Source organism: Aotus nancymaae, unplaced genomic scaffold, assembly GCF_030222135.1.
Source record: "Aotus nancymaae isolate 86718 unplaced genomic scaffold, 86718_ANA_hifiasm-v0.15.2.pri h1tg000064l_0, whole genome shotgun sequence".
NCBI classification, from domain to species: domain Eukaryota; kingdom Metazoa; phylum Chordata; class Mammalia; order Primates; family Aotidae; genus Aotus; species Aotus nancymaae.
Window position 1 is genome coordinate 3036365 of NW_026988478.1, and position 1153433 is coordinate 4189797.

Consider the following 1153433-nt stretch of genomic DNA (forward strand, 5'->3'; position numbering starts at 1 on the left):
TCAAAAAAAAAACACACAAAAAAAAGCTGTATCGGCCAGGTGCGATGGCTCACGCCTGTAATCCCAGTACTTTGGGAGGCCGAGGTGGGTGGAACACGAGGTCAAGAGATCGAGACCATCCTAGTCAACATGGTGAAACCTCATGTCTACTAAAAATACAAAAATTAGCTAGGCGTGGTGGCGCGAGCCTGTAGTCCCAGCTACTTGGGAGGCTGAGGCAGGAGAATTGCTTGAACCCAGAAGGTGGAGGTTGTGGTGAGCCGAGATGGCGCCATTGCACTCCAGCCCGGGCAACAAGAGCGAAACTCCGTCTTAAAAAAAAAAGTAGCGTGGGATTTGGCATAATTGGTTATATCTGAACACTTACCAGAACAAGAGGCAGGAGGTACAAACAGCCCCAAGAACAAGTGCTCCAGAGTGTTCAGGGGAGACCCCACCCCTTGAACCTCCTCTCGCTCAACCTGCCTTCCAGACCTTCCCTCCTGGAGAAATGCCCTGTGGAAGCGCCAATGTGTCCGTGTGCCCCTGGAAGCCAGCCCTTCCCTGGAAGCACAGCTCTACTAGCTAACTACTCGTGTAAGACCCAAACTATGCTGATGTTGCGGGGGAAGGCCTGAATTCTTTCCAGCCTCATGGTGGAAATTTAAAGAAAATAGAGAGAGCCTCACGGATAAGTGCACATTCACCACCACAAATGGTGCCATCCCAGAGACAAATCTGTAACAGTTCAGAACTTGGGAAAATGGCTCAGGATCAAGCCACGCTAAGAATGGGAGCAATTTGGCTGATACATAGCTGCCCCGTGGTCCAGCAGGGGAGAAAAACAAAGGTTCTAATTACCCAGCGGCAATCCTGTATTTAGATGTAAAAGAGAGGAAATAGCTGAGCTCTGTTCTCGTCACATGCCAAACGGGTCAAGAGAAAAGCCTTCCGCCCAGACCACTGCTGAGCCCATGGCTGGCCTGGGCCCAGGCTGCCCAGCGGATGAGCCTCAGATGAACCGCCAGGAGGCCACAGCGGCCCCGCTTTATCCTCCGCCTATTTTGCCAGGACGTTGACATCAGACAATTTCCTCCTCAAAGTTTCTTCACTCTCTTTGGTGCTCTGTCTCATGCAAATCTGTTGGGGATGAGAGGAATTAGGGACAGGGAGAGCAAATGGCAATCCCTGCCTCCTCAGTGATGAAAATTTCGGAGCTCATCCATACGGCAGTGGCGTTTCTGACCTGGTCCGGCATTCCTCCCTCACCCTGAGCTGCCTGAAGCTCTCCTGCCTCTTCCAGATGTCACCTGCTGCCATGAGGTCAGCCTGGATCTCTGGTTCTACTAGGCGGCCAAAGTAGTAGAGACAAGCTTTAATCCTAAGATATTTAGGATCTGACAAATATCCCATCTCCAGAACGTACAGAAGCCTCAGCATGGACAGCCTGGACTGAAAGGATGTTACTTCCTAGGAAGGGCATTTCTGCTTGGGAAATGCTCAGCTGTGCCTCAGTTTCCCTTAGTCTTCCGCTGAGCTGCAGGTGCTTCAGACTCAGAGGCCTTCCACACCTCCCAGAAGGGACAGACTTGATGGTGCTTCCCATCTCCATGCACTACAGCGATTCGGACAGCGCTGATAGAAACGCCCACACCTGCTCGCAGCCGGGCTGGGCCTGGCTTTCCTAGTCAGTCATTTTACCTTCGGGGTGCAGAGGTAGGAGAATGAAACAAAGATTGCGCGGCCCTGGTGAGAAGAAAAGGAGCACTTCAGGAAGTAGGAATGAGGGATCCTGTTTCTCGTGGGTGGGTGTTCGCTTGCCTCGCAGCCACACTGACACTTGCTGTGCCATTGGTTTGACTTTTCTCCTGTCTTAACAATAACAAATCATTAAAAAAAATCAGTTTATCGGCTGGGCGTGGTGGCTCACGCCTGTCATCCCAGCACTTTGGGAGGCTGAGGTGGGTGGATCATGAGGTCAGGAGTTTGAGACCAGCCTGACCAACTTGGTGAAACCCCCATCTCTACTAAAAATACAAAAATTAGCCGGGCGTGGTGGCGTGCGCCTGTAATCCCAGCTACTCAGGAGGCTGAGGAAGGAGAATCACTTGAAACAGGGAGGCGGAGGTTGCAGTGAGTGGGGATCATGCCGCTGCACTCCAGCCTGGGCGACAGAGCAAGAGTCTATCTCAAAAAAACGAACAAAAAAAAATCAGTTCATCAAAAATACAAAAAGAAAAAAATGAAAACACATGTGCCTGTGATATCTTCCCCCTCCCACAGCCCAGCAAAGCAAATCCCTGCCCTTCCTTCCTTGGGAGCTCTGGGGGCTGCCATCTTGGTTCCCGAGCTGCTTCTCTTCTGACAAAACGTGATTCTGTCTTGAAGAGGCGAAACCACCACAAGAAGGCCAAGCTGATTTATTAAATACTAACGCATTTAGAAAGAGGCAGGAGAATTGTTTCTAGGGACAAAAAAAGAGGCCGAGAGTGGGAGTGACGGCCAGCCGGAGTTGGGTTCAGAGAGCATTTCTCTTGGGTTCTGAGGTGACATTGAGAGAGGAGAGGTACTTTAAGGTGGCTTTGGGATGTGACGGTTGTGAAGAGCCAAAGGCAACGGGCGACCTGGATGTGTGGGTTGTGAACCTCTCCTTCCACGATCTTTGATGGTTCTCAGTAAAGATGTGGAAAGAAAACTCAATCCCTGCCCAGCAGTGCTCAGCAGAAGCCACCTCCAGAAAAACCTTTAAAAGATTTCTTGGCAACCTCCCACGTCTCTGAATTCCCAGTAAGTTCCATCTCAGTCCCTAGAGTCCACTAATCTTCTCAAAAGTAACCCACGGCCTTGTGGCATTAGGCTGTGGCTGGGGTGAGCAAAGAAGACCTGTTCTCTGCATGCTCCACCAGCTCCTCACGGCCTGGGTAACACACCCAGGAGAGCTGAGCCTGGGTAACACTCCTCACAACCTGAGTAACACTCCTCACGGCCTGAGTAACACTCCTCACGGCTTGGGTAACACACCCGGGAGAGCTGAGTCTGGGTAACACTCCTCACGGCCTGGGTAACACAGCCGGGAGAGCTGAGCCTGGATAACACACCCAGGAGAGCTGAGCCTGGGTAACACTCCTCACGGCCTGGGTAACACACCCGGGAGAGCTGAGCCTGGGTAACACTCCTCATGGCCTGGGTAACACACCCAGGAGAGCTGAGCCTGGATAACACACCTGGGAGAGCTGAGCCTGGGTAACACACCCAGGAGAGCTGAGCCTGGGTAACACTCCTCACGGCCTGAGTAACACAGCCGGGAGAGCTGAGCCTGGATAACACACCCAGGAGAGCTGAGCCTGGGTAACACTCCTCACGGCCTGAGTAACACAGCCGGGAGAGCTGAGCCTGGATAACACACCCAGGAGAGCTGAGCCTGGGTAACACTCTTCACGGCCTGGGTAACACACCTGGGAGAGCTGAGCCTGGGTAACACTCCTCACGGCCTGAGTAACACAGCCGGGAGAGCTGAGCCTGGATAACACACCCAGGAGAGCTGAGCCTGGGTAACACTCTTCACGGCCTGGGTAACACACCTGGGAGAGCTGAGCCTGGGTAACACTCCTCATGGCCTGGGTAACACACCCAGGAGAGCTGAGCCTGGATAACACACCTGGGAGAGCTGAGCCTGGGTAACACACCCGGGAGAGCTGAGCCTGGGTAACACTCCTCACGGCCTGGGTAACACACCCGGGAGAGCTGAGCCTGGGTAACACTCCTCATGGCCTGGGTAACACACCCAGGAGAGCTGAGCCTGGATAACACACCTGGGAGAGCTGAGCCTGGGTAACACACCCGGGAGAGCTGAGCCTGGGTAACACTCCTCACGGCCTGGGTAACACACCCAGGAGAGCTGAGCCTGGATAACACACCTGGGAGAGCTGAGCCTGGGTAACACACCCGGGAGAGCTGAGCCTGGGTAACACTCCTCATGGCCTGGGTAACACACCCAGGAGAGCTGAGCCTGGATAACACACCTGGGAGAGCTGAGCCTGGGTAACACACCCGGGAGAGCTGAGCCTGGGTAACACTCCTCACGGCCTGGGTAACACACCCGGGAGAGCTGAGCCTGGGTAACACTCCTCATGGCCTGGGTAACACACCCAGGAGAGCTGAGCCTGGATAACACACCCAGGAGAGTTGAGCCTGGGTAACACTCCTCAAGGCCTGGGTAACACACCCGGGAGAGCTGAGCCTGGGTAACACTCCTCACGGCCTGGGTAACACACCCGGGAGAGCTGAGCCTGGGTAACACTCCTCACGGCCTGGATAACACACCCGGGAGAGCTGAGCCTGGGTAACACTCCTCACGGCCTGGGTAACACACCCGGGAGAGCTGAGCCTGGGTAACACTCCTCACGGCCTGGGTAACACACCCGGGAGAGCTGAGCCTCCAGGAGGCGTGTCCTCAGTGAGCTCTGGAACCACTGTTAGGCAGGTAAGGAATAATATCAACAACAGCAATACTAAATCATTACGATGTGCTGGGCATCGGGCTAAAGGCTTTACCCTCATGTCTGAGTCCTTACAAAAGCCTGGAGGCAGGAATATCGTCTGCTTTTTACAATGAGGACATCAGGGCTCAAAGAGGTAGGGTGAGTTGTCCAAGTTCACCCAGCTTGTAGACGGTGACATCAGGATTCAAACATGGAACTCTCTGCTCTAGGGTCCAATTCCTTATTCGTTTTGACATAGGAGCACACTTATCCCATATCCATTTCTTGGTGTGACAGATGAGGAGGCCCAGGCCCACGGTGATTAAATCACAGTCTCAAGGTTACACCACCAATGACTGGTGGAGCTGGGACTAGAATCCCTGCTTCTTGGCTTCCTATTTGCTCTTTTTTTTTTTTTTGAGATGGAGTTTTACTCTTGTTGCCCAAGCTGGAGTGCAATGGCGTGATCGCAGGTCACTGCAACCTCCGCCTCCCCTGTTCAAGTGATTCTCTTGCCTCGGCCTCCCGAGAATCTGGGATTACAGGTGCACACACCACACCTGGTTAATTTTTTGTATTTTTAGTAGAAACAGGTTTTCGCCATGTTGGCCAGGCTGGTCTCAAACTCCTGACCTCAGGTGATCCGCCTGCCTCGGCCTCCCAAAGTGCTGGGATTACAGGCGTGAGCCACAGCACCCGGCCTCCTATTTGCTCTTTTATCACAGCACCCTCCTCTTCCTATCCCCTGCCTGAGAGATTGGCCTGAGGCTTGAGAGCTCTGATAGGATGGGCAGGGAATTGGGGGGTGGACTGTGGAGCAGGATTTACCTGGGGGGATGAGCAGCCCAGACAATGTGGGCTCAGTGGCAGGGACGGACCAAGATGTGCCTAGATTGTCTTGGTTTCTCCCGGACTTTTCCAGTTTTAGCACTGAAAATACTGCTTTCCAGGAAACCTTTCAGTCCCAGGAAAACTGGAACTATTGTCCCTCTACTGAGCTGGCAGCTGCTTCCTGGTCTTCAGGACTGAGGTCAAGGCTTCTCATAACTGAGGGGTGGTTGGTGTCTCAAGACCTGACTTGGGACCAGCCAATGAGACACCAAAAGGCTGCCCAGCCTTGGCTAGAGGGGTCAGCCATCCCGGTCAGACTCCAGTGCCAGGGATCTTCAGGGCTGGTGGGCATTTTAAGCAGCATTTAGTTCAACCCATCATTTGACAGACGGGGACCCTGAAGTTCTAAAACCTCTCCTGAGATTCTGCAGCATGGGAGGTGTAAGAGCTGGACTAGGTCTCCCAGGAAGCCAAATCCTCTGCTTTGCTTAACATGTCACACGGCTTTTCTTAACTTCATCATATGTCTAGGATGGTGGTTCTAAAAGTGGGATCCCTGGACCAGCAGCATCAGCATCACCTGGGAGCTTATCAGAAATGCAAAGCCTCTGGCCCAGACCCACTGAATTGGAAGCTTTGAGAGTGGAGCCCAGAGCTCTGTGTTTTAATGAGTTCCACAGGTGATTCTGATGCAGAGTCAAATTTAAGAATTGCCACTCCTAAGGCATGGGTTTTCCGGAAGACTCACCTCCTCTGGAATGGTCTGGCCGTGTCCTCACCCACCTTGAATTGTAGCTCCCACAGTTTCCACGTGTTGTGAGAGGGATTCAGTGGGAGATAATTAAATCATGTAAGTGTTTTCCTATGGAGATCGCTCCACCAGCGTAGAGACCCCTCCGTGTCTCCGCCATGACGGAGTTAGAGCCCGGACATATTCTCCCCACGCTGAGGGCAGTCGAGCTGAGGAAAAAAGAAGGAAGTGATAGAGGCCTGAGTTTGCAGAAGCCTATTCTTGATCCACTGAGCTAATGGCATGTCTGGGTGAGGCCTGCGTGACTATCTATGAGACTATTGTCTCTTGAAGTTCCCATTCTGGGCTGGTTTTATGACTCTGTTTACCTGCATTCACTAAATCCCGTGATCGCTCACATGTTACTAGAAAAATGCTACCCCTCAAATTATTGCTCGCCTTGATGTTATTTACTGTAACTGTAGTCATTGATAAGAGGATAAGAATCTTAATAGGATTAGAATCTTTTGTTTGTTTTGGGTTTAGCGATCTTTAGACAAACCTGTATGCTACCCCCTCCCATGCTTACTTTGTAATTTTCTGTTCCCTCCTGATAAAACTTTTGTAATGGGACCTACGTCAGTCACTGTATGAAAAAACGTATATAAGCAACTGTGCACAAAGAATAAATCGCTGATCTGAGCATAGCTTTTATCAGACCTCCAGACCCATTTCTTTCTCTATCTCTCTTTTCTTCCGCGCACTCTCTCTTCCAGGTATTAGGACCCTCTTGCTGGTCAAGAGATCCCTGGCAGACGTGCCGATCTCACGGACCCCAACATCTTCCCCTTACTGTTCTTATGGTAGTGAATAAGTCTCACAAGATCTGATGGTTCTATCAGGGAAAACCTCGTTCACTTGGCTCTCCTCTCTTTGCCTGCCACCACGTAAGACGTGCCTTTCGCTTTCCACCATGATTGTGAGGCCTCCCCAACCACGTGGAACTGTGAGTCCATTAAACCGTTTTCTTTTCTTTTCTTTTTTTTGAGACGGTGTTTCACTCTTGTTGCCCAGGCTGGAGTGCAGTGGTGCAATCTCGGCTCACCGCAACCTTCATCTCCCGGGTTCCAGCAATTCTCCTGCCTTCGCCTCCCGAGTACTGGGACTACAGGTGCATGCCACCACGCCCAGCTAATTTTTGCACTTTTAGTAGAGACAGGGTTTTGCTATGTTGGCCAGGCTGGTCTTGAACTCCTGACCTCAGGTGATCCACCTGCCTTGGCCTCCCAAAGTGCTGGGATGACAGGTGTGAGCCACCGTGCCCAGCCAACCTTTTTCTTTATAAATTACCCAGTCTCAGGTATGTCTTTCTCAGCAGCATGAAAACAGACGAGTACATCCTCAGTGGCAGTATTGTAAGTTTTCATCCTTTTCCCCATGTCCAGCATGGACTGTGCTAGGGTCTGAATATTTGTGTCCCTACAAAGTTCATTTGTGGAAATACTAACCCTCAAGGTGATGATATGAGGAAGTGGGGGCTTCAGGAGGTGAGTAGTTCCTGAGAGTGGAGTGATCAGGAATGAGATTAGTGCCCTTATAAAGGAAGCCCCAGAAAGACCCTCGTCCCTTCTATCATGTGAACTTACAGTGAAATCATGGCCGTCTATAAGCCAGGAAGGGGACCGTCATCAGACGCCGAATCTACCAGTGCCTTGATGTTGGACTTCCCAGCCTCCAGAACTGTAAGAAATAACTTTTCATTGTTTACAAGCTACCCAGTCTATGGAATTTTTTATTGCAGCCTGAACAGACTAAGACAGACTCAGCAGTTGCAGGAAGAGGCTGCAGTCTGAGGGCCCCAGCACCCGAAGAGAGAGGCCTCCCTGAGGGGAGTGGAGGCAGGGACCATTCTCCAAAAGGGGCATCTGTTCATTGACTGCTCTTTATGGCAAAGTGGAGATTGTCAGGACAGCACCGAATAGAGGCTGGAGGAAGTGGAGGTACCCAGAGACAGAAGAGGAAGCAGGCAGAGGATGGAAGCTGTTCTAAGTGATCAGATCCCTCAGCCAGGCCTGGCCCTGACTGTTTCCCGCCCTGCTGTGAGAGCTCCTGACGCTGCTGTCCTCAGGAAGTGTCACCTGAACAAATTGACCACTAGGGAACATTACTGAAAGCAGCTTGCCCAAACAGATCAATATTTAATTTCTAATGAGCAATTTTCAATTAGATCCTTGATTTGACTGATGTCTGATCATTTGCCTGTAACCACTGCAGGTCTTTTGCTCCCCTCGGTGGCCAAAATGCAGCTGATATTACAGCCATGATAACCTGGGTGTTCCATCCCACAGTCTCAGCCAAATTGAAAGGCTTAGGGCCATGGTTCTCAGCGCGGGTGAGTTTGCCCTCAAGGGGATGTTCCACAGCATCTGCCGATATTTTAGTTTGGCACAGCCAAGGGGTGTTACTGGCACATAGTGAGCAGAGTTCAGGGATGCTGCCAAACGTCCTGCAATGCCCAGGACAGCGCCACAACAAAGAATTATCAGCCCGAAATGAGGTTGAGAGGCACCGCCTTAGGGCCTCCTCTGTCAATCACAGTTACCTCCCTGATCGGCTCGCTGATCATCTCCAGCCGCACTCTTAGAAGCATCCCGCTCAGGCCCCACCCACACTCACATGCTCACACGCACACACACCCCTTCATAGTATTCATTACCTACAATAACGCAGTTGGAACCCTGCCATTTTTTTTTTTTTTTTTTTTGAGACGGAGTCTCACTCTTGCCTAGGCTGGAGTGCAGTGGTGTGACCTTGGCTCACTGCAACCTCTACCTCCCAGGTTCAGCTATTCTCCTGGCTCAGGCTCCCAAGTAGCTGGGACTACAGGCATGTGCCACCTTGCCCAGCTACTTCTTTGTATTTTTAGTAGAGATGGGGTTTCACCATGTTGGCCAGGCTGGTCTCAAACTCCTGACATCAAGTGATCCACCCGCCTTGGCCTCCCAAAGTGCTGGGATTACAGGAGTGAGCCACTGCGCCTCCTGTGCCCACGGGCCTTTCCAACATTTCCCCACATTTCACTCCACTTTCTGAACTGCTGTCCCTACCCCAGTGACTCCCAAACCAGAGCATGCAACAGAACCACCAGGAGGACTTGTGAAAAATGCAGGTTGCTGGGCTCCATCCCCAGAGCTTTTGGTTCAGCAGGTCTGGACTGGGGCTGCACAATTTGCATTTCCTTAGACAATGCTGAGGCCACTGGTCTGGGGACCAGACTTTGAGAACCGCCATCCCACACCGACTTCCCCCTTCACCTCTGATCTCGGCCCCCGGCTGCTGCTCCTTCCCAGAGCACCCTTGTGCTCACATCTGAGTTCCACGCTTGGGGTCTGATCTAGTGCCACCGCCTCCACCAGGTTGTCTCTGATGCCCAAGTGGAATAAAAGTCTCTGCCGCTGCCCTCTCTCACCCCTCTCTGCTCATCCCTCTGTAGCCATTTTTTTCTTCTTTCATTGACAATTTTTTTTTTTTTTGGAGACAGAGTCTCACTCTGTCGCCCAGACTGGAGTGCAGTGGAGGGATCTCATCTCACTGCAACCTCTGCCTCCCAGGCTCAAGCGATTCTCCCACCTCAGCCTCCCAAGGAGCTGGTGTTACGGGCATGCGCCATCACGCCCGGCTAAGTTTTGTATTTTTAGTAAAGACAGGGTTTCAGCATGTTGGCCAGGCTGGTCTTGAAGTCCTGACCTGAGTGATCTGCCTGCCTTGGCCTCCCAAAGTGCTGGGATTACAGACGTGAGCCACAGCCCCCAGCCTCACTGACAATTATTTTAAATCATGCTTTACCAATCAGGCACACACAAGAGGAAGAGCTGAAGAGAGTTTAATGACAGGGACCATTTACAAAGGCATGGACAAGGTTAAGGGATATTAACAAGGACGGTGAAGTGCCCCAGAGCTAACTGTGAGAAGTCAAAGCTACCCTGAGGGCTAGAGATGAGAAGGAGCCGTCACTAGTACCAGGAGAGGATCACCTGACAGGAGCTGTGGCCTTGGGAATAGAAACACAGATGCTGCCAGATGACAGGCTTGCAGGTAGGGAGCTGGGGGAATACACACCCTGGCCTCTCTCTCCTCCTGCCCTCTGATATCCTGCGGGTGCCTCCCACTGGCTGAGCCCAAGAAAACAGAGGGCAGAGAAACCTCATGATGCTGCCCACACAGGCCTGGCTCCTGGGGCTCAGAGCGGGGGGAGAGGGCACAGAGGGATCTTGTGTGGCAAACAGGGGGTCTCCAGCACCCCACCTTCCTCCCTATTACCCAATCCTAGAGTACAGAACCCTTGTCAGAATTGCCCCTGGATCCATGACAAGCCCAGGACCTTGCATAATCTAACAGGTTATTAATAAATATTCAGGGGATGAATCATTTATCGTTAGCTGGTGTGCATGTCTGCTGATGAATTTTCAGACATTTTGTGGAATTTGGCCACTCAGAATATTCTAAGAATGTTCCCAGCACCACAGGAAAACCTGCCAGCCAAGGCCCCATGACATGGCTGGGAAAACCAGTCTGTCATATTTCCCAACTCCACCCACCAGTTCTCACTTATCAATTACTTTGTCGTTCAAAACAAAGAATAGAAAGTAAGGAGCAGCGATTTTCTCAGCTTTCGAGTAATCAAAGAAAACGCCAAGGAAAAGAATCAACAACAGGGTATCAATCTTTTATAAATGAAAGATGACCAAACTCGAATGAAAGGGAGAATCGTGACTGCAAGACATAGTTGCATTAGCAATGATAATGGGTTTACATCCACAGAATTCTTATAAACGTGCAAGGACACAGCCAGAGCTTAAGAGAGAAGTGGTCTTCTACTGGGCACTACTCACTACCATTTAGTGAGCATTTACTATATGCTGGGAACTGTCTAAATGTATTTTATCTCAAATCTCACTGCTAGTGTTTGAACTATAAACCATTATCATTTTCACTTTACAAATGTTGAAAATGAAGTACTGGGAAGTTAAGCAAATTGCTCAGCTTCTTCCAGAACTTAAATCCAGATCTGCTTAGTCAAACCCAATTCTCACTAGAAAATAGTCAAGAGTCAAAACACTGATCACCATACAAACTCAAACTCGATGACTGTACAAGTGCCATTTTAACCTACAAAATGAGCAAGGCACTTTTTAAAAAGTACTATGAGGAAGTTCCACCGCAGAGGAGGCACTGGTGAAAGGTGCACTCCCAGAGCTGGTGCCATGAGCGATGCTTTCGTATACATGACTCAGAAGGAGCTAGGAGAGGCTTCCTCCAGAGGACGGGGGTGAGGCGGGGCACCGCATCCACCAGCTGCCTGGGTTCATCAGAGACAGGATACAGTTCTACTAAACACTTGGGATTGTGTGGCTCAGGGTCTAGAGCCCAGACAGGGCACTGCTGCATTCAGACTGCTTCCTTTCCCAGAAGGCTCGATTCATCTGCTCCCAAGCCAGGCTTTCACTGACCTGGCCATGGCTGCTCCCAGAAGTGGCAGACATTGAGTAGGTGGAGTGAGGCGGCAGGGGTGGTGGAGCCACCTTGAGAGCATAACACCTCACCATAGGCTGGAGAAGCGCATGCTGTTCCCCGCCAGGAACGCCAGGCACTGCATGGGGCCTCTAACCTCCCCGATCTGGACTTCTGGAAGCAGCACAGGGACTGAGTACATTCGTTCCCTCTCTGTCATCTCTCTGCTTGATGCTGCGTCTTTTTTCTTTTTTTTTTTGAGACAGGGTCTGGCTCTGTCACCTAGGCTGGAACGCAGTGGTGTGATTTCAGTTCACTGCAAACTCCACCTCCCAGATTCAAGCAATTCTTGTGCCTCAGCTTCCTGAGTAGCTGAGACAACAGGCATGCACCATCATGCCCAGCTAATTTTGGTATTTTTTAGTAGACACGGGGTTTCGCCATGTTGGCCAGGCTGGTGTCGAACTCCCGAACTCAAGTGATCTTCCCACCCCAGCTTCAAAGTGCTGGGATGACAGGCCTGAGCCACCGCGCCGGCCTATGTCACCTCTTTACTCAGCAGGCTACAGTCCTGTGTGTGAATCCCACCTCTGACACTTTCACTCTATTTAGTGTCAGGCAGGACACTTAAACTCTCATCTCCCTTCTCTGCAAACACGAGTGCCTGCCTCACAGTTTTTGTGTTTTTTTTGAGACAGAGTCTGTTTCTGTCACCCAGGCTGGAGTACAGTGGTGTGATCTCAGTTCATTGCAATCACTGCCTCCCAGATTCAAGCAATTATCCTGCCTCAGCCTCCCAAGTAGCTGGGACTACAGGCGTGTGCCACCATGCCTGGCTAATTTTTGTATTTTTCAGTAGAGACCGGGTTACACCACGTTGGCTAGTCTGGCCTCAAACTGCTGACATCGGGTGATCTGCCTGCCTTGGCCTCCCAAAGTGCTGGGGTTACAGGTGTGAGCCCCCGAGCCCAGCCCTGCCTCATAGTTCTACCATGAAATAATATACATGAAGTGTTTAGCAAGGGTCTAACACATTACGGGGGCCTCATCAGCACCAGCTGCCTCCCCCACCCTGTCCTTACTTTTGTCCTGTCAACAAATTAGGGCAAAAGCGCCTCTGTAGGTCCTCATTTTCTATGATAAGGCTCACCTTTTGGGGGCTTTAGCCTCCCTTACATTTTTCTGATGGGGCCAAGTGGCTGTTGCTGGCAGCTGCTTCCAGCTCATCAAGTCAACGAGGAGCCAGGCAGGGCAGTACGGCAGGGCTCCACCAGAGGGAGGCAGAGAGCCAGGGCTGGGGCCAGGGTCGGGGGTGGGGCTGCACAGGTGAGCCAACGCAGCAGAAAGAAGGCGGACAGGGCACATGTGCTGGAGGAGACCCCTCTGGGCTCTGTCATTAGAGGCTGAAGGTTTGGGGGTTTAGACTGGTGTCACTCAGCTGAGGACCCCAGAGGCAAAGACTTACATGAGGGTGAGTCTTGAGTTAAAGAGGCAGTATTCCAGAGAGTCCAGAAGAAACCCTCTTTAGACCACGGAATGATGACAGTTGCTGCTATTGATTGAACATGTTCCTTTAGTAAGGCTGTGACCTTGGGGATCTTAGTATGTTTTTATCCAGGGTGATGGCTAGTGCCAAGCCCAGTAGACCCCAGCCCCAGAGTTCTTCTAGAATGTAGAGAAGATACCCCTAGCAGTCCGGGGGATTGCAGCCTAGGGAAGGGAAGGGCACTGAATCAGAGGAGATTCTTCCAGACAGGAAGGGGTAGTAGAAATCTGCTGTTTCCTCTTGATAGACAATGGAAGGGAGAGGGACAGAGGAGGAGAAGCAATGGCTGAGACACAGGCATCGTGGCTTCCCCAGCCAAAGTCCCAGGAGGTGGTGGGGTGGGGTGAGGATGTCTTGAGGTGACACCACCGTGGGGGGGCTTGTGCATGTCGTCTGGGCTGGGGCTTTGGGTGGAGACCCCTTGTGTGGTGCTGCCATGTTTACATGGAGCAGCCAGAATCAAATGGAGACCCAACTGGGTGGGGTGGAGAGGTCTGGGTTAGAGTTCCACAGCTTTCCCGTGGCATGGAAGGGCCAGAAGAGTCAGTGCAAGGGACCTGCCATGCTGAGGGACAAAGTGACCCCATGATGAAAGGCAAAGAGTGTTTAACTTGGTAGGGGCCAGGTGGAGGGTGCATCTGAGACTCAGAAGGCCTAGCAGAGCAGTGAAGAGCTGGGGAGGGGCAAGTCGGCGAGGGAAGAAGACAAACTTCAGGTTCATCTCCGTACTCCGGGAGAGAAAAGCGGGAAATAGCCCATGGACCAGGGATCCCCATCTCTACCTCCGTCTCCTTCTCCAGCTCCAGCTCCAGCTCCTTCCATTCCCCTTGGCTACAGCCACACCAGACTCCAGCTCCCAGTGCTGCCTTGCTGCCTTCAGCCGCAGGGCTCTGCACCTCCCTTCTCTCCTCCGGACGCACTCAGCTTCCCATATCTTCTTGGCTCGGTCATTTTCCTCTCTCTCATACTCTCTTTTATAATGCTAGTCATTTTATTTGCTCATAATTTCTGCCTTTATCTTTGTGGTTCTTTAACACCTGCTTCCTCCACCAGATTTTAAGCTCCACAGGGGCAGGGGCTATGCCTGTTTTATCATTGTGTGCCCAGCACCCAGCACAGACACTGGCAAATTATAGATCCTCAGTCAGTATTTGTTGAATGACTGGATAAGCGAGTAGTGGAATAAATGAACGGATGGATGTTCTCTGCAGGGCAACGAATTCTCCATTCATTTTCAGAGATGTGTCCAGCGCCAAAGCTCGGGGACGCCGGGGCAGTGACGGTGCGGGTTCCAGTCCTAATGGAAGACAGCTGGTCTTTCCTCCTGTCACACTCGCTCTGCCTTTACCTCAAAGTCAGGACAGCATCTACTGTTTCAGATAAAGAAACTGAGGAGTTCCAGGGTCTTTGGGTCTTGTTTTTACTTTTCGTTAGGAACATTTTTAGCAGACAGGAAGAGTAAGGAGGACAGTATAATATCCTTCGGAGAGGATGTATTTTAAAGTAAATTAACGGCTGCGCGCGGTGGCTCATGCCTGTAATCTCAGCACCTTGAGAGGCTGAGGTGGGCGGACTACTTGAGGTCAGGAGTTCGAGACCAGCCTGGCCAACCTGGTGAAGCCCCGTCTCTACAAAAATACAAAAAATTAGCCAGGCGCCGTGAAGCACGCCTGCAATCCCAGCTACTTGAGAGGCTGAGGCAGGAGAATTGCTTGAACCTGGGAGGCAGAGGCTGCAGTGAGCCAAGATTGCACCACCGCACTCCAGCCTGGGCAACAGAGCAGGACTCTGCCTCAAAATAAAGAAAGAAAGAAAGAAAGCAAATTATCATTATCATGACAATTTACCCCCAAGTACTTCAATTTGCACCTCTAAAAAATAAGTATACTTCCCTACTTCACTAAAATACTGTTATCACTCCTAACAAAATTAACCTGTTTTTTTTCTTTTTTTTTTAGATGGAGTCTCACTCTGTCACCCAGGATGGAGTGCAGTGTTGCGATCTCGGCTTACTGCAACCTCCGCCTCCTGGGTTTAAGCAATTCTCTTGTCTCAGCCCACTGAGAAGCCAGGGCTACAGGTGCGTGCCACCATGCCCGCCTTATTTTTTGTATTTTTAGTAGAGCCAGGGTTTCACCATGTTGGCCAGGCTCGCCTGGACCTCCTGACTTCAGGTGACTCGCCTGCCTCGGCCTCCCAAAGTTCTGGGATTACAGGCGTGAGCCACCGTGCCCGGTCAGTTTTCTTAATATCATCCATCTTGGTTTATTTGTGCTGCTGTAACAAAATACCTGAGACTGGGTAATTTATAAAGAACAAACATTTATTTCCTCATAGCTCTGGAGGCTGGGAAGTCCAAGATCAAAGTGCCAGCAGGTTTGTGTCTTGTGAGGGCTGCCTTGAACCGTGAGATCTCTGGAGGGGAGGAACGCGGCGTCCTCACATGGCAGAAGGCTGAAGGGCAAAAGGGATAAAGTCTCTCCATCAGGCCCTTTTACAGGGGCATCTACTCCCATTCACGACTCAGCCACCTCCTAAAGGCCACATCTCTTACTACCGTTGCATTGGGGATTATGTTTCCACATGAGCTTCGGGGGGACAAAAACATTTAAACCATAGCATCATCTAATACTCAGGCCCTATTCACATTTCCCCAGTGGTGTCTAAAATGTCCTCCGCAGTTGGTTTCCTGGATGCAGGATCCAATCAACATTCTCACCCAGAGCAGCGCATTTTACAAACCATCTCAAATGTCTTAATTCACATCATATGTTTCCCAACGTGGAACACAGAGAGAACCAGACGTTTGCCATTTACATTTCAGCAACCTCAGTCCTTTTTCAAAACTGCCTTGTGTGGTGTGGCAAGCAGGTCCAGGAGTGAACGGCCAGAAAGCCTAGATATGCAGTGACACAGACACTCCAGGCGCCCAAGGCAGCCACACGGAGCAGGCAGCATGCAAGCCTCACCGCAGAGGAGCAGATGAGCCACAAATGAAGTATTCTCTCTTTCCACGCTTCCGTCCTGGAGACCTTGCACTGCTCCAGATGGTGCTGCCCCAAGCAGGGCCCAAGAGGCAATGGTGTGAGTCCAACCCTTGGAAAGCCAAACACTTGAGGGACAAAGTCCCTTCTCATCCAGCTCTTGGCCCTCACACAGCTCTGCAGGCTCCGCACCGCCCAGCCTTCTTGCTAGAGGTCCGAGGTCAGGCAGAGAGAGCTGCAGACACAGGCAGGTGCCACCAAAATGTTCTGGTGTGGGGGTGCAGCTGTTCACATGACTTGCTGTGCCGGGAAAGGTTGTTTTTAACTTGATGGAAATGTGGTTTTCACATTGTCTTGGGACAAACAGGAGCTTGGTTTATAGTCCCTAAGTATGTATCTGCTGAATTGTCCCTTCGTTGCTTCTCTTGGGTTTCCAAGTTATGCCTCCTCCCCTTGGGCAGCTGCAGGAGCACAGCTTCTCCACTCACCCGCTTCGGTTCCCTTCCTCCACCGCTAGGGAACTCCACCGTAAGTACCCCAGCCTTCTCCCTGTGATGATGGGGTGTGCACAGACTGATGAGCCTAGGACTCTTCCTAGTCGCTCTCTGTGCTCCAGAAAAGCTGGAGGCAGACTGGAAACATATTAAATACCTGCAGGAGCCCCGCTCACCAGGTGGGGACAGAGGTGGCCATTCACAAGGCCACAATTCCACGTCTGCCCTGGGCCGCAGTTACCATTCGGCACAGCCCCCCAACACCTCCATGCCCATCAGGACAGAGCGCCAGGAAGCCTGTGGGAATCAAACAGTACAGGAAAGCCTCCCCGCCCCCTCCTCCCATGCCATTTAGATCCAGATACTTCCTGGTCGCAGGAGCCTGTGTTGTGCATTGCAGGATGCTTAGCAGCACCCCAGACACTACCCATGGGATGCCATGTATTTCCAGACATTGCCAAATGTCCCCTGGGGGACAAGATCATCACCAGTTGACAAAGGACCCATTTGTAAAGCCAGGAAAGTTCCAGGAGCACTCACCCCAGCTGAGTGGAGCAGTGTTGGGAGAACCTGAAGCCAGGCATTCTCAGCGTCCTGTTCTGTGGAAGGGAAGCGCAGAGCAGCTGCCAGGCCAGGTCTGTCTTAGCCCTCTGCTTCCCTCTATTCACATCAGGGAAGCAGGGGCCAGAGGGGAAGCTGCGCCAGAGCCCGGCTTATGATCTGGAGGAAACGATACTGTCGCTGAGATAGGATTGATGGGGCATTCTCCTCCTGGAAGTGCTGATCCATGAATCATCTCCAAGCAAACCACCCACGGCATCCCCCGCTCCCTCCTCTCTCCTCCTCCCTTTTCTCTTTTATCCCACCTCCCTCAGTCGACGTCTAGCCTAGCCCTTTAATTGTGTCCACCCCTGGGCTTGGCCCCACGCTGGACAGCTTCTCTGGCCACAGCTAGAATAGCCATGAATGTCACCCGTCGGCCCTCCACCACACTTACTGCTCTGTCACCTCTTTCTCATTTCCCCAGAGGGGCTGCAGTGGGATGAGAGCCCTGCATTAGAAAGGCCAAGAGCCTGGGTCTGAATCTGAGCTTTACCAATCACCAGGCAGAAAAATCAAGTCATGCACGTGAACCCCTTAGTGCAGTGCCCAGCACACGAAGCAGGTCTTATGTCAGAATGGATTTTCTCCCTCCTTCCCTCTTCACCTGTCTGGGACACTGAGGCAGTCCCTTCCTTAAGAGGCACAGGAAATACCCACAGGACTGTGAACCTTGTCATGTCTGCAAATGCCACCCCAAGGCCACGCTCCTCCTCTCCCCAACCACAGCGGGCAGCATTCAAGGTTCCAGATGCAGCCAAGGATGGAGAGCCTACTCAGGAGGAAGGAGTGGGAATAAAAGGAGGCGGGTCTGAGGGGACCAGGACAAAGACACAGGAAGTCAAGAGAAACCATGCTAGAGGGGAAAAAAAGATGGTGCTGCTGGCCTTGAGCATCAAGGGCTGAGACCCAGGCTTGGCAGGTGTGAGCACCTGCGGAGAAGCCCCTGGAATAGGGGGTTTCCTCCAAGCCTCCCCCATGGACTCCACATCAGGGGTTAGACTGGATGACTCCAATGGACCATTCTATACACTCTTCCCATCTTCTGTGGGTGCCTGAATGGCCTTGGAGGAAGCACTGTTGGGGCTTGGACCACATGCCCCACCTCTTCCATTGTGGTGTTGATGGGCAACACCCTGGGTACCACGAACGGGAAGCGATTGATTGTTATTTCCACTGAGAAGAAAGTGCAGGATCGCCCAGAGGAGGTCAACATTCTCCACCATTCTCCAAAGTTTAGCCCTCCTTCTCTGCCTTCTTCCTGCCTCTCCCAGTCCCTGCTGCCGCCAAACCTGCTTTCCACCTCACTGAGAACACCCGCCCTTCTTGTTCTCCGGCTTCGCAGGCCCCTCATGGCTTCATTCCTTCCTCCACTACCTGGGCCTCACCAAGCAGCCTAGACTCACTTGCCGCCTCCTGCCCCACACCCGGCCTCCATGACCACCCTGTCATCATCTCCGGCCTCACCCTCAGCTCCACCTGCCAAGTGCAGGGGCCTTGGGCAACTTATTTAACCTCTCTGTATCTAGTTTCCTCAGCTGTAAGGTGAGCACCCACTTCAGACAATTGTCATGAGGCACTAAAATGACTGGCATATAGTAAATTATTAATTATTTTGGAGTATTAATTGTTAAACGCTTGGTTCAGAGCCTAAGGGCTGAGTGCATGGCAGCTGCTATTATTGTACGAGTCCTCTGATTTGCCAAGAGCTACAGCAGTCAGGGCTTGTGGGGCCAGCCTGTTTTGTGGACGCACCAAAAAGATGACCACGGGGAAGACGCTCCTAAGATGACCTAAGAGAGAATTACAGACTTCTTGTGTTACAGCAAGTAATGTGTTTTCTGGTTCCTTCAACCCCTTGGCCTGGCTGTCTCAACCATGGGTGCAGCCAAAATCTGAGAAACCAAATTAAAAACAGAGTGAATTAAAGGAGGAATAATTACTTTCTACCTCAATTTTAAAAGTTCAACTTTATAAAGATAAGGAGAGAAAAACCAATAGTCAAATAATCAATAATGCTTCCCCTTCTGTGTCTGTGTGTTTTCCAGGTGAAAACAAGAATTTGTAATTATAGAAAGATTTGATCAAACATTTTCCTCTTTGGTGAAAGATGGCAGCCCTACCCATCATAACCTATGGGTAGGCAAATGAGGCCAGGCTGTGCATGGCTGGGGCCTCACCTGGACCACTCTGGACCCCAGCATGCATGCCACCTGCCATGGTTCATGACATCCATTTCCTGGAACATTGGGGAGTAGATTCCAATTGATCAGTGTTAGAATCGGGCAACTGAGAGGCTCACAAGGGCCCTCTTTGACACAAGAACATAAATGATGAGACGTCCCAGGTCCCTCTGATGCTAGCTGTGTGAACAAGCTTATTAACCAATCTGTGCTTTGGTTTTTCCCATCTATCAGAAGGGGTTATCTGGGAGTTATGGTGACATTTAACAGAGGCAATCCATGTACAAAATAAGTGCTTAAAAGGCTATGGAGTATACGGTAGGAGCTCAAAAAATAATATTTATTATCAATATTACTAGTCTTATCATAAAAGAGTGGATCACAATGTGGCAGAGCAAATACACTGTGTGTGAGACAGGCGCCCTCACAAAGACTCTCTGCCTGAAGGCCTGGCTGGCACTGTGCTGGCCTACCTCGGACATTCAACTGTTTGCCTGCCAGGCTTTCACGGCCTTCTTCCTCTTGATGCAGTTCCAACAATGTCGCTACCTACCACGGCCTATCTCACACGCAGAAGCCAGTGCACAGCCCCCCCGCCCCCCAGCAGCTGGATGGTAGAATCCGTAAGTCATGGCGCAGGACCACATTATTATTTTATCTTATACTGTCACGCACCGCATAACGACGTTTTGGTCAACAATGAATTGCACGTACAATGACGGTCCCATGAGATCATAACGGAGGTAAAAAATCCCTGTCACCTAGTGATGCCATAGCCATTATAACATTGCAGTGCAACGCATTACCTTGTCTATGTTTAGATTCACAAATACTTACCTTTGTGTGATAATTGCCCACAGTATCCCATACAGTAACATGCTGTACAGGTTTGTAGCCTAGGAGCAATGGGCCACACCATATGGCCTAGGTGTAGAGCAGGCTATACCATCAAGGTTTGTGTAAGTACGTGCTATGATGTTTGTACAACGATGAAATTGCCTAAGGATCCATTTCTCAGAATGGATCTTAACAATCCCCATTGTTAAGTGATGTATGACTATATTATTTTTTCTGATTGCCAAAGTAATACATGTTGGATGTGCAAAAGTAAAGCTGTATAGAGAAAAATAATGTAGGAAGAAAATGTGCTCCCTAATTAAACCCACAGTTGATAAATTCAACAGGTCTGTGAATATAGCTTCAGAGTTTTTCTAGGCATTTACTTACTTATTATTTTATAGAGATCGGGTTTCACTATGTTGCCCAGGCTAGAGTGCTGTGGCTATTCACAGGCGTGATCGTGACACACAACAGCGTTGAACTCCAGGCCTCGGGTGATCCTCCTACCGCAGTCTCATGAGTAGCTGGGACTGTAGGCGTGCACCACTGCACCCAGCTTCTAAGCATTTAACAATGTGTTCCTATGTTATAAATACACAATAAAAATCAATTCAGACAAAATACAGTTTGTAGCTTGGCGTTTTACATTTCAACATATCTTTAAGTTCTATATCAGTAAGTAGAGATCTTCCATCTTTCTAAAGGCTATTAGTAATCCACTGTTCAAATGTATCATAGTTTAAGTGATTCTCCACTGAGAGACATTGGAATTTTTCTATTTGGGGGCTACTATACACAGGCTTGGTTGGATATATCTGTGTTGTATACATAGTTTTGTAGAAGACATTGCTAAAAAGATGGCTGGGTTAAAGCGGATGACCATCTCACATCTTAACACATATTAACAAACTGGGCAGGGCCTCTTCTGTCAGTCAGAGCCCACAGTCGCTAGACAATGTCCAGCTCCTCTCTAGCCCCCTTGACATCATGTCCAGTTGTTAATCCTCATCCTGCTGCTAACTATGCATGGACTCAATGGACATTTAGCCAATGCTACCACCATATTGTTATAAAAAATGACAGTTGGGGGTCTCCTTAGAAGGAACTACAGATATAGCAAGGAGCCAGACTAAGCTGTTCAGAATTGATGCCAAAACGCCTATCTTATATTTGCTTTGGAAATTGAGACTCCTTTTTATAGCTAAAGTTGCAGGTCTGAACCCAGGAGGCGGAGGTTGCGGTGAGCCGAGATTGCACCATTGCACTCCAGCCTGGGTAACAAGAGCGAAACTCCGTCTCAAAAAAAAAAGAAAAGAAAAGAAAAAAAAAGTTGCAGGTCTGAAAATATTTTGATCATTAAAAGTGAACCAGACTAAACTTTTCGGGGCACTGCATAGAGCAAATATGAAACCAAGAACATGACCCCCAAATACACTTTCTACAAACTGCTGTTTTAAAATGTTAATTTGTCTCACTAAATCCTAGTAACTGCTTTTGAAGAGCCTGAACAGGGTCAGATTGAGCTGGCAACCGGGCTCAATGAAGCAGAGACTGCTGGTCAGCTAATAACCATGCTGCCCTTCTCCCCTCCAATGAACCCAAAAATGGACGTGTCTCCCAACCTACCTTGACCACCCTAACCTGGGCAGCTAATGGAATGTCAGTTAAAGTTGTTGTTGGGGCTTCTGGAAGACTTTGCAGAGGGTTGTCTCGGCGGAAGACAACTGTTTTGCCCTTCCTACCTAAAATATGGAAGTAAAGTCGAGGGCTCCAGGGGCCACCACAAATCACAAGCACACTTGAGGATGGAAGTCGTCTGTAGGGCAGTGTATCAGAAAGACAGAGATAACCTAGGTCCTTGATGGCTGTGTAGTCACCCTACCAGTTCTGAACAGCTTCCTCCAGATTTCTCTTATGTAAGAGGAACAAACATCTTGCTGAAGACTCTTACTTGGGTTGTTTTTTCTATGCAGTCAAGCAGAATTCTAATTGATATATTCCTCTAATTACTAGGTTGTGTGATCCTAGGAAAGGTAAGTCCATCTCTTTGAGCTTCAATTTCTGGAGATTGGGTAATAAACAGTGGCCACCTATGGGGTGGCTGTGACACATGAGAGGACATGTACTTAGGGTGGTGGTTCTCCAAGCTGGTCCCACATTAGAGTCACCCATGGAGTTCTTAATCTCCTGATGCCCAGGCCATACCCAAAAACTCATTAAATCAGAACTTCTGGCAGTAAAATCCAGGCATCAGTGATTTTTAAAGCTCCACAGGTCATTCAAATGTACAGCCGAATTTGAGCCGCCCGGGTTTAGGAGACCTCAAGTTGTTTATTGCCGAGGTGCAGGCTGGCTTGCACTTGCCTGATGGGTTGGTGAAACAGGACCTACATAAATCTATTTGTCGGAGTTCTGAGGAACCTTCTGGGAGAAACAGATACAATGAGAAGGTGGCAAACAACTGGCTAACAGAAGGGAGCAATCATTTGGAGTACAGCTGATGATGCTATTTGAATCTGTACCAAGTTGGGCTGTAGGGACACCTCTCTGGATTCTATAGAGAGCAGGTGCCAAGGAGCCAATTCACTCAAAACTCCATAAATCCTTGCAACACAGGACCCACTGCTTTAAGACTTCACCAATATAATGCAAAGGAGAAACAACCAAAAAAAGAAAAAATCCATTTCCACAGCTCTGGCAGCAGCATGGGATAGCAGCAGCTGGCAGAGGACTGGCGTGCAGGTGAGAAGAGTGAAGACACAGGTTGGTGAGGGGTAGGAGCTGTGCCCCCTTAGAACAGTGCCCAGAGAAAGCAGATTTGATCACGAGCCTGTGTGAGACACCTTCGGGAGCCCCCTGAAATATTTGGGAGTGGGAGGAAGGGGCTGGAGGGCCTACATGAACAGGGCCATTAGCCCAGTTACCTTGTCAGACTGCTACATTCAGGTTACATATGAGTAGGGTTCCTTGGACATTACTTAGGAAATCTTAACCTTTGCAGGAAAGAAATTAGCTCTCAAAGAGAGAAGCCCAGAGACCAGGAGGTCTCAGACTTGACAGTACTTCTGCCTTTTTCAGAGAAACAGTTGACCAGTGATCACCACTTTTTCTGTATCAGACTCCATTCCAAATGCTAAATCCTATTAATTTGGAAGAACTGGCAGTGGGGTTGGCAATTAAAAAAACAAAACACTTCGAAGCCTCTGAAAATGGCCAAATGAATTCACCTCTAATTGACATTCTCAAAAGTGAAGCTGTTTGAATAAAAGAAAATGCTCTTGAAAAAAACAGTATATTAAATCAAACGTGTATTTTCAATGATCTCTCATGAAACACGACAGAAAAATTCTCCCAGCACTGATTCTTCTAGATATTTTCTTAAAAAAAAAAAAAAAAAAAAAAAAAAAAGATAAAAGAAGGGAGTGGGGCATAAAAACTCACAACTAGACATCTCATAAGGTCACTTTTTTTTTTTTTTTGAATTAGGGCAAATAAAAAAGGAAACAGCTAAATCTGATGTTCAAACAACATTTTCTGTTTGATCCAATCCTTCCTCCTTTATAAGTGCCCCAGATCTCTGAGCTGGTGAAGACACTCCGTTCCTTCCCTTCTCGGTCCCTACTGGGTTTGAAAGGCAAACAGCTCCTTCCTCTGTCCGTCGACATTCTGCCCAGAATGAACACTAGATGGATGCTCTTTAAAAAATTAAATAGATTTGTCAGTTCTCTCACCTTTAGTTTGAGAATCCCATTCCTAAAATAACTGTGTGTATATTTTCAGAAAGACTTAAGAATTTCTGTATGTACTGTGAAGTGGAAGAAAATTAATTGCCCAAATGATGCCTTGCAAATTTTACTTAACGTGAGACTCAAGACGAATAGTGTGCATTTTAATCTGTAAATCACGAAGTAGTTAAACATTCCAAAAAGTGATATGTATTATTTTAAATGTCAGCTGGAATCTCAGCCATGGTTCTCAGACCGGAGCATGTTATCAGGGTTACTTGGAGGACTTGTTAAAACACCGCTTGCTGGGCCCACTCCCAGAATTTCATTTGGGAGGTCTGAGGTGAAGGCTGAGAATCTGCATGACTCACAAGCTCCCAGGTGATGCTGATGTTGCTGGCCAGGGATCACACTTTGAGAACCCTGCTTTATAACTTGTCCACACTACTAAGATTCCCTCAGTAAGTGTGACATACTGGGAGAAGCACTGGACTGGGAGCCAGGAGACCTGTGTTTCTGATGTAGTTTCACCTGACTACATGTATATTCGTAGCCTAGTCACTACACTCCTACTAGGATTTGCTGAGCATCTACTATGTGCAAGGCACAGAATGGTAGGAAAATCTTTACACTCGAGAGGCTCTCAAATAAATAGATGGGGTAAGATCGGTGCACAAATCACTACTACATTTGTCAGAACATGTTGGGCACCATAAAAGAGATAAAAATAATAATACGGGCTTCAGATAAAGATAAGCTCAAGTTTGGCTAGATGCTCTTTATCAAACTAGCTGACATCCTAATGAAGATGGCACTAGAGACAGACTTTGAAAGATGAAGAGGAGACAGGGCAATGGTATGGGGACAATGGGGAACCACCAGACATTTTTGGGCAGGAGGGTGGCATGATCAAAGGTGTTATATTGGTCAAGGCTCTTCATTACTTGTCATGGACACTCAACTCAAACTGATTTAAACAAAAGGGGAACTGACTGTCTCGTGAAGCTGAAAGTCCAGGTGTACGGTACAGAATGCAGATGCTCAAAACAATGCTATCAGAAATTGGTCCCTCCTCATCTCTCAGCTCAACTTTCCCATGCTAGCTTCCTTCGCTAGTAGGATCATGTCATGTGACAAAGATGGCTGCCAGCAGCCCAGGCGTTTTTACCGGGATAGCAGTTTCAATAAAAAACTGTGTGGCCGGGTGCAGTGGCTCACGCCTGCAATCCCGGCACTTTGGGAAGCCTAGGTGGGTAGATCATCTAGGTCAGGAGCTCGAGACCAGTCTGGCCAACATGGCAAAACCCCATCTCTGCTAAAAATACAAAAATGAGCCAGGTGTGGTAGTGGGCATCTGTAGTCCCAGGTACTTGGGAGGCTGAGGCAGGAGAATCGCTTGAACCCAGGAGGTGGAGCTTGCAGTGAGCGGAGATTGTGCCACTGCACTCCAGCCTGAGTAACAGAGCGAGACTCTGCCTCAAAAAAAAAAAAAAAAAAAAAAACCCACAAAAAAACCCAGAAACAAACAAACAAAAAACTGTGGTTCCCCTTTCCCAAAAGCCCTGAGGCAGACACTCACTGGACCATCTTGGCCTCAATGGAATGGACATATTCTTTTGCCAACAGACTTTGTATAACTTGGCATCAGTCCCTTGGAGTCTGGTCTAAGGCAGTTCCCTGGCCCTTGTCCCCCCGTTTACAGCCTCTCTTCTCTATAGCAGCAGACATTCTGCAGGGGGAACTGTTCAGCTTGGGGGTGGGATGGGCATGTGCAGAGGCGAGGTCCTCTAGACTAGGCTTTGAAAGTCATTTCTCATGTTATCTGAGGCCTCCAAATGTCGTATCAGGCCAGGGCAGGGTCCGTTTGTCCACTGTACAGATTTACCCCCTCAGCCTTGAAGCCCACTGCCACTGTCCACAAGGCTCTGGTCCCTCCCTGTCCCTGTGGGTGCTGCTCATCAGGTTTCTCCTGCTGGGCTCAAGTCACTGGGCACCAGGCTGCCTGTGCTGCCCCACATGGTGGGCTCCCTGGGGGCCGTTCCTGAGTGACCGTAGAACCCACACTGGCTGCCTCACTATGAACTGCTTCCTCTGTGGCTCCCTGGCCCTCCTGCTCTTTGAAAGGAGGGAGGGGCAACAGTGACAGAGGTATTGAAGAGGTGGCAGGGAGCTGACTGAGAGTAAACTTTGGCTCTGGCAATGAAGGCAACAGTGCCTCCAAGAAAGTAAGTGTAGGGGGTGGCTGTGGCTGGTGGCTGTGGCTGGCTGGGGAGGATGATGATCAGTGTGTTGGTGAGTCTTTGGACAGACTGGTATTGGGGTCCAGGCTGGAGAGCAAAGAAAATGAAGTCAAAAGGGGGTAAAAAAAGTGAGAGAAATGGTGGGCTGGCAGTTGTGGGAAGACAGGTGAGAATGGGCACAGTGGAGTTTAAACTTTCCAGGTCTGAAGCAAGGTCCAGAGTAGCCATGGGTGCCGCTTCCAAAGCAGAGGGGAAAGAAAGGGAGATGGGGGTGGGGTTGGTTCAGGAACTGGGAGTGCCAGGGAGGGCCATGCAAAGAAGACATTGTTTCTTGTTCAACACTTGCTGCGTGAAGCCTGCACAGTGCCGCTAAGCACTTGCCAGCAGCTCCTCTTCCAGCTGTTACCAGTGACTGCTGGGGATTCACAAGGAATGAATGAAGGGCAGCTGGCAGCCCTATGTGCATGGACTGGCAAGGGGTGGGCAGGCTTATTTGCCTTGAGTAGCAGGGCCACTGTCCAAAAGCCGACTGCCTTGGGGTCCTGTGGTAGCCAGACCCACCTGCTATGCCCTGGGGACAGACAGCTCCTAATCTGACAAGGGCACTGACTACGGTGTAAAATCTGACTTCTAGGAAATGCAATGAAAAGTGGAGAAACTAGAAAGCAACCACCCTGGAATAGAGTGGAGGGCCGTCCTCCTCCTCAGGTCTAGACTGTTCAAGGCCAGCTGGACAGGAGGGCATCATTAGAGAAGAAGAAAGTCAATACGTGGTTTGAACTTTTGCCACAGTAGATTAACTGATTCTTTAATTGGTCTGAATTCATATACCTTCTCAGTGCATGTGCACTGCCTAAAATTGTGATAAACACAGCAACAACAATCGCCTTTAATATATTGGGCACCATATACCAGGAACTGCGTCCTAACAGATTATTTCATTTACTTTTCCCCACAACCCCTTACATATGGGGAATTATCCCCCAGTTCACATATGAGGTACGTGAGGTTTAAAGAGACTGACTTGCCCCGCGTTGGCTAGAAGTGACAGAACCCAGGACTCTCTTGCTTCTCAACTCTTGTCTCCTTGTGCCTAACCCCACTGCTATGCAGTACAACATCAGGGCTTTATGGCTCAACTGCAATGTCTTCCTCAAAAAGACAACAGAAATAATTCTTTGGAAAAAATTACAAAATTTGAAAATAGAATTAGTAAATTAATAAATAAAAATTCAAGATCATTAATCTTGCAAAAGCTGCAGCTGAGGTAAAAAGGCATTTACAACTGCACATTAAAGGTTGAGTCTTTCGAAGAGATCACAGTGAAGTCTGGGACAGCAGAATTAGTTAGAGCTGTTACGCCTTTTGCCATGAACTGGAACCATCCAGAATAATCTTAGGCATAGGCAGATCCAAAGACCTGGCAGAGATGTGCAAAACCCACAGGCTAACTGTAATCCCCTAAGCCAAACAACCCCAGCCCTTGAGGGTGGTGAGGATGAGGTGGACCAAGGGAGGGCCTGTGGGGCCGAATCCAATGGTCTGGCTCTCTGGAATTTCCTCAGGGGAGGCCAGAAGGCCCAGAGGACCTGTGGGCTGGTAAGAAACCCCGTCCCCATTATTCATGATCAAGTCTCTGCACTCTCACCTCTGGCCCAGGGATGTCCAAGTTGGGAGGGCCGTGGCCCTTTCTGGGGAACCTTTATTTCTGTTCCTCCCCCTCAATCCTTCTCGCCCCACTTCTCTAGTAGGAGCTACCTTGGCTTGCTAAAGGCTACTGCAAATGGCTTTGCTTGTGACCTGCAAGGTTGATGTGCCATGGAGTGGAAAACCTTCCCACTCTTTATTCCTAAAACTAGAAGATGCACTCTGGGCTGCAGGCTCTGTATACATAAAGCAGGATCAAAAGAAGGTCTTAGTGCTTCCATGGACTGTTTTACGTGTTCAGGTTGACATTCAGAATCCTGTTTTTAGAACCGGATCTAAATTACTGTCTTTGCCCAGGTGCAGCGGCTCACACCTGTAATCCCAGCACTCTGTTGAGATGGGCAGATTACTTGAGCTCAGGAGTTTGAGACCAGCCTGGGCAACATGGTGAAACTGTCTCTACAAATAATGTAACAGTTAGCCAGGTATGGTAGTGTATGCCTATAGTCCCAGCTACTAGGGAGGCTGAGATAGGAGGATCACTTGAGCCTGGGAGGTCAAGGCTGCAGTAAGCTGTGATGGCACCTCTGCCCTCAAGCCTGGGTGACAGAGTGAGACTTTGTCTCAGTAAATAAATAAATTCTTGTCTTTACGATTTTTTTTCTAGCTCAGAAAGTGTATAATGCTCTTTGCCTTAATAAGAAAGGAAGAGTTTTACTACTTGACAATGGAAGATCTCCTAATTCCTGGATTTAATCTATTTACCTGAAGGGCTTTGACTCCTGGGACAAGCTGGCCATAGCTCTGAACCTTATTTGGCTGTTCTAAGGTAAGAGAAAAGAGATCTTTTACATCCAGATCCCTATTCTCAGCTCCAAGTACAAAGGTTAACTAATTTCTGAAATCCATTATTTTTCTAAATTTACTGGTCAATAAAACTGACTCAGTCCAGATAATGATTTTGAACCTTGCACACTGGTAGCTTTACCTAAGTTCAAGGCACAGAACAGAAATGAAGATGCCCCCAAGTCCTCCTCTACCATAGTGAATATTCAGCGACTACTGATGACTTCTCTGATCCTAACAGGTCTCAGGCAATAATCATGGGAAGCCTTGTGTGATACACTCAGAGCAGGGCTTACTAAGAGGTATAACTGAATGAAAAATGGGACCATGGGCTGTGAACTTAACTTTCACCAGGCTCTAATGAATCTCCTTACCTGTTTCATACAAGTGTGAAGATCAAATACGTACAAAAAGTCCCTGACGTGGCGTTCGAGACCAGCCTGGCCGGCATGGTGAAACCCCGTATCTACTAAAACGACAAAAAATTAGCTGGAGATGGTGATGCGTGCCTAAAATCCCAGTTACTCTGGAGGCTGAGGCAGGAGAATTGCCCTCTCCGTGCCAGGCACTCTTCACAAAAGTCCCAATAGAAGAGAATTTCCCTTCCATTCTATGGAAAATCTGGCACAGGAAACAGACTCCTCACAGCCTCCCAATCAGAGAGCAACAGTGATGGTCTCTGGGCTGCTTGTAGCTCATCCTCCAGTGGGGGCTGAAGCCCAGGCCCTTCCTAGCCTCCCCTGACCCACCTACTCCAGGGATGGCTGGGAAAAGGCATTATGTTGGCGTTGCCTGTCTGTCCACTGAGGAGGATAGCTGCCTCTGGACCTTAATGCAAAGAATTCTCCAGGAGTGAGAGTCCTGGTTTTGTGGCTTCCTCAACCCAGCCTTCCTCACTGTCTCTGAAGCCTATCTATAAATAATGAGTGTAAAAAGCCAGCCCCTCTCACTTCCACTTGTGGACTGACAACATTTTGGTTGGCTTCTACTGAATTCAACAAACAGAGGCTAGGGTTTGGTCATGGCATTGGGCACAGTAAAAACGTAGTCTTACTCCGTTGTCACAGAAGGGGACAGGGTTTCAATGACTGGGGTCTCATCATGAATTACACAATAAGGTAGATTATTTAGATGGCAGATCAGCTATATCCCTTGGTCTGCCTCTTTGTGGCCACTTCCCCGCTCATTATGATCTCCCTCAAACATGGAGAAGGAAGGGAGACAATCTGTCAACTCGGCATGTCACTTCCCCCACACCGGCACATCTGTCAGGGCCCAAGAGACTGCAGAAAGAGCAACTCTTTCTCCAACTTTTTCTGGGTTATGCCTCTTTTCTCCATTAAACGCACAAGTTGCTGATCTAAGTCTAAGAACACATTTTATAGCACATCTGGCAGTTTGAATGATGTTATTTACAAATGCTATAAATCAAAGTGCTAGTTTTTCCTATGTTATCAAAGTTTTCAAATAAACCAATAGATGGTATCTCTCCTAAATGAATTCAGTACTATTATCTGTTAAAATTAAACAGTGAATTATCCAGCCACATTTTCCCCAAAGTCTACGTCAATTAGATTTGACCAGCTATGCCAGGCCTCTGAAGATTTAACGATAAAACGTCTACGGCTAGTATTAAAAATGACCTAGTTTATTAAGAAAATCCATTCAAGTATTTCAAAAACAAAGTCCGGTCTGATAATTTTATGTTATGAAAAGGAATCCTTCTTTTATGTGGCTATAAAAATTATTATGCAACATCAAAAAATATAAAATCTATTTTCTTCTGAACTGCATTTGTTCCTTAAATAAAGATCATTCTCAAGGAGGCAACTGAGATTTATGAAAAATATTTACAATAAAGCCATAATGTCATGCATATTAGCTAAGTAAGGCTAAAAGGAACTAGCAAATAAAATTATAGAAATTTACCATTTTTTTAAAAAAAGAAGGCGGCATAGGGATAACTCCCATTAACACTGATTTAAATGGGAACAATAAAATTTATGAGTGAGTGTAAAAGCAGAAGATTCACAGGCTAACTATCGAACATGATACTGTTTTGCTAGACAACTCCGAAAGATGGATGAGCTGTAACAGTGACTTGGTTTAACTAAAAAAGCAGCTGCTCTCTCAAGTATGTGGTCTCTCCAAATGATGTTAAATGCCACGATTTACTGATTAAATATGAAATGTTTCCACTCCGAAATTCACACGTGATGTTTATGTGGAGGATGTACTCAGAATTATGACACTGCGATGACAGGCAGAGACAGTGTGAGCCCTGGAGTGGCTGCTCCATGCAGAGGAGACTGCCCGCTGTGGGTCTCTGCACATCACCTCCACAGCACCAAGTGGGTAGCCCAGACCACACGTCTTACTGCTGGGGGTCATACACAGGGCAGCAATAAATCACCACTGCAATATTTGTAACTTCTTGCCTTGAACCAGAACCAATTAAAAACACACTTGGAAAACATGTTTGCTAACATCCTCTTTAGAATATTTATATGTATCAACTTTATTGCAAGTGAATAAACAGAGATAATGTGGCAAAAAGAAATTTTCCCAATACTAAACCCTTGATGATACTTTTTAATTCACTAAAAGGAAAAGAATGCACCAGTAGTAGTAGCTACTTATTTTTGCTGAGTGTCCTCTGCTTTTCTGCATGCTCCACAATCTTTTCTTCCACATACAGACCCTTCCGCTTTCGAACTGCATTCATGTACTTCCGGGCCTGGTTCTCAGAGTCAGCCTTTTCCCCAAAGTGCAGGTACTCCTCCTCCGTGGTTGGCACCCAGAAGGGGTCGCTGGGAATGATCTTGTAAAAGAAGATGACAGAATGTGCAAGGTTAGGCATTTTTCATTTCAAACCTTATTCACTGAGTTCCTCCATTCATATACTCTTAGTGAATGAAAAAAAGTTAGGCAATGAACAGCTAAGCTTGCCAGGAATGGTAATAAGTATAAGAATCAGCCGGGTGTGGTGGCTCATGCCTGTAGGCCAAGGTGGGCGGACTGCCTGAGCTCAGAAGTTCAAGACCAGCCTGGGCAACACAGTGAAACCCCATCTCTACTAAAATACAAAACAAAAAAAATTAGCAGGGCGTGGCAGCATGCACCTGTTGTCCCAGATACGTGGGAGGCTGAGGCAGAAGAATTGCTTGAACCTGGGAGGCGGAGTTTGCAGTGAGCAGAGATTGCATCACTGTACTCCAGCCTGGGCGACAGAGCGAGACTCTCTATCAAAAAAAAAAAAAAAAAAAATTCATTGGAGGTGTGAACAAATGGAAGTAGATTCGACAAAACTTGTAACATACATTATCATTCTTTGCTCATAGTGCCAGTTCATGACACTAAGGAAGAAAGAAACTATTAATTTTTAATAATATGATTTTAAAAAGCTTTCCTTTTTGCTAGGATATATCTGAATGTTAATGTCTTTTCCATCAATATTTTGCCTTTGTCCTCAACCTCAACAAAGACCAACACATGTAACTACATTTTATTATTAGTACATATATATATTTTTTAAGAGACAGAGTTCTGCTCTGTTGCCCAGGCTGGAGTGCAGTGGTGCAATCATAGCTCACTGTAGCCTCCATCTCCTGGGCTCAAGTGATCCTCCTCCCTTAGCCTCCCAAACAGCTAGGATTACAGGTATATGCCACCATGCCCAGCTAATTTTTAAATTTTTTTCTGGAGGTGGTGGATGTATGACATTGTGAATGGAAAAAAATGCAGCAAAATGTTTACTTTAAAATATTCAATTTTATGTTGTATGAATTCCACCCTCAGTACATTATTTTTAAAGACAGACTTAATGAAATTTCCCAGAATACAGAATACAGCACAGAGAGATGGAAATTAAAAAAAAAAAAGTATGAAAGGGAAGTCAAGAGTCATAAAGTATGTACAGGGTATATCTCACAGTAGTTCCAAAACCAGAAAACAGAGACCAGGACGAGAGTCTTCAGATAGAAACACCTCACTGAGTTTGGAGCAAGATAATAAAATAATCCACCTCTTGTGACAGTGCTGAAATGCTGGAAATTTGTGGGCACCTGTATCTCCCGAGGCTCAATTCTAACCCACCAGACATTATAGAATGGGAGGTGTGAGCCACAACTGTGCTCCTTGCTCTTGAACAAAGGCTGGAAATAAAGCAGCTGCCTGTGTCCTGGTGCTGAGGCAGATACAGAGAAAATCAGAGAGAAAAGCCAGATCATCTAGAGAAGAAGATTAATCAGACCAATGACAAGCTTCGCATCAAGCAACAGATGCTGGGACACAATGAAGTCCTCAGAGTGCTAAGGAGCCTCGGTGTGACCCCACACGTTTTTATCTAGTTAAATAAACCATTATCCAAAAGGAGCCTCTGTTGGACAGACTTTAAAACATACGATCTCTCATGGACACTCAACAAAAGAACTAAGAAATATCCTTCTAGGAAAGAGTCGCTGAAGGAAAGAGCAGGCAGTAAGAAGTGAGAGCAGCCAGGGAGGCACAGAGGCATTATCAGCCCTAGAGTAACAATTCTGGCAGATGACAGCAAGTCCACAGGAGGAATGTCTTGAAGTGGGAGTCCAGTTAGAGGTTGGGGGCAGAAAAGGAGACAAGGTCCAGCAACTGGGTGGGGGATGGGTAGGCAGAGTTGCAGACAAGGGCAAATGGATGGAATTTAGATGAGAAACTGCAGTGAGGAGGAGGAGGAGTGGGGAGGAAGCTCAGTCCTGTGGACTTGGCCATCTGAGGGGGTTCTTCTTGGTTACAGGGTGTGTGCTATGATTTTGTGGGCACATCAGTCCCAGAGACTCAATTCTGATTCACCAGCCACTGGGCCTAGGATAGCAAGGCTCATTCTAGACCATTCACCAGCAGACAATGTCACCATGATACCAGCCAGGCTGAGTCAGTCTGGGCTCACGGCATGGGCCTGAGCAGGAGGAAGGGAAGGAAGGTGGCTGTCACTCAAAACAGCCTGACAGGTCAAAAGCCACCCACCCAGGATAAGGACAGGTGTAGCTATGAAGAGGGAGCATGAGGGAGCCTTGTGCTGATGGAACAATTCTGTATCTTGATTACATAAAGCTACATATGTGATCAATTTTTTTTAGAACTAATGACATACAAACTCCCATGAATATACAGAGCAGAAGAAAGGGAGCCTGCATCTTTGATGGTGTCCCTGAGCCACGGTAATTGCTCAGGGACACCATCAGCCCTAATTGCTTAAATAATTACTATTCTGGCTTTATGGTTCTTGCAGCTGAGAACACTCATAATCCATCAATTGATACAGGGTTGTGAAGACTGAGGAAGATAATACATAAAAGTCAGACAGTAAAGCACCTGGCACATCCTAGATTTGTCTGGCTCCAAAGCCTACCTTTGCCATGTTTGCAGACTGCCATGAAGACTGAGTTTATCCAAACATAAATTGCACACTGGTACTAGCTAAGTCAAGTGCATATAACTGGTGAAATGTGAACAAGCTCTACTGGTGTATCAATGTCAATGTCCTGGTATGGTATTGTACTATAGATATGAGAGATGTTAACACTGGGGTCCGAGGAGGGGTGAAGGGCTCACAGGACCTCTCTGTACATATTTTTTGGTAACTTCCTATGGAAAAAAAATTTGTAGTTTTTTAAACAAAATTTTTAAAGACACCCAACCCCAAGTTATAATTCTCTTTTGTCTGGAGGTAAAATTCTTCACACTTGTGAGAAACACGAACTGCTTCCAGAATGGGTTACTCTGCTTTGCTGGTGGGAGGACAAGGTGAGAGGGGTGGTGTCTGTTTCTCATACACAAGGAAACAGGCAGAGAGAATGCAATGAGTGAGAACCAAGTGAGTCTGTGTGGAATCAAACCCAGAGAGTGAGGAGTAGCGGGTTGGCACGTCACCGAATCTAGGAACAGACACTGAGGCCAGAGTGAACATGGTGTGAGGGTTAACTGCACTGGCTATGGAGCCAGGCAGTCTCCCTTCAATGCCAGTTCCCTACCTGCTTAGCTGTGGGATCTTGGGCAACTTATTTCAAATGATCATATACCTGGGTTCTCCCATTTGTAAGGATGGAATGTTAAAAGTCTCAATATCGGGCCGGGCGTGGTTGCTCATGCCTGTAATCCCAGCTCTTTGGGAGGCCGAGGCAGGCGGATCACGAGGTCAAGAGATCGAGACTATCCTGGCTAACATGGTGAAACCCCATGTACAAAAAATACAAAAATTAGCTGGGCGTGGAGGCGCAAGCCTGTAGTCCCAGCTACTCAGAAGGCTAAGGCAGGAGAATCACTTGAACCCGGGAGATGGAAGTTGCAGTGAGCCAAGATTACGCCACTGCACTCCAGCCTGGCGACAGAGCGAGATCCGTCGCAAAAAAAAAAAAAAAGTCCCAATATCACGAAGACATCTTCACTCCTCCTGCACCTGTGTGGACAGCCTGAAGCCACTTGCCTCAACATGCCCAACAAACTGTGAGAACAGCGCAGATGGAGCAACACCCGAGTGCTGGAGGCTGGTTTTGAATTTCCTTAGTGGAGCAAAGACAAGCCTACCCTTTCAGGGTTGTCCAGCTTGTGCTCTACAGAAAGGCCCCTCCAGGCCACAGAGAGGGGCTTGTTATCACACTGAAGAAAAAGGGGCTTTTTTTTTTCTCACTGCCTCACCCAGAATACATCAGCCTAGAGTGAGAATGTATTTTTGCAACTCAATAGTCTGAAGGGGATGCCATTTTCTGATTCATAAGACGGTACCCAAGTGCAAACTGTTGCCCTAGGCATTAAGGGAAAAGAAAGCCTGGAAGGAAGAAGCTCTGGGTGCTCCATTTCAATTTTTTGCCCAGTTTTCACTACGATTACAGCTGGCAAGTGGAAAATACCATGTCCAAAATAAACTTGTTTGGTGCTATTGTAATCACTTCACCCGGTATGAACTTTAGCCCACCCCTCAGGGTAATCTCAGTAATAAGCGGCGAGTCTTGAGGTTATGCTGACATACATGTACAACGGCACTGGCTGGTAATATTTTTTCTTTCTGTGTCTGTTATTAGCTCCTTTTCTTTCTTTTTCATAGAAGGGTAAAACATAGGAAGAGAAATTATGAGATTGCTGACTTCAAAGGTTTCCTCATGGAAAAATGCCTGTAATTTTATTTTCTCTATTTTTTGAAGCACTTTCTCTCAAAAGCTCTTGATTGTAAATTATATGGTGTGGTAGAATACAAATGAAAAGAAGTGCCTTGGAGTGAGAAGCCATATCTCAACAACTGTGTTATTTCTAAACCTAACTACGGGGGAAAAACCAAGACAGCCAAAAAATATCAGATCAATGACATTTAATTATAATGTAGTTTTTAAGATTCCAAAGATTTGAAGCTTTTGGGAACAGGACCACGACAGGTGGCAAGGACGTGGCAGAAGGATAGTACAAAACTGGGGCAAAACTTTTCTTGAGAACATTTTTCTCTCAAGTTATTTAAGAGACATATTTTTAATAACAAGATGTAGCTAAGCCAGAAAGTAATATATATTTTTTAAATTATTAAATGTGTAAGATCAATTTTAAGATTTTTTAAATTTCTGAAGGATAAAGGAGATGGAAAACCATCAAGGCCTTCACGTACAAAAACTGCCTATTTGGTAAAATCTTGCTGTTTTTATACTAGTTGTCCCTAAATATCCCTAATAGATATTTCGGGTAGGCATATGGCCACCTAGATTCAGAAGGTTGAGGCATACTTTTTCTATAAAGAGCCAGATAGTAAACATCTTAGACTTTGCAGGCCATATATGATTTCTATCACAGCTACTTTACTCTGCTTAAAAGCTGTCATGGAAAATACGTACATCATTGGGTACAGGTGTATTCTAAAAAAATTTATTTACCAAAACAGACCACAGGCCATAGACCTAAAGACTACATTTCCCAGCCTCCTTCTTAGGTGGGGCCTTGTTAGATGTGCTCAGATGACTGGTTTTGGGCATTGGGATGAGGGTGAAGTGATGTGTGCAAGATCCAGCTTGTGTCCTTAAAGGGAAGGAGAACATCTTACTCTTCCTCACCCCCATTGTTATTGGCTGGAATGCAGATGTGATGGAGGGAGATGGAGCAGCCACTCTGGACAATCAGTGGGAGCCAAGTGTTGAGAAAGGCAGCAAGCCAGAATGGGCCTGGGATCCTACCACAGCGAGCCACAGGTCAGCTCTAGTCTGCCTCCCTAGACACAAAAGAGAAATAATCTCCGCCTTATTTGAGCCACTATATATTTTGGGATCCCTTTATTAGAGCAGTCTTACCTGCTTCGTAAATAATATATCTGACAACTAAGAAATGAAGGGAACTTTATACATTTTTTTAAAAAAAATATGCTTTATAAAATCACTTGGAAGGATAAGACTATGAAATGATGAGATTTTAAAACAAAAAATAGAATATAAGAATTCAAATGGATCATTCTTCCAATAATAATGCCATTACAACAGCTTTGAATGCCCATTATGGATCTGCATTTACAGACAATCCCAGTGATTACTTAACCTACATCCTCTTTGTTCTGATCAAACATACTATAATCCAGTTTTATGCGCAAGTGTTAATCAAGGACATCTTCATGAGATGGACGACTTGTCATCTCTAAGATATTCAGAAGCATGACTTGTGAATTCTGAAGGCAGTTTGTGGCAATGGTAATGCCATTGAAGAAAGCATTCTTCCTCTCAAGGTCATTGGGTTGAAGTGGGCTGAATCTCTCTGGTTCTAAATATCGTTTAGCTGTGTTGCTCTGTAATCATACATCAGGTAACTAAAACCTGTGGTAGAGGATGCTGTAATAATGTTTTCATTAGAACCATCAGTAATATATTTCACTACGTAGCTCCTATTTTTCAGCCACTGCCTTTTAAAATGCATCCCTTATGTTTTTTATTGTTTTGTGTTCTTACATAAAAGTTGAATGCCAAAAACCAAAACCAAAACTAAAAAGCTAGAACTCTGGATAAATGAGAAATTACTACCCACAAGCTCAGAAATTATAAAATTAATGTTTTGGGGCTACTGTTTTCTACATAATGAAATGCAGCAATAGCCCATCAGATACGATAAGCCAGCAAAACCATCAAAACACCATTAAGTTTTCAGAGAAAGATGTGAAAGAGAAGATTCACAGTAAATTACTGTTAAAACCTAGACTCTGTACTGACCAAACTCTATGATGTAACCTAAATCATAGTGTTAACCTTGGTTCTGTCAAGCATTACAGATGTGACTTTATTTTTTTTTTAAGGAAAAGCAGACACAATGGAGTGCTCTGGGATAGTTACTTCACTTGCAATCAATTTAGATGATATGAACTTAATGAATTAAAAGCAAATTTGCCCCGTCCAAAGTCAATTTTTCTAAAGTACCAACCTTCTTTTACTTCACTGATTTACTTGATTATAAATTTCGTTTTAAAAAGAAAGTTCTCCCTCAATTATTCACTTTCCATTCTCATCTAAATTTAAACTCTTCTTACAGTGTTCTGGAAAAAGGGACCCAACAGGCTAAAGAAAGTGAGAAAGATAACAGCTTAGCATTGAAGCTAAATCATGAGTTTTGTTGAAATAGAGTTTAAGAATAAAACCATGGATAATCTGTGTGAAGCCCCGTGCGATGCCACACTGCTGAGAGCAAGCCAAAAGGAATGTGGTATAGACTCAGAAAATGATCCATGAGGAAACGATCTTCGCATCAGCAAGGGCTGGTCAGCCACAATGCCAGGCACTAGGTTAGATATTTGACCAGAGGGTGAAGAAAACTCAGGGAGCGTCCGTGATTTGCCCAAATAAGTAGAAAAATTAGTATTTGAAACCAGGACTATCTGACTCCAAAGTCAATGCTTCTTCCATTACCTTACAAACCTCCATGGTAAAAGGGAATAATGTGAAGTTACTTCAATTCCCTGTAAACCACCACCACAAAAACTGTTCTTAAAACAATCTTTCTACTTACATCCTTGGGTTTAAAATTTTCTTCCTGGCCTTAGGCTTTTTCTTGAAAAGTAAATTGTTTTTTGCACATGCCTTGCAGTTTGCCTTTACCAACCTTTTCTCATGCGGCACCTTCTGATTGAATGTCCTTCTTGGCTGGCTCACGTCTCCTTTGCCTTTAAGGATCTGTTCAGGATGGCTGGTCTGACCTTACCTTTGCAGCTTGTTATTATTTTTTCTCTAACTTAACAATGTGTTCACCATCTTTCCTTCTCTCCCCAGCGATGTGGATCTGTTAAGTTTTCCTTTCTGACTACAGATAAGGTTTGCCTTTTTACCTACCTTTACCCACACTGACAATGAAGGGCTCTGAGTAGCCATTTCATTCCATTCTCATTCCACAACACTTGAAAGCCACAGAAACCTTGAATCTTCGTAACGGAGATGGAAGAATATACAATACATCATAATTTAAAGCTACCCCTTTGCAAGAAGTGTAACTGTTCCCTTCTAAATGCTGGAGATAATTTTTTTCCCTGGAAGAAAATATTCTTCAAATTTCACATTCAAAAGCTCCGTGATTTTCTATTAAAAATCTAAAATATATATTTGGATGAAAAAAGGATTATAATTTCAGTATCTTAAATTTTATATTGAATAAAAAGAACAAATGAGAGTGACTGTGTGTGTGTGTGTGTGTGTTTATTATAAGCCACAGATGATCTCAGGATCATTCAATCTGGCTAAAAAAGCCATTTGCTTTCACCTGTCCATTTGACTGAGTTGAGTCATACATAGAAAGGCCAGATGCCATGATCTGTGTTGTCTGCTATTCTTGGGCTCTTCTGTAGGGAATGTATCCACAGATGAGAAGGAAGGAATGGGAACTTGGATTTTTACCTCCCAATGGCTGAATACCAGTTGCGGGCTGGCCAGGCCACTTGTCCTCTTCCTGATTTCATCAGCAAAACCAAAGCTTTCAGCGACAGGCAGCACAGCCTTAATGATGAACATGTCTGTCCCTTCTTTCATTTCTTCTTGAAGTACCCGACCTTCTCTCTTTGACAAGACAGCATAGACTCGACCTGCAAAACCACATATCTTTTAAATTCATGGATCAGTCATATGGCTTGAGCCACACAAGGACATGATTGCCCATACACCCTATAACCATCCACTAATGATTCAATTTGTTCTCAATAATGTTGGTTTACAAAAGCATGGAACACTTTTTAAGTGTTTATTTAAAAAGCATGAGATTTACAGAAAAATTAGAAAAAAATAACAAAAAGTTAAATCACCCCAAACTGCACTGTTTAGTCAAACCCCATAATACAGCATGAGATGGAGGAGATTGGTAAAAGGATCTTTCAGTGCAATTTCACCTATGAGCCATCTTTGGGTCTGAAATCCAATAAGATGAGTATGACTGGGCTTTGTAAACATTAAGATGTTTTAATAATTATGAGACCTTATTGACATGACAATGATAATTATGATGACATAGGCTATTTGGGCATAGTAAGCAAGCAACTGGCATTTTTATACCAAAAATTAAAACCACACACATAAATATTTGCTCATATTTTTCTTAAACTGGTAATATTTAAGTGGCATGAGTATTAAGTGTTTTATTCCCCTGAAAACTGATAGGTTTGGAATCTTTAATGTCTGGTAACAATTTCTAGTGCCACAGCACAAGAATTCTACTAGCAAATTCTCTTGGATGACTCTTTTAATTCATCTTTAGGCACAGTTCTGCCTCACACTCAGGAGGGAAATATCTTCCCCTCTCACTGGTGTTCTGTATGAGTGCCTTTGGGTATGCGATGCATCCTTTCAACTAGTAGGGAGAATTGACCCTGCGAAGAATAGAGACACATTGAAAATCATAGACAATCACGAAGAACTTGCTGTAACCAGCAGATACTTTAAAGCCTCTTCTTTCACCTGCTGCATAAAAAATAATTTTAGTTACGTAAGTGATCTATGCATATATTATCCTTAAACATTTACAACATTGCTGCTAAGCAGAGCTAAAGTATCCTTTGACCACCATCGAGTCCTGGACCCTTCTCTCCTAACTGCCAAGGTGATGAGTCTGGAGTGTCTGCTACCCACTCACCTTATTTATTTATTTTTTAAACTAGAAACTGAGGACATAAAGCCAAAATGACTCCCAAACTTTTCTCTCTGATTCAGATTTCCCCCTAGTGGCAGTTATTAGGAAGGATAATAGGAAACAAACCGCAGAAAACCTATTGTGTCACAAGGCCTCAAGGTAAACTAAACTAAAACCTCTGATGAGCCTTCACCATGTTTAGGTTTAGCTTAAAAACAAACAAATTAAACATTCCATTTGTAATGAAAGGCACCCCCTTTCCTCTTGTCTGCTTCCCCAGCTAGCTACTACACCCTCTCCTTCCTTCCTTCCCCACATCTCTTCAACAGGCAGCTTCTCATTTCTACACCATGTGCTCTTTCTTTAATATCTAGGCTCTCCTGGTTGCTCCAGGAAACGGCTGCCTTGAAATTCCACAGTAATCTTCATATTCCTAACCTAAATGCTTTTTTTTCTCAATTTTAATTCTCTATGATTTCTCTGTGGTATTTGAAGCTACTGATTAATACCTTCTCTGCCAACTGTCTCCAATCTTAGTATTATCCTCCCCAAACTCCTGGCCTTTTGGCTATCATTCTCTTTATTTCAGTATCTCTTCAACTGCTTCTTATGGGTATTCTTTGAGGCTTCATACTCTTTGAACAAACTCTCTACTCAGCAAGCCAACTAATTTATCATTTGTGTGGTTTAAACTAACTAATTTTATGCCTGGGACTCCTAAGACCATCTCTAAGCCAGGACTCTCCTTGGACGGCCAATACCACTTTACAATGGATGCCAGAGCATCTCTATTGTGGAAGCCAACTTCCTTTTAAATTTAACATGTCTAAGAACATATTACCTACTTCAAAAGGCAACTCCATTCTCCCCATTCCAATGATTTCCCCCTATCATGCATACATAGAAACCTCATAGTTACAGAATCACACAGCAGTGGGGTAGAAGGAAACTTGAGGGTCAATGATTTCTGCCAAAGTAGCTGTTTAAGCTCTGCTTGTATCCTCTAAAACTCATTTCCTCCCAGGGAAGCCCATTCCATCTTTGGATAACCTTAACAGCTAGACCATTCTTGAGCCCCAAACGTGTTCCCTTGAAATTTCTGACTATCAGTCCTAGTTTTTATCACACGGGACAAGTTTAATCCATCTCCCTCAAATTACCCTACAAGCTACTCGAAGATACCTATCTTGTCTTCACTTTTCCAGGCCAATCTTGCTATGACAGACCTGTATTTCTTGTTTTATCCTGGCCATGTTCCTACTTGAACTACTATGATTTATTTACATCCCTCTTGGTATTTGGTACCCGGAAATGAAAACAATACTTCAAGTACAGTCTGAAAAGCTCCCAAAACAGTAGAACAACTATTATTTTCATTAGTGATCTCTTTTAGTTATATACTGTCTGAGATACATAGAAAAAAATCTTACCATAATATCTAGTATGTGTGAACTAGCAATTTTTACTCTCCTATCTCATTCAAAGAAACGTTTTAAGCGGTGGGAGTGGTGGCTCACGCCTGTCCCAGCACTCTGGGAGGCCAAGGCGGGTGGATCACCTGAGGTCAGGAGTTCGAGACCAGCCTGGCCAACGTGGTGAAACCTCATCTTCACTAAAAGTACAAAAATTAGTTGGGCATGGTGGTGTGCGCCTGTAATCCCAGCTACTCTGGAGGCCTAGGTAGGAGAATCGCTTGGAGGAGAACCCGGGAGGTAGAGTTGCAGTGAGCTGAGATTGTGCCACTGCACTCCAGCCTGGGCAATAGAGCGAGACTCCGCTATCTCAAAGAAAAAAGAAAAAAGAGAGAAATGCTTGAAGGTAGTCTATGGAATTAAATACAAAACAATAAAACAATAGGGGTAAAAAAGAATGAGAAAAGTGGGGCAAACAGACCATAACTAAGGGGCCAGTGGGGACAAGCTGCCTGACTGCTGCTGCATGGGTCATGCCAGCAGGCTTAGATCAATAATTGTAACTGAAACTGAATGTAATTAATCACATAAGTCTGATCCATTCCATTTAAATTCCATGAAAACTATATCTTAAAACTGCGGCATAGTGATGAACCACCAAGCACAGGAAAATGGTATTATAAAACCTTCCAAATACACTTGGCTCTTGTGATAGGTGTGTCCAAAGCTTGGATGCATTCAAAGACCCCTAAATATGCCATTGTTATCACTGAGAAATTAACACAGCCATATCAATAAGGATTTCTGATCATGTGGCCCTTGACTGTAAATACTTTCATACCTTTTCCATTGGATATCTGTTCCATCACGATCATTAGTTTGTTCAGTCACTTAAAGATCAGTTGGCTGAGCGCAGTGACTCATCACTGTAATGCTAGCACTTTGGGAGGTAGAGGCAGGAGGAATGCTTGACAACAGGAGTTTGAGACAAGCCTATGTAACAAAACAAGACCCTGTCTCTACAAAAAATTTAAAAATTAGCCACATGTAGTGGTGTGCATTTGTAGTCCTAGCTACTTGGGAGGCTGAGGCAGGAGGATCATCTGAGCCCAGGAATTGGAGGCTGCAGTGGGCTATGATCGTGTCACCGCACTACTGCCTGGCAACTGGGCAGGACTCTGCAGGAGGGAGGGATGGAGGCAGGGAGGAAGCGAGAGAAGGAGGGACCAGAGTACCTTCCTCTATGAAAGGAACCAGGGAAGAAGAATTCATCAGGGGAAAAAACAGCAACAAAAAGGTTAATCAACTGAAACAGTTCTGATCAGGGTTCAACTACTAATAACTACACTATAAATATCTCAGCCTGTATTCAAGGCAGTAATCCACCCTTTCAGCTTCTCTAACTGCCAGACCCTAGAGTATATAGGGCACAGCCCCTGTAATCTAAGCCAAGGTATACCACTCACTGTCCACAGTACACATTTGAGGTTTTACCAACTCTGAGCACACAGTTTCTTCAACCTAGACTACTCTCAGTCCAACTCTATATTCAAATCCTTTTTATAATTCAAGGCCCATTCAAAAATAACTTGTTCCATGAAGTCTTCTCTGATACCCAAGCTCAAAAAAAATCTCTTTACCATTTGGGTGAACATGATCTGTTCTTTTACAGCTTTATGGATTCTCATACATGTTCTTCTTTCATAATACTAAGATTAACCTGATTTTACAATCTTGAAAGCTGGAAGTTTGGCAATTAAAGGTGTGTTGTTTTTTCAGAATTTAGGAAAGGGAGCAGTTGTTTGCAGCAATGTTTTAACAGTAAACATTCAGGGAACAATGTAAATTTCCAATTTGGGAATGACAGTTAAGCAATTATATCATATCCAATTGATATGATATCAAGTAGAGGTTAAAATGAAAATTATGAATTCTAAGTAGCCAAATGAAAGCATGCCTATAAAATAAATAATCTAAAAAAGCAAAATATTAAATTACTTCTATCATAAGGTTACAGCTATGCAAAATGTACTATCATGGACAAGCACTGCAAAAGAAAATGGGAAATAAAGTTGAATTCCAAGGAGGAAGAGTTTTCTTTCACCTTGTGATTTGTTATTGTTGATAATGCTTGTGCAATAACTTTAATTAAAAACACACACACAAATAAATTGGTAGATACTTATTCTTATACACCAGGTCACACTAACCTCTTCCTTTTGTCATAGAGCTATAAGACTGCTGAATCAGGCCAATGTGGTTGACAGGATACAGATGGGCTTCAATCATATAGGAGATAAAGCATGCTGTAGGCACAACGGGGAATGTAGGCTGGCTACTACTATATAGATAGATCAGCTACAAGTTTATAGATAATTATGGCAACAGGTCGACCCCACTCTGGAAAGTGGTCCTTAGTGGGTCTGCTAGTAGCTCTATGTTCTTATCATTATAATCAGTGACTTAAAAAATGAGGCACAATGATCAAATCCAAAGTTGACATGAAGTTGGCAGGCAATAAATACTGTGACACAGTCAAGATAACTGGGCAAGGACTCCAATTTTTTTGTTTTTTATTTATATTTTTGAGACAGAGTCTCGTTCTGTGGCCGAACTGGAGTGCAATGGTGTGATCTTGGCTCACTGCAACTGCCAACTCCCTGGTTCAAGTGATACAAATAAAAAAATTAGCTGGGCATGATGGTGGGCACCTGTATTCCCAGCTACTTGGGAGGCTGAGGAAGAAACGCTTGAACCTGGGAGTCGGAGGTTGCAGTGAGCCAAGATCACACCACTGCACTCCAGCCTGGTCAACAAAGTGAGACTCTCAGAAAAAAAAAAGTTTTTAAAAAGTATACAGTGATGTATGTGTAAAAATAAAAGGTAGATTCAAAATATCTCATATACTCCATATACACATATACCTATGAAATACTCATAAAATTAGGATCACCTGAGGTCAGGAGTTCAAGACCAGGCTGATCAACATGGTGAAACCCCGTCTTTACTAAAAATACAAAAAATTAGCCAGGCATGGTGGCAGGCACCTGTAATCCCAGCTACTCTGGAGGCGAGGAACTAAAATCGCTTGAACTCGGGAGGCAGAGGTTGCAGTGAGCCAAGATCGTGACATTGCACTGCAGCCTGGACGACAAGAACAAAACTCCATCTCAAAAAAAAAATAACAATAAATAAATAAATATTTAATAAATAAAAGGAAGAACTATAATAATCATAGCTGTAATTAAAACTTTTAATTAATCTAGGCACAGTGGCTCACGCCTGTAATCCCAGCACTCTGGTGGGCTGAAGTGGTGGATCATCTGAGGTCAGGAGTTTGAGACCAGCCTGGCCAACATGGTGAAACCCCATCTCTACTAAACATACAAAAAATTAGACGGGCGTGGAGGCGGGCACCTGTAATCCCAGCTACTTGGAAGGCTGAGGCAGGAGAATCACTTGAACTCAGGGGGCAGAGGTTGCAGTGAGCCAAGATCGCACCATTGCACTCCAGCCTGGGCAACAAGAGTGAAACTCCATCTCAAACAAAACAAAACAAAACCTCTCAGCTAGTACTATCAAACAAAAAGAGGTATTTTTAAAATGTGAGGTTATTACCAAAGATTTTTTTTAAAATGAAGAGCAAAAATAAAAAAGATTAACAGATTAGAAGAAAAAAATACGAAAAGAAACAATTCAATGACAAGCAGGTAAAAGCTCAGCAATAATCAAGCTCATTACACGGAAATTTCGTGGGTAAAAAATGATAACAGGACCATATCTTTAGAAAAGTGGATTTTAAAAGTACAGAAGGGCATTTTCCTGAAATTATTTCCCCAGATAAAATGGTTTTGAGATGATTATTTTCCTACAAAATTTCCCATTTTGACCCCATGCAATTCTATCCATTTATAGAAAGATTTCTTGTTTTAACAATCTGTGTAGAAAAAACTGTTTTAAAAAAAGACTAAGGAAATTCATTTTGCTAAATAAAAAAGACCTGAAATCAACTTGTGCCGATTCTTGGAGAATTAAAACAGTCAGCAAAGTCTGAAGTCTTCTCAGAAGATCTCTAAATATCCAGACAGGAAGCAAAAGGCCTCAGGAACACAGAAGTTCTTTTCATTTCTTTCCAATGGAAGGTGTTGATTGAGAAAGTAAAAGAAAAACACAAGTGAACAGCTGACTGCATTGATAGACCTTAGACACTAGAAATTGGTTATCAATATAAAAGAGCCTCTCAAAAGCGAAGAGAAAACAGGCCTCAGAGGAGATTCTCCAGTCTAAGCAAGAGAACTTCAAATCAATTCGAGAAAAAAAAAAAATCCAGATTGACTCTAAATGTAACTTCTTTTAGGGCAGTGGATGTGACAGTCAGTTGGTCTCAGGGGCAAAGTATTAAGAAAGTTGACCAGTGACAATGGTACAGAGACTGCATACCAACCCACATACACACAGTTGCCACACAGAGGGTAAATAAATGGGGCTTCACAGAGGGCAGTGAGGCATAGTACAATGACATTTGTACCTGGGCAAGGCAAGTCAAAATGATCCTTTGTTCCAGAGAAAGAAGGTGACAAAGAACCCTGAGGGTTAAAATATATATCTCTTCCTGGAAAGTGGCAGAACTGAGTCTGATGGCCAGGTGGTGAGTGCTAGGATAAAAATATAAGGATAGGATGACAAATGATATTTTGAGGTATTATCCTAGGGTGGCCTGGTCACATGCAGTGTCCAGGTGGTGATTTCCCAATAGAAATGAGAAAATGAACATAGAGGGGTGACTCAACAGGGGTGACTCAACACTCTGCTAGGAATTTAGTCTGATAAACACCAACAGCTGATTCTGGCTTCACGTGTTGTGCTGAAAATTCATCTTCTCAGAAAACAAAGGACAAATGCCATTCCAAATAATAATGTAGAAGAGATGGCAATCTGGGGAGAAAACAGGTGTTCCCATTATTTTGGGAGGAAATACATGTTCTCATTATCTTGACAGAAAGGACAGGCATAGACCTATGTAGGCCCTGGACTTCAGAAAGCATCATTTTGGCCGGGTGTGGTGACTCATGCCAGTAATACCAGCACTTTGGGAGGCTGAGGCGGGTGGATCACTTGAGGCCAGGAGTTTGAGACCAGCCTGGCCAACACAGCAAAACCCATCTCTAACTAAAAATACAAAAAAATTTAGCTGGGCGTGGTGGCACATGGCTGTTATCCCAGCTACTTGGGACGCTGAGGCAGGAGAATTGCTTGAACCTGGAAGGAGGAGGCTGCAGTGAGCCAGGACAACAGAGGAAGAGAAAAAAAAAAAAAAAAGAAGGAACATTTCAAACACATAGAGGGACAGGAAAAAAAAAGACAACTAACACACATGATAGGTTCCAGGATAACAGACCCTAAAATAAAATTCCTTTGCAGAGTAACCAGAGAATCTAAAGGAAATCAATCATGAATGATCTCAATGACAGAAAAAGGAAGAAAGTCCCTCCCCAACCTCTATTTTAAGAGGATACGCATAGTAGAAGGAAGAGGATGCCAACTCAAGTGATCAGCAGCACGTCTAGGATACTCAAAATCAGAACAAGCAGAGTGTACCAAAGTAAAAGAGCTACAGACAGTGCAAAGGGCTTTTTCCAATACAGGTTGAACATCTCTTTTCCAAAATGAGTGGGACCAGACGTGTTTTAGATTTTTGATTTTTTTCAGATTTTGGCCTATTTGTATTACATACTGTTTGAGCATCTCAAATTAAAAAAGCCAAAATACTCCATTGAGCATTTCTTTTTCTTTTTCTTTTTTTTTTTGAGACAGAGTTTTGCTTGTTGCCCAGGCTGGAGTGCAGTGGCAATCTGGGCTCACTGCAGCCTCTGCCTCCCAAGTTCAGGCAATTCTCCCGCCTCAGCCTCCTGAGAAGCTGAGATTACAGGCATCCGCCACCATGCCCAGCTAATGTTTTGTATTTTTAGTAGAGATGGGGTTTCACCATGTTGGCAAGGCTGGTCTTGAACTCCTGGCCTCAAGTGATCCACCCACCTTGGCCTCCCAAAGTGCTGGGATTACAAGTGTGAGGTACCGCGCCCAGCCATCCAATGAGCATTTCTTTTGAGCATCATTTTGATGATCAAAAAGTTTCAAATTTTAGTAGATCAATTGAGATCTTGGATTTTCAGATTTGGGATACTCAACCTATACTTTCAAAATAAGGAGACATGTCTACAACTTATAGAAACTAATTTCATGTTATAGTGTATAGCAAGAAAATAGGGGTTCACAATACCTATGTTATCTATCATTCTCTTCAGTAAAGAGAATAGTGAACAAACTATGGCAAGTGGAACAAGGTGAAGTGAGAGAACGCTGAGGTTCAGGATAGCTCACAAGCTGATGTGATGACTGAGTACTTGGCCTTCTTAAATGGTCCTGGTTCAAGTCTTCAGGACCAGAATTATATCTCACGATGTTAAGTGAATCTGCCCTTTTGAGAAATTATGAATAGTAAGGTAGGCACCAGACTGTTTGAGCGTAAATGGTCATAAAAGGTAAACAATGACTAAATTTTTTCAGGAGATAAACACTGGGATCTGTAAAATTGCAGACTAGAAAGCCGTATGTTAATTTTCTATAGAATTTTAAAGAAACATTATAGACATTTGTACATGTCTATACAAATATGAAGTAAATCTCTGGAGACAACATGGACTTTCTAACACAAAATTATATTAACCTAAGCTTTTTTTTTCCTAACATGATTGGTAAGCTGATAATCAGGGGACTGCTATAGACGTAAAGGACCTTTAACTTCATCAAAACATTTGATTTTCTACCTGTTGAGTTTTATTTCTCATTGGACAACAAAAGGACATATGAAAAACATGATTAAGAAATCAATGTGTTAAGATGGTGGTGGTGTGACTGTTCTTGCCATTAAAATTTTTCTGTTTACTGTTGTAATATTAATTGTGTTATATAACTTAAGAAAAAAATTAGGTGTATAGACTCAGTACTCATATATAAATACAGGAGTTCATACAACTACATAATTTCTACAGTCTAGTCAATTACCAAAAATGTGGATTCTGCTTTTTGGGGAACAGAGTAGGAAAACATAACTTTTTTTTTTAAAAAAAGAAATGGGATTGATCTTGACTTCTCACATGAATTAATGAGAAGATGTAATTGCTAAACTGCATTAAAAGAAGAATGCTGTATTTCATGTAGGAGGTAATAGTGTAAACATAGACATGTTCTCTACTGGCTGGAGGGTATGTGAGGTGCTGTGTTCTAATATGGTTGCTTTAAGAGGGATGCTGACCAAATAAAGTATGTCCAAAAGACAGCAACTGGAATGGTGAAAGGATACAGAAATCATAATAGAAAAACAGGTGAAGGATTTGGAGAGTTTTTCTCTTGGATATAAAACTAGAAAACCAATGATTTCCTTCAAATACATAAAAGTGTTATTGCATGGAAGAGAGATGAATGGTGGTACAGATAACTGGAAACTAGCAGTTGACAGATATTTTGCTCAATATAGGAAAAAACATCAACTCACGAAGCTGGCTGTGAGCGCCCATCAACAGAGGTATTCAAACAGAGGTGGTATAAGCATCTTCTGGGGTAGGAGAGGCTGGAGAAAAGCTCTTAGGTCTTCTTCAAGGATTTGAGTGATTAAGATTTCTTGATTTTAACTCTTATTTCCGCCTTCTTAAATTAAGAAAGTTCTCAATGAAAATGAAATATACCATCTGAGAATAGTCTAGACTGGTGTTTCCCAAACGAATCTACAAATTCCATGGCTGTTAATAGGCATGCTGTATTCAAATAAGGTTTAGAAGCACTGTATATGACATGCCGTATTTGGAGATTTGATTCGCAGTGCACACTGGCCTTAATCCAGCTATTTTTCAAATGCTGCTACTGATGCTCAGTCTCACAGAAACCTTAATGTGATGCAAGTCTAAATTTCTTCTGGAAAAAAAAAAAGCTTAGATTTCTGCTTTCAGGAATTAATCAGCAAAAGAACCTTCCTTAAAAGAATGTAATTAACCACTTATTGACTCAAAGGGCCTCAGGGTTAGAGGAAACTTAATAATTTGGCTGACTCTCTCATCCAGGACTCAATCCTCCTTTATATTCTCTTCCCTACTGAAACAGTTCCATGATCTCGAGAGAATAAGACAACTACTGTGTGCCAGGTGCTGTTCTAGGCATTGTATTTAAAAAATTGTGTTATCTTAATCTTCACAATCTGTATGAATTATTATCCTCTTTATTGTAAGTAAAGAAAGTAAGTCTCAGTGAACTAATATTAGCCAAAACTCCAAAGAGGTACTAAGTGCCAGTGCGTCATGTGTCCTGAGATCTTAAAGTCTGCTTCTCCCAAAGAAAAATCAGAAATAGGATTTGATATAATGGTTAGCAGTGAATTAAAGCCCCAAATAATTTTCTTTTTCAGAAAGAACCCAGAATTCACAAAAGCCCTTTTGTGTTATAAGAATGCTGCCTTATTCTTTGATCATTTTCAGAACAACTCTGGTTACGCAGACTGATATGCTTATTTGCTTGATACACAATACTGCAAAGGTTTGGATGGTAACACATATGAGCAGTTTAAGCTTCAGTTAGCAGACATTTCATCACAGAAAGGATTCTGTTAGTTGCAAAGATCTTTAGTAGTCATGCTTTTCCCCTCTCAAGATTTTAATATTTAAGATATCTGGCTTTCAAAGATCTTAGTTTCTTAGTAAATCTGAAGATGGTATACCTTCTGCGAAACATACTAAAAAAGTTTAAGATTTTGGGTTTGTCGGGTGTGGTGGCTGATGCCTGTAATTCCAGCACTTTGGGAGGCCAAAGTGGGTGGATCACTTGAGCTCAGGAGTTCAAGACCAGCCTGGGCAACATGTTGTTTCACATGGTGAAAACAACATCCGTCTCTACAAAAAATACAGAAAAATTTAGCTGCATATGGTGGCATGTGCCTGCAGTCAACAACTAGTTGAGAGGCTGAGGTGAGAGGATCACATGAGCCTGGTAGGTGGAGGTTGCAGTGAGCTGAGACTGCACCACTGCACTCCAGCTGGGGTGACAGAATAAGACCTGTCTCCAGAAAAAAAGATTTGGGGTCTAGGAGACTTCACTGTTATTCAGGGCATTTCCACTATCTTTACCTTTTCTTCCTTACCGAGAACATCACCGGTGGCCATGATCTCACATGTGTACATAGCTGCCATCAGGCGCTGAGGTTTCACTTGCAGTGCATAGCGACATGCTTCTTTCATGGTGGCAATTAGCTGTCCTGAGAAAGGTCCATAGCAGTCAGTGAGTGGAGAGTCTCCTTTCTGGGATGTCCTCTTCTCCAAGGCCTCAGAGCAGCCATCTTGTAGCTCTTGGTTTTCATTTCCACCAGAACAGGTTCCACTTTCCCCCCGTCTCTCTTTGGCCAGATCACTTACACCTTGTTCCTCAAATTTACTTAGGTTCCATTTTTCCAGAACAAAACAGACACCCATGAGAGGCTCCTCACACATGGGGCCAGAGAGGGTTGCTAGTTGGAAGCCACTCACAATGCTATTGCCCAAATCTCGGTATCTACTGGCTTCTTTTGAAACTTTGTCAGCTGGACCTGTCCATACTGAGTTCTGAAAATCTTCACTTTTATTGACTAGTATGTTGGGCCCACATTTTCTTGGGCCAAATGACCAGATTTGGTCAACAATATTCCTCCATCTTCTCCCTGTTAGTTGTTGTTCCAGTTTTCCTTTGAATTCCAAAATTTTCTCTTGGGTCTTTTGATGAATCATCTGAGTATTTTCGCCCTCATTCAAAGAGGATGTCAACTGCTCCATAGAACGAATCAAATCACTATTTTCTTCCAGAATCTGAGTGACTTCTTCTGGAAGGGGCATGGCTCGAACACTGAGCATGGCAAGTTTATTGGGAGTTGTTATGGTGATCAGCCCATCAGAGTCAACTTGGATTCCTTCAGGGATTTTACTTTGATCTTCTTTCATTTGGTGTATGACTGCAACTTTTTGCTGTTTGCCTATTTCTTCATTGACCATGTCAACCTTTGGAGGTTTTGTGATTGTTTCTCTGAATGGAATAATGGGTTCAGATACACTGATATGAATCTTTGCAAACCTACAGACAAATTCACGATAAATAACAGAAGGTTAAAATCAAAATAGCGTCAAAGCTCCCATGTAGAAATATCACTCAGTAGAGATTCTGCAAAACATAGGAACATAAAAATTATCTTACTATAAAAGACCTGCAATTTACATTATATCACAATTCAAAAACTGCTTTCTTTCCGATTGAAAAGACTACTTCTAATGGGAATGTACCTCTGCTGTGGGTAGCAGCTACTCTTCTGGACACCACAGGTCTTGAGCCCCAGTCTGGCACCAAGTTCAGAAAGCCTCTTTTCCCACACAATTTCAAGTCTGATATTGTTGTATATGGCATATTCACAATCTTGTTGTATATTCGCAGGATATACGACAAAGATGGACCTGACATTGTATGTTTTTAAAACTACTTTGATATTCAAACTTGAGAAAGACAGTATACATACACAAAACTGTAGTTCAATCTTACCTAAGAATTCAGATATAAAATCTAAAATAAAATAACAAAAACTATGGATATGCATGTGTGTGCATTAAAAAAACAACTTATCATGTATGAGGCACTGTGTTAAGTGTCTTACATGTAGTATTTCTTTAGTAGGCACTAGTACTATCCTAATTTTGTAGAGAAAACCAGATAAGAAAGATTAAGTAACTTCTCCAAATAGCCTGTAAGTGGAGAAGCTAGGATTCAGATTTAGGTCTGACCAGAATCCACACTCTCAGTCATTATGCTATACTGAAAAACAGAGGTAAATAGTACATTAAAGGAATAGTCTACCATAACACTAGGAAGTTTTTATCATAGGTTATATGAAAATTAATTTGAATTAGGAGATCTGCTAAAATAATACCACATTAAAAAAAGGTCAAATAATCTATGTAGCCACCTTTAATTATGCTAAATTGCCATTCAATAAGATTCAATATCTATTCTTGATTTAAAAAAAAATACTTAGAAATCTTATGAATAGGAAAATATCTGTAAAATTATCATTGCATAGAGAAAAATATGCTCACATACTTAGAACACTTAAGAAAATCAACTGCAAAGCTACTGAAACTATGAGAGAGAACACATCTATGTTCTTATTTCTAAAACATAAAGTCAAAAGAGCTATAGAGCCACTTTAGTCCTCCTAATTCCTGAGGCTCCCAAGGATTCTCCTGTAGTAATCATTAATATGATTAATTAAAACCACTCCAAGCTGTGGAAGGAAGTGTGTGATGGCTGCCACACTTAAAAAGCACCTTAGGACAAAAGGTTCTCTAAGTCCTAGCAATGCAGAGCCTGTGATTACATTACAAAAGTGCAGTAGGCTTAGGCTACATCACAGCAATTTCCTGTGGCTTCCTGCTCTGATTATTACTACCTTGAGATCTAGATGCTAAGAATTCTGACAGTTTCTCTGGCCTGGGGACAACAGATAGTCTCCTTGTCTCCCATTCCTGGACAAAACCCGTTCCTGAAAATGTGCACAGAAGTTGAGAAAGTCAATTATATACTACTAAAAGGAAGGCTCTGTCCTAAAAAAAATCTGTTAACATTATATACATTCTTAATGTAAGTATAATCGTGAAATGTAATGGTCAAACAGAATAGTGCACAAAACAAAAATCTACTGAACTACGATCACTTACCTCAAAGTGAATACCCATGTAAACTACATGGTATACTCAAGAAACAGAACATTCCTAGCCCTCAGAGGGCTATCCTGATTTTTATTGTAATATCCTTTTTTTTTTTTAAATCACCTAAACATGTAACCGCTATACTCCACAGTTCAGTTTGGACTGCCTTTTTTTCTTTTCTTCTTTTTAAAAACAGGGCCTTGGTATGTCACCCAGGCTGGAGTACTATGGTGTGATTATAGTTCACTGCATCCTTGAACTCCTGTGCTTGAGCAATCCTCTTGCCTCAGCCTCCCGAGTAGCTGGTATTACAGGCATGCACCACCTGCTCAACTAATTTATTTTAATTTTTTTAGAGACACGGTCTTGCTATGTTACCCAGCCTGCTACACTATGTTTTGAACTTCATATAAATACAAACAAACAGTTTTTGGGGCAAACGACTTCTTTTGCTTAACATTATATTGTGAGAATCACCCATATTTTATATAGCTGTAGTTTTGTTCACTGAGATCATTCTATAGAATTCCATTGTATGAATACACTATCATTTATTTATATATCCATTAAATGTTTGAGTTGTTTCCAACTTTCGGCTATTAAAATTTTGTTACCATGAGGCCAGGTGCAGTGGCTAATGCCTATAATCCCAGCACTCTGGGAGGCTGAGGTGGGCGGATCACTTGAGGTCAGGAGTTCGAGACCAGCCTGGCCAAGATGGTGAAACCCTGTCTCTACTAAAAGTACAAAATACAAAAATTAGCTGGGCGTGGTGGCACATGCCTGTAGTCCCAGCTGCTCAGGAGGTTGAGGCAGGAGGATTGCTTGAGCCCAGGAAGTAGAGGTTGTAAGCTGAGAGTGCACCACTGTACTCCTGCCTAGGTGACAGAACGAAACTCGATCTCAAAAAGAAAAACATTTGGTTGCTATGAGTATTCTTGATGCACATTTGCCTAGCTTTGTGTTGCTTTGTACAGAGTACAAATGGGAGATTTGCCAAGCCAGAGAAGTGCCTATCTCCCATCTGAGCAGATCATACCAAATCATATTCCAAAATAGTTGTATCAATTGATATCCCCACTAGTTGCATAGGTAAATTCTTGCTGTTCTACATCTTTGCCACCACTTGATAATATCACTTAAAAAGTGTTAAACCACTCTAGTGGGTATGCAGAAGTATCTCACTTTGATTTTAATTTGCATTCCATCAATTAGTAGTAAGTTGAATAGTTTTTCATGTTTATTGGCCTTGGAAAGCCTCTGTTATAAAGTACCTCTATCAAGTCTTTGTACAATTTTTCTATTGGATTGCTGCTCTTCTCATTTATTTGTAGGAATTCCTTCTATATTGGGATATAAGTCTCTTGTCTGTTACATGATACAAAGGTCTTCCCTAACCATGTGGTCTGCCTTATCGTCTTAATAGTGTCTTTTGATGATCAAGCTCTTCCTTTGTCATTAGTATTCTTAATACACTATTAAGAAGCTTTTCACTACCCTGAGGTCTTGAAGATATTCTCTTATTCTATCTTCTAGACACTTTATGGTTTTATCTTTTACATTTTAACCTACAATCGACTTGAAGTAAATTTCTGAGTACATTATGAGGAAGGGGTCTAGTTTCTGGCATCTGGTAGATGCTTCTACAAAATCCCACATAGAAGCAGCAGCAGTTATTCTTATTCTTTTTCTTTTTTTGAGATGGAGTCTTGCTCTGTGCGATCTCCACTTCCAGGGTTCAGGTGATTCTCCTGCCTTAGCCTCCTGAGTAGCTGGGATTATAGGCACACAGCACCACACCCAGCCAATTTTTTATTTTTAGTAGAGACAGGGTTTCACCATCTTGGCCAGGCTGGTCTTGAACTCCTGACCTCGTGATCCATCCGCCTTGGCCTCCCAAAGTGCTGGGATTACAGGCATGAGCCACTGCGCCCGGCTAGCAGCAGTTACTCTTATTCTATTATTAGTAGCAGGTATTGCTGTACAGTTACTACTACCACCAATTTTACTGTGGTATAAATATTAAGATAAATAGTGTTTAACACAGTGACTGTTATATAATATTTAATTATATCAATCATTTATAATTATTTGTTAGGATTATTATTAAAGTCCCAGAAATTTTAAAAACAAAAGGAAGGAAGGCCATTGCAGGGCAATTTATAATTTTTCCCACTAGTAGGCACAGAAATGTATATTAACAGTGAACATCTTTTGTCTTTAAGATTAGTGAAATTTTAAAAAAATGATAAACTATGCAATGTTGGCAAAAGTTTGAGAAAAGAGGCACTTTCAAATATTTATTGCTATTATAATGTAAATTAGAACAGCCTTTCTTGAGGAAAATATGGATTATAGCCCTTAAAAATATGCACACTTTTTGAGCTAGCTATAATACTTCTAGAAATTTATCTTAACTAAATAAACAGAACTGTGTATACAGATATTTGTGTACATTTGAATATGCATAGGACAGTGTGGATTTATGAATCTGAATGTAATGGTGGTTATTTCTGCATGGTAATTGAATGATTTTTCTTCTGTATTTTCCTCATTTCTGCAATAAACATACATTATCTTTGGAACAAAGAGGAAAAATGTTTGCTACAAAAAGTAATTTGGGATGCCCATTTTATAATACATATCATCTTCATAGAAAAATGTAAAGGTTTCCAGAAGGTTTACATTGTAAAGGCCACATGTAGTTTTGTTCAATGAGATCATTCTATAGAATTCCATTGTATGAATACACTATCATTTATTTATATATCCAGAAGTCTATCCTAATTACATAGCCAACATTTAAAAAATAGTATTTTGCTTTGTTGTCCTGATATTTTGTGTGTTTTGTGTACACGCTTAAAGTAAAATACATATACAGAAAAACATTTTATGACTTAGCTAAAAATGCAAAAGCATTCAAGTGTAAGCAGTGAATGCCATTTTTCGGTTATTAAAAAGTAAGTCTACAATCAAATAACTGTTCATGTTTGAATTGAGGGCATTTCATTTTTCTCCAAAAATAAGTCATAGTCTAAGTTCAGCTGGTTTAGGAAATACTAAAACATCCCATTAATTGAGAGCTATGATTTCTCCATCTCCATCATTTTCACCTAACCTTTCTTTTAAGTCGTCCAGGCATCGCTGAAGGTGAACTTCTCCTGCTGTGACTAAAACGTGCTCTCCCGTTTCCTGAATTAAAATCTGGATACAGGGATCAGCCTGGTTTAACAGTTTCATTCCTTTTACGAGCTGAGGCATTTCACCTAGGTTAACAAAATGAAATAGATTAAATACCATATAAGAACTAACACAATTCAAAGACAATGGCTCTGGCTAGTGAAGGGAAAATTACATTGAAATAAACTCTTAAAATAACAATTTATTTTTCTTCCACATAGTGTAGCGATGTGAAGAAAACTACCTTCTAGTAATTTTTTTGTACAGAGAGCAAACATGACACATTTGCAAGCTTATAATCAAGACTCCCAAAGCTGATCTATATCACTTCTTCTAATACTCTGCAGATATAAGCTACCATCTTTCTACTTGTGAATTCACCTAAATCTTTTAACTAATGTACACATTCTGTACCTAGAAATGAAACAGGGTATTTCTTCAAACATCACCTATAAAATCAACAAATAAGCAAAAGAAACATTTAATATCATATTCAAGAAACTGTACCAGAGCCTCATATTAAAAATAATTATTTGTGAAACTGTTTGATAGAACTTGGGTTTTAGAATACCCCAACTAGCTACTTTATCCAGTAAGCTAAAGGCATCTTCTGCATTGTATTCTGTATGTGTTTTTCACACATAATTGTTTTTTCCCTACAGTTCCTAGGAGTTAAGAGTAGTGATGGGGACTGTGATGACCTACATCTTGGGCTTAGCTACTTTTTTCACCCTCTTTCCACATACTCAACTGCTACTGCTCCCTCAAGGCAGGTCCAAGGAAGTCTCCTGCAGCTGCCTTAGCAGAGACCTTGGTCTTGAAGGCATTTTTATGCAGTCTTGTTTCAATTCTACATATGAAGAAAATACTTAGTAATTCCTCAATGCTTGGTTTTCGGCATGCCAAACAAACAAAATCACAGGAACTTTCTGCAATGCAATGATTTTCAACATGCCTTACAAAAGTTGATTAATTGGGGCAGGAAGAGAATATTAGAACTTCTATACCTATTTATATTTGAAATAAAGTTCTAATAATAATAACATTTCATAGCACTAACAATGCGCCAGACAAGCACTTTATATACCCGAGCTCATTAACGATGAGGCAGTATGATTATTGTTCTCATTTTATAGATGAGGAAACAGATGTAGAGAAACTAAGAAATTTGTGTTCAAGGTCCCAGACTGACTAAGTGGCAGAATCTGGTTTAGAAGCTGGGCGGCCAGCCATGGAGCCCATGCCTATGGATGGATGTCAGCACCCTCAAGGTGATCATAAGCCACATATAGGATGCAAAGAATCCTGAAGGAAGACAGGAAGTGAGATTTCACCGTGTCCAGGGTTGACAAAGGCACCTTCATTTGTTCCTTTTCGGCATACTGTAGTTTTCTTTTGCCTAATTAAGTGGATTTACAGATATTATGTAATGTTAACTAAGCCTTCATAGAATTTTAAACCTGGCTTAAAAGGATTCCTGCAAAAATATCACTGATAATACTATAATACTAATAACACAAGCACACGGGAATAATAAAAAAAGAAATGGCAAAGCTTTTTGTCAGCTCTCCATCAACCAAATTATAAAATAAAAACAATGGCTATCACTAAGATAAGATCCCAACAAATATTTTAGAAAATATATATATATACTTAAATCTGTCTCTTCAAGGTAAAATAAAAGTAACAGTTTAACAATAAGAGAAGTTTGTTTGTTTGTTTGTTTGTTTTTAAAGAAATTTGAAACATGGAGACAACATTTTGAAATTAGGTATTTGAAAACGTTGCAACTGACAGTCATTTGGTTGCCAAAGATAACATAAATACTTCATGTATAATGTATAAAACCTCTTAACATTTGAAAAGTGATTTTCTTAACCTATTCTTAAAATCACCACATGGATAGTTCCATAAAGATATAAGAATTAACAAAGCTTCTAATTAGCGTAAGAAAAATAAACTGCCATAAGGAAAACTAGATAATCACTATCTATATTTTATCAAAACCCTTTAATAATTGGGGAAATGGGATTCTAAAATGGATACCGTGATTTAGTAAAGGAAGGCAATGAATTATTCTTCCATTTTGACTATGCAACTTTGTGAGGTGCCTTTTCCAGTGATAATTGTCATTAAAATCAAGTGTTTTAACAAATAGAACCTAGAAGCAGAACCTGGAATGGCTATATCACAAAGTGTTCAGGCAAGACCTTCACAAAGAAGGAAGCATTAGTGTGGCAGTCAGCCTCCAAGATGGTCCCAATCATCCTTGCCTCCTGCTAGTCACATTCCTGTGTAGTTCCCTCCAACAGTGAATCAAGGCTGGCCTGTGTGACCAACCGAACACTGTGGAAAGGATGATGTGTGATTCCCAAGGCTAGTTCACAAAAGGCATTACAGCTTCTGCCTTAGTGTTCTGAAATGCTGGCTGCAGCCAATCACCATGCTATGCTGTAGGACACTCAGTTATGTGGAGAGGAACTGAGGTCCCCAGCCAGCACCAACTTGTGAGCCCATGCAGCCAAGGTGATGTATGACTACAACTACTTGAGAGAGTGATGCTGAACCCTTCCAAATTCCAGACCAAGGGAACTGTGAAAAATAAGTGATTGTTGTTTCAAGCCACTAAATTTGGAAGTAATATGTCACATAGCATTGAATAACTAAAACAATTATAAGCCACAATCACAAATAAATACTATATATACTTAAAAGCACATAACGTATGTATCTTCGTCAAATACAAATAAAATTAGGTATTTTATTTTATCTCAATTTTTAAAAAATTTCTATTTTTGTGTTTCAAAATGTATATAAAACATCAGCACAAAAATTCATGTATCTATATAAGCATAGGTATCAAAACATTTTTTAAATATGGATAAAGGATAAAACAATTCCAGACACAAATTAATCTGATTTCAGATAAATAGGATTTCTTGAATTCCTGTACTACAAGTGAAGATCCAGCATTGTCTCCGAGGCAGAGATCTGAACCTGACTTCGGTGCTTCCTAACTGTATGACCTTGGGCAAATTAATTAACTTCTCTAAGCTTCAGTTTCCCTCATGTGAAGATGAGAATAAAAAGAGTATCCTAATAAACAGGGCTTTTAGGAGGATTAGATGAGATAATCAATGTAAAATCCTTAGGACAGTGTGCAGCATACAGTAAGGATCAATTATAATGAAGAAAATAATAATTGCTCTGGAACATTTGTAGTTCTCTGTGTTGAGTTTGCAGTTGACCTGTGGGCATGAAGTAGAGGGTGGCTGTCATGGCATTTTTGACTCCCACTTGGGAAATTAGAGAAAGAAAGTGGAAGAACAAATGCTCACGATCTGCTTCTCCCAGAAAGAAGAGAAGCAAATTATTGTCTTCTCGATTAGTTAATCTAGTTGTCATAATGAAAAGGAAGAGAGGACCTGGGGATATGTGGTCTACTCAAGAAAAACAATAGATGTGTCCAGTGCCTCTTAGAGGCAGTATTACTGGAGAGTCCTATAAGAGAATGAAATATACCAACAGTCATCACACATGTAACCTATGAATGAAGTGGTCACTGCCCCAAAGTAAGAATGAGCCTAAGTTACTAGGGCAAAGAGTAAACAGACAACAAATATCCTCTGAAAGCTCACAGGAACAAAGAAGGGAAGTTTCCCCAGATATTCTGAATGTAAAATAACATGTGGACAATGTAAAAACACCAAGAAGACAAAGTATAAAGTTCAGACAATGAAAAATCAAATGGGGTGCTTCAGTTAACACAGTCAATAAACGCATGGTAAATCCAGTAAAAACAATATACTTAATGGCAAAAAAATAGCAATACTCCTTTTAAAGTTATGAAGAAAATTATGTGCTCCTTCTAACTTTTAGTTTATTTTTTACAAAGTTCAGATAAATTTAACGAAAACACACATGAGGAAGTACACTTTGGTCTCCAAACGGATAATCCTGAATTATTCTATTTATTAGACTGTCTCATTTAAGGAAAGGAAAGGAAGTTAATCTTACTATGAGTCAGCTATAGGACAGGAAATACTCTAGTTACTAAAATCCCTCATCTCATGTAGCCAGTGTTTCAAAAGAGATGGTTCTTTAGGGTTGGGCTTTTACTTAGCTTGGAAAACAGAGACCACAGACTAGCACATAACCATAACAGAGCCTTTTAAAAATTATCAATTTCCATTATTAAAATATCACATCTTAGGCCAGGCACAGTGGCTCATATCCGTAATCCCAGCACCCTAAGAGGCTGAGGTGGGAGGACTGCTTAAGCTCAGAAGTTTAAGACCAGTCTGGGCAACATAGGGAGAACCCATCTACAAAGAATACAAAAAAATTAGCTTGGCATGGTGACATATATCTGTGATCCCAGCTGTGGTACCAGCTACTCGGGAGGCTGAGGCAGGAGGATCATGTGAGCCCAGGAGGTCAAAGCTGCAGTGAGTGCGATTGTGATTGAGCCACTGCACTACAGCTTGGGTGACAGCGAGACCCTGTCTCAAAATAAATGAATAAATAAACAAACAAACAAACAAAATAAATTATGGCTTATATTATTATTGTTTCTTATTTTTAAAATGTATGTGCAAAGAAATAGAGAAAAACCAAATAAGAAAGAAAATACAAATAAACAGAAGCATCTAAGAATAAGCCATGGTTGCCAGACTCAAATATCACAACTTAAATAAAACTGAGCTTTTTTGTATGTATTTCTTAGGAATGAACACAGTAGACAGTGGTTAGAGCCAGCCTAGTGAGTAGATTAAAAGAACAAAATCATGATAGGCCAGGACCTGGACAAGCCTAAAAGAGGAAGCATGTTTTATACAGAATGGGATAAATCCGTGCAGCAATCAAGGCACTGTGTCAGTCCACAGTGACAGCCCACAAAAAATTCCTCTCTGAGGCTGAAGGCAGATGGCTGTTTACTAGGGATGGCCCCAAAGGTCAGAGGTCCTGTCCTCCAAGTGTCTGCTCTGGGGATCCAGGGGTCCTTAATGGCTATAGATATGTCCTAGAACTTGAGAAGGGATGAGTTCAGAAGGTTCAGCTCCAGGGACAGGAGGGATACATATGTTCAGGAGCAATGAGGTCATTACACACCTCAACAGAAAACTATCATTTTACCATTTGTTCTTTGGTTTCCTTAAATCACAGTCTGGAGATACTTCACTGACAATCACTAGCACTGAAACAGCGAAGTCACAGCGATTCAGGATTAGCAATAGTCATGGGACATGAAATACAAAAGTTAAAAAGGATTGACTAGGCAAATACTCTAAGCCAAAGACTAAGGAGTTGTTATTATATGGTCAGGCATATGTGAGTTGTCAGGTGGCCAGCAGGAAAAGTGCAGAAAGTAGTTTCTAAACAGATGGGAAATTCTCAGTGTCCAGATAATCTGTCAAACCTAAAGGGAGAAGCAAATGATGGATTCTGAACCAAGGAGCTTGTGATAAGATTTCAACTAAGAAGTCACATAAAACATGAGCTTTGGCTGGGCGTGGTGGCTCATGCCTGTAATCCCAGCACTTTGGGAGCCTGAGGCTGGTGGATCACCTGAGGTTAGGAGTTCAAGACCAGCCTGGCCAAAATGGTGAAACCCTACCTCTACTAAAAATACAAAAATTAGCCAGGCATGGTGGTGAGCACCTGTAACCCTAGCTATTCAGGAGGCTGATGCAAGAGAATTGCTTGAACCCAGGAGGCAGAGGTTGCAGTGAGCTGAGACCTTGCTGGAGCACTCCAGCCTAGGCAACAGAGCAAGACTCTGCCTCAAAACAAAACAACCCCATGAGCTTTGCTGAGCTACAACCCTACGCCAGGATTGTGAGGGATGCAGAGATGACCCTGTCTCTGACATCAAGAAGATGCAGTCTCCCTGGACAGCAAAGGAACCTCTAACCATGGAATGTTCCTAAGAGAGAGGTTAGATGCCCTTTGAAGAGTTGCTTCTACCATATACTTCAATGAAACTTCGCTATATACTACTGAAACAAGTCACGAGGAATCAAATACTAAATACATGCATATACTTTAAAAGTATAATAAACATCATATGCATTTAAAAATAAGGTCATCTTACTTGGATGTTTTGGTTCAACAGCAACTCTCACAATAGGCGTGGCTTCAAAGTTGAGTGGTATAAATGGTGGGCAGGATGGCAGGCTACACAGTGTTGCAGATTTCAGCACAAAATCTTGAAGGCCTCCTATTCCTGTAGGGAAGAAAAGATCCATATGGTCAATAAAGGATGATAAACTCTGAATTTATGTTAGAAAAACAGCAGCATCAACCCAGTCTATGTGTCACAGAGCCAGAAGCTTCCAAAATGTTGCAAGAAATAAGGCAGACCTGTACTGTGTTTTTTTGTATACTGGATACCATTTGATTGCTGTCAAAATACAGAAATTCTGCTTTTTGTTTCCCAGATGTTCAAATGCTGTTATATCAGATTGGGCTAATGCATACCTACTTCAGCCACAGAAATGATCACTTCCAGATATATTTGTCTGAAAACACTGATTATTTCTAATATTTAGTTGTTTTTTAAAAATATATTAATTTGATAAAGATGGGTCTCTACTGAAATAATATCTTTGCCAAATCTATTTGTATATAAGCAAAGGGAATTTATAAACTTAAAATGTGATGTGTGTGAGAGAGAGAAACACACACACACGGGCCATTTTTGTGCTTTTTGGGTTGAGGAAAGGAAACAAAGAAACCACTTTGCTGCCTTCAGTTGACCAATAAAGGTACAGGGTGATGGGAAGCCACTCAATCACACATCCAGGCTGGTGGAGGGTAACTGAAGCAGAGGCTTCAGGGTACACAAACTTGGAGGACAACTGAGAGGTTTCTTGTCTGACCACACAGTGTGGAAAACCCCCTCTAACATCCACCTGAACATCCCCCCTCTGACAACCACTAGAATTTACCACCTCACTACATTAACAGATAGCTCCAATTTTCAGAAAATCTTCCTTGCATTATTCTAAAATCTGTTTCTTCCCATCTCCACACATCATTCTTAGTTCAATTCTCCAAAGGATCATAGAAAATGTGCTTCTTCCACTTTCACCAACTACCCTTTGGATTTTGAAAGCATTTGTCAGATCCTTTCAACTCCGTTCTGCCTCACACTAAATATCATTAGCTCCTTTATTCAGTGCAGGACATGATTTACAGAGCTTTTATGTACATGGGATCTTCTTCAAACTCAAGTTTCCAGGATGTTAAATTCCTCCTGTGCCTCCAGTGTACTTCTCTGGTCAAAGTCTAAATTTCTTATTATTGCAGTTCTCAGTTCAGCACACAGAGTGATACCCGGCTATAGCTTCTTGTGTACATCTCCCACTAGTTCTATGATGTAATAGATCTGGGTCTGCCCAAGTTTCCACCAAGTCTACTAGAAATAACATGTCCTGTGAGGCTAAGGGTTTAGGAAAACCCCATAGTAAATATTCCTTTTCAAACCTCATCCATCCTGCTTCTGACCTCTGACCAGCATGCATTTCCTTCCTGCACACACAGCACATGGTTTCAATGAAAAGATAAATGCTGGTCTTTCCTCTGTATCGCCAGGGATGCAGACTGCAGATGGTCAGTATATTTTAAACACTGTCTCTTTGAACTTCTGGTTTACATTTTGCTGTTCCAATTACTGAATCTACTCTTACTATTTAGATATGCCCAGATTTGTTAACATGATTACAATTCTCCCAAAAACAAAAAGTCAAGATCGCAATGTTCATTGTTAAGATTAGAATTTATGGAAAAAGCAATGCTCCAAAGATAGTAAAAACTTCACTACCTGTGCTACATGCCAACATTTTTACTTATTTTTAAATATAATTTTAAAACCTAGGAAAGAGACCATTAAGATTATCTAGATGAATCACTGTAAAGTGACTTTAAAATCCCTTCTGAGAATTTCTTGATTTGCTATCAGATAATTATCAAATGTACAACTTGTTCTTTACAAAAAATACAGTTTGAGGCTACATTTGCTTTTAAAAATAACACCAGCCAAGTACAATCTTGAAAAACAGACATTATACCCACAATCACTCCATTCTAATATTGCCACTATTTTCATTTTTATGTTTCTCTTTTTACTCTATCGTCACACATAATTTACACTATTGTAATGGCCAAAAATTTCTTATCCTTTTTTTAAACTAAATCATATGATTTTCACTTCAGTCACTTTAGTGAAAATTGTAACAATTAGGGACCAAAACTCCTTCATAGAAAGCACATTTGCTAAAGCATTTTTCAACTGGAATTGGGAGATTATTAGTATGTTCCCTCATGTGAAGGACCTCTTCAAGAAGAACTACAAACCACTGCTCAAGGAAATAAGAGAGGACACAAACAGATGGAAAAACATTCCATGCTCAAGCATAGGAAGAATCAATATCATGAAAATGGTCATACTGCCCAAAGTAATTTATAGATTCAATGCTATCCCCATCAAGCTACCAATGACCTTCTTCACAGAACTGGAAAAAAACACCTTAAACTTCATATGGAACCAAAAAAGAGCCTGCATAGCCAAGATAATCCTAAGCAAAAAGAACAAAACTAGAGGCATCATGCTACCTGACTTCAAACTATACTACAAAGCTATAGTAATCAAAGCAGCATGGTACTGGTACCAAAACAGATATATAGACCAATGAAACACAACAGAGGCCTTGGAAGTAATGCCACACATCTACCAACATCTGATGTTTGACAAACCTGACAAAAACAAGCAATGGAGAAAGGATTCCCTGTTTAATAAATGGTGTTGGGAAAATTGGCTAGCCATGGGCAGAAAGCTGAAACTGGACCCCTTCCTTACACCTGATACAAAAATTAACTTCAGATGGATTAAAGATTTAAACGTAAGACCTAACACCATAAAAACCCTAGAAGAAAACCTAGGCAATATCATTCAGGACATAGGCATAGGCAAGGACTTCACGACTAAAACACCAAAAGCATTGGCAACAAAAGCCAAAATAGACAAATGGGATCTAATTAAACTTAAGAGCTTCTGTACAGCAAAAAAACAATCATTAGAGTGAAACAGCAACCAACAGAATGGGAAAAAATTTTTGCAATCTATTCATCTGACAAAGGGCTAATATCCAGAATCTACAAAGAACTAAAACAAATTTACAAGAAAAAAAAAACCCATCAAAAAGTGGGTGAAGGATATGAAGACACTTTTCAAAAGAAGACAGTTATGCAGCCAACAAACATATGAAAAATGGTCATTAGAGAAATGCATATCAAAATCACATTGAGATACCATCTCACACCAGTTAGAATGGTGATCATTAAAAAATGTGGAGACAACAGATGCTAGAGAGGATGTGGAGAAATAGGAATGCTTTACACTGTCGGTGGCAGTGTAAATTAGTTCAACCATTGTGGAAGACAGTCTGGCCATTCCTCAAGGATCTAGAAATATAAATTCCATTTGACCCAGCAATCCCATTACTGGGTATATACCCAAAGGATTATAAATCATTCTATTATAAAGACACATGCACACATAAGTTCACTGCAGCACTGTTTATAATAGCAAAGATGTGGAACCAACCCAAATGCCCATCAATGATAGACTGGACAAAGAAAATGTGGCACATATACACCATGGAATACTATGCAGCCACAAAAAAGATGAGTTCATGTCCTTTGCAGGGACATGGATGAAACTGGAAACCATCATCCTCAGCAAACTGACACAAGAACAGAAAACCAAACACTGCATGCTGTCACTCATAAGTGGGTGTTGAACAATGAGAACACATGGACACAGGGAGGGAACACCACACACACTGGGGCCTGTTGGTGGGTGGGGGAGCTAGGGGAGGGATAGCAGGGGATGGGGGGTTGGGGTGGGATAACATTAGGAGAAATAGCTAATATGGGTGACAGGGGGATGGATGCAGCAAACCACCATGACATGTGTATACCTATGTTAACAAACCTGCATATTCTGCACATGTATCCCAGAATATAAAGTATAATAAAAAAAAAAAAACTAAAGGCTACATTTTACCAAAAAAAAAAAAAAAAAAAAGTATGTTCCCTCTAGGGACTCATTTCAGAATTTCCAGAGTAGGAAGAGTGATAGCTTGGGGGAATAAAATTAGTGTGCCATTGCTTTGTTTTTAGTCACTATATTTATTTTCATAATTCATGGATTAAAGAGGGTACCAGTATTTCTTTATGTTTATTCAAAAAGTACATGTGATTTACAAGAAATAAAAGAGAAAACAGGTTGAGGAACATGGAGGTAAAGCAATTTACGAGATGCCAAGAATTCTAATTTGATTTTACAGATATCTGACTGAAGATAAATGACCAAACCCAAGTCCTTTCCCATCTTGATTTTTCTCTATACAACAAACAAAATTAAATAAATTGGCACGTGAATGCTATGTTACAGACTGGAATGACAGATAACGTCCAAGTAAATGCTGAGTTCTTCAACTGGATACATAGGTCCTTGCTAGACTGTATACCATACCCTTCAAATTCCTCATAATAAAAAAACCCAGTATTTTGTAGACTGTTGGGTCAAATTTCTTTTTCCAGGCTGTCCCTAATGTTTCCCTTTAAAAAGAATTCCAGAAACAAATATTAAGGAGAGTATCTTTTATGATATGAGACTGAAAAAAATTATGTGGGGCTTGAGAGATGAATTTGCCTTCTGTTGAAAACTTTTTTTCTGTTCTTAACAACTCCCTGTTGCACAGGTTTGATCAATGTAGGCTGAGGTTATGCTGGCAGGCAGAAAGATGGTAAAAACATTAGTGAATACTAACACTGCTTTCTGGGGGCGAGCCTGTTAGCTGTCTGGATAGGGATAGCATTACCATCTTCAGGCAAATTTGGATTTGTAAAGTGCTCTTTCATTGCTGGTATGATAACATCAGAATTTTTAAAATTTGTGGGAAAAAATGTTAACATTCTAGTTAGAATATGGTCTATTAATCACTAAAGTTTTATTTCAAACTGACTAACGTTCTTCAACCAAGAACTATCAACCTGTTCCTGTTAACCTGCTTAGGCTGAATTAATGGATCTCTTAAAACCTTTGCAGTAAATGCAAGTCCTATGTCATGGACATCCATACAGCCTCATGCCTGTGAGAGAAGTGAACATCACTTTGGAAGAGAGATGAGGATTTTTTAAGTACAGGTAACCCAGGTAGTAGGAATCTAGAGAACTCTTAGTTTTAAAAGACCATCTTCTGCACTAGGCCATATGCGTTTGGATACCAAAGCAGCCCATATCCTCTGTTTCCAGTTTTATGCCTTTGTTCTGTATCTTTAATCAAAACTCAGATTCTGCACTGACTCAACTGCAAAGAATAATGGGGAATCCACATGTTTTATAACTCTTGTCACCCTTTTCCAAGCCTGGTTGGCCAGTATCTCCAAAGTGGATCAGTATTGCTTAGCTAAGGTTTTCACAAGATGGGTCAAGTCTGTCCATTATGCTAACCAAGTCCATCAAATCAACTGCCCTTTAACTTCTTTGTGTTATAGTAAGTCTTAGGGAAAAATCTTGCAACGACATCACTTTGTCTTAATTTTTTTTCTTCCCATAAGAGCAGATGGAGCTAATAATATTTCTTTTTTTTTTTTTTTGAGACAGAGTCTCACTTCGTTGCCCAGACTGGAGTGCAGTGGAGCAATCTCAGCTCACTGCAACCTCTGGCTGCGGGATTCCAACGATTCTCCAACCCTCAGCCTCATGAGTAGCTGGGATTACAGGCGCGCACCACCACGCCCAGCTAATTTTTTGTATTTTTAGTAGAGACGGGGTTTCATCATGTTGGCCAGGCTGGTCTCGAACTCCTGACTTAAGTGATCTGCCCGCCTCAGCCTCCCAAAGTGCTGGGACTACAGGAGTAATAATAGTTCTTAAGTATATTACTTCAAGATCTGTGGGCCCTTTTCTCAGGAGACTACATACACAGTAAAAGAAGAAAAAGTAACACCTAAAGAATCCAAACTCTTTTTTTTCCTGTAGATATGCTGGCTTGCTATCTTTGTATTTGAGAAGAGGTAGAAACTTGCCCCTCAATGTCCTGAACAAATTATTAAGAGTTTTATAACTGTCATTGTAAGGTCCCAATTTATGCTCCAAGAAAGGATTCTGAGAGAGCCAGACTACCACCATTCTATTAGGAACAGCCTGACCTAATGGAGTTTGGTTCTCACCAAGGGTTCTCAGAGTGGGGGTTTAGGATTAAATAGTGGAAGAAATTCCATCTGGGGCTTGGAAGCAGAGTAGAATGCCTGAGTGCTGCCTAGTATTTTATCATCTCTTGGTGTGTCCTAACAAGACAAAAAGTATCTACAGAAGATCTACCCACAAAAACGATCTACCCACACTCACAACTGTGTCATTTTCTTGGTGAGAATTAAGCTTCATTGGGTCAGTCTGTTCCTAATAGAATGGTGGTGGTCTGGCTTGATTATGATCCTTTCTTGGGCATAAATTGGGACCTTACAGAGGAATTAGAACTGAGGTAGAGATGCCAAGTCTTGGTGGTTTGTTAGGAGCTGGGACGAAGAGGCAAGAAGGAAACAAGAATAAAATCCAGATTCCTGGCATGGACAACTAGGCAGATAAATTACTAGTTCAAAGCAGCTGTCTATTCTCCTTTTAGGTTTATAATTTTTATCACCTACATTAGTTCTTTACATAATAAACATTTGAACTCTTTCACATTTTTTTTCCCTCCAGACTGTAGTTTCCCTTCTTATTTTGCTTCTATTTTTTTCCTCTAGAGTAACTTTTTGAGCTTTTTCCATTTGGCATCTAATTTTCAAAGCTCAGGAAGCTGTGCTTTCAAATAATCGATAAACAGTTATTCAACTTTCTGTTATTCTCTCAATGAGTTCAGTTTTAAGGGCAAGGACCAAAAGGGGCACTTCACAGATTCCTCAACGAATGAGCGAACATGAGCACAGTTGCTGTCTTCACAGAGTCTAAAATCTGGCGAGGGACAAAGGCAAATAAACAGGTAATTACAACACAATGTGACACATCTTATAACAGGAAAAGTATACTTTTTGTTCATGTGAAGACTGAAACTGAAAAAGTTATGGCCCTCCTGGAGAAAGTGGCATTCAGGAACATGGAAATAACCATGCAGAGGACGTGGTTAGGGAAGGAGTGATGAGGTGTGGAAATGGCACCACTGGATGTCCAAGTGAGAAACCAAGGTCATTATTGACAGCTGTAGGGTGGAGCATAAAGCACAAGTGAAAAGACTTTTCCATCCCATTCATTTTATTTTCTTTAGTCAACATGTTCAATGCAATCCAAGGAATCTGAATGTTATAAAGTTCTAACCTTATGTAATTAATGGAAGTAGTGGCAGTGGTGGTTATAACAGTCACAGTAGCAGTGGTTTTATTCATATTTGTTAATCGAATTTAAGAGTTCTTTTGGTGGATGATATAAACTGCATATTAATTTTTTGTCTTTATTGTTAACTATAAGGAAAGTTGTAATAACTTCTTTATGAGGCATAAATTCATATTCAGAATCAGATCCATTTATGAGTTTTGTATCCTGTCCCACTTACCTAAATTTATATTTTATATACTAACACATGGTCTGGAGTGATACTCCTTTAACATGTGCTGCATTCCAATTCAAGTGATTTAAATAAAGAAGGGAAACGCAAGAGTCAGCAAGTCAGAAGCATAAAATGCTTAGTATAGTTGAAAACTATGCTGGAAATTTGTTTTAAAACAAGAAGAAAGGGAGAAGAAGAGACATGGCTTTACATAACCAGGAAATCATAATGAATTCCTTCTACCTTTAAACCCTAAATATTTCCAATTAAAATCAGGAAACAGAGTCAGTTCTTGATGAAATGGCAACTTCAGCACAGCTTTACAAATGGTCCTGATTGAAATGATCAATGAAACCATAACTCTCTTTTTGAGCAGGTGGCACACCTTCAGGGGATAAAAATTAACAGGCAGCGTAGTGATGGTGATCTGTTAGACAACAGATCAATGGAAAAAAAGTAAGAGCCCAGAAAAAGATCAACACAGGTGGGGATGTGGAAATGATGAAGGGGCAGCAGTGGCAGACAGGTAGGCCTATTTGGTAAACACCATTGAAATAATTAGCCAATGAAATGAAAAAAATAATATAATTGCATCTGTATCATACACCATCTAGAAAAAGAAATTCCATCTAGATCTGAGACCTAAATGTGAAACATTAAACTTGAAAACAAAAATCATATGATACCATAAGACTGAAGATGTGTTAAGACTCACTATGTTATTTAAAAAACTTCAAAACAAAAGACACCATACGTAAATATGGGGACAACAGACACTGTGGACTGGAGGTTGGTTAAAAAACTATCAGGTACTATGCTCACTACCAGAGTGATGGAATCGATACTCCAAACCTCAGCATCACGCAATACTCCCATGTAATAAATCCGCACATGTACCTCCGGTATCTAAAATAAAAGTTGAAATTTTTATATACACACACACACACACACACACACACACCCAACGAAGATAAAAGCTACAAAGTAAGAGATGCTTTCAATGTCTAAAGGAGACAAAAAATTGTAACTATATATAAAGAACTAGTACAAATCAATGAAAAAAGGCAATCCAATAGAAATTTAGGCAAAAAATACAAACAGTTCCAAGAAAAGACATTAAAAGAAAGCCTCAGTCAAAAAACATTAAAAAAAAAGAATCTCATTGATAATAAGGTAAATGGAAATTAAAACAACATACTATTTCACACCAATACAACTGGTAAAAGTCTGAAGAAACCATGTGCTGGCAAGTATGCGCAGAAAAAGCAGGTCTTGTGCACTGCAGGTCCTGAACAAAAGTTGTTACAACTATGTGAAAGAATAAGCTGCAGTGTTCATTAAAGTATGACTAGACTGTGCAACTCACCAATGTGATTTCTAGTTGTACATCCCACAGCAGTGTTGGGAACAGGCACAACTGTGTACCAACAGCACACCACCCACAGCCATACAACCCCCCTCTAGGTGATTTAGTGAGGGACTGGTGGGGGTATTTCTGATTGGGGCCTACTACTGGCTGTTACTGAGCAGCAGCCAGTGCTTTGCATGGGTGAAAATGTCCTCCCATACAAAGAATTACCCTCTTTGTATAGCTTTTCAATGTTCTGTGGACAACCCTGTTCATAATAATCTGGGTTTAAATTTAATTCCATTTTAATAACAAAGAGTTTTTTGTAGTTTAATATACACCGAAATTTCAGAAATGGAATTACCACATAAGTCAAAGGAAGAATCAACTTGTTCTGAAAATGAGCTGTTCACCATTTTACCGACAGTCACTCATGGCATATGAGTCATCAATACCATACATTTGTATCAAGCTACATCTGTGACTGCCATAGAAACAGGGTGACTACAAATATCTGACTTAACTCATGTAGTCAAACTGGAATTTATACACTAAAATGCATTTTATTTTATTGTAAATCACTTCCCTTTTATTTATCCCTTATATTAAAGTATTATACTGATATTTTTGAAATTATATAGGCAGGCAGATTATTTTTTCTTTGAATTTCATTTCTGGGTAGTAAAAGTAATGTCACAATATTTGCTATGAAAGAAGGTGAGGTTAGGTTTGACAGGCTTAAGAAGTTTCCCCTAGAAAAACTCATCCATGTGCACAAGGAAAAAATGTTCAAGGGTATTCATTGTAACATGTTTGTCATAGCAAAAATTTGAAAGCACCCTTCAATATCTACCAACAAAAGACTGAAAAAATAAATTATGATAAATTCATACAATGGAATCAACAAAGGAAAAACATTTGGAAAACATAAAACAACACAATAAGAGCACGTTATACAAGGTCATGAACAATATGATACTATTATGCAAAGTTTAAAAATTAAAATATACATATATATTGCAGACAGACACCTACTGAAATTGCAAATAAGTTTTAAAGCACTGAAAGAGAAAATTACACAGCAAGTTTAAAGAAGTTGTTCTGTTGGGAAAATGGGAGTTCCTGAAGGGATAAGGAAAGGATATGAAGTGACTTAGATAGCTAGCATTTCACTAGGTATAAAGTTGTACAATTATGGAAAAACATTAAAATTAGTTGAGTCTGGACGGCAGGTACATGAATGTTCACTATATTATTTATTGTCCAAAATACTTCAAAATTTTAAAAGTTAGTGATTGTTACATTCAGATCCTGGTTTTTATCATTTTGGTTATTTCTGTAATTTGCAAATATTTTATAATTAACTTGTATTTGTAAAAAAGTATACCTTTCCTCTTTTAAAATGTGTGTAAAATTAAAACTTGAAATGCATACATAAAATATATAAGAAAAAATACATATATGCATAGAAAAAAAGAGCTGGAGGATATATTCCAAAATGTCAATAGTGGCTACATCTGGACAGTAACGAACATTTTCATTTTATTTTTTCTATATTTAAACAAATGGTCTTACCAAATATACTATTTTTATGATGATAAAAACAATTTTTTTCTTTCAAAAAATGCATTTACATCAGGAAGAGCATGAACACAGTTCCTCACTGTACACAAATTATGCAGTTGAGTTTCCCACATTTGAGGAAATTGGAGGGGTCAGCACACCTGGAGTGTAATGAATAAGCCTCGCCCTGGGAAACCACCTTTGTGATCTTGGTATCTCCCCTACCAAGTAAGTATCTATGATGATAAAAAATGTTTAAAAATAACCAGAAGTTAAAAAAAAAAAAAAAAATAGCCTTTTTGTTACTTCTGTGCCTTGAATGCTCACATTGTTTGAGTTGCCACAGGGCAATGAACCTGGGATTATACTGTAAATGGATTACATTTGCATTAATCAATTTAGACACTAGAAACTGAAACTGCGGTCTCACCTCTGGATTGCCAGACTTGGATTTCATGGTGCCTGGTGTCCACAGAGGGAGTCTTGGATTCCTATCTGATGGGGAGCTGGAATGTTTCTTGAGGTTAATCAAGGTCCTGAGAGTGAGGAGTCTCAGCCTTCAGTTTAAGAAGGCTTTGTTGAACCTTAGTCCCACTGACAAACCCTAATCTCCAGATCTGCTCACAGGCCACCCAGGAATTAGATATGGGCCTGCATCATCCGATGCCATCCCTGTGTCCTTTACCATTTGTAATGATACCTTTTCTAAAGGTTAATATTTTCTACAAAGTCAATTCAGGAATTATGGAATTTGGAGGGTCCTGTAGAATCTTATAGTCTAGTACACTGTGATTTCTTTGAGGGCAGGCTCTAAACAGTTGCTGAGAAAATATTTCATGTATTTTCTGTGCTTTGTAGATTTATTTCACTAAGTGTCTAGTAACCACTTATATTTATAAACTCATGCTGTGCACCACGGGGGAGACAGAGATGAAGACAGAGATCCCACATTCTATTTCTCACATTTTCTTATTGTAAGTACTGCTAAAGCATTCTTACAATGCAGTCATATTATTATTGAGTATTTATTCCAATCCCTGAGCCTTGAAGTTTGGGATTTTTGAGACTATTGCCATATGACTGCATCTTGATGTGGCACAGGTACTGACTGTGACACAGATACAGCTTACTTGAAGAAATTTAATTCCTAAAAGGCAAAAGTAACAGTATTAGAATGTTAACTAATTTTTAAGCAAATACAGATCATTTTGATTCAAGCCAATATCTTTTCCAGTGCACACATTACTTCCCGGTGAGAAGCAGCAACTTTCAAAGCAGTTCTGTTACTGTGGACTGAAAATAAACTTTAAAACAACCTTCACATTTTCTTTCTCACCTAGTAGATCAAGGTTGAATTTTTAGTATTAATGCCATTTTCAATATGAATGGGGTTTTATACTACAGTAGTTATAGGTTTTAATTTTATATTATTAAAGCACAGTATTGGCCTGGCGCAGTGGCTCATGCCTGTAATCCCAGCACTTTGGAAGTCAGGAGTTAGATACTGTCCTGGCCAACATGGTGAAACCCCATCTCTGCTAAAAATACAAAAATTAGCTGTGTGTGGTGGCGGGTATCTGTAATCCCAGCTACTCAGAGGCCGAGGTGGGAGAGTTGCTTGAACTGGGAGGTTCAAGACCAGCCTGGGCAACAGAGAGAGACTACATCTCAAAAAAAACAAACAAACAAGACAAAACAAAAAAACAAACAAAAAACCCCCACAGTATTGTCAAGCAACCAAAGCCCTATATAAAGAACAAAGAGATCTGTATGGAAGGGTTGCATTACTGAAGATGCAGTTAAATTAATACAGCCCCAAATTAATACAGCCATTCTTATTTCTTACCCTCTTATAAAGCAACAGACTCAATAAATTTCTACAAGGTAGGGATTTTTCATAACTAAATAGGAATATTCTAAATGACTAACAATGTGAGCCAGCTAATTAAGTATGATATACCAGTCAAAATACTATGCAGCCACTAATAAACTGAATTTTGAAGACTAATTAGAAATAAAGAATATATAATTCAATGTAAATAGGATTATATAAATAAACATAGAATAATAATAACTAAAATGCAAATTGTAGGAATGCCAGTATTGAGATTATAAATAATCTTTTAAAATAAAAAAATTATAATTATTAACAGGAAAAGTTAGACAGAAGCTACTATGACTTTTGAATTAAAGAACTCCCATTATTGAAGATGTAAACTACCCAAACTGATATATGGCAATGGCGACACTGCAGTACAGTGGGGATGTGATAATGGATTTAAGTCAACCAGATATCCGACTGAAAAAAATAATTGACATTGACTCCCACCTTACATCTGTAACAAAAACCAATGTCAGATGGATTGCAGATCTATATATGATAAGTAAAACCAAAAAAAGCTTATAGAAGAGTAACACAGAATATCTCCATGACTTTGGAATAAGCAGATTTCTTAAACAGGACACCAAAAGTATTAACTATAAAAGAAAAAGTTGAAAAATATTAAGACTATATTAAAACTAAGAACTTCTGCTTCTCAAGAGACATCATTAGAGAACAGAAAGGTAACTCACAGAGTAGGAGAAAATATTTGCAATATACCCAAACAGGAACTTTTACGCAGAATATATAAATAATGCCTATAAATCAATACAAAAAAGGCAGAGAATCTAAAAGTGGGTAAAGACTTAACAGGCATTCCACAAATCAGTAAACACCAATGGTCAATATATAAATGAAAAGGACCTTTCCCTTCTCTAGTTACCAGGAAAATCTACATAAGATACTACCAGATACACACAAATATGGCTCAAATGAAAGCAAAAACAAGTATGGACGAAGATACAGAGCAACTGGAACTTTCAGATACTCCTGGGAGATGTATAAAGTGGTAAATTAACTAAGCTTGAACATATGCCTACTCTATGACCCTGCAATTACTCTTCCAACAGAAAGTGTAGACATATTAACCAACAGACATGTATAAGAATATTCAAAGTGACAATATTCATTATAATCAAATACTGGAAATGACTTAAATATCCACCAACAGAGGAGTGGATAAACTGTGGTAGTCACACAATACAGTAACATGAATGAGCAAATCACAACCATGTGCCATGACATGGATGGACCTCATGAACAGAATGCTGAATGAAAAATGCCCAACACAAGAGTACATTCTATATATAAAGCTTAAAATCAGGTAAATCTCATTTATGATGTTGAAGCCAAGAGAATTTCTACCCTTAGGGTGAAGGGTAGCAGTAATGAGAAAGGAGCTTGGCTTTTGTGATGTTTGTAAGGTTCTGTTTCTAGATCTGGGTAGTAGTTACATTGGCATATGTTCAGTTTATGAAAATTGATCAAGCTGTGCATTTAAGATTTGCATACTTTTTAATATGCATATTATGCATCAGTAAGTTTACTTAAGATGTTTTTTGACACAAATTACATGGATATTTTAAGTGTTGCTGAGTCTTTTAGAGATGCTAATAACCGCAACTAATAAAAATAAACCATTTCAGAACCTTTAAAAAAGAACTGGCAGCAAAGGCGAGAGCACATGGTTTGTCTCCTTGTATCTTTTTTCTCCACATCCTCTAATGACTAATAAAATATGGCTTTCATTGCAAAGTCTTTACACTAATTCTCCTGGCCAGGTCTGTCCTCAACCAAATGATTTCCTTATTCAAGTGCGTGTAACCAGCCTCCTCATGGCTGCATACTTCTGTCTACCCTCTGGCTCCTGACATTGTGGTTCACATGAAATTTGGTCTTCTAAATACCCATTGGAAGATACTCAAAAGGCTTAGAAAACTGTTCTTTGATTTGGGTCTGCTTCATTTTTTGGGAAAGCAAAACAATCCCCAGCGACACATGCTTTTTCTCTACTGCTGCCTTTATTTATTTATTTAAAAACATCCATCACATTACTCAAAGAATTTCCAAGTGTCTCCTTCCACTTTTACTATCTACCACTGCCAAAATCTAACCACTAGCAGGGTAAAATAATCTCAGCTCACATCATGGGAAATATTTCTTTGGCTCTGAGAAAACCAGAGAGAAACTGCTGCAAAATGTAGGTTAGGAAAATAACATGAAAGTCATTTCAAGTTGATGATTTCCACAATACGGAACGTGATGGTCTTGTATTTGTGACTCTCTGAATAAAAACTCCAAAAATACTGTGAGTTAAGATTATCATTTTTAATTGACACCCCCCCTTTACTCTATCAGGGGCACTCAGGTGTGCTTTCTTAACACGCATTCTTTAGATTTATCAGCAAACCCTGTCCCTACTGAAATCTGTTGCAAACTAAAGAATTCCACTGTAATATAAAGCAAACATGCTGATAGAGCATCTCTGAAAAAGCTTTCATAAGACAGACTAATGCTAACCATTTTTCTAAGGCTTCCCAGCCTATGACTACCAGTGAAGTTAGATTAATAACCACCAAATCATATTGGGTATCTGTCCCACCGGTTCATATGGACCCTTATTTGGAATGTGTCCATCAACAAATCTGGGAATCCTAGTGGGCATTCCTCATGGGCCCAAGAGCTCACACTTGCCACAGATACTAAAACACAAAGGTTGTCAGGGTGCCCAAACCCTGCAGTGGTCTCTGGAGTAGTGAAAACGCTCCTTCCTTGTGCTTCACTCTTAGAGGGTAAAAGGCATACTGCTGTGTCTTAGAGAGGTCAGTTCTTCCAGGTTTTACTCTTCCCTTCCAGAAGTTATCATATATCCTCTCCTTTCCACAATCATTGAAATCTCCTTCACAGTGGCTCTCCCTTCACTGAAAGAAAAGTAAAAATGCCAAATCTGGCTGGTAGAGAAGGAGAAGGGAGGAGGATGGACTGGTGGTCACCAGAACACTGCCTCAAACAGGAAAAACAATGACCATGGCAACAGACTAATTATCCATTAAAAAGGGACTGGTTTTAGAAAATCATAACATTTATTTAGCCATGAGAAAGAAGATGGTCAATCTGAATGTGACAATGAATTCTATGATCCAGTAGCAAAAACCACCACTAAGATATATTTTGATTTGTATAAAAAGCAAAATAGAATAACAAAGAGGAACAAAGAGGTGGTGGGAACAAAGAGGAAGTGGGTCCATACAGTTTCTACACAGCTGGCTATGCACAGAAACAGGGTACGGGGGTGGGGCATCAAGGTGGAGAGGGTGAAGCAATAATTCCAAAGAGACCAGTGTCTAAACCCAGAATCAGAATCATATTTACAGAAGAGCAAAGGGTTGGTCAAATAAATACTAGGTCTCTTGTCTACAAATATCTCCCTATGGCTGAAACTGGTTTAAAATTAACATCAACTGGAACCCTGAAAGGAAAAATGAGGGACTAAGTACCTTGACAATCTAAATATAATCAGACATGGAAACTGTGAGAGAGTACTAACTCTATTCTATCCCAGCTTCCACACCTCTAATGACAACACTTAGGAAGACCTCAGGTGTTGCTTTAGCACTTCTGGCTATGCCATCTTCTTTTCTCTAATCCCCATCACCCTCCCCAACTCCTACTCACTATGGCCTTACTGTCTCTCTACTCAGATACTCACCAGAATTGCTATGCTTGGCATCCAGTAGATCTTCCATTGATATTTGTTAAATCAATGAGTGAACCCAATTTGTGTTACATATTGGTTAAAATGAAGCAGTAACTATGATTAAACTGGCAAAAAATTTAAAACAAGAAAACAAAACACCACGACAACAAAATACAGTGATGGTCACCAGAACACTGCCTCCAACAGGAAAAACAATGACCATGGCAACAGACTAATTATCCATTAAAAAGGGACTGGTTTTAGAAAATCATAACATTTATTTAGCCATGAGAAAGAAGATGGTCAATCTGAATGTGACAATGAATTCTATGATCCAGTAGCAAAAAACACCACTAAGATATATTTGATTTGTATAAAAAGCAAAATAGAATAACATTAATCATATGAGATCCTTCCCTCTCCCTTCTTTACATAAAAAGGTATACTTCTTGGTATACTTGGTAAGATGATATCCATGGTATATTAGTAATTTTTTTTTTTTTTTTAAGACAGGGTCTCCCTCTGTCACCCAGGCTGAAGTACAGTGGTGCAATCATGGCTTGCTGCAGCCTCTACCTTCCCGGGCTCAGGGGATCCTCTCACCTCAGCCTCCTCAGTAGCTGGCACTACAGGCTCAGGCTACCACGCCTGGATAATTTTCGTATTTTTTGTAAAGAAGGGATTTCACCATGTTGTCCAGGCTAGTCTCGAACTCCTGGGCTCAAGTGATCAGGCGGTCTGCCTTGGCCTCCTGAAGTGCTGAGATTACAGGTGTGAGCCACTACACCTGACCTAAATTTTTTAATTGACCAACTATCAAGAGTATCAGCTAGATTCTTAAAAAGTCTTTTGTAAAAAATATAGAATGGATAAAATGGTATCCCAATTTACTTTAAGCTCTAAATACCTAGGGCCTTATGATTCTATTAGCAAATTTGCCTTTCATTTATATATGGCACATTCTGTAACTCAATATTCAGTTTTTCCTTAATGTAACTGACTGTGGCAAAATGATCTCCAGATGACCAATAAGACTGAAGTTAATTTGTATTTCTCCATTTTGCATATCCAGGAAATAATTTTTAAAGCTTCTGAAAACCATTTCAGACAAACTTTGTGACTATACTTGAACATGAGATGGACAGAAAAATATCTGTTACCTGATATACATTTACTGCCCCCAGTGACAACAGAAAATATCTGTTACCTGATACAGATTTACTATCCTTAGTGACAACAGAGAAAAACACAACCACGTAAACACAGAGCTCTAGATGTGGAAGGAGCTTGACAGTTTATTTGCTTTAAAACAACCTGCCTGCAATGTGGAACCTCTTTCATAATATCCCCAAGAGAAGATGGTCACTCTTCATCAGGGAAGTATGGTAGTATACTTCCCTGATGAAGAGCATGAATTCTAATTTATCTGTATGTGTGCATATGTGTGTGTGTGTGTGTACGCATGTGTGTGTGTGTGTGTGTGTGTGTGTGTGTATACACATGAATTCACTTATTCGTTACGAACATCTGCATAACAAGTTCTCTGGTAGGCCAAAGAACATGACACTGCCTCTATCCCTCAGGCTCTCCCCAGTTTTCCTGTGGTATATTCAAATCATATTTTTTATTATAACATCATGGCTTCTAGTTTCACTTTCTAGAATAACACAAGTCTTTAAATTCTTGAAAGCTGGCTATCACATCTTCCCCAATACTTCTTTTTTCATAACCTCCCACCCCCTAAAAACTTCCAGTTCCCTCCATGCTCCATGTACAAAATTAACAAGTGTTGCACTTAGGTCAAAAAATCAGCTGTGGCTGGGAACGGTGGCTCACGCCGGTAATCCCAGCACTTTGGGAGGCCAAAGCAGGCAGATCACGAGGTCAGGAGTTCAAGACCAGCCTGGTCAATATAGTGAAACCCCATCTCTACTAAAAATACAAAAATTAGCCAGGTGTAGTGGCTAGTCCCAGATCTCAGGAGGCTGAGGCACGAGAACTACTTGAACCCAGGAGGCAGAGATTGTAGTGAGCTGACTCATCACTGCACTTTCCAGCCTGGGCGACAGAGTAAGAATCCGTTTCAAAGAACAAACAAAAAATCAGGTGTACAAACAGGTGTATTCCTAGGTAGCTATTTGTATGGGAAAAGGTCTTCAGTTTGTGGCTGACAATAGGTTTGGTGTGAGCTAACAGTCTGAAGTAGCTGCTAACTCAATCTTAGGTTTTCTTTCATGAAGTACAGGGACAGTTTTAAAGCAAAAGGTTCCTTTAATGGTCACCCATATCTGAAGTATTATTCTGTTAGGAAGGACAGGTTGGGCCAAAGAGGATGGCAAGATGCCTGTAAATCATATTTTACAGGTATGATGGACATGGAGCCAAAATGTGGCATGAAGTCAGATTTAATCACCAGGACAGTCAGCCATTGAAGGCACCAGCATACAAACAATCGGGAGGAAAACTGGGCATCCAACCTTACGCCAAGGTTGCATCTGCTCTGGTACTGGGGCATTTTTAGAGGGTATGGACTGGAAAGGCAACAAGTAAGTCTGCAGGTGAAAAAGCTCAGCAAGGAGGAAAGGGAACTTGGAGGTGACAATCTACCTGATACCAAGGTTTGCAGAGAAGGACATGGCAAAACCAGGGATTTGTCCAGAGAATTTTATCACAGAAGCCCCCTGGCTATATACTCAGCAGCAAAAAGTACCAACTTCTCAAATGTAGGAAGAAAGAAAATTTGATAATCATATTTTGTAATAATTTTGTCCTTAAACTTTGTGTTCTTGAGTAACTCAAAGCATTGCATATTTTCAGGGTACATCTGAATCTACAAACACATGAGATAAAAATAAACTTGGCAGCGAAGTTTGTTTTTTTAGCAGGCAGCTTTCTCACTCCCTCCTTTGGGATGTTAATCTCCTTATTTTGGGGGGAAATCCTTGCCTCCTGAGGATCTGGTTTCACACCATCACTTAGGGCACCTTTCAGGATTACTATTCACTGGCCCAACTGTCCTCGCTCTGTTCAATATGTCACACTACTGATCCACAGACAGACAGGGGCCAGCTGAGAACAGGTTTGGTGGTAACTTGCACCACCCTCCCTAAATCTGATGGAAGGAGCTGGAAGGAATGGAATAATAAAGTTTCTAAGGATGGTCTAGCAAAATGAATTCTGTAGCTCTGAGGCACTGAATATTTAGCCACTTTGAATATTATCACTGGATTTACAATAGGCCTTTGTATTCTCTGTTTGTGAACAGGGTCAGTTGGCAGCTAGTTAAGTTTCTTAGGGAGTTATTGAAGCTAGCATTAAATAAAACCAAGCACAGGATTCCCTAAAAACTGCAAAGCACTGGGAAATCTGCCCAGAACAATATCAGGTCATCTTACAAGTGCAAGAGCAGAATACTTGAGCAGTAAGTATTAGTAATAGAGGGCTCAGCTTTCAATGGTGGCTAGAACTGGTCATGCCTTCATGCTTGTGTCCATGGTTTTGGTTTACTTTCTATGGGGCTTCAGAACTCTGGGACTTCAGGGGTGGGTAAAGATGTGAAGCAGGCTAGATAGTGGCTAAGAAAAGTGACCTATTCTTACTATCACTATAATCAGTGGTTAGTAATTATTTTTAGTCAAAATATTTTATCATCTTTGCATCTGTTAGAAAAGTCATTTTAAATGTCTATCTTAGAAAGGTCCAACGGCTATATTACTGTGCAAAAGATCTGCAGTTGAGATACGTAAGATTCTGTACAGTAAACAATAGTCCTGGTACCCAAAGGAAACAGCAGAAGCAAGAGGTAAGTAAGAAAGTGAGTTCAAACCATGACTGGTGGCACACATTTACAGCACCTCAGAGAGTGATTTAGGAGCATTAATTACCTTCAAGAAACGTATTCTAACAATGGAAAAGACAAAACCCTGCAATCAAGTTGACTTGTGAACCATAAGCTCAGCTTCCTGGTGGAAGTAGGCGTTAATTACCATAGCGGTCCTCTCCCCGAGAAGGAACCTGTTCTTTCCACTACCCCATAAGTTACATTTCACATTAAAGCAGCCCCCACCTGTACCTTCCCAGCAGGACCGACCACAAAAGGAAACTAAGAGCATAGTCTAAAATGGTATGAAGAGCAAACTGCCCAAGTTAGCGTAGACATTTTTCAGTGCTCTCTCACGCTCTACCAAATGGTTTCTCCAGCATTTCATGTTTATGTTATTTTGGGAATTCTCCCCCACATTTGGAAAAAAAGTGGAAGCTAAGTAAACTGTAAGGAAGAAGATGAAACTTTCCAACTCCCAAATTCCTCTCAATTTGACAGATAAGGGATTACTGCACGAAATAAGGTGAAACAATCTACTATATGGTGAAACATGTGCAATCATAAAAACAAAGAAATGTAGAGTTCTATTATCTGAGGTTTTGGAGACACGAAAAACTTAAAGAGTAGAGTGAATAATAAGTCCATTGTTCAGCTAATAATAGGAGACCTTCATTTCCCCAGACTGTGCTAACATGAAGCAAATGCTTTAGTGAAGGAAAAGGAAAGAAATCTATTTTTATATCCCTTGCTACAATATATTTTATCTATTAGAGACGAAATCAAGTTTAAGTTCTGACTACACAAATGAACTGACAACATACATATTACCCTAACCCAGAAGACATGCAAATTCTTAGGAATGTTTCATGTGTGGTGTGTCTGTGCGTGTGTGTGTGTGTGCATGTGTGTGTGTGTGATCCTCAATTCATAGAGTTAGAACACTGGGTCACCTACTTTCAAAGCTAAAAAATTAAAGTCAAAATTGTATTTCTACTCCATACCATAAACCAAGATAAAAATCTAGATGGGGCTGGGCGCTGTAGCTCACACCTATAATCCCAGCACTTTGGGAGGCTGAGGCAGGTGGATTACCTGAGGTCAGGAGTTTGAGACCAGCCTGGCCAACATGGTGAAACTCCACTACTAAAAATACAAAAATCAGCCAGGGGTGGTGGGGTGCACCTGTAACCCCAGCTACCCAGGAGGATGAAGCAGGACAATCACTTGAACCCGGGGGGCTGAGGCTGCAGTGAGCTGAGATTGCACCACTGCACTCCAGCTTGAGCGACAGAGCAAGACTCTGTCTCAAAAAAAAAAAAATATATATATATATATATACACACACAGAGAGATGGATTAAAAAGTGACACATACATGTAACTATTAAATAAAATTAAAATGCATATCTTTCTAAATGAAAAAGAAAACGTAAAAAAGCCAAAAACAAAAAATCCAACTTCTAAATATTTTAAAGACATTTAGAAAATAAATTTTAAAAATTATATCTTTTCCCATAAATTTTTACCTTTCTATGGCACAAAATCAAATAAAGTTAAAAAGCAAGTCAGAAATTCAAAAGGACTATCAGAACAAAGATGAATAGCTTCATATAAAAAGCTTTTACCAATAAATCAGAAAATGAATACCACAATTAAAAAACACAGCCAAAGAACACAAACAATAAAAAAAAATGCAAGTGGCCAAGTTACATGTAAGGCAGGGTTCAGCCTCTTTAATAGCAAAAGCAAATTTAAACTAAAACCCAATACTTTTAGTTGCTGACATATTCAGGACTCTCTATTCTCGATTTTGTAACATTTTTTTCCTAGAAAATCAAGGGGCATATTTGCACATAGAAATTACTAAGCCTTGAAAGGCACACAGTGTTTTCTTACAATTTAAAATCTCTATGTATATTATATATTCCGTCATTCCCACTCATTCCTAACTTGTTTTCCCCTTTCCTCAGTGAGACATTTAACTATTGTACTTATCTTTTTAAATACACCTGCTATTTACTTATCAATTCTAGTGTATTTTGTTGTATAAAATTTAATTTTTACTTTTTTATTAGTATCTTCTTTTTTTTGTAAGGGGGGACTTTTCCTTCTTTCTTTGATTACCTCAGTGGAATGAGGAGTTGATTTTTTTTTCTTATTAAATAATAAAAGCAAAGGCTAGCTTTTTATAGAGTTACCGAATCACATCTGAAGGCTTTGATATGTTGAATTCTTAGTTTTGTCAGTTTTTAAATCCACATAGGCACGTTCCTTTCTATCTTTAATTAATGTCTATAACATGCAGGGGGTAAGGCCAAAAAGCAATTGCAGGGAAAGGCCATTAACATAACACAAACATAATCTAGCCTAAAGTACTAAATTGTCTGGCTCTTCAGTAAAGCCTAACCTAAAAAGCACATCTCTTAACTATATAAAAAGGCAAAAGAATGGATGCTATGGCAGTTAAAACACTCTCTCACAAACTAAATCATTTCCAAATATTAGGTGTTCCAGTTTCACTGTGTTTTGATATTGTCAGAAACATCAGCCACTTTTTTTTGCTCCATTTAAACATTTATTACCTCTATTTTTTAATATAATTAACTCGATTATAAATTTATATAATTCAATCTTTAACAATGGCCAAGCTTAACAACTGGTTAACAAATTTCCTGAGAATTTACTGATCTGTTCTTAGGAGCCAACATGTTGTCTTTTCCATTTCCACCCTTTTGAGAGGTTCTAGTCCCTCATGACTTGGTGTTGCTCTTGTTCCTGTGTCTGTTTCTAGTCTGCAACCTTCACAGTACTTGAGTCCTCTTTGATGATCGAGGCTTGGTTTGCTCTAAATTGCAGGACCCCTGGAACTGACATCTCATGTTGTGCAAATAATTCCAATAATTCAGGTCCTTGTTATGTAATCTTTTGAGCACTCCCTCACTGGAACCTCAGGCTGCAGTGATTTTAGACTAATTTCTAGAGGTATGTTGTGTTTCATTTCCTCGAACTCTGAGTAGAGATAGCCATGCCCTTTGGATATTTTATTATACCCTCTTATGTAAGCTATTTTTTTTTATCCATTTTTAAGAGTAATTGCAAAAATGTTCTTTCTTACACATCACCTTACAAAGGAAGTTAGCAAGGGATGATAAGTACTAGTGCCACTGCAGTATTTTTCTATAGGAGACACTTGTCAATGAGCAAAGAGGCCAACATTGTGACATATATCTGGAGCTTAAATTTCACTTCTTTCTAATAGTGAAAACAAATATTGTAAGATAGGCGTAATTCATCCTAAAGCTGTTTGGTTAAAATGAAATGCAAATGTTTTAAATCAAAGGATTGCTGTACTCTGCAACTGCAAATTTAATTTCTACTTTGCTCTAAGAGTGACTTAGGAGATTGTATTTTAATACCTAGCTGATTAGAATTATTTTGAAGAACTTTTTATTATTAACTTTAAGTTTATTTTGGTCAGAAGAAAATATAATAGCTTGTGCACATTATATTTTGGAGATTTGTTTAAAACTTTACTTGTGACCCAGTAAATTCAATTCCCCTCCCCTGCGAGATGGAGTCTCACTCTGTCACCCAGGCTGGAGTGCAATGGTGTGATCTCGGCTCACTGCAACCTCCGCCTCCTGGGTTCAAGCAATTCTCCTGCCTCAGCCTCTTGGGCTGGGATTACAGGTGCCTGCTCTCTGGGATTACAGGTGCCTGCTATCACATCCAGCTAATTTTTGTATTTTTAATAGAGATGAGGTTTCACCATGTTGGTCAGGCTGGTCTTGAACTCCTGACTTCGTGATCTGTCCGCCTCAGCCTCCCAAAGTGCTGGGATTACAGACATGAGCCACTGAGCCCGGCCATAAATTCAATTTTTAAATTCAATTTCTATCAACATTTTATATCTACCTATTACATCAAGCTTATTGTTTATATTACTTATTCTATTTCCATATTTATGAGCCACCTAATTTACATGTCAAATTCTGGAAGGCATGTTAAAGTCTCATAATGCAATTTCTATTCTGTAAATTCTTAATTTTTATTTTAATGTTTTGCTTTATATACACAGTGTCTAAAAAGTCTGGAGGAGAAAATACTTTTTATATTTTTATATTTTATTCTTTTTCATCTACTTAATCTACTTTGACTTAATCGCAGTCATATTTTCCTATGGTTATTTTTTGGATGCACCATATATCCAAAATATATACTGAGATTTGGTCCTATGTTTCAGAGTAATAATCATAATAATGAAATAAATAGCCCTGTGTTTCCAGACTTTTAGGGTACTCTCTATTTCAGTGCCACCTTACTTGACACATAAAGACTTACAACCATTATAATTTTAGTTCCAATTGTCTTTTTCCTAAATAAAATATAACTGTCCTGTTGAATGCTTTTCCTCTTGAATTTTCCTCTACCTAACACTAAATCTGTATCTTTACAAAATTGTTTATTAGGTCTTTATCTTTTTTAAATTTTCAACCTTTGAATTGCTGTTTTTCACAGGGTTCCTGCAAACAGCATGATTCTCTAGAGTTTTTTGGAGTGCCCATTCTAGGAGTCATTCTCTTTTAATTAAGTTGTTCGGTTCCTTCACATTTACTGTGGTAATATATTTGGTCTTGGTTCTAGCATATTTCCATTTTCTTATCTTTTTTCATCTTAGTTTTTTTGTTATGTTTTGTTTTACCAAATGAAGTTCTCCTCATTCCTTTTTAGAAATCTTCACTTAGTTGGAAATTACATATCCTATTTCTCAATAACAAGTGAGTGCCTTAAAGAAAATCTAAATCTGTTTTTACCTGTGTCAAGAACAACGCTATAACTGCCGCTTCCTCATTGGAAAAGAATTAAAAATTCAGTATGTTTTAAGTTAATTTTTCTTTTACCTTACAACCCTACTCTATTTACTTTCTAGGTTTTGTTAAAACAAAGATTCTACATTCAGATTTTTTAAAATAATGTGCATCTTCCCTTTCAACAATTATTTTTAAAAAGATTTAAGCTTGACAAACTACATAAACACTTAGTTGGTTTAAACTGTACATATTAATAGTTTTTTTGTTCTCTATTCTTTCCTCTATGTTTTTTTACATTATAATTCATTTCCAGGTTAGATGCAGTACTACCTTAAGTAGTTCTTTGTTAAAAGGAACAGTATATTGATGGTAAACTTTGTGAGATTTTGCATGTTAGAGAATGTGTTTATGTTTTTTTGTTTTTTGTTTTTGCTCGTGCATTCAATCATTCTACAGACACAGTCATGCATTGCTTAACAACAGGGATCCATTCTGAGAAATGTATCCTTAAGCAGTTCAATCACTCTTTGAACACAGAGTATACTTACACAAACCTAGATGGTACAGCCAACTACATACCTAGGCCAATATGGTGTATCATGCTCCTAGGCTACAAACCTGTACAGCATGTTACTGTACTGAGTACTATAAATAACTGTAACACAATGGTAAGTATTTCGGTATCTAAACATAGAAAAGGTACAGTAAAAATAGGGTATGATAATCTTATGGGACCACCATCATATATGTAGTCCTTCATTGAATGAAACATTGCTGTGTAACGCATGACTGTATTTACTGAATATGTATCATGTGCTAAACGTTTTTCTAAATACAAGAGGTACAGTAGGGGAAGAGTAGATAAAAATCCCTACCCACATGGAGCTTACATTCTAAGAGCCTAGAAGGTTAGACAATTCAGGAATCACATGTTTTTTTCCTCTCAAAATTCTGTGGATAAGAAGAGATGCTTGATGTTGACGTCATTTTCTTTTTTTTCTTTTAACTACTATTTTTTAAAGTCGGCATCCTGCTTCAAACCATCTGGATGTTCTGGAATACTTTCTTTAGTCTTCAAATTCATATTTTTCTCTGGATTATTTCAAGGTCTAGGTTAAGGGTCTTCTTTCTCCCAATGTCTCCCCTGTACTCTTGCCTGTTACCAATGGTGTTCTTTCAATGACAGCCCAAGTCCTTAAAAACTCTCTCATTATTCTTTCTGGTACAAACACATACATATATACATAATAGTATATATATATTCATTTATATTGAATTATCTGTATCTATTTTTCATGTTTCCAGTCTTTCCACTTAAATTTTCATGTTCTGGGCTGAGCATGGTGGCTCACGCCTGTAATCCCAAAACTTTGGGAGGGCAAGGTGCGTGGATTACCTAAGGTCAGGAGTTCAAGACCAGCCTGGCCAACATGGCGAAACCCTGTCTCTGCTAAAAATACAAAAATTAGCCGGGTGTGGTGGTGCGTGCCTGTAGTCCCAGTTACTCGGGTTGGGGCTGAGGTAGGAGAATCACTTGACCCTGGGAGGCAGAGGTTGCAGTCAGCCAAGATCGCGCCACGGCACTCCAACCTGGGCAACAGAGTGAGACTCTGCCTCAAAAACAGAATGAAACCAAACCAAACCAAACCAAACCAACCAAACAAAACATTTCATGTTCTTTTCCTTTGAGTTCTATCAGAATTTCTTTAGCTTTAGCTTTCTTCTTACTCAGTGATTCAAGTTTCTTCGGTATTGAATCTGCATCTCACTGCTTTGTTTTGAAATTCTGTAACCGTGTTTTTAATTTCCACTAGCTTTTTCTATTCTCAGTTCATTTGTTTTTCTTGACCATCTGCTCTGATTTTAATCGATGCAATGCCCTTCTAATTTTACTTTGAGTAATAACTTATTTTTCTAAGTTTTCTCCTGTTTCATACAAGAAGTCTATTTCAGACAGGCATATCACTTTTGTTGGTCAAACTAGTCTTTACTTTTGAAATGCTATATCTTTCTATATGTTTGTGGATTCTTCTGTGTTCATTCCAAGAGAGGGAAGTATCCATGTTTGTTTTGTGAGTGGTAAGGAGTTGTGCCAAATAGTATTTAAGTGTTCAAATATGTGGTCTCCATAAAAAAAGGAGGATAGATTTTAGTTTTATTGTAAATTTATTTGCCATCTTAGTGATGCAATAATTTGTACAAAATAAGGGGTTGGCAAGTAGACTCAGAGTAAGGGACTTTACTTTTATTCCAAATATATATTCCATGCCTTGAGTAATCTAAGTGAAAATGCTGATTAATAGGAGTATCTATTATACATGTGCTATGTACATGTATTATACATGTACATAGTATAGATATATAACGTATATATCTGGATTTATTATATGTGTATATATACAGATATATATGTATGTATGTAAATTATCTTTAATATCTATAGAACACTTAAAAAATGGATATTAGATCACAATTAAAACCTCAATAATGTCCCCAAAATATACATACTGTGTGGGTATTACTTTATTCTCTGATTTTTCCTGATTTTTTTCATCTTATTAGCATCCCCACTTGTAATCAAAAAAAGGGGAATTCTTTTTGTCAAGAAATTGCTTAAAATTCCTATCACCTCAACTATTTAAAGAAAATTCACGATTTTCTTTGTCCCATTTTTTCTCCTTGGCTACTTCCTTACTTTTCCCTACAAATATTATGCATTATTCACATTGCAGTAAGTTACACCCATTCAGTACAAAAAAGAACAATACAATACACCCTGAAATCTTTGGGGGTGCTAATTTCTAAAAAGATTACTTCAAGCCATGAAGTTTTCTTTTATAAAAAAGAAAGTTTAAAATTTCATCACTCAAATGTAGCCTATCTAAAACACCTGGAAATGATTTCAAAGTTTTCAAAGTCACTATTCTAATAGGTATTACTTCCAACCTAACCATTACTGGCCTTTGAAATATAGAAGCTGAAAGCAGACTGGACAGATCAAATACTATAGATAAAAGCATTTTGAAAAGCATACGGTACTATGAAAACATAAGGTGGCAGTATTAAAAATGGATTTGGACATGAAATCCCAAACTCATTCATTTCAGTGATTCATTAGTGCTTAGATGAGGGCAGAAAATAGTGAGGCTTTAATCCAGATCCAGTTCAGCATCTTACTGGGATCATTTCAGGTCAGTTAACTTTAATCAAATTACACTCCATCCATACATGATCAGAAAAAAACTGAGGTTTTGGTCAAGTGCCACAGTTTTCCACTCAAAACCATCATGCTCACTTTCTTGGAAGACACTTGGAAATTATGTGATCAAATATGAAAATAACTTTTCACGAGGTGTGTGTGGTCTTTCTGACAAAGAAGAACTTTATATTTGTGACTCAGTTAAAATCTCTGGCTGCAACTAATTAGTTGTTGATAAAATAACAATGAGCATGGAATACAAGCTAGAAGAAATCTTAGATTCTAAAACACATGTTAACTGAATGAAATTTATATCATCATGCTCGTCTATCAAATATAGCCAAGAATATGGAAGAAAAAAATTGCTAAAGATACACCTAGTAGGAATTTTTAAAAAACATCTGCTGAGACAAATAAGACTGAGCATACTGCATGTAAAAGTAAAAATACAGGCCGAGTGCAGTGGCTCATGCCTGTAATCCCAGCACTTTGGGAGGCAGAGGCGGGCAGATCATTTGAGGTCAGGAGTTTGAGACAAGCCTGGCCAACATGGAGAAACCCTACCTCTACTAAAAATACAAAAATTAGCTGGAGTGGTGGCAGGCGCTTATAATCCCAGCGACTCGGGAGGCTGAGGCAGGAGAATCGCTTGAACCCGGGAGGCAGAGGTTGTAGTGAGCCGAGATCATGCCGCTGCACTCCAGCCTGGGTGACAAGAGCGAGACTCTGTCTAACCAAAAAAAAAAAAAAGTAAAAATAGAGTACGTAAAATCAGGTGTTTTGAAAATGTATGGAACCTACTGAAATAATTAAAATATAAGCAGATGAAGCACATTTTCCTTTAGCAATGACAAAAATTAGAATTATTCATGGATAACCAATTATTAGTAACATACAGTCATATCTCACTGCTTTATGCTTAACTAAGTGCTTTAATAAATATTACATTATTTGGATTTCACAACACCATAAGGTGGAAAACTTGTGAACTTATAAAGAGATTAGCAACAGTAATGAATTTGAAATATGACAAAAGAGAATGTGAGAAATTGCCCAGGGACAGAGATTATACACACTCATAGTACAGCGTGAGTGTGGCTCACACTGTGGCTCTTGACACCGTGTAAGCAAGAGCTCAATACATGTCTGTTGAACTGCACCAAACTAATACTATATTCAATACCAGTAGGAAGGAAGGAAGGAAGGAAGGAAGAGGAAGGAAGGAAGGAAGGACAGGACAGAAGGAAACAAGGAAAGAAGGAAGGAAGGAAGGGGAAAAGAAAGAAAAAAGAAGCAAGAAAAAAGTGCACATGCATGTGTGTGAGGGGGCTCTATAGGAGAAACTATGCACGGCTATAAGGTGATTTGTGATCACTGGTTCTATCGGAGAAGTGGTGGCAAAGATGAGGAGACTGTTTTATTTTGACACGTCTTTATTGTCTGGATTTTCACTATAAGCATATATAACTTTTGAAATTCAAATGAGTGAAACCAAAACAAAAATGTATCAGCTAATTTTGTGAATGAAGAATGGGTATTGCTTGTAAAACAAAAAATTCAAATTAAGTACTTTTTAAAAATGAAAGATAAAATACCCTAGGATTATGCTATAGTTTGTGACTACTGGATCTTGAAAATAGAATAGTTAAATTAATGATCAAATATACTTGACAGAGATCTTGGTGGAGAAAGAAATTTAGATTCCATTAATACGTACTGAGTACCATCAGGTACTAGATACTATATTAAGCAGCTATGCAGTAACTTAGGTCTTAGAAAATACCTGTACTCAATTCATGCACAGCCTTCCTCATACATACCTAATTATATCCCCTTCCAGCTTTACAGATAAGCAACCCTTATACTTTGAACACAAAGTCAAAGGTAACTATTTTCTAGTTATCAAAGGCTTCTATTCATGAGAGTCCATGGCATTATTACACTTAAGAACAGTTAACTTGTCCGTATTTTGCCTAAACTTGGAGGCACTTAGATAGAGTAAAATTTGACAAAACAAAAAGATGACTCATTTTGTCAGGAACTGTAAACTGCCTATCAGAGTACAAGGCATATTTTGCAACTCGAATTCTGAAAAAGGTCATTCTTCCCTCCTCTGGCTCGTAAGTGACTGACTGTTACTGAATACACCTAGCTTTCTATTACTGTGTCTAAATTAAGAAGCTAAATCTACCATTTGGAAATACACATGGCTCAATCAACTGAATGTGCTCACAAAAATCTTCAATGTCTTTTAAGAACTCTTTACATGTCCTGCAAACTACTGTTCGATTTGAGCTCTCCCACCCAACTCGGGCCGTCAGTCTTCTCATTCTGGAATACAGTGCTGTCGCTGACACTGAGTAGCTACAGTGGCTGAACCAGGGTACTCTGTCTGTCTCCGCTTGGCACTGGAAAATCCCTTTGTCTTTATACTTAGCAGCAGGGTGATCTTAAAGAACTTCAATTGAGAAGAGTTTACTGAAAACTCACTTGGGAGTCACGAGGCGAGTTTAAAGTAGATCACTGAAAACTTTTCCATGGTTGGGTGTGGTCAGTAGGGCCACTGGGCTGACTGGATCTTTAGCCCAAGCGCAGCCCCAGTTCCTTTACGGTGAGGTGCCTATACCATTCCAGACTAGATCAAATTTTGCGCTTCATTTTGATAAAACGAATCTGATTCCTAAGATTAATTCCATAAATATTTCTTGAGGACTCTGTTCAAAGCAGATTACGAAATACTGTCAGGGACACAAAAATGAATTCGGTGCCATTCTCAAAGAATTTATAATGTCTAATTCTTAAACTGGTAGGACACAAAGGACAACATTTCAGTACTGACTTACATTTAAAGAATGATTTGAAAAACACAAAAAGCAGCTATTACTAGAAATAAAATAGGATATACCTTCCAAAACATTAGATAATTTAAAAATGCAGGAAAGTATAGTCAAAAATGCACTTACAGAAGTATTACAATCAAAGCATAACATAATCAAGCACAAAACATATCAGTGATAATAAGGGTAACCACAGAGAACTCATCATCCAAACTAGGATTTTAAACAGTGAAAGGAGACACTATTAATAACTTCTCCAAGACAATAGGCATAAATCAGGATGTCCTCAGCAACTGAAGTTGTGAGGTCTCCATAGTTAGGAAAGTAAATAGCTCCCTTTACTAAAAAGGAGAGTGGAATTAGTGGGTTCAAATGCTCAGCTTCTTCTCTACTTTTCCACAGTCCTGTTTTCAGAATCTAGTAATCAACGAGGCAAAAAAAAAAAAAAAAAGGATACATAAAAAAAATTCCATGATGAATACAAAGAACAAAACTATGGATCTACTACATTTTAAAATAAATTTAAACTTGGTAATGATTTGTGGCCTTAGGAAATACTGTATTTTTATATCATGTTGAGTTCAATATCAAAACATTCAAATTATCGTTATAATTATACTAGTAAAATGTCACTTTCTACCTGTTTGGGCTTTTCTTAAAGACAATTTGATATTTTAGCATAGGTTTAACAAACTTGGTTTCAGTTATAAACTTTCTAATCTCATAAGGGGAAATTTTTCAAATTCATTATCCAAAAAACTATGGATATATCTGAATTATGTAGAAATCAGACTTTAATGGTGGAAACTCAAATCCAGAAAACACTAAAAGTTAGTCTGTGGCGTGAAGATATTTTGAAAGATCTAAGCAAGACTAATTTATATTATCCACAAACTCTTACAGCTGTGTTTTCAGGCTGTGAACAGTGCTAGGGTATCTCATGTCTGGGCAGATTAATATACTGACAAATGAAAAACACACCCCCAACCTCCTAGACAACTCCAAGTGCTACACCTCTAAACTGATGTACGCAGGCCCTTGGAAGACATTAATTCTTGGTGAACACAGTGAACGTCAGAATCAACAAAGATGTAAACAAGCTGGTGGCCACATTCCAGATACTCAAGTTTCCTAATAAGCTAGACCGCCAGCCTCTCTTTGTGATTTACTGTTCCTCAGTTTTCCCATATGTAACCTAGAAGCTATATGCCAACAAACTAATGACTAACTGTAAGAATATCTCCTAGAACTTCCACAGACTCCATTTTCCTCCTGCTCAAAATTCTATTCCATTTTTGTGCTGAGAAGCAGCACCCGGGAGGGTAGAACACAGTCATTCATTTATTCATTCCTACCCACGCTTGAACATGCTTCCTAGTAAAGTGCACCCAGGCTCAGCATCACAGATATGCCTGAAGAATGATGACCCTTGCCCCAGGAGCTCCAAGACACTAACTGAAAACACAAATGATGTAAAGGAATAAATGTTCTAAGAGAGATCTATTAAAAGGAGCATAGAAACTCAAAGGAAGGAAGGAGCCAGATGTATCTGTCTGATGCAGTTGGGGAAGGCTTCTGAGAGGAGGTGATATTTGAGCTGGCAATAAAGGGAGAAAGAACACTTGAGAAGAGACAGCATGTGCTGAGACACAGAGGCATGAAAATCGTGATATATTCAGGAGTGCTGAGAACTGAAGCATAGGGAGGCAGGAAGAAGCAGACAGTGAAGGGTCTCTTTCCAAACCGAGTAAAACTGACAAATCCTCACTGTCAGCTTCTCTCTTCCTTTTGAGAATCCCAGCTATTTCTCTGCCTGTCCTTTCCAATGGTTTTGCCCCTTACGAAGGGAAAGACCTGGGTTCTAGATCAACTCTCCAACTATCAGCTGCCCAAGCTTGGAGGAAACCCAGCCTCTCTCTGAGTCTCAGATTCTTTATTTATAGAAGAAAGGGACTATAGGAGCTATGAAACTCAAGGGTTCTATATGCAGAATGTCAAAAATCATTACAGCATATTTTCATTTTTAATATCAAAGTAAGTGAGGAGAATCAGTATTTCAAATAATCTCAGCTACACAACTATACAGAAAACAAAATTATAGCTATAAGAAATGGCTGGGATAGTGTAATTTGTTGAACAAGTCAAAACCCTTTCAGTTCTTTAAATATGCAAAATGAAGAGAAATTTGCCACTAAAGTTTGTTTCAAGGCTTAAGTAAGAAAACAAACAAAACTGACTCAGTAAACACCTGGCATGCAATTAGTGCTAAATAAACATTGGTTAAATCTAATTTGATATACCTTTCAAGTGTATTATAATTGTGGCACTGGCTGGGCACGGTGGCTCATGCCTGTAATACCAGAACTTTGGGAGGCCGAGGCAGGCAGATCACGAGGTCAGGAGTTCGAGACCACCCTGGCCAACAAAGTGAAACCCCGTCTCTACCAAAAATACAAAAATTAGCTGGGTGTGGTGGTGGGCGCCTGTAATCCCAGCTACACGGGAGGCTGAGGCAGAGAGTCACTTGAACCCAGGAGGCAGAGGTTGCAGTGAGCTGAGATCATGCCATTGCACTCCAGCCTGGGCAACAGAGCGAGATTCAGTCTCAAAAAAAAAAAAAAAAACCGTGGCTAAATCATTACAGATACTAAATCTGTATACTAAATCTGATACTAAGTCACTGTTAGTATCAGTTAACAAAATATATGCAAATATAATGAAACTGATGATATAAACTGTTTAGGAAGTGAAAATTTACTATTGTCATTTTAGAAAAATCAAAGGCATGTGGTCTTGAAGAAAAACAACTATTATACAATAAATCTACTAATTGCTCCTTTTGTTTAGAGCTAAAAGAAAATGTTCCTCTTTCCTCCCACCCCATCCCCAGGGGACAGAAAATTTATCTTTGATTCCCAAAGCATATCTGATTTCTTCCAGCCACTACAGTCAAATAATAAGACAAATTTAGATACAACAGTGAAGGAGTAACAACTTTTACCTCAATTCTACACTTGAATCAACAGACTCAAATCCTTTGAAATATGACCATCAATGCACTGATGTGCTGAACTGCTAAATTAACAGTCATCTGGGAAACATAAAAGTAAACTAGTGACAACGTGCTTCTAATTGCATGGGGTTCAGGATACTAGTGATATTTTATACAATGTGCTTCTAATTGCATGGGGTTCAGGATACTAGTGATATTTTATACAATGTGCTTCTAATTGCATGGGGTTCAGGATACTAGTGATATTTTATACAATGTGCTTCTAATAGCATGGGGTTCAGGATACTAGTGATATTTTATACAATGTGCTTCTAATTGCATGGGGTTCAGGATACTAGTGATATTTTATACAATGTGCTTCTAATTGCATGGGGTTCAGGATACTAGTGATATTTTATACAACGTGCTTCTAATTGCATGGGGTTCAGGATACTAGTGATATTTTATACAACGTGCTTCTAACTGCATGGGGGTTCAGGATACTAGTGATATTTTATACAATGTGCTTCTAATTGCATGGGGGTTCAGGGAATTAGTGATATTTTATACAATGTGCTTCTAACTGCATGGGGGTTCAGGATACTAGTGATATTTTATACAATGTGCTTCTAACTGCATGGGGTTCAGGATACTAGTGATATTTTATACAATGTGCTTCTAACTGCATGGGGTTCAGGATACTAGTGATATTTTATACAACGTGCTTCTAAATTGCATGGGGGTTCAGGATACTAGTGATATTTTATACAATGTGCTTCTAATTGCATGGGGTTCAGGATACTAGTGATATTTTATACAACGTGCTTCTAAATTGCATGGGGTTTCAGGATACTAGTGATATTTTATACAACGTGCTTCTAATTGCATGGGGCTCAGGATACTAGTGATATTTTATACAATGTGCTTCTAATTGCATGGGGGTTCAGGGTATTAGTGATATTTTATACAATGTGCTTCTAATTGCATGGGGGTTCAGGATACTAGTGATATTTTATACAATGTGCTTCTAATTGCATGGGGGTTCAGGATACTAGTGATATTTTATACAATGTGCTTCTAATTGCATGGGGGTTCAGGATACTAGTGATATTTTATACAACGTGCTTCTAAATTGCATGGGGTTTCAGGATACTAGAGATATTTTATACAACGTGCTTCTAATTGCATGGGGCTCAGGATACTAGTGATATTTTATACAATGTGCTTCTAATTGCATGGGGGTTCAGGGTATTAGTGATATTTTATACAATGTGCTTCTAATTGCATGGGGGTTCAGGATACTAGTGATATTTTATACAATGTGCTTCTAATTGCATGGGGGTTCAGGATACTAGTGATATTTTATACAATGTGCTTCTAATTGCATGGGGTTCAGGATACTAGTGATATTTTATACAATGTGCTTCTAATTGCATGGAGGTTCAGGGTATTAGTGATATTTTATACAATGTGCTTCTAATTGCATAGGGGTTCAGGATACTAGTGATATTTTATACAATGTGCTTCTAATTGCATGGGGGTTCAGGATACTAGTGATATTTTATACAACGTGCTTCTAAATTGCATGGGGGTTCAGGATACTAGTGATATTTTATACAACGTGCTTCTAATTGCATGGGGCTCAGGATACTAGTGATATTTTATACAATGTGCTTCTAATTGCATGGAGGTTCAGGATACTAGTGATATTTTATACAATGTGCTTCTAATTGCATGGGGTTTAGGATACTAGTGATATTTTATACAATGTGCTTCTAATTGCATGGGGTTCAGGATACTAGTGATATTTTATACAATGTGCTTCTAATTGCATGGAGGTTCAGGGTATTAGTGATATTTTATACAATGTGCTTCAAATTGCATGGGGGTTCAGGATACTAGTGATATTTTATACAATGTACTTCTAATTGCATGGGGGTTCAGGATACTAGTGATATTTTATACAACGTGCTTCTAAATTGCATGGGGGTTCAGGATACTAGTGATATTTTATACAACGTGCTTCTAATTGCATGGGGCTCAGGATACTAGTGATATTTTATACAATGTGCTTCTAATTGCATGGGGGTTCAGGGTATTAGTGATATTTTATACAATGTGCTTCTAATTGCATGGGGGCTCAGGATACTAGTGATATTTTATACAATGTGCTTCTAATTGCATGGGGGTTCAGGGTATTAGTGATATTTTATACAATGTGCTTCTAATTGCATGGGGGTTCAGGATACTAGTGATATTTTATACAATGTGCTTCTAATTGCATGGGGGTTCAGGATACTAGTGATATTTTATACAATGTGCTTCTAATTGCATGAGGTTCAGGATACTAGTGATATTTTATACAATGTGCTTCTAATTGCATGGGGGTTCAGGGTATTAGTGATATTTTATACAACGTGCTTCTAATTGCATGGGGGCTCAGGATACTAGTGATATTTTATACAATGTTCTTCTAATTGCATGGAGGTTCAGGGTATTAGTGATATTTTATACAACGTGCTTCTAAATGCATGGGGTTCAGGATACTAGTGATATTTTATACAACGTGCTTCTAATTGCATGGGGGTTCAGGGTATTAGTGATATTTTATACAATGTGCTTCTAATTGCATGGGGGTTCAGGATACTAGTGATATTTTATACAATGTGCTTCTAATTGCATGGGGGTTCAGGATACTAGTGATATTTTATACAACGTGCTTCTAATTGCATGGGGTCCAGGATACTAGTGATATTTTATACAATGTGCTTCTAATTGCATGGGGTTCAGGATACTAGTGATATTTTATACGATGTGCTTCTAATTGCATGGGGGTTCAGGATACTAGTGATATTTTATACAATGTGCTTCTAATTGCACGGGGGTTCAGGATACTAGTGATATTTTATACAACGTGCTTCTAATTGCATGGGGGTTCAGGGTATTAGTGATATTTTATACAACGTGCTTCTAATTGCATGGGGTTTCAGGGTATTAGTGATATTTTATACAATGTGCTTCTAATTGCATGGGGGTTCAGGATACTAGTGATATTTTATATAATGTGCTTCTAATTGCATGGGGTTCAGGGTATTAGTGATATTTTATATTCTGCTTCATTGCCCACTAAACAGCATATATTTTCATAACGCTTTTTCCAACTAGAAACAACCAAAGGAGTCATAACTCAATTTACAAGATGAAGAGGAAACAAAAATAAAGGAAAATATATACAATTGAAACAATGCCCTTAGTAGTTGGAAGAGAAGTAGGAAGGCAGGAGAATGAAAAAAAAAAAAAAAGGGCCAAAATAAATTTAAATGACCGCTTTGAAATCATTCTTCAGGTTAAAACAGCAAGCAAAATGATTTCAACTCCTCTGTATTAACGATTCAGTCATCTGTAAGCCTCCATAAGAAAAGTGCCTGCCTGCCTGCCTGCCTGCCTGCCATGTGTAAGACTCTGGGCTAGGCAAGGGGATATAGTCTATAGTACCTACACCAAGGAAGCCTGGGTTGTGTTAATGAAACTTTAGCCCAGCAAAGCACAAAATCTACTCAGCATTCATATGCCCTTCACCCTACTGCTCTTTACAAACAGAATTAGAGGTTACAAATTTTACACACGGGCACTGGTGTGGACAGGCACAGGCTCACACACGTGCTCACATTGAAACTGCACTCTTTGTTCCTCTTCGATTTGACAGAAATCTGTGGGAAAGGCTGCCCCCTTGTGTTCATCTCAGTGCAGCTGTGACCCTGCTAGAGCTGGAACATCTGGCTGCAGATGCCTTTTACCATTCTCTGGTGGCTTCAGAGAGGGGACTTTAGCCTGCTCACCCTCTATCCAAAATCAAGGCCAGTGTAAACGAGAAAGTGCCAATGCTTCTGAGCTCGCTCAAGTCCAAGAAAGCTATTCTGGACCTCTCCTGAGGCACAGCCAAGTGAAGCTAGTCCACATGGATCCAATCATGATAACTGTTTTTTTTTGTTTTGTTTTGTTTAAAAAATAAAAAACTCCTGGTTATGAGAAAAGATCTTTGAAGGATGGAATTCTTTTATGTCAAATGCCCTCTGGACCTCTGGCTGTCTGAATGTCACTTAAAGCAATCCACAGATAAAGAAGAGGGCACAGACAGTACTGAAAACTGCAACGTAACTAAGAAATACAGGAAAACCCAAAACGTGGGCAGTGGAAAAGGTGAAGAATCCTGGAAAACCAGCTAGGAGAGAAAGAAAGGCCATAAGAGGTCATCTACCTCAACTTTCTTTTACACAGATACAGATTCGGTCTGAAAATTTCCACAAAGTGGCCAAATTGCCAGAGGTCCCACTGGTAAAACCCAGTGCTGCTTCTCCTATCAGTGGATGCCTTATTTACTAGTTTGGAATCAAAACTCTGAAGTATCTATAAATAATCTGGATGACTAAGCACACAGTGTGAGAAACCTAACCTAGTGATCAATACAGTACCAAACATACAGTAAGCACAAAATAAATGTGAATGAATGATTAGGATATAAAATTAAGCTAATAAAGGTTTCACTTTTCAGAGGAAAAAATAGTTCACTGCATATTTAAAAACGTTTTTTTCTTTTAAAAAAACTCTGGATTCTGAGAAAGGAAGGCATATAAAAGACACCTTATATTCCTTCCTCCCTCCCTCACATCCTTGCACTTCCAAATCCCAAGTCCCAAAACAGGTAAAAATTAGGAAAAGGTCTTACCCCAAAGTCAAAAACTTTGAAATATGGAACTAGATTAGAGGCCACCCAGGTATATTAGAATTAATTTATGCCACTAAGATAGCAGTTGGTCACTCCAGAAATTGAAAGAGAGAGAGAGAGAGGAAGAGAGAGAGATCCTGGGCTTCACAAATATCCTAAGCAAGAAGGCCAAGGCCAGAAGTCTTTGGAGAGAGAGAGATCCTGGGCTTCACAAATATCCTAAGCAAGAAGGCCAAGGGCCAAAGTCTGTCTCAGGGAAGACCCTCAGGCAAAAGTAGTTCTGGCTGCTGCCTGCTGGCTCAGTTTGAGACAGCTAGGACTGCAGCCCACAAAATAAGACCTTGTATGAAAATGGGAAGGGCTGCTCCCCAAAAGAGACTAGTACTGGGATAATTCTAACTGTTTAAAATCATTTATTTGGTAATAAAGAAACCAGAACAACATAATGCTGGGTTTAAGCTGCAGTCCCAGCTTTAGCTCCCTAGTGAACTTATTTAAATTCACACACACGAACTTCTCTCTTACTATAGCAACATTCACACGTATTATGTATGGATAGAAGTCTGGAAGAATACACTGATAACACTTATAGGAATCAGCCCTAGGAAGGCAACTTACTTAGCTTTTTCTATATAATCACCTTTATAGTAAAAGAGTGGTCATAATTTATTTCTGTAAATAAAATGTCTTAACATAGACATTTAATGTATTGCAAGAGATAAAATCATCTCAAGTTCATATAGAATAAATGTTTAAAGATAGCCTCCAATTATTAAAGCTAAAAGTGACAGAACCAGATTCAAAAATGAATTATTGATACCCTCAAAATCAAACAATACAGGCTGGCAAATACATCAGAATAGAAAATGGTATCCAGAAACAAATTACAGTATGTGTGAGAAACGTGGTAGTGAAACGGTGGGGAAGGAAGCAGGGGCAGGGTAAAGTTTATTCGATATACTGTGCTGGTACAACACCTATCCATCTGGAAAAAAAATAAACCTGAATACCTAGCTTATGGGTTACCTGGCTTATGCCCTAGAAGAGCTTAGCCAGGCACAAGAGAGTTATATAATGTCAAATACTCAAGGAGAAACACAAGGAAGCGTACAAATGCCAAAATAAATGGTAGAAAATAAGAGAATTAAAAAAAAAAAAGGAAATCATTAGTGGAGCTTAAGTCCCTATACAACACACCTGAGAATACTGTACAAAATAACATCTTCAGGCAGAGGCAAGTGAGTCTTGCCTTCTCTTGGGAGCAGCACCCTTGGCTCAGGAGACTGGAAACCAGCTCCAAGCAGCTTCTGGGGGCTAATCTTGGCTTTATAAAGCCTGGGACAATGCTCTCCCCTCCTGCTGACTGGACCACAGCACAGAGAAAATAACAGAAAGATACTCAGACTATTTCTGCTTCTCTAACATCAAACAGCTTTGCCTTTTTCCGTCCAGAACATACCTGGGAGCCTCCCAGAACAACAGAGACACACCAAGGGGAGGAAGAACCAATTAGTTTCAGTGTACTGTCTGAGCTAAACAAAAAATTCCCAGTGATAACATCACCTTGGCTCTGGGAGTTGGATAATCTTAACACATTAAAACATCACTAGCCTGATATTCTTTAACAAGAAATGTTCAGACCAAGAAAGTATTTTGCTTTCACCTACCAAATTCCAGTATGTTTATACTGAAAAGCCAGTGTGTTCACTTCTTTTTTTTTTTTTTGAGACGGAGTTTCGCTTGTTACCCAGGCTGGAGTGTAATGGCGCGATCTCGGCTCACCGTAACCTCCGCCTCCTGGGTTCAGGCAATTCTCCTGCCTCAGCCTCCTGTTCACTTCTAAAGAAATATTTCTATACTTTTTATCTCCCTTAGGTATTGAGAGAATTTTTGAGAGTTTTTTTTTTTTAAGACAGTGTCTCACTCAGGCCAGGATGCAGTGGCATGATCACAGCTCACTGTAGCTCCAACACCTTGGGCTGCAATCTTCCACCTGTGTAGCTGAGACTACATGCACATGCCATCATGCCTGTTTTTTAATTTTTCTATTGTTTGTAGAAACGGGGTCTCACTATGTTGCCCAGGATGCCTGAGAATATTTTAAACTTTGAAGAAATAAATGATGAACACTAAATGCCTTTCGGATGCTCATGTATTCCCTCGAGTAAGCTTATTAAGTGATTGAGTCACACATTCAACCAATATACACTGAACACTCAAGAGATCTTCACCAGGAATAATTAAGTGTGAAGACCTGGGAGGCACAGTCCTTAGGAAATTTGCAGTTAGTCCTCTCCAAATCAGCAGGTATGAGTGTTAGGAAGGTATAAGCTCTGTGCTCATTTACAAAGAGGAGAGGGACTTTCTTTCCTGGCAAAGATGAACTAACTGTCCTCACCCCATGTATAAAACTGGAGAAAGGCCAAGTGCTTTTTAAAAGACCGTAATACAGTTTGTTCCAGGGAAGAACCTATATGCTTTCAACCCCTACTGCTCTTAATTCTGGAGGTTCAGTTGAGGATTTCCTTAGTAAATGATATCTTAAATAAACAAATATATCCTTTTTTTTTTTTGAGACGGAGTTTCGCTCTTGACACCCAGGCTGGAGCGCAATGGCGCGATCTCGGCTCACCGCAATCTCCGCCTCCTGGGTTCAGGCAATTCTCCTGCCTCAGCCTCCTGAGTAGCTGGGATTACAGGCACGCGCCACCGTGCCCAGCTAATTTTTTGTATTAGTAGAGACGGAGTTTCACCATGTTGACCAGGATGGTCTCGATCTCTTGACCTCGTGATCCACCCGCCTCGGCCTCCCAAAGTGCTGGGATTACAGGCTTGAGCCACCACGCCCGGCCATATCCTTTTATTTTAATAAAACAAACTATACTGCAATTGTCTGGGCTGCTTTGTATTTGTGAACCATTATTTTGTCAGAATATCACCTTAGAAGAACATATGCCCATTTATGTAGTTAATAACTTCTTGCAAAAAAAAAAAAAAAAAAAAAAAAAAAGAACTCAAACTTTCACTCTGAATCTACCCTACACAGCTCATGACTTTGTTGATCACATATGTCCTGCCACAGAAGAATCTGAACGATATGGTTACTGCTATCTGTTTCCTTTTCCACTTTGTCTTTAAGCTTGTATTAATACATATGCTTCTCAGTGGAAAACTCTCTCCCTCCTCCTACTTTAAGTCACAGGTTCTGCCTCAGCCACTCCTCCTCTTCCTCCAAAACATCTACTTGTGGAGTGACACTCCAACCAAAATCTGGAGTGGGGCTCCAACATCAATGTTGACAATTCAGGAGTTTTAAGGATTCACCCCTTTTGCCTTGGTTCTCAAAAAAACTAATTCTATCATCTCTGTTATTTCAAACTTTGTCTCAAAAACTATCAAAAAGTTCTGAATCTTTGTAACACTGAGTAACTAGGAATGGGGAAGGAAAGTCAGAGTTTCAGCAACAGACAGTGACTCTGATTTCTTTTCTACATATATTGCTGGAAGACATCTTTCAGATCAACTTCACTAGAATAAAAGAGAACTTTTCCCCCAGAAAAGAATTCAAGTAGTAGCCTACTTGAATTCTTTGTATAAAAAGATTTTCATTTGAATAAATGATGTATTTTTTAAAAGTGGAAAGCGTTCTTTAATCTTCATAATTAAGTACTTCACTTATGATTTTCTTTATGTGTGACTTTGGAGGTCTATTTGTTAATGACAATATTTCTGAAAGAAAGAACCTGAAAGGGACAATAACAATTAACAACTAACCAAATATAGCTGGTTTCGTGGGTGCTAATAGCCAAAATTTTAGGGACCAGAAAATTCCTATGCCATTTAAACAGAAGACAGAACAATAAAAACCATCCCCTAATTTGTGATTTGTTTCATGTACCTAGTATAATGATGATATCAAAACTCCACAAATATATACACAATAAACTACAGATTAAACTTGCAAATATAAATATTTCACTAAACTACTAACAAACTGAGTTCATTGCTCAAGAACATACTTGAAATGTACTCACCTAATACTTTATTCCAGAAATAAAAACTGGGTTAACATTAGGAAATGTGTTAATATGATTCATGGCATAAGTAGATCCCCCCAAAAAAACCTCATATGTGTCACCTGAAATATGTAGAAAAGACCATTTGATAAATCTCAGTATCTACCCACATTTTAAAAATTAACCTAGTAAATAGAAAAAGGAGGATACTTTTTTTTCATTATAAAGACTAGACCAAATATCAGGGTAACATATCTATCTATCTATCTACACACACATATACATATACAACATATATGTATATAAATTCCTCTAACTTAACAAATGAAACAAAGATTCTTATTGCATTACTATTTGACACTCTTCTGAAAATTGCAGCAAATGCATTTAAACAAAGGTGGAGGAAAGCTATATTCAAAGAAGGGATTGTCTCCAAGAGAAAAATATACAGGTTAAAAAACAGTAAAGAAAGTATGATTTTTTAAATAAAAAAAAGCTACTGTATGCTTTTAAAAATTGTTAAGATGGTAAATTTTATGTTGTGTTTTCTTACCACAATTTAAAAAAATATGCACATATATGGACAGAAAACTGATGGTTACCCCTATGATAAGCAATAACTCTTATTTAGCTTATCTGCATTTTCAAAGGGACTAATATTATGGCTTGCACTATACTAAAAAGTTATCTTTTAAAAAGAACTTTAAAACGTTAACTATATATAAAACTATTATATTCAAATAAAAAGACAAATTTTATAATAAAGAAATTATACAAGAAAACACAAATATACAGAACTGAAAATGAAAAAGATAAAGTATACCAGATAGAAAGAATCAAAGATTTTCTGCATCTAGCCCAGTTAGTTTTACAAGTGAACTATTTCAAAACTTTCGAAGAAAAGGTAAGTCTTACATCATATACAAATTTCTCAAGAACAGCACTATACAATATGGTAACCACTAGCCACAGAGTTATTAAGCACTTGAAATATGGCTAGTGCAACTGAAGGGTAAACTTTTAATGCTATTTGATTTCAATCTATTTAAATTTAAGTAAGTGAATGTAGCTAGTGGCTACCAAATGGAGGGTGCAGCTTTAGAGGGTAGAAAAAATGAAAGCTTCCCATTTTGGTATTATGATACCAAGAAAATAATGGCCATTTTAACTTATAATACAAGAAAATTCTAGATAAAACGGTAGTACATTGAAACTAAAAGTGTTTGAAAATAATATGCAATGATCGAGTGCTTTTTTTTTTTTTTTTTTTTTTTTTACTTAGGAATGCAAGGACACCTTAATAATCAGGAAATTAAATATAATTCGTGACATCAATTACAGCAAGCAGAAAAACTCTGTAACTTTGTCTTCAGATGCAAAGAATGCATCAATAAAATTCAGTATCCATTCCTGATTAATAAAAAAAAAAGAAAAAAAAAAAAAACTTTCCCAGGACAATAAAGAAGACATATCATGAATGGACAGGTATTAGTAAACCTGAAACTAAAACACCAGGAGCATTCCCATTAAAATCCGGAAGGAACTAGACAAAATGACAACTATTATTATTTACCATATTCTTATAAGCAATATGAAAATAAAAAGAAATATGACACACTATTAGGCAAAAAGATAATAAAATCATTATTATCTGTAAAAGAAAAGCCATTAAAATCAGTTGAAACTCTTAAAACTAAAAAATGACTATTAGGTTTTCAATGATTAAAATAGATTATCTCCAAATGGAAATGCTGACAATAAAGTACATTTAAAAGAAATTCACTAGTAAGTGAATTAAAAACATCACAAAAGTATCACAAGGTCTTAAGAACAAATACTACTGAGCTTTCCCTTGAAATAAATTAAATCAAATTTGCTAGTAAAACCCTTCAAAGGTTTGTGACTCCTACGTTACCCCACATGACTAAGGATTCACACACACACACACACACACACACACACACACACAGAGAGAGATTATCAACACTGACTTCCTATTGACCCAGCAACCAACCATGGCAGAACTAAAACCAGTTTAGAAAAAGGTCAATTAATATTTATTTTCCTTATGCTGTGAAAAGAAGAGTATCATGTTTCCTCTCAGAATATGTCTCTGAATTTTTAAAGATTTAACCATATGGAAGAGATCTAAAGGAGTATATGAAAAGGCTAAAGATTTGGAATCCTAATTCAATATCCCCTCACATTTTAATAGGAGCCTGTAGCAAACATTTATTTTTAGAGATATTCTCAGTAGGGAACTGAACAAAAGGCTATTGTGTGCTAAGCATGGTGGGGTCTCTCTGGTCCCATCTATACCAATGTTATAAACATCAGGTTAGAATTAAATAACTTTAAACTTTAAATTAACTATTTCCAGACCACAAAATCTATTCTACACTTATCAGCACATATAAGTTCTCTAAGTGACTTACAGCTGAGTTCAAATGTGAAATCTGCATTTTTCAAGTGCCAATAAAAGAACTTTCCTTTGGACTTTGACTGAATAACGCTGAATTGTCCAAGAATGCCATATAATGTTTTCATTTCCTTTTCCAACAAAAATTTTCATCTGCACTTGATAAATTTACTGACTCTGTATCATTTATGATTAAAAGCATATGGGTATCAATCATAATGGTCTCCACTGTTTTCTTATTAAATAGGAATTACAACTTTTTCTCTAAGTTAACAAAAGTAAAAAAGATGAAGTTTACAGGCCTGCCCTGATCACTATGAACATCTCTATGTCTTAATTTATATGTGTCCTGTCATGAGTCTGTTAAAATGCAAAAGGAAACAAGAAATTATCTACGATTAGCAATGTGGTCATTTTAAAACATGTCCACAAATACTCTGACATGCCTCCCATCAAAAGGCAGAGTCAGTTCCCTCCCTTTGAACATGGGCCAGTTGCAGTGACTCACTTCTAATAAACAGAATGTGGCAGAAGTGGGGCTGAAGGCTTTGAAGGCTAGGTCATAAAAGGTGATCTACCTTCCTCCTGGCTCTCCCTGTTGGGTAGCTCACCCGTAAAACCTAGCCACCATCCTGTAAGGAAGCCAAGTAGCCATATGGAAAGGGCTTAGTTCCACTCCCAACCAAGGTTCCAGACAACAACCCGCATCAGCCTCCAGACATGTGCTTGAAAGAGCTTCCATATGACTTTAGCCCCCAGGCTTTGGACCATCTCAACAGAGACCACGTGGGGCTGAGCATGGCGACTCATGCCTGTAATCCCAGCACTTTGGGAGGCCTCGGCGGGCGAATCACCTGAGATCAGGAGTTTGAGAGCAGCCTGGCCAAGATGGTGAAACCCTGTCTCTACTAAAAGCACAAAAATTAGCTGGGGGTTGGGGTGGGTGCCTGTAATCCCAGCTACTTGGGAGGCTGAAGCTGGAGAATCACTTAAACCCAGGAGGTGGAGGTTGCAGTAAGCTCAGATTGCGCCATTGCACTCTTGCCTGGGTGACAAGAGGGAAAGTCCGTCTCAAAAAAAAAAAAAAAAAAAAGACACCACGTGGAAGAGACAAGCTATTCCCACCAAACCGTGCCTGAACGGCAGATGCTTGAAAAAATAAGAGCCATCTTTATTTTAAGCCAATAAGCTTTGAGTGTTTTATTATGCAACAACAGGTAACTGGAACACAGAGATTATTTCAGCCAAATGCAGCCATCTTATTCTTTCCATTTCCCTGAGAAGACAAATCTGTTTCAAAGAAAAAAAAAAATGTGCTGACATACCCTCAGTCAACTCACCCTAGAAAGCCAAAAGCTGAAATCCCAGCATTTATTACCTGTGGCTGCCAGCTAGCCTTCTCTCGGGAAGTTTTATTCTCGCCCCTTAATATACCAGACTCTCTTGCCTCTTCTGTCCTGTCTTAAACTTACTCCCAGCTTTGAAAAGTTGCTTTTATTAAACACCGTAGCTTATGAGACTGCGGCTACTGCTAACATATGCCACATATTTTTAAATCAAGGAACAAGTAAAAATTTGCCTAAAAAAGTAATTCTTTGACTTTGAGGCAGGTAACCAGTTCAAGATGTCTTAATAAAGCCATTAAAATGGGTTATCAACCAAACCAAGTAATCATATCAAAACATTTACTGTTCCTCCTAATAAACATGAGCGAGGGAAACATCCTAATTACTGAAATAAGGTTTTTCTTTAAGAAACACAGCCTAAATATTAAAAGCTAGAAGTGATCTTGAAGATAATCTAGTTTAGAACTTTTTTTAAGCCACTGAGAAACTGACAAAATCCAGGGAAGGTCGTTATGACATAAGCAAAACATGTTTCCCTCACTCCATCTCCACCTAGGATGTCAACCTGCCATAATATAAGGACAATTTAAAACTTTAATTTTGTAATTTACTAAAAAAGTACAAATACAATTTTGTTAGTATTTTATAGCTACAGCAATAAAATGTACTCGCTGCAATGTTATTTAATGCTTTGTCTTTAAAGTTTAGGATACATGACAAATCCTGGTTATGATAAATAAAAGTAGCCCTGGGAATCCATAGTCTTCTTGTAAAAAAATTAAAAGTGGCTGTTCTATTTCTATCATAAGCAATATTGGTAATCATTGCTCTAGTCCAAATCATTCGGAAAAACAAGCCCAGCAAGGTTACATAACTGGCCTGAGGCCATGTAACTAGTTAGTGGCAAAACTATGGCAAAAATTTTGGTATACTCATGCTTTCTAGTCATGAGGGGGACTCAAATAGATTTCAATTAATAAAAGAAAAACAATTACTATATCTTTCAATTCAAAAAGCCCTATCGAAGTGGCTGGCAGCATTGCAATTCCTTCAGTGTTACACTCACAATCCTTCCAGGGGACTATCCTGTTTCCTTAATATAAAGAAAACAGAACCTTACTGGAGGGACCTCAGGCATCACCAGGTGAATGGAAGGCAAATGCAGCTAAGAGTCTGGACTGGCCATTCAAAAGCCATTCACAACTCCAATATTTTCTGCCTTAACTACAGAGACTGAAAGAGAAAAACACCCAATCCCAGGCCTCCCTGGCAGGTAGGAGTGGGCATATGACAAAATTACAAAAATGAGAATATATACAGAAGTCAGTACAGAGGCATTTCTTTCCAAATAAAAACATAATCCTGTTAGGTCTTGGCTCCTGTGTGCTCTTCCTGTGAAGAATGTGGGTGTGATTCTCAGAGACACAAGGCCATCTTGCTTCTATGGGAACAAAAGCCACATGCTGAGCCACTGGCTCCCTGATGACACAGAAGAGTCAAGACAACAGCCCTGGACTGTCCACCCTTGGGCTTCCTACTAAATGAAGTTTAAGACTATGCAGTTGGTGTACTGGTTACTTGTAGCTAAATACAATCTTAACTCTTCTAGGAAATAAAGCTGGTTTTTCCTCTTCAATCCATTTTGTCCCAAAGTGGTTGTCGATCTGGCTTAGTCTTATATAAGTAAATTTGGTAAACAAGGATTTAGTCACCTTCATTCTTATCCCACGTTGTGCTACCATCTAACTTTTTTAAAAGGTCAATAAAAGAAGTCAAGGTATATCTTTTAACTAAGAATGAAAAATTTTAGCTTATAGTAGGTTGTCTCCCTGTACCATATGGCAGAGCTGAGGTTGCCTTGGGAAGCAAAAGAGAGAAATGGTTTCCCTACTGATATACCACTTAACCTCAGTCCTGGACAGCATCTAGAAATTGAGCAACAGAAAGAAAAAGAAAACCAGAAACTAATGCATGCCGCACTCTCATCCTCTACTAGGGAAAGAACACAAACACCAGGCCTTAATGAGAGAACATTGTATAAAAACCATTCACTCAACAAATACCTTTTCTTTCCCTTGAGCATCATGCTGGAGATCTTATACCTCACGTTCCATTTAATCTGAGCGATACAGTAATCTCAAGGAAGACTTATGAACAAAAGTAGGGTGTTTTCTATTCTTCCAATGTCCTTTCCGATGAAGTTAGCTGTGGTAGCTTATAAAGATATATCAATTGTTAAGGTTAAATAGCATTTTCCAAAGAGATGGAAGAAAATAGGTAACACTGATGAGAAGCTAAGAATTCCACAAATTTCATGCCAAAAAATTAAATAAAGAAAAGAATATATCTCCGTAGGGGAATGGAAACATGCTTTGGCAAATGTCTTGGATTCAAGTCCCGCAAAATCCAGACAAACCATTAGCTATTCTGGACTAAGAGACTAGATCTTTTTTAAAAAAGTTAAACCTTTGTCTAAAAAGTTGAGAATTCCCAAATCAAACGATCACTTAGTAAAATAGCTTTATAGCTGACAATGACCCTAAGGGTTCAGAGTCTAACAGTTCAATGGGATACAATATTCTGTAATATACTCTGGATCCAAGAGAAATTTCTTAATTTGAATCTTTAAGGTTGCACTAAGAGATGCACATGAGAAGCAGAAGTCAAACAAGTGATAACACTGAAGAGATGAAGAATAATATTCACAGATACCAACTGACAATCAACTAATCTTACCAAAGCAATACTCAAAGGATAAAAGCATTGGGAAAAAAGCAATGAGTTTAAATAGACCTTCATATCAGAATAGCTTCCAACAATTTAGAATCTAATAGGTAGAACTTTATCTCAGCAAGAATTTCCCCTTTCACGCTCAAATAAATGGAACTCCAGCTTAGGCTAGAGCATTTACAAATGACTTAAGCAATGCATTTTTAAAACAGAGCAGTATAATTCACAGCAAGTAACTGATCTACATGTTTGTTACTCCAATGCACTAAGTTACAGAAAACAGAAAAAAAAATTATCAAACTGAAGAGCAGATTAAAGTTATTCCCTTCAAAAATTTCACTAAATTTTCAGTGACATGTTAGATAACCTCCCAGAATAGAATATGGATATCATAAACAGCATTACTCTACCTAGCACATTTCCTGGAGGTACCTCCTCTAGATATTCCAGTTCTCTTCCCATCAGAAGATACAGGTTTTCCAGAGCACAGTATGCCATGTGGGGGACTGGGGGGAGGTCATCTGGTGGAGCTGAGAAGCCTAATGGTACCTGGGCAAAGAAAAATGATTGAAGACAAGTTAGGAGGCATTTGGAAGCATTAATTGGTATTCATAAAGTTATTTTTATTCATCGGTCAGATATGGTACAGCAACATTTCATGTAAACCTGAAATATGAATATTTGAAATGGTGTGAGAAAATATAAGTCTCACTTTAAGAATAAAATTTTAAATACTGAAACCTCTCAAATACTAAAAAATTGTTCAGATTCCCATTCAATCATAAGCTTTATGGGTAAGTAATATAAATTCTGTTGTGAGCTGGTATTGCCAATTTAGCTGATCCCCACAGCCCCTTGTTAAGTTATGTATGTGAACCACATCATACACCAGTTCTGGTGACTACTGCGCTATTATTTGAACACTCATTATTACTATTATCATTTAAAGTTGTTTTACTCTTATTATAATGTTCTTCAAGTATTCAACAAGGGCTGGTGTTAGTGCCAAGTAACACATAAAAATAACTTTGTAAAGGTAGTTAGATATGATAAAAATGCCAAAAACAAAACAAAACAAAAAAACCAAACTGCTATTATATGCTATATTGTTCATTTGGAGAGCATGCTATGAAACATTAGGAACACTAATGAGAGGACAGAGTACATTTACAGCAAAAATATACTACAAGTACAAGTATATTCGATTTATTAGCTCCCAGTATATCATATTTATTCTTATGAAATTCTGTCTTAAATGATTCAAGTTTTGCATTGTGTGAAGTCTTAAGAAATATATCTACTATATAAATGGAAGTACCCAGAAAGCATTTCAATCAAACAATCAACCTATCTTTGGTGCTCATAGGCCTCGGGTGCTGCCCTGATGCTATGAAAGAGAAAAAATGGCTAAGATACAACATATACAAAGATGATTAGCATCGCAAGCACAGAGTGACTAACAAAAAAGTAGTACAGGCAAGTCAATTTATAAAGGTTCAGAGGAAGGAGAGGTTCTTGTGCTAGGGTAGACTCTAGAAACTTCACGAAAATGATGACCTTTCAGGCACATATTACATCTAAATGTATGTGTTCTGAAACAGTGACAACTCAAAGTAGCTCTAAAGACAGGCTGCAGAGAAATAAAAATTATAAGAACCGAATAGAAAGAAATAGAATCATCTACTCAGTATGACTGTCCACTTAAAACAAGCTACAGATAAACTATAATTAGTAAGACAGCTTAGCAAGGTGGCAAAAATGCAAGATCGAAAGTTAATTATACTTCCATAATTAGGAATAGAAAATGCATAAATAGAATAAATAGCAAGAAATGGAAAATATGTATATTTAAAACAATGATTTTTGGATTAGCAACAAAATATAAGATAGCTGGTAATATATCTAACAAAAAGGATCAAACCTCTTTATAAATAAAACTGTAAAACTTTGCCTGTAATCCCAGCACTTTGGGAGGCCAAGGCAGGTGCATCACGAGGTCAAGAGATCGAGACCATCTGGTCAACATGGTGAAACTCCGTCTCTACTAAAAATACAAAAAATTAGCTGGGCATGGTGGCGCGTGCCTGTAATCCCAGCTACTCAGGAGGCTGAGGAAGGAGAATTGCCTGAACCCAGGAGGCGGAGGTTGCGGTGAGCCGAGATCGCGCCATTGCACTCCAGCCTGGGTAACAAGAGCGAAACTCTGTCCAAAAAAAAAAAAAAAAAAAAAAAAAAAAAACTGTAAAACTTTATGAAAAACATTTAAAATGACCTAAGTAGATAAATAAACCCAATACATTCATGGATGGAAAGATCTTGTATTATAAAATGTTGATTCAAGCTAAATAGGTGTATGGACATAAAGTAATTCCAATCAAAGCCTCAACAGGCTTTTCACAGAAGTTGACAAGCAGACTGTAAACCTGATACACAGGAGCAAAGAGTCGGGAACAAACAAGACACTAACAAAGAAAAACATGGTAAAGGGATTAGGCCTTTTTGATGTCAAAACATTTAGAAATGAAGAGCACTGAACAGAGACAGAGACAAACAGAAAAAATAAAATTAGTCCAGAAACAGATCTATGTATATAGGTAATAATCTGATTTATGACAGAGTGGACAAAGCAAATTAGTGAATGAAGATGGACTATTCAATGATGTTACAACAGTTGGACATTTATATGAGGAAAAAATGAACTTGGATCCCTTCTTCACAAAGATTGAATATTTAAACATGAAAGGTAAAATATTAAGCTTTTAAGAGAAAGTTTTGTGACTTCAATATAGACTTAATTTCAATTTGCTTAAGATACAAAAAGCAAAACCCATAAAATGATAATTGGACTACATTTAAATTAAGAACTTCTGCCTATTAAAAGGTACCAAACAGAAAGTCAAAACAAATTTTACACTGGAGAAGAAATTTGCAAAACTCAAACTGACAAGAAATTAGTATCCAGAATATACAAAAGACATCTAAAAAGCAGTATTTAAAACAATAAAGTAGCATAATAGAAAAACAGGAAAATGACTCCAAGAACTATTAATATCTTCACACGAGATCACAAAATTGATCGATAAACATGTTAAAGGAGTAACAAGGAAAGTGTAAACTAAAAGTGCGAAACACCATATCATACCCATCAGACTGGCAAAAATGAAAAGCCTAACAAAACCAAATTTTGGTGAGCATGTGGAATAACGGGAACTGTTAAACACTCCTATTGGGAGTATAAATCAAAACTGCTTTGGAAAACAAATTGGAAGTATCTTGCTAAGCAGAAGATTACCAAGGCAACTCCACTATAGGTATATTCCCTAGAATTTCTTGTAAATGTGCATAAGGAGATATTTACCAAAAAACAAGATAGTATTACTTAGATTTGCAAAATAAAACGAAAGCAGTAAATATACAGTGACCAAAAAAGTGTGTAAATAAAATGTACATTTAAATAAAGGAATCCGATGCCACAGTGAACAATAAACAAATTGTTAAGTTAAAAAAAGGCAAGTTGTAGAGCAACTACAGTAAAATTCCATTTATACAAAGTTTCAAAAGCATGCAAATGTGACAATATTCTTTAGAAATGCATACACAGGTTGTAAACTATCAAGAAAAGCAAAAGAAGGATGTGGCAGACGGACTAAAGGTGCCCTCCCATGATGCTTGCTTCCTGGTGTTCACACCTTTGTTTAGAAACCTCCTTCCCCTGAGTGTGAGTGGGACCTGTGACTTGCTTCTTCTAACAAACAGAATATGACAAAGGTGATGGGACGTCACACTGTGATTCTATACCATCATACAGGACTCTGTCTTACTAGATGTATTCTAGTCTCCTGTATGGTTTGATGAAGTAAGTCTCCAAGTTGGGAAGGTCCACATGACAAGAAACTGTAGGTGGCCTCTAGGAGCTGAGGGCAGCCAATGGCCAGAAAAAATGTGAGACTCTCAGTTCTACAGGTGCAAATATAGGAATTCTGTCAACAACCTTTAGCGAGCTTGGAAGCAGGTTCTTCATCAGTCAATCCTCCAGAGGAGAATGCAGCCTGGCCAACATTCTGACTGCAGCTTTGTGAGACTCTAAGAAGATGCAGCTAAGCCATGTCTGCTTTCCTAACCCACAGAAACTGAGATAATAAAATGTGTAATGTTTGAAGCTGCTAAATGTGTTGTAATCTGTAATATGCAGTAACAGAAAACTAACACAAAGGATAAACACAAATTCTGGGTAGGGGTGACTTTGGGAGTAGGTCTGAAATATTTCACCTTTTTTTTTTTTTTTTTTTGAGACAGAGTTTCGCTCTTTTTACCCAGGCTGGAGTGCAATGGCACGATATCGGCTCACCGCAACCTCCGCCTCCTGGGTTCAGGCAATTCTCCTGCCTCAGCCTCCTGAGTAGCTGGGATTATAGGCAGGTGCCACCGTGCCCAGCTAATTTTTTTGTATTTTAAGTAGAGACGGGGTTTCACCATGTTGACCAGATGGTCTCGATCTCTTGACCTCGTGATCCACCCGCCTCGGCCTCCCAAAGTGCTGGGATTACAGGCTTGAGCCACCGCGCCCCGCCACCGTTTTTTTTTTTTAAGCAGTTGGAATTAGGTTTTATGGTGCTCTGATTACTGAAATAAGAAGCCATTTGCACTGTCAATTTATTGTATCATTCCTGCTTAAGACATGAGACACATAAGCAACTGATTTCAACCTGCAGCAAAGACACACTATGCAGAGATAAATCGGGTTGTTCATGGAATTTGTAATGGCAAATAAACCAGTGTTTCACTAAATAACAATTTCTTACTCATTTACTTTCACAAAAAAATAAAAAAATTGACACTTTACCCTTACTGAGAAACAGCAAACTATCAATTATGTCTAAGCCAAGATAATCATAGATGAGTTTTTATACATATATCATATTCAGACTCCCAAAAAGTATAACCCTAGGCACACCAAGTGTTGTGCCCCTTCTTGCTATATTAGAACATGCCATAACTTAATAAAGACTGCTTAACTGCCACACAGCACTGTACTCTCCAAGGATTAAACTGCTAAAACTGATGGAAAAAGCATTGAAGGCAAAGAAAAACTGATGGCAGAGACTTTCTTCAATTGCTATCTCCTTTTCTCTCACTTGTAGCCAAGTACCACAGCTTCCCTGGTTTATCTACAGATAGGCTGCTTCCTGCACAGAAAGGAGCATGTGCTTTTCTGCTTGTGATGATGCTCCACAGTGCCAGCTGACAGTTTCCTAACTTACTGCTTTGTGCTGATCCAGACTGGCTACCTGGACCTCTGGCATCGTCTTCATCCCATGACCTCTATGATTTAATTACGATGTATATATCTTGCTTACTTCCAAAAATGTTTTGAGATATCTCTATCCTGTGATCTGTTTTGCCCCTTGGCTCAGGCATTTTTAGATGTTGCCTGCTCACCTGCTTACAGACTCTCCTGAACAGTCTCAGGGTCTGTGTGCCATGCAACTTCTGCCCATTACCTGCTCACTGCCCATACCTCTGGCTTGAGCCAACTAGTTTTTGGAACTTCCCATTTCTCAAAGATCAGCCATTGCCCTGACTCCAGCATGACATCTTCTCTTAGCAGTTCTTTTCTCCAACCACAGGTGATTCTTGCCTTGAAAAGAAAAGCCTTATAATTAAATAAGGCCTGAAACTTTGGTTCACATACTGAATTGATTTCCTAAATGCTACTAATTGAGACATACATGACAAATGTTATCAAAGCAACACCAAAGGAGATACAAAGAGTCACTCAAGTGTGCCTTGCCAGAGACAAAGTAAGTCTACCAATAAGATCATCACCAGTCCCAATCAAATGTGAAAAGATATCAGACCCTTGAGAAACAATATTCAAATGTTTTACTTTCAATTCTTACCCTTCGTAAAAACTCAAGAGGACTGTATTTGGGCCCCAGGACAAAAATTTTCTTTCCTCTTCGAGCCACACCACTGAACACTCGAGCAAATGCAATAAAAGACTCATGGTTGTTTTCCTCCTGGGGCACAGGTTTAGGGGTCATACTTTCCACCTGTTGCTCGTCACCTGCCAGAAACAAAAAGATAATTAGTGCCAAGAATGCCCTCTTTAATTCAAGAACTGCCTGGAAACACAAAAGGAAGAGTGAATATGATGTTTGGTCCAGTTTCAGAAAAAAAAAAACAAAACAAAACACCAAGAATGAAAAGAATATTGACAAAAACTATGATTAAAGCTTAAAAAACTCAAGAACTAAAGGATGAGTGTCCCAAGTTAAGCAAAAAGGCAAACACTTTGCAACAGAGCCTGCTTAGGAAAGCTATACCTCTTGGCTCATCTCCTTTTGGACATGTTTCAAGGGCACTCCCATCTTGGGTGGGCTCCAAGGGTGCCTGTCCCTGCGCTGCTGCAAGCTTCTCTGCATGCCTTTGTCTTGCACGCTCACGTCTCTGAGCAATTTCTTCTTGAGTGAGAGGCCTACAGGATATCACAAATATGTTATCATCTGGCAACATCAAGCATCTCTCAGTTTATTCATAAAGTAGGGAAATAGCAAGTATTGATATGGCTGGATAAGATGAAGATTGGTCCCAGCTCCATTCCAGGCAGTTTTCTACAAGTCCTCTCCCTATCTGTAGCAATACGAGAGGGCCTATCAGCCTCTAATAATGCTGTGTCCCAACTATTCTGAGCTTATGAACTGACGTGCAAGAGCCCAAGTCCCCAAATGGAGCAATGTACAATAGTATGGAACCTTTTTCAGATACCTATATTCCTTCTGGAATAGGCAAAGAACAGGAAGAAGGAAGGGAAACAGTGACAGATATCAGGGCATGGAACAGCCCTGGCAGGGAAACAGGCATAAGGCCTCAATAACTGGGGTTCAAGACGAAGGGTTCAGGATGAGTACTGGCAATTCATCAGGACTAGAAGGTCGAACTGAAATGATCAGCCACTGTGTTAGACCCAAGAAGTACCATCAAAGAAAGGGAGTATGTGGGTGTGTATGTGTGGTTTTCTCTGGGGGTGAGAATGAGAGGAGGTAAGCGAGGTAATTAAATTCTTTCTCCTAAAGAATTACCCTCATGTCTGTCAGGACACAGAGAAGGTATTTAGAGTTTTAATACTAAAAAGGTCTTGGCAAAAGGGGAGCACTAAGTCAAATACAAATGGGCATTCTGTTTCGGAGTTTGGGTTTGAAAGGTAGAAACTAGGCAGGTAGACTGCTTCCTAGGACTTGGATCCCTTCCCATGTAGAAGTCCTTATGAACCTACCTGCATGCTCAACCCCAACACATGAACAAGACCAATCCATGTCCTAAGGCTGGTAGAATAACAGCATCTTTAGCCCTATACTCCGGGACTGAGCATCAAAGCACTCAGGCTAATCCTCTGGTCCCAACTTTATGCTCCAGCTCTGGAAGCTGAACAACTCTTCCTTGTCCCAACACTTTGTGTCTCTCTCCCGTGACATTATGATTCCTGCTTTCTTCCCCAATCTCAGCCCTCACACCTAACTGATAACCTTCATCTCCACCTTGCCATGCCATATTCCCCTCCTCTCTCCCTAAGCACTAGAAGCCATGCAAGTAGTCATTCTGCATAGGCCTTCCAAATGGCCACATACCCTAGGGCTCCTGATGCAAAGTGGCCAACTCCTTCTACCTATTTCATGTAAGCTAACCTGGAAGGTGACTGCTTAAATCACTGACTGTCCACTGCTATACTCTTCAGATACCTGTCTGCTAGACAAGACTTCTCTAGTCCTAGTGTCCACTACACACTAGTTCTGCCTTCCTTAGCACCTGTCCCTCAAAATCGATGAGTTCAATTCCAAGAGTAGGCCCTTCTGCTCAGACCCACTCTGCTGCAGGTCACTGGGCTGTGCAATAGAATACAAAACCATGAGAAACAATCCTTGAGCCTGGCTTGGTCAGGTGTCTCATTAGGAAATCAAAACCGATGGCACTAGGAGGCCACACCACCACTGCAAGACACAAGCTCCTCATTACAGGAAGCTCTAAATGTCAGAACTTTCAAATAGAGAATGAACTCTGCTTCCTCACAATTTCTAGCCATGCTTGCAGTTGGTCCTCTGGAGCAACATCTTAACAAACCTGCTTCCCTCCCGTTTCCTTTGAATCACCTGCGTTCATGCCTTCCCCCATCCCTTCTTTTCCCTAGGCTGAGCACGCTAGCTGTTTCTTCAACCAATCCATAGACAACTTTTCTTGTTTCTAGACTTTTGCTAAAAACTCATAAGAATATCTGTCAAGTGTGAATTAAAATATAAATGCAGACACATTTTTATTGTTAGTGTAGGGAGGAAAAAATACCAAAGGTATCTGCTAGCATCTAAAGAGAAATGGTCTCTTCCAATGGGTTTATCACGACGATCCAGAGACTGTGTTAATCACTTCACATATATTATAGCACACAACTGATCACAAGAATTAAATAAAATAGATATCATATTCCTATTTTACATATAAGAAAAAGGAGACTTTGAAAACTTAAGTAATCTGACCCGAAGTCACACAGATATTAAATGGAGGAGCCATAATTCAACTCCAGATCTGTGTGGCTCTAAAGTCTATGTTCATTATCATCATGTTGTGTCTTGCCTTCAGAAAAAATTAAAGATGATAAAATCATCATCTGAAGTAAATGTGGTTTCATTTTAGTTTGAGTGAGAAAATAAGTGTATTTGTTCCCCTTGCAGATTAAATCCTCCTCTGCCTAAGTCATGAAGTGATCTGGAATAATCAGCATGTACAGTCATTAAGTAAGCATCAACTGTATAAATGCTTGCTGTCTATTTATGTATCTAACCATCCACCCAGTTAACAACTACTGTGCGCCATGCACTGTTGTGGGCACTAGGAATGACGTTAGAGAGGAACAAAGCAGATAGTAATCAGCAAGGATGTGTAAAAAGTACCCATTGTGTATCCAGTATTTGTTAAGAACAAGGAGAAATTTAATTAGAAGAAAATGGGGCCCTACTAGTAAGGAAACAGCTGTGAGAGGTAAGTTATTTATGTCAAGTTAAACTAACCATGGAGGTTACTTCCTGAAGGGACAATAGTCACTAATACTGAGATGAAGGAGACCAGAGGTGAGAATGTTGACTGAAGAGTCAAATGTCAGATTGGAAGGCGAATTTGAAGGGGCAAAGAAAAGAGGCAAAAACACAAGAACAGAGGTGAAAGTCCTGTAACATCCCACACTTCATTTACAACCAAAGCAGCACTGCTGAGCAGTGAGTAAAGGTCAGCATCTTTGTTAAGTCAGGGGAAAACTTTTTTAGGCTTTGTGGGTGCCTAATCCCGTTTCCTGCCTTACTTTTCTCCCTGGCACATATCACTAATACACTGTACTCTATACTAAAGGAAAATAATACTCTGCTATTCCTGGCTTGTATATCTAATACACTATAGATGAAAATGCTATCAAACCAATTTCCAATGGTACGTTTCCCCAAATTTTAAAAACAATAAAACCTAAATGAAAAAAAATCAGCTAGAAGATGGAAAAGAACAAAGTAATGATGATCTTCAGGAATACCTGAAAACACTATATTATTACATAACAACTGCTGAAACCGATATATTGGTTAAATAAAAAAATGACGGGAGAGAGATCCAAGATGGCTGATCAATAGCAGCTCGGGCTCCTAGCTCCCAGTGAAAGAGCAGAGAACGAGAGGACGCCACACTTTCAGACGAATATTAGTTGCTCACGGACCAGGAGATTCCCAGCAGAGGAGCCCCACGTGTCGCCAGGGCGACTCTTGTGGCCGGCGCGGTGGTTTTGCTGGTGCCTTAGCACGCCAGTTTTTGGTGCAGAGTCCGGAGACTCCCAGGCAGAAAAGCACCATCAATCTTAACACCGCTATTTTGGCCGGCGCAGTGGACTGCTCAGATTTCGGCGCTGGGAATCAACAAGTTGGACGTCTGCTCAGAGACCTAGTTAGAAAGTCGGTAATTACAAAGACAACAGAGGGATAAATATATAATGAAGGGAAGAAATCAGTGTAAAAAGGCAGAGAATACTCAAAATCAGAATGCCTCTCCCTCTACAGGGGATCGCAATTCCTCATCAGTAACGGAACAAGGCTTAATAGATTACGAGTGTGTTCCAATAACAGAAGCAGGCTTCAAAACGTGGGTGATAAGAAACTTCTGTGAATTAAAAGAACTTGTTCTAACCCAATGCAAAGAAACTAAGAACCCTGAAAAAAGGTTTGACGAAATGTTAACGAGAATGGACAATTTAGAGAGGAATATAAGTGAATTGATGGAGCTGAAAAACACAACACGAGAACTTCGCGAAGCATGCACAAGTTTAAACAGTCGAATTGATCAAGTAGAAGAAAGGACATCAGAAGTCGAGGACCAGCTCAGTGAAATGAAACGAGAAGATAAGATTGGAGAAAAAAGGATGAAAAGGAATGAGCAAAGTCTCCAGGAAATATGGGACTATGTGAAAAGAGCTAATTTACGTTTGATAGGTGTACCTGAATGTGACGAAGAGAATGAATCCAAGTTGGAAAATACTCTTCAGGATATCATTCAGGAAAACTTTCCCAACCTAGCAAGGCAGGGTAATATTCAACTCCAGGTAATACAGAGAACACCACAAAGATATTCTTCAAGAAGACCAACCCCAAGGCACATAATCACCAGATTTATTAGGGTTGAAATGAAGGAGAAAATACTAAGGGCAGCCAGAGAGAAAGGTCAGGTTACCCACAAAGGGAAACCTATCAGACTTACAGCAGATCTCTTAGCAGAAACCCTACAAGCCAGAAAAGAGTGGGGACCAATATTTAACATCCTTAAAGAAAAGAACTTTCAACCCAGAATTTCCTATCCAGCCAAACTAAGCTTTATAATCGAAGGAAAAATTAAATCCTTTGCGAACAAACAAGTACTTAGAGACTTCACCACCACCAGGCCTGCTTTACAAGAGCTTCTGAAAGAAGCACTATACATATAAAGGAACAACCAATATCAGCCTTTCCAAAAATATATCAAAAAGAAAAGAACATTAACACAACGAAAAATTTACACTAACTAATGGGCAAAACAGCCAGCTAGCATCAAATGCTAGTATTAAAGTTATATATATTCTAATTGGATAAAAAGCCAAAACCCATTGCTATGCTGCATCCAGACCCATCTCACATGCAACGATACACAAAGACTCAAAACAAAGAGAAGGAGGAAGATTTATCAACCAATCAGAGAGTAAAAATAAACAAATAAAAAGCAGGAGATGCAATTCTCGCCTCTGATAAAGTAGACTTTAAAGTAACAAAGATCAAAAGAGGCAAAGAAGGACATTACATAATGGCAAAAGGATCAATGTAACAAGAAAAGCTAACGATTTTATAGATCAACGAGACAGAAAATTAACAAGGACATCCAGGCCTTGAACTCAGACCCGGAACAAGTAAACTTAATAAACATTTATAGAACTCTCCACTTCAAATACATAAAACATACATTACCACCTCACACCTATTCCATAACTGACTACATAATTGGAAGTAAATCACTCCTCAGTAATCGCATAGCATTTCATAGGTTTAAATGAAATATTGGTTGGCTGCTCGTTTGTGATTTTCTTCCCTTATTCCTTCCTGTTTACATCAAGTATAATTAATGGTATAAAAGAGGTTTTCAATACCCATTACTAAACTGCATTCTAGCCTGGGCAAGAAAGCAATACTCCCATTCTCTCTCTCTCTTTCTCTTCCTTTTTCCTCCTCTTCTTTATTCTTTTTCAAAAAAAAAGACAAAAAAATCAGTAAACAACTTCATGGAATGGAATCAACTGCACTCCTAGAAATATACTAAAATCAGAAAAGCATATGATGAATTATTAAGAAAAATGTTCACAAAAAATGTAATTAAGAGTGGAGGCATAATAATACTATTATTCATCAGTAAGAAAATGAAGGATGTGAAGAGGCAGGAATTTTAAATGACATAAATACATATATTTGAAATCTTAACAGTAAATTTCCAATTCTCTGATATTTTCTGAAATGATTCTACTGGAATCTCTCAGATACTCCCAACAGCCAAAAACATTCAATCTCCTAAAACTGTTACTACAAGAAATTGTTACTACATGTAGCACTGAAATACTATCTAGGAGTAGCCTCAATACAAAATTAGACATTCATTCGTTCCATTATTCACTCATTTACTCACTCATCTAGCCACTCATTCACCCATTCACTGACCTGTTCATTCCCTCATTCGGATATTCATTCATTCACTCTTCATTTACTCATTCATCTATTCTTTATCTTCAGGGCAAAAATTATTGAATACTCCCATGTCCAAATCACTAGGGAATGTCCAAATCACTAAAAACAATACATAACCTTTCTCCTGAAGGACAAACAGAATTTTATCAGAAGAAAAGAAGGCTTCTTAGATGAAGGAACAGCACAAGCAAAGATATGACATTTGTTCAGACACTAGTGTATAAGAGAAACTAGTATATTAGAGAAACAGAAATAAAAATCTAGTCAAAACATGGTTTGGGGTCAGGTCACGCTGGGTCTGAAATGCCACTAAGACAGGTCAAGTTTCTTTTGCAGGCTGATGATCTGACCTTTAGTCACTCACATATCATTTTCATGACTTCTGCTATATCTGCATATTATTTAATACTTACATAAGTGGACATTTTACTCAATAAAACTTTAAAATCTCATTACTGTAAAAGCTTTATCACTTGACATACATAGGCGATACACATGAAAATAAATATGACAACTAATTAAATTAAAACTTGTTTCCCTAAGTACCACTGAAATCATCGCCAACACTTCACACTTGAATCAAAACTGCTCAAGGCAGTGAAAATCATTAAGGGATTTTCAGCAAGAAACTTACATCTTCATAGCTGAATCTTATAAAGATCACTCTCAAGGAAGAATGCCAAGTGAATCGGTGGAACTGGTGGAACTAAAGATGGGGCAGGAGAACCAGCTGGGAGGTTGCTGCAACAATATCCACAAGAGATGAACAGAATCTAACTAGTGGGGAAGGCAGCAGAGACAGAAGGAGGGCAACACACATGAAAAACAGAAAATGTAGAAGAGATAGACTCCCCAAGACTCTGCAACATAAGAAAGATTCCTCTCCCACACCCACCACACCATACACACATAATACACACAGGGAAGCAGAAATACTCATACAGTCATAATCTCTACTGAGGTAGACAGAATTAGATGCGACAAGGCAGGCTGAGATTAGAACTCACCTGACATGTTCAATAAAACTTAACTGTTGCTACTACTATTAACACTACTCTTCAAACTTACATCAGTTCAATTCAATGTCCCAGAGCTGATTTCAACAGCTTTCTCTTACAGAGATATCACAAAACGACACATTTCTGTACAAATTGTGTGCTACCCTGGGGATTGGCTTGATGTGAATTCTGGGTTGAGGAGGAAAAGCATTATCTGTGCCCCCTCACCCACACCCCAACTACATCCCACCAAACATACGCCATATTCCTAACCCAGCCCAACTTTCCCCTTTCCCTTACCTTGGCTTATTCTGAGGCAAGGCCTTAGCATCAACTGCAAACATTTTGGAAACAAATATAATAACTGGAGCAGTGTCCTCACTTCCACATTTCATAAAAGCTAAACAAATAGGAAGTAAAAATGTCACTATTTTTTTCCATTATTTAAAAAAACAGATTTTTCTGGAAAACAAAATGTTTAGATCATGGCATCATCTAAATACATAAGAAGTTCATAACTTTTTCCAACTATGATAAAGATTTTAATTAGAAAAGCATAAGATTGCTAGGAAAGAATAGCAGAGCAAGAGCAAACAGAGTTGGCAGAAATAAGGCAAGAAAAGCAGCAAATTTGACAAAGTGAGGGATCTTCTATGAAAGCTAAAGCTATGCAATGAGCTTAACCACCTACCATAAGCCCTAATACATTTTCACTGTATAAAGTACAGAAAAGATAGAATCAAGGAGTGTTACCAAAAGCCAAACAATCAACAAGGTAGCTTGTTAACAAAATACATAAAAATCAATAGCTTTTCTACTCCTCCACAATAACAAGTTAGAATATAAATGTATAAAAATACTGTATTATGATATTAACAAATGTTTAGAAATAAAGATTCAATACTATGAAGATACCAATTCTCCCTAAATACATTAAATTTTAACACAATTTCATATTAACATATGAACATTTTCTTTAACTTATATTGGAGGTATAAAACCATTGGTTAATGAATGTTTTTAAAACGACTCCATCACCTCATGTTAAAATAATTTGTATACAAAGAATTCAACAGGAAAACTTAAACAAGAAAAAAGAAAACCACAGGAAGTAAGAACCAAACACGTATCAGAAGTTTTGCCAGTGGAAGCTTTGACATGCCCTGACATATCTTAAGAGGATCACTCTGTCTGCAATATTGAGAAAACACTAACAGGAATCAAGATCAGAAGCAGGGATACTAGTTTTTTTTTCTTTTCTCCTTTTTTTTTTTTTTTTTTGGGAGATGGAGTCTCACTCATTCCAGTGCCAGGCTGGAATGCAGTGATGTGATCTCAGCTCACTGCAACCTCTGCCTCCTAGGTTCAAGTGATTCTCCTGCCTCAGCCTCCAGAGTAGCTGGGACTACAGGAGCGTGCCACCATGCCCAGCTAATTTTTGTATTTTTAGTAGAGATGGGGTTTCACCACGTTGGCCAGGATGGTCTTGATCTCTTGACCTTTTGATCCACCTGTCTTGGCCTCCTAAAGTGCTGGGATTATAGGCATGAGCCATCCTCCCTGGCCGGGATACTTGTTAAACGATTAAAATAACGAGGTGAGAGATGGTTGTTGCTTGACCCAGGGAGGCAGAAGTAAAAACATTGGGAAGTAGTTGAATTCTGTATTTCAAAGGAAGAATAGACGATTTGCTGATGGACTGGATGTAGGAGTGTGAGATAAATATAAGGGCCACAGACGACTCCAAGGTTTTTGGACTGGGTAAATGAAAAGATGGAGGTGCCCCTAACTGAGATGGGAATGACTTGGTGAGCAGGCTTGGGGATAAAATACCCAGTTTGGGACACGTTAAGTTGAGATGCTTCTTAGATAGCAGAGTGGAGAGGGAGTTCTGGAGTCCAGAAAACAGATATTCTCTGGAGATACAATTGTGTAAATTATGAGTATGTAGTTGTCATTTAAAGTCTTGAGATTGGATGAGATTATTAAAAGAGTGACTGCAGGTAAAATAGATAGAGGGTCAAAGACTTGAACCTTGCTTGGGGCACCTCAACATTAAAAAGCCACGGAGATGGGGAGGAATCACAAAAAGAGATTATTAAGGATAAGCAGCCAGGCAGACAGGAAGAAAAGCAGAAGCAAGGGAATGGAAGCAGTGGAAGCCTAGGAGTCAAGGGAAGAAAGTGCTTCAAGGAGGAGGAGTGATCGACTGCGTCAAATGCTAGCGACAGATCTAGTCGTGTGAAGACTGAAAACTGGCCATTAGATTTAACAAAGCGAAAGTCAACAGTGATGCCAAGAACAACAGTGTAATGGTTTGGGGGCAGAGTTACAAAAGCAATAGAACTGGAGGAAAAGAATTAGAGACAAGAAAATACATAGGGACAAATTTCACGGAGCCTACAAAGCCCCAGAATGGGAGTTTCTTTTCTCATGAGGAGCATGTGTACAGGAAGTTGCTGGTCTCTCACCCTACTGGCTGAACAAAATGGCTATGATAAGAAAACCTTTGGGTGGCGGGTGGGAAGCAAAACTGGTGAAATGATCATTTGTGAAATTGTTCATTTGTAGAAGTGGACATTTGGCAAACTGGCCATTTAGCAATCTGGCATTCCGCAAATTGGTCTAGAGCTGCCTGGATGGAGAACAGTCAACGACAAGGTATATTTCAACAGGTCCATCTTTCCTCACCTGCTTTCAGTGCTTGAGTTTCTGGTGGAAGAGAGTCAAATGTTTGTGATCCTGTGCACATCAGTCTCTCCACTCTCTCGGCTGTGATATCAAGGGGACTAGGAAGTTTCTGACACACCATAGCTGAAGTCTGTTGTTAAGGACTCAAAACCTTGAGCCAGTGCCTCCCACCAAGGCAAAGATTCACTCTATGCACTGAATATTGAGGTAACAAAGTCTGTCCATACAGAAAATGCCTGTGCTATAAGGCAACACTGCTTTATGCATCACATCTGAAAACATGCATACAGTTTCAGGGAGTTCACAAACTCCTTAAAGCTCAGAAATGATCCGCACGACAGATACTTACTGATGCGCATGGAACAAATGAGAACAGAGCTTAGCAGGTCGGCTACAGGTGATCTTGAAATGAAACAGTTATCTAACACAAACATCTAAATCATCTACCTATATTTAAATCTTAGTGCAAACATTTTTATTTTTACAGATTACTAAACAAACATAAAAAGAAGTGTCTAAGAGTTCACTATTAGTAATGTTAACACAAATTAGTATTAGTGTATTAATCATTAAAGTATTTAATATAGTTTCATGGTAGAAAACTAAGCACAGAAGACTTATTTTGGATTGAATGTTATTTCCAGAAAATTTCCTGGTTGCCATAACACATTGCTTTTTCTTGCTTTATCAAAACTACTTCACTAGAAACCATTAAAATAAAGGATACCAAGAACAGCATGGGAGATGGGTAGCCACTGACTGCAAATGGCATTGATCTGAACTTTAGGGTCTGAATGTCGTGCCTCCCGGGCTCCAATTTTCAATCCTAAAGAAGTCACTATTTTATCAATTTTTTCTTTGTCCCTATAGTAAACACAAGATTGGAGGGGAAAAAGTCATATGCAGATATAAACAGGCAGTGAGGAAAAGGAACCCAACATTATTTGGCATATTTTTACCCTAATGTGTTACTTTTTCAAAAAAAGCTAAAAATGATTGAAGGGAATCCTGCTACAGAAGAGGCCTCCTCAACCTCTACTCTTATATGTTCAAGTGAATTCTTCTTTAAGAATTCTCAGGAAGCACTTCTCCATAATCTCCTCAGGCAAGTGACACCAAGTGGTAAAGCAGTCTCAGAAATAAGTGCTAAAAAGTCATTATTCCATCTCAGGAATAACTTAGAAAGTAAATTTACTATAGCAAACTTGTATCAGATGAGTTATTTCCCAAGTTCCCCATTAATGATCCTAGTATCAAGCACCTTTTGTTCTTTAATAACCATTTTTTAAACCTGGGTTTGCATAAGCAAAGGCCCAATGTTTCTTTCCATCCTTTTCTCTCTTCACCTCAGCACTCTGTAAGATATTGCTGTCCTGTCCCTCCAACATCGCCCTTTAGTGGGGTTACATAGACTTCTTTAAATTACATTTCCAAGCCCTGCAATCAACTCATCTGTAGAAGCTCTGTTCACTTTCTCAGTCCATCTTAGCTTTCTGAAGTATGACTCATCAAACTGGAAAGTAAGCCAAATTATACTGCCTAAAGATGCCTAAAAGTAAACAATGTTGTAAGAGCCTTACTTTTTCAAGACAGCATCATACAAACTCCATATATTTTCCAGGATCAACTGTACAAATAAAGGTTTCTTTCCTTTGGCCTGTACAAAAGAATATATGGGCGTAAGTTCCTGAACATTTAATAGGCATTTATATATTCCTTCTTGACATGCTTTTATCATCAATATGTTTCATTTCTACTTGAAAATATTTATTCAAAAATAAAGTAGATGAAAGTAATTATAAGAATGTACTAAACAGTCAAAAATCCACAATCAATAACAATCCACTGTTCTTTCCTCTGGGAACCAGAGACTTTACAAGTGATATGACCATTTGTGGGTCATACTACCACTGCTGTCACCAAAGAAATACACAAGGCACCCAAGCCAAGAGCTAAAACTTCACTCTGCACTGCAGGCTCTTTCCATGGACTTCAGTCTAAAATTATGTTATAGGAAACAAAGTATTCTTAAACATATTTCTAAAAGTTCACAAGGATAGGAAAATTTTGAAAACCCAAAAAAACCCATCATTTCTCTTACCAAACTAGGCAAAAAGTTAATAGCAGGAGCACCTTGAGGTGTATACTCTTCCATATACATGAGATGGGATATATTAATAAATTGATATCTCCTGTCTGAAGAACTACTGGCAACAGTATTAAGAAATTAAAAGTCATCGGCTTAGAATGCTCAGTTTAAAAAAAAGTCATCATGAAGGCATAAAACTTATGCAGAAAGATGTCTATCATAACTCTACTTACCATATCAAAATATTTGAAAAAAAAGATGTCCAATCTTAAGAGAATGATTACATAAATGATAGTGCTCTTACAAAATAAAATAACAGGGTTCTTATTGAATTATTTCATATAATCATCATAACTATCCTATAAGTGCTATTATCTCAATTTTACAGATAAAATAACTGGGATAAAAGTCACAGAGCCAATACGTGGTGGAGCCAAGATTCAAACACAGAGTCACCTCTCAAGGCATGCTCTTTCCACTTAGCTATAGTCATTCCCTTTTAAATATATTGTTTATAAAAAAGGCTTTTAATGGCAAGGGAAGATGTTCATGATATGACTAAAGCAAAAAGGCAGCTCCATTGTATAAACAGCATAATCTCAACTGAGGGATGTATGTATCTATGTAAAAAGAATGAAAGAAATTACAGCCATCTACTAGCAGTGCTGGCTTCTGATTTTTTTGTTTGCTGTGGCTTTATACTTGTGAGTACTTTCTAAAAAGCAATGTATATGATTTTCAATGAGAATAAATTTATGAAACCTGGTTTTTACATTAAAAAAATAAAGCTCCAAGAAAAGTATCCTTAGAGGGCATATGACAGCATTCCTACACCATTTCTAAGTATAGAAGGGGTTTCAGGGAGCACCCACCTCTCCCCATCTACACTGTACAATGACCAGCATGTGGTGAGATAAGGCCTCAGCTGAGACTAGAAGTCCAGTGTGAACCATACAGGGATGTCTAGAAGAGACATCTCTTTATGGTGACAGAGACAAACAAGTGCATGGCACAAAATGTGTGTTTTCAGGTGCCCAAGATCAAAGATTTTTGGTCTTCTGGAAAAAAAAGAAAAGAAAAAGCAGCTCTTTGCCCACTATACTTAAAAGAGCTAAGAACTGTATATGAACAATACCTATATATAAGACTTGTAAGCCTTTCCCAATTATATACAGTAAAAAATCCCTCATGAACTCACCTGCATAAATTAAAGGTGAATCACATTTATTAAAGATATTACAGTATAGGTTTTCATAGGGTAAGAATAATCAAAAGGGACATACACCACATTACCTGATCACCCTTCATAATCTTTTTAGCCTTCATATTTATATAGTAATCTCCCCACAAGGTTTTCATAAGAACTTCCTTTTTGATGCCAATTTTTTGACTGTAGATTCTGGCAAAGTGCTCAATTCTGAAAGAAGACCAAATGTTCATGTTATTAATAACAACGATTAACATAGCTAACATTTGAACATTTCTGCAACAGGTACTGTTCAGACTTCTTTACACGTGTATGACTAAACTTAATCCACTATCCTACAAAGTTCCCCCATTTTACAGAAAAGGGTAACGAAGTACAGAGATATCACACAGGGAAGACGTGAGGTGGGGATTTAAATCCAAGCGGTCTGGCTCCAAAGCCTAGGCTCAGGTCTACACTAATGTGAATTGCAATATAGCTTTCTTTCTTAATTTTGCACATGTAAAACAAGATAAAACCAGGGCCAAGAAAATGCAAGCTCAAGCTGCCCATCACAACTATGCCAACAATACAACTTTATTTCAGCTACTCACTGACTGTTGCTCACAAAGGAAAGAAACCCTTGAGCCACAACCAGCCAAAACAAGTTTTTTATTATCCCAGATTAAAGGTAAACACACACACTGACTTAACTCCTATCAGCCCACAGAGAAACCAGTTACTACCATGGTCTCCAGGCACAGGAGGACAACTAAGGGTGCCATATATAGCATCTGCATTGTCTGGATAAAGGACCTAAGAAATACCTTTTCTTTAGAGAACAATATAGTTTAATTTAAGGTTTGAGATGAGAATTTTCAAAGAACCAGCATCTTAATAGATGACTACTCAGGGAAAAAAAAAAAAAAAGGATATCCCGTTTTTTCCCACACCATACTGAAAGCCCAACCTAATGCAATCAGAGAAGAAAAGGAAATAAAAAGTATCCTGATTAGAAAAGAAGAAATAAAACTATCTTTGTTCGCTGGTGACTCTTCAATCACTCCTCCACAAATGGACATCCACTGGTAGAATTCCTATGCCTCAAAAAGAAAGCAGGCTCTGCCTTGCTGCCTTCTCTGTGGATCCCTAAAAAGAGTCAGGCCTCCCTGGCTTCCTGTGCTTCAGCACACCCAGAACAGCCCACAGAGCCTTACTTCCAGATGTTAAGTCATGACACTCTTATCTCTGTGGCTTTTCATTTAACAGCACCCAGTTTTGCAAGGCAGGCTGCAACCCGCCATGCAGATTTGCGAATCCAATTCGGAACCTACAGGCGGGTCCAAGGATCTACACGTGGAAGGAGATAATAGAAGGCAACCACTGTGGACTGACATTATTGCTAGTGCTTTTACTGTCATTAATTAGTTACAATTTTAAACACTGACAATTTCTAGCACTTCTCTATTCTTGAATTCTATTTTAATTCATATCCTCTACAGAGTAACTGCAAACAAGATTCTAAGAGACCTGCAGAGAGATTTATAGTCCAATACTTCTGATCTATTTGTCGCCTATCTTCCTGAATGACAAATCAGTCAAGTATGAAACTACTAAGCCACACACCCCTTTACCCTCCAAGCTACCCAGTGGATTAATGTTAACTACAGAATTCTAAGACACAGTTACACAAAGACACATAAAACAAAGGGCTCTTCATTGTCTCTTCTCTCCTGTCCCTATTCTATAAGGCTGAAGATTCAGTTCTATGTATCTAAAACAAGAACTTAGATTCTTGCTGCTCCTCATCCAACTCAATGTGTTTCTGCTTTTCAGAGTAGACTCTCCCAGGTTAACATTAATTAACACGATAGATTTAGGCAGAAGACCTAGGTTCAGCCCCTAGTCACACTTCTTAATCCTTTCCCACTGCAGAGAGCTTATAGAACCATCTTTCAAATTCTGAAATGTGCTCATTTTCCACCTTTTGTGGCACATGCAGCTGTCAACTTTGCCTATTCACTGACATTTTAGAGGAAAATTGGAAGAAGAAAGTCTATGGCGCTTTCATTTCCACCACTACTTTTCCATAAATTAACATATCAACTTGTTGAGAACAACACTAGCCAATCTCTGAATCTGACCTTGTCTAATACAGAAGAACATTCATTTATTGGCTGATACTATCTAAAAATGTCAAAAGTAAGAGCTATATAAATTACCATTATTCTATCAATTCAACTTTCTCCCCATTCCTTTTTCTTTCACAATGAACTTCCCCCAGTTTGTGTGATTTACACTAAAATTAGCATAAAACATTAAATTACTTATGAAAATCACTGTAAGAAAAGGACAAGCCTCCCACCTTGTGGCTTACTAGCAGAATGATCACAAATCAGGAAATCAACAGGTTGACCCTATTACATGACTGAATGAATGAATCACTGTGAATGAACCTAAAGAAAGTCTTGAAATGATCTTAGCCCAATATTCTTTTTTCAGATAAGTAAACTGAGGCCTAGAAAGGTGATAATGACAAGCCATCAACCATATACGAAAAGTGCAAATTCTTAGCAGGTTCACAATTTCTATTTTTATCATATACGAATTACCTCAATTTATTTAAGTCTGGTATGACCTTTCAGGCATCAAAATGGACTAAGGTATCTATAATTTATTACAAACAGAAAATTATGGTATTATATTACACTGCCCAAGAGAAAATATAGTCAAAGGGAAATTGGAGAACAAGTTTATGTAAAAAGGAAAATACATTTTTAAAAAATGAAGCCAGAGATTTGTTAGGTTACTCCCAAGCCTTCCATTCTGGTCAACTCCTGATCCTTTCTTTCTTTCCATTTCTAAGTCATACTGATATATATTTCATGAAGAGATTCTGTTTTCTCGTAGTGCATCGTTTCTGGTTCTATGATCCCTGCAAATAACATGCAATATCAAGCCCACAACTAAAGTTATGTCATTATTATTTTTCCAGACCACAAGCATTTTCTCAAAGTAATAATCTTTTATCTACATTTGGGTTTTTTGATTCCACAAGTCAGAAACTGTTACAGTTAAAAAATGTGATCAATTACCTAGCCCATTCTGAAATCCAGTATCACTGTCATATGGCCTCAGCAATAAGAAGAAATAAGGATCTTCAGGGCCCACAGGGAAGACACCAGAGAAGTAGCATGTCAAGAAAACACAAGTTTCAGGGCCAGGCAGACTTTAATCTTAATATCAGCTCTACCTCTTAGTAGCTGAGTGATGTTGAACAAAAGTTACTCAATGTTCTTGAGACTTATATAATAAACAATAATATCTATTTCAAAGGAGTGTTGTTGGAATTTGGTGAAATAATTTAAATAAAGTGACTAACTCAATATCTAGCATATGTACATCCTCAATAAAGCTAGACTAACTTTTGCTACTGCTGGTATAAAAGTTGATATAAATATATTTGATCATCTATGTATAAATAATATCAAGAAATAAACAAAAAAATGACAGGAAATTAACTGAGCTAAGGAATAAAGTGGGATCCTTTTGTGGTATACATTTGAATTTACTAAAGAATAAAGTTAAAGTTAAAAATCAATTGTATATAAAATCTACAAAGAAATGCAAGACTGGTTCAATATTCAACAACATCAGTCAATGTAATATACCATATTAACAAGCTAAAGAAGAAAAATCAGACAAATAGATTTATCAATACAGAAAAGGCATGTGACAAAACTGGACACATTCATAATAATGACTTTGAGAAAAAAGAATATTAGGGGACTTCCTCAACTTGATAAAGGACATCTAAAAACAGCCTGCAGCCCTAACATTTCTAATGGTGAAAGACTTAATGCTTTCCTCCTAAGATCAAGAACAAGGAAGGACGTCCACTCTCATCACTGTCAGTCAAATAGTGCTAGAAATTCTAGCCAGTGCAATCAGCAAAGGAGAAAACAGCATGCAGATAGAAAAGGAAAAAAAAAACAAACAAACAATTCCTATTTGCAGACGTGACTGTCTTGTAGCAAATTCCAAAATATCTACTAAGAACTACAAGTGAGTTCAGCAAGGTGACAATATACAAGATCAACATACAAGAATCAATTGTATTTCTATATACTAGATGAATGTGTGAACACCAACATTAAAAATATCATTCATAATCATTCAGAAAAATTAAAAATTAAGTGTAAATCTAGCTCAACATGTACAGCACTTATATGCTGAAAACTATAAAATGCTCATAAAAGAATTAAAAGAAATTTTAAATTAAATGGAGAGGCATAGTGTTCATGGAATAGATTCAACATAGCAAAGACGTCAAAATTCTCCCCAAATTAATAGGTTTACCAAGCAATTTCCATCAAAATCCTAGCAAGATGTTTTTGTAGATATAGGTAAGATTACCATAAAATTTACACGGAAAGGCAGAGGCCTGGAACAGCAAAAATAATTTTGAAAAAAAATAATGTGGACAGAAATAGTCTACCTGATTTCAAGACTTATTATGTAGCTACACTAATCAAAATGATGTGGTATTTGTTGGAAAGACAGACACACAGATTAATGGAACAGAACAAAACACTCAGAAACAGATCCACAAAAGTATGCCCAATTGATTTTCACAAAGGCACAAAAGCTATTCAATGGAGAAGAGAGAACCTTTTCAAGGTTCTGGAGTAAATGGAAATCCATAGGCCCTCTCTATCCACAAAAGAAAACCTCAACCCAAGTCTCACACTTTATACAAAAATAACTCAAAGTGGGCCATGGACTTAAATGTAAAAAGTAAAACTAAAACGTTTAGAAAAAAATGAGAGACAATCTTTAGGATCTAGGACTAAAAAAAGAGTTCTTCAACTTGACTCTAAAATCAAGATCCATAAAAAGAAAAAATGATCAAGGGAACTTCAGCCAAATTAAAAACTTTGCTCACTTTTATGGCTGGGCACGGGGGCTCACACCTGTAATCCCAGCACTTTGGGAGGCTGAGGCGGGAGGATCACCTGAGGTCAGGAGTTCAAGAGCAGCCTGGCCAACATGGTGAAACCCCGTCTATACTGAAAAACAAAACAAAACAAAACAAAAAACAAAAAAACCCCACAAAAATTAGCCAGGTGTGGTGTGCATACCTGTAGACCCAGCTATTCAGGAGGCTGAGGCAGGAGAATTGCTTGAACCTGGGAGGCAGAGGTTGCAGTGAGCTAAGACTGCATCACTGCCCTCCAGCCTAGGCAACAGGCTGAGACTCTGTCTCCAAAAAAAAGCAACAAAAACAAACAAAAACTTTGCTCACTTTGAAAGACACTGTTAGAGCATATAAAGCCAAACTGTAGACTGGGAGAAAATACTTGCAAAGCACATATGAGACAAAGGACTAGTGTTTACAATAGAAAAAAACTCTCAAGAGCATTAAAAAAACAACATAATAAGAAAATGGGAAAGGATGTGAAAAGACATTTCACCCAAGAGGACTACAGATGACAAATCAACACATGGAAAGATGTTCAAAGTAAACAGTTGTTAGGAAAATGCAAATTAAAGCCTCAATACCATATTAGTACGCACCCAATAGAATTGCTAAAATGAAAATACTGACAACACCAAATGTGAAAATTTGGAGAAACTGGATCACTCATGCATGTGCTGCTGGTGAGAATATAAAATGATATAGTCCCTCTGGAAAATAGTTTGGTCTAGTTTCTTTAAAAACTAAACATACAACTACCATATGACCCAGCAACAGCACTCCTAGTAACCCAGAGAAATGAAAACTTATGTTCACACAAAAACCTACACATGAAAGTTCATAGCAGCTTTACTCATAATGGCCCAAAAATGGAAAAACAAAAACAAAAAAAACAGACGTCCTTTAATGGGTGAATGGTTAAAATGGGGTAAATCCACACCATGGAATACCACTAAGCAATAGAAAGGAACTAACTACAGTATTAATGCGTGTAATCACTTGGATAAGTCTCTAGAGAATCATGCTAAGTGGAAAAAAAATCCAAAAAATGCTACATATTTTTTGGTTCCATTTCTGTGTTTTGTTTTGATTCCATTTCTCTAACACCCTTCAAATGACAAATCTGGAGATAAAACAAATGGTTGTCAGGGGTTTAAAAAGGGTTTGAGGGTGGGAAGGAAGTAGCTGTGGCAATATAAGGGCAACGTGAGGGAGCCTTGTGGTGCTGGAAATGTTCTGCATATTGAAGGCAAATGGCAAAGTCCTGGTTGAGGTATTGTACTACAGTCTACAAGATGTTATCATGGATAGGCGGCAGATACTGGGTAAAGGGCACCAGAGTACTCTCTGTATTACCTCTTACAACTGTAGGTGAATCTATAATTATCTCAAAATAAAAAGTTTCACTAAAAAAAAATTAATTGTATATAAAATCCACCAAGAGATTTAATCAGATTCGAACAGACTTACCCAAAGCCCCACCCATCTATTGCACTGGTAAACACCACATTTCCCTGTTCTGGAGAGAAGTAAAGGTGAGAATCATCTGTGTCCTCCAAGCCAGTGCTCCAGTCATATACTTGCTCTCCTTGTTCAGAATTTGGATTCACTTGGGATTCAGTCTCTCTCTCTGCTCTTTCTTCTAGGACTTTAGAAGTAAAAAGAGTTCCTGTGAGTGCATTAATCTAGGAGAGATGGTGAAATGGCAGAGTGTCATTCAGATGCTTAGCACGCTCATGGCAGGAAAAACACTGTTTAACCTGTGTTAGGGCTAGAAACATCAGTCAGTCTGGGCTCATTAACCACACATGGATGGAGGTGACATTTACAATCAGTGAATACTTACATGTATCCATTCTTCCAAAACTCAGCATAACTAAATTATAAGGCTTTTGGAAGGTCATTTTGTGATTATTATTAATTTAATGTAAATATTAATGTGTCACACCCTTAATTTGTTTTTCAATACTGAGACCTAGTATCACAAAGTACTCATGATTTCCAACCCCCACAATCCTAGTTTGTAATCTCAGTCCACTGCCTTGCCCATTTCTCACATCGGTTGTCTGAAATGTTCACTACTGTCTTCAGGCCCTCTTCCCAAATCCTAATCCTCAACTACTTTCACTGCCCAATAGGAAGTCACCTTATGTCCTACCTCAGAAAGAAAATGGAACCTATTACTGAGATTTCCTTTGAGTACCCCACATTCCAATCTATAAGCTCATTTATGTCTGCAAATACCACTGACCTTTCTCCTGCCAATGCAGGGCAGAAGTTATTTTACCTCTTCCTATTTTTACAGGGAACAATACCCATCCATCGTTCTTTTTCACTGTTCTACTTTTATTGTTTCCTGCCTTTAGCAAATAAATATACTCTAGTTGCTCTCATCAATGGCCTTCCACTGTCTTGAGGAAGAAATTTCAAATTCCTATGCATGGCGTAAAAGGTTCACCACCATCTAAACCCTATATCCTTTTCCCCATCACTTGTCACTGTTTAACGTGATCTAATTCTTCACCTATAAAACAATTTGCAGTTCCTTAAATGAAACATTGTTTGTGCTTTTTCTTGCCTTTATGACTTTGCAGATCATATTTCTTCTCTTTTGAATGTCTTTTTCCTAACTGTCTACCTCGCAAACACCTACTTTCTTTCTACCTCAAGGCTTCCATTGTAAAACTTCTCTTGACCCAGACTGTGTTAGATGGCCCTCATCTATGCTGTCATATCACACCCAGGGCTTATGTCATTGTTCTCCAAATAGCTTTGTTTGTCTCCCCTACTATACTGTGAGCTCCTTGAAAACAGGGATTCTGACATGTCCATTTTATATTCACAATCCCTAGTGTACCACGGACATTTGATAATTCATTTATTCAACATATATCTATGAAATATTTGCTGAATGAATGCTTGGGTAAAATTTCCTTTAAAGACAGGTAATAAAGTCCTAATACTGCTTCACTTTGGAAACACGATACAAAGTTTTAAACGAGAGAGCCTATTGTCCAAGCTTTGTATGATGGGTGCTTCCAAGATATGGAAGGAAATACTGAGAACATGCTTATTCTGTTGCCTCTGTTGTAGAATAACATCAACATGTAAGAATCTGAAGTGGAAAAGTTAACTTTTCTGTACCAATGCCTCATACCTAGCTCAGTAACTTCCTTACAACTCTTCTTCGAGCCTAAATTTTTTTAATATTAAAAATTAAAATACCTGTTCTAAAATATTCTTGAGGTGAGAATAGGCCTCTTGTGGGGTGAATTTCAGTTCCACTATCAAGCGATCTATCTTATTAATCACTAAAACTGGACGGATGTTTTCAAGCCAAGCTTGTCGCAGAACTGCCTGTGTCTGATAAAAACAGAAAGAAACAGGTAAAACTCATGATTTGAAATAATTAAAGCATATCAGAAAATCTTGATTAACAACCAATCCATTACCATATTCCTTTATCACACTCTAGACTGTGCCAGACAAAGGTATTCACTAGGCATTCACAAAGTATGTATACAGCACAGTAGCAAAGAACAATAGATAAGAAATCATAACTGCCTTTATGCAATTGACAGTTTAAGAAGGATAAATAAGGCTGGGTGTGGTGGCTCACGCTTGTATCTCAGCACTCTGAGGCTGAAGCAGGCAGATCACTCAAGGCCAGGAGTTCAAGACTAGCCTGGCCAACATGGCAAAACTCCGTCTCTACTAAAAATACAAAAATCAGCCAGGTATGGTGGCACATGCTACTCTGGAGGTTGAGGCATGAGAATCACTGGAACCCAGGAGACGGAGGTTGCAATAAGCCACTGCACTCCAGCCTGGGCGACAGAGCAAGACTCTGTCTCAAAACAAACAAAATAAAACAAAACAAAAACAAAGTGTGTTAAGTTAAAGTCGTCATCTCTAAGATCCCTTCAGAACTCTGGCGATTTAACTCCATCACAGACTGGAACGTTACCAAATGTGAAATATAAAACCAATGTTCTTATCAGTGAAATACCTAAAGTCAGTCAGTTCCTCCTCTTTCCTCACCTTTAACATTTTAAATATTTCTCATCGCAATCCATTACCTGAGGACAGACTCCTTCCACGGCATCTACCACAATGATGCATCCATCACAAATGCGAACGGCGGTTGATACTTCTGAGGAAAAGTCCACATGTCCTGGAGAGTCTATCAGATTAATCAGGTACTCCTCATAACCTAAAATAAAATTTGTAAACGCATATTTTCAGTTGTGCAGGCATACAATGCTCTTCCTCAGGCACTCTAGAATAAGAAAGTAGAAAGCTTCTAAGATAAAACTGAACAAAGCTAAAGGAGTCAAAAGCTCAATCAAGATCTACCATTTCAATTTTTCCCACTGATGGGACTACTGATCCAAATAGCATCTGTATAAAACGTTAAAGGACTTCATTATTCTAATAGCTACCACTTAAGAGCTTAGTGGGAGCCAGTCACTGTGCTACTCACTTTTAATGTGCTTATCACATATTATTGAATCCTCGCAGTATCCCTATGAGACAAATATTACATATTACATATTTACAGAGTAGTAAAAGGAGAACAGTAATAAGTATCTCATAGGGGTATTGTAAGGATTCAATAATATGTGATAAGCACGTTAATCACTGAAAGAAATTAATCAATGCCCAAGGGCCTAACAGTAAAAGCTATTCAAAGGGCCAGCAAAGCAGTTGGCCAAGTTCTTTCCCACAATTTATCAAAGAGTAGTGTATGAATCTGACAAGATTTAGACTCAATTCCACAAAAACTTAAGGAGGTTACTATGTTGCAACCAGTGTGCTATGTGCTCTCCCATTAACATCTCCTCCTTCAATAGTCTCAACTAATGTATTCAACTTATAATAGGGTGATGACACATCCTGAGTTGTCTGGTTTTAGCACTGAAATTCCCAAATCTCATCAAAGCTGTTAGTCATAGGCAAACAAGGAAAAAAAAAAATCATCCTAGGTCATGGAGAGATATCATTAAACATTAACTTAGTATACCATGCAGAAAATTAATAATACTTCAGAATTCTATACTCATTCCCCCATTATTGACAAATTTGATATAATTCTCTTTTGGAGACAGAATAACTATTTGAATGCTCAAACATATACTTTACTTTTGCTCCTCCACTTAACTCAGTGTTTATCAACTTGAATGAGCTCAAGAATTACTATAAGGTTGAGTAACCTTTATCTGAAATCCAAAATGCTCCAAGGAGCATTTCCATTATGTGCCATGCTAGTATTTGAAGAATTTCAAATTGTGGAGCATCTCAGATTTTGGATTTTCAGATGTGGGATGTTCAACCTACAATTTATGGACCATTTAAAGAATTTTCCCCCAATATAATTTTAATGACTTTGCTTGTACCCTATGTGATACTGATAAACCACCACCACAATAACCACAAAAACATCTGTGGACTGCCTATTTACACCTGGCATTGTTTTAAGCATATTGCAGAAATTATCTAATGTTTACTAAGATCACGCAATTCAAAATGATAGAAGTTCAAACCCATTTAACTCCAAAGACCATACCTCTAACCACTACACTCAGATAGCAGTAACTTTCATCTCACATGCCAAGATTCCACCGCTAATGAATTCCTAAAACACTGGCTGAAGCACTCCCAAGTGTACTCTAGACTATGCCAGTCAGACAAAGGTCTTCACTAGGCATTCACAAAGTATGTATACAGCACAGTAGCAAAGAACTACAGACAAGAAATCATCATTGCCTTTATGCGATTGACAGTTTAAGAAGGATAAATAAGGCCGGGCTTGGCAGCTCACGCTTGTATCTTAGCACTCTGGGAGGCTGAGGCAGGTGGACCGCTTGAGGCCAGAAGTTCAAGACTAGCCTGGCCAGCATGGTGAAACCCCATCTCCACTAAAGATGGGGCTCAGTGGGAAAGACTGCCATCAGGTAGCAACAGATTGCCTTCTTCAGTACCATTCCTCCTGGTCTTTTCATACAAACTGCTTTATGATGAGCCATTGCTCTGGCTGAAACCACCAGGGAAGGCTCCAACCAGAGAAGATCATGGAGATCTCCAAAGAAACTCCAAGAAGTCAAATAACCAGAGCCCTGGAGCAATGGTCCACTATATCTCAATTGAGCCTTGCATTGTCAGATCTCACACCAGTTCTTCCAGCCAACATTTTCAATAAGTATCATGGTCTCAACCAAGTAAACCAGAGAAAAACAAGCATGTCTAGCGGTGGTCTAGGGTCCTGTTGTAAAACATTAAAGCTGTGAGATTCTTAAAATCACTCAGCATTTTCTTAGCCTAAGCCTTTATTTCATAGAAAAACATGCTAATGCCTTCAAAAGGCAGGAGACTGAACCAAGGTCCAAAAAGAAGTAAGCCAGAAATACGCCTAGAATCTTAAGTCACTTCTAGGGTCTTAGATTCCTTCATCCTTTGCAACTGGGGACTTGCCTGTTCATTTGGCTAAACTCCAAACTTTAGAGTGGGAAAACTTCCAGCACTTTCCCACCCTCTATGATACTACTTGGACCTGATACAGAAGTTTCAGACACTGGGTCTCCTGTCAAGTTCTTTACAGAGTCTAAAAATGCACTTGTACAGAAATTTCAGGCTTCCTATACAACAGTGCTCTTATCTTTTACTGGAGTTACAGATCTTTTAGGGAATACTCAGAAAAATGAATACCTACCTACCTATCTATGCTCCTCTAATTACACATCCATTTCCAGATTCTTGGAAATTCATTCAGGAAGGGTAGGTTCAGATCTAAAGAGGAACTGAAAGCTAGTGATACACCAAGTGTTTCCACCTGAAAATCTACATCCTAAAAAATAAGTGTCTGATCAAGTAATAGAGCTGAGAAATACAGCCGGCCTTGGAGCTCACATCACACGCACGTATTAAAGGTTCAGCGAAGCCCTGATAGAGAAGTCTGTCCAACTCTGTTTATCCTGGAGTTTCTCAAATGTATTTAATGGTGAGAAAGAGTTAATGCCATGATTAGTTACACAGCTGACTAAGTCTTGGCTCAGCTCTGAGCCAGGCCTCCCAATTCCTCTTTCAATGCCTTTTTCATCTTAACCCTTTCTAAACAACTTTAACCTAAATTTCAAAGGTTGGGTGAAGAAGTTCCATATCCATTAGAGAAAAAAAGTCCATAAGCACAGCTATTCTGCTGTGACTTCAGCCACATGATGTCTCTTTTAAAAATGCCATTTACCATTTTTGTGTGTGTGAGATCAAATTTAAAAATACATAAAGACAATTATAGGGTTTATCCTGCTAGATGTTTTACTATTGCTAGTGGAAATTATTTAAAAAGTAGAGAATGCATAACACTTTTCAGGAGACAAAATTTTTTAAGCATGCTAAATGATCTTTCCTTAACAAAGTCCTGAAACTATACATTGAACTAAACCCTGCAACAGCATTCAGGGACAGAAACTTCTGCTGCTTTACTTCCCAGGCATTCCAAACTAAACCACTTCATTTCAAGGCACAGATCTAATCAGTCAAGCAACAATCCAATCTTTTTATGTTCCAGGGAACTGAAAACAAAAGTTGGAAGACCTGAAGTTAATTATGGAGGATATCTTCCAGACAATTTCTGCTGCTAATAGGCAGTTATGGGAAAAGAATTGCTCCCTTGCCCATGGTTTTAAAGTGCCACAGATAATTGGTTCACAGAAGGTGCACATTTGTCACTAGTACCTGCCAAAACATCTTTGTATTCAGTAAAACTTCATGTAAGGAGATTAGTGTTCAACTTCTAAAACCTTGGAAATGCTTACTAAAGCATACATAGCAAGCTGATGAGAGAAAACTTTCTGTGAAATAAAAAAGAAAAACTGAAGTGATGGATGAAGATCTGAACCTCCTGCAAGTGTCTTTTATGTTTTAGTGTATTGGTAGAATATTTTGCCTGACAACAAAAATAACAGAAATACAGGCAGAACCTGAGTTATCTGAAGATATGTTTCTGACTAAATTCCTTATGTATGAACTGATAACAATTATATACATAAATTATACCCCAACTAAAAAGTAACACAAGTCTCCCTCCACAGGAATGCCATTTATTTATTTATTTATGAGACAGGGTCTCACTGTTGCATTCAGGCTGGATGCAATGGCACAATCATAGCTCCCTTCAGCCTCAAACATCTGGGCTCAAGCAATCTTCCTGCCTCAGCCTCCTGAGTAGCAGGGACTGCAGGCATACAAGGGTAATTTTTATTTTATGTTTTCTAGAGATGGTGTCTCGCTGTGTTGCCCCAGCAGGTCTCAAACTGCTGTCCTTAAGTGATCCTTCTACCGTGGTCTCCCAAAGTGCCAGGATTACAGATGTGAGCCACTGCACCTGATTTCCTTTTATATCTTAAATCACTACTATCCTTTTACATTTCAAATCAATGTGTAACATGTTATAAATCAACGAATATGGCTTATTAGTTGACAGAATTGTAAAGCACAATTGTAAAGCTGACATAGGTAACAGGGTAACTATCTTTATGAGAAGCCTGCCATAAGGAGAGGTGAAGGTGGTTGACTCTGATGGTAAGTGTCAAAACTAAGATTGGGTCAGGCACAGTGGCTCACACCTATAATCCCAGTGCTTTGAGAGGCCAAACAGGAGGATTACTTGAGCCAAGACCAGCCTGAACAACATAGTGAGACAATCATCTCCACAACAAATTAAAAAAATTAGCCAGGCATAGTGTCACATGCTACTCAGGAGGCTGAGGCAGGAGGACTGCTTGAGTCTACAAGTTCTGGGCTGCAGTGAGCTGTGATCAGCACTGCACTCTAGCCTGAGTGATAGAACAAAACTCTAATCTTTAAAAAAAAAAAAAAGTGACATGGGTTAGGAAAGAGAAAGGGAAAAATGATCTAAAAATAACTATGAATAGCAAACTGATTAAGTTTTCTTTTGTTGCACAAACCCAATCCAAAGGCCTCTCCAGACCTTCTGCCAATGTGAGACTAGACCACGTACAGACCACTTCTGATTACATTTCGCCTCATCCACTTTTGTTTTTTCTCAGTATGATGCCAGTCCACATCTGCCACTCAATACTGTGGCCACACCCTGAACTCTAACATCACTGAGAACTTCCCCACCTTTGAAGGCCTGCTGCATAGACAGTAAATCTAATAATTACACATCCACGTTGTCTTGATTCCTTTGATCACTGGCAGTTTTGCTTGAAAGGGTATAAGAACAAGAACCAGAATAAGAAATGCTGGAGTAAAAAAAAGGTTGATGTTTACTTCTTACTTTACTTGCACTCTAGGCTGAGTGATAATCTCTCTATGCCTAGCATCATCCTGGAGAGAGTCATAGATAAAGGACCAATTTCACACTGCTAATGTATGTCATTACTGTAAGATGCGGGTCCTATCATGAGATAAATTGAGAGAGTAATTGTATATTGACTAAGTATTAGTCAATACTAAATAGTAATTTGACTAAGAAGGGGGAGGGGGAACATGCAGAGGATTATGGGGCTGAAAGAAGGATTTATGTATTTTTTTAAGACAAGACATGACTTGAGCATGCTTAAAAGCTGACGGTTACAAGCCAGTACAGAGGGAGAGGTGGAAGATACAGAAGGTAAGTCCAGAGCACAGGTTTTTGCCAGTGACAGGAGGCAAGCAAAAAATGCCCATACCATTTCCTTTTGAGGTATAGTGGCAAGCAGTTGAGAATTCTTCCCTTTTCTGTGAAACAGAAGAATGCCTGCTGAGATTGTGGAGGAGGAGATGACAGGTAGGCTAAAAGAGATCATAAGGTTTAAAATAGTTGTTGGGCAGAATGAGCAAGACCTAAGAGAGAGAGATGGGAAGTCTGCCAGCAGTCTGGAGGACTATTTGAGAATCTAGCCCAGGTACAAGGACGAGGACATGTAGAAAATTAGCTTTATCCAGGATTAAAGTTTTGTTGGGAAAAATATGACAGAAGGTCAAGAACCAAAGAGACTGAAGACGCTGGCAAGGTTGTCAGTGAAAAGACAAATCTGGACTGTATGAGGCAGGAAGTGAATGAAGAAAGAGGCTGATGGGAGACAAAAAACTAGAGAACATTATGAAGTCAAAGAATGGGTACTTCATTAGTTAGGTGAAAGAAAGAGCTGAGAGAATCAAAGATCGTAGAGAAGGAAGCATTTAAGTTTGAAATGTCAAAGATGGATAGCTCAAGGTGATGCTAAAATCCAAAAGGTAGTCATGACAATGGATAGGTGAAGTGGAGAATCAATGCTGTTGGGAGGATAAGCGTTGAAGAAGTCATCCTCAGGGATGGTAAAAGCCACCTTAGAGGATTCAGGTGAAAAGAAAAATTATGAGGCCAGGTACCAAAGTCACTAATGAACAGGGACCATAACCAAGAGCTGGCAATGATTGGAAAGGTGAATAACAGGATGGTCTGAGTCTTGAAAGGAGAAGTTTGAAAATAAGGGTAGAAGAGTCAGCTTTTCTGATCAGATCTGGGAACAAAAAGAATGGCAATCCTATATCCTAACCTAGAGATATACAGAACATGAAAGAATGAGTAGCATTCACTTGAAAAAAAGTACAAGGCAGGCAATGTCATCAGAAGACAACCAGGCAGGAAAAAGGAGTAACAGCAATAAAAACAAAATTGAGGATGCAGGGATGTTTGTTGACCTTGGAATGTTTTCAGAGTAAGTTTTGGTAGGGAAAGGAATGATGGGAGATTGAAAGAGGGCATCAGAATCACAGAGAAACATGGGGAAGAGACTATAAGAGAGGCCAGATCATGTGGCTTACATCGTGGGCAGTGAATGAAGACCGCAGGGATGCAGGTAATGCTGGCCTCAAGACGTCCACAGCAATCCCTGGTGGAAAGGAAATACTGAAGCCTCTGGAGAAATTAGCTGTGGCCTGACTTCCAAGAGACTAAGGGTCTAAGTAAATAGGCTGGAAATGTTGGTTCTAGGACTACTATCAGGTTAGAAATTACTCTGTCCTTGGAAAAGTGTCTTAACCTCTCTGAACTCCATTTTTGCACATGTGTAAAATAAGAGTAATACCCGTCATAGAACTGCTGTGAAGATTAAACAAATTCATGCATATGAGACACACCTAACTCAGAAGTGAGTTATCGTGTACCTAGTTTCTTAAGCCTAACATCAACTGAATGCTTCACAAAATAAAGCATTCTTAACATACCATTTTTTCCCTATACAATGACATATATATGAAATACTTGTTTTAACAGCTGCACAGTATTTCATAGCTTGGATGTATCAGTTTATTTAACCATTCTCCTCAGGTTATTGCTATTTTTTTCACGAATACAAAGTTTTTAGTGAATATCAGTGACATGTATCTCACACAGTTACATGACTATTTCTGCCAGATAAATTCCTAGAAGTGTTACTATTAAAGTAGTATCCTCATTTGAGGATAGCAAGCTGGTACTTATCATGGCAGTCTACCTTAAGTAAATAAGACTCCAAATCTAATATGCAGGCCAGGCCAGGAGGCAGAATAGTAAGGCTGAACCAGCGAAAGTCCTAGGGCTCCTGACTTTCCTTGTGAAGAAATCCATACAATCACCTGGTGGAGGGGGCAGGTGGGAATTGCCAGTTCTTCTGCTCTCAAGTCAGTCAGAGGTTTCCATCTCCATCTAAGCCTGGACGGCCTGACGCTGACAACAGATCATGTCAAGAGGCCAGAATAAAATACGTGGAATATAAGCAAAGAAACTGAGGCATGCAATTAATTCAGAAAGAGAGAGGAGGACATGTAAAATGCAAAACTCTGTTTCTTTAAAACACAAATTGATTTACCTGTTGCATAATGTAGTGAAATGGCACTAGATTTCATAGTGATCCCTCGGACCTGTTCATCTTCTCTGCTGTCCATGTACCTTAACTGGAAAAATGCAACATATGCATCTTTACTTCCCAAAGAATTAAAATGTAACATTAAAATTTGCTGATTTAGATTTCTGTTTTAAATACTTAAATTTTATTTTTTATTTTTATTTATTTTGTAGAGATAGTGGTCTCACACCCGTCTCGAACTCCTAGCCTCAAGTGATCCTCCCACCTTGGCCTCCCAAAGTGCTGAAATTACAGGTGTGAACCACTACGCCCAGCTAATACTTAAATTGTAAACTATATAGAGCCTCTCTCTTTCTCCCTTTCTCTGTCTCACTCTCGCGTGCAAGTGTGCATGCGCTCTCTCTCTCTCTCTCTCGCTCTCTATCTATATATATTTGAGACAGAGTCTTATTCTGTTGCTCAGGCTAGAGTGCAGTGGCACCATCTTGGCTCACTCCAACCTCCGCTTCCCAGGTTTAACCGATTTTCCCCGTCTCAGCCTTCCAAGTAGCTGGGATTATAGGCATGTGCCACCAAGCCCAGCTAATTTTTATATTTTTAGTAGAGATGGGGTTTTGCCATATTGGCCAGGCTGGTCTTGAACTTCTGACCTCAGGTGATCCACCCACCTCGGCCTCCCAAAATGCTAGCATTACACTGTGCCTAGCCCTCTCTTTTTTTAAGATGATGGGGGCTGGAGAAGTGAAGCTGGTTTAGGGGAAGGGAACACGACAAATTAAAAAACATTACTATTAGGAATTCATAAATGTATTCAAACACTGCGTATCATCCCCTGAGTGTTGCTCATCCAAGTATCAGCCATGAATGATGGGGCAGTTCAAGAACAATTTACAGACAGTAGCATTTGGGGGAATTCTTTCTAAACACCAAGAACGTAGCCATTATTTTCCTATGTATAAGCTGTTTGACAAATTCCAAGCAGAGACTGAAACAGAGGTCTCTAAAGACAAGAGAAGTCTCTACTCCTTTCCCAAATGAACGGATTTTCAATATGCCTTTTTTTAAAAACAGAATACAGTAGAAAATATTTGTAATATGACCATTTAGCCCTCTTTCATATTACTGTACTGTCCACAAATGAGGGTCTCCATCTCATTCTCTAGGCCTTGCAGTACATGAGACTAAGAGTGGTTTCTCTTAAATGAAGATCCCATCCCTTTCCAACTCCTTAGCCCTAAGAACCAGACTAACCTCCTCCTCCTTTCTCCAAAATGATCTTTCCCTTACCCCACCTCCATTCTCTCTGCTGTCAAACTTTTGAAAAATTCTTAACCTTTCTATTTACTGATTTCTTTCATTCAAAAGCACTGAGAATAATCTGTTGACATGAACTGCCACATTTATTCAACCAATTAATTCTGTAATTTTCAGAAAGGCTTCCATTTCCACAGCTCTGGCAAAATCGAAGTCCTAAAAGCTATCAACGACCTCTTTGCAATCCTTATTTTTCTTGATTCCAGTGCAGCATTACATATAGTCACTCTTTGTGTACATGTGTGCTACACGCATATGTGAAATTCTTCGAAGACTCTGAAATCTCTTAATTTACCTCCCATCTCTCCTTAGACCCCACTGCTGGTTCCCTTCACCTCTCCAACCTCTCAGTCAGTCCCTCCTTCAAAAAGTCTCAGTCCCTCGTCAGTCTTCTATAACGAATGTTTTTAAGCACTGAGTTGGTATGAAACATGAATAATACATAACAACAGAACGAACCCCCGAGTATGCAGCATCCCATTTAAAAAGGAAAAAGTTTGTTACTTTTGAAGTACCCTGTGCCCCTGGCTTATAGGTAACCACAATCTTGAATTTTATCTTAATCATTTTCTTATTTTATAATTTTTAAAAACGAGTGTATCACTAAGCAATATATGATGTAGAGTGGCAAGTTTTAAGCCCTTATATCAAGAATCATACTTAACATATTATACTGTCACTTTTTCTCTGCTCAATATTGTTTTCCTGAGATCCACCTTTGTTGATGTAATTCATTCATTTTTATTAAACTGTAGGACTCTATGTCACAAAACTACCAGACCCATTCATCCACTGCATTACTGATGGACATGAAGATTGATTCCAGTTTTTTGTAACCATAACTGAGCTGATATGAATAGCTGTGGGTCTCTTGTACATTCCCTACTGGAACTTCTGAGTTATTAAATCTGCACATTTTCAACTTAACTAGATAGTTCCAAACTATTTTCCAAATAGCTGGACTGATCCACAGAGGAAGAGTGCTTTTTTGATTCATAAGCTCAACAGCTGGTATTGCTGGACTTTATTTTTTAAATAAGATGGGTGACACAATAGCATCTCATGGTTTTAATTTACATTTCTCTTATTTTTAATGGGACTAAGTATTCTTTAATAAGTTTCTTGTATTGGCCATTTAACATTCCTTTTCTGTGAATTGCCTATACAAGATTTTTGTTCACCTTTCTACTGGTTGTAATACAGATTTATTTTGTTTTGGATAGGAGTTATGTATAATCTCTGAATGTTAGTCCTTTGTCAATTATACATGTGTTAATATTTTTCCCAGTTACCAGGCTTGTTTTTTCAATTTCTTTCTGGCATCTTTCATAAATATGTTCTTAATTTTAAGTAGTTTAATTAATTAATCTTTTATAAAATTGTTTGCACATTTCTGTCTTAAGAAATCTTCCTTTAAGGTCATAAAAATATCATCCCATATTATTTTCTAAAAGCTTTATAGTTTTGCTTCTAAGTATAAACAACTTAATTGTGCAACTGATTTGTGTGTGGTGTTAAGTAGAGGCCCAATTTTTTTTTCCACATGGATAACCAACTGCCCAAGAACCACTTGAAAGGTCCATCTTTGTCCCAAAGATCCATATGCCAGCCTACATATCTGTGTCTGTCTCTAGGTGTACTATTGAGCCATCAGCCAATTTTATCATTTAATCGATTCTAGGCCACAGGTTACAAAACATCAATACATTCATAATAAGTCTTGCCAGTGGGTAAGATGTATTTCCATACCCTACTCTTCTTCAGTCGTGCCTCAGCTATTAATTGGTTTATTTGCTCTCCTGTATATATTTTAAAATCAGCATATTGAGTTCAAATTTTTAAAAATCTGTTGGAATTTTTACTGGAATTGCTAAATCTATAGATCAGTATTTTAAAAATATTTAAAAAATACTGAGTTGGCTAATAGGTGAACATGGTATATCCTTCAATTTAAGTTTTCTCCAATATCTCACGGGTTTTGTTGTTATTGTTGTTGTTTTTGTCGTTTTTTAAGAGATGGAGTCTTGTGCTATCCACCAGGCTGGACTGCAGTTGCTGTCACAGCTCACTGCAGCCTCAAACTCCTGGGTTCATGCAACTGTCCTGCCTCAGCTTCCTAAGTAGCTGGGATCAGAGGCATGAGCCACCATGCCCAGCACAGGTACATTTTTTTAATGCTATTTAAATGGTCTACGTTTTAAAATTGCTGTATATTATCTATTTATTGCTCATGTATACTTCAATGGTTTTCATATCCTGAAATCTGACAAAATGTTAGTAATATCTAGCAATTTATTTACATTTTTGTTTCCTTCCTTTCCAAAATTCACTTTTTTCTTTCCAGCTTTATCACTGCAACTAGAACCTCCAGTACAGTGTAAAGTAGAAGTCACAACACAGTGAGCAGAAGGGTGCAACAGCCATTCTTGCCTTATTCCTGGCTATAAACGGAAAAGTTTTAACATTTCATCATTAAGCTCTATCTTCATTGTAGGTTTTTAAAATAAATATCCCACACCAGATTACAGCAGTTCTCTTCTGTAACTATGTTGTGAAGAGGTTTTATCACAGATAGTGAATTTTACTACGTCTTCCATATCTGTTGAAATGATGATTCTCTTCCTTTAATCCGTTAATATAGTGAAATTACCTGTTAAACCAATCTTGAATTCCTTGGGATAAACTCAATTTGGCTATGAATAACCATCTTTTTATACTATGCTGAATTCTGTTAATGAGGATTATAATTTTTATATCCACAATCATAAGGTTGGTATGCAATTCTCCTATCTTGTATTATCCTTAACAGACTTTTGATATCAAAGTTATACTACCTTTATATGATTTGGAGAATACTCCCAATTGTTGGTTTTTTTTTTTTTTTTTTGCGCTATATTTTGAAATGGTTTAAGTAGGGCTGAAATTATTTGTTTCTTGAATGTTTGGCAGAACTAGAGAGTTAAACCATCTGCGTCTTTTCTTTATGGAAAGATTTTTGCCAGGCAATTCAATTTCTTAAATGATTACAGAATAATTCAAGTTTCCTATTCCTTTTTGACCCCATTTTAGTAAGTTATGTTTTTCAGACATTTTTCCATTTTAGTACTTTTAAGTTTATTGGCATATAGTTGCTCATTACATCCTATTATTATCTTATTAACTTCTGTAGCATTTTTCTTTCCTGTTATCACTTACTTCTGCCTCCTCTCTTTTCTTCTTGATCATCTCACTGGTATTTTATCAGTTGTATTACTCTTCTTTAAAGTCATTCATTCCAAAATATTTATTTACATATACCATGCTTTGCATATGTCCCAAGTACAGTGAGCTACATTAGAAACGTTAGCAGGTCAAAAGCATCAAATGTTTCTCAACAACGTCAATGAAAAAAGTTTTCTAGTCAAGATCATCAAAAATTGTCTATATTGCTAGTAATTTTTTAAATCAATAGACTTTATATTTTTAGAGCAACTTTAAGTTTACAGAAATATCAACTGAAGTTTCCCACATACTCTCTCCTCCCACTCACACAGTTTCCACTATTACATCTACCTTGTATTAGTATATGGTGTGATACATTTGTTACAACTGATGAACCAATACTGATGCATTATGATTAATATTTACATAGTCCACAGCTTACATTAGGGTTCACTCTTTGTATCTGTTAGTTGTATTAATCTTTTCCAAAAACAAACTTTTGGCTTCACTGATCCTTTCTATAAAATGTCTATTTACTATTTCATTAATTTATGCTTTACTATTTCCTTTCATCTACTTACTTTAGGATTATTGTACTTTCTCTAAATTCCCAAGTGGGGAAAATATAAGCATTTCATTATTTCACTCAACCTAGCGTTTTTCAGCCTCCTCTAGATAGTATCTTGGGCCAGCTTCCCTCTCAACCCACACATCAATTGCCCAAACTGACCTTCAAGTCTACTGGGTCTACTCTGTGGATTCAATTTTGCTTCCACATCTCCTCTTCTCTGCATTCTCTGTCACCTGATAAACCCTGTTCATCATATCCTAAATTCATTACAGAAACGAATATCTCTATTTTTTTTACTGCCAAGTAAATTATTCCAAGCCCTTTCAACTCATAGTTACAAATAAGAATCTCTTTAATTGTATTTCCTCAAACACTATTTTCAAGCTAGTGTGGTGGCTCACACCTGTAATTCCAGCACTTCCGGAAGTCAAGGCAAGAGGATTGCTTGAGCCCAGGAGTTCAAGATCAGCCTGAGCAACACGGCAAAACCCTGTCTCTACAAAAAATACAAAAAAAAAATAGCCAGGTGTGGTGGTATGCACCTGCAGTCCCAGGTACCCAAGAGGCTGAGAAGCACCTGAGCCCAAGAGGTCAAGGCTGCAGCGAGCCATTCATGATCACACCACTGCACTCTAGCCTGGGCAACAGAGTGAGATCCTGTCTCAAAAAACCCACTATTTTCATCACAATCCTCAGGTATAAGCAGCTTTCCTTTGATACTTAGGTTAACTTGCAAGGTCTTCTATAATCTTATACATTCTCTCTGCCACTGTATTTTCTCCCTCACTAGTTTGTGGGTAAACACTCCACTCAAAGCACAACACACAAATTAGACTTCATCCGTGTTATTCCCATCCCCTGATAGCTTTTCTGTCTTCTCAAACCACCCGACTTATTCACCTACAAAGAATCTCTTTCCATGTGAAATCTTCCACAATTGTGTATCATTTGCTTGTTGCAAAAACTCACTTTTGCACTTATAAAATATTAATATAAAGCAATACAAAGCAATATAGAAGTAACTTTTTCTCACCAGCAATTTTATCTTACAAAATGAACCGGCAGCTTTTAGATGCAAGAACTATGGTTTATACCCTTTTGGATCGCTAAAGAACATATAAAATTGTTCATTACATTATTGACAGCTAATATAGAAATGCAACAAGTATTTAAAAATAATAACATACCTTGCCTGCTAGACGGCTGGAGATGATTCCATTGCTAGATATAAGACAGTCAGCCAGGGTAGTTTTTCCTGTTAAAAAAAAGGCAACATCAATTCAAATCTACATCTTTTTAAAAAGGGGTCATGGGATGGATCACACCTACAGATTTAAAATCTGGTCATAAGAATTGGTTTAGTAAAGATTTCCTATTTACCTATGCTAGGTGACAAAAGACAAAAGAGTTTTATTAGACTTTTGAACAGAATATCATCTGGAAGGACACAGATGCTAGCACTCTAATAATGCTGTAATCTTATCTCCAACCCTGTGGGTCTAATCAACCTCATTTGAAAAGTTGTCAATCAACTTCTCTTAGAGAATGTTTCTTAAATTGAGGCAGACTTTATATAGAGAAAAACACACACTTTTATGTGACAAGGAAATCACAAAACCAATCAAAATATAGAATATCTAACAACTTTTACAGTTACTATAATTTGCCTCTAAGAATTTAATCAAGTTTATCACAATTACTACATCACTTATCCCATATCCAGAACCGTGGCCATGTGTATCAACTGAAGCCCCTGACAGCACAGAATGACAAAAAGACAGCAATAATTTTTGTCTCTGAAAGGCATACTGGGTAAAACATCATCAATAAAATACTGAACATACTCTTCTGCCATATCTCCCCAAGTATGGCGTCAGTTGGCATTTGCTAGTTAAACCGCCTTAAGAAAACACGTATTCATCAAAGAAATTCAGGAACTTCATATCTGTTTGCAATATAGCTGTACTGTTTGCAATATACTATACTGTAACAACCAGTGAAACCTAGTAGCCAAATCTAAACCTAGGAGTCTACTTTATAGGAAAAGGATCTTTGTATATATTTGTAGTACCTTTATTTAAAAGACTACCTATAACTAAAGCCTATGCAATTTTGTGTGGCATAAACAGGTGATTCTGTTTAAAGAATGTCATGGGTATGCAAAATTACTACGACTGTGTTGGAGTAACCAAAGGAGGGCTTTTTCCTTCAAGACAAGTCTTTATTGCACGTTAGGAACTTCAGCAAAGCTGTGGAATCGCTGTATAGTTCAAACCAGAGACCAATCAGTAGGAGAACTGAAGATATTTAACAGTGTGTTATCTGTCTGCCATGTAAGCATGTATTAGCATATAATCCTAGAGCATCACTTTTCTGCTACTCAATAAAGCTAAATTTATTCTAAGTACATCAAGTATATACCTCCCCAGGAAAAAATTATCAAGCAAGCAGGAACTGTGCTTTATTCATGGCGGTATCCCTAGGACCAGAACAAGGCTTGTTATATAATAGACTTTCAGAAAATACTTGCTGAATAAACGAATCGCAGGTTTTCTAAGATAGTACCAATTTAACATGATTTTAAAGAGTAAATTTGATTTGTTACACCCTACTGACTTTCCACTTGATTAAATTCATAAAGAATAAAACTCTTTTATCAGCCTTTATGTTCTCAAAATTCGAGCATTTAATTATAAAAACTCATGGAGGCAGGGTTACTCACTGGATTTGAACTAAAACTCATTCTCTGTTGGCTTCACTTGTAAAGTGATCCACTATCTTTCAGTTTCCATACTCACTTCACTTCAGCTCTTATATCAATGACAACAGCCACCTAACCTGGGACTTTGGATCCACCCTAAGTGGGTCTACCAGTCTAATCTTTCTAATGTTTTATTTGATTGCATCATCCCTGCTCTGTTTTCCCCCAAAGGCTCCCTACTGCCTAATAGTAGATGTTAATGATCGTTTTCATGGTGAAGGGTTTACCTTCCCTCTCATTATCACATTTAATCCTATTGCCTATAAAGTGGGTATAGTTCTCACCCTGTTTTACAGATGCCGTATATTGAAGCTCAAAAAGGCAAAGTACGTAACTTAAAAATGGAGATCTGAACTCAGGTTGTCTAACTCCAGAGCTGGAGCACTTAACTCTTAACTTAGTTCCCAGCCATGAGTAGCTCTATGAGATATGACTTGGTCTGCTTCTTCACCTCGCCGACTAGTCCTTCACCTTCAGGACGGGAAACAGGCTTTATTTCACATGCCCATCCCAATCACTTTGCTGTGGCTACCTAAACTACGAAGAGGTCTGAAATCAAGAGGCGGCTTAGTATGAAAGAGTGCTATGGAATTACAGCAGTATCTGTCAGAAGCATATACACCATGCATTAGCTATCTCTGCCTTTCCCATGTGCTGGGCTTTGACCACATATATTTCCTTCTCCCCTTGATGACACATTCCGACCTGTAATGTTTATCTCCATTTGTCATCTTGAGCCCCCTTCAAGTGTCATCTCTAATACTAATTATGTTGGAGGCGTTTTCTTAACCCCTCGCTTCCCAATCATCTAGTTCTCCTGATTTTAGAGTCTACTTTTTTCTCATGTTTGTCTCATTTTGCTCTGCCTCACCCTTAAAACGTCCTCTACAGCTAGGCTGGTGCCCTACTCATAAATCTCCACCTTCTGACCTACTTAGCAAAATATCTTGAACTTAACAGATGTTTGATAAATATCTAATGAATTAAATAGGATCACTTACCACAGACTCCAAGGACATTATGTCAAGACTACAGACGTTTTATATGTAAAGCCATTTCAAAAACAAACACTCAAGTGCTGGTTTAAAAAACAACATGACATGCTATATAGAAGAATGCTACTCACTAAGTAACCGTGTTCATTTCAAATGCTTTATAGCAAAGCAGGCTTTCCTAACGCCACAGAAAACTTTTAAAGGAAAGAAGACTTGCTTTTTAGCACCACCCTCAACTGCCCACAGCTTCACTCCACTGAGACATACAGAGACACACCTCCCTTATTTAACAAAATGAGCCATTTAAAAAGGATTCTTACCATGGTCAACGTGAGCCAAAACACAAATATTCCTGATGTTGGCAGTGTTTTTCTGGAGTTGAATCATCTTATCCAAGCTGTTAAGCACCATGGTTACTTATTTCCTGAGACTAAAAATAAAATATGTATTACAAATGGCCCAGAGGCTAAAGGTCGGGGCAAAAGAAAAAAATAATAATAAACGCTGGGAGGTGGCAAGGCTTCTCAAACCCCTGAAACCAAGACCCAGTGAATGTTTATTGATGAGATAGACCACCTAGGCCTAAGTCCAGTTGGAGCACTAAAGTCAATATCCTACCACGATTATACTTAAGGAGTTTGCTCATCCTTTCGGATCCGAAGGCTGCGATGAATCACGCAGCTCGTGGGGGCTGGGTGTACAGTGACACCAGTAACTCCGCCGGTGGAGGAGTACTCGCGTCAACTTCTCCAGGCCAATGACCACGTACTTCAGGAAGGGTGGCATGCAGGAGGGAGAGAAGATGCAGAAGAAAATACTCCCTTCCTCTCTTCAGTCTTCCCCCAAGGCCCTCATTCTGACACTCTCGCTCGTCCGCGTGCGAGGTCAAATACCCAGCTTTATTGCTGCCCAGGAAGCCCGAACAAAGTTTTGGGTCACGTGCTTATTATCCAAGCAGGTGCACTGCAGGTCATTTATTCCTTTCTAAATAAAAAAGAAAAACCTCTACGCTACATGCCCTTCATTTCTGCAGGATCTCGGATTCGTTCTCTTTGAGGCTCCGGGTCCACACAGACCGGCGACCGCCCTGGCCCCAGGCTGGAAGTGACACTCCGGGGACCGCAGCTTTCAGCCCGCGCTCGGCCTCAGCCCCCGTTCCCGCCACACGGCCGTAGCAAGCTGGGTCCTCCAATACCGCCCAGAGGCTGGCCGAGGAGGACGCCGGCCCCAGAGCGAGCCCGCACTCACCAGCTGCGGCAGCCCCAAAAGCTCTCCTCTCGGGTCCCAGCCACAGTAAGAGCTTCCGAAACGCCGAGAGCACTCGAGTCCGGAACGCCCGCGTGCCAGAGGGCGGGGCCGGCGGACGCTCGACCTTTCACCTGCGCGTCTCTGACGCCGCCGGAAGCCGGCGCCGCGTGCGTCACCGCGCGTCTCTCTGCTGCCTTGACTACAGCGGGCGCAGTAGGAGTGGAGAAGCTGCGAGTGCTTAGGCGCTGTGGAGGAAGCCGTGGGAGGCAAGAGCATGAGGAGCTGGTGCCTGTGTCAGATTTGTACTTGCGGGTAAGAAACGGCTGGTGTAGCGGGGGGCCGGGGCTTGGGAGCCGACCTAGGGCCTAGTGCACGGAGCCGGCTCCTCGGGAACCCTGAGAGTGGCCGTCCCCGGAGGTGAAGGACGAGGGCGCAGCGACATCCCCGCTTATCCCGCTCCACGAATACTGGCTCCGCACCCGCCGGCTACCTGAGGGTAAAACGTTTCTCCTAAGATTCCCAATCAAGTATGCCAAGTAAAATGCCACCCGGGCCAGGTAAATAATATATGTGAGGCAGCGACGGGATATAAGGCTGGTGAGTAGCGGGATGTGAGTCCCCGCTCCACCCTATCATCCCACACCACACAGATGAAAAAGAGCGGTGCTCAAGGCCCTGAGTCTGCAATCCATATCGCACTTTCTTTCATCTCCAGCTTTCTGTCTTCCCGGCCAGACCATATTCCCATTCCCGTCCAGGCAGCACTGAGATCCGCCTGACTGAAAAGGCAGTTCAGTAGCCCCGCCCCCGGCCCCAAACCTGGAATCCATCTGTGAGTCCTGCCTGACAACCTTCCGTCGCCTATAAACACGGCCTTCTCCTCCCTCAGCTTCACTGTTGACCCAGGAATTAGATCATTATTTGCTAAATGAATATGAATGTGTCAGTCCCTTCGTATTTGTAATCCCCTTCAAAGAAAACACCTGCGTGTTGATAGCAGTTTTTTTTTTTTTTATAGTCTCATAATAAACACAGTTCGTAATTAGATGTAGATTAAAATATCAACAAATTAACTGGGTGTATCAATCTGCAGACTTGCGTGCAGGAGAAAATTTTTACTTTTTCCTAATTTATATCCAACGTAAGTTCCTTTCTCATTCAACTGTTAGGAAATTCAGTCTTCATTATGTTGAGGGCTACCCTTGGAATGGTGTGATTTTACTTTTTGTTTGTTTGGAGTTTTTTTTTTTTTTTTTTTGGTTGTGGTTGTTTTGGTTTTTAAGAGTTTTATCTTTATTTTCTAATAATGCAGTAAATACACTAGGTGTCATATAAAAATCTAAGCAAAAATATCTGCCTTCATAATTCTATCTTCCACAGATAACAGATGTTCTTTAAGAGTTGTTTTACATATGCATTGATTTTTTTTTAACCAAAAAAGAGAATATTCTGAGCATACTATTCTACAGTCTGGTTTTTTACTATTTACAGTATCACCATCTTGCAATGACCATGCATAAAGACCACCCTCATTCTCTTAAATAACTGTATACTATTAGCTTAAATGATATATTGGTCGAGGTTCTTAGTTATGGATAACATAATCTCCTCTGGTTAGTTTAGGCAAAAAGGAATTTATAAGGAATATATATATATAGTTCACTCGGAAGAACTGAAGAAATCATTTTCAAAATAAGCTTCCAGGAGAAACCTTCAAAAATTTTACCACAGAACAGGACTGACAAGGGAGCCACTGCCTCTGCCACAATCAGAAAATTGCAACAGAGCTTTAGACTCCGGAATCACTCAACTCTTCAAAGGTCAAGAAGCTGCCAGGTTAGGAAACCACCTTGCAAATCAAGATGCCACCTAACAACTTCTAGCTCCAATCTTTTGTTGCCTCTATTATATTCCATGCAAGCAAAATAAACGTTGTGCCCTGACTCTCTCCTTATGTAGCTCTATTCTGAATCAAACTATCATGTGAATACATGGTAGGTGAAACCTAAATTGTATGTGGAACTTTCTACATGAGCATGGGAAACTCCCTATTAGATTTTCAGCTTCTATAGTGTTACAAGACACTAAATTGTTATGAAACAATTAATTGTTGTGCTTACATCACATAGGGATAGACCATTATTTGATTGTTTTTGTAAACCTCGTTACAGAGGAAACAGTTTTTTTTTTTTTTTTTTTTAGTAAAGCTCGAGAATTTACAAATTGTGAGTTTATTGGAGGTCTCTGATTAAAATGCAGTTAACAACACGAAATGTTTTTTAAGGTTAAATAATCTTTCAGTTTATTTTTTGCACAGGCGACATCATTGTCCACATGGAACCACAAGGATTTACGAAAATTCTGGGGTGTTTTGCCCTACTACTGAATATTTGGAAAAATATCCTATGTATGACAATGTTCTTCCACCTCAGAGTCTTAAACCCAAGCAAGAAATTCGAGCATGCTGTGGTAAAATGGAAGGAATAACTACATTTAAGTAAATATTCAGTAACTATTTGCTTTACTTATTTTTCTCTCAGCTCTTCTGGTGGTGGGCGGAGCAGATATGAACTACTGATTAGAACCTGTGGAGGAGAAGGTTGTTTACTGGAAGTGTAAGGAAGTTAAACTTTAAAATAGAGAATTAAAGAATAAGAGAGCTGAACGTACTGACATACTGAATCTTTGAAGAGAAACTTGGGGTTCACTATAGCAATCCTATGGGCCATTTTTCATTTCCTTGAAAGTGCCAGGTTTCCCTTGTCTCAGTCGTCCAAGATACTATTTTCCCCACCTGCAATTTTCCTTCCCTTTCCTAGCTAATGCTCCTTCAGTCTGTAGATCTCAACTAAACTATCACTTGAAAAAGCCTTCTCTGATAGTTCATCCAGTTTTCAGATTAGGTAAAATTCTCCTAAGTAAGTTCCCAAAGCACCTTCCTATTATTTAGCCTTAGATTAGTTTCAGTGTTCCATGAAAGCAGAAACCTAAGTCTATTGTTATCTCAGCATTCTATTTCTAGAAAACTAACACAATGCCTACTAGCACATAGTAGGTACCCAATATTTGTTCAGTGAGTGATGGACAAAAATCCTCTTAAGCCTATACTTTTCATTTGGACTTACCTTTTTTGATCTCTCTGTTTTTTTGAGGGTTAGGTGGCTTAAGTACTAGGTTTACTCATTATTTAAACTGTTAATTGTATACTATATTCAAGGTACAATCTTGGTGTTAAGTATAAAAATGTCAATAAGTTTGTGAACCCCAAATACCTGAGACAGGTCTCAGTTAATTTAGAAAGTTTATTTTGCCAGAGTTGAGGGCGCATGCCCGTGACACAGCCTCTGGAGGTCCCAATAATGTGTGCCCAAGGTGGTCAGAGCACACTTTGGTTTTGTATGTTTTAGGGAGACACACATCAGTCAACATATGTGTAAGATGAATATTGGTTAGTTCCAGAAAGGCAGGACAACTGGAGGCTAGGAGGGAGCTTGCAGGTCATAGGTAGGTAAGAGACAAATGGTTGCATTCTTTTGAGTTTCTAATTAGCCTCTCCAAAGGAGGCAAATAGATATGCGTTTATCTCAGTGAGCAGAGTGGTGACTCTGAGTAGAATTGGAGGCAGGTTGGCCCTAAGCGGTTCCCACTTGACTTTCCCCTTCGATTAGTGATTTTGAGGCCCTAAGATTTATTTTCCTTTCACAAGTTGAAGTTCCTGCTTTCAAGGAACTCAGACATCGTATTGCTATAATTTTGAGTTTTTAAAATGCTCTGTAACAGCTTTAGATTTTGGTGTTAGCTATTTTCATTTCATTTGAGATGGAGCTCATTCTGTTTATATAACAAAGGTGGAGACTTTTAAACTTTTAGTCTAATATTTCTATTTTTTAACATTTCAGCCATTTGTTGCAGTAATACTATTTTGGTGAATCTAGTTACTTCTGTAGGTGTATGGGCTCTTCCAAAGATGGAAGATTTTACTTAGTCCTCAGATTTTGGTGTGCATTAGTGCCATCTAGAAGTGTTAAAATGGCAGATTCCAGAGCTCCATCTAAAAGAGCCAGTGAGTCCCAGGAAATTGCATTTTTTTTTTTTTTTTTTGAGATGGAGTCTTGCTCTGTCACCCAGGCTGGAGTGCAGTGGCACAATCTCGGCTCACTGCAACCTCCACCTCCCCAGTTCTAGCAGTTCTCCTGCCCCAGCCTCCTGAGTAGCTGGGACTACAGGCACATACTGCTATGCCTGGCTAATTTTTTGTATATTAGTAGAGACGGGGTTTCACCGTGTTCCCCAGGCTGATCTTGAACTCCTGAGATCAGGCAATCCACCCTCCTTGGCCTCCCAAAGTGCTAGGATTATAGGCATGAACCACTGTGCCCAGCAGGAAACTGTATTTTTAACCAGCATTGCTGGTGATTCTGTTGCCACTGATTCAGTGCAGTAGGTCAGGAACTAGACTGCTCTCTTGAGGATGACATGGAACATAAAACAGAAGGTCTTTGCTTTACTGTAGTTTATAGTCTTGTGGGAAAGTTGAGAAATAAAAACATCAGATTAATAAGATAATTATAGATTATAATAAATGAGATGAAGAAATTAACTGGTTGAGATTGATTAAATGAGAATGGTTGTTATTTTTTCTTCACTTTATTAATATTACTTTCTTGATGCCTTAATGGTTCATATTAGAGATTTGAAATAAATTTTATAATATTTATATTTATTGAACAAAGATTTTGCTTTTAAGCAGTTCTAAATATCAAAACTGAGAAAATTAACCTGCCATGTCTTTCTTTTAAAAGGCAGTTGCTTTTCAATTCTGGATTTCCCCAGTTGACCTATTCAAGTAAGCCTTAGTTAAAAAAGTCCCAAAGATCCAAATATGCCAATAAAACTAAAAAATTGGTTTCTTAAATTGTCATCTCTCCACTTCGTAAGACATTGGATCTTTTCTTTGTGTTTTAACTGGGAAGGTGGAAGTATTTCTAAGAGTCATAATTTAGGAACTTGAAACTCTTGCTTGACTCCCTCATGTTGACTAGGCAGTAGAGCGTGGATTTATCTGCATAAACAAAGAAACTTTCTGTACCTTTCTATAGTACAGGAAGTGACTGTGTAAAGAGGTATCTGAACTTGTACAAGATTTGAGATCCTTTATATACAGTTCAGTTAGATGACTGCCAGAGTTGGCAGGAAGTCTGCCCTGAAGGAGTAGGATTCTAATCACATCAAATGTTTTAGGATATATCAGAGGAATAAGATTGCATTCACCCTCTACTACTCCATAGAAACCTGCTTTGGGTTTGGAGGTATACTTTCTAATACGTAACTAGTCTAACCAGAGAGACTGAGACTTCTAAGCTTTCTCTCCTCTTTTCTTTGCCTAATTCTCCCACTTCCTGACTGCATTTTAGCCTATTCCCCTCTAGCTCCTATTTGGGAAGAGCAGGGAACAACTCTGATGTCTTGAGAAGCAGAGGTATGTGATTTCTACTACTCTTCATCTATTAAATAAAAAATTATTAAGCATCAAGCACTATACCAGACGCCTGGGATACAGTGATGAGCAAAAGCAGTCATGATCTCCGTGCTGACAGATGTTACAATCTATTAGAGATGGCAATCAAAAATGTTACTCAAAATAGTCTAAAATTGCAACAGTGATGAAATCTATGAAGGATAGGCACAGGTACCTTGACAGCCAGAACAAGAGTGTGACTGCATCAGGGGAATAAGAAAAATGAGTCAAAACCTGAAGGATATTAAATTAACTGGATTGAGAGGGGGAAGGAAATGCATTTCAAGCAGAGAAAGAGAGTAGCATGTAGCGGGAAGGAGCATGGAAAGTAAGAAATTCTCAAAGGGCCAGCTGGAGCAGAGAAAGCAAGAGGAAGCAGCACAGTGAGAGCCGAGGCTAGTGAAGGAGGCCAGGCAGAGCCTTTAAGCCATGTTCAGTGTTGTCTATGTCCTTACAGTAATAAGCCATGAAGATTTCTTTTCTGTGTGGGGTTTTTTTTTTTTTTTTTTTTTTTTTTTTTTTGGTGCAGGGTGGAATGTGGGAGGTAGGGAGGTAAGGAAGAGACTAGGGAGATGAGGGCAAGAATGACCTGATCAGATTTACCTGGGAAACTATTACTTCAGGTGCTATGTGGAGAAGATTAGAGGGAGAACTACAGTGGATGTGGGTAAACAAGTTTAGGAAGCTATTAAAGTGACTCAAAAGAGCTATTTTAAAAACTTTGCATATTATGGTGGTAACAGACGTGGAGAAAAGTGATTAGATTTGGTATTTATGAGGCAAAATTGACAGTAGTTGATGATGGACTACATAAGGGAGAGAGGTGAGGTATAAAGGGTGAGAACTAGATTTCTGACTATGCATCTGAACGGATAAGGATAGCATTCATGTAAATACAGAACAAGCAAAAAGGACCATATTTATTGAGAGGAAATAGTGAATTGATTTGGGGCATATTAAGTTTTGAGTTGCCATTGAATATTCAAGAGACGATTGTAGATACTGATATGAAGCTCAACGAAGAGGTCTAAGCCGAGATGTAAATTTGAGAGTTATTTCGATCTAGGTAGTAATCAAAGCTGTAGGAGTAGAAGAGTTATCCTTAGGAGTGAACAGTGGATGAAAAGAATAATGTGTAGGTAGGTCCAAGTCTTGAGGAATGCTAACATTTATTTAAGGACCAAGTAGAGGTAGATGAAGCTCTATTGGAGACTGGAAAGAAATAATCAGGAAACCAAGAAGAGGAAGTTTCCTAGAAATAGTATGAAGAATAACTTCAATTACTGCTGGAGAGGTCAAGTAAGATGAGGACTAAAAATGTTTGATGAATCTAATCACATGGAAGACATCGTGAACCTTAGAGCTGTGTTAGGGAAGTGGCAGTGTTGGAAACCAGATTGAAATGGATTGGAGGGTGTGAGAAAACAGTTAAATCAGTCGATAAGAAGTTATGTTGTATATAGAAGAAGAATTCAGTGAGGGTTTTGGTTTATTTTAGGGAACTTAGACAGATGTATGCAACCAATATTGATTAATACAAGATAGTTTATTCATAAAATGAGTGATGTGCCAGCATAGTCCAGAAGAAAAAAGCAACCCATAAAGTCTTGGAGTAGTAATAGTAGTAGCTAGCATGTTGATTTTACTGTGTACCAAGCAGTCTTCAAAGCATGTGTGTATATCCTTAAAACAATTCTGTGAGATAGAAGGTATTACTGTCCCATTTTATATATAAAGAAACTGGGGCAATTTGGGAGGCCAAAGCAGGCAGATCGCAAGGTCAAGAGATCGAGACCATCCTGGCCAACATGGTGAAACCCCGTCTCTGCTAAGGGGGTATGCGCCTGTAGTCGCAGCTACTCGGGAGGCTGAGGCAGGAGGATCACTTGAACCAGGGAGTCGGAGGTTGCAGTGAGCCAAGATCACGCCACTGCACTCTAGCCTGGCGACAGAACTAGACTCCATCTGGAAAAGAAAAGAAACTGGGGCATAAATAGGTTAATGAAGTTATCCAAGGTCCTGCAGCTAGTAAATGACAGAGCCAGGATTTGATCAGCTTAAGTGTGATCAGATGTGGAGAAAAGTAGTTTGATTTGAGAGAGATTTATAAGGTAAAATTGACAGTCTTTTCCATTCATCAGTTTTTACCTCAGTGTCTGCAGTACAGCATGTATCACATAATGTTATATAGTGCCCAGGTTGGCTACATTACCATCTGGCATCCATCCATGACAAGGACCTCTGGGAGATCCAAAGATGAGGAACACTCACATCTATAATCTGAATGTGATTTATGTCTAAAGACCAGAATTACTAATCGTTTAACAATAAGTAGGAAAACAGAAAGAATTAAAAAAGAAGAAAGTATGCCAAAATAGGTTGCTGGAGTCTTTAAGGAGGATGAATAAGGACTTTGACAAAGTGGACTCAGGGGGAATATATTTTCTAAACTTTTCAGGTTTAGTAAATTTTGTCTGAAATTTCCTTCCAGGTTAGAAAAAAATCAATTACTTGAGGATAATATTTACTGAGGTCTATTGTAATGATGTTTTAAAAACTAGGATTTCTGATATATTTACTTTTCTCAAGATATTTAATCACTAGATAGGACCTTATAAGAAATTCAGTTACTTCTTTCAAGTAGTTGATCAACTATTACCATTTTAATTATCTTCTCAGACTCTTTAAGTAAAAAAAAAAGCCTTGACGTTTTCTATACTTCATTGAAATAATTAGAAATAAAAGAACTGGTGAGGCTATGATTAAAATTTATATATTTCAGGTCGGATTATCGTCCTTATGAAATAGTTAAACAGCCTCGCCATGTGCCAGAAGAGTATAAACCAAAAGAAGGGAAGATTGATCTTGGTACTACCTACAAACGGGATTTTAATTCATACAAAGTGCAGCCTGTGGCAATAGTCCAGCCTTTGGAGAGACAACAAGTTAAAAAAGGAAAGTTGGACACTGTCCCAACCTATAAAGGTAACTTGCCATTTCAAAAATGAAGGAGCCAAAAAACTGAAACTCACTTCGAGCTTTAACATCTAATGTCAAGTTATAATTTTGGTGTGCTGCCAAACTTAGCCTCCATGGCTTAGGACAGAACATTTCGCTTTGGCAAAATAGTATTGTATAGTAAAGAACAAAATAGACCATTTGATTGAGAGTTAAAAGACCCAGTTTCCGACCCCGTTTCCCATCCAAATTCGTCTACTTTACTAGTTTTCTCTGTCTTAAAACATGAAAAACAAAGGATGCCATTAAACAAGCATTATGTCACATTTGTTACTTCATGTCACATTTAGTTGGCATTGTTCTTTTCTTTTTTTTTTCTTTTTTTTTTTTTATATTTATTTATTGCATTTTAGGTTTTGGGGTACATGTGAAAAACATGCAAGGTTGTTGCATAGGTGCATACGTGGCAGTGTGATTTGCTGCCTTCCTCCCCTTCACCCATATCTGGCATTTCTCCCCATGCTATCCCTCCCCAATTCCCCACCCCCCCCGCTGTCCCCCCCACTCCCCCACAACAGACCCCCATGTATAGTGCTCCCCTCCCTGTGTCCATGTGTTCTCCTTGTTCAACACCCGCCTATGAGTGAGAACATGTGGTGTTTGATTTTGTGTTCTTGTGTCAGTTTGCTGAGAATGATGGTTTCCAGGTTCATCCATGTCCCTACAAAGGACGCGAACTCCTCGTTTTTAATGGCTGCATAATATTCCATGGTGTATATGTGCCACATTTTTCCTGTCCAGTCTATCATCGATGGGCATTTGGGTTGGTTCCAGGTCTTTGCTATTGTAAACTGTGCTGCTATGAACATTCGTGTGCATGTGTCCTTATAGTAGAACGATTTATAATCCTTTGGATATATGCCCAGTAATGGGATTGCTGGGTCAAATGGAATTTCTATTTCTAGGTCCTTGAGGAATCGCCACACTGTTTTCCACAATGGTTGAACTAGTTTACACTCCCACCAACAGTGTAAAAGTGTTCCTATTTCTCCACATCCTGTCCAGCATCTGTTGTCTCCAGATTTTTTAATGATTGCCATTCTAACTGGTGTGAGATGGTATCTCAGTGTAGTTTTGATTTGCATTTCTCTAATGGCCAGTGATGATGAGCATTTTTTCATATGCTTGTTGGCCTCATGTATGTCTTCTTTTGTAAAGTATCTGTTCATATCCTTCGCCCACTTTTGAATGGGCTTGTTTGTTTTTTTCTTGTAAATCTTTTTTAGCTCGTTGTAAATTCTGGATATCAGCCCTTTGTCAGATGGGTAGGCTGCAAAAATTTTTTCCCATTCTGTTGGTTGCCGATTCACTCTATTGACTGTTTCTTTTGCTGTGCAGAAGCTGTGGAGTTTGATTAGGTCCCATTTGTCTATTTTGGCTTTTGTTGCCAATGCTTTTGGTGTTTTGGTCATGAAGTCCTTGCCTACGCCTATGTCCTGAATGGTTTTGCCTAGGTTTCCTTCTAGTGATTTTATGGTGTTAGGTCTTATGTTTAAGTCTTTAATCCATCTGGAGTCAATTTTAGTGTAAGGTGTCAGGAAGGGGTCCAGTTTCTGCTTTCTGCATATGGCTAGCCAGTTTTCCCAACACCACTTATTGAACAGGGAATCCTTTCCCCATTGCTTGTTTTTATCAGGTTTGTCAAAGATCGGGTGGTTGTAGATATGTTGTGTTGCCTCCGACGCCTCTGTTCTGTTCCATTGGTCTATATCTCTGTTTTGGTACCAGTACCATGCTGTTTTGATTACTGTAGCCTTGTAGTAGAGTTTGATGTCTGGTAGTGTGATGCCTCCCGCTTTGTTCTTTTTGCTTAGAATTGACTTGGCTATGCGGGCTCTCTTTTGGTTCCGTATGAAGTTTAAGGTGGTTTTTTACAGTTCTGTGAAGAAGGTCATTGGTAGCTTGATGGGGATAGCGTTGAATCTGTATATTACTTTGGGCAGTATGGCCATTTTCACGATATTAATTCTTCCTAACCATGAACATGGAATGTTTCTCCATCTGTTTGTGTCCTCTCTTATTTCGTTGAGCAGTGATTTGTAGTTCTCCTTGAAGAGGTCCTTTACATTCCTTGTTAGTTGTATTCCTAGGTATTTTATTCTCTTTGTAGCAATTGTGAATGGCAGTTCGTTCTTGATTTGGCTCTCTTTAAGTCTGTTATTGGTGTATAGGAATGCTTGTGATTTTTGCACATTGATTTTGTATCCTGAGACTTTGCTGAAGTTGCTTATCAGTTTCAGGAGCTTTTGGGCTGAGATGAGGGGGTCTTCTAGATATACAATCATGTCGTCTGCAAATAGAGACAATTTGACTTCCTCCTTTCCTAATTGAATACCCTTTATTTCTTTTTCTTGCCTGATTGCTCTGGCTAGAACTTCCAGTACTATATTGAATAGGAGTGGTGAGAGAGGGCATCCTTGTCTAGTGCCAGATTTCAAAGGGAATGCTTCCAGTTTTTGCCCGTTCAGTATGATATTGGCTGTCGGTTTGTCGTAAATAGCTTTTATTATTTTGAGATACGTTCCATCGATACCTAGTTTATTGAGGGTTTTTAGCATAAAGGGCTGTTGAATTTTGTCGAAGGCCTTCTCTGCATCGATTGAGATAATCATGTGGTTTTTGTCTTTGGTTCTGTTTATGTGGTGAATTACATTTATAGACTTGCGTATATTGAACCAGCCTTGCATCCCCGGGATGAATCCTACTTGATCATGGTGGATAAGCTTTTTGATGTGCTGTTGTAATCGGCTTGCCATTATTTTATTGAAGATTTTTGCATCTATGTTCATCATGGATATTGGCCTGTAGTTTTCTTTTCTTGTTGAGTCTCTGCCAGGTTTTGGTATTAGGATGATGTTGGTCTCATAAAATGATTTGGGAAGGATTCCCTCTTTTTGGATTATTTGGAATAGTTTCAGTATGAATGGTATCAGTTCCTCTTTGTATGTCTGGTAGAATTCGGCTGTGAACCCATCTGGACCTGGGCTTTTTTTGGGTGGTAGGCTCTTAATTGCTGCCTCGACTTCAGACCTTGTTATTGGTCTATTCAGGGTTTCGACTTCTTCCTGGTTTAGGCTTGGGAGGAGGCAGCTGTCCAGGAATTTATCCATTTCCTCCAGGTTTTCTAATTTATGTGCATAGAGTTGTTTGTAATAATCTCTGATGATGGTTTGAATTTCTGTGGAATCTGTGGTGATATCCCCTTTGTCATTTTTTATTGCATCTATTTGATTATTCTCTCTTTTCTTTTTTATTAGTCTGGCTAGTGGTCTGTCTATTTTGTTGATCTTTTCAAAAAACCAGCTCCTGGATTTATTGATTTTTTGAAGGGTTTTTCGTGTCTCTATCTCCTTCAATTCTGCTTTGATCTTAGTTATTTCTTGTCTTCTGCTAGGTTTTGAGTTTTTTTGATCTTGCTCCTCTAGCTCTTTCAATTTTGACGATGGGGTGTCAATTTTAGATCTCTCCTTTCTTCTCATGTGGGCACTTATTGCTATATATTTTCCTCTAGAGACTGCTTTAAATGTGTCCCAGAGATTCTGGTATGTGGTGTCTTCATTCTCGTTGGTTTCGAAGAACGTCTTTATTTCTGCTTTCATTTCATTGTTTATCCAGTCAACATTCAGGAGAAAGTTGTTCATTTTCCATGAGGCTGTGCGGTTCTGGGTTGGTTTCTGAATTCTGAGTTCTAACTTGATTGCACTGTGGTCTGAGAGACTGTTTGTTATGGTTTCCGTTCTTTTGCATTTGCTGAGGAGTGATTTACTTCCAATTATGTGGTCAATTTTAGAGTAGGTGTGATGTGGTGCCGAGAAGAATGTATATTCTGTGGATTTGGGGTGGAGAGTTCTGTAAATGTCTATTAGGTTTGCTTGTTCCAGGTCTGAGTTCAAGTCCTGGATATCCTTGTTAATTTTCTGTCTCGTTGATCTGTCTAATATTGACAATGGTGTGTTGAAGTCTCCCACTATTATTGTGTGGGAGTCTAAGTCTCTTTGTAAGTCTTTAAGAACTTGCCTTATGTATCTGGGTGCTCCTGTATTAGGTGCATATATATTTAGGATCGTTAGCTCTTCTTGCTGCATTGATCCTTTTACCATTATGTAATGTCCTTCTTTGTCTCTTTTGATCTTTGTTGCTTTAAAGTCTATTTTATCAGAGATGAGAATTGCAACTCCTGCTTTTTTTTGCTCTCCATTTGCTTGGTAAATCTTCCTCCATCCCTTTATTTTGAGCCTTTGTGTATCCTTGCATGCGAGATGGGTTTCCTGGATACAGCACACTGATGGGTTTTGGCTTTTTATCCAATTTGCCAGTCTGTGTCTTTTGATTGGGGCATTTAGTCCGTTTACATTTAGGGTTAATATTGTTATGTGTGAATTCGATCCTGTCATTTTGGTGCTAGGTGGCTGTTTTGCCCTTTGGTTGATGCAGATTCTTCATTGTGTTGATGCTCTTTACCTTTTCGTGTGTTTTTGGAGTGGCTGGTACTGGTTGTTCTTTTCTATGTGTAGTGCCTCCTTCAGGAGCTCTTGTAAAGCTGGTCTGGTGGTGATGAACTCTCTGAGTTCTTGCTTGTTCACAAAGGATTTTATTTTTCCTTCACTTATGAAGCTTAGTTTGGCAGGATACGAAATTCTGGGTTGAAAGTTCTTTTCCTTAAGGATGTTGAATATCGGCCCCCACTCTCTTCTGGCCTGTAGGGTTTCTGCTGAGAGATCTGCAGTGAGTCTGATGGGCTTCCCTTTGTGGGTAACCCGACCTTTCTCTCTGGCTGCCCTTAGTATTTTCTCCTTCATTTCAACCCTGGTGAATCTGATGATTATGTGTCTTGGGGTTGCTCTTCTAGAGGAGTATCTTTGTGGTGTTCTCTGTATTTCCTGGACTTGAATATTGGCCTGCCTTGTTAGGTTGGGGAAGTTTTCCTGGATAATATCCTGAAGAGTATTTTCCAGCTTGGATGCATTCGCTTCGTCACATTCAGGTACACCTATCAAACGTAGATTAGGTCTTTTCACATAGTCCCATATTTCTTGTTGACTTTGTTCATTCCTTTTTACCCCGTTTTCTCTAATCTTGCCTTCTCGTTTTATTTCATTGAGTTGATCTTCGACCTCTGATATCCTTTCTTCTGCTTGGTCAATTCGGCTGTTGAAACTTGTGCATGCTTCACGAAGTTCTCGTGTTGTGTTTTTCAGCTCCATCAATTCGCTCATATTCCTCTCTAAGTTGTCCATTCTTGTTAGCATTTCGTCAAGTCTTTTTTCAAGGTTCTTAGTTTCTTTGCATTGGGTTAGAACATGTTCTTTTAGCTCACGGAAGTTTCTTATTATCCACTTTCTGAAAGCTGATTCTGTCATTTCATCACACTCATTCTCCATCCAGTCTTGTTCCCTTGCTGGTGAGGAGTTGTGATCCCTTGTAGGAGGAGAAGTGTTCTGGTTTTGGGTGTTTTCATCCTTTTTGCGCGGGTTTCTTCCCATCTTTGTGGATTTATCCACCTGTTGACTTTGTAGTTGTTGTCTTTCTGATTTTGGTAATTTTAAGTCTGCTGTGGCAGAACTCATAAACCCCCTGCTCTTCCCCCCAGGTGTTCTGTCCCAGGGAGTTACGGTTTTATGATGTTCCCCTGTGCGGTTGCTGTTTTCCCTGCCCACAAGGTGGCAGCCTAGTCACACTCAGGTTGCAGAGGCTTCGCTAAGCTGCTGTGGGCTCCACCCAGCTTCCGTGTGAACTTCTGGGTGTAGTTAGAACTGCTTCCGCGATGTTGGCCCGCCCCTGTAGTGATGGAGTCTCTGTAGTGGCGGATTGCCTTGTTAGATTGCCCTGGGAACAGCAGGGTGCCTATGGAGAACGCCCCTCCTCCACAGAGCTGAACCGTCCCGGTTTCAGTTGTGTTTCAGGTCTTCTTGCTGGGTAAGAGGGGACACCGTCTCATCTGATCTGCCTCTGGAGCCGCTGCGTTGGCTAAAGCCGCGGCTCTGAGATTCGTGGCGCTGGCCTGGCTCCCCGTTTCAGCTCCCCTTGCTGGCTTATAGGGGACTCAGACTCTCTCACTTTGTACAGTGAGCCGTTGCCTCAGGGTGCCGGCCCAGCGGCTGTGCCGTTCAAGCCAGCGGCGCCAGCAGCGCTGGCGACCCGTGTGGCTTCTCTGCGTGTGAATCTCCTGGTCTGTGGGCAGTAAAAATCAGTCTGGAAATACGGCGTCCACTCACCCTCTGTGCTTTCTCTCGGAGCTGCATTCCCGAGTTCCTCCTAAGCGGCCATCTTGGATCTCTCTTCGGCATTGTTCTTTTCTTCCCATCCTAGAAAGAGTTGAAACTCTACTGAGAGTATTGGGATCTTTGAGGTCAAATAAATAGCAATGCTTTTCTCCATTCAAGTCCTAAACTAGCCTATAAAGCAGAAGAGTTACCAGATGGAGAAGCAAAATATTAGTTTTACACTGATGAAGGACAGAATAGAAGATAAAGCTTTCATTTATAAGCAGGCAATTCCTATTCCTGATACTGAGCCTCAGAATTAGAAGGCTTATCTACCCCATGATAGACAGTGCTGGACTACCACATAGGGGTCCTGCTCCTCTAAGAATTCTGGCATGGTGGAAGGGTGTCACAGGCAGCTGACTTAGTGGGGTAGGAGTTGAGTCATGTATGTTTTTCTTTCCAGAAACCTGGTTTTTATTGTTTGTTTGTTTTTGTTTTTGTTTTTGTTTTTGTTTTTTGAGACAGTCTCATTCTGTCGCCCAGGCTGGAGTGAAATGGTGTGATCTTGGCTCACTGCAACCTCCGCCTCCTGGGTTAAAGCAATTCTCATATCTCAGCCTCCCAAGTAGCTAGGATTACAGGTGCATGCCACCAACCCCAGCTAATTTTTTGTATGTTTAGTAGAGGTGGGGTTTCACCGTGTTGGCCAGGCTGGTCATGAACTCCTGACCTCAAGTGATCTACCCACCTTGGCCTCCCAAAGTGCTTGGATCAAAGGCATGAGCCACTGCACCTGGTCCCAAAACCCAATTTAAAAATATTCTAGTATTTTTGAGTAATGGGGTCTTTGTTTTTTAAAAATAGGCTTTTTTGTTGTTGTTTTTTTTGAGTTGGGGTCTCTGTTGCACAGGCTGGAGTGCAGTGGCACAGTCTTGGCTCACTGCAACCTCTGTCTTCTGGATTCAAGCAATTCTCCTGCCTCAGCCTCCTGAATAGCTGGGATTACAGGCACCCACCACCATGCCTAGCAGATTTTTGTACTTTCAGTAGAGATAGGGTTTCACCATGTTGGCCAGGCTGTTCTCGAACTCCTGCCTTGGCCTCCCAAAGCACTGGGATTACAGTCTTGAGCCACCACACCTGGCCTAAAAATAGACTATGTTAGGCCTATTTTCATTTTGATTTATGTAGATATTCTTTTTATATCTTTTTATTAATAATGTAATTACATATATAGGATTACATTAATTCCACTGGTATGTAAAATAACTGAATGAATATGTCCTAATATAAAACACTTGTAAGAGTGATACCATCAATAATCAAAGTAATGATTCATACTTTATTTGGGTAATAGCTAAATGCATACTTTTTCTTTAAGTTTCATGCCTACCCATTCAATGGGTAAGTAAAGTGCAAGGATATCAATATACTTTCATCTATATTGGTCAAGAACAGTGTTCTTTCTGTTTTTTTAAATCTTTAGAACACATAACATGCTACACAAAGAACAAATTGGGAATATTATGTGGATAGTGAAGAAGTATATTATAATCAAATGTAGCATATAGTAATTGTTGATATATAGATTGATTGATATGCATAGGAGAAAATGTACTGTGTAAAGTTTGACATAAAAGATAGTTGATGAAAATGACTATATTTGGCCTTTTACACAACCATAGTAAGATTTTCTGTTTTTCTACAAGATCCATAAGAAACATATTAGTAATACTGATGTCCCCTGATGCTGGGAACATGTATACATAACACACACAGACACACACACACTCTTAAACCAACACTACTAGCTTTCCATGACCTGAGTTTCCTGTCGATTCCCATACTTCCATTCCTATAGTTATAGTTCAAGGGTAAGGAATTTTGAGTTCCTCTGGCATTCTCACTCCTGAACTTTCTTAGTCAGCAAAGGTGATATTTTGTATTTCAGGTTTTCAGGCATGAGACAACAAAAATATTAAGGGCCAAGGCTGTACTTCCACAGTCTGTATGATTGTACTGCAGGTTTTGTAGATAACCTGTTCAAGAACAATTTTGCAGCTGAAGAGAAGTCACAATGGGAAGATACTCTCACTGTCCTTTTAGAGTTAGACAGGAGGCAAGAAAGAAATGAGATATGAGAAAAAAAAGATCCTGCAAAATAGTAAACAGGACAATGTTTAGATTCTGGAGGTGTGGCTTTATGAAACTGGTGACTCCTCAACAAAAATGTTTTTCCCCCAGCAGCCTCAACTTAGAAATTTATATATATTAAAATGTAGATCATAAAATAGGTCAGTATTTGATTTTATAAACATGTTTTGGGATTACCCTGCTCTGTACTAGCCATTATAGGGAATACAGAGATCTGGATTGTAGCATGGTTATTGGCATTTAGAAACTTTACAATTGATAGCCAAGGATGTAAAAGATCTGTACATTAAAAACTATAAAAAACACTGATGAAAGACATTGAAGAAGACACAAGTAAATGGAAATACGTCCTGTGTTCATGGGTTGGAAGAGTTGATATTGTTGAAATGTTCATACCATCCAAAGCAATCAATAGAATTAATTAATGAAATCTCTATCAAAATTCCAACAGCATTTTTCACAGAAATACAAAAAATAATTCTGAAATTCATGTGGAGTCACAAAAGACTCCACATGATAGCCAAAGATAGCCAAAGCAATCTTGAGAAAGAAAAGCAAGTTTCAGGCATCACACTTTGTGATTTCAAATTAAATTACAAAGCTATAGTAATCAAAATAATACAGTACCAGCATAGGAATAGACATGTAGATCAATAAAACAGAATAGAAAACCCAGAATAAACCCAAATGTATTACAGCCAACTAATTTTTGACAAGGGTGCCAAGAATACACAATAGAGAAAGAATAGTCTTTTCAATAAGTGGTGTTGGCTTGCACACACATAGCCCACAGACCCTATAAAGCAACTATATGATCAAGACTACAAAACAACTAGCTAACAACACTGTGTATAACAGGAACAAAACCCCATGTGTCAATATTAAACTTGAATGTAAATGGCATAAATGTTCTTAAAAGACATAGAGTGGCAAATTGGGTTAAAAAAAAAACTACCCATTGTTTTGCTACCTTTGAGAGATCCATCTCACATGCAGTTACACCCATAGGCTCAAAATAGAAGATGGAGAAAGATCTGCTACACAAATAGAAAACAAAAAAAAGCAGGAGTTGCTATTTTTGTATCAGATAAAATACATAAAACAAAACACATAAACATAAAATTGACTTTAAACCAACAACAACAACCGAAAAGGGCAAAGAAGGGCATTAATTATATAATAATAAAGAGTGCAATTCAATGAGAACACATAACTATCCTAAATGTGTTATATATGCACAGATTTATAAAACAAATGTTTCTAGACCTAAGAAAAGGCTTTGACAATCACACAAAAATAGTGGGAGGCTTCAACTCACCACTGACAGCATTAGACAGATAATCAAAACAGAAAGCTAACAAATTCTGGACTTAAAATCAATGCTTGACCAATCGGACTTTATAGACATATGCAGACTACTGCAACTAACAACCACAGAATATACATTCTTCTCATCTGCATGTGGAACATACCCTAAGTTTGTCCACATTCTCAGTCATAAAGCAAGTCTCAATAAATTCAAAACATTGAAATAATACAAAGCATTTTCTCAGACCACAGAATAAAAATAGAAATCAGTACCAAGAGGAACTCTCAAAACCACACAAATTCATGGAAACTAAACAACTTGCTCCTGACTGACTTTTGGGTAAACAACGAAATTAAGGCATAAATTTAAAAAGTATTTGAAATAAATGAAAATAGACAACTTACCAAAACTCCTGGGATGTGGCAAAAGCAGGGTTAAAAGGAGAGTTTATAGAGCTAAATGCCTACATCAAAAAGATAGAAATATCTCAAATTTTAACAACCTAACCTTGCAACCAATAGTGTGAGCAAAATAAGAACAAACTAAATCCAAATCTAGCAGAATAACTGATTAAAATCGGAGCAGAACTGAATGAAATCAAGACTTCAAACGATCAATGAAGCAAAAAGTTCATTTTTTGAAAAGAGAACAAGGCGGATAGACCACTAGCTAGATTAACAAAAAAAGGACATCCACATAAGCACAATAAAAAATGACAAAAGTGACATCATGACAGATCCCGCAGAAATACAGAAGCTCCTCAGAGAATATTATGAACATCTCTATGTACACAAACTAGGAAGTCTAGAGGAAATGAATAGATTCCTGGACATACAAATTTCCAAGATTGAACCAGGAAGAAGCAGAAATCCTGAACAGATCAATAACAAATAAGGAAAAGGAATCAGTAGTAAGAACCCTGGACCAAATGGGTTCAGTTCACAGCTGAATTCTACCAGACATACAAAGAACAGCTGGCACCAATCCTACTGAAAGTATTCCAAAAAATTGAGGAAGAGGGACTCCTCCCTGACTCATTCTATGAAACTAGTATGATCCTGATACCAAAATCTGACAAAAACCCAAAAAAGAAAACTATAGACCATTGTCCATGAACACAGATGTAAAAATCCTCAAAAAATACTAGCACACAAATCCAACAGCACATCAAAAAGATAATTCACAGGCCAGGCGCAGTGGCTCACGCTTGTAATCCCAGCACTTTGGGAGGCCGAGGTGGGTGGATCACGAGGTCAAAGAGATCGAGACCATCCTGGTCAACATGGTGAAACCCTGTCTCTACTAAAAATACAAAAAATTAGCTGGGCATGGTGGCGCGTGCCTGTAATCCCAGCTACTCAGGAGGCTGAGGTAGGAGAATTGCCTGAACCCAGGAGGCGGAGGTTGCGGTGAGCCGAGATTGCGCCATTGCACTCCAGCCTGGGTAACAAGAGTGAAACTCTGTCTCAAAAAAAAAAAAAAAGTTAATTCACCACAGTCAAGTGGATAAGTGGATTTTATTCCTGGGATGCAGGGATGGTCCAACATATGCAAATCAATATATATGATTCACAACATAAACAGAATTAAAAACAAAAATCATGATCATCTCAATAGCAGAAAAAGCATTTGACAAAATTCAACATCCCTTCATGATAAAAAACTCTCAACAAACTAGGCATTGAAGGAACATACCTCAAAATAATAGCCATCTATGACAGACCCACAGCCAACATCATACTGAATGAACAAAAAACTAGAAGCATTCCCTTTGAGATCTGGAACAAGACAAAAATGCCCACTCTTATCACTCATATTCAACATAGTACTGGAAGTGCTAGCCAGAGCAATCAGGCAAGAGAAAGAAAAGACATCCAAATAGGAAACGAGGAAATCAAATTCTCTCTCTTTGCTGAAAATATAATTTATACATGGGAAACCCTAAAGATTCTGCCAAAAGACTCCTAAACCTAATAAACGACTTAAGCCAAGTCTCAGGATACAAAATCAATACACAAAAATCAGTAGCATTTCTATACACCAATAAGGTACAGGCTGAGAACTCAATCCCAATTACAATAACCACACACACTCACAGTACCTGGGCATCCATCTAACCAAGGAGGTCAAAGATCTCTACAAGGAGAAAGAAATCATAGACTACACAAATGGAAAAGCATTGTATGATCATGGATTGGAAGATTCAAATGTCATTAAAATGTCATACAACCCAAAGCAATCTACCAAATTACCAATATAATTTTTTTGCAGAATTGGAGAAAAACTATTCTAAAGTTTATATGGAACCCAAAAAGAGCCTGAATACCCAAGACAATCCTAAACAAAAAGAATAAAGCCAGAGGTAATACATCTCCATCTCCTAACTTCAAACTATACTACAAAGCTACAGTAACCAAAACAGCATGGTACTCATACAAAAATAGACACATAGACCAATGCAACAGAATGGAAACCCCGGAAATTAAGCCAGACACCTACAACCACCTGATTGTCAACAAATTGGTAAAAATAAACAATGGAGAAAGGACTCCCTATTCCATAAATGATGCTAGAGAAACTGCCTAACCACATGCAGAAGGATGAAACTGCACTCCTACATCTCATTATGTGCAAAAATTGACTCGAGATGGATTAAAGGCTTAAATGTAAGACCTCAAACTATAAAAATCCTAGTAAATACTCTTCTAGACATTGCCTTAGGCAAAGAATTTTATATCTTAAGTGCTCAAAAGCAAATGCAATAAAAATTGACAAATGAAGAGAACTTCTGCACAGGAAGAGACAGAGTAACAAGCTACATACTAGGAGAAAATATTCACAAACTATGCATCCAACAAGAGATTAATATCCAGAATCTATAAGGAAGTTGAATCAACAAGAAAAATAACATTAAAAGGTAGGCAAAGGACATGAAAAGACACTTCTCAAAAGAAAACATACAAGTGGCTTACAAACCCATGAAAACATTCTCAACATCACTAATAATCAGAGAGATGTAAATGAAAACCACAATGAGATACCATTTCATACCAGTCAGAATGGTAATTATTTAAAAAGTCAAAAAAAAAAAAAAGTAGATGCTGGTGAGGTTGCAGAGAAAAGGGACCACTTACATACTGTTGGTGGGAATGCAAATTAGTCCAGTCTTTGTGGAAAGCAGTTTGGAGATTACTCAAAGAATTAAAAGTAGAATTACCATTCAGCCAAGCATTCCCGTTACTGGGTTTATAGCCAAAGGATAATATATCATTCTCTCTGCACTTTTACATTCATTGTAGCACTTTTCACAATAGCAAAGACATGGAATTAACCCAGGTGCCTATCAATGGTGGATCAGATAAAGGAAATGGAGAATATATGCACGAATACTATGCAACCATAAAAAATTAAATCATGTTATTTGCAGCAACAAAGATACAACTGGAGGTCATTATTCTAAGTCATTTAACATAGAAACAGAAAACCAAATACTGCATGTTCACATTTATAAGTGGGAGTTAAACATTAGGTATTCATGGACACAAAGATGGAAACAATAAACACTGGAGATTCCAAAAGGAGAGAGGGAGAGCAGGGTGCAACGGCTGAACAACTACCAGTTGGGTACCGTGTTCACTAACTGGATGATGGAATAATTAGAAGCCTAAACAGCATCATGTAATATACCCAAGTAACACACCTTCACATATAATTCCTGAATCTGAAATTAAAATAAATGAAATAAATGGTATTGGGAAAACTGAATATCCACATGTGAAAGAATGAAATTGAAGCCTTTTCTTATTCCATACACAAAATAAATTTAAAGTGAACTGAAGACTTAAACACAACACCTGAAACCATAAAACTCCTAGAAGAAAACATGGGGAATTTCCTTGACTTTGGCCTTGCCAATGGTTCTTTGGATATGACTCCCAAAACATAGGAAACAAAAGCAAAAATAGACAAATAAATTACACCAAACTAAAAAGTGCTTGTACAGCAAGGAAAGTATCAAGAAAAGAAAATTGCAACCTATGAATTGGTAGAAAATAATGAGCAAACCATGTATCACATAAGGGGTTAATATTAAAAAAAAAAATAAGGCGCTTACACAACTTAATAGCGAAAAAAAAGCGGATTTAAAAAATGACCAAAGTACCTGAATAGACATTTTTCCAAAGAAGACATACAAATGGCCAATAGATATATATAGAAAGAGGAGGGATATTCTAAAAACTGGTATGAAATGAGAAAAAAAATTGATAGAACCAGAAAAATAAAAGTTATTCAGTAGACATGAGGACTAGGTTTCAGGGATGAGAGATTGGGGTGTAACTCTGTAAAGGTAGATTGAGATCAGTCTGGGAAGAACCTCGATTGCCAGGCCAAGGGGCTTGACAGAAGTACAGATTTTTTAAAATCTTTTAAGGGCGTCAGACCACTGTAGAAGCAAAAACTAAAATTTTGGAGAGATAGGAGCACTTCCTCAGTGAGTTGATATGGCCAACCATTTACTTCTCTGGGAACACTTATAAAGTCTAGGCCTACACTGAAGATTGAGCTTGGCATAAGCAGATAAACTCTGGTAGGGGAAAGAGAAAGCAGTGTAACACTGAATATAGGCTGATAGGACTAATTGAAATCTAGAAGAGCCCTAGATGAATGTTTGGTTTTCAATGTGAGACATCCACTGAGTGTTTGTAGGGGAGGGGATATGGTGTATTGGGAGACTGGGCCAGAAAAATCCCACAGGAATATCCCTCGGTGTTATTTGGGAGTAAATGCTTAGAAGACAGAGTTCCACTAGAATGAAGGCCCTACTACAAACAGACCTCAAGTCTTGTTCTTGAGACATTTGAAACTAGAGTAGGACTATGTCTAACTAAAAGTGCCATTGAACACTGATCTAGCTCAGATTCTGGTAAGAATGAGGTGATCTGCCCTGTATTCTAACATAGTAAAGAGCAAATTGTCTCCTGTTGAAAATAATACTGATTTTAGTTTTTATGATTCTCTTTTACACAACATCCAACATAATAGTAAAATGTTATGAGGTCGATGAAGAATCAGGAAATATTTGAAGAGATAATGATGAAGACTTTTCCAAAATTGATGAAAGAATCAGCCCATAAATTCAAGAAGTTCAGCAATTCCAAAAGAAACACATAGGAAACCACCCGAGAAAACTATTGTCAAACATCTGAAAACCAAGTAAAGATAAAGTCTTAAAAGTACCAAGTGAAAAACTAAACATTATCTACAAAAAGAAAAAATCATATCTGACTTTTAAACAGAATGATACCTGACTTTTCACAGAAACTGTAGAAGTTAAATGACAATGAAATGACATTTTTAAAGTTGTAAAGATGTGAGAAGCATTGAGAATTTTAAAGCCAGCACATCTGAGAATTGTGTATCTAGTAAAAATACCCTTTAAAAATTAAAGCAAAGTAAAAATGTTTTCAGACAAAAAAAAGCTGAGATCCATACTACAAAAAGTATTAAAGGAAATTCTTCAGTTGAAAGGAAACTTATTCTAGATATAAGCATGAAATGCAGGAAGGAATGAAGCACACAGAAAGGGTAAATATAAAAGAATATTGACAACTTAAAGTCACAATTACCATATTATGTTTTTACATAAATATAATTAAATTGTTTAAAGGTTCTTCCATTGTTGTAGAAGCAGTAAAAATATCCATTTAGGTTTGAGCCAGAAAAATCTCATAAGTCAAAAATTCATTTTTATTTTCAAAATGTAGAAAGTTAAAATTCTAATAGAGAAAGTGCAATAATAAAAATGCCATTAATACAAAAGAAGGCTGGAAATAAGGGGTATGGGAACAAAGAAGGGACATATCAAAAGCAAATAGCAATACAGTCAACTTAAGCTCAGCTAGATTGTTACATTAAATGTAAATGAACAAAATATGATTAAAACTCATTTATTTTTCACACAAAAAGATTTGTAAAAATATGCCAATAATTTACAACTTACATAAAATGAATAAATTTTTTGAAAAATACAATTTACCAAATGTAACTCAAGAAGAAATAAAAAGTCAAAATAGTCCTGTATCTGTAAAGGAAATTGAATTTGTAGAATTGAAGGTGTAATTTTAATTTCTCACCATAGAAAATCCAGAATTTTCAGCTTCTGTGTAGGATGCAGAGGCCAGAAAAATTATGTTCCCAACATAATAAGAAAAAGCCAGATAATCTACAAAATCATAAATGTTTATGGATCCTTTTGTTAACAGTAACAGAATACACATTCTTTTCAAGTACACATGAAATGTTCATCCAGACAAACCATATTCAGAGTCATAAAACAAACCTTAACAAATATAAAGAATTGAAATCATGTAATGCGTGTTTTTGATCATAACAGAATTAAACATCAATAATAGAAAAAAAATTTGGAATAAAACCCCAAATATTTGGAAACTAAACAGCAAATTTCTAAATTTCTAATGGTTTTAAGCAGAAGCAACGAAAGAAATTAGAAAATATTTTGAATTCAATGAAAATGAAAAGATAGTATATCAAAATCTGAAAGATGCATCTAAAGCAATGCTTTGAGGAAAATTTATAGCATTTAAGGTTCATATTAGAAAATAAAGTCTTAATAGCCTAAACCTTCATTGTATGAAACTAGAAAAATAAGAGCAAATTAAATCCAAAGCAAAGTTGAAGGAAATAAATGAGGATAACAGCAGCAATCAATAAATTTGAAAACAGAAAAACTATAGAGAAAAAAATAAATGAAACAAAAAATTGGTTCTATTAAAAGATAAAGTTAATAAACCAAAAGAGAGAAGACACTAATTACAAGTATCAAGAATGAAAGAAAATAGCACTACAGACTTTATAGACCTTTATTCTACATTGTGGCTTTTTTTTTTTCTTAATTTTGACAAATTTATCAGGTTGCCATTCATTCCATGTTTGCTTCAAGAAGAAAGAAATTAATATTTAGAAGGTAATATTGACAGTATTTGAAAACCACTTGAAAAGGAGAAAAGGAAATGAGGGAGAGGAAGTCAATTAGACGGAACCTTAGCCTGAGATGCCAAATTCATAATAGAAACTTTGTTGATATGTTATTTTCTGAGGAATGTGAGTCTGAGTGAGATAATGAATTCAACTGGGGCATACTAAATTTTCATTTATCTGAGGGACATTCAAATAAAGATGTCTAGTAGGCAGATAAATATGTGAGTTTGGTGTTTGAAGGGAGGTCTGAAGTAGAGATTCAAGTTTGGGAGTCATCAGCTTATAGGTAGTATTAAAACCATGGGAGTAGATTGGTGGTATGTAGATTGAAAAAGGTGAGGCCCAGGATGATGTTCCCTGACTTTGTAAAAGTAGTTTGCGATTCCTTGGTACCACAAGACACCACAGGGTGCAGTACCAGGAAGAAGAACTAGCATAAGCAACTCAAGACTTTTGTCCTAAAAGAAGAACCTAGAACAGCTCACTATATTAAAATGAGGTTGGGCCTGGTGCCTGGTGATGGAGTGAGACTCTGTCTCCAAAAAAAAAAAAAGAAGGTTGGAGCTGTATATACAAAGAGTGGGCAAGTGCATGCAGGCACTTCTTGGACTTAAAGCTGTTCAGAAGAGAATAAACTTTCTAACTAGATTTTAGTGGCTAGACATAAAAAGTGAGCTGAGGAAACATCTAACAAGGGCTGCCACATAACCAGACTGTATTGTTAGACGTGGACAGCATTATGTTTGTTTTCTTGTTCGTTTTTTCCATAAGTATCATAAAACACTAAAAACAGGTGATAAATATTATGATGTTTTAAAGGTATTGCTAGAATGTTGTTAATAAATATTCCAGAATGGGTAATACATATTCCAGGCATATGAGCATAGGCATATTTATACGGAGAAAATCAATCTTCTGCTGTTATCTAGAACTTATATTCATACTGTTGTATGCTATCACATCCATTTCTCAGTGTCCAAATTCTTGCTTCCATTTTGAAAGCCAAAGCTGGTTTGGTGAGGGAGAAATAGTCTCTTCTGTTTATTCTCTTGTAATGAAAATCTTTTTTCTCTTATTTGGCAGCAAGAATTCTACCTATATGATTGTGTGGAACTATAAACGTTCAATAACATCTGTGATACCTTTTAGTTAATGAAAAATAGTGTTATACTTTTATACTTTAGTTTGCAAAGAAGAGAGATTCCATCATGGTACCTCAAGAAAAAAGACTCTGGTAAAGCTTCATGTGAACTGCAGATGGAAAGCTATCAGGTGCCCAGGGATCTTGAAGGAAAAGCTTTTCCTTCATCTCTGCGATGAGCTACATTATTTCACTCACAGCATCTTTACTTCCCTTCATGCATCTGCTCTGATCACCACTTTACTAACTGGCCTCCTCTGCCTATATATCATTCCTGTTTCTTTACAGGTCTGTATTGAATATAACTTCAGCTTTCCATAGCTCTTCAGCTCTACCTCCTGGCATCCTTTCCAATTTTCCCATTTCTGTCTCACTCATTATTTTCAATTTTAGGTTTACAAGAATAAGAATGCTTGATTAGCTCATCTGTTCTGTCAGTTTGTCTTATAGGTTTCTGCTAGCCTAAAGGTTGCCTATTCTTGAGTCAGGTACACTCAACCAAACATCACTAGCTTAATCATTTAGTCCAAAACTTGGCCATTTTGGCAGAAATGGATAAGCAATTTTTCTATCTGAAAAAACTATCTACATAATAAGTTTTCAAGGTTTGACCTTTCCTGTGAACATTGCATAGACTTTCGTCCAGATTTTAGTACATCATCTTGTATGATAAATTTCTAATTTTTTTTGTATTTAGAAATACATATTTTGGGATGAAGTCAATTCTATGGTATTTCCTAGCTTACTAGCTTCCTCATCTACAAATAGAAAACACAAATAATCCTTAGTTGAAATATAAACATTTCAGTTTTAATGAAGTATACCATTACCAACTTGTAATGGTATTACAAGTCATCACTCCGTATACACCAGAGTGACCCCAAATGCTCCATAATCTAGGTAAACTGCCAGGAAGTAGGCAAAAGGTTATTTAACTTCCAAACCCCAAATCTTTGCTCTGATGGTCACTTCAAAATTCTACAATTTCAAACACCTTTGAAGGCATTCAGTTAAGGCCTCTGGCCTCTAGATGGCCCTCTATCTTTTGGGAATGCCTTAAGGTCCATTTCATGAGGGAAAGTTGAAGCCAGTGATCTTTATGGGATAGCACAGTTTACCCTGTATCTTTGCTCAAGGAGTTCTATAGGCTTCCTAGAGTATACCGGAATTAAAATTTTCTCTCTTTTGATGAGTCTCTCCAAAGCAAGGAGTAATACCTGTTTTACTGTTGCCCACATATGAGGGCACTTGATTTTATTCAAGCCCTGGATTTCAGACATACCTTAGAATTTTGTGAGTTATAGTTAAAATCCCAACCACTCTAGGAATAAAACCATAATCTCCTAAGCTCTGTCCTCACCTACAACACAGTCCTTTTGGCTTTCAAGAACTATCCACAATCAGGCTCAGATGTGCCATTCCTTTGTTATGTAATCAGATGAATCTGAAAGTGGAAAGTTATGTGTATTAAAGTGAGGAGAAAGGTAGAGAAAGGTGGAAATGAAGAAAAAGAACAAATCTGAAAGGAATCAGAGAAACTTTATTCTGGTACTATTGTTTAGATTTCTAAAGGAAATGGGAAGATGTTTGGCAATGAGAGAAGCCAGTGTGATTTTTAGAAGATGGTTGTTTTCTTCAGCATTTAAAATTGTTTTTGCTTTGTTTTGTTTCAATTTTCAAGATGATTATAGAGCTTGGGACATTCATAAAAGTAAACTTTATAAGCCAGAACAAACTTACCAGCCCCCTACTGCAAAATTTGGAAATTCAACGACGTTTCAGGATGACTTTGTTCCTCAAGAGATAAAGGCTAGGCAAAGCTTTAAACCTTCCTCTGTGGCCAAACGTTCTACAGCCCCTTTTAATGGTATTACAAGTCATCGCCTTGATTATATACCTCATCAGCTTGAACTCAAGTTTGAAAGGCCAAAAGAAGTTTACAAACCAACTGATCAACGCTTTGAGGATCTCACAACTCACCGGCGTGACTTTCAGGGCCTTGTTGGTGAAACTGCAAAAATCTGCAGACCTATACACACCAGAGTGACCCAAAATGCTCAGTTTGAAGGAAGCACTGAATTCCGTGAAAGTTTTCAACCATGGGAAATCCCACCGCCTGAGGTCAAGAAAGTACCAGAGTATGTGCCTCCTACAGGTAGCATGCTGTTAAATAGCACAAGCCATCTTGACTATGTTCCGTATCAGACCAACCGTGTTGTTCCCATCAGGCCAGTTTCTCATAGAAGAAATAACTCTTTTCCTTTCCAAGGAAAAAGCACCATGAAGGAAGATTTTCCAGCATGGGAAAGTTGTCGTCAAGGACTTACTAGGAAGCAGCAGCAGCAGATTCCCAATCCATCTGGAAAATTTGATGGTTTGAGCACTTTCAGATCTCACTATGTGCCACATGAATTGATTCCAACAGAGAGTTGCAAACCTTTAAATATTGCTTTTAAGAGTTGTGTTCCATTTGATGATGTAACTATGTACTCTGTAGAGTACACACCAAAAAAACAGGAAATTTGCCCAGCTAGCTATCCCTCTCCTCCAGGTTATATTTTTGAAAATACAAATTCCCAAGGTCATAAATTCTTCCGCAAGATTACTCCAGCAGCGAAGGCCTTCTAATAACCAAATTGTGCTTAAAAGGAAGCTACTAGCAAGTTGTTGCTTTTCCAGAGAAAACTCAATTTTATAGTGAAAAAAATTAATGATATAATAAATCATTTTTTATATTTTTAAACAAGAAAATGGGAAAATGTATTCTCAGAAATCAGAAACTTAAAACCATTTTGTATTGATATTTTGATATTTTAACCAAGATTCTTTTTTTTTTTTTTTTTTTTTTAAAGACAGAGTCTTACTCTGTTGCCAGGCACCAGGCTGGAGTGCAGTGGCACAATCTCGGCTCACTGCAACCTCCACCTCCTGGGTTCAAACAATTCTCCTGCCTCAGCCTCCTGAGTAGCTGGGACTACAGGCGCACGCCACCACGCCCAGCTAGTTTTTGTATTTTTAGTAGAGACGGGGTTTCACCATGTTGACCAGGATGGTCTCAATCTCTTGACCTCGTGATCCGCCTGCCTCAGCCTCCCAAAGTGCTGGGATTACAGGCTTGAGCCACCACGCCCGGCCTTCAAGATTGTTCTTTAATATGCATTTTGTAAGGTTGAATAATATGCATTCCCTATGAACTATTTTAATACTCAACATACTGCTTGGTAGCTTGTCCCCAGTCTATTATCATTTGTAATTCTGTTATAATTATGGCAATGTTTGGTTACTCACATACCAGCTGTCATTTATCAGGCATATCAGGATTATCTAGAACAACATTGAAAATGATACATTGATTCCTCTTCCAAGGCAATAGGAGTCATTTACTCAGACTTCAGGGTATCTCCATAGCATACACTGAGTCAAGTTTTGGTTGCTGTATGCAGACTGCTGCACTGCTCTTCACCATGTTCAAGTTAGCAAGAGACATTGTTGGTGTGGCAAGGAAAGGCTCTTTGTGCTGGGAATCAAAGGACTTGAGTTCAAGTTCTAACTAATTATTATTTTTAGAGACAGGGTCTCACTGTCAGCCATGCTGGAGTCCAGTGGCATGATCATGGCTTACTTAACCTCCTGAGCTCAAGTGATCCTCTTCCCTCAGCCTCCTGAGTAGTGAGATTACAGGTATGTGCCACCACACCCTAGTGGTGATTTTTTAGACACAGCACTAAAGTTACAATCCATAAATAAACTTGACTTCATTAATATTAAAAAATTCTACTCTGTGAAACACACAAAGAAGAATTTTTTATGTATCAAGAGAATAAGAAGACAAGTCACACACTGGGAGAAAATAGTTGCAAAGACATTATCTGATAAAGAAGTGTTACCCACAATCTACAAAGAGCTCTTAAGATTCAACAATAAGAAAACAACTGAATTAAAGAATGAGCCAGAGATCTTAATAGATACATCGCCAAAGAAGACATATGGCTGGCAAATAAGCATATGAAAAGATGTTCCACATATGTCATCAGGGAAATGCAAATTAAAACAATAACATACCACTACACACCTATTAGAATGGCCAAAATCCAGGCCATGTGTGTTGGCTCATGCCTGTAATCCCAGCACTTTGAAAGGCTGAGGTGGAAAGCTTGCTTGAGCCCAGGAGGTTGAGAACAGCCTGGGCAACACAGTAAGACCCCATCTCTATATAAAAAAGTCAACAAAATTAGCCAATGTGGTGGTGTGCACCTGTAGTCACATAGCTACTTGGGGGGCTTAGGTGGAAATATAACTTGGGTTTGGGAGGTCGAGGCTGCAGTGAGCTATGATTACACCATGGGTGACAGAGCGAGACCCTGTCTCAAAAAAAAAAAAAAAAAAGGCCCAAATCCAGAACTGAAAACAGCAATTGCTGGCAAGGATGTGAAGCAACGGGAATGCTGCACATTCATTGCTGATGGGAATACAAAATAAGGCTAAGTGCAGTGGCTCATGCTTGAAATCCCAGCACTTGGGGAGACTGAAGTGGGTGGATTGCTTGAGGCCAGGCGTTTGATACCATCCTGGCCAACATGGCAAAACCCCGTCTCTACTGAAAATACAAAAATTAGCCACATCTGGTGGCACAGGCCTATAGTCCCAGCTTCTTGGGAGGCTAAGGCAAGAGAATTGCTTGAACCCAGGAGATGGAGATTTCAGTGAGCCAAGATCACACCACTGCACTCCAGCCTGGGTGACACTCTGTCTCAGGAAAAAAAAAAAAAAAAAAAAGGAAATACAAAATGGTATGGCCCCACTATGGGAAACAGTTTGACAGTTTCTTACAAAACTAAACATACTCTTACCATATGATCCAGCAGTTATACTTACTTCATGGCATTTACCCAGAGGAGCTGAAAACTTACGTTCACAAAAACACTTGCACATAGATGATTATAGCGGCTTGATCCATACTTGCAAAATCTTGGAAGCAACCAAGATCATCTTCAGTAGGTAAGGACAAATAAACTGTGGCACATCCAGACAATGGAATATTATTCATTGATAAGAAAGTGATGAGCTATCAAAATATGAAGAGATATGTAGGAACCTTGAATGTTTAATACTAAGTGAAAGAAGCCAATTTAAAAGACTACATGCTGTATGATTCCAACTATATGAAATTCTGGAAAAGGCAAAACTATGGAGACAGTAAAAAGATCAGTGGTTGTCAGGGGTTTGGGAGGAGGAGAGGAATGAAAAGTCAGAGCAAGGAGGATTTTTAGGGCAGTGAATACTGATGGATACCTGTCATTTCATATTTGTCTGAACCCATATAATGTACAATACAGAGTAGACCAGAGTGGACACAAATGTCAACTATGAGCTTTGGGATATGATGATGTGTCAATGGAGGTTCATCCATTGTGACAAATGTACCATTCTGGTGGGGGATGCTGATAATGGGGGATGCTATATATGTATTGTGACATGACTTACATGTGGGAAATCTTTGTACCTTCTGATCAATTTTGTTGTGAAATTAAAACTGCTCTTAAAAAAGTCTTTAAAAAATTAAAAGGCTGTTAGTACCTCTTGTTCTTCCAACTACTGCTTACTTCAATACCGGTTTCAGGTTTTCTGTTTGGGACTTCTTTCTTCTGCTGCTCTTGAGATTCTTTTAAATATGATTCTCAATACTAATGAGTAGAATGAGGGCATTAGAGTGAACATCTGTGAGATCTGCTCTGAGTCTTGTAATCCACACTCCGAAGGCCAGTCCAGGGAATCAAACCTGTTGAGGTTGCTCTTAGACTACTAACAAGACCCAAGGCTACCATAAAGTAACACACAGAAGCTGCCTACATTCATAAGGATGCCACTGAATAATCAAAGTAAATTTATTTCTGAATTACATAAGGATCATGAAAGAGGACCATTAACTCTCATGTTATAAAAACAGTAGTAAAATACAGTACACAGGAACGCCATTTGAATGACAACAATGAAAGTACAATAGCAAGTGAAACATAGTAACTTTTAACTTTAAATACAAAGTGAAGCAATTTAATAAGAAATTTTGTTAATAAGAAAAATATATGTCCCATGTCTTTATTACATACTGTACAAAATAAAATATTGCACCTTTCATATAATAAATATATACAAAGAGTATGTTACAAATGAACTTTCTTTTAATTTAATAACTTTCAACATCAAATGTGATTGATGATTAACAACTCGTGGGCTGGTGTGTCCTCCTCACTTTCCCCCATCCATTCCCAGTCACCAAACCCTCCACATACAGTAGTGCTCATCCCAGTGTCAGTGAGGCTGAAGTTAGAACAAAAGAAACCACACGCTCAGGATATGGTAGAGAAACTCAACAAGTTTTTCCACAGACACATCCTAAGCCAAAATTCACTATTCAGTTATTACTGATCAGGGACTAGGCCCAGCACAACCTGCTGCCGGTAACTTTGTTGCCAAGAGGCTGCAGGTAGCAGGTGTACAGGCAGCTGAGACCCTCACAAAAGAAGTATGACCACTTATTTGGACTTGTGTGCCATCTAAAGTCATAACTGGTAGTGTACAGGGAAAAGACCCTATAACGAAATCAGCTTCAGAATTTACAATTTAATGCTAGCCTGAACCCACTTCAGCAACAACGCTTACTCCAAACCTAACCTCCATCCTGACACTATCACTAACGCCAGCACTGGCCCCAATTTAAACCCAGTCCAACCCTGACCTAACCTGGTCCTAACCCTTAAAGCCAACTGTAGCCTTAACCTTAACTTCCTTTCTCACCTAACCCAATTCTAGCTCTAATCCTAAAACCAAAACTACCCCTTACCCTTTTCCCCAAACCTTAAACCAAATCCTGACTCCAACCCCTAGTCCTTAGTATAACTTCTAGCCTAACCTAATTAACTTTGGATTTACTGGAAAATCAGCTCAAAACAATTATTTACTATAAAAATTATTTTCAACTATTGTGTTTCTTATTTATTTGGATTACTGTCTTATAAATTTTCCAAAATAAAATCCTCAGGAATACTACTTTATGCATAAATTAGGTCTAATAAGGCTTTGGTTTTCTGTTTGTGTGCAATAGAATGGTGCTTAGAAAAAGTTTCATTCACAGCTCTTAAAAGAAAGTTTTGAATATAATTCAAAATCAGTAGAAAAGGTTAACGTTCCCTCTTCTTTGACTTCCAAGATGCCTCATTTGGTCATAGACAGATTTCTGTAGTTGTACAAATGGTAGCAATATCTACTCTGTGTTTTCTTCTCTGGGTGTTCTAAAAGCAAGGACAAGATGCCATCCCTCTGTGAATCCCTGGGTCAGTCCGTGTGACAGCCTATCCAGAGAGATGTTCTCTTTTTCACAGACTAAACTTAAGGATCTTTGAAAATGCCGTTAATGTCAACATCTTAACAACTACCAGCCAGAGCTTCTAAAATGTGAATACTTTATAAACCTGCTGAAAACCTACAACTCGAGAGAAGAGGAAGTCATCAGTCGCTGTGTTGCCCAAGTTTTTAGAATGTACCGCTCTGTGCTAGTCTACAAATCACAGGAAACGGGTGGCACATGATGATGTGCTCATAATCTTGGCGATTTCTTGGTTTGACAGACATGATGAGCTCCCAAGCGCGATGGCATGCACACTATAGTATTTTTGTTCAACCTTGAATACATCATTTAAAAAAACTGGAATATAAAACTACCATGGGAAAATTTCACTTTACATCTTAACAGTGGTGTTTTTGCTTCAACCTCTGTTTGATCCATAGAATCTACTTTTAAGAAATACATGTTTTTGAATCGACATGGGGAAAAGAGCTTTTATATTCTACTTTTATCTTCACAGCAGCATCACGACCCCTCCAAAGGTTTATCCCTCTTGACATGACTGGCAGCACCTTTGTTTGTAGAGGTCTAGAGAACACAAATTAAGATGTTTTATAAACATACAGTAGTGGGTTGTGTCTGTGCAGTCTCCTGCAAAAAAGAAAAACAAATCTATTACATACAGCTTATTAAAGACCTACTAAAAATTATTTGATTTTATGAAAAGCCATAAATTGAGATAGCAGAGTGAGATGAAGAAACCAGTCTTGGGTTAGTGCCACTGTTTTGTACTAGGGTCAGAAGTGCATTGGACTCCCTTTCAGCTCAGTCAAGTGACTCTCGCTGCTCTCCGTGCCCTCCCAGCCCCTCTGGCCCATGCTGCTCCTTTTAGTGCTCAGAGCAGCAATAATGCAGGGTCATGGACTCTTTGAAAAACTTATGAAAGGTACACACCTGCTCCCTAGAAAAATAAACCTACAATTAATTTTTACATATAATTTCAGGACATTGGCATACCTACCCAAGCCCATCCATGCAATCTTTGTCTTAGCACGTAAGACTACCAGGCAGAAGAGAAGTGTGTGGAGAGACTGCCAGTGCCTTTCAGAACGGCAGTAACCAATGCTACTGGCATGCTACTGATCCAACTGTTTTTTTCTCTAGAGAACATGGAGCTGCACCCACATAAAGGAATTAATCTCCTAATGTCTCAAGCTACCAAATCCATTCTGAATAGCCCAACAGATGGGACACTGATGAAGTAATCACCAGCAGGGTCTAGTGCAGTGATGGTGTCATCAGGATCTGATGCCATCAAGGCCTTTGGGGCAGTGGAGATACCTGAGAGGTGTACGTACTATCACAGGAAGGCCCAAGACAGTGCTGCCAGGAAATTGGTTTCTTTTTCTGCACACAGTGTCTCTTGGCCACAGGTTTGCAACTCCTGGTGTGGATACAGTCGACTTTCCGAGACTGGAAACCCCTGCCACAGGCTGCTGTACAGGGCTTCCAAGGGCCTGCAAGCCAACACACATCACAGGCCCCTGATGTGCAGTTCCTTCTTAAGGTGGGTCTGAAATGAAAAACAAAACAGAAAAACAAAAAATAGGAGAGGCAGGGTGTCACTTTTTGCTGAGACCAAGCCTTTTACCTTACTGTATGTTCTATGTATTAAGGGTTGGATGGAGAGTCTAAGACCAAGACATCTCCCTGCTGTTATGCTATATAGCCTAGAATGACAGAGATAACAGTCTCCACCACCTGGGGCTAAGTGTGCCTGCTTAGTTGTGCTCTGATGAAGAAGGATGGCAAGTAAACCATGTGTTGCCACTGACTTCCAACCCCAAATCAAGGCTCACACATCCTGACTAGCTGGAACAGATCAATCTTGGCAAGGAAGAGAACTATTTACTATAATGATCTACAATAAGCCACCTCAAATGTGTTAACAAGACTTAAATTTTCTGTTTATAAGCGCTCAAAACATACTATGGTGTATGACTTTATATGTGAGCAATCTTGTCTGCTAAAAAAAGTACTCTTATTTATACTTAGGTCACACCAAGACTTGCAGTCAGAAACTACCAAAGACCATATGAGAAGAATCTACCTCTGGTTTCCTTGTCCTTTAAAACAGACAGGAAGTTAATACCCTCTAGTTTTTGAATAGCCATTTGCTAAAGAGGATAAAGCCAATGTAGTGGACCCACGTTGGGGTATCTGCCCTTGTTTCCTAAGGCAGGGCTCCTGGAAGACATATTTGCACTACACGAGAGTGTCATCCCAGTCCCAAAGATGACTAGAAGAGGGCCCTAACTTGAGCTGGTTGAATAACCGTATTTCTCTTAGGATTTGGAGGTTGCTGGAACCAGGCATGTAAACCTGAAACTTGGAGTAGTAGGTGGCTATATTCTGCCACATGGGCCACAGATAGAGAAAAAAAAAGTTTTAATAAAGAGCAAAGAATGAAGCAGAAACACACAGAACCGCAGAAATGAGAGAAAAAAACTGACTTCCCATTTCTTGGTTGTAGTCCTTCCTGAGGTCTGACTACATGCTGCCTGTTCCCCCTTTGGATTCTGATACATTTTTGTGATCGTATTAAAGGTTCCTTATCAGGGCACATAAATCCATAAGGATTGTTTTATGGGAAATGTAATAAAATGGAGAAAATTGGGATATCCAGAACTCTAAGGGAGAGTGTTGCAAGTAGTTGGACGCAATCCTTTAATTAGCCAGTAGGGGGAGACTCTATCAAAGGGTTTACTTAACATAGTACTGTCCCACCGAACTGTTCATAAGGTTTGTGGAAGAGGTGAGCGTCCTGTTAGCTGCTTCTGTTTTCCCCAGTGGGTATAAATCTTAGGGACCAAAAATTGAGTCACTTTGAAGAAAAGAGAAGAGACTGAGTACTCCTCAACCATCTCCCTACACAGAGACCAGCTTTCCACTGAAAAAAATTTGAACAAATATTCAAAGAATATATTTAAAAGAATACCAAGTTATTGTGCAGAAGTGTTGGATGGTCTTATTAATAAATCCCTCGCCCCCTTTGCATAAATCATTCCAAGTTGATTTTTGTTTCTAGCCCAAGGGATTGTAAAGCAGCCTCTTTGGCTTCGATGAAAGGTAGGGCCAGTGGGAAGTCAGAAAGGGCTATCTTTCTAAATATAAGGAATAAGAGGGGCATAGGGAGCCATGGACCAACGCAGAAGCTGAAGCCCAGGAAAGCTCAGAGGCTGGTCACTGAGGACACAGTAGAAAAAAATAAATAAATAAAAAGCAAGGTTTGTCCAGTAGAGGGCATCACTTCCTCCTGGCCAGGGACACCTGAGCCAGGTGAATACAGTCTGGGCACCCGCACTATGCACATAACTGGGGTTCATGTGTTTTTCTACATGAAGCATGAGTGTAGAAATGGCAGCAGAAATCATAAAGTAACCTGTTTCTACTAGCTTTTTTAAATTTCTCACTTCTATTCAGTCTGTCTCCACTTTTGCCTCAAATAACTCCTTTCACCACCAGCCAGATGGAACTGCTGATTCTGAGGGCAGCAGATCCCAAGCCTGGCTGGTTATGAGAAGCAGGCAGAAGCAAACAGCTTGAAAATGATGTAGATGGCCAAGCAATCTCATGAAGGTTCTGATTCACTGTCTAAGGTGAGGCCCAAGAATCTTTATTTTACAGAAATTTAGCAGGTAATTCTGACTTCAGAGGTTAGAAGTCACCACTTTGAGAAACCAGCTTTCTGTGTCTTCAGCATTCTGTAGGTCCCCATGTTGTCACCTTGCCATATATTTGAGCTAGCTCTGCCCTGACAACTCCCATTCCCTCTACAACTTTTCAATGGAAGCCACAGCTCCCAAAACTTTCCGAAGGCATATCGTAGACACTAGCAGACAGCCTGCCCACCACTGATCCTCCACGCACGCCACTAATGCTACTCCCTATACAACAGTCTCTAACATTTCCTGAGGCCCTACTATGGCAAATGGGGGGTCTCCATTGCTCTCTGCCCACCCACTCAAAAGTAAGTTCTAACACCTCCCTGCCTACAGTGAGCCCACAGTCATACACCAATCCAGCAGAAGTCTGTGGGGAGAAGGGCTAAAGCACTGCAAAAGAAACCCTCGACGGCTCCCTTACTAACCAACTTCATCTCTCATCCATAAACCACCACATATAACAGTATGAAAGAAAAGCAGCAGGTTATAAAAACAGAACAGCCAATCCTGGAGGAAACAGAAATAAAAGAGAAAATGAATGGCAACTTGACTCACCATCCTGACTCACTCCCAGCTCTAGGAATTTTTCTTCCATTATTAAAAAAAAGTTTACCTTTCATTTCACTTCCATATTTCTTGGTCTAAAACCCAGTTTAATCAGATTTTGAGCCTCTTGGTAGATCCTTCTACTCTCTATCTTCTCTATTCTATTTTCTGCCTCTTATTTTTTGCTGCCTTTGATTGGAAAGTATGTGACATATCTAAGGGACTGACAGAAGGAAACTGTGGCTCGAACATGAAGAGTGAGACAGCGTGAGATTGTGGATGAGGCTGTGAAGAAAAGCAGGACTTGAATGTATGTGGTTTTTTTTTTTTTTTTTGAGATGGAGTCTCACTCTGTTGCCCAGGGTAGAGTGCAGTGGCATGATCTTGGCTCACTGCAACCTCCACCTCCTGGGTTCAAGCAATTATCCTGCCTCAGCCTCCCAAGTAATTGGGACTACAGGTGTGTGCCACCACGCCCAGCTAATTTTGTATTTTTAGTAGAGACAGGGTTTCACAATATTGGCCAGGCTGATCTCAAACTCCTGATCTCAAGTGATCTGCCTGGCTCAGCCTCCCAAAGTGCTGGGATTACAAGTGTGAGCCACCATGCCTGGCCAAGCATGTGGTATTTTATAGGCCACACTGAGGATTTGGTCAGTCTTCCTAAGAGAAAGTAAAGCCTCTAAAGTAATTTTAATCTAGCAGGGAGATGGGTTGTGGTGTGGTAGGATCAGATTTGGATTTGAGAAAACTCACTCTGGCTGCAGTGTGAAGACTGGGTTGGAAAGGAGCATGGATGGATGAAGGGGACCAGCTGGACAGCTGTGATGGTAGACCAGGTGAGAGATGATGATGGTGTGGCCAAGGGTAATGGTGGCAGAAAAAAAAATGTAGATGAGTTCAAGAAGAAAAAATACAAGACATAAAAAATCATATAAAAAAAGTAATCAGGAAAGTACAAATTATAATGAGATATAAATTTTCATCTATCAGATTGGCAAAATTTTTAAAAGATTGCAAACCTATATCATGTTGACGAACAGGGGGCAACTCTCACGTATTGCTGGTGTAGAAATTTTGATGGAAATTTGATGGGATCAAAATGAGCATTCCTACTAATTCAATCCCATATGTAAAAATCTACCCTATAAAAAGATTACCCTTGTGCACAAAGATATATCTTCCAGGATATTTACTGCAGCTTTGTTTATAATAGCAAAAAATTTTAAACCATCCAATGTCCATTAGCAACAGAATATTAAGTACAAAATTTAGATAGAATATTGAGAATAGAATAGAATATTAAGTACAAAAATGAAAAAGAATAGTTAATTGCTACTTGATGGGAAGCATCTATAATACATTCATTCTCAGGTAGAGAAAGCAAGTGTCAGAAAAACATATGCAACCCATGTATGTATTTGTGTTGTAAATATATCTTTGTGAATGCAAAGTAAAACATCTGGGATGATGCATATCGATCTGTGTGTGGTCTCTATCGTCTCAGCAAAATAGGAAACTAGGTTTCTGTTGAGAATGAAAGCAGCCGTTCCAAACATTTTCCATTTGAGGAGAATGATTCAGGCTTGAAATCACTTTGTGGGGAATAGGAAATGCAACTGACTCTACATTGCCAAACCTTACTGAAGGCTTAAAATGGTAACCCAGCCAATTGTCAAGGTCATCTCATTTTCTCCAGCAAAACTCGGGACACAGAGGAGGAAGAAATAGCTAGATACAGGCCGCTTAGGTGCTTCACACTAAGTGAAATCATTAAAACTTTCTAAAACCGTAAGTTCACCTGGATGATAATATTCCACTTTGCAGATTCGGCGGCTGGGCAGTCCAAGGTCACACAACAGCCAGTGCTATAACAACTCCCAGGCCCCTGATTAGTGTGCCTTCTAGGCTCTCTCCCCACTTTCTGCTGGCTGGGGTGCTGTTCTCTGGAGTGGTTGAGCTGCCAGATGGAGGACGTCTGGATCTCTGGATGACCCCATGAACAAAACTCTTCTATCCATAAACCATCTACTAGCTCAGACTTTTATAAAAGGAGAAAAGCAAACTCTATTCTTATTTAAGCCCCTCAACAAGATTAAAGTTTGTTTTACTGTCTGCTAAACCACTGTGCCAATATCCTAATCAAAACATTTTCTAAACAGAGAAATAAAGCAGTTCATTAAAAGCATTAAGAAGATTTAATCTGTAAGCCTAAATGGAATATTATTAGGCTTGATTAACTTAGTATATAGAGGGAGAAGTATCTGTCTATTTTCAAGTTACCCTTTTTTCCCTTTTACCACACAGAGTGGTATCCCTTTATGTTTAAGATCCAAATAATCTGTAATTATAAATAGTGCACATTAACTAGTATTTCAGTATAATATATACTATTGAGGATGGCACTAAGTAAATCATCATAGAAAACTGCCAGTTATGAGAGTTGGTAGAAACTAGAAAGAATTCCATTTTCAGGCAGTTATAATCATTGTCCCGAGTCAGGAGAGAATGTGTGTTGCTCTAGGGTGGGGCCACTACCTCCTTCTGTCATCACAGTTGGAGTCAGAGCTGTTGTGTTGACAAGCTGTGTGACGCTGCTGCATCCTCACGGCACGGCCCATGCAATGTCCAGGACACTGGAATGAAAAAGTACAAGGCAGTGTAAACCCTGCAAGCTCATGCATGCTGTGTGGTACTAAGATCATGTACTAAGGCAGGATAGCTGAAGACCTATTACAAGGGTACTGTAACCAACTGTACTCATGGGGAGTTAAGAGAAGATTAGGGTACACCTGTGTGGACCAGACACCTCTTTTTCAGAGTCAGAAACTTACTTTCTAAGCTTCCTTTCTCCTCTGTATTAGTTCTTTTCACACTGGTATAAAGACATACCCGAGATTAGGTAATTTACAAAGGAAAAATTAAACCTCTTTCCTTTGTAAATTACTAGTATTTCAGTATAATATATACTATTGAAGATGGCACTAAATAAATCATCATAGAAAACTGCCAGTTATGAGAGTTGGTAGAAACTAGAAAGAATTCCATTTTAAGGAGTTATAATCAAGTTCAGCATGGCTGGGGAGGCCTCAGGAAGCTTATAATCATGTCAGAAGGTGAAGGGAAAGCAACACAGCTTATTCACAGGTGGCAAGAAGGAGAAGTGCCAAGTGAGGAGAGAAGAGCCCCTTTATAAAACAATCAGATCTCGTGAGAACTCACTCACTATCATGAGAACAGCATGGGGAAAACTGTCCCCATGAGCCAATTACCTCCACCTGGTCTCTCCCTTCACATGTGGGGATTATAGGGATTACAATTCAAGATGAGACTTGGGTGTGGACAAAAGCCTAACCATATCATTCTGCCCATGGCCTCTCCCAAATCTCACGTCCCTTTAACATTTCAAAACCAATCATGCCTTCCCAACAGTCCCTAAAAGCCTTAATTCATTCCAGCATTAACCCAAAAGTCCACGTCCAAAGTCTCATCTGAAACAAGGCAAATCCCTTCTGCCTATGAGTCTGTAACATCAAAGGTTGAGTTAGTTACTTCCTAGATACAATGGGAGTAAAGGCATTGGGTAAATATACCCATTCGAAAAGGAAACAGTTGGACAAAATGATGGGACTACAGTCTCCATGCAAGGCCAAAATCCAATGAGGCAGTCAAATCTTAAAGCTCCAAAAGATCACATTTGACCCCATGTCTCACAGCCAGGTCACGCTGATGCAAGAGGTGGGCTCCCATGGCCTTGGGCAGCTCTGCCTCTGTGGCTTTGCAGGATACAGCCCCCATTCCTGGCTGCTCTCACAGGCTTGTGTTAAGTGACTGTGGCTTTTCAGTCCCAGTGAGGACTCTGTGTGGAGGTTCCAACTCCATACTTCCCTTCTGCACAGCTCTAGCAGAGGTTCTTTATGAGGTCTCTACCCCTGCAGCAGACTTCTGTCTGAACATCAAGGCTTTTCCATACATCCTCAGAAATCTAGGCAGGGGTTACCAAACCTCAATTCTTGACTTCTGCAGGACCAACACCATTTGTAAGCTGCCAAGGGTTGGGGCTTGCACCCTCTGAAGTAATGATCTGAGCTGTATGTTGGCTCCTTTTAGCCATGGCTGAGACACAGGACACCAAGTTCTCAGACTGCATAAAGCAGCAAGGCCCTAGGCCCAGCCCAAGAAACCACTTTTTCCTCCTAGGCCTCAAAGTCTGTGATGGGAAGGGCTTCTGTGAAGACAACTGAAATGCCCTGGAGACATTTTCCCTGTTGTTTTGGCAATTAACATTTGGCTCCTCGTTCCTTATGCAAATTTCTGCAGACAGCTTCAGTTTCTACTCAGAAAATGGGTTTTTCTTTTCCATCACACCATCAGGCTGCCAATTTTCTGAACTTTTATGCTCTGCTTCCCTTTTAAACATAAGTTCCAATTCCAAATCATCTCTTTGTGAATGCATGAAACTGAATGCTTTTAAGAGCATCCAAGTCACCTCTTGAATGCTTTGTTGGTTAGAAATTTCTTCCACCAGGTACCCTAAAAATCATCTCTCTCAACTTCAAAGTTCCACAGATCTCTAGAACAGGGGCAAAATGCGTCCAGTCTCTTTGCTAAAGCATAGCAAGAGTCACCTTTGCTCTAGTTCCCAAGAAGTTACTCATCTCCATCTGAGACCACCCCAGCCTGGACTTCATTGTCCATATCATTATCAGTATTTTGGTCAAAACCCTTCAACAAGTCTCTAGGAACTCCAAACTTTCCCAAATCTTCCTTTCTTAGTCTGAGTCCTCCAAACTGTTCAAATCTCTGCCAGTTACCCAGTTCCAAAGTCACTTCCACAATATTGGATATCTTTATAGCAGCACCCCACTCTCTGCTGTATCAATGTACTGTATTAGTTCATTTTTACACTGCTATAAAGAAATAACTGAGACTGGGTAATTTACAAAAAAAAAAAAAAAAGGTTTAATTAACTCACATTTCTGCATGGCTCAGGAGGCCTCAGGAAACTTAGAATCATGATGGAAGGCAAAGGGGAAGCAGGGAACTTTCTTCACAAGACAGCAGGAAGGAGAAGTGCCAAAGGGGGAAGATCCACTTATAAAACCATTAAATCTTGTGAGAATTTATTACAAGAACAGCATGGGGGAAACTGCCGCCATGATTTAGTTACCTCCGCCTGGTCTCTCCCTTGACGTATGGGGATTTTGAAGGTTATGGGGATTATAATTCAAGAGGAGATCTGGTTGGGGACACAAAGCCTAATCATATCACCCTCCTGTCTTCCACGAAACTTAGATGACCTCTGGGGAGAAGGAAAAAAGGACATGGCAAATCTTGAATCAATTGGGCTTAAGTCCAGAAATGACTATGCTTAAAACTGTAAATGTCTGCCAAGTTTGGGTTTTTCTCCTGTGAACAAAAGGTGAGTTTAATTACAGGAAAAAAATTAAAATTTTGACATTCAGTTCTCAAAATTTTTACTTATTTATCATAATGCTTATTAGTTTGTTCTTATAACTTATTTTATGCTTAAAAAGGTCTTGCCTATCGTGATAGTTCTACTTGCATTTACTTACTTATACACTTAGTTCTTTAATCAAGTTAGAATTTATCTTGGTGTATGTTCTGAGTCTGTACTCTGATTTTACTTATTTTTCTTACATTAGCTAGCCAGTTTCTCTTATACTGCCTTTTTTTCTTATTTTGACTAACCACTTTATTGAGATATAATTTACAAACCATACAATTTACCATCAAATGTTAATGGATTTTAGAGCTGTGTAACCATAATCAATTTTAAAACATGATCATCATCCGCAAAAGAAACCCCGTACCTTTAGCAGACACTCCTACCTCCTCCCACCGCCTTTCCCCAGTCCTAGGCAAGCATTAGTCTACTTTTTCTCTCTATAGGTTTCCCTGTTCTGGACACTTTGTATAAATGGTATACTGAGTGCTCCTTTGCATCTGTCTTCCTTCAATTACTGTAATATTTTCAAGGTTTAGCCCTATTATAGCACTTATCAGTACTTCATTCCTTTTGATGGTCAAATATTCCTCTGTTCAAAGGTACTACAGCTTATCTGCTCATCAGTTGTTTCCTCTTTTTTGTTATTGTGGGGTAATATTTGGGTTGTTTCTACTTAATGACATTGTGGTTATTGTGAATAATTCTTCAATGAATATTCATGTACAAGTTTTTGTGTGGACATATGTTCCATTTCTTATTTGTATTTTTTGATTTTTATTTTTTTGCCCTAGAATATAGATCCTGAATGTTTCATTTCTTTTGGATACATACCTAGGAATGGAATTTCTGGGTCATATAGTAGATCTAATCTAACATTCTGAGGAACTGCCAGGCTGAAAGTAGTGTCTGTGCCATTTTGCATTCCCATCAGCAGCATGAAGGTTCTAATTTCTCCACATCCTCACCAACATTTGTCACTATCACTTTTTGACTAATGCCATCCCAGTGAGCCTAAAATTGTGTCTAATTGTGGTTTTGATTTGCATTTCTTTAATGACTAATGGAAAGCATCTCTTCATGTGCTTATTGGTCATTTGTATATCCTGTTGATACTTTATTTGTGTTTTTATTACTGAGTTATAAGTATTCTTTACATATTTTAGAGATAAGCTCCTTTTTGATATACAGTTTTTAAGCATTTTCTCCTGCTCTGTGGATTGTCTGTTTATTTTATTGATGGTGTCCTTTGCAGCATAAAAATTTTTGATTTTGGTGCAGTCGAATTTATCTATGTTTTTTGTTGCTTCTGCTTTTGTTATTATATCTAAGAAGCCATTTTCTAATCTAAGCCATGAAAATTTATGCCTGTATCTTCCAATAGTTTTATAGTTTGAGCTCTTTAAATACTCTGATTCATTTTAGGCTAACATTTTGTATGTGGTATAAAGGGTCCAACTCCCTTTTTTGCAAATGATTCCCAATTGTCCTGCATCACTGTTTAAAAGACTATTCTTCCCCCATTAAATGGTTTTTCAACCTTATAGAAAATCAACTGATATATACATATGTGTATGTATATGATATATGTGTATATATGTGTATATATATATACACTTATATACAGGTTTATATGAATGAAATTGAATTGAGTCCAGAGATAAACCCATGTATACATATGGGTTAATTATATATATATAAATTAACATAAATTATATATATATATAAAACATAAATTATATATATAAATTAACCCATATGTATATATGGGTTTAGCTCTGGACTCAATTCAATTTCATTGATCTATATGTCTATCCTATGTCAGTACCACACTACCTTGATTACTGTAGCTTTTTAGTAAGTTTTGAAATCAGGAAGTCTGAGTCCTGCAACTTTGTTCCTTTTCAAAATTGTTTTGGTTATTCTGGGTCTCTTCTATTTCCACATGAATTTTAGGATCAGCTTGTCAACTTCTGCAAAGAAATCAGATGAAATTTTGATAGGGATTGCATTGAATTTGTAGATAAATTTCAGGAGTATTGTGTTACTTTTAATAATAAGTCTTATAGCTTTCCATTTATTTAGATCTTCTTTAGTTTCTTTGAAAAATATTTTGTAGTTTTATAGCTTCTATTTTTAAAACAATGTTTTTTCTCCTATGATTAACTTTCTTTAAACTTTAAACTCAATCTGGTCTGTTTCTATGCTCTAATTATACACCATAACCTGTGTCTCTTGTGCACTAATGCTGTACTATTTTACTTATGACAGTTTTGCATCATGCTCTGACACAGGATGAGGAAAGCCTCTCCAATACTTTTTTTTTTTTTTCTGAGACAGAGTCTCGCTCTGTGGCCTAGGCTGGAGTACAATGGTATGATCTCAACTCACTGCAACCTCCACCTCCTGGGTTCAAGCAATTCTCCTGCATCAGCCTCCTAAGTAGCTGGGATTACAGGTGCACGCCGCCACGTCTGGCTAATTTTTTTTTTTTTTTTCATTTTAGTAGAGACAGGGTTTCACCGTGTTGCCCAGGTTGGTCTCGAACTCCTGAGCTCAGGCAATCCACCCACCTCAGCCTCCCAAAGTACTAGGATTATAGGCGTGAGCCACCGCACCTGGCCCAGTCCAATATTTTTTTAAAATAAAAATTTACTGTCTTTATTGTCATATTATCTCCCATGTGAATGTCAGAATGATCTTAAGTTCCATAAAAAAATTTCTACTGTGATGTTAATTGGAATTACATGCATTAATTCATTTAAGGAAATCGATACCTTTGTAGTACTGAGATTTTCCATTCAGGAGTATAATAGTTCTTTTATTTGTTCAACTTTTACGTGTTTCAATAATGTGTTATATTTTTATTTATGGATTCCTACACATTAAACTTTTTCCTAAGTATTTTATTACAACATTATTAAAGGTGGCATTTGGGATAAAGATTCTGAGGCTTTAGTGCAGATACCACTAATTTTGCCCTCCTCCTTTTCATGAAGGCTGCTTTTATTCTTACTTCCCTAAACTGGTCTACCTTGGAGCTTCTGTTATGGCATCACTGCATTCAAAGAACCCAAACTTGGTTCACTTTTGTACTGGAAGACAGAGAAATTATAATTTCTAAATATAAATCTTGAGGTCAAAGACATACATTCATTTCAGAGACTAATCAGATTCCTGCCCCTGCCCCAAAAGTAGTTTATTGAAAATAAGGTGATTATTACAGATAGTGCTGTCCACACACTAGATGTATTAGCTTTACCTGGCTCCCTGGTTCCCACTGAACACATGGATGACCAGAACATGGTTTTCTTCCCAGAGGCCGGTCTTTAGGGGCACACGCTCTTGGAGACACCACCTGCACAGTTCCATTGGCTTTTGTCTGCTTGCATGTCACCTGCCGACTGTGGTATCCTTCACCGCAAGACACAGAGCACTGTGACCACACACTTGTGAACCACCTAGGAACAAAAACTACAGGACTTTAGTAAGGACTGGCATGCCAGACCTTAGATGAGGAGTCTCGTCAAAGGAAAAAGCTAATCCCAACACCATGGCTGTCTTGGGCTGTAACATGTCTCTATGGGAATGGGTAGCAGCATAGATGATTCCCAGCCTTTTCTCAGACCTTCTTTAACTCAGGAGCAACAGTGTCATGTAGAGATGACTACTGTAGGAATGGGGTAGAGCTGTCTTCAGGTTCATGAAGAGCTGTTACTTGTGTGCCCCTTGAGGGTAAAGCTGGGGCAAATTTAGGAGGAAATTTCAAAAAGGTAGAGTTCAGTATGTGGTTTTCTTGGATAACTGTGGATATCAGGTTAGAAACTAAAAGGAAGAAAATATATTTCCAGCATGTAAGTGTTGTTCACTCTGCAAGATACTTACATGTTAGCTTGTATAATTCTCATGCTATTCCCATCCTTGTAGAAAAGAAACTGATGTCCATTGAATTGAATAACTTAGCTATGACCACATGACTAACCTGCCAGCAGAGCTGGGATTGGATTCTACATTTATCTGACTCTAAAGTTCATGCTTTAATGATTACAGGAGACTGAACTTGGAGCTGGACACCTTTGAGATATTGAGTGCTTCATCACCGAAGATGCTGTTGCTGGGAGACCACAGAGCAGAGGTTTCTAACCTGATGTCCACGGTTATCCAAGAAAACCACATACTTGGATGAAAAAGAATTTACATCTTCATTGTCACTAAGCTCTAACTGAAATTTAGTATTTTTCTTCAATTATAGAAACATAGGCCACAAGTACAGTAGCATTAATATCTGTGATTTTGTTACCAGTAGAAATCATAGATATTTGCACATCACAATTATGACAGGTATCTCAAAATATCATTTATATTCATCACTATATAAAATTAAAGTACAACTATATCTTGTTATTTTTTATGTTAATAGAGAAGCAAATCTATATGGGATCTTAAAAAAATTTCAGTAAATGAATTTCAATATAATTGGTTTCCTTTGTAATCAAATGTATTTCATTTTACTTATTTAAAAACCTTCTTCTGAGACGGTAGCCACAGTCCTCTCCAGACCACCAGAGGGAGCCGTGGCACAGAAATGTTGAATGTAGAGGGATCTGGGATTAGATGATCTCTATGGTCTCTTCTAGGTATGAAAGTGTCCGACTGTTTATTCTAGGAGTATGCAAAGGCTTTAGAATATTTGAGAAAAAAGACTGCTGATAAATTTCCCAATGTGGATTCTCTCCACATTTTAAAAATCAAGAAATGCCATAAAGCAGCTTTCTCAGTCAGGTTACTCCAAGTTATTGAAGCATGAGTTTGCTGCTTTCTGAGGGATGACCTTAGCATGAGATCTTCCTTTTGAGAATTACAAAGGGTACTGGAAGACATATCAGTTAGGGTGCCTGCAATATTGACAGCCCTTCTAAGAACATGTCTCAAGACACCTATTTTGCTTTACATTGTGGCCCTTCCTCCCACTTTCCTCCAAGGCACAGATGACTGGATCTAGTGTGGACATCTGCCCAAGGGCAGTGAGCTGTATAACATTAAACATTCCTCCAGTTTCTCATCAGTAAAACGAGGTGGATAACAGTATCTTCCTCATAGGTTTGTACTCAACAAATGCTATTTGGTCAAACATCTGCTAAGGTCTGTGTTGTAATATCATTCATTCATTGATTTCATAAATATTTATAGAGAGTGTATGATGGAGTAGACATTGTGCTAAGTGCTAGGAATAAATTGTCGAGCAAAACACCTGTGGATTTACTCCCCATAGAATTTACAGTCCAGTGGGAGAGCAAGACAGACAATTGTGGTAAGAACTATGAAGAACAATAAGGAAGTACAAAAATAATATAGCACAGAGGCCTGATTTACTTTGGAGGGCTAAGTTCAGGGACAGTTTCCCTGAATGTGTATTGAGGTATATATAGATGAATAGAAATGATTAGGTGAAAAGAGAGAGAAGAGTGTCCTAGGCAAAGAGAGAAGTATATGCAAAGGCTCTGAGTCAGGAAACAGAATAGCAGATCTAAGGGACAAAAAAAAAAACCAGCATAGAAGGAGATCAAATAATTAGGGTGGGAGAGACAAGCGATAAGACAGAGGGATAGCCCAAGGCCCAAATATAAAGGGACTTCAATTCCTCCACTCATTTACTCAGTCAGTAAATATTTACTGAGCATCTACTATTGCTAGGCACTATTTTAGATGAGATAAAAAGGTGTGCAAGATAGTCCTAAGAGACTGGGGTTGTGACTATCACAACCTATCTTTTAGGCCTTTGTCCTAAGAGAAATGTGAAGGGTTTTAAGAAGAGAACTATCATGATGAATTTGTTTTAAACATCTTTATTCTTAGAGAGTGGACAAAGTACTCTAGGGAGGGAGATGAGAACCAGGAGGCTCTTGGAGTGATCCATGTAAGAAACAATGATGGCTTGCACTTCAGTGGTCACAGTGGAAATGGACAAGATTGGATGGAGGTGAGAGAAAGAAGGGAGTCTAGGATGTAGTCATTAAGATCTGAAATACTGGGGATGGAGTAAGTTTGCTGGACACCATGAATTTGATTTTGAACATTTTAAAATTACTAATTTGTATCACCTATTGCTTAGAAAGCTTATTAATTGTTTATCTTCAGGGGTCAAGTCTAGAGAACTGTGTTTTTAACTAGTGCCTCTGGTGATTCTGGTCCGCTGAATTACATCCTAGGTAAACCCAAGAAATTAGCCTCACTAAAATCTTATGAAACTGATAGCACTGTGTGTGCAGGAAGCAGATTGGGGTGGTGATTAAATTAGCTATTGAATTATTATGTCCAAATTACTGCACCTTTCAAAACAAGCAAAAACTTGGTGTTGATGAGATACGAAGAATGACTCCACTTACCTTGCCGGGCAGTCCCTGATGTTACAGGGCTGAAACCCAGCCAGTGGCTTCTGGAGGTGATCACACAGGGCCTCACTCACTTCCTGCCTGTTGGCCATCACACACTGGGGTCTCTGAATGCGGGCTCCCAAATGACCACAGGTGGCAGAACAATGTGACCAGTTACCAGCCTCCCAAAAAGGCTCTGCAGAAAGAAAACAAAATATCATGGCAGCCCCGAAAGGGAAATAATGATGAGCTGGAGAGGACATGGCCAAAGACCACCATGAGACGTTTTTTGGTTAAGTCTGGTTCTTTAAGAGGCATATGGAGAGAAAGCCATCTTATAGTGCAAGGGAGTCCTCTCAATCTTATTTTCCCTCAACTAACTTACTGTAATAACTGGTGAGAATGGCAGCCAGAATGGGGTCCTTGGACCACAGCCTGGAGAGGGACTATCATAGGCCAGCTAGGTCTGCCAGAAAGATCCCAGAGAGAGAGGAGGCACTCTCAACAGTGGGCTGCCTCCTCAGCATTCTCTAAGCACAGCCAAAAGGACAAGAGAGGAGGGCCTCTCTAGGGGATGCCCTAACGGGTTCAATTTCTCAAAAGTGGATCAGGCAGAGAAATGAATGATGATTTAGCAGGAGGAACAGGGAGTAGGGATTAAGCAGTAAGGTTAAAGATGCATTTGAGTTCTATTTTTATTTTTCCATTAATTCTTAATCTAAACTTCAGATTGATCCAGTAACTGCATAAATAATTTGTCACAGAGACATCTGAAAAGATAAACATAGGAGTTTCCTTTACAAAAGTAGAAGCTGACCACTTCCAGTAATCCCAGCTTTTAAAAAATTTTAGTCTGTTTCCCTGCTGACACTCAGCAAAAGATGAGGTAGGACATGACGATGATGGATTTGTGTGTGATCACAGAAGGTGCCAGATTTTCCTGTAATAATCGCAAGTCATTGATAGCTACCAGCTGTGTCCACAGGCTCTCTCACATAGTACAGTGATTTCTTTCACTTGTTTTCCAGCTTTTCTTTCTAATTTTTGAAGTTCATCTTAAATTGCACATGGCATCATTTGCAAAGCAAAAGTGTAAAATATATTTTTAGTTGGACACTCAGGATTACAGTTTATTTAAAAATAATTTTTAAAAGTAGGTATGTTTACTGAGAAGCTCCCAGGTGACAGGTACTGAGTTAGACACTTTATAATCAATTTTTCATTTAATTTTCAAGATCTTATGAAGTTGACATTTTTATCTGCAGAGGCAGAAACTGAATGAAACGAAGTAACTTGCCCAAGTTCTGTCACCTGTCAGCTGGACCAGATCCCAAGCGTGTCTGACTCTATTGTGCCACATTTCACATAAATACCTTGGCAGTTTAAGGCAGGATATGTGCATTCCTTTTAAAATGTGTGTCTTTTTAATTAAGGTATAATTCATACACAATAAAATAATCAGATATCAGGTATGCAGTTTTACAGGGTTTCACAACTGTAAGCACTTACGTAACCATGATCCAAAGCAAGGTATGCAGTGTTTTCATCATCCGTCTCCTGCCTCTTTCCAGTCAATTGTCCTCCCCTCCCAGGCAGCCACTCGTTCATTTCTGTCAGCATACATTAGTTTTGCTTATTCTTGGACGCCTAGGCTGGAGTGCAGTGGCGTGATGTCAGCTCACGACAACCTCTGCCTCTCAGGTTCAAGCGATTCTCCTTCCTCAGCCTCCCTAATAGCTGGGATTACAGGCACGCATCACCACGCCCAGCTAATTTTTGCATTTTTAGTAGAGACTAAAAATACAAAAGGGAATTGTAGTAGGGTTTAATCATGTTGGCCAGGTGGGTCTCAAACTCCTGACCTCAGGTGATCCGCCCACCTAGGCATCACAAAGTGCTGGGATTAAAGGAATGAGCCACCATGCCTGGTCTTTGCTTAGCATAATGTTTCCGAGATTCACTCATATCATTGTGCATGTCAGTAGTTCATTTCATTTTCTTTTATTGCAGAATAATGTTCACATTGTGTAAATATACCATAGTTTCTAATCTATTCTCCTGTCAATGACTATTATCAATAAGTTGAACATTCTTGAACAAAGCTTTTTGTGAACCGTTTTTTCAGGTAAATACCTGTGAGTGAAACTGCTAGGTCAAGGGTAGGTGTATGCTTAACATTATTAGAAGCTGGTGAATAGTCTTCCGAAGTAGGTTAAACATTTAACACATGGAGCAACGCATGAGAGTTTCAGTTGCTTCACATTCTTGTCAAACTTGCCACTGTCAGTCTTTCTGTTTTTAGTTACTCACTGGTTATAAAATTGTATGTCACTGAGGTTTTAATTTCCATTTCCCTGATGCCATCTACATATCTTCTTTTGTGAAGTGTCTGTTTAAGTCTGTTGCCCACTGTGTGTGTGTGTGGGGGGGGGGGGATACTCATTGTTAACTTGTAGGAATTCTTTACATATTCTGCATATAAGTTCCTTATCAGACATATGTTCTGCCAATATTTTTCCCAGTCTATGACTTATCCATTATTCTTAATGGTGTCTTTGATGAGCAGATCTTTAAAATTTTGATGTGATCAGTCCAATTTGATAATTTTTTTTTCTATTTAGTGCTTTTTGACACAAATGCATTTGAAAAGCAGATCATGCCATATCACTCCCATATAAGACTCCTCAACGACCTCCCATGTTTTAGGAGTAAACTCTTGAGTCTTTACCTTGGACCTCAAAGCTCTGAGTAATCTGGTCCTCAGCCACTCTCCCACCTCATTTCATACCCCTCTTCTTTCTCCCTCAGTGTACCCTAGTCACATGAATCTCATTTCCATTACAAGGCCACACTGACCTTATTCCAATTTTATGGTCTTTGCTTCTTTCTCATTTTTCTGCACAGATGGTTTCACCTCATTCTTTAGGTCTGGGCTCAAGTACCACCTCTTAGAAGGCCCATCACGACTGTCTTGACTAAAGTGGCTTTCTCCATCACCGTGTATCTCACAGCCCTTACTGCCGAGAAGTGTCTTAAATATTTGTTTATTCACTGTTTTCTTGTCCATCTTTTCTACCGGAATGTCAAGACCATAAATACTGCCCTGTTCAACACTAGGACACGGTACGTTAAATATTAGCCTCAGCCATGCAACCAATATTTGCTGAATTAATAAAGGAGTCTCTTTGAAATGCTAAGCTAAGGATGCTTTGAAGGGCTGGTACATTCCACAATGTGTATATTTGTGGTTGTATATTTGGGCATGTGTTTGTGTGTGTGTGTGTAGGAGGTGGCAGAACAATGCAGGTAGTCCCAGTAAACCAAGAGTTTGACTATTCCAAAGGCTTCACCTTCATCAATAGCTTCAGCCTCACACATATCTTTTTTTTTCATTAACTGATTTGAGGCAGTTCTTTTGATCTTTATGTTTCATGCCACATGTAATGTCTCTTTGCCTTTGCACACCATGGTTTCTCTGACTGGAATTTCCTCCTTTCTCTTCCCAGAACAAACATCATGAGCTACATGAAAACTCAGTTGACTTCTCTAGAGAGAGGTAGGGCCCCTTCCTTGGTGCTACCATTGTACATTGGTCATCTTTTTATTATGGAACTTGTCACACTGTTTTACAGTATCTGTTTACATGACTGCCTCCCTCCTCAGACTGTGAGCTTCTCAAGGAGGAGGTCATCTCTGCATCCCCAGACCTGGGAGGAGTAAGCACTGGGCAAACATTTGTTGACTATCCAATGAATGGATGGATATTTGGGTATACAATAATGGATATAGTATTATGTCTAAAAGAAGAGAAGAAATATATCCTACAAATGCCCTAAGATAATGATGTCATAAGTAACATAATGGATTGCTGACTGGCAGCTCAACACTATTTCCCCCTTCTGTACTGTCTCTCACATCTCAGGAGGTGAAAGCCTAGAGACTATATTTCTTAGAATCCCTAAGTTTTATATATATATATCCCTGAGTTACGTTCTGCAAATGAGAGGCACTGCTCAAGATTTAAAAGGTAGAAATGACATGGCCATTGTTATTCCTGTATAACAGATGGAGTAAAACATGAGGTTTAAAAGCAGTTTCTTTGTGTCCTTCTGTTCTTTACCCATTTTTGAGCTACAAAGACCTGAGATGATCAGTAACGGCTTTCTGTGATTCTGGCATTTCTGATTTTCTTAACTCTACCTTGATCCCTTGGCCTTCTGCAGAATTTTACAAGCTTGAAACACTTAGATTAGGTTTTCCTGATCAAGCACTGATGCATAACAAAGTTGGTGTGTATGGAAAACTGTATCTTGAAAAAAGATCAATGAAAGAATCAATTCTAATACTCACAGCAAACTTCCATCTATTAATATTTACCACATTGGCAATAGTTTTGAAACTGGAAAATCAATATCTATAGTATCACAAATAACGGTGCACATTTGAGATATGAGCTCTGTGGGCTTCCTCCGGACTGGATTTTTCTAAAAAGTGTTTCAATATGGAAAGAATAAGTTGAACCACCGAAGACTGAGGGTCAAGAAAAAGCCTGGCCAAATGCCTAGAAATAATTTTACATATTACAAAGTGAAAAACACAGATGGTCTTTTAGCTAAATCCTTTTCCTTACACATGCCTCACACGTAGCGAATGTAAAAAGGTCAAAATCCCAGACCTCGAGGCAGGGGTTCTCCTGTTGGGTCACTGCTGTTGGTTCTAGTGCTGGTTGCCTGGAGGATGTACTTTTTATGTCCTTGGGGAAATACGATTTTACTCTCTGGCCATCTTCGTTCTGAGAAAAAAACAAAACAAAACAGTAGCACTTTCTATCAGTTAGACATTATCTAATTCTAGGCCCAGCTAGGGTTTTCTTAAAGACAGCTTCTAGGAAATGAGTCCTCTATACTACTGCTGTGCTCCTGGATACTCAGCTCATAATCACAGGTTTGGGAGATATGTGTGAGTACGGATGTGTGGGGTGTTTTAGGAGTTTAATTGGAGTTACTCACTGTCCTAGCATGTGGCATCTCTGCATGTTTCCAGGGTTTCTAGCCTAAACTGCAAGATGAAGGAAACATATTCAACATAATTCCAAAAGGGTCTGGAGGAAGCAGATTGGTTGATAGAGCTCTTCCTCTCAAGAGGAATGCTGGGAGCAGGAGAATGGGCAGTGTCCCCTAGGCTTGCATGGTGAGGAGTGCAGGCTTATAGAAGGTTGTGAAGCTTGCACATAAGAGCAGAGAATGGTGGAGGACTGCTGTGACTTGATCCCTCCATCAGGTTACCAAAGTCATGAGCTGCTTGGCTTCAGGGGATTCCTGAAAGAAAAGGTGTGTCAGGTAGGAGTGAGACAAGCATGCAGATTCATGAGTGGAGATGGGCAGATGAAAGAAACAGGCTGGGGCTTCTCAGGGAGCATGGAGAAGTCATTCAATAACCAGACAGGGTTAGCCTAGCCAATCTGTTGAAAATCTTCCATTCCAAGATTTTGGAAGATCACAGAGGCTTTTTGGAAAAAGCCACATGGTGGCACACTGCTGCCTTTCTGATCAGCACTAAGAGTCCATGAGGGGTAGCAGGAAGAGCACCAAAAGAGCAGACTGCATATTTGGGCACTAGTCCAAACTCTTTGTGAGCCCAGAGATCCTCATAAATATAACGAGATTAAAAACTATCACCCACAACACTGTGCTATCGTAAGTATCACAAGAATTAATGTACATCAAAACGTTTTGTGCATTAATTACAGCGATTCCAACCCCCTGCATTGGCACCCCCCTTCTCTTTATATCTCTGGGCTCCTCTAACTGCCCACAAAGAAAGTTATGGAGAAATCTCTTTCATGTTTTCTCCTCTTGGTTTAGCAATGGATTCTATACTCTCATACTAATTCTGCCAATGATTCAAATTCAAGTTCATTTCTTCATGAAACTCTTACTTAACACTAACATCTGGCCAGGCGCAGTGGCTCACGCCTGTAATCCCAGCACTTTGGGAGGCCGAGGTGGGCGGATCACGAGGTCAAGAGATGGAGACCATCCTGGCCAACATAGCGAAACCCCGTCTCTATTAAAAATACAAAAATTAGCTGGGCGTGGTGGCGTGCTTGTAGTTCCAGCTACTCAGGAGGCTGAAGCAAAAGAATCACTTGAACCCGAGAGGCAGAGGTTGCAGTGAGCCGAGATGGCGCCACTGCACTCCAGCCCGGTGCAGAGCAAGACTCCGTCTCAAACAAAACACAACACAACACAACACAACACAACACAACACAACACTACCAACATCTGTGTTAGGTGCTGGGGATTCCAGGTGGTAAGACAAGGTGTTAGAATTTAGTGCTCGTTTTTAAGCAGGCAGTGGTAGCAATGGTTAAAAACATCTGATGTCCATCTTGTTCACTTCTCAACTCCAAAATCAACAAAACTGGGGCGTACTTTGTGATTATAGGAGGCACTTAAGGAGCAATAAGAATTCGACACTTACCCAGCAAGTGGAGTACAGATGTTGCCACTGCCTTTCCAAGAGCATTGGTGGCTGTGCAGATGTAGGTTCCTTCATTTTCAAGGGAAATATTCTGCAACAATAGGGATCCATTGAAAAGCAAGGAAACATTGTCACTCAGAGATCCTCCTCTCTTCAACCAAGTTATATTAGGCTGAGGGACACCTTTGGAACAAAAACAAATATGACAAAGGCAATTCCTTTAAGAACAGGGCCACAGAACCACTCGACAGAACCACATTCACTGTTTTGGCCACAAGTCAGCATATGGGTTTAATCATATATGATAGGAAAAATGGCTATTTCTATTGCTATAGCTACTCTATGGCAGGTGGAGGAGTCTGTTAAAGCAAAGAGCTTTGGTCTACTGAACACGTGACTGGTTTACACATATAAGTTTTGGAGTAGAAGCCAAGGAGAGTGAGATTGCTCTGTATTGGGAAGGGAGAGAATTTTGAAGGTGGGTAGGGTAGCCAGAGAGTGGTTGGAAAGAAGGAGTTGGTAAAGCTGGGGGAATATGGAGGCAGAGCCAGAGTGAGAAATTCCCAGGGGAGGGTTGTCACAAGGAAGTCTTTGGAAAACATAAATATCTCCTACAGGTCTTTAAGTTTTTGCTGTGCATATGCAATGAAACATTCCTCCCTCAGGAAGAATATACAACATTCAGGGAAACAGAGTTCATTAATTCTTTGTAAAAGAGGATAACTTCAGGGAGAAAAGGAAGTGCTGAGTTTCAATTCTGGGTCAATGCAATGAGGTGCAGGGACTGTAAGCAACATTGCAGGAGCCTGGACACAGAGGGGAGCATAAGGAGCTGAAAGAATTTCTTTCCCCAAGTCTAGAGAAGTCTTAGCATTTTTCTGGGCTGTGGAATTTAAGATTCAGAGGAATCAAGAAATTTCATTTGGTTCTTCTTCTTTTTTTATTTTTGAGATGGAGTATCCCTCTGTAATGTAGGCTGGAATTCAGTGGCACAATCTTGACTTACTGCAACCTCTCTGGCTCAAGCGACTCTCCCTTCCTCAGTCTCCAAGTAGCTGGGACTACAGGTGCAAGCCACCACACAGAGCTAATTTTTGTATTTTTTGTAAAGACAGAGTTTCCGCATGTTCCCCAGGGAGGCCTTGAACTCCTGGGCCCAAGCAATTCCCCACCTCAGCCTCCTACTGCACCTCACCTCATTTGGTTCTTAAGAACTGGAATAGCTCGAGATGATGCCAATATTGCTCTAAGCAACCGTTTTTGAGGATGTTTTCTCCTTTTGCAGTACTCTGGCTAGTGAGAGTGGAGAAGACATGGCATAGCTTTCTGACTTAAAAAAGAAACAGACACCACCACTATTATCATGACATGTGCAACACACCTTACAGTAGGCAAAATGCATGCTCCACGAACATGGTGACACTTGAATTCTCATACTTAATCCTATTTCCTGGGAGGCAGTCATTGTTAGCTGTATCCCACAACTGAGGAACCTGGTAAGCCTTTTGACTTCAGGTTCAGTTCTGTCCATTACATCAAGCTGGTTATTCAAGTCTTTCAAGGAACTCATTGTGTGGCTTTAGCGGAAACTGTTGATCTAGAAATGCTTAAATTTACTTGAAGAAACCAAAGACTGATATTGGCACTGAAGTATTGCCTGAAAACTCAAGGTGAAAAAAGGACTAAATTTCTATTCAACGAAGAGGCGGAAATGCATAGGGGAAAGAGAACTATCTTGGCTGGGTTGGGGTGAGGCTTTGTTCTCATTCTCAATAATTATTAGTTCTGTAGCCTTGGGCAAGGCACTTGAGATTTCAACTGTCTCATCTGCGAAAGAAATCTGAAAGAAGAATGGGAACTTCGTTATGTTCAGATATACTATTTGAAGTTTTAAAAATCTGAGTCTGAGAGGGTTGCCCTTGGGGTTTTTTGTCCTTAATCCTGTGGCTTTTTATGATCCAAGTATGGTAGGCAGAATTCTAAACACATTGTCCCAAGATTCTCATCCTTTGATTACCCAATCAAAGTATCAATCTAGGCACTGGTGTGGAGGGAATTTGCAGATGTAATTAAAGTTACTACTCAGCTGGACTTAAAATGGGGCGATATCTGGGTGGGCCCATTGTAATTCTGTGAGTCCTTAAAACCAGGAGGACAGAAGCTATCAGGGACATGTGGAGAATGAGAAAGTAGGAGAGATGAAACAGAAGAGGAGTTCAGAGAGATTCAAAGTGTGAGAGGAACATGATCCACGATTGCTAATTTTGAAGCTAAAAGGGCCCTGAGCTGGGGAGTGCAGGTGGCCTCTAAAAGATGAGAGTGGCCTTCAGCTGACAGCTATCAAGAAAATGGGAACTTCAGTTCTAAAGTAATGAGGAATTCAGCCAATAACCTGAAGCAGCTTGGAAGCAGATTTATCCCCAGAGCCTCCAGAAAGGAATGCAGCCATGCCACCACCTTGATCTTGGCCTTAGATACTCTAAGTGGAACACTCAGTTCAGTGGCTCTGTGCCAAGATGACCTACACAACATAGGTGAGATAATATATGGGTATTGTTTTAAGTCTCTAAGTTTGTGTTAATTTGTTATAGCAGCAATAGAAAATGAATACACTGAGATTTGTTTTACGTTTTGTTATAAAAACTAAGCTGGCCCTAAATAGCCAAAGGGATGCTAATCACATGTGCATATATCTTTTTAGTATTTTCTTGTACATACATAGGCATACAGAAAGGTTAAGCTTTCTGAAAGGTCACAGCTATTAAACATTGAAGCTGAGATTTATACCAATGCAATTTGATTCAGAACGTCTCTTAACCACAACATAGGTAGATCTTACACATCTCTTAGTATGTTTATTACTATGCATGTTATAGCTTTTTGTTGTTGCAGTAAACAAGATTTTAAAAAATGTATTTGTAGTTGTTTACTGCCAACACTTAGGAGAGCTATAAGCATCTGCATCTGCATATTTATCTTGCTTCCAGTCACCTTACTGAACTTTATTATTTTGAATAGTTTTTCAAATTGATTTTCTTGTTTTTTTAAGGTAAATAATTATATCATTTGCACATGATGACAATTTTCTCTTCCTTTCCAATATACTTCTGATTTCTTTTTGTCTTACTGTATTAGTGTCTCTACAACAAAACTGAATAATAACCACTATAGCAGGTACTTTAGACTATTTGTGTCCCCTCCCCAAATCTTGATCTTGGACTTCCTTCAACATGAAAAGCTTAATCTTGGACTTTCCATCCTCCAGAACTGTGAGAAATAAAGTTTATAAGCCACTCAGTCTATAGCATTCTTTTATAGCAGCCCCAGTGGTCTAAGACAGCAGCATATTTGTCTTGCTTCCAACTTTAATGGGAATATTACTAATGTTTCTTTTTTTTTTTTTAGTATCTGACAGTTACCATGTCAAATAAATTTCCTTCTATTTCTAGCTTACAGGAAAATTTCTCAGTCTTTAAGTTTAACATTTAGTTTATTTGCTCATTTTAAAGCAAATCATTTAAAGTTATTAATTTTATTCTGAATACAGCTTTGGCTACATATCTTATGTTTTGAAATGCAATACAACTATTTCATTATTTCATTCACTTAGTAAAAAAATGTTTATGGAGTGCCTACTATATGTGAGACTCTGTGCTAATGCCAAGAACATAATGGTGAACTAAGTTCCTTGCAGACCTCAATCTAGGGTGGGCCACGCATCAAAAAAGCTAACTGCAATACAAAGAGATAAGAACATGCAATAAAGATAAACACTAGATGCCACTGAGGCACAGAAGCTGTGCTTCATGTAGACTAGAGAGATAGGGAAGATACCTGCAAGGAGGAACATGGAGAGCAGATGTCGGAAAGCATGGGAACGGGAGCAGGAGCCAGACTTTTCATGGTATCGTGCCTTGTTTTTTGACTGAATGTATTACCTGTATCACCTACCCCCAACTTTTAACAAGTTAATGACAGAGCCCAAAAACATTTCTGTGATTTAACTTCATGTTAAATTTTCTCTTGGGGTCCCTTTTAGCTCTAAAATATGTGTGTGATCAATTCATTCATTCATCCATCTTTTCTTTCATATATTATTTCATTCTTATTATTTGCCTTCTATGACCAGAATTATTTTATAGTATTATTACTATATTAATCTCAGGTCTCCTCAGTAGATCTTGAGTACAGGCCTAGCAAAGATTAGATGTGTGAATGTTTGCTGAATGCATAAATGAATAAACTAGGGAATGCATTTACTAAAAGAAAACCATATTCTATCCCAAAGATACATCAGCGTGACCTTTTTGGTTATTCATGCCAATGCTCTCTTCCAAGTAGCAAAGATAATAAAGTGCTGACTGTATGGTAAAATCCTCATAAACTCAGATACTATTATTTTGGAATCTATGGTAATTTGGAGAAGGGTTATATCAGCTAGGAAGAAAAAAAATCTCCTTAAATATTTGAGGGGAACAGTTCAAATCATTTCAGAATTCCCTTCAAATACTTCATTGGCCTCCACAACATAAACACAATTGTTATGTGAGTATAAATCAATATTTATAAATTAAAGTGGTTTCCTTTAAGATCCTAAGTAATTCTCGCTTAAATGACTGAACATTTTTAAAAGTAATTCATAGACTTGAAAACATTTTACAACTCAGGGATGTTTATTATTTCAGAACTGCCTCTTATAATTAGTCCAAATTAGTGAGGTTTTTCTCAAGACGTAAAGCCTCTTACAGTGAGAGACCCTAAACCATTTCAGATACGTTGGCTTATTCATTATTCTGCCACAGTAAGAAGCTTGTAAGCGGTGTTGTCAATTCTACATTGAAACAAGGTTTACAAAGGCCTTCAGCCAGGCTAAACGAGCTGTGTGGAGATCTCAGGGGAGAGCATTTCCGGCAGAGGAAACAGCATGTACCGTCGCCCTGAAGCAGAGTTCTTAACCTGGGGACCATAAGCCTCACGTGGATCATATCCCGCAGGTAGGATTCAGGGATCCGTGACCTTTTCACCAACTCTAGCTGAAATGCAGCACTTCTATCAATTATGAATGTAAGCCACAGACCAAGGTACCAGTATCTTTAACTCTCTCACCAATGGAAGTCATAGATATTTTCGTATCACATTACAAGTATGAACAGATCTCTCAACATATTCTTTATGCTAACACTGCTTCAAAACTATGGTAACTATTGGACCTAATGCTAGATTTGAATTTGATGAATTAGTAATGAAGTACATATATTATTTGATCACACATTTGGTTTATTAATATTTTGATACCTATATTTTGATTATAATTGGTTTTCTTTAAATGCACTATATTTTATTTAATATTTTGAAAATATTATTTCAGAAGTAGTACCACAGGCTTCATCAGACTGGTCCAGGACACATTCCTCCAATTTTGGAGAGAAATAAAAGAGCATGTGGCTGCAGGGATGTGAGCCACGGAGACAGCAGTAGGTGACAAGGTCAGAGAAGTGGCAGGTGGGACTCGGGTCATAGAGAGCCTGATAGGTCATTGTAAGGCTTTGGTTTCTATTCCAAAGATTTTGAAGAATGGCATGAGCTGACTTGTGTTTTTAAAGGACTGCTTTGACTGCTGTGTTGATTGCAAGGGGCAAGGGCAGAGGCAGGGAGACCAGTGAGGAACCTGTCAAAATAATGCAGCCTAGAGATGATGGTGACTTGGACCAGTGTGGTAGCAATGAAGGTGGTAAGAAATGGTCAGATTCTGGGCCTATTCTGAAGGTAGAGCAGACAGAATTTGATGCAGGTGGGGTAGTGTGAGAGAGGAAAGCAAGCCAAAAATGACTCCAGGATTTTTGGCTCAAGCAAATAAAATAATGGCATTGTCATTCACTGAGATGAGGGACACTATGAGAGAAGCAAGTCTGGGAGCAGAACTCAGGAGAGCAGTTTTGGACATGTTAGATTTGAATTAACTATTACATGTCCATGCGGAGATGCTGAGCAGGCATGTGGAAATGTTCATCTAGAGTTTAGGGGAAAGGTCTGTGCTGAGAATATGAATTTAACAGTTTCCGGCATATAGATGTCATATTTGAGTCCTGTGTATGTATGGGATCAACAGGAAGAGAGTATAGGTAGAGAAGAGAAAACGTCTGAGGACAGAGGCCTGGGGAAGTTCAACCTAGAGATCAGGGACAAGAGGTGGAACAAAAGGAGGCTACAAAGGAACAGATACTATGGTAGGTAGAAAACAGAGTGGTTTCCTAGAAGTGGAGAAGGAGGGAGTAATAATTGTCCAATGCTATTGTAGTCAAATGAGCAAGTAAGGTAAGGTCTAAGAACTCACCCCTGGGTAGGGTATGGTGGCTCACACCTGTAATCTCAGCACTTTGGGAGGCTGAGGCAGGCAGATCACCTGAGGTCAGGGGTTCAAGACCAGCCTCGGCAACATGGTAAAACCCCTTCTCTACTAAAAATTAAAATAATAATAATAATAAATTAGCCAGGCGTGGTGGTGTGTGCCTATAATCCCAGCTTCTCAGGAGGCTGAGGCAGGAGAATTGCTTCAACCTGGGAGGTGGAGGTTGCAGTGAGCCTGGGCAACAGAGCAAGAATCTGTCTCAGAAAACAAACAAACAAAAAACTGACCACTGAAGTTAGCAGTTCACACTTACATAGTATGCTGTTGGTAAACTTGACAACAGCTGTGAAGGTAATGGTATGGAGAATGTCTGGTTGGAGTGGATTCAAGAGAGAATGAAAAGAAATGAAACTGAAGACAGCAATTATAAACTACTCTTGAGACACTTTGCTGTAAATGGAACTCAAGACCCGAGGCAATAGCTGGAGAGGGAAATGGAGTTCAGGGCAGGGTGTTAGGGACGGCTTTGCTCACCTGGCATTCCTTTCTCATCTCCTGGTTTCCACCCTTGCCTTCCTGTTACTCTCTGATTTTTTTACAGTCTATTTTCAACACAGTAGCCATAGCGTTTCTTCTAGAAGGTAGCTCAGATCATGACATTCCTTTGTTTGGAATTCTCTAATGGCTTCCATCTCACTTAGAACAAAAAATAAACTGCTTATCATGTCTTATGATCTGCTAACATACATGGTCTTCCCTCAACCCCTGTACACTAACCACCTCAAAACACAGGAAAAAAAAAAAGAGCCAGAAAGAGAAGGATTTTTATTTTTTAAGTGATGGGGTCACACTGGGCTGGAGTACAGTGGCTATTCACAGGCATGATCATAGCATACTGAAGCCTCGAACTACTGGGCTCAAGGGATCCTTCCATCTCAGCCTCCTGAATAGTTGGAACTATAGGTGTGCACCATCGTGCCTGGCTGAGGAGTGGATTCTTGATTAAATCATTTAAGTTCCTGAATCCAGATGTGTCTAACATTCGCTACACTCCAGGACTTTTCAGTTTTATTAGTCAATAGTTTCTCCATTTTCTCTTAAGCCAGTTCGAGGTGGTTCTCTGTTCCTTGTAACCATGGGAGTCTAGACTAGAAACTAAGGTATGAAAACAACCAAGATGGCCGAGTGGCCATGCCAGCACAAGCTTCTCAGAACAGACTGACATAGTTACGTTCCAAAAGAAAATGTCAGAAAAAGTCTGAAATGAAGAACATGGGACCACACCAGAGTACAGGACCAAGTCCTTCCTTCTCACTACACACTGTCCTTGGGGCCATTTCATCTACTTGGAGGAATATAGTAATTCCTATGCTGAAAACTCCCACATCTACCTATCCAATCTTTTTTTTTTTTGAGACGGAGTTTCGCTGTTTCCCAGGCTGGAGTGCGATGGCGCGATCTCGGCTCACCGCAACCTCCGCCTCCTGGGTTCAGGCAATTCTCCTGCCTCAGCCTCCTGAGTAGCTGGGATTACAGGCACGAGCCACCATGCCCAGCTAATTTTTTGTATTTTTAGTAGAGACGGGGTTTCACCATGTTGACCAGGATGGTCTCGATCTCTTGACCTCATGATCCACCCGCGTCGGCCTCCCAAAGTGCTGGGATTACAGGCTGAGCCACCGCGCCCGGCCTACCTATCCAATCTTAATCTCTCCCTTGAATTCAACACTCCGGGACATCTCCCATTGGCAGAGGCACCTCAAACTCCCTAAGTCCCATAGTGAACTCCAGCTCCTACCCCACAGGCACCTAGAAGCATCGTTACACGTGTAAACATTTTCAAAGAACTGAACAGGCTGGAGGAAATTCAGACAGGCTTCTTTGTACCACTGCTCTTTATGGTCTTTCAAAGTAACACATTTACTCTGTTGAAACAGCTATAAAATGTCAGAAATGGTTTAAACTTATTTATCTAACCTTAAAGACAGGCTATTTCCCCCAAGACTTGCAGCTCTGAAATATTCAACATTGTGTTTCCACAATGCTGAAATTGTTTTGGAAGACAAATGTTGTGGAAAAAAGTTCAGAGCCGGAGGGGCTGTGAAACATGTGTTGCAAAAAGTTTGCACCTCTGGAGTGTCTTTAAACTAGTCAGCGTTTAAAAACAAATTTCCTTCATCCTTGAAAGGCCCATGAAATATTCCACACTATAAAATCCCTGGCCTATTCAGATGGCCCTGAAATGCTGGATCTTAATATAAATATATATTATACCTGCATGTTTTTGCTCATCTGTTTGTTTCTTCCAGCTACTCAAAACTCACTCAGAATTCTGCATTATTTTTCACATATGACAAATGAAGATTTAAGCTACCATTAGTTACCTCTGGGGAATCATGAAGAAATGATGTTGCCAACTTATAAGACAAAAGGCAAATCGAACACAGGATAGGCAAACCACAAAGGGAGTCATCACTAATAAAGGAAACAGATAAACAAGAGTTCAAGGGTTCAGTGTCAGAGAAAGTGTCTCAAAGCTACCGGAATAATGAACGTAAGCTTCTCAACTGCAGGACCAATCTGTGCAGCACAGTAAACTTTGCAAGGAACATTCCTCTTCCGAGTTAACTGCATACCCTTTTGTTCTTTTTGAAAAGTATGTTGTATATGCTTTTTGGATCCAATGGACTATCCATCAGTGATGCCATATCCAGAACTGTCTCCAAATATAGGGGTATGGCTTTTACTGTTTAAAGAATTCTCTTGAATAGCTGATTAAGTACTTTCTTTTCTCTAGTAAATTCATGTTTAGATTGGCATAATCCATTCCCCAATCAATTTGATTAGAAATTATGTGTGTCATAGTATCTATCCCCAACTCCATCATTAAAAGTCCTTTCCTAAAGGTTTTTGAACGCGTTTTGAACTGTGTTTCTTCTGACATGGAGAAGGGTGTTAACAAGTCCTCTTCCTGGTGTGGTTATCCTCATCTCTTATGTACCCTGGGCTTCTGCTTTGTGTGAGCCTAGGCAGCTCTTTAACTCCGCCAGACATATCTCATGAGCACTACACAGTTACTGCTGGATACTGTCCTCCAGGGTCTTATTTATAGGCTAGAAAGTGCCAGTAAAAATCATTATATGAAAACCAAAAGTCTTCAGTGGTTCCTTGAAGAATAAGAAAGTCAAGAGTTGGTGCATATCAAGCATAGTGATATATGCTGGAGCTCTACAAGTGGTATAAACTACTGATTCCAGTAAAGGGGAAGAGAACCATGGACATCCCTGAGGCCCTTCCTGATAATCAGCAATTCTGGTAATCTATCAATATAACATTGGGATATAGATGAACAAATAGCTATTAGCCAGTTAAAAATATTACTTATTTGGACATGATGCACCAAGATCTCCAAGTGGGTTCCACTGCTGTCACCAGCAAACCCCAGAGGACTATGTCCTGCTGGTGTCTTGGGGTGACATCTCAAGGCTGTGTTGACTTCCCATGACTCAGTTTCCTCTTTCCTCAAAGCACTGACTCTTGCCTTTGGTTCTTGTGAGCTGCACCATTCATCCTATTTCTGGGGTGTCTTTTCTCCTCAGGCAAGGTAGGGAGTAAGAGTCAGTTTTCCTAGCTCTATAGCTTTCCTCTCTTGGAGGAGAAAAGCACAAAAGCCTTTCCAATTTCTGGGTGTCACTGCTAAGAACAGCTGTCCTCCAGCCTGGGAACTGCACTCTTCTCCAAACACACCATACTGGCTGGAAGGTTATTTTCTCCATTGCAGATTATTTGCAGTTCCCTTTCACCACCTGGAAAATTTCTCCTCATTCTTAAAGACCCATCTCAAAATCACTTCCTTGATCCTCTTGGACATTGATTTCTGTGTGAACCTTTGAACACTGAAGCACCAATTGTTGGCATGCCCGATTCTACCTTCAGAATGAGCCCAGAGCATGGACCTGGGTTCTACCATTTAGCCCCCGCTTTTAGTTCACTCCTAGTCACCCACTCCTGGTTCACTTTTAGTTCTAATTTACTCCTGATTACTCCTGGTTAATTCTAGTTTACTCTTGATTACCCATTCCTGGTCCATTCCTAGTTTACTCCTAGTTCTAGTTCACCCCTGGTTACCCGCTAATTCCTGAGGAAGAGTCTCTCATTTTGAGAGGATACTTGAGATAATTCCAAGGGACCTCTTTGGCCCCATTTACTGGCTAAAGCAGTGGTTCTTAACCTTGGCTGCACATGAGAATCTTCTGGGGAAGCTATAAAAATCCTTGGTTCTTAGGACATACTGTTGATGAACTAAATCAGAATCTCTCAGGGCAGGGCTGGGGAAGTGTTGTGGTGTCCAGGCCTGAACTGACATTAACCATAATAATAAAATGACCTGATGTAGTATGCATCAGTCATCAAAATGAATAACTGGGTATTGAATTAATAACTAGGGAAAAGGAATGAAAAGAAAAAAAACAGGGTTATATAAGTTGGGATGTTGCTAGAGATGCCAAAATTCTATACAGGTCCTATGGGGTTACTCCCATAAAGGAGTGTTTTTCTTCCATTAACAAGGTCCTGCACGTTTTTCTCAGACTGTACTCAGAAGCTTGCATGCTTTCTTATTTCCGGGGTTTGAATTCCAACAAATTCCCTTTCCCTCAGTCCCCACCCTGCGTGGGTGCTGTGGTCCTCTCTGTCTTGCTGTGAAGGCATAGTTAGGTCAGAGCAGCCGGAATGAACTGTGGGGCATTCAGGGGCTTCTGACGTTTCCCTGTGTTTTATAATGGATGCTGTTCCATGCTGCACAGTTGTCCTGTGTTCTCTGCTGCTGCCTTGGAGCCCCAGCACACAGAGCCAAAAGCAGAGAGTCCTGGAGAGTGGAGAGCAAGCAAAAGCCTTTCTTACAGTATAAATAGATTTGAGTGGTATAAGGCATTCAAAACCCTTCACTTTTACTGCTTCGTAGGAAAAGCCTCCCAATTGCTATCAAATCTCATACAGGTTTGGGAAACTCCAGACTAGCCCCACTGGCTCCTGCTCTGACACCAATACAAGGAGCCAAGGGAACGCAGGCCAGCCAGGGGATGCCACTTGGAGACTCATGGAATTGAAGCAACTCATTTCTTTCTTTATTTTTTTGTTTTCCTTGAGACTGAGTCTCACTCTATCGCCAGGCTGGAGTGCAGTAGCATAATCCTGGCTCACTACAATTCCCATTTTCCGGTTTCAAGCAATTCTCCTGCTTCAGCCTCCCAAGTAGCTGGGACTCCAGGCACGTGCCACCACGCCCAGCTAATTTCTTTTGTATTTTTAGTAGAGATGGGGTTTCACCATGTTGCCCAAGATGGTCTTGATCTCTTGACCTTGTGATCCACCTGCCTTGGCCTCCCAAAGTGCTGGGATTACAGGTGTGAGCCACGGTGCCCAGCCAAAGCAACTCATTTCTTTAGAAGCCTGGACTTCAGAAGATCACTAAGGAAAGAGCTTCAGTCCAAGAGCAGAGGAGGATGCAAGCTCCCGCCTCGTGATTGTGCAGGTGTGTAGTGCACCATCTCACAGGCTCAACAGGACTGAGCTAGGGCCATTTTACTATTGTTAAAACTTAGGGGAGTTAAGTGAGTCTTAATATCAGAAATATGGTAACCAAGAAACAATGGGAGGCCAGCCACTGTGGCTCCCATCTGTAATCTCAGCACTTTGGGAGGCCGAGATGGGAGAGTTGCTTGAGGCCAGGTGTTCTAAACCAGCCTTGGTAGCACAGTGAGACCTTTGTCTCCGCAAGAAAAAAAAATTAGTCAGGTGTTGTTGGTGGTGCATTGCTGTAGCCTCACGGGGAGGACTGTTTGAGCCGGGAGGATTGCTTGAGCACAGGAGTTTGAGGCTGCAGTGAGCTGTGATCATGCCCCTGCACTGTAGCTTGGTCAAGAATGAAGCACTGTCTCTAAGCAAAAAAAGAAAAAGATAAATTATGGGAGTGAAATCTATTTGAAATCTGAAAAAAGATATCATTATGGAGAGTTCATATGTTCTTTTGGCAGTAGGAATCTGCCATGGTCACAGGACTCCATGACTTTTAAACATTATTAGTAGCAGAACAAGTTTTTAAAAAAATTCCGTTATAAGGAAGCCTAATTCATAAAATTGCAAAGCATAGAGGTGTTTTGGTTGAGCTCTACGTTGGGGGACGGGGAATAGGTAGGGTAGAAGGGGAAGGCTGGGTCTTTGACAAGGCTCCATGGAATCTATAGTTTGAAAACCATTGGTTTAGCCATTAGTCTAATGATGGTGCTTGGAAGAAAGGTGCATGGTTGTTTGCAGGATAGGGAATGGGTGGGCATACAACGTGGAATTACATGATGACAGTACATGGGGCCTATGAGTCAGTCTATTGTTACCATTGATATGGTGAACATTAACATGGAGGTGAGTGTCTGTGGAGTTTTCAGGACAGAAAAATGTACAGGTGGTACTGAAGATAGGGTGGGGTATAGATTTTTGGGGATGAAAGCACTTTTGTTACCAATAGGACTGTACCACAAAAGCCATATTCTGAATGCTTCAAGACATGGTGACACTCAATACGTGCAGACCCATAAGCCCATGCACAACTCGATAGGTGTTTGAATAGCCCCTCCTGTTTTGCATATCCAGCTACCTTATTCTAGATTTTTTCTACTTCTTGATTGTATACGGAGCCATGTTTTTGCCACACAAGAAACTGAGATTCATAAAAGATAAGAATATTTTTTCAAGAAGCACTCTTAAAATAGAGCTTCAGTAGATCTTTAAAGAGCAGAGAATTGCTTTACAAATGAGTCTTTTTAATCTGCTAAATCAATAATCCAAATACAAGTCCAAAGAGATTGGGGCAAGTATATTAACAGTGAGGTGAGGGAGTCCATAGTCACTACCAGACAGTGCACAATTTGCCGCGTTCTTTCCCACGGCTGCAGTGATGGTAGAAGGATGTGTCAAGGTGGTGAGGCTTCCATCAGCCTGGGGCCTGGCTGAGCACAACGGACCGACCTTCGGCCTGATACTGGCTGGCATCCTGTGAACCTGGCAAGAGGCCAGGCTCCCAGTGTACTCTCTCTGGGTCTCATACCATGGGGCAGTCCTCCAGGTGAGGTTGGGCCCTGGAGGTTGAGCATGTTGCCCACTCCTAAGCCTCTGACACCTGTCACCAGGCTGCAGCACTTCCTAGGGTCTGCCTCGCTTTGACAGTCTTCTCTCTGGTCAGACCTCCTATGTGGTTCCTATTCTGCTGTCTCAAACATAGAGTTTCATACTCTGTCTAGCTCCTTTGCAGTCACACAGAATTGGGTTTAAATCTCGGCATACACACTCAATAGGTATATAAACAAGGACAAATAACTGTGTGTATCTGAGTCTGCTTCCTTTTCTGCAAAACAGAGATAATATCCACTTCATAGGCTGTTGAAGCCAACACACATTAGGTGCTCAAGTTATTGTTATTTTTGATGATGAGCTTTGATGTTTTCCAACATGTTCTTTACTGACATGCCACCTATCGGCACATACTCCTCAGCTCTTTGCAATATGGCTGCCCTCCATGCGTGACTCCACCTGCCAACACCCTAGCCCTAGCCTTGGGACACCTGTGTCCCACACTCTCAATTAATGACACATCCATTGCTAAATGCCAGATATGATTGCTTACTCCTAGATAAATCGGACACAAAGAACGTTAGTTTAATATCTTGAGTGACTGGCAGACTTTAGGTCCAGCAATCCAGTCAATGACCACTGACACAATTTAGCTGAATTCAATTTATGGCTTTCTGCAGCTTCTTTCTCCTCTAAGTTTTCATCCATATTGAAATACAGACGGGTTCACACCATTACCCTGCTTAAAACCTTTCTTGTCTCCTCTCTGTCACTAAAATGAAGTCCATCGGTTTTACCATAATATTAAAGGCCTTCACATTCTGTTCCACACTTATACTTCCAAACCCACCTCTTCCCACTCCCCTTCACATCCTCTGCTTTAAGTCACACGGATCTGCTTGTGATGTTGCAAGTAAGCAAGGTGCTTTCACGTTTCTATGCTTTGGCATATACGCTGTCTTGATTAAAATGCTCTTCCTTTTTGTTACAAGTGGGCTGGTTGCAATTCATCTTTTTTATAAACCTTTTCTGACTCTTTAGTTAGAAGCCTTAATTAGTCTCTTCTTAAGGTGTTTGATACACTTTACAAACACTTCTATTTTTGCATGTATGATATCATAATTCCTTTGTCTATATAGCTGCAGAAACCAGATTGTATTCATCTCTGAATGCTAAGGAACTAGACTGGACTTAGTAGATGCTTAGTGAATGCTTGTTGAATGGACAAAAAGTTGGATGGAATTTCCAACCATCTATGATTGACTGAATATAGGATTAAGAGAGGAGGATAGTAGGAAGATTTCTGTATCATAGAGGTAGGAAAAAAAGGGTAGGGGGAGCCTTTTTGAGTAGGGAAAGACATTTTAAATATGCTTTGTAAAATGACAATTTTAGCTATTTCAAAGATTGCATAGAGTTTTAAAAAGAGATGAACAGTATAGAAGAGAGGATATATTTCAGAAACCACAGATCAGGGAAAATAAATTCACTTTGATTTAGAATATCATCAAAAGCACCAAAATGTACAGTTAATAAAACAAGAGCAAGCAGATAATCTTAGATTTATTTTTAAGTCTTCTGAAAAGTATAAGTAAAAATTTGTGGGTAAATATATTCTTCTGGAGAGATGGTTCTTTTTTTTTTTTTTGGCCAAAGGGATTTATGACTAAAGATATTTGAGAATCACTACCACTAAACTCTACCCTATATAATATAAACTAGCAGTTGATAGGTGAAAATAATTGTCAGAGCAATGAGACCATGTTTAGGAATTTAACCACATAATCCTGCTGCACCACAAATATTTTCTCAAGATCCTCCCCTGAAAGGGTAATTATTAAAACCCAGTAAAGAAAGTTAATAATTTGCCTAGACATCAATGAAATTCTTAGATACATTCTGCAGCATTTTATCCTTGAAAAAAATCCCCTGATTAAGAAAATCTGTTCACGTTTACGTGGTATGTTTCTTCTGAAACTGATCATCCTCCCATAGATATGAAAGGCTCTCCTTGCCTGCACATATCTCCTGGAGCACCAAGTGCCCTGCTTTGACCCAGTGAGATGCACACTTGCCATCATCTGTTTGTGCATGCACTGTGTGGGATTAATTAGGAAACTGTAACTTCTCCCTGCCTTTTCTCATTTTCTCCTATCAGTGAGTAGCAAAACAATGACAGAGGCAGGTAGGGTTTAAAACTACCCCCCTGGTAGGTTCAGACTTTCTAGCTGGCAATTTGGCAATAATGTATTTAGAGTTCTAGATATTTTAGTTGTAATGTCCTATGTAGTTACAAAAATGTTGAATGTCCTGTGACCTAAAAATTCTAATCCTGTTACTCTTTTCTTAAAAAAAAATCCAAATGACACAAAAAATTATATGCATAAGGTTTCTTACACTGCTGTATGTAACGGTAAAGAAGTACAAATAGCGTAAGTTTCCAAAAACAAGAAAATGGATTAATTATGCTACATCCACACAGTGATACACTGGGTGCAGCCATCAAATGGTATTTATGATTTTTTAATAACATGAGAAAATTCCATGACTTAGATATAGAGAAAGGGTTACAGGAATATAACAAAATAGAAATAATGGTGTGTCTTTGACAGAATTATGGGAATTTTTTTGCCTCATGATACTTTGCTATGCTTTCCAAATATTTTATAATGAGATGTGTTGCTTTTTATGAAACAAGAAAACACACAAAAGCAGTATTCAGAACAGAAAGGGCACCAGACTCAAGGAAATACCTGGGTTCAGAGCTCGGCCCTGCCATTGACTAGGCCTGTCACTTTGGTCAAGCCTCTTCTCTGGGGACCTTGGTGCAAAACAGGGCTGGACTCATGGATTCCTAAGGTCCTTCCATATTTAATTCTCAAATTTTTATTTCAGTAAGAGCTTACCTAGTTATCTCAGGGAAAATCTCTTTGCCTGTTTATTCTTCATCCCTTTTTAGAGGCAAGAAGGGGCCTGATCAAGGCTGGCAAACACAGGGCTTTGACTGGCATCCAGACGTCTAGAAAGAGCTGTGCGTTCTGAGGCCATGAGGACATGAACAAGACCTGAGGCTGTTCAAATCCCCTCAAAGTACCCTCTGTCCTTACTTTCTCCCAGTGAACTTGTTTTGCCTTAAACATTAGCTTTTACATAAGAGACTTTTTCAAATTTATCAAATTCTGGTTTCATTTTTATAGATTCTTACATTATTTGGTCCCTTTCTTTCTATTTTTCTTTTTTTTGAAATGAAGTCTTGTTCTGTTGCCCAGGCTGGAGTGCAGTGGCACCATCTTGGCTCACTGCAACCTCTGCCTCCCGGGTTAAAGCAATTCTTGTACCCCAGCCTCCCGAGTAGCTGGGATTATAGATGTATGCCAGCATGCCTGGCTAATTTTTGTATTTTTAGTGGAGACACAGTTTTGCCATATAGGCTAGGCTGGTCTCGAACCCCTGACCTCAAGTGATCTGCCTACGTTGGTCTTCCAAAGTGTTGGGATTACAGGCGTCAGCCACTGCACCCAGCCTATTTGGTTCCTTTCCTTTTACTACAACTATAGTTTTCAAGTCATCATATGGGTAACTGGGTTTTTCATGGGCTGCTATTGTAGCTCCAAGGAACTCCTTTGTGAAGGACCTTATGTGTACCTGTTTTGAAAGAGTTTTTTTTCCCCTAGATTCCCTCCCAGTATTAGGTGAGGACTCTTGGCACTCAGTCCTAAGTCCTGACTGGCCAGGTATCTTAGTTCCAGCACTCCTTCTACATTTACTTTTATTTTGTCCCAGATTCCTGCTCAGGACTGAAAACAGTCTTCCTGGTCATCCCATCACAATTCCTCATTCTATAACAGAAAACTAAGGAGCAAGGAAATTATGTGATAGGTCCAAGGTCTTACAGGAAACAAGGCTAGGAGGAAAACAACAACAAAAACAAACAAAAAAAACCAATATAACTGATAACCAAAAGTAAAAAACAGTCCATTCTCCAAAATTAATGGACATTAATAGTTGGTATATTTACTTCAGACTTTTTTTTTTTTTTTTAAGAAAGAGTCTTGCTCTTGCTGCCTAGGCTGGAGTGCAATGGTATGATTTCAGCTCACTGCAACCTCTGCCTCCCAGGTTCAGGTGATTCTGTCTCAGCCTCCTGAGTAGCTGGGACTACAGGTGTGTGCCAACATGCCCGGCTAATTTTTTGCATTTTTAGTAGAGACCGAGTTTCATCATGTCGGCCAGGCTGGTCTTGAACTCCTGACCTCAGGTGATCCACCTGCCTCGGCCTCCCAAAGTTCTGGGATTACAGGTGTGAGCCACTGCACCCAGCTGCTTCAGACCTTATTTAAGCAATAAAGCATTACAGCTAGAGCTAAAGTTCTATTCCCAAACTTTTCTTCTTTTCTCTCCCAGGAGTACCAACAATTCTGACATTGGTATGTATCCTTCTCTCTGTCTGCTATTACAAATAATGCTACAATGCACTCTTGAAACTGTCTCTGCAAAAAAAGGGCTACATCCACAAGTGAAATTTCTGGTTTTCAGCATCTTTGACTTGATCAGATTTTACAAAATTGTTCTCTAAATTGGCTCTTTAAATAAACACTGTGACCAGCAGTGCATGATGTCGTATTTCTCCATGTTCTTGCCAACCCTTAGTAGTGTCAAATTCTTTAAGTTTTGTCCATTTAATAGATATGAAATGGAATCTCACTTCAATTTTAATGTCCTTACCAGTGAGGACATTTTCCTTACCAGTGAGGAAATGAGAACATTTTCATATGCTTATTGGCTTCACATTAGGGTTTAACTTTCTGACAACTGCCTGTTCATATCTTTTGCTCATTTTTACATTGGGTGGTTTGTTATTTGTATTGATTCATAGAAGGTATTTCTATATTCTGGTACTGTATAACAAATATTTTATGCCAGAAATGTGGTTTGACTTTTAAATTTGTTGACAATGTCTTTCAGGGATCAGAGGTTTTATATCTTAACAGTAAAATGTTAATTTTTTTAACAGCTTATTGAAATACAATTCACATATCAAAAAATTCACCCTTTAAAAGTATAACTCTGTAGTTCTAATATATTCACAGTTGTGCAACCTCATCCTCACTATATAATAGTGATTTTGCTTTATGACTTGTACTTTTTGTATCTTTTCTATTCCAAAGTCACAAAGATAGCTCTTATATTTTATTATATTTTTTCATATTTTAGGCATTTAAGTCAGTTAGAATTTATTTTTGGTTGAGTTTTTTTTCATATTTATAACCAATTATCCTATAACAATTTACTTAATAGTCTGTCCTTTATTGGTTTTTAATTCTACTGCTATTAAATTATAGTTTCCATATACTGTATGCTTGAATCTGCTGTGGGCTCCATATTCCATTTATTTGTCTATCCCTCTTACATTGCTATAAGCCCTCAAGCTTTATGCTAACTCTTTATATTTGATAGAGCAAATCTCAACCACTTTGTTATTCTTAAAAAATGTCTGGGCTATTCTTAGCCATGAGCTCTTTCATATTAATTATAGGATCAATTTGTTAAGTTCTAGAAATACTACATGATTGCTTTTTTTAAAAATTGAAATTATCCTGAATGTAGCGATCCAAAACTTAGTATATTTTCTTCCCTTTTCAATAGGATAATTAAATTATCTATGAATAAGAAATGTTTCTACTTTTTTCTGGTTTATTTCTAGTTTTCTATAATTTTTCTGGTTATAAGTTATAACCAGAAAAATTTCTTTTTGTTTCTAATTTTCTAGTTCTAATTTTTCTAGTTATTTTATCTTACTGCACTGGCTAGTGCTAAAGGAGTGTTGAACAGACGTAGTGAAAAAGGGCACATATGTTTTTAATGGGACTGTTTGAGTCTCACCATTGAAGTGAGTATGATGGGACTGACTTTAATGGGACTGTTTGAGTCTCACCATTAAAGTGAGTATGAGCTTATAATAGGTTTTTGACAAGCAAATCAGGGTAGGGATGATCCCTTCTATTACTGGTTTTCCAAGAGATTTTCACATCATTTTTGTGTTAAAGTTTATCAGATGCTTTGTCTACATCTATTAAGATGATCCCAAATTTTATCTCCTTAAGTCTCTGTGGTAGAGATGGAGATGCTCCACCCAAATCAACCTTCAAGGAGGAACTCGGTGTCCCTGCTTCTGGCAGTCTCTGGTTGTTAGTCTCTTTACAATCTGTTTCTGCTCACCCAGGAACACATATGCCCCTTCCAGAAAGGCCCATAACAAGTGACTGCAGGAGGCAGGGCTTGAAGGCCTGGCCACTGTGGGTCACCCTGGGGCAACTCTGATGAGTCACATATGTTTCAAGGCTCCCCTGAGCTTGGCGAGGCTCTGTGGGCCTGCATCGCAGTTCTCCTTCTCCTGTGCCCTCTGTCTAATCCTGCTTGCTTTCTCCCTTCCACATATGTTGACAACTAATAAATATACTAACAAAAATGCCTTTCAGGGCTGGATGCCGTGGCTCACGCCTGTAATCCCAACACTTTGGGAGGCTGAGTTGGGTGGATCACTTGAGGTCAGGAATTAGAGACCAGCTTGGGCAACATGGTAAAACCCTGTTTCTACTAACAATACAAAAAATAATAATAATAATAATTAGCCAGGCTTGGTGGCTAGCACCTGTAATCTCAGCTATTCAGAGGCTGAGGTGGGAGAATAGCTTGAACCTGGGATGTAGAAATTGCAGTGAGCCAAGATCACACCACTACCCTCCAACCTGGGCAACAGAGAAAGATCCCATCTCAAAAACAAAAAGAAAAACAGAAACAAAAAACATAACTTCCAAAGAAGAGTCAACCTGTGAAGATCTGTTTAAAGTAGATATTTTAAGTGTTAAAAAAATTTGCATTCCTGGGAAAAACTCTCCTTAGTTATCCACATGAATGGATTTGTTTGGGAATGTCTTAAGCTTGATTTATTTGCTTCTGCATTTATTGTTAACGAGTCTTTCGTATAACCTACATATACCCAGCTGCCTGGTGGGATGTCAGGTACAGTTGTAGAATTTTTCCTCCTAAAGGAGATGAACACCAATGTCCCCTAATACTATCAAAAGATGTTTTTATTCTTTAGCTTAGCTTTAGTTTAGAAGCATCTCTAATCTTTCCAGGCAATTGAGTTTGCTCTAAGAAGCAGTTGTGCAGTGTACCTCGTGTTTAAGAAATTTTCTACACTTGGGGCTGGGCCATTGATGGCTTTGCCAGTACCCTTCCTTCAGGAATCACCATCTAGCTCAAACCCATTCCCATCTTCGGGCCAAGGGAGTTCCTTAGAGACTAAAGAGAAGCGTCACACACAACAAAACACTTTAGAATACGGACTCACATCAGCTGCATCTCTGATGAACTTAAGGAATAAGATAAACAACACATAACACACAACAGGAAATTACAGTATAAGTAATGTTCTTACTGTGCATTAATATGAGAAAAAATAAAACATGCAGCGATTGATATTTACTGGTCATTTTCCTCAGAGGAACTTTTCTTTCTTACCAGAAGGTGGCAAAAAAGGTACGCTTTAAATTACCCCCACCCGAACGGACAGAAAAAAAACCTTTTTTTTAAAGAGCAAGGCAAATAACTCTTGCAAGTTAGAAGTGTTAACCTTTAGAAATAGGCAAATATGCAGACTTTTAGGTTCTGTTAATTAATGGCATTATTAGAAATATATCTAAGAGTGACTAGAGATAATCTCTACTGACATCTGTACCACGTGGGTTGAGGAGAACATGTTTAGTTATAAGAAGGTGAACTTCTCTAGAAGCTATGAATACGTGTTATGGGGTCTTTTAAGTGAACTTAAAAATAAGTTCATTATAATTAATGGGAAATATTCTAAGGCAAATAAAAAATAAAAAAAATTATATATGCCACTGATATACAGAAATCCCAATTTGCAATATAAAAATGTAAGTTGTAAGGCAAAGTTCAATTTTGTAAATTATGTTTTAATGTACTCATCTATGAAATGAAAAACTAAATTGGATGATAACCACGGTCCCTCCTTCTATTAATATATTCCCTGTTTTAGAGATGAGGGAAGAAAGACACATGACTCACCTATGGTTATATACTAGCTAGTGACAAGACTGTCTGTAAAACTCGAGTTTTCTGACCCTTCATCAACTTCACCATCTGTCTTAAAAAAAATGAATTTTCTGCCCATAAGAAAACAATGTAAGTTCACTACAGGTTTCTTTAAAATGGCAAATAACTCAAAATGATTGTGGTGCATTTGGAGGCAGGTTTATTTTTAAAAGGAAAGAACTCATCAGGAGTTCTAGTGTCTGAGTCCACAGGGGAAGACTGCCAGGTAAAGAAAGGCCAACTGGGACAATTCCTAGTAAGAGCTGAAAGGTGAGGGAGGGAGGAGGGAGATGAGTACTCCCAGCACAGAGCTAGCTCCATCTAGGCAGCAGTGATGCAGACCCACGGCTTCACAGTACAGGGCAAGAAAGCAGTGGGGCTGGGGAGGGTCAGAGACAGCCCATGTCTCACTGGGCCTGGCTGAGAATAAAACAAGATGAGTTTAATGGTCTTTGCTGGAGGCTTTATTCACAAAGGCAGTTTCTACAGAATCCAGTCTCTGACTTCTGATAGCAAATAATGCACTCCAATCCTTTTAATGGCTCATCTCCCTGAAAGTCCGATTTTAAACTACTGTGGAAGTGAAATATTTAGAAGTCATGTTGAAATCTGAGGTTTCTCTTAATAGAAGTCAGATCTATTTTTCAGAATCCTCTGCAGGTGTAGGGCTGTAGAAACTTTAGACATTTGTGGCTTGGCATCTGCAGAGTTCCATTCTGCTTTTCTCCTTGCTATGGCCAGAGAATGCTGGCCCTCTCTGTAATGGTGGGTGTATTTTGCCAGAAAACTCACATATTTGTGGGTGGGGTCAGTTGGGAGCCTGGAGCAATTTTTCAAAAGTCTGCATAGGCCAAACACAGCAGGGATTTCCAAGGGGTGAAAAATAATATCTTGGGGTTAGCAAATTTCCACTGCTTATATAGCCAAAGGTGCAGCTTTGGAAACATGGCAAGTAACTGGTCATGACAGTAGAGGGAGCGCCTGAAAGCTGGATGAGTGTGTCCTAGAATCTCTTCATTACATGTTCCTTCACTGCATTTCTCAGAGCAGCAGCAAAAGCTCCTCTGTCACCCTAGGCAATCAGGGTCACAGCCTAGGCAAGACTCATCTTAAGTGGCTGCCACTATGATATCTAATTGGAACTTGGAAGCTAGGGAAATACAGTTGTCCAGAGAGTTAAGTCAATGCAGAGTAAATCACAAACATATACAACGTCACCTTAAAATAGTACGTCTTGTAGCCAGGCGCGGTGGCTCACACCTGTAATCCCAGCACTTTGGGAAGCCGAGATAGGTGGATCACCTGAGGTCAGGAGCTCGAGACCAGCCCGACCAACATGGAAGAAACCCCATCTCTACTAAAAAAAAAAATAATACAAAATTAGCTGGGCATCATTGCGGCCTCCTGTAATCCCAGCTACTCAGGAGGCTGAGGCAGGAGAATTGCTTGAACCCATCAGGCGGAGGTTGCGGGAGCTGAGATCACGCCATTGCACTCCAGCCTAGGCAACAAGAGCAAAACTCCTCCTCCTCCTCCTCAAAAAAATAGCATGTCTTAATTTGGTGGAGTTCATAAGTTTCTCTAAGGAAGCAATAAAAAGCTATTCACACAACCCCATCACTCCACCTCTCCTGGCCCCTGTAAAATGAACATGTGTGCAGCATATAATATTTACCTACAGTTCAGAGATGCATGGGCCCAGATTAAGATTTAAGAATCCAAGGCTTAATGAGACAGAATGGCCCTAGGTTAGGGCAAGGTCAGACTGAAAGTGTTAATTCTAGTAAAGAAAGAGTGTGAACGTTGGAAAGGAGGTTTGTCTGCAGTTGTACACACAGCAGAAAGAGTCACTGAGGCACAGGCTGCTGACGCCGAGCCAGGGACGACACAGAAAGAGCCTAGGCTAGGGGACGTGGACATTCTAGCTCCCCAGTCTAGCTTTGCCAAGTGTAGCTTTTGTCTATCTGGAGGACATGTCTTACAATTTCCAACAAATCCCCTCCTCTGACTTTGTATTTGCCAAGTAACCCTCTGACTAAACGTTGGCCTCTTCTATAGATACGCCCACAGGGACGGCGTATTCTGGTTTTGCCAATACGAACATTCCAGTGTGCATGGCAGTCACAGTCCACGCTGGAAACAAGTAACTTGGCATTCTGTTTCATACTTCGGTCTCATGAGCCGGTATGAGCTCACCCTTGAGAGTTAGATCACTGTCAGTGTGCTGGAAAATCTGATATTTAAGCCTATCAGGCTGAGGTTTGGAATGCCAAAATGCCAGCTGGTGTCTCCTGGCAACATTGAGATGGCCACACACCCTCCCCCTGGAAATGACCACACTTACCTTTTACAGGACATCGGATTGTCACGCTTGCTCCAATGGCTGCCTCCACGATGCCTCCAACCATGACAGACAGATGGCTGTGCTCCGGTTTGGTGATATTTCTTTCAGTAGACAAGATGACAGGTGCCTCTTAATTCAAAGGGAGCAGAAAACTATGTTAGGTTCAGGCCTTTGCTCTTCGGTAAAACATGTTGCATTTGGTAAGCTTTGTTGGGACCTTCGAGGGCAGGAGTGGAGTCCTGGTTCTCTCTGTATCCCTCAAGGTGCACCATGGGGACTTGCACTTACAGACCTGGAGGTGCTCAGTGGACATACGGACAGACGGATGAATAGATAGACGGTTGGATGAATTCAAAGGGCCACTGCAACAACAATATATAGACTATGAGGATATTTTGGTTTTATAACTAAAATTGAGGATAAATTCCTCTTTCATAATTTGGAAAAGAAGGAATTCAGAAGCTCAAAAAAAGCAAGAAAGACAAGCGGAGCAGGAATGATGTCTCTGCAGTGCAGCCTTGAATGAATTAATGCAGGGACAAAACACACGGGCTGGGGACCACCTGACTCCTTTTCTGGAAGGAGGGATGTGAGATACTGGGGGAGAGGGCTGATGAAGACAGGTTAGAAGGTCCTCAGCCATTCTGTTGTTCCTCACTGGGCTGTGTAGTAAGATACTTTTTACAACATAAACATTTACCAAGTGCCCACTCTGTGGTCTGCATCTGGTTACAAGGTGAGAAATACCTGGACACAAGATGAGAAGTATCTCCTCTTTTGATAAGCACAAAGTGTAATGGTGCAGAAGGAGATTTTCAACATAAATGTGGTACCTAATCCACAGGCATTTTCAACACAGATATGCACAAATACGTGCATAAAATTTGCATGCAAAGGCAAAATTGCATCCACAGGCATTTTCAACACAGAGAGAAATCCTTTTAAAGATTTTCTGAATATGGTGCCACAGCCAGGCTGACATGTGGTTGCCAGGATATAACCAGGGTTCAGAGCTCGTTCAAAGCTGTACTGGAGAAAGATGAGACAGGTAGGTGGCCATGATTCTTGTTGAGCCTCTTCTAACAAGCTGTATGTGTGCTTGGGCCAAATCTCCCCTCTCTGGGCTTCGGTTTGAATCCCACTGAAAAAATGATTGAGCTAGAAGATCTCTTCCAACTGCAGTTCTCTTACCCAATGTGTGGTTCAGAGAGGCCTTTTCTGATCCTACTTAAATAAACTCATTTCAATCTAAAATAGAAAAGCCATTACTATTTAAAGACTATTAACTGCAAAGAAGCCTACTTAAAACATTATTTACATCTCTACACTGCAGAAAGTCTCAAGAGAGAAAATGTCTGATGACCCACTTTATGTGACCATATGAGGTTATAAGTAGATCAGAACTGTCTGCAAGAAAAATTCAAAGTTAACATTTAATTAATATGAAGCAAATACATGCATAAAATTTGCATCCAAAAATAATACAAACAAGGTCACAAAGAAACATCCATTTTAAAATGGTTATTTTCTTTGGATTTCGATATTTAGTTATGAGATTAATTTATTCACTCACTCAGGAAGCGTACTTTGTCCCTGAGCTAAATAATGGCAGTACTAAGTTGGAAAACACTCTCTCTTTTCCTCAAGGAGCTCACAGACCTGTGGGAGACACCACTACTATGCAGGGCTGTGGGTATTAAGCTAAGGGTCTAGTTACCCAGTGGTCTCTCAATAGCATGTGAGGGTCAGGGAAGCAAATCCCAGAGAAGACATCTGATAGAGCATTCTCTTACCTTAGCACTGTGGCAAAGGTTGCTTTCCCTACTCCACCATTAGTACTTGCATTTGGTAAGCTTAGTACTATGAGAGCTCCTGAAGGGAGACACCATGCTCCCTGAACTAACTATGCATAGTTAGTACATGAAAGAACTGGTACAGGTAACCACATATTCTGGGGGAAGATAATCTAGGAAGGATCATGTTTGAGGGCCCAAATGTTCTCTTCTCTCCTGGAGTGGCTGGGGCAGTGGAAAGCTATCAAGAAATAAAAGGATAGGAACCCTTTGGCTGGGAGAGGACTTTGGTTGTCACAGCACATCCTTTGGCCCCTGAGGACCTCAAGGCAGCTCTACCAGGAATGTGGGTTGTTCTGGGATGGGCTTAAGGGGAGACTTGACAGTTGCAAGGGGGGCTCCCATTCCCCAACAGGAGTTCCAGAACCTTGAAACTAATGCTTTCTGGAAAGGAGCTAATGCTCACAGGACCGAAAAAGCCAGGAGGATCAAGGCACAGAAAACCAAGGCCTGAAGGCCCTGCCTTGGGAAGGCATCCAGGGAAGGGACTCAGAAAAATTTCAAGCCATACGGATCCAAGGACCATTTAAAATCAGCTAGTCCGGGCTGGGCACCGTGGCTCACACCTGTAATCCCAGCTACTCAGGAAGCTAAGGCAGGAGAATTGCTTGAGCCCAGGAGGTTGAAGTTGCAGTGAGCCAAGATTGCAATACTGCACTCCAGTCTTGGCAACAGAGTGAGACTCCATTTCAAAAAAAAAAAAAATCAACTAGTCCAGCCAAGTGCGGTGGCTTATGCCTGTAATTTGAGCACTTTGGGAGGCCGAGGTGGGTAGATCACCTGAGGTCAGGAGTTTGAGACCAGCCTGGCTAACATGGGAAAACCTCGTCTCTACTAAAAATACAAAAATTAGCCAGGCGTGGTTGCTCTCACCCATAGTCCTCCCAGCTACTCGGGAGGCTGAGGCAAAAGAATTGCTTGATCCTGGGAGGTAGAGGTTGCAATGAGCTGAGGTCATGCCACTGCACTCCAGCCTGGAGAACGCAGTGAGACTCTGTCTTAAAAAAAAAAAATCAACTAGTCCAACCGCCTCAATTTGTAGATGTGAAGTACCTGCCGCAAAGCTCAGTACTGATTAAATGCTGGGTTCTAATTCCTGAATTCCTGATATTGTCTCTCTCTACTCATGTTAGTCCATTTGAGCCACAGATATGAGAAACCACAGAGAAGGGAGGTAGAAGATGGCTCTCTTGTTTTATTTTTTTATTTTCTAATTTTAATTTTTTTTAGAGACAGGGTCTCACTCTGTTGCCCAGGCTTTAGTGTGGTGGAATGATCACAGCTCACTGTAGCCTTGACCTCCTGGGCTCAAGAGACCTTCCTGCCTCAGCCTCCTGAGTTAGCTGGGACTATAGGTGTGCACCACCACTTCAGGCTAATTAAAAAAAAAATTTGTAGAGACATGATCTTGCTTTGCTATCCAGCCTGGTTTCAAATTCCTGGCCTCAAGTGATCCTCCTGCCTCAGACTCCCAAAGTGCTGGGATTACAGGCAAGAACCACCCCACTTGGCCTCTTGTTTTATTTTTATCCCAGAACATGAGCTTGCCAAATGTAGCTTTGCCTGCAACTTTAGCACCTAAAAATGTTTCTTCATAATAAAAATATATTTTAATATTCAAACGACATCGTCCACCTCCCAGGAAGACACACTACTTTACAGTTACAACTTCCTGGAGGTGGTTTCTTGGGATTGGCAGGTTAGCCACTGGGAGGTATATGCAATCTCTAAAAGATAATTATTCTTTTCTGTTGGCTGCTAGAACTTTAAAAATGCAAAGTCCATTAATATCAACACTGCCAATTAAACCCCATGTCATTTCCCGGTTTTTAGGAAGTGAGTTCCCGAACAGCTGTTTTCAGTGTGGACGGTCCTCAGACCGGCAGCACTGGCATAATCTGGGCAAATGTTGAAAATGCGGATTTTCAGACTCCATCCCAAACCTACTGAGCCAGAACCTGTTGGGGTGGAGTCCAGCAATCTGTGTTTGAACAAGCACCCCAGGTGATTCTGACAGCTGCTAATGAGAACTGCTGCTCTAGAATTCAATGTTAAAAACAAATAAAGAACCAGGCACTCTAGGTTTCAATGGAGGGCATTACCTGCATACAGCACAGAAGAACTTTCCACATCTGAACCAAGGTGATTGGACACAGAACATTCATATACGCCTTGTTCTTTCCTTGTAGGATTCTGTATCTGTATCTTCCCAGTTCCATCCAAAATTATTCTGTAGAACAGTTAGAAAGAGGAAACATTGATATAACAATTTAACTGACCTAGGGCTACAGTAAGTTGCAGAGAAAGATTATAGGCTTTGGGCTGGCAAAGATCACAAGGATGATTTTGTCAAGAATCCTACCTATAAGCAGAAATCTACATAGACCAGGAGGGTGGAGTGCTTCCTCTTGACTTAGGTTAACAGCAATGTCAGAGATGAACAGTGCTTAGAGATCCAGTCTTCCCATCCCACTTTACACGAGAAAAGACTTCTGGGTGAACTCAATGCTTAATCTGCCACATTTTAAAAAAGACAACCTAGCAAACCTATTCATTTGCTAGATGTTAAACCCTCATTTTCTGCCCAAATCCCTCCTAACAAACTGCAGGTGTGGATTTTCAGTTTGGATTTTCACACTGGAAGTGACTGGGCTTTGGCTAAGGCTGCTTTGCAATGGATTATGGTCTCATTATTCCTGTACGAAGAACTTGATTGAGGTAATCATGCTAACGCTAAGTCTGTGGTATACACTGGATTCGGACCATACTGTTAAGAATTAGGGCTAACCTGCATGAGTTCATTATGGTTTCCCAAGTACTGATACTCCTGAAATCCTATGTGTAAATACCACTTTGAGAATGAAAGTTGGTCAGGTGTGTAGCCTAACCAATTAGATAATTACTCAGAGATTCAGAAAATATACCTAAAGGCAAGAAGAACCTTTGTTATGAGGGGAAGAGTGCTTGTTCTCCTTTTATTTTATTCTTAATAATTTGAATCTGCTTCTAAATCACCTGGCTCAGTCATTTATATACCATTTTCCCCCTGCCCCGTCTCACTTTATAGGTCTTAGCAAACAGACCATTCTGCCCTCTAAATACTGTATGTTTTGTCATGAGATGAACTGGGCCACTTCTTCATTTCCTGTCACTTCATGTCATTTGCTCTGTGCTTCAGTCATAATGAACTTTAACTGTTTCCAGAACATTCCATGATCTTTCATTACCATGAGCTTTTGCATATGTTGTTCACTTTATTTGAAATGCCCTTCCCCTTTCTGGCAAATTCAGACCTGCCCACTGAGTCCTGGATCAAAAGTAATTTCCCCTGTAAGGTTTTCCCCAATACTCCTAGAGTTATCTTCTGTCTCCTCTGGGCTCCTTCTTCTCTGGGTCATATATTTATTTGATGAAATATCTATTTCTTCCCACTAGACTGTGATCTTTTCAAGGGCAGGGACCAAATCTTATTCACAGCTGTGCATTCTCTCTGCATAGCACAGTGACTTTATATAGCAAGTTCTCAAAAATCTTTGATTACTAAATGTCTGAATGATTAGAATAGTACAAAATAATGACACAGAGCAATGGTATGAGGAGCATATAAACCCTGCAGCAACACACATGAGAAATACACAAAAGTGGGCAGAAGTCAAAACAGCAAAAGTGTCTCAGAGCAACAGAAGTATGGCAGACCTGGCTATTAGTAAGGCAAGATTTTCACTGTCAAATCCCGATGAAGGAGAAGTAGTTGGTTAAAAGCAAAAGTCTAACCAGTGACTACACATGAAAAATAAACACACTAAACCGTTTTCTTAAATTATTTTATATATGTTTGTACGATTTAGCAATTCTCAAATGCTTCCTTTGTTTTGTAGGTTTCAGTGTAACAGTCCAGTGAGAAATCATTGAGATCAGAAATAGATGAGTATGCGTGAACCTTACATGTCAGGCAGGGCCACTGGGTACCTAGCCTGGATCAGTCCCTGGGCTGGAGAACCAGCAGGTTGAATTCTTTAGCAGATCTGATCTTGGCTTCTGCTGCATAATCTTACCCTTAACTTGAAATAATAACAAAGTTGATCTTTCTATAAACACCATCTCTAATTGATCTACCCACAATCTTCTCTTCCTAGCTGAGATTTCTTACTCAACTGTCATCCAAACAGTACTCTGTGCCTACACAGTTTCTCTCATTGGATAGAGGCTTTCAGGAACATAAATCCATTTCTGAATTACTTCAATTGAAAAGATTTGTGAGATTCAGAAAATATATTTAAAAATGAGAACTTCTGTCATATAAAGGGAATTAAACATAAATTGAACAAATTAATTGGGTAAGTTTTGGAGGAAAAATAGAAATGAAAATGGATCTTATTGCCTTAAAAATTAAAAACAAAACCTTTTATTAGACATTTGAAATTGCTTCTCTTTTGAATGGTTGATCCTTAAATTATGCAGAAACATATCTGAGGAGGATGTACCATGTCAAAACATCTTCTTTATATAAGCTCCAGGAGTGCTGGCCTGATAAACTCATGTTAATTCCATTCCATCAAGTCAATCTATTCAAATGAACTCAATTCAACAAATATTTTTTTTAACTGATGAGGCTCCTCTGTATCACTGTAGTACTTATATGGCCATAGATCAACGGATCACTTCAACCTTCTCAGCCTCTATTTCCTTACAATTTATAAAATGGATTATTGAATTGAACTAAGTTAGCAGTCTTCAAAGGTTGGTCCATGGACCCCCAGAAGTCCATGAGGTCAAAGCTAGTTTTGTAATAATATGAAACCATTAATTTGCCTTTTTTAAAACTGTATTGACCTTTGCACTGAGAGTGCAAAAACAGTATTGATGAGACTGCTGTGAACCAAGGCAGTGGTACTGAAGTGTACCAGTAATCACTGTATTCTTGAGTACTATGTTTTACTTGCAGTAAAAACAAAAATGCCAGTTTCCCTTAAGAATGTCCTTAATGGCCAGGTGCGGCGGCTCATGCCTGTAATCTCAGCACCTCTGGAGGCTAAGGTGGGTGGATCACTTGAGGTCAGGAGTTCAAGACCAACCTGGCCAACATGGTGAAACCCTGTCTTTGCTAAAAATACAAAAAATTAGCTGGGTGTGGTGGTATGTGCCTGTAATCCCAGTTTCTTGGGAGGCTGAAGCATGGTGGTGTGTGCCTGTAATCCCAGTTGCTTGGGAGAATCACTTGAAACCAGGAGCTGGAGGTTGCAGTAAGCCGAGATCACACCACTGCCCTCCAGCCTGGGTGACAGAGCGAGACTCCATCTCAAAAAAGGAGAAGAAAAAAAAGAGTCTCCTTAATGAAGTAGTAAAAGGTATTAATCTTACTAAATCTCGACCCTTGGGAGATCTTGACCTTTGGGAGATTGAGTGAGATTGTTTTTAATATCCCATACGACACAATGGGAAGGACACACAAAGCACTCCCACTGAACACTGAAGCACCTGGGTGTGATTGTTTGAACTGCGAGTGAACTAGTGGCTTCTTTCATAGAATAAGATTTTTACTCGAAAGAATGACCAACAAACAATGACAAAAAAGTCCACACTGTGATTAGAAGTTGGGTATTTGGTACATATGTGTGTGTGTATGTGTGTGTGTATATGTGTGTGTGTGTGTGTGTGTGTTTTAAATGAGCTGACCAAGCAAGGACACAACTGATAGTATTTATGGCCAATGATGAAACGAGCTTTGACGTGAAAATTAGAATTTTGGAAAACTAGTATTCAACATTGTGAGCTTGATAACTTTCCAAAACTTAAAGAATTTTTCGATGAGATACATGGTGATTTTTTTAAAATGTGTAGTTTTTTACATTGCATAATGAAATGTATCAACATTTGGAAGGTCAGTAACACTCAGTGAGCCAATATTTTCCCAATGACCAATGTATGGTGTTACAAAATCTTGTATGGGTAAAAAAATCCATTCAAAATGCAAGAAAAAACAGTAGATTTCATTAAACAGAGCATCAACATTTCATCAATATAGTTTCAGATTGCACATTTCAACTAACCTTTGAGAAATTAACCTTTGTCTAGTTTTAGTGTGGAATTAAAGAGTATCCACAATTATCTGAAAGGATATTAAAATATTCCTTCTCCTCCAGCTAACACATTTGTATAACACACATTTCTTTTCCTCCATGTACTTTAACTAAAACAACATTTCACAACAGATGCAGAAATAAGAATCCAGCTGTCTTCTTTTATTATGTCAGATATTAAAGAAATCTGCAAAGATGGAGAGCAGTTCCACTATTATCAGTAATTTTGGTAGTGCAGGATGGTTTTCAAAAAATATGTTATTTGTGTGAAGATGTTATGGGCCCATTATTTTTTTTAAATAGATTAATGGAGATATTTTTAATGTTTCTCGGTTTTAATTTCTAGTGAGAGAAATAGCAATAGATGTAACTCACATTTACAATAGCTCTTTAAGCTCCTCAATCATTTTGAAATTTTAAAGCATCTAAAACCAAAAGCTCTGAGAACTGCTATGTTTTAAGGTTGATTCTACTTCTAAAATTTCATTGTACTCTTGCATTCAGAGTTCTAGCATTAAAAATTCAAAAATTAGATTTTTTTCTATCATTTTAATAATAGCCTAATGATTATTTTAGAAAACTGAATTTTACCTAAATTTCTTCTGCTGTTTCACATACTAGGCTCAATGCACAAAGGACATGATAAAGTAAAACTCGCATTTTGAAAATACCTTATGATATGCCTAACAGTTTCACATCTGCTTTGTTATTTGTGAGATGAGGTACAGCTCAAGCTCTTAAATGTGAATCAAAAGGAGGCACAATGTCTACAGTCCTTTGTATACAAACAGCAAGATTTGAAGACAATAAAGAATGCAAAAGTAAATTAGTATCTGTTATGTAAAATAAAGGAAATGTGACATTTTTACACTGGCATAGAGATCAGAATAATATATGACTTAATATTGTGTTTTGAACATCTCAAAACACTTTGATTCTTATCTTATTTTGGATTGTCCGACATTTAAAAATTGCATGATAATAGAAAATTACTCATACCCAAGCTTTCAACTAAGGCTACATATTTGGGTGATACTCAAATGCCACTGGTGGTATTCAAGAGATATGGCCCTTGGTTCTGATTGGCCATGAAGCAGTCATGGGATTCTGCTTCTCAATGATCTCATCAGAAAGGTTAACTTCTGCCCTGCCAACCTCATGGGGGTGATGTGAGCTCAAATGAGATACCACATCTCCTAGCTATGGAAGAGCTATGTAAGTTCTGATTTGCAGTTCCAACAAAATGTGGGATTATTATTAGTAAGCTTACTTTTAAAATGGACTTATATTGATTTTATTTTTAAATGCTAAGTGCTGGGTAAAGGGAGAGTGTATACATGCTTAAACTTATTCTTGCTGTATCCAGTCTTATATCATACCTCTATGATAGTGATTGGGATGATACAGTGGTTTAATTAAAAAATTCCAATGCATATGCAAAAAACACATCCTAACATTTTTGAGTTTTTTTCCTAAAGAATCCTGTTGGAAACACATGCTTAGGAGAGGAATTTGAAAATATTTTCAAGAAAACTGGAATAGCCATTAAGAAGGTAGTGCAAAAATGAATACTGCATTCTTATTTTACTTACTTTTCTGAGGGCTGTAACAATGTTCCATCCTTGGTCCATGTATATGTGGCCTCACTGGGGGTAATAAGGTCACACAGTATATTGATGACCTCTGTCCTTTTTGTAATGTATACTGTATTTCCAATCCTGGAATTTATTGTTTTATTAAATGAAATTGAGGGAGGTTGGCTTTGCCTCATGAGAACAGGTCCCTTTGGCTTGAATGTCAGCTTGCCTGAGTTTTTTGCATTTGAGCTTTGGGACACACTTCCTGTTTCCCCTCTGAGCTGAGCAGCAGGAGGCGTCTCTTCCTGGATGCCCTGCCACTGCATGTGTGTTGGCTGTGACTTGGCTAATTCGGCCACCAGCTGATAGATCAACTGGGATGCAAGATCATCGCTGATCTCTCCGGTTTCCATGAGCTGACTCATGTTTCTTATCAGCTCATCAAACTGGGCTGTATCCATGCTGTATGCTCCTTGTTTAACTGCTGCTTCAAACTGCTTATTCTTCAACTCCCAGGAGTTGCTGTTTCCTGCAGAATTTCTGCAGTGACCTAATAGAGCTCTCAAGAAAGGCTGGTTATTAATGTGGTCATCATCTGGATAAAGCTCATTTTTGTTATTCCAGATTTGTCTCATTTTATGCCATGTGACTCCCAAACTTTTGGCTTCATTGTGGTCCATCCCAGGATATTCCCTCATGGGCTCCCTGAGGGCTGGGCGTGCGATAAGCCGGTTGTCAGTACCGATGAGCTTGAGCACAACTGTTTCCTGTGCAGAGCCTGCAATGCACTGGTACACGCCGATGTCGGGGGCGGCAAGACTGTGGATTTTTAATGAGCCTGACTTGGTGATGCCAAGCCGTTTGGAGTTCTGCAGGCAACGGCCATCCTTCTCCCACTGGATCAGAGATTTCTGGAATCTTCGCACTGGGCACTTAATAATCACAGAGGTGTTGGGCAGCAAATAGGCTCTGCTACCAATGGTCAGGTTAATACGCTTCTCTTCCCTTGTCTGAATGTAGACTCTCTGGACACTGAGGATCTGAGGACCCTGCTCACCAAGTTTGGTCTTCATCTCTGATTTGATTTCTGAAAGAAAAGAAAATACAAACAAATAAAAACACAGACTTTTTGACAGTCATCTTTCAAGGCTGATATAGGCTAACAAATGTATCTTTTTTGCTATTTTAAAGCATTCAAGAATAAAACCATGAATAACATTATACATCCACAGATTGGGGTAAATTTCACAACCATCTCGTACTTTAGTGGCAAAGAATGCAAGTGTGAATGAGTTGCATAAGAACGTGTAAGTTATTTGAGGAAACCCTGGTTTGGGGAGGCATGAGGTTAAATGATTTGGTGAAATGTAGGGAATAGTTACTTCTAGACTTGAGGAATATTTATTCTAGGCCATACTCATATAACGGCTCCATGATTACCCAGCTTCTGGGTACATGTTTCCATCAATAAGGGTCTGATATGTCGGGTCTAAGAGGCCCTCTGGCTTGGAGCCACGGGTACCCCAAATCTGAGAGGGGAAGAAAGAATGGGAATGTGAGCGAATGTATTTGAAGGGTCTGAAAGGAGGCTAAGGTTGGCTAGCTGCAGAGTATAACCCAAATATGTCAATTAAACTAGCATGGGGGTCTGAGGGAGCAATGGGTAGCCGTGCTCAAAAAAGAACAGGTGGAACAGGCAGTTCGAAGCCAGACAAATCTGAGTTTGAATCTTAGCTCTGCCACTTGGACAAATCCTTTAATCTCTCTGAGCCTCAGTTTTCTCACCTGTGAAATGTGGATAATATTAGTGCTTTCACTGGGAAGGAAGTGAAAATTAAGTCAGATTGTTTATATCAGGTGCACAGCACAGTAGCAGGCACATAATGAGCTCTCATATATAACTGCTGTGACCACTGGCCTGGTGACAAGGGCAGGTGCAGCCAACACACAGCAGGGGAGACTGAGAGGGAATCAGAGATAGGGCTGGTTTTCACTTGTTCCTGAGCATCGACTCCTCTTAATGGGCTAGGCCCAAAGAAAATAATTCTCAGATCTTGCCCCCAAGAGAAGTATCTCTCTTCCTTGTTTCACCTGAGGGAAGGCTCAATGTGTTCTGGGTAGGCATGGGAGAAGGAGAATGGTGATATGGGTGGAAGACGGGTTCCTCTTTGATGATGTATTTAGGTTCCTGAGCAGATTGTGGCGTGTAGGCTGGAGGGCTTGGAGGCACCAGTGAGTGGCAGAAGAGATACTGGACTCATGTCAGGAGTATTGTTGATTTAGAAGATCATGCAATTGGGACCTCATTTACCGTGGGGAACCCCAGTTACAGGTCCTCCTTGTTGTAACACAGGCTGGGAGAAGAAACAGGTTGAGACTCCTCTTACATGGCCTTTTCAGGCCCTTGGCACTGGCTACAGCGTGTTTATTGGTACCCTGATAGCTACCTCTCCCCGCTCACCATCCTACTCCCGGAGCCGGCTGTTAAACATTCATAAATGCAGCACTCTCCCCGCCAATATAGTTCCCAACTCTCATCGGGCATCAGGAATTTAGATGGCACTTCTGAAACATCATTATAATTCATCCCCATTGCTTCTACTCTCGTGCTCTCTCACCAAGATACTGCCATATCCCCTTCACTAGACGCCTGGTCTGTAGTCTCATATTTACCCAATATATCTACATAGCTCTCAGAGTAAATGAACTAAAATCAAACCTGACCAAGTCACTTTCTTCTTGGATACAACTTAAACTCCTTGGCATGGAGTTCAAGAGTCTCTATAGCTAACTTTGCAAGCTCTTTCTTGAACCCACGTTCCAGTCCTATGGAATTTGTTGAAATTCCCTCAAACTTACCACTCCATTTGACAACTCCTACTTTTATCCACACTGCTCTCTTTCCCCACATTCTTCTGTATCCACACACGTGTGGGCCTGATGAACAGACATGTCATTCAGAAGTCTGCTCCAGGGTTCCTCCTCTGTGAAAGTCTTCCTGAACTCTGCCCACCCAGTGTCACTGGCCACTGCCTTCTGTTTGTTGAATGAATAAGCCAGTGAATGAGTAAAAGAAAAGGTAACACGTATGCCCTGGGATCCTGCAGGAAGTGCTGCCAGCCCAAGAGGGGTGCTGGTGAGGTGGGCCTGTGCCTGGCTGGGTTTCCGTGACTGTAGCTATGTCAGGTAGGAATGGGTGTTACTGGAAGCAGTCAGAACTAGCAAAGCTAGAGGAAGACTTAGAACAGGGGAGGCCATATTCTAATGGCAAAGTCCACGAGGTGTGTAGGAGGCTGAGAGAACTAAAGAGACAAGCTGCGTGCTGGTACAGGGAGGGAGACCACGGGTGGGAGAGGTGAGAGGAGATTTGAGATAGCCCTGGGAAGGGGCTGAGGCATATTTTTCTTGACGTTTCAATAAATGCCTGGGTTCCTCTTTCCTAATCCATCCTGATTTCAGTACTTTGGGGAAAAATAAAAATTCTTTTTTACCAAAGCTCAGGAACCCTAAAAGTCATAATGCAAAAAATCTAAAATCAAGCACTACATATTTCTGTTATCCTTCTTTTTTCAGATGCCTTATTGGAAACCAAGACAGGTAGATTTCTAACAGCACTTTGAGAATGAAGCACATCTGACATATTTAAAGAGAATGTCTATGAGTACAATTCTTGACCTCGTGATCCGCCTGCCTCAGCCTCCCAAAATGCTGGGATTATAGGTATGAGCCACCATGCTCATCCTGTGAATACAATTCATTCTGATAAACATGTTGGGGAATTATACAGAAAAGGACAAAACTGAACATCTGGAGGTGCTGTGTACCTACCCCATGAAAGCTCATACCCTAATAGGCCAGAAGATACAATACAACTTACTTAATACATTTTATCTTGTGTTAAACCTAGAATAGAAATTAGAGAAAAACACCTTAAAAGTAATCAATATTTTTGAGCTTTTAGTATGTGCCTGACATTGATTCTAAGCACTTTATAGGTATTAATTCAGGATTCTCAGAACAGTCCCATGAAATAAAGACTATTCTCATTTTACAGATGAGAAACCTGAGACCCACAGAGATTAAATAACTTGCTCAATGTCACAGGATGAAGTACTGGAAGAACTAGGATTTGAAATCAGGTGAGTTATTAACTACAATGTGATACTACCCTTCAGACATGAAGTACAAGTGAGAAAGCTTATTGGGGAAGGTAGGGTTTGTGTTGAGCCTTCAAGAGCAGGAGGAACTTCAGTCACTAGACATGGGGAAGGAAAGAATTTGAACAAGAGAACTGTCCAGGGATTGTTTGGGGAGAAGCAGGCGGTGGGTGGGTGCGTCCCTGGCCTCTAGGGGGAGCACAAGACATCTTTCCCACCTGATTTGGACCTGCTGCACACCAAAATAAAGCCAAGAAAAATCACCCCTCCAAAGAGGAGGGGTTTTACGTAAACCCAAGGCACCAATTAACACACATTTTCTAGAATTGAAACCTTGGAAGAAAATAAAGTTCCCCGCACTACTGGGCCTGATTTTCTTGTCTACGGACCCCCTTTCATAATGGATGGGGTAGATCATACGTTTCTAATATGAGGAGGAGAGGGGGTAGATTTGAGGTGAAACAGAGAGCAAAATCAGAAGGACATTATGTCACCATAGTCTTGATATTCCTAGAGGAATGAAAGAAAAGTTCATTGATAGAGAAATGGATCAGTGCAGTAGTTAGAAAATAGTTGCTATAGTGAATTTCTAGGGCATTCTTAGAAAATAGAGCACAAAGCCGCTATTTCACAGCAAATTCAGATAGCATAAATATGAAACATGCCAAATTAGCATGGTGATGTTATTTTATTTAGGAAATCCCAGTGGCTCAGGCTAAGGAACCAACCGACCAACGAATAAACAAATCACTTGAAAAGTAATACCAGGGCTGAAGCCAAGCAGTGGTAAGTGCAGGAGGTTAATGAAGGGCATAAAGATTTGGTGGTAGAGTTGGTTAAGTGGGAACCTAAGGAATGCCGGCTAAATTTTCTAGTGCAAGTGTAGAAAGTCTGGGGGTAATAGGGAGATACGGAAGAACCAGAGGTCATGGTGAGGCATTAAATAAATAAGCAGGAATGAGATGAGGATAAGGCAGAAAAGCAGGAAGCTAGTTCTGAGTGCCAAGTAGTGAGGAAGTCTAAGGGCTTACCATGCCAAGGTGATGGAGTCAGCGGAATTGGCGAGGTTGGGAAATTGGGATATCAGGTGTTAGAAAGGTCATCAACACAGATATTGGTTGTCTTGGATGTTAGAAAATGTTGGAGAGGAATCATGCACCTGGTGGTGGTGTGTCCTGAGACAGGTGACAAGTGTCTTGTAAGGTCTGCACACGGTGCCTTTGAAGGTATGAGGCGGGGCAATCTACATGCTAAGTATGTAATGACAGCAGGGAAATGGTGCAGAGACAGATGGGTAGGGAGGATAAGAGAGTGGCAACCTCATCTCTTGCTCTGTGATATGGTGGTGGAAAGAAAAGGATGCTACATGAGATTGTAGAAGAGGAACCTAAATTTCAACATGCAAGGGCCACTGATCAAAGATTATGGAATGAGGCCAGGCTAAAGCTGAAGTGGGGGCCCAGCTCAGGGTGTGCTGGCTGTGCTGGGAGCATGGATTCCTGTCTCTTGTCTACATTCATGACCTACATGTTTGGCAGGCAGGAGTGAGGTGGGGTAAAGAAATATTACTATCTTTTTTTTTCTTGTGTTTTTTCTTTCTCCCTAAAACTTGTAATTTTCTCTGCTCCTCAGCGCATGCCATAACAATTTATAATTTCATCTTGTACCACATTGCATGCCCTAATAACCACAATGTATTCCCACATGTTATTCTGTTATTATTCTAGAGGAAGCTGCCAGTATCACTTTAATTTCACTCTCCTCTAAAGCAGTTTTTACCGTCTAGCCACACTGCTATGCAACCATCCGCAATTAATAAAAATCAGATAGAGAAGCAGCATGAACGAAGCATGATAATGCACCATATTCTACGGGCACTCCTGAATTCCAGGAGACTTTACAACTTGGAATCTCAAGATTTTGGACTCTTAAGATTTTGGAAATGTGTTCTTCAAAAAAAATGTTAATGTTGTCCATGAATCAGCATAGAGAGGCAGCTAAAAATGTGGGCCAAAGAATCAGACAGACTTGTGGTCAAGGGGTTCAGATGGCAGCCAGGGAGACTTAGGCAAGTCTCACACCTTTCTATGTCTTGGATTTCTCATCTCTAATTGAAGATAGTATCTGCCTCACAATGCTGTTCAGGGGACTAAATGAGATAATGCATGCAAATAGCTCCACATAGTAATTGCTCAATAAATGTCACTACTTTAAAAAAAAAACAGGTTTTTTTTTTTTTATTTTGCTTTGTGAGTTTCTCCAAGAAAGTTGTTGGTAAATTGAAGTTTTATATATATATGCAGCATGAAAATAAGAATAGTTCATTTGTAATTTGTAATTTTTTCTCCTTACCGAAAGTTCAGAAGGGTACCTGAGATAATGAATGTGATTTTACATGTGAGTAATTAAAGACAGTGAAAAAGGGGTAACTGAACTCCAAAGCTGTTATTTCTACTCTGCCTGTTCCCTGCCTCCCTACCTCCCTTCCCAAACTTCTCACCACCACTGTTGCCTGCTTTTCAATGGATGTCATGACGGCCCTCAACTTATGTTTTAACATATAACTCTTATATGAAACATACATATTCATATGTAAACATATATTCTATCATGTACACTGAAAATACAGATGAATGCTGCATGCATATTAGCTTTGGCTATAAAGAAGCCATTAATATTAACTCTTTATAGTAAGCTCATTATTCATAATTAATTGAGGTGTACAAACTGCCATTTTTAAAATCGAAGTTATTTTATGTTTTTATCCTTGCCGATTTTAGATGATACACAAGAAAAAAAACTTGAATGCTTAAAAGTACATAGCTCTTCTACTTCTAATGAAGTCCAAATGCATTCCTAGCAAAGTAAACCAGGAGGTATTTGGCTTAACTTCTACAAGGAATACTCCTGAACTCTAAGCAGAAGGAATTATGGTAAAGTGGAGGACATAAATCCGAGTGAGAAAGCCTACAGGATGCATTTGTTAAGTGGGTGGACATTTCTTAAAACAGACTTTTTTTAGAACTATGTCTTGATCTTCCACATTCTACCGATCACTGCCGAAAACAACACTGAGTTCTGCCTGAGTTGCTTTACTCACAGATGAGAAATCTGTTGACATATGGAAAATAAAGACATCGGGACAAAATGAACAGAATCAGCATATTTTGGTGAAGCGCGGACGCTGCATACTTACTACTGCACTCAGGCATCTGGCAAGATCTTACAAGAGGGAGCCCTGGTAGATCCCTGCACATCATCTCACTCAGGGGGACGCGCCGGCCTTTGGCTGTCAGCCTTTGACACACCTGCTTTCTTCTCTGGATTCCAACACCACAACTGACAGAACACTGAAATGAGAGTTGTGCAGCAGAGTCAAATGAAGCGTGAGCAAGCAGACCCAGCCAACAACAGCAAAGTCCCCAAGGGTGAAACAAGAGGGAATTTTCAGTACGGATGTGCCAATAAGAAAGCCATTTCCTAGGCTTGAACGTCTTTTATGTCATGGAGAGTTTCTTCCTCTTCTCCTCCCCTTCCCTCCCCTCTTTTCTTTTCCTTTCTCTGTTTCTCTTTTTCCTTCAGTCATGTCCTTTCTGTCACCCTTCCTCTCCCTCCTAGTCCCTCCCTCTCACTCTTTCTTTCGGAGATAGTAAAGAATTTCCAGTAATATATTGTTGTAGGATTTTTTTGGCATTGCAATTAATATCTAGTTTATTTTGTAGCCATTAAATTTGATCTTTTTTAACAGTTTCATTGAGGCATAATTGATATATAAAGAATTGCACATGGCTAATCTGTGCAATGTGATGGGTTTGGGCTTAATGCAAACACCATGATACCATGACCACAATCAGAATAACAGACATATCCAACACTTTCCAAAGTTCTCTTTTTGCTTTTTGTTGCCTGTTTTGTTTTATGATTAGAACACTTAACATGAGATCTGCCTTCTTAATAAATTTTGAATTGCACACTACCTGTTGTTAACTATAGACACTAGGTTTTACTGCAGATCTCTGGAACTTATTCAGCTAGTTTAACTGAAACTTTATAACCATTAAACAACTCATTCTGGGGAAACCACTATTATTGTAGTCTCTGCTTCTATGAGTTTTACAATTTTAGATACCTTATGTAAGTGGACTCATGCAACATTTGTTTTTCTGTAACTGGCTTATTTCACTTAGTATAATGATGTCCTCTAGGTTCATCCATGTTGCCACAAATGGCAGGATTTCCTAGTTTTTTAAGGCTGTAAAATATTTCATTGTATGTATATACAGTACCACATTTTCTTTATCCATTCATCTGTCTATGAACATGTCCATATTTTTTTTTTTTTTTGAGACGGAGTCCTGCTCTGTTGCCCAGGCTAGAGTGCAGTGGCATGATCTCGGCTCACTGCAACCTTTGCCTCCCAGGTTCAAGCAATTCTCCTGCCTCAGCTTCCCAAGTAGCTGGGATTACAGGTACCTGCCACCTTGCCTGGCTAATTTTTGTATTTTTAGTAGAGACAGGGTTTCAACATCTTGGCCAGGCTGGTCTTGAACTCCTGATCTTGTGATCCACCCACCTAGGCCTCCCAAAGTGCTGGGATTACAGGTGTGAGCCACCGTGCCTGACCTTTTTTTTTTAAAAAAAAAAATTATTATTATATTTTAAGTTCTGGGATACATGTGCAGAATATGCAAGTTTGTTACATAGGTATACACGTGCCATGGTGGTTTTCTGCATCCATCAACCAGTCATCTACATTAGGTATTTCTCCTAATGCTATCCCTCCTCTATCCCCCAGCCCCCACAGGCCCTGGTGTGTGGTGTTACCCTCCCTGTGTCCATGTGTTCTCATTGTTCAACTCCCACTTGTGAGCAAGAACATGCGGTGTTTGGTTTTCTGTTCCTGTGTTAGTTTGCTGAGAATGATGGTTTTCAGCTTCATCCATGTCCCTGCAAAGGACATGAACTCATCTTTTTTTGTGGCTGCATAGTATTCCATAGTGTATATGTGCCACATTTTCTTTGTCCAGTCTATCACTGATGGGCATTTGGGTTGGTTCCAGGTCTTTGCTATTGCAAACAGTGCCACAATGAACATACATGTGCCTGCATCTTTATAATAGAACGATGTATAATCCTTTGGGTATATACTCAGTAATGGGATTGCTGGGTCAAATGGAATTTCTATTTCTAGGTCCTTGAGGAATTGCCACACTGTCTTCCACAATGGTTGAACTAATTTACACTTCCGCCAACACTGTAAACGTGTTTCTATTTCTCCACATCCTCTCCAGCATCTGTTGTCTCCAGATTTTTAAATGATTGTCATTCTAACTGGCGTGAGATGGTATCTCAATGTGGTTTTGATTTGCATTTCTCTAATGACCAGTGACGATGAGCACTTTTTCATATGTCTGTTGGCCTCATAGTCTGTTCATATCCTTTGCCATTTTTGAATGGGTTTATTTTTTTCTTGTAAATCTGCTTTAGTTCTTTGTAGATTCTGGATATTAACCCTTTGTCAGATGGTAGATTGCAAAAATTTTTTCCCATTCTGTTGGTTGCCAGTTCACTCTAATGATTGTTTCTTTTGCTGTGCAGAAGCTCTTAAGTTTAATTAGATCCCATTTGTCTATTTTGGCTTTTGTTGCCATTGCTTTTGATGCTTTAGTCATGAAGTCCTTGCCTATGCCTATCCTGAATGGTATTGCCTAGGTTTTCTTCTAGGTTTTTATGGTATTAGGTCTTTATAGTGTTGATGGTCTTTATGATTTGGTATGTTTTTGCAATGGCTGGTACTGGTTTTTCCTTTCCATATTTAGTGCTTCTTTCAGGAGCTCTTTTAATGTAGGCCTGGTGGTGACAAAATCTCTCAGCATTTGCTTGTCTATAAAGGATTTTATTTCTCCTTTGCTTATGAAGCTTAGTTTGGCTGGATATAAAATGCTGGGTTGAAAATTCTTTTCTTAAAGAATGCTGAATATTGGCCCCCAGTCTCTTCTGTCTTGTAGGGTTTCTTCAGAGAGATCCACTATTAGTCTGATGGGCTTCCTTTTGTGGGTAACCAGGCCTTTCTCTCTGGCTGCCCTTAACATTTTTTCCTTCATTTCAACCTTGGTGAATCTGATGGTTATTTCTTGGAGGCTTTGTTCATTCCTTTTCATTCTTTCTTCTCTAATCTTGTCTTCATGCTTTATTTCATTAAGTGGATCTTCAATCTCTGATATCCTTTCTTCTGCTTGATCGATTCAGCTATTGATACTTGTGTATGCTTCACAAAGTTCTCGTGCTGTGTTTTGCAACTCCATCAGGTCATATATGTTCTTCTCTAAACTGGTTATTCTAGTTAGCAATTCCTCTAATCTTTTATCAAGGTTCTTATCTTCCTTGCATTGGGTTGGAACATGCTCCTTTAGCTTGGAGGAGTTTGTTATTACCCACCTTCTGAAGCCTTCTTCTGTCAATTCATCAAACTCATTCTCTGTCCAGTTTTGTTCCCTTGCTGGCAAGGAGTTGTAATATTTTGGAGGCGAAGAGGCATTCTGGTTTTTGGACTTTTCAGCCATTTTGCACTGGGTTTTCCTCATCTTTGTGGATTTATTTACCTTTAGTCTTTGACATTGGTGACCTTCAGATGGGTTTCTGTGTGGACATACTTTTTGTTGATGTTGATGCCATTCCTTTCTGTTTGTTAGTTTTCTTTCTAACAGTCAGGCCCTTCTGCTGCAGGTCTGCTGGAGTTGGCTGGAGGTCCACTCTGGACCCTGTTTGCCTGTGTATCACCAGTGGAGGCTGCAGAACAGCAAAGATTTCTGCCTGTTGGAGTAGGCACCCGAGGGAATCTCCTGGTCTGTGGGTTGCAAAGATCATGGGAAAAGCATAGTATCTGGGCCAGAGTACACCATTCTTCATGGCACAGTCCCTCGTGGCTTCCCTTGGCTAGGGGGAGTTGCCCAACCCCTTGCATTTCCTGGGTGAGGTGATGCCCCATCCTTCTTTGGCTCACCCTCTATGGGCTGCATCTACTGTCTAACCAGTCTCAGTGAGATGAGATAGGTACCTCAGCTGGAAATGCAGAAATCACCTGCCTTCTGCGTTGCTCTTGCTGGGAGCTACAAACCGGAGCTGTTCCTATTCGGCCATCTTGCCAGCCACAGCTGATTTTGATTTTAAAATACTCATTACCAAATATCCAAGAAATAAAAATGTATAAAAGGGAAAGTTTAAAAAAACACCCCATCTGCCATATATAAAGTAACATGAATAGTTGATAATCATTGTGTGTACATGCAATTTCAACTTAAAAATTTAATGCGGCTGGGCATAGTGGCACATGCCTGTAATCCCAGCACTTTGGGAGGCTCAGGTGGGTGGCTCATGAGGTCAAGAGACCAAGACATCCTGGCCAACATGGTGAAATACCATCTCTACTAAAAATACAAAAATTAGCTGGGTGTGGTGGCACAAGCCTATGGTCCCAGCTGCTCAGGAGGCTGAGGCAGGAGAATCACTTGAACCTGGGAGGCAGAGGTTACAGTGAGCTGAAATCACACCACTGCCTGGAAACAGGGAAAGACTCCAGCCAGGCAACAGAGCAAGACTCTGTCTTAAATGAATGAATGAATCAAAATAAAAAAAGAAACTAAAGTAAGATTCGACTTTTGTTGAATGTTTGATTTTTTTAAACCATGATTAATTCCCAGAAGAACACTCTAAAGTTAAGAAAGAAGATTAATTAAACCAATAAGAGATTGTAGTAGTTATTTTTAATGACGTTTTGACTTAAGAAAGTATTTACTGACTTGCTCCTAAGAAGGATGAGGAAATAAGCATATTTACATTTCCTCTACTGTATTAGTCCAATCTCATGTGGCTAATAAAGACAAACCCAAGACTGGGTAAGTTATAAAGGAAAGAGGTTTAATGGACTCACAGTTCCACATGGCTGGGGAAGCCTCACAATCATGGCAGAAGATGAATGAAGGGCAAAGGAACGTCTTACATGGCAGCAGACAAGAGAGAATGACAGCCAAGCAAAAAGGGAAACCCCTTATAAAGTCATCAGATCTCGTGAGACTTATTTACCACCACGAGAACAGTATGGGGGAAACTGCCACTATGATTCAATTATCTCCCACTGAGTCCCTCCCACAACACATGGGAATTATGAGAGCTACAATTCAAGATGAGATTTGGGTGGGGACAGAGCTAAACCATATCATCTACCTCATCTCTCCAAATGTCAATTAGTTTTCATTCTATTATTTAGAAAATGTTAAGATTTCTGATATTTATGTTGTGTTATAGAATATAATTGTTAGTTGATTAGACTTAATCTACACATATGAATTCATTATTCATCTCCCACCTTTTATACCAGGGTCTATGGCATTCCCAGATTCTCTGTTTTGAGTGGTCTCTGTATCTCACCTTGGCCTTACAGCTTTTTCAAGAAGGGTTTATCAGATGATATTCTGTGACTGCCTCTCTGTTGTCTCTCTACATTGAGAATACAGGATGAAGAGGAAATCTTTAAGTCATACTTGCTTTCCCTTAGAATTGTGCAGATCCTGCTCCATTGTCCTCTTGCACTGAATGCTCCTATGAAGATGAGAATTTTTATTGTTCATTTGGTTGACTTTCTGTTCAAAGGAGGTTTTGCTTTATTCAGGAAGTTCAGCCTCTTACACAGGCTTAGTGGCACATGCTGTGCTATTATGACTTGCAGATAAAAGCTTTTATTAAAGGGAATTAATTTCCCTTATTCTGTCTCTGAATACTTTTCTGTTCCATGTGTTTTGTTCTTCTCAACAAATACCAATTATGCTTATGTTTGATCTCCTTTGTCTGTCTTCCATATCCATTACGGCCACTAAAAACCAATTTTACATCTTTGTTCTTTTCCATATAATTTTATATGACTTATTCCAGTCTGTATCCCATCTCTCTTTATTATCAGTCATTTCCTTTATTTTCTTAAGTTGTTGCATGTAATGTAAGTTTTGTGCCTGCTATTTTTGTATCTGCCATTTAAAATTTTTTTCTTTTTTTTCTTGATGGTTCCAGTAGTCTTTCCATCTCCTGTTGTCTTATATTCTCTTTTTTGACTCAAACCTCACTTTAAAGCCACTTTTTCCCTAGACATCATGACTATAACTTCCTTGGAAATACAGAACCTATCTGTCTGAACTTTTCTCTGGGGAAAATTTCTGTTATGTTATCCATGTGACTCTTGCTTTATGCTCCATTTCCCATCCCATGATTTCCTCCCTCCTTTTTGACATCCCCCCCTAGTTTTGGTGCACAGATTTTATGCTGGTGCTTTGAATACAGCTGCTGTTTGTGAGTAACATGGGAGGGAGAAATGAACTAGGGAATTTTACATCTGTCTGTTGTCTTCAACATTTTGTCACCAAATCTCTTATTTCCTCTAGCTACATTTCTCTTCAGGTTTTGAAATTTGAATAGTTGATGAGATGAATAAAAGATCCTTTTAAATAACTGGTTCACTTTGTAATAATCCGGCAATTGCTGCCTCCCCTTCCTTCACACCACTTCATCTCTGGCAGCATTCCTTGGCAAGGAGGCATAAAAATATGCCTTCTCCCTCACCTCCATCTCCTGTCACGATTCTGCAGGGACATCCTCAGTTTTCTTCTGAGGTACCTCATGGTCCAGGATCTAGTCTCTGTCATGAAAAAACTAGAATAGGCCTATCAGGACTGCCACATTTACTCCTAGGGAAATCTATATCCTGCTAGGTGCCTGAGGAAATATTTGTCCGCTCTCAGCCTTCCCTCTCATTCTGGTCCAGATTTTATAGTCTTTGGCAGGTGTGTTTCACAATTTATAGTTTGGGATTGTGGCCATTTCATTGTTCATTGAAGATACAGTGTTGTAGGTTTTTTGGTGGGTTTCAAAGGAGGAAAATAGAATTTTTAAAAATGGCTTTAGTGACATCTTTTAACAGAAAGCCCTAATTATTATTATTTTTCAGTATAGACAAAAACTTTTTGTAAGCTTTTGAATAAATATTTTTAAATTACCATTACCATATTATCACTTTTTTTAAACAAGTCAAATCATCATCTAGGAGTTTCTCACATAATAAAAACGAATGTCTGCTTTTTATTAAACTACTATGTGAGTTACTTTAGTTCATACAAAAGTGGTTAAATAACTGCCAATCGCTGCTCATAAGACATTTCTAATGATACATATTTGACTTTTTCTCCTCATCCTGAATGGCAGGATGGTTTGTAAACCCTTTTTTTTTTTGAGAGGGAGGTCTTCTGTGACTGTGTGTCTGCTAAGTTAAAGTAAGCATGCCATCAGAGAATGTCCAGAACTCACAGAGAGGGGAGATGTCATAATCAGTGCCATTAATTATCATTCACAAAGCAGCAACTGTATGCCAAAGCTTCTTGTGGTTTCTTCTTTAGACATCTGGTAGATTCCTCATGAATCACTCACGGGAACAATATACATTGGTTCTTGCATCTTCAAAACTATTTGTCTGTGGTCTTTAAACTTGAAGGTCAGTTTGGCAGGATATAAAATCTTTGGCTCACACTTTCTTTCCTTCAGTATCTTAAATAAGTTGCTCCATTGTTTTCTAGCATGAAGTGGTATTGTCAAGAAGTCTGATGCCAGTTTGATTTTCTTTCCCTAATAAGTGACTTGATTCTTTTGCATAGATGCAAAAATATATTTTTATCTTTTAGTAGAATATCTTTTTCTTTTGAGATGGAGTTTTGCTCTTTAGGCACAATCTCAGCTCATTGCAAACTCCGTCTCCTGGGTTCAAGCTATTCTCCCGGTCAGCCTCCCAAGTAGCTGAGATTAAAGGACTGTGCCACTACGCCTGGCTAATTTTTGTATTTTTTAGTAGAGACAGGGTTTCACCATGTTTGCCAGGCTGGTCTTGAACTCCTGGCCTCAAGTGATCCACCCCCTCAGCCTCCCAAAGTGTTGGGATTACAGGCGTGAGCCATCGTGCCCAGCTGAACATGTCTTGATATTGACCATTCTGGTCAGTTTTCCTAGGTATATAGAGTGCCCTTTCGACATGGCAATTTGAATCATTTATAGTTTTGTTCTGTTATGATTTTTGGTGGTTTTCTTTTCCTGGGACTCTATATTTGTTGGATTTATTTCCTTGTCTTTTATATATATTATTTGCACTTGAATCTTTTAATATTTCTCTTTGATTCTTGTCATTTCCCTCCTTTATTTTGCTTATTACACTTTCTCTGCCCAGTCATTTTTGAGTTTCTTCTAGTATTAAGTTTACATTCTGAGAAATTTACCCTTAGTTTTTAAATTCTTTTCTAAACTGTCAGCTGTCATTTTACATTCTCCTGTTATTCATCTCATTTATTGAGTTTTCTATTTCTAATTTATTTCTACAATTTTCTTTTTGTTTTCTCTTAGCTCATTTTGTAATACTGACTATACTTTCATCTGCTTGAAGGCCACATTTTCATTATGTTGGTATGCTATTGATACTTTACTTTTTTGGAGGGTTTGCTGACGCTCCTATTAAATGAATTAGATTGTTTTCTGTACTTTTAGAGAAGGAGAGTGTAAGCAGGTGGGAGTATTTCAGGATAGTTATCTTCCCTGTTAAGAGCTTCCTCCTCTGGTGTTAAAAAGAAGTATTATGTGCAACAATTTGGCCACAATTCTGGGATTTGTATCTCTGGACTCCCCAACTCCCAAGGAGCCAAACATCTCTTTCCTTTGCCCTTGTGTTCCTTCTCCACTTGGATTATAATTCTGACAACTTGGGCACTTCTTAAGCCCAGTACTCTCTGGTCTTCTTAAGGCCCAATAGTGGTTCTGCGTGATCTTTCTTGCATCCAATCACACTCTGGAACCTGGAGTCTTTCCTCAATTTGGCTGCTTGGTCTCAGATCTATTTGCTGAGGGTTCTCCTCAGAGTAGGATTATTTTCTTGTCATGCTATTTATTGCTGATGTCTGTGTTCCACAACTCTCGGCCCTGTCTCTTCTCTTTTTTATCGCTGCCTGGCTGCTATTTTGCCATTTCTGAACCGTGTCTGCACTGTGTGGTTTGGCCTCACCTACTTATATTACTTTTGTTAAAATTACCTCTGTTGTTTTTTCTTTCCTTTTGCATTCCTAATTTCTCTGCTTTTTCCTTTTTAATGAGGGATTTGGGAATAGTAACTATGCTACCATCATATTTTGCCTCACTGAAATCCTTCAAATAATTTTTAAAGAGACTACTGTCACTAATTTACTTTTAGATATCATGGTAGCCCTCTTCCATAGTTTCAACTACCACATATGTGCTGATGATTCATATAACTTTAATGCAGATGTTTTCTGAGCTATAATTCTTTATTGATACCTTTATGGCCTCTCAAACTACATGTATGTCTAAAATAAGCCATTTTTTTCTCTCTTTTTCAAGTCACTTTCTGAATATGCTGCTTCTAATTAATTTTAAAATTAACGTCATCTCATCCATTCGCTTTCCAGTATAGAAATATAAAACACTCCTCTTTTTTGCTCATGTCCTGTCAATTCAATTGCCAAATATGTCAGTTAAATCTCCTAAATATTGTTCAAAACCACTTACTATTCTCTATCCCAACTGCTGCTTCTCTCTCACTGGTTTTATTACAATTGCCATCTAACAAGGTTTTTCAAGCTCCAATTCCTTCTTCCTCTAATACATTAACCATACTTGCAGCCAGAATTATAAGTCTAAAACCTTACATTTTACTTCCTCATTCAAACACCTTCCATAGTGCTCTCAATGACTGTAGGGATAAACCCAATATCCCAAAGTCTTCACAATCTGGCTGTAACCTCTCCTTTCCATCTCACCTACCAGCACTTCCTCAGTGCATCCTGTTCTTAAGCCACACAAGACTAATAAGCTCCCACAAATCTGTGCCTTTATATACACTCTTGTCACTCCTAGAATACCCATCTGTCTCATTTCCACACAGCACTCATCTCTTATGATGCAACTCCAAAGCTGCATCTTCTGCACCACTTTCCAGGGACCCAGGCAGACTTAGATGTTTCCCCTCACTTTTCACATAGCTCTGTACATACAGTACCTTTATTGGGCTTTTTTTTTTTTTTACATGGTTTAAACATCATTCCTTCTGTCTGCCTTATTAAACTGTGAACTCACTGAAAACTATTCTTAGCTGTCTTTGATTTCTGGTGCCTAGGGTAATCAACATAGCAATGCTCAGTAAATGCTGATTAAATCACTGAGTTTCTAAGGCTATGGAACTAGGCCTATTCAGAGTACAAGAAACTTTTATAAATCTCTATACTTTAGTCAAAAAGTGTTTACCAAGCACCAAGTGGGATACAAACATGTGCAGAAATGGTTCTTCCCCTTTGGCGGTTACTTTTGGTCAGAAAAAACAAGTGTATTCAGGTTGTGCGTGTGTGTGTGTTGTGTGGGGTGTGTGTGTCTGTATGTGTGTGTGTGTATGTGAGAGATTTAAAATACATGGAACAGATGGAACTACATGAATTTGAATGCACTGGGCATATTATGGATGGGTCAAAATATAAGAGTAAACTGTCAGATTCAGTCTAAAAAGACTATTATTCCAGTAGAAGAATGCTTACCAGAGCAAGACGGCAGAATAGAAGTCTACACTGATCATCCCCCCGCTCCCACTACCACAGGAACACTAAATGTTAACAATTATCTGTGAATAAAAAAAGCACCTTCATGAGAACTAAAAATCAGGTGAGCCATCACAGTACCTCGTTCTAACTTCATATCACTGAAAGAAGCACTGAAGAAGGCAGAAAAGACAGTCTTAAATCACCAACACTACCCCTTCCCCATTCCCTGGCAATGGCTGCATGGTACGGAGAATCTGTGCACTTCAGGGAGGGAGAGCACAGCAACTGGGGGACTTTGCATTGAACTCAGTGCTGCCCTGTCATAGCAGGAACTGAAACCATTCGGAACTCAGCTGACTTCCATGGAGGGAGCATTTTGGGCCAGCCCTAACCAGAGGGGAAGTACCCATCCTGGTGGCCAGAGACTGAGTTTCAGCAAGCCTTGCCACCATGGGCTAAAGTGCTCTGGGGTCCTAAGTGAACTTGAAAGGCAGTCTATGACACAAGGACGCAAATTCTTAGGCAAGTCTGATGGTGTTCTGGGGCAGTGTGTGACCTATTGAGACATCAGATGGGGCAGCTGGGGAAGTACTTGCACTACGCCTCCCTCAACCCCGAGCAGCACCGCTTGCAGCAATGAAAGTGACTCCTTACTTCTGCTTGAGGAGAGGAGAGAGACCAGTCAAGAGGACTTTGTACTTCGTCTTACATCTTGGACACAAGGTCAGCCATAGATAGGGCACTGGGCAGAGTTGTGAAGCCCCCATCCCAGGTCCTAGCTCCTAGGTGACATTTCTAGACACACCCTGGGCCAGGAGGTAACCCACTGCCTTGAAGGAAAAGACCAAGTCCTGGCAGGATTAATTAACTCCTAACTGAAGAGCCTTTGAGTCCTGAATAACCAACAGTGATATCCAGGTAGTATGCCATCGACCTTGGGTGAGACTTTGAGATTGGCTGGCTTCAGGTAACAGCCGAGCCACAGTAAATAGAGTACCTACTGAGCTTCAGAGGTCCCTGAGTTCAGGCTTAGGCTCTTGGACAGCATTTCTGCACCTCCCCTGGGCCAGAGGTGGGAGCCTGCTAGCCTGAAGGGTGAGTCCCAGGTTTGGCAGCATTCACAAGCTGACTGAAGAGTCCCTGGGCATTATGTGATCAGCAATGGTAGCCTGGCAGAATGCTCTGTGGGGTACTGGTGATGGTGGCCATGGGGAGAGCTCCTCTGCCTGTGGAAAGGGGAGGGAAGAGGGGAAGGGTTTTGTTGCATGGTTTGAGTGGCAGCTTAGCCACAGTGGAATAGAATGCCAGGTAGATTTCTAAGGTTTTTGACTTAAATCCCTGGATCCCAGAAATATCTCTGGACATGTCCAGGGCCTGAAAGAACTTGCCTCCCTGAAGGGAAGGGAATAAGCCTTAAGGGAAGGACATAAGCCTGGATGGCTTCACCACCTGCTGACTGTAGCCCTAAGGCCTTGAGTGAACATAGGCAGTAACCAGATAGTGGTTGCAGTGGGTCTTGGGTGAAACCCAGTGCTATTCTGGCTTCAGGTCTGACCCAGGGCAGTTCCAGTGATGGTGGCCACAGGGGTGCTTGCATCACCCCACTCCCAGCACCAGGTGGCTCAGCACAGAGAGCAAAAGAGACAGAGAGAGATGGAGACAGAAAGATGCTGTTTGTTTGGGAGAAAGTAAGGGAAGAGTTCTCTTCCTGGTAATCCAGAGAATGCTTCCAGATCTTATTCAAGACCAAGGTGACATCTCTAAGTCTTCAAGAAGTACAGTATTACTGGGCCCATGAAACACCAGTTATGAAGATAAAGATAAAAAACGTCTTAAGGAAGCCCAGCCAAGTTTCTTAGACTTTGTATGGAAGAGCTCAGAGATGGGGACTTGAGGGCACGTTCATCCTAAGCACCAGGGATAAGCTGAAAGTGTTTCATAAGAGTGTGTGTGTGTGTGTGTGTGTGTGTGTGTGTATGTGTGTGTGTGTAAATAAGCTTTTGTGTACTTGTGTGCTGGTAAATGTTTCAAAACATGTTCTTGGAGGAAAGAGCCATGATTGTTTTGCCAGTTTCTGTGGTGTAAATACTCCCTTCATGGCTGATTTCCAGCTATCAACCCAATGTGATCGAGCACAAGTTGGGATGAGATCATAAGTGGTTCTCGCTGGCCAGTAAGAACTGACTTCAACACACTACTTCCCTCATGAGTTGTAATTAATAATTCTATGGAAAACTGGGGAATGCCATATTTTAAAATCTATGTATCTTGGACATATCTTGAGTTGACCTTTATAAATTTTCTGTTATAGAGTTATTTTCTTTATACTTAGTATATTAGATACATTAATAGTTCAAGAGTTGAAGAGTTGGCAGATATGAATAACAATACAGGAAGTGAAGAACTCAGAGATGATTATAAGTATTGGAAGACAGTGGTACATGGACAGAGACAGGAAGTAGGGAGAATCAGTTGGGAGAGAGTGAAGTGGTTGTCCCTTTGCTTTCCCACGATGAGGATATAAACTAGGTGGAGGGCTGAAGATATGGTTAGAAGGTTAGAGACTTCCTGGAGGTTGAGAATCACCAATGGAAGTTAAAGAATTCAGGACACAGAATCAACCACAGTGGAAAAGCGTAGCAATGGAAATCAAAGTATCAAATATTGAGCTTTTTGAGATTTGGAAGAAGAGAAGCCAACAGAAAAGACATATTCAGATAAGCAGGAAAAAAAAAAAAGCACCAAGAAACACAATGAAGGAAAAAGATGAAGATAAACAAAATAATCAAATGTTCTATCAAAGTACAGAAAACAAAGGCTATTTCAGCCAAAGGGTTGGGCACAAAACAGGCTACAAGGGGTATGTGGATCACAGAAATTCACCATTTGGGAAGATTGCCTGATATGAATCAATGCTCCTTTCTTATAACTTGAAAAGCAGTGTAAGAACTGAAGGCTCCTTTCTGCCTAAGGCTTGGTCCAGATCTAAGGAACCAAGGCAAACTCATAAGTAAATGAATGGACAAAGCTCAAACATGCCATGAATAGAGCTAGTGTCGGGGAAGAGGACGATTCTGGCTGCAGGCCAGGGGCCTGGCTCCATGAAGAATGGAAATTCTGGCATGGCTGCTCAGCCTTTCTGTGTCCAGGGTTAGTGGCCAGGTTCAAATGTGGAAGGACCTTATCCAGAACCACAAAATGGATAGCTGCCCCCAAGTGAGCCATCCCATGGCAGAGGGACTACTTTGGCAGGAAGCTTTAAGAAGGGTGGCAATTTGATGTCAGTCACTGCCAAAAAAAAAAAGCAACTCTGATGAGGGGAAATTTTAACTAACAGGAGAAAGCTCCACCCAGTAAGAAACTCAAATTTTTGTGCAACAGGTTGTGTGCCTGACTGCACTCAAGCCTCAACATCGGCTTTTAGGGTCACAGGCTAAGGCTGCCTCTGTCTTCTTGTGTGTGTGTGTATGGCTGCTCTTCCTCCCAGATAGTGGCTTCCTGGATGTGAGGTCTTGACTGGAAGCCAGACAGTGTCTTGATTGAGTTTGGGGTGACCTCTTGGAGCACAGGAGAGCTTGCTTTTGCCCTGACGAATGGTTGCCTATGAAACTAAACAGCCTCCAGTCCAAACCGGCTCACGTGGGTAGCCTCCTCTTTAGTTTCCTTCTCTTCTTTGTCTCAACAAAAACTCCTCCAATGAATCATCTGCCTCTCCTGTGTTAGCAGACCTGAGCTTTTCTGAAGATCACTGTCAACCCCACTTTGCGTTTTTCCTGACTTTTCCTGACTGCTGAGGAATAGTATTCACTTGCTCAGAGCTCTGGACAACCCAAGGATCTGTTAGCAATCTCATGGCCACTGGCTTCAAGGCCAACATAAACCAGGTGAGACAACCATGTGGATGCTCAGGAAATAGCTACCATTGAAAAACAATGAAAATTAGGGTCACTGTGATTTAAAAGTGGGAAATGCTGGATGATTTTAGGAAGTGGAAAACTTCACAGAAGAGGGAAGCTTACAGTTGAACCCAGGATTTGAAAGCCACAACAGCAAAGACACAGAAGCGATCCCACACAGACGTGCAGTGGTGTTACTTTAGTGATACGCAACTGGCAACTGTAAATTCAGTTATTCACTGAGAGAGTGGACAGAGAGGAAAGTGGTCATGTCACCGCTAGCCTCCACTCTATGACACCAATGACAACCGTTTGTTCCACAAGACAGGATAGAACTGTGAAGGCCTGTTTGTTCTTAGAGGAGAGAAGCAAGGACAGAAGCAGAGTGGGTATTTTAGAGCTTGTCTGTGGTTCTAGGTGCTCCCTCACTGCATCCAGAAACAAGCTGCCTGGTTTCTCCTTGACATCTGCTCCTTTGCTGTCTTCCCATTGTCTTGCCTCTTCCCTTTAGGTTAGGGCAGCACTTGCTCAAAGAAGTCAGTACCCAGAGCCAACCCTACCTCGGACACATGTAAGGGCTAACCCACCCAAATAAGAATGAGAGGCAAGTAAGGAAACACTTCCCACACTGCAAGCGTTCATTACAGCACCCAGGAATCTTGTTGAAATGCATACTCTGATTCCTTAGGTCTGGGTGGGTCTTGAGATTCCTCATTTCTTCTAAGTTCCCTGCTGATGTCAATTTGACTAGTCCTTGGGCCACACAAAGTGTAGCAAAGAGAATCAAGCATTCACAATGACAAGATTCTCTCCACAAAAGCATGGCCCTTCCTTCTGTCCCTAACTATGGAAACAGTAACTGGATCTTTCACCTCCCCTGACAATGGGGCAAGGTAAGACTTCACTGTTGGGGCTTAGCTGGGTGATGGCATAAATACTGCCTACCCACCAGCCTACCCAGGCTACCCACCTCTCTAACACCTTTGCCTAGTCCACCCTGCCTGACCTAGTCTCAAAGGAATTTCCAAAATAATGATTCTGAATTGGGCCGTCTATTGTTCCACATGCAAGTAGGAGGAAAATTAAGCAAACCACTTTTGCCCACAAAGCTCTCCAGAGAGAGGTCTACCTGTCCTTCCCACCCTCCCTTAGGGAGGTGGTCTCACCTGGATCAGCCTTTTCTCTTTATTTAGGACCTGAATGCAGGAAGAGACAGTTCTCCTGCCCCTTGAGTCACTGACCTACAGTATGGCAACTTTCCCAGGAGAGTTGTGGCCACTGGCACTGTCTCCAACTGTTTGTGAGTTAGACAGAGGGAGTGGGATTGGTGGCTGGATCCTAGGGCAATTCCTGCTCTGCAGACCCTGGAGAGATGGGTTCATCTCTTTCCTTGGGCTTCTTCTGAGGTTTTGGGCAAAGTTTATATAGACTTTCAGTGGCCTGGATTGAGGATAATGACTCGTAGGATTTCAATTAAGACAGTTTTAAAATACTAGCTCCTAACAGAACTAGATAGTTAAAACAGGAAAAATCCCAATCTGGAGAAGAATTCCAATCTGGATATAGATACAGAAATACTGTTAATCCAACCTACAGCCAGAAATGTAGACCTTCTCTCAAAGGGGATGGGAAGAGCCTACTCTATTAGACATTGCCATGTCCAATATCTTACGTTATCCTCACTAGAACCATTGCATTTAGCAAAAGTAAATGGGGGCTCAGAGAGATTAGGTATATTTAACAAGAACACCCAGATTTAGGCTTTAGAGCTGGCATTCCAGCATGGGTCTGTTAGGCTCAAAAGCCTTTTCTCTTGCATAAAAGACGGGAGTGGATGCCATGTATACTAGTTTTGGGTCATACGGATCTGGGTTTGAATCTATCTCTGTCCTTGGGCAAGTTACTTAATCTGAATTACCCTCTGTTTTCTCATGTATAAAAAGGGAGACAATATCTGCTTCTGGGGCTATTGCAGGATGAGATGAGAGGATCAGGTCATGACTGTGCCTGGCACTGAACCTAGGACTCAGAGCAGCTTGTGAATGTCACTCACTGTCCTTCCTTATTTCTTGAGGTTATTTCTGATGTCAGGGTTGGCTCTCTACTCCAAGAAGATACACACCAGGTGATAGTGACGAGATGTTACAAGATACCGATAACATAACTAATTATCTGTTTTAGAATCTGTGCTAAAATCTCAGCCTGGAGATGTTAAGGATGCAGCAAGACCGGAGTAAAGGGCTGGAAGAATAAGGACTGGAATAAGAGAGCCATGAGTGCAAGAAAGGCCCTACCAGCTACTCTGGGAAACGTATACAATAGTCCCTTCTTATCCATGGTTTTGCTTTCCACAGTTAACTGTGGTCCAAAAATATTAAATAGAACATTCCAGAAATAAACAATTTGTAAGTTGTAGGTTGCACGACCTTCTGAGTAGTGTGATGAAATCTCTCACCATCTCGCTCCATCTGCCTAGGACATGAATCATTCCATCCATGCTACCTGCCTATTAGTCACTTAAGTAGTCTTCTCAGTTATCAGATCAAAAAACCATAGGATATATAGGATTCAGTATTATCCACAGTTTCAGGCATCCACTGGGGTCTTGGACTGTGTCCCCTGTGAATAAACGGCAACTGCTGTACTTGATTTTGCAAGCAATTAGACTTATAGAAGATTCTGAACAAGCAGGAGCCTTGATGGACACCATGATGGGAACACTGTGGGATGCTAGCTAGTATGGAGATGGGAGAATAATACAGAAAGATCAAGTGGGCAGTGTAATATAACAGAAAGAACTCTTGGAATAAAGTCAAAATAAGTGAATTCTGCTACTTTTCCAGCTGTGGGGGCTTAGGCAGCTTACTTCAGCTATTGGGATTTAATTTCCCCCACCTGAAAAATAAGGCTTCATTAGTAGACTGGGTCAAGTCCTGCCAGCACTGAAACGATGTGCTGGAATTCTACTCCCTCCCTGCACTAATTCAAGCTTGCCATGATGAAGGGTAAAATTAGCAGCCTAAGTGACAGAACACAGAGGAAGTTATGCATGGAAGATGTTCAGAACGTTGGAATGACAGGGCTTAATGAATGATTCCATATGGGAGGACACAAGGAAGACAGGAACCAAACTGATTTTGAGTTTATCCTGGGATACTATGATCCTGGTAGTTCCAAAAGAAGGAGCTGGTTCAAGAGAAAGATGGTAAGAACACTTTGAATGATATCAAGTAAAAAGTGGAAATTAATCATTGTGTTTGGGCCTGGGCTATGGAACTTGCACAACCCCGAGGGTGAGTGAGCACCTCCTTAAATGTGTCATGTGGCCCCCTAGGATCCTTACTCATTTCACACTAGTTCCAGCCTGATCTTGTGGAGGAAATATTTGAAGGCTGAAACAAAGAAGGGGCAGAAAAGAAGGGACTTTAAAGTTGAGCCTGGCCCTTACCTTCGACCAGTCTGCCACAGCTAAATATGGAGGACAGTCTGTCCTGGCACAGGACTTGTGAGATGATGCCTTGGGTCCTTGGCACAATTCGTCTGAGAGATTCAAAAAGCTGCCATCCGTTAGCAGCTGCCGACAGGTGACTCTTCTGTTCTGAGTTCCCCCGCCACAAGTCTTGGAACACTAAGAAGACAAAAGGGGGTGAGGTGGCAGGCTTGGCCTACTCTATGTTAGTGCAGTGCAGGGCCCCCCACAATCATAATAACAGAGGGCCCTGGAGTGGCCAGTCTGCCCTACCTGCTGCCATTCTTCAATGTGCCAGCCAGGAGGGCAGTCAAACTGATTGCATGCTTGTAAAGCATGGGGCTTTTCATCTCGGCACTCCTCAGGAGGGGCAGGGGTCTCTCCAGGGTGCAGGCAGTACACATCTCGGGTCTGAATTCCAACTCCACAGGTAGCTGAGCAGGGCCCCCAAGAGCCCATGTGCCACCTAAAACAGAAGACAAGTAGGGAAAGTTGAACGATCCAATAAACCAATGTGCAACCATGAGAGCATGAACAACGTGAAGTTCTCCTCTGCACTTCCAGACTTCACACCTTGCATACAGATTTTACAGTCACAGCATCTCCATCAATATAAGCAATTAAAATACAGAAATGTAGTATTTAAAGGCAAGAAATGTCAGGAAAGTGTTCAAATATCTTAACCACTTGGGAAAGTCTAGAGTAAAAAGCAGCAGATTTGTTCCCATCCTGTCCTACCACCATATATCAAAAATAAAATCCTGGTTTTGTTTTGAATGGAGTCCCAAGGCAATGATGATTTATATAGGTATCAAAAGAAATTTTAAATGTTTAAAAGCATACTTCAGGAAATCTTCAGGGCACCTGGCTTCATTATTTGGAATATCCCTAAGAAAATTCTTTTATGTTAGGATTGGATTTACAACATATATATAATGTGATTCCTTTCCAATAAGATCTTGGAAAAATCAGGTTTTCTCATAAAACATCTGTAAAAATGAAAAACCAGGGCAGCTGCTTTCGATACATATTTCCAAGTTGCCTTCAAGGAAGATTCTCCCAATTTATACTCCCAACCAGAAGCATTTGAGAGCGCCTAGTTGCCTACGCCCATAACCACATTAGAGAATATCATTGAGAAAAGTCTCCGCCCATCTGATGGGTGAAAAGTTACACATTATGGTAATTTTAATTTGTGGATATTTAATTAGCAAGCATGAATTCTTCACTAGTTACTGTAGAGATACATCATTAGAAAACCATTTTTAAATGTTTAAAATGTTCATAAAAGGATGCCGGCTCTGGGGTACTTTGTAATAGCACACATACAAAAATTAAATTAAATTAAATTTTACAAAATGGAAGGAGATCATGTAAATGTTTAACAATAAAGCTGGAAATAAATAATTGTTCACTCATACAGCACAATGCTTGCAGCCATTAAAATAATAAAGTAGATATAATTATTAACACAGAAATGTAATCATGATGTATTTCCAATAAAAAAGAAAAGCAGGTCATAAAATAGCTTGCAGAGTATAATTCTATTTTTTTTGCATTTATAAATGCCTGCAGAAAAATGTCTGAATAATTATGCATTAAAATGTTACCAGTGATGGTATCTAACTATAGGATTTTTATTTTCTTTATTCTTACTGATTGGTTTCTCTGATTTTTATTATAATAAGCGCTCATATCAGAAAAATATTATTTCTCTGAAAAAATTAATTAGTATTTATTCTGAAAATAAATTTGTTTTTCTCATTTCTAATTTTCTATTATAAATGTCTCCTACTTGTGTAAATAAAAGAAAACAAAAAATAGTATTAACACAAATATAATAGGACAAAAGAATAAAAGTTTTATTTATGAAGGAAAAATTTCACAATGAAGATGTGATCATACAAGTATGGAGATTAAATATAAAACATAAACTTGTAAAAAGCAAGAGCTGTTAAATATAGGAAAAATGGACAGAAAATAACTTTAAAATTTAAAATCTTTAAACTATTTCTCTAAACCCTTGGCATATTAACAAGGCAGACATTAATAAGAATATAGATTTAATAATATACCTGAAAATATGGATAAAACAGATAACTTTCTAAGGAACTACAAAATTTCAATTCAAGAAAGGAACTGGCCCTCACTAGTTTTGTGGTCGAATCCTACAAATTTTCAAGAAATAGGTGAATTCCCATATTATCTTAAATGCTCCAAAATAAGATGAAAATATTTTATGTATATTATAAAGCTAGAAAAAATATGAGCACAAAAGCTGACAGATATATATATAAAGCAAACTTTTATATGTGGTTATATATCCTAAATCCTAAATGAAAGTATAAATCCTAAATAAAATAGAAGCAAATTATAAACAGATTAAAACAATACAGGGTCTGTGCTGTGGTCTGAAGGTTTGTGCCACCAACAAATTCAAATGTTGAATCCCTAAACCCCAACGTGATGGTATTTGGAGGTGGGACCTTTGAGAAGTAATTAGGGTTAGATAGGGACATAAGGGTGGGGCCCTCATGATGGGATTAGTGCCTTTATAAAAAGAGTCACCAGGGAGCTTGCTCTCTCTCCACCATGTGAGGACACAGCAAGATGTCAGCTGTCTGAAAGTCAGGAAGAGAGTCCTCACCAGAAACTGAACCCTGCTAGACTTTAGTCTTGGACTTTCCAGCCTCCAGACTATGAGAAAATAAAGTTTTGTCTTTAAAGCCACCCTGTCTGTAGTATTTTGTTATGGCAGTGTGAAGTGACTAACTCAGTATATTTTTTGACCATAGGGGAACTAAATTAGATAATCCCCAAATACTTAGAAATTATGCTGTAATCTTCTAAATTACCCACGGGTCAAAGAAGAAATCAAAGGGGACATTAGATAGTATTTTTAAGTGCACATTAATAGAAACATCAAATGTAAACATTTGTGGAATTCAGCTAAAGCCATGATTAGAAGAAAATCAAAAGCCTCAAATGACATACTAAAAAAGTTTGACAATAATAATCTAAGTAATCATTTCAAGAGGTTAAAGAAAGAATAGCAATTACACTCCCAAAAAGTAGAAGAAAGAAAATAATACACATGAGAATAAAAGGAATGAATTAGAAAACAAAACAAAAAGTTGGTCCTGGCAGGACATGGTGGTTCACGCCTGTAATCCCAGCACTTTGGGAGGCGGAGGTGGGCGGGTCACCTGACATCAGGAGTTTGAGACCAGCCTGGTCAACATGGTAAAACCCCAACTCCACTGAAAATACAAGAATTAGCCAGGTGTGGTGGTACCTGCTTGCAATCTCAGCTACTTGGTAGGTTGAGGTGGGAATCGCTTAAACCCGGGAGGTGGAGGTTGCAGTGAGCTGAGATCGGGCCTGGGTGACAGAGCAAGACTCTGTGTGAAAAAAAAAGAAAAATTGGTCCTTCAAAAGGCTAACAAAATAAATAAACTATTGATAAAATATGAAGAAAAATGAGAGAAAGCACACATTATAAAATCAGGAATTTAAGGGGAGACATTTTGGCATGAAAAATAATAAATTAAATTTATAATTTAAAGTATTTTAAAAATAAACTCCAGAGTCAGATGGCTTCCTTGGTGGAATTCTACTAAAAATTTAAGGCATAAATAATTTCAGCCTTACAGAAACTCTCTAAAAAAATAAGAAGATAGAAAACTTCCCAACTCATCTAAGCTAATGTCAGTAACAGATCTAAAAATCCTAAACAAAATATTAGCAATCAAGTGATAAAGTGAAAAATAATGTTACATGGTGACCAATCTGGGTTTATTCTAGAAGGCAAAATTGGTTCAACCTTGGAAAATCCATCAGTGTCTATGACATAGAAAACTATAGAAAAAAATTCATATGATCATTTCAATAGAGACAGAAAAACATTTGTAAATTTTAACAAATGTTCATGATACAAACATTTTTAATTTGAATGAGTGCATCCAAAAAAGCAAGGGCTTGGGGGTTGGAAAGTGAGAGAGGGCTGGAGAATAGAGCAAAATAGCTAATTCAGCACCCCTTTGTTACAAAAAATAGCAATACCGGTTACTAAAAGACATAAAGGTAAAGACATTCCCCCATACAAACGAAACATCTCAGTTGACCAGAAATCAATGTAAACACACAATGCTAAAGCACTAAGAAAGTTATGGAACAGAATATGTAATGTGTTCGAATGTACTGAGAGAATATTTAAACTCTGATAGAGATTTTGAGAATAAGTTAACGATGAGATCACTGAAATTAGGCAAACAAAAATTAAAGGAAATTGCCAACTTCAGAGAAAACAAAAACTTGAACCCAAAAGAAAAGTAACCATAATAAAATATTAAATGTCTTAGCTGTACAATGCTTTCTTTAAATGGCAGCATTATTGAGATACAGTTTACATAACATAAAATTTACCCTTTTAAAGGGCAGCGATGCTTCTCTTATAAAATAGCTCTAGCCTACTTCGAGGCATTTTTAGATACTAAACATCTGATCATGGTGGAACATGTGACCATGACCTATCAAATGACTATGTAACAAGCTGCTTATCATAAAGCAGGCATTATCTACCTACAAAGTCATATAGTTAGATGTGACCAGCAGTGGCATACCACTGAGTGGAAGTGGTAAATGGGACCAGGCATTAGTGGTGAGTGTATCATTGTAAAAAGTCTAGTGATGGTAATGGCCACAAGTGACCAGAAATACCTAACCAGATATGACTTTCGCATGACTGTAATTGTGTTTTCCTTGAACCTAATCTCCCTTGGCTCCTAACAAATTTATAACCTTAGTTCTCCAGCCTATTACTCTTGTGGATCACTTAATATCTTTCTAATAAGTTTATTATTAGCTCAAGTTAAGCAGAATTAGTTTACACTGCTTATACCTAGGAACCCTGATTAATATAAAGTGATACAAGTTTTAGATTACTTTTGAATTCTAGAAATTTTACAAATTTAATATGCAAAAAGACAAAACCAATATATAAGTTAGTATTTCTAGTCATTTAGCACCTATCCTTGAATTTTAACATACATAATTATAATTTTTAAACATTTTATTTTAGGTACATGTGCAGGTTTAAGTAGGTAAATTGCATGTCAGGGGGATTTGGTGTACAGATTATTTCATCACCCATGTAAATAGGCACAGTACCCGCCAGGTACATTTTAAATCCTCTCCCTTCTCCCACTTTCCACCCTCAAGTAGACTCTGGTGTCTGTTGTTCCCTTCTTTGTGTTCATGTGTTCTCAATATTTAGCTTCCACTTATAAATGAGAACATGTGGTATTTGGTTTTCTGTTCTTGCATTAATTCACTTAGGATAACGACCTCTAGCTCCATTCATGTTGCTGCAAAGGACATGGTCTCTTTCTTTTTCTATGGCTGCATAATATTCCATGGTATATATGTGCCACATTTTTTATCCAGTTATTTGATGGGCATTTAGGTTGATTTCACGTCTTGGCTATAGTGAATAGAGCTGTGATGAACATATATGTGTGCATGTGTCTTTATGGTAGAATGATTTATAATTCTTTGGATATATACCCAATAATGAACTTGCTGGGTCAAACGGTAAATTTTTTTTAAGTTCTTTGAGAAATTGTCACACTGCTTTCCACTATGGCTGAATTAATTTACATTCCCACCAGCAGTTTATAAATATTCTTTTCTCTGAAACCTCACCAGCATCTGTAATTTTTTGACTTTTTAATAATAGCCATCTGACTGGTGTGAGATGGTATCTCACTGTGGTTTTGATTTGCATTTCTCTAGTGATAAGTGATGTTGAGCATGTTTTCATATGCTTGTTGGCCACATGGATGTCTTCTTTTGAAAGTGTCTGTTCACATCATTTGCCCACTTTTTAATGGGATTGTTGGTTTTTGTTTAAGTTTCTTATAGATTCTAGATATTAAACTTTTACTGAATGCATAAGTTTGCAAATATTTTCTCTCATTCTGTAGGTTGTCTATTTACTCTGTTGATAGTTTCTTTTGCTCTACAGAAGCTCTTTAGTTTAATTAGGTCTCATTTGTCAATTCTTGTTTTTGTTGCAATTGCTTTTGGCATCTTTATCCTGAAATCTTTGCCAGGGCTTATGTCTAGAATGGTATTTCCTAGGTTACCTTCCAGGCTTTTATAGCATAACTGTAAATGTTTATAACAAAAGTCTAGAGTTGTTCAGTATGTCCATCCTTTTATTGATCAAGATGAAAGGATTTCTCAGCTATCCTGAACTACTTTCATCTGTTACTGTTGTTAAGAATTCTGTTTTTCCTGACTTTTCCATACTTCTCATTTTAATTATTTCCAGTGCTCTTGTATTGATTTTGCTTGTTGTACTTTTTATTCTATTTTCCCCTCTGTCATATTTTATTCTTAGGTTTACCCTTGGAATTTTAAAGGCCCTATTTAACAACCGTAGACTTAACCAAAATCATTTCCATCTTAACAAATGGTACAAGGGCCTAAAGCACTTTAATTAATCAACCTCTCTGAGTTTACAAGGCTTTATTGCATAATATTTCTTTTTTTCAAATCAATAAATCAGAAATTATTATTGATTTTCATAGTCAATAATTTTTCTTAGATTAAACATCTTTACAATATACTTTGGTCATCATTCGTTCTTGTATCTCAGACTTTCCTTCTAGGATCATTTTCCTGCTCAATAAATACATTCTTTAAAATTGTCTTTAGTGAAAATTTGCTGATAGTGCAGTTTCCTGGTTTTGTTCACCTAGAATACCTAGCGTAATATTAGTAAATATTTATTGATTACCTATGATGGGCCAAGCTCTTTTTAAAGTACTTTATTTGTATTAACTCATCTAATTGTCATACAACCTTACCATAAGACTGTACTTTGTTGATGCCTGCTGCATAGGTGATACTATTACAATCTGAAAATATCCCTATTTAATCTTTAAAAGATTGTTTTAATAAGTATACAATTCTAGGCTGATAGTGATATTTTATTTTTTGAGCCATTTGAAGACAATGCTTCATTATTTCACATGAGAAAAGACTGTCAGTTTTTGTTATTGTTCCTCTCCTGGATCTTTCTGTATTGACTTTGAGATTTTGTCTTTAGAGTTCTAAAGTTTAACAATAATGTATCTGAGTGTGTATTTTTTTTTCCCTGCTTGGAATTAGCTGTGACTCCCAATTCTTAGGTTTCACATTTTTTTCATTAATTCTGAAATATTCCTTACTACTATCTCTTTGATAACTCTTTTTTTTTCTTTTTAGAATCATGAAATCCTTTTATCATTTTCTCACAGTATAAGGGACTTATCTTTTTCTTTTAAGATCATTCTCTTTTTTCAACACAAAGGAATCACAAGTGAATGAATTAGTAATGATTCATCAGAATGATAGATGCTTATATACAAGAACATTTCCTGATTTCTTTCTAAACCTGTTGCCACTGGGGAATACCACTATTTGTTTACTTAAAAAGTGGGAGAATTTAATATGATTCTCTCTTCTTTTTAAAAATTGAATTTATAGAAATTTAAGGGGCACAAGTGCAGTTTTGTTACATGGATATACTGCAAAGTGATAAAGTCTGGACTTTTCCTGCAACCAACACCAGAATAGTGTACGTTGTACTCATCAGTAATTTCTCATCCCTTACCCTCCTCCCACCCTTGAGTCTCCAAATTCTATTCCACACTCTATGTTCAGGGGTACACATTATTTATCTCCCACTTGTAAGTGAGAACATGTGATATTTGACTTTCCACTTCTGAGTTATTTCTCTTAATTGCCTCCAGTTCCATTCATTTGCTGCAAAAGACATGGTTTCATTTCTTTTATGGCTGAATAGGTGATTCCCTCTTCTTAGCATATTTTGGGAGTATTTTTGAATGAATTCTTTTACTTATTAAGTTTTGGAGGAAGGAGATTTAATTTTCATTACTATATTCGATTATCTCCACCTGGTCTCTCCCTTGACATGTGGGGATTATGGGGATACAATTTAAGAGATTTGGGTGGAAACACAAAGCCTAACTATATAATTTCATCCCTCCTCGCAAATCTTATGTCTATTTCACATTTCAAAACCAGTCATGCCTTCCCAACAGTCCCCCAGAGTTTTAATTCGGTCTAGCATTGACCTAAAAGTTCAAGTCCAAAGTCTCATCTGAGACAAGGCAAGTCCATGCTGCCTATGAGCCTGTAAAATCAAAATCAAGTTACTTACTTCCTAGATACAATGAAGATACAGGCGTTGGGTAAATACACCCATTCCAAATGGGAGAAATTGGCCCAAACAAAGGGGCTACAGGCCCCACGCAAGTCCAAAATTTGGCTGGGCAGTAAAATCTGAAAGCTCTGAATTGATCTCCTTTTGACTCCGTGTCTTGCATACAGGTCACACTGGTGCAAGAGGTGAGCTCCCATGGTCTCAGACAGCTCTGCCCTTATGGCTTTGCAGGGTACAGCCCCCCCATCCAGCTGCTTTCATGGGCTGGCATTTTCTGCAGCCTTTCCAGGAACACAGAGCAAGCTATCAGTGGATCTACCATTATGGGGCCTGGAGGACAGTGGCCCTCTTCTTACAGCTCTACTAGGCAGTGTCCCAGTGGGGACTCTGTCTAGGGGTTCTGACCCCACATTTCCCTTCTGCATTGCCCTAGCAGAGGTTCTCCATGAGGGCTCTACCACCACAGCAAACTTCTTCCTGGACATCCTCTGAAATCTAGGCAGAGGTTCCCAAACCTCAATTCTTGACTTCTGTGCACCTGCAGGCCCAACACCATACGGAAGCCACCAAGGCTTGGGGTTTGCACCCTCTGAAGCAATGGCCTGAGCTGTATGTTGGCTCCTTTTAGCCATGACTAGGATGCAGGGCACCAAGTCCTGAGACTGCACAAAGCAGCAAAGCCCTGGGCCTGGCACACACAACCATTTTTTCCTCCTAGACTTCTGGTCCTGTGATGAGAGGAGCTGCCATGAAAACCTCTGACGTGCCCTGGAGACATTTATCCCATTGTCTTGGCAATTAACATTTGGCTCCTTGTTAGTTATGCAAATTTCTGCAGAAGGCTTGAATTTCTCCTCAGAAAATGGGTTTTTCTTTTCAATTGCATTGTCAGGCTGCAAATATTTTCTAAACTTTTATGCTTTGCTTCCCTTTTAAACATAAGTTCCAATTCCAAATCATCTCTTCGTGCATGCATGAAACTGAATGCTTTTAAGAGCATCCAAGTCACATCTTGAATGCTTTGGTTCTTAGAAATTTCTTCCACCACACACCCTAAATCATCTCTCTCAAGTTCAAAGTTCCACAAATCTCTAGGACAGGGAAAAATGACACTTCTTGTTTTCTTTTTGAAATTCCATTTTTATATGTGATAAATCTTTTCAATATTTCCACTGTATCTACCTTTTGTATGCATTTTATACATTTTATTTATTCTCTATGCTTTATTCTGGGTAATTTTTTCAGCTCTCTCTTCCATTTTATCTGTTTACTTCAACAAATAACTTTTAAATTTCTATCATTATATTTTTAACTTCTAGATATTCTATCAGCTGACTCATATAAAGTGCCAATATTTGACCATTTTTGACCAATCAAATAGGAAGTTTTAAATGGTTCAATGTGATAATTGGTTCTTCTAAACAATCTTCCAAGTAGTTTTGATAGTTTATTGTTCATATCATAGATTTTGTTTCTTGTTTTATATATGTAAATATTTTAAATAAACTTACATTATATTCTGTACCTGATAATTCCAATTTGTGATGCTCTGTGTATCTGATTCTCTTTTTATCCCCCACTGACTCTCACACGTTTATTCACGTGTTTGTTTGTTTTTTAATTTTTGATTATGAGCTTATGCTCATTATGTCTTTGTGGGAATTTTAAGGTCTGGGTAGAAGATACAATCCTCCACACAGGATTTACATCACCTCTATCAAGACTAGCATGAATTAATTTTTTGGATTACATAGAGTCAATATAAATCATATTCCTACATAAAGGGCTATTTGTGGCTCTTAGATTCTCGGGGGAGCCTTTCTGATTCCTTTCATACAGAGGCAGAGCTGAGACAGATAGTTCTCCTTGCAATCTCTCTTTACAGGATGGATTTCATTTTTTGAATTTGCCTTTTCACTGAGGTAGACCCTGGCTTTATATGGGAAATCTCCATTCTATTCCTTACCTTCTGAAGGTCCAAGGACTTGTCTGTTTGTCAGGCAAAAGATGTTAAAGCCAAAAGTGTAGGTTACTGAGACTGACAACTGTCCCCACTGAGGCAATGCTGCAGCTTGTTTTTGGCTTCTGAGGATATTGCTTACTTTATTATAAGCTTAGTTCTGCATTTCCAGTATTTTAGAGGTATTTAGCAAAAAGCCTTTCAGGATATCAAAGTCCATCACGTGGTTAGAAATTGATGTATACAATCACATACTTGAAATAATAGTTCAGCAAGTTTAGCTCTAGGTGATCATGATTTTCCCTCAGTATCCTGAAGATATTATTCCTTTGTCTTCTGGAAACTCCACTTGTTGATAAGTTGTTTGTAGTTAATCTGTTTTTCACGTGTGGTAGCTTTTCAGATTTTCTTACCATCTCTGATTTTCTGTAGTTTCACTATTATGCATCTATGTGGGGATTTATTTTTATTTGCTTCTCTTGATACGAGGAGTGGGTATTTTTTCTTAAGTTTTAGTAAAGAGTTTACTTCATCTCTTGCTTCTCTGACATTACTTCCAGGTTTCTTAATTTTCTTTCCTTTCCCCAAATCATCAACTATTTTTCTTCTATCTTAGAAATGGAACTGTCATTTTCCACGATTGCTTTGGGACCTCAAGCTCCAAATAATCACAGCTGCAGCTCCATTCACCACTTTATGCTTCCATTCCTTTCCTAGCCAGTTGTTTTCTTAATTGCATCTTTGGTATGCCTCCTTTTCTGCATCTACCATTGATCTGTATTTGGAGCAGAATGTGATGTTCCAACACCATCTTAACTGGAAGTCTATTAATTACTTATATCTAAATTCCAGAAGTTTTGAATGTGAGAGAAGTCACCAAAAGTAGATACATAGGTCATATTTGATGACAATTGGATTACATAGCTAAATCATTAGAAGGCTTCTGTTTCATGATTAAAACAATTCAGCTTAAATTTGTAAATTTATTGACGTGACTTCAGGATGATCATCTTTCAAGCGAGTGTATAGCTAGACAAATCAATTAGAGTCACAAGGAACTGGAGATTAAGCTGTTTTTATTTAAGAAATGAGTAACAATTTCTTATTCACAGACAATGAACTCAATAAAGACTTGTTTTTTATATTAAGAAATAGGTAACAAGTTGTTACAGAAACACATCATTCTTGCCTCTTGTTTTCCTCCTTTCCTCCCTAGCAGTGTTGAATCCTGTTAGAGAAGAAGGCTCTCCTCAGACTAGGAGGACCATTATGTAACCCAGCATGTTTCTACAAGCTGCTGGCTCTCTCCTGGAAAAAGCAAACTCCACAAATAGCAGACACCCAGCAGTTATAGGATAGATCGGGGGAGTAACCCCATAAAAGCAAATAAACATCCAACGCCCCACCTTGGAGAGTCCAGGCTAATACATCAAATACATTTGCCTTTGGGTAAATAAAGATCCACTGGCTGTCTAACCCGATCTCAGTGGTAAGTTTCACCCTGGGGTGATATTTTACTGCTATTGCCCTTGGAGTCAGTAAATATTTGTATGGAAAATATTATGCAATACCCTGTTCCTGTTATTCCTACACCACTAGTTTCTAGAACCTAAAACATTTTTGTAAACTTACCTTTATTTTGGCATCAAACCTTTGTCTCTGCTGGTTTTTTCCCAATATAACTCTCAACCTTTGAAAAGTTTATTAAATTTGCAACTTTGAAATGAGGAATAGTATTTCCTTTCACATAAAAACAGACTCTTAATTTTGCAAAGTGGCCAAGACATGTTGTCTGCTCTATTATTCCTAGCTTGGAAGCTCTGTGGGCAAGAGATTGCTGAGGAAGAGAATGTGTAAGAACTCTCGCTGAGGCACAGTGATGAGAGAAAGGGGATACTGTACACAGGCCGATGCATGAATAAACCAGCAAGCTTTCTTCAGTAAACTTAAGAAAGAGTTTCTAGATTTGTTGCTAAATCTTGTTCTGGGTTGGTGAGTAACGGAAGAGCATTGCACACTAAACTCAACCCTGTCTTGACCTCTTGGGCAGGTCAAACCAAGGCTGTGATTCTTAGAACTAAAACAAACCCCGAGCACTTCACACTACTCATGTGTAAGGATTCCTGCAAAAGGACTAGACATAATTTGAAGATGTGAGTGAAAAATGCAACCTGAAAGCACTACTGAAAATGAAAGACTGGAGCTTAGGGGACCTCAGTGATCATAAAGTCCAACACCTTTCTTCATTATTCATATTAAGAAACAGGGCCCAGAGAGCTAAGGAACTCGCCTGAAATTCCTTGAGAGACATGGAACTGGGGCTCTATCCTGTGTTTCTGATCCATTTCCAGTTTTCTTTCAACTTTTCAGAGTTCTTTGCTATCAAGTGTCTCAGGTTAGGATCCTATCTCACAGTGTGTTGAACTTCATTTTACCAGTGAGAAGTGAGCCAATGATTACTTTTATGGGAGAGAAGTAACTAATGTCATAGTAGAACAGGGCTCTAAGGTGCAGAGGGCATAGCATGTGCAAAGGTCCAAATGGTATGAATGATCAGGAGTGTGGGTCATATTGCATAATTTACTGTGACTGCTGAGCAAGTTCATTAGGGTGAACTTGAGTGTGTGAGTGTGTGTGTGTGTGTGTGTGTGTGTGTTAGAGGTGACAGGAGATATGGCTTAAGAGTTGGATTCAGGGTCACAAAGACATTTATTTATATGCTGTTATGGGTGGAATTGCCTCCCAACAAGAAATGTGGAAGTTATAATCCCCAGTACTTGTAACTGTGACCTTATTTGAAAACATATTCTTTGAAGATGATCAAGAGGAGGTCATTAGAGTAGGCCCTACTCCAAAAGGAGAAGTGTGAACACAAAGACACAGAGAAGAAAAACGGTATGAAATGATAGGGACGATGCCATTCCTAAGCCAAAGAATGCCAGAGGCTACCTGCCAGGAGAAAGCCATGGAACAGAGGGTCCCTCACAGCTCTAAGAAGGAATCGACCCTGCTGACACCTTAATTTTGGACTTCTGGTGTCCAGATCTGGGAAGAAATAAATTTCTGTTCTTTAAGCCACTCTGTTTGTGGTGCTTTGTTATGGCAGCCCCAGGAAACAAACACGTGCCAAAGTAGAGAATGTGGACTTTAATCCACAGATAAAGGAGTGTTGTTGAAGGGTGTCATGCAGAGGTGCACACAGTCATTTTGCAACTTAGAAAAATAAAGATCTTTCATAGTCATGCATGTGCACATAGATCAGTGCAGGAAACAAGAGAGGGAAGAGTTCATTTAGAAACTGTTGAAACAGTTCAGGTAAAACATATCTGAATTAAGGCAGTCGCAGTTACACACGATTAGGACAAATTCCTCAAGTATTGAAAAGTAAATTGTCAAGAATCTCAGGTTCATATTATCAGAGAACTAAAACCATAAAAGGCCACTTTATGTGATCCCACTCAAAAAAGAAACTCAGATTTCATGATAAAGTGGTGGGAAATGAGCTGGACTTCGTTTTGAAAATTTAAACTAAAATTATAAAATCAAGTTATCTTATCTTGAACATAATTGTGGTTATAATGCCAACTTTACATACTAATTCTTAGAATGACAGAGAATGAAATGTAACTTGTTTCACATTTTGGCTTTCTTTTCTGAAAAAAATTATATGATGACACATTATGGCTATCTTCACTTCCAGAGCAAGAGTGTAACAGTTATTTTTACAAAAGCAAAATTGAGAGTTTCATCAATGTTCTCAGGGCCTCTCTTTTCATCCTGTGATATGCAAATCATTCTCATTTGAAGTGCCTTGCATGTTGTTATTTTCATTTTCTCTGTTTTAGTTGTTACTTGGCTAGAAACAGAGGACAGAACTCTGGTGAAGACTAGCTTAATGTCAATTTGAAGTAAAATTTGAATCTAGAAATAAAATATACCCCAACACATTGGGCTGTATTTTCTTTTTACTCTTCTTCATTAATGGCTATAAATGTATCATATCTGGCTGGGTGTGGTGGCTCATGCCTATAATCCCAGAGACTTGGAAGGCTGAGATGAGAGGATGGCTTGAGCCCAGGAGGTCAAGGCTGTAGTGAGCTGTGACGGCACAACTGCACTCCAGCCTGGATTGCAGAGAAAAACCTCGTCTCTAAAACATTTAAAATTTTTAAAAAATTAGTGACACACATGGCTCATTCCTGTAATCTCAGCAACTTGGGAGGCTGAGGCAGGAGGATCACTTGAGCCCAGGAGTTCAAGGCTGCAGTGAGCTGTGATCACACCACTGCACTCCAGCCTGAGCAGCAAAGAGAGACCCTGTCTCAAAAAAAAAAAAAAAATCAAACTTAGCCAAATTTTAGTCACAATTTAAAGTCTGTGCAAATTCTAAACCATTTTTTTTATAGTCATCTTTCTAGAAAGAGAGTACTAGCTAGAATAGACAAAGGGGATGGTTAGTGGAGGGCTTGGAAATCAGGAGAGCAGCTCTACTGGTAGCATGACATGTGGGCTCCTACAGCTTCCATTTGGCCATCCAGAAAAGGCAGGGTTTGGACTAGATGACATCTCATGAGAAATACTCCATGTTTGGGCTTTATTTTGTAGTATGCAATTTATTCAGGGTATGCTCACGGACAACTAACCAATTACCTAAAAATGCTAAATTTCAGTTTTCATATATAGAAAATAAGAGCCTTTATTCATTATATATTTATTAGCACATTTCTGAAAGAATGTGAGGCTATTAATAATAATAGTACTAGCTACCTTTCACCAAAAAGAGACTACTTAGGGCAGTGATTTTCAAATTTTTGCACAGCAAAACACCTGATATAGTGCAGACATAAGTCATGAATAGGTTCATCCATTGTTTTAAATAAAACAGTACATAGTAAAGGATTTAGGGGCCAGGTGCAGTGGCTCATGCCTGTAGTCCCAGCACTTTGAGAGGTCAAGGCAGGCAGATCACTTGAGGTCAGTTTGAGACCAGCCTGGCCAACATGGCAAAATTCCATCTCTACTAAAAATACAAAAATTAGCTGTGCATGGTGGCATATGCCTGTAGTCCAAGCTACTCAGGAAGCTGAGGCAGAAGAATCACTTGAACCCAGGAGGCAGAGGTTGCAGTGGGCCAAGCCTGTGCCACTGCACTCCAGCCTGGGTGACAGAGCAAGACTCTATCTCAAAAAAAAAAAAAAAGAGAAGGGCTGGGCGCGGTGGCTCACACCTGTAATCCCAGCACTTTGGGAGGCCGTGGCGGGTGGATCATGAGGTCAAGAGATCAGACCATCCTGGACAACATGGTGAAACCCCGTCTCTACTAAAAATACAAAAAAAATTAGCTGGGCACGGTGGCACGTGCCTGTAATCCCAGCTACTCAGGAGGCTGAGGCAGGAGAACTGCCTGAACCCAGGAGGCGGAGGTTGCGGTGAGCCGAGATTGCGCCATTGCACTCCAGCCTGGGTAACAAGAGCGAAACTCTGTCTCAAAAAAAAAAAAAAGAGAAAAGGATTTACGGATTGCAGAACTCTTAAAACTGCTCTGCAAAACGCTGGAGCATGGGGCCACTGTTGGGAAAGCAGTATTTCTGAAGGATACACTGAGCATTTTTGAAAAAGACAGTAGAGATGCATTGATATTCATGGCTACAAATATAGAAAGGGATTCAACTATTTTGATGTAGAACGTTGTTGGTGGCTGGGCACAGTGGCTTATGCCTGTAATTCCAGCACTTTGGGATGCTGAGGATCACCTGAGGCAGGTAGATCACCTGAGGTCAGGAGGTGGAGACCAGCATGGCCAACATGGTGAAATCCCATCTCTACTGAAAATACAAAAAATTAGCTGGGCATGGTGATGGGCACCTGTAATCCCAGCTTCTAGGGAGGCTGAGGCAGAAGAATCGCTTGAACCTAGGGGGCAGAGCTTGCAGTGAGCCATAAGATTGCGCCACTGCACTCCAGCCTGAATAACAAGAGTGAAACTCCGTCTCAAAAAAAAAAAAAAATGTTGTTGGTGTCATATAAACAGTAAAAAGGAAATGATGCGATTTGCAGATTCACATGGAAGCAGGCTTTAAATGCAGGACACTCAGACGGAATTGTGGTGAGCTGAATCCCTAGTTTTAAGTAATTTTCTTAAAAAACATTTTAATTGGCTCAGTGTGGTGGCTCACACCTGTAATCCCAGCACTTTGGGAGGCCGAGGCAGGTGGATCACGGGGTCAGGAGTTTGAGACCAGCCTGACCAGCATGGTGAAACCCTATCTCTATTAAAACAAAACAAAACAAAAATCAGCCAGGCATGGTGGTGTGCACCTGTAATCCCAGCTACCCAGGAGACTGAGGCAGGAGAATCGCTTGAATCTGGGAGGTAGAGGTTGCGGTGAGCCAAGATTGGGCCACTGCACTCCAGCCTGGGAGACAGATCAAGACTCCGACTCAAAAAAAAAATGTATAATTTATATAATTGTATCCATCTTTGTTCTCCCATTTCAGGGTTTGAGTAATCTTTTTAAAAATGTAAATCTGATGTACTACTTCATTGCTCAAACCCTCCAATGGCTTCCCACTGACTCTCTGGATGAAGTCCAAGTGCTTACCGTGGCTCTTGCCCATGCCTGTCTCATCTCACGACACACTGATTTCCTTTCTCTCCAGTTCCTTGAGCACACTGAGCTCTTTCTTTCCTCAAGGCCTTTGCATATACTGTTCCGTCTGCCAGAACACTCATTCCTCTATACCCGTCCTGGCCTATTCCTGCTTGTGTTTTACGTCTTAAATAATTTCATCAGGAAGAACACTTCCCTGACCACCTGTACCAACCTCCTCCGCTTCCCTGGCCCACCAATGTATTTTAGGTCCCCATAGCATTCTTGCTCTTGAGACACTGTTTATTTAACATCTGCCTCGTGCCTCATTCCCAGATTAAGTTTAAGAAAACAGTTTACAAAATGATGTAGTACATGATTCCAATGTCATGGGGAAATACGTGGAGAAATGTAACTATGTTTTGACCCCTCCCTGTATTTCCCCCTGTGCCTTGCTCCTGTTCAGGAAGGCAGCCATCTGTTTCCATCTTCACTGCCTCAGGGGAGGGATGTGGCAGCGGAAAACAGAAACCCTGGCTTTTCCAAAAGTATCTAATTCAGTGGTTCCAATATTAGAATAGAAAAAACTGAGAAACATAGATAAATAATTCTGATTACTAAGTGCCATTACACAAGTGCCATTTCTCTAAAGATAAAAGGGTCATTTCAAGTGAATATATATTCAACACTGCTCTGATATATTTGCTATTCTTGGAAAAGTCTGGACGTACTTGACAAAGTAGATGTTTTGACTCCTAGTTGGATCAAACCTTCCTAAAATCCCTCCTTACTGTCTCTTCTGCAATCCGCATTCTAGTGTGGATTACTCTGGAATGCCATAAGCCTGGGGGTGGGAGTGGGAGGTGGCAGTGAAGCAGATGTCCCAGTGCTGTTTCTGGGCCTTGCTTTGCTCACCAAGGTAAGTCTACAGGCCACTACTGTATCACCTCAACCACACACAGCAACATGGCTCTAACACAAGCCAACAAGCTCCCAGTACTTCTATAGGCCTCACTGGAAGTGAGAAATATGGTAATAGATACAAAACACTGTGCCCATCACATGGCAGGTGTGGTTTCACCAAGGATGAGGCTCACAGAAGCTGGCCTCCTCCTGAGACTGTGCAGGCTGGAGAACAAGACTCTCAAGGACGGGGTGCCCATCTCCAGGATATGGAGGACTTCATTTCTAGGACTGCCTCATGTACTGATCCCCATCTTCACCAGCCTTATGCCATAAGGCAGGAAATACATCATAGCCAACAGATTGCATGAGATCAAAGTCAGAAGGGTCAAGAGAATTCCAGAAGCACAACTTATTTTCTGAATAAACATAAAATATACTTACCCTTAGACCGATACGGCAGGAGGACACAATAACCTTCCTCAATCACCGAGAGTCCTAAACATAGCAGAACTTGCTTTAGCAAATGAAAGGACCCCGTTAGTGGGGCAACATGATGACCAAGAGGTAGGAGAGAAGGGAGGTGACTGGGAATATGCTCAACATTTTTGGCAACTAATTCTTCTCGCAGAAGAGGGGTCACAAGATAATAAAGGTAAAAGAGAGAGGAAGGAAAAGACTGGGGGCTTTATTCAGAAAGGTCTTGTGTGAGAAGTCAGTGATGTTCAGTTATCGCCCTCTGTAGCTTGCAGCACCAGGGACACAGGAACATGACAACAACCTACTTCTCTTCTGATAAAATTCCTCAGGATCTTACCAGGACTTAAGCAACGAAGCAGATTAATTATTAAGGTAAACCTATCAGCCAAAGAGACCAAAGAAGGTCACCCTCACCTACTCATTGGGTTTATAACATTATACCCCACAATCTGAGATCCAAGGCAAGTCAGTGGGAAAGGTCATAACACATCAGTGTGAGTGCTAAGTATCAAATAGGAGATCACACAGTCACATAACAAATATGGATTAGGCACCTACTGTGTACTATTGTTAACTCTAATGCAAATCCTGTGCTTTCTGATGGGATATTAAGGGAAGAAGTGCCCTAGAGGAAACAGGGAGGAGAAAGAAAACAAATCTGCTGATCTCATGGTTTTGCGGGTAGCAGTTTATGTTCATTTGTGTTTGATGCAATAAAAGTCAGCCTCAAGAGCATTTCTGTTCAACATGGCTGTATCTGAGCACCTAGGCAAGAATCTGGCTGGAGCATAACTTGAGCAGAGAAGAGAGTTCTGAAGCAGGCTTAGAACATCTACCTTGGGTGAACCCACAAGTCTGCACTTAGGTGAGTTTCTCTGCAGGGAAGGGTATTACCCCCCGGATATGGTATATACAGGAGCACAAGACAACACATCAACACATACCTGGGGGGACAGGGCTCTGTGTTACAAGCCTGGCTCATGGCTGGAGGACGGTGGATCATATCACACAAGCTGTCATTGACCGTCTGCTGGGTTTGGATGTGTAAGCACACTGCTATGGCTTCTTGATGACCTGGAGGTTGGAAAGAGGAAAAAAATGCAAATAACATAGAATAATTCATGGTGGGAAAAAAAATAGAGTCTTAGGTGTTGTCATTCTTATCCTACTGCCCTTTTGACTATCATGGGGCTGCAGGCTACATTTCAGGGTACACCCGGGAGGAAACAACTTTGCATTATCCAAAGTCTCCCAGTCTATGATATTCTCTCATTCACCTTTTAAATTCAGTCCCTTTACTCCCTCTCTCCCAAATCCAGTCCCCTTGAAACATTCAAGAGCATCCTGACTCCCCGTCTACTCTTGGACTTATCTGCATTCCAAATGTACTCAAAGCTAGGAGTTCCCCCAAATAAGCCATCAAGGTGCTCCTTCCAAACAGTCACAATAGTTTCCGTAAGAGGAATTTTTGAATCAGCTGCTAAAGAATAACATTTTCTCTATATCATTGCATATGTGCTAAATCTGGCAGATACATAACTCCTCAAAATTTTACTTATGGTTTGAGTTCCTGTTCACTATTACTGTAATTTTCTATTGCTAGGAAAAACAATAATAATACATCCTATTTGAAAAGTGTACAAACTGCTTTCACAATAATCTGTGAGGTCGAAAGACAGTGTCATTACCTCCATTTTATTAATTTAATAATAAAGAAACTGAGGTCTAGAGAGAAATTAAGACAGCAAAAATGTGGTAGATTCAAGTCTAAAAATTAAATTCCCTGCCTCCTAATTCAGTGATCTTTCTTTTGTACATACTCTAGGGACTCTAAAATACAATACAGCCAAAAAGTACAAGACTACTCCTTGTGAAAATATGAACTTTCACAGGCATATTTTCTCTTTGAGGCCAGACAGGTCTGCCTGACCCCAAAGCCCATGTTCTCAACCAGCATTCTTTGTCTGTTGAGACAAAAAAAATATTGGGAAATCAGATGGAATAAGATGTAAATCAAACTTTTGATTAAACAATCACATACAAAGTGTAATAGCAACGATGTGATTTGAAATATGCAAATGCATTCATTTTCATGCAAGAATGTGCGTTCCATTATGTTACAAGGTTGTGGTTCTTTTTCCAAATGCCATGTTTCAATTCAACCATTTTACAGTATTTTACAGGATGTAGTATTGGCCAAAAATACTTATAAAATATATATTTGTGATGTTCAGTTCTTTCCAATAAATTTTCTCCTGCTGTCTTCAGTGGTAATTTTATGTTCCCTGCCATGGCAGGATGCAGTATTAAATCTGCATGTATCTTCTATGAACTTTTAAAATAAACATTGGCTAACCTGAGATATAAGAAGACATTGCTACAACTTAATAACTCTGGGTTTTATTTGCAAATATCAAAACTTACTTAGTTACCTTGTAGAGGTTAAAATGTTCATTTTCTAGTATGTTTCATTTTTTTAAAATCTGAGAAAAATCCAGTTATCTTTCAAATATGCTTTAACTTGTAATAAAAATTCTTTAGAAATTTTTAATTTGGAGACTATTCTGGAACATTTTCTGAATGAGTGGCTCTTAAAGCACCATTATAACCCATTCTGGATGTAATTGTACAATACTGATGACACACTTTTCTGTTTTAAAGCAAGTTTACTGAAAAGAATTTAGAAGTTTAGTAGATGATTTAGGATACTCATTGAGGTACAGTATATTTTCCAAAGATGGCCACAAAATATCTCCCATCCTATATATTGATCCTACACATTGATCCTACAATGTTACTTTGACACTTCTCACTGTAAAAGATTTGATTAAACATTTACCTTCAAAAATTAAAGTTACAAAAGTAAAAATTATAAAAATAAGTTCACCTCATTTTATAACAAAATATAGGTAATAATTACAACTATGAATTTAGAATGTAATACAGTAAGTGTTGAAATGTCAGCATCATTTTTTGGATAAATTCCTTTTGTAGCATGAGGCAACATCCCTTACTTCACATTTGACTTTTGCAGTATTATCATGAAAGAGCCTTTTTTTTTTTAAGAAAAATGAAAATATATGTAGCTTGTGGCAACATAGTGAGACCTTATCTCTACAAAAATATACCAAAAATAGCTGGGTGTAGTGGGCACGCCTATAATCTCAGCTACTCGGGAGGCTGGGTGAGAAGATCACTTTAGCCCAGGAGGTTGGGGCTGCAGCGAGCTATGATTGTACAACTGGAGTCCAGCCTGGGCAATCCAGAAAGACTCTGTCTCAAAATATATACATATGTTTTAGTCTTCATCAAGAAATAAATTAATATTTAAAAGGTAAAAACACAGTCTCCAAGAGAAGAAGCAGAGTCAATAAATAAGCTGACACATTCCTTTTGGTTGGTTGGGTTTCTGCCATTTGCAAACAACAGTCTTGACGACTTCAACATGTCAACATAACATAACACACACACATACACACAGAGTGTAACAAATACCAGGAGAGATTTTTAAAATCTGTAGACAGAGCCTTTTATGTGCCACTCAGCATTTAACACATCAGCTTGTAAAATAAAGAAAAAATAATTTGTGTAAGAAAATTATGTTGATTTAAAAATTAAGGAGCGTTGGACCCTAGAAATAGACATAACATGCTTTTTTTTTTTTTTTGAGACGGAGTTTCACTCTTGTTACCCAGGCTGGAGTGCAATGGCGCGATCTCGGCTCACCGCAACCTCCGCCTCCTGGGTTCAGGCAATTCTCCTGCCTCAGTCTCCTGAGCAGCTGGGATTACAGGCACGCACCACCATGCCCAGCTAATTTTTTGTATTTTTAGTAGAGATGGGGTTTCACCAACAACATGCTTTCTTGAAGCACCCATGGAACATTAACAAAAACTGATCCTCTATTAGTCTAGAAAACTGCAGTCAGTTCCAAAAGTCATAAATGATGCAGGTAACATTCTCTGACTATAATATAGTCCAACATAAGTGAATAATAAACAACTATACTCCCCAACTCCACTCATTAGAATTTCTATAAAGTCCTAGGCCAAACAGTAAATAGATCACAGATTATTTGTGGCAGGAAAAAGGAGAACAGGGAAGCTAACGGCCACTTCAGCCTTGATGAACAACTCTAGATAATAAATTTCAGTATCTTCATGAAATGGTTTTTGTCTCAAGTGAATCTAAATTATGTAATTTATTTAAAAATTATTCTAAGAACGGGGACTGAATATAACAATAAGTGGGGGGAAACTTGAAAACGATGTTGAACATGGAGCCATGATGTTCCCCCTCAATCCCAAAAACACGACAGGATTTAGACAGTTGCAGGAACTAGTGCTTCTAGACATTCTAAACAGATGATTTCTATGAGATAAACTATTTTAAAAAGGTATAAAAAATGACAGTTCATCTCACAAAACTACTAAAACCTGATACCTAAATCTACATGAGGAAAAAAATAGGTCTACTTCATACAGTGTTGGCTTGTATAATGCTATATTATATCTAACAATGCTCTTTGTTTCCAAAATACACACATACACACAGGCCTAGGATCATATTGGAAAGAACAGTTAACATTTTTCTCTTTCTGCTGATTAGCTAATTTGACTGAAGGGGTACTACTGCAAAGTCCTGAGTAATGAAAAAGAGTGAAGCATAATATGTTATGGACCCAAAGGTATCCTGTTTGGTGTTAGAATGCAAGTTTTGTAGCACTTCAAATAGGTGAGTTCTTTTTAGGAACTAGTTGAGGAGACAGCTGGTAAAGATTAAGGATTGTTGAAAGCCATTTGGCCTTAGGAAGGGCATCGTAAACCACTGGAGCCTGCGCGGAAGTGACCAATTATGTCAAGAGGAGCTGGAAGAAAGTACAGCTCGAGGCCTGTTATGGTTTGAAGGGATTCGGAGAAAACAAAACGGCAGTTGCTAATGTACCATGTCGGGAACACGTCTCTATTGGGAGTACACTCAAATAAGCCCATAGTGGGCCAATGCAATCTTTGCTCCCATTTTACCATTTGTAGAAAGGAATTCTTGTACTCCACTATCCAAAATAGAGTACATTTATATGCATCAGTGTCATTCATACATATATATATATATATACCCCAAATTAAATAATAGCATATTATAATCAGCAGTATAATACAATTACATCGTTACTTCAAACATCTGTCATTCACCTACCAATCACTTTCAGCAAATATTCATATGCACAAAAGCACAGAAACAACCAGATGGGAACTTCCTTTTATAAGCATACAAACCCACTCACTCTCATAGCCTCACTAGCCTTTTCCCTGCTTAGTAAAATTAGAAGCTGCCCTTCCAATGATTAAAGACCAATCTCCATGACTGTGCTTAAAGTTTCATCCCCTTCCATCTTCTGAGAGAACTGATTAATTACGTTGCCTTTCACTTTCATTCTGGAGCTTTCTTGTTGCCTTTTAAATGTGCCCAAGGCTGTGCGACATTAAATACCACCAACCCCCACCCACACCCACACAGATATCCTTAACCCACAAGACCATCTTAGTCAACTCCTCCTGTCTGTCTTCTTTAACATGGCCACATTTTGCTGCAATATATATATATATATATCCTCTATTCATCTCCACGCTGTCACTTACCATTCTTTGCTCAGCCCCTTCACATCTGGTTTCCATCTCTGCTCCACCACTGAAATGAGCTTTCCTTCGGTCCCCAGTGGCTTCACATTGCTGAACCCAGTGCCATTTCTGAACACTCGCCTCTCTGCCTCTGTATGGCACACAACACACCTGGCCTTGGTTCCCACCACACCACAGCCTTCCATTTTCACCAAATCTTGCTGATCTTCTCAGACCTTTGTGGCTCAGTGTCCTCCACCCAGCCACTGAATGTTGAATTTCCTCAAGACTTAGTCCTAGACCCTCTGCACTCCTCATAGGTATTCCCCTGAAAATTCTCATCCATTCTCCTGGCTTTTAATCCCTGGATACACAGATGATGCATAAATGTACAATTCCAGTTCAGACCGCTCCTCTTCACTTCAGACTCACACATCCAACTGACTACTTAGCATCTCCACTTGGAAGTTGGGAGGCACCTTAAAAGCATTATGTCCATAAATGAACTCATGAGTTCCCTCACCAACGTTTAGCACTCACCGTCTCAGAAAATAGTCCTAGGACTCAGACTTGCCATCACACTCCTGCTTACCCACTCCATTGACAGATTCTTTTATCTCCTCTCTCAAAGCCATCTGCCATACTCCATCTCTAACCACAGTCACCACTCCAGTTCAAGCTCTTGCCTGGAATAGGCAACAACTTCCTATGTGATCTCTTTCACACCATCCTTATCCTTTCTAATCCATTCTCTACAATACAGCTGGACTAACTTTTTTGAAATAAATAAAAATTTGGTCATGTAACCCCCACTTTAATTACTTGAATGGTTTCCCATTGATCTTGGGATAGACTTAAAAAAACATGGCCTGAAAGGCCGTAATTGTCCAGCCTCTGCCTTCCTGTCTAGCACCGTGCCACACTAAACCCTGTCTCATTCGCAGTATTCCAACTGTGCCTGGCTTCTTCCATTCCTAGAATGTACTGTGCACCCTTCTGCCGGCCTTTGCATATGCTCTTTCTGCTGGAAATTATCCCTTTAAACCCCCTTTTGCGTAGCTAATGCCTCATCTTTTATATTTAAATTCAAATGTAATCTATTTTAGGGAGGCTTTCCCTTACTTCTCTAATTAGGTCAAATGCCCCCTTTTCATGGCACCATACACTTCTTTTGCAATTGCTGTAACCAGTGGTAATTCTATATATGTGTGAGTATGATTATATGATGAATGCATTTTCCCTATTAGAGTTCAGTTCCAAAGCTAGGAACTACTGAGTCACTATCACCTAGGTCAGTGCCTGGCACATAGAAACATGCAATAAATATTTGCAGAACATTGTTTTAAAATGAAACAATAAAGAGATTCCTGCTACTGCCAGGACCAAGCCAAGATTGGCATTATCCACATTATTTACAACTGTTCTTAGAATTCTAGACAATGCAATAAAATGTAAAACTTAAATAACTATTGGAAAGGGAAAGATAAAATCATTAATAGCAGATGATCATTTACTTAGAAAATTCATAAAAATAAGCTGAAAAATGATTAGAAGTATTAAGGTGTTGAGCAATTTAGTCAGATTTTTAAAAAGAGAAATAATAGCATTCCAATATAAGAGGAATGCTCTATTATTATATTGTAAAATAGTCATCCCACCAACATTTATTACATACAGTATAGCACACACTGTGATTAAACACTCTTCAAATATCACCTTATTGAATAATCACATTTAATTATTTCACTAAGCCTAATGAGGTAGGTATGACTCCCATCATTATAGCAAAATAAACCACATCTCTACAAATTTAAACAAATGGCACAAAGACAGTTGCAGAGCTGGGGTTCATAATGGGGTTAGGTCTCAAATGTCCACATATATACTCCTAGCCTGTGTTGCTGGAAAATATAAAGGTGAAAAAATGAGGTTATAAAAACAACAAACAATATAAAATACAAAAGAACTTTGGTAAGGAATGTTTATGATGTAATAAATCATAAAACCTTACCAGAGGGTACTAAAAAGGTAGGCACATCTTCCAGGATGCACGTGTGTGTGTTTGCACACACATGTGCACACAGACACTGCTGCATACATACATACATAATAAACTTTGGAAGCTGGAGATTGGTGTCTGGATTCTTCATGCTTTTAGGAATTAAAAGAGAATTCTCTGTTGCTACTCCAATGTGAAAACAGACTTAGGCAAGGATCTTAAGTATCAGTAATTACAACAAATGGATTTATTCTTATTTCCTGTATGATGTGAAAATAGGTCAGAAAATACAGAATATCAGAATGTGACCAAATTTGATCTTTTCAGAAACTTGTAATTTGTGTATATTACTTTTCTAGCAGAAATAAGAATGTTGAAGAAATAAATATATGCCTGTGTAAATGTCATTTTATTGTGGTTGTCAGTCATTGCAGACTTATCCTCTCTGCTATCCAGGGTGAAGGCTAAAAGCCCACATTCATAACTCACACATTAGTGGACTTATGGAAGCTGAGCTTACTGAACCACATTGAAATAGATCACAGAGGCAAGTACCACTGATTATAAGCAGTGTGGTTGGGACACTCAAGCCAAAAGAACCAAAAGCTGTGCTCCATCAAGGCAAAGAGTATGTTCTATTTATTTTATATCCCTGAAGATTTAGTGTGGAACTTGGTGAAGAACCATGGATTCTAACACAGAGCAGGTACCCAATTCCCAGCCTTTATTTTATTTTATTTCTTTTTTTTTTTTTCCTAAAGACTGGGTCTTGCTATGTTGCCCAGGCTGATCTTGAACTCTTGGCTTCAAGAGATCCTCCTGCCTCAGCCTCCCAAAGTTCTGGGATTACAGGCATGAGTCACCTCACCCACAATTGTCATCCCAGCCTTTCTAAAGGATTTTGGTTTTATGACTTAGCTCTTCGGGATTTTTTGTTTTTGTTTTTGAGACACAGTTTCGGACTGTCACCCAGGCTGGAATGCAGTGGCACGGTCTTGGCTCACTGCAGCCTCTGCTTCTGGGTTCAAGCAATTCTCCTGCCTCAGCCTCCTGAGTAGCTGGGACTACAGGCGCATGCCACCATGCTGGCTAATTTTTGTATTTTTTCAGTAGAGACAGAGTTTCACCATGTTGGCCAGGATGGTCTCAATCTCCTGACCTCGTGATCCACCCACCTCGGCCTCCCAGAGTGTTGGGATTACAGGCGTGAGCCATTGCACCTGGCCAGTTTTTATAGAATTTAGTTATTTATTATAAGAACTTTAATCCTGAACCCAAGAAATTAAAAATGTCACTTTTTGTAAAGTTAGGAAGCTTATTATATGTATTTATAGTTCAACCAACCCTCTCTAATGAATGAGAATCAAGTTATTCATCTTTTATTTTTGACTTTATGATGGACTCTGAGTCTCAGCTTCCCCAGCTATAACATTTGGGTTAGTAGGTGTCCAAGGCTCATTTCAATATATTATTCCAGGATTAAATGATAAAATATACCCTTATAAGGCTAAATTGCTGCTTAACTGAGTGGTGAAAGGCTACCAACTTGAGCTCTTTTAAAATATGTATAATGTGCTTCAGATACATAAGAATATATCATAAAGCAAATGGGCACCTTAACATCACCCATCTGAATACTGCATTGCATTTCTGACAGATGCAAGGCAGTTTCTTTTCTCATAGCAGGTCAAAAGTTACATAGTGCCACTAAGGATAATCAAACTCAATTAGTCAAATGTCAAAAAACTTGCATGTTTTACATGGATTCAAAGGTAATTCTATCTACTCCAAGATATATAACCAAGAGATATAAGAACATATGTCCATACAAAATCACATACATGAATGTTCACAGCAGCACTATTCTCAATACGCCAAATATGCAAACAACTCAAATTTCTATCAACCGATGAATGGATAAAATGCTGTATAACCATATAATGGAATACTATTTGCCCATAAAAAGGAGTGAAGTACTGACACATGCTACAACATAGATGAACCTTGAAAACACTATGCTAAGTGAAAGATGGCAGCCAAAAAGAACCACGTTACATAATTTCATTATATACATTATATGGAAGAGTGGTGGTTTCCAGAGGTTAGAGTTTGAGGGAAAATGGGGTATGATTGCTTACAGATACAGTGCTTCTCTGGGAGGCAATTAAAGTTTCTGAAATTGATTGTATTAATAGCTGCACAACTTTGTAACTAGAAATCACTATTTGTATACCTTAAATGCATAAATTATATGGTGTGTGCAGTATATCTCAATAAAGCTGTTACTGAAAAAAAAAGAGAGAGAAAATTATCCTGTGGGTTCAGTCATCCTGGAGGTGGAATCTAGGGCCATCTCAGTGAGTACTGGGAACACAAGGCAGATTCTAGTATTTTAGCAAAAGACTCCAAAAATGAAGCCTAACAGCAGTCTCTCTCAGCTGAATTAGAATTTACCTGGTCATCTCTCTTTGGGCAACTCTGACTGGTCTGTTGAGTTCCCAGTACCCAACATGCTATGCTTTCCCAACTTGAGGGGATCTCACTAGTCAGGAGAAGAAGATGAAACAGGGATTCTACCCACAGCATTTAAAAGCTTGAGATTAAAAGGTAGATGTTGGGGTGCGCAAGCAACAGCTGGACTCATTTCTGCTCTCCTAATGAAAGACACAGCTCCAAGTCTCTAGTGCGACTGCAGCAATGTGGTAGCTCAGAAGCAGTGGAGACAGCTGCCATTTTGTAGTCATACAGTAGAAAGTTCCAGGCATGTATTATTGTGATGGAATAGGAGACCATCTTTGCATCTCAGTGGCTATCTCTAGAGGGTTCCCCCAAACTCATCAGGAGAAAGCACCAGTTTCCAAATTGCCAAGGGCATGTTAGAGTTAAGGTTTCTAAGACATTAAAAGAAAAAAGTGTCCAGGATTCTGAACTCTAGAGTGGGCAGGAGTTTGGAATGGGCAAGAACAGACACAAGGCAGTGTGGGGGGCAACTGAGACAATGTGCTGTAGAGGGAAGACATAATGCAGGTATATGAGGTCCAAGTCAACCAGAGTCTAAATTCCTGGCTAGATGGCATGGACTTCTAGCAACCAGACAGAAGCAAGTAAGAGGCAGAAAGAATCCAGAGGCAGCTAAGACATCTAAAGTCCACATGTGCAACTCTGTCTGCAAGGCAGTAGTTTAGGGGCAGTCTGAGGATAAGGCACATGCCACTTTAGCTGGGTTTATTGCCAGGCTGGCAATGTTATACAAAAAGTGGCAAGGAGAGGCAGGTATAGAAGTTGAATTAGACAGAAAAGAGAAAGACAGAATCAAGTCATAGAGACTGACACGGATTGAGAATTCAGGTTCAAGAGCCCAGGAAACAAAGAGTGAGGGGTTCAGGCACAATGAATGGGCCATGAGCTCCACAACCTGATAGGAAGTTTCAAGTAATGGGCTTAAGCCTGTTGGGAGGAGTAAAGCACGATCTTGAGCCAGCAGCTCCTTGTGCTTTTCCCGCAATTGGCTGGACTGAGAGCAGAGCACATTCAGGCACCAAGCTCTTCACATAACAGCTGGCTGGAAGGCAGTCAGGGGTCAAAGGACAGGGTAACAGGGGCTCTGGATTCCTGGTCAGACCCAGTCTCCTTCATATGAGTAACAGATACAGTTTTCTTATTTGTTATTTCTATGTTTTTACTTTCAACAGAGCCCTCAAGAGTGGCTATCTGGACTCCTGCTAACTGCTGCTCCACTTCCTTATGGATCCTAGATTGCACAAATCATCAGGGGGCCAACTTTTCACCCCATAGGGGTCACCTGGCTATACAACCACTTTCTAATCCTAACAGGGTTTCCTGGCTGTGTATGTCACCCTCTATGTACACAAACATCAATCAGGGTGATTAGTGTGTTCCCGTAGGTGCTGGCCCAATGTGCAGATATGAACCCAAATATTTTCTGAGAACAAACTCTGATCTAGAGTTGTGTCAGAAATGGCAATTCCAAGCTACTTCAATCTATAAGATTGATTTACGCACAAAATGGCCTTAACTTATCCATTCTGCATTTTTCTATTTATTCCATGTGAACCAGTGATTCCCACCCCCATCTCAGTTATGCAGATTGATTCTCAGGCAAAGAAACATAATTCTTTTGGTTAGGATATAGTCCCACACTCCTTTACCTTCTAAAATAATCATGAAAGAGAGAGAGAGAGAGAGAGAAAGGAAGGAAGGAAGAAAGGAAGGAATGAGGGAGGGAAGGAGGGAAGGAAGGAAGAAACAAGTATAGTTTTCAGTTTGAATGACTTCACCTCCTTTAGACTTCTGCTAATTTGCATATTTGACTTATATCATTTAGCAATTTCTCAATCCACTAGCAACACACAACATAACTGTCCCTTAAGCAAAGGTTCAAATACCTCCCAAACATGTTGCTGTGCAAGGGGTGAACCCAGCGTACTCCCAGTCGTAAGTCGTCTCACTGTCCTCAGGGAGAGGGATGTCCAGCTCCCGGGAGGCTGGGCTCTCATCACATGCTTCCAGGAGGCAGGGCCGTTCCGTGGGCAGCTTGGGGCCTTCACACTCTTCCTCGGGCAGCTCAGTCTCAGTCTGCGTGAACGTGAGGAGCACACGGCACTTCACCTCTCGGACCTGAACACCCGGCCCACACGTGGTACTGCAGGCTGACCAGGGTTCTGGAATGAACCTGGGGAAAACCAGGGAGCCACCAGAAAAGGACACTGAGGGTCATTAAATATAGGCCAGAAAAGGAGTGACATATTCAATGAAGACAAAAATAACCAGTTTCATTTGGGGGAATTCCATGCATTTGGAATTTAATACTTTTGTTGATGGTCAATAATGCAGCTAACAAACTTTCGAATCTTACTAGCAAGAGAAAGACTGATTCACTAAATATATGTTCTACTTTTACATCCATTTTATAATTCAAATCTGTACTATGGCCTTTGCAAAAATTACAAAGGTTTTAAGATTTAGTAATAAATAAAACCATCATGTGGAGATAATTTCTAAACTGATTTCATTTATAATATGGAGATCTTCACCAAAATTTACTCAGTAAATTAGTATTGAGCTTATCCTCTGTAATGGGCAGAGTAGTATTAAACTGTCTCAAGTTTAAGAGCTAAATTTTAGGGTATCTTAAATACTTTTTACAGAGTGGATGAAGCTTTAATATTCTTTTATGCTTCATATACAAATGCACTAAGCTTCTGGATCTTCTTTAAAACAAAAGAAATATCATACAATCTGGCTGAACAAAGCATTTAATTCTTATTCTGAATTATTATCCACTAAATCAAAGGTCATCAAACTATGACTAATGGGTGAAATCCGGCCCACCTATCTTTGGTACAGCCCACCAGCTGAGAATCATTTTTACATTTTTAAACCGTTGGGAGAAAAACAGATATTTTGTGACATGTGAAAATTATATAAAATTAAATTTTACTGTGCATAACTAAAGTTTTACTGGAATATAGCCACACTCATTTGTCCACCTATTGTCTGTGGCTTTTGTGCTACGTAACAGAAGTGAATATTTGCAATAGAAACCATTTGGTCTACAATGCCTAAAATATTTACTATCTGGCAAATATTCTGTCCTTTACTGGACCCCTGCACAGAATTTTGAAAACTGGATTCAGTAGGGACAGATATAGTTAAGATATATTTAAGATACTCTGAAGCAACACTTTGTATCATGAGATATTAAGTGATAAACTTTGGGCTCAATAATGTTCAACAGATTTATCCACTGCAAAACTTTTCCAAATATTATGATCTATAAATGCATACTACAAATGCTTAAGAGAGAAATATTACATGCATCATTTCATAAACTTAAGTGAATATAGACCCTTATCCATGGGATAATGTTCTACTAAATAACTTGAGAAAACACTGCTAAGATGTTTGTTTAAGACACGGTTCCAAAGCTTAATATTTCTAACCTCAGAAAGACAGAGTTGTAAGGTTCTCACAGAGTCATCCAACCTTCTTTCCCCAGGCAAGACTTAACTATAGTTGTCCAAAAAAGCACACCCCCAATCAGCAGAATGAAATACCATTGCTATATACAAGTCCCACAAAGAAATATCAATCAACATAAAACATGTTGTTCATTGTGTTGAAAATTGTTAGAGGGGAATTCTATTCTCTAATTCTCAGAATCCATGTGAGGGCTTCCTCAACTTCCCAGGATGGGGCAATTTTGGAGTTAATATTTGATGTTTCTTTTCTTTCTTTGCTACTCTGATGGTAGAACTGGAAAGAAGACTACTTAAAGATGAGGAATCCATACAGTGTAATAATATGTAGTCAATTAAAAAGATGGGGGTCTAGGTATGAATTGATAAAGAACAGTCTTTCTTGAAGATTGTTAAATGAAATAAATATATTATACATATATACTACATACATACTCTGTAGTCTATAACATATACTCTCTATATATACCTATATACTATTTTTTGATTTTAGACAAAATAGATCATAGTATATGAACTGCCCCATATGTAGCATGTATGTATGTATGCATGGGAAATAGATATTTTCATTCAAATTAGACTTCTATGTGTTGGTGACTGAGAACCTTTTTACCCAAGGTTCACCTCGAGTAAGAAAGTTCACCTTGGCCAGGCACAGTGGCTCACACCTGTAATCCTAGCACTTTGGGAGGCTGAGGTGGGTGAATCACCTGAGGTCAGGAGTTTGAGACCACCCTAGCCAACATGCTGAAACTCCATTTCTACCAAAAAAAAAAAAAAAAAAAATCCAGTCGTGGTGGCACACACCTATAATCCCAGCTACTCGGAAGGCTGAGGCAGGAGAATTGCCTGAACCCAGGAGGTGGAGGTTGCAGTGAGCCAAGATCATGCCACTGAGCTTCAGTCTGGGTGACAGAATGGGACTCCATCTCAAAAAAAAAAAAAAAAAAAAAAGAAAGAAAGAAGGTTCACCTCAATTCCCAGCAGGGAATGATGGTTATATTCATTGTCCTCTTAGGTTTTCTGTATATTTCAAGTTGGTTTTCAATGATCTTTTAAAAAGCCCTCTTAAAAAGTAGATGTTAGTTCCATCTAAAGTAACAACAAGTGACTTAGAGGTTTAAAATTAAAAAGCCATGGCAACTAAAAAATAATTACACATAATCCAGAATGACTTCCTACTAGGTATTATTTTTTATTCAAATTAAAGATATAGTGTTCACACAATTCTGAATCTTGTCTCTCCTCTCCAGTTATTATTTTTTCAAAAAAGAAAGAAAGGAATACATTCAAAGAGCCATGTCTGGGCAAAACACAACCAGAGGAACAGACTGTGTTCCCTTCATCTTTGCACAATGAAAGAACTTAAAAAGAATATCATGTCACTAATGTGAGAGCTTTGAGATGAGATGATAAAACAAGAGTAAAATGGAAAATGGCAGAGCTGAGGAAACCAACTGTGAAACATAACAATGTTATTGTCACAAATCTAACAAGTAATTCAGAACTAGGAAAAAAACAGAAGAAACATGGCTGAAGATCAAATTAATGACACAGAGGCCAGACTTGAAAGTGGATGCAGTGTTGAGAGAGAGAGAAAGAGAAGCTGCAAAGAAAACCTTTAGGGGGATGGAAATGTTCTGGATCTTGAGTGGGGCTAGAGTTTGAGGGGTATACACATCTGTCAAAACTCATCAGCCAGACACTGTGGCTCATGCCTGTAATCCCAGCACTTTGGGAGACCGAGGTGGGTGGATCACCTGAGGTCAGGCGTTCAAGACCAGGCTGGCCAACATGGTGAGACCCTATCGCTACTAAAAATACAAAAATTAGCTGGGCATGGTCATGCATGCCTGGAATCCCAGCTACTCAGGAGGCTGAGGCAGGAGAATTGCTTGAATTCAGAAGGCAGAAGTTGCAGTGAGCTGAGATCACACCACTGCACTCCAGCCTGAAGAACAGAGTGATACTCCACCTCAAAAAAAAAAAAAAAACCCACTCATCGATGGTACACTTTAAATAGACATAGTTTACTGTATGTAAACTACATTTTTATAAAATTGACTTTCTAAAGCACAATTTTAAGGGACTAAATTGAAGAGAATATAGGTAATCCAATATTGATGATAACTGGAGTCTTCATGTAGAGATTCCAATACATGAAACAGAAAAGGTGCTCAGAAATAAAATATGAAAAAATGACTGAAATACATTCCAAAAAGGTACACTGTCTTCCAGGAAGAAGTAATAAAAATGATTAACATAGAAACCTAGAGTTGTAGGCAGAATAATGGCTCCTCACCCCGGTAAATACTCCCATGCCCTAATCCCTAGTACTTGTGAATACATTACCATACACAGCAAAAGGGACTTCACAGGTGTGACCTCAAGATGAGGAGATAATCCCAGATTACTTTGGTGGGCTCAATATAATCACAGACATCCTTAAAAATAGAGACATCCCTCTGGCTGGAGTCAGAAACGTAAGCAAACTAATAAGCGAGAGGGATTTGAAGTGTAAGAGGAACTTACCCACGGTTGCTGACTCCAAGATGGAAGAGACCATGAGCCAAGGAATGCAGGTGGCCTCTAGAAATTGAGAACAACCTCCCAGCCCACTGCCAGCAGGGAAATGAAGATCTCAGTTCTACAACCACATGGAACTGAATTCTGCCAATTATTCAAATGAGCCTGGAAGTCGACTCTTGCCAAAGAAGGCTTCAGGCTGACAGACACCTTGATCCTGGCCTACTGGGAACTGGAACCGAGATGCCAGCTGAATCCAAGGGCTTCTGACCCACTGAACTGTGGGATAATACATTTGTGTTGTTTTACAGTACTAAGTTTGTGGTCTTGGCAGCTATGGAAAATGAATATACCTGGCTAACAAAACTCTGAGCATGAAGAAAGAATTGTCTAGGTGTCTAGGCACAAAAGAGCAAGTCTCCTCCAGAAAAAGCCAAGGGTACCTCAGATGCACACAACATTCAAAATCAGGAAAAGATGGAGTAAAAGTTTTGAGAGAGAGAGGATCTGAGTCCTAAGACTATTATGTCTAGTAAAATTATTATTCAAACACAAAGGTAATAATTTTTTGTAAAATAAGAACAATAATAGTACCTACCTAATGGGACTGGGTAAGGATTAAACATAATGCTGTCTGAGTTAAAAGCTCAATAAGTACAATAAAATAAAAATAGTAACATCAGACATTCATTGCATTGTTATTCCTGTGAGACACTGTCTTCAGTGCTTCAAACAAACTATCATTTTCTCATAACAAAAACCCTATCAGGAAATATTATTATGCCTACTTTACAGATTTGAAAACTGAGGTACACAGAAGTAACCAAAGGGTATACAACAGCTGCTAGCATTATTCTACATGGCCTCGCCTGTATCAGAGGATACAGAAGCACTTAAAGTTCACCCAGGATGACAGTAAATGAATCCAAAGACAATTTGACAATGCTCTTTTAGAGAATGTATTTTTCTATTTCCAGAATAAGAAAACAAAACACAAATATCCAACTGCTAAAATCATTCTTCAGCATTAGAGAAGAAGGCGGCATGTATTAGTGAAAGGAAAACATATCTTGGGACACTTAAACACTGTCAGTAGGCAGATAAATTAGAACAAACTCTATGGAGATTTCTTAATGACTTAAAAATAAAACCATCCTTTGATCCAGCACTTCCACTACTGGGTGTCTACTCAAAGGAAAATAAATCATTACATCAAAAATATATCTGCATTTGTATGTTTATCAAAGCACTATTCACAACAGTAAAGATATGAAGTTAACCTAAGTGTCCACCTGCAGATAAATGGTTAAAGAAAATATAGCCTATATACAAAATGGAATACTATTAAGCCATTAAAAAGAATGAAATCTGGCCGGGCATGGTGGCTCACACCTGTAATCCCAGCACTTTGAGAGGCCTAGGTGGGCAGATCACTTGAGGTCAGGAGTTCAAGACCAGCCTGGCCAATGTGGGGAAACCCTGTATCCACTACAAATATATATATATATATAAAAAAATTAGCCAGGCGTGGTGGTGCATGCCTGCAGTTCTAGCTACTAGGGAGGCTGAGGCAGGAGAATTGCTTGAACTTAGGAGGTGGAGTTGCAGAGAGCTAAGATCACGCCACTGCACTCCAGTCTGGGTGGCAAAGCGAGACTCTGTCTCAAAACAAAAAACAAACAACAACAACAACAACAAATGCCAATTTACTGATTTTAAACCTGGAGAAATCGGCAGAAATGACATCATTCTAGATGTTTATGTTAAAAGTCATATATGTTTGAGTTTGTTAAAAAATTAAATTATAGTAGATAAATCTGCTGCTATTACAGAAAACAAATCAAGTTCATATAGATCATGTAGGAAAACATCAGAAACAAAGAAAAATTTAAAATGGAGAACACAACTATCAGTAATAAAAATCTATTTAAATAAATTAAACTTTCCTATTAAAAACAGAGTCTCTCTCTCTCTCTCTCTCTCTCTCTCTTTCTCTCTCTCTCTCTCTCTCTTTTCAGAGACAGGGTCTTGCTTTGTCACCCAGGCTGCAGTGCAGTGGTGGGATCATGGCTCACTGCAACCTTGAACTCTGTGACTGAATCAAGTGAGCCTCTCACCTCAGCCTCCCAAGTAGCTGGGACTACAGGTGTCTGCCACTGCACCCAGCTGGTAATTTAAAAACCTGTAGACAATACAAATAACAGGAAATGACTTCAGACATGTCAAAAGTAAAATAATAAACAAAATGAGATAAGAAAAATATAAATGAAAATAAAGTGGAAGAGCAAAAAACAGGTATAAATATTAGGAAAGAATAAACACAATAGGCAAAATTACCATTATTTGAAAATGATACAGCTATGAAAAGTACTAAAATCCTGAAAAAGTTTGGAAAAAAACAAAACAGTTCAACAAAGTAGTCCACAACTCTGTGTGTGTGTGTGTGTGTGTGTGTGTGTTCCACTATATAAATATATTGATATATATACTAAAATTACCAGTTTTCCCAGAATTCAGCCACACTTGGTGTTAGCTGGCAGGCACTATACTAAGCATATTACATGAATTATTTAATACAAATCTCACCATGATCTTATGAACAAATATTCATTATTTTCCTGATTTTACAGATGAAGAAAACAGATATAAAAGACTAAAGGGATTCTAAGCCTAAAGACCTAAGTAAATGGAGAGGCCACATGCCCCTGAATGGGAAGACTCAGAATTATAGAGATGTTTATTCTTCCCTAATTAATTCAGAAAATAATGCAGTTCTGAGCCAAACTGCTGAAGCAACGTTTCTGGGGGGAGGGAGGGTTGGAAATAAACCATACAACTCTAAAGTTTTATGGAAGATTAGGTGAGCACAATCAAGAGCATTTTAAAAAGAGTAACAATTACAGAGTACTTGCACAGTTTAATAGATAAAAGTATTTAAAAGACACAGTAATTCAAACAATATGGTACTGGCACTGGAGTAGTGTTTGTACAATGATGTCATTTCAAAACCAAAGTGAGTAGTTTACTCAACAGATAGTGCTAGGGCAATTGGTTAATTGTTTGGAAAAAATTGTTAGACTGAGATTACGTATTACATGTTAAAGTAAATTTCCCATGGATCAAAATACAAAGCATGAACCATAAAAATACTAGGAATTAACATTTAAAAACAGGATCTCCTGATGTTGATGAAGGTATGGGGAAAGGCAAGCTGGAGCACTGCTGCTGGCAAGAGAAGCCAGCACTGAATGCTTTCTAAACGGAAATTTGACAATAGAAATTAAATGCCTGTCCCTGGCCCAGAAATTCCACTCCAGAAAATATGTCCAATGAGACAATTAGAGATGTGCAATTTGAAATTTGCTGCAGTTTTATTTATTATTGTGAATAACTGGAAACAAACTGCAGACCATCAGAGGGATCTTTCAAAAATGTAACTGAGATTATGTCACTTCCCTGGTTAAAATCCTTAAATGGCTCCCACTGTACCCTGATAAAGTCCAAGCTCCTTAATGAACCATGGACATCCCTCAAGACTTGCTGGCCTCTCCAGCTGCATCCTTGCTGCCATTATTGTTCCCCTGCTCATCCCCAGGCCCCTCTCCACCCTCAGACCACCTCAGCAACCTGCGTGGCCCACGTGGCCAGTGAGCCTGCACGCAAGCCTCTATTCCAAATACCTGTCATGCTGCTCTTCTGACACTGTAGGACATTCTACCATCTCAGTTCATGTACCTTCTATTTCTGGAAACCATCCCTGAACCCAAACAACACCATAATGTAATTAGAATACATCTCGACCTTACGATACCATCATGCAGTCACTCACTTCCCTGTCTACTCCATTAGAAAAACCCAAGGATGGGTGAGACTTGAATTCAGGACACCTGACATGAAACTGCAGCTCTTTCTAGAGTCACGTGCCAGAAAACTACTGTCCACCATTTAATATCTCCAAAACAATTCCTTTATGTTTCTGTGCCTCTGTTTCCTCAGCCTCAAAATTAAGATAAGAATAGCACCTCCTCATAGGGTTGTTGTGAGCATTAAACAACTTAATCCATGTAGAACACTCAGAACAAGGTCTGGCACAAAAGCACTCCTCATATTAGTTGTTAGACACTGTTGTTGTTAGAAAAACAGATTCCTGAAGTGTCACCTAATTTGACTTTAGCAAATATAGTTTCCACAAGTGGAGAAGTCAAGACAGCAGTGAAAGAAACATACAAGGTGTGCTAAGTCCATTCTATTTTCTTAGTTTTTGTATATGAAAAATGACAACGAGGGCAACAAGTTTGCTGAAGTGTTAAAAATCCCATAGAAACAAACGAAGAGGCTCCAGGGAGGAACTTTTAAAACAACGATGAACCAATGAACCATATCAACTGTCAACACATTCCACAGCTGAAAGCTAAGAAGGTCAGTACTGCAGTTCCCTTGGCTTAGCTTTATACAATATAATTTTTATTTTCCTAATTAAAAAAAAAGCAAAAAAGCCTTCTGAACATCCACTCCCTATGTAAATTCAGAGCTCGAGCCATGGTAAACCACAGAGGCAGAAATATTTATCTCCTCCAGGCTGGCTTGGCAGGCTCTACGGGAGGGATGTAAAATACAGCTGCGTTCATCTTCTCCTTCACTGTCAACAAGCAAGCATCCCCAAACCACAAAAGACAGTGGTAATAAAAGGATGCACTGGAAGCTGAGATATGTTGTGGTTTTGTTTGGAAATCAAGGGAATGAATAGAGTCAGAAGTGGTGGCAGGAAACTATAAACTTCACACTAGATGGCCAGGACCAGGCCAGAAACTGCCAGGCAGTGTGAATTATGCAGGAAAATTGCAGAGAGACCACAGAGGGAGAGATGGCGGAAGGTGGGAAGAGGCAGCTGCTTGGGCCAGGGAACAGGTGCTGTTGGCTCAGTCTTTCACACGGTGGAGGAAACAGTGGTGTCTTCAGGAGTAAAGAGCCTTTTGGCTTTGCTCTGTGAATAAGAGGAGGAACCCCGCCCCCAGCAAAGTCAGGTAGGGCTGACAGAAAAGGCAGGTTCCCCTTTTCTTTTCCTTTCATTTCTTTTTTCTTTCTTTCTTTTTTTTTTTTTTTTGAGGTTGAGTTTCGCTCTGTCATCCAGGATGGAGTTAAGTGGCAGGATCTCAGCTCACAGCAACCTCTCCACCTCCTGAGCTCAAGCATTCTCCTGCCTTAGCCTCCTGAGTATCTGGGACTACAGGCATGTGCCACCACAGCTGACTAATTTTTGTATTTTTAGTAGAGACAGGGTTTTACCATCTTGGCCAGGCTGGTCTCGAACTCCTGAGCTCAAGTGATCCACCCACCTCGGCCTCCCAAAGTGCTGGGATTACAGGGGTAGTCAACCTCGCCTGACTGACATCCCCCTTTTCTAATTCAATAAAGTAAACAGTATTTTCTGAACTTCAAAGGGACCTTAGGGACTATCTGATCCAGTGGTTCCCAAACTTGGATATGTCCACTCCCCTGCCATAGTTATCTGGGGTGTTTGTTGAAAACGCTAGTTAATGAAAGAGAGAAAGTAGAATAGAGGTTTCCAGAGTCTAGGGGGAGGGAGTAGGGAGTTATTGCTGAAGGTGAACAGAGCTTATATTGGGGTGATGAAAAAATTCTAGAGATGGGAGATGGTGATGGATGCACCACAGTGTGAATGTGCTTAAAGCCACTGAACTGCACACTGTAAAATGGTTAAAATGTTGGGAGGCCGAGGCGGGTGGATCACAGAGTCAAGAGATCGAGACCATTCTGGCCAAGATGGTGAAACCCCGCCTCTACTAAAAATATAAAAATTAGCTGGGTGTGGTGGTGAGCCTGTAATCCCAGCTACTTGGGAGCCGGAGGCAGGAGAATCGCTTAAAGCTGGGAGGTGGATGTTGCACTGAGCCGAGATCGCATCACTGCACTCCAGCCTGGGTGACAGAGTGAAGCTCCGTCTCAAGAAAAAAAAAAAGTTTTTTGTGTGTATCTCTTACCAGAAACTTAAAATGTTAGGTTTTGTGTGTGTATCTCTTACCAGAAACTTAAAATGGTAAGTTTTGTGTGTGTATCTCTTACCAGAAAAAAAAAAAAAATCTGGCAGAGCCGAAAGAAAAAGAAAATGTTGGTGATGGCGCCCCAGCCCTACAGTATCTGGCTCAGTGGGGCCTGGAAATCACCACATTTTTAAAAGCACCACAGGCGATTCTGATAGAAGTATTCAGGATAGCATTTCAAAAATGGTACTTTGGTTATTTTTTCAAAAGACTTCTTTTAGAGATACATACCGAAACAGTTATGAATGAAATGATGTGCTGTCTGTGTTTGCTTCAAAAATGATCAGGGCATAGTGGCAGTGGTGATGGTTTCGATGAAACAAGAGTGGCCCTGGATTGATAATTGTTGACATTGGGTTGTGAACACGACATGGTGGTTCATTACACTGTTTTATCCTTTTTTAAATAGGTTTGAAATTTTCTATGATTAAAAAGAAAGTTGCAAAACAAGACTTAACAGGTGGGGGTCATTCCCAACAAAGAGGGGAGTGTGATTAAAGGAAAGGAGGCAAGAGGCAGCTTGCTGTGGGCTAGAAACAGCCCGCAAGTCAGTGTGACTGAAGCATCCCACTCAAGGCAAAACAAGGAGGTGGCCAGACATGAGGCTGCGGACCCGGAAAACTAATACCCCGCCAAGTCCTGTTGGCCATATGAACCCACATAAATCTGGGTGATGGGGAGACATTTGGATATTCTGAACATTGCAAAGAAAGAGTTAGACTTGTGCCCTACCTAGATAGGGAAGCAACTGAGGAGCAAATTGGAAAGCTGTCGCAGGTGTCCTGGGAATTGATTTCAGGACCTGTACAAAGTTAGCAGCTTGGATGGAGAGGAGGAGATGGAACCAAGAAAGATTTTAGTACATGTAGCCGGCACCAGTCAGTGGCTAATTACACTTCAGAGAAGAACGGGAAGGAGCCAAGAAAGACTTCAGGCTCCTAGCTGGGGCAACTGGATGGACTGCAATCCTACTAACCAAGAGAGGACATATAGAAGGATTATCAACTGTCATCTAACTGTGTTCTGAAAACAAAAGATCTTGGTAGGACCCACCAATCTAGACAAAGGACTCCGTGACCTTCCTTTTGTGACAACTACACACTCTCTCTCAAGTGTCTCAAACCCTTTTCTTTCTATAGACTCCTTCCATTACAGGATTGTAGGCGATCAGAGATGGGAGAAGATTCCAGCAGCATTTAGCCTAATGCCTTCGTTGTATAGCTGGAAGGTCTACAGATATTAACCTACTTGTCCAAAATCCTTTCTTTTTAATCCATTTAAGACTGTCCTAACTTCAAAATGAAAAACAACCAACACATACATATACACTTTTCCATAAGCTTCACTAGCTGCCTTTACTCCTTCCTTTAGTACTCAAATATCCATTGCTCCATTTCCTTCTTTTTTGGAAATTTATTTCTGAAATCTCCACAATGTTTTATTCTCTACCATTTGAATAATATTACTCTAAAATTCACTGAAAAAGCCTTTCTTGTTAATAAAACAGCCTTTTCTCATTCCTCGTGGATTTTCCTTGTCTTTTTGTGAGATTTGAATCCTATTTGTGGCTTGCCTCCTTAAACTCCTTCCTCCTTTGGTCTCTGGAATAATAAGCTTTCCTGGGTCTTACTCCTCCCTCTCTTCACTACTTTACTCCCTCACCATCTTCCTCTTCTGATTCCCCCTTCCTCTAAATCCCCAAGCTTCTGTCAGGGGCCCAACACTCTTCTCTTTTTACTCAAATACTGTGAAGCCATTTGCCCTCACATGGTCCACGGTTTCTTCTGTGGTTCTAGCCAGCACTGACAGTGGTCCATGTGGAGAAGTCTGTGCCTGTCATGAGTGTGATGTGCCAGCTATGTTGGCCCACATCACTTTGCCACATGTGCTTTCTCAAAGAGAAGTAACCCACACTGCCCTGGGGCTCATCACTGGGTTGGACCACAGTTAAAAGGGAGATTGACAAATGAGAGTGGATTCTGAAAAGCACAGGAAGTTGGGAAGGCATCTAAAAACAACAGTGCATGAAGACTGCTGAAAAGGCTAAGAATGATGAGCTTGGGAAAGACAAAGCTCCTGGGATCCACGGCAGCTTCCTTCCTATTTGTGAAAACTTGTCACATGGGATGGGGCATAGATGTATTTTTTTTTCTGCTTCAGAGAACATGAATTAGGAAGTCTATTCTGTCTCAACAGAAGAAAAACATCTTGCAAATAATTGGGTTTTTTAATACAAGAATGAGGTGTCTCTTAATGCAGTGAACTCTGCTCATTGCTGAATGTGTTGAAGAAATGCCTGCTCCAAGAGGGAAAGTGGCCAGATTACTGCTAAGACCCCTTTTCCTCTGATGCTTGGGGAATTGCTCTCTTCATAGACAGCCTGTCAGCACCAAAGACTTCACGTGTTTGACATGGAATCAGCTGTTCTGTCCAATTACTTGAGTCTGTCATTGGTGCTGTTGGTCTTACAGATTCCTGGACTAGAAATCTCAGGGCACCTTTGATTTCTTGCTCTCTTTTTGTACCTATATAACTGCCTCCAGAATGCTTCTTTGATTTGCTCTTGATTCTTAATTTCCACTGGCACCATTATAATCCAGACTCAACAAATCACATATGATGGTAGTCACTGGATTTTTGAGTTGGAACGAACCCTGGAGAGATCAAGCCCAACCTGCTAATTTTATAGGTGAGGAGAATAAGATATAGAAAAGTTAGACTTGTCTCAGGTCATGTATTAGCAGGGGTGGTTCTAAGCTCCAATGCTCTTCGCACCTTGTTATTTCCATTTCCCTATGATCACTCAGGCCACTAATGCATTTCAACTTAAATAATTTTACAGAGATTGACTATGACTTACCCATGGAATGACTGGTTTATTTGTATGATGCTTTGATGGTTCTCAGTCAAATCACAGGTGTTAAAACCTAGAAATTATCCCCAATATCTTAAGCGTAACAGACCACTGGATCTGCTTTGAGTTAAATAACACTGCTCTTTTCTGTGCTGCTCAGAGATACTGCCAAAGGAGGACTGCTGAATTGTGAAATAAAGAAAAATTCTGGCCAGCTGAAGCTCTCCAGAGCCTGTAAATCCAGGTCATTTGGATATTAAATGTATTGTTGTACTCCAATAAGTACAAAAATTACATATATCATGTTAACTGGCTATGCTATGATTATTCCCATAAAAGGTCCTGGACTCACGTTGGTTCTTCTGTTGCTATTCTGGTCTCTTCTAGTTCTTGTGCTTGTTTCAGCCAAGGCAATTTTGCTTCCACTGGACTTTTTTCTAAGAAAAAGAGAACATAAACAATGAGCTTAATTACTATTAATCATTAAGGAGTTGGATATATGATTATATTGGCTGAAGATTTCATTTATAAAGAGGTCATGTTTTTCAAATGCAAGTTGAGTTCCTTAGCACAGTACATTAGGTGGCTTCTGGAATGAATTAAACATTTCTGCTGTATTTTAAAAAAATTAATACATTATTAAAATGCAACCAAAATGATTACACGATACAGTTGAATATGCTGTCAAAGTTAACATAAAAATGCCTTTTACAAATCAATACCAATTTCTGTTGTTCACACATTGAAGCTCTTACTTCAGCCATATCAGCCTGCTATCGTTGGTCACACTTTGTTTTTGCATATGGAATGCAAAAATTAACAGAGAATAGCAAATAACATGGAAGTTAAGAAAGTTGGGGCAGGATGAGAGAGTCTGTGTTATAGTTTACTCAAACTTTTACTGTTGTAGTTGTTGAGGGAGAAGATTACCAATGACATCTGGCATGGAGGAGCAAACTGTACCCCTTTCTGTCCTTTGAAGCCTCTTTGATGTGAAGAAAGAAATAATCTATCTATGAAGTGAGAAATAAAAATAACTTTGGGATGCTTCAAGGAAACTATAGACACTATGTAAGTGGCTATGAAAGTGTCATTAGTGCATAAGGAAGGAGAAAAGACTTCACTGATGGAGTTATATAGTCAATGTTTGTACCTGTCATGGCAACTAGTGATTTTTCTGCAAGATAGACATACTGAAAAAATATTTATTGAATGGCTAATTATGAGGCTATTAGTATAAATAATGAATCCAGAAATAACAAAACAGAATTTTACCATTCTCTCTCAAGTACTAAGGAGGAGTCCTTCTTACTAATAGTTGGGAATCATCTTTTTTTCCATTTCAAGATGTAAGATACTTTTCATGAGAATGGTTAACACTAAAGAAGATGGAAAAAACTAAGTACAGAGAAGACCATAAACCAGAGAGGTGATGCCAAATAATCCTATCCATGGATGCTACCCACTTCTGCTCTTTCATGTAGAACAAATATGAACTACTGGACAGATTATAAATGCATCCATAGATCTCCACTGGGAACTGGAAGTTTTCATTCATTCCATGCATTAGTACACATGATAAAGATGACATCATTCCTCCCTCAAAAATCTTACACTCTAGTGGAGCGGTAGGTACAAAGAAGAATGAGAATCTTGGGAAAAGTCAATAATTTCCTCCTCCTCCTCCTCTACTTCTTCCTCTTTTTCTTGCTCTTCTTTCTCGTCCGCCTTCTACTTTTCCTTCTCCTCTTTTTTTTAATCTTCCTCCCTCCATTATTCTTTTTCTTCAAGGGAAGGACTACATTTAATTTTCTTATGTCCACCAAGAAATGTTAGTATAAACCTAGATAGATAGGAGCTACTCTATCTGTACTGAATCAACAGGAGCTGTTTTCCCTCCAGATGAATAATTCACATATATCCAACTTTTTTATCTAGATGGGAAGGTCTATTGCAATAAAAGGTCTATTGTCAATAAAACAATTTTTATAAGAAAGTAGTAACTTGAAAGGGAAGTGCTACAATATTGGAATGAGAGCTGGAAAATACCGTTTGATTTGAATTTACAATGCACCACAGACTTACCTTTTGGTTTATAACACGGGATGGGAATGACACATTCTTCTTTGATGTGTAACTTCAGTTGTGGATTGCAGCCCCCAACGTGCTCTCCATGGTGGTTAATACACAGAACAACCCGGTACCGTAACCCTCGGCCGCAAGTCACTGTGCACTTCAAAGAAGAAAAAAGAAGCCAATGCATTTCTTTTAAGAGAACCACAAAGGCATTATTTTATCATATGCAAAGGAGAGTCACTGAACTACATAAATATTAAACATAAAAGACTTTTAGACAAATATTATGTAAGGAAGGGTGCAGAGGCTAATATTCTGTGATGCTTGTATTTCAGGGTCCCTCTTTTGTACAACCTTGTTCCACTTCTCAATTCAAAGGGTATTTAAGGTGAGATCATAGTTCAAGAAAATTAAAAATGCCCTGAAATCTTACTGCTCAAATATCAAAGAAATTCGTTACAAGTTCTCTCAAGTTTGATTAAAAGTTTAGGTGATCCTGCCTAAAATCATTTTTGAAGATGAATGAAACCTTTCTGAACTGTCAATAAAAATATAATAAAATTCTGACCAATGATGCCAGAGGATTATGTTTCTATTCTGTCTATAGAAGTCAGTCTTGCAAAACTGCTGTCATGTAAGAAGGCCATTGAAGAGTATTCCACCAAAGAGTGGAGAAAAAAATACTATAGATGTATCCTGATTCATCTATAACTACAACCACTTGCAGTTAAAATTAATAAAAACATCATGCTATTTTTTTCTGAATTTCTGTGAAGTTTGTGTTGTCAGCATTTTTTTCTTGGATTATTTGCTTATGATTTAAAAGTCACTCTCGTCTATGAGTGGAATGTTTTCATGTCATACAGAAACATAGAATATCTTTTCATTTATCTGTGATATGGTGTGGTTCTGTGTGCCCACCCAAATCTCGTCTTGAATTGTAATCCCCATAATTCCCATGGAGAGGGACCTGGTGGGGGTGATCAGTCATGGGGGCACTTTCCCCCATATTGGTCTCATGAGAGTGAGTGAGTTCTCACAAGATATACGGTTTTATAAAGGGCTCTTCCCTCTTCATGCTCTCTTCTGCTAACTTGTGGAGAAGGTACTTGCTTCTCCTTCGCCTTTCGCCATCATTGTAGGTTTCCTGAGGCCTCCCCAGATATGTGGAACTGTGAGTCAATTAAATCTCTTTCCTTTATAAATTAACCAGTCTCTGGTAGTATCTTTCTAGCAGTGTGAGAATGGACTAATACAATCTGCATGTTGGGGAGTATATATATGTATATATGTGTATGCATTTAAAAAATTAATAGACTATATTTTCTGAGGATCATTTTGGGTTTACAGAAATATTGAGCAGAGAGTACAGAGAGCCCCCATATTTCCTTTCACCCCTTTTCCCCCTATGACTTACCCTATTATTAACATCTCACCTTAGTGTGGTGCATTTGTTACGACTGATGAACCAATATTAATATATCATTAACATAACTAATATATCACTTAATATATCATTATGAAATATTATCATTATTAAGTCCAGAGTTCACATTGTGGTTGCTGTCAGCTTTTTAAAATTTGTAATTTCTTGTAATTTCCTTTCTTATCTAAATAAACATTTGCTTTGATATCTAATATTTATGTTTTATATTCTTTTTGTTTTTGAGGTGTCCCCTCCAATCTGTTCAAACTTCAGACCTCACCAATTCTGGATCCACTCCAGGGAGGGGCTGAGAGCTCTTGGTTGCCTTTGGTTACTTGCTATGAGACAGGAATCTTTTTTGTTTGTTATCTCATGAATCCTCCTGATCCCCTTGCAGATCAGTAGCTTCAGGCTCATTGAACAGATAAGCAAATAGCCCACCATCTAAGGACATTGCTCAAGGTCACACAGTTCCTAACAGGCAGAGTGGAATTCCCTCCCAGAGCTATCTATTGCCAAAGCCATGGCCAAGCCACTGCTTTAAAAAGCTTGTAAATTCTCTTCTGACCCTCAAAGCACTTTGTAGCTGGGTGCCCCTGGGGACAAGTTTCAAAGACATGTTTTGAGGATATGGAGGCTTTTCTCAGTGTACACACATCAGGCAGAATATTGGGAAACCTCTCTAGTTCATAATACCACTCTTGAAACCACTGAACAAATACTTTAATGAGTTCAGTGAAGTTTGATATTACCCTATTTTTGGAAAATTGACTCAACTACCCCAAAATTTATCAACTTAAGATATATAAGACATTGAGGGGCTGTTTTATATTGGCCATGAAAAAAAGAAAAAATCTACCCAAAGAGAAAGAAAAGAAAATAAGATATAACAATGCTACAACTGGTTAATCCAAAGCAGTATCCTCTCCTTTTAAACCACCCTTCTGGAAAGCTGGACACGTCCCCCAATGGCATTGTCAGTGTTTACAATGTTCCAGAACTCATCTGTGGAGCTGCATATGTCCTCAAAGATGAAAAATCCTCATCACTGAGAATATATTTGATTTTTTAAAAAGTGAAAAATATTAAGAATGAGATATGGTGAATGAGAAGAGCTAGTTAACATCCTCTATTCTGATAATATACAAAATGATAAAGTCATGATATTTATGGGGATGGAGGGTGACATAAAAGCTCTAAAGCCAACACAGAACATATGGCTTATGAGGGCTGAAAACAGGCTCTGCAGTTGTAGAAATAATGGTGATTGGAGGCTGAAAAAATGAAAGTCCCTAATGTCTTGATAACAAATACTTTTGCAGCCAAATAGAGGACTTAAGTTGCCAGCAGACAGATCCTTAAAAATAATTTTGATGAGAGACCATCACATGAATTTTGCCACATAACTCAAGAGTTCAAAGAAATAAATAACCTTGCTAAAATAAAATCCTCCCATCCAGGTCTATTTATTTATGTGAACAAGCTTTCCCAGTGTATACAGGCAAAGCAAAACAAAACAAAATAAAAAAAAATAGCAAAAATTAACAATAAAATCATTGCTGAACACGTCTCATTCTGGTGATTAATATATGAACTATTTTTTAAGCTCCACTTATCTTCTATAAAGATATATTAATACATGTACATGATGAACTGTGTATTTAAATGAAAATGTAATTTTTATGTGTTATTCTTACTTACCCAAGTTTCAAATATATGTGTTGTTTTGAGGGTATACTAAAATTAACTCAATTCAGAGGACTATTTTAAATACTTATGGCCTTATGGCCACAGAAAAGTAAAATAAATTAATATCAATGATCATATATATTTTCTCGGAGAGAAGTAGAATAGTGTAATAAAAAAACTTTAAAGCATAAAAATACATTATATTAAAGTTCTGTGGAAAGAGTAGATTGCAATTGTGAGTTCAAAGGGAAAAATATTCACAACATCCAAATTGTTAAAGAAGAGCTCACTTGTGTATTTTTTAATTGAAAGATGGCAAAGACATAATTATCATGGCATTTAAATTCCACTAGACAGATTTTTTAAAATGCTGCAACACTTTTATTTTAAAATGTTAACATTCACAACATGTTGAAATGATATTCTTTTTAATTATTTAAACTTGAGATAGGAAATTTTAGATGTCAACCTGCATATATGTGAAAAGGTATGTGATTCTCTAATCTTCTTTTTAGGGAATATGTGACCAAAAACTAATTGATAACTTCTTCCCTAGCAAGTTTGAATAAAGTTCCACAGGGTAATTATGTTTAGTCTAGGGATATCAGAAAAAGATTGATATGGTCTTCACCTGACACTCATCCTTAAAGTTCAAGTGCTAACTCCTTTCTGAAGCTTTCCTGACACCTTCAGGTGGAGTGAATCATTCCACCTTGTGCCTCTGAAGTACTTGGCACATGATACTACTCATGCACAACACTATACTGTATCACAACTTTGTTTGCATGCATGTCTGTGCAACCATATTCTAAGCTTTTGGGTGGTAGGAGCAAGTTGTATTTACTTCTTAGCACAGTAGCTGACACATTGAATAAACAGATGAGTAGATATATTAATACATGTACATGATGAGCTAAGTGTGTGGAGATCACTTAAGAGAGCTGCAGAAACTTGAGGCAACTACATCTCACTCTCCAGAAAATTAAAGAATTAACATTAAATTATTAAATACCAATGTTGGCATTTTTCATCTTTTTTTTAAATTGTACTTTAGGTTCTGGAGTACATGTGCAGATCATGCAGGATTGTCGCATAGGTACATACATGGCAAGGTGGTTTGCTGTCTTCATCCCCCCATCACCTATATCTGTTATTTCTCACCATGTTATCCCTCCCCACCCTCCCCACCCTTGCTGTCCCTCCCCTAGCCCCACCACCAACTAACCGCAGTGTGTGATGCTCCCCTCCTTGTGTCCACGTGTTCTAATTGTTCAACATCTGCCTATGAGTGATACCATGTGGTGTTTGGTTTTCTGTTCTTGTGTCAGTTTGCTGAGAATGATGGTTTCCAGATTCATCCATGTCCCTATGAAGGACACGAATTCATTGTTTTTTATGGCTGCGTAGTATTCCATGGTGTATATGTGCCACATTTTCTTTATCCAGTCTATCATTGATGGACATTTGGGTTGGTTCCAGGTCTTTGCTATTGTACACAGTGCCACAGTGAACATACGTATGCATGTGTCTTTATAAACGAACAATTTAGAATTCTTTGGGTATATACCTAGTAATGAGATTGCTGGGTCAAATGGTATTTCTATTTCTAGGTCCTTGAGGAATCGCCACACTGTCTTTCACAATGGTTGCACTAATTTGCACTCCCACCAACAGTGTAAAAGTGTTCCTATTTCTCCACATCCTCTCCAGCATCCGTTGTCTCCAGATTTTTTAATGATCACCATTCTAACTGGTGTGAGATGATATCTCAACGTGGTTTTGATTTGCATTTCTCTAATGACCAGTGATGATGAGCATTTTTTCATGTTTATTGGCCTCATAGATGTCTTCTTTTGTAAAGTGTCTGCTCATTTCTTTCACCCACTTTTGAATGGGTTTGTTTTTTTCTTGTAAATCTGTTTTAGTTCTCTGTAGATTCCGGATATTAGCCCTTTGTCAGATGGGTAGATTGCAAAAATTTTTTCCTGCATTTTATTTGTTCTGGAGGCTTATTCAGTCATCTCTTTATTAAGTGAAAACTACGATAGTTTTACATAAACCTTGTTATATCTCTGGGGTGTTTTCCTTCTTCTCTTTCTCTTTTTTTTTTTTTTTCATACAACTTGACCTCACGATGATTTCTAAATAGGCTACCCACCTCTGGTCTTTCCCAATGTTAGGCTGTCTTGCCTCAATTACTTAAAATATATTATTTTTTCACAAAAAAGTGAAGCTTCTTAGTAGCTACTAGATCAAGGACCCACTTCTCATGTCATGTCAGCATTTTCAACTTAATCTTCCAATTCTTAGTATCACGGGTCATCTCTTCAATCTTGATGGATCTGAGCCCCTTTCAACTTTGTCATTACTGCCTTTGCTCAGCCACCTCTGCTTGACCATCTCCCTAACACTAACCCTAACCCAGTGATGTTTCTCAGGTTCTTGCTTGTTTATAGTCTTCAAAGAATTTAAATTTTAATTCTTGCTTGTTTAAATTCTTCAAAGATGGGTTAAGCACCACAAGGGCAACAAAGACGTCCTAATTGACTCTGCTTCAACATCTGTTCTTTATAGATGTACTTAATATTAATTATGCTAATAATTGTATAGCTATATTATTATTAATGTCCTTAATATTAATTATTCTTACCTACCATGGTGCTTGTCTTTTTTACCTTGTCCTCCAGCTGTCTTCCTAAGCATTTTGGAGTAAGGACCATGCTCTTTTACAATTTGTTTTTTGACTCTGTGCTGTCTGGTACCATGGTGGGCATATAGAAAATATCCCTTAAAATATGAGAATTAATTAAAAGTGGCAGATTTTCAAATCTTACCTGAGACCACTCCATGGCAATCCACTTGGGGCAATCAAACAGATTACAAGTTTGCATAACCTTGGGTTTGGGTGCATACATGCACTTCCATTCTTCCACTTGCAATATCTCTCCGTGCATGGATTCCTCTACACACACAAAGCTCCGTCTCTGAATCCCTCCTCCACAGGAAACGGAACAGGAAGTCCAAGGATTATGTTCCCAGCTCAAAAGCAAACAAATAAAATCATATTATTTATATGTTGTTTGTTTATTTGTTTGTTTCAAGTTTGCAAGGATAGTGGCAAAAAGTGTGGCCTCAAGGTATCAGTTGTGGTTCAGCTGCATGAGCGTGGGACTGGGAGTCATAAGACTTTACTTTTTCTTTTTTTTTTGAGATGGAATCTCTATCTGCCACCCTGGCTGGAGTGCAATGGTGTGATCTCGGCTCACTGCAACCTCTGCCTCCCAGGTTCAAGCGATTCTTCTGCTTTAGCCTCGAGAGTAGCTGGGATTCCAGGTGCCTGCCACCATGACTGGCTAATTTTTGTACTTTTCAGTAGAAATGGGGTTTCGCCATGTTGGCCAGGGCTGGTCTTGAACTCCTGACCTCAAGTGATCTACCTGCCTCAGCCTCCCAAAATTCTGGGATTACAGGTGTGAGCCACCATGCCCAGCCAAGACTTTACTCTTAACTGCAACACACAATCTTTAGTCACAAGATACTTCGCTCCTCACATCTGGGGATTTTGTGAAATGGGAATCATATACCTTCCCTATTTACCATTCATAGGACCATTGTGAAAATTAAATCAATTAAAATATACAGTGTAACTGCATCTTCAAACTGCCTCTAAACTGTAAAATACTAATGGACAATATTATTAGAGAATCACAGAAACTCAGAGTCAGGAAGGACCATACTACTCATCTCGGAATAAAAGGGATTCAAATTTCTGATTAATTGTAACACTTGAGCTCCTGCTATAGTACTAAGTTGTCCAAGATATGCTTGACAGCTGCAGAGATGGGAAACATCACCTTTTGAGGCAGCCTATTCCATCTAATTCTTAGAAAGATTTTTCCTATTATTGAGTTGAAGTCTGTTTTCCCTTAGCTCTGTAAGTATCTAATATCTAACGCTCATACATTTTAGGCTATTGCTACAGATGCTACAGTTCCTTGCAAACTATTTAAACTGCAAAAGGGAAAAGGAAACATATAACTCACCGAGGAAGAGGTTGGAAGTGATCGTAGGGCATTATCTCTTTAAATCCATCACTACAAATGAAATCATCGTGAGAATGTCATTCCTATAATAAATCTATTAACACATTTATTAATTAACTAATATTTGACATCCCAAGAGACAGAGCTCTTTCAAATTGGAAACTAAAAATGTCAAGTGTTATCAACTATTCCCAAAAATTCAGCCGCCATTTCTTTAATTTTCAAGAATATCTACAACACAAATTCCCTAGTTCTATATGAAAATATGGAAAACTAAACTAGTGGTATATTAATCAAAGAAAATAAGCATCTTGCAATTTAGATAAATTTATTCCTTTTTATAATCATTACTCTCTAAATATAGTAGTGGATATTAACACACTGTCTTATTAGTAGGATCTTTGGAAAACCACTTTATTTCACAGAATTTGTCCTTTGAAAGGTCTCTATTAATAATTAAATTCAACCAGGATTACAGGAAATGGGCAGTTTAGTAACAGGAAATGAAATCCATTGAGAATGCTTCCTTTTCCACTTGCACACTTCTTCCTAAGCCAGCTGGCAGATATCTGGGGGATTCTGGGACTTGATATTGTGCTGTTATTTTAAGGTATTGTAGTAAGCCAGGAAACTTCCCAGGCAATCCAAGTCAGCAGGTACTAAATTATGCAATAGGATAGTTTACACATAGTTTTTTTTTGCTTTGGCATTAAAACTTTTTACTTCCTTGCACAACATTATTTATACCAAATTTAATGTGAACACTTCAAAAGCCAAAACGTGATAATGGGTGACCCAGTTTAAGAGCAAAAATGGTGAGTGAAAGATATTTATGATTGGCAGATGGACTAGACACTGTAATTGGATGAAGAGAGCAGGAGATGTTCAAAAAGCTTCCTTATAAAACAACTTCGGGACACATAGTTCACGGCAAGAGAAAGCTAGACTGAGTGATCAGATTAGCAAGTGTGTCCTCATTCCTATGGACCATGGTTACAAACGTGAATGCAGGCACCTGCTGCCAGTATACACTCAAAGTCAGGAAATGGAAATGTATTGCCCTGCAAAGATTGATCAGTCTCAGTTGAAGACTTTTTTTTTTTTTTTTCCGACGGAGTCTCGCTCTTGTTACCCAGGCTGGAGTGCAATGGCGCGATCTCGGCTCACCGCGACCTCCGCCTCCTGGGTTCAGGCAATTCTCCTGCCTCAGTCTCCTGAGTAGCTGGGATTATAGGCACGCACCACCGTGCCCAGCTAATTTTTTGTATTTTTAGTAGAGACGGGGTTTCACCATGTTGGTCAGGATGGTCTCGATCTCTTGACCTCGTGATCCACCCGCCTCGGCCTCCCAAAGTGCTGGGATTACAGGCTTGAGCTACCGCGCCCGGCCGATTTGTTTCTTCTTAAAGTAAAAAGCGTGTGGGTAATGGCACAAACCTTGATGGGCAAGGATCCATGCTGCATTCCTTCAGTTTTGGTTTTGGTTTTACATTTTCAGGGTAGTAGTGGCAATAATGGTCAGGAACTACCCTCTTCAAGCGGATATCCACACATTCAGCAGAATTGAGCTGATAACCTAAAATGGCAGAAAAGGAAAGTCTGAATATTGCACCCGTTTCATTTTTACTTGGCAGACTTATCACTTGCCACACACTTTTTTTTTTCCTCTTTAAGAAACTTAACTCAGTGGTTCTCAGCCCTGGCTCTATAACAGAACCACATGGGAGCTTTTAAAATACTCCAATGCCCAGGTTCCTTCACGGTCCAATTAAGTCAGAAGCCCTGTGACTGGGATCCAGGAAAACAGTACCTTTTAAAAAAGATTCTCAGGTTCTTCTCAGATGACTAAAATGTGTGGCCAAGATTGAGAATGACTCTTAGTACTGACTGTGGTACTCTTAGCACTTCTAACTAAAAAATTACAATAGTCTCCTTTCAAGAACTGTTGCAGCCCAAGTGCAGGTGAGTAATTCATTTTCTCAAGGCTCGTCTCTCGTTTCCATATAATCTCCCTTCTTCCTTTATTGACACTCCCATTCCAATCCCCACAACGTAACTATTTCAATTTGTTGTCGTTATGTCCTTAAATATGCAACTGTCCTATGTAATGTTGTTTTTGTGTATCTATTTTTAACTTAATAATGTGTTTTCAATCTTGTTCCATTTTCCACTTTTTGTATTCAACATTATGTTTCTGAGAACTATCCTTGCGCTGGGTGGTTGCTGGGTTGAATATTTCTTTCATAACATTTTATGATTTGTAAACACAGTACCACATTTTAGTCCTCTGCTCCCCTGGGATGCCACAGGCACATGCAATGCCAAAAGACTTTCCAAATGGGGAATTAAGCATTGTCTATACAAAAAGGAACAAAATCCATCCCCCATGTCACTCCCCAGCCCTCATCTCAAAAGCCTTCAAACAGAAGAAATGAAGACTTATTTCTGATTCTATTAAATCTAATCTGTAGAGTCTCTGAGGAAAGTGAACATTGCAAATAGATGTGTGCTATAAATTTAAAAAGCAACTAACAAAATGATGCTTCTATTTCCTGAAAGATCTGATTCCAAGTTTCCTGTCACTACATAAGTGTCCTTTTAAGTTAAACTTTTTTTTTTTTAAAGGTAATTTTTCAAAACTAGAATGAGCTCTTTAGGGAAGAAAAAAATGCCCAAAGCCAAGCGCTCTGCCTCTGCCAGTTGGTCTACAGGTCTAAAAATACATTTAAAGTCCTGATTGTTGAGAGGAATCTGATTTTATAAACCACTAGACAGCTTTCTACAAGGCACGGCTTGGATGTAAGCTGAGTGCAGAAGGACGGATTGGTATGCATTATGAAAAGCAAGGTCGAAACCACAAGAATGAAAATCCAAATGGAGTCAATAAAATGTTACTTGGGTGCCAATATCTGCCAGAAAGTCGACGATATCAGATGGCAATGGCAATCTCAGTACTTTCTCCAGATTGATCTCAAGTGTCCCACGTCGACCATTACAGATGAGACAAGGAAAGTCCATCCAAGTATCCCTGGTACCTTAGAGACCGGCGAACTAATTTCTTGATTATCCAAAAAACTCTGAAATTCCATTCACACACATCACACAGATTTGATTACTAATATAATTAAATTTTGGTAATGCTTTCCTTGTGGGTTTTATGTGTGTGTTTTATTTTCCCCAAAACAAGTACAAAATGAGATTACAGCTCCTTGAGTCGGAAAAAAAAAAAAAAAATCTTTCTTCTAAATAGAAATAGACTGCTAAATGAAAACAGGGTATATACAGGTGTTTACAATTTGGGGAGAGACAATTAATTTTCCTCTTTTGTTTTATCACAGTTTAGAGATAATAAAAAGCAAAAGAAATGAGACAGATTGCCTTTCTATATCATGAACAAATGTACTGAAATTCTGTCAGTGTACAGAAAATGGCAGGCACCCCAAAAGCAGCCTAAAATCTCCCTTCTGTTCTTACATCCACTGCTATCTTTGGAGACGATCTCACTGCTAAGTGCTCATGCACATTTATGGTTCCAGCAGGACTGACTATGTCTTTCCATGGGCACCCAAGTATGAGAAACACCTATTCCCTTCCCAAAAATTTAATCAACTGAACTAAGCTGAATCCCACTATAAAATGTCTCTTCTGGAGTAGAAAATATCTTCTATCTTACAGGTCCAAATGTGAATGTCTCTCTGAATAACTGTGTGTAAGAACAAAGGAATATATTTAAAAAAAAAAATAGATGTTTGAGCCAGGCATGGTGATGTATGCCTATACTCCCAGCTACTCTGGAGGCTGAGGTGGGAGGATGGCTTGGGCCCACCAGTTGGAGACCAGCCTGGGCAACATAGTGAGACCCCATCTCTACAAAATATTTTAAAAATTAGCCAGGCATGGTGGCATGTGCCTGTAATTCCAGCTACTTGGGAAGCTGAGGCTGGAGGATCACGTGAGCCAAGGAGTTTGAATCTAGCCTGGGTAACACAGTGAGACCTCCCTCTAAAACAAACAAACAAACAAACAAAAAAGACAGAGAGATGTTTGTTTTTTCTTCAGAGTAAGAATACCCAAAGAGTCATAAGTGACCCAAAGATACAAAGGAGGCTTTGCCTCATAAAAACGCTTATATCATTTAAAAAAATTCAGGAGGAATTGAAAATAAACTGAATGAATATCAGAGCTGGTAAAAACTTGAAAACTTACTCCACTGGTTTCATTGTATTTATTTTTGTGATTGTGCTCTATTTGTGACAACAGATAGAGTTCCACTTAAGGCAGTATGATTAAATTCTTTTTGTGAATATGTTTATTTAAGTTGAATAAATTTCATCTTAAAGAAAAATCCTTAAGTAAATAATAGTGCAGGAATAACACAGATATGGCAAAAATAGTGATGGCAAAATGGCTCCAGCTGCTATCCAAATGGCTCCAGCTGCTATCCAAAGACACTAGCTTAAAGAGGCAATGCCATCGATGATAGACTGGACAGGGAAAATGTGGCACATATACATCATGGAATATTATGCAGCCATCAAAAACGATGAATTCGCGTCCTTTGTAGGGACATGGATGAAGCTGGAAACCATCATTCTCAGCAAACTGACACAAGAACACAAAATCAAACACCGCATGTTCTCACTCATAGGCGGGTGTTGAACAATGAGAACACATGGACACAGGGAGGGGAGCACTACACACTGGGGTCTGCTGGGGGGAAATAGGGGAGGGACAGTGGGGGGTGGGGAGTTGGGGAGAGATGGCATGGGGAGAAATGCCAGATATAGGTGAAGGGGAGGAAGGCAGCAAATCACACTGCCACGTATGCAGCTGTGCAACACTCTTGCATGTTCTTCACATGTACCCCCAAACCTAAAATGCAATAAAAATAAAAATGAAAAATAAGATAAAAATAGGCAATGGTTCTCAAAGTGGAGTACCTGGAGGGCGTACTGAGCCATACCATGGGGTTTTGACTTAGTAGGTCAGGGTTGAGGCTGGAGAATCTGCATTTCTAGTTCCCAGGAGATGCTGATGCTGCAGGTCCAGAAAGCCCACTGTGAGAGCCACTGCTGTAGGATCATAATCAAGTAGTCTATTGCCTCAACCCTGGCCCTAGGAAGAACTAACTGGAAAACTGGGGAGATTCACTTTTTACTTTCTTTCTATGGCACTATTCAGTCTTCTCTTCCATTCCCAGGCACATAAACTTCTTCTTGGGCCTGGGTTGCCCAGTGCTTCCCATAAAAGTGCCTGCTCTCTGGTTTCGGGGGAGCCTAAATTTCAGAAGAGAGAGATCTGCCTGCATGTTCACAGCAACCTGGCACTGACTGAAGAGCCCTCCTTTACATATCTGTAGTTTAAAGGAGAAAGGCCAGTTTCTGACTCTAAGTAAGTTGATATTCTGTAGGTTTCAAAGAATGAAAAGATGTGGAGCTAGGCTGGGCTGAAGGAGGATTTATTCTAGCTCTTCAAAGAAGACCATACCTGAGCCTGTATACCCTGACCTGGTCCGAGGCGTCGGACGGTTTAGGGGAGGCACAAAGGCAAAGTCATTTAGAGCACGACTCTGGTATCAGGCAGACCTGGCACCAGAGCCTAGCTGCACTGTTTACTAGCTGAACAACACACTAGGTTATGCTCTTTACACGTTTTCTTTTTTTGAGATGGAGTCTTGCTTTGTCACCAGGCTGGAGTGCAGTGGAGCAATCTCAGCTCACTGCAACCTCCACCTCCAGGATTCAATTCTCCTGCCTCAGCCTCCCAAGTAGCTGGGATTACAGGTGTGCGCCACCACGCCCAGCTGCTCTTTACACTTTCTAAGTGTCAGTTTATTCTTGCATAAGACAGGAATAAAAGGGAACTTCCGTAGGGTTTTCTTGAAGAATAAATGTGATGATGAGCATTTAACACATGGCTTGACACATGGTAAAAACCTAGTACCACTGCTTGGTACTCTAAGGGGAAGCATCAACATAAACCCCCATTCTAGCAGGCCATGGTTCCTGGGTTGCATGCATTTATTCTTCGATTTAAAAGGTCAGTTCAGAAAAAGAGAATTATTTTGACAATAGCTCTGGTTGCCTCCTCATTTGCTCCAGGGAATTGCCAGTTCTCCATATAAACAGATTATTATCTTTCACCTGAGCATGAAAGATGCTTCTTTTGTAGCATGTGTGTGGAGCCCTATATTACACTTATCCCAAAACCTTTCTCAACTGACTATAGAAACCTTGAACTAGGCCAGGTACGGTGGCTCTCGCCTGTAATCCCATCACTTTGGGAGACCGAGGCAGGTGGATCACCTGAGGTTGGGAGTTCGAGACCAGCCTGGCCAACATGGTCTCTACTAAAAATACAAAAATTAGCTGGGCATGGTGGCGGGCACCTGTAATCGCAGCTACTCGGGAGGCTGAGGCACGATAATTGTTTGAACCCAGGAGGCAGAGGCTGCAGTGAGCCGAGTGCAACACTGCACTCCAGCCTGCGAGACTGTCTCAAAAAAAAAAAAGAAAAGAAAAGAAAAGAAAACCTTGAATTAAGCAGACAATAAGCAGGACTTTCCCCTTAACACTAAGGAGAGACTCTTTCTCTTTTTAATAAGCTTATACTCTTGCACCTAAGGAGAGGAAAGGTGTAAATCTAATGTTAGAACCAACACACCCACCAACTAAATCAGGCTGGGCAAGTCACTCCATCTCTCTGCTTCTCAGATTTTTCATAGAAAATTAAAAACAACACATGCTTTAAGGGCAATCAAGACAAGAAATGCAGTAACACACACAAATATGTTTGTTTACAGGTTTTTTATGGCTAAAAGTAAAAGGTGTTTTCTAAATCCAGTTTTGCACCTGTCTTCAAGAATAAAAGCAAATGTATCATTAACACCAATGAATTCAGGCTGCTGAGTAAGGTGCTGTGTGATCAGACTCTCTAATTACCACACCAATTTTCAGCTTTGAAAATGCAAATGTGTAATTTCCCTAACTCTGAGCTCTAAATATTTATGAACAAAGCCTGGGCCTCACCTCCTCCACATGTCACAGTGCAGGGAAAGAAGTCAGTTTGTCTCCACTGATGACTGATGGGCTGGTAAAAGAAGAACTGAACCATGCTGTCTTTGGCCGCAGTGTACCTGGTCTGGACAAAGAGAACTGTGAGAACACACATGCAAACAAGGAGCTAGTGCTTTCCACACCTTTCAGAACAAGATGAATATTCTTCACATATGTAGACAACCACCTATCCATTAGAAAAACTATGGTGCAAGAAGATTCCAATAAGTTTAAGATGTGAGAATGTATCATTAAGATTTGTCATAAATGGGGGCACAGGTGATCTTCTGCAAATCTCCCTGGAGTCATTTTTCCAGATAATTCTATGCCTCTGAATGGATTCACAAAAAATATAGGTAGACATTTTTGTTTCTTTGTTTTACATTGTTTTTCTTTATGAAACCTTTGATTTTAATTTTCATAGCAACAAAGATTGAGAGTTGATTTGGGTTTGCTTGCAATATAGCACACAGTGGAGAGTCCTACTTTTTAATAAAAATATCTTTAACCATATCCTTCTGAAAAAGTCTTCTAGAAGCACAACTACAAGAACTCGACTTAAGTATGCAAATACACGGTGTTTATTTATGAATAATCTAGCATCTAATTAAAAGGAAATGGTGGCCAGGCATGGTGGCTCACACCTGTAATCCCAGCACTTTCACTTGAGGCCAGAAATCTGAAATCAGTCTGGTCAACATAGCAAGATCCTATCTCTCCAAAAGAATTTTTAAAAAATTAGCCAGGTGTGGTGACATGCACCTGTAGTCCTAGCTACAGCTACTGGGGATTCTGAGGCAGCAGGATACCTCAAGCTCAGGAGTTCGAGGCTATAGTAAGCCATGATCATGCTACTGCACTCCAGTCTGGGCAACAAAGCAAGATGTCTCAAAAAAAAAAAAAAAAACCTGAAAAATAAAAAGAAAAATCTCTAAAAACTGCTACTGGAAAAAAAAAACAAGAAGTAAAATTAGGATAAAAAATTTTAACAATAAAAATAAATATGGTAGTTTCGGCATGGTGGCTCATGCCTATAATCCCAGCACCTTGGGAGGCTAAAGTGGGCAGATCACTTGAGGTCAGGAGTTTGAGACCAGCATGGCCAACATGGTGAAACCCTGGCTCCATTAAAATTATAAAAATTAGCTGGATGTTGTGGCACATGCCTGTAATCCTAGCTACTTGGGGAGCTGAGGCAGAATTGCTTGAACTCAGGAAGTGGAGGTTGCAGTGGGCTGAGATCACGTGACTGCACTCCAACCCAGGTGACAGAGCGAGACAGCATTTCATAAAATAAAATAAATGTGGTACTGTAAAATATATTTCATATGAGAAATGCTGTATTTAGTGGAAGAAATAGTTTACAAAAATAGTTTTTTAAAAGGGAATTTTAATAAAGATATCAATAAATCTGCTACAATATGTCTTTAAAAAGAGAGATAATAGATAAAAAGAATGATGAGGCAATATTTAATGATATAATTGCTCAAAATTTCCTAGACTTTAAGAAAGACAGAAGTCTCTGTTTCAAAATGCTCATTCACTTCTGGCCAGACCATTTAAAAAATAAAACAAAAAGCATAAAGAAAAATCCTAAAAGTTATCATAAAGAAAAATATGATTACCTACAAAAATGTGGAAAATCAGATTAACATTACATTTCTCACAAGTAATATTGGCTTCAAGAAAACAAAATCAAATCCTCAAAGTCATCGAGGGACAAGAATATTGGATCTAGAATTCTATAACCAAGTTATTAAGCAGTTATCAGTTATCCATCTATAATCAAATGATCAATCATTAATCAATGAAATAAAGATATTTTCAGACACAAAATGATTCTGAAACTTTACCACTCAGAGATATTCACTGGAAAAAAAGAAAAAAACTACTAAGGAATGTACCAACTAAGAACTAATATAAGTACAGAAGTAGTGAGATGCAAGAAGCAATAATGGCGAAATAAATCAGTAATCAAGCTTATGAGAGAATCTAAACAAGGATTGAAGGTAAAATAGTGGTTTTATGTATTTAACTACAAAATAGTATAAAAATTCCAGACGCGAGATGTGTGTGGAGGGAGGGAGGGGCAGGGTTATGGTAATGGAGCGGGGACAGCATAGGCATTACAGAGATAGGATACACTGCTAAGGAGCTTTGCTTCAGGCTGTGGCAGGACTGCCTGTTTCTGATGAATCCTCCCAGTGAGAATAAGTAAAAATGTTGTATAAAATTTTCTTTCTTTCTTTCTTCTTTTTTTTTTTTTGAGATAGAGTCTTGCTCTGTGACCCAGGCTAGAGAGCAGTGGTGCAATCTCAGCTCACAGCAACCTCTGCCTCCATGGTTTAAGGGGTTCTCCTGCCTCAGCCTCCCCAGTAGCTGGGATTACAAGGCACCCACCACCACATCTGGCTCATTTTTGTATTTTTAGTAGAGATGGGGTTTCACCACGTTGGTTAGGCTGATCTTAAACTCCTGATCTCAGGTAACCCACCTGTCTTGGCCTCCCAAAGTGCTGGGATTACAGGGGTGAGCCACTGTGCCTGGCCCATAAAACACTTTTAATGTATTTTAATGCATCAGAAAACTACCATGCTAGTGAGGATTTGCAGGGCTAAGATCACAGACACAAAAGAAACTCAGAAACGTGAGCAAATTTGGTGTGACATTTGGCTCTACCTTTCTGCTCAAGGCATTTTCTAGTTTGCAAGTGGTGGCTGAGCAGCTGAGAAACTGGACAGACCTGTCATCAGCCTCATGAAGTGGAAAGCAAGCACTGGAGCTCAAAGACTTCCAAGGTGCCAGGTGTTGGTAAACACCCCAGGTTCCCACCCCAGGACCCCAGAAGGCTCAATCATATGCATAAAGTAAACTGGAAACAGGACAGCCTTCAAAGGGAATAAAGCCCAGGTTCAAGTTATTTCAATTCCTTTTTGGATAAACATGACAGGCTGCTAACCTAGCTTTCTTCTAGTCAGGACAGCCAAAATAATCCAGTTGGAAGAGTGTTAGACTGAAGATCTATAAGCAAAAATAATCTGATAATAATTTTTAAAGGGAATTTTAACAGAGTATTAATAAATCTGCTACAATCTCAAATTATATCCACAACGTTTCTTCTATAATATATAGCACAAACTTTAAAAGTAACTAAGAATACAAAAAATAAAATTTAATGACAACCTAAAAAAGTAAAAAAAATAGACATTATAATACTAAGTAAATATAATACTAAGTATTAACTGATGAAAATATAAAAATTTAAGTACACAGTTACTACCTCCTGCAACCCTGACCTTGTCTTCAGTCTTGTTTCCCTGCAGGAGGGGCCTAGTAGCACCTTGTGCTAGTCCTATGATTGCAACATAACTGTTGGAACACTTTGCCTTGGGCTCTGTTTTTCAGAGAACTTGGAATAAGATTAAAATGTTCAAGAAATCAAATTATAAGATGGGGAATTTCACTGGAAACAAAGAAGCTATAACCAAAATGGAAATCTAGGAATAAAAGATGCAACATTTAAATCAGCATCTCAATGGATGAACTTAAGAGTGGATTAACATAGACTTTGGCAAGTATTTTATAAAGAGCTAGACAGTAAATGTATTAGGTTTTCAGGGTACATGGCCTCTGTTGCAACTATTCAACTCTGCTAGTATAGTGCAAAAGTAGCCTTTGACAATATGTAAACAGATAGGGGTGGCTGTTCTGATAAAACTTTATTTACAAAAACAATGATGGCCAGCTGTCCATAATCTGCTGATCCCTGAATTAGATACACCTGAGCAGAGGATCAGTATAATGACAGATAAGAAGAAAGTGGAAATCAGACACATTGGATACAGGTAAAGGTGTAATTATATTCCCAGAAATACAGAACAGATAGCTTGGGATATAAGTTAATCTGAAGAAATAATAAATGAGAATCTGTCAAAACCGATGGTGGATATCAAGCCACAGATTCATGAGACACCTGGATTTCAAGCTAAAGAAAGTCACTAGTTACAGCATAGCCCAACTAATGAAAACTCAAAACAAAGAGAACACACTTAAAAGCAGATGAAGATAAAGGATAAATTACCTTCTAAGGAACAACAAGAAGACTGACAGCTGACTTCTCAACAGAGTAAATTGAACTCAGAAGACAATGGGGAGATATCCTCAAAGTGCTAAAAGAAACTTTTTTTTTTTTAAAGAAAGAAAGAAAAAAAAAGAATGAAGAAGAGAAAGAAAAAGGAAGAGAAAGAGAGAGCGAGAATGGGAGTATTGCTTTCTTTCCCAGGCTAGAATGCAGTTTAGAAATGGGTATTGAAAACCTCTTTTATACCAATAATTATACTTAATGATGTAGACAGGAAGGAATAAGGGAAGAAAATAACAAACAAGCAGCCAACCAATATTTCATTTAAACCTATGAAATGCTATGTGATTACTGAGGAGTGATTTACTTCCAATTATGTAGTCACTTTTGGAATAGGTGTGAGGTGGTAATCTGTGTTTTGTGTATTTAAAGTGGAGAGTTCTATAAATGTTTACTAAGTTTACTTGTTCCAGGTCTGAGTTCAAGTTCTGGATGTCCTTGTATCTATAGAATCGTTAGCTCTTCTTGTTACATTGATCCTTTTGCCATTATGTAATGTCCTTCTTTGCCTCTTTTGATCTTTGTTGCTTTAAAGTCTATTTTATCAGAGGCGAGAATTGCATCTCCTACTTTTTATTTATTTGTTTATTTTTACTCTCTGTTTGTTGGTAAATCTTCCTCCATCCCTTTGTTTTGAGTCTTTGTGTATCGTTGCATGTGAGATGGGTCTGGATGCAGCATACCGATGGGTTTTGGCTTTTTGTCCAATTTGAATATATATGAGTTTAATACTGCCATTTGATGCTAGCTGGCTGTTTTGCCCATTAGTTGGTGTAAATTTTTCATGGTGTTGATGCTCTTTGCTTTTTGATATATTTTTGGAAAGGCTGATATTGGTTGTTCCTTTATATGTATAATGCTTCTTTCAGAAGCTCTTGTAAAGCAGGTCTGGTGGTGGTGAAATCTCTAAGTACTTGCTTGTTTGCAAAAGATTTAATTTTTTCTTCGCTTGTAAAGCTTAGTTTGGCTGGATATGAAATTCTGGGTTGAAAGTTCTTTTCTTTAAGGATGTTAAATATTGGTCCCCACTCTTTTCTGGCTTGTAGGGTTTCTGCTAAGAGATCTGCTGTAAGTCTGATAGGTTTCCCTTTGTGGGTAACCTGACCTTTCTCTCTGGCTGCCCTTAGTATTTTCTCCTTCATTTCAACCCTAATAAATCTGGTGATTATGTGCCTTGGGGTTGGTCTTCTTGAAGAATATCTTTGTGGTGTTCTCTGTATTACCTGGAGTTGAATATTACCCTGCCTTGCTAGGTTGGGAAAGTTTTCCTGAATGATATCCTGAAGAGTATTTTCCAACTTGGATTCATTCTCTTCATCACATTCAGGTACACCTATCAAACATAAATTAGCTCTTTTCACATAGTCCCATATTTCCTGGAGACTTTGCTCATTCCTTTTTACCCTTTTTTCTCCAATCTTGTCTTCTCGTTTCATTTCACTGAGCTGGTCCTCGACTTCTGATATCTTTTCTTCTGCTTGATCAATTTGACTGTTTAAACTTGTGCATACTTTGCGAAATTCTCGTGTTGTGTTTTTCAGCTCCATCAATTCACTTATATTCCTCTCTAAATTGTCCATTCTCGTTAGCATTTCGTCAAACCTTCTTTCAAGGTTCTTAGTTTCTTTGCATTGGGTTAGAACAAGTTCTTTTAATTCACAGAAGTTTCTTATCACCCACCTTTTGAAACCTGCTTCTGATAATGGAACACACTCGTTCTCCATTAAGCCTTGTTTCGTTGCTGATGAGGAACTGCGATCCCTATAAAGGGAGAGGCATTCTGATTTTGAGTATTCTCTGCCTTTTTAGGCTGGTTTCTTCCCTTCATTATATATTTATCCCTCTATCGTCTTTGTAATTACCGACTTTCTAACTAGGTCTCTGAGCGGACGTCCAACTTGTTGATTCCCAGAGCAGAAATCTGAGCAATCCACTGCGCCGGCCAAAACAGCGGTGTTAAGATTGATGGTGCTTTTCTGCCCGGGAATCTCCGGACTCTGCACCAAGAACTGCCACGCTGAGGTGCCAGCAAAACCGCCGTGCCGGCCACAAGAGTCACCCTGGCGACCCGTGGGGCTCCTCCGCTGAGAATCTCTTGGTCCGTGAGTAACAAAAATTCGTCTGAAAGTGTGGTGTCCTCTCGTTCTCTGCCCTTTCACTGGGAGCTACGATCCTGAGCTGCTAGTGATCAGCCATCTTGGATCTCTCTCCCAAGAAACGTTTTATAATAACAGAAGGGTCAATGCACTAGGAAGATGTGATGATTCTAAATGTGAACATACCTAACAACCTGTCCTCAAAATATATAAGGTACAATGTACAGTCACAGGGGTAGTTTTAGCACATATCTCATGATAGAATAAGCAGACAAAAAATCAGGGAGGAACCTGTGTAATTTTGAATAACAGAATGACTAAACATGACCTAACTGACATATGTTGAACATTGTATCCAACAACAGACGACTACACATTACATTCTCTAAAAGTTTGTTATATTCTGATCCACAAACTAAGGTTTGCAAATTTTGAAAACTGAAATAATATGGAGTATGTTTTTTGACCACAGAAGAATTAAGATATAAATGTAAATTTAAAAGATTACTGGAAAATTCCCTCATGCTTAGATGTTATACTTCTAAATAATCCACAAGTCAAAGAATATATAATTATGAAACTTACAAAGTAATTTAACTGAATGATGAAGGAAGACATTTCATATCAAAATTATGAAATTAAACATAAGGAATGCTTTGAGAGAAATTTATAGACTTAACTATATATCCTTTAGGGAGAAAAGATGAAAACTAATGATCTCATAATCCATCTCAAGAAGTTTAGGAAAATAACAGCCTATGGGATCTAAAGGAGTAAAACAGTGGACATAATAAAGACAGGAGCAGACATTAATGATATGGAAAGAAAACTAGAATAAAACAGTTATAAAGCCAAAAGTTGTTTCTGTGAAATGTCCAATAAAATTGATAATCCTGACGTGACTGAGCAAGGAGAAAGAGTAGGCACAAATAGTCAATATCAGAAATGAGAAAGAGAACATACTACAGGATGTTCAGAAAGTGAACAAATAATAAAAGGATGCTATGAAAAAAGTATGCCAATGACTTTTTAAAAGTTAGTTGAAGGCCGGGCACGGTGGCTCACGCCTGTAATCCCAGCACTTTGGGAGGCCAAGGCGGGTGGATCACGAGGTCAAGAGATCAAGACCATCCTGGTCAACATGGTGAAACCCCGTCTCTACTAAAAATATGAAAAATTAGCTGGGCACGGCGGTGCGTGCCTGTAATCCCAGCTACTCAGGAGGCTGAGGCAGGAGAATTGCCTGAACCCAGGAGGCGGAGGTTGCGGTGAGCCGAGATCGCGCCATTGCACTCCAGCCTGGGTAACAAGAGCGAAACTCCGTCTCAAAAAAAAAAAAAAAAAAAAGTTAGTTGAAATAAATTCATCAAAACAAAATGGACATAAGAAACTAAAGAGTCTGTATCTTTCAAAGACATTGAATGCATAATTCTAAATATTTCCTGGTGCACATTGCCAAATTATTTAAAGAAATGAAAAATGACATCAACTGTTTGTAAACTACTGCAGAGAATAAGAGGAAACAGTTCTAAACTTGTTTTATAAAAGCAGTATAAAATGCTAAGACCTGAAAAAGGTATTCCAAGAAAACAAACAAACAACCCCTTTCCTGCACATAGGTACCAAGATAACAGACACCTTAAGTAAAATAATTTAAAATCACATCCAGTAATATACAAAGGATATACCTTTTTACAAACAATAAAATAATAGATACTAACAATAAATTCTAATTGAAAAGAATAATGACCAAGTAGGTTTATCACAGGAAGATACAGTTGGCTTAACATTTGAAAAATCAATGTCATTTATTATATTAAAGAGGAAAAAGTAGAAAACCATGTGATCACCTCTAAAGATGCAGAACATGCATTTGATAAAGATCTATATTTGTACATAATGAAGCAAACTAGAATAAGAAAAAATTTCTTTTATCAGATAAAGTATCTATATGAAATTTTATAGTAAACATCATATATAATGGTGAATTATAGAGAGCTTTGTTCCTGAAGTGAGATACACAACAAGGACAGCTGCCATCTTCATTATTTGCAGATGTCACAATTGTGTATGTATACAGTCCAAAAGAATTCACAAACTATTAGTATTAATACATGAATATAGTAAGAATATAATGTCAGTACAGAAAAATAAATATTTCCACACTCCAGAAACAAATAGAAACTGAAAAAAATACCATTTATAATAACATCAAAATAACAAACTCCTGGAAATAAATTTGATAAAAGATATTAAAGACATAGAGTGACAATTATGAACATTATTGAGAGAAATTTTAAAAGAACTTTAAAAATGTATGAGTATGCCATATTTATGAATTGAGAGACTTAGTATTGGAAAGGCGTCAATTTTCCTTAAATTGACATATAAATTCAATGCAGTTCCAATCAAAATCCAGCAGATTTATAAAAACAGACAAGCTGATTTCAATGATCTAAAAATGAAGTGTCAAGAAAAGCAAATACAATATTCAAGAACAAAGCTGAAACTTATACTACCAGATATCAAGACTTATTTTAATGCTACAGTAGATATATCACAATGGTATTGGCACAAATAAACAGATAAATGAAACAAAGTAGGGTCCATAAATATATTATTGTTACCAGACTTCAGAGAAAGAGCCAATGGATGATTCTTCACCTAATGGCTTTAGGTCAATTAAACAGTCATATAGAAAAATATATTGATTCTATTGTACTCACTATATATACAAAATAATTTCCAGATGGATTACAGCCTTTGGTGTTAAATGAAAAATAATAAGGCTTCCTAAAGCAAACATAGAAGAATATCTTAGTGGCTGGGCATGATGGCTCACGCCTGAAATCCCAGGACTTTGGGAGACCAAGGCTTGAGTACAGGAGTTTGAGACCAGCTTGGGCAACACAGCTGGACCCTGCTACTACAAAATTACTTTTAGAAAATTTGGCCAGGTGCAGTTGCTCACACCCGTAATCCCAGCAGTTTGGGAGGCTGAAGTGGGTGGATCATTTGAGGTCAGGGGTTCAAGACTAGCCTGGCTAATAGGGTAAAACCCTGTCTTTACAAAATACAAAAATGTGAAAATACACAAATAAATATACAATAAATAAATGACACACAAATAATACAAAAAATTTTCCAGGTGTGTTGGCATGCAACTGTAATCGCAGTTACTTAGGAGGCTGAGGCAGGAGAATAGCTTGAACCCAGAAAGTGGAGGTTGCAGTGAGGTGAGATTGTGCCACTGCACTCCAGTCTGGGCGACAGAGTGACACTCAAAGAAAAATTAATAATAAATAAATAAATAGCCAGGCACAGTGGTGTGCACATGTAGTGTGAGCTACTTGGAAGGCTGAGGTGAGACAATCACTTGAGCCTAGGTCAAAGCTGCAGTGAGTCATGATTGTGCCACTGCACCCCAGCCTGGGCAACAGAGCAAGACCCCAACTCAAAAAACACACAAACAAACAGCAAGCAAAAGAAGAATATCTTCATGATTCTGGATGAGGCACATTTCTTAACCAGGATACAAACAGCACTAAGCATAAAGTTAAAGACTGATAAACTATATTACAGTAAAATTGAGAACTTCTATATAGGGAAACTGATAGCCCTAAATATATTTAATGGAGAAAAAAATGAAAACAGAATGAATTAAGAATTCACCTCTATAAGCTGAAAATACAACACCAAAATAAACCCATATAAAGAGAAATAAAGAAAAATAAAAATTTATATAAATGGAAACGTAAAAAGAACTCTGAGCTAATAAACAAAACAAAAATCTAGTTTTTACATGTCTCAGATACAATGTTCTGATGGTCTGAACCAAATAAAGATTACACAAGGAACCAAAAAATGAGTTTAGGAATGAAAAATACATAATTATAGATAAAGAGGAGATTGTTTTTAATGATAGGGAATACCATGATTGCTTTTGAAGAGCTAAGTTTGAAAAATGAGATGAATTGGATGCTTCTCTAGAAAAACGTAAATTTCAAAATTGGCTAAAAAGACAAGCCTAAGAGAAACATAAATGGTTTCTAAGTCTTCTCCATTCCCACCAAAAAGAAAAATAGGAAAAAAAAAAAAAAGAGAGAAAGAAAAGGCATTAAGCCAGATGTGTTACAGAAAGAGAAATGCTTAGCGTAGTAGACACATTTCATTGCCTACCAACATCCATTTCTCCTTTCCATTCTACAGAGACTCAATTCTGTTCATGTTCATTCCCCGCTCCTGTGTCTTACATACGTCCTGACTGTTCTAAATGAATCACCATGGTCACATTTGCCTTGCTAGTGGCAGGACCCATGAGAATGTTCCGCTCAGATACACAACTGCAAAGAGTGTCACTGGCCAACAGACCCAGTTCTGGGTCAAGCTTCCCATGGGATGCTCCTAGCCAGTGACCAAGCACAGCAGGGGTACTGAAGGCAGAGCCATTCCTGGGAGACACTGGAGTCCTATGATGAATGACATTGGCTCAGGGTCTCCTCTCTAGCTTTGCTGAATTCTCTTAGAACCCACTGCATTTAAGATGCTTGCATCCAACCTTCCTCCCTTCCCTCTCTCCTTCACTCGCGGTCAGATTTTCATTGCAGTCTGACAGCTCTCTCAGCATCACCCTGCTTTCTCCCCCACTTTTTTCTCACAGGCATTTCCTGAATAAATTTCTTGCACTTCTCAGCCCACCTTGGCATTTGATTCTTAGAGGACCCAGATGAACACAGTAGTGGATGGTACAGAGTGGGCACATGACCCAATTCTTGTCCATGAGAGGAGATGAGCTACTAACAATTAAGCTGGAGTAATAGCCACAAACTGGGCCTTTTCTGAACAAAATAGGACCCATGGTCTCTCGACCTACACCTCTCTGCTAAACGGTTATTTTGCTACCACCATGTCACCCCTGGCCAGCCAACAGTACATGAAATTTTCTAGATGTCTTCCATTACCACTCAGGAACTGAAGGAGACTCTGGGGAGCTAAACCCAGACTCAACCTGTGACTAAACATTTCATGACACTAATTCCACTTTCACTCTCATGTGGCTTCTGTGGGTTGTTGCTGATGGAGGTGGGAACCCTATGAGGTGCTTTCCTCCGGGAGATCTGCCTGAGAAGGGAGCAAAAGCTCCTTTTCTGCTTTTGGCTTTCCTTGAAAGCCTCCCTGCCCTGAAGAGCAACCATCATCATGAAACAAGTCTTGCTGTCTGGCTGCCTGCTTCCTTCATCCTGGCGCTAGGAGAGGGAGCAGGATTTTCACATCCTGGCTGGACATACCCTGTGGTGCAGGTCCTCCTGAGGACACCGAGCCAAGGCGCGGTCTTACTGGAGAAAGGAGCATCCTCTCCATGTTACAGACGATGTGCTATGGGTTAGGACCTCAGGCTTGGCCCTGGAAATGTTATGGGGACTAAATAAATTCAGAAAATCTTCATCTCTCTCCACTAATCCTGTCTTTCAAAACAAAAGATTAAGCTAAATAATAATAATTACCCTACTTGAATAATAAAAAGTTGAACATGAATGCTTTATCTTGCACTCCTGCTAACCACCCACATGCTGTACCACTGCTGTCAAGTCCCCAGGGTAAACAGCTCTGCTGACAAAGCAGGCGGTGAAATATAGAGAATGGCAAAAGAGAAATGCATATTAACATTTGCAAAATGTTTGATTAGGAAAATGAGTTTTATAATAATAGTATGTGGGCAGGCATGGTGGCTCACACCTCTAATCTCAGCTCTTCAGGAGGCTGAGGCAGGAGGATCACTTGAGCTCAGGAGTTCAAGACCAGCCTGGGTAACATAGTCAGATCCTGTCTCTACAAAAAATTAAAAATTAGCCAGGTGTCGGGATGTGTGCCTGTAGTCCCAGATACTTGGGAGTCTGAGGCCAGAAGATTATCTGCAGCCTGTACTTGGCCTGGGTGACAGAGCAAGACCCTATCTCAAAAACAAACAAACAGAAAAACCAATGGTATACAAATGAATTCAAATTCAAATACCTGACTTGGCCACTTCAAAAGAATTTCCAAAATTTATGGAATAGCTTTTTATATAAAACTATTCATAGTATGTCTACATCTATACATATATCTTAGCTGTGAATTCTGGTAACTACTAAAGCAGTATATGAATTGCTTTAACCAAGAAATTCCCCTCAACAGACCACATTACAGTAAAATATACAATATTCTAAAAGTTTCTGCCTTTGGAATGAATGACAAATGCTTAGGATGAGATAGAATTCCAATGATTGAGAGGCATGAGGAAATAGGTAAATGTTTTTTTCTGCTGGCATTGTTATGGGTTGAATCGTGTGCCCCAAAAATGACATGTTGAAAGCCTAGCCCACAGTATCTCAGAATACTATCTTATTTGGAAATACTGTCTTTGCCAATGTAGTTAAGGTAACTGGGGGGATCTAACCCAGTATGAGTGGTGTCCTTATAAAAAGGGAAAATTTGGACTGGCCAGGTGTGATGGCTCATGCCTATAATCCCAGCACTTTGGGAGGCTGAGGCAGGCGGATAGCTTGAGCCTTGGAGTTCAAGACCATCCTAGCCAACATGGTGAAATGCCATCTCTACTAAAAATACAAAAATTAGCCCACTGTGGTGGCATGTGCATGTAGTCCCAGCTACTCAGTAGGCTGAGGCAGGAGAATTACTTGAACTCAGGAGGCAGAGGTTGCAGTGAGCTGAGGGCAAGAGTGTGAGACTCTGTCTCAAAAAAAAAAAAAAAAAGAAGACAGGGCAGAATTCTGGACCCAGATGCAGACATGCACAGAGGGAAGATGATGCCTGAGCTCTAAGAATTGAGGCAAGAGGCATAAGACAGCTTCTCCCTCACAGCCCTCAGAAGAAACTGAACCTGCCAATACCCTGATTTTGGACTTTTGGGCTCCAGAACTGTGGGATAATAAATTCTGTTGTTAAGACCACTCAGTTGTGGTACACAGTTACAGCAGCTTCAGGAAACTAATACAGGCACTGACTCTAAAACTGTGTCTTGCTGAGGTGTGAAACACCTGTGAATGTACAAATTTAGCCTCTACCTGCACCGCATTGCAAGCCTGTAACATGCTCTTTGAGAGAATGAAGACAGTCAGTTTCAAATCCTCTTGTCCCTGGACAAGTTAAATATGCAATCATAACTCTCCAGAAAGAAAAGAGGCTCATGGGTTGACAGCATAAAAGATATCTAGAGCTGAGGAAACTGAAGACAGAGATTGTACATGAGGACTAGTAGAAAAGCAATCAGAAAACATTTTCCTGAAGAAACGCAAAAATCAGAGTGGAAAATAAAATTAATCCCTAAGAAGACAACTGGCTGAAAAAGGAAGATTTCAGACTCTGAAGAAGAGAAACTTGTTTTTCTCCCTGAAGTTATATATATATATATTTTAAAAGAGGAGAAAAGCTACCAACAGAAGTTAAAAATTAACTATGAAAAGAGATGTCTTTATCACAGTCATTTAAATTTTTTTTAGATATTCTCATGGGAATATACCTAAAACTGATATTCACAAACATCTACTCATCGATGCAAATATTCAGTAAATTCTAAATAGATAGTCTATCTTGCTGTCAATCAATGAAGCACAATGGCATCAACTACTGTCCTTAGCCAAGACTCACTACTGCTACCTGGTGGCAACATGCACATATTGAAGAAGCACAGCCCTAATGCAAAATACCCCTAATGCAGAAGTACTGTGACAAGGGTCATCCATGAAAAACAGGTCACTGAGGCCTGGGCATGGTGGTTCACACCTGTAATCCCAGCAATTTGGGAGGCTGAGGCAGGAGGATTGCTTGAGGCCATGAGTTCAAGACCAGACTGGGCAACATAGTGAGACCCTGTAGCTACATAAAAATAAAATGAAAAAAAGGAAACAGGTTATTCAGGAAAACAAGCATATATAATGAGAAATCCACGGGGAAGAAGGAAATTTTCAAGAATAGTCCAACCATGAAAATATAGCTTCTTAAAGTGTAGAAAAATGAAATTCTTTCCTCACTGGTGCAGTGAGATGCTAAGCTGCAAAATCTGAGCAACAGTACCTTTAAGACAACCTACCAGCCCATTGATGTCTACATATTTTACTCTCTATGTAAGAATATGATAGTGTTTCCACATATTCTGAGTTAAAGGCGGGTGCTGAACAATGAAAACACAGGGACACAGGGAGGGGAACATAACACACCGGGTATGTTGCGGGGTGCGGGGGTTGGGGAGGAACAGTGGGGTCAGAGAGGATGGGGAGGGATAACACTGGGAGAAATGGCTGATGTAGGTGATGGGGGGATGGAGACAGAAAACCACCATGGCATATGTGTACCTATGCAACAATTCTGCAAGATCTGCACATGTACCCCGGAACTTAAAGCACAATAAAAAAAGGAGGAGAAAATTTAAAAAAAATGGTAGTGTTCAACATTACAGTTATCAAACGCACATGAAATAAGGTCTACTACATGAATTGTAGTAAAGTGTGTGCCTCAACCTAGCTCAGCGCACCCATGGCTGTGCTAAATTAGCACTGAATATGTAGGACTGGTATTCACTGCCTCATCTTCTCTTGGGTTGAAGCCAGGTCTTCCATTTATAGACCAGCTTCTGTTGGTTGACTGGAATGGAAAGAGATACAGTGAAACACAGGGACACAGGGCTGACTGTCATCAGTGACCTCACAGGCACTTTTAACCTCCCACTCAAAGTACAACTTGATGGTGTGATAGGACAGAAAGAGATGAATGGAAGCAAAGAGTTCCTTATCTTAGCAATAATACAGGCTAGGAAATACTACAATGTTTGGAACAATAACAACAACAACAACAACAAAAACTGATGGAAAAAGATACTTCCTAGAAACCCACATTATTTGGACAAGTTCCCAAGTAGGGGAAAAAACAACATCAGAGCCATTCTTCATCATAAGTGTCTCCAATTTTGCCACATTCTCCCCCACTAAGCACGCCACATCCATGAGAGACAATGGCTGTATGTATGAAAATGAGGCTTAATTATGCATGAATCAGACAGTTGTGTGTAATACCCTCTTTGACACACATATTTTTCAAAAAACTCTTTCAGTCTAGAGAATCAGAACCTTTCCAGGAGTTGAAGTCAAAGTCCAGAACTGTTTCTTAAATCTGAAAGAGCCAGAACTCAGAGACAGGAACATAGATGACTGAATACTAATACAGACAGTGTACACTGAACATGCTGTTAAAATGTACTCTATTGGCCGGGCACAGTGGCTCATGTCTGTAATCTCAGCACCTTGGAAGACTGAGGGCAGGTGAATCATTTGAGATCAGGAGCTCGAGACCAGCCTGACCAACATGGTGAAATCCTGTCCCTACTAAAAATACAAAAAAAAAAAAATTAGCCAGGTGTGGTGGTGCATGCCTGTAATCCCAGCTTCTCAGAAGGAAGTTGCAGAGAGCCAAGATCATGCTACTGCACTCCATCCTGGGTGACAGAATGAGACTCCATCTCTTGCACATACATATACAAATTTTCTTAAATGTACTCTATTAAGAGGTAAGTACATAATTTGGGCAAGAAGGTATAAAATAATTTTTAATTATGCAAGTGATATGTGAATGTATTCTTCCTTTTATTATTTATTTATTTATTTTTGAGAGGGAGTCTTGCTCTGTTGCCCAGGCTGGAGTGTAGTGGCGTGATCTTGGCTCACTGCAACCTCTGCCTCCTGGGTTCAAGCTATTCTCCTGCCTCAGCCCCCTGAGCAGCAGGGATTACAGGTGTGCACCATCACACCAGGCAATTTTTGTATTTTAAGTAGAGACCGGGTTTCGTCATATTGGACAGGCTGGTCTCGAACCCCTGACCACAGGTGATCCACCTGCCTTGGCCTCCCTAAGTGTTGGGATTACAGGTGTGAGACAACACGACCGGCCACATTCTTCCTTTTAAACAATATTTTAAGAATTAGATATTACAAAATGTTATCCCCTCTGAAATAGTCACTGTTCTCAGTGTTTCCATTTGGGGATATATTCTTCCAAATTATTTAAAATATATATGCACACACATATATACATATATGTGGGTGTATATACAAACTCATAGAAATATGCAGTATATGTATATGTGTGTGTTTTTATAAATGGTATCAATAAACAATATATCATTAAGATCTACTGATGCCGATACTGTAACCAAACGATACCTTGAAATACTAGTCTTTGTGGGTACTTTCCTCATTTCATCATGTGTTAATGTCTCCTACTCAGTCAGGGACCTCCAAGTTGACTTGAGAAGAATACAGACTGAGTAGTAATTAAAAGAGAACAAAGACTGTGTGTGTGTGTGTGTGTGTGTGTGTGTGTGTGTGTGTGTGTGTGTGTGTCTGCATGTATATTTTCTACTTGAGAATCAGATAGGAAGACCCTAAGGAGAGCTAGGGAAGCACAGGATTTATGCCATAACAGACCAGAGAAGAACTTTAAAAAAAAGGCAATTATGGCTTCCCCAAAACCTTTCACAATATGACTGTCTAAGAAGAATACTGGGTCAATGCTTTAAGGATACAACACAGAAGTCAGAAACGTAAATGTCTGCAGAGGCTAGGCAGATGATATAAATGCCCAAATCGGGATGAATGTCAAGCAACCACTTATGCCTATAGTGTTAGGGACACAATAGGGAGTGGTGTGGACCACGGCAGACCCGAGAGTATGCCCTGACTAGAAGGCAGCTGTTCCCCAGTTGCAGTCAATTATTGCTATGCTAAAATGCAAGCTAGTTGTCAGCTCTTCCTATTTTTACAGAGAAGCAGAAAAAATATCTGATTTTTGATGTAAAAATCTCTTGATTTTTAAGTGTTGACCATTCAAAATCCAAAGTTTCAGAAACAAAAGAAAACACTGTGCAGGCCAGCACTTGGCTGGTCCCACCGCAGGCTGAATTTAGATCTCAGGGATTGGAATCAGTTAGCAACTCTCATCTACCTCCATGCATGTTCCTCTGCTGACACAATTGATGTCTCAGTGAAACATTCTGGGACAAATTAACATGTAGAACACAGACAGCTTTTTAAAGCTAATGGGTTTTTCATACAGAAAAATATAACTGGTAATTGGAGCTATTTTCTAGCTTCCATTTACATTTTGGAATGGGTTTCTGAAACAGGATAGGGCAAAACCACACATAATTTGGGCAAGAACTATCTTTTTCATTTCTTAGGCATTTTCAAATTTATCAGAAGAGTTTCAAACTGTGTCACCTTGCAAGTATACTTTATGTCCTCTGAATGAGGGAAGATGCCCCAGCATTATCTAGAAAGGGGACACAGGCCCATGGTTCTGGGGGAGAAGAGTTCTTTTGAAGGTATCTTATGACAAGTGTCCGTCATAGAACATCTGGGGAAGCAAATCCTGATCTTGAATCAGACTACCGCAAGACTGCATGTTCTAAGGGCTGAAGGCTGAAGTAAAGATCCCTTAAGGATAATTATCTTAAAGAAGGGTAAGGAATGAGCCTCTGTTGTCTCTGCTCTCCTTTGCAAGGAGAAGACATGCAGTGGCACTATACTGGTTTAGGATATGGTGCATTTACCATTGGCCGTTTTCACCAAACTCTATCTAAAACTGAACACAGCTACTCGGTAGGCAGAGGCAGAAAGATCACTTGGGCCCAGGAGTTCAAGGCTATTATTGAAGCTGTGAATAGCCATTACACCACCCTGAGCAACACAGGGAAATCCTGTTTCTTAAACAAACAAACAAACTGAACAAAGCAACCAGAGACTATAAATACAAAGTAAAAAAAAAATCCTTCCCCATAAAAGTGAAGTTTGTTTTTTAACTATCAGGGTTAGGAGCAGAAATTTAAGAGTGCTGAACTATTTTTAGGAATGGACTGCCAAGATGGAAATATTGATGACACATGCTCTGTATAAAAATAATCATTGATGACCTCTTGCTAAATAAACTTATTGTTTTAAAAATCAAGATATTCTGGGATTCAGATGCATGAAGCTGATGAAGAGGATCATCCTACCTTGAAGATGAAATCAGCCATCAGAGGTCCTGGAATCTTAAAGGTTTGCCTCTCGGAGCCCTTCTGAAATTCCACTGTTGTGTTTTCTATGACAAAGACTCCGGGGCTGTTAAAGCTGTGTTCTCCTTTGCTTCCTTGAAGTGTTTTTGATTCAATAACTGAAATTAAAATACATAATTCAAATATGAAACAATCTTAAAGGCATTTTATTATAAAAGACATCTTAGTAAGCACAATGTCAGTATATGATATCAAAACAATGTCAAAATAGCCACACCGGTTTACAAACATTAGATGTATCAGATTTTTAATTGCCCATAAAAAAGGAGCTAAGAAGGGTGGCAGGCCCAAATAGTTCTACTCAATTCTTTGGAGCTATTTCTAGCATAAGGGGAAAGAGAAAACTTTTCTTTCTTTATATGTTTTCATGATGTAGCTAATACTCGAAGTAAAGCTACGTTCACTCAATTTATTACTTGTTCAAAAGATCTTATGCCTACTCTTTTATTTAGACAAAAATCACAGCAAATTTCAAATTTGCTTTTTTTCAAACAAAACTTTTTATTTTGAAATAATTCTAGATTCACAGGAAGTTGCAAAAATACTATAGAGAGGTCCTTTGTAACCTTCATTCCCCCTTGTCTAATGATTACATGTTACAAAAGTATAGTAGAGTATCAGAACCAGGAAATTAACATTGGTACAATATGTGCATATAGTTCAATGCCATTTTATCACCCACCACCACAATCAAAATACAGAACCACTCCAATTGCCACAAAGACCTCCCTTGTGCATGAAACCCCTTTATTCGAACTTGCTTTCACATGAACAAAAGTGCTTTTAAGATTTCCTACAGAAAAAAATGTTTGCTTATCAGTTTAAACAAAAAAGCATTTCTACTTTATTTAAATTTCTGTCTTTCCTCCCTTTTTCTTTTCTTTTATTTTCTAAGTGTCACCATACTTAGTAGACCTGGTTTGATGTTGGGAGAGGCAGTACAAAAATATATACGGCTATGTTCTGATGCACCTGCATTTCTGGTCCAAGCTCTTTCTCTAACTTTCTGCCTTGGGTTTTCATTGCCTCATTTCTAAATTGAGGAGTCAGAGCAGACAATCTCCTAGGTCCAACTCTATTCTGAAATCCACACTTGATTTAATGGTACCGTACCACTTTTTAACAATCTCAAGTAAAGAACATAGAAGAACTAAAACTCTGTTGAGTATCAAAAATGGAAAGCTGATAAAATGCGACAAAATAGTCTGGCATTAGGAAGCTTCCACCCATATGCTGCTGGGCTTTGGTTATTTTCATTTGCTGGATTTTTTTTCTGTCACTGGAGCAGCTGCAGGAATTCAAGCGCCCTGGACAGACTGCATAACAGGCATTAGGAGACATCCCTGATTATCCCTGACAGGCAGGCTGGGAACTTTTCTGGGAAAATTCAAAGGCTGGACATGAGCTACTTGATCTGGAGGAGTCATTAGCGGTCGAAGAATAATGCTGGCTACTTTCAGGCACACAAACCCCAACCACTTTGGCCCTGATCTCCATGACCGCAATAGATTTTTGGAAAGTGTGAGGTTAAATTCATTTCCTAGTTCCAATGAAGATATAAAATTGAGTGTTATAAAGTGAGTTGTCAGTAAAAATGAAATGGGGAACTAGAGATAGTAAGTGGGCCCTACAGTGGATGTCTCTAAAGTCAACCAGAAAAAAATAGATGAGCATTAAGGCAATATCAAGATGCAAAATGAAGTTGGACATAATGCATCCTCACAGAAGGCATGCAAAATACAAGTTTCTAGACATTGATTTAGCCTGAAATGACTTGATTAAATTCAAGTAGTGTGCAATGGATTCCGCGGCTGTGTTGGGGTAGTAATTGCTTTACCATTGTGCTAAGCTTTTGGACCACAGCTTTCCAAGTTGCAGGTTGGGATGCAGAGTTGGGGCAGGGAGTGTAAGAATCTGGGAAGGTGATCTCGGAGCTTCCGAAGAGAGGACCAGTTGCTATGATATCCATCCCCTAAACCAAAGGCCAGCATTTTTGTTAACTTGGTTCTGATATTTTGCTTTTAATACAGAATCTATTCACTATTTTAACAGTATCTAAGAGTCTCAGTGACATGAATACAAAAACACAAGTACTGAAACCAATTTTCAAGTCCACGTAAATTACCCAAACCATTCTGCATCGCCACTAAATGGTACACTTATTGCAAAATATTTTTATTTTGAGCATTTCAAAAGGCTTCCAGTTCTCTAAAGCACAAACACTGGTTGCCTATCTAGAAGGCAGAAAGCAGGTGTTTTGACCTCAGTTGTGTAAATAGGTAAGCAGAGTCAGAGGCGGCTGAATAAAGACTAGTGAAGTAATTTGGTGAAGGTACAGTTTATGGACACAAACCATTTTGATAATTTGGATTAACAAAGCCATTGTGCCAAATCCACAGTGAGGTGGAGGCCAGTGCAGTTCTTTAAAAGTTGTCATTTTTATTGGTGGAAAACTTGCTTCTCCTTAGTGCTGGTGCCTCTTAAAAATAAATGACAAAAAAGGAGTTTGTGGTGTTTCAATCAACAATGCAGATAATGTATTGACTTATGGATACCTTTATTAAGTTTTTATTCATTTCTACCATTCCCCTATATTTGTAGTAGCCCCATGTTGTGACAATGTGTGATTCATGGCTAGTGAGAGCTGCACATGCAAGCCCTTCAGTCCTCAGAGGTTTCACTGACCCTCTGTGGTTTCTACAGCAAGGTGGTTAGTGCATGGGAGACCCCAGGAAGCCTATAAACAACCCCACCACTATTAAGGAAAGAGAGTGTAAGCCTTCTTTCCTGCTGCCTACGGTCCAACTTTTTTCTCCTCTCCAGGCTTAACAGTGAGGGGAGGGAGACAAATGTTGAGGAAGATATGATAGGTAGCCTCAAAAAGAGTAAAAATTAGAAATCAAGACTTACTTGTAACCCCAGGTCTTTACAACACAGGTCTCTAGTGATGCCTTTAAATGTTTTAATCTATTATTAGTTATTTTTAAAAGAAATTATGCCTAGAAAAATGATGACTGCTTCTACTTGCTTCTAGTTGAAGGGTTTGCATTGAGAACTATCAGTTCAGGCTTCTTTCAAAAAAGGCAGGGTCATGGTAACCATCCCCAAAATGTCTCCCTAAATTCTAAAGGCCATGAAAGTACTGTCAGGTAAATGTGGAATAAGTGTTTAGCACGGCTAACAGAGTTATAAATACATCCAACTTATATGTACAGTAGAGCTGTATTTGTATAGCATATGCTAATTTCATTCATGTCAATTTCCTTTGTTGGTCATTAGGTACAGAATCCATGTTTATATTTATATATCTCTATATATGGTCATCAGATAGGGCTTAAAGGGAAAATATTCTTCCAATTGAATCGGAGGTTTTTGGTTTATGGCCTCTTGGCTTCTCAAGTTTATTGCTAGTCAAACATATTTAATGCTGAAGTCTTGCTAAAATAAAATCTGTTTTGAAGGGATCTGCTATTGCTTCCATTTTTGAAGTGATGCACTACTGGAAAATTTGGGGCTGTGTGCTCCCCATAATGCTGTGGACAGGCTTGGGACAGGACTGGAAATTCAGGATCCAAACAAACACCTGTAGGCAGTACGTAAGATGGATATTCTGTAATTAAATTTTGTTCCTCAGCAAAGAGACTGACATTAATGTTACTGGGTATTTTTAGTTCTTAGTAATACAGACTTTTGGATAGTTACAGTTAATGTAGATGTTAAAAGAATGATTTATTACTGCAAAATAAGCTTCATTTCAGAAATATCTCTTTTACAAATAAAAATTAAGAAAAAGTTGCATAAATCCAGAAAATAAAACCACTTCTATATTTAGATATTCAGAAATGTTAACTAAGTCCTTCGTAAATGAAGCCAGTTCTATTCATCAGCAAAGAAGGATAAGATTCAGAAATACTTCTAGTGCCAATTGTGAGACTGTTCAGAAAGGGAAATAGTCCAAGCAACAGATTTGTCACTCTTGGAGAAATGGGGACATTTTTGAGCCCTGTTCTTGGAAGAGTGCCAGTCTTGAATATAGTTCTGTTGAATATGCCAGAACATATACACATAAATGAATTTTTGCCTCAAAGTGTTCACCTTTACTTATTCTGTTTACTGTTTACTTATTCTGTTTTTACAAGTTATAAAACTATTTTTGGAGCTGAATTTTGGGGAATTGCCTTTAATATCATGAGAATATCAAGACCATTCACTGTATTTTTGTGTTTTTTAAGCATCTTTTCCATATATAAAATTTGCATGCCATAAACTTTACCCTTTTAAAATGTAATTTAATTGTTTCAGTATATTCACAGAGTGAAGCCATCACTATCATCTATTTATTATTTTAAACTCGCAGTATTCTGAGAAACCAGTGTCTGCCTTCAGTGACCCCTAGACGGGAAGTTGTGATATGCTAGCAGCAAGGCTTGTTCTGGTCAGCCATATTCACTGATAACGTTTTGTATTTTAAATTTTGTTGTTTTGTTTCTGTCCCACTTTGCTGAAATCTCCAGAACATTCCCAAATATTACTTTACTCTCCATTCCCAAATATTACTTTGCTGAGTCTTGCTGTGTCACTCAAGCTAGAGTGGCAGATTGCAGTGGTGTAATCATAGCTCACTGCAACCTTGAACTCCTAGGCTCAAGGAGTACGTTGGACTACATGTCTGTAGTAGTGAAGCTACTCCTTGGACTACCTCAGCCACTTGAGTAGCCTGGACTACAGGTGTGTGCCACTATGCCTAGCTAATTTTTTTTAGTTTTTGTAAAGACAGGGTCTTCCTGTGCTGCCCAGGCTTGTCTCAAACTCCTAGGCTCAAGTGATCCTCCTGCCACAGCCTCCCAAAGAGCTGGCATTAGCGGCGTGAGCCACCACACCCAGCCACCTTATACAAAAATAGTTTATTTCACATATAATTTGGTTTTTCCCTCCCATGAGGGGATTATTCTTAAACAGGTAAATTTCCCATTGGGGTATTAGAACAGAAAAATTCAAGATACAATACAGATAACTTCCCTGGTTATACAGAGTATTTTGCTCACTACAGAGTAGTTGAGGGTACTCTACTGGGTACACCCAACAGGCGTGGGAGGTCATGCCCAATGGCCAGATCTAACATTCTTTCTGCTGACTCCAAGTCTTTAGACAAAACTTCTCTTTCTTAACCAATTGCAAATCAGAAAATATCTGAATCTAACTATGGCTTATAAGACCGGCTTCAAGATATTCCACCTTTTCAGGTCAAACAAATGCATAGCCTCCATGTATTAATTTGTGACTTTGCCTGTAACTTTAATCTCCCTGTCTTTAAAAATTCTTACATGTAAGACATCAGGGAGTTCAGGTCTTAAGCATGAGCTGTTTGATTCTCCTTGCTTGGTGCCCTGCAATAAATGCCTCACTGTCTCTGGCTGCAAATCCTAATGTCAGTGTTTAGCTTTGCTGTGCCAAACACGTAGATGCAAGTTTGGTAACATATCCATTAAATGTAGAGAAAATTTTTTTCTTGCTGGTTTGGTTTCTGGGTTTGTTTTGTTTTGTTTTGTTTTGTTTGCTAACTAAATTTTTGGGATATTAAATAATGTTAAGATTAAATTCTACTTACAGAGGTGAGCAGGTCCTTTCACTGTAATTCTCACACTTCGACTTCCCAAAGGAACAGCGATTACATTTTCTTCTCCTGGGAAAGAATAGAAGACTACAATAAAACCAGTATACTAAAGACCCATGAAAATGAGCAAGTCAATCAAAACTGGGACGTCTGCAAAGTACTCTTCACTATATTTAAGAAATCTTTGGAAATCACCAACTGTGTGTAAATAAGATGAATACATAATTTCATTTAAATACACCCTTAAATAACATTAAATAAACGTTTAAAGTAAAAGCACTGCCCACTACCTCAGTTGCCTTTACTCTCAGGTCCCAATCCATGTGCTTTGATGAGGGTCTGCAAACTGTGGCCCCTGGGCCAAATCTGGCCACACCTCTTCATTCATTCATTTAAGGCCGTTTTTGCTCTTCAAGGCAGAATTGAGTTGTAGTAATGAAGACCATGTGGCTCAATAAGGCTAAAATATTTACTGTACTATTTGGTGTTTCACAGAAAAATGTCATGATCCTTGGCCTAGGCAATTACCTACTGGAAATCCTGGTCCTTATAGATGTTTTTTCACACTGTTACATATTCTGATACTTTAATTTTTATGCTCATATAATAATCTAAGCTCATATATGATATTTTATCCCACTAGTCCCCTATCTGAACATTGTTTCTAAATGAAACTAGAACATTATCAATGAAATGAATTACTTCAAGTGGATGTTTTTTGTCTAACTTACACAGAACAATGTTTGTGGATACTCTCCAGAGTGACAGTGAAGCAAAGGATATCAATATATTGATTGACTAGTTTGCAAGTTTTATTAAATTGAAATACCTGTTTATTATTAAAAATTAGAAAATGCAGATAAACAAAAATATAAAATAAAGCTTTTTCTAATCCTATTGCCCAGAGATCATCACTTCTAACACTTCAATGAATGTCCATTCCAGATGTTTGTTTGTTTTTAATATGTATACCTGTAAAAGGAAAGAATGAACCATACCTAAATGTCCATCAGTATGGGAAAGATTACATAAACAAGTATATCCATTCTAAGGAATACTCTAAAACTGATAAAAGTAATGATTAGAAGCTGTATGACCTGATGTGGAAAGCCTGCCAAATACATTGGAGACTTTAAAAAGAAGATTAAAAAACAGGGCAGTAATATCTTAGATATGACACTAAAAGCACAGGAAACACATGAAAAAAAAGACTAAATGTGACCACATCAAAATAAAACCTTTGCAAATGAAAAAACACTATGAACAGAGTGTAGAGGCAACCCACAGAATGGGAGAAAACATCTGCAAATCACATCTTGAAAGGGATTACTATCTAGAATATATAAAGAATGCTTACAACTCAACTACAACAAAAAGCAACCCATTCAATAAAAAGGAATAAAAGACTCTGATTTCTCCAAAACAGCTACACAAATGGCCAATAAGCACATGACAATGCTCAATATCAATAACTGTTAGGGAAATGAAAATCAAAACCACAGTCAGGTACCACCTCACACCCATCAGGATGACAATTATACAAACAAAACAAAACAAGGAGAAAATAACAAATATTGGTGAGTACGTGGAGAAACTGGAACCCTTGTGAACTGATGGTGAAAATTTTAAATGGTACAACTACTACTGAAAATAGTATGGCAATTCCTCAAGATATTAAACATAGACCTAACATATGATCCAGCAATTCCACCTTTGGGAATATACCCAAAAGAATTGAAAGCAGGGACACAAACAGATATTGGTACATTCACGATCATGGCAGCATTATTCACAATAGGCAAAAGGAAGAAACAACCCAAGTATCTATCCATGGATGAATGGATAATGCTGTTTTTGCTCTACGAAAGCAGAACTGAGTCATGGTAATAAAGACCATACAGCTCAATAAGCCTAAAATATTTACTGTGCTATCTGTCCTTTCACAGAAAAGATTTTGTGATCCTTGGCCTAGACAATTACCTACTAGAAATCTTGGTCCTCACAGATGTTTTCTGGTATATACTTACAAGGGAATCTTAATTTATCTTTTTTTTAAAAAGGAGGGGGCCAGGCACAGTGGCTCACATCTGTAGTCTCAGCACTTTGAGAGGCCAAGGCAGGAGGATGGCTTGAGCCCAGGAGTTTGAGACTAGCCTGGGCAACATAGGGAAACCTCGTCACTACAAAAAATTTTATAAAATTAGGTGGGTATGGTGGCATGCACCTGTAGTCCCAGCTACTTGGGAGACTGGGGTGGGAGGATTGCTTGAGCCCAGGAGATTGAGGCTGCAGTGAGCCATGATTGACCCACTATACTCCAGCCTGGGTAACGCAGCAAGAGCTTGCCTAAAAAAAAAAAAAAAAAAAAGGAAAGGAAATGACACATACTACAGCATCAGTCATTTTAACGATGCTAGCAACCAGCTCATCGTTTTGAAAACTGGCAAATAAAGAAAAGATTAATGTATTCATCATGCTTTGTTGCTTTCATTTGTTTGTTTTGTTTTGTTTTTTGAGAGAATCTCATTTTGTTACCCAGCTAGAGTGCAGTGGTCTGATCTAGGCTCACTGCAACCTCCACCTCCTAGGCTCAAGTGATCCTCCCAACTCAGCTTCCTGAGTAGCTGGGGCTACGGGTGTGTGCCAGCATGCCTGGCTAATTTTTGAATTTTTTGTAGAGACTAATTTAAACAAAATATAATGGAGTAAAGACTTCTGAAAAATCCTCTCCTCCATAAAATCAATAAAAACACCAGCAAAAATGGTCAGAACCAACGTTTGTAAAACTCTTGAAATTAACCAAAGGCTTATAACAATCTGAGCAGTAATTATTCAAGGAAAGTGCTAAGAACAGTGAGCTTTGTGGCATGCTAAGCTGCCTATTCTCATCTCTCCATTCTCCACCTCCATGGTAACCTTGAAAACAACAGCCCATAATCACAGTGCAAACCAGCAGCCTGGCAGACTCTGAAGGGGTAAAATGGGTTTGGAGCTCCTTCAATGCCCAATTCCCAATTATTTGACCTGTGTAGTGGTTCCCTGGAAGACTTCGCTCACAAAGCTGTCTTTAGTTTACCTAACTGGGAGTTTGCCCAGTTTAAACAGCTTTTCCCCAGGAGGCATTTGTCCAAAACAATCAGAGATACTTGTTTAACATTGAGGCTGCATGAGGTTGTGGATAACAACTGGGGAAATCAATAAGCTAACCAAAAAGCTGGGAATGAGATGTCCACAGGTAGCTTTGAAAAGCTCCAACATATTCCTGAAAATCTAGAAGACCACAAGTCTATGTGGGGCTCTGCACATGCCAGAGTTTTGTGCATGCCCAGAAAAGACTTGAGAAGGTCCTAAGCTCTCATCTCTGGGTAACCTACAGCAGGAAGTAAAGTAAGTAAAGGCTAGAACAAAGTTGTCAACTACCTTGGCTGAGTGTTGAAGGTTTACCCCAACACAGACACATATGCGTGTACATGTGCACATGCGCGCGCGCGCGCACACACACACACACACACAGAGCCCACTAAAAATAACCAAGTCTCCATGAAAAACCAGGTAATTCCAGGTCTGAAGTAGGGAAAACTCAAGGTGGGCTTGGAATACCTGTTTCTCTAGAAACCAAGGCAGTGTCTAAAATTCAACAGAATTATGACAAAAGAAGTCAGTTTAAAGTGCTCCCACTGGCTACATTTGGACAATTTGAAACCTAAAAAGAATACTGTTGGTAATATTAAAAAATATTGAATAAATTTAAATCTCTGAATACAGAGTGAGAAATTAAAAAACAGAAACCTTTTTTTAAAAACAGAAGAATGAGTGTAGAAGGAATGATAGAATTAGAAAATTGCCATTTGCAACTCTCTGTGTTAAGTACTGTTTCAGGCAAGGATCATCAATGTACACTAAAGCCATGATGTGAAAGATTATTGCAAGAGAGAATATTTACGCCTTGTCAAGGTATCACTCTGCAGATTTCTTACAGGGAAACATGGATCTATACAACAGAGTATGTGTAGTTCACCACCTGTGCAAGTAATACTGGGTCAAGGTGACAACATGAGCTTCCTGATATGATGCAACATAATCATGCATCACTTTTGATGTGCTGCTGCCACAAATGTTCAATCCAATTCTAATCAAGACTCAGACTTTACTGATCAATTCATAGGAATTATGTGAGGGAGATCAACAAATTAAATGGAAAACGATCAGACAAATCCAGAATATGGGACATCCTACAATACAACTGGAATGAACTCTTTAAAAAGTCAAATACCATGAAAAAGTAAGTGCATTAAATAAAAGACACTAAAGACATAGGAAAGCTAAAAGCCATGAGTGAGCCTTGACCAGTTCAAGGGGAAAAACAATTATAAAAGGAGAAATTTTAATATGGATTGGAAATTAGATAATATTTAGAAATTACAATTTTTAGGTATACTAGTGAGATAATGTTATAAAGAAGATCCTAATTTTTTGGAGAGCCATGCTAAAGTATTAATATTTACAAGTAAGTGTTGTGATGTCTGTAAATTAACAAGGCTCAGCTAGCTAGTTGGATAGAGGAATAAGATAGATGGATAGATAGATAGATAGATAGATAGATAGATAGAGTGATAGAGTGATAGATAGGGATAATGATCCAATGTGGCAAAATATAAGTAATTATTGAATCTAGATGAAAAAATGTACAGCAGTTAATTGTGTTATTTTATCAACTTTTACGTATGCTTGAAAATTTTACAGTACAATTTTGGGAATAAAACCACATTTCAATGTCACTAACATCCATTTGATACCAAATTCCTAAATAAAATATTTGAAAAGAAAATTTAATAGTAAACTTGAATAATTATGCACTATATCCAAATGGAATTTACTCAAGAAATGCAAGTGTTGTTCTAAATTAGAAGACCTACTAATGTAATCTCCCATATTAATAGACAAAGTAGAAAAGTTTGATCACCTCAAGTAAGTTTCTAGCATTTAGTAAAATTCAGTCATTATTCCTGATAAAAATTCTGCATGTATAATAAAGTAAATGTTTGTAACATCATTTATAATGCAAGCATCATGATTAATATGCTTAATGCTTAAACATTAGAAACACTGCTGTTTAACTGGGGAAATGATGGGATACCAGTTACCACCGCACGACTTAAGAGTTTTTAAAAGATTGGCCAACAAAATCAGGGAAGAAAAAATAGTCTAAGCATTAGAAATCAAGAAGAAATTAATATTTAAAAAATTACATATTAGAAATACCAAGAATAATCATTTAGAAAAATAATGGAACAAAATGCCCCCATTTGCAATGGCTAGAAAACAGATGGAAGATGTTGGAATGAACTTTTATAAAACGGGCAAAACTGGCTGGGTGTGGTGGCTCATGCCTGTAATCCTAGCACTTTGGCAGGCTGAGGCAGGTGGATCACCTGAGGTCAGGAATTCAAGACCAGCCTGGCCAACATGGTAAAATCCCGTCTCTATTAAAAAATACAAAATTTAGCTGGGCATGGTGGCACGTGCCTGTGGTCCCAGCTACTCAGGAGGCTGAGGCTGGGGAATCACTTGAACCCAGGAGGCAGAGGTTGCAGTGAGCTGAGATTGCGCCACTGCACTTCAGCCTGGGCAACAGAGCAAGACTCCATCTCAGAAAAAAAAAGTCGGGGGCGGTGGTTACAGCTTACAAAAAGAACATTTAAATCTCTCTCTCAAAACATAAAAAAAGTCTTGAGAAAATCAAAGGAAAATATTAATTCATTTGCAATAAAAATTAAAGAAAATTAAATACCCAGGAAGAAAAAAATTATATTTATAGGCAAATACTCTTTTCTTAATATCCAGAGTGTTTACAAATCAATAAGAAAAAAACATAAATTAGCAGCAAAACTGTTCAAACACTTGAAAAACTAGTTCGCAGAAAAATCAAAATGTCAAGAAGACTATGAAAAGATAGAAGAGAAATTACAGTATCTTTGAGAACTAAAAGCACATAAAGATATGCTTGCACAAATTTGCAAAGATGTTGCAATACCGAGAAAAAATCTAAATGCTCACTGATATGGGTTTGGTTAAATAAATTATGTAACATCCTCTTACATTACCAGTTAAAAAACAAGCCAGCTGGGCACAGTGGGTCACGCCTGTAATCCCAGCGCTTTGTGAGGCTGAGGCGGGTGGATCACTTGAGGTCAGAAGTTTGAGACCAGCCTGGCCAATACAGTGAAACCCTGTCTCTACTAAAAAGTACAAAAATTAGCTGGGCATGGTGGCTGGCACCTGTAATCCAGGAGGCTGAGGCACAAGAATCGCGTGAACCCAGGAGCTGGAAGTTGCACTGAGCTGAGATCACACCACTAAATACCAGCCTGAGTGACAAAGCAAGACTCCGTCTCAAAAACAAAAAAACAAGACAACTTTTGAGAACTGATAGGCAAAAAACCTCAGTGAATAAAAGCAAATTGTAAAAAAATTTATACCTAATGATCAATTCTGTATATTTCTCAAAAGCATACATGCTTGTATGGAAAGTTGCACACATATACATCCATAGCAAATATCTTAATAGAAGCAACCATTCATACTGTTTAGACCTCTAAAAATGGAACTGGTGAGGAGTTTGTGGATGGTAGAGGGTGACTTTTACTTTCTATTTTATATCCTTCTGTACCATTGGAAGTTTTTACAAAAAGTATGTCTTATTTTACAATATAAATTATCAATATATATTATGCACTTCACCCTCACCCCAGGAAGGATACATACTAATATGATAACAGGTGTAATAGGTGTAATCTCTTGGCAATGTGATTGATTACATGACATGTTTGTCAATTTCCTTGCCTAGATATTCTGGATTTTTTACAATAAATATACAGAATATTATATATGTAATAAAAATTGTTTTGAAAATACATATAAATTAGAAAGCTTTACTGAACTGAAGAAAACCTATATGTGCAGATTGGCTGGGCTTCGCACTCTCTTGCAAAACCTTTGTGAATGTAAGCTATGATGTCTTGGGGAGTATATTCCAACCATTGCCCCATTGATAATTACATACTTTAGTGAAACCTTGCAAATGAAACCCCCTTGCAGTTGATTTTAGCCAAAAAGGCTCAAACTTGAGGAAAATGTTCTTCTGGGTGGAGCTGCCTACTATATTACTCTTGGAGAGAAAGCACACTGCAGCACACCTAGGCAAAGCTAGGAACAAGGAGCATCCTATAAGGATCTTCTCCTAAACTGGAATTTCCTTTCATTTCTGTAACCCTCCAGTAAAGTTTGATACATTTGTAGAAGTGTCTGTGATATGCTGATAGGGGAGTACCTCCCAAATGTTTTATCTAAATATGAATCATCTAGAAAACTTGTTAAAACACAGATGCCTGCCTACCCCACCGACAGAAATTCAGATCCAGTAGTTTAGGGTGGAGCCCAAGAATGTACCCGACCAGCAGCCTCCCAGGTGATGCTGATGCTGCTAGACTGTGAGCCACGTTTTGAGCAGCGTGGGTACAGGGCATAGAGATGGAAAACTCAAGGTCATAAAGGGCAGAAAGGGAGGACTGGTCCATAGTCACAAACTTCTCAGCATTTCTTCACTGTCCTGCAGGAGATGGCCCAGTTCTAGGTCTGACCAGAAATGAAATGAGAATCCTGTGAGGCAGACGATTTTAAAGAGGGAGGGGCCAGGAGTACTAATGCAGATAAGGGCTTAAAAGTGGCTGTTGGATGAGCAGTAAAGAGATTGTTAATGTCCTCTGTCAAAGCAGTTTTAATCAAGTAGCTGGCAGAGGAAGCTGTGATCTGAGGAATACATGATGATGCAAAATTAGAGCCAGCAAGTGTAAACAGTTTTTTCAAGACTTGGCAATAAAGAATAGGTTAAAGATTAGGGTGGTAGCTGGAGATGTGATTATGTTTAAAAGAGTGTTCTATACACATATAATTTTAAAATATTTTATATATAAATATTATACACCCATATACATACACATATATATTCATATATATATATACACACATATGTACAGACATAGACATTTTTAAAATTATACTTTTATTTAAGATGGGAGAGATCTGCTGGTCATATTAGCCCTGATAGGAAAGAAAGAGTGAAAGAAGATAAAGGAGAGAGGGGATGATGGGTGGAGTGAGTTCTCTGAGGACACAGAGGGAGCTGGAATGCAGAGCACAGATGGAGGGATTAATTAGTCTTGGAAAGGAAGACAGACACTTGTGCCTCTGTAGTGGGAGGAAGCAGGGAATGGATGGGTGCAGCTGCAGGGCGAGGTCTCTTCTGATGGTTTCTGTTTTACTGGGGTTCTTTTTTTTTTTTTCCCTAATCTTCCTTGGAGCCTTGCACAGAATCAGTTTTGGTAATAAATGGTGCATAAATGTTTTTGAAAGGAGGGTATATTCCCTCACCATGCAATGCTCTGTTACCTATTAAAGTAACATAAATAATTATATTGTGCAGATTCTATATGTAATTTTCACTCACTTCAATGTACTAAAGTCTCTCCGAAGTTCTACTGACTTCAATTTCTTCTTACATAACTATAGGGGATTTTCTTTACATATTTTGATGTAAGGGTATTTGGTTTACAAATTATTTAAACTATTTGTTTTTTGATTATCAACAAAGTATTCATTTGGTATTTTTGCTCGAAATTCTACTTGTACTGATACAAAGACTACTACCCATGCTTGCTTTATTTTGCCTTTTGGAATTGGCCATTGAAACATCGCAGACAAATGGCCTCCTGGTAAAGGCCCCTCTGAGTCTGGAGGTAGACCTGGGGCTGAAGACAATGATGGAGAGAGGAAGTAATTGTAAGTACAGTAAGAAAGAGCAGGCTGCTGCCTATGGTTCAGCACAAGCTCAGTACAGACTGCCTGAAACCTCCTATCAGAAGAATGTAGATGGCATTGCCAAGCAGATCTGATTCTAAGCCTCCGTTGAAATCCTATACTTTGTAATGGTGCAGAAGCCAATTATTGAAAAGATATCGGATGGTGGCTGGGCGTGGTGGCTCATGCCTATATAATCCCAGGACTTTGGGAGGCTAAGGCAGGAGATCACTTGAGGTTAGCAGTTTGAGGTCTACCTGGGCAACATAGTGAGAACTTGTCTCAAAAAAACTGAAAAATTAGCCAGGCGTGGTGATACATGCCTGCAGTCCCAGCTACCTAAGAGGCTGCGGCAGGAGGATCCCTTGAACCTAGGAGGTCGAGGCTGCAGTGAGCCATGATTATGCCATTGCATTTAGCCTAGACGATTGTGTCTAATTAAAAAAAGAAAACATATAAGATGCAGAGAAAAGGCTTCCTCTCTGTCCCATCCTATGGTGTCACCAACAGTAGGCTCATGTCTGGGACACCTAAATTTTTTATTGATAGTGGTAACTGGCTCCTGCTGATCACATTCATAGTTTGGAATTATTCCAAAACTGTCTCATTGAAATTTGGTGGTAAGAGATTCCTGATACTGTTACTCACTGTGCCATCCAGCAGAACTCCTTCTTGTTACTCTTTAAGTGCCATTTGCATTAGTTTTACTCTACAAACTACTGGGAGAGGCAATATGGTATAGTGGTTACAATCACAGATTCTGGAGCCAGACAACCTGGGTTGGAATACCAGCACTGCCACTTGCTGTGTGACCTTGAGCAAGTTACTTACTCTCTCTGTGCCTCAGTTACATCTGTAAAATGAGGATAATAGGAATACCTGTTCCAAGGGGTTGTTGTGAGTGTTTAATAAGGTAATATATGCAAAGGGCTTAGAAAAGAACCTGGTACCAATTAGGGGTTGGGTAAGTGTAAGTTATTATTAAAACCATGTTGAGCACTTACTACGCCCCCAGGCACCATGCTAAGGAACTTTCCATGAATTACCTCATTCATTCTAATGAAAACTCATTTCTACAATTAAGACAATTAAACTTTTACAAGGTTAAAGTGACTTGCCCAAGATCACAGAGTTCCCAAGCATTAGAACCAGGGGTAGAACCCAAAACTACACTTCAAACCCTTCTACTATGAGACCAAGTGATGCTGTATAAACTCAAACTCACCCATCACATAGAGTTTCATTTTATGGGTTTCACTTGTTTGATTTTGCAATCACTGGACTGACCTAAGATTCACTGACTTTCCCTCCCACACATAAATGCTCAAGTCCAGCTGTTCCATCATATTTTTTCTATGTCTCATTTCCTGTTGGATATCACAGCTTTGCTAAGTAGCAAGATATACAGGAAATAAATTGTCCACACAATATTAACTAATCAATAAACATCAGTTTCAGTCCAGAAGGACTGTAATTTATATCAGATCATTTATTTTCTCTATAAAGTTCAACCAGAACTACAACAACCTAAATATATACATTCCAAGGTAAACAAGGAAAAGGATGTCTTAGAGCCTCTCACTTTGACAACCTCATCCCACTTTTCTATTCTTGGATTTTGTTTTTGTTTTTGTTTTTTTTGGTGTGTGTTTTTTTAGTTGGTTGGGTATTTTTTTTTCCTGAACAAAATTTTCTGTCAAGTATTTTTCATGTTACTTTTCTAGAACCTGCATTTATTTTCTCCTTCTATGTAGATTTAAACACACCAGCATGCACACACAAACACACACACACCATTCCCAAAGTATAAAGTCGTTTTTTAAAAGAAGTATCTAAATACATGCTAATACTAATAATTTGAACCCTATAGAAAATGGCAAAAAAATAGGCTTTCTTTTTAAGGAATGCATTTCTTTAAAATGAGATAATGTTGTGAAAACATTTTTTAAACTGAAAAAAAAAAAGTGTTTGTTAATGCCCTCACACACCCATAACTATTTGGCATCACTTAGACCAAAAAGAGTTACCTAGGTAGGGTGCGGTGGCTCACTCCTGTAATCCCAGCACTTTGGGAGGCTGACACTAGTGGATCACCTGAGATCAGGAGTTCAAGACCAGCTGACCAACATGGTGAAACCCCATCTCTACTAAAAATACAAAATTAACTGGGCATGGTGGTGTGTGCCTGTAATCCCAGCTATTCAGGAGGCTGAGGCAGGAGAATTGCTTGAACCTGGGAGGTAGAGGTTGCAGCGAGCCGAGATTGCACCACTACACTCCAGCCTGGGCAACAAGAGCAAAACTTCACCTCAAAAAAAAAAAAAAAAAAAAAAAAGAGTTAGCCTAGTGTGGCATTGTGCATAACAGGGTCTGCACAACTTTTCAAAAGTAGGATAGCAAGGTTTGCTTCAAGCTCATCTGTCATTCTGTAGCAGCAGCAGGGGATTTTGGAAGGTGAGAAAAGGAAATGTCAATGGGTGGCAACACTGATTCTGCAGCTGGAAGACTGTCTATACACTACTTTGCAAATGGGACTGAGAAAAATGAAATATGTCAGTGAGCAAAAGCAGAAAAAGCAAACGTAGGAAATTAACAGCAAATTTTTTACAAAGTAAGGAAGCAACACAGCAGAGCTTTGCCTTGGTGAGAACAATCGGCTGAAAACTGACTCATGCTCTGAGTTGTTAGGGTACATTACTGAAGTCTCCAATTGCTGAATCTGCAAATGAGTATCTTCAGCCCTTAGGCCCTATGCAGAAACATCTGCTCCCAACCTGAGGGATGTTTATTTACTGGCCTAAATTGCCTTTACCTCAAAAGACCATAGTAACAGGCAGACTGCCTAATAACGTATGCTTCTGTGCTCATTGGCAGGGCTAGCTTTGGAACCGCAAGCAGGAGAGGGGACTATGTTCCTCAGCATCTAATAAATATCTGTCCAGATGTTCTTCAGCATCGTAGTGTAACTCTCATTTTCTGCCCTTTAAACTTCATCTAAGAAATCAGGAGGCTGGTGAGGATAAGATGGTCATCTGCCTTCTGACTCTGTAGTGGGGCATCAGACACTGAAAAGCAGAGATGTTGACCAAAGGCACATGCCAGGACCACCTGGAAAGTTTGGCGACCTACGATTGGCCAGATTTACTCCTCAAAATTGTAGGGTGGGGCCTGAGGATCAGAACATGGGACAAGTTCCACAGGTGCTCTTGATGTGCACGCTGGGTCAGGAACCATGGAGCTGAGCTCTGCCAAGGGGAAACAAGGGGTAGGTTGATTAAGGCAACATTTGCTCCCCTCTGGCCCCATTTTTATGCTACCTTTGTTCTCTCTCCTATCACTCTAGGCCTCGATACACCTCTCACCTCATACTCATCTAGCTGTTCTTGGAAGACAGTTTGGGAGGGTGGTTAAGAGCATGAACTCTAAGGTCAGAAGCATCTTGACCACTCACCAGTTGTGAGACCTTGACCAAGGTGCTTAATTTCACTGAGCCTATTTCTCCATTTGTTAAATGGGGAGTATATAGTAGTACTCAACTTGTAGGGTTAAGAATAAATAATGTCATATATGACAAATACACTGTAATACATCCAGTGTAAGCATACAAACTCTGGGGGCCACTATTATTATTATTATTGTCCCAATAAGTATTTTCCCTAATAGTCCTAGTGCTTTCATCTGGTCAGCAGATGCCAGGTCTTCTGAGTGACCCCAGGTGTTACAGTGCTTGCCTGCCAATAAGCTGCTTCTGATTTTAACTCACATTCCTCAGGGACTGCTGCCATAGGGATGCTGCTCTAAGTGGGCTCTTCAATTCTGCGTAGGTCAGGTCAACAGGCCTCTACTGAAAACATACTGGGTGCCAGGTACTGGGCCAGGTGCACAAGGTTCTTGAGGAGCTCACATACCAATGAGGGGGTCACAAACTAAAACTCTCTCTTGCAGGTTGTGACAATAGCATATTAAAAGGCAACCAAGTAGCAGTTCAAGAGCGATAAGAAGAAACTTCACACCGACTCACTCTGGTGGCGTATCTAAAATTTCCTGGACCCTATCAAACTAAAGACGAGCGATCACTGTCAAGTCTTTCATTAAAAGTTCAGAAAATGGCTTCATACAAGTTCCTGTGACTTGTTTCTCTAAACGCCATTCAATCCTAAGATCTATTTTCAAACAAGGAACAAATTACACATACACTTAATAGATTTTCCGAGCTAGAAGAGGTCTTAGAAATTGACCATGCTCACTGTGCAGATGAAAAAGTTGAGGTCCCAGTAAATGAAGCATCTTGCCTAAGAAGATAGATTGTTAGAGGCCAAACTGAGGTTATTACCCTAGTCTTTGGCTTCCAGTCCAGTTCTATTGCACAATATCGTTTAGTCCCACTGAAATCATTAACAGGAAGCAGAATCATCTCCAGCGAAGGGTATGCATTCATTTGTTCAACATTAACTGAGCTCCTATGATGTGTTCTGCACCAGCACCAGTAATAAAATGGTGAACACCATAGACGTGGCGCTGCTCTTGCAAAGCTTACTAGTGGGAGAGGCAAGGCGTACCAAGGAATGCCTTAGAAGAGGGTGTGTTTATTTTCATAATGTCAAAAGTTGAGTGAAATGCTGGTGTTCCCAGTTGGCCTTAGGTAACACTTGATCAATAGATTTGGCTGCCATGTAAAAATGGACAAAAAGTTTAGAATAGACAAGCTGAGTGTATCTTTTTGCCTCACACGTGTGTGCCCTGGTGTGGGCAAGACCAAAATAAGGAACAAACCTGGAACTACAACTGAGTTCCTAAATGCCAAGCCAAGACTCTCCAAATAGTTATGTTTGCTTCTTTGTTGTTGTTTTAAGAGCTTTCTCTCTTTAATACCTGAGTGGCCTCTAGTTCCCTTTTCCAATATCCAAAGCTGTTTATGTTGGTTGTCAGTTCCGTCTCTCTCCTCCTCCCTCTGAACAGGAAATTTGTGTGTTGTATCTGGATAAATTTCTGATTTTTCTCATAGCAAAGGTTTCGGCTCCAGGCTCTTACACCTTGTGTCTGCCTCACTGCATGATGGAAATGATATCCTGTGTGCAGCCTTGCACTTTCCCCAGTGCAGGGATGTGCCAACAGCATCTCATTGCCATGTCCTGACTCAGGGTGAGTCCCAGGGAAGATCGAAATGAATGCTTGGCAAGGTGTGGACGTAGGAGCTGCGTGGATTCTGCAGGCTCCAGTGATGCACACTCAGGGGGAGACATGGCTTCATTTCCCACATTTCTTTCACACAAAGCATGATTATAGGGAAATGCTTCCATATGGCCTAGGGAAAATCCCAGCCAAAAACAGCTTCAGCTGGTCAGTTTCAGAGCTCTAACAGACGTGAAGGGGCCATAATAAGAATCAAGATGATGAAGGACTATGTTTTCAGGCAGGCAGGAATCTTTGCTACCTATGCCTTACTTAGCTCAAGCACAGGTATACAGAACCCAATAAAATGCCAGCATTCTGTGGGATGCTCCTAGCTTACACCATGTCACTTATGCCCTGAACTGAGGATCTGTCTGTGCACTCCTGTTACACTTTCTATGTAGAATTTGATTTTAAAAAATTGAACATTTTAGGGGTACTTAACCTGGAATGTCCTAAACAGGCATCAGGGGTCTGAGAACCCCACAAAAAATCAGTATGGCAAATTTGGGGCTTATAAATACACATGTATTTTCCTGGAAAGAAAATGCATAACTTCAGAGTCTCAAAAGCATATGTAATCCAAAAGCTGAAAAGAGACAGACAGAACAATGAACTACCTTGCATTTCAGTACCTCTTCTGCACGCTTCTCCAAATAAGATTGCCCCTTGGCACAACTTCATTTGGCATCTACTCTGGTTCAATTAGAATTATCTCAAGTTCTAATCTTTCTTGGACCCTGACAAAACGAGGTATTTTCTGATGAGATTTCCAAACTTTCTAAGGCTAGGGCTAACTCTATGTACCTCCAATACACCCGGATCTGGCTATTGTCTATCTCCCTTAGTCCCGTCATCCACATGCCTTCCTGAATGAATATTTCTCAGTATAGCCTGTCTCTTCAAACTGTGTTCACTGATCTGAGTCCTAAAACTTTGGTTTCTCCTATAATTCACTCTTTTTTTCACACTTTCAAGGCTTTCCTCTATACCAAGCAGTAGTTCTCTTAAAATCAATCCCCAGATGGACTGATTATTGACTTTCAAATATGTTTACAAATACCTACACTTACACTTAAAGTATATAAGAGGTGTTGAAATGGGAAAAGTTCCCTTATCCCCCACGCAGGGCATGCAACGGGGGAGTAGTTTGCTTCTTCAGTGCCCCGCAGCTTAAACCCCTAGGAGGAACATCCAGATGGGCAGGTTATGGGGAATGTGGGGCTCCAACCCCATGGCAGCATCTAGAACTGAGTGTTTAAAGTTCCTGAAGTTCCAGCGGGTGTTAAGAGTGTGCTCTCTCAGCTCAGCTGTTCTCAGGTGGCTGTGTTAATCAGCTCAGTTAGACCCTCTGCCTTATCTCAAGGACAGAGGGCTTTCTGTATCCCAGGGTTCTTGCCCTAGTGTACTGGAAAAATCAGATCACACATGGGCTTGGAGAATGAGTACAAAGTTTTATTTAATGGAGGAGGTAGCTCTCAGCAGATGGATGGGGAGGAAGAAGGAGGATGGAGTGGGAAAGTCGTCTTCCCCTGGAGTCTGGGCTCTCCTCCACCCACCCTCTGCCAAATTTCCCTCTGGGTCTGTGTCGCTGCACTGCCAACGGCCTGTCAGTGTCTGTGTGTTCTTCGCTGGTGTGTTCCTCTGCACGTCCAGTAGCTTGTGCATGTGCCTGCTAGGGTCTTGGGGTTTTTATAAGCACAGGACGGGGGGCATGGCGGGCCACAGTGGTCTTAGAAAATGCAACATTTGGGTGTGAAAACAGGAGTCCCTGTCCTCACCTAGGCCCGTGCGCACAGGCCTGAGGGTGGAGCCCTAGCCGGGGACCCTGCCCTTCTCTACCCAACACTTTCCTGCTCCCCTCCCGTATCAGTGTGACATTCTTTGGTGCCCCAATGAGTAACATTTTTAATAAAAATGCAGCTAGCATTTACTGAGTACTCTCTAGTACTCCACTATTTGGAGTCCTCAACATGGGTTGATTTTTTAAATCCTGACAACAGCTCTACAAAGGCAGTACTGTTGTTATTCCCAGTTTAAAATTAGAAATCCAAGATACCCATGGAAGTTAAATAATTTAAATAACTCACACAGCTTGTAAGCAACAGACCCAGGACTTAACCCTGGAAGGCTGGCCCCAGACCCCAATTTCTTAATCACTTCCCAATATTTCCTTTCATAATTAATTATGGGAGATGTTTCTTTACTTTCTGGTCCTTAGTTTCCTCATCTGTAAAACAAGTAGGACATCATCCAAACTATAATGCAAGGATGCTGGTAGAATTAAATGATATGATATGTCTGAAGAGAACTTTGGGAATTATAAAGCATTTGATCAATATTAGTAATAACAAACAGATGGAATGTTAACTACTTGGTTTCCTGCCTCCTTGGAAGCCAGGGTGTTATATGCCACAGTTCTGGTCAATGAAGAAAAATTCCCTGGGGAGAATATCCACATCCCAGATAATAAGGAGGAACAGAGTGTGAAAAGCATTTTTTAAATACTATGTTCTTTATAATGACATAGGCAAAAGCCACCCTCCAAGGGTGTGAGAAGAGAGAAAGGTGCCTGGTTCCTGAAAGACACAGTGAAACAGCATCCCCAGCCTCAGCTGCCTACTCCAGGCTTCTTGTCAGAAAAGATTTATAAATTCCAATGTTTCCAAGTTGAGTTTTCTGTGATTTGAGTAGAATACATTCTTCATTGATATATCACCATTTAAAGCCACCTCTTTCATGAAGTCCGTAAATTGGAACCTTCATGAATTCATGGTTTCCAATCTCAGCTAGGCCCTCACAGCTATTCCTCTTTGTACTGTTGATGAATTCCTTCTTCTTTCCTTCATGGGAACAGGCTCAAGTCTCTGAGCCCTCACTCCTAGTGGCCAAGTCTATCTCCTAATAAAGAGCCAAATAAAGACAATAGCCTGGAACACCTCATGGTGTTCTCCAACCAGCCCTATAGAGTTATCCAGTTGTTGACAGGGTGTTGGTCTGTTCCCCTCTTCTTATCCTGAGCAAATCCTTCCCTTTATACATTCTCACCTTCTCTTCACCCACCAACCCACTGCAATCAAGCTTTGGTTTCAGCCTGCAGTTCATCAAAATCACTCTTGCTGACATCACAAATGACCTTCAAATTGCCAAAGACAAACTTTTGGGCCCTTATTCCAGTTTAATTCATAAGTGCATTTAACATTGTTGGCCACCTCCATCTCGTTTTTGAAACTACTTATTCCTTTGGGGTCCATGGTCCTGCTCTTGCTCAGTTCTGCATTTACCTACTTACACTATTCATTCCTTCTCTGTTGGATTCCCTTAAACGTCTTCTTTGGCTAAATGCTTTGACTTTAGCTTTTCCTCAAGATGCAATTATTGGCTTCCTTTTATATTCTACAAACTCTCTTTGGATAAACTCACCTACTTTTATTACGGAATGCCACCAACAAGGGGTTTTGCTATCAGCCATGATAAACTAGCATGTTTCAGATCAACCCTCCAACCACAAACAAAACACAATCAATATCTGCTTGCAGGCATCAGGAAGATACTGAGGTACTGGATACTTATGGGGTCAAAATTTTGGTAAGAATAAAATTCAGGTGAAACCAGGATGCGGAGGTTGCAGTGAGCTGAGGTCGTGCCACTGCACTCCAGCCTGGTGACAGAGCAAGACTGTCTCAAAAAAAAAAAAAAAAAAAAGAATAAAATTCAGGGAGCTGGACTCTCATCTTTGATATGTGTCTCCTCTTCATGAATTCCTTACTCAAATGAATAGCAAACATGTCCACCCAGCTGCGCAAGATGGAAAATTTGGGACATTCTAGCTGCTCCTTTTCTCTTATAGCCTTCATTGAAAGAATTACCAAGCTCTGTTCATTCTACATCTCAAAGATCTCTCCACCTGTTCCTTCCTCTAGGTTTCCTGCCATGCTACCCTAGATCACAGCTTCATTATTTTAAACACTCTTGAAAATTTTGAAAACCCTTCCTATTTGGACTTCCTGCTTCCAGGTTCATCTGACAGGTAGTTGAGACTATATGGCCAGCAAAGCCTGAAATATTTACTATCTATGCCTTTACAAAAAAAGTTTACTGATTCCCCAAACTAAAGGATTTTTTAAAAGACAGATATTAAAGTGAAAAGGTGGAAATTTCCAAATACATAAAACTTAGAAACTCTAAGTTTTGACTTTCAACAAAATTGAAAGTCAAATAACAAACTGGAACCACATTTGAAATAAGTATGACAGATAAAATGTTAGTATTTGTGATTTCTCAAAAGCTCTCAACAATGAAGAAAAGATCTACATCCAAACAGCAAAATTGATAAACAGCTTCAATAGTTAACCGAGAAATTAAAAAGTATAAATGGTCAATAGATACATGATAATATTTTCTACCTTGTTAGCCATCAAAGGAAGACAAATTATTATTTCACGATTTACCTAAAAAATTTGCAAATATATATATTTTAAATAGTAATACCCTGCATTGGCAAAGGTTCAAAGAAACAGGTCCTCTTTGAAGATACAATGGGATCAAAAGTTTGATACACACTTTTTGGAAGAAATTTCGCTTTTAGAAAATGGGTCAAAAGCTATTTTCAGCTAAAAAGGCTTAGCATTCAGAAAATGTTATTTAGCAATAGATGGTCTAAAATACATCTTGTATGATGGTAATACTGTATTGGGTTTAAAACCTACTTTTTTCAGGAGAAACCTGTGACTTCGATTGTCCCCGTACGAGCCTGCAGGTGGAGCCATCGCCAGCACAGACTCCACAGTTGTCCTCCTTGGCACTGCTTCCCAGTTGCCGATCGCAGCCCACTGCCTGCCAACAGAAGCATGGCGGTCAGTGGTGCCCAAAGCCAGGGGAGGGGGAGCTCCCTTCATTTCAGGAACCTTAGTTGTGATGTAATCCTTAAATTTACAGGTTGGCTCTCTTGTATGAGAACACAGTTTTATGAATGTGAATGATATAATATCTTACAGGATAGTATCATTTATATGATTCTAATGCAAGACCCCAAAATTAATAAAGATTTGAAGCTGTTCCTCCATGCCCCGTCTCTTTTCTATTTATATTTTATTCAGATTTCTTTCTTTTTTTTTTTTTTTTTTGAGACAAGATCTCACTCTGTTGCCCAGGCTGGAGTGCAATAGTGAGATCATGGCTCACTGCAGCCTCAACCTCCTGGGCTCAAGAGATCCTGCCACCTCCCTCAAGTAGCTGGGATCACTTGAGCCTGGGAGGTTGAGTGACAGGCCTGTGCCCCAACACCCAGCTTTTCAAAATCTGATGTGAAAACAGGGTCTCCCTATGTTGCCCAGACTGGTCTCAAATTCCTGGACTCAAGTGATCCTCCTGCCTTGGCCTCTCAAAGTGCTGGGATGACAGGCATGCACCAAAGCGCCCAGCCCAGATACTTTTATGTACATAAAATAAACAGAACATTACCGTTCTTTTCTCTCTCCCCTCTCTCCTCAGCCCTACACTTACTTGCCCTGTTTTCTCATTTCCTTGCCAAAACAACCACTGTCCTAAATTTGATGTATAACCTTCTGATTCATAGTTTTACTTTAAATATCTTTTTTTTCTGTTTTTACTTCTATCCCTACATACCTATATCCCTATATCCATATAGTAATATCTGCTTGTAGTCTTTATCTATATCTTTACATCTCCTTGTCTGTATCATTAGCTGTACGTATACCTGTGTATCCCCATCTCTGCCATTATATCTGTAATTTATAAACAATTTTTAAAATATAAGAAGGAATTAATAGGAGAGATGGTTCATATAAAATATGTTTATATAGTTATCTTTCTTTCTTTTGTCATTTTTCATGTGTACATATGTGTGCATATTTGCTAGATGATAAGCTTCCCTATATGAGAAAAAAGGGCCATGTCTTACACTTCTTTTTATCTCATAAGCATGTATTTTACATAATGCATAAAAGACAATAATATCAACTGATCTGATGGTTTACCTTTTCCTTCCCATATTCATCTAACTTTATTTATATTTATACACCTGGTGTTTAAGTGCAGGGACTTTGGAGGAAGAAAACACCCACTTACAAACCTGGACCCACCGACCACCCCTTTCAAGCTGCAGGATGTTGAAAAATTCAAACTCTCAGAGACTCCTTTCCCTCAACAGTAAAACAGAGATAATAATACCAATATATACTTCACATAGGGCCTAGTAAGGATTCAATGAGAAAATACACTTAAAACTCTTAGTATAATGATTCAAACATTATAAAGAATTCAATAAAAGAGGGCCAATTTTATTATTTCTCTCTGTTTTTTATCTTGTTTTGACTCTCAGGTATCCTCCATGCTTCAGCTTGGAGAGTTGTTGAGTCAGATCCCATACCCAAGCTGTTGAAGAGAAAATGAAACTAGAGGAAGTTGAGACAATATTCATACACTATCCTTTCCAAAATTTTGGGGTTGAAGGGAAGGAGAAAGATCAAGTGAAAATTTCAGGGAGAGGTAGTAAGTTCCAAGGAAGTTTAGGGAATAGCTTATGATTAGAGATATTTTCAAATTCACAAAGGGTTATCAGGAGGAAAGGGTCTACTTTTGATCTGTGTATTTCCGAATGGTAAAAGCTACAGGTTTAAGCATAATTTGGATCAATATGAGAAAGTTTGAAAAGTTAGAGTTATTTAATACTAAGTATTCAATCATGGTCTAGGAGACTTCTTGGTGGGAAAATTGTAGGGGGAATTAAATTATTAGATGAGTAGTTTAATCCAATGACGTTTGAAATCCTCTAATCCTGATTATATGATTTTATAAAGATAGTAATACAATATTAATAATTGCTGATTTTTATTGAATGCTTAGCATGTATCTGACATTATGCCATGAATATTGTACACATTGTTTCATTGAATCTTCAGAGCAATTTTATGATGTAGGTGATACCTTTTATCTCTATTTTATAAATAAGGAATCTAAACATTACTGAGTTAAATGATTTGCCAATATTAAACAGCCAGTATTATATATATAAACTATTACCAGTGTTGGTAATAGTTTTAAAATCCAGGTTATCTGACCCAGAATCTTAACACTACATTACAACTTCCTCTACCTTAAGTATCAACAGATAGACAACAACAACGAAAACCCAGTTACATAGGTCATTATATTAATATTTACAAGTACATATGGAACAACTTAAGAGTAATTGATTTTGGAAACACACTTGCATGGTCGAGATTCAATCAATGAGTAACTTGTGTTCATGCAACTTTCTCCAAGGGGAGTAATTTACTATTAAATTATAGAAACACTGATGCTGGGCCAAGCTCTGTCCTCACACATTCATGTCCCTGAGCACTCTGCATTTCATGAGAATGAGAATCACTCTCTATCTGGTCATCCAGGAAGGGTGTGGGTTTAGGAGCTAGGAGGGGCTTGTTATGAAGAGTGTTTAAGGCCTTGCAAGATCTCGGGCAACTGAATACCTCCCTGAGCACTTATATTTGCTTCATATATTTTTTTAAAGTTATAGTTCATCCAAATCTTACAGCCAAATAAAGCATGTGAAAACATCACAGAAAAATGATACTTGAAAAGAAGGTCTTGCCTTGTGATTCATAAGGAATAAGCCAGCAATGACCTTGAAATTGAGGGGCTACTGAATTTTGGCTTTCATATCCCATCATAATCAACAATAAACAACTTCTAAAACAATTGCCTGAAGTGTTTCCAACTTCTATGACATCGTCTGAAGTCATGATCTCTAATTATATTGATTTATTAGCTACTAATTGACAGATTTATCAATAAAATTTATTAACATCTATGAAATAACCATTTTCTATATTGCCAGACACTACAGAGTATAAATTAATAATGTAAGATTCTTACCTTACAGTGTAGTTAATGAGAAAAGTTACACAAGATAGTGGATGACATAAACAAATATTTAAAATATATGAGTAGTTCTTTTTGGAAGAAATATTCATCTATAAATCATCACTTCAGCTAAACATTATTTCACAGTTCGTGCATATGATTTCCTGATCAGCTAAAAGAAGATAGTACTTAAATAAGTGGCACTAATCCAAATGAAGCAAAATATAAATTTTTCAGAGAAGTCAAATTTAATCCTTCAAGAACAAAACAATTTTTTTAAAATCAACTTTTGTTTGAAATCTCTGCAAACTGAATTCTAACTTGGGGAAAAAAAATCTGACATTTTTGCCTTAAAAGTCAGAGTATATGAAGCTGTGGTAGTCACATTTTGCTTCTTTCACCCCACAGAAGGTATGTTCTTCACCCTCTTTGAAGTTAGGTGTGGTCATTAATTAACTTTGGCCAAGGAAATATGAGTCTAAGTGATTGATCTGTGTCAATTCTATAAGGAGATTTAAGGGTCAGTGTCTGAGTCCCATGTTCCCTTTGCACTATTGCAGTTACTACATTAAAAATGTGTCCAAATAAAGCCTTCTTCAGCCTGAGTCTCCGAGACGTTCTAAGAGCTGAGGGTCCTGTTGATCGCTGTTGGGCAAGGGGCATCAGCAAGAAGTAACCTTTAACGGTTTAAGACACTGAGCTTTGGGGGTTGTTGGTTACTGCAGGAAAACCCAACCTACATTCTACAGGACTATAATTTAACCATTAACGGATAAAGCAGGGTTCTTAACAGTAAGATGATATTTAAAAATGGAAGTTTCACATTAAAATCCAGTTTTCTGGCTTCTCTTGACAAACACAAAAACAAAACAAAACCTCTGACATGTTTATACATAGTTGTCCCCTTCAGAATGAGCATGTATCCTCCAGTTCCCCACCACAGTCGCCACCCCACATGACTACATTCGGACAGTTTCTCTCTGGGGCAGTGCGTAGACATTTGAGTTTTAATCCGTGTACTAAGCCATCTAAGCATGATTCATCTGTTGAACTGACTGTACTTTACCAAATTATACCTCGTCTTCAGTTACAAACTTCAGATATACTTGTACCAATATGAAAAGTATCATCGGTATAGCCCCAAAATTAAGAAATTAGATTCTGGAATTAGGTTGTCTGGGTTCAAATTCCAGCTCTACCACTTCCTAGCTGTGTGCAATAGACTGAATGTTTCTGTCTGCACCCAAAATTCATATGCAGGGACCTAACCCTCAAGGTGATGGTATTAGGAGGTGAAACGTTTGGGGGGTAATTAGGTCATGAGAGCAGAACCCTCATGAATAGGAGTAGTACCTTTATAAAAGACACCCTGGATACCTCCCTCCTCTTCTGCTATGTGAGGACATAGCCTCTATGAACCAGAAAGCAGGAACCAGGCCCTCACCAGACACTGAATCTGCCAGCACTTTGATTTTGGACTTCCCAGCCTCTAGAACTGTAAAAAATAAATTTCTGTTGTCAATATGCTACCCAATCTATGGTAGCTTGTGATAGCATCCCAAATTGACTAAGATACTGTGCAACTTGGGCAAATTACTTAATCTCTTCAATTTCCAGTTTCCTTATCAACAAAGTGGGGAATAAATACTGTACCTACTTGATAGCGTTATGATGAGCTAACAGTAAAGGGCTTAAACAATGCCTAATACCTGGGCTAAGCACCCAGTGTTAGTTGCTATTGTTTATATTTTTATTCCAAATTCTAAGTGGTTTCTTCATCTGCACAGCTACCAGGGAATTCAATAAACATGAATGACAAATCAGACTTGGTCTGCAGAGCTGGTACCAACCAGGCAATGCCTCTAATAAAAATCAGACCTCCAAAGCAGAAGCAAATTTCATTCAGTGAGGACCGCTGTCTCAGGCTATCAGCTGTGCTCAAGCTAATAGAAAGTTGCTCCCAAGAGCACCGTGGCATGTTCATTTAAATGAGAAAACTATACAGACATTTACAAGAATTATGTATAGCCTATGACAAGTAGTCATTATGGCTCACTTCAGTGATCCTGAGGCAAGTAGAAAGAATCACACCCTTCACTTTCTCTCACCCTAACTGATGCCCAGGGCCACGTGGCACAAGAAAAGAAATTTATGTGAACATTATTCTGTTGAAGGAAAGATACTGAATTCAACCAAGAAGTGTCTGAGTCATTTCTGAGGAAGTACTTACAATTCTTTTATTGAAATCACCTATCCAAAAGAGCATCCAGCTTTCAGCAACCAGGGTATCACTCCTCATCACCGAAAGAACGGGCTTACTCATTAGAATCTCAAAAATGTGATGAGATGCACTCACTGAAAATGGACTAATTCACACTGAAACCACCTTTATCCTACAAGCCCCTTTAAACCCTGGAAACTCCTAGAGACAACTATGCAACTAGACTTACACCATGAATAAGAGGAGGGGGTGGTGGGCAGTGAGCAGAAGAGGAAACGAGGGAAGGGGAGCTCATGTTAACTGAAGGCCTCTTGCATGTCAGCTATTGTGCTGGGCACTTGGAATGTTGGTTTGTGGAATAATGAATTTAAAACAGGACCTATAAGGAGGATAATATCTGCTTTTTACCTGATGGAAAGGCCAAGACTCAAAGATGGTAAGGGAGTTGCCAAATGGTCTTCAGTTAATTAGTTGCAGAAATAGACTCTGAATGCAGTTCTCTCTAACTCTGGAGTCTACACAGTCCTGATCACAGCTACTCACAGGAAGCTACCAAGCAGGTCCATGACGACCCAAAGCCAATGTGACCTTAGTTTCACACATCAACTGTGCCAAAGGCAATGATTTTCTACTTCTTCTAGTTACATAGGGCACTGTTCTCTAACCATATTTTGTCATCTACGTTATCCTCAGAGTATCTTCAAATTTCTCATTCCTCCTCAAAATTCTGCCCCCTTATTCTGATCTTTGTTTTATATTTCACTCGATCGAGGCCATCAAACAATATCTCACCCTCCTATCTGTTCTGATACAAACTGATCACTGGCCCATATTTCACCCTTCCTACCTGCCTCAAGGGAAGAGGTGTCACTCCTCCTTGTCCATAGGCAATCTGTCTCCACTCACCCACCTGCCTGGCAACACATATCCTTGCTCATTCGTGGATTTACCATGAAGTTAATGAAGCTTAAGTTTCAGGGTCAACCACTTTCTCCTTTTCCCTCTGTCTTGCCCACCTGCTGTTCCTAGTCTAGGCTCCCACAAATGCTGAGAGCTGCTGGGAATTGAAGTGTTTGAGGTGGGGAGGGGAAGCTGGGCTGCAACTGGGAAGGATTTCTATGTAAGAATCTGCTGTAAACTAGGCAGTGGTGGCATGCCTGTGGTCCCAGCTACTCAGGAGGTTGAGATGGGAGGATCACTTGAGCCCAGGAGGTTAGGCTGCAAGGAGCCATTATAGCACCATTGCACTCCAGCCTGGGTGACAGAGTGAGACCCTGTCTCAAAAATTAATAAAAAGGGCCCTTCTAATTATATATGCTTCAGGTAACCTAAAAACTATATCTGCTCCAGTGCTTTTCCGAGTATCTCTGATCTTGAAGACATTCTTCCTGGACCTGACATCCCCTTTAGCTGTAGTTGTAACCGTCCTTCTCTATTCTTCTGATTCACACTTTTTGAAAGATGGGTTTACACTCATCATCCCTACTCATTTACGCCGATGCATTCCTCACCATGTGTAGTGGGTTGAATTGTGCACCCCTCCAAAAAAAGACATGGCATCCAGAACCTATGAATGTGACCATATTTTGAAAAATATCTTTGCAAATGTAATCAAGTTAAGGATGTTGAGATGAAATCATATGAAGGTGTCCTTACAGAAGGAGAGGAAGACACAGAGACAGACAAGAGAAGGCAAGGTACAGATGAAGGCAGAGATAAGAGTGATGCTTCCACAAGCAAGGAACACCAAAAATCATTGGCACAAAAATCTGTCCCCTTTTTTCTGCTATCAACTCCTTTGATTCCTCCAAACTTTACTTCATTAGTTGTATATTTCTACCTCTACATCAATACTGCACCCACCCACTCACCTGGCAACATACAATCCTTGCTCATTTGTGGATTTACCATAGTTAATGAAGCTTAAAGTTTAGAGTCACCCACCCTCCCCTTTTCCCTCCATCCTGCCCACCTGCTGCTCCCAGACTGGGCTCCTGCAAATGGGCTCTTTCTAGACAAGCCCAAATTCCAGGACCAGAAGCTGGAAAAGAGGCAAGGAATGGATTCTCCCTCAGAGCCTCCAGCAAGAACCAACCCTGCTGATACCTTGATTGTAAACTTCCAGCCTCTAGAAGTGTGAGAGAATAAGCTTCTGTTGTTTTAATCAACCAAGTCTGTGGTCATTTGTTACAGCAGCCACAGGAAACTAATGCATCCGGCATCCTCCCCACCACCTAGTCCAACCCTGGCATTGAGGCTGTACCAGATGAGGTTGCCAGTGATCTTTGGTCAAAGTGAAGTGGGTGGATTTCAGTTCTTACTGTTCTTGACTACTCTGAAGTATGTGCCACTGCTAACCTGCCTTCTTAGAGGCTCACCCATCCTTATCTTCTGTTTTTTATGGTCTCTCTACTATATAGAAAGCTATTTGTTCAGTCCCCATCAGGGGCACCTCTCCCTGTGCTTGTTCCTTCAACCATGGGCACCAGGACTCTGTACAACCTGTCCTTCTTACTCAGTCCCCAAAGATAATAGATTATTAGATGTAACCATGTGACAGCCCCAGATCTATATTTCTAGTCTAGATCTCTCTCCTAAGATATTCACAGGTACATCAAGCTCATCACCTTTGCCCCATGCCCTGGTTCTCACTCAATATTTTGTCTTGATAAATGGTCTCACTATTTACTTAGTCACGATATCAGAAATCGAGATATCATTCTTTCACTCCCCACATCCAACCAAACATTCAGTCCTAAAAGATCGGTTTCCAGGGCTGGGCTCAGTGGCTCACATCTATAACCCCAGTGTTGTAGGGGGCCAAGGTAGGAGGGTTGCTTGAAGCCAGGAGCTCAATATCAGCCTGGGCAACATAGTGAGACTTGATCTCCACAAAAAATTTAAAAATAAAAATTATCCTAGCATAGAGGAACATTCCTATAGTCCCAGCTACTTGGGGGTGGTGTGGGGGCTAATTCAAGAGAATTACTTGAGCCCAGAAGCTCAAGGCTGCAGTGAGCTGTAGCCACATCTTTATACTCCAGCCTGGACAACAGAGCAAGACCCTTTCTCAAAAAAAAAAATACATCTTTAATCTTTAGAATTTGTCTACACTTCATTCATCCTATAACTTGCCTTATTTTAAGCTCTTGTTATCCCATACTTGACCTTCTATTGTTTGGCTAGATCCTGTCCTCTGCAAATAATCTGCCACATTGCCAATGAAATGACCTTTCTAAAGACAAGCCCAAATTCTCTATAAAATTATGAAATGGCTCTTCTCTCAGCTTTCAGAATAAGTTAATGATTAGTTTCCACCTCGACAGATAGCCTCATCTCCTGGCACTATTCCATGGGTTTTCTCACCTCAGTTCTACAGAATGCACTCCTGGACCCTTAAACACATCTGCACCTGCTGTTACATTCCTGTCCCTTCTGCTTGTCATTCTCTTCCTTACCTTGGTTTATCTAACATCTACTCAACTTTTCAAAACCTCAGTGTCCAAACATCACCTTATCCAGAATGCTCTCCTTGAGCCCAAACTAAATTGCTTTTCTTTATTTTTTTATTTTCATTTTTTTAGAAACAGGGTCCCACCCTATCACAGGCAAGAATACAGTGGTGTAATCACAGCTCAGTGCAGCCTCGACTACCTGGACTCAAGTGAGTCTCTTGCCTCAGGATCCAGAGTAACAAGTAGCTAGGACCATAGGCTCATACCACCCTACCCAGCTAATTTTTTAAAAAGTTTTCTGTAGAAACAAGGTTTCCTCATGTTGCTGAGGCTGGTCTCGAACTCTTAGGTTCAAGGAATCCTCCAGTCTTGGCCTCCCAGTGTTGTGATTACAGGCAGAACCAATGTGCCAACCTAAATTGCTTTTAATAACAATTCTTTTTAATTATAAAAGCAATACATGATCATTGTCAAAAATTTGGGAAACAGGGCCGGGCGCGGTGGCTCACGCCTGTAATCCCAGCATTTTGGGAGGCCGAGGCAGGTGGATCATGAGGTCAAGAGATCGAGACCATCCTGGTCAACATGATGAAACCCTGTCTCTACTAAAAATACAAAAAATTAGCTGGGCATGGTGGCGTGTGCCTGTAATCCCAGCTACTCAGGAGGCTGAGGCAGGCGAATTGCCTGAACCCAGGAGGCGGAGGTTGCGGTGAGCCGAGATCGCGCCATTGCACTCCAGCCTGGGTAACAAGAGCGAAACTCCGTCTTAAAACAACAACAACAAAAAAAAAAAAAAAAAAAAAAAAAAAAAAACTTGGGAAACAAAAGCATAATCCCACTGAGAAGCATTACTATTATCATTTGGTCAAAGAACCCAAAATTTAACTGGTGGCAATAAAGGGGAACAATAGAAGGTTTATAAAATGAAAGAATTACATGGTAAGCTTTGACTTTTTGCCAAGTCTACTTTTGGTTACCAAAAGTAAAAAGCAACCAAAGTGTCCTTCAGTAGGTGAGTGGATAAATAAACTGTGGTACATCCAAGACAATGGAATATTATTCAGTATTAAAAAGAAATGAGTGGCCAGGTGCAGTGGCTCATGCCTGTAATCCCAACACTTTGAAAGGCTGAGAAATGGGCGGATCAGGAGGCTAGGTGATCTAGACCATCCTGGCTAACACGGTGAAACCCTGTCTCTACTAAAAATACAAAAAATTAGCCAGGCATGGTGGTGGGCACCTGTAGTCCCAGCTACTAGGGAAGCTGAGGCAGCAGAATTGCTTGAACCCAGGAGGTGGAGGTTGCAGTGAGCTGAGATCACGCCACTGCACTCCAGCCTGGGTGACAGAGTGAGACTCTGTCTCAAAAAAAAAAAAAAAAAAAAAAAAAAAAAAAGCTATTGTGCTTGCTTCAGCAGCACATATACTAAAATTGGAATGATACAGAGAAGATTAGCATGGCCCCTGTGCCAGGCTGACATGCTAATTTGTGAAGCATTCGATTAATTTTTTTCTCTTAAATTTTTGAAATGAAAAAAAAAAAAAATGAATGAGCTATAAAGCCGTGAAAAGACACTGAGGAAACTTAAATGTATAATATATTACTACATGAAAGAAGACAATCCGAAAAGGCTACATACTATATGATTCCAACTCTATGGCATTCGGGAAAAGGCAAAACTATGAAGACAGTAAAAAGATCCATGGTTGCCAGGGGTTAGCGAGGAGAGAGGGATGGAAGAGCAAAGCATAGAGGATTTTTAGGTCAGTGAAACTACTCTGCATTACTTTAATAGTGGAAACATGTCATTATACATTTGTTCAAACTCAGAATTTACAACACCAAGAGTGAGCCCTAATATAAACTATGAATTTTGGGTGATTGTGATGTGTCAATGTAGGCTGATCAACTGTAATAACTGTACTACTATAGTGGGGAATGTTGATAGTGGGGAGGCTGTGCATATAAGGAACCATGCGGTCCTATGGGAAACTTCTACCTTCCACTAAATTTTGCTGTGAATCTAAAATTGCTCTAAAAAATTGAGTAAGGCCAGGTATGGCAGCTCATGCCTGTAATGCCAGTATTTTTGGAGGCTCAAGGCTAGCCTGAGCAACATAGCAAGACCCCATCTCTACAAAAATCAAACAAACAATTGGCTGAGCATGGTGACACATACCTGCAGTCCCAGCTATGTGGGAGGCTGAGGCAGGAGGATCGCTTGAGCCCAGGAGGATTAGTCTGCAATGAGCTATGATCATGTCACTGTATTCCAGCCTGGGTGACAGACTGAGACCCTGTCTCTTAAAAAAAATTGAGTTTATTTTAAAAGGGCAGGGAGGTGGATAGTACAGGAAAAGCCTAAAGAGACAGGCAAGAAACCTACATTTCATCATTAATGCAAGGACAAGCCATTGAGGGGCTTTGGGGGATGCAAGAATGACAAGCTCTGAATTACCTTTTAAAATAATCACTTTGGCTGCTCTTTAAAGAACAGACTGGAGGGAACCATGGTGGGAGCTGGGAGAACAGAACAGAAAGCTGCTAATGCAGTTTAGATCAGCTGATAGGGACTCAGGCTACAAGAAAAGTCAGTAAAGGTGGAAAGATGTGGTAAATTAAAAGTAATCTTTGGAGGGAAAATTGACAGGACCTGGCAATGGATCAAATGTGTGGGTTGAAAGAAAAGCAAGAATGATGCCAAAGTTTTGGGATGAGCAACTGGAAGCCATTTTCTAGATAACGGGATAAACAAAGTTGACGGTGGTTTGAAAAGCAGGATGAAGGTTCACCTCTGAGCACTTTAAGTCTGAGACTCCTGGCAGTGCCTAACAGTTAGTAGGTGGTCAGGTTGCTCGTCTGCTGTTGTTACTACTGTTTTGTTATGAGCATAATAGGGTAGGTGAAATACTAGACACATTCATTATTGTTTGGAAACATTTGCCAAAAATCAAAAGAATAGATGCAGAATCCTATCATTTCTCTGCCATTCCTGTCTCACAACCTGTCATAGTGTCTTTTTTTTTTTTTTTTGAGACGGAGTTTCGCTCTTGTTACCCAGGCTGGAGTGCAATGGCGTGATCCATAGTGTCTTTTTAATTTTTTTTTTCTTTTTGAGACAGAGTCTCACTCTACCACTTAGGCTGGAGTGCAGTGGCGTGACCTGGCTCACTGTAACCTCCACCTCCCGAGTTCAGGTGATTCTCCTGCCTCAGCCTCCCTAGTAGCTGGGATTACATGCATATACCATCACGCCCAGCTAATTGTTGTATTTTTAGTGGAGACAGGGTTTCACCATGTTGCTAGGCTGGTCTCAAACTCCTGACCTCAAGTGATCTGCCCACCTTGGCCTTCCAAAGTGCTGGGATTACAGGCGTGAGCCACCACACCCAGCCGAAAGTGTCGTGAATTCTTAAACTCATTACAAGCTACTGGGGTTTATGGTTCAGTCACACTTGTCACAGCTCTGCAGAGACCACTCTGAAAAATCTGCTGGAACACATTCATGTTAGTTTTTTGTAAATAAGTCATTGTTCCCAAAGACCCAAAATAATGAATTAATTTTAACAAGAAAGCTTAATTTAATAAGAGACTCTCCAGTATTACTCTTCCAAAACAGTGGTTCTCAACGTGTATTCCCCAGATCCACAGCTTCAGTATCTCCAGGAAACTTGTTAGAAATGCAAATCTTTGAGCCTCATCCCTAACCTACTGAATCAGAAACTCTGGGGGATGAGCCCAACACTCTTTTATCACAAGCTTGCCAGGTGACTGAGGCATGTTCAAGTTAGAGAATAGCTAATCTATGGCCTGGTGTGGTGGCTTATGCCTGTAATCCTAGCACTTTGAGAGGCTAAGGCAGGCAAATCACCTGAGGTCAGGAGTTTGAGACCAGTCTGGCCAACATGATGAAACTTAGTCTGTATTAAAAATACAAAAAATAGCTGGCCATGGTGGTGGGTGCCTGTAATCCGAGCTGCTTAGGAGGCTGAAGCAGAGAATCACTTGAACCTGGCAGGTGGAGACTGCAGTGAGCTGAGAATGCACCACTGTCCTCCAGGCTGGGTGACAGAATGAGACTCTCTGTCTCAAAAAAAGAAGAAGAATCACTAATCTAGAAGAATCACAAGAAGTTATATTACAATCTTTTGGATCTACATGGGCAAAATTTACATTATTTTAAACAAGTGAAACATGACTTAAAGGCTACTAACATTCTAGGAAGTATTTTTAATATTAAAAGGATCAATAGCAATATTTCCTTTTTATTTTATTTTTGAGACAGTCTCACTTTGTCACCCAGGCTGGCGTGCAGTGGTTTGATCTCAGCTTACTGCAACCTCCGCCTGCCAGGTTAAAGAGATTCTCTTGGCTCAGCCTCCCGAGTAGCTGGGACTACAGGCACCTGCCACCATGCCTGGCTCATTTTTGTATTTTTAGCAGAGATGGGATTTCACCATGTTGGTCAGGCTGGTCTAGAACTCCTAGTCTCAATGAGTGATCCTCCCACCTCTGCCTCCTAAAGTGCTGGGATTACAGGTGTGAGCCACCACAGCCAGCCAGTAGCAATACTTTCATCTGAATGAACAAAAGTACAGAAGAAAAGGGTTGTGCTTATTGATAGTAGGCATGACACATGCCTGAAGCAGGGCCTTGGGAGGCAGGTGTGCTTACCTGACAGATGCCACTGATACACATGTCCAAGGAATCCGTGTTGCAACGAGTTCCATCCAGTACCTTAGGTGCCAGCTCCACCACCAAATCTTGTCCTCGTGCATGACACTTGAGTGCGCAGGGGGCAGCAGGATCATTATATCGTGGAAGCCATTCATAATAATGCCCCTGATACTGGACATCACTGTAGGCTGAGCACTGCTGGGCTCTGAAATCTTCTGCATCTGGAGGGCAGTCCTGGGGGCAGAGGGAAAAGGCCACATGCACATCACCCAGTGAGAAGAGGCCACTAGAAGGGGAAATAAGTAAACCAGAATCCCATCAGACCACACCCCACTTGACTCTCTCTGGGAGTCACCTAAATCCCTTTTTTTAAAAAAAAAAATTCAAAGTTGAATGTATGCTATGAAATTCCAGAGAGATTTCTGCAATAATGATTTACACAGGAGATTATGTCATTATTTTGATCACTCACAGGTATTTTTTTTCCAGATAATTAGAGCTTACAAGACTTAGATGCCAAATTTTGCCCTATTTTAACTATCTTGAATATAAGTTTTCAAATGCATTATCTAATCTCTTTTCTTTTAAAACAAGGGAAATCAAATTTTTCCAGGTGATTCAAGGTCTTCACAAAAATTTAATTGTTATCCATGCCTTCAGGAGCCATTTCAATGTGAAGAATTATTAGCCTAAAACTGCTGTGCTCTGTGAGCACTTGTGGTTGTTTCTCTGTCATTGTTTTTTGTTTTTTTTTTTTTGATATGAAGTCTTGCTCTGTCACCAGGCTGGAGTGCAGTGGCTCGATCTCAGCTCACTGCAACCTCCGCCTCCCGGGTTCAAGCGATTCTCCTGCGTCGGCCTCCCAAGTAGCTGGTACTACAGCTGCATGCCACCATGCCCAGCTAATTTTTGTATTCTTAGTAGAGACGGGGTTCCATCATGTTGGCCAGGATCATGTCGATCTCCTGACCTGATGATCTGCCCACTTTGGCCTCCCACAGTGCTTGGATTACAGGCCTGAGCCACAGCGCCCGCCCTGTCATCGTTGTTTTTAATTCATCTGCCTTTCCTCCCCTGTCAGTCTCCCTCCCATATCTTCACTGGTACTGAGTACCTGCCTTCAACTGGCTGTAGGATGGATGGCAGAAAACTCAGCTTGTTCAAATTCTGTCTACAACAAAAGCAAATAAATTCTAAGTAAATGCCCTCAGGTGCTCTCACAGTAAAAAGTATTTGTACAAATACTGATGCCTTATTGGTCTTTTTACTAAATTACTGTTTCTTTCCACCAGACATTTCTGAAGCAAGATACTGGTTGAGAATAGTGTGACTTTACTCATCAAAAATCTAGTTTTGATATGCAAGCTTCATAATTAAAGAAAACAGATACAAAAAAGCAACATAGCAGCCCGGCATGGTGGCTCACGTCTGTAATCCCAGTACTTTGGGAGGCCGACAAAGGTGGATTACCTGGGGCCAGGAGTTTAAGACCAGCCTAGCCAAAATGGTGAAACCCTGTCTCCACGACAAACACAAAAATTAGCCAAGTGTGGTGGCACATGCCTATAGTCCCAGCTACTCACGAGACTGAGGCAGGAGAACTATTTGAACCTGGAAGGCGAAGGTTGCAGTTAGCCAAGATCATGCCACTGCACTTCAGTCTGAGCAACAGAGTGAGACTCTGTCTCAAAAACAACAACAACAACAAAAAAAACCATATATAATTTTATATTTTTTTGTATTATGAAAGTAATAGTCATTCTAAAAATGTTGGAAATAGTTTCTACTCAACAAAAGAATAAATAACATAGATCTTTGTATCTAAATCTTCACACAAATCTTCATTATTTACCAAGGACTTCTTTCTGGAAATAAAATTTCTGAGTCCAAAGTTATGCACATTTTATGGACTATTCAAAATATTGCAAAATTGCCCTCCATTATAATTTTCTAGTTTTTTTCCCAATCAGAAGTGCAAAATAGAACTTCATTGTTTCATTTGCATTTTCTTTTTGCACAGAGTCTTGCTTTGTCACTCAGGCTGGACGTCCCGGATTCAAGTGATTCTCCTGCCTTAGCCTCCCGAGTAGCTGGGATTGCAGGCACCTGTCACCACACTTGGCTAATTTTTTTTTTCTTTTTTTGTATTTTTAGTAGAGATTGGGTTTCACCATGTTGGCCAGGCTTATCTCAAACTCCTGAACTCAAGTGGTTCTTCCGCCTCAGCCTCCCAAAGTGCTGGAATTACAGGCATGAGCCACCTCACCCAGCCTGCATTTTCTTTTTATTGTTTAATATCTTTTCATATATATTTGCTTTTTGTATTAATTCTTCAAAAATGTCTTGTTTTATATCCTTTATTTATCCATTGGCATTTTTGTCTTTTTATTATTTTCAGCAGATAAAACTATTAAACTTCATAGTGAAATTATTAGTTCTTTGGAAATATTTTTTGGAAATATTTGGAAATATTTTTCCCATTTGATTTTGCTTTTGGTGCTTTGTAAAGTCAAAAAGTTTTACATTTTTATGTAGTCAGCTCTATGAATATGTCCCCTTAAGGTTTCTTTCTTTATTAATGGGCTTAGAAATGCTTTCCCACTCTGCCCTGAGAACAGATGAATACTTAAATGTATTTTCCTAGTTCCTTTATAGATTAGCAGTCATATTTTAAACTATTTGTTAAATTTGGGATTTATTTAGATGAATGGTTTAAGTTAGAAATCTAGCTTTTTTTTTTCTACAAATGTTATTGATAAATTATCAGACAGGATTTTTAAATAGAATTTCTTTCATTTCTCCTCTTTTTGCTATTTGACTTTTGTATTTTACTGTTTACACTTTTGGCCTTTATAAATTTCCTTAAATCATTTCCTGCCAGGTAGCTAGGACTACAGGCATGCACCACTATGCCCAGCTAATTTTTTCTAAAGACCGTGTCGCCATGTTGCCCATGCTGGTCCTGGCCTCCTGGGCCTAGGCAATCTCCCTGCCTCGGCCTCCCAAAGTGCTGGGATTACAGGCATGAAGCACTGTGCCAGGCCAGATGACTTTTCTCTGTTGAAATGAGGACTGTATCCTCCATCTGGCCATAGGAAGGATCATCAATTATAAAATTACATCACCTCCTCTTCCTCCAGCCATGGCTAATTTTCTCTGTATCTGACTCTTTGAAACCAACCAAAGAAAAGTGTCTAAGAGAGCAGGATGCATTCTCTAGGGACTGAATGTGCTGGCTAGCTAACTCTTGACTCCCTTAAATTCTATAAACCAATGAAGTTTCACAAAATTAACAAGTGTTAATTAGTAGAAGACACCTTAGGATGTCAGCCTAGACTTAGTCTTTGCCAAAAGTGTGGCCAGATTTGTACATGTGACCATCCCCCTTGGCGACAGCTGACTATCCAGAGGCAAACATCTGGTTCACACCAGGTCAATCTTTCCTAGGAATTTGGAATCGCAACAAAAGAGCTGGAGCTAAGAACTCATATCGATCTGGGGTTTGACTGGCCATTTCTTTTGTAAGATACATGTTGAAGCAAAGCAAGCCAATTCCCACAGCAAAGAAGAATGAATTCGGTAAGAAAGGAGAAGGACAGATCATAAACTATGCATTTAAATGGGAGTAAGTATCCTGTGTTCTTCATTTTCTGATTCCTGGCTCCAGGCCCTCAAGGCCTGCTTAGGTTTAAATTCCCTTAAATACCCACATGTCCATCCAGTGAATCCCCTTTGTCCTGAGCTAATCTAAGTGGGCTTCTGTTCTTAGCATATGATATCTGATTAAGGCAGCCTGGTAACTGGATCATGTTTTTTAGTTTCCCAGGAGTAATCACCAACACTCTCTTTTTACAACCACCCTTTGAACTAGGTAGGTCAGGATATTACCCTCACTCTATAAATGGAGAAAACTGTGACCTAGAAGGTTTTTTGTCACTAGTCCAAAGACACACACTAGGATATGACAGAGCCAAGACTGATTTTCAAAGTAACAAGCACTCTATTATAGAATACTGCTTTCTAGTAAATGTGGGGGACACTGACTGCTTACATTAAATGCTTTCATTCATTCCACATTCTTCCAATGTCAACACTAAGCTTCCTAATCTGGCTCAGCTAGGTCCCATGTCCCCGCTCAAGACAAGCTAGGGATTCTTGTGTCTTATACTGTCTATTTGACATTTAGGAAGTGAAATGACATTCTTCTGCTTTCCTTTTCCTGAGAAGCATTTTTTTTTCCTATCTGGTAAGTTTAAGACAACACTTATTTATTAAATATACTTTATGGGCTGCAATGTGAAAACATAAGCCTGAATTAGGGCTATGGCTAGCTTAAGGATTTGCCCTAGGTCACATGCTAGGGAGAACACACAAAAAAAATATAATCCACCACTGTCATTCAGTGAGCTTGTTATCGTATTGGAGATGTTGCTTCTATATGCATGAAACACATTGAACAAGTGTTATCATGGGTATTTGTAAACTTAAAGTAGGACTGCAATGAAGAACATAGAATTTTTATCCAAGAGTTAAATTGTAAAATTGATTAGAAGAAGTTAATAAGAATAGATTCCATATCAGCAAGACTTAACTCTAACCTGATAGAGGTAATAAATATATCTAAAAAGGAAGTGTTAGTAGGTAGCCAGCCTAGGAAGCTCAGAAAAGAAGAAAGAGGAGGAGTAAGGAGGAAGAGAGAAAAGGATGGAGAGAAGGATAAGGGAAGAGAGAGGAAGAGTAGGTGGCTGCCACAGCCAACAAATGACAGAAGGCATCCATTTCCCAAACCATCTTGAAAACAAAGATTCCTTCCCCTCCAAAATTCTATGGGGATATGTACAACATGGGGGCAACTTATGAGAGAAGCGAGGAAATGAAGATTTTCTAATAAACTGAGTATTTTTATACAAGAGAGACAGATCATTGCTTAAGAGATTATTTATATAATAGAACTGGACCAAGCTTTCATGTGAATCAGACATTTAGACAATACCCCTCCCCAATTCCTTCTCCTAATAACCAGCAAGTAGGGACTCAGGACAAATATATTGTTGCTACAAACAATTTTAAAATTTTATTTTATCTTCATATCCAAGTTGTACTATGAGTTAAATTTTGTGATTCTTTTATATAACAAATCACAACATTTCTAGCATGAAAATAAATTGTTTGTGGCCACTGTAAGCTAGAGTTGGCAAATAGGGAATTGTGAAAAAGTGAAATCTCAGATGGATTTAAAGGATGGTGTGATGTAAATAGGACAATATTTGGGAAACAACGTGAACAAAAGAGAAACAGAAGAAATAAATTCAGTATCTATAAGGAGCAGTGTGCAGCCTTGTCCGGAAAGGGTGAAAGTTGGGAGTTTAAATAAGAAATAAATCTTATCTGAAGATAAGAAGGTCCTTGAATGCAAGTGAGAAGATTTAAAAGCAATAAGGATCCACGAATATAAAAGGTGGCATTTTAGGAACAGTATAATTGTAAGACGGCCTGGAGTTCTGGAGATAGACATGAGAGGGGGTGATTTGCCCAGAGTAGGAGCGATGACAGGGAAAAGGAAAGAATACCTCCAAGAGAAATACTGAATGGAAAACTGTCAGATTCTAGCCATTAATAGGATCCATGGTATGAGGAATACCTCAAGGGTCATATCAAATGTCCCTACTGTAAAGTCGGGAAGGAGCTCTGGGAGCCCCCTCTGCAAGTACACCAGGCCTCCCTCTGTGCTCATATAAAAATGTGTTCATGCTACAAAAACGCCCTTACCAAATTATCATATACTTATTTTAAAAACTATTTCCCCTTTGCCTCTTCCAGCATTGCCTTTAATCCTATAAACTGTGGTATAAAAAAACCATGACTCATCAGTCAATTCAAGTATTAGAACTCCCTGCTGACATGCATGACTTCTCTTAGAAATTCCCCATTTGTTCCAAAATACTCCTGATAAGGATGATTCTTTATCTAGGACTCGGGTCCAGTCTCTGGCTATAAGGATATATGCTAAGTGCTGATCAGAGGGTTATGTCTGAAAACAGCAGTCACCCGGGAGCCATGGCACTGTATCCACGCATGTTCTGTTCCCTAACCTTTCAGGCCCAAAGCCCAAATCCCCATCTCCCCTGACAGAGTGAAGTCAAGGAGAGCTGCTGAACCAAAGTGAGGTCCTCATGGCCTGGGTATGCCTTCCACTCCTGCCATGTGAAGCATGGTCTCTTGCACACCAGGAGTGGAATTTCTTCATCTTCTTCATCTAGGTGCTGTGAATGCCTGTTACAATAGACTTCATCACAAAAGAACATTTGATCTTTTCTTGAGTGCCTGAATTTTTTTTCTTTATTGTCTTCTGCTGAGGTGGGCAGAATTCTGAAATGCAAGTGTCAGAGTCTGTCCTTGTTAAGCTGCACCCTTTCCTACGCTAGGGATCCACCCAGGCTGCTGGAGTAGTAGAAAACCAATGGGCGTGGAGGATTTCCTTTCTCTGACTCCCTTCAGTTGCGTCTCTTTCAGTTAATTCCCTGCTCTTCCCTGATCTCTGGCCCTTGCCAACTGAGATTATATAGAAGATCTGCCCCACTCTTCCAGAGTTAGATTTTCTACAATGGTATCTGGAAGTACAATGTCCCTCCAACACTACAGCAATTTTTGTGCTTGTGTGTTGTTAAAAGCTACCATGCTTTAGCTCCTGCTGTCTGCAGCATCATTTTATCATCTGACAAAGCTTACAGCCTTTCCATATTCTTCCAAGTAGAAGTATAGTATAGTAGAGTGGTTAGGAGTGTACTCTCCGAAACCTGACTGAGGTTAAATTCAGCTCTGGGACCTGGGACAGGCTATTAAATCTCCTCTGTAAATGTGGGAATAAAAATAGCACCTACTTTCCAGGGTCATTGTGAGGATTACATTAATGTATTCATAAAATGGCACTTAGAACAATGCCTAGCATTCAGGAAGTGCTTAATAAGTATGACCTATTATTATTATCATTTGGGTTAAGTGTGAGGAAGTTGACACATATGGACAATAGTCCATGGTCCTAAGGCTGAGAGCCTGAGCCTTCAGGCATTTCCATGGAGAAATAGGACTTTTAGCCATCTCTGGAATATGATCCAGTGACAGATCTCCAAGACTCACTGACAGAAACACCTCCTTCTCCACACAGCAGACTTCTCTGATAGAGACTGAGTTTGGCCATTGCTGATGACATCTCTTGGATAGGACTGAAAAGACCTTGCCGTCCCATAATACAGGGCTTTTACGGTCCTGGAAGTATAGGTGTAGGCATGTTTGAATCGGGGGCCAAGCCTCCCTCAAAATAGCTCCTCATCTTAGAATCACTAAAGGCAACTTCCTTTAAAAAAGTGAATGACCATCCCCATTTCCAGGTAAAATGAAAGTCACTAACCACTTAATGGGTGTGGCCAGTCTTCAGTAAGACATTGAATGGCAGTGAGAAGTAACAGCAGGGGTATGCTCATCAGAATTCAGTCCTCTCTCCACTGGAGGTGGGGTGGGTTGCAGACAGGGCCCAACTTCTGCTCTTTAGAGTGGATGATGGTGAGGTGGATATTCTGAATCCCCAGTTAATAAAGCAGGAAGCAGCTCAAATAATTATATGGAAAAAAAGATGTAACTATATTCATACTCCAAGTTCATTGTGGTTACATTCACTTATGGCGCTTGATATGTTTGCAATGTTTCTATAGTATATTCAGGAATATACTTGTATAATCTCTCCTGTATAGGAATGGACTTTTACAGATTATCAACACTGAAGCTGGGGCTGCATTTATGCGCCTCTGGTTTGCAATGCAGCCTGGCCATGCACAGCTGCAGATACTGTGGCACATGGAGACAAAGGGATGCTCTGGACACTTCCACTGCCACAACCTTCCCTTATTTCCCAAACAAGAAATTTTGTTGGAAATTCTGAGTTTGTAATGGCAAGCATAGCAACCAATGCTATATTCTTATGAAAACTCTCTTAGGACTCTGTAAGGATTCCAAGTCTGAGAACGAAAAAAGAACAGCATTTGCTTCTCCTCCTCCTTCCTACTCCACCCCCAGCATCTATTTCTTATCAGTCTAGAGGTGATAAAGATTTCTGCTGTGTTCTCCCAGAGGGGCCATAAATTAGAGACCACAGGTAACCCTAAGCCCAGAGAGCTTCAGGGACATCATATCTTCACTCAAGTACACCAAAGTCCTAACCATTGCACCTAATGTGCACCAATTTTAGTAGATTACATTCTATGTCTGTACTATGTGGCATAACACTCTAACACTTGTGTTGATAATAGGTTCATTTTTGGAATTAGCTAGAGCAGAGTGATACATACACAGAGAAACTCTAGAATGAAATTCCCAAATGTAACACCTTGATCTGGGGTTTAAAACGAATTTTCTTAAATAGTTTCACAAATTATTGCTGGAAATCACACTATTTTAAAATTTGTTCTTGAATGACTACAAGGAAATTGTCAGACCAAAGAAAACTTTAGCTATCCCATTGTATTGGGCAGAATAATGGACCACTTTGGCCCCCAAGATGTCCATGACCTAACCCCTAGAACCTGTGACTGTGTTACCTTACATGGCAAAAGGATCTTTGCACATATTACTAAAGTTAGAGACCTTGAGATGGGGAAATTATCTAGGATTATTCAGGTGGGAGAACAATGCCCAGCTGTGGTCACAGGAAGATATGACTACAGAAAAATGTTCAGGCCAGGCACAGTGGTTCATGCCTGTAATCCTAGCACTTTGGGAGCCCGAAGTGGGTGGATCACTTGAGGTCAGGAGTTCGAAACCAGTCTGGCCAACATGGTGAAAGCCCATCTCTACTAAAGATACAAAGATTAGCTGGGCATGGTGGTGCATGCCTGTAATCCCAGCTATAGGGAGACTGAGGCAGGACAATCGCTTGAAACTGGGAGGCACAGGTTGCAGTTGCAGTGAGCTGAGATCGTGCCACTGCACTTCAACTTGGGTGACAGAGTGAGACTGAGTCTCAAAAAAAAAAAAAAAGAAAAAGAAAAATGTTCAAACAGATGCAATGTTGCTGGCTTTGAAGACGGAAGAAGGAATCACAAGCCAAGGAACATGGGTGGACTCTAGAAGCTGGGGGAAAAAGGAAATTAATTTTCCCCTAGGCCTCTAGAATGATGTAGCCCTGCATTTTAGCCCAGTAAGACCTATAGACCTGTGTCAGACTTCTAACCTTCAGAACTGTAAGACAATACATTTGTCTTGTTTTAAGCCGCAAGTTTATAGTCATATGTTACAGCAGCAATAAAAACAACTAATGCATCCATGAAAAAGGTGCTAGATCTAAAAGCCTCATGGATAAAATTCTGAGGTCGTTAATGTACTAACATGCTTGTTTAAAAGAAAGGTTAGACTATGTCGGCACCGACATGCTTGGCTTTGTGTTCACGTCTCTCTCCCTCCTACGAACCCCGCCTAGATTTCCAGCTCAGTTAATTGAGCACTCACAAGCAGGTGTGTTGCTCAATATCAAGTGTGTTTCAATTCAAATCACCAGAGATGTGAAGCCATTTGCATAGTGCTCCAAAATCCCTCCAAGGACTCGGTTGATAAAAATCTGGTTATTTCTGGCTAAGTAATATTGGGCGTTTGAGTGCCCAGTAAATAAGCATCTATTTTTCCCATTCAAGTTTGGAACCAGTGGAGAGATACAGATAGAAATGTCAGCTTCATCGCTAATAGAAATGGACTGCAAATTATGGTTTGAGCTCTCAGTCAAAAGGTGTTGCTAAAGACTGCTGGCTTTCTACTCCCATAGAACTTGGGGGGGACTACCCATCAAGAAGAAGCTTGATCCATAGATTAGAAACCCTTACCCAGGACTGATGTCTCACACCAGCCTGGGTAAGAGAAGGAAGAAAGAGAGACAAGTCCCCAATAATTGATCTTTTAAAATAAATTAGTTACAGCCAATTGAGAAAAGTGGATAAAAATAAATAAGTAAATCTCATTTAAATGAGATCACCAGATTCTCAGAATTTCCTTTTAATTCCTGTCATTTTGATTTGGGTCTATACCACCAATGAGGCAAACCTGTTTTTAAAATTTTTAATAAACACATAAAATGTCATGGTTAGTGACTGCCTGGGGCCGACACATAGTCAAATAAAGGAATTTACCAAGACAGTGATGGGTCTGGAAAGGCAGATTTATTTAAAGAAAATAGGGGATACACTGCCAGGGAGCAACGGTCAATACAGCAGAGGGAAGGCTGTCTGCTGTCTGCAAAGAGGCAGAGACCGGAGGGGAGTTGTATAAGGTCGTGTTGCTTGGGCTGAATGTTTGCAGACAGGATGGTTGGTGCAGGTGGGCTGTGAGTTGGATGCTTGTAACAGGATGCTCGGGTGCTAGTGAGCCACTTGCAGTTGACCCTGTTTCTCAGAACATTTGTTCCTCTCTACCCCCTATTTTTGTTTCTGCCAGTTAAGCCCATTTTTCAGTTTTCTTTCAACTCTTTAGGGCTCCATAAATTGTAAATATTTATGGGGGACAAGGTGATGTTTCGATACATGTATACATTATGTAATGGTGATGTTTCGATACATGTATACATTATGTAATGATTAGCATGTTCATCACCTCAAAAATTTATCATTTCTTTGTGGTGGGAACATTCAAGAGCCTCTCTTCTGGCTAAATTATAGTGTCTTATTGTTGACTATAGTTACTCTACTGTGCAATAGGATACCAAAAATTATCCTTCCTTTCTCGTTGTAACTTTCTTGACTAACCTCTCCCAATCTCTACCTGCCCCCTGCCCTCCCCAGCCTCTGGTAACCACTGTTCTATTGCTTATTTTTATGATATCAAGTTTTTTTTATTCCATATATGAATGAGATCATGTTGTATTTGATTTTCTGTGTCTGAATTATTTCACTTAACATAGTATCCCTTACATTCATCCATGTCACACATGACAAGATTTCCTTCTTCTTATGGCTGCATAGTATTTCATTGTGTATATATACCACATTTTCTTTATCCCATCCAGCTATGCAGCTGTGGAAACTCCAGGCACCTCCCCCAAGCTGGGCTCAGGGCCTGTGAGGACTGCTGTGTTCTCCTGTAGCAAGAACTACATGTGTCTGTAGTGGTAATAGGGGTTGCTGGAGGCTCCCTGTTTACCTGACAGGGGAGATGGTGTAGTAGAGGCAGGGTACTTCACTCTCTTCTCTATGCTGCCATCCTGACTTACTGTGTGCCACAGGGATACTGCCATTCCTTTGCTATACTCTAGGGCTCTCCCTCAGGCATTGTAGTCTAACTGTAGTTGTTTATCTGTTATTTTGGTCTTTTTGTGTATAAGGAAGCAAGTGCTAGGTACCTCTAGTTAGCCTCTTACTGACAACCAGGAAATGTTTTCAGTGGAAAATAGAATGGGTTCTTTCTGGTGTTTATTTTTTATTTTCAATTTTTTTTTTTTTTTTTTGAGACAGAGTCTCACTCTGTTGCCCAGGCTGGAGTGCAGTGGCGCAATCTTGGCTCACTGCAACCTCTGTCTCCTGGGTTCAAGCAATTCTCCTGCCTCAGCCTCCCAGGTAGCTGGGAATACAGGCATGCACCACCAAATCCAGCTAAGTTTTGCATTTTTAGCAGAGATGGGGTTTCATCACGTTGGCCAGATTGGTCTTGAATTCCTAATCTCAAGTGATCCACCTGCCTTGGCCTCCCAAAGTGCTGGGCTTACAGGCATAAGCCACCACTCTCAGCCTTATTTTCAAATTTTTAAAGCAAGATATTTGAATTTTTATTTTTAGTGTTGACTGATAATAGAATAAGAGTAGGGTTTTGTATATTTCTGTGTGATTTGCTGATGAGTCACCTATAGTATTCCTTAACACTGAATGGTAGAAATAGCAACAGACCAGTTCAAGTCTACTCTTCCTATGTGACCTTTGAAAAATAATTTTACCTCCCTCGGCCTGTCCTCTCACTTGCGAAAGAGAAATAACTGCACCTCACCTGCTCAGGGACAGTGCGACAGTCAGGTAAGATACTGAACATAAAAGCATTCTGAACTTTGAAGGAGCTTGCAGATATTACATATTGTTTCTATGACTTCAGAAATTATTAAATACTTACCAAATTAGATCATGAATGTGATATGGCCTAAAAAGGTAGTATAAATGGAAGATATTTGATATACAAAATCTGTTATCAATTAAAGAGATATTTCAATTTTCCACAAAGGGTATCAAGAGACCATTAGTGTTAGAGTACACATTGGAATATTATAACTTAAAACAAGAACATACTGCAATGGATAAAATGTTTTTATTTTAGGACTTACATGATTGCTGCATGTCTTGTATCGAATGTTCTGCCCTTCACAATTCCTAAAGGAAAACAAAAAGAAGAAATAAGAAATAATGATTTCATAGAAAAGGCAAGCATTAAAAAAAAAGGCAAATACAAGGCATTGGTTTTACTAGCAAATACTAGTAAAAGTAAAACTTTTACTAGTGCACAATACCCCAAAGACTCAAAGTTTAATTCTAAGAAACTAATTTTTAAATCAGGGCCAAAACATCTTGTGGAAGTGTCACATTAAATAGAGAGTGAATTCTTTAGTTAATAGTAGTACTAACATGCAATTCCTACCCAAGGGTCCATATAACCACTACAAGTAATGTATAATATGTGTGTGTCTCATGTGTGAATATGTGTATTTCTTTTCTGTGAAGAAAAGGGAAAAGCTACATTCAAAAGCATTTGTGGAGCATGTCTCCACTAGGACATTTCTCTTCCCTTACTGAAGCGACTCAAGTTAACAGGGAACTTGCTACCTTCCTTTAATTACTACAACAGCCTCTTAGAAATCTGCTTGAAGTAATGCTTCTTTTTTTTTGAGACAGAGTCTTGCTCTGTCACCCAGGCTGGACTGCAATGGTGAGATGTTGGCTCACTGCAACTTCCCCCTCCCAGGTTCAAGTGATTCTCTAGCCTCAACCTCCAGAGTAGCTGGGATTATGGGCATGTGCCCCATGCCCAACTGATTTTTGTATTTTTAGTAGAGACAGGGTTACGCCATGTTGGCCAGGGTGGTTTCAAACTCCTGGCTTCAAGTGATCCACTCGCCTCAGCCTCCCAAAGTGCTGGGATTACAGCCATGAGTCCCGTGCCTGGCCTATTTTACTTCAACCACTAACCTTACCAAACAGGATTCTACAAAGTCATGTTGGAATAGCGTTTTTGGGAGGCTAATATTGGTAAGTTCGAGAATTTTCCATGGATGACCACCACATAACCTATCTTCCCCTAAAGCTACAAGCTCTGGGACCCTGCCACTCATTTTCCAGGCGGATTTTGCCTTTGGGAGATTGGAATTCCATCCAATAGGTACTTTACTCAGTCCAGTGCCTGTTTGTCTATATTTTACATAAACTCCTTAAAGATATCTGATCTATTCATGGCACTATTCCCACTTTTTCAATGGGGTTACATATTTTTCCCTTTATGTTTTCCTGGTCAATTTGATGGCAAATTTGGAACAAGGAAAGCTAAACTCAGGCTTAAATAATCATTTTGAATTAAAAGTCAATAGATACTATTTAAATTGTTACTAAAATATTTATTTCTATAGGAATAAAAATAATTTTAAAGTGGATAGGAGGTCTTTTTTTGCTAGAAGGATTAAAAATGAGCCTATATGAAATGATTGATAGAGTCAGCAATGTAAAACTCATTGCATGTATTTTCTAATGCTTCTATTTTTCTTGATTACAAAAGGAATAAGTGGAAACCAGTAATGTGCCAAGAAGTATAGAAATGGACAGTCACTCAAAAACCTATCACCAAGAACTTTATTATTTTGTAATTTAATCTTCCATGGTTTCTGCCATTTACAGGATTAAAAATCATACTGTTAATTCTTCCTAGTTTTTGTTTTAATCCAACATTATAAGCATTTTCTCATTTCACTGATAATTCTTTGGAAAAATTATTTTAATGATTAAATAATAGTCCATTATACAAATATTATTTTTGTAGCTTTAAATTTAAAATTTTTAAAATTGTGACAAAATACACATAACATAATATTTACCCTCTTAACCACTTTTCAGTGTGTGGTTCAGTGTTTAACTATGTTCACATTGCTATGCCAATATTACCTTTTGTGATTACATTGCTTCTCTTTTTCCCTACTTAAAAATTGACTTTGGGATGTATACAACTTTAAGAGTTTTGACAAACTCATACAGTTGTTTAACCACTACCACAAGCAATATTTGGAACAGTTCCTCACCCCCAGAAATACTCTCAGGTTGCCCCTGTATAGTCACCCTCTTCTGCTACCCTCAGCTCCTGGCAGCCACTGATTGGTTTTCTGTCCCTATAATTTGCCTTTTCCAAAATATCACATAAATGGAATCACACCATATGTAGCTTTTTGAGACTGACTCTTTTTAGCATAATATATTTGAAAATCATTCTTGTGGTTGCATGTATCTATAGTTTGTGCCTTTTAAATTGCTGAGTGGTATTCTATTGCATATACACACAACCATTTGTTTATTCATTCACCAGCTAGATATTTGAGTTGTTTTCAGTTTTGGGTAAGTATGAAAAAGTGCTATAAACATTCATATACAGGTTTTATGTTAACAAAGTTTTTCATTTCTCTTGGGTAAATACCTAGAAGTGGGATTTCTGAGTCCACTCTTTTTTATATAACATAAAAATTATTTGGTAAACATTTTTAGGTCTTCATTTTTGTCCATAGATACAATGCATATTTAGAAGTGTAAGACAAATCCCAGTCCTTTCATAATATGAATGTTTCATGTATGAGCTTTTAACTCTTGGCTGGCTAAATATTAATTATTGGTTGGATATATGGCTGGCATATGATTAAACCTTTGCCTTTCATACAGGAAAGGTAATGCTGCTTGATATGTTATTACTTCCTACATGATACTATTTCCTTAAAGCTGTAAACACACTTCATTGACCTCTGATATTTAGACTTGCAGAGGAGAAATCTGATTTTTATTATTTTTCTCATGTGTTTTATGTTTCTGCCTGAAAGCTTATAGTTCTTTTGTTTTGTTTTGTTAGTATTTGACATGAAAGCTAAGTTATAATCAGGATGTATCCAGTCCTGTGTTTCTTTTCATCAGTCTTTACAGAAAATGGTGAGCCTTTTTGAATGGCGTACTCAAGGTCTTTATTTACAATGCTGCTGATTATTCTCAGACTATGATTTTGATTATTACTCTTGTTTCATAAATGCTTATAATTCTGAGGTTGGAGCTCCCTCTCTCTGCATCTATTATCTCTTCATTGATCCATCTATGATTTTCTCTTATATATATTTCATTTCGTTGACCTTTTCTTGTGCTTATAAGAAATTTTCCACAGATATTCCTCCACACTACTAATTTTAATTTTCTGTAGTGGTTATTTTGTATTTTATTGTGTCTGGTACACTTTTAACTAACTTCCACTCTTTCCTTTGTAGTTTTCCCTCAAACTCTCCCTCCTCCATTTCCATTTCATCGTAAATGCTTAGGACAGCAGTTAACCATACAGTTGCTGCACTCTGTCCTAACATTAATGGATCAAAGAGGACATCACTGGCTTTCTGTTCCAGCTGCAACTTGTGTTCCTTGTCTCCTCATATCTTGTGTTTTTGAGGCGGTACAATCACTAATTAGATTTAGAAGGCTTTGGGAGAAGGACATTTTGGAGTGAAAAAAACAGCATTATAGCTGCCTCCAAAAGCATTACCTAACTTGTAGTTAAATGGTATCTAGGTAGATGTGTCTTCTTGATTTGTGGTTCAGAACATCTTCACAGATTATCACAATGGATTGACTGTGTCTTAATATTTTGTAACACTGCATATTTATGTTTTTAACTTTTTGTCATAGGTATTTTATTCTTAAATTTACTAAAATCTTGATAAGAGTACATCAAATTTTAAACATCCAAGCAGCACCAAATTGGGAGGCTGGTAGAAAAAATGTATTGGGGTGGATAAGTCTTTCTCTTGGTCAAGGGGAAATGACTCCATTCTACTGGTAAACAACAGCTATGCCTATGGAAAAGGTCATTCACTTACATGACTGACTTTGTTTTGCTTTTTATGTATGGACAAAACAAGAAAATAAATAATAGGAAAAGTGAAGAAGTAATTGAAATTACTCTGCTTAGTTTGGAAAGGCCCTAGTTGAGGAAAGTTGCTAATAGATAAGGGAAGTGATAATCAAAAAGCTTTTTGTACCATGCTGACTTGAAGCTCTAAAAAGCTTCTGATGCTAATTTCAAGGGAACAAGCAAATTAGAGAGACATAGGTTTAAAAAATTTGAATTGATGGGAATACTGGAATACAAAAATTGTTGAAACTTATAAAAATGGCATCTTCTTTAAAAAACTTCAGAAATAATTTTTCAGATGCATTTTTAGGAGTTGCTTAATTTTAGCTATTTATATTTTTAAAAAGTTCTTGTAAAAAGAAACTTAAAACTAAAAGGTAAGGAAATAACATATCAAAGGTATCTCATGGCTGTGTCTCAGGCCTTCAGTGTAGACCATGGGTATAGTAATGGTCTACACTCCATTGCCACCTGTTATACCCTAATTGTAAGTTGAGTTTCCAGGAGTCACTAACTTGCATCTTGAGTGTTGAGCCTGAAAATGTAAGCCTAAAAAGTATATACATCTCTACTACAAATCCCGCTACAATTGCAGCATGTTGATGTGAAAAAGAGAGCATTTTATGTCGTGAATTTTCAAAACCTAATGTACCACTTTGGACTCATTCTTCCTTCAACAATGTCTTATGGTGAGCCTACTATATACCAGGATATGGATATAAAGATTCAGGGAGATTACTTTTCAATTTCCTTTATAAGTCAGTAGCAAGGTTTTTCTTTTTAAACCCAACCACCTGGCTATTATTTTTAACATTCTATTTTACTTTGTCCAACCTAATACACAGTAAACCCAGTGACTGGCCTCTATTGATGTGGCTTGCTTTGGTTACAATTTAGTATGAAAATGAATGACTACTTTATGAAACAGGCATAAAATGAAATGCAAGTTATTTTAAAGTTAAGGACATTGGAATCCTAATTCCCCAAGCAGGAACCTGCCAGCTTATTCTGGAATAATTCCTTTGAGCCAAAGCAACATAGCTGCAGAAATATTACTTGCAAGTTTTTAATTTCATTGTAATTAGTATATGCAAGAGCTAATGGTTATCAGGAGTATTTGAAAATTCAAGCATCATTTCACAATTATGTATTTTCTATCCATTACAACATTCATAACACCCTGAAACTAAAGAGTTTTGAAGTCATAAATGTATGAATATATAAAAAACATATGTTGATTCCACATGAGGATATATTAAAAACATTAATAATATTTCCCTGGAGTTCATAGCACTATAATTTATTATATTCATTTGATGATATATTGACTCAAATACTGGTGTCATAAAGACTGAGAAGTATGTGTTTTGAAGAATAAAAATATATTAATTTTTAAAATAGTAGTTAACTTAAACCTGTGTTTCCCATGATTGGCACTTAACTAGAATATCAAATTACACCCTTCTGCAAGAGAAAGAGACATTCTGGCTGGCATATGGTTTTCAGTGCAAAAGAACTGACTGTTTAAAGTAATCAAATTCTGAAATAACTTTATCCAGAAGAAATATATGAGCAAAATAGCTACATTTGCTATTTTCCTAAATCACGAATGCCCTAAATCATGAATCTGAAGGAGTACACTGATAAAAGAGAAGGCACTGAAATGCTTTCTAAAGCTTTGGGATGGCTTTCAGTTTGGTTTTATATGTAATCACCTCCATATTCCTCTTCCAAGAAAAACTGACCACAAGTATTCAATATTTATGAAGACTTAATAAGTCTCTAAGGCAGTTCAAGGATAAAGAGACCTGATAAGCATTCCAAGGGAAGTAGGTTTCCTTCTTAAAAATCTCAGAGTACTTCCAAAACGACAATGAAAGTTCTTAACATGGGAATGGGTCAGAAATGATTCAGGTTTGCAGCTGCCTAAAATGTGGGGAGCAGGAATGAGTGAATTATTAAAGAACCTGCTACCATGCTTTCGAATTAATCTAATTTCATTATAGGCAAAAAGTGATGTTACTGTCCCTGTTTCTTAGACATGGAAAAAGTAGGTGTGCCACAGGCTTGACCCCATGCCAGGAACCAAGCTGGGAGAGCACATGTAATGCCTATACTTATCTCACGTCTGAACCCCCACAGAACATATTATTCTCTCAGTTTATGCACATATGTGCACAAATACATATATACACATTTGATTTAGGATATTTTCTACCCTCAGATAACTGTTTAAATTAGATAAGCTCCAGGAGCAGGCAAATTTGGAAATTCTCAGGCCTAAAAGCAAATTTCAGAATGTAGGCTAAGGTTTGTATAGAAACAGACTAAAGAATGATATATTAGTCCTAAGAAATAAAAAAGTTAAACAAATACCACATCAGAAATGGGAGCTACCGGTAACTGAGTAAATGGAAACATACTGTACAAAAAACCTTCTGCAGTTTGATTTCTTTTCTTTCTCTGAAAACTGTTTTTGAGAATGTCCATGTTAACAGATGTAATTCTGTAATTCTAATTCATTCACTTTTAGAGATCTGTAAGAATCTCAGTTATAAATATACCAAAATTTATTTATCAATTCTCTTTATTCTTCATTTATCAATTTTCCTAAATGTTGATGAAGATTTTGTTCCAAATCTTCATTTGGAAGTTGGTTTCAAATTTTAAACTGCACCCACAGTTCTGCAATGAGCAATCTTATACTGTCATGTTAGGCATATGTGCATGTTTCTCTGGGATATATACCTGAGTGGGGTTGTTCTGTTTGGGTGTTTACAGCATCACTATTTCCAGATATTGACAAATTGCTCTCTAACATGGACAAACCAATTTTCACCCTTGTTACCAGTACAGGAAGTTTCTTATTTTTATACACCTAAGTTAAGAGTTGACATTTTAAAATTTTTTAATTTTTTCCCAATATGAAGAATGTGAAATATCTCATTTCATATTCTTTTTCTTTTATTTTTGGGGGAGACAGATTTTTGCTCTGTCACCCAGGCTGGAGTGCAGTAGTACAATCTCAGCTCACTGCAACCTCCACCTCCTGTGCTCAAGTGACTCTTGTGGCTCAGCCTTCCAAGTAGCTGGGATTATAGGCATGTGCCAGCACTCCAGGGTAATTTTTGTATTTTTAGAAATGTGGTTTCATCATGCTGGTCTTCAACTCCCAACCTCAAGTGATCCTCGCACCGTAGCCTCCCAAAGTGCTGGGATTACAGGTGTGAGCCACCACACCCAGTCTCATTTCATACGCTTTTGCAGTTGTTAGTGAAATTATTTTCATTTGTTTTTTACTATGCAGATTCATCTTCTGTGAATTGCCTGTTCATATTCTTTGCCACTTTTCTACCAGGCTCTTTTTGCTTCTATTTTATTGGTAAGTAGAAGTTACTTAAAAATTTCAAATACTAGTGCTTTACTGGTTATATTCATTGTCAAGATTTTCTCCCACTCTATGGCTTGTATTTACTTTAGGTTTGTATTTTTGTGATACAGATGTATATTTTTATTGTGCTTGCATTTATCTATATTTTCCTTTGTAACTCAAACTTTTTGTATCTTAGGGAACATTTCACTATCTAGAAATCACAAAGATATTCTTCTATATTTCTTTCTAAATGTTTCCAAACATTGCTTTTTATAAATAGAGATTAATGCATTTGGAATTTATTCATTACATGAATTGATATATTCTGATATTTTCCTTTGACTATTGATAACCATATCTGAGCACCATGTAATGAATATCCCTCTTTCAGTACTGATTTACAGGGTCACTTTCAATATATACTAAACTTCCACACATGCATATTTGTTTCTGGGCTCTCAATTTTGCTGCATTTGCTATTCCTGCCTATGCTATTACTATAGTTAAATGAAACAATTGTCTGGGCAAGTCTATTATTTTGTTCTTTTTCAAAATTATTATTATTATTGTTTTGAGATGGAGTCTCCCTCTGTCACCCAGGCTGCAGTGCAGTGGCACAATCTTGGCTCACCGCGCCTCTCAGTTTCAACCGATTCTCTTGCCTCAGCCTCCTGAGTAGCTGGGATTACAGGTGTGCGCCACCATGCCGGGCTAATTTTTGTATTTTTAGTAGAGACGGAGTTTCACCATGTTGGTCAGGCTGGTCTCGTACTCCTGACCTCATGATCCACCCACCTTGGCCTCCCGAAGTCTGGGATTACAGCGGAGCCACCATACCTAGCCCCTTTTTCAAAATTATTTTCATTTTTTTGCACTTCTATATGATACTTAGAACTGAAATTATGCTAATAGATTAACAGAAAAAATTGGCATGTTTATGATGTCGAGATTTCTTATCTATGAACATATTTTTTCTTTTATTTAGGTAAGCTTCTAAATCTTCCATAGAAGTCTTACACTTACACATTTTTTATTGAATTTATTACAACATACCATATATTTTGTTAGTAGTACCTTTTGAAATTTTGCTTTCAAGTTTTTGCTATTGTGTAAGAGCAGTTATTTGTGCATTAATTTGTTTCCAGTAATCTTTAATGAATTATTTTATTAGTTTTATTATTTTATGTATAAGTACTCCTGAATTTTTCTATCTGCATAATTTAGTAGTCTCTGAATAGTGAGAGTTATTCTATTTTTTTCTAATCCTTCTATTTAATTTTTTTTCTAGCCTTACTACACTAACTAGGACCTCAAATACAATAATGAATATGAACAATGACAGTGGGCATTCTTATCTCACACATAATGTTAAGGAGAATATGGTAACATTTTCCCATAAAGATTATCTGGTGCTTATTCCTGCTAAGTATCTCCTTGTGTATTGTGTATTTTAGGATTGCAAGTTTGTCATAAGCAGAATTCTATTGATAGGAATCCTGTGCAGCTGGTTGGTGGCCTGACTCTCAGATCTTTCATTGCTGCTATAACCTCAAGGATATCACAGGCTACAAGATCACTTTCCATATTAATTTCCCACCTAAATGTTTCCATGATCATATAGGATATATGGGATTACAGGTGTGAGTCACCACGCCCAGTCTCATTTCACATATAATAAGTATAGGCCAATATATATACACTTCCAAATTTTGGGAGAACAGGTCCACTCTTCCAACATGGAATTTTTTTTTCATATGGAATTAAGACTAAGATATTTAAATTCCCTATTCCGGTGTGTGGACTTTTTCCCCCTAGTTCTGTTTATTAGGTGTCTGGATCTCAAGGGTCTTGTTTTTATCTTAGGGTTGCAGTTCTGCACAGAATCAGTTATGCACTTACTAGTTTGGCATTCAGTTTCTTCTTTGCTTTTTGGCCCCGTGGATTTCTCTTAATCTCTTGTAGATTCAACTTTAGTGTTTTTTGTTGTTGTTTTAATGTATGTCCTATTTTGCCTGGCATTTCTAGTTTTTTTTGTAATTAAACTAAATCTTCTATTTAAAATAATTGTAAATCAGCTGGGTGTGGTGGCTCACACCTGTAATCCCAGCACTTTGGGAGGAGAAGGCTGGTGGATCACTTGAGGTCAGGAGTTCAAGGCCAGCCTGGATGACTTGGTGAGACCCCATCTCTACTAAAAATACAAAAAATTAGCTGGGCATGGTGGTGTGTGCCTGTAATCTCAGCTACAGGAGGCTGAGGTGGGAGAATTGCTTGAACCCAGAAGGCAGAGGTTGTAGTGAGCCGAGATAATGCCACTGCACTCCAGCCTGGGCTACAGAGCAAGACTTGTCTCAAAAATACATATAATAAATAAATATAAAATAATTTAAAGTCACATGCATTTATAGGAAAATAATAAAAAGAGATTCCATGGATCCCTCAATGGTAACATCTTGCAAAACTCTAGCACAAGAATACAACTAGGAGATTGATATTAATACATGTACAGAACATTTCTATTATCACAAGGATCCTGCAACTTGCCTTTTTAGCTGCATCTCCTCCCCTCCCACTCTATCATCTTCCTAACACCTAGGAAATACTATTCTCCATTTTTATAATTTTTGTCATTTCAAGAATATTATATAAGTGAAATCATATAGTATGTAAGCTTTGGAGATTGGATTTTTTATAACTTCATTGTAATTCTCTGGTGATTCATCCAGATTGTTGTATTTATCAATGGTTCGTTTCCTTTTCTGCTGTGTAGCATTCCCTGGTATGGCTGTAACATCATTTGTTTAATTATTCACAAGTTAAAGGGCATTAGGGGGTTGTTTCCACCTTTTGGCCACTGTGAGTAAAGCTGGTATAAACATTCATGAATGGGTTTTATTGTGAACCTAAGTCTTCCTTTATCTGAGAAAAATGCCCAGGAATGCAATTGCTGAGTTGTATGGTAGTTGCATGTTTATTTTTTAAAAGAAACTGCCTATTTTCCAGAATGGCTATATCATTTTACATTCTCACAACCTATGTCTGAGTAACACTCTTCCTCTGCATCCTTGCCAGTATTTCATAAGTTGTGAACTTTTTTTTTTTTTTTTTGAAACGGAGTTTCGCTCTTGTTACCCAGGCTGGAGTGCAATGGCGTGATCTCGGCTCACCGCAACTTCCGCCTCCTGGGTTCAGGCAATTCTCCTGCCTCAGCCTCCCGAGTAGCTCGGATTACAGGCACCTGCCACCATGCCCAGCTAATTTTTTTTTTGTATTTTTAGTAGAGACGAGGTTTCACCATGTTGACCAGGATGGTCTCGATCTCTTGACCTCGTGATCCACCCGCCTCGGCCTCCCAAAGTGCTGGGATTACAGGCGTGAACCACTGCGCCTGGCCAGTTGTGAACTTTTTAAAAGTTATTCTGATAGGCAGGTAATGATATCTTACTGCAGTTTTAATTGGCATTTCCTTAATAGCCAGTAGTGTTGAACATATTTTTATGTGCTTATTTTCCATCTATGTATTCTCTTGGGTAAAACATCCATTTATGTCCTTTGTTCGTTTCCTAATTAGATTGTTTGATTTTTTATGGTTGACATTTAAGAGTTCTTAACAAAGATACTAGTTTGTTAGGTGATTTTCAAATATTTTCTCCTGTTAATCTCATTTGTTTATTCCTCTGCCAAGACCACTGTTCTCATTACTGCAGCCATATAATACGTCTTGATACTAAGTAAGCTGATTCCTCCCACTATATTCTTTTAAAATAGCTTTTAAAAATCAACAGATGCACACCCATAATCCCAGCACTTTGGGAGGCCAAGGCAGGCAGATCACTTGAGTTCAGCAGTTTTAAGACCAGCCTGTCCAACACGGTGAAACCCCGTCTCTACTAAAAATACAAAAATTAGCCAGGTGTGGTGGCCAGCACCTGTAATCCCAGCTACTTGGGAGGCAGAGGCAGGAGAATCACCTGAACCTGGGGGGTGCAGGTTGCAGTGAGCAGAGAGATTGCGCCACTGCACTCCAGCCTGGGCAACAAAGCGAGACTTCACCTCAAACAACAACAACAAAACACCAACAGATAATACATACGTATTTATCGTGTACAGCATGATGTTTTAAAGTATCTATACATTGCGGAATGACTAAATCAAACTAATTAACATAGCCATTATCTCACAGAGTTATCATTTTTGTGGTGATAATACTTAACATCCACTCTCAGCATTTTTCAATAATACAATATATTGTTATTAACTACAACAACACTGTTACACTATAGATTTGTTAACCTTAACCCTCTTACCTAACTGAAATTTTGTATCCTGCCACCAACATCTCCACAACTCCTCTCCTCAACCTCCCTAACCCCTGGCAACTGCCTTTCTACTCTCTTTTTCTATGAGGTCAACTTTTTTATTTTCTACATATGAGTGAGGTTATGTGGTATTTGCCTTCCTGTGCCTAACTTACATCACTTAAAATACTGTCTTCCACGTTCATCCAGGTTGTCACAAATAATAGGATTTCCTTCATTTTTCATGGCTGAATAGTATTATACTGTGTATATATACCATTTTCTTTGTCTGTTCGTTCACTGATGGATACTCAGTTGTTGCCATACCTTGGCTGTTGTGAATACACTGCAACAAACATGGAAGCATAAACATAGAAATTCTTTAACATCTTCATTTCATTTCCTTTGGATATATATCCATTAGTGAGACTGCTGGATCATATGTCTCTCCTGTTTTTGTTTTTTTTTTTTTGAGACAGTCTCACTCTGTTGCCCAGACTGGTATGCAGTAGAACAATCTTGGCTCACTGCAACCTCTGCCTCCCAGGTTCAATCGATTCTCCTGCCTCAGCCTCCTGAGTAGCTGGGATTACAGGCATGCACCACCACACCCAGCTAATTTTTGTATCTTTAGTAAAGATGGGGTTTTGCTGTGTTGGCCAGGCTGATCTTGAACTCCTGACCTCAGCTGATCCATCTGCCTCAGCCTCCCAAAGTGCTGGGATTACAGGCATGAGCCACTGTGCCCAGCTGTTACCTCTATTTTTAATAACTTAAGGAACCTCTATACCGTTTTTCATAGCAGTTGTAGCAGTTTACATTCTCGCCAACAGGGTGCAAAGGTTCCCTTTTCTCTACATCCTTGCCAATACTTGTTGTCTCTTACCTTTTTGATAATAGACATCCTAACAGGTGTGAAATGATGTCTCATTGTGGTTTAGGTTGTATTTCCCTGATAATTACTGATGTTGAGCATTTTTTCCTATATCTTTTGGCCACTGTATATCATTTAAGAAATGTCTATTTAGGTCCTAGGTCTATTTATAAATCAGGTTATTTTTTTCTTGCTATTGAGTTTAATTTGTCATATATTTTGGATATTAACCCCACGGCAGATGCATAGCTTGCAAATACTTTCTCCCATTCTGTAGGTTATCTCTTCACTCCGTTGTTTCCTTTGTTGTACAGAAGCATTTTGGTTTGATGTAATCCCATTTGTCCATATTTTTCTGTGCTTTTGGGGTCATGTGTGAAATAATCATTTCCCAGACAAATGTCATAGAGCTTTTCTCTTTTGTTTCTTCTAGATATTAAGTTTCTCACATTTTAATATTTAATCCATTTTTAGTTGATTTTCCTATATGGTATGAAATAGAGGTCTAATTTCATTCTTCTTCAGGTGGATATCTACTTTTCCCAACACCATTTATTGAAGAGACTGTCTTTTCCCCCTCTGTGTTCTTGACGCCTTTATAAAAAATAGCTCTCTATTTTGTTCCATTGGACAACTTGTCTCTTTTTATGCCATTACCATTCTGTTTTGCTTACTACAGCTTTGTAGCATACTTTGAAGTCAGGTAGCATAATGCCTTCAGATTTGTTCTTTTTGATCAAGACTGCTTAAGTTATTTGGGGTCTTCCATGGTTCCATACAAATTTTAGGATTTTTTTTTCTATTTCTGTGAAGAATGTCATTGGGATTTTGATAAAGATTACAATGAATCTCTAGATAACTTTAGGTAGCATCAACATTTTAATATTAATTTTTCCAATCTATGAATGTGGAATATTGTTCCATTTATTTGTGTCTTCTTTAATTTCTTTCATCTGTGTTTTACAGTTTTCATGGTAGAGCTCTTTCACCTCCTTTGCTAAATGTATTCCTAGGTATTTTATTAGGGCTTTTGTAGCTACTGTCAATAAGGTTGCTTTACTTTTCAGATAGTTTACTATTAGTGTATAGAAATGCTAGTGGTTTTTTATGTTGATTTTGTATCCTACAACTTTACTAAGTTTTTTAATAGTTCTAACAGCTTTTTAGTGGAGTCTTTAAGGTTTTCTATATACAAGATCATGTCATTTGCAAAGAGGGACAATTTAACTTTTTTCTTTCCAATTTGGATGTCTTTTATTTCTTTCTCTTGCCTAATCTCTTTTTTAAAAATTTGACTTAAAGTCTATTTTATCTGAAAAAAGTATGGCTACCTTTGCTCTCTTTTGGTTTCCATTTTCATGGAGTATCATTTTCCATCCCTTAACTTTCAGTCTAAGTGTGTGTCCTTCAGATGAAGTGAGTGTCCAATAGGAAGCATATAGCTGGGTCTTGTTTATTTTAATCTATTCAGCCACTCTATGTCTTTTGATTGGAGAACTTAATCTATTTAAGGTCATTGTTGATAGGTAAGGACTCACTATTGTCATTTTAAAAATTGTTTTCTAGTTGTTTTGTAGATCCTTTGTTCCTTTCTTCCATTCTTGCTGCCTTCTTCTGTGGTTAAGTAATTTTCTCTAGTGGTATATTTTGATTCCTTGCATTGTTATTTTTTGTGTTATCTCCTATAGGCTTTTGCTTTGTGTTTACAATGAGGCTTACATAAAATATCTTATCGTTATAACAGGTTACGTTAAGCTGATAACAACTTAATAGCAATGATCCCAGGCTTCAGTGCTGGGCTTCTTGAGGTTAGGGGGATATGACATGGATAATGTAAAACTCCCCTTCCTACTCATTCTTCAAAGCTTTTCTTTTCTTATTATTGTGCTGCAACCAGGTACGGTGAGTCTCACCTGGTTTCCTTAGCTCTTGCAAAGGTATTTTCATGTGTGGGAAACAGTTGTTCAAATTAATTTTCTCGGTGGTGGGGAATCACTGGAGAGTCTTATTTCATGATCTGCCTCTACCCCTTCCCCTTATTTTTTCCAACACTTTTTGGCTATTTTAGGGCCTATGGTTTTCCATATAAATTTTATAATAATTTATATTTACAAAAAAAATTGTTGAAATTTTTAAGAGAAATTGACTTAAACCTACCAACGAATTTGGGGATAATTGATATTTTGACCATGTTGAGTCTCCCAATTCATGAACACAGTATAGCTCTCCATTTACTTAAATCTTTAAAAAAAATTCTTTCATTAGCACTTTGCAGTATTAGGCATACAAGTCCTATACACGTTCTGTTAGATTTACATCTTAGTATTTAACTTTTTTGAGTGATTATAAATGGCATCGTATTTTTTTTTTTTTTTTTTTTTTGAGACAGAGTCTCGCTCTGTCACCAGGCACCAGGCTGGAGTGCAGTGGCGCAATCTCAGCTCACTGCAACCTCCACCTCCCAGGTTCAAGCAATTCTCCTGCCTCAGCCTCCCGAGTAGCTGGGACTACAGGAGCACGCCACCATGCCCAGCTAATTTTTGTATTTTTTAGTAGAGACGGGGTTTCACCATGTTGGCCTGGATGGTCTCAATCTCTTGACCTCGTGATCTGCCTGCCTCAGCCTCCCAAAGTGCTGGGATTACAGGTGTGAGCCACCGCCTGTAATTTTTGTAAATTTTTGTAAATTTTGTTATCCATGTGGTCATCACTAGTAAGAGAAATACAATTGATTTCTGTATTTTTATTTTGTATCCAGGACCTTGCCGAACTCACTTTTTAGTTTTACAACTTATCTTGTATATTCCTTGGGATTTTCTACATAGACAAAAATGTCATCTGCAAACAAAGACCATTTTTCCTTCTCCTATGAGTAAGAGTGGTGAGACAGACACCCTTGCCTTATTCTATACCTTAGGGGAAAAGCATTCAGTCTTTCACTGTCAATTATAATATACAATATTAGTTAAAGGTTTTTAAATTGTTTCTCAAGTTGGTATCTGTTTCTATTTTTCTGAGAGTTCTTCATCATGAATTGGTGACTCTGTCAAATATTTTTTCAGTTGATAAGCTCCTATACAGTTTTACTTCCTTAGTCTATTAATTGGCTAGATTATATTGATTGACTTTCAAATACTGAAACAACCTTACATCCCTGTAATAAACCCCATTTGGTTATGGTGTATAATTCCTCTTATATATTTCTTAATACTTTTGACAAGATTTTATCAATAATTTTTACTTCTATGTTCATGAGATATATTGGTTTGTTGTTTTCTTCTTTGTATAGTCTTTGTATGGTTTGGTATCAAAGTCACAGTAGATTCATAAAATGAACTGGGAAATATTCCTTCTCTTCTGTTTTCTGGAAGAAATTTTATGGAATTGGTGTAAATTCTCCTCTAAATGCTTGGTAGAATTTGCCAGTGAAACCATCTGGGCCTGAAGATTGAGGGGACAGAGTTTTTATATTATAAAATCAATTTCCATAATAATTATGGAGTTAAATTACTTATTTCATATAAGGATATCTTTTGATTTCTCAGATCAAAAAGAAAGGTAAACCCTAAGATGGCAGCAGGGAATTTCCAGAAGCAACTCAACTAGCTCTGAAGAACTCACAAAAGACTCCAGAAGTGGTAAATCAGATACTTTTGAAAGTGGGATGAAGTTGGGGTCAAAACAGTATAACTGATTGAAAGTCTGTTTAAAAAGAGGTTAAACTCCCAGCTGACCTCCCTTACTTTGGCATGACTGTGTGTTATAATCTAAAGAGGGTAAAACAGCAAGTTTCTGGACCAAGAGATAACTGGGTACAATTAAGGGCAAGAGTACTGTACTGAAAACACAGATTAAATACAAATGAATGTATTTAATGCTAAGATCCCAGCTTTCTGCTTCACTTAGTTCCTAACGTATTGGATTCAGAAGCGCCTTCTCTGGGAAATCAGAGCACTTGAAAATAGAACACCTACAGGCATCATGAGGTAATGAGACGTATCAGCCACATCTCCCTCCAGTAAAGCTCACATCTCCTTTCCTTAAACTTGAATAAACAAACAAGGATCACCAGGAATCCTAGAAAGATCTCTAACCTTAAATACAGTGACAAAAGAAATTAAAAGAAAACAGTAATTTGGGAGGAAATGAGACTATGCAAGGTAAAAAAAAATTTCCTCCCAAGTGTCTATTCATACTCTCAGAGATGAAACAGAAGATACTGCATCTGGGAATCAGGGACAGAATTCTATTCCTAAAAATTCAAGGAACAAAAAATAACTTAGGAAAAAATATATGTGTAAAAAGAGATAAAATACTTAGGAAGAGAGTTGAAAAACAAATTTAGATAAATCTCCTGTAAGGCAGGGCAAATGAACAAAGAGAAAACTGGAAGATCTAATATCTGATAATGGGAGTTTCAACATAATAAAATAGAGGAACACAGCTGGGCACGGTGGCTCATGCCTGTAATCCCAGCACTTTGGGAGGCTGAGGCAGGCAGATCACCTGAGGTCAGAAGTTCGAGACCAGCCTGGCCAACATGGTGAACAAAAATACAAAAATTTGTCTCTACCAAAACAAAACAAAACAAAACAAAAATTAGCCAGGCATGGTGGCAGGTGCCTGTAGTCCCAGCTACCCAGGAGGCTGAGGCAGAAGAGTTGCTTGAACCCAGGAGGCAGAGGCTGCAGTGAGCCAAGATCAAGCCACTGCACTCCAGCATGAATGACAAGAGCAAGACTCCATCTGAAAAAAAAGAAAAGAAAAGAAAATAGAGGAAAATGAATGGAAAAAATCATCAAGGAAGTAGTATTTCAGGATTGAAAGGAATGTTTTTAGAGTGAAGGACACTTAAGTGTCCAATATGATGAATGAAAATACACCCACACCAAGGCATAATGTTATGAAATTTCAGAACACTGGGGGGAAATGTATGCTTCTACATGCATCCAGAGAGGAGGAAAAAGGAGCAGGAAATTCAGATGCCTTCAGATTTCTCAGTAACATTACTTGATGTTAGAAGATGGTGAAGCAAAGCCTTCAAATTTCTGACGGAAAATCATTGCTACATAATTATATACATGGAAAAATCATCATTCAAGTTTGAGAAGAAAATAAAGATCTTTTGAGATAAGCAGGAAGCTTCTGGAGAATGTACCCATAAAAATGAGGAGGAAGAAGAAGATGAGGAAACAGGAGATCTAACACAGGAAAGAGGTAAATGGCCCTCCCCGGATGACAGAAAAATGAGATTCCAAGATGCCTCCTGAATTTCTTGTTAGACAGCAAGTAGCTCAGCTAAAGGCTGTTAAGAATTCTCCAGAAGAAGGATCTAAAAGAAGATGAAAATGAATGAAAATTAGAAAAGTGAATGAAATTAGTGAAGTGAAAATTAGAATTTTCACTTAGTGAGATTTCTACAAACAGTGAACACTTAGTGAATTAGTGATAAGCATGTAAAAGCTAAGAAAATAAGCAAACAAAAAAGCAAGGCAATTATTGACTCCAGTGGAAAAACTACTCAGGAAAGGAAAAATAATTGTAGTATATTATATGACATAGCTGTGAACAGTATAAAGGCATAATTTAATAATATATCTTTATAATAATAATGTCTTTATAATTTAATGAAGGAATATTAATAATAATATGCCTTTATAATAATTTAAACACTGCATACTGGCCCAGCCAAAGTTATATAAAACTCTGGGGAATGGGACTGAAAGACAGACTGATGGGAGAGGTTGAGAAAGGAGAAAGGGAAGGAGGAGGAGGAGAGAGAAAGGAAGAGAAAGGATCAGCAGTTGTGAAAGATGGTTAAATCTTCATCTTCTATAGTATCATTCTAATGAGTAATGCCTACAACTGAAACACCAAGAAGCAGCAGTCTAAATATGCTATTTAGAAGCTTGGATAAAATACCAAGAGAATCAGATAGAATCATTAACAGTAGTTGACCCTGTTGAGGAAGTGGGAGGAAGGGAATGGAGAGACTGTTGTTTTTCACCTCAAGCCTACATGAGTCATTTGCTCTTTAAACTATATACATGTACATTTTTGAAAAAAATGATGTTTTCAAATATTTGTTAAAAGTCCATATTCCCCAACATAGCTTTCATTATTCTTCACAGAATTACCCATCCTTATCTATCCCGCAGACCCATACTATATTCATGCAGTTTTTTTATCAACCACAAAATTCATTACTTCATTTTTCTATTAATTTATGGAATAAAATATATTCAACCTATACCATACATCAATAATAATGTTGGGCACATGATAAAGAGATGAATGACACCATCTATGCCACCTAAAATTTTGTCTCAATTGTAGAAACAGAAAAACAAAACAATACAGTGAAATAAACTCTCTCATAAAGGTATTCACAAGATCCTATGGGAACATTAGAAGAGTTGCCCCTATCCTAGTAAAGGGTGAGAATTGACAAGGAATGCAAAAGGAAGAATGAGGACTCAAGGGCATTGTTATGATCAATGATGTGTCAATCAGAAAAAGGAGAAAAGGATGATTTAGGCAGAAAGAAGAGCATTGGGAAAAGATGCAAGGTGATAGTGAGCACACACTCATTTATTTACTCCTTCAATAAATACTATTTGGGTCCTCATCACTTGTAAGAAACTATGTTAGATCTTGGGATGATGAAGTCATTCACTATTCTCTAAAAGAGGTCCTAATTTGCCAACAATTTTAGTACTATAATGGATGCAAGGAAGCACAGAACAGGAAGACCAATGTTTAAGGAGTCAAGATAGGTTTTCTAAAAGAGCATAACCTTGAAGAATTAAGTAAGAATTAGCCAGATAGCACATTAAAAAAACAAACCCACAGGATAAAATGCAGGTGGTTAAAACAATAGACACAATAAAAGTGGCAGGTTTCAAGTGAAGGAAGGAATGTTAGGTAATAAATAATGCCATATCAGTATTTAAAATGTCACTAGGTTGGATACAAAAATATAGTTCAATAGAATGAATAAGATCTAGTATTTGATAGCACAATAGGGTGATTACAGTCAACAGCCATTTATCATACATTGTAAAATAACTAAAAGAGTATAATTGAAATATATATAACACAAAGAAATGATAAATCCTTGAAGTGATGAATACCCCATTTACCCTGCTGTGATTATTATACATTGTATGACTGTATCAAAATATTTCATGTACCACATAAATACACACACCTATGTACCCATAAAATTAAAAAATAAAAATAAACAAAGTACTCCACTAGAAGTCAATAGATGAGAAAAAAGTTTAGGCCAGGTGCGGTGGCTCATGCTTATAATCCCAGAAGTTTGGGAGGCTGAGGCTTGTGGATCACTTGAGGTCAGAAGCTTTAGACCAGGCTGGCCAACATGGTGAAACCCCATCGCTACAAAAAATACAAAAATTAGCTGGGTGTGGTCATGCATGCCTGTAATCCCAGTACTCTGGGAGGCTGAGATTGGTGGATCACTTGAGGTCTGGAGTCTGAGACCAGCCTGGCCAACATGGTGAAACCCTATCTCTACTAAAAATATAAAAATTAGCCAGGCGTGGTGGTTCACGTTTATAACCCCAGCTACTTGGGAGGCTGAGGCAGGAGAATCACTTGAACCTGGGAGGAAGGGGTTGCAGTGAGCTGAGATCGCACCACTACACTCAAGTCGGGGTGACAGAGCAAGACTGTGTTTCCAAAAAAGAAAAAAATTTCAAGTGACAGAGAGCTTGAAAATCACCCCCACATACACAGGAAAAGAAAAAAAAAAGATTAAAGTAATTAAAGCGAACATGATAAATGTGGAAGACAGACAGAAGTTACTGATGTTCATGAAGAAAAAGTCAGAACAAATGGGTAAGAACCAACAGTGAATGATATAATAGAAGAAAAATCTTCCTACCATAAAGAAGAATCTAAATCTGTACCACAAAGTTGATCACCATGTGGTAGGGGAGAATAAATAATATGACACTGACAGCTAGACATGGCCTTGTAAAACTCTTGAACTTGAGGGAAAAAATAAAGAATCCTATGGGCAGACAGGTTATCTAAAAACTAGGTTATCTACAAAAAGAATCAGCTGGCCTGAGAGGTCTATAAGCAATACTGTATACCAAGCTTTATGGAAAAGGAACTACCAATTCTTAAAAGGAAAAGATTGTATCTTAGGAATTTTATACTCAAATAAGCCATTCACTGTTTATGTGTGAAAGCAAGAAAAAGGTATTTTCAGATATATAAGAATTCATAAAGTATAAGACCTACAACTTTTTCCTGAAATTAAAAAGTCTATAAAATTTTGCTGCTTGAAGTGTGGTCCATGGACAGGCTACACTGACATCACCTGGGAATCTGTTAGAAATGAAAGCTCTTGGGCCTCACTCCAGATCTACTGAATCAAAGTTTATATTTTAACAAGATCCCTAGGTGATTCGTATGCACATTAAAATTCCAGAAGCACAGCTCAAAATATATCTCTGCCAACTAACCTATCATTCAACATGAAGAACAGAATGCTCAAAGGAAGAAATGGGGACTCAAAGCAGCTTTATGAATCTGGGTGCTGCTGTCTTAAGTGCATATATATTTAGGACAGTTGAGCCCTTTACCATTATGTAATACACTTCTTCATTTTGAAAAATTTTTCTGATTTAAAGTCTGTTTTGCCTGAAACTAGGATTGCAACCTCTGCTTTTTTCTGTTTTCCATTTGTTCGGTAGATTTTTGTCCATCCCTTTATTTGAGCCTACATATGTCACTGCACGTAAGATATGTCTCTTGAAGACAAGCAAACTAATGGGTCTTGGTTCTTTATCCAGCTTGCTAGTCTGTGTCTTTTAATTGGGGCATTTAGCCCACTTACATTCAAGGATTTGATCCTGTCATTATGATGTTAGCTGGTTATTTTGCAGACTTGTTTATGTGGTTGCTTTATAGTGTCACTCGTCTGTGTGCTTCAGTATGTTTTTGTAGTGGCTGGTAATGGTCTTTCCTTCCATATTTAGTGCTTCCTTCAGGAGCTTTTATAAGGAGCTCTTATAAGCATTTGCTTGTCTGAAAAAGATTGTATTTATCATTCACTTATTAAGCTTAATTTGCAGATATAAAATTCTGGGTTGGAATTTCTTTTAAGAATGTTGAACATTGGCCCCAAATCTCTTCTCAGTTGTAGGGTTTCAGCTGAGAGGTCTGCTGTTAGTCAATGGATTTCCCTTTGTAGGTTACCTAACCTTTCTCTCTATCTGCCTCTAACATTTTTTTTCTCATTTCAACCTTGGAGGATCTGATGGCTATGTCTCTTGGGGATGATCTTCTTGTAAAGTATTTTACTGGGGTTATCTGCATTTCCTGAATCTGAATGTTGGTCTGTCTAGATAATTGGGTTCATCTATGACGTTCTCATGGATAATATCCTGAGATATGTTTTCCAAGTTGGTTCCATTATCCTCCTCTTTTTCAGGGACACCAATAAGTCATAGATTTGGTCTCTTTACATAATCCCATATTTCTCAGAGGTTTTGTTCATTCCTTTCATTCTTTTTTCTCTATTCCTGTCTGACTATCTTATTTCAGAAAGCTAGTCTTCAAGCTAATCTCAAAGCTGAGATTCTTTCCTCCACTTGGTCTATTCTGTTATTAATACTTGTGACTGTATTATAAAATTCTTGTAGTGTGTTTTTCAGCTCTCTCAGTTCAGTTATCTGCTGACTATTTTGTCTGCAAGTTCCAGTATTGTTTTATAATGATTTTTAGCTTCCTTGGACTGGGTTTCAACATACTGCTACAGTTCAAGGATCTTCATTTCTGTCCATATTCTGAACTCTGTTTCTGTCACTTCATCCATCTCAGCCTGGTTCAGAACTCTTGCTGGAGAGGCAAGGTGGTCATCTGTTGGAAAGAAGGCATTCTAGCTTTTTGAGTTGTCAGGGTTCTTGTGCTAATTCTTTCTCATCTTTGTGGGCTTATCTTCCTTTAATCCTTGAGGTTGCTGACTTTTTACATGATGTTTTTTCTTTTATCCTATTTTTTTGATGACCTTGAGGGTTTGCTTCTAGTATAAGGTGGATTCAGCCAACTGGCTTTCATTTCTGAAAGATCTTAGGGGGCCAATGCTTGGCTCCCAGCACCTGGATTGGATGTTCTAACTCTGGGAACTTGTATTGAGCCCCAACTTTGTTCAATGGCTCCTTGATGTTAGGAATTCACTGCACTGGGGGACCAAGGTGCTTTTGGACTGCTGGCCATTACACTCTGATGGCTGATGTCAGCCAAAGCATTTCATAACACGATGACAGCGGGATCCACCCTCATTTGCACATACCAGCAGCAGCAGTAGTAGCAGCTATGGCGGAGTGCTAGCAGGTACCTGGGGGCCTGCCTCCCTGTAGGCATTCACCACAGTGGTAGAGGCAATGTAGCTATGGGTGGGTGGGAGGCCCCTATTGGTGACTGTGTGTGCAGTCATGCTGGAGGTGGTGTTGGCTTGGGGGCAGGGTGGTGACAGGTGCAGGTCTGGGTGCTTTCTCTGTTCCCCAAAAGCAGGAGTGGTTGCTCAGGGTGGGGCAGGATCCACTGTTCTCTGCACAGTGCTGGTGCAGGATGGGATGCTGGCTGGCTCTGTGCCCACCAAGGGTCTGTCTGCAGGGGACTGCCCATTCTGCTCACTCTCATCTAACTGTTCTCCAGGCATAAAAGACTGTTTTCATTTCCTGCTCCAGGACATTTACATATGCTGTTCCTACTATCTGAATTTTTTTGGTCTCATAACTCTTCCCATCACATAATTAATTTCTTTTAGCAGTAAGGTCTCAGCATAAACATGCCCCAGCACAGAGGGCTTCCCTGACCATTTTTTGCATCTCCTTGACACAATTTTTAATTATAAATAATTTGATTGTTTACTTGTTTATTGTTTGTCTCCTTAGATGTAAGAACCTTGAAGGCAGGATATGTGTTAGTTCAGTTCACTGGAGTTAAACTCCTTACCCACATCAAGGGAATTAAAAGGATCTGGAGCCAGAGACTTATGGGAAGAACTTCTGAAGATTTCATTGAAAAAGGTGTGCTGTGAGCCTCCCTCTCATTCTACACCATCAAGGAGAAGGGATGAGGGCTTCAGTCTGCTAACCCCAAATCAAGAGGAAGAAATTTTGAAGACACCACTTGAAGCATTCAATATGTGTCACCTACAGTTGGTTGGTGTTTAATTCACACCTGAGAAATTTAAGGGCTGAGAGAACAGCTGTAGCAGCCCATGTAAGCAGAGTAGGTGTTGCAGCACTGGGTCCCTGAACTTCAAGAGTTTGTTTAGCAAACTTTGCATGAGGGTTTCCTGTGAACCAGATGTGGGCACATGCATGAGTGCCAGCATGTGGTTGTCTTAGGAACTTGCCAGGATGGCCACTGAGGGGTTAGCACATGTAAACAGGAAGAAGCTGGGGGTATGTCTAGCAGTCCCAGAGCTGAGGAAAGAGCAATATTACCAAGACAAAGTGTTGTGAATAGCACATTTCAAGGGAATTGGAGGCAAGAAATCCCAAGGAATTTGGGAGGGCAAAGGCAATTTCTCAGAAAATCCATCAAAGTGCTTACAACAGCCAGCTTAAGACACTTGCCAAACAGAGAGCATCAATACCTGCTCTCAACAATAAAGTCAACTAAGAACTCTCCCACCTCCCTTTCCTCTCCTCTTGCCCAAGTCTCCCCTTCTGAATAGGAGTGGAAAAGATGGAAGAGGTTCAGCAACTGCCCTGCCCTACCTGCAGCCTCTTCCATCAGCAGCAGGGCCCAGTTAGGAAAGAGAAGACAAAATCACAAGCATTCTGGAGACATATCACTCGGCAAAATTATGTTCCAAGCAAACTCAAAGAAATTTTTTAAATGAACCAAGTAATAAGTAAATATGTGAACATTCTAGTTGTAGGACAATAGGATAAAAGTGGTCATTCATGGTCCTTAATATATTCCTCTAAATTCTTTTTAACAAATGCAAGTACATATAAAAAAATGCAAATAAATCCCACTCTTTTCCCACTCTAACCCTACCACTAATTGCAAATTATTTATACTCTTCAGACTTGAAGGTTAGAAAGAGATGCCAACGTTCTCCCTTCCCCACTTGTTTCCAGGTTGGGAAGCCCCCACTGTGCTCCATGTGGCTGGTCAGCAGTGGGAAAGAACTTACCCTTGGGCCTGTATTCCCAGCAATCTGGGAGGCCAGTGGGTCATTTAGGTCAGGAGTTCGAGACCAGCCTGACCAACATGGTGAAATCCTGTCTCTACTAAAAATATAAAAATTAGCCAGGCATGGTGGCAGGCACCTGTAGTCCCAGCTACTTGGAAGGCTGAGGCAGGAGAATTGCTTGAACCTGGGAGGTGGAGGTTGCAGTGAGCCAAGATCGCACCACTGCACTCCAGCCTGGGCGACGGAGCAAGATTATATTAACAACAACAAAAAAGCCCTCTCCCCTTGCCCACAGGATATAGCTCCCTATTGCAGCCTCTTCGGCAGGATAAATATATCCCAATACAACATGATACCCCAATCATTCTTCCACACAGCATGACACAGAGTGCCAGGGCCTGTATCTCCTTACCAAGGTGAAAATATGGGGAAGCAGGCATACCACTTTGTCTTTGCAAGACTAATCCCTGGATTTAGTTCTACAATGCTTTACTGAAGCTTCCATGCTCTGAGTTAGAATTCACCCTGGGGAAATGCTACTATGGTGCCTCCAGCAGCCTTCTCATGCCTTTCTGGAGTAGACCAGTGAGTCTTTCTTCTCAAAGGCCACATGTACAATCTCTCATCTGCCCTGCTCTGCTTGCCTCAAGGAAACTGGAGGACGTATTTGGTCACTGTTTAATGTATCATAAAACAGTGACCTCAATAAAATCCAAACTTGAGCCAAACTATGCTCTCCCTGCATTTCTACTCTGTATCTTGAAGCTAATCAGCAAAGGTCAATTTACCCTTTTTCCTAACAATATCCTAAATCTGAAGATGGCTGCCATAATCTTGGAATTTTCTTTTGTACAAGACCAGCATGTCAGATTCCATCAATCTGGGGCTCTGTCTTACCTAAGAGCTGATGCAAACCGTCCCGTAAAGAATTACCTTAAATTGTCTCAAAAACAGTGATAAGCACAGACTTATTACAAATTTAGAGGTTTTAAAAAATAAGCTGATTTTATATTTTGGCAAATGTTATTTAACATAAACATATCTAAAATGTGAAAACAGAACTTGCACCATGTTCTTAATGGGTTCATCAGAGCAGATGAACAAGAACTGGATTAAGTTGCAGCAACCCAAGGGCAGAAATTAGAAGGCTTGACCTCTGCTCCAACTCTTGACAACTTTAAACCAGTGACTTAAGGTGCCAGGATTTCCTTTCCTCAAAGCCCAAAGTGTCTGGTGCTCCTGAGTCCTGTGGGCAACATGGCCACACCCATGAAAACAGGACCATTGCTGCTTAAATGTGTTAACCTGAGGTTGACTAACATTTAGAAAAAGCAAATGCTTCACCATCATCACAGTACATTCCAAAGCCAAATAAAGTTCTCTCTCCTCTCCACCCATCCAGAGGTACTGACACATTCCACATGCAGGAGCAAGTGAGGCCACCACTGACCTTCCAGTCAAACATCTCCGCAGAGAGTATGACGCTCCTCCCCCGCAGGTCCGGGAGCAGTCACTCCAGTCGCCCCAAGCATCCCAGTTGCCATCTTTGTCTTCATCTGAACGAGTGTTTCTTGAGGTCTAGATGTTAAAAAAAAAAAAAAAACAAAAAAAAACCACCACAATAAATGATAGACAAATGTGGTAGAAATATCCCAAAGCTTCCAGAGTCATCTTTGTTTTGTTTTGTTTTGTTTTGAGACAGAGTTTCCCTCTTATTGCCCAGGAGTGCAATGGCGTGATCTTGGCTCACTATGACCTCCACCTCCCAGGTTCAAGCAACTCTGCGTCAGCCTCCTGAGTAGGTGGGATTACAGGCGCCCATCACCACACCTGCCTAATTTTTGTATTTTTAGTCAAGATGGGGTTTTGCCATGTTGGCCAGGCTGGTGTTGAACTCCTGACCTCAGGTGATCCACTCACCTCCACCTCCCAAATCCAGTCATTTTCTAAGCTCTTCACAAAGACCAATGATACCCCAAAATTATTGGCTATGGAATAACTGCATTTTAAAAAAAGTGACAGGTTTAGAAGAAAATCAGTTGACACATGCATGCCTTTCTACCTTAAGAAGGTTTTGTTGAGATGGCTTTTCAGCTGTTTTATATCTGAAATTTTATCATTCCTAAATTTAAATAAATTGACTAAATATCAATTATATTATTCTGTTTTCTAACTTACATAGCAAGGACCCAGCTTGAGCCTAACTGTCTCTACTAAAAATACAAAAATTAGCCGGGCATGATGGCATGTGTCTGTAATCCCAGCTACTCAGGAGGCTAAGGCAGGAGAATCACTTGAACCCGGGAGGCGGAGGTTGTAGCTGAGATTGCGCCACTGCTCTCCAGCCTGGACAACAGAGCAAGACTCCGTCTCAAACAAAAAAAAAAAAAAGAAGAAGAAGAAGTGCTCATCAGTGAAATTCTGACCTGCTTGTATGTCAGGCAGACTGGTGGCAACTGCCAAGAAACTTTGCATAAGGATTTGTGGAACCTCCTGAGAGAGTCTCCATTCATAGAAAACAAAGTCATGTGAACAAGCTCGGCCAAGTTCTAAAGCTTTCAAATTCAAGAAAATAGGGAAGAGTCATTGTGAGTACAGTTTGGTTTAATTGGTCTCCTGGACTTTCCACCGTTGACTTAATTAAGAATACTATAAAGAAGAAGGGGCACTACAAGTAAAAAGTACACAGATGCAGGTATAGATGTGAAAAGAAATGAAGCTCATTAAAGTTACAAAACTTTACTAAGGGGCCTAAAGTAGACTTGAATAACTGAAGAAACAACCATATCCTGAATGAGTAGACTCAATACTGTAAAATGCTACTTCTCTCCAAGTTTAGCTATAAATTTATAGCAAGTCCCATCAAAATCCCCAAAGAAAATTTTTTTGAAACAACAAGTGATTCTAAAGTTCATTTAGTATCATAAATATCTATAAGAGCCAAGGGAGGCCAGGCACAGTGGCTCATGTCTATAATCCTAGCACTTTGGGAGGCCGAGGTAGGTAGATTTCCTGAGCTCAGGAGTTCAAGATCAGCCTGGGCAACATGGCGAAACCTCTCTACTAAAATACAAAAAAACTAGCTGGGCATGGTAGCACATGCCTGTAGTCCTAGGTACTCAGAAGGCTGTGGCACTAGTATTGCTTGAACCTGGGAGGCAGAGGTGGCAGTGAGCTGAGATCCTGCCACTGCACTCCAGGCTGGGTGACAGGGCAAGACTCTGTCACAGACAAACAAACAAACAAAACAAAAAAGCCAAGAGAAAAAAAAACTAAAATACTGTGAAGGAAGATAGAATTACTGTATGATCCAGCAATCCAACTTCTTGGTATTTATCCAAAATAATTGAAATCAGGGTTTTAAAGAGATATTTGCATACTCATTGTCTGCAATAACCAAGACATGGAAGCAACCCAAATGTCCATCAACATGAATGGGTAAACAACATGTGGTATACATACAATGGAATATTATGGAGCCATTAAAAAGAAGGAAAGCCTATCACATGCTACAATATGGATGAATCTTGAGGATATTGGGCTATGTGAAATAAGCCAGTCACAAAAGACAAACACTGCATGGTTCCATTTATCTGACGTATCTAACAAAGTCCAATTCCTTGAAGCAGAAGGTAGAGTGGTTGCCAGGGACAGGGGTGATGAGAAAATGAAGAGTTACTGTTCAATGGGCATAAAGTTCCAGCCATGTAAAATTATAAAGTTCTAGAGATTCGTTTTTCAATATTGTACTTACAATTAACAATATTGTACCATATGCTTCAAAATTTATTAAAAGGGTAGATCTCATGTTATGCATTTTTAAATGCAATTAAAAGAACTGTAAAAGAAGTAAAATGAGAGGGAAATTGTCTCAATTAATAGAGAATTGGCACAGCAATGAACAATCGGATCTATTAGATCAAAAAAAAAAAAGAGTCCAGAAACAGACCAAGTATAAGGACATGGTATAGTATCACAAATCAATGTGACAAATGTTTTGTGGGTTTTGTTTTTTGGTTTTTTTTTTTGAGATGGAGTCTCACTCTGTCACCCAGGCTGGAGTACAGTGGTGTGATCTCAGCTCACTGCAACCTCCACCTCCTGGGTTCAAGCAATTCTCCTGCCTCAGCCTCCCAAGTAGCTGGGACTACAGGTATGTGCCACCACACTCAGCTAATTTTTTTATATTTTTAATAGAGATAGGGTTTCACCATGTTAGCCAGGATGTTCTCAATCTCCTGACCTTGTGATCTACCTGCCTTGGTGTCCCAAAGTGCTGGGATTACAGGCGTGAGCCACCACGCCTGGCATGTTTTGTGTTTTTAAAAATTACAGATAACTTCTTCATAGAATATGCCAAAATAAATTCCAGATCTATTAGAAATTTATGTTAAAATACTGAAACCATAAAATATTAGCAATATTATAGATTAGTCATCACATTAATCTTGGTATATATCTATACCAATAGTTGTATAGGAAAGACTATCCTAGATATATCAACAAAAGTAGAAACTATAAAGGAAAAGACTGATAGGTTTAATACATTAAAACAAAAACACGTATATCATTGTCTATTCCTTTTCTACAGCTAAAGCTATAAGCATAAGAATATATATGCAAAATGTACTAGTAAAGGCGCACATATATGGGCTGGAGGTATACAGGCTAGAAACACACCAAGTTAGCTCTAATGGAGGAAGTAGGACTAGGAACCAATGTTGCTGGGAACAGACAGGAAATGAATGTCAACTGAATATTTTATTTTCCCTAGCCCCCCCAACCCAGAATATGATAAATTGTTAAATGCCAGTTTTATTACTATTTGAACTTTCAAATAGTAATGGTTTTTGAAATTTCTATTTTAAAAATATTGGGGTGGGGAAAAAGACAATCATTAGATGATCATATTAAACTTATATCATTTTTCATACATGTAAACTTTGTACACACATAGGGAGAGGAATGAGAGGTTAATTAAAACGTGACAGTCATTACCTCTATGTGTGAGGGATCTGGGTGACTTTAACAACTTTTTGTTGTTTCTCTGTATTTTGTAGTGTTTTCTTAATAAAACATATCATACCTTAATTAAAAACCAGGAAGCAAACAAACCAAAACCACATATTCTTGGTGTATAGAAAAGTTCAAGTCAGACAGAATTTAATAGGTAAGTTCTAAGCTGAAGAACAGCAAAGTTTATGAAAGAAACTGTGACTTATTAATAAACTGCAGCATGTGACTTAACTAGATATTGCACAGGTTTCCTTAAGCCCTTAGGCAAGTTACCTCATCTAACCAAAAAAAAAAAAATTAAATTAAATTAAATTAAAAGAGGGATCTGTGGAAAGGACCTTCAAAAGTGAAATGAAGAAATAATGACTGGAAGCAAAGAGGGGGTTTTCCAATAATTTTTACTCAAGTCTCACCGGTCAGCAGGCTTTATGGCTTCTTGCCAAGCTACCTATTTATAGCACAGTAAGCAGTCCTTCTAGAGGCAATATTTCAGTAACAGTCAAGTGAAAGGAAAGGATAAATATCTGGTGACGGATCAAATCTGTCATCAGGAATAGGGGCTAATTAAACCCATACTATTTACTGTTCTAATTAGACCACTGTTCAGTTCAATTTTCTATACTAAACGTCACCAAACATAACTGTGTCCTGTCTATGACATAATAAAAAAATAAAGTTTTAATTCACAAAAAATACAATAAGCAGTTTAATACTTTCATCTGGACTTTTAGGTTGAGTAAGTCCAAATCATTTAGGTAAATGTTTAAAATATACACAGCTGAAATTGATTTTTCATTTTGTCACTCGATATACCGAAAGGTTGAATGTGAAAAGTTGAAAAACATCATCATATATATTTTTAAATGAAAGTTGAGAGTTTTTGCAATACTGTTTTAATTTGTTTTTATTCCCACTATCCCATCTGTTCAGTTCATAGTTAGAATCAGGTTTCTTTCCATAACTTCTCTACCTTAACTTACAAAAAGAAAAAAGAATCTTGATTCTAAAATAACTAAAATAGGCATGTTATAAGTGCAAGCATTTGATTTCTCTGATTGGATAGGTAAGACATTTTCCCTGGAAGAAAGTAGAGTGCAAATGGCACCTCAAGAGGGGTCCTTGAGTTTTTCTCCTCTCCTCAGCCAGGAAGATGTTTGGATTTTGCTTTGAAACTCCAATGCCGTCTCCAGCAGCCAGGCCTTCTGCCTTTTTAATATCATTTCTCGAGAAATAGCAGTAATATCCCAGATTTCCACCCAGTTCTGCTCTCTTCCCTTTGATGCTAGCAGCATGATGATAACACAGACATTCAGAAATAACTCCACTGAAGCAGAATGAAGTACCACCTGGACCATTGCTGAAAATGTATGTTGCATCTTCTTCCTTGCAGTGAAACAGAACCTGCTTTCCTGGAGCTTTCATCCCTCTAGAGCAGTGGACAGAGTCTTGATCCTCTTCTACAGAGGAGTCCTTCTCAAGCTTTCTGAAAGCCTCCTAGTTCCTTCTATGTTCCCATACACTTTGCAACTAACTACATTCTTTCTCGGCACACATCAAAATTTGTACATTTTTAAGCTTAAAATGTAGTGTACAGAATACAACACTGAATCTAAAAAGATAGACTATACATTGCACCTATGATACAAGTTTCTTTAGACAAAAACTGTTTCCTTCTTCTCTCCCTCCCTCCATTCCTTCCTTTTTCACTCAGCCCATTTATTGGAATCTGCTCTGGAGACAGCATCGCATAATGGTTAAACTTTGACTCTGTTTGATTCTGAGTTTCTTAAACTTTCTAAAACTCTAAATGAAATGGAGATGATAATCTTTACCCAAACAGGATTTAAATAAAATAACACATACAAAGTACAGGCAGTATCTCATCGAATGCAGCTGGTGAATATCTCAATAAGGGTAAGCAATTCTTCTTCTTCTTCTTCAAAATAATGTCTTTTTGAAAACAATGATGGGAGAGCCAGCTCTCTCCCATTTGTACTTAATGCAAGACTTAACATTCATCACTACTGAATTTCCTCTTGTTGGTTTTGGCCCAGAATAGTAGCCTGTTGAGACCTGTTTGAACCCTGATCCTGTCACCCTATCTATCAGCCACTAGGCTCAGCTCTGCAGCTTCCGTGTCTACACCCAAGTCCCTGATAAACGTGCTGGACATAGCTCCCTAATCTTAACAGCATTCCATTAATGCATATTTCTGCTTTTTAAACTAGTAAGCTGACCATAATGCCAAGTAAGCAGCCAACTAATCAGACTTGGAATCTGTGAACACAGTTTAATGTTACAATAAAAATATGAAATAATACCAATTACCGTCATCAAATGTCAGGAGGCAGAAAGGTTTGTGGGGAGGGAAGAAAGCAGCCATCAGGAGGAACTGGATCCTCCAGGGTGGAACCTGTATTCTTGGGCTGCATGGTGGTGGTGAGCCTCCCGAGAAAAGAGATTTGTAGCAGCCCCGCATTGGTCAGCCCCTGCTCTGAAGGTTAATGACAATTAAATACAGCTGACTGATATCAGCTTGATCTTTGGCCTGATTGTAACCCAGGTGAATCTCTATGTTTGTTAGTTGAGTATCACTGCTCCCAATTCCCCCTGTTCAAACATCTCTCCAGGTTGTCTCAAGTAATCATTTAAATCTCATGTTGTTATAATTTTATATTTAAATTCCAAGTTGTCAACTGGACCCAATCCAAGTGTGCTTCAATGAATATCATGTCACTCTGTGACCCTGTCTGGGGCCAGAATCTGAGGCAGAGCATGGAAGAAGAAGACCTGAAGAACTTTGTCCTACATAAAGTAGCCACTGCTAATCATTATTAATTCACAGTGTGAGCACTGACTGCCAGTACTTTTCCTACCTTCTCTCTAACCTTCTGAACAAGTCCTTTAAGATAGATACCACCTTCCCCATTTTGCAGGTACACAACTGTGGCTTTCAGAACGATGTGTGTCCAAGGCTCATCTATAATTTCTTTTTTTTCTTTTTTTTTTTTGAGACGGAGTCTCTGTCACCCAGGCTGGAGTGCAGTGGCATGATCTTGGTTCACTGCAACCTCCGCCTCCCAGGATCAAGCAATTCTCCCGCCACAGCCTCTCAAGTAGCTGGGATTACAGGCATGTGTCACCATGCGCGGCCACTTTTTGTATTTTTAGTAAAGATGGCGTTTCACCATGTTGGCCATGCTGGTCTTGAACTCCTGACCTCAGGTGATCCACCCGCCTAGGCCTCCCAAAGTGCTGCGATTACAGGCATGAACCACCACACCCAGCCCTCATCTATAATTTCTAATGTCATACAATGAACGTGTATACTTTTACAATAAAACATCCAATAAAAGTTATTTTCTTCTTAAAAAAAGAAGGGCCCAGGCAGAAGCCCTTTCTGTCTTACCCCAGACAAAGCCTTCATTTTCCTTATGGACATCTGTGTGTTTTCCCCACTGATGCTCCACTTCCTTTCATGAGCAGAATCCAGTCAAATACAGCAGCCCAGCTATCATCACTCACAGTTAGCATTTCGCATCTTGGATCAAATACATCTGCTGCTGTGATCTGCTTGACCACAACATTCCTTCGATATCTCCATGAAGCCTTTTACTTTTTTTCCCCCTTATATTGCAAGCAGAGCTACACTTCTGCTTTTCGAAAGTATTTCATTTTATCTAGGTTCTTTATTGAGGAATTCACATTCCTGACTGATGTTCATGAATTCACATGCATTCGTTCATTCTCTCACATCAACTATTCCAAGAGCTTGCTAAGTTCGAGGCTCTGTGCTTGGTGCCCTGGGAGTACAAGTGTGGATCTGGCCCTCAAGTAGCTCACAAATCAATGAGCATCAGGTGACAGGGACAAGGGCTGTGGTGAGGCAATGGCAATCCTTGGTTGTCAAGAGCAACAGATACAAGGGGCCCAGAGCAAGGAGACCCTGAAACAGAAGCAATTTTTACCCTGGTTAAGAAAGCTGGGATAGACTTTCCGCTAAACATAGCAACCCTGCTGGAAGCACGGGCAACACCTCACACATCCCCATCACCTTCTTCTGTATGATAGGTTACACGTGAGTCCTTATTTTGAGCTCACCTCTATTTTCTAATTGTGATGGAATTACAAACACTTTTTACTTTCTTCTTTTATGTTCATCTATAATTTCTAATGTTATACGACAAACACATATAGATTGCACAATAAAACACCCAATAAAAGTTCTTTTTTTTTTTAAAGGGAAGAGAAAAACACTAAAGGGAAAGCTAAGAAAACACTTCCAAGAAGCAATATGCACTTTGTGTTGTTTGGTTCAAACTATCAGCCTTAAAGATCTCTTAGGAAATCATATTTTCCTAAGTAAAGCTCTAGCTAGGGAATATTTTGGATGAAAAAACAAAAAAGATATTGTTTACTCATTATATAATAGGGCTGGTAAAAGCCAAAAATATTGTAGGAATAAGTATGTTCACCATCTCATAAAGACGCAAGTACTGCTTGCCTTTCTTGGATCCCCAGGAATAAATCAAATCATAAAATATTTTCCTGACAAGTTCTTAAATCTGTGACTTATAATGAATAGTACAGTTCTACTAGTCTTGCTAAAACACTAGTAATTAAACACAGGTTTCACATATAAGGTCACTTATTGGAAATGCTATATTAACAGCTCCATATTAAAAACAACCCAAAATAAAATGAGTTCCACTGGGATATTACTTCCCAGACATCAAATAAATGTTCATTCCAATGTTACCACAAAGGTTATTTAAGGAGATCTCAAATGACCCAGATTTAGTTAACAGTAAATAAATTCTTTCAGGTTAATACTACCTTAAGGTCTTTAACAAATGAAATTTTAAAATATGAATTGGGTAAATGGCATAAAAACGTCACTCAAGCTGTCATACAGACACAACAATTCAGTTTGACCAGGATATATTAAGCACCCATATATCTAAAGCTGTGTGCCAGGTACTACTGAGAAATGCTCCGTACCCCTGTATCTCAACGTCTCCTTTCTCTAGTCCATTATACCCTCTACTGCTCCACAACTCATCCTCTAGGGTTTGGCTTACACTTTCCTAGTCAATGTGCTTCTAATTATTTTACCACCTTTAGAGCTCTTCACTACTTCCTCAGGACACACATTCTGCCCCTCTAGGCAGTTTGTGCCCTATCCTACCCTTTCTCCAGCTTCATCTCTGGTGGCTCCTGCTCACACCATATCCCATATGCTGAGCACACATTTCTCATTATTTCACCAACACTAACACGCTTGCCAAGCCTGCTTGGGAAGCATTTTTAAAACACGCTATTTACCAAGGTGGTGGACAGGGTACAGGGAAACCATGAGGGCTGGTGCAGCACCCTGGGGCTGGTACCAGGCAGATTCTGTGGATCTGACGATTCTAATGATCTGCCTTGGCCCTGCATGCTAGATGGAGCAAGGGCAGGCAGAGGCTGTGTATCTATGGCTGCCTGAGAGGAGCTACGGCCTTCAGTTGAAAATCAGAGCCCACAGCAACCCACAAAGAGAGAGCTGGGGAAATAAACAAACACACTTCTGTTCTCTCTCTCTCCAATCCCCCTGCAGAGCTTGTTATTGGCCAAACCCGACCAGGAGCCAGAGGGCAAGGGAGACCACTGATGCTGTCCATACGGGTCAGCTTTCCAGTGGGTGGAGCACAGGGCAGGGAAGGGTGGAGAGTGAATCTGGAGGGCAAAGAGAAGCTTTCCAGTACAGTAATTTATTGACTCACTGGAATATTTTTAAGCAGAGGAGAGACTTGGGCAGATTGTATTTTGGAAAAATTACTCTGGCAGGAGTTCGGGGAAGGATTGAGGGAGCAAAGCCTCACATCAGAGAGCATAGCTAGAAGGCCACTGACATGCAAGAAACAAGAGTCTAGACTAGATTTACCAGTGTCTGCAGGAGGAAAGCATAGATGCAAAGTTCAAGGGTGCTACAATCAATAGGAGCTGGCAGCTGACCAGACGCAGGAAGAAAGGAGTTGCTAGGGTGACTCCCTGGCTTCTGTATTAAATGATTTGTGGCAAATGTCAGTTTCATTCAGGCTTCCCAAGCATCCTCAAGCCCACCCTTGAGGTAGTATTCTCAGCACCTGTGTGTACAGAATGAGAGCAGTGTACCCAATAATGGTTAAGATAAAGGGAACAAGCTGTTGGTCTCTGGGAGGAATCTGACCTACAAGTCTGATTTATTTAACAATGATTGCATATTCTGCCAAATGAGCCCCTAAAAATAATTATTTGTTAAGATTTAAATATACAAAGATTTGACATAAAAATGTAGATTTCTGAGGCCTAGAGTGTCTCAGAAAAAAAATCTAAATTTCTGATTTTCAGGAAAATAAAAAAGGAAATTACAATAGAATTCACATCACAGCATAACAATAATTAAAACTAAATGTGACCATCCAATTTATAAGGGGCACGTGGCCTCTAACATGCCCAGTCCCCATTCACTGTGAGGATTCATATTATCTCCCTGGCCTCTGTAGACCACACCGGGAGCTTGTTGGTGACAAATGACTATCAGCTTGAAAGTAAATCAAGGCTGGGTGCAGTGACTTACACGTGTAATCCCAGCACTTCCGGAGGCCGAGGTGGGCGGATCACTTGAAGTCAGGAGTTTGAAACCAGCCTGGCCAACATGATGAAACCCTGTCTCTACTAAAAATTAGTCAAGTGTGGTGGTGCACACCTGTAGTCCCAGTTACTCAGGAGTCTGAGGCATAAGAATCGCTTGAACTCGGGAGACAGAGCCGCGATTGCATCACTGCACTTAAGCCTGGATGACAGAGTGAGACTCCATCAAAAAAAGTAAGTCAAAAGACATGTATATTTATAACTGATATAAGATTCTTCACAGTATTGCTATAGAATGCCATTATTTTCCAGAAGTAAGAAACATACATACAACATGTAGCTTAAAAATAAAACAAAAGGCACTTGGTTGTTGCTATGGTCTGAATGTATCCCTGGAAATTTATATGTTGCAAGTCGATCACTAATGTGAGAATATTAAGAGGTGGGGCTTTTAGGAGGTGATTAAGTCATGAGGGTGGACCCTTCAGGCCCCTTATAAAGAGCTTGAGAGAGTCAGTTCCCTCTCTTCTGCCCTCCCACCATGTGAGGACACAGAATTCATCACTCTAGAGGACATGGCAACAAGGCACCATCTTGGAAATAGAGAGAACAGCCCTCACCAGACACTAAACCTGCCCATGCCTTGAACTAAGACTTCCCAGCCTCCAGAACATGAAAGAATACATTTCTGTTCTTTACAAATTACCTAGTCTCAAGTATTTCATTATAGCAGCACAAATTGACTAAGAGTGTTGTCTTCAGTGCACACTAAGATCAGAGTGTGTCCGTCCACAGAAGCAGAATAAAAGAAGTCATTCCATGACACCCAGTGTCCAAACTCTACTGTCTTTCCACATGTGGACTTTGCAGCATTTCAGATATAAGATATTAATGTATTTAAGAATCATATTCTGGCTGGGCACAGTGGCTCATGCAATCCCAGCACTTTGGGAGGCTGAGGTGGGCGGATCACAAGGTCAAGAGATCAGGACCATCCTGGCCAACATAGTAAAATCCCCTTTCTCCTAAAAATACAAAAATTTGCTGGGCATTGTGGTATGTGCCTGTAGTCCCAGCTACTCGGGAGGCTGAGACAGGAGAATCACTTGAACCCGGGAGGCGGAGGTTGCAATCAGCCAAGATCACGCCACTGCAGTCCAGCCTGGCGACAGAGCAAGACTCTGTCTCAAAAAAAAAAAAAAGAATCATACTCTGGAATGTACCTATGCTAGCACTGACACACAAGATACCATGGGCCCTGAGGGAGACCATTTCAGGGACCACATGGGACATATCTCCAGTGACAACCCCTATACAAACCAATATCATGCCTGACAATATCTAGGTTTTCCCTACTAATGCATTCAGTGTTCACACCTAGTAAACAAGTAGCTTGTTCTTTTCTAAGAATCATAACCAGGTCTTCTCAGATTATAGCAACAGACATACAGTGTTCAAATATGATGAGTGCTTTGTTTCATATTGACTTTATTTTTGTTAAAAATAAATTATTAAACATAAAGATACTTTACACAAGAGAAGATTTAATAGGATATTATCTATGCTCTTGGATTAGTCATCATGAAGCATGTATAACACAACATCGGGTAAGACTGAAAAGAGGTAACTGTAAGTTGCCAAATTTAAAAATCTGATGGAGAGGAATCGTGGGCTAGATAATATAGATCAACCATGCCATTAAGGACAACTACAAAAACAAAAATGTCCGCCAGAAAATGAAAGTAAAATAAAGAGATTGTCAGACAAAAGAGAATTCATCTTCAGCAGACCAGTCTTAAAGGAAATATTAAAGGGTGTTTTTAAGATTAAAGGAAGCTTGGAGATGATGTAAGAAATGAAAAACAAAAATAAGAATAGTAAACATGTGGGTAAATCTAAATGAAGAGCAATTGTGTAAAAAAGCAATTATAATGAATTGTGGAATTTTAAATATTTATATGGAATTAACATACCTAACAATGACAGCCTATGAGTCAGAAGAGGGATAAATGGCATTAAAGTATCCTAAGGTCCTTTTATCATCCATGAAGAAGATAAAAGGACTAAGTAATATTCAACACTGATAAGTCAAGGATAGGTGTTTTAAGTTCTAGAGTTACCACTAGAAAAAAAAAAAAAAAAAACAGAAAAGAGTGTATGACTTCCAAATTAATGTATATGGGAAAAGATATAATAAGAAAACATATTCAATCAATCCAAAAAAAGGCAAAAATGGAGAGAAAAAGGAACATAGACAGATGGATAAATTGTAAAAGCTCATAGTAAAATGGAAGATTTAAATGCAAATATATCAATTACATTAAACCCAAATAGAATAAATGTACCAATTAAAAGACAGGTTGTCATGATAAAAATTTTAAAATTCAGTTATGTTTGTTTAAAAGAGACATTTCTTAAATATAATGACCAGAAAGATTAAAAATAAAATATTGAAAAAAATATATACCATAAGACTACTAACCAAAATAAATCTGGCTTAGTTACACTAATTAGACAAAGTAGACTTTAAGAAAGAGAGCTACTACATCATGTTGGAAGTCTGATTTCACTAGAAGGAACAAATTCTAAAAGTAGATGTACCTAATAACATAACTGCAAAATATATAAAGCAAAAACTGACAGAACTGTAAGAAAAAATAGAAAAATCCATAATGATGGTGGGAGGTTTTAACACAACTATCATCAACTTACTGAGCAGGAGAAAAAATCAGTAATGGTATAGAATATGGAAACAAATTACAAATTGAAACTATGTATAAAAAGCTACAACTAACCATCTCGGAATATATATTCTTTGTATTTATGAAATGTTTATAACCATTTATCATGATCTGGGCCATATAGAAAATCTCAAAAGTTCAAAGGATTGAAATCATACAAGTTTTTTTCTCTGCAACAAAGCAAAAAAGCTCAAGTTTTAAACTAGAAAATGTCCAAACACATTCCATAGGTTAAAAAATAAATCATAATGAAAATTAGAAAATAACTCTTAAGAATGAAGATGAATATATTACACACTAAAACTTGAGTAAAGCAGCAAAAGTTATGATTGGAAGGGGATCTGTAGTTTTAAATGCACATACTTGAAAAGAAGAAAGATGAAAAAATCAATGATCTCAAACTATTTCAAGACATAGGAAAATGACAACACATACAACCCAAAGAAAGCAGAAGAAAGAAAATAATAAGGATGAGAACAGCAATTATGAAATGGAAAACAAAAACATAGGCAAGAGGATCAACAAATAAAAAAAAAGACTGTTAGTAGTAAATATTTATTCTCTAGTATTGCCAAGAAGAATTACCACTCAGACAATAAGTTTTCTCAGCAAGTCAATTTTACTTTCTGCAGAAAGGGCAGTCAATCTTGCCATAGGAGTGCAATAAACAAAGGAAAGGCAGAAATACTTATTCTTTACATAGCAGGGTCCCTATTGCTATGTCCTGCACCCATTGGCTGGAGCTGAACCTCAAAGTCTAAACTAGACCTGAGTGGCTAATACCTTAAAACTTTCTTAAATAGGTAAGGAGCAATAAAGAACAAAGAAAAGAAGAAGTTACTTAGAAAAGACTTGACCTACCTAAATAAGGAAAGGTATGCATTACAAGTTAAGACCTGCCTGGGCCTGCCTGGGTATGTCTGCTAAGAAGCAAATAGAGTCTGGCTTCTTAATGCTAGAGAGCATAGAGGTAGGATATGCTTCATTTGAGGAAGACCTTTGCTATATCCTTCAAAGACTAATAAAATTAAATTCATTGGCGAGACTATAAAAGAATAAAAGAAAGAAAAGTTACTAAAAATCCATTTTAAGAATGAAAATGTGGAATATCACTGCAGATTCTGTAGGCCCTAAAATGATAAAAGGATGGAAAATAATATCTTTATGTTAATATATTTCAAACTTTAGATGTAGGTCCAGCTCCCTTGCCCTAAGGCAGAACAAACTCTTCTGAGTAATTTACCCTACAGAGCTGCCAATGGATAAGCAATGGCTGAGATTCACCTCAAATCTTATCTTTGCTGTGCTCCTTTCTGTCTTCTGCTTCCCTGTCTTGGTTCTCTCACGTCCTTTTTGGATTCCACTGGAATAAATCACTTGGATATGAATCTTCATCTCAGGTCTTCTTAGAACCCAATCCAAGAAACTTATAAAACTATGTGCATGTCAAAACATTGATTTAAAAAAAATACTGTCACTCAAAAATGATAAAATATTAACAAGAGTTACTTCTGGGGGTGGGTATACATGAGTTTGTTATACTAGTCTCTGAAATTTTATCTTTCTGTATTTTCTAAAAAAACAAAAAAGGGAAGATGTGGATCAGAAGAATTTCTGACAGGTTCAAGCAGTGAAAGCAAGTGACCTGCAAGGGGAAAGGTCTGCCTTCTCCACAGCAACATCTAATGCCAGAACACAAGGAAGCAGTGCCTACAAAATCCCACAAGAAAACAATCACCCAAGAATATTACACCTACCTAAGCGCTATTCAAGAATAAAAGTGTCTCATCATTATTAAAACCTTTGTGCATCAGAGGACATTATTAACAGAGTGAAAGGGTAATCCAGAGAATGGGAAACATATTTGAAAACAATATATCTGACAAGGGGTTAATATCCAGAATATACAATGAACTCTTAGAATTTAGCAACAACAACAAAAAGAAAAACACCAGTTAAAAATTGGGCAAAAGACATGAATAGATATTTCTCCAAAGAAGATACACAAATGGTCAATAAGCAGATTAAAAGGTGTTCAACATCACAAATCATTAGGGAAATGCAAATGAAATACCACTTCATACCCATTAGGGAAATGTAAATGAGATATCTCTTCATATCCATTAGGATGACTATTATAAAACAAACAAACAAACAGGAAAAACATTAACTGTTAGTGTGTGATATGGTTTGGCTGTGTCCCCACCCAAATCTTGAATTGTAGCTCCCATAATTCCCATGTGTTGTGGGAGGGAATTGGTGGGAGGTAATTTAATCATGAAGGCGGACCTTTCTTGGGCTGTTCTCATGATAGTGAATAAGTCTCACAACATCTGATGGTTTTATAAAGGGGAGTTTCCCTGCACAAATTCTCTCTTTGCCTGCTATCATGTAAGATGTCCTTTTGCCCTTCCTTCCTCTTCCACCATAATTGTAAGGCCTCCTCAGCCATGTGGAACTGTGAGTCAATTAAACTTTTTTCTTTATAAATTACCCAGTCTTGGGTATGTTTTTATCAGTAGCATGAAAACACACTAATTCAGTATATTGGTACTGGTGGAGTGGGGTGCTGCTGTAAAGATATCTGAAAATGTAGATGTGACTTTGGAACTGGGTAATAGGCTGAGGTTGGAAGAGTTTGGAGGGCTCAGAAGACAGGAAAATGCAGGAAAGTTTGGAACTTCCTAGAGACTTGTTGAATGGCTTTGACCAAAATGTTGATAATGACATGGACAATGAAATCCAGGCTGACATGATCTCAGATAGAGATGAGAAACTTGTTGGGAACTAGAGCAAAGATGACTCTTGCTATGCTTTAGCAAAGAGACTGGCAGCATTTTGCACCTGCCCTAAAGATTTGTGGAACTTTGAACTTGAGGGAGATTGTTTAGGGTATCTGGCAGAAGTTGTTTCTAAGCAACAAAGCATTCAAGAGGTTACTTGGATGCTGTTAAAAGCATTCAGTTTTAAAATGAAAACAGAGCATAAAAGTTCAGAAAATTTGCAGCCTGAGATGCGATAGAAAAGAAAAACCCCCATTTTCAGAGGAGAAATTCAAGCCAGCTGCAGAAATTTGCATAAGTAACAAGGAGCCAAATGTTAGTCACCAAGACAATGGAGAAAATGTCTTCAGGGCATGTCAGAGACCTTTGTAGCAGCCTCTCCCATCACAGGCCCAGAGGCCTAGAAGGAAAAAGTTGTTTCATGAGCCAGAGCCCCGGGCACCCTACTGCTATGTGCAGCCTAGGGACTTGGTGCCCTGCATCTCAGCCACTCTAGATATGACTAAAAGTGGCCAAGGTACAGCTCAGGCCATGGTTTCAGAGGGTGAAAGCCCAAAGCCTTGGTAGCTGCCACATAGTGTTGAGCCTGTGAGTACACAGGAGTCAAGAATTGAGCTTTGGGAACTTCCACCTAGATTTCAGAGGATGTATGGAAATGCCTGGATGTCCATGCAAACATTTGCTGCAGGGGCAGAGCCCTCATGAAGAACCTCTGCTAGGACAGTGCGGAAGGGGAAATTGGGGTGTGAGCCCCGACACAGTCATCACTGGGGTGCTGCCTAGTGGAGCTTTGAGAAGAGGGCCACCTTCCTCCAGACCCCAGAATGGTAGATCCACCAACAGCCTGCACCGTGCACCTGGAAGAGCTGCAAACACTCAATGACAGCTTGTGAAAGCAGCCAGGAAGGGAACTGTACCCTCAAAAGCCACAGGGACAGAGCTCCCTGAGGCCATGGGAGCCCACTTCTTGCAGCATGACCTGGATGTGAGAGATGCAGTCAAAGGAGATTATTTTGAAGCTTTAAGATTTGACCGCCTCACTGGATTTCTGAGTTTTATAGGGCCTGTAACCCCTTTGTTTGGTCAATTTCTCCCATTTGGAATGGTGTATTTACCCAATACCTGTACCTCCATTGTATCTAGGGAGTAACTAACTTGCTTTTGATTTTACAGGCTCATGGGCAGAAGGGACTTACCTTGTCTTAGATGAGACTTTGGACTGTGGACTTCTGAGTTAATGCTGAAATGAGTTAAGACTTGGGAGACTTCTGGGAAGGCATGCTTTGTTTTGAAATGTGAGGACATGAGATTTGGGAGGGGCCAGGGATGGAATGATATGGTTTGGCAGCATCCACACCCAAATCTCAAATTGCAGCTCCTGTAATTCCCACGTGTCATTGGAGGGACCCAGTGAGGGATAATTTAATCATGAGGGCAAGTCTTTCTTTTGCTGTTCTCATTATAGTGAATAAGTCTCACAACATCTGACAGTTTTATAAAGGGTAGTTCTACTGCACAAATAATCTCTTTGCTGGCCACCATGTAAGACATCTCTTTGCTTTTCCTTTGACTTCTGCCATGATTATGAGGCCTCCCCAGCCATGTGAGCCAATTAAACCTCTTTCCTTTATAAATTACTCAGTCTTGGGTATGAATTTTTCAGCAGTGTGAAAATGGACTAATACAGTGAGGATGTGAAGAAATTAGAATGTGTGTTCATTGCTGGTGGGAATGTAAAATGGTGCAATCACTGTAGAAAACATTATGGTAGTTCCTCAGAGTTTGATGTATTACCATATGATCCAGCAATTCCATTTCTGTGTATATACCAAAAAGAACTGAAAGCAGGGTGCCAGGCACAGTAGCTTATGCCTGTAATCCCAGCACTTTGGGAGGCCAAGGCAGGCAGATCACCTGAGGTCAGGAGTTCTAGAGCAGCATGGTCAACATGGCACAACCCTGTCTCTACTAAAAATACAAAAATTAGCTGGATGTGGTGGCGGGCACCCACAGTACTAGCTATTTAGGAGGCTGAGGCATGAGAATCACTTGAACCCGGAAGGCAGAGGTTGCAGTGAGCTGAGATCACGCCACTGCACTCCAGCCTGGGTAACAGATTAAGACTATCTCAACAACAACAACAAAAAAATGAAAGCAGGGACTCAAACAAATGTTTGTACCACTAAGTTGATAACAGCAATATTCATAAAATCCTACAGGAGCAGACAACCCAAATGTCCACTGGCAAATAAGTAGAGAAGCAAAATATAGTATATACATGTAATGGAATATTATTCAGCTTGAGAAAATAATGAAATTGTGGCACAGGCTACAACATGAATGAACTTAAAGACACTATGCTAAGTGAAATAAGTGACACAAAATGATATATATTGTATGATTCCACTTATGAAGTGCCTAGGGTAGTCAAATTCACAGAAACAGAAAGTAGAATGGTGGTTGCCAGGGACTAGGGGAGGAGAGCACAGGGGGTTATTATTTAATAGGTACAGTAGGTTCCGTTTTGGAAGAGGAAATAAAGTTCTAAGGATGGATGGTGGTGATGGTTGCACAACAATGTGAACGTACTTGATGCCACTAAACTGTACACTTAAAAATGCTTACAATGGTAACTGTTAAACAATGTATATTTTACCACAATAATTTTTAAAAAGAGTACAGGCAACATCAAGGTTTTCAAATGTAAAAACAAAAAAAAAACCTGAAAAACTCGGGAAATAGAGCCTTTCTTGAAAAAGTTGATGATGAAATCCAACTAGCTAGGAAATGAGTCAAAATTTTAAAAACAGGATTTTAGAAGTCATGTAAAAGGAATGGTGGCAAGCATTTAATACATTTAAACATTAAACTTTGAATAAACAACAGGAAAATTAGGGTTGTAGAATATATACTATATAAATTGGCATACATAATAACATAACTAATATAAAACTGGAAGGCAAATGGAAGAAAGTTGTAAGGAAATCAAGTACCATTGATTGAAATTTAAATATTAAATATTAAAACATAGTAATGGCAATCTCCTAATCTTTTGTGATATATTTAGAGATATCATTAAGGAAATAATTTATTCTGCTGTAATTAAACATTCATTTCAAGCTTAGCAAATCATTCAGTTTTACTTCATTTCCTTATCATCTATTAAATTCACATAAAATTAAATACTTTTAATTTAAAATGGCATGCATCATGTGATGGCATTTCTATAGCGCTATGCCTATTTATTTATCTTATCCAAAAACCCCATTTGTGTATGTGTATGAAAATGCTTAGAATGCTATTTACCACATATGAGCACTAGTTATTTCTAGAAAGTAGGATGTAGGGTGCTTTGTAGTTTTTTGTACCTTTTCCAAACTGCTGGATTTTTAAAACAGCGTCTAACATTTTGAAAATGTTAATTATTCTGACAAATAAATCAATCCAACCTGGGTGTAAAGAAGTCATCTCACTGTGCCTTCAAAACCCAATGCCCAAATCTGGGTCTCTCCGATGAATGCTTGCCAAGAAGCCTGTCTTAGTGGCTGGCATTCCTGTGAGCATATTTATGGAAACTGCCTCAGGGCATCCCAAGGCAGATTGAACAAGGCAGTCAGATGCTACAGAGTATTAACTTCCAGCCTCACATATTTCAACAAATGTTCTAGAATGGTGCTTTTCTGTCAGACAGTTCTGTCCCCCAGGGAACATTTTGAGATTCCTGGAGACATTTATGGTTGTTGTAGCCTAGGAGAGGGAGGTGCTACTGGCATTCAGTGGGTGGAGGCCAGACATGCAGTGCCCAAGACCGCCCCCACCACAAAGAATACCTGACCCAAAATGTCAACAGTGTTGAGGAGGAGAAACTTGTTCTAGAGTATGCGGGTCCACACAACCAAACCTGTTTACTCACATGATGACTTATGAAGACAAAAATCCTTTCTAAATCATTATGACAACCACATGTTGTTAAAATCCTCAACCTTCAGATAAAGTTAAAACAATGCAAACTGCTTCACTTTTGTTTATCACATTAGAACAAAATAGTACTCCACATGGATGTAACGTTTTTTCATCCCTTCCAAGCAGGTTCCTATGGATCACTTTATATATTTTCTGGCCCTCCATTTACAACCACAAAATAACCATAGAGAGCTCTTAATTTCAACATACCCTAAACCATAATCAAAGCATTTATAGTTGACAATCCACAGTGGGCTTCTCTTTCCAAGAAAAAAAAAGCATAGTTTTTCAAGTTTAACGATATCAAGTTTTTAAAAAAATTCTTTTTTGACTTTTCTTAGTGATTTACTTCCATCCATGGTTAGCCATTTCACATAGAAAAACACAGGTTTGTGCCAACGACTCATCAAGAATATTACCCAGACCACATTTTAGGGGCATAGGCTTTAAATAAACTCCCACAAGAAATATTATTTGACAGCTACTAAAGTAAGTAATGAAGGAAGCCAGTGCATTGTTTCTATCTCATGCTTCTCCTTCTGGGATTGGATGGCAGTCTGCATGCTCTGGGCCACCTGTGGGGGTTGTGTTGCCCCAGGTGAAAAGAGAAAACTGGGACACAGAATTCTGCACACCTGAGACCAGTGGCACAAAGAATGGAAAAGCTGACAGCAAAATCCAATTCCTTGACTAAAAATGTTAGGTGAGTCTTCCTGGTTGGGTAATAATGGCCTTATGTAGATGACTTCTGCATGGTTCAAACCCTAACCATTCAGACTATCAAGTCTTCAGAGAGGTAGCCAGGGTTTTGCAGGTTAAGCAAAGTTAGAAGTCACTTACCCACTCAACAGCATTCACCAAACCCCATTTAGTAGCTGCCCTCAAAAAGGTTAATCTCACTGGAAGATAAAGGAAAACTGATGACTGCAAGCCAGCAATAGGTGCCGAAGGAACAAGGAAGGAGAACTATTCCTCAGTCTGGAAGTCAGGGCATAGTTCTCAGGGAAGGTGTCATTTGAGCTGAATCTTCAGGGATGAGAGTTGAACAAACCTAAGGGTGAGCATGTGAGCAGTCACTATAATTTTGGCAGAGGAAAAGAGAGGAAATGTTTGTGTAAACTTCAGTGAGTTGTAAACAGAGTTATCAGAAATATAGTAACTTCTACAGAGCTGTGTCATCTAAGTCACATTCTAATCTACTTTCATAATATGATCTTAAACTTACACTAGCCACATTTGAAGCACTTGTTATGCACATGTTAATTATTCTGACAATCAATCCAACCTGGGTGTAAAGAAGTCATATACTATATGGTTACTGTAGATATTGCAAATATAGGAAATTTCCATAATTATGGAAAGTTATAATAGACATTAGAAGGAGGTAAATAATTTGGAAATATGGTCACAAAGTAGAAAGTTAAGCCACAGACTTTCTTGGGAAAAGAAAACACACACGCACATCCACTTTGCATATTGATGTAAAATAGAACTACACATTAAATTAATCATTTATTTGATTTGATCATATATTTCATAAACTTTAGTAATATCTAGTATGGGATTTTTTTAAAACAGAATTCAAACTTTCAAAGTCAGCATAGAGAATAAATGCAAGCAATTTTGGTCTATTATAGCAAAGTATCAAAAATAAAGAAAATGCTAAGGCTATACCAAAAAAATATGAACATGATAAAGGAATAAACTGAAAAGAACAGAAGAAGAAATATAAACCAAATAGGGCATCTTCTCTTCTTAGCACTTTTATTTGATTCAGTTTTCCACAAAGTCAATTTCATTCTCTTTTCTTCTGATTTTGTAGTTTTCAAAAAACTCAATATTTTTTTCAAATGCATCAGTAGCCAAAGCAAATGGTATTTAAAATGTATTGTTTCCCATAACAAATTGCCTTCTAAATATTTTCTCTTTACCTCTTTAGGGTATAGGTTGTTGTTACGATGCAGAATCTTTTCACATTTCTCATGCTACTATTGATGATTTTCACTCCTTGTCAAAGAGCAATCTATTTTAGACTAGTGTTTGCCCCCCAAAATATTGTTGGTGGATTCTCATCGGGTGGACAAATTTGTACCCCTTACTTGAACACTATGGGAAATTTCTTTACAGCTGGGGTCAGGGGATGAATGAAGAGTAGGTAGTGAATCAAGATGAAAGTAATTCCATAAAGAGGATGTCACCTCTGCAGTACCTCCTCTGCATTTATCAAAATCAAAGGGTTAGGTTTCTATATGCAGATTTCTGTTCATTCCAATCACCACATCTCCATACCATATACACCAAATTTCCTTGCACAGCTGCCTACCTTCTTGAAAAGGACACAAACACATTGGGAAAAAAATTACATCAGAAAAAAGCACCAACACCCAAAAGTTTATGTTTGGTGTTGCACCTCTTATGCTTGACTTACGTGGACCATGAACTTCCAAATATTGTTGACCCAGAGCAGCCAACAAGGCTCTAGGAAGAATTATGTCCATTTCTCTATGATTTGAGACTTAATTTCAAGGCCACTATTAATTTGGGCTCTGCTTCTAACCTAGAAAATGACCTCCAACACTTGGTTAAGTCAGTATATTGGTTTTCCTTTTTGTCCATAATAATATAAAATGCCAAAATTTTAATAATGTTGAAATTATATTCATCAATGACTCAAAGCTATAATTCATCCTCACCTTGTTAACTTAGTCCACTGAGTTTTCATTCTTCAATTTTCAGCTCAATTGTCATTTCCTCAAAGAAGCATTCCCTGGCTTCAGTAATTACAGAACAAACCATGCAACTGACTGATTAATGTCCATCTCATGAACTAGACTATAAGCTCCATAAAATCTGGGATTTGATCTTGTTTTACCTACTAGTGTGTCTCTAGCAATTAGCATTGTAACTGGCATACAAGAGGACTTAATAAAAAATTTACTAAATGAATACATGAATTAATAATTTCATTAATAAACGAATGCACAGAGTTAATACTTTCATTAATAAATGAAGGAAAGGTCATGTTTTCAGTCAATCCATCAAGGAATTAAAATGTCTCCCCCATGGAAAAATATGTCTGTGAACCATTCTGAAAAAGAAGGGGACCAGAGTTCTGATATTCTGATTAGTGAATTTACCTTTTTCATTTATTATCTTATTTTTGTTTTTCCCTAAATTATCTGCTGATTATGGGCATGACACCAAGCTATGACATAAAACTTACAAGAGAAAAAGAAATATATTTTACTTAAGCCCTCAACAAATATGGGCTCAAACTCGTTCATGTCTTTACTGCCAGTGTTAATCTTGTTTATTATTTAAGTAGAAGCTTAGGTGAAGACATTCCATCTCTGTGCAATAAGGAAAGCTAATTCTGTATTCTAGGTAGCTTTGCTGAGTTACCAGATATGCTGTAATTGATTAAGAAACAAAACCCTTAGGCTTGTAATAACTGATACATGACTGGTTCAGCTTGACTCCATAATCCATTGGCTTCAACTTTTGTGTGGAAATATGGAGATTTGCAAGGCGGTAAGAGTGGAGGAATCAGTTAATAAACAAATATCCAAAATAAAGTTTCCAGAAGTCTGATTTCACACTTCAACATCTTTCAATGAGCACACCATTGAAGGAACACAAATGAACAGATCACTTTAACGTAGAACCACAAAGCGTTACATCTGGAAAGGGACTCCTGGGCTTATTGTATTTACAGATGGCAAAACCAAGGTTTGAAAGGAAGAGCTACACAGTCAAGTCAGTGACAAAGAGCTTGGATGAGAACTCAGTTATTTCAGCTTGCAACCCAGGACTCTTCACTAACCACTCTATTAGCTTTCCTGAATTACTAGTCTACAACCATCTTCTTGCCTTGGACCTCCTGTCACTACTATTCATCCTCTACATCTAGGCCAGGGTATCCCTTTAAAACATAATTTCAACCTGTAATGCCTCGCCACTGCTCAGACCATTTAGTGTTTTCCTAATGTCCACAGGACAAAGTTCAGAGTCCTTAGAGGGACAGTCAAGACTCTCCACCTTCTGCCTCCTACCAACGTCACTTCCTGCTGCACTTCCACATGTAACAGCCACCGCAGTCCAATTGTCCATCACAGCTCATCAGAACTGTTCTGCATACATTTGCTTATGTCATTCTTCCTATGGCGACAGGTTGACAGCTGCCCAGAATCCCCATCAATGAAGCTCTTGTTGTCTTAGCTGCAAGAGTGTACTATCAAACCACCTTCAGTCATCAGTCTTCTCTGAGGTTGACCTAGTTGCAGGAAAGCATCTCTTTTAGGGTCATATCCCTGCCCAGGGGAAAACTTAAAAGTTAACCTTGGAGAATGCTCTTCAGCCAGAGTCACTTCTGCAACTGCCTTGCAATGGTGAGAGAGGTACAGCATCCAGTCCTTCTCTCACACCTGTGGACACATTCAATGACTCACCAAAGCAAAGGTCTAAAGGCCTGGTCAGCTCAGTCCAACTTGGGACAACTCTAAATGCCATTCTTGTTTCAGAGTTTCCTGTGGTGGGCCAAGGCTTTCTTTGGGTCTGCATTTCAGTTTGACACCTCTCACTGCTCATCCTGCTTCATTCTCTTCCTTCCATGAGTGTCAATCCCAAGGAACCTCCCAAGTGACCATCTTGCATGCTCAACTCCTCTCAGAGTCTGCTCCCTGGAAAACCCAGCATGCAACACTCCCGGCCCCAAAATGCCAGCTCCCACTATCTTTCAAGATCTTCTCCACAGGCCACTCCTCTTTAGAAGTCCTGTAGCACATATGAATCAGTTCACTTATTTTACATGAATATGAACCACCTCATACCAATAATTCTTTCTTAGGTGTGTGAAGTCACAAATGCATGCTGTGTTTATTTTATTCTTTCCTTCTTTCTTTCCTTGTGTGTGTGGTTTTTTGTTGTTGTTGTTGTTTTGTTTTGTTTCTTTTGAGACAGGGTCTTGCTCTGTCACCTAGGCTGTAGTGCAGTGGCACAATCTCAGCTCATTGCAGCCTTGACCTCCCAGAGTAAAGCAATTCTCCCACTTCAGCCTCCAACTAGCTGGAACTACAGGTGCACACCACCATGCCTGGCTATTTTTTGTGTATTTTTTTTGTAGAGACAGGGTTTCACCATGTTGTCCAGGCTCGTCTCAAACTCCTAAGCTCAAGTGATCCTCCCACCTCGGACTTCCAGAGTATAGGGATTACAGGTATGAGCCACCATGGCCAGCCTGCCCACTGTGTTTGTATCCCTACTAACTAGCACCATGCCATTGGTACACAGTGAGTGTGATCAATGAATGATGATAATGAGTGAGCAATGTTGATAATGAAGATGTAACCAATCTTGAATCAACAATCCATTTCAACTAATATGTCATTCTTCTTTCCCTGCTAGACTATAGGTCCCTAAGGGCGGAGTACTGCTATCCTCACAGGCTCCTTGTAAGTGGCATGGAAGAAAGGAGTAGTATACTTTTGATGTGCTACTCCCTTTAGAATGAATGTGAATAAGCTTTATTTGTATTCTCAAACATGGGATTGAAGGTGAAGACAGAAAAGAGAAGAAATATTTTCTTTAAGGGGAATGACATATGAGGAATGTTGTACAAGGTCTCTCTTCCATGCCAACAAGACTCCAGGAGACGCCAAGCAGACACTTGCTGAGAGCTGCCACTCTGGTGCCAGGGAGTCTGGACCTGCCAGATCTCATGGCTGCTCTGCCCTGAACTGCCCTCGTCCATCTAGGATGACCCATGTTCTGAAATAGGAGCCACTTCTCCATCCTTAAACAGTCAAGCAAAACTGTTCCTTTTGTTTCTTTCTCACAGAGAGCAATGGATGTTTGGGAGTCATCGATTTGTCTTAATTAAAACAAAACTGGATCAGTCACTCTTATGAAGTAGACAAAAAGTAAACAAGAACCTACGATGAACAGTTAGAGCCAACTTCTGAATTTCGTGACATGTGAACATGGTCTGAAAAGGAAAGAGAAATCCTCTCGTCCTCCAGGGGAACACTTAAAAGCTGACCTTAGAGAATGTCCTTCAGCCAGGGCACAGGGTCACTTCCACTACTGCTCTGAAATGGTAAGAGGAACAGTGTCCAAGCCTTCTCTCACACTTGTGGACAGATCTGGCTGTGGTACCTGAGAGGAAATCTAACAAATGTGAAATGGAAAAACTTACTGAAACCATTTCTCCTGCCAGAGCAGAAACTGGCCAAAGTGGGGACACTACTACTGCCTTGTGGTGCCAAATAATGAAAAGTTGTTTCAACACTCTTCCCAAGTGAGGAAAGAGAAAGTGAAAGACGAGTAGCAGAGGAAAGCAAAACAGGAATAGGATGCAAGTGTATGATCAGGGAGGCAGCAAACCTCAGGAATGGCCAGAACTGGCTCTCAGCTAACTAGGATTTTAGAGACTTGCAGCAAGAGGGCAGCCAAACACTTCCTTATCTAACCTAATTTCCAAATGATACCTACATCATATCATCTGGACAGCCTTCTTTTAAACTTTAACAAAATTATTAGCTGTCATCTTGATCCAAAGTCCGTTGTCTTAAATTCTTAAAAATGCCTAATATTTGATTTTGACATGAGGTCTCATTTTTAAATTATAATTATTTAATCACGGAATATGCTATACTCCATGGTACAGCCAATCATTGGAAAGGGCCTAAAGGCCAGGACTGATAGAAACATTCAGTGTAATCCCAAAAGGATTACTGAGGAATGGAAGAGCCACTTCCCCCTGCTTATGAACACTAGCTTATTACACAGGATGGTGTGTTGGATGAACCTGAGGAAAATTTGTACTTATGTTGCTAATTGGTATCTTGGCAATATTGAGTATATTAAGTTTAATCAGCTTCTTTTCTTTCCTCCTGTCCTTAGAATGGTTACTGCAGAGCAAATAGGATTATTTCTACTTGTTTTCACTGCAGGCTTATCTTTCCCAAATCCCTTCTGTCAGGTAATTAGGTTCAAGTAGGAAAGACTGGGGCATTTTCAATGTTTATTGGTAACCTCTTTCTAGCCAAAAACTCCTGAAATTTTTATTTTACATGTGTTAAACATGGGGCTTCTTCTCTTGTCACCAGCAGTTTATGGATACCCAAAGTCAGTTTAGTTTACTAAGTGTTCCATCTTGATGGTAACTGATTTGACAAAAATTACTCAGTAGCAAAAACAAACAAAAACCCAAACAAACAAGCAAAAATCCTTGTAGTGAAATTACCAAAACAAAAAAACCCACATGCTTTAGTTTATTAAAAATCACCCACTGATCTCCCAAAATGACCTTATAAATACTTAAAAAGAAACTCTTGATGGGAGAAGCTTCTGGAAAATAATTATTCAGGCTATGAATCTGGTAAGCAAGATTAAAGAGACCCCACATTGAAATAGTTCCTTTTCAAAGTCAAGTGCCGCATCTTTGTGGGCTAAGGTTACTTTCTTTCTCAAATCAGTAACTTTTTCCATGTTAAAATAAGGAACAGTTGTGTTGTTCCTGAGAAACACCATTAGTTTATTATCTTATAAATCTGTGACTTATGCAACTGACTGTGTTTCTCTCTCCCAGTTGGCTGCTAGAAAGCTCAGATCAAATCTGTGCCCCTGTAGTCAGTATGGAGAGCTCTATGGTGTGTATTTTTATTTTAGTCTTATTCCTGGCTTTAAATCAGATACCTTTATTCTTCTCTTTTCTTGTTACCTATTTCTGGTTTATTTTATTTCTGGTTAAATTTTCTTTCTTCTCATAAACTGCTTTGCTTAATATTAGCTATAATTTTTAAAAATAAACACTCTTATTCTATAAGATTTGCATAGTGAAGCTGCCTGAATTTTACTATCCATTAGATGAACTATTATAACTACAGGTGGCACTCAGACAATAGTATAATCATATCAGAAAACTAGTATTGGGGGTTCAGGTCCCCTACTTTCTGTCGGTGTTCAAAGAGAGGCTGGATGACCATATCGACATGCCAGTCAAACATGAGAACCCCAGCCCTCCCCACTAGCAGAGGAGAATCCAGAGAATATATGCTTCCACCAGCTGCAAAAATCATTCCCAAGTTGAGAGTGACCTCTGGGGGCAGTCCGGGCATAATATCCTCTGGGGTCTAAAAAGGAAATTCATTTTCCTTAGGCGCCACAATGGTTTATGGTTTGGAGATAAATGTTCTAATTCCTTTGTGCCTTGAAGACTATTTGCTGAGCATCACCCCTCCCAGAAATGGCTACACCCATACCTGAGCCAGCAGGTGTGAGTGATCAGGGCAGCTCATCATAAAGCAGGCACGAAAGGGCTGGGATGCTGAATGCTACAGCTATTTTGTCAAGGAACTCCTACATGAACATATGCAAACACAGGGAACCTGCACCTCCAACACTGGCTTTCCTAGCTGTGCTCTGGTAATGCCAACACCGACTTAGTGACAACTCAAGATGAAAATTTAAAACAAAAAGAGTTAACATGTTTTTGTTTTAAATCATGATTCTTGCCAGCATCATTGACTATGAAAATCATGTCTACAAATCCAGATTCACATAACAGGTAACTCAATAAAATCCTTACAACTTTTGTGTTCACTCTGATTCTGAAGACTCCAGAGAGGGATTTTTTTTAATTACAAATATTAAATGTTAAAGGCTTTTCCCCTTTTAAAAACCCACAAAAATACATCATAAATCGTTGCCATAAAAATTACTATCTGGATTTAATGTCATTATGAGTTGATAGTCTATATTTTATGGTTAAAATGTTTCAAGCTGCGACACATCATTATAAAAACACAAAAAATAACTTTTGCCTCAGAGACTCACTATTCCGTTTACGCTGAGAGACCCACCACACTTCCCTCCCTTCTGAATACCAATGTTTAATTAAATGTCCGCCTACATTGTCTATTCCTTATACGCCATTCCAGATGTCTATCTAGTGGGAAGGGGTCCCTGGACCATTTTGTGGTTGATGGCCAAGTCACTTCCATGCTTTTGCCAGGCAGTAAGCCAAATGAATTATCTAAAGCATTCAAAGTAGATGTCAAAATCATTATTTTCTTATCATATGAAATTCCGGATCATACACCCTATTTTATGAGACATGAGTGCTGTCATGTCAACAAACTAGAGGAGATTTTCAAATAGTCATTTCCCTGTAAATTTAATCAACACCATTTTCTTCAGAAAATGAGATAGCTTCCATCAGACGAAGATTAGCAAGTACAGTAAAATCATTTGAAAGATTTGCACTAAAATGTAGCATATTACAGAGCGAGTTGTTTTCCAAACCTCTAGACCCACAGACTTTCTCTGGTGAGTTAAAATGACATTAAATTCCACCCATGTAATGTGCGCAGCCCACAAAAATGCCAAAGGACAATTAACTTAGCAGCAGCCCTAGAATTCCAATCACATTTAGAAGCTGTGACTCACAGTCTCTACCCGACATGGTTAGTACCTAATTTGTAGACACCCATGACTAAGTCTCTCACCCCCAGGAAAAGAACCTTCCTCTCCACTTCTATAGTCTCTGTCAGCACCTCTATGATGGTATCACATTAGGATTAGTTGTGTCCATTCATTTCCTCTGCTGGGCTCTGGCCTAGTTGAAAACAGAAACTGTCTTGTTTCTTGCTTTATTGGAGAGTGTTGGTATATAGTAGGTGTTCAACTTGTCTTATTGAATGGATGATTCAGTTCATTTTTGTTTAGGAGGGTTTAAGGAGATATTTTACATTACATTTTCCACTTCACTCTTGTGATTACACCCAGACGGTAAAGTTAATGGAACGCAGAAAATGGAAATGATGTGGCAGGTTGTAATAAATACCAGCTCAGGAATTCCTTACAAGTGTGTTTCCCCAATACAATGCAGTATTGTGCTCTTTCCAACAGCCATAATTTACTCAGCCCATTTTGACAGATTCTAATGAACCAAATGTCATTTATGACAATATCCATGACCTGTGCTCACTATAGTCTGACAGGAATCACATTCAGAGTGACACCATATCCTAAGCTGGTGGTTTCTAAAGAAACATATCCCTTTAACACAAAAAAAGATAAACCGGTATGTGTGACTTTCTGATGAAAATTTGACCCTGTGTATGAGGTAGAAAGATAATCTAGCATAAATGAGGCAAATTCAATAAATTCTATTTCCATGAAATGTTAACAGAATAAAAAGCATGGTTTTATGGAATGTGATCAACTGGTTAAGACAAAGCTGAACATTGTTTATATAGCTTCTGATATAGTTCTAGAGTATTTCTCGTAATCTAAATTTGTTAATAAATGTTAAAGCAATAGCCCTGGTATATATTATTGCCCACCATTATTCGACCAGAATAGAATATTCTGGGAAAATCAAAATTTTAAGAAATACCATTAATTCCAAGCTGTTCCTTTACATCCCACTTTTACTCATCTATGTTTTGAACTGACAAAGGAAGCATCTGTTAGGCAGATAAAATATACAGTGTTGACTCACTTATTTGACAGAATTAGGACACTTAGTTATTTTTTAGGTAATAAAAGATGCCCTTTAGTGTATTATTTTTAGCTTAACTCTTTTTAAGTGGAAAACACACATTACAGTGTGGAAATAGGGACCTAGAAAATAATTTAACCACTTCTAAGTACTCAGAATAATTTTTGGGAACACCAATTACTATCAAAGGAATGAGTTTGTTGTGATTCTTTTTTAGTGAAACCTGTACATATGTAAGAAGTACAACATGTTTTGATATACACATACATAGTGAAATGATTACTATAGCCAAGCAAACTAACATATCCATCTCCTCACATGATTACTTTTGTGTATATGTGGTGAAATTTATCCTCATAGCAAATTTCCAGTATATAATACAGCATTATTAACTATAGTCATTTATCCTACATAACTGAAACTTGTACCTTTTGGCCAACATCTCCTCTCCCTTCCAGTCCCTGGTAACCATAGTTCTACTCTCTGTTGCTATATAATCTTTAGATTTCACATATAAGTGATATAATGCAGTATTTTTATTCCTGTGTCTGGCTCATTCTACTTAACATAATGTCCTCCAGGTCCATTCATGTTCTTGTAAATGGCAGGATTTCCTTCTTTTTTAAGGCTGAATAATATTCATAATGACTCATAAATAATAACATAGTCATATATATGTATGTATATCACATTTTCTTTATCCATTCATCTACCAATGAACACTTAAGTTATTGCCATATCTTGGCTATTGAGAATAACACTGCAATGAACATGGGAGTGCAGATATCTCTTTAAGACAACGATTTTATTTCTTTTGGATACATACCTAGAATCATGAGTGCTGGATTATATGGCAATTCTATTTTTAAACTTTTGAAGAACCTCCATACTGTTTTCTACAATAGTTGCACTAATTTACATTCCTATCAACAGAATACAAGAGTTTCTTTTCTTCACACTCTCACCAACACTTATTATCTCTTGTCTGTTTGATAACAGACATCCTAACAGATATGAGATGTTTGGTCATTGTGGTTTTTATTTGCATTTTCCTTGTGATTAGTGATTCTGAGCACCTTTTTATATACCTGTTGGCCATACGTATGTCTTCTTTTGAGAACTGTCATTTTCTCATTTTTTAATCCAGTTAGTTGGAAGCATCACACTTCCTACTATACTTCCTGATTTCAAATTGTATTACAAAGATATATAGTAATCAAAAGAGTATGGTACTGGCATAAAAGCAGACACATAGACCAATGAAACCAAAGAGTGAGTCCATAAATAAACCCACACATATATGATCAATTAATTTTCAACAAGGGGGCCAAGAATACACAATAGGGAAAGGATCGTCTCTTCGATAAATGGTGTTTGGGAAACTGAAAAGCCACACTTAAAACAATGAAATTAAACCCTTATCTTACACCATACACAAAAATCAACTCAAAATGCATTAAAGACTTAAATGTAAGACCTAAAACCACCATAAAGCTCTTAGAAGAAAACAGAGGGGAAAGCTTCTTGATGTTAGCCTTGACAAGAATTTTTCAAATATGACACCAAAACCTCAAGCAACAAAAGTGAAAATAAACAAGTGAGACTGCATTAAACTAAAACGCTTCTGCATGGCAAAGAAAACAATCAACAGAATGAAAAAGCAAACCACACATTAGGAGAAAATATTTGCAAAACATATATCTTAGAAGGGATAAATATCCAAAATATATAAGAAATTCACAGAGGATCCAAGATGGCCGAATAGGAACAGCTCCGGAGTGCAGTTCCCAGCAAGAACATGCAGAGGGTGAGTGCTCGCCGCATTTCCAAACAAATTTTCACTGCCTACAGACCAGGAGATTCCCAGGCCAAAAAGCACCATGAGTTTTCAGCATGGCTGGGGCCGCGAGGTGACGCACAGAAACTCACACAAATCTGGGCAGCTCTTTCAACTGGCACCTGGAACGCCTGGAAGACAGAGCTGCCCATTCAACTGAAAGGGAAGGGGCTGAAACAGGGAGCCAGGCGATCTGGCTCGACAGGTACCACCCCCACAAAGCAAGCAATCTGAAATGCTCTGGATTGAGAGTTTTGCAGCAAGCACAGCTGGACCCGGGACGGTCCAGCTTAGTGAGGGGAAGGGCGTCTGCCACCACCAAGGCAGTCTGCCAATACTGATGCAGTTCACACAGCAGCTGGGCAGAGCCTGTGGCAGCTCAGCAATGTCTCTGCTGGCAGACTGTGACTAGACTATGTGTGGGGCAGGGCATCTCTGAATAAAGGCAGCAGCACATCAGGAACTTATAAATAAAGCTGACCTTCCTAGGTCAGAGCACCTGGGAAAAGAGACGGTTATGAGTTCCACTGCAGCAGACTTAAAAGTACCTGCCCAGCACCTCTACACAGAACAACGGAGCTCCCAGCACAGCACTTGAGCTCCTATAAGGGACAGACTGTCTCCTCAAGCAGCTCCCCAACCCCCTTATACCCAAAGAGACACCTTATAAAGGAGAGCTCAGGCTGATATCTGGTGGGTATCCTTCTGGGATGAAGATAACAGAAGAAACGGGCAGCAACCCTTACTGTTCTGCAGCCCCTGTGGGTGATCCCCAGGCAAGCAGGGTCTGGAGTGGACCTCCAGCAGTCCTGCAGCAGAGGGGCCTGACTGTTAGAAGGAAAACTAAGAAACAGAAAGAAATAGCTTCAACATCAACAAAAAGGATGTCCACTCAGAGACTCCATCCGAAAGTCACCAACTACAAAGACCACAGGTAGATAAAGCCACTAAGATGGGAAGAAACAAGTGCAAAAAGGATGAAAACACCAAAAACCAGAATGTCTCTCCTCCTCCAACGGATCAAAACTCCTCACCAGCTAGGGATCAAAGATGAATGGAGAATGAATCTGATGAATTGACAGAAACAGGCTTAAGAAGGTGGGTAATAACAAACTTCTCAGAGCTAAAAGAACATGTGCTAACCCAGTGCAAAGAAACTAAGAAATAGAAAAAAAGTTAGATGAGAAGCTAATGAGGATAAACAGTTTAGAGAAGAATATAAACGACTTGATGGAGCTGAACAACACAGCATGAGAACTTCACGAAGCATACACAAATTTCAATAGCCAAATCAACCAAGCAGAAGAAAGGATATCAGAGACTGAAGATCAACTCAATGAAATAAAACAAGAAGGCAAGAATAAAGAAAAAAAAGAGTAAAAAGAAATGAACAAAGCCTCGAAGAAATATGGGATTATGTGAAAAGACTTAATCTACATTTGATAGGTGTACCTTAATGTGACAGAGAGAATGAATCCAAGTTGGAAAAAATACTTCAGGATATTATCCAGGAGAACTTCCCCAACCTAGCAAGGCAGGCCAATATCCAAGTCCAGGAAATATAAGGAACACCACAAAGATATTCCTCAGGAAGAGCAACCCCAAGGCACATAATCATCAGATTCACCAGGGTTGAAATGAAGGAAAAAATGCAAGGACAGTCAGAGAGAAAGGTTGGGTTACCCACAAAGGGAAGCCCATCAGACTCACAGAGGATCTCTCGGCAGAAACCCTACAAGCCAGAAGAGAGTGATGGCCAATATTCAACATCCTTAAAGAAAAGAACTTTCAACCTAGAATTTCATATCCAGCCAAACTAAGCTTCATAAGCGAAAGAGAAAGAAAATCCTTTATGGACAAGCAATTGCCGAGAGATTTTGTCACCACCAGGCCTGCCTTACAAGAGCTCCTAAAAGAAGCACTAAACAAGGAAAGGAACAACCAGTACCAGCCACTCCAAAAACATACCAAATGGTAAAGACCACTGACACAATGAAGAAAATGCATCAACTAATGGGCAAAACATCCAGCTAGCATCAAAATGGCAGGATCAAATTCACACATAACAATATAACCTTAAATGTAAATGAGCTAAATGCCCCAATCAAAAGACACAGACTGGCAAATTGGATAAAAAGTCAAGACCCATTGGTGTGCTGTATTCAGGAAACCCATCTCATGTGCAAGGACACATATAGGCTCAAAATAAAGGGATGGAGGAAGATATATCAAGCAAATGGAGAGCAAAAAAAAGCAGGAGTTGCAATCGTAGTCTCTGATAAAATGGACGTTAAACCAATGAAGATCAAAAGAGACAAAGAAGGGTATTACATAACGGTGAAAGGATCAATGCATCAAGAAGAGCTAACGATCCTAAATATATATGCACCTAATACAGGAGCACCAGGTACATAAAGCAAGTTCTTAACGACCTACAAAGAGACTTAGACTCCCACACAATAATAGTGGGAGACTTTAACACTCCACTGTGAATATTAGACAGATCAATAAGACAGAAAATTAACAAGGATATCCAGGACTTGAACTCAGATCTGGACCAAGCAGACATAATAGACATCTACAGAAATATCCACCCCAAATCCACAGAATATACATTCTTCTCAGCACCACATTGCACCTACTCTAAAATTGGAAGTAAATACATAATTAGAAGGAAATCACTCCTCAGCAATAAACACCAAAACAAAAAAGTGGAAAAGCTCTAAACAACCTAATGATGCATCTTAAAGAACTAGAAAACCAAGAGAAAACAAACCCAAAATTAGTAAAAGAAATGAAATAATAAAGATCAGAGCACAGATAAATGAAATTAAAACAAAAAAAGAAACAAAAAATTGATTTTTGAAAAAAATCAACAAACCCTTAGCCAGACTAAGAAGAAAAAGGATTCAAAATAAACAAAATCAGAGATGAAAAAGGAGACATTATAAAAGACACCAAATAAATCTGAAAGATAATTAATGGCTATTACGAGCAACTATATGCCAATATATTGAAAAAATCTAGGAAAAAAAATGATAAATTCCTAGACACATATAACCTACCAAGATAGAACCAGGAAGGAATTCAAAATCTGAACAGACCAATAACAAATACTCTGATTTAAGCCATAATAAAAAGTCTCCTAACAAAGAAAAGCCCAAGACCCAAAATTCACTACTGAATTCTACCAAACATTTAAGAGGCCAGTATCACCCTGATACTAAACATTTAAGAGGCCAGTATCACCCTGTGACTAAAATCAAAGGCACATCAAAAAAGAAAAAAGAAAACTATAGGCCTATATCCCTGATTAACATTGATGCAAAAATCCTCAACAAAATACTAGCAAACTAAATTCAACAATAAATTAGAAAGATAATTCATCACGACCCAGTGGGATTTATTCCAGGGATTCAAGAATGGTTTAATATATACAAATCAATGTGATACATCATATCTACAGAATGAAGGACAAAAACTATATGATCATTTCAATTGATGCTGAAAAAAGCATTTAATAAAATTCAACATCCCTTCATGATAAAAATAAAACTAAAAAAAACCTAGGTATAGAAGGGACATATATCAACATAATAAAAGCCATATATAACAGACCCACAGCTAGTATCATACTGCATGAGGAAAAATTGCAAGCTTTTCTTCTAAGATCTGCAAAAAGACAAGGATGCTCACTTTCACCACTGTTGTTCAACATAGTACTGGAATTCCTAGCTAGAGGAATCACACAGAGAAATAAATAAAGGGCATCCAAATTGAAAAGGAAGAAGTAAAATTATCCATGTTTCCAGATGATATGATCTTATATTTGGAAAAAACTAGATACCACAAAAAAAAACTATTAGAACTGACAATCAAATTCAGTAAAGTTGCAGGACACAAAGTCACCATATAAAAATCAGTAGCATTTCCATATGCCAATAGCAAACTATATGAAAAAGAAATCAAGAAAGCAATCCATTCACAATACCTACAAATAAAATAAAATACCTAGAAATAAACTTAACCAAAGAAATGAAAGATTTCTACAATGTAAACTACAAAACGTTGATGCAAGAAATTGAAGAGGACACAAAACAAAATGAAAAGATATTCCACATTCATGGGTTGGAAGAATCAATATTGTTAAAATGTTCATAATACCAAAAGTGATCTATAGATTAAATGCAATCCATATCAAAATATCAATGACATTCTTCACAGAAAGAGAAAAAATAATACTAAAATGTATGTGGAACCACAAAAGACCCAGAATAGCCAACGTTACCCTGACAAAAAAGAAGAAAACTGGAGGAATCACATTACCTAACTTCAAATTATACTACAGAGCTGTAGTAACCAAAACAGCATGGTACTGCCATTAAAAAACAGACATATAGACCAACGGAATAGAGAACCCAGATATAAATCCAGACATCTACAGTGAATTCATTTTCAACAAAGGTGCCAAGAACATACACCGAAGAAAAGAGAGTCTCTTCAATAAATGATGCTGGGAATACTGGATGTCGATATGTAGAAGAATAAAACTAGACTCCCATCTCTTGCCATATACAAAAATCAAATCAAAATGGATTGAATTCTTAAGTCTAAGACCTCAAACTATGAAACTACTTAAAGAAAACATTGGGGAAATTCTCCAGGACATTGGACTGGGCAAAGATTTCTTGAGTAATACCCCACAAGTGCAGGTGACCAAAGGAAAAGAAGATAAGTGGGATCACATCAAGTTTAAAACCCTGTAGTCCCACTTACTCAAGAGGCTGAGATGAGAGGATCCCTTGAGTTCAAACAGGCATATGAAAAAGTACTCAGCATTACTGATCTTCAGAGAAATGAAAATCAAAACTACAATGAGATATCATCTCACTCCAGTTAAAATGACTTTTATCTAAAGGACAAGCAATAATGAATGATGGCAAGAACGTGGAGAAAGGGGAACCCTCATACACTGCTGGTGGGAATATATGGTGGTGGGAATATATAATGACATGGATGCAACTGGAGGTCATCATGTTAAGTGAAATAAGCCAGGTACAGAAAGGCAAACTTTACATGTTCTCAGTTATTTGTGAAAGCTAAAAAAAATTAAAACAATTAAACTCATGGGGATACACAGTAGGTGGTTACTGGTGGCTAGGAAGGATAGCGGTGGTGGGGGAAATGGGGATGGCTAATGGGTACAAAAATATAGTTAGATAAAATGAAAGATCTAGTATTTGGTAACACAACAGGGTGACTACAGTCAACAATAACTTACTATTCATTTAAAAATAACCGAAAGTATAATTTGATTGAACACAGAGAAAGGATAAATGCTTGAGGAGATGGATACCCCATTTACCCTGTTTACCCTGATGCAATTATTGTGCATTACATGCCGGACTCAAAATATCTCACATACCCCATAAATATACATACTTATTAGGTACCCACAAATGTTAAAAATAAATGAATAAATAAAATTTAAAAATTAAAAAAAAAACAAGAAGGGAAATAAGAATCAGGAGTAAAAAAGAGGTGGACACTGTTAAACAAGTGTTGAGCCTTAGATGTCCATTCCCCAATCTTTTATTTGTATTAAAATTGCCGCCAACCTTCAAAATATCTTAGTATTGTTAATCCCTACCCAAGTGCTCCTTCATCACTGTTTAGAAAGAATATTTTAATCATATTTTAATGATCAAAGTATTATATGCTCATTTGTAGGAAGCCTGGAGAATACATTTAAAAGAAAATTTAAAACACTCCTAATTCCACAACCCAGCGATAACCACTGTTACCATTTTGGCTTTTTCATGAGGTTTGTCTTTCTGTTCACATATAAATAAAATTGTAGACTTGCTATAATTTTGTGACCTGATCTTTTAACTTAAGGATATCATATTAGCATTTTCTGTTATTTCAAAAGTATAAACATAATAAAAATTAGGAATATTCCATCTCAGAAATCCCATAATTTACTTAGCCATTCCTTTATGGCTTAACATTTAGATTGTTTCTAGTTGTCAAGTATTATAAACAATAATATCAATGTATTTTTGCAGGAAGCATTCTTTTTACTTAGAATATTCCCTTGGGAAATTCCCTGAAACAATATTTGCTGAGTCAAAAACTAAAGATATTTCTGAGATTCTTAATACATATTGCAAAACTGCTTATCGAAAGCACTGCACTTAGCAGTAATCAACAGCACAATATAAACTTGATCACTGCCCATCACAATCACTAGCACTGGGTTTGCAAACTTCTTTTTCTAAAAGTAATTGCTGGAGGTGGGGGAGTGCTATTTGGTCATTGCTTGGACTTATATTTTATTGATTAGAAATAAAGTTGAATCTTTCCATATGATTATTAACCAGTCACTCGCTTTTAGAACAATAAAGTATTTTCCTTTACCGATTCATTTACCATCTCTATTTTGTCCATTTGCAAAGTGTTTTACATAGTATTTTACAAAATTTGTATTACATGTTATTTTACTTTAACTTCTCATTCGAATGGTTTTTGACAAGTATTCATTTTAAGCCTTCTTTGTAGTTAAATCTACCAATACATTTTACTTTCCATTCATTTGAAGCTTCTCCATCAGAAATTAGAGAAGAATTTATTTTCATGGTATTTTTATGTTTTTATAGTTTAATTTTTATTTAACTCTTCAATCCATCTGGAATTTACTATTATATATGTTAATTTAAACTAACTTTTTCTAAATTAACCAATTGTTCTAATACTACTTACTGAATATATTAAATGTTTACATTTATTGAAAGAATGTGAGGTTTACCTCTCAATATAGATTGTAGTTACATAATAATTTCTGAAATAAATACCCTTGTTTTTGTTTTCTACATGATGTGTAATCATATTTTTTCATTTTCTCTTGCATGAATAATTTCTTCAGAAGAATGTTTTAAAATTTATAATGTTTATAGGTTTTGACTCAAACCTCTTAATGTTTATTTTAATTGCTTAGGCTCAGAGGATATAGCCTGTAACAATTTCTGTATTATAATATTTTCTGTTTCTACATTTCCTAAATTCTAAATTGTTGCTTCCTATCTTTTTTCATTTTTTGAAATTAAAATGCAATACATCTTATAACGGACACATATATATAATGATAGCTTTAAATTTTTTTCATGAAAGCTTTTAGTAAATCAAAAATGTCTTACAGCGTTTACTGAATTTCCTCTCTTCTGTTTGATCTCTTCTCTCTTTTATGAGTACTCACATTGGATATCTGAGATCTGTCTAACATAGCTACAGTCTTCTCAATTTTATTTCCTTGTCCTTATCCTCTGTAACTGAACTTTTTGAATTTGTTTTCACTAATCTGATTCTCTGCTGAATCCAGAATGCTTGACATCTCCTGCCTCCTGATTTCATTTGGAAACTATGCCTTTCATCTTTTTTTCGTCTTTGCTCATCTCAGCCTGTCCCACTACATGAGTTTAAGGCAGTTTCATTCGAGATCAGCCTTGCCAATATTGTGAAACCCTGTCTCTATTAAAAATACAAAAATTAGCTGGGCATGGTGGCATGCACCTGTAGTCCCAGCTACTTTGGATGCTGAAGCAAGAGAATCTCTTGAATCCGGTAGGCAGAGGTTGCATTGAGCCAAGATTGAGCCACTGCACTCCAGTTTGGGCGACAAAGCAGGACTCCATCTCAAAGGACACACAAATCTGCTAGTGTCTGGTGTTTCCTAGGTTTCTTGTTGTAAATCTACTTCAGTGAAAGGCAATATCTAAGTGTTTAGAGAATTGGAGGTCCCCTTCTCTCAAACTATGGAACATGTACTAGGTTCTGTGATATACTGTTCATACTTCCTTAAAGAAGTTAATCTATGTAGAATTGGATTATAACTGAGTAGGAGCTGAACAGGGGCTCTCAGAGACCCTTGGGGAAATATACTTTGTTCACCCAAATCCTTTACTAAGAAGCTTCTGAGTCTGAAGCGTCAGAGTTCTCCCGGTGTGCAGATGGGACAATGTGACTGTGAGGTCCAACACCACTCAATGCTCATGAATGGTAAGACATGCTAGGTGTTTAATGAGATCGCTGATGAACTCTGGTTGTTTAAAATAAGGTTTCCTGTGCCATGTGGCAAGAGTCGGGCCTAACAGACAGATATCAAGTCATGGCAAGATCACATCTGGCAGAGAAAATGGAACTTCGGGGTAACTTACTATAGTTCTGCCAAACTGTTCCAATCCCAGGTAGGGCCAATTTTGCTAAATTAAAAGGTATATATGCTGCTTCTAAATGAAATATAACAAAAAATAACAACATAAAAAATTGCTAACTAAGCTGCACAGAAAAAATATTTCCCATACTCATCATCTGAACCCTGGGAAGAACAAAATGTTTTGTGCATTTATTTTTTAGACTTCTTATTCAAGTATTTTACAATAAAATTTGGCAAGTTTAATGAAATATTTTTTAACGTAAAAACCATGAGTGAAATAATTTAAGGTTTAAAATTAAGAAAAAATATGATTTAAAACATTTTAAAAGTTTGACCCAAGTTCATGGCATTAAATCCATGTCTTAAAATGAGTTGAATTGGGGACATTTATTTTATATTATAAAAGCACTAACCTGTAATGGGGGCAGGAAATAAAGCTGCTTCAAGTTAGAACACAAAATAGACTCAACTTGTAAAATATGCTAATGGTAACACAGTTTCACCGCCAACGGTGGGGCGTACTTTCTGTCATTAAAATAGTTTAGTGCTTAACATGGCTATTCAGAGTGTAATGCCCACTGACACACTCTAACCTTTGTGTGTGCTGAAAATTCTAAAAACCTTTTGCTACCAACCTCTAAATCAATACTTCTCAAACATGTTCTGGTGTCAGAATGTGTGCAGCATCACGGGATGCTTTTACAAAGCCTCATGGAATATTCAGAAATTAAATTACTGCACACATAAGTTTGAACTTAATTGAATATGATTATATATCTTATTTTAAAGTGGCAATGAGGTCAGAGACCAAACATTTAAGAAATATCTATGGAAGAAATATTTAATTATAAAATGCTTTTCTGTTAATTGATTTTTTCCTGTGAATTTGATATTTTTGAATTTGCATTATTTATTAGGTAAATAATGCAATCTAGTATGCATTAGGTATGCAATCTAGTATGGCAAAAGAAAAGTGAACATGTTTTCTCTCTTTATTTTTTTCATGTGACAGAGTATCTCTCTGTCACCCAGGGTGGAGTGCAGTGGTGTGATCCCAGCTCACGGCAACCTCCATCTCCCAGGTTCAAGTGATTATCCTCCCTCAGCCTCCCAAGTAGCCTGCGCCACCCTGCCCAGCTAATTTTTGTATTTTTAGTAGAGATAGGGTTTTGCCATGTTGGCCATGGTGGCCTCCCAAAGTGCTGGGATTACGAGAATGACCCACCGCACCAGGCCAAACATGTTTTCTCTTGAGAAAGACCTAGGTATGAAATTGCTTTGTCATTGACTAATTGTGTGCTGGTGACACTGTTGGCTCCTCCAAGCCACAACTTTCTTATTAATAATATGGAATGACACTATCCAACTCACAGTGAAGCTGAGTTTCATTTTTGTTTTGGTGATGCCATTTTGTAGTTGTTACTTTCTTACCTTTCACTATGCAAGATTTCAAATATACATAAAGGTAGACAGAAAAATCTAATGAACCCCAAGTACTCATAGCCCAGCCCCATAATCAGCAACCCAAGTCCAATCTTATTCTACTACTCACCCACTCCCATTATTTTGAAGCAACTATAAAACATCATTTAATCAGTAAATATTTTCATGTGAATTCATAAAATATGCTTTTTAACATATTCACAATACTGTTTTCACACCTTAGAAATTAGGAGTTGACAATAAAATATTAATTTTGCAATTTCCTTATAAATGTCATAAACACTATTTACGACATTTATAAGAAACATCGTAGGTTTTTTTGTCTGTTTGTTTGTTCATTTAAATCAAGATCCAAATAAGGGCTAGGCATTGCAATTGGTGGATACATCTTTTAAGTCTCACTTAATCTTTTTGGTTCTCTATCTAGTTTTCTTTTTCCTTTGCAATTTATTTGTTGAAGAAGCTGAATTGTTTGTCCTGTAAAGTTTCCCACTGTCTGGAGTTTGGTGGTTACAAACCCATGATTTAGTTTAATACATTTCTTTGTACACGGCAATTCTCATAAATGGGTAGTTCGATCTAAGTCTCAGTTTTGGGGAGGGTGAGGAGCACCACAGAAGGCAAGAATCCTACATGGGTAGTACTGGGCTCTTCCATCAAAAGATGTATGCTATTTGTCTGTCTTTCTTTTTGTGACTTTATTGGCTGTTGATATTCAATTCATAGATCAGTTTACTAGGGTTGCAAAATAATAACATTCTCATTCTATCATCCCTTCTTTATTTATTAACGAGAATATTTCTGTAAAGACAAATTTTCCTCATTTACTGTTTGGTCACCCAGTGATAGCACTCATATAGAAAATGCAGTATAAATATTTGGGGTTTTTCCTTCTATTTGTTTTCAATGTAATGAGTTGATTCCTGAGCACCCACCAACATTGACTCATGCATTTTAGTATTATTATTAACTTAGGGATTTAAATACAGTTGTTGATATGCTTAAGTCCTTTGCAGCTTTTGCTTTCATTGATGCTAAAATTATCCCAGTTTCTTTTTCTTTTCTTTTTCTTTTCTTTTTTTTTTTTTTTTTTTTTTTGTCCAGGCTAGAATGCAGTGGTAGGATCTCAGCTCACTACAACCTCTGCATCCTGGGTTCAAGCAATTCTCCTGTAGCTCAGATTATATAGGCATGCATCACCATGCCCAGTTAATTTTTGTATTTTTAGTAGAGATGAGGTTTCACCATGTTGGCCAGACTGGTCTTGAACTTATGACCTGAAGTGATCCACCCGCTTCAGCATCTCAAAATTCTGGGATTGCAGGTGTGAGCCACCATGCCTGGCCTCAAACTGTCCCAATTTCTGCTTATAAAAGTGTTGACAAGTTGATTTCTGAGTCCTTTTGATGAGATTCTAGCAGTCTTGACAGGTTCCTTGCCACCTGTTAATTACATGGTGTTCCAGGCTAATTTTGCATATTTTTACCTCAGACCCAGAATAAGTAATTTTGCCATGGAATCCTGGTTCCTTTTAAGTGGGACATGGTGTTTAGAGACCATGACCTGGGCATTAGATCACTGCTATTAAGTTGGCCATTTGCTGATTGTTTTTATGCCTTTTCAGTGAAGGGATCTGGGAAATATGTCCTGGTTTTATTTTGTTTAAGAAAAAACACCTCAGGAGTTTTTATAGATACTTAAAATTCAATTTTAGGACTACAGAGTTTTCACCTAATTTCTTCTATCTTTTTTCTCTATTTCTTTATTCCTATATCAAGAATATGGGTTTTCAAGAACAACAGAATAAAAAATCAGATGATCACATTTGTATTGTTCATTTGCTTTGTCTCACATCACCCACACAGCAGTCTCATAACAGCAAGTCCAATGTTACCATCGAAAATAAGGTCACTGTAAAAAGTTTTAAATCTCATTTTTAGTTATTTTATCCTTGGATATGCTGACCTACAGTGAAATTCATGTGTGTTAAAGTCAATTAGAATAATTCTTCTTTATGCAGTTAACACCACCAATGGGAATCACAGATTTTTTTGCTTTTATTATTTTATTTTTTATTCTTATGGATTGTTCTTTTAAAATCTAATTTTATTTTACAAATATATGGAACATTCACATGATCCCAAAGCCAAATGTATAAGATAGGTATATACAGAAAAGCTTAGCTTCTATCATTTCTCCCACACCTTCTTTTCTCCCTTCCCTTACAACTGGCCTTTTTTTTTTTTAAACTCATCACAAATTTCATATCATCCTTGTATAGATATCACCCTTGTACAGAGGCCATGCTAATCTTCTCTGTATTGTTAATTTTAATATATGTGCTGCTGAAGCAAACACAGAGGAGCAGAAGAGTAAACTGTAATTATAAGGCACATGCCACATCTCATACAGTTCTTTACATGCAGGTTGCTTAATAAAGGGCAGCTGTAATCTTAGTCCTAAAAAAGAAAAAGCTCCTCTTCTCTAGTTTCAAGATTGAATTGCAGGAATTACTTTGGATACAATTCTATTTCACATCATAATACCACACACCCAGCATGATGCCAGACACATTACAGAGATTCAATCAACATTTGTTGAGGCTTGATGGAATGATTGGGAATCTCAACACTCTTGTGGTCAAGAAATCTGATGTGGAGGCAATCTTTTCTAAGCATGGCAAAATTGTGAGCTGCTTTGTTCATAAGGGTTTTGCCTTCATTTTTGGGTTTTGCCTTCATTCAATACGTGAATGAGGGAAATGCCTGGGCTGCTGTAGCAGGAGAGGATGGTAGAATGACTGCTGGCCAGGTTTTAGATATTAACCTGACTGCAGAGCTAAAAGTGAACCGAGGAAAAGCAGGTGTGAAGCCATCTGCAGCAGGGATGTTCGGGTCAGTAACAGAACACCCTTCTCCATCCCCTCTACTCAGCTCCTCCTTTGACTTGGACTATGACTTTCAACAGGATTATGATGACCTGATGTACAGTTACCCAGCACGTGTACCTCCTCCTCCTCCTACTGCTCAGGCTGTAGTGCCCTCAGCATGTATCAGAAAACACCTCATGAAGGGGTAAAAGTGGCTTCAATTCTAAGAGTGGACTGCAGGGATCTTCCAAGTCTGGAAAGCTGAAAGGAGATGACCTTCAGGCCATTAAGAAGGAGTTGAACCAGATAAAACAGAAAGTGTATTCTCTCCCGGAAAACCTGGGAAAAACTGAAAAGGAACAGAGCAAACGAGCAGCAGAGATGAATAAGTCAGAAGAAAAGCAGGAAATGAGACTAATGTGAAGATGGAGTCTGAGGGGGCTGTGGATGACTCTGCTGAGGAGGGGGCCTGCTGGATGATGATGATAATGAAGATCGTGGAGATGATCCGGGGGAGTTGATCAAGGATGGTGAAAAAGAGGCTGAAGAAGGAGAGGATGACAGAGACAGCGCCAATGGCGTGGATGACTCTTAAGCACATAGTGGGGTTTAGAAATCTTATCCCAATATTTCTTTACCTAGGCGCTTGTCTAAGATCAAATTTTTCACCAGATCCTCTCCCCTAGTATCTTCAGCACACGCTCACTGTTTTCCCATCCTTGTCCTCCCCGTGTTCATTAATTCATACTGCCCTGCGCCTGGTCCCATTTTCACTTCCTTTGACGCTCCTAGTAGTTTTGTTAAGTCTTACCCTATAATTTTTGTTTTTAGTTTTGATACCTATAACTTAACAATAAAAAGGATGTATGGTTTTCTTAAAAAAAAAAAAAGAAAGAAAGAAAGGTCTCCATTCAAGGTAGTATAATTTTTCATGAGAACTGTGTGTTCAGAATTAGGTTTTTAAATAGAGCATAGCTTTATTTAATGTATATTTACAGTATATCATAGCTCTATTTGATACATATATATATTAATATAGTATAAACCTAACGCAAAAGCAAAATTCTTAGTTAAAAATCTTGCCTTTTCCCAATTATAAGGGAAAATTTACTCAATCATTTTAAAGTGTAAATTTTTAAAAAACCTGTTAGCATTAAATCCCAGAGGGAAGGGTTTAAGAGAAGGATTCATCCAAATGGAGTAGGAATACTATTCCTTATTGGTGGTCTGCCACATGGAAAGAGTTGAGAATTGGAAGCAAGCAGCCAGGGTCTAAAACAAAGAACAGTCTGATTCTCCAAACAAGCCTTTGGACTAACAGTATTTGGAAGAGAGATTATTACTTCCTCATAGTTGTAAGAAGAAAGTGAAAAATAGAAATAAATACACACACACTACAGACACATACACACACACATACACACAAGGAAGAAATAAAGATAGGCTCTTTATTATGACAAAGAATAATTAACATTTTTCAAGAATTTTCTTTTTTTTTGAGACAGAGTTTCACTCTTGTTGCCCAGGCTAGAGTGCAATGGCATGCTCTCGGCTCACTGCAAACCTCCACCTCCCGGGTTTAAGCAATTCTCCTGCCTCAGCCTCCCGAGTAGCTGCAATTACAGGCGCCTGCCACCATGCCCAGCTAATTTTTTTTTTTTTTTTTTTTTGTATTTTTAGTAGAGACAGCGTTTCACCATATTGGCCAGGCTGGTCTCAAACTCCTGACCTCAGGTGATCCTTCTACCTCAGCCTCCCAAAGTGATGGGATTACAGGTATGAACCACTGCGCCCAGCATAAGAATTTATTTTATGTCTTAAAGCAAATTCAAAAATAAAAAATTAATTAGAATTTCTTCAAGTCTTTTCACTTCTGGAAGTAGATCTTCTAGCTATTCTATGCCCATGGGAATTGCAGAAAAGTCGTGCAGACTTGCTCTAGAATTGTTCTGACTCCAGCAGAAGAGATAAGACATCCACGTCAATAGTTACAAACCCAGATGAATCCTTAGGGCCATAAGCAAAGATGAGTGACTATTTCAAAGAGCAGGAAGAAACGCTGTTTGGCTGAGGACTTCACTGAAGGCTACCTGGAGGAGATGGTACTTAAGCTAGACATTGCAGAAAACACAGACATGCCACAAAGAGCTTTGACATCCATGGCACAGGCAAAGATCAGAAGGCAGAGGCATGTAGTCCAGTCTGGGCAGAGCACAGAGCACACAGAGAAACGAGGGATAAGGGAAGACAGGTAACCTGGGGCCAAGCTGTGCAAGGTCTTTAATACCGGTCAGCAGTTGGCCTATTTCAGAGGAGGAAACAAGGATCCATTTAAGGTTTTTGACAAGGGCTATAATCCTCAACAAACATATGCTCATTGTGCATTTACTATGTGCCAGGCTGCAGAGTACAGTCTGGAACTATAGTGATAAGAAGACATAGTCCCTGCCCCTAGGGGCTCAAAGCCTGGTGGAAGAGACAGAGGAGGAAGCGTGCAGTGCTGGGTGCACAGGAGAAGGAATTAATATGAGAACCTCAGACGGGATGAGAGACGACTTGGAGAAAGTACTCAGTTAGTTAAATCCAGCTCTGGGAAGGGAGGTGTATGTTATGTATGTTAATTTCCACCTAATCCAAATGTATTCATGTATGCAGCCATATATTATTAACTTTTAGAAACAGAAATCTGTCCAAAATAATCATTCATATGTGCATGTGCAGAATGACGAATGTAATTGAAATGGTTTCCTGGAAGAGGCAATATTAAGGGCCATCAGTCACTGTCTTGAGCTATCACTGCTGTCCCCAGGGACATGAGGCTTAATAGAAATTGCTCCAAACCTCACATCCCGCATTGTGTTTTCTTGAAACAGTTCATGATGCAGCATCCCCATGGGGTTTGTTGTTTGGATAAGTCACCCAGACTAGCATGAGAAATCCAAACTGAGTGCCTTGTTTCACCACACCCATCTTCTCCTACCTCCTCACTCCCTCCCACTGCAATACATGATGGTTACAGTGAGTTAGGAGGTCAAAATGCTATAAGAAAAAAAATCCCAGGATGCCGGAGGAAAGAAGGAAGGAGGGAAGGAAGGAAGGAAAGGAGGAAAGAAGGGAGGGAGGGAGGGAAAGCCAAAACTTAATGAAGAAAAAAAAGAAAAGAAAGGAAGAAAGAGAGAAAAAGGGAGAGAAAGAAAGAAAGAGGGAGGAAGGGAGGGAGGAAGGGAGGGAGGGAGAAAAGAGAATAAAGAGAAAGAATAAAAGAAAGGGAGAGAGAGAAAAAGAGAAAGAAAAAAGAAAATAAGAAAGAAGAAGGGAGGGAGGGAGAGAGAGAAAGAGAAGAAAGAAGGAGGAGGGAAGGAAGGAAGAAAGGGAGGAAGGAAGGGAGGGAGGGAGGGAAGGGAAGGGAAGGAGACCTAGGAAGCAAGCAAGCAGGTAGAACTAATCTCACCCAGGAGTGGAAGTGAAGGTGGGGATGGTAGCGGAGACATCTTTGAGGAAGTTAACAACCAAGCTGAAGGATATGCAAGGGTTAGATAGGGATGGTAGGGGGAGGACCAGTGTATACAAAGCAGAGGGGATGTTTCAAGCAAACAGGACAACTTATGCAAAGGCTGCAGTTGAAGAGCTGCATGAAGGGAAATGAAACATGCAAGCTTCATCAATATCACCTGGCCTAGAAATGTGCTGGACAGCAATGAAGACAGAGTGTCCCAGTGGGCATCCCTGACAGCTACACACCTGTGCCCACACTTGCCCTTGGGATGTCCCACCACGCACAACAGCTAGCAGAATCGTGACCTCAGGGCTACCAGTTTCATTGGAGAACTCCAGCCCAAGAGTGGACATTAAAGTCCAAGCTAGAAAGTAGAGTGGAAATTGGGACTGTCTCAGTGCCAGGAAACCCAGGACAGTTGGCCACCCTAAAAAGGTTTACATAAGAAGCAAATTAAGAGTATTACCAAAGGTAACTAAACACAGAGAATAACACAACAGATACTTTCAATATATTTCTCTACCTGGCCTCAAGGATCCATACGTCAGTAAAATTTTCCCAACCATCTGGAAGAGCCCTCAATGTGCCTCAGCTCCCCAAAGTTCAGAACCAAGAAACACACTCCAGAGTGTTAAAAACCCCAAGCATGAGCAGACAAAACTGTCCACTGAGAGACTCGAGCCCCGTGGAGCCTTTACCACCAGGAATCTCTTTGCAAACTGTGCCTACACTTTTTTTATGTAGGCTAGAATTGGCCAAAGAAAAGGAAACATTTCCAAATAAGCCAGTCACAACATAATGCCTCAAATACCTTGTGATAGGGAATACATTCCATTACTGCTTCTACATCTGGTCCTTCAAGATTCAGCTTGGAGAGAATCAGCGAATTATTTTCCTGCCTGACATGGCCCTTCTTTGCTGGCCAGCAAATCAACTCACCTTTGTTTTGTGGCTGTCATTGTTTTATGCTGTAATAAGAGAAAAAAAAAATAAGATGTTCCGATCCAGTCCTCCACCTGCCATTACTCCCTATCCTTACAGCGAAACTGCAAGTCCAGTTTCCTGCACTTTCTCAAGATCACAAACACTAATAAAATCCTTTTGCTATGCCTAAGGAGGACAGACCACAACAGAACAGAAACCTGGCACTCATTTAAGAAAAACATACATTCAGTAGCAGAGATATTTAGTAGAAGGGGGTTGATGAGTGTGGTCAAAATAAAGAATTAGAGATGATCAGAGGTGACATTAAGGGTTCCCCTACTACGTGAGGTTGTATTTCTTGGCTGATATCTTCTTTAACAGAGCTCAGAAGACCATCTGAGTGTAAGACAGGGAAAAACACCAAGTTGTAGAGAACCAGATAGAGAGTTCCACTAGGCTAGTGGCCCAGGAGAATCATGCATAGGAGGGGAGGGATGACACTGATAGGAGAGGCCACATGGGTAGGAAACCTAGAGATGCTGGAGAGTGGCTGATCACCTGCGAGAAGCAGAGAGATAAGATAATTAGATGTCTCTTAGAGATAAAAAGGAATGCATGTAGTAGGAACATGCACAGGAGGATGTAAAAAAGAGGGATCTGAAATTAGAGAGAGGCTGAAGGATTTAATATTTCTAAGGCAGAGTAGTTTGAAGAATTATATGGTCCAGTTTGGACACTTGGAATGGGTGGCTGAAGTGGAAGGTTTGTGAAGGTCACTGAAGCCAGAAAGATCCAGAAATGACAGGGTTAGATTGAAGCTTGCAGAATGACAAATGTAATTGAAACAGTTTCTTGGAACAGGCAATTTTAAGGGCTATCAGTCACTGCCCTGAGCTCTCACTCCTGATCCCAGGGACATGAGGCTCAATAGAAATTGCCCCAAGTGTTAATTCTTGAACACTCCCCAGATCATGGCAGGACCTTGAAAGGAAAGAAGTCATGATCAGGTCATAAAGGTTTTGGTGAATGCTCTGATCAGAGATTTAGACAGATGACATGAGCCTCCAAAAAGGAGGAACACTGAGATGAGAGAAGAGGACTGGCCAGGAAGTAGCAGTAGGGACTCAAAGAAGGTCAACCCCCAACCTTAGCCATGTGGTACCTGGGATGTGAGGCATGAACAGCCTCCACTGGTGAAGCCTGCAAGGGAGGTAGTGAGCCTGGCCAAGGCCAGTTTTCAATTGCAGCAGAAAGTTAGAAGTCAGGACATGGAGTCCTGTTGACCATGAGGGGGCAATGGAAAGCACTGGGCAGGGGGAGTCAATAAACAAAGGATAAAACGGGAGGAAGAATAGAAAAGCAAGGCATAAGTTGGGTGCGGTGGCTCACGCCTGTAATCCCAGCACTTTGGGAGGCCGAGGCGGGTGGATCATGAGGTCAAGAGATAGAGACCATCCGGTCAACACGGTGAAACCCCGTCTCTACTAAAAATACAAAAAAAAAAAATTAGCTGGGCACGGTGGCACGTGCCTGTAATCCCAGCTACTCTGGAGGCTGAGGCAGGAGAATGGCCCAAATCCAGGAGGCGGAGGTTGCGGTGAGCCGAGATCACGCCATTGCACTCTAGCCTGGGTAACAAGAGCGAAACTCCGTCTCAAAAAAAAAAAAAAAAAAAGGCAAGGCATAAAGGGCTGCTGAAGAGGAGACGGTGGAGAGGAGAGCCTACTTGCTTGCTTTCACCCAGGGATTGTGAGTAACAGAATTGAGTTGCTCAAAACAACCTCGTCTCAAAGCACTTGAAGACTTTGAGGATCTGTGAGTACTGATCTGATCGCAAAGAAAAAGGATGATCTGGGAGCAGACAGCAAGGGCGCTGTCAGAACAGAACCTGTCTCTCAGCGTTCTTGAGTATAGTGAGGGATTTTTAAGGGAAGATGCATTTGGGTCTGTCTTGAACATCCCCATTCTATACCCATCACTTAACCCATAGGGTGAAAGTGATAAAAATCACCCAGTACCCCAAATATGAGTCCAGGAAGACAACACTGTAAGAGGAAAACGCATACCTCAAAAGCTGGATATTGAATCTCTACTCACAGACACAGTTCTTTTATGCTTGTATGATTTGTGAAAAGCTCAGTGATAATGAAATTCAGAATTCATGTGTGTCACAGTCAATCAGAACAGCATGTACAGTTGCATGTGCAGTATTCATGCATTTGCTACATGCATGATCTAGGAACAGAGTACAAGTTATTCCAATTAATTTGTTCTTGTCTTCTCTTAACAGACCACGAACTTGCTTTCCTGTTAGATCACTAAATCTTGGAATATTTAAGCGGCATAACTACATTTGACCAAGATTACTCACTAACAAAAGAATGAGCTATTCAAACTCAAATGGCTTGCTGCTTAAAAATATTATACACACAGGCCAGAAACAACACGGAAACTCTCCTATGTGGAGAACATATAAGTTGCTCATTTTGATCAGTGAAGAAGATGAAAATACTCAGTAGACCCAAGGGCTATGTCCATCTTCTTTTACCAGAAGTTTCAGAAGTCAGTATATACTTTCCAACTAAAAACGATTACATAAATAACCTGGAAATATCAAGTGATATTTCTGAGGGCTGCCAATAGTTTAACCACATTGAAACTCCTGGCCAAGATATTTGTAAAAGTTCAGAAGAAGTTAGTTTGAGAAAGATGTACTTGCAGCAAATAGATTTCTTCTCTTTAAAAGAATGCATAAAGCAATAGTTAAATGAGGAAAAGGAAAATTGTTTGTCATAATAGTGTAAGAAAAAAGGACATTTAAGAGAAGTTTAGAAATAAGACTACACAAAGACTTCATTATTAATATATTACTGTTATTACTAGTATTAAAAATTCATTCAAACATTTCTCTCATACTTTTCCTGCCCACAGATTAGATGTAAGAATGTCTTAACTGAGCTTAAGGGCAAAGAACGGGCACTTGGCTGTGCTACTGCCTGGCTGTGTGATCTTGGACAAGACCCTGTTCCTCTCTAGGGCTCAGATTCCTCACCTGAAAAGCCAGAATCCTATACTTTCTTTCAACTCTGACATGCTATTAATACAATTCCAGATGCTACCAAGGCCACACATCCAGCCCTCTGCCTCCCTGGGGATGGAAATTGTAAAGAAAATACAATCTAGAGAGGCGTTCTGAAACAAGAAATCATACAAACAGGCAGCCAATAACATCCCAGGAAGGAAAGAGAAGAGTCAACTATGACTCCACCTATGATGTCATTAAGGCCTTAGGACTTCACAAACATGAAATTGTACCAACACAGACTTTTACAAATATAAGCTTATTCATACCAGAATATAGGTGTGACTTTAAGAAAGTTACTGAAAGTCTTAAAAAGGATGCCTGTTGAAGGTGGTAGGGGAAGAGGGGGCTGGAGGACATACAAGAAGTTAGATTTTAAAGGTTAAAAATGAGTAGCAGAAAGCAGCAAGAGACAGTGGGAATTTGAAAACCAAGTGGTCACTGAAAGCAATGGTAGATTAGAGTACAGGCAAAAGCATTTTTAAGTCTGGAAAAAAAATCTCAAATCTGCTTAAATGTGATCAGGAAGAGAAACAGCAAATGCTAAATTAGTCAAGGGCAGAGGAGTGGGAAGTTTATAGAGGAGAAGGGATGGCATGTATAAATAGGTACAAAAGGACCTCTCCAACATGAGATCAAGGTGGCCCTCCTCTAAATGGCTTCAAGCTTGCATTAGTAGGATTATCCTTGGTTAATTTTAGAAAAATCAGAACCCACCACTTGTCCTACATATTTGAAATTCAAGTTACTAACCTTTTTCCTGCCTTTTGGTGCCTACTAGCCTAAAAGTGGCAAGATCGACATTATTTTAATACCCTATATTAATACTAACAGGTACACACACAAAGAGTTCATAAAGAATAGGAAAGTGTGCATGAGACCCTAATTTCTTTTTTTTTTCTTTTTTTTTTTGAGACAGAGTCTCGCTCTGTCGCCAGGTGCCAGGCTGGAGTGCAGTGGCGCGATCTCGGCTCACTGCAATCTCCACCTCCTGGGTTCAAGCAATTCTCCTGCCTCAGCCTCCCGAGTAGCTGGGACTACAGGCGTGCGCCACCATGACCAGCTAATTTTTGTATTTTTTTAGTAGAGACGGGGTTTCACCATGTTGGCCAGGATGGTCTTGATCTCTTGACCTCGTGATCCGGCTGCCTCGGCCTTTCAAAGTGCTGGGATTACAGGCGTGAGGCACCGCGCCTGGCCGAGGCCCTAATTTCTAAGTCACTTTAGACTACTGCTAGTGCTTAATGTCCTTTATCCTACGGTAGCTGCCAGTGAGGAGGAAGCACATTACAGCAAATCCACCAAGACTGATAGAACACACCTTCCACATTCTCCCATGCCTAACAAACACTAAAAATAAAGAGAAATAAAAGAATATTTATGCAAAACACAACTTTTCCTAACATTAAAAAATAAATGATCTCTAACTGAAAAACACTGAGCCTGTCACAGGCTTTTTAAATCACTGTTCATAATGAAGCTCCAAGCTTAAGTCTTCAGTGAGTTGAAGCAAAGTAAGAATGCAAAATGACTACACCATCCCTCTTTCCCAGAAAGAGACCTAGGCAGAGAATGACAGAGCAGATCTCCAAAAACTACCTAACTCAATGATGAAAAGAAACATGTGCAGAATTTGAGACTCCACACCCTAGAACTGACCAATATCCAGCTGTTTGCCTATGAACAGGTCCTCTGTGGGACAAAACTCCAAAACCACTATGAGGAATGGCCAAAGAATCTACCCCAGAGACAGGCTGGCTAGTAACTCCAAAACCACAGCCTTCTTAGCCAGTCATCCCAAACCAATACATTCTAGCTACTTCATATACCTGATGCAACCAAGTGCTAGAACACCTTCATTCTAAGAATGCGCTCATCCAATGGAAAGTCAGTGCCATTTCAATTTCAGCTAATATGTTTCACCCAAGTTTTGAAAAAATTGTGGTTTCTATTCAAAACTGGAAAGTAATAAATATGCTTATAGATGCTATCGTCATAGCTAATTCCAAATTCCTGAAGGAGATGAGAATGAGCTGATAAGGCATCCATTAATCTTAAATCATTCTCTGGGGTCTAAGATCCCCAAATTCTACTGACTATAAACAGTGGAATGAGGATTTTTAGGATAGGAGATAACTTTCTAGGTGGTTCTTCTTCTTAGAGAAGGTCCTGGAAATATCCCAGAGCAGGAGAGCCTAGGGTTTGGAATATAATAGCCTTAGCTTTTCAAATAACCATGGGTGCCCTTGAGTAAGTCATTTGCACATTTGGCATCTCTGTTTTCTTGACTTGTAGAATGAGGCATTTGGGCCAAAGTCTCTACCAGCTGTAAAACTGTACAATTCTCTAAGTAATAGTTTACCACATTGCTGGCAAGATGGCCTCAATTATCAGAATGATCCAATTAACACTGCAATATGGAATCTTATATTTGTAGTTTCAAAAAATAGACTATTTCAGAGTGGAAAGAGTTCAGATCGTGAAATCCAGTCACTTTGTAAAAGAAATAAAGAATCTGAAGTCCAAAATGTTAAATAGTTCTGTTAAATTATAAGCTGATTAGTGGTAGAAGCAAGACCAGGCTGCCTGACTAGTCCTGTTTGCACTAAACCACATTGTTATTCAGTTGGCTTCAGACCACTTTCTTCACTAGAAGCTGCCTTGGGCCTCCGTATGATCCACAGTGTGGCTTTTATGCGTCCCATTAAATGCAGCCTATATCACAGCTGTGCTTTACTGGCCTCAGGGTTATTAGTTTTCCAGGCATCCAACCCAGGAGACATTAGAAGAATGACCTGAAGGTCTTCATGAAATGTGCCCAAGATAAAATACTTTAAAAAGTCCTGTGAGGATCGTCAAAGACAGCAAATATCTACATACCATCCATTTGCATCCCATTTTATCAAATGAGTACTTTACAGGTAGGAAGATCCCAGTGAAACTGCATCTGACCCAACAGCACTAGAAGAAACTAGGCTGCAGCCTCAATTGCATAAGCACTTTGTCACTCTGGCTTCAGGCCACTGTGACAGCAGGACAGTACCCCTGGCATATATATGGAGATTCCACATGTAGGTACCCATGCCACCTGACACAGGTTCTGCCCTGGTGGCCACTCACACAGACCCTGTACCTATTTCTGGCTGTGGAATGCTGGTGGCTGCTGGCATATAACAAAGGCTACACTGAAAAACTGTCCCCACCACTTCCCCAGGTATGAAATCTTTGGAGAGACTGCTCTGAAAACCTTTTAGGAACAACCTGGGAATTTCTGTGCAAGAGCAATGCTGCATGCCACCCAGTATGCTGCAATTTGTTCCAACATGAGACAATTTGTTCCAAAGAGTACAACTGGCTGCTAGACATTAAACCCTATATTATGTTGGATCCAGCAACTGGGTTGAATCTCTCAGACATAATGATGTGTGAAAGAAGCCAGACACAAACGTGTACGTGCCGTATGATTCCATTTATACAGAATCAAAAATAAAATTAAAAGCAGGCAAAATGAATCCATAATACTGATAAAAGTCTGAATGGTGGTTACTTTTTGAATGGGGAATATTGATTGGAAAGGGGTACAAGAGCCTCCTAGGGTGCTGGAAATGCTCATTTTCTTGATCTAGGTAGCAACTACACAGGCCCTGTGCAGGGAGACATATGAATTATCTGCTTCAAGTCCTTACAACACCTACATAAGGTAGATGCCATTCAAATCTCCATTTCACAGATGGGAAAATTGAGACACAGAGAAGTAAAGTAACTTGTCCAAGTAAAACAGCAAATCAAATGGCAGAACTGGCAAATCATATTTGAACCCAAAGCAGTCTCTGACTCCAGAGACTTTCTTCTTAATTGATCTCAATGTTTTGTCATATGCTGCAGGATCAGGGGATTTTTTTTTTAAGTTTGATAGTATTTGATTGGTTTTATCTTTACCCCAGTGCCTGAGAAGCACCTTCCGCATTAAGAAAAAAGAGAATTGGCCAGGGGCAGTGGCTCACACCTGTAATCCCAACACTTTGGAAGGCTAAAGACAGCAGATCACTTGAGCCCAGGAGTTTGAGACCAACCTGGGCAACATGGCAAAACCCCATTTCTACAAAATGCAGACCAAAAAAAATATCTGAAGGTGGTGGTGCATGCCTAATATCTATAGACCCAGCTAGTTGGGGTGGCGGGGGTGGGGCTGAGGCAGGAGGATCACTTGAGTGTGTGTGTTGCGGGGGCACTGAAGCTGCAGTGAGCTGTGATCTGCCACTGCACTCTAGCCTGGGTGACAGAACAAGACCCCATCTCAAAAAATAAAAAAGAAAAGGAAAAGAAAAAGAAAAAGGAGGAAAGAGAATCAGGATTTGGGTGGTGGGTTCACAGTCTCTAGCTGATCAAATTCCTGAGGTTCATTCAAGAGATACACCTAGTTTAGTCCAAAAGCCTATTTTCTGTGTCCTTAGTAGAGGAAAGTGGGTGCTATTACTGGCTTGTTATAATCTCAAATTATTCCTTTCTCTTAAAAGAAATACACAGTGGGGGCAACACAGAGTGTTTTCTTATGCTAGTCACTGGGGCTTTCTGGAACACCATGTCCTAGGATAAAATTTCCACAGCATGCCACACACTTTTCAGATCTGCTTTAGACCTTTTGAAAAGACTAAAGGGGCTTGTTTCCCCCTTTTTCCAGCTTTTATATTGTTATTATATTAAATATAAAGTATCTGTGGAACCTGGAGAAGGCATTAACCACTCTTTAATTATAAAATGCATAGCTTGGTATTTTCCAGACACCCGCTTTTATCCTTTATGGCCCTCTCAATTAGTTCCTCTGAAGTTCTCATATGAAAACCTGTTGGATTATTGATTTCTGGATTAAAAGGAGCTATAAATTATAGACCCTCTCAAAATCCATCAGGGGAAGGGGGAAAGGCAAAAAGTGACTTAACGATGTTTTAGGCCCTATTAGCAACCAGGCCTGAATGTTTGGGCTCCACAAGGCAAATATAGCATTATTCCCCAGCCCACCCCTGCTCCCCGCAATAACTAATAATGCATTCTGTCACTTTTAAAGTAACTTGAAAAAATGATTGAATGTTGACATTTTCAGTAGGAAATTGGTCTCATCCCACTCCTGTCCCAACGACCAGTGTGGCTCTCTGCCCACAGGAGTCTGCTGGGTCACAGCCCTGTCCTTTACCCCAGCCCCAGCTCCAAAACTAAGCCCATCAAGGATAGGTCACTGAGCAGCAGCCTCGAGAATGGAGAGTGTGCAGTGTCTCCTCCTGAGCTGGGAGAGAGAGGACTGAGCAACAGACTCCTCTACCTGCCCTCTATGCTCTGATCTCCAACCCGCATCTGCCACCGATGTTCTGCAAGACTTTAATCCTTCTCCCAGCCAACCTCCAGCACTCCGCCTAGCTCCAGCCAGCCCCAGAACTGAGTCCCATTCCCTGTGGTCACATCTTGGATCTACCCATGTCGGCAGACTGAATTTCTCAGAGCTGTTCCTTTTCAGTACTGTCTTTTGCACCCTAACTAGGCTTTACCTAAATCAAACCAGAACGCACTGGCCTTTGGCTATACAATTGAGGATAGCACAGCTGGCCTCAGTCACTGGGCCATCTCCCTCCACTCTATCATGTGCCACGAGAAGGTGATCTTGCCCCAGCTCCTCACCTTGACTTGGGCCCTATAGGTACCAAGGTCTGCCAGATCCACCAAGGCCTCGCGTCGTGTTAAAGTCCACCTTGGTTTGCTCAACCGCCCCATAAATTCAGGTTCTACCATCTTTGCATTAGGCAAAGTTGAAACTCTCTGTTTCACCCAGTTGTGAATGATTTCAAAGACGAATAATCTTAAATGCTGTTATGGTATCAAGGTGAACTGAGGATGAAAGGGAACCACAACTTCCAGTGCCCAGCTTACACATCTCAGCCAAGCAAGGCCTTGTTAAGTTAGCCTTCTTTAAATGATTTAAACATACATGCACACACACATACACACACACTCACAGACACATATGCACACAGACATATACACTGTGTTCCTTTCTGAAAAGTAATCTTGGGGAAAAAAAGCATGTAACATTGGTGCTGGTGAAAGAAATGAAGTAAACGCTGAGGGCAAAGAAGTAACATGTAAGCAGAAAACAGAACTTTTGGAAAATTTCAGAATTGAATCATCACTGTGGTGATAGCTAAGATGAACAAATCCATTATATATTTCTGATGAAAATAAGAAAAAGTGATTCTCATGCAAATGCAGAGAAAGAACTGCACATTGTACAGGAAATTCTATGCAAACACGGGCAATCCAGATGTTCTGCGATCCTTCAAGGGTGTCAAGGGTCTGTTGTACTAGTATTGCCAAGAGGAAAATATAATTACTTTGAAGGTCTTTTAGAGACACTGTTTCCTGACCACTGGCAAACAGCAAAGCCAAAGGTAGATCCTTGTCCAATGTTCTTACCTGGTCGTCATAGCGGTAAGTGAGGAACTGCTCCCCTGTTGTGTCTTCCAGAAAACTTCCCTGAGGAGAGAGTGCAAACTCAGGAAGGAAATAGGCTCCGGGAGATTTCTCAGCTGTGGTCTGAAAAACAAGATTATTGGGTCACAAATAAGACTCCAGTAAGGACCCCCTGCCAAGTAAAGTCCAAGAAGGCCATTCCAGGAGAATCTACCACTAAAAGCTCTATGAAGAAACAAAAAGGGAAGTGCCTTCTCTTGGCAAAACACCAAGGTGAGGAACACCAGGTATCTGTGTCAGGGCACTGTTAGGCTGAGATATCACAGTGGCCCGAATCAAATGGGCAGCCATGGTATTTATTCCCCAACACCTGCCTCTCTCCCTTCCCCACTCCCTCTGCTCCCCATCTTCCAGCAATTCAGCCACAGAGTAGTTAATTTTGTTTAGTTGTTGCAAATCTATTGTTTTTAGGATTTTCTTTTCTTCTTCCTTCCTTCTTTTTTTTCTTCTTTTTTTGGCGAAGGAGTGGGGAACAAAAATTTTCTCCCATACCACAACAAAAATGTACTTCATTGTAGAAACTTTAGAACATATAAATGAGCACAGAAGAAAATAAAAATCACCCATAATCTTTTCAACCTGTAATAACCACTTTTAATTGTTTTGGCATATATCCTTTGAGACTTTTTCCTCATAATTCTTTGTTTAAAAATCCAAGCTTAAATAAACATGGATATTGTAGACTCTGTTTAGTTCACGGAAAGCTCATAGCCTGGTCCGTTTTCATGCTGCTGACAAAGACACACCCGAGACTGGGAAGAAAAAGAGGTTTAACTGGACTTACAGTTCCACATGGCTAGGGAGGCCTCAGAATCATGGCAGAAGGCAAAAGGTACTTCTTACATGACAGCGGCAAGAGAAAATGAGAGGGATGCAAAAGCGGAAACCCCTGATAAAACCGTCAGATCTCATGAGACTTATTCACTACCACAAGAACAGTACAGGAGAAACTGCCCCCATGATTCAAATTATCCCCCGCAGGGTCCCTCCCACAACATGTGGAAATTATGGGAGTATAATTCAAGATGAGATTTGAATGGGGACACAGCCAAACCGTATCATTCCTCCCCTGGCCCCTCCAAATCTCATGTTCTCACATTTCAAAACCAGTCATGCCTTCCCAACAGTCCCCCAGAGTCTTAACTCATTTCAGCATTAACCAAAAAGTCCACAGTCCAAAGTCTCATTTGAGACAAGGCATGTCCCTTCTGCCTATGAGCCTGTGAAATCAAAAGCAACATAGTTACTTCCTAGATACAACGGTATTAGGTAAATACAGCTGTTCCAAATGGGAGAAACTGACCAAAACAAAGGGGTTACAGGGCTCATGCAAGTCCAAAATCCAGTGGGGCAATCAAACTTTAAAGCTCCAAAAATGATCTCCTTTGACTCCAGGTCTCACATCCAGGTCACGCTAATGTAAGAGGTAATTTCCCATGGTCTTGGGCAGCTCCGCCCCTGTGACTTTGTAGGGTACAGCATCTCTCCTAGCTGCTTTCACAGGCAGGCATATAGTGTCTGTGACTCTTCCAGGAATATAGTCCAAGCTGTCAGTGGATCTACCATTCTGGGGTCTGGAGGATGGTGGCCCTCTTCTCACAGCTCCACTAGGCCATGCCCCAGTAGGGACTCTGTGTAAGGGTTCTGACCCCACATGTCCCTTCCACACTACCCTAACAAAGGTTCTCCATGAGGGCTCCACCCCTGCAGCAAACTTCTGCCTAGGCATCCAGGCATTTCTATACAACCTCTGAAATCTGGGCAGAGGTTCCCAAATCTCAACTCTTGACTTTTGTTGCAGGCTCAACACCTTTGGAAGGTGCCAAGACTTGGGGCTTCCACCCTCTGAGGCCACAGTTCGGGCTCTACATTGGCCCCTTTCAGCCACAGCTGGAGCAGCTGGGACATGGGGCACCAGGTTGCTAGGCTGCACACAGCACAGGGATCCTGCGCCCAGCCCACGAAACCACTTTCTCCTCCTGGGCCTCCAGGCCTGTGATGGGAGGGGCTGTCATGAAGGTCTCTGACAAGGCCTGGAGACATTTCCCCCATAGTTTTGGGGATTAACATTAGGTTCCTTGCAACTTATGCAAATTTCTGCAGCTGGCTTGAATTTCTCCCCAGAAAATGGATTTTTCTTTTCTATCACATAGTCAGGCTGCACATTTTCTGAATTTTTATGCTCTGTTTTCCTTTTAAAAACGAACGCCTTTAACAGCACCCAAGTCACCTCTTGAATGCTTTGTTGCTTAGAATTGTCTTCCACCAGGCATCCTAAATCTTCTCTCTCAAGTTTAAATTTCCACAGATCTCTAGGGCAGGGGAAAAATGCCACCAGTCTCTTTGCCAAAACATAACAAGAGTCACCTTTGCTCCAGTTCCCAAGTTCCTCATCTCCATCTGAGACCACCTCAGCCTGGACCTTTTTGTTCATATCATTATCAGCATTTTGGTCAAAGCCATTCAACAAGTCTCTAAGGAGTTCCAAACTCTCCCATAGTTTCCTGTCTTCTTCCGAGCCCTCCAAACTGTTCCAACCTCTGCCTGTTACCTAGTTCCAAAGTCCCTTCCATATTTTTGGATATCTTTTCATCAGCATCTCATATTACTGGTACCAATTTACTGTATTAGTCTGTTTCATCCTGCTGATAAAGACATACTCGAGACTGAGAAGAAAGAAAGGTTTAATTGGACTTGCAGTTCCACATGACTGGGGAGGCCCCAGAATCATGGTGGGAAGCGAAGGTACTTCTTACATGGCAGTGGCAAGAGAAAATGAAAGGGATACAAAAGTGGAAACTGCTGATAAAATCATCAGATCTTGTGAGACTTATTCACTACCATGAGAACAGTATGAGGGAAACCACTCCCATGATTCAAATTATGTCCCACCAGGTCTCTTCCACAGCTTGTGGGAATTATGGGAGTACAATTCAAGATGAGATTTGGGTGACGACACAGGCCCAAACCATATAACCTAGCATCTGAATCACTGGACATAAGTCACAATGGTTGGAGTCTGAGGGGGTCAGAAAGGACATCCTCTTTGGGGGAATATGCCTTTGATATGATGACCGGATGGACTTGCTACCATCACACTATCGTCCATCTTCTGGGAGAGCCTGTCCAAGGGAAGATTGAGGAGGTAGAGGCCTTACCAGGCTGCCTTGATTGCTTCAAGGAAGAAAGTAATATAGGAGACAGAATCTGTAGTGCTTAGCCCCATCCAGTCAAAAATACATGGATCAGTGACTATACCCCTGACTGTATACCTCACTCCCCCTGCTTTGGAAGAAATGAGTCAGAAATAAAATAAGAGGCCACAGATGTTACTCTAAGGAAACTGCTCTCTGCAAACAGGAGGAGCAGGGAATAAATGTATTCCTCTGACACCTCTGCTACTCCAATGGACTCATTCTCAAACTGCAGCAGGAACTATGGTTTATGCCAAAACATCCCACTGAATACTGTGTTTTAGAAAGGGAAATCAACATGTGATCATTCTGTCAAGGAACACAGAAGAGATAACTTCATTAGACTAGATAGTCTATATAGCACTAGACTGTTAAAATAATTTGAAGATTTTGTTATTAAATTTCATTTATGTGAGAGATTTGGCACCACTATTTTTAATTGCTGTTATTGGCTTTAGAGTTCAAAGAATCATCATTTTATTTTTTTACTTTAATTTTTTTTTTAGACAGAGTCTCACTCTGTTGCCAAGACTAGAGTTGAGTGATGTGATTTCAGTTCACTGCAATCTCCGCCTCCCAGGTTCAAGCAATTCTCCTGCCTCAACCTCCCTAGTAGTTGGGATTACAGGTGCCCACCACCATGCCTGGCTAATTTTTAGTAGAGATGGGGTTTCACCATGTTGGCCAGGCTGGTCTCGAACACCTGACCTCAGGTGATCTGCCCACCTCAGCCTCCCAAAGTGCTGGGATAACAGGCATGAGCCACTGTGCCTAGCCAGAATCATCATTTTAAATACCTAGAGAGAGCTTAGAAGTCATCTAGGTCAAACTCCTTGTTTCAAAAATGAGTAAACTATAGCTCTGCGAGTTAGGAGACTTACCAATCACCAAATCTGAGAGTAACTACTCCCGCCACCCACAAAGAAAGAGCAAGTGCAAAAGCCCTAAAGTAGAGAGGAGGTCAGTGAGTTTGAGGAACAGAGCCAGCTTACAGCCAGGGCTAGAACCTATTAGCAGCCATGTGCAAATACTTGGACAGATTCATTTACCAGAGTGGGAGCAGTCAAAGATCACCACCTTAAAACAGCTTCCTGCATACAGTGGACCTTCCAACGTGATGCTTATATTTAGTTGACCATGCATTCAATGCATTCAACACATATTTTTTGAGCACCGAATATATGCCTGGCACAGTTCTCAGAGCTACAGACACAATGAAGAACAACAAAGATCAGGTTCCTATTTTCATGGAGGTTACATCCTGGCCGGGGAGGTGGGGGGGTTGGGGAGATACATAGTAAAATAAGTAAACAATTACATAAATAAGAAAATTAACATTCTAAGTTCTAAAGGAAATGAACAAGATGATGAGAATAATATTGGGAGAGGACCGTTCAATTTTAGATAAGATGGTCAAAAAAGGCATCCCTGAGAAGGTAAGATTTCAGATAATACCTCAAACAGGAGGAGCCAGTTATGGAAAAACCTAAGGATAAGCATTACTGGCAAAAGAAGAACAAGTACAAAAGCTCCAAAGTGGAAAGGATGTCAGTGAGTTGGAAGAACCAGAGGAGGTCAGTGTGGCTGGATTCAGTGTGGACAAGTAAGAGTGGCATGAAATGGATAAAGGAAGGGAAAAGCCACCCAAGACATTCAAAGCCTTATGGCAAGGAGAGGGAGAACCATAGAAGAGTATTTAAACAACACTGACTGCTTTGTGGAGATTGGGCTAGAAGGAGGCAAAGTGGAATCATAAAGATTAGTTGGAAGGTTGTTGGTACTAATCCAGGTCAGAAAGGATGGTTCCTCGGACTGAGATGATGGCAATGGAGAAGGAGAGAGGTGCATGGATTCGAAGCAGAACCAACAAAAGCTTGCTGATGAGGGAGGAAAAGTGAGGAATCAAGGATGACTTCTGGGTTTTTGGCTTGAGCAACGGATGTAAAGGAGTTGCAAAGGATGGATATAGCCCTGAGGCAGAAACAGATTTGCTGGGGAGGGTACAGTCAATAGTTTTGTTTGAGTCATGTTAAGTTGGAGATGTCCATGAAACATCCATGTGAAGAGCTTGAGTTTGTCATTCAATATGCAAGTTCAGAGCTCAGAAAGGAAGTCTAAGGCTGGGGATAGGGATGTGGAAGTCATCACTTGCGTTTTCATAATGTATGTATGTATATTTACATATATTTACAGCCATTATACCAGAAAAGCCACTCCCTAGAGAAAGAGTTTGGCAGGCAAGAGGGCTTTGCCTGATACCCTCAATTCTAATATTTGAAATTAAGTAGAAGAGGAGGAGCAAGAAGACACAAAAAATGAACATCAATTAGAGTAGAATAAGGGGGAAAAAACATATATTAGGTTATGGGGAGATTTAGCATCAAAGAGAATAGTCGAGTGTCTTGAATGCTGCTAAGAAACTGAGGAAGATGAGGCCAGAGAAGTATCCATTGGATCTAGCAACAGGGAAGTCAATGTTGACTTTGACAAGGGTAGTTATGGTACAGTTTTTTAGGAAAATTGGGCCTTCCCTTAGGAGAAACGACTGAGTTCACACATGGCTTCAGAAGGCAAACATCATACCAAACATACATTTGACATTTCCATACAGATGGAAGTTGACTTCCTAAATGTCAGGAAGACTCAATGGCATGCGGCCCCTCACAGGATAGGGTGACCAAAGAGGTCAGGGCCCTTAAGTAGCAAAAGTCGGAGGGAAGGCAGGAGGAACAAGCCTGGATCAGGAAGTGTGCGATCTTCCCAGGGCACTGAGCCAGGCCTAGGAGAGAAGCTGCCAAAATGCATCATCTCCATCAGCCACTGTCCACAGCTGCTGAGTCACCAGGGACAAGGTCAGGAGGAATCCAGACAGCACCTCCAGGGACTATGAATATGAGACTTGGGGATACAGCTGTGTCTCCACATCTCCCTCCAGCTGAAGGATTTGCCTTGAGCAGCAGGAAGAGTATATGGGATGGCTATTCAAGAACAAGAGTCGAGTGTTCTGGGCCTTGATCTACATACTGTAAAGGGTCAAAAATAACTATGAAAGCTAGGAGAAAGTTCTGCTTGATTGTGATATTATGATATAAAAGGAATGTGTATTTGGCCTCTGACCAATGTTCTTCACATAGAGCGCCTAAAATCCTCCTAATTTCATGAGCAATAGGAGCAGGAGGAGAATCTTTTGTTCTACTAGTTGGTCTTTGACTGCAGTTCCTGACACAGAGCTCCTAAGGCTTTGTGATTTCCTGAGTGACAGGAGCATCTGACACAGTTCCTAAATTCCTTGGAATTTCCTGGGTGCTATGAGCATCTTTAGTTCTAATGAGGTGACTCTTGGTGGGCCCCTGGATAGCCTCGAGATGGGGGCTGGTTGCCAGGGGAAGCAATCATGTGATTAGAGGGTTGGAACTTTCAGTTCTCACCCGCAACCTCTGGCAAAGTTCTATGGAGAACCATAGAAGAGTATTTAAACAACTCTGCCTGCTTTGTGGAGAATGGGCTAGAAGGAGGCAAAGTGGAATCACAAAGACATAGAGACCATTAGCCACTGGCTGATTGCAATGGCCAATGAGGTGATCAACCATGCCTAGGTAATGATGCCTCCATGAAAACTCAGAAGGATTGGGTTCAGGGAGTTTCTGGGTTGGTGAACATATCTGTGTGCCTGGAGGGTGGCACACCCCAACTCCTGCACTTGGGGCCCTTCCAGACCTCACTCTACATATCTCTTCATCTGGCCACCCATCTGTACCCTTTATTGTATCCCTTTATAAACTGGGAAATATAAGTAAGGTGTTTCATTTAGCTCTCCAAGCTGCTCTGGCAAATTAGTCAAAGCCAAGGAAGAGCTCAATTTATAGCCTGTTTGTCAGAAGTATAAGTGATAACCTAAACTCAACCTAATGCTTGAGATTGGCATCTGAAGCGGGGGGCAGTCTTGTGGGATTGAGCCCTTAACCTGTGTGGTCTGATGCTATCTCCAGGTAGACAGTGTCAGAATTGGATTGAATTAGAAGACACCCAGTGGTGTCCAGTGAAGAATTGCTTGGTGTGTACAGAAATACCCCCACACAAGTGCTGTGTTGAGTGGAGAGTAGAGAGTAAGAAAAAACACTTTAGTTTTTTTGTTTTATGGTTTCTTTTTCCTATTTCTCAGATTGATGTAACGAGAAGAGAGGGAAGCGGAGAGAAGTGGGTACTCCTACAGTCAAGAGTAGAATCCAGTATGCCTCAAAAGTTAAGGAGTCACCAGTTAAAACAAATGCAATGTGATTTCCATTGCAATTAAACAAGCCAGTCTGAACACTTCTAACCTGGTGTGAGTCCGAACAGGTAAGACGCCCATCTCTCTCCAGAGCGCAAACACAGCCAAATACCACACCACAAATGTCTACAGAACCACGGTCAGTGAAGGGCCCTAGCCGTTCTCCCACATGCTGTTGCTAAGCCATGTCACTGCACTCTGGATTGAGAGCCCAACTGCACACCTTTCTGCCATTCACTTTCTCTTTAGATTTGGACTGTCAAGACTGCTTTTGATCTGGGCTCCATTTATCAGGATATGCGGTGCTCTCCTCTTGCTCCACGTCAGCCCAAATTTGTAGGGCATGCCCACAATCTGCATCCTTGTCCCTGCTACAAACACTGAACAGGAAGAGGGCTGAGGCCTGGGCCCTCTACCTATCCAGGCTGATGGCAAATTGACCGAATTATAGTTCCTCATTTCCCATGTTATCATGTTGGCCACTAGGGATTCAAGAAATACACTGTCAGATGCTTCAAATCTACATTGACATATAACACAAGAAGGTAAGATGCTAGATGGAAGAACTAGGATTCCAACAGGTTTTAACAGGTTGGGAAAAGGCTAAATGCCAAGAAGGCAAAGCCCTGACCCATTCTGCTAGACTCTTCTCATGACACCAGCGCTTAGTCAGACACCATACAAGGTCACTGTCAGAAACATTAATGCATAGGTAGGCCTATCTCTATTAACAGCAACCAAAGCAGGGTGCGGTGACTCGTGCCTGTAATCCCAGCACTTTGGGAAGCTGAGGCAGGAGGATCACTTGAGTCCAGGAGGTCAAGGCTGCACTGCAGTGAGCCATGATCACGTCACCACACTCCAGCCCGGGTGACAAACCAAGATCGGCAAGGAAGAGTTTAGTATTTGAATGGGAAGTTAGGACCACTCCTACAAGTGAAAGATCCCTTTAAATGTTAATATTCCATGAGTCAGGAAGTGTGCATCCCCGGCAAATCAGGCAGAAACCCCAGGCTCAAAGCCAGCCTCTGTCTGCAAGGAATATATTCACTGTATTCCTCTGGGGGCCTCAGGGGACTGTTCTCCCTGGTCTGGATGGCACATGGGACTTTATAGTTTGTATCTTCCAAGGCCCATGAGGGAAAGTCAAGTTAACCAGCGGTACTTAAACTCAGTGCACCAAACACATTTTTCTTCAAAAAACGATGATGTGCATTTGGTTCCTTGAACCTGAAACAAAAGTTAAAAAAGAAACCTTCTGGATCATTCTGGTTTTTCAAGTAGAATGCCGTCATTCTGAAACTTTTCAGTCTTAGGTGTCCAAAACCTTACTGATGAAATATAAAATACATTTACTTTGGCAGGATTTGAAGGGTAGGTTAAAAGAAAAGGAGTTTTCGTGGTTTTTTTCTGAGATAAAAAGAATTTCTAGGGATTTAAGATTATTTTTCTCTGTTTACCATCAATTAATTATATGTTTCTTCTAAGATTGTTCATTTGAAAGACCTAACATTTGAATAATGGCTGGATACACCTCAGCCAAAATGCCCTGTAGTTTTGAACTTCGGCTTCACCCTGGATCATATTTTCAAAAGAAATATGAGCCCTAAGCCCTTCTCCACCCCTCCTAAGGCAGTGAGGTGGGCAGGGCCTTCACTGCCTCCCTTACTCAGTATGAGGTGTTTACATGGACAGGCTCCTTCCCTGAGTTTAAATCTATCATAGGAAGACTCTCTTTAGCAAACTGTAATTTTCATAGCACCATTGCTCCTTCTTCCACTAAACATGCATTCTCTTTGGAATTTTCTCTCCTTCTCTCTCCTTCCCTCCCCTTCTCAAAGACCCCCCCACCACACATACACACACATACACACACACACACAGTGCACACATACCACACACACATAGACACATACCATACACTACATAAATACACCACAAACATACCATACACACATACCACATGCCACACACACAAATACACACTACACATACATACACACACCACATACCACACATACACCAAACACAAGATGTACTCACACACCACACACTACACACGTGATACATACACACACTATACACACACAATACACACTACATACATACATACACAATACCAAACATACCCCACACACACCATCCATATACATCACATACCACACACACATATACCACACACTACACATATACACACACATCACAAACATATCACGCACAAACATCACATATTACATACACACACAAACATACCTACATCATAAATATCCCGCCCACACACACCACACACATGTACATATATGCACACATACCACACATATCCCCACAAACTACATACATGTACACACCACAAATACCCCAAACACATATACACCACATAGCACACACACATACACACACTGACACACATCCCTAATCAGCATTGGCAAGCAGGGGCCAGAGTAATCAGTGAAAAGATCTTACTGGAACACATTTCACCTTTCAGTTCCCTGAAAGGAGAAAACCTATACATGGAGTCACACGACTTCTCTACATCTCTGAACGTTCTTTAGGGCTCAGCACTGGGCTTCATACATGGAAGACCTTCAATAACTAACTTCTTTCCTAGGAAAGCCAGCCCAAGTTGGCCCTCTCCCCCAAGAGCCTGCATGCCTGCTGTCTGAATATTCTCTGCACCACAGAAGGCCCAAAGGCTCTGGCTGAGTAGCATGCTGGCATTTCACAAGGCGTTATTTAAAAACTTGACTATTCCTCCGAATGGGGAGCGGAAAGAAAGCCTTCCCCTGCCAATATACACAATGCAGATCCTCTTTCCCTGGAGCCCGTCCCCCAAAAATTTTACTTAAGAGTCCATTTTTCAAAACTTGAAGTAAGCTGACCTATTGGAAACAGCCTCAATTAGCAAAATGTCACATGGAAATAAGTCTGCTTCAAAGTTCCCCAGGAAAAAACTGAAAAGAGTATTCTATGAACAGGGCTCCACTGCTAAAGAAAAAAACGAAGTGTTTGTCTGAAATCTTGATAAATTGTAAACTCCCTACCCCACTCCCCCTATCCTCCCCCTCCTCCTGGTCTAGTCACTCGGTGAAGGTGAGAGGTGACACCATTCCCATCAAAGCACTCAGGAGAGAAGAGAATGCTGGTTATTTGGTGATTTGAGGGGCATGAGTCACTTGGTGAGAGGAAGCATTGTGTGTGAGAACCACCAGAAAAAATGCTGTGCAGAAGTGAGGTGTTTTCTGGCGGATCTTGGTCTTTCTCTCCCAAAAATCACTTCCACGTCCTGACAGGAATTCCGTGTTGAAGAAGAACACTCTCTCAGAGCCCCATCTAGGCAGTGGAATCTGCACTTTGATCCTCAAGTGAAGCAAGTATTTTCCCACAGCCTCTTCACCACTAACACTCATCATTATCTCTCTGGCAGAGAAAAGGCATCTTTGTCTTTTAAATTAGGTACAAATAAACATTTTACTTTACCAAAATGGTTGGGTGGGGGGCGAATCTCAAAAGCATGGAGTGTCAGGTAATTATTGGGGTTCACAGGGCCCATTCAATCACTCGGCATATGTTTATTAAGCACCTACTATGCGCCAAGTACTGTTTTTGATACCAAGAGTTCAACAGTCAATGAAACAGACAAGAATCGCTTTTCCCAAGGAGCTTATATTCTCACTTGGAGAAGCAGAAATAAACATAATAGAGAAGTAAATTGTATACTATGGCATATGGGAAAAAAGCTCTGAAGTGCTGGGGTTTGAGATATAAATTGCAGCTTTAAATAGAGTGTTCAGGGAAGAACAGAGTAGGTCTGGGTTCCTTAAAGAATCACTTTTTTGTTCTAATTTTCTAAACTGACACACTGGATCTTGCCATCTTCCTTGGAGATTTCAAAGTGTCTACACTCTCTAGGAATCCGGCTGGGACCTACAGGACTCTGGAATCTATCTACCCAAGGCAGTAGAGTGATCCTTTCCTCCCTGGCCCCAAGTATCTCTCTGCCTCCACAGTCCTCCAGCTCCAGCCTGGCCAGGCCTGAGTGTGTCTGCTCCCCCAGCACCTCCTGCCTCCTGGAACAGTGGGGGCCTCTGCCATCCTGCCGTCCCTGGCTGTTCTCCTGGCCATGCTTCTGCCCAGTGAGACACAGCCCAACAATGCTCACACCTTATAACGCCAGTGCAACTGACATATGCAGAAAACATCCACATGTCAACAACTGATTAATTATGCAGACACGATGTTCTTGTTGCCAACCTCAGAGACCATTACTGAGTATCAGGCAAATCTGTGAATATTTGCACACATGCATTTGTGTTAATTCAGTAGCAAAAAAGAAAGAAAGAAAGAAAGAAAAATAGCATTACTAGCTCTTCCCAATTTGGCAATGAGACACCACCCAACCTGACAAAGTCCAGAAACACAGCAGGGACATATTCATGTTTATTCAAGATCTTTCTCACCCCTACAGCTTTATTTCTTTCAGGAAACAGCTCGTCTGTGTGGCTGAAATCATGCAGGCTTTCAAAATGCAGCCTTCCAAGAGAAGGAAAAGACAGAAATGTGCTGTTTGCACATACTCCGAAAAACATTTATATTCATCATAAGCTGTTTTGTTTTTCTAAGCTTTTCCGGGCAGGAAGTGTTCAGTGTGAACACATCAGTGGAGCTGCCAGATTTGCTATTTGGATGCTCATGCCTTTCAAAATTCTTAAACAAGCAAGAAGATAGGAAGACAGAGATTTAGAGTCAGGGTATCTTTGTTCGATATGTATAAAATGGCATCACTCTCATTTCCATAAATGACAAAAAAAAATCCTTGGGGGTTAGCAGATCATATTAAGGACTTCTTAAGAAGAAAAGGTGATGCTTTTACAATATTAAGATGCTAAAATCAACCCCTGCAATACAATGGTAACAAAGCCATATTGGAGTCATAAATCAGCAGGGAAAAAAAACTGTTACAAACATACTATCTCTTGTTAAAAGAAAAAAAGAAGACTGCAAACTAATCCAAGCAGCGTGTTGGATGTGATACAGGTTTCTATTTTAAGTTGTCCTATTTTAAGGTATACTTTAAATTTCTTAACAATATATGGAATTACGAATACTTTTCTTTTGGGTGTTTAAAACATCATCATATCATTATATATTTATTTGACATGAAAATGTCAATTGGGGACTGGGCACGGTGGTTCATACCTGTAATCCCAGCACTTTGGGAGGCCAAGGTGGGTAGATCACTTGAGGTCAGGAGTTCGAGACCAGCATGACCAACATGGTGAAACCCCGTCTCTACTAAAAATACAAAAATTAGCTGGGCAGGGTCGTAGGCACCTGTAGTCCCAGTTACTCAGGAAGTTGAAGCAGGAGAATCACTTGAACCTGGGAGGTGGAGGTTCCAATGAGCTGAGATCGCGCCACTGCAGTCCAGCCTGGGCGACAACTAAACTCCATCTCAAAAAAAAAATATATGAAGAAAAGAAAATGTCACTTGGTTTTAGGCCTGAATAAACATTGGATCCATTGGTATCAGATACATGGAAAATCAGATTCATAAACTAGACAAATTTGGAGACACTGGACATTTGTTATAATATACTGGTGTTGGCTGCTCCAATTTAGACAGGCCAGACTTGCAGTTGGGAGCCCAAGTGTCCAACCCACCTCTGCAAGAAAGTGGCCGTGTGGCTCCTGACATGTCCTTGCAGGTCTCCAGGTCTTACTCTCCATACTGCTAAAGGCGGACATCATGTTAGATGAACTCCAAAATGCTCCACAGCTGGAGGAAAGTCAAGCAGGAGGATGAAGGTGCAGTTATTTGGTTTCTCCACTGTATTTTTTTAATTACCAAAGTAATACCATTGATATCAATTTAGAAAAAAAGTTCCCTGAGCAGAAAAGTACCCAGCAGTCAAAAAATAAAACTCTAGTATCCTTTGTCATGAGAATCATTGCATTTTCTTAAATCGAAAGGAGGCACAGAAGAGAAAAACTGCACAGTGCCCCTCTCACTGACTCAAGGAGCCCTCAGATAGAGCCACACTCAGCTCAGCAGTAAGAGAAAAATGTAGAATAACTTCAGGATAAAAGAATCAACATTGAACACTAGTTTATTTCTTCACCCCACTGCTACTGGTGAGAGGAGGCAGCTTGCATATTTTGACAAGGCGTACTTGTGCTCTCAAGGCTTCAGTTTCCTAAAATAATATATGATAGTGTTCTTTAAACTGTAAGAAGCTGTACAAATGTATGATATTATGATTGTTGTAATCACAAAGTTCTAAAGTCAAGTTTTTAATATAAGCCTTAATACTACTCTACAAGCATGCGTCGTGTTTGGTGCTAGCCATGAGAGACGGAACAAGACACTCCATGCTCCCAGAGAATTCACTGTCGGGGATTCAGTGTGGACTGAGAAACGGACAAGGAAATAGGCAATTATGAAGCTATGTGACAAGGACTATCCAAGACAGGGAAGAACAGAGTGCTAGGGGCACAGGAGTGTACGCATCACACATGGCATTACAGAGACAATGACCACAAAGCTGAGATGTAAAGAATAAGTAGGAATTAGCCAGAAAAATGGAGAGACACAGGAACAGGCCTTCTAGAACAACATGAGCATAATGAACAACATAGGCAAGGACAGGAGATGGGTGGCAACAGTTCAAGTTGCATGAACGGGGTGTGGCTCTGCCGAGCTGGATTGCAGAATGTGGGGGAAGCCAGGAGAGAAGTTGAAGTAGGCATGGGCTGGATCCTGTAGGGGGTCTGGAAGGCAGACCATGAAGTCCGTGTCATCCTGAGGAAGCACTGGAGAGATATTAAGTAGAGAAGTGAAATTGTTGTTATGAAGAATGGATGGGAGGGTAAGTGATACAGGAGGCAGGAAAACTAGTAAGGCCACTATAACGTTCCAGAAGATAAATGATGAGGCGATGAAGATTGAGAGGAAAATGAACCAGAACAAACTAACGTATTTCAGAACTCAAGAAAAAATTATCCTAATATATTTGAAATATTGGGACAAGTGGCAAAGTTTCAGACAAACTATGTAATTAACCAAAAGTGACTCCAAACAGAAGAGGAAAAATCTCAATAGTCCTTTAACCAATAAAGAAATGGAATCAGTTTTTTATATTCTTCCCATTAAAAAAATATAATATAACCACAAGGTTTTAGAGATGTGCCCTACAAAACATGTGTGCTCTACACAACATTCAAAGCATAAATAATTCTCATCTTTAAAAAGAAATAATGCTTTCAAAGAATAGTAAAAGAAAGGAACACCCAATAATTCATTTTATGAGTTCATTATGATCTTGAAAACAAAACCAAATAATAATAATAAAAGAAAAAATCACACATCACTCTCACTCTAAAATGAAGTCAAATTTTCTAAATAAAAGATATACAAAATAAATTGAACATTGTACAAAAAGAAATCATCAACAGTAGAATGAATCAATAAATCATGATATTTTTATACACTGGAATAGAATAGAGTAGTAAAAATGAGTGAACTCAGCTTCACAGGTAAACAGAGATGAAATTTTAAACTATAATACTGAGCAGAATAGACAAGGTATGATTTCATTTGTATAAAATCCAAAAAACTGATAGCAACAAATGATGCGTTATTTAGGAATACATTCTCAAATAGTAAACTATAAAGATAAGGAAGTATAAAAACAAAATTCACCTTTGCTGTGCTTACACCTGAGCAGAGAGGAGAGAGTAAGAAAAAGTCATACAAGAAGTTTCACAAGTGCTCCATATCCTAAGCTCCATGGTGGGTACCTACATGTTCATTATGTCGTTATGCCTGAGCCATCTTATGTATTATTGTGCAACTGGGAACTACACAAATTTATATGGCCATCCTCCTTTAAACATCATGTTATGTAAATTCTGTTGTATATACATTTATAATAAAATAAGTTTTAGGCCAGGCATGGTGTTTCACACCTGTAATCCCAACACTTTGGGAGGCCAAGGTGGGTGGATCACTTTAGCCCAGGAGTTCGAGACCAGCCTGGGCAACATGGTGAAACCTGTCTCTACAAAACAAAACAAACAAACAAAAAAATCAGCCTGGTGTGGTGGCACACACCTGTAGTCCCAGCTATCTGGGAGGCTGAGATGGGAGGATCACCTGAACCTGGGAGGTGGAAGCTGCAGTGAGCCAAGATCATGCAATTGCACTCCAGCCTGGGCGACAGAGCAAGACCTTGTCTCAAAAAATTAATCATGTAAGTTTTAAATCAGGCATATATCTAATATATATACACATATATTAGATAAATATAGTTTTTTGTATCAATGAGAAAGTGATGAATTATTTAATAAACTCTTCAGCACAATAAATAAGAAGGAAAATGGGCAAACACAGACCCTCCCTCAATCAATGCACCTAAAACAATTCCATATGAATAAAAGAATGTAAAGGTTAAAAATATATAAATATATATAATTTCACTATTTTCTAGAATTAAGAATTGCATAAGAAAAGTCTGTTATCAATCACATTGTTTTCCCATTATGAGTTACTTTTCTTTCATCTGGAGCTTTTGAACATATTTGTAACCGCTGATTTAAAGTATCTGTCTAATACATCCAACATCTGGCTTCCTGAAAGACAGTGTTTATTAACTGCTTTCTTTTCATGTTATGGGCCACACTTTGCTGTTTCATTGTATGCCTCCTAACGTTTTGCTGAAAACCGGACAGTTTAAATAATATAATGTGGCAACTCTAGAAGTATCTTCATCTTCCTCTTTAGAAGTTAGAAATTTTACTGATTATGTATATGTCTCAGTATGTCTTTTCTCGTCAGTCCTGACTGTAAGCCAGTGAGAGCACCCTTTGAGATACAAGTCTCCCTTCATTCGAAGAAACTTTCTAACAGTTGTTTCATTATTGCCTCATCTCCATCCATTCCTTTCCTCCTGCTGCTTCTACTATTTGAACATTCGGGCTTCTAGAACTGTTCTCCAAGTCTCTTAGCTTTTCCCTCAGGCTTTACACTTCGGGGTTTTCCACTGTGTTAGATGGTATTTCCTCCACTTGGCTTCCTTTCAACTCATCCACTGAATTTTTGCTTGGAAAATCTCATTTGATTTTTAGTTTAAGAAAGTGGTGTTGGGCTGTAGTAAAATCTCCTTACATCTCTCAGTTGGTGGCTGTTCCAGTTTTCCTCTGTCCCCTCCATCAGGATTGTTTCAATAAGAGCTGTCTGTTCTGGATATGCGGTCTGTTACTCCTCCTGCTGGCTGCTAGGCCCCCTAGGTGTGCTGCTTTCGTGTTCTTTCGCACACACAGTCTAAGAAGTGATACTGAAGGATATTTTGAAATCATAAGTAGCTTATCGGTATGTTAACAGGGAGGAGGATAGCTGTAGGCTATGTAAAGATTAAACTCTACATTGGTTATCTCCTTGCAAGGAAAAGAGGACAGAGGATGTCAGCCAGCTGCAGTCTGAGTGATGGAAGGAAGAAGATGGGGCAAGATATGCTGATCCTACCTCTTGCCAGGAAGTCCTAAGAGCTGCACTGTTCAATAGAGTAGCCAGTAGGCACACATGGCTATCGCACATTCTAAATGTGGCTAGTCTGAATTGATACGGGCTAAAGTGTAAAGTAAGTACTCGATTTCAAAAGACTCGGTAGGAAAAAAAGTAATGTAAAGTATCTCATTTAGAATTTTCACATTGATTACATGTTGAAATAATATTTGGATATAGCAAGTTAAATAAAATATGTTACTAAAATTAATTTTCACCTGTTTCTTTTATTTTATTTTAGAGACAGAGTTTCATACTGTGGCCCAGGCTGAAGTGCAGTGGTGCAATCATACCCCACTGCAACTTCAAACTCCTAGGCTCAAGGGACTCTCCCACCTCAGCCTCCTAAGTAGCCAGGACAACAGGAACTCCCACTATGCCAGCTAATTGTTTTATTTATTTATTTATTTTTTTTTTTGCAGAGACAGGGTCTTGCTGTGCTGCCCAGGCTCATCTCAAACACCTCAACTCAAGTGATCCTCCCAGCTTAGCCTCCAAAAGCACTGCAATTACAGGTGTGAGCCATTGAACCCACCCCTTTTAGCTTATTTTCATATAGCTACTAGAAAATGTACAGTTATATATGTGGCTTGTATTACATTTCTATTAAGCAACGCTGCTATATAGGATCCTGGAGCAGTTCTTACTTCCCTAAAAGTTCTGAGGGGAAGGGAAAGCACTGATTTAAGTCAGGCAAGTGTTTCCAATTCATTTTACTCACCAAGGTGCAGTCTTTGGTTCAAGACTAAGGAGATGATACCCAAAGGGGCTTCACAAAAGAATAATCAAGACCTCATGGCCTTGCAGACCCCATACCTAAGGAGGGGTCCCACCCACATATCAATTATTGGCTCTGCCACCAACCTCAAACCACTGTGAAAAGACCTAACTGCAAGAACACAACGTAGAAGAATCCCACAATGAAACTGAACAACTAAATCATTTGATTCCTAAGCAGGAAGCCATAAAAAAGCCCAAATGTTCTAACTGCAATGTTGTGTGTAACCTAAGACATGAAGCTTCTTCCATTTCTTCCATTTTAGCAGCTGCAACTCAAGCATAATTCAAACAGTGTGATTATATCTATTTCTCACACTTGGATGATATCTCACCGTTGCTACAAATCTGTTTGTCCCTTCCCATGACGAGTCGCTGCCCACAGTAAAACACTGACCAGTGCGATTGGTTGTGTTTAGGAGTAAGTGAAATGCACATGAATCACAAAGCTGCTTGTGAGAAAACCAGTCTATATCCTTCTTTAAAAACAGTTCTGTTTTGATGAAAAGCGTCTTTAAGTGTTCAGAAAGAAAAATGGTGTAGCTGCTTGCCTGCATCTACTCAGAGGTCTGTGACAGGTTGTAAAAGAGAGGCATCTGCTACTTGGCTTAGGGCAGAAACCCAGGCTGTGGAGAAGAGGCCAGACCACGAGGAAAAAGGAGGGAGGACATGCTAGCTGCCAGCAAGAGGCTGGAAAGAACCCGTCGCGGGGTTTCTCCATGTACCCAGGGAAGTCACAGGGAAAGGCAGTTTCATATTCCTGGGGCCTCACTTTCATTTCGTTGTCCTCAGGGAAGATAAAAGAGAAAGAAGAAACAGCTCCCTTATTAAATGACTGTGATGTGCCAGGCATCTGTTAGATGCTTGGCATAGTTTATCTAAATTAATCTCACATCAAACCTGAACAAGGAAGTTAATATCACCTCCTTTTGAGAAAGAGGGAAAGAAATGAGGTTCTGGAGGTAAAGAGAGCTGTCTAATATAACAGTTAGAATGTGGCAGAGCCTGTTGGAAAACTCATTCATTTCCTCTTCACAGAGCCATAAAGGACATAAAATAATTTTCCTTTGGGCAAAATGTAAACGAAGTTAAACATTTAGAAGAAAATATAAGAGGAAATCTTTGTGGCATCAAAGTAAGAAGGGATTTCTTTAAAAAGACACACGAAAAGGCAAACTATAAGAGACAAGATGAGTAATCATCCTTCCATTCATTGATTCAACAAACATTTTTGAACATCTGACACTTGTCACACACTGCCCCAGGCACCTAGGATACATCATTGGACAAAAGAGACCCAAAGCCCTGCTGTCCAAGAGCTTATATTTCTAGAGAGAAACTACAATAAATTCAAATAAACATTTTTGTTCACCATAAAAGATAAAAAAAATACAGGGGAGGCCGAGGCGGGTGGATCACGAGGTCAAGAGATCGAGACCATCCTGGTCAACATGGTGAAACCCCTGTCTCTACTAATACAAAAAATTAGCTGGGCACGGTGGCGCGTGCCTGTAATCCCAGCTACTCTGGAGGCTGAGGCAGAAGAATTGCCTGAACCCAGGAGGCGGAGGTTGCGGTGAGCCGAGATCGCGCCATTGCACTCCAGCCTGGGTAACAAGAGTGAAACTCCGTCTCAAAAAAAAAAAAAAAAAAAAAAAATACAGGCCAAAGACTGAGAAAAGATTTATAATCAACAAAGAATCTGTATCCAAAATATATAAATGATGTGTACAAATAAACTAAAAGAAAAAACAAAAACCCTTAAAGGCAAAAGAATAAGCAATTCACAGAAGTAGAAAGTCAACTGCCAGTAAACATGAAAAGATGGGTATTCCACTAGTAATCAGGGCAATATAAATTATAATATCAAAGAGATACGATTTTATAACTATGAAGCCTGACAACATCATGTACTGAAGATAATATGGTATAACAAGGATTCTTCATTGTTCATTTAAACTACACATTGTTGCCATACTTTGCATAATAATTTTTCTAATAGCTAATAAACCTGAAGATGGGCGTATCATTTCCCCTAGCAATTCTACTCCTAGGTATAGACCTTATAAAAATAAACATATATAAAGAAGATATATAGAATTGTTTGTAAAAAACAAAATTCAAAATAACTAAATGCCCAACAGGAGAATAAATGAAGTTTGATGTCTTCATACAGTGAAATACTACACAACAGTGAAAATAAGTGAATTAAAACTATATGTAACAGCATGGATAAATCTCACTAACACAATGCCAAGTAATTGAAGCAAGTTACAGAATACTCACAGTACAGTTTTACTAATATAAAGTGGGTTTTTTTTTTTGTTTTCCCAGAGATGGGGTCTTGCTATGTTACCCAGGCTGGATTGCAGTGGCTATTCACAGGCACAACCATAGCACGCTACAGCCTCAAACTCCTGGCCTCAAGTGATCCTCCTGCCTCAGCCTCCCAAGTAGTTGGAACTTCAGGTCCTAGCCATTTATATACAGTTTTAAAAGTATAAAACAATATTGCATATTCTGTTTAGAAATATGTAGCAAAAGTATAAAGAAAAGGAAAGGAATTATAAACTTAAAATTCAGAACGGTCATTTCCTCTGAAGACAAAAGGGAAAGAAAAAAGGAAAATGTGGCTAGGGCTTGGTGTTGACAAAGTTTTATTTTGTAAACTGGGAGGTGGTAAATGTGTGTGTACTGTATCATTATTTATTTAATCCACTTAATTATTAGCAAACTAAGCCAAAATCTCAAAAAAGTATAATATCTATAAGACATAAGCAAGGATGCTCAAAAGATAAGTTAACGTTATCCTTGATAGGTTGGAAACAACTAATCTTTGCTTCAGGTTTCAAATCTACTATGAAGCTCTAAGGTTGGAATGCCAACGTGAAGTTTTTAGTGGGAGACATATGTATGGCCTAAAATACTATTACATAAGGAAGAAAACATAAATGTTTTTACTAAAAGCAGAATGAGAAAACAAAAACAAAATGATTAAGTGTCAGGCTGTCAAAGGCTAAGTCAGACCTTTAAGACGTCTTAGGGAAAAACACAGCTGTGTGAGAAAACGACAGCAGCTCCTATATGAGCAGCTCAGGTTTTGAAAGTATGAGACAAGTATGGAAAGGGCCATGGAATGGGGCATTACTGACCTTACAGGATGCGGGTGTGAAAGAGGCACAGGGTACAGTACTAGATGGACAGGGAGTCCAGATGCAACAAGGCTGCCAGGAACTGTTCTCTGCTACTTAGGTCCTGTCACCTACTTATCTCCTCAACTCGATGTGGACTTCTTCCAGACAGAGAGCATGTCCTCAAATCAGTCCTCATTATAGGATCTGCTCTAGATTGTGTGAGGAGCCCAAAGGTAAAATAGATATAGACCTCAAGGAATGGGGAAGAAAAGTCAAATGAGAAGTCCAACGAGGGAGAAAAGATGTGTAGAAATAATTACAAGGTGAGATATAAAAACGGGGAGATGCATGTCAGTGGGAGGATTGGGAAACACTCTGTGGACGTCTTGAGTGTTGAAGGATAGCTAGGATTAACAACAGAGGGGAAGGGAGGAACGACTCAGAAGAGAGGAAAATAAGAAGAGGAAAACGTGCAGCAGTGCAAGTTCAGTTTGACTATAGCCTGAGTACACAACTGGCCACACTAGTTGGAGGAAACAGCAAGTCACATGCAAGCGCAAAGTAAAAACTCAGCAATACAGCAATACCTATCTTGATGGCTGCATACAGAAGGTGTGAGCAAGTATTGACCATCTTTCATTCTCCTCACTAATGGTAGTTTCATCTTGGCTCAAAGAAATGACCAGCTTTGTTGAGTCAATGCCTTAAATTGAATTTGTGGCCAGAGTCCAAATATTTCCAAGTGAATTTCCTTGTACTCTTAAACCTCTGAAAAACGTCGGGCAAGCTTTGATGGCCTGCCTGGGATGTCTTTCTCACCACTCGGCAGTTTGGTCCACCTGACGATAGGCTGGGTAATCATCCAGGGAGAGAAGTTGATGAGAAGCAAATCAGAATAGAGTCACATTTCTTTATGAGCTATAAACAACACATTTTTGTAACTGAAGAAATAAACATAGCTCACTTCTAAGAAAGCAGACATTTGTAGGAAAGTCATTAGATGACATCTGCTCTCTAATGGAAAATTTAAGGAAAACAGTGTGATTCAGGCCAAGCCAAGGGAAAGACCAATTAGTATTATTTAGACTACAGCACTATCATGCTTCCTTGTACAATAAACAAACACTGAATCTCCTTTACCCTTTAACACCAATGTTCTCCCATGAGATACCAACTTAGTTCCTCTTCCAATACACTAGTCCTCAATCTACTCAGTCATTTGTGCCAACAGCAAGGACGAGTGATATTGGTAGGCTCTTCTGGCAGACCTAACATATCTCAGAGAAAAAGGCATGTAATAGAAAAATGGGACGGTGAAAGAGTGACATAAGAAAGAGAAAGAACAAAGGTAAATGCATCTAAGGTAGTGTTGCGGGTAGAGTTCCCTACCTGCTACCTACTGGCCCAGATGCCACAGGTTTTTCAGAACAAGACATCTGGTGAGCTACAGGTGTACATCTGCTATTAGTTCGGACCCTCACTTGTTCTATGAACCGTGGGCAGGTCTGTCTTGGGCTTCATGATATCTGATGTTCTTTTTATCCCATCCCTGAGTCTCTAAATCAACTGGCCAACCATAAATTAGGCCAGAGAGAATACAGAGAAGCCTGCTACATACAGCCAAGAACCCTCTCTCAGGGTCATGGAGTCAAGATGCTAGCATTCAGGTAACTGAGATACCCAAGTGTCTAGCCAGAAACTGTACAAAATGACTGAAGAAAAACAGAACAAGAAAATATCAACAATAGTTTTGAAATTGGAAATGATCCCAACTATATGACACAAATTTTAAGGCATTTTTGCTAGATCAAGTACAGGTAGGATCAAATTAAAAAAAGAAGTCACTAAGGAAGGTTTTTAAATGTCCATTATTAGGAAAGAGGAACAGTGGTATAGGGAGGTAAACAAAATTCTAGAAGAATCCTTGATATGGAGGGTTGGCAGCTGAAGACCACGGCAGGGCACAGGGGAGACAGGAACACCTTCACTTGAGGTCTCCCTCTTACCATGCACCGACAGCAGTCGGGGAAGCTGGGAAAGCAAGTGGGCCACACCAAATGTGAGTCTGTAGATAGGGCTGTCCATGACCCTAACTTCCATAGCCAGTCCTTTTAGAGTGTTAAATGAATAATGCTGCAATAAAAAACTATGTAATCAAGAGTGATATTTAAAGTATTTAATGCACAGGCACTAACCAATCAGAGAAATGTCAGCCATAACTCTTGATATATCTAGGCTGGTAAATATTTGCTTAACATTAATCCCAAATACATTCTTGATCATTTTAAAGATGAATTTCTAGGGTACAGAAGAAAACAATGGGGGACATAGGGGACCTATGGTAGCCATTAGTGCTACTCACTAAATATTTTCAGTTCTCCTCCTGGGTCCATGATAAAAGTGCGTGACTCCACCCCTTTGAAGTTGAGTATGTCCACATGACCTATTTTAACTAACAAAATATAAATGACATGTGTCACCTCTATTCAGAAGCCTTTAAGATCAAGCACCCAATTCGCCACATTTTCTATTTTCCTCTGACATGGAAATCTGCAATGTTTCAGATGGCAATGGCATTGATAGGAAATTTGATAGATATGCAAATGAATGAGAAAAAAATCTTTTGTGTATTATGCCATTAAAATGTTTTGATTATTTGTTACTGAAGTATGATCTAGCCTTTTCTAGCTGATATCACATCCAAGGAAAAGTGGGCCTCCAAAGTTTGGTGAATACTGCAAATAGTGATACGGCTATTGCAAATGCTTATTCAAGAACATGTAAACAGGAATAAAACCAACTTGAAAACTATGAGAATCTGTAGCATTAAAATAATAATAACATAACCTGTAAGAGATAAGTTTTTTAAATTTTATTCTAGAAAATAAACTAAAGCATTAAAATAATAATAACATAACCTGTAAGAGATAAATTTTTTAAATTTTATTCTAGAAAATAAACTAAATTTTGGATATTTGCTTTGAACTCTTAAGGAAATTAAAGAAAACATGAATTTTGAAAAATAAGACATGAACAATATTTTATTGGTAAGATAATAAAATTTAAAAAAGAACTGGCATAAAAAATAATGTAAGGAAATAATGCCTTAAAGCACCAGAAAAAGTGCAGAGCAGAAATTATATTACAGAAAATTAAGAGTCAGTTAAGTAGCAGATCAGTGTGAGAGTTAGGAAAGGAAAACACAAAAATTATAAAAGATGATAAAGAGTACAATATCTACATTTGGATAATTGATGTTCTTAAAGAAGGGAACAGAAAAACTAGTAGAGAAGAAAAATATTTAAAGACATACTAGAAGAAAACATTCCTAAGTCACGAAAACTAAAGTGTGCCAATCAAAAATCAGAACCTAGTCATATCTTAGTAAAAGTATTGAAATTCTCAAAGATTATAAAGAAGAATGTTGGATTATGGACAAAATGGTGTACACTCATGTGCCCCTTGCCCATCACCCAAATACAACTGAACACCCTGGACATAGTCACATAAACAATCATAAGAATAGTCTCTGAAAAGTAAAAAGAAAAGAAAAGACTGACTAGAAACCTCAGAACTTGAGAAACAATATAGTAGTGGGTTCACTGGGTTTTCCTTTCACATTCCATATGTTCTGGACTGTGTGCTAGAGAACACCGGAACTCATAAATGCCAACAAGCAGAGACAAAAAGGAAAGAAAAGTCTGCTCTCTCCAGTCAAAGGACTAGGATACAGCCCAGCATAACAAACATCTTTTTGACAATAACCTCCTTACCTCAGCCAAACACCATGGATGCCTTCCCCAACTCCTGCCCAGCAAAGAGTTAAAAGTCTGAAACTATACTTTAGGATTTCATCACTCCTCTCTCAGCAATTGGTTGAATAACTAGATAGAAATCAGCAAGATTATAGAAGAACTAAACAGCACCATCAACCAACAAAATCTAATTGACATCTAAAGAACACTCCACCCAGAAATAGCAGAATATACATTTTTTTCAAGAGTGCCCATGTAACATTCACCAAAATAGACCATATTCTTGGACACAAAACAAACTTCAATAAATTTAATAGGATTAAAATCAGTCAGAGTCTATTCTTTGACTACAATGGAATAAAACTAGAAATCAGTAACAGAAAGGTAACAGGAAATTTTCCAAACACTGGGAAACTAAATAACATGTTTCTAAATAATCCACAAGTCAAAGAGATATTCTCAAGGTGTCTTTGTCCATTTGGGCTGCTTTAACAAAATATGACAAACTGGGTAGCTTGTAAAAAACAGAAATATATAAAAAACAGTTCTGGAGAGTAGGAGTTCCAAGATCAAGGTGCCAGCAAGACCAGTATCTGGCGAGGGCCTACTCTCTGGTTCATAGATGGTGTCTTTTCACTGTGTTTTCACATGGTAGAAGAGGCAAACAAGCTCCCTTTGGCCTATTTTATGAGGGCATTGATCTCATTCAGGAAGGTTCTGTCCTCATGAGTTGATCACCTCCCAAAGGCCCCATCTCCTGATACCAAAACCTTGGAGGGTAGGATTTTAACATGAATTTGGAGGTGGACAGACACAAGAACTTCAAATATCAGGAATGAAAAGGATATCACTACAGATCCTGCAACGATTAAAAGGATAACAAGGAAATGCAACAAACAATTCTACATAAAAAATTCAACAATTTGAAATGGACCCATTCCTTGAAAAACAAAAAATACCAAAACTCACCCAATATAAAATAGAGAGCCTGAATAGTACTATAACTATTACGGAAACTGAGTTCATAGTTTAAAACATGTTAAAAATGAAATCTCCAAGTTTTACTGGAGAATTATACCAAACATTTAAAGAACACCAATCTCTTCAGAAAACAGAAGAGAGAACATTCTCCAACTCATTTTATGAAGACAGTACTAAAACCAGACAATGACAGGACACACAAAAAAAGAAAACAGCACATAAATATCTCTTATGAATTTAGATGCAAAAATTCTCAACAAAATATAGTAAATAGAATTCAGCAATATATATATAAAAAGAATGATATGCCATGACCAAATGGAGTTTATTTCAGGGATGCAAGGCTGGTTCAATACATAAAAATCAATCAATGTGATATATCAACAGTATTAAAAAAAATATCTGTCGGCCGGGCGCGGTGGCTCAAGCCTGTAATCCCAGCACTTTGGGAGGCCGAGGCGGGTGGATCATGAGGTCAAGAGATCGAGACCATCCTGGTCAACATGGTGAAACCCCGTCTCTACTAAAAATACAAAAAATTAGCTGGGCATGGTGGCGCATGCCTGTAATCCCAGCTACCCAGGAGGCTGAGGCAGGAGAATTGCCTGAACCCAGGAGGTGGAGGTTGCGGTGAGCCGAGATCGTGCCATTGCGCTCCAGCCTGGGTAACGAGAGCGAAACTCCGTCTCAAAAAAAAAATATATATATATATATCTGTAATCTCAGCACTTTGGGAGGCTGAGGTGGGCGGATCATGAGGTCAAGAGATTGAGACCATCCTGGTCAACATGGCGAAACCCCGTCTCTACTAAAAATACAAAAAAATTAGCTGGGCGTGATGGCATGCACCTATAGTCCCAGCTACAAGGGAGACTGAGGCAGGAGAATTGCTTGAACCCAGGAGGCGGAGGTTGCAGTGAGCTGAGGTCGTGCCACTGCACTACAACCTGGCACCTGGTGATGGAGTGAGATTCTGGCTCAAAAAAAAAAAAAATATATATATATATATATATATATATCTGATATAAAACTGATACAGAAAAAAAGGATTTCACATAATTAAACACCTATTTATAATATTTTAAAATTCTTCCATGGACTTTATCCATGGGAATGGATTAGGGAGATAAACTTATCATTAAGTTATCATTAACTTATCATTAAGTTTCTCTGCCTAATAATCAAGGACTCCTACTTTCCCTACTCTCCCTAACAATCAAGGACTTCCTACTTTTACCAGATATCAAGGCAGCACATAGTACTAGTTGTTAATTTTAGGTCTTATATAAATAAGCTAAAAGTTCTCGGTATACACAAACAGAAAGCAGGGAAGAAGCCATGAATTCTAAATGCTGAACAAAGATGAGGACTCCACTTGCACTTCTACTGCCAACCCTAGTCTCATATTAGTTTCCTTAAGATTGCTTCCTTTCTTGACCTTATCAGGGATTGTTAGTCAATGGATTCATTAATTGCATCTCAGAATTATGTGCTAATCCTGTTACAAAACAGAGCTCTGAGGTCAGTGAGTACTTCCACATGACAGCTTAAAAAAAGATGCCTATGTCCTGTGTGCCATGTGTCTTTTGAAGGACAAGCTTCCCTTGGTTATTCCTAGAGTGGAAAAAAACTGTTAACATCTAGGACAGTACCCCAGGGCTAGCCAATGAAGCATCCTGGGAGCCAAGGCTTACTCAATGCACTCCGTGTCCTGGGAAGGGCATCAGAGAGGGTCAGCAGACAACACAGAAAAAAACCAGCAACGATGCCAACAAAGACAGAGACACTACCTTAGCCTGTCACACTCTAGGGACCCACCAATGCTTCACTGGGGAAAAACTGAGGATAGCATCAGAACATCATCTGTGTTGCTCTATGTCATACAAATATGAATGTGTGCCTATTTGTTTTGTCAATTAACACTATAATAAACAGTGGATAGTTCATTCCACAGTATAGGTTGGGTTTCTCTCCCTCTCTCCAAAAGCTTTGTTATCTTTTAAAGTGTCTGGTGCTAAGTACACTGCTAAGGACCCACCAAACATCAGCAGTCATCAGCCAGGTACCTAGAGGGCACCACCTAGGTAAATAGCCCTTTCACAAACGGCCTGAACAGAGCCTGCCAGAGCATGGCCGCCTGCCAGAGCATGGCCGCCTGCCACTCCATGCATTCCTTCTCTACTCCATGCACCAAAATGCTTTCCTGGCTCTGACAATGGAAGCTGCCAATGCATCCCAGAAAGTGTTTACAGAGCATGCAGCACAAGTGCTCCGCCTCTGGAGCTGTAAACAATGATGCTTGCCACGTGCTGGACCTCCCAGGGATGGGAAGGAGAGCTCCAAGGTCAGCTCAGAGTCACCAGGCTACCTCCAAGATGCAAGGTCACAAAGCCTGTCCTGAGAACTGAGGCTGCTGCTCAGGCCCCCAGCAAAGGCTTGACCGGCCTCTGGGAAGGTCTGTTTCCCTTGGAAAGTCATGGCAAAAGGGAGCATTCATTGCAAATGTCTCATTTATCCCTATTCCATGGAAAGGATGCTCTGCATTTTAAGTATGAAGTGTTTGCTCTGAAAGAAATTTGGTTTGAATAGTAAAGGGTGTTGGACTTGTTTCATCTGCTCATCCCACACCTCTTTTCTCTTCTCTCTCAACTGGAGGGAATAATAACTACAAATGATTGCCAACAAATAGGCGACTTTCCTCCAGAAGGGCAGGCATGCCCCTCTCATTCAGGCTGGCTCCTTTCGACTACTGTCTACAATCTGCACTCCCAGCAAATGGGCAGTCATCCCTCAGCTTCATGGAGAATACTCAAAACAGGCAGGAAGAGGCTGTTCACAAGCCCTGCCTTCACCTTAGCAAAAGATGCCAGCCGGGTGCGGTGGCTCACGCCTGTAATCCCAGCACTTTGGCAGGCCGTGGCAGGCGGATCATCTGAGGTCAGGAGTTCGAGACCAGCCTGACCAACACGATGAAACCCTGTCTCTACTAAAAAGACAAAAAATTAGCCAGGCATGGTGGTGCATGTCTATAATCCCAGCTACTCAGGAGGCTGAGACAGGAGAATCTCTTGAACCTGGGAGGCAGAAGTTGCAGTGAGCCAAGATCGTACCACTGTACTCCATCCTGGGAAACAAGAGTGAAATTCTGTCGCAAAAAAATTTTTTTATTCTTAAAAAAAAGATGCCAATAGTGCTTTCTCCTTTCCAAATGCACTTTGAATTCTATCTTCCAGACCCCCTGGAGTATTATGCATTTACACCCTTGCTTCATTGACACCTTATTTTTGCATTCTCACGTATATAGGTCACTCTTGTCATAAACTACAGGCTCACAGAGTATCCATTTTATAACATAGCCTAAAATGTACTCCTAAATGAACCATACCAACCCTCAGAATTCCCTACTCTGATTCCCAGGGTGGCCACTTCTATTTGGATTTAAGGGTGACAGAGTTTAAAATGCCTAGGCTTCTATAGAGTTAACATTTTATTAGTGATATCAAATGCTAGTGAGTATACGGTCAGCAAGACACTCACCCAGGTTACTAATGGTACAACTTAGTAATAAAGAGAAATATTTGTTATACAAAGGTGTTAAATATCCCTTCATTGATAAAATCGTAAAAACTGAAAAGCAACCCAGAGGCAAAATCAGCAAATGGGAAAGCAACATTTAATCTTACCCAACAGCTAGGCCCATTATTCCTCTTAAGGAGACAAGCATCTTTGCTTATAAAAAAAGCTAGACAAGCATTTGGTGGCAGAGCTCCTGAGGACACAGACCAATGGGAGTCAAGAAAGCAAAAGAGATAGATTGCTCCCCACTAGAGCTAAATGGGAATTAGTGTGGGAGTGAAAAAGCAGAGGGAAAGAAGTAGTAAAGAAAAGCTGGGGACAGCAGAACAATATTCTCCAACGCAGAGAATAGAATTTATGGTCAATGTCCAACTATCAAATGTCCTTGGGGCACACGTAAAATTGAGCACCTTACTACATTTCAAAAAATAAAACTAAATAAAAGCCACATTCTCTGAAGAGAGAATAAATCAGAATGTCATTGCAAAATAACTTGAAGATTTTTTGAAAAAGTAAAAAACATTTGCCTTTGCTGTCCTACCAGATTTTAACATTTCATGAAATAGAAGGCTTTCAGGAAAATACAAATTATCTTTTTGTATTTTACATTGATCAAAATGGATTAAGGAATCTGGAGAAATCCCATACACACCAACAACCATATAAAAAATAAAGAGGATGTCAAGGAAGTACTGCCCCCAAAAAGTTCTGTGCCCTCTTTATTTTATTGGCAAATTCTTTCCAACCTTTAAGGAAAGGTTATTTCTGTGTAATTTAAACAGACCCAGAAAAGGAAAACTTACGTAAAGTACCCCAATGCATTTTATGAGCTTAGCAAAAATCTTGATATAAAAACCTGAAAAATATAGTACAAACCAACATCTCTTTTGAATACAGATGTAGTAATTTTCAATAAAATATTTGCAAACCAAATCCAGCTGAATATTAAAATATATATATATACCATGGCCAAGTACAGTTAATGCCAAGTACACAAGGATGATTCAATATTCAGAAACCTATTAATATGATTCCTCATGTTACTAGGTCAAAGGAATGAAAGAATATGAACATCTAGATAGCTCTGAAGAGTGCTGATAACTAAGTATGCTGGGAATTATAGTTTTATCTGCACACCATTGGCAATAGTTGGTTTAGCCCAGGAGATACTATCCCAGGAGAGCAGAGTTGCAATAGACATCAGTTGACAGGAATCAGGGAGTTGTGCTAAGTGTCTCAGTTACTAGATACCAACCTCAAAACACACACAGGTAGACAGAGAATGGGGTCTATTAACACACACAGATAAAGAAAATCTCCATGGGAGGAGCACACTCCCCTGTCCAAGAACTTCAGACAAGGCCATATAACTTGCTCCGGCCTCTGGCCTCATAGCAGGTAAGGGTGCTTCCCTGTTCCCTGACTACGGCTTCAGCTGTATGAGTTGCTTTGGCCAGTGGGATGTTAGCAGAAATGACATAAGCAGAAGCTTAAAAGACCCATGTGTATTTGGGTTTTTTTGTATCTCTATCATTACCAAGAAAAAGAAATATGTTCTGGTTAGTTTCCTGGTCCAAGGAGAATGGGAGACCTACAGAGCGGACTCTATTAAGAAGAGAATACCCATCAGAACAGAATGTTCACAAGATTGATGCACACAAATTTTTAAAAATAGCAAGAAACAGAAGCAAAATGTAGTCAAACAACGTGTATTACTAAATAAATTACTCCAAAAAAAAAAACAGTCAAAAATACATTATGGACAACGTGATCTTTCTTTTTAAAAGCTCAGGTAGAAATAGGAGCTTAAAGGAAACATTGCAAGACCACAGAAAAGTGAGCTTAGGAAAAGAATGGCAAAAATAAAAATGAAAACATTACATATTTGATGACCACAGTTTTTTAAAGTTCCTGAAACACACACATACAAAGATAAAATATAATTTACATAAAAATTGTTTATATCATGTCCTAATATGACACTGAGAATAAGGAAGAAATCATGTAAGTATAGTGTCAGACAAAGTGAGAAAAAAACAGAGAAAATATCAGATTGACCATAGACTCTGCGGTCTCTTCATTAATACTCAATGCCAAAAAACAGAATCAATATTTACAAAGACCTGAAGAAAAAGAGTGAGAAAAGTTTTCTTTAATTATATTGTGGAATATTTTTCTGTTCTCATTTTCAAAAATATTAACTATACATATGTTAGGTCTCCTTTGTCATCATTTTCCTTTCACCATTTGTGTATTTTTGGTTTTTACATTTCATCTTGTTGGGTGCATATTTTGTCTAGCATGTTCCCAACTGTTTATTCCATGGCACTTATTTTTGTTGTTTCTAGTGGGGCCAGCTGTTTGCTGAAGAACAGCATAAAGAGGACATGGGGTATGAGACAGAAAATGAATAGAGTAGTCCCTAACTTTCATTCTGTTTTAGTGTTTACTGTTTGGTGCTTTAAGATCCATTAGTAATATCCATGCAACGGAGGAATACTGCCTACAGTTTCTAGTAGGCACTAAAATAAAACTAAATCGTCTAAAACTCTATTTCCTAGTGTTTTAGAAAATAACACTAAATATGTCATTTTCTTTTCTCTGGAGTCCTATCTTCCTCTCATTTTCAGCACTCAAAAGTCAGTGGAGATCTCAAGAGAGCCTCTAACCTACAGACTCTTTGTTACAGAAAGGGTTGCTCTATGACCCCACCGACCCCTTCATCTGACTTCACCTCCAGCAGTCTTCCTCTGTAGGAGACTATGTTGTACACTTAGACAATAACATTTTTGTCAATAAGGGTTCCCTTTCAATTCTATGTATCTTGCAATTTTTGGTGGCAAACTGGGCCTTTTTGGGGACAACACCTGCTTCTTCCGAGTCCCACTCAGGGCCACCAATTTCACTGTTCTTACAAAAGTTTATTACATAGGAACAATTATGACAGTCATCCTTACTGCTCAGAATCCAAGGAAACACATGTCAGCCTTCAGGATCCTCCCTCCCCTATAATTTGTGTTTGGAAGTTGGCACCATTTCCTTGCTTCATCAGAGATAAACTGTTTTGTTGTTGTTATTGTTTGTTTTACACAGTGTTAAGAGAAGAAACTTTTGTTACTCCTCTATTATGCCACATGCCATTTAAAACAACAGAATTTTTTGTTACTGGAATGTGATCAAAAATTTAAAGACCTAGACTGGTCAAAACTACAATTAAAAAAAGGGAGGTCTTGCCTTAGTGGATACCAACACATTACAACACATTACTATAACTTTAAAAGTATGAATCAGCACAGGAAAAGACCAAAAGATTAACTGACTAAATATATTCTAAAATAAAGTTTTAAATATTTAAAAAGAAATATAAGACTAGGTGACAATATAGATGTCTATACATTTTCTCCAAACATGAAGTTACTTCTGAGCATGACAAAGGTAGAAAGTTCAAAACTTAAAAGACTCCTAGAGTAGACTACTTACAGTTTTTAATGTCAATATATCAAAACATAAACAAAAATAAAATATAAATGACAAAATGGGAAAATTCTTTGCAATATAAAACAAAAATTAATACTCTGTACATAAAGAGTACTTACAAATTAGTAAGATTCTCATAGAAAAATGGGCATACATATAAAGATGAAAATTTATTTGTCTATTTCTTTTTTTTTTTTTTTTTTTTGAGACAGCATCTCACTCTGTCACCCAGGCTGGAGAGCAGTGGCACAATCAGAGCTCACTGCAGCCTCAGCCTCCCAAGTTCAAGTGATCCTCTTGCTTCAGCCTCCCAAGTAGCTGGGCCCAAGGGTGCATACTACCACACCCAGATAATTTATCTTTATCTTTTGTAGGGATGGGGGTCTCCCTATATTGCACAGACCAGTTTTGAACTCCTGGGCTCAAGCAATCCTTCTACCTCAGCCTCTTAAAGTGCTGGGATTACAGGTGTGACCATTGCACCTAGTCCTGTTATTCCATTTCCAATGCCTTAACAAGACAATACACAAAAAAAAACAGTACTACGAATGGCCCAAAAGTATTTTTAATAATCTCTTACTAATAAAATTTCCTTAATCTTATAGTGCCAATTATTGCAAGGTAAGCATAGACATTAATGGAATTTTCTAAAAGACAATTTGTAGTATATTAAAGGTCTTAAAATTTCACAAACTTTTTGACCCAAAATTATGCCTTAACAATCATTTCTTTGAATACATTTCAATGCTCAGTAGCGAAGAATTGGTTAATAAAACATGACACATCCAAACGATGTAACATCAGGAATACATTTAATATTATTATAGGAAAATATTTACTGACGTAAAAATATTCCTTACAATGTTAAATTTTTTTAAATAGTTCTCAAAATAGAGTATGGTCACTGTTTAAAAGATACATATATGTTAATATTCTAAGAATAATATTGGAAATATATACAACAAAATCCTAACAATTAGTAGAATTAAAGGTAATGCTAATTTTCATCATTGTCCCTTCCTGTGTTTTCTACATTTTTATAATGAAGAGGTGTTATGTTTCTAAATTTTTTTAAAAAGGTAATTTCAAAAGAGAGTGAAGAGAATTTAGAGCCCCTTAATACTGTAAATAAATGTTCTTTTATTAGTAAAATAGTTACTCTTCCTTGTTTTTAAATTATTTTCAAAATAAAATGCCATTTTATTTGTAGATGAAGGCTTGGAGAATAAAAGCATTTCTGAGTATTTGACCACAATAATTTATAGCATACGTTGGCTGGAGCTGTTCAGTGCTGACAAATTCCAGAAAGTAATTGCATGAAATACTTGGAGAGGAAACTGCTTTATGTTTCCATGCTATTTATGGAAATTAGCATCTTTGTAAAAATAAACTGAAAGCAATCAGAATCATAAACCTTGAAATGTGGTTTCCATAAGATTTTAGCCTTGATGCTTTAAGATCCATTAGTAATGCAATGGAAGAATACTGCCTACGTTTTTTCTGTTAGGAAACAATTACATGTAATTGGTTTTTTCCTCTTCTATCTTCAATCTCTTTCTTTCTCCTGGCTGCTTTCCTTTTGGAGCACAAATATACTGAAGTACACTCTGCTAAGGAAAACCTCTCTAATGACCCTGTTTCTTTCCCAAAGAGTAATATACACTTCCTTTATTCAGCACCTCACCTTCCCCCAAAGTGAGGACTCCATGTATTTCCCCCAAACTACTCTTTCAAATGCAACCAATTATTTCCCAAGATCAGGGTGAAGTTCCACCTTCATGTGTCCCTAACACTTGTTCGGAACCTGAAGGAATCTCTATCTCAATTCCATGTAATCACTTACCAAGTTCTACTTCTTCAGGTTCTAACATCATCCCCACGCTCATGTCCTCTTGTCTACAACTAACTCTCCACCCAGTTTGCTCTTGAAAACTGAGTTTAAGGTCTCATCATTGCCTGCCTGGAAGTGGGCTCCCAATTATCTTTTACTGATAAGTGTGTCCCCAGTGGTCCAATGGTGTCTTAATGGTGCCTTCACCACCTCCTGATCAGCAACCACAGGACTCCACGTTACCAACTGAGTAAAGTCCTTTACATGCTCTTCAAGGTCATCCCCAGGGTAGCCACGAATTGCCTGGGCTTAAGCAACCCTCCTACCTCAGCCTCCCGAGTAGCTGGGACTACAAGCACAGGTATCATACCTGGCTTTTAAATTTTTTGATAGGCATGAGGTCTTGCTATGTTTTCCAACCTGATCTCAAGCTCTGGCCTCAACTAATCTCCCTGCCTTGGTATCCCAAAGTGCTTGGATCATAGGTATGAGCCACTGTGCCCAGACACACACTATCTTTGTTCATCCTTATCTCATACTCCATGCTGCCATGTCCCTACTCTTCAAACACACAGCATCAATGGAAACTGAGAGGAGGAAACATTTAAAAGACATTTCTGAGACAGGACAAATGGGAGTTAGTTGCTGAATGGGTACAGGGCAGGGGAAATAAATAAGAAGCTATCTACAGCGATGCCAGGATCTGGCTCAAATGGCCGGCTGATGGAGAATCTAGGCACAGCAAGAGAGTGCAGTGAGAGATAAGGATTTTGGTTTGAGAAGCACTGTGCTTGACACCACCAAGGAACTGTCTGGTGCAAGGTAGCTCATGAATATATTGGTCTGCAACTCATTGAAGAGGCAAACAGAAACCTCTCTGAGGTGCTGAGCCTCTTCCATTTTGGAGGAGCCCTTGAGTTTAAAAAAAAGGAAGAAAGAAAGAAGAAAACCCAAAGCAGAGTTGTCAAGATTGTGTTTATTTTTAATGTTTACATTTAACAGTTAATGTAAAATAATGGACAACTTTTTATCTTTTCGGTATATATAATGCTATTTGAAGAAAACCTCAAAAGTTTACATTTGAGAGACTGCATCATCATGAGACCTGGGTCTCCACGTGGTAACCCCCAGGCAGGAGTCTCTGGAGAGATGGAGGCTGCCTGGGAGAGCATGTGGAGGGAGAGAGGGGAGGGCAAAGGCAGAGCTCTGGAATTGAGGAGCATTTTTAAAAAGTCATAGAGGAGCCAAAGAAGAGTGAGATTGAAAGGACAGAGAGGTAGAAAGAGAAAAAGGAGTGCAGGGATCACGGGTGAAACACAAGGAGAGTGCTCCCATTTATTCTCCGACTGGATTCTCACTGGATCTAGCAAATGATTCTGTCTTGCAGATTTTCAGGCTTCAGGGCAACTTGGTAATAAAATAGAGCCTGCATCCAGGACAACCCAAGATTTGCCTGCTCAGACTCCATCACCAGTATCAACACAGACTGGAATACTGATCCAAAATCACTGTGGAGGACAAGGTCACGGGAAGCACACTTATGACATAAAACCTAGAGTGCTGGAAAAGCTCTGCGCAGAACTGAAACAGGGTGAAGGGAGGAAGGCCACAGTGTGTATCAAGTGTGTAGCAAAGCACAGCACACTAAGAAAGGATTATTCAAAGGAACTACTCGAACAAGTGAGCAAAGATGTGAGCATAAGATGTTCATTTCAGGTGTCTGATGGTAAACACAAGTGAACAAAACATCCAGGAAGCAACCTAGACATTCAATAAAAAAAAATGTGTTTAAATAACACGTTATGCCATTTATGGCATTATGGTATATCTGTAAGAACAATGGAACACAGCCATTACAAATGAAAATGACAAAAAAGAGAAATACCCATAGAGATGGGGGGTACCTGCAAGGAGAGAATGGCTGTCCACTCCGCAGATGGACAACTGCTTAGGCCGTGGGCCTGCTGATCTCTCCCTGGGTCTGTCAGAGCAAGGAAAGGAGAACTGAAGGTTGTTGGCAGGACAAAGAGAGGAGGCAGCATTGAAGCATTCCATCTTCCCACTGTCTGGCACAGTAAGATGCATGCATTTCCTATGTGTCAGGTGGACTACACCAAAGGGAGCTGGGTTTGAGCTCTCCAGCCAACACTCTGTCCAGTAAGGCTGTCTGCTAGGTGAGAAGACTCCAGCAGCAAGTGGCAAGCTGGAGCTGGACTACCTGCTGCAGGAAGTGTCTCGTGGAGCCCTCTGAAGAACTCACATCTGCTACCCAGATGGCAGAGGGTTGAGAGAGAGCTGGAGCAGCAGTGACAACTACCAGAGAGAGGCATCCAGTTAAGTAAAGAGGTAACTGCCCTTCTCCCCTTCCCCTCTCCTTGTTTTCTACCCTTGGAAAGCTGGATCTAGAAGAAGTAAAAAGAAGAAGTATTTCAGAACCAGTCCCCACCACACCCTTACCATTCCATGGTAGGGGGAAAAGGGCCCTGTGCAACTTCAGGTACCTGAAGCCATTTGTCAAGCCCAGACTATGGGAAAGGGAGACAAGATTTAAATCAAGTTGAGAATCAAAACTTTAAATGAACTGAACGGTTAATAACCAAAATTGAATCTTCCTAGATTCCATTAAGGGATGGAAAAAGGCGATTTCACAAGGCATGGCTAGACCAATGATTGACTCCATATTTATACCTTACTGAAATGAGACTTCTCAATAAATCTGTCTTTCAGAGGCCCCAGTCTCCCAGATCAACCAATATGGGGCAACACTCAGACACAAAGCTATGACTTGTCGAGCGGCCAAACCCAGCCAAATCTAGGCTGACCTAAAAGGAATTATGCCCCACGTCAGAGTCAGGGCCACCTTGAGCTGATTTATCCACAGAGACAGTTCCCTGAACCCTGACCCAGGACTGCCTTCCTTAGGATCCCATCCTCCACTGTCCATGATTGACATGATCAAGGGTGATAGCAATAGCAGGGATAATCGGGGAACTTGGATGGTGAGATTGCTATGGAATGTGAGATTGTTGTAGAAGGTGAATAAGAGGCCTGAGCTAAGCCACCAACACTCAAATGGCACTTCTTTTGTCCTCATGTCAATTCTGTGACTTTGCCAGCCTCTCTCAGCACCTATGATTGTGCCAGGAGGTGAAGAAGGGATGCCTGTGTTAGCAGCAGCAAGGAGGTCAAGATTCAAAGCCCACCTCTGACATCCTGTGTTAGTTCCTCTTGGTGCTGTAACAAATTACCACAAATGTAGGTCTTAAGACAATACAAGTTTATTCTTTTACAGTTCCAGAGGTCAGAAATCTGAAATGCATTTTTATAGGACTAAAATCAAGGTGTCACTACAGCCAGTTACATCTGAAGACTTGAACAGAAAATCCATCCCTTACCTCTTCCAACTTCTAGAGATTGCTGCCATGCCTTAGCTCCTGGCTACATTCTTCCAGTCTCTGGCTTCCATGGTAGCATCTTCTATTTCCTCTGCCTCTAACTCTCCTGTGGCTCTCTCATAAGGACTGTTGTGATTGTATAATCCAGGATAGTCTCCCCATTTCAAGATTCTTAATCACATCTGCCAAGTCCTTTTTGCCATATAAGGGAATACTTACGAGTTCCAGGGATTAAGACACGGACATATCTGGGGGCTGTCATCCTATCACACATCCCAAGGATATCCACACTCTTAGCCTGGCAGCTCCACCAAATAACAAGGGGCAGTAATTCAGGGGACAGTCAACATAGGACTCATCTTCAAGGTGTTCAGGATAAAGTTTGAAAAGCTCTCAAATATTCCAGGCTGGAAGAGAGAGTAGGAACAGCAGCTGCTATCTTCTCTGGGAAAATCAGGTCCCTAAGGAGAAGGCTGGAGCAACAGGAAGCTTCCAGGGCCTGTGAGACAGGAAGAAGGGAGGCCGCTTCAGCTGCCTGGGTGAGAGAGACAGTGAGCAACTCCAGGAATGGTCAAGAATGAGTTAGAAAACAAGGAGCTGCCAGCTTCATACCTTATTCTGCAATCTATCACAAGTATTTGTGGGCAGTGAGTTTACATTTTAACTGATTCAGTAAAGAAAATATATTTGTGGTCGGGCGCAGTGGCTCACATCTGTAATCCCAGCACGTTGGGAGGCCGAGGTGGGCAGATCACTTGAGGTCAGGAGTTCGAGGCCAGTCTGGTCAACATGGCAAAACTTCATCTCTACTAGTAATACAAAAATTAGCTGGGTGTGGTGGTGTGTGCCTGTAGTCCCAGCTACTCAGAGACTGAGCACAAGAATCACTTGAACCTGGGAGGCAGAGGTTGCAGTGAGCCAAGATCGTGCCACTACACTCCAGTGTGGCAACAGAGTGAAACCGTGTCAAAAAGAAGAAGGAAGGAAGGGAGGGATGGAGGGAGGGAGGGAGGGAGGGGGGAGAGAGAGAGGGAGGGAGGGAAGGAAGGAAGGAAGGAAAAAAAAAGAAAGAAAATCTATTTGTTATTAGTGCCTCACAAATCTATTAGTTTTCTACCAACCACCTGGTGGCAGCACTTACGAAGCAAGGGTGGACCCTACAGAACACCTTAAGATCCACCCGAACACCAGCTTTGAGTCAGGCAGCTTTGAGTCAAATCCAGGCTGACTCTAGAAAAAAAAAAAAAGAGAGTGTCCAAGCCATGGACAGGGCCCCAGAGCTGACCTACTACGCTTCATCAGAACCTTCTCTCAGGGCCTATGGTGAGACTGCCCTAGCCACGCCCACCCACACCTCCCGGAGATCAGGCTCGCCACAGCTGATACCTCTTGAGTGCCCCCTACAGGCTCCACACCAGAAAACACAGGCACTGCACTTGCTTCAAGCTTCTAATGCTGACAAGCAGCACCAACAGCAGAATGCTGACATTTATTGTACACTTACTACGTGCCAGACGCTGTTTAGTTTGGTTTTTCACTTTCTTCCATTTCACAATGGATTAACTCCTCCAAACAATTCTGAGGTCTATACTAATATTATCAAGTCTGTAAAAATGAGAAAACTGAGATGCGATGCAGAGATGTTTGCGTGACACAGTGATGAAGCAGTAGAGCTGGGATTCGAACGGTGGGTGGCGTGAGCGATGAAGACCGCTGGTCTGAAATCTCCTTTTATGACCTTCTATGCACACTGCCTCGATACATGGAAACAGCACTGCCACAGGCATACAGATATGGAAAAATCCAAAAGAGGTCAGTGAGTGATTCAAGCTGGGCAAACACTGCCCTTGGCCAAAGGTCAACAGACTGCCTCAAAGCACATTTAAATTTTACAGGGTGAAAGAAGACAAAATGAAACACTGTGCCTTGAAGCCTTAGCCCCATTTGATCAGGAACAGATCTCTGAAGCTCTCAAAGCCTGTTTCAGATCTGCTGATGAGACAGAAACAAGTCTCTACCCTTTTAATTCAACAGTCATCTCACTGGCCAGAGAACATGAAAATCATTCTGATAAGACTTTCTAAAAAAAAGAGCTCTATTAATATGATTATGGAATAACATCAATAAAATGGGATAATGGCGAGAAGATGTACCTTGCTGACCAGTTCTTTGTACGTCACAGAATTCACAGGGCATTGGAGCCGAGAGAGGCCTTAGAGACGCTAAGTCCAAGAAAGTGAAACAAGAGGCAGAGAAATCTGATTCATTTATCCCAGGTATATATCTTCATTCATGCATGCATGCTTACTTAACAGACATTTAAGCCCTTAAATGACGAGTCCCTTGCTAGACCCTGAGTGTACGCAGGCCACCAAGCCATGTATCTGAGAAGTTATGTCTGCAGGAAGGGATTGTTCTAGTTCACACAAGACACTGTATGGGGCTAGCTGCAGCCCATGGGACACAATACTAAGATGTGCCCTGCCTTTAGATCCGGAGCTGCAAACAGCTTGGCTGAATCCAGGCTGCAAACATATTTATCTGCCTTTCAATGCTTTAAAAACTGGGAAATTTTGTAAGAAATTGAGATGATCCAGCTGTTTTGAAAAATAAGATCTGGCAATCCTGAGCTTGAGTCTCCACTTAGTAATGATCAGATGGAATTGAGTAGAGGCTGCTCTTAATAGATGGAGTAGGCGTTCTGCACTTTGCCACTGTCTCCATTACTCCCTGATGTCTCTTAGGCAATGCTAGCCTCACTCCTTTGTTTTAGTCTATCCCATAGACAAATAAAGATACAATGCATGAGCCAGGTCCTCCCAAGTTGGTTGGAAAAGACAGCAGAAGTCTAAAGAGAGGAGTGCGGGATAAAACAGTAGGATATGTGATGATAGACGTAAACTCAGAATATTTATTTAGTGGCTTAGCTGGGGCCAGAATCTGGCTCTGCCCATTAATCTGTCCCAGTCTCCAGCAACCCAGCCTCTACTGGGCACATGCAGACAGCCATTCTAGTCTGAAATGACAGGGTCCATCACAGCCCCAGGTCATCACTGGCATGGTATCCACAGTGCTAGTAAGGGCCTGTTCAAGATTCAGAAAGAACCCAAAGGCTCTGGATAATCTTTTGTAGCTAAACCAACCAGAAATACCATTGGCTGGAGGTAGGAAAGAAAGTTTGGTTCTCTGGTATAGGAATAACACTAATCATGCCACATCTTAGGTAGTCTAGAATAATGCTTCTAAGTAAGCAGAGGGATGTCCACCGTTTCCCTTCCCCTCCCTATTACCTTACCTGCAGGAGGGTACAGTGCATGAAGACCATCCCTATCAGCAGCCACCAGGGGCTCGTCCAGGAAGCCATGGGGTCTGGTCTCCTGTGGGTCTCAGTTGCAGCCTACAGAAGAGGAAACAGTTGATTACTAACCAACTCTGGCCCCCACTGCAGGAACCATGACTTAAGAGACACATTAGATGGAGGGACCCTGAAGCCCAGACACTGTTGTGGAAAGGGTTGTGTTGGCCAAGGATGGGGCTGCCCACTGCAGGGTGCGGGTAACTGGGTTCCCTTTAGGAGGTCCACATCAAGGTCAGGCGAGGGCTGGACCTGTCTCAGTGGGCAATTCATACCTCCAGCCCTTCAACAGCTGAGACATCCCTGTCCCAGCCACCTCCGTGCCCATCTGTCAGCAGCAGGGTGTGGCTATTGGCATTTGACTCAGGAAGCCAGCACAGAGCCAAGGTTTAGGCCAGCTTCTGGTACTCACGGCAAAAATGAGTCTAAGACAATGAAGCCAGCTCAGAGAGGGAAAGGACCTGTCTAAGGTCACACAGCAAGAGAGTGACATTTTAGGACTGGAACGCAGATCTTCTGATAGTTCAAGGCTTTCCTCGCTAGATGACACCGTGCGTGCGCCCTCGAGGTCCCGGACCCACAACCAGAGAGATGCCTGAGAGCTAGGTTCAGGGAGGTTTGGAGGACACAGCCCCCGGGCCAGCCTAACACAATCTCCCCAAAATTGGTGAGGGCTTGCCAGCAGAGGTCAGCTGAAACCAAGAGGGAAGCAAGGTCTTTTTCCCTCACTTTTCCTGTCAATTTACAGGGAAATCAGTATGAGTTGAGATTGGAAAAGCCGAGGTCACACTCGACTCTCGCTTCGCCTGGCGGGCGCCTTGGCGGAGCTGGTGTCCGGGGGCGGGTCGGTGGCTTCTCTCCATCTGGAGAAAGCATTAAGGGCCTGGCCTAATGCGATCCGCAAATGTGCTGCTGTTTCCGACCTGAGGCGGCGACTCCCGGCTGAAGGGAGGCGGCCAGTGCCGGGCCCCGGGACTGTACGCCCCCTCGCCCTCTCGCACCAGCCTTCCTAGCGCACACTGCCCCGACTACCCGCTGCCTCGAAGTCACCCCTCCAGCGCCCCCGCCGCCTCCCGGCCGCACCCACGCCCACTTTCCGCGAGCGCGCGTCGCCTCAACCCCCGGCGTCTGGGCGCTCGCTACCCAGCTGCCAACCGGCCGGACCTTCGGACGCGCGAGGTTTCTGCTATAAGTTCCCATCCTGAAAAGCTCCAACCCTGTGGAGTTCCCGCATAATCCAGAACGCCCCTCAGCCCGCGAAGTGCCCGGAAAACTCCAACCCTGTATAGTTCCCGCATAATCAAGAACGCCCCTCAGCCCGCGAAGTGCCCCCCGAAACACTCTCCCTGAACCTCCCAGCACGCCGTGGAGAGCGCCCGACCCGAGGTGCCCAGCAGTGAGGAGCATCCCAGTCCTGAGGCCCCCTGGGGCCCACGGAACACGCCCCGACTCTGCTTGGAGTCCCCCGACTCGCTTAGAGAGGCCGCTGCCCCGAGTCTTACTTCCCCTGGGGAGCGCCTTCCTCCGACCCCTGGCGGGGCCGCCCTGCGCCGAGCTAGGTGCACCTACCTTGCGCCGCAGAAGTATCTGGGACGTGCAGCCCTGAGGCCGCGCGGGCTCGGCGCGCGCTGAGGAGAGGCTGGCAGAAGCCGCCCGTCAACACCTCGTGTGGAATCCGGGACCAGGACCTTCCCCGACGCCGGCCTCCAGCCCGCGGCGCCGCACTCGCCGCCGCCGCAGCGAAGTTAAATGGGACTGGGACGGGGGCTGCCCCGCCTCTCCCGCCCCCTCCGGGCGCGCAGAGCGCTGCACTGGCCCCGGCCCAGTGGCGAAGGGCGCGCGCCGCCACCTGCACCGCCCGGCAAGTGCACGGCGCGCCCAGGCGCCCTTCCGCCTGCGCGCCGGCACCGCGCCCTCAGCTCGAGCCGGAAGCGCCGGGGGCGCGAAGAGACCGGGCGTGGGGCCGATCCCGGGCCGCTCCGAGCGCGCGGGGCCGCGGCGACGGCGAGACTCGGCTGGAACGCTCCTCCGCCCGCTTCCTGGAAGCCACTCCTCGCCCTGGGCCGGCCGCCAGGCCTTGTGCCAAGAGCCGGGATTGCCGCCGCCGCCGCCGACAGGCGCTCTGGAGAAAGGCGGCCGCTGAGCCGCGAGCCAGCCGGGCTGCCCCGCCTTAGCCGGAGCCGGGTAGGGATGCCGTCGCTCCCCCGAAGCCCACCCCCGGCCCCACCTCCCCTAGCCTCCACCCACCCCGCCCAGACCCGGGCGCCAGCTCTGCAAAGTCAGGCCCAGCAGCCACACGGAGGTTTGCCCGAACCGCCGCCTCGTGCCTAAGAGCTATAGGCGCTCCTGTCCAGGCAGGACCAAAGTCGGAGACCAGCGGCCCTCTCCTGGCCTGCGTCTCCTCCGCACAGCACAGACCCCACACAAGAGACCGTGGACTCTAGACCGCTCACCGCCCAGGGACCTGGGACCTTTGGCAGCCAGGGACCACGGGCGATCTTGCAGGAGCGCCTCTTAACTGGGAACCTGGCGCCCCCTCGTCTGAGCCGGGCTTGGGGAACCGAGAGCTCCACAGGTGCCAGGATCACACAGTATCCAGACCTGGGATTTGGGGTGGGGGTGGCAGTGTCACGGACAAGAGACTGGGGTGAGTTGCCTGTGTAATTCTGGAGGTGAAGTGAAGAGGAAATATTTGTCCCTGTCCTTGTCCTAGTCCCAGCGGGATAAGCCAAGGGCCAGGAGACATATCTTAAAGCCTGCATTATGCCCCCACCTAAGTTTTACTACAGTCATCATTTCCTTGGGTGTCTGTTGAGTACCAAGCTTTTTGTGTGTATCTGATCTTCACAGTGGCAGTAGTTTGTAGCATTATCCCATTTCACCTAGGATAAGTCTGAGGCTGGGAGGATAACTTGCACCATGAGTGAAGAGGCCAGGACTGGAACCCCTATCTGCTCCTCTCCCTATCTGTTCACCCCTAAAGTTGCTCTCCTGCCTTCTGTGTGGCTAGTGCATTCCAGTTACTGTTAGAGCTATGCCAAGAGCAGTTAGCCCTGCCTGCTTTCCTCACACATTCTTCCCTTCCTTACTCTGGTGACTTCCTCTGGCCAAGAAGAGGATCTTCAAGGCTGTCTCTCCATTCTATGTAAAATAACTAGACTTGTAGCAAGTGAACAGAGGAACAATTCAGCGTGGAGACAGGGGAGGGAAGGGTAGCTAGTGAAGGGTAGGGAGGGCTGGGCTAAACTAGAACTAACTCACCTGTGGACAATCGATCGTCTTTATTCACCATAGTTGTGGTCTGCAAAGTCACAGAACAATGAATTTGTGCATACGGAGCCGTTGTTCCTAGGAGAAATACAGAGTTGGGTTCCTGCGAGCTTCTGGTTACAACATTTTTGTCAATCAGTCAACACATTGCCTTATTTTATGCATGCTTCTGTTTAAAGACACCTTATTTAACATCTCTTATTGATTCCTGAACACTGAGCTCACAGCCCACAGTGCTGTAACTCATGCCTGAATGAAGCTTATCTAACACAAAAATTTTCTCTGCAGTGCACACCCCAGCCTTCTTCAGCACTAGACTGCTAGTACACTAGACTGCACTTCAGCACTGTGCCTGGGGGTGCTTTAAGCAGCAAAATCATCAACAAAAAAGACAAAAATGTGAAAACATGGCAATGAAGAGAACTTTCGGGCTACTCATTCACAGTGTGAAAGCTGCAGCAAGAAGACAGGGTTGACTGAGCCTCCATGTGCCTCAGGAGACTCAACATGTTCAGTACTGGTTTAATGACTTTGAAAATGCTGCAGCTATTGATTACAAGGTGTTAAAATAAAAACATTAGACAAATTTAACAGAAGTTAATTGAGCAAAGAACAATTTAAAATTGGGTAGCCCCCTCATACCACCCCAAAACAAAATGGGTTCAGAGCAACTCTGGGGCTTCCACATGGTCAAACAATATTATATGATGGACAGAAAATGGAAGTGAGTTACCAAAACAGCTGGATTGGTTACAGCTCGGCATTTGCCTTATTTAAACATGGTTTGAACAGTCGGCCGCCTGTGATTGGCCAAAACTCTGTGACTGCTTCAAGAGTAGGTTACAGTCTGTTTACACGTGGTTAGGTTACAGTTTACTGTACAGAGAGACCTTTAGATCAACCTTAAAATATGTAAGAAGGCAGCTTTAGGCTAAATTTAATTTAACAGGGATGACAAATAAATTTTAGCAAGTAGCTGAATTCACAATAGGCAATCTGTAAATAATGAGAACTGATTTTTCATGCTTCTCATATCACTGCATCAGTAAAGAAACACTAGGTAAAGGAACGGCCATATTAACATTTCAAAACACTTAGGATGCAGCAGGCACTGTTCCAGATATTTTGCTTATACCTAGTCATCACAATAGCCTATGGGGTAGATAGTACTTTTATTCCATTTTGCAAATGAGGAAACAAGTGGAAAGGTTTAAACAACACATGTTTTTAGCAACTAGATGATACCACTCCTCACATCATTCATATTCTAAAACCAGCCCTGCCATATCATAGAGTCAAATGCAAAAAAGTCACATGAATATGCAAGATGAAATGGAGAATTCAAAGAAATATTATGCTTGTGCAGTGGCGGCTGCATTAAGTGGAGCTCCCGGTGTCTGCAACTCAGGAAGGCACTGAGAATGCTTCAGGAGTTGGGGGACTTTGTTGGGAACATCTGAGATGCGCTGCTCTGCTTTAAGGTATTAATGGCTCAGCAGGACTTCCTGTCTCATTTCCCTTAGGCAATCTGATTCCTGAGCCAGCCTCCAAGGAGTGCCCCACACCAAGTACTAAGACCAGGACTGAGCCTTTCTCTCCCACAGGTTCCATCCAGCAGGGGGCCAGCCCCCTCAAAGAGCAGGTGTTCCAGGAGCGAAAAGCAGGAGAGAAAACATCACCAATAGCCTTATGGAACTTCTGCCTCCCAGTTAACCCTAGCAGGTCAAACAAACCTGTGTGAGTGGCCAAGGTGCCAAAGTACTGTGAGTTAGGACAACGAAGAGCTGCACAGGACACCCTCCACTGGGGGTGCTGGCTGGACCTCATGGATACTGTGCACAGAATCATGGCCTCACCACCTCTCAGTCACCTCTTCCCTCACCCTTCCCTCAGTCATTCACCCACACTTCCCTCCCATGTTTACCCCCTCACGTGAGGCTTGGCCCAAATGCTTAAATAAGACATTGCCAAAGGCATGGTGTGGTGGGAGATTAGGAAGTGGGAAGAACAGGAATGATTAAACCCCAAAGGAGCTAATCTGGCTGATTTGGTTCTTGAGTATGGCCACCTACCCAATCAACTATCTGGGGCGGTTCAAGCCCCTCCCTGCCTACCTCCTGGACTCCCTCCCTGTGAGAATACCACCACCTGGGACAATGGCAATGCATTTAGACTCTGAAGGGTCAAGGAGACCGAGTTCCACTTCCTCTCTTGGCTTCCTGGTTTTCACTGTCTTAGGACCTGCTTCTTCCTAGATGAATTTCAGAGATTCCTACCCACACTCCCAGCATTGCGTATTGACCCCAACCCAATAAGCACATGGTACAACATTCGCGTGAGAGATACACATTGAAGACCAGGAAAGGAATATTGATGATGGTGGTGTTGGGGTGTGTGTATGTTTTACCCTTAGAGAGAAGGAATATCATCAGTTCAGGGCATCAGCGTTAATTTGTTCTTGATACAGAAATGCTCTTTCTGGTTACAGAATTGTGAAGTGGGCCTGGGAAGCACACTCAAGAAGGCTGTGTCGGAGGCTTGGAGAAAAAGAGGACTTGGAGGCAAGTATGCCAGTAGAAGTTACCATTGACTGCAGCATGCAGCAAAGATACACTCTCAGCCAAGGCCACCAAGAGATAACACACCTGTAATCCCAACATTTTGGTAGGCCGAGGCAGGCGGATCACTTGAGGCCAGGAGTTTGAACGCAGCCTGGCCAACATGGTGAAACCCCGTCTCTACTAAAAAATACAAAAATTAGCCAGACATGGTGGCATGTGCATGTAGTCCCAGCTACTCAGGAGGCTGAGGCAGGAGAATCACTTGAACCTGGGAGATGGAGGTTGCAGTGAGCCAAGATCATGCCACTGCACTCCAGCCTGGGCAACAGAATGAGACTCTATCTAAAAAAAAAAAAAGAGAGAGAGAGAGATAAGACATCTGGATGTTAGGTGAACATGGTGCCTTACAGGCACAAAATTAGCTAGCAAGTGCTCTTCAGGAAAAACCTATAAAGGAGTGAGGGAAGCAGGATAGGTAGGGAGCAAGCCTGAAGCAAGCTGTGACTGAGGTCAAGTCTAACCTTCATGATATCCTCGGGGATCCTGGAACGGAAACTATACCATAGATTTGCCCTGACTTGAAGCACCAGGACCGACTGCTGACCCACGTGCCAGTCAGTCATTGCCTCTGCTGGAGCTGGGTGGTGGTATATATGGTGGTATAACCTCCAAGGCAGCTCCCAGTGGCCAAGGACAATGCTCCAGGAAGGTATCGGCTGTAAGCCTTTAGCTGCTGCACCAAATATATGCTGGGGATAGGTGTGCCTGCTGGTAAAGGAATCGGACAGGGAATCCTCTCCAGAGGCATCTACCATGCCTGGTTTTCAGAACATATCCCCAGTCCCGCACAGGAAATATGCTCAGCTAGCACTGATAGTTTTCTGACCAGAGTGGGTCCTTCGACTTTCTCCTTCATATTGTGAAAGTGTAAAAATTAGAAAGTTTCAACGGTTCTTTCCAGTGTCACTTGTGAAGTTGTTTTTATACTTTGCTTGTGTATTATAGCCATACCTCGCAAATCTAGAACTCAACCCTGGGGTTCTCTCCTAGTTTTACCATAAACCAGATCTGTAACAGAAAACACTTGTCAGCATCCAACCAACATGACGCAAGCATATTGCATATCGGCGAACACTTAGGTCTCACTCAAGACGACTGATTCTTACTTTGCACATAGTTTTAACAAGTTTCTTCATCTGATTTTCAAGAGTAAATCAGAAGCTATAAATTAGAAAGGGATAGAATGCCTACGAAGAGGCATAGTGACAGGATAAAGGTGCTGCAGAAAAACATAAAAGGCACCAAAAAAGTCACAATTTACCATTGTTTGGTGCAGCTCAGTTCGCCTCAGTGGAGCCTGAGGAGAACACTGTACGTCATGGCCAATACTGTGTTCATGCTCAGGAATCCAGGTTATGAACCCATTTGTCCAGTAGATTCTGTTTGAATGTGTGAATATATGTGTTATGTTTTAGAAAAATATTTGCACATGAAAGAGTTAAATTTAAGAAAAGGAAAACAAAAGCCAAGCAATACATAGTCCTGTAAATATTCACCTTGGTTTACTGAAAAACTCACATCTAGAACATCATCTCTGACCACTGTAGATCACCAAGATTTTATTCCAGAATTAATTTGAGCAAAAGGGCAGAGTGTAAAGTAACAAATCGTATTCCTCTAAAGGCTATACTGTTTATTGTTTAAAAATGTGATAGCGGTTTTCGGACAAATCGTCAAGGAGAGCTGTGCACGAGAGCATCTTCTTTGGTGCTGCTTGCATATCATTCCCTGTGCACCACAAAACGAGACTCGCCTGTTTAGTCTGCTTTCCTATGTGATCCTTACGCTCTCCGCTTGGCAATATTTGGGTTGGAAGCACCACAAAGGAATACTTAAAAAGTATTTTTTCAAATATAAGTTCAATAAAAACATTTCTATGTATTAAGTTTTGCAAAACACATTAACTTCGGGAGGGTTTTGATAGCCAATTAAGCATTTCTATCCCTTCCTTTCCCAGACTCGGGCAAAAATGTTCTACAGATGAGTGAGGAGCCAATTTTCTTCAGATCTCATCGTTTGCATCTGGTCAGCTTTAGACCTAAAGAACAACTCAGTTCAACACAGTATAATGCAGTATGTATTTATTGACAATCTACCTTGTGTCAGACATGTGCAAAGTCTTAAGAATACAATGATATGACAAGAGATAGCACCTGTCCTGCAGAAGTGAATGAGATACAGTGTGATAAAGGTTCTCAGAGGTTTAAGGGCAGGAGGCTGTAAATGCACTGGGTAAAACAGCAACTAATTCAGTTGTGAGGGTATTAGAAGTTTCTTAGGAAAATATTTCAATTGAGAACTAAAGTTTAATTACAAGCACAGGATTTTATCCTGTGGTTAAAATTTTAAAATTTTAATTAAAAATTTTATTCTCCTTCTGTGATTTTTCTCCAGTCAAAACAATCTACAATCCCAAATATGTGTTTTAAAATAATATAAATGGGCCAGGCTCAGTGGCTCACCCCTGTAATTCCAAAACTTTGGGAGGTCAAAGCTGGAGGGTCACTTGAGTTCAGGAGTTCAAGACCAGCCTGGGCAACATGGCAAAACCCTATCTCTACAAAAAAAAAAAAAAAAAAAAAAAAAATCAGCCAGGTGTGCTGGTACACATCTGTAGTCCCAAACTACTTGGGAGGCTGAGGCAGGAGAATTGCTTGAACCTGGGAGACAGAGGTTACAGTGAGCCAAGACTGCACCATTGCACTCCAGCTTGGGTGATGGGAGTGAAAAATCCTGTCTCAAAAAAATAAATAAAACAAATGGTTGGGAGGTGGGGTATATCTAGGGAAAAATAAATACATTTATCACATGTTCTAGAACAAATCCTATCTGCCCACTTTCATATTGTTCCCATATATGAGTTTGTGTGCACACATCTTCAGCCTAATAAGGAATTGAGGGAAGGTTGTAGGGTATCTGTGGTAAACAGATTCTAGCAGGACCCCAATGATTACCACCTCCTGGTATTCATACCATTGTGTTTTGTGTGGCAGAGGCAAAGCAAAGTGTTCACCAAATCTCTTTGGTATGGCTCCTTACTGGATGCTTTAGGAAGGTTACAATTCCCAGCTTTCTTGCAGTTAGGCAGAGCCATTGAGTCATTCTAGCCAATGAAATAAAAATGGAAGTGATGTGTATCACTTTCTGATTAAGGCAATGAAAAGCTCACTGTGGATTCTCCAGTCTCTCTCTTCCCCTTGGGCAGTTAACACAGAGGATGTGTGTTGGCATGCAAAGCCACAAGATCAAAGGATCCTGGCTCCCTGAACCACCCCATGAAGGACAGCTACCATGGGCAGTCAGCCAACCTATGCCAGATTTCACATGCATAAGAAATTAACTTTATCTGTTAAGTATCTGAAATTTGTATTGTTACTGTAGCATAAATCTAGTCTATGCTAACACATTTGAATCACAAAGTGAATATGGAATTGGCCAAAGGTAAGTAGACAGGCCAGGCACCGTGGCTCATGCCTGTAATCCCAGCATTTTGGGAGGCTGAGGCAGGCAGATCGCTTGAGTCTAGGAGTTTGATATCAGCCTGGGCAACATGGTGAAACCCTGTCTCTACAAAAATACAAAAATTAGCCAGGTATAGTGGTACGCACCTGTAGTCGCAGCTACTCAGGAGGCTGAGGCATGAGAATCGCTTGAGCTGGGGAGGCAGAGCCAAGATCACACCACTACACCCAGCCTGGGCAAGAGAAAAAGACTCTGTCTCAAGAAAAAAAAAGGGTAAGTAGACAGAGATAGGCAAGGGCCAAGTTTTGAAGGCCACATATACCCTGCTATGGGGTTGACCCGAAGAGCAATGGGTTGCTTACGATAACATTTGGTAGAAGAATGACATAGTAAGACTGGCCCTTGGTAATGATTACTCTGGCTGTGTTTCTAGTAAGATAAGCAAGAGCTCATGATAGCCTAACCTGACATGAGTGACAGTGGGAATACAAGAAAATAGATGGATTTGAGAGTTACTAGAAAGGTAGAATTGATAAGATGTGGTGAATGATTTAAAGAGTGGACACTAGGACAAGTTAAGGCTGACTTCTTGATTTCTGACATGTGGCATGGGCAGCTTGGTGTCATTCACTGATGCAGCGTACATAGAAGGAGGCGTGTGTTAGGTAGGAGGGGGCACACAGAGATGATGGCTTCATTTGGGACATTTTGAGTTGGAAATGCCTTTAGATCTAGAACCAGGAAGATGACTGGGCTGGAGATGTATATTGATGACTCGTCAGCACATATGGTTGATGCATGAAACCACAGAAGTTCATGGTTTAGGTAAAAATAGCTAGCTACCTTCATCTGTCATCTATCCATATGTCTTTTATCAAGAAAAGACTTTCTATATGTTCTATAATGTGCAAGTCATACAAGTATAATTCCCCCCAAATAGTGAAAACATCAACATTTATTTAAAACCAAAATCGAGATGCAATCATTATGAGTGACTTTTGATTTCAGCCTGGGTCTTCACCATTTGCTCATATGGCTCAGTGGCTCTGGCTTGAAGGAAGTTTACCCAGCTCTGTTCTTTTGTTCTTCCATTATGAACTTCAGTTTGAAAGATACATCCAGAAGCCCCTGATTCCTCCAAGGCAAGTTTGATATTCAATCCGAGCCTGGGTCTCTGGTTAACCATCAAAGCAAGAGTGGGACTTACTCGGAATTTCCCATGAAATTGGTAAATGCTATTTCATCAAATATGTTCCAGAGCAGTGTACTTTTTATTGTTGTTTTTAAAGACTAAGAAAGAAATCAAAAGACTTTATGAAAAAGTATCCCCAAATTTATATATGGGGCCAGGAAAATTGAGAACAAAATATCCAGTGTTCTGCAAAGCCTAAATATGGAAAATGGAAAAGAAATTTTTAAAAACTGATACTGACATGAAATTTCAGTCACGTGGAGACTTCTGATCCCAGAGGATGATTTGAGCATTAACATTTTACTCAAACCAGCCATTCCCCACTGAAATTGTCAAATTGATAAGAGTAAAAAATTCCATCAAACTTCAGCATTGATGGAATTGTACTCAGCCATAAAAAGAAGGAAATCCATGAACCTCACACCGTAGACAAAAATCAACTCAAAATAGATTAAAGAACTAAATGTAGGATCTAAAACCATGAAAGAAAACATAAGAAAAAGTTCCTTGACATTGGTCTTGGCAATAATTTTTGGGGTATGATACCAAAAGTACAGGTAACGAAAGCAAAAATACACAAGTGATATTACATCAAACTAAAAAGCATTTGCAGAGCAAAAAAATAACCAAATAAAAAACATATAGATTGAGAGAAAATACTTGCAAACCATATATTGGATAAGGGGTTAACATCTAAAATATATAAGGAACTCATCCAACTTAAAAGCAAAAAAATAAAATCTGATTTTTAAATGGGCAAAGGATATGAATAGACATTTTTCCAAAGAAGATATGCAAATGGCCAAAAGGTACAAGAAAAGGTGCTCAACAACACTAATCATCAGGAATGTAAATCAAAACCACAATGTGGTACCACCTCACACCTATTAGGATGGCTATGCAGTGACAGTACATTTAAAAAGTGACCATGTCACAGCTCCGTAAAAAAAAAAAAAAAAAGACATAACAAAAGTTGACAAGGATGTGGAGAAAGGGAACTCTTTTACACTGTTATTGGGAATGTAAATTAGTACAGTCACTATGGAAAACAGTATGGAAGTTCTCTCCAGAATTAAAACTAGAACTCACTCATATGATTCGGCGGTTCCATTTGATATGAAATCTGTATGTCAAAGGGATACCTGCACTCCCAGGTTCATCACAATTATTCACAATATCCAAGATATGGAAACAACCTAATTGTCCATCAACAGATGAACGGATAAGGACATTATGGTATATGGCATATACTGGAATATATGCCATATATACTTTGGAATAGTATTCAGCCATAAAAAGAAGGAAATCCATGAATAGATTGTTAACTTAATGTTCACTTAACATTATATTAAGTGAAATAAATCAGACACAAAAAGACAAATACTGTATGATCTCATTTATATGTAGAATCTAAAATAATCAAATTCATAAAAGCAGAGAGTAGAATGGTAATTGCCAGGGGCTTGTGGAAGGTGGAACTCGAAAGGTGATGGTTAAAGGGTGTGAACTTTTAGTTATGCAAGAGGAGTAGGTTCTGGAGATCTACTCTGTAGTGTAGTGCCTATAGTTAACAATACTGTGTTGAACACTTAAAATTGCTAAAAGAGTAGATCTTCCACTGTGTTCTTACCAAAGCAACAATGCTACTAATAATAAAGGGAATGGGAGGAAAAAATACATAGTGAAACAGAAAGAGTAAGGAATTATACCTAAATATATTTGAAAAATCAGTATGTATTAAAGGTGACATTTTAATTCAATGAAAAAAGTGGAAATTATTGTTTAGATATATAGTGGGAAATGTTACATATCAACTTCCTTCATTTCTATAAAATAAATTCCAGATGAGTTAAAGATTAATGTGCAATAAGAAAAAAAGTAGAAAATTCAGTGATTTTATAATATTAGAGTTGAGAAAGTTGAGAATAATGCTAGAAAATAGGAAGGAAAAGAATGATCGATTTGATTATATGCATTTTAAAAATATTGGCGTAACAGGCAGACAACACACACGTGTGCACACACACGTGCACACACACAAAGGGAACTGGCAAATGAGAATATATTTTAAACTCACATAATATATAAAGGATCAAAGATCGTAATAAACTCATTAATCAGAGGGAAATGCTAATAGAAAATTAGGCAATGAATATAGTAAGAACTAAAAATAGCTAATAACTATTTGAAAAGATCAACACCACTAGTAAGCCAAGAAATGCAAATTAAGCAATAGGGGTATATGTTTTTACCTGTCAGATGGACAAATGTCAATAATTATTTTTACCCAGAATAAGAATAAAAGCAAATGAATATCCACACACTGATATAAGAAATATAAACCAATGTAACCATCAGGAAGTTCAAGTATAATATGAAGGAAGCTAATTAATATACACATTTAAATATATCTAAGTTCAATGTTTGTCATTTTGACCCATTTTTTCTGTTTCTAGAAATGTATCATAAGGAAATAATTGAAGTTATCTATAGAGATGATTGTTACCTGTTTGTCTGTAATAGAAGAAAACTGGAAATGTATAACAATAGGTTAGTCAGATAAGTTATGACACAGACATATAATAAAACCCATCCAAAATGTGGCGGCAGCAGAAGCTTGAGTTGGGGTCTTTTATAAATAAACTTGAAAGTAGATAGAGGGGCTTTCCGTCCCCCAACTAGAAGGAGGATGAGTGTCATGTTTGAATCAGGAGGAAAGTGAAGGTTCCCATCAGGAGCCACTATCTAAACATCCGTGCTGTGACACTGTGGTCAGCCATGGGGCATGAGTTCGCAGCTGGAAGACTGTGCTTAAAATTCAACACTTCAGCATTAAAAATAACCAAGGCCTTCTGCCAACACAGTGTGTCATGTTTATTGGGCTATTCACAGGTAAGCTTAAAATACAAAGAAGAGAAAAGACCAGACATCATCAGGAATGTCGAGAAACAAAATATTTAGCATTTCTTAGTTTTGAATGTTACCATTTCATTGCAGTTGAGGAATATAGGCCATCTGTTGACATAACTGCAATGGGTGAGACTTACTTTTAGCAACAGGAAGCACATACATTTAACCAATGACTTTTAGGACAAGAAGCAAAAAAGAAAATATTTTCATGTAGCAAGGACAAGAAAATCATTTATACAAATTAAATTGATACAAAATACATTATAAAGAGAAAAAATGTCATTAAGTTGGTCAGCGAGCAAAGGATGTCACAGAACACCACTGAGAGCACATTGGTGTGAATTCATTTCAGTTACGAAAGTTATGTCCAGTTTGTGTTACACAATTACTGAGGTAAAGGCACGATCACTTCAACATAATTAATGGGGAAGAATCCGGATTCCCCGTGTATCATTCCTTCATACCAGTTTTCATCTATTTGATTGGTTAACGTAATGATGTCCCCTTCTTTAAATCCTAATTCTCCTTGGTTTTCTGGCTCAAAGTCATAGAGACCACGACAGCAAGGCTGGTCCATGAGAACGTTAGAACCTGTCCACGTGATATGGAGACAAAAAGTAGAGGTTAACATGACCAATTATCAATGGGAAACTGGAAATGTGGAAAAGCTTGGAGAGACCCTTAACAGCAGGCCCTGCTTTTTTCCCACAACAAGGCCAGCTCCACCCAGCTCATGGGGGCTGTGTGTGGTCTCTGGCCGTCTCAGCTCTCCCAGCTGCCTGCGCTGACCCCATGAGCCCAGTGTCTATCTTTTCAGTACTCCCAGGCAGAGAAGCCATGCTGAGCCCATCTCCCAACACCTTTCTGGGAGCTTACAGTTTCTATGTGGAGTCTGGAAAAGACACGAGAAACTTTTATTATTTATTTGTTTTTGAGACAGAGTCTTGCTCTGTTGCCCAGGCTGGAGTGCAGTGGTGCGATCCCGGCTCACAGCAACCTCTGCCTCCCAGGTTAAAGCGATTCTCGTGCCTCAGCCTCCCAAGCAGCTGGGACTACAGTTGTGTGCCACCACACCTGCTAATTTTTGTATTTTTAGTAGAAGTGGGGTTTCGCCATGTTAGCCAGGCTGGTCTCGAATTCCTGGCCTTAAGTGATTTGCCCACCTCGACCTCCCAAAGTGCTGGGATTACAAGCGTGATCCACAATGCCTGGCCGAGAAATGTTTAAAGAACAAATAAGAGGTGTGTATCACTCATGGTTCAGGAGCTCTGGGGAGAGGGAGGCAGGGAAGATCTTGGTGGTCAGCAAGATCTTCCTAGAGTACGGGCAGGACAAGGGCCAGGAGGAGAGAAACCAGGACAACAAAGACAAGAATATTTACAGACCAGCCTGACCTCTGTTCCCAGAATAACATCAAAAACAATTTTTTGGCCGGGCGCGGTGGCTCACGCCTGTAATCCCAGCACTTTGGGCGGCCGAGGCGGGTGGATCACGAGGTCAACAGATCGAGACCATCCTGGTCAACATGGTGAAACCCCGTCTCTACTAAAAATACAAAAAATTAGCTGGGCACAGTGGCGCATGCCTGTAATCCCAGCTACTCAGGAGGCTGAGGCAGGAGAATTGCCTGAACCCAGGAGGCGGGAGGTTGCTGCGAGCCGAGATCGCACCATTGCACTCCAGTGCGAAACTCCGTCTCAAAAAAAAAAAAAAAAAAAAAAAAACCACCATTTTTTTCAAAACCAAATCATGCTAATTGTAAACAAAAAATACATGTATGCAAAATGGAGAAAGAAAAGTCAGAGCTATAACTCATTACCCCAGAGATAACTGGGCTAGCTTTCAGATTCCAGACGTCTTCATGAATATATTTGTGCAGATATTTACATATAGTTGTTTTCATGAAAGATTATTCTGTGCACAATAGGGTGAACTTCTTCCAATTTTACTTTTAGTTACTGACTAGCTGTCAACTCTCACAATGTAACATGATTTCATCAACTAATCTCCTGTTGTTGGACATTTAAGGTTCTTCCTTCTCTTCATCTCTTCTTTTCCTTCCTTCCTTCTTTCCTTCCTTCCTCCCTCCTTTTCTCTATTTCTCTTCCTTTTTCTTAATTTCTTTCTGTTGTCTATTTTATTCCCTCTTGGCTTTCATAGACAATTCTTTGAAAAATAACTTATACATAAGTATCTACAAATGTGCACAATTAATTCCTGAGGATAAATTCCAAGAAAAGGATTTCATGGTTATAGAACATGAATTTTTTCTAAGACATCTGATATTTAGTGTCAATTTATTTTTCTATTAGGTTGATGCAAAAACAATCGTCACTTTTGCCATTATTTTCAATGGCAAAACTCGCAATTACTTTTGCACTAACCTAATGTCATTATTTTTCTTAAAATTTTTAGAGGTCCCTTTGTACTACACATATTTACCCTTTATCTGCCATTTCTGGTACTAATACTATTCCCAACTTATCATCTGTTCTTTTTTTGTTTTGTTTTTGAAGTCTGTGCTGGTGGTGGGGCAGGGAATGCGGTTTCTATTTTGTTTTGGCATGAATGCACAAATTTAAAAGAGTATAGGCAGTCAAACTAATCAGACTTTCTATTCATGGTTTATTCTCCACAGTCATTTATACTCAACTTCATTTTATTCCAGTATTTTTATTTGATTTTTTTCATGTTACAACTTTTACTTTTATGATACATTTGGATTTTGGCAAAAAGAGGTAAAGATCTATTATACTGAATAATGCTTATGCAGTTATACCAACATAATTAAATAATCCATGTTTTCTCCAGTAATTTCAACTATTGCCTTTATCTTTATCATATATTTAATTATCATGGAACTTAGATCTGTTTTTCGATTTTCTGTTTTGTCCCACTGACTCATTCTGATAACAGTATCACATAGTTTTAAATATTTTAATTTTATAATAAATGTTAATAGGCTGGATGCGGTGGCTCACACCTTTAATCATAGCACTTTGGGAGGCCAAGTTGGGCAGTTCATTTGAGGCCAGAAGTTTGAGATCAGCCTGGCCAACATGGTGAAACTCTGTCTCCAAAAATACAAAAATTAGCCGAGCATGGTAGCGCATGTCTGTAATCCCAGCTACTCAGGAGGCTGAGGAGGGAGGATCACTTGAACCTGGGAGGCAGAAATTTCAGTGAGCCAAGATACACCACTACACTCCAGCCTGGGTGACAGAGCGAGACTCCGTCTCAAAAATAAATAAAATAAATGTTAATAACTAGTAAAACTCTAGTTCACAGTCACTACTCTTCTATTTCAAAATTTCCTAGCTATTCTCTTGAAGTCATTTAAACTAGGTATATTTCAGTGTTAATGTGACATGTTTATCTCACAAAAATCTCACTTCAATTTTGACTGGTTCATACTTTTTTTGGGGTATTAATAAGAATAATTTTAGGAGTTTTTTTTTAAAATAAGTGACTTCTGGCATCCTATTTAATGCTTTCCATTTTTTCTATTATAAGACATTTTCCTTCCTCTAGACTTCAAGTGAGAACTGAAACAAGTTCTGCTAGAGATTATGTTCTTTCCCCACCAAGTCTTTTAGGTCCAAGTAAAGAGAGAAGGTAAATTTGAGTATTTCTGTGCCTGACCCACTGAAATGCCCCTTTGTCGTTGGGAGGGGTAGAGAGGTGACAGCATTGTGGGTGAAGGAAGGGAAGGATTGGGGAAGTGGAGTTTCCTGCTGGGAGAAGGATTTTATTATGTTTGTTTAGACAGCTTGAAATTCATGGAGTAGCGCCCGTTTCTCTGAGGAACAGGGCACTCTAAGGAGCCTTCAGCAGCGAAGATCCTTAGGTTGTAACTGAGGCGGCTTTCTGTTGCCTTGCTATGGTAGTGGGGGGTTCTCAACTTGGTGGCACAGTAAACAGCCCACTGTCCAGGTTGAACCCCAAACCAATGAAATCAGAAGCTCTGGCATCAGTACTTTTTGTTTCTCAGGTCCTGCCAATGTCCAGGTGAGGTTGAGAACCATCAGAGAAATGACCCTCCCCTCCCTTTCCCTCAAGGAAGTATTAAGATTAAAGAGACTCAGCTGGTGAGGAAAGGGAAGGGGGTAACAGCAGGGGAGCTCTTCGTCCTCTTTAGGAGTCAGCTCCTGTCCCGGGTGGTGACTTTGAAACTCTGGACCCACCTGCAATATAACCTCTATGATCTATGCCATGTTTCTGGCCTCTGGATGGCTCCTTCCATAACAGAGCCCACCCCTGCCTAAGTCTGTGTATTCTTCTTGTCATAATGATGAAAGCTGGGGGGTAGAAGGCTGTAGATATTGGGGCTTAGTTCACTATTTTCAATTTGAACAGAATATTCAATGATTTCAAACAAAGCATAGGGGAATATAGGGCTTACAATACAGAACTTTTCATTTTTCTTGGGTGATGGAGTGCAAATATGGGTAGGCAGGAGGGGGCTGAGCACTGAAATGAGGGCAACCTGAGCTGTGAGGCAAGGTCTACTTTATTAATGTATAACTGTTTTAATGTGGATTATTAAAATGATTCTTATTCTTTTAGCATTTCTCCCACTACTAATTTTTAACAGGGAAGGGGTCAGGTGCCAAACCACATGGCAGTCTCTGGAAGCATTTCCTTGAACCCAGAATGTTACTGCTAGAATTGAATTTGGCAGCCCTCCCTTTTCAAAGAGAAGTCATCAGTGCCTCTGAGAGGGCACCATGGCCTGGCCCCAGGGCTACCAGCTGAGCCAGAAACAGGAGGGCTCCAGACCCCAGGCCATCACCTACCTTGCTCCACGTCACCTCCTACATATCTATGACACTGCAAAGCGTTGCCAAGACATTTCATAAGCTGATACACTGACTACAGGGCTAATGACAGACAGACAGACAGATAGATACAGAGACAGATAGATAGAGGCAGACAGATAGATACATTTATATATTTCCCTCTCATTTACTCTATAAGCCACCTGCAATGACCAAGATACTTAGTGGCAGGCATACACTCGTCCAAGGCCACCACCTCCATGTGTAAACCTGTGTACTCGCTGCACACACAGAACACATCATGGAAAAGCCGCATTACTCACGTCTCGTCATTCATTCTTGGCAAGGAACCACTGCCACATTGCCCACTTTGATATTCTGAGAGCTGGAAAGAGACCAGCACTCATCTCACACTCCATCAGCACCTAAACCCAAGACAGGCGTCTCTCCAGAGACTACTGAGCACAAAGACCCTGTTCGAGAGCTCCCTGACTCAGGCACTGCATGTGCCCCTGGCCCTCCAGCCACCATGGGGCTGCCTACAACACTAGGAGCACTTGGTAAATCCACCCTGACCAGAGCTCAGACTGGCTGCCCTGAATTATACAGGCAGCTGGATGATATTCTGAAGTATCAATGCATTTTTCATTCTGGGTCATTTCTGTTGCCTGGGGCCCCCAACCCAAGGAGCTGGGGCCTGCCTCCCTTACTTGAGGGGGAGAGTGGAACCCAGACAGGAACAAAGCAGTCAATGTTTAGCTTTTAAGTTCCCAAATAATGCCATTTCAGTTGTGAAATGTTGTGAAAGCCAAGGCTTTTAGGCTTTCATGCTAGAGCTAGGTAGGTTTTTACAAGTTTTGAGAGAGAGAGAGAAAGAGAAACTCCTGGGTTCCAAGGAACTAGAGCTTGAAGAACTCAGAGCCTAGCATTTTGATTACAAGCTATGGAGAGGGAGGGGCTGTTTCCTGCCACCCAGAGAAGAGATACAAGCTCTTTCTGGAGGCAGGGAAGGGGCCTGGAGTGAGAAGAGGATGGGCAAGAAGATTGCAATGCTCCTTGGATGCCACCCTGGGGAAGAAGGTCTTAGATTCCACTTCCCACAGAAATTCTGGGAGAAGGCAGCTCTCAAAGTTCTCTGGACTGACATGGGGGCTGGAGCCCTGTGGAAACTGGGTGGGTGGGGTCACTAAGCGGAGGTGGGGCCTGAGGGCTGGTGGCTCCCTGTGAACTGTGAACAAATTCCCTCAAGTCCCCAGCAGGAAGTGCTGAGGGGTCACGGAGGCCAGAGGCAGCCTGGGGGTGGTGACACAGGGCTCCGAATGCAGACATTGAGCAACCAAGAGAGGGAGACCTGAGCCACAAATGCCAGCAGGTCATGGCCCAGGCCCCAGGCCTCCTGTGACAAGTCACCTCAGCTGTGGAAGAGCGCCTCCCTACCTGTTACCATGATGTTCTGTAAACTCCCCTCACATCCAAGCAACATCTCAGGACTGGACCAGGGGAAGAAGAGAACCTTCAAGAAAAACCAACAGCCCTGGTAGGGAATTCTACTCTGAATTGACTATGTTTAAATCCCGAATTGCCTAAGTCATAAATGGATAGTCTATGCTTTCTATTGGAAGAGATTGAGCTACCTTGAAATGGCAAGATTATGCTTTTTTCCACCATTAGAAGAAATGGAAAAAGTATTTTAAAACTTTTTTTTTTTTTGGTCAACAGCAGAAATGGAAAAAAGATTAAGCTGTTTCCGCCATTGGTCTACATAGAGGCTCGCAAGCAAGTTCAGTTCAGCTAAAGAGAAATTAAGCTGCTGCCCGCCTGAGTGACAGTGTGTGAATTTTCTCTGGACACAAAAGTCACCATGGATGGAGCCCCAAAGTCCAGGCAGAATGGGCTGGATTTCTTCACTGGAGGCTTCCAACTCTGTTAGATAGAGCCTCTCCAAGAGGCCTGAATGGCTGCTTTCCCACCATCAGAAGCCAGCACCTCAGCTGAACATGTCCCATAAGGAGACTGGTCCTACCTAGTGTCCCGTCTGTGTTGACAGCCCCCTCCTCTTTCCCCTGTGGTTCTGCAGCTGGCTGTCTCTCGTCCACCTCTACCTCCTTGCTCTCTCGCGTTCAGTAGCTGGCACCTGGAATCACTGGGCCTAGTTGCACAGGAGCTCCCAGCTGGCTGCTGTGGATCTGGGTGCCCTTGAACAGGCGGCAGAAACCCCTGACCCTGGGCTGTCTAGTGAGATAGCTTCAGCCAGCGCTGCCCTACCTGAGTGGCTTTCTGTTTATTTTCTCTTACTTCCAAGACCTGGCTTCAATGAAACATGAGAGCAGAGGTGGGAAAACACGGTCTTCCTTGTGAAAGTACTGAAACAAAGATTATTTTAACAGAGAAAAGGGAGTGTCCCTGGCTAAATATTTATTATTCAAGCTGTGTTCCACACCATTAGAAAAAAGAGAGAGAGAGAGAGAGTGAGAGAGACCCTACCACAAGAGCTTAAGATGGCTGGTCAGTAAGTACTATATCAGTAACACACAAGAGGAGGCAGGAAAACCACGTTCCCCCTGAAATAAACGGAACTTCCCTCTTGGCATTAATATGGTCCAGTCCCTCTTATTTTAACAGCAGGAAAATTATTTGCAGTGCCCCTCCCCCAACTCCACTTTATATATATATATACACACACACACGTATATATATTTGCTGAGTCTCCGCTGCTGCAAAGCGTTACTTGCATATGCAGAAATGCCGAGCACATTTTATTAAGGTAGAGGCGGTCCAATCCTACTATTCCTCAGCCCCACTCAGCTACAGGGATGAAATAATAACTCTCAGGTGTTAGTGTTTACCATGAGCCAGGACAATATTCTAAGTGCCTCAGAGATATTAGTGGATTTATGGATTTAATTCCCAGAGAAATCCTCTGAGTAGGTAGCACTGTTTCCCCCAATGTGAGAGATGGAGAAATTGAGGCATACAAATTGAACACAATCAAGCCACAGCACTGAGACTTGACCTTGGGCCAGGTCCACAGTCTGTGCTCTTGATCCTTATGCTATGTACCCCCTCCGAAAATTGTAGTTTGTAGTTTTATCCCCACTCTATCTTTTTTCTTTTCTTTTTTTTTTCTTTTTGAGTCTGCCCTCTGTTGCTCAAGCTACAGTACAGTGGCCTGCTCTTGGCCTGCAGCCTTGACCTCCTGGACTCAGGCAATCCTTCTGCCTTAGCCTCCGGAGTACCTGGGACTACAGGCACGCACCATAATGCCCGGCTAATTTTGGTATTTTCTGTAGAGGTGAGGTCTTACTGTGTTGTCCAGGCTGGTCTCAAACTCCAGGGCTTAAGTGATCCTCCTGCTTTGGCCTTCCAAAGTGCTAGGATTACAGGCATGAGCTACCATGCCCGGGCTTCTCCCACTCCATTTCTGAGCCAACCCCAGCCAATGGAATGGCCCATCACCTGGGCTTGGAATGAGCCTCTGGCTCCTCAGCTTGGCATACCTCAGACCTTGGAAGGTTCTCTAAGAGCATTCTCTATCTAAATCCTACCCAGATCCCCAGGAAGGTCTGTCCAGGTCCCACCTAGCCTTGCCTGTAGCACTCGAGGGATAACCTCCAAGCACTTATTCTCTGTCCTGCCTTCTTCAGCCTGAGTTCTGGCTTCAACGTGAGCAGCTCAGGCTTCAGTTAAAAACAGTGCCCGCTCCAGGTGGTAGATTAGATACCAGAGTAGAGATGGCATCAGAAGGGACTGGCATGTCTGCAGCCTGGCCTGCTCATTCTCTCTCTCTCTCTCCCATATGCCAGGATCTGGAAGCCTGTTCTCTAGGGCTCCATCTCTAACCCTGACCTTAAGGGAGGTGAAGGTGGAAGGAGTGGTTAGTAGTACAAGGGGCATCCTTCTCTCTGTTGCACTAAAAATCACAGCTCTTTTGTTGAACTTGGATTCTTTTCAGACCACCAAAGGAGCCCACTGTGCTCACTCCTCCTTTGCTGGCCTTGACTTTGGGGACTTCATGACCTGGAAGCATTTGGTCAGAGCATCCCCACTGAAAAGCAAACTGTGACCCCACACCCACACCTATTTTGAGGGGCAAAGAGGATGGAGAGAGATGTAATTCACACAATGGCTGTCAACGTAAGCCTTTGTTGGAGTAGAAGGTGTGGAGTCTCCCAGAAGCTACTGACCTGAGTAGGGCTCTTTGTCTTTTAGTAAATGCCCCAGACTGCTGTGTCTTTTGAGTGTTTTTGTTCCTGCTTTTTAAAGTTTTTCTCTTGCCTCCCTTGTAGTCTGGCTGCGACCTGTCACTTTTTCCTGCCGTCAATGGCCTTCCCGAAGCAGTCCCTTGGGCCTTCCTAATCTGCTGGTTCCAGTCTGCTGTAGGCTGGGAAATGAGATAACCAATTGTGTAACATTAACAGCGCTACATTGTGGGCTCTTACCCTGTACCGACTCCCTTGCCCAGCACCCCTAATTCACATGATCTAATTTAATCCTTAGAATAATCCTGTGTCACCCCTAATTCACATGATCTAATTTAATCCTTAGAATAATCCTGTGTGTCAGCAATGAGAATCCTCACTCATCAGATGATGAAATTGAGACCCAGAGGTATGAACTGAGCTGGGATTTGGGCTTCCCTCTGACTCCAAAGCCCACTTTGCAGTAAGGCAGGTAACACCCCTTTAGGTTGGGTGGGCTCATATTCTGCTCACTTCCTGGCCTGAAGTCAGGAAATCCACAGGTGTTACCTTATTACTTACACCACTTGTAGAGCAACTGAGGAAGAGAGAGAAAAGTACCCATTGATGGGGGGAGTCCACGGCCCAGTCAGGAATGGGACCCCAAGTCTCCTTCTGGGAGCTTTGGTTCCAGAACCCAGGTCACCTTGAGGTTTGACTGTACCTGCACCATCCAACTAGAGAGTTCATCTCCTACCATGGTGGCATAGAAACCTGATTTGGAACCTTCAGGTTTATTTCTGGTTCCAATTCATTTTCAAACTGTCACTGAGTGTTTGAAAGCTTGGAGTCAGGAGCATGGAGCCAGGTACCATGTTCAACCTGTGAGATACCATCTCCTCTGAGTTCACACAAGCATATCTGGTTCAAACTCCCTTCAAAAGTTTCTTTTTTCCTATCTATAATCTCAAATTCTTATAGCAGAATTCATTTGAAGAGCATACTTTCCCTCTATCTGACCCAGACACAACACTGGTGTCTAATGCTGATAGATCCACAGACACTTTCTGGTTCAGCATCTCTACCATATTGTTTTTGTCCACAGGTAAGAGCGCACTGGACAGAAGCTTCAGATCCCTGCATCTCTGCTGTGGATTAGGTCATCTTTGGGTTCTGATTTCCTCATCTGGAAATTTTAAGTGTTGGTCTATGTGGGTTAAGTTGCAAACTACCAAGTAAAATCTAGTAAAAGTATATGAACTATCTTTCTAGAAATAATGGACCTTTATTCATTCACAGGAGATGTGATTTATTGAAATTACTTGTCAATGGCACTCAAGCTAAATCATTAAAATCTGTAAAAATAAGCATGTGTGATTTATGTTAACCTTAATGCCAATCCTTCTCTATTTACTTGGGTTATATTAGATGGGTTTAACAAAGTTGTGCCCTCCCTCACCTTCTAAAACCATGACATGTCTACAGAGATGACTTTTGCAGATACCGCAAAACCTGTGGCCCATTTATTTATCAAAATAAACATTCTGGGAGGTGATTCCTCTATTGCAACCAGGTCCAATGTTTGAATGTGTGTGGGTTGGGTTTTTGTGTGTATGTGTGTGTGTGACTCAAAGTTCTGGAAAATATAAATGCAAACAGCAGCCTTAATTAGAGGTGGCTTTCTGGCCACTGGCATAGTGACCAGCTTGCAGATGATATCTTGTCTGGCCTGCTCCTTGCTTTTTCACAATGTGGATTAGTTGCCAATATCTAAAAGTCAGGAGATGTCACATAAACATAGGGTTTTTGGTTTCTCTTGAAAAATCAGAAAGGCTAGCTATGATGGGCTCACATTCTCAGGCAAGGGGCACTTGCCATAGACTGTCGGCCACCGCTTCAGAAAGAACAAGTGTTTTCTAGTTGTTTATGGACACACCTCTCTCATGCTCCTGACTTGGAAGCTTAGAGTCAGCCATTTATCACCAGCCTTGCACTATTTTCTTACACTTTTCCTATGTCTCTCATTCTTATAATCTGGCATTTGAGTCTGCACTTGCAGCCACATCCACTGGACAACTCTAGTGGGTGTCATTCATATGGACTCAGAGTCCCCAGATGGTGCAACATCACTGTTGCCTGGTTCGTAATCCCGGGAAACAACTGACTTCTACCGTATTTTTTAAAACAAGTACATAAATTAATATTTAGATGATGGTACTTTACATTTTAGCTTACAGATCAAATGTATCATTATAGAGCATATGTTAAGATTTTAAAACATGCAGCATTTGAGATCATTTCAGCTAAGTCAAAATTCCCACAACTACGTTAGAATTTACATCTTATGGCTTTTCAAAACTCTTTTTACAGACTATTTAGAATAATTACAGAAAACCATTCCCTGCAGTGGGAAAAACTTCCCTCTCTAAATCTTCCTTCAGATCGGAAAATAAGAGACTTCCCACTCACTGCACCAATGGCTACTGATTGACAATAATCATCATAGTTCACACTTTAAGTTTTAAAATATTTTTTAAAATGTAGAAAATATTAAATGTTCAACCTGTCCATGTTTCAAATTATTAAGAATGCTAAGTACTCACAAAAGATAAATACTGCAGCCACAGAATTTAGAGCTAGAAAGTACCTTGGAATGTACTAAGCCCAATGACTTCCTCTAGGAACAAGTTCAAATCAGTATAGAAGTGTTAAGAAACTCACCCCAACTCATACAACTAAGAAGTTCCAGAATCCGAACTACAACATGGGACTCCTGTTTCCTGATTTATTTCTCTCATCAATAACTCTGACTCTGAAGCACTACTGATAATATACTGAAATGGATCTGGGGGGAAGGCTATTGGTAGCAGAAGAGGAATAGAAGAAAAGAGGAGGAAGGAAAGAAGAGAAACGTGAGAAACGTAAGAAACAAACTGCTAACCAAACAATCACCATTGTCACTGCTCTGTAAGATTTTAATTTCCTCTTCAGAAATGTAGGTTAAAAAAATTGCATATATTTCTATTTGCAAAGTATTCGTCTTCTTTAATTTTCAAACTTCACATTTCACTTTTGAATAAATGTTTATTTTCTAATGTAATCCTAGACATTTTGCGCCTATGAGGGGACTGACTTAGGCTCTAGAAATTATTTCCAAAGCTGCCTTAGAAGTGTCAAGAAATTTATAAAAGTCTCTTTTATACCTAAAGAGAGAACGTCTTAATACAAGCCATTTGGGAGATTTATTTCACCTCACTCTGATGTGCCTGTGGCACACATTTGGAATGCATATTTGTTAACTAATTTCAGTCTCCTATGTGTTTAAAGGAGGTCCCAGTTTGGGGCATATTAACCCTTAGTTTTCATTACATCAAGTGGTACCCCTTTTAAGAGTTTCAGCAAAAAAAAAAAGTTCATAAAAAAATGAGTTGATAAAATATAAAATACACTTTGTCCTCTAGTCTTTAAATGTATACTTCAGGAGGTTGTATACTTCAACCTGGGGCCTGATAAAAATTCCCCATGAGTGGGGAAGATACATAAGTTCCTACACTATTTTCTTCAAAATCAGTAGTTTTCTGGGAGCTATGCAGGCACACGATTCAGCTCAAGGATGTTTCTTGGCCTCCTTTTCTCTTTGGGGACAGAGGGACAGCTTACACTGATGACGCAGCATGACCCCACACTCACGGGCTTGGACAGGCAGTCGTTTCTCCCAGCCAGGGCCTAGAGTTGGATTTTGTCTGCAATCCATCACTCCAAGATGTGATTCTCCCCTTTCTCCATTTTGGCTCACTTTATTTATTCTCTTAACTACCTAGCAATGATATTATCAAAGATTCCATCTGAGTCCCACGATGCATTCTGCTTAATTGACTTATGTTCTTTCATCTCTCTCTCTCTCTTTCCTTTAGAAAGAAGAAATGATGAAGAAAATGTTCTTGGAATTCATTTCTGGCAGAGTCTTGTGAGCTTTGCTTTCATTTGTTAGTGAAATGCTTGACATTTTCCCTTCGTTTTATAAACATTATATGCAAATCATTCAGAATCCTAATGGAAAGTAATTTCCCATTAATGCAGGCTATAAATGTCATTTTCTTTTGAAACTGTGCATCAGAAACAAACAGTACAGGACCCCCTTTACACTTGCAAATTCCACCCACAAATCAAGAAAGCCCAATGCTGGGTGTGTGAGATAGGAACTTAAAGCTACCGCCAAGGGAAACTTAGAAGAGGCAGCTTGGAACAGGCACAGGCAAAAGACACACAGGGGCACACACAGAGTTCACTGCAGTGGAGAATATGGGACACTGAGCCTTCTTAAAAGCCAACTTCTGCACATCTGTGATCTCTGTCTGAACATCGCCCTTCTAAGAACTTAATCTGTCTAGGGACCCAGCTACTGGCCAAGAAGGAAGGGACAAAGCACTGACATGCATGGCCTCAATGGGGAAGCGAAAGAACTCACTGTCCTGTTTTTCCCTTCCAAGTCAGATGCATTCAGCGGACTCCCTTTGCAACCACTTGCTGACCACAGATTCCATGTAATCATGAATCTTGGAAATAAAGCATTCCCAATGCTCTTGGCCATTTTGTAACATTCCCTAGTATTCCTTCTGAATGATATAACATGAAATATCTATCAGGTAAATTGCCCAGCTCTGCTATTTACTGGCTCTGTGATCTTGAGAAGATCTCACTTAACCTCTCTGAGCCTCTGCTTACTCATTTGTAAAATGGGGACTAAAAATAGTAGTAGACATGTATATAAAGTATTTACACAATATCTAACCCACAGTAAATAGTCAATAGTGTTGTTGCTATTATCATTATCTTATTATTTCTTACTATTTTTTTATTATCATTTCCTTGCAGTACTGTTAAGAGAATGAAATGAGTTATGCCTATAAAGCACCAAATAATAATTCCTGGCATACTGTTGGCACTCAAATGCTAGGTCCCTATGACCTTAAGGGATACTTTAATTCAGATACCTTTTCTATTTTTATAAGGCTTACCACTCTCCACACTGCCAGTCTGTGAGCTCAAATTAAAGGAAGGTTGAGTTCTCTCTGGTGGCAAATGACAGAATGTTGTCTTGGGAGCTTGACCTGAGGTCCTGTCTCTAAGAACTACTTGGGTGCAAGCTGGAAAGGTAGAGACAGTGGGGTAAGGACTGAGCCCTGGGGTCCTGGGTTCTCCCTTCCTCAAATATAATATACTGGCATTGAAGGAGGGAGGCTGAGGTTGAACTCACTGTCAAAATTTTTAGTTAATTTGCTTATACCTAGCTTCTTTCTAAACAGAAATTTTGAAGTGGCTTACAATAAATGCATATTCAGAATAAAGTTTTTTCAGGTCAAAGGTAGAAAGATAACACCTTAAGGAGTAGGAAAACAATATAATTTTCATCCAAATAACAGAACTTTTGAAATTAAAAGGGGGATGCTACTAAAAATCACACTGGAGCTGTCCCAAGAGAAGTCTAAGATGCTTGGCTGCCCTCATCAAAGGGTAGGAGGAACACATATTCTAACTGCAGTCATCTAAATGCTGCTGTGCTTAAACTTCACATTTGATACTGAGCTTCCTGGTTGCCAGGGCAAATACAGAGAATATAATGGGCTACATCATTTCTTTAAAGAAGGAAGTACACCTATTTTCAAGTACCATCCACTTTTCCCATTATTAAATACACTTTTTGGCATATTTAAATATTCTTATTAAAATGCAATTACAAGAATATCTTGAAAAAAGAAAAATATTGCCCATAATCCTACCATTTAGTCTGGTCTACATATGCAGATATATATTTACAAAGGTATAATCATACTTATGACTTTGTGTCTTCCTTTTCCACTTAATATCATACCATAAACATTTTTATGTTTCTATACAATTTTCATATTAATACATTTAAATAGCTGCAGAATATCCCATTTGATATACCATAATCATTATCCTACTATTGACAAATATATAAAAATAAATATTGATCATTAGGTTGTTCCCACATAACTTTTTGTTTCTCTAGATAGAGCTGTAACAGATACATGGATATGTTTTGCTCAAATTATTCCTTTAGAATACATTTTCAGGAATGAAGCCACTGAGTGTATAAATATTTTCATCCATTTTGATAGATATTTCTGTGTTGATTTCCCAGTGAGTCATGCCAGGGGTTGGCAAACTATGGCCTGTGAGCCAAATAATATTTTATTGAAACAGACTCATGCCCATTCATTTATATATTACCTATGGGTACTTTTATGTGCTATAACAACAGAATTGAGTAGCCAGTAGAGGCCATAAAGCCTAAAATATTTACTCCCTGGCCGTCTACAGAGAAGAGTTTGCCAGCCCCTAGGTTATGCTGCTTGTGGGAATGTAGTTGGTACCACATTCTAACAAAAATCGATTCTGTGGAACACTATAGAGACGGAAATCAGTGACAGGAGACATTTTCTTCCACAAAAAATATGTAGTAAACGTAGGTGGTAAAGACTTCGAGCTGGCCACCAAAACAAACTATTCCTTTCTTCCATAGAAACGTAATTACAGATAGGATGTGGTCTCCAGCTCACCTTGCCCAAACCTTTGTGGCTAGATGTGGTCACATGATTAAGCACTTGCCAGAGGGATGGGAATGAAAGTAATGTGAGCTACTTCTAGCTCATGTCCTTAAGAGGAAATCTCTGGGCCTGGACTTCCGTTTTTAATTTCTATCTTGCTTGAACTACTGCCTTCGTGAATCTCTCTGGAATGGCTACTATGACACTAACTAATACAGAAACTGGTACCAGAAGTAGGGTGTTGACATAATAAAACCTAAAATTAATGGCACTGAATCAGCAGGCAGGCAGCAATTAAGAGAAAACAAACATAACAAGAATGAAACCCAGTGACCTGTTAGATTATAACAAAACATTTGAAAAACTTTTTTGCCTATGATAACTCTGAAAGCAGACCACATACCAATAGCTCTAAAGAAAGAAGGTAAATAAAGCCAGAAGGTTGGTATATTAGCTAAACCTTCTTGTGTATAGCAAGTTATTATAAGAAAGACAAAAGTTTCCCAGTCTGCAAGCAAAGGTAAAAGAGAGAAAGATCAGAGGTTGGCTCCTAATGCATTAGAAAAGCAAACTGTTTGTGTACTCCAAAGAAAACAAGATAAACAGATTGCTCTTCCAAATCATTCTCAGAGGTCTCTCTAAACCAAAGGAACTCATCTGTGCAGCAAAGATGCAATGAAAGGTATTGCCTTCCTACTCAAGTCTGCTGTTTCAGATGGTCTCAAGGTAGCCTCTGTTAAGTTAAGAAAGGGAAGCATGGGTGAGACAAGGAAGGAAAGAAATAAAAGCCTTAAGAGCTATATCTAAGAAAAAACCTTGAATGTGTTTACAGGCACACGGAACTGCCTGGAAGCATATAGATCAGAAGTTCTTATGTTTCTTAAGAAATCAAGTTGTGGCCAGTGTGGTGACTCACCTGTTATCCCAGTACTTTGGGAGGCCAAGGCAGGTGGATCACTCAAGGTCAGGAGTTCAAGACCAGACTGGCCAACATGGTGAAGCCACATCTCTACTAAAAATACAAAAATTGACCAGGTGTGGTGGTACATGCCTGTAATTCCAGCTACTCAGGAGGCTGAGGCACAAGAATTGCTTGAACCCAGGAAGCGGAGTTTGCAGTGAGCTGAGATTCCACAACTGCACTCCAGACTGGGCAACAGAACAAGACTATCTCAAAAAAAAAAAAAAAAAAGAAAGAAAGAAAAGAAATCAAGTTGAGATAAGAAGTGTAAGCCCAACCTGAAGACATCTGTATCTACTGAACTGTAAGGAACCCACAAGGTCCTTGAGCAGCAGTAAGCACATATGTCAAAGACGGTAGCCCTTCAAAGCCCACTTACAATGTGGCCTTGGAAGACACATTTCTCAGAGAGAGCAAATCTATGATCCCACAGAATAAAAGACAAAAGAGTCTCCCTGATCCAGAATCCAGAGAGCAGAACCGGGGTCTAATCAAGACACTTCCTTCACTGCCAGGGTAGGGGGTCCTTGAAAGTTCTGTCCAGCAGGAGTCCATCATTGTTATGGACTGGTGCCTGTAGTGTATTTCCCATTAGCTATGGTCTGAATGTGTGTGTTCCCCCAAAATTCATCTGTTGAAACTTAATCTCCAAGTATTAAGAGCTGGGACCTTTAGGAGGTGATTAGGTCATGAGAATTACTGACTTACAAGGTGATTACGTCATGAGTACCTGAGGGAGCTTGTTTGCCCCTTCTTACATGTGAGGACACAGCTAGAAGGTGTCATGTATGAGGAATGGTCTCCACCAGGCACCAGTTCTGCTGGCACCTTGATTTTAGACGTCAGCATCCAGACTGTAAGTAATAAGCTACCCAGTCCTAGGTATTTTGTTACAGAAGCCCAAACAAACTAAGATGCCATTGCAACTGGGTAGCGGCTGCCTAGCTAGAGGTTGTACTTCCCAAGTTGCTTTGCCACTAGGTATGGCTGTTTGAACACTCATCCCTGGAATATGTGTGTCATTTCCACCTTGCAGGTATAAGAGGAAATATCTAGCCTAAATGTCTGTTCTTTCTCCCCTTCCTGCTGGCTAGAGTGGCAACAACTAGAAAGCCATATGATGAAGATGGCAGAGCTGCCATCAGCCTAGACCCCTGAGAGACTCTATGCATCAGAACCACCTATCTTCTTGGAATATTCTCCCTGGACTGTGGCAGGAGTGAGAAAATACTATTTTACTGCATTTCGGGTTTTGTTGTTTTTTTTAAAAAAACAACAACAAAAAAACAGAAACTAGTGTTAGCATAATACAATACAAAAAGTCTTCAGAGAAACCCTGAACAGACCAATAACAAGGAGCATGACTGAAGGAGTAATAAAAAATTACCAAAATAAAAGTCCAGGACCAGACAGATTCATAGCTGAATTCTATCAGACATTCAAAGAAGAATTGGCACCAATCCTATTGACACTATTCCACAAGCTAGAGAAAGGTAATCCTCCCTAAATCATTCTATGAAGTATCACCCTAATACCAAAACCAGGAAAGGACATAGCAAAAAAAGAAAACTATAGATCAATATCCCTGATAAACGTAGATGCAAAAATCCTAACTAAATCTAATAGAATATCAAAAAGATAATCCACCAGGACCAAGAAGATTTTATACCAGGGATGCAGGGCTGGTTTAACATATGCAAGTTAATAAATGTGACACACCACATAAACAGAATTAAAAACAAAAATCACATGATCATCTCAACAGACACAGAAAAAGCATTTGCAAAATCCAGCATCTCTTCATGATTAAAACCTTCAGCAGAATCACCATACAAGGGACATACCTCAATGTAATAAAAGCCATCTATGACAAACCCACAGCCCACATAATACTGAATGGTTAAAAGTTGAAAGCATTCCCTCTGGGAAATGGAACAAGACAAGGATGCCCACTCTCACCACTCCTCTTCAACATAGTACTGGAAGTCCTAGACAGAGCAATCAGACCAGAGAATGAAATAAAGGGCATCCAAATCGGTAAAGAGGAAGTCAAACTGTCACTCTTTACTGATGATATGATTGTATACCTAGAAAACCCTAGGATCCTAAAAATGCTTCTGAAAAGCTCCTAGAACTGATAAATGAATTCAGCAAAGTTTCAGGATACAAAATTAATGTGCATAAATCAGTAGCTCTGCTATGTACCAATAGAGACCAAGCTGAGAATCAAATCAAGAACTCAACCCCTTTTACAACCTTAGAAGCTGTCACAGCAAAAGGGGCCTAAGGAGACGTGATGACTAAATGCAATGTGCAATTCTGAATAGAATCCCAATAAATATATGTTCATTATTTACAGTAAACATACCACACTAATAAAATGTTAACATAGAAGAGTGGAGGAGTATATGGGAATGCCCTGTGCTATCGTCATAACTTTTCTGTAAGTCTAAAACTATTCTAAAATTTAAAATTAGTTAAAAAAAACTTTCCCACAAAGAGCTTATCCTAGGGATGCACGATTAACTTAACTATATAATTCACCATATTACAAACTAAAACTAAAATATAAATGATCATCTCAACAGATACCAACAAAAAGGCATCTGACAAAATTCAAAGACTGTTTTTCATTAAAACTCTCTGCAAACTATTTATGACTAGAAAGGAACTTCCTCAATCTGATTTTTAAAATCTATGAAGGCCAGGCCTAGTGGCTCCACACCTGTAATCCCAACACTTTGGAAGGCCAAGGCAGGTGGATCGCTTGAGCCCAGCAATTCATGACCAGCCTAGACAACAGGGAAAAACCCCATCTCTACAAAAAATACAAAAATTAGCCAGGCTTGGTGGTGTGTGCCTGTAGCCAGCTACTCAGGAGGCTAATGTGGGAGAATTTTTTGACCCCAACAGGTTGAGGCTGCAACAAGCCATGACTGCGCCACTGCACTCCAGCCTAGGTGACCGGGCAAGACACTGGCTCAAAAAAAAAACAAAACTATGAAAAACCTACAGCTAAGATCATCCTACAGCTAAGATCATCCTTAATTATGAAGTACTGAATGATTCTCCCCTAAAATCAGAGACAAAGCAAGGATGTCCACTCTAATCCTTTGTATTCAACATATTCTAGCAAGTGAAAAAAAAACAAGAAAAACAAAGGCATCCAGATATCCAGTAAAACTGTCTTCATTTATAGATGACATGAACATCTATGTAAAGAAACTAAGGAGTCTATTAAAAAACTACCAGAACTAAGATGTAAATTTAGCAACATGGCAGGATACACAATCAATATACAAAAATTAATGAAATATTATGAATGCTAGAAACAAAAATTTAGAAATGGAAATTTTATTAAAGTGCTGTTTATAACTGCATAAAGATAAAATACTTAGAGATTGATGAAAAAATTTTAAAAGATATTCTAAAAACAGTGAAACATTGCTGAGAGAAATTCAAGAAGTGTTCAAGATTGGAACACTCAATTTTGTTAAGCTATCAATTCCCCTTAAATTGATTTATAGATTTAACCCAATCCAAATAAAAATCTGAGCACAATTTTTTTTTAAACATTGAAAATTTTATCTCTAAAACTCACATGAAAATGCAAAGGAACTAGAATAGCCAAACAACTTTTAAAATGAAGACCAAAGTTAGAGGACTAACAGGACCTAACCTCAAAACGTATAAAGCTACAGTCATCAAGACAACAACTGTACAAGGATAGAAATGCAGCGACAGTACACTATGTGATAGTGCTGTGAATATTATTTCTGTGCTCATGATATTGTAAATAAGTGTTAGAGGATGTAAAAATGGAAGTTTTGGATGAGGCCCCAGACTGTTTTGTTTTGTTTTTTTTAACAGATGTGCAGAAAACAACTTATGCAGGATTTGGAAACAAATGAAAACAGAAGAGATGAGGGAAACTAGTTTTCTGAAACTAGTTTTAATCCCAGCCTACATCTATGACATAAATAGGTCAGAAGATGGAGATTAAAAAGGATTTTTAGAAAAATGTTTGGAGAGAGTGTGGAGGAGGCAGGATGTGTTGTGATCTTTCCATTTCATGCCAAATCAAGAGAGAAAGCCTTTTAAATGAGTCCTCAGCGAGCTTAAGATACATTCTCTGGGGACTTAAGAACAGAAAGGGTAGATGGGGAAAGAGAAAAAGCCAAATACAACCTCTTCCCTGACACCAATGTTCCCATTGCAAGAGGCCAGAGCTTGGGGAGGAGTGAAAGCCAAGCATTAAATCAAGATTATAGCTTAGACTATGACCTGGGTCTTAGCATTCTGACTACTGCACGAGCCTGCCCTTACACACTCAAGTGACTGGAGAACTATGTGACCCAAGAGTAGTCAGAAAAGTCATGGAGCCTGCTAATATTTTCATTCGTAAGTAGGCAATTTAAAATAACAGCAGGGAAAAAAGGGGAGGAGGGCATTTTAAGAGTGCCATATGGTGGAAGTGATGGTTACACAATGAATATTTAACAAAAATATTGATTATAAGTAAATTGGAAGGGTGAAGGCAGGGAGAAGTATATGGAAGACCAAGGGTTAGGAAGCTAAGCCCTTACTTTCCATATCAGGAAATCAATACATTTATCCAAAACTGAAAAATCAAGAAATAGTAAAAAATAAGCACCATGAAGTTAAGTACCAAATAAATATATAAAAGAGTTGAAAGTGTTTCCTCTGAGAGCAGAAAATAAGCACTGGGAGAGGAGCTGAAGGGGAAACTGCCATTTCTCACCAAAAAAAAGCTTGCACCATGTTCTTTTAAACTATATACACATATACTCTAATAATTCTTAGTTTTAATAATGAGAAAATTCATGGGTCCTGCCCATGTTTTCATACAGAGATAGAGGTAACTACGTTTGCCTTTTTAAAACCACATACACATATTACCATTTTCTTTTTAAACTACATACATATTACCCTGACAATTTTTGTTTTTAAATGAAAAAAAAAACCTTTAAGGATAGCAATAGGGTTGGAAGAAAATTTAGACTGTGCAGCTTATATGAGCAATGTGTGTTTGAAAGGGCAACTGGATCCATAGGCAAAATAAATTAATCTCAACTTAAGTCTCACATTTATACAAAAATTAACTCAAAGTGGATCATGAACTTAAGAAAAAACACAGGAGAGGCCAGGCATAGTAGCTCATGCCTGTAATCCCAGCACTTTGGGAGGCCGAGGCAGCCAGATTATTTGAGGTCAGGAGTTCGAGACCAGCCTGGCCAAAATGGAGAAACTATCTCTATTAAAAATATAAAAATTAGCTGGGTGTTGTGGTGTGTACCTATAGTCCCAGCTACTCGGGAGACTGAGGCAGGAGAATCGCTTGATCCCAGGAGGCGAAGGTTGCAGTGAGCCAAGATTGCACCACTCTACTCCAGCCTGGGCTATAGAAAGAGAGTCTGTCATAAGTGAATGAATGAATGAAAATCTTTAGGATTTAGGGCTAGGCAAAGAATTCCTAGACTTCACACAATCTATTAAAGTAAAAATGAATACATTGGACTTCATAAGAATTAAAAATTTTGATCTGTGAAAAACCTTCTTAAGAGGATAAAAAGATAAGCTACAGAGAGAATATATTTACAAATCACATATATGTGAAAGAACTTGTATTTACAATAAATCAAGAATTCTTAAGACTCAATGGTAAAACCCTAAACAATCCAATTAGAAAATGGACAAAAGACATGAAGAAACATTTCACCCAAGAGGAAACACAGATAGCAAATAAACACATGAAAAGATGTTCAACATCATTAGTCAGTAAGGAAATGCAAATTAAACCCACAGTAAGATTCGCTACACACCTATCAAAGTGGCTAAAATAAAAAATAGTGACACCACCAAATGCTGGCAGGGATTTGCAAAACCTGAATCACTAATACATGCTGGTGGGAATGTGAAACAGTAGCACGACTCTGAAAGATAGTTTGGGAGTTTCTTTCCATTTACAAAAATAAATCCTTATGATAAAGATCTAAATATTAAGAAAAGATTATTCAAAATAGTAGAAAACTGTAAAAGAATAACTTTGGGGACAGGGAGACTTTTCACAACAGGGCGCAAAATGTAAAAGTCGTAAGCAAAAGATAGATACATTTGACCACATCAAAATAAAAGCTTCTGTATACTCAAAGCAAAACTAAACAAAGCAAACAATAGCAAAAGCAACAAAGAAACAATGTACTCCATAAGCAAAGTTTAAAGATAAATGACAAACTAGGAAAAAAATTATTACTATTCTTATATGGAAAGAACTCCTAGAAAACAATGAGAAAAAGCAAACTACCCCCTAAAAAACACAAATAAATGACATAAATAGACAATTCTGACACAAGGAAATACAAATTAAAATACAGAAAAGAAAGTTCACCCTCACTAAGAATCATGGAAATGCAAATTAAGACTGGATACCATTTTTTCCCATGAGTGCTTGACAGAAATGGAAGTCTATTGGCATGGGTGTGGGCAAGCAGGTGTTCTTACTTTAATAGTAGTGTAGCCAGCACAGTGAAAAAGGACAGTCACTTAGCAACTAACTGGAAACAACCTTAATGTCCACCAATAGGGAAATGGTATAATGGAAAACTATGAAGCTATTAAAAATAGTGGGATAAATCTATATGCATGATATGGAAATAACTCCAAGAAATTGATACATTTTTAAAAAACAAGCTGCAAAACAATATGCCTAGTATGATCTTGCATTTTAAAAACAGAAAAAAGACTAGATACAGTGGCTTATGCCTGTAATCCCAGCACTTCAGAAGGCCGATGTAGAAGGACTGCTTGAGCCCAGGAGTTGCAGACCAGCCTGGGCAACAAAGTGACACCTTGTCTCTACAAATAATTAAAAAATTAGCCTGGCCTGGCCACATGCACCTGTGGTTCCAGCTACAGCGGAGGCTGAGGCAGGAGGACTGCTTGAGCCCAGGAAGTCAAGGCTGCACTGAGCCATGTTCGTGCCATTGCACTATAGCCTGGGTGACAGAGCAAGGCCTTGTCTCAAAAAAGAAAAAAAAGAAAAAGCAGAAAAAAATCTAAAATGCTGTGTTTATGAGTATATCTATGTACATTAATAGATATGATAATCGTTATGCCAAATTTTTTTTTTTTTTTTTTTTTTTTTGAGCAGGAGTTTTGCTCTTGTTGCCCAGGCTGGAGTGCAATGGCGCAATCTCGGCTCACCACAACCTCCACCTCCTGGGTTCAAGCAATTCTCCTGCCCCAGCCTCCCGAGTAGCTGGGACTACAGGCATGCGCCACCATGCCCAGCTAATTTTTGTATTTTTAGTAGAGACGGGGTTTCACCTTGTTGACCAGGATGGTCTCGATCTCTTGACCTCGTGATCCACCCGCCTCGGCCTCCCAAAGTGCTGGGATTACAGGCGTGAGCCACCGTGCCCGGCTATATGCCAAATTTTTAACAGTGGCTACATCTAGGAAGGGAACTGGATGGAGTGGGTGATCACAAGAGATTATAGAATGACTTACACCATTAATTTTTTTTATTTTACTAAAAAACATATTTGTGTCACTTGTTTAATAAAAAAAAATGATGCAGCACTTAAGACAGTATCTAGCATAAAGCAATTGCTCAAAAATGCTAATTTAAACTTAAAGAAAATATTTTCAAAGTTGAAAAATTAAATATAAAGGATGATGTAGCAATAATGCTTCTATGGCCTGGTTCTAAATGCCACATTATACAAGTGATAGAATTCTTCCCCAGGGAACAGAAAAAGGGGGTACTTTTAGGGGGAAAGGGGATTTACCAAACAACCAAAGAAAGATATCCAGGGTCTGTGTGTATTCACTGACCCAGGAACAAGCAGTAAATTAGTATTTCTAGAAGTGCTTTACTAAAGGCACACTTAGCAACTTACCTGTCGTCTTTGCTACAGAGGTGGTGGAAACACCATTGAGCTCACTAGAACTCCTTTTCACGGGCCTTGGCTTGTATTCTCGTCTGGGGACACTGGATGCAGCTGATATTCTGTAACACACATCGTAAGATAAGCCAGACATCTAATGTTGAAAGCTTTCCAAATACACCTTCTCTCTGCCTTGATGAGCATAGGAACTTAGGTTACAGCCAGTGGTCATGAAGGGGACAATTTTTACGCACTGACTCTTGAGTAGCCCAAAGTTATGGAGGTGTTATCACAAATATAGTTTGTCAACTCTCTATTTGAGCTTGTGAGTGAAATTCACCTTGAAGAAGACTAATTGGGCCAGGCATGGTGGCTCATTCCTGTAATCCCAGCACTCCAGGAAGCTAAGGTGGGCAGATCACCTGAGGTCAGGAGTTTGACACCAACCTGGCCAACATGGTGAAACATCATCTCTACTAAAAAATACAAAAATTAGCTGGGTATAGTGGCAGGCGCCTGTAATCCCAGCTACTTGGGAGGCTGAGGCAGGAGAATCACTTGAACCTGGGAGATGGAGGTTGCAGTGAGCCGAGATTGCACTACTGCACTCCAGCCTGGTCAACAGAGTGAGACTCCATCTTAAAAAAAAAAAAAAAGACTAATTGTCTTCATCAAGTCTCTGAGGCATCCGGCAAGTGCCTGGGACGTGGTTAGTAACCAGTGATGAGAGCTGCCTTTTCCCTCACTCTGCTCTTACAAATTACGATAGAATGATGAAAATACACTCCTGTGAGTAACAGGTGAACTATCTGCCTGCAGAAGTGGACGCTTCAGGATCTGAACACGCCTTTGTCTTCCCTATGTAACTGTATCATTGATTTAATTAAAAATTCCTCCAAATTTATGCATTACCATAATCATGTATAAAAACAATTTTCTGTTATCAAACCTGGTTAAAAAAAATAGGGTATTTTTAATCCAATATTTTAATAAATAGAGTTGCCATGCATACTATATATGATATTACTAATTTTCAGAAAAGTATAGACTACATCTATGATTAAAGTCACAAGGAACACAGAAATCTTTAATTGTTCAGAAGATACTTCTGACTCTTTCAATACCTGTCAATATTATGAACATAGCCTGAAATTCATATTGGTGAAGTGAAAATATATTTTTTAACAGATGTTTACATATTTTCCATGCATCATGTCACTTTTTTCCATAGCTCTAGATGTTTTCCATCCCTTTGTGAATGGGGAGCTAAACTCTCATCAAATTAGCAGTGAAGCCAGGATAGTTTTGGAGGGGTTGATGTCCAAGGTTGAGAAGCAACTTGGTTAGTTGCCCTAAACACAGGTTACAATAAAAGGTATTTAATGAAAATCAAAAAAGAGAAAACTGCCAGATCCCTCTTTCCAGTTCTATCCTATTGGCCAAAGTCAGTACTTACTATCTCAGTCCCATCCACACCCAACCATGAAAGTCAGTGAAAGAAAATTCAAAACAGAATGAGGCAGGGGAAGGGGGAGATGGAGAGATGGAGAGACAGACACACAGACAGAGAGACAGATGGATGGATTTCAGTAGATGTTACCTCCATAGCCCTTGGCTGGTAAGAAACATGGAGGCGCTTACCGCATCTGTAGCTTGCTCTGCAGCTCCTGCAGAATCTCTGTGGACTGTTTGTGATAGTCTAATGCTGCCTCTATGAACACGGCCAACTGGCTGACTTGTTCTACCTGCAGCAGAAGTGGAAAATTACTCCATGGAGGCCAGAGCCTGTATAATGTCCAGAGAGAGAGGAGACCAGCAACAAAGACCCAGCTTGGCAGGGAAGGCCAGCATCTGCCTCGGCTCTGGTCCATTTCATTTCATTTCATCTAGGAGCTCTGTATAGTAATCACACAGGTCATGGTATGGAGCTATACATGCTGGAAAAACATGTTCAAATTATTTGTGATTTTGAATTTGATTTAACTTAATAAAAATGCCTGTTTTTCCAATTAGATGATGACTTTTCTCAGGAGATTTTCTATGCTATAAAGTTCATGGATCTGAAAACAGAGATATAAAGTTCTTCCAGTTATAAATGAAGCCAACATTTAGCAAAGGAACTGCCTACTTAGTGAAGTGTCTCTACCTGCACTTTCTAGCTAAGCCAAATCAAGATATTAAGTAAATTAAACAGTTAAGAACAGTAAATTAAACAGATAAGAAAGGGGGCAGGGAGCAACATGTGCTCCTGGGCCAACACTTTCCTGTCCACTCAACATAATTTCTCTGAAACATAGAGCTAAAGGGAATGAACTATAAAGACACTGGCATCTCTGCTTCCCACAAATCATGACATTCATGAAATTAGTGACCAATTTACAACGAATTTTTTTAAGCTGTGTCTTATAAGAAAAACCTGTACGATATGGGACTGTATAATTTGAGGAAGAGCAAACCAAGGAAGGCCTGAGAGCTTTCCTGAGCCCCCACATAACCGAGGGGCTGCTACAGGAAAGAGATTAAGCTTATTTCTGGAAGCCCCAGAGGCAAGCCTCAGAAGGCTGAAGTGACGGGTCTCCCCCAGCATGAATCCAATCAACTCTAGAGCTGGACAGAGACACAAAATCAATCCTACCCTTCCCAGGCTTCCCCAACGGCTGTGCGTCATTTCCACACTTCATTTTTACTCAGCTTTAGAGCAAAGTGTGCTTGCTTATTCATTTATACAATCTCACCCTGCCTAACCAACCATGGACTTGTCAGCCTTCAAAGATCCAAGCTACTTTAATTTGTAGTTGCAAATCCTTAGTTGTCTGTACTTAAATTTTTCTTACCCACTTATACTTTTAAACACAGCTCAATATGCATGTAAGATATACATGGAATTCCATGTGTGCCAAGCTGTGATCAGCATCTGAACAATGAAATCCTGTCGGGTTTCATTTACTTTACCAAGCTCTGTGGCTGGAAAAGCAACAAGCCTAGCCTTAAATTTCCAAAAACCCAATAAACAAAACAAAGACAGCCTGGCCCCTACCAAATCCTAAGGACTTCTCAAATTTCACCTTTGGCTTTTACACGTGCTTTTAAGTAAGTTCAGTGCCATGGCCTAGCACAATCATAGTAGAATTTGCTATAGAAATAATTTTTCTTCCTTACAGTGCTAGAGTGGTGTGCTTGGTAAAATCTATGCCACGCCTCTCTGCCTTTAGTAAAATTTATTTGTCCTATCCTACAACCCACTTTTTAAAATGCCTATGTTTTAGAATTTTTAAAGAAATAGTGAAAGCTAAATGAATATTTCTTGAAACATATTCCAGATTGGGGAATGGGAAGGGGCTGAGGGGGATTACAAGCTATCCTCTCTGCTGTGGCTAAAACACAAGCCGATGTAATCTAGAGATGCATTTGTAACTGCTCATTGAGTGGCTGACTTTGCGAAGGAAATGAATCCTGAAAACCCTTAAACCTTGGGAGACAACGGCAGCACTGCCCAATGCCTGCACCTAGTAGGTGTTCAGGACAAGTCCTGAAGGGGTGGCTACTGGGTTGTAAGTCTGTCTTATTGACAGTGGAGACCTGGCCACGAGTAGACCATTTTCCTCTTGATTCCAGAAAATGTAAGCTTCCAGCTGTCCCCGAGGTCCTGAGCATTGAGCTGTGTGCTGGGGACCATGGGGACCAACACAGTTGGACTCAGCCTCCCAAACCACAACTAGAAATAAATACCTAGAAAGGCAGAACCAAGATAAAGCAACAAACTCAGGCCTAGCAAGAGCCAAAACCTCACCAGAAGGTAAACATTTCTTCCATTGTTGGAATTTTAACAGTCCATCTGTTGAATCAGAGAACGTCACCTGGGATAGAGAGAAAGGCTTAATTCCACTTCTGGGTTGAGACCTGGGCTGCCACTTTGCTGGTGCCATCTTGAGAGCAAAGTATGACCTCACCCATGAAAATGTTCATATGATATATACCAAGGAACTGGATTTCCAGAGAATCTACTCCCTTTTCTGAAAGTGAAGCACGCTAGCTACTACAATGGGCTCATACTCAGCTGATGCTTAAAGTGAGAAACCCATAATGCAAGCAGACTTCCACGTAGATTAGAGGTCAAGGAGGCACAGGCCTTGGTGGATGACAAATGCATGGAGTGAGGGCTGTGAAGCTACCTGGGAGAGTCAGGGAATCATAACCAGAGGGAGCCTGAGGTAGACAGAATCACGGAGCCTGCAAAGATGTCCAAGTCTTAATTCCCCAAACCTACAAATACATTATTTTACATAGCAAAAGGGACCTTGCAGTTATGATTAAGTATCTTAAAATGAGATTATTTTGGAATGTCTGAATGGCTCAACGTAATCACAAGGTCCTTTAAGAGGGAGACAGGAGTGCCAACATCAGAAAAGATGTGACAATGGAAACAGAGGTCAGAATATGTGAAGATGCTATGCCGCTGGCTGTGAAGAGGGAGAAAGCGAAGAATGAGCCAAGAAATGCAGGTGGCCTGTAGAAGCTGGAAAAGGCAAAGAAGCAGCTTCTTCCTCTGGAGCCTCCAGAACAAACGTGGCCCTGCCCATACCTTGATTTTAGGACTCTAGGCTGGAAGACAATAGATGTGTGTTGCTTTAAGCTACACTGTTTGTGGTCATTTGTTATGGCTCCAATAGGAAACTGATATAGAGCTGCTTTAGCCCATCCTCTAACTATGCAAAAACCTAGCAATGAGATTAGTGCTGGCCAGGGTCCCCCATTCATAGTGACGGGAGCTGTTGCCTGGAGACACATAGGAACCAAGCTCATGGGGCAATGGGCCCATGTGGCTGGGCCTGGGGACTTCATTGCTGACTTGGCTGTACCCCAGGGCCCCTCACTCTCTTCTGAGGGGTAACACCAAGGAATGAACTCAATTTCTCTCCCATGACAGACTGTGCACAATGCACAATCCACAAGTGACACACGTGTGTCACCTGTGGATGCATTTCATTCCAAACCTCTTTGGCTGAAAACTAACGGAGGATTAGCAGCATATGAGGCTACTGAGAGTACCTTGATCCTGTAGACGGAAATAGAGAATAGATGTCCCCAACTATAGTGGACTAAGGATACTAGAAGTTTCTAAGAGTTGTGGAAACCCTATGGACTCTTGCATAAGATCTGAGCCATTAGCCCGGCCTTGTGGGCCAACTGCAAAGGACTCAGGCTGTACCCAAAGGAAGAATGGCTCAAAGGACTCCGTATTGTAACAAAGACTGTCTTAGGTCAACTCTCCAAGAGGACTGTGGAAACTGGGGTAGCTAAGAAGCAGGGCTGGAAACCTTCCTCCTCTGACCCTTTAGCAATCACTTACCAGGGGACTTGGTGAGCAGCTGGGTGAGTAAGCAGAGAGTGGCACACCCTGAAGCCCATGGCGAGGCCAGGGAGAGAACTGGGATGTGAGCAGCTGACGCCTGTCCCGACCTGGGGCCTGCAAGTGTGTTTGGCATACATGAATAAAAAAACGTACATCTTTGAAAGATGGCAAGCCATTCTCTCACAACTGAAAAGGTGCATTTCCAATAGAGGTCATCTTCAATTTACATTGTGATAATACCAGTGATTTCTTGCTCTATCATATCAAAGACCTCTGCTCTTTTTGGATTCCTCAGAGAAGCTATGGAAAATTTCTCATGAATTTTACAGTCTGGTCATAAACAGATGCCTTTTCCAATGGGGCAAAAGCCTTTATTCAGAGTTTCTGAGAAAGTTTGTGTAAGGCAATTAAATTAATAACATGGATAATAATCCCTTATATTTTTACTCTCTACTTTATCCTTCTAAAGAATTTCTCAAATGCAGTTGCCAATTTGCCTGATACCAGTCAGGTGACATGATTTTCCCAGAGGCTTAGCAGAAGCAAGACCAGAAACAGAATTCAGGTATTTCACTCCGTGCTGGGTATGCTTTCCACGAGTTAGTATTTCCAAATGCGTCTTATTCCACATATTACAGTCCCTGAAACATTAGAAATAATATAATAATGTGATGGAATTCTGTGGTCAAAAACATTTGGTAAACTGCCAACTGTATTTTCTCTTAGGAACTGCTTAGAGATTAATCTTTCATACTATCAAATAAAGATTCTGAAAAGTCTTGTGATAAAGAAAACTCTGTTTCATTTTATTTAACCCAGGGTGTCCCAAACTTATTTGACCACAGAGACATTATTAATGCAAAACACACTAACATCCCATGGAATGGATTTTGGAAAATGCTACTCTAGACCAAGGGAAAGACCCCAGGAATCTGGAATATAGTAATTCCACTGGTCTTGGGAACCCATGGATGGGGGGAAGATCCCACAGCTGGGGAATGTATACCCAGAGGGCCAGTACTGCAGGTACCTGGGCTCACTGGGCTGAAATAGGCATCTTCTATGGAATATCTCTGATTTCTGCTAATGTCAAAGAACCTACATTTGCTAATGGTAAGTTGTGAGGAATAAACTGCAAAGACAGAAGAGGGGACAGTGTGTTAACAAGCCTATGGGTGATATACTGTTCCCGAGAAACGACAATGAAGGCTGGTAACCAGCCTGCTGACTTTCCCACGCTTTTCTCCAAGAGGAGGGCTGCCTTGGGTACCTCTCAGAACCCTGCCAGGCCCAGCCTGGCCTGGCAAGAAGTCAGTCACAGGGCTGCCCCTCTTGGATCCCTGGAAAGTAGGAGAACCAAAAGACCTCCTGGCTTGCATCACTGTCTATAGAATAACGACGCTGCTCAGCCTCAGACAAGATGTGAAGAAATGCTCAATGTCTCCATTCCAGCTCCTACTCACAAGACAACCAAAGGCTACAGTGTGGGGCCAAAGTAGACTCTTCTTCGTTCTCCCATTCCCAGTTCTGCCAAAAATAGATGAGAAAATAGATACAACTTCTACCCAGGAATGTTAGAGTGAGCACATCATGTCTCTCTACCTCCCCTTCCTATGGTGATCTATCTGATGAGATTGCGGGGCTGGCACCCACTTGGCCCCAATAACCAGGGTGTCTGGACACTGCTATGAAAGGCAGTAGGGACCTGGCTCTGGGCTCTGGATTTCTCAAGAAAGTGGGTTTGTGAAGTGGCCACAAGATGGTGTGTCATCTGGCTTCGTGGTCCTGCACCCACTCTCCCTGCAGGAGCTCAGGCCTTGTGGGCCAACTGCAAAGATCCAAGGTCTAGACTTGAGGCCAGGAATAGCTCATTGCACTTCTATCGTGGGCCCAGGCCCAGGCCCAAGCTGCCCCTTCCAACATGGCTTCCTAGAGAGCCCTGCTCTCTGGGCAAGGGGCTGGCGTGTGATCCTGTGTGGCTCCCCCGGTTTGTTTCTCTGCTGGGAGAATGCAGAGGTGAGGCTAGATGAATGATCACACCCTGGAAACCCCTGCAAATGGCCTGTTGGCCAGAAAACCCTGGGAACCATTGCGTCTGGAGATCCAGGAAAGACCAAGTCTGTGAATCCAGTCAGGGCTCTCCTCATATCAGTCAGAGCTTTGGCAAACAATTTCTTCTGAAGCATTCCCTAGTGAAGCTTTTATTGTGTCTTAGCCAGGACAACAAGACATGAGGGCTGGAGGAGGCACCAGCTCTTCCCCCAGAGTGAGATTTTGGTCTCTGAATTGTCAGTGCCAGACAGAAATGGGCAGGTAGCACCAGAGCACCAAGAACACCCATCACAGAGGGTTTCCCTTCATTCACCTTTCTCTGCTTCTTCGCTTTCTCTTTGGAGCGAATGCTTCTAGGTCCTCTCTCCAGCCCCTCCTCATTCTCCTCCCATAGATGAGGCTGGGGGTGCTCCCAAGTTAGTAGGATGGGTTGCTCTGCTGCAGTCACTGGCTCTGCAGGGTTGGGGCTGGCAAGGCTCCCCTTCATCCAGTTTCAGCATCTCAGGCTGTGTCTGGGTGCTGAGGCAGGCTGGCTCTCCACTAGAGCTGGCTGTCATCCACCAAGGGAGCAAGGAGGAGAAAGTGTCATCAGGACTTTAGGCCCAGGCCATGTCCTTCAGCACAGTGGACCAGAAGGTCTGTATTTTACAATTTTCAGGTGTTCTCATCAGTTAAGGAGCTGTCCCTTGATTCCAATATGGCTTTTGTGTCACTTCCTCCATTGGTCAGAACCCAAAGGGTGAATGGCTGTGACTGACATCCCCAAACTTCCAACCTCAGTAACATAAGCATGTCCCACTTGTGTCTGGAGGAAGCGTCAGGGCCTCCACTGCCTGCCATCAGACTTCCCTTGTAGCCACTCATTTGACAGTTTATGTACCTTGTCTCCAGTGGGTACCAGATCAGGTGGAAGCACCGTCCAATCCATCAGGCAGCAGCAGCCGAAGACCCACTGTGTTTGACATGGCAATTAGAACAGGTCCCAGCCATCTTTAGTTTCTGCCAGGAAATCCAGCCCTCCCCAGCTATCCTGAAGCACAGCTTGTCATGCAGGGCTTCCCCATCAGGAAAGGAAGAAACATGGCCACAAGAGGTTGAGTGACCAAGGTTGGACATGCAGGTGGTGACTCAGAGGGAGCAGGAACCAGAGTCCCATGGGCTGCAGAACCACCAGCTCTGGCCTGGTTGTTGAAGATGGACCAAACACAGGGCCAAGGGTTCAAGGTATGCCCCAACCACCATGTATTGGCATTTTTTCTTTCTCCAAACAAGTCACATTCTCTGTTTGTCCCCAAGCACCAGGCAGTATCAGCATTGGCATGTCAGGTCCAAGGAGTGACCCGGAGATTTTTCTCTACCTGGCCTGGTCAACAGGAGAGGACGTTCAGACCACCTGGCTATGGCACAGACACACTGACATGGAAAAGGATGAGGTGCTGCCCTCTGATCTAACTGCTATTGATCCCAAGCAGAGTGAAGATGGGCTTCTGAAGCCTACATAATTATTTGAGTCTCCTCAACTATTAACCTGGGTAGGAGAAAAGGTAAACACAAGTGCGCCATGATAGGGACCATTATCATGGGGCGGCAGTGAATGGTAGCTCTTGTCACTGCCATCATCACCACCGCTGTCTTTATCACCATCACCACCATTACTGCAAGAACCAGCAACCACAGCACACCTAGTAGCCACTGCAGCTACACACAGCAGGAGGTGGGGGAGGGAGGATGGGAAGAACCTAGTTCCCAGGCAGCCTGGGCAGCCCCCCTCTGTTTCATAACATTGGTCTCCTCCCACCTCAATAGCAGAAGTAGAAGCCAGAGAACCCCTCCCTGTGAAGGTGAAAACCCCAGGATCCAGGCTGAGGAAGCAGCCTCGACTCCTCAGAGCTGAACAGGGGAAACCTCCACTTGCCCACAGGCCAACTTCCCACGGGAAGCCTTGGAGGAAACACTGCAACCAGGTGGGGCAAGGCCAGCACCAGGGTCCCTGAGGAGCTTGGGCTAGGAACCAGCTCTTACTTCTGCCGGCACAGGGTGGGAGGGCTTAGCCCATTTATGACAGGCAGAATACATTTCACTGTCAAAACACAGACAAATGACTGAGCTGTTATAATGAAGGGATCCTTTTTGACTTTAGACTGATACTAAGGGGAAAGCTGAGGTCTCTTGGGTCAACTGCAAGGCTGGCATGGCTGACACAGGCTTCCCTCACGAGGACTTTGCAAAAACTCATCATCGTGGTTCCCACATGAAGGTAATGAATGGAACAAATCAGTCAGATGGCACATCTGACACACAAGACACAATCTCAGAGTTTAAACCACGAATGGGCCCAGAGCCAGCAGGGCAACATTCCCTGTGGCCCCACAAGGAGTATCTGATACATGTCACACTTCAAATACATTTTCTAAAGACTTCAAAACAATATGGCAATCTGAAACAAAACAAAATGGCTGTTGCTTAGGGACAATTTCAAGAGAAAATTTATATATTTAAAGAAAAACAGAGATACCAAACTGCCACACCTATTTCTCAAAAAAAAGTAAAAAAAAGAAAAAAAAATTAAAAGGAATAACATAGTAGAGTGTACTTTTCAGGCCTCAGTGGTTTAATGAGCATGGGAAATTTCAAATTGGCATTTCCAGTTGGGAAGGATGAATGTCTTGTCAGTATTGGACATAATCCCTTCACACATCCACACGTCACCACGGTAAATAAATGGTGGTCAATGCATTTTGTTTGACTTGACTCAAAAGATGTAAGACCTCAGTGTACCTTTGAATCAATTGTTATAAGTACAACATGGTCTTGAGGATAAATAAACCTCCTGACTTGTTCCCACAGGTTTAAAAGCTTAACAATTAGGACCCAAGCTAAAGCTGGGGCTGAGACGGCTCCTGGCATCGCTCAGCCCAGGCTGAGGCAGAGGCTAAGGAGGGAGGCAGGTGGCCGACACCTCTTTCACTCAGGCAGTCACAGTGCCAATGGCCCCTTCAACCCAAGGCCAAGCAGGGAGGCCACCCCCACCTGTGTGTTGCCTGGTCAAGAGTCACCAGGCCTCCTTAATTCCATTTCACTTGACTTTACTTAAACAAATCAAATCAAAGCAAGTGACAGGAACCACAATACAATAGAAGACTGGCATTTCTGAGGGATAAAACCTGAGATCTTCACAATTCCCAGGCCCACAAGCACCACTATGGAACAGCTGAAAAATTTAGGTCCTGCTTTTGTGTCTTGAACGTGCGCTATGACAGGTAAAGGCGTCAGAGAGCTGGGGATGACAGCTGCTCTCCCTTAAACATCTCCCTTGTCAACTGCTTTTCAGTCTTAGCAAAATGGCAAATTACCACATGATCTGGACTTTTCATTCTCCTGTGAAACCACAAATGCTATGGCCTCACATTCAAAAGGCAGTCTAATTTGCAATCTTCAGAGACAACCTCTGAAGCAATCCTGGGATAAATAGGACTCCTCAAGATTTAAGATATGAGTCAGGGGCTGGGTGTAGTGGCTCACGCCTATAATCCCAGCACTTTCGAGGCTGAGGCGGGTAGCTGGCTTGAACCCAAGAGTTCATGACCAGCTTGGGCAACAGGGTGAAACCCCCATCTTGACAAAAAATTATCCTGGTTTGGTGGCATGCATGTGGTCCCAGCTACTCAGGAGGCTGAGGTGGGAGGATCACTTGAGCCTGTGAGGTCAAGGCTGCAGTGAGTCACAATCATGCCACTGCACTCCAGCCTGGGCAACAGAGTGAGACTCCGCCTCCAAAAAAAGATGTCAGCAAGGCTTGTTGGATGTCTGAAACAATCTCTGGTAGGAGATAGGAGAAAATTCTGGAAACCTGCATAACAACCAAGGTTTTAGAGCAAGTTTGTCCAACCTGTGGCCCACAAGCCGCATGTGGCCAGGACGGCTTTGAATGTTGCCCAACACAAATTTGTAAACTTTCTTAAAAACAGTGAGAGTTTTTTGCAATTTATTTTAAGCTCATTAGCTATTGTTAGTGTATTTTATGTCTGGCCCAAGACAATTCTTCTTCCAGTATGGCCCAGGGAAACCAAAAGATTGGGCATCCCTGCTTTAGAGCTTTTCAACACGCGCAGATCATAGTCATATATTCAATGTTTTATTCATTTACATTAATGTCTTCTGTTTGATTTAAATACTTACATCATTTTCTAAAAAGTTAAACATGCTTCTTTCAGCCAACTCCTTTGACTCTTCAAATTTTTCTACCGCTTGTCTGACTTCTTCATCTGGTATCTTACCTACTCTTTTCTTTTTATAATCGTAATCCAGGCGGCGGCCTTCCAGCTTTTTCAGGTGGTGCTAAAGAAAGAGAAAGGAGTCCCTCAGAGGGCACTACGTTCAAAACCTGGCACAAAAAATTACTTCTATGAAAGTGGTCATTGCTTTCTCTCGGCCTAGATTCCAGAGGGCAGGAACCTACCTTACACTGCTGTTGGGAGCATCCCAGCACCTGATGGAGGCTCCCCTCACTTCAGGTGCTCAAAGAATATTTGTGGAATGAAGGAATGAATGGACAGATCAGTGATAGAATGAGTGTCTGTATGGCACATAAAGATGCTCAGATCCATGCTCAGATATTATTTTCCAATGTTCTTTATACGATCCCTCACTTCAGCCTTCTTAATGTCCAGGTAATTTCTAACCAGGTTAACCAAGCAAAACAAGTAGGAACATTTATTTTGGCACTATTGTCAACTCCTGACTAAGTAGTAAGTAGACTATAAAAACACAAATTTCTACTGATCCATTAATGTTCTAAGGGACTCCATAAAGTTCTCAAACAATCATAAGTTGCATAAAACGCTGTTAATGAATACAAAGGAGAGATATTACTCACAGACAACCTCTGAAGTGGTAAAATTTCTAAACAATATTATAACCCCTTTAACAAAATATAAAAGAACTGTCCACTCATGGAACAGGCTGCCTTGTGTAGCAGTAGGTTTCCCATCACAGTTTGTGTCCAAGCAGAGAGACCCCATGTCAGAAACAGTGTAGAGGGGTATAGCTATATAGGACAAGGGAGGGAGAGTCTATGGCTGTAATCCTCGGAAATCAGATACTTGAATCTAAAGTGTATGTGGAAACTGATCATCCCACTGAAGCACAGAGATAACTTGCACTATTCATTTTAGCAGGAAGCACTGATTGTAATTTCTGTGACTTGGTGAAAAGAGCACACGGGACCCAAAGAGTAAGAAGCATCTCTCTCCTATGCTCTGTGACTTTGGGCTGGTCCCTAATCCCTCTGTACCTCTACACAGACACCTGAAAGTCAGCCATGTGTCAAATAAACAGGCTCCTGATCCCTGATTTCTGAGGGACACAGAGCATAGCTAAGACTGTGAAAGGCTTCCTAAACCTTGGACTCTTCGCTTTCCATCATCCACATAATTTAAGTTTAGATGTACAGTTCTACATCAAACAGCAGCTGAGTAACAAGATGGCATTTAGAAAATTATTTTGTTGCATAGGGAACTGCAACATTTCAGAGTAAGTGTATTACACACATTTCACCCACTTACTACTCAGGACCACATATGTGTCTGTGGCTGGCTAGGTGAAGCAGTGCTGACTTTTCATATGACCTTCCTCCATGATGACAGCACAAGAAATGCAACTTGCTAGATTGTCAGCAAAGGAGGCATTTGGGGGAGATGTTTTGGCCTCCCCAGAACCCAGACTATCACTTCTTCTCTAGGATCAGCCATTCAAAAATAATTTATAAAAACATCTCCTATACCCCACCAACATATACACCTACTACATACCCACAAAAATTAAAATTAAAAAATTAAAATAATGTGTGAGCACAAACCACGTGGCAGGCTTGTGGTTACACCAAGGAACAAACCACGATGCCTCACCCCAAGGAGTGGGCCGCCCAACATGAGCAAAAAGTAAGCAAGAGTGCCCATGGCGCAGGGGGCACAGAAGGGGCACCCCATGGAGTCTAGCAAAAGAACAAACAGCTTCCCAAAGGAAAGCATATCTGGGCTGAGGAGTGAGGTGACTCGGCCAGGAGAAGGGGTGAAAGGACAAAGACTGCTCTTGACCCCTGGCATCACATCGCACTCCCTCCTGTCCATTCTCCAGCCTACAGCTAGGGCACCCTTCCTGATCTGCAAACTGTCCTGGCTGCCCACAGGCAGTGGAGTGAAGATGCAGCCCCTCAGCCCTTCACGGCCTGGCCCCTCCTTTCCTCTGTGGCCTTATTGCCACCCCTTCAGCACATGAGCTTCACCCAGCCTCACTGAGTTATTTCCACCTCCCTGGTGACGCTTTGCTTTGTGCTTTCTCCCTATTTGCACACCCCAGTCTCCCAGTCTCACTGAGTTATTTCCAGCTCCCTGGTGACGCTCTGCTTTGTGCTTTCTCCCTATTTGCACACCCCAGACTCCCAGTCTGGAAAGGATGGGCTGGAACAGTGGTTTTTGAACATTAGCATGGCTCCGAATCACCTGGAGGACTTTATAAAACATGAACTTGCTGGGCTTCACCCCCAAGATTTCTGATTCAGGAGGTAAGGGATGGGGCCCAAGAATTTGCATTTCTCACAAGTGATGCTGATGTTGCTGGTCCAGGGACCACATTTTGAGAATCAATAGGTCTGAAGAAGGGAAAACAGGATATGCCCAAGGCCCAAATGGCCTCCAAACTGGCCCAGGCTGCCCTCGGATCATGCTGGAGGGCACCTGGAGGAACATCTTCTGTGCATATCCATAAGAGAGTGCTTGTACCTCCAGAGTAGAAGTCCCTGGTGGTGCAGAAGTCTCGAGGCTGTTTTTGCACATCTACAAAAATGCCACCATGCAAGTGGTATGCAGTTACTTCCAGGTACCTGAAAGTTCCCATGCAAGCCATTTTTAACAGTTTTCCAAATGAAACATTCAATTTCTAGGTATTGATTTTCTTGAGAAGTAATGGAAAATAATGACCACCAGGGCAACACATCAAAACTTGCAACTATGGTATGATTTTGATAATAAAAAAATCAACTACAAAGTTATGCAATTACTTTACGTGATAAATGGTGCAGAACTATGGATTTTTAGGCTGGCTTTGAACTGGCTTCAACTAGATACAGAATTTCCAGCTGGAAGAATAGGGCTTACATCCCGTCCCATTATCCTGCCCTATCTCCAGGGTAGATAGGGCTAATGGATCCTGGCAACTCCTTCCCAGTGAACCCAGGAAAATAAAGCTGAGTTATTTTCACCCTACCTACAAGTATCATAAGATGATTCCCTCAGTGAGTCCCTGTTGAAACGTTCTAATGATTTTAAATATAAACATCACTTTGCAACAGATATATTTATATCCTGGAAGACTTACCCCAATCTCTTTTAAATCTTTATCTTGTAGTAACTGAAGTGGATCAATGAAAGTTTGCTTTACATTAATATCAAGAGAGTCTTTCACCTCAGCCATTAGCTTCATGGATTCACCAACTTCTATCAATGCATTGCCTTGAATAGAAAAGACAAATACAAAAGGTTCTTCGGGAGACTACTCCAGGTTAACAGTGCTATTTATTTCATTCTTTACCAAAAGTCTGGGATGATGGTGTAGCAAGGTCCTTGCTCCAGGGCCTCTGAATCCTGGATCAGAATGAAAAAGAAAAAGCAAGGCTTCCTATTTTCTGTGTTTTCCTCTCTATGTTCTGCACTTCACCACCATAGCAAATACAGCTGAGGCGGGCAGACCGAAGTACTTACCATTTGGGCCACTAGATGGGGATAAAGATCCTTTTTTAAAAACTGGTACTTTGGGAAACTGGCACGGAGGGTTCCTTGGAAGCTCGAGAATAAAATCTCTTTGTAAACAATGAAAGGATTCACTCACGGGACTAAGTGTTAACCAATAAAGATTACAATAGAAATAAACAAAAAACATCTCAGCTTCTAGCTGTGGGATCTTCTCAAGGCTACTCCCTGTATCCTTCTAGAAGGTTCTAAGGCTCCCTGCCCTCTCTTGATGTCAAAGAAAGCCTGCTGATGTCACATGGGACATCCTGTCAGCATGGTGGGGTGGGGGTCTGGTGGTGCACTGGGGCCCAGGCCAGTCCTTCTGGCTTGGGTAGTGACAGGCAGTTTTTCCTGGATTACAGCGTGGTATCTCAGTCCAGTCAATCTGCAGTAATTTGCAAGATTATTGCAAACCAGGTGCCCTCTAGTTCTCTGCACAATGAGGGTTGCAGGGTCTCTGGAAAACATGCCTGGCAAACGCTGTACTAGAATGAACTATTTTCCCTATATTTGGGGTTTTCTAAATTGATCTTGTAAAAAGATGGAGATTGAGGTTGCTCAATTTCCAGGCTTGAAGAAGATCTTAAAGTCCAGCCTACGTCTGACCTTTGAGTTGTTTCCCCCATCAGTTGAGGGCATAGATAATGTATTCCCCTGTAAAACAGAGATGGCAGCCGGACGCGGTGGCTCACATCTGTAATCCCAGCACTTTGGGAGGCTGAGGTGGGCAGGTCATGAAGTCAGGAGTTTGAGCTCAGCCTGACTAACATGCTGAAACACCATTTCTACTAAAAATACAGAACTTAGCCAGGTGTGGTGGTGTGCACCTGTAATCCCAGCTACCAGGGAGGCTGAGGCAGGAGAATCGCTTGATTCTGGGAGGCAGAGGTTGCAGTGAGCTGAGATCGCACCACTGCACTCTAGCCTGGGCGACGGAGCGACACTCAATAAAAAAACAAGATTAAATTAAAAAACCAGAAACATACTAGATAGATAGGACCTTGCAAAACAGAAGTAGGAACCCTGTTATTCTAAACTAAGGCTTCCCCAGGACTCCATTCAGACCCAGTGGTAGCTTCATTCCTCCTTGGAAGCTAAATTTCCTTAACTCAACTCTCCAAAGTGTGTTTCTAAATCATTCCTAAATGAAGACAAAATGTCCCTTCCTAGCCTATGGACTCTTTTCCTGCCCAAATGCTGAGAAATGGTATTGCCTGACCCCCCAACCCAGCCCCTCTGCCACCAGTGCCAGTGCCTCACAATGTTAATGACAGAAATATTTCCATATGTTGGAGACTCCAAAGATGACACTCTGAACAGGGGCCGCCACCTCCCTAAATCTGACATTCCCTTTCCTTGTCCGAGACCGGTGCTGTCAAATTCGACATGGGTCTGGGGCTCAGCTTCCACCCACTGAGGTTTCTGCACTGTAGGAGGTCCCAGTGTGTGGCCCCCCAAAAGAAAACATCCAAAGGCACAGTCTCTTCCTTGGAACAGCAGAAGTCCATCTGTTCCTGATGCCCTGCTGACATCAGTTCTCTTCCTTAACCCGAGTTCCTTTAGGTTGCTGGGCACCTGGGAAGCTACCAAATTGTCTGGCTGTCACCAAGGCCAGGTGCACAGCAGGAGTATCCTTGGATTTCAGGGTCTGCGTGGCAGTCTCACCTGTCCCCTTCACTGATGTGCCTTCAGAGTAAGAAATAGGCCATCTTGTCCCCATTGGCCCTTGAAATGAAAATAAAATTCACATTATACAGCTCTAAGGGTTAATGTTACCCTTTGTCACTAATTAATGTTTGGATGCTTGAATTTAAAAATTTTTTTCAAAGGATATTTTCTCCAATTTCCTAGAATGATTGCTGTGGCCAAATATTTGATTTCTCAACTTCCATCTCCTGCCTTGTTACTACTACATGAATAGCAAATATGCCAAATTCTTTTGGAATACCTAATACATTAAATCAAATTCATCCTCAATTTAATGTATTAATTTAAATGAATCTCAATCAAAATTTAATGACTTTTTTAAATAGTAGGGACTTAAGTTTCACCTGGAAAAATAAAACCAGTAAGTGTGTCTGTGAACTTTTTACAACAAAATACCTAAATTTTTAGTAAAATATATTAAAGTATGTTTTAAAACTTCAATGCTTAAAACAACATGACGCTGAATCAAAACAGGATATAGATCAAGAAACAAAAGAGAAAGACCATAAACAAGCTTAATGTATAAAAATTTAGTCTATAATAAAAGAAACATTTCAAAACATCAGGAGGAAGTTGGACTTTTCCATAAAGTACTGGAACAAGCTATTTATTTGTCAGAAAACAAAATTAGAACCTGATTGCACTATAGCTCCAATAAATGCAGGAGCTTGGAAATTTAAAGTTAAGAAAAGAAAATACAGGATTCAAAAATAAGCATAAATAAACATTTATATCCTTTGCCAGGGAGTGGAATGAAAAAGATTTTCTAAACATGATTCCTAAAAGCTAGAAACCATAAAGGAAGATTAAAGAGCTTCACTAAATAAAAAATAAAAATCTCTCTCCATTGAAATGACCTTGATAAACAAGGTCCAGAGGTAAATGCTTACCTTGGACAAAATTTCATCAACATACAAGACAGTCAATGAGCAAATATCCTGACCATTTAAAGACCTCATGAGACAGGAGGGAAAAAAATTGACCTACTAATGTAAAAGCAGGCTAAGGACACAAACACACAATTCACAAAACCAATGACAAACACACAAAAAAATTCTACCTCACAGGTGATCCAAAGGGGCAATGAGATATCATTTTTATACACCACATTATCAAATGATCAGTTATTTAAAAGTAAACTAGAAAGATAATCCCTGGGGTCAGGAACTGTGTTGAGAAACATACCCTCACTCACTCCTGGCAACAGTGTCAAATGGGTGGAACCCTTCTGAAGGGTGAGCTGCAAATATGCTTTCAAAACCTGAAAAATGAGCATACTCTTGACTCAGGAATTTTATACTAGGCATTTTGTCTAAATTATGTCAAAGAATATTAATTTTGGATATCCCCAAAGATTTACCTATGGAAATGGTTATTGTAAATGCTATGTAAAATGTTTTTACATAAAGAAAAATTTATTTAGTAAATGAGATTGACTGAACAAACTATGACACATGGAATATTATGTAGCCACTAAAAACAATATCATAGAAGATTTTATGATATGGATCATGATATAGTCAGTGTTACCAAAGAGTATATGTACTATGGCCTTATTGTCTTTTTTTTTTTTGGAGACAGAGTCCTGCTCTGTCACCAGATGCCAGGCTGGAGTGCAGTAGTGTGATCTCGGCTCACTGTAACCTCTGTCTCCTGGGTTCAAGCTATTCTCCTGCCCCAGCCTCCCAAGTAGCTGGGACTACAGTTACGTGCCACCATGCCCAGTTAATTTTTGTATTTGAGTAGAGATGGGGTTTCACCATGTTGGCCAAGATGGTCTCGATCTCTTGACCTCGTGATCCACCCGCCTCGGCCTCCCAAAGTGCTGGGATTACAGGTGTGAGCCACCACGCCCCACCTTATTGTCATTTTTAAAAGTACATATGAATACATATAATAAAAATAAACAAGGCATAAAAGATACACAACAGGCCGAGTGCTGTGGCTCACTCCTATAATCCCAGCACTTTGGGAGGCCAAGGTGGGCGATTACTTGAGGTCAGGAGTTCAAAACCAGCCTGGCCATCATGGCGAAACCCTGTCTCTATTAAAAATACAAAAAATTAGCCAGGCATGGTGGCTTGAGCCTGTAATCTCAGCTACTCAGAAGTCTGAGGCACAAGAACTGTTTGAGCCTGGGAGGCGGAGGTTGTAGTCAGCCAAGATCATGCCACTGTACTCCAGCGTGGCAAAAGACCCAGTCTCAAAAAAATAAGATACACAACAGAGTTTAATTAGGCCAATCAGTGGATATGGGATTACAGGTGATGTTAGCATTTTTCTTTATTTTACTTACCTATCTTTTCTAAACCTCCTGCCATTTAACATGTACTACTTTGGTAATGTGGAAAAATAACAAAGGTTGTTAAACTAAAGGGTTTGTGCATAACCTAAAAGCATACTGGAGGAGTTCTCAGCTCCCCCAGGTGATCTCTGAATAACTCACCAAAGGTGGAGTCTTCCCCGAGCTCCTTCCCATATTTCAGCATACAGTCCCCCAGCAAGCCTTCCGTCTGTGGGTATCCCGTGGTCTTCACCTGCCCTCGGATCTTCGACACAGTGTTCAGCATTCCTAGCTTAGCTCTGTATGCTTAAAAACATTGTCATTTGTAATTCTTTAAAGTTACAAGATGGAGTGACAGGTACATAGCATTTAACAAGCGCAGCTGCCAAAACTGAGATCACCTTAAACAAAATGCCAGCGACCCGAGGCCTGAAACGAACATGTGTGAACTATTTAATTTTCCCACGTAATTTTCTAGGTTCTTTACCAGGGTGGGTGCTAAGTGCCCTGTTCCACAGCCATCATGAACCACAGAAATGATGGTGCACATTGCTGACTTCAAATAATAGTGGCCCGGGCTTTTCTGAGCACCACCCCTCAAGTGAGACCCTTTGAAAAGCTTGCAATTGCTAACACGTGAAGTCAGACACTGACCCTGTGTGACACCAACATGCTTTTTCTTTAAATGTAAACAAAAACAGAATTGCCGAGGAGGATGTTTCAAACAACCAACTGATCACTCTCTCGCTCTCTCGCTCTTTCCAAGGACTGATTCAGCCTAATAGTATTCAGAATTATGGGAGGCAGGTGCTGTTGTTTAGGAGGCAGAACCATAGGAAGAGACAGAACCCCCCTACCCCTAGTGAACACTAGCCTTGTGTGGCTGGTCCCAGGTGCAGCTCAGCCCCTGCTCCCTAAGGAGGTGATGGGCATCACTGTCTTACCTTCCTTTACTTTCTCTGACTCAGGCAATGAGTATTTACTCATTGCTGCATTGGACCCTGTGCAACAACACACTTGCTTAGTACTGGGACTCCAGAGACAGCCTTTGCCCTCAAGGAGCTCACAGTCTACTTCCCACTGTCGGAGGGGGATGTGGGATGCAGCAGGAATGTAGGTGAGAGCTATTAAACTGGGTAAGAGGTTGCTAGGGCTGCCTCTTCTCTAGGAATAACTAGAGACCTCTGGCCAGTGGACACTTTTATTGTTGGCCAACACCTCCTTATCCCATCCAAGGGTCAGCTGGTTGAGGGTGGAGTATCTGTCTGACTTCATAGTGTATTCCAGCACCCCAAAAATCCTCTAGTGCAGAGAAAGCACTTATTAGAATATTTGACTGACTGACATATCAGGAAAAGAAATTGGCATGTCTCATTTCAATCACTGATGCAGCCAGGGCATGCTTATGGTTTTCAAAGCTATTATCATCAATGCAATTGTAATGAACCTGCCTGGATACATCTGATAAAATTTATATTCTTAAATTTTTACTTTCTCAATTTTCAAATGGTTAGGTTTGTGCTGATTCCTACAGCCAAGGGAATCACAGGAACTCCATGCAAATAATAAATTTCTAAAAAGGAAAGTCGGTTTCAGAAATCTACAGAACTCAAGGCTTAGGCGCCCTCTACTGGTTCCTATAATTTACAACTTGGGAAAACATCTAAGTCCCCAAGATGCTGTTTGGGGACCTAGAAACCCAGACCTTCTGTGGAGAAGCTAATGTAACACACTGGACGTACACCTCTTTCATAGTCACCACACCTTCTTTCTCCAGCATTTGAGCCATGAAGAGAAAGCCCTTTCGAATTAACATATACTTCTATGTATATGGTACACAAAAGCAGAATTAAAAAAAAAATCATAAAGAGGAAATAAGGGAGTAAGAAAATATTTGCCAAATATTTAGTGGCTTTCTGAAGTAACTCATAAAAAACCTTTGCCCAGCGCTGCCTCGTTGCTATGACCAGAACTCCATTCGGATGATGTCAACTGAAGTTCACAGAAATAGTTGTTCTGTTTCTCATCAGTAGGACTGAATGCAACTACCTTTGGTCACTGGAGACTCAGCTTTAAAAACTGAATTTCATTACTGAGACACAGAGGACATTGTTTCTAGATTATGTCAACTAAACACCAAGTAAACATGGGTTATTAGGGTCTGTAACAGCAAATAAATGAGAATATTTCAACTTTACCTGGATTTGGCTGAAGATATTCAGTGGTTTTTGAAAGAATTTCTGCAACGGCTTTATTGGTAACATCTACTTTCTTAAAAGCAAAATTTTTGAAACATTAGTAAATGACAAACTCAATAAATTCACAGAAGAACAAATGGAGTAATTTTCTTTAATTTAATTCTTATAACACCATTATGATGATTTTATCCAAATGAATGTTTTCAACATTTTTGGGAGAGGCAACATTTTTTCAGTTTTTGATTTTGGGACATCACCTCCTTCCAGTGATGCTGGAGAACATTAATTTACTTTTCCTTTTAACATTAAAATGAATATTAAGGTAATATTTAGAAAATCTACAAAAGTTATTATGCTCCATTAGATTATTAGATATACTTGGAAGTCTCTCAAAGCTAACACTAGACATGAATCAAACTCTCCTTATCTGACAGGTGAACTTGAATTCCTATACTTACATAAGGATGCCATAATAATGATTCATATTGGCAACTAGCTCAGTAATCAACAATAAAAGAATCATAATCATTAATATTATAATACAATAAACATATTCATTTGTGCTATGGTCAGAAGATGTTAACATCAAAGTTTTCCCCAAACTTTCCCTGAAAGTTAACCCTTTCTGGTTAAGACTGACTCTTTCCTTGTGCAAAACCATTCCTGGACTTTCTGGTTGTTAGTTAACCAGAGAGCTAATATGGGAATAGACAATAAAATTAAAATGCAAGTTGCAATAGCTTTATTTATACCATCAGTAGTCCAGGAGAAAATGTAAAGAAAAAGATCTTATTCATAAAAGCAATAAAATGCAATAACAAGGAGTAACTATTATGAGACATTCACAACACCTATTTGAAAAACCACATTCTTAGATGGGAAAACTCAATTTTGGAAAGATATGCATTCTCCCCAAATTAATATGCAAAATTCATTCAAATCCCATCATAATTTCAACTTTTTTATTTTTTGTTACAATTTGGCAAATTGATAGTAAAGTGATTTTTCATACTATATACATGACTAAAAATATCAATCTAAAAAAAAAAAAGACTATAAAATGACTAACATATAAAGAACAGTATTTTGAAATACTGGAGTGGGAAGAAACTTCTAACCAGGACCTGAAACTCAAATGTCTAAATAAAAAGACCAAAATTCTGACTCCATAAAAGCTTAAAAACTGAACAGGAAAAGACACAGTACGTGAAGTTTGACAAAAGTGGCCAACAAAAATATATAAAGACAAAGGGTTAGTATCTATAATATTCAAAATTCCCATTTAAACAAACAAGAAAGAAGGAAAAGGCCGGGCAAGGTGGCACACACCTTTAATCCCAGCACTTTGGGAGACTGAGGTGGGTGGGTCACCTGAGGTCAGAAGTTCAAGACCAGGTTGACCAACATAGTGAAACCTTGTCTCTACAAAAATACAAAAATTAGCCAGCCATGATGGTGGGTGACTGTAATCTCAGCTACTCGAGAGGCTGAGGTGTGAGAAATGCTTGAACCCAGGAGGCGGAGGTTGCAGTGAGCCGAGAATTGTGCCACTGCACTCCAGCCTAGGCAACAGAGCAAGAGGAAAAACACAAGCTGCCTACAAAGATTTGAAAAAATATTCACAACTGTAAATAAAAAGGAGATACTTCACACTCTCCATATTGTTAAAACATTTTTAAAATCAATTATACCCAATATCAGGTATTATATGGGTGTGGAGTAATGGGTCATTTCATACACAACAGGAATGCAAAAGGATACGTTTTTGGAGATCAAGGCAGAAGTTCTTATTAACAGGCATATTAATGAGCCAGCTATTATATTTCTAAGGATTTATCCTTTTAGAAACACATCAGCAAATTGCAGTGAAGGGAAAAACATGTTCGTTAGGCCATTTTATGAAATATGGAAAATGGAAATCAATAGGAGACTGATTGGATAAATTATGAAACATCCAAGTAAAGGAATACTCTTTAATCATAAGGAAAAAAATAAGGAAGATCGATATTCAAAGTACATTGCTAAGGAAGAAAGCAAGTTGCACGGCAATTTATAATACAGATATCATTTTTGTAATTTAGAAAACTATGATCTGGCCAGGGTCACAAGTTTGCAACAAAGCGATCTTGTCCACCCTGAAATGGTATTTGTTCCCCTTAGCTAAATACATTAATTTTGGCTAAATACATTAATTTGGAGCCCCAGGAAAGTTTTAAAAGACAGTACAGAAATGATAAAAAAAAAAAAGGAGTCAAACCTGTACTACTGATACTTGTGTGCTGTGTGTGCAAGTGGGCATGTGTGTGTGCGTTTGGCCTAGTAACAAGTTTTGTGACTTTGAGCTCTCTTTGGTGTGTTCAGCTGTTTGCCAAGATCTTTGAAATATTTAAGAGAATCCAATAACCTAAATGTTTATGTCTTAATTAGAGTTACAAGAAATATAAGGGCTTAGGAAAATGCTGTTATAGATTTGATGTGAAGTTGGAGGGAATCCTACACATTGCCTTTGTGATTATAGTCTGAAACGTCTAAGAGAATTCGCTTAATTATATAACTGGTGGTAAATATTTAAGGATTGAATCTGTTAAGCTTATGGGTTAATTAATGCAACCTCAAATGAAAATTAACTATAAGATTATCATCTTATAGCAAAAGTACTAAATTTGGAAATAAGATTCATAAGTTCAGCTTAAAGCTTAAGAAGAATGAGGATTTTAGATTTACAATGTAACATATTAGATATTAATTAAAACACAACTTAGAGTGTTCCCTTTGATATATACAAACCTTTTGGATACGAAAAGTCACCAGAAAGCTAAGGGTCACCTCGGAATGATGATGATGATGATGATGAGAGGAATTAGAGTGGGGGCATTTTCTACTTCAGATGTTTTTATAACTTTTGAAACAAAGAAGCCCAAGAAACAAATGACCAAAAACTTGCAAGTCCTCACAGGCCCTGGCATGATACAGTACTGGGGCTGCCACCCACTAGCCCAAGCATCAAAGCTAGAAACAAACCCTTTACAAATTGAAGAGTAAACATGTTGGCTAATGTGGACAGTCAAGATGAGCATCAAAAAACAACAACAACAAAACAAACAAAAACTCATGTAGCTTAACAAACAAAATCTCCCTCCTAGAATAACCAGGGACACTATTATGTGTGTGTGTGTGTGTGTGTGTGTGTGTGTTCAAGTCAACAAAATGCTATGCAACTATCTTGCCAAACCATTAAGAAAAACAGAAAAGCAGAGTGGTGAAAATTATTTTTGTGAAGTCAACCTGGTATGGAGGCATCCCAGTTAGTTGTCTGGAATTTCTGTTTAATGCTGGCACCCTGCCCATGAGGAGTCCAAAGCCTCTGCCACTGACTCCCTTAGGCCCAGCCCCTGAGTGAGAGAGCTGCTAGCACCTCTCATTTCTGATATTCTCTTTTAAAAAAAATGCTATCAGTGGGCATATCCTCTTTCTTCTTCCTTATGTAATTTGTGTTTTTCTTTTTTCTCCCTCTTGGTCAAACTTGGTAGAGGTTTGTTGTTTTTCAGGTTTTCAAAACCTGGTTTTATTGTTTCTATCTTTTTGTGGTCGTTTTCTATTTTATTAATCTGTCTTTAATTTAAATTGATTTCTGCCTTCTACCTAGAGTGATTTAATTTGCTATTATTTTCCTAGCTTCTTGGATTGCATGCTTTATTCATTTTCTCCCAACATTTATTTTCTTTAAATACATTTAAAATTTAGCCACATATCACAGGTTTTGACATACAGAATTGCCACTTGTGCCTAAATAATGTCATTTTACTTTCCATTTGCTCTTTAAACTAAGAGTTATTTTTGCATATTTTAAAATTTCCAAAGCTGTACCTTTCCTTGTAATTCTTGTGTTCTATGGTATCACTTTGGAAAATTTATCGAGTTTTTTTTTCTGTAACCTAGTACATAATTCATTACTTTATTTGTTCCAAAGGAATTTGAAAAAAAAATGCACAATATCCATTTGGGGGATGCAGATATTTATATTTATTTATAATCAAAGTTATTAATCATATTCAATGCAAATCCTCCATGAGCCTATTTTTGTCAGTTTAATCTATTTTATGACAGAGGTATGTGAAGTCTACTTCTATTTTTATCAACTATCCATGTATTTCTCACAGCTCCTACCTTACAAATTCAGATGCTATGTTATGTAGTGCAGAATGGTTCATAACTATTATAATTTCCTGATATACTACATTGACTGTATCTTTTTATAATTAAAAAGCTTTTTTCATTTAGTGTTTCTCTTGCATCAAATTTTATTTTGATTTTACTATTGTTCCTCTATTTTTATATGGTTAACATTTATTATAGAATATATTTTCCTATTACTTTCTCATTTCTGTACCATGTTTTAGGTGGGTCTAATACTATCTAATGCAACTCTTCTGGAAGGTTTTTAAAACTTCTCGTCATATATTATATGTTTCCATGCTTTTCAATGCTGTAATAAAACAGATAATAGACTTTATATTTTTGTCTGTAACTCACTGGGGTTTTTGGAGGGAAAAGGAGGTAAGCAAGAAGGATCTCAATCCATCAACTGACACTAAAACTCTTGAAAAAAAATGCTTTCAAATTTAACATTTCAACTGGATCATTTTGTTAGTAACAAAGCTACACATCACAACGTTGTATGTTGAGTTTTTTAAGTAATTTAAAGTATGTTAATGGTGTGAACATGTTTCTATGGATTTAAGATTCAGAAATTAAGTTTTTTTCAAAAGCAAAAACAAAATAAGCTTTTCCTCCTCAAGGCATTAACATTTCTAGACACTTAATAGCTCTCATCCAGAAAACAGAGAACTCCCTGGAAGATGAGCTGGCCAGAGCCAAGGTATCCTGATGAGATACCTTCCCAGGCTGTACACAGCCTGGGGCTGGACTTCCTTCCCCAGCACCTGCTGACATCTCTGCTACCTGCTGCATCTGCAGCCTTGATGTTGCACCTGAGGATGGAAGCCTTCCCTTGCTTCATTTCCTCCCTCTCTCCTCTGCGAGGGTCTAATTATTAAAACAAGGCTATGTTTAAAAGGCCCAGACAATGAGGAAAGAAACAGTATCTTGTTAATGCTGGTGGTTCTAGTTCTACCTCCACATAAGCAATTCCACACAGCTGACTGGGAAACATGTTAAGAGACAGAGATGATACCATTTTTCTTTGGAGCACATTACAATTATTTCTGATCCAAGCAAGTCACATTTTTTTCTAAGTTATTTCAAATACGTTAATGTCTGCATTATTCTCACAACATCCATGTGAGGCAAGCAGGGCACACTTATCATCCCTGTATCAGTTCAAAAAGATAAATTAACTTATCCAAGTTCACACTGCTAGTTCTAGTGGCAGAACCAGGAGAAAAGTTATTTATTATGCAGCTCCTGCAACACATAGGAACAGAGCCTGAGTCTTCCACATGGTGAATAAATCATTATGCATTTGAAAAATCTTGTTCCAGAAATACATTTTGATTATCCAAAACATGCACTACCAATTACTTTGGCCTTGCAATTACTGCCAAGATTGCCCATCTTTTGCACATTCTGACTTCTGGCCACTAGAGGGAACCAGTTAGCTACGTCGATCTCATTACTCCACTTGCCCAGGCTGGATGTGGCTACAGGGCGAGGATCTGATTTGGGCTGGGCTGTGGGAAAGCATTGCCTTGTGGATTGCATAATCCACACCTATATTTAAATATCCTAGATTTCCACTCGAATATTCTTTACAATAGCAGTATATCTCATATCACAATGAAAGTCAGTTTCTAATCAATTTATATATTAAAATACTCTTACCCTTTCCATGTCAAGAAATTCATCGTCTAGTTTAGTTCCTTCAGCACCACTTATTTTTTCACTAAACAGCTGCAGAAATAAACATAAATAATTGCATTGTATAATGATTTATCACAGTTTTTGACCTAAATTATTAAAAACAAAAACAGAAACAAAAAAACTTGGATTCAACTTGTTGGATTTTTTTGAACTAAGTCCTTTAAGAAAATTGTTGACCCCTGGGGTGACCATATCTAAAGGCATAGGAAGACATACATTTCTCATGCAGTCAACAGATGTTTATTATGTACCTACTATGTGTAAAACACATGGGAAGTGCTGTAAGACAAAGACAAGAGAGATACTTGTCATCAAGGAACACAGTTCAGCCAAAGAGTCAACACACAAACATTCAACTAAAAAACAAGGAAGGAACAACAAGAACCATGAAAAACTAATAGTACTAGATACAAATTATTGTAAATGCACTAAGTGGTAGGCATTTCAGTGATGCACAGAGTGAACTCTGAGAGCCCACAGCACTGGGAGTGGGTTCATGCACGATCTGTTTTCTAGAAGATGTGGCATTTGAGCCGGCTTTTTAAGGACAGGGAACATTTCATCAGGCAGCACTGAAGGCAAGGCCTTCTGGGATGAGACACCATGAACAAAAAGAGCCAGAGGCAGGAATGGATAGGTTTTCTCAGCCTCAGCTCTACTGATATTTATACCAGATAATTCTCTGTTGTGGGGGCTGTTCTGTGCACTGCAAGATGTTTAGCAGCACCTCCGGTCTCTACTTGCTAAAGGCTAGTACTGCATGCATGGACACACACACACACACACACACACACCCCACACACAGTTGTAACAACCAAAAATGTTGCCCAAGAGCTGAGGACAATTTGTATATGGCCAATGTGTTCAAAAGACAGCAATAAATTATGTTTAACTGTGAAAACTAGTGCAAGGGAGAATGGAGGAAAATAAAATCTGAAAGTTAGGCAATGCCCAGAGCACAGATTCTCAAATGCCAAGCTAAAGGGTATGAGTGAGAGATCCCTAAAGAGTCTTCATCAAACACAGTTAGAGAGACCCTTTAGAAACGCAAGTCTGGCACCAGTTCGGTCGGATTAAACAATGAGGAAGACAAACTGGAAGAAGAAATATGTTCAGTCATTTTCTTTAGCAAAATACATTAACATCTGTTTAGGCCTTTAAAAGAGTAATATGAATATGCAAATCCATAGTAAGGGAGGTGCCATCAATTAATGGTGAAAAGACTGCGGGTTGTTTTAAATCCAAGTGTAGTGACTACTACTATTACATATGCAGTATTACAATTTAATAGGAAGAATCTAAGTGGAGACAGTATTTAACTTAAATTTGAAGTGTGAGAAGGAATTTATTGAAGAGAACAGATATAGAAGACTATGAAATGGCCAGGGTTCTCCATCCTCCCTGTCCTGAGTCTCTGCAGTTCCTCCCAGCTAGAGCTGGAGTCTATCTCCCTACCTAGTGAATCTAGGCAGGGCTTGTGACTTGTTTTGACCCCACAGAAACAAGCCTTGCTAGGCAATAATAGATCTTGTATGCTTCCACACACTCTCTTGAAACACCGTTGCTACCCTGTGAATAAGCCCAGACTAATTTACTGAATGGAGAGAAACAAGTGGCCCACACACCCAGCAAGGAGACAACCAGTCCATCCGCAGAATCAGAGCCACCCAGCTGAGACCAGCCCCACCTGTTGAGGCATGGAAACAGGAGTCCAATAAACAGTGTTGCTTTAAACCACTGAATCTTGGGGTGGTTTGCCACATAACAGAAGTTATCTGGTACACTAGACAAGAATCCTTACTTTTCAGGCTGAGTACAAAAGTCAGAATTATCCTAATGCCTTGATACAAGGCATAACTTTCAATGGGAAAAATAAAAAATCTCATTTCCACACACCAAGCAGTGTTGTAACAGATGTGTCCATCAGCTAGCTCTACTAAACATTTTCATTGTTGTTCAGTAGTGAAATCATTGAACATATTGATTCTCAACTTTGAAGATAATAGTCTGAGAATCTAAGGAAAGTTACACAATCTCTCCTGGGTAGGGAGTGGGGCCTCCACATTTTGTTGCCATGGTAGATTGCCAAAGTGGCCACAGGTTTTGCAGCTCCTCCTATTAAGAAGTTAAATCTATTTTTACACCCTTCAACTTGCTTGGGCGGATAGAAGAGTGTAAACCGCATTGTATAGTTATAAAGTCCAAATCAGTACTTACCAAGAGGCTCTACAGATACTTCTGCTCACTCTCTGGGGTCCACTGTCACCACTTCCACCTGACTAAGTCTGGGCTGCCTTGTTGGAGAATGAAAGACCACGTGGATCAGAGATCAGCCATCCCACCTGAGCAACCTTGGACCATCAAGCCCTCAGCTCACCTGGCAGCTGACCGGCAACAGGTGAGCGAGCCCAGCAGAGATCAGCCACACCAGCCAATCCACTCAGTGCCCCCAGCCCAAATTGCTGACCCACAGGATCATAAACTAAATGAACATTTTTTGCCTTAAGTCGCTGTGTTTTGGGATGATGCGTTATATAGCAAAAGCTGACTGATACTGTGGCCTGCCATTTCCTGTAACTGCTGAAACCACAGAAGCCCACATGTAGATTCATATTTTAAAATAACCATTTGAAAATCCCTTTGGCTTGGAGAGTTGGACCTGAAATATCTTTAATTCGAACCAGTTCTCACTTGTCCAGGTTTTACTTGTTCTATTTTCAGAAAGCAAAATGTCTACTAGAAGGAGTAATGTTTCTACTTTCGAGAACAGAAACTAGTGACATGAATATATCTTGTTTGAAGAGACAACATGAGGGATCATTTTCAACAGGAGTCACAGGTAAGAGTCATGATCATTCCTTTCTGCTGTTCTTGAATTTCCCAGTGATGTTTAGCTGTTTGATACCATAAGTGTAAACACAGGTATAGCATTAGCTGTTTAAGCCACTCAATTATATTTCAGAGGTCAATGAACAAATATTGTTTGTTGAGCATCTACTATGTGCAGGGACATGACAGGTACTTTTAATAGAAAGATAAAAAAGACATGATTCCTACATGGCACCTGGCCTTATTCCAGTGTTACAGGGTTATTTAGGTGCTGGAAGCTAAATATAAATACTCAAGCTTCTATTTCTGGTGAAAATGACTATTTAAATTCAACTCTGATGCACTCTCCATGCTCTGAACACATAGCAAGGATAGATTAAATACCAAAGTATGCACTCCCTATGCTTTGAATACATAGCAAAAATACACTATCAAAAAAAGAAAACCAGAAAGATAAGCAATGCTCAAAAACAGAATAAACATTTTTGTGAACCTGAAAATGAATAGAAACACAATGTGATGAACAAGGTTGAAGCCTCGGGCCTGCTGGGCTTCTTGCTCACACATAGGCTGTAAGAGCTAGCAGTCTGGTTCCTGCTGAGTACAGAGGGATCTAAAAGTGCTCCATGAGACCAGAGTCTGTGTTCAAGTTCTGCTTACAGCTGGGGGTGGAAAAGCAAATGAGGCTGGAAAAACATATTCAGATGCAAACCCCTGTCTGATGCTACCAAGTGTGGTAATCTGCAGGCCCAAGGAGACTGAAGAACAAAGAATCAGTCAAATTATACCCCCTCCCCTGAGCCCCAGCTCTGTGGCTGGATCCAGATATCCCCAATATCACCATAGAACAAAAACCACGGTTCTGTACTGGGGCCTTGGGAAGCTAAGTGAAAGAAGCCACAATCACTAGACAGATGTGAGCACAAAAGAGGTTAAAAGAGAAGTTAAAAGTGACAAAAAGACACTCCCCACAAAATTAAACTTTATCCTAGATCTAAATTCTAAGGCACATGAATAAAATATAACACCAAGAAAGACAGTCAACAAAATTACATAATATGAATTCACTTCTAGTGAAAATAATTTTATGAAACAATATAATAAAGACTTTCTAATGTGTATTTATTTTTAAAATGATAAAGGAATAACTTCTATTAATGAAGAGCAAGCAATTATACAAAAGAACAAAAATGTTAAAGACATATAAAACATTAGAAACAAAAAATATTATATAGTCATAAAAATGAAAAACCCAATAGATGGGACAGACTCCAGCCTGGGCACAATCAGGAGAGAACTGGTAAGCTAGAAAATATTAAGGAACTTACTCAAAGAACATAAAGACAAATAGTTTTTTTAAATAAAATATCAGTTAATAAGAAGGATAAGTGAGAGATTCCAAGATATATCCAACAGGCACTCCAGAAAAAAGGACAGAATACAGGAGAATCAATATTTGAGAGTAAAATGGCTCTTTTCTCTCCTGTAATTGAAGGAAGATAGGAGTCTACAGTTTGGAAGTACACTCAAGTACCATGCAAGATGAGTATTAACCCACACCTAGATACAGCAAAATCTTAATAAACAACCCTAAAACTATCACAGGGGAAAAAAAACATTCAAAGTGATAATAAAATTGACAGCAGATTTCTCTTCTACAATAGAAGATGCCAGAGAACAACGAAGGAATGGCTTCAAAGTGCTAAGAAGAAATCGGCTGGGTGCGGTGGTTTATGCCTGTAATCCCAGCATTTTGGGAGGCCAAGGTGGGTGGATCACCTTGAGGTCAGGAGTTCGAGACCAGCCTGGCCAACGTGGCGAAACCCTGTCTCTACTAAAATACAAAAATTAGTCGTGTGTGGTGGCACAATGAAAACCTATAATTTTCTTGTCTCCTTAAACTGCCGTTTAAGAGCAATGCCAGATGTCAGGGCTTGAGCCTGTAATCCCAACAGTTTGGGAGGCTGAGGCAGGCGGATCACCTGAGGTCAGGAGTTTGAGCCAGCCTGGCCAACATGGAAAAACCCCATCTCTACTAAAAATACAAAATGAGCTGGGCATAGTGGTGCATGCCTGTAATCCCAGCTACTCAGGAGGATGAGGCAGGAGAATTGCTTGGACCTGGGAGGCGGAGGTTGCGGTGAGCCAAGATTGTGTCATTGCACTCCAGCCTGGGCAACAAGAGTGAAACTCCGTCTAAAAAAATAAAATCAGCCTAACATAGTGGCATGAGCCTGTAATCCCTGCCACTCGGAAGGCCAAGATGGGAGAATCGCTTGATCCAGGACACAGAGGTTGCAGTGAGCTAAGATCACACCACTGCACTCCAGCCTGGGTGACAAAGTGAGACTCCATTTCAAAAAAAAAAAAGAGACAGAGAGGAAAGAACAAAATAAAGACATATCCAGACTTCATAGACTCAAATAAGAGTGATGCTAAAGTACCACATCAAGGAAATAAAAACTGAACGAAGAGGGAAAGTATGGACAATAGGAAACAATGGTGAGAACAGAAATTGAGAAACTATGGCGGTAAATTTACTATTGAGTAAAGGCAAACAAACAAGCAAAAACCAATGTGTCTGAGTTTATACAAGGGTAAAATTAAAACCTTAAGCAATAATAAGACAAAAATGGGGAAGGGTGTTGAGTGGATACTTCAAGCATACTACTGAGGTTCATGTGTGTTCAGGAGGAGGTGAGAAACCGGCATAACTTTAGACATCATTAAAATAATGCACAGCAGGTATCTGTGTTATATAACTAATGGTAACTCCTAAAAACACAAAACTATGAAATGCATATAGTACTATGCATGTTGTAACGTAGTATTCATACTAGCACAGTGGTAGAAAACCAGTATTTTTCAACCCCAAAAAAAAAAAAGGGAAAATAAAAGGAGAGGGAGGAAGAAGGAATGGCAAATAGAAACCACAAAACAAGATGGTAATAAGTCTAAATAGATCAGTAATGATTATGTAATTGGATTAAATTCAACATACTAAATAATAATAGAGTGAATTTTAACAATCCAGCTATATACATCTTCTAAGAGTCACAGCTAAAACAACACGTAGAAAGATTGAAAAGACAAAATGTACATACTAGGAAAATGCTAATCAAAATAAGCCTGTAATAATAGTATCAGACAAGAAGTAACTTTTTTTTTTTGAGACAGGGTTTCACTTTGTTGCCCAGGCTGGAGTGCAGTGGTGTGATCTCAGGATTAGCTGGGACCACAGTTGCACACCAGCATGTCTGGCTAATTTTTATATTTTTGTAGAGATGGGGTTTTTCTATGTTGCCCAGGCTGGTCTTGAGCTCCCAGGCTCAAGAGATCCTCCCACCTCCACCTCCCAAAATGCTGGGATTTCAGCTGTGACCCCCTGTGCCCGACCTAAGAAATACCTTCCTATGGCAAAGCATTAATAGGAATAGAGACTCAATGTAATAATAAAAGGAGCAATCCATCAAAAATTTTATAATAATGATATTGTTTCCACTAATAGCATAACTTCCAAAAAATATGAAGCAAAACTGAAATAGTGAAACTAATAAACCAGCAATTGTAGCAGGAGCTTTAATACAACTCCATCAGAAAACTGACATATCAAATATGATAAAAATTGAAAGAGATATTATCAAAATGACCAAAACAACAACCTTGGTCAAATATTATGCACATATACATATATTCCCCAGCCAATCAATTTAAATATATATATATTCCTTGAAAGTACAGATAGAGAGGGAGGTTTTCAAGATGGCCGATTAGGAGGAAGTCGGGATTGCAGCTCCGAAAGAAGGCGCAGAGGGTGAGTGGACGCCGCATTTCCAGACAGATTTTTACTGACCACAGACCAGGGGATTAACAGGAGGAGGAGCCGCACGGGTCACCAGCGCCGCTGGTTTGAGCGGAGCGGCGCGCCGCTCGGCCTACGCCCTGAGGTGGGGGGTGGCGGATCCACGTACAGAGCGAGAGAGACTGAATCACCTCTGAGCCAGCAAGGGGAGCTGAAGCAGGGATTCAAGCCAGGACACTCCCGGGCAAGGGCACGCCACGAATCTCAGAGCCGCTGCTTTGGCTGATGCAGCGGCTCACAGGGCAGCGGATTTTCACTGCCCACAGACCAGGAGATTCACAGGTGGAGAAGCTCCACGGGTTGCCAGCGCCGCTGGTTGGACTGGCGCGGCTGCTCTGCCTGCACCCGAGGCAGGGAGCAGCGGCCCCTTGTGCAGAGTGAGCGAGACCGGATCCCCTCTGGGCCAGCAAGGGGAGCTGAGGCAGGGACTCAACCCAAGAGTTTCCTGGGCAAAGAGGACGCCTCCGGAAACACGGCTGAACACGGGACGGTCCAGCTCTGTGGAGGAGGGGCGTCACCCACCGGGAAACACCCTGCAGTTCCCAGGACAATTTGCCCACAGCAGCTCAACGAAGCCTCTGCAGGCTGAGTGTGACTAGGCTGCCACCTTGTGGGCAGGGAAAACGGTAGCAACAGCGGAAAATAATAACGCCCTAATTCCCTGGGACAGACCACCTAGGGGGAAGAAAAGGGGGTTTATGAGTTCAGCTACTACAGACTTAAAATTACCAAAATCAGAAAGACAGCAACTACAAAGTCGATAGGTGGATAAATCCACAAAGATGGGAAGAAACCAGCGCAAAAAGGATGAAAACACCCAAAACCAGAACACCTCTCCTCCTACAAGGGAGCACAACTCCTCACCAGCAAGGGAACAAGACTGGATGGAGAATGAGCGTGATAAAATGACAGAATCAGCTTTCAGAAAGTGGATAATAAGAAACTTCCGTGAGCTAAAAGAACATGTTCTAACCCAATGCAAAGAAACTAAGAACCTTGAAAAAAGACTTGACGAAATGTTAATGAGAATGGACAACTTAGAGAGGAATATGAGCGAATTGATGGAGCTGAAAAACACAACACGAGAACTTCGCAAAGCATGCACAAGTTTCAACAGCCGAATTGACCAAGCAGAAGAAAGGATATCAGAGGTCGAAGATCAACTCAATGAAATAAAACGAGAAGGCAAGATTAGAGAAAACAGGGTAAAAAGGAATGAACAGAGTCAACAAGAAATATGGGACTATGTGAAAAGACCTAATCTACGTTTGATAGGTGTACCTGAATGTGACGAAGAGAATGCATCCAAGCTGGAAAATACTCTTCAGGATATTATCCAGGAAAACTTCCCCAACCTAGCAAGGCAGGCCAATATTCAAGTCCAGGAAATACAGAGAACACCACAAAGATATTCCTCTAGAAGAGCAACCCCAAGGCACATAATCATCAGATTCGCCAGGGTTGAAATGAAGGAGAAAATACTAAGGGCAGCCAGAGAGAAAGGTCGGGTTACCCACAAAGGGAAGCCCATCAGACTTACAGCAGATCTCTCAGCAGAAACCCTACAGGCCAGAAGGGAGTGGGGGTCGATATTCAACATCCTTAAAGAAAAGAACTTTCAACCCAGAATTTCATATCCAGCCAAACTAAGCTTCATAAGTGAAGGAAAAATAAAATCCTTTGAGAACAAGCAAGCACTCAGAGATTTCATCACCACCAGACCAGCTTTACAAGAGCTCCTGAAGGAGGCACTACACATAGAAAAAAACAACCAGTACGAGCCACTCCAAAAATGCACAAAATGGTAAAGAGCATCAACACAATGAAGAATCTGCATCAACCAATGGGAAAAACAGCCAGCTAGCATCAAAATGACAGGATCAAATTCACACATGACAATATTAACCCTAAATGTAAACAGACTAAATGCCCCAATCAAAAGACACAGATTGGCAAATTGGATAAAAAGCCAAAACCCATCAGTGTGCTGTATCCAGGAAACCCACCTCACAAGCAAGGATACACAAAGGCTCAAAATAAAGGGATGGAGGAAGATTTACCAAGAAAATGGAGAACAAAAAAAAGCAGGAGTTGCAATTCTCATCTCTGATAAAATAGACTTTAAAGCAACAAAGATCAAAAGAGACAAAGAAGGACATTACATAATGGTAAAAGGATCAATGCAACAAGAAGAGATAACGATCCTAAATATATATGCACCTAATACAGGAGCACCTAGATACATAAGGCAAGTTCTTAAAGACTTACAAAGAGACCTAGACTCCCACACAATAATAGTGGGAGACTTCAACACCCCATTGTCAATATTAGACAGATCAACGAGACAGAAAATTAACAAGGATATCCAGGACTTGAACTCAGACCTGGACCAAGCAAACCTAATAGACATTTGCAGAACTCTCTACCCCAAATCCACAGAATATACATTCTTCTCAGCACCACATCACACCTACTCTAAAATTGACCACATAATTGGAAGTAAATCACTCTTCAGCAAATGCAAAAGAACGGAAACCATAACAAACAGTCTCTCAGACCACAGTGCAATCAAGTTAGAACTCAGAATTCAGAAGCCAACCCAGAACCACACAGCCTCATGGAAATTGAACAACTTTCTCCTGAATGTTGACTGGATAAACACTGAAATGAAGGCAGAAATAAAGATGTTCTTCGAAACCAACGAGAACGAAGACACCACATACCAGAATCTCTGGGACACATTTAAAGCAGTCTCTAGAGGAAAATATATAGCAATAGGTGCCCACATGAGAAGAAAGGAGAGATCTAAAATTGACACTCTATCGTCAAAATTGAAAGAGCTAGAGGAGCAAGATCAAAAAAACTCAAAACCTAGCAGAAGACAAGAAATAACTAAGATCAAAGCAGAATTGAAGGAGATAGAGACACGAAAAACCCTTCAAAAAATCAATAAATCCAGGAGCTGGTTTTTTGAAAAGATCAACAAAATAGACAGACCACTAGCCAGACTAATAAAAAAGAAAAGAGAGAATAACCAAATAGATGCAGTAAAAAATGATAAAGGGGATATCATCACAGATGCCAGAGAAATTCAAACCATCATCAGAGATTATTACAAACAACTCTATGCACATAAACTAGAAAACCTGGAAGAAATGGATAAATTCCTGGACAGTTGCCTCCTCCCAAGCCTAAACCAGGAAGAAGTCGAAACCCTGAATAGACCAATAACAAGGTCTGAAGTCGAGGCAGCAATTAAGAGCCTACCACCCAAAAAAAGCCCAGGTCCAGATGGGTTCACAGCAGAATTCTACCAGACATACAAAGAGGAACTGGTACCATTCCTACTGAAACTATTTCAAATAATCCAAAAAGAAGGAATCCTTCCCAAATCATTTTATGAGACCAACATCATCCTAATACCAAAACCTGGCAGAGACTCAACAAGAAAAGAAAATTACAGGCCAATATCCATGATGAACATAGATGCAAAAATCTTCAATAAAATACTGGCAAGCCGATTGCAACAGCACATCAAAAAGCTTATCCACCATGATCAAGTAGGATTCATCCTGGGGATGCAAGGCTGGTTCAATATACGCAAGTCTATAAATGTAATTCACCACATAAACAGAACCAAAGACAAAAACCACATGATTATCTCAATTGATGCAGAGAAGGCCTTCGACAAAATTCAACAGCCCTTTATGCTAAAAACTCTCAATAAACTAGGTATCGACGGAACGTACCTCAAAATAATAAAAGCTATTTATGACAAACCAACAGCCAATATCATACTGAATGGGCAAAAACTGGAAGCATTCCCTTTGAAATCGGGCACTAGACAAGGATGCCCTCTCTCACCACTCCTGTTCAATATAGTACTGGAAGTTCTAGCCAGAGCAATCAGACAAGAAAAAGAAATAAAGGGTATTCAATTAGGAAAGTAGGAAGTCAAATTGTCTCTATTTGCAGACGACATGATTGTATATCTAGAAGACCCTATCATCTCAGCCCAAAATCTCCTGAAACTGATAAGCAACTTCAGCAAAGTCTCAGGATATAAAATCAATGTGCAAAAATCACAAGCATTCCTATACACCAATAATAGACTTAAAGAGAGCCAAATCAAGAACGAACTGCCATTCACAATTGCTACAAAGAGAATAAAATACCTAGGAATACAACTAACAAGGAGCGTAGAGGACCTCTTCAAGGAGAACTACAAACCACTGCTCAACGAAATAAGAGAGGACACAAACAGATGGAGAAACATTCCATGTTCATGGTTAGGAAGAATTAATATCCTGAAAATGGCCATACTGCCCAAAGTAATTTACAGATTCAACGCTATCCCCATCAAGCTAACAATGACCTTCTTCACAGAACTGGAAAAAACCACCTTAAACTTCATATGGAACCAAAAGAGAGCCCGCATAGCCAAGTCAATTCTTAGCAAAAAGAACAAAGCAGGAGGCATCACACTACCGGACTTCAAACTCTACTACAAGGCTACGGTAATCAAAACAGCATGGTACTGGTACCAAAACAGAGATATAGACCAATGGAACAGAACAGAGGCGTCGGAGGCGACACAACATATCTACAACCACCCGATCTTTGACAAACCTGATAAAAACAAGCAATGGGGAAAGGATTCCCTGTTCAATAAGTGGTGTTGGGAAAACTGGCTAACCATATGCAGAAAGCAGAAACTCGACCCCTTCCTGACACCTTACACTAAAATTGACTCCAGATGGATTAAAGACTTAAACATAAGGCCTAACACCATAAAAACACTAGAAGGAAACCTAGGCAAAACCATTCAGGACATAGGCGTAGGCAAGGACTTTATGACCAAAACACCAAAAGCATTGGCAACAAAAGCCAAAATAGACAAATGGGACCTAATCAAACTCCACAGCTTCTGCACGGCAAAAGAAACAGTCAATAGAGTGAATCGGCAACCAACAGAATGGGAAAAAATTTTTGCAGCCTACCCGTCTGACAAAGGGCTGATATCCAGAATTTACAACGAGCTAAAAAAGATTTACAAGAAAAAAACAAATAAGCCCATTCAAAAATGGGCGAAGGATATGAACAGATACTTTACAAAAGAAGACATACAAGAGGCCAACAAACATATGAAAAAATGCTCATCATCACTGGTCATTAGAGAAATGCAAATCAAAACTACATTGAGATACCATCTCACGCCAGTTAGAATGGCGATCATTAAAAAATCTGGAGAAAATAGATGCTGGAGAGGATGTGGAGAAATAGGAACACTTTTACACTGTTGGTGGGAGTGTAAATTAGTTCAACCACTGTGGAAAACAGTGTGGCGATTCCTCAAGGACCTAGAAATAGAAATTCCATTTGACCCAGCAATCCCATTACTGGGCATATATCCAAAGGATTGTAAATCGTTCTACTATAAGGACACATGCACACGAATGTTCATTGCAGCACAGTTTACAATAGCAAAGACCTGGAACCAACCCAAATGCCCATCGATGATAGACTGGACAGGAAGAATGTGGCACATATACACCATGGAATATTATGCAGCCATTAAAAATGAGGAGTTCGCGTCCTTTGTAGGGACATGGATGAACCTGGAAACCATCATTCTCAGCAAACTGACACAAGAACACAAAACCAAACACCACATGTTCTCACTCATAGGAGGGTGCTGAACAAGGAGAACACATGGACACAGGGAGGGGAGCACTATACACGGGGGTCTGTTGCGGGGGAGTGGGGGGGACAGCGGGGGGGGAGTTGGGGAGGGATAGCATGGGGAGAAATGCCAGATATGGGTGAGGGGGAGGGAGGCAGCAAATCACACTGCCATGAATGCACCTATGCAACAACTTTGCATGTTTTTCACATGTACCCCAAAACCTAAAATGCAATAAAAAAAAAATAAATAAAAATAAAAATAAAAATAAAAAGAAAGAAAGTACAGATAGAACATTATAAAAAGTGACCATATATTATGTTGTTGCAAAATATTATATTAAAAGTAGTGGCAAAAACTGCAATTACTTTTGTACCAACACAATAGTAGGTCACAAAGTCAATCAATACCATATAAAGCATGTTTATTACATTTTAGGTTTTTTAAAATATAATGCAATTAAATTAGAAACCAAAAATAAAAATAAATATGTCAGCACAAAATTTTTAAATTCTGTCCTAAATAACAGATTAAAAAGAAGGTGAGGATCCAAGATGGCTGAAAAGGAACAGCTCTGGAGTGCAGTTCCCAGAAAGAACAACACAGAGGGTGAATGCCCACTGCATTTCCAAACAAATTTTCACTGTCCACAGACCAGGAGATTCCTGGGCCGAAAAGCACCATGAGTTTTCAGCATGGCAGTTTCAGCTGGTGCCAGGCTGGCACTTAGAAACTCACACAAATATGGGCGGCCATTTCAACTGGCGCCTGGAATGCCTGGAAGACAGAGCGAGCCGCCCATTAAACTGAAAGGGAGGGAACAGAGACAGGGAGCCAGGCAATCTAACTCAGCGGGTATTACCCCACAAAACAAGCAATCGAAACACTCTGGATTGAGAGTTTTGCAGCAAGCGCAGCTAGACCCAGGACCATCCAGCTCAGTCGGGGGAAGGCTACTACCACTACTGAGGCAGTTCACACAGCAGCTGGGCAGAGCCTGTGACAGCTCAGAAATGCCTCTGCTGGCAGACTGTGACTAGACTACTCCATGTGGGGCAGGGCATCTATGAAAAAAGGCAGCAGCACAACAGGAACTTATAAATAAAGCCGACCTTCCTAGGACAGAGCACCTGGGAAAAGAGGCGATTATGAGTTTTGCTGCAGCAGACTTAAAAGTACCTGCCCAGCAGCTCTGCATGGAAGAATGGAGCTCCCAGCACAGCACCTGAGCTCCTACAAGGGACAGACTGTCTCCTCAAGCAGCTCCCCGACCCCCATATACCCAAAGAGACACCTCATAAAGGAGAGCTTAGGCTGACATCTGGCAGGTACCCTTCTGGGACGAAGATAACAGAAGAAGAAACCAGCAGCAACCCTTACTGTTCTGCAGCCCCCACGGGTGATCCCCAGGCAAGCAGGGTCTGGAGTGGACCTCCAGCAGTTCTGCAGCAGAGGGGCCTGACTGTTAGAAGGAAAACTAAGAAACAGAAAGAAATAACTTCATCATCAACAAAAATAACATCCACTCAGAGACGCCATCCGAAAGTCACCAACTACAAAGACCATAGGTAGATAAAGCCACTGAGATGGGAAGAAACCAGCACAAAAAGGATGAAAACACCAAAAACCAGAATGTCTCTCCTCCTCCAATGGATCAAAACTCCTCACAAGTTAGGGATCAAAAGTGGATGGAGAATGAATCTGATGAATTGACAGAAACAGGCTTCAAAAGGTGGGTAATAACACACTTCTCAGAGCTAAAAGAACATGTGCTAACCCAATGCAAAGAAACTAAGAACCTAGAAAAAAGGTTAGATGAGATGCTAACTAGAATAAACAGCTTAGAGAAGAATATAAACAACTTGATGGAGCTGAAAAACACAGCATGAGAACTTCATGAAGCATACACAAGTTTCAATAGCCAAATCGACCAAGCAGAAGAAAGGATATCAGAGATTGAAGATCAACTCAATGAAATAAAACAAGAAGGCAAGAATAGAGAAAAAAGAGTGAAAAGAAATGAACAAAGGCTCCAAGAAATATAGGATTATGTAAAGAGACCTACTCTATGTTTGATAGATGTACCTGAATGTGACAGAGAGAATGAATCCAAGCTGGAAAACACCCTTCAGGGTATTATCTAGGAGAACTTCCCCAACCTAGCAAGGCAGGCCAACATTCAAGTCCAGGAAATACAGAGAACACCACAAAGATATTCCTCAAGAAGAGCAACCGCAAGGCAGATAATCATCAGATTCACCAGGGTTGAAACGAAGGAAAAAATGCTAAGGGCAGCAAGAGAGAAAGGTCGGGTTACCCACAAAGGGAAGCCCATCAGACTCACAGCGGATCTCTCAGCAGAAACCCTACAAGCCAGAAGAGAGTGGGGGCCAATATTCAACATCCTTAAAGAAAAGAACTTTCAACATAGAATTTCATATCCAGCCAAACTAAGCTTTATAAGCGAAGGAGAAAGAAAATCCTTTATGGACAAGCAATTGCTGAGAGATTTTGTCACCACCAGGCCTGCTTTACATGAGCTCCTGAAAGAAGCACTAAACAAGGAAAGAAACAACTAGTACCAGCCATTCCAAAAATGTACCAAATGGTAAAGAACATCGACACAATGAAGAAAATGCAAACTAATGGGCAATACATCTAACTAGCATCAAAATGGCAGGATCAAATTCACACATAGCAATATTAACCTTACATGTAAATGGGCTAAATGCCCCAATCAAAATACACAGTCTGGCAAACTGGATAAAAAGTCAAGACCCATCGGTGTGCTATATTCAGGAAACCCATCTCACGTGCAAGGACACACATAGGCTCAAAATAAAGGGATGGAGAACGATTTATCAAGCAAATGGAGAGCAAAAAAAAAGCTGGAGTTGCAATCCTAGTCTCTGATAAAATAGACTTTAAACCAACAAAGATCAAAAGAGACAAAGAAGGGCATTTACATAATGATAAAAATATCAATGCATCAAGAAGAACTAACAATCCTACATATATATGCACCCAATACAGGAGCACCCAGGTACATAAAGCAAGTTCTTAACGACCTACAAAGAGACTTAGACTCCCACACAACATCAGTGAGAAACTTTAACACTCCACTGTCAATATTAGACAGATTAACAAGACAGAAAATTAACAAGGATATCCAGGACTTGAACTCAGATCTGGACCAAGAGGACCTAATAGAAATCTACAGAACTCTCCACCCCAAATCCACAGAATATACATTCGTCTCAGCACCACATTGCACCTACTCTAATACTGACCACATAATTGGAAATAAATTACTCCTCAGCAAATGCAGAAGAACAGAAATCATAACAGTCTCTCAGACCACAGGGCAATCAAATTAGAACTCAGAATTAAGAAACTAACTCAGAACCACACAGCTTCATGGAAACTGAACAACCTGCTCCTGAATGTCGACTGGATAAACAATGAAATGAAGGCAGAAATAAAGATGTTCTTTGAAACCAACAAGAACAAAGACACAACATACCAGAATCTCTGGGACATATTTAAAACAATATCTAGAGGGAAATTTATAGCAATAAATTGCCCACCAGAGAAGCGAGGAGAGATCTAAAATTGACACTCTATCGTCAAAATTGAAAGAGCTAGAGGGGCAAGATCAAAAAAACTCAAAAGCTAGAAGAAGACAAGAAATAACTAAAATCAGAGCAGAACTGAAGGAGATAGAGACACAAAAAACCCTTCAAAAAAAAAAAAAAATCAATAAATCCAGGAGCTGTTTTTTTGAAAAGATCAACAAGATAGACTATAAGCCAGATTAATAAAAAAGAAAAGGGAGAAGAATCAAATAGATGTAATAAAAAGTGATAAAGGGGAAATCACCACCAATTCCACAGAAATATAAACTACAATCAGATATTACCACAAACAACTCTATGCAGAAAAACCAGTAAACCTGGAAGAAATGGATAAATTCCTGGACACTTGCACCCTCCCAAGCCTAAACCAGGAAGAAGTTGAAACCTTGAACAGACCAATAACAAGGGCTGAAGTTGAAGCAGCAATTAATAGCCTACCAACCAAAAAAAGTCCAGGTCCAGATGGGTTCACAGCCGAATTCTACCAGACATACAAAGAGGAGCTGGTACCATTCCTTCTGAAACTATTCCAAACAATCCAAAAAGAGGGAATCCTTCCCAAATCATTTTATGAGACCAACATCATCCTGATACCAAAACCCGGCAGAGACTCAACAAAAAAAAAAGAAAACATCAGGCCAATATCCATGATGAACACAGATGCAAAAATCTTCAATAAAATACTGGCAAACTGATTGCAACAGCACATCAAAAAGCTTATCTATCACGATCAAGTAGGCTTCATTCCAGGGATGCAAGGCTGGTTCAACATACGCCAAGTCTATAAATGTAATTCATCACATAAACAGAACCAAAGACAAAAACCACATGACTATCTCAATAGATGCAGAGAAGGCCTTCGACAAAATTCAACAGCCCTTTATGCTAAAAACTCTCAATAAACTAGGTATCAAAGGAACATATCTCAAAACAATAAAAGCTACTTACGACAAACCTACAGCTAGTATCATACTGAACGGGCAAAAACTGGAAGTATTCACTTTCAGAGGCCCATTGGAAAGCAGAAACACAAACAGCACATCCACTATGAGATCAATACTATTCTTTAATAGAGATGTAGAACTTGCCATTAAAACCCACATGGAAGGAAGCAATTATACAAATGAGAAGGCACCAAGAAAGTTCCAGAACAAAGCCTAGAAGGATATCTGGAGTTTACCAGGGAGATAAGAAGAAAAGTGGCATTTCTATCAGAAACAGCATAACTGAAGAAATGACTGATTAAAAAATAAAGAGTCCAAATAGATCAGTAATGATTATCTATATAATTGGACTACATTCAACAGATTAGATAATACTAGAGTGGATTTTTAAAATCCAGCTATATGCAGCTTCTAAGAGATGCACATAGCATAACAGGAAACAGCATAACAATGCAGCAAGGGTAATGAATATGAAAGACTCAGCTTAAATAGGAACACTTTTACACTGTTGGTGGGAGTGTAAATGAAAAGGAACAGATAGGCAGACATGCAGGGCCACACCATGGGGCTGAACGTAATTCTGGGGGCAATGGAGACTTTTAGGAAGGTGAGTGATAAGAACAGATGTGAGTTTTTGAAAGATTAGTCAAGTGGTCCATGAGGAATGAACTGGAGAGGAACCAGAAGGTGGACAGGCAGGTCGGTTAGGAGATGACAAGGGACACATAGTTTGAAGAGGTGGGCTAGGGAAAAATGCCAAAATTTCATTCTAAAACCCTCTTAATTACCTTCTTCAGCTTCAAACACAGGTTACCCTCACTCACCTATTCAGCTTCATCACAAATACTGCACCTGACCTTGGCTCACTAGACAGAAGCTGCAAATCAAAAATACAAAATGGGTGGCTAGTCAACATGGCTCGTGTGTTCTTCCCCCAGTGGAAAAGATTAATGCTGCAAATTAGACCTATCTCAGGTTGCCTTGGTACTACAGTCAGAGATAAAATCCTTGTTCACCATCTACTTCTTGGCAGCTTTAATTTTATCAGTAATAGGAAAATGAAAACTATTTTCAAAGACGACAAACGAGCAGTGACAAATCATAAAAGAAATTTATTTGGGAAACATGAAGCTTTTGCATTGGTGTTTCGTCTATATGTGTTGGGTTTTTAATCGTAAATGTTAACACAGCCTTGGCCGCCTTCTTGTGCAAATATCTGTTTTCAAAGAAACCTTGGCATCTCCATCTTCTTCCCTTTCGTGAAGCAAGAAATTAAATAGCAAGAAAGCCAGAACGTAGGAGAAAATTTAATCAAGCAAAATTTAATACTTAGGATTTTAGAAAATGCTCCCAAATAGTATTTTCCAGTATGTCTGCCACAAAACAGTAGCTCCATGGGATGTACTTAAGGGCCAGGCAAAGTAAAACAAACAAACAAACCAAAAACAGCTCTTGACTATATATATTTGGAAACACAGGGAAAACAAAATTAAGCAGATTTCTTTACTAAAACATTTTCACAGGTTTTAATATGGTAATGGAGGGCCGAGCACGGTGGCTCATGTCTGTAATCCCAGCACTTTGGAAGGCCGAACTGGGTGGATCACCTGAGGTTGGGGGTTTAAGGCTAGCCTGGCCAACATGGTGAAACCCCATCTCTAGTAAAAAATTAGCCAGTCACGGTGATACGCACCTGTAATCCCAGCTACTCAAAAGGCTGAGGCACGAGAATCGCCTGAACCTGCGAGGTGGAGGTTGATATGAGCTGAGATCATGCCACTGCACTCCAGCCTGGGTGACAGAGCAAGACTCCATCTCAAAAAAATAAACTTAAAAAAATGGTAATGGGCACTGTGGATTTCCAAAGGGGCAAAATGTGGTATTTCCCACAATTATTGGACTGTGAAAGATGTCTAATAGGAAAAATCTCCAAAGGCTGGTGTTCTAAGGAACACACTTTGAGAAGTCCTGTGCCAAAAATGTCACCCTTTTGAAAGGTTCCTTTTTCTCCTTCCAACCAGTTGGCAGTCACAGGCTGTTGTTACCAGCTTGGAGAATATGGTAATGCCATTTTAAGTATAAATAGTAAAGGTAATAACTAAGTTGTTAATATTAGGAAAAGACGAGTGAAGGGTATATGTGAACTCTCTGTACTAATTTTGCAACTTCCCTTTCTGTAAGTCTAAATTTTTTTCAAATTTCAAAGTTTAAAGAGATCTCTGAGGTCATCGGAGCAACCAAGGCAGCCAGGATCTGAGGGGCCAAAATCAGGAGGAAGAGAAATGCACTGAGGGAAGTGAGACAGCTACAGCTGACTGTTCTCTTTGGGAAACGTTCTGTCTTGCAACATAGGACATAAAGTCTGAGCAGAAAGCACCAGCCTGGAACTTGCAGCAGTCTCACTAGACTGTGTAAGAGAAAAATTGGAATGCACTGTAACCAAGGAAACCAGGATAAAAGAGGCCAAATTTCTGGGAAAAAGGAAAACAGAAAGCAGCAAAACTGACAAGCTACATTCAATTTCCTCTTGAGGTTTTTGACAATTCCTAAACTGAGTATACCCAAGGCAGAATGATAAGAAACCAGCACAAAGAGGCTGCTAGAAAGCTAAATACCTAAGCAGATATAACTGCAGTATCACAGTAATCAAGAAACAAAAATTGGAGTTCAGGACTGCCCAACAAGGAGAAACATCCTGGGATTTTAGTTCATCTCTTAACACCTAAACCCTAGTAGTAAAAGTAAGCAAAGAGACATACCCTCACAAAGCCTGATATGCAAACCTGAATGATTTCAATCCATTTGTAGCAAGGTTATCAGCCTTTACCCTCATTATCTGCCAGAATAAAACTAAATAATCTCTGAAGGAAGATACATTACTCATACCTGCTACAATTCTTCACACACCATATGGGCCATTCAAATAAAAATCATTTGGCATACCAGAATACTGAACCAAACAATTGAAAACTAAGAAAAGAATAGATAATCCAACAGGTAACCCCCATATTGACATCAGAGATGATTTTTAATGATTATGTTGCATAAAATGATATTGTAAAATTTTTATCGAAAATTGGAAAACATAAGAAGAAAGCAAATGAAAATTACAGATGAAGATTCAATAGTTAAAATTAAGAACCCAACAGAAGTGTTTAACAACAATTAGACACTGCATTTGAGAGAATCTGTGAACTGGAAGTTCAGTCAGTAGAAAGTACCTAAATTAAAACATAAAGGGAAAGAAGATGAAAAACACAAAAAAGAGTATTATAAGTACATCAGATATGGTTAAAATTCCTAACACAAGTGTATTTTAGAGTTCAGAAAAATAAGAAGCAATATTTGAAAAGGAGATGGACAATAACTATTCAAAATAGAAAAAAGACACCAAGCTACAGATTGAGACTTCTCTATGAATACCAAGCAGAATAAATATGAAGATAAACTTACCTAGGCACATCATAGTCAAACTGCTGAAGACCAAAGACAACAAGAAATTTTAAAGCAATCAAAGAGAAAGATACGCATTGCATTCAAAGAAGCAACAACAAGATTGTAAGCTGATGTTGCAAGAGAAATCAAGGAGCTACAAGACAGTGAAATCACATCTTTAAAATGCTGGCAGAAAATATCTTCCAATCTAAAGTTCTCTTCCCTGTCAATGAACATATCCCTCATAAACAGGCAAAATCAATGAAATCCTCAGAAAAAAGCATTGAGAGAATTCCTCACAACAGACATACACCAAAAGAAACACTAAAGGAAGTTCTTTAAAAAATTATATATGTGTGTGTCTGTGTATTATATACACACAAATATATGTAATATATATGTGGATTTATACATAAATGGAAACACACACATATATATAATTTTTTATATATACACATATATATGTAAGTGGAAACAGATGGAAATAAGAAAATAGGGAAAGAAATGAAGAGCTCTAGAAAGCTAAATCTAAATGAATATTCACAGCTTAAAACAAAAGTAATGTCTTATGAGATTTTAAATGTACATAGAATTTCAAAAACATAAAAATGATAGCACAAAAGCCACCACTAAGAGAGTAACTGAGACTGTTGTTGTAGGGTCTCTTCTATTGCTTGGAAGTGATAATTTTAAATAATTATAAAATAATATGTAACTAGCAAGTTATTAGAGCAATAAAATGGAATAATCCTTTAAAGTGGTTAATCCAAAAGAAGGCAAGAAAGGAGAAAGAAGCAAAGAATGAATGAGACAAATGGAAAACAAGTAACATAGCAGATTTAAATGTAAAAATATCCATAATTACATCAAATGTAAATAAACTAAATATTGCAATTAAAAGGCAAGAAGCTCCAGCCAAGATTATTAAAAACAAAAACAGCTACAATATATTCTGCCGATAAGAGATGCACGCTAAAGATAATAACGTGAAAGGAAAATAAACAGATGGGAAAAGATACATCAGAAAAATACTGACATTGATTTTTGGAGAAGGCAGAGCAAGATGGCTCAAAAGAACCCTCCAGCAATCGTCCCCCCTGCAGGAACACTAAATAGAACAGCTATCCACACAAGAAAGCACCTTCATGAGAACCAAAAATCAGGTGGGCAATCATAGTAGCATTGTATCAAAGAAAGAAGCACAGGAGAGGGTAGGAAAGACTATTTTGAATTGCCAAACTGGGGACACTACCTCCCCATCCCCCAGCATTGCAGTGTGGCATGGAGAGAGAATCTGTGCACTTGGGGGAGGAAGGGCAAAGTAATTGTGGGAATTTGCATTGGGAACTCTATGCTGTGCTATCACAGTGGAAAGTAACACAGGCCTTTCCCAGTGTTTCCCACTGGCTTTGGCTAGTGCCCATAGAGGGAGCACTTAGTCCAGCCCTAGCCAAAGGGCAGTCTTCCATCCCAGCAGTCAGAAACTGAGTTCTGGCTAGCCACAGCACTGTGGGAAAAAGTGTTCTGTGATCCTAAATAAACTTGAAAGACAGTCTAGGCCATAAGGACTGCAATTCCTGGACCAAGATTGGTGCCATGCTAGGCCTAGAGCCAGTGGAACTGGGTGCATGCAACCCAGGAAACTTTATTAATAGAGAACTTTCCAGAGAGACACCAGCTGGAGTGGCCAAGGGAGTGCTTGCATCACCCCTTCCCCAACTCCAGGCAATACAGCTCCAGTTCTGTGAGGAGAGGGAAGAGTAAAGAGGACTTTGTCTTGCAATTTGGATACCAGCTCAGTCACAGTAAAATAAAGCACCAAGCAAAGTCCTAAAGCCCCCATTTCAGGCCACAGCTTACAGACAACATTTCTAGACCCATCCTGGGCCAGAAAAGAACTCACTACCCTGAAGAGAAGGACCCAGTGTCACAGAATTCACTACTTGCTGACTAACAAGCCCCTGGGCCTTGAATAAACACCATCCATAGCCAGGGAGCAGTCATCATAGGCCTTGGCAAGACCCAGTACTGTGCTGGTTTCATCTGTGACCAAGCACATTCTCAGCTATAGAAACTACAGGGAAAGGCTCTTTTTGCTTGAAGAAAAAGGAAGTATAAAAAGGATTTTATCTTGTGACTTGGGTACCAGCAGAGCCACAGTAAAATAAGCACCAACAGTACTTCTCATTTCCTCAATTCCAGGCCTTAGCTCCTGGAGGGCATTTCTTAACCCACCCTGGGCCAGAAGGGAACCCACTGCATTGAAAGAAGAGACCCAGACCTGGCAGGACTCACCACCTGCTGAATAAAGACCCCTTGGTCTTTGAATAAACATCAGCAATAGTCAAGCTATAGTTGCCATGAGACTGGGGCAGGGATTGTCTGGGCAGAGACTCCTTCTGCTTGGGGAAAGGAGAGGGAAAAAGAGGATTTTGTCTTGCAACTTGGGTAGCAGCTCAACCACAGTAAAGTATAGCACCAAGCAGACTCCTACGGCCCCCAATTCCAGGCCCTACCTCCTGAACTGCATTTCTAGATGCATCCTGGGCCAGAAGGAAATCCACTGCCCTGAAGGGAAAGACCCACTTCTGGCAGGAATCAACATCTGCTGACTAAAGAGTCCTTGGCCCTTGAATAAACATCAGCAGAATTCAGGAAATAGTTGTAATAGAACTTGGGCAAGACCGAGTACTGTTCTGGCTTCAAGTGGGACTGCACAGTCTCACCAGTGATGGTCACAGGAGTGCTTGTATCACACCCTTCCCCTAACTCCAAGAAGCTCAGCATGGAAAGAGATTGTATTTGTTCGAGAAAAAATAAGAGAAGAGAACAAGAGATTCTGCCTGGTAATCCAAGAAATTATCCCAGATCTTACCCAAGACCACTGAGGCAGTACCTCTACAAGACTTCAAGATTCACAGAGCTACTGGGCTTAGGGCGCTCCCTAATGCACATATAGCTACAGTGACCAAAGACTTAGATCACAATGCTCAATTCCCTTTGAATACTTGGAAAGCCTTCTGAAGAAGGATAGGTATAAAAAAAAACCTAGATTGTAAAGATTGGAATGAATACCTAACTCTTCAATGCCCAGACATCAACGGCAATCCAAGAGTATCAAGAACATCCAGAAAAACAAGACCTCACCAAATGAACTAAACAAGGTACCAGTGACCAATTCTAGAGTGATGGAGATACATAACCTTTCAGACAAAGAATTCAAAATAGCTGTTTTGAAGAAGCTCAATGAAATCCAAGATAACAGAGAAGGAATTCAGACTCCTATCAGATAAATGTAACAAAGATATTAAAATAATTAAGAAGAATCAAGCATAAATTCTGGAGCTGAAAAATTCAACTGACAAACTGAATGCATCAGTCTCTCAACAGCAGAACTGATCAAGCAGAGGAATGAATTAGCCAGCCTATTTGAAAATACATGGTCAGCCAAAAGAATTATAAGTAGTTCTATTATAAAGACACATGCACATGTATGTTCATTGCAGCACTGTTTATAACAGCAAAGACTTGGAACCAACCCAAATGCCCATTAATGATAGACTGGATAAAGAAAATATGGCACATATACACCATGGAATACTACGCAGCCATAAAAAAGGATGAGTTCATGTCCTTTGTAGGGACACGGATAAATCTGGAAACCATCATTCTCAGCAAACTTATACAAGAACAGAAAACCAAACACCGCATGTTCTCACTCATAAGTGGGTGTTGAACAATAAGAATACATGGACACAGGGAAGGGAACATCACACTGGGGTCTGTTGTGGGGTGGGGGGCTAGGGGAGGGATAGGAGGGGGTGGGGAGACTGGGGAGGATTAACATTAGGAAAAATACCTAATGTCTATCTCCACAAATCCTTTGACAAAAAAAGAAAAAAGAAAATACACAGTTAGAGGAGACAAAAGGAAAAAGAATAAAAAAGAATAAAGCAAACCTAACAAGATCTAGAAAATAGCTTCAAAATGGCATATCTAAGAGTTATTGATCTTGAAGAGGAGTAGAGAGTGAGATCAGGATAGAAAGGTTATTCACAGAGATAATAATAGAGAACTTTCCAAACCTAGAGAAAGATGTCAATATTCAAGTACAAAAAGGGTATAGAACCCCAAGCAGATTTAACCAAATAAGACTATTCAAGACATTTAATAAACTCCCAAAGGTAAAGAATACAAAAAGGATCCCAAAAGCAGCAAGATAAAAGAAAAAAAAATAGCATACAAAAAAAATCTCCATTATGTCTGGCAGCAGATTTCTCAGTAGAAACCTTTCAGACTGGAAGAGAGTGGCATGATATATTTAAAGTGCTGAAGGAAAAAGATTTCATCCTGGAATATTATATCCTACAAAAATATCCTTCAAGCATGAAGGAGAAATGAAGACTTTACCAGACAAACAAAAGCTGAATTATTTCATCAACACCAGACCTATGCTAATGGAAATTTTTCACTCACTAACACTCAACATGCTAATGGGAGTTGTTTTAATCTGAAAGAAAAGAACATTAATGAACAATAAAAAATTACCTGATGTAACAAAATTCACTGATAACAGTAAGTACATAGACAAATATAGAATATTATAACACTGTAATTGTGGTGTGTAAACTACTCATTAGCATTTCAAATAAAGAAACATCAGTCCTAATCTTCACTATAGACCAAATGGACCTAATATTTACAGAACATTTCATCCAACAGCTGCAGAATGCACATTCTTCTCCTTAGCACGTCACTCTCAAGAATAAACCATATCAACTATTTTCTCTGACCACAATGGAATAAAACTAGAAATCAATATTATAAACTATAGAAACTATACAAACACATGAAAATTAAACAATATGCTATTGAAGGACAAGTGGGTCAATGAAGAAATTAGGAAGGAAATTTTAAATTCCTTGAAACAAATGAAAGTGGAAACACAACATACGAAAACCTATGAGATACAGCAAAAGCAGTACTAACAGGAAAATTTATAGTAATAAGCCCCTACATCAAAAAAGTAGAAAAACTTCACATAAATAACCTAATGATGGATCTAAAGAACTAGAAAAGCAAGAGCAAACCAAACCTAAAATTAGTAAAGAAAAAATAATAATAATTAGAGTAGAAATAAAATTGAAACAGCAAAGGCAATATAAAAAGGTCAGCAAAGGCAATATAAAAAGGTCAACAAAACGAAAAGTTGGTTTTTGAAAAGATGAACAAAATTGAGAAACCTTTAGCCAGACTAAGAAAAAGAGAGAACACTCAAATAAATAAAATCAGAGATGAAAAAGGAGACATTAAAACCAGAATCACAGAAATTCAAAGGATCATTAGAGACTACTGTGAGCAAAAATATGTCAATAAATTGGAAAACCTGGAAGAAATAAATTCCTAGACATATACAACCTACCAATATTGACCCATGAAAAATCCAAAGTCTGAATAGACCAGTGACAAGTAACAAGATCAAACATCTCATTTTATCTCATTTGAAATACAAAGTCTTCTGGCAAGACAATCTTGGGACATGACATAACCAATCCTACTCAAATTATACTAAAAAATAGAGGTGGAGGGAAGACTTCCAAACTCATTCTATGAGACCAGTTAATACCCTGATACCAAAAAGAGTCAAAGATACATCAAAAAACAAACAAACAAAACAACAACAACAAAACTACAGACCAATATCTCTGATGGGCATCAATGTAAAAACCCCCAACAAACTACTGGCAAACTGAATTTGACAATACATGAAAAAGATTATTCATCATGACCAAGTGGGATTCACCCCAGGAATGCAAGAATGGTTCAATATATGCAACTCAATTAATGTGATACATATCAACAGAATGAAGGACAAAAACCATATGATCATTTCAATTGATGCTGAAAAAGCACTTGATAAAATTCAATATCCCTTCATTACAAAAACCCTAAAAAAAACCTGGATATAGAAGGAACATACCTTCACAAATAAAAGGCATGTACAACAGACCCACAGCTGGTATCATACTGAATGAGGAAAAAATGCAAGCCTGTCCTGTAAGATAAGGACAAGACAAGGATGCCCACGTTCACCACTGTTATTCAATATAGTACTGGAAGTCCTAGCTAGAGTAATCATATGGAAAGAGAAAAAGGCATCTAAACTGGAAAGGAAAAAGTCGAATTATCCTTGTTTACAAATAACATGATCTTATATTTGGAAAAATCTAAAGACTCCACCAAAAAGCTATTAGAACCAATAAATTCAATAAAGTTGTAGGATACAAAATAAACATACAAAAATCAGTAGAATTTCTATAAGTCCACAGAAAACAATCTGAAAAAAGAAATCAGTAAAGTAATCCCATTTATAAGAGCTACAAATTAAATAAAATACCTAAGAATTAACCCAAGAAGTTAAATATCTCTGCAATGAAAACTGTAAAGCATTGATGCAAGAAATTGAAGAGGACACCAGAAATGAAAAGATAGTCCATGTTCATGGATTGGAAGAATCAATATTGTTAAAATTTCATACCTACCAAAAGCAACCTACAAACTCAATGCAACTTCTATCAAAATACCAATGACATTCTTCACAGAAATGGAGAAAACAATACTAAAACTTATATGGAATCACAAAAGACTCAGAATAGCCAAAGCCATTCTGAGTAAAAAGAGTAAAATTGGAGTAATGACATTATCTGACTTCAAATTATACCACAGAGCTGTAGTAACCAAACAGCATGGTACTGACATAAGAAACAGACACACAGACCTATGGAACAGAACAGAGAACCCAGGGATAAATCCATACAGCTACAGTGAACTCCTTTTCAACAAAGATGCCAAGAACATATATTGGGGAAAGGACAGTCTTTCCAATAAATTATGCTGGGAAAACTGGGTATCTATACGCAGAAGAGTGAAGCTAGATCCCTATCTCTCACCATATACAAAAACCAAATCAAAGTGGATTAAAGTCTTAAATCTAAGACCTCAAACTACAAAACTACTATAAGAAAGCATCGGGGGAATGCTCCAGGACACTGGTTTTGGCAAAGATTTCTTGAGTAATACCGTAAAAGCACAGGCAACCCAAACAAAAATGGACAGATGGGATCACATCAAGTTAAAAAGCTTCTGCAGAGCAAAGGCTTTTCAACATCAACAAAGTAAAGAGATAACCCACAGAATGGGAGAAAATATTTACAAACTTTCCATCTGACAAGGGATTAATAACCAGAATATAAGGAGGTCAAACAACTCTATAGGAAAAAGAATCTAATAACAAAATTTTTAAATGAGCAAAAGATCTGAATAGACATTTCTCAAAAGAAGACATAAAATGGCTAACGTGTATATGAAAAGATGCTCAACATCACTGACCACCAGAGAAATGCAAATCAAAATTACAATGAGATATCATTTTGTCCCACTTAACATGGCTTTTATCCAAAAGATAGGCAATAACAAATGCTGGCAAGGAGAAAGGGGAACCCTCATACACTCTTGGTAGGAATGTACAACCATGTTGGAGAACAGTTTGGAAGTTCCTCAAAAAAACAAAAATAGAATTACCATATGATTCAGCAATCCCACTGCTAGGAAAGAAGAAAGGAAATCAGTATATTGAAGAGATATCTGCATGCCAATATTTATTGCAGCACTATTCACAATAGCCAAGATTTGGAATCAATCTAAGTGTCCATCAACAAATGAATGGATAGAGAAAATGTGGTACACACTCGGCCATGAAAAAGAATGAGATCCTGTCATTTGCAACAACACAGATGGAACTGGAGGACATTATGTTAAGTGAAACAAGCCAGGCACAGAAAGACAAACATCACATGTGCTCACTCATTTGTGGAAACTAAAAATTTAAACAATTGAATTCATGGAGACAGAGAGTAGAAGGATGGTCACCAAAGGCTGAGAAGGGTAGTAGGGGAGAAGCATGAATGGGGATAGTTAATGGGTACAAAAATATAGTCAGATATAATCAATAAGATCTAGTATTTGATAGCACAACAGAGTGGCTACAGTCAGTAATAATTTGTTGTACATTTTAGAGTACCTGAGGAAGTACAATTAGAATGTTTGTAACACAAAGAAATAAGTGCTTGAGGTGATGAATACACCATTTACCCTGACAATCATTACACATTGTAATAATCCTTACTTATTGTATACCTGTATCAGAATATCTCATGTATGCCATACTTACATCTCTATGTACCCATAAAAATTTTAAATTTAAAAAAGAAAATACTAACAGCAACAATAAAAAATCTATACTAATATCCTACGAAATAGACTTTTATACAGAAAACATTATTACTAAAATTAAGAACATTTAAACAATTGTAAAAAGTCAATTTAAAAGAGACATAACAATCCTAAATCTTTAAGCACTTAATAACATACCCTCACAATGTATAAAGTGTAATCTTATAAAACTAAAACTAGAAACAATTTCAAATATATTTAAATTTTTTAACACATCTCTTTCAGCAACTTATGAAACAAGCAGTAGATTAACATGACTTGAGCCATCATATATAGAACACTACAGCAAATCACTACAAAATAAAGATCATCTTCAGGTAGACATGGAATATTTACCAAAATAGACCATATGCTAAATCATAAGCACATATCTAACAATCAAAAACCAAAATCATTCAGAGTTGGTTCTCTGACCATAAAAATATAAAAATCAATACCTACTTTATACCATACATCAAAAATAATTCCTCATTGACCTTAAAATAATGTTTAAGGTAAAAATTTAAAGATTCTAGAATCTTATGATATCTATAAAATAACATAACCCTGGAATAGGAGATAGTTCAACCAGACCCCAAAATACTAACTCTCAAGTAAAGGATTCATATGTTGTACTTCATTAAACCTAAGAGAAGACTGTGAGAGTGAAAAATCAAGCCAGAGTAGAAGATATTTTCCACACATCTATCTGACAAAGAATTACATTCAAATATTAAAAAGAACTCTGACGAGTCATGAAGAAAAAGGAAAATAGATTCAGTATTTTTTAAAACAGTCAAAAGAGCCTTGAATAGGCAATTTCACAAAAAGAAGATTTCTGCTATGTCTTAAATGTTTGTATCCCCTCAAAATTCATAAATTGAAATTCTAACTGCCCAATGATAGTATTAGGAAGTAGAGTCTTTGGAAGATGATAGGCCATGAAGGTATTATAGATCCCTTATTAATGGAATTAGTGACCATATAAAACACTTCAGAGAGCTCTCCTACTCTTCCACTATATAGGGACCAGTAAGAAGACTGCCATCTATGAACCAGGAAGGCCCTCATCAGATACCAAATCTGCCAGTACAGTGATCATGGACTTACCAGCCTCCAGAACTATGAGAAATATTTGTTATTTAAGCCATCCAGTCTACGGTATTTTTGTTGTGGCAGCCTGTAGGGACCAAGACAATAATCCAAATGGCCAATAAGCATATGCAAATGTTTTCACCTAATTGTAATCATGGAAATGCAAATTAACCACAATGAGATGCTATTATATTGCTCCCAGAATGGCCAAAATTACTTTAAAACAACACCACCACCACAAGTGTTTCCAATGATTAATGGTGCAATTGGAACACTCATACACTATTGGTAGGAGTATACACAGATGCAACTATTTTGTAAAACAGTTTGGCAGAATCTACTAAAGCTGAATATATAAATAACCATACCCTATGACTCGGCAATTCTGCTGGAATATACCCAGCAGAAATTCCTACATATGTGCACCAAAATCCATGTAAAAATAGCATTATTCATAATACAAAAAAACTAGACATAACACAAATGCTCGTATTAATTAATAATTAACTTGTGGCTATTTCTACGACACAACACTATATAGTATCATAATGAAAAAGAATTAACTGCTCCTATAATATGTAATAACATGGGAAAACTTCAGACCTAACATCAAATGAAAGACGCTCAAGATATGAGTCTCATGACATAAAGTTAAAAAATAAAAGAGAACATACTGCATTATTCCATTCATATAATATTCAAAAACAGGAAAAACTAATTTATGGTGATAGAAGCTGGTGTGGTAGTTACTTGTAAATTAAGTTTATAAGGGATCCTCTTGAGTGCCACTAATCTTCTATATCTTGAACTGATCACTTTCCTGCATGAACATTTTATTTCAATTTTTAAATATTAAACTACCCCTTCCATGAACTCTGCATTTAATGTTTTTAATACTTACATTCATTTTATTTATCCTGATTTATTTTTCAAGAAGGAAGTTTAACAAGCAATGCTAGACCACTTCGTCCCTCTCTGACTAGTAGAAATAATGTTCATGTCTGACAATCCACATCTGGAAATCTCTGTTCAGCAGAATCACAACAAAGCCATACAGAGTCTAATAAGTATACTTAAAAGAACAAAAATTCCAGGGGCTATTCCATGTGACTGTACTGTCTGTGTGCTAAATGCAACTTCAAAATTTAATCATTATAGCAGCACAATAAAAAGTTAATTAATCTCACTTCCAGGAAGTAAATAGATAAAACACATATAATAAATATTACAGAAATTGAATCACGATGGTGGACCAAATACATACATCATATATACAGAGAGAGGGTCGGGGGAGGAAGGGGCATATGACACATCCGTAACAGGGCTGAAAAACAAGAAAGGGTGCCAGCAACAGATCATAAATGGTGAGAAATTCCTAGAAGATAGAGAGCAGATGGGATTAGAGAGCTGAGGATAAAGCCAACCAATATATGCATGGTAGAAAACTGCTCCTAAGATAAAAGCTGATACAGAGAAATTCTAAGTCTAAACAATGTAAAAATAAAAAAAACAGAGTGAGCCTGGAGAATCATCAGGGGACTTAATAAAATAACTGTATGGTGGAAAGCAGTAAGAATCAACAGAACCCCTCTACCTCCATCCCCACACACCATTTCTATACCCAAAGGCAAAATCTTCAGTTACAGCATCTTGGTTCAAATCTCTGCTCCACTGCAATTGTGAACCTCTCTGTGCCTCCAATTCCTTATCTACAAAACATGGATTATAACAGTGTCTGCCTTGTAAGGATTACTCTATGGAAAGCATTTAGAAAAGTATCTGACACTGTTAAGTCACATTAATATTAGCCATTAATATTATCAGCTAAGCAACAGGCAGCTGGGGTGTTTGTCCTGACTGAAGTCTGCACCCACACTCTAAAGAGAGTGGACTATACTGATGGCCCCAAAGTGGATGTGAACATCTAAGAGAAGCTAGAGATCCTTCCAAACATTCCAACAGATAGAAGGGGCAACATGAAGAGGCAGCCCTGCCCAAGAGCAAAGCCCTGCATTCCAGGGTAAAACCCTTCTTTCCAGCCTTTCTGTCTGGGTCCCCCTTGGCCGCTGATCCTAGCATAAAACTGATCCTTACACTCACCCCTATACTTGGTCCTTCCAGTAAGAAGGGAAGACTGTTAGGTAAACAGACAAAAACCTACCCCAACTACCTACAGTGATGGGCCTAGTCCTTCATTCCGATACACTGACAATCAGAAACCACAGAAATTTTAGGAAAACAAGGAGCATGAGAGGAAATGTCAAGGAGGAAACTTTAGAAGGCTCCAAAGGAAATAGAAATAATCAAAGTATAGAGGGTAACTTTCTTAAAGTTTACATTAATACCTAATAGAAAAATTTGAGAAGATTTCACATGCATAAAACAACAAAAGGCTACTATGAAAAATGAAGGGAGGAAAATCAATGAAAAAGAGCACAGAATGGACAAAACTGAAATCAGAATTGCTTATTAAAAAGGCAGAGTCAAGGAAATGTCCCAGCACAAGAACATGAGACAGGAAATAGAAAAAGGTTTGGCCCTACCTACTCTTGGCTGAGTGTGCCCAGGACCCCCCATTTTCTGGATGCCCTGCCCACCATATCCAGAAAAAAGCCTGCTGTCCTCAGGCTCAGCTTTGGGCTTCCTGCAGGAGCTGATTCTAGGTGTGGACCCACTTTAGGGAAATGGGTTCCAACTAGAATAAATGTTCCCAATCCATACAGGGGCTGACCCCTCTCAGCTCTCACACCTAGAAATGAGTAGCTGTTCAGTAACAGCCTGGTCTGGTAGGATCTCCTTATACTAACTTTTTGCATATCCTATCGTTTTTTTCAGAAACAATGTCTACAATTTGGCCAATATGGCTTCCTACAGTTTGCTTCATACTGGGCAGAACTTCTCCAAGTTGGGCAATGCCTGTCTCTAGTTTCCAGTACTGATGCCAGTTTCTACACATTTATATTTTTCATTTTTAATTACGGTTGACAGATGAGATTGATATGTTCCCCATAAATCTCTTTATGTTTCTTAAAAAGCTTGTCAACATGTTCCCAATGATCATTAGTTGGAGGCCTCTATAAGTCTGATCTTTTAAAAAGTTTGATTCTAACTGGTATTTTGTGTTTGATTCATTTCATAGCAAAATGTGGTCTTTCAGAAGACTGTTTTTAGAACACCCTGAATGGTGAAGGCAGAGCCTTTGAAAGTGTAATTAATCAGGAAGGCTGTTTTCTTTCTGGGATCCTGTGCTCCCAGATCTCAATTGTGTCTGGGGGCCAGACCACAAACAGGTCCATGTAGGAATGCAAAGTTTCATGGGGGATTTGAAAGACGGTTTATCTTTTCCTTTCTTCCTTTGGGGAAACTTATTCTGTTATGTACTCTTTTCATTGACCTAGATCTGATAAGGACAATGTCAAGTAGCTCTTTAGATTAATTTAAAAGATCAGTTTGTATAATGGAATAACTGGATGGGTTTTAGCTACATGAAATAATTTGGCTAGAAAAATGTATGTCATTCTCCTCTAGCCATCCTGTCCAACCTAGGAAAATTTAATCACCTTCAGTAGGAGGTAGAAGAAGTTTGAAGCTGAGAATGTTTTATTCTTAAAGTTCACCAATAAATGTCAGTCTAAAGAAAGTTCTGGCACAAATAATATACCTGAGTTTTTTTAAAAATGAATATGCAAGAACAGCTTGTTTTAAATTTAAAAAATTGTATAATTAGGCTTTGACCTATAATATTTGCTTTTTAAAAATAGATGGTATTTTAAAAAAACTAAAAAGTACAAAATATAAAATATTGCCAAATGTTATTAAAACTTTGACTTAATTATTAGAATTAAGAGGCAAAGTTCCCTCCATTCCTGGGTTTAATCAGTCTAAGACAATCTTTCTACCTTTTTCCTAAATTTATATATACAAACATACGTTTGTCTTTTACAAAAGTACAATGAGCTCAACATACTTTTCTGCAACCACCAGAGAAAAGACCTTTGCATTCTGGTATTTGTTTAATAACAACAACAACAAAAATTAGTGCCTTCTATGCATCAAGCTAAGTATAATATTTGAGGGTCATTCTATTTCTTCCTCAATACTCTGGAAATATTGCAATTTCTGCTACTTTCTGGCATTTAATGTTACTGAGAACAAGTCTGAGGGAAAATTTTGTAGCTAACCCTTTTTCTGAATTTTTTTATTTTTAGGACCTGGAGTTAATTTTTATTTTCTTAAATTTTATTTATTTTTCTCATAAAATGCATTTTAAATTTCTTCTTTATAAAGTCAAGTGTTCCTTTCCCATTAAATGTGCTTGGTCTGTAGGGAGCCCCTAAGAATATCAGAATCAGTTCAATGGATCTGTGAATTTAAAAAAATACATACAAAGGTTTAGAAGGTTTTAACCTAAGCCAGTAAGAGGGACGGAGAGAGGGAAAGACAGAGAGAGACTGCTGTACTAGAAGTAACTCCGCTCCTCTTTTGAACCATTTTCTGCAGTAAGAGAATACCAGCAATTGGGTAATTTATAGAGAAAAGATATTTATTTGGCTCACAGTTTTGGAGGCCAGTAAGTCCAACGGCATGGCACCAGCATTTGGCAAAGGTAAATCCCATGGCAGAAAACAGAAGGTGGGAGGGAATGCATGAGATAGAGAGAAAATAGGGGCCAAACTCTCCATTCACGGGAGCAAGACCTCATGGCTTAATCACCTCCTAAAGGCCCCACCTTTTAATACTGTTACAATAGCAATTGAGTTTCCAACACAATCTTTGGGGACATATTGAAACACAACACCCCTAACATCAAAGCAGATCAAAGGCTGGTAAACCCTGGGGACCAGAAGTGGGTCCCAAGTTAAGGAGACATTACCCAAGAGGATCCTTAAAAAGGGTAGTGCTACCAGAAATAAAAAAGTACATTACATGAGTCAAGTAAATACTAACCAGAGGGAAGGCAAATTGGTCCAGCAAAGAAATGGGACACCTGCGAAGAAGTCAGCTCTGAACACCTGCCAGGGACCAGAGAGATCAAAGCCATATTGCAATCACCAAAGAAATAGAAACTTACCTGCCCCACTTTCTCCTTTCATCCTACACTCCAAACCCAGAGGGCAAGAAATTCCTGGTAGGAGACTCAAAGGGAGCACACACCCTCCCTGTGGCAATGCCCTACCTGAGGCCAAGCCTGGCTGGGGAAGGGGAGAAAATTCACTTCAAGTCAGCACTCAACTTGTGATTATCACATAGAACTGGAAATGCTAATGACTGAACAAACTGTTATATGATTTAAAGCAGTAGTCTTTAAACTGGAAACACATGAATACTAAACATGGATAGTTTTAAGTGAGTGAATTTCCAGATCCTCAACCTCTGTATATGCTCTTTCCTATTAACCGTTTTGTCTGCAGAAGCCCCTGTACGAACCCCTTCTGCCATTTTACATAAAAGCACAGCCCTTGCCCATCCCAAGTCTCTAGGTATTGTCCTGGGGTGTGAAAACTCCTATGCATCTTCGACCTTCCAACTCACTTACTCAAGCCTTTCATATTCTAGAATGTAACCTTCCATTATTTTGCCATATTCTACTCTGACTACCATCTTCTCTAGTCCATACTCTTTAGAACTGCCTCTTAAGGAGTCATAGACATGGACTGTCCCCATTTTCTCACTTCCTATTCATTTCTCAACCTATGTAAGTCCAACACTGTTAGCTGCCCACTCGATAAACACTCTTCTCTTCCTTACTAACAGAACCCAAATGTTTCTTACAGTGTCAATGTGCCCAACCCAGACAGTGGATCGCTATGCCAGAATATTCCCTGCTTTCCCAGCATTCCTTGTGACTACAGGTAGTCATATGTCTCATTATGACCAATGAGACCTAAGTAGTTAGCTGTAGGTGGGGATTTCTTGGAAGTTTCTGGTTTCCTGAAGATGCCATTCTTTCTCCCTTCTTCCTATCTTGAACATGAACATATCTGAGGCTGCATCAAGCAGCTTGAGATCATAAGGAAAAATCTTCAAGAATTGCAAGAAGACCCTGATGATCACTAAGTTCTTGAACAAACACTAGCAGCATCCCATCTCTGAACTTTATGCTAGATGAGAAAAATAAGCCTAGATCTGTTTGCCATTGTGTTTAGGTTTTCTTTAACTTGCAGCCAAACTCATTCCTAACTGATACACCTTATAGTCCGGCTCTGGCTCCATTAAAACTGCTCTCATCAATGACCATCCAATTCCTTCATAGCCAGGATAAGTTTAGGCTCCTAGCTTAGATGATCTGAGACATTCTAAATCTATTGTCCACTCCTTTCTTGAAATCACCCCTTCCCTTGACCTCTGTGCCCTAAATATCATCCCCTTCTTCCTAGACACTTCTCAATTACCTTAATTTCTTTTTCTCAACCAGTGTTACAACCTTGGCCTTCTATCACACTTGCCCGAAATAATCTCCCTGGGTGATTTTGTCTATTACCATGAATTTGTTAATTGCCTATTTGCTACTGACATAAAAATCCGTAACTCCAACCCAAACTTCATGAACTTCAGTTTTTTTCACGTTCAATTGCCTTCTGGAAATTTTCTTTGGATATTCCAAAGATCCCTCAAACACAAAATTACAAACTCATAATTCCACTTATTTGCCTATCTTCCCTTCTCTCAATTAGTGAAATCACCACCCATATAGTTGATAATGTCTAAAAACTAAAAGCTGCCCTAGACTTAAGAAAAATTTAAGGGACTCTCAGAAATATATCTACAGAATTTAGATGTTTTTAAAAACAGCCAATAAGTCAGCAACTTGTACGTGCTGAAGTTTTCAGGAAAGAAGATGGATTCAATCAATACCTTCCAAATAAAAATCTTCAGGGCCACAAATGCTGCACAGAGCTCCCCAGCATATGTCTTCCATCTCTCTCTCCTTGCCTCTCTCTTTCTGTCTCTGTCTCTGTCTCTCTCTCTCTCTCTCTCTCTCTCTCACACACACACACACACACACACACACACACACCCCACCCCAAGTGCTATCCATTCTACATGCCAAACGTCTCTTGATTCCATTTTATTTTCTCCACTTCCATGAACATATCCTCAGTCCAGGCTACCGTCATCACATCTCTGAACTACTCTTAACAGCCTCCTGAGTCCTCAAATTCTTCCTCCACACCACTGCCAATGAGTTATCCAAAACACCCACTGAATAATGCCATTCCCCAAAGTGATTCAGTGACTCCATCACCTTTGAAATAAAATCCCTACTCAACACAGTGTACCATGCCTATGCCTTCCCTGATCTGCCTGCCACTTACCTCTCTCCAGCCTCATTCATTGCCCTCCTCATAAACACCTCACACTTCTCTACTCCTAAACTCTTGGTCACTCAGAATCACCCTGTTCCTTTCTGCCTTTTTACATGCTGTTGCCATTGCCTGGAAGTTTTTCCATATAGCTCCTACACAGCCTTCAAAGGTCGTTAGGACTTCTGAGACCTAGTTGGGTGCCCCTTCTGGAGATCTCCTTAATACATTAAGGGCTTACACAGCACTTACCATTCTGCACTGAAGTTTACTGATGTGTTTCTCACAGTGGCCTATGAGATGCCTGGGGACAGGATCTTACTCATTATGAGTCTTACTCATTATGCTATCCTCAGCACTAGAATGCTGCACACCAAACAGTAGGTCCCCTGACCAGCTACTACCGCTCTAGAAAATGAACTGAAGGATCCTCGAAATAATCAGTGGGCATGTTAAGGATTCTGTTTAAATTTCTAGTACTGACACTTTTCTCCAGTAAAAGTCAAGGGAAATTGGGTCTTGTAGGATAGCAAACATGATAATAGTGTTTTGCTCGGGTATAGATGTGGGTGGGGTTTGCTACTATTTGCTGTCTTTGTGTTGGAAGGAAATAAGTATAATGTCTCTAACCATGTGATCTCCTGGCCCAGATGCCTTCAGTAAAGTTTAAAAGGTAAAAAAGAATTTCTCATCATACAATTGCTAGATGGCAAATTAATAAATAATGGAAAAGAGGAAGCAGGATGATTAACTGAAGAAAAGCCACCCTGTTGTTTTAGTAGCTTCAACACAAGAAAAAAGCATAAAATTAATGACTTAAAATTTTGTCTAGATTGCTTTATAAGAATTATATGGGACATAATCCCAGAAAATTAAAGAGAAAAAAATCCTCTTATTAAAAAAAAAAAAAAAATTGACCTGGGGAGGGATGGGGAGGTTCAAAATAACTGACTAGAGGTACCTGGCACTCGCCACCTCCCCAAAGAAGAACCAAAATAGGAAATAGAAAATCACATTTCAAATAGAACATCTAAGAGAAAACACTGGAATTTAGCAGAGAAGTGACAGGAAACACCTGAGGCACAGAAACTAAGGAAAAACAAGGCAGCCAGCTCAGCTGGCATCACTGGGAGCCTGGAGAGGCTCCCAGTGCAGAGAAAGGGTGAGAGATCCCAAGAAGTCCAGATTCCTACCATTGACTCCTGCGATCTTACCTATGGAAGAACCTCTCTATCCTCCCAGGCTCTGAGACTAGCATAGGGAGCTGCCTAGAGACTGTGCAAAGGCGTTTCTCCAGAAAGGGGACTAATGCTGTGTTCTACACACTCCCCTGAGACCTAAGCAACTGAAGAACAGCACCAATTTGAGTGCCTAACCCCAACCAGGGCATCCTGCCCTGAGGCCCCATAGCCCCTGCATCTTGACATCTCCAAAGCCCCACTGACAACCCCCTCCCTACACTGGAGGACTGCAGTAGCATGATGTGGCTGAACCCAGCAGCGCAGCAAGGTCCCTCATACTGTAGCCCACTCAAGAGTCCCACACCACAGGGAATGAGTAGTGCAGCACACCAGGGAAGCTGCTGCTGTGCTACTGAAACAAGGGGAGCCCATGTGCATGTTCCCCAAAGCCTGACAGCTGTTTGCCTACGTGGCCACTGTGCACTAGCATGCACTCTAAAGATAGGCTCCCTGCCCACTGTCATCACTGCTGTTACTGCTGCTGCTGCTGAGGACTGATGTGTGCACTCCCAAGAGCCTGAAAGCTGCCCAAGTGTCTAGGGTCACTGCCACTAACAACCACCGCCCACCCCCCACTCACCACCCACTGAGCAGCACGGATGCTGTGTACTTATCTGCACCATGGGGACAAGCTCTCCCCACCCATGCCACAGATTGCACCACAGCCTGCACTTGTGCATACCACCAGAAAGCTAAGGACAGGAGCACCTAGCCTGGCACAACCACCCCTTGCCCCAAGTGTCTGAGCACATCACCCAGGAGTCTGGGGATCACTCTACTCAGGCTACTACCACTGGTGTCTTTGTATTCCTGGGGACCTGAGGAGGCGCCACCCAGCCCATCATAGCCAATACTAACATTAGCAAGTGCTGCCTGAAAGCCTGAGGGTTGTCCTACCACTGGTACTACTATCTCCCATGCCACGCACACTGCCCAGGGGCCCCAGGACCTGCCCACTCATCCAGACCACTGCTGGAATCTGAGCAAGCCACCTGGAGGCCCAAGAAGCAGCCTGCCTGGACCTGCTAACACTGGTGCCCATGTGCACTGCCCAGCAGCCTAATAGGAGGCATAGTTGGCCTACCACTGCCACCACTGGGCACAAAGGACTGGCCCACCTGCTGGGGCCAGCAAAGGCATCCCCAGCAAACCATCACCACAGCCTCCACTAACAACCACAGCCAGGCCACCATGCCATGCTGTTCACAGTCAAAGAAATCATACAGAGACTACACCATTGCCTGTACCCAGAATATAAGCTAAAGCACTATACCTAGTCATCAATATAAACACATCCTCAGGAAAAAGTCTTCCCTCTCTAAAGCCAATCCAAAAAAATTGAAGAAGTGACTGTTACGTCAGATATGCAGGTATCAACATAAAAACACAAGAAACATAAAAGAGCAAGGAAATAAAGACACCTCCAAAGGAGCACAATAATTTTCTAGAAACAGATTCCAATGAAATAGACATTTTTTAAACACCAGAAAAAATTCAAAATAATGATATTAAGGAAGCTCAGTAAGATACAACAGCACACAGATAAACAATACAAAGAAATCAGAAAAACAATTCAGAATGTGAATGAGAAATTCACTAAAGAGAAGTATGTGAAAAAAACAAACAGAAATTCAGGAACTGAAGAATTCAACATATGAAATAAAAAATTCATTCAAGAAGTTCAACAATACACAAGATTAAGCATAAAAATTCCAGAACTTAAAGACAAATGTTTTGAAATAAGCCAATCAGACAAAAAAGAAAAAGGAAAAATAAATGAATAAGAATCAACAAAGCCTACAAGACATACGGGATGCCATAAAGTGACCAAATATTCTGACTGTGGATGTTCCAGAAAATGAAGAGAAAGACAAAGGCATGGAAAACGCATTTGACAAAATAACAGCTGAAAAATTCCCAAGTCTAGCAAGAGATTAAGGCATCTAGAGACAGGAATCTCAGAGATCCCCAAATAGATATGGATATAACCTAAAAAGGTCTTCTCTGTGGCATACTGTCAAAGGTCAAAGATAGAGAATTCTAAAAACAGTAAGAGAAAAGCATCTAGTCACATAAGGGAACTGCCCCCACATCAGACTAATAGATTTCTCAGCAGAAAGATTACAGTCAAGGAGAGAATGAGCTTGAGATTTAGGTTCAAAGTGCTGAAAGAGAAAAAAGCTGACAGCCAAAAATACTGTACCTAGCAAAGTTATCCTTCATAAAATAAGGAGAAATAAAGTCTTTCCCAGACAAGCAAAAACTGAGAGGATTCATCACCATCAGACCACCACTATAAGACATGCCTAAAGGAACCCTATACCTGGAAGTGACAGTATGATATCTACCATCATGAAAACACACAAAAGAATAAAACTCACAGGTAGAGCAAACATCCAAATGAGGGGGGAAAAAAAAAGAAATTCAAATGTTACCACTACAGAAGACCTGCAAATGGCAATAATAAACAGTAAGAGAGAAAGAAAGGAACAAAGAAACACAAAACCAGAAAACAGTTAACAAAACGGTAAGAATAAGTCCTTGTGTATCAATAACCTTGAAAGTAAACTGATTAATATTTCCACATAAGAAATATAGACTGGCTGAATGAATTAAAAAATATGACCCAATTATATGCCACCTATAAGAAACTCATTTCACCTGTAAAGACATTTATAAACTAAAAGTAAACGGATGTAAAAGGACATTCTGCACAAAAAGAAACCAAACATGAGCAGGAATAGCTACATGTATGTCAGATAAAACAGAATTTAAGTCAAAAACAGTAAAAGGAAACAAAGAACATCATAATATAATAAGGGAATCAATACAGAAAATGAAATAACAAATCTAAATGTACATGTACCCAAAACAGGAGCACCTGGGTATATAAAGCAAACATTATTATATCTAAAGGGAGTGTTAGACTCCAATATAATAACAATGGAAGAATTTACCCTACTATCAACATTAGACAGATCATCTAAGCAAAAAATTAACAAAGAAACATTGGATTTAAACTGCACTTTAGACCAAATGAACCTAATAGACATTTACAGAACATTTCATCCAATAGCTACATCCAAATTGGAAAGAGAAAGTCAAACTGTTCCTGTTTACAGATGACAAGACCTTATATTTAGAAAAACCTAAAGACTACACCAAAAACACTCTTATATCTGATAAATTTAGTACAGTTTCAGGCTACAAAAGCAAACTGCAAAAATCAGTAGCATTTCTTTACACCTATAATAAACTAGCTGAAAAAGAAATCAAGAAGGCAATCCCATTTACAATAGTTACCAAAGAAATACCTAGGAATAAATTTAACCAAGGAGGTGAAAGATCTCTACAAGGAAAATTACAAAACACTGATGAAAGAAATTGAAGAGGACACAAATAAACGGAAAGACATCCTATGATCATGAGTTAGAAGAATTAATACTGTTTGGGTTTTTTTTCTTTAAGTTCAGGGGTACATGTGCAGGTTTGTTCTAAGATAAACTCCTGTCATCAGGGGGTTTTTTGTACAGATTATTTCATCATCCAGGTATCAAACCTAGTACCCATTAGTTATTTTTCCTGATCCTCTCCTTCCTCCAACCCTCCACCCTCCGGAATGTCCAATGTCTGTTGTTCCCCTGTAAGAGTCCATGTGTTCTCATCATTTAGCTCCCACTCATAAGTGGGAACATACAGTATTTGGTTTTCTGTTCCTGTGTTACTTTGTTAACAACAATGGCCTCCAGCTCCATTCATATTCCTGCAAATGACATGGTCTTGTTCCTTTTTATGGCTGCATAATATTCCATGGTGTGTATGTACCACATTTTCTTTATTCAATCTAGCACTAATGGGCACTTAGGTAGATTCCATGTCTTTGCTATTGCAAATAGTGCTGCAGTGAACATACATGTGCATTTGTCTTTATGACAGAACCATTTATATTCCTCTGGGTATACACCAGTAATGGGATTGCTGGGTCGAATGGCAGTTCTGTTTTTAGCTGAGGAATCACCACACTGCTTTCCACAATGATTGAACTAATTCCACCAACAGTATATAAATGTTCCTTTTTCTCTACAACCTCACCAGCATCTGTGATTTTTTGACTTTTTAATAGCCAGGAAGAATTAATACTGCTAAAATCAACATACTACCTAAAGCAATCTACATATTCAGTGCAATCACTATTAAAATACCAATGATTTTTTTATAGAAATAGAAAAATCAGTCAAAAAATTCATATGGAACCAAAAAAGGGCCTAAATAGCCAACGCAATCCTGAGCAAAAAGAACAAAGCTAGAAGCATCACATTACCTGACATCAAAATACACTACAAAACTACAGTAACCCAAACATCATGGTATTGGCATATAAACAGGCACATAGATCAACGGAACAGAATAAAGAACCCAGAAATAAATCCACATATTTACAGCCAACTGATTTTTGACAGAGATGCCCAGAACATACATTGGGGAAAGATACCCTCTTCAATAAATAATACTGGTAAAACTGGATATCCATATGCAGAAGAGTGAAATTGGACCCCTATCTCTCACCATATCCCAAAATCAACTCAAAATAGCATTAAGACTTAAACATAAGACCCAAAACTATGAACTACCAAAAGAAAATTTACGGGAAACACTCTAGGACACTGTTCTAGGCAGAGATTTTATGGCTAAGACATCCGAAGCATGGGTAAGAAAAACAGAAGTAAACAAATGGAACTATATTGAAGTAAAAGGCTTTTGCACATCAAAGTAAATAACAGAGTGAAAAGGCAACCTTTGAATGGGAGAACATAATCATAATAAACTATTCATCTGACAAGAAACTCATATCCAGAATCTACAAGAAACTCAACAGCAAAACACACACACACACACACACACACACGCACAAAGAATCTCATTTAAAAGGACATACTGAATAGACATTTCTCAAAAGAAGATCTACAAGTGGCTAAAAGATATATGAAAAAATGCAGAACATCACTAATCATCAGGGAAATGCAAATCAAAAACACAACAGATATCTTATGAAATTAGAATGGCTATTATCAAAAAGACAAAAAATAACAGATGCTAAGTAGGATGCGAAAAAAAGACAACTCTCATACACTGCTGGTGGGAATGTAAATTAGCACAGCCATTATGGAAAACAGTATGGATATTTCTCGAAAAAACTAAAAACAGAACTACTATACAATCCAACAGTCTCACTACATGGTATTTATTCAAAGGAAAGGAAATCAGTATATCAAACAGATACATACACCCCCATGTTTACTGCAACACCATTCACAATGGCAAAGATACAGAATCATGTGTTCATTAACAAATAAATGGATAAAGAAAATATGGAATATATACACAACGGAATACTATTCAACCATAAAAAAAGAATAAAATCCTGTTATTTACAGCAACATGGATGGAAGTAGAGGTCATTATGTTAAGTAAAATAAGTCAGGCACAAAGAAAAATATCATGTATTCTCACTTATATTTGGGAGCTAAAAGAACTAATCTCATGGAGGCAGAGTAGAATGATAGTTACTAGATGCTGGGAAGGGTGTGTTGAGGGGTGAGGGGATGAAGAAACGTTAGCTAATGAGTACAAACATACAGTTAGATAGAGTAAGTTTTAATGTTCAGTAACAGAGTAGAGCAACTATAGTTAACAGCAACGTATTCTATGTTTCAAAATAGCTAGAAGAGAATGACCTGAAATGTTCCCAACACATGGAAATGATAAATACACAGGGTGATAGATATCCTAAATACTCTGACTTGACCATTACACTATGCATGTAGCAAAATATTACATGTACCCCATAAATATGTACAAATGTTATGGATCAATAAATATAATTTTAAGCAGTTGAACAGAAATTTACATGTGAAAGGCATGGATCCATTTGATTTCAAAAATGAGAAGATACATCCTTCATGACAAAACAACTAAGAATAGAGAATTTGGGTTAAAAGAAGAAAACAGCCAATAGGTCAGCAACTTGTATGTGCTGAAACTTTTAGGAGGAAAGGCTGATTCAACCAACACCTTGCAAATAAAAACCTTCAGGGCTGCAAGGCTCCACAGAGCTCCCTGTGTACAGTATCCACTGTCACCTACCTTCTCTCACACCAGCCATATTCATTTCCCAATACTGCAAGAAAAGACAGGAGATACAGATGGAGAAGAAATCATCTGTATAATATGACCAGTTTCTACTAACTTTCTTCACTTCCTCTGGGTTTTTGCTGTCTGGTTTATTTTTTTAAGATTGCTGAACACCAAATATGATCTTCCCCATTCACTCTGTTGGAAGGTTTCAGTGTTTGCAGGGGAAGTTGTTGCTTTTGCCAACAACACAATGTTTTCAGGGAGGAGAATCCTTGCTGATTTCACATTCATTTGTTTTTGGAGACCAGGCCACTGGGAAATGAGAGGAAGAAAAGAAAGAAAGAGAAAGAAGGAGGGAGGCAGGGAAGGAGGAGGACAGAGAGAGAGAAAGAGGGCAACAGTTTAGGCTATGTTTGATGGATAAATTAAGGTTGGATCTCCATCAAGAGATAAGGGCCAGACATTTCTATGATTTCATAAAAGCTCCCCAACCTCAGCCTCAGGAAGCCAAAAACTGCTAATGTGAACTAATTCCTAACTAAAAAGTTAAGGTTAGAAAGCCTCACTGCCATCTGGGAAGGCTTGGGGATTTCCCCACCTCTGCCTGGGGGTCTCATATAAGAAAAGTCAGTCTTGGATGGGTTCCTGGGAGATGGAATTCAGCACCTTCTTGATTTCTACTCCACGCTCACCTCCTGGGCAACCCACCCTGTACCACTTCCTAGGCAAACTCTCCCACAGAACTCTCTCCTTCCAAACCCTTCGGAGGGGCAGGTGTCTCTACAGTGCTCATTTGTTTCCACAGGGTCATCTTAGCTCAAGGTTAAAGGGCTAAAGTCAAATGAGAAGACATTTGTATTGCAGCAAATAAATAGTAACAATGGAGTATACTGTTGGTCTATTTTGAGACGCTGATAAGAAAAAAGAAAAGGTAGGAATAAATGTTATTCTTTTCCTTCTTGTGAAAACTTTGATGACCTTGCTCAACATTTTACATCTGTACTTCCTTTACAAGATGTGTCCTTGAAACATCACATGTAAATCTATTTTTTATAATTCAAAACATTTTAAATTTACTTTAGACACTTGCTTATTTAAAGGCATCATCAAAGACTCCTTTGGTAAAACGAAAGGGTGTTAAGGATCTATTTGTCATATACATTCAGATTTGGGTATATCAGCTTTTCTTAAAATGCTGAACATGTCTGTAATTTAGGATGAAAGGTAATTATTTAAGTGTTTTTAAAAACAGTTTTTCAGCTGTACTTGCTCTAGCCTACAGACTTTTTCCTACAGTCACAGTTTTAATAGGATATTTGGATCAGAAAAAGACCTTTCTGTGGTCTCAGAGCATGTTTTAAAGCCTGCATATATGTTGCCTCTTTGTCAAACTGAAATTAAAATTACTTAAGAAATTTAGTAATTTGCTTTTCGAAAAGCAGCTATAATGACAAAGGAAAAGAAATTCTGATCAGGGGTTTAAACTCAATTCTAGAGTTAAATTAAGGTAGCAACAGTATTGTGACAATGAGCATGGGAAATGCCCAAGAAAGAGTCAACAGACTTGCCAAAATGAGGTCAGCAAAGCCTGCCTCTTCCTTTACCAGCCCTGCAGAGAAGGGAGGTGAAGAGGTGCATATTGCCCACAACAACATTTATGAAAGACAGAGTTTCAGGGAGACTAGAAACAAACAATATTTTGGTATCTGGGCTTTAAACTCGCATTATGGTTGTTCATTCCGCTACAGTGCAAATAATACCCAAAACGGAAGTTTCAAGCAAATAATCTGCTTGAATGAAGAGCTCTCCATTAGGATGATCTTGCCCTGGCTGGCTCTAACTTTGAAAATGGTATCCTCCAAAGTTTTCAACCTTTCCCTTGTCTCTTCTCACTCTCCCACATTCTCTCCTCGGAAACTGCATACATTCTCAAAGGATGTGCTTAACATGAAGCACCCAAATTGTTATCTTTAGCCCCAAATCTCACCCCAGAGTTCCAGATGCACATCTCCAGCTGCTTCCCGGATGTCCCAACTCTGAATCCATTATTTCCCTCTCTTTTTCAGTGCCTGTTCCTCTCTGTATCCTCTCCCCAACACAGCAACAACTACTCAGGTGATAGGAAATGTGGCTAGAATGAAACCTCAGATATTATGACCTGTAGCCCTGACCTCGAAAATGCATATAAATCCAAAATTAATTCAACCTGACTTTGGAAATTAATCAGACATACAACATAGGCATACACTGCCCCAGAATCTCCTTTACTTGCCGTTAATTCCAAACTGACCCACGGGCCACAGTTCCTAGGAGCAGCAACGAAATGAGCATTCCAATTTTCACCTTGCTGTAGGAGGATCTGATCTCAACGGTTTGCTGCTTAGACTTTGTGCTAGTTATTTACCTATTGTCTCTCAGCCCCAACCCTACTCTTCTGCCACTACTCAGTAATTCTACTCTGCAATCTACATTTCTCAGGCTTCCTTGCTGCTGCCTCTGGTTATGCTGCGACAGTAGAAAGAAGAAGCTGGGAAGAAAGGACTCAGTTCCTGCTTTTAGCCTTGACGGTCCTCCTGCTAGCAGTGGAAACTGTACTAGCTAAAAGATTTTTGGCACTTCTAGCAGGAGCGCTAGCTCTCCCCTCCCTCTCATCAGCACCACCCTAGGTAGCTCCTCCTCTGAGCACCTAGGTTTTGTATCCCCACCTCTTCCCTTTCCTCACCCAGCACCTAGAGGTAGTTGTTGCTAATCTCTGGATGGCTTCAGCATCCACTTTTTATTTTTTCATCCTTCCAGACCCTGTATAGCCACATCCCTGTATGAAATCCCTTCCATGTGAAATACTCAGCATAGTTCTTGTATTACTGGACCTTGGTTAATGAAAGAAAATCTCCTTTGCTCTATGATTTGTTTCCTTTTGTTAAAAAGTTGAGGTTTTGGGCCGAGTGTGGTGGCTCACACCTGTAATCCCAGCACTTTGGGAGGCCAAGGTTGGCGGACCACGAGGTCAGGAGTTCAAGACCAGCCTGAACAACATGTGAAACCCCTTCTCTACTAAACATAGAAAAATCAGCTGGGCGCGGTGGCAGGCGCCTATAATCCCAGCTACTCGGGAGGCTGAGGTAGGAGAATTGCTTGAACCCTGGAGGCGGAAGTTGCAGTGAGCCAAGATTGCACCACTGCACTCCAGCCTGGGTGACAGAGCAAGACTCCACCTTGGGGTGGGAGGGGGGTGGCGGAAAAGGAAATACACCTCAGAAAGAGGCCAGCTGGACATACAGGAATTCTGGGTGCATGATCCACTTCAGATTCTAAATTCAACTTTATACTGAGTATTTAACAAGGTAAGAGAAATACAGACCTCTTTATTTTGGGCTTAATTTTTTATTGCATATGTTTAAGATATCACAACATGTTGTTTTAATATATATATAGTGAAGTAATTACTACACTTAAGCCAATTAATATATCTGTCATCTCACATAGTTATCTGTGTGTGGGGAGGTGAGAGGTAAGAGTATCCAAAATCTACCATCTTAGCAAATTTGCAGTATTCAATACAGTATAGGCCTATTTTAAATGTTTGTTTTTCCTCTCTATGGACACAATACATTTTAAGGTTCAACAAAGAAAACTCTTACTCCTAACACCTGTCCTTCCTTCAGCCCCTTCCTCAACAACCCCACAGCCCATGGAGCCCTGTCAATTCCATCTCTGAAGCATGTGGCTCAGTCCATACCCACTCCTCACCTCCAATGCAGCAACCTCAATCTAATTCACCAGCACCTGTCCCTTGCAAGACAGCTTTCTCCTACTTTTCCAAGTCATGATGCTGGGATAATGGAGTATCAGCACAGAAAATGATGAAACTTACCTCTCCACACACAAATTACTAACAGGTGAATTATACCTTAGGGGAGATAGCTTTCCCTAAATCTCTCATGTTTTTGCAAGTCTTGAAGGCAGAAGCTCTACTTTTTTTGTTCTTTGCTGTCTCTTCAAGGATATTGGTATGGCAAACAGTCTTAGAAGATATAGTGTCTCTCCCCAAGGAAAATGACAGACTTGTTTACTGTCCAGTATGTAAAGACAATTTCTCCCTCTGGGCAAAGCCTGGGCAACCTTACAGCCCATTATAAAAGATTCAGGTACCCTAGGCTCGGGGTTCCTCATTTCTACCACAGTTCACTCCAGATGTACAAGTCACCTGACCCTCTACACATTTGCTCTATGGGAATTTGGGCTCTGGGAACTGGCACAAGAAAATGCTGATACTCTGGCACTGCTGTCACTGTGAGTAATAGTCATTTGTCTCTGACCTTGGAGTCTCGTGTCTTTTGCCAACATTAGTGACACTGAGGCAGGCTAACTTGTTAGCTTGCAAGTAAGGCAAAATTTCAGACACTCCACTGTTCTTGACTTACAATACTAAATGTGAAAAACAAAATTATAAAGCTTTAGAAGATGAAAATAAAGAGTAGCTTCATAATCTGGAATTGAAAAAGATATCTAAAACAGATATGTATAAACACTATATATGGAAAAGAAGGATAAATTTGACTACACTAAAATTAAGAACTTCCACTGACCAACAGATACCACTAAGAGAGTAGAAGAGGAAGTCCTAGCCAGAGCAATTAGGCAAGAGAAAGAAATAAAAGGAATCCAAATAGGAAAAGAAGTGAAAGTATTTCTCTTTGCTGATGATATGATTCTATACCTAGAAAACCCTGAAGACTCCACCAAAAGGCTCCTAGAACAAATAAACAACTTCAGTAAAGTTGCAGAATACAAAATCGATGCACAAAAATCAGTAGCATTTCTATACTCCAAAAACATTCAAGGTGAGAGCCAAATCAAGAATGTAATCCTATTTACAACAGCCACACAAAAAATTATCTAAGAATGCATCTAACCAGGGAGGTGAAACATGTCTACAAAGAGAACTACAAAACACTGCTGGAAGAAATCATAGATGATACAAACAAATGGAAAAACATTTCATGCTCATGGATTGGAAGAATCAATATCATTCAAATGTCAAACTGCCCAAAACAATCTAAAGATTAAACACTATCCCTATCAAACTAGCAAATCATTTTTCACAGATCCAGAGAAAACTATTCCAAAATTCATACAGAACCCAAAAAGTGTCCAAATAGCCAAAGCAATCACAAGCAAAAAGAACAAAGCTCAAGGCATCATATTACCCTACTTCAAACTGTACTATAAGGATACAGTAACCAAAACATCATGGTGCTGGTACAAAAACAGATATGTAGACAATAGAACAGAATGGACAACTGAGAAATAAAGCTGCACACCTATAGCCATTTAAAATCTTTAACAAAGTTCACAAAAATAAGCAATGGAGAAAGTACTCTCTATTCAATAAATGGTACTGGGATAGCTGGCTAACCACATGCAGAAGAATGAAATCAGACCACTACCTTTCACCATACACAAAAATTAACTCAAGATAGATTAAGGATTTAAATACAAAACCTCAAACTATAAGAATTCTAGAAGAAAACCCAGCAAACACCATTCTGGACATTAGCATTAGGAAAGAATTTATGATTAAGTCCTCAAAAGCAATTGCAATGAAAACAAAAACTTGACCAGTGGGACCTAATTAAAGAGCTTCTGCACAGCAAAAGAAATTATCAACAGAGTAAACAGACATTCCACAGAATGGGAGAAAATATTTGCCAACTATGCATCCATCAAAGGTCTAATATCCAGAATCTATAAGGAACTTAAACAATTGAACGAGCAAAAAACAAACAACTTCATTGAAAAATGAGCAAAATACATGAATAGACACTTTTCAAAAGAAGACATACAAGCAACCAACAAACATGCAAAAATGCTCCATATTTCTTATCATCAGAGAAATGCAAATCAAAACCACAATGAGATACCATCTCACACCAGTCGGAAAGGCTATTATTAAAAAGTCAAAAAACAACAATAATGGTGAGGCTGTGGAGAAAAGAGAACACTTATATACTGTTAGTGAGAATGCAAATTAGTTTGGCTACTGTGGAAAGCAGTTTGAAGATATCTCAAAGAACTTAAAATAAAACTACCTTTCAACCCAGCAATCCCATTACTGGGCATATATCCAAAGGAAAATAAATCATTTCTACCAAAAGGACACATGCGCACGTATGTTCATCGCAGCACTATTCACAATAGCAAAGATAGATTCACATCGACAACGGACTGGATAAAGAAAATGTGGTATTACACACCATGGAATACTATGTGGCCATAAAAAGAATGAAATAATGTAATTTGCAGCAACACAAATGCAGCTAGAGGCCATTATCCTAAGCAAGTTAACACAGGAACAGAAAACCAAATACTGCATGTTCTCACTTGTAGGTGGGAGATAAACACTGGGTACTCATGGACACAAAGATGGCAACAACTGGGGACTACCAGAAAGGGGAGGGAGAATTGGGGGTGAGGGTTGAAAAACTAACTTTTGAGTAACATACTCAGTACCTGGGTGACAGGATTAACTGTACCCCAAACCTCAGTATCATGAAATATACACATATTTAAAAACCTGCACATGTACCCCCTGAATCTAAAATAAAGGTTAAAATTATTTTTAAAAGGAGAGAGAGAGAGAGAGAGAGATCTGCAAAATAAATAATTTTGACATACAACTGACAAGGGCTTATATCCAGAATGAATATATATCCTATAAATCAATAAGAAGACAGAAAACTAAAGAGAAAAATGAACAAAATAATTGGGCAGACCCCTCACAACAGGGGAAATCTAAATGACCAATAAATACATGAAAAGATTCTCAACCTCATTCAAAATCAGGGAAATACAAATTAAAATGAAACTGATGGCCAGGTGTGGTGGCTCACACTTGTAACCCCAGCACTTTGGGAGGGGGAGACAGGTGGATCACCTGAAGTCAGCAGTTCAAGACCAGCCTGGCCAACATGGTGAAACCCTGTCTCTACTAAAAATACAAAAATTAGCCAGGCATAGTGGCAGGCACCTGTAATCCCAGCTACTCGGGAGGCTGAGACAGCAGAATTGCTTGAACCTGGGAGACAGAGGTTGCAGTGAGCTGAGATCATGCCACTGTACTCCAGCCTGGGTGACAGAACCAGACCCTGTCTCAAAAAAAAAGAAAAGGAAGTCACATGGAAAACAAGGTGTCATCATGTAGCAATAAACACCAGATGACTCATCAATTCTATTTTTAGATATAAGTTCTCAAGGAGACAAGGATGAGTATGTTCATAGCAGCATTACTTGTAATAGCCAAAAGCTGAAAAGACCCCAGAATTCTACCCACAGAAGAATAGCTCAGTCAAGTATGGTATAGTTATACGATGGTATTCTATACCACCATAAAAATGAATTACAGTTATACAGAACAACACAGGTGAATCTTTTTTTTTTTTTTTTTTTTTGAGACGGAGTTTCGCTCTTGTTACCCAGGCTGGAGTGCAATGGCGCGATCTCGGCTCACCGCAACCTCCGCCTCCTGGGTTCAGGCAATTCTCCGGCCTCAGCCTCCTGAGTAGCTGGAATTACAGGCACACGCCACCATGCCCGGCTAATTTTTTGTATCTTTAGTAGAGACGGGGTTTCACCATGTTGACCAGGATGGTCTCAATCTCTTGACCTTGTGATCCACCCGCCTCAGCCTCCCAAAGCGCTGGGATTACAGGCGTGAGCCACCGCGCCCGGCCCCAGGTGAATCTTTAAAAACAAAATGTTGAGCGAAGAGTCAAACACAAAAGATACAACATGGCCCTGTTTTAAGATGTTCAAAAATAGGCAAAATACAATTTACAGTATTAGGAATGCCTCCTGCTACAGTTTGGATATTTGTCCCCACCCAAATCTCACATTAAATAGTAATCCCCAATGCTTCAAGTGGGGCCTGGTGGGAGGTAGTTGGATGATGGAGCAGACCCCTCATGGCTTGGTGCTATCTTGGTCATAGTAAGTTTTCGAGAGATCTGGTCATTTAAAAGTGTATGGCACCTTCCCCCCACCCTTGTTCTGCTTCTCCATGTGACGTGCCTGCTGCCCCTTCACCTTCTGCTGTGATTGTAATCTTCCTAATGCCTCCCTACCATGCTTCCTGTACAGCCTGCAGAATTGTGAGCCAATTAAATCTCTTTTCTTATAAATTACCCAGTCTCAGGTATTTCTTTATAGCAATGCAAAAATGGCCTAATACACCTTCTTAGGTTGTAAAACTACAGATAAAGGCAGTAAGTGATTGCCACAAAAGATACTATAGCTGTTTTTTGCTGGGGAAAGAGGATGTAACTATAAAAGGCTACAATGGGAACTTCTGGGATGCTAGCAATGTCCTAGTTCTTGCCCTTGATGGGTAACATCAGTGTTCACTTTATAATAATCCAACAGTCTGTACGCTTATGTTTTATGCCCTTAAAACTATCACAGAAAAAAAGAGACTCAAGAAATGCATGCTCATCACAAAATTGAGCCTTGCCAGTAATCCAGAAGCCCTGCCATGTATCCCTTTCTAACACAACTTCCTCCCTCCTCTGGTAGCCTATTCCTACACTGACTTTAATCCCCGAAGTATACATCACTAAACACTATGATTTATCTTGGTCTGTTTTTTATTTTTCCAGAGATGAAACCAATTGAATATTTGCATTAGAGTCTGAAAACTGTTCTTGGTAAATCAATTAATTACTATGATGTTTATGTTTCTTTCAACATAATGATAATTTTATAGTGAATTAAACATAGTTCAGCAGAAACAAAGAATGTGCCATAACTTCCCAAGTGTGTGTGAAAACACACTGAGAACACCAATTTAGAGTCAGCAAAACATTATCCATGACATTAACTCTGTGATGTTAATTTGAATTTTATCAGGTTTGTAATTTTATTTGCATTTAATTTGAAATGTTTGGAGTTTATAGTTGTCTTAAAGCTATAAGCATAAGTTAACACTTAGTTTTATGTTTATACATATTTAAGTATCAATATAATAAAACTAAATTTAAGTCAATACACCAAAAAAGTCCCTTATGGAAAGGGGTCCTTAATTCACACAGGTTTGAGAAACCTGCCTAGGCATCAGCTCCCATTCCCTTCCCCTCCCCCTCCCACCTGTGTAGGCTCCCTTTACGCCAGGACAAAATAGTATCTTGCTACCTAAATACAGGCACTGTCAAGCAAAGTACTTCCCCAAGCATCCGTCACATCTCTGTGAAGTGATGTCAAGCACCCGACCTGCTAGTTCTGGAATTCGTTCAGATTCCATTTGTCATACATGTGATCAAAGCTGGAGAACAAAATAAGGCACAGGCAATTAAGCAAAGTGTGAAAGCCTCCAATTTGAGCCAGAGGACAATTCTTTGAAATGCTAATGACAAGGATGCAGAGCTCATGCCTTGGCCTCACTCTCATTTACAAACTCAGGCATAGAATCCACTCACCCAGTAGATTTCTTTCTTCTGGCTGCTATAAGAAATTATCAAAAACTCAGTGGCAAAACAATCAGACTTATTTTCTTACAGCTCTAGAGGTGAGAAGTCTTAAACCAGTCTTCCAGGGCAAAAACCAAGGTGCTGGCAGAGCTGGTTCCTTCTGGAGGCTGACACTTGAGAGGATCTGTGTCCTCCCTTTTCTAGCTTCTAGAGGTCATGTGCATTCCTTGGACCCTGACGTCTCCTTCACATCACTCCAATCTCTTGCTGCCATCCTCACACTGTCTTCTAATATCACTCACAGGTCCTACGGATTAGGACATGGACATCTTGGGAGATGAGGGGTGAGGGGAATTTCCCAGCCTGACACATCCAACAAGCAGAAGTCTGACCTCTAACAGCTGCAAATAAAAGGAACCCACTTCTTTGCTTAAATGTCAAGGTATCAAAAGGTACTCACAAACACCTGCCTCAAATGCAGTTTCCATAGGAATGGATCCTAAACTGCAAAGCACCACCATTTACACCTATAGATAGAGAAATGCAACCTTTTTTGAATCATCTCATCATTTTAAACTGAGTAAGAATTCAAATAATTTGCTTTTGCTTTTGAAAAAACTTTTTAATTTTGAAATAATGTTTGGTTTACAGAGAAGTTGAAAGCATATAACAAAGAATTCCCCAATGCTACAAAGCATGCTCCGATAGACTTCACCAGATTCCCTCAATTTTATCTCATTTATCAATTTTCTGTCTTTCTTTTCTCCCTCCAACCCTCCCTTTCCACTCTTTCTCTCTTTCCATTAAATCATTTTGAGAACAAATTGCAGATATGATGCCTCCTTTACTCCTAAACATTTCATTGTGTATTTTCAGTGCAACTTAGCTTCTAAGCAGGTCTGGAAAACAGAGGGCTGAATTGCTGGTGAGAAAAGGTTTTCAAGGGAGATATTCTACCTTAGGTCTGGAAATCCAAAGGATTTGTTCTATAAAGTGAGGAGTTCTTGTTCTGGAAAGTAAGGAGTGTCACATCTCATTATATTGCAAAAATTATTTTTCACATAATATTATCCCAAACTCTAGGCAGAGATTTTTGTCCTTGAGCCTCTGATGAGCAGGTACTTACAATACGCGATCTCTACCCACCTGCTACAGGAAAGCTCAGTGAAGCTGGCTACTGAACAGTGCAGATGGAAGGAACAAAGCATGAAAAATAATCCTCATGGACTGGTTGTTTCTCCTTGTCTTTTCTATGTCCCAACTTAAGTGAATCGAAACTCCTTCTAGGATAAGAGCTATGTCATAGCTAGCCGTGTTCTGCAATTTGTGTGCATCCCAAAATCATTCATTTATGATGATTAGTCATTTACGATGATAATCTATTTACTATCCTTATTCATTTATGATTTTCTGCTCATTAAATCTCTTTTCTTACAAATTACCCAGTCTCAGGTATTTCTTTATAGAAAAGCAAAGCAACTTTATTCTTTTTTTTTTTTTTTTTTTGAGACGGAGTCTCGCTCTTGTTACCCAGGCTGGAGTGCAATGGCACGATCTCGGCTCACCGCAACCTCCGCCTCCTGGGTTCAGGCAATTCTCCTGCCTCAGCCTCCTGAGTAGCTGGGATTACAGGCACGCGCCACCGTGCCCAGCTAATTTTTTTGTATTAATAGAGACGGGGTTTCACAATGTTGACCAGGATGGTCTTGATCTCTCGACCTCGTGATCCACCCGCCTCGGCCTCCCAAAGTGCTGGGATTACAGGCTTGAGCCACCGCGCCCGGCCGCCCTAACTTTATTCTTAACAATCTCAAATTAAGTACCCCAGTCAAAACATTTAACTTCTCCAATATGCTAGGCTTTTACCCAACCACAATTCACTGTTTAAACTCCCATTCAAGTCTAATCACAAGCCAATATATTTCCAAAAGATTATTTTCAAATGGCTCTAAAGTTTAGAAGAAAAAAAAAGATATAAACTTTTTAAAATGTGGGAAGCAGGAACAATATCGCTGGCAGCTTATTCATCTAGTTAATGAGTACTGTAAGGGGTCCATGAAGAATAGCACCTCACCTGGAGGAACTGGTAGGGAAGAGGGAGGGAGGGGAGGGAGGTGGCAGGTAAGAAAACAGATCGCTGACTACATTGAGAGTGGTGGAGGAGCTGGAGTAGGGAGGCCAGGGAGACAGGGATGGGGAGAAAGGGAGAAGGAGGAAGGTGAAGGTCAGGGAGCAATGATGCTGCCCTACCACCACTCTGTCTGGTGCCTTTTGTTTGGCTCCTTTACACAGGCAGGAAGAGAGAGGACCTTTCCAATTCTACTCTGCAGGAAAGCCCAATCTGAGCAGCTACCATCAGAACAAGGAGTAGCTTTTCTGACACCAGGAGCAAGGAAAGCAGAGCGCTTCCAGGCTGTGACTGCCGCACAAAAGCAAATTCTTTGGGAACACAGGCACTTAGGAGACCTCTCACCCGAGGAGTAGTTTCGTAATGAAAACTGCCCAGACCCTGCAGCAGCCAAGAATTAGACTGATATTTAATAATTGTGGAGTTGTTAAGGCAAATGAAAAGAGTATTAAGCACATTTTTATCTTAATTGACTTAAACATCTTTATCTTACACTATCAAGGAGCTAATGGCAATGCATCTGGGTTACAGAAAAGAGATTTCACCCTCAGTCCCACCAAGACCTTGGCAGTAATAATTCCTACTGAGAGCCAGCTCGGCCGCAGAGACCCGGACCCAGGCAGCGCTGAAGGAAATGAAAAGCAGACACACCCAGATAGAAGAAGAAAGTGGGTCTATTCAGGGTTCCAGCAGCCTTCCAAACTGAGAGCCTCAGGAGCTGACAACATTCCAGGTTGAAGGCCCCAAGTAGACTCTGACTCATGCATTTATTCTCTCTGAACAGGTGATCACTGTTAACAAACAGGTGTTCGGTATTTTCTCAGAAAATACACAAAACACGCCAAGTAGGCAGCTGGTGCCACTTACCACTGATCACAAACAACCTAAAAAGTATTCTCCACAAGGGAGCCATGGGGGCAGGGTCAGATAGCTTATAGAATTGTTTTAACTGGTGTGTGATATTTATACATTGTCCTGCCACTTTGGAATGCCCCAAGTAGTTTTCTACTTGGGGTGGGGACACGGGGGAGCGCGCTGGTTTTCCTTGCCATCGTTCTTTCTAGCAAATAATATATTCTATCATACACTCAGCATTCACCAATATTCATAAACTTAACATTTCTCAATGAGTTCCAGAAAAATTAAAAAATCACCCATTAATGGATAGAAGCAGGGATGGGATCAAGTCCCCTTAAATAGTGGGTGGCATTTATCCCCCTTGAGAAGACCTGTCAAGGCTCCCCTTACCTTCTGAGGTGACCTAGGTCTAAAGACCCTTGTCCATGTGAAACTCCCACTGCAGTGAGTTTATAGTGCTGACATGGTGCAAAAACTCATGGGGAGTGACTGTCCACCCAAGGCCTGGCTCCTTTTAGGCTCAGTATTGTTCCAAGTGTCAAATTCCCCTCTTACCGTGGATCCTGAAAGCTTGTGTAACACAAAGGCCTGATGTCACACCAGTCCTGTCCAGAGTGGGGATGGTAGGAGAAAATGCCCAGGAAGCATGGCAAAGGTCAAGGGTGTGGCTTCCTGGGTTCCAAGGGGTGTTGGGTGAGGAACCAGCACCCTGGGAGAGAGAACACTGGAAACATTGGGATCCTGGAGACAAAGCAGCTGATAGAGATGCTCTGGAACCCAAAAGAAATAGTATGTCTAGACTTTTAGATTTTATAAGCAGTAAATACCCATAGTAGTAATAATAGTGATTATTATTATTACTATATACAAAGTGTTTCCAACTTTTTTCATTTTTCCAGGAAAGAACACAACCTTAAAAAAAAAAAAAAACCTATTGCTGCTGTTTTCATTTTAAAGAGGAACTTTTAATACTAAAAGAATAGGAAGAACATAATATCTGATATTGCATAAATTCAGATTTGAAGGAAATTTACTTTATTTGCTTATTTTTTCTTATTTTCTCTCATTTTGTTAAGAACCAGTGAACACTTTAAGAAAGCCAAAAGTTTACATCTGGAGCTGAAGGGTTCTGTGACTGGACACTGGGCACTCTGCCAGCCCTATTTCTGCCTGTAATTCTACAGGTCACTTGCCAGAGGTGGGACCTTCTATAAAGATAAAAGCCTAAGGCACTGTCCCGGGGTCCCAGGATCTACAGCATCCCCTTATTTAATCTGCTCTTCTGATTGGCCAGCTTTCTTTTGGGAAAGCTGGAATGCTGTACCCCTGCTTGGTGGTGGATCTGCTCTACGTAGTCCTTTGCAAACCCAGAGAAAGGATTAACTGATTGCCTTCCGTTTTTCACTTTGGCTGCCAGGAAGCTCAACAGCACATTTGAGGATCCACACAGCAACTTCATGGATGCTTTACATGTATATTTACACATAAATATACTTGCACATACCTCTACAAGCTTTGACTTTTCCATAAAATATTTATATTTTCCCGATCATGATTTATGACTCTTATTTACATTGTACTTTTAATTTTTTTGCAAGCTACTTCAAATCTTATGTGGGACAAGGGAATAAATAAGCAATTTTTAAAATTAGGACTATAAAATTTTACTAAAGCAATTCACTAATAGGCAATGGATGTGGCAAACACAATGTCTTTACATAATAACCAAACTCCAAAGCAAAAATAATTTAGGCCACTAGGTTAGACAGTAGATTCCAAACTTATATAAGCAAAGCTAATTTTTTTCCCCTGAAAGATATAATATAGTGGCCATCAGCTTAATTTAAAATTCACACAGCTTCCAAACAATAAGAGGCACTTTTCTCTTCCATGAACAAAGACGTTTTATTCATACATGAATAAAGCAAAGATTCTTTCTATTCTATCTACATGAAGCAATTCTGCATTTCTATACAAAATGAGGTATTTTGCACCAGGCAGAGCTATATTACAGAATTGCTATGCATTCTGGATGAAGTTGTCTGATGATGGCACATGCATAGAGTAACAAAAAGCACTTTGTTATCAGCAAAAAAGAAAAAAGAATCCTTAAGCCTTCCATGACACTCTCTTCTGTTTTTCCCTCAACACAAGGCATTGATGGGTGAACACATATATTAATATATTCACTTCGAATCTGGGCATGCTTCCTACAGGACGGCCAAAGTGTGTGGGCCCAAAGTGAAAGGACCAAATGAAAGAAATGAACTCTACACCAAACATATTCGTGCAGTGTTTTGGCTTAATTTTTCCAAGGGTATAATTTAAAATAGCTTTTGTGAAACTGGTTGGGGTGAGGGGAGAAATCTCTTCAAAGTGACTGTAAACTCCTTTAAGGCAGCAACTGATGATTTATACTTATTCTACAGTTAAATCCCTGAATTATTCATATTTATGAATAATTATTCATATTTATGAATAATTATTTATGGTAAAAAAATTATTCATATTTATGAATAATTAGGGAGGCATCATAAAAACAGCCTATTCTTTAAAGATCTTTGCCCTCTTCCTTTCTCCAGAAGTTTAAATCATGTTCTTAAAAGGGTAAATATGGTTCTTACATCAGGAACCAGCACTGGCCAACCTGTTAAATTTAACAGAAACCAGCATTTATCACAACTACAAAAATGGATTTGACATATGAAGTCTTAACTTGAAAACAAAGCCTGGACAACATAGTGAAACCGCCTCTCAACAAAATATATCTATTTTTTAGCCAGGCAAGATAGAGCATGCCTGCAGTCCTAGCTACTTGAGAGGTTGAGGTAGGAGGATCCCTTGAGCCCTAGAAGGTTGACACTAGAGTGAGCCATGATGGCACCACTGCACTCCAGCCTGGGTGATAGAGTGAGACTTTGTCGAAAAACAAAACAAAAACCTCAGGTCCATTCATTTATTCACATCCATCCATTCATTCATTCACACAGGCATATAAAGGGCACCTCCAAATGTGCACAGCCTCGTGCTCCAAAAGTCACAGATATAAGTAAGGCATTAAGTCCTAGTCCCGGGTAATGTGGAAGACACGTGCTGAATCCAGGAAGCATGCACACTTGGATGTGGAGGCCCCAGCCTCTCGTGTCTCCTACTGTGTGTGGGATGCCTTCACTCACCACTACAACAAACATGGCAGGGGTTACTCACTTGCCCTGGGGCACCCAAGGAAGGTGCTGCTGATTGTGATCACCAACTCTGCAAACCCTTAAGCTCTGGGATGCTGATCTGCTGTCCAGTTCCACACACTGATGAGGGGAATGCATCCCACCCAGGTGAAGGTCATTCCTAAAACGTCACTAGACCCTTGGGAAAAGGCTATAATTTTGACACAAAGTTGTCACTTGATCTAAAGGCATACCACATCTTCCAGCAACTTGAAATTATTGCTCAGATTAACAGCTTATATTACTCCTACAGTGAAGCTTACTTAGTCTTGGTTATATCCATCTGAAAGTGAAATAGTTGCAATTAACATTATTTATAAAACATCTATTTCTCCAATGGGTTATTAGGTTTCCTTCTTTTCCTACAAACTGTGCCTAAAAAGAAACCAGTAAGTCTTTTTTCTTTTTTGAGGGGAGCACTGAGACAGAGTCTCATTGTGTTGCCCAGGCTGGAGTCTCAGCTCACTGCAACCTCAGCTTTCCGGGTTCAAGCGATTCTCCTGCCACAGCCCCTGAGTAGCTGGGATTACAGGTATGAGCCACTACAACAGCTAATTTTTGTATTTTTAGTAGAGATGGGGTTTTACCATGTTGGCCAGGCTGGTCACGAACTCCTCACTTTAGGTTATCTGCCCGCCTTGGCCTCCCAAAGTGCTGGGATTACAGACATGAGCCACTGCACCCAGCCAGAGCCCTAATAAGTCTTCAATACAAAACAGGTTTTCTCATGTGTGAGATGAGTAACTAAGATCTTGCACCCAAATACAAAATTGAATAAATTGACCTTTCAATGTCTGTTCCTCTTGTGATACCAATAATCCCACTCTGAATTCCGCCTCTAACCTTCTCAAGAATATTAAAAAGGATCATGATTAGCAAAGTGAATTTTTTAAAAAAATATGTAAGTCAGGAAGAGAATAAACTGTTAGCACAGAAAGTACTTTTATGATGTATTAATGCTTTACAAATCTAAAATTAAAGTTCAGCTTATGTATGAAATATTGCATAACTTGAGTTGCTTAAGTTTCATAAAATGTAAAAACACAGTTTTTCCAGACAATAATTACAAATTTAATCCATTTACTTTTATTAATGTCATAAAGTTGTTAATTTTGCTAAAAACAGTGTTACAAACTGTTGCCCTTCAAAGAATTGCAGAGTTCTTGTTTATTTGATAAGCATACAACTTTGGAACACTAAAAAAGGTAAAAACATTTCAAAATGTAATATTTTCTGGTCTAAAGGTCATTAACAGCATAAGCCAATTCCAAAAAGTACTAAGTTTCAGGGATACACAGAGGACAAGGAAAAATATTCCAAAATCCATGAGTATAACTCTTTTCAAAGGGCCTTTCTTAGTCCCTGTCTTCTAGAAAGCAGAGCCCGAGACAAGGATTAAAGCGATGACAATGTATTGTGTGAGCTACTAGCCCAGGACGGTAAGAGTGAAGAAAGAGAGTGCAAGGCCAGGAAAGAGTGCAAGAATTGTGTGATAAAGGGTGTGACTGCACTAGTCACCTTCAAAACAAGCCAGGCCACTAGGCAAGTGTGTCCATCAGGACATGGGACTTTCTCAGAAAGAGCTGAAGAAACTGCACTTCACAGTAGTCCCTGGAAGGGAGAGAGGAAGGGAAATTGATCTGCCCAGTGCCATCCTATCCTCTCCCACTGGTTAAGGCTCACCATAGAAGCCAAAGACCGAACACTTCCGGATTTCAACCTCCAGTCCTTGGACAGCCACTCGAGAAGCCAGGTTCTAGGCCCCTGGTGTAGCATTTCATCCAAGACCAATAGTGGAGAGAGATGTGGTACTTGATAGGGCTCAGCACGTGGGGCCTGAAGGCCACGTTGGTCCTGGGTTTCATCTATGAACTCTAGCTTGCTCTGTAAACTCCAGCAAAAGTGTGATCAGGGAGGAAGCGCTCAAAAGGAGGCAGCAACAAAACACACACCTAAAAATGCCTGCAAAGCTTATTACTATCAATATATCCTTATTACTATCATTATATCCAATACAGAAGCATTGACACCCGGGACTTATTTCCTTATCTCACATTTCCAAGTAACTCGCCCAATCAAGGACAGCACCATGACACCTCAGACCAGTTGCGGTTACCCGACGAAATATTGGGAACCACAATAAAGTCAAGCTCCATGTTACTGACTGGAGATTATGGCCTGGACTCAGCCTGTGGGTGCACCTTCCAGAATGAGTCCATCTTAGCTGGCATGTGTTCAGCCCCTCATTAACATCAAGTAACTGCAACATCAGCAGTCCCTTTCAGATGATCTTCTCCAGTGTCATGTGTCCATTTTTCAGTAGACTGGTACCTTTCCCTGAAATAATGCAGCTTTTAAATATCAGGGAATTGCAAGGCTCTTGGGTTCTAGTGTCATTTTCAAAGATTTTATTCAGATCTCCTCATTCTGTGGCCAGGCCTTGCTATGTAATTGTTGTGTATTTGTTTGTTCTAAGATCCTGTGTACTGACAGGATTTTATATGCTTTTACTCAGGTTGCAGTGACACTAGTTAAAACACTAATAATCATTTACTAAGGTTTACAGTTGGCATGATTCTTGGTATTTACCATTTGGTAGTCATTTCATTGACTATTAATCACTGAGTCTCCAAGTCTGGAGCAGTTAGCACACATGTGAGGCACTCAGTAAACATTTATTTAGTGAATGACATTTGTTTCCTTGATTGGATTTGGATCTTTGTGAGAACTGGATGACTAATTGAACATATGATTGCATATATGACTATACTTTAAAATGTTAAAAGGAAATTAACAGAATTTATAAATATTAACTGAGGGATTTAATCGGTTAAATTTATAAATTAAACATTGTTCATAGATAAGTGTTTTTCATTTTAACATAAATATCAGATTTACCAATTAATTTATAAGATTCATAAGTTATTTTTTAAAGTTTAAGGTAGAATCAGGTTTTACATTTATGACTTTAATGAGTTAAGCAGCAAATAAAATACTGCTAACTGTAAATCTCCCTTTCTGGACCTTAGATATTAAAAAACCTAGGGATAAGAAAGATAGAGCCCCTGATCATGAGAGACAAGATATGTACAAAATGCTGTAAGAACATGGAGAGTGAAGCAACCAATCCCCCACCCTGAGCAGGTGGGGAAAAAGGAAGGAAACAGAGGTAAAAATTCCTAAAATTTCTAAAGCAGCAGGTGATGCTTCAACAGTATCTTAAAGGAGGAGAAAGCAAAATACCAGGAGGACAACAGAGGGAGGTGGAGGAGAAGCTTATTTCAGCAGAGGGAAGAACGTGGGCCTGGTCCAGAGGGATAACCCAACAGGGCATGATGTGGATACTGTCAAGCAGCTCCAGATGGCTAGAGCTAAGACAGCAGACACAGATGGACCATGGGAAGCAGTACAAGTTTATATTGAAGAGCCATTGAAGGATTTTCAGTAGGGGGTGACCATCCCTGTTTTAGGAAGATCTCTCTGGCCAGTGAGGAAGATGGCCTGGAGTGGGAGAGAAAATAGGTGGGAGAGGTGGCAATGTAGATATTAAGTAATATGGTCCCACCCTGAGGAGTGATGGTGGTGCAGAGAGAGAACTGACAGATCTTAGAGCACTTAGGAAGTAAAAATCTACAGAATGTAGAAAGATAAGGGTATGGAGTGAGTTCCTAACATAATGCCAAGTGAATCACTGAGGACACTCAGAAGTGTTGAATGAATGATGAATAGAATAATGACAACAATAACAAAACACAGCATTTGGTGGAGGTTACTGCATATTGAGTCCTTTGTCAAGAGCTTTGCTTTTATTATCTAATTTTATCTTCATATCCATCCTTTAAGAAAGATATGCTTAATTTCCAGAAACTAAAACACAGGGAAGTTGGATTACTTGCCCAAGCTCACCCAGCTACTCAAGAGAGGAGTTAGGATTGAAGCTGAGGTAATCAGCTCCAGAGTGCTATGCCCAAAGATGAAGGTTGGTTTTACAGTTTCTAGCAAATTGGAGTGATGAAAATGTTTGGATGGATTTAAAAAAAATTTTTTTTGAAAACTAATTTGAGGTGTGTGGAGGTGTCCAAGTAGAGCTGTCCAGATAGGCTGTCTAAAGCTCAAGAGAAATGTCAGGACAGGAATTATCAAGAGGTGATCACATGGGTTGTCATGAGTGTCATGGTATCATACATGAAACATGGACTGAGTGAAAAGACAAGATGACTAGAAGCAAACTCCTTGTGATCACTGATTTTAAAAAGGTGGACAGAGAAAGAGAGGCCAGAAAATACAATACAGTGAACAGAGAGTTAAGAGTTTAACCAGCAGTGGTGTGGTAGGAATCATAGTAGATGTTTTAAGAAGGAGGTGGTCAAAATGCACAACAGAGCAGAGTTGTCAAAAATAAAGACACAAATGCCTATTGGATTCATCTTTTAGGAAGACGTTGGTAACTTAACTATGTAGATCCACAGTGTGATGGAGGGGACAGTAGATTACATTGGTTGACAGTGATATGTGATCAGGAAGTGAAAGCAATAGGTAGAGATATAAAAGTCCAGCAGTGAAGAAAAGAGTGAGATAGGGGAGGCCTAAAGGGAGACAGAGTCAAGGGGAGGATTTAAACAAGAGGCCAACTTGCTTAATTAAGTGTCAGTAAAAGAGCATGAAGATGAGGGGCAAGAAGGTAGGACTAATACCATGGAGTCTCGGGGCTGTAATGGGTCTGCAAGAGCCATGACAAAGAGTGGAAGAAGAAGCCATTCCAGGACATAATAAAGGATTAGTCACTTATCTTAAAGCTGAAGCCATAAATATATAATATCAGCACAATTATAAGATTTTCTCCAGTAGTTCCTGGCAGCCCCTGGATAGAAGACAACTGTCAGAGGGGTTCAGGGCTGAGGTTGGCAGAAGACACACAGAAAAGACAGTGGAGGGGAGGGGTTTGCCAGAGTCTGTGAGAAAGGGAGCTGCACTGCATGGGATCTGGGCAGGCAGGAATGAAAGAGAAGTCCTAAGATAAACAGCTTGGAGAAAAGAGCTTCAGGAAAACAGCCAGGCCTGTCAACACTGCCGAGCTAGATGAGAAATAGCAAGTTGAGTGGAACTTTCCTCCTGACCTGGAATCATAGATAAGGTCCAAAGCTAATGACTGAAAGGTCACAATTGTCCACAGTCAGAGTCACCAAAAAGTTTCCAGCCATGATGCCAGCTACTATAGCACCACTTTCCAAAAGGTGTCAAAACTGGTCTCCTGCCCTTACCACTCCCCTGCCTCCCACTCAATCAATATAAAGAGAGGAAATCAATATAAAGAGAGGAAAAGAAGGGCCCTTCAGGGTGACAGGAGTGACATGTAACACCTAAGCCAAAAAGACAAGGTTCAAGTCCCAGATCTGCCAACTCATAAACTGTGTGATGTAGAGCATATACATCCACTCTGGTCCTCAGATTCCTCATTTATAAAATGAGGATAATGCCTACTCCAAATGGTTATCACAAGGATTAAATCAATTAAAATATTTAACATGCTTAGAACTGTACTATGTTAGTATTAGCTATTTTTCTTTTTATTTTTTTTCTTGAGATATAATCTTGCTCTGTTGCCCAGGCTGAGTGCAGTGGCACGATCTCAGCTCATTGCAACCTCCACTTCCCAGGTTCAAACAATTCTCCTGCCTCAGCCTCCTGAGTAGCTGGGACTACAGGCACACACCACTACCACGCCCAGCTAATTTTTGTATTTTTAGTAGAGACAGGGTTTTGTGATGTTGGCCAGACTGGTCTCCAACTCCTGGCCTCAAGTGGTCCATGCTCCCTGGCCTCCCAACGTGCTGGGATTATAGGTATGAGCTGCTGTGCCTGGCCAATGAGTTTTTTAATGACATTAAATTCAATTCAAGGCAAATGGAAGACACAAATCCATACTCATGTTTACCTCCTTTCTCCTCCCTCCTCTTTTTTTTTTCAAAGCTTTTCTCTAATGACTATGTATCATAGAAGCAAAGAAAACTGTAGCCCCCATACACACACACACATAAAAAAATTTGCACTCAGAATTGTTCAAATCCTTTGAAGCACAAATTTTACATCTCAGAATATAGTCTATCCTAAGGAAAGTCCATTCCTAAATATAGAAAGAACCTTAATTTGGAAAAAGATGTTTAATGCAACATTTTTTTTTCTGAGACCCAATCTCAGTCCGTCACCCAGGCTGGAGTGCAGTGGCACAATCTTGGCTCACTGCAACCTCCGCCTCCTGGGTTCAAGTGATTCTCCTGCCTCAGCCTCCCAAGTAGCTGGGACTACAGGTGCACACCACCACATCCAGCTAACTTCTTTGTATTTTTAGTAGAGATGGGGTTTTACTATTTTGGCCAGCCTGGTCTTGAACTCCTGACCTCAAGTGATCCACCCGCTTTGGCGTCCCAAAGTGCTGAGATTACAGGCGTGAGTTACTGTGCCCGGCCAATTAGCTACTGTTCTTATTTCCTCCCATTCTCATGGGAAACTGATGAGGATGCTTTCCCTTTCCCAAAGCCAATTCAGAGGACTCCAAGAAAACCACTTGCAAAAACTAGAGTTGCCTTCAGGGAAAGAATACCATTCTTCATGGCACTCAGAGGGTATGAAGGAAGACTCCAGTGGTTTCCCTGATTCAACAAGAAGGTGCAGGTTGAGAGAGCAGCAGGAGAGGAGCCATGGCCTGTTCAGCCAGCTTCACGGGTAAGGGAAACAGCACCAGGAAAAGAGGGTGGATTGTATACCACAGACGGGACCACAGGAAGACACAGGTGCCACACCAGCATCAGACAGAACTAGGGGGACCAGAGCAAGACCAGGAATCCCCACACACCCTCCACAAGTGGGAGACACATAGAACTCGCCTCCCCAGCTGTCCTTCCTGTGCTCAGCACCAAATGAAGGAGCATCTAGAAGAGGGAGAGGGAGGAGGTGTGCAGAGCCTGACCACAGTACCCTCTTCCTCTACCAGCAGCCAGGATCCCATCTCTGCAAATGCTGTTGAGGACAAACTGTCAATCAGAGTGGAAACTGATGTTTTAAAAACAAAAAGGGGCCAGGCGCAATGGCTCACATCTGTAATCCCAGCACTTTGGGAGGCTGAGGCAGTCGAATCACTTGAGGCCAGGAGTTCGAGACCAGCCTGGCCAACATGGCAAAACCCTGTCTCTACTAAAAGTAAAAAAATTAGCCGGACAAGGTGGTACGCGCCTGTAGTCCCAGCTACTTGGGAGGCTGAAGCAGAATAGCTTGAACCCAGGAGGCAGAGGTTGCAGTGAGTCAAGATGGTGCCTCCAGTCTGCGCAACAAAGCAAGACTCATCTCAAAAAAAAAAAAAAAAAAAAAGGACTAAGTCATACAGAAATAAAAAGGTTTTAAAACTTAAACATGGCAGGAAAGATATATGGCCCTGGTCAAAGGATCCTCAAGAGTCCTACTGCACAGAAGAAGAGAAGAATTTGCTTCAGCACAGTGGAAAGCAGTTATTAGCAAAAATAAAACCAATTCCTATGTATGCGCAAAGCTGAGACCTCTCAATAAATAAGCCAAATATAAAATATCTTCAACCTGCAGGTTGTCCATTGCCACCCTCACCCAACCTGTTCCAGTGACCGAGCCCATCAGAAACCAGCCCCAGGGGGCACAGGCCCATTCCCTCCAGTGGCTGAGCTCTGCCATTCCTCCTGCTACCCAAAGCCTAGAATACCTGTGGCAAGCCTTGGGCAGAAGACCCACCCAAACCTGACCCATGCAGGATTAGGCTTCTGCCTTAATTTCCTGATGATATCCCAGCTTCCCTCTGGAAAAGCCCTGGCCATTTGGCTAATGCCCTAACAACTCAAGCTCTCTCCAACCCTCTCTCCCCGAGAACTGAACTCTTCCCCTATTGGATCTCTCTGGACTGAAGTTTCTATTCTTCCTCTTAGAGCCATGGTGGCACTTCCTCTCCCAGAGGCCCCCCAGTTATAACACCCCTGGGGTGTTTGGCCAAGGCCAAAGTCACAACATCCTCTTGTATATCCCACTAGAATTGCTGAAGACTGTGCAGGAGAAGCCCCACAACCTGGACTGACCTCTGGTCTCCAGGCTCACCCTCCCCAGCAATTCTGGTACTTAACAGTCAAGACCACATGGATTATGATTGTATGAGGGGTTACAGATTGGAAAGTTGCTGCAACAGAACCAGAGGAATTGCTCAGGGCAGGAGCTCACAGGATGGAATTTAAGATCTCAGGGTAAAGCAGGTCTGGGTGATGCCAAAGGCTTCAGTCCGGCTATGGGATGGGTGGATGCAACAGAGGAAGTAAGGACTACTAGCATGGAGGAGGGCCATGAACTGAGACACTAAGGATTCACTTGCTGAGCCACTGGTACCCTAAGACAGACCTGGTGTGTCACAGTGACATAGCCAGGAAAAGATCATTTAATCTTGCCTGAGAGGAGGGAGACCAGAAAGGTATACATGTGATTTTTTTGTTTTCTTTAACATTTTACTATGAAAGATTTTAAATATACCACAAAACCTATGTAATGAACTGCCATGTCCCCAGCACCCAGCTTCAACAGTTATTAAAGTTTTGCCCACCTTATATCCCCTGGATCCCCCCACACCATGCCCCTCCACCACCACCACTGGATTATTTTAAAGCAAATCCCAGACATCTTATCATTTCATCGGTAAATACTGCAACGTGGCTCTCCAGCAGAGAAGCACTCTTAAAAAAAAAACAAAAAACAAAAAAACACAAACAAGAAACAACATCACACCTAAAGAAATTAAAGAATAACTGTAATCCCAGCACTTTTGGAGGCCAAGGCAGGTGGATCACCTACAGTTGGGAGTTCGAGACCAGCCTGACCAACAGGGAGAAACCCTATCTCTACTAAAAATACAAAGTATGCTGGATGTGGTGGCACATGCCTGAAATCTCAGCTACTCGGGAGGCTAAGGCAAGAGAATCACTTGAACCTAGGAGGTAGAGGTTGTGGTGAGCTGAAATCGTGCCATTGCACTCCAACCCTCTCTCCCTGAGAACTCTGTCTCAAAAAAAAAAAAAAGAAAGAAATTAAAGAATAATTCTTTAAAATCATCTATTATCCCATCTACCATCATGTTTCCACATTAGACTCATAAATGCCTTTTTACAGATGGTTTGTTTCAATAAGGTTCACATGTTGCACTGGATTGATTTGTCCCCATCCTACTTTGGTTTCCCCAGAAACAGACCCTGGGGCAATGATTTCAGTGCAAATGGTTTATTTGGGAGGTGACCCCAGAGAAACTGGTAGGGGAGTTGGAAAGTGAACCAGTTGGGGAGGAGCACCAACAAGGGTGTGTTGCTGTTGGGGGCAAAGGAAGCTCAGTCTCTCTAGGCAACTCCAGAAAACAGTGTAGGACACCCCTGAGAGTTTCCCCAACCCTGGGAGGTAGAGGAAAGGAAGCTGGGGTATTTGTACACCAGCTCTCCACCCATCTTTGGCTGAGGACTGCTTTGAGACATTAACTCTCTAAGTCATTAATTCTCTGGCACTCTGCTCTGCTTACCATGTGTAATCTTGGGGACAGAATAAATGCCCTTGGGCAAAGGGTCACAGGTGTCCCCAGCGCGCAGCCTCCAGCAAGCTGTAGATGTCAAAGTGGAGTGAATATGGGCAGAGCATCAAATGCATCTGTCACAGTCCCTTAGAAGTTTCATTAACATCACTTCCCCCCATCTTTTTCCTTTCCATGTATTTACTAAAGAAATGTGGTGTATTTTAGAATTTCCACATCCAGTGGATTACATTCCCATAATGTTATTTGATATGCCCCCCTATCTTCCATACCTTCTATAAATTAAATAGTTGAAAGATTGATCAGATCGCAATTCTACTTTCTGGCAAGAAACCTACAGGTAAGTCAGTGTCCTTCCTACACCACCACATAGGAAGTATGGGTTTCTAACAACTAAAGGTTTGCCCAGCTTGAAAGAAGCTTGAGCCCCCTCTCATTGGTTGGTTATGTTGCTTAATTCAGCATATTCCCAAGCAGACAAACTCCTTCCACATGCCGTGGAAGCTGGACAAACATGAAGTCAACAAGTCAGCTCTGTGTCACTCAAAGGCCTTGCTGGCATATTTCAAGCAGGGTTTGCTTGCGACTCAGAACAAACATCTGAAGATGGCATTGCTTCTTCCACTCCTTACAGCATCTTTCAAACACCAAGTCCCTTCTGAAACCAACTCACACACCAGAAAACGACAAGATCACATGAACTTTTGACTTTGAATGTCAGATGTGTGAATCTATTTACACTTTAGCTCCCATGAATCCCAAAGCAGAGAGGTGTTCAGATCCTCTAAATCTTATCTACATCACTTCACAAGAAAAGTTTCCTTACAGCACTGTAATGCGAAGACAGTGAAGGCAAAAAAAAAGAAAAAGAAAGAAAGAAAGTCAGTCAAGACTCTTGAAGGAAGGCTAGCATTAAATTCAGAGGACGATTGAGTCCAATGCAATGTTTTATACAAAACTGACAAGTTGAAGTTCTTTAGCCATCGGTATTTAGGAAAAAGCGTCACTGAATTTGGGTAATTTTCCAAGGTCCTTTTCACTTGCCTCCATCAAGCTTTCTCCAGAAAGGAGTCCACACTGTCCAATTCACTCATTCAAGAAACACTGGGCTGGAGCAGTGGCTCGCAGCTGTAATCCCAGCACTTCGGGAGGCTGAGGTGGGCAGATCACGAGGTCAGGAGATCAAGACCATCCTGGCTAACACAGTGAAACCCCATCTCTACTAAAAATACAAAAAATTAGCCTGGTGTGGTGGCACATGCCTGTAGTGCCAGCTACTTGCAAGGTTGAGGCAGGAAAATCACTTGAACCCAGGAGGTGGAAGTTGCAGTGAGCCAATATCGCACCACTGCACTCCAGCCTGGGTGACAGAGCATGACTCTGTCTGAAAAAAAAAAAAAAAAAAAGGAAAGGAGACAGAGAGAGAGAAAGAAAGAGAGACTTACTGACCGCGTGAGCTAAGGGACTCTGTCTCCAAAACATACAGGAGGACTTCTAATGTCTCACTTTCCTCTCTACCCACAGGATTCTCGGACTCTACCTAGCACACATTAGGTCCCTGTCAATCATCATTCCCTGTTAACATAGGACTTCCCACTTTTCACCATGAAGATCTGCAACTTCTTTCAGTGCTTCTGTGCTGAAGAGAATGGCTTTTCAAAGTTTATTGTTCTTCCCCAACACCTCCCCCTTAACATTTTCCCATTTCTTACCTGTTGGGAGATCCAGGTCAGGCACATATTACCTGGTTTGCATATTATCCCAGCAAAGATTCCATCCATTCATTCATCTTTTAAGAGAGTCCTCAATGTTTATGCCACTGCTCACTGGGAAAATGGTCATATTCACTTAAAAGCTCCTGACCAGTATGTAACTAAAAGTGAACAAATTCCAAAGGATGATATTGCCCTTGTGAGAGCTTGGTCTGTTTTCCCTGATGTGCAGGTGCTATCCTGCTCAGACAGAAACCCAGTGACCACTGTCATGTACTGTGCCAGGCTGAACTAGGTTGTAGGGGGGGCCTACTGTGACATCATAAAGGCAGAGCATCACTTCAGGGCCAAGGAAATGACCACCTGATTCCTGTTTGTCTTCAGGGCACCCTCTGCCCTTGGTGGATATTTCAAACTCACAAATAACATTTCCTACCCAGGACATTTACCAGAAAAAACAGATTGTAATCTGGCCACCTTGGCTTCCTCTCTGAGAGGAGGCTGAGCCCTCCTGATGAGTCCTCAGTGTCCCTCTGGCCTTTACCCACCAGTGACTGGCATATAAGTCGTCACTGGACAATGAAGTGTGTAAGAGCAAAACCTCTACTAATGAGGATCAGCGAAAAACAAAAAACAACAAAGGCAAAATCACTAAAGGGTCAGTGTTAGCACAATTCCACAGCGGAAGGAAGCCAGCTTAGACCCACAGAGAAAGGGGAGTCCAAACTCCAAGAGTGGAGTCCCCTAAGGGGCCCCAACATCATTCATTCCCCCGAGGTTGGTTCCCACACAAGGTCATCAACCTCCTCCCAACCTCTGAGCTGACCTCTGTGGGCCATACAACTCTGACCCCAATGATGCAATTTCCCCTGCCTGGCAATAATGCCCAGGACACAGAGACAGTATTTGGTTCCCTTTTATCTATCATCTATCTATCTATCTATCTATCTATCTATCTATCTATCTATATCTATCTGTCTATCTATCTCTCTGGCATCTAATCTATCAATCATCTGTCATCTATCATCTAATCTATCAATCATCTATCATCTAGCTGTCATTTACCTATCAATCATCTATCTATGTATCTATCTATCCTCTATCTATCAGCTTCTGACAATTCCTACTCGACTCTACCAACAAACAGGCACAAACCTGTCCCACAGGCTATTCTCTATTCCCTAAATAGGCCTAACTCCACCACTTGTTTTCACCTGGAAAGGGCATTTTGGTTCAGCCTCTTCATTTCAAATAGAGATAGAGGCCCAAAAGGATTAATGACTTTCCCAAGATCACACAGCAGAAGCAGACTGAAATTCAAAACCATTGTGCCCTAGGGACACTGGGCTATGTAATACTGAAGGATCTTCAGGTTTTCAGTTATAGAAGAAAAACATGGTTCGCAAATACATAAACTTGCCCTTGGGTTATCAAACGCTGGCTATGGATGGGGTAACAGTTCCTTCAGGAGATGGGGTGGTTAGGGAGATACCTCACCCCCATCAAAGGAAGCAGGAACGATCCTGGAAAAGGAAACTGGATGAGGGTGGAAACAGGAAATGGGAGCAGGATGGCTAAGTGGAGGTTCACAGCAGTTACTCCTGGATCATGGAAATTTGAGGTGGTTTTTACCTTCTTCCTTTAGCTCTACTGTGCAGCTTGAGTTTTCTTCACACATAGGTAGGTATTCATTGACATAATTAGGAAAAGCAGACCAACGAGCAGGATTCCCAGAGTAAAACCCAAGAACCAGCCTCATGATCCTGGAGTCACAAAAGATGTAACACCTGCCTACGAGAATGCAGTCAGAAGAAATGAAGCCTTCCATAAACTGAAAAGCAGACAGCTATCTATTACAAGGTACCCATTCTGCTACTCAAGCTGAGCTGCCACAAGCTGCTAGGACAAATAATGCTGGACTCTTAGGACCCCCATTCCACCCTGGTGCACAGCATCATAGCTTCAGAACTATCCAGGATCTTTGTCCAAAAGTCAACATGGTGTTCTGGATCAGAGAGGCAGATCAACAACAGTGCCTGGATGCTCACTTAAGTCCCCATGAAAACTAGTAAAAGCGGAGAGAAGGGGTAGCAACAGCTCTTAAAAATGAAGAGTTGATCATATGCCCAAATCAGAAGGATCTTCTATGATAAGAAGGAATTCAGATGCATAGTCAGTGGCTAGTGAACATCAGCCACAAAACCCAAAGTGGCTCCAGAGGTAGCCAAGCAGGGGGTGACAACTGTGCCACATGGAAGGGAGCACACCCCTCCTGCAGCAGACTTGTGTACTTATCATACACTTTTCCAGCAGGCAGCTGTCAAATCACCAACTCAGGATAAGAGAGTTTTCCCACGCATGGAAGTAAAGTGTGTTGAGGAAGAGGTGTCTTTTTCAAACTCATGCAAAGAACATCATATGGGCTAACAGTGACCCACGGACAACCTGACCCCATGGACTGCTCCTCCACAAAAGCCTCAAGGAATCCCATCCAAACCACATAAGCACTCCCAAGTCAAGTCTCTTGGTGTCCTTACTAACTTTAGTTCCACATACATCACAAATCTTCAGCTCCTTGGCAGGAACTCAGCCTGATGCACAGACTCCCAGGCAAACTGCATTCTGAGGCATGCAACCTCCGCACCTGGGAGCAGCACCTGCACGCAGGTGTGTGCATCCACAAAAGACTGTTCAGAGCCAGCCTCAGGTTCCACAAGACCCATATCCATTTTTTTTCCCCTTGTCAGAAATGGATAGTCAGAGAAGAGGCCAGGCATGGTGGCTCACGCCTGTTATCCCAGCACTTTGGGAGGCCAAGGAGGACAGATAACCTAAGGTCAGGAGTTCGAGATCAGCCTGACAAACATGGTGAAACCCCATCTCTACTAAAAATATAAAAATTAGCCAGGCGTGGTGGTACACACCTGTAATCCCAACTACTTGGGAGGCTGAGGCAGGAGAATCACTTGAACCCAGAAGGCAGAGGTTGCAGTGAGATTGCACCACTGCACTCCAACCTGAGTGACAGAGTAAGACTCTGTCTCAAAAAAAAAAAAAAAAAGAAAGAAATGGATAGTGATAGAAGAGAAAAACTACGTCAGCCAAAAAGAGTTTCCTGACATGGGCCACAGACCAGGAATGTCCCATTGGCGGTGCCACCAGCTCAGCCCCTGGCCTCAGATATGAGAAGGCATTGTGCCAGGGTCAGTGGTATACTGCAAATGGCCAGTGTATCATGTCTGTGTGCCAACACTAGGTCTATTCATGGATAAGGAAGGAGAAACACAACAGTCTGATGCCTATGACCAGAATTTGAAGCATAAGAGGACAAAAGTAGTTTCTCAAAAAAAAAAAAAAGAGGAAAAACATTCTTGCACATAGATTTATTGCAGCAAAGTACAGAAACTCCTTTGGGTTCCCAATAGAAAATGAGGGCACATTCCTCCCAAATAGTCCATATACCAAAAAGAAGAGGTAAATATGTCAAACAGTAAACTGAGGGGGAAAAAGAGACCTCAGAGAAAATAAAAACATGGTACCCAAATTATAAGACATGCAAGGCACAGAGGAACATACTGAAGAAGAACAAGAGGAACCTATCAGGCCAAGCAAAAAGATGAGATGACTTAACTAGTCGTGTTATTAAATTGATGTCATTGGGGGAAAAGAATAAGAAGGAAAAAGAAAGAAAAAAGAACAGGTAAACAGGTTAAAAATTCTTCAAGATTAAAATATTGACAAATAACCCAGTAATTCCACTCAGGGTATATACCCCAAATAATTGAAAATGGGATGCGAATACAATGAGTATTTTATGGACTGAATGTTTATGTCCTCCCAAATTCATTTGTGGAAGCCCTAACTCCCAATATGGTTCTATCTGGAAGCAGGGCTTTGGGGAGGTTATTAGGCTTAGAAGGGGAACAAGGGTAGGGACCCCATGATGGGACTGGTGTGCTTATAAAGAAGAGAAAGAGAGGCCAGAGTGCTCACTCTCCCTCTCTACACCATGTGAAGACACAGGGAGAAGGTAGCCATCTGTAAGCCAGGAAGAGGGCCCCTACCAAGAGCCAAATTTGCCAATGCCTTGATCTTGGACTTCCCAGCCTCCATAACTGAAAAATAAATATCTATTATTTAAGCCACCCAGTTTCTAGTATTTTGTTATAGCAGTCTGAGCTGACTAGGGTACATATTCATTGCAGCACTAATCCCAATAACCAAAAGGGATAAAAACCCAAATGTTCACAATGGATAAACGAATAGACAAATTATGGTATATTTCTACAATGGAATATTATTCAGCCATGAAAAGGAATAAAGTACTGATAACATGTTACAATATGGATGACTATCAAAAACATTGTGCTAAGTAAAAGAAGCAAAACACAAAAGGTCACATATTGTACAATTCCATTCAATAAGTAAATCCACAGAGGCAGAGGATAGATTAGTGATTGCCAGGAGCTGGGTGAAGGGGGAAATGGGGAGTAACCGCTTAAAGAGTATGAGATTTTACTTTGGGGTGATGAAAATGTTTTGAAACTAGATAGAGATGATAATTGTACAACACTGTGACTGTACTAAATGCCACTGAATTATTCATCTTAAAATGGCTAACTTTATGTTACATAAATTTCAATCTAAAAGAAAAAAGGCAGTTTAAGAACCATAACAACCGAATGCAATGTGTGACCTTTGGTTAGATCCAGATTCATACAGGCTGGACATAAAAGACATTTGGGCAAGATTAGGGAAATTTGAATATAGGCTGGGCATTAGAGGACATAAAGAATCATTGTTAGGTGTGATAATGGTAGCATGGTTGAGTAGAAAAAGGCCTTTATTTTTCAGATGTGCATACTGAAGTATTTGGGGATGAAATGTTATGCAGTCTGTTAAAATGCTTCAGAAAAAAGAAAACGAGATAAAGCAAAGATGGCAAAATGTTAACACCTGTGAATCTATGTGATGGGGTAGAGGTATTCATCATATTTTTCTCTTTAGTTTTCTGTATGTATAAAATTTCTCAAAATAGAAGGTAAAAAACAAATTCACAGAGTAGACAATAAACAGTAAACTTCAGGCCTGGCATGGTGGCTCACACCTGTAATCTCAGCACTTTGAGAGGACAAAGCAAGAGGATGGCTCGAGCCCAGGAGTTCAAGACCAGCCTGGACAACATAGGGAGACACTGACTTTACATAAAAAAAAAAATGCAAAAAGAAAAAAAAACCTAGTCAGGTGTGGTAGCACATACCTGTAGTTTCAGCTACTAGGGAGGCTGAGGCAGGAAGATCACTTGAGCCTAGAAGGTGGAGGCTACAGTGAGCCATGATTGTGCCACTGTACTTCAGCCTGGGCAACAGAGCAAGACCCCATCTCAAAAAATAAATAAATACATAGATAAACTTCATACACTTTACAATGCTAAAAAAATGCAATTAATAGAAAAAGAGGAGAAATACTTCAAAAATAGAACAAAAAAATTACCTAAAAACTAAAATCATCACAAATAAGACAATGCTTTGTTATTATTCTTCCCCAGATTAGTTAAGACAACTATATTAACAGATAAAGGAACAAAGAAGAAACATCCAACCCATGTATAACTATTTCCTTCCAAAATAAAACCCACACAAATAGTGTCCAAACAATAAATAAGCACTTACTAGGAAAAAAAAAAAAGTTTCCTCAGTTGAAAATGGATTTAATTAATGGAAAGAGATTCACTGTCAGACCTGTTCTGGTGACAGTTTTTAGTCTCAAGGACAAATAATGAGTCATCAGAATTCAAAGGTGAGAAAACAGGAGGTAGAGAGATTATCTGCAAGGGAATACAAATCAGGATGGCCTCAATATTTGCCCCTAACAGGAGGTTTTAGAAGATAATTCAGCAATATCTACATTTGAATATTTAAACACTTTTCACTTTAAAACTACTATATTAACACACATTGTTGTTCACAACAGAAGGCAACCAAAAAAAAAATGTTCCAAATATGCAAAGTCTCAGAAAACATATGGTGTACCCTTCTTGAAGAATTTATTTGAAAATGTGCTTCATGTCAGACAGAGTTTGGAAAACCTAAAACTCAAAATGGCAAAGTGAACATCAACTAAGTTTAATATAAATGCATGCATAATTTATAACAAGATTATGACGAGAAATACAAAAGACAATCACTGAGGTTATTTGTGACATGCTGACTTGAATAGTACTAGATTAGATTGCCAAAAGTCTCAGGAAATGGAAGAAAAGACAAGAGATACAGAAAAACAATCAAAACAAAAAAAATGTGGGATTGTCTATCAGGGAGAGTGAAAAAAACTTATTTTTTTACTCTTTAGGATTTAAAAAATCTTTAATCTTAATAGGATCCACTATTAGAATTAGAAATGGCATAACTATGATACAGACAAAAGTACAAGATAAAGTAAATGTAATGATAATGTAAAGACAGAACTAAAAGCAAAGAACAAGGAAAACAAAACGGCAGATGACCAGACATACCACTGTGTCAACAGTACGTATGGTTTAGATTTTCTCATTAAATAATAGGCAAAGACAATCAAAACTGGTTCAAACATAAATTACCTGTTCTTTAGAAACCCTTTAAAGTGCCGGGCACGGTGGCTCATGCCTATGATCCCAGCATGTTTGGAGGCCAAGGTGGGTGGATGACGAGTTCAGGAGTTTGAGAGGAGCCTGACCAACATGGTGAAACCCCATGTCTACTAAAAATACAAAAATTAGCCAGGCGTGGTCCTGGTGGTGCATGCCTATAATCCCAGCTACTCAGGAGGCTGAGGCAGGAGAATCGCTTGAACCCGGGAGGCAGAGGTTGCACTAAGCCAAGATCGTGCCACTACCCTCCAGCCTGGGCAACAGAGTAAGACTCTGTCTTAAAACAAAACAAAACAACAACAACAAAACCTTTAAAGTAACACCATAGTGTTACACTGAAAGATGAGGGCAAATGTGAGAAAAAAAATTAAATTCGGGAGCAATATTTATATCATTCTGAGTATAAGAAGAAGGCAGAAAATGGGATTAAAGGGAGTCATTTGAGAGCTGAAAGATACAAGCAGTAGTGGAGGCTTGTGAACACTGAAGCTTTTGCATCAGGATACAGTAAGCCATTAAAACAGAGAAACATTACAATAGGCTCTTGATTCAAAACACAGACCTCAGTTCTTTTCCCTGTAGCACCAACATTCTCCCTGCAATGACCATAGGACTATAAAACTGGGAAATATCTAGGGCAACTCCCAATTACCTGGCAGAAGCTTTGAGAAATTTCTGAAATACAGAAAGCAGGCAGGAATTCCTAAGGCAAGGATGGATTGATCTCACTGGTCAGACTGCACACATGGTGGGACATAAAAAGGGCCATAGGAGTGGAAATCCTACAGATGCCCCTACCAATAGCACTTGTGGTAGTTACTGATGAGGGTAGTGTGACTTCTCTAACTTTGGGCAGACCCACAAAAAGAAAAGGAACTCTTGGCACAGCAAGGAAAGAAGCCCTACCAGAGATTTCTTCTGGCTGCATTCATTAATTTTTATGAATATTGAGTGTCTACTGGGTGACAAGTACTGGGGCTGGGAACACAACGGCAAAGAAAACACACATGAAGCCTGCCCGCACGATGACCATGCTATCTAATACATAGCCACTAGCCACATGTGGTCGTTTAAATTTACACTTTAATTAACTAAAAGTAAATAAAAGTTTAAAAATCCATCTCACTTGCACTAACCACATTTCAAATGCTCAGTAGTCATGTGTGGTGAGTGGCTATCATACCAGGCAGCTCAGATCCAAGAACATTTCCATCAGCACAGAAAGTCTGCACTGGGCTGAATTGGTCTAGAGCAAGGCCCTCCCTTGCCAAACTATCAATCTGAAGCTCTCCCTTCTCACCCTGTCTGGGCTGACAACAGACTATATCTCACCTACTGAAACTAGACACGCTGAAGCTACCTTCTTTGAAGAGCATGGGAGAAAATAACCCAACATATGAAGAAACTCAGTCATTTAAAATAAGAGAACCAATCGGAGAAATCAAAGTATGACCATAAGAAACAAACTCACAGAAAGCAAGGGAAGGAAAAGTCAAAACAGTACACTGATTCCGATTTCCAGGTTGGATTCTTGATGACATTGTCCCCTGGAAGAAGTACAAACTGAGATCAAGATTTCTATTCCTAGAACAGAATTGTTCACATTAAAAATGGTATAGCATACATAGAAAAAGTAGCTTGCCTATCAAAGGAAACCAAATGAGAGACTTAAAAGACAAACTTGAGAAAATTCTCTCAAAACTTAAGAAGGCGCAATAGATTAATTGGTCTGTAGAAAGAAGAGAGATTTGGAAACCAACCCCTGCGGGATGCAGTATACATTAATAATATATAAAAAGTAAAGCCTACTTTATATCCAAAACAATTGATTTAATTTGTGATAAAAACTGCAAACTAGAAAACAATACACAAAAAAGCTTGCAACAACCACAAAGGATCAGTTAAATTAATCATTACAAGATATGTGATGATAGATTAATATATTTAATATATAAAGGTAAATTTGAAAATGATAATTTAAAAATGGAAAATATCAAAAGGCAATTCACGAAAGAAATGCAAATGATCAGAATATATGTAAAATCAATATATGCACATTTTAAAATAGATCACAAGAGCAAACATTTCAAAAGAATGACAAGACCCAGTGCTGGTAAGGAAATGACAAACAGGTACTCTGACAGAAACACTATGGATAAGAGGACAAATTGCTCATCTTTCTGTTAACTAATAAATTGGAAATGACTGCCCCTCTTTAGTGCCATCTTCTTTTAATAAGAAAATTTAAAATGACTCCTTCCCACAACAGATTTCAATGCCTCTCTAGTGGTTTTTTGTAATATTTATCTCTCAAGTAGAACTGTCTCCTGTAGAAAATATTAGATCCAAGAAGAAGACAGCTTCTTGGAGAGAGAAATAACAAGAGTAGCTTTCTTTCAATACAACCCAAATTACATAGTTTTCTGCACACGTCAAAAGAGGTGTTTTGTCAAAGAAAAAAACAAAAGATCAATCCTTTAGTCTCTAAAAACCTTTGTACAGGGTTGGGGGAATGAAGTTCTGCCATCATAATGCACCAGTGTGCTCTTTCAGACACATGATTAAAGATTGCGTTGTTTCCTTTTGCCAACCTGAAATTTCAGCTCTTAAGAAATATTGCCTGGTTTATTGTAACTCAAGTCAAATACCAATAAAATTAGCCATTTCTGAAGAGAACTAAACCAAACCAACAGGGAGAAGTAGCAGTTTAAATGCAGCTCCACTTCAATAAAACAAAACTGACAAATTACTAGAAATCCATTGCCCACCGAATGTCCTAGTGTCAAATCTCCTGATTCCCGAAGTCATCTGTTGAAAAACAATTTCAGCAAATAATTATTTCAGCATGTTTCCACTCCCTGTGATAGGAATTATTTCTCTCTCTCTCTCTCTCTCTCTCTCTCTCTCTCTCTCTGTCTGTCTCTGTCTCTCTGTCTCTCTCGAGACAGAATCTCTCTCTATCCCCCAGGCTGGAGTACAGTGGTGCAGTGGCAGGATCTCGGCTCACTGCAACCTCCACCTCCCGGGTTTAAGCAATTCTCCTGCCTCGGCCTCCCAAGTAGCTAGGATTACAGATGGCTGCCACCACACCCGGCTAATTTTTATATTTTCAGTAGAGACAGAGTTTCACCATGTTGGTCAGGCTGGTCTCGAACTCCTGACCTGAGGTGATCCACCTGCCTTGGCCTCCCAAACTGCTGGGATTACAGGCGTGAGCCACCACACCCAGCCAGGAATTATTTCTCTTACTCCACAAAGAACAAACAGGCACCAGGCAAAAAAGCACACACCAATAAATGCACAGCTGCCTCTTGGTATCCGTGAGGGATTGGTTCCAGGACTCCCATGGGATACCCAAATCCTTGAATGGGCAAGCCTCTGATATAAAATGGAGTCGTATTTGCATATAATCTATGCACATTTTTGCATATACAGCACTTTAAATCATTTCCAGATTACTTATAACACCTAATATAATGTAAATGCTATATAAATAGTTGCTATGCTATATTATTTAGGGAATGATGATGAGAAAAAGTCTGCACATGTTTAATTCAGATGTTTTGGTGTTTTTCTCAAATTTTTCTGACCTGCTTTTGGTAGACTCCACAAATGTGGAACCCATGGATACTGAGGGCTGGCTGTACTTCCAAGCTGCATTTCATCCCAGCCACCGTGAGAGCACAGAGCAGAGGCAAGGCCCGAGCCTTGCAATTCTCCCAGGCTCATGCTGGCCCTACAGGGTAACACTGTGTGATTTGAAAAGAGTTGCATAACTTCTGTGTGCCTCAGTTTTCTCATCTATAAAATGGGGGTGGCGGCATCTTCTTCATAAAGTGTGGGAACTTTATAAAACCTGTAAATTATGCTGGGTACAGGGTTGCTATTTTATTTTTAGAACAGTAATAAAAATGGAGTTTTGCCATTATTTATTATAACAGTGTAGAAATAGGAATTTATGTCAACAGACACCAAAAGAACAGAAAGATAAAAGTAATAATTAAAGGGTGACAGAATTAAAGCGGATTTTTTTTTACCTTAAAATAGACTGTATTTTTGTCATAATAGTTTTCAAATAAATAAAAATTGGGGAAATGATTTGATGCCGAAAGAAACAACTAATTAATTTCCATCCAAAGAATCTTCATCTTATATCACAACAAACATGGTGAATTTTATTGCACTGACAAAGAACCTGAAAAAAACTCAATGAATAATCACAAAATAATCAAAGCATTTATTTAGCAATTACAACATGGCAAGCATTCTGCCAAGTATCTTACACATATCAATTCAATTCACTCCCATCACAAGTCTGGGAGGAGTTATTATTATTGTCTTCATTTTACAGATGAGGAAACTAAGGCACAATAAGTAGTGTGCCCAAGATCACAGAGCTGATAGATGGCAGAGACAGCCTTCCACCTTAGACAGAAGGGCAGATGCTGTCAGTGCCCCACCAACGGCCCCCAGGACTCACTTCTACAAGATCAAAACAAATACCTGCAACTTTCAGTCTGGAGGCCTTTTTACCCCCTAACCAAAGGAACAAGATTAGCCCCTGTGACAGGTTAATTGGAAGTGCCAGAGAGTTAATGTCCCAGAAGCAGTCCTCATCCAATAATGGGCAGGGCGGCGCAGTTAGTGGGTAAATGCCCCAGCCTCCTGACTTTGCTGGGATAACTCTCAGGTGGCTTCTATGCTGTCTCTGAGCGTTTCCTAGCAAGAATGAGCTCCAGTTACCCTCAGCGGTAACTAACTTGATTAATAGTGCACCTTTATTGGCTTCCTTCTCCTCCCAGTCTCTCTCCCTACTCCCCTGCTAGTTTTCCTGGGATCGCTGTAAGAACAACATCAACACCTAACACACACACACACACATGCATGCACATAAGCACACACTCACACACACACACTATGAGGTCTGTTTACAGTGGAGTGCAAACCAAGAAAACAAACTACGCAGTCCAGTTATACTACCCCACACTCTAACCATCAGGCTATATCTACTGTACGAAGGAAACAACAGGAGATTTCCCCTTCAGAGTCAATCCCAAATAAATTCAGCCTTTGAAGGGTCCTGAAAATATGCACCTGGCCCTTACATCATAAATTAAGTGCAGACCTTAGTACATGCAGTATGGAAATGTGTGATATCATGGAAGGGTAGAGAGGATTTGAGGGACATAAGTCATCACTCCAGCATTCTGCTCCCCAGGGAGCAGAGAAGAGTAGAAAGAGGACATTTCTTTTTTTTTTTTTTTTTTTTTTTTTTTTTTTTTTTTTTTTATTGCATTTTAGGTTTTGGGGTACATGTGAAAAACATGCAAGGTTGTTGCTTAGGTGCATACGTGGCAGTGTGATTTGCTGCCTTCCTCCCCTTCACCCATATCTGGCATTTCTCCCCATGCTATCCCTCCCCAATTCCCCACCCCCCCACTGTCCCCCCCACTCCCCCACAACAGACCCCCATGTATAGTGCTCCCCTCCCTGTGTCCATGTGTTCTCCTTGTTCAACACCCGCCTATGAGTGAGAACATGTGGTGTTTGATTTTGTGTTCTTGTGTCAGTTTGCTGAGAATGATGGTTTCCAGGTTCATCCATGTCCCTACAAAGGACGCGAACTCCTCGTTTTTAATGGCTGCATAATATTCCATGGTGTATATGTGCCACATTTTTCCTGTCCAGTCTATCATCGATGGGCATTTGGGTTGGTTCCAGGTCTTTGCTATTGTAAACTGTGCTGCAATGAACATTCGTGTGCATGTGTCCTTATAGTAGAACGATTTATAATCCTTTGGATATATGCCCAGTAATGGGATTGCTGGGTCAAATGGAATTTCTATTTCTAGGTCCTTGAGGAATCGCCACACTGTTTTCCACAATGGTTGAACTAATTTACACTCCCACCAACAGTGTAAAAGTGTTCCTATTTCTCCACATCCTCTCCAGCATCTGTTGTCTCCAGATTTTTTAATGATTGCCATTCTAACTGGTGTGAGATGGTATCTCAATGTAGTTTTGATTTGCATTTCTCTAATGGCCAGTGATGATGAGCATTTTTTCATATGCTTGTTGGCCTCATGTATGTCTTCTTTTGTAAAGTATCTGTTCATGTCCTTCGCCCACTTTTGAATGGGCTTGTTTGTTTTTTTCTTGTAAATCTTTTTTAGTTCATTGTAAATTCTGGATATCAGCCCTTTGTCAGATGGGTAGGCTGCAAAAATTTTTTCCCATTCTGTTGGTTGCCGATTCACTCTATTGACTGTTTCTTTTGCTGTGCAGAAGCTGTGGAGTTTGATTAGGTCCCATTTGTCTATTTTGGCTTTTGTTGCCAGTGCTTTTGGTGTTTTGGTCATGAAGTCCTTGCCTACGCCTATGTCCTGAATGGTTTTGCCTAGGTTTCCTTCTAGTGTTTTTATGGTGTTAGGTCTTATGTTTAAGTCTTTAATCCATCTGGAGTCAATTTTAGTGTAAGGTGTCAGGAAGGGGTCCAGTTTCTGCTTTCTGCATATGGCTAGCCAGTTTTCCCAACACCACTTATTGAACAGGGAATCCTTTCCCCATTGCTTGTTTTTATCAGGTTTGTCAAAGATCAGGTGGTTGTAGATATGTTGTGTTGCCTCCGATGCCTCTGTTCTGTTCCATTGGTCTATATCTCTGTTTTGGTACCAGTACCATGCTGTTTTGATTACTGTAGCCTTGTAGTAGAGTTTGATGTCTGGTAGTGTGATGCCTCCTGCTTTGTTCTTTTTGCTTAGAATTGACTTGGCTATGCGGGCTCTCTTTTGGTTCCATATGAAGTTTAAGGTGGTTTTTTCCAGTTCTGTGAAGAAGGTCATTGGTAGCTTGATGGGGATAGCATTGAATCTGTATATTACTTTGGGCAGTATGGCCATTTTCACGATATTAATTCTTCCTAACCATGAACATGGAATGTTTCTCCATCTGTTTGTGTCCTCTCTTATTTCGTTGAGCAGTGATTTGTAGTTCTCCTTGAAGAGGTCCTTTACATTCCTTGTTAGTTGTATTCCTAGGTATTTTATTCTCTTTGTAGCGATTGTGAATGGCAGTTCGTTCTTGATTTGGCTCTCTTTAAGTCTGTTATTGGTGTATAGGAACGCTTGTGATTTTTGCACATTGATTTTGTATCCTGAGACTTTGCTGAAGTTGCTTATCAGTTTCAGGAGCTTTTGGGCTGAGATGAGGGGGTCTTCTAGATATACAATCATGTCGTCTGCAAATAGAGACAATTTGACTTCCTCCTTTCCTAATTGAATACCCTTTATTTCTTTTTCTTGCCTGATTGCTCTGGCTAGAACTTCCAGTACTATATTGAATAGGAGTGGTGAGAGAGGGCATCCTTGTCTAGTGCCAGATTTCAAAGGGAATGCTTCCAGTTTTTGCCCGTTCAGTATGATATTGGCTGTCGGTTTGTCATAAATAGCTTTTATTATTTTGAGATACGTTCCATCGATACCTAGTTTATTGAGGGTTTTTAGCATAAAGGGCTGTTGAATTTTGTCGAAGGCCTTCTCTGCATCAATTGAGATAATCATGTGGTTTTTGTCTTTGGTTCTGTTTATGTGGTGAATTACATTTATAGACTTGCGTATATTGAACCAGCCTTGCATCCCCGGGATGAATCCTACTTGATCATGGTGGATAAGCTTTTTGATGTGCTGTTGTAATCGGCTTGCCATTATTTTATTGAAGATTTTTGCATCTATGTTCATCATGGATATTGGCCTGTAGTTTTCTTTTCTTGTTGAGTCTCTGCCAGGTTTTGGTATTAGGATGATGTTGGTCTCATAAAATGATTTGGGAAGGATTCCCTCTTTTTGGATTATTTGGAATAGTTTCAGTAGGAATGGTATCAGTTCCTCTTTGTATGTCTGGTAGAATTCGGCTGTGAACCCATCTGGGCCTGGGCTTTTTTTGGGTGGTAGGCTCTTAATTGCTGCCTCGACTTCAGACCTTGTTATTGGTCTATTCAGGGTTTCGACTTCTTCCTGGTTTAGGCTTGGCAGGAGGCAGCTGTCCAGGAATTTATCCATTTCCTCCAGGTTTTCTAATTTATGTGCATAGAGTTGTTTGTAATAATCTCTGATGATGGTTTGAATTTCTGTGGAATCTGTGGTGATATCCCCTTTGTCATTTTTTATTGCATCTATTTGATTATTCTCTCTTTTCTTTTTTATTAGTCTGGCTAGTGGTCTGTCTATTTTGTTGATCTTTTCAAAAAACCAGCTCCTGGATTTATTGATTTTTTGAAGGGTTTTTCGTGTCTCTATCTCCTTCAATTCTGCTTTGATCTTAGTTATTTCTTGTCTTCTGCTAGGTTTTGAGTTTTTTTGATCTTGCTCCTCTAGCTCTTTCAATTTTGACGATAGGGTGTCAATTTTAGATCTCTCCTTTCTTCTCATGTGGGCACTTATTGCTATATATTTTCCTCTAGAGACTGCTTTAAATGTGTCCCAGAGATTCTGGTATGTGGTGTCTTCATTCTCGTTGGTTTCGAAGAACGTCTTTATTTCTGCCTTCATTTCATTGTTTATCCAGTCAACATTCAGGAGAAAGTTGTTCATTTTCCATGAGGCTGTGCGGTTCTGGGTTGGTTTCTGAATTCTGAGTTCTAACTTGATTGCACTGTGGTCTGAGAGACTGTTTGTTATGGTTTCCGTTCTTTTGCATTTGCTGAGGAGTGATTTACTTCCAATTATGTGGTCAATTTTAGAGTAGGTGTGATGTGGTGCTGAGAAGAATGTATATTCTGTGGATTTGGGGTGGAGAGTTCTGTAAATGTCTATTAGGTTTGCTTGTTCCAGGTCTGAGTTCAAGTCCTGGATATCCTTATTAATTTTCTGTCTCGTTGATCTGTCTAATATTGACAGTGGTGTGTTGAAGTCTCCCACTATTATTGTGTGGGAGTCTAAGTCTCTTTGTAAGTCTTTAAGAACTTGCCTTATGTATCTGGGTGCTCCTGTATTAGGTGCATATATATTTAGGATCGTTAGCTCTTCTTGCTGCATTGATCCTTTTACCATTATGTAATGTCCTTCTTTGTCTCTTTTGATCTTTGTTGCTTTAAAGTCTATTTTATCAGAGATGAGAATTGCAACTCCTGCTTTTTTTTGCTCTCCATTTGCTTGGTAAATCTTCCTCCATCCCTTTATTTTGAGCCTTTGTGTATCCTTGCATGCGAGATGGGTTTCCTGGATACAGCACACTGATGGGTTTTGGCTTTTTATCCAATTTGCCAGTCTGTGTCTTTTGATTGGGGCATTTAGTCCGTTTACATTTAGGGTTAATATTGTTATGTGTGAATTCAATCCTGTCATTTTGGTGCTAGGTGGCTGTTTTGCCCTTTGGTTGATGCAGATTCTTCATTGTGTTGATGCTCTTTACCTTTTCATGTGTTTTTGGAGTGGCTGGTACTGGTTGTTCTTTTCTATGTGTAGTGCCTCCTTCAGGAGCTCTTGTAGAGCTGGTCTGGTGGTGATGAACTCTCTGAGTTCTTGCTTGTTCACAAAGGATTTTATTTTTCCTTCACTTATGAAGCTTAGTTTGGCTGGATACGAAATTCTGGGTTGAAAGTTCTTTTCCTTAAGGATGTTGAATATCGGCCCCCACTCTCTTCTGGCCTGTAGGGTTTCTGCTGAGAGATCTGCAGTGAGTCTGATGGGCTTCCCTTTGTGGGTAACCCGACCTTTCTCTCTGGCTGCCCTTAGTATTTTCTCCTTCATTTCAACCCTGGTGAATCTGATGATTATGTGTCTTGGGGTTGCTCTTCTAGAGGAGTATCTTTGTGGTGTTCTCTGTATTTCCTGGACTTGAATCTCGGCCTGCCTTGTTAGGTTGGGGAAGTTTTCCTGGATAATATCCTGAAGAGTATTTTCCAGCTTGGATGCATTCTCTTCGTCACATTCAGGTACACCTATCAAACGTAGATTAGGTCTTTTCACATAGTCCCATATTTCTTGTTGACTTTGTTCATTCCTTTTTACCCTGTTTTCTCTAATCTTGCCTTCTCGTTTTATTTCATTGAGTTGATCTTCGACCTCTGATATCCTTTCTTCTGCTTGGTCAATTCGGCTGTTGAAACTTGTGCATGCTTCACGAAGTTCTCGTGTTGTGTTTTTCAGCTCCATCAATTCGCTCATGTTCCTCTCTAAGTTGTCCATTCTTGTTAGCATTTCGTCAAGTCTTTTTTCAAGGTTCTTAGTTTCTTTGCATTGGGTTAGAACATGTTCTTTTAGCTCACGGAAGTTTCTTATTATCCACTTTCTGAAAGCTGATTCTGTCATTTCATCACACTCATTCTCCGTCCAGTCTTGTTCCCTTGCTGGTGGGGAGTTGTGATCCCTTGTAGGAGGAGAAGTGTTCTGGTTTTGGGTGTTTTCATCCTTTTTGCGCTGGTTTCTTCCCATCTTTGTGGATTTTTCCACCTGCTGACTTTGTAGTTGTTGTCTTTCTGATTTTGGTAATTTTAAGTCTGCTGTGGCAGAACTCATAAACCCCCTGCTCTTCCCCCGAGGTGTTTTGTCCCAGGGAGTTACTGTTTTATGATGTTCCCCTGTGCGGTTGCTGTTTTCCCTGCCCACAAGGTGGCAGCCTAGTCACACTCAGGTTGTAGAGGCTTCGCTAAGCTGCTGTGGGCTCCACCCAGCTTCCGTGTGAACTTCTGGGTGTAGTTAGAACTGCTTCCGCTATGTTGGCCCGCCCCTGTAGTGACGGAGTCTCTGTAGTGGCGGATTGCCTTGGTACAGAACAGCAGGGTGCCTATGGAGAACGCCCCTCCTCCACAGAGCTGGACCGTCCCGGTTTCAGTTGTGTTTCAGGTCTTCTTGCTGGGTAAGAGGGGACACCGTCTCATCTGATCTGCCTCCGGAGCCGCTGCGTTGGCTAAAGCCGCGGCTCTGAGATTCGTGGCGCTGGCCTGGCTCCCCGTTTCAGCTCCCCTTGCTGGCTTATAGGGGATTCAGACTCTCTCACTTTGTACAGTGAGCCGTTGCCTCAGGGTGCCGGCCCAGTGGCTGCGCCGTTCAAGCCAGCGGCGCCAGCGGCGCTGGCGACCCGTGTGGCTTCTCTGCGTGTGAATCTCCTGGTCTGTGGGCAGTAAAAATCAGTCTGGAAATACGGCGTCCACTCACCCTCTGTGCTTTCTCTCGGAGCTGCATTCCCGAGTTCCTCCTAAGCGGCCATCTTGGATCTCTCTCCTATTTTTCTCGAAAGAGGACATTTCTAAAGGCAGTTGGTTTGTAAGGATGAAGCTTGGCAAAATTTAGTTTTAAGAAGCCGAATTTCATTTTCTGTTCCAGGCAGGGAGGTCAGTGGAGAAAGTTACCGGCTAGCATTTATTACAGGTTTATTATGTGCCAAGCCCTGTGCTAAGCACCTCACATGCATTAGCTCATTTAATCCCCAAAATTGAGTCCACCATGTTGGAGCTGCTCTTTACCCCACTATACAGAAGAGGAGAATGAGGCTTACATAGAATATGTGACTTGTTCACCATCACACAGCCACCAAAATGGCTGAGCTGGGACTCCAGCCAGATCGCTGATTCTAAACCCAAACTCTTAACCAATATGCTAAATGATTACTGTACCAAAACTTCCATTAATTAAACTGTATGTCATGTATAAAGTGCTTGAGACACATAAGTGCTTCTAAGCCTCACCACAATGTTACAAGTTAGAATTGAGCCAAATACTTTGTAAGCTGCACAAATCCATCAGCCCTTTGAGGTATTTACCCCAACTTGCAGGTAAGAAAACTGAAAGACATTTCCCCAAAGTCCCCCACAAGTGCCAGTGCAGACAGCCAACCAGACTCGGCTCTCCCCACCTGGCTGGGGCTCCCAGTTCCACTGTGCTCTTCATATTATCTGCAGAAAGATACTATCTCCTCTTCTGCAATCCTTGCTGAATCCCAAGTCTCTGTGCCCAGACTTAATTACGACTCATGTACACCTTCTCCCTGCTCAGAGGAAACCCAAGAGCTCCACTCCCATAGGTTCAGCCCCTTTCATGATCTTCAAGTTCCCCTAAAGTCTCGTCTTCTCAGAATGGCTTCAGCTTTCGGTTTAATGAATTGGACTTCGCTCTCTGTTCATTCCCTGGGACCCATGCCATCTCCTTCACCTACCTCACATCCACATACTCTCACTGCTGAAAGTGTCCCCAAAGAGGACTAAGTGAGCAAATCCATAATCCTATCAAAGTAAAAGTGTATCATGTATTATATCTTCTTTTACCTAAGTCTATGGGCCTTTCATTCTCAGAGAAGTAAATCAAATGAATCCAGTAATATCTGTTCCCGCAAAGTCAACACTGATCTTCTGATAGTACACTGCTTATTTTATTGATGACAAACTCCAAAGAATTTTTCAATTAGGACAATTTTGGCTGATTTATATCCCCAAAGAACCCCCTCTAAGTCTCCGAAGGAGAATAAATGCACCATATTTCTTTAAGTATGCATGTCTGGCAAATCAAAAGGGTACCATCTGGTTCACATAATTTCTGCATAGAATTTCTGAAAAGTCTATAGAACATATATGGTCCACACCTGCTCCAATAGATGCCAAAACATTCCATTGCTATTGTACAAACTGACTGAAGTTAACTGAGACTAAAACTGGCCACGGTCCTTTTAAAAGAATATGATGAGCAATTAGTTCCCTCAGAACACAGCGCACAAATTATAATATATGTACTTATTTGATTAAGTCATGCAAGAGAAGAAAGATAAACATGAAAATGACATCACCCCCCAGAATCCTTTTTGAGCCCTGGGAAAATAAAGTAGAGAATTGGCAAAAAAAAGCAAATTGGGACTCTTTCAAAATGAAGCAAAGGAGAAGGCAAGATGAAGTTGGAATTATTAAAACAAGAAAGGAAAGATGATAGAAATGAAGTAAACCCAGCCAGGAGAGCAAGCAGTGTTTCACCGGTGAGAAATTATAATGAAACGCACAGCAAGATCCCAAACAACCTGCAACCCAAAAATGCTTCTTGAGTTCTTCCATCCAAGTAAATGAGAGTCCCCATCCAAGCAAATGTATCACGGTCATTCCGTACCGTAATATCTGGATAGAAGAGTTTGGTGTGTGACAGCCAGGTGAGGCACTAGCAGAAGTGACTTTTTGGTACTTGTATCTCCTGAACTACAAAGTAAGAATGCATTCCAGAGTGAGACCCTTCTGAGGTCACCAGGATGAAAAAGAATTGTTAAGCTTTGGGGATCCTCCAAAAATGCACAATCAAACTGCATATTCAGACAAAACACTGCTAGTGTTCTATTCAGGGCTTCAGAAACATGCATGCCACCATACTTCAATTCCCCAGACTTAGAGTTTAGAACAACTGTTGGCAAACTTTTTCTGTAAAGGGCCACATAGTAATATTTCAGGCTTTGTGCTCCATGCTATCTTTTGCTACAACTACTCAACTCTGCCCTTGTAATCAAAAGCAGCCGCAGATAACACGTAGGTAAATGAGCATGGCTGTGTTCCAATAAAACTTTATGTATGAACACTAAAATTTGAATTTCATGTAATTATCATGTGTCTCAAAATATTTTTATTCTTTTGATTTTTTTCAAACATTAAAAGAAACTATAAAAACCATTCTTAGCTCACAAGCTGTACAATAAAAAAGGCAGTGGGTCATATTTGGCCCACAGACCAAATGGTTTGCCAACTCTTGTTTTAGAGTATTCTCTGTAATACAGAGTGTAAATAGATAACATCTGGCTCTAATGAATGACGAAAACAACTTAAATTTACACAAGGATTCAGAATCATAGGGAAGAGGCTAGAGAATAGCAACAGATTTATTTCATGCAATGGTGACAAATACAAACATAAATATTTATCTCACGTGATGGTAGCAAACACTGTACGGTACTTGCCTTGGAATCACACAAGCCTGCTCTCGAGTCCTGGAAAGCCCAGTATAGCTTTGAGCATATTTTACCGGACCTTGCCAAGCCTCAATTCCCTCTTTTGTAGAAGGAGGATAAAAATATTATATTTTTGATAGTTATTATGAGGATTAAATGAGACGCTTCCACTAAAATACTTTGTATAGCATCCACCACATCTGCAAAATAAAGCTAATTAGTATCATGATCAATACTCACGTAGTGGCTGGTTAACTGCAAAACATTTTTCCTGGATATGAAGATAAAATGTTTAGAAATCGTGACTCCTAATTATTTATTTATAAAAGACAAAGTAAGAGAATATGGTCTCTTTCCGGGTCCACAAGAGGGCGGAGGTTTAAGGGCAAGAACTTCCCAGCGTCATGCCCCGATCCCATCTCTCTTCATCCGGGAGATTTAACGGTTTCTGTTTTAAATTTCATGGGCGCGGGAAGAATCAAAAGTCAATCACTCCAGCGGAAGTTCCAAGGAACTCCTCTCATTGGCCAGAGGTCTTGGGGAAGGTGGGAGTTCCTCCCAGATTAAAAGTCCCCTTCTTCCACACCCCTTCGGACTCCATGTTTGGGTCACATTCCACAAACACTCCCTTCACGTAAGCAGTCTTTCTCTCTCCTGGATTCCCCATCTGGAGTCCCCTTCCACACTCTCGTAAAAGCCTGTCTTCCCCTCCTAAAATTCATATCTGTCTCTATTCCCTTCCACTCAGTGTGTAAGCTGCTTTCCTCTCCTGGATTCCATCTTTCCAGATTCTCTCACTCAGTGTGAGGGGAGTTTTCCTTCTCTGGTTTTCTCCCTCTGGGAACCCTTCTCACCCAGTGTGAGAGCAGCTTTTCTTTCTCTCTCCTTCCCCCTTTTCCCTCTCTACCTAAATAAATCACTTTCTACAAACACTTTTGAGTCTGGCATTTACTGCGCACTGCACTGGGAATGATAGACCAAGAACCTGGAGAAACATCCTCTCGGGAACTGAGGGCTCCCCTGAGCCCGTGAACCCCAACATTACAAAAGCTCCAAACAAAGTAGATGCCAGAGTTAAATACAAAAACTAATACAATAAAGAAAATTTTAATTTTGGCGCAACATCCCAATTCTTTTTTTTTTTTTTTTTTTTTTTTTGAGACGGAGTTTCGCTCTTGTTACCCAGGCTGGAGTGCAATGGCGCGATCTCGGCTCACCGCAACCTCCGCCTCCTGGGTTCAGGCAATTCTCCTGCCTCAGCCTCCTGAGTAGCTGGGATTACAGGCACGCGCCACCGTGCCCAGCTAATTTTTTGTATTAGTAGAGACGGGGTTTCACCATGTTGACCAGGATGGTCTCGATCTCTTGACCTCGTGATCCACCCGCCTCGGCCTCCCAAAGTGCTGGGATTACAGGCTTGAGCCACCGCGCCCGGCCAACATCCCAATTCTTTAGCAATCAGTAGTCTACAAACCTCAGACTTCTGTGCACTGTGAGTGTGACGTCATGAGAAAAGAGCGCAAATATTCATTCACTCAGCAAGCATTTCTCAAGACTTCTATATGCAATACCTGGTAGACAGGCACAATAAGTAAACAAAATAATTTCAGTACAACATGTGACAATTTGTTTTAGGCAATGACTGTCTTTTCTTGGAAAATGCACTTGGTTTAAGAGACCAATGTGAATAGCAGAGATCCAGGATGGGTAAAATTCAAGAATGCTGGTTAACTTTTTTCTTTTTATTTTGAGACAGAAGCTCTCTGTCGCCCAAGCTGGAGTGCAGTGGCGCAATCTCTGCTCACTGAAACCTGTCTCCCAGGTTGAAGCGATTTTCCTGCCTCAGCCTCCAGAGTAGCTGGGATTACAGGCCTATTACACCACGCCTGGTTAATTTTTGTATATTTAGTAAAGATGGGGTTTTGCCACATTGGCCCTGCTGATCTAGAACTCTTGGCCTCATGTGATCTGCCTGCCTCAGCCTCCCAAAGTGCTTGGATCACAGACATGAGCCACCGTGCCCAGCCTAGTTAACTTTTTTTAAAACAAATTTTTATATAAAATTATACATAAAATTATGGTTTTACATATGCCATTATAATTATATAAAATTTATTAAAATAGGTTTTAAGATGCATTACTTTTACACTGAGGTAAGGCTCAACGGGACCACCAAGGATGGGATTATATCTGCCTTATAACATTCTAGAGAACATCCATGCTTGTATCCTGTTCTGAAAAGATTCCTAAATAGGTCACTACAAGCAAAGCACTCCCTCCACCTCATTTCTTGCCAGCCTCTGCTTAGCCCACTTGTGAGGCTGCCCACTCATTTCAAAGCCTGCCTTCTGCTGCTCTGCCCACTCAGCATCATCAAATCTGTATCATGACTTGACAGCTCTCTGCCCTTATCCCCAATCATGCCACAGTTCTCACATTCTGCCAGCCAGGCTCCTTCAAGGGCCAAACACGACAGCACATGGGCAAGCGCTCAGTTCATTACTATCCAATCTGCCTTCCAATAAGGTTTCCAGGAACATCCTCAGACAAAAAGCCAGGAGTTGTCTCTGCAGAGACCACATGCAGCTCCTGAGCAAATACTGGCCATGCTATGGGTGAGCAGGTAACATCCTTCCACTATTCAAAACTGAGAAAAAGGCAACCTGCAGACGAACTATCCAAGCAATACACGCTTACCTAAGACCATGAGAAAAAAAGCTGCCAACCATTTGGCAGTGGATCATAATAATTAATCGCACATGTTTCTTTGGTCTGCACAGCTTTTTAAAAACTGAAATTAACTGCCAATATTTCAAAACTAGGATATTTCATATGAAATCTTGATTTTGAGCATTCCCCCCTCCAGAAAAAATCAAGAGGACCTAGGCAAACAACAGGCTGCAGGTCAACAGAAGCAGGACCTCCAGGCCCCAGTTCACCGTCATCACCACCTACTGAACGTCCATTCGACATTTAGCATGTAATTACTGCACAGCCACTATGTGCTAGGCAGTGCTTAAGGGACTCAGGATACCAAAGGGATAAACAGGACAAGAGATTATCAGACAGTAACAACTGCTAAGAAGGGATTTAAAACTGGGTAGCACAGAGGACTTCTGCTTCAGGGAAGATGGAGTAGATAGACTTTTCTCTATTCCTCAAACTAACTATACTGAAAAACCCTGGGCATTACATAGAACACAAACATAAGAAGACTCTGCAAGGTGGAGAGAAGAAGACACACCAGCTTGGGACCCTGGGACCCAAGAAAGGACATGGTCATGGGTTCCCTCAGTTTTCTTTTTCCCTCACATGTCCAAGATTTGGAGGTGAAGAAGCTGGCAACATGGAAATGCCATGGGTACAAGAAAAGCACCAACAAAGGTCTGCTCTCTACAGCCAAGGGACTGAGCAAGGGGCAGCCTAGCAAGACAGAAAACATTTGGACAATAACTGCTCTACTCCAGCCACACACCACAAAAAATACAAAATGTGGCCATACCCCTATCCCCACCAGCAAAGGATGAATGGGGGGCCTAGACTTCTACCCTTGCCTGACTGAAATGAGGTAACCAACAGCCCACCCCCCTCCTCACCCCTGGGTAGTGTCAGAGAAGGCCAAGTAGACCCCACAAGGCAGTAAGAATGCCCACCCACCCCCAACTTTGGTGGTTGTAGAGAGCATATAGGGAGGCTGAACTTTCACCTCCACCAGCAGTACTGAGGTACCCTTCCTCCTTCCCACTGGGGTGATGTCAGAGGATGCCTAGTGGAGAGTCAGAACTACCTAGTGGCACTGAGGCTGCCCCTCCCATGGTGTCAGTTGAGGCCAAGTGCAGAGCAGTAACAAGACTCTCCTACTCCTCCCAGCCAGAGAAGGGTAGGAGTGCCTTGTTATCAGTGGAGGCCTAATAGCCGAAACTCTCACTCCCCCTCAGCAACAATGAGCCACCTTGAGTGTCAGTCGAGTCGGAGAGGAGACTTCCCCCACCTGGAAGTAACAAGGCAGTGGCCCCCATGTCCCCTACCAGAGCAATGTCAAAGAAAACAAGCAAAACCAGACAATTTAAGTAAGATCCAGAGTCTCATAATATCAAAGCCCCAAATACCCAGATTTTAATTAAAAAATCATCATGTCAAGACCCAAGAAGATTTCCAGTTGAATGAGAAAAGATAAATCAGTAGATGCCAACACCAAGATCACAGAATCATTAAAATTATCTGACAAAGATTCTAAAGAAGCCAACAAGCAACTGTGAAGATGCTAGAAGCAGTGAAAAACAGAAAGTCTTAGCAAATAAGTGGAACATATGAAGAAGAGCTAAATGGACATTCTAGAACTGAAAGATATAGTAACTGAAATTTTTAAAATATAGCCTATATCTCACCCACAGAATGCAGAAACGGAGAAAAAAAAATGTGAACTGGAAGATAGAATAATAACAATTACCCAATCTGAACAACAGAGAGAAAACAAACTAGGGGAAAAAAAGAAGAAAAAGAACAGAGCTGCAGGGACATGAGGGACCATAACAAAAGATCTAACATTCATGTCATTAGGATTCCAAAAAGAGAAGGGGAAAAAAGGCAGGACTGGTAAAGCACTCAAAGAAACAGTGGCTAAAAATTTTCCAAATTTGACAAAAGACAGCCTACAAATTCAAATAACTAAGTAAATCCCAAACAGGATAAAGCAAAAGAAATCCACACCAAGACACCTCATAGTCAAACTTCTAAAATCTAAAGACAAACAAAAAAAATCTTGAAATCACTGAGAGAATAACACCTAACCTACAGAGAAAAACAATTTGAATTACAGCAGGCTTCTCATTGGAAATCACTGATAAACAAAACACTGTAGACAACTTTAATTGCGTTTATTTCAGCAAAGGGCAATTCATGAATCAGACAGCACTCAGAACCAGGAGAGGTTCAGAGACCTCTGCCCAGTAGTATGAGTAGTAAACTTTTATAGGCCAGACACAGAAGCAAAGTTGTGAAATCACCTGATTGGCTACAACTGGGCATCTGCTTTATTTGAGTGCGGTGTAATGAGGTATTTGCCTTATTTGAGCATAGTCTGATCAGCTAGCTGCCTGAGATTGGCTGAAACTTGGCTGTTTGTTATACTTCTAAGTTAGCTTTTAGTTTGTTTACATACTGTTAGGCTGTGGTTCATTAGGAATGAAAACAGTCTCAAGTTGATGGCCTCCTGCTTATTTAAAAATTTAACTTTACAAAAACCAGGAGAAAGTGGCACAATATTTTTCAATTGCTTAAAGAAAAGAACCATCAACCCAGAATCTTATATCCTAAGTAAATATCCTCAGAAATGAAGGAGAAATCAAGATATCCTCAGAAGAGGGAAAACTAAGAGAATTTGTTACCAGCAGACCCACCCTGAAAGAAGGGCTAAAGAAGGTTCTCTAAAATAAAGGAAACAATAAAAAACAGAATCACGGAACATCAGAAAAGAAGAACATGATAAGCAAAAGTATGGGTAAACGTAATAGACTCCTTTCCATAAGTATTCTAAATTATATTTGATGGTTAAAGCCCAATTATAATACTGTCTAATGTGTTTCTAAATGTATATAGAAGAAATATTTAATGAAATTATATTATAAATAGGGAAGGGCAATGGAAGACAAAGGGAGGTTAGTTTTCTACACTTCACTTGAACTGGTAAAATGATGACATCAGTAGACTTTGATAACATGTATGCCTATGTATACACACACACGTGAACAGCCACAACAAATGTAATACAAAGAGGTATACTCAAAAAACACTATGTAAAACAAAATGGAAGACTAAAAACTTTCACCTAACACACAGGAATACAGGGAGGAAAAGAAAAGAAATTAAAAACAGAGCCAACAAACAAACAAGCAAATAAATACCCACAAAATAAAATGGCAGCTTTTAGCCCTAACATATAAATAATTACATTAAATGTAAGTGGTCTGCATACACCAAGTAAAAGGAAGACTGGCACAGTAGATTAAAAAGCATAACCTAACTATAGGTTGTCTATAAAAAACAAACTTCAGGCCAGGCTCAGTGGCTCATGCTTGTGATCCCAGCACTTTGGAAGGCTGAGGTGGGCAGATCACTTGAGGTCAGGAGTTCAAGACCAACCTGGCCAATGTGGCAAAACCCCATCTCTACTAAAAATACAAAAATTAGCTGGGCTAATCCCAGCTACTTGGGAGGCTAAGGCAGGATAATCACTTGAACCCAGGAGGCGGAGGTTGCAGTGAGCTGAGATCGCACCACTGCGCTCCAGCCTGGGTGACAAAGTTCTCTGCCTCAAAAAAAAAAAAAAAAAGTCAAATATAGCAATATAGGCAGTTGAAAGTCGAAAAATATGTATGTTATGCAAACATTAATCCAAAGAAAGCAGGACAAAAGAAAAAAAAAGTAGGATTGCCTATGTTAATATCAAATAGACTTCAGAGGAAAAAAAATTATCAGAGACAGGGAGGAACATTATATGATAATAAAAGAGTGAGTGCACTAAGTAGACATAGCAATCCTAAACGTGTATGCAGCAAACAGCAGAGCTGCAAATTACATAAAGCAATACTGCAAATTATATAAAGCAATGAAAGAAGAGACAGATCCATAATTACAGCTAGAGACTTATCTCAACAATTAATAGAACTAGACAGAAAGTCAGTAAGGTTATAGAAGAACTCAGTAACACTATCACCCAACAAGAGCAAATCAATATTTAGATGATTTATTTGGGACACTCCACTCAACAACAGCAGATACACATTGTTTTAATGTACCCATAGAACATATACCAAGATATGTTTTTTGTTTTGCTTTTTTTTTTTTGAGAGAGAGTCTCACTCTGTTGCCCAGGCTGGAGTGTAGTGGCACAATCTTGGCTCACTGCAACCTCCACCTCCCAGATTCAAGCAATTCTCCTACGTCAGCCTCCCAAGTAGCTGGGATTACAGGTGTGCACTACCACGCCCCAATAATTTTTGTATGTTTAGTAGAGATGGGTTTTCACCATGTTGGTCAGGCTGGTCTCAAACTCCTGACCTCAGGTGATCCACCCGCCTCAGCCTCCCAAAGTGCTGAGATTACAGGTATGAGCCACCACGTCCGGCCTGAGGTACATTTTTAAAAAGAATATCCTGGCCATTATGGGCAAATAAATTGTAGCTGGTGAGGAAATTGGTTAGGAGGCTACTACGGTCATGGGGGCAAGAAATGATGGTCAGGACCAGGATGATAGTAGCAGAGATGGAGAAAAGCAAATGGTTGTATTTTGAAAGTAAAACCAAGAGGAAAGACTTGCAAATGAATTGGGAATAAGAGAAAGAAATGTCAAGGATGAGTGCTGGTTTTTGTTTTACTTTGCTTTGTTTTGTTTTACTTGAGTGATCACAAGCAGAAAAACAGGTTGGGGTAGAGATAATTAAGAGTTGGTATTTGAATATCTTAAATTTGAGATTTTTTAAAATACCCAAGGAGAGAGGTGATGCAGGCACTTAGATTTGTCAGCCTGTATCCAGGAGAAGCATCTGGGCTAGAAAATTTAGAGAGAAATCAATGTATAGATTGTATGTAAATCTGTGCAGCTAAGGAAGCTACCTTGGGAGCATGCAAAGTTAGAAAAGAGGAGGTACCCAAGTCAGGGCCTGGGGTATTCCTGGATTTAGAGGCAAGGGCATGAGAAGGAGTCATTAACAGACACCTGAAGGAATAGCCCCTGAGCCCAGAAATCTGAGCAAGTATAGAAGGTGGTGTAAGCAGAGACTAGTCCACTGGGTCAAATGCTGCTGAGAGCTCAAATGAAGTGACCATGAGATTTGACAATTTGGAGGTCACTCAAGACCTAGGCCAGCATGGTCTCCAAGCACAGAAAAAGAAAGCCAATTTGAATAGGTTGAGAAGACAATAGGTAAGAAAGCAGAGAGCTAGGAGTGGCTAATGCCTGTAATCCCAGCACTTTGGGAGGCCCAGGCAGGTGGATCGCCTGGCGTCAGGAGTTTGAGACCAGCCTGGCCGACATGGTGAAACCCCATCTCTACCAAAAATGCAAAAATTAGCTGGACACAGTACCACGTTCCTGTAGTCCCAGCTACTAGGGAGGCTGAGGCTGGAGAATCGCTTGAACCTGGGAGGCAGAGGTTGCAGTGAGCCAAGATTGTGCCACTGCACTCCAGCCTGGGCACCAGGGCAAGACTCAGTCTCAAAAAAAAAAAAAGAAAGAAAGAAAGAAAGAAAGCAGACATGGGACAACAAATAACTTTCTCAATTATTTTTCTGGGAAGGCGAGAAGGTAAATAGGACAGGGGTGAAGAGGGGCCTAAGGTCAAGGGAGGGTTTCCTCCTTTCTTTTTTCAAGACAGGAGATATTAGAGAGGATGTCTGCATGCTGATGGCATCAAGCTGAAAAAGACATCAGAGAAAATTATCTTCTAATTTAATGTATTTGTCCAAAAGTAGGTAAAAAAGAATTATAATCTGGGCACAGATTATAGTATATTATAATCTGCTCAGACTATAGTATATTGTAATCTGCTCAGACTATAATATAACCTTACTATAATGTAATCTTACTATAGCACAGTCATAGTAAGCCACAGATGTAAAGAGTAGATGGTAAGGGGAAGATTTTATTGGCAAAAAAGGTAAGTTCATATAAGCTGCTTGGAAAGAGTTCATTTTTTCCAGAAGCTCAAAGCCAGAGTTGGCATCAGTTCATTGGTGAAGATGCCATTACCAGGCAAGGGTTCTTTCAAGAGCATCTTACCTGAATGCTACAGTTCTAAAGAATGTCTAATAGTAAATCTGGTAATAGAAATGTTTGCATATGTGCAGAATGTTAAGTCATGAAAAGAATGAGATATGTGAAAGATGTGAAGGAATTTCTTGTGGAGTTATTTTAGAAAGTCCTTGAGATAGCCTTATCTGGGATATGCAAGCATGGGCCCTTCTCTTTCATGCTTCCCTGACTCAAATTTGTTTGAGTTTGACAAAATTTTATCTTCATATCTGCAACTTTCACATTTCCCTGTTTTGATCAAGATCTTTCTTTGGAGAAAGATCAATCAGTCTGTAGTCAGGTTTTGAATGTCCTGGGTGCTGGGATGGACTTGTCCTGGATAGATATTCTTAGACAACATCAGGGGGAGGTGATTATCAGCTGGAAGTTAGTATCAAGCCATTTTAGCCACATTTGAGTAACAAGAAGGCCATAAGGAGACACTCTCAGGTTTAGTCTGTCTGGATGTCATCAAGTTTGATTTCGTCTGTTCCACAGATCATTTTAAAACACTGGACAAACATCACTCTATTAGAAGTTGCATTTCTGCAGAGATTTGACGGACAATAGGTGCACATTTTGTTCCTTGAACACATGTTCGAGACCAGTTGTTTTACAAAGTAAAAACAACAGGAGTATGACAAATCTAGTTTATGCAATGGTTCTGCCAAGCCTAAGGGCAACAAACTAATCAAATCAAAAGACCATGGAGAACTGAGTAAGACTTGCCATAGCCATTGAGTAGTATTCCATGACTGGGTTAAATTAAAGCAGAGAGTGCTAACTCTGTAAAAGGGACCACTATGAACAAAAAGTAGTTAGGGATATTGCCAAAGCTACCCAGTAGGTGAACTAAAGGATTTCTTAGATCAGGTCTTGTTAAGTTGCCCGTAATTGTTACTGATTGTGAAATTTTTAATTATGGCATTATGCTGTCAAGTGAAAAAGGCAGGCATTACAAGGGGTGAGAATCTCGTTACGACGTCTTGTTCCAACGGTCTTGGGAAACACTGTCTACAGTGTGAAGTCAGCAATTTTGCAGTCTGAATGCCTCTGGCTATGGCATCGGGAGGTTTAGTGAACTTTCTGTGTGACCCACATATCAGGCATAAGACTTGTCCCTTGTAATTTACATTAAGTTGTTTAGTTTTAGCTTACAGAGATTTAGAAAAGAGCAGTTTCCATTGCTAGTAATTCTATTTTAAAATTCCATAGGAGAAAACTGGATTAGAGGAATCCAGAAGAATTTAAGTTCCAGTCCCTTCTACAAGTATGTAATAAAACTTGAAAAAACTCACAGAACTACAGTCTAATAACGGATATATCATTATCATACTAATTTTACCAAAGTACTCAGAACAAGACTAATTTGTATGTAAAATAAATTAGTTTTGTCAGATTTGTCCTGAGCATTTACATAAGTACAGTGAGAATAGCGATTGAATCTCAGATTGAACTTTTTTTTTTAACTTTTGAAGCAAGAAGGTTAAATCAAGATAGGCTTCAGATTTTATCCAAAGTACCTATAAGGATTTTTAAAAATGTCTAAGCCAAACCTTGTTAATATAATTAACAATTTACGTTGCGTATTGTTATACATTGTTATAAAATTTAAAATACTCATGAATAGTTTTCTTTTTAATTTTAACATATGTAAAAAAAAGCAAACTTTTTTTTTTTTGAGATGGAGTCTCGCTCTGTTGCCCAGGCTGGAGTGCAATGGTGCAATCTCGGCTCACTGCAACCTCCATCTCCTGGGCTCAGTACAACCTCCACCTCCTGGGTTCAATCAGTTCTCCTGTTAGTCAGGCCAGTCTCGAACTCCTGACCTCATGATCTGCCCACCTCAGCCTCCTAAAGTGCTGGGATTACAGACATGAGCCACTGCACCTGGACAAAAGCAAACATTTTAATATTATTCACATGAGTATATGTTACCAAATTGCTATAGGTACCTCAAGAAAAAGGTTTCCTTAAATCTGGAAAATAAAATATTAAATAAATTAGCAATATTTCAAATAAAAGTCATAAAAATCACGATCCATTATCAGTTTAGTCCCATGTAATTAATTGTTGCTCTGTTTGATCTTGGTTAGCAGTTTCACGAATATGTCAGTTATTTTAGAGTTTTGGAAATTTGTACTTTATCCATTGATTTTTAAGTTATCAGAAACATGTATTCAAGACTACTTATTAGAGTATTTTCCGTAAGTTTGACTGAAGATGACTTTATGAGAAGAATCAAAACTGTAGATGATAAAAATTTAGAATAGCCATGGTTAAAATTTGATGAGAATTTATTATAACAACAAGGAAATTTAGTTACTTCTATTGTGTACAGTATTTTAAGATAACAACCAGAATCATGACTAACAGCATCATACCAAGACCATGAGACCCTTATACGGTTTACATAATTTTTAGAATATTCATAACACATCCACACACATCATTTTTTAAAGATGAACATCACTTATTAGAGATAATGCAGTTTTTCTAAATAATCAAAAAGCTAATAAAGACAGCACAAAGCACAATAAACTCTTACTAAAACATGAAAGTTCTGTTGCCCAGGCCATTTACTGAAAAGGCAAAGGAAAACCTCCAGCAATATGAGTACTTCTTCCTTTGGGAATCCCATTTAGATAACCTGGAGGTCGAACCTGATGAAATGGTATTTGAATTCAATTAGACACTGGAAAAGTATGTGTCCAAGGTTATGAGTATATACCATATTATAGAAGAATAATGTAAACAAGGAAACCAGTACCTTGACCAGTGGAATGTATGGCTTTTAGAAAAATTAAAGAGCACGTGAAATTGCTTGGTTACATGGAACAATTTAGATACATCAAGAAAAGCCAAAGGCAGGCGTGGTGGCATGCGCCTTTAGTCCCAGCTACTTCCGACACTAAAGTGGGAGGATCATTTAAGCCCAGGAGGTCAAGGATGCAGTGAGCTATGAACACATGACTGTACTCCAGCCTGGGTGACAGAGCGAGACCCCATAAAAAAAAGAAAGAAAGAAAGAAAGAAAGAAAGAAGGAGGGGGAGGGGGAGGAGAGGGAGAAGGGAGGAGAGGGGAGAGGAAGGGAGGGGAGGGGGGTGAGAGGAGAGGGGATGGGAGGGGAGCCATAATAACAGAGTGACAGAGTGAGAACTGGGGGGAAACAGCCACAGGAACTGATGAAAAAGTTGAGAGAGTCATCACTCTAGTTAAACAAGAAGATATACCTTTTCAAGGAGAGAAGGAAGAAGAGCAGAAGGCAATGATGTATGACCTGCAAATTATATGTCGTGAGATGTAGTAAAAAGCCGAACTCAAGATATGACTCTGAAAATCTTTAAGAGCAAAACTCTACCTCAAGAAATGAAATTATCATTTTAAATGAAGAAGGCAGCATTTTCAATTTGAAATTAGGCAGAAACTGTAAAACATGAAAAAACTGTAGTTCAGAAGAAGGTTGAAAATGTAAAGAAATCAATTTCGGAATTAAAATCAAATCCTCTTGCAAGTTTTTACTAGGAGTAGATCAACATTCTGAGAAAATTCTGTTGCTCTGGTCCTGCATCAGTGCATCCCTGACACCAAGGCTAAATTCTTAAATTGCCTTCCAATCCCAGCCAACCTGATTATACACAAAACTCCCTTTACAAGACTCATCATTCATAAACTCTCCATGACTTTGCTTAGACCTGCTGGCATTTTCTTAAACCCCAGTGTGATGGCTAATACTGAGTGTCAACTTGATTGGATTGAAGGAGGCAAAATATTGTTCCTGGGTGTGTCCATGAGGGTGTTGCTAAAGGAGATTAACATTTGAGGCATTGGACTGGGAGAGGCAGACCCACCCTCAGTCTGGGTGGGCACCGTCTAATCAGCTGACAGAACAACTAGAATAAAGCAGGCAGAAGAATGTGGAAAGACTGGACTGGCTGAGTCTTCCGGCCTTCATCTTTCTCCCATGCTGATATTTCCTGCCCTTGAACTTTGGACTCCACGTTTGGACTCTTGGACTTACACCAGTGGTTTGCCAGTCTGTGGCTGAAGGCTGCACTGTTGGTTTCCCTAATTTTGAGGTTTGGGGACTCAGACTGGCTTCTTTGCTCCTCAGCTTGCAGACGGCCTATCGTGGGACCTCACCTTGTGATCATGTGAGTCAATACTCCTGAATCAACTGTCTTTCATATATACATCTATCCTATTAGTCCTATCTCTCTAGAGAACCCTGACTAATACACCCTTCTTTGTCTTACAGTGGAAATTATCCAGGAGAGAAGAAACAATAGGGCAGAGAAGCGACGTAACAAGAGCAAAGTCCCTGAGAAAATGAGAGGAGATGGGATTGGAAGCACAGTGCAGTGACTAGCCAGGTGTGTCTGCCACTGTTGCACTGGAGAAGCACTAAAGCAAAGCACTACACATGAGCTCACAAGACCCTCCAGAATTTTGATATGTGGCCCAGAAGGAAGAAAGGTGGGCAACGATGAGAAGATGTGACTCTGGTATCAGATTCACTAGGGAGAACTCAAGTCATCCAGCCTGAAATAGCAGCAGCCTCTACCACTGATGGATGATTTCAACAGGCAAAGTACTTAGTAGCATTATTGTTTGAGAAAGATGTAGCCAGGGATGGGGAAAAGACACCATTATCCACTGGATTCAGAAGTCAGAAGGAATAACACTTGGCTCAGGAAGGTCACTGGCTACTGGTGCTGTGTGTGGTAAAAACAGTGGGATGACCCTGAAAATTGGGAAGGAATTCCCATGGGGAAGACATTTCAAAGAAGTGGAATAGTTAGAACTAGAAACAACGCCTTCCTGATCTCATCCATAGTACTTCTCCCAGACTGTCCCCCCAGCTCAACACTTTCCCAGGTTTCTATTGAAAAGCAAAATCTAACTATCCACGTTTCACTGATATAGATTCTCCAGAATATATTCATTGTTTAGCCAGTGTGTCAGTTGTTTACTGACAGTTATCTTTTCTGGGTAAAGCATGCCAATAATAGCTTCCCCAAATACATATGAGATACCCCCACATACCCTTAACTTTGGGAAATTAATTTACATTCAATTTGTTAATAAAGCTGAAAAATTCAACTAAAGCAATAGGAAAAAACATCTCTGCCTTCAAATGCATTTTTAAATCAAATTCCAAGTGCTATCATGAGTCATATTTACTTTATAGAACAAAAAGTCACCAGTGGTAAGAAATGTTTGGATTACATTGTATCCTTAAGATATTTTTAAAAATCAAAATCAGTTATTCATTTTAAACATCTATCTTCACATCCTGACTTTAAAAGAAAGAGATTTACCAATTAATTTATCAATCTATTTGGAAAGGAGCAAGAATGTTTTAGCTTTAATATATTTTCTGATGCGTTTAAGAGAAAAAAATAAATCATTATGGATTTTGCAAAGTGCATTTTTATCTTTCTCTCTAATGAGATAGAGAAACAAGAGACATTCATTGCCTCCCTAGGGAATCTCATGATTTACAAAGAATATCCTTCTCTGAAGCATTTACCTATAAATGGCCAGCCTGTACAGCCAGTGATTACAGGAAATATATACAGGCCCCTCATGACCGCTTATCATTTTTCTGGCTAACGCATTAAAAGAGGAAGAGGGAAAACTTGCAAAAAAGCACTGTGTTAGAGGCTCCCCTTCTTTCTGGCCTACAAGGAGTCCCCTTTAACCTCTGGCATGTGTTGCTGGGTCATATGGCAGAGGTAAAAAGGCATAAAGAAGTAAATTTAACATGGAGTCCACAAGTGTCATCAGTAGTGGTAGGCTTGGGAGAGGAGGAGAGGAGAAGAGATGAAACTGGTCCCTGGAATTTTATGGGATGCAGAGCAAGGCCCCTGGAAGACGAGAAGGTCCAGAAATGGAAAGAACATGGCTATTAGTACTTTCCAGGTCAGAGGACACACAGGTATGGCCTGAACTTCCTTCTTCAACAATAAATGCTATCGAGAAAAATTACTGTGAAATAAGCATACAAATACACGTCAGTGAGTGGTAACACAAATGTAATTATCATAAGCTATATTTGTATTGGTTAGGCACCACGTTTTACAAGAAACCACAATGCGCTATCTATGCTATTTGTATTTACTTATAATAACTCAAGCTACATATCCACCAGAAGAGTAAACGGCTCTATCAAAAAATCTTGTCAAAAGAAAAAATATTTAACTATGCACTTGAAAAATTTGGGTTCTAGTCTCAAATGTTGAAGCTTAGAATTAATTAAATTTTGTTGTTAACTTATACTCTTCTCATTTTAGCATATTTCTTCCTCCTTCCTGTTGGTCTCCATGTGCTGCCAAAATGACGCATAATCCCCAGGGTTTACGGTTCTTCATTCTCTGTAAAGTAGGGTTTTTTCCCCCAGAGATAGGAAAGGTACCAGGAAAAAAGGAATAGTAGTTAATCAGGTTTCAGTTAATTTTACCTCACCTATCTTTCAGAAAAATAATCTCAGTTTGCCATGGTCCTGGATCCCTTACCTGTAAAAGGTCCATTTTGTCATCTTCGTCTTACTCTGAAATGCTTAAAGTAAATTTACTTAAGAATTTCAGCACTGAGGTGTATACACACACACACCCTCAGACACAGAGACATAGGCGTATCACTTTATGGAGATATATTTCACATACCATACAATTCTCTCAAAGTGTACAATCCTATGGTTTTAAGTATATTCACAGAGTTGTGCAACCATTGCTACAATTAATTTTATAACAGAGCTTCTAAATTCTCTCAGTCACCATACAGATAGAAACCAAGGTCCAGATGGGTTAAGTTATGTTCCCAAGATTACAGAGCTGCTCAGTGGCTGCGCCAGATCTAGATCCCTGGGAATTATTTTAGCCATTGACACCATCTGGGGCTCCCTTCTCCGGCCCCAGGAAAGTTCTAGTGAATTAAAACCTGCTGTTAAAATGTTGTCTGAGAAAAACATCTGGCATTTTTTATTATTGTGCCCCCTCATATTATATTAAACCGGTCTGATTTCTCCACCAAATTGTTGCACTGCAAGATTTCTTAGAAAGACTTCTAGAACCTATTAGAACATATCTACTGAGTACTTTCACCACAAAATACGGCTAGGAAGCCCAGAGAGAATCTATGATGCCTTTCCTTCCAGATAAAGTCATAAATTATTTAAGCTCAGGCAAAAAAAAAAAAAAGACTAAATTAGACCTTCTGCTCATTTCATTTTTAATGGACTGATTACAGGTAGTTAAACCAAACTACCCATCACCGGCAAAATATTTCTCCAATTCCAATAACTTCCAAGGATTTCAACCATTCATTCTGACTACTGGTCAGAAACCAGCTTAAATCACCCAAGGGTTTACGTTTTGGTTATCTCTGAGATTTGCTCCTATGAAGTCCATACCCAATAAAGGAAAAGTTTTCAAAAGAGGAGGCTCATTTCCTGCCAATGCTAAGGGACCCAGTGTAACAAGCACAGCCAGCGATTACTCTGGCACTGCCCTGCCCACAGCGGCACTCGGCCTCCTGGCTGTACCATCTGAGAGCACTCCACAATACCTAGCTAGCAGAAGCGCTTGCTGATTGCTCCTGCCTTTAAATGTCCTCCTTCCATGATGCTCTTCTCTCTCCTGTAATCTACGAGTTCTTTCTTTCCTGAGTTGTGCCACCCCAAAATTTCATCTATTCAATAAATATTTCTTGAGTGGTCACTGCTCATCCAGTACTGGGCTAAACATTGTCCCTAAATGTGGATGCTCTCTAGAGTCGGTCTTTAACTCACTGTGCATTTTCTCACTTTTGTCTACACATACATTTTTAAATCTGTTTAGGATGGAAATGACCAAAAATTTGTAGTTCCAGTACCGGCCTCACTCCCTGAGCTCCAGGTTAGGATATGCACCCCAACCCAGTGGACGTTGAATGAAATCTGTCTACCCTGGTTCTAGCAAAATTGGGGCTGGGGTTGGGGAGAGAGGTGGGAGAAGCAACAGATGCGGCGGTGCTGGTGGGGAGCAGGTTTTACAACGTGAGCTCTGCCACAGCTGGAAGAGCCTGCAATGTTGATGTTGAAAAACAAATTTGCGTGTCAACACACACACGCGCGCACGCACACACACACGCACACGCACATCAATTTCATGTCTCCCTGCCTGTTTTCCTGTTTCCTCTGCTCAGAACGCCCTTCCTCCTATCCTCCCTCACCCTCAACCATAATTCCTCCTCATACCTAATTCTCAAATGGTATGTCTCCTCCTCCGGGAAGCTCTCCCTGACGCCCGCACTGTGTTATTTGCCATCCTCGGTGCGTGGAGGTGTGTCTAGCACTGTTTGTTTACGTGTCTGTCTCCGTGTCTCCCCCAGCAGGCCGTCAGCTCTTTGAGAACAGAAACGTGATGCACAGCCCCAGGCCGACACCGGGAAGACGGCGGGAAGGGTAAAGACCGCGGTGGAGAGAGCCCCAGCCCGGGAGCCCGGCACAGTCCAGCCGGGGCCATTTCGAGGCGCGCGCGGGGAGCTCGGCGGGGCCCAGCCAAGCGCCAAGTACACAGCATCTCTGGAGGCGCCGGTGGCCGGTAGAGGATGGGCCCCCCACGAGGCGCTCCCAACCAAAAGGCTGGGGACTCGGGGGAGGCCCTGCCGGCATCGTACTCCCTGTGGGTCGTCCTCCCCACGCGCGTCGGGGCCTCCCCATGCCCACTCTGTCTCCGGCGCCCGAGTCCCCGCGGCCGCCACCTCAGCCCACCTCCGATTTACAGCGGCCCAGGGCAGAGCCAGGGGCTGGGGAATGCGAAGGAGGAGGCGCCAAGACGCCGAGGAGAGAGCAGGCGGCCCCTCACCCCACCCTCGCGCCTTCCTAGGCGGGAAGAAATTGAGCCCCGAGGGAGGCCCTTCAGGGAGCCCGAGTCCCAAAGGCCCGGGAGCCTCGGAGGGGCGCAGCCTCCTCGTCCCCCTCCCTCCTTCCCTCCTCTGCGCCGTCCCTACCTGGCTGGCTTTGTGGAACTGCTTCTTCAGCCCGGCCACCGACATCGCGACTGCGACCGGCCGGGGCCGGGTGGTCTCAGGGCTCTGCCGGGCCACGCGGCCGCGACGCGCTTGGAGAGCGGGAGCCCGGGCCGGTCCCCACGCGGCTGGGCTCCGCCGGGCCCGCCTCCCACGGCCACGGCCACGGCCACAGCCACAGCCGCTGTCACACTCGCACACACGCGCGCACGCCGATGGCAACACTGCGTTCCAGAGCCCCTGCGCAGCCCATTGGCCGAGCCGCGGCGATATGCAAATGAGGCCGCTGGGGCCGCCCACGCTGCATTGTTGCGTGGAGACCTGGGCGACTTGAGCCACGCAGAAGACCGGCCTGGGAAGCTGGGCATGGGGAGGCCCCGGGGTCGGGGAGCACAGGCGCACAGCGCTTCTTGCTCTGTGCGCGGGACGGTATAGATCTGGCCCTGAGATTGTCCTGGGTACCTGGAGAGAGATCAGTTCTCTCTGTTTCTGGGTCTTGGTGCGAAACCGGCTTTGGTTCACAGGCAACATCGCCTCCCCCTGGCGCATTTTCGGTAGGTGTAAGTTTAAGAAAAGAATGCTCTGAAATGCGCCTAGGAAGAGAGAAATGCAGCTGGATAGGGGACCTGTAGGAGGAGAAAGCGGTCTGTGGGTGGCGGGCTTTCTCCTCTCTCCACGCGGTGCTCTGGGTGCAATCTGCTCAAATGATTTTGGTCTTCTGGGAGCCCTAGAGTTATGGAGCAATTTAGTAATAAATACGGTGCTAGCCTACTTGGTGCTCTGAGCCCACTGTCAACTGCACTAAAAGCAACCATCTCCAAGGGGCCATAAACAGCTCGTTGCCTAGCCGGGGGAGTCCACCAGACCAGGGACCCAGCTCCCTCGGTAACCCCTACCAGCGGTGTCAGAGTATCCATTTGCACGGGGTCCAGAGTTCTACGCGCTCACAGCCAAGCCCAGCCAGGGACATAAAGCATTGTATTGACCTCGTGTCAGAGCTGTCCCCAAGAGGTACAGCATCTTCGCTGAATCTGGCTTCTGAAGGTCCTGAGGATTCCCAAGACCTAGAACAAACTTTTGGCAACGCTTCACATTGAAAACAAAAACATTTCCCAGCTTCAGTCTCTTTTTGGGCCCTTGCCAGGTTCCATCTGGAGTGAACAGCAGTCCCTGTCTACCCTGGACACTTCGGGTGTATGCCTGTGCCCTGGTGTCCACCTGCCATAACATTTCTCCAGGACAAAAGTCATGCAGTTCCTACTCTAGCCATTAGCTCCCAGTGCCCAGTCGGGGCTAGTTCTTACCCTGACTTCATCCTTTTGAGGACTGAGCAAGTAACTACACACCTCTCTGGGCCTTGGTTTCCTCACTTCCACTTAGATCATGCAGACTGGAAATAAGCAGTGTTCCTCCTCTGATACTGGGGGAAAACATGCTTGAACTTAGTGGGAATCCTGGGATAAGGGCAGCTAGTTGGAGGGTTAATGAGTATGATTTGGGTGAGCGCCGTGGGCTTGCCTGGCTGACACCAGCCACTGATAGATAACTAAAAGGGTGGTGACAGCTGGGTCAGAATGGCATAGCAAGATGACCTGTCCACTCAACAGTCCAAATGCCTCTCAATAGTAGGCTCCACCGCAGCCCAACCACTATGTAAGGCAAAGAGCCAGCTAGGGTCCAGGATTGGCAGGTCTCTCTTGTCCTGGGCTATTCAGGGCTGCTCAGCTGCCTCTTTCTCCATGCTCCAGAGGGGTTTAAATAGCACAGGTTCGGGCCAGGTGCGGTGGCTCACGCCTGTAATCCCAGCACTTTGGGAGGCCGAGGCTGGCAGATCATGAGGTCAAGAGATCGAGACCATCCTTACCATGATGAAACCCCGTCTCTACTAAAAATACAAAAATTAGCTGGGTGTGGTGGCACGCGCCTGTAGTCCCAGCTACTCGGGAGGCTGAGGTGGAAGAATCACTTGAACCCAGGAGGCGGAGGTTGCAGTGAGCCAAGATTGCGCCACTGCACTCCAGCCTGGCGACAGAGCAAGACTCCGTCTCTAAATAAATAAATAAATAAATAGCACAGGTTCTATGGTAACTCCCCCTAGACCAGTCTGTGGGAGGAGGGTGCTTTAAAAAAAAAAAAAAAAAAAAAAAAAACAGTTTATTGGCATTTCCTCCACAATAGTACATTCAAGTTTCCCACTTCAGTTAATGTTGATAATTTATCTCCTTCATTAATCAAGTATAGAACTGTAGATCATAATTTTTAAATTTCAGAATCTTTCATGTACATTTTATCCTCCATAAAAGTTTTTGTGACTTAATTTTTTCAGTGAATAGATTCATTGAAGGTTTGCTGATTTTATTGATCTTTAAAAATATTTTTGAATGTACTCATCATTGCTATAGATTTTTCTCTCATTGATTTTTCTTTCTTTATTCTTACACATTCCTTCCTTCAGTTTTATTAAGAAGACTAGTGAGAGTTTGAGGGTTTTTTTGTTTTGTTTTGTTTTAGACTAACTGTCGCCCAAGCTGGAGTACAGTGGCATGATCTCGGCTCACTGCAACCTCTGCCTCCTGGGTTCAAGCAATTCTCCTGCCTAAGCCTCCAGAGTAGCTGGGATTACAGGCACACGCCACCACACCCGGCTAATTTTTTGTATTTTTAGTAGATATAGGGTTTCACCATGGTGGCCAAGCTGGTCTCGAACTCCTGACCTTGTGATCCGCCCACCTCGGCCTCCCAAAGTGCTGGGATTATAGGCATGAGCCACTGCACCCGGCCTGAGGGTTTTAATAATAGAAATTGACTCTAGCTAATGTAAGCTGGAAAATAATGTATTGGAGAAGGATGTAAGGCAGCCCGGAGATTCACAAGAGGGGTGTAGGGAACTAGGTGGAGGGGATGAGCAGGAATTAGGAATCTGAGCGCTGAGATCCACAGGGTATCCAGGAACAGCCTGATTGGGATGTGCTGGCTCTGCCACTGAACACTGGCCGTGGCTACCAGAATAAAGCTGTCCTTTCAAGCAGTCACTCCAGCTGCAAAGTAGCAGGGGCAGCGTCTGATTGGTGGATTCACTCCCTGGCAGATTTCTCTTCTATAGGAAGAAGCTTCAGAGGTTAGGCAGTCAAATTTTATATGTGTATGTGTGTGTGTGTGTGTGTGTGTGTGTATCATATATACATTCTTCAATATGTTATATGTTAGAAAATATATAATATATATTTTAAAATGTATATAATGTAGATTATATATCAGCAACAACAAATGCCCACTAAAGTGTATTTGGGTCTCCTTAATCTCTTTAGTTGGATAAGTCTTTTATTTATTTTTATAAAACTGTGACTTTTCCTACTAAGTATGGCTTTGGCTTCATACCTTGTTTTCATGAATAATACGGATCTTCTATTTTCTAAGTAAAACTTGTCACTACAGTTTTGAGTTCCTCTTTGATCCAAATGTTATTCAGGACAATTTTTAAAAAGCTTTTCTAGGCTAGGCATGGTAGCTCACACCTGTAATCCCAGCACTTTAGGAAGCCAAGGCAGGTGGATCACCTGAGGTCAGGCGTTCGAGACATAGTTGAGCTATGTAGAATATACACTCTTGTTACAGATGAACTAGAAAACTGTACACTAGAAACAGAAAATGCACAGTATTTCAAAGCTCTATGATATGTGTATACAATTTAACATAATAGGCTATGTTTTTTTTAAAAAAAAAACTTTTCAAGACGTTATTTGACAATAGTACCACAAGTCTAGAATTTAATATAGATTAAATTTTAAAAAATCAAACCATCTAGAAAAGTTGTTTTGTTTTGTTTTGTTTCATTTTTTTCTGAGACAGAGTCTCACTCTGTTGCCCAGGCTGGAGTGTAGTGGCATGATTTCAGCTCACCAAAACCTCTGTCTCCTCGGTTCAAGTGATTCTCCTGCCTCAGCCTCCTGAACAGCTAGGATAACAGGTGCACGCCACCACGCCCGGCTAATTTTTGTATTTTTAGTAGAGACAGGGTTTCACCGTGTTGCCCAGGCTGGTCTCAAACTCCTGAACTCAGGCAATCTGCTCGCCTCAGCCTCCCAAAGTGCTAAGATTACAGGTGTAAGTTACCACGTCTGGCCTATGCTCTTTTTCTTGTGGCCTTTGACTCTCATATCCTTTCTCTTCTCTGGTCCACAGAGCTATGCTAGTATGCACTGATATTTATCTGTCTTATGCTTAGGCCAGCTTTTGAATCTAATGAGTATTTGCATTCCTTGTATGTGGCTCTGTAGTGAGTGACTCACATCTATCTGGGGGGCAGGGTCAGGGGGGTAGAAGAATTCTGGGTAAGGGTTAGAAGTGGAGGGAAGCATGCTTGTTAATGTTCAAAATATTATCCCATCATATATCTCACAAATCAAATCTGAGCACATTCAAATGCTATGTGTTCCAATATTTTTCGACTTAATTGGTCAAAGATAGAGAGGTACTGTATTCTTCTCTATGGTCTCTTGCTACAATTGCGATCATGTCTTTTGCATCTTATATTTGGGACTTTCGCTTTAAATATTTCAGTGCTATGGTGTTCTGCTTCTGGGTATTTATGATTATCATATCTTCCTTGTTTATTTTTTCTTTTATCTGTAGAAAATAACATAGTTTGTCCTACCTACAGCTTTTTGACTTCTATTTTACTTTGCCACAAACCCATATTTGTATCCTTACCATTTGTGTATATGTGCTTCTTATGTCTTCATTGGTGCTTTATTTTTGGCCCTTCATTTTGTTGTAGACATATACTCTTATAAACAGAATAAAATTTTATTTTGTTTCTGAAACAAAATATGTCTTTGCCTTTTCCTAGAAAGATTTAAGCATTTATATTTATTACAAAAAGAAAAATACTGTCATTGTATAGTATGTTATTATTTTTCTTCTACACAGTTCCTTCTTCTTTTTTTTTTTTTTTTTTTTTTTTTTTGAGACAGGGTCTTGCTCTGTCACCTAGGCTCTGGTGTGGAGTGCAATGGTACAATCATGGCTCACTGCAGCCTCAACCTGGGCTCACATGATCCTCCCGTCTCTCCCTCCCAAGTAGCTGGGACTACAGGCACATGCCACCACACCCAGCTAATTTTTTGTACAATGGGGTCTCACTATGTTGCTCAGGCTGGTCTCAAACTCCTGGGCTCAAGTAATACTCCTGCCTTGGCCTCCCAAAATGTTTGGGATTATAGGCATAAGCCATCATACCCAGCCATAGTTCTTTCTTCTATCATTATTATCTACCTATTACTCAGATTTTCTTTGCTTTTTCTTCCCCTTTGATTTTAGAAATTATTCACATAAGTTTTACTCAATGAGTGATTACCATTGACCTAAAATATATTTGAATTTATATTCTCTATCAGCATCAATAATTAAACACTTTGTGGAAGCCACGGCATGACTAGAATGAGCCATGGTCAGGGCACATACACTAGGGCCACCTCATCACCTCCTTCTACTCAGACTACCACCTGCTCCCTATGAGAACCCTCGGGCAGAGACCAGAATGGGCCCCGTTCCTTTTGTCTGAAACAGCAAATGAACCAGTTTGAAACTAGGGTGCAGGGTGTTGGTTTTAAGACATGGGGGCAAAGATAGAGTGAAGACAATTTAAAAAGAAGTTTTGAGATAAAAGAATTGTGAAATTGTTTTAAATTCAAAATATTTTCATAAGTATATATCTTGTATTATACACCAACATTTAAAGAAAATTTAGAAACTATCAAAAAAAAACTACCTTTGAAATCACATTTGAAATAATCACTCTTAATATTTTGCTATATTTTTCTTGTATTCTTTCTTTGAAAAATTTAAGCATAACAATGTCATGATTATGCATACTATATTTTCTTCTTTATTCTCTTAGTTAACTGAGCATTTTCTATATTGTTTGCTCTTCACACACAACATTTTCATGACAACTTAAACCAACGTAGATAATTATATTTGATCTTTTTCTATTAATACACATTTAAAAGTTCCCATCCCCCATATTTTTCATGATTTCAATAATGCTGCATTAAACATCTTTTTCCATTAAGGTTGTCTTTCTGTATTTAGGAATGGACTTTCCTTAGGATGGACTCCACTTTGAGATGTAAAACTACTGCATCAAAGGATTTGAACAATTCAAAATACAAATTATATATATATATAATGCAGTCTTCATTGCTCCCATGTTACACAGTCATTAGAGAAGCATCTTGTTAAAAAAAAGGGGTGGGGTGAGGAGGAGAAAGGAGGCAAAGAAACATGGATATGAGATTTGTCTCTTCCATTTGCCTTGAATTGAATTTAATGTCATTAAAAAACTTATTGGTCAGGCACAGAGACTCACGCCTGTAATCCCAGCATTTTGGGAAATCGATGCAGGAGGATCACTTGGGGCCAGGAGTTGGAGACCAGTCTGGGCAACATGGCAAAACCCTGTCTCTACCAAAAATACAAAAAAATTAGCTGAGAGTGGTGGTGCACACCTGTAGTCCCAGCTACTTGGAGGCTGAGGTGGGAGAATCACTTGGACCTGGGAGGCAGAGGATGCAGTGAGCCAAGATTTCACCACTGCACTCCAGCCTGGGCAACAGAGTGAGATCCTGTCTCAAACAAACAAACAAAACATCTTCCTGAAGCCTATTACAAGCTCCAGGTTGCAGCACTGGCAGCCCTTGCAGAGCCAAGTTCAAATACTGATGCCTTCGATTAACCCTAAAATGTCAGCTTAACCATGACCTCTCTACTTCTAGCTTTCTCTGTCTCTTTTTTTTTTCTGGAAAAAAAAAAGAATCCCAGACTTTCTTCTCAGGAGACCTCCTGGGTTACTTGTGCATTAAAGGGTGGGGCTTTGGCCCACTAATTACATAGCAACCGTGCAGTGTGCTAAGTATTTAGATAAACCAGATCTAGAAGCACTATTTCTCTGGATTGAATTCCCTCACATACCTGGCTACAGCAGAAACCTGAAAGCACAGATATTGTATTTGCTTTCCTTGTAACTTCATAGGTGTTTGGTCTTTTTTTTTTTTTCCCCCCACATCTGGGAAAGATGTGTGCCCACCGATGAGGTAACAGCAGACATGATGAATCCCAGATGTTGAACACGGCAATTTGCCTTGAACTCACAAGATCACAACTGGGAGCAAATGTATAGATTTTCTTTACTCATTATTTTACATGAATCTGAGGGAAAATCAATTGACTAATTAGGAAAAGGCCAGAAAGACTTTTCATTTTAAAATGTAGAGGAAATTTTTGAAGTATGTTTATTTGTTTAAAAATGGAGATGGGGCCAGGCACACTGGCTCACGCCTGTAATCTTAGCACTTTGGGAGGCCAAGGCGGGCCAAGCACTTGAGGCCAGGAGTTTGAGACCACCCTGGCCAACATAGCAAAACCCTGTCTCTACTAAAAATACAATTAGTTGGGCGTGGTGACACTTGCCTGTAATCCTAGCTTCTTGGGAGGCTGAGGCAGGAGAATCGCTTGAACCCGGGAGGCAGAGGCTGCAGTGAGCCGAGATCGCACCACTGCACTCCAGCCTGGGTGACAGAGTGAGACTCTGTCTCGAAAAAAAAAAAAAATGAAGTAAAGGGCAACATCTCGATAGCAAAGGCAAAAAGGAACTAATACATATCATACTTATCTACAATATTTGACTCTGCTATTCCATAGCCTAAAAAGGAATGGGCCATGCTGTAATTCCAATTAGGCTTTGTTAATTACATAGATTCCATTTTACATTTCCATATTTTACCCCAGAGGATTTATTTTTCACTTCTAATAAAGAGATGCATGGATGAGGAATTAGCCAAGTGACGCAGATGGCGTTCATAAACCCCTGCTGCCACCTTGTGGTGGTACCGAGAAGCGACAGAGGTAAGCCTTTCTGAACCATGAGCATATTAAGACAGTGGGTTAGTGTCGTATCATTTACTTCTAACTTTTAAAAAAGCACACTAGCATCTTGAGTCTTGACACAACAGCTCATTTTAAGATGTGGTGTGGCATGCAAAAATGTTGCCACAGAAATTTTCAGTTCTTACTGGAAGAATCTCAAGAAGGGCTGTCCCATCCCTATGGCATTAGCCGTATGGGTAGAAGGAACACATAGAGAACGGTGTCATGCTACCAGACGAGGAATTCCAAGAAAAAAGAAGTGACCACTAGAGTCAATGGTTACAATAGCAGCCCCTGGCTGGGCAAGGTGGCTCACACATGTAATCCCAGCACTTTGGGAGGCTAAGGCAGGAGGATCCCTTGAGCCCAGGAGTTCAAGGCAGCCATGAGCTATGATGGCACCATTGCACTCCAGCCTGGGCAACGGTGAGAGACTCTGTCTCTAAAAATCAACAAAAAGCACACAATGCCATCATTTTCTATCTAGCCCCTCTACTCACTTTATTCCCTTCCATAGCACTTTATCTACCGGATATTTTAGTACATATATAGATTGTCATTTATCTCCCACTACCAGAGTGAGTAAAAGTTCTAAGGAAGCGCTGCCCAAGAGAACTTTCTATGATGATGGAAATGTTCTCTATCTGTGCTGTCCAATACTGGCAACCACGACCCAACTGTGACTATCAATCACTGAAAAGTTAACAACGGAGGCTTTTCATTTTTAATTTAATTTTAATTAATTAAAATTTAAATAGCTACAACGCAGCTTTAGAAGGGCAAGAGAATTAATCTGCTGTATTTACTGCAGCCTTCCCAATACCAGAGAGTAGCTAGAGTCCTAGAGCTGCTCAATAAACATAAATATTCATTTAATGAATAAATAAATAGCCATGACTAGAGCAGATAAGGGCCTAAAGTAATGTATCAGATGTAACATGAAGTTGGGGGTGATGATTAAAGAGGAGTGGTGGTAAAAGTAGGTGGTGTTGAAGGGCCAAGTTAACGTGAGTGTCATTGCCATGTTGTGCATTCAGGGGGATATGAGCAGTGGCCCTGCTAGTACTGACCTCCATGGAACAGTGTGTTTGCTCTGCAGTCAGAGGTTGCAGTAATGGCTAGGAATCCAGCTGTGATGGTCAGGAGGGCACGGAGCACAGGAAATAGGGTTTTTTTGTGGGGTCATCTGGCCAGGTGTCCACAGCAGCTGTCACAGAACACAGGAAATTCCCATCATGTGGCCTTGTCCCTGATTTTATGGTAGCCCTGGCCCCTTAAGAGCATTATGAGGTTGATAGCAATGTCCTCACAGGTGTTGTAGGACCAAGGAAGCTCTGTTAAATGCACAAGACATTTAATTAGCAGCATTATTACATATGGCTTGATTCCTTTTCTGGTCACTGGTCAAGGTTGCATAGAAGTCTGTGGCTTTCATTGGCTTGGGAGATTCTTGCCCTAGATCCCATCAGTCCAAGCTTGCTTAAACTCCTCTACTTGTCTCTACTCCAGGCACCAACTGGGACTAAGGCTTTAACTGTGCCCATTGTCCCTATTCCGCTTTGAGAAAAAAATGTCAAATTCTTTTTTATAAAATATGCTAAATGAATGCATTGAAGACACCAATCATCACTGAGTCTATGAATCATAGAAAAAAATAAATCCCAGATTGACTTTATATTTCTCTTTTCAATTTCCCTTGTGGAAAGAAATTGTGGTTCCCTTTTAGTGTAAGATGCTGCTGCACTTGCAACAGCAGCACCAATGCACTTAGCATCCAGTATTTCAAGAATCTCCCACTTGTGTTATACGTGCCTCTAAATCATACAAGAAAAGTTTAGACAGTCTATCGCTGGGCTGATTTGTAGTTAGTTCATTGCTGTTAGGATTATGGTCTATAGGGGGCAGTGAGGGACCTGAGAGTGAAACAGCAGAGCTTTTAAAATGCACACTGCCCAGGGTGATTCCATCGCTCTCTAAAGCAGTGCTTTATCATCTTCAATGTGCACACAGATCCCCTGGGGCACTGGTTAGAATGCAGGTTCTGATTCCCTGGGTCTGCAGGAGGGCCCAAGGCCTGACAATACTGCTGGTCCGGAACCACCGTTAGTAGCAAGGCTGTACGGGACAAGCCCCCATCAGTGTCGCAGAGAGCCAGGATGCAGCTTTTCTACTTAACACACCTTCGTTATGTGAATAGTGAACATGCACAGCAAACAGCTCTTGAGTTTGAGACGTTGACTGGATGGAAAACAACTGAGTTCTAGATATGTCTTTACCTTGGCCGTGGGGATGGCGTTTTCTTTCTTCTGGCTTAGCATCTCTGCTGGTAAACTTTAGAGGCTAACATCATCATCACTCTGGCCCTGGTGAGTATAAAATTCTGAGCCTGATTTTGCCAGATTTTGCCCAAGGGTTAGAATATGTCCCAAGCCATGAAGCACGGAACTAGTGGCCTGCAGCCACCTTCCATGGCCCCAGCCATAGGAAGCCTGGCTATGGGAGGGGAAAGAATTCAGTGTGCACAGAACATACTAGGCCCACAGTGCACGCTCGTGGCCACTATTTGAGATGTGCATGAGCAAGTTATGGGCGAGGAGACAGAGATCAGAAAGATGAAGTATTCCACAGCAAAATGTGACTGACCCATCTCACAGGCTCTGGCGACAGAAGCCCACACATTGGCCTGGTGAGAACCAGGACCTGGGTGCACTTGACTACTCCTTGTCTAAAGCACACTGGGTTTCATTCACTGATTCATTTATTTGACACACATCTATTGAGCACCTAAAAGTGTCTGGCCTTCCCTTGGCACCCCCCCCCAACAGACCCCAGTGTGTGATGCTCCCCTCCCTGTGTCCATGTGTTCTCATGGTTCAACACCCACCTATGAGTGAGAACATGCGGTGTTTGATTTTCTGTTCTTGTGTCAGTTTGCTGAGAATGATGGTTTCCAGATTCATCCATGTCCCTACAAAGGACATGAACCCATCATTTTTAATGGCTGCATAGTATTCCATAGTGCATATGTGCCACATTTTCCTTGTCCAGTCTATCGTCGATGGGAATTTGGGTTGGTTCCAAGTCTTTGCTATTGTAAACAGTGCCGCTATGAACATATGTGTGCATATGTCTTTATAATAGAATGATTTATAATCCTTTGGGTATATTCCCAGAAATGGGATTGCTGGGTCAAATGGAATTTCTATTTTTAGGTCCTTGAGGAACACTGTGTTCCACAATGGTTGAACTAGTTTACACTCCCACCAACAGTGTAAAATTGTTCCTATTTCTCCACATTCTCTCCAGCATCTGTTGTCTCCAGATTTTTTAATGATCACCCATTCTAACTGGCGTGAGGGGACAGCAGGGGAGTGGAGAGGTCGGGGAGGGATAACATGAGGAGAAAAGCTAGATGTAGGTGACGGGGGGATGGAGGCAGCAAACCACATTGCCATGTGTGTTCCTATGCAACAATCCTGCATGATCTGCACGTGTACCCCAGAACCTAAAGTACAATACAAAAAAAATTTTTTTCAAAAAAATAAAAATAAAAGTGTCTGGACTTATGCTGGTGGCCTTGTGCTGGGGGCCAGTAGAGATGAAGGGTTTTATTCTATAGAAGCTCACATTTGGAACACATGGCAGGTCTCCATAAAGTGTCCCATGTGGTCTTAGGAAAAGCAGGAGTCTAGAGAAGTGGCTGGAGTCTAGTGAGTCCCTGCCTATGACTACTTCAGGTGCTTTTTCAACTGACCAGAGAAAAGCAAGACTATTCATTTGGTATTACATGGTGTGTGTTTGGAGACTGGATTACTTTGTGCCTTAATGTGATCTTCATTTCACCGTAGTGATGAGTGGCTTTATTCTCCTCCCTACCAGACCCTGAGCTGGAAAAATTGGTTTAGTAAGTCTATGTTAGACCCACTGGCACTGTCCCATCCTGTGACTTTGCCTGACTCCTGACCCACTCTCACTGGGGAAGGAGAGCCAGTGCAGCTGAAGTAGAGGACTTTCAGGGTGCCGACGCACACACCCCGCACCCAGCCTCCTCGTGTGCTGCCAGCTCGCTTTGATGAGCTGGAAGCTTCTGGAAGATGAAGTTTACCTTGCCCCCCTCTGTACACATCCCCCTCCCCAGCTAGTACAGAACCTGACAAACTCTGCCCACACACAAAACCATTTTTGAGAAGCCATTGAATGGCTTAAAAAGCTTACCCATGGGTTTGCAGAGCAGGAAGGGACTGACTTTGAAGTTCATTTAGTTTTAGGCAAAACTGATGAAAGCCGTTAGATGTTTACCGTTGGGAAAGGCAGGCATGACAAGAATGGGTCATGATGAAGCCGTGGGTGCCGCTAATATTTGAGTTCTCGGTCTGCATGCACACGAGGGTTAATTTTGTGAGAATCCATTGAGTCCTATTCTTAAAATATGTGCACTTTTCTATATGCAAAAGAAACTACATTAAGTTCATAACTTTTGACTACATCTAGCAGCAATTTTTAAAAGAGGAATTAAATCATAAAATCATAATGCTTCAATCAATGACAATGCACAAATATCCTGAATTTTCTCCTTTGTAGGTCCGTCACTTCTGTTTAAAAACAAAACAAATCAACAATCACCTAGTCCTGGCCAACCCCATGCAATACATTTAAGGCTCAAAACTTCAAAAACAACCTGTTCCATTCTGCTTTTGCCCTTCTCCCCACTGACACTTGTTGGATGACCTCACCTGATTTCTATATAGAAAATTGTGTCCATCTGGTGTTAGTTCCCTCCAGCCCCCTCATCTCCACTTGAATGTGATCCTGGGAATCCGAGTTTTCCTCTCATACTTCCTTCTGAGTGTGAGGAAAAGGACCCCCATCTCCTCTTCTCTCTGCAGCTAACTTCCAGGAGAGTTTCGCCCTCACACATTCCCCCAGGAGGGGAGCATGTCCACCCTGAGGCAGCAAATGCTGGAAGTTCCAGACCTGGCCCCAACTAATTTCCCAAGTTCTTCAATTTCAGGAAAATAATTTGAGCCTCTTCTCTACCTTTGGAGGACATTGGTAGGATTCTCTCCTGGGATCTGTGAATTCATCTTTTATACAATCTTGACCCTTGGATTTTTGTCTTACATTTTCTTGATTTCCCAATATGGAGTCTAATTTTAAGTGACTCTGGACATTTGGATGTTCAGGCTCTTGCAAATAATTTGATTGAATGGAGTGAAACCCTCGAGTTTCTCTGAATACCTAGAAACTTCCTAATTTTCTAAACTGGGTTATTTGGCTATGCAGTCTTAGAGTCTAAGGTTCAGTTCTTGTCTTTTTGTTCTTCACAAGACCCAGATAAAGTGCGTAGCAGAGAAGTACTAGGTGCCACCTGATCTGGGTCCCAACTTGCTGGAGGGCCCTGGAGAAGCCCAGTTTGCCTAAAAGCCAAAGCGTCAATTCCCTCAATGACACATTTTTGTAAAATTTACAGTTGCATGATCTATTCTAGTTTACATATGACATGAGATTCCCACAGGCACTTAACCTAGGAAGTGAAGTGTAAGTTTCCTTCCTTGAGTAGGCACCTTGTTCAGTGCACAACCTGTGAGACTGTTCATGGTACCCCTGTACACTCTTTTGGAGATTTTGGGTAACTTTTGATGTCTTTCTGATTCCTCTACTTTTGAATTATATCAATAACTATTTTTTAGCCAATCCTTCTAAGGGTACTTCAACTTTATTTCATGTCTCTAGTACATATTTAACAAATTCCTAGAATTTACATCCAATATATCATATTTATCTTTGAAGTGTCTTATTTACACTTTGCTGCCTAAAAATTGATTTTACAGAACTTGGTATACCATAGGGAACTATTAAGCAAACTGTGCCATACAGAGAGTTTATACCAAATTAATGAGGCCTGCCCTGATAGAATGAAAAGAGACAAGAACTATAATGTAAGTTCATTCAGCTCCCTTGCACTTTTATTTATTTGTGTAGCTTTAAAAACAAAGAATTCGGTATCACAAAATTCTAATTGATACATCCAACATTATTTGCTTAAATTTTAAAAATATTTTTTCTCTCCTCTACTTTCTTCCTAGAGCCCAGGCCCTTCAGGCTAAGCTAATTGAAAAAGATGCTCATAATATAACCCAAGTCTTGGAAGAAGACAGACACTCTTCAGGATAATAAAATGCAGGAGATATGCCAACAGCACAAGACACCTGATATATTTTAGGTAATCCACCTGGAGACCAGATGACCATAATGGCCTTTTTCCACCCCACCAGCAGGATCTGAGGCTCCCTCTACCCTGTATCCAGCAATGGGTCTGGGTAGAACAGGAAAACCCACTCCAAAGCGCTAATCCACAGATTGACAATGCACGGCCAGGGCCAGGGCCCAGGGAAAGATGAGGGGTAAAAGGACTGGGAGCAAGAGATGGCATGGGAGAGATCCAACGCCATCCCTTTCCGCTTCTGCACAGACAGAGTCATCACGGACTGCAGGCACATGTGGAAGAGATACTGAGAAGATAGAGAAACAGGATTGACTACAAAGGGTGCCCCCAAACTTGGAATAAGGCCTACTACTCAGAAATGGTACATGGGGATGAACTGAGTAGACTAATCCTTAACCACTCCTTTTACTCCAAATACAATCATGACAAAACAACATTTTGGTTAACAATAGACCACCTATGCAATGGTGGTCCCATAAGATTTTAATACTGTTTTGTTTCTTTGTTTGTTTGTTTCTAGAGGTAAGATCTCATGCTGATACGTAGCCTAGAATGCAGTGATGTGATCATAGCTCTCTGCAGCCTCCAACTCCTGGGCTCCAGCGACCTGCTCACCTTATCTTCCACGTAGCTAGGATTACAAGTATATGCCACCACACTCAGCTAATTTTTAAAAATATTTTTGCAGGCTGGGAGCAGTGGCTCATGCCTGTAATCCCAGCACTTTGGGAGGCTGAGGTGGGTGGATCACCTGAAGTCAGAGTTCGAGACCAGCCCGCCCAACATGGCGAAACCCCACCTCTACTAAAAATACAAACAAATTATCTGGGTATGGTTGCAGGTGCCTGTAATCCCAGCTACTCGAGAGGCTGAGGCAGGAGAATCGCTTGAACCCTGGAGGCTGAGGTTGCAGTGAGCAGAGATCAGATCACTGCACTCCAGCCTGGGTGACAAGAGCAAAACTCCATCTCAGAAAAATATATATATGTGTGTGTATATATATTCTCAAAATATATATATATACATATATATATATATTTTTTCTTTTGCAGAGATGGGGTTTTGTATGCTGCCCAGGCTGGTCTCAAACTCCCGGCCTCAAACAATCCTCCTGCCTTGGCCTCCCAAAGCACTGGGATTATAGGTCACTGCACCAGGCCTAATACTATATTTTTACTGTACCTTATCTATGTTTAGATATATGAGTCACTGTACCAGGCCTAATATTGTACTTTTACTGTACCTCATCTATGTTTAGATACATGAATACTTACCATTGTGTTATAGTTGTCTACAATATTCAGTACAGTGACACGCTGTACAGTTCTGTAGCCTAGGAACAATAGGCCACACTATATTGGCTAGGTGTATAGTAGATAGACCATTTAGGTTTGTGCACATACACCCTATGAATTTGCATGATGATGAAATCACCTAATGATGCATTTCTCAGAACCTATCCCCACTGTTAATTAAGCATGACTTTAGACCGATTCTATCACTTGAACAATGAAGTTAAAGAATTGATTGAAGGAGGTTTTCACTTAACCAAGGCAGATGGAACACACATGTTTAGCTCCACCTCTTCCCAAAACCTCACAGAAGGACGCTAAAGGAGTAAGAAGGAGAATGAGAGAAATGACAGACTAGATATGTCAATCAAACTTGGGAAAATAGAAAGCAGTTGTATGAATGATACTGACTCAGCTGTGAAAGCAGAAATCGGACTGCCTGTAGGGGAAGAGAAACCGGTAAAAAGAAACTGATCCCCAGCCCAGAAGCCTGGGAAGTTTCAGGAATTGAGACACAAGTACTTGCAAAGGGAGAGGACAGGACGGGTTAAGCAGTGCGAGTGAGTCCCTAAAAGCAGGACTCACTCCAGGAGGGCTGTCTGTAAGGGAAAACCAGGAAGCTCAGATGTTACTTGAGTGTGTTTGACAGCATCAGAAATGTGGAAGAGTTTTTTCAGGATGTTTGAGGCTGAATCAGTGATAATTAATGTCTACAAAACTAAGTAAATAAAAAGTAAGACAATTATTTAAAATGGTATAAGTTAAATAAAATCATAATACATGTTCTAGCTGTGCAGTATTTTCATAATCATAATGACAATACAAAATAATGACAATACAAAATCTTCACTTGACCAAAAAAAAAATGTGATATAGGCCAGGCATGGTGGCTCATGCCTGTAATCCCAGCCCTTTGGGAAGTCAAGGCAGGCGGATCACCTGAGGTCAGGAGTTCCAAACCAGACTGGCCAACACGGTGAAACCCCATCTCTACTAAAAATACAAAAAATTAGCCAGGCGTGGTGGTGGGCGCCCGTAGCCCCAGCTACTCAGGAGGTTGAGGCAGGAAAATCACTTGAACTCAGGAGGTGGAGGTTGCAGTGAGCCGAGATAGTGCCACTGCACTCCAGCCTGGGCAACAGAGTGAGACTCCATCTCTGAAAAAAAAATATGTGATATAACTACACTGGGAGGATGGGGAGAGGGAATGTGTGATGATTTCTAAAATTTCAAAAATCATAAGCAGTAGTATAAACATGTTGTATAGAAATATCAAGATTTTAGGCCAGGCGCGGTAGCTTACGCCTGTGATCCCAGCACTTTGGGAGGCCGAGGCGGGTGAATCACGAGGTCAAGAAATCGAGACCATCCTGGTCAACATGGTGAAACCACGTCTCTACTAAAAATACAAAAAATTAGCTGGGCATGGTGGCGCGTGCCTGTAATCCCAGCTACTCAAGAGGCTGAGGCAGGAGAATTGCCTGAACCCAGGAGGCGGAGATTGCGGTGAGCAGAGATCGCGCCATTGCACTCCAGCCTGGGTAACAAGAGCGAAACTCCGTCTCAAAAAAAAAAAAAAAAAAGAAATATCAAGATTTTAAAAAAAGAAAAGAAAAACTTAAAAGAATTTAAAGCATTTCTTCTGAGTGGTAAAGATGGGAAGCAGAAACTCAGGTTCCAGGAGACTAGAGTGGAGGACTGCCTACTTTTCTATGAGTAACGCAGTATCATTTGCCTTTTAAAATTATGCACATATATTGCTCTGGTCAGAATTAAATTACGTTTTAAAAGGGAATTTGTCAGACATTTTTTTGAATTGAGTGTGTGTGCACATGCGTATGTGTTTTTGGTTGAGAAAGAATTAGACTACCACTTTGCTGCTCTAATCATCAGCAGATGTATGGAGTTCTTCATGACATAAGATGGGGATTGGAAGAGACCACAGCATGTGACCAGCCTAGCAGCAGACCAGTAAGACTGATTTGGTCTGCCAGCTGCTCCATCCTGTCCTGTAACTTAAAGTGCATAGCTGCCTAGAATTCTAGAGCTGTGATGCAGGATCTAGCTATATTCGTTTGAATTCCATCGAACTGAGCCAAGAGGTACCTGTCTTGCAAGCTAAACAGATTGGTTCTCAGGGATGAAAATAGCCCCAGGACAGGTGGTAAGGTTGCATGGAGGGAGAAAAGATTATTTAGAGACAGCAGCGGTATCTGTGCTAGAGCTACTGAAAGGGCACTTGGTTTGAAAATGGATGTGTCAATTGAAGACTAGGATCACACCTTATGTTGCAACATAGAAGATACTTCCCACACAGGCCTTCCAGAACATATGCAAGAGAAAGTAGCCCAAAGAAACTAGTGGGTACATCTTCACTGTAGGGTGCAACTCTTTTTTAAAAGTTGAGTCAACTTCTAGAAGGATGGCAAATCTATAAACAAAATTGAGCTGGCCTTCCATATTTGCTGATGTAGTGACTTAGTGGGCTTCTTGGGTGGTTAATCAGTGTTTACATGGTATTTTGTTCATCCTTAATTTTAACCCATATATCTTTGTTTTAAAGTGAGTTTCTTATAGATAACATATAATTGGTTCTTCCTTTTTAAAATTCAATCTGACAGTATCTTTTAGTTGGAGTGCTAAGGCCATTTATATTTAATGTAATCATTAATATGGTTGGGTTTAAATCTACCATCTTTCCATTTGTTTTCTGTTTCTCCCATTTGTTTTCCATTCCCTTTTTCCTCTTTTTCTATGTTTAATTACTACTTTTTAGAATTCCATTTTATTTTAACAATTGGCTTATCAACTATAGCTTTTTGTTGTGTTTTGTTTTAGTAGCTGCTTTAGGTTTACAATATTCATCTTTAACAACATCACAGTCTACCTACGAATAATATTCTACCACTTCACATATTATGTATGAAACTTACAACAGTGTACTTCTATTTTTCCCTCCCATCCTTCATGTTATTATCTTAGTTTTTATGTCTCTATATATCATAACCCCATAATATACTTCATTGTATTTGCTTTAAAGTCAATTATATTCAAAATGAATTTTTAATACAAAAAATGTATCTTGCATTTACCCATGTTTACCATTTCCAGTGCTCTTTTTTCTTTTTCTTTTGTTCAAGTCTTAATTTCCATCTGGTGTCATTTTCCTTCTATCTAAAAAACTTCCTGTTATATCTTTTGTGGTGCAGGTCTACTGGCAATGAATTATCTCAGCTTTTTTTATGTGGGGAAAAAATTTTATTCCACACTTATTTTTGAAAGGTATCTTCAGTAGGTATAAAATTCTAGGTCAAAAGATTTCTTTCAGCACTTGAAACAAGCCATTCCATTTTCTTCTGGCTTGCATATTTTATAACCAGTAGTTTACAATCTTTCTTCTCCTAGCTTCATTCCCTTGTTTTTAGTGTTCCTTTAATTTCTGGCGGTCTTTTGAAATTTTTTAATCCCCCGTTTTCAGCAATTTTATTTTGATGTTCCTTACTATAGTTTTCTTTGTCCTGTTTGGGGTTTGCTGAGTGTATTAGCTCAACAATATACCATAGATTGATGGCTTAAACAAAAGACCTTTATTTCTCCCTGTTCTGGAGGCTGGGAAGTTCAAGACCAAGATGCTGGTAGATTTGGTTCCTGGTGAGAAACCTCTCCCTCGTTTGCAGATAGACAACTTGTTGCTGTGTTCTCACATTGAAGAGAGAAGAGAGACAGAGAGAGAGAATGAAAGAGAGACTACACATGAGAGAAAGCAAGCCCATTCTGGTCTCTCTCTTCTTATAAGGACACTAACCCCATCCTGAGGGCCCCACTCTCATGAACTCATCTAAACCTAATTAGCTCCCAAAGGTCTTCACCTCCAAATACCATCACATTAGGGGTTAGGGCTTCAGTATAGAAATTTGAGGGTAACACATTCAGCGCATAACACAGAACATCTTGACTGTATATGTTTATATTTTAAAATAAATTTGTAAAATTAGGGACATTATTTCTTCAAATATTTTTTATTGCCCTCTTCCTTTGTGAAACTCCTATTACACAATTCTCACAGGCTTTTTCTCAATGCAGTTCTGTCTGCCTAGGGTAGAGTGATTTTTTTCTTGGAATTGTTTACTGAGTTTTCTGCACTATTTTTTTTTCAATATTGTGGTGAGTTTTCCTTCCCCATTTTTTTTTCCAATTTTTTTTTTTTTTTTTTTTTTTTTTTGAGACAGAGTCCCACTCTGATGCCCAGGCTGGAGGGCAACTCCCAAAGTGCTGGGATTATAGGCATAAGCCACTGTGCCTGGCCTTTTCAAAATATTTTCATAAGAAGCCAGGAGAGGCTGCATTGGGAATTGCTGACCAGACATTAATTTTGAACCAGACGTTATCATCTTGCAGCCAGGCACAGTGGCTCATGCCTTTAGTAATCCCAGCACTTTGGGAGGCCGAGGCAGGTAGGTCACTTGAGGTCAAGAGTTTGAGACCAGTCTGGCCAACATGGCAAAACCCCATCTCTACAAAAAAAATACAAAAATTAGCTGGGCATGGTGGTACATGCCTGTAGTCCCAACTACTCCGAGGCTAAAGCAAAAGAATCACTTAAACCTGGAAGGCGGAGGTTGCAGTGAGCCGAGATTGTGCCACTGCACCTCAGCCTGGGTAACAGACTGAGACTCCTTCTCAAAAAAAAAAAAAAAAAGAAAGAAAGAAAGTAAAGAAAAAGTAAGTTACTACTTTGCATTTCTGATTAGTTTTCAAATTTATATATCCTACCCAATGATTATTTAATGCACGGACTTCTATAATTTACCTCTTCATTGCAATTACATCATTTACTTAGGTGAAATTATGTTCTTCATTCCATTAAATTTTTTTGCATTTAATGCCATTTTGTCTGATATTCACATTCCTGATTATTTATTTACACACACACACACATACATACACACACACACACACACACACATATATATATATATATATATAGAGAGAGAGAGAGAGAGAGAGAGAGAGAGAGACAGGATCTTGTTCTGTTGCCCAGGCTGGAGTGCAGTGATGCAATCACAGGTCACTGCAGCCTCAACCTCCCAAGCTCCAGCAATCCTCCCACCTCAGCCTCCCAAGTAGCTGGAAATCATAGGCCCTGATTCTTTTTTTTTTTTTAATGCCTAATATATTCCCCCATCCTTTTATTAACTGTTTCATAATACATTATACCTTACGTTGTCTCTTGTCATAGCACAAAATTGGATTTTATATATTGAATCAATATTTTGATAAAGGAGTTTAACATTTAGTTGTACATTTAAACTTACTGCAACTGGCATATCTGGGTCCAATTTTATAATCTTTTATTTTATTTTATTTATTTATTTATTTGAGATGGAGTCTTGCTCTGTTGTCCAGGCTGGAGTGCAATGGCACGATCTCTGCTCACTGCAATCTTCATCTCCTGGGTTCAATCAATTCTCCTGACTCAGCCTCTGAAGTAGCTGGGATTACAGGTGTCCACCATCTCGCCCAGCTAATTTTTGTATTTTTATTAGAGACAGCGTTTCACCATGTTGGCCAGGCTGGTCTCGAACTCCTGACCTCAAGTGATCAAACTGCCTCGGCCTCCCAAAGTGCTGGGATTACAGGTGTGAGCCACTGCACCCAGACTAATTTTATCATCTTGTTCTCTGCTTTTTACCTGCTAAGCTTCCTCATTGTTTCTTGAAGTGCTCATTTCTCTCAAGTTCCATGTTTTTCTTCCTTCTCTGCTTGCTCCTTCTTTGTCTCATTCACAAGCTCCTCTTTCTCTATCCATTCCTAAAATATTGGGATTTCTCAGGGTGCTTCCTTGGTTCTTTACACTCTATATTTTTATTATTTGGAAACATCTCGTCTATTTCTTGGACCTTAATTATTATTTATATACTGTTCACTCCAAAATCTATATGTCTGGTTGTAATAATGGGCAAGTTACTTAAATCCTTGTACTCAGTTTGTCTGTAAATTGGAGGTACTATCTCATGGGGACCTAGTAAGAATTAAGAGAATTAACAAAATATTTAAATCCATACCTAGCTCTTAATAAGTACTACATAGTGTTAGGCATGACTAACGTTGTTGTTGTTATCGTAGCTCTGAGTGATCTCCTGAGCTGTAATTTATGTGTGCGAGAATGCTGTATATCACTAATTGGATGTTTCAGAGGCACCTCAAACCTAACATGTCTGTTAATGACCTCATCATCTTCTCTCCCAAACTTGATTCTATTTCAGTAAATGTCACTGCCTGGCTGCCCAAATCAGAAACATGGTTTTCGCCATGACTGCCACAAATAAAAATCCATAACTACAGTGGGTCTGCCCTACTTTTTACACTTTTGTGTGTGTGCACACATACATATGCACACGTGTGTAAATGTGTATGAACAGTAGGAAGCTTTTCATACATATAAATTGGGTGAGGGGCCTCAGGTGGTGGAAATGATATTAGAAAGTTGGAAAGAGGCATGTTTAGGAAATGGGAAGTTTAGAGGGAGAGAGCTGAATTGAAAGTTCAGGATCAGGTTGACTGTGATGTCCCAAATGAAGAGTGTATGAAGGCCGGACACACTGGTTTAATGCTCCCGTTCAGATGTGTAACAGTTCTCAGTAGACTCAGAGAAAATGACGAGGACACAAAAATTTTTAGAATGAAATAGAAAAATCTGACACCTCGAAACATTAATTTTCTGAGTTGGCACTGTTCTTTCCCTACATTGTGTCCATTTTGTTGGCCATAGTGTGCTGCCTCTTTTTTTTTTTTTTTTTTTTTTTTTTGAGACTGAGTCTCACTCTATCTGTCACCAGGCTGGAGTGCAGTGGTGCAACCTCAGCTCCCTGCAACCTTCACCTCCCGGGTTCAAGCAATTCTTCCGCTTCAGCCTCCCGAGTAGCTGAGGCTACAGGCGTGCACCACCACACCCAGCCAATTTTTGTATTTTTAGTAGAGACAGAGTTTCACCATGTTGGCCAGGATGGTCTTGATCTCTTGACCTCATGATCTGCCCGGCTTAGCCTCCCAAAGTGCTGGGATTACAGGCATGAGCCATCATGCCCAGCCAGTGTGCTGCCTCTTCCTGAAGAAGGCAGCAATGTCCCAGCACAAACTCTAGTCCTCAAAGAGGGAAACTGACAGAAACTTTATTAGATAAACTTTGCCCAATATGAAGTCTCCTCCCAATGTCGTACATGTCCCAAATCCCTTAACAATGAACCAAATCCCATGAGCCAAACAAAGAACCAGGAGTGTTTGATTTGCCTAATTTTCTTCCTTAACGTTCCATGGCAGATGTACTGATCAGGCTTCCCTGAAACATTTTGCTCTACCTGCAACCCTACAACCTGATAGGGGCCTGATTAAGGCAGCTGGGATGAGGACAATTCAGATCAACCTGATTATTTGGGCAGAGAAAACCACTCTGTGAACAACAACCATTGGCTTCCAGAGGGAATACCAGATGTCTCTCAGGAGAGAGAGGACCATTTCAAATATTTACTCTCTCATTGTGGTACCCAATTAAGATTTGCTGCAATTCTGAGTAATCCTCCTTTAATCCTGCCCTTAAGATCCCCTGCACCAGGTGGATGGTGGTATTCTAGTTTTGTCTTCGTGGTTCACACATCCATGGGAAGCAGACTAGATGAGTGAGAATATTCATTTTTCCCATCAAGTATGCTGGCCCCTGCCTTCCAGCAGCGCTATGAAATGATCTGAAAGATGGAGACTGGAAAGCATTGCAGGCAGAAGTAGAGCATGTACAAAGGCCCTGTGGTGGGAAAGCACACAGGGCTGAGAGAAAATCAGTGTGCTGGGCAGCAAAGTCAGAGGAAGCATGATGTGAAATGAGGCTGGAGCAGTAGATGGAGCCAAACAGTGTGGGTCCTGGTAAAGATCTGGGTCTGGACGCAAAGTATAAAGAGAAATCATTGAAAAATTGTAAAGTAGTAAGCAGAGGAGTGGCCTGACCCTACTGGCAGCCTCTGTGGAGGAACTCCGGGATGGAGAACAGATTGGAGGGGTGCTGGTATGGAGGCAACGCTTCAGACATTAGAGGTGGGTGTGTTGAGCCAGGGCAGTCTGGGAGGCAGAGAGAAGTGGATGGATTCCAGAGACAATCTCAGGTGAAAGTGACAGGATTTGGTGATGGATTGACTGAAGGGAAAGGGGTGTCAGCCATGATGCCTCACCCCTGAGGCTGCCAAGAGCTTAGCTCAGCTTTTCTCCTTCTCAGCTGCCTTTTCTGGAACAGACAGATCCTCCAAAGGGAAAAGTAGCCCCAGATGCTAAGCTCATATTTCAGGCGTTCCTTTGCCTTCAAGACCTCGGCACTGTCATTTTTCACTGCTTTTTGGGGGGTCTCCGATGTCTCAAGAAAACTTTATACTTAGTCCAGTTTTTCTAGTTGTTCTCTGAGGGAGGCTTGGCCTAAGTAGCCTGGCCCATCCTTACCTGAATGATGCAGTCTAGGCAGTCTGTGTCCAGCTCAGAGACTTCTATCTCCCGGACTCCTTCTGCTCCCTCACAGAAATTACTGAGCTCTGGGAGTGAGGAGACACAAATTCTTGCCCAGACCCTACCACTCACCTTCCCCAACCTTCCCCATGATCCTGAGCATGTGCGTCCCCTCCTGGCTGTGAGCCTGTTTCCCCACGTGGTGACTCCTTCCAATGCCTCGTGTTGTGAGGTGGGATGCAAGTACACTGTGACGTTTGTTTGGGGTGATGTGACCTACAATCTGTCAGACCCCTGTGTGAGCCACATTCTGTAGTCTCTGCCACCGGCTCTGACCCCAGATACCAAAGCCGATCAGGCTCTGTGGAAACTCTGAGGCAGCCATTCCATACAGTCTGATGTTCCCAGAGCCCCTTCCAGCCTCACAGTGGCAGATCCAAGTTTCGTGGACCCAAAGCTTATATAACTTGAGAGACTCTCTTTAAGAAAAAGAATACTACCAAATAATTACAAAATCAGGTATAAAAGTGAATAGTTAGAAAGGAAAAAGAAATGTCAACAATTCAAATTTAAGAGCTCATACATATCTGGATTAATCTAGTTCAGACAGAAGGCACAATTCACAAAGGGATTTGGACAGGTAAAGTTTAATATAAAGAATGGTTACATGGTAACAGGGGATTAACTACTAAGGGGTAAAGAGAACGCTAAAGAATGCAAGGATTGTGGATAAAAGGCACAGCCATGACCTCCAGAGCTGAGAATACTCATGGAAAAAACAAATTTGGAAGAACCCCTCCAGAGCTAAGATTCAGACCTCAATAGAGAGGGCTGTGGGTATGGCCCAAGGATTGCTGATAAAGTGTGCTGAGGTGTCACAGGCCCAGTCTGGCAAGCAGTAAAACCACCTGCTAAAGTGTGGACTAGACTTGCTGGGAAGCCACCCATAGTGGGTACTGGGAGGCTGCCTATCAGGTACCAGAGTACCAACCCTCACAGACACACCTTGCATCCTTCAATCCAGTCATGGTGACCATATTGACTCAATATTAACCATCACAAGTCCACCCCTTGTAAACCCTGTCAGAATTCACTGAGCGCTACTACTGGGGTGTCCCTGAAACTTGCTGGGGTAAGCAGCATGGGGTATGGCCAAAAGTCCCAGAAATAAGAAAATGCACCAGAAACAGGAAGGGAAGCTCCTTTGTCCTCCACTGTCCCTCCAGCTTCCTTCTCTGGCAAAACTCCACATTATGCCAGCTGGTAAGGGAGCCATGTTTACAGGGTCTGATTCCAGCATCATAAGGCAGAACAAAGAAGGGTGAGTGACAGCTGAGAGGCAATAAACTGACAACTGAAACAAATGCAAACCCAAACCACAATGAGATAGCCTCAATCCTGTTTGGATGGCTACTATCAAAAAATCGAAAAATAAAGACAGCGTTGGTGAGGATGTGGAGAAAACGGAACCCTCGCACATTGTCAGTGGAAATGTAAACTAGTACAGCCATTATGGAAAACAGTATTAGGCTCCTCCAAAAATTAAAAACAGAGCTACCATATGACCCAGCAATCCCACTTTTAGGTATAAATCCAAAGGAAATAAAGTCATGATCTCGAAAGATACCTGCACTTCCCAGTCCATTGCAGCACTATGCACAATTCCCAAGATGTGGAATCAACCTATGTGTCCCTCAGTGGAGGAACAGATAAAGAAATTGGGAGGCCGAGGCAGTTGGGTACAAAAGCCCTATCTTTCCCAGATCACCAGCTTTTAGAAGTTTCTCGATTTCAAGATTTCATTTGTAACAAGTGCAGCCAACTTCATGTGGCCTGGTCATCCATTAGGATGGAGTTGTGGGAAGCAGACTAAGAATAGCCCTAAACCTAAATGGTGGTCAAGTCCCAGGAGAGCAACTAGGGCAAATGATGGTAAAGAGGGTGACAAAGTGGACAAGAGAGGAGGTCAAAGGAACCAGGGCTAAGAATGTGAGAAAATGAGGCTGGTATGGCAGGGACTCCCTTCTGCACCTGGCCCTGGCAAAAGTTGAGTGCCGATGGGATTTGGCAGTGCTTCTAAAAATGTCTCCGTGGATCCCCTGTTGGCTTCTCATTCTCCTGGTTGGCCTATTTAAAATATAGATTCCTGAGCTATCCTTCATCCAGAGCCACCTTCCCCAGCCAGACTCACTGAATCCAAATCTGTAGGGTCAGGGCTCAAGAAAAAGCATTGTCACAGCACCCCCACAATGATTTTTATGTATGTGAATTTTTAGAACTTTACTGAAGTAGAGGTTTGTACCTTCAGAGAAAGTAAATAGATGTACCTAGGTAGAGGCGTCATCTTGATATCAAAACAGCAATCGAGAGAAATACTTTTCCAACTTAGCAGAGCTGAGGAAAATCTTGCCCATGAACCCCTGTCTCATGCTCCAAACTTAGCCTTTCCAAGCTCCCCATTCCTGGTCTCCTGGTATCCCTACCCAGGGCTCAGCTTGACTTCTGCATTCCAGACATGAGGTGGAAAGTCCTCAGACCCTCCTCCCACAACTACATAGGGACTTAGAGCAAGGTCATTCCTCCTGGAAGACTGGCCCAGGATGAGGTATTCCCATGCCAATCCTTGGCTATTTTCTCCAGCTTGTTGAGTGAGTTATTTTTACTCCCATTCTGTGTGTATCTCTGCTGGTGCAGAGGAACTGAGGCCCTGGCCTTGATGGCTGCCTTTTGAAATTCTTTTCACCTGAACCATGTCTGGAGATCATTCTTTGCCTGGATGAATATTTGCTTGAGACTCCATCCAACCAGCCTCATCCTAAGCACCTATCAAGTGTCAAACCTAGTACTTAGTAGTTGTTCAATCAAAATGTGTGGGAAGGATGGGTGCAGGAATGGGTAGATGCATGGATAAATGGATGAATTGATGGATGTGTTGCCCTTTCCCTTCTAACTAGCCCCTTTGCCCACCAGGCGGAGAGATGGCATTGATCTAAGGTGAAGTCACAAGACCACAGCTCTGTCTTGGTTCTGCTGTCATTCTTGGGCAGCCTCTGGTAAAGCACTCCCACTAAGGCAACATGAACAGCTGTGTAACTTTAGACCACCAGCCTGTGACTCCAGATGATGGAGATAATGGCTGTCAACCCCCAGATCCAGGCGATTTTTTGGGGTGGTTTACAGGGCTCATATTCAATAACAAATTGGTCCCCTCTCTGCTTCACTTTGATACCTTGAAACATGGCCTTATTCTGAGGCTTATTATGTAGCCAAATTGAAACTTTAGATTTTCTACATGCAAAAAAAAAATCACTGCAGTTGCAAATATTAAGCATTTGAAGGAAACCAACCACACACTTACTCAATAGAACTAGGTCTTAGCTTCTCCATCTGTAAAACCAAGCCCAGTCCCCAGACTCCTCAGGATGAACCAGCAGCTCCCAATGCCAGGAAAGTGCTTCAACATCAGGTGAGCTGTACAAATGAGAGGTAATTTGACAAGTCAGCCAGCACGGAGCAGCCAGTCAAGTCAATGCAGAGTGCTCTAATGCACTTAAAAGCCCAGAAGCAAGCCCAGGCTGAGTAATAATGGCCTAAACACCACCAGGGATTTCCCAAGTCCAATTTCCAGCCCTGATGGCATGGTGTTCCATCTCCATTGGACTAATTAGGGCCCGGTGGAGACAGAATCTGACAGAGAGGCTCACCCTGGTCTTGGTCTAGATTTATGGGGAAGAGAAGTTGCCAAGAGGGTAAATCAGATACCAGTGGGGCTTCCCCCAGGATGACAAGGTCTCAGGGCCATTAAGATTGTGAGATTTAAAGTGATGATAGATCAATGCTATGCAGAGAGACTGGGAGGCATGGGGGTTAGAGTAAGGGCTTTCCCGGTTGCTAGCCATGTGGTCCTGGTCCATGTCACCATTCAAATCCTTAGTTTCTTCATCTGTAACATATAGCTGATGTTACCTAACTCAAAAGGTTGTTGTGAAAATGAAATATCTGTAAAATGGTAGTACTGGGTCTGGCACAGAATGACTACCCAATCAATGGGGGTTATTTTTAGATTATGTTGTTATTAATATGTTCTACTGTAGTGAAATATTCACACAATTGGCCAGCCCTGAGAAGTGAAGACATGTTTATCATTCAGACCCAAAGACTTGGCCTAGTCCTGAATGGGACATATGCTACTCTGGTGAAGACATGTTTATGTGAGACATATCTGTCTATGATGGCCACCTTTCTCATCAGCTTCCTGAAATAACCCACCTCTTCAGCCAGAACTTAGGCCATTGATCTCTCACCCAAGCATTCCATAATATTAGCTCTGGAGGCTTCTTTCCATTTCTAACCATCCCTTTCTCACCAGTGCAATGAGCTACATTGGACTAACAGCTAGGAGAGCCAGGTCTTGTGCTGCCTCCAAGTACAGAGGAGCCCACGCCTCTCTCCTCATCATCCTTATTGCCAACTTTTCCCAGAATCAGCTTAGATACATAATATCCCTGCTTCTGATCCTCTGCTGTTATCCAGCTGCTGGAGGTTGGAGTATTTTCAGTTCAATGAAAGTAGAGCAAAGAACTTTCTACTGACTAGAGCTGTCTACTGACTACAGCTGTCCAACATACAGAGATATACATATACATACATACATGTGTATATGCACTGCAAGAGAGAAAGTCAAAGCATCAAAGTCAGTCTGTAAGCTTGATGTAACTCAAGCTTACATAAAGTTTATACAATAGAAGACACATTAAGATTTTAATTCCTCCCCAAATTAATCTATAGATTAATACCTATCAAAATCCCAAAGGACATTTTTTGTGGAAACAGATGGGCTAATTATAAAATATATGTGGAAATGCAAAGATCTAGAGGAGTCAAACCAATCTTGAAAAAGAAGAACAAAGGTTTGAACCCAGGAGACAGAGGTTGCAGTGGGCCAAGATTACACCACTGCCCTCCAGTCTGGACAACACGAGACTCTGTCTAAAAAAAAAAGGAGAGAGATCCAAGATGGCTGATCACTAGCAGCTCGGGCATGTAGCTCCCAGTGAAAGCGCAGAGAACGAGAGGACGCCACACTTTCAGACGAATATTTGTTGCTCACGGACCAGGAGATTCCCAGCGGAGGAGCCCCATGGGTCGCCAGAGCGACTCCTGTGGCCAGCGCGGCGGTTCTGCTGGCGCCTTAGCACAGCAGTTCTAGGTGCAGAGTCCGGAGATTCCCGGGCAGAAAAGCACCATCAATCTTAACACTGCTGTTTTGGCCAGCGCAGTGGATTGCTCAGATTTCGGCGCTGGGAATCAAAAGTTGGACGTCCGCTCAGAGACCTAGTTAGAAAGTCGGTAATTACAAAGACGACAGAGGGATAAATATATAATGAAGAGAAGAAACCAGCCTAAAAAGGCAGAGAATACTCAAAATCAGAATGCCTCTCCCTCTACAGGGGATCACAATTCCTCATCAGTAACGGAACAAGGCTTAATGGAGAACGAGTGTGTTCCAATAACAGAAGCAGGCTTCAAAATGTGGGTGATTAGAAACTTCCGTGAATTAAAAGAACTTGTTCTAACCCAATGCAAAGAAACTAAGAACCTTGAAAAAAGGTTTGATGAAATGCTAACGAGAATGGACAATTTAGAGAGGAATATAAGTGAATTGATGGAGCTGAAAAACACAACACGAGAACTTCGCAAAGTATGCACAAGTTTAAACAGTCGAATTGATCAAGCAGAAGAAAGGATATCAGAAGTCGAGGACCAGCTCAGTGAAATGAAACGAGAAGACAAGATTGGAGAAAAAAGGATAAAAAGGAATGAGCAAAGTCTCCAGGAAATATGGGACTATGTGAAAAGACCTAATTTACGTTTGATAGGTGTACCTGAATGTGACGAAGAGAATGAATCCAAGTTGGAAAATACTCTTCAGGATATCATTCAGGAAAACTTTCCCAACCTAGCAAGGCAGGGTAATATTCAACTCCAGGTAATACAGAGAACACCACAAAGATATTCTTCAAGAAGACCAACCCCAAGGCACATAATTGCCAGATTTATTAGGGTTGAAATGAAGGAGAAAATACTAAGGGCAGCCAGAGAGAAAGGTCAGGTTACCCATAAAGGGAAACCTATCAGACTTACAGCAGATCTCTCAGCAGAAACCCTGCAAGCCAGAAAAGAGTGGGGACCAATATTTAATATCCTTAAAGAAAAGAACTTGCAACCCAGAATTTCATATCCAGCCAAACTAAGCTTTATGAGCGAAGGAAAAATTAAATCTTTTGCGAACAAACAAGTACTTAGAGACTTCACCACCACCAGACCTGCTTTACAAGAGCTTCTGAAAGAAGCACTATACATATAAAGGAACAACCAATATCAGCCTTTCCAAAAATATATCAAAAAGCAAAGAGCATTAATACAATGAAAAATGTACACCAACTAATGGGCAAAACAGCCAGCTAGCATCAAATGGCAGTATTAAACTTATATATATTCTAATTGGATAAAAAGCCAAAATCCATCAGTACGCTGCATCCAGACCCATCTCACATGCAACAATACACAAAGACTCAAAACAAAGAGAAGGAGGAAGATTTACCAACCAAACAGAGAGTAAAAATAAACAAATAAAAAGCAGGAGATGCAATTCTCGCCTCTGATAAAGTAGACTTTAAAGCAACAAAGATCAAAAGAGGCAAAGAAGGACATTACATAATGGCAAAAGGATCAATGTAACAAGAAGCGCTAACGATTCTATAGATCAACGAGACAGAAAATTAACAAGGACATCCAGGACTTGAACTCAGACCCGGAACAAGTAAACTTAATAAACATTTATAGAACTCTCCACTTCAAATACACAAAACACAGATTACCACCTCACACCTATTCCAAAAGTGAGTACATAATTGGAAGTAAATCACTCCTCAGTAATCGCATAGCATTTCATAGGTTTAAATGAAATATTGGTTGGCTGCTTGTTTGTTATTTTCTTCCCTTATTCCTTCCTGTCTACATCATTAAGTATAATTATTGGTATAAAAGTGGTTTTCAATACCCATTACTAAATTGCATTCTAGCCTGGGCAAGAAAGCAATACTCCCATTCTCTCTCTCTCTTTCTCTTCCTTTTTCTTCCTCTTCTTCATTCTTCTTTTTCTTTCTTAAAAAAAAAAAAAAAGAACAAAGCTTTAGGATATACACTATCTGATTTCAAATTTTACTATAAAGCTACAGGAGTCAAGATAATGTGGTAATTGTGTAATAACAGAGAAATAGGTTAATGGAAGAGAATAGAGTCCGTAAATAGGCCCACAAATATAAAGACAATTGATTTTCAACCAAGGCACCAAGGTAATTCAATGCGGGGGGACGGCAAAGAAAGTCTTTCAATAAATGGAGCTGAAATACTTGGATAAATGTACAGAAAAGAATATGAGCCTTGACTCCTATTGTATACCACACATAAAATTAAGTTGAGATTGATTATAGCTCTAAATATAAAAGCTAAGGCTACTAAGCTTTTAGGATTAAAAAAAATAGGTAAAGATTTTATAAGGACACAGAAAGCACTAAATATAAAAGGAAATTTTGGGCCCGGCATAGTGGCTCACACCTGTAATCCCAGCACTTTGGGAGGACGAAGCAGGTAGATCATCTGAGGTCAGGAGTTCGAAACCAGCCTGGCTAACATGGAGAAACCCTGTTTCTACTAAAAATACAAAAAATTAGCCAGCGTGGTAGCGCAGGCCTGTAATCCCAGCTACTCAGGAGGGTGAGGCAAGAGAATCGCTTGAACCTGGGAGGCAGAGATTGCAGAAGGAAATTTTAATAAACCAGACAGCATTGAAATCAAACTAATCTGCTTATCAAAAGACACCAATGATCAAGACCAGCCTCACCAACATGACGAAAACCCATCTTTACTAAAAACACAAAAGTTAGCCGGGCGTGGTGGTGGGCACCTGTAATCCCAGCTACTTGGAAGGCTGAGGCAGGAGGATTGCGTGAACTCATACTTAATTCTAATTAGTAGGCTGGCTTTTTCACAATGGGATATGTTAGCAATTCAGAAGCTACTTTCTGAATTCTAGGCTGGAGAAAATGAGTAAATGTATTGAGAAAAATGGAAGCCAAATTTCTCACTGCTGAAGAGAGTTACAAATATGGAAAGGGAAATCCTAGAACAAATCTTACAGTGTTGGACTGGAATAGAGGCATCAGTATGAATGATCTATACTACATGCCTTTTAATTTATAGATATAGAGCTAGAGATAGGTAGATAAAAGAGAGAGAGAGGGAGACAGAGAGAGAGACAGAGAGAGAGAGAGAATGGCTCCTTGGAGAAAGGGCTGATTCCAGGGATGGGGCGGGGAAAATGCAGTATGGACCTGAAACATCTTGCTGCACCAGAAAACACTGATATGTTCTAAATATGATGGGAACATGTCTAAGGGACACAGGAACCTGCCCGAAGAGGCTCCCCCTGGCCAAATCTTGAATCACTTGGGAATCAAACTAAGTAATTATGAGGGAACAATTTGAGCATCAAATTGGATGAATTATTGCCCACTGAATAAAATAAGAACCCACAAGTTCACTCTGATTTAAATAAATACAGACAGTGTTTCCTTACACATAGAGGAAATAATAAACCTGGAAGAAAGGACAGAGTTTTTAAATTATCAATGGATGCCGGAATTAGTGGGTGAAAGTCTGATAAGTAACAGGATATTAACATAATCTCGAACTATCTCCCCTAAGTTACTTATTAATCACAAAAGGAAAATAATAAATTTACAGGAAAAAAAAAGTTGGCAGACACCTTCTTAACAAAGGGGTCAAAGTTAACATCATGAATACTGGGACAAACTAACATTGTGTCTCTCCTACTATGACACACAGTAACACAGCATCACTACTGTGGCGTGTCTGCTGAAAATAAAAAACCTAGATCCAATCACGAGGAAACAGCAAACAAACTTCAATGCAGGAACATTCTGCAAAATAACTGACCTCTACCTTTCAAAAATGTCGAAGTCACAAAAGGCGGAAAAGACAGAGGAACTGTGACAGATTACAGAAACTGAAGACTCATGACAACTAAGTGCAAAGAATGATTCTGGATTAGATTCAGGACCAGAAAAGAATAGCTACAAAGGACATAGTTGGGACAATTGATGAAAGTGAAGGTGGACTGTGGATTGATAGATAATTTTGTTAAAATTATCTATCACTGTTAAACTTTCCTATTGTGATCATGATACTATGATCATGTAAGAAAATGTCCTGGTTCTTAGGAAATACACACTGAAGCATTTAGGAATAAAGAATCCAGTGTACCTGCTACTTACTCTCAAATGGTTCAAATAATAATAATAACGAGCATATATATAATACATATATGAGAGAGAATGATTAAGCAAATGGGTGCAATGTACAATTGGTGAAGCTAAAGTGCATACAGAAGTTCTTTGTACTATTTTTGCAACTTTTCTGAAAATTTGAAATTATATAAAAATGAAAAGTTATTTAAATTAGTTCTTTTGACTCTGGATTCTTCTACATATAGCAAGAATGAAAGAATTTTTTTACTCCATTCCCATCTCCAAACTCATAGGGGGAAAAAATAGAGAAAAGAGGTGATCTTTGATGAGTCCAATCTGTCCAACTCTGTGAAATCTAGATAGAGATAAGAGATCCTGCAGAGAGCCACCATGTATCTCAACACATGAGAATCTCCAGCTGGGTCTCCCAGGAAGCAGAATCTGAGACACGGCTGAAAATACAGGACCTGTACTGAGGAGTGTTTTATAGGAATTATCACCTGGGGAAGGGGAGAAAAGGGAGCAGGACGGGGCAGAGAAGGGAATTGAACTGTAATGCCTTCTTGACAAAGGACCTCAGTCCTTCCATAGCGATCTCTGGAGATGGGATGGCCCGTCAGAGATGTCCTGAGTTCAGGCAAGGGGGCTGGACTTTTTATTTGTTTGTTTATTTATTTAAGAGACAGGGTCTTTTTCTGTTGCCCAGGCTGGAGTGCAGTGGTGATCATAGCTCACTGCAGCCTCAAATTCCTGGGTTCAAGGGATCCTCCCACCTCAGCCTCCCCAGTAGCTGAGACTACAGGTGCATGCCACCACACTTGACCAATTTAGTTTTTTTAAATTATTTTTTGTAAAGCTGGGGGTTGGGGGTGCTTACCATATTGCTGAGACTGATCTTGAACTCCTGGCCTCAAGTGATCCTCCTGCCACGGCCTCCCAAAGTGCTGGGATTACAGGTGTAAGCCACTGTGCCCAGCTAGGGCTGGACTTTTATATCCCTGCATCAACCACTCATTGGATACAAGCTTCCCTAGGAAGAAGACATGACCCTGGACATCGCAACTCTCTCCAGACAAGGCAATTCCAAAGAAAGCTGACAGCTGAGGGCTGCTTGCCAGCAGCATTTCTAGCCACTGGACAAGTAAGTCCTTTAGTCCTGAGCAGGGATCTGGATGGCATGTCTATTACAATGTGTTTTTTAGAACCTCTGAATGAGCAGAGTATATAGTCTCCCAAAAGTAAGTGTCATCGTTGTAAAAAGGTTCTTTGGGATAGAGGTGGAGGTCCAGAGGGTCCTAGTTCAATGCCATGGACTATTTCTATATCCTAAGTTGATGACGTGGCCAACAGAAAGAGGAGGATAACAAAGGAAAGTAGGGTGAAGGGAGATGGGGGACAGTGACGGTCGGATCACAACAGAGGGAAACTGGGACTTAAAGGACTGTCTCTTAACAACCACAGACTCCTGAATGCTGATAGCTGAGGGGAGAATTGCCCCAAGGGCAATAAAGAATTAAATGAGAGAAAACTGGAGACCCTAAAGCTTTCTACTATATTTTTGTAGTTAGATAACCACATTCAAAGAAAAAGATGAAACATAAACAGGATCTTTGCATAAAAATGCAAAGTAAATCATAATAGAAATTATCTAAAGACATAGGAAAAGAGTTTCTACAAACAGTCTTCCAGTATCTCAATAAAAGTATGGAACAACACGATTTCTCCGAAAAGAAAGAAACTGAAGAAAAGAGATGCAACAGACAGAAGAGTTCAAGGTGGAGATGATAAGACAACCCAAGGAGATGAAAAATGAGCCACAGACCTTAGGAAATAAATGAAAAAAAATTACAGGGCCATGTAATTTTGGCTGAAATGTGGTTGAGTTCATGTGGATAAGTTTAAGGGAAGAAAATGATACAGAATGACTAATACCAAGACATACGCTGGTGAAGAGAATAAACTTGAATTATAAAGAAAGAATTTATGGGCATCCAGATGGCAAAAGCCAATCGTAAACATGGATTGGTATAGGAAATCAGGCTGCCCCTGTATTGATAATGTTAACTTTGATCACTTTGTTAAGAAGGAGTCTACCAACTTTTTTTCCTGTAAAGTTATTATTTTCCCAAGAAACACTTTTTGAGTGCTTACAAAAGTGTAGATAAAAGAAAATGGCTGGCGCTGTGGCTCACGCCTGTAATCCCAGTACTTTGGGAGGCTAAAGCAAGCAAATCACTTGAGGTCGGGAGTTTGAGACCAGCCTGACCAACATGGAGAAACCCCGTCTCTACTAAAATTAAGAAAAAACTAGCCGGGCGTGGTGGCACATGCCTGTAATCCCAACTACTTGGGAGGCTGAGGTAGGAGAATCGCTTGAACCCGGAGGCGGAGGTTGTGGTGAGCTGAGATCACGCCATTGCACTCCAACCTGGGCAACAGGAACGACACTCCATCTCAAAAAAAAAAAAAAGAAAAAAGAAAATGTTAGTAATGAAATTTATAACCAGCCAGAATGTCCTCTAAATAAAAAGTAACAGAGCAACATTCTCAAGCGTGCAAGTGAAAACTTAGGAATTATAATACCCAGGAGATGAGTCAAAAGAAGCAACCCAGAATAGAAAAATATGTTGAGAGGATTGATGTTGAACATTGAAATCATTTAAATAATAGTAACTAATTAATGTTTATTGACCACTGATGTGCTAAGCATTGTTTTGAGCTCTATGGATACTACATCATTTAGTCTTTACATTAACTCCGTAAGGTAGATCCAGTACCGCCATCTTGCACAACTCTAGTGGATACCCTTGATCCAGACAGAGGGAGCTGTTTGTCCTGTTTGATTTTAGGGTTGAGGTTTTAGGTTTGTTGGTAAACAGAAAAGAACAAGCCAAGGCAGGAGAAGGAACAAGAGAAGTTACAGAAAACAGAATCGTTGTTATAATAAATCCTCAAGAGAGACCCAACTCAGAAACAGGTGTGAGAATAGACTTAGGAAGATGCAGATACATTTCCAAGCTAAGCAGGAAAGTGAAGATAAAGAACTTTTAAATAGCAGGCAAGGAAATCAGAGAGTGGACTTATGGACATCTAAAAACTTTAAAATGTTTGAATTGAGACAAAATTCTCTGCCTTTCCAAATCCTAGTTCATTTTGTGACTTCTGAACATAGGTGAGTTTCTTTCACATGCTACAGAAGACACAGTAAGGAGCTAGACGCACCAGAGGTGGTGTGGAGTGAGGCCCTGACACTTGTTGGCGGAGAGTGGGCTTGTCACAAGTCCTGGCTGGGCTCCCAAACCCCATGCAGAGCAGTGAGCCTCTCCAACATCACAGCCCAGCAAGCAACTTGTCTTGGAATCAGGACAATGTAGTAGCTCAGCTCTTGTCACTTTCCAGTCTGCCTTTGAACCTGAATCCGAGGGATTGGCAGCAGCCCATTTAGACTGACAACCACATTCTTTATGTTTTATTAATACATTTTTGTCTATTACTTCATTGTACATTCAAGATTCTCAAAACTAATTGATTTTATCAGAGCCAGCTAGCAACAAAAAGTGGGGCTGAGGGTAACATAATTCAGCCTCAGGGACTGCCTTAGGGTTCCAGGGTTCCCGCTTCTCTTCCCGCTTGCTCTGGAAGGCAAGTTTTACAGCAGGAACACAGCTTTCCTCCCTCTTCTTTAACAGGGCCCTCCTTCATGCTGTGGGGTACACATCCTATTTCAAGGAGTTATGGATTTTGGTGCCTTTTTAAATCTTTCATATAGTTTTCTTCTTATGCCAGGGCTTCTTAATCCTGGCACTAATGACATCTTGGGCTGGATAATTTTTTGTTGTTGCTGGGAGTGAAAGAGGTTCTGTCCATCACAGGATTTTTAGCAGCATCCCTGGCTTGTACCCGCTAGATACCAGAAGCACCTCAAACCCCACCAGTTGTGACAACCAAAAATGTCTCTAGATAGTACCAGATATGCCCTCAGGGCAAAACTGGCTCTAGTTGAGAACCACCATCTGAAACTGAAATCTTACAAAACATTTTAAATATTTTGTAACTGTTACACACTCTATAGCCAGGCTATTTACTCCCAAGTCAAAGCTTTTGTAAAAACCTGGGGGTGAGGTGTAATCCCAGTGTTCAACCGGCTCCCTAGGCATCTACCCATCTCTCTGTATTTGCAAATTACAATGCTCATTGATCCTTCCTTTCATGGATTCCATTATCCATTCATATTTCAACTCTAAGAGATGTTTGCTCGAATCATGTCTGCTGTGTCTAATGGTCTCAGTAATTTAAAAGCTTCCTGCCAGCAGGCATTTCCCACTATTGACCATGGTGTTCTGGAAAACGTATGTTGCTTTTGCAAGAGTATGGTTGGGTCCCCTACTCCATTCCAAAGCTTCAGGTGTCATCTTTTCTACAAACAAAGTAATTGGGCATTGAGAGTTTATATTCACTTATTTGCAATTTTAGTCTCATGGAGATGCTGAGCAGATGGCTCCTCATACTGCAGCTCCAGGACAGAAACAGCAGCAGCAAGGTGATTTCTGGATTGAAGGTAACAGGAAAAAATTATTACCCTTTCTCTGCCTTCTCCTATCCATTCCAAACGGGTTTTGTTTTTTAGATTGTTAGGATCTGTCTTCATTTCAAATAGACTTTGTGATTCTAGCAGTGTTTGGAAATCTACATTGCATTTTACTACATTAGCAAAAAAATTTTTTGTTTTCTTGAAATAATTTTTGTAATCTGGAAATGCTGCCATATGATAGAAGTGAGTCCCCTCGGTTTTTCTTAGAGAGGAAAAAAGAATATATGCTTTGTGGCTGATTTGCCTATTATACTAAGTGGACTTTACAAAGGCTTCCCCTCTGAGCCAACTATTTCTCTGTCCATTTTTTCTACCAAAACTCTGTGATATGTACTGTGTGTTCCAGTCTTCACAACCAGGCCATAGCTGTGAGCATTATCCCTCTGTCTCTGGGAAATTTTTCAGCTCCTATGTCATTTTCTCTGTCATTCATTCAAGTAACTTAACCTAGTCTCCACACAGGAGCAAAGTGTGCCTTTCAAAATACAAACCAACCTCCATCAAATTGCCTACTTGAACCTCCTTCAGGACCTCCAATTGCTCTTTGGGGGAAGTCGAAGCTCTCTCCCGTGACCTGTGAAGCCTGACAGTCTCCCCTTGTCCTCCTCTCCAGCCTCATCTTGCATCAAGCGATCCCTCCTCTCCTGGCTCTCTCTGCCCCTATCCTCATCCCCCATGCCCAGTGTGCTCTTCACTGCCTGGTGCTCCTAATCAGAAAGGGCACCCCTTCCCACCTAAGCTCACTGCTTAATTAACTGCTAGTCATTCCTCATTCTCAGGCTTCAGCTCAAGCACAACCCTCCCAGGAAAGCATTCTACCACCTTCACTAGGATCTCTCTTCCCGTTAAACACTGATTGGACCAGATGCCAAGTACCATGGCAAGACCTTCATAACACTTGTTCCTGTTGCAACTTTATGTTTATTTTTGTGATCATTTTGTTAATCTCCACTTTATGTTTATTTTTGTGATCATTTTGTTAATCTCCATCTCCCCAAGAGGACGATAATGTCTGTAACAGCAGAGACTGTCAGTTTTTACTCATCTCTGTATCCCAAGTGCCTCACTCAGTATGGGAAGATTGCATCTTCTTAGCACTCAAATAGATCCACTTTTCCTTACACCACTGTCACTGCTTTATCTCAGACCAGAATCTTCTCTCACTTGTGCCAAAGAAGCCGCACTTTGGCTTGTTTGGATTATAATCAACTAGAGGAAGAGGGCAGTGGCTATGGAGAAGTTGGAGGAACTGGGATGTATTTTGAAAGTGGAACAGAGGCAGGAAGGGAAAAGGGGAGGAATTAAGACCTTTTATTTCCCCCTCCAGATCCTTCAGTCCAAACTCCTTATGTCAAACCCTGCATGGGCCTTCAGCCTCCAGCTCCTGATTGCCTAGAAAGCCTCATTTCTCACCTCTTCCCTTGCTCCCCTTCCACACGCACTACCCTAATCCAAGCTGCAGCCACAATGAACACTGTGCGGGTCCCTGGACTCTCCATGCTCTCTCTGTTCATTGCACCTCAACTTTGACCCAATTAACACTTACTGGTCCTTCATCCTCACCCGAAGCTGCCTCCTCAGGGAAGATGAGGCTGGACAGGTACCCCTCCTTTGTGCTGTGTCACCTATACCCTGCATTGGTATTTTCTGTTTATTTCAATCTCCCCCACTAGATTATAAGTTCCTTGGGGGCAGGGATGACATCTTCTTCACTGTCACATCCTTCAAGTCAACACAGTGTTTGACATGCTGTGAAAGCTCAATACACATTGCATAGATGCATAAAGAATGGGGCTAACCAAGAGGCTCGGAGAAACTGCCTGACCTGCTCCAAGTCACTGGACAGAAAGTGGCAGAACTAGGATTGAAATCTACATAAACAAAGACTGTCTGTTTTCCTACTCCATCTCCTAGAGGTGAAAATAATGGAAATAAGGCATGTATTTGCAGATAAAGGAGAGAAATTCTGGGAGACCTGTTCAATTGGTCTCTTCCTTCCCAGAACTGACACTGACAGCCAAAAGGGAAGAACTGGGAGGAAGCAGATGTTGCTTGCCAGGAAGGGTGGTCGGGTGAAGAGCCAGTACAGGGCAGGACGGGGGTCTACTGGGCACAGTCTTGGCAGGCAGCACCTGGGGTCCAGAGCAGGCAGGTCGTGCGGGAGGGCAGTGGCCCCAGGGAACCACATCCAGCATGGCCCCGTCCCAGCCACCTGCAGCACCTTGAGTCAGAGTGGAGGAGACAGCTGGATGTGTCAGACACAGACTCTCAGACATCTCAGGCTTACAAGATCTGTCCTAGATAATTAGTCCAACCTCTGGCTCAACACCTGCAGCTTATCCCAGCACTTCTTGAGCGTGTCCATCATTACAGGCCCTTTGTTGAGCACCTTTTCCCCCTTGGAAAGAAAACAGCCCTCCGGAATTGTGAAAAATAAAACATACACGAGAAGACTAACTTATTTTTACTCTGCTGTGAATGTACACCTGGCAATATAATTTTTTAAAATGAGTATGTATAGCCAAGTAGTATACTACCTTTATTCAAAGGCTGCTTTAAAACCAAGAGATAAGCTGGATGCAGTGGCTCACACCTGTAATCTCAGCACTTTGGGAGGCTGAGGAGGGCGGATCACGAGATCAGGAGTTTGAGACCAGCCTGGCCAATATGGTTAAACCCTGTCTCTACTAAAGATACAAAAGTTACCTGGGTACGGTGGCACATGCCTGTAGTCCCAGCTACTTGGGAGACTAGGCAGAAGAATCACTTGAACCCAGGAGGCAGAAGTTTCAGTGAGCCGAGATCATGCCACTGCACTCCAGCCAGCACTCCAGCCAGGGCGACAGAGAGACTCCTCAAAAAAAACAAAACAAAACAAAACAAAAGAGATCTGTATCTCCTTTGGTTTTTGAAAGTGGAAGTGTTTTCTTTCTTCTGTAGACATCTAAAAAAGTAAGACCCTCTGGCCCAAAAATTTCCACACATAATGCTATACTTCTAAGTGGATTTATGAAAAGCCTCAGAACTTTTGCTTTCTTGCTGTTGCTAAAAGCTGCTGGCTATGATGTCTCTGCCCCACAAAAAATGTGGGGTTTTATTTTAAAATTAGATCCTCTGGTTAATTTAAAGATTATGCCAAGTGTATGTTCCAAATCCCCTCATTCCATCTGACCTGCAGGAACACATCTGCTCCGTGTTCGCCCCACCCCAACTTCTGACGGTGGCATATGTCTGATTCCTTTGATTAAAGAGAAGGGTTTGTTAGGATGTCATGTACAGTATATCAAAGGAGATCAGGCACCCGTCTGCAAGTCAGATGACAAAAGGAGTGATCAGGACGGGTACGGCTAAGCAGACGCTGTGAAGAGCCAGCTCAGGGGAATGAGTCATAATTTGGAAAAGTGTTTATTAGCGATGGTTTTGGTAATAATCACGCACAAGTCCCAGGGTCTGCAGTGTTCAGTGGAGCAAAGTAATTTCCCAAACATCCATCTGGCCCAGGTACAGAAATCCAACCAAATTGTAGAACCAGCATGGCAAGGGAGATTCCATAACATTTGGCAATAATTTTCCAAACTGAGGTTTGTCCAGCTGTTCGGCGGATTGATCTAGATTAAGAAAGTGCCTTACCTTTAATCAAAGCATGATGAAAAGCTTTGTTTCTGAACAGCGAGCCTGCCCAAAAACATCATTTCTTTTGTATTCTAAAGAAAATATACATTTTCTAGATTTTTTAAAATTTCTAGAGTAATTGGCTTCCACACTCGCCCATCACTCTCACTTTCTGTATCTCATGGGATGTCGGCTGTCCACCTTGGTGTTGAGAAATGAGAACAGAAATAATGCTTCCTGGCTGGGCACAGTGGCTCACACGGGTAATCCCATCACTTTGAGAGGCCGAGGTGGGTGGATCACCTGAGGTCAGTTCTAGACCAGCGTGGCCAACAAAGTGAAACCCCGTCTCTACTGAAAATATAAAAATTAGCCAGGCATGGTGGTGGGCACCTGTAATCCCAGCTACTCAGGAGGTTGAGGCAGAATTGCTTGAACCCGGGAGGCGGAGGTTACAGTGAGCTGAGATCACACCACTGCACCACTCCAGCCTTGACTACAATAGCAAAACTCCGCCTAAAAAACAAAAAAGAGAAATAATGCTTCCTGCACAGAGCTACTTTTGGGACTGCTAAATTCTCTCTACTCAAAGTGTGAGGTTCTAAGTTTCCTGTGGCAACTTGTTAGAAATGCAGAATCTTGGGCCTCACCCTAGACCGACTGAATCAAAACCCACATTTTAACAAAGGGTCAGCTTTGTAGGTCCCAAGATTGGACCTTTTCAGACATTCTTTACTTTTCATGGCCTGATCTTTTTTATTAGATGAAGTGATTTTCTGCCATTTATTAAAAATACAAAGCAATTCTTTGGGAACTGTTTATGTGTGCCACTCTTTTTTCAAAACATGTTTAGTGAGTGACTAATGGCCAGGTGTGGTGACTCTCATCTGTAATCCCAGCACTTTGGGAGCCGGAGGCAGAAGGATCACTTGAGGCCAGGAGTTTAAGACCAGCCTGGGCAACATAGCAAGACCACATCTCAAAAAAAAAAAAAAAAAAAAAATAGCTGGTGTGGTGGCATACACCTGTAATTCTAGCTACTCAGGAGGCCAAGGTGGGAGGATCTCTTGAGCCCAGGTGGTCAAGGCTTCAGTGAGCCACGATGGCACTATTGCACCCCAACCTGGGTAACAGAGTGACATCCTATCTCTAAAAAACATAAAATAAATATAAATCAGGTATTTCGTGAACTGTTTTTGTGTAGCATTCTTTTTTCAAAACATATTTAGAAAATGACTAATATGTGTCAAACCCAGGACTAGAGGCTGGGATGAAACAATGACTGTAAAAGAATCTGCCCCTGGGAACTTCAATTCTACTATAATTGATGTATTTTAGAGAAAGCCTTTTTTTTCCCTCTGAGACTTCAGGGTCACATATCTCTCCTAATGCTTCTGTGTCCTCTCTGTTTCCTGGTGGGCCATCTTTTAACAAACAGTGCCACAGAGTGGAGAGTGGCTGGGGTGCATAGCTGTCTGTCCTTGGCCCATCGGGAGAGCCCCTTCATGCCCCATGGATGCTGGCTGTGGCAGCTCCCTTTCACACCTGAGGCTGAGGGCAAGTTTCCTGTTCTTTGTTCTCTGCAGACCCCCCTCAATTCTCCTGGCAACTCAAAGAGCCTCAACCCAGCATGGCTGGGGAGAAATGCTCCCTTGCAAGTATGAATATTGTTTCAAGATATAAGGGGAGAAAAAGGAGAAAGCTCTTCTGGGGTCGAAGACCTGCCTGTGCATAAAGCAGCAAGGAAGCTCAACAGGTAGATTTTAGGTGTCTCTTGTATCTTAGCCATGGCATCCTCTACTGAAGAGAACAGTCTTACCCTCCCACCTCCCCTTTCTTTGGCAGGGGCAGCCATTTATGTGCTGCGGGGAAGCCAGAGGCAAGAAGCCACTAGAAAACAAATGGTTAGTCTTGCTGGCAAAACAGTGAGCTAGGGGCCGTTGGTGGGGGACCAGCCAAGGCTGTTTCTCACTTAGGGTTTTTTTTTACACTAAAAGGCACAGAGGAATTCACTGTTAATCCAGCCCCATTGGAGTTGTATTCAGTACCAACTCCTCCCAGGTTCTGACACATGCTTAATTCTTATCCTGAGTTCCTGAAGCTGAGAGAGATTTTGTTCTATTTATAAACCTTCATGGATATTTAATAGAAATATGGGAGAGAGAGAGCCCAGGTGCTTTTACTTTACTCCATCCATTCTTACAAAATCAAGGAACTGCCTTTAAAGAAAAATAAATAAATAAATATTGATAGCACTTCTTTAACACTTTAAAGAGTGTCTACTTTAAAACAAAAGCCAACATTATGTTAAATGGTGAAAAAAAAAAAAAAAAGCTAGTAATAGTCCCTCTAGGCAAAGGAACAAACAGAGATTCTCAATTTCCTTTCTTCATTCTTTTCTTCCTCACTTCAACAGTTACTGAACATCTGCTAGCTCCCAGATGCTAAGTGCTGGGATACAAAATCATATAAAAATGTTGCCTGCTCCCAAGGAGTTTGCTGTCTACCAGTTATCATTGTCATCCATTTAGGAAGTTTCTTCTAATGCAATAAGCATTAAACCTGGGAGACCAGATTTAAGACAAAGCTTTCAGAGAGGGTGGAGTCAGAGTATAAGGATAGCAAGAAACACCGTCCTTCTTTTCTTCACCAAGCCACTGGATCAAACCAGCCCTGAAGTCCACCGCACTACTACTGCTCTTCAAGTTACAAAAGTCAAATAATCCCTTTATTGTTTGGGCTACGTTGAGTTGGGTTTTTTGTTTCTTGACCTTGAACAAAACTTATACACAGGGGATTCCTTTACTGGAAAAGAGACAGGGCTAATTGACCTGTGAGGGCACCTCCTACCGCCAAACATTTCACAGGCAAGGTAAATATCCCCATCAAAGATCACGCCTGAGCAAACAAATTACATATTTAACTCTAAATTCAAGAAGCTAAAATGGATACCCAGACCCTGTGGGCTTTCAGAGTGCTTTCTCCTCAAATAAATACATGTTGCATAAAGGACTAAGTGCAGTCTGGGGAGCAGACAGAAGGAAGAAGAGGCTTGGCTAAGGCCTCTGAGATTCGATGGTTAACAATACACTTAATTTGCCCAGTGTTTGACACTGTCATAGCAATGCCCCATTTGCTTATAAATTTTGTCTTGTTTGGCAGCAGCAGCCCTGCTGTTTCTCAAACACATCAGTATCCCGGCCATAAATGATGATTAAGGTCTCAGAAAGCCTAGGGTCTACCTTTCTTTAAATCTCTTAAGGTGACTTCCTAGTGTTGTAGGCAGTCTCCCCATCATGTGTATTTTGCACACAGGGTTCATGCCAGAGCCCTACAGCAGACTAAAAGAATGTAAGTTCTGGAACCAAAGATAACTATATTTTTCCTTTTTCCTTTTTTTTTTTTTTTTTTTTCCGAGATAGAGTCTTGCTCTGTCGTTAGGCTAGAGTGCAGTGACGTGATCTCGGCTTACTGCAATCTCCGCCTCCTGGGTTCAAGCAATTCCCCTGCCTCAGCCTCTCAAATAGCTAGGACTATAGGCGTGCACCACCATGCCCTGCTAATTTTTTGTATTTTTAGTGAGGCAGGGTTTCACCATGTTGGCCAGGATGGTCTCAATCTTCTGACCTCCTGATCACCTGCCTGCTGAGATTACAGATGTGAGCCACCATGCCCAGCCTATTTTTAAAATACATAAAGATAAGTGAAGATGTGACTGCCCACATGAATTTTTTCCCTCCATCTTGGTTCTTTTATCTAGTCTCACTAAGAGAGTGAGCTGAATCCTGAACCTGAATTTGAACATAAGTATGCTCATTACAGTTCCCAAAATGCGGGTACCAGGTCCTATTTCTTTCAGAGCATGGAGGTGGAGGGGAATTTTTCTCCCTCCCTCCCTCCCTCCCTTCCTTCCTCCCTCCCCTCCTTTCCCCTCCCTGCTCTTTTCTTTCTTTCTTCTTTCTTTCTTTTTCTTTCTTTCTTCCTTTCTTCTTTCTTTTTTCTTTCTCTCTCTCTCTCTCTTTCTTTCTTTCTTTTTTTTTTTGAGACAGGGTCTTGCTCTGTTGCCAGGCTGGAGTGCAGTGGCACAATCATGGCTCACTGCAGGCTTGACCTCCTGGGTTCAAGCAATCCTCCCTCCTCAAGCTCCTGAGTAGCTGGGACTACAGGTGTGCACCACCATGTCGGGCTTTTTTCTTCTTCTTCTTGCTCTTTCTTTCTTTCTTTTTTAGAGAGAGATGAGGTCTCACTATATTGTCCAGGCTGTCTTGAACTCCTGGCCTCAAGTGATCCTACTGCCTCAGCCTCCCGAAGTGCTAGGATTATAGGCATGAGCCACCACACCTGGACAAATTTTTTCTTACCAGAAAGAATTCAGGGGGTCCTGTGGGAATCCTGGGATTAACAGAAGGCTTCAGCAGAAACAGTAGGGAAGGTGTCAACACAACTTCAGCAAACTCCACACTTTCTAAATCCATACTTGTACACCGGAACCCAAGGAGAGGGTCCTTGAAGCCTCCAGAAGGTTCCTCTGAGATGGGAGTGCTTCTGTAGCAAGCCAAAAAAAAGAGCTGACAAGCCTGCTTTAACCACAGCCTGTAGGCCCCTTGGTTCTGTCTGGGAAGATGAAAGATGGAGAATCTCAGATCATCAAGAATGATGCAGCACAGGGCTGGCAGATTTCAAGAGAAGGCATTTACTGTCCCCTCTGTGGCCTCCAATCACACATCCCTGCCTGACAAGCCCCAGACCCCCTTTCTTCATATAGCCTCAGACTGTTGGGCATCTGAATATAGATACAGAATGGTGACAAGGTGGCAGAGGCTGGGATCATTCCTCTTGAAAATGCGTTTCAGCCAAACCTCAGCCTCACCCCCGTCTTCCTCCCCTGTTCTACAACCAAAGTTATCTGGAACCTAATGATGCTTCACATAATGCTTAGCACACTTTGAAGGGCTCAGAAATGCCAGCCACTATTGCTGTTGTGTATATGTCCTTGCCAGCTGTACCAACACAAAGCATTGAAGGTCACCAAGGATCTACTTCCACACTGATGGTTTTTCCCAAGCGTGCAGTCTTGATATATGTCAGTCACCTTTAACTCCCTTCACACTCACTACCATAGACAACAAATCCCAAAATGCAGACTTGCAAAAGGACCCAAAGATAATGATGTGAGCAAGCCCTTTCCAAGGTCTCTGACCACCCCTAGCCAGTAGGCCCCCCTGCCTTGAGCTGGTGACTCTGTTGGAAGAGAACTGCAGTATGTCCCTGCAGAGTCCGGGTCCTGTGCCTATTCATTCCCTTCTCAGAAGGCCTTTTTTCAGGGACCATGTCTTGTTCACCTCCCTGGCAGCTGCTATGCCAGGGAAGTAGCTGCCTCTAGTGCTAGCCACCACTCTGCTGCTGTAGGACTAGGGGGCTCTGCTGCCAAACGCTAAGGCAGGACGGGATGGGAATCTGCCTGTGGCCAGGGAAGAACCATTCTACACCTTCAGTCCCTCCAGAGAGCCACCATCTAATGCCTGTGGTCCACTGGGCAGAGAGGACACACTACAGAGCAGAGGCTGCATCCTCAGCCAAAACAAGTTTGGGAACTCAGAGACCAATGTGAATTCTGAAACATCTGCCATACATATCAACTCTCTTTTATCTGCACTGAGGGAGGGCTATAGAGGCACAGATGATCCAAAATCGTGGCTAACGGATAGAACTTCTGTGTGGTGATAATATATGTTTGCCCTATGTTGAAATTGTATGTGCCCTGGAAATTCACTTCAGATATAATGTTGGAGCGTGGAACCAAGGTCTCCATGTTTTCTATTCAGCCTCCCCATTGCATTCCAAGCAAATGGACAGAGAAAAGGGATGCGCATTGATCCTTGTGTTCTAAGATGTCTCCACCTGCACTCAAGTTAGAGAAGTTGATTTAGCATCTAAAGTCTTAAGTATGTGTCCTACAGGTTTTAGGGGGATCCATAAATCACCTGTCTTATATTTATCAGCTGTGAGAGGAAAATGGGCTCCTCTCATAGCTGAAACAGGTGGATAGAGATGTAACCCATCAGCTTTATTATTAACAGACGAATTGGAGAATGTGTCTTTAGATTCATGGCTGGAAGGGCTTAACAGCACTCCCCACATATACCCCATCCATGTGGCCCCTGGCCAGACTTTGGGACGACCCATGCAGGGAAAGTTCAGGTCAGGAACAGACACCTCATCCAGCATGGCAATCTAGTACCTGTCTTAGGTGAGAAGGAAGGAGACAGGTAACAAACTTTTGATAGATTAGTTCCGCCCCATTGAGAAATGTGGACCAATGAATGTCAGCCTCCAATCAGATAACTCACTGCACCCTCAAGGACAGAGTAGAGGGTGGGGCTAGAGGCTGAGAGTGTAACTCTAAGGCAAGTCCCTGCACCTGAAAACATGGGTCAGGGGAAAGGACGGCCCTCACCAAACACATGTGAAAGCCTTGTTTCCCTTATGAACTGACAGAGAATCATAATGATTCTTCCAACAAGAGCTGTTAATATTTAGAAACTCAGAGGAGTCTGTGGTCATATGCTGTTATTCTGCTATCATATATGGGCAGAACAGGTCATGGGGCAGAAGAGCTGAGTTACCCCTGGCACTACCGGATAGAAAGTTCACCTTTTCCCTTGCACACCATTCAGCTCCAAGGTCATTACTCAGCCAGGGCTGCTATGGCTGAGCCTAGGTGGGGAGCACAGAGAGGTCTTATCTCTATGAGCACCTGCCTAAGCACCCTCCCAACTCTTCACTAACTATGCTTGGACCCCTTAGGCAAGCACTGCCTTTGCCTAATAAACTCGTCCTCATCCTTTGGTCTGAGCTCATTAGCTCATTGGTTACTTTCTTAGGGAGGCTGTCTCCTGACACCCTTACCCCACCTTCTCAAGCCTTTGCTGTCCATCCATAGAACTATGATCCTCTCCTTTAGAACATTTATTTGGGATGTGGTTTTGTGTTTGCTGGTGTGATTCTTTGGTCAATTTCTGTCAGCCCCAGTAGGCTATCAGCTTTGGGAGGACACGGACCATGCTTGGTTTTACATTGTTTTATCCCTATCAGAGTTCTTGGCACATACAATAGGCTCAAATATTTGTGGAACAGTTGAAAGTGAAGAAGAGAATGATTTTACTACCATGCCAGAGCATAGAAATTAAAATCAGTCTGTTAAAACACTGCAAGACTGGAAAGAATGACACAGAAGAATGGTCAAGAGTATAGGCTCTCAAGGCGCTACTAGGATTCAAATCTGTTTTCAGCCATGATTAATAGTGGGAGCTTAGGGAAATTCCATAACATGGCCTCAGTTTCCTTTCCTGCTATCTGAGGATAATCACAGGGCTCACTTTATAGGGTTGTGGTGAGGGTGAGGGTTAAAACAGTGCCCTACACAGAGTAAACAGTAAACATTGGTGATTATTGTTCTTCAAGGAGGGAAGCATGATGGTGGGCAGGTGGAAGTTGAGAAATTTCCAATAGAACTTCTATTTTTATTCTCAAGAAGGTGAGGTTACCTGTGGGTGATGAGGGAGATGAAAGAGGTGGAGAAGGAGAATTGAAATGACTATCAGGAGATTGGGAGAGGGAGCTTCAGGGCCAAGTTGAAGGTCCAAGAGAGTGTGAAGACCATGAATTCGGAGCAGAACCAACCAGCAAAACTGAATTTCTCCAGCAGCTCTCAGAGCCAGACAGGAGAAGCAGAAAGAGGAAGGGCTAAATTGGTCCAGGAATGGGATTTCATGGGGTAGAAATCTCAGATTTAAAAACAGGGCAGAGACAGGACATTGGCAAGAAGCAGGATCTGGTACACATAAGAATTCAGTGTATAATAAAAGTGACATTTCAAATAAGAAAGTAAAAGATTATTCAATAAATAATAGTGAAGCCATTGGGTAACTCTTTTGGGAAAAGATAAAATTAGATTTTTGCCTAATATAGTACACCAAAATAAATTATGGATAAATTAGAGTTGAAAGTGGTAGGAAAGAAGGAAGAAAATGAAACAAAGTATCAGTGACAATTTATATGACCTTGGAATGGAGAAGGCCTTCCCAAGCACAATAGCTAATTCAGAAACCATAAATTAATACATTCATATGACTAAAGAAAATCAAAATCCTCTGTATGCCAAAAAGTTATGAAAATTACTTCTTAGAGGACAAACTGGGAAAAACATTTGAACATGAATGAGCAAAACTAGATTTGTAGCTTCAATATATAAAATGATATATTTCATCTCAATAAGAGATGAAAGCATCAATGGAAAAATAGACAAAGGACATGCATAGGCATACATTAGGAAGGAAACGAAAATGGTTAATAAACCAAAAAATCAAAGAAATATTAATCAAAACAATTATAAATCTGTGGAAAAAGGACTGAGTGCTCAACAAATAATGTTGAAAAATTCAGCCTAACTTTTAAAAAGCATTAAATTAAATCCTTATCTATGTCAGACATGGAAATAAATATGAGAAAAAATAAAAGTTCAGGCCAGGCGTGGTGGCTGGCTCATGCCTGTAATCCTAGCACTTTGGGAGGCCAAGGTGGGCAGATTACTTGAGCCCAAGAGTTCAAGACTAGCCTAGCCAACATGGTGAAACCTCATCTCTACCAGAAATACAAAAAATTAGCCGGGTGTGGTGGTGTGTGCCTGTAATCCCAGCTATTCAGGAGGTTGAGGCATGAGAATCACTTGAACCTGGGAGGCAAAGGTTGCAGTGAGCTGAGATTGTGCCACTGCACTCCAGCCTGGGCAACAGAGCAAGACTCAGGCTCAAAAAAAAAAAAAGAAAAGTTTAAATGTAAATGAGAAAATTATAAAACTGAGGGGGGAATATAAACCCTGAGGACATTATGCTAAGTGAAATAAGCCAGTCACACACACACAAAAAGACAAATACTATAGGGTTCCACTTCTGTGAGGTACATAGAGTAGTCAAAATCATAGAGACAAAAAGTAGAACAGTAGTTGCCAATAGCTAGGGTCAGGGAGGAAGGTCAGAGAGGAATGGGGAATTACTGTTTAATGGGTATAGAGTTTTGGTTCTACAAGATGAAAAGAATTATAAAGATGGTTGCACAACATTATGAATGAACCCAACATCACTGACTGTACAGTTAAAAATGATTAAGATGGTAGACTTGGCCAGGCGTGGTGGCTCACACCTATAATCCCAGCACTTTGGGAGGCCAAGGCGGGCAGATCACGAGGTCAAGAAATCGAGACCATCCTGGCCAACATGGTGAAACCCCGTCTCTACTAAAAAATACAAAAATTAGCTGGGTGTGGTAGCGTGCACCTGAGTCCCAGCTACTTGGGAGGCTGAGGCAGGAGAATTGCTTGAACCCGGGAAGGGTAGGTTGCAGTGAGCCAAGATCGCGCCACTGCATTCCAGCCTGGCGCCTGGTGACAGAACGAGACTCTGTCTCAAAAAAAAAAAGAGAAATGAAAATAGTGAAAAGATATTTTGCTTATACCCTTACTAATAACCAAATAAGTAGGAATTTAAACAATTAAACATTATCATTTTCTACTTTCAAATCGACAAAAAGTTAAAAAGATTTAGAATACCAAATTTGGGCGAGGGTGTGAAGAAATAGGCATTCTCATGATTTGTAGGTGAAGGTAAAGTTTGTTGTTTTTTTTTTTTTTGAGACGGAGTTTCGCTCTTGTTACCCAGGCTGGAGTGCAATGGCGCGATCTCGGCTCACCGCAACCTCCGCCTCCTGGGTTCAGGCAATTCTCCTGCCTCAGCCTCCTGAGTAGCTGGGATTACAGGCACGCGCCACCATGCCCAGCTAATTTTTTGTATTAGTAGAGACGGGGTTTCATCATGTTGACCAGGATGGTCTTGATCTCTTGACCTCGTGATCCACCCGCCTCAGCCTCCCAAAGTGCTGGGATTACAGGCTTGAGCCACCGCGCCCGGCCGAAGGTAGAGATTTAAACGATCTTCCCGGAGGGCAATTTGCCAACATATTTTAAAAACTTTGACTTGTGACCAGCAATTATCTTCCTAGGAACTTATCCTAGGAAATCATTATGTATGCATGTGTAGATTTGTTTATGGAAAACAGTTGCAAGCAAGCTTAATGTCCAATAGCAGGATTGATTAAATGATTTTTGGCAGGCCTACAGAAAGAAATACTAAACTACCACTAAAAAACAATGTAAAAGAAAATTTACTACCATGTGAGAAGATTCATGATATATTCTTATATGAATAAAGTAAATTATAAAACAATACGTGTAACATGTAATGTAAAAGAGTGATTACCTCTGGGGAGCCAGTCATTTTTACCTTCTTTTTGCATTTTCTTTACAATGTCCATTTTTTACTAAACAAACACTGATTTGTAATCAAAAGATACATAATAAATGCTCTTTTTTTTTTTTGAGATGGAGTCTTGCTCTGGCTAGAGTGCAATGGCACAATCTCAGCTCACTGCAAACTCCGCCTCCCAGGTTAAAGCAATTTTCCTGCTTCGGCCTCCCAAGTAGCTGGGATTACAGACGTATGCCACTGTGCCCAGCTAATTTTTGTATTTTCAGTAGAGATGTGGTTTCACCATGTTGGCCAGGCTGGTCATGAACTCCTGACCTCAGGTGATCCGCCCACCTCGGCCTCCCAAAGTGCTGGGATTATAGGTATGGGCCACTATTTTAAAAATTACGATTGTTTGGAGATATCAAATATTTTAGAAATAAAATATCATATTCTTAAATATTCCAGTTCTCTAAGATCTCTCCAACTTGTGGGTATAAATGGAGACACATTATCAGTCATCATTCCTGTTTCAGTGTCTCTGGACCTGTTTGCTGAGCTACTCTTCCTGGTTCCCTCAAAACCTCCTCATCGAGTTACTTCTGAGAGGAGAGTTAGGGTATCACAGGGACTCATGTTCTTGAGCTCCATCCCTCTCCAGGTCTGCTGCTATGAAGCCACTTGAGGGTGCTTCCCCACTGTGACTGTTGACACTGTGACCAAAGGGACCTGCCCAGATAGGATTTATGCCCGGGGACACTATCTCCCGGAGCTCCAAATAGCAAGCCAAGGGCACCTGGCGTCCTCACCTGCCAAGCCCCTGCCAGAAGTGACAAGATGTCCCCCTGTCCCATGCTAGTCACATTTTGACACTTGGACCCCATTATTCCCCAGAATCCCTACCGCCTCCCTAAACATTCCTCCCACTCCTGTCTTCAGCCCTTTTCTTGTGAACCTCACACAAGGGTGCTGAAGTCCAGCCCCATCAGAGCCTGCTGTTTCTGAGACCATCTTATCCTCCCTCTTGCCCACAAGCCCTACCTCCTACTACACTGGCTCAAGACCCCTCTCTCCTGTAGCCAGAAAAGACAGGGCACCAGCGCTAGAAAAAATCATGTGATGAGTGTCTCTCAGTTTAACCGTGGACAAAGGTTTATTGCACTCCTACTGTGTGCAGAGGACATTGGACATAAGATGAGCACACCCTGGGGAACTTCCACCCAGCTCACACCCCAGCAGGGAGGGGTTTGTGTCACGTTCATCGTCTGACTAGGGAGAGACAGAGTTTGTGGTGAATACCCACATTCTTAGCCTAAGATTCACTTGCTAATTGCATCTTCTAATGTTGTCCAAGTTTTGCTAGGTGGCACCTCCTCATTCCAAGGAAGCTATGCCCTCCTTAGGGTAGCCCTCAGGGCACCTTGTTGCCAACAGGCCTGTTTCCCTAGAGACCTCGGTTCCTACATTAACTCTGCCAAGCACTGGAAGGGTGGAACCAAGATGGGACATGGTGAGGCCAGTGCTCAGGAAAGCAGACTCCTCTGGGGCAGAGAATGCCCTCCGACCTAGGTTCCCTTTTGGCCACTGATGGGGAAGCCTGTCCCTTGTCGGCGGCAGCGATGAGGCCTGGAGGGTGGGGCCTGGTCCTGCCTGGCAATGAGCGTCCCAGGTATTTGGTGAATCCCCGGAGCCGGGAGCCTGAGGACTGGGCATAGGGTGGGGCCCTGTCTCCTGTCAGTGCTAAAGGGACAGGAAATTCCTATTGGCAGGATGACCTCATGCTGACGGTGCTAGGGCGCGCCCGACCGGGGTTAATCTCAGAGACTCAGTGCCTTGTCCCAGGACAGGGCCAAGGCCACCGCCCGCGGACTCCTCAGAGGAGGGTGCAAGGAGCATCTTTGGAAGCTTGGAAGCTTAAATTACCTGCAGACTCCAGAGCACGGATCCCGTTCAGTCGGGCCACCGCTCATTCAACCCCTTCTTCCAAGCCCTCGTGTTAGGTTTTTGGGCTCTCCTGCCGGTGTCTAGGGAAACTCGCATCCCGCACCCCACGTGGCTGTGTAACTAGCTCCTTCCCGTGGAGCCCAAGCGCAGGGCTTGGAGGCAGGGTAGGCTCCCCCTGCTGGGAGAGCCGGAGGGAGGGACAGGCGTCTGGATGGTGACACCCTGGGGACTCTAGGCACGTGTCGGTACCGTGGGCACTCGCTGTGCTCGCCTTGGACCAGGCAGTTCCCTGTAACTCAGGAGTCCGCGATCAGGACTTGCTCAGCGCGGGAACGTCCCCTGCAAGACTGGGGGCCGCGGCCTGGACACTTGGGCCAGAGTCAAGGGCGGGGTTGTGCGGTCTCCACGCCTGGTTTGGCCTGGGCCGCGCAGTCCGTGGCGTTGCCAGGTACTCCTGTAATCGCCTCGGAGTGGTAAGCGAGGGGGTGGGGGTGGGGACGACATGGGGTCGGGGAGCCTCCTGGAAGAGGCGGTCGCATCTCAGGCTCGCTCCCCAACACCCCCACCCCACCACTCCCAGGTGCAGGTGGTGTGTGTTGTGTGCCTCTGTGCATACGAGCCCAGACCTGTCCAGGAAAGCATCTCCCTCCTCCCCACCCCCACCCAGTTCCCCAGTCCTTCTTCCTCCCTTCCCAGGGAGATGAGAGAAGCCACTGGGCACTAAGCATCAGAGGTGCGTTGCGGGGCAGGGCGCAAAACAAGAGCCTTCCTTTCTCAAGTTGGACTTAGAGGGCGCTACAGTCGGTGTGGGCTTCTATTCCGTGTTTGTAATCTCTACTTGTGTGTGGCATGAATGCAACAATAGACAGATGGGTGGAAGGATGGACAGATAGACTATGACCTGACTGTCCTCACTGCCTCCAGTCCAGGTCTGGGGAGGTTGTGAAGCAGCCTCCTCATCTCTTCAAGTCCTGGAAGGGTGGAGGAGCCAGGAGCAAATTCTGACTCCCGCAGCAGCACGTAGAAGGGGCGGAGGTGAAGTCAGAGGTGACCTGACCTGGCAGAGAGAGTGAGAGCACTCTTGCTCTCACAGGAAGGCAGCTCAGAACTTAAACAGTCACGGAAAAATGGGAAATGGAGCATGGAGTGTCTCAGACTAGAGAAGGAACTCTGGGGAGGTTGATGCTTGGGCAGAGGCGTTAGAGGGAGGTGACTTTTAAGCCTTCAGACTTTGTTTCGTACTTGCTTTTATTTATGGTTCTTCAGATGCTTAACCTGAGTGATGTGTGTAAAAGCATTGAGGAAAAATAGGGAAGGAAACAGTGATTGGGATCTGAGCAAAGCGCCTGGAGAAAGCAAACAGGCCCAGCACTTGGCCTGCAGCTTCCTGAGGCTTTGTTCACCGCTGCATCTTCAGCAACTAGAATCGTGCCTGGCACATAAGACCCCCCCAATAGCTATTTGTTGAATGAATGAATGAATGAATGAATCAGGGAGGGAGGAGAACCTCCAGATCCACCTGTTTCCATCTCTCAGCAGAGTCACCATCTTTCTGTGAGCCAGTCCTTGTCTCAACCCGGTTCTCTGCCAGGTGTCACTCCTTCTCATCCCCTTGGCCATTAATAGGAGGTTTCAGTGAACACCACTGCACTCCAGCCTGGGCAACAGAGCAAGACTCCATCTCAAAAATAAATAAATAAATAAATAAATAAATATAAATAAAACTCCACTGATGGCTGCCATGCAGCAGGAATGGCAGGTAGTGGGGCAGATACTGTCAGACAGAATCTCTGCCCTCTGGGAACTCCCAGTCCAGTGGGGAAAATGGACAAGAGACAGATGTCATCAGTGGGGTGAATTGTGTGGGGAGAGGATGTGCATGCATGCACAGGGAGATGAACACAAGTGACAGGGGCTGTGTGAGCCCAAGGAAACCTCACCCAGTGGTTAGGAACAGGACTTTGTGAGTTCTGGGCAGATCCAGGCTTGAATGCCAGCTCCACCCTGGTATAACATCAGGCAACTTACTTAAGCTACACTTCATTTCTTGTCTACCAAATGGACCTGATGCCCTCTTCATAATCTGGTGTGAGATGAAATAGATATAATTCATGTTAAATGCTCAGCCAGGGCCTGATACTGAATATTGGTGATGGCATTCTTGTTAAGGTATTAAGGAGAAGGTGACACAGCTTGAAGGAGGACAAGGGGCAAAAAAGAGAGTAACTTGGTGACTCTAAGTGAAGTTATGGTAACTAAGCATGCCTGTCAAAGGAGAAAAGCTAAGAGAACTGCATTCATGGCCTCTGTTTGCCCTAGGTGGGAAACAGAGTATGTCTGATGAGAAGAGTAGGCTGGAGTTTCATGGGGTGAGATGGAGAGGAACCTAGCAGGGAAAGAGAATTAATGGGATCTGTCCAGAGCCCAGTTATTGAGCTGAAAATCTAATATTTTAATGAGCCACTCAACAATGTTCTAGTTAGGAGTGAGAGCTAAGAAGGCAAATAATGAGGCTAGTCTGAAAGTGGAGGTGATCAGGAGGTGCTGGAAGAGGAGACAGGCCTAAGAGAAAGAGTCTTCAGTGTGTTATTAAAGAGATTGACCACCAATTCAAGGACTTGGCACAAAGCCTCACATGTAGTAGTGATCCCATAAATATTTATTGATGCAATGCATGAAGGAATACAGGAGACAACACTATCCTCTAGCTTGGTATAGAAAACCATCGAAGATAGATGTAGGGGACTCTGATCATTGTCTACTTAACCTGTTTGAGTAGAAGAACCCCAGTACCTCGACCTCAGGACAAGCATCATGGTTGGCTTAAACCATTTAGAGTAATGCTGTTCTCCTTTGTTCTGGTTTCAATGAGACATAAAGGAATTCCGGAGCCCAGCCCTTCAGTCAAAAGACATAGGGGTGTGTGTGTGTGTGTGTGTGTGTGTGTCTGCTCTCTCCTTCCACCTTGGTCCATTAGGGTCAAAATATGATATCCAAAGCTGCAGCAGCCTTGTTGCAGCCCCAGAGAGACAAGCAATGGACAAAAACCCAATGTGCTGGGGATGGGAAAGTATAGAAACAGAAAGAGCTAGGGCCCTCGATGACATGTCTGAGCTGCACCAGTCCTGGCACCGCCTAGCTTTAGACTTCTGTTAAGTAAATGATAAATGTCATTTTTGATTAAGCCACTGGTGAGTTAACTATTACTTCCAAATGAACACATCCTAACTGGCACAATGGGCAGGGCCACCATGTTATATAATTCCTGTGGTAGTCTATGTGGAAGTACCCTAAGAGTTGTGTAGAATGGCCTCTGTCAACTGGTGATGGTTGATAGCCTGGGAATAGGACCTTAAGGTTTTAAGGACTTTGAAAAGTGTGTTTATGAGAACATAGAAGACAACACGTGAAGCTCCGAGGTTCCCAGGATGCTCTCCTGGGGATTTTTACCACCTATACTCCTGGGCCCTCCCTTGCCCACTCGCCACCTACAGTTTCTATAGTTCAGCCAAGGAATTAGGAAGTCAATCATCTCCCTTTACCTAGAACCTGCAGTCTTCACTAGCAGCTCTCTAGGGTCTACATCATTTACTTTGGGGAGGTACCCCTCCCCTTCCACATGGAGAAAAGCAGGCAGCGCTCATGCAGACCACACTCCCCTTGTGGTCAGCAACCTTTTCATGTCTTCTTCTGCTGAGGGGTGGAGGAGGAGGTGGTCTCCATAGCAGGATTGGTTCTTGCACATCCCAAGATTAATGGCCACCCTTGCTACTAGCTCCTTGGATTCACTCAGATTGAGCTGCTTATTAACTGCAATTCCAAGACAACAGGAAAATCCCTGTCTCTCATCATCTCATTGCCTTGATTAGTTATCTTTTGTACCTGTGATTACATATTCAGCATCACACTGGCTGCATTTTCAGCCTTCTCTCCCTGCTAGAATAGAAAACTTGCAAGTTGGAGGTACAACTATACAATGGTTTCTGACCATTTTGGTACTTTGGGGCCAGATTTCTCTTCCATATATATGCACCATGGGTCTCCTAACTCCACTTTAGAAAATTACTGTCCTGCTGATCGTTTTAGTCTAGCTTTGGAATGGCTGTGGACTGCGTGTGTGTGTGCACGTGTGTGTGTGTGTGTGTGTGTGTGTGTGTGTGTGTAATGGGAAAGTACTTTTGGATTGTCTTAATTTTGTGAAGGACTAAAGTCTCCAGGGACCCTAGACCAGCCCAGATGAATAATGTAGTTCTAGTAGGAGCAACTGAAATCCTAACCACAAAGTAATTTTCCTAAGAGCTCCTGGACCTCACTTGTTCCTTTCCTGGAGCATGTAGAAAGCTACCTTGTGGGCCTGGCGCAGTGGCTCACTCTATAATCCCAGCACTTTGGGAGGCCAAAGCAGGTGGATCACCTGAGGTCAGGAGTTCAAGACCAGCCTGGCCAAAATGGTGAAACCCCTTCTCTACTAAAAATACAAAAAAATTAGCTGGGCATGGTGGCGCATGCCTGTAGTCCCAGCTACTTGAGAGGCTGAGGCAGGAGGATGGCTTCAACTCGGGAGGTGGAGACTGCAGTGAGCCAAGATCACAACACTGCACTCCACCCCGGGCAACAGAGTATGACTGTCTGAAAAAAAAAAAGGAAAAAATGAAAAGAGAAAAGAAAAAAGAAAAGAATAGAAAAGAAAGAAAGGAAGGAAAGAAAGAAAGAGGAAGCTACCTTGTTGGCACAGGCCATCATCAGGACCCAGCACAATGATTGGCACCCAGTAGGTTCTCAATAAATATTTAAGGAGTATATATGTTGACATCAAGCTCATTCAGCAGTGTCAGAATCTGTGGTTAAAATCCTTTGCTTTTCCTAGAGAGTATATTAATGATAGCTAATAGTGTTGTAGATAGAACGTGCTTTGCCTAAGATAGATAGAGATTAATTATTTAAGTCCATATAAAGAACTACAATCAAGTAAGGCAGGAGTTGAAAGGCATCTTAAGGATATTTCAGATGGAGGTCACTGCTGATCTGGGAGAGGGACAGTTTCAGGAGGACTGTTGAGATGGGAGATCAGATCTCTGTGGGTTGGGAGACAAATGGGGAACCAGAAGTGTAGAGAACCCTGGATAGAAAAGTCTTTGAAGAAGCTTCATTGTGAAGGGAGAAAGGGAGCAGGATTTCTCAGGGCATCTGGCATTTTTCTAATGCCCTTCTCTCCCATTCCCTCCCCTACCTGGCATCTAAAACAACAGAATGGAAGTCAGTTTATCAAAATGCACCCAGAAATATCACCCTGGGCCATCCTCCTCTCCCCACCTGACCTCCCAATAGAGGGAAGGCAGCATAGCAAAACATCATACTTTATATGAAGGACCCCTTGAGAACCTGACAGTAGCTATGGAAGGGAAAGTGCCTATAATATGCAGATGCACAGAATATTACAACTATCAAAGGAAGCTCAGACATAAATCCCTGACTTCAGGGCTAGGAATCATGACTCTCAAACTACTGCAATAAAGAGAATGCCTTAAATACGCATTGTCTGGGAGATTCCTAAGAAACTCCTTCATAGCTCAAAGAAAGCCCATGGAAGGAAGCTTTATCAAATTCACAAACTTACTCTGTTTCCATTGTTAAATCCATAAGGATTCCCTAGGGGAGGGAAAAGTTTGGGAACTGGTTCTCAATCAGGCACAGGTATGACTAGGCTCAGCCCCACCCCATCTCCCTAAAACATGAGTGGAGATGATGAAGGCTTCCGTCCAGACCCCCAGCTCTCAATAGTGTCTGTTCCACTGGCTGAAAGGAGGCTGGCAGGCTGGCAGCGAAGCCAGGAATGAGGGCTCTGGTCCTGGGGCAGCCGCATGCCTACCAGGTGCAGACTCAGCATTAGGCAGGGGTCCTGGGACCAACTATACTGGCACCCCCAGGAGAAGGGGACATGAGCATACCTTCAGTCTCTCTAAGCTGCACCTTCAGAGTCTTTGCACCTGCAAAGGCTTTGGGCCATGTAGTTCTGCTCTAATTCTAGCATGAGCTGGGCTGAGGGTAGCTCAGGAACTTAGCTGTTTTACTTCTGTCTCCTCTTCAAGTTAAAGTTTTTGGATCCTTTGTCAGCTTTTTGGAGGCTTTTGTACAAATGCTTTTGGCATTGAAAGCTACCTGTAACATCTTGAATTAGAAATGTATATTTTTTTATCCTTTTTTTTTTTTTTTTTTGAGACGGAGTTTCGCTCTTGTTACCCAGTCTGGAGTGCAATAGCGCGATCGCGGCTCACCGCAACCTCCGCCTTCTGGGTTCAGGCAATTCTCCTGCCTCAGCCTCCTGAGTAGCTGGGATTACAGGCATGCGCCACGATGCCCAGCTAATTTTTTGTATTTTTAGTAGAGACGGGGTTTCACCATGTTGACCAGGATGGTCTTGATCTCTTGACCTCGTGATCCACTTGCCTCGGCCTCCCAAAGTGCTGGGATTACAGGCTTGAGCCACTGCGCCTGGCAGAAATGTATATTTTTAAATCCCCTAATGATTAAATACCAATATGGAGAGACACAGAGACACTCTGCTAAGTGGGACCTTTCCTACTGGGAATGTGGAATTTAATACATTCACCATTAAATCATTAAATTCTCACCAAAACATGCAAAGCAGCAATAGATTCTGTTAACCGGTTACTTTTCCTGATCCTTTCTGGAACAGCCTGAAAAGGTCTGCTGCTGTGACTTCACCCTTGTGCAGGGAGATGGTGTCATAAGGTGGTCTTAAAGGGCAGGTTGACCTTGGCTGAGTCCAAGCTCCAACATCTGCAGGTAGGAGTCCCTGGAAGTTACCTCCCCGCTCTGTGGCACAGTGCGATGAAAAGGACAGCATCCAGCTTGCAATACTGGATAAATCAGACACAATCCACCACGAACCCACCACAGTGCCTAGCTGTCAACAAGGGTGCTAAGTAGATTGATTTCCTTCTAAGCTGGAAGGGGTTCTGTAGGAGTGCTGGACCACACACGAGGCTGGCTCGGGCATGCTTTTGCATTTGTGAGGCAGAGATGGCAGATGGCACAGCGCAGGGCAAGGCAGGGCAGACACGTGGTTCTAGTGGGTGAGTAGCAGGCAGCTCCTCTCGCTGAATCTTGGATCTCTATGTGGTTTGTGAAGGGGCTGAGGCAGGAGGGGGAGGCTAGGGCAGAATTGCAAGGGCTTTGCCTTCAGCAACTAAAGAAATAACACCTCAATTAGAAAGAACTGTCTGGAATGTAGAAAGGTCAGGAACTTTGGGAGAAAGTAGTCGAGTCATTTTGGAATTTATAGTTGAAGCAAGTGCAGCCTGGGTTGGGTCGGGGAGGTTTCTGAGTGAAGCATAACTAGGCTTGATTCCCAGCTTGACCAGTTTATCTGAGGGATGGTGAGGGTTCAGTTGCCTCATTGGAGGAGAATAATAACACCACCCTGGGGACTGTGATGAGACTGTACAGACAAGGCACCTTGCTCAGTAGCACCTATTACTCTTGGGCAGCAGTAGGTCAGAAATCCCTCAGGTCAGGAAAGCAGAACGCCAAACACTTTGGAGAAAACACAGGCTTAATCGTGAATTTACCTAAGGGAAAATATTTCTTGAAAAAGGAAATCCTGGAGGTAACATTTTGAATAATGCAAATTAGCACAAAAATCAGGAAAGCCGTGTGGGAAATTCTCTCATTAGCTGAGGTACTAAAAGCCCATGTCCCACAGATGGAAGGAGGTCACATTTCTTCTTCTTTGCCATTCTCCCATCTTCCAACCTGCCCCCTACCCTGCTTCCTCAGCTAACTACCCTCCCACCTCTCCCCTTACCTTGCTCAGTGACGTTTATTCAGTGTCTATGCTTTGTCTATACTCACCCGCCACTTAGTCCCTTCTCAACCAATCTGCCCACTCCCTCACCCCTCTAAAGCTGCCCTTGCCAAGGTCACACAGGGACTCACAGCCTCTCCATACATCCTTCTTACCTTCCCTGGCCTAGGCAGGATTTCTGCTCAGTTCAGAAAGCATTTATTATATACCTGCCCTGTTCAGGACACAGGAAATGCTCAAGTGAACGACCACTTCCTCTTCTTCTTTTCCTTTTTTTTTTTTTTTTTGAGATGGAGTCTCACTCTGTCGCCCAGACTGGAGTGCAATGGCTCAATCCCTGCTCATTGCAACCTCTGCCTCCCAGGTTCAAGCGATTCTCCTGCCTCAGCTTCCTGAGTAGCTGGGATTACAGGCACCCGCCATCATGCCCGTCTAATTTTTGTATTTTTTTGTAGAGATGGGGTTTCACTATGTTGGCCAGGCTAGTCTTGAACTCCTAACCTCAGGTGGTCCACCCGCCTTGGCCTCCCAAAGTGCTGGGATTACAGGTGTGAGCCACTGCGCCTTACCAACTTCCTCATTCTTAAAATTCCCTTGGCTCTTGACTTTTACAGCACTTTCCTTTCTTCCTCTCATCTCTTCTGCGGGTTCATCTTGCCCGATCACTGTTTAAGTGGACTTCCATCTTGACTCCCTTCTCATCCCAATTGACAGACTCTTTCCAAAAGTTCACCATCAAATCCAGCCCAGATATCTCTTCTCAGCTGTTGACCCTCATTTCCTGCTTCCAAGGGATATTTTCAGCTGAGACCCAGGGGCACCTCAGATTCCACTTGTCCAAAGCAGAGGTGTTTTCCTAAGGCCTGGGAGACCCCAGGGCCATCTCCTGCTCTCTGCTCCACAGCCTCCCAGCCCCTCACCTGCTGCCCCTGCTGTCTGAAACAGGCTTCCTCCCTCTTAAACTGGCTCCTATTTTCCATCCTCTTGGGCCTCCTTGTGGAAGGCCCTCAAAATTACCAGGTTGCCTTGTTAGAAATGAAGGTTTCTTGGGGCCCACCTGGACATCTTTTCAAATTTTGAGAGGGAAGACCCTGTTTGTACATTTTTATGAAGCTCCCCAGGTAATGACAATGCCCTCTCAAGTTGAGAAGAGAAAAAAAAAGAGAGGATACATTCTAGATGAATTACAAGCACCAGTGGGCAAGATTTAACAATTGTCTAGATACAGAATGTGAGGGAGAGGGAAGAAAGAGAAGCCCTCTGGAATTTGAGGCTGGGAGAATGACATACCAGTAAGTGAACTACAGCAGCCCTGAAATGATTTTTTGTGGGTAACAGCATTAAATTCGGTTGTTTTACCTTCAGTTTGCCACACTAAAGAGACCTGAGTAGAAAATGAATGATAAACAGTGCCAAGGTCCTTTCTGAAATTACTGTGTAAATTCAAAACTATCTTTTATTGCTTTCTTTGGCCTAATTTTAAAACCCAAGTTGTAAACCCAAATAAAGGGTTAATACAAATGATCTTGAAGAAGACAGATCTGTGTCAGTGTTGACTAGCAGAAGCGGAGAATACCTGAAATTAAATTAAAGCATGAGCTGAAAAAGAAGCTGCTTAATTAGAGCTCAAACTTATCAGCACATCTCTTTCTCTAAGTAATTTCTAAAACAATTATCCTAATTTATGTCTTTGAATTGCAAAAGGAATAGGTACCCCTGAACTCTCATCTGCCAGTTGCCAAAAAAACTGAAGTCTTCTTGGAGAGTCTCTTGAAAATGGTCTCTTGTACTGGCACAGATGTTTGTTTGTATTTTAAAATAAGACAACACAATGTATTGATAGAGTCTACCTCTACAGAATGAATACCATGGTCACTGAAATGCAAGATTAGAGAGAAGGCGTATTTCCTAATTGCTTATACTATAAAGTTAATCCCTTGAAATCTTAACCCTAAAATTATAGTTCAGCCTTAACACAGTCTAGCAATATAGAAAATTATAACTGAATAAAAGATTTAAAGTTACAAAAGATAATTAGAAATAAATAGCAACTGAACCACTGATGATTAAAGAAAACTCTATTATAAAGACCCAACACTGAGTGTTTTATACTAACATTTGTTATTTCAAGACTTGTGCTTTTATAGATATGAAATTTATAGATTTAAATTTGCTGTTATATTCCTTATGGCCTTAAATCAGCAAAGCCCAAGCTTCTCCATTACCAGAACCAAATGTTATTTTCTAAAGAAAAGAGCTGCAGGATCAGGGAAGTGTCAAGCAATTCATCAGGAAGAAGGAGGACAAGAAGCCAAGACAAGCCTTCACTCTTTAGGGCATAAGTAGGTACTTAACTCTTTATCATGAAATATAAACACTTTTTTTAATGGAAAGAACATTTCTGAATTCATGATTTCTTCTCAGTTTAAGGAGAATTTGAAGTTCTAAATTCAAGTTTAATAACCAGAGATAGAATAGATGATTAGAGCTAGCAATCAATTGCAGGGTCTTCCTTTACAGATAAGAGTGTGGGATAGGGGAACAGTGAGCCCACGTCTGTGGCAGAGCTAAGAGCACCTCCCTGGGGTCCCAGCGCCCTCCCCAACATGAGGCTATCATCTGGAGCCTTCTACTTCCACACATACTTTTTTTTTTTTTTTTAGAGACAGAGTCTTGCTCTGTTGCCCAGGCTGGAGTGCAGTGGCATGATCTTGGCTCACTGCAACCTCCACCTCTCAGGTTCAAGTGATTCTTCTACCTCGGCCTCCTGAGTAACTGGGATTACAGGCATGTACCACCACACCCAGTTAATTTTTTTTTTTTTTTTTTTTTTGAGATGGAGTTTTGCTCTTGTTGCCCAGGATGGAGTGCAATGGTGTGATCTCGGCTCACTGCAATCTCCACCTCCAGTGTTCAAGCGATTCTCCTGCCTCAACCTCCTGAGTAGCTGGGATTACAAGCATGTGCCACCATGCCTGGCTAATTTTTTATTTTTAGTAGAGACAGGGTTTTACCATGTTGGTCAGGCTGGTCTTGAACTCCCGAGCTCAGGCAATCTGCCTGCCTTGGCCTCCCAAAGTTTTACAATTACAGGCGAGAGCCACTACCCAGACTCCAGGCACACTTTTAAACTGAACAAAAGCAGTGCTTCTCATTCTTAAGGTCTTCAATGGACACCATCAGAATTAACTTTAACATGTGCCCAAATCCTAGAAATAAAATATAGGTGGTAAATTTTATAATGCTCAATCAAAATTTTTACTTTTTAAAACTAAAACAGTTACCCCATGATTGAACAATTTTCATGTTGAAAAGTTCAGTTGTGTATGTGGGTGTGAGTTCATGACGTCATAATGGAGATTGGGTTCAATTCAATAAAGAGATATGAAAGACCTATGTGTTGGTCCCCTTCTAGAGATGGTGGAAGGCAGGGAGAAGTGACACGGAAGTAACCTTAAGGAATGCACCATCTAGCCAGGAGACAGACATACAGCCAAATATGTAAAAGAGGGGGATAACTCTAGCGGAACAGTTGTCTGCTGGAACCAGCTAGCCAGAGTCCACCTCTATAGCCAGAGTCCATCTCTTCCTGACTCTGCTTTCAGCATCTTCACATTCATAGCTTGAATGTGGCCATGGTGGCAGTGTTTTCACCACAGAAATCAGCAAATGCTATGCATCAGGGATCTAGGAATGCCAATTATGAAATACCAGCATACTGCTGGATAGAAGGTGTCAGAGAAAAGGTGGGTTTTGCTGAATGGATAGGAGTTTGATGAGAGCACTGGATGGAGGAGTAGGCAGTAAGAAGAAGGGATGCCAGCTAGAAGTAATACATATATAGAGGCATAGCATGCTTAGAAACAAAAGTAGATCAGTGGCTCTCAAACTTAAATGGCCATCAACATCACCTGCAGGGCTTGTTAAAACACAAATTGCTGGACCCCATCCCCAGAGTTTCGGATTTAATAAACTGGGGTAGGGCCTGAGGATTTGCATTTCTAACAAGTTCTCAGGTGATACTAATGCTGCTCATATGGGGACCCCACTTTAAGAGCCAACAGAAGTAGATGATACCATGACAAAAAAATTCCCTTGGATTTCCTCTAGCTCCTCACCTTTTAAAATGTGTTCCAGGGGCCAGCAGCATCAGCATTTCCAGAAGCTTATTATAAAAGCAGACTCTCTGGCCCCCACCTCAGACCTGTTGACTCAGAAACTACAGTTTAACAAGATCTCCAGGTGATCCTTATGTGTGTAAAGGTTTGATAAGCACTGCTCTATCTAGCCCAGTGGGTCCCAACCCGGGCCTGCTCATTAGAATCCCCTGGAGAGGCTTTTCAAAAGTACTTCTGCCCAGGTCCCACTGTAATGCAATTGATTAGGATTCAGCCAGGGCATGGGTATGGTTTCAAAGCTCCCCAGGTGATTGTAATGTGCAGCCAGGGCTGAGAACCACTGCTATAGTATCACCCTCAGTTAGGAGAAGAGTTCTCCATCAGGGTACTGTTTTGAACGTTCGGTGATGGAAGTTTGAAAGCGCTGCCAAAAGCTGCAAAGCCATCACTACCTGCTGAGAGCAGAACTGGGACTGGGGCAGGCAGATTACTCTCTTTCATGCTTCTCCCCTCTCACCTCACAAATCTCTCTGCCTTTTGCTTGCCTTTGACCTCCTATTCTTTTAGTTTCTCTTTCACTTTCCCTTAATGACATATAATATTAGTTAATATAAAAATACTAGTTATTTTAAAAATTGGTTATCATTATAAAACTATAGATTAGTTATATAGTGGTTAATATAAAAATACTTTCCATATGAGCATATTATTTTAGTATATAAAACACTGAAATGTATACAGCCGACCCTTGAACAACATGTCCACTTACAGGCAGATTTTCTTCTGCCTCTGCCACCCCTGAAACAGCAAGACCAACCCCTCCTCTTCTTCCTCCTCCTTAGCCTGTTCAGTATGAAGGTGATGAGGATGGAGGCCTTTACGATAATCCACTTCCACTTAATGAACAGTAAATATATTTTCTCTTATGATTTTCTTAATAACATTTCATTTTCTCTAGCTTACTTTACTGTAAGAATATGGTATATATTACATATAAATACATCATATATATTAATCAGCTGTTTCTGTTATCAGGCTTCAGGTCAACAGTAGTTAAGTTTTGGGTGAGTCAAAGATTAAACCCGAATTTTCAACTGCATGAGTAGATATCCCTAACCCACAGGTTGTTCAAGGGTCAACTGTATTTAGTTTTAACATATGGAATCTTATTAGATAATATGAAAAGGATAGAGTCTGAAAGCCCTTGTATTCTGAAAGGTGTGTGACTTTGATGTGTCATTTTAATAACAAGTTAAATGGAATATTTTGGATTTCTGTCTCTAAAACAAAACCAATACAACTACTAATTGAGGTGCTTTGTATTTGCATGAGGCTCTTGACAGAACCCCCCATCCCCAGGCACACACCTCAGAATTTGACCCTAATCGAAGTTCTCACCCTATTTTAGGTCACATGTCTATGCAATGTGTACTATGAGAGCACACTTAGTGCAGTTAGATTATGTAGTCTTCTGGGACAGTCTGGCCATTCCGAGGGGCTTTGCTATATAATAAAAGCCATTAGCACTGAACTTCAAAGACATTAGGCTAAGTGAAAGAAGCCAGACACAAAAGACCACCTATTGTATGATTCCATTTGTATAAAATGCCCAGAAAAGGCATATCTATAGAGACAGAAGGTAAATTAGCGGTTACCTGGGGTTGGAGAGAGAAATAACTGCAAATGGACACTGAGGGGTTTTGGTGGGGGGAGGGGGTAGAAATGTTCTAAAATTAGATTATTCCTATTGTGGCACAATTCTATAAATATATTCAAAACCATCGAATTGTAGTGGTAAAATAGATGCATTCATGGATGATGTAAATTATACCTCAATAAAGCTACTTAAAAATAGCAAATAAAAAAAGTAGCACTAAATATTTCTCCACCTTAAAAATAAGGTTTTTCACCCTCGTCCTCTTCTAGTAATATCCGTGAAGAGGAAGGAGCAAAATGGTTTTAAGGCAGACTCACTTATTTAAGAAAAGTATATATATTCCCATTGCCGGTGGTTTGATACCATTTTTATTTGCTTTCAAGTACTCTGAGGTCTGGCAAGGCAAGGAAAGGAGGGAGAAGCGGCGGGAGGGGGCTGAGGGTGGGGAAGGAGGAAAGTTTGAAAAGAAATAAAAGCCTTGGGACGTTTTTAAAAACAGCTGCCTGGGGAAGCGGCCGGACGCAGAAGAAGGCAGCGCTGCCGGAAAGGGTTAACCCCGCGGGCGCCGACATCTGGCAGGAGCGAGGGCGTTGGCAGAGCCCGGTCCGCCCGTACCAGTCTGTACAGGGGAGCTGTCCCGCCTGTTGATTTATCATTCCCTAATGTCACGGGGATGGGATGTTGAAATTGTGGCTAGAATGTGAAATACGAAAAACACGAAGATTATGATTTAGCGTCTGGGGAAGATCAGCGTTAGCCTGCAGAACAGCTTGTAAACGGGAGGCATCCTTGGCCCTCGCCTGTGGTTTTCGACTCCAACTCTCAAGCTAGGGATCTGGGCGGGCAGAGCGTTCTTGGGTTAGAGCAGACAGAGGCAAAGGTGGAATTAATAAGAGCAAAACCACTTCTGTGCTGCTATGGGAATAGTGCGGGAGCGCGCCAGGAGGACCAAAGTAAATTTTAATTAAACAGAGACCTAATGTTGAAGGATAAATAAAACAACTTGGGGTGTAAACAGCTTAAATCAGGGATTCAAATGACACCTGCGGGTGTCTAGACATGAGGTGCATCCTGATAATTTGTAGTCTCAGAGAAGATGCAGATGAGTAGGATAATATCCACAAATTTTGCTCCTTAAAAGAAATAATAGCTTGAATTTTAAGGAAGTATTAAATAAAGGAGCTGAGTGGGAGAATAATTTTAACAGTTATCCGTGGAGGAAAAGGTGAGCTAGCAAAAGAAACACAAAACTACATGTGTGTAAATCTTGTATTAAAAAAAGTAAAAGACCAATGCTTTGTGTGACTTCTTTCTTCCCTCCTAGGATTTACATAGTGTGTTAAAGTTTCTTTTCTTTTCTTTTCTTTTTTTTTTTTTTTTTGCATATCCACCTTTCAGCATGCCCCTATTTACAGGAAAAAATGCAGTTTCCACAATGTTTGTTGGTTATCAAAATAAGCGTTGACAACCGTTCCCTCAACGCTTAAGGTTTGTTTTAATTACTTCCTGTCATTCCAAATGCATCTACCATATGGATTTTAAGAATTGGCCTGAAGACATGGGTGTGCTGTGTTGAAAGTTAAATAGGACATCTTGACTACTGAATCTTGAGGTTCATTCATTTGTTCACTTATTCATTCATCCAGAAAAACTACTGCCCCAGGCACTGTACAGAAATGAACAAGTCTGCCTGCCTTCACAAAGCACGCTATCTGCTCAATGGGATACTAAAAGAGTGTGTGTGTGTGTGTGTGTGTGTGTAGCCGGTAGCCAGCTAGAGTACTGAGTCCATTTTGCAACAATAGGCAGAAATATATATAAAGGAGTTCTTTTTCTGTCCAGCAATATCGGACAGTGGAACTTTGCCAGAAGTCAGTACTTCAGATAACTGAGGATAATCATTCTTAAGAACCAATTAAAAAATTGTAGAAGAATGTTTGCTGGAATCACTCTAAAATATAGCACTTACTCCTCTGCCTTTCTTTCATTTGGTCCTGATGACCCTTGACTACAGTTGCTTTGATACAGGGAGTCAAGGGCCTGGGAGGTTTTTATTTACTTGTGTGTTTATTGTATGTCACAGTTTCATCCGTATTGCTGTGTGATTTCGGGCCATTAACCTCACTAATTGTGCTTCTTCATCTGTAAAAGGAGGGAATGGACTTCACCAGAAGTTCCTTAAAGGCCTGTTCTGGTTTTGATGTTTTGTTGCTTGTGTTGTGCCATCAGTAAAGTCCCAATGCCTTTACAGCGTGGAAGGTAGCGTGCCCCTTTGGAAAACACTCCAAGTATGTGATGACTTGGGACCCTGTTAGGATAAGGCTGTGCTTGTTAGAATTGTGTCCAGGTACCTGTAAACGGGTTCTGAGGGAGGCTGTGCGAAGCTCTTGGAGGTTTCCAGGTCATGAACTTGACAGCCTCTGTGAACTTGTTAGGATGCTCGAAGGCTTCTTTTGTTGTTGTTGTCTCTCTCTCTCTCCCTCTCTCTCTCTCGCTCTCTTTTATTTATTTATTTGGCTTGTTTTTGATTTCATCATAGTCTGGAAAATTTAGGTCACTTTAAACTTTATCTCTAGATAAGTGGAATATAACTGTACACGTATACACCTTCCAATTGTGCTATTCCGAGGCACAGGGAAATTTTTCCTACTGTGCATCTCTAAATTTCCAGAACGATGACAAAAATACCATTTTTCTGTGCATCAATTTAAGTTAGCTTCTTTTCTAAAACTGCTATCAGGGAATTCAGCAAACATTTACTAAGTAGGCACCTTCTCTGCTCCAGCCCTGGGAGAGTTGCTGGAAACACAAAGATGAAAAGCCTGGTCCCTAACAGGGTGAGGTTCCCTGGTATATACAGCTCACTGGTATAATGTCATGACACAGCCCTGCATGGCACTGGTCTTACCACACTCTCTTATGGGTTTGGTGGGTTTGTAATTCAGATGCATTTGTATGTTTTGCCCCAGATAAACACCTAAAAAGTGCAAGTGAAATCCCACTGTTCTGTTAAATAGAAAACATGTTTGATGTTCACCCCCTCTCCAGATATTTTATAATTAAAGGGTTATTGTTATTTGCTATCATAGCAATATGATGTAGTACATGCTTATTGTGGAAATCTTGGAAAATATAGAAAACTTGAAGAAATGGAATAAAAATCTGCATGAGTTGCCCCACTTAGAGGCAACTACTGGTAACATTCTGGCCTATTTCCTTCAGGTCTATATTCTTACTCACTGAGACTTTGCCAGGCACTGTGCTAGTGGCACTGCAATCAATGACTGCATCCTCCTCTCAGAGCTTACAGCCTACAGACCTTGTGTTAAGTGTGATGACCCGGAAGTACAAGAAGTAAGTAGGAGGGACTTGACCTCGGGGCACTTCCATGGACTCTGGGTTTAGGGAAGGGTTTCTAGAGAGAGAGACATTTAAGTTGAAACCTGAAGAGAAGTTGTCCAGGAGATGGGAAGGGTGGCAATGGGGGGAAGGTGTGAGTGAAACGTGGCTTTGGGGTGACTGGAGGGCAGAGGACAGGGGCCTCCAGCAGGAGAGGTGATAAAAGGTGGTGCTTCAGAGGTAAGCCAGGCCCCAGGAAGGGAGCTTATCAACCCAGTTATTAATATTGTGTAGCAACAACTTTGGGTCCTGACTCTTTCTGGTTTTATTTTGTTTTAGATTCTGTAGTTAGCACCATAGCATAAGCTTGTTTTATATTATTAAAAATTATTTTAATGGATATATAATATTCCTCCAATGGATGAGGCATCATTGACTTAACTGTGCCCCTTTTGATGAAGATGAATCTACCAAGAATTTAAAACAAAAAAAAAAACCAGACCCTATTTTTTTTTTTTTTTTCTTCACATTCCACTCCCCTTATAGTTCTCCACGGTCCCCAGGTAATGGCAAAACTGGAAAATTCTAAGCAAGATAGCTATATTCATGCTCTTTTACTCCAAATCAGAATTTGGACCATCAACCAGAATCCAGTGCCTCATGACTCCTGGCAGCAGCTGTTAAATTCCCTTCCAGAAGTAGAATCAACACAGCTTTCATTTCTTCCTCTAAGCAGCCCATTCCTGCATCCAAAGAAAGATAAATGCACAAAACCAGTTTCTAGGTAGTACCAAGTCCCTTCTTCCTTCCCCCACTGGTCTCCCCCTATGCCTCCCACTCTAAAAAATACTAGGATCAGAATCAGTTGACAAAATATCAACCTTTTATCAAAGAAGAAAGAATCATCGCAGACAAAAATCACTTACGAAGAAACACACTGTTACATCCCTCTTAACCCAGGAAAGTTATGAGCATTCATTCATACCTTCATTCATTCGTTTATTCAACAAGTACTTATTTGGTGTTAGGCCACCCTCTTGAGTATAAAGTAGGGGCCAAAATCAACCTGGCTGCTGCCTTGTGGACCCTACAGCTGAGAAAAGAGTCTGACATTCCACAAATAAACATATCGGCAAGCATTTTATGACCTATGGTGGTAGGTGGTGCTGAAGGTAAACAGATGTGAAGGAAAAAGCATAGCAAATCTAAGGAACTGGAAGGGGGCAGTGGCTGTGCACAATGAGAGAGCGGGAGAATGTTGTCAAATAAGCAAAAGAAGTGTTCTCATTTTTGTTTTCTTTCTCCTTAACACAGCCATAGAATGTCTTGTAGGAGATGGAGTATTTCTGCCTATTTTGAAACCAAAAAGTTCATCTTCAGACTGGCTGGGCTGGGCAGTGGGGCAGGGGAACACATCATGTCACCTTCAATTCCTTCAGCCTCCCATTTCCTTTGGTCTCTGAGGCCCTGAGGGTCAGTAACCTGGTTATGAAGGTAGCTCTCAGGAAAATTCAAATATTAAAAGCACACATGAATGAAGAAGTTCTGTTTATGTAGGTGCCATTTATGTACAGCTCGTTGATTTCCCTTCTGTTAGTTGTTCTTAAAAAGTATCTTGTGAAGTTAGAATGTTATTGTGAGCACAGATGTAAATATTGATGTTATATTTGTATTAGTTGGTTCTCATGCTGCTAAAGGACATGCCTGAGACAAACCTGGGTAATTGATAAAGAAAAGAGGTTTAATTGACTCACAGTACTGCATGGCTAAGGAGGCCTCAGGAAACTTGCAGTCATGGCAGAAGGCACCTCTTCACAGGGCAGCAGGAGAGAGAATGAGAGCCGAGTGAAGGGGGAAGCCCCTTATAAAACCATCGGATCTCATGAGAACTTGCTTACTGTCATAAAAACTGTCCCCATGATTCAATTACCTCCCACTCAGTCCCTCTCATGACATGTGAGGATTATGGGATTAGAATTCAAGATGAGATGTGGATGGGGACGCAAAGTTATACGGTATCAGTAACCAACACCCGCAGATTCTCAGATTAAGTAAGATTACCTTTAGACTATATTACTGATGCACTCTGCCCAACCAAATCAGTTGGAACTCTTTTGGTTACAAGTGACGGAAAACCCAACTCAAGTTGGATTAAGCAAAGAGGGAATTTATTGGCTCATGTGACTGGATAGTCCTGGGCTAGGGTTAAGTGTCAGGCACAACTTAATGTGGGGGTCAAACGATATCATTAGTACTCAGCACAGCTCTGTTCTTCCCATGTGTTGACTTTGTTCTCAGACAGTATCTCCCCTCGGGGTCAGAAGGCAGCTGCTGCAGCTCAGCTTTAAATCCCATAGCGAAAAGGGAGCTGAAGACAACCAGGGCCCACCCTGGGAGCTGCGAGGTAAGGGATGGAAGGAGATCCACCCAGAGCATATGACTGAGGGTGGGGGAGCACGGGCCCTGCAGAAAATGCAAGGTATCGAACTTTGCTTTTTTAGAAGAAAGGTAAATAGGTCTAAGAGTCCTGCCCCCTAAAAAAAATCACTATACTTCAAACCTAACTTTTGATAGGATCTATTTATATTACTTGATAGAAGAGAAATTCACAAATAGGCCTTTGTTACTTTCTTAGGAAGCTGAGTTACAAGTTGAATGTGGGCATCCTCCTTTCATTTTGTACCATTTATTTTCAACCTAACAGAATTTCCTTGATGTTCTGATATTTGCTGGGCACCATTACCCAGCTCCCAGTACCAATCCAGAATTTTTTTTATGTATCTTCCATCATTTCATTTAGAGCAGAAGGAAGGACCATGTCACCCTAAAAACTGAGTCTACCATTTTCACTCATTCAACCTGGAATACTTCAACTTCGAAAGGCAGCTTGTCTTCCTGTTTACAGTTGTAAGGCAGCAAGAAATGTAACATTTTTTGCAAAACGTTTCAAATACTGGAGACTCAGTAGAATTCCATTTCTGGCAACACCTAACGGAAAGGAGGAAGCAGTAATGAGCAAAACCCTCCTGGGGAAAAGAGCATAGGAGATGAAGTGTGAGTGGTTTCTCCTAGGTGATGCAGGGTCCAAGCAAGTCAGGGCTTCTGAGGGAGGCTGCTGCCAAGGGCTCTGACTTGCCTGCCCTGTGGGCCAAGGCTTGCCTTAGCCACAATAGTTTACTATGCCCAGACAAAAAAGGAAATTCATGAACAGAGAGCATGTCAAGGGTATGGCCACTGCCAAGAAACAGAGCCAGAATCTCCCGGTCGGGCTTCTCCTTGGGCTTTCCACTTTCACGAGAGTGGAGCCTCGCCAGGTGAACCAACCTGAGCACCTCTCTGTATACAAGCCTGCGGCTGGCTTGGGAAAGTGAGTGCTTGCAAGGGCTGCTTATGGCTCCTCAGCCTGAATGAGGATGCCCATTGTCACGGAGCTGTGTGGATGCTGTGAGTCTGCCTGCCAATCCAGGTTTGCAGGCAGAAGATACATATGCCTTCCTTGGAGGGTATGGAGGTTGGACGTGGCTTTCTCCAAACTGTTTTACCTTATTTTTTCCTATGATGCCCCTCCAGCCAGTCTGCATGGCACCTGCTCTTTCAAGAAAAGAGGCTTGCTGGAGAAGATAGTAAGGGGCCACATAATGAGGTTGGAGCCACATGGTGTCACTTAAAGCTCAAAAACAGTCAGCACCTCTGGGCTTACACTTGATAGAATCCATTTACGTGATATGACAGAAGAGAAACTCATGGAATAGAAGGTCTTCGCTACTTTCTCAGGAAGTTGAGCATCTTCTTTTCCTTTTGTGCCAAATTCAACTTAATTTATGAATTTGGTTGAGCCTGATCCCTTACCATACCTTGCCCACTTTCAGGCAGACCATGCACCAACACAGGGAGGCAGTCACTGAAATAAAGAAATGTTTGCTGAGGCCATGCAGGAACGTCCAAAGGACAAGCTTGGGGCCCTGAATCCTTTGCTAACTAGATGAGTGGCATTGGGTGACTTTCTTTCTCTCTATGGGCCACATTCTCTTCTATAGTAAAATAAGTAATGGTCAAGATGATTTTCATGGCCTTGTATAATTCTGACATGCTAAGATAGGACAGTGCATAAAAACTCAGGCCACAGTTACCTAAATCACCATTCTAAAAAGAAATGGGAAAACATGGCACCATTGGAGGTTCTCTTTCTCCCCCTAGGGCCACTGCACAATGCTAGATGCTAGACATCTGTCTCCCAGGATAGAGTGAGTGCCTCCCTGATGGGGCTGGGCATGGCATGGGGCTGCACATCAGCATGGAGGGCTAGGCTCCCTTTGTACCGGCAAAACACTCAAGCCTCGCTTGGATTCAAGGACCACCCCTAACCTGTCATCGTGTGGAAGGTACCACATGGAGGATGCAGAGATATAGAAAATACAGTCTCCACCCTCAGGATTTCTAGCTAATCTGAGCTTCTTCTAGTTACTCAATGCTCTCCTTTTTCTTGTTTACTTCTAAGCTTTGCACATGGTGTGGCCTCAGCCTGAAATGCTCTCTTTGTTCCCGTTACTAGGACTGCTGTATATAGCTGTGCAAGTTTCATGCTGCATAATTCTACATCTATTTACATAAATGTATATGGTGCCCTCAGAGATGTGCAGTGTACAACTTGTACAGCTCCACAGCATGGCTCCAACTGCTACCTCCACCCCATCTCTCCTATCTGGGTGTAGCTCATACTCATCTTAATTTTCAGCTTAGTCATTATTTTTCCTTTCCATCTGACCATCTTCCTTTCTTCCTTCTCTCCCTCTCTTACTTCCTATCTCTCACATTTATTGACCACCTACTCTGTGCCAGGACCTGTGCTAGGAGCTGGGTATACAACTGTAACAAAAGAGAGTCCCTGCTCTTGTGAAACATTTACATTGTTCTTCCTCCAGGAAGCCTTCCCTGACTGCACCATAATTGTATAAGGTGCCTGCTGACTGACCAATGTACAGCTCTCACCTGGGGACCTTGTGCCCTAGAATGTAGGGCCTCTGGTCTGAAGGAAATCTGAGCGTAGGCGGGGCTGGGGGAGACCTGGCTAGAGCTCCATTCCTTTCAGTTTCCTGTCCTTGGGAGTGCCCTGGGGCATTTATGAAGCTCATTAGTAAAGTAGCAACATGGCTTCTTACTGCCAGGGAGGCCACAAAGTTCCAGAATGTCCCAGAGAGGAATGGGGCACCACCCAGGCCTGCCTCCTGGGGCTGCAAAACAATCCCTAATGAGTCCTCTCCAGGGGAGGGTGAAGTCACCTGCAAGGAGGCAGCTGAGTCGAAGGTGTTCTCTAGGAGGCTTAAAATAGCCGGGCTCCCTCCACAAATGCCTTCCCAACACTGTTTAGGATGGCGAATGCCAGGAAACTAATGAATCTGAGCTTAGTGAATTAATTGTTGATGAAATAATGTGAATAGTGTGCTTCCTGTTCATCAGTCTCTACAGAAATTAATTAGCCCCATTTGGCAGCAAACAGGATCGAATTTTCAACTTAATTTATGAATTTGGCCAAACTATCTATGGGAAGTCTTGCCTGGAGGACCTTCCGTGGCTGCTTCATGTCCCAACAGGCCTAGTCTTTCATAGAAGACATGATTGCTTTAAGAGAGTCCCAACCAGAGAAGAGGATGGTGGAGGAGGGAAGAGGGGAAGGTACAACTGAACAGAGGCTTTGATTGTGAGGCTCCAGCCAGACCCACGCTTCCTCCCGCCTTCCTGCCTCAACCCTCCCTGGTGGACCCTCACCAGATGAAGGTCTATTAGCTGTGCTGGGGGATGATGACTCAGAGCAACAGGGCTGACTTTCAGACAAGGCCTGAGTTTGGTTTTAATTATCCTGTGCTGTGTGCATGAACTAAAATTGCAGGATTATGTGAAAGAAAAATAAATCTAATGAGAAGTGCATTTTTGGACTATTTTTAAATTGAGTGTGGGGGCAGGGGGGCATCTTCTTGGGTCTGGAGAGACTAATGTGAGGAATCGGCTCCCATGGGGCATGAGTTAGAGCCTTGGTCCTATATGCCCCTGAGCGGAACACAGAAGAGCTGCTGGCTCTCGAAAGTGAGCAGTCAGTCTTTGTCAACATGCAGGTCAGGCTCTCTGACTGTAGCTAGTTTGTTCAGGAATCCCCAATCAGACATCCCTGCTGGGCAGTCAAGGATCTTATGTAAACCACTAAGTAGTGACTCCAACATCTCCAGTCTTGGAAACACTTCTGGGACAGAGTGTTTGAATGCCTTTGTGGTGTACGTGCTTTTTTTTTTTTAATTGAGACAGAATCTCACTCTGTCCCCCAAGCTGGAGTGTACTGGCACAATTACAGCTTATTACAGCCTCAACCTCCCAGGCTGAAGCAATCTGCTCACCTCAGCCTCCTGAATAACTAGGACCACAGGCACACGCCACCATGCCTGGCTAATTTTCAAATTTTTTGTAGAGACAAGGTCTTGCTACATTGCCCAAGCTGGCCTTGAACTCCTAAGCTTAAGCAATTCTCCCACCTTGGCCTTCCAACATGCTGAGATTACAAGCATAAGCCACTCCACCCACCCAGCACATGCTTTATTATATTCCAAAAACACTAGTTTTCTCATGGAAAAGCCTGTGAACCATTGAGTGAAAACAGGAGTGAAAGGAATAATGGAATGTGTTTCAATCTAACCAAAAAGTTCTCACCAGCCTCAAGAGTCAGGAAAGGACTAGAGCCCTGTGTTTCTACTACTTAGAATCATATCCACTACTTAGAATTATTTAGTAATTCAACCATTCATTAAGCCTTGGAGATACCGCAGGGAATGTCCCCATAAAGCTTAGAGTTATTATGAACACAGACATAAGCTTTCAGCATCTGGTTTCCTATTCTATTAAAACTTAGGCACATGTACCCCCAAATCTAAAATTTTTTTAAAGGTAACACCCTCAAAAACCAATAAATACTAGATAATGGGATATATTGGAAAGGGAACAGGCTGTGGGGATAGGCTGGCTCTTCCCCTTACTAGCTATGTGACCTTGGATAATTTATTTATCCTGTTCTTTGGCAAAATGTTCTTAATACCACTTAACTATAGAATCATGAGGATTAAACAGGATCCTAACTGTAACTGACTGTTTACTTAGACCAAGGTTACCACAGTTTTCCTGCAAAGGGCCACACAGTCAATATGTTAGACTTGGTAGGCCTGCTGCAACTATTCAACTTCACTGTTACAGCATAAAAGCAGCCATAATACATATACACCATGGAATACTATGCAGCCATTAAAAAGAACGAGATCATGTCCTTTGCAGGGACATGGATGGAGCTGGAGACCATTACCCTTAGCAAACTAAGCCAGGAATAGAAAACTATGCGATAGCATGTTCTCACTTATAAGTGAGAGCAAAATGATGAGAACATAAGGACACATAGAGGGGAACAAGACACACTGGGGCCTAGCAGAGGGTGGAGGGAGGGAGAGGATCAGGAAAAATAACTAATGGGTACTGGGTTTAATACCTGGGTGACGAATAACTGTACAACAAACTCCCATGACACAAGTTTACCCATGTAACAAACCTGCACGTGTACCCCTGAACTTAAAAGTTAAAAAAAAATAAAAAATATATAAATAAAAGCAGCCATAGGCAAAACATAAATAAATAAGTATGGCTGTGTCTGAATAAAACCTTATTTATGGATGCTGATAAAAAACTTACACTTGTTAATATTTTATCATGGGCCGCAATACTGAACTCCAAGTCCTATATTAGTTTCTGTTTTTTAACTAAATGCACACTGCCTGACATACATGTACATCATCATTATTTCTCTCACATGTATGGCTATTTAAATTTGTATCTGTATGGATGCCCTCAAATTTAGTCCAAAAAGGTTATCTACTAAAGGGAGACAGAATTAACAACTGTTTAATGACAGATAAGGAACAGGAGGAAGCCTATTTGCTCATGACTTTGACCATTTGTAGGTACCCTTGGGTCCCTGAGAGGAATCTCCTTGCAGGAAATTTGATTTTTACTGAGAACTCAGACCTAGATGAATGGAAGGACCCACCTGGGTACCCAGATCTGCTGCTATGGTCAGAAAAAGCATATTAAATGGAGCGTGCTGGAACCGGAGTAGGTGCCTACCTCCTTCCTGTAGGTGTTTGCAGCTGCAACCAGACTACCCTTCCCTTTAGGAATTTGTGATGTTATTACCAGCTCACTCTATGACCTCAGGCTGTGTCTGCCCTTTGTTTACCTTTGTTCTCAAACTGCCAGGTATATAATTCCATGGTTCCCTCAGGTAGCTTCTTGGGAGAAAGCAGATTGCATAAACAAAGGTGTGTATAGCGACAACTCTAGTTGGAGCGCTAGGCAAAGCATTTGATGTGCTAAAAGAACCAAAGCATGGTCTTCCTTCAGCCCAACTTCCCAGCTAAACTGACAAGTCACTGTTCTGTAACAAATGTCCTTTACTTTCTTCCCCCACCCTCACTCCCATTCCCATGCCTTTACCCACTCAGGGCCTGTCACCTGAACCTCCAATCCCTACTTTCTCGGATGAAATGCCTCTCAAGTCCAGCTCACATGCTACCTCACCTCCATGAGGGCTGCCTCTATGGTAGAAGTAATGTAGAAGCAGAAGTAGAAGTAATTCTGTAGAAGTAATTTCTTTCTCCTTTCTGGCACTACATCACTCATGAAATGCAGCCATTTGCGTACTGTCTCACTTACAAATTGCAAAGTCCTCAAGAGAAAGATTGTATATTCTTTTTTGTTTTTGTTTTTGTTTCTTTAATCCAGTTGCCACATTTATTTTATTTTTTTATTATTGCATTTTAGGTTTTGGGGTACATGTGAAAAACATACAAGATTGTTGCATAGGTGCATACGTGGCAGTGTGATTTGCTGCCTTCCTCCCCTTCACCTATATCTGGCATTTCTCCCCATGCTATCTCTCCCCAACTCCCTACCCCCCGCTGTCCCCCCCACTCCCCCCAACAGACCCCAGTGTATAGTGCTCCCCTCCCTGTGTCCATGTGTTCCCATTGTTCAACACCCTTAATTTTCTTTGTTCTCTCTTGTCTTAACACTGAAGAAGGACTCTGTCTTGTTTGTTCTGTCTATATATCACCCTGAGAATATTTGAGGACAAATTACTGTTTATAGAATATGATGAAATTTAGTGAAAGAGGTCTTAATGTTAAGTCTGATTGTGTTGAATATCTAAACATTTTTCTTTACTGGAAGCAAACAAGCAGAGTGATTCTGTTTAGTGCTCCATAGCCCAGAAATGAGACTTGGTAATGTTTTTCTGTCTTCCCTCCCTCCTTCCTCATTCTTTCTGCTACTTACATATTATTCCGGAATAGAAAATGAAGACCAGGAGTTGACAGTAAGAGCCCAGAGGCCAGCTATCCCCCTGAGTAGCTGAGTGATCAAATCCCAGCTATCCTGCTTACTAGCTGAGTGATCCTGCACAAGCCATTTAATTTTCCTGAGCTTCAGTTTTTGAACTGTAAATAATATCATCTGTCTTGCCTATCTCCAGAATGGCTGTGAAAGTTAAGTGAGATGGTGTACACACAAGTACTTTCAAATGGTGCAGTTTTCACTGTATAAAAATCACTGAGCTGTACAGTTAAGACGTAGATGTGTATCATATTTTAGTACATATTTATATTTATAGCACTTTATACAGACATTTCCAATTGTGTGGTTATTAAACTGATTGCTGAAGTAAAAGGTGAAAGAATGATTTAAAGTTAACTTTAAGTCATTAATACAGCCTTGACTAGATATTGAGTTTATATGGGAACTAGGCATTTCACTGAACTGAGACAACTCCACATTTAGTTAATTATTACTTCCTAATTCTCAATGTTTTAATTTGACCCTATTCAAATACAATATAACTACCTTTTGGTAATCTGGAAACTTGTATTTGAAGTCAAATTTAGGAGCTCTTTGTGGAAAAGTATATGATAAAGAATGATTGATTATGTTCCTCATAAAGTTTGTCTTTAAAATAATGCCTGGGATAGATGAGCTATTATAATTATTTGGTTTTTGTTTGTTTACCCCTAGACATTCAGTGCTTTGTACAGTGCCTGAAAACTGTCCTCATTTATTTGAGAACTACGGGGTACCCAGGACCAGGGATTTTCAGTGTTAAAACTGGGAAAATCCTGGGCAAACTGAGATGGTTGGCACATGGAAGATGCTGATATACTTGTGAAAGGAAAGGAGGGAAGAAGGAAGGAAGGCAAGAAATTCATGAAAAAGTTTTGGTACCATAGAAACCCCCTTTCCTTGAAATTTTCTAGAACTATATGTCATGTGTGCATATTATAAATGTTTTAATATTCATATTTCAAAGCCACTATGCTGCACTTTAAACACCATTACTTGATAAAGTGCCCTTCAACAAAGTGGTTACTGTTTGGCAAATATTCCACTGCTAGGACTACAGGCAGCTGTAAAGATGTGGAAGCTACACACTTTAGACCCAATTGTCCCAATTCTTTTCTCCTGACTTAAGGATTTAATTATTAAAAAAAAAAAAAGATTTATAAACCAGAGAGAAGATACCCATGGAGACGTTACTGTATCCATGGACAATTAAATTCTAAACACAGAGTTTGGGGTTTGATGTTATTCTCCTGGTTAAAGGCATGTTGGGCTGGAAGAGACCTCAGAAACTCCTCCAGACCCTTCTATTACCAAAGGTTAAAGTGAGTCCAGGGTGGGAGAGTGCTGGCCCAGGTCCCCTTGACAAGTTGGTGGCAAGGCTGGGCGAGGACCATCCTCTGCTTTTCTCTGTAGGGCAAATACACATCCCCGTGTTGCTTCTTCCTTTGATTTTCACTGCACTTGTCCTCCTTGCCTTCAGCCTATGGCACTTTGGATCATATTTGTCAGATTTGAGGATTTCCTGTCCTTCCAGGGCATGCACACCTACCTCCATTTCAAAACTAGTTTCTCCTACCTGACTCAGCCTCCTAAAAATTCTCCAAAACATTGGGTACAGTACAGGTCTAATTAGGGTGCCTGAGAATAAGCAATATAAAAGCATTTTATCCATTACTCTCCAATGACCAGATGTGGCTTTCTACCCCAAATTTGGGGGTAAACACTGATGAATAGGATCCTACAAATGGGCTACCCTCTGAATCTGTGACTTTGATGTGACTGTGAAAAGGAGCAAATGAAAATGGGGAGAATATACAGAAAAGAGGTCAGAACCAAGCACAATCGCAGAAAGATTAACATAGCAAAACCAACAAGTCTCAAGACAAAAATATAGTACAATACGAGTAATGAAATAGTGGACACCACTGTTATGGACTGAAAGTGTGTCCCCTTAAAATGTATTATGTTGAAGCCCTAATCACCAATGTGTATTTGCAGGTGGGACTTTGGGGAGGTAATTAGGTTTAGATGAGGTCATGAGGGTAGGACCCCAAAGATGGAATTAGTGTCCTCAGAAGAAAACGAAGAGAGGCCAGAGCACCCTCTTTCTCTGCCATTTGAGAAAACAGTCAGAAGTGTCTGGCTACAAGCTAGGAAAACGGCCAGACTTTGACCTTGGACTTTCTAGCTTTCAACACCGTTAAGAAAATAAATTTTGTTGTTTAAGCCTCTCCACCTGTGGTATTTTCTTATGGCAGCACAAGGAGACTGATACAACCATATACACAATTCTTCCAACACTCTGGCCTCTTAGCTCCTTGACTTATTTATTCCCTATGACCCTGTGTTCTATCCTACCTGATCACCCACTGCTATCTAAATCACCTGGACCAGGGACTCTTAACCTTTGCTGCACATCAGACTCACCCAGAAAGTCTAAAACTCAACACCTGGACTTCACCACAGCCCACTGGAATCACAATATTTCACAGGGTGGGGCCTGTTGTTTAAAAGTTCCCTGGGTGATTCTAGTGTGTGGCCATAATTGAAAACCACTGCAAACACACTCAAGCAAGTTCAAATCAATAAAATGACAACCTTATGGAAAATTAGGCAAAGAGGCTGCGGTGGTGACTCATAGCTGTAACCCCAGCACTTTGGTAGGCTGAGGCAAGAGAATCATTTGAGCTCAGAAGTTTGAGACCACCCTGGGCAACATAGTGGAACCCATCTCTACAAAAAATACAAAAGTTAGCCAAGTGTGATGGTGTGCACCTGTAGTTCCAGCTGACTATGCTCAGCCAAGTGAGGCTGAAGTGAGAGGATCACCTGAGCCTGGGAGAACAAGGCTGCAGTGAGCTGTGATCTCACCAGTGCACTCCATCTGGGCAACAGAGCAAGACCCTGTTTCAAAAAATAAAAATTAATTAAAAATTAAAAATAGGCAAAGAATATAAACGAGCAATTTATAGAAGAAATGCAAATGGTTAATAAATGTGTGGGAAAATGTTAATGTTTAACCTCAATAGTGATCAGGGAAATGCAATATTAAATATATATATTTTTTAATATATTGTGCCATTTTAATAATGCAAAAGCCTAGATAATTGTAGAAAGTTCAGTAATTGTTCAATAATATCCACATAATGAAAAATTATTCAGCTATTGATAGAAGGGAGTATGATTATATGTACTGACATGGAAAGATATATATCTATACACACGTGTCATATGAGTAATAAAGCAAATCACAGAATAAAGTCTGGTATAATTTTTTTTTTTAAGAGATGGGGGTCTCACTGTGTTGCCCAGGCTAAACTCGAACTCTTGGGCTCCAATGATCCTCCTGCTTCAGCCTCCTGAGTAGCTGGGACTACAGGCACATGCCACCAAGCCCAGTTAATCTCATTCTTGTTTTAAAAAATGCTTTCATTACATGTAGAGAGACAGACAGACTTATATAATCATAAAAGACTGTCTTAAAAATCCTTTAATAGTAATTACCTTTAGGGAGCTGGAAAGGAAAGTCGGGACTTTCACATTTTGCTTTGTATTTTGTGACTGTTTTTACAATAAACAAGCATATGCTATTTTTGTAAGGTAAATAGTCTGCTGTGAGCTCAAACGGAACCTCTACAAAGAAAAGCTTTCTGTGCCAGAAGGTTGAGGCCATTTCAGGGCCATCTCTTTACCATCATTTACACTTAACAACACAAAAATCTTTCAGGGAATCTCACAGATAAGCAAATTTTTGGAAAGGTGTTGTTTTCTCCAAGTTCCTTTTTAGAATTCTCCTCAGGTTTGGAAAAGACTGCTCTACAGGTGATTTGTTCCTGGTAAGGAATTCCCAACCTGGATATTTTTGCCATTGATGTTTCTGTTATGAAACATGAAGAGAGTCCTCCATTGCTAAAGATTGAGGAGGAAAATAAGACTGTAAATGTGTCATCAACTGGGAAGAAATGTATGACTGCCACAGAGTTGGAGACTTACATTCAAAGCATAAGGTTTCTGTCAGAAAAAAATGAGGAGAATGCAGAAATGATGCTGGAAAAGTAAATAGATTTCATGTCACAAACACAATCTGTGAATTGTGATGCCTGGGACTCAGGTTGGGAAGCCTTTAAGGCCATATTGTGGCTCAACTGTAAAGTCCCCAAGATCAACTGGTAATTTCTGCCATGGACACAGGAAGGAACAATGGAGATGACACATATAGTACAGTACTCGTAGGAAAAAAGCAAGAATTAAGAATGATGAAAGTTTATCTTTAGGGTGAAATATGCAGTCCTGATTCTTTTTATTTATTTATTTTTATTTATTTATTTATTTTTGAGATAGAGTCTCACTCTGTCACCCAGGCTGGAAAGCAACAGTGCAATCTTGGCTCACTGCAGCTTTTGCCTCCCAGTTCAAGTCATTCTCCTGCCTTATCCTCTCAAGTAGCTGGGGTTACAGGTATGCACCACTACACCTGGCTAATTTTTGTATTTTTACTAAAGACAAGGTCGCACCGTGTTGGCCAGGCTGGTCTTGAACTGCTGACCTCAGGTGATCTGCCCGCCTCAGCCTGCCAAAGTGCTAGGATTACAGGCATGAGCCACCATGCCCAGCCTGATTCTTTTTAAATTTTGTTCCATAAAGAACAAATAAATGATATTCTGCTATCATAACTCAAGAGTTCAGAACTGTAATTGACAGTAATCAAATGACATCTATGTGCTCCACATCTAGCATAATGGTGTAATGCTGAGATTTGAGTTCTTGAAACAGCCACATGCAATTTGAGAATGCTGATCTGAGTTCATATTTAATTTCAGTTCTCTTAATAAAGAGGTACTCAGAAGTTCTCATTAACAGGCTGATGAGGGCCGGGCGCGGTGGCTCAAGCCTGTAATCCCAGCACTTTGGGAGGCCGAGGCGGGTGGATCACGAGGTCAAGAGATCGAGACCATCCTGGTCAACATGGTGAAACCCCGTCTCTACTAAAAAAATACAAAAAATTAGCTGGGCATGCTGGCGCGTGCCTGTAATCCCAGCTACTCAGGAGGCTGAGGCAGGAGAATTGCCTGAACCCAGGAAGCGGAGGTTGCGGTGAGCCGAGATCGCGCCATTGCACTCCAGCCTGGGTAACAAGAGCGAGACTCCGTCTCAAAAAAAAAAAAAAAAAACAGGCTGATGAAAGTGTTCATGGTTCTCTGTGCCATTTTAAGCAATAAATATTCATTTTTACCAAGTCCAAATTGCAAAAGAAAGAAAAGGATAGGTATAGAACCCCAGAGAGGAGGGGCTGATGGTCTGGAATAGGTACAGAAGTCTTCTACTTAAAAAAGATTTTCCATAAACTCTACACCAGTTAGATTAATCCAGATGAATATTCAAAAGCCCTCAGAGAGAGTCAAACCTCATTCCAGGCAGTTGTTTGCTGATATCAGCACTCAGAGAAGAGGAATTTTGACTGGGCAAAGAAGTTAGCAACGCTTCAACCTATCACTTGGTCACCTTTGCCGCCACTGTTCTCCATTCCTCTCCACTTCCCTACATGCTAAGCATGCCTTGCTTCCTTGACACTTGATGCTCTCACAAACTTCCACATCATGACACATGTGTTTTCTTCTGCCTAGAACTGGCTTCTCTACTAACAATTTCTATTCACTTAACTTCTCAGCAAAGTCTTGCCTGATTTCCCCAAATATGAAGGACAGTTAAGAAAGAGAATACTTACTTTGTTTTCCCCTAAAGACTTTCCACATTGTTTCCCAGGTCCTTTCTTGATGCCCGTTACCTCCTCATCACAGTTGGAATAACACAGGTAGCTTATGTGCAACGGACACTTATCACTCACTTGAGAGGGCAAGCCACTCGACAGCAAGAGCACATCCTCATTCTCATTACCTTATGAGGCTTGGTGTGATTTAGTGCAATAATCATAGACTCTCTTGCTGTGTGGGCACTCTAAAATATATTCTCAGCAAATACAAAGAGCCAGCTATGGTTTGGTTTTTCTGTAATATAAGAAATCACAAGGGGAAAAAGAATGACAGACTTAACTGTATGGGGAAAAAGCTTTGAGAAATAAAATAGCATAGATTTAAAAGGAAAGTCATTTTTAAGTATTTATGATAGACTCCATTTTTAAAATAAAGACTGGCCAAATAAGTAGATACATTGGCAATTTACAGAGTAAACAGAAGTTTCAAAACAAGTATATAAGACCACTCAGGCTATGTAATATAGCTATTAAAATTAGGATTACATAGACTGATAGAATATTATATATATATAATCTTTTTTGAGACAAAGTCTTGCTCTGTCACCTGGGGCAGGAGTGCAGTGGTGCAATTTCGGCTCAGCTCACTGCAACCTCCACCTTCAGGTTCAAGCAATTCTCCTGCCTCAGCCTCCCGAGTAGCTGGGACTACAGGTGTGTGCTGCCACGCCTGGCTAATTTTTGTATTTTTTGTAGAGATGGGGATTCACCATGTTAGACAGGCTGGTCTCAAACTCCCGACCTCAAGTGATCTGCCTGCCTCTACCTCCCAAAGTGCTGGGATTACAGGTGTGAGCCACTGTGCCTGGCCTAATAGAATATTTTTATGAAGTGAAGTTAAGGGAAAAAATGCATCACTTATGGCACTATAGATAGAATTTATGCATAAACAAAGCACATATTATAAAAGTACATACCCCAAAATAAAAATAAAAACAGAGGTGCGTTTTTATTTAGAAGAATGAGATCATGGGTTAACTGCTTCATTACTGGTGGTTGTATAATAAATAAAATTGGGGAGAAGGAACACAAAGTGAAAAATCTCACTAAACGTATTATCAGTTAATCATATCTGTGGTTTGGGCTCTTAGCTGAACCTTGTTAAGAAGGTATTTCTTTCCACCAGGGGTCAACTTCCTCTTACTTTTTTGAATTTTAAATTCTTACATATTTTTTAAAGAGATAAAAATTCTCTGAAAAAGGATTTTCACTTCCAGCAAGAGGACCTCCTAAAAACTGGGTAATAGTAAGGAAAATAAAACTGGATAATACTAAGAAAAATAAAACCTGTTTGAAGTCATGCAAGAGCCATGCAGGCAGTGAACCTAAGAGGGGCCAAGATCCCAGAGACGAGGGAGACACAGATTAACGAGCCTAATGGAGGCACCACTGTTGCTCTTGTCAACTCTAAGGCAACAGCTGAGAGACTGGGCACTCGGCACTGCACAGAAAGCTGTGAAGGAACAGCTGAGAAGCTGGGTAGAGCTTACTGCAGTCTTATACAGCTGGGAGGAATAAATATTCAGGACCACCAGGGAGAAAGGGCCATGCATGGTAAACACTCAGGATTTCATTTGAAGCCCCTGAAGAACTGAGACTAGGAATAAAGGAGACTTGGAAATAGGCTAGCACTCACAAAGAGCCCAGCCTTGCCTCATAAGAGATCTATCACGCTTCTTGTAGTAGTAACTGATAGAATAAGTAGATAAAAGGTAAGTAAAATGTGGGAAGATTTTAACAAACTTGATCCAATTACACACACACTTTAATAAATGCAGAATGTACATTCTTTTTTTTTATTTTTTTTGCTTTTTTGTTTTTTATTTTTATTTTATTTTTTTTTTTTTTCATTTTGTACATTCTTTTTTAAATTTTTATTTTTATTTTAGATTCAAGGCGTTCATGTGCAGGTGTCTTACAAGGGTATATACTTATGCTGTACTGATTTCATCACCTATATAGTGAACATAGTACCTAATAGAAAGTTCTTCAGCCTTTGCCCACTTCCCTACTTCCCCTGGAGTCTCCAGTGTCTATTGTTTCCATCTTCATGTTCGTGTGTACCCAATGTTTAGCTCCCACTTATAAGTGAAAGCATGTGATATTTGGTCTTCTGTTTCTATGTTAATTTGCTTAGGATAATGACCTCTAGCTGCATCCATGCTGCTGCAAAGCACATAATCTCATTCTTTTTGGTGGCTGCTTAGTATTCCATGATGTATATGTACCACATTCTCTTTATCCAATCCACTGTTAATGAGCACCTAGGTTGATTTCATGTCTTTGCTATTGTGTATAGCAAATCCACATTATTTTCAAGTGAACATGGGAACATTTTTCCAAAATTGACCATATTATGCTGGTTAAAAAAAAAAATTCTTTTTGAGATGGAGTCTCACTCTGTTACCCAGGCTGGAGTGCAGTGGTGCAATCTTGGCTCACTGCAGCCTCCACCTCCTGGGTTCAAGTGATTCTCCTGCCTCAGCCTCCAAAGTAGCTGGGATTACAGGTGTGCGTCACCAAGCCTGGCTAATTTTTGTATTTTTAGTAGAGACAGAGTTTCACCATGTTGGCCAGGCTGGTCTCGAACTCCTGACCTCAAGTGATCTCCCCATCTCGCCATCAAAGGGCTGTGATCACAGACATGAGCCACCACATCCAGCAAGTTCAAAAATTAAGTCTCAACAAATTTCAGAGTTTTGGGGTGTGTGTGTGTGTGTGTGTGTGTGTGTGTGTGTGTGTGTTTGAGATAGGATCTTAGGATCTTACTCTGTCACTCAGGCTGGAGTATGGTGGTACAGTCATGGCTCACTGCAGCCTTGACCTCCCAGGTTCAAGCGATCTTCCTACCTCAGCCTCCTGAGTAGTTGGGACTACAGGTGTGTGCCACTACACCCTACACCAGCTAATTTGTTTTTATTTTTTATAGAGATGGGGGTCTCCCTATGTTGCCTAGGTTGGTTTCAAGCTCCTGGGCTCAAATGATCCTCCTACCTCGGCCTCCCAAAGTGCTAGGATTACAGGCATGAGCCACCACACCCTATCCAGAGTTTTGAAATTATACAGGGTATGTTCTAAGACCACAGTAAAAATTACCTATATATTAGTATCAAAAACATAACTTTTAAAAATTCCCAAATGTTTGGATATTAAGTAATATACATCTCAATAACCTATAGGTCAAAGAAGAACCACAGTGGAAATTGTAAAATATTTTGAATTAAATGATAATAAATATATGACATCACAATGTGTGGGACCCAGCTAAAGCTAGGCTTAGAAGGAAATTTATGACTTTAAATGCACATATTAGAAAAACAGATGGTCAATCATCTGAGTGTTTATCTTGGAAGGTCAGAAAAAATAAACCCCAAAAAAGTAGAAGGAAGGAAATAATGAAGATAAGAGCAGAAATTAATGAAGTAAAGAAACAAAGGACAGTTGAGACACCAATAGAACCAAAAGTTAAGTCTATGCAAAGAACAATAAAATTCATAAATCTGTGGCAAGATTGATCAAGAGGAAAGAAGGCACAAATAAACCAATATCAATATCAGGAATGAAAAAGGATATATCACTATAGTTGCCACAAGCATAAAAATTCTCAACAAGGGAATCTCTCAATCTAATGATATAAAATAATGATGCTAAATTTGAAAACATTTTAAATAGAAATAAAAATGGCAGAATTATTTGAAGACCTCAACAGCTTGTTTTTTTTTTTTTTCTATTTTAAGATAGGAGCCTAGATATATAAATTTTAATTATACTTCACTAACCCTGACTTAATAAGGTACTCAATATACTTCTCACAGCATATAATATCTGGTAAACTAGGGACATCAGCAGTTTGATTTCAGAAAAGATTACAAATCCCAAAAATTATACAGTATAGAAGCCCAAGAACCTCGAGAGTCCCTTACCTGGACCTCACGTGTAAGGTTGACTATACCTGAAAATATTTGAGAAGAGACTGTAGCACCCCAAATTTCCTCAATCACCAATTAAACTGTCAGTATAGACTTGTAATTTTTCATACATATTTCTGGTGATAGCCTAAATAGCATTAAAGCTTTGCTGTGCTATGTGACTAATTTTGAGCACCTCTGCAATTAAAACACGAAATAGAGCACAATGTTTTGATTTATAACCATTGTAAGAGTACTTGTCACTAATTATGTTTCAAATTTTTGTTAACCACCTCATGACATTAGGAATTACAATTTACAATTACACTCTTAATCAAAGTGTTTACCTTGATGGGACAGTAAAGCCCTTTAGATCAGTAATCATCCCTTGAGAACTATTTATTAAATGAATCAATGAACAAATGGAAAAATAAGGACAATTATTTTCAATGGAGAAGAGATGATGTGTTCAGTTTTGGATGTGGTGGGCTTAAGGAATCTGTGGGATATCTGAGTGGAGAAATGTCCATGAGACCTTTCTATCTGCAGGTCTGAGATCCGGAGAGACGTTCTGGGCACAGCCTTTGCAGTGCTATGCCCTGTGTAGAGTGGGAATAACAGTGCCTCCTCTGCATCAGATCCCCAGGAGAATCAAATGAGGGAAGACGATAGTGGTGCTCTGAAAATAGCCATATGTTGGAGGAAAGGGTTTAGGCTTAGAACCAGCCAAACCTGATTTTAATTTGTACTTATCTCTTTATGAGCTGTGCATCCTTGGGTAAGTCAATTAACATCTCTGAGCCTTGGGTTTTCATCCACAAAATGGAATAGTATCACCTATCTCCTGAAGTTACCATGAAGCTTAGGTTAACTAGCTTCCTTTGAATCTGGTACTATGTAAAGGCTCAAGATGGTGTCATCACCATTATCATCTTGCAGTGTGTTAGTAATGTCCTTAGTCCTGTGCTTTTTAATTATTTTGAGGAGTTGTAACTTTGAGTCTGTCTATCCTCCACCCACTCAAAATGTCACATGCACCTCTGCTTCATGAATCTTCTTACCTTTCTCCCTCTTACCATAGCTCTACACTGTGTATTCTTCCATAGGCCAACTAGACCAAAAATGGTAACACGTATGTGAGCTTCATATTGACATCCTCCATGAGGAAGAGATTCAAAGCTCAGGTTCTAAAGTCAAAAGAACTCGCTTCAAACACCCAACTTTACCACTTGTAGGTGGGTGACCTTGGGCATACCATTTAAACTGTAAAACTTGGTTTCCTTGTCTATAAAATGAAAATAACAGTGCTTACCTCACAGGGTCATAGTAAGAATCAGAGAATGCTGTGAGAAAGTGGCTTACCAAGGAGTCTCAACTCATTGGGGATGAATATTGTTTTATTTATTTGTATTCATTAGTCTGTTCCATGCTGCTAATAAAGCTGTACCCAAGACTGGGTAATTTATAAAGGAAAAAGGCTTACTTGACTCAGTTCCACATGGCTGGGGAGGCCTCACAGTCATGGTGGAAGGCAGAGGAGCAAAGTTACATCTTGAATGGTAGCAGGCAACCAAGACAGAACATGTTCAGGGGAACTCCCATTTATAAAACCATCAGATCTCATGAGACTTATTTACTATCACGAGAACAACAGGGAAAGACTCACCCTCATAATTCAATTACCTCCCACAGAGTCCATCCCATGACACGTGGGAATTATGGGAGCTACAGTTTTGAGATTTGGGTGGGGACACAGCCAAACCACATATCATTATCTACAATCTGCCACTAATGATGTTCCATCAAACCCCCTTTCCTGTTAGATAGTTGCACCCTTAATGATATTTTATTCTGGTTCTGTAACTTCTCGGTCATGTTTTGTTTTCTCATTTTTATTGTTGTTGTTGTTGCTTTGAGTAGCCTTATTTTAATTCTTTGGATTAATTCTTATTCAATGAAAACCTACAGATTCTAAACGCTGGCTGCCTGGATTGGAACCCTGGCTCTGCCACTTACTAGCTGACAGCTTTGGGCAAGTTACTTAACCTCTGTGCCCCAGTTTCCTCATCTGTAAAATGGGGTAAGGATAGTAGCTACCTCATAGGAAGATTCCCAGGGTTAAATGAGTTGATATGATTAAGGTGCTTAGGAGAGTGCCAGGCACAGGAAGTAAGTACTATGAAAGTGTTGCCATTATTATACCAAACTCAAAGTCCTCCTCCTCTTCCCCAGGCAAGATTAGACATAGATTTTGTCTGCTTATAGTTCTAGTGTTCTCTCCCATCATCCTTTCTTCTCCCTCAATGTTACCAGAATGAAGCCAGTGTTGGGGCCTGGAGAAAGAAATAAAAGACAGCTGTTGTCCCATTGGACCCAACAAGGCAACATTCTCTCCTAGCCAGCAGTAATGAACAAGTGGTCATTCTAATAGGTCCTCTAAGGAGAGCCCCCTCCTGTGTCCTTCCCAGAGCCATTGATGGTCCCTTTAGACTCTTGGCTTGTATCTTCCTGCCCCAGTTCACAGTATCCTGCTACATGCCTCAGATGTTCCACTCAGTGGTGGTCATGGGCTCCCAAACTCACCTATCCTTGGTAACCAACTATTAGGCCTATTGGCATATACAGAATCTATTGTATGTCCCAGCTTGGACTGAAACTGCAGGCCAGGGGATAGGAAGATGGGTCTTGCTCTCTCTCTACCCACAGCCCTCACCATGCAGATCACCCCAGGGCTGCTCACTCACACCCTGGACACTGCTGCATCAGACTGGTTCTTAAATGAGCCAGGAGTGTATAGAACCCAGTTTCCCAGAGGCCTGCCTCCTTTGGCTTAAAAAAGGGAAGCAGCTCTCTCAGTTCCCCCAACAGGCCAGATCCGTCTTCCTCCAGGCCTTTCCTTATAGCCAGCATTGAGGTGTTGGGGCTGGTGGGGTGACGCATTCTAAAAAAAGTGGTTTCCCCAGCAGCCCCATGTCACAGTTCCCTGACCTTAGAAAGTAGGATCCTTGGCTGGTGCAGTAGCTCACACCTGTAATCCCAGCACTTTGGGAGGTGGAGGTGGGTGGATCACCTGAGGTCAGGAGTTCCAGACCAGCCTGGCCAACATGGTGAAATCCCATCTCTACTCATAAAACAAAAATCAGCCAGGGGTGGTGGCGCATGCCTATAATCCCAGCTACTTGGGAGGCTGAGGCAGGAGAATCGCTTGAACCCAGAAAAAAGTAGGTTGCAGTGAGCTGAGATTCTGCCATTGCACTCTAGTCTGGGTGACAAGAGTGAAACTCCATCTCAAAAAAAAAAAAAAAAAAAAATGGCTGGGCGCGGCGGCTCATGCATGTCATCCCAGCACTTCGGGAGGCCAAGGCGGGCAGATCACAAGGTCAGGAGTTCAGATGTCGAAACCAGCCTGACCAACAAGGTGAAACCCCATCTCTATTAAATATACAAAAATACCCTGGGCGTGGTGGGGCATACCTGTAATCCCAGCTCCTCCGGGAGGCGGAGGCAGGAGAATCGCTTAAACCCAGGAGGCGGAGGTTGCAGTGAGCCGAGATCGCGCCACTGCACTCCAGCCTGGGCAACAGAGCGAGATTCTGTCTCAAAAAGAAAGAAAGAAAGAAAGAAAGAAAGAAAGAAAGAAGGGTCCTTGATCCCTTTCTTAGCTCTTAGCTGCAGGCTTTGGTTACCAATTTAGGTACATGACATACAACACCAAATTGTTTTCATAGCATATTTGAATGAGTAAATGAATGAAAACCAGGCATATCATAAACCCATATAATAATAATAAAGTCATCAATTAAGTGACAATAATAAACTAAAATATTATAAATATGATCATTGTACAAATAATATTTAAATAAAGCCCTTTCCTTTATTATTAAATAAATATTAGAATGAGCCATATGAACTTTCTGGCTGTAAGTCAAAAGCAGTCAGATGTTGGTAATTTCATATGGATCAACCTAATGCTTAACTCTTACTTTGGGTCAGGTACTATTTCAAAATCTTTATAAATACTCAGTTAATTTTCATGGTTATCCTTTAAGAGAGGAATTATTATTATCAAGTCCATGTAACAGCTGAAGAAACAGAAGCACAATTTTTAAAAATAGAAACCCACCAAGATAAGAATGATACAATGGACTTTGGGGACTCAGGGGAAAGGGTGGGAGGGGGTGAGGGATAAAAGACCACACATTGGGCACAGTGTACACTGCTCAGGTGATGGGTGCACCAGAATGTCAGAAATCACAACTAAAGAACTTATTCATGTAGCCAAACACCACCTGTTCCCCAAAAACCTATTGAAATAAAAAATAAATTTAAAAAAAAGGTATCACAGCCTCTGCAATAGCTAGTTTTTAAACATTTTTGAGATCTTCCTATAGTCAGGGAATTGATGAATTTATAAATGTTGCATGACGGAAAAGAATAAAAAATCTCTGGTAAGTCAAATTTTTAAAATATAATTATCAGTCTATATTTTTATTTATATTAATTTTAATCCTCTTCAGTGCCATCCAGTAAAAATATGAGAACCAGATGTTATTTTGAATTTTCTAGTAGATACTTTAAGATACATATAAAGAAACTGGTAAGATTAATTTTAATAGATTTCACTCATATTGAAAGTATATTTTCAACATGTAATCAATATTTTTAAATATTAATGAGATATTTTACTTAATTTTTTCATACCAAGTCTTTGAAATCCAATGTATGTTTTACACTTAGAGCACATTTCAATTCAAACTAGCTATATCTGAATGGTCAATAACCTAGTTACTATGTGGCTAGTGACTACTATATTGGACAGTGCACCTCTAAATCCTTCATTTTTTTTTTGCTATTTGTGCTATAATTTTTCTTTATACATTTTGAAGCTGTATACAAAAGTTCATGGATGAACAAGAAAAAAACAAAACAAAAATCTTCTTTGACCATTAATTCTTTTGGCTTTGAATTCATTTTATCTCATATTAATATTGGCACAATTGTTTCTTGGTGTTACCATTTCCTGAGTTAACATATATTTTTTCTTCTCTCTCTCTCTCTGTTTTTTTGTTTGTTTGTTTGGGTTTTTTTTAGCTTATTTTTTGTTGTTGTTGCTGTTGTTGTTGAGACAGAGTCTGACTCTGTTGCCTAGGCTGCAGAGCAGTGGCTTGATCTGGGCTCACTGCAACCTCCACCTCCTGGGTTCAAGCCATTCTCCTGCCTCAGCCTCCCGTGTATCTGGGATTACAGGCACCCACCACAAAGCCTGGCTAATTTTTGTACTTTTAGTAGAGGCAGGGTTTCACCATGTTGGCCAGTTGGCCAGGCTGGTCTTGAACTCCTGACCTCAGGTGATCCACCTGCATTAGCCTCCCAAAGTGCTGGGATTACCAGCATGAGCCACCACACCTGGCCAATACATGTATTTTCCACTCCTTTATTCTGCAACTTTCTGTCACTTTTAAAAAATGTGTGTCCCTTTTAAACAACATACAACTGCATTTTATTTTGTTACTCAGAGAGTTGCTATCTTTCAATCAAAATATTAACCAAATTATATTGATTCTAAATATGGTATATTTGGGCTTATTTTGTTCATATACTTGTGCTTTTTATTTACTGTGCATTCTTATTACTTCTTTTCTATTTTTCCGTTCCTTACTTTTGTTGGATTAATCAAGGGTTTAGGTGTTCTGATTGTTTTATTCTCTTTTGGCAGTTTAACAATGATATATCCTATTTCTATTCTTCTAGTAGTTACCTTGTTTTCAGCAAAGAAGCAAATAGTTTTCTCTCCAATGATATGAGGCTGTCAGTTGATAACTATTTATTTTGTACTTTTTTGTTACTGTTATCTTTAATTTTAACTAATTTTAAGTTACACATTATTTTCTCCCTGTGAAAAAACTAAAACATTACAGATTTAGTCTAATTCCTCTTTGACTACATCCCCAAGACAAGTCCCTTCTCAAGAGGTAATGGTTACATTTAAATTTAAAATATATTTTATGACTATATATAGTACATATACACATGAATGTATGAGTGTATGTGTGAATGTATGTATATACACATGTATACATACATATGTGTGTATCCATTCACCAAAAGAAACATTTTCTGTAACTTCATTTCTAGGAATTTATCATGAAGAAATAGTTGAATAAGTAGACAAATATAGATATAAAAGAATGTTAGCCAGACACAATGGCTCACGCCTGTAATCTCAGCACTTCGGGATGCAGAGACCAGCCTGACCAACATGGTGAAATCTCATCTCTACTAAAAATACAAAAATTAGCTGGGCGTGGTGACAGACACCTGTAATCCCAGCTACTCAGAAGGCTGAGGCAGGAGAATGGCTTGAACCCAGGAGACAGAGGTTACAGTGAGCCAAGATCATGCCATTGTGCTCCAGCCTGGGCAACAGACCGAGACTCTATCTCAAAAAAACTAAAACAAAAAAAGAATGTTTCATAACCACATTGTAAAATTTTTTGTAAAAATTAAATATTCACTAACAGGGGAATGGTTAAATAAATTGTTATATATTTGAATATTACATCAAAAATGATATAATATATTCTTAAATCCATTGACATAAAAAGAAGACTAGAACATATTCTCAAATTTTTAAAATTCAAGTTACAAACACACACACTCACATACACACCATCAAAAGGATATTCACCAAAATACAGTAGTAATACAGTAATTACTTCGGACAACTAAGATTCCAAGTAAGTTTTTACTTTCTTCTTTTGTTTTTTTGAGACTGAGTCTCACTCAGTCGCCCAAGCTGGAGTGCAGTGGTACAATCTCAGCTCACTGCAACCTCCATCTCCTGTGTTCAAATGATTCTCCTGCCTCAGCCTCCTGAGTAGCTGGGACTACAGGCGCATGCCACCATGCCCAGCTAATTCCCAGCTAATTTTATGTATTTTTAGTAGAGACAAGGTTTCACCATGTTGGCCAGGATGGTCTTGATCTCCTGACCTCATGATCAGCCCAAAGCGCTGGGATTACAGACGTGAGTCAGCATGCCCAGCCACATGTTATACTTTTAAAAATATTTGTAAAAACCTCATTCCCTTCTTTCCAAAAAATCTTAAATAAAATCTTAAACAGCAAAGACAGAAAAGAAAAGAGAGGTAAAGAAACTTGCCAAGGCCACACAACTGGTAAGTGCCAGAATGTGAATGCAAATCCAGGAAGGCTGGCTTCAGAGATCATGCCCTTAATGGCTACACTACTATTCAGAAGCAGTTACCCAGTGAACATTTAGCTTCCAAGGTAGGGCTTTGCCATTTTTATTCCATATTCAGGGGCAGATTATGAAGCCAAACCCTGGAGGGCAGAGACTCTGAACTCAACAGAAAACAATGCCCTCAGGCAAAAGAAATAAGGCACGGTTCTCTCTGGATGAACACACTTAAGCAGACACGGCATCACTTCCTCCAAGAACATTTTTTCTGCCCATCTCCTCCTTGTAAGTTCTTCCATCAGGAAAATGGGCACATATTAATACAATGTGCACCCATGGCAATAGATGCAAGAACTAATTAGTGCCTGAAACGTGTGTCAAGATTCTCTGCTAGAGGTGCTATAATAAGGGCAAACTATTCTCATATAAATTCCAGCTTTGCATCCTGTGGCCTGTTCCTCTCTGGGCAAGAGGTGGTGCCCTGTCTTGTTGAGATCTGATCTCTAAATGCAACCATGTGTTTTCTTTCATCCAAATGACTGTGCTCATCTCAGGAGCAGCCTTTAATTTTCTTCTTGGAACCGACGACCATCCTTACTTACAGCAACAAAAGGTCCCCAGGACGGTGAGGTAAGATTTGAATTAAGATACCTTGGCATATTCTACTCCACAGCAATTAACAGGCAACAGGTTTTTAGCAGCACCCACTCTCTTCAGAGCAGCTACCTTTTGTCTTAAAAATTCCTGTCTATCATGTTATCGAGTTGCCCTGATTAAGCAGCCCCCAGTGGCTGGCTCTCTGCAAGGTGGTAAACCAAGTGGATGTCACAGATGGGACCTCTTCCTCCAAGGGCCCACCCTCATGGGGTAGCCATGGGGTTGCCATGGGGTTGCCATGGGGTTATAGGCCTCGCTCCACATTGGTAACTTCAAGTACAGCCACAGCCACATGATCCGGAGGGGACGGCTATCCAACTGGCCCGTGATCCAGTTTCTTACTTTCACCTGCCACTTGGCCACTGTTGTTCATTAGCATCTCTCCCAGGAGTAGAGAAGAAAAAGAAAAGGAGACCCAACATTGGCTTGTCCATCTGGCAACTCTGGTAAGTATATAATCTGATGGAACCATGGTCCAAGGTAGAATTTGGACTCTTTCCCTCACCTTGCCCCTTCCTAGGCATGTGAACTCCTGTTACAGCTTCAAGTCCCAGCCTTCTCTCAGGCCCCCAGGCAGTCAGAAGTTAGTCACTCCCTCCCTGGCTCCTGGAGACCCTCTCCAGGACTTGAGAACACTTATCACATTGTGCAGTAATTATCAGGGCCCTAGTCTGTCTGACATTGGATGGGAGCTCCTCAAGGTTGGAGCTGCATTATTTCATCAGCTTAAGTCCCAGAGATTCTGGGCCCAGTGCTTGGCACATGACTGGAGTGTAAGAAATGTATGTTGAATGCACAAATCCAAATGGTCCTTCTTTACCATTTCCTCAAAAATCGAGAGTTAATACTCCAAGGGATTTTTTTTTTTTTTTTTTTTTTTTGCTTGTTTGCTGCTTTTAAGAAAATGACATCTCAGGATTTCTGGAGATAGGCAGGGTGTTTTAAAAAAATGATTCATCTCATTTATTAAGTGAATTTTTTTTACCTTCTGTGATGTACCAGGCACTATTTTAGGTGCTGGGGAAGCAAAACAGACAAAAACCTGCCCTTGGGGTGCTAACATACTAGTGGTGGTATTCTTTCTCAGGTACTGACATTCCTCCATGGTTCCCTACCTTATATTTACCTCTCTAGCCCTTTTTCCTGAAAACAACAAAGCACCTAACCGGTTTCCACCAAATAAACAAAAATAATCAGGGTACAACTATAAAATAAATACATATATAAAATAGTAGGCTCCCTTTTTGCCCTTTCAGTACCCTCCAAAATCCATGCTGTTAACCAAGGAGCCTTTCAGGAGACCAGGTGTCAGAAGAATGCAGCAACCTCGAAGTACAGGAAGAACAGACAGTAGGACAGTGAGTGAGACCTTCCCTGAGCTCCGATCGCCTCATTAGACACAGTGGCAGCCAAAGATGGTTTGGGCCACCCAAGGGAAGACGAGGCACCGCCCTCATCCCATGTCTTTCAGGGCTCAGGCTTCCAGAGCCTGGACATCTCAATTTGTGCTCCCTGGACTGTGGAGACAGGGGGCTCTCACTGCAGTCCAGATGGAAGCTGACCTCTGAGAGGCCACTCATAGTTCAGCCAAGCAGTGAGATCAAGCTGAAAGAAGAAAGTTTCCTAAAAGTAAAACCCAGACCTTCTTGAAGACTACTCTGAGATCTTAAAATGCATATGCACACAGAAAGGGGGAAGACAGGCTGTGTGTATTGCCTAGGGAGGAGAACAAAAAGAAGACCTGGCAGTGGAGATGGAGGAAACAGACAATTTGAGAGAACAGGAATAGAAACTGTGTTCTAATAGGGTTCTCCAGAGAAACAGCAATAGTGTGTTGGGGCTGTATGGGTACATTAAGATATTTCTTTTAAGGAATTGTCTCACGTGATTGTGAGGGCTGGCAAATCTGAAATCTGCAGGGCAGGCTGGCAGACTGGCAGGCTGGCAACTCTAGTAAGATTTCTATGTTACAGTGTTGAAGCAGAATTCCTTCAACTCTGAGAAATCTGTCTTTACTCTTAAGACTTTCAACTGATTGAATGAGGGTACCCAGATTATTGAAGGCAATCTCCTCTACTTAAAGTCAACTAATTGTAGATGTGAAGCACATCCACAAACTCCCTTCACAGCAACATCTAGGCTAGTGTTTGACCAAACAAGTGGGCACCATAGCCTAGCCATGTTGACACATAAAATTGTAACCATCACGTGTAAAAATTAAGTGAAGTCCTATGGGTATTAACAGCATGAAAAGGAGCCTTGGGATGATGACAGTGAAGAAATAGAAACTTGTAGGTAGCGACCCATGGGATGGTGGCAGGGAGCATCAGAAAAGGTTAACTATAAGCTCCTCACTTTGCAGATTAGCTGAAACTTTAAAAGGTTTTGTTCAGTCTATTGCACCTAGCTGATCAGGGAAGATCCTCCTAGGCTGGCATCTTGCCTCTAGCTCCAACGTGTCTGAATCCAGTGTGCAGAGCCTGGTTTTGAGTGGGGAGGCAGAACAGGAGATTAAACCACCTTCGGTTCTGCCTGAGTCAGGTCTTTAAGGGGAAGATCATTTAGTTTATCTAAAGTGCTGTGAATTCCCACAGCCTTAGGCAGACTCATACTCCAGTGTAAGCACAAAAACAAATTCTAAAGCCAAGTAAATGACTGGTGATGAGCCACAGGTATGTATTATCATGACCATTGCTTTTCCCTGTGAATTTTCTCTGTGAAGGGTGGGGAATCCACCCCACAAATATGAGGTTTAAACAACTTTTTGGTGACTGTTTTTGGTGCTTGGTACTGAAATGGTGACTGGCAGATAGTTCAATGCACACAGTCCAAACACACATACTGCTAATGACCTAAAGGAAAGGGAGATGTTATGGATGACAGTTTCTCTGGTACTTGCTGTTTTAAGGATCAGTTTTTTGTTTGTTTGTTTGTTTTTTCTGATACTGAGTCAAGCTCTGTGGCCCAGACTGGAGTGCAGTGGCGCAAGCTTGGCTCACTGCAACCTCCGCCTCCCAAGTTCAAGTAATTCTCCTGCCTTAGCCTCTGGTGTAGCTGGTATTACACGCCCAGGCCACCATGCCTGGCTAATTTTTTTTGTATTTTTAGTAGAGATGAGGTTTCACCGTGTTAGCCAGGATGGACTTGATCTCCTGACCTCATAATCCACCTGCCTTGGCCTCCCAAAGTGCTGGGATTACAGGTGTGAGCCACTACACCCGGCCATGATCAGCTTTTAAGTAACCAGAGCTGTGATTATATAAAGGAAGATCTTTGGGTAGACAGGAAGACCATAGTTTTTGATGAGGTGAAGTGATGACTGAAGTCGATTTGACTTTCCTGGAGTCTAGGTAGGAGGAGAACAGGTGTGTGTCTGCCAAAAATGACAGCCTAACAAGTCTATCGAGGGTGTCCTCATGCAGCATCAGTGAATTCCCCAGAGGCTGGGAGGTCTGCAGATGAAAGCACTGTGGAGTAGAGACCTCCATGGCCTGGTTTCTGAGCAATTAGTGGGAACAAATGCTAAGAAATGTTTCCACATCTGCCCAACCATATTTGCCCATGAAAACTATGTACCATGACTTCTGCCTATTGGCCAACCAAGGGGTTCTGTGCACATATAGGCTGCCCTGGAGTGTCTCTGAATGACATTGTGTGTGGTTGCCTACTTCCTCACAAACACACAGAAGTGTGTGTGTGTGCGCACGCATGCACGTGTGTGTGTGCATGCACTTGTGAGCAAGTAGGCATACACATTACCTTCTCTTTCATCAGAGCAGGCAGGATTATTGCAAAGTCTGTCTCAGTGAGTTTAGAACATTTGGACAAATTCTACACTCAGAGCTTTCTGTAAAGGGGAGGGGCAGGTGAAGGCCTTGGAGGCTTACCAAGGGGCACAGAGGGGTATCCCTGCAGGCAGCGTGGGCTCCTAGAAAGCCACACCAGGACACAAACCTCAGTCAGTAAACAGTTTTCCCCAAACAGCCTGCCATGCAGTTGCATCTAAGATTATGCAAAATAACACGGAGCAAAAATGCACTGCATCCACGTTCCCTGGCAGCTCACTGAGGTATCTGACACACTGCTGGGTACAGGAAGGGGCGTTTCTGCCACTTCATGTAGTTTAAGCACAGATGTTCCAGGCAGCCTCAGAATCAAGCTGACACGCATCCCATAGCATGACAACTGCGGTGTGAGGTTCTCAGGAAGGGCTGAGTGTGTGCATTAGGTCACTGAGCTCTGTTACCATTTAACCAGCCTCAGCCTGCGTCGTGGTGACACACATCTGCTGACTGGACGCATCAGTGCATCGTGCTGTAGGCTGACTGGTGGGCCATGCTTGAAAGACTCCTGGCATGTGCCCCTGCCTGCATTTTTCACTCTTGACTGAAAGCATATGCTCCACACAATCAGGACAGTGTTAGTATGTGGGTCTGAGGCAGCTTCCTACACATCTGGCTTAGGCTGGTTGAAGTGTTTCCCCTGGGAGGGTGGCTTCCAGCTCTGTGACATCTGGCCAGTGGCAGGAAGTGTATGGATTCATCCCAGAGTGAATTTTATCTCCACATGCTTTTCCAATTTCATCAGGGCCTCTGTGCTACATTCCAAATGACATGTCCACATTTGCCATGGACAAGAATGACAGATGGAGAAAAATCATCCTTGACCCTTAAAAGTCGGTCACATTTTATGAGGTAAGAGCTTGGGCACAAAAGGTATTATAGAAGAGAACCCAGATATGGCTTTAAATGATGGCTTTAACATGATTTCACTTTTGGAAATAAAGCATCTTCCCACACTGCTGGTTTAGCAAAGCAGTGAAAACAGCATTTAAAATTTTTATTTTTATTTTTTTATTGAGGTATAACTTACATAGAGTAAAATGCACAAATCTCAAGTGTACCCCTTGATGACTTTTTAATTTTTACACATGCATGTACCCAAGGAGCCACCACCCAGACCAAGGTTTAGGGCATTTCCAGCTTTCCAGAGACTCCCTTGTTCCCCCAGCTTCATGATGGACAGCCCACCCATGAAGGTTTCCATTGTTCTGGTCTCTATCACCATAGAGGCATTTTTATTTTGGAGTCTTACTGGTTTAACAAATATCTCATCATAACATTCTGTAAACTTCCATGCACTTGCCTTAAGGACTTTAAAGTCAAGTTTCAGATAAAAAGGTTTTGTAACACCCTATGGTCCAGCATGTGGGGATCTTCTCTTCCTATGTCCAATATTTCACAATTGAGGAAGAACCTATTCCCGGAGGAAAATTTTTTTTGTCTTTAGCTATGAGGGAGAATTCTGGATTTGTTCTTGTTTCTGAAGCCCATCAGTAAGTATCTTGTAGCTGTGTTCATGCATTTGTAAATGTACAGTCACATGCCTTTAGGTCTCCCCTCGTTGAAGGACACCCAGGCCCCAGTCCAAGAACCCAAGCTCTCAGCCTTGCTCAGCCTCTTCCCAGGTCTTACACCCAACGAGGTTTGAGGCCCTCGTTTCAGCTTGCTCCTCTCCAGTTAAAAAAAAAAAACAAAAACAAAACTGCTTAGTCAGACCCAAAGCTAGTTGCTGCAGGCCCCATTTGGTCCTCAGGAAATACCAAGAAAAAAGGCTGCAGGAGAGAGGATTAAACCCTTCTAAGTGTTCAGATACCGTATATCTAACTTCAGCAGCTGTTGTCATTACATTGAGTGGGCACAGCTCCCCACTTTGCCTGACCAGCTGCTCTCTCTCAGAAATCCCCATTGTTGTAAGGAACTGACTTGAGATATACTTACCTCAGCAACATGGATACACCTTTTCTGGAAGATTAGACTCTTTGCCACTCTTATTTTTAGATGTAAAAGCAACCACTGTGAAGGATTTGGGTTGAGTTTTGGAGGACCAGGGGTAGGGGGCCTTACCCACAGGAAGGAGGCAGTGCGGATGGAAGAGACCTTAAGAAGGAATCTCCATGGAACCAGGGCTGCTTCTGCTCAAGTACAGCACTGAGCTCAATTGGACCTTGGATAGGCCGCAGTTTTTCCACCCCTAGTTCTCTATCTGTAAAACACAGTATTTAAGCGAGACCAGGCTATTGTCTAAAAAGACTAAATGCAGAGCTGTTTGGCTTAGAGTAGGGAGTATGAATTTTTGTACTTCCACTGCGTGTTTAGCACTTCCAGGAGGACTTGGACAACATAGGAATCCATAAATAACTGAAAATTCCTACAAATAGGAGGGAGAGGACATGATTTGCCATGTGTGAGAAGGGTAGACTTTTCCTTCTTGCTGGTCACTGTCCACTCACACCAATTGCCAGGAGAATGACTTTCCAGAGCCTTGTAGTATTTCAGGGGCTGATCTTTTGGTAGGACAAGAACATCCCAGACAAAGAACATTCGGGGACACTCCTTGTTGCTGTATCATGGGACTTTTACTCTCAGACCAGGCCCTTGCAGGCACTCCGGTCTATATAATGGTCTCTGGTCTGAGCAGAGGCTATCTTGTTCAGAAATCTACTGAGACAGAACTTTGTCAGAATTTTAAAGGCAGCATAAAGAATTACTCCATTTGGTCTTTTTATCTATCAGGCTGGTCTTATCCAAGCACCTCATATTACTGAGAATTAAATTCATCTTGTAAAATGTGCCACATGCAACTTCCAGAATGATTAATCCTGTTTATATGTGTGTGCTGTAATGCAAATGCTCTACAACATAGGGGGTTCTGATGTTCACATCCACTTTTGCCCCCACTGAGGCTCTCAGCTGTATGTGGAAGGAGAAATCTCTCACATGCCGTTTGCATCTTGAGTTTATATCATCCCCATGTCCTCTTCTGGCTCTATGCCATGCCACATTCCACATGGATTATAAGAAAAAGTCCCCCTCCTGATTGTTCACTGCTTTCACATCAATAGCAAGGGGCTCTATCTCTCTATCCACAATTGCTCAGAGTTTACACTCTAAACACATCTTCATCAATACAATTCATATAGCTCTGGGTAGACCCATATCTAATGGCCACTGTGCCCATGCCATGAATTCTGGTATGCACAAGGCAAAATGTCCACTACATGGCTCCATCAGTAGTTGTGTTTGTGCCATTCACTTCTTGCCCATAAACACTTTCTTCATTCAGCAGTCTACATCTCTGATCACCACTGTGACCATGAGGGAGGTTTTACAGCATCTGTTTTTTTGCTGAAGGGAACTATTTCCAGGCTGAGAACAACTTGAAAATGTCTCCCCCACCGTGCAGATATCATCAGCTTTACCAAGCTTCCTGTGGCAAGCATTCCCAGGAATTTGTTGCTTAACCATTTCACAACCACCCTACGTGGGCTGCAGTACTATGTAAGATCATTTGGAATTGGTTTGATTCGGACCATCCTTCATTTACTTTCATCCTCAGTGGTATGGAACAGTGACTTATACATAGAATTGATATTCAATGGATGAATGAATGAACTTAGCATCTTTTAACTTAAATCAAGTCTCAATTTCAGAAGTGTTAGGAAAAATAAAGCTGCATCTGAAGTGAGGTTTATTTACTGTAGAAAAAAGTTGCCATGCTCTTTAACAACTGGGATGTTGGTGGGAAGAGTGCTGAATGAAGACTTGTTTTTAATTCCTCTGATATTCATCAAATCATTTTAATGAAGAGGGCTGTCTATAAATAATGCCAACCTCTGTGACTTTTCTATTATCCAGGACCCATCCTCCAGGAGATCTCCCCTGAATGCCCCTCATCAAGGTATCTCCTTGACTTTTATGGCATTCTGCCCTACATCCCAGCCCTCAGGGGTCCTTGCCCTATCCACTTGCTATGCTATGAAAAATCTCCTGGAGAAAAGGGCAAGGTTCAGAGCTTTGCACACCACGGGCAATCAGTGAACAAGCAAGAATGAGTGGTTCCAATGGGAACCACTTCATGCTGCCTTTTAGTAGAAGTAATTCAGATTAACTACGGGAAATATTCATTTAAATTATGTTTACAAACTTCTGTTTCCTCTTTTCCATGTCAGAAAAGTAAACCGTAGAAGATAATCTGCATATTTGTTTGTCAATCTTTGGATATATGTATCATAAAACTTATTTTTATGTGTTCATAGTTGAGCTATTTGTAATAGCCCAAAACTGGAAACCATCCAAATGCCCATCACTAGTAGAATGGATAGTAAGTAAATTGTGGGATTTCACACAATAGAATACTACAAGGCAATTATAATGAGCAATCTACAATTACATGCAACAATTTGGATACATCTCATAAACGCAATGTTGAATAAAGAAGCCAGGTACAAAATAGTATGACTCCAGTTATTCCGTTAAGGAATAAAACAGGTAAAACTCTTTGCTGCTAGAGGTCAAGATACCCCTTGAAGGGGTAAAGACTGGAAGGGGGCCTGCAGGGAGTTTCTGGGTGTAATAGTGAATTTTTTCTTGATTTGTGTGCTGGCTACACAACTTTTCAGTTTCTGAAGATTTGTTGTGTGTTACACTTATGGTACGGATACATCTCTCTGAGAAGATCTCTGCCACATGCACTGTCTCTGGAGAGATCTTGGCCTGGGTCCTTCTTTCCAGATAGATTTCAAGAATCAAAAGGTGTCAGGACTCATAACTCTGCCAAAATGGCACAGTATCCATGTGTTATCTATTGCTGTTTAACAAATTACCCAAACATAGTGTTTTAAAATAGCAAACATTTATTATCTCATAGTTTCTGTCAGGAATTTGGGAGTGACTTAGCTGTGTACCTCTGGCTCAGAATCACTCATGAGGTTGCAGTCAAGGCATTGACGAGGGCTACAGTCATCTGAAGACTTAACAAGGCCTGTGGAATCCACTTCCAACAGGGCTTATTCACATGGTCATTGGCAGGAGGCCTCAGTTGTTTGCCCTATGGATCTCTCCATATGGCTGCTTCAGTGCTTTCACAACTTGGCAGCCAGCTCTCCTCAGAGCAAGTGAGAAGGAGCACAAGGAAGAAGCCACAATGTCTTTGTCTCTGAGTTAGTTTCAGAAGCTACACACCATCTTTAATACCATATTCTATTCATTAGAAACAGGTCACTAAGTCTAGCCTACCCTCAAGGGAAAGGAATTAAAGTCCACCCATTGAAGGGAAAAAATATCAAAGAATTTGTGGACATATTTTTAACACTACCAAATCTACCCTCTGACCACAAATTATTTACATTCTTCCATATGTAAAAGATATTCACTATCTTCCAAGGCCACCAAAAGTCTCACCCCATTCAAGCATCAGCTGGAAGTCCAAATCCCATCATTTACATCAAGTCCAGATGCGGATGAGGGTCCTCAGTTGTAGTTCTTTAAGTACAGCTATTTAGGTACAGATCCTCTCAATTCAAAGACCTGTGAACTACAAATACAGCTATCTGCACCCCCCTCCACACACACACCCAACATACGATAGTAGGACAGGCATGAAAACCCACTAGAGATGCTCCTGTTCAAAAGTGGGTAAAACAGGGGGCATTTAAAAGTTACTGGTCTGTAGCAGTTCTAAAATCCGGCTGGGCAAATGTTAGAAATTCCTTGATTAGGATTCAGTTCTATTGCTGCTCGGTGGGAATTTTCATTACTTTTGGCCCCACCCTCAGGACTCTTGGTCCCACCCTCTGGTTTTCCTTCCTTTTTCATGAAAAGTAACCTATGTTTGCAGCTGCATGGTTATCTCAGCCTGCTTCTCACCAATAGAATTCTTGGAGTCTAAAGTCTCTTTTTTATTTTGTACTGTCTCTTTCCCTTTCAATCCAAGTGTGATTTTTAAACCAAAATGCAGTAGAGGTGATGCCATGTCTCCTGAATCTGAGATGGAGGAGCCTCTCTCCTAAGACACAGGCCTCTGATGTGAATGTGCCACTCTATTTCAAAATGGCATCTGATCGCCACACCCCAATGCACCCTTTCTCAGCTCGTCACTAACATGCCCATGAAACATGAGAAAAACCTTTTTCAAAAATTCACAATGTTGAAAACAAAGACAATGAAAAAGACAAAACTGGCCGGGCGCGGTGGCTCACGCCTGTAATCCCAGCACTTTGGGAGGCCGAGGCGGGTGGATCACGAGGTCAAGAGATCGAGACTGTCCTGGTCAACATGGTGAAACCCCGTCTCTACTAAAAATAGGGCAAAAAATTAGCTGGGCATGGTGGCGCATGCCTGTAATCCCACGTACTCAAGAGGCTGAGGCAGGAGAATTGCCTGAACCCAGGAGGCAGAGGTTGTGGTGAGCCGAGATCGCGCCATTGCACTCCAGACTGGGTAACAAGAGCGAAACTCCGTCTCAAAAAAAAAAAAAAAAAAAAAAGACAAAACCTTGGAAATCAGATATTAGACATGGGCAGACAGAGAAGAAATTGTATAACCTTACTTTAGTTTTCAACTCATGGAATGATCTGGCTTTGCTTCTCAAAACAGAGTCTAACAGAAGGAGAAGGAAGATATTTTTGTACCTTCTTTTTTTTTTTGAGAGGAGGCTTGCTTTGTCAAGGCTCCTTTTTTTTTGAGAGGAGGCTGCTCTGTTAAGGCTGGAGTGCTGGAGTGCAGTGGTGCGATCTCAGCTCACTGCAATCCTCCCTTCCCAGGTTCAAGTGATTCTCCTGCCTCAACCTCTTGAGTAGCTAGGATTACTGGTACGCACCACCACACCCAGCCAGTTTTGGTATTTTTAGTAGAGACAGGGCTTCATCACATTGGCCAGGATGGTCTTATCTCCTGACCTCGTGATCCACCCACCTCAGCCTCTTAAAGTGCTGGGATCACAGGCGTGAGCCACCGTACCCGGCCTGTACCTTCTTTATCATAACCAGAAAACCAGGAAGCTAGCCCTACACCTATATTGGGCACTGCCCAGTAAGGGTTCTTCTGCCTCTGCATGCACGTGCACACATACACACACCCTATCCAATACAACTATCTCTGCACACTCATACAGATAAGGGTGATCCTGGCAGTAAGGGTGCAGGCACAGGATGACATACTGTTAAGTCTGGAGATGTGATTTCAACAGGTGAGGCAATGGAGACAAAAGAACTCTGGTAGCAGTGCATCCTGCGAATTGTAGATTTTTTACTCTATAGTAATTCAGAGTTTGAAAGAAAATTAAGAGTCCAATAACAGGGAAATTATGATAAGCCCTAAAACCAGCTAAAATAAAGAAACTTTTAAATAAAATAAAATAGGAGAGAATCTATGTCTTAAAAAATAATAATCTAGATCTAAAACTCCACACTGAATTTGTAAATGACATCGAGATAGAGGCAAGGACACTTTAAAATATCAATTAGCTATTGATGCTAACAATAAAAAAAAAGTGTGGGTAAAAGAAGACTTCAGGAAGACTGTAACAACTTATAAAATTAGAACCTGGATATATGTTCCAAAACACTAGGATTCAGCCAGAAGAATTAATAAACCTAGGAAAAAAACTGGACAATGTTAAAGAAGTACAATAAGGTATATCAGTTGTTCTCAAAAAGTTGTGCATCAGAGTCACCTAGAAGCCTGATTAAAACAGATGGCTAAGCCCAGGCCCACAGGTCATAATTCAGTAGGTCTGGAGTGAGACCTGAAATTTGTAGTTTTAACAAGTTCCTAGGTGATGTTAAAGGTCAGACCACACTTTAAGAATCACTGAGATACACTATGTCCCACTAGAAAATGTATTATAAAACTACAATAATTGATGAATGGATAAACAAAATATATTCATACAATAGAAACTATAAAAGGAACAAAATATTGATTCATACTACAACAATGATGAACCTTGAAAACATTATGCTAAATGAAAGAAGCCAGACACAAAAGGCCACACATTGTATGATTTCATTTATATGAAATATCCAGATTAGGCAAATCTCAGAAAGCAGATTTGTGGTTTTCAAGAGCTGGGGGTGGGAGGAATGAGGAGTGATACTAATGGGCATGGGGTTTATTTGCGGGGGGGGCAACAAAAATGTTTTGGAATTAGATAGTTGTGATGGTTGCACAACCTTGTGAATATACTAAAAACTACTGAATTCTACACTTTAAAATGGATAATTTTATGATATAGGAATTAGATCTCATTTTAAAATATACCAATAAAGGTTACCAGAAAAAAATGTAAGGTAGCTTGCTATATATTCTTGGTGCAACTAAAGATTGAAAATAAAAAGGAAAATAATATAGATTAGACTTCATGTGTTTAAATCAACTTAGAACAAAATTAAAATGTAAATTGTAAACAAAACAATATTTGCAACAAATATGGCAGCATTAATAACCTTACTCTTTCAGAGTTTACAAATAGGTACAAAAGAAAAACACTAAAAAAACAAACTAAGGGCATGAATGGTAGTTCTTTTCTTTTTTTTCTTTTTGAGGCAAAGTCTCACTCTGTCACCCAGGCTGGAGTGCAGTGGTGCAATAATGGTTCGCTACAACCTCCGCCTCCTGGGTTCAGGCAATTCTCCTGCCTCAGCCTCTTGAGTAGCTGGGATTACAGGCATGCGCCACCATGCCCAGCTAATTTTTTATATTTTTAGTAGAGACGGGGTTTCACCATGTTGACCAGGACAGTCTCGATCTCTTGACCTCGTGATCCACCCGCCTCGGCCTCCCAAAGTGCTGGGATTACAGGCGTCAGCTACCGCGCCTGGCCATGAATGGTAGTTCTTAAAAGCTGAAATATACATGGCTGGAAAACATATTGCATTTTATTTTTCAAAATTTCAATAGCTTGAGGGATACAAGTGGTTTTTGGTTACATGGAAAAAGTGTATAGTAGTGAAGTCTGGGCTTTCAGTGTATCCATCACTTGAACAGCGTACACTGGTACCTAACAGGTAATTTTTCATCCCTCACTCCCTTCCCACTGTCCCTGCTTCTGAGTCTCCAATGTCTATTATACTACTCCATATTTTAAATATTCAATCTAATTAGCTATCAAAATATAAATTAAACTGGGCCAGGCACAGTGGTTCCCACCTATAATCCTAGCACTTTAGGAGACTGAGGCAGAAGGATTGCTGGACACCAGGAGTTTGAGATCAGCCTGGACAACATAGCAAGACCCCATCTCTACAGAAAATTTTAAACAAATTAGCCAAGCATGATGACCTGTACCTGTAGCCCCAGCTACTAGGGAGGCTGAGTCATGAGGCTCTCTTGGGTCCAGGAGTTTGAGGCTGCAGCAAGTCACTGCACTCTAGCCTGGTTGACAAAGCAAGACCCTTCCTCAAAAAAATAATATGTTAAATTAAGATACTGTTTTGCCGAATAAGTTGGCAAATAATTAAAAATATATATATTTCATTGATGAGAGGTTCAATGGTCCAGACTTCCACGGGGACAATCTGGTAACATGCATCCCAAACCTATAAAGTGTTCATATACCCTTTAACTCTGCAATATCACTTAACATGAATTTGTACTAAGGAAATTGTTAAGGATATGTCCCAATAATCATCCTTCAGGGGTTTATGGACAACCCCGTTTAAGATTTCAAAAACTAGAAAGGAGCTGTGTGTTAAATAATAAGAGTTGTGTTAAAAGATGGTCCATCTAGTAAATGAAATATTGTCCAGTCATTAAAAATGATGTTGTTGATTAATATCTATTGCCATGGAAAGATGTTCATGATATACTGTTAAGTGGAAATAGAGGTAAGAAAACAGGAAATGCAGTGTGAGCCAACTTTTGTCTTAAAAACTGTAAATGTGATATAAAAGATCCAGAGGGCAGTATGCTTAGGCATCACAGAGGGTGCCTCTGGATAAGGTGACTAGGATGAGTTTTTCTTCTTTTAACTTATCTGTTTTTTCTGCAAGTGCTTTTGTAATACAGAAACAATTATCTTCACTTTTTAAAGGAATGGAACATAAAATTGAGGTGGATACTCCATTTTGTGAGATGACACTGATGCACAGAAAATGGAGACCAGGAGCAATGCTGCAAACCACACAAGAAAATAGGGATGGCCTTAGGAGTCCCATTTCTTCTGCTTTATACCTACAGTAATAGCCCACGATTCTGCCACTATCATTATCCTGGCAGGGGGAGTGGAAGTGTCAGAATTTGCAGATAAAGTCCCCAGTCTCTCTCATCACCTGCAACATGCTGGATACACTGAGAACCAGAATCTGTTATAAACTCCAAGCTGGTCTTGAATTTTCAGTTTTGTCTGAAGTTTCAGAAAGTAAATTCATTCTACGCTCTGCTCCTGAGGAAGCTTGTCAACCTTAAGGAAAAGATGCTAAAGAGTTACCGTGTGTTCTTACAGAGACTTCTGTTTCTTTGGATAGAATTTAGAGACCAAAATCACTGAGCAAAGGGGTGGATAACAATATCAAATTTGAACAGTTTAATGAGACTCAATTTCCACTAACAATAGCAGCTAACATTTATTCATCACTTACTACTTGCCAAGTATTTCACATATATTAACTCATATTTACATATTCATATTTCACATATATTAACCACAACCTATAAGCTAGGTACTGTTACTATCCCTGTCTTAGAATGAGAAACTGAGACATAAGGAGATTAAGTAACTTGCCCAAGCTCACAAGATTCAAATCTAAGCATTCTGACTGTAGTCTTTTTAGACATTTTAGATCTCTTTAACCACAACCCTAGACTTCTGGGTTCAAACAAACATCTTGCCATTATCATTTGAACAAGCTTCTTTGCTTCTTCAAGGACTATGATTACTCTTCCTGATTGCCTAGAGAAATACCCTGCATCATCTCCATCTATCTTGCTCCCGATCCTGGAAATACGGGATTCCTTGGATCCCTGTCTTCTTCACTGTCTCCCAATCCCATTGCTCCATGGATTCACATTTGAGAAGCAAGACAGGGTTGAGCAACCACTGGGCTTTTGGGGTGATGAACCTTCACAGGATGGTACCTGACAGGGGAGTAGGGGTGTCAAAATTTGCAGATAAAGTCCCCAGTCTCTTTCATCACTTGCAACATGCTGGACACACTGAGAACCAGAATCCATTATAAACTCCAAGCTTGTCTTAAATTTTCAGTTTTGTCTGAAGTTTCAGAAAGTAAATTCATACCATGACACTGTTGGGGAAGCATGGGAGCAGCCCACCTGGGGTGCAAGGAGTAAGAGGCTGCATTGTCTGTAGAGAATTTAAAAACAATAAAAGAGCTAACTAAAAGTCTCTCTGCTTCTTTTTATCTCCATGCACCAATTCTGAGTAATGTTGGCAATAAAAGACTCCAACATGCGGATTAGACAACTTCAACTGACCCCCCTTCCCATCTTGGTACACCATGACTTTCATTTCTAGCTTTTCCTTTGTCCTACCATTTTGTTAGTCTGACCATCCACCCCCAATACCCTCACTCTTCACTGGGGTTCTTGGTATCTGAAGTGATGAATGAAGAGAATACGAGTCTTTATTTGGGAGGAAGAGGAGTGATATTTAAAGCCCATGTCTGCCCTCTCTTCTCCCCACAGAGGTGTCTGGGAAAGATGAGCTGGGAAAACAGGCACGGGGCCCAACTCCAGCCTTTCCCCTGAGGGCAGACATTGTCCCCAAACTTGGAGTCAGGCTCATGCTGGGAAAGGGAGTGTCTCTGAGGCCCAGCCCTGATGTCCCAGCTTTTCTAAAACTTTCCCTGTGCCCCAAGGCAGAGTTAGTCACTTCCTCCTCCTGCTCCCACAGTACTTTGTACATATATACCCCTTTGTTGGAGCACTGGGCACACTGAGCAATCTTAGATCACCCCACTCTCCAGGGAGCTCCCTGAGGGCAGGAACTTACTTGTTCATCTTTGTTCCCTGGTTCTGACACAGAGCAGATGCTCAAAAATGTTCAGTTGGATAGAAAATGCAATCATACACATCTTTCCCCATGAAACCCTGCCTGCTATCAGCTCATAAATATGGTCCAGAGTGAGGCATCATTCATTCATTCATTCATGTACTCCACTTATACTTGTTTCTTCTTATGTAACTATCATTATGATAAATTGTTTTTTACTTATTGATCTGAGTGATTTAATTTGTTAAAGATAGTAACTTGCAAACTGATAGAGAAATAGCAATTCAATACAAAATGAGGAAGTTTCTGGAAATAAATTCAGACATTACAGAAGTGAAATTGATGATATTAATTCACTCTGTAAGAACTATGGAGACCTGCAGAGGAAATGGAGTTTGGGTCATCCTCATCCAGGGGCAAAATCTGATGGGAACTGTTGTGACCCTGTGATAAGGACTTTGTTGAGCCCTCAGTGCATTAAGAGAATTAATTACTAATAACGGGTGGGGATGAGCTGGGAGGAAAATGTGACAGGACTCGTTCAGCCTTGTCCAGGCCACACCCAGTTTAGTCAACGACTTCTGAACCCTAAAGACATTAAAGGAACACAATGGAGGCTATACTTGGGACAAGCGAGAGGCTTAAAAATAAAAATATCACCCTGCTCCTGCAGAGGAATAAATGCAATCCTCTTTACCAAGTAAGAAACGCCCGTGCTGCTGCAAAGATGGTCTTGAAAAGAGAGCTGTCCTAAAGAACATCTGATGGTTTTGCTTAAAGAATGAGCAGCTAACCTGATCTACTTCCTTTCCTTTAAACAGAAGAACTTGTACAATAGCTTCAACAAGAGCCATGTCATCAATAATCACTGTGAAAAACTTTTTGCCAAGACGAAATTCGAACCTTCATAGGCATGTGCTGTGCTGGCATTCAAAAATATATTTTCTAGGTATCTGAAAAGAAATGTAAAAGCATGTAAAATAAGCACACAAAAGCCAATTAACAATAGCATCTGGGGGAAAGAGAGTGGAATGTAGGGGAAATCCTTGGGAAGCACACGGCTGATAGCTTCAGCAGCACTTCCTGAGCTTTGGCTTTGACCTATTCTGAGAAGCTTCCGGGGCCTCTCAGGCAGTATTACCACAGGCAGCATTTGCAAACCAATGGCTCATGGGCAAAATCCAGCTCACAGCTGTGTTTCATTTGGCTGGAACAGTTAATTCATTTTTTTATAAAAATGTTTTTAATTGATATATAATCATTTTACATATTTTGTAGGTACATATAGTGAATTCACTTTTTTTAAGTTGAAAATCTTTAAACAGCACATGAGCTTTCCAGTTTACCACAGTCCTCCCTGCTCCCAATTGTCTGAAACTAACTCATCCACATGACGTGCCAGACCTCTGTGGGCATCTACGACTGTGACCCCTCCATGCCCTAGACTCTGGTTCTCAAACTTGACTGCCCACTGGAATCATCCACAGGAGCTGTGGGAAATACCCACGTCTGGGTCCCAACACTGAGATTCTGATATAACTCACCAGGAGTGCAGCCTGGGGCAGCAGGAGTTTTAAAAGCTCCCCAGGTGATTTTTTTTTTTTGAGACAGAGTCTCGCTCTGTTACTCAGGCTGGAATGCAGTGGTGTGATTTCGGCTCACTGCAACTTCTACCTCCCAGTTCAAGGGATTCTCCTGTCTCAGCCTCCTGAGTAGCTGGGATTACAAGCACATGCCACCACGCCTGACTAATTTTTGTATTTTTAGTAGAGATGGGCTTTCATCATGTTGGTCAGGCTGGTCTCCAACTTCTGACCTCGTGATCCACCCGCCTTGGCCTGGGATTACAGGCATGAGCTACCGCGCCTGGCCCCCAGGTGATTCTAATGTGCAGCACAATGTGAAAATCACTGTCCTTGAGAAAGCAAACTAGCTGAAAATCTATGACCCCCCAGGGTGTGTTCCACAAGGCACAGTTTTCTCCAAATTAGCTGTTTCCCGTTACCTGCCACTAGGCCACACAGACAATGGAAGGGCTACCTACCTCATCAAGACCCTCACCTTCAACCTACCCTGATGAACTCCAGGCCAAACTCCCCAAACCATCCATGGTGATTTGGGAGATAATGATCCCTTTTGAAATGATGGGTTAGGGTAATTTTCTAGAGCTTTTAATAGTTGACAGATGATTTGGCCATAAGCACAGAGTCAATCATCTTGTATTAGGCATGAAATGCCTTTTCATTTGATTCATACTAGATTTATAGCAACATCATGAAGAAGGTATTACTCTCCCATTTTACAGATGGGAAAATGGTGACACTTAGCTCTGGGGCTATAAAAACTTTATTGTACACTCAATAAGTCAAGCTATGGTTGAATTTATTTCAATAAACATTTGGTGCCTGTTATGAAGCCTGTGGAGAGCTATATCCCAGAACAGCCCTGACAATTGTTTATAGCCAGCATGTGCTCTGACTGGTCAGTTCCTATGCCACATTGGACAGTAAATATTTGAATTTATAGTCACTGGACTTGTATTAGGCACCAGGCAGTTTCTCATATAGTGCCTTTTACAACTGAAGTGATAAGATGTGGTCCCAGTGCTTCAAGGCACAAGCATCAAAGGGGAAATAGGCACTGAAAACCTTGCAATAGTATGTAATGTACCATAGAGAAAGATGGAAACTGAGTGTTATGAGAGCATCAAGGGGGAAGCATCTACCTCTACCTCTACAACACCAAAGAAGGCTCCACAGAGAAGAGATATTTAGACCTACATCTTGAAGGTTGAGTAGGAGTTTCTCAGGCAGAGAAGTGAGTAGGTAAGTGAAGGTACTTGCTGAGCAAAGGCATGGAGGTACACCAATGCACAGCATGTTAGGAAACTTGGCTTGGAGTCAGGGAAAGAATTGCAGATTCCCTTGAAGGTTAGTTTATCCTGCTTATCTATAAACCTAATGTTTCTGAATGGCCTTAATTATTTTTTCAGCATTTGGACCGTCAGGTCAGTTGTAGATGAGTTTCCCAGCTGTAGAGATAGAGCTAAGTACCGTGGCAACAACCCTAGTCTTTTACCCAGCACCTTTCCCCTTTCAAATAACATTCGAGAAATCTGAAAGTGTCCCTTATCTCTAGCAGAAAGTAATCTCTTTTTCTCTCTCACTACAGTCAAGAGTACAATGGCATTGCCAATTATCTTATATTAGCTGATGCCAATGGTGGCAGCATTATTTGTTTTTTAAATCGCAGCAAGAGATAGAAATCTCAGAAAAGGAACACACAATGTAACACTAATACTTTTGATATTTCTTTTTCTTTCTTTTCTTTATTTTTGAGATAGAGTCTCGCTCTGCTCATCCACTCCATGGCTGGAGTGCAATGGCGCAATCTTGGCTCACTGCAACCTCCACCTCCTGGGTTCAAGCAATTCTCCTGCCTCAGCCTCCTGAGTAGCTGGGATTAAAAGCGTCTGCCACAATGCCTGGCTAATTTTTGTATTTTTAGTAGAGACAGGGTTTTACCATGTTTGTCAAGCTGGTCTCGAACTCCTGACCTCATGATCCACCCGTCTCAGCCTCCCAAAGTGCTATGATTATGGGCATGAGCCACCATACCTGGGCTGGATATTTCCTTAAAATTATCTTGAGACAGCTATAATCTGTCATTCCACTAACACAGACACATTAGTCTCTGTAATTCCTCTTACCATGTCTTTTAAAATCCACCTTTTGTCCTCACTGTGGACATCTTTTTAATGTTATGGAATACAGAAATTGTGGGGTTTTTGTTTTCTTTTTTTGAGACAGTCTCACTCTATCAATCACCCGGCTGGAGTGCCGTGGTACAATCTCAGCTCATTGCAACATTTGCCTCCCCAGTTCAAGCGATTCTCCTGCCTCGGCCTCCCGAGTAGCTGGGACTAGGCACGCACGACCATGCCCAGCTAATTTTTGTATTTGTAGTAGAGACAGGGTTTTACCATGTCAGCCTGGGTGGTCTCGATGTTTTGACCTCGTGATCCGCCTGCCTCGGCCTCCCATAGTGCTGGGATTATAGGTGTGAGCCACCACACCTGGCCGAAATTGTGGCTTTTTAATATTCAGACTTAGTGAGTTATCTAAAACCTTTCATTTGATCTAATTATGCTTACACCTTCCAAAGTGAATATATCATCAGAAGTAGCATTGTCCAAGATCAGCCAAGACGTCTGTGCAGGAGTCTGCTCTCCCCTTTTCACGTGCATGTGTTTTAGCCTAGAGCGATGTACGTGACTTTGATATTCTTCAATATTTTCAGGCGGGAAGGTCTGTACAAGATTAATTACAAACTTAGGGCCAAGTGTAACCCAGTCTCTCATTATCATTAATGAACCTCTTCGTCTGTACTAAGAAGAGACCTCTAATTGGGTTTATTTCTTAGAGTATATATAAAGGTATCCCTCAGAAGTTTACTGTGATGGCCCATTGTGTGAAGTCAACCTGCTAAACTATGCAAACTGGAGGATCCACTGAGAATAAATAATTTTTTGTGACATTAGTCTATTGGGAGAAGCCACAATGAAAATCTACTGCATCATAATATATACTTGGTTCATTAATCTGTAAGTCAAACTTGGCCTTAAATTATTCATGATAATAGCCCTTAATATACTAGTTTACTGTGGCATATTTTGTATCAGTAATGGAAGTCTCCATTCTTTAAGAACATATTACAATTCTCCACTATTAAATCTTCCCTGAGAGATGGGGTAAGAGCCTGACCAGGAACTTTCATGGGAATGTCATGTTTGCAGCATAATAATCAAGCTTTACTGTTCTGAAGAGACTTTCATCCTAAGGATCTCAAAGTGCTTTATGAGTCTTCATTAGTGCCAAGAATACCCTGAAGGCACCAGGGTTTTACTATCTTCATTTTATAGGTGAAGAAACAAGAGTGGCTGATGAAGTGACTTGTCCAAGGTCACATAACCTATCAAAAGGACATCTTGGAGGGCACAGTAGGTTTAGGTGGTGACTGTTTTTCTTCAGCCTTACAAGATACTATTCGTGTGTCTTTTGAGCTAGAGAACCACTGCCATGACTTTCAAGGTTTGGGTGACCTTCATCCATCCTCAATGCACTTAATAGGCCCTCAGTGCCTGCCAAAGGGAGGAATAAACCATAGTCTTCTGGTGCTTCCAAGTAAAAAAAAAATTCTTTATTAGTTACTCGAACTCTTTTATTTGCAATTTCTCTCCCACTACATATGGCTTGTGGAAGACTCTTGTTAAGTATGCTAAGTATGCCACTGCTATCACTTTCACATTTGCGCTCTCTAAGAAGAATGGAGTGTTTGGGAATGCTTGTTCTTAAGAAGAGTGATTTTCATCTCCCACATTATTACAGGATTGTAATAAAGGACTTTTGCTTAAGTTCTATTCTGCTGTTGTGTTGGAAAGTTCTAAATAATTAAGTGGTAGGTTTCGCCTTGTAAATCTGGCTCTTCTTTCTAATCCCTCAAGCTTCAAGAAAACTGAGGAGCTTTTTAAAAATTATTTTTTATTGCTGGTGACATCTATAATATGGCTCCTACTTTGAGGTGGGGGAAGGGGAACTTTTTTGTTTGTTTTGCTTTAAATGTGTGTATTTGATCCCAGCTCAGCTTTACATTTAAACATTCTAAAAGTGCATGCACTCCCAATTTTGTGGAATGCCAGGAAACGAGTTCATTCTGCGAGGAATGAGCTTTCAGCTCTGTCCTTTGTGACAGATTCCAGAGCGTCTCTACCTTAAGGCAGGCAGGTCACCAGGCCGCTTCGGTGACCCCCCCCCCACAACCTGTACCAGGCTGCCGGCAAGCACTCCTGTCAGCTCTGTTTACTCTGGCAAGACTGATGGCATCCAGGTGGATTTCCCAACCCCCGTCCCTCCTCATTCTCCGCCCCCACTTCTCCTCTCCAGCCCAAGACCACGGCTGCATTTGCTAATAGAATAGTTAGGCAGTGAGTTGCTGTGCAAAACTCCCATCTGTGAAAGCGGCTTTTCTCCTGAGTTAAACCACTTGCATAGAGTCTCCACCTGATCCCCTTATCCCCATCCCCACCCTGAAGTGTGTCCTCTGAGCTTTAGGAAAATGTGCCCTGGTGCTTGTTATTGTTCCTGCATTTCCCTGGATGAAGTCACTCGCCTGGGAGGGCTGTGCTGTTAGGCAGATAATCCTGTTAAGCATCTGGAGGGCCTGGTCAGGAGATGTTCAGCTCAAGAATGTCAGAAGTAGATAGAATGGTGCTAGAGGTGGGCTCCAGGGGCAGTGCTGAGGGTAAACAGGCTGCTTCCCTGCTGGACATCAGCCTTGGGTCTGCCAGCTCCCCTTTGCCAGTGATAAGCTGCTGACCACAAGGAATCATGATTAGTGGATGACTGTTACATGTTAAGCTAGCCCCTCGGATGTGGTGCTAAGCCCTAGAGACTCAGACATGAGTAAGACACAGTTCCCAGGTAATGTGTGTGGAGGTGGGGGAGGAGGTGGTGAAGTGAAAGGGCAAGGTAGCAAATGGGAAATGATGTGTTGCAGAATTCAAAAGGATGATCCCTGAGGAGTTAGGGGCTAACTGAAGGAACAAAAGGGATCAAGGCTTGGGGAGAATGGGGGTGTTCCTGACAGGAGAAATTACATAAGCAAAGGTGCTGAGGCGGGAACTAATATGCTGTGTTCAGGGAACAACAACAGAGGGATATGGCTGGTGCAAGAGTTCACACGGGGGAGTAATGGAAGAGTAACTCTGGAGCCAGGGTGGGGCCACGTGAAAGGGCCTCAAGTGCCAGGCAGAGAGGTTATTCAGCAGGCAAAAAAAAAAAAAGTTCTAGAAGAACCAGCCAGGAAGGTGGGAGGGTGACATGATCCAGGTGGTGTTCTAGAAAAATTAATCTGGCATTAGGTAGAGACTGAAAGCAGGAAGCTGTCTGACTGTGGTAACCCACACAGGATTTGATAAGGGCTGGGTGGTGGCTGCTGAACTTATTCGTGGTCCCCCTTGCTGTCTAGTGCGTCCTTCACCACCTACCCTCTACACTCTTCTGTGTCTAACTTCATTCATCCCTTAGGTCTTGATTGAAATGCCACTTCCTCAGGTGAGCCCTCCCTGACTGACCCCAGATATGTTCCTACAGAAGCCCACTTGCTTTGTCATAATACCCCATTGTGTTGCTTTGTGTTTTAATTGTTGTTTAAAAAAATTATAATCTAAAACTTACCATCTTAAATATTTCTAAGTGTAGTTCAGTAGTGTTAATAGCATTCACATTTTTGTGCAACCAATCTCCAGAGCTCCTTCATCTACACCCATTAAAGCACAACACCTTATTTCCCCCTCCCTCTAAGCTTCCGGCAGCCATCATTCTACTTTCTCTCACTATGAATTTGATTACTCTAGGGACTCATAGAGCATTTGTTTTTTTGTGGGTGACTTATTTCACATAGTTCAATGTCCTCAAGGTCCATTCATGTATAGCATATGACAGGATTTCCTTCCTTCTTAAGGTTGAATATTTCATGGTATAAATATATGACACTTTCTTTATCCATTCATCTGTCATTGGACATTTGCAGACTTTTTTTTTTTTTTTTTGAGACAGAGTCTCACTCTATTGCCAGGCTGGAGTGCAGTGGCTCAATCTCAGCTCACTACAACCTCTGCCTCCCAGGTTCAAGTGATTCTCCTGCCTCAGCCTCCTGAGTAGCAGTGACTACAGGTGCGCACCACTATGCCCAGCTAATTTTTGTATTTTTAGTAGAGACAGGGTTTCACCATGTTGGCCAGAATAGTCTTGATCTCTTGACCTCATGATCCGGCCACCTCGGCCTCTCAAAGTGCTGGGATTACAGGCATGAGCCACCACACCCAGCCTGCAGACTTTTTCTTAACAAACAAACTGATAGGATAGGACAGAACAGAACAGAATAAAAATATCGGAGTACCTTCTTGTAATAGGGATAAATATTGAGAGGGAGAGTCACTTGTCAGAACTCCAATATAATAAGATTAGCAAAATAGTACACAAATTTTTTATCATGTACCCACAATTTAGGGACACAAACCAATTCCTTTTTCTATCCTGTATCTAGTGTAAATATCAAAGCAGATATTGATGAACTTATAGATCTAACTGTTCCCACCTTAAAATGCCATAGTAGAAAATGGAAGTGAATTCAGGAGTGAAAAGTACTATTTCTCCCGGCCACGTTTTCCCAGGCATTTTTCATTCTGTCACATTATCTCAGAATATGTGCAGGCTGGCTAGATAGGCCCAGTCCTCTTAGCTGTATCACTCTAGAGGCTCTCTGAACCAGAATGCAGTTCTCTGTTACTCAGCTTTATTGACCACTGAAGTCTGGACTTAAGTTCTAATACGTGCCCCAAAGTTCTTTCTTTTCCATGACCTTCTGATCTGTGCCCCCAGCATCTTATGTTAAACCTTGGAATGGCGTCTTTCCATTAGAGGAAGGGGTCTAAGACAAATCTCTGAAAAGTTTTTACCTTGCAGCTACAAGTATTTAGTATAAGCATAAGTGAGGACACACACATTCGTACACACATACACACAGAGGCAGACACACATATAGCCTGGGGCCTGTGAAGCAAAGAGATGTTACAACTATTCCTTGGTGACTGTGGGAGGGAAAAAGAGATCTGAGTGACCATCGCCTCAAATCTTTCTTCTAGTCATCAGCAGGGACATCGTTCTTCCCTACCCCCTCCTATGCTACCACCTTGTTCTAGCTGTTCCACAGATATTATAGTGTGGACACAGAATAACATAAATGTGCACTGAGGTCCAGAGCCTTCCTGTGTGCAGATGAAGCCTCTGCTAACCTATTTCTAGCACACTTGATTGGCCCCAGGCCTTGGTACTGCACTGGGCCAGGAGCAATCATCAATAAACATCTCTGCCTGATAGACTCAACCAAATCTGTATAAAGAAGAAGAACTGTGAGCTCAAAATAACTTACACTGGTAGTTGTTTAATATAATGGTCACAACCCTGGACATACAGCCACAGTTCAAAGATTTATAAGGCATTTAAGTTTATATCTAAGCAGTGGTTGGGAGGATAATATGTCATATGATTATGCTAATTTTCAATGTAGATAATGGAATAAAAAGTGAAAATTAAAGAATTATATCTAATGCTTATTGTAAGTAAATGTTCAAATTGTTATTGGAAATCAGAACATCCTATTGAAATGTAGAGACACTGAAGATACGGAATTTATACTGAAATTTTAATATAAATTATGCATTTGGAAGCAGGACTTAGTCAAAACTGAGTTAAATTTCTACTCTGAGCCCCTCTCCATCTCTAAACACATGACAGTGACAGATAAAATGTAAAAATAGAATACTAAAAATTTATAGCCATGCTCAAAGGAAAATAAGCACCTCCATTGACTAGAAACTTGTGAGAAATGTAAGCTTATAAGTGGTAAGCAGTGTTGTAGGTTGAAAATTACTGCATGAGAGATGGAGAATTGAAGCCAAGATTATTGCAGAACTGCACAGATCCAAACACTGAGCAATGAGATTACTTTTCTTGGGTCCTGGATACAAGGTAGACTTTTCTCCATCTCCCTAGGTATATGACTTTTTAAGAAACCATAGGTTCCAGTGGCACTCTTAGCATTTTTTTTTTCAGGCTTAATTAATGGGTAAGAATGTCCTACCTTAATTTCAGTTTTATGCAGTGATCTTAGGTCTGGTCCCCACTCTTGCATGAAGTTCTAAATCAATAATCAGTAGATGAATTCATTCCAGTGAAATGATAATAATACAGCTCTCTAAAAATAACATTAGGCTGGGCGCAGTGGCTCAAGCCTGTAATCCCAGCACTTTGGGAGACCAAGGCAGGCAGATCACCTGAGGTCGGGAGTTCGAGATCAGCCTGACCAACATGGAGAAACCCTGTCTCTACTAAAAATACAAAATTAGTCAGGCATGGTGGCGTATGCCTGTAATCCCAGCTACATGGGAGGCTGAGGCAGGAGAATCACTTGAACATGGGAGACAGAGGTTGCAGTGAGCCAAGATTGTGCCATTGCACTCCAACCTGGGCAACAAGAGTGAAACTCCATCTCAAAAAAAAAAAAAGACATTAAAATACCATTTTAAGGTCTTCAACAAAATAAGTAACATTTATAAAAGAATAAAAAGTTATGAAAACAGGCAGAAATTATATAACAGAAATCTGAAAAATAATTTATAAATATTAGAAATAAAAATATATACCTTGATGTAAAAAATAATCCTGTCTATTGAAGACAAAAAGAAAAGTAGCAGATTGGGAGACAGTACCAGAAATTTGTCCAGAATTGCGCACAGAAAGATAAGGATAAAAAATAACTAGGAGCAGTTCAGAAACCCAGGTCATGGGTAAAGAGGTTCCAGCATATGTCAAAAATAGTCTGGAGTAAGAGGATAGAGATAATAAGGGAGAGTAATAGTTAAAGAAGTGTTGACTGAGAATTTTTCCTAATATTGAATGAACACACCAATTGCCAAGCAGAATAACTAAAAATAAACCATTCCTAAACATATCATTATAAAAACTCAGAAAACCAAGGATAGAGAGAAAAACAAGGCGATGTAAGAGTCAAGACAGACTACTGGCAACAGAACAATGGTTAGACCAAGAGCAGAGAACTCGTCAACAATATCAGAAACCAGAAGAATTTTACTGAAAGAATTTTATTCATCAGTGTGCTGAAGAAAAAACACTGTCTTTCTTCACATAGCTAAACTGTCATTCATGTGTGAGAACAAAATAAAAATCTACTCATATTTACAAAGTCTAAGGGCATTTGTCATTCACAGATCCTCACTGGAAAGACTACTAAAGGATTTACTTCAGCAAGAAAAAAAATAAGCCCAGAGGAATGGAATAGGATGCAAGGAAAGACAGAAAGCCCCAAATAAGAAAAAATATATTAATAGATTAACTATTGACTACATTTGGACCTGAAGTTACCTGAGAACAAGATAAAAAATTAAAACATGAGCCAAAACAAAGAAATAATTCATCAGCATTATTTCTTTAGTAAGAAAGTACTTGGTACACTTTTGATTCTCTTTGCTCAGCTGTGCAGCAGAGAGATGAGTGACCTGCATTTATTGATTGATACACCCCAGTCTCATTCCCAGAAATATTTAGGTTAGCTAACCTGCAACTATTCCTGGTCTATCCTTCATTTTCAGATCCAAGTGCTTCCTAAGGGAGTCATTGGCAGTTTTGATTGAACCTTTGGCACTAGTCCCAGGGAGAGCTCTCCAAGTTCAAATGAATCATGGGATTGGGTTCTTTTTTTTTTTTTTTTTTTTAAACAATCCAGTCCCTCAAGTCTTCCAGAAAAACATATTAAAGATTTTTAGAAAAAAAAATCATCTGCAAAGGAAAAAGGAGTATGGGATATATGACAAAATTTTGCAGCATTAAAGAACATGTAGGACTTCCCCAAAGGAAAATTTTCTTCCTAAAGTAGGTTAACTTGAAGATAAACCTGCTTTATATTTCAATGAGGTACAGGAATTCATCACATCAATCAATGAACCGGTCAGCATAAAAGGAGACTGCAACAAAATTATATTCATAATAGCTGGAATTGGGTATCCATTAAAAGCAGAATAAAAACTATAGAAAATCTTTTCATCCAAATAAATGATAGTGTCAAGAATGTTATACCAAACACAAAATAAGTCAATAAAACATTTTAAAGGTAACAAAAAAATGAAGAACAGGATACTGATCTGATAGCCAACCTGTGGATAAAACATTCCTGATAAAGAGAAAACAAATGGTTAAGACTTGATTATCAAAGTTCCCAGAATTAGGGGTCTGGAGGGGGAACCCTGATATTAGAAATCAAGAGGACTCACTTTATCCCAGATAAGAGCAATAAAAAGGGAACAATATTAATATAAATTCTGGTGAATTCTTAAGCACAAGAGATAAAAATATACCTATAAGTTGATAAGAGTTTGGGAAGGGTAAGCAAGGATTTAAGATCAGTCTTGCTGCCTTATATATCTCTTCTGAAACTGTCAATGTTAAACTATTAGTTGGGAAGTTATGACTGATAAGAAATAGTAATTGTCACTGTTATTAAGTTATGGAAATAAGTATAAAATGCTACATAATGTTTTTACAAGTAACCAGGAAAGAGTCTAATTTATGTCTAAATAATTAATACAAATATTGGAATAAAAGGAAAAAGACTTTGAAAGAACAGAGACAGGAAGTTTCCTATTGTGGTATGCAGCATCTGAGACGGCTTCCAGTGATTCCTTCCTCTTGATATTCAGCTTTTGTGAAATCTTCCCTGCAGAGTAGGCTGGACCTACACTCTCTTCTAACCAATAAAATACAGCAAAAATGATGAAAAAAATACAGCAAAAAAAAAATCACGTCTGAGATTTGGTTACAAAAATATTCTGGTTTCCATCTTGCTCACCATCTCTTGCACTCTCTTGCTTGGGCTCTCACTTGCTCTCTCCGTCTCTCTCTCTGTGTCTCTTCCTGCTTTCTCTCTTGCTTGCTCTAAGCACTGCTATGTTGTGAGCTGCCCCATGGATAGACCCACGTAGCAAGAAACAGATCTCTCTGGCAAACAGCCAGCCAGAACCTGATGCCTGCCAACAGCCATGTGAGTGAGTTTGGAAGTGGATCTTCTGAGGCTGCCAACAGCCACATGAGTGAGCTTGGAAGCAAATCATCTCCTTGTTGAGCCTTGACATGACTGCTGCCCCAGCCAACACCTTGATTACAGACTTATTAGAGACCCTGGGCCAGAGGACCCAGCAAAGCCACATCCCGAGAGATAATGAATGGTTGTTGTTTTAAGCCACTCAGTTTTAGGATAATTTGTTATATAGCAATGTATAACTAATATACCTATGATCTGATTATATTTTAAATTTTAGAAGAATGGGGAAAGGAAGAAAAAGAAGAGGGAAGGTCTGAAGGGCACAATATTTCTTTTTTCCATGAAAGTGAGTCAAAAGACACCAGTTTTGATTAAGTATAGAACAAAAAATGTCTAAGATGTTTTAAGAAAAGTATTACTAGGTTAGCAATATGGTGATTGGTTTCCAAATAGCTAAAACTAAACAGAATATATTGCATATGTCACCATGAAAATAGAAAAAGAAACACTGAGAGAACATGTAATAAAATCCAAGTCAGAGCAAATGAATCAATTAGGCCAGGTACCAAGAAATCTCAGGTTAGTTTTAAAAAGAGGATCCAGTGATATTTACTTAGTTGATGAGCAAATAACTATTGAGTGACACTGAGATAACTGTGATTAAACAAGTCTGATTCAATCTGATGGAAAATATAAACAAGCAATTATAACACAGAATAGTAAGCGCAACAAGAGGGAAGTACAGAACAAAAGAAAAGTTGATCAATGGAACTTTTTCTATCTTAGTATTTTTAACTTCTTTTGTTTTAGACCAAGCTTGTTTCACATGTGGCCAAGATGGCTTTGAATGTGGCCCAACACAAAAAACTTTTCTGAAACATTATGAGACATTTTTGCCATTTTTTTTTTTTTTTTTAGTTTATCAGCTATCATTATGTAAGTGTATTTTATGTGCTGCCCAAGACAATTCTTCTTCCAATGTGACTCAGGGAAGCCAAAAGATTGGACACCCCTGTTTTAGATTATGTCTGTATCAGCACCCCACTTCCAGAGAGCCTTCTGACTCCTAAGCTCTAACTATAAAACACACGCACACACATACATACACAGAAAACTGCAGTGAAAGATTTTAATTCATTGTTACAGGGCTGTGTCAAATTAAATAGAGTAGATACCAAAAAAAATTAGAGAATATGTACAAAATAATTTTAAGGTACCATAAATTATACTTTACTTTATGAACAATAACTTATATTTTTAAATAAGACCCTCTCACTTAATTCAAACAAGTAGAAATTATATTAGTCATAATTTCTGATCATATGTAATAAAATGGGAAATCATAAGGTTTAAGACAAAAAAAATCATCAAAAGATTGAAAAGCCTTATACGACATTTGGTTCAAAAAAAAGAATAATAAAGATAATTTAGAAAAAACTGATTAGGGAAACATTACATAAGCAAATATAGAATACGTGGTTAAAGATATACTCAAAGTTGAATTTATGAAGGGATTTTTTTAAATAACTGCAACAATTTAAACTTCTAGAAACAGAACACAAAAGAAATTCTAAGAAAATAAAAGTAGGGAAATAATAAAGATAAAAGAAGCAGACTTGTTGAAAGAACAAATAAACCAAGCAATATAGTAGCCCATCTAATTAAGAGAAAAGAAGGAAGCAAAATTAGAATTGATAAAATTGATATAACAGTGGCTACAATGTCTTTTTAAGTTGTTATATAGTTATAAATTTTGAGCTTTGAATTTAAAAATAGCAATTAGGTGTTCATTTCTCCCTAAAAATAAAAAAAAATTGAAAGTACAAAAAACAGAAAATTTGGAAAAGTGTAATGGAGGAAAACAAATAGAAAAAAAACAATTAAAAAAAAAAGTTAAAAATCTTCTATCCCCACCACCAGGAATCCAGGTGAGTGTGTAAAATCTGAGAGAAAGATAATATCCATGTTTGATATTATGCTTTGCCATAGCATTAGGAAAATGGGAGATGCCAACTGATTTTACAAATTAAGTATGTCAGTAGACTCCAGACTTCTTTGGCTTACATACACACTTGATTGTAGACCAATTTCACTTATAAATACAGATATGTAAACCTCAAATAGGATAGAATTCCATACGACATTAGAAGGAAAGTTTACAATTCGGTCTTTGAACAATCTTTTCTTGAACACTTATTATCGGGCACAGATGATACACTGAACAATATGTTAAACCCTGGGAAGTAACAAATTAGTAAGATATGGTCCTTGCCCTCAAGGAGTTGAGATTCTAATGGGGAGGGGACACACAAAAGAACAATTAAAATAGTTAAATGCAAATGAAATTTATTCAGAGTACAGTCATGGACTGGAGTCATGTAGCCCATGACTGAAAGATAAAACAGGGGTTGATTAGCAACGAATTCTTGGAGGACAGTGTGTTTGAATTAACTTTAAAGGAGGAACAGGAATTACCTAAAAGGGAGGTATAAGGAGCATTGCTCCACCTCAGCAGGTGAGGTTATTGCCAGTAAAGGAGATACGAGTAAAAGCATGGAGGCAAGAAATTGTTTAGTGCTCACAGAAAGCTATTATGTGTTCACTGACTACAGGCCTAGGACTGTGCCTGTTTTTCATATTGTGCTTCTAACATCTAAACCGAATGCCCAGCACCTAGATTTATGGATCATCAGTTATGGTTGAAATCATACAACAAATGAGATCACCCAGGCAGAGCATGAAGTATTTTTTTTTAAAAAGAAAAGAAAAAGCAGGTAGCTGAAGACAGAACTTGAGCCTAAGGAACATGAAAAAGGCAAGTGGAGGATGAGGAGGCCATTAAGAAAATGGAAAATATCTGCTGAGAGAGGAATAAGGAGAACCAGGAGCCTAGGAGTCATGGAAATCAGGGAAGAAGTCCCTAGAGACTAGTACAGTGAAGCGAGGCAGTGCAAACAACAAAGAGGGCCTGTTAGATTAGAAATTGAGGGATTCAGGCCTCAACGATAGACTACTTCCAGGTTGGGTGTGGTGGCTTTACACCTATAATCCCAGCACTTTGGGAGGCCAAGGTGGATCACTTGAGGTCAAGAGTTTGGGACCAGTGTGGGCAACATGGTGAGACCCCGTCTCTACTAAAAATACAAAAATTAGCCAGGCGTGGTGGAGTGTGCCTGTAGTCCAAGCTACTCGGGAGGCTGAGGCAGGAAAATTGCTTGAACCTGGGAGGTGTAGGTTGCAGTGAGTCATCGCGCCACTGCACTCCAGCTTGGGCGACAGCACGACTCTACTTAAAAAAAAAAAAGAGAGAGAGATAGACTACTTCCAGAAGCTTGGACAAGAAGAGATAGAGAGGGAATGAGGTTAAAGGAATGTTCTGTTTCTTATTTTTAGGATTGCTTCAGTTATCTGCTTCTGCCCAGCAAACCACCCTGAAACATATGACTTTTTAAAACAAAGATTTATTATTTCTCAGAATCCAATCAACTAAGTAATTTTTCTTCTGGTCTCTCCTTTAGTCACTATTTGGGCTACCTTTAGCTAGTAGGCCAACTGTTTGGGCTAGTTGGGACTTGAGGTTTCTCTCCATGGGCTCTCAGAATCTTCCTCTCAAAGTGGTCTCTCATGCTCTGGAGCCTATTCTACATGGCCATTCTCTCCAACATGACAGCCTGGACCTCTTACAGTATGGTGGCTGGGTTCCAAAGGGAATAATCCAAGAGAGATAAGCTCAGTGTGCAAGCAATTACTAAGCCTCTACTTGTAGCACACTTGCTAATGACCATTTAGCCAAAGCAAATTACATGGTCATGGCTAGAGTCTACACAGGAAGGAACACAAGGGATAAATTGTGTGTGTGTGTGGGGGGGGGTTTATCCTTATAATAGTCCACTATATAAGGGTGGTTTTTTTCCTTAATATGGAAGATAATTTAAAATGTTTATAGGCTAAGGAACAAATTGAAAGGGAGATACTGAAGGTACAATAAAGAGAAGTCATTACTAAAAGGGTCCCAAAAGGTATGGTTGATGGAAGAGTGGTGGGGGATAAACACCATCTTCTGAGCCTGGAGGAAGAGAGACTTAAAATGGGTTATGTATGTATTTCGGTTTCATTACTAAGGGGAACAGAAAAGGGAGTTGTCCATGGAAATGTGGCCCTGGGGTAAAGACTTGGAATTTGTGGTAACACCAATTCTGCCATCATTTTGCCTCTCCATCAACACTCAGTGTGCATGTTGAGGCTGAAGAGGCTGATTACAGCTTTGATCCAGGTTTAGAACTTGGTTGGTGGGTGCTGCAGAAGGATAATGGTGCCAGGAATCATGGGTTACTGGAGAGGGTAATTTGAATGATAGAAAATCCAGGAATTGGGCACAGTAGCATGTGGCTGTAGTCCTGGATACTTAGTAGGCTGAGGGGCAGGAAGATGAGACCACAGCACCCTAAGAGAGAGAACAATGAGATGTTGGCAAACTGGCTAGGATATGGTTACAGGACCAGCTTCCTTGGATGTGCCTTGAAAAGACATGTGGTATATTTCCAGTAAGTAAATCCCTCTAGGCATTGAGTGCAGGAGTTCAAATCCAGGCTGGGCAACTTGGCAAGACTCCATCTCTAAACAAACAAAAATGAATGTTGTTAAAAAATAAAATAAAATTCAGGAATTAATAAAGGTTGAGGGGGATGCAGTGTTCTAACCCAATTCTCAATGACTTCAGTGAATGATAGAAAGTAACCAGGAAGTGACAATGCTGCTGAAGGGCTGCTCATGAGTACAAAGTCTGGGTCTGTTGTATCTTCAGGTGCCAGTATAGTGCACATAGAAGATGCTCAATATTAGGCCAGGTGTGGTGGCTCACGCCTATAATCCCAGCACTTTGGTAGGCCGAGGTGGGTGGATCACTTGAGGTCAGGAGTTCCAGACCAGCCTGGCCAACATGATGAAACCCCATCTCTACTAAAAATACAAAAATTAGGGACCAGGCACAGTGGTTCATGCCTGTAATACCAGCACTTTGAAAGGCTGAGGTGGATGAATAACTTGAGGTCAGGAGTTTGAGACCAGACTGGCCAACATGGTGAAAACCTGTCTCTACTAAAAAATACAAAAAAATTAGCCAGATGTGGTAGCACACACCTATAGTCCCAGCTACACGGAGTGTGAGGCAGGAGAACTGCCTGAACCTGGAAGGCAGCGGCTGCAGTGAACCGAGGTTGCACCACTGCACTCCATCCTGGGTGACAGAGGGAGAGACTCCATCTCAAAATAAAATAAAATAAAAATAAAAATAAAAAAATTAGGCGGCATGGTGGTGCACACCTGTAGTCCCAGCTACTCGGGAGGCTGAGGCACAAGAATCACTTGAATATGGGAGGTGGAGGCTGCAGTGAGCTTTGATTGCGCCACTGCACTCCACCCTGGGTGACAGAGCGAGACTCTGTGTGTGTGTGTATACACACACACACAGACACATATGCTTAATATGAGTAATAATTTGTGGAATAAACAACTTTAATTCCTCTCCCTCATTTTACAGATGAGAAAACTGAGGCCCCAAAAGGGTAAATATATTGCTCAAAATCACAAAGCTAGTGTACACCTAGCCAAGGCTTCCTACTTCCTTACAAAACCATACCCAATGTGGAAGTCCTTCTCAACATTCCCAGAGGCAGCTTATTATTTTATTATCTCACAACCATTTAAATGGCATTTGTCATTCTTTGGTTGATGGGATGAAATATCTTTGAATGAACACAGTCGAATGAATAAAGGGAGTGGTTAAAATCTTCCTTGAGGCCTAGAGGGATTTACTTATTGGAAATACACCACATGTTTTTTCAAGACACATCCAAGGAGTCTGGTCCTATAACCTTATCCCAGCCAGTGTGCCAACATCTCATTGTTCTCTCCTCTTCTGGTACTGTGGTCTCATTTTCTTTCTTAAGATTTAGAAAACTGGGAAGAAACACACCACACACACACACACACACACACACACAATCTACTCATAGTCACTATGGTTTTTTCCACAGACTCCCTAGGATTAAAGAAATTAATGAACTTTCAGCTGAATAGGACTGAGGCTTTTAAAACCTTACCAACTACTATCCTTAAAGAAAAATGGAAACATTTCCCCCAAAGGCCATTGTCAGTTATGGAATTCAACTTAAGAAAGAGGGTGGTGACATGCTCCTTTTTCCCACTGGACCAAAATTTCAAAGCTTCAAATGTGTGGTAAATCTAACCAAAGATAAAGATTTGCAGGTGTTTTTTACATAAAAGCAAGAAGGACAGATGTATCTAAAACGTGCTTCTAACCAAATACGACATCTGCAATCTATTAGGGGTGTTCTGATGAAGGAAAGTGAGAGGCGAGGTTTAGGCAGAAAGCCTGCTCTGCACAAACACCAGCCTGAGGATGTGTCCAACCCTCTGTCAGAATCTCAGGACACCAAGGTTCTAAAAAAGGTTACTTTCCGGGGGAAACTTACATTTCTGACAAATAACCCAGTGCCCCTTCTTTCTTGCCTTCTAACAAGTTATCTTTGAAATGTTAGTACCTTCTCTTTACTCAAGTACACCTACATGTTTTAGTATTTAAGACTTGGCAGCCACCTCAGATAAAGAGAACACTCCCTGCTTTGAGTGTGTGGACCTTACTTTTCCAACACTCATGGAGAGCGATCCATGTCCTAATTCAGTTACTAACACTCCCACAGAACAAAGCAGAGTTGTCACCACGAGCATTACTTGCAGGTTACTCAATGGTTAGTATACGTCTATCTTATACTCCCAAGAAAACCACCAACTTTTATTAACGTATTTGTAACAAAGACTGTTGCAAAACACCCATGGCTGTGAAAATGACTCCAAGGTATGTGAGTCCTAGAATGGACATTCAGAAGGATACTCAATTTTGTTCATATAGAGGATCCATGGCCAGGGCTTGCTTCGGACCTCCCTTTGGAAGTTTTACATTGAGCTTTAGCAACTGGGCTCTAATTAAACAAAACATGTAATCAGAGTGCTCTGTAAATGAATTCTCTCAATGAGCATACCAAATCTGTCTCCTGTATAAAGTCTCTTACTTGCTTACTGGCCTTTTGATAAACCATTAGAGCTGCAGCATTTTGTTACTTACTAAACTCCTGGTGACAGACAAAACTGGCCTGTTAAAACTTGTGCTGTAATTTGAGGATTAAAAGCCACACCTCTGGGAAACATCGGTATCAAAACTGATTTGGTGTTGGAGACAAGGTGTAGAAGCCACAGTTTGACAAAGTAGATTCCCAAGCACAGTTAGCAATTACATTTTTAGAAATCTTCTGTTACACCATTTACAAGAAGGCATTTTTAAGGAGCTACAAGTCAGGAATATGTGTTTAAATCTCTTCATTTATATATGCATAGGTAAAGCCCACATTTAAGAAGCACCTACTATGTACAGAAGAGCACTATGCTAGATACAGCAAAAATGAACAGTCCTGGGCCAGGTGCAGTGGCTCATGCCTGTAATCCCAGCACTTTGGGAGGCTGAGGCGGGCAGATCACTTGAGATCAGGAGTTAAAGGCCAGCCTGGGCAACATGGCAAAACACCATCTCTACTAAAAACACAAAAATTAGCGGAGTGTGGTGGCACATGCCTGTAATCCCAGCTACTTGGGAGGCTGAGGCATGAGAATCACTTGAACCCAGGAGGCGGAGGTTGCAGTGAGCCGAGATCACGCCACTGCACTCCAGCCTAGGTGACAGAGCAAGACTCTGTCTCAAAAACACAAAAACAAAAACAAAAACAAAAACCAAAAAAAAGCAGGCACTTTGGGAGGCAGAGGCAGGTGGATCATCTGAAGTCAGCAGTTCATGACCAGCCTAAAATGGTGAAACACCATCTCTACAAAAATACAAAAAAATTAGCCAGGCATGGTGGCAGGCACCCGTAATCCCAGCTACTTGGGAGGCTGAGGCAAGAGAATCACTTGAACCTGGGGGGCTGAGGTTGCAGTGAGCCAAGATCATGCCACTGCACTCCAGCCTGGGCAACAGACTAAGACTCCGTCTCAAAAAAAAAAAAGTCCCTAAAAATCTCATAATCCAATGAAGAAAATGTCATTTTAAAAATCAAAATATGTGGTCATTAAATTTCTGGAAAATATTTTACTTAATATTAAGGAAAAAATAATGATTACAGCATCAATGTATTTTGATTGGAAAACTCTCTTCACTTGACCCAGGGTTTGTGGATTGAAGGCCTGTGTCAGGAGGTTCTCTCCTAATCCTTTATCACCAATGTCATCTAAAAGTGCAAAGAATGAACAAAGACTGTTATGACAGACAACAGTTGGTATTTCACTTATCCTTCATCCACAATAATCTTCCAGTAAAACTGAATGTAAGTTTCCATATCAGTTGAGATTTCTCTTAAAAATAAGAAAAAACCATCTCAAACTGATAAAAGTGATTTAAATGATAAAAGTGATTTAATTTTTCAAAGATCAATAAAGGCCAAAGGCTTCAGGCATGAATCAGAGCTTCAGCTGAATTTCTCTACAGCTCTCATCTCCATATGTCATCTCTATTCCCAGCCTGATTTCCCTTTATTATTCACAAGATACAAGGAACAACAGGGATTACATGTTCTCTTTCTTCACACCTATGGGAAAAAAAGAACTTGGCATTTCATGCTCATCAAACAAAAGTTCTGAGCTTTAAACTGATTTGACCACCTGGAACCAATTCCTGTGGCCAGGAAAATACCTTGGTGCTGATTGGCTTAGGCATGGGTCACCTGAGCCAATCACCTATGGGACTGGGGTTGATTAACTACCCAGAATACCTGGCTGCTACACAGTGGAGGAGGCATGAAAGGAAGGGTGAACAGCCCATCACATATCATAGTGCCTGCTATAAACTTTTTTCATGAACAGCCTGGATTGCTAGTTAATTTTTATTCAATATCAGACATAAACTCTAGAGAGGAATCTGTTTTCTATAAATTTTCTAAGTTAGACATTTAAAGATGGTTTTACTTTTTCAAAAACATAACAAAACGGATAACTCAAATTTTGTTTTTTGCATAGCTCTCTCTTTCCTTAAGAATACATAAAAATTCTCCCCCTAAAAATGTTTTTACCATTTGATATCAGTGAGTGAGAATGATTTAAAATTTGCCCTATAGCCCATCTTTCCTAACCCTTTTATCACCAATTTCCAAAAGTAATATGACCTAATTTGGAATTCTCAGGTATGGTAACCCAAATATATTCTCCTTCACCTTGGATAATGGATCATTAAATTTGCAGAAGACACCTTGTTCCAAGGCATAATGAAATTTAAAAGTTTTCTGATGCATGTTCACCAGCCTCCCAAAACCCATCCAAGCAGGACCTGTCCTGTCCTCATAAAACTCGCCCCAAATTCACCAACTCCATCCGTAAAGTGCCTAGTCTAAGGGATTTTCAACAACTAAGTATTTCTTCCACATGTGTAATACTAAACCAGGGATGTCCAATCTTTTGGCTTCCCTGGGCCACATCAGAAGAATTGTCTTGGTCCATACATCAAATACACTAACGATCGATGATGAGCCAAAAAAAAAAAAAACTCATAATGTTTTAAGAAAGTGTACAAATTTGTTTTGGGCTGCATTCAACACTGTCCTGGACCACATGTCACCCACAGGTCTTAGATTGGACAAGCTTGTTACTAAATAAAGTGTGCAGGAATAAGTCCACCTGTGGTATTTTCTTCCCACTGCCTTGGTGATGAAAGAATGAGTTGTCTGGAAGTCAAGCCACCGCCTTCTTGTGACTGTGGCTGACTGTTTAAAGGCCATGGAGAACAGCCTAAATGAGAAGCTAACCTCATACAACCCAGACATACCAAAACAATGGTAGCCAAACTTTCAATATCTAGTCTAAGCATTGCACTTGAAAAAATAATTGTAAGCCTTCAACTCGTCTGTTTCAGAAATGAGTATTTTTCTGGCTGCAGAAGATGCCACTGAGGCTCACAAGTTGCATCACTGGCAGACACATTCAGGCAAGCAGTTAGAATCAGGCCTGGGTTTGTCTTCACTTTGGAATTTACTATTGTATTTATCACTTCCTCACTGACATCTCCCTCCCACCACCCCATTGAGATTTGGCAATCTTTGGCAAAACCCAAAATGCCAGGCACAGTGCATTCACCTCTGTGTAGAAGGACTATAGGGTATTTTGCTCCCTTGTGCGAGAGATTGAGGAACAGGAACAATTATTTGCCACCAAAACCCTGGAATGGCCTCATTTCCTCTCCCTCAAAAGGGAGCAGCCCTGGAAGTGAAAAGGAGAAATTGTGACACCTGTGCCAGGTTTGTGGCAGGCCAGCCTGCCCCCCAGCAGGCAGCTGTGTGGGGGGGCCAGTTTGGCCCAAGTGCTGCTTAGTCAGGCTCTAACACCTCGCCAAGCTGCAGATGTGCCCAGACCTGCCACCACCAGGTGTCTGTCTCTGGGACAGGGAGCCGACAGCACAAATGTGACTCTTGCCTCCTGCTGTTTCCTGACACCTCAGAGGAATGTGGAGGACTCAGGAGAAAACACCGCAGAAGGCCACCGACAGGACCACTGCTCTCTGCCCACCCTGCTATGTCAAAAGCCTTTGCCTGCCCTGCCCCTTTGGCCCTCACCCTGTCCTTCTGCCAACAGCCCCAGGGCTGGCTCCTCCTCCAGGTCACTGGTGGGCTCAGGTGAGAGGCGGCTACCTCCTCAGGCAGATTACCTGCTTGCCTGACCTGCTGTGGTATGATGTTCCCATTGTTAGTGCCCAAACCGCCATAGCTAAAAGGTGTTTTTGTTGTTTTTTTCCTAATAGAAAAGATTCCCATGATTTAAAATATTCTTTAATTAAAATTTTTTCCAAGCTCATCTGTCCCCACTGAGGAAAAACTTCTTGTGAGAATTAGTTTCCTAAGAAGAGGCTATTCTGTATTTAACAGAATTATTTATTAACAACCAGAGGGGGTCTTCTAGGGTGTAAATGTTAGAAAGTTTTACCTGCCCATTTGTGGACTTTGGATCCAACACAAAAAGGTTGTATCTAATCTCTGTGTTTTTCAAGAATTCCATTCAAAACTTAGGGGGTTATGAGTTGTTCTCCATCAGCAGTGATGTAGACGCTACAAATATTTATCACACGTCTATTATGCGCTACAATCCTAGGCCTCAAGAAAACATCACTATATAGCAGAGTGTGCAAATGAACAGCACATTGGCCAGATTCAGCTTGCAAACATTTTGAGTCATACTGTATTTTTCAAAAATTTGAATTAGTTGCCAACTTTTAAACATCATAACATTTACAGCTTCTCTTGAAAACTCAAGAAATCTGGCAAAACTGAGCCCACATTCCCAGGTGATGACAAGCAGAGTAACTACTGGCCACTTCAGACAGGCACTGGCTCTGGGTTCACATGGCCCTCCCCACTTCCCCCACTTCTCCGACTCACCTGCCCAGCCCCTCGGCATTTGTCATTGATTCTCAGGATGGGGAGTGACAATACACTCACCCTGGGAAATGCCTCAGTCAGAGACAGAGCAACCCAACCAAGCCCTGCATCTCAGAAGAGCTGATTCTTACCTCCTTACCATCAGGTCACAAAGATTTCATTATTTTGTATCTTCTCAATCTTTCCAATTTTTAACAAAGTTTCTTTCAGTCCATGGTAATGGAAATCCAATTTTTAATAAAGTTTCTTTTAGTCCATGGTAATGTAAAGTTAGGGAAGACAATCTGTTTTTAACACTGCCAAGACAAGGAAATTGCCACAAAAAGAAATGGAAAGGTTGAAACATAGAAGCAAAACGTGAGGACTTTGCAAGAGCAGGATGGGCTCTCAGAAATGCTCTCATTTACCAGATGAAAAAGCTGAGGGCTACAGGAAGGAAAGGCCATGCCAGACCCTACTACTGGTAACCAGTAGGAAAATAGGAAGATGGTCTGGGTAGTCTTTACCCAGCCAGTACCACAATTCTGTGTACAGGCATGGGTAGTTTCTCTGTTCTTGTTTCCACTTACATGTTTCCAAGGAATGGCAGAGAAGCCCATCAGACCTGAGAAATAAATCTGAGGACTGATTTCAGAGGTCACATGGTACTATCAGGTACATGATTTTAAATGAACCTGCAAAGATTACTTAGTAATCTTTATCTCGACCTACTGATTCCCTGTATGTGGGTCCAAACTGTCATATTTGAAAAAAATGTATCTGTCAATCTCAACACAGCATGTTAGAAGAGGTAGTTTGTTTTCATGTTTTCAAATTTACGTACTGCCAAAATCCTTCTTGTGTTTATAGCTAGGAACAGAGTTACACAGTTGATCCTTATTATTTGCTGCTGGCAGAAAGTTTTAGTAAAACAAATATAATTCAGTTGCAATTAATATAAAGATAATGACCAAAACCTTCAATTGGACAGATTAAAGTTATTTAAGTGGACCACTGCCTGGAACATAAAGATTGTGGTGAATTTATAATAAGCATAGGTGGCATTCAGTAATATTGTAACCAAGGATCCCTCTTGGTTACAAAATTATTGTAGGTAACAAATTTAAGTTAATCCAAAAATTGGTTTTAGGTGCAGCAGAAAGGAAAGGAGGAAAGCAGCATTTGCAGAACAGAGACTATTTTATTTAGTCCAACCAATCTGGCCTGAGACAGTCTTTCATATCTGCTTTTATAGATGAGGAAAGTGGAGCCAAGAAAGCTGACTTCCTCAGCCAGTTTCCAGTTGCTGGGAATGAGCTATCCCTAGGTCACTCTGACTTCAAAACCAGAGGTTTGTCTGCTACCGTATCTCATAGCACAGAAGCCACTAAGATGAGTAATGACCAAAGGAGTTAAGACAAGCACACATCACAACTAGGCTACAGAATGCAACAGGTACGATGAAAGAGGCAGAAAAAAGTGCTTGGGGGTCACAACAGGGCAAGAGCACATGGAGTGTAGGGCTTGGTGGATCAGGATAGGTTTTTGAGATGTGACATTCCAGAAAGTCCTTCAAAGATCCATTGTGTTAAAAGCAGAGAAGGAGACGCTAGAAGAAAGGCCTAAATACTAGGCCACAAAGGAATGAGAGTTAAGCAGTTTAGATGTAAAATGAATGAAGCAAAGCTACATCAAGAAGTCAGCCACATGAAAAAAAAATGAATCTCTCCCCAGGGCAAGGTCCACCACCTGAGGCAAGGAGACGTCATGCCTACAAGGAAAGCCACCACACCTCAAACTCAGGACACTCCCCTGTGTGTCCACCTTGGGAGAGGCAGCAGGACCCGCTGGATCCCAGGAAGCCCAGACACCCACACCTTCTTCCTCATGCACCCTGTTCCCTCCTCTTCCCCTCAGAGGCCTTCCACAGCCACAGCCAGGCACACTCTGGGTGGCTGAGGGCAACGCACCTCATCTTCTCTTTCCTCTCAGAGAGGGAAGAGAGAGCTTTGTTTCCTTTTCAAGGACCCCCACCAGCAGCAAGGCAGGTGGAAGAAACAGGGGGAAGAGGAAGCAGGACCCCCGCGCCCCCCGACCCCGAGTCTAGCCTTTAGAGACTCCTTTTAAGGAGCTGAAAAGGCTGGGAGAGGCCTGCCCTGCCCCGGGGCAACAGAAACCCGGGCGCCGCTGCAGCAGCTGTGGGCGATCTCCGTCAGCTCCTGGGCTCCAGGATGCTGCGGCCTCAGCCCCGCCGCGGCTGCTCTCGAGGGCACCTCCCGTGGGCTTCTCCAGGGCGCTTCATGTCATTCCATCCCTACCATCCAATAAAACGCAAAAAACTTAATCCCATTTTACAACTGAAGCCACTGAGGCCCACAGAGCAAAGCCGTGTGTCCTGGGAAAGTGGTTAAGCTGGGACTTAAACTCTTTAGACCACCCAAGGGAAGGTGGGGGGTGGGGGGCTTGTTTGAGTTACTAGGAAAACCTCCAGGAGACCCCGTTTTTCCACATCCCGGGACGGTCGTCCCGCGTGTTCTCGGGAATGAGGTTTCTGCAGGCGAGGGCGGCGCTGCCTTCTTCCTCCGCGGCGGTGAGACCCCTAGGGCGCCCCAGGGTAGGAGGGGAGACCGAATCATCTCCTGAGAAGAGCGCCAGAGAACTTCAGAGCATTTCGCCCTTCCCCGCGAGAGGCAAACGCCGACACGTCTGTGTCTTTTACCGACAAGTGCCTTCAAGCCCGGCGGGGGCAGACACCTCCGCGCCGGCCGCCGGCGAGGTCTCCGCGGTCTGCGGGGGCCACGGCCTCGTCTCAGCTGCGCTGATTTAGGGCGTTAGCGGGCCCCGGGGCGAGAGGCGGCCTCCCGGGCGGCGCAGCAGCGCCCGCGGCGTGAGGCGACGGGGCGGTGGGGGAGGGGCGGAGGGGCGTCCCCGGGGCGCAGGGGGCGGGCGTGCGGGCACACGCGGTGCGCGGCGGGGGCGGCCATCGCGCGGCGCAGCCCGGGCGCCGGGGGAGCCGCCCACTTCGCCGGGTCTGGCCCCGACGGCCGGAGCGTGGATGCGGCGGCGCCCGCCGAGCCGGGGCGGACGCGGGGCGGCCCGGGCCGGGGAGACGCGCCGGGAGCCCCAGTACCGTAGCGGTCGCAGGATGGCTGAGGTAAGCGCGGGGGCCCTCTGCGCGCGGGGCAGCGTCCCGGACGCCTCTGGGCTCCGGCTCCCGCGAGTACCTGAGGGCCGGCCCCCGAGGGCCACCTCCAGAGCGCTGGCGGGCCACCTGCGCGGCCCCGAGGCGCGGCGGGAGGGAGCGCGGTCTCCGGCCGGGAGGGCAGGCGGGGCGCTGGGACCCGTCCCCGCCCGACGTCCCGGAGCCGGCAAACGGTCTCGGCGCCGGGACAGCGGGCGCGTCGGAGGCGCGGGCGGGCGAGGCTGTGGGGATCGGCGGGTGCCCTACGCGCCCTCCCCGCCTCCCGCACCCCAAACTTCAGCCCAGGGCGTTGGGACTTGCTGTTCCCACCTGTGGGAGTCGACCCCTTCTGTCTCTCTCTCTCTCTTTTTTTCTTTTACCTCAGAATTTGTGAAACAGCTGATACTTCACGCTGGTCGTCCCTCTCCCGGGCGGGGGGTGGTTTCTCTGGAGAACGGGGCGCGCGGCAGCCTCGGGTCACTCTGAGGAGAATTGCGGAGACCGGCGGGTGGCCGTGAGGGGGGGAGTCTCCCGTCCACTGAGGGACAAGTTTTTCCTACAACAAGACAAAAACATAAAACCCACGACTGAAAAATGACTATTTAGACAGGTCCGGGACGTAGAGCGAGCGCGGGCCGTGTGGGGCAGATTGGGCCAGCGTCGCGGCTGACCTGGAGTCCTCGCCGCGGCTCCGCACCGGGCGGCGCGCCCTTCGGAAGGCGCTGGGACGGGGCTAGGGCGCTCGGGCTCCAGCGTGGAAGCCGGGCCGAGCCGCGTCCGCCGCTCCGAGGTTTCCCTGGAGTGACAGGAAGTGGGCCCGGGCTGCGGAACCCGCGGCTGCGCCGGACACTTCCTTCAGGGGTTTGCCTGGAAGCGCCCGGACGGGAAGCCCCCGGCCCCCGACTTCGAGCTCCCTTCACGGCCCGGCCCGGCCTCAGGACCCGCCAGCGCCGCGCTCGCCGGTCTCGGGAGCGCCCCGTCGGTCGTGCGCTGGGAGCCGGGCGGCGGCGGCGGCGGCGGCGGCGGGGCTGGAGGCTGGGGGCCGCGGGCGGCGGCGGACGAGGAGGAGGCGGCGGCCACTGAGGGGTCTCCGCTGCTCCTCGGGAGCCGCCGCCCAGACCCGGAGCCCCGCCGCCGCCTGGCTTTGCCTGAGCTCCTCGGGATTTGTCAGCCAGATGTGACAAGATTGTGGCGAGGCGGGTGAAGGAGATCTGATACTAATCAGCGCGTAGCTCCGAGCCAAACTCCCTCAAACGCGGTGTAGAAACATGTTCTTCTCATTTAAGGCATCTCTTTGTGGCTGCGGGGCTGCCACCGCTCCGAGTCTGACAGTTAAATGGAATGCCATCTCCCAGCGTTAATTGTGATAAGTGGTGTGCGTTCGGGGGGATCCGACACTCGGGGTTCAGTAACGTCCCTTGGCTTTATGGCCGTGCTCGCCGCTTCCTCTGAAGGCCAGGGCATTTAAATCGGCCCAGACGCCTGGTCTCAGCCAGGCCTCTGCTGTTAACACTTAAGGGGCCTAAAAGGGGCCCCACCGGTGTCCTGGGAATCCCTGTCAGAGAGAGAGTGTGTGTGTGTGTGAGAGAGAGAACATGTGTTACTGCATGGGGCCACAGAGCAGATGTAGTAACAATTTTTAAAAATATATATTCTTTTCATCAAAGCGACAAGACTTTGACTTGATAGTAAGTGAATTGAAAAACAGCATTTGGCAGATGTTTTTTTCTGGTGTCCGTTCATTCGCTGTTTATTGTTCTAATTTGCTATTCGATTTTATGAGATCTCTTCATAAGATTCTAAGAATCTTCTTAGACTCTCAGTTTGAAAATAGGTGTTTATGTATTAAAACTTTTGTTCAGTGATAGATTTACACTCTTTTCAATTATCCCTTCCCAAATTCGTTTATACACCTTATTAAAACCTTGTTAAAATAGTTTATGTCAAAATAAAATTTTGTACATCATATAAAAGAACATGACTTCAGATGTTACAAATTGTACTAGATTTGATTTGTGCTTTAAAGAGGTGTGAAAAGATAGCTGCCCCTTTTGTGATGATGAATTTTGAGAAATAACTTCATTCTTTTTGGCATACTTTCAGATGGTTGAAACGAATGAGATATGAGTTACCATTTGATTTCTCATCTAATAAGTTTGCTAACTTTAATTTCACCAAGAAACTTAATATTTCAAGTCAACTGTTGGTTGAACATGTTCTTGTTGTAGTTAAATGCTGAGAAGAAGTGGTGAAATCTTCACCTAACACACTTGCTGCTCACACTTTGGGAACTCATAATTATGTTCAGGTGGCTGCTTAATTTAATTTAAATGTCATCTGTACCTATAGAGTCCCTCCAGACTAGAAGGATTTAGGGACATTCTCCTCCTTCAGAAAGTGGTTAAAGTTGTTATTTGGCCGTTGATATCCACCGGGATGTAAAACAGTGATCTATTTGCTATGGTTATAATTCACATTAGAAATATTGACCAACATAAAGTAATTGCCTTGGAAGCATGAGGTTTACTAGAAGGCCATTTTATTTTTTATCGCATCTCCCCTATGTAGCAGTTAGGCCTGCATTCCAGGCCCATGCCCGCTTTTTATACCTCAGGATCATCAGGTTGGAAAGACCATCCAACTCGATGAGAAAGAAAAGCCATACAGGTTTCCCTGTGGAACAAAATAATTGTCCCTAAGCACACACTTCTCATTTATAAATGTCTAGGGATAAGTATAAACGGGAACATTTTAAAAGTTCAGTTTGTCACTAAAATTGAACTGCAGCTTATAGGGTAGGGGGCAAAAGTGTCTTTTAGCTTCTGTGTATGGCTTCAGAAGTTGTTTTGACGTGGCCATTAAAAGGGATGTCCTGAAGTTTCCGCAGGGTAAATTATTTACAGGAGTATATTTCACCCCAGGGTGAATTTTCTCCTCTACACATGTCATTTAGAGTGAGTTACTTTTGTCAGAAACTGTCCTTTTTTAGAAAGAACTGAAAATACCCTAGCTAAGGTGAAATCTCAGTGATGAGCCACCCATCTTTTTGGTATCTAAAATCAAGATTTAGGGAGTGAGTACTTTTTTTTAATTACGTAATTCCAAGTATTCCACTGCAGAGTTTTTGTTTCTTTATTTTTGATGACTTCTCTGAGAGATGTTAAAGATAACTGGATTCTGCTCAAAAGGAGCATCTGGAAAGCGTTTCTTTTTCCTTTTAAACTGGTTTCCACCTGAAAACCTTATTTCTGCATATCTTGTCATTCTTTGAAGTCCTTTTCCTAATTCTGGAAATTCCAAGATTCCAGTGTGGCACCATTTCTCCACACAGACACATGCCTATTTTAGCTAAAGAGGGTAGGTATAAACAGAACAGACTTGCTTCTCCGGGGTCCAATTTGGGGCCTTCTCAAACCTCACATCGTTATGGGCAAACAGACTGTCACTGTTGCCGTCCACACATGAACTCATTATTATAAACCAGCCTAACAAATCACAGGAGGACTCTGCCTTGGGGAAATGATAATTTCATTCAGCTAATGTGAAATAAAAGAGAGATGGAGAAATAAAATGTGAGGGCCAGGTCCAAACAGTCTTGTCCATACGGAAATAATTGCCTCAGGTAAACCCTAATTCAGGGTTCTAACATTTTTTTCATATAGTTAGATTAGTTTGATTGTCTCCACGTACAGATTATTTGTGTGATCCTACCAAATACTCAAACCTCAAAATATTTTTCTGGCTGTATGTCAGCTTCCAGAAGTGTTGTCCATGTTCTGTAGTTCTCTAATTGCTTATTGCATTATTCATTATGAAAGTAAAATTTTTATACCATCAACTCTAACATTTCATGCTACTTCATGCTGAATTTGAAGAACATGATCGGGATGGCATAATTAACTAAGTTTGATCTTTTCTTTTTAAAAACTTAGTTTTGAAAACCTAGTTTTCACTAAGTCCCCAAAAGAAATGTTTTACAAAATTTTACATAGAAATGTTCACAATTTTGTCTTTATTTTGTATCAGCAGCAGTAGTGAAGTTGCATTGCTTGTGTAATTTAGGTAAAATTATGCCAGAGTGTAAGTGTTTTGTATTGTATTTTGTTTTCTCCTCGGGTTAATTCAAGTACATTCAGAAAGTTCTCTTTACATGCAAGTAATATCTTTTGGCTTTTTTGTTATCAAAGGTTTCTAAAGATTACCTCTGAGGTTTCCCAAGTTTAGGTTATAAAGGAAAAAAAATATATCCATGTAATTTATATTTCTGTACAGTTCTTAAATTTTTTTAAAGAAGAAATGTTTGACTTGGCTTTTAAGGTAATTTTTGCATGTTTTTCAGCTATTTTATATATTTTCAGTTTTCGAAACTAATAATTTTAAGGAAAAAAGCACAGACATTAAATTATTTTGGCACAGGGTTTATACTTTGATTCATAGACATCAAAAGAACAAGTATTTTCCCCATCACTGTCTTTGAACTAAGCAGCAAGAGAACACTACAAATGTGTCACACATACTTTAAACTCACAGGTAGACTCAGTCCAATATCTGTCACTTGAAGGAGATCTACCTCCCACCTCCCCTTTCTCTGCCAGACCCTTCTCCATGCCCTCAGTCTTCTTTGGTCTCTCATTTCATCCTCATACTTGCAGTGAGTAACCAGATTTTGTTCATTCTCCTTTAGTGTTGTATTTATATTGCAAATGCTGACTACCTGGTTTCTGAGGCTCCCCACATCCCCTTTTAGCCATGTTTGTGGTAAACAGTGCCTCCCCATTGTTTAGAAAGCTAATGATCCTATGAACCCAATAAAGAGACTCCTGGCTGCCCATCTGAACACCCCAGGCCCACCTTATGTTTTCTGTCAAGGTAGGTCTCACTGCCCATAACAGAGATCTGTGGCCCAGGCTCCTTGTCCTGACACACATGCACATGGTGAGCTTTACTTTGTACCTAGGCTTGTGATATTTCCTGCATGCACAGATGAGAGCATGCCTTCTACCTGGAGGAAAGTCTCTTCGGCCTCTCTCTACAACCTTGACTTCTCCATTTCTCCTATCTCACTCAAACTATTAAATTTGGGGGACAGTAGGAGTTTGACTTATTTTTTTCACTTTTTATTATAGAAGATTTCAAAGAATCAAAATTAGAATTGCTTAATGAAACTTGGTAATATGTGCTTGGGGATTCAACAGTTATTAACTTTGGGCTAATTTCATCTATATTTCCTACCCATTCTCCCCATCATAACCAGCACTGGATTACTTTAAAGCAAATCCTAGGCATTATATAATTTCAGTCATGTACATTATAATATGAAGCTCTAAAATACAAAGGCTCTTTTTAAAAAAAACCAAAGCAATATACCATGGAGCACCTAAAAAATTATCAAAACTGTAATGTCATTAAATTTCCAGTTGGTGTTCAAATTTCCTAGATTACCTGACAAACTTTATATTACAGGTGGTTTCTTCAAATCAGGATTCAAGTAAGGTCCATACATTGTCTTTTTTAATATATAGGTACTTTTTCCTTGTGATTTATTTGTTGAAAAAGCTGAATCATTTGTCCTATAGAGTGTTCCCTGGTCTGAATTTCAATGATTATTTCCTTGCGGTATCCTTTAAACATTCCTCTGTCTCCTGTATATTCCTAAATTGGAGTTGAGCAAAAGGCTTGATCCAGTTCAGGTTTGAACTTTTTGGCAACAACATCAGATGTGTGGTGGTATGTATCCTTCAGTACAGAGGCAAATTGCCTAGTTGTCATATTTTTCATTAGGAGTTATGGAATGGTGATATTCTAGTTCTTCATTTATTTGATCCACATTCAAAGAGAATCTTTGTCTCATCAATGACTTTTTTACCTTGAAATACAGGTTATATGGAAAAGGATACACATTTGATTCTTTTCCTTTGTTGACCAGTTTTGAGAATAGTTAGTTGGTTTCCTAGCATTTTCTAAAGGTGGCCAATGAGTTTTGTTTGTTTTGAGTATATTTTGAATTCCTAGATTTTAACACAGTGGATGACTCATGCTAATATTTGGCAAATCATATTCTCTACTCTGCTGTTCTTAACCAACCCAGTTGTATGACTTTTCTTGCAGACGAAAACATGTGCTCCCCTAGTCTCAGACACTGGGAATTACTCATCTTTGCATCTCCATGAAGCGCCCCATGGTTACCAAGTACATGGTAGATGGTTTTGAAGCAAACAAACAAATAAAAACCTTATTAAGTAAATGATTATTTTGTTAAACTACTAATGGAAGATGATGGCATGATGTGTTGAGCGTCTGCCCCATGTGTGTTTCTCAAGGTCAGCTAAAGTCTGACGCTCTCAGCTGCAGATAAGCTACTTCACATTAAAGGACTTGATGGGTTTTCGCCTCCCTTCTTCTCGGTTGTCCTTATTACCTATTTTTCAGAATCCTAGTTGTACATCTGTGGGTTTGCATATTAAGAAAAAACAATGGGGCCGGGCGCGGTGGCTCAAGCCTGTAATCCCAGCTACTCGGGAGGCTGAGGCAGGAGAATTGCCTGAACCCAGGAGTCGGAGGTTGCGGTGAGCCAAGATCGCGCCATTGCACTCCAGCCTGGGTAACAAGAGCGAAACTCCATCTCAAAAAAAAAAAAAAAAAATGAAAAAACAATGGGAAACTTTAAAAGTGAAAGAAGTGAGTGAAAAGTCAGAGGTGGGAAGGTAGGGAGCAAAAAAACATAAATACAAATCTAGTTCTAATAAGAAAAGTGAGAAGTACAGAAGGAGAGCAACTCCAAAGAGCAGTGGGGTCGAGAACTAACTCCCACCCTTGAATGATGCAGTATCCTAAACCAGGAGGGCTAGCTCTGCAGCCACAGAAAGAGTAAGAATGACAGTTTCACAGCAGGTTAAGAGAAGCTAGGCTCTCTACCTAGATACCAAAGGTGGCCTAGCTGCTTTAAGTGATGTCTTGTTTTATGTGTCCTGATTGACAGGTTTTGATATACATGTTAGCAACAATTATTTATATTTAACAACATTTCAAAAATACTAAGAAAAGGCTGAATCAGGAGTTTGAGACCAGCCTAAGCAACATCAGTGAGACCCCATCTCTATGAAAAATACTTTTTTTAATTAGTTGGTTATGGTGGCTTGTACCTCTATGGGATTTGGGAGGGTGGCTAAGGTGCGAGGATCCCTTGAGCCCAGGAGGTGGAGACTGCTGTGAGCAGTGATTGCATCATTGTCCTTCAGCCTGGGTGACAGAACAAGACCCTGTTTCAAAAAAAGAAATCCTGAAGAATTTTTGTTATAAAGCTTGGTGGCTTTTAAAAGTGATTTGTGTTTTGCCAGACTGGGTTATTTAATTTCAGGTTGAAGAGTTACGATTTTTTCCACTGAGAATCTGGCATAGCCTTAGAATCTCACACATAAGAGAAGACCATAGTCTCTAAACTTCAGTAATCTCTGCCAGTGAGTCATTTTCCACATGGTTTTTACATAGCCTTCTCCACAGTAAACAGGAAGATCAGTGTGTAAACAGGAACTGCATTTAGCTGCAAATTTAAAAGAATTCCTAAATGATAGTCAGGTATGACCTCAGCGTTGCCTCATAGTCACAAAATGGTATCTGAGCTCCTGCCATCAGGTTCTTATTCCAAGAAAGAGGAAGAGGAAAAGGTAGACAGGTCTTACAATAGAATCAGCTGCCATTTATGAGGCGTTTTCTATAATACTTCACCCAGTAATTTATATTGTATATCATTGGTCAGTACTTAAGTCACCTGACCACTGAGACTTGGAAATTAAGATTCTTTTACTAAGGCATATTGGAAAAAAAGATACTGGGGGGAAAAAGATTAATAATCAGTAAACATATACTTTCTCAAATAATACCAATGGAGGGCTTACCAAGTATCAGGCACAGTGCTAGATGTCGGTTTGGAGTTTTAGTTTTTCCATTGCCTCTTCCAGGAATGATTCATTGTGAAGCGGCTTTTATAGGGGCTTTTTTACCTTAGATATTTTTGGTAGCTCGGTGCAGAGTTGGACCACCGGAGCCCAGAAGACCTAAGAACTTACTTGTTGTGGGTCTGGCAGCAGTAACAGTCTCACTGTTTGATTGATCCCTTCAGCTCCCCATCTGTGGTATCCTAACAGGCCTCTGAGGTAGGCAGGAGCAGGTTTCCAGCCCATGTTATAGCCAAAGACGCTAAGGCATGGAGCTGAAGTTTACATGGCTTAACTGCAAGTAAGACATAAGTTGAGGCCAATCCTTGGTTTTACTACCTCTCAGTGAAAGGTGCCCAGTGAGGTCAAGGGGAAGGAGCTCAGGCTCCCCAGCCCTGCAACCAGAGATAGCTTTTTAACAGGGAGATTATATTTATTTCATACCTTAAAAAAACAAAGAGGTTTTCTGTTAAAACAAAATCCAGAGTCTTTCTCCTCCCGTACAAGGTCCTTTGCAGAGTGGTCTCTGTCACCTCTCTCATTCTCATTTTCTGCTATTAACCTCACCAACTTCACTCCAGGTACTTGGCCCCTTAACTGTTCCCTAAACACTCCAGTCTCTTTTGCGCCTCATAGGCTTTGCACTTGCTGTTCCTTCTGCCTTAAATACTCCTCCATCTCCAGTGTGCACATGACCAACTCTTTGGTATCCCTTGGGACTCAATTCAGATGTTATCTCCTCAAAGGCTTTTGGTGATTACTCAATCTAAAAGATTCTTGCTCCTGTTCCTATCCCTTCATGCCACCCAGTTAAATCACAAGCATAGCTTTCTTCTTAGTTCTTTTTATTATTATTATTTATATTTTTTGAGACGTAGTCTATGTTGCCCAGGCTGGAGTGCCATGGCGCACTCTCGGCTCACTGCAACCTTTGCCTCTCAGGTTCAAGCGATTCTCCTGCCTCAGCCTCCCAGATGGGATTACAGGCATGTGCCACCATGCCCAGCTAGTTTTTGTATTTTTAGTAGAGACAGGGTTTCAGCATGTTGGCCAGGCTGGTCTTGGAACTCCTGACCTCGTGATCCGCCTGCCTCGGCCTCCCAAAGTGCTGGGATTACACGTGTGAACCACTGCATTTGGCCTCTTCTTAGTTCTTGCGTAACACTTGCCTTATTCTGAAATGATATTGTTGTTCATTTCCTATCTCTGCCCTCTAGAATATCAGCTCCTTGAAGGTAGGGACCTCATCAGTCTTGTTCAACATTTTAACCTCTAGAATTTAGAACAATGCCTGGCTCATAAATGCTCAGTAAATACTTACTCAATGAATGAAATTTCCTTACTATGTGGAACTTTAATGTCCTTATCTGCAGAATGTGTATGATAATACCTAACTCTGAAGGTGGTCATAAGGATTAAATGAACCATAAATATAACTGCAGTTAGCACCAAATACTGATATTTCAAGGCATAATCTCCCCTAGTATCCAAATTTGATACCATCCCAGTAGCCTGTAAGTTCTTCACCTTCTTAATCTGTAGAATGGGGATAGTAATACCTAACCTCCCTGAGTAGTTGTGAGAAAGAAATGAAATAATACATGTACACTGATTAATACAGTGTCTCACATGTAACAAATGCTCAATAAGGCTTGCCAACTGTGTGACCTTGGGCATGTTACAAATCTTTCACAAATATAAGTTTCCTGAGAATAATTCCCCTTTCACAGCATTGTAGTAAGGATTAAAATAAATCACGTTAAAAATGAACTTTACCATGTCAAAAAGCAGATGCTGGGGCTAATCTACCCACCATTAAACTCTGCCCTGTCCAATAGAACTTTCTGTGATAATGGAAATGTTCCATATCTCCACTGTCCAATAGAGTAGTCAGTATCTACATGTTGCTGCTATGCACCTGAAATGTGGCTAGTGTGACCAAGGAACTGAATTTTACATTTTATTTGATTTTAATCAACACAAATGACTCCACTCAAAGGGCCAGTGCTGTGAATCTAGGAACCCCAGAGGTCTATTTTCCCTCTCTCCCTTTCCAGTTAGTCCCCCAAGAATATCCCCCTGAATTTATCTTCAGTGAAATGAAAGTATATGCACATGCTAGAGATGAAAACAGCTTTGAACTATACAGTTTTTAGTCTGAGCTCAATTATTCAAATCCTATGAGAGGTCTACTCTGTCCAGCACTGAATATCTGTATATATACACCTAACTATGTGCCTAGCCTGACCATTGCCAGGAATTCAGTTCAGCATCTCCTGACAGGAGACCTGTGGTAGCATGTCTTCAAGCTGAAGTTAGAATAGGGTGTTTGAGAGACGAAGTTAGTCCCCACAGCCTGCCTAAAAACTAGGTCATAACTTTTTATCCCAAGACTGCAAAACCTAATCTTCCATTACATACTAGGTATGTCAGTGGTTTTTAGATGAATGAGCAAACAATAGTTACAAAAAAGCAAACCAGAATTTTGAATGTTGATTTGTAGCAAATCAAAGTGACTAATAACAATTCTGGAAATAGTCTGATTAAGATGAGTGCGTCAAAAAGAAATAATCACGACTTGATGAGTTCAGAATGTTGTAAACATCTGCTTTATGTTTCTGAAGAATGGAACAAGAATGGATTCCAAAGGATATAATTTTAAGAGTTTCCCATTTTGATTTACATGAGTACTTTTTGTCCTGTAATTAGAATATTTTGGTTTGATTTCACTTTAGAAGTTTTCATTTATCTTTAGATAATGGTGCTGTAATTTTACTATGTCGTGGAATTCTAAGATGGGTGGAAAAACCCAAGAGCCTTGATACTGGAAGTTTTCTTAGACGCTGTAATTAGCTTTCTTAGTTCATAAATAATTCCTCTGAGATTTATTTCCATAGATGTTTAATGAGCTTTATTAAGCCTTATTCAGTTGGGTTCATGGAGAACCACAGGTATATTTCTTACAAAGCTGCATTTGTTCATTGAATTATAAACAAAATTATTTAAAATTGTCCCGAACTAAAGTTAAAATTGTCCCCAGACTAAAACTATAGGTCCCCCACCAGGGGCATTTGGCAGTATCTGGAGACATTTTTGGTCACAACTGGAGGGTAGGGTGTACTGGCGTCTGGTTTGTAGCAGTCAGGGATGCTGACCAGACATCATACATTGCACAGAACAGCCCCCCACCACAAAGCATTATCCAGTCAAAATGTCAGTAGTGCCAAAGTTGAGAAAACCTGAGTCAGGTGACAAGAGATGCAAAAAATAAGTTTGAGTCAATCTATGAAATGTGCTTGGAATTGTTCCCTCTGTGGTTTTGCTGTGCTGAACCTCAGATAGTCACCTAGTTTCCTGGGTTGCATGAGCCTTTTGAGCAGTGTCTTCAGGGAGTGAAAGAAGCATGTGCTTAAGGACATCTCTACTTCTGGTTAAAGCAGGTCTTATTTTCCAAATAAGCAAAATGTGAATTTACTCATATAGTTCTAACATCTTGTTTTTAAAGAGTGAATGGGGCCTGGTGTGGTGGCTCACACCTGTAATTCCGGCACTTTGGGAGGCCGAGGCAGGTAGATCACCTGAGGTCAGGAGTTCGAGACCAGCCTGGCCAATATGGTGAAACCTGTCTCTACTAAAAATACAAAAAAAAAAAAGCCAGGTGTGGAGGTGCACGTCTGTAATAACAACTACTGGGAGGCTAAGGCACAAGGATCACTTGAATCCGGGAGGCAGAGGTTGCAGTGAGCCGAGATTGTGCCACTGCACTCCAACCTGGGCAATAGAGTGAGACTCCATCTCTAAATTAATTAATTAATTAATTAATTAATAAAAACAAAAGAAATAGGCCAGGCACGGTGGCTGACGCCTGTAATCCCAGCACTTTTGGAGGCCGAGATGGGTGGATCACAAGGTCAGGAGATCAAGACCATTCTGGCCAACATGGTGAAACCCGTCTCTACTAAAATACAAAAAAAAAAGTTAGCCAGGTGTGGTGGCGCACACCTGTGATCCAAGCTACTTGGGAGGCTGAGGTGGGAGAATCGCTTGAACCCAGGAGGCGGAGGTGGCAGTGAGCCAAGATTGCACCACTGCACTTCAGTCTGGCAACAGAGCAAAACTCCATCTCAATAAATAAAGAAATAAATAATGGCATTTTGAGGGATATAATCCAAAATAAGAACTTTTCTCTCTTTTAAAAATTTTCTTTAAAATGGTCATATTTATATAATCTAGATTGTGAAATATTTCAGAGGTTTAGTACTAGGTGTACTGGTACTGTTGAGAATGTGGCAATAATTGGTTCATCCGTGAGCTGATGTTCAGAAGGCTGCAGCCGAGTCTGAGATGCTGGACAACATTTTAGGTATACTACAAACTAAGTTAATGGTGCCTTTTGGGATTTTTGTTTTGACAATGTGTAATGTAAATTTAACCATCACTCACTTTTATCATTTTTTTTTTTTTTTTTTTTGAGACGGAGTGTCGCTCTTGTTACCCAGGCTGGAGTGCAATGGCGCGATCTCGGCTCACCGCAACCTCCGCCTCCTGGGTTCAGGCAATTCTCCTGCCTCAGCCTCCTGAGTAGCTGGGATTACAGGCACGCGCCACCATGCTCAGCTAATTTTTTGTATTTTTAGTAGAGACGGGGTTTCACCATGTTGACCAGGATGGTGTTGATCTCTTGACCTCGTGATCCACCCGCCTCGGCCTCCCAAAGTGCTGGGATTACAGGCTTGAGCCACCACCGCACCCGGCAGCACTTTTATCCTTTAACTTACATTCAAGGTAACAATATCATTATGTGTATAGGCATACTTATATAGATGTATACTGTTCATGTATTTAATACGTTTGTATATGTATATACAAGTAGAAACTCTTTAACCAAAATGTAAAATAATTTCTGGCATTAGAACAGTGTTTCTCAATCTTCTTTTCATTAACCTCCACACCTAAGGAGATTTTAGAGATGTTTTCCTAATTGTGCCTCTCCAATGAAATTTTAGTATCACACCATTGTGATATAGGTTTATGTATGTATATACGTTGTGTTTATACATAGAGTAATTCTTTCACTCCCCAAGACCAATTTTTATTCCTTTGGGGGATGATAGCATCACCCTTAAGAATGCATGCATTATTAAAGTAAGGCGGTGTAATTGCATGGAGTTGTTCATATTATACTGTATAATTTACAAGAGCAACACCTTTTCTCCCACATCTCCTGTGTTTTGGTAGCCTCTTGAATGGATTAGGCAATCCTGTTGCTGTTTACTGCACACCTCAGTTATGAACAGCCCTATGCCGCTCTATTGCTTCACCTGAAAATGCCTAGCTGCAGCTGTAGTTCAAACCCATTCTAGTCCAAAAGAAATCACAGAAGACAAATCATGAAAAATTTAACTGGTATTTAAGCAGGGTCATTGGTTTTTGGTGTTTTTTTTGAGACAGAGTCTCACTCTGTTGCCCAGGCTGCAACCTCTACCTCCGAGGTTCAAGCAATTCTCCTGCCTCAGCCTGTTGAGTAGCTGGGACTACAGGTGCGTGCCACCACACCTGGCTAATATTTGTATTTTTAGTAGAGATGGGGTTTCAATATGTTGGCCAGGCTGGTCTTGAACTCCTGATCTCAAGTGATCATCCCACCTCAGCCTCCCAGAATGCTAGGATTACAGGCATGAGCAACTGGGCCTGGCCAGTTTTTTAATAACGTTTTTATTGAGATGTAATTGATGTACCATAAAATTCACTCTTATAGAGTGTACAGTCAAGTGACTTTTAGTATATTCATAGGGTTCTGCAACTATCACTACTATCTAATTTTAGAACATTTTCATCACTTCAAAAAGAAACCATAGTCAAAATTTGAAACTTCTGTGCTTCAAAGTATACCATCAAGAAAGCGAAGATAACCCAAGGACGGGAGAAAGTGTATGCAAATCATATGTCTGGTAATACACGTGTACCTAAAATATATAAGGGTCTTGTATAACTCAATACTAAAAAGGCAAACAACCCAATTTAAAAATAGACAAAAGATCTGAATAGACATGTCTCCAAAGACATACAAATGGCCAGTAAGCACATGAAAAGATGCTGAGCCATTAGCCATCAGGAGAATGCAAATCAAAACCATAATGAGATCCCACTCACAATCACTAGGATGGTTATAATAAAAAAGATAGATAATAATAAGTGTTGACGAGGATGTGGAGAAATTGGAACCCTCATACATTGCTGGTGAGAATGTAAAACAATGCAGCTGCTTTGGAAAAGTTTGGCAGTTTCTTGAAATGTTAAACAAGAATTACTATGCAATCCAGTAGTTCTACTCCTAGGACTATACCCACGAGAAATGAAAACACGTGTCTACCATAAACTTGTACCTCTTCCTTTTGGGGAAGATGAAAATGTTCCAAAATTAGATTGTGATGGTGGTTGCATAACTCTGTGAATATGCTAAAAATCACTGAATTGTACACTTTAAATGGGTGAGTTATATGATATGTGAATTGTATCTCAATAAAGTTGTTTTTCTCACAGATGAAAACAAACCAGAATGAACACACTCCCTCCAACTACTGCCCACTAGCAGTCACTTCAATTCATACCCCACTCTCCACAGCCCAAGGTCACTATTTTTTTTTTTTTTTTTTTTTTAGACGGAATTTCGCTCTTGTTACCCAGGCTGGAGTGCAATGGCGCGATCTCGGCTCACTGCAGCCTCCAACTCCTGGGTTCAGGCAATTCTCCTGCCTCAGCCTCCTGAGTAGCTGGGATTTACAGGCACGCACCACCGTGCCCAGCTAATTTTTTGTATTTTTAGTAGAGATGGGGTTTCACCATGTTTACCAGTATGGTCTCGATCTCTTGACCTCATGATCCACCCGCCTCGGCCTCCCAAAGTGCTGGGATTACAGGCATGAGCCACCGCGCCCGGCCCCAAGGTCACTATTAATCTGCTTTCTGTCTTTATCAATTGACCTGTTCTTGAAATTTCATGTAAATGGAATCATACAATCTGTAACTTTTGTGCCTGGCTTCTCTCAGTACATAATATTTTCAAAGTTCATCCATCAGTATTTTATTACTTTTTATTGTTCAATAGTATTGCATTGAATGGATATGGCACATATTGTTTGTTCATCAGTTGATGGATGTTGCGGTTGTTTCTGCTTTTTGGCTATTGTGAATAATGCTGTTATGAATTTTCATATACATGTTTTTGTAGGCATATTTTTTTGGTTATTTTGGATATATACCTAGGAGTGGAATTTCTGGGTCATATAGTAACTCTATGTCTAACTTTTTGAGGAACTGCCAGAATGTTTTCCAAAGTGGCTGTGCCATTTTACAGTCCCCACCAGCAACCAATTTTTAAGTGAAGATTGATCATATACTCCTTAAAATGAATTTCTTCAGCCAGATTCTCCCTTCCCCCTCCCCCATGCAGGGCCACATAGTCTCTCAATTGGCAGATTAGAGGTTTAAACCCTTAATTGTAAGGCTTTGTTATCCTTCTTCCAGATGCACGAGCGTGTGCACACACACACACTCTCTCTCTCTTTCTCTCTTTCTCTCTTTCTCTGTCTCTCTTCCCAGTTTCAAAGCTCCCATGAATCATACAAATTCTACCCAGTAGCTCTTCCCAGGAACCTCACCTCACTGACAAAGCTCCTTTGAGGGCTTTTTCTGTTTAATAATAGATTATATTCTTCAGGACTGTGTCTCCTTTGAGAAGCTCATCTTTAAAAATATATGTGTAGCTTTTTTTTTTTTTTTTTAATATACAGAGTCTTGCTCTGTCACCCAGGCTGGAGTTCAGTGGCTCAACCTCGTCTCACTACAACCTCCACCTCCTGGGGTCAAGCAATTCTTCTGCCTTAGCCTCCAAAGTAGCTGAAACTACAGGCACATACCACCATGCCCAGCTAATTTTTGTATTTTTAGTAGAGATGGGGTTTAACCACATTGGCCAGGCTGGTCTCTAACTTCTGACCTCGTGATCTGCCCACCTTGGCCTCCCAAAGTGTTGGGATTACAGGCATGAGCCACTGTGCCTGGCCAAAGCTTTGTTTTTAATACTAGAACTTTGCTGGACATGTACATCTCTCTTTTCAATTTCAGCTCTATTTTTGTACACTCTACACCCCCTCATAAAACATGGCACCATAACATGCAAGGAGCATTGATGCAAGGCTTGTTCAGCCTGTGTCTGTCTCTGACAGTCACATAGTTCAGAGTCAGGGAATCATCCTCAGTGTAGTCAGCTATTACATGTTCTCAAATCTATTTATATTTTCAGTTTCTACCTTATCTGTGGGCGGGGAGAAAGAAATTCCACATGTGGATTACTCTCATTTCAGATCATTCTCCCTTTTACCTGTTCCAGGACAGCTTCTGTATATTTTCAGGGTTGCTGCTTTGGTCAACTTAGAAATTTGGTGAAAATATGACTGTTTACCCTTTCTATGACCTTAATAACAGTGCAGGATATTTCCTTCTAACTGATAATCTTATAAAAAGTTCTGATGTTTAAGCTCATTCTTGAATGTGGAATATCTGTGTAATGTGTTCATGGTCTCCAGGTGCAGGGCTGGCTGCTCATCTTTCAAGAGTATAATATACACCTCTGGGCTTGGCACACGGTGGGCACATACTGCTCAATAAATGCTGCCAAATGGAGGCATATGTTTTGTTTGAAATACAATGAATGTTTCACCCATCACTTACATGCTGCACATACCTGTGTTCTCCTCTTTTTCAGGCTATCGGCTGTACTCTGAACTGTAGTTGCCAAAGTTTCAAACCCGGGAAAATAAACCACCGTCAGTGTGAGCAATGCAAACATGGATGGGTGGCCCATGGTAACTTTATTTTTCACCCTCTCTTGGCCTGTAGTGTTACCTCTAAGTAACTTACAGTTATTCAGGAACTGATTTAATATCTAAGAATGACAGCTAACTAGTAAACTAACTAGTAAGTTACTAGTATGTCCCAGGTAATAGGCTAAGATTCAAAGAGTCTTGAATCTTAACTACTCTATATGGTCAGTGTCTTATTAACCTCCAAATAAATAAATAAATAAATAAATAAAAAGTAAAGATGTAGAAACTGGTGCTTCAGTGGTATCATTCTGTAATGATGGAAATGTTCTGTTCTGTCTAATACAGCCTCTAGCCTAGGGTTACCAGATAAAATACAGAATGCTTAGTCAAATTTGAATTTCAGATAAACAACAGAAAATGTTTTAGCCTAGATATGTCCCAATGAATATTTCTAGTATACATATATCCTGCCCATTCATTGTTTATCTGAAATTTATATTTGGATTTAACTGGGTATCCTATTTTTTTATTTGCCAAATCTGACAACTCTGCAGTAGCCACTACTGAGTACTTGAAATGCAACTAGTGTAATTGAGGAATTGAGTTCTTAATTTTATTTAATTTTAATTCATTTTAATCTAAATAGCCATATGTGACTAGTGGCTATTACATTGGATAGCATGGCCTTAGGGGGGTTAATTTGTCAAGCCCCAAAACTAGAAAATGTCAAGCCTCACAACTAATGCTCAAACCGAGATCTCTTCAGATTCCCAAGCCCAGATTCTTCACCCCTAGACTCTGTGCTTCCTGATTATCCATCCTCTTGATTATGCACGTGCCACCTCAGTTTTTTCTCCTTTTCCTTGTTTCTTTGTTTGTGACTATTTCTCTCCTTAGCAAGGCCACAAGAAAGGGATAAAAGTCTCAGGCCAGTTCATTTATTTTAGAAGTTCCTATAAATAATTTGAAGTTTCATAGCTATAAGGTATTTAATCATTTGTATATTCATGTATTTTCTGTGGAACAAATAACCAAGAATTAGTCCTAACCTACTTTTTTTGCAGTGCTTCTCTTACAATTAGAACTTTTCACAATGTCATTTTCCCAATTTGATTTTTCAGCTCTAAGTAAGCTAAGGATTCCCCCCATGTATCCAACAAGCCAAGTGGAGATTGTCCAGTCCAATGTGGTGTTTGATATTAGCAGCCTCATGCTCTATGGGACCCAGGCCATCCCTGTTCGCCTAAAAATCCTACTGGACCGGCTCTTCAGTGTGTTGAAGCAAGATGAGGTTCTCCATATCCTCCATGCCTTGGACTGGACCCTTCAGGATTACATCCGTGGATATGTGCTGCAGGTACAGTAACCATGACCATTGTCCTCCTAGGGTGTTTTCTGAAATTTTTGCCCATATAACTGATATAACCCTGTTAACCTCCCCATGCTACCACCGTTGGTGACCATCTTTCCCTTTAATACTTTTTCTAATGGCCTAAGCCCATACCTCATATTCTTGGGGGGAGTCCAAGGCTTTCCCTCAAAATATCTATGAAGCTTTAGGATATGGGAGTATTACATATTCTCTGATTTGGCTTTTACTAAACTACCTCTTCCACAATAAACCAGTTGCCCCATTTCAGGTGCTGCCTCCACGTCTTTCATTTGTCACAAACTACTTACTGACACAAGATGCTGTCTGTCGGCCAGGTGCAGTGGCTCATGCCTGTAATCCCAGCCCTTTGGGAGGCCAAGGCGGGTGGGTCACGAGGTCAAGAGATAGAGATCATCCTGGCCAACATGGTGAAACCCCATCTCTACTAAATATACAAAAATTAGCTGGGCGTGGTGGCATGTGCCTGTAGTCCCCACCTCCTTGGGAAGCCGAGGCAGGAGAATTGCTTGAACCCAGGAGGCAGAGGTTGCAGTGAGCCGAGATCACACCACTGCACTCCAGCCTGGTGACAGAGTGAGATTCCATCTCAAAAAAAAAAAAAATGCTATCCATATCAGATTTTACTGAGAGTTTGGGAGTGAGAAAGGGAACTTACAGAACCACACAGCAAATAATGTATAATTTCATGGCACACCTTCCTGTTCTTTAAAGCCTTCTGCCATCTCACTGATGTTTTTCCTTCCTAGGCTCTATTTTTTATGATATTTCTGTGTTCATGTATGCATTTGCTTATTCTCTCTCTCGCTCTCTCTCTGGATATGTATATGTGTATATATATGCTTCTCCCTCCTTCCCTCCCTCCCTCCCCATACCCCCGTTTTCTTTTGGCCTCTTCATACATTCTCTTCTTTACTCCAGTATTCCAAGCCCTTAATCCTCTCTTTCCTCTTTATTTTGCAGATTAGTTTACCTCTATTCCCAGGTCATGCTGTGAGTATGTAGGCCTCATGTTTCATTTTCAAAGAGGCCATCAAGGTGTTTTTAGAAGCAAATAACATGTTTTCTCAGATGAAACATCATTCCTTTAAGATATGAAACAGCTACAGCATTGTATTTTCTTGCCATTACACTAGAAAATGTCAAATTTTGGTTAAAATTTCAATGAAATTGGAGGCAGACATATTTCCAAGACCAACATAGATGTCAGTCTTACTGAGGTAGGTGATGTAATTAAAATGAACACTAATAACAATTTTATAGACCTAGATCCTCTTCTAATAATCTTAAGAGTTAGGTATATTAGCCCCATTTTCAATCAAAAAAACCAGAGGCTCAGAGTGCCTCAAAATCATGCTGAAAGTCATTTCACTAGTATGTGGCAAACCCAGAATTTGTACTCACTTCTTTTTAACTCAAAAGCCGATAATCTTTCCCTGTAAAAATGTTTGCTCACCTCTAGTGCAGGACCCCCAGCAGACTAGAAATGACGATTTATGTAGAGTAGCATTGTGATCTTACATTATGACATAGATCAATATTTAATGATCCTAATAATCTTGCTTTCTAGTGTTAGGATTAAAAATATGGAATCAATTACCTTGAACCTCTAGTGCATGAAAAATTTATGTTACATTCTTCATCATCTTCAAAACTCTTCCATGCACTGTGAAAAATCTCAGTAGGCCATCAAATACATGTTCTATGATAAAATATTTATTGTAGTTTTGGGAAAAGTTAGGCCTTGCTAGAGTTTGAAAGATCTCCAACACTCCAGTGTAATTACAGCTCTGCTTTGTGAACATAGGCAATAGATCAATACAGGTTCATTTGTTTTCTGATGTTAGTTGCTTAGGAAGATTATTAAACTTGCAGCAGATGAATACTTGAGCTATATCTAGGTCTGATTGTTCCATCTATCCTCTTTAGATAAGGAAGCTACTATTGTTCAAATGATACATATTTTAATTTAATAGGGAAAATTATTATGTCTAATGCAAGACAACCAATTGGTCTGAAATGAGGTGAAAAGTAATCACCACATTTCCCTTACTTCAGCTTAAGTAATATTATATTTCTCTCTTTTGCACTAATTGTAACACTATTGCTTATATATGTGCAGCTTATGTTCTGCACACAGCTTCTGGCCTGGGAGAGTAGGGTGTACAGGGACTAAACTCTCCAAAGCCCTGCGTTTATCTTTTTCTCATATGTACAAAGGTATCCTATAGTCTAGTGGACTACATTTTTAGAGAAAAAGATAAAGAGTTGTAAATTGATCACACTTCTAAAATCTGGTTTGGGTTTAGGATGCATCAGGAAAGGTGTTGGATCACTGGAGCATCATGACCAGTGAGGAAGAAGTGGCCACCTTGCAGCAGTTCCTTCGTTTTGGAGAGACCAAATCCATAGTTGAACTCATGGCAATTCAAGAGAAAGAAGAGCAGTCCATCATCATACCACCTTCCACAGCAAATGTAGATATCAGGGCTTTCATCGAGAGCTGCAGCCACAGGAGTTCTAGCCTTCCCACTCCTGTGGACAAAGGAAACCCCAGCAGTATACACCCCTTTGAGAACCTCATAAGCAACATGACTTTCATGCTGCCTTTCCAGTTCTTCAACCCTCTGCCTCCTGCACTGATAGGGTCACTGCCTGAACAATATATGTTGGAGCAGGGTCATGACCAAAGTCAGGACCCCAAACAGGAAGTCCATGGGCCCTTCCCTAACAGCAGCTTCTTAACTTCCAGTTCCACACCATTTCAGGTTGAAAAAGATCAGTGTTTAAACTGTCCAGATGCTATCACTAAAAAAGACAGCACACATTTAAGTGACTCCAGCTCATATAACATTGTCACTAAGCTTGAAAGGACACAGTTATCCCCTGAGGCTAAAGTGAAGCCGGAGAGGAATAGCCTTGGCACAAAGAAGGGCCGGGTATTCTGCACTGCATGTGAGAAGACCTTCTATGACAAAGGCACCCTCAAAATCCACTACAATGCCGTCCACCTGAAGATCAAGCATAAATGCACCATCGAAGGGTGTAACATGGTGTTCAGTTCCCTAAGGAGCCGGAATCGCCATAGCGCCAACCCCAACCCTCGGCTGCACATGCCAATGAACAGAAATAACCGGGACAAAGACCTCAGGAATAGCCTGAACCTGGCCAGCTCTGAGAACTACAAGTGCCCAGGTTTCACAGTGACATCCCCAGACTATAGGCCTTCTCCCAGCTACCCTGGTTCAGGAGAGGATTCCAGAGGCCAAGCAGCCTTCCCAAACATTGGGCAAAATGGTGTACTTTTTCCCAACCTAAAGACAGTCCAGCCAGTCCTTCCTTTTTACCGCAGTCCAGCCACACCTGCTGAGGTAGCAAACACACCTGGGATGCTGCCTTCCCTCCCACTGTTGTCCTCTTCAATCCCAGAACAGCTGGTTTCAAATGAAATGCCATTTCATGCCCTTCCCAAGAAGAAATCTAGGAAGTCCAGTATGCCTATCAAAATAGAGAAAGAAGCTGTGGAAATAGCTAATGAGAAAAGACACAACCTCAGCTCAGATGAAGACATGCCCCTGCAGGTGGTCAGTGAAGATGAGCAGGAGGCCTTCAGTCCTCGGTCACACAGAGTATCTGAGGAGCAGCACACACAGTCAGGAAGCTTAGGGAAGCCTCTTCTTGAAGGAGAGAGGCCCTGCCATCGTGAATCAGTGATTGAGTCCAGTGGAGTCATCAGCCAAACCCCTGAGCAGGCCACACACAACTCAGAGAGGGAGACTGAGCAGACACCAGCGTTGATCATGGTGCCAAGGGAGGTCGAGGATGGTGGCCATGAACACTACTTCACACCTGGGATGGAGCCCCAAGTTCCTTTTTCTGAATACATGGAACTGCAGCAGCGCCTGCTGGCTGGGGGACTCTTCAATGCTTTGTCCAACAGGGGAATGGCTTTTCCTTGTCTTGAAGATTCTAAAGAACTGGAGCACATGGGTCAGCATGCATTAGCAAGGCAGATGGAAGAAAATCGCTTCCAGTGTGACATCTGCAAGAAGACCTTTAAAAATGCTTGCAGTGTGAAAATGCATTACAAGAATATGCATGTCAAAGAAACACACACATGCACAGTGGAGGGCTGTAATGCTACCTTTCCCTCCCGCAGGAGCAGAGACAGGTAAGGCATCTGTTGGCAATCATTTTTTCTAAGGCAGTGGCTCTTAAACCTTAACGTGCATCAGAATCACCTGGAGAGTTGTTAAAACACAGACTTCTGGGCCCCACCCTAGAATTTCCATTTCATTAGGTCTGGGGTGAGGCCCAAGAGTTGGCATTTTTAACAAGTTACCAGATGATGCTGATGTTACTATTCTGGGGGCCATAGTTTGAGAAACACTGTTCTATGAATTTTCATATTTCCATATTTTGGAAGTAAAAATTCATAAATTTTTACTTCCAAAAACCTAACCTAATTTGGCTGCAAAACCTGACCTGAAGTGATGTGAGGTTATTTGTAATCTTCTTTAATCTCCTTTTGTATGGATTTATAAATATATATGTAGTACAGATAGTGATAGATTTATTATAGGGCATTAACAATGTTTCATTATATGCATCATTTAGTAGACTGCTGGAATTAGTGTTTTCCAGTAAATAGGGAGTCTGAGAAATTCTGAATTCAGAAACACATCCAGCCCCAAGGGAATGGGATAAGAAATCATGAAATTCAGCCTGGTGCGGTGGCTCACACCTGTAATCCCAGCACTTTGGGAGGCCAAGGAGGGTGGATCACAAGGTCAAGAAATCAAGACCATCCTGGCCAACGTGGTAAAACCCCGTCTCTAATAAAAATACAAAACTTACTGTATTTTGCGTGCCTGTAGTCTCAGCTACTCAGGAGGCTGAGGCAGGAGAACCGTTTGAACCTGGGAGGCGGAGGTTACAGTGAACCGAGATCATGCCACTGCACTCCAGCCTGGCAAAAGAGTGAGACTGTCTCAAAAAAAAAAAAGAAAGAAATCATGAACTACTTGTCACATTAGCAGGTAGAGTAAAGCATAAATAACTGTTTGAATAGAGTGAGAAGGGAACTTTTAAAATTACTATTATAGCTTACCAAAACTTAACTCAATTTCATTTGATAATATGAAATCCATAGAATAAAATAGTTTATTTCTAGTTACTCAGCTACATTTAAAAGGAAGAATCACTGCTTGATTGAAGGTTTTTTAAATATTAAGATATAAAAGAATAAAGGTGATTGGCAGGTGGTTTCAGGGACTGTGATTTCTGGTTGAAAGATCCTGAGTTTTCATGACAAACACATAGAGGCAAACTGTTGACAAAGTGCCCCGCAATAGAGCATATCTCATCACTGTGGGGATAGCACTGGTGTTACCGTCTTGCCTGTGCTTTTCTTCATGAACTTGAGTCACTTAACCACTCTTCAAGTCACCTTCCTCTCCAGCCTATAAATGGAAGAGCAAGCATACCAAAAGATGGCCCCAGGAGGCTTATGGAAAAGATCAGCTGCTGATGAAATGCAATACGATAAATACTAAATGGTGCACTGAATATTAAAATGCTACATTTGCAGAAACAAGCTTGACCTGAAGCAGTTCAACATGAACATTTAGTCCAAGTTGTAACACCTACCTAATTTGTTAAGACGGTGAAAAGGTACAGACTCCCACATGCATTCCTGGACGGGGCTCATAAGACCATACTCATTGTCTTTAGCAAAGAGGATAAAGCACAGGAGATATTAGTTAAATGTTTATATTGAATCAATGTTTCTACTGATAGGATATTGAACCAACCACCAAGGTACCCTAATTAGTGAACCAGTCCTTAGCCTCCAAGAGGAGGAGTGTTTGTTCGTGAATAAGCTGTTATAAAGAGACAGTTAGGTTGGTCATATTATCTTTGATATTTATTATACTGTTCTAGCCTACAGTATCTACTAAATTAGAAGGCAGATTGGATTCAGATACTTTTTTATTTGATACTTATATTTTCATAGATTTAATATTTCCTTATGTTCTGACCATTGCGTTAATAGATCTGAGCCCTTCCCAATCGCCACAACAGGAAAGTATCTTGCATTCTAAATTAAAACCACTAATCCCAGTAGTCTAGAACTTGAAATGCATTTTACCTAGAATCTATTATTTAAGTGACAGTATTTTAAATAGGACTTTGTGGGCAGGCCCAGACCTAACACCATTTCTCTCAGTCAGAGATTGAGAACTGCGTTGCTGTAGGGACAGCTAACTTCTCTTTGAGCCACTGTTACTGCCAGCAACAGTTAGCAAGACCCATCAGGAAGGGTACTAGGACAGCACCCTGGATGCTTATTTACCCCATGAATATTAAGAACTTTCTATGTTAGGTGCTGGGGACATAATCCCTGCCCACAGAGGCCTTCTGTAGTGGGGGAGACAGACCAGAAACAGGCAATTACAGTTGAATGTGATGACTTCTACAATGGAGGAAATGTAGGCGGTTGTGGGTACATGGGAGGGCACCTTGAGAAGTTAAGGAAAGCTTCCTGGAAGAAGGGGTATGTCTACAGCAGTAACTCTGAAACATTTTCATTTTATAACCCCTTTAAAAATACTTAAACCTAAGGTTACTCAAGAGCTGCTCTCTATTTGGGTTACATCTATCAAAATTTATTTTAGAAATTAAAAAATTATTCAACTTTATATATTAACATGTTTATTTAAAAAACTACATTTTCCAAAAGCAAAAATTCAGTGAGATGAGTGGCTTTGTTTTACATTTTTGTAAATCTCATTAACGTCTGACTTTGTAAAGACAACTAGATTCTCATATCTGCTTCTGCATATGCTCTGTTGCAAAATCATGTCACGTAGCCTCTCAAAAACTCCACTGTGCACTCATGAGACAATGAAAGTGAAAAAGGCAAATAATATCTTAGAATTATGAAACTTTGACTTCCAGAACTTCCCTAAAGGGCCTCAGGAACCACTAAGGGTGTTCAGACCACACTCTGAGAACCACTGGTCTCAACTAATCAAAATAGAAGCCAAGAGGAAGAGTTGGAGGAGAGAGGTAGAGGTTGAAGGGAAGAGATGCAGACATGGGCAGTGAGTAAAGGATTAGCAAAGTCCTTAGAAACTGAAAGCCTGGTACATGATTCAGAGGGTTTTTACAGTTGTAGTAGTTACTGGTCTTAGGGGACATGGCACTTCCAAGGCTTGAGAGGGGTGAGAGAGCCCACAAGTTAGCTATTAGTATGCATGGAATACTCAGGAGTTGGGTGTGAGGCCCAGAGGTTTGCTTTGTTGCAGTAGGGACCTTTCTGTACTAGGTTCCAATAAACGTGCTTGTCTTTCTTTTTAATCACCTGTATGTACTGGAACCTGTATGCCAACCCAGTGTCTGGTTTTCTGCTGGCACATACCAGCCCCTTCAACCCAGAAGGCTGACATAATCACAGGGCAGAGTTGGAGTTAAGAAGGGCTGCTTGCAAAGTATGTTATCTGGGAGTAAAATTCTGATTATGTCCAGAAAATATGTGTAAGGGAATAGAAGACAAAAGTTGAACAGTAAATTTTATACATTTTATAAAACATGATTAGCTTCCCACACACGTCTTTGGGGATTTAGAAAATTCAATTCTTGGTTATTTTGGTGAAGATGTTTTCCCCAACTTGACCCTGCCATACATTCTGATATGTATTGGGGGAGTATTTTCTCTATTCGGAATAATTGCCCTGTCACCTATAAGATTGTAACCCCCTTGGTAAGGATTGTTTTTTCTTGTCAAAAGTTAGCAGAGGATTTCTAAGGAAGAGCAGCATTGATTTACAGGTTACTTCCAAATGATAACATATGACTAAAAGGCATGTGTCATAATGGATACTCATTATCTGCCCTTCAAGAGTAATCATTGGGTAGAAGATTGGTGGTATGCTTATTCTGCTGCATTTGCAAAACTTCTGTCTGGTATAGGATAGTGAAACATTACAAATATGAACTAAACCACATGCACAATTCTAGCCAATCAGATTCTTACTCACACTTAAAGAACTTTTAGGATGAAGTGTATGTCAGTGCTCTAGACCAATGCTATCCAATAGAAATAAGATGCAAGCTTCACAAGAAATTTTAAATAGTCTAATAGCCACTGTAAAAAAGTAAAAAAAAAATAAAAAGCAGATGCATTAAAATTTAATAACATTTAATTTAGTATATCCAAAATATCCTTTCAACATATGACACTAGTCACATTTCAGGTGCTCAGTATCCATGTATGGCTAGTGGCTATTATATTGGACAGTGCACTCCAGAAGGTACTATTTCTTGATTTCATTGAAATAAAGTCCTCTTCTTAGTTCCTTATAGTTTGTGACCAGTTTTCTCCTGGGATCTCCTGGTTCCAGTGTCCCAGTCAAACTGGTCTAGTTGATGTAGTCTAGCCATTCTGGGAGACAGACCAGAAACAGACAATTAAAGTTGAATGTGATGACCTCTACAATGGGGGAATGCTGCTATGGGCACATGGGAGGGCACCATGAGAAATTAAGGAAAGATTCCTGGAAGAAGGGGTATGTCTAAACCAGTCTGCTTCTTCATATGCAGAAGCAGATATGAGCTCTGAAACAGTGAGATACAGAAAGTACATCAAACAGACAGTGGAAATCAAAGAGGACTACATATTTTCAGTTTCCAGACTGTTGGCTTTCCCGGTGAACACTAACTTCTGACAAGCAATGAATGACAGTGGGCCTGTATCCACTAAACAGGTGTTACATCCCATGGGGGCCTACCCCCTTATCATCGGTGCTCCCATACCACACGTTTTTCCTGGTATCTACCAAGTCTCTCCACTCAGAATGATGACTGTTTCTAAAATAGCCCAACACATTACTAATCATCTTTTCACTCTTGTAGACACAGCTCAAACCTAAATCTTCACCAAAAAGCATTGAGCCAAGAAGCACTGGAGAGCAGTGAAGACCACTTCCGTGCAGCTTACCTTCTGAAAGATGTGGCTAAGGAAGCCTATCAGGATGTGGCTTTTACACAGCAAGCCTCCCAGACATCTGTCATTTTCAAAGGAACAAGTCGAATGGGCAGTCTGGTTTACCCAATAACCCAAGTCCACAATGCCAGCCTGGAGAGCTACAACTCCGGCCCCTTGAGTGAGGGCACCATCCTGGATTTGAGTACTACCTCAAGCATGAAGTCAGAGAGTAGCAGCCATTCCTCCTGGGACTCTGATGGGGTGAGTGAAGAAGGCACTGTGCTTATGGAGGACAGTGATGGAAACTGTGAAGGGCCGAGCCTTGTTCCTGGGGAAGATGAGTACCCCATCTGTGTCCTCATGGAGAAGGCCGACCAGAGCCTTGCCAGCCTGCCTTCTGGGTTGCCCATAACCTGTCATCTCTGCCAAAAGACATACAGTAACAAAGGGACCTTTAGAGCCCACTACAAAACTGTGCACCTCCGCCAGCTCCACAAATGCAAAGTACCAGGCTGCAACACCATGTTTTCATCTGTTCGCAGTCGAAACAGACATAGCCAGAATCCCAACCTGCACAAAAGCCTGGCCTCGTCTCCAAGTCACCTCCAGTAACAAGATGGCAAACCAAGTAGACTCAGATAGGCTTTCATCATAATTCAGGAATAAGGTAGTCCAAAGAAATGGTTCTTACTGTTTAATATCATTTGGGGCAAGTCAGGCAAAACTATTTGATTTGACTTTATAGTTTTCCACAGCAGAATGAGCAAAAGACAAACCTTGTGGGAAGATGACACTGGGGCAGCCCTTCCTATTATTTTTCTTAGCCCAAGAGGTCTTTCACTGTTAGAAGGAAAACTTGCAGAATTGCAGTTTTTCCCAGATTTGTTTACATATTTCCTGGGAAAGATCCAGGTCTGCAGATCAACAGCAGTGGGCCAGGACCTGGGGGTGGCTTGAAATGAGGCTTGCAGTGTTAAGGGTCTTGGATAAGAAGTGTCCTAGGGAAGAAGACTCACCATGGACAAGATACCAGTCCCAACGATAGCATTTTCATTTCCTTCTTCAATTAGTTTGAGATCCAGACCTGAGTTTAGAAGACTGACTTTTTGAGACCATCCATGTATTTCGATTGGATAATTGTGCCTCCCCTCAGCCTGTGCCAAAGGTCTCATATGTTACCCCAGGGAGTTCAGAGGATTGGGTTGGCCTCTGATATTTTCCTTGTTAATTCTTGTTCTGTAACACGCATTCAAGAAGCTGGGGGAAAATATCTCATGCACTTAAATAATGGTCTTCAATTTAATTTAAAAATATTTTGATAATATTTAATTTGTGCTTATGTGGTATTTAGTGTGAGTGCAGATTTTGCACTGTATCACCTCTGGATCTCTGCTCAGAAGCAGAATAAGTGATGACCTAAATGTCAAAGTCACCATTCATTTTCATTTGGTGAACTTCAAAGTCTGTTCTTTCTGGTCACCTGTGGAATGAATGCAGGCATGATTTTGGCAGGACCATTTGTATATATTCTGCCATAGAGAATGTGGTTCTGATGGTTGTTGTGTATTTTCAGTATCACTGGATCTCTCAGTCTTCACCCTTTTATAAATGTATAAGATTAGGATGAACTTTTGAATTTACTTGGTAGGAAAAAAAAAGTAGGACATTATTGCCATATTGTATGTCTTAATATTTAACTTATTCTGAAGTATATTCCACACTGTTATACACATTTTCCATTGTAGAAAGGAAGTTTAATCAGCCCTGTGGAATGAAACCATCTCCTGAAATTCATCATTTACAGTATTCTAAAAGCCTGTGTAGGTACATTGATTTTGTATTCAGAATTCAAGTTAACTATCTTTTAAACTCGTGGTTGATGTAAGTAATAAAAAACATTCTTAAAGCAAATTGAGGGTTAAAAGAGATATTCCTCTGAAGGTTGAAAAAAGCCAACAACCTGTTACCAATTATTTCAACTTTTTTTGTTTTAATAAATGTGACAACTTAAAACTTGTTTCTATTTAAAGTGAGATGTATCTTTCAACTGTTTTGTTACCCAACTGTTTAATATTCCAGTTTTCCCAAAGTGAAAAAATTTGTATACAAATGTTTTCTATGATTTAATAAAAATATATGGCACACCTTTTGTTTAAAAAGGCAAACATTTGTAAAAACGGTTTTGTCATATGGGCTGTGTTTTGTACAAGTGCATATGCTTATGCACACACAGAGAGACGCATTATGAATTTGACAGAGCTGAAAACCCTAAGGGTTGGGGGCGGGGGTCTAGTGGACAGGGAATAGTAACTACTGCCACATCAAACAAAAATTGCAGAAATTAATGAGTTCAAAAAGAAACGAAGTGGTTACTTCATTGGGAGGAGGATTTGGGTGTGCTGATCTTTTACCAAGAAAAATACAGGCCAGGCACGGTGGCTCATGCCAGTAATCCCAGCACTTTGGGAGGCCAAGGCAGGCAGATCAGCTGAGGTCAGGAGTCCAAGACCACCCTGGCTAACCTCGACTCTACTAAAATTACAAAAAATTAGCCAGGCACGGTAGCTGTAATCCCAGCTACTTGGGAGGCTGAGGCATGAGAATCACTTGAACCTGAGAGGCAGAGGTTGCAGTGAGCCAAGATCATTTCACTGCACTTTAGCCTGGTGACAGAGCAAGACTCCATCTCAAAAAAAAAGTTGTTTTTTAAAAAATACAGTGCTTTCAAAGAGAAGTCTTATAGCCAATGCTCCAAATAGAATGCAGTGAAAAGATTTAAACCTCTTCTTAAAAACGCAGGTTGTTTTAAAAAATGAATTTTTGTAACTTGTAATTTTTTCACCTTTTTTCCTACCCTTCCAATATAATAGGAGTATGATCCTATCTACCCATCCAGCCCCACTCTCAGTTGATCTTCTTTTTTTATACTTCGCTGAGAGAAAAGTTATCAGAGGGAAACTGAACACTTCTACCATCATCTGTACTGTTCTCCCCCTACTCTAAACCGTATCATCTCCTTTCTGTATGATTGCAGTCGCTTCTTAACTGATCTGTTGTTTTCCTTCTTACATTCTACAATGGCCAAAATGGTCTTTCTAAGATGTACATCAGATCATGTAGTGCCTCAACTCAAAGCCATCCAGTGGTTTTCTTTAACAATGAGTATAATATCCAGAGTCTCCCAAGGCCTACAAGCCCTGCAGCTTTGTCATTTGGAAGCTTCTCACCCCTGCTACTGCTCCATCCCCTTTTCCCACTAATCTCTTTACATTTTATCTGTTGTCAGCTTTCTCTTCCTTCTCCCACAGTAGTTCTTCCAAAATCACTTTGCGAGATCCTACCCCACCAGCTCTCCATATTCACGGTAGCTGCCCTCACTTCCTACTCTCAGATAATTGGGAGAGACCTTCTTCTGCATTGCCCACCACCTCCTTTTCAGTTTGTGTATAATCACACCCATCCTCATATGGTCACATCTGCCTCAGCCTTTTGAAATCCACCTCATGCCTCTTGGGCCCTCACAGTAAGCTGCAAACACCTTTATGAGAAAGTTACCAGGATTCCACCACCACCCATTTTACTGTCACATTCAGAACTGCCATGATCTCCCTGGGCTCAACACCTGTCGCTGAGGGATCTGAATTTCCCTGGCTCAGTCTTTCTAGTTTTATCCACTTGTGCCTATGGGGGGCTATGTTTGGGTCCTCCATGATGCCAACATCAACAGGGCTAAATATGCGAGGATTTTCTTTTTTTGAAGTTTTATTTATTTTATTGCCTTTTAAGTTTGGGGGTACATGTGAAGAACATGCAAGATTGTTGCATAGGTAAACACATGGCAGTGTGGTTTGCTGCCTTCCTCCCTATGACCTATATCTGGCATTTCTCCCCATGTTATCCCTCCCCAACTCCCCACTCCCTGCTGTTCCTCCCCTACTCCCCTCCCTGTGTCCATGTGTTCTCATTGTTCAACACCCACCTATGAGTGAGAACATGCGATGTTTGATTTTCTGTTCTTGTGTCAGTTTGCTGAGAATGATGGTTTCCAGGTTCATCCATGTCCCTACAAAGGACATGAATTCATCATTTTTTATGGCTGCATAGTATTCCATGGTGTATATGTGCCACATTTTCCCTGTCCAGTCTATCATTGATGGGCGTTTGGGTTGGTTCCAAGTCTTTGCTATTGTAAACCGTGCCGCAGTGAACATTAGTGTGCATGTGTCCTTATAATAGAACAAGTTATAATCCTTTGTATATGTACCCAGAAATGGGATTGCTGGGTCAAATGGAATTTCTATTTCTAGGTCCTTGAGGAATCGCCACACTGTCTTCCACAATGGTTGAACTAATTTACACCCCCACCAACAGTGTAAAAGTGTTCCTATTTCTCCACATCCTCTCCAGCATCTGTTGTCTCCAGATTTTTTAATGATCGCCATTCTAACTGGCATGAGATGGTATCTCAATGTAGTTTTGATTTGCATTTCTCTAATGACCAGTGATGATGAGCATTTTTTCATATGTTTGTTGGCCTCATGTATGTCTTCTTTAGCAAAGTGTCTGTTCATATCCTTCACCCACTTTTGAATGGGCTTGTTTTTTTCTTGTAAATCTGTTTTAGTTCTTTGTAGATTCTGGATATTAGCCCTTTGTCAGATGGGTAGATTGCAAAAATTTTTTCCCATTCTGTTGGTTACCGATTCACTCTAATGACTGTTTCTTTTGCTGTGCAGAAGCTCTGGAGTTTGATTAGGTCCCATTTGTCTATTTTGGCTTTTGTTGCCAGTGCTTTTGGTGTTTTGGTCATAAAGTCCTTGCCTATGCCTATGTCCTGAATGGTTTTGCCTAGATTTTCTTCTAGGGTTTTTATGGTGTTAGGTTTTATGTTTAAGTCTTTAAGCCATCTGGAGTTAATTTTAGTGTAAGGTGTCAGGAAGGGGTCCAGTTTCTGCTTTCTGCAGATGGCTAGCCAGTTTTCCCAACACCATTTATTAAATAGGGAATCCTCTCCCCATTGCTTGTTTTTGTCAGGTTTGTCAAAGATCAGATGGTTGTAGATGTGTGGTGTTGCCTCTGAGTTCTCTGTTCTGTTCCATTGGTCTATATCTCTGTTTTGGTACCAGTACCATGCTGTTTTGATTACTGTAGCCTTGTAGTATAGTTTGAAGTCAGGTAGTGTGATGCCTCCAGCTTTGTTCTTTTTGCCTAGAATTGACTTGGCTATGTGGGCTCTCTTTTGGAAAAATATGGAACGCCTCACGAATTTGCATGTCATCCTTGCACAGGGGCCATACTAATCTTCTCTGTATCATTCCAATTTTAGTATATGTGCTGCTGAAGGAGTCACAGTGTGGACCTTATTAAGATAAATTACTTTGAGATGAAATAGAAAGCCAGGAAGAGCTGAGAGAGCCAGTCCATGCAACACAGTTCTGACTCTCAGTGAAGGGGAGAGGGAGGGAAGGTCAGGTGAAAGTATCCAAAGTTGACGCACAGTCTAAGTAAGTTCAGCAAGGCCATCAGAATCCCTTGAGTTAAGGTCAACCATCAGAACAGTCCTGTATCTCTGGGGAGTGGGTTCCCTGGGAATTATATTCCTGTCATGCTCAGTCATTGGCTTTGAACAGCCCATGGGAAGGGTGCCTCAGAGCAAATGTAACAGTGGATTTCAGAGTAGAGTAGGGGAAGCCCTAGGCCAAATCTTACCTTTCTAAAGGCCCTATGTGCTGTTCAAGGTGCATTCAAACCTATATTTAACTTTTAACTGGACTCAAAAGAAGTGTCCCTATTCTTTCTGAAGCCTGATGCCCTCACTTCACCCCTTTAGCTGACTCAAGGGTGTGGTGCCAGCCCTTCTGTCCCATTCATTATCAAACTCATCCTTTCCACTGGGTCCATCTCTCTAGCCTATGTATTTGCAGATCTCTCTTATCTTAATGGTTAATAGAAAAAGATAGCCTTCTGGACCCTGATCACCGATCCCTTCTAGTGATATTCTTTCCTCCTCCTTCTACAGCCAATGACCTTAGAATAGCAGGTTTTGCCTCTCCCCTAATCACTGCATTCTTGTTTCTTCCCCTTACCCTTTAGGGCCCCTTACCATTTAGGGAACCAAGGTTTCCAGTGACTTCCTGATGGCCACCTCCAAAAGGACACATTTGGTTCTTTGGTGTCCCCTAGTCTTGTTCTTGACTTTTTCCTCCCCTCACTCTCATGCTTTCTCCTAGGTTGTCTCATTCATTCCCATGACTTTACCCAGAGCTGCACTCCTGACTAGCAAATTTCACAGAATAATCCACTGCATCTCCAGCCCAACTTGTCCCAAACTCATTATGTCATTTCACCATCAATCAACCATTTTCCTCCTCCTGTTTCCTTGGATTGAAGAATGGTGCCACCACCCACCCAGCCAACCCAAACTAAAAACCTGGGGTCAATACCAGGTACGATTAAGAGCATGGCTCTTCAGGTCCAACCCTCCCCCGACCGGGGTCAAACCTTGGCTACTCCACATACTAACTGGGTGGCCTTGTCCAAGTCACAGCTTTTTGGGTCTCAGTTTCTTCATCTGTGTAATAAGGATAAAAACGATGCCTGTAATCCCAGAACTCTGAGATGCTGAGGCAGGTGGAATGCTTGAGGCCAAAAGTTGGAGACCAGCCTGGCCAACAAAGTGAAACCTTTTCTCTACTAAAAATACAAAAATTAGTCGGGTGTGGTGGTGCATGCCTGTAGTCCAAGCTACTCAGGAGGCTGAGGCACAAGAATCGCTTGAACCCCAGAGGCAAAGGCTGCAGTGAGCTGAGATCACACCACTGCATTCCGGCCTGGACAACAGAGTGAGATTCTGTCTCAAAAAACAAACAAATGAAAAGAGTCTCACCTGTTTTCAAAAAGAAAAGGTACTGATCAGAATTAAAACACCCTTATAATAATAACAAAATAGTCTCTAGTGGTTCATGATGAAGCTCAAATGACATGGTGTATATGAAGCACTTAATGCCTATAACACAAGCACTCAGCAGATGTTAGCTACAAGCATCATCATCATCATCATCATCACTATCCTAGGCTTCTTTTATTTCATTTCCAATAGCCAGCAATCAGTTGCCAAACCCCAACATATCTGCCTACCAAAAAATGCTCTAAAATTCCCCCCATTCATGCGCGTAATCAATGTTAGTTCAACAAGATGATCCTCTCCTTTCTCTTCCTTCTCTAACACTATCTCAGCAGCCTTCTGACTTACTCTCAAATCCATCCTTCGGATGGCAGCCCCAGAGGGTTCTACAGTAACACAGACCTGGCTGTATCTCGACTCCTCCAGTTGCTTCTCACTGCCATCAGGGTAGAACTGCCAACAAGGCCAGGCCTGTCCTTCATGACTGTGCCTGGCTTCAGCCAGGCTGACTCCAGCCCTTGCTCCACAGTCCCAGGGCTGATCAACTGCCTATGGTCATGCATGTATTGCTGGCTCTGTGGGAACTGCCTTTCCAGTCTTTGACCCACTAACCCTTGGGTCTCCCCTTGAGCCTCAGCTCAGGTATCATCATTTCCAGGAAGCCTCTTTTCACTCCCCCTCCTTCCCCTACAGTGCTGGGCAAGCCCATGGCACCATGTGATCGAGGTTTGCTTACAGACTCACTTTCCCACTGCCCCCTAATCTCATCTGGCAGTCCTACTGTTAGCACTCCCCCGTCAACAAGGGGCTTTACCCATGGCCTCCAGTTGTCAATCAACAGATCTATTGAGAACCCACCTACTATGTGCCTAGCACTGCTGAATATATGGTGGTAAGTATAATATACACTGTCCCTGCCTTGCGGAATATAGAGTCTAACAAGAGAGGTAGATATTAAACAAAAGAAAAGATTTTAAAATTATACAAGCTAAATTTCTGGAAGATACATCTAATTTCAACTTCTCTTGATAGGGTCTCTCTCTGCTAGGCTCATTTGCAAACGACTGAGGGCATAGGGTCATTACCTCCCCAAGACCTTCCCTCTTCAAAGTTGGGCACACTCAGTTTCCCCTCCCAGGCGTGTGGCTACCTAAGTGTTACTTAAATGTCAATTGCCTGCATGTCCCTAAACCTCCAGCCTGTGGGGTCATGATTCTGTTTATATTCAAATTAAATAACCCTAGCCTCCACCCACAAAATTAAGAAATTGATCTCAGCAATCTCAGTCTCTGAACATTAAAAAAAATGTGCAAACCTCCCAAATTGTGGGGGCAAACTTTCCAATCAATAGAATTTCAACTGGCAGATGGAAATACCTTCTTTTCCCTTAATCACAGGAATCTCTTCATTATCTGCTACTCCAAGTAGGCTCTGAAAATGTATTTACTCTCTACCCTACCAAAGGTCCAAGAATATATGAGCACATATATGGCAGATTGCTATTTTAGGTTATCTTTTTCCTGAGTTACCTAATTCACTCATCCTGATTTTGCCTGATTTCTTGAAATCTACCTCTATTAGGAAACTTTATAGGCCACTGATTCTTTTTTTTCCCTTTGTGATAAAATTTGCATAACATAAAATTTACGATTTTAACCATTTTAAGGTGTACAGTTCAGTGGCATTTAGTCCATTCACAATGTTGTGCAACCATCACTTCTATCTAGTTCAAAAACATTCCATCACCCCAAAATAAAACCCTGTACCCATTAAGCAGTTTTCCCCTTGCAGCAGCCTCTAGCAACCGCTAATCTACTTTCTGCTTCTGTGGATTTGCTTATTCTTGGTATTTCCTGTAAGCGGAATCATACAATATGTGGCCTTTTGCAACTGGCTTCTTTTACTAGTATAATGTTTTCAAGTTTCATTCCAGTTGTAACATATATATCATTCCTTCTTATTGCTAAATAGTATTTCATCATGTGGATATGACATATCCATTTTTATTTGTTTACCCATTCATCAGCCAATGGACATTGGATTGCTTCCATTTTTGGCTGTTATGAAAAATGCTGCTATAAACATTCATGTACAAGTTTTTGTGTGCACATATGTTTTCAATTCACTTTGGTATATACCTAGGAGTGGAATTGCTGGGTCATATGGTAACTGTGTGTTTGACTTTTTGAGCAACTGCCAGACTGTTTTTCTAAGGTCACTGATTCTTAAACATAGCTGCACATTGGAATCACCTGGGCAACTTTTAGAAAGAGCTGTTTCCTAGGTCCCACCCTCAGAGGTTCTGATATAATTGGTCTACTCTGTGGCCTGCACAGGGGAAGTTTCAAAGTTCTCCAGGTGATTTTCCCCAGCCTGGGTTGAGAATTTCTGATATAAATGAAGTGGACTCAGAGATGTTGTATTCATCAATAACTCTTGAATCTGCCATCTGAAATCAGTGTTTTTAGATCTGCTTGATTGTGATAATTTTCTGGGACACTTAATAAAAATACACATTCCAGGCAGGTGCAGTGGCTCATGCTTGTAATCCCAGCAATTTGGGAGGCCAAGGCTGGAGGATTGCTTGAGCCCAGGAGTTTGAGACCAGCCTGGGCAACATAGTGAGACCTCATCTCTACAAATAATAAACAAAATTAGCTTAGCATGGTGGCACATACCTGTAGTCCCAGCTACTCAGGATGCTGATGCAGGAGAATCACTTGAGCCTGGGAGGTTGAGGCTGCAGTGAGCCATGATCACACCACTGCACACCAGCCTGGGCAACAGAGTGAGACCCTGTCTCAAAAAAAAAAAAAAATTCTACCCCCTTCCTCTGGAAATATCCTACCTAGAGGGTCTCAGAAAGGGACTGAGAATCTGAAGGCTCAACATACACTTCAGATGTATTTTATGATCTGGCAAATTTCAAAGCAATATCTTAGATCCTCCTCACTTCTTAAAATGTGGGCCTGATCAGTATTATCAGTGTCATCTGGAACTTGTAAGCAATGCAAATTCTAACAACTGCTAAATCAGAATCTGCATTTTAACAATTCTGCAGTGACTGTAAGCACATTAATAATTTAGAAGTACAGTGTTAGACTACCAATCTCAAGCAGTATAGTCCCCACACAAGTGGTTCTCATACTTGAGCATGCCTTAGATTCTCCAAAAGGCTTATTAAAACACAAGTTACTCCCAGAGCTGCTGATTTAGTAGGTCTTCGGTAGGAACCAAGAATTTCCATCTGTAGTAAGTCCCCACTGATGATGATGTGCCACAATGGGGACTACACTTTGAGAATTTCTGGTCCCTGATCTAGACCAGTTTCTCAAACTTGGCACTATTGACATTTTGGGCCAGATCATTCTTTCCTGTAGGTAATTATCCTGTGTTTTGTAGGATGTTCAGCTGCTTCCCTGGCCTCTACCCACTGAATGCCGTAGCACCCCCAAAATCATGGCAACCAAAAATGTCTCCATGCATTGTCAAATATTCCCTGATGGGAGTGGGTGACAAAATAGCCCCCAGTTGAGAATCACTGGTCTAGACTATTCCTAAAAGGGAAATGGCGGAAAGGCCTGCTGCTCATTCCGTTCATGGGGAGAATAGACTCAGTCAGTCCCTGGCTTGGGCAGCCTCTCTCAGCCTCTTCTCCCACCCCCTCAGATCCTGGGGCATCTACAGAGGAGCTTGAGTCCCTGAGGGAAAACCTTTGTGGACCAGAATTTCCTCATCTGGGGAAATGAGAGCCTGTTCCTAGGTCCCTGGCAATCGTGGGGCTAGAAGTGTCTGACTGAGTCTCTGGACACCAGCTGTGCATTCCTGAGCAGGTAGCCCAGCCTGTCAACCCCCTCTCTCACCCACAACTCTTTTTCAAATGTATTTGTTGGTTCACACTGCCCCCACGTTTATCTATTGAAATATGTGGGTTAGTGCACCATCCCTAAGGTTCTATCTACTTACTGAAATGTGTGCATGTTGGTTCACAGTGTCTCAAAATGTCCACATTTATTGAAATGTGTGGTTGGCTCAGTGTGCTTCAACGTCTTTTGCTCTTTCTTCTGCAAGATATGCTATGGCTGATCATTAAAGCCAGATTAGTCAAGAAACTTTAACAGCAGCCACAGGCAAACTGAAGAACAGAATGCCTATTGGTCACCTGATTCTTTTAAAGCTACACCCTAGAAATCTGTGTGATTGGGAATTTTAATTAATCTGAATTGCTATACTTATGTTCTTTTCAGTGAGTTAGGACTACTGAAAAAAATTTATTACTTTTTTTAAAGGAGCTTCCTGACTTTCCAATCTTTGAGTCTGGTTAGCATTTCAGATTGTTGGACAGTAGTGTCCTCTGCTGGAACTATCTGGTTATTACAACAGACATTGTGTGCTACTCCTGAGTCCCATCAGACCTCCGAAATGTATATATTTGGAAAGTCCCCTGTTGACCCCATGTATGTCTTCCAGTTCAAAGGCTAGATGAAAAGAGGACACATTTTCTGAACGCTCTTAATCCTGCTTCCAGGAATTGAGTGCCTCAGCCTAGTACATTGGTTGGGAGTAGGTTTCCCATGGGTTTCCCCGGCAACTCCCGAGTTTAGCGTTTGCCTTACCAGAAAAGAAGCTGAATCCGGAGCCCCTCCAGGTCACGAACCAACCCACGCGGAGGACTGATGTGGTGGAATGAACACGTTTGGGGACCCCAGGGTCCTGGCTTCAGCTTCCACCTCTGCACATCCTTAGCGGTGGGGCCTTAAACATCTCTAATGCTGGAACCCTCGTTTCTCCATCTGTAAAATTACGGTTTCAGACTGTACTTTGAGGGGTTCTAGGGAACCTCACAGGTGCCTGGCAGAACCGTTCTCGGGGGAGAGCTAAACAGGAGATGAGAAGTAGCTGAGTGGACAGCTCCCAACCACCACAGGAGCGCATTCCACTTCTATCTGGTTTTATGTACATTTAATATTTTGTTTTGTGTTCTGCTGCTAAGAAAAGAAAGGAAAGAAAGAAAGAGAGAGAGAGAGAAGAAAAAGAAAGAAAGAAAGAGAAAAGAAAGGAAAGAACTTTCCTTTTGAAAACCATGCAGTAGGTGACCTCTAAAGTTCTTCCAGCACTTTCTCTGATTCCTAACCTGCATGTATCTGGGAGGAGGTATGTGAGAAGGTGTGTCTGTGTGTTAAATTGCTCTAATTTGCACCACCCCGCCCTGCTTTTTAAGCCAAATTAAGAATGGTAAGGGCTAAGGGCGTTCTCTGTCTTCTCCCTGAGGGGCATCCAGTCCAAAGTAAATGTTCAGTACTTGTGATAAAAATGGCTCCTTCAAATTTATAGCCCTAAATGCCCACATCAAAAAGTTAGAAAAATCCCAAATTAACAATCTGACATCACAACTGAAAGAACTAGAGAAGTGAGAGCAAACCAACTTCAGAGCTAGCAGAAGACAAGAAATAACCAACGGAGCTAGACTGAAGATTGAGACATGAAAAACCATTCAAAAGATCAATGAATCCAGGAGCTGTTTTTTTGAAAAACTTAATATGGCAGACTGCTAGCTAGAATAAGAAAAAGAAGAACCAAGTTAAACTTTGTTATTTACAGAAATGCAAATAACCATCAGAGACTACTACGAACACCTCAATGCAAACAAACTAGAAAATCTAGAAGAAATGGATAAATTCCTGCATACATACACCCTCCATAGCTGAGCCAGGAAGAAATTGAATCCCTGAATAGACCAATAATAAGCTCCAAAATTGAATCACTAATTTTTGGTTGAATTAGCCCACCAACCGAAAAAAAAACAAAAAACAAGAAAACCCAGGACCAGACAGATTCACAGCTGAATTCTACCAGATGTACAAAAAAGAGCTGGAACCATTCCTGCTGAAACTATTCCAAAAAATTGAGGAGGAGGGACTCCTTCCTAACTCATTCTATGAGGCCAGAATCATCCTGATACCAAAACCTTGTAGAGACCCAACAAAAAAGGAAACTTCAGGCCAATATATCCTTGATGAACATTGATGCAAAAATCATCAACAAAATACTAGCAAACCAAATCCAGCAGTACATCAAAACACTAATCCACCACAATCAAGTAAGCTTTATCCCTGGTATGCAAGTTTAGTTCAAAATATGCAAATCAATAAATATGATTCATCACATAAACAGAACTATAGACAAGAACCACATGATTGTCTCAATTAATCCAGAAAATCCTCGATAAAATTCAACATCCCTTCATGTTAAAAACTCTCAACAAACTAGAAACTGAAGAAACATACCTCAAAATAATAAATCTATGACAAACCCACAACCAGCATCGCACTAAATGGGCAAAAGCTGGAAGCATTCCTCTTGAAAACTGGCTCAAAACAAAGATGTCTTCTCTCAGCATTCCTATTCAACATAGTATTGGAAATCCTGGCCAGAGCAATCAGGTAAGAGAAAGAAATAAAGGACATCAGATAGGAAGAAAGGATGTCAAACTGTCCCTATTTGCAGATGACATGATTCTAAATCTAGAAAACTCCACTCGGCCCAAAAGCTCCTTGAGCTGATAAACAACTTCAGCAAAGTCTCAGGATACAAAATCAATGTGCAAAAATCACCAGCATTCCTATACACTAACAGTCAAGCTGAGAGCCAAATCAGGAATGCAATCCCATTCACAATTGCCACTAAAATAATAAAATACCTGGGAATACAGCTAACCAGGGAGGTGAAAAATCTCTACAATGAGAATTCTAAAACATTGCTCAAAGATATCACAGATGACACAAACAAATGGAAATAAACTCCATGCTCATGGACAGGAAGAATCAACATCATTAAAATGAGTATACTGTCCAAGGCAATTTACAGATTCAGTGCTATCCCTATCAAACTACCAATCACATTCTTCACACAACTAGAAAAAACTATTTTAAAATTCATATGAAACTAAAAAAGATCCTGAATAGCCAAGGCAATCCTAATACAGGTGTCTACACACCCTGTAGAATATACTTCAACCTTTAGAGTGTTGTCTTCTGATATCTACTGTAATTATCTTTGGTAAGCTATTTCTTTTCTTTTTTTTTTTTTTGAGACGGCATCTCGCTCTGTTGCCAAGCTGGAGTGCAGCGGCGTGATCTTGGCTCACTGCAACCTCTGCCTCCCAGGTTCAACTGATTCCCCTGCCTCAGCCTCCTGACTAGCTAGGGCTACAGGCACGTGCCATCATGCCCAGCTAATTTTTGTATTTTTAGTAGAGACAGGGTTTCACCATGTTGATCAGGATGGTCTCGACTTCCTGACCTCGTGATCTGCCTGCCTTGGCCTCCCGAAGTGCTGGGATTACAGGTGTCAGCCACCTCACCTGGCCTACTAGGCTACTGCACTGTTCTCTCAGACCATTGGTTTCTGGGTGTTTGGGTATATGATACAACCAGTAAATGACATGGGCTTGAGCCTCTGTGACTCTTCTATTTCTGTAAAATGAATTATTTAGTCAAAAGTGATGTATGAAATACTTTGGTGGTGATAAGTCTCGGGAGGATAGTACTATCGGAAGCATTGCAGAAAGGAAAGATAAGTCCATATCCATATAATAAGTGATTATTCAATGGGAACAAATTATCACCCACTCCACACTAGTGATCAGCACTGGTCTGCTGTTGGGAGGTCAGACATGTAGCAATGGTTGCTGGATCATCTTTGGTGAGGGAAAGTTTATGCTGTTGAGCCCATCCCTGCCATCATGACCACTTTGAACATGAGTAATTGAGCAAACGTTGGATGGGAAAGGGGCTGGCTAACCTTCTCAGAGCATGTCTTCTACATGATTATTCTACAGTAGGTACCCTTTGGTGAACATCCACATTGGACACAAATATCCTCACATTCTGAGCACTTTTAAATAGGTCCAGCCCATGTCTCTTCCCTAGATCTCTCTTCTCACTAATTTGCCAGTCTTGTTTTTTCCAATGTCCCTGACCAACTGGCCAATTCTTTAACCCCTGCCCGTGGGCCAACACAGATTCTCTTCTCTGAGTATTTCACATTGACCAAGTTGTCAATGAAATGGACTGCTTGAAGTTCTGCTAGGTGAGAGAATTTCTCTTCAACACCATCTTTCAGGAGTCCTTCTGAAGTTCTAATGCTACAGCAGTCTACTTCCTGTTTATACAAGTATCGTTAGCTTTGAGTTCTTCTTCATTAGCCAATTGGTAATAAGGAATTCACCAGTAAATTATAGAGCTACATAGAGGGAGAGGAACAGTGAAGCAGGAGTAGGTGACATATGTAATTGCTTTGTGCCCTCAGGATTTGCTTAATTTTGATCCCTATTATACAATTTCTATTTACTTAATAATTGCTGCTGTGAATGCTCACTGTTAATGCTTAATGAATCAGATAACACCTAGTTCGTAGGAGGAAACTAAGATTACATGGTTACTTAATGTTCCATGGTTAAACAATCTAGCTCTACAGGAACCCAGTAAGAACTAATTCTCAATTGCAGAATGGAGGCATGACTTTGCTTTCAAATCCTGGAGACCTGCTCTGCTATTCTCCTTCAGGGCTTTTCAGGAGGCTTCACTGAACATCTCTTTGAGCCATAAACTGATCAAGTACTTCTGGTACATAAGGTCTAAGTAGGAAAACAGCTTGTAGTGCAGCTTGGACCTGATGCAGATACTTTTTGTGTTTGGAGCCTCCTTCAAAACTATCAAGGTATCACACCTGTAATCCCAGCACTTTGGGAGGCCAAGGTGGGTGGATCACAAGGTCAGGAGTTCAAGACCAGCCTGGCCGATATGGTGAAACCCTGTCCCTACTAAAAATACAAAAATTAGCCAGGTGTGGTGGCAAGTGCCTGTAATCCCAGTTACTCAGGAGGCTGAGGCAGAGAATCGCTTGAACCCAGGAGGCAGTGGTTACAGTGAGCCAAAATCAGGCCACTGCACTCCAGCCTGGGTGAGACAGTGAGACTCCATCTCAAAAACAAAACAAAACAAAAAACTGTCAAGGTACTGAGTTGGAACACCCTCAAATATACTCAAATATACCACACATTGACCCCCAGAAGCAAGAAGTCAAGCACTAAAAAGGAAACCTTTTTTTTTTTTTTTGACCAAGTCTCGCTCTGTAGCCCAGGCTGGAGTGCAGTGGTGCTATCTCAGCTCACTGCAACCTCTGCCTCCTGGGTTCAAGCAATTCTCCCACTCTGTGGGTTGTCTGTTTACTCTGCTGACTTTTCTTTGTTTGTTTGTTTTGTTTTTTGAAACGGAGTCTCACTCTCGAGATCTCGGTGACTGTTCTTTTTGCCATGCAAAAGCTCTTTAATTAAATCCCAACTATATATCTTTGTTTTTATTGCATTTGCTTTTGGTTTGTTGGTCATGAAATCCTTGCCTAAGCCTGTGGTATATATATATAATGGAATACTACTCAGCCATAAAAAGGAATGAATTAATGGCATTTGCAGCAACCTAGATGAGATTGGAGACTATTATTCTAAGTGAAGTAACTCAGGAATGGAAAACCAAACATCATATGTTCTCACTGATGTGTGGGAGCTAAGGTATGAGGATGCAAAGCATAAGAATAACACAATGGACCTTGAAGACTTGGGATGAAGGATGGGAGGGGTGAGGTGTATACTGCTCTGGTGATGTGTGCACCAAAATCTCACAAATCATCACTAAATAATTTATTCATGTAACCAAATACTACCTGCATCCCAATAACCTATGAAAAAAATGGCTCAAAAAATAAATTAACTCAAATCAAAAACTAAATAAATTAAAATAATAAAAATGATTATTTCAATGGATTGAAATACATCAAACACTCAGAATCCATGAGTTCCCATAACAACACAACAACAGAAAAAGGAGAAATTAGTAGATTATCTTTGGTGAATACTAGATAATCAACTCATTTTCCAATTTTTTGTTGTTGTTGTTGAAATGGAGTTTCACTCTTGTTGCCCAGGCTGGAGTACAATGGCGCGATCTCGACCTACTGCAACCTCCGCCTCTCAAGTTTAAGCAATTCTCCTCCCTCAGCCTCCCAAGTAGCTGGGATTACAGGCATGCACCACCACACCCAGCTAATTTTGTATTTTTAGTAGAGACAGGGTTTTATCATGTTGGTCAGGCTGGTCTTGAACTCCTGATGTCATGTGATCCACCTGCCTTGGCCTCCCAAAGTGCTGGGATTACAGGCGTGAGCCACCACGACTGGCCTACCATTTCAAATAAGTGGAAAAAAATCAATGATTTATTCTGACTTTCCTACCTGAACAGCACCTTGGGGTAACCAAATAGTTAATTAGGAGTTTTTTTCTTATAGAAGTATTTCAGTTTACAAATGAAGAAGTAATTATAGGATATAATAATGTACATTTTGTAACCCATTATGAATTAATGGGTCAATTAAAATGAGATATTATTAAACATCAAAAATCAGAGAAGTAGACATTTTATGGTGATTGATGGCAGTACATAACACCACCTATAAAGATTCTCACCAAAATGTTAAACTTGAGTCTGATCAAGCTTATCTAGATCTAAATACTAAATGCAAGGGACTGGGGAACATATTAAAGAATGCCATGGGGATGAACTCTTCAAAATCAAGGCAATGGGAAACCAGAAAGAAATAATCTCATCTCTTTGACAAATGCATTGCAAGCAAAAGAAAGAAATGTAGTGGACAGCCTTAATTTAAGTGACAAAATTACTAGGTATGGGCTTTATCTGGTTCACAATTTGAATGAAAAGACCATTAAAAAATTTATGAAACAATTAGGTGAATTTGAACTCTGGCTATGATACTGAATGATATTAGAGGATTATTGTCGATTTTAAGGATGATAATGGTATTGCAGTTATTGTTAAGGGTTTTTATCTTTTAGAGATACACATTGAAATATTTACAGACCAAATTATATAATATCAGGAATTTGCGTCAAAGTAACCTAGGCACAAAGGATGTGTTCAGAATACAAACAAAATTGGCAAACAGTTGATACTTGCTAAAACTGGATAATACAATATGTATCCATTATACCGGTTTCTTTTCATATTTTTGTACACGTTTGAAAATTTCCATAATCAAAGTCTTCAAAAACCTAGCCAAAAGAATACAAGGATAGTATTATTAAAATTGGGTAAGGTTAAATTACATTTTAAAAGTAGTTTGCAAAACAGAGAGACTTTAAAATGTTAAAGGGAACAATCCACAGTGAAGTAATACCAGTCATGAATCTTTTTGCAATAAATAAAATTGATAAGACAAAACTGAAGAAAATAATAAGAAGAAATTGCCAAAAACATAATAGCAATAAGGGACTGTAATTCATTTATCTCTGCACATGACAGATGTAATAGACAAAAATATAAGTAAGCCTATAAAGGCTCTGAATTATATAATCAATAAGGTTGAGTTCTATACTCTGAGCATACTGAATACTTTCAAGTACCAACACATTTATAAAAATCGATCTTTTATAAGGCCATAAAGAAAACCTACATAAATTCCAAAATGTAGAATAAAATAAGACCCTATTGTGTTTTAGTAATACAGTAAAACTAAAAAGTAGGATCCAAAACAATCTTACACATTGCTGATGGGGATATAAAATGATTACAGTCACTGTGCAATATAGCTTGGCAGTTCTTAATAATGTAAGCATATATCTATCACATGGCCCTAACGTTTCACTTCTAGGGAATTTGCCAAATAAAAAAGAAAGCACATGTCCATGCAAAGACCTATACAGAAATATTCATAGCAGCTTTATTTGTAATAGCCAAAAACTAGATACCACCCTAAGTCCTTCATTAGCTGAACGGATAAACTAATTGTGGCATATTCATACAATGGAATACAGCTCAAAAATGAAAAAAAGTAGTAAATGATGGATACACAGAACAACATGAATGAAATCTCAAAATAATTATGAGTAAAAGGAGCCAGACAAAAAAGAGTACATATTGTATGATTACATTTACATGAAATTCTAAAAAGTGCAAACTAATCTATAGTGACAGAAAGTAGATCAGTGTTTGCTTGGGGAACTGGTGATTTCACAGGAGTATAAGGAACTTTTGTGTATTATGGATATATCCACCATCTTATTATGTTGGTGCTTTCACAGTTATATACATTTGTCAAAACTTATCAAATTCTGTACCTTAAATATGTACAATTTATTGAATGTCAGTTATACCTAGTTTTTAAAAATCCTAGGAATAAAGTGAATATATAGGACCTATATAAGTTAAGCATATATCTAGCACATGGATGTAAATAACCCAAAATATGTCAAAGCATGGTGGCTCATGCCTGTAATCCCAGCACTTTGGGAGGCCACATTCAGCAGATCACTTGAGGCCAGGAGTTGAAGACCAGCCTGGCCAAAGTGGCAAAACCCTATCTCTACTAAAAATACAAAAATTAGCCCGGCTTGGTGGTGGGCATCTGTAATCCCAGCTACTCAGGAAGTTGAGGTGGGAGGATTGCTTGAGCCCAAAAGATGGAGGTTTCAGTGAGCTGCGATCACACCACTGCACTGCAGCCTGGGCGACAGAGTAAGACTCTGTCTCAAATAAAAAAAAAAAAAAGGAAAAGGAAAAAAACCTGTAAACTAGACATGAACCAATACAAAGACAGACTTTAATCTTAGATAGAGATGCTCAATTTCATAAATTTGGTGCAATAAGAAAATCAATGAATATTGTTTCATTTATTTATTTGAACTTGAAAATGACTCCAAAATTATTCTTAAAAAAATGAAACACATGAAAATGTCCCAGATACCCAGAAATAGAAAAGTAACATTGGTACAGGAATAGATAAATCAATGGAAGAGAATCAAGAGTACAGAAATAAAACCAAGAATAGACAGGAGTCTGGAACATGATAAACATAGGATTTTAGATCAGTGGGGAAAGGATAATTTAATAATTAAAGTTGTATAATGGTCTAACCATGTGGAAAAGTTGTATCCACACACGCTGGCCACCAAAAAACAATTCTAAAGAAATCAAAACTTGTATTTAAAAATGAAACTATCAAAGTACTAAAACTAAACATAGATAGATTATATTTACAACTGTGGAATGAGAAAAGCCTTTATGTTTGCAGCAAAATCTAGCATGTATAATGGGAAAAATTGCTTAATTTAACCACAGTAAATGTTTAAACCTTCTGTAATGAAAAAATATTCAAAAAATTACAAACTGTGAAAAACATGTCCAATACATAAAACAAAAAAAAGCTAATTTCCTTGGTTTACAAAGAGCTCTTTATATGTCAGTAAGATAAATGACCCAATAATAATGAACAAAATAAATGAGCAAGTCAAAGAAAAAAGAGATACCAATAGCCATCAAGCATGCAAAAAAGATAACAAATCTTATTAAAATTAAAGCAAGTGTAAATTACAGCATTATTTCAGTTATCTATTGCTGAATGATAAATCATTCCAAAGCTTAGCACCTTAAAATAATAATAAACATGTATTATCTCTGATAGTTTTTGTAGGTTGGGACCTCAAAAGTTGCTAAGCTGGGCAGTTCTGGCTTGAAGTCTTTCGTGAGGTTGTTGTCAAGATTTGACTGGGGCTGCAGCCATCTGAAGGCTTGACAGGGGCTAAAGGATCCATTTCCCAGGTGGCTCACTCACATGACTGGTGTGAGCTGGTGCTGGTGTTGGCAAAAGGCTTAAGTTCCTCCCCAAGCGAGGCTTTCCACGGGGCTATTTGGGCATCCTCACAACACAGTGACTGACTTCCTCACAGCAAGCAATCCAAGAGAGCAAGGCAGAAGCTATAATGACTCTATAATCTAACCTTTGGCAGACACACACATAGCACGTCCACCATTCTCTATTGGTCACACAGGGCCAGCTTCAAGGGCATGCAATCTGTGCAGTCACACAGGGCCGTATACTCAGGAAAGCCCAGTGCTTGGTTTAGAGCTCTGCTATTGCCACACCAATATTCTTTATAATTTTATCTTTGATTTTTAATTTTGCAAGTGAAATGGGACAATGAGGTACATTTTTGAGCAGAAGAGATACACACAATATGTGTGTCCAACACTTTTCCTTCCCACTTCATTTGCATACAGCATTAGCAATGCACAGTATTCTGTTGGGAGTTCAGTGAGACTCAAAGCAAAGACAAGATAAGCAGGCAGAATGTACAGGTAGAATGTGCAAGTATCGGAGAGGATCCAAAATGGCCGAATAGGAAGAGCTCCGGAGTGCAGTTCCCAGCAAGAACAGTGCAGAGGGTGAGTGCTCACCGCATTTCCAAACAAGTTATCACCGTCCACAGACCAGGAGATTCCTGGGCTGAAAAGCACCACGAGTTTTGAGTGCAGCGGTTTCAGCCGGTGCTGGGTCTGTGCACAGAAACTCACACAAGTCTGGACAGCTGTTTCAACTGGTGCCTGGAATGCCTGGGAGACAGAGCCACCCATTCAACTGACAGGAAGGGGGCTGGGCAATCTGGCTTGGCAGGTACCACCCTCACAAAACAAACAAACAGCAAGTGCAGCTGGACCCAGGATGGTCCACCTCAGTGGGAGGAAGGACATCCCCCATTACCAAGGCAGTTCACACAGCAGCTGGGCAGAGCCTGCAGCAGCTCAGCAATGCCTCTGCTGGCAGACTATGACTAGACTACTCTATGTGGGCCAGGGCATCTATGAAAAAAGACAGCACCACGACAGAAACTTATACATAAAGCCAACCTTCCTAGGACAGAGCACCTGGGAAAAGAGGTGGTTATGAGTTCAGCTGCGGCAGACTTAAAGGTACCTACCCAGCAGTTCTGCATGGAATAACAGAGCTCCCGGCACAGCATTTGAGCTCCTATAATAGACAGACTGTCTCCTCAAGCAACTCCATGACCCCCATATACCCAAAGAGACACCTCATAAAGGAGACCTCAGGCCAACATCTGGTGGGTACCCTTCTGGGATGAGGATAGCAGAGGAAGAAACCAGCAGCAACCCTTACTGTTCTGCAGCCCCCACAGGTGATCCCCAGGCAAGCAGGGTCTGGAGTAGACCTCCAGCGGTCCTGCAGCAGAGGGGCCTGACTGTTAGAAGGAAAACTAAGAAGCAGAAAGAAATAGCTTCAACATCAACAAAGAGGATGTCCACTTAGAGACCCCATCCAAAAGTCATCAACTACAAAGACCATAGGTAGATAAAGCCACTGAGATGGGAAGAAACCAGCACAAAAAGGATAAAAACACCAAAAACCAGAACGCCTCTCCTCCTCCAAGGGATCACAACTCCTCACCAGCTAGGGATCAAAGATGGATGGAGAATGAATCTGATGAATTGACAGAAACAGGCTTCAGAAGGTGGGTAATAACAAACTTCTCAGAGTTAAAAGAACATGTGCTAACCCAATGCAAAGAAACTAAGAACCTAGAAAAAAGATTAGATGAGATGCTAACTAGAATAAACAGCTTAGAGAAGAATATAAACAACTTGATGGAGCTGAAAAACACAGCACAAGAACTTCACGAAGCATACACAAGTTTCAATAGCCAAATCGACCAAGCAGAAGAAAGGATATCAGAGATTGAAGATCAACTCAATGAAATAAAACAAGAAGGCAATAATAGAGAAAAAAGAGTGAAAAGAAATGAACAAAGCCTTCAAGAAATATGGGATTATGTGAAAAGACCTAATATACGTTTGATAGGTGTACCTGAATGTGACAGAGAGAATGAATCCAAACTGGAAAACACTCTTCAGGTTATTATCCAGGAGAACTTCCCCAACCTAGCAGGCAGGCCAACATTCAAGTCCAGGAAATACAGAGAACACCACAAAGATATTCCTCAAGAAGAGCTACCCCAAGGCACATAATCATCAGATTCACCAGGGTTGAAACGAAGGAAAGAATGCTAAGGGCAGCAAGAGAGAAAAGTCAGGTTACCCACAAAGGGAAGCCCATCAGACTCACAGCAGATCTCTCCACAGAAATCCTGCAAGCCAGAAGAGAGTGAGGGCCAATATTCAACATCCTTAAAGGAAAGAACTTTCAACCTAGAATTTCATATCCAGCCAAACTAAGCTTCATATGCAAAGGAGAAAGAAAATCCTTTATGGACAAGCAATTGCTGAGAGATTTTGTCACCACCAGGCCTACCTTACAAGAGCTCCTGAAAGAAGCACTAAACAAGGAAAGGAACAACCAGTACCAGCCACTCCAAAAATGTACCAAATGGTAAAGACCATTGACATAATGAAGAAAATGTCCAACTAATGGGCAAGCTAGCATCAAAATGGCAGGATCAAATTCACACATAACAATATTAACCCTAAATGTAAATGGATTAAATGCCCCAATCAAAAGACACAGACTAGCAAATTGGTTAAAAAGTCAAAACCCATTGATGTGCTGTATTCAGAAAACCCATCTCATGTGCAAGCACACACATAGGCTAAAAATAAAGGGATGGAGGAAGATTTATCAAGCAAATGGAGAGTAAAAAAAAAAGCAGGAGTTGCAATCCTAGTCTCTGATAAAATGGACTTTAAACCAACAAAGATCAAAAGAGACAAAGAAGAGCATTACATAATGGTAAAAGGATCAATGCATCAAGAAGAATTAATGATCCTAAATATATATGCACCCAATACAGGCGCACCCAGGTACATAAAGCAAGTTCTCAATGACCTACAAAGAGACTTAGACTTAGACTCCCACACAATAATAGTGGGAGACTTTAACACTCCACTGTCAATATTAGACAGATCAACAAGACAGAAAATTAACAAGGATATCCAGGACTTGAACTCAGATATGAACCAAGTGGACCTAACAGACATCTACAGAAATCTCCACCCCAAATCCACAGAATGTACATTCTTCTCAGCACTGCATGGCACCTACTCTAAAATTGACCACATAATTGGAAGTAAATCACTCCTCAGCAAATGCAAAAGAATGGAAATCATAAACAGTCTCTGAGACCACAGTGCAATCAAATTAGAACTCAGAATTAAGAAACTAACTCAGGGCCGGGCGCGGTGGCTCACACCTATAATCCCAGCACTTTGGGAGGCCAAGGCGGGTGGATCACGAGGTCAAGAGATTGAGACCATACTGGTAAACATGGGGAAACCCCGTCTCTACTAAAAATACAAAAAAATTAGTGGGCGAAGTGGTGCATGCCTGTAGTCCCAGCTACTTGGGAGGCTGAGGCAGGAGAATAGCCTGAACCCAGGAGGCGGAGGTTGCAGTGAGCCGAGATCGCGCCATTGCACTCCAGCCTGGGTAACAAGAGTGAAACTCTGTCTCAAACAAAAAGAAAGAAACTAACTCAGAACCACACAACTTCATGGAAACTGAACAACTGGCTCCTGAATGTTGACTGGATAAACAATGAAATGAAGGCAGGAATAAAGATGTTCTTCAAAACCAAGGAGAACAAAGACACAATGTACCAGAATCTCTGGGACACATTTAAAGCAGTGTCTAGAGGGAAATTTATAGCAATAAATGCCCACATGAGAAGCGAGGAGAGATCTAAAATTGACACCCTACAGTCAAAATTGAAAGAGCTAAAGGAGCAAGATCAAAAAAACTCAAAAGCTAGCAGAAGATGAGAAATAACTAAGATCAGAGCAGACCTGAAGGAGATAGAGCCACAAAAAATCCTTCAAAAAATCAATAAATCCAGGAGCTGGTTTTTTGAAAAGATCAACAAAATAGACCACTAGCCAGATTAATAAAAAATAAAAGGAAGAAGAATCAAATAGATGCAATAAAAAATGATAAAGGGGATATCACCACTGACTCCACAGAAATACAAACTACAATCAGAGATTGCTACAAACAACTCTATTCACAAAAACCAGTAAACCTGGAAGAAATGAATAAATTCCTGGACACTTGCACCCTCCCAAGCCTAAACCAGGAAGAAGTGGAAACCTTGAACAGACCAATAACAAGGGCTGAAGTTGAGGCAGCAATTACTAGCCTACCAACCAAAAATGTGCAGGTCCAGACGGGTTCACAGCCAAATACTATGAGACATACAAAGAGGAGCTGGGACCATTCCTTCTGAAACTATTCCAAACAATCCAAAAAGAGGGAATCCTTCCCAAATCATTTTGTGAGACCAACATCATCCTGATACCAAAACCTGGCAAAGACTCAACAAAAAAAAAGAAAACTTCAGGCCAATATCCAAGATGAACATAGATGCAAAAATCTTCAATAAAATACTGGCAAACTGAACAGCACATCAAAAAGGTTATCTATCACGATCAAGTAGGCTTCATTCTGGGGATTCAAGGCTGGTTCAACATATGCAAGTCTATAAATGTAATCCACCACATAAACAGAACCAAAGACAAAAACCACATTATTATCTCAATGGATACAGAGAAGGCCTTTGACAAAATTCAACGGCCCTTTATGCTAAAAATTGTCAATAAACTAGGTATCAAAGGAACGTATCTCAAAACAATAAAAGCTATTTATGACAAACCTACAGCCAATATCATACTGAATGGGCAAAAACTGGAAGCATTCCCTTTGAAATCCAGCACTAGACAAGGATGCCCTCTCTCACCACTCCTATTCAATATACTATTGGAAGTTCTAGCCAAAGCAATTAGGCAAGAAAAAAAAAGGGGGTTATTCAATTAGGAAAAGAGGAAGTCAAATTGCTTCTATTTGCAGATGACATGATTGTATATTTACAAGACCCTGTCATCTCAGCCCAAAATCTCCTGAAACTGATAAGCAACTTCAGCAAAGTCTCAGGATACAAAATCAATGTGCAGAAATCACAAGCATTTCTATACATCAATAACAGACTAACAGAGAGCCAAATCATGAGCAAACTCCCATTCACAATTGCTACAAAGAGAATAAAATACCTAGGAATACAACTAACAAAGGATGTAAAGGACCTCTTCAAGGAGAACTACAAACCACTGCTCAACAAAATAAGAGAGGACACAAATTGATGGAGAAACATTCCATGCTTATGGTTAGGAAGAATCGATATCGTGAAAATGGCCATACTGCCCAAAGTAATTTATAGATTCGAGGCTATTCTCATCAAGCTACCAATGACCTTCTTCACTGAACTAGAAAAAAACCACCTTAAACTTCATATGGAACCAAAAGAGAGCCTGCATAGCCAAGACAATCCTAAGCAAAAAGAACAAAGCTGGAGGCATCACACTACCTGACTTCAAACTATACTACAAGGCTACAGTAATCAAAACAGCATGGTACTGGTACCAAAACAGAGATATAGACCAATGAAACAGAATAGATGCCCTGGAGGCAACGCCACACATCTACAACCATCAGATCTTTGACAAACCTGACAAAAACAAGCAATGGGGAAAGGATTCCCTGTTTAATAAATGGTGTTGGGAAAACTGGCTAGCAGTGTGCAGAAAGCAGAAACTAGACCCCTTCCTGACACCTTACACTAAAATTAACTCCAGATGGCTTAAAGACTTAAACATAAGACCTAATGCCATAAAAACCCTAGAAGAAAACCTAGGCAAAACCATTCAGGACATAGGCATAGGCAAGGACTTCATGACTAAAACACCAAAAGCATTGGCAACAAAAGCCAAAATAGAAAAATGGGACCTAATCAAACTCCAGAGCTTCTGTACAGCAAAAGAAATAATCATTAGAGTGAACAAGCAACCAACAGAATGGGAAAAAAATTTTTGCAATCTACCCATCTGACAAAGGGCTAATATCCAGAATCTACAAAGAACTAAAACAGATTTACAAGAAAAAAAAACCCTTCCAAAAGTGGGAGAATGATATGAACAGACACTTTGCTAAAGAAGACATATATGAGGCCAACAAACATGAAAAAATGCTCATCATCACTGATTATTAGAGAAATACAAATCAAAACCACATTGAGATACCACCTCACGCCAGTTAGAATGGCAATCATTACAAAATCTGGAGACAACAGATGCTGGAGAGGATGTGGAGAAATAGGAACACTTTTACACTGTTGGTGGGAGTGCAAATTAGTTCAACCATTGTGGAAGACAGTGTGGCGCTTCCTCAAGGACCTAGAAATAGAAATTCCATTTGACCCAGCAATCCCATTATTAAGTATATACCCAGAGGATTATAAATCATTCTATTATAAAGACACTTGCACACATATGTTCATAGTGGCACTATTTACAATAGCAAAGACCTGGAACCAACCCAAGTGCCCATCGACGATAGACTGGACAAGGAAAATGTGGCATATATACGCCATGGAATACTATGCAGCCATAAAAAAATGATGAGTTTGTGTCCTTTGTAGGGACATGAATGAATCTGGAAACCATTATTCTCAGCAAACTGACACAAGAACAGAAAATCAAACACTGCATGCTCTCACTCGTAGGCGGGTATTGAACAATGAGAACCCCTGGACACAGGGAGGGGAGCATCACACACCGGAGTCTGTTGCGGGGGTGCCAAGGGAGGGACAGCAGAGGGGTGGAGAGGTCGGGGAGGGATAACATAGGGAGAAATGCCAGATGTAGGTGGCGGGGGGATGGAGGCAGCAAACCACATTGCCATGTATGTACCTATGCAACAATCCTGCATGATCTGCACATGTACCCCAGAACCTAAAGCACAAATAAATAAATAAATAAATAAATAACTAGGGGGGAAAAATAGAGACCAATAATGCAATCCAGGACATGCTAGAATTCTATTTCATTAGCTCTCACATTCTCTCTGATCATATGTATCTTCCCTTTTTTCTGATGCCATATTTTGGGAGATTCGTTTTGACTTTCTCTTCTAATCCTTTAAACAGATTTTCTTCTGTCATTTTTAAAACATTTCTCTAGAACCTGAATTCTCTGAATGTTTTATTTTTATAACTTATTTTTATCTTAATAAACTTTTTGTTTTTCTGAGAATGTTACATATATGTGTGTATGTGTGTATATATATATATGTATTTGAGAAATTGCTTTGCTCATAAACATGATGAGATGATTTTTTCCAGGTTAAAAAGAAAAGAAAAAAGAATGTGCAAGTATCAAGAAGTGAAATAGGTCAGGTGCAGTGGCTCATGCCTATAATCCCTGTACTTTGGGAGGCCAAGGCAGGCAGATTGCTTGAACTCATGAGTTCAAGACCAATCTGGGCAACCTGGCAAAACCCCTTTTCTACAAGAAATACAAAAAATTAGTTGGGCATGGTGGCACACACCTGTAGTCCCAGCTACTTGGGAGGCTGAGGTGGGAAGATCGCTTGAGCCTAGGAGTTCAAGGTTCCAGTGAGCTATAATTGCATCACTGCACTCCAGCCTGGGTGACAGAGTGAGCCGGCTCCCGTCTCAAAATAGGAGCGAAAGAAAAGAAACGAAAGAAAAAAAAGGAAGGAGGAAGGGAGGAAGGGAGGAAGGGAAAGAAAAACAGGAGTATTGAAGTTGGGAAGGTCCACTCGTAAATTTTTGGAGGAAATATTGGTGAAAAGTTCAAATGCAAACACAAAGAAGGGAATGACAGACACCAGGGTCTCACTGAGGGAGGAGGGTGAGGATTGTAAAACTACCTATCGGGTACTATGCTTATTGTCTCAGTGATGAAATAATTTGAACTCCAGACCCCCATGATATGCAATTTCCCTATAGAGCAAACCTGCATATGTACCCGTGAACCTAAAAGGTTTTTTTTTCAAGTAAAGAAAGAAAAAAATAGTAGGACCTCACCAGCTGCCAACTACCAGAGAGTAGTTCTTTTCTCTCCAAACAAACTGATGAGGGTTTCTGCATGTTTTTCTAGCTAGAGTAATCACCTTTGCACACCTGGCGTTAGTTAGTCTTCTCAACAATACTATGAGGTAGGTTTTAGGTTCCGCATGTTACAGATGAGGACGTGAAGCCTTTGAAAAGTTAAGTGGCAGAACCTGCATGTCAGTCCAAAGACTGACTGACCCTAACTCCCAGCCCAGCCCTCTTTCCACAGCTGCTTCTTAATTAGACAAACCGGGTGTTTGTCCGTACCTACAAGGGAAAAATCAAAGATTTTGAAAACTTGTAGAAGCAGCATTCCAATTAGAAATATAAAAGCCCATGGGGCTGCCCCAGATTACAGCGTGAGGTGAAATTATCTGCCTCCTCCTCACTTCCTGCAGGTCTTACCCAAATCGTTCTTTAACCCCTTCCTCTATACCTCTCTCCTGCAGTCTTTTTGCCCCTCTCCTTAGCGTTAGCTTACCCTCTCCAGGTAGGGCAGTCAGGTAGGGAAGTCGGGAGTCCGGGTACTGGGATAGGGGTGTGGATCACTTTCACCTTCTGGGCTACTGTTGTTGCTTCCTTTTGGATGATGCAGTATTTTCTGAAGTGAAAAACATAAAATGTTATTCATTTTAAGTTTGCTCACTGTCTGAATCTATGTTAATTTATGAACCTTTGGCTCTACATCATTGTTCATGTATTTTTGCGTTAATATTTTTAGCTGTTTTTTTTTTAAAGTAAATGTACTCTGCGTTTGGCAGACCAACCAAGTGAAATGTAAAAAGAGTCCATTTTTTTTTATTGCATTTTAGGTTTTGGGGTACATGTGAAATACATGCAAGGTTGTTGCATAGGTGCATACGTGGCAGTGTGATTTGCTGCCTTCCTCCCCTTCACCTATATCTGGCATTTCACCCCATGCTATCTCTCCCCGACTCCCCACCTGCTGCTGTCCCCCCCACTCCCCCTCAACAGACCCCGGTGTATAGTGCTCCCCTCCCTGTGTCCATGTGTTCCCATTATTCAATACCCGTCTATGAGTGAGAACATGCGATGTTTGATTTTGTGTTCTTGTGTCAGTTTGCTGAGAATGATGGTTTCCAGGTTTGTCCATGTCCCTACAAAGGACACGAACTCATTGTTTTTGATGGCTGCATAATATTCCATGGTGTATATGTGCCACATTTTCCCTGTCCAGTCTATCATCGATGGGCATTTGGGTTGGTTCCAGGTCTTTGCTATTGTAAACTGTGCTGCAGTGAACATTCGTGTGCATGTGTCCTTATAGTAGAACGATTTATAATCCTTTGGATATATACCCAGTAATGGGATTGCTGGGTCAAATGGAATTTCTATTTCTAGGTCCTTGAGGAATCACCACACTGTCTTCCACAATGGTTGAACTAATTTACACTCCCACCAACAGTGTAAAAGTGTTCCTATTTCTCCACATCATCTCCAGCATCTGTTGTCTCCAGATTTTGTAATGATCGCCATTCTAACTGGCGTGAGATGGTATCTCAATGTGGTTTTGATTTGCATTTAAGAGTCCATTTTTTAAAGTTTCACATATAAGGTGAAACATCTCTTTTTGCGTGGATGCATGTGTATGTGCAGATTACAGGTTTTATCAGACACTTACTTGTTAATATTTGTTGTCACAGTTTACAATGTGGCCCCTCGAGTCCCTCTGGACTATATGCAACCCAAAAACGTAACCTTGAAAAATGCAATAAAGCTAAAGTTGAAACCCAAAAAACAAAATTAAAATGCAGCAAATTTGTAACCTAGAAAATTCATTTATAGGAACTTTGTTCAAAAGCATTCCCACAATTGAACACAAGTATATATGCAAAGATGTTTATTGCAGCACTCTTAGTGGTAGAGAATAATTGAAAACAACACTGTGAGTAGTAGTGAAAATTTGGAAACAACATAAAGATATATCCTTAACTCCTGACACGGAAGGTATCTGTAGATTACTAAATGAAACCAGAAAGGTGTAGATCAATATGTTAATTAGAATACTATTGATAATTTTTGTAAATAGGAGATGTTAATAGCGGTTATCAGGCCGGGCGCGGTGGCTCACGCCTATAATCCCAGCACTTTGGGAGGCCGAGGTGGGTGGATCACGAGGTCAAGAGATCAAGACCATCCTGGTCAACAAGGTGAAACCCCGTCTCTACTAAAAATACAAAAATTATCTGGGCATGGTGTCGCGCGCCTATAGTCCCAGCTACTCGGGAGGCTGAGGCAGGAGAATTGCCTGAACCCAGGAGGCGGAGGTTGCAGTGAGCCGAGATCGTGCCATTGCACTCCAGCCTGGGTAACAAGAGTGAAACTCCGTCTCAAAAAAAAAAAAAAAAATAGCGGTTATCATTGGAGAATGAGATTGGATAAAGACTGGTGGGATGGGGTGGGAAGTGGAGATTTTACTTTATATAATCTCTCTGTGTGTTATGAATAACAGATACGACTTTAAATGTTTAGCTAGATTTTAAATGTTAATATTTTTATTTTTTTCCAATATGTTAATGATGTCTTCCAATAATACAATCTAAAAAAAAAAAAAGATCATCAGATCATGAATTCACATGTTCTAATCATGTTTAATTACTAATCAGAACAAGGCCAAAAATAGAGACTATGTACATGTCACCAGAGCCTGTCCCCAGATTTCCAGGAATCTATTAATGAATATTTTTTGATAAGATTATTCTTCTGGCCAGAAGTGGTGGCTCATGCCTGTAATTCTAGCACTTTGGGAGGCTGAGGCAGGTGGATCACCTGATGTCAGGAGTACAAGGCCAGCCTGACCAACATGGTGAAACCCTGTTTCTACTAAAAATACAAAAATTAGCTGGGCATGGCGCCGCATGCCTGTAGTTTCAGCTATTCAGGACGCTGAGACAGAAGAATCACTTGAACTGGAGAAGCAGAGGTTGCAGTGAGCTGAGATGGCACCACTGCACTCCAGTCTGAGTGACAGAGTGAGACTCCATCTCAGAAAAATAAGGAAAGAAAAGATTATTCTTAGTCAGGTCTACCTTATTGCTTTGACATCAAAGCATATCAGATGTCTTTGTAAGAGTTTCTGCATTTAAAAATTGGACATATTGTGTCTTCAGCATTATCCTAAGAACAGGTCTAGCACACCTATCTAAAGAGAAAGTCTTAATTACCCTCTTGTTTCCTTTTGAAGTGATCACAAACCATTTCCAGTTGATATTTCTCTGCTAAGCACCAAAGCCTTGCTTCCATTAGTCCGGGAGGGTGTGCCCAGCTCAGGTTACTAACAAAACACCAGCTAGCATGCCGTGAGCCACATCCAGCTCATGTGTATGTTTTGTTTGTCCCACACTGTGGTTTTTAAATTTTTCAATTGGTTATCAAATTTAAAAATAGTTATATTTCAGATAAGAATCCAAATTTCAGGCAGGTACGGTGGCTCACACCTGTAATCCCAGCACTTTGGGAGCCCGAGGCGGGTGGATCACAAGCTCAGGAGTTCAAGACCAGCCTGGCCAAGATGGTGAACCCCTGTCTCTACTGAAAATACAAAAAAATTAGCCAGGCATGGAGGCAGGTGACTGTAATCCCAGCTACTCGAGAGGCTGAGGCAGAGAATTGCTTGAACCTGGGAGGCAGAAGACAGATCAGTTGCAGTGAGCCAAAATCACACCACTGCACTCCAGCCTGGGCGAAAGAGCAAGACTCCGTCTCAAAAAATAATAATAATAATAACTGTAATAGTTCTTAGGTTGGTCCAAAAGTAATTATTGTCATTAAAAATAATGAACTCTATGAGGCCATAGAACCACTTGGACCTCATTCTAGTATGGCAACAAGCAGCTGGAGCTGAGCATGCTGCCCTCTTCACTCAGGGCATTAGATCCCCAGTTTGCCACAGTACCCAACACTCTCAATCGTACAACAACTTTGTTTCAACCTCTTACATTTCTTGCCTAGCTCTACAGTCAGTTTATTATAACTAGTTTGTTAAGAAACCTTCATTTTATTATTTTATAGTTATTTAACAGCCATATATACAAAATTGACTATTTGCCAGGCATGTTTCTAAGTGTTTTAGAAACAGTCACTCATTCAACCCTCAAAATAACCGTATAGAATTGACACTCTTGCTATTCTCATTTTATGGATCAGGTAACTGAGACCCAGAAAAAATAAGTAACATATCAAAGGTCACTCAGCTAGTAAGAGGAGAAATCAACATTTCTGTGCATGTACTCCACCTCAAATATCTATGCTTTTAACCACCACTATGAAATAGTTTTATTTCTTCTTCTCTAGAAAAACCCCTTTACTGCAGGGTGGAAGATTCTCTTAACTTCTCAGACTACCTTCCTAAATCCCATCACCTTTTTATTTAAGATTCAGTCCAGGGGGGCGCTGTGACTCACGCACATAATCCTGCACTTTAGGAAGCCAAAGTGGGCAGACCACCTGAGCTCACAAGTTCGTGACCAGCCTGGCAACACAGTGAAACCCTGTCTCTATTATAATACAAAAAATTAGCCAAGTGTGGTGGCAAGCACCTGTAGTCCCAGCTACTCTGGAGGCTGAGGCGGGAGAATTGCTTGAGCCCAGGAGGTGGAGTTTGCAGTGAGCCAAGATCAGGACACTGCACTCCAGCCTGAGTGACAGAGCAAGACTCTGTCACACACACACACACACACACACACACACACACACACACCCCAGGAGGTAGGTATGAGTATCTTATTGACTCAGGCCAATTTATTTAAGAGACAGGACTGGGCCAGGTGCAGTGGCTCACACCTATAATCCCAGCACTTTAGGAGGCCAAGGTGGGTGGATCACCTTAGGTCACGAGTTCAAGACTAGCCTGGCCAACATGGGGAAACCCCATCTCTACTAAACAATACAAAAATTCACTGGGCGTGGTGGCAGTCGCCTGTAATCCCAGCAGCTTGGGAGGCTAAGGCAGGGAGAATTGCTTGAACCCAGGAGGCAGAGAATGCAGTGAGCAGAGATGGTGCCACTGCACTCCAGCCTTGGTGACAGAGTCAGACTCCATCTCAAAAAAAAAGAGACAAGACTTTTCCCAAAGTGCTATCTTTGCCGTAAGTCAAGTATCCATATATGTGTGAGTTGGTTTCTGATCTTACAATTCTGTCTCACTGTTTATTTGTCTATCTTTATGTTAAATCTTCACTGTTTTCATCATTTTACCTTGACAAATATTGACATCTGGTGGAATGAATTCTCCAACTTTGTTCTCTTTAATAGTATCTTGACTATTCTTGGCCCTTTGCATTTCATAAGTTTGCATTTCATAAATTTTAGAATCAGCTTGTCAATTTCCACACCAAAAAAAAAGTTGTTGGGACTTGAATTTGGTTTAACTGTAATCCATAGATCAGCTTGGGAAGGTATAACATATTTATAATATTGAGTCTTCCAATCTATGAAAGTGATACATCTCTTATTTGTTTATGCCATCTTTAGTTTCTCTAAATGATATTTTATTTTTAAGTTTTGTGTTAAGTTCCTACAATTTTTCATTAGATTTATTTCTAGATAGTTGATGTTTTTTGATGCTATTGCAAATGATACCATTTCTAAAATTTCACTTTCTAATTGTTTGTTGTTGGTATACAGAAATACAGTTGATTTTTTTAATACTGACCTTTTGTCCCGTGAACTTGCTGAATTTACCTGTTGATTCTAATAGCTTATCTATAGAGTCTTTTAGTCTTATATACATAATTATGTCATCTGAAAATAATGGTGTACTTATTATTTTCCAATCCAAGTACTTTTTTCTTATGTTATTTTCCAGGCTAAGAACTCTCATACAATCTTGAGTAGAAGAGGTGATGGCAGATATCCTTGTCTTGTTCACAATCCTAGAGAAATAATTCAGCATTTCACCATTAAGCATGATGTTTTTGTAGATACCCGTTATTTTATTAAGAAAATTCCCATCTATTCCTAATTTAATGGTCTTCTTTTTAATGTATGCTTAATTTTAACACTTTTCCTGCATCTCTAATTGTGAGATTTTTTTTCCCTTAATCTATTAATGTGGTAAAACACAGATTGTTTCCTAAATGTTAACTTCTAGATTATATTCAATTTTTCCATATGTGTTATCTTTTTTATGTGTACCAGAATTTGGTTTGCTTATATTTTGGTTGAGATTTTTTAAATCTATGTTATGAGAGAGATTGGTATTTTCCCGTCTTGTGTTTTACTTATCATGTTTTAGTATTGATTGTGCTAGCCTCATAAAACAAGTCTCTTTTACTATTCTATGAGTTTTTGTCATATTGGCATTATTTCTTCCTAAAATGTTATGACTTACTAGTGAAGCCATCTGGGCCTGGAATTTTCTTTGGGAGAATATTTTTTTATTATAGATGAAATTCCTTTCTTCTTCTTTTTTTTTTTGAGAATGGATCTCACTCGCTGCAGCTTCAAATTCCTTCCCGAGCTCAAGTGATCTTTCTGCCTCAGCTTCCCAAGTAGCTGGGAACACAGGCGTACACCACCACACCTGGTTAAATTTTTAAAATTTTTTTGTAGAGACAGGGTCTCACTATGTTGCCCAGGATGGTCTCAAACTCCTAGGCTCAAACGATCCTCCCACCTTAGCCTCCCAGAGTGCTGGGACTACAGGTGTGAGCCACTGCACCCAGCCGAAATCTCTCTCTTTAGTAGCTTTAGGACTATTCACATTTATCTTTCTTCTTATGTCAATTTAGTTAAGATGTGTTTTCTTAGGATATCGTCCATTTCATGTAAATTTTCAAATGAAACTTAAAATTATCCACAATGGCCTTTTTGTGATTTTAAATATCTGTAGGATTTGAAACGACGTGCCCTTTTTCACCCTTCATATTTGTTATGTGTGTTTTCTGTACTTCTTTTGATCAGACTTGACAGAGGCTTGTCCAGTTTATCATTATTACTTTTTTTTTTTTTTTTGAGACAGAGTCTCGCTCTGTTGCCCAGGCTGGAATGCAGTGGTGCAATATCAGCTCACTGCAACCTCTGCCTCCCGGGTTTAAGCGATTCTCCTACCTCAGCCTCCTGAGTAGCTGGGATCACAGGCCGCACACCACCACACCCGGCTAATTTTTGTATTTTTTAGTAGAGATGGAGTTTCACCATGTTGGTCATGCTGGTCTCAAACTCCTGACCTTGTGATCCGCCTGTCTCAGCCTCTCAAAGTGCTTGGATTACAGGTGTGGACCCAGCCTTGACTTTTTAATAATAGCCATTCTGACTGGTATGATATGGTGTCTCACTGTGGTTTTGGTTTGCATTTCTCTGCTGATTAGTGGCGATAAGCATTGTTTCATATGTTTCTGGCCACATGTCTTTTTTTGAGACTTGTCCTTTGCCCATGTTTTAATGGGGTTGTTCAGTTTTTTCTTGTTGAATTAAGTTCCTTATAGATTCTGGATATTAGACCTTTGTCAGATGCATAGTTTATGAATATTTTTTCCATTCCGTAGGTGTCTGTTTAGTCTGTTGATAGTTTCTTTTTCTGTGCAGAAGCTCTTTAATTAGGTCCCACTTGTCAATCTTTGTTTTTATTGCATTGCTTTTGAGGACTTAGTTATAAATTACTTGCCAGAAAGTTAGTTCCTAGGTTTTCTTCTAGGTTTTTTATAGTTTTAGGTCTATACATTTAAGTCTTTAATCCATCTTCAATTAACTTTTGTATATAGTGAGAAATAGGAGTCGAGTGTCATTCTTCTGCATATGGTTAGCCAGTTTCCCCAGCACCATTTATTGAATAGGGTGTCCTTTCCCCATTGTTTATTTTTGTCGACTTTGTCAAAGATCAGTTGGTTGTACGTGTTTTATTTCTGTGTTCTCTGTTCTGTTCCATTGGTGTATGTGTCTATTTTTGCACTAGCACCATGCTGCTTTGGTCACTATAGACTTGTAGTATTGTTTGAATTCAGATAATGTGATGCCTCTGGCTTGGCTCTTTTTTTCCTTAGGATTGCTTTGTCTGCAATATTACTCAATTCAAAATATATTTTAATTTCCATTGTGATTTCTTCCTTGACTCATAGTTTATCTTAAGTTAGGCAATAAATATATTGTTTAATTTCCAAATATTTGGGTATTTCCTAGCTTTTTTTTTTTTTTTCTCTTTTTTTGAGATGGAGTCTTCCTCTGTTGCCCAGGATGGAGTGCAGTGGCATGATCTCAGCTCACTGCAACCTCTCCCTCCTGGGTTCAAGCAATTCTCCTGCCTCAGCCTCCTGGGTAGCTGGGATTATAAGCACGTGCCACCATGGCTGGCTAATTTTTAAAATTTTAGTAGAAATGGGGTTTCATCATGTTGGGCAGCTGGTCACAAACGTAACCTCAAGTGATCCACTCGCCTTGGCCTCCCAAAATGTCAGGATTACAGGCATGAGCCACCCCACCCGGCCCTGGTTTTCTTTCTGTTACTAATTTCTAGCTTGATTCTACCATGGTCACAGAATATACCACACCTAATTTTAATAATTTGAAAGCTACTAAGACTTACCCTATGGCCCAGCATATGGTCAATTTTGGTAAATGTTCCATGTTTATTTGAAAATAATGTGTATTCTATAGATGTTCAGTACTTTATTCTAAATGTTTCGATAAGATTATATTTATAATTTGTATTGCGTCATCTACATTCTTACTGATTTTTTATCTACTTGTTCTACCAGTTCCTGAGAGAACTGTATTGAAACCTCCCACCATAATTGTGAAATTTTCTATTCCTTTTAGTTCTGTCAGTTTTTTGCTTTATATATTTTGAGGTAATGTTATTAGTGTATATAAATTAAGTATTTTTTTTCTGGTGAATTGACACTTTTATTTTTATGTAATTTTTTTTTCTTCATCTATAGCAACTGTGCACTACTAACATTTGAGACATGGGCAGGAGAATTCTTTGTTGGGTGAGATGTCTGTCCTGTGCACTGCAGAATGTTTAGCAGCATCCTTGTCCTCTACCCATTAGATGACAGTAGCATCCTCACCCCAAGTCATGACAATCAAAAATAGCTCTAGACATTGGCAAATGTCCATTGGGGGGCAAAATCGCTCACAGTTGAGAATCACTGATTTATAGTAATGCTTTATACCATAAAGTCTACTTTATCTGATTTAACAGATCCACTTTCTATCGGTATTTCCAAAGTTTTTTCTATCATTTTACTTTCAACTTTTCAATATTGTTACTCAAGATGTCTCTTGTAAACAGCATAAACTTAATTATCTTTTTAATCAGTCTGACAATCTTTTAATTGTAATTGGATTATATGTTCCTTTTATCTATAATGTAGCCACTGATTTATTTGGGTTTAACCCTATCATGTGACTATTTATTTCACATTTAATTAATCATTCCATGTTCTTTCTTCTCCCCTTTCATGCCACTTTAGTTTTTTTTTTTCTTATTTTGTTATCACCCCATTAGTTGAGCATTCTTTTATTATTCTTTTACTGGTTATCCTAGAGATCACAACATAGATCTTTAACTTATTAAAATGTAATATGCAGTAACCAAAGCAGCATATTACATGAATGAGTGCAGTGGCTCATTCATACACCAAACTTCAGTAGCACACAATTTACCCATGTGAACAAACCTGTAACAAAAACCTGAACCTAAAACAAAAGTTGAAAATAATAATAAATAAAATGTAATATGTTTGTATTTTTGTCACTTTCTGTATTATTCTTGGACCTTAGACCTTTTTATTTCACTTACCTCAATCTCACTACTTGAGCCGGGACAGCCTGTAATCCCAGCACTTTGGGAGGCCCAGATGGGCAGATCACCTGAGGTCAGGAATTCGAGACCAGCTTGGCCAACATGGCGAAATCCCATCTCTACTAAAAATATAAAAATTAGGTCGGGCGTGGTGGCTCATGCCTGTAATCCCAACACTTTAGGAGGCTGAGGCAGGTGGATCACAAGGTCAGGAGTTCAAGACCAGCCTGACCAACATAGTGAAACCCTGCCTCTAGTAAAAATACAAAAATTAGCAGGGCATGGTGGCACATGACTGTAATCCCAGCTACTCAGGAGGCTGAGGCAGGAGAATAGCTTGAACCCGAGAGGCAGAGATTCAAGTGAGCTGATCGCACCACTGCACTCCAGCCTGGGCTACAGAGTGAGACTCTGTCTCAAACAAGGAAACACACACACACACATACACACACACAAATTAGCCGGGTGTGGTGATGTGCATCTGTAATCCCAGCTACTCAGGAGGCTGAGGCAGGAGAATTGCTTGAACCTGGGAGGTAGAGGTTGCAGGGAGCCAAGATGGAGCCACTGCACTCCAGCCTGGGCAACAGAGTGAGACTCCATCTCAAACAACAACAACAACAACAACTCACTAATTGTAAATTTTTAATTCCCCAAATACATAACCCAAGTAAGTGATCATCATGAAATTTTATGGTTTATTTTTCTTTAGATTTACTCAAATATTTATTTTATTGTTCTTCATTTTGTTCTTCATCTTGCTGTTTGTCTGGGATCACTTTCGTTCCACCTGACTAGCTCCCCTTAGTATTTCATTTAGTGCAATTCTGCTGCTGATAAATTCTCTAGGTTTATATTTGTCTAAAAATTCTTTCCCTTTTATTTGTAAGGTAGTTTGCTTTGAATTTTAGGTTACTAGTTTTCTTTCTGCTGATTAATCAGCTATCATTCTTTCTGCTGCACCTTTGAAGATAGTATGTTTTTGCCTTTGTCTTCTTTTTACATATTCTCATTGTCTATGAGTTTCAACAATTTTTTCATTATGGTTATTGGTTTTGGGTTTTGATTTTGGGTGGTTGTTTTTTTTTTTTTGAGACAGCATCTCACTCTGTCACCTAAGCTGAACTGCAATAGCACAATCAGAGCTCACTGTAGCCACAACCTCCCAGGCTAAAGTGATCCTCCTAACTTAGCCTCCCAAGCAGCTGGGACTACAGGTGCATGCCACCACTCCTGGTTTTTTTTTTGTTGTTGTTGTTAAGAGACAGGGGTTCATTATGTTGCCCAGGGTGGTCTCAAACTCCTGGGCTCACGTGATCCTCTTGCCTTGGCCTCCCAAAATCCTGGGATTACAATCATGAGCCACTACATCCAGCCTACAAAAATATATCATGATTGATATTCAAAATACTACTTAATCTATGGCTTTATATCTGTCTCATTTAATTTGAGCTGCTATAACAAAAATATCATAGACTGGGTGGTTTATACAGGCATTTATTTCTAACAGTTCTGGAAAATGGGAAATCCAAGATCAATGCACCAGCAGAGCTGGCATCTGGTGAGGGCACATTTTCTGATTTGCAGATCACCATCTTCTCACTGTATCCTCATATGGTAGAGGCAGAGAAAAGAAGCAGACTTTTGGCTGGGCGTGGTGGCTCATGCCTGTAATCCCAGCACTTTGGGAGGCTGAGGTGGGAGGATCACCTGAGGTCAGGAGTTTGAGACCAGCCTGGCCAACATGGTGAAACCCCATCTCTACTAAAAATACAAAATTAGCCAGGCATGGTGGTGCGCACCTGTAATCCCAGCTACTTGGGCGGCTGAGGCAGGTTCAAGAATCACTTGAACCCAGAAGGCAGACGTTGTGGTGAGCTGAGATCATGCATTGCACTCCAGCCTGGGCAAAAGAGCAAAACTCTGTCTCAAAAAAAGAAAAAAAAGAAGAAGAAAAAGAAAAGAAGCAAGCTTTTTTGTATCTCTTCTCATAAAGGTACTAACCTCATCATGAGAACTCTATTTTCATGACCTAATTACCTCCCCAAGGCCCTACCTCCAAATACCATCACATTGGGGATTAGAGTTTCAACATATGAATTGGGGGTGGAAGGGCACAAACATTCAATCCATAGCTGTATTGTTAATCGGTTTTGGCAAATTCTTGATCATCACTGCTTCAAATATTGCTTATGTTCCATTCTCTCCCTTTCAACATCATTTGGGACTTAATATTAGATTTTTCACCATATCTCATAGAAGATGAGCTAATATTCTATTAGCTAGTATTTGTTAGTATTATTACAAATGCTAGCTAATATTTATAGTAATACAAATACTAGCTAATAGAAAGTTAGTGTATATTACAAATACTAGTTAATAAAAAGTTAGTGTAAGTATACTATGTTCTTGTCTGTTTTTCCTCCCTTTTTTTTCCCCTCTGAGCTTCTGTCTAAATACTTTTCCTTTTGGTCTATCTTCCAGGTCACTAGCTTATCTCGGCTGTATGTAATCTGCTATTAAACCCTGCTTCTGTTATTTGTTTCTACATAAAAAAACAGCCCAAAAATGTGTGGCTTAAAGCAACTGCCATTATTTACTTGCTCATGGTCTGTGATCTGGGTAAGGCTCAGTAGGGATAGTTTGTCTCTGCCACATGGTGTTGGCTAGGATAGCTTAACTGAGGTTGGAGGATCCAAGAGCATTTTGCTTACATATCTGGCACCTCAACAAGAGGGACTGGAAGAGTTGGGGACTGGCTGGGCCTCTCTCTCTTCTCTTTCTCCAGGACCCATCTCTCTCCATGTGCCCCACTTCTCCATACTAGCAAGGTAGTTATGATTCTTTACATGGTAGGTCAGCACTTCAAGAGGGTGAAATAAAAGCTACTAGGCCTCTTCATGTCTAGGCTTCAAACTATCAAAACATCATTTCTCCCACATTCTTCACTCTACATAGTAGCCCTTCAGATGGTTAGATACAGATACCTTAGCCTCCTGGGACTCCTGTAACACTACTTCATCTGGCATAGTTTTGATTCCTTCAGTATCCTCCATGGGTCCTAGATCTAGAACAATGATGATACATAACAGCACTCAACAAATATTTATTCAATAAATGAATGAATGCTAACTAATAATATAATTGTGATCTAATACTCCCTTCAACAGCATATACACTACTATTGAAACAATACTAGCACAAATGGTAGGCAAACTTGCAAAACTCTTCAAACTTTTAACATATTCTACATCTTGAAACCCCTCTCTCCAATTAGCTAGCAATACAGTGAAATCACCCAGTTTGCTCCTCAGCCTGCAACACAACAGTGAAGAGGTGAGAATGAAAACCACCTCAGTGGAAATAGTCTTTGGGCTCAGAGTCTCAGGAGAATTCCTAGGACCTAAAGCAATCCCTCTTTCCATCCCCAAATAAGGTCCCAGGTAGCTCGAGCAGTGCCTTCCAAGACCATTAACGTTTCTGGGGTTATGACTGAGATGCTATCTGCATCTCTACTTGGTGGCCTAAGTACAGTTGCTGCTGTTACCCATCCCTACTCAGGCAATACTGGCTGATGCCAACATTTAACCCTGGCCCTCCCCTCATGGCCCATGTTGACTCTACAGTGCCTTCACCAACCTAGAACTGCCCCGGATGTCACACCAAGATGGGAGTTGTCTCTCTCACTACAAGTAGTGTATTACCGTTTTTTTATTCGACTCTCAAGAGGGTGTCAATATCTTACCAACCTTTCTCTTTCAAGGAAGGTGAGACCAGTCCCCTGGGATTGGGTTGAAAGACATTTGAGAAATACCTCTAGTGGCAAAAGTAATGGAAATGGACTCTGATGCAAGGCCCAGGGAGCTCACGCTGAGTGTGTGTGTGTGTATACACCAACTTTTCCTGAATCCCTTTCCAGTTCTTTTCACCACACCATGTAAACAACAACATAGATAACAATATCAACTAACATTTAATGAGGACTTACTGTATGCCAGGCACTGTTCTAAGTGTCTTACATGTATCACCTCATACATAACTTGGACAGAGGAACAGATTTTAGGCAATTGAAGCATTATTGGAATGGGTGAATTTGGGAGCAAGATTTGAAGGAATTGTTAAGAGTTTTATTAGGAAGCTAAGTCAAGATATGAAAGAAGAAGGTAATAACAGGATCATGTCAACAATATATACATGTGTGTGTATGATTGAGAAGAGGATGGTAAAAATAGATCAAGAAGCCAAAGGCAGGCAGAAGTACTACCCATAGGGATCTGAGAATGCTGAAATCAAAAGTGATCAAAGAAAGTTGATATTATCACCATTTGTGAATGAATTTCCTTCTAAGTTTCAGAAGTAAAATTAATATATGCTATTTTGATACAGCAAATAGACCAGCTCCTGGGGCCACACTGACTAAAATAAAATACATCAGACTGTTTTAATGGTCCTAATGATATCTCTAAAGGGTTACATATTATCTGTTAAATATTTGAATAGAGCATTGTTCTGGAATAGCCACAGCTTAGTCCTTTGCATAAAGTGGAAGAACCAGTCTGAAAGCTCTGTCTGCAGTGAAAGCCACAGGGCAATGCTTCATCCCCAGTAGCAATGTGTTGACAAGGTGGTCTGCATCCATCCTGGTTGCAGAGACACATGGGCTCACAGCCAAGAGCATTAGGAGATTCCTGATGACCAGCCAGGGGGAGCCCATGTGGGTATATTATTATGTCTGATTTGGTTTGATAAGAGATTGAGAGGCAAATGACATGTGCTGAGCAAACCTGAAACCAAAGCCTAGACTGGGAGAAATTTTCACCTTCTCAATTACCAAATTCCATCAATTATGTACTCTACTGGCTGCTTCTCCTCATTACAAACTAAAATTTCTCCTAGCTTTAAAACCCAGACAAAAATCACAACAGAATAACTCTCTTTTCATATATTTTTTTTAAGAAATGAGGTCTCTGTCACCCAGGCTGGAGTGCGGTGGAGTGATCACGGCTCACAGCAGCTTTGAACTCCCAGGCTCAAGCAATCCTACAAGCACACACCACCATGCCTGGCTCCTTCATCCTTTCTTGCTACTCCTTCTCCACTGCCAGCAATGAGCAATGAGTTATCTACACTTCCTGCCTCCACATTTTCACCTCTTACTCACACCTCAAGTCACCACTCTCTGGTATCTTCTCACTATCATTCAGTGAAACAGTTCCCAACAAGGTCATCAGTGACCTCTCAATCACCAGGTTCAACAGACTCATCTCCTTCCATATCTTACTTGACCTCCTTGTGGCATCTACCCGGACAGTTCCTTCCTTCTGGAAATTCTTTTACTCCTTGGCTTCTATGACACCAAACTCTTCTTCTACCTGACCCTTAGATGTTGGTGTTACGTGGCTCCAAACTTGGCCACTGCTTTTCTCATTCTACAGTTTTCCTGGGCATCCTCCATTATGGTTTCAATGACCACTTATAATTGATATCACTCAAAAGTCTACATTCTGTCTTGACCACTTTCTCTAAGCTGTGTATTTAGCTGCCCACTACATATCTCTCTGAATGGCCCATGGAAATCTCAACACATCCCAAACTACTCAAGATCTTATCTCCAAAACTTCCCCATTCTTCATAGATTTCTGCACCTTGGTGAGTATCAAAACTAATCATCCTGTTGCTCCAGCCAGAAACCAGGGAATCAGTTTTTACTCTTCCTCCTTCCTACCCAACTGCCACCCAAAAAATCAGCAAGCGTTATCTCAGCCCTTGTCTTCTCTCTCCTGGTGAGAGCCTATCAACGGAGGTCCTGCCCCCTGCCTCTCACCCTCAAGTCTAGTCTTATGCCGGCCACCAAAGTAATCTGTCTAAACCCAAACTGTGATCATGTCCCTCCGCTGCTTATTGCCCTCCCCTGGTTGGCTTCCAACTGACAACCTTTCCCCTCTCATTTCTCTCCTCTCCCCTATATCTACCCCATGCCCACAGGGAGGCTGGACTATAGGGGCAAGCAGCCAACAGCTAGGGCTTTGGCAGCTAGTCAGAGGGATCTGAGTCTGAGTTATAAGGATACAGAAATCATTCTACAGCTTCATGAGCAGTGTGTGAAGCTGCATATAGTAGGTTCTAGAAGAGAGAGATATTAGCAGATTATTACAACTGAGGCAAAAATGACCTAGACTCATCTACCACAGTGAGAAAAGAGGAAAAAATGAACCTGTAGGACAGGTGAGTACAGGTCAATACCAAAAAAAAAGTGGCGGGGGAATCATGAGATGCAAGTAGTAAGGAAATGCATTAGTAATGTAAAAGCACTACTAACAAAGTAAACAATTCAAAAGAAATCTAGAGACTTTAAAGCCCCATTATAGGAAGTACAGCACCACAGAACAAGAGCCGGGGTTAAAACGTACACCCACCATTCTACGGGCAAGCGAGGCAGGCCGCTGGTGGGGAAAACTGTAGCTTCTGTAAAAGGGAGAGGACAGAGACGACTAGCAGAGAAAACAGACACAAATGAGAACTGTCCTTGTGACAAGGTGAAGGCCACAGAGTCAGCAGCACTCAGGAGCTGTGGCAGCTGACCCCTTAAGGAAGGCGGGCAACATACAGCATGATAAAAGAAGCAGCATTCATTCATTGGGCAGACCCCAAACAACTCCTTGGATTATTTATTCTACTTACTCCTCACAAAAGAGGTGTTAGGAAGATTCTTACTCTAAAAATGTCTTTGAAAGCAGGGAATTTAGAGTAAAATAGTGGTAAACATGTTGTTCTAGACCTAATGAACCGTATACGTACAAAAATCTCCAGAACGGGATGCTAATTTCAAAACGTTGTCCAAAAGGTTGCCAGGATTGGAAACAAGTCACTGGCCAGAGCAAGTACTTTTCACAAACACTGCAGGCCTATGAAACCCACACAGAGAGCATAGCCACTTATGGACTTTGGACTCATGTGGATCCAGGTTCGAATCCTGTCTGTGCCATTCGGCAAATGAGAAAGCCTCCCATGACTCCGGTTAAATAGCTTTCCCTAGGTGGGTCACACTGCACTGTTAAGAGCAGACCTGGGGCAAGAACCCAACAAGGCCGCTGACTCTGGAGCGGTGCTCTTTCCCGCAGCCTGGTGCCCAGGGCAGAGTCCCCTCGCGCCGATGACCCCCGAGCCTGGAGCGCCTTTGTCCCCGACTCACCAGAGAGCACCCGCGGAAGTGGTCAGCTGGGGGCAGCCTGGCGGGGGTCGAGTGGGAGGTGGGCGTGGGACCCGGGGGCGCGAGTAGGGAGCGCCCCCAGAGTGGCGCGGACAGGCGGGGAAGGGGGCAGCCGGTGGTGATTGGCTGGGCTGCGGCAGGCAGCTCTGGGCCAGGAACAAAAGAGAGCGGGCGGCGGGCGTCCTCCGGAGTAGGCGCTCCCGCCCGCCCGGCACGGGCTTCAGTGCTGGGGGAGGACGCGCCCACCGCCTGCCCGCCTGCCCGCCGAGCAGCCCGGGGTGGCGCGCTCGGTTTCTACGCGAAAGCCGGCCGTGTACCTAGGAATTAACCGGCCGGCGCGGCAGGGGAGGGGAGCGGGAAGCGGGGTGGGGGGGATGCTGAGCGCGCGCGAGAACAATAATAAGATCGTGTTTGCGGTCGCTTCCCGAGGAGGAATTCGGAGCAGACGCGAGGCCCGGCGCTCGCGCCGCGCCCGGGAGCCCGAGAGGGAGGCCGGCGGCGGCGGCATGAGGCAGGCGACGCGGCGCTTGTGAGCAGCGCGCGCGGCGGCGGCGGCGGGGACCTTGGCGCGGCCGGACGCGGGCGAGCGCTGAGCCGCCGGGGGCTCCCCTCCCCCGCTGCCGGGCCGTGATTTGCCGGGCCTGCTGCGCCCCCCGCCCACCCCTCGCCTCAGCCGCCGCCTCGCCGCTTCCCCTCGTCGGAGCGGCCGCTCGTCCGCCCGGCTCGAGGCCCGCGAGGAACGCAGCGCAGTCCGTCCGCCCGCGGGGGTGCGGCCTCCCGGCATCTTCGCGGCGACCAAGGACTACCAGGAAGGGGAGCGGCTGGGATGGCGCGTCCGCGGCCTCGCGAGTACAAAGCGGGCGACCTGGTCTTCGCCAAGATGAAGGGCTACCCGCACTGGCCGGCCCGGGTGAGTACCGCGGCCGCGCGCGGGCCCGCCCGCCCACCATTTTCCCCTTCATGATGGCGCGCCCGCCCCCTTTCCCTATCGCCTCAGCCCGGAGCCCGCAGCTCGCGGCCAGCGGCGGTGAGGGCTGAGGGCGGCGCAGCGCGGCGCGGAGAAGACCGGGCCGGAGCTGAGGCAAAGGGCTCCCGGCCGCGCCCGCCCTCCTCCAGGGCGGCCATCCTTCCGCCCACTTTCGAAGGCGGGTCCGGTCCCCGCAGGCCCGACGCTGCCTTCTTCTGGAAAGCCGGTGCCGACCGGGAAGCCACACCGCCGGGCAGGGTCGTTGGTGGATACCCTGGGTCCTGGGCGAACGTCGGGGCAGGTAGGGCAGCGGGGAGCAAACGGCTGTCCGCAAACTGGCGAGCGCCGGCGGCAGTAAATCCTGGAAAGGAGTAGTGGTCATCCAGAGGCCAGCGGGAGCCTCTTGGCAGTCATTCATCCATCTCTTCGCCTTCCAGACTTGTTGAGTTTTCCCTGAGTGCGATTCCCCGTGCCCCGCCTGCCCTATCATTGTCCCGGGGTACGTGCCTCTCTGGTGCCTATCGTTCTTTTAAGCCGACCCCAAATAGCCGAGAGCTTGCAGCCTAGCTCTGACTGGTGGGTCCAGCAAGCTCGTTGTGCCTTTCCACCTCCATATTTGTTTTAGGTAGAATCTCAAACCTTATTCTTGGCCTCCCACTACAGTCCACAATAGCTCTCTTCCTACCATAGCAAGGTTGTCGTTGGGCCCTTTTTCTAGAAAGCATCTGCATGTAATAGATAGCATTCACAATTTTTATTAAGCCCTTTGAGGAAGACACACAACACTGCCATGTATGCTTTGTGTTTTAGAAGAAATCCCTTTTATATATTTTTTTCATATGGTTGGCAGTTGATTGCCTGAAATAAGAAATCTTGTGAAAAGGAGGGTCAAGCCATCTTAGAGATTATATTGGTATCCTTGAGGAACGGAAACAGTCATGGAGAAAATTGGCATAAATATAGAGTGAGCTCTATGATGTTGTGTTGTAGTTAAGTAAAGATAGCAAGACCAAGAAAAAAAAATACACCCATTCACAAAAGGAAGTGACATCATGAGTGGCCAGACTGAAATTTAGTGAGGTTGAAGTAATGGACATAATCACTTTTTTAATGTTTGGTTTGGCACGATTGTCAAATGGAAAGAACACTAGGCCAAGAATTGGGGGACCTGGTGTCTGGTTCAGGCTCTATTTTGGACTAATCATTTCAACTGCATATCTATTTCTGCAACTCTAAAATCATCTCTAGGATCCTTTCCAATACTAACAACCTCAGATATCAAGAGGAAAAAACAGTCTTATTCAGGTTCCAGTAGACTGTGGAAATAACTTCACATCTGAACTGTAGATTGTCCTTAAATAAGGCAAAGTTTTCAAGGTAGAATAACTGGTTATTTTTTATGGTATAATACAGTATTGCTTAGAGAGGCAAGATTTGTGATTTTAGGAGTCCCTGAATGTGTTTGTGACTTCAGAAAATCCACGAATCTATTTGCCAAATAAGAAATGTACAGCTTTAGGGCATATGTATATATATACACAGTCAAAAGTCAATTAAAGGTTACCATTTACTAGTTGGTCATTTCCTAGTAACTTAATGGCTTTTAAAATCTTACCTTTTAAAAATATCTTCTGATAGTCAAAAAGAAAATAGACTTAAAATTTCATTAACATGTTGCTTGTACAGGTTGGCCACCTGTAGTAATTTGTCAAACAGAAAAATCCTACAGAAGTTTTCTTAGTTGTCTAATTGTACATAAAATTCCTGGAAGTGATCATTCCAAATCAAGGCAAAATGGAAAATAAAATGAGGAAACAAAATTAGGTTTTTAGATAAAATAAGTACAAGAAAGAGAAATCTGTATCTATTCACATTTAACGAGCTCCTCAAAGAAAGAACCTAAGACTCTTAAAAAGTATTATTTTATCGTGAGTGGCATGCTGTGATTTCCAAGGAAAGATAAAAGTTAGAAAAAGAAGAAAAAGATTTGAGTCCCTGCTCTTTATTTACAGTGCATATACTTCACATGTTTTCATTTTTTTTCATCCTAGTTCTGTAAGGCATTATTTCCATTTTACCTGGTTATAGCTTTGTAGGTGATAATGTTATAAAATACTAACTGGAAATAAAAAGCCTTGCTTATTAAAATTTCAAATACTATCAATTGATATGAAGGGCAGTCATGTGGGGATTAGATACTATATGGCCCCGAGGACTCAAACCTAGGAAGAAAACCAGGAGGAGACAGATTTCAGAATTCATGTTGTAGGAAGGAACTTTCTATTAGTCAGAGCTGGTTCATGCAGGAATGGAGAAGCAACTTCTCTGCTCTAGGGAAGATGTTTGGTCCTAGGCAGCCCTTTGTAAGGAATGTAGGTCAAGAGGATTCAGAATTCCTACAGGTTGGATTCAGCTCTTGGCTGGGCTTCACGCTGTGACCTTGCGCATGTTCTGTAATCTAAGTTTCAGTTTACTCCTCTGTAAAATAAGGATAATTCGCACTTCACAAATACAGAGTATCTAAAAGCACCAAGTGATGGTACTTGTATGTTCCTTTTTGCTTTTTGAATTTCTGACTTTCCCTTGCATCATTGTATTATTTTAAATTATTAATATTTGTCAACTTTCAACCCAGATTTATTTTTCCCAATATTTTATCCTGAAATATTTCAAATATATGGATAAGTTGAAAAATTATACTATGAAGACCCATTAGTCTACCACCTAGATTCTACAATTAAATTTTATTCTACTTGCTCTATCATGCATCTGTTCATATATCCATCCTTCTATCCACATAATAATTCCTCTTATTTTAATGCATTTCAAAGTAAGTTGCAGACATCACTATAATTTACTCCTAGACACATGCTTGCCATTAACCTAGTGGTTAATACTTTAAATGGATCCTTTTCTCTTTTGAGATAAAATTTACATAGAATGGAACGGACTTACCTTAACTGTGACATTCAGTGAGTTTGACAAATGTATACATTGGTATAATATAAATATACTTCTATATATAATATATGGTATATATGAGTATATGTGATACATACTATATATAAATATATGTGATACATATCATATATAAATACATACAGCTATACATTGGCATAATACCTACCAAAGTATAGAAGAGTACCTATGAACATACTCTCCTGCCTCTTTCTAGTAGATTCCTGTCCTCCTCCTTCCTTCTCCCCTGCTGTTCAGATGTGTTATACTAACATTAATTAGCAGCTGGCTGTTTCTCATGCAGTATGCCTAATTTTCTATGGTTTTAAAAATTACAAGTTCATCTGTGTTATGGATTAGCTAGCTTAATACTAAAAAATAGAGTAAAACAAGAGTCTCTGAAGTCTTTTGTTTGTGTACTCTGTTGGTAAAATAATTTGAGCATACATCCCTAATATATGTAAATTTTCTTTAAATTATATATACTTGTATTTTGTGCTACTACTATATACAGCATAAACACAGAAAGGAACTAAAAGGGGTGACAGTTGATGGAAACAATATGTTTTAAATTTTTTATTATAAAATATTAACAGCAATAATATTACTTATAGGTTAAGTTCATATTTTTTAAAGACTTAATTTTTGGAACATTTCTGCCTGCTTCTTGTGAGATTTGACTATTTGGATGGTCATAGTTCTTAACTTCTGACGAGATTTTCTAGAAGTGTCAGCTTAGACATTTCCTTGTTGTTTGCTTGCATCTACATTATTAATATTTTTGTGTAGGACTCTTTTTTAGCCACCTGTTCACTTGGTGAGAGCTAGTTCAGTTAGAAGTAGATATTCCATAATTCTGCTCAACCAGGCACACACCAAATGGCAGTAAATCACAGTATACCCAACGTGAATAAACATAACCATCTGAATAAGAATACTATTAATAGTGTCAATTTACATATAAAATTATTAGTAATACTTTTTAGCTAAAAGAGTAAGAAACTGAAATCGAAATTCTATTTTCTTCCCATACCCCGCCTAAACCATCTTGTATATCCCCTGAGATGTGAGCACTCTGCTTATGCCACCTCCTACTCTAAAAGGTGAAAAAACAATATAAACAAAAAGCCTCAAAATTCTTGTGCTTCAACTAAAGAGCTTTTTTACATTTAAAAACTTTATGTGAGAATTATCAAACGTTGCTAGTAGTGTATATTGATACAGTTACTTTAGAAAACTGACTTGATCTACATATGCCTACCTTGTGACCTAGCAATCTGTTGTAGGCATATACCCAAGAGAAATGAGTGTTTATATTCACCAAAATACTTGTACAAGAATGCTCATACAGAGCAACTTTCTTCATAATAGAACAGGAAACAGTCCAAATGTCCATTAACAGGAGAATGAGTAAACAAATTTGTAGCATATTCACACAGTGGAGTACTATTTGACAATAAAAAGGAATAAATTACTGATATCCACAAAAACATGGATGAATCTCAAAAATACAAGGTTGAGTGAAAAAAGCCAGACCTGAGAGTCTTTATTATTCTGTTTATATAACATTCAAAAATAAAACCAATCAGTGGTCGCTGGTTTGCAGTGGGTAGAAAGGAGTTATTGAATAGGAGAAGGCACCGGAAATGTTCCTTATCTTGATCTAGATGGTGTTACCTGGATGTATACATATGTAAAAATATATCAAGCTGTACATTTAAGATTTGTGCATTGTACTGTATGAAAGTTATACCTCAATTTAAAAAACACATTTTATACGAGTTAGGGAGAAAGGAGAACTAATACATCTACATAGATTAAATTTCACTATTTTTAGCTTTCAGTGAGTTTTTTCCTTTGAATCCTCACTCCTACCAAGTTGCATCTTCCTATTCCATTTTGACTTATTTTAGAAACTTCATTTACTATTTTAGAGGGTACTCTTTAGAATTTTTTTGAGTTCTGGTTTCAGCCTGTTCAGTTTGTTTACCTGTATCAGTGTCTTTCTCTTCCTTTAATACTAAATCACTGCTTATCATGTTTTTGCTCTAGCTTTCAACCTCTCACTTTGTAAAACTTAAGAATAAAGCATTTGACCTTCCTATTTATACAGCTTCAAGAGCTGAACTCTTACTGAACTTTTGTTGAGCACCTACTCTATGTAAGGCACAGGGGTATAGTTTTTTCATATCTCTAGCAATAGATTAAGTTTGCAGCAATTCTAAAACATGATAATAAAGTGTTTCCATACCCTTTGTTAATATAAATATTTGTTGGAAATCTTCGGTTTTTGATCCATAGCACTTTCAGGTTTTTTGCATTTGACAATGAGCTACTAGAAGGTGATAAATTTATTTCCGGAGACCAGGCCACATTATTTTCAGAGAATCACTTGGGACTTAAGTACTTTTAAATTTCAACATAAAGTAAGGTGTTTATAGTCTTCATTACTTTGGCCTTAGTTCTAAGAAGTACATCAGTGGTTCAGTCCTCGGGTAGAATGGTACACAAGCTCACTCAGTTTTTCCCAGGGACTACTTTCACATTGCCAAGGAATTGGCAAATTGTCTCATTTTCTCCTTTAATCTGGGAGCCAATAGGAACTTTAAACTATTGACACCAATATGTACCTCTTCCAGTGCTCTCATTGCAACCAGTGAGCCTCTATTCTTGGCACATCCCCTTTGGAATGCTCTAATGACTACTGTTCCCCCATGATTTGGAAAATAATATTATCTGAAGTCAGGTTTCTACTATTAGAGATTGTGTTTGATTCTTTTGGAAAATGACTGATGGTTTGAAATTATGAAAAGCCTGTTCACATTAGAAAAGCATTATAGGCTAGTAAGTATAATAAATATAATAGGAGACTAGCCCAAATATCTTTATTTATGGGAGAAAGTTTTCTATTTCAAAAGTCTCAGATGTTAGATCAGAATCCAACCCACTTGATAGAGTTATTAGTCCACTGCAAAAAGGTGTCCTAATCACTTCAAGCAGTGCTGCTAAAAGCTTGGAAGCATGGCCTGTGAATGTTACTTGTCAGTGACAAAATAGGTACAGAAATTGAAAATAAGTGTTTAGAAATTTTTTAGAGCAATTGGTCTTTGTTTTTCTTTTTCTCTCTATTTTTTCTTTTTTTTTAGTTTTTTCTTTTTTTATCTGTGTTTTTCTTTTTTTCTCTTTTATTTTTTCTACTTTTTGTAGTTTTTTTCTTTTTTCTTTTTGAGAAATTTTTTAGAGCAATATGATGGAGTAGCTTTATGTTTGTGAATCTAATAATTGAGGCTTTCATTTTGTATGTCTTTTTATTTTTCTCATAATTTTATAAACATGTCAGCTTGTAACTAATTAGAACTTTTTAAAAAAATAACTAGTTATTCACTACAGGGAAAGTAGAAGTACTGACTGTAAAGGATCTTTAAAGGTCAATAGTGGTCCTAGTACCTAAAACAATTTGCTTATATGGTGTATTTAAACTATTGGCAACTACGTAAAAGGGAGAATGGATTGACCTTCCATGTTATAAATATTAATTTCTCCTGCATAAAAATGTCCCCGTAAAAATAGAGGATAGAGATTCTAAATTATTTTTTACTGCCTTCTTTTTACCTAGATAAGATTTACCGCAATTAGTCTGGTAAATAACCATCTGTATGGTCACACAGAGCCACACAGAATTAAAAAAAAAAGAATAATCTAATGATTGGTGAGCACAAGCCTTAAGAATGACATCCTCCAGATTTCTGAGAAGCTCTGCAATGAAGGGAAAGAATCAGACAAGGGGTTAAAAGACAAGTACTTCATTCTACCACTATCTTGGTTTGTTAGGTTGGGCATCTTTTTTATTATGAACCTCTTTGTAAAATAGGAGGGATAATTCTTATTCTTTCCCTTCTTTTTCTTAAGGATCAAATGTTAAAATGTATATGAAAGAACTGTTTTCTAATAAAGTTCCAATTAAGTTGCTAAATAATTATCTCCCAAGAACACAAAGCTTCTTATTTATACAGTGTAGGGAACCTAATTAAGTCCTAGTAAATGCTTCTGTGGCTTGGTAGGTATGTTTTTCAGCAGTTTCTTTGTGGCTTTATAATAATGAGTTAGCTTTAGACACTGGGAATTTGGGGACTTCCCATTGTTACCCCTCCTTTAGATTCCTAAGTGTGATTGGCCAGTTCTTTTTTTTTCTTTCTTTGTTTTTTTCTTTTATCTCTGGCCAGTTCTAGAAGTTCCACAGAGCTTCAAGATTTGGGGGCAAGATAAACTGGACCACATTAACATACAAAAAGTCTCATTTGATCATTGAAACTCATATTCTGAGCACATTCTCTAAGTCTGTATATACAGTCTATGCAGCTACTCAGAAGTAGAGGTATTATTGTAGGGGAGTCAGTGGTAGCTGCCATGCCAGGTTGCCTGTATAGGGACTGGAAAATTTGTGATCACATAGTAGTAACTTCTCAGTTTCTGTTGCAAAATGTGAGATGAGAGTGGTTTTAAGTGATAGTTTCAGTAATGGTTGCCCACATATAAAAATGAATTTCACAGAAGATAAAGGGTTTTTTATGTAGACACATGTCAGAAAATAAACTCATAGCTTTAGATCTCTATTTTCTTTTCCTTTGACACTGAAGTAGTACTTTAGTATTAATGACATCTTTGATTTTGGAGTAAATGCTTGTTCAGAGGGAATAGTAGTATAAATTCTCAGTTAATCTTTTTAGAGTTATCATATGTTGAATGGATTGAAGATGAATTCCCTCTAGACCACTATTTTTGATGTTCAAAATGAAACCAACTATTTTAAAACAAGGTATAACTTTTTTTATCTCCTTCACTGGACTATTACATGATGATGAAGTCAGTAATTTTGAAAAAAAATATTTAGACTTTGGAAATGAGTTATTGCTGATTGATTGTAGTCTAATGGCTTTCAGAATTTTTTTATTATAACCTACAGTGAGAAGTAAATATTAATTCCCATCCCAATGTGTGCACTCTGCTGAGGTTTGTATATGGTCTGTTTGTCCCCACCAAAACTCATGTTGAAATTTTATCCCCAGTGTGGCAGTGTTGGGAGGTGGGACCCAGCAAGAGGTGTTTGGGTACTGATGCTGATCCTGGGGTAGAGTTCTCCCTTCCTGGAGACTAGATTAGTTCTCTGGGAATAGATTAGTTCTTGCAAGAGTGAGTTACAAAGCAAGTTTATTCCTCCTGTTTGGTTGCTCTTCACATGTGCACTTTCCCATTGACCTTCTTTGCCATGTTTTGACTTAGCATGTTGCCCTCACAAGAAGCTGAGCAGATGCTGACACCATGCTTAGACTTTCCATCCTGCAGAATCATGAGCTAAATAGACCTCTTTTCTTTATAAATTACCCGGCCTCAGTTACTCTACTATAGCAACCCAAAATGGACTAAGAGGCACCTATAACAAAAAAATTTTTAAGTTGAACTTACTATATGTGATACATTCTGATATTTTTATATTTCATTTTGTGTAAAGTCAGATTGCAACCTACTAAATTAGTTTCATTACCTACAGTTTGATAAACACTGGTCTGTTTGTAAGCCAAAGGGAAAGTAATCTATTTGAGTTGTATGCATTTATATTGAACAGAAGTTGGATTTTTGAGATAATGACTTGGTAACAGTTCTGAGCTTTTTATTCCGCTGTAGCCACAGTTGTACATGAAGGTCACATGAACATAAATTAAAGCAATAGTGTATTAGGTCATCTGACTATCCAGGCCAGTATTTCCGCTGATCCCAAAAGGTTAGCTATATAGACTTTAATTCTCATCTTCCTTTTAATATTTGAACTACAAATGTGTCAACAACTATATATATATAATATATATATAAATAAAATTGGCTTCTTTTTTTTTTTTTTTGGGACGGAGTTTCGCTCTTGTTACCCAGGCTGGAGTGCAATGGCGCGATCTCGGCTCATCGCAACCTCCGCCTCCTGGGTTCAAGCAATTCTCCTGCCTCAGCCTCCTGAGCAGCTGGGATTACAGGCACACGCCACCATGCCCAGCTAATTTTCTGTATTTTGAGTAGAGACAGGGTTTCACTATGTTGACCAGGATGGTCTCGATCCCTTGACCTCATGATCCACCCGCCTCTGCCTCCCAAAGTGCTGGGATTACAGGAGTGAGTAAAATTGGCTTCTTAAGGATAATAAGCTCCACACATTTGCTGAAAACCCAGTTATATACAGCGTTTGATGACCTAGTGTTCCCTGGCTGATGATATTGAGGCTGTGGGGTTTTCTTGGTTTGTGGGACTAGACTGTGGAGGTATCAAGCTATCTATTATTGAAGATGGTGAGCTTTTGTGAAGTTCAGAAACGTGAAGCTAGGGCAGGTTTGTGGTACCCTTTAAAGTGGATGTAAAGTCTTTGCAGTTAACACATTTCTAATGGTTTTGTTTTTCCTTTTTAATTATTTTATCCCATCAAAAAGAGATTTCCTTGCAATTATGATATACAACAATCTGAGTAGAGAACCTAGTGTTGATGATAGGAAGGCATTCTTCAAATTTTTAAAAGATGCATTTCTGAAAAGTTATAGTAAGCACAGTTTTATATCATATTTGGCTCACTGACTCATAAAATAAGTAAAATTTTATTGGGAGACAGACCCACTATACTATTATAAATGGAAATATTTTTATTTATTTATTTATTTATTTTTATTGCATTTTAGGTTTTGGGGTACATGTGAAGAACATGTGAGATTGTTGCATAGGTGCATACGTGGCAGTGTGATTTGCTGCCTTCCTCCCCTTCACCTATATCTGGCATTTCTCCCCATGCTCTCTCTCCCCAACTCCCCACCCCCTACTGTCCCTCCCCTATTTCCCCCCAACAGACCCCAGTATATAGCGCTCCCCTCCCTGTGTCCACGTGTTCTCATTGTTCAACACCCGCCTATGAGTGAGAACATGCGGTGTTTGATTTTCTGTTCTTGTGTCAGTTTGCTGAGAATGATGGTTTCCAGGTTCATCCATGTCCCTACAAAGGATGCGAACTCATCGTTTTTGATGGCTACATAATATTCCATGGTGTATATGTGCCACATTTTCCCTGTCCAGTCTATCATCGATGGGCATTTGGGTTGGTTCCAGGTCTTTGCTATTGTAAACTGTGCTGCAATGAACATTCGTATAAATGGAAATATTTTGAAGTAAAAGAAATAAGGTTAGATTAATTTTTATGATATGCCAGGTGTTCAAGAATTCTGGCTGTTGTCTAGGCTCAGCACTGGCCCTATATTATGCTATGTGTGGTGTCTTGGGAGGGACAAAGCCCATGGTAGAGTTACGAAATATCATGGTCTCCATTCTTCATTTTGAGTAAGCTCCTGGGACAAAGATTTATCTAACTACAGAGGAGCAGGTAACCCAGAACAAATGTGTCCCTTATTTTTATATTGTAAAAGCAAATGATGAAAGTAGAGCAGCTTAACAAGAGTGGGCAGTTAGAGAGGTTTGTTGAAGTAAAATGGACTCTTCCCTTACCCCACTAAAATTGCTTCTCATTCATTATGGTCATAAACTCTGCCCTTAACCTCTTCATTCTCTCTTGGTATTCCAGCCCCCTCCTGGCTTCATTACTTTCTTATCCAAATTAGACCCCAAATTATAACTCAAACAGCTCTCACCAAGTTTCCTTTTTATTTTGGTACATTCACCCTACAGACTCCTTCCTTGGTCATTCTTGCAGTCTGCCTTCTCAGTTCTAGCATAGACATGCAAACTAGGGCTGCTCCAGGATTCATTTTATCTAGGTCCTTAATGCTGCTCTTCAGTCCTTTTGCTTGCCCTGGGTCAGATCCTTGTACATCTTACTCAGATGTTGGTAGATACTTTTACCATTCTCTTCTAGCTTTTTCCCCTCATTTTCAGCAAATTATTTTACCTTCATACTTCATAGAGAAAATAGATCCCAATAGGCTTGAACTATACCTTCCTATCCTTTGCTTATAAATGAAAAGCCTCTCTCTCTCTGTCTCTCTGTCTCTGTCTGTCTCTCTTTCTCTCTCTCATCCTCCTTCCCCCTCCCCCCCTTCTGTCTCTGCTTCTTTTCTTTTCTGTCTATGGATCACATTTGTACCCCCTTTCTGGATGACAGTAAGGCAGGCGATCAAAAGCTTTGTGGGCAGATGAAGCCATTTCTACGTATTGCCTCTACCCCTCAGCAAATGAGTGACCTTGGTCAGATTACCTAATCTCTTAGCCTCTGTGGACTCACCTGTAAAATGAAGACAATAATGCCTTCCTTTCAGGATCTTTTCAAAAATAGTGAAGACAAAGAGCCTGGAGTTTAACAATTGATTAGGTGTTTTCCTTCCCTTTACCCCCTTCCTGTCCTCCTTAGTGAAACCTTATTTCTCTTGTCACCACCCTTTTCCTTTTATTCCACATTTAATAAATATTTTTTGAATGTTTGATATGTTCCAGGCACTCTGATAGGTGTTAGGGATAGATAAGTGACTCAAACGAAGTCTGTTTTCATAAAATTTAAGCCTCTTCCCATCTACTAGCTCTTTCTCTTCAGACTGAAAATAATCTCCCTCATCTTTTAGGCACTGCTCTTTCTTCTGCTTCTCTTGATAGCAAAGCTTCATAAAGGACTGGCCTTACCATCTCTTTCTCACCCCTTTCCCAGAGGTCACCATGAAAGAACACATTTCACTCATTTTTGCCTGTATGGAATTTAATACCCTGTTTAAAAATTTCTCTTCCTTTGACTTCCCTCATGTGTTTCTTTTTTTACGAAAGATTCTTCCATTTCTCTGATGGTGCTTTTGCAGGTTCTTTGGCTTCTGCCACCACTCTTCAGGATGGTATCTTCCAGATCTGTGTTTCAGGCCTAGACTTTTTGAGATTTTGAGCTTCATATCTGTTAATTCTTTTACTTGCTAGACAGCTCCATCTAGTTTGCTAGACAGCTCCATCTAGCTGTCCTTCAGGTAGACAAATTTGTTGTCAAAACTAATTTAGCTGCCCCTTTCCACCCAAGTATTCCTGTTTTAAAAGATAACTAACCAGTCACTCTAAAAAGCAGAGCTCAAATCATCCTAGATGTTTCTTTTACTATACCTCCTATGTCGTATTGACTACCTAATGATGTCATGATTCCCATTCCATAGGAGGCCTGGTGGTAGTTCTGATGGAGAAAAGTGGTATGAAATTTGATTTACTATATAGCTGAGGACAGTGTAAGGATGCTAAACTCAAAAGAACCTGAGGCATATTTGTGTTTTAAACAGAATATAATTTCAGAAGAACAAAGTTACATTAATAGTATTAATTTGAATTTTATTGGTGTTATAATTTTGTTTCTATTTAATTTAGATTTTGTCTTGGTTTTATAGTGTGTGGTTATAATATTAGGTTAAAGCAAAAGTGATTGCACTATGACATAAGAAGTTTACACCTTTAGTAATACTTGTGCATATTTCCAAACATGATGGAACTTGTATATATCACATACCACATTTTGTTTATCCTTTCATCAGTTGATAGGTATTTGACTTGTTTCTACTTTGTCATTATTTGGCTGAATAATGCTACATTGAACATTTGTGTACAACTCTTTATGTAGACTTAGGTTTTCAGTTCTTTTGGGTATACACCTAAGAATAGAATTGCTGAGTTATATGATAACTCTGTGTTTAACTGTTAAAGGACTTGCCAGACTCTTCCAAAGTGGCTACGCCGTTTTATGTTTCCAACAGCCTAATTGCCCTGGCTGGAACTGCCAGTACAATGTTGAATACTAGTGATAAGAGTAGACATCCTTGTCTTGTTCCTGATCTTAAGAGAAAACTTTTAGTTTTCACCCTTAAATATGTTTTCACCACTAAATATGATGTTAGCTGTCAGTTTTACATAGACGTCCTTTATCAGTTTGAGGATGTTTTCTTTTATTCCTAGTTTGTTGAGTTATTTTTAAATCACAAAACGATATTGGATATTATTAAATGTTTTCCTACATCTATTGAGATGATTATGTACTTTCTGTCCTTATTCTGTTAATATGGTATATTGCATTGATTGATTTTCTTGTATTAAACCAACCTTATATTCTTGGATTAAAGCCTCTTGATCATGGTGTGTAATCCTTTTTCTATGTTGCTGGATTTGATTTGCTTGTAGTGTTTTTGGAGATTTTACATCTATAATCATAAAGGATATTGGTCTTTATTTTTATTATGATGTTTTAGTATCTGATTTTAGCAGTAAGGTAATACTGAATTGAAAAAATGAGTTGGGAAGTGTTCCTTCCTCTTCTATTTTTTGAAAGAATTTGTGAAAGACTGGTTTTAATTCTTCCTTAAATATTTGGTATAATTCACCAAGGAAGCCATCTGGTCCTGGGCTTTTCTTCGTGGGTAGTTTTTTGATTACTTGTGGTAGGTTTTTGATTACTCATTCAGTCTCTGTACTTGTTGTAGTTCTTTGTATTTTCTGTTTCTTCAGTCAGTTATAGTAGTGTGTGCCTTTCTAGGAATTTGTTTATTTCATTTAGATTACCTAATGTTTTGGCATACAGTTGTTCATAGTATTCCTTTATAACCTTTATTTCAGAAAGGTTGGTAATAATGTTTCCTACTCTCATTCCTGTCTTCTCTCTCTCTTTTTTTGGGAGGAAGGGATTGGTCTAGCTCAAGGTTATATATTTCTGTTTTTCTATTTAATTTGATTTGCCAAATGCTTGTCAACTTTAATGGTATTTTTTTCTCCAAAATTTTAGCTCTTGAATTGTTCCTGCTTTTTTTTTGTTAATTCTGTTTTTTTCTCTAAATCATTAATTTCTGATCTTGTCTTCACTACCTTTCCCCAAGTATATTTTTTCTTCTATTTCAAACTTAATGAAATAAAGTCTTACTTAATTTATTTGAAATCTTTTTGGAAATGAAAACTAATTTTAAAGCTAGTTTTCCTCAGGTCAGATTTGGCTTCACGATGTAGATTTGAATAATTGGTGTTCTGTTGTCATTTTCAAAATAGGTTTTGTGATTTTCATTTCTAATTTGGCCCAAGAAATATTTAGGAGAGAATTTTATAAATTATAACTAGCTATAGAATTTTTATGTAATGCTTTATTATTTTTTAATATGGTTACCTTGTAATCAGAATATGTATCCTTTTACACTATTTTTTAATTCATTTAGTTTTCTTTTCATATGTGATCAACTTTTAAAAAATGTTTTTTGTATTCCTGAAAAGAAAGCTGCTTTAGGAGTCAATAAGTATATTGACTTGGTAAGTCAATAAATATGGACAAATATAAATATATTGATATTTACTAATATATATTTTTAAATTCTTAATGTTTATCTTTTGTCAACTACACTTTCCAGAATGAATTTCTATGTATCTTTACCCTATTTAGACTATTTAGTAAATTTTGAGGCTTTATTTGGCATGTAAACATTTATAACTTGTAACTTCAGGATGGAGTCAAAATATAGTGATCTGCTATTTCATACTTTCTAGCACATAAGTTATAGTACTTTGTTGGATATTAGTCTTGTAACCTGTTTTCATTTTTGTTTATATTTCACTGATACGTTTTTATCCAGCTTTTTACTCATAACTTTTCTCTTTTAAGATACAAGTATATGTTACTTTATTTTTTTTTTTTAACTCTTCCTAGGAGATTTTTTCCTTTTTCTCATTCTTTGCTAGATTTTGTAAGAACCTGGTTTTAAGCAGTTTCTTATATAACATTCTTAATTTCTGTCACTGAAACTTTTACTTTTAAATTTTTCAATTATTTCCATGTGAAGGTAGGGCGGTGCGAATTGGGTAACATTAATGTTCTACCATTATAATCTCATTAGTTATTTATTGAATATCTCTTCTGGGTTAATCACTGTGATAGACTTAGGATTATAAAAATGAATAAGACATGATTTTGCCTCTAAAAAGCTTAGGCTAGATTAAGGAACAGAAACATGTACATAGAGGGAAAAGTGCAATATACGTAAATCTCTATGACAATGTTTTTCTTTTTCTTTTTTTAAAAAGACACATTCAGCATCATGATCAGACTATTATATTTAGCAATCAGCAACAATGGGTGCAAAAAAACCCTATATTGAAAACCTTTGTTGGAATGTTTTATACTTTCCACAGAAGAGAAACTAAAATAACCTGTTACACAATTAGTCACAAATACAGCCCTCAAGTTTTTTGCCCAGTATTGTTCTAAAACATGATGACAAAATTTTTCTATCAATAAAGCAATTAGACTAAATGAACACGAATGAACTAAAACTGACTAACTCATAAAGAACACGGAAAAGAGAATACATGGAGATATTTCTAATTGGCAATTTATTACAAAAAGACTGGGTTTCAGCTTTTTACGTCATAAGACATTGAAATACAGTTTTTAGAACTGTCTACATTATTTGTAATACAACTATATAGTCTTACTATTAGAAAGAGATAGCAGAGATAACAGTGCATCCTGAAAGAACCCTCCTTTACATTTTTTTCTATTGCCTTTTCTTTCTCTGCAGACAATTTCAGTCTTTAATGAAAAGTTAAATGTTAGTACCTTCTGAAACATAAGATTTAAGATGATTTTCAGTGTTGTTATTTTGGAGAGTATGAGAGAGCTAAAATGCACAAATCTCTCTTACCAACTGACTTGCTCAGTTACAGAACAAGTAAGTGGAAGGGAGCTGCACTAAAATTCATTGCTGTCTGCACCCACCTCTATAGGATGAAGTAAAAGGAAATATGGAATTCACACTAAACACTTTGACAATTAGACAGAAACCCTGATTTTATTTTAGGTAAAGAAAGTGTGGAAACCAGACTTGGAATAAGCTTTTTATGTGCTTATTGTAATTTTTTAAAAAATATATAATGGGTAAAATACATAGAATGGAATTTGTACCATCTTAATAATTTGTACCATCTTAATAATTATTTTAAGTGTATAGTAATATTAAGTACATTGTTTTGTAACCATCACCACTCTCTATCTTCAGAACTCTTTTCATCTTGCAAAACAAACTCTATACCCATTAACAAAATAATTCTCCATTCCCTGCCTCCTAGTCCCTGGCAATCACCACTCCACTTTCTGTTTCTATGAATGGATTCCTCTCATATAAATGGAATTATATAGTATGTGTTTTTTTTTTTTTTTTGTGACTGGCTTATTTCACTTAGCATAATATCTTCAAGGTTCATTCATGTCGTAATGTATGTCCAAATTTCCTTTTTGAGACTGAATAATATCCCATTGTGTATATATAAAACATTTTGTTTATTTATCCATTGATGGACACCTGAGTTTTTTTCACCTTTTGGTTATTGTGACACGATGCTGCTATGAACATGAATGTACAAATACCTCTTCAGACCCTACCTTCTGTTCTTTGGAGTATGTAGCCAGAGGTGGAATTGCTGGTTCAAATTGATACAAGACAGGTGAGGCCCAAAATTGGGGCTTAGTTTGGAAGGGTTCTTGGCTTTGCCCAGGAAAGAATTCATGGGTGGTATGATGGTGGTGTTAGTCAGCAACTTACATTAATGTCACAGTGTATAGCAGCAGCAGCAGCAGAGTTACTGCCCCTTGCAGAGTGGGGCTACCCTATAGGCAGTATACCCAGAGTAGCAGCTCATGGGCAGTTCTGCAGTCATATTTATATCCACTTTTAATTACATGCAAATTAAGGGACAGATTATGCATAAATTCCTACAAAACGAATTATAACTTCTGGGTCATTGGGTCATTGCCATGGGAGGGGGCAATAACTTCCACATGTGCTGGCAATGGTAAATTGACATGGCACTGGTGGGTGTGTCCTACAGAGAGTTGCTTTCATATTTTTCCTATTTCTGCTAGTCTTCAATCTGGTCCAGGGTCCAATCCCTGCCTTCTACTTCAATATGGTAATTATATTTTTAATATTTTGAGGAAACACCATACTGTTTTCCATAGGGACTGCACCATTTTACATTCTCACCAACAGTGACAAGGGTTCCAGTTTCTTCTTCGCCAGTGCTTATTTTCTGTTTTTTCAATAGTAGGAATCCTAATGGGTGTGAAGTGGTATGTCATGGTTTTGACTTATGTTTCCTTAATGAGGAATAATGTTGGGCATCTTTTCATGTGCTTATTGGCCATTTGTATATCTTCTTTGGAATGATGTCTATTGTCCCTTGCCCATTTTTTAATCAGCAAAAAAATAGTGGTGGTTGTTGAGTTGTAGGAGTTATTTATATGTTCTGGATGTTAACTTCTTATCAGATATATGATTTGCAAATCTTCTCCCATTGCACGGATTGCCTTTTCACTCTTGATTTTTGTGCTTACTGTAATTTATTTAAATAAGCAAAGAATGGGACTCCAGAAGAGATGTCCCAGGACAATGAGTTTTTATCGCAGTCCATATGTGGTAAACGCAGGAGCAATGAATTAAGGTCCTGTAGGGACATTGTGATAAGTGGAATAAAACAACAGAGGAAGTTACTAGAAGGTAAAGAGGTAAGACTGAAGACAAACCTCAGGAGTTTGCCCAGGCATGCCCTTAAATGAGGCAATTGGGTAGGACTGAGAACAAGGAAAGTAAGATAGTGTTCAGAAAATGCCTATGTTGATTATTTAAGTGATCGAATCAGTTGTTATACATATAAAATGTACATATAAGGTGGTCAAGATGGATTGGTTGAGCTACCACTTTTATTTGTTTAAAACAGGCATATCTTAAGACTCAAAAGACCCAAAATTTAAGATGGTTTTATGCCTAGAATTTTTCAAATTTTCCCGTGATTAATTTTGTTCCTAAGACATAAACTGAAAGAGACTATTTCTGGGGGAAAAAAAAAAAAAAATGCTGTCTTTTCTTGACATTTTTGTTCCCAAAACCAAGTCTTAACCTGTAATACTTATGGAAGTATTAAAATTAGGTCATTCATTGTGCCTTTTTTCATATTTTATTGGAAACTACATTGACTCATCAAAAATTAACATTAGCTTCTTAATCAGAGTACTTACCATGTCTGCCCTCTTAACTGTGGCATATATTAGTATTTTCTTCCTACCAGGAGTGCATGTCTATCAAAATTTGTTTTGTTTTGTTTTGTTGTTTATTTTTAGATTGGAACTTTTGGCAGAAAGACAAAACTATCTGCATATCTCTATCCTTAGAAAGAGATAAGTTACAGGCTGGGTGCTGTGGCTCCTTAATCCCAGCACTTCGGGAGGCCCAGGTGGGTGTATCTCCTGAGGTCAGGAGTTCAACACCAGCCTGGCCAACATGGTGAAACCCTGTTTCTATAAAAATACAAAAAATTAGCTGGGTGTGGTAGCAGGTGCCTCTAACCCCAGCTACTTGGGAGGCTGAAGCAGGAGAGTCACTTAAACCTGGGAGGTGGAGGTTGTAGTGAGCCGGGATCGCGCCACTGCACTCCAGCCTGGGTGACAAGAGTAAAATTATGTCTCAAAAAAAAAAAAAAAAAGCAAAAGAAAGAGAAAGAAAGAGATAAGTTACAATAGGATGCATTTAACAGATGGTTCTAAGTCTTTACAATGTTGTTAATGCTACCATAGGTTAAATTTTTGAGGCATTTGATGAATTACCATACTTTTGCTTTGATTCAGTGATTTTTGCCTTTTGTCAGGTATCAGTCTAGGGCATACATCCAAGGATAACAAGCAGAATCAATGTTACTGAAAGTAAATTAGCTAAATAAATGACAGACTTTGAGGAACATACCCAGAGTATAATAGAAGAAAGTTTCCCTCACCTTAATAACAACGGACATGGTTGGAAATAGACAAGGCTTATAGCATATTAGATTCCAAGACATATTTTGGTTAAAGTCTTAAACTTATAATTTTATATGTTTCCGATCAAAAATTGGGACAAATAGAATTAGCTTGTTGAGATTCACAGTTAATTGTTGGAATTTGGATTATATCTTTGGATTAGTATAAGAAGAATTGACATCTTACAGTATTGAAACTTCCAATCCATGACTGTGGCTTATTTTTATATTTATTTAGGCCTTCTTAAATGTTTTAAAACTGTTTTGTAATTTTCTGTACATCTGTTTTAGATATATTCTTAGGTACCTTTTAGTTTTTGCTGATTTTATAAATGTGTGTTTGATTATGTTTTCTTTTTGTTTTCTGTTCTTTCAAATGTATATATAAAGACAGACAGCCAAAACAAGATATTTCTAAACAAAGAGAATAAGGTGGGGAGACTTGTTATATCAGTTATCAAAACACAGAATTGTTCAAATAGTGATTAACAGTAAATTAAGACTGCTTTTGGCTCTTAATATTAATTAATACATCAGGGAGAGATGTATTAACCAGCAGAATAGAAAGTGAATTCAGAAACCAGCCCTCAGATAGATGGAATCCGTGATATGTGACACAGGTGACATTACAGATCAAGCGGAGGAAAGGAGAAACTTTTTAAAAACACTGGTATAATTAGTTATCCATATGGGTAACTTTCATAGTATCCATACAATTTAGCTTTCATAGTATCCTAATGAAATTAGATCCCTATTTCACACCATGCACAAAAATCATTTCTACATAGATAAAAGTGTGGAAAGCTTTTAGGGCCTGTGGGAAAATATCTGTCCCTGATATAGGACGTAAGGAAGAATTTTCTGACAAGACATAGAAAGAACTAGCCATAAAAGGAAAGATTAATAAAATTGTGTACATTAAAATCAAGTGCTTTTGTTCATTGAGAAACTATAATGAAATTGAAAAGGTAAGCCCCAAAGTGGGAGAAGATGCTTACCATACATAGAACCAATAAAGCTTTAGTATACAGAATGAATCAGTGAGAAAAAGACAAAAGCTCAGTAGGAAAATGGGCAAAAGACATGAATAGCTATTTCATAGAAAAAATACATAAGGCCTATAAATATATGAAAAGATGCTCAGCCTCATAAATAATCAGGAAATGCAAGTTAAGATCAATGTGAGACTGCCAAAAATTAAGAGGTTTGCCATATCACATGTTGAAGAGGATATGGGTGAACAGAAACTCTTACACAGTACTGAAGGAGTATATATTGGTCCAACCCCTTTGGAAAACAATTTCACTTCATGTTGTAAAGTCAAATTTTACATACTTTCTGACTTAGCATTTCTAATCCTAGTTTTACACACTAGGGAAATACATATAACAGAAAATATGTACAAGAAGTTTACACCAACAGGATTCGTAATGGTGAATAAAATTTTGGAAATGACCCAAGCTTTTTTTTAATTTTTATTTTTTTGAGACAGAGTATAGCTCTGTTTTCCAGGCTGGAGTATAGTGGCACAATCATGGCTCACTGCAGCCTCAAACTCCCAAGCTCAAACAGTTCTCTTACCTCAGACTCCTCTGCCTGAGTAGCTGGGACTATAGGCACATACCACCACATCCAGCTAATTTTTTTGTTATGTTTTGTAGAGATGAGGTCTCACTATGTTGCTCAGGCTAGTCTCGAACTCCTGGGCTCGAGCAGTCATTCCACATTGGCCTCCCACAGTTGTGGAATCACAGAACCAAGCTTTTTGATGGAGGATGAAAAGTTAAATTGTAGTATATTGACATAACAGGATATTATGCTGCATTAAATATGAATGAGCTACAGCTATACATTAGTTGCTTTCAATATAGTTAATCAGAGTACTTTTGCAATGATCAGTGTAAAAAAATAATAAAGCAATATTTACCCATTTAAAAAAAAATTACTGAATTCCTGCTGTATGCCAGATACTATTCTGAGTGCCAGGGATTTAATAGTGAACAAGATGGACACACGTTCTGTCATCATGAAGCTTACATTTTAGTTTAGAGGGGGAGATATTCAGAATATGTAAGCAAGCAGAGTAGTATGTAATTTAATGTAGCCATGACAGATACGCAAAAAGATGAAGCAAAGTAAGAGGCTAGCATATATATGATGTTGTATTTGTGTTTCTCTATAACAAAGGAAGACTTTTGTGAAAATGTGACACTTCAGCAGAGTTGGATGTTCTGAGGGAAAAGCAGGAATGAGCTCAGCATAATCAAGGAAGAGCAAGAAGGCACATGAGGTTCATGGAGAAGTAAGCTAGGACCTGGGGGAGAAGGATAGAAGATAAATTCAGGGAGGTAGGCAAAGCAATATCATGTAAGGCCTTATAGTTTAGTAATAAGTTTAGAATTTTTATAATATAATAGAAAGTCATGGGAGAGTTTTAAGCAGGGGAATTACATGCTCTGATTTATATTCAGGGACTGAGGAATTGATTGTTAGGGGCAAAGGGACAGATGGGGCAGGAGAAGATAGATTCAAAGGGCCCAGTTGGGAGGCTTTTATAGAGGTTTGGATGATAGTGGAATAGACAGGGATGGGGGAAAGTAGCAGTGGATGTAGAAAGAAGTGGTTAGGTTGGTGATATGTTTCAGGGCATAATTGAAGGACTTAGTCATGGATCAGATACGTCTGTGACGGGGAGGAATAAATCAGTAGTGACTTCCAGGTCCTGGTAGGGGCAACTCGATGGGTGGTGATGCCCGTTACTCACATGGAGAAACTTGAAAAATAAGTAGATTAGGCCACAAAATATTAAGAGTTCATTTCAGAAATGCCGATGAGACACCCAATATATGAGTCTGAAGCTTATACGAGAGGTCTGGAGTTTAAAGATAGAAATATGAGACTCATCAACATACGGGTGGCATTTAAAACTGGATAGAACTGGATGAAATCACCAAGGGAATAAGTGTAGGTAGGTAGGTGGAGAAGAGAAAAGGGGCTATGAAAAGAGACTCATACAAGTGGATGGTAGGATAGGGAAAAATATATATTAGGAGAGTATAGCATCCTAGAATGTTTCAATGGATACATTACATAATGAAGAAGTATGTATGCAGAGGAAATTGTACATATCAGATGAGTATATTATGAATTAATAGTTTTTTTTTTTTTAATGCTGTAATCCCAGCATTTTGGGAGGCCAAGGCAAGCAGATGTCTGAGGTCAGGAGTTTGAGACCAGCCTGGCCAACGATGGTGAAACCCCATCTCTACCAAAAAATACGAAAATTAGCTGGGCATAGTGGCACATACCTGTAGTCACAGCTACTCAGGAGGCTGAGACACGAGAATGCTTGAACCGGGAGATAGAGGTTGCAGTGAGCTGAGATTACCACTGCCCTCCAGCCTGGGCGACAGAGTGAGACCCTGTCTCAATAAAATAAATAAATAAAAATAAATTAACCTGTAGAGAAATGCAAAAATGATATTAATAGGCACTTCACTGAAAGGCAAATCCTAATGGCCAGTAAACTTACGAAAAGATGCTTAACCTCATCATTAATCAAGGAAATGCAAATTTAAAAGAGCAGTAATGTCTAATACTGTCAAAGGTTGGAAGGGAAGTCAGTTTCATACTTTGGTTGAAATGTAAATTATTATAGCCTTCAAAAAATATAGTTTGGTAATATCTGTTAAAATGGAAAGTACCTCTAATCTATGATCCAACGATCTCCTAAAAGTCTATCCCATGTAAATAGAAACACGTGTGCATAAAAATGTAAGTGTGTTTACTGCAGCCTTTTTCTAAGGGGAAAAGCATTGAGAATGAGGTAAATGCCCATCCCTGGGGAAAGGTTAAATAAATTATAGGTTATCCAATCGGTGCATTATTATGTGGCCATTAAAAACAAATTAATTAGATTTATGGCAGTTGATTTCAAGGACTTTTCATGATACAGAGAATTTTATAAAATATGATAACTGTGTGTGTATTTGTGGCAATGTGTATGTGAGAAAGAGACACACACAGAGTAGTCCTCCTCCCCCACAAAAAAAAAACTCTGCCAGTGTGTAAAACATTTGTATATGATTATGTATGTGAACATGGAGAAAAGCATACTTCTTTGTAAGTAGTGATTACCTGGGGACTATTAAGTCTGGGGGAAGATAGAGAGGTAAACCTCCACTTAATTAACAAATAAACAATGTCTGTTTAAAAAGATAAAGAATTTCCAAGGTAAATAGCTTCTGTGACATATATCCAATTTATGTAAAATATATGTGTTTATATATGACATGAAAAGAGAGCCACCAAATTGAGAATCCTAAAGCATAATTAATTTTTTAAAGTAAAATGCTAAATTGGGATGTACTCATCACCATTTCTCCTTTCAAATGCTGGTTCAGATGGAGAATGCTAATATTGATCAGATAAATCCAATTTACAGATAGAATAAAGATAATTTTGTTTATAAAAAATATATTGTATTTATTTTTCAATAGCTTTATGGGGTACAAGTGGTTGTTGGTTACATAGATGCATTATATTGTGGTAAAGTCTAGGATTTTAGTGCCCCATCACCTGAGTAGTGTACATTGTACCCAGTAGGTAGTTTTTCATTCCTTACCCTCTCCCACCCTCTTCCCGTCTGAATCTCCAGTGTCCATTATACTACTCTGTATGCCTTTGTGTACCCATAGTTTAGCTCTCACTGATAAATAAGAACATGTGGTATTTGGTTTTCGATTCTTGAGTTACTTCACTTAAAACAATGGCCTTCAGTTTCATCCAGTTTGCTGTAGAAGACATTATTTCAGAATACAGAAAATTTTGAAATATTTTATGCTCTTCATTAGCTACTATTTGAACATCCATGTTCTTTTGCTGTCTTAGCTTTCCATCTTTAACCAGTAGTTTGAGTATAAACTAACTGAGACTTAGAATGGAAATTAGAATAGGTTAATATCAAATCCATAAGCAGCTAGTAGTGTTCAGTTAAGCCTGACTGAATATCTGAATCATGAACACACTTGTCTGATAACTACTGCTTTGTTCATTAACTCTTTTTGTAGTTTCTTCAGAGCTACTCCATATTAATTATGATTTGCTATGTAACAAGTTGCTCTAAAACTTAATGGCTTAAAATAATATACATTTAGTCATGATTTCTCTGGTTCTGGAATACAGGCATGGCTGACCTGGATCCTCTGGCTCTGGGTCTCCCACAAGGGCAGTCATCTTAAGGCTTGACTAGGGGCTAGATCCACCTTCAAGCTCACTTAAGTAGTTGATGGGATTCAGTTCCTCATGGGTTGTTGGCTTACCGGCCTCATTTCTTCATGAGATGTTGGCCAGAGCCTGCCTTAGAGTCCTTGCCATGTAGACTTCATAGAATAATTCACAACATGGCAACTGGCTTCCCCAGAGCAAACAGGTAAGAAGGCAAGAGTCAGCAAGATAGAAGTCATAATTTTTTTGTAACCTAATCTTAGAATTGGCATCCAGTCCCCTTTGCCATGTTTCATTCGTAATAAGTAAGTAGCTAGATCCAGCACATACTCAGGGAGAGGGGATTTTATGCAAGACCATGAATATCAAGAGTGGGGAATCACTGGGAGCCATTTCAGAAACAACTACCACCTCCATCACCAATGTTCCTGGGATTATCTCATCTTCACTTCTTAATACAGACAAATGCATCTCTCTTGAAATGGTCACTTATCAACTCCCTCTTCCCAGGACATCTGTACTATTTTCAGCCTTTTTCTGCTATTGTCCCCTCACCTCCTGGCGGCCTCTTTGACGGGATTTAAGACAACCTCACACCATCTCTAGCTGATGGTCTGTGAAAAACTTAAATTCTTTACCACAAGAAACTCTGAAAGTGCAAGCCAATCCCAATGTAGTTATCCATTTTACACTGCCATCAGACCAATTAACCAGAAAGTTCTGTACTCTTTCTCCAGATTTCTCAAGCTTGAGTAAAACACCAGCATTCTATGACTTCTAGGCTCTTGAAGACATATCTTAAGCTCTCCAAGCGCCTTCTTAAAGCTTTTAGGCCTGGTGTGGTGGCTCATGCCTGTAATACCAGCACTTTGGGAGGCCAAGGTGGGCAGATAACCTGAGGTCAGGAATTCGAGACCAGCCTGGCTCACATAGTGAAACCCTATCTCTACTAAAAGTACAACAATTAGCCAGGCGTGGTGGCAGGCACCTGTAATCCCAGCTACTTTGGAGGCTGAGGCAGAAGAATCGTTTGAACCTGGGAGGCAGAGGTTGCAGAGAGCTGACATCATGCCACTGCACGCCAACCTGGGCGACAGAGCAAGACTCTGTTTCAAAAAAAAAAGAGCTTCTCTCCATAGGTCAAGGCCCTTGGGGAAAGGGATGCTGAGACCCACAGCATACACATAGCTTTTTCTAAAAATTATCTCCTAATAACCTCCAACTCTCAACTCTCCTCTTGCCTTCTCCAAAACCCTTTGTTCTTGTTGTTGTTGTTGTTGTATGAGAGCAAAAGTTTACAAGGGTCTTGACCACATTCTTTGCAAGTCTGGCAATGGTTACCCACCTCTTATTGGAAATGTATTATCTGTTGTCTTGGATCTTCACCTGCAACTTATGCTCGAGTAGTTCCATATTGACATCCCATTTCATCTGCCATTTGCCTTCTTCCTGCTCTGCCCTAGGTAGTTTCCTGAAGTCATCGTAGCAATAATAGTACTACCTAATTTATTAAACCAAATAGTGGAACCTAATAGAAAATATGGAGGAAAGATTCATAAAGAATGGGAAAGGGAAAGGAAGAGAGAGGAAAACACTAAATATCTTATTTCAGATTAGAACAGATAAAATATTGTATAATATTTATTATTATTGGTTATATTGTATAAGTATTGCTTTAATAGTATTCTTGAAATATTCTGATTATAGAATTAAGAATGAGGTGTCTGAATACCTTATTCATAGAATAAAGGTAAACATTAAGAGAGAAAACAAGTGTAAAAAGTCAGACATCATAGCACAAGCATAAATGGTTTTCCATTTGGACTGATAAATCCAACAATATGGTGCTTATAAAAGACTGACTTAATACAGATAATAGAAGGCAAAAATTACCCCCAAATTGTAAAGCCCTATTTATCAGACTTGAATAAAACAAAGAGCTGGCAGTATTTATATAAGAGAAAACAGAATTCAAGGAGAAAAAAGTCAATATTACATATCATTTTTATGTTAACAACTTAAAGCCCTCTGAAATTGACACCAGAAATAAAAGATGTGCCCAAATTGGCACAACTGTTATGAGCTAGATTCACAAGTATCTGAATTTAGCTCTCTGTACATGATTATCTTGCTTTGAATTTGTTGATGAGAAAGGCAAGGCTTGGAAGGTCTGAGTAAATCAGTGAATTATTTTCCTAGTAAAATGAAACATACAAAATCTTGCAAATAACTAAGGAAATTTTGCTGGAGGAGGGCCAGCTAAGAGTCATTTTATTGGGAAGATGGCAAAGGTAAGGTTAAAGTTCTGCAAATAAAGGTTCCAAGAAGTTTAAACCAGGTTTAGAACCGGAAAACCCCTACCAAACTCCCTTTGCAGTGGGAAAAGGTACTTTTTTTTTTTTTTTTTTTGAGATGTAGTCTCACTCTGTTGCTCAGGCTTGAGTGCACTGACGTGATCTCGGCTTACTGCAACCTCCACCTCTACCTCTGCCTGCACCTCCTAGGTTCAAGCAATTCCCCTGCCTCAGCTTCTGATCATAGGCACGTGCCACCACGGCCAGCTGATTTTTGTATTTTTAGTGGACATGAGGTTTCATTATGTTGGCCAGGCTGATATTGAACTCCTGACCTCTAGTGATCAGCCCGCCTTGGCCTGCCAAAGTGCTGGGATTACAGGCATGAGCCACCATGCCTGGCAGAGGTGCTCTTTATATTCAGTCAGACAAGGTTCTCATTAGTTCAGTTTTTAAGGGCCTGTTTTTTTGTTTTTGTTGTTGTTACTGTTTTTAGAGTTTCGCTGTATTGCCCAGGCTGGAGTGCAGTGACGTGACCTTGGCTCACTGCAACCTCTGCTCCCAGGTTCAAGTGATTCTCCTGACTTAGCTTCCCGAGTAACTGGGACTACAGGTGCGCACGCCACCACGCCCAGCTAATTTTTTGTATTTTAATAGAGACGGGGTTCACCATATTGGCCAGGCTGGTCTCAAACTCCTGACCTCGTGATCCGCCCACCTCAGCCTCCCAAAGTGCTGGGATTACAGGCATGAGCCACCTCGCCCAGCCTGAGGGCCTGTTTAAAGGAAAAGTTGTAGATAGCAGGGCACAATAAATTTAATTGTCCAATTATTTAGCAAGAATTTCACTCTACAATTTTTTTTTTAATCACACGTTCTCTGGGGCAGACCTCGTATATGTATATTGTTATCTGGGTTTTTTTTTTATTATTTCTATTTTTATTTTCAGAAGAAAATGTGGTTTTGTAACACTACCATTCCTCTCCACTGAGGTAACTGATATTGATAATCTGTTGTGTACCTTTCCTGATGTTTTTCTATGCTTGTATAAACACACATATTTACATGGTTTTATGGAAACTTTTTTTTTTTTTAAGACGGAGTCTCTCTCTGTTGCCAGGCTGGAGTGGAGTATAGTGACGCAATCTCGGCTCACTGCAACCTCCACCACCCGGGTTTAAGCAGTTCTCCTGCCTCAGCCTCCTGAGTAGCTGGAACTACATACAGGTGCACGCCACCACACGCAGCTAGTTTTTAAAAAAAATTTAAATATAGATGGGGTTTCATCATGTTGGCCAGGATGATCTTGATCTCTTGACCTCATGATCCACTTGCCTCGGCCTCCCAAAGTGCTGGGATTACAGGCGTGAGCCATGGAATTATCATTTTTTATTCTGCTGTTGGCTCTTGTTACTTGTCCTTGATACTTTTTTTTTTTTTTTTTTAAGACGGAGTTTTGCTGTTTTTGCCCAGGCTGGAGTGCAATGGTGCGATCACGGCTCACTGCGACCTCCACCTCCCGGGTTCCAGCAATTCTCCCACCTCAAACTGTCAAGTAGCTGGGATTACAGAATGCCTTACCAGGGGCAGTGGGAGGCAGGTTTTGTAGTATCAAGAGGGTAAGGTACCACCTAGTTCCTACAGGAGGATGTGATTGGCTTATTTGAATAATTCTGTAGGCTAGCAGAAAACTGAAGCCTGCTACTTGGGGATAAGTACCTGTGCCTGTTCTCTTTGATAAGGAAGGTTTTTGGCTAGGAGTCTTTATCTATGGGAGGTAGATAGGAGTTGGGAGGAGAACTTGCAGATAGGCTCTACAGACAAGGCAACACTAATATCAAGCTTTAGGTCTTACATCACAGTCTAAGCCTGATCAATTTCCCATTGAATGCTGTGAACTCAGTGACAGTGGAAGAGCGATCAGAAAAGATTTGATCACTGATTTAAGATAGGAGCATAGCCATCTGAGAATAATAATGAATTAATCAAAACAACAATATAATGTTTTAAATAGACATAGAAAATGGTAACCCAGTTTTTCTAAAAGAATCTTAACTCTATCAGAAGTGAGGAACTTATTTTTTTACTTTTTAATTATTTTTTATTTTTTGAGACAGGGTCTCACTCTGTCACCCAGGCTGGAATGCAGTTATGGCTCACTGCAGCCTCAATCTCCTGGGCTTAAGCAGTCCTCCCTCCAAAGCCTCCTCTGTATCTGGGACCGCAGGCATGCACCACCACACCTGGCTAATTTTATTGTTGTTGTAGAGATAGGGTCTGCCTATGTTGCCCAGGCTAGAAGTAAGGAACTTTTGTTTATTTAAAAATAAACTTAAGAGTATGACAAGAGTCAACACAAAGTTCAGTAGGTTATTCTAGTGAAATATATCATCTCTGCTACTTAGATTATTTAGAGGGTAAAGAATAACCCTTATTATATCTTTTTAAGATCAGACAGAATTATCCAAGACCAGTTTGTTATTTTAACACAAAACAAAATTTTAGGTTTGTATTATCAAATATTTGATATTAATGGATTCAAAAGCTTTCCTTTTTTAATCTTATGAAGACATTCATTAAAACTGAGCCAACTTCAGCAATTTTAGTGTTTCATTGTATGTTTTTGGACTGTTATTTGGAATTATTACAGTTCAAAGCAAATAAATTTCCCTTTCTACAAACCTTCACAGCTTTCAGTATTCATCCAGGTTTTGTCCTTCGTTATTCTCTTGGCGCATTTTGAAAGAAATCCGCATACTTATGAGCAAAACTAATCTTTTCCCATTAATAAACAAAAATACATCCATCTTTCATATGCAGTTGTACTTCTGTACCACTATGGTTTTTAATAACATCTCAATCTTCATGTTAATTATAACAACCAAAGCAACTAGTTTCTGTTTCACAGTTAAGCAACTGAGAAGTTATATCATATGAAATTTTTGTAGCAAACCAGTAAAGTTTATGGACACACATAATAATACGTGTTGCACATTTTTTCTATATCTTCCTAAAGTGTAAAAATACTGCTTAACATATAAAAATTAAAAACAGATACACACACACACACACACACACACACACACACATACACACACATTCACTCGACTTGGTGACCAATGTTTTTATATTTCTGTCTTAAAAATTCAAATATGCAAAGCTTATCCATTAATTAACATGACTTAATGTTAGTATAGGGTCTTGAAGTTTGCCAGGAATATTAGAAATTATGTTTAATCTAGCAAACTACAGAACATACTGTTGAAATTTTTTAAAGTGTGTTAGAATTCAAAATTTATATTTTATAATTCAAGTTTATATATTTTAAAATCATTATATGGAGTAATACTAGCTTAACAGTGGACCTTATATGAGTTCAAAAATGTTATTTTTGTCTTTATGAGCAAACAACCCAAATCTTATTTTAAAAAATAAAACATTTGCTTATATTACACACTCTATGGCAATTAAATTCAGACAAGGATGAATAGATGTTTTAAAACCAAAATTGTCAAACCAGTCTGATCTGTTCAAGGATTCACTTTGATTATTTGAATTTCGATTCTTACATAAAAATGCAAAATGGCTCACATCTGTAATCCCAGCACTTTGGGAGGCCGAGGCAGACGGATCACTTCAGGTCAGGAGTTCAAGATCAGCCTGGCCAACATGGTGAAACCCTGTCTCTACTAAAAATACAAAAAATTAGCTGAGCATAGTGGCACGCGCCTATAATCCCAGCTACATAGGAGGCTGAGGTAGGAGAATCTCTTGGACCCAGGAGGCAGAGGTTGCAGTGAGCTGAGATCGCGCCACTGCATTCAAGCCTGGGCAACAGAGTGAGACTCTGTCTCAAAAAAAAAAAAAAGGCTTTTAAGCTAGTAGTTTTTGTGAGAAGGGTTTTTTCTTAAAAGGATACCACAGTTAATATAGTATAGTTCTCCTTTAATAAAAAATAGGAAATTTGACATTTTATACTTTTTTCAAAGAAATAGGGAAACCAAGTTGCACCAATGCATTTTTGCAATCTCAGTGCAAAAATCCTGCTGAATTAGAGGAGATGCATGTTAATTACAAGAAACGAAAGCAACCTGTGCACAGGAACTACAGCAAGAGGATGAAATGTCTTACAATATGCATCAAAGTCACCTGGAGGCGCCTAAAAACACTGATTCTTCCCCAGAGTCTATAAGCCTCTGTTTGGGACTGAGAATAAGCATTTCTAATGAGTCCCAGTGACACTGATGTTCGGTCCAGGGATGAAACTGTGAGAATAAGTTTTCTATGGAAAATGAGGCTGTCTCCCCCTGGGCCCCAGTCCATGGGGCTGCAGATTTACAGGCTCTAAAGGAAGAGCCTATATTTCTAATCTATATATCCCCTTAATGTCTCTGCAGTGAGCAAAGCAAGCAAACAACAAAAATGCTGCCACATTTTAAGATTTCAAAATTTAGTTTTTTATTTCTTAAGGATTCTTACATTCCTTTTATGTTAGATTTCTTAAGTCTTACTGATGTCTATAAACCAATTAAAAACACAGTTTTAATTTATTTTTATTTTTTGAGACAGTCTCGCGCTGTTGCCCAGGCTGGAATATAGTGGCGCAATCTCTGCTCACTGCAGCCTCCACCTTTCAGGTTCAAGCAATTCTCCTGCCTCGGCCTCCCGAGTAATTGGGATTACAGGCATGTGCCACCAAGTGCAGCTAATTTTTTTGTATTTTTAGTAGATGGGGTTTCACCATATTGGCCAGGCTGGTCTCTTGTGATCCACCCACCTCAGCCTCCCAAAGTGCTGGGATTACAGGCATGAGCCACCACGCCCAGCACAGAGCTTTTATTTAAAAGATTTATATTTAATTTGTTAATACCCTTTCTAGAGATAGGACAATGTTTCGCTTTCTCAAGTACAGTCACACTGAGTCTTGCAGCTTCAGGCTAAAACTTCATGTACCAGTGAAAGAAAACACAGGACACACATAGCAATCTAGATCTCAAAGGACTTTTCTTCTTTCCAGTTGAAGCAAGACATATTCCTCTACAAGCCAAAAGACTAATGTATCAGATTCTTTGCCATGCTACATCCAACAGAGATTAGGTCCCTGTCATCCCATTATAGGGAATAAACGTACTACTGTCTGTACAGAACCAGAATCAGAGTCAAACATGGGTAAGAATGTGTCTCATCTGTCCGATGTTGGGTGCTGTGTGTTAAGCCATGAATGTTTTGTTGCATCAGAACAAAAGTAGAAATACAAAGTCAGTAAAACAAACAGTAGAGAAACAGAAAATCAATAAAAGTAAAGTTTTGTTGCCACTTGATACTCACTCTAGAAGCCAAAGTGTAGATAGATACTTGAACATCTTGGTGCATTTCCAACATTGTCAAAGTATAACTTTCAAAAGTTAAAAACAAGACTCATAAAAATATAAGGTGACTGTATGTCAAAACATTATTGAACTCGTTAAGAAACCAGCATACTGGTAGGGCTGGCTTCTGTTTTTTTCAATATTTGTTCCAGGGAGTCCAAACTCAAATACGCAAAGGGGCTAAAAGCAAGCCATGTCAATAAGGAAAGAAGGCATTGACAATGTTACAGAGAGGGGTAGAGAGTGTGACAGACTTAGAGCACATACTTTGTCGAAAGTGGGCAACTATGGTTGACCATCTTCAGCTAATTGTTTCCATGTGGGAATGCAAGCTTAGTGTTGCTAGATTTCTTCATTTTCATATTTTTTTCACAGAAGTCATGAATCTGGATTTTAATGTGAGTCTTCTAGTTTTTAAGTGTTTATAACTAACTCAAATTTTGAAAACACTGTATGAGCCAAACAAAACATCTTCAGGCCATAAATGGCTTGAGGGCCACCAGTTTGCAACCTCTGCAGTAGATATTATTAGATAACTACATTATAGCAAAGGAAGAGCTTAACGAAAAGTTGTTTTTGTTTGAAAGAAGTTTTAAAAGATTTTTTTAAACGTTTCACTTTGTTTCTCACAAAAGTAAAAAAAGTACATGATGTGATAATGTTTTATCATCTAGTAATTCAGTACCTATCACATACATAACCATATACATTTACATTTTAAATTGTATTTTGGCCATTTAGAACATAATTATTCATTTCCTGAAGAACACAGTAGTGTGAATATACTTAAGACTACTAAACTATATATTTAAAAATGGTTAAGTTGATACATTTTATGTCATGTGTTTTTTACTATATGTTATATATATTCAGATTCATTTTGAGTTTTTTTTTTTTTAGGGTGATACTCAGTGTAACATGTACAGAGGTTTTACAGAAGTTTTACAGTAGGTAATGGAAAATCCTGGGAACAAGGAGATATTTTGAAAAACTGCTATAATGGCCTTGCCAAAAGATAAGAACTTGATGTAGATAACTAAATTTAGTAATGGAAATGGAGCTCACTTTGAGAGACATTTCAGGGGTTAGACTGACAGGATTCAGTGAGCAGCTGAATGTGGTGCTTAAGAAAACACTGAAAAGACCAGAGTATGACAATAATTAAAGTAGGAAGGATAATAGATTCAGAGGACATTAATTCAGTTGTAGACAAGCCATGGAATTTCAGGACTTAAAGGAAATCTAGAGGTTCCCTAACCCAGCCATCTCATTTTACAGATTTGAAAGTCGAGGCCTCAAGAGATTGAGTGATACCTTCAGTATCACAATTTAAATCAAAAGCAGGCTTACTTAAATGTTAATAAAAGTTTCTAGACTCAAAGTCCATCTTTTCTTTGTACATCACAGCATCTTTGCTCTGTGACAGATGGTTCATGCAGTTCAAAGATGAATTTGGGATGGTGTAGTAATCCTCAGGCTATTGCCATATGTTAGTTAAGAAGGCCTGCAGACTTCTTCAAGAGAATGGATACCAGAGCCTTTTTCTTATTCTTTAAACTGTGAGTTTCCTTTTTTTCCTATTTGTAGTCTTTTCTTGAGTTTAAGCTACTTATAGGACCTATAAAGGAAATGGTTTGTAGATGTTTGTAATTTCATCCCTGGAGTTCAAAGGAAAATTTGAGGCTAGAGGTGGAAATTTGGGAGTCCATAAAAATAAAGACAAAAGTTAAAATCATTTAAGTGAATGGGGTTGCTTGGAAAGAGAACATAATTTCAAAGTAGATGAGATCCTGGAATGAAACTTAGAGAAACATCTAAAATCACTAGATTAGAAGGATAAAAACCAGAGAAACATATTGGTAAAGTAGTTAGAAAGTAAGAGAACCAGACAAGAGCACACAACTTTCAAGGCACTGTGTCCCAGTAAACCCATCTTAAGTTGAAAATATTTTAAGTCAAAAATGCTTTTAATACACCTAAACTACCATACTTCATAGCTTATCCTAGCCCGCCTTAAACGTGCTGAGAACACTTAACATTAGCCTATGTACAGCTGGTCAAAATTCTCTAACACAAAGCCTATTTTATAACAGTGTTGAGTATCTCATGTAATTTATTGCATACTGTGCTGAAAGCGAGAAATAGAATGGTTGTATGAGTACTTGAAGTGTGGTTTCTACTGAATGTGTATTAATTTAGCAACATTATAAAGTTGAAAAATTTCAAGTCAAACCATTGTAAGTCAGAAAACATCTGTAGTACTGTGGAAACCAAGAGAGAAGGTTGTCAAGAATGATAAGGGTTTGTTTTAGTTTGTTTTGTTTTACTACAAAAAAAATACATGAAACTGAATGCAATTGACTGTTGAACAACATGAGATAGAAGTTTGTGAGTCCACTTCTATGTGAATTTTCTTCCACCTCTGTCACTTCTGAGACAGCAAGACCAACCCCTTCTTTTATTCCTCCTCAGTCTACTCATCGTGAAGACTACAAAGATGAATACCTTTATGATGATCCACTGCCACCTGATGAATAGTAAATATAGTTTCTTTTTCTTTTTTTGAGATGGAATCTCTTGCTCCGTCATCCAGGCTGGTGTGCAGTGGTGCAATCTCAGCTCTCTGTAACCTCCACCACCCAGGTTCAAGTGATTCTCCTGCCTCAGCCTTCTGAGTAGCTGGTATTATAGGCATGCGCCACTGCACCCGGCTAATTTTTGTATTTTTAGTAGTGATGGAGTTTCACCATGTTGACCAGGCTGGTGTTGAACTCCTGAGCTCAAGTGATACACCCACCTCGGCCTCTCAAGGTGCTGGGGTTACAGGTGTGAGCCACTGAACCTGGCCTATGATTTTCTTAATAACATTCATTCTCTAGCTTACTTTAATAATATAGTATATAATACATATACAAAATATGTGTTAATCTACTACTGTTTATGTTATTGGTAAGACGTCGTAGACTGTTAGTAATTAAGTTTTGGGGGAGTCAAAAGTTATATATGGATTTTCAGCTCTGCAGGAGGTCAAAGGTAAATTGTGAAATTTATTCTTCAAAGTGCTGGAGGCTGAGAAGTCCAAGAGGAAGGCACTGGCATCTTGTGAGGGCCTTCTTGATATATTTTTACATGGCCAAAGGCAGAAGGGCAAGAGAGAACCCACTTCTCTCAGCTCCTTCATTTATAAGCATTAAATTCCATTCATGAAAGAGGAGCCCTCAAGGCCTAATCACCTCTGAAAAGTCCCACCTCTTAATACTATTACATTAACAATGGAGGGGAGCCCTTTAAGCCATAGCAGAGCCATAGAGAGGACAAGAACATATAGACTGGGAAGGGGGATGTTAATGGTGACCTTTGAGAGAATTACTTTAGTATTTTGGTGATAAATTGCCAAGGGTGAGGGAAAAAAGGAGAGAAGGCTGGGTGGCTCATGCCTGTAATCCCAGCATTTTGGGAGCCCGAGGCAGGCAGATCATGAAGTCAGGAGATTGAGACCATCCTGCCCAACATGGTGAATCCCTGTCTCTACTAAAATACAAAAAATTAGCTGGGCGTGGTGACTTGCACCTGTAGTCCCAGCTACTCGGGAAGCTGAGGCATGAGAATTGCTTGAACCCAGGAGACAGAGGATGCAGTGAGCTGAGATCGTGCCACTGCACTCCAGCCTGGCAACAGAGCAAGACTCCATCTCAAAAACAAAGAAAGAAAGAAAAGGGGAGATAAAAAGAGGAAACCATGTTCATACCATGTTCTTTTTTTATTTTAAATGTATTTTCAACTTTTAGGTTCAGGGAAACGTGCAGATTTGTTATCTGGGTGTATTGCATGACGCTGAGGTATTAGGTATGAATGATCCCATCACCCAGGTACTTAACAGTTAGTTTTTCAACCCTTGTCCCCCTCCCTCCCATCCCCTTTTGTCCCAATGTCTACTGTTCTCATTTTTGCATCCATGCATACTCATTACTTAGCTCCCACTTATAAGTAAGAACATGCAGTACTTTGTTTTCTGTTCCTGCATTAATTTGCTTAGATTCATTAGGTCTAACTGGTCAGTTTTTGTTTGAGTTGCATTGCTTTTAAAGACTTAGTCATAAATTCTTTCCCAAGGCCAGTGTCCAAAATGGCGCTTCTTAGGTTTTCTTCTAGGATTCTTCTAGTTTGAGGTCTTACATTTAGAACTTTAATCCATCTTGAGTTACGGTTTTTTGTTGTTGTTTTTTTTTTTTTGAGACAGAGTCACTCTGTCACCAGGCGCCAGGCTGGAGTGCAGTGGCATGATCTCGGCTCACTGCAACCTCCACCTCTCGGGTTCAAGCAATTCTCCTGCCTCAGCCTCCTGAGTAGCTGGGACTACAGGCGCACACTACTACACCCAGCTAATTTTTTTGTATTTTTAGTAAAGACGGGGTTTCACCATGTTGGCCAGGATGGTCTCGATCTCTTGACCTCGTGATCTGCCCGCCTCGGCCTCCCAAAGTGCTGGGATTACAGGCTTGAGCCATCGCACCCGGCTGAGTTATGGTTTTTTATGTGGTGAGAGTTACAGGTCCAGTTTCATTCTTCTGCATTTGGCTAGCCAGCTATCCCAGCACCACTTATCAAATAGGGAGTTCTTTCTCCGTTACTTATTTTTGTCCACTTTGTCAAAAATCAGATGGCTCTAGATATGTGGCTTTATTTCTGGGTTCTCTATTATGTTCTATTGATCTATGTGTTTGTTTTTGTACCAGTACCACGCCATTTTGGTTAATGTGGTCTTACAGTATAGTTTAAAGTCAGGTAGTGTGATGTCTGCAGCTTTGTTCTTTTTGCTAGGGTTGCCTTGGCTATTCAGGTTCTTCTTTGGTTCCATGTGAATTTTAGAATAGTTTTTTCTAGTTCTGTGAAAAACGACCTTGGTAGTTTGGTAGGAACAGCATTGAATCTTTAGATTGCTTTGGGCAGACAGGCCATTTGAACAATATTGATTATTCTAATGCAGGAACATGGAATGTTTTTCCATTTGTTCGTGTCATCTGTGATTTCTTTTAGCAGTGCTTTGTAGTTCTCCTTGTAGAGATCTTTCATCTCCTTGGTTAGATGTATTCCTAGGTGTTTTGTTTTTTGTGCAGCTATTTTAAACAGGATTGCGTTCTTGATTTGGCTCTCAGCTTGAATGTTACTGGTGTATAGAAGTGCTACTGATTTTTGTACATTGATTTTGTATCCAGAAACTTTACTCAAGTCATGTATCAGTTACCAGGAGGCTTTTGACAGAGTGTTTAGGGGTTGTTTGTTTGTTTTGAGATGGACTCTTGTTCTGTTGCCCAGGCTAGAGTGCAGTGGCACAGTCTCGGCTGACTGCAACCTCGCCTCCCACGTTCAAGTGATTTTCGTGTCTCAGCCTCTCAAGTAGCTGGGATTGCAGGCGCATGCCACCACACCTGGCTAATTTTGGTATTTTTAGCACAGACAGCGTTTCAGCATGTTGGCTGGACTGGTCTTGAACTCCTGACCTCAAGTTATCTGCCCTCCTTGGGCTCCCAAAGTACTGGGATTATAGGTATGAGCCACCGTGCCTGGCCTAGGGTTTTTAAGATCTGTAATCATATAATCAGCAAAGAGAGATAGTTTTGACTTCTTCTTTTTTTATTTATATTATCTATTTAATTTCTTTCTCTTGCCTGATTGCTCTGGCTGGCATTCCAGTACTGTGTTGAATAGGAGTGGTGAGGGTGGGCATCCTTGTCTTGTTCCAGTTCTCAAGGGGCATGCTTTCAGTTTTTGCATGTTTGGTATGATATTGGCTGTGGGCTTATCATATATGGCTCTTATTATTTTGAGATATGTTCCTTCAATACCTAGTTTTTTAATGGTTTTGATCCTGAAGGAATTTTATCAAAAGCCTTTTCTGAGTCTGTTGAGATGATCATGTGGCTTTTGTTTTTCATTTTGTTTATGTGGTGAATCACATTTATTGATTACTATATGTTGAACCAACCTTGCATTCCAGAAATGAAACCTGTTTGATCATGGTGAATTAACTTTTTGATGTGCTGTTGAATTCCGTTTGCTAGTATTTTGTTAAGGATTTTTGCATCAGTTTTCATCAGGGATATTGGCCTGTAGCTTTTTTCCTTTTGTTGTGTCTTTGCCAGGTTTTGGTATTAGGATGATGCTGGCTTTGTACAATAAATTGGGGAGGCATCCCTCCTCAATTTCTGTGAATAGTTTCAATAGAATTGGTACAGTTCTTCTTTGTACATCTGGTAGAATTTGACTGTGAATCCATCTGGTCTGAGACTTTTTTGGGGTAGGTTTTTTATTACTGATTCACCTTAAGGATTCAATATTGATCTGTTCAGTGTTTCAATTTCTTTCTGATTGAATCTTTCCAGGAATGTACTTGTTTCTAGATTTTCTTGTTTGTGTGCATAGAGGTATTCATAATAGCCTTAGGATCTTTTGCATTTCTGTGGAATTGGTTGTAATATCACCTTTGTCACTTCCGATTGTGCTTATGTGGATCTTCTCTTTTCTTTGTTAATCTTGTTAATGGTCTATCAATCTTGTTTATCCTTTCAAAGAACCAACTTTTGGTTTCATTGATCCTTGCATGGAATTTTGGGTCCCGTTTCGTTCAGTTCCACTCTGATTTCATTTTATCTTTTTTTAGCTTTGCGGTTCATTGTTCTTGTTTTTCTAGTTCCTCTGGGGAAGATGTTAGGTCATTATTTTGAGATATTTCTAGCATTTTGAGGTTGGTGTTTAGCAGTATGAACTTTCCTCTTAACATTGCTTTTGCTGCATCCCTGAGATTTTGGTATGTTACATCTCTGTTTTTATTTATTTAAAAGAATTCTTTTATTTCTGCCTTGATTTCATTGTTTGCCTAAAAGTCATTCAGGAGCAAGTTGTTTAATTTCCATGTAATTGTGTGGTTTTGAGAGATCTTCTTGGTGTTCATTTCTGTTTTTAGTCCACCATGACCTGAGAGTATGATTGGCATGATTTTTTATCTTTTAGTTTATTGAGATTTGCTCTATGGCCAGGCTTGTGGTCTGTCTTGGAGTATGTTCTGTGTGCAGATGACAAGAATGAATACTCTGTGGTTGGTGGGTGGAGCATTCTGTGGTTGTTATTAGATCCAAGTGTTGAGTTTAAATCCAGAATTTCTTTGTTTTCTACTTTGATGATCTGTCTAATGCTGGCATGCTGTCAGTGGGATGCTAAAGTCCCCCACTGTTATTGTGTGGCTGAGTCTTTCATTGGTCTAGAAGTACTTATTTTATGAATCTGGGTGCTCCAGTGTTGAATGTGTATATATTTAGAGTGATTAAACCTTCTTGTTGAATTGAACTCTTCATGATGATGTACTGCCCTTCTTTGTCCTTTTTTTTTTTTTTCTTTTTCGTTGAGATGGAGTCTCACTTTGCCACCCAGGCTGGAGGTGCAGTGGCGTGATCTCGGCTCACTGCAAGCTCCGCCTCCTGGGCTCAAGCAGTTCTCCTGCCTCAGCCTCGCAGGTATCTGGGATTACAGGCATCTGGCACCATGCTTAGCTAATTTTTTTGTATTTTTAGTAAAGACGGGGTTTCACCATGTTTGCCAGGCTTGTCTTGAACTCCTTACCTAAGTGATCCGCCTGCCTCAGCCTCCCAAAATGCTGGGATTACAGGTGTGAGCCACCGCACCCAGCCTTCTTTGTCCTTTTTTACTGTTTTTGATGTAAAGTCTGTTTTATCTAAGTATAGCACCTCCTATTCTTTTATGTTTTCCATTTACATGGTAGATCTTTTTCTAGACCTTTACTTTGAGCTTATGAGTGTCATTACATCTAAGATGGGTCTCTTGAAGACAGGTGACAGATAAGTCTTGTTTATCCAATTTGCCACTCTGTGCCTTTTAAGTGGTGCATTTAGACCATTTACAGTCAAGGTTAATATTGATTTGCGAGGTTTTGATTATATCATGAAGTTATTGGTTGCTGATATGGTTTGATTTGTGTCTCTGCTCATATCTCATGTCAAATTGTAATCCCAGTGTTGAAGGAAGGGCCTGGTGGGAGGTGACTGGATCACAGGGACAGATTTCCTCCTTGATGTTCTTGTGATAGTGAGTTCTCATGAGATCTTGTTTAAAAGTATGTAGCACCTTTCCCCTTTTTCTCTCTTCCTCCTGCTCTGGCCATGTATGATGTGCCTCCTTCTTCTTCACCTTCCACCATGATTGTAAGTTTCCTGAGGCCTCCCTAGCCATGCTTCCTGTACAGCCTGTGGAACCATGAGCCAGTTAAACCTCTTTTCTTTATAAATCACCGTATCTCGGGTGGTTCTTGATAGCAATGTGGGAACAGATCAATATAGTTGTTTTGTACTTTCTATTGTGTGGTTACTTTATAGGGTCTGCAGGCTATGTACCCAAGTGTGTTTTTCTGGTAACAGGTATTATTCTTTGTTTCCATGTTAAGAACGTCCTTAAAAACTCTTCTAAGACTGGTCTAGTAGTAACGAATTCCTTTAGCATTTGCTTGTCTGGAAAAGATTTTATTTCTCCTTTATTTCTGCCTATGAAACTTAATTTGGCAGGATATGAAATTCTTGGTTGGAATTTCTTTAAGAATGCTGGAAATAGGCCACCAGTCTCTCCTGTCATGTAAGGTTTCTGCTGAGACATCTGCTGTTAGCCTGATGGGGTTCCCTTTTTACGTAATCTGCCTTTTTTCTGTAGCTGCCTTCAATATTTTTTTCTTTAGAGTTGACGTTGGACAGTCTAGTGACTGTATGCCTTGGTGATGTTCATTTTGTATAGTATCTCACCACTGTTTATTCTTGCCAGTGTTGAAGAATCTACTTCTTTACTAAGATTTGGGAAATTTTCTTGAATTACTCCCTCAAAGATATTTTCCTGGTTGTTTCCTTTTTCTTCTCTCTTAGGAATGTCAGTAATTAACAGGTTTTGTCATTTTATATAATTCGATATTTCTCAAAGATTGTTCACTTTTTATAAATCTTTTTTCCTTATTTCTGTCTGGCTAAGCTAGTTCGAAAGACCAGTCTTCAAGCTCTGAAATTCTTTTTTCTGCTTGATCCAGTCTATTTCTAAAGCTTTCAGTTGTATTTTGAAATTCCTTGAGTTTTTTTTTAATTCCGGAAGCTCTGATTTCAAAGTTGTTTATCTCTTCCTTCACTTCCTGGATTGTTTTAGAAGTTTCTTTATGTTAATTTTCAGCCTTGTCTTGGATCTCGTTGAGCTTCTTTACAATCCATGCTTTGAATTCTTTATCTATCATTCCTGAGTTTCCGTTCTGGTTAGAGACCATTGCAGGAGAACTAGTGCAATCCTGTGGTAGTCTCATTACATTCAGCTTTCTCATGCTGCCAGGATTCTTGCCCTGGCTCTTTCTCATCTGGGGACACTGGCACTTCTAGTTTTTGTAATTATTTTCATGTGAGTAGAATTTTTTTCTATTTCTTTCTTTCTTGATGATGTTATTATTTTTTTCCCTTGCCATTTTATCCCCTCTCTAGGGAGTATGACTAGAGAATGCTGGGTAGGGTTTTTTGGCTTTGTTTTTATAGCCGTATGCACTTCTTTTGGTGGGTTTTTACATTGGGCTGTGCAGTTTAACTTACAAGCCTGTAGATGGCACTTATAAGTAAGAGTCGACTGCAGTCAATGTGACTGGGTATATACTTGATCCTTGTTTGCTGATGGAATCTTTCTATTGCCTCAGGCAGTCAACTGAGTTGTGGACTGCACAGTGTTCTGAGCCTGGCGTGGGGAGGTGCATGAACGGTGGGGCTGGACCAGATGGGTCCCCTAATTGCCAGCACAAGCACCAGTGCAGAGGGAGAATCCAGTAGGCAGCCACCAAGCACCCGGAGGTGTACCTAGGTATGGAGCTGGGGAACCTCTTCGGCCCCATGTTCTCTGCCCAGGAATTAAGGGTGGACTAAACTCCTAATCCAGGAGAATGGGTACTCCAGATTCCTGGAGATCTGCCTGGGTTTGAAGCAAAGAGGGGTCTCCCTGCACCACAAACTCTGTACAGGAGGAATGGGGCTACTCAGGCTGCTGATCCAGGTGAGCTGCTGCTTCGAGTGCCTAGAGATCTGCCTAGGCGTGGAACAAAGCCTCCCTGCACCAGAATCTCTGCACAGGAATGGAACAATGGGTCAGACTGCTGATCTAGGTGAATGGGTGCTCCAAATACCTGGAGATCAGCCTGGATGTGGAGTGGAGGGCCCTCCTGCACCAAGATCTCTGCACAGGAGGGATGGAGTGACTCAGGTTGCTGATCCAGGCAAGCTGGTTCTCTTATTGCCTAGAGATCTGCCTGAGCGTGGAGCAGAGAGAGTCATGCAGCACCAAGATCTCAGGGGAGCAGGGCGGGGGACCCAGCAATGGCACACATAGATTATTTCCAAGTCACCAAGCATGTATGTGTGTATAGTATTATAAAAAATCAGTAAGCCAAGGTTTTTTTTTATTCAAGAAGGAAAAATTATTTTTATAAATTTAGTGTAGCCTAAGTACGAAGTGCTTATAAGTCTACAGTGGTATACGATACTGTTCTAGGCATTCACATCCACTTACTACTCATGCACTGACTCACCCAGAGTGACTTTTATCATTATGAAAACAAAGATTAATTAAGAATCACTATGTGCCAGATACTGTGCTCACTAGCAGGGATACAATTTTTAATAAGACATGGCTCCTGCATTCAAGAATTGCATAGCTAATGAAGGAGAATAAATTGAAAATAGAGTCGTACTAGGTAAAAAGTTCAGCAATAGAAGCATATACAGAATTCAGCAGTTAACGGCAGTGAAACGTTAAGTTCTGCAATGGGTAGTCTGGTAAGGCTTCCCAAAAGAAGTGGTTTTTAAAATGTGTCTGCACACAGCCATGTCATGTGGCTTTACAGGGCAGACAGGAACAATGGGGGAAAGTTAGAGAAGTCAGTCGATAAGAGGTGGGCAGTGGAGGGTTTTGTAAGCCACATGGGGAGAGTTGCTCTTTCTCTAGGGACTCTGATAGTTAATAATAACAGTTAACAGCTACTTGTCCTTTATTAAGCAGCTGGCATGTGCCAGAGATTCTAAACCACCATTCATTTGCTCACAGCAACCCTGTATGATGAGTGTCAGTAGTTACATGTGAGGAGAGAAAGAAACTGCAGTTGAGTTACTGGCCTAAGATCACATAGCTAATAAGTGACAGTGTTGTACCCAAGACCTGTACCTAGATCTTGCTTCAAGAGAGTGACATACAGAGGTGGATTTACCATGAAGCTAATGAAACTTAAATTTCAGGGTTCTTCACTTGCTGGACACCTATGAATGCTGAGAGTTGTCATGTTTGAGGTAGAGAGGGAAAGCTGGGTTATAACCAGAAAGCATTTCTATGTAAGTGTTTCTGGGAACTTGTCTGACAATGTCTCAGAAGAAAAGATCTGGCGGTTTTCTTGTGGTTTATTTTCTTCTTGTAAATACTCACTTTTGTAATTGAACATTATATGTCTGAAAGATGGAGAAGTGCAACCATCAGAGAAGGCTACATGAAAGAAAATAGCATGCTTATTAACAACTCCGTGTAGTTTCACACTGCCGAACCATGGCATGAGGAGAGAAAAGTGACGGGAGTTTAAACTGGTTAAAACCCTTTATTGAAGCATTCTAAGGAATAATGTTTGTATAATTATATAGTATTCTAAGGAATTTTGACTTTATCCTATCAGAGATTCTCAGCCTCAGCTATAAATAAGAATTGGTAGATCTGAGGAAGGGCTGAAATATCTTTATTTTTTAAAAGCTTCATAAGTGAGTCAGATGCACAGCTAGGAATGCTGTAAGCAATGAGAAGCTGTAGACGATTTAAAGTAAGGAAGCGATGTAATCAGATGTGCATTTTCAAAGGGAATTCTACTTTAAATGGGTGGGAAAAGAGACTTGTAGTAGTCCAGACAAGAGATGATGTCTTTTAATGACTGCATAATAGTTCATCAAGTTAATTGTTTATAATTCTATATTATTTATGTTTCTAGGGATGTATATGTATTCACTGTTACTTTTTGTTTCTTTTGTTGTTGTTACTCTAATTTTTCACTAGGACAGATTCCCAGGAGTAATTCTATTGAGTCAAAGGAAATGAGTAGTTTTGGCTCCTGTTTATAAATTGTTACAATGGTTGTAATCCATTCCTAGAGTTAACTTCCATGTGGTGGGCCAAATAGGAACTTTAGAATCATTTTGTAAAGTTCTAAAAAGAACAACAATTTGGATTTTGATTGATTTTATTTTGAAATTAGCAGTAAATTATCGGAATAATGCTTACATTGTATTTATGGTAACCACTCACTCAGTAACTAAATTTATCTTTCATAGATTGATGAACTCCCAGAGGGAGCTGTGAAGCCTCCAGCAAACAAGTATCCTATCTTCTTTTTTGGCACCCATGAAACGTAAGTCAGCAAAAATAGTTTCAACAGCTCTAACTTGACTCTGCTATGCTACATTGTTTTTGGATGATCTGTGACATCTTATATCTTGTTAAAATCGTTATAATCAATTATATAAAGTTGCCAAACTTAATAATGTATTTTTCTTAATGTAAATACTTTTTATGATAGAAGCCTTTATGACTAAAAGCATATCTTTGCTTTTGAATGTCATTTGTGTTTCTGTGTAAATATTGGTCATCACCTACAAGTCTCCTCTAGGACACTTTTAAGTCCTTGAGTGGTTTCTATTACCATTCCCAGTAATTTCTTTTATTGCTCTTATATATTTCCCTTCCAGAGAAATTTTTTTCCATTCATATTTCACAGAACAAAGTTACGTTCTCTTAGGCTATTTCACCTTGTTGGGCCCTGAAGGAAGCAAACCACCGTTTTTAGGTTTTATAGCTATATTTGTTGGTGTACAGCCTATGCCAATGTAATAAAGGAATCTAAAAATACAGTGTATCAAATAATATAGAAGTTTACTTCTTTCTTTTGAAATAATTCAGAGGTAGGGAGGTAGATTGAGGTGACTACTCTGCTCTAGGGACCCGAGCTGCTTCTGTTGTCCTGTCATTCACTACTAAAACAAAAAAACTGGCTCAGCAGCACATGTGCAGGCAGTAGGAGGAGGAAAGAGAAGAGGTAAAGAACAAGTGTTCCCTGTAAGGGAATGACAAAAGAAGTTACATACATTAGGTCTTCACTTAAGTTGATAGGTTCCTGGAAACTGTGACTTTAAAGGAAACATCAGACAGCAGGCTGTGAAATAACATCTTTTGCTCAGCATTGTCACAGTTTCCAGAAACCTATTGACATTAAGTGTGGACTTACTGTATATCATTTATACTTCCATTCATTCCAGTGACAAGAACTTGGTCATGTGGCCACATCTAGCTACGAGGGAAGCTGAGAAACAGTCTCTAGTTAGGCAACTCTGTACCCTGCTTTAAAAATTGGGAGAAATATCCATTATAGGAAAAAAGTAGAGCATGAAAACTGTGGAATGGTTGGCAATCTTTGACACACTAGAAACCTAAATGGTTATTTCCAAGAAAACAAATGGAACAGAAATTGGAAATGTGGAGAAAAGCTAACAACTATCACAAAAATCTTTAAAAGTCTTCAAATTCAGGGTCATCACTTATGTCTATTGAATGTTAGTAGAGCCTAACATGAACTTTCTTAGCTTGTTGTCTTTGCCACCCGACATCTTCTTCATTCTTGTCTTGAAAAAGAGTCAGGGGAAGCCTTTGAAGCAGATTTTTTTTCATGTGAGAAATAATTGTAATTTATTTCAGGAAGTTAGTTTTATTTTATTTTGTATTATTTTTATGTAAAAGACACTGCGGACTATGCAACTGATCATGTTTTTCTCCTTTGAGAGGTTGCTTTCTAGCAACCTCTAGAAAAACATGAAGGAGAAAATAAGTTTTACCTATAATAAGTGCATAGGGCTTTGTGATGCATATTTTTGCATTTTCCTTATTCTTTCCCCTCCTTTGTTTTTGTATCATTGGTTTGCTTTTTTTTAGAACCCATCAGGTGATCTGGTTGTACCGTAATCCATATGTGATTTTTTGCTGGTTTGATCATCCAGAGGCAGATTTTAAAACACCTGGGGGAGAATGAACTTCAAATAACCTGTCATAACATTGGTTCCGCTCAACTTATACTAAGTATTGGATGTTCCTGGACCTGAGATTATACTTGCCCTAGCAAGTATGAATGTTCACCCTCTCTGAAGGCAGAAATGATGTCAGTGTTGTTTACTCTTACATACACAGTGCTTAACACAATGCCTGGCCCGCGGTGGTGTTTAAAACGTAATTATTGATTAAATATGTGAAAAGTGAGGTGAGCTTAACAAGAAGGCTGTGTGGTACAGCTAAAGGAGTACACTAGGCAGGAACAGAATTTTCCTTAGAACCTGACTTTGAATCTGTTCTAATTCACCAATAGGTGACTGGAGTCCCTAGTTCTTCTGCTTCATATAACATAACCCCAGGAGTTTCAGTTTAGACAATTTTCAAGGAATCCTTAACAAGGAAAAATATATCATGCTCAGTGTATTTAGCTTTGAAAAAAATTCATTTTCTTTTCTACACTTAAAAAATTTAAAAACATACAGCAGCTAATAAATTGAGAGGGGATTTGAGTTATATAGTTATCTGTAATCCAGAAAACAGGCCTGTCTATCAAAAACTTACAACTTGTTTTAGAATAGTTGATTCAGACTCTCTCTTGCCTGCAGTAGCTAACATGGCCAGTTGTTAGTTAACATTCCTGTGGTATGCTAGTGAAAATGTATCATTTATTCATAAAAGATTGCTTTCCGTTCTCTGTAGCAGAAAGATGTCCATCTCATATATCCAAAAGTGGTATCCAAAAGTTGAACAAGATAAAAAATCAAGAAGGCAAAACTTATTAAATCTTTCATCAAAAAATAATGACCATTAGCCCTGATTCTTGTGGCATTAATACAGTATAGGCAGCTGAGAGCAGTGGATCATGCCTGTAATACCAGCACTTTGGGAGGCCAAAGCAGGAGGATCACATTAGCTCAGGAGCTCGAGACTAGCCTGGGCAACATAGTGAGACTCTGTCTCTACAAAAAATAAAATTAGCCAGCAGGATGGCTGTATTTCTAGCTACTCAGGAGGCTGAAGTGGGAGGATCACTTTAGCCTAGAAGCCAAAGCTACAGTGAGAGATCCTTTCTCCTGTAGGCAGGCTCTTGTTGGCATCAGTAGCTGGTGTGAATACCAGGCAGCTTAGCCCACAGTTATTTCTTAAGCATAGAGTCAAAGACTGAGGAAGGTCAAAAGCTAGAGTCTAATAATTCATGAAAAATTCCCCTAAAAGTGAATTTGCCATACATAAAGTCCATTTATTGTATTCAGTTTATCAAGCAAGACTTTGACTTTTTTTAATTAAAATGTCCATTAACAAATTATTTCTGGGTTCATTGAGGTGGAATCATGCTGACTAAGCAGTTAAGGTGAGCAGTAAGGAAAGGTTTGGTGCTTCTTAAACAGCTCTGGGGTCAGAAAGCTTACCCAGGTGTTTTTATAAACTTGAAGTTTTTGGTTAGCTGGACACTGAGACCCAGTCAGAAAATGTAATTTACAGAGATCGGTAGTAAACTGTTAACCTCTCATTTGAAAGTTTTCAGTATCTTCTCTTTACTGATAATTTCCAAATTTGCATCTCCAGCTTACACCTTTCCCTTCTGCTTCCAGAGTCCTCTCTCCAGCTGCCTGACATCTTCACTTGGATATCTAAACAGGATTTTAAATTTAACATTCAAAACTGAGCTTTTTGCCCCCAACATTGTCCCCACAAAAAATATGTCAATTTCAGTAAATATCAACTCCATTCTTATTTTTCAGTCTAAAACCTTGGGGATATCCCCAACTCCACCCTTTCTTGCACATGCCATATCTAGCCCATCAAGAAATCCTAAGGCTCTTTCTTGAGAATGAATTCAGAATATGACCACTTCTTACCAACAGTACTGCTTATACCCTGGTTCAAGTCATCATGAATACTTCAGAAGCCATCTAATTAGTCTCCTTTCCTCTGCTGTAGCAACTAAGTCTTCAGTCTGTTTTCAATTCAGCAGCCAAAGTTATCTTATTAAAACATAAATTGCCACTTCTCTTCTCAAAACCTTTAGTGGCTTCCCATCTCACTCAAAACCTTTATAGTGACTTTCAAGGCCCTAAATAATCTGTGCCCCCAACTCTGTTAACCTCTCTCATACTGGTCTTCCTTCACTAATTTCACTCTAGCCACACTGGCCTCTTCTGTTTCTCAAACATGTAAGGCACTCTTCCTCTCCCACTTCAGGGCCTTTGTACTTGCTCTTTCTTCAACCTGTTCTTTCCTTCCCCAGGTAACTGCATGAGTCGTTCCTTTACTTACTTGGTTCTTAACTATTCCCTTTGCCTTCCTTGATCTGTATATCTATAATTATAAAATCTACCTCCTGTTCTTCTCATCCTTCTCTGCTTTTTTTAGCACCCACACTAGATATTTTATTTATTTATTTTTTGTTATCCAAACCCCCACCTATGCCTCTAGAACATATGCTCCAAGAAAACAGAGATGTTTCTCTTTGTTCTCTCTAGCTCCTCTGGAATAGTGCCTGACACATGATATTAACAAATGTTCATTTAATGTTTGTCAAATGAAGGAATATGTGAATCTCAGTTTGAAATGTAAGCTCTAGGAGTGTCAGCCAAGCCAGAACTGGGGCCTAATGCCAAAGACTCTGGTTTGAATGCTTAGATATATTAGCTAGGCTCAGAATTTGTTCTAATGTCTTTTTTTTCCTTGGTTATGATTAATTTACGATGTGGTTTAAATTGGATGAGCTTCTACCTGCTTTGTCACTTCAGATTTTCTTGCTTAGTGCCTCATCAAACACTAACATGATTTTTTAATTTATAGAAATAATAGGCCGGGCACAGTGACTCATGCCTATAATCCTAGCACTTTGGGAGGCCAAGGCGGGCGGATCACCTGAAGTCAGGAGTTCGACACCAGTCTGACCAACATGGCGAAACTCCGTCTCTACTAAAAATTCAAAATTGGGGCCGGGCGTGGTGGCTCACGCCCATAATCCCAGCAATTTGGGAGGCCGAGGCGGGTGGAATATGATGTCAGAAGTTCAAGGCTAGCCTGGCTAAGATGGTGAAACCCCATCTCTACTAAAAATACAAAAATTAGCCAGGCACGGTAGCAGTCACCTGTAATCCCAGCTACTCAGGAGGATAAGGCAGGAAAATTGCTTGAATCCAGGTGGCAGAGTTTGCAGTGAGCTGAGATCATGCCAGTGCACTCTAGCCTGGGCGATAGAGTGAGACTCCGTCTCAAAAAAAAAAAAAAAAAAAAATGGGTGTGGTGGTACATGCCTATAATCCCAGCTACTCTGGAGACTGAGGCAGGAGAATTGTTTGAACGAGGGAGGCAGAGTTTGCAGTGAGCCAAGATCACACCATTGCACTCCAGCCTGGGCAACCAGAGTAAAACTCCACCTCAAAAAAAAAAGAAGAAAGAATAGTGAATAAATATACTAATGTGGTATAGTAATGCCACCCTTATCTGTAGGGGATATGTTCCAAGACCTCCAGTGGATGCCTGAAACCGTGGATAGTATGAACCCTATATATACTATGATTTTTCCATCTGATAACAGAGACAGCTACTAAGTAACTAGTGGGCAGGTAGTGCAAACATCATGGATATGCTGGGCAAAGGGATGATGCGTGTCCCAGGCGGAATGGAGTGCGAATGAGATTTTATCACACTACTCAGAGGGGTGTAATATTTAAAACGTATAAATTGTTTATTTTTCCATTTAATATATTTGGACCACAGTTGACCATGGGTAACTAAAACCACGGAAGGCAAAACCACAGGCGAGTGGGGAAGTACTATATAGAGAGTTAAAACCTTTTTTTTTAATTCTAGTATTTATATTTTTACTATGAATTTCACAAAACCCTTAACCTATGGTAAGATTCACATAGGTAAATCTTAGTTTAAGATGACGATTTAAGTGGCCAAAGTAGACATCTTTAATTCTACTTACGTAACTAAAAATTGGTTTTTAAATGAAGATACTGCTAATTTAAAAGTAAAGTTAAAGTAGCACAATCCAGGTGGCTGGCTTGTATTCTCAGCTATCCATTTTTTTCTGCCTTGAAGTATGTGTCTAAAACATCTTATAATATGTGCCTAACTCAAAGGGTTTATATGTATTTTAAATTTGTTTGCTATAATATGCTCTGACACCTTCGTTGATACTGATATTTAAAATATCTTACCTTTGAAGATCAGTGTGTCAAGTCTATTTCTAATATATCTCTGCAGTGCATTTCTAGGTCCCAAAGACCTTTTTCCATATAAAGAGTACAAAGACAAGTTTGGAAAGTCAAACAAACGGAAAGGATTTAACGAAGGATTGTGGGAAATAGAAAATAACCCAGGAGTAAAGTTTACTGGATACCAGGTAATGGCTTACTTTCTTGTCACTTACTATATCTCATTTCTTTGGTTTTAACTTTTTTTCAGATCTTTCTTATATGTCTTTTCTTCAGTAGCATTTTGGATTAAATGTAATTTTTACTCAGAAGGGTTCAAATCAAGTGTCCCTTGGAAAATTGAGTTTGACAGCCTTTTGTTTTTGAAATTCTTCAGAGTAAGCAGAACCTTTTCAAATTAAAACAGAGTAGTTCTTTTCAGTGTTTGTTTTTTGCTATTTGTTCAAAAATGTAATCAGCTAATATTATTTCTTAGGCAATTCAGCAACAGAGCTCTTCAGAAACTGAGGGAGAAGGTGGAAATACTGCAGATGCAAGCAGTGAGGAAGAAGGTGATAGAGTAGAAGAAGATGGAAAAGGCAAAAGAAAGAATGAAAAAGCAGGCTCAAAACGGAAAAAGTCATATACTTCAAAGGTTACTAAGAAACTTCCCATTGTTATTAATGTTACGTGCATATTCATTAAACATTTTTAGATTATTTTCCATGTGTTTATTGGGTACATAGAAATTTACTATATTCTGTGGAGCCTCTGCCTTTAGAGACAACAGTACAGCAGAGGGAAGTCAGGTAACCATAGATACTAGGGCAGTCTGACTGTTGACTTTTTAGGGCTGATTTGGTCCTGAAAATACCACCTTTTTAGTTGGAGGAGGACTGTTCTTTAGTTAAGGATGTATGAGTATGCTTCCTACAGTAACCTCCAGATGAGCTCTGAAGAATTGAGAAATGTAGGAGACACAATTCAAGACTGTGTCTATGTACTATATGTGTAAACGCACATGTCACTTAACCATGAGGTTGTTCTGAGAAATGCATCATTAGGCAATTTTGTCATTGTGCAAACATCATAGAGTATACTTACACAGACCTAGGTGGTACAGCGTCCCACACATCTAGGCTTTGTATATGTGGTCTGTTACTAACCAAAATATTACTATGTGACATGACTGTAAAAAGATGTATTTTTACTTGTCATTCTGTTTCAAAGAATGCACTTTGGCTCTTTATTTATTCAGTTCTTTTATTTCCTAATCACCTAGTCTATTCCAGACACTAGACTAGGTATACAGTGGTGAGCAACTCCATTCCTATCTTCATGTAAATTATAGTACAGTAAAGAGTGGGGGGTAGCACACAGTAATCACATAAATAATAAATTATGAAATGTCTGTGAAGGAATTGAATGGGAGCAGGGGGACCTGTTTTAGATAGGGTGGCCAGGACTTTCTGAAAACGTGTGGTTTATGCTGAGACCTAAAAGAAGAGAGTGGGAAGAGAAGCCATATATGGCAGAGGGAAAAGAATATAGCAGCAAAGCTCTGAGGCAGGGAAGAGTTTAGCATGTTCCTGTATTGAAAGACGGTGTGGCTGGAGAATCATGACCAAGAGGGAGAGGCTAGCAAAGGCAGCCTTGTAGGCCATAATGAGGAATTTGGATTTCATTCCAAATCTAACAGTACTTGAAGGTTTTAAACAGAGGAATGACATGATCCTAGATTTATAAATTGAAAGTCTAGGTTTCTTCATATGGTAATTCAGAAATATGATTGAAAGAACTCTGAGATTGTGAAAATTATTCACCTTTTAGAAACTGAAAGCAAGATAAATTGATCCTTGAAGACCAAAGATTAGTACAGGTTTCACTATAATTGGTCTGTCACATGATTGAATACCTGGATAAATTACTTCTATTTAAAGTCTGGTATTTAGTGGCTGGATATACTTAGTAAACTCTAAAAACAAGTACTAAGAGTATATTAGACTATCAGCATTTTATTTTGGCAGTGTATTAAATCTTACCCAACTGGCATACAGGCAGAATTGCGTGAATGCAGCATTGTTTCCTGTGTACCTAATGAAAAACATGTAATGCCTTGGGTGGGGATAAAGTTTGCAAATGACAACAAAGAATTAGAATTTTTCTTGTCAGACTATATCTTCTATTACAATTATTTTTTAAGCTGAATTTCTTTTAGCATTTTGGACTTCATTTAAACACCCACTTGAATTGATATTACTTAATTTATGATTGCCTGCTGAGCTTCCATGTAATGTGTTGTGCAACCCTAAATTATCTAAACTACCTAATGTTGCCTAGGCATTTAAGAGTGTGGATATGTGGCTTTTAAATGCCGTTGTTTTATTGCCTGTTACAAAGACCAGAAGTAATGAGGCTCCATCTGGGTGGACTTAAAATTTAAAGCAGAAAAGGTGTAAAGACACACTTAGTTTAGTAATGTTTATTTTAAATTAAGGGATCATTTCCTTTGCTTTCCTTCAATATTGCAACTTCATGATCACTTAGTAGCTTTTTGGCTGGGCACAGTGGCTCATACCTGTAATCCAAACACTTTGAGTGGCTGAGGCAAGTGGATTGCTTGAGCCCAGGAGTTCAAGACCATCCTGGGCAATATAGTAAGACCTCATCTCTGCAAATAATAAACAAAATTAGCCAGGCGTGGTTGCTCTTGGCTGTAGTCCAGCTACTTAGGAGGAGGAGGTAGAAGGATCACATGAGCCCAAAAGGTCCAGGCGAGTGAGCCATGATTATGCCACTGCCCTCCAGCCTGGGAAACAGAGTGAGACCCTGTCTCAAAAGGCAAAAAACAAACAAAGAATGGCTTTTTATTTTTAATATTAATGAAGTAACCTGGCATAATGGTTCTCAAACTGTTAACATGCCTTACAATTACATGGAAGGCTTGTGAAGACAAGCTTACATTGTTTGACAAGCTTGCCACATTTAATAGTTATACTATATTTATTAGCAGAACAAAAAGTATTTCACATTTACTGTTATCATTCTTGATCTTAACTGGAAACACTGCACATTTGTATCATTAAATCCCTGTTTTCCCTTCATGTAAAAAGTTAAAATACCACATTTTAACCTGACATTTTAGGCTTGGTTGGTAGTTTCAGTTAAGTAAAATAGAAACATTGTTGAACCCTGTTCCCAGAATTTCTCAGAAGGTCAGAAGGTCTAGAATGGGATATAGGAATCAAATTTCCAGGTAAGGCTGATCCTGCTGATTAGAGAACCACTCACCTACCTAGCATAACTTCATTGTTCTCTTTGGCTTCCCAAATGCTTCCTTTATGTATGTATGTGTGTGTGTGTGTGTGTGTGTGTGTGTGTGTATATATATATATATATGATAATTTATGATTTTTTTTTCTTTTTTTCTTTTTTTTCTTTTTTTTTTTTTTTTTTTGACAGGGTCTGGCTGGAGAGCAGTGCAATCTCAGCTCACTGTAACCTCTGCCCCCTGGGCTCAAGCGATCCTCCCACCTCAGCCTTCCCAGTAGTTGGGACCACGGGTGTGCACCACCACACACAGCTTTTGTTTTGTTTTGTTTTGTTTTGTAGAGACAGGCACTTATCATCTTGCCCACACTGGTCTCAAATTCCTGAGCTTGAGCAATCCGCCGGCCTCAACCTCCCAGAGTCCTGGGATTACAGGTGTGAGCCATTGAGCCAGCCAGTTTTTCTTTACGTCTGTTTCTTAAAGGTGAATAGTCTGCCTTTGCATGGAAAACTAGTGGCTCACAAACTCTTTTTTTACTATATTCCAGTTGGGTAGAGAGAAAGGCCCCAAATCTGTTTCTTCTACCTCATCTAATTTCAGTTTTCTAAGGAAAAGGCTCAGTAATCATAATGAAAAGTCATACTATAGCAGATTTGAGGGAGATTATATATCTCTCTCTTTAGCAGGAAGGGTATGGATTATTCATATTTGAGTCATAACAGATACTGGAGAATTACAGGTCAAAATATTTTGCATACAAATTATTTACTGTATACAGTAGGACTAACAAGAGCCTCAAAACAAAGTAAACTCATGTTGATAAACACCAGTAATTTTAGTTAAAAAAACAAAGATAGCAAAAATCAAACAGACAACCAATTTCAGACCACACTTATAAAATAGAGTCCTTCTCCAGAACTACAGGAATTTCAGTAATCTGAGGAACTTTACGAGGTTACCAAATAGAGCTTGGCAGCCAGATTTCTTCATTGAATACTGAATGTTGTGACTCATTATAAAACTTTATTATGCCCTAATTCTATTCTGTATATCCCAAATATATGCCAAATTGTTATACTTATAAACTCATTTATGAGGTTACTCATAAAGATCCTTTGCAAGAATTATAAATTTCAGGAAGTCCATTATTATCTATAAGAACTTCAGATTGAGGACTGTTATTTGAAAATTACTACATGAAGCAGTTGCTACATTTTAACAATTGTACTATAAGGAGAACAAAAAGTGTTTCACTTTTATTATTGTCATTTTTGATCTTCACTTGAAACACTCCACATTTGTGTTACTAAATCCCTGTTTTCCCTCATGTAAAAAGTAAAAATCACCACATTTTAAACTGACATTTTGGGCTTGGTTGGTAGTTTCAGTTAAGTAAAATAGAAACAGTTTAATTATATATTCTGTCACACAGCTAGATGATGTTTTCTATTTTTTTGTTTGTTTGTTTGTTTTTTCAAGACAGAGTCTCACTCTGTTGCCCAGGCTGGAGTGAGTGACACAATCCTGCTTACTGCAACCTCCCTCCCAGGTTCAAGCGATTCTCCTGCTCAGCCTCCCAAGTAGCTGGGATTACAGGCGCCCACCACCATGCCCAGCTAATGTATTTTTAGTAGAGGCAGGGTTTCACCATGTTAGGCTGATCTTGAACCCCTGACCTCAGATAATCTGCCTGCCTAAGCCTCCCAAAGTGCTGGGATTACAGGCTTGAGCCACCGCACCCAGCCCCAGCTAATTTTTGTATTTTTAGTAGAGAGACGGGGTTTTTGCCATGTTGGCCAGGCTAATCTTGAACTCCTGACCTCAGGTGATCCACCTGCCTTGGCCTCCCAAAGTGTTGGGATTACAGGTGTGAGCCACCGCGCCAGGCCTATGTTTTCTGTTTGAAAGTTGCATTTTTAAAAATTGATTATCTGAAGAAGCCTCAGTTTGCTCATTCATTTCTGGAAGACCAGAAGTAACTTGGCTAAATCAGTTTTGCCTTACCCCACCTTTTTTTTTTTTTGATACAAAGTCTCACTCTGTCTCCCAGGCTGGAGTGCAGTGGCATGATCTCAGCTCACTGCACCCTCCGCCTGCTGGGTTCAAGGGATTCTCCTGCCTCAGCCTCCTTTGTGTCTGGGGCTACAGGCATATGCCACTGTGCCCAGCTAATTTTTTGTATTTTTAGTAAAGACGGTTTCACAGTGTTAGCCAGGATGGTCTCAATCTCCTGACCTCATGATCTGCCCGTCTTGGCCTCCCAAAATGCTGGGATTACAGGTGTGAGCCACTGCACCCGGCCAGTTTTGCCTTACCTCTTATTTGCAATGTGCTTGAAGATTTTTTAAATGTCTCAAAAAGGAAGTGTAAAAAAAGGCTATATTTTACTTTCTTAAGGTGCACAACTGGGGCCAGCTTTTTGTTGTTTTCATACTACACTGCCAAGCAACTCTTAAGGCAAACTAATTGTATTTTTGTCTTCCTCTAGAGTTCATCTTGTTTTCCAATGCAAGATGACAAGAAAAAAGGACTGGTTCACCAGTATGGCCTTGCATTCTTAAATAACTCTCCATAATTGAAAAGATTACTTTATATCTAACAGTTTTATCAAGATGATTCTGGGTATCCCATTAGCCAAACAGCTTCAAGAGGTGTTCCAGCATGAATATCTATATATTCTCTTGGATAGTTCACCTCACTTCTTTTGATTTCCACTACTATAAAATGATGGGGAAGGACAGGATGACCTTTAGGGTACCTTCCAGTTCTGTAGCCTTCTTAAGGTGGTGTCCATCCAGCTGTATTTATTCATTGACAGAGTTCTGGGTACATGAATCTTCATTTTCTGCTTTTAATACAACATTGCTGGAAAGAACTAAGAGGCCTCCTAGCCCACTTCTGCTTCCTTTCCAGCTAACTAAACTGAGGCCCTATGAGGTGAAATGATTTGTCCAATGTCACCTACCACAGCCTTGGCATACTGCATGTTGCATCAGTATATCCTCTATCAACCACAAAGACTAGATGCAAGTCAGCTACTGCTGCATCTCTTATTTGTACGTTTGGATTTCTGCATTTGACTATAATATTTAACTTGTCTAAACATTTAGAAATCCTCTAAACAGTCCCGGAAATCTCCAGGAGATGAAGATGACAAAGACTGCAAAGAAGAGGAAAACAAAAGCAGCTCTGAGGGTGGAGATGCGGGCAATGACACAAGAAACACAACTTCAGACTTGCAGAAAACCAGTGAAGGGGTAAGGATGTGCTTATAATTTCTCTTACCTTGTATTAGAAGACATTTTGCTTCAGATTCAACATCCATATGTGAGCATTAGTAAACATTGTGTTAATAAATGGAGAAGTAGTTTCAGCCTGTTATATGCATCCACTCAGCTCTTTAATTAAGTTCTTAGAGTCTGAGAACAAAAGAGCCAAGTGAGAATTACACCTGCCTGTCAATTTGGAACTCTAGGAACAGATTTATTCTTCTTTATACTAACTTTAGTAACTTCAGAGTCTTTTAAAGTACAATGTGAAATACTGAAATTATGAAATGCCAACTCAAAATTCAACAGTTGTATTTCTTTTATTACAATATTAATGGTATGTTCAAAATAAGAGTATTACATACTGCTGCGTCTTTCCCAGAAGCAGTATGTAATTCAGTGTACCCATGAGGACTTTAAATATGCAAGCAATGTTTGAATATTGATATTTAAAAGTACCCCCTAGGGACAAATTTGTCTACTTTGACTCTTCATAACTTTTGTTAACCTTTGTTAACTTCAGAGCACAGGTAAGTCCACCTTTGTAAAAAAGTGTTGGTGAAAGCAAATTTTACCCCTAGGCATTTTCCATTAGTCTTTCCATGGAGACTAGTTAGACAATGTCAAATCATTTAAAAATAACAACCTAAGAAATTTATCTGGTTTCAGCTGAGTTCTTGCCTGTTCATGTCAGTTTTGTTTACCTCTCAACTCTTTTCTTCCTTCATCCCAGTTATCTATAATTACTCCCAAAGTATTATGCTTCTGATTGTTCTCTTATTCCTCTCACCCAGCTCAACCTTGCTCTGTCTTCTGCTTATCTTCATCCTCTTGACTTTTCTCTAAAAAGTAGTCCTCTATCATTACTTTTGCCAGCAGCCATCCCAGGGACATATACCTGCTAACAGTCACTGAGAACTCAAACACCTGGCTCACTTGATTTTCTTTTAATTCCACCTGCTACCTGTATGTCAGGCAGCTTCAATATGCAAATAACAACAACTCCAATAATTTATCTTCCCTTTACTATCAAACTTATTTCTAGATGCACTTCTTGTAACAAAGGAAGAGTTGTCCTACCCCCTTAATACTCAAAATGTGGTTGGTCAACCAGTAGCATCAACATTATGTGGGAGCTTGTTAGAAATGCAGAATTTCAGGCCTGCCCCAAACTCCAGATACTGAATCAGAATCTGCATTTTAACTCAACTCCAAGTAATTCACATGCACATGAAAGTCTGAGAAGCACTAATTTACATCCTTCTATTTTCAGGGTTTAGAATATCTCCTTCTGTTTTCTTCAAAGCACACCCAATCATTTGTCTCCTTCTTCTATACCAAATCTTTTCCATTGGCTCCTTCCCCTCTGCCTATAAACGGCCTAAGGTCTCCCTTAATCTAGATGATATCTCCCTTTAATCTTATATTCTACCCTTTTCACTTTTCTTTTTATCTCTAAACTTCTTAAAAAGAATGATCTTTGCCCTCAGTTTCCATTTCCTCACCTCCAACTCATGACTTAACCCGTTGCACTCATTTCTTCTTTGACGACTTCATTGAAATAGCTCTTGAAAAGGTTCCTAGTGATCCTCTCCTTGCCCAATCCAGTGTCTCATTTAGTCTTCATTTTTACCTCTGCAAAATTTAATTCCATTAGACACTTCTTCTCCTGACTTCTCCTCCAGGTTACCAATCTCTTCTGCTTCCTCTCCCTTTTCCTTCTCAGTCTCTTTCTAGAGCTCCTTTCTTCAGTCTGACTTGGCACACTTCTCTGAAAACTTCTTGTGTTCATCTTATCCATTCACATGATTTCAACTTTACTGATGACTTTTGTCATTCTATATATTCTGTGCTTTGTAGATTCATTGTTCCAGCCGCTAATAAAACCATTGCTTCTTGAAAGCACCTTAGAACATAATAGCTGCTACTATCTAGCACCAGTAGCCTGTATGCCACATATTGTGCATGCTCTGCATGCATTATCTCATTTAATCCTCACACAAACTTCACGAGGTAGGTGCAGGTATTGCTTCTGCTTTTTAGTTGGGGAAACTGAGGCAGGAAGAATTGGCCTAGGATCACACAGCTTGTAAGAGCTCAAGTGGGAAGCAAGAGCCTGAGATCCTTTTATTTTCAACCTATTTTTAATGATATATTTGTTATATACAAAATAATATATATAAATATAAGGTTATAAAGTTATAAAGTGACCCTAACACTGAACCTAAAAACTAGAACATCACAATTAACTTGTATCTATTTACATATTCTCTCTAGTCCCATCTTCCTACCCAGAGATGAGCACTAATGTTGTATTTATTATTTCCTTTTCTTTTTAAAATTTTAGCCTATAACATATAGGTATATACTTAAAGAGCATATTATTTAATTTTGCTTATTTTTAGCTTTTTAAAACTTAGAATACTCACTCAGCACTATTTTTCCAAGAGTCATGTGGTTATGGTAGCAGTGGTCTATTTATTTTAACTACTGTATAATATTCAGTTTCATGGGTATACCACAACTTATTTATCCAGTCTCCTATGGATGGGCAATTGCGTTGTTTCCAGCTTTTTGCAATTATTATGAACTGTGTGGTTGTGAACATTCTCATGCCAGTCTCCTAGTATACATGTACAAGAATTTATTTAGGTTACATAACTAGAACTGAAAATACTGAGTCATGAGTTGATGGATTTCAAGTTTACAAGATAATGCCAAATTATTTCCCTTAGTAGTTGGACATTCTCACCAGTGGTGTAGAAGATTTCTCTGTAATTAACTTGGCATAGTCAGGCTTTTTAATTCTTGCCAATATAGCGAGTATAAAATGGTCATTATAGTGTTAATTTACAATTCTCTGATGAATGATAAGGTTGAGCTTCCTTTCATGCTTATTGACCACCCATGTTTCCTTCTCTATACAGTACTTGTTTTGGGTTTTGCCCATTTTCCTATTGTATTTTATCTCTTACTGATTTGTAGGACTTCTTTACATAGTCTGGATTCTAACTCACATGGATTGTCACATGCCTTGCAGATATCCTCTCCAAGTTTATGGCTTGTCTATTCAATTTCTTTCTGATATGTTTAGTGAACAGACTTTTTAAACTTTATTGTATTGTAGTCAACGTTACCAAACTTTCCTTTTTATGGCTGGCATTTTTCTGTCTTGTTTAAGCATAACCACTTGAACCAGCACAATTTATTGAATAGTCCTTCCTTTTCTTCCTGATCTGCAGTGCATGTGTCATATGTTCATAGGTCTCTTTCTGGGTTCTCTAATTCTGTTCCTTTGGTCAATATCACACTCTCCTAATTATAGTAGCTTTCTAATGAGTCCTGATGTCATGTAGGGCTAATTGCCTAATTTTAATTTTCAAATATTTAGTAGTTATAGTCTAGGATAGAAGTTCAAGGAAGGGCTTTTTTTCTTGTTGCGAGAATTTACATATGCTGGTAAGAATGATCCAAGTCAGAAATGATCACAAAATGCTAATGTAAGAAAGAATTGCTGAAGCAGTGTCCTTTAGAAAGCAAGAAGGTAGGGCCGGGCATGGTGGTTCATGCCTTTAATCCCAGCACTTTGGGATGCTGAGGCAGGCAGATCACGAGGTCAAGAGTTCGAGACCATCCTGGCCAACATGGTGAAACCTGTCTCTACTAAAAATATAAAAATTAGCTTGGCATGGTGGTGTACGCCTATAGTTCCACCTATTCAGGAGTTTGAGGCAGGAGAATCGCTTGAACCCAGGAGGTGGAGGTTGCAGTGAGCTGAGATTGGGCCACTGCACTCCAGCCTGGTGACAGAGTGAGACACCATTTAAACAAAAAAGCAAGAAGGTATAAGGTCTAGTGCACATTTGTAGGGGTTGCCTTGGTGGTTCATCCATTGAATCAGAAGGAAAGGCAGAGTATTGGGGCACAGATACAGGTAAGTAGATACTTAGGGTGAGAGTTTGTAGAAATTCTTACCTGATTTCTTCTATTTTCTTAGGGAACAAGGTTCGCATTTAAGAGTAAGAATAGGAAAAATATTGGAAGATTCAAGAGAGAGGAAAAGGTACAAAATAGTCATTTAGAAGAATAAGAGAATGAATGAACTTGGAAAATGAAGTTGAATTGCCAGGCATTAATAAAGGCTTGCTTGACTGGACACAGTGGCTCACACCTGTAATCCCAGCACTTTGGGAGGCTGAGGCGGGCAGATCATGAAGTCAGGAGTTCAAGACCAGCCTGGCCAATTTGGTGAAACCCCGTCTCTACTAAAAATACAAAAAATTAGCTGGGTGTGGTGGCACGTGCCTGTAGTCCCAGCTACTTGGGGGGCTGAGGCAGGAGAATCACTTGAACCTGGGAGGCAGAGATTGCAGTGAGCCAAGATCCCACCACTGCACTCCAGCCTGGGTGACGGAGCAGGACTCTGTCAAATACATGAATGAATGAATGAAGGCTTGCTTGAGGCCAGTGGTCTTGAATTTTACGTGGGAGCAGTGATAATACTTGTGTGTTTTTCTTCAGGCATATTCAATTATGCAATCACAGAGAGGACAGAGAATTGAATTTAACTAGAATTGGGGTTTTCCCAGAGAGTAAGGTAAAGGAGATTAGAGGCCAGGGAATCAAGGATATGTACGAGGATTATAACAATGAACCATGGGATCCAACATATGTTAAGAGGAAAGATGTAAATGAGGAAGGGATAGAGTCAACAGATTTTAAGTATCAAAGAATTATTGGAGTTGAAGTACCAAGTAGAAGGACTGAGCTGGAAATATAAATGGTGATAGAAGAGTGAGATATTTGAATAGAATCGTGGAAAGGTTGCAGTAGTTAACGATGACAGTGCAGGTACTACTAGTATTTCGAGTGGGACAGTTAATTCTTCATTGTACAAGCACTGACTACATCACAAGACAGTGGCCCCCATGCATTAAATACCAGTAGAATAATAACCTAAAATGCCTACATAATTTTGCTTTCAAAACAGCGGCTTAAGACAGTATTCACAGTTACTCCCAGTGGTTGTGAATCACTTGTCTTAAGAAAGAACCATGGACTTTGGGAGGCCAAGGCAGGTGGATCACCTGTGGTCAGGAGTTCAAGACCAGCCTAGCCAATATAGCAAAACCCCGTCTCTACTAAAAATGCAAAAATTAGCAGGGCATGGTGGTGCATGCCTGTAGTCTCAGCTACTCGGGAGGCTGAGGCACGAGAATCACGTAACCCAGGAGGCAGAGGTTGCAGTGAGCCACGATCACACCACTGCATTCCAACCTGGGCAACAGAACAAGACTTCATCTCAAAAAAGAGAGAGAGAGAGACAAAGGAAAGGAGGGAAGATGGAGGGGCAAAGAAAAGGAAAGAGGAAATAACCATGGGAGCGAGGGACTGAGGTAGAGTCTTAGAAGACAGGATCTTTTGGCAGAGAGGACACCAAGGAACTGAGATACCAGAATATTAGAAAGATAATCTACATGGATATTGAAATCACAGGAATTACAATAAATGACAGAGGGCCAGAAGTGAAATCTTTAAAAAGTAAGGAGACTAAATCAGGGAGTCTGTAGATGACTGCAGCAAGGAGAGGAGTAGCTTACACTGAGATTCAAAATTAGGAGGATTTTATTTTCAGGGAATGTAGGGCACAGGGGAGAGAACAAATAGCTTATAAATAGTAGGGCATCTCCAGGGCAAGTAGAAGTACAAGAGCTGTGGGAGAGAACAGAGTTACCATTTCAGAGGGTTATGGAGAAAGAGGCAGCACTGCCCTTAGAAGAAAACAGGTTTTAGTTAGAACAAGTTGGTGAGTGGAATATCTTGGAAATTCAAGTTGGGAATATAGGAGTTTTGCTAATGGCTAATTGTGATTTTCAGGGGGCCCAGTAGAAGAGATTAAAAAATGGGGTGGGGTCTATTAAGAAACAAGGCCATAAAAGGACCTGTGCAAAGTTGACTGGGGATATCAGTCCAGGAAGTGATGAGTGCTCTGGAGCCCATCTTGTAGTATCCAAAGTAAGTGAGGATAAAGGGCATAATGACAAAAAGCCTGATGGCCTCAAAGTAGGTGATGGGTTGATGTTATGCATATTGTTAAGGGAAAGAAAGAGATTCTTACAAGGGCTCCCTTTTTGCTACCAGATGCTCTCTGAGTACTTCCTCCCTCCTGCCACTACCAGCAGGAGCAGAAAGAGGGAGACATCCTTATCCAGAATACTTGGAGTTTCTTTGATTGATGTGGCTAGAAGGTGGAAGTTACTCATCTGTGGCCAGGAGGACACTGCACACTAATTGGCTTACACCTGCTTTATTAGTTATCTATTGCCATGTAACTGAAACCTGGTGACTTAAAGAAGCACTTATTGTCTCATCTTTTCTGTGTATTAAGAGTCCATTTGGCCGGGCACGGTGGCTCAAGCCTGTAATCCCAGCACTTTGGGAGGCCGAGGCGGGTGGATCACGAGGTCAAGAGATCGAAACCATCCTGGTCAACATGGTGAAACCCCGTCTCTACTAATACAAAAAATTAGCTGGGCATGGTGGCGCGTGCCTGTAATCCCAGCTACTCAGGAGACTGAGGCAGGAGAATTGCCTGAACCCAGGAGGCAGAGGTTGCGGTGAGCCGAGATCGCGCCATTGCACTCCAGCCTGGGTAACAAGAGCGAAACTCCGTCTCAAAAAAAAAAAAAAAAAAGAGTCCATTCAGGTGCAACTTGCTGAATCCTCTGTCTCTGGGTCTCTTCCAAAAGGAACTGAGATACCAAAATTCAGTCCAGGTGTTTGCAGGGACTAAAATCATCATAAGGCTTAACTGGGAATGGATCCTCTTCTAAGATCACTCAGATTGTTCTTGGCAGGATTCAGCTCTTCACAGTTGTTGGACTGTTGGCCTCAGATCCTCATGAGTTGTTAACCAGAGGCCTCCCTTGATGCCTTGCCCCACGGATCTCTCCATGAGGCAACTCACAACATGGCTTCATCAGAGTAAGCAGTAAAGTGTCAGCAAAAGAGAGTGCTGGCAAACAGAAGAGTCAGTATTTTGTAACATAATCTCAGAAGTGACATCCCATCACTTTTGCTTCATTCTGTTTATTATAAGCAAGTCACTAGGTCCAGCCTACACTCAAGGGGCAGGAATTACACAAGAATGTGATGTAGAGATTCTGGAGGCAGGAATCGTTGGAGACTATATCAGAAGGCTACCCATCCCTAAACCAACCTCTGTTACAAGGGGATTAGAACTGGCTTACACTAGTCAGGTTCTCCACACCCATGGAGCTGGATTCAAGTCCCTAAATCACAAGGCTACCACACAGCTGTGGCATCCGCCTGTAGTGCCAACTACTTGCAGGGCTGAGGTGGGAGAATTGCTTGAGCCTGGGAGGACTGCAGTGAAAGATACTAGCAGTGGGCAGCCTTGTCTGGTGCTGATGATTGCCTGGTAGTCAGTGGAGGGGAAAATCTGAGAACCATGCAGTATCGGTGAATCGGGACTTACAATTTGTAATTATTCCAATATATTTACTAGAGATTATTTGGAATACATACCCTCAATTGACAATAAAGTCTTAAATCCTTAAATCATTTAAAAAAAAAAAAAAAGCTACCACACAACTGGAGGGAAGGGCAGAGGATAGAATAAACATTAGGATGATAGCTACAATGTTCAGCGTAACTATTTACCAGTGGCCACTCTTCTGACCCCTAACCTGTTCTTTCTACAATATAGTGGCTGCCTCCTTATGTCTCCCCAATGACCCACAATACTAAGTCTAAGTTCCTTATTCCTTTATATAATGCCTTTCACAGCTGGACCCCAGTTTATCTTTGCAGTCTTCCCTCTCTCCATTTACTATCATTTATTCTCAGTCTCAAGACCTCTTTAATACCCTTAAAAGTTTGTTTGTTTGCTTGCTTGCTTGCTTGTTTGAGATGAAGTCTCGCTCTGTCGCCCAGGCTGGAGTGCAGTGGTGCAATCTTGACTCACTACAACCTCCACCTCCTGGGTTCAAGCAATTCTCCTGCCTCAGCCTCCCAAGTAGCTGGGATTACAGGTGCATGGCACTACACCCGGCTAATTTTGTATTTTTATTAGAGATGGGGTTTTACCATGTTGGCCAGGCTGGTCTTAAACTCCTGACCTCAAGTGATCCACCCGCCTCAGCCTCCCAAAGTGCTTGAATTACAGGTGTGAGCCACCGCACCTGGCCCCCTTTAAGGGGCATGTAGTCTCAACACTTTGGGAGGCCGAGGCGGGCAGATCACCTGATGTCAGGAGTTCAACACCAGCCTGGCCACCGTGGTGAAACCCCCATCTCTACTAAAAGTACAAAATTAGCCGGGCATGGTGGTGTACGCCTGTGATCCCAGCTACTCGGGAGGCTAAGGCAGGAAAATCGCTTGAACCTGGGAGGCGGAGGTTTCAGTGAGCCAAGATTACACCACCGCACTCCAGCCTGGGTGACAGAGCAAGACTCTGTCTCAGAAAAAAAAATAGTTATTGAGGGCCTCAGTGAGCTTTGTTTATATGTGTTATCACTAATGATATTTATTTAATTAGAAATAACAAATTTTAAAAATACTTAATTCACTTAATATAATAATAAATCCATTACTTAAATAGCATTTTTATGAAAATAACATTTCATAAAAAAGTTTTCAGAATGACATTTTTACATTTTTGCAAATCTTTTTTAATATCTGATTTGATAGAAAACAGCTAGATCCTCATATCTGTTTCTGTATTCTCTTTGTTATGTAATTTTGGTTGAAGGTATATGAAGAAAATCTGGTATTATACAGATATGTAATTGAAAAATGGAGATATGAGTATCTTAACGGTCTTGCCTTTTTTTAATTTCTATTTTAGGCTTGGGTACATGTGCAGGTTTGTTATAAAGGTAAACTCATGTCATGGGTGTTTGTTGTACAGATTATTTCATTACCCCAGGTTCTAAGCCTAGTATCCCATAGTTATTTTTTCTCATCCTCTCCCTCCTTCCCTCTACCCTCAAGTAGGCCTTAGTGTCCATTCTTCCCCTCTTTGTGTCCATGAGTTCTCATCATCTAGCTTCCACTTATAAGTTAGAACTTGTGGTATCTGGTTTTCTGTTCCTGTGTTAGTTAAGGATAATGGCCCCCAGCTCTATCCATGTTCCCACAAAAGACATGCTGTCACTCTTTTTTATAGCTGCATAGTATTCCATGGTATATATGTACCACATTTTCTTTATCCAGTCTGTCATTGATGGGCGTTTAGGTTGATTCCTTATCTTTGCTATTGTGTATAGTGCTGCAATGAACATTCACATGCATGTGTCTTTATGGCAGAATGATTTATATTCCTTTGGGTATATAATCAGTAATGGGATTGCTGGGTTGAATGGTAGTTCTGTTTTTAGCTCTTTGAGGAATTGCCATATTGATTTCCACAATGGTTGAACTAATTTACACTTACCAACAGCATATAAGCATTCCCTTTTCTCTGCAACCTTGTCAGCATGTTGCTTTTTGACTTTTTAGTAATAGCCGTTGAGTTGTGTGAGATGGTATGTCTTTGCAGTTTTGATTTGCATTTCTCTGATGATCAGTGATACTGAGCTTTTCTGCATATGCTTGTTGATCTATCTAGCACTTTGAATAGCTTTCCCCCATTTAGAAAATATAGGTTCTCTGAATTACTTGGGTCTTCCAAATATTAACCCATTTCAATATAAAATATTTTTAATCACATTTTTAATATCACTACCTTTCTCATCAGAAAAGTCTTTTAAGTATTGGGGCCAAGTGCAGTGGCTAACACAGGTAACTCTAGCACTTTGGTAGACTGAGGCAGGAGGATAGCTTGAGGCCAGGAGTTCAAGACTACAGTGAGCTGTGATCACACTGCTACACTCCAGCATGGGCACCAGAGCAAGACCCTGTCTATTGAAAAAAAAAAGTCTTTAAGTATTGGAAAACTGTCAGTCATGGAGGTTTCAAAATTCTAATTTTCACTAAATGCTCAAATTTTAACATTTGCAAAAAATAGTTGTTTTTCTAGAAGCAATAAGTTACTTATTTTTTACAATGTGCCAAATTGCCACATCTGAATAGCCATATTGACATTCCTTCATATCAAACTGGTACTTCTTGAAAAGATCTTTATGGCCTCTGTTGCTTCATAGCTTCTGCTTATAGTGTTCTGGGTATCCTTCACCTTCGCTGCCACCCTACAGCCTCTCAGTGTGTCTCACATTTAGATACCTCCAGAGAAAATCTGATTGGATTATCCAGCTGTAATCTACTATAGGGGTGAATGGCAACCAGTGCATAAGGAACCACTTGTGGCTATTTACTCAGAGGAGACTTCAGACCTAGGAGACAGAGTACCATGTCCAGAATATATACCATGATGAATTAGCAAGATACAGTTTTCAATACATGTATGCAAAAAGTGATTATGGTTTGAGAATTTTTTTAATCTCAAAGTTTGTAATTTGCTTTTACAAAGAACCCATTTGACGGCACCTTGTTTAAAGACCCAAAAAGCATGTCTTTAAAATTGTAGTCACATTCTTGGTGCTCCCTTCACTTTGTTTGGGATATTAATTCTACTCTGAGGCTGCCATGGCACCACCTGTTGCAAAAATATTCTTTGATGTGGATTGAGTAGTTTTTACTATGAGTGTTCTACCAAGGTAAACATAGAGTTTATTTCCTTTCACAGTAATCATAAGAAAATATTGTTAAAGGTTTCGGCCAGGCGTGGTGGGTCATGCCTGTAATCCAAGCACTTTGGGAGGCCAAAGCAGGGAGATCATGAGATCAGGAGTTCAGCCTGACCAACATGGTGAAACCGTGTCTCTACTAAAACTACAAAAATTAGCTGGGCATGGTGGCACGCACCTGTGATCCTAGCTACTCAGGAGGCTGAGGCAGGAGAATCACTTGAACCCGGGAGGCACAGGTTGCAGTGAGCCGAGATTGCGCCATTGCACTCCAGACTAGGCAACAGAGCGAGACTCCGTCTTTTTTAAAAAAAAAAAAAAAAAAAAAAAAAATGCTTTTTGGTTGGCTAACAATGTTTCATTGTTCTAATTTCTAATGGGTGTCTTCCTCCTTCACAAGAGAGGAAGATCCTCCAAAGTATCTGTGAGTACAATCTTCTAACTGGTGTTTTTGTTAAGAAATAATTAGTAGTCACCAGGCACTCCATTTTTCAAGTTCATAAATTTAAAAAAAAATTGTTTTTAAGATTCAGTTTCCCATTTTGGTAGGGACAGAAGGCTAAAAAGTGTATTTCTGCCATCTTAAGGGTATGGAAGGTTTGGAAACTTTTTCTCCTTTGAAGGTACTGGAATCATTTATTATAATATATACCATTTACTATACATTTTGGCTGTCTGAATGAGAACATACCCATGAGTGTGCACATGTGCTTACAAACATGTTCATTCATTTAGTGAAATTAAGAGTGGAAGTTGGCTGTTTTTAGAAAAAAATATTTGAGGCCTGAGTTCCCTCTTTCATTCATCCAATGAGGGTGTTACTAGGGAGTTTAATATATTTGGGTTAATGATGAGGGAAAAAAAATAGCATCCTTTTGGGGAAATAGAACCAGACACAATTTAAAGTGGGACCCAAATAGAAATATAATTATTTTATGAAACAAATACTTTATTTTTCTCTTTGTCACATGGATGCCATCTAAATTTAAAAAAAAAAAAATCTAGGCTTCCTCTTATCCTTTATTTATTTATTTTTATTCAAAAGCAAGAAGTCAAAAACTTTGTACATCTTAATTAACTCTTATATTTGTTTGAGCCATTTGTCACAAGTAATTAAGTCATAAATATTCCGAAGACTAATTTATGCACACTCTAAGTGCTTTTTAAATTTTACACAGCTTACCTTTCTTTCTGACAGCACAGTCCTCACAAAGATAGATTATATCAATTTCTCCATTGATGATGTATTCCAGCAATAAACAATAGTCCTAGAATTGTAGAATGTACACTGCTGCACTCTGCCCTAACAGATAGTAGACAGGGTTTATTCTTTTTTTCTATGGGCACTAAAAATACCCTAGTATTTCCTTTAACTTTTTGCACTGATAGGTCTAAAGCAAAGCCACAGAAACTGCTCTTGCTCAGTAAGTATTGTTAATGCTGCAGTGCATACTAAAATTTCAGAAAACCCAATTATGTACTATCTAGGTGTGGATAGCTCTCATTGGTAGTATCCTAAATCATCTAAAGGCTTGTTTTCTTTCTTTTTTTTTTTTTTACAGACCTAACTACCATAATGAATGCTGCATATTAAGAGAAACCACAAGAAGGTTATATGTTTGGTTGTCTAATATTCTTGGATTTGATAAGAACCAACACATAGTCCTTGTTGTCATTGACAGAACCCCAGTTTGTATGTACATTATTCATATTCCTCTCTGTTGTGTTTCGGGGGGAAAAGACATTTTAATTTTAGCCTTTTTTAAAAGTTACTGATTTAATTTCATGTTATTTGGTTGCATGAAGTTGCCCTTAACCACTAAGGATTATCAAGATTTTTGCGCAGACTTATACATGTCTAGGATCCTTTTATCAAGGCAGTTATGATCATCATTTTCCTGCCTTTACCCCACCATCACCAAACACTCAGTTAAATATAAATTAACATTTTTAGATGACCACTCAACATAATGCTTAAGAATGGAATTTCCTCTCTGTGACAGAACCCAGGAACTAAATCCTAAATACATAATGTTGGTATATTGAAGACGAAATTAAAATTGTCCTTCAGTTTTGAGGCCGTGTGTAAAGTTTAACCATATTGTAAAATATCTATTCTGTATTAGAAATAGCTAGTTGACAGCTTATACTTCTCAAAATTCATATTGTTATGTACACAAACTAAGTTTCTATATGTGAAGTTAGTGAGTCTTTTTGTGTTACTCCAAAATAAAGGCAATGATTTATTTTTTCCCAGTGCCAATACAATTTTGAGCTAAGCACTCAAGGTGGGTACTTTACATTTTAAAGCTAGAAACAGCAACAGCCCTATGGGAAACCAGACAAAGCATTGACTTTTAAATGTAGACTTTTAAAATAAACTGTTTTCTTTTGAAACTACAATTAGAATAGTTAATATTCATCCACAAACCATTATTATGTGTACATTATTGTTGCTATTGTGATAATAGAGAATTTTATTTATTTTTATGCCAGCTTATATTGTGAGAACACATTTAGTCAGTTTGAGTTTTATCAATCTTGTTAATGCTTGTCCTTGGAACATCTTTCGCGTATTCAAGGTTTGTAGTTGAAAAGTTTACTGTAAAAAAAATCAAAAACAAAAAAATGTATTGTTTTTACAGAATAAATTTATTGGAATGTGTACTGGGAGTAAGATTTGAGGTTGTAAGCAAACTAAGTTAGTGTAATTTGGCTTCATATATGTAATGTGAGGTATTAATGTAATTCATATATTAAAGCAAAAATTGTTCACAGCAAGCTGACAATAGAATCAAGTGCAGGTGAGGGTTTTCTTTTTCTTTCTTTTTTTTAAGCACTCTCTGGGTTTTAGATTATTTGAAAACACTGAGGGGGATGATGGGGAAATGACTACATGATTTGCTTACACGTGCATATTTACCAGCCCAGTAGACCCTAGATTTTGTAACTTGATACTCTCCATGCATTGATTTGTATACCATTTTCTTTTGGTTTTCTTGGTGAGAGCTAATAAAAACATGAGAAAATGTGAGCAGATCTAAAAGCCTAGGGCCGTTAATAATGATGATGGCAGCTAAGGGTATGGAAGCACCAATCCATTTATCATTCCAGGACACACTGAGGAGGTGGCTGTACTTTTGGTGCATTTCTTTCATTGTGTAAATACTGATTTTCTTTAGTATACTCAGCATACAATCCCAAACATGAAAAGTTCATAAAAAGATAGTAGGAATGTCAATCTAATACTTTTTCCTTAAAAGGTACTTTTTAATTTTGAATATTTGAATGTACTTTTAAATTAATGAAATTTAATTAATTCATCAAAAGTCCTCTTCATTGCCCATACTGAAACATAAGGGGAATGTAGCTGGCATTTTGAATTGGAATATACAACTCACAGATTTTCTTTAAAAAGCAATTTTATGTGTATATATAAAATGTTTCAAATTTTAATAAGATTTGTCTTCATAAGAGGCCAAAAATAATTTTATTAAAAATATACACGAAATACAATGGAAATATTTCCAGCCACCAATAAAATAAGTGTTCATTAAGGGTAGTGATAAAGTTATTGATCCCTATTTAGCTATTTAAATTCACATAAAAAATTAGTAAAAGTAATTTTCTTAAAACAGCAGCAAATAATAAACCTTCCTTTCGAAAACATTTTTCAAACAACATTTTAAAATATTCTGATGATTTGCCTTTTATATTGAGGTTCATAATGAAACATATACATATTGTAAAAGTTATTTCTCCAATCTGCATTCACTGTTTTGAATTTTTTAATATGCACAGGCCATATTCTCTTGAATAGTTTCATTTCATGCTCACTGTTGTAGGCACTAAATTGTAATATTTTACACTTATAATTATTTCATATGTCAAATAGAATATTGCGATGGATGGTCATGTTTATTCACAAATGATTCTATTTCTTTATACAAACTGTTTCTCAAGAACTTCAGTTTTCCTTCAAAAAAATTTACTCACACAATACCATATAGCTCACACATACAGTGCAGAGCAAGAATGTACATATTCTTAAGCATTCATATATGGGAAGAGAGTGAAATGGGACAAAATACCAGTACCAGTATAATAAAAGTCAGCAATTTAGAAAGGAAAAACATGAAGTAATATTTTTATTCCACTTTTTCTTCTGCCTTTGTTTTTATGAAGAACTCTGGTTTGTAGATACAACGATAGGCCAAGAGCTGAGGAAGAACTCCATATGCTATGTTTAATGTTAAAAAAAGGATTTTTGCTTCTTCAGGGACTCTGTAGACATAAGCAGTTCTAGCATGAAGAGAAGCACCAATGTGAGAAAACTGGGCCTGTTGCATTAAAAAAAAATAAAATCGGGTAAGCATGAAACGTGTTCAGTTGGATGCACGATGAGTTCTGAATGGTTCATTCAGGCTACATTTCTGTGCCCTCAAAACCAGTCTCACCTGCAGGCAAAATACCTTCAAACAGTACAGAGTCTTTCATGTGAGAGGCTTTCATTAAATTTAGTCACTGGTTAAATTTAGGGCCATTCTTGATATAACTGTTCAAATAAAGTAGACGTTATTTAGTGTGATTTTATCATGCCAGTTGTGTTTTTTAACCATCAAGTGCTCCTTACCAAACATTAGTGGCTCAATCTAATAGAAAAATCTGAATAAAATGTCAAATTTTTTTCTTATTTGCATCCTGAGGATCCTACATAGAGACTCAGTTGTGGTTCACAAATTGTGTTCCAATAAAAATGAAGAAAGTACAGAATTTTTAAAAACTGAAATATTTTTAGCATAACAAACTATTGAAAGGGAAGCACTGGGGACCTCAGCTTCATTTATCAGTCTTTCATCTACTCCTTGGAGCAAGAGCTCATAGCCCTTTCACTGTGTATTTTTTGTTTATTCATTTTTTCATGTGTTTTTTCTGCAGCTTTTAAAATACTAAGCGTTGTTTGTAAGATAAGGTTGTTACCAACTTGAATGGAGGTAGGAGTTCGGTTTCTGTTTGTTAAATGGCAAATGTACATGCAGGCAGCCTTTCAAATCAAATTATAATTTATTTAGAAGTATGACTTGCCAGCATTATCTGCATTTGCAAAATGGCCTCCCTCTCTACTTACATACTTGTTCAGAAAACACATTCAGAATGTGCCAATTGGTCTTTTTTTGTATTCTTCACAAGCTCAGAGGAAAATCGTATCAGAAAGGGTAATACAGACCACAGCAGGATTAAAAGCTCCTGTCAGGGAATTTCCTCAGAAGGCTTGTATCATTATAAAATGCACCTCTGGAATCTGCATTTTTATATCTTGCTGAAATTCAAGATATACATGAATGAAGGATTGGAAATCTAAATGTAATAAGTAATAAATTATCAGTTCATCAGGATGAAAGACAAAAGACTGCACTGTAAAGAAGGCATAAAAGTAACAAAAATGAAGAATAATTTGCTTTAAATACATATAAGTTAGTTTACATTTCCTTCCATATGAAACCAATTTATTCTGCTGAGTGATTCACAGATAAAGGTGTTACCACTTGACTTCACCATGACAAGAAAAGGACAAATTTTTATAAGCAGCATCTTTATGAATTTTTATCAGTGGCAGATATTTTAATGTGCTGCATTTTTACAAATTCCTGATATATTCTGGAGACTTCTGGTACATTTTTGCTACTCTGGAGATGATAGAAATTAAAGTAGCATGATGTATTGCCAAGGACCAACATGTGGATTATCTGCATGGTGATCCATGAGGCACTGAGAGGACTTGGCCCTCAGATACACCTCCCCTGGGAAGATGCCTAGGCAGAACCCAGCAAATATATTTGCATCTCTGGGCTCTGAAGGCAAAAGACCTTGAGAGTAAAGAGTACTTCCAGGGCTGCTGTGAGGAAGTGCTTTCTGGACATGTTAGGAACTCTGAGCAGGAGCATAGCTCTCATACTATTTTTCCTTACGGCCTATTTTGAATAGTAGTGTTTTTCTGAATATATAACCAAACATTTTCTTCTGGACTAGAGGCCAAATTTGAACCCTGATTTACAGAAATGTGGGTTTGGTGGTTCTATCTTTATAGATACTTGTACACATCACAAAATCACCAAATTTGGGGAAATGCCAACCATACTTTGAGAGAATAAATACAGCATGAACAGTTGTGCCTACTTGCATAGGGAAGCCTGCATAAAAAGTCAGTGATTCCATAGACTCTTTTCCTGCACTAACCAGTGCAGTTAATACCTCATTTTCGTGAACAGCAAACTCATGGCAAGATTAAAAAATGATTCATGGCTGGGCACAGTGGCTCATGCCTATAATCCCAGCACTTTGGGAGGCCAAGGTGGGTGGATCAGCTGAGGTCAAGACCAGCCTGGCCAACATAGTGAAACCCTATCTCTACTAAAAATACAAAAAAATTAGCCAGGCATGGTGGCAGGGACCTGTAATCTCAGCTACTTGGGAGGCTGAGACAGGAGAATTGCTTGAACCTGGGAGGTGGAGGTTGCAGTGAGCCAAGATCGCACCATTGCACTGCAGCCTGGGTGACAGAGCGAGACTCTGTCAAAAAAAAAAAAAAAAGATTCATGTCCTTAGATTAGATTGTAAGCCCACTGGGCAGGTACTGTGTCTAATGTTTTGTGTGGCACCTATCACATTGTTAGAGCTCAATAAACATTCAACAACAATGGACTTGTGACTGTCAAAATACAAAAAGGATCAACAAAGCATTTCTCTATTTTTGTATGTATTTTAGTAGGCCTCTTTATTCACAATTATTTAACAAGGCACAAAGATTTTAACATTCTTAATCAAAAGAGGCGTTTGTATGTGAGAGAAAAACTCTGAGGCCAGTTGTGTGCAGCTTCCAGTACTGCTCATAGTTCTAATGGGTGTATTTATGGTGGCCACACCTCCAGCTGAGCGAGCACCTGACCATAGCTTTCTCCTAAGGCATAGGATGTTAAGTGTTCAGGGTTCTGAAGTTCAGAAAAACCTCAGTTTCACCTGAAGAGGTTTCCTTCCCTTCCCAAGCACATAGCTAATAAGGGGCTGCAGGTTGTCTCCTGGGTGATGTTCCCAGCAGCATGAGGCCTCTCATGGCAGGACCTGAAGGGCTCAGCCTGAGCCTATGCTGGGGTCAGGTAGCTCAGTGAACTCAGTGCTGCTGAATTAACAGGAGGCCCAGGATTATAGGTATGAGTTGTTGATCCTAGATATTTCTCCAGAATTTAGTAATGTGAGATTGAGTCCCTAATAATTTTTCTTCCACTTCATTCTAAATCATTTTCACATTACAGAAATAATTAAGAGATACACTCTGATTTTTTTTTTAAGAATGGATGATTGGAATGGCAAATGAGACATAAGGTGAACAAAGGTTAAATTTTAATAGCTGTTTTCTTACATGTATAGAGACAATCTATAAAGGATAACTAAAAAAGTCAATTCTGGTTCCAGAAGGAAGAACTGAAAGAGTGTTACATGTCCGTGTGAATGTTACAGGCAGATTACTAAGGTGACCACTGGGATGATAGCTAGGCTCTTTGGCTAATATAGTATAAATAGCTAATTCAGAACTGTTACCTTTTCTTCGGGTTTTCTGAGCAACATAGTTTAGTGGGTTCAGAACATTGACTTTGGAACTAGACATCCAGAGTCAAATCGCAGCTCCACCACAAACCAAGCAGTATAGCCTTGGTGAGGTATGGAGCTCACCTCATAGGTTCTTATGAGGTTCAATGAGTTGATGTTTGTGACATGCTTAGACAGTGCCAAGCACTTGCACAAATGCAAAACTGAAATACCTATTCATGATCTGGTGCTCCACTTTGTTGAAAACTGGGGCTCTTTGTTTTTGACTTTTTTACTGTGAGTTTCTCCATGAAAAGATAATAAGCACATAAAGATGTTAAATCCAGTATAATTTAATACTAAATAAAGATGTTTAGCAGTGAATCACACCAGAAACAAATGAATAAAACGAGATTTGCATTAGTATCCCAACTATCCATGTTCTTCCTGAACCTTTACTTTGAGATTTTTCATAACATCTCCATGAAGGAAAAACCATATGAAATTTACTTCCAGGCTAAGCGTGATGGCTCATGCCTGTAATCCCAGCACTTTGGGAGGCCAAGGCAGGAGGGTCATATGAGTCCAGGAGTTCAAGACCAGCCTGGGCAACATAGCAAGACCCGGTCTGAATTTTTTTTAAAAATTATAAAAAAAAGAAATTTACTTCCAGTAGAGTCAGCTCCTCAAAATCAAATTATTCACACATAAGCATCCATATCTCTTTGTGAGAAAAAGACATGGCATGGCACCTACATAGCCAGGGAGTTAGAGAGCCTGCGGGCAGCACCTGACTGAAGTGGAACTGAACCTGCTTCACTGGCTGTGGGATGGCAGGCTCCTTACCAGGCCCATGGTGAGTCTGTCCCAAAGCTTTCTCCCAGTTTCTTTGTTTTCTTGGTAATTATATACAATACATGTAATTTAATTAGTTTGTCTACAGATTAATCTTCTGAAAAACATAAGGCATTTCTCCAAAATCTTACAGGGAGTCTTCTACCAGTAGTAATAGCAACAAAGAGTTACATAGCTGTTATGTGCCAGGCACTGTTCTAAGCCCTTCACATATATTACCTCGTCCAACCATCACAGCAACTCCATAAGAAAGTTACTGTTATTATCCTCGCTTTACAAAAGAGGAAACTGAGGATCAGAGAAGTAAAGTAGCCCTGGTCATTGTCCTTATCAACAACAGGCTAGAATCTGAACCAGTCCACCTCCAGAACTTATGTTCCTAACCATGTGAACTCTACTGGCTCTGACTTTTTTTTTTTCTTTTTCAGTGATATTTTAGCAGAGAAAATGCTTCAATTGATAGGAAATGCTAATAAGTGGATCTAAGTAGCCTATAATGCCTTTGAAATTACACTTGCAGCTTTAATCCTATGGTTAGCATTTTATATGAAAAGATAGCCGGGTTATGAGTAAGTCCCCAGTGGAACTCTGGTCTAAAATGTGTTCTGGTTTCATTTTATTCAGTCATCTTTTACTCTTTCCTTGATCTTTTGATTTCTGAAGGCAGCAGATTTGGCAGACTCGTGCATTACATGGTCTGAAATCAGGGACCCAGTAACTACTCACTATTTCTTCTTTTTTTTTTTTTAAGACAGCCTCACTTTGTTACCCAGGCTGGAGTACAATGGCGCGATCTCAGCTCACAGCAACCTCCACCTCCTTAGTTGAAGCAATTCTCCTGCCTCAGCCTCCCAAGTAGCTGAGATTACAGATGCCTACCACCACATCTGGCTACTTTTTTTGTATTTTAATGGAAACAGGGTTTCACCATGTTGGCCAGGCTGGTCTCAAACTCCTGACCTCAGGTGATCCACCTGCCTTGTCCTCCCAAAGTGCAGGGATTACAGGCATGAGCCACCGAGCCCAGCCACTATTCAGTATTTCTTCCATTGGCCTATACTGATGAAGAACTTTTCAAAGTTTTTTTTTTTTTTTTCTTAAGTTACATAGACTCTTGAAAGTTCACTAGATGTTTCAATAAAAGTAAGTTTTAGTAAAGTTAGTGGGATCATGAATGCTTAAGGCTTCTAAATAAGAATGGCAATTTTAGCAAGCAAAGATGCTGATGGAAGTTAGAGAAAGTGCCTTTTTTCTGGGGTGGGGAGAGAGTCAGGGTCTCTTCCAGGTTGGACAGTGCAGTGACACAATCTTGGCTCACTGCAACCTCTGCCTCCGGAATTCAAGTGATCCTCCCACCTCAGCCTCCCTAGTAGCTGGGACTACAGGCACGTGCCATCATGCAGCCTAATTTTTGTATTTGTAGAGATGGGGTTTTACCATGTTGCCCAGGCTGGTCTCAAATTCCTGACCTCAAACAGTCCACCCACTTTGGACTCCTAAAGTGCTGGGATTACAGGCATGAGCCGCCACACCTGGCTGGAGAGTGCTTTCTGTGATGAATGTGTCAGATACCCCCTTAAGAGGAGACTCCATTTCATAAGCAAGTATTTGCTAAGTACAAAACAAATCACATAACTAATTCAGTATTCTGATCTTATGTATTGTTTAGTTGCGGCATGACTTCTTTTCCTTAGCCTATACTCTATAAGTAGGTAGTTTTTGATTGGTTGGTTGGTTGGTTTTGCCAGGTGTAATGGAGCACGCCTGTAATCCCAGCACTTTGGGAGGCCGAGGTGGGCGGATCACGAGGTCAAGAGATTGAGACCATCCTGACCAACATGGTGAAACCCCGTTTCTTAAAATACAGAAATTAGCTGGGCATAGTGGCGCGCGCCTGTAGTCCCAGCTACTCGGGAGGCTGAGGCAGGAGAATTGCTTGAACCCAGGAGGCGAAGATTGCAGTAAGCTGAGATTGCGCCACTGCACTCCAGCCTGGTGACAGAGTAAGACTCTGTCTCAAAAAAAAAAAAAGGGATTACTCCAAGTTTCTGGCTTAAGTTGCTAGATGCAATTGGACTGTTTTATACAGATAATGAAAAAATGGAAGAGAATTTGTGGGGAGATCAGGTCCTACTGTATACATTAAATCTGAGATGCTAGTGAGACATGCAAGTAAAAACACTGAGTTTGGAATTAAGTACAGGAGTCTGGGAGCAGTTTGGGCTAAAGGTAGAAAATTGGAAGTCATCAGCTTATAGTTGGTATTGAAAGATACAAAATAAAGACCTAAAATACAGAAATAAAGCCCAAGGACTGAGGAATCTGGTATTTAGAGGTCTGCAAAGGAAAAACAACCAGCAAAGAGCAGTAAATGTTAGTTCTCTTCCTCCTTAAGCCCCTCAAGGAAAGGACAGGAACCATTACTTCTGGATGCTACATCAACTTTTTTGATACTAACATTCTAATTTTATAATTAGTTACCTCAAACTGAAAGGATTTATGCATTGACCCCTTAAATACTATGTTTTTCAACGCTGTGAATCCTAGTATATCTTGCGATCGTGGTTATTATACCGTGCATATAATTGACTGTACAAGCTTACAGTGTCTGGATGAACCTCATTCTTAAAACTTCTTGAAAAGAACAAGATGAAGCTAATGTTTTTAAATGATAAGTTCATTTGTTTTATTTCTAGTAGGAAAAAATGATGAAATTACTTAATAATTTTCTTCCTTGTTCAAAAGATTTGTTTTGCTAGTTCTCTTGTTTAAAAATGTGCTTTATGTTATATGTGAAGTTCTCCATAGATAATTTCATTTTCAGTTCAATGCAGTAAGCATTCACTGAGCACCTACTCTAGGCCAAGTATTTGGCTAGATGCCAGTGGGAAATGAATCGAATGACAGGCCCAGAACATTTTTTAAACCGGTTTTCCTGGTTCTCTATAGCATAGTGTAGTGGAATTCTGAAGTCTTAAATTTGGATGGCTATTTTGAAGATGACAGCTCTCAATACTTTTTTAGTAACCATGGTATTCACAGATTGTGAAACAGTCCTATAAAACAACAGTGTCGCATGCTGGGTGTTTAACTTTGGGCAAATCACTTAACTTCACTGGACCTCAGTTTCCTCATCTGTGTAACTGGATGGCACATCTACCATATAGTTACTGTGAGATTTAAATAAAATGTACTTGCAGAAATGTCTTCCAAAGAACTGCAGAACAAAAGGTGACATGTCTAATAGCTACTTCCTACTCTGAAACACTGAGCAGAGAAGTTTTTCATATATTCAGCAATGACAGCTAGACCGCAAGTAAATCTTTTCTTAACAGAATAGTCTCAGTACCTGAGCCAGACCTCCAGCATGTATCAATGTGATGTCAGGCATCCAGGAACATCCAGGAACTACTAAGCCATACAGTGCAGTCACAAAATAAGGAACAGAATAGAACATATATGCCAGCATCTGTATTGAACAGAGAAATAACATCATCAGCAAATTAGCAGTTAACTTGGCCTGACTAAAAAATACAAAAAAAAAAAAACATTTTTTTGCATGGATTATTTTATCTTCTTTTTAAATCTGTTTTTTATTGTGCTTTAGGTTCTGGGGTACATGTGCAGATCATGCAGGATTGTTGCATAGGTACATACATGGCAATGTGGTTTGCTGCCTCCATCCCCCCGTCACCTCTGTCTGGCATTTCTCCCCATGTTATCCATCCCCAACCTCCCTACCCACCGCTGTCCCTCCCCTGTTCCCCCTCAACAGACCCTAGGGTGTGATGCTCCCCTCCCTGTGTCCATGTGTACTCATTGTTCAACACTCGCCTATGAGTGAGAACATGTGGTGTTTGATTTTCTGTTCTTGTGTCAGTTTGCTGAGAATGATGGTTTCTAGATTCATCCATGTCCCTACAAAGGACACGAAGTCATCATTTCTTATGGCTGCATAGTATTTCATGGTGTAGATGTGCCACATTTTCCTTGTCCAGTCTATCATCAATGGGCATTTCGGTTGTTTCCAGGTCTTTGCTATTCTAAACGTGTGCATGTGTCTTTATAATAGAACGATTTATAATCCTTTGGATATATACCCAGTAATGGGATTGCTGAGTCAAATGGAGTTTCTATTTCTAGGTCTTTGAGGAAGCGCCACACTGTCTTCCACAATGGTTGAACTAATTTGCACTCCCACCAACAGTGTAAAAGTGTTCCTATTTCTCCACATTCTCTCCAGCATCTGTTGTCTCCAGATTTTTTAATGGTCGCCACTATAACTGGCGTGAGATGGTATCTCAATGTGGTTTTGATTTGCATTTCTCTACATTTTTGTCTTTGAAAATATTAATTCCTATTTCCTATATGGGACTCATTTTTTAAAAGAAAATTAATTTTAGAAAAATCTCAGGCTTCATAACTACTTGACCTGAATTTTAGGATAAGCAGCAGGATCCTTTAGATAGGGTTCTTGAAATTGCGTATATAATCGGCAGAGCTCAGATGGGCAATCCAAAGCAATCTAAGAACAAAAAAAAACTCGTTATAAAAATACAATCACATCTGGTTCTTAGGTTTGCTGATAAGGCTAAATGTGCCAGGTTTAGTCACAAGTTGCTTTGCTGTTTAACAAAAGGTATGCATTGTAGAGGTTCATCAATGAAGGGAATATTTTGCAGATTTACTCTTAAGGAAGCTAAGCAGAGGTTAATTATGGTGCAGGAAATGGAAAGTAATGCTCTATTCTTGGGTACCTTTCAGAGTTTAAGTATCTAGGTTGGCCAGCCAAAGCACAGCTTGCTTTAAATGATGAGTTTCACTTTTCCTGGAAATAACTAGCCCACTATTCCCTACAGAAAGAAAATTATATTTCTACACCAAATTCGTCTTACTATGCATTGCAAGATTTGAAAATAGCACCCTCGTCTCTCCAATGCCTCATAGAGTATATGGCCTTTGGAGGCAGTAAAAGCTAATGATTTGAAAGCAGGGTCCTCTTGCCTGGAAGTCTCTTTGGCTCCTTACTAGGTCCCCTCTGAGTCAACTTCCTCCCCTCAGGCACCATTCCTCATATCTTTGGCCATAAATGTTAGCATATATGAACACAGGACAGTGGCAGAGTTGGTAAAAATGGCCCCAATCCAAAAGCCCATCTGCAAAAGCCCTATCCACCATGCATGCACACCCACACATGCACACATTTTCTCGTGTGCACAGGGAAGGGGATATGGCTGTGCAAGAATACGGGTGGGGCCCACTATTTTTTATTGTTGAACTTTAAGAATTACAACAAACTAACCAAAGAACAGTTTCAGTGGCCCTATGGTCTCAGCAAAGCTATAGCCTTGCCTTCTGTACTTCTCTTCCCCATGCTCCTCCTCCTGTTAGCCAACTCCTCCAGAAAGTTTCTGACATTCCACAGATAAAGATAACTCTTAGAACAGCTTATTGGCCCTGAACCCAACCAGCTGCACAGGCCCCTAATAGCCCAAGGACCCTGAAATAATAAGTCACCCACATGGGCTTACACTTGCCACTCTACTTCCCAACTGTTATGCAACACCAAAAGGCTTAGAATAGTAATTGTCACTGAAGCTGAATATAATTATAATTCTAAACTTCCCAAATTTATTTCTACTAAGAAGAAATCATCAAACTGGGGTATTATGAAGGGATCACTGATGAATAAAAATAGTTAACAGTAATCATTTACTATTATAAGACCCTCTACCAAGTGTTTGATGTACATTATTTAATCTCCAAAACAATAGTGTAGTAGGTAGTGTTATTTTACAGAGAGGAAGACAGAGTCAAAGAGTTTAAGTAGTTTTTCCAAGGCCACACAGCTAGTAAATGGCCAGGATTCTAACTAAAGCCTGTGGGTCTTTTTCCTAACCTCTACAGTAAAATATTCATAAAGAGAAAATAGAAAACATGAAATGCTCACATGCCTTTAATGTATTTCAGCCACATCAATGCAGACTCCAGGCCTGAGCTGAATTTACTCAACACTATTCTTATCACTGAGACATTCCCACGACCCTACATACACGTGAATTGTTGATCTGGTACGCCTTCCTCAGTCCCATCGCCCCTACTCCTGAGAGCCCAGGGATGCTCTGTGCCACAGTTGTATTGCAGTCCTAGGGTGCCATCCTTAACCAAAGATATTTACATTTAAATCAGAAACATCAAAGGAATAAAAAAAAAAGAGACTCTGATGGCTGATTTTTTAGATGCCCTAAAACCAGGAGGAAGATACTTCTGAGTAGAGCTTGATCTAAGGATGGGAGGATGTGACAGCAGGAGGCTGGGGTCAGGAGCAGAAGGAAGCAAGTCCGGGGCTTCAGGCTTTGATGAGAGGAATGGTTTGTCAGTTTGCTAAGAAGTCTGATGGAAAAACAAAAACCTATTTCTAAGTTTTTTCCATTTGGAAATATGAATAGTTTCACAATGTTACTTTATCATGATCTGTTATGCTTACCAAACCTCTGAACAGGCAAAATCCAGTTGCCAGGAGGAGACACACGACCAACACTAAATCAGATGGTCTTCTCAGGAGGTCTTTTGTTTGGGCTTCTTGAATAACCTAAAATAGAGTTGCTACCTAAAGAGCAGGCCCAAAGTGCCAAAGAAGAATCTGAAATCTGAAACATTAAATGTCATGATGATGGATAAGAGAATTTTAAAGGTTCACAATTTATATCATAAATTACTGGCCATGAAACTTTAGGAAAATAATTTCCCTCCTCAAGTCTCAGTTTCCTTATCTGTGAAATGAAGAGTTTGGGCCAAATGATCTCTTGAAGGGCTCCTGTAGCTCTATGAGTCCACGTTTTTTCTTAAAATGACATTTTAATAAGAAATTTTAAAAATAAACCATAAACCTGCCACAGCACTATTAACCGTGGGGTCTACTTTTCCAGTAATACATGTAGATACACACACACTCTACATACATACATATATACACACATACGTATTTTTCACAAAAGTAGGACTTAGTATATCAACAAATCTGTATTTGTTCTTTTTTGCCCTCCACATCTACCTATATTATAAACACTTTCCTACATGATTAAAAGTTTTCTAAAACTGAATACCATATGAAAACAACACACTTTAGCTATTCTCCCACTGTTGGATATTTAGGCATTTTTTCACTGTTAGATTTAATATAATGTTGAACAACTTTGTATGTAAATCTTTGGTGGTATCTGTGTGAGGATTTCCTGAGGATAGGGCTCTAGAAGCAGAATTATTGGATTCCAGGGTTAAATTTGTTAAGGTTGATAACATTGCCAAGTTGCTTTGCAGAGCAATTCTGAATTTATGTTCCTGTCAGTACTGTATGACAATGCCCTGCTTGGCCCTGGCTGTCACTTGTATTTTCACGTTAAAAATAATGATAAGCAGTTCTGCGTGCCTCATGGCATACCTACTCTGTTGACACACTGACATGGAGCCTCCAGAAGTGGCAGAGCCAGGATCGAGGATGGACTATTTGCTTTTTCTTTTTAACAGCCACCTCTTTCCTCAGTGGATTGTAAGACAGTACCAGCTGTCGGTGTGTCAGCCTGAGTTTACATAGCAGGTGCCTAAATGTTTACAATGAAGTATTTGTCAATTAAAATGTATTTTAATGAATTCTATTGAAAATCTTTTGTAAAATGAATAATCGTATTCTGAGTATCTCCAGTAATTTGTATTTTCATATATCAGTTTTGCTTAAAAGATCTTGCTAAATGATCTAATACCTAGAAAAGGAAAAGAAACAGAGAAACTAGCTTAGAAACAAAGACCTAAACAGAGTATCTGCCAGGCCAGTATTGTTTCACCTTGACCACCTTGGCTGTGAATGGAAGGGAGGTGTCTCAGATGTCCTGTAGCCAGTTTCCATGGGCCTGGATCTCTGGAGTCAGGATTGTATGGCTATGTGGACTGCCTTGAGGAGCAGTGTCCCTCCAGTGTCCTCTTGGAGCAGTAAATGAACAGGTGTCACAAAGGAGCCCAGGTGCTCAAAATCCAGGCCATTAGCAACCCTAGACAAACCACACGCTATGGACTTCACTCAACACACTAATGCAGAATGTGATGGTTAGAGCCAGTGTGAGCACTGGCACAGAAAGCTCCCCAAAGTATGGCCTTGCCAACAGAAGCACATGTATTCAGACAGAAACAGATCTTCTTGCCCACATTAACTAAGATGTAAGTTAATGCTACATAATCAAAACAGTCACACTGTTTGGATGCTCCAAATGCTACAGTCCACAGAGGCACAGTTCAGTGGCCAGTGGATGTGAGTAAATCCTACGAGTTTGAGAACAGGGTACATCAAAAATAAAATCACCTTTGAGGGGTAATTATAATTTTCTGATGGCTGATTATAAATTCTGAAACCAGCCCAGACAGGAAGACAAGTATATGGTATGCTTAAGAAAAAAGCAGGGCAAATTCGTGTTCCATACTTCCCTATTTAAAAGAGAGAAAGAGAAAGAAGTTACCAAAAGCATATCTAACACAAGTAATATTTAGGATACCTCCCCTTCTCAAGTCATGTAAAATTTTGCTATGGGCCAGACAATATTTTTAATGAGGCCAAATTAAAAAGGTCAATTTAAAATACTAGATGTATATTAACAGGCATGTCCTATCTACAGTATTTTAAAAGCATATTTAATATAATACTCCGCTTGAGCCTAGGAGTTCAAGGCTGCAGTGAGCTATGGCTGTACCACTGCAACCCTGCCTGGGCAACAGAGTGAGACCCTGTCTCAAAAAATACATCTGTAATCCCAGCACTTTGGGAAGCCAAGGCGAGTGAATCACAAGGTCAGGAGTTTGAGACCAGCCTGGTCAATATGGTGAAACCCCATCTCTATTAAAAAAAAAATACAAAAAATTATCCGGGCATGATGGTGGACGCCTGTAGTCCCAGCTGCTCGGGAGGCTGAAGCAGGAGAATTGCTTGAACCCGGGAGGTGGAGGTTGCAGTGAGCCAAGATCATGCCACTGCACTCCAGCCTGGGCAACAGAGGAAAAAAAAATACATCTAGATAGGTATATATATATGTTTGTATATATCTATATCTATATAATATCCTGATTTCCTGCACACATTAATAATGTAATATCCAAGTACATTTTTGGAGTTCTCATAATGTGTCAGGAGTTACATACTAGCATGCTAAATATAGCCATAAACACCATGTTCACTCCCTCAAGATCCTTCTAAAAAACAGGAATCCCTGATACTTGACTACCAAATTGTTCAATGCACACTTCTGAAAATTGCTCAAAGGCACTTCTTAAAAGGTATTTTTTAAAAGGTGAGAAAAAGGAGTTATTCTGCAAAACAGGTTTTTGGTAAGCTTGGAATCACTTGGTTCTATTATAATCAAGAGAGCTTCTCTATTTAAAAACAAGCCCCCCATTGTTTTAGAAAAGAAAAGTGAACTTTAAGATAAAGTTTCTTACCTACAATGTTTCCTGGCACAAAAACAACCACACTCATAATAATAGATCCAACCCAATATAGGCCAATGGTTCTGTAACTTTCCCTGTAACAAAAAAAAAAAAAAAAAAATCTTGGTACGCTTGTCTTAGAATACTAAGCAAAAAAATTATCCTCAATATTATTTTTTATTCAAACTAGTAAAGTACATGAATCAAAACTTACTGAATTGAGAGGAATAAATCAAACACAAGGAACCCTGGTTATCTAACTTCATTGCCATGTGATATATTATAGAACCTTCTTCGTGTCCTTTTAAATAGGAAATTGTGCCTGCTATGTCTTCTGTTAAACTACAGCATGATCATCCCTGCCACAGGACTCCTGCATTTCTCTATTATGTGTGAAACTCACAGCATGAGAGGAAAAAGAAAGTTGAAAGAAGAAAGGAAATTGGATCCATATCTTAAATCATTGTAAGTATCAGTCATACTTACAATGATAATGTTAAATGGACTTTTCCTGGGGTCACAGAATTTTGGTCAAAGCCCCAAAGGTGAAGACAAGTCACTGCTAGACATATACCCCTAACCTTCAATGCTGGCAAAAAGTTCCTTCAGGCTGGGCATGGTGGCTTACACCTGTAATCCCAGCACTTTGAGAAGCCAAGGCGAGCGGATCACTTGAGGTCAAGAGTTCAAGACCAGCCTGACCAACTTGATGAAATTCCATCTCTACTAAAAATACAAAAAAAAAAAAAAAAAAATTAGCTGGGCATGGTGGCATGCACCTGTAATCCCAGCTACTTGGCAGGCTGAGGCAGGAGAAATGCTTGATCCCGGGAGGCGGAGGTTGCAGTGAGCCAAGATCCAGCCCGGGCAACAGAGTGAGACTCTGTCTCAAAAAAACAAAAAAAAGTTCCTTCAATTAATAACCCCAACCCCAATAACCCAACTCCACACTATGTAACAGGCTAGGAGAAATTTAAAAGAAGATTATCTGAAGGAAAATAAGAATACTGTGTGCTTCCTGCCCCACCCCAGCCTTCAAGCCAAATGTAAGGGGACCCCAAGAGGCCCATTCACAATGACTGGGACTGTAGGAAGACAGAGAAGAATGAGTTGGAACCAGGGTGCGGTGGTTCGTGCCTGTAATCCCAGCACGGAGTCCAAGGCGGGCAGATCACCCGAGGTCAGGAGTTTGAGACCAGCCTGGCCAACATGGTAAAACCCTGTTTCTACTAAAAATACAAAATTAACGGGCGTAAAAATACAAAATGTAGTCCCAGCTGAGGCATGAGAATCACTTGAACCTGGGAGGCAGAGGTTGCAGTGAGCCAAGATTGTGCTATTGCACTCCAGCCTGGGCGACAAGAGTGAAACTCTCTCAAAAAAAAAAAATGAGCTGGAGCGGAACTTGAGTGCATGGTGGGAGTGAGGGAGATAGTTGGTTACACTGCATTTCAACCTTGTATGGGGCAAGAATGCATAACTTTCTGAAACCTGGAGCTGGACTTGAAATGTTTTGAAAGGATCCCTCCCGAAAGGGTGTACCTTCTGGGTTTCAGGGACCCCAGCAGAAAAAAGCTGTGGCTGTGCCACCATGGGCAGAAATTCAGCCCAGGAGCATGTTCACTTCAGGGATTAGTGCAATGCAAAACTCCTGTGGTTGAGGTCTCTAAAGAACCCACGCGTGTGCCTCCCAAGACCAAGCTAGCATACCATGATGGAGGTACCAATACCCAAAAACCAGCACCTTCACCTTAGACTCTGCCCTGTTCCTTTAATCCCAAGTACATACATGTCCACTCCCAAGGGACCAGGTGCAGACTTAGCTGAGAGGAGTGAAAGGACAGGCCATGTAGCCCAGCCTTAGTGCAGGCCAAGCCGCAGAGCCCTGCCTGAACTGGGGGAAGGACAGAAGCTGTGAACCCAGATGAGATTGCAGTTTGGAAATTTTGCCATTTTAGAAGTTTAAGATGTGCTTGGCTTTAATTGCTGAAAATATTATTATTGTAAGGCAATCAGAAAACTTAAAGGGTCTGCCTGAGCTGTCACCATGCTGGGGAGTAATTCAAAGGGACATATTCAAAAGGCAGTGGTACAAGGAGGATAAAGCCATGTCTGATGTGTACCCATGGAACTTATATTCATGTCCAGTATACCTGCTTGTGTATTTGCCTCTATGCATAACGTTTCCTTACATACCCGCTTATCGGTTGCTAAGGTGGCAAAGGCACACACCAGGTGAACTGACTTACTCCCATGCTATGGCTGCCACCATCACCAGGTACATCAGATAATGAGCAGAGCCATCCCAGTAGCAGATCATGTGCCCATATGCAGTGTTCAGATATGGTTCACCCTAAAGAAAGCATTAAAAAGAAGTCCACTTTAAATAAGACATGTAAATGCAGAACATCAGACCTGTATTGCAGGTAAAATAAAACAGCAGAACTAACTTGTGTTCATCTGCTAAGAGGAAACTATTTATACGAAATTGGTAGGAATGCGAAAATACAACTTTACACTGGAGCTACCAAAACCAGGGTTTGGCCACAGAGGATGGAATTAGTGAATGCCTGGCCAATTGGCCTATGATGCATCAACATAGGTTTGTACTGTGATGCGAAGGCAGATGGTAGAATAGGCAATCCTGGCTATATAGCAAACTCATGGAAACCAAGCCAAATCTTTGACGAAAGATCCTTGGCAATGACCAGAGAGGTGGCCAGGGATGACCCTGCTTTCCAGAGCCAGTGGCGGGCCTTCATAATCCATGCTGATCCGTGGCTTGCTGGGTTGGGCATGGCACAACACTCATTCTCCACATACCAAAACATAGGCAGGCAGGCACTGAACTCAGAGCTTCACACCCAACCCCTCATTCCACCTGCCCAACAATCCATTTTACAGATGAGGAAACAGGCTCTGAGAGATTATAAGACTTGCCTAAGGTCACGTAGCTACTATATCTAACAAGAGACCAAGAAGAGCCATACTTCTGGGAAAATGTTAATGTTATGAACACAAGCTTATATGACGAACTACATTTCCCTTTTCTAGGTGGTTACATTTCCAGGTGGCTTCTAGAAAGTCACTGTCAATTTTCTGTGCATTTTTACTGTTGTTTTGGCCCCACCTTGTTTTCCTTTCTTCTTTCTCCCATGCTCATGCTGTCCTGGCTTTTTTCATGCCGTAGGATGCCTTAAGTCCTTTCTACAACAAGGAAGAGTGCAGATCAACCAGCCCATCAATCAGCCAAGCAAGCAGGGCTTCCTCTCAAGTTTCATGCTCCCCTGGGGCAGGGACTGCTCCGTCATCTCTCCCACAGATCAAATCAAATTAAAATCACAAAGGAGCAGGAAACAGAATCAAGGTTCTGCTTCTATACTCAGGCCAGTCCCCCGTCCTTTCTCTCAGGCTTGCTCTGACAGAAGAATATATCTGTTTTATGGTTTCAGTCTTCCATTGCTAACACACCTGGCTCTCAGCCAGTGCTGTCCTCTCCTGGTGGCTTGATGGGCATCTTTAACTGCATGGTCCACAGGCCCTTTCAACTTGCCTGAACTCTTTTAATTCATCAGCTTCTCCCCTCACCAGCTGTCCACCTTGCCTCTCTCTCTCTCTCTCTCTCTCTCTCTCTCTCTCTCTCTACCCCCCCCCGTGTGTGTGTGTGTGTGTGTGTGTGTACAGGGTCTCGCTCTGTCACCCAGTCTAGAGTGCAGTGGTGCAGTCATTGCTCACTGCAGTCTCAAACTCCTGGCCTCAAGTGATCCTCCCACCTTGTCTCCCAAAGCACTGAGATTACAGGCATGAGCCACCACGCCAGCCAGTCTTTGTATTAATGGTGATACCATTCAACTTACCAAGGTCAAAACCACGGGGTCGTTTTTTTCATTCCTCATTCTCCTATCAAGTCTTTCAGCAAATCTATCAATTTTATTGCTACAATGTCACCCTGGCAATTCTCCCTCTTCTTCACAGCATTAGGTCTAGCCCTCAGTGTCCCTCAGAGGACCATGGCTACATTCCCAAATGGCCCCCATACCTCCCTCCCCTCCTTCCAGCCCACAACACTCCTGCCGCCAGATGAAGTTTCTCAAGGCCTGGCTCTTGGCATGTCGCTCCCCTACTCTAAAACTCGCAAAACTTCCCACAGCCTGCTGAACAAAGTCCCATCTCCTCTCTATCACAGCTGGGTCCCCAGAGCCTGGCCCTGCAGACCTTGCCACCAGAGTGACACACCAGTCCCCCTTCTGGTACCCCATCTGTCCCAGTGGTTACCACCCTTGCCAACTCAGCCTCCAGCCCTCTCATCAACCGCCTCCTTCCCGAAACCTCCCTCCTCTGGGCTCCGTGGCCCCCATGCTCCAGGTTTTCCTTCTGCCTCTTTGCCTGTCCCCCATAGTCCACTTCAGAGGCTTTTCTTCTTCTGGCCATGGTCTCTTAAGTCCCAACCTCAACCCTCTTCTCTCTCTACCTTCTCATAAGCAAGCCCGTCTCCTCTCAGACCTTCAGGTACCAACTGCGCTCAGATGGCTCCTCTGTCTGCCAGGACTGCTCCTTAGAGCTCAAGACCTGCAAAGCCCTGCCAGCATCTGAAACTCCACCTCCCCATAGAAACTCAGCCTCACCCCTGCAGATTGGTGCCCCCAGGTGAGGCACATGCTCTTTCTCCTCTCCAAGCCTTTGCCCAAACTGTCCCTTCTCTCCAGAATGCCTCCTCTGTGTACTTAATTTCTCCGTGTACTTCTGTGCCTGGAGTGAGTCTCTGTCACTGCACTGGGACAATGCCGTCTCCCTACCACATCAAGCAGGGAGATCCTGGAGGGCATCCTGGCTGTACAGCAAACTCATGGAGACCAAGCCAAATCTTTGACAAAAGATCCTTGGCAATGACCAGAGAGGTGGCCAGGAGCGACCCTGCTTTCCAGAGCCAGTGGCTGGTCTTAATTCATGCTGATCATGTGGCTTGCTGGGAGCCGGTCTTCTGACCCTAGAGTCCCCTTTAACAAATGTCTGCACAACTAAATTCCTCCTCTTATCCCTCTCTGGTGTATAAACAGCTGCAGTCTTCCAAACTCCAAAGTAGGAATCGGGACGTTGTCTTAGGCCTCACCCTTTCCATCATCCCCAACTTGTCCCCAACTGTTACTCATTCTAGCCACTCCGATTCTCTAAAGTTCATCCTTCTCTCTACTTCCCATGTGCTGCCTCTGCTTGGCCACGTTTATGCCCCTGCTGGTCCCGAGGAAGCCTCCTGACTGGTGCCCCAGCTCATCACACGGACCCTTCCCTGCAAGCCCATCCTTCCCAGAGCTGCCTGTATTATTCACTGACAAAATCTTCTCTCACAGACAGGATAAAACCCAAACTCCCACAGTGTACATACAAAGTTCCCCATTATTTGAACATAGAGGAAGAATCTGCTTTGAGCCCTGCTCCTCATTTCCTATGTGACCTTGAGTAAGTCACTTAACCTCTCTGGGGCTGAGTTCAGCCTACCGTAAAATAAGAAAATGGGATTAGCTCTCTCGAGTACCCAGGCAGCTATCTAAAGCTGCAGTTTGAGCAGTGTGGTGGGGAGTGCCAACCATCACAATCAAATGACTTCATTAAGTGCCTGTGTGTTTGGTACTTTACAAATTTAAGACTGATTTGGGGTTTCTGAGATAGTCATGTATTAACAGACCCACAAATACTAAACTCATTTAAGGTACCTTATTTATATTAAATACAAATAAAGAGGAAAAGTAGGTCATATGTGGAGTCATGAGTGAGAGAAGGCATGAGAGCTGAAGGTTGGAGAGAATTGCCTCCCGTGATCTAACCGTCCTTTCTGCTCCACTTTCCGTGTGAGTAAGCGACCTACGGCTATTACAGGAAATGAAAGCCTGCATATCGTACCTGTTCACACTAAATGAGAGGACTTCTGTCTCTGAGTCATGTGATCTGGGTGTGGCCTTTGGTTTAAGCCTCATAATCGCTACGTGACCCCCATACCTCTCTCAAGTAGTGTGTCATGAACCCGTCAATGATTCCATCTTGCTCCAGTCCTATGATGAGGTTCACCACGCTGGTAAATCCAAAAACTGCATACACTAGAGCAAAGAAAGCAGCAGATTAAAAAGTAATAGCTCAGGAGACAATGACTACAAGCTTGGCATCAGCTAATAATAATGGAATGTTAATTTTATGTTTTCCAGAAGATGCCGTGGACAATTATCGAGATAGACTAACAGAATACCCCTTCTCCACACCCAGCTGGACCTCCACCTGTGTTTGCAGCTCTCCCATCCCTGCCTAGGTACTCTCATCAAGGGAACACTCATCACGGGAGTGGAGAATGATGGTCACTGCCGACTCAGTCACAGAAGATTCTGGCAGGCCAGCTCCACCCATCCTCCACTCCCCTACAAGTGGCTGCGCAGAGCCAAACCCACATCCCACCTGGGCAGTGGGAGCAAAGCCAGTTACCAAGTGGCCAAGGAGGCATAGAAGTGACCACCAAGTTTAAGACAATGACTCAGGCCAGGCATGGGGGCTCAAGCCTGTAATCCCAGCACTTGGGAGGCCGAAGCAGGTGGATCACCTGAGGTTAGGAGTTTGAGACCAGCCTGGCCAACATAGTGACACCCCGTCTCTACTAAAAATACAAAAATTAAGCCAGGCACAGTGGCTCACGCCTGTAATCCCAGCACTTTGGGAGGCCGAGGCAGGTGGATCACGAGGTCAGGAGATAGAGACCATCCTGGCTAACATAGTGAAACCCCATCTCTACTAAAAAATACAAAAAATTAGCCAGGCATGGGTGGCAGGCACCTGTAGTCCCAGCTACCCGGGAGATGGAGGTTGCAGTGAGCCAAGGTTGCACCACCACACTTCAGCCTGGGTGACAGAGTGAGACTCTGTCTCAAAAAAAAAAAAAAAGACAATGACTTAGATGGAGTGATTCATCTCAGTGATTCCCAAGCAGGCTAACTCTCAGCATGTCCAGTGTGGTTACCCTATTCCACACGGCATATCCTAAAGACAGGTGGCCGATGTGCAAGTGACAATGGCTTTCACAAAAAAGACTAGTGATGTTAAAAACGAATATAAGAGGGTACAATTGAATGTGACAGAAGGAAAGCTGTACCTGTCAGAGAATCTCACTAAGGTTGTAAGTATCTCCTAAATGGGCTTAAAACTACTAGCAACAAGTAACTAAGAAATAATACTTCTTAAACAGCAGGTGGTCAAATATAGTGCATGTTAGTTTGTCAGAGCTGCATTTTCAAGTTGTAATAAATTGGTGCCTTAGACTACGAGATGGGCATGGACAGTAGAAAAATCTGATGGTGAATACAGGAAAAGCTGTGGAAAAAAAATGGAGAGGAGCGTGGGGGTGGGTAATTCACAGAGAAGGGAAGCCGACCTTGCCTGGAGTCGGCAGCCAGGAGGCCAGCACTCACATTCTCCCCAGAAGGAACAAAAGGCTGTATGTGCCCTGTCTTACAGATGTGGCTTCCCCACGCCTCCACTGGGGGGCTTTGGCTCAGTTGTCACTGCCAGTGCCACTTCCTGATACTCATTTTTCAGAAGCCTCCCTAGTACGTCTCCCACGAAAGGAAGTGTTTGGCACATAATCTGCCAATGATTGCTGATGCCAGCACAAGTGTCAGACACTGTGTTAGCAATGACAAGGACATGGTCTCTGCCTTCTAGTGGGTGAGGAGTGTGGCCTTGGGCCTGACCCTGAGGCAGCAGTGTGCTCAAAGCTGTAACAGACCGGGACAGAGGGCTGAGGGTGCAGGAGAGAGGGTGCCCAGCCTTGAAGAATAGGGAGAGACATCAGTACAGTTAGTATAGGCTCCATGGAGTGGGGAGGAACAGGAGGGACAGATAGCAGCAGGAGACTCATCTGGAAAGGTACATAGGGGCCAGAGCACAGGCCCGTGGAGACGGCCAGGAAAAGGGGTGTGGGCCTTCAAATCAGACGGACTGAGCTCATCTACTGCCTGCCTGCAAAAATTTAGGCAAGTGACATCATTTCTATAAGCTTCAGAGTTTCTTTTTTTGAGATGGAGTCTCGCTCTGTTGCCAGGCTGGATAGCAGTGGCATGATCTTGGCTCACTGCAACCACTGACTCCCAGGTTCAAGTGATTCTCCTGCCTCAGCCTCCCGAGTAGCTGGAACTATAGGTGTGTGCCACCATGCCCAGCTAACTTTTGTATTTTTAGTAAAGACCGGGTCTCACCATGTTGGCCAGGATGGTCTCGATCTCTTGACCTCGTGACCCACCTGCCTTGGCCTCCCAAAGTGCTGAGATTACAGGCATGAGCCATCGTGCCTGGCCACTTCAGAGTTTCTTATATGTGGATTGGAAGAAACTAGTTACTCACAATTCTTCTTTCCCACCCCACCTTTGCCAAGGCCCACTGTGGGCAAAGAATGCTCCCTAGGCTCTTGATGACCAGCTCGACCCTATGCCTTGTCTCAGCCAGTGGAATATGGGTGGGAAGAAGAATGGGCGGCTCCAAGCCAAGGCCTTAAGAGCCACTGCTTTCTTCCCACTAGCCCCTCTGTGCCTCTGTATCTGTCATGAGAAGGGCATGCCCTGGGAGCTGCTGGTCCAGGAACAAGGAGACAGAGAACAGCCCTGAAACCAACCCACAGCCTGATGCAGAGTGGCCCCAACCCATAGACCTGCCTGTGAGCAAGAGAAATAAATGTTTGTTGCTGTAGGATTTGGGGTGCATTTGCTATGCAGCGTTACTGAAGCAGAAACCACAGAACAAAATGCCCAGCAAAGTGCCTGGCACAGGAAGCACTCAAAGGTCAGTAGCAGCTTAGCTGGGGCAGCATGCAGGATGGAAGGGCATGGGCTTTGGGGGTCAACAGCCATGCGACCTTTGCCACATTTCTTAGCATCTCCAAGCCAGCCTCTTCACTTTCAAGTGGAGGGATGGTGAGGATAGGGTAAAAGCCTGCTGCTAAAGTGCTCAGGGCCATACAAGGCGCACTATAGGTGCTTGTCTCCGTGGCAGGTTCTGTTATTTTCCTCATGCATATGTGCAGGCACAGGTACCACACAGTTAAGTTCTGCACTCAGTGGGGGGAGGGGGCAGACTGCAAGTAACAGGCTTAAGACAGGAAGTCCAGGAAGGAGCTGGCATGAGAGTCAAGGTCAGAGATCAGAGGTCAGAGATCAGGGGTCAAAGCATGCTGGGGTTGGCAGGGTGCCCTGCCTGGCCTGGCAGTAACCCTCCACCAGGATGCCACCCAGAAGAGGGTGGGGTCCACAGCCTGAGGGGCAATAGCCTGAGTCAAGGGCCACATTGTCCTGAAAGTTCCCTACACTTGCAGCCACCATTACCAAAGTGCTTTGAGTATTCACAACCAAGGAGGAGTTTGTGACTGGGGCAAAAAGTATTGTGTTATTAATCAGACACAAAAGATTTCCCTTTGTGGAGACGTACCATAGAACAGCGGGTCCCGGGGTGGTTTTCTTTTGACGAGGACGCGAGCCAGCAGGGCTACCAGGAACAGGATGAGGGCAGCAACCCCTACAATAGTCCAGGAACTGCAACAACCAGAACAGGGAGGTGGTCACTATCAAAATAAACACATTGGTGCCTGGAATTTCCTGACTGTTGAATGCATTTGCTCCTAGTGCTTCATAATTCATCCATAATTCTGCCTCCGCCTGCAGCTCCCAGCACTAACTGTAGAGTTAGTGAAGCTTATCTGCAGCTCTGGCCGGTCTGGGTCGCAGCCCATGACTTTCAGGGACCAGAGCCACCAGGCCCTCATTCTCCTCTTATCCTGTCTCATGTGCACAGATGACGTGTCTGGAGCTCCCTCTGCCTCACCCCACCCTGCTGCATAGATGGCCACTGCCCCACCGCCTCCACCTACCGGTTCCTCTAACCCCTGCTCCCCAGCAGCTGACAGGCCTCACCAGACTCTGCTACCTCCCTCTCAGGGCCAGTCAGAAACCCTCGGACTGAGCTCCAAGGAACATACGGGCATTACACCTAAACATGCCTTCCAGGGGACAAGAAAGAAGTGACCTTATGTTATGTGTATAATCAAATGGGCCAGAGAATGAGGCCAGGAAATCCATGGATGAGAAGAGTCTGGGCTAGACCTGAGGCCAGAATGAAGACAGCCCAACACCCCTTAACCAGGGCCAACAGACCAGCATCCAACCCCAAACCACAGGAACCAAAGTGAAGCTTGCACATCCCCTGGACGTCCTACAGGAAAAAGGAATGGCACCAAGGACAGCAGGGGCCAACGCCACTACCCAGTGGGGCAGCACTAGGGCATGAGGCTTGGTAGAGTTAGCAGTCAGGAAACCAGGATCCCGGTACCCAATTTGTTGCTGACTCACTGTGTCACCCTAGGAAAGGCACATCATTGCATCTATCTGTTTATTAATTAATTCAAAAACATATCAAGGAAAAAAATGTATTGTGCACGCCTATGTGACAGCCACTGTTTCAGGCCCTAGGAGACTGGAGAAACAAGAGAAGTCCCTGCCTCCATGGAGGAACCTATCTCAACGGACTCAATTCTACCACCTAGGAGGTCTCCTGCAGTCCAGCAGAGATATTCTCTCTCACACCCCTCCAGGACAGACAGGGCTTCCAATTCTAGAAAAAATACTGCCTGGCCCACTCCAAAGGCCTGCTACACCCGGACCTCTTCAGCTTGGCGCAGCTACAAGCACCACTCCTCAGCTGAGACCCCTCAACACCACCACAGCCCAACATTGGGACCTTTGGATAACTATCACCATCCCCTGGGAGAGAGAAAGAGAAGAATAGAAGGAGGGAAGGAATGGGGGAACAAATAGATGATGAATGGATGGATAGATGGATAGATTATGATGGATGAGTGGATGGATGGATGATGGAAGGATGAATGGATAGATGATGGACAGATGAATGGATAAATGGTGGATGAATGGATGATGGACAGATGAATGGATAAATGATGGATGGATGAATGGATGATGAAGGATGAATGGATACCTGACGTATGAATGGATGGATGGATGAATGGATAGATGATGGATGAATGGACGGATGGATGATGAGTGAATGGGTGGATGATGGGTGAATAGATGGATAGATGATAGATGAACTGATGGATGATGGAGGATGATAGATAAATGGATGGATGGATAAGGGGTGAATGGATAGATAATGCATGACTGGATGGATCAGGGATGACTGGATGGATGATGGGTGAATGGATGGATAAATGATAGATGGATTCATTCTATGATAAGAATGAGAAGTCCAGGTGTAGTGGCTCACACCTGTAATCCCAGCACTTTTGAGAGGTCAAGGTGGGTGGATCACCTGAGGTCAGGAGTTCGAGACCAGCCTGGCCAACATGGCAAAACCCCGTTTCTACTAAAAATATAAGTTGGGCGAGGTGGCAGATGCCTGTAATCCCAGCTACTCAGGAGGCTGAGGCAGAAGAATCACTTGAACCCAGGGATCAATGGTTGCAGTGAGCCAAGATTGCACCACTTCCAGCCTGGGCGACAGAGCAAGACTGTCTCAAAAAAAAAAATTAATTAAAAAAAAAAAAGAATGAGGGTGACTGTTTCATCGTCCAGGTGAGAAACTGAAAAATAAGAGGTTTCTGGTGATTGTACATCAGCGGATGCTCCAGGCTCCTCCTATGGGGATGAGCTGAAGAAGGAGGAAACCAATGTGAGTCAAGGTGTGATGCTGGCCTGAAGAATCCCGTGAGGTGACTATGCTGGGTCAGCTGACAGACATTTTAATGGTGAACAGCCTGAGGCAGGTGGTGGTCAGGTGACAACTCCTGTCCTCACTCCTGCACTCACTGCCAGCAGGATGCCATGGCTGGTGCTCTTCTGGAGCAGGAGAGAGCAGTGTAAACTGGTTCACGGCATCCTCTCATGCTCTCAGCTCCAGGGAAGGAGAGAAGAATGAAAGGAAACTGGGGCAGCAGATCGTCTCTGATTCTTGGCACTGTCCCCAGAGACCCTCCTACAACAGCCAAGTGCCGGACCTGCTCACCACAGGGAGAAAGAGGTCCTGCGGGGACTCGGGGACAGGTACAGGCTGCCACTAACCCCAGGATGAGAAAGTTGCTAGCCTTGGGTGGGAGAGAATGCTGATACCCTTCTATGAACAGACACCTACTGATAGGGGACCTGCATGGATTAGTGTGCGCAGTGTGTGTCTCTCAGTGAAACAGGGAGACAGAACACGCTCAATCCTTTCCTTACCTCTCAATCTAATTTGCTTTTTCTGGTTTTCAGAGTGGCATAAAAGGTTTGGTGGGAAGGAAACGCAGCAAAGTGAAACATACCTGAGTACCTATGCTGTACACGGCGCGGGCCTGGGCAGGATAGTACAGAGGTGAGTTTACAGCCAGGGCAGGTAAGTTCTGACCACAGGGAAGTAACTCTTGGGAGACAGGTGCAAACAAGGCACTGAGGGAGCTCAAAGGAGAAAGAGGGGGGGTCTGCAAAAGGTACAGGTGGGCCATAAAGTCCAGGTGTGGCTTCAGCAGTCTGCAATAGGAGGAAGGCAGCATCCCAGTCAGGGAGCAGCAGGAGTCCGGGCTAGAGGCCGGAGAGGAGGAGGAGTGGTCACGGAGCAAAGGCAGGCTGGTGTGGCAGGAGCACTAGTGTGTGGGCCGGGGCCGGGGGCGGAGGCCGAGAAACACGCAGAGGACTGGGGGAGGGGACTCACACAGGAGCCTTTACCACAGTCCAGGTCAGACAGGGCCAATGCCAGGGAGAACAGAAAGTGGGGAACAGACACTAGAGCCCCAGGATTTGTGGGGAAGGGGATAGTAGGAGGGAGTGGAGAAAGAAGAGAGAGGAATCAAAGGTCACTGGGGTTTTAACCTGCAAGAAGACAGGAAGAATGGCTGATGCTAATTATTCAAAACGCTGTAGTGCTTGGCAGTGCGCTCCATCGTGCACAGCAATACATAATTCAGTCTGCATTCAGTAAATGTCATCACCATCTTCCCAGTGGCTGAGGCCAAAACCTAGGGCTCATCCTCAAATCCTCTCTTTGCTGCCATGCAACCCCCTTCAGTAAGCCCCATCTGTTCACCCTCCAAAATATGTACTACGCCCATCCACTTCCTTCCCCTGCACCGCTCTGTTTCCCTGCCTGACAGGCTCCATTCCCAGTCTTCCCAAAGCTCAAGTGTCACCTCCTCCTAGAAGCCTTCCCTGGCCACCAGCTGCCTCCCCAGGCACCCTGTTTTATTATCTTCTTAGCATGTCACTATCTATGTATTAATATTTGTTGATGTCTGTCTCAATACCTATCTACACAACCTCTTCTGGCTTGTTCATAGCTATGTCACCAACACTTGGAACAGTAGCAGGCACACAGTAGGAACTCAATATATATTCACTGATCTGTCCATAATGCTATTTTTAGGAGCACAGGGTCCCCATGCACTATATTGATAGGCATGTAATATTCGGTGGCCCAGAGAGGCTGCCTCCAGGAGATGCCTCCAGAGACTGGGTCAGACCAAGGGCAGACACTGCTGGTGCCTGGTGAGCACTCAGTGGGTGCTGCCTGGATCAGGTGGCCTGGCAGCTAGAGAGGAGGAAGTTACCACCCTATGTACAGACACTCTGTGGCCTGACCAGCCGAAGGGGATTTGCAGCCTACAGACTGATGCAATTTCCTTAGCACCAACGGCTGAGAAACATAGCAGGTTACTTCCTCCTCCCTCCAGACACCAGCCAGCATCAGCAGGCACAGAGGCTGGCGCCTGCCCCAACGACCCCCGACCCTCAGGCCTTCAGCTGCCCGCTGCAGGTTGGTCAGTGATCCCTGCAGAGGAGAGGGAGGCAGGGCTTCGAACCCAAGCCCTGTCCCCCTCCGTCAGCCCCACCCATTTCCTTTGCATTGAAGTGCTTTCCCTCTGCTGCCTGTCCCCATCCTACCCCAGCGCAGGCACTGGGAAGCATTTCTCCATTCACAAGGCCCCTTCACAAGCAGGTCTCCGTGGAGCCTTACAATAGGACGCACACAAAGTCCACTTGACAGACCGGAAAACTGAGGCCAGACCACACCGTCAGTGCCAAAGCCAGGCCTGGAACCCACGTCTCTGCCTGTTGGTTCCGGGCTATTTCTGCTAGTCATTCACAACAGTTTCTAAAATTAATAAGAAATGATAAGTATGCGAAAGTCCATACATGGAAACGTTCCCGTGAGATGCAAAAAGAACAAGGCACACACTAGCTGACGCGGCCAGGCTCGTAGTGTCCGTGTGCGTTCCGCTCCCCACCGGCGCCTGTGCCCCTCCAGGGCAGGAGCATGGCCGTATTGACCCCTATGACCCCGGGCACCTGGCGCGGTGCTGGCACCACATCCCGAACTGCGCCAGCCTGGGCACGTCAGGACCCGGCTCCTGTGACCCCCTGGGGCGCCCCCTCGTCTGGCCGGGCGCGGGGAGCCCCTGCAGTCGCGAACCTCTGCCCGGCGGCGGGCGGCCCCAGCCCCTCGGAAAAGTTGCTAGGCTCCCGCCGCGCGGAGCCAACTCCCGCCGCCCCTCGGCACGACCCCCGCCGCGCCCGCTCACTCACTCGTGCTGGGCCGCCAGGTGGTTGAAGACATAGGTGACCGGGATGGCCGAGAGGGACAGCACGAAGACCCCGGTGGCCGCAGAGGCACTCATCGCCGCCGCCGCGCCGCTCGCCCTTCACCGCATCCCGCCGGGCGCCCCGCCCCAGCTTCCGGCGGCGCCCGCGCCCCCTCGCCACTGGCCCTTCCAGGCGCCCCGGCCGCGCCCCCCGGGCCGCGCCCTCAACGGCGTCCCCTCAGCTGTGTCTGCTCGGCGCGCCCGCCCGGCCCGCAGCCGCCCCCCGTGCCCCGCAGCGCCGCCCCGGGTGCGCAAGGCCGCGGTGCAGTCCGGGGAGGCGTCCTCGCCGTGCTTCTGCCGGGGGCGCCAGGGCTCAGCGGCTAGCGCTTGGCGGCGCCGAGGGGTGGCGACACCCCCGCGAAGGTACAGATGCCCCTGGCGGCGCGCGCTCCGAGGGAGGGTCGGGGTCACGGCCGGGAGCTGATCATTGACGAGCTGGAGAGGCGCGTGGCTGAGCTGCGGGCTCGGGGAAGTGGAGCCAGACCCGGGGGTGTCAGAGCAGGAAGGACCCGCGGGATCGTCCAGGGGGAGCCCACGCCCCAGAGGTGGGGAAGGACAAAATGCCCCTGGAACCTCCGAACCTCTCCGCCCCAGCAGCCATCCGCGGGCAGCAGGCACAGCCCAGGCGCAGAGCCGGAATCCGGTTTCTAAACCCTGGCTCCCCACTCACCAGCTGTTGACCTTGGTCAAGTTACTTAACCTCTCTGTCTTTTCCCTTATCTGGGAAATGGGGATAACCCATTTCATAATGTGACTGTGGGGTTAACTGAGTTCATACCTAGGAACCGCGTTATCCTGCACTGCTCACTAGACCATCTCCTGCAATTGTTTTTTTTTTTTTTTTTTTTAAATTGAAATGGACATGAATGCCAAGACTTTCTAAGAGACTAGGACGCCATTCATTGCTATTCCAGGAAGTATTCCTGGAGGCCAGATTGCTACCAGCCAGCCTTCACTGAGCCCTACAGGGTACAAAGACTGGAAAACAAGCGTCTCCCTCCAAATGATAGATGCTTACTGGTATGGAAAATATAGTATGCCAAGTGTTGTGCTGACCGCTGGAGCTGGCTTTCTGAAGGGCTGTGAGTTCCAGGCGGAGAACAGCTCAAGCAACCGAGGGAGGTACTGGCATGTACTTACTGTCCTTACAACTTCCAGGGAATTTAAGAGACCATTTACGTTTTTTTGTTATTGCTGTTTGAGGGATTTATTTTTATTTTATTTTATTTTTATTTTGAGACGGAGTCTCACTCTGTCACTCAGGCTGGAGTGCAGTGGTGCGATCTTGTCTCACCACAACCTCTGCCTCCTAGGTTCAAGCAATTTTCCTGCTTCAGACTCCAGAGTAACTAGGATTATAGGCGCACGCTACCATGCCTGGCTAATTTTTTGTATTTTTAGTAGAGACGGGGTTTCACCATGTTAGCCAGGCTGGTCTTGAACTCCTCACCTTAGGTGATTCACCGCCTCAGCCTCCCAAAGTGCCAGGATTACAGGCATGAGCCACTGTGCTGGGCTATTTTTTATTTTTTTAAGACAGAGTCTCGCTCTGCAAACCAGGCTGGAGGCAGTGGAGATATCAGGGCTCACTGCAGCCCCACTTCCCCAGCTCAAGCCATCCTCCCAGCTCAGCCTTCCTAGCTGCTGGGACTACAGTCTAGTACCACCTCTTCTTTGTAGAGGCAGGGTCTCACTATGTTGCCCAGGCTGGCCTCAAACTCCTGGGCTCAAGTGATCTTCCCTCCTTGGCCTCCGAAAGTGCTGGCCTCCCAAAGTGAGCCACCACATCCAGCCTCTAGACCATTTGGCTCATTTTAGACGTGAGGAAAATGAGCCACAAGGAGGCTACGGCCTGCTCCAGGGCCACTTCACTTTTCAAAAGCCGGTTTTCCTAATCCCTTGGCCTAGTGCTTCTTGAAGTCTTCTCCAACTCTGAGTGCAAAGCCTTGGCCCACACGGTGACATATTCATAGTTTCTTCAAGAGATGTCCTCACCTGTTATCTGGACATCACCCTTTTCCACCCTAACTGTCACCATTCTCCTTAAATTCCTGCTGCCTCCCTGACAAGAGACACCTCCTCCTACACCTCTGATCTCCTCCCAGCCAGGCTCAAGCCAGCCCATCCCTTCCATCACCACCCAACCTTGTTGCATCAGTCTCACCTTCGCAGAGCTGCTCCCTCAGAGCCCACAAGGGACCCAAGTGACATGGCAAAGTTTCAAGGTATTGTGATAGACATATTGGGGATTACATGATTTTTCTGTTGACAATAATTTCTCTCTTAATGCTGAAAATGTGAGTGGTCAGAATGCTTGTAGTTGGGAATACTTTTTCACAGGAACCTTCCCTGGCTTTTGGGATAAGTGAACCTCTCTGGCTGCCCTGGATCTTTCCCCTCAACCTAGACATATGCTCAAGTATCTTCCAATTTAGAAATGTGCTCCCTGGTCTTGAATGTCTTATTTTCTTTTTGTTTTCTTCTCTCTTTTTTTTTTTTTTTGAGGCAAAGTCTCACTCTTTCAGGCTAGAGTAAAGTGGCACGGTCTCAACTCACTGCAACCTCTGCCCTCCCCCACCCCACCCCCCTGCCAACCAGGGTTCAAGTGACTCTCCTGCCTCAGCCTCCCAAGGAGCTGGGATTACAGGTGCGTGCCACCACACCCAGCTAATTTTTGTCTTTTAGTAGAGATGGGATTTCACCATGTTGGCCAGGCTGCTCTCAAACTCCTGACCTCAGGTGATCCACCTGCCTCCGCCTTCCAAACTGCTGGGATTACAGGCATGAGCCACCACACCAAGCCCTGAGTGTCCTCTTCTGCCTATCATCTTCTTTCTCTTATTTCTCAGATACACTCAGTTTTAATGGCTACATCTATGCTGCTAAATCCCAAATAAGAGGCCCTGACCATTTATTCCTTTAGCATGACTGCCTGGGCATCCCAGTGGCACCTCACACTGTCAAAGCAGAATTCCTCGATTCCTCAAGACACATTCCTGCTTTATCTAATCTGGTGGCACCACGATTCACCCACTCACCCAAGCCAGAAGCCTCGGAGCCATCAGTTCCCACCGCTCTGGAATTCCTTTGGTTACACAGTTCTACCAGTGTCACTTTCCACATATCAAGTCTGTTTGCTCCTCCCCTTCTGCCCCTCCTCTTAGTTTTGGTCTATACTGCCTGTCATCTAAACATGTCCTAGTCTCCTCCCTCCGATTCCTGCCTCTGACCTCAGCTAACTCAGCTGCTGTAGAAGGCCTTACCTAACTGCTCTCCTGCACTTTCACCTCTGTATCAAGTGCCCTGCTTTATTTGACTCAGAGTACATTTACTACATAAAATTATCTGGCTTACACCTTTGTTTACTGGTCTGGGTCTCTCCTCCATGATAATGGAAGCTCCTCGAGGTTGAGAACCTTCTCTGGGTTGTTCGTTGTTCTATTCCCATCATCTAGATTAATGCCTGGTACATAGGAGGTGCTCAAGAAATATTTGCAGTCCAGGTGCAGTGGCTCAGTCTATAATCCCAGCACTTTGAGAGGCCGAGGTGAACAGATCACTTAAGGTCAAGAGTTTGAGACCAGCCTAGCAACATGGTAAAACCCCATCGCTACTAAAAATACAAAAATTAGCCAGGCATGGTGGAGCGGGCCTGTAGTCCAAGCTACTCAGGAGGCTAAGGCACAAGAATCACCTGAACCTGGGAGGCGGAGGTTTCAATGAACAGAGATCATGCCACTGCACTCCAGCATGGGTGATAGAGCAAGACTCCAGCTCAAAAAAAAAAAAAAAAGAAATATTTGTTCAATGAATGAATGCTCTAGATCATTATTGATCAACAGAAATACACTGTGAGCCACAAATGTGAGCCACATGTATAATTTTATTTTATTTTTATTTTTTAATTTTTTTTCCAGACCTAGTCTCACTGTTGCCCAGGCTAGAGTGCGGTGGCATGATCTCAGCTCACTGCAGCCTCCACCTCCCTGGTTCAAGCAATTCTCGTGCCTCAGCCTCCTAAGTAGCTAGGATTACAGGCGTGCGCTACCATGCCCGGCTAATTTTTTCTATTTTTAGTAGAGACCAGGTCTCACCATATTGCCCAGGCTGGTCTTGAACTCCTGATCTCAAGTAATCTGCCCAACTTGGCCTCCCAATGTGCTTGGATTACAGTCGTGAGCCACTATGTCCAGCCACATGTATAATGTTAAATTTTCTTGTAGCCACATCAAAAAGGTTTAAAGAAACAGTAAAATTAATTTATAATATATTTTATTTAGCCCAATATATCCAAAAGATTATCATTTCAACAAGTCATCAACATGAAATATATTGAGATATTTTATAATCTTTTTTCATTCTGAGTCTTCAAAATCCCATGTATTTGACATAGCACATCTCAACTCAAACTAGTCACATTTCAAGTGCTCAGCAGCCACATGTGACTAGTGGTTTCTGTACTGGACATGACAGCTCTAGACTTACCCCTCCTGTCATACTGACCTGGCTTCAGTTGTGCTCTCTACTATTGTAAGAATAGATATGATAATTACATCACTAATGAATTCATTTTATCAACAAACATCCTCAGAGAGTCTGCCATGTTTCCATACAAAAAAAAGTGAGTGGCCCGCTGTGGTGGTTCACACCTGTAATCCCAGCACTTTGGGAGGCCGAGACGGGTGGATCACAAGGTCATGAGTTCGAGACCATCCTGGTCAACATGGTGAAACCCCGTCTCTACTAAAAATACAAAAATTAGCTGGGCATGATGGCGTGTGCCTGTAGTCCCAGCTAATCAGGAGACTGAGGCAGGAGAATCTCTTGAACCCAGGGGGCGGAGGTTGCAGTGAGTTGAGATTCCCCACTGCACTCCAGCCTGTGTGATAGACTGAGACTTCATCTCAAAAAAAAAAAAAAGAGGTGAGCATACAAAAATGAATCGCAAATTGCCTAAGATGACGACAGTCTAGTATGAGAGAAAGACATGTAAACAACTGCCATATAATACAATAAAAATATATATGCCAATTGCTATAGGAAACAGCAGATTTGGTCTGGAGGATCCAAGAAAAGCCTCAAAGGGAAGTGAGGCTTTAGACCAGCCGTGAAGAACAAGTAGAAGCTGGCCAAGCAGACACAGAAGAGGTGGGGCTTTCCAGGCAACAAAGACAGAATATGTTAAAGGCAGAAAGAAATGCATGAGAGAGCTGCCACTTTATAAAGTGCAAGTGATTTGCTCTGGTTGGAAATACTGGGATGTTGTGTGTGAGGGGAGCTGGCAGGAGGTGAAGATGGAGAGGGATCAGGGGCCCAATCTCAGAGGATTATACATCTTAAATGATTTGTATATGAGGCCAGGCGTGGTGGCTCATGCCTGTAATCCCAGCATTTTGGGAGGCTGCGGTGGGAGGATCGCTTGAGGCCAGGAGTTTGAGATCAGCCAGGGCAACATAATGAGACCCCCACCTCTAACCCCCCAAAAAATTAGTGCACATCTGTAGTCCCAGTTACTCTGGAGGCTGAGGTGGGAGGATTACTTGATCCCAGGAGGTGGAGGCTGCAGTGAGCCATGATTGTGCTACTACTGCATTCCAGCTTGGGCAACACAATGAGACCCCATCTCCGAAAAAGAAAAAATAAACTGTATAAGTGGGAGGAGGGATGGACTTGATCAGAGTAGCATCTTTAAAACTCTGTCTGGTAGCTGGTATGGGCCATGGTTTACAAGGAAGAGGGATAGGTGGCAGAAAGAACAATTAGGAGGCTCCCGAAATTGTCCTGGCAAGAGAGGATAGGCCCTGAACTAAGGCAATGGCAGTGAGAGGGAGGAGGAGACAAGGAGGACACAGGTGTGAAGGATCTAGGTAGGAATTGGAGACGGCTGGGAGGAGAGCGCCGGAGACGGCTGGGAGGAGAGCACCGGAGACGGCTGGGAGGAGGGCGCCGGAGACAGCTGGGAGGAGGGCGCCGGAGACAGCTGGGAGGAGGGCGCCGGAGACGGCTGGGAGGAGGGCACTAGAGACGGCTGGGAGGAGAGCACTAGAGATGATTATGGTTGTGAGCATGTTGGGTTTTCAGTACCCAGAGGCTCCCAGGAAGAGCTGTCAACTGTTTGGATACTCATCTGTGGCACCAAGAGAGGCACAAGCTCCAGAGAGTTTTGGCGTCATTAGCATAGAGGTGGTGCTTAAAATGAAGGAAATGAATTCAATGTCCCAAGAAGAGGAGAGAGCCAAAGAGAATGGTGAACAGAAGCCACTTCAGAGGGGCCGGTGACCCTTGCCACCAGCACAGCACCATGGGCGTCTGAACTCAATAACATATCCAACAGCCCAGCACTGAGAGCTGCTCCCTCAGAGCCCACAAGGGACCCAAGTGACACCGCAGGGCTTTGAGGTATTGTGATATTGGAGATTACATGATTTTTGTTGACAACAGTTTCTCTTAATGCTGAAAATATGAGTGGTCAGAATGCTTGTAGTTGGGAAGAAATTTTCACAGTAACCTTCCCTGGGTTTGGGGGTAAGTCATAAATCCAACAAATATAATCCTGTTTTGTGACAATATAGTACTCTGTAGGTTAAACAGTAATTTCATCAATTCTGTCTCCCATAATCCTCACAATGGCTGTCTGAAGAACATAGAGCCATTTATGGATGAAGAAACTGGGGCTGAAAGAAGTTAGATGACTTGCCCAATTCAAATGGCTAAGAAGACAAAGGGCAAACTTGAATTCACGTCTTCTGACTTAAAGTAGCTAGACTCATGCTCCCACAGCGGACCCGCAGCGCAGCTACTCGCCCAGCACCTTAGAAAGGTCTCAAGTTTTGCTCAGTGTAGGTCAATTTCAAAATTATTGTTTGAAAAGGGTGGTATATGGCTTTTTGAAAAGGCATTCAGGGCCAGGTGCAGTGGCTAACGCCTGTAATCCCAGCACTTTGGGAGGCCGAGGCAGGCAGATCACCTGAGGTCGGGAGTTCAAGACCAGCCTGACCAACACAGAGAAACCCTGTCTCTACTAAAAATACAAAATTAGGTGGACGTGGTGGTGCACGCCTGTAATCCCAGCTACTCGGGAGGCTGAGGCAGGAGAATCGCTTGAACCCGGGAGGTGGAAGTTGCAGTGAGCCAAGATTGCACCGTTGCATTCTAGCCTGGGCAAGCTGAAAACCCTGAAAAAGAAAAAATAAACTGTATAAGTGGGAGGAGGGATGCACTTGATCAGAGTAGCATCTTTAAAGCTCTGTCTGGTAGCTGGGGAAAACTAGAGCAAAACTCTGTCTCGGGGGAAAAAAAAGGCATTCAGTGTGGGTGTGGTGGCTCATACCTGTAGTCCCAGCACTTTGGGAGCTGAGGCGGGCAGATCATTTGAGGTCAGGAGTTTGAGAGCAGCCTGGCCAACATGGTGAAACCCCATCTCTACTAAAAATACAAAAATTAGCTGGGTGTGGTGGTGCACACCTGTAATCCCAGCTGCTTGGGAGGCTGAGGCACAAGAATTGCTTGAACCCTGGAAGCACAGGTTGCAGTGAGCCAAGATCGCGCCACTGCACACCAGACTGGGCGACAGAGCAAGACTCAATCTTAAAAAACAAGGGAAAAAGGCATTCAGACAATAAAGATGTTTTTTATTTTTGTTTTCTGCTTTTTAAGGAGCATGGATCTTGAAAGCCATGAAGGCTAATATGGCAGCTCTGACGAAGCGTCAAATTTGACTCCAAGCCTCCTGGAAGCAAAAACAGAAACATAGAGGCTATTTTTGCTCTTTTGTACAATGAGGCTATTTTGGCATTTTGTACAATGCCAATTACCTAAGGAAGACACAGTGTTTTATAATGCAGATTCAAAATAACTGACTTAGCCACCTTACCATGCCTGTTTCTGCCACAGAGGGGAAGTGAAGCAGAACTCTGAGGAGCTTGGTCACGTTGAAAGCAGGAACAATGGGCAGATTAATGATCCTCAGGAAGGGGAAAGTAGAAGTCAGCCCCGCTTTCACTCTTTAGCCCCCAGCTCCTGAATGTTCACCCTCTTACCCTTGTCACATGCTTCTGTTCTCCTTTTATTTTAATCTTTTTGATAAAGGTTGTGTTTGTGTTCTTATGAAAGGCTACCCACTCTAGATGAATGTGCAAGAGGTAGTTAAGCAGACCGACCTATGGGGTGTGTAGGGACAGAACAAATGATCTGAGAGAGACTAGGGCAAGGATGATGTGTTTAGTGTGTAGGTCACTAGGATCCTCTCTGGAGAAGGAACCAGGGAGGGCCCGGCCCACCCCAAAAAAATCTCTGGAAGAATCTCTTGGTGCATGGATCTCCCTAAGTCTTTCCAGTAACCCTGAGTGCTGTGACTAGGGCTGCAATTATTAACATGGATTTGAGGTGGGGTGGGGGTGAAAGTGGCTGTGTCTGGCCCCTAACACAGTGCCAGGAATACAGCAGATGTACAATTAATGTTAACTGAAGAGGGGAAAGGAGAGATGAAGAAAGAAAGCAGGGGGAAAAGGAGGGAAGGAAATTGAGATGGAAGGAAGGAGTTCTGAAGGAAAAAAAGTGATACAAAAATAAAATGACGGGAGAGGTAAAGTTAGCATGTCAAATGTTTTTCAGAGGTCTTGTGCAGTTGCCAGAGGAGGTCTGCAATTTTGTCCTGGGTTTCCTAGCAACCAAAGCAAGGAGGGAAATACAATCAGTTATAACATTCACAGTAGCCATAAGATAAAAACAGATCCGTTGCTCAGAAAAACTCTTCCCTGGCTCCTGATAAAGGCAACACCACGTCATATAGTTTATCCTCAGCAACATTCCTGCAATCAGTATAGAATCGCATCCTGAACAATTGTCTCTCAGAACATCCTCAATGCAGGTGACTGGCATATTGGCAAGTGCCACTCAGGACACTCAAATGGTCAAAACAATTTCATATAAAAAGCAACTTTCTGAGGTTCTGGCTTCTTTTCAGTGATATATTTTTACAGTATCTGGAAACAGGGATGAAAATACCTTCCTAGTACCCACACCATCACTTCTAGTCTCAGCCCAGGACAAACATCAACAAACGATCACTGAACTTTTTCCCGTTGAGACTGGACATTGCCTCATAATCCTTTCCAACCGTACCCATTAACAGGGTTCTTCTCCCATGCCAACATCAATCTATCTGCCAGCTCTGATCAAAGGGAATTGATGAATATCCTTCAAGCAATACTCTCTGAATATTATTTCATATAATAAAATTTGAATACAAATGAGGCAAGAGGGAGTGTGAAGTTATAGTGGCTGGCAAGAAAGAAGAAATATTATATATTGATAAGTAAGGATAAACGGTAATGGTTTCACAAGCAAGGACATGGATAATTTGACATTCTGTATGAAAAAGGTGAATTAGAACAAGGACTAAATCAAAATCCCATGTTGCTCTAGTATCCAGACTGTTCCTGGATATGTCTCTCTCGTACATACACATACATGCACATACACTTTTTTTTTTTCCTTTTAGAGACAGGGTCTTGCTATGTTTGCCAGGCTGACCTTGATCTCCTCGGCTCAAGCAATCCTCCCACCTCAGCCTTCTGAGTATCTGGGACTACTGGTGCTCACCACCAAACCCAGCTCTGTTTTATTTTTTAAAGAAAAAAAAACCACAGTATTTGAAAACAGGGAAGCATTCTACTAGTGGACCAGAAAATGTGAAGGATACATAGAAGATTGTGCTGTTACTTTGGGTGCACCTAATAAACCACATCGCTCCTACCACTTGACTTTGAACTTGGCTATGTAACTTGTTTTGGTCAATGAGACATTAGGAAATGTAAGCAGAGGCTTACAAAACTGCTTGTACATTAAGGTTTATCCTTTTAGAATGTACCTTCTTGGAACCTAGCCATCATGCTGTCAGGAAGCTCAAGCAGCCAAGTGGAAAGCCTAACATGCAGAAGAACTGAGGCCCCTGGCTGACAACTTGAGTTGAGATCCCAGCCAGTAGCTATCACTAAAAATTAGCCACGGGAGGATGTCATTTTGAACCTTCCGACACCACATAAAGCAAAACAACTGCATGGTCAACCCACAGAACCATGAGAAATGGTACAGTTTTTATGTTTTAAGCCTCTAAATTTTGGGGTGGTTATGCAGTAGTAGATATCTGAAAAATACAAAGCAGCAATGGGGAAAGAATAGAGGATTAAGCCTGAAGCACCAAAATTCTTCCTGAGGGAGACAGGTTCAAGCTCAGAGTCAACAAATGCAAAGCATAGAAGGAGACTGATCATTCAGGAAAAGCATTGAGAACAGCTCAGATAGTCATCTCTTACCCTCTTCTCTCATGAACATGTAATAGCTAGAAGCAAAGGCTTTCACACTCAAGATTAATCCGGAAAACTGCTCTCTAAAGAAAGTGGACAATCTTCCTAGGGAGTGTTTGTTGTTGTTGCTGTTGTTTTGCTTTTTAGACACAGGGTCTTGCTCTGTCACCCAGGCTGGAGTGCAGTTGTGCAGTCATAGCTCACTGCAGCTTCAATTTTCTGAGTTCAAGTGATCCTCCCACTTCAGCCTCTAGAGTCTTGGACTACAGACTTGCACAACCACACTTGGCTAATTTTTTTAATTTTCTGTAGAGATGAGATCTCATTATATTGCCTAGGGTGGCCCATCGAGTGTTTGAAGGGGGTTCTAGGGCTTGAGAATGAAGCAGACCCCAGTTTGAAATACTAAAGAGATCTACCCTTCAGTAGAGGGTAAAGCCCACTTAAACTATTGTGAATATCTGTAACCTGTTTGCTTCTCATCCAGACACCCTGAAAGGGTTTCTACCTTTTGATAGGCCCCACCTACTTACAAAGAACCCTCAGATGATTTTGTCAGTCAAGGAAGGGGCCTAATAGTGACTAACACATCTCTGCAAAGATACTCATGGAAACTACCATACTAGTTAACATAATCCTTTATCAATATAAACAGAAAACCAAAGTTTGCAAATATATTAGAAAAACCAACAGCATGGAAGAGAAGGTCTAAGTTGGACCTATAGAAAAATTGACCTTGGAGGAAACAGAGACAATTTAGGAAAGAAAGAAAGACTTTATGAAAATTGTGGTCACTATCTTCAGAGTAATTTGAGAAGATGCTGTATTCAAGAACTGAGAAGAGGTGGCTATGGGAAAGAAACAAGCAAAGAACAAGAAAAGATTCTTGGAACTTAAAAGTGAGATTGCAGTAGGGACACTCAATAAGTGCACTAAATAATAAATTGGATACAGCCACAGACCAAACAGTTGATCTGGATCAAGGAATCTCAGAATGCAGAGCAAGAATAACAAAGAGACAGCAAACATTAAGAGTGCCAGGGACAGACCAGAGATCCAGCATCCATCTAATTAGGAAAGAATTGAGAAAATGAAGGAGAGAGAATACCCGAAAAAATCACACAACAGCATTTTCTTAAGCTCAAGAAATATGTGAGTCTTTAAAATTGAAAATGTTCACTGAACAAAATTAAAGTAAAAAGGTTAAACTCTCAGGCATGGTGGCTTATACCTATAATCCTGGCACCTTGGGAGGCTGAGGCAAGAGGATCAGTTGAGCCCAGGAGTTCAAGACTAGCCTGGGCAATATGGTGAGACCCCCATCTCTACAAAAAATTTAAATATTAGCCAGATACATTGTTGCACACCTGTAGGCCCAGCTACTCAGAAGGCTGAGGTAGGAGAATCGCTTGAGCCTGGAAGGTCAAGGCTGAAGTGAACTATGATTGCACCACTGCACTCCAGCCTGGGGCAACACAGTGAGACCCTGCCTCAAAAAAAAAAAAAATTAAACTTCCCTTACTAGCATTCCCAGTTCTCCTTACCCTAGTCATTCCTTTGTTTGATAGCACTATATAATACTAGCATACTATATAATTGTCTTATGCATTATGCATATTATTTATGACCTGTCTCCCCTACTAGATTGTAAACTCCAGGAGGGCAGGAATCTTTGATTTGTTCCCTAATGAAGCCCAGCACCTTGAACAGTGCCTTGCACCCTGGAGCCATCAGTAAAGATTCGCTAAATTGAATTAAAATCTAGACACATCTCCTAGTGCGGTGACTCATGCCTGTCTGTAATCCCAGCACTTTGGGAGGCTGAGGCAGGCAGATCACTTGGGGTTGGGAGTTCAAGACCAGCCTAGCCGATATGGAGAAACTTGGTCTCTACCAAAAATTCAAAATTAGCTGGGCGTGGTGGCGCATGCCTGTAATCCCAGCTACTTGGGAGGCTGAGGCAGGAGAATCGCTTGAACCCAGGAGCCAGAGGCTGCAGTGAGCTGAGATCGTGCCATTGGACTCCGGCCTGGGCAATAAGAGTAAAACTCCATCTAAAAAAAAAATCTAGATACATCTTGGCACAATTTCACAACTCGAAATATAAATGGGAAATCCTAAAATCTTGGGGATTTCCTAGAAAGAACAAGAAGCAGAATTTTCACCTGACATAGACAACATTGGATCCTGGACAACAATGAGTAACATAACATCTTCATAGTTAGCAAGGAAGAAAAGCTTGGTACAGTCTAAACCCTGCCGAAGTACCAGTCATTTGTAAGAACTCAGAGCATTTACTGTTCATATTCCTTGGATGACAAATTATTCAAACATATTTTCCAGCAAAAATTAAAGGAGAGTCCAAGAAAAAGGACAACATGGGATACAAGAAATTGAAACCCCAAAGACGTGAAAGAAGCTGGCAAGAGATGAAGAGGATTCGTCATTTTCGGATGCCCAAAAGAATTTCCTTGGACCAACAGTTCGAATGATGTGAGGATTTACATTTATTAATATTCCCTTTTTTATGGGAGTTTTCCAGTTAAAAAAAAAATGGAAAACAGACAAATTCTAAAATAGCTGTAAAAATTGGTTATTTAGTGAATGATATTTACATAGTCGCAAAGCTGAAATGCCATTTAAAAATTTTTTAATTTTGAAACAACTACAGGCTAAACATAGAAAACTTACTTAGAGTTACAAAATAAAATGTAAATTTTATACCTTTACCCTGTAAGAACAGTAACTGACAAAAATTGAGGTGAGGGCAGGGGATGGGCAAAGAAGATGCTTCTCTTTAAAAAAAAACAAAATTGAAATCCCCTCTGCAGTCCTGGTCCTCTCTCTCCATTTCTAGAAGCAATCACTCTCCTGAAATTGGGGCATAATCAGCCCATATTTATATACTTTACCTATAAACACTATATAGTTATTTTATAAAAATTTAAAGCTTATGTAAATAATATCCTTACATGTTTTTTCACTTAACATTAAGTTTTTGAAATCCACTGATTTTAATACACTTGGTCATTCATTTTCACTGTTAGAGTATTGACCATACCAGAGTTTATTTTAAATTCCCCCCACCAATGGGGCACCGAGTTGTTTCACTTCCATAAACCACGTTGTAGTGAACATCCTTGTACTGCTCGCCTTGTGCACATGCTCAGGAGTTTCTCCGAGGCACCAATGTCTAAAAGTGAAATGGCCAGGTGCTAGGGGTGCATACGTTGTTGAAGCCTCTTTATACTTGGTCGGTCCATGGCTTCTCTGTGATTTGGCTGAGATCAGGTATGTACTTGATCCGTCCAGGACCAGCTCCAGCTGGGGGATAGTCATGAGGAAGTAGGATTGGACAAAGAGGATGTGATCTAATGGAAAGAAACTGAGGGGAACTCAGCAAGGCCTGTCTGTTCAGATTCCTCTTGGTGTCTCTTTGTGGATTAGCATGTTCCTAATGTCCCTTTCCTCTGCACATAGGAAGGGTACTTCTGAGGTGAGGGTTTTATGACTCACTCCAGAGAAGGGAAAGAGGGAAGTGAGAGTGACCTTCCTGATTCTGTTGTTTTCTCAAATGCCAAGATGCTATCTTTTGGGGTAATGTGTCCTGAACCTCAACAGGAGAGAGTGATTAATTTGGCCAGAGAGGCAGGCTAGTTAGATAGAGACTGTGAACCCTGAGGGACCAGGGTAGAGAGTGCCTTTCAGAAGGAAGGCAGTTCAGCAGGCAGAACGGCCTGGACATTATAACCCACAGCACAATCTGGGAACTCCAACCACCAGGCTGAGGGAGGAGGGTTAGTAAAACTTTTTTTTTTTTTTTTTTGAGACAGAGTCTCTCTCTGTTTCCCAGGCTGGAGTGCAGTGGCATGATGTAAGCTCACTGCAACCTCCACCCCCCAGATTCAAGCAATTCTGCCTCAGCCTCCCAAGTATCTGGGACTATAGGCATGCACCACCATGCCCAGCTAATTTTTGTATTTTTAGTAGAGACAGGGGTTTCACCATATTGGCCAGGCTGGTCTCGAACTCCTGACCTCATGATCCGCCCACCTCAGCCTCCCAAAGTGCTGGGATTACAGGTGTGAGCCACCAAGCCCAGCCTAAACTTTTTTTTTTTGAGATAAGAGTTTTGCTCGTATTGCCCAGGCTAGAGAACAATAGCACCGTCTCGGCTCACTACAGCCTCCGACTCCCAGATTTAAGTGACTCTACTGTCTCAGCCTCCTGAGTAGCTGGGATTACAGACACTTGCCACCATGCCAAGCTAATTTTTTTTTTTGAGACAGAGTTTCACTCTTGCCCAGGCTGGAGTACAGTGGTGTGATCTCAGCTCACTGCAAGCTCCACCTCCCGGGTTCAAGGGATTCTCCTGCCTCAGCCTCCTGAGTAGCTGGCACTACAGGTGCTCACCACGATGCCTGGCTAATTTTTGTATTTTTAGTAGTGATGGGGTTTCACCATGCTGGCCAGACTGGTCTTGAACTCCTGACATTGTGATCCACCCGCCTCAGTCTCCCAAAGTCCTGGGATTACAGGCTAGGGAAGCTTTTAAGCAGAGGTGTAACATGCTCAGCTTGGCCATTTTAGTAGCTTAGTTTGGTAGATATGCAGAGAATGATGTGAGGGGGGATGAAATAGGCAGTAAAGAGCTGAGAAGAACAGTAACCTAAGCCAAAAGTGAACAGATCTTGACTATGGCAGCTGCGGTGAAAGGAGAAAGGAAAGGTTAATTAGGAATCAAATCTAAGAGTTTGGTGATTAATGGATGTTGAGAAACATGGAACAGAGAAGAATTTAGGGATGACAGACTGGGAGAAGGAAAGGGAAAGAGAACTGAAAGGACTACTGTACTGACAGATACTGAGACCTGTTCGGGGTTTTCTCCGAGGCAGGAGACACGGTTCTCCTTGTGCTTGTGTGCCCGAGTAACATCAGGTTTTATCAACCAGAGAAGAAAGGAGGAAAGAATGTTGGGTAGTGGTTAGAAGACAGAAACCTATTATGTGCTGGACGCATTACTTTCAGTGCCTGTCTTGATTCTCAACCAACTCTACAAGGTGCTGTTTCCATTGGGAACACATGAAGTTACAAGTAAAAGGATGCATAACTCTGGTTTAAGCCATGAAGACGTTTGAAAATCTGACATAAGAATCCTAGAGAAAGAAGTTTCCTTTTTAGCTGCAGTGGCTCAAGGATGTCATTAAGAACCTGGCCTCTTTATGTCTTCCTAATCCGCATTCTCAGTGTGTTGGTTTTTCGCTCTTAAGCTTGTCAACACAAGGCTTTTTCCTTTAACTTTTATCTTTACCTGGGCTACAAGAATCTTTCCAAAAGCCTGCTTCCAGACTCTTCCATCTCATTGGCCATCATTGGCCACATGCTGAGTTCGGAAGCAATCTCCAGCAGGGGAACAGGCTAGGCTTCAACCAATCAAGACTTTTCTCTGAGGCCTGGGGACAGGTATTCCTTCTTTGTACATGTTGTGGCACAAATGAAATCAGGTTCTATTAACTAGGAAAGAAGAAGAAATAACTGTTAGGTAATGACAGTAAGTCATAGTTCCAACCTTCAGAGCATCTGTGGAAAGAGGACAGAAAGAAAAAAGAAATGACCCAGGTCAATCTCCTAAATACTTATTGATGGCATTTACAATCGGAAAGATAAAGGCCTTATTTATGCAATACATTTACCAGGATATAGCTGATCTGTCCGCTATGTCATTACCGAAGTATAAAATGAAGGTATTTCCAGTGCTCTTTGTGTAAGTGAGGTCCTGCATGCATCACTTAAAGCCTCCTATGTTCATTCCGTGTCAGGGTGTATCCTAATGTGGCAAGAGAGGACCTGGAGCTGCATGGGTGGTCCCAAACGTCTGTGTGCTTGGCCCAAGTCTCAATATCATCTGTATCTTTCGAATCATCAGTAAAGGCCAATATTGGATAAGACTACTGATTCTTGTGAGTCTATTGAACAATCTGATTTTTTATGTTATCCTCCGTAGGTAAACAACAATGTTATTATCTCCATTTGACAGGAGAAGGAATGGAAGCTTAGCAAGGTTTAAAAACTTGCCCAGGCAGGGCACAATGGCTCACGCCTGTAATCCTAGCACATTGGGAGGCCAAGGTGGACCAGTCACCTGAGGTCAGGAGTTCAAGACCAGCCTGGCCAACATGGTGAAACCTCTTCTCTACTAAAAATACAAAATTAGCATGGTGGCATGTGCCTGTAATCCCAGCTACTCAGGAGGCTGAGGCAGGAGAATGACTTGAACCCAGGAGGTAGAGGTTGCAGTGAGCTGAGATCACACTATTGCACTCCAGCCTGGGCAACGAGAGAAACACTGTCTCAATTAAAAAAAAAAAAAAGAGGCCAGGTGCAGTGACTCACGCCTGTAATCCCAGCACTTTGGGAGGCCAAGACAGGCAGATCATGAGGTCAGGATATCAAGACCATCCCAGGATGATGAAACCCTGTCTCTACTAAAAATATAAAATTAGCTGGGCATGATGGCTCATGCCTGTAGTCCCAGCTACTCAGGAGGCTGAGGCAGGAGAATCACTTGAACCAGGGAGTCGGAGGTTGCAGTGAGCTGAGATTGCACCACTGCACTCCAGCCTGGCGACAGAGCAAGACTCCAATATGAACAGACACTTTTCAAAAGAAGATGTTTATGTAGCCGACAAACATATGAAAAAATGCTCATCATCACTGGTCTTTAGAGAAATGCAAATCAAAACTACATCAAGATACCATCTCACATCACTTAGAATGGCAATCATTAAAAATCTGGAGACAGGCCGGGCGCGGTGGCTCACGCCTATAATCCCAGCACTTTGGGAGGCCGAGGCAGGTGGATCACGAGGTCAAGAGATCGAGACCATCCTGGTCAACAAGGTGAAACCCCGTCTCTACTAAAAATACAAAAATTAGCTGGGCATGGTGGCACGCACCTGTAGACCCAGCTACTCGGGAGGCTGAGGCAGGGCAATTGCTTGAACCCAGGAGGCGGAGGTTGCAGTGAGCTGAGATCGCGCCATTGCACTCCAGTCTGGGTAACAACAGCAAAACTCCGTCTCAAAAAAAAATCTGGAGACGACAGATGCTGGAGATGATGTGGAGAAATAGGAACACTTTTACACTGGGAGTGTAAATTAATTCAACCATTGTGGAAGACATGGGTTATACCAGTGCCCAAGGTGGGGGACAGAAGAGGAGGCTGTGATACAGCAAACTGAAAAGAAAACTTTAGAGAAAGAGAAGTGTGAAAAATTATAAAACTGTGTTGCAAATTCCAGGTAAGGAGAGTTTCAAGGAGTGAAAGGTGAACCACCATGCCTAGTGAGGTCAAATAACACGACAGAAAAAGACTCATGGACTTAGCAGATAGGAGATCACCAGCCAGTGGCCAGAGACAGATCACAGTGGTGTGGAGACTGTGAGGAGATGAAAATGTGGAGTGAAGAAACTTTGATAGGAAGGAAAAAGAAAGGAAGACACTCAAAGGCTGAAGCAGAGGCTTTGAGGACATGTTTTTCTGTTAGGGGAAATTGTTATGTATTTGTGGGTATCAGGAAAAGGAACCAGTAGAAATGGAGACATCAAACTCACCAGAAAGGAAATGGACAGGCTGGGCAAGGTGGCTCACGCCTGTAATCCCAGCACTTTGGATCACCTGAGGTCAGGCCAACATGGAGAAACCCTGTCTCTACTAAAAATACAAAATTAGCCAGACATGGTGGCACATGCCTGTAATCCCAGCCACTTGGGAGGCTGAGGCAGGAGAACTGATTGAACTCAGGAAGTGGAGATTGTGGTGAGCCAAGATCGCACCATTACACTCCAGCCTGGGCAACAAGAGTAAAACTCCATCTTAAAAAAAAAAAAAATGTCAATGAACAGACAGTTTAGCAAGACAGCAACGGAGTAAACTCAACAGCAAAGATGGAAAACTTAGCCTTGAAAAGAAGGGGAATTTCTGAGGCTAGAAGGAAAGGGATAAGCAGAGCTACTCATCCCTTTGGATTGATCTAGTTTCTGTTGGCTGGGAAATGAGTAAAGATGGGCAAAGTTAAATAAAATGTGTTCACATAATCACTGTGGTCTGTATTTATTCCCTGTAACCAGAGAGGCAGCATATTCTAGTGTCATAGAGTCTGAAACCCAACCTGCTGCTTTGAATTTTACTTCTGGCCATGACATGCTTTTTCGTGGAAGGTCATATTTATATCACTGCAGCAGAATCACAGCAACTGTACTTGGTCTTCATAGATTATTTAAAAGATTCAGAACATGTGGAACCGATAATTCCAGCTCTTTAAAGTCCGTGGAGCCCTAATATTATTTTTATTAACACAACAACCGCCTTGATAATGTGATATAAACTGGACTAATTTTATTTATCTTACATTTGACTGCATCAAAGCAGTACGTGAGACAGCTAATAATAAAAGCACAACTGGACGGTTAAAATGGATGAAAAAGAAAAACAACTATGACAAAAATATAAACAATAACAATGACAGAAATGTAAATTCTGTATTTGTTACGGAATTTACATTTACAAAATGAGGCATCTTGTGTTAAATAATCAAAAGCGAAGTCAAATTATTAAATTCTTGTAGGGTAGACCACGGGAAAAGAGTAATACAGAAATCGCCAGTCAGTGCTGAAATTGGTTTGGTTCTTTGAGTACTTGCTAGCGTTTGTTGAGCACTTACCCTACATTGGGCGCTGTTCTAATATGTATTCATCTCATTTCAATTTAACCCTCTGAGGTAGATCATGTTACTATTATCATCATCCCTATTTTCCAAATAAGGAAACTAGGGCACAGAAAGGTTAAGTAAATTGGCCAAGGTCTGTAGCAAATAAGTGGCCCAGCTGCAATTCCAAACCAGGTAGACCGACTACAGCCCTTGCTCTTAACTAATACTCTAGATGCACAGTTCTCAAACGGGGCTCAGGGCCCCTCTACGTTCTTAAAAGTTATGGAGGCTTTTGTGATAAAACATTCAGCAAACCAGGAATGGAAGGAGACTGTCCTCAACATGATGAAAACTCACAGCTAACATCATACTCAATGGTAAAAGGGAAAAACTTTTCAGATCAGGAATGAGAGAGGATGCCTAATTTCACGCTGCTATTCAACTGTACTAGGACTCCTAGACAGAGCAATTAGCCAAGAAAAAGTGGGGAAAAGCATCCAAATTGGAGGGAAGGAAGTAAAATTACCTTTATTAACAGATGACGTGCTCCCATATATAGAAAACTCTAAAGAATACACACAAAACCCTACAAAAAGGCTGGGTGCAGTGGCTCATGCCTGTAATCCCAGCACTTTGGGAGGCTAAGCCAAACAGATCACTTGAGGTCAGGAGTTCAAGACCAGCCTGGCCAACATGGTGAAACCCCATCTCTACTAAAAATACAAAAATTAGCAGGGTGTGGTGGCACTCACCTGTAATCCCAGCTACTCAGGAGGCTGAGGCAGGAGAATTGCTTGAACCCAGAGGTTGGAGGTTACAGTGAGCTGAGATTGCACCACTACACTCAAGCCTGGGTGAAAAAGGAAGACTCTGTCTCAAATAAAAAAAGAAAAAAAAAGGTTAAAAGCTATAAAAAAAAAAAAAAAAAAAACGGGGTGAGGCTGGGTGTGGGGCTGGGGACGGTGGCTCACGCCTATAATCCCAGCACTTTGGCAGCAACCAACCTCACCCAGACTGGCAATGCCATGGCACGTTCAGTAGCAACTCTTAAGTAAAAATACAAAAATTAGCCACGTGTGGTAGCAGGTGCCTGTAATCCCCACACTTGAGAGGCTGAGGCAAGAGCATCACTTGAATCCAGGAGGTGGAGGTGGCAGTGAGCTGAGATCGCACCACTGCAGTCCAGCCTGCATGACAGAGCAAGACTCTGTCTCAAAAAAAAAGCTACTAAGGACTCCAAAGAGCTTTTACTTAGATGGGTTATATCTATCAATATTTATTGTTTAAGAAATTAAAACTGGGAAAGTGTTTAAATGTATTTTTAAAATAAAAACAAAAATAAATATATAGAAATAAATATGTAAAAGTTTAAAATAACAACAAATGACATTTTTTAAAAAAAAAGGTTTTCCACACAGAAATTAGTGAGAAAATTGGTGAGGTTTTTTGTACTTTTTTTTTTTTTTTTTTTTGAGACAGGGTCTTGCTCTGTCTCAGCTCTTATCCATTAAGAAGTCCTAGAAAAACATCATGAGCACAGAAGAAATGAGCTCCCCTGGGGCCACATTCTGCTTTCTACACACATTTCCCACTAAAGGGAACTAAGGCTCCTAATAGAAAGGGCTGATTCCAGATCTGGGGGAGGAGGTGTACCTCTTGGCATACTACAAATCAAGGAAGCGCGCAAAGACCACTGTCGTAGTGTCAAAAGACTCAGAAACCCAGGACCTAGAACAATGCCTGGTAATTAAAATGCCTAGACCCTGAAATTGAAAACAACCCCTGTGGATGTGTGCAGGAGGGAATAGGGACCAGTGTTTGCCACCTGCTCATTCTCTGTATTCAAAACCTTATGGCTGAAACAAAATGGCTATTGCTTGGATGGGTGATAGATGATTAGATGATGAATAGAGTGAAAAAGTAAGAGAAATTGTAAAAATCATTTAACTACTAAATATAATATTGTGGGGAGTTGCAATGCCAGGAGCTTTCTTCTCAAGTTATTCCATTCAATTATATACAAAAATTTCTATCACAAACTACTTTCAACAGTAACAAATGTCTGCAAGGTGGGAAAATCAAGGAAAAATAAACAAGAGAAAGAAGGCTGTAAATTTATGAAGAAATGTTTTATTTCTCTTTCAGTGATCTGACCTTACCAGGTCCCACCCACGATGTGACAGGGAAAAAATGTATTTCAGTCTATCCCACTTCAGTAAGGCTGCGTAGGCAACATGTCTCAGTCTCAGATTCCTCTCTCCTCTTCCAGCTTACCTCTAAGGTAGCAGCTGTCTTATTCTGTCTCCCAGGCTGTAGTGTAGTGGCACAATTTCAGCTCACTGCAACCTCCACCGCTGGGTTCAAGCAATTCTCCTGTATCAGTCTCCCAAGTAGCTGGGACTATAGGCGTGCACCACCACATCTGGCTAATTTTTGCATTTTTAACAGAGACAGGGTTTTGCCAGGTTGGCCGGGCTGGTCTCGAACTCCTGACCTCCAGTAATCCACCCACCTCAGCCTCCCAAAGCGCTGAGATTACAGGCGTGAGCCACCACACCTGGTTCCTTTTTTACCCTCTTCTTGAAGAAAAGGTCTGACCATTGAATCATGGGAATGACGTGTAAAAAAGAGAACCTCTCAGAGAAGGACAAAGAAGAGGCAGCAAAGGCACTTAGCACTGCCACTCAATGGAGTGGGGCAAGCTGGGGAGCCAGCAGTGAATGTGGCTGGGCGCAGACCACATTCTGGTGGGAAATCTGAGATGGAGGGGGTCTGCACAGTGGGGAGATTGGGTGGAAAGATGGGGGGATCAAGCTGCTTCACACTAGCTCTTCCTGTTTGTTTATTCGTTTGTTTAATTCCTAGGGCCATGCCTCTGGGAAATGGGAAAGGCTTCTCAGAAATTCTGGATCCCTGAGAAGGAGGGAATGTTGGGTTCTGGGGTTTAGGTCAACCACATTTTTCTGAAAAGTGTTCATTCTCAGTTGAAAGAAGGTGAAGTATGGGGAGAAATTAACCCTATGGGCTCAGAGATCTTAGAAATCAGGCTTTGCTGTGAGTTAGTGTTACAGTAAAGTGTGTCAAAGGCTGGGGCTGGTTTTAGATTTATAGGAAGGAGCCAGCATGGTGGCTCACGCCTGTAATCCCAGCACTTTGGGAGGCTGAGGAAGGCAGATCACCTCAGGTCAGGAGTTCGAGACTAGCCTGACCAACATGGTGAAACCCCATGTCTACTAAAAATACAAAAATTAGCCAGATGTGGTGATACGCGCCTGTGGTCCAGCTACTCAGGAGGGTAAGACAGGAGAATCGCTTGAACCCTGGAGGTGGAGGTTGCAGTGAGCCAAGGTCATGCCACTGCACTCCTGCCTGGGCAACAGAGTGAGACTCTGTCACGAAATGAAACAAAACAAAAAAAGATTTATAGGAAGGGCAATGTTGGGCCCCCTGGCTTTTATCCCACACTTCTTCCCTGGAGCTCAAACCCAGGTCACAGGCATAATTGCAGCCTTATGAGTAGAGGATATTATTTTACATGCTTATCAGTCTCTGCTGGACGCGTGAGTCTTTTGCTGCCTTTGGCTTCCTGACCTTAGCTTCTATTTATACCTACAATACTCATCCTTTCAAATAGAGGGTAATCCAATAGCAGCTACATTTTCATGCACTCGCTGAAATAGAAAAATCCTAAGGGCATAACAATTGCCTTTTATGCTTTTTAAATGTCTTATCTTTCTTTGGCATTAAATTATTTTCCAAAATAGATTTCTTTCTCCTGACTGCCTTTTCTAGAATTTTACTCAATGTTTTTTGCCAATAGGTCTTTTTCTTATAAGTCCTCACATTTGTTCTAATTATAAACTAGCACACATGGTGACATATATTACTTTCCTAGGCTGGATTCCAGAAAGCAATGACAAGCAAAGAAAGAAGAGCTCCATAAGTAAGCTGAATTTAGTCTAGGGTATGGCAAATTGCCTTTGCTGCATTTTTTTTTTTTAATCCACCAGACATCAAAGAAGTTTTATTTCTAGCTGAGCAGGCGCCAGTGGGCTTCCCCCTTTTCTACTAAATTATAAGCTTCTTCAGGGTGAGTAATATGTTCTAGTCATCTTTGGAATCTCACCTCTAAGTGCCTTGCAATGAGCATCGAACCGAATTAAATTGCATTTAGTCAAATGAAAGGTGAAACCTAACAGCATTTTTGAGGAAGTCAAGGAAATAAACTGCATTTTATGGCGTAGACATGCCTAGTGTCCCTGCTGTAGCTGACCAGGTGGCTAATTCAAAATTTGTATATAGTCAAATCTCACAATATTTTTATTTAAAAGAGGAAAAAAAAACCTATTTCCCTCAAATAAGAAAAGTAATAGATTGGGAGGCTAAGATGGGCAGATCACGAGGTCAGGAGTTTGAGACCAGGCTGGCCAACATAGTGAAACCCCATCTCTACTGATAAATAAAAAATTAGCTAGGCATGATGGCATGTGCCTGTAGTCCCAGCTACTTGGGAGGCTGAGGCAGGAGAATCGCTTGAACCCGGGAGATGGAGGTTGCAGTGAGCTGAGATTGTGCCATTGCACAATCTCACAAAGAAAAAGAAAAAGAAATCACCCACATTCCTATTATCCTGCAATATATCAAATTGGTAACAGTGGTCATACTTCGTCTCTTTATACATATATGTGTGTATACATATATATACATGTGTATATATGTGTATGTATATCAGACATTTAAAACAAAACGGGCAACAGAGTGAGACTCTGTCTCAAAGCAAAACTAAACAAAACAAAAAAAAGATTTATAGGAAGGGCAATGTTATACTTACTCTGAGCCCAAAAGACAAAATGGTATGCTACACATCTCATTCAGTAGCCTGTTCTTTTTACTTAGCATTACGGGTTGAGAATATTTTTTCACAACAGTGAAATTTTTTCAACAGATATTTATCATTCCATCTTATGATTGATTATACCATAATTTAGTTAACCAATGATCTAAGGTATTTCCATTTTTAAATTATTATAATGCTTTGATATCTTTGTTATTTTTTTTAACTCTACACCCAGCTCTTATTTCTTCAGGATACCACAGGTAGAATTACCAGAACAAAAGATATGTAGGTTTTTAAACTGTGGGCTCATTTCTGAATTGCTCTGCAGAAAGGTTATACTTCTGTGAGTCCTCTATTTGTGTCCTTTGTCCATTAAAAAGGGAAGAATATTTGCCTTATTGATTTGTAAAGGCTCTTTATATATTAAGGATATCATGCCTTTGTCATAAATCATGCAAACATTCTTCTTAGTTTGTGTTTATTTTTATTTTTATTTTGCTTTGTTTTTTATTTTTTTGTAATCCCAGCACTTTGGGAGGCCAAGGAGGGTGGATTGCCTGAGTTCAGGAGTTCGAGACCAACCTGGGCAACAATGGTGAATCTCTGTCTCTACTAAAATACAAAAAATTAACCAGATGTGGTGGTGCAATTCCCAGCTATTTGGGAGGCTAAGGCACGAGAATTGCTTGAACCCAGGGGGTGGAGGTTGCAGTGAGCTAAGATTGCACCACTGCACTCCAGCCTGGGTGACAGATCAAGACTCTTTCTCCAAATATATATAAAATAAAAATAAAAATAAAAATACATAGCACCAGCAGCTAGTCTATGGAAAATCCATGGAAGTATAAAGTTGTAAAAGGAGGATTTGATTCTCATTAACACTTGTCTCAAAAAAGAAGTCTTCTCCTTTCAGGAACATTCTTAATAATTTATTGATTATAACCATACCCTTTGTGACAGGAATAACACAAAATAGAATTTATCAGAATCCTTATTTGTAGGGCACAAATCTGTAGTGGTTCTCTGAATGTCTGGTACAGTTCAGACAGAAAAGAAACACCAAGAGGGTTTTTTAGATTTCAGAGCAACCCTAAAAATGTGCATATTACCAGTAACAAGCTCTGGTTACCAGTAACAAGCACGGAAGAAACTTCTTGAAACAACCAATGATAAATGTTTAAGAGAAACATAAATTCTGTTGGGATATCATTTTCTAGAGAGAGAAAACGAAAATATAAATATTCCTCTTTTTTTTTTTTGAGATGGAGTCTCGCTCTGTCACCAGGTGCAGTGGCGTGATCTTGGCTCACCACAACATCTGTCTCCTGGGTTCAAGCAATTCTCCTGCCTCAGCCTCCCAAGTAGCTGGGATTACAGGCGCCCACTACCACGCCCGGCTCAGTTTTGTATTTTTAGTAGAGATGAGGTTTCACCATGTTGGCCAGGCTGGTCTTGAACTCCTGACCTAAGGTGATCCACCTGCCTCGGCCTCCCAAAGTGCTGGGATTACAAGCGCGAGCCACCGTGTGCAGCCTATTCCAGTGTTTTATTATCACAAATGCAGCTACACTGATATCTGCTATGACTTGGATGTGGTTTGGCTCCACCAAATCTCATACTGAAATTTGATCCCCAGTGTCGGAGGTGAGGCCTGGTGGGAAGTGTTTGGATCACGAGCAAGTCCCACATAAATGGCTTGGTGCCATTCTCATGGGAGTAAGTGAATTCTCACTCTTAAGAGCCTGGCACCCCCTCCCCTCTCTCTTGCTTCTTCTCTCACCATGTGATCTGTACATGCCAGCTGCCCCCTTTACCTTCCACCACGTGTAGAAGCAGCCTGCAGAACTGTGAACCAAATAAACCTCTTTTCTTTATAAATTACCTAGCATTAGGTACTTTTTATGGCATCACAAATGGACTGACAGAAAATTTGTACCAAGGGTGAGGGGTTGCTATGAAGATAACCTGAAAATGTGGAAGTGGTTTTGGAACTGAGTAATGGGCAGAGGTTGGAAGAGTTTGGAGGGCTCAGAAGAAGACAGGAAGACAAAGGAAAGTTTGAAACTTTGAGATTGGTTAAATCGTTGTGGCCAACATGCTGATAGAACTATGAACAATGAAGGCCAGATGGAAATAAGGCACTTACTGAGAAGTGGGGCAAAAGTCACCCGTGTCAAACTGTAGCAAATAACTTGGCTGCATTGTGTTCATGCACTAGGACTCTGTGGAAGGCTGAACTTCAGAGTGATGACCTAGGGTATCTGGTAGAAGAAATTTCTAAGCAGCAAGGCATCCAAGACATGGTGTGGCTGCTTTAAACAGCTTATAATCAGATATAGGAGTAAGGGCATGATCTAAAGCTGGAGCTTAAAAGGGAAGCAGAGAGTAAACATTTGGAAAATTCTCAGCCCGGCCATGTGGTACAGAAGGAAAGAGCATTTTCAGGTAAGGAATCCGAGAGCACAGCTGAGCCACCACTTTTTAGAGAGAATATCACAGCTAAAAGGGAGGCAGGTGTTAATAGTCAAGACAATGGAAAAAGTCCCTGAAGGCATTTCAGAAATCTTCAAGGCTGTCTCTCCCATCACAGGCCCAGAGGCCTAGAAGGAGAGCATGTTTTGGGGGCCAGGCCTGGGGTGCTGCTGCCCTGCAGCCAGCTTTGGACTCCGCTTCCGACATCCCCGTCCTGGGTGCTGCTCAGATTGCCTATCCAGAGGATGCAAGCCATAAGCCTTGGTGGCATCCATACGGTGTTAAGTCTGCAGATACACAGAATGCAAAAGCAGTGAATGCAGAGTACAAGGTTTACACCTCCTTGCAGTTTGATATATTTCATCAGTTTGGAAATTTTCCAGCCAGTATTTTTTCAAATGCTCTTCTGTCTCATTCTCTATTCTCCTTCTATGACTCCATTATACATGTTAGTCCTTTTCACTTTGTCTCATGATTAACAGAATTAACAGACATATGTTGTTTCCCATTTATTTACTTATTTTATTGAGACAGGGTCTCACTCTGTTGCTTGGGTTGGAGTGCAGTGACATGATCATGGCTCACTGTAGCCTCTGCCTCCTGGGTTCAAGTGATTCTCCTGCATTAGCCACCTGAGTAGCTGGGATTACAGGTGGACGCCACCACGTCCAGCTAATTTTTGTATTTTTTGTAAAGATGGAGCTTTGTCATGTTGCCCAAGCTGGTCTCAAACTCCTAGGCTCAAGCAGTCTGCCTGTCTTGGCCTCCTAAAGTGCTGAGATTACAGGCATGAGCCACTGCACCCAGCCTGCTTTCTGTATTTTCTATCGTTTTTTCTCTCCATGTTTCAATTTGGACATTTTCTACAGGCTTGTCTTCCAGTTACATTAATTCTCTGTTCTGCTGTATCTACTTTGCTATTAAACACGAATTAGTTATTAATTTGTTACAGTACTTGTTCAGGTCAAGGATCTCTATTTGACCCTTTGGCACAGATTTCAATTCTCTGGTAAAATTCTTCATCTTTTTTTCTATATTCTTCATGATGTTAATCATAGTTATTTGATTTTTATTTTTATTATTTTTGAGATAGGGTCTTCCTCTGTTGGGCCCAGGCTGGAGTACAGTGATGCCATCTTGGCTCACTGCAACCTCTGCCTCCTGGGTTCAAGCAATTCTCCCACCTCAGTCTCCCAAGTAGCTGGGATTACAGGCACACACCACCACGCTGAGCTAATTTTTTTTTTTAATTTTTTTTTTTTTTTGAGACGGAGTTTCGCTCTTGTTACCCAGGCTGGAGTGCAATGGCGCGATCTCGGCTCACCGCAACCTCCGCCTCCTGGGTTCAAGCAATTCCCCTGCCTCAGCCTCCCGAGTAGCTGGGATTACAGGCACGCGCCACCATGCCCAGTTAATTTTTTGTATTTTTAGTAGAAACGGGGTTTCACCACGTTGACCAGGATGGTCTCGATCTCGACCTCGTGATCCACCCACCTTGGCCTCCCAATGAGCTAATTTTTTTGTATTTTTAGTAGAGATGGGGTTTTGCCATATTGGCCAGGCTGGTCTCAAACTCCCAACCTCAGGTGATCTGCCTGCTTCAGCCTCCCCAAGTGCAATCACAGTTATTTTAAAGTCTTGGTCTGATAAATTCAATACCTGAATCCTATAGAACTGATTCCATTATCTTCTCTCTCTCTCTTTTTCATATGCCTCAAAATTTTTAATTTTTCTGACAACATTGTAGTTCAAAAAGTGTAGGACAATACATATATCTTCAAACAGATCACCTTGAACCTGTCAAGGATTAATTTTAAGCTACTGAATTTTATTCTTACTACTAGAGTGTAACTCTTAACTTCTAGGGCATATCCTTATGGGATTTCAGCCAAAAGTTGCATGTTTGCCAAGGCTCTCCCATCTTGGTGGAGCTTCAGTTACAGCCTCTGTGTCTCCAGCACTGTGCAGCACATAGAAGTCTCTATTTAACTCTTAGTCTCTCAGCTGCCATTGTTTTCCCCTGCACAGGGCAGCTTAGAAGTTATCCCATAGCATGAAGTGAATTTGTATGCAGATTTTTGGATTTATGTCTCTGCAGTTTCCTCATTTCCAGGACTTTTCCCCCAATTACTTTAGCAGCCTCACACTCTGTCTCCTTATTTCTTTCTGCTAGGGAAATAAGCAACAAATTAAAAAATGCTTTCAGGGGAAAAGTTGGAGTGACTCTCACACACTTCTTTTAAGGATCCTGATCCCTCAAGTCTTATTTGTATCTTTTATTCTTTTTTGAAAAAATTTATTTATTTACATATTTTTTGAGACAGAGTTTTGTTCTTGTTGCCCAGGCTGGAGTGTACTGGCGCAGTTTCAGCTCACTGCAACCTCCACTTCCCAGGGTCATGCGATTCTCCTGCCTCAGACTCCCAAGTAGCTGAGATTACAAGTGTCTGCCAACACACACAAATTTTTTTTTATTTTTAGTAGAGATGGGGTTTCACCATGTTGGCCAGGCTGGTCTTGAACTCCTGACCTCAGGTGATCCGCCCATCTAGGCCTCTCAAAGTGCTGAGATTACAGATGTGAGCCACCGCACCCTGCCAGCATCTGTTGTTATTTCCCCCCCCCCGCCCAGCATCTGTTATTCTTTAACATCGACAAAAACTCTCCCTTGACCAAACCTTTCATTCAGGCTCTTTGGGGCTTTCTTCTCAACTAGGCCTCTACCTTGGCCTGTATCCTGTCTTTGGCCTGCCCAATCCAGTCTTAGCAAGAATCTCCTCACCCTTAATGCATCATCTTAGTAATTTTCCACCCATTGACCCCTCTTCACTTTGTTCATTGGCTGTAAATGCCCAGCTGTTGATGTTGTTTTCAGAACTGTGCCTGATCCCTCTCTCCTGTTGCAATGCTCCTGCTGCAGTCATCTTGAATAAAGTTTTTCTTACTATTTTAACTAGTGTCAGGATAACTTTTTTCTTTTTCTTTTTTTTTTTTGAAATGCAGTCTCACTCTGTTGCCCAGGCTAGAGTGTGGTAGCACAATCTTGGCTCACTGGAACCTATGCCTCCCAGGTTAAAGCAATTCTCCTGCCTCAGCGTCCTGAGTAGCTGGAATTACAGGCGTGCAACACCACACCCGGCTAATTTTTGTATTTTTAGTAGACAGGGTTTCACCATGTTGGCCAGGCTGGTCTCCAACTTCTGACCTCAGGTGATCTGACCGCCTCATCCTCCCAAAGTGCTGGGATTACAGGCATAAACCACCGTAACTTTTTTATTTAACAATGCCTTCAAACAGTTGTTTATACACACACACACACATACACTCCAGCTTGTATAGTTGGTTTTGGTGGGAGGGTTAGTTAGATACAAGTTGGTACATTATGGCTGAAACCGGATAACAAACATGTATTATTTTAAACATTTCTTTTAAAACAATAATAATATGTTTAGCTCATCTGGAACCAGTCTTCCCTGAAGGTTATTGTAAAAGTTTTAATACCCTGTGTAGATAATTGAATTGTCCATGTTTTCTAGAGCAGTACATTTCTTTGATGTTTTCAAAGCCACTAATAGAATTACTCATATTTTTATTTTTAATCTCCATAATTATGTTTATATATCCTTTCTTATGTCTAATTCTATGTTTTTAAATCTTTTTCCTTTTAAACTAGCTAGTATAACATACTACAGAGTGTGATCTATGGAAGGCCTGCATTAGAATACCTGGATGACACTTAAAAGTAGTAACTGATTTAATTTTCTGAATCATCAATGGATGCTGAAACTAGTAGGTGAAAGCTTTTTGAGGAAACAGACTGGTCAAACAGTCTCAGAGTATCATCCTCATGGATTACTTATTCCACAGGAATCATCCACCTTTACAGTGGAGAGATCTGACAGTCACAGGCTCACCAAGTCATCAAGCTTAGCATCACCAACAATGGGACAGCATATGCTTTCTGAAGTGAGGCAATGAAGTACTTAAAATCAGCTGCATAGTCTTGCCAAAAATGTTTAACCTGGAATCTAACCACTAATCATATGGAATTCACCAGGCAAATCCAGATTGTGGTGCATTCTACTTCATAATTCCCCGGACCTTTTAAGAAGTCAACACAGCCAATAATATGTGAATATTGATTTGATCCTGGGTTGGAAAAAAAGTCATCTATGAAGATTTTTTTGAGACAAGTGGGGAAACTTAAATATAACTGTACATTGAATTTTATATATAGGGCTGGGCATGGTGGCTCATGCCTGTAATCTCAGCACTTTGGGAGGCTGAGGCGGGCAGATCACTTGAGGTCAGGAGTTCAAGACCAGCCTTACCAATATGGTGAAACCCCATCTCTGCTAAAAATACAAAAAATTAGTTGGGTGTAGTGGCACGTGCCGGTAATCCCAGCTACTCAGAAGGCTGAGGCAGGAAAATCGCTTGAGCCCAGGAGGTGGAGGCTGCAGTTGAGATCATGCTATTGCACTCCAGCCTTGGCAACAGAGCGAGACTCCATCTCAAAATATATATATATATAGATAGATAGATGACTTTATGATATGGTTAACTTAGTTAGGTGTGATAATGGAATCATTTGTAGCACGATGTCCCCTCGTCTTTAGGAATTGCCGGCTGGCATTGGGGAAGGGGTTGTGCATCCACTATTTCAGTCCCTACCACTACAAGTCTCTTCCCAAGAACGTTCCTCTCCCAAAGCAGTTTCCATTCTAAACGCCTTAACAGCTGAAGTCCCCTCTGGTGGTTTGACAACTGGAGTGATTTTACAGGAGAAAGCCAGGTTTGGGGTTTACTATTAAGTTGACTTGGCATTTGTAATCTGTAAGGCTCTTCCTACAAAGAATAGGTGTTTCCAACTGTAGTTGCCTGGTCAAAAACTATTTCTTGGGTTTTCTACTTTCTGCCTTTAACAGCTGACTTAACTCAGGGCCTGCCTCACTGCAGAGGGGGAAGGAAGGCCTCTGTCCCCTAATCATGATGATCCACATGTAAATACTGCCTGGAAAGGGGTAATACAGTTGATAGTGCCTATTATGTGTGTGTGTTTAATTTTAATTTTTTTTTAAATTTCAGCCTTAGGCAGTGGTTTGTTCAGTGCAAGAACTGAAAACAAGTGCTACGAGGGAAGGTGGGTGAGGGTTTTCAGATACAGGGATGTAAGCAGTAGAAGGAAATGTCTCTTAGGCCTGGACATAGAACCAAAGGGGCAAATTAGAAGGGAAAGGGAGAGGTCACTGGGGTTCTAAGCCTTCCACCTCTGCTCCCGGAATTTCCACAGGTTCCGCGGCCGTCCGGAGCGGTGACTTGGCCACGCCTGGGGCACAGGGCTGTGAGAAGTCCTGTCGTCCCCTCCCACGTGTTCCCTTGGCCATATTCTCCTGCCCCTCCACTTCCAGACGAAACACTCCTCGGGACCTGTCCTAGATACACTACGAGGGCGCTGGAGCTGGTGATGAGGGGCCTGCAGGAAGAAAGAGGCAGGAGTGCGAGCCGCCTGCAGATCTGCGATGCATCTTAAAATTACAAATTCTCAGACCCTACCCCAGACCCACTGAGTCAGAATATCCAGGGCACGGAGCCTAGGGGTGGGTGGCCGTGGGCCTGGCCGCACCCAGCCTGCAGAAGCTCCACCTCTAGGAGCGCGGGACTTGGACGAGCACCCCACGCCCCTGCCTTCGGGCAGCCAGAGCCCCCTCCTGTCCCACCTCCCGCGGCCGCGCTCAGCGGCAACCCCGGCGTTCGGGGGCGCGCGCAGTCAGGGAGGGGCCGGCGGAGGCGCTAGGCCCCCGGAAGCGCCTTTCCCGGAAGGCAGGGAGGCGGTGCCGGCCTCCGGAGGCGGTCTCGGCGATGGCGGCGGCGTTCTGTCCCTAGCCCGGGGAGCCGCGCAGCTGGAGGATGGCCTCGCTCGGGCCGGCCGCAGCTGGGGAGCAGGCGCTGGGGGCTGAGGCGGAGCCGGGCCCCGCGGGGCCGCCGCCGCCGCCCTCGCCGTCCTCCCTGGGGCCCCTGCTCCCCCTCCAGCGGGAACCTCTCTACAACTGGCAGGCGACCAAGGCGTCGCTGAAGGAGCGCTTCGCCTTCCTCTTCAACTCGGAGCTGCTGAGCGATGTGCGCTTCGTGCTGGGCAAGGGCCGCGGCGCCGCCACCGCCGGGGGCCCGCAGCGCATCCCCGCCCACCGGTTTGTACTGGCGGCCGGCAGCGCCGTCTTCGACGCCATGTTCAACGGCGGCATGGCCACTACGTCGGCCGAGATCGAGCTGCCGGACGTGGAGCCTGCCGCCTTCCTGGCGCTGCTGAGGTGAGCGGCGGCGCGGGCCGGGACGCCCCCGGGGGTCCCGCCTGCCCCGACTACCCGATGACCTTGGGCTGGGCTCCTCTGAGCCGTCCGGGGCCTCAGTTTACTCCCGAGCCGCTGATGCTCCGGAGGGTCGAAATCTAAATCTGTGAGCCGGACGGCTCAGTCGTCGGCTGTACATAGTTCATGTCTCCTCCATCCACCTAGCGTGCGTTTTACCATTGAAAGGCGCTTCGCATTCCAATTGTAGATTGTCGCCCAGGCTTCAGAATTAGACAAGTGGTAAAGACAGAGGGACAGATCAGGATCACTGATTGCCCATTTGCAAAGTTGTATGTTTTCGTCTGGGGAAAGAGAGTAGTTGAAAAGTCTTGCAGGACTGATGTTTTGGGGTTGTTGTCACCCCTCCCCTTTTTTTGAGACGGGGTCTTGCTCTGTCTTCCAGGCTGGAGTACAGTGGCGCGATCATGGCTCACTGCAGCCTTGATCTCTCCGGGCTCAGGTGATCCTCCCACCTCAGCCTCCCGAGTAGCTGGGACTACAGGTACGCGCCACCACGCCCGGCTAATTTTTTTTAATTTTTGATCGAGATAGGGTTTCACTGTGTTGCTCAGGTTGGTCTCGGACTCCTGGGGTCAAGCGATCCGCCCACCTCAGCCTCTCAAAGTGCTGGGATTACAGGCGTGAGCCACTGTGCCTGGCCACTTTTTTGTTTTTGTTTTTCATTAACGTATTAGTTGTCAAGACCCAGGAAAGTAAATACCAAAACAGGTAAGTGAGGCTTTACCTGCTCGTGTTTCTGCACACAAGGTCACATTTGCTTATAAATGAATCCCTCCCTTGGTGTTAAGAGTTTGCTTGTTGGTTATTTGAGGATAGTAGATTGACATCTGATGAATTTTATTTAGTGGAAAGATGTGATTGTTTGGCATTATTAGCTTTTAATCACAGCCATGCTGTTAGAGAGGTTTAAGTATTGTTTTCCCCAATTTTACAAATGGGACTGAGGCCCAAAAGAGTCAAGTATCTTGCCCAGGGTAACAGCTAACTCACACTGAAGACCATGTGTATTTCATTATACCAAGATGGTTTTAAATAGCTGCCTGAGTAGAACGTGTTTTTATTAAAGTGGCAGAGTCTTGGGTAGTGCTGAAGCAAAAACAGGCAGGTCAATGGGACAGGATTAGGTACAAAGGCTCACAGTTGAATCAGAAAGAACAACAAGAAAATAAATGTAAAGTTCACACAACTAGAAACAAATACTAAGATTCCATTGACAAATGGATAAAGGACAGGATAGATAACTTAGAGAAAGAAAAAATACAACTAATTAACGAATGTTTAACCTGCTGGTAATTAAGAAGTGCAAATTAAAAGAGAGTGACATTTTTTTCCTTCCATTTGTCCCACCAGAAAATTTAAAGGTGACATCTGAGCAGCATTTTCTGACAAAGATGATGGTAAAAACCGTTTTAGAAAATAGTTTGATGCTATAGATTTTCTTTCCGCGTGTAAGAAAGCCTTCAAATACTGAAAAAATGTTTCATACAAAAATATTTACAACATTATTTATAGTAGTGAGGAAGTAGCTGTAGTGAATGGTTAAACAGTGATCGGTCCACTTGATGAAAAATAATGCAGTCACTAAATATGATAGATAGCACTTGAAATGGCACCATGATTACAACGTGAAAAGATGGGACAAATGTACCTAGAGACAAGGATAAAAGGAAATATACAAAATGCTAAGCAGAGCATGTGGAGTAGTAAGATGAAAGTACCTTTTTCTCTTCTTTTCTCTTTGTTTCTGATATTTTCTGTAATTTAGTTCAATTACATTTATAAAGGGGCAAGGACCTCAAAAGCTAGGATCCAGGTAATTTTAGTTTGAAGTTCACCAGGAGGATTGGGTATAGTTCATTTGGATTTTCTAGACTAGATGTATTTTTCAAAATGATCTGTGGGCCATCTGCATTATAATCTTCTGGGGTGCTTATGAAATGTGTAGATCCCTTCCTCGTTATAGTATCATAATATTTGGAGGTGAGACCTTGATAGCATTTTTAACACTCTCCCTAAGCGGTACTTATACCAGCTAAATTTGAGAACCACAAATCTAAAACTTTGGGGGCGAATTTTTACTTTGAAAAAATATTGAGATTACTAGGATAAGAATGTAGAGGAAAAAATGCATATTTCATATTTTCACTGAAGCTGCTAATTAGTCCTTTCCCATCAATAGAAAATAAGGTAATTTTAGAGTGTTTGAAATGTAGGACAGTGCAAATTTTTTTTTTTTTTTACATTTTTAAACTTTTTCATTTTTACATTTCAAGGCATTGTATTTATCCTTCAGGTTCTGGTCATTGTTCTATTTTGAAATTGATATCGGGACTGATTTCTAAACTTAGTGTTGGCTGGCTGTGTAACATAGATGTCATAAGTCAGCTACATGACAAAAAGATGCCTGACAGTACTTGCTGAGTTGGAAAAGCAGGGTTGTTTGGGCATACATGTAAAAAAATTAATGTTACTTACAGGCTTATGAACTTAAGTTTGAAGCCCTTAAAGAAACTGCATGCTTTGAACTGCCTGACCTTTAAGTGATGTTCTTCAGTTGTTTATTTGACAGATACTATATCCCTCCCTTTTGGGGTGCTTGTGAAAACAGTGAGTCGCTATTGTAGGTGTTTGGGATACAGCAGTAAACAAAAAGTCCTTGCCCTCATGAAGCACATAATCTAGTAAGGGGAAATTAAAGATACAATGTCAAGTGCTGATGAAGGTTTTGAAGAAAAATAATGGAGTTATGAGAGAAGGAACATCTCAGCAAGGAAGCGCATTGTTTTAGGCACCAAGGATCTCCTATTGGAGGAACACAAGAGTGAACCAGTGTGCTTGAGCACAGTAGAGGGAAGTGGTAGAAAATGAGGTCAAAAAGAAGGCCAGGCAGGATTGCGCAGGGCTTTAGAGACTGAGAGGACTTTTTTTCAGCTGGTATGTGATGGAAGGCCTTTGCAGAGTTTTGAATGGGGGTGGGAAGGTAGAGGTGGTGGCAGGTGGCTGTGATCTGATTTACATTTTTAAAAAACAAACGCTTTCTGGCAGTGGTTGGAGTAAAATAGGCAGCAAGGTGATAGATGAGGAGGCTTTTGCAGTAGTCCAGGCAAGAGGTGATGGTGAGTTGTACCTTGTACCAGGGAAGCAGCAATGGGTATGATGAGATGTGGTCAAACTCTGGGTATATTTTTGAAGGTACAACCAAGAGGACAAGTAGGGTCTAGGGTAGACAGAAATATTAATTTGGAGGTTAGGGAATAGCTTGCTGAACATACATTTGAAAGTTAAGAGTGAATGGTATTTAAATTGGGAGACCAAGTGAGATTACCTGGGGAAGGAATATAGATTGTGAAGAGAGGTACAAGGATGAGCTCTGGAATCTTCCAATATGTAGAGATGTAGCCGAGAAGAAGCATAAAATGAAACTGAGAAGCAGCCGTCAGTGGAATTAAAAGAGAAAGCAAGGCGCATAGTATCCTGAAAGTCAAGTCAAAACATTTCAAGAAAGAAGTGGGAAACGTTGTCAACTATGGAAAGTGGTCAGTTATGCTAAATACTGTTGAGAGTCAGGTAAAATGAAGACATTGAATTGATGTTTAGTCTTGACAAGACAGAAGCTATTGATAACCCTGCCAAGAGTGATTTCAGCTGATTAGAGTAGGCTGGGGAGAAAATGGGAGGTAAGGAGCTGGAGACAGCTAGTGTAAACAATCCTCTCAGGAGTTTTGTTGCCAAGGGGAACAGAGAATGACGTGATGGCTGGAAGGGGAAGGGAACGGGGTAAGTGTTCGTCAGGATTCTGTCCTCAGCTGTCATCCTTTCTCCCATTAACTAAAGTGAGAGCTTTATGCACTCACCCTGCCACCTGTGTCTCCAAAGCTCTATTTAGCTCCGGACCCTCACTTCCAACTGGACTGTCGCAAAGGAATGTTTTATACCCATGCAGATGGACATGTTATTAATAAAAATAGCTGACATTTCATGAGTGCTTACTGTGTGCCATAAATTGTTCCTAAGCCCCTTTGTGATCTCACTTAAATTTCAGAAAAATGCTTTTGAGGCAGGCATACTTCTTATCGCCCTCCAGTAGCTTTTGCCATATTAATGCTATAAATAAAGCAACCCCCCCCCAAAAGCAATAATTTATTCTTGCTTATGATTTTGTGGGCCAGCTGGGAAGTGACTTAATGGGCTTAGCTCCAAATTGTAGTTTGGTTTCATTCCGTTCTACACGTTTCTCGTCCATTTTAGACCATTCCTGAGAATTTTACCTGCCTCTGTCCATTTTTTTCTGCATTGCTTCAACCAGACCACTTAGACTTAACTCTCTCCATTCACCCTGTTAACACTGATCTCTCCAATATACATTTATTGTCGTATGATTCCCCTGAATCTTTTAATGACTTCTTTTTACCTGCAAGATGAAGTTTAAACACTTCAGCAGTACATGAAACCTTTGTGATTTGATCTCTCTTCCTCTCTGTCCACTCAGTATTTCAACCCTAATTACTAATGGCTTTTTTCTTGTTTTAGTGCCTGCCTTCTAAGGCCTCCTTACCTTTGTACTTCCCAGTCTTTCTGCCAGGGCTCCACACTTAATTACTACTGTTCAGATAATCTTCAGGCTTTACCTCCTCTATAAAAATTCCACCCACAGGCAAAATTGCACACTGCTCATCTGATCTCTCACAGCATGTTTTGGTTATCTGTTGCTGTAGAACAAATCACTGGACTACCCAGTGACTTAAACAACTGTTTTATTATCTTTTTTTTTTTTTGAGACAGAGTTTTTCTTTTGTTGCCCAGGCTGGGGTGCAATGGCACAATCTTGGCTCACCGCAACCTCCGCCTCCCTGGTTCAAGCAATTCTCCTGCCTCAGCCTTCCGAGTAGCTGGGACTACAGGCACGCACCACCATGCCCAGCTAATTTTTGTATTTTTAGTACAGACGGTTTCACCATGTTGACCAGGATGGTCTCAATCTCTTGACCTTGTGATCCACCGCCTTGGCCTCCCAAAGTGCTGGGATTACAGGCATGAGCCACCGTGCCCAGCCTGTTTTATCTTTTACAGTTGTTTGGGTTGACTGGAATCACCTGGGTGGTTTGTCATCTGTGTAGCTGTAGTCAGATAGCAGCTGGGGTTGAACTCATCTGGAGGCTTGACTCAGAGTCTGGGATGGCTGAGCCTTTTTCCCTTTCCGTATTAAGCCTCAGGTCCTCTTCAGGAGGCTTCTTCAGTTGGTCTCTCTAGCAAGGTAGCTTGACATCTTGAGTCATGGCTCTCAAAAACACAAAAGCAGGAGCTGCCAGGCATCCTAAAGGCGTAGGTCTGAAACTGGCACAATTCACTCTGTCACAATCTGTTGGTTAAAGGGGCTGACACGGGGCCAACCCAGATTCATCATGGGACAAATCCATGTAAGGGCATGAATACTAGAAAGCATGATTTCTTGGGGCCATCTTTAGAGATTAGTTATTAGATATGGGTGCCTAATATATACTTCTGTTATTAGGACATTAGTTTTTAATCATTTTCAGTATCAGACTGTAGTCATGTGCCACATAATGGCATTTTGGTCAACAGTGGACACAAATAAGATGGTGGAGCCATAAGATTATAATACATTATATTTACTGTGCATTTTCTATGTTTAGATACACAGTACTCACCATTGTGTTAAAGTTGCCTGCAGTATTCAGTACAATAACATGCTGTACTGGTTTGTAGCCCAGAAGCAATAGGCTGTACCACATAGCTTAGGTGCGTAGTAGGCTATACCATCAAGGTTTATGTGAATACACTGTGACTATTGCACGATGATAACATTGTCTAACAATGCCTTTCTTAGACTGTATTCCCATCATTAAGTAATGCATGACTGACTTTTTATGGGCAAAGCTATCTTACCCATATTTTTATCTCTAAGACTGTTACAATGCCTACTATATAGTCCCTCAATAAACATTTTTGAGTAAAACGAACAGATAAATAGTGATACAAAGTTTCTTATACATGATCTTGTGATTATTCATGTATAAAATCAAGTTTTCACCTTAGGCTTTTAAAATTATTTTATTTTATTTTGTTTTTTGAGATGCAGTCTCACTGTTGTCCAGGCTGGAGTGCAGTAGCACGATCTTGGCTCACTGTAACCTCTGCCTCCTGGGTTCAAGCAGTTCTCCTGCTTCGGCCTCCCGAATAGCTGGGATTATAGGTATGTGCCACCATGCCCAGCTAATTTTTGTATTTTTAGTAGAGATGGGGTTTTACCCCATTGGCCAGGCTGGTCTCAAACTCCTGACCTCAGGTGATCCACCCACCTTGGCCTCCCAAAATACTGGGATTATAGGCATGAGCTACAATACCTGGCTTTAAATTTTTAATTAGATTAAATGTAACCTAAGCTTTATTTGTTTATTTTTGAAAACTATTAATTTTGAGGGGAAAGTAGGACTGATTTGAGGACATGTAATCATTTTTCTGTGTTTTTGTCCTTAGAGGTTATATATGAGAGTTTAAATGGTCACTTTAAAATACAAAGAAATTCAGATCACAAGTAGACTTGAAATTTAAAAAAATAAATAAAATACAAAGAATTGTGGTAATGTCATGTTGAATCTTTATATTTTAAGAACCTTGGCTTAGTTGTTTTTTTTTTTTTAAATATTATAGAAACTAATAATTAAATAGAATGTAGAGGAAATCTATACATATGAACCAAGAGGATTCATGGGTTTTTGTTTTGTTTTGAGATGGAGTCTTGCTCAGTCACCCAGGCTGGAGTGCAATGGTGCGATTTTGGCTCACTGCAACTTCTGCCTCCCGATTCAAGTCATTCTCCTGCCTCAGCCTCCTGACAGGCACCCACCACCGCACTCGGCAAATTTTTGTATTTTTAGTAGAGACAGGATTTCACCGTGTTGGTCAGGCTGTTCTTGAACTCCTGGCCTCGTGATCCACCCACCTCTGCCTCCCAAAGTGCTGGGATTACAGGTGTGAGCCACTGTGCCTGGCTGGATTCTTGGATTTTTTTTTTTTTTTTTGAGATGGAGTTTCGCTCTTGTTACCCAGGCTGGAGTGCAATGGCGCGATCTCGGCTCACCGCAACCTCTGCCTCCTGGGTTCAGGCAGTTCTCCTGCCTCAGCCTCTTGAGTAGCTGGGATTACAGGCACGCGCCACCATGCCCAGCTAATTTTTTGTATTTTTAGTAGAGACAGGGTTTCACCATGTTGACCAGGATGGTCTCGATCTCTTGACTTCATGATCCACCCGCCTCGGCCTCCCAAAGTGCTGGGATTACAGGCGTGAGCCACCACGCCCGGCATGGATTCTTGGATTTTTAAGTAACTTTTTTTTATTAGAAATGAAAATATTTTCCCTTTCAACATTACATAGACACCTGTACTGAATTGTGTAGTCAATTAACATGTATTTATTTAGACTTAAACACATGCCCACAATGTGCCTCGTGCTGTATTAGAAAATAAATTAAAAATATAAGATACACAGAGATCCTTTTCTTGTTTATTGTCCAGTATTTATTTTTAATTTGCAATGTACCAAAAAGAACTTAAAATATCTTAAAAGAAACACAAAGGTAAGAAACTAGAGTCAAGGGTGAAGCTAATAGAAAAATGTATGCTGTCAAGCTGGCTACAGTGACTCAGGCCTGTAATCCCAGCACTTGGGGAGGCCAAGGCGGGAGGATTGCTTGTGGCCAGGAGTTTGAAACTAGCCTGGGAAACATAGCAAGACCCCAGCTCTACAAAAAATAAAAAAAAAATTTGCTGAGCCTAGTGGGATGTGCCTGTAGTGTTAGCTGCTTCAGAGGCTGAAGCAAGAGGATCCCTTGAGGCCAGGAATTTGAGAATACAATGAGCTATGTTCATGCTACCACCCTCCACCTGGGGGACAATAAGGCCCTGTGTCAAAAACAAAATGTACGCTATAAGTAAGCAATAAACTTAGTTTTAATTATCTTAGCAGCTAATGCAAAAAGAGAAACTTGGTGGACAGTAATTATTCATAGATTGAAAACAAGGGAACTGCTTAGGAGATGCACAAATCTAATAATTAGATGAGTTTAAAAAAAAAGGGATCTCCTTATGAGATCCCTTCATATAGAAGACATGGCTGTAATGAAGTGTCTTCAATCTGTATCTTCAGATACATAGTTGTTTTTAAAAAATGTTCCTTGATATAAGCCAAAGGTATATTACCAAAGAATAATTTGATGAAAGCAATTTGAATAGGAGATCTCATACAAAATAATATAAAATCACTATTCTCTCGTTTCTGGAGTGTACTTCCCACCATCTTTTTAGTCTTTTAGATCTAATCTCAAGCAGAAATTTCTCTACAGACCTTTTCCAGATCTCCTTAAGTCAAAGCCCACATAGATTTTCATAGAACCATATATCGGTTTGTGACACTTGCCCTCTTCATGTAAATCTACTCAAGGGCAAATGGTGATAAAGGCCTCACGTTTCCGCTCTGTTTTACAACTCGAGTAATTTTTACCTGACAAAAATAAATAAAGGCAGGCATGTAAAGACTTCTAGACTTCTACCTTGTCCTTAAAAATGTATTTATTTATTTTTTTGGATTCTCACTCTGTTGCCCAGGCTGGAGTGCAGTGAGGCAATCTCGGCTCACTGGAACTCTGCCTTCCAGATTCAAGGGATTCTCCTGCCTCAGCCTCCCAAATAGCTGGGATTACAGGCATGTGCCACCACACTCAGCTAAGTTTTGTATATTTAGTAGAGATGAGGTTTCACCATGTTGGCCAGGCTAGTCTCAAACTGATAGCCTCAAATGTTCTACCCACCTCGACCACCCAAAGTGCTGGGATTACACACATGAGCCACCACACCCGTCCTAAAACAAAAATTTCATAGGTTTCTAGTTAGAAGGGAATTGAGGATGCTGTTAGCATTCTGTCTCTCTCAATTAAAATGATTATTAAGAAATACAAAAAAAAAAAAAAGGTAAGTTCATTATAATGAAGAGAAAAAGAGAGGTTGGAAAGGCCAACAGTGTAGAAAGGGACAAAGAAGTTGGAAGCTGGTTGATGGATGAATCTGGAGCCCAGAATCCAGAGCTTTCAAAGCTGCAGCAGAGCTGGGAGTACCTTTCCTGGCAGAACCCCGACAAAGTTCTTGGCTATGAGTTGGAAGTAAGGAAGGTGGAAATGAGAAGGTAGTGCCAAAACGTGGAAACTAATTAAAGCCTGTGTGTAGACCATCCCCTTAACCAGTCGCAGACTTACTCCCCATGACAGTGGACAGGCTTTTTGAGATAAATTGAACAGACTGCCTGAGAAGAACTGGGACTGCTCGATATGGCTTTGGAACCCCTGAGTTAAGCTCTCTTCATAATGGCCCTGAGGGGTCCTTGCCCTAAGGGCTGGCTTCCCACTCTAATGCCAGGTGCCAGTCAACAAGCCTCCCACATACGCAGAGCTCCCAGCCAATCTTTCTGTTTTGGAGAGAGTTTTATCTTCAAAACAGACCAGCTGCTTAGCATAGTGAAGTTGGAGACAGTGTTTAATCATCTGACATTTAAGGAAAAGCAGAGCATGAATGACAAATACTAAGATAAACACAACAGCTGATCCTAAAGGAAACTTTAAAAACTTTGGTTAATGTCATCTTGGAGACTTCGGAAAGTTTTTGCATTCATAAAACCAGGACATCATGCTGTGGAGAAAAAAGGAATGATTACGAAAGAAGCAAGGATTTGTAGAAATTTAAATGTGATTGCTGGGGAGAAAAATAGGAGGGCACCAGAAGATAATGGTGAGGAACCTTCCAAAATACAGAGGGAAATAATGATAAAAAATAGGAGACAGCATACAGATAAATAGCTAATAATTACTGAGGCAAATTTTTTGTCAGGCATTATTCAAAATGCCTTGTGTTTTAGTGTATGTTAATCCTCACAACATTATGAAGTAGGTACTGTTATTCTCATGTTTTTAGAGAAGCAGGCATCGATGATAACTTGCTTAAGTCACATGGCTAGCAAGTGACAGAACAAACCCAAACCCAAGCAGTCTATTTCCTCTTGGCCTTATTGTACGGCTCTGAAAACAGTCGGAAGCTCAGAAATGATGCCTTACGGTAAACAGTTGCTTCCTCAGCCTTGGTTTTCTTGTTAAAATGCAGGGAACAGCACCTTCCTTCCATGTGAAAGGATTAAATGAATTGGCATTTGTCATGTGGCAGACACTCAACAAACGGTAGCTTTCTCTCTGGTTTTATTCATTCGTCTCCCTTTGGCCATGAAGGACTGTGCCTTCCTTAGTTTTTAATTCCTTGTATTTATCACAGAGTATGCTACATAATCTCAAGTGAGTATGATGAGGGTGATACAGTTGACTGAGGAGTCTCTAAAAGGAGATTTCAAGGGGAAAAAGTATGTAAGAAAAATGTGATCCTGAAAAACAGTACCCTTGCCTTTGAACCTGAGATATAGGGTAGTATACCTCCACTTGAGGTAGTCGTAAAGATGACTGATCAGAGGAGTGCCAGGATTTGGTTAGGGTGGGGAGTGGGGGATGTAACAGGCCAGTTTCATTGTGCATGGTGATTATGGCCATCGGAATAAAATAAGGAACTTGAAAGGTAGAGGGTAGGAACATGAAATCAAACTTAACTTTCCTCACTTACCTCAGCATAATAAAAGTACTCTGAAAGAAGATAATGGGTTTTCCTTAACCCGCATTTTACAACTTTGGTACTGGAAATACAAGTATAGTTAGTGTTCTGGGAGCTTATATCCAAGGCTACTTGGATCTGAGTCTTCCGGGTAAATAATCTTAAAACATTTTTTTTCTAAAGTGTTCTTATGTCTTTAAGTATCACCAAAATGAAATAATGGTTCTTGCTGGATGCGGTGGCTCATACCTGACATTCCAGTACTTTAGGAGGCTGAGGTGGTCTTGAGGTCAGGAGTTTGAGACCAGCCTAGCCAACATGGTGAAACCTGGATTCTACTAAAAATACAAAAATTAGCCGGGTGTGGTGGTGCATTCCTGTAATCCCAGCTACTCGGGAGGCTGAGACAGGAGAATCACTTGTACCTGAGAGGCGGAGGTTGCAGTGAGCCGAGGTTGTGCCACTGCACTTTAGCCTGGGCAACAGAGCGAGACTGTCTCAAAAAAAAAAAAAAGAAAGAAAGAATGGTTCTTAATGCCATACTTCTCCCGTAGCCTCAGCTATCATGAGTGGAGCTGAGAGCTGGGCAGTAAGCACAAGGCTCCCTGAGGAGCCGCAGAGGGGGACCTAAAGATGATACGCACAGCTCAAGTGTAGTTGAACAAGAAGCACCCAGGTCTTCACTGAGAATCCGCTTTTTCTCAGTTCTTTTTTAAAAAATAAATTACTATTTATTTATTTATTTATTTTTGAGACAGAGTCTGGCTCTGTCACCCATGCCAGAGTGCAGTGGCATGATCTTGACTCACAGCAACCTCTGCCTCCCAGGTTCATGCAATTCTCCTGCCTCAGCCTCCCAAGTAGCTGGGATTACAGGCAACTGCCACCACACCTGGCTAATTTTCATATTTTTAGTAGAGATGGGGTTTCACCATGTTGACGAGGCTGGTCTTGAACTCCTGACCTCAAGTGATCCACCCGCCTCAGCCTCCCAAAATGTTGGGATTACAGGTGTGAACCACTGTGCTCGGCCTGTGTTTTTAAATTTTATTTTAGGCCAGGGCAGTGGCTTACGCCTGTAATGCCAACACTTTGTGAGGCCGGGGAGGGCGGATCACAAGGTCAGGAGATCAAGACCATCCTGGCTAACACAGTGAAACCCTGTCTCTACTAAAAATACAAAAAATTAGCCGGGCGTGGTGACTGACATCTGTAGTCCCAGCTAATTGGGAGGCCGAGGCAGATGAATCACTTGAACCAGGGAGGCAGAGGTTGTAGATTGCGCCTGGGCGACAGAGCGAGACTCTGTCTCAAAATAAATAAATAAATAATTTTTAAGTTCCGGGATACATGCGCAGGATGTGCAGGTTACATAGGTAAACATGTGCCATGGTGGTTTGCTGCACCTATCAACCCATCACCTGGACATTAAGCCCAGCAGGCATTAGCAATTTATCCTGATGCTTTCCCTCCCTGCTTTTCTCAGTTCTATAAAGCTGATTTCTCTCTCAACATACCAGTTAGGAGGAGTGAACTAGGAGGAGGGCAACATTGGGCTGCTAGATAATATTTTTAGAGAAAAATTGGACCTAAATACTACAAAGTATGTAGCAAGATGGAGTCATTTAATATATTATTAAGTTGCTTCATTCCTTCCAAGCCCCAGTACTCTAATCTGTGGTCATTATGCTAATTCTGGGATAACAATAAAAGATTAGAAGATGCCCAGAATAAGAAGGCACTATTAGCAAGAAATCAATGAATATTTTAACATTTAGAGATGTGACTTCAGCTACCTGCAGATTTAATTAAGTGAACATCTTTTGATGAGGGAAAGATAAGTGAACCACTGTTGTCCTAAGCAGCAGTGGGGTGCTACAAAGAACTCCGAGGATGGCTTGGAGACATAGATTTGTCTCATGATAAAGTAATAATAATCCTCAGGATTAAGTAAGAATAAAATGAGGTGATGTATGTGCAAATGCCCTGTAGATTGCAAAGGCTAATACAGATTTATTTTTATTTCAGTAGTTTTTTAGGAACAGGTGGTTTGTGATTACATGGATAAGCTTTTTAGTGGTGATTTCTGAGATTTGGTGCACTTGTTACCTGAGCAGTGTACACTATACCCAGTGTATAGTCTTTTATCCTTCACTCCCCTCCCACCCTTCCACCCCCACCCCCAGTCCCCAGAGTCCATTATATCACTCTTATGCCTCTATGTCATGATAAAAATTTAAGATTATTTTTTGGTTTGCTCATTATATTTTAAAATATTCTCCCAGCACTTTGGGAGACTGAGGTGAGAGAATGGCCAGGAGTTCAAGACCAGTCTGGGCAATGTGGTGAAACCTGTCTCTATAAAAAATAAAAAATTAGCCAGGTATGGTGGTGTAAACTTGTAGTCCCAGCTACTTAGGGAGCTGAGGTGGGAGGATTGCTTGAGCCAGAGAGGTTGAAGCTGCAGCGAGCCACTGCACTCCAGCCTGGAGTTGATCAAGACCCTGTCAATGGATGGATGGATGGATGAAAATGCAAAATAATAAGAATAAATATTCCTCAGAGATTTAACTCTGATGGATTGCTTATCTAAAACATTACTGATCATCTCTGCAAGTGTGCCAATTGCTTTCCAGATTTCTGTATTCTGATGAAGTTCAAATTGGTCCAGAAACAGTTATGACCACTCTTTATACCGCCAAGAAATATGCAGTCCCAGCCTTGGAAGCACATTGTGTGGAATTTCTCACCAAACATCTTAGGGCAGATAATGCCTTTATGCTACTTACTCAGGTAAGTAAATGTAGCTAGGGTATGTATCATTGTAGTTTAAAAATTGAGTAAACTATATATGGGTATTTAATATTTCCTGGATAATTAATTCTAGCTTATAATTTTAAAGTATATTTAATTATTTTTATAATACAAATCTGGGAAATATGTCAGATCCATAAGATTTTAGAATTGAAAAGTATAAGATTTTAGAATTGAAAAGTATCAGATTTTAGAATTGAAAAGTGTATTAAAGGCCATGCATGGTGGTTCATGCCTGTAATTCCAAGACTTTGGGAGGCTGAGGCGAGTGGATCACTTGAGATTAGGAGTTCAAGACCAGCCTGGCCAAATGGTGAAACCCCATCTCTACTAAAAATACAAAAATTAGGCGGGCATAGTGGCACAGGCCTGTAATCCTAGCTACTCAGGAGGCTGAGGCAGAAGAATCACTTAAATCGGGGTGGGGAGGTGGACAGCCTGGGAGACAGAGCGAGACTCCATCTCAAAAAAAAAAAAGCATCTTAGAGTTAATACAGTGCTGAATCATACAGGTGAAGAAGCTAAAGCCTTATAAGTGGGGTGTTGTGACTCAAAGTTAGATAGCTATTTAGAACTAGAGTTGAGATTGAGATCCAGTGTTGTTTCTGCTCATGATTGAGAGTATAAAAGCATGAGATTTTATGAATGTCTTTGTTCTCAAATTTTGCTGTATCTGGAATAAAGATGGAATATTTCAAGTCCTGAGAAGTTCCAAGATTCATGAGCTTTGGGCCTATAATCTGGAAACTTGCTGATTCACTCCTGAAGGAGTTAAAGTTTTAGGTTTATATGAAATATTCTTTTTCTGACATTTTTAAGTTTTCACAAAGTATAGGATCCATATTGAAAACTACATATATTGTGACCGGGCATGGTGGCTATGCCTTTAATCCCAGCACTTTGGGAGGCTGAGGTAAAACCCAGTCTCTACTAAAAATATAAAAATTAGCTGAGCGTGGTGGCACATGCCTGTAATCCCAGCTACTTGGGAGACTGAGGCAGGAGAATCATTTGAACCTGGGAGGCAGAGGTTTCAGTGAGCCGAGGTCACACCATTGCAGTCCAGCTTGGGTGACAGAGAGAAACTCTATCTTAAAAAAAGAAAAAGAGGCCGAGCATGGTGGCTCATGCCTGTAATCCCAGCACTTTTAGGAGGCCGAGGCAGGTGGATCACCTGAGATTGGGAATTTGAGACCAGCCTGACCAACATGGAGAAACCCTGTCTCTACTAAAAATACAAAATTAGCCGGGCATGGTGGTGCATGCCTGTAATCTCAGCTACTCAGGAGGCTGAGGCAAGAGAATCACTTGAACTCAGAGGTGGAGGTTGCTGTGAGCTGAGATAGTGCCATGCACTCCAGCCTGGGCAACCAAGAGCAAAACTCCATCTCAAAAAAAAAAAAAAAAGAAGAAAAGTACACATATTGTAAGTGTGTAGTCTAATGAATTTTTACAAACTGAACACAACTGTGGAAGCTTTAACCAGTCCTGAGTAGCTGGGATTACAGGTGTACACCACCATGCCCAGCTAATTTTAGTATTTTTAGTAGAGGCAGGGTTTCACCATGTTGGTTGGGCTGGTCTCAAACTCCTGACTTCATGATCTGCCCGCCTCGGCCTTCTAAATGCTGGGATCACAGTTGTGAGCCATCGCCCCTGGCCATTATCACCATTTTTAAGTAAGGAAATTAAAGTGAAGCAACTTGACCAAAGTCATATAACTAATAAGTGGTATCTCTGCATTTTTTTCTCTTTTGAATGTGTTATTAAAATCTAATAAATAAGTTGATATTCATAAGATTCTTTATTGTCCAAGGAGTTTTAATGCATGTAGTGAGGATCATTTAACTACTTTTATTTTAAAAGCTGAGATATAAATTCAGAAACCAATAAACGAAACTTTGGCAATAAAAATGCAGATTCTGGTTCAGTAGGACCAGAATAGGGCCTGAGAGTACATTTCTAACAGGCATTAAGCGATCACCTGTGTTTCTGGACCACATTTTGAGTAGCAAGGGTTAACAGGTATCACTATGAGGAAAAAAAGAACTTTTCAGTGTCTTGTTGGTCTGAGATTCCAATATTACATTACATTTTTCACTGGTGGAGTCATATGAATTAGCCCATAAATTGTCATGTGAAACTTCTTGTTCCTGCCAAGTGAGTCATTTGAATTGAGCATGTTCATTTACTTAAGAGAGCCAATGCCAGCTTCTCTATAAAACAAAGTGCCAATATACTGTACCAGAATGATTTATAGAGGGAAAAATACTTTTTATGAAGTGTTATCAGAGATAATGCCAAAGTCAAAGTCAGTTTTGAGAAAATTTATTTTACCCTAAGAAACAGCAATAGATTCCATAGGAAACTTGATATTGCCTGTGTAATGTAAGGAGTGATAGACATTTGCTACCTTGAATAAGATAATTTTTATAAAAAATTGTTTTTTCTAGTGAAAGATCAATTTTTATATGAATACCAACTAAAATATAATTGAGTGGGCCAATTAAAATATCTGTTATTAGAATTTCACCTTATAAAAATGTACTACCTTATACTTTAAAAATGTATAACTGTGATCCTAGACTGGATCCTGTAATAGAAGGAAAAATGTTATAAAAACCATTATTGGGGCAAGTGACACAACTGAAATATAGCCAGTGGATTAGATAAAGATACTGTATTACTGTTAAATTTATCAAAGTTAATTACTATGATTATATAAAAGAATATCCTTAATCTTAGGAATTTTAAGAGTAAAGGGCCTCCAAGTTTGGTGGCTCACGCCTGTAATCCCAACACTTTGGGAGGCTGAGGCAGGCGGATCACGAGGTCAAGAAATTGAGACCATCCTGGCCAGCATGGTGAAACCCCGTCTTTACTAAAAATACAAAAAATATTAGCTGGGTGTGGTAGCGTGCACCTGTAGTCCCAGCTACTCAGAAGGCTGAGGCAGGAGAATCACTTGAACCCAGCAGACAGAGGTTACAGTGAGCTGAGATTGCACCACTGTACTTCATCCTGGCGAGAGAGCGAGACTGTGTCTCAAGGTGCGGGGAGGGGAGGGGAAAGCCAAGCACAGTGGCCTATGCCTGTAATTCCAGCACTTTGGGCAGGTGGATCGCTTGACGTCAGGAATTCGAGACCAGCCTGGCCACCACGGCGAAACCCCATCTCTACTAAAATTTCAAAAATTAGCTGGTGTGGTGACAGGAACCTGTGGTCCCAGCCACTCAGGAGGCTGAGACAGGCGAATCCCTTGAACCTGAGAGGTGGAAGATCACGCCACTGCACTCCAGCCTGGGTGACAGTGAGACCTTGTCACCAAAAAAGAGAGTAAAAGGCCATGATGTATACAGCTTACTCTCAGATAGTTCAGTCTCTCCTCTCAGATCGATATATATATACATATATATGGAAAAAGGGTAATAAATGAGTCAAAATGTTAGATAAATAATATTTAGATAGATAAATCTGGATAAAGGGCATATAGATTTTCTTTGCACTATCCTTACAACTTTTCTCTAAATTTGAAATTTCAAAGTATTTGTGTGTCTAAACAAAAAAGGTACAGTTAAAAAAAAAAAAGGAAAAGAAATTCCAAATGAAAAATATTGTGAGGGAAAATTACATGAGATGGATTTAATATTTACTAGTACAAATGTTTTATTTAGTGCTAAAATTTATTTAAAATTTGACAAAGCAAATTATTGTAAACAGGCTCAGTGTATAATCTAGGAAGTGCATTTTCAAACATATTTGAGTATTCTATACATATTTTATATGTAAATGTTTTAAATTTAAAAACTATATATAAAATTTTTTAAATGTGTTTAAATTTAAAAAAATTTAAAGCCAGTGTGTTTAATGTTTTCTTCTCTACCCCCATAAAATAGAAGATAACTGTTTATATATTTATCAGTTGTTCAGTAGTATCTGAATTCTTGAATCCTTTAAAATAAATTTTACTTTAAAATTAAATGAGTCATCAGTCATGCCAAATAATTGGTGTCATTTATGATATGGCTAATTAATTGGCAATATTCTCAGAAGTTTCTGCCCAATCCAACATAAATACCTTTGGGCATTTAGTGTTTGCCCATCCTCTAAAATGTAAAGAGAACTGACCCCAGGCCAGAATGAAAGGTTGGTGATTGGCATGCCTATCGTCATACCTCCTTTTGTGGTGTTTTGGCTTTTTAATAATCTCGCTTGAGTTTGACATATACTCTGCCCTGCTTACAAATTTCTTTTTTTGAATTATAACATACATATTGATAAAGCACATATTGTAAGCTTGACTTCTAACATCTTAAAGCCAAAATTAGTTCTGCTGCAATTATACAGTACATATTCTTGCTCATTATATATTCTGGCTTTTTGCTCTCATCACTAGGTTTGTGTGGTGCATTTATATTGGTTTGTGTAGTTGTAGATTGTTCATTCTCACTGTTGTATAATATTCCATCGTGTGAATTTATGTATTTGTTCTTGTGTTGTTAGACCTAGTTTTGCTTAGGTTCCCAGAGCTCTCATCCTCAAACATTCTTGTACTCTATTCTCTCCCCAAAATCAAAACAGGCAATGAAGGAGAAAATCTGGTATTTGTATTGTTGTGCTTGACAATTGGTATTATAGTTTAGTGAAAAGACTATAAGACTAAGATTTAAGTACTAGCTTTGCAACATACTCAACTAGATGATCCTAGACAAGTCACTGTACCTCTCCAAACCTCTGTTTCCCCACCTGGAAAATGGGATAAGAATGTAAGCCTTATCTAACATGAAGAGTTCATTAAGGATCAGAATAAGTAATGTATAAGAAAATAGGCTGTATGCACACATACTCACACACACACACATATAAGCACATGAAAATAAAAATAACAGGATTGTTATTGGTAATAGGAATTCGTTCTCATCTCAGTAGGGCATTTGTATTTTTAGCTTTTCATTTCTGATTGTAGAATGAAAATTTTTAAGAATGTGTAGACATTATTGTATTTTAAGTAGATATTTTTACATGATTAGCAATTATAACTGTTTACAGTATTGACTTTGAATATATGCAGCCTAAAGGTAAAATAAGTATGAAAGTTAATTAACTATCTCTTTATATGTTTAGGCTCGATTATTTGATGAACCTCAGCTTGCTAGTCTTTGTCTAGATACAATAGACAAAAGCACAATGGATGCAATAAGTGCAGAAGGGTTTACTGATATTGATATAGGTAAGTTCACTATGAAGTAAACTGTTACGTTTTAAGTACACTTAATGCCTTACTTGTCAGCCTTGTTGGAGAAGGAGCTGTTTTTAAATTAGTGGCTTTCCCAAATGATTGAAGTCTCTCTAAGACTTTTGCTTTCTTTTGTTTTGGTGAAAATATTTCTAAAATTGCCTCATTGCCTTTTAAAAGATTTCAAATCAAATAAATATTCGTTGCATTCTCACTATATGCATGGCATTATTCTAGGGTCCATAGAAAATATAAAAATGAGTAAGAGGTGAGTTGTCTTGTTAAGGAAACATCTGATTGGAGAATCAAAGAACAAATATGTGAAAATTAAGATTTAAAACACTAATAGAAGAGAGGCATTAATACCTGGGTGATGAAATAGTCTGTACAGCAGAGCCCCATGACACAAGTTTACCTATGTAACAAACCTGCATATGTGCCCCTGAACTTAAAAGTTAAAAAAAAAAAAACAAGAAAAGAAGGCATATGGTAAAATGTGGTTTCTGCCTTTTCTTTTCTTTTTTTTTTTTTTGCGACGGAGTTTCGCTCTTGTTACCCAGGCTGGAGTGCAATGGCGCGATCTCGGCTCACCGCAACCTCCGCCTCCTGGGTTCAGGCAATTCTCCTGCCTCAGCCTCCTGAGTAGCTGGGATTACAGGCACGTGCCACCATGCCCAGCTAATTTTTTGTATTAGTAGAGACGGGGTTTCACCATGTTGACCAGGATGGTCTCGATCTCTTGACCTCGTCATCCACCCGCCTCGGCCTCCCAAAGTGCTGGGACTACAGGCTTGAGCCACCGCACCCGGCCTTCTGCCTTTTCCAAATTAGACATTTAGAAAATAATTACTATGCAAATCCAGAAAACGGAGTGATTACTTCACATTGCAGTAGTGTTAGGAAAATTTTGACAGAGGAGGTTCTGATATGAGCCTTAAAGAATGGATAGTACAGTAGGTCCTTGAATAATGTCATTTTGTTATAATGTTGATAAGAAAAAAATTGACTCCTAGCAGGGACCACTGTATAGAGTTTACATGTTCTCCCATATCTTCATGGTTTTTTCCAGGTACTCTAGTTTCCTCTCAAATCCCAAAGATGTGCATTTTAGGTTCATTGGTGTGTCAAAATGGCCTCAGTCTAAATGAGAGTGTGCATGAGTGTGCCCTGTGATGAAATCACATACTGTGTGGGTTTGGTTCTCGCCTTGTACGAAGCCACTGGGATAAGGTTTGGCCAGCTGAAACTCTGAACTGGAATAAGTGAATTGGAAAATGATCTATCAAGTAAAACTGTGTAACATATATGATAATCATACAAATATTTGATGATAAATGATACAGTATGAAAGTGCTCAGCAAGCCCACTATGTTATTGTTTGCTTTTGCACTGCATTGTGTGGGAGGTGCTCCTCAAAATTTTCACTTCGTAAACGTTTATTCTTGGGTTTAACCCAGCACCATGACCACTGTCACTCACTGATGCTCACTAATTCACCAAAAATTGGGTAAATGATTCTCTTTCTTGTCTTTATTAATCTTTATTAAATGTATGTATAGCTCACATTTATTTCACTGGTTTTTTTTTTGAGACGAAGTCTCGCTCTGTCACCCAGGCTGGAGTGCAGTGGCGTGATCTCAGCTCAGTGCAGCCTCCACCTCCCAGGTTCAAGAGGTTCTCCTGCCTCAGCCTCCTGAGTAGCTGGGATTACAGAGTTGTGCACCACTTCACCCAGCTAATTTTTCTGTCTTTTGTAGAGATGGAGTTTCACCATGTTGGTCAGGCTGTTCTCGAACTCCTGACCTCGTAAACACTTGTGTCAGCCTCTCAAAGTGCTAGGATTACAGGCGTGAGCCACCACGCCCAGCCTGTTTCACTGTTTAGTTTAGAAGTGCTTTGAGTCTTGAAGCTTGGTGGTATTTTTGTGACCAGAAATATGCCGTAGGAACTTAACTCTTGTTTATATCAGTTGGCTTATGGTAAAATTGCTTTCGTTAGACATTGTTTCACTTGAAGTCACAGTTTCCAAGAACCCAAACATTGAGGACTTACTGTATTTGGATAGTGGAGAGCGGAGGGCATTAGGGGCAAGTGGATCCTTAGGAAGAAGTGTATAAGAGGAAGGAGGTACAAGGCGGGTTAAAACCAGCTGATAGAAGACCATCTAATGACAGGCTAAAAATGTACCTTTTGTCTTGTAGGAGAGTAGAGAGATCTAATCCAGGCCCATGGCTTTAAATACTATTTTTGATGATGAACCCAACATGTATCTTCAATCCCTGTCTTCTTCTGGGCTACAAACTCATATACCCAACTGTTTACTTGACATCCTCATTTGGAGATTTTGTACGCATTTGAAACAAAACAGCTAAAGGAGAACCACTGATTCCCCTCTCTCTCTGTTAGGTCTCTTCTGTTCCTTTCCAACTGTTTTCAGTCTTCCTCAACAGCACCACCATGAACCTTATTGTTCAGGCTAAAAACCCCAGAGTTATTCTTGATTATTCTTTCTGTCATACCCCACATGCAGTCATATCAGCAGGTGCTCATGGCTGTACTTTGAATATGTATCCTGAATCTGACCACTTCTTAACCATATCTGTGGCTACCACCTAGTCTAAGCCACCTTTGTCTTTCACCTGCATAATTGCAGTGGTCTCTTTCATCCACTCTTCCTCCCATACACTCCAGTCTCTATACTCCAGTCTTTACATGACAGCCAGAATGATCTTTATAAGTAAAAAATCAGGTCATATAAATTCCTTGCTTCCAGTGTCTTCCCACTGCTATTTGCATAAAATTTAAATTCCTTATCAAAACCCACAGTGCCCTGTGTAATCAGGTCTTGGATTTGTCTGGGTATATTAGGCTAGACTGTGGTAAGAAATAGACCTAAAAGTGCAGACTGGCTCAAACACAAAAGAAGTTTATTTCACACTCATATAACAGACCAAGGAAGTATTATAGTCAGCAGGTAGCTCTCTTGTGTTCTGTTATTCTCTAGTGCCTAGTTATTATCTGTGTTTTGCTGGCGGATGAGAGAAAGTGTGGACAGGAACATACCCACATATTAAAAGCCTTGGCCTTGATATAGCACCTACATTTTGGCCATTATTTTGTTGGTCCCATTCAGTTATAAGATCTCACCTAACTTTTGGGGAAGCCAGGAGATGCAGACTAGTCACAACCCAGGAAGAAGAGAAAATATCTTTGGTAAACCGCTACAAGTCACTGCCTACCTCTACCTACATCTGACTTTGTCTCCTACCATTCTTCCCCTAATTCAGGTCCCATATGTGCTGACCAGGATTGTTTATATTCCATTCTTTTGTGTTTGCTATTCCTTCTGATTAGAATCCTTTTCCCCCTGAATCTGCATCTCAGATTAAAGGATACCTGAGACCTCAGACATACTTAATTAGATACCGTGTTCCCCTAAGCAATCTCTGTTTCATTACTCTTACTCAGATTTATTTTCCTGTAATACATTTGCTCTCTGAAAGTCTTATCTAGGTATTTGTCTTTGTGTGTGTTTGTGTGTGTGTGTGTGTGTATCTATATATATGTTGATTGTCTCCTTTTCTCTCCTAGATTGTAAACTCCCTGAAGGAAGGGACTTTGCCTTGTGTACCACTGTATCTCTAGCACTAAAGACAGCAGAATGTAGTACATGTTCAGCTGATATTTGTTGATCAAATGGACTGACTGGCTGTGTCTAGAATAATGCCTTTCCTTCCCATCTTGGGTGGCTCTCACGCAGTCTTAAGATCTTGGCTTAAATAACACTTCCACATGACTTTTTTTTTTTTTTTGAGACAGAGTCTTGCTCTGTTGCCAGGCGCCAGGCTGGAGTGCAGTGGTGCGATCTCGGCTCACTGCAACCTCCTCCTCCCAGGTTCAAGCAATTCTCCTGCCTCAGCCTCCTGGGTAGCCGGGACTACAGGCGCACGCCACCACACCCAGCTGATTGTTTTTTGTATTTTTTAGTAGAAATGAGGTTTCACCATGTTGGCCAGGATGGTTTCAATCTCTTGACCTCATTATCCACCTGCCTCGGCCTCCCAAAGTGCTGGGATTATAGGCTTGAGCCACCGCGCCCGGCCCATGACTCATTTTTTGAGAGGGGTACTCACCCTCCATGATGCTTGGTATATTCCTCTGTTCTAACATCCTGTTATTAGTTTACCTGTGTATTACACAGTACCTTGGGAACAAATAATACACTGCTTATAATACACTGAAGGACAGGACCTAAATCAGACTCCTCCCCAGCACCTGCATATGGTGTCTGTTAAGTTACTGGATATTTGAGAGTCCTAAACACCGCCTAAATTGTTAGTGAAACATTGCTTAATCCTAATTTCCTTCCTGTTAGGGGCTGTCAAATGCTTCATTTGTTCTTCAGTCTGTTCTTATTTGAAGTATTACTGTCCACATCTGGGTAACTTACACCTTATAAATAGCTCTTAAATTATGCATGCCATTGGAACCCGGGAATCTTGAAGTATGTGCCTTGTACAGCCTAGAAGCCCAACAAATACTTGTTGCTTTGATTTGACTCACAGTTGTTTATATGAAAATTTAGTATTGTGTTATATTTATGAAACATCTGCTGTGTTTTTATGATTTTTATTTGGCTCTCAGCTTTAACTTCTTATTTTAACACATCTGCTAATAGAAGACCTGTCTGTTTGTTTTTCTACCCCATAGGCTAGTTTACTTCAAATGTACTTGTTAAAAATTAGTAATTAAGGCCGGACGTGGTGGCTCATGCCTGTAATCCCAGCACTTTGGGAGGCCAAGGTGGGTGGATCACAAGGTCAGGAGTTTGTAGACCAGCCTGACTAACATGGTAAAAACCCGTCTCTACTAAAAATACAAAAATTAGCTGGGCGTAGTGGTGGGCACCTGTAATCCCAGCTACTCAGGAAGCTGAGGCAGGAGATCCCTTGAACCTGGAAGGTGGAGGTTGCAGTGAGCCGAGATCACGCCACTGCACTCCAGTCTGGGTGACAGAGCAAGACTCTGTCTCAAAAAAAAAAAAGTATTTAAAGAAATGTATTTCTGATATGTATTTCTGGATAATATAATCATATTTAATGTTTTAATTGATTTCTACTGTAACTATAGCATACTCATTTTTATTTAAATTTAATTTAAAGTATAACTATTAGATATTTCATAGAAGTTCCATTTTATCTAAGTTCTTTAGAGATTTTCCTATACATCTAGAACTGTCCTTTTTTAGAAACTGGGGTATTTATTTTGACCCTTTGAGAAATTGAAAACATGTTTTACTTTACCTGCCTATGTTAAACAATGTGTACTGAATGTAATTTAGGATTCTTGCAATTATTAATGCTCACTATTATAAGTATCAGTTATATTATTATTGTACAGTGAAGCCCTCAGGTCTCTGAAGTGTTGTTTTTATTTTTTAAAAATCTTTCTATGAGACCTTTGATTGCTATTTTTTTAAAGTACTTAACATCATCTTTTCACAAATTTCCTCTTTTCTCTATCCCTGTTAGATTGCAGTTTATCATTTCATTCTAGTATATTAGCCTCTAAATCCCTTTCTCTTCTGAACTTACTGCTTCTGGGCTGCTGGAACTTAAAAGTAACTGAGTTTATTTTAATTTTGCCTATCATAAAAGAAAAATGATTCTGAGTGAGGACCTGAGGTACAGGCATGATGTATATACTTGGATGTCAAATAGGGAATTCAAACTTAGTATGTCTAAAATTAAACTTCAGCTCTTTCCCCACCCCAAACCTGCACCTTCTGTGGTTTTTCTCATCTTGGTTGATGCCACTCTCATCCCTCCAGCGCAGAAGCTATATAAACCTTGCAGTTATTGTTGACACCTCTCTTTAAATCATACCTCACATCCAATCTGTTAGGAAATCTAATTGAGTCTTCCTTCAGAATATATTCTAAATCTGATCAATTTTCACCACTTCCACTGCTACCCTCTTTGTCCAGGCCACTGTCATCCCTGACGTGGATTGATGTAAGAGCCTCCAACTGATAATTGTCTCCACTGTAGCCTCTTCTCAACATGGAAGCCAGGATGATTCTTTCAGAACATAAAGTGTGACAACTCAGAACCCTCCAGGCCTTCCCCATGTCACTCAGAGTAAAAGTCAAATGATCTACAGGGTGCTGCATGATTGCCCCCACTCCCCACAGCCTCTGGCCTCCTTGCCTGCTACTCTTCCCTCCCGCTCACTCCGCTCTGCCACACTGGCCTCCTTACCATTCCTCAGACATGCCAGGCACACCTTCATATGACAGCCTTTGTACTTTTAGTCCTGGCATACTCTTCCTCTAGGTATCTGTTTTATTCCCCTACTTCCTTCAAGTCTTGGTATAAATGAAGCATGCCTAAACCACCCTATTTTATTATTATTTTTGGCATAGTCTCACTCTGTTGCCTGGGCTGGAGTACAGTGGCATCATCATGGCTTACTGCAGCCTTGACCTCCCAGGCTCAAGTGATCCTGCTGCCTCGGCCTCCTGAGTAGCTGAGACTACAGGTGCATGCCACCATGCCTGGCTAATTTTTTAAACATTTTTTTAATAGAGATGTGGTCTCACTATATTGCCCAGGGTGGCCTGAAACTCCTGGGCTCAAGCCATGCTCCTGTCTCAGCCTCCCAAAGTACTGGGATTATAGGAATGAGCCAGCATGCCTGGCTCCTTCCTATTCTAAACTGCGTTTCTGATTCTTCTTAATCTGATATTTCTGCTCACATATGTCATCTAAGATACTTGAATTTATGTATGTTTATTTAATCTGTTTTTCCTCATTAGAATGTAAGCTCTATGAGGGCAGGGATTTTTAACTTTTTGTTCAATGATATATCAGTACCAGCTGGATGCAGTGGCTCACACCTGTAATCCCAGCACTTTGGAAGGCCAAGGCAGGCAGATCACTTCAGGTCCGAAGATCGAGACCAGCTTCACCAACAGGGTGAAACCCTGTCTCTACTAAAAATACAAAAATTAGCGAGGCATGGTGGTGCATGCCAGTAATCCAAGCTATTCAGGAGACTGAAGCAGGAGAATTGCTTGAATCTGAGAGGCAGATGTTGCAGTGAGCTGAGATTGTGATTCTGCACTCCAGCCTGAGCAACAGAATGAGACTCCTTATCTCAAAAAAAAAAAAAGAAAGAAAAAATCAGTGCCTAGAATAGTACCTGGCACATAGTGAGTGCTTAATAACAAATATTTACTGAATGAACAAATGAATTATAATCTGTAGACTTTAAGAATTTATGTAAATAACTTGGAACCTTTTTCTGTGGCTTATTAATCTTATTCTGGATAGTTGAGTTTACTTGATAAATGGCATAAATGTATAAGGAGAGTACTGTATCTAATATTGCAGTATGGTAAGTAACAAATTGATTGTTAACCTTAAAGTAATTTTTATGGAACACTTTGGAGTTTAAATCCTTTAATTCTTTAATATTTTAAAGTATAAAGTCTAGTTTTAAGTGTCTAACCTATTTTTTGTTCAGATCTAAGCACATCTGTTGGTATGCTTGGTTAGAGAGCAAAATATTCCTAATTTGATTTATTTTATATTTTGCCCATAGACACACTCTGTGCAGTTCTAGAAAGAGACACACTCAGTATTCGAGAAAGTCGACTTTTTGGAGCTGTTGTACGCTGGGCAGAAGCGGAATGTCAGAGACAACAATTACCTGTGACTTTTGGAAATAAACAAAAAGTTCTAGGAAAAGCACTTTCCTTAATCCGGTTCCCACTAATGACAATTGAGGAATTTGCAGCAGGTAAGGGTATAAATTCACCAAAATCTATTCGAAACTGTTTCAGTAGTCTCTCAAGGCTGAGCATGGTGTCTCACGCCTGTAATCCCAGCACTTTGGGAGTCCAAGGCAGGTGGATCACTTGAGGTCAAGAGTTTGAGACCAGCCTTGCTAACATGGTAAAACCCCGTCTCTACTAAAAATACAAAAAGTAGTCAGGCATGGTGACAGGCTCCTGTAATCTCAGCTACTCAGGAGGCTGAGGCAGGAAAATCACTTAAACTTAGGAGACGGAGATTGTGGTGAGCCAAGATTGCATCATTGCACTCCAGCCTGGGCAACAGAGCAAGACTCCATCTCAAAAAAAAAAAAAAAAAGTATCAGTCTCCCTGTGCCAGAGAGGAAAAGAAGCTGTTATTTATTGAGTATTAATCACATGATAAACATATATGCATATGTATGATTTCATTTAAGCCCTCCAAAATTATGTTATCCACATTGTATAGGTTAGAGAAGTGAAGTTGGGAAGAGGTTGAGTGCCTTGCCTCAAGTTATGACAGATCTTTTTGACTCTATTTTCTTTCTTTTTCTTTTTCTATCTTTTCTTTTCTTTTCTTTTCTTTTTTTTGAGACAGAGTCTCCCTCTGTTGCCCAGGCTGGAGTGCAGTGGCACGAACACATTTCACTGAAGCCTTCACCTCCCAGGATCAATCAGTCCTCCCACCTCAGCCCCCCAAATAGCAGGGACTGTAGGTGCACACTACCATACTTAGCTAATTTTAAAATTTTTTTGTAGAGACAGGGTTTCACTATCCTGCCCAGGCTGGTCTTGAGCTCCTGGGCTCAAGTGATCCTCCTGCCGCAGCCTCCAAAAGTGCTGGGATTACAGGTGTGAGCCACCATGCCCAGCCTCTATTTGACTCTAAAGGTTGATGCTTCTGATTAAAATCAGACAGATCTGGTTTTGAGTCTCCATGACCACTTATGACCAGTTTTCATTATCCATATCTTAATTGAGTATTATCTGCTTTTAAATCATGGCCAGGTTGAGGCGGGAGAATCACTTGAACCCAGGAGGCGGAGGTTGCAGTGAGCCAAAACTGCGCAGGCAAAAGATACGAACCACTGGACTCCAGCTTGGGCAACATTGCATTCCATCCTATGCGCCACTGCACTCTAGCCTGGGCGACAGAGTGAGACTCCCGTCTCAAAAAAAAAAAAAAATCCTGAGACTTTTCTTTCTTTTGAGTCTACCTGGCCATTATTATTTTATTTTATTTTTATTTTTATATTTTTTTGAGATAGGGTCTCCCTCTGTCACCCAGGCTGGAGTGCAGTGGCACGATCTCAGCTCACTGCAACCTCTGTTTCCTGGGTTCAAGCAATTCTCCCACCTCAGCCTCCTGAGTGGTTGGTGCGTGCCACCACAGGCTGGCTAATTTTTGTATTTTTAGTAGATACAGGGTTTCACTGTATTGGCCAGGCTGGTCTTGGAACTCCTGACCTCAGATGATCTGCCCTCCTCAGCCTACCAAAGTGCTGGGATTATAGGCATGAGCCACTACCCCTGGTCTTCATTATTATTTAAAAAATAATTTCAATTTGGCTGGGCGTGGTGGCTCACACCTGTAATCCCAGCACTTTAGGAGGCTGAGGTGGGTGGATCACGAGGTCAGGAAATCAAGACTATTCTGGCCAAAATGGTGAAACCCTGTCTCTACTAAAAGTACAAAAATAGCTGGGTGTGGTGGTATGTACCTGTAATCTCAGCTACTTGGGAGGCTGAGGCAGGAGAATTGCTTGAACCAGGGAGTCGGAGGTTGCAGTGAGCCAAGATTGTGCCACTGTACTCCAGCCTGGCAATAGAGCGAGACTTAGTCTCAAAAAAAATAATAATTTCAACTTTTATTTTAAATTCGGGGTAATGTGCAGATTTGTTTCATGGGCATATTGTGTGATGCTGAGGTTTGGGGTACAGTTGATCTCATCACTCAAGCAATGAGCATAGTATCCAGTAGTTAGTTTTTCAACTCTTTCCCCCTTCTGTCCCTTCTTCTCTTCCCCTTTTTAACAGTCCTCAGTGGCTTTTGTTGCTATCCTTATGTCCATGTGTATCCAGTGTTTTGCTGCCACAAGTGAGAACATATGATATTCAGTTTTCTGTTTCTGCATTAACTCACTTAGGATAATGGCCTCTAGCTGCATCCATGTTGCTGCAAAAGGCATGATTTTGTTCTTTTTTATGGCTGTGTAGTATTCTGTGGTTTGTGTGTGTGTGTGTGTGTGTGTGCGTGTGTGTGTATGTGTGTCATATCTCTTTACCCAATCTACCACAGATGGGCACCTAGGTTGAGTCCGTGTCTTGTCTTTGCTATTATGAATAGTGCTGTGATGAACATATGAGTGCATGTGTCTTTTTTTTTTTTTTTTTTAAACAGCCTCACTCTTGTGACCCAGGCTGGAGTGGAGTGGTACAATCTCAGCTCACTGCAACTCCTGCCTCTCAGGTTCTAGTGATTCTCCCACCTCAGCCTCCTGAGTAACTGGAACTATAGACGCCCACCACCATACCCAGCTAATATTTGTGTTTTTTGGTAGAGATAGGGTTTCACCATGTTGGGCAGGCTGGTCTCAAACTCTTGACCCGAAGTGATCCACCTGCCTTGGCCTCCCAAAGTGCGTACCTGACCTTGGTAGTTGTGAGTTCTTTGAGAAATCTCAAACTGTTTCCCACAGTGACTAAACTTATCTATATTCCCACCATCAGTGAATAAGCATTCCCTTTTCTCCGCAGCCTCTGTTTTTTTTACTTTGATAGGCATTCTGAGGAGTGTGAGATGGTATCTCATTGTGGTTTTGATTTGCATTTCTCTGATGATTAGTGATGTTGAGCATTTTTTTCATATTTTCTCCCATTCTATAGGTTGTCCGTTTGTTCTGTTGATAGTTTCTTTTACTGTGCAGAAGCTCTTTAGTTTAGTTAGGTCCTACTTGTCAGTTTTTGTTTTTGTTGCAATTGCTTTTGAGGACTTAGTAAAAAATTCTCTCCCAAGGCCAGTGTCCAGAGTGGTGTTTTCTAGGTTTTCTTCTAGGATTCTTAGTTTGAGATCTTACTTTAAATCTTTATTCCTCCATCTTGAGTTAATTTTTATGTATGGTGAAAAGTAGGGGTCCAGCATACGGCTGGCCAGCTATCCCAGCACCCTTGAATGGAGAGATATTTGAATTGAATAGAGAGATATTTCCCCATTGCTTATTTTTGTCAACTTTGTCAAAGATCAGATGGCTGTAGGTCTGCAGCTTTATTTCTGGATTCTCTTTTCTGTTTTGTTGGTATATGTGTCTGTTTTTGTACCAGTAAGTACCATGCTGTTTTGGTTACTGTAGCCTTATAGTATAGTTTGAAGTCCAATGGTAATGTTATGCCTCCAGTTTTGTACTTTCTGCTTAGAATTGCTTTGGCTATTCAGACTTTTGTTGTTGTTGTTCCATGTGAATTTTTGAATATTTTTCTAGTTCTGTGAAAAATGATGTTGGTAGCTTGATAGAAATAGCATTAAATCTGTAGATTGCTTTGGGCAGTATGGCCATTTGAATGATATTGATTCTTCTAATTCATGAGTATGGAATGTTTTTCCATTTGTTGTGTCATCTGTGATTTCTTTCAGCAGTGTTTTATAATTCTCCTTGTAAAGATCTTTACTTGGTAAAAATACATCTAACTGAGATGTATGGATGTAAAAATATCTGGTAGAAATACATCTTGGTTAGATTTATTTCTAGGTATTTTATTTTTTGTGTGGCCATGGTAAATGGGATTGCATTCTTGATTTAGCTCTCAGCTTGAATATTATTGGTGTGTAGAAATGCTGCTGATTTTTGTACATTAATTTTATATTCTGAGGCTTTACTGAAGTTGTCTATCAGTTCCAGGACCCTTTGGTGGACATTTTTTTTTTTGAGACAGAGTTTTGCTCTTTGTTGCCCAGGCTGGAATGCAGTGGCGCAATCTTGACTCACTGCAACCTTCGCCTCCCGGGTTCAAGTGATTCTCTTGTGTCAGCCTCCTGAGTAGCTGGGATTACAGGCTCCCGCCACCATGCCCAGCTAATTTTTGTATTTTTAGTAGAGACATGGTTTCACTGTGTTGGTCAGGCTGGTCTCAAACTCCTACCTCAGGTAGGAGTTTTTTTGCCCTGCCTCGGCCTCCCGAAGTGCTGAGATTACAGGCGTGAACCACTGTGCCCAGCCTGGTGGAATCTTTAGGATTTTCTAGATGTAGAAGCATATCGTCTGTGAAGAGAGATAGTTTGACTCCTTTTTATCTTATTTGGGTGCCTTTTTATTTCTTTTTCTTTCCTGATTGCTCTGGCTAGGACTGCCAGTACTAAGTTGAATAGGAGTGGTATTGGCTGTTGATTTGTCATAGATGGCTCTTGTTATTTTGGGGATATTCTTTTGACGCCTAGTTTGTTGAGGATTTTTTCATGAAGAGATGTTGGATTTTACAGAAAGCTTTTACCATGTCTATTGAGACAATCATATGGTTTTTGTTTTTAACACTATTTCATGATTGTTTTGAATTGCATTTCTTTTTATTTTTCGATTTTATTTCAGTTTTAGAAATGAGATCTTGCTATGTTGCTCAGGCTGGCCATGAGCTTCTGGGCTCAAGGGATTCTTCCGCCTTAGCCTCTTAGCCAGTGTGTCTGGCTGAATTGTATTTCATTATGCTTATTGGCCATTTTATTTTCCTTAACATTATTCATGTCTTTTGTTGTTCTGTTGGTGTGTTCAAATTTTTTTTTTACTGGTTTATCGTATATTGATTCTTCATATATAGAGTGTGCATATGGTCGGCATTGGTAGATCCTGCCATTCTGCCAAATGGTTCTCCAAAGTGGTTGTAACAGTTTACACTCATCAGCAAAGTGAAGAGACATAAGACCTTGTTCTGGTTGCCCATATCCTCTCCAATACTTGGTATTGTTAATTTTTGTAGTTTTAGCCATTTGTGTGGGTGTGAGGATGTATTTCATTGTTGTTTTAAATTTCATATCATGGATGATTAATGATGTTGAATATGCCAATAATTTTTTAATCCAATCTGACAGACTTTATCTTTTATCAGAACTATTTGGTTGACTTGCATTTAATATAATCACAGATATATTTGGCTTTATGCTTACCATCTTGCAATTTGTTTTCCACTTGTCACATTTGTTTTTTGTTTCTTTCATTTCTTGTTTTCTTTTGGAGGAATGAGGTTCTTTTTATTCTTTTTTTGAGGTAATGATACAGTTTTCCCCCTTATTCTGTGAATGTAGTGAAAGACATTAATTGATTTTCCAATTTAAATCTATTTTAGATTCCTTACATAAATCAGATTTGGTTGTTATGCATTATCCTTTTTATCTATTACCGGATTTAATTTGCTGAAATTTTTTAGTATTTTTATGACTACTGAATGAGAGAAATTAGTCTATCTATTTTTTTCCTTGCAATGAAATTGTCAAGATTATCCTCATATAAAAGTTAGGAATATTTTCTTTTTTTTCCCCCAGTGTTCAAGAGTTTGTATTATTATTATTATTTTTTTTATTTTTTACTTTTTTTCAAAGTTCAGCTTTTTATTGAACACATTATAAAAGAGGTTTAGTCAAAAAGGCCAAAGCCCATATCATCATCAGACTCCTCGGATTCTTCTTTCTTTGCTTCCACTTCTCCTCAACTGGAGCAGCAGCAGTGGAGGGGGCAGGACCTCCTGCTGGAGCAGGCCCACCAGCCCCTACGTTGCAGATGAGGCTCCCAGTGTTGACGTTGGCCAGGGCCTTTGCAAACAAGCCAGGCCAAAAAGGTTCAACATTTACACCGGCTGCTTTAATGAGGGCATTGATCTTATCCTCCGTGACGGTCACCTCATCGTCGTGCAGAATGAAGGCCGAGTAGATGTAGGCGAGCTCGGAGACGGAGGCCATGGTGCGGGCGAGTGTGTGGCTAGCGTGGCCGGACGCGGTGCTAGTCGCCGGATGAAGTGAGGGCCTCACCCCAACGCGGCCTTAGCTTCCCCGGAAGGACCGAGCACCTTGGCGGCAGCTGAGGAAAGGGGCAAGAGTTTGCATTATTAATTTTCTCCAGGAACCAACTTCTGGCTTTATTAATTTTCTCTGTTGCAGTGTGTTTTCCATTTCATTACTTTCTGCCTTTTTCTTTATTACTTTCTTCCTTTCCTTTCTTTGATTTTAATTTGCTGGGATTATTTATTTTATTAGTTTTTGTGACTTTTTGAGATACTTAGATTGTCAGCCTATATTCTTTTAGAATGCATAGATTTGTCTATAATTTTTTCTCTCAGCATCCTTTCCCCCCGACAATTTTTAATTTCATTATCATTCAATTAGAAATTTCTAATTTTTGATTTCATTATCATTCAATTAAAAATTTCTAATTTTTGATTTTTTTCTTTGACTCAGGTTATAAATCGATAACTCAATTTCCAAATATTTGGTATTTCTTCTTACCTTGCTCTTGCTGACTTCTCTGGCTTAATTCTAGTATAGTCAGAAAATACATTCCATATCATTTCAGCCCTTTGAAATTTGTTGATAGCTGTTTTGGCCTGGCATATAGTAGTTTTATTATTTTTATTTATTTATTTATTTTGAGACAGTGTCTCACTCTGTCAACCAGGCTGGAGTACCGTGGCGCGATCTCGGCTCACTGTAGTCTCCACCTCCCAGGTTCCAGTGATTCTCCTGCCTCAGCCTCTGAGTAGGTGGGATTACAGGCATGCACTGCCATACCTGGCTAATTTTTGTGTTTTTAGTAGAGACAGGGTTTCACCATGCTGGCCAGGCTGATCTCGAACTCTGGACTTTAGGTGATCCACCCGCCTCGGCCTCCTAAAGTGCTAGAATTGCAGGCATGAGCCACTGCGCCTGGCCCATATGGTAGTTTTAATGAGTATCCATGTATACTTGAGAAGAATATATTCTTATTTGTTATGTGCAGAAAAACCTGAATAGTCCTCTATGTTTAACAAATTGAATACTATGTCTATGAAAGGAATATATACTAATGATGTTCAAATTTTCTATGTATCTATTGATTTTGTTTGTTCTATCAGTTACTAAAAGAAGTGGATTAAAATCTTGGGCCGGGCACAGTGGCTCATGCCTGTAATCCCAGCACTTTGGGAGGCTGAGGTGGGCAGATCACCTGAGGTCAGGAGGTCAAGACCAGCCTGGCTAACATGGTGAAACCCCATTTCTACTAAAAATACAAAAAATTAGCCTGGTATGGTGTCACACGCCTGTAATCCCATCTACTGGGGAGACTGAGACAGAATCACTTGAACCTGGGAGGCGGAGGTTGCAGTGAGCCCAGATCGCACCATTGTACTTCCAGCTTGAGCAACAAGAGTGAAACTCAGTCTCAAAAAAAATAAAATCTCAGGATATGATTGAGATTGTGTTTCCTTTTGGTTCTATCAGTTTTTTTTTCCATTTTGAGACTGTATCATTAGGTGCATTCAAATTTAGGATTATCTTTTTTAATTGAATTTGCTTCTGTATCTTTACTATGTATCCCACTTTAATTAAAGGAGTCTTTGTTTTTTGATTTTTTTTTTTTTTTTGAGACAGAGTCTCCCTATGTCACCCAGGCTGTAGTACAGTGGTGCAATCTTGGCTCACTGCAACTTCCGCCTCCTGGGTTCAAGCCCTTCTCATGCCTCAGCCTCCTTAGTAGTGGGGAACTACAGGCATACACCACCATGCCCTGCTAAATTTTGTATTTTTAGTAGAGATGGGATTTTACCATGTTGGCCAGGCTGATCTTGAACTATTGGCCTCAAGTGATCCACTCACCTCAGCCTCCCAAAATTCTGGGATTACGGTCTGACCCACGACACCCAGCCTAAACTTCTTGTTTTAAAGTCTTTGTGTGATATTGGTATAGTTTCTCAAGGTTTTAAAAATTCTTTATCTTTTCTCATCCTTTTACTTTTAGCCTTACATTATTTTGACTATGTCTCTTGTAAGCTTTATTTTTTAAAAATTCGGTCTGACAGACTTTGCCTTTTATTTGGAATATTTGGTTCACTTTATACTTAATAAAATTACTATTTTATTAAACTTACTTTCTTTTCTTCTTCTTCTTTTTTTTTTTTTTGTAGACAGTGTCTCCTCTGTCACCCAGGCTGGAATGCAGTGGCATGATCTCAGCTCACTGTAGCCTCAATCTCCTGGGCTCAGGTGATCCTCCCACCTCAGCCTCTTATATTAAACATTCTTTTATTATTATTTTAGTGGGTTGTCCTTATTATTACAAGAATATATCCTTATTGATTTTCAAATTAAATCTTAAAAATTCAAATTTTTAGGCGAGGCACAGTGACTCACACCTTTAGTTCCAGCACTTTGGGAAGCTGAGGCAGGTGGATTGTTTGAGTCTAGTTCAAGACCAGCCTTGGCAAAATGGTGAAACCCTGTCTCTACAAAAAAAAAGATTTTTAAATTAGCCTGGAGTGGTGGCACATGCCTGTAGTCCCAACTACCCAGGGGGTGAGGTGGGAGGATCACTTGAGCCCACGAGTTCAATCCAGGCTGCAGTGAGCTGTGATCATACTGCTGCACTCCATACCTGGGTAACGGTGAGACTATTTCTCAAAAAAATAAATAAATAAAATAAAAATTTTAAATTAAAATTTTCCATACAATATAAAGGCATTATTAATACTTTTGCTACATTTAACCTTCTCTCTAGCCTTTGGTGCTACTATGTCATTTATTTTAATTTTTCATATGTTATAAAGCCCACAAAACATTATTTTCTTAAGTCAGTAATCATTTTGATTTGCCTGTATATTTGCCTTTTTGGTACTCTTCATTGTTTTTCTGTATGACCATGCTTCTATCTGGGATCATTTCTGTCAGCTTGAAGAATTCCCTGCAGTATTTCTTTTAGAACACGTAGGATACTAACCAGATTCTTTCAACTCTTATTTTTTTCTTTTGTCGAAAACATCTTTATCTTACCTTTTTTTTTTTTTTTTTTTAAAGAGATGGGGCCCTGCTATGTTCCCCTGGCTGGAATGCAGTAGCTCTTCACAGCCTCAAACGTCTAACCTGAAACAGTCCTCCTACCCCAGCCTCCTGATTACCTGAGACTAGAGGGGCACACCACTGAGCCCAGCTTACCTTCTTTTTGAAGGATGTTTTCCTGGGTAGAAAGCTCAAGGTTGGCAGTTATTCTCATCTGTCATTTGAATGCAATTCTATTCCTTTTTTTTTTTTTTTCTGAGAGTCTTATTCTGTCACCCAGGCTAGAGTGCAGTGGCACAATTTTGTCTCATTGCAACCTCCACCTGCCAGGTTCAAGCAATTCTCCTGCTTCAGCCTCCCAAGTAGCTGGGATTACAGGCACTCACCACCATGCCCAGCTAATTTCTGTATTTTTAATAGACACGGTGTTTCACCATGTAGGCCAGGCTTGTCTCAAACTCCTGACTTCAAGTGATCCACCCACTCAGCCTCCCAAAGTGCTGGGATCACGTGCATGAGCCACTGGGGCTGGCCTTATTCCCTTTGATTTCTAATATTGAAAGTGTAATTATTACTTCTTTAAAAATAATGTATCTTTTATTGCTGGTGCTTTTAAGATTTCATATTATCTTTGGGTTTTGTTTTTTTTTTTCTTTAGCAGTTTTATTATGATGTACCTTGGTGTATCTTTTTTATCTAACATACATTCTTGAGTTCTTTATTTTGACTACCCCTCTTAACTGTAGTGTATCCTGTTTTCCTTTTCTTAGGTAGGTACATGTGTACACATCTGAACATGGTTTTCATTATCTGAAGACCTTTTTTTTCAACTAAGGAAATTTTCTTATTGTCAGCTCTTCAGGACCACTTATTACCTATATGTTGGTCTCTGCTCTTTATCATCATTTTAATCACCTTAACATTTTAATATTTTTTCCCTAGTTCTCATCATTCTCAGAATGTTATATGAGTTTTCATCTCTATCTCTTTTGATCTTATGTAGTTTCCATTCTGTTCTTTTTTGCTAAGGTGCAGATTTTAAGTTGTAATTATATATTTTTTTACTTTGTAATCTTTCCTTATCCAGAGGTTGCAAGCAATGAAACTTGGGCCAGATCTGGCGGGCTGACATAATTTTGTGTGTGATATTAAAACTTTTTAAATTTAATATTTTTAAATTGGGGGGGCAGTTTACATTAAAATCTGAATTATGGGCCAGGCAAGGTGGCTCACGCCTGTAATCCCAGCACTTTGGGAGGCCGAGGCAGGCAGATCACTTGAGGTCAGAAGTTTGAGACCAGTCTGGCCAACATGGTGAAACTCCGTGTCTACTCAAAATACAAAAATTAGCTGAGCATGGTGGTGCACGCCTATAGTCCCAGCTACTAGGAAGGCTGAGGCAGGAGAATTGCTTGAACCCAGGAGACAGAGGTTTCAGTTAGCCAAGATCGCACCACTGCACTCTAGCCTAGGCAACAGATCGAGACTCTGTCGCAAAAAAAAATCTGAATTATGACTTCCTAAACCAAATTTCTGTTTCTGTTTTGCAGTCTCTTATTTTTAGACTGCTTTTACTGGCTTTGGAAGGGATTTCCTGTCATGTTTTTTATATATAAATTTTTATTTCAATAGTTTTTGGGGAACAGGTTGTTTTTGGTTACATGGGTAAGTTTCTTAGTGGTGATTTCTGAGATTTTGGTGCACCCATCACCTGAGCAGTATACATTGTACCCAACATGTAGGCTTTTATTACTCACCTCCTTCCCACTCTTCCCCACCAAGTCCCCAAAGTTTATTATATCAGTATGCCTTTGCCTCCTCACAGCTTCTTAGCTCCCACTTACAAGTGAGACCATACGATATTTGGTTTTCCATTCCTGAATTACTTTACCTAGAATAATGGCTTCCAAGTCCATCCAAGTTGCTGCAAAGGCCATTATTTCATTCCATTTTATGGCTGAGTAGTATTCCACGGTGTATATATACCAGATTTTCTTCATCCACTCATTGGTTGATGGGCATTTAGAATGGCTCCATATTTTTGCAGTTGTAAATAGTGCTGCTATAAACATGTACATGCAAGTATCTTTTTCATGTAATGACTTATTTTCCTTTGGGTAGATGTCCAGTAGTGGAATTGCTGTATCAAATGGTAGTTCTACTTTGAGTTTTTTAAGAAATCTCCATACTCTTTTCCCATAGTGGTTGTTCTAGTTTACATTCCTACCAGCAGTGTAAGAGTTCCCTTTTCACCACATCCATGCCAACATCTATTATTCTTTTATTTTTAAATTATGACCATTCTTGCAACAGTAAGGTGGTATCTTATTGCGGATTTAATTTGCATTTCTGTGATAATTAGTGATGAATATTTTTCATATGTTTGTTGACTGCTTGTATATCTTCTTTTGAGAATTGTCTCTTCATGTCCTTCGCCCACTTTGTGCGGGGATTGTTTTTTTTCTTGCTGACTTGTTTGAGTTGTAGATTCTGGATATTAGTCCTTTGTTGGATGCATAGTTTGCAGATATGTTCCCCCACTCTGGAGGTTGTCTATTTACTCTGCTGATTATTTCTTTTGTTGTGCAGAAGCTTTTTAGTTTAATTAGGTTCCATTTATTTGTTTTTGTTGCATTTGCTTTGGGGTTCTTAGTCATGAATTCTTTGCCTAAGCCAATATCTTGAAGAGTTTTCCTGATGCCATCTTCTAGAATTGTTACGGTTTCTTAGATTTAAGTCTTTGATCCATCTTGAGTTGATTTTTGTATAAGGTGAGAGAGGAATCCTCCTAGCACTTTTATAAGGAACAGCATTTATTCCTGGATCTAAGTTTTGACTAATTAATGTTTTTAACATTTTAACGTGTTTAATTAACCTCAGATGGATTTATCAAAACTTTAAAATATATGCAAAAATTATATATGCTAAGATTTTTCTCCCTGTTTTTACGTTACATCCTCCAGATTTGAATTTACATTAAGTGGAATATTCCAAAGTTAGGAATTGAAATCAGATTGCTTTTTTTTTAGGTTTATGTTTTTATTTCCACAGGTCCTGCTCAATCTGGAATTTTGTCAGATCGTGAAGTGGTAAACCTCTTTCTTCATTTTACTGTCAATCCTAAACCCCGAGTTGAATACATTGACCGACCAAGATGCTGCCTCAGAGGAAAGGAATGCTGCATCAATAGATTCCAGCAAGTGGAGAGCCGCTGGGGTTACAGTGGGACAAGTGATCGAATCAGGTATCTGTCATATTGGGGACATGGAGGTGGAGAGGGAGTAGCAGTTACCATTTGGCCTTTATATGTTATGGAGATAATTAACCAACATTTCATTTTATACTTTTTTTAAATGAACTTCTAAGTTAATACAGGAGACAAGAAGTCACTGAGGCATCCTGCTCTCCTCACTGATTTATGAGTGAGGGTGACTTCTTAAGAAAAAATTAGAGTAAGAAAGGATTGAGTTGGACCTTCTGTTACATGATTTTTACTCCCCCGAGATGGAGTCTCACTTTGTCACCCAGGCTGGAGTCTAGTGGTGTGATCTTGCTCACTGCAACCTCCACCTCCTGGGTTCAAGCGATCCTCCCACCTCAGCCTCCCAAGTAGCTAGGATTACAGGCATGCACCACCACATTCAGCTAATTTTTTTGTATTTTTAGTAGAGATGGGGTTTCACCATGTTGTCCAGGCTGGTCTCAAACTACTGACCTCAAGTGATCCACCTGCCTCAGCCTTCCAAAGTGCTGGGATTACCAGGGGGTGAGCCACTGCGCCCGACTGTTACATGATTTTTGTTTGGATCACCCCTGCTAATGGGCTGAGTTCTAGTTGATCAAACACTATTTTTACAGGCTTAGGGCTACAACTAATAAATGTAACCTTACTATGTTTAGTGTGAGTTTTTTCTTTGCATAGATGTTGCAGGGAAAATATATCTCAGTATACATTTATAAAAGCTTTGAGAAAAAAATCAAGAATCTTGAAAAATGCATGCTATAATCCTGTTGAAGAAATTATCTTTGCTCTGCTGTGTTTCTTTAGGTTAAATGTCAAAATAGAATCAGTGCTAGTTTTCACAAAACATGACTTATGAATTTTCATTTATTTAATAGCACTTCAGTATAAAACTAGAAATTAAGAACAAGTTTGTTAAAAAGTCTGGTTGGATAGGGGACTATTATAAATCTTGAGCTAACATGGAAATTAAAAATGTACTTGTAGACTAATAATAATTCACGATAATACTATATGTAAAAAAATTATGGGATGAGCCCAAAGCTGCACACAAAGAAAAAGTAATAATTAACTACTTTTAGTAAATAGAGTAGAAATAAGTGATTTAAGCATTCAGCCCAAGTAGCTAGAAAACGAATAACAAAATAACTAAGAAAAGAGAAAGTAAATAGATAAATACAGAAATTAATGAATTAAAAATGGTAGCATTGATAAATCCATAAGCTGATTTCTTTAAAAGACCAATAAAATAAATAAACCTCTGGCAAAAGTAATAAACATTCATATTTAGAGGTAAAAAGGGGAATATAATTATATGCTGACATTTTTATTTTAATTCTGGGTTTATTCTGTACTAATAAATTGAACATGTTAATGGAATGGATCATTTTATAGGCAAATATAAATTATCAAAATTGACTGAAGAAGAAAGCCTGAATAGACCAATTACCATGGAAGGAATTAAAAGTTATCAAAGAACTGTCCCTTCACAAGGTGGTTTTTACAGGTGAGTTTTGTCAAATCTTCAAGGAACAGATAGCTTCCTTGAGCATTAAAAGAACAAAATATTTCTTGGTTAATTATTGAAGGAAGCATAACCTTTATATAGGAATCAGACAAGACAAAAAAATTCTAGCTCAATCTCAGTATCAAGAAGAATTTTGTGTAAAACATTAGGGTATTGAATCTGTGCTTAGAAGAATAACACTAGATGAGCAGAGTTTATTTAGAGATTGAAGGAATGGCTCAGTGTTGGGAAATGTATTAGTATAATTCCCACAACAAATCAAAGAAGAAAAACAATTTGATTTCAATAGATGTCAGAAAGGCTTTTGATAAAATTTCACCTTCATTCCCAATGTAATTCTTACTAGGTTAGGCCTAGAAAAATACTTGTTTACATGATAAACTATTGAAGCCTCAAGATAGAAATTCAGACTATCCATACTGTTTTCAGCAGTGTTACTATAATTCTGACAATTTGCTGGTGGCATTATGTACATTAATAGTTCAAACTCTGTCAAACTCAGTTCTTTTTTAATAAATATTTTGTAATTCCCACTTTACTAACCTGAAATAAAATTCATAGATAATATGCTTTATACATTTTTTAATTGATAAGTGATCTAGTTATAAAGGAGAAATAAATGTAACTGACAGTAAAATATGTAGTTCAATACATAGACTTCGGGCAGGACAACACTAGAAGACAAACTGAAGTAGTCAGTTGAGGTACATATATGTATCAGCACGATGAGGCAGTTTCACCTGCACAGTACAGGCATGTTATGTCTTAAATGCCATGAGCAGCATTGCTGCCACGGACGTTTTCTTTAAAGGTTCCAGATAAAAGTGTATAATGTAGTTGATCCTATTCAAGGTGTCTGTATTTCTGAACTTGCCTACTGGCTGAAATTTATCTGTAACCTGTGAAGTCAATACTCGGGGCACTTTCTTAGTCTTTTTCAGCAAAGACTTTAGTTGCCAGACCAGCACGTTTCCAGCTGCAGCTGAACAAGGCAAGGCTCTACTTTCCTGTTTCAGCTCTTCTACAGAGGTGGAGACAGGGAGGGACAATGCAGTGGAGTGCAAGAAACTCTGGCTCTTTGGCAGGTTGGGTGGGGCTTGAATCCCAGCTCTGGCACCTCTTAGTGGGGCAGCCTCAAACAAGCCACTTAACACTTCCGAACTCTGTTTTCTGTTTTGCGGAATAAAGAAAATAGAATATACTATAATGAGGTGTTTGTTTTGAGATATCTCAGCTCACTGCAACCTCCACCTCCAAGATTCAAACGATCTCCTACCTCAGCCTCCCAAGTAGCGGACATTACAGGAATGTGCCACCACACCTGGCTAATTTTTTTTTTTTTTTTTTTTTTTTGAGACAGAGTTTCACTCTTGTTGCCCAGGCTGGAGTGCAGTGGCATGATCTTGGCTCACTTCAACCTCCGCCACCAGGGTTCAAGCAATTCTCCTTCCTCAGCCTCTCATGTAGCTGGGACTACAGGCGTGTACCAGCATGCCCAGCTAACTTTTTGTATTTTTAGTAGAGAAAGGGTTTCACCATGTTGTTCAAGCTGGTCATGAACTCCTGACCTCAGGTGATCTGCCTGCCTCAGCCTCTCAAAGTACTAGAATTACACGCGTGAGCAACTGCACCTAGCCAGCAAAATTCTTAATACTTAATTTGGAAGGGTACATGTTTCTCTCTCTCTCTCTCTCTCTCTTTTTTTCGAGAGAGAGTCTTACTCTGTTGCCCAGACTGAAGTGCAGTGGCATGATCTTGGCTCAGTGCAACCTCCGTCTCCCAGGTTCAAGTGATTCTCCTGCCCCAGCCTCCCAAGTAGCTGGAATTACAGACGTGCACCACCACACCCGGCTAATTTTTGTATTTTTAGTAGAGACAGGGTTTCACCATGTTGGCCAGGCTGGTCTCAAACTCCTGACCTCAGGTGATTCACCCACCTTGGCCTCCCAAAGTACTGGGATTACAGGCATGAGCCACCATGCCTGGCTCATGTTTCTCTTTTAATAATAGTAATACAGATGACATGACAAAGTATTGTAAAGCTATAGGAAGTTAGTGCTGTATGGAACAAACTATAGACGTCAGAAACTAACCTAATATAAATGAACATTTAGAAAATGATATGGCCAGGTGTACTGGCTCACACCTGTAACCCCAGCACTTTGGGAGGCTGAAGTGGGTGGCTCACTTGAGCCCAGGAGTTTGAGAACAGCCTGGGCAGCATGGTGAAACTCCATCTCTACAAAAAATACAAAAATTAGTCAGGCATGGTAGCATGCAGCTGTAATCCCAGCTACTCAAGATGCCAAGGAAGGAGGATCGCTTAAACTTGGGAGGTTGAGGCTGCAGTGAGCTGTGATCTCACCACTGCGCTCCAGCCTGGGCAACAGAGCAAGACCCTGTCTCAAAAAATAATAAGGTAAAGGCGAGGGAAGGATTAACCACTAGGAAAATTAAGTTAGATCCTTACTGATCCGATGTACCAGTATTCATGTAAATAAAAATTTTAACATTAAACAAAACAGAAGCCATGAAAGTGCTGGAACAGGTGAATGTTTATGTCCTGTGAGGATGAGGTAGACCTTTCTAAACTTGGCGTACATCATAATTTTGAAAACAGATAATTCAAAAGTTTTAAGTGCAAAATCACCATGAAGTTTAACTTTATGGTTAATGACAAATGGGAAACTTATTATAAAGGATATTGCCAACAAAGCATAAGTAACTATAGTCTATATATAACGTGATCTTTTAAATCTACATTAAAAAGACAAGCTGATATGTAAAGAAAAATGAGAAAAGAACATGACTTGCGTATTTCGTTAGAGAGAAAATCCAGTGGGCAGTAAGCATATGAGCAAATGTTTTACCTCATTAATAATCAGATAAATAGGCTGGGCACAGTGGCTCATGCCTGTAATACAGGCACCTTGGGAGTCTGAGGTGGGTGGATCTATTGAGCTCAGGAATTCAAGACCAGCCTGGGCAACATGGCAAAACCCCATCTCTACAAAAAATACAAAAATTAGCTCGGAATGGTACTGGGTGCCTCTAGTCCCAGCTACCTGGGGGGACTGAGGTGGGAGGATTGCTTGAACCTGGGAGGTTAAGGCTGCAACAAGTGGAGATCGTGCCATTGCACTCCAGACTGGGTGACAAAGTGAGATCCTGTGTCAAATAATAATAAAGTATAAATGTAATTTGTCAATATCAGTTTCTCCAAGGCAAAAGAAAATGAAAAATACTCATGGTTGATAAGAGTGAGAGAAAAACGATCCTTATATCTTATGGGTTATAAAATGTTACCTTTCCAGAAAGCAACTTGACAATGTTTACCTAAAGCATTAAGACTGTGCCTTTTGGCTGGGTGTAGTGGCTCACGCCTGTAATCAAAACACTTTGGAAGGCCAAGATAGGAGGATCGCTTGAACCCAGGAGTTCAAGATCAGCCTTGGCAACATAGTGAGAACCCGTCTCTACAAATAATATTTTTTTTAAAATTAGCTGCATGTAGTGGCATGTACCTGTGGTCCCAGATACTCGGGAGGCTGAGGCAGGAGGATCACCTGAGCCCAGGAGGTTGAGGCTGCAGTGAGCCATGATCGCAGCACTGCTCTCCAGTTTGGGTGACAGAGCAAGACCTTGTCTAAATAAAAAAAAAAAAATAAATTTTTTTTAAAGAATGTGCCTTTTATTTTCATCAGCAATTCTACTTCTAGGAATCTATTCCAAAGAAAACAATTAAGGCTTCATAAAATGGTTTAACTGTAAGATTGTTCATTATGCCATTATTATTTAATAATAAAAACTGCAAATAACCTAGATTATCCAACAAGGGATTAGTTAAATATAGTGAATTGTGGGCCGAGCATGGTAGCTCGTGCCTGTAATCCCAGCACTTTAGGAGGCTGAGGTGGGCAGATCACATGGGTCAGGAGATCGAGACCATCCTGGCTAACATGGTGAAACCCTGTCTTTACTAAAAATACAAAAAATTAGCCAGGCATAGTGGCACATGCCCATAGTCCCAGCTACTCAGGAGGCTGAGGCAGGAGAATCACTTGATTATTTCCGCAGCGCCAAGCCTAGTACCTAAATATGATAGGCCCTTGGTAAGTGTTTTTTGAATTGGTAATTGTCAGTTTGAGATGCTGGGCTTCAGTCTTAATGGCTGACATGTCTGCATTCATGAAAAAGATGTACAAATATTTGGACTCATATAACACTAAAATTATTACAACAAAAGTGGGTATTGAGGTTAAATGCTTTTACAAAACCAATTCTTCTTAGGTTCCTGTTAAGTTCAAATTTACTCTAGAAAGTAAGTTTTTTGGTAAGCAAACAGATGACATTTCCAAGGATATCTAATTTTTGTTTTTCTTTTTATAAGCAAAACTGGATGTTCCAGGTAACACTTAAAAAAAAATTATAAACCTTCAGAATATAAACACTTGGGATTAATTATGTTATTTTATTTTTGGCTTCTTTCTCTCAGGTTCACGGTTAATAGAAGGATTTCTATAGTTGGATTTGGCTTATATGGATCTATTCATGGCCCTACTGATTATCAAGTGAATATACAGGTACAGTTTCCTCCCCACCATATATCATCTTGAAATACAACAAACAGGTAACTTTACAATAAGATATTGTTTTGACAGAATTTAAATTTCAATGTAATTATCAAAGGAGTCGGAAGGCCTATTAGCATTGTAAGCATAGAGAATTCTGTTTTAGAGTTGTTTCAGACTTTTTAGTCTGGTTGCAGAAAATTGGGGTCTTTCACAAAAGTATTAGCATATAAGGAGCTCTCCTTTGTCCAGGAATCCCTTCTGTTAGTACTTCCTACTGTGTAGCCTTAAAACACCCTCCTACCTTTTTCGTGGCACTGTCAACTCTAGGACTGAAACTATCTAAATTTCTTGTAACAGGTGTGAACATCCTATGACTTCCGAGGGTCTGGCAGACCCTGGTTTATTCTTCGTTACTTTTTTTTGAGACAGGGTCTCACTTTGTCACCCAGGCTGAAGGGCAGTGGTGTGAGCACAGCTCACTGTAGCCTCAACCATCCAAACTCAAGCAATCCTCCCACTTCAGCCTGCCAAGTAGCTAGGACCACAGGCATGAGCCATCTTGCCCAACTAATTTTTCTTTTTCTTTTTCTTTTTTTTTTTTGAGACAGAGTCTTGCTGTGTCGCCCACGCTGGAGTGCAATGGCGTGATCTTGGCTCACTGCAACCTCTGCCTCCTAGGTTCAAGCAATTCTCCTGCCTTGGCCTCCTGAGTAGCTGGGATTACAGGTGCCTGCCACCATGCCCAGCAAATTTTTTGTACTTTTAGTAAAGATGGGGTTTCACTATGTTAGCCAGGATGGTCTCGATCTCCTGACCTTGTGATCTGCCCACCTCAGCCTCCCAAAGTGCTGGGATTACAGGTGTGAGCCACTGTGCCCAGGCTTTTCTTTTCTTTCTCTCTCTCTTTTTTTTTTTTTGTCTCTCTGTGTTGCCCAGGATGGTCTTGAGCTCCTAGGCTCAAGTGATCTTCCTGCCTCAGCCTCCCACAGCATTGGGTTTACAGGCATGAGGCCCCTGCTTCATTCTTTAGACTTTCTGAACCATGTACTTCTTTCACATAGGGCACTACTCCCTGATCTGTAGGAAAGTTAAATACCTGTCTCCTTCCTTTTCTTATTAATAAACCAGTGTTCTTTACACTTTTGATTGCACGCCCCAATTAGTAAAATTATTTTTTTAAAACACATCCATATTGTATTTTTATTTATAAACTTACATATATGCAATAGTGCATATATTTTATGTATAAATTGAAACATGAAAAATATGAGAAAGTACACTGTTTCACATTTTTGTTTATCAACAGAACCCACCATCTCTAAAATGTTATTAGTCTATTCTCTCTTTTCTTTTGAGATGGAGTCTCGCTCTGTCGCCCAGGCTAGAGTGCAGTGGTGTGATCTTGGCGCACTGCAACCTCTGCCTCCTGGGTACAAGCAATTCTCCTGCCTCCCGAGTAGCTGGGATTACAGGCGTGCGCCACCACACCTGGCTAGTTTTTGTAATTTTAGTAGAGACAGAGTTTCACCATGTTGGTCAGGCTGGTCTCAAACTCCTGACCTCGTGATCTGCCCACCTCAGCGTCCTAAAGTGCTGGGATTACAGGTGTGAGCCATCGTGCTCAGCCTGTTAATCTTTAATAATAAAAACTTTGGTTAACTTTGTGATCAAAATGCATTGTTAGTTTTCAAAATTCTGTTTTTCTGTTTTGTGATACAACAATTCAAACATCTGGCTTGATTACAGCAGAAAAAGATACCATACTACCTCAAAAAGATGATACCATCCTCCAAATGGAAGAATTGCATTATTGGCTGTGCCAACAAAATTATTCTACTTATTTTCTAATGCTGTACACTAAAGTTTATTGTGAAATTCAGCTGCTAAATTTACATCATTCATGTCAGTTTGTTGTACTTATAAACCAATTAGAAAGTTATATTAATTTTTTTTTTTTTTTGAGACAGAGTCTGTCACCCAGGCTGGAGTGCAATGACACAATCTCTGCTTACTGCAACTTCCATCTCCCAGGTTAAGCGATTACCGTGTCTCAGCCTCCTAAGTAGCTGAGATTACAGGGTTGTGCCACCACATCCAGCTAATTTTTGTATTTTTAGTAGAGATGGGGTTTCACCATGTTGGCTAAGCTAATCTCGAACCCCTAACCTCAAGTGATCCACCCACCTAGGCCTCCCAAAGTGCTGGAATTACAGGTATGGGCCACTGTGCCCAGCCAGAAAGTTTTATTAATATTTTAATAAATAAATTTTAAACTCACTGAAATTATTTGACAGATTTTTTTTTTTGAGATGGAGTTTCACTCTGTTGCCCAGGCTGGAGTACAATGGCACGATCTTGATCCACCGCCTGGGTTCAAGCGATTCTCCTGCCTCAGCCTCCTGAGTAGCTGGGATTACAGGCATGCGCCACCACGCCTTGCTAATTTTTGTATTTTTAGTAGAGACAGGGTTTCACCACGTTGGCCAGACTGGTTGGTTTTGAACTCTTGACTTCAGGTGATCCAACCACCTCAGCCTCCCAAAGTGCTGGGATTACAGGCATAAGCCACTGTGCCCGGCCTATTTGAAAGATTTTTTAACAGGTTAGAAAATTTTGTTTCCGTGTTTTTTAAGTATAGAAAAACGTTAGCAAACCTCTGAAGAATATACAGGATTTCACAGTCACTCCCCATTGTACTTTATATACTTTTTAAAACTATTGTTTAGATCCTATTCAATAGACGCCATGAACCCACTTAAGCACACTGGATAATCGGCAGACCCAGGAAGGTGCAAGTTCCCACTGTCAGCCTCTCTGATTGTGGAACCTTACTCTTACATTATGTATTACAGAAGACACCAGACTCCTTGTGTACAAAGTGAGGGAGGGCATCAGGATTATAGATACATTAAAATGATGAAGTATAGGCCAGGCGCAGTGGCTCAAGCCTGTAATCCCAGCACTTTGGGAGGCCGAGGCGGGTGGATCATGAGGTCAGGAGATGGAGACCATCCTGGTCAACATGGTGGAACCCCGTCTCTACTAAAAATACAAAAAATTAGCTGGGCATAGTGGCACGTGCCTGTAATCCCAGCTACTCAGGAGGCTGAGGCAGGAGAATTGCCTGAACCCAGGAGGCGGAGGTTGCGGTGAGCCGAGATCGCACCATTGCACTCCAGCCTGGGTAACAAGAGCGAAACTCCATCTCAAAAAAAAAGAAAAATGATGAAGTATAAATACTATGAGTCAGATAATAGAAACAGGCCAGGCACAGTGGCTTATGTCTATAATCCCAGTACTTTGGAATTATAGACAAGGTGGAAGGATTGCTTGAGCCCAGGAGTTGGAGACCAGCCTGGGCAACAGAGCATGAGCCCATCTCTACAAAAAAATGAAAAATTAGGGCTGGGTGCAGTGGCTCACGCCTGTAATTCCAGCACTTTGAGAGGCTGAGGTGGGCAGATCACTTGGAACCAGGAGTTGGAGACCAGCCTGGCCAACATGGTGAAACCTTGCCTCTACTAAAAATACAGAAAAGTTAGCTGGATATGGTAGCATGTACCTGTAATCCCAGTTACTCAGGAGGCAGAGGCACGAGAATTGCTTGAACCTGGGAAGCGGAGGTTTCAGTGTGCCAAGATCACACCACTGCACTTTAGAATGGGCAACAGAGCAAGAGTCTGTCTCAAAAGAACACAGATTCCTAAGGGCTTCATATTATTTTCTATAGTTTGCTTCATTTGGTTTAACTTAAATGTAACTTGTCTCTTAAAAATTACAGATCATTGAATATGAAAAAAAACAAACCCTGGGACAAAATGATACCGGCTTTAGTTGTGATGGGACAGCTAACACATTCAGGGTCATGTTTAAGGAACCCGTAGAGATCCTGCCCAATGTGTGCTACACAGCATGCGCCACACTCAAAGTAAGAGTCATGCACGACGTTCCGGATGGTTTCCTCTTGAATGTTGCAGAAAGCGTGTTTTAGCTGCGAGTCATGACAGCTGAGCCATTTATAAAGAGGGGAGAAAAGAAACTGGGAGCTGAAATATTCCACTGCCTTAAGAAAAGAAGTGCTTCTCCACAGCACTGTTCTGAAATAAATAGCTCTTCCTAAGAAGTAGCCTTTTGTTTCAGTAAGCAGTTGAATGTTTGGCAGAAAATAAGTTATTTTTGTAAAAATCTTTTCACTGTTTTCTAATATCTGGGCTCTGTGTTCAGTGTTTTTATTCATTAATTAGTTTTTTGGTAAAAACTTCATTTTTCTCTAAATGACAGCATAAAATTTTATATATGAATGATAATGAAATATAATAGAAAATTAATTAAAACACCACAATACATTGAGTGCTTATTAAATGAAAATTACTAAGGAACCTTTTATTCCCATTTAGGGTCCAGATTCCCACTATGGCACAAAAGGATTGAAGAAAGTAGTGCACGAGACACCTGCTGCTAGCAAGACTGTTTTTTTCTTTTTTAGTTCTCCTGGCAATAATAATGGCACTTCAATAGAAGACGGACAAATTCCAGAAATCATATTTTATACATAATTTAGCATTGTAATACATCTTGGCTAAATAGTACCCTACAATCTAGTGTCAAAAACATAAGTAACTGGCCACAAAAAGTAGTTTGAGTGTTATGAATATTTATAATTGTAAGATAGGAAACAGTTTCTTAGAGGAGATAGAAAAATGTTTAAATCTTTGCATGTTTTAAAAACAGGTTTTCCATTTTCTTATAACCTTAAGGGTAAAGAACTGGGTTTAATGGTTTAAAAAAAAGCACAGCTATTTCAGCTTCATCTTGTATAATTTCATAGGTTGGCTGACTTAGGGTCTTTCAATAGTTTTGGAATTGAAAGATTCTTGTTACCGGCCGGGCGCGGTGGCTCAAGCCTGTAATCCCAGCACTTTGGGAGGCCGAGGCGGGTGGATCACGAGGTCAAGAGATCAAGACCATCCTGGTCAACACGGTGAAACCCCGTCTCTACTAAAAATACAAAAAAAAATTAGCTGGGCATGGTGGCGCGTGCCTGTAATCCCAGCTACTCAGGAGGCTGAGGCAGGAGAATTGCCTGAACCCGGGAGGCGGAGGTTGTGGTGAGCCGAGATCGCGCCATTGCACTCCAGCCTGGGTAACAAGCGAAACTCAGTCTCAAAAAAAAAAAAAAAAAAAAAAAAAAAAAAAGAAAGATTCTTGTTATATATAGCTAGTTTGGGTTCATTTTTGTTTTAACTATTTTGAAGGTTAGGTGAGATGGGCAAGTAGGCTTACCTGTTTTGAAGGTTGAATGAAAAGAGATGAGTCAGTATTTCCACAGAATTCCTGTTAACTCAAATAACTAATTTCAGAAAATTAAGAAGCTGACTTTATATTTGGGGGTTTCAAATATCTGGTTGTTAGCATTTGGAATAGTGCTAAAAAAGGCCTAATAAAATGCCCAAGAAAATTTTCAGTGCACTTACAGAAAAGAATATTTTGTAGTAGTATAGTAATGTGTTATGTAGTACAGCTTTAAAGCTATAAATGGCATTTGTGTACATTCACAATAATGTGATGTGAACAGGATCTAAGACTGGATTCTGTCATTAAACTGCACCACTATACCTGTCTTGCTGTGTGGAGGATGCTGTTGATAATTTCCAAGATTGAGACGATGATGATGATGACTGGGTGAACAGACATCACGTCAACATTGTGATAATCCTGTACAGCAAGAAACCAAATAAAATACTAACATTTCTAACAACTGCTCTAACATTGTAAAGAGATCCAACAGAATCACTCCTGCTGAAAAATACACTTTCTGCCACCTACACATTTCTATCTGGGACGTAAAATTTGCTTCATGGTCATGACCCCATTAGTCACTGTTACAGCTGTGTTGGGGATAGGAGGTATATCTGGCAGATTGACATTTATATACTTTTTTATAAAGCAGATTTTTAAATATAAGTAATATTCATTTTTTCCCCTTTAAAGTGATTCTCTTATAAACAATGTAAGTGTAATTAAGGTATATCAAATCGTTGTGGAAGGTGATTAAAAATCAAAATTCTTTCAAGTATCAACTTAGATAATTTTTTCTAAATAATTAGGATATTAAAAATTTTCATCTAAAGTAATATTTCACTTTATATTGTCAAGAAGGTAGTGAGGTATATTGGTGGCTGAGGTCTCTTGAGATTGCTAAAAGGAAATTTTTCTATGGTAATGCTTTTATGGCTATGAACCTCAGTTAAATGGAATATCTATGGGATATGTGGTTCTGGTTAACTAAAAATTAACCAGTAAACATTGTAGTAACATTACAGAAAATACTTCTGCCTTAAAAAGTATGATATGCCAGAGATGAGTTAGTGTTTCTTGATGTTGGAGGCCTTTCAGATGCCTCATCTGTTGTACTGAACAATTGAAACTGCATGTAGCCATAGAAGGGACAAGCAACAGAACTGTTTACTAACTGGGACATCCCCTGGAATTTTTAAAAATAAATATATATGTATTACCCTTTTTCTGTCATTTGTCTTTTTCTTCTAAAAGTGAATATAAACACCATTTTGGTTTTTTGTTTTTGTTTTCCGAGACGGAGTCTCGCGCTGTTGCCAAGGCTGGAGGGCAGTGGTACCATCTCAGCTGACTGCATCCTCCATCTCCTGAGTTCAAGCAGTTCTCCTGCCTCAGCCTCTGGAGTAGCTGGGATTATAGGCTCTCACCACCATGTCCAGCTAAATTTTGTATTTTTAGTAGAGACAGGGTTTCACCATGTTGGCCAGGCTGGTCTCAAACTCCTGACCTCAGGTGATCCACCGGCCTCAGCCTCCCCAGAGTGCTGGGATTACAGGCATGAGCCACAGTGCCCGACTGTAAACACCATTTTAGAACAAAGGTTCTAGTTAGTTGAGGTTTAACTTTATGGGAGTAATGCAATACAAAATAAAAACGCCTCACTGCTGACTTAAAGCAGTTCGTAGGAACTGCAGTGATAACCACTGCTGCCATTTGTTTCTTGATCACTTCTTTTCGTGGTCTCAGGTTTTTCTCCCCTGTTCTAATCTCAGGGGCTGGAGAATGAAGAATGTGGGAGAATCCAGGAAATAATCCTGCTGTTAGAGTGTGACTGTCATCTCACAGCTGTTTATTAGTAGTAACTACCCAAGTGACTAGTATGTACCAGGCTCTTCAACAAGTACTTTACTACTTTTTTTTTTTTTTTTTTTCTGAAACAGAGTCTTGCTCCGTTCCAGGCTGGAGTGCAGTGGCATGATCTCTGCTGACTGCAGTCTCCACCTCCCAGGTTCAAGTGATTCTCCTGCCTCAGCCTCATGAGTAGCTGGGTCTACAGGTGTGCACTACCACATCCAGCTATTTTGTTTTATTTTTTGTCTTTTAGTAGAGACGGGGTTTCACTGTGTTGGCCAGGATGGTCTCGATCTCCTGACCTCGTGATCTGCCCACCTTGGCCTCCCAAAGTGTTGGGATTACAGGCGTGAGCCACCGCGCCCAGCCTACCTTACGACATTCTTACTAGTTTCTCACAGCATTGATACAAGGTAAGTACCGTTACAATACCCATTTCACGGGCAAAGAAAAAGTCAGCTGGGTTGGGCACAGTGGCTCACACCTGTAATTCCAGCACTTTGAGAGGCTGAAGACAGAAGGATCACTTGAGACCGGGAGTTCAAGACCAGCCTGGGCGACATAGTGAGACCCTGTCTCTGAAAAACAAGAAAATTAGCTAGGTTGTGGTGGCATGTGCTTGGGAGGTTGAGGGGAGGATTGCTTGAGCCCAGGGGTCCAAGATTACAGTGAGTTAGGATAGCACCACTGCACTCCAGCCTGAGCGATAAAGCAAGACCCTGTGTTGGGTAGGGGAAAAAACAGTTAAGTGGTGGGAGGTGGAATTTAAACCCATTTACATCTCCCACACTACAGAGTTGAGAAAATATTTTGCTGGGTCCAAATATAGTATTTATGTCACCATTCTCAAACTCTGCAGTAAGACCCAAAAATATGCTTGACTAATCTGTATTTACTGTAGAATATACTTTATGTTTTAAGAAAGTGTGATATTCCAGTATCTGCCCAACAAATTGAGATTACTTGCATTATCAGAGTGTTTTTAAAATTATTTTTAACCTGGGAATAGATAAGCTTGTAAGATATTAGAGAAAGCAAGGTCTTCAATGTGATATGTTATGTGTAATGTTGTTAAAAACATTGTCCCACTTTTTAGTACCTCTTCAAACCACTTTCTACTTCCTTCTTCTAGTCATCCAGATTCAAGACCTGGAACTGTCCCCAAATTAGAAAAAACACATCCTTCACAAGAAGAGTGGTACCATCACAGTCCCATCCCCAACAACCAGCCCGAGCTACACCATGTATTTATTCACATACACCTAGTTTGTATGCTTTTAAAAATCCCTTTTCCTGTTTCTCCATTGCAGGTTTTTAAATGGAACTCTATTTAAAACTGAAGATAAAATGAGGCCTGTAGTTATACAGCTGCTGAGGAAGCTGAGGCAGGAGCATTGCTTGAATCCAAGAGCTTGAGACCAGCCTGAGCAACGTAGTGAGATCCTGTCTCGAAGATAATATGCGAACCACCACAAACATTTACAAGGGGTTTCCTGCCATTTGACTCTTAGCCTCTGTGTTTTCCCTCACTGTTAGGCAGTACGTCTTCACACTCTGCCTCTCTCTTCCAGAGACAGGGATGTGGGCAGGAGAAACAAGTCAGGTGCACAGTTTGGTGGCACATGGGGCCGATGGCTTTTCTCCTCCCCGTCGGCGCAATGAAGTCCTCATACCCCCTACTCCCGGGTCACGTGTGGGAAAGGCCGCATGGTTCGCTGCAGGGCACCTCTCCACTCTCTCCTCACCCATCTAGCCACTTGCCAGATGCCATCATAACACCTTTACAAATGTCCCCTTTACTTCCATGACAACTGCCAAACCTCTGAGGCTGATGTGACTTCACCCAAAGCAGATTCTACAAATGACTGCTATATAATGCTGGTTCAGCTTTTGTGCCTTAATTCTTCCCTGATTTCAAAGAAGGGAAATACGGTTTTGGCTTAACACCTGGCTTCTGCTCAAGCCTTTATACTGTGTGGCCTCAGTGGCCATGCGGAGAACCCAGCTACACTTAGGTTTCCAGTTTCTTCTTTACCTCCAGCAACCTTCACTATTCCTTCTCATAGCCACACTGTACAGCCTGTCGTGATGTGGAATGGCTGTACATCTGAAATAGTAAATTCAGGCATCCCACTCTCTGGCCACAACCTTTGGTGTTTCTTCAAGCTCTCACTCACATTCCAGTTACTCTTGACCTCTGTTCTTTTCTTCCTTCTCTACCCAGTTAGGCTCTATCTTTGATCTCTCTCAACCCCTCTCCATCTTTGGTCTTTAATCACTTTAACCATTTCATCAGTGACCCTCAACCCACTTGTATATACCTGAATGAATCCAGTTCTGACTGCTTTGGTAGTAGCACTGGGGCCAAAAAAGAAAAAAGAAATTTAAATTTAAAAAACAAAAAACTTGGCCGGGCGCGGTGGCTCAAGCCTGTAATCCCAGCACTTTGGGAGGCTGAGGCGGGTGGATCACAAGGTCAAGAGATTGAGACCATCCTGGTCAACATGGTGAAACCCCGTCTCTACTAAAGATACAAAAAATTAGCCGGGCATGGTGGCGTGTACCTGTAATTCCAGCTACTCAGGAGGCTGAGGCAGGAGAATTGCCTGAACCCAGGAGGCGGAGGTTGCGGTGAGCCGAGATCGCGCCATTGCACTCCAGCCTGGGTAACAAGAGCGAAACTCCGTCTCAAAAAAAAAAAAAAAAAAAAAAAACTTCTAGCTGATGAATCCAGGCATTTAAAAGAATGAAACTATAGGCTGGGCGCTGGCTCATGCCTGTAATCCTAACACTTTGAGGAAGTGAGTGGATTGCCAGAGCTCAGGAGTTTGAGACCAGCCTGGGCAACATGGTGAAACCCCGTCTCTACTAAAAATACAAAAAATAAATAAAATGGGTGTGGTGGCACGCACCTGTAATCCCAGCTACTCTGGAGGCTGAGGCAGGGAGAATTGCTTGAACCTGGGAGGCGGAGGTTGCAGTGAGCAGAGATCCCACTACTGCACTCCAGCCTGGGCGACAGGCTCTTCCCATCCCCCTGACTCTGTCTCAAAAATAAATAAATAATGTAAACTGTAGATTGGGATCATGATGATTTCATGGTCTCCTTTAACTGTCAGTACTGTAGAGTGAGTTGCAAGAGTCAGCCCTTTGCTATTCTTCAGAGTCCCAATGTAAAGCTGTTCCACTTTGCTCACACCTTCAAACCTCCTCCAACCTTAGTTAATGAAAGAAATTCCAGCTCCCATCAGCAAACCTACAAACGCACCTACATGTCCACTTAAGCTTTCCCTTAGGAAGGCAGGAGTGTCTATGGTTTCCTGTAGTGCAGTCAGTCTCCACTTGAGCTCAGATCCCACCTCTTCAGGAACCGCCCTCTGCTGTAACCTCTCCTCTCCTGGCTCTTTCCTACCAACCTTCAAATATGCTAAAAAGAAAAGTCTCTGAATGTAATGTGCCCCTCCAGATACCAATTCCTCCTTCACAGTGAAGTCATTATTCTCTACACTTATCTCCGTTTCCTTCTCTCCACTGAAACTGCTCTAGCCTGGGTCACCAACACTGCCCTGATTTCTAAGTCTTGCAGTCACTTCTCAGTCATTACATGTGACATGTTCTCTCTGGAGCATTCATCACTGTTGATATTCCCTCTCGAAGCACCCTTCCTTAGCTGCCATTACACGTACTGCTGCTACCTGGACAACGTCCTTTGTTGACTTCTCTACCTGCTCTTGCTGCTCTATCCTGGCCCTCATGCTCTGCACACACTTTCTCAGCCTTTCTCTCATCCATTTCCATAGCTTCAATTGCCATCTGTTTTTCAGAAGATTCCAGAATCTCTATTGCCAGCCTTGATTTTGCAAACTTCAGTTACATATATGCAGTTACCCCTTTAATATTTGTACTTGGATGTCCGGTGGTCATCTCAAACTCATTATATCCAAAGCTGAACTCCTCACCTCGGACTCCCAAACCTGTTCCTTGGGCCCCAAACCTGGGCATTTCCTTGACTCTTCAGTCTTATTCGCACATCCAGTCATTCCCAAGTTCTGACCATTCCAGTTTCTGAAGATCCTTGAAATGATCAGCGCTCCATCCTCGCTGCAGTTACTTTAGTTCAGGCCACCGTCTCCCATTTAGGGGGCGGATCTCCCTATCTCTGCCTTTTCCTCTGTCAGCCACAGTGCAGCTGGTGTCTTTCTAAAACACAACAAATTGGACTCCCAATCCCTTGCTTCAAAGCCTTCAGTGACTCCATGATCTTGCTTCTGCTGATTTGTTTCATGCCTCGCCATATCACATCGTCGCAGTGCATTTCCTCTTTTACATAGTGGGATCCGCTGCGCCTGGCACAAGGTAGGTGCGCCATCGATACGTGGGAGATTCACAAGGGCACGATACTCTATATAGACTTGCTGGCCACAGGCAGCAGCTTGGGGCTTTGCACCTGCTGCTTGGCTGCAGGAGCGAGAAGACACCTGGCCCTGTGCACTCCTTACTGCGCTCCCCAATTCTGAGAAGTGACAATACCTTTCTTTCCCCGATTAGGAAAGAGAAGATCAGAAGTGACACACCTTCCTATCAGCTGAGGAGGGTGGGCCATGACACGACGAGGCCCCAGCTCCCCAGCTCCCCAGCTCCCCAGCTCCACCTCCTGGGGCCCTTTCCAAAACAAAAGAGGCTCGCGCATGTTCTGAGGGCAGGAGACTCGCTCCCGCCGGCCGCAAGGTGTCGCCCTCGGGCCAAAGCGGATGCGCGGCGCGCTGGGGCAGCTCCTGCCCGCTACCTGCGCAAGTGCAGAGGGCTCTTCCGGCGCCTCCCCAGACAGGGATGCTGCGGCTCTACAGAGTGCTGAGGCAGGTCGGGGCAGAACCCAGTACTTGGGGTTCCGCTCGGCTTCCTCTTGCCGCCGAGATGCCTAAGAAGGCTGGTGCGACGACCAAGGCCAGTGGCAGGTCCCGTGGCAGCAGAGGGGTGGGCCGCAGTGCTCCTTGTTTAGGAGCGCGGGAGAAGCGGGGCCCGGGGGTGGGTGGAGGCACCGCCGGCAGTTTGCCCTCTCAGTTCCGGGGCCCAGGACAGCCGCCGCCACCCCCAGAGCTGCGGCTCCTGCTGCAGTCGCCCCTCCTCAGTAGGCTGCCCCGCCGTCCACCCAGTGACGTCTGAGTGCTGGGCCCGGCGGCAGCCGAGCTCTCCCTGGGCTGCGTGTGCTGACCTCTCTGGCCTCCCTGCACTCCCAGGCCAGCAATTCACGTTCCAGCAGCGGCGTGACGCTTGCGCTTCCACGGGAGGCTCTGTTCTGCGTTCTCCTCCCTTACCTTGGCTGATCACAGCCCTTCTGTCAAGAATACACCACTCCCATTTCCACCGTCTTTGCCTGGCCAACCGCAGTCCGTTTCTCAGACTCAGCTCAAGCACTGCCTCCTGCCACCGCTGGCAGGATCCTCCAGTGCCCCAGTGCCGAGCTGCCCGTGCGGTAATGCCCCGTGTGTATTTCATGGGTGCACTTAGCACAGTGTTATTATGATTTTGTATGTCCTTTCTCCCTCGCAGCAGTCCGAGCTCCTTGAGAGCGAGGACCTTGTATCCTTATATCTTTACATATCCATTGCCTACATATTTGTTGAATGAAAGTTCCTAGCACAGCCCCTGTCCCATAACAGGCCTTTAAATATGAAGCCCTACTGTTTTTTTCTCCCTTTTCCCCAACACGCACACATATACACTTTCACCAACATTTATTAGCTCCGACTGCATGAGATACAATGATGAATAATAAATGGTCCCTGCCCCGGAGGAACTGTCCCCTACGAAGGAAGAAGCATTAAGGTTTAGAAGCCAGAGTTAGCTTTTCTTGCAAAGGAGGAAAAAACACTGTTGGGTTGATGGGAATGCTTCATGGGAGAATTGATTAATGAAGTTCTTGGGAAAAGCGTCCTAGGTGGCCAGAAGTCCCTGGACACCACTGATTAGCCTAGTTTGTCTGTTAAGGGTGAAAGGGGGCAGTGGAAGGATCAAATTACATGTGTGGGAAAATATTTTGTAACCTGTAAAGTTGTGTGGTTGTCATTTTAGGGTAAAAGCCAGAGCAAAGAACCAGAGAGACCTCTTCCTCCCTTAGGTCCTGTGGCAGTTGATCCTAAAGGTTGTGTCACCATAGCCATCCATGCCAAACCTGGCTCCAAACAAAATGCTGTAACAGGTATGCCTGGACACTGGGGTGGGATTTAAGTGTGAATCAGGTGTCTTTTCCAGCCTCCCTTTGCTTTGACTGACTGAAAGCTTATCTTGTGACCATTGATTTGTCACATCTGCAGTTAGAGGCTTCTCCATTTTAAAATTCTAGATTCTAATGTAAAGGTGCCTGAAAGTGAATATGTCTTTAAATCATGCCAAGTTACACAAAACCATTGTATAATTTTCTTTTTTAAAATACGGTATTTTAGAAAGGACAGATATGGAAACCTGTGTGTAGCCTAGATTATTAGTTTGTCTTGTTCCAAAACTGGCGACATTGGCCAGAGAAAGAAGAGACATTTTAGTGTAGTTTAATGATCAGTGGCCTAAGGAGAGGGAGGAAACGAGATCTGAGACCAGTGATCAGTTCCTGTGTGAACTCGTTTTAAATAAAACAGTATAAAACATTCATGGGCCCAGTTTTTTCATCTGTCAGATGAGATCACTGGACTAAGTTAGAGGCTTTCCAGCTCTTCTCTGGAATGCTAGAGGTGCCTCGGGAATCAGCTTTGGGCAAAGGGGAGGCCAGGCACACAGGACTCTGACTAGCTGTGTTTACGTTTGTTTTAAATATTGGGATTCTAGAGAAAATTGGGGGAAAGGGATTCTAAAGGAGAAAAAAGTTCGAAAACCATTGCTCTGAATTATTTTGAAGGTCTTTTTCACCTCTAAAGCTCTGTATTCCAAATTATGTTTAGATTTTGAAAGGAAGACCACAAAATTGGTATGCTAGGCCTGGTTTATCCTGATGACCAAGTTAACTTGGCCATATTTTCCTCGGCCAGCATTTTCTAAGTAGTGGGTGTGGACACTGTCTACTGTTGGAGTATTATGTTTCATTAGATCTAAAATGGGAGTCTGGGTGCCATGGCTCATTTGTAAAATGGAGATAATAAAGGTACTAATATCTTCATAAAGTCTTTATAAGGATTAAAGAAGTTAATATTTGTAAAGCCTTTAACACGTTTGTGTGTGCTTAAAATTAGTGTATAGTAAGTGCTATGTAAATATTTGTTAAGTAAACATTATTAAATTTTTAGAACATTCAAGATGCATGTCACATAAGAGGTGAACTTAGTCTAGGGCTCTCATTTTCCTGATGAGGAAGCTCTGCACAACCCTGTACAATCTAATAAGCTACCCTGTCCCTGCACTTCCTTAGTGACATTGATTAGGCTGAAGGCCATCTCTGACTCCCTGCCTGGGGCTCTTAATATACCAAGGGCAATTTCCAGTTGCAGGATACTCTCCAGGGCTCTGTAAGCCTATCTTGGTCAGCAAGATTGGGTAAATACCAGTTTTCTTCTCTGGATTTATTTCCTGTAACGGTAGGGCCATTTTTATCACGTTCATGTTCCCTTAAATGTGATTAGTTTAATCATTCATTTCTTTATTCAGCAGTTATTAATTGAAAATCTATGTGTCAGGCAAATGCAAACTCCTTTACAAAGGGTACTCACTTCATGAAGAAAAATAACTTCTTAAGGATAAAGTCCACCCTGTTTTCATTCCAGATTTGACAGCAGAAGCCGTAAATGTAGCTATTGCAGCACCTCCATCAGACGGAGAGGCTAACGCTGAGCTCTGTCGGTATCTTTCCAAGGTCCTAGAACTCAGGAAGAGTGATGTGGTTTTGGATAAGGTAGGTCTCTCTCTCTCTCTCTCTCTCTTTTTTGAGATGAAGTCTTGCTCTGTCACCCAGGCTGGAGTGCAGTGGCACAATTTCAGCTCACTGCAACCTCCGCCTCCCAGATTCAAGCTATTCTCCTGCCTCAGCTTCCTGAGTAGCTGGGATTATAGGCTCATGCCACCACGCCTGGCTAATTTTTGTATTTTTAGTATAAACGAGGTTTTTCCATGTTAGCCAAGCTGGGATCAAATTCTTGACTTCAAGTGATCCACCTGCCTCAGCCCTGCAAAGTATTGAGAGTACAGGCATGAGCCACTGTGCCTGGTGGTCTCTCAGCTTTGGGCAAGCGGGGAGGCCAGGCACACAGGACTCTTGACTTTTTAAACATCTTCGATTGTTTTATTTTCTTTCTTTTTTTTTTTTTGAGACGGAGTCTCGCTGGAGCGCAGTGGTGCAATCTTGGCTCACTGCTACCTCTGCCTGCCAGGTTCAAGTGATTCTCCTGCTTCAGCCTCCTGAATTGCTGGGATTACAGGCACCCACCACCAGGCCTAGCTAATTTTTATATATATATATATATATATATTTTTTTTTTTTTGAGACTGAGTTTCGCTCTTGTTACCCAGGCTGGAGTGCAATGGCGCGATCTCGGCTCACCGCAACCTCTGCCTCCTGGGTTCAGGCAATTCTCCTGCCTCAGCCTCCAGAGTAGCTGGGATTACAGGCACGCGCCACCATGCCCAGCTCATTTTTTGTATTTTTAGTAGAGACGGGGTTTCACCATGTTGACCAGGATGGTCTCGATCTCTTGACCTCGTGATCTGCCTGCCTCAGCCTCCTAAAGTGCTGGGATTACAGGCATGAGCCACCGCGCCCGGCCCCAATTTTTATATTTTTAATAGAGGCAGGGTTTCAACATGTTTGTCAGACTGGCCTGACCTCAGGTGATCTACCTACCTTGGCCTCCCAAAGTGCTGGGATTACAGGCATAAGCCACTGTGCCTGGCCTATTTCTGTCAAGTATTGCTGGTCCCCTACTTTGCTCTTGCTTGCTAGAAGAAGCTCATTGGGAAGATAGAAGGCTTGTATGATGTCATTAATATGATTTTGCACTAGGGGTGGATATCAAAATCACCTGGGAATGATTTCTAAATACAGATCTCTGAGTCTCACTCTAGGCTTCTTGAAATAGAATCTTCAGGAATAGGGCCCAGCCATGTTTATGTTTCTTAAAGCTCTACTTCTTTTCCAGTGCTATACTATATTGCTCCTAGCTGGGTTCCAGCTGGCATTCAGAGTCATTGATTAACAGACTGCACCGAAAAAGCCATTTGAATGCCCCACCTGTGGCAAGTCATTTCTGATTTTTGGCAGGTGCTCCTGCTCTGACATTTGCCTGAAAGGTGTTCACTCTGCCTGTGCAAATTCTACCCATCTAAATAAGTCCCTTCTCAGATTTTATCTTCTTTAAAAGATGTGTTTGAAAACAAATCCTTTTTTAAAGTTGTTTTAAGTGATTGTGAAATCGTGGCACTTGGATATGTGGCTACTTTTTGTTTGGAATTTTCAGAAATGTTTAACAACAAAGAACAGCAATTTGTTTATATTTATTATTGTTTTTCTACAAAGTTTATATAAAATTGCAATATTTATTTTGGTATTTTAAAGATTCTTTTCTTTTTTTTTTTTTTTTGAGACGGAGTTTCACTCTTGTCACCCAGGCTGGAGTGCAGTGGCACGATCTCGGCTCACGGCAACCTCTGCCTCCTGGGTTCAGGCAATTCTCCTGCCTCAGCCTCCTGAGTAGCTTGGATTACAGGCATGCACCACCATGCCCAGCTAATTTTTTGTATTAATAGAGATGGGGTTTTACCATGTTGACCAGGATGGTCTCGATCTCTTGACCTCGTGATCCACCCGCCTCAGCCTCCCAAAGTGCTGGGATTACAGGCTTGAGCCACCGTGCCCGGCCCTCTTTTTTTTTTGAGACTAAGTTTCACTCTTGTTGCCCAGGCTGGAGTGCAGTGGCATGATCTCAGCTCATCACATCCTCTGCCTCCCAGGTTCAAGCGACTCTCCTGCCTCAGTCTCCTGAGTAGCTGGGATTACAGGCATGCACCACCATGCCCAGCTAATTTTGTATTTTCAGTAGAGATGGAGTTTCTCCATCTTGGTCAGGCTGGTCTCAAACTCCCAACCTCAGATGATCTGCCTGCCTTGGCATCCCAAAGTGTTGGGATTACAGGCATGAGCCACTGTGCCCAGCCAAGATGATTTTCGTTTTTAACTTAAAGAATTGCTTAAGACTAGAATATTATAAAGATTCCAGCCAGGTGTGGTGGCTTACACCTGTAATCCCAGCACTTTGGGAGGCCAAGGCTGGTGGATCATGAGGTCAGGAGATCGAGACCATTCTAGCTAACACCGTCAAACCTCCATCTCTACTAAAAATACAAAAAATTAGCCGGGCATGGTGGCGTAAGCCTGTAGTCCCAGCTACTCAGAAGGCTGAGGCAGGAAAATCACTTGAACCCAGGAGGCAGAAGTTTCAGTGAGCCAAGATCGTGCCACTGCACTCCAGACTGGGCAACAGAGTGAGACTCCATCTCAAAAAAAAAAAAAAAAAAAAAAAAGATTCCATATTCATCTTTGAGATTTTAATGTCCAGCTTTTATTATAGAAATCGATGTATGAAGGTAAAAACCCTGGAGAGTTGTTAGTACTAACAAATGTTTAGTGACAAATGCTAGTAAGGTAGAATCTTAAGAGATAGTCTTTGGTTAGACCAAAAGTAACCAAGAGAGAGTGGTACCTAAGCTATCAGGAAAGCCCATTGTACAACTGAGGTCTGCTGTCTCCTAATGGCATTAGAATGTGCTAAACAGTAAAGCATATTTTTTCTCTTTTGGTCCAGGGTGGTAAATCTCGTGAAAAGGTGGTGAAGCTTTTGGCCTCTACAACTCCAGAAGAGATCTTGGAGAAATTAAAAAAGGAAGCCAAAAAAACATGAGAAAGAAATGAGGCCAGGTGTGGTGGCTCATGCCTACAATCCCAGCACTTTGGGAGGCCGAGGCGGGTGGATCACGAGGTCAAGAGATCGAGACCATCCTGGTCAACACAGTGAAACCCCATCTCTACTAAAAATACAAAAAATTAGCTGGGCACAGTGGCACGTGCCTGTAATCCCAGCTACTCAGGAGGCTGAGGCAGGAGAATTGCCTGAACCCAGGAGGCGGAGGTTGCGGTGACCCGAGATCGCGCCATTGCACTCCAGCCTGGGTAACAAGAGCGAAACTCTGTCTCAAAAAAAAAAAAAAAAAAAAAAGATCAGCCTGACCAACATGGTGAAACCCTATCTCTACTAAAAATACAAAATTAGCTGTGTGTGATGGTGCGTGCCTGTAATCCCAGCTACTCGGGAGACTGAGGTAGGAGAATCGCTTGAACCCAGGAGTCGGAGGTTGCAGTGAGCTGAGATCGCGCCATTGCAATCCATCCTGGGCAACAAGAGTGAACTCCCTCTCAAAAAAAAAGAAATGAAAAATACATCCTTGAGAAACTTTTTTATTGCTAATGATGAAAAGGCTATTAAATAGAAACATACACTGTATGCACAGAAGAACATGCAGAGAAGAATATATATATATATTCAAATAAGACTTCAAAAAGTAGAAATTTTTTTAAGTGCTATACATTGAATACAGGTTCTAAAATCCCTAACCCCAAACAGCCTGGAACATGTTACTCTGATTTCATGGCATTATAAAATAACAGAGCTGGAAAGAATATTCAAGATGACCTGATTTAACACCTTTAATTCTGTGGGCGGAGCTTCTGATACCCAGAAGTTGAGGGAGTTACTCAAGATTGTACCATGCAAGCTGGCAACTAGAACTCAGATCTTTTGACTCCTTGTTGAATTAAGTTTTTCTAGATTGTAAATTAAAATCATCATATCTCCACAACGGTTCTGGAATTCTGGGGATTGCCTTCTAATCCAGTTTACAAGTGACAGAAAACCTGTTATGCTGCTTTGTAGTCTTTCCTTAGATTTTAAAATGCTTATTTAAAAGCAGAATTTTTTTTTACATCTCTTGAAGACTACATTCACCATTTTGTGAAAAAGTAAAGAAAAATCAGACTTCTAATATGAATTATAATTTTTGAGATGTTACCGAATTTTCTTCTTCCTCAATGGTAACTTACAATCATCAGATTCAGTGGGTTTTTTTTTGGGAGACAGAGTCTTACTCTGTCGCCCAGGCTGGAATGCAGTTGTTCCATCTCGGCTCACTGCAACCTCTGCTTCCCAGGTTTAAGCAATTCTCCTGCCTCAGTCTCCTGAGTAGCTGAGACTTCAGGCACACATCACAATGCCCGGCTAATTTTTTATATTTTTAGTAGATACAAGGTTTCACCATGTTGGCCAGGATAGTCTTGATTTCTTGACCTCATAATCCTCCTGCCTCAGCCTCCCAAAGTGTTGGGATTACAGGCGTGAGCCGCGGCACCTGGCTTACCCCCATCTTAATAAATGATGATTACTTGTGCAAACATGATTGATTCATCGTTTATTAACTTGGGTGCTTACTTGACAGGCACTGCTAGGTGCTTTGCCTATGCTATACTTTGACAGAACCTGGGAAAGAACAGCCTGGCTTATTATGCCCTGGAGGCAGGAGTGGAGATTTCAGACTCCTGGTGTCTGTGAGCCATTCCACACTTTACTCTTGGTTAAGGGATTGCAGTGTTTAAAGTTCCAAACACCTAGGCCCGGTGCGGTGGCTCATGCCTGTAATCCAGCACTTTGGGAGGCTGAGGCAGCTAGATCACTCAAAGTCAGGGGTTCAAGACCAGCCTGACCAACATGACGAAACCCTGTTTCTACTAAAAATACAAAAATTAGCTGGGCATGGTGATGCATGCCTGTAGTCCCAGCTACTCAGGAGGCTGAGACCCAAGAATTGCTTGAAGCCAGTAAGTAGAGGTTGCAGTGAGCTGAGATTGTGCCACTGCACTTCAGCCTGGGTGACAGAGTGAGAGTCTGTCTCAAAAAATAAAGTTCCAAACACCTAAATGCACAAACTTTAAGAGGCAGCTCTCTGGGCTATGGGCTGTCAGCATCTCCCTCTTAGATTCCAGGGATTTGGTTACATAGTTCCTTAGCTATAATGCAGAATATAAATTTTAGAACCCACGTGTCCCCAAATTCAGATTGTTTTAATGCATGTAACTAGTGACTAAAAACTTAGAATTTCAATTTACATCCAAGAGGTGGCACCATAACTCAACAGCAGAAAACTACACACTTTGAAACTTGGTTCCTTTTGAAGTGAACAGTGCTATTAGGAAATTTTTTCTGCAGTGCCTGACTACCATGCTCACACGCTGTGATCCTTCTTGTCTTCTCAGAGCCATTTTTTTTCTTCTTGAGAAGGAGTCTTGCTCTGTCGCCCAGGCTGGAGTGCAATGGTGTAATCTTGGCTCACTGCAACCTCTGCCTCCTGGATTCAAGCGATTCTACTGTCTCAGCTTCCCGAGTAGCTGGGATTACAGGTGTGTGCCACCATGCCTGGCTAATTTTTTGTATTTTTAGTACAGATGGGGTTTCACCATTTGGCCAGGCTGGTCTTGAACTCCTGACCTTGTGATCCGCCCACCTTGGCCTCCCAAAGTGCTGAGATGACAGGCATGAGCCACTGCGCCAGGCTTCAGAGCCATTCCTTAAGCTTAGTCCTCCCGTATCTTAAATTTAGCTCAGGCCTGAGTGTTGTTAACTTGGGGCCAGCTGGGTACGTGAGCGTCTCAGCTCATTGCCTTGGTGGGAGGCAGCATGGTCCTGAGTTCCTCCCTTAACTCTGCAGCTTTCAGAAATCCATGAAGCCAGTGTTTTTGAAAATGGACCTGGGTGGGGCAATTGGCAAGGAGCTAATTTCTAATCAAGATGCCAACTTTTAACTTGAGTGAAGAACAGACCTGCCAAATAGACTGTATAGTGGGATCTGTAGTGGGCACATTCTGTCCCTTTGGGAAATCTCTTTAAGAGAATCATTTTAAAGCTGCATGGAGAGCTTGGAATCAGAGCCAAGGAAATTAGGGGCCAGGGTAAGGGAGCTATGACCATCTAGAGCTCCCATTTCTGCTGCAGGGATGGACCTATGGTAGCAGCCAGCCACAGATCCTCTTCTGGAACAACACTGGAGATAATGATCCTTCATGGTACAGGAAATTATTTTTTCTAGGTTGCAGGAAGAGCACCTATTTCTACCCACATAGGCTTTCCTCAGACAATCCTTAGAATTCAGTTATTAAGGGTTTTTGCATTTTATCCTGTCTGCCATCAGTCCCCCAGACAGAATTTGGGAGGGAAGAATCCCCAAATTTTGCAGCCATAGGTTACATACTCCTTGGTCATTTCTACAGGAAACTCATCTGTGTTTTTACTATCACAGTAATGTTCAAACTTTCATCAGAGATGCCTAGGGGGATTAGGCCACTGTGGACAATAAGGGAGTGAGGTCAACAAAAATGCTAACCCTTAGTCCTCTTCTACAGCCATACTGGGCGGCATGTCCACATGATAGCTGCTCCTACCACATGTGGCTATTGAGCACTTGAAATGTGGCTAACAGAATTTAAAAATAAAAGATAAGGCTGGCCATGTTGGCTCATACCTGTAATCCCAGCAGTTTGGGAAGCTGAGGCAGAAGGATAGCTTGAGGCCGGAGTTCAAGACCAGCCTGGGCAACATAGTGAGACCCCATTTCTATAAAAATAAAATTAGCGAGGCATAGTGGCAGGTGCCTGTAGTCCCAGCTACTTGGGAGGCTGAGACAGGAGGATCACTTGAGCTCAGAAATTCAAGGTTGCAGTGAGCCACGATCATGCCACTACATTCCAGCTTGGGTGACGGGGCAAGACCCTGTCTCAAATAAATAAAAAGGAAAAACAAAAGCATAATAGAAATACAGGCCATGTTGGAAACAGTCCAACAGAGAGGAGGCTGAAAACAATATGGAATTTAGAAGGCAAGATAGAGAAGAGTGAACAAAGAAAGGAAAATGGCAGCTTTAGAAGTCACTTAAAAATCATTACTTTTTGAGACAAAGTTTCACTCTTGTTGCTCAGACTGGAGTGTGGTGGGGTGATCTCGGCTCACTGCAACCTCTGCCTCCCAGGTTTAAGTGATTCTTCTGCCTCAGCCTCCCAAGTATCTGGGATTACAGGTCTAAGCCACCATGCCCGGTTATTTTTTTTTATTTTTATTTTTAGTAGAGACAGGACTTCTCCATGTTGGCCAGGCTGGTCTTGAACTCCTGAGCTCAGGTGATTCGTCCTCCTCAGCCTCCCAAACTGCTGGGATTACAGGAGTGAGCCACCTCGCCCAGCCAAAATTACTCATTTTTGTATTGTTTCACTTATTTATTGTTTTGTAAACACACAAGTTGAGGAAATTTTAAAATGAGAAAAATACACATACAAACAACAAAGCTGTAGCCATTAGCCATTAAGAGCAGTTTTATTTACCTAATTCAGACAAAGAGGCTGGAGATTCTTTAGGGAGTTAAAGGTACTAGCAGTGGAAAAAAACCATGAGATCATCATCACATCATCCCCTGAAGCTGTCTCTAGAGGAGTCACTGAAACCCACAGAAAATCTAACTGGTAATTAATACATAGGGCTCTCTGTGTCCCTGAGGGAAAGGAATGAAAACATCAACTGAATTAGCCCAGACATGGAGCTGTCTGTGCCCCTTAGGGAGAGGAATGAAAACCACTGAAATCAGCCCATCACCCCATAAAGACACTGGTGAAAGATTTGCGAGTTGTCCTTCTTGCACCCTAGCAGCCCACAGATACCTCACTCTAATGTACAAACCTGACTGGGTACCCATTATGTGCCTAGTTCAGTGCTGCATACTTCATGCTCTCTCTTAATCCTGCAGTGGGGCAGTCAAGGCACATATTAGCTGTTTGTTTTTGTTTTTTTTCGATGGAGTCCCCCTCTGTCACCCAGGCTTGAGTGCAGTGGTGCGGTCTTGGCTCACTGCAACTTCTACCTCTCAGGTTCAAGCAGTTCTCCTGCCTCAGCTTCCTGAGTAGCTGGGATTACAGTCATGTACCACCATGCCCAGCAAATTTTTGTAATTTTAGTAGATACGGTTTTTTGCCACGCTGGCCAGGCTGGTCTGGAACTACTGACCTCAGGTGATCCGTCCACCTTAACCTTCCAAAGTGCTGGGATTACAGGCATGAGCCACATGCCTGGCCAATTGTTCTGACCAGACTTTTCTTCGTTAACCTGCTCCTCCTATCCCATCCTGTAAACCTTTAAATCTGAGGGATATTATCCACAGCTCATCTCCACTTTTCTAATCTGACAGCACTGATCATTGAATTCCTCAGAAGCAAGATGTTTCTCTTGCACCCAGAGGCCTCAGCAGTGTCACAGCAGCTGAAGTGTCACTTCTTCCTCACCCAGGGCACACCGTGACGTAGTGCAGCCCCACTACTGGGACCCATGCAACCATCCTAGCCTAGGGCCACTCTCCCCCAGAATGTCCACAGGTCAAGGGATCTCTACTCCCATCCTTATTTTCCTCAAAAGCTGGTCACAGCAGTAATCAACCAGACTTCTAGCGGGCTCCAGTGGTATAATCTACTACTTGAATCTAGTTGTTTCTTTCATTCCATAATAATTTAATATAGCAGATGTCAGTAGAAATCTTTATTTAGATATTATATCAATCTGGATACATCTGAATCCTAAAGGATTAATCTAAACATTAACAATTAACTTCTGCCAGTGTCAAGAGTATATTCTCCTGTTGGTCTTAAATCAGTTTTAAAATTTGAGAGTTTTAAAAGAAATCTTTATATGTTCATAAACAGAACAAAGATGCTTTGAGTGCCTTATATATAATTTTTTCATACAGAATTAACCAAAGCCTTATTTAATATTTCAAAATTCTCATTTATATATATATTAAATACATGTCATTGGTTAAAATGCAAGATACTGAAAGAAAAATGCATATAGGCATTTCAGATAATAATTTACATGTGTTTCATTTGTCTGACATTACAAAGTAAGCACTTTCACAACTAACATTCCCAGCGAACTGAAGTCCAATTGTAATAGAAGCCACCTTAAGCTGGGAATCTTTATTTATTATATTTCCTAAATTTAAAAAATTCCTTTCACTATAGATGATGGTGCTAATTAAAAGAAGTCAACAGTCTACAGCATAGATTGCCGTACACAGCCAAATCTGTGTTTGGATTGAATCAAATAGGAAGTCTAGGAAAATTTTTAAGGTGTAAAAAGATTGTATTTAGGTTGGCTTGAACTTGTCTAAAAATAAATTTTTAAAAAAATTATATTTAGGGCCAGGCGTGATGGGTCATACCTGTAATCCCAGCACTTTGGGAGGCTGAGGCAGTTGGATCACTTGAAGTCAGGAGTTCGAGACCAGCCTGGCCAACATGAAACTCTGTCTCTAAAACAACAAAAATTAGCTGGGTGTGGTGGTGGGCAGCTGTAATCCCAGCTACGTGGGAGGCTGGGGCAGAAGAACTGCTTGAACCCAGGAAGTGGAGATTGCAGTGAGCCCAGATCGTGCCACTGCACTCCAGCCTGGGTAACAAGTGTGAGACTCTGTCTCAAAAAAAACAAAAAAAATTAAAAAATTAAAAATTATATTTAGGAAACAAGTGTAGTTCTTTTAAGAGAGTGCAAAATTAGTGTGTCAGTAACCTTCAGGACAAATGATCACTTCCTTCAATTATAACAGTCTCAACTTAAAACTGACATTTCATTACTCTTAATTCTATCGTAAAGTCCTATATTTTTCTTTTTTTTTTTTTTTTTGAGATGGAGTCTTGGTTTTTCACCCAGGCTGAGGTTCAGTGGCACGATCTCAGCTCACTGCAACCTCTGCCTCCTGGGTTCAAGCGATTCTCCTGCCTCAGCCTCCTGAGTATCTGGGATTACAGGTGTGCACCACCACACCCAGCTATTTTTTTGTATTTTTAGTAGAGGTGGGTTTCACCATGTTGGTGAGGCTGGTCTCGAACGCCTGACCTTGTGATCTGCCCACCTTGGCCCCCTAAAGTGCTGGGATTACGGGCATGAGCCACTGTACCCAGCCCAGTCCTCTATTTTCCTTTAGGTGAATAAAATACAAGGAAAATTATATATTTGTTAAGCATTATAAGGAACATGGCTTTGGAAACAAAAACCATGCTAGAAATATTCCCAGATGTCTTTTTCCTATATAGTTTCAAGAACCTCAAAACTATTCTCAAAGCAGTAACTCAAGTTTATTACATTCTGTGTAACCCCAAGTCTACCTAGCACTCAAAAACAAAACACAAAAAACTCTGAAACTTCCCAGCATCCTATTCTCAAAAGGACATTAATCTGGTGTGTTCAATAATTAACATTTGACATTCTAAACTCACTACCAATTTCCAAACAGCAAATGCTACTTATTTTATGTATTTATTTATTTCTGAGATGGAGTCTTGCCCTGTTGCTCAGGCTGGAGTGCAGTGGCATGATCTTGGCTCACTGCAACCTTTGCCTCCCGGGTTCAAGCAATTCTCCAGCCTCAGCTTCCCTAGTAGCTGGGACTACAGGTGCACACCACCATGCCCAGCTAATTTTTGTTTTTCATAGAGATAGGGTTTTGCCATTTTGGCCAGGCTGGTCTCGAACTCCTGACCTGAGGTTGTCCACCCGCCTTGGCCTCCCAAAGTGCTGGAATTACAGGTGTGAGCCACTGGGCCTGGCCAAATACTACTAATTTTAGCTCAACTTTTTTTTATACAAACCGTCTTCCACATTTGAAGTGTTTATTTTCTGAATGATATAACTTGCTTTCCTTTGCTAATTCACATATGAATTCACATAAGGAAACGGTTAGAAATCCTTAATTCTCAACGTCTCCTGCCCTACCTTATCTTCTGTCTGTTACTTTACATCCTTCATATCAACACAACGCTTTACAATTTACCAAATACTTCCCTCCCATTGATTCAAGAAATGTTTATGCAGCACCTATTATGTGCCACTAGGGGTTTAATGGTCACAACTCTATATTCTCAAGCTCTTCCTTTATTTATTTAATAATTCTATGAGGGTGGCAGGTTGGGTATTGTCCTCCTTTTTACAGCTGAGCCAATAAGTTCAGCGTTTACATGATTTTCTCAAGGTCACATGTTTTAAGCACAGAACTGGAAGCTAGGACTCCTTATGCCTAATGCCATATGTTATTATAACAGACTGTCTACTTTAAATTAATTCTATTTGACACTATTTTAATTCTTTGTTCTCACTCTTAAATTATCTTTAAGCTTTTTTCATGTTATTTTCTGTCTCATGAAGCAGAAACTGTGCCTTTTATTTCTTCCTGGTTTTAAGCACATGGGGGGCCAGGGGTACAGTCTGATAGTAACTGCTGTTAAAAAACAAAAACCATAACCACACAGATTATTCATGCAGCATGCAGAATTAACTCATGTTGAAAGGAGGTTTCTTCCCATTTTTTCAAGCAGGGCTGATACTCAGGTCACAGGCAGCCTAGCTGTGTTAGGAGTTAAAATGTTTCAATACTGTTGGAAACCACCTCTCTTCTGAGCTTTTTGGGAAGCACCTCTTCAGTGCTGGCCTTGGACCCACACGTCTCCCTTTGTATCAACAGCTGGCACAGCAGAGAATCCTGCCCTGAAGCTATAGTCAGCTACTGTCCCAACTACTGCTCAGCGTCCTTGCTTTCTCAGGTAATATGATGTTATAAATTTTGTTGTTGTTTGTTTTGAGATGGAGTTTTGATCTTGTTGCCCAGGCTGGAGTGCAATGGCATGGTCTCAGCTCACTGCAACCTCTGCCTCCCAGGTTCAAGCAATTCTCTTGCCTCAGCCTCCCAAGTAGCTGGGATTACAGGTGCCTGCCACCATGCCTGGCTAATTTTTGTATTTTTAGTAGAAACTAGGTTTTACCATGTTGGCGAGGCTGGTCTCAAACTCCTGACCCCAGGTGATCTGCCCATCTCAGCCTCCCAAAGTGCTGGGATTACAAGCGTGAGCCACCATGCTCAGCCTATAAATCATTACCATTTTTTTGAGACAGAGTTTCGCTCTGTTGCCCAGGCTGGAGTGCAGTGGCGTGATCTCAGCTCATTGCACCTCCACCTCCCAGGTTCAAGTGATTCTCCTGCTTTAGCCTCCCTAGTAGCTGGGACTAAAAGGTGTGTGCCACCACACTTGGCTAATTTTTTGTGTTTTTAGTAGAGATGGGGTTTCACTGTTAGCCAGGATGGTCTCAATCTCCTGACCTTGTGATCCTCCCGCCTCGGCCTCCCAAAGTGCTGGGATTACAGGTATAAGCCACCGCGCCTGGTTTAAATCATTGTTTTTAAGAGAAGGGTCTCATTCTCTTGCCCAAACTGGAGTACAGTGGCATGATCCTAGCTCACTGTAGTCCTGAAGTCCTCATGGACTCAAGGGATCTTCCTGCCTCAGCTTCCTGAGTAGCTAGGACTACAGGCATGACCCAGCTAATTTTTAAATTTTCTGTAGAGACAGGATCTTGCTACATTGCCAAGGCTGGCCCCGAACTCCTGGCTTCAAGTGATCTTTTTACCTTGGCCTCCCAGAGTGCTGGGATAACAGGCGTGAGCCACGATACCCAACCAGGTGATAGATATTTTTGATAATACTTCTGCTTTCAGCGAAGATCCTGGGGTGTAGTCAGGACATTACTATTTGGCTAAGTATCTGGAGTATCAAAACCTTTTATTTTTTTTTTGAGACAGAGTCTCACCCTGTCGCCCAGGCTCGAGTGCAATGGTGTGATCTCGGCTCACTGCAGTCTCTGCCTCCTGGGTTCAAGCAATTCTCCTGCCTCAGCCTCCCAAATAGCTGGGATTACAGGCACCTGCCACCACACCTGGCTAATTTTTGGTATCTTTAGTCGAGACAGGGTTTCACCATGTTTGCCAGGCTGGTCTCGAACCCCTGATCCTGATCTGCCCACCTTGGCCTCCCAGTGCTGGGATTACAGGCATGGGCCACCATGCTAGGCCCAAAACCTATAGCACTGGCTTGTTGCCTACTGATGTAATTAGGGAGGTACAGGGAAAACGCTTACTTTACTGTTAATATTTTATTTACATCTTAGTGTGAATGCATGACTTATTAGGTCCTTTCCAATAAAACAGTTATCTGAGAGGTGGCTTTCCAGGGAGAATAAAAGAGAGGTAGAATCAGAGCATGAAGTACCTGGAGAAGTCAACTTTGAGGGCCTAGAGTGGAGTGCTAAGACAGAAGGCAGTAGAAGACAGGTTTACAAAGATGCTGCCTTTTTTTTTGAGATGAAGTCTCGCTCTGTCACCCAGGCTGGAGTGCAGTGGCATGATCTTGGCTTATTGCAACTTCCGCCTCTGGAGTTAAAGCAATTCTCCTGCCTCAGCCTCCCAAGTAGCTGAGATTATAGGCATGTGCCACCACACCCAGCTAATTTTTATATTTTTAGTAGAGATGGGGTTCCACCATGTTGATAAGGCCGGTCTCAAACTCCTGACCTCAAGTGATAGTGATCCACCCACCTAAGCCCCACAAAGTGCTGGGATTATAGGTGTGAGCCACTGCACCTGGCCAGAAGATGCCTTTTTAAATATTGTTTGATTTTCTTTTTGGGTCACTCTAATAAAGTCAGGGAGGTGCCTCTTAATTCCTTTGACCTATGTTGAAACTTGCACTCTTAATGTTACTCTTAAACCAAATAAGCCCTTTTCAACAGATATGAAAAATAGCATAACAAAAAAAACAAAAAATCTCATTTCACCATATTAATAAATAGGCTAACTGCCAGAACTTGGGAGTGAAGACACTTAAATTTTTTTAAAAAAATTTTATTTGAATGAAACCATTGCTGTAATAACCATTAAAACGATTTGAAATAGAATGATCTCTGTGAAATGAAGTTTATAGCATCACTATTTATAGAAGAGAAAGCAGCAGAGGTATGCATGTGGAAGTGAATACAACATTGTAAAATCAGCCCACATTAAATACCAAAAAAGTAAGAACAATCAAAATGCAGCATTATTTACAGGATTAAAAAGGAAAGTTTGAACATCACAGAGTTAAATTTTTGTATGTGTGAATTTTGACCTGCTATGTTGTTAGCGAAAAGCCTTAGTGGGTATATAAAATGATATTACCCTAATCCCAACCACCACCAGATCAAGACACAAACTGACAATGATTCCTTCCTTATTTTACAGCTTTATTACTGATTTCCCTCTAAAGAGACCCAAATAAATGTGGAGCTGACTCATTATCTATAGAGTAAGGAATCACAAAGTACCACAGTCACTTAACAAAAGCAAAAAAAAAAAAAAAGCAATTGTTTTATCTTTCAACTGCTAATGTTATGTACAATCTTTTACAAGAAGCATAGCTGTGCATTCATGAGCTGATTTTGTATTAACTTCTAGAATTTTAGAAACGAGCACATCTAAGTATATGGATACTCTCTTACCTTACAAAGTAAAAGCAAGCATTTTCTATTTTAAAATTTTTATTTGTGTAAAACAGAGGTCTCCTAGAGGTCAAATAAGGAAATATACCAAACTCAAAGCACTATTACGTGGTGAAACAAGGAAGACTCTGAGGTAGAAGTCAAGCAATATAATCCACAATTTCAGGTATTACCAGCAACCATCGCATCCTGCAAGTAAGATCTACTTTTTTTTTAAGTCTCAACTTCCAAAAAATAATCCGTTCTCTAAAATCAGATGTATAACTATGACCAACAGAAGACACCCAAACTTTTGTCATGGTAACAGAGTAAATGCTTTTACTAAAAGCTGCCAACATTTCTATCAGTAGTAACCGTAAGGAGGCCGCTGGTTGTAACCATAATGTCCATATTGGTGGGGATAGTAAGGTTCTTGTCTGTGTTGCGGGTAATTGTTACCCCAGGATCGTCCATGCCACTGATTGGATCGATTGTCACTTGGCCACCCCCATCTGCTGTCCCTGCCTCTGAACTGTCTGTTATCTTGCAATCTATAAGAACAAAACAAAAAAAGTCTTTAAACTTCCTTGTTAAAAAAACACATGACAAACCCATAGCGGTGCATCTAGTTTCTCAATAAATAAAACTAAAAAACATTTTTCACAATAGAATGTTATAGCACCAGTTATTCAAACCTTTCCTAAGACTGAAATCATTCTTCTAGTACTATACTAGATACACTTTACAGAGAAATAGGCAGACTATATAACCAATAGAGTGGTTCTGAATTAAAGTGAAATCTATTCAATTGTACGAAAATGGTATGGTAATTTATTCCTTTGACTATTTTGAATTAAGTAAAAGTAACTTTCATTTGTAAACTTCTTCCTAAAGTAAAATCGAAACAATATTTTCTTTACGGAATTGAACAAGTTCTAGAAAACTCTAGGTTTTTAAAGTAGATTTGCATAGAAAGCATTAGTCTATAGAAAGAACATTTAAAAACAAGAAAACATACACACTTGAACAGCAAGGAAAAAAATATATGGTGTTGAAAAAATATTAAAGCAAGTATTTATCAGAAACAATATACCAGGCACTATCAGGCACTAGGTATGCCATGCTAAAAACTAGTCCCTGCCCTCACTGGCCTTACAGTCTAGCAGATTAAAGCTATCCTCTGCCAGGTCAACCATTTGCATTTATTCTTTACATACCGGTTGCCTCTGTTTCTTTGGTTCCCACCAGCTCTGCTATTCCATTCCTCAACAATTGGAGGGGACTCAGGAGGGCGTTTTAGGTATTCCTGATATTCCTTGTCATCTTCTGTGAATCTACTAGCAAACATCTCTTCAAAGTTTGGAACAGCTTCAGCAGTGTCAGTCATTCTGAAATTCTGTACAATTTTAAAGACATTTTTATTAAAAAAAAATTTAAAAATTAACACTCTCTCTCTAGATAATGAAAAACCAAGAAGTAAATAATTTTTAGGGAGGGTATTTGTGGAAGTCTTTGTGTGCCTTCAGACTTGTTATGTTTTAGGTATTGAATTCAACTTTTTTTTTTTTTTTGAGACAAGATCTCTCACTCTGTCACCCAGGCTGGAGCACAGTGACACCATCTCAGGTAACGGCAGCCTTGACTTCCCTGGCTCCAACAATCCTCCCACCTCAGCCTCTCAAGATGCTGGACTACAGGTGCATGCCACCCACAAACGGCTAATTTTTGAATTTTTTGAAGAGACAGGGTCTTGCCATGTTGCCCAGGCTGGTCTCAAAGTCTTAGGCTTCAGTGATCCTCCTACCTTGGCCTCCCAAAGTGCTGGGATTATAGGCATGAGCCACTGGGCCTGGCCAAAATTATTTTCTTACTGTATTAACTTATAATAAAACATTTTGGACAGAGATGTGATATTGAAAGCTGCTGTGATAACTTCTTCATTAGTCTGCCTTTCCTCCAAACATATGCATCTATTTGTAACATTTATACTACCTACCTTCACCCCAACAAAATTAAATCAAAATTACTGTTTGGATTGCAAGAAACAATATGTAGACACTCTGTCTTATTTTCTTTTCCATTTTTTCTTTCTCCTCCCGAGACGAAGTCTTGCTCTGTTGCCCAGAGCTTGAGTGCAGGGGTGTAATCTCGGCTCACTGCAACCTCTGTCTCCCAGGGTCAAGCAGTTCTTCTGCCTCAGCCTCTCGAGTAGCTGGGATTACAGGTGCACACCACCTCGCCAAGCTAATTTTTGTATTTTTAGTAGAGATAGGATTTCACCATGTTGGACAGACTGGTCTTGAACTCCTGACCTCAGGTGATTGGCCCGCCTCGGCCTCCCAAAGTGCTAGGATAACAGGCGTGAGCCATTGCACTCGGCCTGACACTTTCAGGCTATTGTTCTTAGTGTGCTTTATCAAATACCAAATATCAAAGACTTTCAATGTGTCTGGGATTGGCAAACTGTATGTCAAATTCTCAAATCCAAGGAATGCGTTTCAAATAAATTCAGCTAATTAAAATCATGCCTAGAATTCTATCAGGATCACAGAAGTCACTAAAAAGATGACTCATGCCTAATCCAGACAGGCAGTAAAAATCATAAGGCAAGTAAAAGGTGCTACTCCATTTTTATGTTCTCGGAGGACTCCCCACCGACACTCATGTAAACAAATATCAACTGTATTATTACTGAGAACGGAATTTAAATAGAATGTTAATTGACCCAAGCTTTACTTACCCCAAAGATTTGAGGCAGCTGTATTGCTTAATGTTTAGGTTGTTTAAATCTGTGGGAGAAAGAAAATAAACTTGACTTTTACTCTCAAAAGGTGTTTGGAGGGGAGGGTGGTGCATTTATGTCTTACTCAAGGAAAGACTTGGAGTAAAAGTGCTCTAAGGCCAGGCGCGGTGGCTCAGGCCTGTAATCCCAGCACTTTGGGAGGCCAAGGCGGGCGGATCACGAGGTCAGGAGATCTAGACCATCCTGGCTAACGGGGGAATCCCGTCTCTACTAAAAATACAAAAAATTAGCCATGCGTGGAGGCAAGCGCCTGTAAGTCCCAGCTACTAGGGAAGCTGAGGCAGAAGACTCACTTGAACTCAGGAGGCGGAGGTTACAGTGAGCTGAGATCGCGCCACTGCACTCCGGCCTGGGCGACAAAACAAAACAAGTACTCTAAAGACTTCCAAAGCTAATATTCCAAATAGGGAACTAGCTCTCACGGTGAAGAGTTAGAAGGTACAAGATTTGTCCTCTGGGCCTTCAAAAGCAAAATAGTTCAAGTATGAATAACAACTTCATAAAGTATGTATGTTCTTTTAGGGTAAACCTTTCAGATATGTACTCGAACACTACTAGTTTATTCACCACAAATAAAACCACAAAAAACTTCGGCTGCGGGCGACTACCCTTGAAATAACCAACCAGAATGGGGTTTTGCTGCCCTAGGAGGTGAGCCTAGAGAACAGACGAAGATGCAGACTCTTCAACTGCGTTTTCCGGTCTGTCCTCAAGGCACGTCACAGCTTGTTTACCAAGGTTCTAGCAGATCTGCTCCATTCCGAAGCACCTTACACCTCCAGAAGTGAGGGAAATTATGGGCCGTGAGAGGCAAATGGCTTTCGGTCTCGCAAAGAGTACAAATTCACCGCACAGGCAGAGGACACCGCACAGGCAGAGGACACCTCACCGGCCACCCAACTCGGTCGCCCAGCTCCCTCCTCCCGGGCGTCCGGGGCGACTCACCGGCGAAGGGCTGTCTCTATCCAGCTCGAGCTGAACCCCGCCCGCGAGACACTAAGAGGCCAAAGGAGAAGTGGTCTGTAGCCAACTACGCCGTGGAACTCCAGACGACTCCAGCCTTCCAACATAACAGAGCCCCTTGTCGAACCATCCGACTTCCGCTTCCGGCGGACTGATGCTGAGGCGAGGATGCCTGTCAAGTCTCGCGATAACTAAGGCTTATTCTGTAGATCGCTTTGCAACAGAACGCTTCTTTAAATGTTGGCGCAACGCCCACAGCTCGAGGAGGTGTGGGCAGGTAGCTGTCTAAAGATGGATGATGCTTTCCATGCGCTTTCAGCCTGCCTGGTGGCTGGGCAGTCGAAACCGTCGCTATTAAGCCACTTTGACTGGAAGCCGGTGACGGGTAGAGACGGAAGTTCTGGGAATCTTTGGAGAAAGAAGGGAAAGGCTCCTTCCCGCCGCCTGCTCCGGAGTCTTCGTGGGGAACGTCAGGTGAGAGCAGGCCATGAAGAGTAGACACGACTGATAACTTAAGGGATGCTTCACCTTTCTCTCCTGCCCGGGCAAGCTTCGGTAGTAAGATTTCCGTAGTCCATTTTGTATGTGGTTTTGCGGAAACATACCCCCTCTCTGCTCCAGTTTCAGCTGTCAGTATCCAGCTACTTCCAGGAGACTTGTCCTGTCTTCTGGGATGTTCCGCAAATGTATAAACACTAATATCCCGACAAAGCTTGGCCTCTTCCCTCCCAAATTGCTTCCCAGGCGATGCATCCGTTTTTGTTAATACAAGCAACTTGGAAACTGATGACAGATTTGATGCCCTTTCTTTTTTGTTCATACTTCCATCACTTGCCAAGTCTGTCGATTGTACCCCTACAGTAGTTCCAGCATCTTCTTACCCACTGCCCCCACCTAATCAAAGTTCTCATAACCATCATCCCCTGAATGGTGTAAATGCATGTACCTTTCTCACTGATGTCCTGCCTCTAGCATCACACTGCTACTAGCCTATCTTACATATACTTGCTATAGGTGTAGTCATCTTCAAGCACCACCGTGATCCAAAATAGCTGATCCAATGGCTTTCTGTTGCCTGTAGATTAAAGGTCAAGTTTATTAACTTGGATTCAAAACTTTTTTTATTTTCTGCTGTTCCCCTTCCATTCTCCCTCAGTAAGTGGTAAACCAGACCTTGTGAAGTACTTCATGCATAAATCATTACTTTTTTTTTTTTCTTTTTGAGACAGAGTCTCACTCCATCACCAGGCGCCAGGCTGGAGTGCAGTGGCGCGATCTCGGCTCACTGCAACCTCCACCTCCAGGGTTCAAGCAGTTCTCCTGCCTCAGCCTCCCGAATAGCTGGGACTACATGTGCGCGCCACCATGCCCAGCTAATTTTTTTGTATTTTTAGTAGAGACGGGGTTTCATCATGTTGGCCAGGATGGTCTCGATCTCTTGACCTCGTGATCCACCCGCCTCGGCCTCCCAAAGTGCTGGGATTACAGGCATGAGCCACCGCGCCCGGCCATTACATTTTTATAGATTGCTCATGTCCCTTGTATGAAATACCTGTTCCTCCCCATCATCTCCAAATGTTGAAATTCTGTCCATTATTTAAAGCTTTAGAAATAATTTTTCTAAAATTATCTCTAGAAATAATTTTTCTTTATATTGAGAGCCCATCATATTTTTGGAACTTCGTGTATTTATTACCACTTTCTAACTTTGAACTAAAATTATTTACGGGCAAGTCTTTCCCCTTCTTAAACTGTAAACAGGCTCTTATGCATTTCTACATTCTGGAGTGTATAACATTGTGGTTTTTGTTGTTGTTGTTGTTGTTGTTTGACATAGGGTCTCATTCGGTCGCCCAGGCTGGAGTGCAGTGGCACGATCATGGCTTACTGCAGCTTCAGCTTCCTGGGCTCACGTGATCCTCTCATCTCAGCCTCCCGAGAGCTGGGACTACAGGTACACACCACCGAAGTGCACACCACCACCCTGTTAAGTTTTTGTATTTTTCATAGAGATGGAATTTCACAGTATTGCCCAGTCTGGTCTCGAACTCTGGGCTCAAGTACTCTGCCCACTTCGGTCTCCCAAAGTTCTGGGATAACAGGCCTGAGCCCAGCCCCATGTTGTGCTTTTTACATGAAGTTAGCACTCAGTAAATATTTGTGGAATGAGTGACAGAACTATGAATATTCATCTTTTAGAAACATTAACCTAGCAAAAGTGTATGGGATAGCATGGATAAGAGGATAGGATAGTCTCGGTGTTGGGTAGTAAAGGTAAGAGGTATAAAAACCAAGGTTACAATAAATGAATAATACTATCTCGGAGCCCCAGTAGCGCAATTGGTTAGCACATAGTACTATAGTACTTACAGCACTATCCTTAGTTACTGAGTGGATGATGGGAGAAAAAGATTGGTAGAAATCAGGGAAGGAGCTGGGCACGGTGACTCACGCCTGTAATCCCAACACCCTGGGAGGCCAAGGCAGGAGGATCATCTGAGTTCAGGAGTTCAAGAGCAGCCTGACCAACATGGTAAAACCCTGTCTCTACTAAAAATGCAAAATAATTAGCCAGGCATGGTGGTGGGTGCCTGTAACCCTAGCGACTTGGGAGGCTGAGGCAGGGAGAATTGCTTGAACTTCGGAGGCGGAGGTTGCAGTGAGCTGAGATTGCACCACTGCACTCCAGCCTGGGGGACAGAGCAAGACTCTGTCTAAAAAAAAAAAAAAAAACTCCAATTCTTTGAGCCTGGCAAATTGGGGCTGAAAAGGAATATCCATGAGGTAAATTGGCTTTAAGGCAAAAATGAACTCAGAGCCCAAATACAGTTGTAAAATTTGAGATAGTGGTGAAATATTCAAGAGAAAATTTCTGGGGAGTTGTTAGAAATACAAGACTAAAGCTCAGGAAAGAGAGGCTCTGCCCAAATATGTAAATGTGTGAGTCATTCATGAAGAAACAATAGTTGAAATCACTGGTGTACAGATGGTCCTCGACAGGACGGTTTGACTTACGATTTTTGTGACTTTACAATGGTACCATGTATATTTAGTAGCAGTGTACTTTGAGTATCCATACAAGCATTCTATTTTTCACTTTCAGTACAGTAGTCAATAAATTATGTGGGATAGTCAACACTTCATTATAAAATAGGCTTTGTGTTAAATAAGCTTGCCCAACTATAGGCTAATGTAAGTGTTCTGAGCACGTTTAAGGTAGGCTAGCCTAAGCGATGATGTTTGATAGATTAGGTGTACTAACTGCATTTTTGACTTATAATATTTTCAACTTATGATGGGCTTATATGGACATAACCCCATCATAAATCAAGGAGCATCTGTATATGATCTTTTCAACAGGGAAGGTATTCATAGAGAAGAGCAGGCGACCAAGGCCTATCCCTCAGGAAATACCCATATTTAGGAGACAAGAATAGGAAATAGAAAACTTGAAGAGGGACAGTGTAACAGCTCAAAAACTAGGAAAGACATTTCCCCACCTAGTATCAGGAAGCAAGGACAGGGGCTTCTTGTAGGCTTGTTTGATTGTTTCCTTGTGACTATTATTGACATTATTTGTAAGTAATGAGGACTTATCCAGAAAAAGAATATACAGGTTGGGCATCCCTAATCCCCAAATACAAAATACAAAATGTCTCCAAATCCAAAACTTTTTGAATGCCAACATGACACTCAAAGGAAATGCTCATTGGAGCATTTTGGATTTCAGATTTTCATAGTAGGGATACTCTACTGGTATTTCTTTCTTTCTTTTTTTTTTTGAGATGGAGTTTCGCTCTTGTTACCCAGGCTGGAATGCAATGGCGCAATCTTGGCTCACCGCAACCTCCGCCTCCTGGGTTCAGGCAATTCTCCTGCCTCAGCCTCCAGAGTAGCTGGGATTACAGGCACGTGCCACCATGCCCAGCCTGATTTTTGTGTTTTTAGTAGAGATGGGGTTTCACCATGTTGACCAGGATGGTCTCGATCTCTTGACCTTGTGATCCACCCGCCTCGGCCTCCCAAAGTGCTGGGATTACAGGCGTGAGCCACCGCGCCCGGCCCTCTACTGGTATTTCTTTCCTGTAAATTTGTGTACAACACTTAGGAGCCTCTAGGCCTCTGAGGGTTTCTATGAAGAACTCTAAGTATTCCAGCAGATTTTCAAATGAAATTTTTTCTGCCCACAATGTCTTTTCATACTCTGATATCTTATCAATTATTATGTCTCATTATCTGACAACAGGAAATTTTCAAACAGGTAAGTTTGAAAGCATCAAAACTTTTTCACTGAAAGCATTTTTGATGGAAATGTTGGCAAAAGGTGGTTCTTACCTATCTGGTATAACCAGAGTATAGGGGCCATAATTTAATCTTTGCTTGGCAACTAAAAGTTGGTGTTAAAGTATCAGTGATATTCTTCTGGATAGTAATATCCTTGGGCCTGTTGCTATGTATGAGAAAAGTTACACCATGAAATTTATAGTGTTTTTTCTACTAGTTGTAGACATTTTGTTTTACTTAAGCGAATGTATTTTGTAAATTGTGAAAAATTTTTGTAACATAAAATTTACCATTTTAACCATTTGTAAGTGCACAGGTCGTTGACAGTAAGTCCATTCACATTGTTGTGCGACCATCACCACCATCGATCTCCAGAAATGTGTTCGTCTTCTCACACTGCAATTCTGTGTCCACAAAGCCATAACTGCATTTTCCTCTCCCCCACCCCCTAGCAACCCCCATTCTACTTTATCTTTAGGAATTTGATGACTCTAGGTACCTCATACAAGTGAAATCATACATTACATGCCGTTTTGTGACTGGCTTATTTCACTTAGCATAATGTCTTCACGGTTCATCCACATTGTAGCATGTGTCAGAATGTCCTTCCTTTTTAATGAATATTATTGCATTGTATGTTTATACCACATTTTGTTATCCATTCATCTATTGATGGACACTTGGGTTGCTTCCTCCTTTTGTCTATTATGAATAATGCATCTGTGAAAATAGATATACAAGTATCTATTCAAGTCCCTGCTTTCAATTCTTTGGGGTATATACCCAGAAGTGGAATTGCTGGATCATATTATTAATTTTTTGAGGAACCATTATAGTGCTTTCCATAATGGCTGTGCCATTTTACATTCCCAACAGCAGTGAACAATTGCTCATAACTTTAAACCTTAGTTTGACTCAATGATCTAGAGGCAAAACACACCAGCAGAAAGTCCTGGGGAATCGTGGCATCAAAAGAACTCTACTTTCAGAGGCCATTCATGATCTTGGACAATAACCACTTTAAAGATGGTAAAGCTGAGGGTCAAGAGGTTATACGGTTTATCCAGGGACACAGCTGGTAAACGGGCCTGTCAGATGGGATAGGAAGAGGGAGATATTGTGCAACTTGCAGTTGCCTGTGTCTTTGGCTGGTGCATCCTCTGCTCTTGCAAGTTGTGCCTGCAATTATTCCTTCGCTCTTCTCTGTTTTCAACTCTCCTTCTTTCCTGGCTGCTCCCAGCCCCACACTTGCTCAAATTTCTTCAGTCTCAAAACAAAACTGATACCCTGCCCTCAATCCTCTATTCTCCTCAGACTATCTTGGATCTCCTTTCCCCCAAGAGATGGGTATTTTACAAAGAATACTCCCCACCTACAGTTCATACTTCTTTACCTTTTCTTTCAGTGCAGTCAAGCTTCTGCCCCTGAGTACTCCACTGAAACCACTCTACTAAAACCACTCTGGCAAAGTTCACTAGGGACAAGTTGTCCCAGGGTCAAAGTCAAGACTCTTTCTAAATTCTTTGGCATATTTCATATCTGTGCAGTATTTGATGCTTTTATCTCCTTCCTCCTTTAAACCTTCTCACTTTCTTTCAAAGTTTCTCATGATTCTCCTGTACCCTGGGTCACTGTTTTCTTATTGTACTGTATTATTTTATGTGATGGGCAGTCAGGTGCGGCCACAAGAGGAGACATAGGAGAGGCGCCAAAAAGCAAAGCTTATTACACTTACAGGTCCTGGAGACAGGAAGCACAACACGCCACGCAGAGGCACATGGGAAAGACACCAGAGTGGTCAGAGGCAGAAGACAGGAGCAAGGGGAAAATGTTAGGCCAGAGCCTTTACTGGATTTTCATTAGGAAAGGAAAGGCAGGTCAGGGTAAACATCTTAGGATTGGCTAGTTTGAATAATTTCAGAGGGCTCTAAACTATAGGGATGTTCCCTAGTTGCCTGGTACCTGGCCCTGGGGTGATTGAGACAGGAATATTGTCTCTTGGGGTGTATGGGCCATATATAGGGGGTTTGGCTTTTGATTGGTTGGTTTGTGTATCACAGGCATGCTCCTGGCTGGGCCCTTTTTAAGACATCAAAACATCATAATATACCTCTTAGTGGTATATAACAAAAATAAAAAGCATAATTTACAGAAATTTAAATATGTATTTATATGTGTGTATATATAAACATACACACATATATGTAATACACTTTATCTCTGTGTCCTTGACTGACTCCCTGTTCCTCTTCCTGCTGCTTAAATGTTGGTATCCCTGTCACCTTGCCTGTACTCTCCTTGTGTTGCCCATGCAGACTATCACTTTTGTGGTTTCAGCTTCCATTTCTGTGCTGATGACTCAACAATGGATATCTCCAGCCATTCATCACATATGAGCTCTAGACTCATAAATACTTTCTGCTTGCTAGAAATTTCCATCTAGATGTCCAACAGGCATCTGCAACGTGTGTCTAAATGTGAGTTCATCTTTCTTCCTGAACCTGTTTATCTGCCACTCTTTCCATTTTCAGAGAATGCTTCTTCCCAGTTTCCCTTGCCAGAAACGTAGCAGCCATCCTGGACTCTTCCATCCCTCTCATGCCAGATACTCAGTGTCTCCCTAAGTCCTGTGAACTTCAGCATCCGACTGAACTTTCCCTTCTGTTTGACCACTCCTCCTCATTCCTTCACGTCACCCTCTTAGTTACAGCCCTCATCATTTTCCACACAAACCATGCTGATAGTCTCTAACTGGTCAATCCCTGTACCAGCCTTGCTCTAGTCCAGACCCTTCTCCACTCTGATAGTAGAGTGTCCTTTATTATTGTGAAATGTACAGAAAATAATTGATGGAAATATAATTAATTGTGTATCTACCAGCTAGCTCAGAGTAGCTTGATTATATCTAGGCCTCGATTTATCTACCTTTCAGTGATTCCTAATTTCTTCTAGGATACAGTCCAAGCTCTTTAGTTTGAAATGTACAGCCGAACAAGATTCAACTCTGTCTTCTCAGTCCGGTCTTACCTCCTGCCACTCTCCCTGTACTAGTCTGTTCTTATGCTGCTTTATTAATAAATATATACCGAAGGCTAAGTAATTTATAAAGGAAAGAGGTTTAATTGACTCCCAGTGCAGCATGGGTGAGGAGGCCTCAGGAAACTTACAATTATGGCAGAAAGGGAAGCAAACATGTCCTTCTTTACATGGTGGCAGGAGAGAGAAGAGTGAGAACCAAGCAAAGGGGGAAGCTCCTTATAAAACTGTCAGATCGTGGCCAGGCACAGTGGTTCACGCCTGTAATCCTGGCACTTTGGGAGGCCGAGGCAGGCAGATCATGAGGTCAAGAGATTGAGACCATCCTGGCCAACATGGTGAAACCCCATCTCTACTAAAAATACAAAAATTAGCTGGGTGTGGTGGCATGTGCCTGTAGTTCCAGCTGCTTGGGAGGCTGAGTAGAATTGCTTGAACCTGGGAGGCAGAGGTTACAGTGAGCCGAGATTGCACCACTGTACTCCAGCCTGGCGACAGAGTGAGACTCCATCTCAACAAACAAAACAAAACAAAAATGGTCAGATCTCATGAGAACTTACCCACTATCACAAGAATAGCATGGGGGTACTGCCCCCACAATTCACTTACCTCCCTCCCAGGACGTGGGGATTATTGGAACTACTAAATGAGATTTGGATGCGGACACAGCCAACCATATCACTCCCTAAATGAAGTAAATGCACGCTCATATCAAACTGTTTGAAGTTCTTGGAGGACTTCATACTATGTGGTACACATGCTGTCCCTTCTGTTTGCAGTGCCCTCCCACTCTGGTCTAGCTGGTAAACAGCCTCTTCAGGTGATCTTCCACAATACATGCCCCTATTGTCGCCATCTCCAAGTAGAATGAATTGTTCTTTCCTTTATGTCTTTCATATACTTAGTCATGCATTTATCACAGGAAGTGAATTCCTGGGAGGAATTGTAATTTGTTTACATCCACCTAAATTCTAATCTCTTTGAGGGTAAGGCTGTATCGTTCACATCTTCAGCAATGAGCATAGAGTCTGGCAACCTGATACGTAGTTGGTGCTCAGTTAATATTTATTGATCTCGCCCCTGCCTTCCTCTCCAGGTTTGTTTGTTTGTTTGTTTTGAGCTGGGGTCTCCCTCTGTTGCCCAGACTGGAGTGCAGAGGCACGATCTCAGCTCCCTGCAACCTCTGCCTCCTGGGTTCAAGCGATTATTTTGCCTCAGCCTCCCGAGTAGCTGGGACTACAGGCGCCCGCTGCCATGCCCAGCTGATTTTTATATTTTTAGTAGAGACAGGTTTTTACCATGTTTGCCAGGCTGTTCTTGAACTCCTGACCTCAAGTGATCCACCCGCTTCAGCCTCCCAAAGTGCTGGGATTACAGGCATGAGCCACCGCGCCCAGCCTTCCAGGTTTATTTTCGACTAATTTTTTCCCACTTCCTCCCACCTCAGTCAACATTGAACCATATATAAAGACTCAGCCCACCTCAAGTACATAACACATTTGTTCCCTGGACTCCCTTTTATCAGATAGCATTCACATTACCTTATTGAATCTGTTTTGATGTCCCTCTTTCCTGCTAGAGTGTAAGTGCTAAGAGTCCAGAGACCATGTGTGATGTCTCTTCCTCTCCAGCACCTAGCACTGAGGCTGACACACATCAGGCAGTGAAGAGATGTTTATGAACATATGAGTGAAGGACTTAGACTTTCTGATTTCTAAGGTCTCCTGCAGCTCTAAAACTGATTTGAGGCTCTGAAAATTGTGACATAATCTCAAAGTTTTCTCTGAGCAGATGGTCACGACAGTTGAAGCACCAATTTAAACAGTTGGTAAATATGAAGGTAAACATTTAAGAAAGTTAATCAGAATGAAGGTGAATACTTCAAAACCGTGTATTAAAGTAGTCCCAGGCACCCCGTTTGCACCCATGGTGGGTTCCATATGTTCCCTCCGATAATAACACATATGCCTCCAGAGTTTCTCAGAAAGGTGTTTAACAATCTCCCTATGACTAAACCACCATTGGCTAGAAATGAGCTGCAAGCACTTATTTCTCTGCAGCAAAAATTATTTTTTTTAGAATTTTGCTATAATTTACTTGATTTTTGTTAACACAAAGTAAGATCATTTATTTGTGTTCAGGTATAATCCTGATCTAAAGATTCTTGGATTTTTTCACACCACAAATGTTTATTGCTATGCAATATATTTCTGGGCTTAGTGTTGGGGGAGTGAGGAGAGTTTAAAAAAATGTGGAACACATATCTTAAGATCTAATTGTATAGTCAACCATAAGATAGTTAGGATGGTAATATATGCAGTATATAAAACAGAGCGGCTGGGCACGGGGCCTCACGCCTGTAATCCTAGCATTTTGGGAAGCTGAGGCAGGTGGATCACCTGAGGTCAGGAGTTTGAGACCAGCCTGGCTAACATAGTGAAACCCTGTCTCTACTAAAAATACACAAAATTAGCTGGGTGTGGTGGCAGGTGCCTGTAATCCCAGCTACTTGGGAGGCTGAGGCAGGAGAATCGCTTGAACCTGGGAGGTGGAGATTGCAGTGAGCCAAGATTGCACCATTGCACTCCAGCCTGGGCAGCAAGAGCAAAACTCCGTCTCAAAAAAAAAAAAAAAGTCTAGTCAAATTATTGCCTGACTGGGTGCTCACGCCTGTAATCCTAGCACTTTGGGAAGCCGAGGTGGGCAGATCACTTGAGGTCAGGAGTTGGAGACCAGCTTGGCCAATGTGGTGAAACTCCATTTCTACAAAAAATACAAAAATTAATCGGGTATCATGTTATGCACCTGTAATCCTAGCCACTTGGGAGACTGAGGCATGAGAATCGCTTGAACCAGGAGGTAGAGGCTGCAGTGAGCCGAGATCACATCACTGGACTCCAGCCTGGGTGACAGAGCAAGACTCAGTCTCGAAAAAAACAAAACAAAACAAAAATATTTTGCCTATTTTTTTTGGATTATTAGATTTTTTTCTTAGGGAGTTGTTTGGCTTCCTTATATATTCTGGTTGTTAATTGCTTGTCAGATAGGTACTTTGTAAATATATTCTCCCATTCTGTGGGTCCCAGTTCTTTTGTAGATACTCTTCAGAGATAGACTCCAAGACTGCTGCATTTCCCTGTGGGCGGACTCACAGAGCTCTTTACTAATCTCCTCTCACAAGCCCCCGCAAGGAACCCCTGTGTCATACCATCCCAGTCATATTTGGAATATGAGCCATGACCCTCACTCACCGGGGGAAATAAGTCTCTCCAGATTAGAGCATATTCATTCTCATTAGACATTCTCGCATATTGACTCTGTTTTTGCTGTGGTAGGTAGGAGTCTGTCCCTCCCACAGTTAAGTGGAGAACCTTTCCTCTATGGAGATCTTTAGTATTTTTAAGTGGGAAGGACATTGGCTTAATTGTTTCACCCAGACTGGAGTGCAGTGGCGTGATCTCTGCTCACTGCAACCTCCGAATCCTGGGTTCAAGTGATTCTTATGCCTCAGACTCCTGGGTTCAAGTGATTCTCTTGCCTCAGCTTCCCGAGTAGCTGAGATTACAGGTATGCTCCAGTATACCTGGCTAATTTTTGTATTTTTAGTAGAGACAGTGTTTCATCATGTTGGCCATGCTGGTCTTGAACTCCTGGGCTCATGTGATCCGCCCACCTCAGCCTCCCAAAGTGCTGTAATTACAGGCGTGAGCCACCGTGCCCGGCGAGACATTGGCTTTAGATGGATGTGGATGACCTGAGTGACTTTGCCGAGCTACTTCTCTGAGGCTCAGTTTCCTGTTTCCAACATCCATAGCCTATATGATAAGCATTAACAAACAGTTCCTCACTGTTTTCCAAACCAAAATAAAACACTCCAACTTGGCTGATTTGAATAGGGAGAGATTCTAATACAAACATTTGTCATTGTCCTGTGAAAACAGCCAGTTAAAATGTGAAGACTACTAGCACTACCATTATGTAGTAAATATTCAGCATTTACTACATGCCAGGCACTGGCGGAGCTTTATATTTATGTTTACTTATTCTCACAACAACCTACCTGGCTATATATTATCCCTCTCTTACAATCCAGGCTTACAGATGGCAGGCAATTATGATAAGCAAGCAGGAGAAGTGAGATTTAAAGTCAGTCCTCTTTCCAAAGTCTGTGCCCTGCCCATGGAAGGATACCCAGGAACCTACAGAAAAACATATTTGAGCTGTATTTCTGAGACGTAGGAGCTGGATGGTGGGCTGGTCAAGATTTCTCTGTGGTGAGAGACTAGAATGCAGATGTTCTGTGGCTTTGATTGAAGCAAGATCTGTTTGCTTTCATGTTAAACACTGCTCTAGCCAGAAGTTGGAACCTGTCAGAGTTCAAGTGACAACTTGGATACAGCTCCTTTTACTTTGACTTATTCCCGAAGTTGGAGAAAAGCAGTGCAAAGGATATAAATGAGACAAACAGGCAGGGAGGCTCCTTGTTGCCTGTGTCTTTTGTACCTCCCAGAAGGTATACCCAAAATTTAATGTGTCTTGAGAACTCATAGAGTAAGATGTCCACCAGGTCCAAAGCATGTAGAACTGTGGGCTCACTGTTTAGTGCCCAGATACAACTTTTACCTCCATCTAAAGCAATCATTTTAGCCAGGCGCGGTGGCTCACGCCTGTAATCCCAGCACTTTGGGAGGCCGAGGCGGGTGGATCACGAGGTCAAGAGATCGAGACCATCCTGGTCAACATGGTGAAACCCCGTCTCTACTAAAAAAAAAAATACAAAAATTTAGCTGGGCATGGTGGCGCATGCCTGTAATCCCAGCTACTCAGGAGGCTGAGGCAGGAGAATTGCCTGAACCCGGGAGGCGGAGGTTGCGGTGAGCCGAGATCGCGCCATTGCACTGCAGCCTGGGTAACAAGAGCGAAACTCCGTCTCAAAAAAAAAAAAAAAAAAAAAAAGTTAGTGGCCAGACATCTACCTTTGAGTAGTCTGTGTCCTGATGTACCTCTTGGGAAGATGACAATCATAATATTACTATTGTCTGTGGCAGAAATAGCTGGTTCCCTCCCCCACCCCCATATCAGTTCTGTTCTGTCCTTCCACAGTAGAGGAAGAGTTTTGAAGCACTGGCCCAGAACTGGACTGATTTTAGCAGAGTCAGAGACTAATGGCAAGAGCCATAGTTTCTTGCTTCCAAGAATCCTCTAAAATCTATTTAAAATTTTAAATAAATTCTCCACTGTAAGGTTGTTACATCTAAAGAGAAATGTCAAAGTGAAGCTGGCTATCCATCCAGGCTCAATAGTGACACAATTACTAAAATTTATTTGAAAATGGTGTCAGCTGGGCATGGTGCCTCATGCCTGTAATCCCAGCACTTTGGGAGGCCGAGGCGGGTGGATCACTTGAGGTCAGGAGTTTGAGACCAGACTGGCCAACATGGCAAAAACTCATCTCTACTGAAAAAACAGAAAAATTAGCTGGGTGCGGTGGCAGGTGCCTGTAATCCCAGCTACTTTGGAGGCTGAGGCAGGAGAATCGCTTAAACCCAGGAGGCGGAGTTTGCTGTGAGCCGAGATGGCACCACTGCACTCCAGCCTGAGCAACAGAGTGAGACTCCGTCACAAAAAAAAAAAAAAAAAAGAAAGAAAAAGAAAAAGAGAAAGTGGTGTCAAAGCAGAAAAAAAAAAAAGATACCCTTAGCAGTTCTGCATCCTCAGCGCTTCTGTTTATCTCTGTGTCTGTGTGTGTGTGTCTGTTTCTCTTGCTGTCTCTTGCTTGCGCTCTCTCTCTCTCTCTCTCTCTCTCTCTCTCTCTCTCTCTCTCTCTCTCGCACCTGATTCAGAATTCTTGAGAAAGGAGAAGAATCAACCAATGTTAGAAACAAGAACCATGCCCCAGTGCCCTGTGGGAGTTAGGCCTGCAGGAAGGAGCACATGAGCTTCCTCTTCCCTACCCCCCATGATTTTACTTATCTGCACCTATGGCATAATCCAGAGCCCAGGCTTTCGCTGAAAACATCCAGAAATCCAGAGTTGCTCATTATCAAGAATTGACTTTTGTTGACCAAGCTCATGATGTTCTCAGTAAACAGGTGCCAGTTTATTAATTTACAATGAGGACTATATCTTCCCTTTAAATGGACAATTTTCTTCCCATCAATGATCCAGGGAGTCCCTTCCTCATGTCTGGGTATCCAGGTGATACCAGGGGCCATGGACTAAGGCTTTTCACCTCTGTGTCCTCAGCACAGGCTCTGGAACACGGCTGGTGATTAACAGATATCTGCCAAAGGGAATTGAATTTTGCCAGGGATAAGGCTTATTTGTCTTGGGCCATTTTTAGTCAAACAGGAGCTGGAGATATTTTTACCCACATATTATCGTAGTCAAAGGCTGTTTCTTAGCCACAAGATCCATGCAAAACACAGCATGGCAAGATTGGTGAAGAGGCCATTTTTTTTCTTACACAGCTGACTGCATTATAAAGAAATTTTCTCTCAGAGGATTTACCTAGCAAGCTATCAGTCTACTTCATTTTGTATGTTCTCTTTTTCTTTACATTTGACATGAATGCTATAAAGGATTCTACTGTGGCACAGGTAATAATAGCACACACAACTGTAGAGTCTCCACTGCCCATCCTTGAAATAGATTATTCAGTAGAAGAACAGCAGTGCTGTCATTTACTGAGTTGTATGGAAAGTAAGGATTAAAACCGAAGATAAAAAAAGAATTATGAGTCAGTGGAGTCCAATTTAGCCTTAATGGTAATGTGAGGCACGTTATTAGGTCCATTTTCAGGGAAAATTACATTGTTTGGAAGGAAGTGTCCTGTCCATTTGTCAGAGCCCTGGTGATAAAATCACTGGTGATAAGAGACCTCTCTCAAGCCCCAAAACGTAAATCATCGCTGATCTAGGTACTCCTAATAGTCCTCAAGCCTGCGGACAGCTCTGTCCTCCCCTGCCTCAGGCAAGAAGAGTTTCTGGTCAGGTTGTCTTGCTCAAAATTCTTAGCAGTCGTGACTCTGCTCTCTCTGAGGTCAGTGTGCCCAGCACCCTCCCACTGACCTCTTCTCATTGTATCTATTCCTATGGCTTCAGCTACCACCCATATTCTGAATGGAGCCTTTGCCCCTCACTTACCATGTACGACCTTCACAGTGTTTAGTCATCAGTTATTTTTTCACATAATCCTCTCCGCCCCATCAGATATCATAGGTCTCTTCTCATCCAGCTGCCGTGTTCAGTTCAGTTAAGCAAACATTTATTGCATGTGTTTGGCAGGCATCTTCTGTAGTTGTTGAGGATACAAAGGTTCTAATAGTGAATCTTCCTCTACTTCATTCATAGTTTTGGTTTGTTTTTTTTTTGAGACGGAGTTTCACTCTTGTTGCCCAGGCTGGAGTGCAATGGTGTGATCTCAGCTCACTGCAATCTCCACCTCCTGGGTTCAAGAGATTCTCCTGCCTCAGCCTCCTGAGTAGCTGGGATTACAGGCATGTGCCATCATGCCCGGCTAATTTTGTATTTTTAGTAGAGACGGGGTTTTTCCATGTTGATCAGGCTGGTCTCGAAGTCCCGACCTCAGGTGATCCACCTGCCTTGGTCTCCCAAAGTGCTGGGATTACAGGCTTGAGCCACTGTGCCTGGCTGAGTTTTTTATTTTTATTTTTACTATCTAGTAATTGTTGGAATCTCTAAAGTGTTAACTTTCAGTTACTGTTCTCTTTCTATCCCTGCATCTTCTCTAAGTTTATTCATTACTATGGTTTTGATTTCATAAAGATAATTTTCAAATATACATGTCTGGCTCCATGTCTTACCTGTCTCATTTACTGTATGCCCTTAGATGTCTCTTTGTCTCCTTAAATAAACATTTACTGTAGCTTTAGTTCCTGGATCTCTCAAATGCAGAAGTGAATGAGGAGTGTTCCTTGGTCAGTAGGTGTATGTGAACCCACCCACAAAGGCTGAGCTCAGAGACCGAAGAAAGCGGCTGACAAGTCCAGTTTATCAGAAGGAAACATCTAACAGGGGCTGACAAACCAAAGTGATGTCCTGGCAGCCATGGGAATGAATGGTAGATCCCCACATTCCTCCAGAAAGTATCCTTTATAAATAGCAAGCTTTTAGGGTAAAGATGTACAGCTGGTCATGTCTTCAGATTTTCTTTCCAAGATTCATGACCGCTGGGGAGGTTAGGTAAGCACCTTTATGAGGGTTTATCTATGTACAGGCATTGTTTCAAGACCTTACTGCAGAATACCTTTGTGTGTGGGGATCAAACATCATGGCAGTTTCACTTCAAGATGGTGTGACTCTTGCCATGCTGTAAGCTGTTTTCCTACAGGAAGCTATTAAGGTGTGGTGTATTAATGCAGTGCAGTTTTAAGCAGCTATTTAAAATGCTTAAAAACAACTATCGATAATGTTTCTGCTTCTCTATCCACTTTCTAAGTTTCCTCAATGAGAGTCCCTTTCTTTTCTAATCAGAAAAAACATAAGAGAGGACATAAGTGATGTGTTCAATTGTGTCTTAGAGAATAAGGTGGAAGAGAGGCAGCAATCTGCATCACCTTTGCCAACATCTGCTAGCTGACGCCCCAGTATTTCTCAGACCACTTTACTTTAGGTCTCTCTTTTTCCTTCCAGATAGTTTGGCTGTGAAGGCAGCTGAGATTATGATCAGCCTTGAAGCTGAAACCTACAGTTTGTCTCCACACCCCTCTCAAAAAAAAGTACTTTTTAGACTTTGAGCTGCCTAGGAAAAGGACCATATTTTGTTAATTTCTGTAGCCCCAAAGCACTTAACAGTGTGTGAAACAGTCTGAAATGATGGAATACTATGCACCTGTAAAAGGAAAGCTCCTTTTGTTCTGTTATAGGGTGATCCCTGAGATAAGTGAAGAAAGGTCAGCTGCAGAACAGTGTATATAGAATACTACCATCTGGGTAAAGAAAGAGGAGTTTTTAATTTCTGGAAAGATGCATAAGAAGCTTGCTGCCTCTGGAAAGGGAACTGTGTTGCTGGGGAAGAGGGGTGAGAGGCAGACTTTTCACTGCAGACCCTTTTGAACTTTAAACTCTATTAATGTTTTAGTGATAAAAATAAATAAAATTTAAATCTAAAAAAATGTTTAATTTATTTGAAATATCCAGAATAGGCAAATCCATAGAGACAGAAAGCAGATTAGTGGTAGCCAAAGGCTAGGGAAGGAATGGGGACTGGGTGACTAACTGGGTTTGAAGTTTCCTTGTGGGGTGATAAATTATTCTGGAACTGGATAGTGGTGATGGTTGCACAACATTGTGAAAGTACTAAATTCCACTTTGGTTAAAATGGCTGGCCATGGTGGCTCATGCCTGTAATCTCAGCACATTGGGAAGCTGAGGCGGGAGGATCACTTGAGCCCAGGAGTTTGAGACCAGCCTGGGCAACATAGTGAGACTATCTCTTCCAAAAAAAAAGTAAAAAAATTTAAAAATGATTAAAATGGTGAATTTTGTGTTATGTGAATTTTGTCACAATATGTTACATATATTTTTGAATGAGTAAATAAATGAATAAAATGTCTATTATATTTACACATACACATTAGATGGCCTGCCTGTACAGTGAGATATCTCTGCTTTTGAGACAGAGTCTTGCTGTGTCGCCCAGGCTGGAGTGCAGTGACTCAATGGCACAATCTTGGTTCATTGCAACCTCCGCCTCCCCAGTTCAAGCAATTCTCAGCCTCCTGAGTAACTGGGACTACAGGTACCTGCCACCATGCCTGGCTAATTTTTGTATTTTTAGTAGTAGAGGTGGGGTTTCACCATGGTGGCCAGGCTGGTCTCGAACTCCTGACCTCATGATCTGCCTGCTTCAGCCTCACAAAGTGCTGGGATTATAGGCACGAGCCACCACGTCCAGGCTGCTTTGTGGATTTTTTTTTTTTTGAGAGGGAGTCTCGCTCTGTTCCCCAGGCTGGAGTGCAATGGCATGATCTCAGCTCACTGCAACCTCTACCTCCCGGTTTCAAGTGATTCTCCTGCCTCAGCCTCCTGAGTAGCTGGGATTACAGGTGTGCGCCACCATGCCGAACTATTTTTGTATTTTTAGTAGAGATGGGGTTTCACCATGTTGGTCAGGCTAGTCTCAAACTCCTGACCTCGTGATCTGCCCACCTCAGCCTCCCAAAGTGCTGGGATTACAGGTGTGAGCCACTGCGCCCAGCCGCTTTGTGGCGTTTGTAATGGAAAATTCCAAACATATGCAAAAGTAGAACAGCATAATAAACCATCACATACCTACCACCTACCTTCAACAATTAGCAACTCGTGGCCAAACTAACTCCATTTATACCCTGACCCACTTCCCCACACCCACTGGATTGTTTTGTAGCAAACTGTAGGTATTTCAGCATGTAGCTCTCAAAGCTAAGAGCTCTTTTTTTAAAACTTACATTATCTTACCAAAAAATTATTCCTTAATATAATCAAAGAATGGTGTTCAATTTTCACAGATTTGAACATCTCACAAACATCCTTTTTATTTTTATTATTTATTTATTTATTGAGACAGGATCTCCCTCTATCACCCAGGCTGGAGTGCAGTGGTGCAGTCATAGCTCACTGTAGCCTTGAACTAACTCCTGGGCTCCACTGACCCTCCCACCTCAGCTTCTCAAGTAGCTGGGACCACAGATGTGTTCCACCATATCCAGCTAATTTTTCTTTTTGTAGAGACAAGATCTCACTACGTTGCTTAGGCTGTGGCTGAACTCCAGCAGTCCTCCCGCCTTGGCCTCCTAAAGTACTGGGATTACAGGTGTGAGCCACCGTATCCAGCCACAGACATCCTTTTTAGAGTTGCCTTTTTGCTTTGTGGTTTTAAAGAGACCAAACTACTTTTCTCAGAACTGACCTAGTAAGTTCATTCTCAGCCATCATGAAATCTTGAGGAAGTTGAAGTTTCTTATCTGAAGGTGACTGAAGTTGGACAAGATGCTATTAGTTTCATTCGTACTCGCACATTTTCTATAGAGTTTCTGAGAAACATGTTTGCCCACTGTACCCCACACAGCTGTGTGGCAGTAGATATCTGTCATGAAATGCCAGTGAGAACACTGAAATCCTAATCCCAGAGGTCCCAGGTGAGCTCTGCAAGTCACCAGGAGGAACCTCTCAATTCTACCTCTCGGCTATTGGTATCTTTTTTTTTTTTTTTTTTTTTTTGAGACGGAGTTTCGCTCGTTACCCAGGCTGGAGTGCAATGGCGCGATCTCGGCTCACCGCAAGCTCCGCCTCCTGGGTTCAGGCAATTCTCCTGCCTCAGCCTCCTGAGTAGCTGGGATTACAGGCACGCGCCACCATGCCCAGCTAATTTTTTTGTATTAGTAGAGACGGGGTTTCACCATGTTGACCAGGATGGTCTCGATCTCTTGACCTCGTGATCCACCCGCCTCGGCCTCCCAAAGTGCTGGGATTACAGGCTTGAGCCACCGCGCCCGGCCGGCTATTGGTATCTTAACATTTCCCTGCCTTTGTTTTATGTAGTTCTGTTTTATGTATTTTCCTTTTTCTGCTGGAGACTCCAAGTAAAATTCACTTTTGCACATTGTCTAAACTAGTATCCTAGGTTGTCAACCTCCCTAAGCGTCAGGGAGCAACAGGGTGTGCACTGGAGTCATAGGCTACAGCTAAGGCTGTCTTAAAGGAATTGTGAAGTTGGACTGTTTTCCCCCTCCTCCTTTTATTCTCAGTTTTTGTGTTTATAATGTACTTACTGACCCACATAAGCGTATATTTCTATATAACCTGTTACAAGGTTGACTTGATTCTTTTATTTTCCTCTTTCTCCACGTTTTGTTGAACTTTCCCCTTCACTCTGGGCCCGTTACTGTCGCCTGTTCCTCCACCTTGCTTCCCAGATGCTCTGAGCTCCGGCACAATGGCCCCCTTCAGTTTACGCTTACTCCTTCCATTCACCCCTCAATTCTACCATACTCCCAATGCCATGTTTGCTATACCCTCTAAAGTGGCCCCTCTTTTTGGGAGGACAGGGTCTCACTCTGTCACCCAGACTGGAGTGCAATGGCGAGATCTTGGTTCACCGCAGCCTCAACTTCCTGGACTCAGGCCATACTCCTGCCATAACCTCCCCACCACAGACTACAGGTGCACACCACCATGCCCAGCTAATTTTTGTATTTTTTGTAATGATGGGGTTTCACCATGTTGCCCAGGCTGGCCTTGAACTCCTGGGCTTAACCGATTCTCCCATCTTGGCCTCCCACAGTGGTGAGATTACCGGCCTGAGCCACCATGCCCGGTCCCATGACCCCTCTTTTATTTTCTGGAGAATCAAAAAATGGGCTTTGAGGACCCACTTCTCTTCAGGAGACAATGCACTCTGCTGCTTAATAATAGCCTAGTGTGCCTTTAATCCTCACCACAGCCTTTGAGAGGAGGTACCAATACTGCCCATTTTACAGCTAGGGAACTTGAGGTACAGGGAAGTTAGGTAACGCATCTGAGGTTAATAAGTAGGGGAGGCCAAATACAAATCCAGACAACCTTCCCACTTAACCACTATGCTCTACCCCTTAACCCCAAAAAGTGATTTTTCTGGTTATAGAGAATAGTACCTCAGACATAGGAGATACTCACCTGAGGTCAAGCAAAGTAGCAACTGCTTATTCCTGTTAGGTCATGTTGGCTCTGGGTAACAGTATCTTTTATTTCAGCATTTCCTAAAATTTGTTCTCTGGAAAACTACCTAAGGTTTAATTGCTAATAAATTCATCTAATTTAGAAAATATAGGCTGGGCACAGTGGCTTATGCCTGTATTATCAGCACTTTGGGAAGCTGAGATGGGAGGATCGCTTGAGGCCAGGAGTTCGAGACCAGCCTAGGCAACATAGTGAGACTTCGTCCCTACAAAAAATATAAGTTAGTGGGTTTGGTGGTGTGTGCCTGTAATCCCAGCTAATAGAGAGGCTGAGGCAGGAGGATCCCTTGAACCTAGGAGTTTGAGACTGCAGTGAGCTAGGATGGCACCACTGCACTCCAGCCTGGACAACGTAGTGAGAACTTGTCTCAAAAAAAGAAAATATAGTACATTGTATTCATTTATCTGAATTTCCTAAGTCTACATTGACATAGTGAAGGTTCTAAAAATAAAACAAATAGTAAAGAAACTTATTTCACTTTGTTGAGCACAGTATTTCCCAACCTATGGAGCACGGAATCTTTCCCTGCTGCATACCATTTGATGACTTCCCATGGAAACACTGCTTTCTGTAAACTTTCTGAAGTAAAGATAAACAGGGATTGTTTCAGAATTTTTTTTTTTTTTGAGATAGAGTCTCGCTCTGTCACCCAGGCCGGAGTGCAATGGTGCGATCTCGGCTCACTGCAACCTCCACCTCCCAGGTTCAAGCAATTCTGCCTCAGGCTCCCGAGTAGCTGGGATTACAGGCATGAACCACTGTGCCTGGCTAATTTTTGTATTTTTAGTAGAGATGGGGTTTTGCCATGTTGACCAGGCTGGTCTTGAACTCCTGACCTCAGATGATCTTCCCACCTTGGCATGAGCCACCATGCCTGCCAGAAATTGTTTTAATTAAAACAAAGCCTAACTGGCTAAATTAATTATAGGTCCAGCTTGACCTATAAGAAATAAGCAGTTGCTTAATCAAAACATCTGAATCTCTAGCCAAATGGCATTCACCAGCCTGTTTTACCATAACCCTTTCTGACCTGGAGGAGTTGTAGGGACGGAGTGGTGATGGTGCAGTAGGCAGAGGGGCCTGCTGGAGCAGCCTGAATGTGAGTGAACCTCCCAGGCTCTATTCTGCGAGCTTGTGTCAGGAGGGCCCCAAGGTGAAATTTCAGCTCTGACAATTATAGTTGGTGTCTGGTGTCTTCCTCTGTAAACACTGTCCTCAGATTTGGTAGATATAAAATGCCCAGCTTATTTCCATTAAATGACCTAGCAGGATCTAAAGGTAGAATATAATGTCACCAGCTATCTGTAATCATTTCCTAATTAATATCTGGCCAAAGAATACCTGGTTCTTTTGTTCTATATTAGGACTACATCTCATTGTCAATGCTCAGCTGTAGGGAAGCAGCCAGGGGATGGGGCTGCCAGAACTTGGGATCATCCAAGGCTTTTGGCAGCAGAGGTGGAAGTAAGAGACAAATGGGCCCTGCATGGAGGATGTTGAAGGAGGAAAGGCCCCGGGCAGCTAGGTCAGCCCCTCCTTGCTAATGGAACACTCCAGTTCCAGGTGCTTATTAAACATGCAAATTCCCATACCTCATCTGAGGAGTATTGAATCAGAATGTTTCATGAATGCCTGAGTGATTCATTCGATGAGACAGGTTTGGGGAAACACTGTTCTTTCTAGTCATTCAAAGTCTCTTACGCAGTTTTAATGGGCTCACTCTGTTCCTCTTAGTGCTTTTGTTTCCTATCTAATTTTTCAGTTTCACTGGGGACTCCACAAGGGTCCGCATCATTTCAGAAGAGAGGCAGTCCTGGCACAGTGGCTCATGCCTGTAATCTGAGCACTTCGAGGGGCTGAGGCAGGAGGACCGCTTGAGCCCGGGAGTTTGAGACCAGCGTGGGCAACATAGGAAGATCCCACCTCTACAAAAACTTAAAAAAAAAATTAGCCAGGCTTGGTGGCATGCACCTGTAATCTCAGCTAATTGGGAGGCTGAGGCAGGAGGATTGCCTGAGTCCAGGATTTCAAGGCTGCAGTGAGCTATGATTGCACCACTACATGGCCAGCCTTGGCAACAACAACAAGAAAAGAAGAGATGGTAAGGCCTCATTCTTTTTCTTTCCTTTTCTTTTTTTTGAGAGAGAGTCTCACTCTGTTGCCAGGCTGGAGTACAGTGGTGCAATCTCAGTTTACTGCAACCTCCACCTCCCAGGTTCAAATGATTCTCCTGCCTCAGCCTCCCAAGTAGCTAGGATTACAGGTGTGTGCTACCACACTCAGCTAATTTTTGTATTTTTAGTAGAAACAGGGTTTCTCCGTGTTGGCCAGGATGATCTTGATCTCTTGACCTGGTGATCCACCCGCCTCGGCCTCCCAAAGTGCTGGGATTACAGGTGTGAATCACTGCCTCATTCTTACTTTCTTTAGGGGCTTCGGGCTCTTAGGCTCTCTGGCCAAGGTCAAGTCTTAGCCTGACGTTGGGGTCCCAGCTAGAATAAGTGGGTTGTTTGTTTTTTTGTTTTTGTTTGGAGAGGGAGTCTTGCTCTGTCGCCAGGCCGGAGCGTAGCTGCACAATCTCGGCTCACTGCAACCTCTGCCCTCCGGGTTCAAGTGATTCTCCTGCATCAGCCTCCAGAGTAGTAGAATGAGTTTGTGTTTTCCCTTTTCTCTGAGTCAGCTTTACCCCTCATGTTTTAATAAAAAGTAATTAAGAAGTGGTTTGATGGACTAATTTATATTAAACCTCTTATTTGCTTTAATTAGCCAAGAGTATTTATGAGGCATATACTATGTGCAGAATTAGGAACTAAAAAGTAAGCTAAGCATATTCCCACTTTTTGGACTTTTTTTTTTTTTTGAGACACAGTCTTGCTCTGTTGCCCGGGCTGGAATGCAATGGTGCAATCTCGGCTTGCTGCAGCCTCCACCTCCTAGTTTCAAGTGATTCTCCTACCTCAGCCTCTCGAGTAACTGGGATTATAGGTGCCCGCCACCACACCCAGCTAACTTTTATATTTTTAGTAGAGACAGCATTTTGCCATGTTGGTCAGGCTGGTCTCAAACTCCTGACCTCAGGCGATCTGCCCGCCTCGGCCTCCCACAGTGCTGAGATTACAGATGTGAGCCACCACAGCTGGCCTCTGGACATTTTCTAAAAACTTGTGTGGGCTAGGTGTAGTGGCTCATGCCTGTAATCCCAGCACTGTGAAAGGCTGAGGTGGGCAGATCACCTCAGTTCAGGAGTTCGCAACTAGCCTGGCCAACATAGTGAAACCCTGTCTCTACTAAAAATATAAATGTTAGCCAGGCGTGGTGATGCACGCCTGTAATCCCAGTTACTTGGGAGGCTGAGGCAGGAGAACTGCTTGAACCCGGGAGACGGAGTTTAGAGTAAGCCAAGATCACACCACTGCACTCCAGCCTGGGTGACTCACTCTCAAAAAAAAAAAAAATCTGTGTGGGTTTGGGATAATGGAAAAGTTCTGGAGATGGAAAGTCATGAGGATTGCACAATAATGTGAATATACTTAATGCCACTTAAACCTACACTTAAAAGGAAATAAATGGTAAGTTTTATTGTTATATATATTTTATCACAATTAAAAAAAAAAAACTTGTTTAGGAGACAGTATACCCAAGAACCAACTGAGGAAGACATTTTTAGAAAGTGATAAACCAGTACATGTAAAGAAGCATGGGAATTGAAAGGGATACTTGAGTAAAGTAGATTGAACACACAGCTTCGTGATGGTTTGGAAGGAGGTAAAGAATCCGTAGATTGGAGAATTAGGCACATGGAGAGATGGCCTGTGCCAAGAGAATAGTACGTTGTGTGTAATGGAAAGCAAATTTCTAAAAGGAGGGGTCTGCTGCAGAGGCAACCGTCACAGTACCCTCAAACCTGGGCACGAGAAGTGTTTGCTGGGCAAATGAGGGGATGAGGAACCCAAAGAAAATGGTGAAAGAGGAAGTCACGTGTGAACAGAGACCGAGAGATTAACCAGCCTCTTGCTTTGTTTGAGTAGAAAGGTATTATCTTGATTCCAAGTGACTTTCTGGAAACTGTTGTGGTATTGGAACTTGGAAGTGACAGAAAGGAAACTCCTGGAGACCCTGCAGGGTGAGCAGCTGGAGAGAGGGTGGAAATGTCATCTCACTCATCTGCTCATTTGGGGCCAACAGCCAGCCAGATAAGGCATCTCTGCCCTACACAGGAGCTGAGAAAGAGCTGGAGGTGGGCCTTGAATAGAAGCCAGGTCTTATGGAGAGCCCAGCACAGGCCAGGGCTTTGTGGAACAGACAAAGCGTAAAGCCTGCTTGGCAGCTGGGGTGAAGGTAGCTTCCCGCAAAGGTGTCCTCACCATAAGGACCCCAGATTTGCCAGAGACCTCACGTAGAACAACTGGTGGATCAGCTGAAGCAAAGATTCTAGGAACCAGAACAACTGAGACCTCCCAGATGGGACTGGAGAAGAGAGTAGGAGTGGGACGGGGTGCCTGATAAGCTGACTATGCCAACCACACCATCTGCGGCTAGGCTGGCACATAGTAGGCGTTCAGTAAATATTTGCTACATTGAATTGAAAACCTGCTTGTTTCTATTTTGTATTAATTGCTTTTTGTTTGTTTGTTTTTGTTTGCTCTTAGTATACTGGCAAGCAGTTATCTCGTTTTTTAAAAAGTTGATATTTGATTCAGCAAAATCAAGCTGAAGGGGGATTGATCCACATTAGAACAGAACGGCCCCTTGGATGCTAACAGCCATCTTCGGTCCTCACAGGCGACCTCTCCTCCCTGGTGATTCCATCAGTGTCTCCTCAGCCCCGCCTCTGTTTGCTCAGCAGGCACTTCCCAGGTTCAGATACTGACTTGCTGATGGCTCCCAAGTCTCCTCTCCAAGCTGCGTACCTATAATATCTAACTACCCACTGGACATCTCCTCTGATTTGTTCCTCAGATTCCTGCATCTCAGCATGTCCAAAACTGCACTCATCATCTCACTTCTCTGACTTGCTGCTGCTCCTCCCCTTCTTGAGAGGTATCACCCTCTGCCCAACCTCTCCGGTTGGAAGCCTCAGCAATACATGACTCTACCATTCTTTTAACTCATCCCTAGTGTTGCTGAGTCTACCTCAGAGTCCAGCCTCACCCATCTGAACCTGACCCACCCCAGCCTTCCAGATATACACACAGGCACCTTCTCATTCTGCTGCTGCCAATCAGAGGCAAATAATCCTTAGAACTCCAGGCTCTCTCAGAGAACGTTAGCGGACTTCAGAATTAATACCTTCTGCTGTGTGTTCACAGGAGGTACTGCACCTCCCTGGCCCTACACATTCTCTGGATTTCTTAGTTCTTCTCCGGAACCTAAATCTCATGCAAGCCCAGCCAGTGAGCTGGGTGTCCTCCTTTTTGTTCCTACCAGTTCCTAAACTCTTGGGGATCTGGGTATCACACCTACTTCTCTTTGAACACTGAGTGGGCAGTGGTTCTCAACCCTGGCTGCACATCAGAATCAAAATCAGTTTAAAGGATTACTGATGCCTGGGCACCACCCAAACCAATTAAATCATTCTTTCTGGAGGTGGGGCCCTGGCACTGGTATTTTGTCAGCTCTCCAGAGGTGATTTTAACGTTCAGCCAAGGTTGAGAACAACTGGTTTCATGCGTATATTTCCACCGTCTATGCCTTGGATCCTCAGAACTGTACCCACTCTCCAGACCGGCCCTTTCAAGTTCTTCTCCAGGAATTGCTTAACCTGCAATGACTGTGCTCTGCCTTTGACTACCTATCATCCAACAGCCACTGTGTGTGTGCCAATGGGAAACAAATATGACTATATGCTGACAGTGGGCAGCGTTATGTTTTGGCCACCACCCTGTATCTGTTTACCTTGATTTTCCTCTGGGCATCCACCCCAGTCCTACACCCAGTTCATGCCTTCTGTGAGAAGCTGCCTCCACACCTCAGCCCAGGGCTGCATGTGACCCAGACTGAGCCAATCAGGACATTCCATCCCCATGGCCACTGTGATGGGCTTAGCAATCAGTCCGTGCCCCAAGGCAGGGCAGTCAGACACGGTGAGGTTTAATTCAGAGACTTTGGCTTGACCTATTTAGGAATTTGCTGGACTTGAATGTGAGATGGGAGCCCAGAAGAGAGCTTACCTGAGGATGGAGCCCAAACAGAACAAGAAAACCCCAGGGAGGGACCCTGGCCTTGAAGATCATAGTCTAGTGGAAGAGACACCTGTTGATAGGGATAAAGGTGACAATGAGTGTGACAGCTCAGAGCATGGGGCAACACAACCATGATGCCCCTGGGGGCACTTGCAGCTGGCTGGGCTACTCATGAGGTCATTTCTATTTTTGCCCCT

The 1153433-nt window shown here is 40.6% G+C and overlaps 9 protein-coding genes, 2 long non-coding RNA genes, 4 other non-coding genes and 2 pseudogenes across 50 annotated transcripts; 9 read left to right on the plus strand and 8 right to left on the minus strand.

Moving 5' to 3' along the window:
- Positions 1-31127: 31127 nt before the first annotated feature.
- EFL1 (elongation factor like GTPase 1) lies at positions 31128-158353 on the minus strand. Of its 2 annotated transcripts, none has more exons than XR_001106997.2 (20): positions 158241-158353; positions 157313-157422; positions 154424-154491; positions 148154-148238; positions 140399-140532; positions 139545-139682; positions 137790-138004; positions 131449-131572; positions 129647-129723; positions 128794-128930; positions 128067-128189; positions 125676-125775; positions 118420-118571; positions 117994-118160; positions 112504-112642; positions 63188-63319; positions 57032-57179; positions 51319-52291; positions 39512-39696; positions 31128-31458 (listed from the first exon to the last, which is right to left on the minus strand). XR_001106997.2 is itself a non-coding variant. In XM_012449458.2 (20 exons), the coding sequence occupies exons 2-20, from the start codon at positions 157401-157403 to the stop codon at positions 31270-31272; spliced, it is 3363 nt and encodes a 1120-aa protein (XP_012304881.2). In that variant the 5' UTR covers positions 157404-157422; positions 158241-158353; the 3' UTR covers positions 31128-31269. The 2 variants fall into 2 exon arrangements, 1 of the variants encoding a protein (XP_012304881.2); XM_012449458.2 differs by having other exon boundaries at positions 51333-52291.
- LOC135270578 (U1 spliceosomal RNA) lies at positions 73689-73852 on the minus strand. Its single transcript, XR_010338734.1, has one exon. It is a non-coding gene; the product is annotated as a U1 spliceosomal RNA (small nuclear RNA).
- Positions 158354-158464: 111 nt separating the features above from the next.
- LOC105715925 (stabilizer of axonemal microtubules 2) lies at positions 158465-190170 on the plus strand. Of its 6 annotated transcripts, none has more exons than XM_064366152.1 (4): positions 158465-158552; positions 160542-160737; positions 166541-166743; positions 186267-190170. In XM_064366152.1, exons 2-4 carry the CDS (start codon positions 160646-160648, stop codon positions 187211-187213), a joined length of 1242 nt encoding a protein of 413 aa, XP_064222222.1. In that variant the 5' UTR covers positions 158465-158552; positions 160542-160645; the 3' UTR covers positions 187214-190170. The 6 variants fall into 6 exon arrangements, with proteins under 6 accessions (XP_064222222.1, XP_021533134.2, XP_064222221.1 ...); XM_021677459.2 differs by having other exon boundaries at positions 158466-158552; positions 160558-160737; XM_064366151.1 differs by lacking the exon at positions 160542-160737 and adding an exon at positions 160781-160855 and having other exon boundaries at positions 158466-158552.
- Positions 190171-190452: 282 nt separating this feature from the next.
- On the minus strand, positions 190453-528775 carry ADAMTSL3 (ADAMTS like 3). 7 transcript variants are annotated; one of them, XM_064366144.1, is made up of 31 exons: positions 528622-528730; positions 526993-527094; positions 485692-485811; positions 427195-427322; positions 401198-401243; positions 388855-389091; positions 375323-375449; positions 356580-356654; positions 350912-351069; positions 332605-332716; positions 327014-327152; positions 325577-325627; positions 324368-324572; positions 318428-318575; positions 316695-316779; positions 303308-303594; positions 292229-292358; positions 273392-273584; positions 273098-273277; positions 255325-255478; positions 247987-249058; positions 242417-242544; positions 238462-238590; positions 214523-214705; positions 212715-212831; positions 208052-208235; positions 204928-205126; positions 198737-198834; positions 196955-197020; positions 193286-193500; positions 190453-192578 (listed from the first exon to the last, which is right to left on the minus strand). In XM_064366144.1, the coding sequence occupies exons 2-31, from the start codon at positions 527059-527061 to the stop codon at positions 192472-192474; spliced, it is 5142 nt and encodes a 1713-aa protein (XP_064222214.1). In that variant the 5' UTR covers positions 527062-527094; positions 528622-528730; the 3' UTR covers positions 190453-192471. The 7 variants fall into 7 exon arrangements, with proteins under 7 accessions (XP_064222214.1, XP_064222215.1, XP_064222217.1 ...); XM_064366145.1 differs by having other exon boundaries at positions 190453-192515; positions 193269-193500; XM_064366146.1 differs by having other exon boundaries at positions 192460-192578; positions 193269-193500.
- On the plus strand, positions 193108-206712 carry LOC135270564 (uncharacterized). The gene is made up of 3 exons (XR_010338715.1): positions 193108-193494; positions 201494-201620; positions 205716-206712. It is a non-coding gene; the product is annotated as an uncharacterized LOC135270564 (long non-coding RNA).
- On the plus strand, positions 252034-254321 carry LOC105715188 (uncharacterized). Its single transcript, XR_001106993.2, has 3 exons — positions 252034-252110; positions 252825-252914; positions 253856-254321. It is a non-coding gene; the product is annotated as an uncharacterized LOC105715188 (long non-coding RNA).
- LOC135270570 (U6 spliceosomal RNA) lies at positions 385582-385688 on the plus strand. Its single transcript, XR_010338727.1, has one exon. It is a non-coding gene; the product is annotated as a U6 spliceosomal RNA (small nuclear RNA).
- On the minus strand, positions 471114-471216 carry LOC135270572 (U6 spliceosomal RNA). Its single transcript, XR_010338729.1, has one exon. It is a non-coding gene; the product is annotated as a U6 spliceosomal RNA (small nuclear RNA).
- Positions 471417-472446, plus strand: LOC135270546 (heterogeneous nuclear ribonucleoproteins C1/C2-like; annotated as a pseudogene).
- An 11654-nt stretch (positions 528776-540429) lies between the features above and the next one.
- SH3GL3 (SH3 domain containing GRB2 like 3, endophilin A3) lies at positions 540430-843009 on the minus strand. Of its 6 annotated transcripts, none has more exons than XM_064366159.1 (9): positions 842992-843009; positions 592129-592197; positions 586288-586360; positions 584252-584395; positions 579686-579819; positions 576491-576649; positions 566548-566651; positions 564919-565028; positions 540430-541098 (listed from the first exon to the last, which is right to left on the minus strand). In XM_064366159.1, the coding sequence occupies exons 2-9, from the start codon at positions 592135-592137 to the stop codon at positions 540893-540895; spliced, it is 939 nt and encodes a 312-aa protein (XP_064222229.1). In that variant the 5' UTR covers positions 592138-592197; positions 842992-843009; the 3' UTR covers positions 540430-540892. The 6 variants fall into 6 exon arrangements, with proteins under 6 accessions (XP_064222229.1, XP_012304866.1, XP_012304862.1 ...); XM_012449443.2 differs by lacking the exon at positions 842992-843009 and adding an exon at positions 701881-702124 and having other exon boundaries at positions 584252-584388; XM_012449439.2 differs by lacking the exon at positions 842992-843009 and adding an exon at positions 701881-702124.
- BNC1 (basonuclin zinc finger protein 1) lies at positions 842486-871917 on the plus strand. Of its 2 annotated transcripts, none has more exons than XM_021677507.2 (5): positions 842486-842584; positions 859313-859412; positions 860495-860730; positions 863073-864934; positions 869680-871917. In XM_021677507.2, the coding sequence occupies exons 1-5, from the start codon at positions 842486-842488 to the stop codon at positions 870362-870364; spliced, it is 2982 nt and encodes a 993-aa protein (XP_021533182.2). In that variant the 3' UTR covers positions 870365-871917. The 2 variants fall into 2 exon arrangements, with proteins under 2 accessions (XP_021533182.2, XP_064222226.1); XM_064366156.1 differs by lacking the exon at positions 842486-842584 and adding an exon at positions 843590-843942.
- A 3078-nt stretch (positions 871918-874995) lies between these two features.
- On the minus strand, positions 874996-875102 carry LOC135270569 (U6 spliceosomal RNA). Its single transcript, XR_010338726.1, has one exon. It is a non-coding gene; the product is annotated as a U6 spliceosomal RNA (small nuclear RNA).
- Positions 875103-916179: 41077 nt separating this feature from the next.
- On the plus strand, positions 916180-1032391 carry HDGFL3 (HDGF like 3). 9 transcript variants are annotated; one of them, XM_064366165.1, is made up of 14 exons: positions 916199-916320; positions 960412-960488; positions 966407-966545; positions 966833-966991; positions 972718-972864; positions 1007690-1007790; positions 1010044-1010303; positions 1011309-1013569; positions 1013777-1013876; positions 1018242-1018361; positions 1021177-1021284; positions 1022218-1022535; positions 1028787-1028936; positions 1032263-1032391. In XM_064366165.1, exons 1-6 carry the CDS (start codon positions 916237-916239, stop codon positions 1007720-1007722), a joined length of 639 nt encoding a protein of 212 aa, XP_064222235.1. In that variant the 5' UTR covers positions 916199-916236; the 3' UTR covers positions 1007723-1007790; positions 1010044-1010303; positions 1011309-1013569; positions 1013777-1013876; positions 1018242-1018361; positions 1021177-1021284; positions 1022218-1022535; positions 1028787-1028936; positions 1032263-1032391. The 9 variants fall into 9 exon arrangements, with proteins under 9 accessions (XP_064222241.1, XP_064222234.1, XP_064222235.1 ...); XM_064366166.1 differs by having other exon boundaries at positions 1018246-1018361; XM_064366170.1 differs by lacking the exon at positions 1011309-1013569.
- TM6SF1 (transmembrane 6 superfamily member 1) lies at positions 984599-1019209 on the minus strand. 4 transcript variants are annotated; one of them, XM_064366161.1, is made up of 10 exons: positions 1019175-1019209; positions 1010946-1011049; positions 1007487-1007584; positions 1003742-1003845; positions 1001505-1001587; positions 1000378-1000499; positions 998512-998616; positions 996457-996549; positions 995374-995493; positions 984599-987925 (listed from the first exon to the last, which is right to left on the minus strand). In XM_064366161.1, exons 3-10 carry the CDS (start codon positions 1007505-1007507, stop codon positions 987734-987736), a joined length of 840 nt encoding a protein of 279 aa, XP_064222231.1. In that variant the 5' UTR covers positions 1007508-1007584; positions 1010946-1011049; positions 1019175-1019209; the 3' UTR covers positions 984599-987733. The 4 variants fall into 4 exon arrangements, with proteins under 4 accessions (XP_064222231.1, XP_012304828.1, XP_064222232.1 ...); XM_012449405.3 differs by lacking the exon at positions 1019175-1019209 and adding an exon at positions 1016081-1016210; XM_064366162.1 differs by lacking the exon at positions 1019175-1019209 and adding an exon at positions 1016081-1016208 and having other exon boundaries at positions 1003689-1003845.
- A 15982-nt stretch (positions 1032392-1048373) lies between the features above and the next one.
- BTBD1 (BTB domain containing 1) lies at positions 1048374-1098583 on the plus strand. Its single transcript, XM_012449381.2, has 8 exons — positions 1048374-1048774; positions 1062130-1062286; positions 1067432-1067537; positions 1075149-1075346; positions 1087418-1087610; positions 1093631-1093718; positions 1097491-1097637; positions 1098107-1098583. The coding sequence occupies exons 1-8, from the start codon at positions 1048374-1048376 to the stop codon at positions 1098263-1098265; spliced, it is 1449 nt and encodes a 482-aa protein (XP_012304804.1). The 3' UTR covers positions 1098266-1098583.
- LOC105715134 (large ribosomal subunit protein P1-like) lies at positions 1080938-1081429 on the minus strand (annotated as a pseudogene).
- Positions 1098584-1105656: 7073 nt separating the features above from the next.
- On the plus strand, positions 1105657-1127144 carry CUNH15orf40 (chromosome unknown C15orf40 homolog). 7 transcript variants are annotated; one of them, XR_010338718.1, is made up of 5 exons: positions 1105657-1105802; positions 1106931-1107057; positions 1108607-1108734; positions 1120428-1120506; positions 1126575-1127144. XR_010338718.1 is itself a non-coding variant. In XM_064366172.1 (5 exons), the coding sequence occupies exons 1-4, from the start codon at positions 1105689-1105691 to the stop codon at positions 1111730-1111732; spliced, it is 465 nt and encodes a 154-aa protein (XP_064222242.1). In that variant the 5' UTR covers positions 1105657-1105688; the 3' UTR covers positions 1111733-1111749; positions 1120428-1120512. The 7 variants fall into 7 exon arrangements, 4 of the variants coding, with proteins under 4 accessions (XP_064222242.1, XP_064222246.1, XP_064222244.1 ...); XR_010338717.1 differs by lacking the exon at positions 1126575-1127144 and adding an exon at positions 1123327-1124474; XR_010338716.1 differs by lacking the exon at positions 1126575-1127144 and adding an exon at positions 1121541-1122691.
- The last annotated feature ends 26289 nt before the right edge of the window (positions 1127145-1153433 follow it).

Bases quoted from the DNA above. Each gene is read 5' to 3' on its own strand.
- SH3GL3 (XM_012449439.2), bottom strand. From the start codon at position 701,925: ATGTCGGTGGCCGGGCTGAAGAAGCAGTTCCACAAAGCCAGCCAG. The intron at 592,198-701,880 runs GTAGGGACGGCG...TTATTTCTGCAG, and splicing joins AGTTCCACAAAGCCAGCCAG to CTGTTTAGTGAAAAAATAAG. The intron at 579,820-584,251 runs GTGAGTTATTCA...TTTCTATTCAAG, and splicing joins CGGGGAAGACTCCACCTTTG to GCAATGCATTGATAGAAGTT.
- BTBD1 (XM_012449381.2), top strand. From the start codon at position 1,048,374: ATGGCCTCGCTCGGGCCGGCCGCAGCTGGGGAGCAGGCGCTGGGGGCT. The intron at 1,048,775-1,062,129 runs GTGAGCGGCGGC...ATTGCTTTCCAG, and splicing joins GCCTTCCTGGCGCTGCTGAG to ATTTCTGTATTCTGATGAAG. The intron at 1,075,347-1,087,417 runs GTAAGGGTATAA...TTATTTCCACAG, and splicing joins AATTGAGGAATTTGCAGCAG to GTCCTGCTCAATCTGGAATT.
- CUNH15orf40 (XM_064366175.1), top strand. From the start codon at position 1,105,689: ATGCTGCGGCTCTACAGAGTGCTGAGGCAGGTCGGGGCAGAACCCAGT. The intron at 1,107,058-1,108,606 runs GTATGCCTGGAC...TTTTCATTCCAG, and splicing joins CAAACAAAATGCTGTAACAG to ATTTGACAGCAGAAGCCGTA. The intron at 1,108,749-1,114,138 runs CTCTCTCTCTCT...CTTCTCAGAGCC, and splicing joins GATAAGGTAGGTCTCTCTCT to ATTTTTTTTCTTCTTGAGAA.
- LOC105715925 (XM_021677459.2), top strand. From the start codon at position 158,515: ATGAGGAGCTGGTGCCTGTGTCAGATTTGTACTTGCGG. The intron at 158,553-160,557 runs GTAAGAAACGGC...TTTTTTGCACAG, and splicing joins TGTCAGATTTGTACTTGCGG to GCGACATCATTGTCCACATG. The intron at 160,738-166,540 runs GTAAATATTCAG...TATATATTTCAG, and splicing joins GAAGGAATAACTACATTTAA to GTCGGATTATCGTCCTTATG.
- ADAMTSL3 (XM_064366144.1), bottom strand. From the start codon at position 527,061: ATGGCTTCCTGGACGAGCCCCTGGTGGCTGCTGATAGGGATGGTCTTC. The intron at 325,628-327,013 runs GTTTGTGCCATT...TTTCATTTGTAG, and splicing joins ATGGATCCTTGCCCATCAAG to TGATGGATTTAAAGAGATAA. The intron at 292,359-303,307 runs GTATTTGAACCT...TCCAACCTCCAG, and splicing joins CACAGCAACATGTTTGGGAG to GTCATCAAGAAGCCATAGCA.
- EFL1 (XM_012449458.2), bottom strand. From the start codon at position 157,403: ATGGTGCTTAACAGCTTGGATAAGATGATTCAACTCCAGAAAAACACT. The intron at 128,190-128,793 runs GTATCCTTTATT...AACAGACTTCAG, and splicing joins CATCTCCCATGCTGTTCTTG to CTATGGTGTGTCAGAAACTT. The intron at 52,292-57,031 runs GTTAGGTGAAAA...ATTTGTCTGTAG, and splicing joins CTGGACGACTTAAAAGAAAG to GTTTGCAAAGATTCATATCA.
- BNC1 (XM_021677507.2), top strand. From the start codon at position 842,486: ATGCGGCGGCGCCCGCCGAGCCGGGGCGGACGCGGGGCGGCCCGGGCC. The intron at 859,413-860,494 runs GTAACTTTATTT...TTGATTTTTCAG, and splicing joins ACATGGATGGGTGGCCCATG to CTCTAAGTAAGCTAAGGATT. The intron at 860,731-863,072 runs GTACAGTAACCA...GTTTGGGTTTAG, and splicing joins TCCGTGGATATGTGCTGCAG to GATGCATCAGGAAAGGTGTT.
- TM6SF1 (XM_012449405.3), bottom strand. From the start codon at position 1,016,172: ATGAGTGCCTCTGCGGCCACCGGGGTCTTCGTGCTGTCCCTCTCGGCC. The intron at 1,001,588-1,003,741 runs GTAAGTCAGTTC...TTTTTGTTACAG, and splicing joins GTGGCAGCCATAGCATGGGA to GGAAAGTTACAGAACCATTG. The intron at 998,617-1,000,377 runs GTGATTTTATTT...ACTCTATTTTAG, and splicing joins ATTATAATTACCCCTCAAAG to GTTATTCAAGAAGCCCAAAC.
- HDGFL3 (XM_064366164.1), top strand. From the start codon at position 916,237: ATGGCGCGTCCGCGGCCTCGCGAGTACAAAGCGGGCGACCTGGTCTTC. The intron at 916,321-960,411 runs GTGAGTACCGCG...TATCTTTCATAG, and splicing joins ACCCGCACTGGCCGGCCCGG to ATTGATGAACTCCCAGAGGG. The intron at 960,489-966,406 runs GTAAGTCAGCAA...ATATCTCTGCAG, and splicing joins TTTTTTGGCACCCATGAAAC to TGCATTTCTAGGTCCCAAAG.